Source organism: Argiope bruennichi, chromosome 10 (genome assembly GCF_947563725.1).
Source record: "Argiope bruennichi chromosome 10, qqArgBrue1.1, whole genome shotgun sequence".
Taxonomy (NCBI): Eukaryota; Metazoa; Arthropoda; class Arachnida; order Araneae; family Araneidae; genus Argiope; species Argiope bruennichi.
The window spans coordinates 38747526-39900958 of NC_079160.1; the positions used below are offsets into that span (position 1 = coordinate 38747526).

The 1153433-nt window shown below is 29.8% G+C and overlaps 13 protein-coding genes, 1 long non-coding RNA gene and 2 other non-coding genes across 27 annotated transcripts; 9 read left to right on the forward strand and 7 right to left on the reverse strand.

Moving 5' to 3' along the window:
- Window positions 1-19069: 19069 nt before the first annotated feature.
- On the forward strand, window positions 19070-717999 carry LOC129988295 (collagen alpha chain CG42342-like). Of its 7 annotated transcripts, XM_056096482.1 has the most exons (32): window positions 19070-20133; window positions 77837-77927; window positions 677451-677512; window positions 681185-681220; window positions 681380-681415; window positions 681659-681685; window positions 682026-682061; window positions 683150-683218; window positions 686106-686159; window positions 687816-687914; window positions 688028-688072; window positions 688568-688603; window positions 689195-689311; window positions 692482-692613; window positions 695773-695880; window positions 697752-697832; window positions 698386-698475; window positions 700560-700604; window positions 702291-702314; window positions 703371-703397; window positions 705037-705069; window positions 705421-705492; window positions 706684-706728; window positions 707028-707090; window positions 710181-710207; window positions 710999-711052; window positions 712104-712130; window positions 712436-712471; window positions 713447-713500; window positions 714484-714570; window positions 714845-714941; window positions 717254-717999. In XM_056096482.1, exons 1-31 carry the CDS (start codon window positions 19669-19671, stop codon window positions 714902-714904), a joined length of 2238 nt encoding a protein of 745 aa, XP_055952457.1. In that variant the 5' UTR covers window positions 19070-19668; the 3' UTR covers window positions 714905-714941; window positions 717254-717999. The 7 variants fall into 7 exon arrangements, with proteins under 7 accessions (XP_055952457.1, XP_055952459.1, XP_055952458.1 ...); XM_056096484.1 differs by lacking the exon at window positions 712104-712130; XM_056096483.1 differs by lacking the exon at window positions 702291-702314.
- Window positions 718000-756954: 38955 nt separating this feature from the next.
- Window positions 756955-771178, forward strand: LOC129988551 (uncharacterized). The gene is made up of 2 exons (XM_056096800.1): window positions 756955-757034; window positions 766595-771178. Exons 1-2 carry the CDS (start codon window positions 757026-757028, stop codon window positions 769913-769915), a joined length of 3330 nt encoding a protein of 1109 aa, XP_055952775.1. The 5' UTR covers window positions 756955-757025; the 3' UTR covers window positions 769916-771178.
- Window positions 762216-762286, reverse strand: Trnag-gcc (transfer RNA glycine (anticodon GCC)). The gene has a single exon. It is a non-coding gene; the product is annotated as a tRNA-Gly (tRNA).
- Window positions 763022-763095, forward strand: Trnai-aau (transfer RNA isoleucine (anticodon AAU)). The gene has a single exon. It is a non-coding gene; the product is annotated as a tRNA-Ile (tRNA).
- Window positions 771179-789707: 18529 nt separating the features above from the next.
- LOC129988744 (uncharacterized) lies at window positions 789708-806799 on the reverse strand. 2 transcript variants are annotated; one of them, XR_008785679.1, is made up of 3 exons: window positions 806679-806799; window positions 801735-801928; window positions 789708-789833 (listed from the first exon to the last, which is right to left on the reverse strand). It is a non-coding gene; the product is annotated as an uncharacterized LOC129988744 (long non-coding RNA). The 2 variants fall into 2 exon arrangements; XR_008785678.1 differs by lacking the exon at window positions 789708-789833 and adding an exon at window positions 800613-800688.
- On the forward strand, window positions 792490-813190 carry LOC129988743 (RING finger protein 24-like). Of its 2 annotated transcripts, none has more exons than XM_056097013.1 (2): window positions 792490-792702; window positions 812227-813190. In XM_056097013.1, exons 1-2 carry the CDS (start codon window positions 792667-792669, stop codon window positions 812590-812592), a joined length of 402 nt encoding a protein of 133 aa, XP_055952988.1. In that variant the 5' UTR covers window positions 792490-792666; the 3' UTR covers window positions 812593-813190. The 2 variants fall into 2 exon arrangements, 1 of the variants encoding a protein (XP_055952988.1); XR_008785677.1 differs by lacking the exon at window positions 792490-792702 and adding an exon at window positions 807423-807595.
- A 34963-nt stretch (window positions 813191-848153) lies between these two features.
- Window positions 848154-856578, forward strand: LOC129988695 (keratin-associated protein 6-2-like). Of its 2 annotated transcripts, XM_056096968.1 has the most exons (4): window positions 848154-848249; window positions 852507-853101; window positions 853576-853839; window positions 855068-856578. In XM_056096968.1, the coding sequence occupies exons 1-4, from the start codon at window positions 848229-848231 to the stop codon at window positions 855274-855276; spliced, it is 1089 nt and encodes a 362-aa protein (XP_055952943.1). In that variant the 5' UTR covers window positions 848154-848228; the 3' UTR covers window positions 855277-856578. The 2 variants fall into 2 exon arrangements, with proteins under 2 accessions (XP_055952943.1, XP_055952944.1); XM_056096969.1 differs by lacking the exon at window positions 853576-853839.
- A 19356-nt stretch (window positions 856579-875934) lies between these two features.
- Window positions 875935-883980, forward strand: LOC129987501 (uncharacterized). Its single transcript, XM_056095475.1, has 4 exons — window positions 875935-876027; window positions 879068-880106; window positions 880936-881205; window positions 882945-883980. Exons 1-4 carry the CDS (start codon window positions 876007-876009, stop codon window positions 883157-883159), a joined length of 1545 nt encoding a protein of 514 aa, XP_055951450.1. The 5' UTR covers window positions 875935-876006; the 3' UTR covers window positions 883160-883980.
- A 31294-nt stretch (window positions 883981-915274) lies between these two features.
- Window positions 915275-938506, forward strand: LOC129989164 (insulin-like). The gene is made up of 3 exons (XM_056097519.1): window positions 915275-915343; window positions 933973-934199; window positions 938356-938506. Coding segments are annotated over exons 1-3 (357 nt in total). The 5' UTR covers window positions 915275-915341; the 3' UTR covers window positions 938484-938506.
- Window positions 938507-961504: 22998 nt separating this feature from the next.
- LOC129988987 (U14-lycotoxin-Ls1a-like) lies at window positions 961505-968191 on the forward strand. The gene is made up of 4 exons (XM_056097284.1): window positions 961505-961564; window positions 965165-965225; window positions 966630-966674; window positions 967495-968191. Exons 2-4 carry the CDS (start codon window positions 965168-965170, stop codon window positions 967659-967661), a joined length of 270 nt encoding a protein of 89 aa, XP_055953259.1. The 5' UTR covers window positions 961505-961564; window positions 965165-965167; the 3' UTR covers window positions 967662-968191.
- Window positions 968192-975447: 7256 nt separating this feature from the next.
- On the reverse strand, window positions 975448-981034 carry LOC129988873 (WAP four-disulfide core domain protein 5-like). The gene is made up of 4 exons (XM_056097149.1): window positions 980858-981034; window positions 978665-978740; window positions 976557-976715; window positions 975448-975812 (listed from the first exon to the last, which is right to left on the reverse strand). Exons 1-4 carry the CDS (start codon window positions 980876-980878, stop codon window positions 975568-975570), a joined length of 501 nt encoding a protein of 166 aa, XP_055953124.1. The 5' UTR covers window positions 980879-981034; the 3' UTR covers window positions 975448-975567.
- A 2177-nt stretch (window positions 981035-983211) lies between these two features.
- On the reverse strand, window positions 983212-992476 carry LOC129988149 (LDL receptor repeat-containing protein egg-1-like). Of its 2 annotated transcripts, none has more exons than XM_056096299.1 (4): window positions 992349-992476; window positions 990582-990657; window positions 988804-988965; window positions 983212-983501 (listed from the first exon to the last, which is right to left on the reverse strand). In XM_056096299.1, the coding sequence occupies exons 1-4, from the start codon at window positions 992352-992354 to the stop codon at window positions 983371-983373; spliced, it is 375 nt and encodes a 124-aa protein (XP_055952274.1). In that variant the 5' UTR covers window positions 992355-992476; the 3' UTR covers window positions 983212-983370. The 2 variants fall into 2 exon arrangements, with proteins under 2 accessions (XP_055952274.1, XP_055952273.1); XM_056096298.1 differs by lacking the exon at window positions 983212-983501 and adding an exon at window positions 985772-986129 and having other exon boundaries at window positions 992349-992475.
- Window positions 992477-1020656: 28180 nt separating this feature from the next.
- Window positions 1020657-1034923, forward strand: LOC129988148 (uncharacterized). The gene is made up of 4 exons (XM_056096297.1): window positions 1020657-1020819; window positions 1026676-1026743; window positions 1030710-1030862; window positions 1034685-1034923. Exons 2-4 carry the CDS (start codon window positions 1026680-1026682, stop codon window positions 1034912-1034914), a joined length of 447 nt encoding a protein of 148 aa, XP_055952272.1. The 5' UTR covers window positions 1020657-1020819; window positions 1026676-1026679; the 3' UTR covers window positions 1034915-1034923.
- Window positions 1034924-1041130: 6207 nt separating this feature from the next.
- Window positions 1041131-1055657, reverse strand: LOC129988146 (lamin Dm0-like). The gene is made up of 11 exons (XM_056096294.1): window positions 1055165-1055657; window positions 1051990-1052122; window positions 1051760-1051909; window positions 1051181-1051351; window positions 1049498-1049623; window positions 1049125-1049345; window positions 1046907-1047117; window positions 1044859-1044963; window positions 1043814-1043930; window positions 1042539-1042603; window positions 1041131-1041740 (listed from the first exon to the last, which is right to left on the reverse strand). Coding segments are annotated over exons 1-11 (1695 nt in total). The 5' UTR covers window positions 1055560-1055657; the 3' UTR covers window positions 1041131-1041739.
- Window positions 1055658-1096173: 40516 nt separating this feature from the next.
- LOC129987503 (speckle-type POZ protein-like) lies at window positions 1096174-1096917 on the reverse strand. Its single transcript, XM_056095476.1, has one exon. The coding sequence runs from the start codon at window positions 1096915-1096917 to the stop codon at window positions 1096174-1096176; it is 744 nt and encodes a 247-aa protein (XP_055951451.1).
- A 10288-nt stretch (window positions 1096918-1107205) lies between these two features.
- LOC129988147 (metaxin-1-like) lies at window positions 1107206-1124626 on the reverse strand. Of its 2 annotated transcripts, XM_056096296.1 has the most exons (10): window positions 1124404-1124626; window positions 1122989-1123055; window positions 1120832-1120908; window positions 1118173-1118265; window positions 1116534-1116713; window positions 1114256-1114332; window positions 1113969-1114126; window positions 1111967-1112103; window positions 1110123-1110186; window positions 1107206-1107642 (listed from the first exon to the last, which is right to left on the reverse strand). In XM_056096296.1, the coding sequence occupies exons 1-9, from the start codon at window positions 1124470-1124472 to the stop codon at window positions 1110124-1110126; spliced, it is 921 nt and encodes a 306-aa protein (XP_055952271.1). In that variant the 5' UTR covers window positions 1124473-1124626; the 3' UTR covers window positions 1107206-1107642; window position 1110123. The 2 variants fall into 2 exon arrangements, with proteins under 2 accessions (XP_055952271.1, XP_055952270.1); XM_056096295.1 differs by lacking the exon at window positions 1110123-1110186 and having other exon boundaries at window positions 1124404-1124624.
- Between the last annotated feature and the right edge of the window lie 28807 nt (window positions 1124627-1153433).

Here is a 1153433-nt window from a genome sequence, read left to right on the forward strand (position 1 = left end):
CTCTACTTGCCGGCCACTTGCGAAATTTTCTTATAAATTCCAGAATGCTGTGGACAGAAAGAACACAATACAGATTGGTTGTTACTGCCGAGAATTGAATATTCGAGTAATTAGATAAAATTCATTTCATTAAAAAATAAATAAATAAATTCTTAGTGAAATTAGATCTTTTACCACACATTCGATCAATGGTCAACCAAAAGAAGCATCTGTATTTTTTTCAGGTAATCATAACAAAGGGCGAAATTCATATTTTTCTTCGTATTGGGAAAGGAACGATTTCTATTTGATTTCAAATGATGTTCTTGTTTGTATGTGTTTTCTGTCTACTTTTATTTCTTCTATTCTTTCCTTAATGAAAGAATGAAATCCAGGAAGGCAAAATAAAATTACTGTATTACATTAAAAATTAACGGAGCAATCATCACAACCAGACAGTTCGAAAGACAATTTTTAAAAGATTATTTTAGAATTATATCTATTGGTCAAATATTCCATACCATACAAAACTGGCCATTGAAGGGAAATGATCAGTGTGCAATGGCAGTTGCTAAGAAAAATAACAGAAAAAATATTTTAAAAAAATTATATTCACATATGTGAGATTTTTTATTTGTACCATCTATATGAATAAACACGCTTCAGTTGAATAAGAATGCATGTTATCGCTGTGAAGGTTAAAGTGCATCAACACGGGATACATTCAAAGAAAAATTAGCAGAAATTTTTGCATATCATACCATGAAAGGATATAAGATTACATCATAAACATCTAGTTGCATATGCTCTTGTTGCTCAGTAGCCAACTTGGAATGGCTTTTACTGCCTTATTTTAACCCCAAGGCGCGTATAACGAGTAAACAGTACGAAATTTCTGAACATTGACCCTATTCTTGTAACGTTACAGCACAACTTGGAGCCTTCGTGGAAAAGATATGTTCACAGAAACCTTGTCTTTTGGATTGAGGCCAAAGCTTGAAATATATTTCCTCTAATATTGCGGTGCGACATATTTATCCAATTAAAATTCCAACCGGCTCCCTTTTGTCAAATTCTTTTCAGCAGAATTCACTTTTATAACATCCTCCGATATTTATGCGGGCTTCATAATCGAGTGCTTTTGTAAATGTTCTGTTAATAGAATTTGGGTAAGAATTTTAATTCGGAATGTAGAGTTTACTCTGGCAGATTTGTAAGATTTTGAAATTGTGATTGTTTTAATTCGAATAATATGTGGGCGAGTGATTCTTTTGTACAAACTATTGAAAGAGGACCTTCTTCGTATAAAATGTTCATTAACCAATCAGAGATTTATATTTATGAGAATTTCATTACTTCGTTTTGAAAACTAAGATTATAAATTTGAAAAGATAAAATTTCATTTATTTATATGCATATCAAAAGCATAACCATCAAAATATAAAAGAAAACCGAAATCATTTATATATAGTGCAATACTAGTAAAAATTCAAGCCGGAATTAAACTTAAATAAAGAAAGAAAAACCCATAATTTAAAAAAAAAAAAATCGGAATCTGCTATCTCGAATTTTAAGTTACTATACGAGAAAATTGTATTTTAATTAATTGATTTTATGTTATTTTAAAATCACGTGGCATCAATCAGACAGAAAAAAGTCAGGTTCTCATATTTCGCAATCTCCACCATTTAGAAAAGCGATTGTTTTTGATCATCTCAAAATCAATCGAGTTCTAAATTATTTTTTTTCTAGCGGTCAGAATTTTCCTCATGGAAAACCAGTTTAAACCGGTTTGAAACAATCACGTGATTATCAGATACGCATGCGCCGATATTTAGAAAACGATAGTTTTTTTTTTTTTTTGATCTCATATATATATATATATATGTGTGTGTGTGTGTGTGTGTGTGTGTGTGTGTGTGTGTGTGTGTGCGTGTGTGGGAACTGTTAACAGATCTTATATCCTGTATGGCGCCATGTCGGCCATGTTGCGTCATTAATCATGTGATGCTTTCCCGCCATTATTGGCAGACGAGAGTTGGGTAGTGAGACTGTAAGACGTACAGCTCATGTACCTTTTTGTGTTCTATGTTAGTAATGTTTTGTCCTTTAATTTTAATAAATATATTTCACACATTAATGCTGATCGTTGTGTTTCCCCATATATATATATATATATATATATATATATATATATATATATATATATATATATATATATATATATATATATATATATATATATATATATATATATATATATATATATGCTTTTTGTTGGTGATAAATCGTCAAATGTGATTCCGTCTTTATCATTTTCTAAAAGCCTAAAAGCGAAAAATTGATGTCTCGAAAGCGATAAACAGCCGATTTTCTGCCTATGCATTTTGAGGCTTCAAAAACCCCAAACCAAAACAACATCATGTTCTCACATGATAAAAAAAACTGTGAAGAGAAAACGAAATCTGAAATAATAAAGTAACTAGTTTTTTTACAAGCTGTTTTCCTAAAATTTTTTAAAACTATTTTCTTTTTAATTTTTGTTGTCATTTTCATCGTATCAATTTTAGCAACATTCCGCTGGTAATACAAATGAGCGAACGTCTGGTTTGCAATTTGACATAAATTAAACATTCGCCAATGGTATGTTCCAAATAGGTATGTTCCTTGTGATTTCTTCCCTGTTCTGTTCTTTTCGAAATTGATTTTTATTTTTGAATTGATGTATATTTCCTTCTCAATATTTTATCATTGGATTCTCATTGGCTTTTAGTTCTTCAGTATGATGCGACATTAGGAACGAAAATAATAATTTTTCTCTTTAACATAAAACATTGTCTTTAAAAAACTGTTAACTTTTTGTTAGTGTTAAACTCTTCGATGAACTCTCTTACTTTTAGATGTTTTGGATAAATCTAATTTTGTTATTGGGTATTTAAAGTTTCTACAAATTTGGATATTTCATCGTTAAACTATAATTTTCAATTTTCTGACTTTTTGAGATTCTGCTTTTTACTTTCTCCTACATGTAGTACAGAGAAAGTATAGTAATTGCAAAAAAAAAAAAAAAAAAAAAAAAAAATTCGAATTCGAGATTTTGAAGAATTTTCTTGTTTTAGATCTCACTGAGTTCGAAGAATACATTTTTGAGAAATTTTTACCTGTCTGTGACAAAGATTAATCAAAAACGATTTGAGCTGGACAGATGAAATTTGGCATGCGAGCTTAAAACCAAATTTGTAGATATTTATCGAATTTTGTGCAAATCCATTCAGAGGAAGTCTGTCTGTCCGGCATTTTAAATATAAGTTACCAAGAAAACTGCAAAACAAAAAGAGTAAGACAAATAAAATTCGGTGCACAGATTTAAAATCTTTAGTATAGAAAACAAGCAAACTTAGAGTCAAATCCAACAAAGGATTGACCGTCTGTCGGTCTGTATTTTCAGAAATAAGTAAACGTGGTAATTCAAAAATAAAGCGACTGAAATATATCAAATTTGAAGTAAGAATTTACAACTACAAGTTCAATTTTGTGTCCAATTTTTGTTTCAATGGGTTGAGAAAAACCTGTCTAAAACATAAATTCAATTTTTGAATACTATTAACGCATGTAAGGGATTAATCGCCAAAAAACTCGCCAAGAATTGCACGATAGATTCCATAACAATGCTAAATTCAATCAAAGTTTATATTTGATAACTTTTGTATTATTTTGTATTATGAATTATACTTTTACATGATTTTATTAACGAGGATACGAAAAAAAAAATTTTCTTAGTTTTTCTATCTTTGCATTCTGTGTTCCCCCCCTCCCCCCAACTCTCAATGTCTGGGGATTTTCGAGGCACGAGGGATTAATTTTTGGACGATAGTCATGCCCTCATAGAAAAAAACAACTACCCTGATTTGTATCCCTGCTCGAAAGTCTTCATTCCTGATTCAAATTCATATTAATTTTCTTTTCTTTTCTTTCTTTCTTGATATTTTTTTATAATATTCAAGCTTTGTCTTCTAGAAAATGCGCTATCGACGTAAATTTTGTCAAAAAAATGTTGAAACTCTTTAAAATATTTAAACACATTTCTCCTTTCTCTTTAAAGGCGAATTACAAACAGAAAAACACGAAATTTTATTTAAAACATCCACAATTCTATTAATACATTGTTCCCATAAATCGTCTTTTTTTTCTTACGAACATCGTTTTCCCGAAGAAAAACGAGGCAACTTCTTGCGAATGCAACATTTGGTCTCCCTTTATGTGAATCATAAATCTCAATTTAGAATTCCGCGCATCTTCAGAAGTGCTTGGCGAGATAGGCGGGATCCGCGCCAATATTGTTTGTTGTGACGGCCCATCATCATTCAGATCTATATCATATGCAGACAGTTGGGAACAATTGTGTCATTCTCTCCCCGCGGCTTCCCTCTGAAGAAGATAATTTGTTTAAAGTGAGAAGGAGCGGTATTGAGGTATGTCTGTTTTAATATAAAACAGTGAGAGTGGTCTCCTAGAAACTTTCTCGCACATTTTCCAATAAAGTCGTATACCTCTTTCTCTGTATAAAATTTTGGAACTTGGGAAAAGCCGCAAGTTTCTTGCATGACATGCTAGTTAAGACAACGGTGGACTCTATAAGGCACTTTTGCAAATTATTCGCTTAGATTTCGAAAATTTTTATGTATATGTATTAAAATAAAAATATGTCAAATTTCCTTAAAAACTTCTTAAAATTAAATCTATTTTTTTTTTAAATTAAAAGATATATAATTTTTAAAAATTGTAAAATATTCCAGGCGATTTAATTTTTAATTTTTTTATTATTTTTTCTTTATTACTCAATATAATGCGTACCCTATCTTCTTTTAATATTTAACCGAAATTTGCATTATTTATTCTATTTATTTTCCTCAAAAATTAAGACACATAGAGCATTTCAAAAATATTTAAATCAACTTAGAATATTATCCTGAGAAATATCATTAAAATGTACTTTTTTTCTCTAGCCCTTCAAATATTTAATTTCTTGAAAAATAAAAGGCCGAGGTGTCCTGGTGGTAAGGTGTCGGCTTCAGAACCAGGGTGTTTCAGATTCGAGACCCAATTCTATCGAAGAAACGTAATGTAAGCGAGTCTGGTGTACGTTTAATGTCCGGATCAAACGCCCTCCCTCTGGCGTGGAGAGGGAGGTGCTAGCTCAATTGTCGTCCTCGTCTTCTGACAGCGGTTAAAAATGACGAGATCTGTCTCAAGATAGCCCTAGTGTTGCTTTAAAATGGGAAGTCAATATAACTAAACTTCTTTGAGAAATACATTTATAACACTATTTTAGTTGAAAATAAACATTTATTTTGGTAATGAAATAATAAATATAAAACTACATGTTTAAGTCCAGCTTGGGTTACTTCAAAGTAAATTTCCCTTTAAGAAATTAGGTATTTTGTCGCGAATCTATCGCATTCATTTTCTGAATCTATCGCATTCATTTTCTGAATCTATCGCAAGAATATGTATTTTCCACGCCATTTTTACTTACCGATTGATACCAAAATTTGACACAAAACTACACTTGCGCCTACAAGATTATATACCGAATTTCATTGATTTAAATCATTGCGTTTATGGATTATTACGTTTACATACATGTGAAAGTACAGACAGATAGACAACAATTCAACGAATTTAGCTCAAAATTCGATATTTTAGATGCTTAATCTGTACACCAAATTTTATTTCGCTAGCTCTTTACGTTTTGCTGTTATCGAGTTTACTTTCACTCGAAAATCTAGACGGACAGACAGATTTCTTCTGATTGGATTCCGTTAAAAATTTGACAGACATTTTCAAATTTGGTCATGATTCTATGTACCAAAATTCAGCTATCTAGTTCAAAGCGTTTCTGAGTTATTGTGTTCACAGACATACAGACTGATAGGTATACTGCCAGAATACAGGGATAGAATGCAGGAACATATGAAACATGGAGATTTGTCATAGTCTCGAGTTCACAATTTTTGACTATTGCAATACTTTCTCTATACTTCTTATACGAGAAAATAATAAAAGTCTTTGTGTCTGTATATGAATATGTGTGCTTCGCATCTCTTCCTAAACAAATGGGGTGAGTTCATTATACATTTGCTTTATTTAATACTAGAGAGTATTACCAACCTTTCAAAGTTCAAAAATCAATTAATTAGAAATTAGCTGAAATTTTACCATTTACCTGTAGCTTCGGAGTAAATCACTCCGCAAGACATTCTTATGCCATCTTTTGTAAAAAAAAAAAAAAAAAAAAAAAAGTTGATAAGCATCTTGGAAGTAAATGGCGTGTTATTAATTGAAATCTATTTTGTTTAATATATATATACAGTACACTCTCGATTATCCGCGGAATTGGGTGGCGCGGCCGCCGCGGATAACAAAAATCGCGGATAATCCGAAAAAAGCTAAAAACGGGTATAGCAAAAAAGAAAACAGTCATTCCAACTTTGAAAAATCGTTTTATGTACAATAAAACGTAAAATATACAGCGGGAAATGTTTAACTAACGCTTAATATTTTAGTATATCACTCAAAACTAACCTAATATGCATTTTGTTAATGAAAACAGAAAAGTGCTTTGTACTTACGAGAGGAGTCAAGGATACACAGAAAAATGAATGCATATGTACTGTTTTAATACTGTAATGTATTATGTAATTACAAAAGCATAACTGTAAAACTACACCTTTTTTGAAAAAATCAGTCAAAAAAAAAAAAAAAAAAAAACCACCCGCGGATAATCGGGAGTCTACTGTATATATATATAAACATGATTCAAATATTGATAAAATGGAAAATGCTTTCTGCTGTTTGCAAAACCTACTTGAGGATAGAAGCCTGACAAATCTACAAGGTATCGGAGGTTAGTTGCCTTCCTAAAGGATTTTTCAAAGAAAAGTGGACAGCTTTTGATACGTGGAGCATACATTTTCCCTTTCTCGTATACGTAGTATGAAGAAAGTACAGTAATCGTCAAAAAATTCGAACGTATTCGACGTATCTCCCCGTTTTAGACCACCCTGAGTTCGGAAAACACATTTTTGGGAAATATCGGTCTGTTTGTCTGTCTGTGACAAAGATAACTCAAAAACATTTTGAACTAGGCTGACGAAATTTGGTATACGGTCTTTACCATTTGCAGATTTTATCGAATTTTGAGTAAAATCTGTTCAGAAATGGCAGTCCGTTCGAGTAAGTTAACACGATAATTACAAAACGAAGAAAACTAAAAAGATAAAATTCGGTAAACAGATTTAACATAGACTCTGTAGTATAGACGGTGTCATCTAGTGTAGACATCTGTCAAATGTTAAGCCAAATTCATCTACATGTTTACTATCTGTCGGTCTGCATATTCAGAAACATGCAAATGCGATAGTTTAAAAACGCAATGACTTAAACATATAAAATTTGGTAGGGTAATTTGTGACTATAAGTGCAGTTTTGTGTCAAATATTTGTTTCAATCAGCTGAGAGAATCCTATCTAAAATACAAATTCAATTTTTGGATTAACAGCATGTCAAGGATTAATCGCTAAATAACTCCAAGGAGGGGAATAGATTCAGTAAAAATACTAAATTCATCCCAAAAAATATTTCGTAACTATTGCACGTCTATAAGGCATTCTCTAGCATGACAAGTTTATTAGAGAGTTTGCAAGAAAATTTTGTGGAGACCACCCAGGCTAGTTGTTATTATGCTCATATGTTGCATCAGAGCTCGACTCGTTCTGATTAAAAACATCGAAATATTGAGGTGTACAATCTTATTTTAGGAAAAATTGAAGATAAGCTATTTGAACCTTTCCATTTTAGTTCAGCCTGTATAAATAAGTACCGCTGTGTAAAATGAAGACAATGAAAATTTATTTACTAAAGGGGATAAACGTCGGGGGGCACTTCTAAATGACAATGAGATGCTTCCGGCATGGTGGATCCGACTCCTCCCCTCGATGACGGGACGTACTTCCTTTGGGGAGGGTTGTACCGTGGCCGGTGATGGCCCTTAGGACTCAACCACAGTTCCCGCTAGTGTTGCTGTTGCGGCGATCCGGGCATTCAGCCTTATGGTTTAAATCCGTGTGCCTTCGTGGCGGGTCGAAGAGTCAGTTGGTTGACTTACCACAGGGGATATCTCCATAAATATATTCGTTTTTTCATGATTTTCATTACATTAAAAAACACTGAATTTCTGGAAAAAATTGTTTTTTTAAAGATTGCTTTCTTAAATTAATCTTTGAATTCAATGTTAATGATTTAGAAAGGAAAAATATAGTTATAGTAATTATAGCAGTTAGTAAATATATAATAGTTAAATATATATAATAATTATAATAGTTAATAAATAATATGCAGTTTATTTGTTAACATTTTTCTTACAGACGGTACAAACGCACTATTTACCTGTAAATGGTTTGATACAGATGTCATTTCACATAACATCTGTATCAAACCCTCTTCGCGTTATGCATGGATTTATCGTTAATGGAGAAAAGCAAACATGGCCTCGAGAAAAAAAAATTTAGAACTCGATTGATTTTATGATGATCAAAAACCATCGCTTTTCTTAACGTTGGTGGTTGAGAAATATGTGAGAACATGATATTCTTTTATCGGATTTATACCATTTGACTTAAAAAATTATACTCTCACATGATAACTTGAAATTTGCTATAACAGATTTCAATTTATTTCTATATCTCATTTCATAAATAGCTTTTGTTTAATCTTTGAATTAGAAAAATTCTACGAAGTAATATTGCAAATTATGATTAAATTAATATTACTACTATTTATTAAGCAAAAACATGTGCTCTGCAGTTCTAGTATATTTCTTTTGTAACTCCTAACCTAACTACTATACACGACATGTTTTTATCCAAGTTTTATATTTGCAAGTGCGATATAAAACATGGAGAAATCTACATTTTCAGCTGGGCTTTTTTGCATAATAATTTCTTTTATATTCTTATTTCGTTTTTCTTTATGTACAAATCTTCCAAAATCGTTTAATATTTATTTTTACTTTTAGACGTTATATTTCTTTCAATTTTTTTTATGATTAATTTCATACAATTTCTTAAAAAAATCATCTGACTGTTCAAATAAAATGGGTCATTTTATATATTTTAGCACTATTTATTCCAATCTTTAAACTTATAACTATGAATCAAGATTTATTTTTTAATTCGCCGTTCATCGAAATAATTTTTTTTAAAAAGCTACTAAAATAATAATTCCTGTACTTACGTCTGCTATTTAAAATGAGTTTTATTTTACTATTTCGAAAAAGTTTTCTGGATAAAAATATAGAATTTTTTCTTCAGAGACAAATCTATTCGATAAAAACCTATTAACAGTACATTAGACATATCATGTATTTAAAGAAATCTTCTGTTTTTAATTTATGTTTTTTTCCTTTTTAAAAATAAAAGATAGAGATTTAAAATTTTTTTGTTTAAAGTGAATTCAAAAATATTCCTAATTTTGTTAAAAACAGACGAATATTCCAACTAAAAAATAAATCGAGAATGCTAAATATTTCACTAAAATTTATACATTTTATAAAAATTCACACTTTATTTATTTCATGGAAAAATACATTTCGCAGAATTCGAAATGTAAAAATGAATTCGTTTCGAAATGCTACATAATGGTAAATATGAACATTTTCTCTTCTTACTTAATAGCTAAATAACAGAAAATGAATTTTTTTGCCATAAATAGTTTTTTTTTTAAATATAAAAAGGGATCGCAAATTGATAAGTTTAGTAATCCTGTGCTAAACAACAAAACCAATTTTATGATATCATAAATAAGAATACCACTTTTCTGTATCACTAAAATACATTTTAAATCCGTTTTCATCTGATGTTTAAAAAAGAAAAAAAAATCTACCACGTAATTTTACTTTAAACTGAGATTTAGAGGAAATAAAGAAAAATTACTAAGCAGAAACTAAAACAAACATTCTTTGTTTCACATAATGCATTGTTTCATAATCATAATTTAACTATTATCACATAAAATTTACTTTTTTTCTTTCATTAGCAAATATCATAATGTTAAGAAATGTACTTTTCTTCTATTTTAATTTTTCCAGCTTTTTAATTATTTGTTCTGTTATTTAAATCTTTTGTAAAATAATTTCTATAGATAGAAATTATTTTACAAAAGAGTTTCCTTATTATTATTTTTAATTTCTATGTTTGCTTTAGGTACTTCTTTCTTTTTCCCATGTTTATTTTCATAGGCTTTTCAAAAGAGTCAACACGAGGCAAATTTAAACAAAAACAGAGGATTTTCTGCTTTACCATTCTTATTAATTCTTTGTTCTATTATTAAATGCTTTAATCTTTTAACTTAATTTTTATTTTTATATGCAGTTTTATTGAATCAATTTTTAAGAAAAAGAACTAAGTTGATTTAAAAAGCATACAGATATTTTTATTTTTGCTTTGAAAGATTTTTTAATTTAATTGATGAATAGAGATTCTTGTTATGAAGTAAGGTATTTCAAAACGATCTATTTACAGAACTAAAGATATCTTATTATTCTAAAGAAATTCTTGTGTTTATTTTTTCCTTCTATTCTAATGTTATAAAAAACAAATTCATTCACTTTTTTTTGAAAATTTTTGTTGATGTTTCGCTAAAAGAGATTTTAGAAGATTTTATAATTATATTGAAAAAGGTAAATCTGCTTTATTGTTAAAAATGTTGAACGAAAATGGTGTTAAAATACAGGGCTTCCACTTTAAGATCTTGATAAAATCAGCTGTTAGAGAGAGGCATGTATTTCCAATTAAAAAATATTCTATATGATGTAAAGACTTATATTTTATCTTTTTCTGAGTTACTAATATGCTGTTTCCTGAACAAATGACCACTTGAAGATTTTTATACATTGCCCTTTTCCTGCTGATTTTATTAAGTAAAACGTTCTTAACACTTAAGTATTTTTAATAAAAAAATATTCCACTCATCTCTGATCAAAACTAACCAAGTTATGAAACTTCGAATATCGCTATTTTAAATCATTTCAAATGCTGCTTCGTATAGAAAACGCCTTCAAACCAGCCGTTGATTGGTCAAAATAATTTCTTTTACATGTTGAACGAAATCAATCGCCGGCGTCCTGGCATAGGGGTAGCGCGTCTTCCCCGTGATCTGGGCGTCCCGGGTTCAGGTCCCGGTTTGGGCATGGTTGTTCTTCCTGTTCTATCTGTGAGATGAGTGAATGTGCCCTCCTGTAAAAAGGGGTTGTGCAAGCGAATGAGTGATGCGTGAGTGGCAAAGTCATACTCTTGGCCCTAGTTGGCGCTACTATAAAAAAAAAATAAGAGACGCTCCCTCTCAGGCTTAAATCGCTGTCTTCGTAACAGCGGGCTTGTCAGTGGCAAGTGCCATAAGAAACAAACAAACAAACGAAATCAATCAAGAGAAGATGTTCTATTTGCTCATGTAAAGGTGAACGCGATTAATCAATTATGCAACGAGTTAAATAAATGAAATTTAGCTTATGCGCTTTTATGTTTCATTAAAAGAATAACAAATATATGACAATAGTAATAAGGTAAAAAAGATAAACTTTATTTTTCACATACAATTATATCAATGTACTCATGAAAAACATTACATCATAAAGTCTTTTGAGCTTGATGGATGAAATTCGGCATGTGGTCTTTACACCAAATTTAGATATTTCTTTGAAATTTTAAACGAATTTTATTTCAAGGAAGTGTTTCTATCTAAGAGAAATCGAAAAGGATAACTACAAAACGCAAATACTTATATGTATAAAGTTTAGTATACAATTTTATTGTCTAAAGTTTGAATTCGTATTTACGAATTCATCAAGGGATTAATTGTTTGTCGATCTATTCATTCGCATGCAAATAAATGTGACATTTCAAACACTCAAAGATTTAAATAAACAGAATTTTGTATGTGATCTTTCTAAGGTTGTAGTTTTATATCAAATTTTGTTTTCACTTGGTCGATACAAAGGAGTTCAAAATGTATAGTCAGCTTTCTTTATTATACTAAGAAGCGAAAAAATTTCATGTCCAGTACTTTGAAAATCAAAATCTGAGTGTTCACGCGTTCATCTCGTATAAGAATTGCAATCTTTTCCATGATTTTTATGGAGGGGAAGGAGCGATAATACATTATCAAGGAATAAGCTAAAAACTTCCTGGACCACTCCCACTCGTTTATTTTCTGAAACAATAAAATAATTTATTTTTTTAATAGATACCCATCGACAGAATTTCAGTTATCTGAGATTGTAATTAGTAATAAGGGTTGCTAATTACCCAAATCGCCTTAAGAGAAGAGGAAAGTCTCAAATAAAACTTTCTTGAATAAAAAAGACGTAAGAAAAAGTGTTGATTAAAACTTTCTTGAGTAAAAACTAGCAGGAATGGCCTCACAAACTTTCTCATATATTCTCTTATAATTATATTTCCTTATATTCCCTTCTCTCGCCAAGAAAGCTCAGAATTTCATTTTCAATCTCGCATATTTTACTTGATAGTACAGTGCAGAAAATTAAATATGCCTTTTGGACATGTGGCGTATTGCGATGAGCGAGGATAGAAGCTGCGACCTTATGGTTCACAGCCCAGTAACATGGCCATGATACAAAAGCAATTGCAGGTGTAAAGTAGCTGTTAACTGGTTTATAAGCTTTCACTACAGGCACGTTTTTCATTGACCTACTGAAACAAAAATCCAACTCAGAGGTACAATTTTAGTAATAGTTGAATAAAAAAACAAATCTTCAAAATTGTATACCGAATTTTATCTATCTCGTTGTTTTTGTGTTGTAGTAACTGTGTTTACTTGTAATCGTGTAACTCGTTATATTTCAGACAGAAATTCTTAATGTGAATGGACTTTTTATTTTTCAAAATTAAATAGAAATCTAAAAATTTGTTGTAATGTTAAATATATAACAAATTTCGTTCATTTAACTCAAAGCAGTTTTGTTATTGCCTTCACACTCAGACATGATTAAAAAAAATGCATTTTTTACTTTTAGAGAAGTCTGAAATGTGGGGATATAGCAAATATGAAGTTCGAATTTTTTTGATGATTATAATATTCTCACTTATTATTATTCACTTGGGAAAAAGTAAAAATTGATTTTGGTTGACACTTTCAAGCAGTGATTTTATTACGCAGTTTTGGCACCCCCGGGGGGCACCTCGAATTGAGGATGAGATGCTTCCGGCATGGTGGTTGGATCTCGCCACCCTGGAGGGTACACTAATAGGTGGGGGATCTGACTCCTCCCATCGATGACGGGAAGTACTTCCTTCGGGGAGGGTTGTACCGTGGCCGGTGACGGCCCTTAGGACTCAACCACAGTTCCCGCCAATGTTGCTGTTGCGGCGGTCCGGTCATTCAGTTTTTATGGTTTAAATCCGTGTGTCAACGTGGCGGGTCGGAGAGTTAGATGGCTGACTTACTCAGTTTTGGCATTAAATATGGTAATAATATACCATTAATTACATTATAATATGATATGTAAACAGAGAAAATATAAACAAAATGAGTTCTGAAGTCATGAAATTAATACTCTAGGTTCTATTTTCATTATTTCTCTATAAAAAGTAATTTTTCAACATTAATTATCAATATTGGTCCTTTCCTAATTAGTCTGGATAATTGGAATTCTAATTATAGAATGAATTCAGGTTACCTTTGAGGTTTGCCAGAATGTAACTGTATAACCCCTCCCCCGTCCTTCATGCTACTCGTTATCCCCTCGACAGCTCTGATAACATCCGCGAAACCTGAGAAATTTTTTCTTCCTTGGAGGGAAATTTCTTTTCCATTCCCCTCCCTTGCCTATGACAAAGACGAGAGGTTTCTGTTTCTTCCCTTTGAAAATGCCCCCCCCCCCCAACATGCACACATTCAAATGCACCCCTTTTCATTCCATCACTTGACAGAATTCAGCAGACTTCTTCAGGAAAGATCGGAGTCACAGCACAGAGATTGTATATAGCAATAGTTGCATACAGAAGCGGCCTTCTCTATGAAGGGGCCCGGGTGCAAGAAACTATTTGAAACCCTAAATTTCCTGCAAAGTAAAAAAAAAAAAAAAAAAAAAACACGAACACGAACACATATTACTATTGTATGTTTATTTAATGCGTGATTTTGTTTTTGCTCTTAATTACTACAAGAAAATTACAATTTTTTGCACTGTCTTTTTCGATGCTTAGTATAGCAAGTGAATTTAAGCGTTATGCACACATGCTTAACCGAAGACAATTCATTACTCATTTTAATTTCTGAAAGAGCGCTCAGAATTTATTATAGTAACTGGCAATGTAAAGAAAAGTTTTAATACATTCAGAAATAAATCCTTATAATTATCAATTCGTATATATTGCAATACACGTTAAAAGTTATTTACATTCCTTTTATTCAAAATCAAATTCCGTAGCCAAACAATTATTTCGATTAGTTTTTCATCTACATCGTTATTATATAAACGTTACAAAGTTTTTGGAACATTTTTCGAATTCATGTTTTTTTAAAGTTTTTATATCGGTGATTAATTTGAAATACTTTTAAATATATCTTCTATCTGTATAACAACAATATCAGTTACATAGTTAAAAAATAACTTCTTAATTACTCAGCAGTGTTTTCTATAATTTGATATTCTGCTATTTTAAAATATAATTTTTCGCTTTTTTTAGAATTCGTTTTTCAGGAAAATGTTCTAAAAGATATAAATTACGTGCTATGGCTTTTGCTTCGTTTAAAAATAAGTTCAATTTTATTGGCTAAATTAAAAATTGAGTCGAGAATAATCGTTTTTACTTGAAATTGTTTGTTGATAGTTCTAATTTTGGACAATATTGTGAACCATATTATTAAATACGAAATAAATGTCATTTCTTGTATTGAATCCAATAGAGTTTTGACTTTGACTTTTACAGATAGACTTTTACACTCCAATAGACTATTATTATTATTATTTGTATCACTAAATTCTTGTAGGGCATTACAAATTAGTTCAGACTGTACATACACTGCTTTAACCGTATCTATTTTGGCTTCCCAACGAGTGTCGCGTAATGGTTTAAGAGTAATATTTAAATCCTTTGTAGAATTTCCCATCTTTTTGTAGATGCAGAAAATAAGCAATAAGCAATATAAACACTGCAATATCCAAAACACACACACAATATATATATATATATATATATATATATATATATATATATATATATATATATATATATATATATATATACTGCTGGAAGCAGCATCACAAATAAATAAATTAAAAGTGTATCATAGGCAAGGCACAAAAATTGTTGAGGATTTAAAGCAATCATTCTAGATTGTACGCCTTTATATTTCCCTGTCAAGTTGCTACCTTTGTCGCATGCCTGTAAACTATAATCCATTATATCTAAATCAGGCTCACTTAATATTTCTAATAGAGCTTTTGCTAGTCCTCCTCTAGTCATATCAGTTACTTCAATAAATCTTATAAATGACTCATTTATACTTAATCTTTTCTCTTCTACATATACATACCTAATAAAGAATGAAATATCAAAAGTAGAATCCATTTGGAAACTGTAATACGTGGCTACTTTTGTATTGTCTTTAATTTTGTTAAGAACTTCATTTCCTAACGCAGGAATAATTTGTTCTTGTGATGTGTGTGCTAAATCATAAACAATTCTATTTTTGGAATTTTTTATTTTGTTTATATGATCCAGAAGCTTAGAGTCGTATTTACTTAATAATTCAATTAAACTTAAAAAATTCAATTTTTAGGCGTTCCTGTTATTTTATCGTTTTCTCGAAGAAGCTGATTATTACATGCTAAAAATTAAATCACATCTAAAATTCTTTAAAATGTAATTTAAGTCATTCCGTTTCCTTATTTATATTAACTTGATTTGTTTTATTAATATTCGAACATAAATTGAATCGCTTCAGTAATTCTGTCCTAGCAATAAATGAATTAAGTTACAAACAGAACGCTCATGATCTTGAATTATAGTTGACATTTTTTTTATTATAGACACCTATAAATTTTGTAGCTTTTTCATTTCCTCTAGAAAATAATGTACATAAAAAAAAAAAAACTGAGTCTTGCGTTTTTGAATTAATGAATCAGTTTCGAAGCTTTATTTTACCATTTGGATTTTTTTAAGTAGTGAGTAGTGGAAAATGATCTACCATCAGCATTCTTAGCAAAAACTGCGTTGTTTTGTACAGGTCTGTTTTTAATACAAAATATTTTAAACTTATCAGCTGTAATGCTTGGTCATAAACCTGAATCACTTATATGCACTTAAACGCATTTGCTATTGTCATTTTCCTCGTTACTTTATGATTCAATCATATTTGCATAAAAGTTTGTATATAAATATAAAGGTTTGTATAATCATATTTGTATACAAATTTGTTCTTCAAAGATTTTCTCAGTTTCTACACTTTCATTGCAAGGTTGTGTAGTTTGTGCGTAACTTCCTGCGCCAGTTGAAGCTTGAATTGTAATTTCTGAAGTCGAAGCAATCTCATTACCAGAATTAATTCGTAGACAAAAAAACATATATACTCATGATTTTTTGAAATTTAAATTTTCCTCTTTTTTTCTTTTCTGCTAATTTTCTTTTTTGAAACCGAGTCTTGACACTCAGAAGGATACCTCCTTAACATTGACATGATTAGATATAGCAATATTAAACATTTTATAGTATGAATTATCGAAATAACTTAAAAATTTAATCTAATAGGTGAGGTAAATGACCGTATTTTAAGTTTATAACACGTTGCACACATGCACTAAACTATAATATATCTGAAAACTTCGTACATTTCAAAACACATCTATTGTTCCAATTAAATTTCTTCCTTTCTGCTTTCCATTCCGTTATGACCGTTCAGAACATTATCTTAGTTCTTGATCATGTTTGAGGGCCCCTCAATCACTGGGCCCAGGTGCATATTATCCACTGCACCCCCACCCCCCAGATGGCCGGTCCTGGTTGCATAGAAGCCACATTCATCCATAAATATATTCAAATGTCCCCGCAAATAAATAGTTCAAAAAGTGTATTTAGTGTCACCGAATCAAGTACTTCAACATTAACATTCTATAGATTTGCAATTATGCTGTGCGACATGATAACGACAAAAATAGATTATTTTGCTCTAATTACACATTTATGAGCTTCAAGCATTTTTCCACCAGTTCTGATTTCCAACCAAGTGTCAGCAGACTGATGTTGAATCGAATGTTTCAAAATTTGCTCAAAATGTTTTCAAAAATTGGCATCATTCATGCGCAAAACCATTGAAAAACGCCCATAAACAGTTAACATAATGTAGGTTACAATCCAATGACAATTCTAGATTAAGAGTTATTTCTCCATTGAGAAACAAATAATAAAATTATTTATTAACTTTTATTTATTTCATTATGACTCATGACTAAGTAGTTCACATGTTTTATACTCAACAGTATTAATCTAAATGCCAAATTTTACACAGATTCTATTGCATTATTTATAAGCATGGGTTTGCATTACTACAAACTGTAATACTTAAGAAAACAAATAGAATGTGACCAATTATACTTAACTAAGTACGAACCTTTATTTTTATAATTCATCAAATTTGCATTTAATTGCAAATTTATTTGAGAGCTAGGATAATAATAATTTTTCAGAACTCTAATTGGTCACTCCTCCATCACATCTCCCAAGTGACGTAGGTAGCTGCCTACACTGCCTAGTTTGAAATCTGCCAATGAATTTCATTATTTTAAAAGATTTTATATCATTTCAACAACTGGCATAAGAAAGATCGCTCTATCAAATCCACATTCAGAGGAAATCGCTCTTTAGTTTAAAATAATAAAATTCCAAAATTTCATAAATCAATCAATTTTGTTATAAAAAAGTAGCTTTTTAAAAATAAAAATGTAAGGGAATCAATAATATTTTTCTAGAAATAAACTTATATAATCGAGAGATTTAAAAAAAAAATTTAGAATTCGTATTTTTCCAACATTATTTTTATTAAATGAAACAATATAAATATAATTTTTTTACATAATTTAGAGCACTTTTCCAATAGAAAATATATATTTATTTCTAACCGTTTAGTTCGTAGAGAAATGTTAGAACAGAATTTTTTTAATTTAATGATAATATTAACCCTTTTCACTCGGTAAAGTAATTCGATGCATCGTTATTCACTTAATACATGGGCTTGTTTATTACTTCGAGGAATAAATACATATAGTTGTTTTGAATTCCCCTGAAAAATGAATCTACATTCTTTTACCATTCTGTAGGTATTTTTAATAATTAAAATAATTAAATAAATAAATAAAATGTCAAAATAATGCATCGTCTTGAATGGTGAGTGAGAGAAAATATTCGAGTGTAAAGGGTTAAAGCCCTTCAATAATTCAAAAAATGAGATCACAAAATCTACTAGAGTACTCGTTTTTGTGAATTTCTCGAAACTCTCAATGATTTAATATGATAGCCCTTTAAATAATTTATATATCTATATACATTAATGACGGCTTGAAAATTCTAGGAATAAGGAAAAAACTTCGATTATAAGAAATAACAAAGGTTCCATTTGTTGATATAAAAATAAAATGTCATTTTTAAAAATTAGGTAAATATCTATAAAAACTCTAAATATACCCCGACAATATTTATTTAAATTTTAAAAATTCATTGGAATGTTTTAAATTTTTATTCGCTAGCAGAGGTAATTTAATCAACTATATACTTATCGCATTTTTTTTTTTTATTTATTTAAAAGAACGCTTACTATTTACGCTATTATTAGAAAACAAATTTCGATTTCCGGTTAAAATAAATCTTTTTTTTTCCCAAATATCCAATATTACGGGGCCGAAACACGCTTTCTGAGATTTTTATTGGCGAGTTGGCGAGAAACGAGCGATTTCAGCTGCAGCAACCACGCCTGAACCAAATTCCATGCTTCGGCGATACATCAGACGGTTCTAAGCTCTCGTTTAGGAAAGAAAGAAACCGGCAGTTTTCCTCTCGCGTGGCACGGGGAAAGTCTGTTTGGAGTCGTCTGACCCCACCACGTGTTTTGATTGGTCGAAGGTCAGCAAATTTCCTTATTTATTTGTGCTTGCACGTTTGGCAGCATTGCATTCGGATACTATGGAATAATTATTTTTAAAGCATCGTTATGTGAATTTTTTTTTCTCTTCAGATTTGTTTTATGGAGATAAAAAGTTGGCCATTCAGTGAAAACGAATTGGGATATTTAAAGCACATTTTGTAAATCTGAAATTTTATGCAATCACGATACGATATTGCGACTATTACCGTTTTTCAAAACAAGTGAAAATTTTATTCAATTGTACCTGAAATCGGATAATATTTGATAAATCGAATTATAAACATACTTTCGATTATTCGTTTACCATAAAGGATATTTGTTATCCCTGTTGCATTTATTGAACGAAATTTTTGTTCTTATCTATGATGTTTTACACACCTGTTTGAGTGTGACTAAAGGTTGGCTGTTGCGTACTGAGCAAGTGTTTATTGTGGATTATAGTCATGAAAGCAGCTTTGCTAGTTGAGTGACAACATGGAAACGGGTACACCACCCCCAAAAGGCAAAAAGTGTTCCAAAGAGAAGAGTGCCAGTCCAACCAAATCCAGGAAGGCACAACAGTCGCCTTCGAAATCTCCGGAACACAGTTCTGCTAAGTCTTCTCCAGAGCACGATCTGAAACTATGGCAGGCGAAGGAACAGGTCCTCAGCATGCCGAGCCCCAGACGCGAGTATAGAGAATGCATGGTTGATGCTCGCGGCACGGCTCAGTGCAATACTACCCAGCCAACCATGTGCTGTGGTCCCGACAAGAAGGGCGAAGGTTTTTCGAGGATGGCCGTTTTGTATTTCATGTTCTTTTCGTGCGTGTTTGTGGTGGCCATCATCGGATTGCGAATGTTTACCATTGAGGATAAGCTCTTGAGGTTGGACACTGACTACCAGCAACAGCAGATGAGAATAGAAGTCCTAGAAGGAATTATAAATAAATTACAAAAGGTAAGTTCCCTTTTATTCAGTATAAAAACCCTCGTTTTTTATTGCTTGTGTTGATAATATTTAACTATGCATTTTTGTGTGTTTTTTAAGTATGCTTAGTTTGATGACATTATTCTTTATTTGTATGTATTTATTCTCTATGGGTAAATTGTGCCAAACAAAAAACAATGAATATAAATAATGAAATTTTAAAATGTCGTTTAAAATTCCACATTTGTGGGTAGAATTATGCACAGTTTAAAAATTCGTAATAGGCACATCTTCTAAAATATTGCAAACATCATTGGATTTGATTTGAAATACTGTATGCATCTCGGTTTAACATCTGAATACTTAACAATGATGTATTTGGCAAATGCGGGTCATCCTCATGTTTTATGGAAGGAGAAGTGTGTTGGAAGATAGGAGCAAAAGTTACCAAATTTTTCATCAAGTAAAAAGAATGTTATAAAAAGGCATATAATATATTATACTGAATTTATATTATTTTTAATTTTAGACAAACATTCATAGTCTGAAAAACTGTGCATCCTAATAGCTTCAAAATGTAGTTTGCATCTGTATTTGTAATAAACGATAAAAGTAGGAACACTTCATTAAAATTAATTTGTTTCTAAAGTAATTTATGTAATAAAGTAATTTTTTATACCCATTTTGGAGCTGTTCTAGTATAATTTCTGGTGATAATGATTTTAAAAAGGCTGTAATATAAGAAATTCTGAACTTACAGAAAACAACTGAACTGTGCTCAGGTATCAGATGATAAAGAATAAAGTGATTATTAGGATTATTATAAAATGTCTATGCATTATTTCTGTTGTAACTGAATTCCTAGTTTGCATCTATTTCAAATACAGAAATTTAGCTTGTTTAATAATTACCATATTGATTTGCTATTTTCCGTTATAAGTGTTTAAAAACTTTTCATAAAAAATGGAAATTTAAATTATGATTCTAGTATACATATAGTATAGTATAGGTTCCAATATACATATAGATTAGGTTCGAAGGCGAATTTTTAAAAAAATGATACATAAACATTTTTTATTGTACCAAATAGCTAAAGCAACTTCAAAGGTCACTATTAGAGGAAGAAAAATACACTCATTGCCTTTAGTTTTTGAAAAAAAAAAACCTTGCTAAATTTTCATTAAATAATGTTAGGAAAAACAGAGTAAGTTAAAAAAAAATAATGGAAATATTTAGTTTTTATTTCACCGATATACTACATAAACTACATAAAATGTAACAGACCACAAGATAAAAATTATTTTAATAAATAAAAATTTTATGAGCATTTAAAAATTGCCTTTAATAATTTTTTTTTGTCAAAATTTATCTATGTTTTTGAACTTAAAGTGTGTGTAGAACATGTCTAAATGAAGTTACCTTAAAATCCTCGGTCAATTACACCTTCAGGGTTATTAGATATATGCATACCAAATTTCATGAAATTTTATTGAATTGATTATAGATGTTTTCCGTGAATCAATCGCAGTGAAATATTCATTCCTCAGAAAATGCGTTTAGATATTGTGCTTTTAAATTTGTTTATCCAAATGCGATGGAAACAAAGGCAATTTCCACGCTTTTTAAACTGAAATTCCAAAAAATAAACTACGGTTGAATAGGTAGAGATATAATATAAACATATCAAATATTATTTTGGAGAATTTTACGGTAAACATAAAATAAATCACTCAATTTCGGTAATCTTTTAAGCCTAGTCGGATACCTTAAATGCTTTGATATAAAATCTTTAGTGTCTGCATCTAATTAGAAGTACTTTCAAATTTAAAAGTTCAACAAAGGACAGTAAGGGCATATTATAAGCCGCTGGAGCCATTCCTTTTCGCAACATTTATTGAAATAAAAATAAATGTTTGAAATTAAACTTTTTGAGTTATGAGTAGAATTTTATGAGGAAGGTTGCTTTATTTAAATGGTTCTAGTCCTTCTATGCATAGCATTAGTGTGGTTTATTCCTATAAATACATTGCATTCATTGTGTGTTGGGTCATTGCCAATCAGATATGAAATTGTTGAAGCCATTCATCTTAGTTCATGCTTAGCATTTCATAAAGTCTGCTCTAAATTGTGCTCTCGTATTAGCGCCTTGCATGAAAATTCTAAAATGAATTAAGTTGCAAATGGATAATTAGTTAACTGTTAGATTAACCGTTCGATAAATAATCGATACATTGATCGGAATTGAATTTGAGCTTCAATTTAAGGTTTCCAGGATTGTATTGCTGTTTTTTTAAAGAAAAATGATTTGGTAATGTATTAATGTTATATAAATGATATATTTTTAATATTTGTTTTAATTAATGTTTAATTAATATATTTTTAATTTAATATGTTAACATTTTAATGTTATATAAATGTGAAGTCAAATTTTTGTATTTCAAACAGCATGTTTTTAACGACTTTTGAGAGCTTTGAATAAATAAACTAATTTAAAATTTTAAAAGGGCCAAAATTTTTGACAGACTTCAGATTTATTTAATTGAATAGCATACCATAAAATGATGCGTTATAAATATATATTTTTCTCTGAGAATAATTTACAGTGCTTGAATTATTTGATAAAAAAATTAATATAATTGAATGAATTAATTAGTTTTAATTTGTTGATTTAAACATTATGTTACTTTTGCTTTGTTATAGATTGAACATTTTTATTCTAAAATTGTTAGATATTAATTTATTGAAATGTTTTTGAGTTTTCGGAAATGATCAGATTTTATCGTTAATAAAGTATGTACCGTGACCCATTTCGATTTTATAATTAATAAGTATATAAATTTGGAATCCATATTTTAAAACAATGTTCTTGCATTCTTTTATATCAGTTTGTTCTATTCAAAATTTCACTTTCAGTGACTTGAATAATATTAGGTATAATTATTCATTTACTGCTCTAATTATGTGTATGGATCTAGAAATATTTTATTTCGTTTCTAATATCTGTATATTTATGATTATTTGAATTTCTAAATTTTGTCTCTTTATATTATATTTGCAGTGCACAATATGCAATACTTTAATTTCGGTTTTGACCTAACTTTTATGGAATTTATCTGTTATGTTCTTCACTAATGTTTAATAACTTTTTATTGCCTGCTGGATATGCTATATACTTTAACTATTAAATATATAATATTAACTGATATGTATATCCTCATGGAGATTCTACTTAGAATATTACGTATGATTATATTCTAATTTTTCTATTGTTCTAAATTAAATATAGCATTAATAAGCACAGTTTTGCATAGAGGGAAATAGTCATCTGTCCAATTGAATTACAATTCAAAATATTTAAAATTAAAATAAATTATATATACTGCACTGCAAATGGCAGACATTAAATGTAACTAATAAATTCAATAAGTTAATATGATTAATTACTCAACTAAAGTTATAAAATTCTTCGCTATATCGAGTAATTTAAATTCTTCCATCCTTATAAAGTATATTAGAAAACTATTAAAGTATTAGCATTAGAAAGTAGTATTATATAATAAACTAGATGGTGTATATATGTATCAAATATGGTGCGCCTTTTTTTTTTTTTATAAATTCATTGCACATTAGAGGAAATCGCATCTGTATCTGGATCACTTACCGTTGATAGAGCTGCTCCAAAACTTGATATTTATGAACAGTTTTGACTTTAAGGTCATGTACCAAATTTCATTTAAGTATTGTCATATACAGTCATGTATAGATCGCTTTGAAAGAAAGAAGGAAAAAAAAATACCAAAATGTTTCCATGCAAAAAAGAATAAAGACGGGAAAACAACCGATTTCGACTGATATATTCAGAATTTAATGTTTTATTTCACTATATATGTAATAAAATGCAAACAATAACATTTTTGTAGTCATTAGATTACATAATAAGCATTTTTTCGAACACCAAGTTTTCGAAATTTAGATTGAACATAACCAGTGCTAGTAACAGGATTCCGCTATGTTACATTTTTATATTCTTATATGCCATTAGATTAATTGATAGTTTATCTTTCACAATTTGGATGTAAAGACTGCACGCCAACTTCCATTTGTGCCTCTCTTCCCATTTTTGGGCAATCGTATTCACAGATACTGCTTCCTAATTTATTTTATTTCTCAAAACAAACAGCAATCACACCTGCGTTTCGTGAAGATCGTCAATCTTGATTAATCAAACACAACGATAAACAGATGCTTAATTTCGAAAAACCTTCGATAGAGAACATTCGAATTCCTGATCCACTGTTCGAAACTTGTTACCAGTGTGTGTGTGTATATTTAATTAATTTCGTTTAAGATTCGTGACTATGGCAAATGCTCTGTGTCAATATAAATGACATACGCTTTTGCTTTGTTCTTCTTCAGTACGCTTGAATACGAAACACGCAATCTTCCCATTCAATTGGTTTTGATTCATGTTGTGTACTTTTCACTTCAAAAGCTTCCACCGTTGTAAGCTGTTTCTTTGATACATCGACCTTATCATTAGAATGAGTGCAACTGGTTTCCTTTCAAAGTGCGGGCTCGCTCCCTGAAATAACTGTAATTTCGCATATCAGCTTTTGTTTTGGAATTTGATAAGTATAGGAAGTACGCTTTGTTTCTTTTGAGTTTTATTTATTTCCATTTCGGATATTAGTTCTGGAAATTTTTATGCAGGGGGTAGCTCACATTTCTCAAATGCCAAATGCCGGGAGGTTAAGAACGCTGTTTTAAAAGATGATTTAGGAACTGTGCGTGCTTTATCAGACTCGAAAGACCAGCGATGAAATTATTCCATTTATTTGGAAAAGAAAGCGCTGTTTTGTTTTCTCGAAAAATTCAAATTTATCGCATGCGCTTGAACAATTATGGACCGACTTGGATAGTATGTTCAAATAGTATAGAAAAATATATTATCTCATAAAGTTTTAATAGATTATATTGACCTTTTATAAGCATTAGCTGATTTTTAATATAGAGTAAATTATGTAATTGAATAATCAATAGACAAAAAAAGAATTGGAAGTTTCTTGATCAAAACATTAGGTTAAGAGGTAGAACTTTAATTTGTTTCCAATTCCAATTTCCTTTATATTCAATGCAGGTTTAGCGGTTGAGTTTATTTGGCAAATTTGATGCGACTACGTAGAAATATTAGCAAAATCGGATTTAGACATCTTTGCGGGCAAATGCAGTGTGCATTATAAGCTGCCCCTGTTTTGTTTTTTTTAATCAATTTAGCTTCACATTTTTAACTTAACGTGTTTATTATTTTTTAGGTTATTTTTTTATTTCACTAGCTCAATAAAAAAAAAATATTTATTCTTTTTACACTTATGATTGATTTAACAACCACTTTTCTACCCAGTATTATTTAACCATGCGCTACTCTATAATATATACTGTACCAAGTATCTGGTACCTAAATAACTTGATCTATACTTGACAAAGTACTGATATTATTCTTATATTTTCGAATTCGCATTTCAAAGTTTCGTATTTGCATTTTTTCCATAAAATTATATATTTGACAGCTAAGTTGACAGTAATTTGTTTAAAATCAATCTGTTTGCAACATCCTATTAGCTGAATAGCCCTATACAGCTGCCAAGTATGCCAAACTGAAAATTTGTCGTTAAATATTAGAACAAAAATTTATTATATTATAGTATTTATCCATTTTTTAAAAGTAATAATTCGCGAATAATAATGGTACTGCAAAAATGGGCATTATTAATAGAAAACCCATGAAATATCTCGTCACTTCACAGTTTAGGCTGATTTCGGTATTTTTCTGTGTAGGGATCTCTTTCAGTAATGTCTCTTAATTGTTAAATGACAATCGTCAAGTTCCTATTCACTGATCTGATTGATATTTTGATGATTAAATCAAATGAATACTCTACAGATAAATATTCATTTATGATGATTCTTTACATTAAAATATTCTATATCTCTCAAATAAAATCGATAAACTATTGTCTTTATAGGATTTTTAAACCGCTGCGAATGATTTTATAGCAAAAATTGCATTACAAAAAAAAAAAATCCACATTTTGATCAGTTACACTTGACAAAGTTAAAATTCTTCTAATTGAAATCAAACTCATTTTCAGACGATAATATCAAATCGAATATTAAATGTTACCAGATGTTTATTTAAGTTGTTAAAATATTTCACAAACATTACCAAACGATTTCTGTTATACAGGTTTTTTAAATGAAATATTCCCATTGCTTTTTAACCGGAGTAGTATTCTATTTTTTCTTTAATACGAAGTATGGCAACTTTCGCTTCAGAATGGAGCATTCCGGAAAGACATTCAAATCCTCGGCCCTTAACCTCCTAATACCTTCACTTTGGGGTTGATCCCCATCCTGACCTTCGGGGGGAGGAGAGGACGCGGGTCAGACACCATGTGCGATAACACACGAGCTTGTTGATGGAGAGATCTTCGTTGGAGTTCTCGTAACAAATCGTCCACACCATGCATCTCCTTGACAACTTGGAACAGTTAGTGTTGGCAAGTAAGGGGAGGGTGGAGTAGGGTCAAACAAGGATGTTACCGTAATATTGGAATTTCTTCACAACCAACCAAGTGCCACGAGTTTTTCTTTCTAGTTACTCGTCATAATTCTAGATTTTTCTTTTTCAGAATTGTTCCAATATTGTTGTTTTAAATTTGTTTCTTTTAATAATGTTGAGATTCATAGGAATATAGAATGGGAATCATTGTTTGTAAATAATGGAGTTTAGTTAATATGTTAAAATATGGAATTCGAACAAACTTATTCAAAAGGAATTCGTAGCAAAACTTATTCAAAAGGAATTCGTAGCAAAACTTATTCAAAAGGAATTCGTAGCAAAACTTATTCAAAAGGAATTCGTAGCAAAACTTATTCAAAAGGAATTCGTAGCAAAACTTATTCAAAAGGAATTCGTAGCAAAACTTATTCAAAAGGAATTCGTAGCAAAACTTATTCAAAAGGAATTCGTAGCAAAACTTATTCAAAAGGAATTCGCAGCAAAACTTATTCAAAAGGAATTCGCAGCAAAACTTATTCAAAAGGAATTCGCAGCAAAACTTATTCAAAAGGAATTCGCAGCAAAACTTATTCAAAAGGAATTCGCAGCAAAACTTATTCAAAAGGAATTAGTTGCAAAACTTATTCAAAAGGAATTCGCTGCAAAACTTATTCAAAAGGAATTCGCTGCAAAACTTATTCAAAAGGAATTCGCAGCAAAACTTATTCAAAAGGAATTCGCAGCAAAACTTATTCAAAAGGAATTCGCAGCAAAACTTATTCAAAAGGAATTAGCTGCAAAACTTATTCAAAAGGAATTAGCTGCAAAACTTATTCAAAAGGAATTCGCTGCAAAACTTATTCAAAAGGAATTCGCAGCAAAACTTATTCAAAAGGAATTCGCAGCAAAACTTATTGAAATGTGAATTTGCGCAATCGTATTGACAGGTTCAATTAGCTTAAACGTATTGAAACATGGAATTCAAATCGCTGTTTAGTTTCATAGAAGAAAGTACAGTTGAGTAGAATTTTTGAAATTTGTCTCAAAAGGAGATGACAGAAAAGAACTGATAACCGCTAATGATGCTATCTATTATGTCATAAACTTTCAAATAAGGTAAAAATTGGCGAAATTGTTAAAGTAGCGGTAGCTGGAGAACTCCATCGTTTCTTTTACGCATAGAGATTGCACGCTGAAGAAGCGTTTTAAAGTTTTCTTCCTAATTCAGAGAATTTACCATTGATAACATATTAAAGTTCATGAGCTTTCATTTGAAATAAAAAGGGCAGAATTATCCTGTTATTGCGATTGGGTATTTGATTTTCCTAATTATTTTAAATATATATACTTATTCTAGAAAATAGAAAATCGAAGCGAGATTGACGATTTAATTTGCTGCAGATATTTTGTATCAATTATGTTATTATATCAACAGCTTATTAATGCTATTTTTTGTCTGTCACCCAAATTTCTCTTTTAATTGACTTAATATATCATCTGACACTTTATCCTTTAACCATTTATAATCTGAATTGTCAATTGAGTTTCTGCGGATGAATAATTAAAATATTTAAGATATCCATACCACTGCATATAAAGTAGCGTATCGAAACAAACTATCAGTGATGTGATACAAATGTTATATAATTACTAATCTTAAATGCAGCAGAAAATTTATCAATTCTAAATCTTGACAATTTAGAGATATCGCAAACAACGCGAATTTGCGGAATTTGTATATCTTCACAGATCTATTAACGAAACTACGTGATTTACAAGTCAATGGGGATCTTCATGTTTATTAATGAGAATTATTTGTGGTGAAGCAATGACCACCAGAATATAAATTAATGACATTTTAACGCACGATTTCATGATACTTATGCAATAAAGTTGTGTCCATTACTTATTGGATCTTTAAATCGATATGTCTTTGAAAATTGTTATGATTAATAGCTTATTTAATCTTATATTTCTGATTTGATTTTGTGTCAAAGATTATTGTGCAGATTTCTAATGGAGCTGTATAATGGAGAACATATGTGTGTGCCATACTTATAAATTACAGTAGTTATAAATTGCCACATCTGTGTGCCGTGCCGTCAGCTCTACTAATAACAAACAAAAATGTGTGTGTGTACGTGTTTGCGCACTACAAGGCAGTTTGTTTGACCACGGGCTACCAAATTTGGTACAAATACACTTTTTAGAGTGTGTGTACTTTGGAGCAATTTTTTTTGATATTAATTAAAAATGAAGTCAGATTTTGTTTTTTCTGAATAATTTTCGGAATTATTGTTCCATAAAATCATTTTATATTGTTTTAAAATTTAAAAAAAATCTTTTTAATGATACCCATTTAGCTCTTGTGCAATTTTTTTTCAGAAGTTGAAGCTTTTTAAAAAATATTGCAAGCTAAAAGAAAAGATTCTTTTTGTGAAGAATCTGAATCGAAATAAGAAAGTGAAATTTCCTTATCACGAAAAGTAACCCTCAGTTAGAAAAGAAATTATCTGTTCAGTTATATGATGAAATTGGGCTTCATTTTATTTGGAAGGTTCATGTATATAATGAAGAGAACATGTGTATGGTTATTAAATTAACACGGTTTCAATATCTCAATTGCATCTTTAACAACATTTTTTTGAGGAAAATACGAACATTAAATTATCTTTAAGGAGTGTTATTAATTTTAAATATAAATAACATTCTCTACCAACAACTTGTCATCAAATGCGGCTGGTCAAGTAATAAAAAAAATCTGATTTTGGAACTGCATGAACCATTTTTGCTCTAGTTCTTCTAATGTGGATTTGTATATAAAGGATATTAATCACATGGTATTGGACCTGATTTTATTTAGAAGGTTCATGTGTATACAATAAAGAGAACAGGTGTATGGTTATTAAATTAACGCGGTTCTAATGTCTATCGCAATTTCATGTTTAACAGTATTTTGTTGAGAGAATCTTGAGCCTCAGGTTATCTTTAAGAGGTGTAATTGACTTTAAATAAAAATAATATTCTTGTCGAACCAACTTCATCAAATGCGACTGGTCAAGTAATAATAATAATAAAATGTTTTTAGAACTTAATGACCCATTTCTGCTCTAGAACTTTATTTCTTCTAACATGGATTTGCATACAAGGTATCTTTTTTTTTAAAAAAAAGAAGATAACCATTTTATATTAGTGGTGCGTAGAAAACCGAAACTTCCAAGTACTTAGTCTTGGCAAACCTGCATAAATTCCTTAAATTCCAGCTTTTAATGTTTGCAGAGCATATTAAATTCCCCTGAAGCTGCTGAAAATCATATCCTGAAAAATATTTTTAAAAAAATCTGAGAACATAAATTGATCCTTAATCCTATCAGTTTTACTTTTTCCTGCGTTATCTAATATTTTCGGTTGGAATTTTTGATGTTACTTATCTTTTGCGTGTTGAATATTTAAAATAGTTTTGTCTAAGCTGTTTATAATTTGAGTTACTTAATGCTTTGTTTTCTGGAGGCTTTAAAGTTTTTGTTTGCGCGACATTTTTATCACCTAGTTTGTTAAAACATGTTACTGATAATACTTAATATATTTAACGCGACTTATATTCGTGGATAAGGAATTTACATATTTCAAAAGAATTCTTAAATTATGCAATGTAAAATATTTAAGGACAAAAAAAGTTATTTTTTCTGTTTGTCGTTTTACGTTCTATAGGGCTAATAGGCCATAAATATACAGGGTGTTCATTAATTATTGTCGGGGTTTCCGTACCTCATAACTTTCGAATAAAAAATATTACGCAAAAACCGATTACGTATTCGTAAATTACAACTGAAAGAATTTTATTAATGATATTAAAGTGTAAAGCTTGCACAATTTGCACTTTGTAGGCATTCAGTTGAAGGCGATTATGTATTCGTAAAGTACAACTCAAAGAATTATGAATACGTAAATTACAACTCAAAGAATTATGAATACGTAAATTACAACTCAAAGAATTATGAATACGTAAATTACAACTCAAAGAATTATGTATTCGTAAAGTACAACTCAAAGAATTATGTATTCGTAAAGTACAACTCAAAGAATTATGTATTCGTAAAGTACAACTCAAAGAATTATGTATTCGTAAAGTACAACTCAAAGAATTATGTATTCGTAAAGTACAACTCAAAGAATTATGTATTCGTAAAGTACAACTCAAAGAATTATGAATACGTAAAGTACAACTCAAAGAATTATGAATACGTAAAGTACAACTCAAAGAATTATGAATACGTAAAGTACAACTCAAAGAATCGCCTTCAGCTGAATACCTACAAAGTGCAAATTGTGCAAGCTTTATACTTTAATATCATTAATAAAATTCTTTGAGTTGTAATTTACGAATACGTAATCGGTTTTTGCGTAATATTTTTTATTCGAAAGTTATGAGGTACGGAAACCCCGACAGTAATTAATGAACACCCTGTGTTTTGTCAGGAAATTTCAATGTTTTTTTTCTCTTCAAATTTTATAATAGAATTTTTATATATTTAGTGACAGTTTGGCATTTGCTTGATAACTTTAGGAAAATATCATCGCAAAACTTTTTTTATATCATATTATGGAAAATCTTTTAAATCGTACAAAATTATGTATAGCTTTTTCTTAACTTTTGCAACTTTTTAAAAGTATTTTAAATATTTTTCAACAAAGTTTTTTATTCTTATTCAAATTGTATTGTTTCTGCATATATTTCACCGTGAATTTTGTTCTTTACTTTTCAAAATAAAAGAATATTGCCGTTGATTCTTTTTTTTTTTTTTTATTCTCTGAAACAATGACTTAAATTTCTTCTTTTTTATTTTATGCCTTCAAAATTTTTAGTTTTATATATGAACAAAGCTACCTCTTGTATTTATAAAGCAATAGATCCAATATATAGACATTTCTCAAACAATTTTTTTGCGAATATTTAGAATAAGCATGCAAGTTGATTTAAAATATGGAAAATTCATGAATTTGATTGTTCATAAAATATTAAATTTTTTGAAATATATTTTATGCTGTCTATCTCATTGCATTATTTGCTTTTGTTTTTAAAAGGTGTTTGAATTTGCCACCATTCATGCAGTAAAATGTTTACAAAACTATTAGAAAAACCCCATTTGACAGCTGATAGTTTAGGGTTAGTAAACATGGAGTATTACACGATAGAATAACGCGCTTTCTTTGTTGAACAGTATTTCAAAAGTAATGAGATTCTGGCTGCAAAGGTTCGAAAATTTGAGAATTGGCCTCCTAGATTGTGTGATTTAACACCATTGATATCTTCTTATCGGGTTATTTGAAGTCAAAGATTTGTGCCAACTAGACCACTAGCACGCGTGCATTGAAGGAAGAAATTCAATGGTGCATCAACGAAATTCAGCCACATTTGTGCAAAATGGGCATGGAAAATGCCGACAAAAGAGTGCTTATGTGTCAGCAAAGCCATGGCCATTTGCCCTGTGTGCTATTCCATACACAACCCTATACTGTGTACTTTACATTTCAATAAAAATATAACAATTTTAAAGAAAAAAATAATTTAAATCTTGCTTTAACACGTTGTTCTACCGCATAATGCTCCATTTTTACAAACACTAAACTATCAGCTGTCAAATATTTTTTTAACAAGGTTTCCAACACTTTACTGCATAAATGGTGACAAATTCAAATTTTGCTTTAATTTTGGAACACTTTTTATAATATATTCAGTGTGTGATAAGTTGTTTCCAATAATTCTTGGAAAAAAAACACATAGAATATTAAACTAAATAATTTATATAATTTAAAATTAACATTAATATAAAAAATAATCTCCTATTAAACTAAAATCTAATCGTCATTCTCTTTCGTCTTCATGCTTTGTTAATGATTTATAAATGGAAAATTAGATAATACGGAATCGCAAAGTAGCTAATAGCTTCCGTATTAAAGATTTCCCCCTGAAATTTAATTAGCTTTTTTAATGATTTTTTGTTGCATAATCCCCTCTTTTTCACTTTTTTTTTCTGTATGATACATTGTTTAATTCATTTGTTTGGTTACACTGTAAAAGCAATTTATTCGTAAAAAAAAAATAAAAAAAATACGGAACTCCCAAGATTAGGAACTTTTGCTTTTATTTTTGTCATTAATTTTGTATTTATTGAATTAATTCTGTCTTATTTAAAATGCATTCGTTTCACATTTAATTAACTTCAAGGGGTTCAAATAATTCGATCAGAACGAAAAATCGTATTTTATATTTTTAGTTCAATTTTCAATTGCAAATGCTGATAATTTTTAACAATTCTTTCTTTCGAAACTTGATTTTGAAAGGCTTTTACATATTATTTATTTCCCATGTATGCTTTAGACGCATATTTCCCCACCGATTTATTACAAAAATTTGAAACAAAACTGCATATATAGTCGCAAAATCTCATACCAAATTTGACATATTTAAGTCATTGCATTTTTGAGTTATCGCGTTTGCATGTTTCTGAAAGTGCAAGAGACGGTAAATCTATTTTTAGATTTGGTTCAAAATAATCGACAGCTATACACTATAGATGTTAAATCTGTATATCGAGTCTTACATAACTAGATCCCTAGGTCTAGGTGAAAAAATTGAAAACTTTGTATTATTTATCATTCGAAACCCTGTATATAAAGAATTTATATAAGTATAACTTACTGCTTTTAGTTCAGGTGCTTGATAATATATTTCTTAAGCTGTCTGTTACATTTTAAACAAATCATTTGATAAACTCTAAACGAGAAGATTTAGAAAAAAAATTAGATTAAAAAAAACTTTTTTTTTTTAATTTTTAAAAAAACTTTTGCCTTGTTAACTGGTATAGTTTAGTTCCAAAAATGTTTTCTTCAATTTCTGTATGCAAATATTTAAAAATTAGTTTTCGAAAGTTTTGCAAAAAATTCATCCCAAACTTAGCCACATATCTTAATATAATCCATTTCCCAATGGAGGATTTAGATATTTTACGGCCCTGGGCGATGTAAGATCTCTTACATCGCCGAGTGCTTACTTACGCCATCTGATTATAAGATCTCTTTTAATAAATTATTTTTTAGTTTGTTCAATTTGTAATTAAATAATGTAAATTATTTATATTATGTTTTATTTTAATGGCTATAAAATATATAATACTATTTGTTTATTATGACTCACGGGGCGTGTTATCCATATATATATCCACAGTATTATTTAATAAGACATTCGGTATTTATAAGTACTTTAATTACAATTAGATATACATAGACTAGTTATACCTGATAAAATGTTATTATTATTCTGCTGTTTCATAAGTTAGAGAATTTGTATGTTTTACTAAATAACTTATTTGGTAACAGACTAATGATATTTTTTTAATCGACCTATTTGCAGCCCATTTTTACTTTCTCGTACGCAGAGTATAAAAAAAGTATAATGATCGTCAAAAAATTTGTACTCGAGATTTTGAGGAATTTCCATGTCTTAGCCCTCTCTTAGTTCGGAAAATGTCCGTCCGTCTGTTTATGATAAAGATAACCAAAAATGCTCTGAGCTAGACGGTTGAAATTTGGTATACGATCTTTACACCAAATTTGTAGATTTCTATCAAATTTTGTTTAGAGAAAGTCCGTCTGTCCGATTCAAGTTAACACGATAATGACAAAACGAAGTGAGCTAAATAGATAAAGTTTGGTACCAGCTTTAACATCTATAGTGTAAACGCTTGTCAGATTTTGACTCAAATCCAACTAAGGTTTGACTATCTGTCAGTCTGTCCTTTCAGAAACATGTACATGCGATAGTTCAGAAACGCAATGACTTAAATATATCAAACCTGATATGGAGTTTTATGACTAGAACTGTAGTTTTGTGTCAAATTTTGGTTCAATCGGTTGAGAAACAACACAAATTCGATTTTTCGGATACAGTTAACACATGCTAAGGATTAATCGCCAAATAACTCGCCAAGGATGACATGATAGATTCTGTAAAAATGCTAAATTCATGCCAAAAGCTAATATTTCGTAACTACTGCACACCAGTGCAATGTAAGGCATCTTCTGGCATGAAGTGTTTATTGGAAAGTAAGGGGCGAGAAAGTTTAAGGGCGTCCCCTCTCGCCGGTTAACCAAGCGGTTCAAAGTAGCTGCCCAATAGGAAATCCGTCTTTGAAAATTCTTAAAAGTATGAAATTGTTGGAGACATATTTTATTCCTTTACAAGATTATCTCAATACTCAAGATTTTAATAAATATTAGACTATATAGGACGTCCATAATAGTGTTGTACAAAGATTTAATACTTATCAAAGAAAATATATCTTCAACTTTGTATTTAATGTTATTTATCGCTTCGGATTTGATATAAATGCTTCAATTTTATCAAGAGAATAAAAATAAATAAACTTTAACATTTCAGTTTTTAATGAGTTTTTTTAAAAAGTATTATTGAATAACAATACAATATTAATGTAATAACACAATATTGATAGATATTAGTATATAATATTGATATATTATATACTAACAATACAATATTGATGGATATTAGTATATAATATTGGTATATTATATAATAACAATACAATATTGATGGATATTAGTGTATAATATTGGTATATTATATACTAACAATACAATATTGATAGATATTAGTATATAATATTGGTATATTTTATACTAACAATACAATATTGATAGATATTAGTATATAATATTGGTATATTTTATACTAACAATACAATATTGATAGATATTAGTATATAATATTGGCATATTATATACTAACAATATAATATTGAAGAGAAGAATGTTATATAATATTTCGAAAACACTAATTATTGATTTTGCACAAATATGAATTTTAATATATTTCTTTGATTTCGAAGGTTGAAATAATTCTTTAATATAGTTTCTAAGTCTATATCAATAATAATTTTTTTGGAGTGTACATAATCTAACTAAACTAAACGTAAAAAAAAAAAAAAAAAAAAAAAAAAAAATCCAAAGATTGACGTATGAAATTAGGGTGTCTTTAGCGAGTTCGTAGCAAACGATTACATTTGCTGAATGGGAAATTTAAATTCCGTTTAGATGCAAAAAGTTTTTTTTTCCGAGTGAATCTCATAATTTTGAACCATGATTAGATGACGAGGAAGATGTTTGGAACAAAGAGGTGATGGAGTATGATTGGATATTTGGAAGCATGAAAAGGTGTGAAGGCCCCAGGCTTTAATCGTAAAGGGTACCATGCAGGCCAAATGCATCTATCGTTTTCAAAAATAAAACACTAGGAGAGGGAGAAAAAATACTATGTCCTGAGTGTCATTGTTTTTCCATATACCATTGATGATAATTCAGTGCGAAAAATTATATTACTTCCTGGGCGCCACTTGCCCTAGCATTGCCATTGAATGTAATAGGCATTTATTTCATTCAGTAATAATATCGATTGGTGGCTTTGGTATCTGTTCAGAGCAATAATATAAATGTAGTTTCAGCTGCTGAACTACATTTTATGTTCCGTTTTTGGCATTAAGAATTAGTCCTGACATTGATTCTTTGGCGAATAATGATTTTGCTGTGTTCTTGTCTATGAATCTCTTTATCTGCAACAAAACTCTGTGGAACCTTATGCTATAAAGCATAAACCGGATAGAATTCTCTTCACTCGTAAAAGAAGTATTTATAGGAAAAAGTATTATAATTGTAAATAAATTGAAACTCCAAATTTGGACGAATTTCAATATTCGCAGTTTTTCTAAATTCGATCAACTCGTTTTTGTAATTATATCTGCATATTAATACGATAACTCAAAAAATGCTTCGAGGGATAAAGATGAAATTTGGTTTGCGGTCTTTGAATCAAATTTGTGGATTATCTTGAAGCTAAATTTGCACATTTCTGTCCAGTTTCGAACGAAATCTATTCTGAGGAAGTTTGTCCAAATTTCGAACACAAGTGAGCTAATAACTACAAATAAGAAATAGCTTGATAAGTAAAATTTGGTTCCTGTGTTTAGCCTTTAAACTATATATCTTTACTAAATTTTGAATCAAAGCTGTTTAAAGACAATCTGTTGGTCTGTAACTCATTGGCGATAACTCAGAAACTTAATGACTTAAATAAATGAAATTTGATATATATAATCTTGTGATTACCAATGTAATTTTGGTTTCAATCAGCCAGTAAAACGGTGCCCAAGATATATATGATTTTTAGGTACTTGTGTATTGACCGCATGCCAGGGATTTATCGTCAAAATTCTCACGATAGATTCAGGAAAAATGCCATATTTGTGCCCACGATTAATATTCTATAACTGTTGTCTGCAAATACCATAGGGCCGCGGTGGCCTGGTGGTAAGGTCTCGGCTCGTGAGCCGTAGGGTTTCAGGTTCGAGACCCAATTCCACCGAAAAACCGTCGTGTAAGGGGGTCTGTTACACGTTAAATCCGTCTGGGCCAAATGTCCACCCACTGGTGTGGTGTAGAGAGGGGAGTGGCAGCTCAGGTGTCGTCCTCGTCATCTGACCACAGTTCAAAATTACTAGTTCCGTCACGAAATAGCCTTAATGTTGCTTTACAGTGGGACGTTAATATAACTAAAACTAAACTCTGAGAATACTATAAAAGGAATTGGTGGCCCAAGGTCCATAATAACTTGAACCGGTTTGTTGGTGGGGGGAAGGGGGTATCTTTATTAGAGAGTATTCGAGGCAGTTTGGGGGAGGGACTCCCATTGGTTGCATTTAGCTTCTGCATGTATTGTAAAGAATCGGAATGAATTTTCCTTTACTGTTCTATGATTTATTAGGGATAAAATTTCCCATATTTTAAATTATGGCATAAAGACTGTATATGATCTGCTTTACTGACTGACTTTAATATTTTTGACTTGCGTCTTCTTTTACTTTTTTGAGTTATATTGCGATTCACAGTGATGCACAAACAGCTGATCTATCTAGATAGCAACACTTTTAAGGGCAGTATGATGTCATAGGACTTGATGCCATTTAGAAGGTTCATGTATTTAATAAAGGGAGCAGGTATAAGGATATTAAAATATGATGACTGTAATGTCTATTACAATTTAATGCTTAAAAACTTTATCGAAAAAAGCATGAACATTAAATAATGCCTAGGTGATTTGATTGAAATTATAGAAAATGGGTATTCCCTTGCTAACCAACTATCCTATGGAAGCAACTAGTATATAATATAAGCTATTATGATTTCAATTCGGCAATTAATTTGAAATTCATTCTTGCAACAACCTAAAACAGATATCGATATTTATAAATAACATTTTATAGATAAAATGGAATAGAACTATATGTTGCCCAATAGTAATTTATTTTTGATTATAGGAAATACGTTCTGTTATCAAAACAACCTTTTATAACTTTCGCTTTCTCCAATTTTTATTTTAAATAAAGAAAGCATAAAAAAAAAATTGATTTATTAGAGACAAGGTAACGAAATTATTATTTTCTTTGCTACGCTGCCCCTTCCCTTTATTTTTCTGAGCAAGGAACGATTTAATTTGTTTGCGATTGTAATTTCAAATGTAAAAATATTTTAAGCAAACAATGCCAGATGATTTTAAGGGGTGCCGTTTTATTTTATTTTTGAAGAAGGAAGGCTCTAAATTGTATTTGAAGTTTGTGTCTAGTTGTGGAACTAGTCCATTCTCCTCTTTTGCCTTATTTTATTTTTGTTTTCTTTAAGCTCGTCCATTTAGTCTTTGTTGTTCGGTGTGTTCGATTTCCCCCTGCAGTCCTGTGGGCAATTTCATATGTGTCAGACTGCTTTTGTTCTATGAATCATAAAAAAAAAGTGCTTCAATTTTCTTTCGTTTTATTCATTCATTTTTTTTTTCTTCTTGGGATTGCTATGTGCGACGAAGGGACTAGAAGTTTAAGTAAAAGTGGATTTCTTTTGTTTCTTAGTTTTGCCTGTTTTGAAGTAGATAAGCAGTGTTTTATTTTTTTCTTATTTTGAATTTTATTCATTTCAGTGAATGTTTTTTTCTTTTAGAATATATTAAAAAACTTATAGAATACATTTGTTTCTTGAAATTATTTAAAACAATAATACATTATTTTGAATTTTATAAAATACGACATTAATGATCATTTGAACAATTGAAGGAAAAGCTGCGAAAACAAGATAGCACTATTCCACTAAGATAGCACGATATTATCTTGTGGTGGAAAAATAAATCTCTCTTCGCGAAAAAAAATTTAGTTCTAATAATTTGTTTTCGTGTTATAGTTACCAGTTTCGTAAATTTGTAGCAACATTAAAATAGCTCCAGGTGCTACCTTCATTTTGTTGCTCCTTTAACCCTTTGCACTCGGAAAAGTAATTCGATGCATAATTATTCACCTAATACAAAGATCTGTTTATTACTCCGAGAAATGAATTTCAACGACAACAGTATTAAGAGAAACATGGCAATGTTATCTTCAACAATGACAATGTTTGGTCGCATGTCAAGACCGATCAACACAAACATGAAGACACTAAAATTAGAGGTTTTACTCCATCCGACGTACTCTCCAGACGTTGCTCCTTCAGACCACCATCTGCTCCAATCGATGCTACGCTGCTTGGCTGATCAGTTTTTTTGCTCTTAAGAAGAAGTCCAAAAATAGACTGATTCGTGGGTCGCCACGAAAGATGCGTTATGTTTTCGAGATGATATCCTAGAAGTGCTAAAAATATTTGGAAAAGTAATAGCTAGCGACGGTCAGTACTTTGAATCGGGAATAGATATTTATTTTTTTATGAATCAAAAAGCCTCCAATTTTGGAAGAAGAAAAATGGTGGAAGATAAATTGTATGCTTAACAGTTGATTTTTTTTTTTTTGTATGTGAAATCTTTCATCTACAAATAGGCAGAATACATTTTATGGTAGGAAAGAGGTCATTTCACCGATCGTACATGCATGATGTCGACTATTATATCAGATATATTATACTTTTTTATATTATATTTTTATATATAAACTTTTTTTTATGTGAAAATACTTTCCTCATGCTTAAATGAAAATTTAGCAAAATTAGTAATTCCACACAATTTAGAAATTTGAATTTTCCTGAATTTTTTGCAGTTTTCTGAAAATTTAATAGTTACCTGCTTTTTCACAGCAATCCTCCAGTCATTTCCAGTTAGAGAAATGATATTCACTACAGTTTTAGTGAAAGGAATGTTCATATAAATTTCTGAAAGTTTCTAATACCTCAGAATTTTTAATACAGGATTCATAAACAACTCCATGGTGGGTTGTTTATGAATAGTTAATTCTTCTTTAAATAGTTGATTTTGCATGGTCAATAGTTTGTTTTCCGAGTGACTTCAACTTGCATCAAAATTATGCTTTAAATTATACTTGAACTATAAATTTAGAACATTCTGGTGGATTAGCTATGCTGTTAAAATGGCGAAATTGGTCTAGTTGTTGAGGTTGAAGGCAATGTCAACCTCTTATTTCACGACATATCCAGAAAATAAGAATGGAAAGGAGTAAGCGACCATTTCGGCATAACTGAACACCATAAGCTTCCAAATGAAGTAAAAATTGACTAAATCAGAACAAAAGTTGAAGGACTCAAGTCATATTTCTTTTCCCAATAGAGAATTTAGAAAGGAATAATGTTTTTGAATCTTTTTTCGAAAGTAATAGCAAGTGCGGTACCGTCCATTGATTACATGTGCAAAAGTCATAAATTTTCATATGAAATAAAAATTGGCGAAATCACTAAATTTGTTATAGCTAAAGAACTTGATCGCGTTTCCTCTTCCCCCATAGAGAATTTGCAGTAAATAATGTTTTTAAGAAATCTCTCGAAAATAGGGGATTATGGCGGGTATAAGCAACCATTGATAATATATTTAACCTTAACTATTTAAAAGTTTCGATCTCTTTGGAAAATGAGTATCTAAATTTTGCTGCAAAAATTGAACGATGATGAGTATAGTGAAACACACAGTATGTGTTATATAAAATTATGTTGTAATGAAATGACTTTTATTATTTTATTTCATTAATCACGTTTATCTATTTATTTAAAATAATATACATTTTTTTACATTTGAACGAAAAGAAAGAAAATAAATTTATTATTTTAATTTGCCGTTAGAGAGAATGGTGTTCAGAAAAGCATGGTACAACGCATAATAATTTTTATTTGTTCTTTTGATTTCGGCTTGGCCTCAAAATATTTGAAATTTACGAATATAGCTGGGGTTTTACTGAAATTGTAATTCAAACTGCAAATTGTCACTACTGACGAATAAACTTATCATACCGCAAAATGTTGTACTTTTCTCTGACAAGTATACTTACTAGTCAAAAACGGTTAACTGATTAATATGAAATAAAAACTGACGAAATCAGAATAGTAATTGTACCTGGAGAACCGATTTTCTACTTGTACATATTTACATAAAAGATTTATTTGCAGACATATATGATTATATTTTGTACATATTTACATAAAAGATTTATTTGCAGACATATATGATTATATTTTGTACACATTTACATAAAAAGATTTATTTACAGACATATATTTTGTACACATTTACATAAAAAGATTTATTTACAGACATATATTTTGTACACATTTACATAAAAAGATTTATTTACAGACATATATTTTGTACATATTTACATAAAAAGATTTATTTACAGACATATATTTTGTACACATTTACATAAAGATTTATTTACAGACATATATTTTGTACACATTTACATAAAGATTTATTTACAGACATATATTTTGTACACATTTACATAAAGATTTATTTACAGACATATATTTTGTACACATTTACATAAAGATTTATTTACAGACATATATTTTGTACACATTTACATAAAGATTTATTTACAGACATATATTTTGTACACATTTACATAAAGATTTATTTACAGACATATATTTTGTACACATTTACATAAAGATTTATTTAGACATATATTTTGTACACATTTACATAAAGATTTATTTAGACATATATTTTGTACACATTTACATAAAGATTTATTTACAGACATATATTTTGTACACATTTACATAAAAAGATTTATTTACAGACATATATTTTGTACACATTTACATAAAAAGATTTATTTACAGACATATATTTTATACACATTTACATAAAGATTTATTTACAGACATATATTTTGTACACATTTACATAAAGATTTATTTAGACATATATTTTGTACACATTTACATAAAGATTTATTTACAGACATATATTTTGTGCACATTTACATAAAGATTTATTTACAGACATATATTTTGTACACATTTACATAAAGATTTATTTACAGACATATATTTTGTACACATTTACATAAAGATTTATTTACAGACATATATTTTGTGCACATTTACATAAAGATTTATTTACAGACATATATTTTGTGCACATTTACATAAAGATTTATTTACAGACATATATTTTGTGCACATTTACATAAAAAGATTTATTTGCAGACATATATTTTGTACACATTTACATAAAAAGATTTATTTACAGACGTATATTTTGTACACATTTACATGTAAAGATTTTTTGATTACATATTCGATATATTACTCATATTATTCAAACATATTACTTATGTAATCTGAGTTAACAATATTCAAAATATTTGTTTTTAAGCGCCGCTTAAAATTTAAATTCCCGATACAACCTTAAAACTCCAAATTAAGACATTTCCCTTAGTTTCCTTCTACTGACGATGAAGATGCTAAATTCCGTGAAGTAACTTCGCCTACGACGCTACGCATCACAAATTAAATTAGAATCCGAAACAGTTGGGGTTGGGATCGAAGGAGAAAAAAAAAAGTAAGACCTAAACGAATAACAGCGCTTTAATGACTATATTTTTCTTCCCGAAACAAAATTAAAGCCAAGGTCGAACTTTGCCAGGGAGTTTTGGTCGTTAAGCCTTCTAATTATTTTGTCCCCAATCAAGCTATCGAATGGTGTACATGTAAGGAAATTTATGATATGGATCAATTAATTCCGACTCAACCGATGACATGGGGCGCGAGGTAAAAGTAATTGCTGTTTCATTAATTTTTGCTGGATTATAATTTCAAATCGCCGCGTATGATTTTATTAGGAATGTGGGAAACTATCTGCGTGAACTATGGATAACGCGCAATAGGGTAATATTTTTTAAACAGTTTTTACGGTCTTTTTTGCATGCCTTTATTGAATTTGATTTACAGGCGTATTTAGGCATTTTTTGACCCTATGCAGTGCATACCATGAGGTTCTACTTTTAAAAAAATGGTCATCTTAATTTCATATTTAAACACGTTTTTAATATAATGCGAGCGATTTATTTTAGACTAATTTTTTGTTTGTTTAGTAACTTGGTGAAAAACGCATTAATTTTTATTTATTTAACCCTTTTTAGGGCCGTGGGAAGTATGCTTCCCACCAAATTTATCAATCTTTGTATGAAATTATGTAGGTTGGCATAAGTTCTGACAATTTTTTTTAGTAAGTCAGAAACTTAGATGCTTCAGTTCTTTATCTCAGACAAAATGATGCGTCTTGATTTGTTACTTAATTATTAATTAATTAATCAAATTAAATTTATCTAATAAGCTAAGTAAATTCCTTTTCTTATTCTAATTTCAAGCCTAAAAATATTTTAACATAATATGGCTAGAAAAAAATTGCCCTTTAAAGGGTTAACTAGCTGGTACCCGGAGTGTTGGCTGCCGTAGAAGAAATAATTTTGAAAATATGTTTGAAATTTAAAATAGCTGTCTTGTTTAATTAGGAATAAGGTACGAACAAAAATTTATTTTTATATATTAGGACTGATAAATGTTCTATGCCTATAACCATCGCGCAGGTGCAAGCAGTAAGTTGACCAAGTTTCATCACAATTGGTTAAACGGTTTGGCAGTGCATAATTTACGAACAAAAATCCGTTTTTATATTTATTTAATATCATCTTTAATTGCGCAACATTTGGTTGCACATGAATGCATTCATTTTCTTATTATTTGCTCGTTATTATTTAAGAAAATACTTAATGTTTATAAATACTGTGATAACCACGTAACAGATAAAGTATGCAAAGAGAAAGTATTTTGAACCGACATCCCATGTCCCAAACTTTCATGCCACATCAATCGGACAACGTGTCAACCACGATAACAAATTTAACATGTGCCCGGCCCGTAAACTGGCGAATTCAGTAGATTCGTTCATTTGCGAATTCTCCAATCCGCCATATGACCGTAATTTAATTTTATTCTTGAAAATGGTTTTCGTTTTTGTTTCGCCAAAAAGTAAAAAAAAAAAAAAAAAAAAAAAAAGACATTAATGCATACTGGTAATGACAATAATGCAAAGTAAAACCGGTAAAAAGACACTAATGCAAAGTAAAGCCGGTAAAAAGACACTAATGCATACTGGTAATGACACTAATGCAAAGTAAAGCCGGTAAAACGACACTAATGCATACTGGTAATGACACAAATGTAAAGTAAAACCGGTAAAACGACACTAATGCATACTGGTAATGACACTAATGCAAAGTAAAGCCGGTAAAAAGACACTAATGCCTACTGGTAATGACACTAATGCAAAGTTAAGCCGGTAAAAAGACACTAATGCATACTGGTAATGACACTAATGCAAAGTTAAGCCGGTAAAAAGACACTAATGCATACTGGTAATGACACTAATGCAAAGTTAAGCCGGTAAAAAGACACTAATGCATACTGGTAATGACACTAATGTAAAGTAAAACCGGTAAAACGACACTAATGCATACTGGTAATGACACTAATGCAAAGTAAAGCCGGTAAAAAGACACTAATGCCTACTGGTAATGACACTAATGCCAAGTTAAGCCGGTAAAAAGACACTAATGCATACTGGTAATGACACTAATGCAAAGTTAAGCCGGTAAAAAGACACTAATGCATACTGGTAATGACACTAATGCAAAGTAAAGCCGGTAAAACGACACTAATGCATACTGGTAATGACACAAATGTAAAGTAAAACCGGTAAAACGACACTAATGCATACTGGTAATGACACTAATGCTAAGTAAAACCGGTAAAAAGACACTAATGCATACTGGTAAGCCTTCATAATATATTTTTCTCTGATAAATCATCAAAGGATTACCGCCTTGTTAAGAAAAAGCCCTTCAAAAAATAGTTTTGTACATCACACTTGAAAAGATTTAAAAAAAGATTTTCATATTTGTATCTTATAAATAATATTCGATAGAAAATACAAAAGAGCGGGAAGATTTGCAAGGAAATGAAGAATAAAAAATCATAAATATCCAAAACTTTATAATTCAATTTTTTTATTTAAAAATACTTTTAAAATGTTGGAAATAAATGTTTATGTGCAATTAAAGCCCTTTTCAAAATCTTCGCAGTGGTGAAAATGAAAGTTGTTCCCACTTAATTTAATTAAATTTTATATATACAGCACTAATTCTTATTCTCCGTAAATTATAATTTTTTACATGAACAATTTTTCAGAATAATTATTCTGCTGCTGTATCATGAAAATAAACAAAAATTTCTTCCTTTTATATATATATATATATACAGAACTAATTCTAATTCACCGTAAATTATAATTTTTTACATGAACAATTTTTCAGAATAATTATTCTGCTGCTGTATCATGAAAATAAACAAAAATTTCTTCCTTTTATATATATATATACAGAACTAATTCTAATTCACCTTCAATTATAATTTTATACATAAAAAATTTTGTAGAATAATTTTTCTGCAGCTGTACCATGAAAATAACAATTTCTTCCTTTTTTTTTCTATTCTCCTGTACGGAGTATAAAATGAAAAACTGTGACCGTCAAAACATTTGTTCTCGTTGTTTTGAGAAATCACCATGTTTCAAACCTCCCCAAATAAAAGAAGCAAAACTTAAAATTTTGTCTATCAATCTATCTATCGATCTGTGAACATGATAGCTCAAAGATGCGCCAAGAAAGATAAACCAAAGTTGTGTAAAAAGTAAAATTAATTAAAAGTTGTGTAAAAGCATTAACCACATCATGGAAAAACACTGATAGACATAAAATAGGTCTGGAAAGCTGTTGTGAAATACCGGCAAACTTGGTCCATTCAAGTAAATAGGGAGGGAGTACTGAGTTTTATTATTATAATAATTTTTATTTATATTTTCGACTAGCCACCTTTGGCAATTAGCTTGTCCCCTAGGGATACTGGCTGCTTGTTGCTTAAATGTTAAAATTGAAAAGTTTGTGAAATTTCACCGTGAGATTGTAATATATGCAGATAAGTATTTTAATAGAATTAGTTTACGAAAATGACTGCGCTTACAAATTAAAATTCTACATGATACGAAATAAAAGTAGAAAATTAATTCTACTTCTGAGCTAATATCCAAAGAAAGCAGTGGAGAGGGGGTTGCCAGCTCAGGTGTCGTCCTCGCCATCTGACCGCGGTTCAAAATTGCGAGGTCCGTCCCAAAATAGATCTGGTGTTATACGTTAATATAACTAAACTAAACTAAACCAAACCAAGGAAAGCAATTTTATGTCCTATTTTAACACTGCAAAAAGGACATGATTAAATGCTTTAAAGGAATAATGAAATTAGTTTGAATTTCATTAGAACATTAAATGTATTATTGCATATTTTGCATAAAATTAAAATTTAAAAATTTACTAAAATTAAATTTATACTGATTTTTTTTAAATTTTAAGGTAGTGCATAAATCGTTTTTTTATGAAATAATATTTTCGGAAGATATAGCTGAAAAACGTTATAAAGACTTACTTAATTTTTATATGCTTACTTAGTAACTTGCATAATTTTTATATTTATAACTTAATTAATTTTTGTAATGTTGAAAGGGACCTTCCTGCTATTTTGATGTGCTAAATTTCTTAGAGATAAGATAAAAACTGTATCCTTGTATAAAAAATTGTACTGTCCTTCTTTTATATAAAAAAATTATATAAACATTGCGTTTTATTCACTTTGTGATTAATAGATAGCAAATAATCTGACTTATGACATTTGAAGTTTGTTTTTCCTATATTGTTTTAAATAATTAATGAAAATTATTATTACGTCGTTGTAAGTATTCATGTTGTACCTGACGGTGAAATGGTGACAAAAAAGGAAATGTAAAGCTTTAATTAAAAGTGGGTTTATATTCAACCAGTTATAAGATTCCATTAAGTCACGCATGTGCAGAAGAAAGATTACGCATGCGCTGAAAGAACGAACAATAGCAAGTTTTTGTCTCGATGGAACAAGTACTTGCTACTGTACAGTTTCTACGCATGCGTGATCTTTATGGTTTGTAGCTAGCCGAGTGTAAACCTACCTTGACAGCAAATGAGTTTAAAACAATATTTGTTAATTTTTAGACACACACTAATAAACAACATCTTCTGGCAACATTAATGAATATTTAATTTTCTTGCTTCTTAATAAAAAGGTAAATAAAATTATTTATCTTCTCCGAGTATTGGCAATTTTTTCGTCCCTCGGCTAGCAATCGTCTGAGTTTATAAGCAATACACGTGTTAACCCTGCATTGCTTTCTTTAAATGGTAGTGGGACGTCCAGCGATATCGGATGAAGTAAAAATTCGAAAAAATATAGAGCAAAAATCTGGCAATTTGACCCCCCCCCAAAAAAAAAGCTGATCGTGAAGTTGTTACATTGGCGGCAAAGCATGAAAAAATTAGAACAATATTTAGATATTGGAGATATTAGCAAAGAATTTTTTCATTGTGCGGCTTTGAATCAGAAGTAGGCCGGTCATATAATGTATGTTCTCATATATTATATGCTTCCAGCATTGAATAACTGGCTTGTGGAACATAACCAGTTAACTGTTTCGACCTCTTTGGAAAATACGTATCAAAATTGCATTACAAAAATTTAGCGATGACGAGTGTACTCGTCAAACACAGACTATGTGTAATATGAAATTATGTTGTAATGAAATGACTTTTATTTATTTTTATTTCAATAATCACATTTATTTATTAACTTTAACTAACATATATCTTTTGCATATAAATGAAAAGAAACTTAAAAAATTAATTTAATATTTTAATTTACTGTTAGAGAATGGCATTGAGAAAATCATGGTACAACGCATAATAATCTTTTATTTGTAACTTTGAGTTCGACTTGGCATCAAAATATTTTAACGCTTTACACTCGGAAAAGTAATTCGATGCATAGATATTTTCCCCAATACCTTACCTTGTTTAGTGCAACAAAAATAAAAATATGTATTTGTTTTATGTTGTAGATTTCTTTTTCGGGGAAATTCATCTTCTTACAACTCTTTAGACATTTTTAACAATAAAAATTTGAAATAAATAAATAAATAAAACTTCAAAATGATACACCGTCTTGAATGGTAAGAGTCACCATCCGAGTGCAAAGAATTAAACATCTTGAAATTTACGAATATGTTTGAGTTTTTATTAAAATTGTAATTGAAAATGCAAACTTTCACTACTTATTTCTCTTGACGAATAAACTCGTCATAACACAAAATATTGTACATTTTCCATGACGAGTATACTCGTCAAAAATAGTAAACTGGTTAAAAACTCGCTAACTGGAACTGACTAACATCATATATGACAACACCGGGGTAGGCGAGCGAAAGTGAGCAGTGCACGAAGCCCTATAGTTAAGGAAGATTACGCATGCGCTATTCTATAGTTAAGAAATAAAAAAAAATTGATAAAATCTTTTTATTAAGAACTTTTTTTAAAATTTTACTAAATAGTGATTAGTTATCCTTTAAATTTAACTTGATATATAATTTTATCGTCTGAAGAAAATGTTTTAGGCTAAAATGGAAAGAAACGCGAAAAACGTTTTTGTATGAAACAGGTATAAATTTTCCAAAACTTAATTAGTTGCTTTTAGAACTACCCATCATAATCCCGAATGAATTTTGAAAGAAATTTCTAGATAAAATCATTTACTAGCGAGTGCTTAAACAGAATTCCATTATTTCACTTAATTTTATGTATTTTGTTGAACCAAAATTCTTTTCTCAAAGGTATTATATCTAAACCCATTAAAATTTTCTATAAATAAAAACGATCAAATCTCCATACGCTCACTTACATTCTAAATATTCTTTTCCTATCTTTGCATTTTAAGATAAGATTTGATGGCTTTTTGACCTTTTAAAGATAAATTTTCGGACTCCCGTGTTGTTCAGCTACGTCATAGCTTATCTCTCTGACTCAGTCAATTGACGGACATAAAAGTTGTGGGTAGCAGATATTATCTGATAAGTATACATTAGAGACACTAGAATGGATGAATGAATGAAGCCAAGATAATGAAGCTTAGCCTTTTTTTTTTTCCAGTTCGAACGTTTAATAAGCTGATTATTTCCTATTCAATGAAGCCGACGCTGCGCTTATGTGTATGTGTAGTTGAAAAAGGAGGCAATTATGCCGCATTTATTTGTGCCATAAAGAGCAATTAGAGTTCTAGGGAAAGTATCTTAATGGTTGCAATGCAAGAAATCAATGAAAGGCTTGTTTCGTAATGCCGAAAAGCGGGAATTATTTTACATAATTCTTGGCTCTTCTGTCTCGTGTAGTATGGAATTGCATATTGCTGATAAACATGGAGAAAAAAGGAGGAAATAAATATATAGAATTATTCAAAACTGTTATATTCGTTACGGATAGGTAAACTTGCCTGTAAAAAGAGAAAATTATTTAAAACAATTCTTGAATTGTCGAATAAATTTTTCCGAATTTTGTTTCCATGTTCATTTTTTGACAAGGTATACTGATTTTGATATCTGCATGTTTTAACATTGGAAAGCTATGCATTTTTTTCAAATTCGAAACCTTGATAAAATAATTTTACAAAAAAAAAAAAAAAAAAAAAAAAAAACTCTCATGAAATAAAAATATTTTTTTTTGTTCAAATTTGGTTTAATAAGTTCTCATTACATTTGTATTTTCTGTACCTGAAATAAGCTGTTTGTTTCTTTTAAAAATATTTTACATTTGTTTTAATGCTTCATAATGTAAAAGGTGCACTGAATATTTTATGTTATTTAAGAGAAAAATTATAATATTTTAATGTTGTAGTGAAATATAGCTCCTTTCTTTGCGCTGGAACTAGCTGATATATTTCTTACGTTATCTTCAAGATTTTGAATAAAGTATTCGATAAACTTCTAAATTTTTAGAATGTTTTTGCATTATACTTGGAATTTAAAAAACTTCTGGCTTTTAATTAATATTTTTATTTCATACGTGCTTTTTCCATCTATTTGATGTATTCAAAATCGGAATTAATTCCATCTAGTAATTGAAAAACTATAAGTAATTTATAAAACATTAAAAAAATCGCTCCAAATGTAGCCTTAAAAAATCGTGAGTTTTTAAATAAATCCGTTATTATAATTACAGCTCTTTTGTTACTATAACTACTTTTATTAACCCATGAATTGTCTTTTTATTTGAATTTTTCTACCTAATATATAGGAAAGAAGTCATTATCATTTTTTGATATATTGCTCTATTGTAAACGATATTATTATTATAAATAGAAATAAAAAAGATTGTTTAATTTTAAAATAAATCATTTTGTTTTTTTTCCTGTTTTCTTCATTTTAAAGATATTAACAAGACAAGAATAAAATTCTAATTTAAGCAATTCTGAAATTTTCATAAATACTAAAATTTTATTATTGTGGCACTTAATTTTCGATTCCTATTAAGGTGTATGTACACACTTGAAACTTCGAAAATCGTTTAAAATATCGAATATTTTTTTATTGCTTAATAATGTTCTCTGATCCTTTAGCTTTCGAACGATACCAAGATGTTGTCAATATTTGAAATATTTCTCGAGTTATAATTATTTTTCTTGAACTGCTTTCATTAAAAACTCTAGTTACGGTGTTTTTAAAACTCATTTTATGAAGAAGGATATTTTCCCACTATGTTGCTTCATTCAAACAATCATAACTCAACACGAAATGAACCAAATGCAGTTATTTATATATCAAAATAATCTGTAGGAAATAGCGGATGTTTTGTGCCTCAATCAAAGTTATATTTAAAGAAATAAATTTTTAATAACTATTTAAAAGTTAAAATTGCAGAAAAAAATCTCGCCTTTTCTATTCATCGTTGATGAAAAAATTGTTTAAAAAAAACTATATATTTTTATAACTTGATTGAGGCAGACAACATGAAGACTCATATTAGGCATCATTTCCAGCTAGAATTGTGTGTCTGTGCAAATTAGAATTTAAGATATCATGTTTCAAAAAATAGGCTAATTAGCTCATTAAATATTATTTAATTAATTAATAATGAGTGTAATATGTTTTTTTCTCACTGAAATGAGTTTAAACATATATTAATGAACTACTGTGAAAAAAAAATGGATTTTTAAAGTTAAAATTTTTTAAAAAATCTTCTAGTGTGTACGTACACCTTAAACGACTGTGATTATTAGTTGTAATCATAAGAGTTTTGTAACAATTTACATTCAAATATGTAGATTCGATAAAAATTTTGTATGTATCCGGTATCATGCAAAACGTTATACTAAAGCAATTGCTCTGTACATAGAAAAAAAAAGATTCATAAGCAAAAAATATATATAATTTTTGCAACATTTTTCGTGCTACCAAAAATGGGAAATAAATTTTTATCTTTTTTTCGAATTAAACTATTTATATGGATTTCTAAAGTAATGAATATTTACTATGTACATTTTATAAAATCTACCCTTTTATATTTTTATATATAATACTATTATAACTTTTACAAATAAAGTACTATTAAATACAAGTAAAATTTCCAGAAACATGTTATTATTCAATAGGTAAAATAATTCGTATTCTCCTGTAAAATAATTCGTATCGAATATCTGAAAAGTTTCAAAGAATTTTTATATTTGAATGAATAGCAATAAATCGGAAGTAGGTGAAACATTAGGAACTGTATTTTGTTGAAAAATGATTCAATAGTAATTAATTTTCAATTTTTGTCGCCACTTTTCAAGTTGTCAGATAAGGGAAAGCAGAATTTTTCTTTATTTCCTATAATGGAAAAAATATTACATAGGCTACAAAAGTAATTCAAATATTATATTGTATCCCTATGGTGTTTTTTGTTTAGTACTGTTTTAGCACCATTAGATGCAAGTAAAAATTGCAAAAACATGCTATTATTCAATAAATAAATGAAATACAATTGCATTCTGCTTTGAAATAATTTTTATCGAATATCTGTAAATTTCTAAAGAGCTTTTTTTTTCTTTTTTAAATATTGGAATGAATAAATATTAATCGGAACCAAACGAAACAATGTACTAAAGGGGTTTCTTTGTATTTTGTTGAAAATAATATTGACAAATAAGTAATTTTGTCCTTTAGTTATCGAACAAAGGAACCAAATTTTTTTGTCTCCGTTTTTCGATAAAATTTGCTGTTCTACAAAAATAATGAAAATTCTGTTTAATAACCTCGTTGAGTTTTTGTAGCAATACTTTAGCTACAATAAATTCGCACAATGGCAAGCAAAAATCGGCGAAGCATAGTCATAATCCTTACTTATAAAGGATAATGTGTGTTTGTGTTTATGCATTGGTGCTCTAAGGGATAGATAATTTAACCTGGAATTACCATATTTGATAAGGATCTCTGTCGTCTATGGGTAATTTGTAGTGAATAGCTTATAAGCCAGTTAATAGCTACGCTGCACGAGCAATTGCTTTTGTATCATGGTCATGTTACTGGACTGCGAACCACAAGGTTCCAGGTTCTATCCTTGCTTATCTCAATCCGCCACAAATTAGTGCTTTAGATCGATTTTCATTAAATTTTGATTGAAATTTTAGTTAAAAATCGAGCGAGATTTTGGTGTTTTCCCACGATAACTCCCGAACATATTATTGCATAAAAATTATTTATACACCATTTTAAAATGTAAAAAAACAAAAAATCTTTTTGCTTGTACCACTTCAGTTGTTTTGCTTGTTTTTGATACATTTTTGTAATTTTCCAAAATACATTGTATTCTTAATTTTCAACAATATGTTTCATGGTTTCACTGAAATTCAAATAATTTTTTTTTTTGCTTCATTAAATATTTAAACGCATTATTTATTCCCTTATTATAAATCAAAGAAAGATCCTCTTTTAAACGTTTTTAATAGTCAGTTGATTTCCAAATGTGATTAGTCGAATAAGTAATGGGGACAAAAAGATTATTCTGTTTTAGAATAATTTATATAACTACTCTCGTAATTTTTATTGCTATTTAAAACAAAGCTATTTCTATAAGAGCCAGCCATATCTAGTGTCGTAAAAAAACGCGAATTTATTTTCCGTTAAGCGAATGAGGTGTATAAATCAAATTTTAGTGGAAGGTTTAGGAATATCTCGACGAAACCCCGTTTTAATAGAAGCTTTAAATCTTAATGGCATGATTAATATCTTAATGAAAATATGAATAGACCTCCCAACATAAAATTCGGCGTGCCCCATTCATTAAAACGCCCATTTCCTATACCGAGGTCCCCCACACCCTTTCTGTGTGTAAGGCATAAATATTTCACATCTTTTATTTTCAAGGGCTCTCTCGGTTGCGGTTACAGGAGGGAGCGTTTGCTAAAATGCGTGAATAAAGAAATAATTCATTTCTAGCCAAGTGGACTTGCTAGGAAGTGAACTGAATTAATCAAGTTTGAGGTTCGCTTGGACGGAAATTAGGTTGAGTGCAGTTATAAATCAGTTATTAACTTTCGTGTAAATCTCGAGAATTGCTTATGTGTTCTAAGAAACCGTTGAATAAATACCCCGAGGAGTAAAAATAAGAAGTAATAAGAAATGCAAATAATAAAAAAATAAAATGGGATGTAAAAGAATGCAGATATTCTTTATTTAATGAAGTGACATTGGGACGAAATTGTTAAAAGTAGTTTAAGTTTAAATTTTAAGTAATGCTATGACAATAAAAAAATTCCTCTGGGCAAGCTGGAAAGCAAAGGTAGATTCCTTTATATCTAAGTTACTATCTGGCGCCATAAATTGCTGATGTTAGAAAAAATGAAAATTAGAGCTTGGAAATCACTTTTCAGCCCTTAAATTCTAAGATATTGTAGTTAACGAAAATCTTTAAATCCGAAAGTTGTCCGTCCTAATGAGACGCTGATTTAATAATTGAATTTATTATTCTATCTTCAATATTAAGAAAGTTATAGCAAAATGAAACTTTTACCTCCCCCATTTCTGCATCCTTTAAACTAGATGAGTCATTTATGAACTCGTTCGAGATTTTTACATTTCTAACAACATATTCGAAACTGATTAAAATTCAAACAAAATTATTCTTGTTATATCCTGTTCGCAACAGAACATGGCCTATGTATATGTATATATAATATAAATTTTTGAACGAAGGCTGGTTTTGGGTTCTAGGAACCAAGATCGGTGAAGAAATGCAGAAATGTTCCCAAAGTCCTGTCATGAGAACCATTATAACAGATAGTCTTCTTATATGAATCTACTTTAAATATTCTCTAATAATAATAATGCATGTATGTTCATTATTTATAGGGCATATCTTTTAAAAAAGCATTAAAGTGGCAAAAATAGATCGTTGCTTTAGATGATAAAACAACTCACTTCCAAGAGATTTTTTAAAAATTTTATTTAATTAGAAATTATACATCTTTTGACTTTTTTCGTGATAATCATCAAAAATGTTATTGCATGACGTTGATGTCTGCACTATTTTATAATTTTAAAAATAGATTGTTTTTAAAAAAATAAAACCAATTTAGTTACAGTGAAATTTTTCTAAAATTAGAGCAATTTAGGGGGGGGGGCTTTTCCTCAAGTGAAAGATCTTCACGATTTTCAGTATTTCAAAGCTGCGAAGAAGGTTAAAATTGCTTTTAATATATTGTTTGAACAATTTTGAGAAATTTATTTTATTGAAATTAATTTTGAAATTCATATCATTTTCTTGTTTCGCCAAATGTTTAATCTCAGTATGTTTGACCAAAAAAGTAAGAAGGTATTGCTTGCGTTGATTATATTCGCAATTTGCATTAGAAATAAAAAATGATACTGCAGAAAACAAAGTGAAAAACGTTAGCCAGACACTGATGCTTGTAATAGCATTATGATGCCATGGAATTTAACTTCATTAGGAAGGTTTTTGTACTTAATAAACAGAACAGGTGCGAGGTCATTAAAATAACACGACTTTATGTCGATTCCAATAACTTGGTGAGAAAAATTGCGAAGAAGTCGTGCATAAAAATCTTATTTTAATTCTGTATTCCGAATATTCCTGTTCATGGTAGCTTTTACTGATAACGAACCAAAACATTTGCATCACTTACGTTGAATCGTCGTTAAGATTTAATCAATGAAATTTATTTTAAGAATCAAAAAAAAGTTTTAAGATTTTTTCTATGGCCTGTCTTTAACCAGACATTGTTTATTTGATCCATAATAAAATATCTGTTTGATGTTACCCTTCATTTTGGATAATAAATTTGTGTAAATGAATCAGATACCTGAACCAATATCCTTCTTCCAGATTTCAACAATAAACCAATCTGATTCGTTTGTACTTTCGACGTATTTGCGTTATGCAACCTGAGTTTGTATACGATTCATCTTTCGTGTAATTGAATTTGTGAATGATTAATCTTATTTAAAAAAATCAAAAATAATTAATATTTCTGATGTTTTGTATAAATCGGGGAATGTTTCAAAAAATTCCTATTCACTCTCCCAATATTTCTTATCTCAGGTTTAAAAAAACTTTCTACTTGAATCGCTAACGATAATAAATAAGAATAAGATAAGCTAAATAAGAAACGTGCTGTATTTTACAAGTATACTTGACGAAGGAAGGGAGGCTATTCCTGTTGGTTCTAGACATACTTGTTTTTTATATTAAACTATATCTTTCAAAATAAACCTATATTTGTGTAAATCTTCTGCTACCATATACATTTAGATCATTTTCACTTCCACCGATATTAAAAATACGAAGAAAAACTGTTATGATTCGTAAAAAACAACAACAACAAAAAACGTCGAATTTTTTACGCATCTTGATGTTTTAGACATCCTAGAGTCCGAAAAATTCATCTTTGGAGTTATAACAGTCTATGAACGCGATAACTTAAAAAAGCTAGACTGAGGAAATTTGGCAAATGGCCCTAACACCAAGTTTTAAATGCCTTTCAAATTTTGTGCAAAATTCATTCGTAGGAATATAGGAATATGTATCTATGTGTCCGAGTACTAGAGAACGCGATAAATGCACAGCAACTTCAATAAAATTTGGTGTACAGTTCTAGATCTAAAGTATAAATTTATATCAGATTTTCGTTAAAATCCTACGAGAGGTTAACTGTATATCGTACACAGTACACATGCATGTACTGTAATAATTAAAAAACGAGTAATTTTTAATGGTATGTAATTTTGTTACTAAACGTACTAATTTTTTCCCCCTTCAAAATTTGGTTTGAATCAATCGATAAAGGGATCCAAAATGCATATTGAATTTTCCTCAGTAAACTGCGAAACATTAAACGCTCATGTGCGACTCCGAAAATAAAAATCTGAACACATGTGCTTTTCATGGCCTTTGCCTAGATCTACCATTTTTGTGCTGAAATGGATGGGAGGCGAAATAACATCTTTATAAAAGTACATGCGAGAAAGTTATATAGACACCACTGCTGCATATTTGATTATGCCCATTTAGCTTTCAAATTTGACTTACTAATTTAACCCCTTGATTACCGGTTACCGGCGGGCCCATATTAACCCTTTGCGCTCGGGAAAGTAATTCGATACATTATTATTCAGTTAATACAAGGACTTGCATGTATTTATTTTTTTGGTGTAATAAACAACTGTTTTAAGTTGAATTTCACTGAAAAATGAATCTACATCTACATTTTGCACGCATTATCAACAATAAAAATTAAAAAAAAATTAATAAAATGCCAAAATGATACAGCTTCTTGAATGGTGAGAGCTGTCATCTGAGTGCAAAGTCTTAAATTTCACTGACTGCTGCGCTGAATTTCTTACAATATGTTAAATTGCTACTGTTTTACGTTATGTCTGCCTCGGCCTGCTTAAATATTTTATGGATGATATTCGGCGATACATAGGGGCCGAGGTGACCTGGTGGTAAGGTCTCGGCTCCGCGCCGGAGGATTTCAGGTTTGAGACCCTATTCCACCGAAGAACCGTTGTGTAAGGGGGTCTGTTGCACATTAAATCCGTCGTGACCAAACGTCCTCCCGCTGGTGTGGTGTGGAGAGGGGGGTGCCAGCTCAGGTGTCATCCTCGTCATCTGACCACGGTTCAAAGTTACGAGGTCCGTCCCAAAATAGCCCTAGTGTTGCTTTACAACGGGACGTTAATATATAACTAAACTAAACTAAACTAAACTTGGTGATGCATAGATGGTTGTAGAAAGTTATTACTATTTTTAAATACTTAATTTATTGAGGAAATTTAAGAGTCATTCGGCATTTTTCTATCTTTTAAAAATACATTTTTCCTTCCTGTTACAACAGCCCAGATTCATTAACTCCCAATAACAGTGAACATCAATCTTTTGGTATTTGATGTTTGGCAAATGAGTCCAACGAAGTTAAATAACAGATAATGCAAAATCTTTTACCACAAAGCCACTAAAGCACTCGCTATCTCTCCAGACAGAATATCGGTATTACGCGCGTCAAGGTTCTTAATTTATTGAAGCAAGTCGAAACGGAGTAAAAAGAAGGCAGCAAAAAAGCAGCGAAGGCAATTAACGATGTCCTCTAAAGTAATTACCGAAGTTCGCCTTATTCACTTAAGCTTTCAACTGCCTGAAGAACAGGCTTCAGGCATCATAACAGTGATGACTGAGTGTGTTGGCTACCTTTCATAGCACTCTTCTATTTTGGGCTGGAGGTGAGGTTAGGAGGAAGGTGTGGCCACCGACATCTTTTATCCTTTCACCGCTAAACAAATGTCTTTGTTCCACGTGCATATTTATTTCGGGGGGCCCCGTGGCGCCACCGGGGAAAAAGAGTTCGCTCTGGCAGGCAGCGCAGATCTGCCGTGATTTATATGTGCAAGAACGCTCGACAGGGTATCTGTGATGTGTGGGGTTTTTGCGAACATCCATTTGTTGTTGTTTTGTAATGTTTCACCACTAGTAGCGAGCGAGGTAAAAAGAGTGAGCTGGTGTTCCTGCTTTGTTTTGGCTGAAAAGAGTTAAATTTGTTACAAAACTTTTGGACAGGAAGATTCTTGTATCTGAAAATGCTTTGGTGATTTATATTCTTATCCTTTTTGGCCTCTCTTGAATTTGAGAATTTATCACGCAAAACGTGCGTTTTTTTAAAAAATTAAATGGAAACTGTGAAGAAACATGCTGCATTTTATTAGTAAATTAAAATGTCAAGTTGCTTCTGTAATTTGGGGTTTTTACTTGTTTTTGTAAGATCTGTAAAAACAATAGAAATGCAGCACAAGTAAAATTTTGCTATCCGATTTCACGAATGATACAGACCGCGGTGGCATGGTGGTAAGGTCTCGGGTTCGGAACCAGAGAGCTTCAGGTTCCAGATCCGATTCCACCGAAGGACCAACGGGTCTGGTGAACGTTAAATCCATCGCAGCCAAACGTCCTCCTGCTGGTGGAAGTTTGGAGAGGGGTGCTAGCTCAGGTGTCGTCTTCGTCATCTGACCGCGTCTCAAAATTACAAGGCCCGTCCCAAAATAGTCCTAATGTTGCCTTAAAGCAGGACGTTAACCCTTTCTAGGGCCGTGGGAAGTATGCTTCCCACCAAATTTATCAATCTTTGTCTGAAATGATGCAGGTTGGCATAAGTTCTGACAAATATTTTTAGTAAGTCAGAAACTTAGATGCTTCAGTTCTTTATCTCACACAAAATGATGCGTCTTGATTTGTTACTTAATTATTAATTAACCAAATTAATTAATCAAATTTATCTAATAAGCTAAATGAATCCCTTTTCTTATTCTAATTTCAAGCCTAAAAATATTTTAACATAATATGATTAGAAAAAAATGGTCCTTTAAAGGGTTAATATAACTAAAGGGTTAATAAACTAACTGAACTCACGAATGATACGCTATGTATAAGGTCAGATGCCTTTCTGTTGATGTAATTTGGAAACTGGTGATTTGTTATGCCTTTATTGCCACGATCTTATGATTTCATGGGTTTTGACTCGATAGGATAAAGTTTTCATGTGTACATTAAAAGGAGCATGTGCAAGTTTACTAAAATATTGCGGCTATTGCTAAGTAATATGCTATCTATTGCTATGTAAAGTTGAAAATATGTTAAGATTATTATTAGCAAGTTAATTAGAAGGGATATAATTGAACTTAAACATTACCAGCGTTAACGGAATTAGATGGTTGTCAAAGGCTTCTAGTAATTAATTAAATGTATACGATTAAAGCAAAAAAGAATAATAGGAAATGAAGCAAAATGCCTATTTACATAAAACAATTAAATAAAATTATCAATCATCATAATGGACATTCTCCAAGATATTCTTAACCAGGCTCATTGTATCATTTTTAGCCTGCCTATCTTGAATCATGTTCAGTTATTCAAATTATTGAAATTCTTTAGAAATTTTGTATTTTAGTGCTTTTGTATTTTGAGACAACCAAAAATAACTGCAACTGAAACGATTATTCTTGAACTTGTATAAAATGCAGTAATTTATATTCGGGAAAAAATAAAAATGACAAAAACATCAACTAGTAGGAGTGATCTCTCGGAAACTTTCTCGTACTTTTTTCGATTAAAGTCTTAATTCTTTCCCTTCTCCAGCACAAAAAATAGTGGACCTTGAGTAAGATCGCGAAGTCGCGAATGCCTTGTATATGCGTTCCCGAACAATAAATTCGAAATATAGATTCTTGTCGTGAATTTAGAATTTTTGAAGAATCTAGCATGCAAATATGTATTTTATCACTTATTTTCCCCAATCAATTGAAGAAAAAATTTTTACTCGGAACTACAGTTGCAGTCTCAAAATCATATGACGAACTTCATTGATTTAAGTCATTGCGCTTATAAATTTTTGCGTTTAAATGTATTCGAAAGTACAACCAATAGATGGTTAGTTAAGAAATATTGATCTTTGGCATGAATATAGTATTCTTACTGAATCTATCGTGGGAATACCTGTTTTGTACGCTTTTTGACGGACGATTGGCACCAAAATTTGGCACAAAATACAGTTATAGTTGCAAGATATTGCCTTTACATGCATGTGAAAGAATGGTCCAACTGATGGTCAACCACTGGACGGATTTGGTTCAAAATTTGATGAAAATCTACCTTTTAGATGTTAAATCCGTGTGCAAAATTTTATTTGTCTAGTTCTTTACGTTTTGTACTTATCGAGTTCATTTGTATTAACAGAGGCAGACTTCTAAATGAATTTCGTTCAAAATTTCGCTCAAAATTGTATAGAAATGTACCAATTTTGCCTAAAATCCATAAATTTCGTCCTCCTAGCTCAAATCGTTTTTGAGTTGTCGGATGCATAGACATAATGTCAAAAATGTATCTTCGAATTCAAGGAGGTCTGAAGCGTAAAGATCCATCAAAATATTGAGTTAGAATTTTTTTGTTTGTTTGATGATTACAATTCTTTCTTTATGCCTCGTATAGGAGAAAGTAAAAAAAAAAAAGTAAAAATATATCTGAAATAAAAAGAGAATGGAAAAAAATAATAAAGATTTATAGAAAAGGATATTTCTGAGTTAGGTGTATTAATAAATACATCTAGAAGTAAATCTGTTTAAATTTAAGTATCTTTGGCTATAAAAGCTGCGCATCTGGAATGCTATCTATGGCATTAAGTTTTTGGTTATAAAATTGGTATTACTTGAAAAGGTTTTAGTTATTATAACACAAAATAATAATAATAATAACAACAACAATAATAATAATAAGGATTTTTAGAAAAGGGTTATATTTCTGAATTGATTTTATTAAATATATCTGCAAGTAAATGTGTTTAAATTTACGCATTTTTGGCTACAAACATTGTGCATCTGGAATGCTGTCTAGGGCAATAAATTTAGTTATAAAATTGGTATCAATTTGAAAAAGTGTTACAGTTAGTTATTGTAACACAAAATAATAATAACAAGGATTTACAGAAAAGGGTTATATTTCTGGGTTTTATTAATAAATATATCTACAAATAAATGTGTTTAAATTTACGAATTCTTGGCTACAAAAATTATACTTGAGCAATGCATTCTACGACATTAAATTTAGTTATAAAATTGGTATGAATTTGAAAAAGTGTTATAGTTATTGTAACACAAAATAATAATAATAACAAGGATTTATAGAAAAGGGTTATATTTCTGAGGTGGTTTTATTAATAAATACATCTACAAGTAAATTTGTTTAAATTTATTTCGTATTCTTGTCTTCAAAAATTGTGTTTGTGTAATGCATTCTACGACATTAAGTTAAGTTACAAACTTGTTATTTGAAAAGTTGTTACAGTTACTATTTGAAAAAGCAAAAGATAGTTATTTCTATAGAGAACTATCTTTTAATACCCGAGAGAATACCTGAATCAAAAATTTGAATGATGAAAGGCTGTAACTTGCTTTGTGTGGAAATATGCTGTGATGTTGTGTCGTTTGGCTGAGAAAAATCACATTACTTATAGAAAAATTGATTTGAAGGCTTCGTTTAGTGCCAAGATATAGTTAATCGACAAGTTGCAGGCCGCGTTAAGTCTTCTCTGCAGATCCTTTTCCGGAAATTCATCTTTGTTTTTTTTTAAACTCAACTTTTGGGGCTATCTCAAAAAGGCCCTTGTTCCTTCCAGTTGCTCTAGGATTTGGAAGTTCCAAGTTTTCCAATACTTTCGCTCCAGCTGTCTTTTATCTAGTTTCTTCGCAAAAGTTCTTGGCGGGAATTTCGTTTTGTGAAAGGAGCCTGCTGACATGTGTTATCCATCAGCAAAACACAATTAGATTTTAATCGTTCGTTGCTGCCATACATCTTCTCGGAGACTTTCAAATGATTGAAGGAAATGCTTCGTTTAAGTGAATGGCATCAAAGCATATAGCTTTCCTTACATCTGTTATTTTATTCTAAGCCGGTTGTGTGATCGCCATTTTCTCACGTTTTAGAGAATAGCGAGAATCTTATCTTATGAAATAAATGAACAATAATAATACATTTAAAATGAGTGATAGTAACTTTCACGTGTATAAAAGTAATAAAAATAAAAATGTTTATTAACTCTTTAGAAGCTTGATTTTCCAAATTTTTAAAAATATAAAAAGTGAAATTTGCTATCTCGAATTTCAAGTTATCATCACGTGATAACATTATTTTTTAAGTCATTATTTGTCTTAATTTAAGTCATTAACCAGTTTGAAACAATCACGTGACTATCAGATTACGCAGAAAACTTTTTCTCGAGGCCAAAAAAAAATATATATATATAAATAAATAAAAAGAAAATTAGGTTTAAACTAGTTTAGAATGATCACGTGACTATTGTATTGCGCTGTCTTTAAGCGATCGTTTTTTTTTTATCTCCAAATCTTTCGAATTCCAAAACCTTCTTTTTCAATTAAAAAAATTTGAAACGAAAGTTTTATGCAACTTTTATTATATATAAACCTTTCGTAACTTCTCGCTGTTTTGCGTTGATTCCCATTTTCTTCTTTGTGCCTCTTCTGGCGATAACTTCCTATAACCCATGCCCTTTATTTTCTGCCCGTGCATTTTTAGACTTCAAAAACTCCAAATCAAAACAACATCATGTCCTCCCATGATAAAAATATAAATGTGTTTATTGCAGTAACCAGATAAAGAGAGAAATAATAATTAAAAAAATCACAATTCATATTTTAGTATATTTTAACCTGAAGTATCAAAATTGATACTCACAAAAATAGTAAGTTTTTCTTCGAGCTTAAACAGGCCTTTGCTAAAAATAATTATATTATAGTAAAAATAAAATACTCACCTACCTCAAGAGTTTTTATTTTTCGGTAAAATGAAATGCGTCAAAGATTTTTTCTGCTAAACTTTTTCTAAAAATATGTCACTCTTTCAATACGATGGGAAAACAAAATGTCATATTATTTGAACAATTTTGACAGCTGACATTTTTTTAAAAAAAACTTTTGTTCAAAAGTACATTCTGCAATGGTAACATACATAAGCCAAATATTAAAAGCACATTAATTGCAAGTATACAATTCGATTTAAAAGTCCAGTATCAAATTTGAAACTTAGTGCACTTAAGGTTAATTTCTCGCACACTAAATTTGAAAGAAGAGAGAGAATTGAAACTCGTTTGAATTATTGACATTTCTGTTCATTTTAACGAATATCGATCATTTAAATACAAGCGCAAAATTATAATATAAATAAAAATAATAACTTTCACATAAAAAGTGAAAATAAGAGAAAAAAACAAGAAGCGCTTTATTAATATCTTGTTTACGAAGTAGAACCAAGAGAAAGAATTGATAGCAAGGGCTATGATTATGGTTTGAGCAATGGCTATGATTATGGTTTGAGCAAGGGCCATGCTTATGGTTTGAGCAAGGGCCATGCTTATGGTTTGAGCAAGGGCCATGCTTATGGTTTGAGCAAGGGCCATGCTTATGGTTTGAGCAAGGGCCATGATTATGATTTGAGCGAAAGTAATAACGTTTATATGTAGGAAAATAATAAGATTAAAAATAGAAAAATGCTTTTATGAATTTCCCTGGTACGACAAAGATAAAGAATTGGAAAGATTTTGAATGATAATTGTTTTATGTGTTTAATCGAATACGCAGAATTTTATCCAATTATATAAATGTGTAAAATTAATAAATTTAATAACGACTGAAATTATAACTTTCACATGTGTGAATGGCATAAGTTTTTTATTAATTTCTCATGTACACGAAACATGACAAAAGAGAAAGAATTCAAAGCCATTTGGACGATACAATTTTTGCATATTTTGCCGAATAATGATCATTTTATCCAATGAAATAAATAAGCAAAAGTCATGTTATGGATAAAATACTAAGAGTAAAAATGATATGTGTGTGTGCGTTTCTTTCAGTTTTCTGTACACAAAGAAAAAATTGAGAGCTATTTGATTGATTACGGCTTTAACACGTTTGGCCGATTTGAAATCATTTTCTCCAATTAAATAAAAAAGAAATTAATTTTTAATGAAAGTAATAATTTTTTTCCGTACTTGAAAATGATAACAGTAAAAATGAAAAAGTGTTTTTATTAATTTCTCTTATACGAAGTAGGACAAATAGACTAAAAACCATTTGAGTGATCGAATTTTGCCCATTTTACCGATTGGAGATCAATATCTGGAAGAACAAGCTTCGTTCGGCAGTTTTTGTAAAATCGTGTTTTTTAGGAGAAAATATTTCGTACGAATCGCATACTGACTACATATGAATATTTTTCAATCTTATCTACATATTTTAACATGTTATTCGAAACAATCTGCTCTATTACAGTATTCATTTTACAATTTATCGATAATTATTTATATTTTCGAACTTACAGTCAGTTTCTGGTGTAATCGGGTCCGGGATAGCGCTATATGACATTGTCAGCACGAGAGCAGGTAGAAAATGGCTTTAATAGTTATAGAAAAGAAGTTTTATTTGTGTGTGGGAGTGGGAGAGTAAGTAAAATCGCGGTTTATTTTAGGAAAGACTCCTATTTAGATAAATTTTAGATAAAAGCAAAACCTCATATAAATTTTTAGAAACCAATCAAACAATCCATTTCAAACGATTTGACCTATACCGCTTGATCCGTTTCCAAGAAACACTAAATAAATTTAAATAACATATAAGAATTGCTCATTTAAAATTATAAGATTTCATCCAATTAAATCAGTGCATAAAATTAATTAATTTAATATGAAAGATTATATTAACTTTAACATATTTAAAAGTAATTGTAGTAAAAATAATTAAATTTTTTTTTGTACACAAAGTTTGAGAGAAGGAATTGCAGTAATTGAAATATTCCATTTCTCCATCTTAATGTATAGCCAAATTATGTGTATATTTTCATTAAATTCTGTCATTTATATTCAGAATACATTAACCCTTTAACGGACCATTTTTTTTCTAGTCATGTTATGTTAAAATATTTTTAGGCTTGAAATTAGAATAAGAAAAGGGAATCATTTAGCTTATTAGGTAAATTTAATTTCATTAATTAATTTGGTTAATTAATAATTAAGTAACAAATCAAGACACATCATTTTGTGTAAGATAAAGAACTGAAGCATCTAAGTTTCTGTCTTTCTAAAAAAATTTGTCAGAACTTATGCCAACCTACATAATTTCATACAAAGATTGATAAATTTGGTGGGAAGCATACTTCCCACTGCTCTAAAAAGGGGTTAAATAGATGAAATTTGATAAATTTTTATTCAAAAATGCAAATTCGCGTCAACTTAAAAAAAAAGTTTCGATGAAGAAATAAATATTCAATTAATTTGTTCATGAAAAATGTTGCAGTTGAAGGAATAAATTCTTCAACTGTTATTCTACCAATTATGCGGGTTTATTCAATGATGCTAAAAATTTAAATTTGCAATTTCTGTCTGAACATACGCGATCAACGAACTTTCCGAATGAATACTGTTACTAGGGGGGGGGGGACTTCTAATAACTGAAATATTTACATATTTGGCGACGGGTACCGTGAATTCATTTGATTAGAGCATTCATAGTTTGGAATAAAACTTTTCATTATAATGTTGAAGCGCATGTATTAAGTTATGTATTCTAGACTTGTATGTGTTATGAATTCATCTAGTGTAGATATAATATGGGTACCTGCAATGTTCATAGAAATGTCTGCGTCGACTTTATTATCTCGTATATTATGCATATAGATAGGAAACATGAAAATAGAAAAGAATAGAAATTTTGAAAAATGTCGCATTTTAAATCTGCCATAGTCTTTATATATATATAAAAAACAGTTCCTAAAATGATATGTCTGCTTATTTATGTATGCATAAATATTCACTCAAAAGCAGACAGAGACAATTTATAATAATTTATGGTTTGTTCGAAAATTTTGGAATTTTGTATTTTCTATCTTCTTTATTATGGCATGAAAATATTGACAGATTTGAAAAAAAATTCAATGTGTATCCTAGATCTTCTTTTTTCATTCTAAGAAAATAAACAAAACAAGGAAAAACGTTTACGAAGATTGTTTTAGTCTTTTTGGTCATCTGAAAATGTACGAGAAAAAAAAGGGGGGGGGGAATCCCATTTCTTTAAATATCTTTTGCTTATTGATGGAATGCTTTAAAATATTTTTAAAAATTTATTGAAACAAGTTATTGCATTTTTTTTGTAAATTATTTCGGAATAATAATAACCTGACTCTGCAGAAAAAAATTGTATAGCAAATTTATATGCATTATTAATGTGAAAGTTTCTGAACAATTATTTTACGATAATTCTAACATTTTAACATAATTGAATGGCAACACTGATTGCAAAAATGCAAAGGTCCCTATGTTATGTTCAAATAAAAAATAAATATTCTGGATTAATACTTTTCTGTTTTAAAAACTTCCAATCTTTTAACAATATTTATTAAAAATAGAGTTGTCGAACTCAAATGATGTCGGTATTATGTGATGAATTATGCTGCTCATGTAATCAACTTAAATATAATTTTGCACTATCTTAAACTGCGATCTCATTTTTTTTCCAACAACAAGGAATATGTAGTGGTTTTCAAAATAAAATTTCCGCAAAAATTTTGACGCGCATTATACACGCATAAATTGGTTTGGTATTTCCAATATCTTTATTTATTTAATAATTCCTCAAATTACTAAATAAATCAGCTTTGATAAAGAAAAACATTAGATTTAGGATATAAATTCTCTTTTCAAAATTTTTAAAATTAATTCCATTGTGATATACATTTTTAAATCCATTTTGCTCAAAAAAATTTCTTCTTGGTTTATTTGAGTTTTATATCAAGGATTTTAGAAAACAAATTGAAGAAGCATATTCATTAACGGGTTTCTCGCTTATTATTTCCATCTTTAAGTTCATTAACAAGATGTGCTGCGGATATAAATATTTATCTAAACAATTCAGAATATGTTTCTGTTCATTAATTTTAATATAATAGCTCGACCTTTTGCTCTTATTTAATAAGAAGTTGTTATGGCTTCCGGAACTTTTGTTATAATCAAAGAAGGTAAAAATACTGCTTTTAGAGCATTAACATCATTTTATATTAGTCGAGTCATTTGCATTTTAAACGCCTGCTATCTTGTTTGCGAGCGGCACACCTCTTAATAATTTATTTGAAATATTAATATTTATAATAATATTTATTTGAAATAAGTACTCTACCGAAATTTATTCCATTTACAGAGTGCATTTATCAAAAACGCTCAAAGATTGGTTATCATTTGTCATTTAAAATCTTAATTTTTATAAACAACATTTCAAGACTTTTTTTAAATAAGTTTTTATAAAAGACTGCTTATCGCAGCCAAATCCGTAATATGCCAATTTGTGGATTGGATGTCCATTTTACGTGTTGGCCAGATGATGTCTGATCCTTTCTTTTCTTCATGGTCAGTTACCTAGTGAGCGGCATAAAAAAGAAAAAAAAAAAAAATGTCGAATCTAATAATTGAACTTTGACAATACCCTTAGGCTATATACATAGTGGTTGTCCAAATATGCAAAGAGGTGTTTTCGGGCTTTGGCAGTGAAATAGAAAAACATAAAAAGAATCTGAAAATTAAATTAAAACCTATTCTAACATTTTAATGAATTAACTGAAACCTTAATTACTTTAATTTACAATTTATAAAACCGATGGTTGTGTTTTTCGATAAATTTTCTTGCATATTATTTAATAAAGGTATTATGTCCCTTCCCTTTGCATAAAATTTTCCACCTTGGATTAGACTGTGAGTGCCACTTTTTTCAGATTTTTATTTTCAGTGTCCCGCATATGAGCACTTTGTGGTTCTTTGTATAGTGAAGAAAATCGAGTATGTATTTTTAACACTTTTTCTTCAACCGATTGAAAATACATTTTGATACAGAAGTGCAATTTTATTAACAAGATCACTGATTAAATTCCATTTATTTAAGGGGTTGTGGGTTTTGAAGTATTGCGTTTATATACATGCGGAAGTACAGACCGACTAAAGGTCGGTCCGTTGACAGATTTGGTTCCAAAATAAGATCTACGACGTTTAAGGGTTGCCTGGTGGTAAGGTCTCGGCTTCGGAACCGGAGGGTTCCAGGTTCGAGACCCGATTCCACCGAAGAACCGTCGTGTAAGGGGGTCTGTTGCACGTTAAATCTGTCCTGACCAAACGTCCTCCCGCTGGTGTGGTGTGGAGAGGGGGGTGCCAGCTCAGGTGTCGTCCTCGTCATCTGACCGCGGTTCAAAATTACGAGGTCCGTCCCAAAATAGCCCTAGTGTTGCTTCAAAAGGGACGTTAATATAACCAAACCAAACCAAACCAAACTACGACGTTTCAGCTGCTAAATCTACCTAATTTTATTCATTTAGCTTTTTACGTTTTGTAGTTCCATAATTTTGTTCAGCTGAATGATCAGGTTTTTTATAAATGGATATCGCTAAGAAATTTGATAGAAATTATGGATTTTAGTGTAAAGGTTACACACAAATTTTCATTAGTCCAACTCTCAAAGCGCTTTTGAGTTATCGTATTCAGATAAGCATACATAAGACCAAAAAAAGTGTTTATTGGATTCAGAGGTCCATAGCATGGAGATTCCTCGAACTATTGTCTTCGAATTTTTTTTTTAACGATTTCATTATTTTCTTTTCATATACGAATAAATTTTAAAAAATTACTGGAGCTTAGAATCTCCTCCATTTCTATCGGTTGTCATGGTCTCGATGATATTCTTTTCGAAAGTCAAACGTCTACCATAAATGCAAGGCAGAGGTTCTCCTCACTGGACTCTGGCTAAAATTTATGAAGTTTGTTCGAAAATAATAAATAGCCGTGTAACTTTAAAATAATTCATTAATCTTATTAAACTAAATTAATTCACACCAAGTCTTATTAGGTCATAGAATGCTCGAGTGGAAATCAATTTTAATTCATTTTTATGTAGATTCCTATAGGAAGACTACCTATTGCAATGACAAGACTTCAGGAAAATTTCTTCACTTCTTCACTGATTATGATCCCTTGAACCCAAAACCACATTCGTTCAAAAGTTCATAATATATATATTTGTGTATAACGCTTTGCTCATGTTATCTTATAAACAGGGTAATTAGAGTAATTTTGTTTGGATTTTAACTGGCTGGGAATATGTTAGAAATGTAAAAGAATCGGACCATTTAGCTCAGTGCGGGTGGAAATGGTCCGATGTGGGAGTTAAAATTTTCATTTCGTTATAACTCTCTTAATATTGATAATAGAAAAATAAATCCTATTAGACAAATCAGCGTCTCATTAAGACGAACAACTTTTATATTTAAAATTTTTCGATAATTGCACCATCTTAGAAGTTAGGGACTAAAATGTGATTTTTCGAGCCCTAATTTTGACTTTCTAACGTCAGCAATTTGTGTTGTTAGGTAATAACTTAGCAGTAAAGGAATTTATCTTTGCCTTCCATCTTGCCGAGAGGATTTTTTTTAAATATTTTATTTACAGAACTAAAGCCAATCAAGATTCTAATAGATTCAATAAAAGATCTTAGGTATTCCTCAACACTAATAGAGGTTTCGTTTTGCTTTTGTGTGTTTAGTTTAGTTATATTAACGTCCCGTTGTAAAGCAACACTAGGGCTATTTTGGGACGGACCTCGTAATTTAGAACCGCGGTCAGATGACGAGGACGACACCTGAGCTGGCAATCCCCTCTCCACGCCACACCAGCGGGAGGACATTTGGTCGGGGCGGCTTTCACGCGCACCAGACCCCCTTACACGACGGTTCTTCGGTGGAATCGGGTCTCGAACATGAAACCCTACGGCTCACAAGCCGAGACTTTACCACCAGGCCACCGCGGCCTTTTTTGCTTTTGTGTGATGTGAAGTTTTATGCAAAGGTCCCTGAATATTTTACATCAACTACACATTAGTTCCTCACAAATGTTTAAAAAAATTAGTTTAATCATAGACGAAAGTACTTTTCTTTGAATTTAAAAGGATTTAATGGTAACAATTAATTACTTCGATATCATGATAACTTAATAAATGAATGCTTAGTCAGTGGTGTTTATGCATTTGATGTACAATTATTCTTACTTTCACTTTTGATATTGTAAATATATGGTAATATTACTGAAATTTGCCAAATAAAGGAAAAATACTTGTGTTACACTGAGGAAAAATAAAGAGCTTGTGTATTATTGAATTAATTTTATTATCAGGTACGTATGCAATGATTTTATTGAACTAAATAAAATTGATTTATAAATAAACTAGATTATTTATAGGTAAATATTTAAGCAATTGCTTTTTTGTGCTCCATGAAGGCAAAATATTTAAACGTAGCACTGCTTCCCACTTTTTTTCTCATTCTTTCTTTGGTTGGGTTTGAAAATGGAATCTGATATAGATCCGATTTGAAACGAAAACCGCCTGGAATAGTAAGAAATCATCTTTCAAAAAATATTTTGGCTAAGCTCGAACGAAATCTATCTGTTTGACTGACAATTTGATCTCCCCCGGTGCGCAGAGGAAAGAATGTATTTCGGGATGGCATTTCTATCAATTTCGAATAGCATAATGGCATGTTCAATATTTGGATTTGAATAATAACTAGAATTGTTGGCATGCATAACTGCCTTGTAAGCAATTCTTATATTTCGAATTATATAACTATTCATATGCTTCTGATGCATTTCATATAAAATATTGCCGCATTTTTTGCCCCAGAGACTTTGTTGGTCGTTTTTTAGAGAAAAGTATTGTATATCAAGAGACAGATGATAGAAATAATAGAAAATATTAGAAAAAATAGAAATAGTTCCAAAATAATAGAAAAACCTCGCTGAAAACTGGGACTTCCATATGTAATAGTATAGGACTAAATTAAATATGCAACTGCCAATTTTTTTGCATAGTATCGTCGCTTATAGTTTCAAAGGTGCGTCCAAGTGTATTGCACATCATTGCCTGCTTAATTTTGTTCGGTTGAAGCTAAAAATGAGAGCAGTCAGAATTTCAAAGAGTGCAGAGAATGGGAACCCGTTTCGTTGGTTCATCAGTAATCACAGTGGCATAAGGTACAAGTACCAATAGGCATCGTATCGAAGGTCATAGCAGCATACAACGGTCATGGCAGAACATCATGTGCTAGAATAAACTGTGGAAGAAACACCAAACTTGCTGTGAGAGACAGCTGGACATTAAGGAGGATTGTGACCATGTCTTGAAACTTGTTTTCAGATAAATCAAATGTCTCCCTGTTTCAAACTACGGGACGGTTTATATTTGGCGAATCTCAGCATAAGCCTACAACCTCGACTGCCTCTTTTGTACTGTGAAGCATGAGGGGTGGATCCTTAATGGTTTGGGACCGCATCTTGTAGTTTGGAGTAGGTCCCCTTGTCACATTACATGGACAGGTCGTTACGTACCTGATATTGTTCCGTCTGGAGATTGCTCTTATCAAAATGGTAATTCTCCGATTTACCATAGTCGAATTGTTCAATCATAGTTTCGGAAAAATGAGGCCTTAGTTGTACAACTTCTGTGGCCTGTCCAGTGATGAATGAGTGAGATCCATTATTCTTCTCCTGGCTCTCTCTGGGAGTTAGAGCAGTTTCTTCATGAGGAAGAATGGTACAGCATCCCACACACACACACACACACACACACGCGCACACGCACACGGACAGACAGACAGACACAGACAGACAGACAGACAGACACAGACAGACAGAGAGAGAGAGAGACAGACACACACAGAGAGAGAGAGAGAGAGAGAGAGACACAGACAGACAGACAGAGAGAGAGACAGAGAGACAGACACACAGACACAGACAGACAGACAGAGAGAGAGACAGAGAGACAGACACACAGACACAGACAGACAGACAGAGAGAGACAGAGAGACAGACACACAGACACAGACAGAGAGAGAGACAGAGAGACAGACACACAGACACAGACAGACAGAGAGAGAGACAGAGAGACAGACACACAGACAGACAGACAGACACACAGACAGAGAGAGAGACAGAGATTTTCCCCGTTTCCACTTCGTAATATAGTATAGATAATTAAACAAACATATTCAATTTTATGTAAACTCCATATACCAAGTTTTGTTTTGCTTGGAGCATTTGTGGACTATCGCATTCATAAGGAAGCTAATATAAATATAAGTATGGTTATGGTTAAGAAAACGGAAGAAGTTCCTTATTTATTTTATCTTTTCATTATAATATGTAGAATTATAGAATTTTCAAATTAAACTTCTATGAATTGTGTTATTGACAATTGACAATAATTCATTATTTTTCACAACTCGCAAACTAGTTTCATAAAGTATAGTTAAATGTTAGTCCTTGTATTTTGGGACACCCTTTACAATATATCGATTACTGTTTTTAATCATTACGCAAAAAAAAAAAAAAAAAAAAAAAACCTCTGTCGGAATAAAAGCTCTAACTACAGAAATTACCGAATAATTTATATTTTTATGTATTAAATGCATTATTTATTCTCTATTAAGTCTTTTTCAAAGAATATTGAAGGATCCATGAATAATAACATTATTCTCACCAGCTTAGAAGAGCTTTCAAATAGGTGGGAAAATCTAGTTGTTTACATCCCTGGCATTGTTTTCGCAACATCCGACTCTCCGTTATAGACGCATGTGTTTGTTCTGTATTAGAGAACAAAGGACAACATGAATTATGTGCTGTTACTTTCAGAAATGTATGAGTTTGGGAATTTGTAAAGAGGGATAAATACACAGACATATTGATTTCCGACATGCGTGAAGAACATTGAGGGCTTAAAATGGGGTTCTCGAGACTGTTGACGAAAATTCGCGTTTCGTTTGAACGCGGAAACCAATTACTAGGTTATTTATATTCTGTTCGCAGTTTTTCTGGATTATATAGTGTGTCCCCCTTTAATCGTGGTTCAGTAACTAATAACGAAGTCTTAAGAGATTGCCGTGTATTTACTGCTGGAAAAATATATTAAAGTCTAAGTATTTTTGTTAATAAATGTATTTATGAAAGAAATTACGAAATCTAAATTAACATGTTTGTGGTGCTTTAACATTTAAAAAGGAAAATTTCCACTCTTCTGTCATGAAAATTGTCCGAGTTATGAAACTTTAAATTTATTTACTTTAGATTAATTGATGTCCACTTCGTGGAAATGGAATCAATGGATTGGATACCTTTAGTTGATCTAGAAACCTAAATGGTCTGAAATAGTGTTTTTCAAAGCTTCATAACTCGGGCAGTTTTGTTCTCTTAAGAGTAGAATTTCTTTGTGTGTCATGCATGTTTTTGTTGTATTTTGAGTTAAAGAAATGGTATTATATTTTACTAAATCGGATCGGGGGATTATATTTAGATTTCACGCCTTAGACAAGTTTAAGCATTGAGGCGCTCCAGTTCTGTAAAAGCCGTTTTCCTGCAAGTGCTTATATATTGATATGAAGCTAACTATGCTTTTCAGTTTATAGATAAGCGTGCACATTTCTGGGCTATTTCTTGTTTTTACTTAATTATTTAATTTCTTAGTGAAAGTAACAATATTATCATTAGGTGAATACATTTTATTATTTATGATTGCAATTATCTTTAGTTTAGTTGTAGAATTACATTGAACTCTGTTTCTACTTATGTCAAGTGTTTTTTAAAAATGTAATTGATATTAAGAATAATTAATTTTTAAAAACTCTAAACACCTATTTTTGATATCTCATAGAATACTTCTTCTTCAGATGATTACGAATTTGAGAAATTTAGATGTTTCAAGATATTAAAAAGTTTGTGCTATTTCCTATACTAAAACAATAATTCAGTTTATAAAGAAAGAAAGAAAAACAGCGGGAAGTTCTCAACAAAACTTTCTCACATGGTCTCTTATAATAGTACTATCCTCCTCCTCCGCATAAAATTGTAAATCTTGCGTACAGCCATGAATCGTACTAGTACTCAAATTTTTATTTTCAGAGGTCCATATGCGAGATTTATATACTTCATATTATAGTAAAGGAAATCGGTATTTCTATATTTATTGTGTGCATTAGTGAAAAATAGGGACGACGTATCATCTTTGAATCTATTGTTTTTACTGAATCTAATGAGAGACCTTTATCAATTTTTTTTTACTTACTCGTATGTGATGTATAGAGAAAGTATTCTGATTATCAAAGAATTCGAACTTGAGCTTCTATTGAATTAAACCACATTTGACCAGGTTTTAGCCCTCTGAGTTCCAAAAAGACATTTTTGGAAAATGTCCATCTGTATATTTGTGACAAAGAAAACTCAAACACTTTGAGTTAGACGAATGAAATTCGGTATACAATTTTTATACCAAATTTTTAGATTTTGTCAAATTTTGAGCAAAATTCGTTCAGAGAAAATCTGTACAACCGGCTTTTTCGAATATAAGTTAACACAATAACTATAAAACGAAAACAGCTGAATAAATAAAATTAGGTACACAGATTTAACATCTGCAGTGTAGACGCTTCAAATTTTGAGCTAAATGCAACGAGGGATGGGTCGTTTGTCGGTCTTTACATTCAGAAGCATGTAAACGCGATAATTAAAAAAAGCACGGACTTAAATATATAAAATTTGGTATTGGATTTTTTTTTTACTACAAAAGTAGTTTTAAGTCAAATTTTTGTTTCAATCGGAAGGTAAAAACCTGTCTAAAAGAAATTAGATTTTTTTTGTGCTTTTAACCGCATATCAGAGATTAATCGCCAAAAAAATTTGAGAATGATCTCATAATGGATTCAGTAAAATTGCTAAATATTTTATAATATTTCGTAACTATTGTTCACCCTTGCCATGCAAGGTATTCTCTGGAATAACATCTTTACTAGGAAGTAGGCAAGAAAGTTTTGGAGAAATGATTCCCGCTTTTGCAATTAATGCTCACATGGTTTTATTGCACAAGGGCCAGAAAATAGAATATGTATTTTGAACGCCTTTTTTCCGACTGATTGAAACTGATCGTTCATATAGTATTGCAATTCTAATCAAAAGATCATTTATCAAATTTTATTAATTCAAGTCGCAGTACTCTAGACCTGATCGACAGATGGTAAGAAATTTGGTAATATTGCAAGAGTGCTAAAAGTGTATACCAAATTTCATTTATCTTTGTGATTTTGAGTTATTGCCTTTACATGTATGTTCAAGTACAGCCTAAAAGACGACCTTTTCCTTGACATATTTAGTTCCAAATTTGATACGGATTTTGTTCTTAACATATTCACTTATTCAGAGGAAGTCAGATATCCAAGAATGATTTCGTCTAATATTTAATAGAAATCTATAACTTCGTGTTAAGTCCACGTACCGAATTTCACTCTTCTAGCTCAAAGTGATTTTATGTTTATAGGCAGAATGGAGCGACAAGTTCACATAATTTGAAAAATACGTATTTCATACTTTGTCGATTTTTTTACGGAAATTACTATGTATGTATACATGTATGTGTATATAATATGTATGTATGTGTATATAATATGTATGTATGTGTATATAATATGTGTGTAGGTGTATATAATGTATGTATGTGTGTATGTGTATATAATATGTGTGTAGGTGTATATAATGTATGTATGTGTGTAGGTGTATATAATGTATGTATGTGTGTAGGTGTATATAATGTATGTATGTGTGTAGGTGTATATAATGTATGTATGTGTGTAGGTGTATATAATGTATGTATGTGTGTAGGTGTATATAATGTATGTATGTGTGTAGGTGTATATAATGTATGTATGTGTGTAGGTGTATATAATGTATGTATGTGTGTAGGTGTATATAATGTATGTATGTGTGTAGGTGTATATAATGTATGTATGTGTGTAGGTGTGTATAATGTATGTGTGTGTGTGTATAATGTATGTGTGTGTGTATGTATGTAGGTGTGTGTGTATGTATGTAGGTGTGTATAATGTATGTGTGTGTATGTATGTAGGTGTATGTATGTAGGTGTATGTATGTATGTAGGTGTGTATAATGTATGTGTGTGTGTATGTATGTAGGTGTATGTATGTATGTGTGTGTGTATGTATGTAGGTGTATATAATGTATGTGTGTGTGTATGTATGTAGGTGTATATAATGTATGTGTGTGTGTATGTATGTAGGTGTATATAATGTATGTGTGTGTGTATGTATGTAGGTGTATATAATGTATGTGTGTGTGTATGTATGTAGGTGTATATAATGTATGTGTGTGTGTTGAAATTCTTGTACTTGCTGTTTCAGAAATTCTTATTTAAAGAAAAGGTAATTTTTAGAGAAGTTTAAATGCAGTTCTTAATTAAGACAAAATCGTTATTTTCTTGATATGAAACATGTAATACATAGTGTAGAATAAAAAAAAATGTATTACAAAAATTGGGAAACTGGGAAATTCCTTGTTCATAACAAGCTTCGAAGCTTTATGATGTGTCGAAAAAATAGAAAGAACCTATTATCATCCTTATGACTTAACTCATCGTTAGGACTTAAACTCTTGGAAGCTTGTAAATAATTTCGTAGATCATTATAATCATTATTGTATCGCAAATGTACTTATGAATTATTAAAAAATACACTCATTAACTGAAAGTCGAAACAAATAGAAATTGAGAACGAAATGTATTTAAAACTTAAATAAAAATTAAAACTCTAGTGGCTTAATCCTTTAATCCCGCATTTTACCTACTTAATATTTCCTTCATTTCTTCTAACCTTGATTAATTGTTTCTGCTAATTTTGATAATTTATTAATGTTTAACCTCAATGAGAATTTTTATAGAAAACAATTTTTATCAAGCGATTAGTATGTGCAATAAATTAATTTTAACTGCAAAATGAAGTTCAAGGTACTACTTTTAAATTATTTTTCCTGCATTTGTTTCACTCATTTTTTTAAAAAAAAAAAATTATATATCACAAATTGACTACTCAGATCCGCCATTAGGCACACTGAAAAAACTGAATGACCGGACCACCGCTACAGTAACACTGGTGGAAACTGTAGTTCAGTTCTAAGGGCCATTACCGGCTACGGTACAGCCTTTTCCGTAGGAAGTACATCCTGTCATCGATGGGAGGTTGCCAATCCCCACTTTTTTCTGTACCCACCTGGGTGACGAGAACCAACTGCCATATCGGAAGCTACAGATCCTCATTTTTGAAATGCCCCTCCTCCAGTGGGAGATGGAGGGCACTTCAAATTGTATAATTCTTGTTGTACAAAAAACAAAAACCTGTAAAATTCTTGTTGTACAAAAAGCAAAAACCTGTAAAATTCTTGTTGTACAAAAAGCAAAAACCTGTAAAATTCTTGTTGTACAAAAAGCAAAAACCTGTAAAATTCTTGTTGTACAAAAAGCAAAAACCTGTAAAATTCTTGTTGTACAAAAAGCAAAAACCTGTAAAATTCTTGTTGTACAAAAAGCAAAAACCTGTAAAATTCTTGTTGTACAAAAAGCAAAAACCTGTAAAATTCTTGTTGTAGAAGATTAGGAAATTTAAGGCACGATGAATATAAGTAGTCGAGAACGTTCAGTATTATTCATCAGAATATTCCGCAACTTTATTAACTGGTAACTCACTCTTAAACAACTAAAACATTAACTAATTTCATTTGAGTTTCACATTCCCCCTTAAAAGGGAGGATTGTTGCCACCTCATTTCTCTTGAAGTTGAGAAATGGTTTCTCATTGGACGAGAACATTCCATTAGAAGAAATTAATGGCCATTTTCCTCTTTTATTTTGCAGGAACAGAAGAGCAGTGCCGGCGGAGGCGCGGGGGATTCCTTCGGACACAAGAGGAGCAGGCGAGAGACAGCAGAATGTATCTGTCCACCAGGTCAGTTCAACCCTCGTTTGTCACGGGGGTTTAATTTCACTAATTATTCTGTCTCGACCCCCTTAATGTCTTCCACTGACATCCGGTTGGCCGGGAGATGGATGATGACCATTGTCTTGTGAAGACGCAGAAATTAGATATTTTTTTTGTTTGTTTTATTCCAAATTAATTTAGTTTCTAATAATTCATTACGCCTGTTAGAGATTTCTATTCTGTTTTTAAATATAACTCTTAGTAAAATAAATAACAAAATGATAATGAATAACAATAAAATAAAAAAAGAGGGATTGAAACTTTTAGTAGATAACATTCTGACATTATAATGTTTAAGATTTATGTGTATACCTTTATTTTCAAAAATTACTCTTAAAGTGGATTTACACTCAGTCAGTAAGACAACGCATGCGCAAAAAGAGACTGATTTATGTTTTCCCGAATTTCATAAAATAAATTTAGATATTCCATGCTTGGTTATAAATTGCCGTATTGGCATCCCTAACATTTTCTTTTTCACTGCGTATCTTATTAAAATGATGGATGTTTACAAAAAGAAACATAGTAAAATAAAAAGAACGGTCAACATACTTAAATTTGGAAAACTATAGAAAAAAGACAAATAAAATAAAACGCGCACACACGCACGCGTGCACACAAAACCTCGCATCAGAAAAACAAAGAGCGAAAAATGTCGGAATTAATCTATGATAAGGGATTAATTTTTCCACTTCAAAAAATCGCCAAATTCTACAAACGCATGCGAGTAAAGGGAAAAAAATACAATTCAGCGGCGTATTGTTGTCCAGTCGAGACTAGTACCTGCCATGGACCGAACAGCATTTTTCAATCTTTCTGCGCATTCGCTGCCTGCTGGCCAATCTTATAACTGGTCAAGTGTAAACCCACCTTTATTGCATGCAAACGAAAAACGCAATATCATTCGCAAAACGCGTGAATCTAAATCCAGTAACTAATAACAATGTTTACAATTTATAAATTTTCATTTATTTCATTAAAAAAATTTACTCTTATTACAAGTACACAAACAATGCATTTAATATCATACTCAACGCGCTTGAGTGTAAATCCAGTAACTGCAACAATGAAAAATGTTGCAGTTACTGCATTTACACTCATGTGCGCGTAAGAAATTAAAGGGAAATCTGTTACATCGTTGAGTAATTCCAACAAGAATCTGAATTATGCGGAAGTTCGTTCAAACTGAGAATATTGGTATGACTTGGTTAGTGCAATATTCAGTTAGTATTTCATTTAAAAGCTATTTCTTCATAGACTTATAATAGGCAGTAAAACTATGCAAATATTTTTAATCATGTGACGTAATTTCAATGTATATTGTTATTTCATTGTTAAATCCTTTTTTTTTTATTTTGAAAAAAAAAAGGCTGATATACTTATTTCCGCCAATCAATTTCTAATAAAAGCATAATGCACTAATAGATATTTTTTTTAAAAAAATAGCATACAACAAAATTTTAGGCAATGAATATATCGGAGTAACCTTTTTCAAACGTGGCAAATCTGAGCAAAATATTGAACTTTAAAAATAAAGAAAGTCTGAGTTTAAAATATTTCCGATAAACAATACTAAAAATTAATGAGAAATCGGAATGGAAACCTCACGTTGATTTCTGAAAATAAAATCTTAAAAACTATTTTATTTTTTAAAGTAACCATCTAGTTACATTAACTGAAGAACGGGAGGTATAAAAGCATGTTGTTTTTAAAAAAAATGCGAAAAACTTTAATTATTTTAGAGAACATATATATATTTTTATCTTTAGAAAAATTTATTTTTTTGAAGAAACCATTCCGTTACATTATCGTTTCCACAATTTTTGAATCAATACGAATTTTGAGGAAACACGCTTTGATTGATGCAAAATCTGAAGAACAATATTTTTTCCCATTTTCTTTTTTAAAAACTGATTAGTTACCCTTTTTTTTTGTGCGTTTTCTTGCAAGATAATTCTTTGATTTTAAACTCAAATACAATTGTAGACTAGAACAGTTTCTTCTGAATGACTATTTAAGATTTAAATAGTCTTGCTTCTTTAAGCAACTTTCCGAGAAAAAATATTTGCTTTTAACTGAATTTTTCCAATTAAATTATGTCTAACAAATGCAGATAAAAAATTAATTTTTCACAATAAACCTACAGAAAAATATCCAAAGATGCAAAAAAAGAAAACATTCAGTTACGATAATACCTGAACATTTGTTGAATCAATTCGAACATTAAAAATTAGAGTTAATTTTAAAGTTAGTTTCCCCCCCCCCCTTCACATTTTTTCCTTTCACAGGAAACTGATTAGTTACTTTATCCTTTGCACATTTCTTCAAGACCATTATTATATTTTCGAATTCAAAAACAATTTTTGATCGAAGCAATTCCATTCTAAATGGTGATATTATTTTGCCATTTTCAGACCTTAACTTCGGAGTAAATTATTCCACAAGAAAATTTTTTACATCATCTTAAAATCGATGATATGATACCTCCTCAATGATTTCAATTTCGTTTACCAGCAAATTTCATTTCAATATCTAATTTTTTTTCAAAATTTAATAAATTAATAAATAAAGGCAGACGATTTTGAAATAAGGAAATATATGCTGGATATTTCGTTGCTTAGCAACTGTAAGAATTTGTACTTCTTTATTTTTATTTTTTTATTATTCTATTTATTCATTTATTATTATTATTATTGAAATTCTTCTTATTTTAATAGAAGTGCTTAGGCACTAAGAATCAACCAAACATTTAACAAGGAAAATATTTCAGTTTTATTTAAAAAAAAATATTTTTGGCAATGTTTTAGATTGGTTTTAAAAGACAAATTGTATAATATTTTTAATATATTTTATTGCTGAAATACTAAAATTCAAACGAATTTGTTTATAGTTCAATAGGATTGCCAGAATACAAAGGAATTTGAATTGTCTTTCTTTATTTAAATTTTTTTATCGTCAACTTTACAAGTAACTACAATGATTCTAGCAGTATTTACCTATTTATTTTATTTGCAATAGCACGGATATAAAATTAACTTGTTTGCTATTACAACAAACTCGCAAGAAATCCCAAACACATAAAAAAAAGTCTCGCAAAATAAACATGCAACTTCTGCAAAATAACTTCTCCAGCGGTAAAAATAAGCCTCCTCCATAAACTGGGCCCGCAGTAATAATAACAAGGAACATTCCCCTCAAGGCAAACTGCCCTTAGTTTAATAGTAAAAGTCAAATGCTTATTTGAAATTCCTGCTAGCGCCTCTCCATGTGTGGAATTTCAAACGGAATTGCATTGCAGGAAACATCCAGGACACCGTGAAGACGTTTGTGTTCTAAATTCTTGGGTAAGATAAATAGGGACGGAGAAGTCGTCAGAGAAAAGTTTTCGACTCGATTGAGCGTGGGTCAATAACTGTTTCACTTCATGTTGGTTGTCCGGATTGAAGGGAAAAAAATCTGGACGGATAAGCAGTTTTCATTCTTTCTATCTGTGAAATTCGCTGTGAAATTTTCGTTGTTGCTTTAATTTATTTAGAGATTCCATTTCTTATTTTATAGCGAAATTGGGATGTTTTGTCTTCTGGAAATATCTTTCTTTGAGTGGGGTTTTATTTATGTATGAAATGTTCTTTATAAGGATGTATTTGATGAATTAATTTTGCAGTATTGGGACGTTTTGCCTTCGGTACAAAATTTCTTTTTGAGTAGGTTTTATTCATATTTAAAATGTATGAAATATTACTGATAAGGTTTAATACTAGTCAACTGCGATGTGTCGATAAAAGGTATTTATTTGATGTGTTGTATGTTAATGTTATAATAAAGATTTAACTTCACGTTGATTGTTCGGATTGAAAGACGAAAATCCGGAACGATTAGCAAGTTTCATTCTTTCTATTTGAGAAATTTTCGTTGTTGCTTTAATTTATTTAGAGATTACTTTCCTTATTTCATAGTGAAATTGGGATGTTTTGTCTTCTGGGAATATTGAATCTAGGATGTATGAAATATTCTACTATTAAATTTCGATGTGTTAACCCTTTAAAGGGCCATTTTTTTCTAGTCATATTATGTTAAAATATTTTTAGACTTGGAATTAGAATAAGAAAAGGGGTTCATTTAGCTAATTAGATAAATTAAATTTTAATTAATTTGATTAATTAATAATTAAGTAACAAATTAAGACACATCATTTTGTGTGAGATAAAGAACTGAAGCATCTAAGTTTCTGTCTTTCTAAAAAAGTTCTTCAGGAATTTATGCCAACCTACATAATTTCATACAAAGATTGATAAGTTTGGTGGGAAGCATACTTCCCACGGCCCTAGAAAGGGTTAATAAGAATGGGTTTTTTGATGAATCAGTTTATGTAAGTTGCAATAAGATTTATTATTATTCTTTTTATTTTTAAGAATTTGGATATTTTGCCTTCTGTAAAAAATTTCTCTTTGAATGAAGTTTTATCTTATAACTTTATTCTAGCAATTCTTGTATTTCGATTACGATTTGGATAAAATTTTATATTTAGATAAAGTTTAACTATTTAAGTTTGTCTATATAGGTGTCTTTCCTCTCTCTCTCTCTCTCTCTCTCACACACACACACACACACACACACACACACACACACACTCACACACTCACACACACACACACACACACTCACACACACACACACACACACACACACACACACACACACACACACACACACACACACACACACACACACACACACACACCATTTTTTATAACTATTAGAGCCCCTTTCTATTTGCTGTCATGAGGACAATGTCATAAAGAGCCATTTCGTAAATTTCTTTGATACTTGCGTTTCTGCCATAGGATGATAGCCTACTGTCGCCTCAAAATTTTGAGATATGTCGCTATATGATATTATCCTAATACTAATGCATTCGGCCCACATCCAGTAGCAACAATGCAATTATTATGTAAACCAATTCGAATAACATGTTAAACTAAGTGCCTTCATGATTTTTTTTTTTTTAAATGACCAGTTCATATGTTGGTAAGAATGAAAAATATTAATATGTAATCAGTATGTGATTGGTATCTAAATATTTTCTCCGAAAAACACAATTTTACCCCCCAAAAAAACTAATTGCTTCATCACTTTTTCTAGATATTTCATATTTAAAATGAAAAAAGAACGAATAAAGAAATTTAAAGAAAATGAATTTTTCTATGAAATATTTCTTATAAAAAGCAATGCTGTTAAACTGCAATGCGCTGATAAGTTATTTATTTGAAATATCGTATGTAAAAGTTTTAATAAATATTTAACTGCACGTTGATTGTTCGGATTGTAATTAATTGTAAAAAAAAATGGAAGCATAAAATTTTTATATTTTTTTTATTTGAGAAATTTCCGGCGAAGTTTTCATTGTGGCTTTAATTTATTTAAATATTTTTTGTTATATAATTGGGTATATTTTGTGTTTTGCGGAGTTTTATCTCTGGATGGGAATTCATTTTTATTTGAAATTTATGAAATATTTCCTTGATTTAGAATTTACACTAGCAAAAATGTGATGTGTAGATGGAAATTGATTATTTAATGGATAAGTTCATTAATTTTTTTTAAAATTTATATAAAGATTAATGTTTATTTGTAAATCTTTAATACAAATTTATACTTCTTATTCCTCTTTTTGGTAAAAATTTGACAACAGTGCTTTTCTACACGGACAGAAGTTCGCTGTGAACCCAAACTTGCTTAAACTTTTACTTAACCTAAATTCAAATAAAGTTTTGATGTATTTTAGCGACCAAAAATATTGTATCACAAAAAATAATTTTTACAATATTGTAAATTTAAAAAAAAAAAATCCTTTTTTGTAAAATACGTATTTCATTTCCACATAATTTTTCCAATTTTAATAATTTTTTTAAAAAAATCAGTTTCGTACAATATCTGTCAAAATTTTATTGGTATGATGAAATTCAAATTAATTTCATTATTCCATCAAAACATGAAATCGGTTGCTTTTGTCAGCATTAAAAATTAAGGTTTTACAAATTGACTCTGAAGTGGGGATATCGCTTTCTCTTTTATTCCTAGTATATTCAATTTTTGATCTGCATTTACTGCAATTTTTTATCTGAATTTATTTATTATCTGCATAATATTTCGTAGTAGACTAATACAATGAAATCCATACTTTTCAGTATGTTCTTGTAATAAGATGAAATTTTAAATAAATGCATTTCATATTAATAATTCAACTTCAGGAATGTCAATATTCCAGGAGAACAAGCTGGTTGCCAAAGACGATTAGTTATAAATATTTACTGAATGTGAATTAATAATTTTGGACATCATCATCAAATCCATGCAGTTTAATATGGATAGTTTTTAATATTAAAATGAACCTCTCTAACTCTAAATTATTGATTATTACTTCACTAATTTAATGATCTCATAAAATTTTGATCAGTCAACTGTTATTAATTTGATTGCATTAACGTTCTTTTTTGGAGATAAGAGGTGTTATGGGCCCGAACTTGAAACTTTAAATCAAAGTTAGTATAAAGACAATTTGGTTCATCTTGTGAATGCGATCTTGACATTGTAACTGCAGTTCTATACTAGATTTTCATTAAAATCGTTTAACGATAAGGTTTCAAAAATCGGACTGACAAAAAATAAAAATCTGAGCAATCACTGTGTTCACGGCTATGCCTAAAGTCAGCAATTTTTTATATCGCCAATATGGGTGAGATTTTGCATTTAGTAGGGAGTATGTGGGACAGTTTGGGGGAAACCACGCCCATCGATTTGAATAATCAATCTTAAAATATTCTTAGTTAAATTTATTTGAATCTATAAATGCATGTATATTTTTTGGTCCGTCGGCCAGTTTTTGGCAAAACTGCAAGAATGAGTTTGGGAAGTTTAGAAGCAACCACGATACAACCTTACATCTCATACTCTCAAATTTTTATTTTTTAGACCTATGAATAGGTTTCATATCGGTCAAAAATTTCGCTTTGACGGCGACCTCATAGGGCCCCACAGCCTTCTATGAGACCGAGATATTTAAACAGATGCAGCACTGGGACAAATACCTCAACATGAATGGCCAGTATGCGGAAAAGTAATAAGTTGGCAATACTTTCATTTTCATGTCTTATTGTATTTAATTTTTTTAATTGTGTAAAAAAAACTATTTGCATTACTTATTGATGATGTGCAATGCATATATTAACCCTTTCTAGGGCAGTGAGAAGTATGCTTCCCACCACATTTATCAATCTGTGTATGAAATTATGTAGGTTGACATAAGTTCTGACAAATTTTTTTAGTAAATCCGAAACTTAGATGCCTCAGTTCTTTATCTCAGACAAAATGATGTGCCTTGATTTCTTGCTTAATTATTAATTAACCACATTAATTGATTAATCAAATTAAATTTATCTAATAAGCTAAATGAATCCCTTTTCTTATTCTAATTTCAAGCCTCAAAATATTTTAACATAATATGACTAGAAAAAAATGGCCCTTTAAAGGGTTAATACAAAATTCTGAACTTCTTTGCAATCATCAGAATATAATACCTTCTTTACCAGTTAATTGTTTTTGACGAGTGTACTTGTCATGGAAAAAAGTACAATATTTTGCTTTATGACGAGTTTATTCGTCAGGATTAATAAGAAGTGACAATTTGGTTCGAGTTAAAATTTTAATAAAAATTCAAATATATTCGTAAATTTCAAGATGTTTAAAGTATTTTGAGGTCAAGTTGGAAATCAAATTAACAAATAAAAGATTATTATGCTTTGTGCCGTGCTTTGTTCAATATCATTCTCTAACTGCAAATTAAAATAATAAACTACATTTTTGTTTCTTTTCGTTTATATGCAAAAAATGTTAATTTAAGTAAATAAATAAATACGATTATTGAAATTAAAAAAAAAGTCATTTTATTACTACATAATTTCATGTTACACATACTCGATGTTTGACGAGTTGACTCGTCATTGTTAAATTTTTGTGGCACAATTTAGATACGCATTTTCCGAAGAGGTCGAAGAACTGCATTCCATCAGTTCTTTAGTCATTCACACAGCTTTTCAGTCATTAATTCCATTAGCTTAGACAATGAATCATTTTCACATTTCTTATCATTACATCAGTCGTCTTCACATTATTCATAAAATAGCTTAAAGCTTAGTTCAAAAATCAGATTAAAACTTCTGATGATTCCTTGGTGCATATTGAACCCCAGTTATTATGGAATTATAACAAAGTAGATCCACAGGTTCCTAGGATTTTAGTTAACATTTAATATTCCATCAGCTTTCATACTACCCCTGGGATTTCAGGGGTTGGACTCGTCATCGAAACTCGAAAGCTGATTGGAAATTCATTAATTATGCACCTTTAGATGTAGGTGTTCAGTTTTGCCCTTGTGGCTGTACCCGAGCGCATTTGATTTTCATCTAATTGAACCTAACTAAAAAGATTTCGATATTCATTTAGGTACTTTATTTTATTGTTAATTGCCCATTCTATAAATAGTGATTGGTATGAAAAATTAACGTGTTATTGTGTATATTATTGTAATTAACTTAAAGAAAATGAATTATGATCATATTAGAAGTAAAAATTGATATGCAACAAATTTAATGCTGGGTATATCAGTTATCATTTTACCCTACTGTGCATCATGTAAGCATTTGTCTACATGTGTTTAACTCCATTGATAAGCCTCACTTGAATGTTTCAAAGGACAACAATGAGTGCTTGAAAATCCTTTTTTAAAGGTTTCTTTTAATAAATTTTTTTAGAAAGAATAGATAGACGATAATAGCGGCACAAGAATTAGATTTAAGCTGGGAACTGGTAAAAATAACAAGATGACTGTTGTATAAATAGTTCTACCATTTGAAAAATACTATCGTATTATTCTTTTTGCATTGAAAAACATATATTGATAAAAAATGACTTCTAGTTTTACTGTAGAATTATTTTGACGTGGTTTGTGTTATTGAAATATTGCTTAATTCATAATGTAACAGCTTTGTCCTTAATATTTTTTAAAAATCAATGAAAAAAATAGTTTCAATTTTTTAAAAATAATTTTAATAAATTATATGCAGCTATTAAAAATACATTTTTTTTTGTAGAAAAACAAAAAGTCATGCATTCTAAGATTTAGGCTTAGAGAATGTATTCGTCTAGATGGCTATGTGTTAACATTATCTCAGTTCCAATTGTCACAGATCATCTATGAAAGTTACAATATAAAATCTTATGCATATTGGTACTGTGCTTAACAAATAAAAAAAAATCATTCACAGTGCACTTTAGATGCAAATATGTTACAATATTAGAAGTTTTGTTTTCCTTGCATTGGAATATTTTTTTTATCTATAATGTTCACGAAAACTCTAATCAAAATTAATCGCTAAAATCAGATTGACACAAATAGTAATCCACTAACAGAAAAAAAAAAATGCAATGCCAAATACATCATAAAAAAATACTGGAAGAAAATATTAATCGTAACTATCAGTTTGGTCTGTGAAGGGAGAATATAATGAATCGGCATACATAATGTTACGAATCTGTGATGCGGCTTCCCAGCATAGTGGGTTCCATATGAGGTCCCAGAGCTTGGCGACCATTTGGCGACTTGGGCGCCAAAATAGATTATACCCGAAACATCGAGAATTTTCCCTACCCGTCCAGTAGGAACGGAGATACGCCTCGAACGTTCCTGATTGGTTAAGAGGCTTCTAACCCCGCCTCCTAAGACCTATAAAAGGAGCTGCAGCTGCCATGGTGTGGCGGTGATTTGGGTCGTGAACCAGATCGAAGAGAGTTGTCGGGATCGACGGTGAATTGAGTCGTGGACTAGTGGAGTCGAAGAGTAGTCGGAAGCGACGGTGAAGAACTCGTCTTCCAGGGACTAGCATATAAGTATACTGTTGTATGCTGCACGTCTCGGCTGAAGATAATCGTGTTCTGTGCTGTATATAGTTGTCGTCTTTGTGCTGTCCTGTGTGTCTTCGTGCAAATAAACGTCGTTGTTTTATTTTCTACTGGTGATTGAGTGTTCTCCACACCATATAACTTCCACTATCCAAACGAACCCCGGAAAATTTTCGTAACAATATTATTTATGCGTGCTTAGGCTTACTTGCACTCCGATAAATCAGTCAATTTAAGCATAAAGGAACATCTTAGAGTTACTTGATGCCCATACAAAAGTTGGAATTTGCGCATCCATCAATGTCGATGATAAAAAGGGCGTGTATATTTTTAAACTCCACCCAGCGTTACAGACGATAGTGGACGATTATATTGTAGATTATAATAAAATGTAATTCTCTCGAATATCATTGATTATTTAGATGTGATATTGTCTGCATTTTTAAAGTGTGCTGTAAATTATGCACTTTTATTTAACTTGTTTCATGTTGGTAAAAATGGAATTTTGTCAAGCGATTTTTCGTATGTTGGTTTCTTCATGGGTTAGAGATTGGAAATTTTGTACTTTTGCGTATATTTGAAGATAATAAACTAATTTGATATTTTTAGAATTTAATTATTAGTTAAATAATAAATGTCATTTTTATTCAATATGGGACGCGGCTTCAGATTGAATTTGAAATAGGTTTGATATTAGGAATATACATTATTTAACCCTTCGTACTCGGAAAAGTAATCCGATGCATAGTCATTCTCCTCAATGCCTACTTTGTGTAGTGCTCTGAAAAATAAAAATATACATTTGTTTTAAGTTGAATATCTTGAAAAAGTAATGTACATCTTCTTACAACTCTGTATGCAATTTTAACAATAATAATTGAAATAAATAAATAAAACTTCAAAATGATGCACCGTCTTGAATGGTGAGTGAGAGTCACCTTACGAGTGCAGACGGTCAATTATAATTAAATTAAATTTAAGTTGTTAAGGCAATTAAAATAAAAGAAATCAACTTTTAAGAAAGCTAATAAAAAGGAATTATTATAACTATTGTGGCAAATCTATAATTTTTCTTTGCGGAATAAGTCTACTATTATAAAAAAGAAAAAGAATTGCAGATTGAATTAACGGATACTGAATAAATGCTGGGTAAATATTCCTGTCCTTTTTTTTTTTTTTTTTTGACAAACTTGGTTTTTTCGGAATATTTTAGCAAATGAATCCCCAAATATTCAAGAAATCAATATCCCACTGCGGCGTTTGTTCTAGAACATTCAATTCGTTGTCACAGGAAGCTATAAAAACAGAGGCGCACAGACAAGAATAGTTATCGAATCGAGAGAAAGAATTTTTGAGTAAATTGAGTGAATTCTTTCTCTGGAATGTTGATCTTCAGAGAGTTCTGCCTGAACATTTTGTTCTACAACAGTTGTTTACTACTACTGATGATTGTTTACTGACGATTTCCTGCTTACATGTGTGCTATCCATTTGAGTTAATCTACAGAGAAAAAAAAATGTGATTTTGGGAAAGTAAGGTTGAATGGTTCATTATCTCAACACATCACATACACACACGGGTGATCATTCAAAACAAAGCATCTTGCTCCATCGCTTCGTTAATGAGCCCTTAATGATTATTGTTGGTGTTTGTTTTTTAACAAGAATGTTTATAAAGTATGTAAATTAATCAATCACTACCATCAAGGCTAACATTTTTTTTTACTAGTATTGAAACAAATGTTACTTAATTCAGCAGGAAATAACAACGGCACTAATAAACTAATCGAAAGAAAACGGACCTCTTCTTCGAAAACTTTTGCAGAAACTGACTCTATTGAGCTGTTGCTGATTACACAGATTTCTTTCCCAATTTTAACACTAGTGTCTATATTGTTCAGTTTACTGAAAGCATGATTTTAATTATGCAAGTGCGCACAGCTAATGTTTGTTTATTTTATATAGTAAAATTTTATACAATTCCTGTTACAGGAGTCACTTTATCTGACGACCAAGTTAAAAATGACAAGGCTAAGTAGCAGCGAGTATTGTTGTATCATCTCCAATTTCATAAAACGATAAAATAGAGTCCTTAAGTCTGTGGGAATCTTTACTTCTTTTCTGAAGACTCGTGCTGCAAGAGGAATATTTTATATTTAACCATTGTATGTAATTGAAGCGTCTGCCTCGTCAATTTCAGTCACTATCATGCCTTCAAAGCAGACTGTTCAATACGTGTTAACGCAGGAAAGCAATGACTGCTCATTGCCCCACAGGTATGAAAGTATCTCCACTTTCCAAAACGTTTGTCACTGCTTTTCTCCTGCAGTCCAGATATGAAGAATATCTGTCTCATTAATGGTCAGCTGGTCATTTTCTTATTAGATATACGATATGCCTCTCCGAAACAGTTATACATCTTCCTTGATTAGAGGCCGCGTGGCCTTGTGGTAAGGTCTCGGCTTGGGAACCGGAGGACTTTCAAGTTCAAGACATTCAACTGAAGAACCATCTTCAAAGCGGGTCTGGTGCACGTTAAATCCGTTAGGGCCAAACGTCCTCCCTCTGGTGGGGTGTGGAGGTTTGGAGTGGGGATGCCAACTCAGTCGTCTTCGTCATCTGACAGCTGCTCAAAATTATGTGGCCCGTTGCAAAATATCCCTAGTGTTGCTTTAAAAACGGGATGTTATTGTAACTAACTTACTAAATTAACTAATCTTTCTTGATTTTGTTCAGAGCCAAAACACTTTTTGTTCGTGTATTCTGCACGACTGCTAACCTCTGCTCATTCCATACGATACATATATCAGTTCGAATATAACGCTGTGTGAACTTACAGCTCAACTATCTCGTCTTGCTCCATTCTATTCTGATTGTCACTCATATCAATTCATGTTTGCATGACGTAAGTCAAGTATGTTTGCTAGTTTAATAATAAATTCCGGTGCATGTCTTGATGTCGGGGAAAGGCTATGAAGATAGTAAGAGATTGTAAAGGGTGACTCAAAATTAACGCAAGATTTGAATTTGCGGTCATTCGTTCAGTAAAGTGTTGGCAACCCTATTAAAAACTTTGACAGCTGATAGTTTAGGAATGGTAAAAATGTAGCGTTACGCGATAGAACAAAATGCTTTCATTGTTTAATAATATTTCAAAAATAAAGAAAATCTAGCGGCCACAGTTCAAAAATTTGAGAATTGGCTCTATATATCGCGTGATTTAACACCATTGGTTTTCTTTTTATAGGGTAATTTGCATTCACAGTTCTATTTCAACAAGGCCACAAGCATGCATGCATTAAAGAAGAAAATTCACTGCTGCACCAACGAAATGCAGCCACATTTATGCAAGGTGATCTTGGAAATTTTCGACAAAGGAATGCGTATGTGCCAGCAAAGCCGTAGAGGTCATTTCCTCTATGTGTTATTTAATACATAACCGTATCCTGTGTATTTTATGACTCAATAAAAATATAACAATTTAAAGGAAAAAAATTATTTAATTCAAATCTTGCGTTACACGTTGTTCTATCGTGTGACGCTCTATTTTTAACAATCGTACACGAATGGTGGCAAACTCAAATCATTCGCTAATTTTTGGAAGCTCTTTATAAATAAATATCAAAAGAATGCACAATTTCTCTTGTATTTTGATAGCGTTGTCAAAAAACAAGTCGGCCATGACAGACCCCCTTCCCCCAAGTCAATAAACATATCATCTTTCAAATAGTTTGCTCTTTTCTTTAATTACTCACTTATTAATGAAAATTTTTATGTATTTACTGACGTTTACGACATCAGTGCATGTTTATTTTATTTACGGAAGATAATTTACTGTATTCGAATTTTTCTTAATTAGTAATCGTTATGTGAAATGATGGTACTAATATATTGAGAACACTACATTTTTTTTGGAAATTAAATTAATTGACCATTGTGAGTTTTAAGCGCAATATTAATGAACTTATACTGTCAAAAAAAATTAGAGAACTGAATTTTTAAGTACCAAATATTGCTTTTGGTTTTCCCCAAACTCACTTCTAATTTGACTGTACGAATTTTTCATTTTCTTAATTAGAGTAGCAATGTAATCGTTCGATCATTTGTTCCGAAATTTTTGCTTTAATTTAACTTTCCAGGAATGTGTGACGTTAATTAAGTTTAACATTTTGTAAATGGTCTTAAACCTTTTTATTAATGATTCTTCCACAAGAGAATATTTTGAACAAGAATGCTAATGATGATTTAAAGTTTGTTATTCTATAATAATTTCTGATTAACCATCACAGTTCGCTTGCTCTAGAAAATGAATGCTGATTGGTAATGTTATTTAGAATAAGTAGTCAGTTGCTAATATATTTTAAGAAATCACAATTTGTATTTAAAATTCTAATGGATGATTTCTTATCGATCAATTCGTATTCCAAATAAATAGAAATAGAAATACTTTTTGTGAACAATTTGAATCTTCAGATAAAACAATCGTGACACCAATAAAAATCTTTTACTTTCGGTGTTCCACGTACTTTCATGACACGGTGCATTTTGAGTTTAACTTCATCTTATAGTAAGAGAAGTGAATATGTATTTTTGCTAACATCAAGATTTACTAGAGACTAACAATTCTAGTGTCAAAATTTTATTCCTAATACTATTTTTTTTATTCATTGCTACTGTATCTGTTTGCAACGTTTTTTTAGCTAACTCGTTGCATTTCAGTTATTTAGCTCGTTAAATTCTATGCATCAAACTCGTTGAATTCTATGTATCAAACTCGTTGAATTCTATGCATCAAACTCGTTGAATTCTATGCATCAAACTCGTTGAATTCTATGCATCAAACTCGTTGAATTCTATGCATCAAACTCGTTGAATTCTATGCATCAAACTCGTTGAATTCTATGTATCAAACTCGTTGAATTCTATGCATCAAACTCGTTGAATTCTATGCATCAAACTCGTTGAATTCTATGCATCAAACTCGTTGAATTCTATGCATCAAACTCGTTGAATTCTATGCATCAAACTAGTTGAATTCTATGCATCAAACTCGTTGAATTCTATGCATCAAACTCGTTGAATTCTGTGCATCAAACTCGTTGAATTCTATGCATCAAACTCGTTGAATTCTATGCATCAAACTCGTTGAATTCTATGCATCAAACTCGTTGAATTCTATGCATCAAACTCGTTGAATTCTATGCATCAAACTCGTTGAATTCTATGCATCAAACTCGTTGAATTCTATGCATCAAACTCGTTGAATTCTATGCATCAATCTAACTCGAGGAATTCTGTTTATCAATCTAACTCGAGGAATTCTGTTTATCAATCTAACTCGAGGAATTCTGTTTATCAATCTAACTCGAGGAATTCTGTTTATCAATCTGACTCGAGGAATTCTGTTTATCAATCTAACTCGAGGAATTCTGTTTATCAATCTGACTCGAGGAATTCTGTTTATCAATCTGACTCGAGGAATTCTGTTTATCAATCTGACTCGAGGAATTCTGTTTATCAATCTGACTCGAGGAATTCTGCTTATAAATCTGACTCGATGAATTCTGCTTATAAATCTGACTCGATGAATTCTGCTTATAAATCTGACTCGATGAATTCTGCTTATAAATCTGACTCGATGAATTCTGCTTATAAATCTGACTCGATGAATTCTGCTTATAAATCTGACTCGATGAATTCTGCTTATAAATCTGACTCGATGAATTCTGCTTATAAATCTGACTCGATGAATTCTGCTTATAAATCTGACTCGATGAATTCTGCTTATAAATCTGACTCGATGAATTCTGCTTATAAATCTGACTCGATGAATTCTGCTTACCAATCTAACTCGATGAATTCTATTTATTTAAATCGTTCCATCTTATTTATTTAAATCGTTGTAATTTTGTTAATCTAACTCGTTGCAGTTGCATTCATTTATCGCATTGTTATTGCATTTATTTAACTTTTTGCACTCCTATTGATCTAACTCTCGGTAATTGAACACTTTCATATAATCAGGAATAAATAGATGGGCAACCAGTTCATTTTTTGGCTAAGTTAGTCCAAAATTTAATTCTCATCTAGAATGATGGCAATAAAGATATACCTCGCATTTCACATGTCTATTTCGTTGCATTTTCAAGCTGTCGTCAAGATCAAAAATAGGTATCAAATGGTTATAACTATCATTGTTATCGTTACTTAAAGCTTAAGGTAGCACACCTTAGGGAATGCAAGTTTCGTCAAATTCCCCTTCCTTTTATAACCCTCAAAAATCCTATACATATTTTAATTCTTTATATAAACAGTTTTTAAATAACTAATTAATAACAAACTGAAATGACAAAAATTTAATTGCGATGCCTTTCCAGAGAGTTGTTTCCAATATCTCGCATAAAAAATTTTAAATTCAAATTTAAAAGTAAATTTAATAAAATGGTAAAAAATAAAGCACTTTTTCAACATTGTTAAACTTTGTATTATAATATTTAAATAGATTTGTTCGTTTTCTAGACAGTTTATCAACCACAAAAAATTTGAGCCACGGTGATCTCCTAATGAATTTTAATAAGAGCATGAGAAATCTTAAGAATAATGTTAAGAAATCTGAATCATCCTTGATTTTAGTTTATTTTTGGGTGTGATCTTGTAAATGAAATGAAGGCGGGATGTATCGCAAAGAATTTCTGAAATGTCGAGGGTTCCCAAAGTTGTAGGGTCCGTAGGTTTTTGCCTGTTTAACAATTTATCTTTGGTTACTGAGTTGGATGGATCATAGCCCATGCTATCGGGGTTATCGGGGTAATGAAAAAACTGGTATTCTCGTAAAAGCCGTCATCATAGAAGATGTTTCAATTGAAGCTCCAATGCTCCTGTGCCATCTTAAAAAGCGTCCCCAGGAAATATTTGTAACAACTTGGCAGAATCTTTAGTACAGTGGAAGCACTGACCATTCTTATAAAGCACTAAAATTGTAACCACTCTCCTGAACTCGTGAAGAAATCCTGTTTGTAACAGGACGTGGACCATTTCCTTCTTTTCTTCACAGTTTTCTCTTATTAGGGAATGATTTCTGTTCTTGTGGAGAAATCCACTTTGCGACATTCTGGTGGGCCGCTGTGGCTTGTTGATAAGGTCTCGGATTCGGAACCGGAAGGTCTCAGGTTCGAGACGCCACTCCACCAAAGAACTGTCGAGTAAGCTGGTCTGGTGCGTTAAATCTGTCGGAGCTAAATGTCCTCCCGTAGGTGTGGCGTGGAATTTTGTAGAGGGGTGTCGTTTCGCTCAATTGTTGTCCTCGTCATCTGACCGCTATTCAAAATTACGAGGTCCGTACCAAAATAGTCTTTGTGTTTCTTCAAAAACGGGCTTTAATATAACTAAACTGAAACTAAATTGTTAATATAACTAAACTAAACTTTCAACTCTTTCATGGTACCTCAGAAAACCCTCATCTTCGCTAGAAAGTCTTTGGTACAAAAGAGTCTTTAATATTTTCTTTCAAAAAATAATCATAAGTATGATTAAATTCTTAACTGATTATGGCGAATTGCTCCAATTGGATTAATACTTTCAATTTTTCCCTACAATATTTTAATACTCCTCGCATTTTATTCAAAATATATTCTCAAGCCTTGTCAAGTATCTAATTTTTAAAATTATTTTTTTTTCACTAATTCTGTATGCTATCATGTTAATTTTCATCCAGTTTTATTGTAATCTAAATATTTTTATCTTATATTTTATCATTTTTTTCTTATATGTATTCGTATTTTGTCATTTATGTTTCTTTCCTATTGATTAATGTAATTTTTTTCTTTTTTTTCTAATAGTCCACCTAAATTACCAAGTCGGAAAGGGACCACTTAAGTTCTAGAAATTCTCCATAGAACGATAGTGAAAATATCGATATATGTAATGATAATATAAATTAAACTCTAATTGATTCCCAAAGTTTATCTTAATTCAGCCCATATTAACTTCATTCTAAAATGTTATTTCCTGATCCAATTCCACCTTTTAAAAAAATTTAATTGCATCAATTTGCTCTGTAAAAAGTTTTAAATCAGCGGTTCCCACGCTCCAAGTGAAGGGATAAAAATCCGCCAACCTAAGTAAATTCTTTTAAAAGATGCCTGGATTTCCCTATCGTAAATCTACACATATACAGAAATCCCTATCAGAATCTCACAGTATATAATCATGCGGATAAATACTTTGTTCACTATTTTCTCTTTTCGCTCTTGTGTTATGTAGATGTACCTTGCCGTTTCTGGCTTGTACATAAATTATGCCTCCCGGGATGGAATAAAGCGAAGCTTAAAATTACAAAAGTCTCATCTCTCTCTTCGGCCTTCACTCTGCTTCAAAAATATGTTTTACATAAATAATCATTTTACAGTTATAACCTCACTTTTTGTTTACTTTATATATGAGTAAGTTAAAATAGTGTTCGGTCATTTTTCATGCTGATATTTGTAAAAAAATATAGTACGCATTCCTCCTACGATTTTCTCTTGCCATATCTGCTTAAATTCTACCATATTTGCTTTCATTTTGCATAGATTATTCCAATTGCTTCTTTGATCGAATGAATTCTACAGTATATTCAATTTTAACAACCTCCGCTCAATATCTGACTCAAAATCGCTTCATTAGCCTGACATACTTTCCGAAAGCAAAACCTATTTAATAACTCCATCAGACAAACGCTCTTCATTTGAAGATTTCATTATTTCGCTCCCCAGTAATCATACGACTCTGAACAATGTCAACTTTCCCCCTTTATCGTCTGCAAGCTATTGACTACCACCTGCCTCTCCGACCATCCCGTCCAATCGAATACCGAACATTCTTCCTTTTGTTTTAGAACAATCTTTTCTCCGCTTGGGAGGGCTTCCAAGACCCCTATTCAAGCGTAATGACGTAATAAATATTTCAAATTTCTTTTGCTTCTTTCTTGTATGGAAACCGAATCCTTTTCATCCACCCTTACAAAATAGGGGGAAAAAAAATGGACAACCAGAAGGCGTTCCAACGAGGGAAAGCGTTCGAAGTTCGAAAACCCCTCGGCTCACGTGCATTGGCACAAATGCATCTCTTGATTCGTTTTTTGAATGAGGTGAGAAAAAGAAGGAAAAGAAATCCCCTCAACCCCTCTCCCTTCCCTCTTGTGTATAGACTTCATTTGCATGTTGGGTTCCTAATTTCTCTGCATTCTTTTATTCTCTTACCCTAGTCCTATCCCACATTTCTTTTGGGTGCAAATGATTTTTTTTTTCTTGGGGTGTACTTTGTTTAAAGAAAATATTGGATTTCTCTCCCCCCCCTTATTTTTTTTTTTTAGAATTTAGAATTCACAGGCTGAGGGGGGGGGGGTTAGACGTAGAGGTGAGGCATTTGTCGGATTCTCGTCACGGTTTTGTCTCTTGTTGAGCTTTCGTGCGGAATATCTAATTCGAGGGCTTATGAACTGAACCGAAGGCATCAGTTAAAGTACCCCCCTCCCTCCCCCGTTGAATCCGATAGATTTATCGATTTCATTTTTGCTTTTCGAATTCTGTAAGTGCTTCTTTAAGTACCGTAATGACTTCTTGGATGGTATAAACTGACTTTTCGCCTTTGTTACATCAAAATGCCATAAGTCGAAGTTGCTCATACATTTTGTTTGTAAAATATTTATATAAATTCGACTCATTTGTTCTCAAATTATTGTGTGTGGTGTGCAAATTTTGTATGCTATTTTATGTTGCTCATGGTTCAAGTTGTTGTCACATGTTAAAAATGAAATTTTGATACACTTGATGTGACCGTATCGTTTCCAGCTATACTCAGATTGCGTACAATTATTAGCTAGTTGCTTTAAATTTTTTTTGTAAAGGCAAATTTTTGTTTATATACAACTCCTTTTCGGATTCTCTATATGCAATGTGAATTCTTACCAATTTTAGGACCCTGAAGTCGTTCTTTTTACTCCCTCGTGTACATACTACATAAAAACTATAGTAATCCTCAAAAAATTCGAACTCGAGATTGTGATGAATCTCCACGTTTTAGACCTCCTTGTGTTCGAAAAACACATTTATGGAAAATATCCGTCTGCCTGTCTGTCTGTGGCAAAGATAACTCAAATACACTTGGAGCTAGATGGTTGAGATTTGGTATACGGTCTTTAAACCAAATTTACGTATTTCTATCAAATTTTAAGCAAAATACGTATAGAGAAAGTCTGTTTGTCCGTCTGTTCGAACACAAGTGAACACGATAACTACACAATGAAGAGAGCTAGATGGATAAGATTCGGTAGATAGATTTAACATCTATAGTGTAGACGCTTTTAACATTTTGAGCCAAATCTAACAAGGAGTTGGTATGTACTTTTAGAAACATGAAAACACGATAATTCAAGAACGCTATGATTTACATATGTAAAATTTGGTTGGGAATTTTGTGACCTCAAGTGTAATATTTTTCAATTGTTTGACAAAAACATGCCTAACACACAAGTTTGATTTATGATACTATTAACGCATGCTAGGGATTAATTGTTAAATAAATCGCTGAAGTCACACGGTGGTTTCGGTAAATTGCTGAATTCACGCCAAAGATTAATATTTCGTAACTATTTGTTACGAAATTTCCGGGGTTCGTTTGGATAGTGGAAGTTATATGGTGTGAAGAACGCTCAATCACCAGGCGGCAGTAGAAAATAAAACAACGACGTTTATTTACACGAAGACACACAGGACAGCACAAAGACGACAACTATATACAGCACAGAAGACGATTATCTTCAGCCGGGACGTGCAGCAACAACAGCATACACAGCAGCATATAACAATACTGAAGACAGTAGCGCACAGCTTAGTTCAACACTAGCTTCACTCCGTCGCTGCTCCGCTTATCTCTGGAAGGCCAGTTCTTTAACGTCGATTCCGCCTACTCTCCGACTCCATTGGTCCACGATGACCCGGCAGCTGCAGGCTGCTCCTTTTCTAGGTCTTAGGAGGCGGGGCTAGAAGCCTCTCAACCAATCAGGAGGTACCAATCAGGAGCTCGAGGCGTATCTCGGTTCCTACTGGACGGATCGAGAAAATTCTCAATGTTTCGGGTATAATCTATTTTGGCGCCAAACTCGCCAAATTCGTTGCCAAGTCGCCAAATGGTCGCCAAGCTCTGGGGCCTCTTATGGAACCAACTATGCTGGGAAGCTGCATCACAGATTCGTAACATATTATACGTGAATGCCATGTAAGGCGTTCTTTGGGATAGCATCTTTATTAGAGAGTAAGCAAGGAAGTTTTCCCATTGGTTTCATTTGTTTATTTAATTGATATTTTAAAGAGTAATGGTTTGGTTATATTTATTTGGGTTATATATGTATAAATTTAGTTTCTTTCTTAAATTTATGCGTATTTAAAAGCAAATTAGGAATAATTTTCAGTATTTATAAGATAAATAAGAATTTTGAACAATATTTTTTATCTCACTAAAACCAGTCTTAATCTAAATTAGGTTCAGTTATAAAAGCTATGATATCTGAGACGAATTTATGAAAAAGGAGAAACTACACTTTTGGCTTTATTTCCAAATGAGAATCATTTAATTTGATAAACAGTGGATGAATCCCGAACTTACTCCTGAATGTGGATAAAATAAAAACATAAACAGTTTAGATTATTAATATAATACAAAGAGCATATAAATCAATCGTCTGAAATGTTTTAAATATATTAAATTTTACAGGTACTCTTATGCATTAACCCTTTAAAGGGCCATTTTTTTTCTAGTCATATTATGTTTAAATATTTTTAGGCTTAAAATTAGAATAAGAAAAAAAAAGATTCATTTAGCTTATTAGATAAATTCAATTTGATTAATTAATTTGGTTAATTAATAATTAAGCAACAAACCAAGACACATCATTTTCTCTGAGATAAAGAACTGGAGCATCTAAGTTTCTGTCTTTGTAAAAAAAATTGTGAGAACTTATGCCAACCTACATAATTTCATACAAATATTGATAAATTTAGTGGGAAGCATACTTCCCACGGCCCTAGAAAGGGTTAAAGCCAAAAAATGTAGGTAGTACCTGGCTGTTCTTTTTTGAGATGGTATTAAATTTCTAATCACTCAATACTGTAATGAAATATAGTGAAATTAATAACAATTTAATGAAATACAATGTGTTACAATCTAAAACTTTTAATACTCATAAAGTTCTTTAGTATTTTTTAATTTCCGATTTTTTTTTTTTTTTTTCATTCTGGACTAGACCTTGCACAAATCTTGAGAACTTAGTATTTAGAATTTTCGTCTATGGAATTGGATTTTTATTTAAAATAAAAACTTTAATTATTTGTATTTTAAATAAAAACTTTAATTATTTTTATTTTAATTAAAAAGTATTAATTTTTATTGCTTAATATAATTAGATATGTTCATTTAAACATTCATTTATCTGCAAGTTTTAATTGAATTTTAATTTAGCATAGTTTTTCTTAATTTTTTTTTAATTTAAAATCTTTTCTGATTATTGGAAAAAGATATTTATTTTTTTAACAATTTGAGAAGATTTCTATTTTTTTCATTTAAAAATAAACATGTTTTTTAATGAAAGAATATTTTTTTGTTACTGCTTCGTCTATAATTATTCTTTTTCATTATTTTGCTGTTTTAAAATTAATTTTAATTAGTAATGTCTCCATATGGTCTGAAAGCTAAACAAATATTTGAATCGATGTGTAAAACTGATAATATCAGGAGCATTCATTAAATGCTTTCCGCTTTTATAATTCTTTACTTAGATTTTTTTATGATTTAGTCATTAATTAGTTTGTAACTTGAAATCTATACTTTTCTTTAGTGACGATATGTTTAAATGCTAATTGCCTTAATTTTGAAATCGAAAAAAGTACTGAATAATTAATATATAAATATAATTTGTTATAGTTATTCTAATAAGTTATAACTGCAATGTAAAAAATGAAAATGTAGTTAATAAAATAATGGGATAATATGTTTGCTTTCAGTAATAATTAATAAAATAATGAAACAATATATTTGTTCTCAGTATAATTTAAAAGAAACTTTTTTCTGCATGTCTGAAAAGTATTTACAAATACAGAGAGTGGTTATTTTCATATTTACTGTCTTATTATTAAATTTTAAAAAATATATTTAAAAACATTTCTTTATTTTTTTGGCGAATGATTATACATTAAATGCATGAAAAAACTTTTGAAAAGTTTTTTTAACTGTCTTCGAGTTTTATTTTTTAACTGTTTCATAAAATGATCAGAAAAAGGACGGAATAAAGAAATATTGAACAATGTAGTTTTATTTTCTATGTGTCTGAAGCTTTAACATTCAGGAACGGTTTTTCTCCCTTGGAACTAATTTGCATGCAAAACTACTTTATCGTTTTCAGTATGAACGACAATCGGTTAAAAAAAAAGTCGTCTGAAAGAAAATACTATTTTTATTGCAAAGTATCCGTGCTGTTATACATTGAGACTTCTCAAAATTCGTTCCTGTTTAAAAAGAGATTTTTACCTTTTTCTTTTTAAGAAGATTAATTGATCCCTTCAAATTCTTTGAAGTTTATTTTCTTTTTATGATTGTTTCTGATCGTTTACTTTGCTTTAAAAAAGTCTATGAATGAATACTTTCTGTTTAATAAGAATAGTTAATAAATCAGGAGATTAATTTTTAATAATATAAAAAAAAGCTTTAACCATACCATTGCATAAAATAGCTCAATTTTTTTAGATTGCCATTCATGTTATTAATTTTATTATTACGGATTCTATATTTTAATATTTTTAGTCATTAAAATTAAACATGGCTAGATTTTCAAATATGGTTACATTCGTGAATTCGCTTCGAACGTCAAAATTGGCAGTATAGTTGCTTAAATATCCTTCACTGCTCAGATGTAAATGAATGAAAAAATGTATTGAATATTTCTTTTACAAATATTTTCTTTGACGAATTTTTGCAACTTTAAATTTTAATTACTAAGCGATTGAAAAGCATGCAGGATTTACATTTTTTTATGGATAAAATTTTTCTTTCGGTGTTCCCTTGTGTACAATACGCTGCAAATAATAGCTACACAGCGAACTAAATGCAGGTTTGCGTTTTATTATCTCTTTTGCTTTGGAAAGTATGTTGTAAATGAATCGTCGCTACAATTTTACGTCTTTAAAATTTTCTAGTTTCAGAAATGCTTTGTATTAGTCTCATGGGGTTGCCACCTCGTAATTGGGGATGAGAAGCTTCCGGTATGGTGGTTGCTTATCGCTACCCTGGTGGGTACCGAAAAGGGTGGGGGTGGGGTCTAGATTCTCCCATCGATGACGGGACGTACTTCCCAAGGGAAGGGTTGTACCGCGGCCGGTGATGGTCCGTAGGATTCAACCACAGTTCCCACCAGTGTTGCTGTTGCTGCGGTCCGGTCATTCAGATCTTCCGGTGGGTCGGAGTAGTCAGTTAGTGATTTTGATATGCTTTGTGCTATCTTTTTAGTTCTGACCTAAATTCATCTTCCATTATATAATAGTAAACCAACTATGTTTTGTGACTAGTTGGTGAGAGGGGAATGTTTTATTGCGTTAAGTTCCAGTTAAACCTCCTAAGAATAACTTCATCTTCATGACTAATAGATCCATATATTTTTAAAAACTGTGACACACCTTAAAAAGTGTTATTTAATAATTTTAGACCCGTTGCTTTTATAATGTCGTATAGTTCATTACATTATGCCATCATTAAGAGATTAAATGTTTGGATAATCTTTTTTTTTTTTTTTGCGACTGTGCAATTATTTTAGCTTCTGATTCTTCTTTTAAATTGCAGAGATATTAAACAGATTCTTTCTTGGTTTTTAAGCATTAAAGAATATCAAGTGATTAAATATTTGACGAAACACTGAAAACAATTTCAATTTCATTGAAAAAATGAAAAAAACCTTGTTGCAAATTTTTAAAAAATTGTATTAACTTAAAAATTTTACACCAATTAAATTGGCATTATAAAAAAGATTTTTTTTTAATTATATCAATCGGTTTTTATGCAATGATATTTTCAGGAATTATTGTGGAAAAAAGGCCCAAACCTCTGAGATTTTAATTAAAATTTAACCCCAATTTATAAATTTTATTAAAAAAAATGTATTAAACTTTTTTTATAAAATTTCTTTCAGAAGAAGACTAATTCTTTAATGTATATTTATGTCAAATTTACCCTATAGTACATTGCATACATACATGCATATACCTTGTCACAGATATATATTCTCTTTTATAATTAGTAAAAATGCAATGTTAAAAAATAGCTAATTTATATGATAAAATAATTTTATTTCCTTTTGATTTACAATTATTTAAAGATTCTGGAAGAAAATCCTATTTTTATTGCAAGACATTCGTTTGGCTATATATTGGCACTTAAAATTCGTTGTTTCTGTAAAAAGATGTTTATTCTTGACTAATTATTCTTATGTTCTTTGAAAGTGGTGGAGTGTTTTTAGACCGGTGTTAACGTGTCGATTAGAGATTCGAAGCCCGATTCCGCCATGTTTATTTTTCTAGTGTATGGTAAACCTGATGTTGAGAGTTAATTGTTCTCACGTAAGTGTAGCGCAGCAGATTTGAGAGGGAATAACTGCTCAGGTGTCGTCCTCGTTCTTTGATTTGGTTTAAAATTACTTTGTTCATTTCATAGTATTCCAAAGCAGGTTTTCAAAAATATTTCAATAAGCAGATTAAACAATTAGCAAGCAGAAAACTTTATGTAAATTGATCATCTGTCCCCGAACTCTTACAGGAGACATCAATCAAAAGCGACAAGGGTAAGAGAAACAATTATTTAAAAGATTTCTCCCCACCGTTTATATACCCTCTTGGAAAAGAGGAAGGAAATGTGGTTTCCACTCATTTATTGGTTGATTGTGTAAATGACGGGTTGTTTGAACTGTATTAGAAGTCAGAAGGTTCAATACAGTTTTGCTAATGTAGCGAATCAATTTCGAGAGGGAATAACTGTTCAGGTATCGTCCTCGTACTTTGACCTTGATTTAAAATTACGATTACCGTCTCACAATATTCTCATGTTGTCACTTGGCTTGTCCCACCAGTATATCACTAGTTTAAGAGCAGTCTTCCAGGGGTTTCTTTACTCTTGATTGTATTAGTCAGGATCAGACTACTCTTACACGCTTTCTCAGTTCCCCCTTAGATCAATGAAATATTCTGAAGGTTCTAAGTATTTTGAAGTGTGCCCCAAGTGGTTTAGGGGAGAGGCTTCACCTGAAAACATTCTTATTGGTCATGGCCTCTCCAAGCAGGATCTTACCAACAATCCATTATTAGTAATAGATTTCTAAAAGGTGCACAATTTCATAGATTTGATATAGCTCTGCTGTTCTTGGAGATATGAAACAACAAAAACAATATTATAAAATATCTTTCATTTAATTTTGAAGTGGCGTATACTCTTGAAAATTTTGTCGACAATACTTTTTTGCATTTAACAATAATGCCAGATTGCTACTTTTTAGATAGAGGCATATGGTATAAAATTATTTTACGCAGAATCTTGTTCTATCGTAGCCGAAGCAGACGGATGCCAATGCAGTCTGCCACGGAACAGCCCCTCTTAGTATCAGAGTGTAACATTACCCCGGAAGTAATCAAAGAGGAATTGGGGACAATTAATCAGATACTGAATTTAAAAACCTACCGGATCGCCACATAATAGTGCAATTCCTCCAGGAATATCTAATATAAACTATCCATTCGCCAACAGGTCCTAAGCTCAATTGACAATATTTTAAACGTTAATTTACAATGTATATATAGAAGGTAAATATTCTTTTTTTTGGTTTGATGGAAAATTATTCTTCAAATTTAGGATTAGGATCAATTTAGGATTCATCAATATAGGAAACAAGTGCTGAAATTGCAGATCGATATAGATTTAATTTTGAAATGATTATAATTGAAAGCAGATAGTAAAAAATGAATAGAAAAGAAATGTTAATTAAACGGGATATTGAAATGTTTTCCCAAAGTTTATTGATCGGATACTGGAGAAAGGCCTATTTTTAGAAGAGCCTGGATATCTATTCCAAGGAATTCTAGAATATTTTTGAATTTTTTCCTGTTCGGTGTCTAGACATTTTCTTACTTTTTCTTTATATGATACATTTTTAATGCTTTTTCGAATTTAATGAGACGTTAAGATTCATTTTAGCTTTTTTTTTTCAGTTGTGCAAACGACAATTTTTAATTTGAATTTTTGAATACATAATACGTAAGAAATATCTTCATAACTATCGAATATGAGCTATTGTGATGCTATATTGCTTAAGAAAGTTTGTTTACTAATTATGTTAAATAAAACTTCTGTATTGATGATCAAATTATTATATATTTGGTGATATTGATTGCGCAAACAAAAAAATCAATGTAATGGAAATTTATAATTATGCGCCTGCAATAAAATGGAATCGTATTTAAGAATACATAATATATATTATAGATAATTCACCATGACATTTTTTTTTGCTACAAGTAATATTAAATAATCTATAATTTGTCTATAATGAGCTACATTAGTAGATTTATTATAGCTACATTAATGCTATATACATTATAGCTACATTAAGAGATAATTCACAATAACATTTTTCTTGCTACATGTAATGTTAAATAATCTAATTTGTCTATAATGTCTATAATGAGCGACATTGTCTATAATGAGCGACATTGTCTATAATGAGCGACATTGTCTATAATGAGCGACATTGTCTGTAAAGAGCTACATTGTCTATAATGTTTATGAGCTACATTGTCTATAATGTTTATGAGCTACATTGTCTATAATGTTTATGAGCTACATTGTCTATAATGTTTATGAGCTACATTGTCTATAATGTTTATGAGCTACATTGTCTATAATGTTTATGAGCTACATTGTCTATAATGTTTATGAGCTACATTGTCTATAATGCCTATATAGAGCTACATTGTCTATAGTACCTATAATGAGCTACATTGTCTATAATGTCGATAATGAGCTAGCTACGTTGTCTATAATGTCGATAATGAGCTACATTGTCTATAATGTCGATAATGAGCTACGTTGTCTGTAATGTCGATAATGAGCTACGTTGTCTGTAATGTCGATAATGAGCTACGTTTTCTGTAATGTCGATAATGAGCTACGTTGTCTGTAATGTCGATAATGAGCTACGTTGTCTATAATGTCGATAATGAGCTACGTTGTCTGTAATGTCGATAATGAGCTACGTTGTCTGTAATGTCGATAATGAGCTACGTTGTCTGTAATGTCGATAATGAGCTACGTTGTCTGTAATGTCGATAATGAGCTACGTTGTCTGTAATGTCGATAATGAGCTACGTTGTCTATAATGTCGATAATGAGCTACGTTATCTGTAATGTCGATAATGAGCTACGTTGTCTATAATGTCGATAATGAGCTACGTTGTCTATAATGTCGATAATGAGCTACGTTGTCTGTAATGTCGATAATGAGCTACGTTGTCTGTAATGTCGATAATGAGCTACGTTGTCTGTAATGTCGATAATGAGCTACGTTGTCTATAATGAGCTACGTTGTCTATTTCAATGTCTATAATGAGCTACATTAATGTAGCTTTTTTTTATTGACGACCATTTTGAACATTAATAACCATTCTCATATATAAAACCTTTGGAATCCACAATGAAACCCCTAGAATTTCAGTATATTCAGTTTTTCTTGCTACCTTCAATGGTTCTATGGAAGTTTTGTACTATAAAGTTTACTTTTAAGAAACACCTCATAATTACAAATACAATGATTGTATTTCGTTCCAAGTTCACCGTTTTAAAACCTATTTGTCTTCCTTACATTTCGTCAAATATCATTCATAAAATTCAGTTGCCCGGTTCGGATTTATTTATTTATTTGCTAACCTGTAACAGTGTTTTTTCTCTAAAATATCTTTAAAGTACGAAGGACACTGACCTTTGAAAATCTTACTTTACCAGCAGCTTGATAAAGAAATATTGTTTGCTACAGATGGTTCATCTCCAATTTCCTTTCTTTGCCTATGTCACTCGACGATCTTTGTCTTTTAGAAAATAAATCCTGAATATTCTGAACTGTCCCATTTACTTCAAAATCTCTAATTCACCTTACAGTGAATTTATTTTTGAAAATAAATGTGAAACCTTTTTTTTTTTTTTTTTTTTTTTTTTAACTCTTGGAATATTATTTTAAATGAAAGATCTGTGAATGTATTAAGTAGGTTCTGCAAGAATGAAAGCATGGCATCATTATTGGCTTGATGGACTTTAAATGACATCATAAGTCACTAAAACATTCATTGTGGATTTTTTAAAAGTTCATTGTGTGTTTATTTTCTGTTTTGCTCCGTTTATTCCTGGATTCTTTTTCATGCCAAAGGGATAAAACTGTACCAATGTAATTAACTTGTAGTTTCCTGCTCTGATATTCATTAACTTTGTTTCTTGCCTTTGAATTAAAAGTGCTAATGCAAGAAGGAGAAAGAAAAAAGAATTCGAATTTTGCATTATTTCATCATCCGTTCTCTCCCGGGAGATTAATAACCTATCGTTATAGAATAACTCATAACCTAGCTAAGTCATATTTTTTTCCTGTTCTTATATCAAAAATATTTTCAATTTCTATTTCAAATTTAGCTTTATTTTGATTATATTTTACACTTTTCATTCATATATACGTTACCGTTAAAGTATGAAATCCGTTAGTTCATAGAAAAACTAGGTATTTCATGAAATAACTAGACAAGCCAGTTAAAGTACATAAAATTATTGCATTCTACGATTCAACTAGGTATTCTATAGAATAACGATTACTCGATCGCTTAAGTATGAAATACGACACTCGAAAGTTTTTTCAACCAGTTCTAGCTGCTTTTAGTGAGTTTTGAATCGCTTATAGCTGCTTTGCAATGACGTGTGTGTATATACGCTACTTTCCGTTGATTTTAGACGTGTATTTATGTTAGCGTTTTACATTTTGAATTATTAACTAATATTTTTGCAGCCTGTTTTTAGGCAATAACTTGTGCAGGAATGGGAGACCAACCTGCAAATAAGAAGGATTTAATACAAGATAGATTTGAACCTTCATTAATTGATAAATTAACTTTGAAATTGTTTATTTTTCACTTTAAAGGTCTATCATTAGTCATTTAATAGAATAACTGGGTAAAGTATGAAATTTTTCAACTATTATATTGCTTGGGTAGCGTAGCTGTTAACTGTCTTATAAGCTTTCACCACAGGAACCAGCAGTAATTTTGCATCAAATCATTCCTCTAGCTTCTTGGCAATGTCTTTGCATGATCCCATTCTTTGTTCTAGTTAATGGTCAAATCTTTCACCTGGTCTGTCATTAAAGGTTTCAACGTTTTTTGAGAAATGCTTTAACCCTTTCTAGGGCCGTGGGAATTATGCTTCGCACCAAATTTATCAATCTTTGTATGAAATTTTGTAGGTTGGCATAAGTTCTGATAAATTTTTTTAGAAAGACAGAAACTTAGATTCTTTAGTTCTTTATCTCACACAAAATGACGTGTCTTGGGTACAGTTCTAGGGACGTGGTACCATTTGGCGATTTTCCGCCAAATTTTTCTCGCCAAACCCCGCGGACGCTGTAATCTTCAGAATTTTATTTCTCAATATTATGACTATTTTCAAGAGACGCTGGCGACTTTAAAGATAAAGTTTGGAGCCAAATTTGGCGGTACCCGTTCCTAGGATTTAGCCGTGTCTTGATTTGTTACTTAATTATTAATTAACCAAATTAATTAATTAATTAATTAATTAATCAAATCAAATTAAATTTATTTAATAAATGAAATGAATCCCTTTTCTTATTCTAATTTCAAGCCTTAAAATATTTTAACATAATATGACTAAAAAAAATGACCCTTTAAAGGGTCATTTCATGAAATACGTAGTTATTCTATGAAATAACGGATTTCACACTTTAACGGTACCATATGGATAAAAAAAAAACCCATCAGGAATAATCTTCCCAATACTGTCTAGCATACTTTTTAATATTATTACTCTCTTCCCACATAAAATTGTGGACATTGGCGATTGGCTTTGGCGAATGATAGTCACGAAATATAGATCTTTGGCATTAATTTATTATTTTTACCAAATTTATCATGTGCTGTTTGGCGATTAATTCTTGGTATGCGGTTAATACATAAGCACCTGAGAAATGCATATGAATTTATGTATGCCTGTATTTCAACTGAATGAAAACAAAATTTGATATAGAAATACAGTTGTAGTTACAAAATAACATATCTAATTTGATTTAATTTAATCCTTGCATTTTTGAGTTATTGCGTTTGCATATGTGAGAATGTACTGACCGACAGATGGTCAAATGTTTCGCAGATTTAGTTCAAAATTTGGTAGGTATCTATATTTAAGATACTATATTTGTGTACCAAATTTTATTTATCTAGCCCTTTAGGTTTTATAGTTATAGCAATTGTACTCAGAGAGCTAAATCTCCTGAATGGTTGTACTTTAAAATTTAATAGAATTGTACATATTTAGAGTGAAGTCCATATACCAAATTTTATCCATCTAGCTCAAAGTGTTTTTGAGTTATCGTGTCCACAGACAGATCGGCATAAAGCCATAATTCAAGAAATATGTCCTTTCACAGGAAGCTGGTGTGAAACGGGAAATTCGTCAGAATTTCGAGTTTGATTTATTTTAACGATTACCAAAACTTCTCTTTGTATATTTCATGTATGAGAAGGTAATTAACTTGTAGTTTTTTGCGTTGATATTCATCAATTTCTTTTCTTATCTTTGTAACGGTTACATAACTCTACGAACTTCTCTTTTGATACAACAGATGGCGTTACCTTATTAGCATCAAGGTACATTTCCCATGATCCTTCTTGAGGGTCATTATCTGATTGTAGTATAGTGTGTTTCATGTATTTTCGTGTTTGTTTTGTATAGTGAAATGTGGAACTTAGAAAATAATTAAATAACTGTTTCTAAAACTCGTCTATTATTTTCATGTGCCTCATAGTTAAATTATAAAGAGTCTCGTGTTTTTACATTTTTAAATTTAAAGCGCTAATAAAAAAAGACGAAGAAAAAAAATCGAAGTTTGCATCACTTATATTTCTCCAAACAACGGCACAAATTCTTTCAGTCAATAAAAGTTGAACGTCAAGACATAGTAAAAATAAGACTTTAAAACTAGTTTCTTATATATGCAACCTTGTGCCCCCCTTTTTTTTGTTTTATAGATTACCAATAATTCTTTCTCCGATAGCTTGTTTCAAAAATACACTGGAAAAGGCCGCCCCAGACGCGTTAGCCTGGATTCGAAAGTACTGAAATTACAAAAAGTTCCATATTGAAATGGAAATTTGATATCTATTCAGTACAATGCTTCTTTACTTTCTGTGCGATTGGAATTTTTTTTTCTAGTTCTCTTCATCTGTTTCATTCCTTGCTTCAATATCCTCTTTTAGATTTAGGGAAGTTTAAGTTCTTATCTAAGAATGTTTTCATTTTTTTTTATCAAAGTAGAAAAGGTTTAAAAAATAATTAGAATGGATTTCTTTTGAAAAACAGGATCTTTTTAAAGTAATAAGGCATGGTTGGATAATTTCAGCTATAATATGAATATTGCCTTTTTGGCTTGCGAAGGTACAGTTGTAAATCTGTAAAAGGTGAAACTATTTTTCTTAAGACTTGTTGGATAGTGTAATAGTCACTTTTTAGAGCCTTTAAAATTCATCTGTTTGAAGATTTTTATTCATCTTCGAGTTTGCGATTTTTGTTTGTTGTGCTTTTTTAAAAATCAAACGTCTTTGTCGACCAGCTGATTCGGCTGGATTATTGGTTTGGTTTTAATGACGTTTCTTAAGTATAATTAAAATTTATGAATTATTCTGTAAAGTAATTTTGGACATTAGACAGAAATTTTTACACCTATTTAGTTAAAATAACACTTGGTCTGTTTCTCTACTTTCTTCATGAAATAAAACCGCATGTTAAAATTGCTTTCAAAATACAAACATTGTCTAAGCCGAAACCAAAGAAACAGATAGGTTACTGCGAAGTAAACCATCCTATAGGAAAGCACCAAAGGAAATGGCTGGCCACCAAAGAACAAAACTAAATTCCAAGCACTTGAATCAAGCAATAGATAATAAAAAGTTAAAATGGAAAATCGTGCAAAGAAAATAGTTAAAAAAGGGAACAACAGTGAGGAGGGGTTAGTTTAAATATCCGCCCAATTTTACACAAGGCGTAGAGCAGTTATATATATACTAATTACAATTTTTAAAAAAATCTGTCAAATTTAAAAATTATGTAAAGATTATTTTTGACAATAATATTCTGAAAAGTCATCGGGGAAAAACATCCAAATCTCCATTAGCTTTTAATTAATTAAAATTATGATCAAAAATATATCTCTAAAGTACATTTTCCCATTCCCGAAAATATATTAAACCTATTATTTGCCAACGGATTCTAACCCCCCCCCCGTTTGCGCATGCGTTAGGGTGAGTTTAATTCTACAAAATACGGGTGAGAGGAAACATGTAAGGAGGAATTAACAATAAAACGAATTCCAGTAATGTGCACATCCTTCCGTGCCTCACCCCTTAGTGAGATAGAATCGTTGAAAAGTGGTCATCTCAAGATACTGAAACGAACAGCAGGTACTATGATGAATTTTTCCGTGGAGCGCCAATAGAGAACGCATTGCTCTTTACAAGTAGTTGAAGTTAATGATTATTTATGTTAGTTTAAGACATTTACGAATTTTTTTATTCTTATTCTTTCTCAATTCAAGCTGGACAATGGAAAAAACCCATAGTTAAAAAATTTGAAATTTTCTAGATATGGAAAAAATTATAATTAAGAAAAATGAGAAAAGTTAGAAACATTGTTCAATGATAAGTCTTCGGATTCATTTATAAACCTTTATAATCTTTTTAAATATACATTCTTAATTATAGCATGCGCATTAAGCAAATGAGCATTGAAATTCTATGATGTAGAAATGGCGTTCGAGTGGTAATAATGATCTGAAGGATCGTTAATAAGCAAAACTGTGCGTGCATCAGTTTTTAATTCGTTTTGAAAAATAAAAATTATTCTCAATGAGCATTTATTGTCGAAGAAGTATTGCTTGTTCAATTTGATTGTTGTAGGTCCAGCAGTTTGGTCTGCAAAATATTTTAAATGATTTTTCGTATCATGCAGTTTACAAGTAAAATATTTTGAATGATTTTTCATTTTTCGTATCATACAGTTTACAAGTAAAATATTTTGAATGATTTTTCGTATCATACAGTTTACAAGTAAAATATTTTGAATGATTTTTCGTATCCATACAGTTTACAAGTAAAATATTTTGAATGATTTTTCGTATCCATACAGTTTACAAGTAAAATATTTTGAATGATTTTTCGTATCATACAGTTTACAAGTAAAATATTTTGAATGATTTTTTGTATCATACAGTTTACAAGTAAAATATTTTGAATGATTTTTTGTATCATACAGTTTACAAGTAAAATATTTTGAATGATTTTCCGTATCATACAGTTTACAAGTAAAATATTTTGAATGATTTTTCGTATCATACAGTTTACAAGTAAAATATTGTGAATGATTTTTCGTATCATACAGTTTACGAGTAGTACTCCAGTTTATAAACATTATCATATTAACATTATCACAGTTATTTTATAAATATTAAAAATAAACAATTCTGGTGTTTATATTTATGTTAATAAAATGAATCAAAGTTAAAAATAATGTAATGTAATGAGGAAAATAAAAAGAGAATGTTTGTTTTATAGAAGAATGAATTTGAAAAATGAAAACATTTTACATTCGTTGCTGCATTCACGATGAAAAAATATGCGTACTGAAACTAATTATACCAATTTTTCGCAAATTTATAAATGTACCTGCGAATGAATCTTTTATCTCTCAATAAAACTGAAATTTAAACTATCTTCAAAATAAGGAGATCGGAAAAAATGTGTTTTCCATTTTTTAAAATTAAATTTGAAAAAACAGCTTTATTCTTACTAATTTTCTCCACAACTAATTTTTTTATTCAAACAATTACTATACGGATAAAAACATTATCTAAGAAGTCATCTGAAATTCATCTTATATTTGAAATTCATCTTATATTTGAAATTCAATTTTTACCATTACTCGCCTTCTGGAACATATTTTCAGCATCGTTTGTTTTTGATACTTACAGATTTCTAATTCTTTAAAATAACAAAAAAAGGTGCAACTGGTTTTCTAATTTATGGTTCCTTGTTTATATTTTAAATTCAGAAACAGCAGCTGTTGTATAAAGCAGTAAACTTGCATAAGTACCAACTACAGAGTTAATTTTATTTAATTTTTTATATCACTTTTACAGCAGCTGTTGTTCGTGTATTGATTAGATGTTTACTACGTTTAGAAAAATTGTACCATTTTGAACTGAATATTTTAGAAATAATTCTTTTTCTTTCTTTCTTTTAATATAAAACTTCAAATCTGACGAACAGCAACTAACATTTGTGTGAAAAATCTGTATTTTTCATATTCTATAAAATTCTATTTTCGTTTTTTCTTTTGTTTTCTATACTTCTGTGGTAAAAGGATGTTAAAAGTAACATAAATAAAATGTCTATATGGTTTATCTTCTTTGTAGTAGTTAGATAAGAAAATTTTAATTCAGAAATTTAAATTTTTTAATAGTTTTTCTTATAAACATAAATTAGAAAGTGAATTAAATTTAGCCAAATTATAAAAAAAATTAAATTTATAATATAGATTACTAAAATTTAATATCTAATTGTTTTTCAAGCAAATAATTTACACTTGAAGTAAATTTAAAATCATATAAAAATAATAAAATCTCTTTAGCACAGTTTCCTTTTGCAAGAAATAATTTACTACTTTATTCTCAAAAAATACAAAATAATTATAAAAGCAAATAATTTGCACTTGTAGTAAATTTAAAACTATACAAAAGTAAAAAAGCACCTTAACATAATTTCCTTTTTCTAGATGTTATTTACAATTTATGTTCCAAAGTTACGAAATAAATATAAAAAATAGTTTACACTTGAAATAAATTTAAAGCCATTTAAAAGTAATAAAAGCAACTAAGCGCAGTTTCCATTTACTGCATGTAATTTACTATTTTATGTTTAAAGATTACGATATCAACGTAAAAACAAATTGACCATCCTAGGAAGAAAAGATATTACATAAATCCTGTACATGCGTATTTTTATAAAAGGCATAATCATTTTCTAATATTGTCTTTTAAAATAACCCCGCATTTCCACATGTATTATATTAAAAGAAATCTTCCGATTTGAAAGATAAAATAATTTTATATTGAATTCAAAGAAATTTTTTAGCTATTCTCATAAAGCGAAGATTCATTTCCATAATTATTCTCTTGTGTAAATTAATTCTTTTTTTTTTCTAACTTTTTGTAACATTTTAAATGGAAGACACAAAAAGCATTGCCAATTTTTGTTTTCAACCACCTACTAATTAATCAAGAGCATAAACACCTTATCTCTTGTGTAATTCACAAAAAATAAATTTAATCATCCATACGCATCTCGAAACAACTCCAAACACCTGCTCTTTCCCAACTTCAATATTATTCCACCCCCCTGCACCGAACACTCATCGCATTTGAAGGAGGGGAGGGGGACGGCCACATTCTGCCTTCCCTGTCGACACACGAAGTTGAAGATAAACACCGATTGCGATACCATCTCGATTTAAAACACACACGTTCAGCTTAGCATAATTTTATCTCCATCCATTCGGCAAGCAACCCTCCCTCCGAACAATGGATCATTCCTAGTCACTGTATGATACGTTCCGGCTGAGAAAACAACCTAAAAGGGTTACTGCGCAAATAATTTCTTTGGTCCGACTGCATGTTTTCCAACTGAGATACATTCATTAATGAGAAGGGGAATTGTGTCACTGGGAGAGGGGAACTACAACAAGGGAACTTCACTAAGAGGTGCTGGTGCTTGAAGTGGAAAATGCTGTTGTTTACACCAGAGACTTTGCTTATTCTGCTGGAATATGTTTAGGATACTTTTTTTTGTGTTTAGCAACCTAAATTGTACTGGAAAGGGACACTTGCTGATAAAGAGTTGTAGTTTCTTAGGGCTTATCAGTGTTGGCATATTAACATATGAGAGAGTGAGAGAGAAATGAGAATGGAATTAATTTTAGGGTCTAGTAAACAGACTGCAGTCATTAAATTGTTTTTTTATAGATATTATTTGTTTTTCAAGATGTGGTGAATGCGGTTTTAATTTCGAAAGTAGTTTGTAAAACAAGTTGTTGTTAATTGATTTCATGAATATACTTTGTAGCAAAGTGATGTGTGATGTTAAACTGCTTTAAATGTTTTGTGAATTAACTGTTCCAAAAATGTTAAGTATGGAAATTTTTTTGGATTTAGTTGCTTTACTTAGACTCCACAGCTTTACAATCATATAGTTGGAATGCAGAAAACTTGACAATTTCTTTCTTAGCTTTAAGAATTTGTTGAGATGATTTTAAGTGGTTAGCAAATATTGGAAAATAGTTATTTAGTCCATGGTTGCAAAAGTTTTTCCATCATAACTTTTAAGAAATTGAAGTTTAGTAATTCACTATTTAGTCAGTTTTAATTTTATAGTTATGAAATGATATTTGGTAAAATTAACAAAAGTAGTGTTTACATCATTGCATTTATCTATCTTTTTTATGTTTAAAGAAAGATTGGAACATATTTATAATATAAATTATTGAAACAATTTATGGTTTTAATATGTCCAATCTTCCTCTAAATTTCATTTGATATTTACTGATTGATTACTGTTTTTGGGTGGTAAAAAAGTGAATTTGGACCATTTTTTGTTTCGATGCCCCATTGTCCGATTCCAATTCAATTTAAATTATTTTAAGATTTGAATCTTTATTTTCAAATATATTTTATCTTCATAAAAACGCAAAAACTATAAAAACGACAAGATTTTAAAAAAATCGTCTGCATGATTTCTGAAACCAGTCAATCAGTTCACGAACAGGTGGTTTAATTTTTCTTCAAAAATTCTTCTTTCATATATGTTTATTATATGTAAAAATAAAAAAAAACTGATGTCAATTAAAACAATTTTTTGCTCTGTACTGGGAGAAGGATAATAATTTACAAGAAAAAAAAGATTGTTTTCGAATTATTTATTTACAAATTAATAAATAATTCTATTTGTAAATTAATCATTATATTTATTAATTTATAAATTAATAGATTTTTTAATTTGTATAAATATTTATTTACAAATCGAAATTCAAATTTATTTATTTACAAAAATAATTGCAAATTTAATTTTAAATTATTTATTAATTAAAATTAATAATTACAAATTTTTAATGAAAACTTTTTTTATTGAGTCGAATGTTGGCTGCTTTGTATTATCTTTTTTTTTACAAGTTTTTTGTTTTAAATTTATTCTGTACTAGCCGCCGCCTTTAGCGACTAGCCTGTTTCCAATCTTAATTCTCGTTAAAATTTTAATAATTGAATATTTTATGGAACTCCCGTTTTAATTGATTCTTCACTAAAATATTTTAAAACTTCAAATTTTAATAGTCATATAATTCACTCATAATAATATAAAGGCCTTCAACCATAACGTAATATGATCTAATTTTCTGTTAGTTCCCGTAGAATTTATGCTTTAAATTAAAGTGGAAATGATTAAACTGCAATTAATATAATTTTTTTTTTTTACTGAAACGAAGCATTTTTTAAAAATATGAGTACTGAAAACAGAGTCGCTGAATATTTAAATCTTATGGGCACTAAAGAATATTTTTCTTAATTTATATAATATCTCAAGAAGTTTTCAACAAAATTTTCTCAGATTCATCATGAACAGATTGATTAATCAACAATGTTTGATTTTAAATGCACCAAACACTAAAAAAATAAACAGAATCGTTTGAAATAATCTGTCGAAAACGTATTGAACCTTGAAAACCAAGTTCGTATCCGTTGAAAATAGTTGTCAACAATCAGAACACAATGCGCATGCGTGAATTTTCAACGCCAATTATGGTAACGCTAATGCTTGAATTTTCTACTCCAATTGGGGTAACGCTATGCAGATTAGAAATTTTTAATTTCCTTTATTCTGTTTTATTTTAATTCAAAAGTTCTTCAGAATGAATCTGAAAGATCAATTAATTAACAATGTTTAATTTTAAATGCATCAAACATTAAGAAAATAAACAGAATCGTTTGAAATAAGAGACCGAAAATTTCTTAAGTCTATCCTCTTTAGCGTGAGAAAAAAAACTGGAGCCTTATTCATTTGGCGGCGGGGAAACGAAAAGAGTTTTTGGCGGGAAAGTTAGTTTTTAATTAATAATTAAAATTCTAATTAAAAATTCAAAAATAGAGACCCCAGGTGCACATTCCCGACCTCCAAGGTATGTATGTGCCAAATTTGGTAGCTGTAGGTCGAATGGTCTGGCCTGTGGAGCGCCAACACACACACACACACATTGAGCTTTATATAAGTACTAGCCGCCTTTGGCGACCAGCCGGTTCCCCAATCTTAATGCTCGTTAAAATTTTAATAATTAAATATTTTATGTAATTCCTACTTTAATAGCTTCTTCATCAAATATTTTAAAGCTTCAAATTTTGATAGCCATGTAATTCACTTATAATAATATAAAGTCCTTCTGCCATAACATAATATGCAACTCTCTAATTTTCTGTTAGTTCCGGTAGAATTTATGCTTAAAATTAAAATGGAAATGAATAAACTACCATTAATATAATAATATTTTTTACTGAAACAAAGCATTTTTTTAATAATATGATTACTGATAATAGAGTCACTGAGCGTTTAAACTTTATGGGCACTAAAGAATATCTTTCTTAAGTTATGTAATATCTCAAGAATTTGTCAACAAAATTTTCTCAGATTCATCATGAACAGATCGATTCATTAACAATTTTTAATTTTAAACGCATCAAACTTTAAGAAAATAACATGAATCGTTTAATATAATCGGTCGAAAACAGGTTTAAAAAACTACTTAAAAAACGATGTACTTAAAACTATAAGCATATACAAAAAAATATATAACTAACATAAATACAATTTAATTACAAAAGCATGCAACTAACCTAAAAATAAATTAAATCATTGAAAACAGGTTAAAAAAATCTACTTAAAAAACGATGTACTTAAAACTATAAGCATATACAAAAAATATATAACTAACATAAATACAATTTACTTACAAAAGCATGCAACTAACCTAAAAATAATTTAAATCCTCCTAATTTAAATTCCTAAAATTTAATCCTAATTTAAATCCTTGATAACGGTTGTCATGGCAACAATCAGAATGCGCATGCGTGAATTTTCTTCGCCAGCTCCGGTAACGCAAATGCGTGAATTTTTCTACGCCAGTTGGGGTAACGCTATGCAGATTATACATTTTTAATTTCCTTTATTCTGTGTTATTTTAATTCAAAAGTACTTCAGAATGAATCTGAAACATGGATTAACTAACAATGTTTAATTTTAAATGCATAAAACATTAAGAAAATAAACAGAATCGTTTGAAATAATCCGCCGAAAAATATTAACCCTAGCCTCATTACTGTTGGGAGAAAAAAATTGAAGCCTTACTCATTTGGCGGGAAAGTTGGCGGTGGGGTAAATGGAAGATTTTTTTGGCGGGAAAGTTAGTTTTTAATTAATAATTAAAATTCTAATTAAAATTTCAAAAAAATGGACCCCAGGTGCACATTCCCGACCTCTAAGGTATACATGTACCAAATTTGATAGCTGTATGTCAAATGACCTGGCCTGTAGAGCGCCAACACACACACACACACACACACACACACATTGAGCTTTATTATAAGTATAGATAGATAACAAAGTAAATTTTTTCCAAAAGTCGTAAATTTGGACTTTGTTGATATTTAATAAATTATATTTCAAAAAATGTTCTTAAAATAACCAGTGTTTTATTTTTAGAAAAAATGTATTTTGCCTTTAAAATTATTCATTCGTGAAGGATTTATATAAACTTTTAATACTATTTAATACGTTTTTCGCATACTTGGAACATTTCAGACAATTAAAAGTTGTTGTAATGTTTTTAATTTAAGCAAAGTGATGTTACTAAATCACTAAATGGCTTTAATTATTCAAATGGCTTAAAAAAGAAATACTTATAATCTTTTTTTTTTTTTCAGAATCCTTAATTCTCGAATTCTGTTGAATTTTTCCTCAAATTTCATCTTATATATATTTTATTATTAGAATGCTTTGTTTGTTTGATAGTTCTCTAATTCCTTTTGTTTTTCTTACTGCATAATTTTTTAATTGTTATTTAAACTCGTTTTTCAAATTAATGGAGATTTTTAGGATATTAAATTAATTACTTTGTTGCTTGAAAATATGTAATTGGATTATTTTGATTTCATTTTTTTTTAAATTAGCAGACGATTTAAGATTCATTATTTCATTAAAAAATATTATGAGTTCAGTTGTTTTATTTTACACTAATTCTTTCAATAAGTTTTAATTTTCTTAAAAAAAAAAAAAAACGTTTAATAATGGCTTTCATTATTTTTGTTTAATGGGCAAAAAACATTGTTTTCTTTGTCTTAATTGCAGAAAAATATTGTATATTAAATAAATAATTAATCCAAGGAGGAGTTTTAAAAGTTAATTTATTGAGAAGATTTTAATCTGTTATAATTGTAGCAAATAAATTAATGTTTTAATAAAAACTCAATAAAACTTGTAGGAGGGGGAGGATTATAGTTATTTAGAAAAGTACTGCTAGATTTGTGAGTATATAAATTGGAAAAAAGATTCGTTTCTTTTTATAAGTCCAATTTTTAGACTAGATGAATTTCTTTTGCAGAAAAGATTATAAATATAAAATATGAAGCGATATGGAATAAATGTTTAGTAATCAGTATTTAGTTTAAACAATTATAATATATATAAGGTTTGCTACTGTATAATACTAAAATATTATTCCAAGCTTTGTTCGTAATTCTTTTTAGGAATTTTAAAGGCTTTTTCAAAGTTTGATATATTATTTCTGGAATACGTTGATATATTATTTCAGGGAAATCCTGATTTCGATAAAAAAAATAACAAAAGGGTTGTTGTTTTATTATGATTAAATGAATGAAAATGATTTTGAATAAACTAAGTGAAATTTAAAAGGATTTTTTTAATAAATAGTGATTTTTTTAATTAAAAATGCTTCAAATTAACAAAAAATATCGTTAGCGTTATGAAGTTTTATTTATTTTTTAAAACCGTTTAAAATTATTATAAAGCTTGATTTTGCGTAATACTAAAACATTATTCCATGCTTTATTTGGAATTCTTTTTAAATTTAAAAAGCTTGTTCATAATTTGATATATTATTTCTGGAATACGTTGATATATTATTTCAGGGAAATAAATCCTAATTTCGATAAAAAAATAACAAAAGGATTATCTTATTATGATTAAATGGATAAAAATGATTTTTAATGATTTGAGGGATTCTTTTTTAATAGATTTTCGTTTTTCTTTTTGATTAAAAAAATATCGTTAGCATTATATGGTTTTAATTATTTATAAAACAAAACAAAATGATAAAATGTTAAAAAAATGAGGAAATCGTTTTCATCAAAAAATTTAATTTTAATGCTTTAAATAATCTTTAAAGTTTTCTTTTTACATGGTAACAATATCGATGTGCTTTTTTCTTCTTTGATAAACATTTTTACTAAACATCTCATTATAGTACTATCTTCTTTTACTTTTATGATACAACATTAATGTCAAAGAAAATTAGTCTCCGACTGTTCAGCTTTCTGCAGCCATATCAAGCAGACTCAGCAACCCGGAGATTAAACTGATACAACCCAGTCCTCGCCCAACATATTAAGGAATCAACCCAGTCTATTTGTACACAATCATGGCATCTGGAACCGCGGGTGCTGACAATGTCTGCGGCAGATATAAATTTGATGTGCGGACTGACAAGTCTCTTGACTGGAGGCATGCTGCGTTCTGGCTAGGAGCCAGACTAACCAGTGGATTGCAGGTTCCACAATGGGACCCAATGTATGGTTTGCGCAACTTACTCTAAGTACCTATAAATGGCGTGTTGAAACGTGAGTTATCATTATGGAGTCATCTCTGCTGGTGTGTGTGTTTATCGAGATAATTGGTGGATCAATGACTGGTATTACAAGGTGCTGTTGGCGATCGTGCCTCGTCGACGTGCTGGCGCGTGTTTGATTACTGTGCTGGCAACGGGGTTATCAGTTGCCTTGGTATTGGAATTGATGAGGTTTTTGATTCCTGATGAATCTTATAATTATTCTTGTCCTTTTTTTGAAGTACTTAGCAATGGGAGATTGAAATGATATTGGCGTATAGTTTTTAGCCTTTTTTTTTGGGAGGGGGTCAGGAATGGATATTTTTAGATGTTTAGATAAGAGAATTTTTAAAAATTGTTACAGATTTTTTTAAATAAATCATTCAATAGTAGTTGTGCAAGTAGTTATGAATGAATGTGAATTTTCAAGGATATTGAAATGATATTGGCGTATGTTTTTCTTATCCTTTTTTGGGGACCATTGAATGGCTATTTTTAGATGTTTAAATATGAGAATTTTTAAACCATTGTTACAGAATTAGGTTATGTTAGTATTTAATATTGATTATGTTAGTGATTATGATTGAATATGAATATTCAAAGCAAAGTGGTTCAAAGCTTAATTTTGATTTTTGTTGTTGTTTAAAATTGATTTTAAAAAATGAAAATTAATTCAAAACCAGAATTATTTTTTAAAATTTTGTTCTCCAAATTTATAATGGAATTATTATATAATTTTAGTAATTGTTTGATATAATAATGTATTAATATAATATGGTATAATATTGTTGCTTGTAATTAATTTATTAATTATTTTAAATTTAAAAAATGAAGCAAGAATAATATCATTGCGTGATGAAGGGGTAAAAAGTTTCGATAATGTATTGTTATAATTAACATGAGTTTAGTTTATAAAAGAGGATATAAAGTAATCAATTTAGCATTTATTTTAGTAATTAGAATTTGCTAATTTTTTTTAAATAATATCAGTAATTTAATAATTATTAAGTTAGTAATTAATTTATTAATTAGAATTGGTAATTTCGACATTTTTAAATCAATTGTTAAGGTAAAATCGTTAATGATGAATGTGCGAATTATTTCAAAATTTAAGATTAAAAGTTTTTTTATATACATTTCGATATATACCATGGCTTTAGTTACAAAAGAGGAGATAATGAACTCTTATGTTACAATTTTTACTATTGCTAATAATAAATAGAAAGGCTGCTCGTATAATAAAACTACATCATTACTGTATAAATGATTAGCCTTGGGAAAAATGTTTCTACATAGGATTTCAGAAAATGAAAATGGCCTGGAATTAGAATTGGAACCAGATGCAGTAAGGATATATTTTTGGGTTTAGTTAATTTTTAAATACCTAGACATTGCAATTATTCAACGATAGTATAATTATAACAGCATGCTGCAAATGAATATCGAATGTAAGATTTGAAAATACGAGTGATTTAGAAATTATTTGAGATATTCCGCTTCTTTTATTTAATTCTTATAATATATCAATAAAAATTTCTAAAGCTGATTTATCGACAGCAAACGAGGGTTCGATAATTAAACTTTGATGAGGAGACTTGTGCACAAGTCTCAATGCATAATTTTTCACTTATTCGTTGCGTTTTTGAGTTGGTATATAAATGACCAGACACAGAATAAAAAAAAAAAATTCCTTCAAAATTGTTTGGATGGTGTGTCTAGAAGGTCGGAATTCATCAAAGCTTCAATAATGGATTTTTTTTTGTCGGTTTCTTGGCACATGAGAAAAATGGCGGATTGTTTGTTTTTGAAGTGATTGCCTCCGGAAACACAATATGACAAAGATGCATGGTGTAATTATAGCTGACCAACATTTCCATTATTGACATCAAGGACAGGACCAGTTTCCCGGCATTGCTGAATTTAATTGATGAACGTATTTAGAAATGGTTTTGATGGACTTCTTCAATGTTGTAACTTCATAAATTTTCCAACTTTTTTACGGAGTGTTATTTTTTAAATGGCAAAGTTTAATTTTTTTCATATGACTTTGTCATATATTTTCTACTCTAATAACTAATCATTATTTTTGATTTTTAATGTTTTTTTTGTAATTTAGATATTGAAATTTTAAATTTTATAGTTGCAAGATTTGATTATATTCACCGTTGTTGCCATTTTTTAAAGGAAATTATATTAAAACTGTAAATAAACTAAAAATGATTTATTCCTTATTTATTGGAATATATATTATTCATTTAACTGGCTATTCCACTTGACAAGTCCTGTAAAATAAAAATCTTTGACGTTTTATTTTTTGAAGTTCATTGTTTTTTTATATTATATCATTTTAATTTGTAAATAAAGAAATTATATAATAATTATGGTTAATTTTTCAAGAATTTTAAAATCTTAGTTATTTGTTTTAGCAATATACCTATTAAACAAATAAAGAAATATTTTTTATCAAAGTTACCAAAATAAAAAATAAATTCAAAATTATTTATTGAATTGCCAATTATTCATTGAATTGTCTTTTCCACTCGACAAGTCCTGTAAAAAAAAAATAAAAAAAAAAAATTTGCCGTTTTATTACTTTTTTTAAAAAAAATTCATTTTTTTTATTGTCTATCATGACAATTAAATACCTAAATATGTAAATAAAGAAAATATCTAATTATGATTAAGTTTTCGAGAATTTTAAAACCTTAGTTATTTTTTTAGTAAGATACATGTGGATATTGTTCATAATATTCAATTTAATAACTGATGTAAAAAAGAATTTTTTATTTAAAAGAAGGGACGAAGTTTTTGCTAGTTAATGGAATACATATATAAATCTCGAAAGAAAATAAGTTTGATCGTGCATCGCATGATTATTCCGCTGACACGAGTATGCAGCTTTTAAACTGCGACGACATCTTGATAAAAGCAGGATCACCACATACATATTAAATGGATAAAAACGTGTATATTTTCAGAAAGTTACCAAAATAAGTAATTAAACTAAATAAATAATTAACATTTTGATTGAATTAAAATGTATTTACCCTCGAAAGTAAATTAATATGGCTTAAAGAGAAGCTTCATAATTTTTGCTGCTTGGAGTTTCAAATTACTTAAACCCCTACTGTTCGTGCTTACTTTTTTCTTCGTTTATAATTGCGAGATCCATCGCATTAAAAAAAACTACATATTTGTAATGTATTAAATAATTGATTAACATCATAAAAACATCAATAATATAACATCAATGTATCAAATAACTGGTTAACATCATAAAATCATCAATAATATAACATCAATGTATCAAATAACTGGTTAACATCATAAAATCATCAATAATATAACATCAATGTATCAAATAACTGGTTAACATCATAAAATCATCAATAATATAACATCAATGTATCAAATGATTGGTTAACATCATAAAATCCTCAATAATATAACATCAATGTATTAAATGATTGATTAACATCATAAAACCATCAATAATATAACATCAATGTATCAAATAAGTGGTGAACATCATAAAACCATCAATTATATTAAATCAATGTATCAATTAATTGATTTTTATACCTACAAAGATCATCAATTATATAACATCAATGTATTAATTAATTTTTTTAACATGATAAAGCATCAATTTAACATTAATGTATTAATTGTATAACATGATAAAAGCATCAATTTAACATTGTGTTAATTGTTTAACATGATAAAAGCATCAATTTAACATTGTGTTAATTGTTTAACATGATAAAAGCATCAATTTAACATTAATGTGTTAATTGTTTAACATGATAAAAGCATCAATTTAACATTAATGTGTTAATTGTTTAACATGATAAAAGCATCAATTTAACATTAATGTGTTAATTGTTTAACATGATAAAAGTATCAATTATATAACATCAATGTATCAATTAATTGATTTTTGTACTTACCAAGAAAGAGACAAGGATGAAGGGAATCAAATACACATGGTTGTAACGTTATATGGAATTTATAACTCCATTCTTGATATTTTCAAATTTATAATTTTTGACGAAATATCACTGTACATTCACAAGAGAGATCATTTAAGAATCTCTGCTCTGTACGAATCCTTACCCCCTGACATTCATAAGTGCTTAGTACCGGCGAAGTTTCCATGTATTGATTTGCAGCTGCATCGGGAGTTCGAGATAATTTTATAGCTTACAGCCGTTAAACAAGATACTTGAATATGCGAAAATGCATTTAGTCCCCCTTTAGATATTGCCTGCGCAGTGTGTTGTAGTGACAGGCCATACATAATTCTAGGGTGGTGCATAACATTCAACGCCCGAGGCATGGTGACCGAAGGAACATTTTGGTGATATAGTAGTTATGGATACTGTCGCTGAAGCATTGTGGTGAAAGCAGGCCGAGGAGTTAAGTTTCTGTTTAAATGACAGGTTTTTATTTTTGTGGAAGTTAGTGAGAAATAAGTGTAGAAAGTCATTTAGAAGTGGCTTTTACGTTGATATGCGTAATAAATTTTTGTGCGTTCTAATAAATGGAGATTTTATTGAATGCTATTGATTAACTAAATAGAGAGAATTTGAATTGAGTTGTGAGCTCTAAGTGTCATTACAGCGAGACATGGCTATATGTATTTCGTAATTAGATACAATGGTTGATTAGTTCTTGTACGATTTGGGCTGGAAAAGAATCGGCAATCTTTGGCGAAGTTTTTAAAAGTTTTTAAAGTGCTAAGATATTTTAAACTATTTAAATGCCAGTCTGTATTACTGCTCAAACATTTTGAGTGTTATTCCATCGGAAAATGGGATAAAATAATAAAGCAGACGAGAGTTCTTTTCTCTTGGTTCTATATTTGCTGAGACTTATGAGTTGGTTTTAAAATATTTTGTTCTTTCTGAAAAGTTGATTCATACATTCTTATTTTTCTCCCAAGATTTCACATTAATTACCTATTTCTCTGCATCCTAATAATTCATATTAATATTAATGATCGATTTCAATATTATTAAGTGTAACTTTAACCTTTTGTTAACGCTTATTGCACTTATTGTTATATTTCCTTTTTTCATGTTTATATATTGCCTACGTTCACGTGATTTCGTTCTGGTAATTCAGCAATATTTTGTAATTTTTTAAATTTTAATTGTGTTTATTAAGCATCAAAATTATTTATTACGATTCCTTTAAGTAGCAAACAACCTCCGTATCTCTATGATGTTGCTTATTTAAGTCGCATCATTATTAAATTCTAACTTGTCTTATGAGAATATGGAAACCTTACTTACAGATTTAATCTTCAACTTTCATTTATTCCAAAAATTTTTCAAAGCGGGGGTAGTATGTATCAAGTACTTTTTAATCAGGTCCATTCTCCATGCTCCTTTAATCGAATGAATTTTAATACATTGCCGTTTCACAGTCAAATGGTGAAATTTCTCATGACACCACGGCATGTTTTTGTATTTTGCATTCATTTGACTTCAAATATGTTCTGTGATACATGATTTGGTTAAATTTTTCTAGTTTGATTAATTTTTAGTTTATTTAGTTGTCACTAACATATGAACGATGGGATGCCAAAGACCTCATTATTGTTACAAAATTTTTCTTCTACAACAAATACCGCCAATAAATCGTAATGACGCAACACATTTAATCGCTAATTAATAGTTCAGCAGCTTTCTTGCTGTGTAATCCTCCAAGACCTTTTGCTTGTCGGCGACTCCGACTCTCACACACACTACTTCTGGAGATCCACACAACTTCTTCCGATACACACGACTCTTCTCTTTCAGATTCAGATTGCATGTCTTTTATAGCTCCGGGAGGCGGGGCTAGAATCTTCAGATCAGTCAGGACGTAGCTGGCTGTACCTCGTGTCTTAGTGGATGGATCGTGAAAGTTCTCGAACTTTCCAGTAGTATCCATTTAGTCACCAAACTCGCCAAATTCATCGCCAAACCGCCAAATGCTCGCCAAATTTGTCGCCAAGCTCCGAGGTTATTGACGCGGCATCCACTCAACATGCACAGGACAGATCGTACAATTGTCTTTCTTACGATGACACTATTCGGGCCGGGTAGCAAAATTACAGATTTGTAACATTATTTTATATCTGCGAAAATTGAGCTTAAAAGGTTTTCTTTACAGACCATGCAATCGAATATTAGGCAATCATATAAAATTGACTGTAGTGTCTCATAGTATAAGGCGATGGGCCTATGAAGATGAAAATGCTCGTCGTATACAAGTGTGTATGTCTCTGGGAAAAATATATGCTCCAAAATTTCGATCTGCACGTCTTGATACGCAGTGGGTTATAGCATGTACTCAATTTTTTTTTTTGTATCCTTAAATCTCAATTTTTCTCAAATATTTCTAACATTTTGTGGATCAATTGATTTATAATTGGTTAAAAAGGAGATAATGTTTATGTTTATTAAATGAAAATTTTTTTAAAAATCTGAAATATGAAAATCATTGTTAATTTTTATCCCAAAGATTCTCATAGTCTTCTCCCCTTATATTAAAATAATAATAAAATAGAATCTGATGAATAAATAAATATGTCCACACGTTGATAGAAATGAATGTCCATATTAAGATATTATTACGTCTATATGTAACGAATTGCCCTGCATTTATTACATGTAATAATATCATGAATATTGTAGGTTGAGTGAAATAGAATTTCTCATCATACTAACCAGTTTGTTTTTATAAATATGCAATGAATGTTTATTTAAAACATCATTACACAAAAATATTTTTCAAATCTCATCCTTGATGATTGCTAGTCTTCTGTTCAAAAAAAAAAAAAAAATACACACATAAATTACTGAATTTCTTCCTGCTTTAACGGATAAAATGAAAATTTTCACTTTTGCCGTTGCGTCATTTTTAATGAAAGCATTATTTTCTTAAATATGCCATTGAAATAAATAAATAACCAAAGATTTATAAGCATCTTAGAAAAAGCGAATTTTGTATTCCAATTGAAAAAAAAAAACACACTTTCCATTTTGAATAACAATACAATTTTTCCCCTCATTCTTTAAAAGCAACTTTATTTAAAAGAGTTTTTTACTGAATTATAAAGGAAAAAAAGTGAACACCGTAAATGTATTTTTTTTTGTGCATCGGTTCCTCAAGTAAAATTGAAATTCAAAAGACCATTTTTATTGTTTGTTCCAAAGGCCTCTTCCAACTGTTCTTTGTTTCATTGATTTTCTAGCACTTTTGACGGGAAAAAAAAAAAATAGACTTCTGTTCGAAAAACTTAACTACCCAACTTCAAGTGACAGATGTTGAACGAAGTCAGTCGTGAGAATAGACGAAGTGTTCTAGCATGTGGTGACTTATTTATCAAAAAAAAAGGGAATAGTCAGCAGTGTTTCTTGTCAAAAGTAGTTCGAAATATTCAGTCAGCTCCTAGTTTCTTACTCTTGAATTCTCTAAGGACTATAACTCGACATTTTTTGAACCATATGGAGTTTTTCTGGATTTTCATTATGTTTTAAAATCTTGAAAATTAATACTCTTGATAATTGTAAAAAAATCAGTTTGATCATGTGTATTTTTTTTATGTCAAAAGATACTTTTTTTTAGAAAACCGATGATCACGCATGTCGGTTTTTTTTTCTTCTCTGTTTTTGGTTTGATGTGGATACATTAGTTGCAAATAAGAAGCACAATTTAAAAAGAAATTTTTTTTTGAAACATTATGCGCATGCGCAATGAAATTTTCCTTTTTCTACTGTGTTATTTAAAAGAAATAGGGATTGGTAGGGATTGGTTTCCCTCAAACGTTCTGATGTATTCCCTAATAAATGTTATATTTTCAATATAAAAGTTGTGGATCATGGGCAAAATCATGTGCTCAGATTTTTATTTTCAGAGTCTCACAAATGTGCTTTGTAATATACAAAAGAAAATCTATTATGTATTTCAGATATCTATTTGCGGCCAAATCAAATACCAAAAAATCAAATACGCCGCTACTATCTTAATAACACGGTCGCATACCAAATTTCATTTAGAACGCTTTTATTAATATTTATTACTACTTACTTTTATTACTATTTTCATTAGACTTTTGAATTTTAGACTTTTTGTATTTACATGCATGCGAATGTAAAGATGGAGAGATGATTAACATTTTAAAATGCTGAAATTGTGTACCAAATTTTTTGCACCCACTTGGACGTACAGACAGACAAAGCTCTGCGAATAGATTTCATTCAAAATTTGATAGATCTCTTCAAATTTGGTGTACGGATCATGTGTCTCATTTCATCCATCTAGCTCGAAGCATTTTTTGAGTAAATATATTCACATACAAATTCATACGTAATTCCGAAAAGTTGTTTATCACCCTCGGGGAATTAAACGTTAAAATTCACTAAAATTCTGAGGTCGATTTTTTTTTTGACGATTATATTTTTTCTTTGTATACTTTCTAAACATGAAATAAAACTAGCTGGAGTGTCTCCTCAAAGCTTTCGCTTTCTTTGATGTCTGTTCAGTACACATTTTGGAATGGATTAAAAGTTTTCATCATCGACAGATGGCGCAAGACCAAGCTGTTGGTTCATCGGGAAGTTAGTTTAAAATCGAATGCAAAATCCTCCGCACGCAAGACTTAAAAAACAGAAAGTAATTTAGATATTTTTTTTAATAAGTTACGTTAATGATTTAACATGTCACGCAAAATGAATTTGTGACTGAAAATTCACAATCACAAATTTTCACATAAAACGCAACAAAACAATTGCAAGAGAAATTATTTTGTACTTTATAAGCCATTTTAAATGCGTGTTATATTAAAAAAATTATTTTTTTAATGAAAACAATTTCTATACTTTGTCACTGATTCTGTTTTTAGTTTCTTTTTCCCTTTCTTTGTCAACACTTGGCAAAGCCAGTTATCACAACATATATAAAGCTAACAGAGTTTCATCTTCTGAAAGAATGTTTCATTTTCAAGCTTAGCGCTGTTGGGGTTGTATTCATGTATACTAAATGCACGATAATAGTGGATTTATCAGTAATAATAAAGAGTAAATTGCTATATGACGTTATAGAATTTTATTTAAAGTTGCATTCATTCTAAAGGAAATACCTTCCAATGGACGGCGTCCATGCTTTATCGCTAATTTCGTTTCCTGGCTTTTTTTACTCTTAGTAGAGCCTATTATGGACAAAAAAGCAAAACAATATTTCACTCAATGTAAGGCGTTATCTGTATTTTATAGATATAAACTAAACGAATGAATAATAATAAAGTGATTGAATTTATGTTCCGCAAATACTTTTAAAGTAATCAAATCCATGCCATCAATAAATGTCTAGTCTGAACATTATTTTCTGATGTTACACGAAAATAAAAATGAAAAATTACCTTGACTGCACTGCATCTTCATAGCGCGACTTCATGATCACCATTTCTGGTTCTTTTTATCACCTTCCTTTCATTCATACCCTCTCTTACCCCCTCCAAGGAAAAATGAGTTGGTGACGGGTGCCTTTTTTCTCCTACCCCCCCCCCCAATTCCTAGTTCTCTTCGAAAGAAATCGTCGAAAATGTTCGATATTTATACATTTTCTTTTCACCCCTTTTTCTTTTTTTTATCGGAAAAGTGGAAAACACTCGGTTTTATTGACAAGATCAGCTCTTTTCTGTTACTTGCGATATCTTTACTTCAGTTGAAGACGTCTAGGAAAGATATCGGTTTCAGTTTTGGGAGCGGATACTTTCTCTTTGTTGAGGGATGTCCCCCCCCCTTTCCTCAGCGAGACCCTGCAACTGATTACGATGCAGTCTTTGTAGCATTTCCATAATATCCAGTCGATCTGGAGGAATGGACGACTCTTTTGACTCGTGGGACAAACGTCTGGTTATTATTTGGAGCGTATAAAAGGTAGATGTCTTAAAACATTAAAATCCGATGTTCTAATTTCTCAGAAATGTGAATGTAATTTGGTGAATACAAATTCTGATTTCTGTAAAAGAATTTCATGTAATACTTTATTTTATTTCATTGGATGGTTATTATTGGAGGAATCTCAAATATATAGTATTCATATTATATATTATAGTATCTAAATGATTACTACCATTTGTTTAACCCTTTTATTGTCGAACGGCGGTATATAGTCTTTTGCAAAACTTGCAAACAGTGCCAACGACGATATATCGTTGTATATAGGAAGGTTCGCCGGCGTCCTTACATAGGGGTAGAGCATGTTCCCCGTGATCTAGGCGTCCCGGATTCAGTCATGGTTGTTCTGCATCTGTGTTCTATCTGTGAGATGTGTGAATGTGCCTCCCTGCAAAAAGGGGTTGTGCAAGCGAATGTGCGAGTTTCATCTTCATATGAGCTAGAAGTCAGATTTCTGCCCTCGGGTGCTCAGGGGTCTTTACTCTCAGAAGCTACTGCACCACCTTTCCGTGGTAACGTGGACACATCATCATAGGAGGGCTCCTTACTTTTCAATAAATATTGAAATATTATTGATAATAATTTATTCTTCCTTTATTTCATAACTAGCCGCCTTTGGCGACCAGCCGGTTCGCCAATCTTAATGCTCGTTAAAACTTCTATAATTAAATATTTTATGTAATTCCTACTTTAATAGCTTCTTCATCAAAATATTATAAAACTTCAAATTTTGATAGTCGTATAATTCACTCATAATATTATAAATTCCTTCAATCCTAACGTAATATGTATCTCTCTCCTTTTCTGTTAGCTCCCGTAGAATTTATGCTTTAAATTAAAGTGGAAATGATTAATCTGCAATTAATATAATTTTTACAGAAACAAAGCATTTTTTATATGATTACTGAAAACAGAGTCACTGAGCATTTAAACCTTATGGGCACTAAAGAATATCTTTCTTAATTTATATAATATCTCAAGAATTTGTCAACAAAATTTTCTCAGATTCATCATGAGCAGATCGATTCATTAACAATGCTTAATTTTAAATGCATCAAACACTAAGAAAATAAACAATCGTTTAAAATAATCGGTCGAAAACAGGTTTAAAAAATTAAAAAAAAAAAACACGATGGACTTAAAACTATAAGCATATACAAAAAATAGTATATAACTAATATAAATACAAAGGCATACAACGAACCTAAAAATAATTTAAATCAAGTCCGCATCCGTTGAAAATAGTTGTCAACAATCAGAACACAATGCGCATGCGTGAATTTTTTAAAAATCATCAACTTGGTCCGGTTATTCTTTGCATAGTTATAATACTTTTGGTCGGACCTAAAAGAGTTAAGAAACAGTAGGAGTGTCTTCGTCAAAACTTTGTCGGGTGTTCTTTTATAAAGGTGTTATCCCTTTACTTCCGCATAAAATTAGATAAAGTTGTGAACATCCTGCACGGCATTGGCGAACAATTGTTAATAGATATAAATCTCTGGTTTGAATCTAACGTTTTTACTGAATTTATTGTGCGATCTCTGGAGATTAACCCCTTTCATTCAGATAATATAAAAGTACCAGAAAACAGAATATATATTTTGGACATCTTTCTCCGCGACCGATTGAAATTAAATTTAACAGAGAATTACTACTGTAGTCACAAGATCGCAAACCAAATTTCTATTATTTAAGTTGTTGCGTTTTTGAATAAATAAATACATCTTGGGGCCTTGGAATCCCCTCCCTTTCCCCCACCACACCAAAAAATAAAATGGAGGAACATTTAGGCAGTTACTTTATTACTTATATAATAATTCGATTTTGCATTTAATATTGTTACGAAAAGTTTTCTTCTACAACAAATACCGTCAATTAATCGTAATACGCAGAGCATTTAATCGCTGCATGTAGTTCAGCAGCTTGTTTGCCGTCTAATCCTCCAGTTTCTTTACTTGTCGGCGACTCCGACTACTCTCACACACAACTTCTGACGATACACACGACTTCACTGCAGCTTCAGAGTGCCCGTCTTTTATAGTTCCGGGAGGAGGGGCTATAATCTTCAGACCAATCAGGGCGTATCTGAGTGCATCTTGGTTCCTACTGGATGGATCGTGAAACTTGAACTTTACAGTATGATCCATTTAGTCGTCAAACTCGCCAAATTCGTCGCCAAATGGTCCCCAAGCTCTGAGGTCATTGACGCGGCACCAGCTCAGCATGCACAGGACAGATCTTACAATGGTTTTTCCCACGATGACACTATTTGTGCCGGGTAGCAAAATTACAGATTTGTAACAATATGTAAATAAATTATGGCCCGTGGATTATATGCAATCCTGTATAGATTTTCAAAATGTAATTTTCATAATATAAAATAGTACAATCACTACGTCCCGGTTCGAACCAAATAATGAGGAACTGAGAAATATAGCTTCACTCATTGCATTTTTATAAAGGGATGCTTTAAATTATATTCTTGAAGTCCTTTTTTTACTTTATAATATACCAAATTGGCTTACCCTAAAGAAGTTTGTATATCTCTGGTTTATTTGAATAGCGACTACTGATAAGATTTCCATTTGAATCACATGTCCTTCATAAGTATCAAATCATTTGGTATTATTTGCAGCATTTATAAAAAAGAATTTGTCACGTTTTCTTAATATATTTTACAATATTCGATAAAATATCTTGCGCTGGAACTGGCTCGTATTTGTGCAACTAAAAGCAAATTGGAAAAACTTTCGCTTAAGCAATAAGCATCCATATTAATTTCTGAAGACCTGAATTTTGTTTATAAATTTCTGTAGTAGAATCTAATTAATCAGCGATAGCAATTTCCCCGAAATGTCTCGCATATTTTCTCATGTTTTTATAATTTATTAACCATATGATATTAGCGGACAACTATTCGAAAAATTCAATTAACCCCAACTGTCTTTGATAAATTTTATGATGGTTAATCACTGGCGATGCGGTAAATACAGAAGTATCGGAACTGTATTAACGTTGAATATACGTTTTGGAAGCCGCCTTTTCCGACTGATTGAAATCAAAATTTGGCAGAAAGCTACAATTATTGTCACAAAACCACATTTCGAATTCCATATATTTAAGTTGTTGGGTTAATGAATTATCACATTTTGTAAAGTGAACTGCTTAATGGATTAGATTTTAAATTTAATATGCATCTATATTTTAGATGTTAAATCTGTGTACTAAATTTTATGCCAAAAAATGTGCCAAATCTATGTGCCATTAGTCAAATTTTATACAGCTAGCTATCTTTGTTTTGTAGTAACGGTATTAACTTATATCACGGCGACCAGACAGGCAAACTTTCTTTGAAAGGATTTTGTTCAAAATCTACAAAATCGATATACCGACTGTGTACTAAATCTCCTGCTTCTAGTTGAAAACGTGTTTGAATTATGTTCACAGACAGACAAAATTCCAAAAATGCGAACTCGTCTGTACTTATTTCGGGATGTCTAAAACATGAAAGTTCGTCAGAATCTCGAGTTTCCATTTTTTGACGATTACAATACTTTCTGTTTGTGTACTCCGTATACAAGTCAATAAAATAGCTTCAAATGCCTTTCTTTTCAACGTTTTTATCTCTTCCTATTAGAGATGTACAAACTACTTCGTTTTATTGACAAGATCAATTCTTTCCATGACTTGGTGCATATTTTCACCCTTGGAATCGATCATCTGATATATATCTTTGGGGAATTCAAAGATATTGGTTTTTTAGTTTTAAAATATTTCTTCATTCCCCCCCCCCCTTCTCACTCCCAGGAAGATGCTACAACTGATTGCAATGCTATCTTGGTCGCACTGTCTTAACACCCAATCGATTTGTGGTGAAACTTGCAGAAGAATGTCTATTTCTTTAGGATAGATTAAAGAGAAATACTGTGTGAATTTTTTTGAGGCATCTGACATTTTTAATTATTTGAGCTAATAAATGTTATTGAATAAATGCTTATTAATTTATCTATATTTTTATTGGACTTTTTGCTTGAATGGTTGTCTTAGAAAATCAATATAATTGACTTGCTATTACCAAAGTTAGCGTTTAAAATAAAAAATGAGTTGGTCATTTTTGATATCTTATTTAAGTTAATTCACCAATTTCAAATAAGACAAATTTTCTAAAGTTTGTCTTAATCATTTTTTAATCAAATTTGCTATTTGTTAAGCCATTGGAGTTATTTTTTTTATTTATTACAGAGAAACCTTGATATAAATTAGGATATTATTTCTACCCTTCTGTATTTTAACCTTTGCACCCAAGAGCTCTCGCTTTTGATGATTCTCCACATTTTATAGACCTCTCTGAGTTTAAAAAACACATGTTTGAAAAATGTCCGTTTCTCTGTGACAAAGCTAATTCAAAAGCGCTATGAACTAGACGGATGAAATTTGGTGTATGGTCTTTTCACTAAATTTGCAGAGTTTCGTCAAATTTTGAACAAAATGAGTTCAATGAAAGTCCATCTGTCCGGCCCATTTGAATATAAGTTAACACGATGACTTATATTCAAAATGAAGAGAGCTAGATTGATAAAATTGGGTGCACATAATTAGCAGCTATAGTCTAGTATAGTAATTTTGAATTTTTTTTGCAGCAAGGAGCTAATAATCTCTCGATCTGTTCTTTTAGAAACGTGTAAACACTATGACTCAGGAAACGCAATGACATAAATATATCAAATTAAGGTATGCGATTATGTGGCTGAAAGTGCAGTTTTGTGCCAAATCTTTGTTTCAATCGATTGGTGGAAACGTATTCTAAATCAGAAATTCGATTTTCTGATTCTTTTAACCTCATGCCAGGGATAAATCGCCATAAAACTCGCCAAGAATGACATGATAGATTCAGTTAAAATGCTAAATTTACGCCGAAGTTAATATTTCGTAACTATTGTGCGCCAATCCCATTCAAGGCGTTCTCTGGCATGGCAAGTTTATTAGAGAGTATGCGAGAAAGGTTTGGAGAGACAACTCCCGCTGGCTTTGTTGTCAGTTTTTCATGTATACAGATGAACTTACTATAGATGGATATCTCTCCAAAATTTAATGAAATCATGCACTTTTAATGTGAAGATTGCTTATCAAAATTTCATGCATCTCGCTTGTTTTTGAAACTTTTAATCTTTTCAGTTTGTATATCAATCTAGTCTTAAGTGAATATCATTTTAATATAAAGCTGCATACTCTTACGAGATAAAAGTAGCGATTGTGTCAAAATCCTACAATGACTTTTGCTTACGTTTTAGGACTGGGACGTGTAGTAAGTCGATATTTAATAAATCGTGTTTGACACAAAACGAGGAATAAAAAAAATCATAAAAGCGTAGTGAAAAATAACATTTTCGGATTTCCCAACATTCTTGTCTTACCTTATAAATCATTTCCCATTTTTTCCACGCTTCAAAACTCTGTTTTATTAATCATCAAAAAAAAAAAAAAAAAGGGGGGGGACGTTCTATTCTTGTCAACCCGTCCGCCATGATCATATATGAACGCCCACAAACGGCCGCTGATTTTATCAACAGAGCACAATGGTCCTCTAACGAACCCCCACGAGTTGCTGCCTGAAATACGCACTTACGTAAATAACCAGGAGGGGTGTTTACCACTTGCTCCCCCCCCCATACACACACACTGCTCCAACTTCAAATCATCCGCAGTTGGCATATATTTAATGTGTAAATTTTGACATGCTGCTTTTGGTGTCTAGATTTGGTGTGTTATTTTGTTAATGTCTTTTGTGCATTTTATAGGTGTAAATTTCGGTGTTATATAAATATGTACTATATGTCTCAAAAGTGGATAGCGCTTTGAAATTTTGGTTAATTTAGTTAGAATAGTGCCTTGTTTTAAAGCTACACCAAAGTTGAGTGAGTGCAAATTTAATAATTTTGACCCGAGATGAGACCAAAGATAACACCAGAGCATTCAAAAATATTAATCGTGGTAACTTTTGTTTTATATTTATTATGTAAAGTTGTGAAAGTGTTCGTCATATTAACATTTTTGTATTACTTTGTAATAATGTAATGCTGTGTAATGCCCGCGTATGTTTTTAAATATTCTTTGTGTATACTGTATAATGTCTATATGTGTTACCAAGTCATACTAACATTTATGTATGTTGTGTTGTAAATATTTTATCGAAAATGGCAAATATAGCGTGAACTGCTAGGTCAACTGCCCCCCTCCCCTCCAGACAAAAAAAATTAGTATTTTTATTTTGTACTTGCATATTCATATGCAATAACCAATTATAACCACAGTTGATATAAAAATTAGTTTTCCAAATTTTATAAATATCAAAATTGTGAAGTGGTAAAACAATTTCAGTAATAGTCATTAACGTGCTCTTAAAATATCAGTAATATTCATTATTATTCTTAATAATTCAGTTACAGTTATAGTTAAATACATGCTCCAATCCAATAGTGTTTGTGAAAGGTGAAAATCCGGCGATCAAATATCGATTTCGTTTGATGTGCAAGCACTTTATTGTTGTAGGGCTTTTAAACAATAGCTTGTCGTCGTCCTGGCATAGGGGTAGCGCATCTTTCCCGTGATCTATGCGTCCCGGGTTCGAGTCCCGGTTTGGGCATGGTTGTTCGCCCGTTGTTCTACCTGTGAGATGTGTGAATGTGTCCTCCTGTAAAAAGGGGTTGTGCAAGCGAATGAGTGATGCGTGAGTGGCAAAGTCGTGCTCTTAGCCTTAGTTGGCGCTACTAAAAAAAAACAAGAGAAGCTCCCCCACCGGCTTAAATCGCTGTCTTCGTAACAGCGGGCTTGTCCATAAGAAACAACAACAATAAACAATCGCTTAGTTTCCTAATAGTAAAATAGGGCTGGAGACTATCCCTCCCCATTTTCTTGGAGTTGGGTCTAGAAACACTGACAGTTCAGTTACGGAGTCGAAGTCATATCACTAAGCGACTATGGCCCATTTTCACATTCAAAAATCAATCAGTAAATAATCTACATCAGAGATTTATAGCAATTATATTAATACATTAAGTATCATAATAAATATTTTAATGAATTCGAAGGACTTATTATTGAAATCTTATCTTTATGGAATACTAGTAAGATTAGTATTCCACACGCACGCAAGCACACACACGCACACAGGATCTCATTTTCCATGGATATCTTTTTTGGATATTAGGAATATAATGTTTGTTACTCAAATTCAGACACACTCAAAGAATAGAGTGAAACCGCTAAACACCGACTGACATATTTAGCTGCACAATTCGGCATGATTAGCTGTGCATGCATATTAATGGAAGAAATACATATTAACCCGTTAATGCCCGGTGCTCTATTTAAATAAAAGGCAGTTAAATTTCGTTTCCGCTGTTGACCGAACTTCCCTTTTAGTACTATAGCACAAGATATTATATGATATATCTACGTTGTTGTCCGAGATTCTGAGTACTGGCCAAAATCGTATACATATCGTAAAATGCTGCTGTGCATTTTGTGCTAATAGGGTTTGCACCATAGATTTTTCCTTTGTCTAGCAGGTTAATACATATCCCGAAACCGGCAAAGTTTTCAATCAGCATATAGGACATATTAATATGATTTGAAATGAAAATGTCGTTAGCGTGATTTATTTCCCCTGTAATGTAATTCTTCAATTCGAAAGTAATTTTTATTTTTTGATATTTTATTATGTTAAACTTTCAACATACATGTATATAAAAATTTTAAATGAAAGATTTTCTGTTGAATTAGAAAATAGAAAAACAATAAAGGAAAATTTTTAATTCACAGTATTTTAACATTGGCGTATTTATTAATAATTAGACACCTTTGGTGACAAACTAGGAGGGAATATTGGTTGTCTTTAATCTTAATTAAATTTTGTTATGATTAATTTGATGTCCGCGATTAATTCAACAAAGTATTAATTTTAATCTTATATAATCATATTTTCAGAAATTATTTCGGTATAACACAAAATTTTTTATTATTTAAAAGTCTGATTAAAATTTAAGATTTCTATTAAGAAAAATATAACTGTGAGAAATTGGTTAATTGTGGTCAAACAATTGTTTTGTATACCGCCAACATATAGACATGCAGCCTCTTTTGTTATTAAGAGAGATAGAGCTGAATCAAAAAAAAAATCCTGAAATTTATTATTTAAATTAAATTGATTTTAACGGGTATCTAACGGATAAAAACGTTCTAAAAATTTATTTTTTAATTGCCAAATTGATGTTATGAGTTCTTTAGAATGCAAATTAATTTCTTTTCTTTTTTTTCCAAACCCTTTGTCAAAGCATCTCTAAAAATAATGTATAAAAGTTTAGAACATTTGTTCGTTAACATGAGAGAACTTGCTTAACGAAATAACTAAAATAGTATATTCACTTTAACAACAACAAAACAGGTGACTGTAGATCTTAAAATATTTTATGCAAGGATTTAATTTCAATAAAAATATAAATTTTCTTTTTCTTTATTTTAATCTAAACTGCATCGTTTTTAAATAAAATAACCCTACTAATAATAGAGTATTTTGAAACTTCATGTTTTTTTTTAAACTTACATAATGAAGTCGTATTGCTCCAAACCTTATGAATAAAATTAAGTTTTAAATTATTCCTAAGATGAGCTTCAATCGTGCGGTTGATTTCTTCGCCGAACCCAGCCATTCGTTTTTCATTTCATTTAAAAATATTCTGAGTTATCTGTAGTGTGAAACATTATGCGAAAAAAAAAATATATATTCAAGGCAATTTTCCTTCAGTTGTTATGATAATTTTAGCCATATTTCAAACTTTCTTTTACACGCTTATTCTATATCGGGACGAAATTCTCTAGAGTAGTAAGCCTAACAGAAAATGCCATTACCATAACAAAAGCGACTTATTAGAGAAGCTGCATGCCTAATTTAAACAATTCCTGTCGGCTTCAGCTGGAATTGTCCAAGTGTTTTCCCTGTTTTTACATCGCTTCTTTTTCAATCATTTTATGTTGAAACATTTTCTTTAGCGGTATATTTTTTTAAAAAATAAATTTGGCAACGTTCTGTAATGCAAACGACTTTTATTTCTTATTTTCTGGAAGTAAGTATTTCATTCTTTTGAAGTGATATTTTTTTGAGTTTGTATTTTGGAAGTAGAATATTTGATTGATTTTTATTTCAAAATACTTAAATAAAACTGTAGTGTTATTTTAAGTGATAATGAATATATATATGGGTTTTATATTTTTCACTTCTTTTAATTATTAGCAAAATATTTTCAAAATTTTATTTTCTATATCACATTGTACTGATTAATCTGCTTAGAATTAATCAGAATAGTTTGCATTATTCTACTTCTGAAACTCTTTAATCGTTAAATCGTCAATTTTTTCTTTCCATTCAGATTTATTTACATTCTTTTTTTCTTTATTTAACTTTCATTCTTTATTCACTGCATACTAAATTATTTAATTCAATTATAGCATTTATTTAATTCAATCATATTAACATCTTTATTCCTGAATCTAATTTTTATTCTTAATTTTTGCTTTTAAAATTCAAATTAAAATCACTATCGTTTTGACATTTTTCGATACAAAATAAAGTTTTGATTTGGCGATTTGCGCAATACTTACTTGTTTATTAAAAAGTTTTGCTTTATTTTTAAGCTATAGAAACACTCATTGATACTGAAGAAAATATTTTTTTATATATATATTATCTCTTGTAATAAGATTTATATATAAAAATTAGTAATTAGTTAGTAAGTAATTAGTGTGTAATTAGTGAAATTTCATATACGTATTCTAGCTCGTAAGTAAAAGAATTCAGTTAACAATTGTTTAATGTTTTGATTCTTCACAACAGAAGCGACTGATTTTCTGCATTTTGCCTATAAGCCCTATTCATTAATCTTCTTGGCAGTCTTCAATCGTTATTTGCCATAAATCAGAATGATGCTATCTATAGCTTAATAAGAATGTGGGAAATGAAATGAGACAAAAATTGTTCGCAATGTCTGTTAAATAATTTATTATGAATTAACGAATAAAACCGTTTTGATTGCTTAGTAAATATGAAAAATATAAATTAATAAATAATTGATTTCTAATAGCGCTATTAAATCCTTTGAGATAGATAAATTAATAAAATCCCAATGATAAGTATTTTCTCATGACATATGAATTAATAAAACTATCAATGAAATCGTTTGCAATGACTAAATTAATCCAATAACTATTTCTGATAAATAAATGAAATCGTTTGCAATGAATAAATTAAATAATATAAATGAAATAAGTGAAATCTTTTGCAATGCTATTAGAAATTATTAATTAAAATTTTAAGAAAATATCATTTGCAAATAGCATTATCAGTTCATTTAATAAAGATAATCAGTTTCGATGGTGTTATTAATCGTCATGTTATGAATAAGTTAACAATTAATTAAATTATTCAATTCATTTGCGAGATTAATACCTTAAAATTAATTCTATTAGTACATATTCTGAAAATTTCAAGATATCAAAGTCGTATTTGTTAATATGTTTGATTTGATTGAAGATAAAATATTATTTCAGTTTCAACGCAACTGAAATATATCCTATTTCTCTAATTAAACTACTTATTAACGGCGAGCAAATGAAGACTAATAGGGGAAAGATATACAACTTGCCGAAATATAAAACTCTCCTCTCAGTGTTCTTAATGATTAAACTGTAAACTATAACCGAAAAGAGAATATATTCTGTTGCTACGCACTGAAGCTGGATGAGTAAGACTTCATTTGCAGGTCTTGTATCAAATATTCTATTAAGGTATCTTAATTTGTGTCTCCTTCCCAAAATATACTAAGGAACGAAATGGAAATGCTCGTATCTCAACATCGTACTTGGAACTGTTCATCGAAGTCTTTTAATTGGTTCTTTCTTGTTCTAAAGAAGAGGAAATGGATCTTTGGAATACATTTTAGTTCGGAGATAATGAAAACTAAGCACGAACATAAATCACGTTCGAAATTCGAGCTCTTATTTTAAAGTGGAGTTTCTTGTTGGAATTTGTTAATTTCCAATTTTGCCTGTATGCAAATGAAGATTTATGTAGATTTACATTTAGGCGGTGTTACTATTTATTTCGGAATATATTATTATACTATAAACATAAATAATTCTTCCGCATTTTGAAAGAAAATGATAAATTGAAGTTGTGGATTTCATATTTCGCATGTTTTGTTGCAATACGAAATAAAAATCTTTACTAATAATAAAGGTGATTGATTGTATGTACGTGCTACTGAGCTGGTCGTAGAGCTACCATTATGATCGTTGACTAGTGCTGACAAATTTGACATAAATATTCTTTGGAAAGTGAAAATATTCATATCAGATGTATCTTTTTAGATGCTTAATTTTTAACTAAATTAAATATTGAATTTTAATTTTCCGCAATATCTCCCGAAAATGTAATTGCAAAAAACTGATTCTTTTACACTATTTAAATTTTTTTAATTGTCCTTTTAATGATACCATTTTCTAAATTTTAATTATTTTTCAGATTTTTTTTTTTTGCTTAAATTTTAACTATAAGTTTCATTTTTGTAATGAAATTGAAATCGTTTTCATTGTTTTAACAAGTATTTAATCGTGTGAATGTTGAAAATTATTATAGAAGGATTTTGCTTATTCTCTTGCAATTTATGTGAAAAATCGGAGGAAAACTATTTTATCGAAAAATACGAAGCACACAAGATTTTAATAACTCTGTGATAACATGCGATTAGATTCCATCAGGTGTGTTCCTGTTCGTAGTAAAAGACCAAATGTGTGATTGTTGAAATAACACGGCTTTAATATTTTTCACAATTTTATGCATAAAAACACGTCGTGGAAAATCACAGCAGGAAATTAATCATAAAAATTGTCATTCAAATTATACACAACCAATATTTACAGCAAATTAGCTAGTTGCCATGGCGGTTAACATTAAATAGAATAAAGAGCTTCTAGTGTAATAGTTAATTTGTTTAACCATAGCATACTTATAAAAATAAATACTTTGTAGCAATTATAACAACTTATATTGACTCATTTCATTATATATAATATGTAATATTGATAATCTTCATGTCTTAGATAGCTCCGAATCTGAAAAACATATTTTTGAAATTATTAGTGTGCTTGTCTGTGAACACGAAAACTTAAAAACGCTTTGAGTTGAAGGATGGAGTGTAAAATATAAAGTTCAAGCCAAAATTGATTTCTGTTGAATTTTGTACGAAATCCATTTAAAGGAAATTTGTCTGTCCAGCTGTCGAAGTGCAAGTAAACACGATAGCAACAAAAGGTAAAAGTAGTTCGATAAAATTTTGTACACAGGTTTAGAAACTAAATTGCTTAAATGATTTAAAACTTAAATTTTAGACTCTTGCTGGCTCAATTTACACTTGACTTACATTTTTAATCGAACTATTTGCCTTGGAAATTTATGTCATGCACGTCGAGTTGCTTTTGTCACAGAATTGCCAAAAATGTACAACGCAGTCAACAAGCAATTATGACAAAAGAAAAAATGGTATTCGCTCCCCGTTGACTGACATTGTTTGCAGGAACACAGTCTTGGGTCGAAAATTTATTCATTTAGATTATATAAATCTTTTTCCGATTTTTATATGATATTGGATACTTTATGTGGCGTCTGCAAGAGTTACAGTGGACTGTTTTAGCAGCGCATCTGTGAATTTCTTATCCCCCCCCCGCCCTCAAGTGGTTAATAAATTGACTTTTTTTAATGTGTACGGGAGTGGATATTCATAAAATTATTTACGATGCAGTAATTATAAATGTATATTTAAGCTATTAATTGGGATCTTATTACATTATAATTTAGTATATCATTATTAGGTTAAAAATGAAGGTTAATAATAATGTCACGTAGATACTTTAGTGTGGAAAGCAATGACACACACAAGAAGTAGATCTAAACCAATTTATTAACTCAACTCTGAACTGAGAACTGAGAAACAGTGACTGACAGATCTTCTGCTTTTATACTAGCAGGGAAAGTTCCAGAATACTTTTCTGGAGACAGTAAGAAAAGTCCAGAACACTTATCTGGTAAACTAAAGAAATGTCCAGAATCTTCTGGAACATGAAATAAAGGAAAATATAAAATCAAGGAATTAAATATTTACACATACTATGATTCGCATTCTCTCTAGCGTGATTCGAACTTACGGTCTCTTGATTATGAGACCAGTACTATGACCATTCGGCCATGGAGATTTTACTGTCTCTTTTTCAATGCGGCAATAAAACAATAAATAAAGGTGAAAATATGACAGTTAAAGTTGAAAAAAATCTTGTCTAGTGGCCTTATTAACTTACATTATAACTTAGTTTATCATAATAAGGTGAAAAATGAAGTAAGTTGTGAATAATGAAATAATAAATAAGGTAATTAAAGTTGAAAAAAATCCATTTACACACACGTTCTAAAATCCAAAGCATAAAATCATATACAAGAAAATAATTAGATGTGTTTGAAAAATTTTCAAAATATTTTGTCAGTGTTATTCATAGAAATTATCTATTTTAAAATAAATTCTAACTAATTCTAATTATTCTATCTAATTAACTATCTAATTAACTATTCTTATCTAATTAACTAACTAACATATGGCATTATTTGATCAACAATCTGTTATGAATGACAAGGTAATTATATTTTTAGAAAGTTATGGAAACTAGAATTTTTAAAATTCTACTGTCAGCAAAGTTAATGGACTTGGCTGCGAACGCCATAACGGAAAAGACATGCATTGCAGTAAACCATGATGAAGATGAATTTATCTGCAGTGTTCATTTCGAAAACATGCGAAGAGATATACGAAATATATTTGTAACAAAATTTAGTTCCTGGAAGATTTCATCGAAGTCTTTTAATTGGTTCATTCGTCTTCGAACGAAGGAGAAAATGGAACTATGGGATACGTTTTAGTTTGGAGAAAATGTAAATAAAGGAAAGAACATAAAATGCATTCCAAATTCGTATTCTTATTCTTAAACGGAATTCTGTTGAAATTCGTTCAGCTTTTGCATTAGTTTTCCTTAATATTTGAGAGTTCTGTTGATTTCTACTGTCCATTGTTTTCGAATGCAATAACTTACGAAATGAATAAGTGAAAATATTCAGAATTAGATAAACAGTCAGTTGGCTTAAATTACATTTCAAATTCGAATTTCTTGTTCTTAAATGGAATTTTCTGTTGAAGTTTGTTCAGATTTTATACATAGTTTTGATAAAGTTTTTAAAGAATTTTATTATTTTTATTTCTATTTTTTAAATCAATACTAGACAAAATTTAGACAGTATAAATAATCACTTATTTTTAATTTAAAATTGTGAAAAGAAAATTGCAAAATCTATATTTCATGAATTTAAGCCATTAAATGTCTGTGTATTTTAGTATTTTCATTTGATGCAGTATCAACTAAATATTACATGGAAGTATATTGTGTTTTTTCCTCTCAAAATTATGATTTTACATGCTTCGTATTTTATTTGAAAATTTAATGATTTTTATTGTAATGATTAAATTTTCAAAACATTCTATTACTTTCTCGAATATAAAATTATTGTAATAGTCAAAAATTCGAACTCTAGATTTTGACGAGTCTCTATATTTCAAATCTCTCTAAATCAAAAAAAAAAGTTGTCTATTCGTAAATACCATAACTCAAAAACGCTTTGAGCTAGACGAATAAAATTTGGTATGTATCTTTCACCCCAAATTCATAAATTTCTATCAAATTTTACAAGAAATATATTTTGGCTGTCTTTTTTCCTGTGCATAAACGAATTCGGTAACTACAAAATGTAAAGAATTGGATAGATAAAACATAGAATGCAGATTTAACATCTATAATGTAGTCGTTTATCAAATTTGAAACCGAAAGGTTGATCGTCGGTCGGTCGGTTGGTCTGTACTTTTTCTTGCATATACATATAAAAGTGAAAATTCAAAAATGTAAAAATTTAGATAAGTGAAATTTGGTTCAGAATTTTAACTTATAAAATGTAGAATCTTATCAAAATTTGAAAAAAATCTTCCAAAGTGTTGTTTTCTTGTCTGTCTGTACATTCTTATACATATAAACGGCATAATCCAAAAACTCATAGAATTAAATAAATGAAATTTGATTGGTTGTCTTGTTACTGAAATTTTAATTGTACTTCAAGTTTAGGTATTAAAAAAAACTGTTTTAGCAAAATAAAAGAAGTCCAAAATGTATATTTGTATTTTCAAAGGATATTATTATTTTATAACTTAATTCTGTTAAATTTTGATTTCAAACCCATGGTACCCTAGTGGTGAATTTCTGGAAAAAAATTTTTAAGTTTCCGTATTAATTCCCCCCCCCCCTTTTTGCATGATATCTGTCTCCTAAACGATTAATCATTTCAGGATTATAATGCGAGAAAGTATCAATAAATAACAAACATACTTTTGTACAGAATATTTTTTAAAAACCTGTGACTGATAATATAAAACGGAAATAAAATTTTTGCCAATTTTCTATTTTTCAACGTAATTGTTATTCATGTGACGCACTTTTCCTCCTAATGGATCAGTCTTTTTAGAATGTCGTCGACTGTGAGTAGAGATGCTGTTCCACGCCTTCAATTGAGATCCATGTCAAGTTAATCGCAGAGGAACTTTTTCGTGGATTCAAATAGATTAAAACCTGAAGGTTCAAGTTTGAAGTGTATGGTTGGTGCTGTAGGTGTAGGTCCCAACCGAATCTTGTATTTCTGAAAAAGCGGGGAGAAACGGTTCCTGAAAGTTGTCGGGGAAATAGACTGGATTTGAAACCTTCTTCATTTAAATCCATGAAAATGCTCCTCGTCGATTACTAGCGTGACTATAATATCAAATGAGGCATAAAACAGTGACTGTACTCGCAACCGGCGACGTTCCATGAGACCTGCATTTTCACCTGCAACTGATCCTGCATTGGTCCAATGGACTTAATTGTCCCTTGAATGTCAATTGTCTCAATTGTCCCTTGAATGGCAGTTGTGACTCAATTGCCCCTTGCATGTCAATTGTGACTCAATTGCCCCTTGCATGTCAATTGTGACTCAATTGCCCCTTGCATGTCAATTGCGACTCAATTGCCCCTTGCATGTCAATTGCGACTCAATTGCCCCTTGCATGTCAATTGCGACTCAATTGCCCCTTGCATGTCAATTGCGACTCTTGCATGTCAGTTGTGACTCAATTGCCCCTTGCATGTCAGTTGTGACTCAATTGCCCCTTGCATGTCAGTTGTGACTCAATTGCCCCTTGCATGTCAGTTGTGACTCAATTGCCCCTTGCATGTCAGTTGTGACTCAATTGCCCCTTGCATGTCAGTTGTGACTCAATTGCCCCTTGCATGTTAATTGTGACTAAAAATAGTAAATTAACAATACTTCCATTTCTCTTTCATATAATTAATTGTTCATTACATTTTTTTTAGTATCGTGTTCAGTATTATGAACATTATTAATTGATACCCCGTCGTAATACGGGTTTAAAATTAAAAGCTAAGTAGGAAGTAATTTCCAAAATTAAGTCTTAATTAAAAAAAATTTTTTATTGATAACTAAATAAATCAAATTCTAATTTCCGTTGAACAATAAATTTTGTTACTTAAAATATTTAAATCAATTTATATATCAATGTATATAACTCATTCTCTTTTCTAACATTTATTTTCTTTTTCTTTAGGTAAGTTTCTTGTATAAGATGAGGTGATTTCTTATGCATTTGGGTTTATATGGAAGCTCCAGTTCAGGTATTAACTTCAGATTTTGATTGAAAAATAGAATTTTATTTCTGAGAATATTTTGTGTTTTTCAACTAAGATCAATCTATATATTTAAACTAAACAAAACTTATGCATGATATCCAGGTCTTAAATGATGCCTCATTTCATACTCCTGATTATACTCCTGATGCTTCATTTCAGTAGTATAATGCCTTTTTCTTGGCTTGGAGAATCTTTGTACTTAGTGCGGAAATAAGTTGTGTTATTGCAGATAGTTTTAATATAATTGTTGTTGCGTGTCTATGCGTGCCTGTTTGGTTAAATCATGTAAATGTATGCGGACAGGGTTTATTTACAAAATGATGCCAAATTTCTTATGTCACTAAATTATTTTTCTCTATAAAATCAACATAGTCTTAGTCACTTCTATATTGCCTTAATAACGCTTTAATATTTTTTTAATGGTAATGCGAAAAGATGTAAAAGTGTCATTGAAATACGAAAGGTACTGTAATATTCAGTTTAGTTGGGGGAAAATAATAATTTTTTTAACCTTATTTATTTTTTAAAATATTAATCACAATTTAAATAAAATTAATTACATCTCCCTCCTCGTGGCATTCAAAATTGAAATTTTAAAACTTTTCCGAACCATATCAATTATTTGTCAGTCTTGTCTTTCTCTGTTTTGACACAATTTTGTAAAAATGTCAATTCATTGCATCGAATTGTAGCAAAATAATCCAATTTATGACGCTTACATTAATATTATCTGTATCAGAGCTTCTTCTATAATTTTATTTCGTTACGTTATTTTAATTGCGAAAATATTTCATAAATTCAAATATCCATATAAATGAAAAATAAAGCGTAAGTAAATATCAAATTTAACTATGCATTTATAAATGTTCAATGAAATATTTAAATACAAGAATACTCTGCTTTAATTTTACTTCAGGGTTTTTAAGACTCCGACAGAATCTTTCTTCTCGGTAGCTCTGAATTATTGAAATTCATGTATGTAACATAAACCACACTCTCTAAGGAGCCCCGATTTTTATCACTCTTCTAACGAATGGACATCCTTTGAAAATCAGTTCTAGTTAACAATTATTAAAGACTTTTATCTCTGTAATTCTTATTTATTTCAACTGCCCATTTACCAATTAAATAAGCCGGCGTCCTGGCATAGGGGTAGCGCGTCTTCCCCGTGATCTGGGCGTCCCGGGTTCGAGTCCCGGTTTGGGCATGGTTGTTCTTCCTTTGTTCTATCTGTGAGATGTCTGAATGTGCCCTCCTGTAAAAAGGGGTTGTGCAAGCGAATGAGTGATGCGCGAGTGGCAAAGTCGTACTCTTGGCCCTAGTTGGCGCTGCTATAAAAAATAAGAGACGTTCCCTTCAGGCTTAAATCGCTGTCTTCGTAACAGTGGGCTTGTCAGTGGCAAGTGCCATAAGAAACAAACAAACAAACCAATTAAGTAAAATTTTCTTCCTTTTTTTTTTGTAAATAAGAACCTTGTATTTTTTTTCTTCAGCTAATTGCATAATAATTATACTCCTAATTAGTGAATTATATTCTGAGTGCGCTCAGCAAATGCCATATATTAAATAATAATAAAATAAATAAGGTTTTGACCTATCGATTTTCTCTTAATAATTTCAAACAAAAAATAGCGAGACAATTGTATAATTTGGAAGATTTGTATGTTTGAAATATCTTATTTTATTTGGATAAAATTAAATAGAAGCGTTTGTCATTACCATTCTGTATCTCCTTAACAAGAACTATATATAATGGAAATATTGTGATTTTAGAATTTTGGTACACTCGGAATGTTTCATACATTTGAAAAGAATTAGGGATAATGATTTTTCTATTGCCTTCTTAATACCATTTATTTAGGCCATGCAGTATAGAGGAAAATGTGTTCTTCAGGTCTTCTGTATTCAAAATATCTTAAATAAAATTAAAGAGACGGGTTTATGCTTAAACTCTTTCTTAAAACTTTAATTTGACCCCTATAATAGAGTGGCAATTTGTTCTTAAAACCTTTGTATTCTTAGAACATCTCATGCATATAAATAGAATTTAAAAAAAAAAAAGGTTTTGGGATTTCCCTTCCTTACACTGTTATTAAAAGCCACGCGATAATGGGAAATTTGTTCTTAGAATCATTGTATTCTCAGAATATCTTGCGCAATTGAATAAAATTAGCGGGAATGTCTTATGCCTGCTTTTCCGTGTACGTTAGTTTGTACCACACAGTAATGGAACAGTAAGTTCTTACAATCTTTGTATATTCGGAATATTTTGAAAATTTGAATAAAATCATAGAGCAGAGCGTAAAGAATAAAAAGAGTAACGAAGCAGTTAATTTTTAGAACCTGTATATACTCACAATATTTCTTATCTATAATTATAATAAAAATGAATGTATGTGTGTTGGTATCTGAAGGTCACACCGTTTGACGCACAGCTACCAAATTTGGTACCTTTACACTTTGTAGGACTTAAATGCTCACCTCGGAGCGATTTTTTGAAGTTTGTAATGAGAATTTTAATTAAAAATGAAGTGAAGTTTTGGTGTTTTTTCGCGATAATTCCCGAAAATGTTACAGCACTAAACAGAGTTTTACATCTTATTAAAGTTTAAAAAAATCTTTTCAACGATATTAATGTTTAATATAAATTAAATTTCTATTTTTAATGATTGTTTAAAGAAATATTTCAATCATATTTTCCAAAAATTTATTTCGCATATATTAAAAATAAAATTTAACCTGCACGAGCATGTTATGAGACCGTGGGAAAATTTATCTTTTACTTAATAAATTTTGTGCATTACTCTTAGCAAACCAGCCGGTCGCTAGAGGTCGGTCGCGCCGGTCGCTTTATTTAATATTTGAATAAAATAAAGAGAAGGTTTTGTTTCTAGTTCCCTACATAATTTAATTTGAGCAGTACATTAAAAGCCAACTGTGTTTTTAGAATCTGTATATACACAGAATATTTCAGATATTTGTATATAGTTAAAGAAAGTTTGTGTTTATCGTTTCTTAAAACGTTAATTTGTGCTACATATTAATAGGCAATTGTGCCCCTGGAATCATTGTATTCTTATAATATCACCTGTATTTAAAGAAATTTTTAAAAGGTTTGTTCGTAATTTTTCTTATGCAATTAATTTGGACCGCACGTTATAAGGGCATTATTTATTACTGTTAATTAAAGCAATACACGTGCAAACCGTTAAAAAAAACTCCCCATCGTCGCCAAAATGGCGTTTTTTCCCTCTCTTGGCCCCAACACTCCACACAAAACAAAAGGTCCCATTGACGAAATTTAGACGACTTCTTCGAAATCGTCTTAGCCGAAGAAAACACAGTTGCTCCCACATTACACTCGAACCTGTCTTTCTTAAAGAGCGGTAGTTTTCATCCCTTGTCACATCACTAGAACATATTACACAGGACGAAATGAGTGCCAAAACGCCGTAGCCGCACTTGTCTAAATACCAAACGCAACACTGCCAAACCTTTTTTTTTCTTCATACTTTTTATTCTTGCGTATTCCACGGCGGTAAAAGTTATTCTTTGTTATGTTCCACGTCGAACACAAAGCCCTTATCTTTTGTAGTCAGGGTGGAGGCCCATGAGGTCGTTTGACAAAAATGTGGTTCTTCGAATAGAACTGGAAATGTGCACTGGATGTAGGGCTGCCAGATCGTCGTGGCAAAAGAATGCCAAACTTCTGTGAAAATGCTGGATAATTATTTAATGGAAACACTAATTTAAACTTTAATTAGAAATATGGTAATATTCTAAACTCCTTCACCCACGAACTAATTTAATCTCTTAATTAATTTGACCACAACGATCTATTCATCTATTGTTATTCCATTCTATGCAAGTAATAAAAACATAAGACATCTGATATACTTAAGCGGGAACCAAACGATTTTTGGCCTTCAGATTCTCTGCTGCTTTGATTTCATTACAATTTGAATAACGAAAATTGTATAATTCGATCCTCGAATCAGACGTATAACTGTAAGGCATAAATTAGTCCAAATTACGTCATAAATTAGTCCAAAATTGCATTCGACATGAAATGTAATGTACTTATAAGATACTTTAGATGAAAAAAAAAGTTTTTTTTTTAACTTCAAAATTCTTTTATCATTTGCGATTGTATTTCTTCCTATTTGGAAATTTTTTATCATGACTTCAATGTTTCAAAATAAATAGGATAAACAAACGTTATTTGGTCACAATGTAAGAAGATTCAATTAAAATCGTTAACTGTCTAAATTTAATGAATTCTTTGAGAATAAGAGAATTTTTAAAATAGTTTTTGTTTAAAAACTTTGAGGCATCCGAGACAAGAAATCTATTTGAATACTTTTTGAGAACCCAGCAATTTTTATCTGTTGTTTAAAAATTCTGATTCCATCTTGGAGTACACTAAAAATTGAAACCAAAATTTCTCATTTTATGAGATATTGTTTTGAAATTTTCATGGCAATCTTATTATATCAGTTTCATGTTGTAAAACATTTTTCATCAAAATTCATTGGTAAAAACAAATGAAAAAAAGAGAATGTATTAAATATTATAAAGTTTCAAATTGTTCCATGCGCATTTAAATAGAACATAATTTTTTTCAGATTTTTTTTTTAGATTTATATTTTAATTCTACATAATATTTTGCATGCTTAACTTCATTAAAAATATATTTGTACTTTTAAACTTGAATTATTTAACATTTCTGAAATGTTTGTTTGTAAATCATTGCAGTAAAATTGCTCTTCAATTAAAAAAAAAAAAAAACATTCTAAGATTCATAAATGATCTATTCGAGCAAAATTATTTCATTATGTGTTTAAGCGGCATAACAGAAAATATTCAGGGTTCAACTAAAATATGAGGCAGGCGTATGGAGTATTTTAGAACTATGCAGCACTTGAAGAAAAACGAAACTGTGTCATACTGCAGCTAGCTGTCTAAATGTAAACAAATGGTAGTGTTATCCTAACATTAACAAATATTTCTACTATTGAGTTAACGAATAAATATATCAAAATAATTCTTTTTGCTAACGATTACTCGCAATTTAACCATTTAGAAAAGATTTAAAAAAAATGTGATGTAGAATTTTTTTTTTTTTTTCATATTTTCATTTCCCATTTCATCCTTAAGATATTCAGATTTCATATATTCTAAAAGTAAAAATAATTCGATATTCATATCTTTTCCTTTTTTCTTGTTTAGTTCAACCATCATTAACCAGTGTTTCTTTTGATATTTTTATATTCTACTTATAAATGGTCTCGTATTTTGAGAAAAATGGATGGTTAAGGTTTTGAATAATAAAATTTAAAGAATCTCTTTGCAAAACATTGTCTAAACTAAAATTGTACTTTAGATGCAATTGCCATCATGTCTGATAGCGAATGATGGATAGACGCGATTCACTTCATAATTACATGGTACACGTCAATTGCGCCATCTTAATCTAAATGTGGAATCCATTGCGCATTTTGCAGCTTCATAAAAATGTGACATGACAAATAACGCGCACTTAATTGGTAAAGGATATCTGCAATTATATTTTTCTTCTGATTGTAGTGTCACTTGAACTGTACACCTTTATCTTAAGACCCATCCCCTCTTTTTGTAATTTACTTGAACAGATAAGATATTAACTTGTTACTAAGAAAGCAATAGATTTCATGTGAAAAAAGGATTTTTAAAAAAATGAAATTGCAGACAAGCCTGAAAGGAGTATTCCACTTTTCTTGTATATTTCCATAACATGGTGTTTTTTTTATATTTTGTTTCGATGTAATTAAAACAAGGGCGCAACAAGGCTGTGGTAAGATTGACCACAAAGGTTAAAGTAAAGGGCGTAAATATTACAAATGAAAAATTTTGGGAATTAGGGTGGTATGACCTGTTGTAAAAATAAAAAGAAAAAAAATCAAGAACAAACCTTCTATGACTGGTTAAAAATTACATATAAATCAAAAATCCTTTTAAAAATATATGTACAATTAATTAATTAGAGGTGGAATAGTAGAGTAAATGTATTTCTGCATATATTTAATTTGTTATTTACAAAAATTTTCATCAATATAATCCATAAACATACTTTCAAGAGTATATCATTGTTATTAAACCTATTCACACAGTTATATTGCAAATCTCTTTTAAAAAATTGCAGACGATAGTTTTGTATAGTCATAAATGGGAAGAAAAATTAATAAAAATGCACTACATAAGGAAGGGGGGGGGGTGCAGTTTTATCAGTTTTGCCAAGAGCGCAGAATTATTTCGCAACGATCATGTATTAAGACATTCGTTTCTACATTGTAATTTTTCTCACTTGGACTTGCTGAATCCACATTGTGATACAAATCTACAATTTGCTCTTTAAGATCGCGTATTGAAATTAGTGATCTTACTTGTTGTCGTAATTCTACTAGTTTCTCCCTTCGGCTTGTTCTGTCCACATTGTAATACAAATCTACATCTCGCACTTTTAAGATCTCATACTGAAATTCTTGATCTTACTTGTCAAATCCTAAAATTATCTGTTTCGCATAAGCATGAATGGACAAGATATCAACCCACTGACAAATTTGATTGAAGATTTGATACAAGCTTTCATTTTTGATGACAAAATAGTATGGCAACGTTATCCCTGAGTGTTTTTTTTTTCAGAGTTATAATATACATGTACATGGATAGATAAACTAATTTACCATTGATCATTTTGAACTAATGTTTAAAATTTGATGCTCTCGATAATTGGATCAACCGATAGACGTAGCAAATTCCAAAGATTAAATTTTTGAACTCAAGAACTGATATTTGGAGATTAAACAAAATCTTGAAGTGGAATTTTTTAACGAATAAAATATTTTCTGCCTCTATAATTCAGAACTAGGAAAGTAAAGAAAAAAATTATTTGAAATTCATATAAAATATCTAACCACACATTTCGAAAAATGCTCCCCAAAATTTTGGCCTTAAAAAGGCCAATTTGGCAACCCTAACCCCGGATATATTTTTGCCCTTTAGCCTGTTCCGGTGACATTGATAGTATCTGCGGAGTTGATTCATTGGACGCCAGATGGCGCATTGATTATGTTCGGAGGTGAGTTGTACGATGGCAGCATGGAATTATTTAATATAGAAAGGGGCCCTCTCGATTGCTGATCGGAGAGATATGGACCTTTTCATGTCGGTGGGTTGTAAATTGAAAGTTTGGGTGGCCTTGACTGAAAGAGATTGGTATTTTTTCCTATGGGGGCACACCACACTCCGGGATAAGGCTTGTTGACGAAACTGAAAAGACTCCGAGTGAATATTCTTTTGATAGGTTTATTCAAAGCTGTTTTGTGGATATTTTGTGAACCGTTGAATTGGGTTGTTCATTTTATTATGTGTAGCTAAGTATTTTTTTTTCTTTTCAAAATTCAGGAATTTAGAATGCCTTATTTGTATTCTAAAGATAATTTCAAAAGATATTATGAATTTTTTTTTAAGTGAAAATAGTTTTAAAAAAATATACTCGCATAACTTTTGCGGAATAATGTGCCATCAATATTTTAAATTTCATTTGTTTCATAGATTTAAAATAATTTTTTAAATATAAACTTTCTCTTTATTTTTATTGTTTAAGCCATTTTACCTTACATTTTCTTTAGTTGTGTCTGTTTCTTTTTATGAATCTCAACTCCGTATATGAAAAAACTTTCATTTAAATTATTATTTCTATATTTAAATTATTTAGTTTTTGAACAAATGATAGAAAAAATAATGTTTTTAAAATGATCTGATGAATTAGAAGTAATAGTTTTTAAGTCAAATATGAAACTGAAGAAATTTGAATCCTGCTTTCATAAAATCAGACATTGAAGCTTTATAAAAGTTAATAGAGAAGAAAAAGAAAGCTTAAAAATAAATATTGGGAATATATTTTTCCTAGATTTGACCTTTAAAAATCATGCACCTTTTTTTCAATACAAAAAAATAATAATAATTTTCGAGATATGCTTCATATATGTAAGTTATAACAATTCGATTGCATAAATTCTTTTGATGAAGTTGCCATGACGATGCAGTAAAAAGTTCAGTTACCATTATGTTACAAAAAAAGTAATATATTTATTACATTTTTTTATTTTATTTTAATAGAATTTTTTTAAATATAAACAAACATTGACAAGCGAATCTGGAAAATAGTATTTTGAACTGCATTTTCATTGAAATCTGGTAACAAGGGAGAAATATATGCTTAGTTGATAATTCTTCATTTTTATAAACTATTGACATTAAAACTGTAATAAATAAGTAGTTCAACTGATGAATTATTAAATTATATAAAATTAATCGAATAAAGACTAACAGTATGGGGATGTAAAGATTAAAATGTGTAAGACTAAGCTCTTAGAAAAAAAAATTTATCCTAGTAAATCTTACCTTATCGATGCAAGCTTAGTTCTCAAATGAAAATAACTTAGTTATAAACAAAAGAGAAAATGGATTCTCATTGTTTTTTCATTGTATTAATATTACCTATTTGATTAGTTATATTATTGTTTGTATTGGCATAATGTCTAAAAGCATTTCTTCTTCCTTTCCTTTGTTTTTGTTCTCAATTGAGATTTAAAACGAGAATGGGCTTATGACAACCTCGTTTTTCAGAACCGGAAGGCTATATAAATTTGAAACCCAATGCAAGTTATATGTGTAGTTATATGTGTAGATATATGTGCAAGTTATATGTGTAGTTATATGTGCAAGTTATATGTGTAGTTATATGTGCAAGTTATATGTGCAAGTTATATGTGCAAGTTATATGTGCAAGTTATATGTGCAAGTTATATGTGTAGTTATATGTGCAAGTTATATGTGTAGTTATATGTGCAAGTTATATGTGTAGTTATATGTGCAAGTTATATGTGCAAGTTATATGTGCAAGTTATATGTGCAAGTTATATGTGCAAGTTATATGTGCAAGTTATATGTGCAAGTTATATGTGCAAGTTATATGTGCAAGTTATATGTGCAAGTTATATGTGCAAGTTATATGTGCAAGTTATATGTGTAGTTATATCCATGTAAGTTATATGTGTAGCTCCATCGCAGTAAAAACATGCTCCTGCTAATTTGGAGTGGAAGTTTGGAGACGTAGTGTTGGCTTAGGCACAAGATATCATCCTGACCATCTTACATGTTTCGGAAAGATGACGGTCCCAAATTGATTCCCGTGTATCTTTTAACTCTATAGTGATGGATCGAGCAGTTTCAGGCGATCAGATACTTAACTTTTGATGTGTCGTTGTGTTAAGGAATAAAAGAAATCTCTAAAACCTTACTACTATGATCACACTGTGATGCAGGCCATCTATCTAATTAAATGACCTCTCTTTTGCTATTTCTTAATTGTAGTATAGAAGACCATCTAATTGGAAGTGGTGGTCTCCCTAAAACTTTCTCGCATACCCTCTAATAAACTTGTCAGAGAAAGCGTTACATGGCATTGGCGTACAATAGTTACAAAATATTAACTTTTGGCGTAAGTTTAGCATTTTTACTGAAACTATCGAGTCATCCTTGGCGAGTTATATGGCCATTAATCCCTGAAATGCGTTAATAGTAATAGTAATAATCCGAAAATCAATTTTTTTTTCAATCTATTGTAACAAATATTTGACGCACAACTAGACTTACTCACAAAATCCCGTACCGAATTCGATATATTTTAGTGATTGCGATTTGCAGTCATCTTGTTTACATGCTTCTGAAAGTACGGACTGACACACAGTGAACTCGTATTTGGATTTAGCTCAACATTTGATAAGTGTCTGCATTATAGATATTAAATCTGTGTAGCAAATTTTAGCTATCTAGCTCTCTTGATTTTGAAATTATCGTGTTAATTTATATTCGAACAGCCGAACCAATACAACTTCCTATGAACCGACTTCGCTCAAAATTTTAATAGAAATCTGCAAATTTGATGTAAAGACCATGCACCAAATATCAACTGCCTAGCTCAAAACGTTTTTGAGTTATCTTTATCTCAAACAGATAGGCAGACGGACCTTTTCCAAAAATGGGTTTGTCGGTCTTAAGAAGGTCTAAAACGTGGAGATTAGTAAAAATCTCGGGTTCAATTTTTTTAAATCCTTATTATAATTCTCTATACTATGTATACGCGATAGTGAACATTTTCCTACGGCAAGGTGGGAGGTAAAAGTAGATTTCTTTACATCTGAGTTACTATCTGGCAACATAAATTGTTGACTCTAGAAAAAGTCAAAATTAAGGCGCGAAAATCACTTTTCAGCCCTTAGTTTCTAAGATATTGCAGTTATCTAAAAACCTTCGATACAAAAGTTGTTCTTCTTAATGAGGTGCTAATTTGGCTAATTGAAATTATTTTTCTACATGCAATATTAAGTAAATTATGGAAAAATGAAAATTTAAAACTTCACCTCCACTATTTCCAACCCTTTTGAAGTAGATGGCCCATTTACAAACTAGTCCGAGATTTTTACGTATCTAACATATTCTAAGCCTGTTAAAATCCAAAACAAAATTACTCTAGTTATGCTGTTCACAAGATAACATGGGCAAAGTGTTATACGTATGTATAAAGTATATGTAATACAAACTTTTGAAACGAAGCTGGCTTTGAGCTGTAGGGGCCAGGATCAGCGAAGAAATTTTCCCGAATTCTTGTCATGAGAATTATTGCATTAGATTTTTTTTAGCCGTGTGACTAGTTTAAGCCAAATTTTTGCGCAGTAGCTTCTGAGGGTAAAGACCCCTGAGCACCCGAGGGCAGAAGTCTGACTTCTAGCTCAAGGGAAGTAGCATACACACACTCTCTTGCTCAACCCCATTTTACAGGGGGGCTCATTCACACACCTCACTGAGAGAACACAAGGAAGAGACCAACCATGCCCGAACCAGGACTCGAACCCGGGACGCCTACATCACGGGGAAGACGCGCTACCTTTAGGCCAGGACGCTGGCATTGCAATAGATAGTCTTCCTATAGGAATCTACATAAATGACATGAATTATAGGCCAATTCACGTGGCTGATAAATGTGAATTATCTGTATTATACAATTTTGTGTAATATTGCTGTTTTTTTAAAAATAATGATCTTGTTTAACCGATTCATTAACATAAATTTTCTTACTATTATACTGATTTAAAGCAGAGATTTGACATCAGACCTTTATTACAATTCTTTATTGCACAAAAACAAATTTACAACTTTGGTAAAACCGATCTCGCCAAACTGGCGGCGCCGTTTCTTTAACCACTACCCGAACTTTCCCTTCTCCGGAATTCGATCATTTAGATAACATTTTCCGTTATAATTCCCATTTGGTGATTTCACAGCAGTCAACTGCATTCCGAAGTGCCACCCAAGTCACGCGATTCCGTAATAAAGTTCTTGCCGGAAGAAGGTGGGTTTCTTTTTAAAAGACCTTCCCTCCAACTATCGTTTGGAGTGCGAAGGGAAAAGCCATCAGAGAAAACGATTGAAAACATTCCAGAATGAAGAAGAATACAAGTTTCTGCACTCCCGATGAGACATGGGCGAAGCTTTCGAGAAGAAAATGACTTTTTATCTGTCTTTTAAATCGATGCACTTGAGGGGGAATGAAGACGTTGGAAGCGATATTGACTCGTGTAGTGAGTTGTTCTGATTTGTTTGTGAAAAGTGAAATTTGAAATTTGATTTTTTTTTTTAAAAATTGGTATGAAGTATGAGCTTACTTTAAAGCAGGGGTGGGCATTAAGTCGATAGCGATCAACTGGTAGACCCCTAAAACATTTTAGAGTGATCACCTTTACTACATCTTAAGATGCCCCAACTAAAAAAAAAAAAAAATCATATTTATAGAAGAATGTATTAAAATTTATTTTTTCAAGAAAACAAAGTTTTTTTCCTTCAAAATGACATAAATTTAAAAGCAAGTTGTTCGGAACCTAAGAATAACTTTTGGAATCTAATGGACTTACCCTAATTTTAACCCTTTAAAGGGCCATTTTTTTTCTAGTCATATCATGTTAAAATATTTTTAGGCTTGAAATTAGAATAAGAAAAGGAATTCATTTAGCTTATTAGATAAATTTAATTTGATTAATTAATTAATTTGGTTAATGAATAACTAAGTAACCAATCAAGACACATTATTTGTCTCAGATAAAGAACTGAAGCATTTAAGTTTCTGTCTTTCTAAAAAAATTTGTCAGAACTTATACCAACCTACATAATTTCATACAAAGATTGATAAATTATGTGGGAAGCATACTTCCCATGGCCCTAGGAAGGGTTAAAAAAGTTACATATCATTTAACATCGTTCCTTGGTTCTGCCTATCAGTGTAAATCTGCATTTTCAACGATAGATATAATTAAGATAACGTATCGTTTCGCTCTCGCACTTAAAATGCAGTGAAAGATTAGCAGCTAATAAATATATACCGAGATATTGGCGGTATGCAGTCGAAGTCTTCTACAAACTATAACTACAAGAACTATCTTTAGATGAAAATGATTTATTTTTTAATGTATTTTTAATTTTTTGACATTAAATGCATCATTGGATGATATTATTATATATGTAGCAATTATTATTATGCTTGTAGTTATGTAGGTAATATACAGGGTGTTCATTAATTATTGTCGGAGTTTCCGTACCTCATAACTTTCGAATAAAAAATATTACGCAAAAACCGATTACGTATTCGTAAATTACAACTCAAAGAATTTTATTAATGATATTAAAGTGTAAAGCTTGCACAATTTGCACTTTGTAGGCATTCAGTTGAAGGCGATTATGTATTCGTAAAGTACAACTCAAAGAATTATGTATTCGTAAAGTACAACTCAAAGAACCGCCTTAAGCTGAATACCTACAAACTGCAAATTGTGCAAGCTTTACACTTTAATATCATTAATAAAATTCTTTGAGTTGTAATTTACGAATACGTAATCGGTTTTTGCGTAATATTTTTTATTCGAAAGTTATGAGGTACGGAAACCCCGACAATAATTAATGAACACTCTGTATATAAGTATATATATTTATAAGAGAAAGTTTATATAATTTCTAACTTCCTTCAGTGTATTCACTTTGAATTTTAACTCAATAGATGACGCCTCAATTATTCCTTATGATGACGTTGCATTATGACCAAACTGGCAGGCTTTAAAGGTGGGAAAATTAAATGTAGTTTAACGAAGTGCAATTGCACAAGTTTACTTGTTTCACACTGTCTTTTCGAATTGGTGTCGTAATTTCATTTGGTAAAAGTTTTGCTTTTATATTTTAATGGATTTTAAAAAATTGGAAATGATTTTGCTTGAGATTTTATCTCCAAAACCTCAATTTTCTGGGATTTTCGGGTCACGAGGAGTCAATTTGTTGGACGAAAGTCAGACTCCTCACAGAAAAAAATCCTGGTTTAAATCCTTGCTTGAGGGTGACCTTTGAGAAAGTCTTCTGGCCGGATTCATTATATCTTTCTTTCTGGTTCTTTAGATTTAAACTTAATAATTATTTCTAATATTTATTTTTATTAATTTGGTTAAGTATATATTCCATATTTATTATTAAGTTATAATAAATAATTGTAGATCTACACCACTTTTTGGACAGCAACACCTTGAAAAAATTAGAACTAGTCCGTATCCTGAAAAAGTCTGCCCACCCCTGCTCTAAAATCTGATTGGAAATTAAATATTTTAACACAGATACTTATTTTTATTATACCAATATTTAACAATATTTTACAATATTGCTAACATTGTTTAATATTGCAAAATGTATGTATGCAACTAGGGTCTTATTTAAAGCTTGGCGAGATTAGAAAACAGTAAAACATCGCCAAATTTTATAAATATGCATTCCAGACTGTGTAGATATGAATGATGCAGTAAAAACCAAACATCTAATATAAAAGCAGTTTCCTTTTTCTCTTAATATAAATAAGAATTCTGTTTTATATATAGCGTTCCACATCTCTTCTTAAACAACTGGACCGTATTGAACCAAACTTTTGTACTATTGTTATTTAAAACAAGAGAAAGAATACTGCCAACTTTTCATTGAATAAAAAAAGGACAGTAACATAAGTATAACATCCATAGAAACTAACATTCAATTTCGTGTATCCCTTAAAGTGTGAATACGTCAATATTTGAGTTATAAGGACATTCATTGTAGAGCAAAAGAATGAATGAAATGAATTTGTTTATCACGTGGAGGAATGATTAGTTTCTTTTTATAGATTTATATTATTTTTTTCCCATTTGTTAAAGCTTAAATATTGTTTTCAAAGCAGTAAACGACCTTTTAGAGGGAAAACTTCTGAATGGAATATACGATACCTGAGAGAAAACGACAACTATAAATCGAAACAGTCAGTTGCCATATGTGCCACAACAACCTTGGTTCATGATGTCATAGGGAACAGGGGAGATGCCTAATTCTTTTTTAAAAAGTTGTTCCAAACTAGAATATTTAGAAAATAAATATTACAATTAAGCATAAGGCAAATTGATATAATATCAGACAATTTTTCAAAACAGCAATAAGTGTTATTTCAATTTGGAATATCAAGAGAGTGATTTTTATCAGTGATTTATCTTATCTTGTATTTCTATTGGACAACAAAACAATTGTCTTAGTATTAAATCAAGTATTATCTGTTAATTCGTAAAACACAACAGCAACAAGTGTTGCCCCAAATTACGATATTCAAAGCGCAATTATAAGTGGGAATTTGTCTTACGATGGTCCTAAGAATAAGGATAACGAATATCTTGAAATTAAATCGAGCAATATCAGATAATTAGTAAAAATAATAGTAACAAGTGTTGTTCCAAATGTAAATACCTAGAGAGCAATTATCATCAGTTTGTCATACGATGTTCCTATTGCATAACAAATGATTATCTTAATGTAAATCAAGCAGTATCTTATAAATCAAGTAGTATCTTATAAATCAAGTAGTATCTTATAAATCAAGTAGTATCTTATAAATCAAGTAGTATCTTATAAATCAAGTAGTATCTTATAAATCAAGTAGTATCTTATAAATCAAGTAGTATCTTATAAATCAAGTAGTATCTTAAAAATCAAGTAGTATCTTAAAAATCAAGCAGTATCTTATAAATCAAGCAGTATCTTATAAATCAAGTAGTATCTTTCTAAAATCGACAGCATTAAAGTACTGTTCCAATTGGCGATATCTGGAGACCAATTATCATTTGAAAGTTTGTCCTACATTGTTTCAATTGCATATCATCTAAGGTAATTCATAAAAACTATAATAATATTTTTTTCCAAGTTAGGATATCTAGGGAACAATTATCATAGAAGAATAGTCCTATGCTCGTTCCTATTGTTTAACAATACGATTATTAAATCGAAAAGGGACGTTCAAAAGTCATTTTTTATCACTTCTTTTTTTAATATAACTCTTGTTATTTATCATTTAAATGATGGAAATTTGATAATAGTTATTAATTGTTTTTGTTCGGTATAATTCCTCTCGTAAATATGGCCACAATTAATCCATATATGTGTTAACAGAAACAATATGTGCAGGCATTTTGTGCCCAACAATTCAGTCACCAAAATTGTGAAGGAAAAATGCGTGTCCACTATAATATTTTTATTTTTCATAAAGAATTGGACTGTACAAATAGGATTTTTTTTTACGTATTATTAAATTCCTTCTTTTGAAAGGATATATGATCAACGGTACGTTAGATTTCGATAGACGAATATGTGCACCAACTCATTCGTCCAGAAATAACAACGAAAAAAAAATTGGAAGATACAAATGATTCTTCAGGATTTAAACTTTGACATATGGTCCTGCTCCTATTTCCATTTTGCAATATCTTTTCCAGGAACTGCCCTTGACGGGATATGTATTATATTTCTTCCATCAAAAACCATTGAGGTTATTTCGATGGTTTCTTTTATGGCTGGCCGCTGTTCAAAATTTTCAACTTTTCGATTTTAAATCTTTGCGCTGTTCAACTTTAATTCGTAGTGAAAACGATATCAGAGAGAAAGGAATAAAGCTGTTTTTTCGAGGATCTTATTACTTTTCAATCAAGAGTGAATTCTGAAATGATTTTTTTTGTTCTTTTTTTGTTGCTGCTGTTGCTGAGTATTTTTATTGCTTTTTTTAATCATCCGATTCTATTTCGAATTCTATATAATGGAATTCATTTTAAAAACTACAGGATGACAAAAAAAACAAAAAAAAAAAAAAACACTTTTTCTGTTAGAAGGAACCTGAATCTAAAACTAACAAACTGGATGAAATAAAATCGGATATGCAGACTGCAGAAAACATGCGAAAGCGAATAACTTTAAAAAACAAGAGGGAGTAGTTTCCTCAAAACTTTCTCGCATGCTTTCTCGAAGAGGAATTTATGTTTTAGACGCGTTTCTTCCCCCAACTGACTGAAATCCAAATATGATACAAAATTGAAATTGCAATCATAAAATCGCATACCAAATCGTATATATTTAAGTTTGCGTTTTTGAGTAATACATGCTTCTGAAAGTACAGACATATGCATGCTTCAGAAATTGCTTCGTTTACAGGCTTCAGAAATTGCTTCGTTTACATGCTTCTGAAAGCACAGACCGACAGCCGTTCAACCCTTAGTTAGATTTGGCCCAAATTTTGATTGGTGTCTATAATATATATGTTAAATCTCTGAACCAAATTTTATTAATCTAGCATTTTTCGTTTTGTAGTTATTGTGTGAAATTTTAGTCAAATAACCGGACAGACTTCCTTTGGAAATTTGATAGAAATCTATAAATTTGGTGTAAAGACTATATACCAAAATTCATCCGTCTAGTTCAAAGACTATATATCAAATTCCATCCGTCTGGTTCAAAGACTATATATCAAATTCCATCCGTCTGGTTCAAAGACTATATATCAAATTCCATCCGTCTGGTTCAAAGACTATATACCAAATTCCATCCGTCTAGTTCAAAGACTATATACCAAATTCCATCCATCTAGTTCAAAGACTATATACCAAATTCCATCCGTCTAGTACAAAGACTATATACACCACATTTCATCCGTCTAGTTCAAAGACTATATACACCACATTTCATCCGTCTAGTTCAAAGACTATATACACCACATTTCGTCCGTCTAGTTCAAAGACTATATACCACATTTCGTCCGTCTAGTTCAAAGACTATATACCACATTTCATCCGTCTAGTTCAAAGACTATATACCACATTTCATCCGTCTAGTTCAAAGACTATATACCAAATTCCATCCGTCTAGTACAAAGACTATATACACCACATTTCATCCGTCTAGTTCAAAGACTATATACACCACATTTCATCCGTCTAGTTCAAAGACTATATACACCACATTTCATCCGTCTAGTTCAAAGACTATATACCACATTTCATCCGTCTAGTTCAAAGACTATATACCACATTTCATCCGTCTAGTTCAAAGACTATATACCACATTTCATCCGTCTAGTTCAAAGACTATATACCACATTTCATCCGTCTAGTTCAAAGACTATATACACCACATTTCATCCGTCTAGTTCAAAGACTATATACCACATTTCATCCGTCTAGTTCAAAGACTATATACACCACATTTCATCCGTCTAGTTCAAAGACTATATACACCACATTTCATCCGTCTAGTTCAAAGACTATATACCACATTTCATCCGTCTAGTTCAAAGACTATATACCACATTTCATCCGTCTAGTTCAAAGACTATATACCACATTTCATCCGTCTAGTTCAAAGACTTTATACCAAATTTCATCCGTCTGGCTCAGAGCGTTTTTGAGGTGCAATCACAAAATTTATGTATTCAAGTCATTACGTTTTTGAATGATAGTATTTACATTTTTCTGAAAGTACAAACCAACAGACAATGAACCCGCATTTGAATTTGGCTCAAAATTTGATAAGTGTCCTCTGCACTACAGATGTTAAATTTGTGTACTGAACTATTTCTATCCAGCGTTCTCCTCTTTGTAATTATGTTGACTTGTATTCGAACAGCCAGACTGTCAGATTTCCTATGAAAAGATTTTATTCAAAATCAGATAGAAAATTGAAAATATGGTGTAAAGACTGTGTACTAAAATTCCTCCAATTGGTTCAAACGCTTTTGAGTTATCTTTGTTACAGACAGATGGACAATTTCCAAAAATATGTTTTTCGACCTCAAGGGGGGGGGTCTAAAACGTGGAGACTCGTCAAAATCTCGAGTTCGAATTTTTTTATGATTACAATACTTTATTTGCATTTCGTATACGAAAGAATGAAAAGGTGCTCATGCAATATTTTACACTCAAAGGTGAGATCAACACATTGTGAAAGGAGTGTAATCCTAAGGTTAATTAATTAATTAAATTTATTTTATGCTTTTCATATTGTATGGCATTCATTTCAGTATTATTTATTTCGTTTACTTACTATATTTATTGATTTAAAGTTCTCATTCCCGTGGAGCAATATCTCTCCAGTCGGTGACTTTTGTTACTGCTTTTTATATTGCTGCTTATTTTTTAGAATTCTTCTCCGCATTTCTTCAAGAATCTGTATATGAAATATTGTTTTACTCCGTTCGAAAGTTATTGTTACTAATACTTTCAAACAGGAAAAGTTATTTTAACATCACTCTGTAAGACATAACGTTACTGGTGCTGTGATTTCTTTTTTTAAAAAATGTAGTCGTTCTAAGAAGCAGTAAAACTTGCATATTTTTATTCTTCATATAAGAAGCAGTCTTTGCATATTTTTATTTCTTCATATAAGAAATATAGAAAAAGTACTGTAATTGTTAAAAACATTCGAGTTGGGAATTGTAACGGATCTCCATATTTGAAACATTTACAAATTCAAACAAACAGACAAAAAAAGAAAAAAAAGATGCATTTTTGGCATTATGTCTATTTGTTTGTGAACACGATAATTCAAAAATGTTTTAAGCTAGACGGATGTAATTTGGTGTATGGATTTAGGTTTCTAATAAATTTTTAATGAAATCCGTTCATTAGAAGTCTGTCTGGCTGTTCGATAAAAATGAATTTGATAATTTCACACTTTTACGAGGTAGACGTCAAATATTACAAAGTTAAGGCTTTGAAATGTTATGAGGTTATGTAAGATTGCTTAATCTGATCCTTTTTTTTTTTTTTGTCTTTTTGTCTTGATAAAGCAAACATAATCTTTTTAAAATCCTTATTTTAACCCTTTAAAGGGCCATTTTTACCTAGTCATATTATGTTAAAATATTTTAGGCTTGAAATTAGAATAAGAAAAGGGATTCATTTAGCTTATTAGATAAATTTAATTTGATTAATTCATTAATTTGGTTAATTAATAATTAAGTAACAAATCAAGACACATCATTTTGTGTAAGATAAAGAACTGAAGCATCTCAGTTTCTGTCTTTCTAAAAAAATTTGTCAGAACTGATGCCAACCTACATAATTGCATACAAAGATTGATAAATTTGGTGGGAAGCATACTTCCCACGGCCTAGAAAGGGTTAAAATTACTGAACACTTAATTGAAAAACAACTTTTTCTCAAAAAACATTGACTTTATGTATTGCAAGGAATCGTTAAACAAAATGCCTTTAGTACACAAATATTTTTTTATATCACTGATTACCATAATTTAATTTCGCAAAAAATGAATAAACGCGTGTCTTTCAACATTATTTTTGGCATTGATTCAACAAAAGGAGTAATTCGGTAACTTCACTTTTAGATGCCTTTGATGGATAAGTTTTTATCAGCAAACAAGATTTCTCCCAAAATACATAATTACTGAAAGTCACTTTATCCCTAAATTCATCAATCAACCGTCCTTTTAAGTCAGTAAAAGTGAAGATTTGCTAAAGAAAAATTGTTAGAAAGGTAAACAACATAAAGAGAAAGAAAAACACATTGTCTGTCCTGGTTGTCATACCTACTAATGGCGCATTTAACTTAATTTACAAGACATTCTTCCCTTTTGAAGTTGGTCAGCTGTTTTGTCTGTCTTCAGAAAAATTCACCTTCTTTTATTCCCGCTTCACGTAAGATTTGTGAGGCAATAATTATTCCAACAGTTTTTTTTTTCAATAGTTATTTTCGTTCGCGTGTCTGTCAATAGTTTTTATTATTTAACTAACAGGTATTCTTTAATTTGTTTAGCAACGGACATCAAAATCATCAAATTTGTGATATTTTAATATTTTCTTTAACTGGCAAATGATGAAAAGCTGTAGTAAAAAATTTGTTTGCACATTCTAAGTAAGTAGGATATGTATAATATAGTTACTCGCTCTTGTAGAGGGACGAGACTCTTATAATTGTTAATTTATATTAGTTAATTGTTGGATTAAAATAATAGACGAGTTTCTAGAACAGTTATTTAATTTTTTCTAAGTTCCATATTTCACAAGACAAAACAAACACGAACTAGAAAATACAAACACTCACTCAGAATACAAACTAATAATGACACTCAAGAAGGATCATGGGAAATGTATCCTGATGTTAATAAAGTAACGCCATCTGTTGTATCAAAAGAGAAGGTAGTAGAGTTACGTAACCGCTACGAATTTTTAAAGATTAATACTTAGAAATGTATTTTAACTGATTTATTTTAATTATTAACCATACATCTGTGTTTGAAGACATGCTCGCAATATCCATGTAAATCATTTGGATCAGCAGATCTTCGATAAGACCCAATGAAAACACGTTGCTTCTGAGCAATCTGGCCAAATAAAGGGTTAAGTTAATGTAACGATTAATTAAAAGACCAAAATTATTTGGTATGTTAAAGTATTTTAGATGTTCTTTACGTTTTTTATAAATTGAAAATTTTAGTAATTTAGCCGCCATTGGGGACCAGCTGTTCGCCTATTATTTTAATAGTATTAATTGAATCATGTTAATCAACATTGCTGCTACTATGTCTTATTGCAATAAAAATGAGATTTTAAATTATGCCTGCACAATAAATTAAGGCGAAATAACTCTATTTAAACTTATTAATTAGCTATGCTTCCAAAATAGCGAATTTAACTGACGAAATCAGTCCAGTTATTGAGGTCGAGTGTTCTATTAAAGATTTAATTTGAGATATCTCTCTAAAATGATGGTTGGTAGTGTCCGAAGCGTTCGTTGCTGGATTTCATTAATTTTTATATGAAAATGGCGATATCTGACCAATGATTGAGGCTGAGGATTGATTCTTTGATTTATACTAATTATTTTAATATATAAGTATTCCAAATAGGGTATGTAATATAATTGGGAAAAATTTCATGACGCGAAGGGTTAAAATCTTTAATTAACGTATCTAGAATATTTTTAGATTCTAAATTATTGTCACAAAATTTAATCCTGATTGAGTTTGAGTCCAAAAATAATTTTTATTACTTAAAAGCATCTAACTTCTAGCAATTTCCCACCTCTTATGATACGCAATCCATACGAGTATCGTAGTTTCTATTGTTGCGTTGTCAACTACGTTTCCAAAATTAAAAAAAAAAATTACAATTTGATAAACATTAAGTTTTTTTTTTAAAGTTAGGAACATAATAGTCGTCACAACATATTAAATGTTGGAAATATAATTGTCTATCCCGTAAAGGAGATAATGTCCAAATTAACATCGTCTTAAGGGGTCCGACTACGTTAAAAACACTGTTTTTCGACTACATTGGCGAATTCTTCTTTTATTATTATTTCTTGTAGTTCAGGCTTTCCTCTTTCCAAAATAGTATTTTCTAGAAAAGGGAAGGTCTGATCTATCATCCAGGATAATTTTAAACAATTTTTTAGCTAAAATATTTCTTTAACTTCAATTTTCTTAAACTCTTTAATTTTTATAAAAATTTTCCACCGTTAACATGATATCTCAAAAACTAATAGAGGTATTTACATAAAAATTTCAGTTTGTGTTTTAAATACTGTGGGCAATGAAATGAACCAAAAGTTTTATTGTTGGTGAAATACTTTTTTATTTATCGGTGTTTTTAGAAAAATTAAGTTGTAAATTTATGGAAAAAATATATATATACGTACATTTTTACCCATAATTTCTTTGCATCTCAGAATGTTTCTTAGATTTTGGTTCATTTCATTCATCATTATATTCTATAACTTATGTACAAAGAAAAATAGGTTAGCTGCATTACAATTTTGTGTAGAGTGTTAGCCGTTTAGGTTAAATTTCATTAAAATTTACAACAAATTTTCCTATTTCTCAAAATATATTATATTTCCAAATAATTTTTTTGTATATATAGTGTTTATAATTGACAATACATCTAAAAACCATAAATAGTTTTTAAAAAATCCAATTTTTCAAAAATATTGCTTCGAACGTAGTCGGCTAGTCTAAAAAGTGCTAAGTTTATTTTTAATTTGATATCAGTTTTGTGAAATAAAATCAATTCATTTACAACCTTTTATTGTTTCAAAATTGTATTATTTCAATTGAAGTGACTGAAATCTGTTACGGAACCTTGATATATTTGAACCGTTAGTCTTTTTACGCCTGAAATATTTATTTTAATCTCTGTCTCTCTTAATAATAAAAGTGAATGTTTGTATGTGTATATCTACAAAAAATTTGCAGGACGGGCTGAATAACTTTGAGATACCAAATATCTAATCCAGCTGTCTATCAAATTTAGCTCATCAATCACATTAGAGAATGCTACATTGTAAAGAAAATCGTATCTTTTACTCTAAATGGCATTATAATTATTAATTTAAATACAATACTGTTTATGTTGTGAATGCATATAAATCTTTCATTTTGTTAATTGAAATATTAAATACATATCTAAGCATTATTTTATGTGAAGCAGAATGCAGTTTGAAGGCATTGAAGATACATTTTCTCTTTTTAAAATTAATTTTAATCCATCGGGAAAGCATAATTATTTACAAGCAGAGACGCGGACAAGGCACGTCCGCCATAGCAAAAAAGCAGATGTGGGGAAGAAGCGAGAAATAAATTATCCCTTGTCTTATATAACCTGAGATTTTGATAAGGAAAATATTTCTTCACAGTGCCAATATATTAGTAAGATTCTGATGAGGATTTCTGACGCATGTCAATCACAAGTAAGGGAAACACAGGAATCTTTTAAAAAGAATGTGCAGACAGTTTTCTACCCCTTCACGCGGAGCGTGTGATAGTGTCGATGTTTAGCCGATGCAGCAATTTTATAAAGCTTCTTTTGAATTAATTAAGTAGAAAAAGTGGAATTGGATCAAGAAATAAGAGAATGAACTTAATTAAATTGAAATTAAAGTTTAAAATATTCATTCATTTCATTTTTCATATTCATTTTTGTATTAAATATGTGGAATAGAATATAATTTTATTTCTGAAACAATGATAAGGGTGGGGGTGGAATATGACGAGCCAATTCTGATTTTGAAAAAAGCTTGGCATCTCTAAATTAGGCTTTAATCAGAGAGCAACTGATTTTTTCCCTCTTTTTTTTATCCTAAAATTCGTTTTTAACGCCAAATTATTATTACGCCAAATTTTCGACGCCAGTTATTCTGGTCCATGTCACTCAAATTTGTTACCCCTGGTGACCTTGATTGAGATATCAATTGAAACTATACAGACTCTCCGAAACGAGGAAGCTGGTCTCCAAAAGCGGTTAGCAGGGGAAAAAACGGCAATTTTCTAAATCTCGACTTCATAACAGAGAAACAAATCTCTTATCTTCAAACCACCCCTGAATTCATTCATCAACTATCCTCTTTCTTTTTTTTAGTGGCAAAGCAAGAAGAAAAGGTGTTGCCTGGGGTATAAATATACAGTAAAAATAAATAAATAATGCATAAAGAAAGAAAAATACATTTTCTGTCTTAGCCGACATACCTGCTAATGCTGCATTTAGTTTTATCTGAAAAGAAGCCTTCACTCTTGTGAAGGGAGGGGGGGGGGGCAGGTGCCGTTTTTTGTTTTTCGAAAAGCTTCATCTCGTGGCGTAGACATAACTTCGGAACGTTTGTGTTTTGTCGAGTGAGAAGTCAGTTTGACGGAGGAGGTGTTAGCAGGAATGGGAAGTACGTAGTTCGCTTGCCAACTTTTATACCTCCTCTTACAGCGGTTTTTATTGCATCTTCTGTTGTTTCTTTGTAATTTTTGGTCTCGTTTCTCGAGCTGCTGGTACCTCTTAACTTCGTCTCCAGCTGTTGACGTTACTAGGTTGGTTCGTATAAAAGTTATAAAAAGTATCATTTTCTATCGGAATTAGGGTGGTTTAAGTATAGCCAAGATCATGTAAGAAATGATAAAAGTGATTTTTAAATCACAAGGAAGGTCTAGTTAAATTGGTAGAAGAAAATATCCCTTATTTACTTTTCGAAAAATTCGAATAGTGAGAAAATCAATACTTATTATTTGTTACTTATTTTCATAATTAAATAATTATAATTAAAGTCTGAGCCCCCCCAAAAAATCACTTTGCCTTCGGATTCCAGGTAGTTCCGACTTATCACTTGTTTCTAAACAATAATTATTAGAAGGAATTAAATCCCACTCGCTTGGTTGAAGAAATATCAATCAGCTCATTGTAAATGAAGAAGAAAACTTGTATATTAAAATAGTGATAAAAAACAAATTTAAGTTAACGCAAATTAAATGCTTTAAATTTGTACGTGCTTTGTTATTGAATCTGTTATTTCTGTTCTAATTATAACCATTTGCCCACCCCCAAATTCTTACATATTGCATAAAAACGCACCTTTTCTCTTTGAATTGAATAACCAACATAATTTGGATTTTTTTTTGGTCCTTAGATCATCGTTCAAAGATAATTTTTTAAACAATTGCTTTTCCATTGATTTGCAAGAAGTTATCGCAAATTATAAATTTGTCGTATAAAGTAAGGACCTTCTGATATAAAAACATGGGCACAAATTTTCATTACTATAAATATCGACAGTCCTTGTTTAACTTTCTATATAGTATATTTTACCGCAATCATCAATAATGTATCATCCCAATAAAATATTAATTACTTTTGAAGAAAGAAATGAAACAATGATAGTTGTTATATGAAAGTTGTCCGCGTCTTAGATCTGATGATGGCAAATGTTTTGCATACAAGAGTGGCCTTATTTTTTTACAACAGTTTACAAATTATTCAAGAGTTATAAGTTTATTTTTACAAGTACAAATGCTTTATATTTGGAAGTTCTATAAAGGGAGGATTATGTTTGAAAACTGATCAATGAAGGAATGACTGTTAATACGTTTGCTGATTGATATTTCAATAAATTACAAAATGAGTCAAGGTATTTATTTTAGCTTCAATTCATTTAAAAAGTGGATATCATTGAATGAATGCCATTTTGCTGTGCAAGCACACGAGTGCCGCAATTTTCATGCCTTCGAACATATTAAAAACAGCTATTCATTATTTTATTTAAATAGCACTAAAAAAGTGCTCTTATCTTATACAAAACAAAAGTATTTTCAAACATCATCATTCAATCCTTTTGCATCAACTAATGAGTTTATTGTTTCGAATCACAGTTACAGTTTATTTTTTCTATTACTTATTATATCTTCATAAAACAAAACAAAATTATTTTCAAACATCATCATTCAATCCTTTTGCATCAACTAATGTGTTTATTTTTTCGAAACATAGTTGCAGTTTATTTTTTCGATTACTTATTATATCTTTATAAAACAAAACAAAAGTATTTTCAAACATCATCATTCAATCCTTTTGCATCAACTAATGAGTTTATCGTTTCGAATCACAGTTACAGTTTATTTTTTCTATTACTTATTACATCTTCATAAAACAAAACAAAAGTATTTTCAAACATCATCATTCAATCCTTTTGCATCAACTAATGAGTTTATTTTTTCGAATCACAGTTACAGTTTATTTTTTCTATTACTTATTACATCTTCATAAAACAAAACAAAAGTATTTTCAAACATCATCATTCAATCCTTTTGCATCAACTAATGAGTTTATCGTTTCGAATCACAGTTACAGTTTATTTCTTCTATTACTTATTACATCTTCATAAAACAAAACAAAAGTATTTTCAAACATCATCATTAAATCCTTTTGCATCAACTAATGAGTTTATTTTTTCGAAACACAGTTACAGTTTATTTTTTTGATTACTTATTATATCTTCATACGGATAATAACTATGCTATAAATTAACAATACTAGCATAATACAAATGACTACATCAAAGTTAATTAGAAGTTTAAAGAGTGCGGTATTAGCTTAGATGTCACTTTCACCTAATCAAAGGTTAAAATTTGTAAGGTCATCTCCAAAGAAGGGAAGAAATTTGAGCTTCTAGTACGAAATATTGATGCATAATAATGTACCTTAATTCATCTATTTAGTCTTGCATAATTGCATCAGTCGTTTGTTTTCTGTGAGTAACGGTACCTACGTCACTCAATTTATACAAAGAATACCTGCCTAAACTATTATCCTATTCAAAAGAATTTTGTTTTATTATTTGCTTTTTTTCATAAAATTATTTCGCCGCCCTTTCATCATTAGAGTGTCAAATTTACTAATTTATATCAAATTTATGCAAGAGCAGGATATGTTCACAAAATTTGTAACAAACATACGTAAGAAAGTATTAAAAATTAAATATTTTTGAAATATAAATTTACTTAATTTTTTTAAATTAATGACTATACTATGAAAACCGTGTCCACAAAAAACAAACAAATGAGAATTTAAAAAGCGAATGAAAGATCTATTTTGCATCAGTCACTGTATATTATATTTTGAAAAAAAAATTACCACTAAAAAAATTTACTGAATAATAATTGTCAAGGAGAGAGCTAATTTGTTAAATTTGAAATTGGTATAAAAATATTTTTATACAATAATGCTTTTTATCGTGGGTAAAATTAGTATTTCAATTAATTGCTAACTAACAATAAATTTAATTAAAAGTTTGAACACTTTCTGATGTAGTAAACACCTAATTTTCAAGAAATAATACATTAATATTCCCAACATAGTTTTAATTTTACTTTGTTTGATTTTTGCATGTTGCGGCTTACATAAAAGTTCACCAATTTAAAATTATTTTCTATACTAATAGTCCTAGTCTAATTTTAAAACTTAAATTTATTCTAACAAATGAATAAAGGAAATTTAAAATTTTTGATCCTTTGACAGGATTCTAATCGAAAGAGTTCCACAAACATAAAGATGTATTGGAAGTTTTACTTGAAAGATTGTCACGACTTTTAAAGTTTTAAAGATTTATCAAACAAATATAATCAATAAAACACTTCACTGAAAACTGAAAACAAATAAAAAAATTTGAAATGATCACATTTAACGTATTTCAACAATTTTCATCATTAACCATTATCTGTTAGAAACTTAATTAAAAAGAATGGTATTCTTCTAAGAGTTAAAATTTCCGATGTAGTTTCTTTTAAAAAAGTTTAGGATCAGTTCGCAAAAGTTTAATTCTCCTTTGATAATTAATTACTTTACTTACTTGACTGAACAATATTTATCAATCTTTTGAAGAACACTATTAAAACATCAATTCAATCGGTTCCATAAAAATTTTTCAAGACTGACAAAATGAATCGAAAGAATCCTAAATGGGTAAAAGAATGATTAAATCTGATTGTACCACTCGACTCCAAAGGAACAATTTTTCATTTTGGCGCAAGTTCTACGAAAAGAAGAAATCTTCGCCAAATTTTCATTAATCAGCTGATGTCTGAGGCGGAAATAAATCTTTGACGGATCCATTTCTGAGCCGCCATTAAGACAATACTTCCTTGAACTTCGGGGAACCACTTGGGTCCTCAAACCACTCCAGCCTAGAATTCCCCAAGTCCTCCAAAGTCGAATTCGAATGGCTCTTTTGCAGAATTGGTGCAGAAGAATTGGACATCTTCGATGGCTCTCAGAGCGAAGTAATTTAAAACTTAGGAGGAAGACACGCGCTGGGGTTCTTAAACTGCGCAGAATGTTCCACGACAAAGGCGGGAAACTAACAATGGAAGCCCTTCGGGCCATTCTTCCACTTCTAACGAGACTCTTGAGACATTCAAACCTAAATCAATCTCCCCGGTTTGATAATTAAGGTCTAATTAGCGGCCATTTAAGGCCACAAATGCCATCCTTTGGCTTCTTGATGGCAGGCTACTTTAAATCAAAATTTATCGCGTAGTTGATTCTTTTTTTTTTTTCAATGCACATGTTGGCATCATTTGCTATAAAACCAGAAGTGAGAGTAAGCAAGCTTTGGCGTTTTTTCTGATGGGTAGATATTAAAGAACTATAAAATTTTTAGCTGCCCGCAAGGCGGAATGTTTTTAATGAGCAATGATAGGAAGCGTGGTGGGTTGTTGAATAGGCTTGAATGAGTTGATTTGCAGCGGATGGTATGGGGTAGGATGAGAGGGGGGATGTTCGAAAAATGCAGTGACTGCTCATCAAGTAGAGCAATTAAGGGTAGAAGAAAATTTTTTTAGGAATCTAAATCATCCTACATGCCTCGTTTTTAAAGGCCAATTTGCATCGGTGAATGGTTAAATTAATGAACTCATGTAAGCTTTCTAACAATTTATTGCGTAGTTTGTTGGCTGGAGTGGATGGTTAAAGAGTATAATGCAGAAGACTTAAACTCTTTAGTATCATCCGCGCCTTTTTTTTTTTTTTCGGTTTGATTATGCAGATGTAGTGTAAATAAGAATGACTTCATAATTTATAAAAATGTATCACTCCACGATTTTATAATATGTGACACGGAGACATTCTATTATGTAAAATTGTTTTCTGCCCAAGTTTATGTTAATTCTTGAAAAGAAAGGTTTTATGATTCTGTTCATTTACCAGTATGGTGTTTGTATTTAAAACGTTATGTTAAGATGTGATAGACTGATTTCACAAATATGATCCTAAAATCAGAAAAAATATGTTATGCCTTTAAAATAATTTTACTTTATAATTATTAAAGAACTTAATGACTTCTCTCTTCATTTTTTGAAAAATATAACGATTTTTGCTCTCAAAAATTGATTTTTCGACATTGGTCTCATAAAACAGGAGATATTTAATCAAATGCCGAAAAGTGTAATGTGTTTAGATTTGAACAGTTTTAAGCTCATAAATTAGCTTAAAAATTGTAGTTAGCGGGTGAGCCCGTAAGGTGGAAATATATATTTGTTTTTTGCTGTTATTCTCCAAACATATATTTTTATAAAGAATTTTGGTGGGAAAGTTTATATGTAAACTACTTCAGCTGCGTGGCCGAACAGAAGAAGCATTTTAAAATTTTATAACTTCGATTTATTTCAACCCGGGAGGCATAATTCGTACAAGAAACGACCATAAAAAATTTGTCAGTCTACATCACAGTACAAGAACAGAAGAGACCAACATTTTTTCTTTCAGTGGTTTTACTATGAGATTTTGATAGGGATTTCTTTGACGCATGTGAACTTAGGAAAGGGAAATTTAAGTACCTTTAAAAAAATGTTGTAAGCATTAGGGATTTTTATCAATTCGTTCAAAGCGTGAGAACTTGCTGAATTCATTAGTTTTTCTAGAGCGCATGTTAAAAGTAATTAAATAAAAAATGGAAATCGGATCAGGAAATAACAGAACAGTCTAGAATGAAGTTTATATGAGCTAAATTAAGATAAAAATTAGGAAATTAATTAAAATTTAAATTATTTTTAAAATATCCTTATATAAATATACTTTTCTTTTATAGCAATCGTATGAATTCTTCCTCTGCATTATTTACTAGCTTTATGCGTCTTATTAAACCTAATTAAAAATGTTAACAAAATTATTAATAACAAAAATTATGATTTTTTTTTAGGATTTTACAAGACATTTAATTATTTTTTTATTATTTTACATATGTTAAAAAGAAAAAATCACAGTAATTTGAAAGCATATACTCACTTAAATTCTGAAGTGATTTTTTTAAAAAAAATAAGTTTTGCTTACTGATTTGTAATTAAGAATTTGAAGATTATTTCGTTTCAACAAATTCCGATTTTCTATTAAATGCAAATATTTTGATGCTGCTTTATAATGAAAGCAACTCATTCCTCTTATGAATATTTACTTATTAAATAAATCCTTAAATTTTAACGAAAATTCCATCGATTTCCATTGTCATCCCTTCTTTTTTTAATGGAACATAGATATTCTAATATTATTTTTTATATAATACGTGTGTGTGTTTTATTTCTCAGTCTCCATTGAGTAAAAAGTGTGGAATTAATTTTCTGTTGTTTTCCATTTCACGAAATGATGCTGGTTTTCAAAATAAACAAATCTCAAATAATATCAACATTAATATACATTAGGTTATTGAAATCTACCGTTTGCATATAAAACAAAACAAAACAAAAACTTCAAAGAATATTTATATTACGATACGTTAGATAAACATAGGCGACAGTTTTCGCTGTTAATAATTTCATACGAGTTTCAGTTTTACAGAAATGGTTTTATTGGATATATTTTGTGGAAAAATAACAATTTTCTTATGGAAAATATTCTGAATAGATAAATTATTTATTTAAAAATATTTTTAAAAGAATATTACTAGACTAAACATAGTTTTTTTTAAAGAAATAATTTCATAACGGAATACTGTACAACAGAAAGTATAAATTATCGACTCTAGTTCAATGCAAGGAATATTAAAATAGGTTATTCTGTGGACGATGTAGGTGTTATGACTTTTCTAATACGGTATTATTTTACAGATAACTCGCTTTAAGTATAAGTAAATAAAGAAAAATTTAGTATTCAAAATGATTTTTTAAAAAAATGTTTATTTTATCTATAGAACTGTGAAAAAGCAATTTTGTGAATAATGGTTTTTATTAATTCTAAATCTAAAAGTTTGAGCAAAAATTTACAAAAAAAAAAAAAAAAAAAATGTTTTATAAAAAATATTTTTTTATGTTAAAGGTTTTCTAATTTCCAGTCTTTAAATTACAATTCTTTATTATAAATATTTTTGAATTTGAATAAGATTTTCTGCGAAGGGCTTCCATATTGCTCCCAGTTTATAGCATTAAAATGTGATTCAATTAACTAATTGGTTGATTTTTAAATTCTAGAACTATGAATATACAAAATTTTAAAATTATAACAAATCAGAAAACGAGCGAATAAGCTTTTTTCAAATTTCAATTTTAAAGACCCGAAGCGAGTAAAGTGAAAAATTATAATTGAGTTATATCTTGTAGAAAAATTTAATTAGATATTTAGAATAAAGATTTTACTTTTGAGCTTAAAAGTTTTTCACTAGTCTCCTTCTTCTTTAGAAATCTTTTTCGTATTGAGAAATTAAAAAATTAATTAGAAAATGCGATATTAAATAATAACTAAAAAAGGAATCCATTTAAAAACATACAATTTTGAAAAGTCTAAGTCAAGACTTCTTTCTTAACTATTTTTAATTATTTATGTGAGAGAGTTTGGAAGAAAAAGAATTCAGCGAATTTTTTTCTTAATCTTTTGGTAAAGTTACGAAACGCTATTTAAGACCTGTCCTAGACAACCTTTAGCTTTATAAAATTGAAATTTTGGTAGTTATTTTCCTAGTATAAAAAGTGTTATTTAATTTTGTGTAGAAATTGAGATGTTAGCTGTGTTAAATTTTTAAGAAAACAGCTAAACTTATGAGGCATTCAAAGCTTTTTTTTTTTTTTTTCCAATTTTAAAAGATGGAAAATCGTTATGTGCAAAATGTGTTTTGTTTTTCTTTTAATATTTAAAAGTGTAATTTCTATGTATTTAGAAAGTTTTATTTTTATTTTTATTATTCTTATAATTAGTAAGGAATCTATACCAGCTGAAAAATTTCATTTCGTTAATGAAAAATAATTAGTTTAAAAAGTCATAATAAATTAATTTTTTCTAAAAAATTTGCCTTCTCATCGGAAAAAAAAATTCTAATTACTTTTTTCAAAATTTTAATTATGAATCTTTTAATTTTTCCTGTTATTAAACACAATCTTGAATGAGTTTTATGTTAGAATTTTAAATCTCCAGTGCAGATGTGATAATTCCAAAAATAATTTTGCTTGAAGTGAGGAAATTGTTTTAGAATCCAATATGTTATTGAATATATATTAGATAAACCTAATGTATAAAATTAAAATAAATTCCTCACCATTTACCAAAGTATAAGCAGTGATTTTTAAAAAAATTATTTTAAGCTTTTTATTACAGAACCAATTCATCCTCACGTGACTTTTGTAATTGTGACGTCACGCTACTTAGTTTCATTCGTATTACTGTCAAGATAATTTTAAAAAGCATGATAATTTAAATTATTAATCAAATAATAAAATAAAATTTTGAAATAACTAATACATACTCATTAATATTTAACAACCCAAAAAATTATGAATCTGAACGAACAAGCTTACGCCAAAGTTGGCTAGTCTGCATAGCGTTACCCCAACTGGCGTAGAAAAATTCAAGCATTTGCGTTACCGTAACTGGCGTTGAAAATGCACGCATGCGCATTGTGGTCTGATTGTTTACATCTGTTTTCAACGGAAGCGGACTGGATTTAAATTATTTTTAGGTTAGTTGTATGCTTTTGTAATTAAATTGTATTTATGTTAGTTTAAGTTCATCGCTTTTTAACTAATTTTTTTTTACCTGTTTTCGACCGATTATTTTAAACGATTCTGTTTATTTTCTTAGTGTTTGATGCATTTAAAATCAAACATTTTTAATTAATAGACCTGTTCATGATGAATATGAAAAAATTTCGTTGACAAATTCTTGAGATATTACATAAATTAAGAAAGATATTCTTTAGTACCCATAAGGTTTAAATGCTCAGTGACTCTGTTTTCAATAATCATATTACAAAAAAAAATGCTTTGTTTCAGTAAAAAATATTATTATATTAATTGCAGATTAATCATTTCCACTTTAATTTAAATCATAAATTCTACGGGAGCTAACAGAAAATTGGAGATATACAGATTACGTTATGACTGAAGGCCTTTATAATATTCTGAGTGAATTGAAATTTGAAGTTTTGAAATATTTTAATGAAGAAGCTATTAAAGTAGGAAATACATAAAATAGTTAATTATTAAAATTTTAACGAGCATTAAGACTGGCGAACCGGCTGGTCGCCAAAGGCGGCTAGTTTTTAATAAAGGGAAATACAAAGAATCAAGTTATGGTAGTAGCATAAGCATCTTTAACAATTACTAGTTAAACGATACACAAAATTTTACTATTAACTTGTACGGGATTAATACATTGACGTTTAACTTCTCTCATAACATTATGACATCACCATAATTGACTCACTAAATGTAAGATCAACAAACTCCTTCGGATATCATTCTAAATACATCAGCCATGTGATAAGTTAATGATTGCTAATAAAAGGATGTTCAAGCAATCATTATGTCACTGTCCTATTAAAAAAAACTACATTTAAGAAGAAAAAAAATATTGTAGAATATGTCACAACAGGATTTTATCAATATTATAAAGATTGCACTCGAACTCATCTAAGGCTTCAGATGCCAACGTAATATATATAGTTATTTAAACTGCCATCCATTCCAATCACCCGTTTCTAATGAGTTTCCGATAGAACGGTGCTGTCTCATTTCCGATTATGATAAATGATAGAATATCGATTTTCTCTTCAGTGAGGGCTATTAAAATGGGAGAGGAGTTCGCTGGTCGAATATAATGACGTTAAATTTATAATGAACTGAGTATGGGAAGTTCATAAATTACCAGGCATCACTGGATGAGAATTGCTTTATCGGTCTAATTATCGAAATTTTGACTACTAGATCGAAGATCATGATATTTTAATGAAGAAGGCTTGGAGAGGAAGAAATAAGGTTTAATGAATGAATTTACTATGAAATTTCGATATCTGTTACAAATTTATGGGTTTAAATGTACATTTCTCAAGCTTTCAGTGTTTAGGAGCCAATTATCCATAGCGGTAAATTGCAAGGTTGTTGAAATTATTTTTAAGTTTTGTTATATAATATGTTTATAAAATTGGATACTTTTTTAATACAGATTCTCATTATTTATCCTTCACAGAAAGTTGGCACAAGTGATTTTCAATGTCACTGTCAATATTTCAAATAACAAACAAAATTAAATAAATTATCAATTAAAAATTAAGAAAGTTTTAGGTAATTTTCAGCTATGTTTGCCGAAAAAAATTCTTACAAAAATAACTTTTACATTATGTTAAATCTCAAAACATATTCAGCATTTTAATGATACCGATTTCGTTTCTGTACAGTTTTCCATCTCATTTTTAAAAATTTATCTGGATATATTTTTGTTTGACTTCACCTGTATCTTTTTTTTATTGAAATTTAAAATAATATCCTCAGATCTTTTAATACGATGCTTTTATCCTTGTTAAAATGAAGATAACAATTATTTTCTTTGGTATTAACACGAATTAGGATTTTCACTTCTGGTTTTATTACTTTCTTGTATACGTGGCATGGAGAAAATACAGTAATCGTCAGAAAAATTCGAACTCGAAATTTTGACGAATCTCCATGTTTCAGACCTCCGTGAGTTCGAATTTTTGGAAAACATCCGCCTGTCTGTCTGTGACAAAGATAACTCAAACGCTTTGAGCTAGATGGTTGACATTTGGTATACGGTATTTATACCAAATTTGCAATTTCTTTTAAATTTTGTGTAGAATCTGTTAAACTACTCTCACTAGTTTATATACAACTAAGCAAAACAAGCTGAAAGGTTTGTTTAGGTAGTAATGATTCCCGATTATTAGCTATATTACTTTCCTTGGTTACATTGATAACATTTGTTTCCCAGTACATTTCATGCCATTCTAGTACATTTCATACAAGAATGTTCGCGGCATGCGCGTTCCGTAAACCGCACACATTTTCTGCATGTGGCTATCTAAAGTAATATCTTTGATATTACTTCTCGTGTCTTCATTTAATTCTTTCTTAACACTTTCTTTTCAAAAACAGTGAATTGACTTAGATTTGTATAATGAATACTTGCCTTTGACCAAGAGAAGCCACATAGAATAATTATTATGTAATATTAAATCTTTAAACTTCCATCTGGATTGTGTTCATTTTTTCCCCATTGTAGTTTGCTGGAACTTAATTACAGCCATTTGAAGTCGCCAAAATTATTTGGGATATTGTCTTTTCTCGGATGGGAAGTCTTCTCTGCTTTTGCGCTTGCATCTGTAAGCATTGATTTCAGAAAAATATGAGTAAGATAAGAGAAAGAGGTTATGTTAAGATTTTATTTAGCAATAGAGTAGTCATTTTATTATTAGCAATATGAAGTGGCTTGGCAATCGAGAATAGTTCGTAAAACTGAGTTAACCATATAAAGTTCCGAATTAAAATAAAATTTCAAAAAGTCAAAACTTGATAAAGAAAGTTTAAAATGATCTCATCATCCTCATGAGGATCATCATGCATCACTGCTCGGATTGTACGTTAAAATTTCTCTGCTCGGATTGTACATTAAAATTTCTGTGCTCGGATTGTACATTAAAATTTCTGTGCTCGGATTGTACGTTAAAATTTCTCTGCTCGGATTGTACGCTAAAATTTCTCTGCTCGGATTGTACGTTGAAATTTCTCTGCTCGGATTGTACGTTGAAATTTCTCTGCTCGGATTGTACGTTGAAATTTCTCTGCTCGGATTGTACGTTAAAATTTCTCTGCTCGGATTGTACGCTAAAATTTATCTGCTCGGATTGTACGTTGAAATTTCTCTGCTCGGATTGTACGTTGAAATTTCTCTGCTCGGATTGTACGCTAAAATTTATCTGCTCGGATTGTACGCTAAAATTTTACTGCTCGGATTATACTTTTAATTTCTATCAGTTAGTTATAATTTTTTCCTTCTCTAATAAACAGTTATATTTCCAGATGAAATCGGGGAAATAGGAACATCGTTTCTACCATAAAGATATCTGAAATATCTATTCATTTAACTATAAATTCAAATTTCGCTTTCTGACCTTTTATAATAATAGCCTGGTGTTATTTAATAACCGAATGAATTATTTTTGAAAACTAGGGGGAAAAAATGAGATACCTTTCGAATATGACCTATTCGTTGCAATTAATGAGTCTTGTCAATTTCTTGTGTAACCATCTGCAATTCCGGATGTTTCGGTTTTTGGTTTTTTTTTTTTTTTACCTTTCTTTTACTCCAAAAAAAATAAAACCATGTCTTTCTTTTTTAGATTTTTTTTTATAATTTCTGCAGCTTTCTAATTACTGTATATTTTTTTTCTAATTTCGATTTCTGATAAAAAAAAATAGAAGTACTTCAAATACGTTGCTAATTAGAAACACTGAAGTTCTGCAAGATTTTTTTTTTTTTGCTTTATTCTACATTATTTATTTTTCATTTCGAGTGTTTAATTTTTTTTTCTTTCGCGATTTCACTTTCAAGCGCATCTAGTGCGTCATACAAACATAAATTCAGAACCAAATACTTCAGTATTGCTTTTTAGTTTAAAGAGGACACTTATGGAATATTTTTTAGGTAGTATTGACTAAAAAAATTTCGTACCACAAAAAATGTTTCTTTTGATTCAATACAATATATAATTAGAAAATAATTGTGCTGGTATTCTGAAAAAAAAAATGCATCCTACTTTTTTTTAACTCTCCTTTTTTAAAAATGTTTTTGGACATGATTTAGGATTTATATTAACTCAGAAGTAAATGTTTTTTTTCCCTGTGTTTATACGGTCGTACAATTTCGTCAATGCCGGAACTGAAATAATTATTTATAGTTGCTTTGAAATGTGACATCTTGTACAAAAATATAAAAAAGGCGAATATTCTTTTTATTTTCTATGCTGTAATTCGTAAGATTTATTGAAGATGAAAAAATAAGTATTTTAACGAAATATTTAAGTATACCTGTGGAAAAAGTTGTATTCCTATGATTTTTCTTGTAACTTTGTTTTTCTTTTATTTTCTGCATGAGTCATTCGGAAATAGGATGATTTAGTAAGAAATAATTGTAATAAAAACAGTGTTTGGAAAATACTTTTGTTTTCTAAAAAATAGTCTTTTTAATTTGTTTCCCTCATTTAAGTTTTTAATTTATAATCATTTATTACTATTCGCATTTGGCGACCAATTAAGGATATTGGTTATATTTCAGCACAATTAAATCGCTTTAATACAATTTCATGTCCATTTTTCCGTCAAATTGTCAGACATTAAAGCCTTATTAGTTTACCTTGTATATGCTTGTTGATTTATTACATGGATCTTTCTAATAGGAACCAATCCCATGACATCATAGTGTTATTAATAATATAAATGCCGGCTCATATGTCATCTAAATTTCGAAATATTATACTTTTTTTATACTCGTTAACTACATATATATTAAACAAAAACTTTCTTATTTAATTTTCACGATGGAAGAAAGTCATGTGATCAAACTCTAATATAATGCGATGGATTACGAAATTGTGATGTCAGACTCTCAATACATTGCAAAGTTTAATTAACTGTATAATTTTAAATTGAAATAAAAAAATAAAAAAATAAAATAAAACGCAAATCTACGATCGCAAAATTTGAAGTTATCATGTGAGTATATAATTTTTAAGTCATTATTTGTCTTAATTTAAGTCATTAACCAATTTAAAATGGTTTGAAACAATAGCGAGACGTTCTCTCTCTCTCTAATATATATAGTGATAATTTTTTCAAACTTTCATTTTCAATTTTTCTGGCTTGGAGCTCGACCGATTTTGAGATGAAATAACAGCTATGATGTCACAGTTCTACGTCAACCTTTTAAAAACGCGTCTGCTGTCAAAGAAGCATAAGTAATAATAAAGCAATACTGGTAAAAGCAGGTCGACCTTTTTAAAAACGCATCTGCTTTCAAAGAAGCATACATAATAATAATGCAATACTGGTAAAAGCAGGTAAAAAAATATACGATTAAAAGATGATGATGAAAATTGCCATTTATCCTTTATTCATTGCCTACGCGATTTCGAGCTTCAAAAACCCCCTAACCACAACAACATCATGTTCTCACATGATAATTTCTGCACCGATTGAAAAGTTATTATCAATAAAACTTGAAAAAAACACATTGACAAAAGCCCCCTAATGAAATATTTTTATAAAATAGTTTTACACTCTCGTCACATAAATATCAGTCTTCAAAATACGATTTCCGGTCGAATATGAAAGTTTGGAAGATATTAAAATGAAAGAATGGAAGTGACGATAAGCAATTTCGTTTTATACTCTCTTCAATTGGTTGCATCTGTAGCGACAACTTCTAATGTTTTGAGAAATCATTTCATTTTAAAATTGTTGAATGATTAAAACACGCATTGCGTGTCAAACCTACAAAAGTTTTACATGGAATTTGTATAGACTTTTTAGGAAAGGTACATACTAAAGAAATGACTTCAATAATAATTGTAACGAATTCCAAAAATGATGCATATAAATTCTTAAGACTAAATTACTTCTAAATAAATAATAGAACATATTTAATTTCAAATTCAGGTTTTTGTTGTTCTTGACTTCATTTATATGCTATCCTGAATAAAATATCATTTTTATATTAATCAAATATTATTAACAATAAAAACTATATCTTTTGGATGCGTCTGAATGTAAAGAATATTAGTCATTCACTAATATTCTTTCTGTCCTATATTATAGATCGAATAACATTATGCGACTAACTGCAGTTATGAAATGTTTATATGAAGTCTCTTATTTTGCTTAACGGCATATTTCCTGTCATTACAGCTAGAGCATTTATCTCTTCCTCTGCGTTATTAACTTGCGTCATTTTATTATTAACCTGTTGCTGGGTATGGAACTTATTCTGATAGCGGAAAGAAAAAGGAGAATCTACTTGTAACCATAAAATATTCCGGAATAAGAATTATAATTGCACAGTCGTTTTCGTATTTTCTTTTTATCATGTAATATGTGAATGGTTGTCCCTTAATAAAGATGTTTCGATGCATTATGATTCGGATATACATACAAAATATTGAATGTAGTCGGATGTATTTAATTTTCACTGAATCTAACTCATAATAAATAAAAGTCTAGATATTAATAATATTTTGAATTTATTTGTAATATTATTTGGATTTATAATCACTGTGTGAAACGATGTCAAGCATTGCTTCGAATTTGAAATAGAGGGTATCCCAAAATTTGCGCAAGATTTGAATTTGCCACCATTCGTACAGTAAAGTGTTGGTACACCTATTAAAAAAGACATTTTCCAGCTGATAGTTAAGGAACGTTACAGAATAGAACAATTTGTTTTCATTTTTGAACAATATTTCAAAAATAATGAAAATCTGACATCCACAGTTCGAAAATTTGAGAATTGGCTCCCTAGATCGCGTGATTTAACACCATTGGATTTCTTTTTATGGGATTATTTGAAGTCAACGGTCTATTTCAACAAGACCACTAGCACGCGTGCATTGAAGGAAGGAATTCAAAACTGCATCAACGAAATTCGGCCAAATTTATGCAAAATGGTCATGGAAAATTTAGACAAAAAAGTGCGTGTGTGCCAGCAAAGCCGTGAACGCCGCTTGTCCTATGTGTTATGCCATGCATGATCCTATCTTGTGTACTTTACAATTTACATATAACAATTTAAAGGGAGAAATAATTTTTTAATCTAATTTAAATCTTGCATTAAAATGTTGTTCTATCGTGTAACACTCCATTTTTACTACCCCTAAATTATCGGCTGTCAAATCGTTTTTTAATTGAGTTGCCAGTATTTTACTACACGAATGATGGTAAATTCAAATCTTGCGGTAATTTTGGGACACCCTTTATTATCGAAATAATTCTGATTTCATGATTGAATGCATGCTGTCAAAACTTTTTAAACATTCAGCAAGTGAATATTTTGAAAATGCAGTAATAAAACACAATTTAATTTCACAGAAATACATTAAATCAAAATCAGAAAAAATCTGAATATGTTAAAGGTAGTTTTTAACGAAGATAGCCTCGTTAATTTTGAAATAAATTGTTCGAAAAATTTATTTTTCTGTTTTAAACGTGTTGCTTTTTTTTTTCATACGCTTTTACGACAAAAAACACGATTCTTATAAATTAAGTTCTGTTATGAAATAATAGATTTGAAAATTCACGTCATGGAAAAATACCCCTTAATGTTGTTGAAATTAATATCTTGGTTTAATCGTTAATCTGGTTGCTGATTCTTTCCTTCCCCCGGAGTTTATTCGTATATTTAATATAATTATTTGAGAAAGAAAACAATAAGCTTGCTACTGCATTGCTCTCATGTTATTCTCAGTTTTAATTCTGTTTATTTAATTTTTCATTTTGATAAAATGTGGTGCTAAAATTTTTTAATTACTTTTTCTGAATACATGATGTTTACGAAATGCATGGGATGTTTTGTAATTTCTTTCCTTTGAGAATTATGGCGAGGAACAAGGTTTGTCATATAACCATAAATTTATAATATACATTTTAATTTTAAAAACTAAGACTCGTGGAACTAAAGAACGCCAAAAGGAATTATGCATGTATTTAATAAAGTATATTTTATAATGTATGTATATAATAAAGTGTAGGGAAAATAAATAATGTCCCTGTGGGGAAAAATAATAATCACGTTTTTATCAATTTTTCGCTTATTCGTCGCGAATTTTATTCTTTATATTTTAAAATAAGAAAGACGCCTTGAATAATTTGATGCCAATTATTTCGTAATGTTTTAAAGAGAACTAACTCCCTTGTTTGTTTACCTTTGAAATTTAATGTATAATTTGGAATATGTTGTTTGTTTTTAAATGGATAGAAATGAAATAATATGAATATAAATTAAATACTACCATTTAGAGTTCATATTAGATGAATTTTCATATTAATCGCTTCAAAGTATTTAAAATAATTACAAAATTTTTCACAAAACATATCCTATACTCCTAACTCAACCATTCATTTCAAATTCATTATATGTTGTTCCTTAATTCATAGGGACCGCGGTGGCCTGGTGTTAAGGTCTCGGTTTCGGAACCCATGGATTTCGGGTTCCACCAAAGAACCGTCGTGTAAGTGGGTCTGGTGCACCCCTCCGTCTGGGCCAAACGTCCTGAGGCTGGTGTGGCAAGGAAGTTTGGAGAGGGGGTGCCAGCTCAGTTGTCGGTCTCATCATCCCACCGCGGTACAAAATTACAAGGTCAGTCCCAAAATAGCCCTAGTGTCGCTTTAAAACGGGACGTTAATACACTTAAAATAAACTAAACCTTAATTCCTTTATTGATCAAAAATAATTCTCTCAATTTATTTTATTTTCTGCCAATTTGGCAAATCATTTCCATTTCACTTAGTGTTATCATTCCACTTTTTATAATGCAAATGAAATTTCATAACTCCATTTGAATGGCATTTATAATCAAAACTCTTTTGTGTGATATGTGAACAATTTACGAACACACTGATTCCTTTTGTAGCATGGGTTATGAAATGATTTAAATTTCGTTACTTTGTTCACTCTAAACTTTAGTTCGTCTATATAACCTTATGTTTAGTGTAATGAAATTTTTTAAAATTATTTGTTAGTTTATCGAAGTTTTCTTGGTAGCTTTTAAAATTACTATTGCAAATTTACTTAAATAAGAAATATACTTTTCAATATAGATTTTTGACTAATAAAAGCAATACTCTGCGATTAAAAGAAGCTTTGAATGAATGCCAATGCTCGTTACATTTCATCTGCAGACAACTTAACTAGTAAATAATGGGTCATGCTTGATACGTCTTAATAACCAATGCTCACTTACAGTGGCAGTTATTTATGGGAAAAATCTTGTTATAAAAATGAGTATTAAAATAAAGGTTAAATAAATTTGTCTTCAGAAGTATAGGATACAATTACTTTCTTCAAATGAAGTAATGGCTTCACTCGTTATATCTCATAATTTTAAACAAATATTTCTTATTTATATTTTGTGTATCTTGGAAACGGTTCTAGCGTTTGGATCAAATTTTATATTTAGATAAGGTTTTGATTTTCAAGTTTATCTGTATAGGTGTCTTTACTGTAAAAACGCTATATTATATGCACACATTCTTTTATATTTAACTATTAGAGCCTTTTTCTATCTGCTCCCATGCTAACAATGTCCTATAGCGCCATCTCAAACCCGATTTTACCTTGATAAAACTTAAGCGTGAGCTCAAAAATATAAGTAATGATGGGTAAAGTGTAAAATGAATACGGTAATATAATAGATTGTTTCGAATGGCATCATATTATAATAACATCATATTTAACTAAGTGCATTTATAATTTTTTTTTATTTAAATGACCAGTTTATATGCAGGTAAGATTGAAACATGTTCATATGTAATCGGTATGTGATTCATATCTAAATATTTTCTCTGAAAAACACGATTTTAGAAAATAAGAACACGAAAAAGGGAAAAAAATTGCCGGATGAAGCTTGTTCGATGTAATTCATGTGTAAATTGATATACCTTAATCCTATAAGAAGAGATAATTAAATTTTATTGTATTAGAGTGCATTTAATAGCCTGTGCTGATTTTTTTTTTTAATGTGCTATGCTTTAGTTGGAAAACCTGCAGGTTTTCCATCTTTTATTTTATTATAAACGATTATTTATTATTTATTTTATTATAAAGATTTTTCTTTTGTTTTAAAAATAAAAATTTGCAAGAAACTTCCATTGAAAAACTACAATGCATATTAAGAATGAATTTTTTTTAAAAATCTGCAGAGAAATTTTTTTATTATATATTGTTAAATTATTTTAAAAGGTCTGGCCTTCTTTATTATTTATTCTCGTATTAACATTAAAAACTTTTTGTCCGTAACATGCAATCTTGATCCATAATAATCCATCAAAATTTTATAACCTTCTTTGAAGTTAAATATATTTTAATTGCTAAAACGGATGAGTTTTCCATAATAAGGCAACGAACGTAGCTGCAATTTTTCTTATTAGTCGCTATTAATTATCGAACAGCTGAGAGCAGGCAGCGAGGAAAAAGAGGAAGGCTTGTTGCAATGATTAATGGCTGAATTTTCCCATCTTTTTTTAAATTCACCATTTTTGAACAATTTAACTACATTATTGCTAAAAAAATATTTGGGTTTTTTTTCCTATTTGATAAATGTTTGTAGTTGTGCTCATTCATTTACATTATAAGTGTACAAAAAGATTATGAGAAAAAATAACTCTAAGTTTTGATAAATCTCTATATTTTTAACTTTTTAGAGTCTAAAAAATAAATCACATTTGGAGCAATATTTGTCTTTCTGAGAGCTAGACGAATATATTTCGATATGACATCTAAAAAAAGTAAATCTAAATTAAATTTTGGGAGAGTTCCGTCAAAGTGGAATGTTTTCTGGTTAGTATTATAAATTATTTGCCTTTATTCCATTGCTCCTTATACTTGATATCCATTAAAAATAATCTCCCTTGTTTTTCTTCCCTCAAAATAGTCTTGTCTGGTTAGTATCATGAATTATTCGTCTTTGATGCAGAGCTCAGTATACTTTACATCCATTAAAAATAATCTCCCTTGTATTTCTTCCCTCAAAATCATCTTGTCTAGTTAGTATCATGAATTATTTGTCTTTGATCCAGAGCTCCGTATACTTGATATTCATTAAAAATAATTTCACTCGTTATTCTTTCCCCAAATATTCTTGTCTGGTTAGTATCATGAATTATTTGTCTTTGATCCAGAGCCCCGTATACTTTACATAGATTAAAAATAATTTCCCTTGTTTTTCTTCCCTCAAAATAGTCTTGTCTGGTTAGTATCATGAATTATTTGTCTTTGATGCAGAGCTCAGTATACTTTACATCCATTAAAAATAATCTCGCTTGTATTTCTACCCTCAAAATCATCTTGTCTAGTTAGTATCATGAATTATTTGTCTTTCATCCAGAGCTCCGTATACTTGATATTCATTAAAAATAATTTCTCTTGTTATTCTTCCCTCAAAATAGTCTTGTCTAGTTAGTATCATGAATTATTTGTCTTTGATCCAGAGCTCCGTATACTTGATATTCATTAAAAATAATTTCTCTTGTTATTCTTTCCCCAAATATTCTTGTCTGGTTAGTATCATGAATTATTTGTCTTTGATCCTGAGCTCCGTATACTTTACATCCATTAAAAATAATTTCCCTTGTTTTTCTTCCCTCAAAATAGTCTTGTCTAGTTAGTATCATGAATTATTTGTCTTTCATCCAGAGCTCCGTATACTTGATATTCATTAAAAATAATTTCTCTTGTTATTCTTCCCTCAAAATAGTCTTGTCTAGTTAGTATCATGAATTATTTGTCTTTGATCCTGAGCTCCGTATACTTTACATCCATTAAAAATAATTTCCCTTGTTTTTCTTCCCTCAAAATAGTCTTGTCTGCTTAGTATCATGAATTATTTGTCTTTGATCCAGAACTCCGTATACTTTATATCCATTAAAAATAGCGCCGAGCAGTGTACATAAAATTTCCAAATTCTTTAATATCAACTAATGAGTTAATTCTAGAGCTACCGATGTTAACCAATGAGCTACCAATGTGTTACCAAATCCGTCAAATTGATGGGTTCTTGATCATCAGGGCTTTCATTGTCACTTTTGGCTTAGTTCTGTAAATAAAAGAATTTAACAAACACAGCATTTAATATAATAATTCATTAATTATCAATTATTAATAAAAACTAAGAAAAACAATTTATTTGCATTTATAGGATATCCAGTAAGAGCTTTTAGTTCTATTCTAAATTGTCATAAGTTCACGAAATGAACTTGTTATGAACCATGAAAGTTCAGCTCTGCACTGAATAAAACAGATTTCTTATATATTATGATATCTGATTCGTAGTATATAAGTTCTATACTGAATAAAAGACATCACATTATAACTGCTGTCGAACACCTTGGATCAATCAATATAATTTCGTATGAAAAATGTAATTGTTTTTCCAGGAAATGTCTGAAAGCGATGTATAAATGAATGTAAATATGTATAGATGCTCATTATTGCATAGATGATCCATAAAATATTAATCACTTTGAAACTGCTGAAGACTCCATTTTGACGGTTTTTGGTACAGATAAATATAGGTCATACTGATTGTCAAAGTTAAAATGACTGAATGGAAATTGAATAGGAATATGTAATTGTTCTTATATTTCATTAAAAGTCGTCATAAAGTTTTAGAACAATGCATAAATTATATCAAAATTGTTAAGCAGGAAATTTGAAAACCGTCAAAATGAAAGTCTTATAGTTTAACACTATAATTATCTTACTTTGAAAATGAGAAGCATCGACAGCTTATTTCCATATGAAATGCCTGCGATATTTCTCCAATGCAATCTCTAAACTTATTGTGCTACGAACTTCTTTGATAAACTTCTTGTACGACTAGACTGATAATCTTTATAGTCCACAGAAGTCTTCGGCAACTTTTCTTTTCAACAGCGTGTTTCTTTTCGTACGTGACGAGGGTCCCCCACCTGCCCATCATTTTATGCCTGATCACGTGCACGGGCATGACGATCAGAAACTCAATGGCCTATCCCAATCTTCTTAAACGGATCGATCCAAACTACAGATCCCTCGGATAAGTACGAGATGATGTTACTTGTGCCGAGCAGGGGAATACACAATGCCCATGTTGCCTTGATATTGTCGTTTTATCGTTATCGAATCATCACGTAAGGCAGTTCTGAAGAAATTTCTTTTCTGGAAGGGTGGTATTCTAGGGAATTCAAATTCTGAAGTTAAATCTTCTTTTGCTGTCTTTTAGATGGAATAATTTAGTTTATGGAATTGCATTGCAAAGATTCTCGGAAAGGCTGAATCCAAAGTAGATTTGGCTTTGAATCGAATGGATTGCTGGATATTATTATTTGCTTGTATTCTATTTATTGCTCCTTATTTATTTATTTATTTGTTTGTTTGTTTAAAATTGCTGCAATAGATTTGAATTATATTGCTACAAATCTAACTAAATCGACCTATTAAAGAAGCTCCTTGATCCTAATTTCACAAGAGCATATATTTGAATTAAATTTATTATGTGAGAACATGATGTTGTTTTGGTTTGGGGTTTTTGAAGACTCAAAATGCATGAGCAGAAAATTGTCGATTTATCGCTTTTGAGACATCAATTTTTCTTTTTTAAGATTATTATTAGAAAATAATAAAGAAGGTTGTCACATTTGGGGACAAATATCCGCCATGCACCTGATTCTCCTATCTTGCCAATAAAGGGCAGGATCGTAACAAGTTATCGCTCCAAGAAGCATAGAGAAGAAAATGGGAATGAACGTGAAACAGCAAAGGAGGTATCGATCGGAAATTATACAATATATAATATTTAAATTTTCAATTTTTCTAACGGCCAAAAGACAGTTTTGGAATTCGAGCGATTTTGAGATGGGGGGAAAAATGCCATCGTTTTCCAAATATTGATGCACTTTTAATGTGATAGTCACGTGATTGTTTAAAACTTTTTTCATGAAAGAAATTCTGGCGTCGAGAAAAAAAAATAGAACTCGATTGATTTTGAAATGGTTAAAAACCATCGATTTTATAAATGTTGGTGATTGTGAAATATGAGTCATGTGAGAACAGGATGTTTTTCTGTCGGATTGATACCAAGTGACTTAACCCTTTCTAAGGCCGTGGGAAGTATGCTTCCCACCAAATTTATCAATCTTTGTTTGAAATTATGTAGGTTGGCATAAGTTCTAACAAATTCTTTTAGAAAGACAGAAACTTAGATGCTTTAGTCTTTATCTCACACAAAATGATGTGTCTTGGTTAATTATTAATTTGTAATTAACCAAATTAATTAATTAATCAAATTAAATTTATCTAATAAGCTAAATGAATCCCTCTTCTTATTCTAATTTCAAGCCTAAAAATATTTTAACATAATATGACTAGAAAAAAAAATGGTCCTTTAAAGGGTTAAAAAAACAATGCTCTCACATGATAACTTGAAATTTGGGATAGAAGATTTCAATTTTTTGTAGTTTTAAGCAGTTTACATTGTGAGTGCACTCTGTAAATGATTAGTCAATATAGCTTCACATTTCAATATATCTTTAATTAATCAATATGCTGATAATTAGTTTGTTTAATGTCTTAGCTTGTAACATTTTATGTTCTTCTTGCAAAAATCAGAAATGCGGGAAGATAAAAGAAAAATCTTCGTTGAGTATTATTTTCACTGCGGGTTTTATATAATAATTACTTGACAGCTTAAAAATATAAACAGGAAATTACCCGTAATAAGGATATTGACATAGTTTATGTAATAGCCAAAAAGCCATCGAAGCTAACTAAACATAATTTATTTATTCTGAAATGTATTTTCCTAGTAACTTCTTTATAAATATAATGAAATCGTACTGTCTATTATTTTATATCAAGTTTAATATTGCTTTTGCTTTATTTCCTTTATCTGTTTGCATTTGGGGCAGACGCTCAATATTGTAAATTTAGCGACATATTCATAAGTTTATTAGTTTACAATTTTAATTTGCTTTAGAAAATTTTTGCTACAGTTTATTCAATAATAAACAATGTATACAATTAGATATCATCGTTTTCACTTGTGACAGCTCTTGTATTGTCGGTTTCTACAAAGAATGATTAATGTCTTTGCCATCGAAACCATTTTCAGAGGTAGGATGGATATTTTCAAGCTTTTTTTTAAGTGCTTTCTTATTTTTATGGGGTTTTTTTATACTCTTTAATGTCTTTTCAAAAATGTTCTGAGTTTCAATTTAATATTAATTATTTTGCTATTTGCTTGTTGTTCCAGGAATTACAACGTTGTTGTTTTTTTCAGTATTTATATAAAATGTGGAAAAATTTATATAAAAATTATACTGTATATCTTTCGTGATATCCTTTTTTCCCCATCATATTATATCGCCATAACAAAAATAAAATTTATACCGTTTTGTCTACCAGCTTTAAAAATTCTAATTTAAACACTTGTGGGCTGAAGTTCTGTTTGTTTTTTATATTTTTTTCTTTAACTCATTATAAACTTATCGCTTTAGACGACCAGCTGTTTCCTCAGGAATATAATCAACATTTGTTACATAAATCTCTTAAATATAAATTCATGTCCATAATTTTGCAAATTGTTGAAAGTCGTGTTAATTTGTCTTTATGACAATGTAAAATTTGTGCAGTAACGTTTTCAGAAGTTTTCACGCAAAACGCCAAAATTCAGTCTTATTTTTAATTATTTCAAATTAAAAAAAATAGCTCCGGGGTACATATCTTCGACCTCGAAAATATGCATGTGCCAAATTTGGTAGCTGTAAGTTAAACGTAAGTAAGTCTTGTAGATCAACACACACGCACGTATGCATATCTTTACTATTAGTTTATAGATAGATATAGAAAAAAAAAACCCGAATTGAATTATTTTTATTAAATTATTTTTAATGGTTCTTTTAAAAATATAAAGATATTTTTGGAGAGCCCGTGCATAGTTCCCAAAAATATCTTTAATCTCCCAATAAATAATCTTTTATTACCCAAAAATATACAGCTTTATCATATCGAGATATGATAAAGATCTACATATAAATCGGGAGTTAAAGATACTTTGTCTATCGTAAACTGTGAATATTTAATTAGGAATGGCCTATTTGGATTTGAAAAGCGATATATTAGAAAATTGACATGCATAACTGAATATTATTGAGAAACCTTTCCTGTTTAGACAACTTTTAAAATTCTTTGCTAATATTTGAACACTCATCACTAACTTTACATATTCCCTTCATAGCGCTAAAATAATGGCAGCCCGCATTACAACAAGTAGATTTATCCCTCAATCTTTCAATTACATTACAATCCAGCCAGAATGCACTCTTTCACAGAATTGCGCCTGATAACGTAAGCAATATTAATTACTTGACATCTTCAGGCATAAACACATGCGCCGTGAAAGCGATTTAATTACCAAACATGCGCTTTCTAATATCTTCGTTTAATAACTGCTTATCGCTATCTGCGCATTAATTACGCTTTGTGCAATATTAGTTGAGCATTGTGTTCTGTCAATGTTTTAGCATGCTTGTGGTTACGCTGGATGAGTTTGGAAAGTCGATGAGAAATACGTTATTTACTGGTTCTGTATTTAATATAAATTTAATTAATTGAAACATTATTGAAACATATTTGTTGCATTTATATACTACATATGGTAAAAAAATGGATAGTTTAAAAATTGGAGAAAAATTATTGATAGATTGGATAAAGTTTATTGAAATATATTTGTTGTATTTATATACTAAAAATGGTCAAAAAAATTGGAGTAATTTTCCCTTTTCCTCATTATTTTTACATTATGACCCGTTTTATATTTGTCTAAAAATTTTGACAAATTGTGCCCGGTATTTAATGCAAATCCTTGATGTTTGCGTTAAGATTACTTACCAAATTTCGATTGTGTATCGCCATTTTTGCTTTTTCGTATGCGTATCATAAAGAAAGTATAAGAATTGACAAAAAATTCGAATTCGAGATTTTGACGAGTCTCCACGTTTTAGACATCCCTGAATTCGTTGTTTGTCTGTGACAAAAATAACTCAAAAAAAATTTGCGCTAGACAGTTGAAATTTGATATTACTGTCCTTACACCAAATTTGGAGTAAAGGAAGTCCGTCTGTCCAATTATTCGAATAGAATTTAATACGATAACTACAAAACGAAGACAACTTGATGAATAAAATTCGGTGCACAAATGTAACATTTGAAGTATAGATACCCATCAGTTTTTGATCCAAGACAACTTGATGAATAAAATTCGGTGCACAAATGTAACATTTGAAGTATAGATACGCATCAAATTTTGATCCAAGACAACTTGATGAATAAAATTTGGTGCACAAATATAACATTTGAAATATAGATGCCCATCAAATTTTGATCCAAGACAACTTGATGAATAAAATTCGGTGCACAAACGTAACATTTGAAGTATAGATACCCATCAAATATTGATCCGAGACAACTTGATGAATAAAATTCGGTGCACAAACGTAACATTTGAAGTATAGATACCCATCAAATTTTGATCCAAGACAACTTGATGAATAAAATTCGGTGCACAAACGTAACATTTGAAGTATAGATACCCATCAAATTTTGATCCAAGACAACTTGATGAATAAAATTTGGTGCACAAATGTAACATTTGAAGTATAGATACCCATCAAATTTTGATCCAAGACAACTTGATGAATAAAATTTGGTGCACAAATGTAACATTTGAAGTATAGATACCCATCAAATTTTGATCCAAGACAACTTGATGAATAAAATTTGGTGCACAAATGTAACATTTGAAGTATAGATACCCATCAAATTTTGATCCAAGACAACTTGATGAATAAAATTTGGTGCACAAACGTAACATTTGAAGTATAGATACCCATCAAATTTTGATCCAAGACAACTTGATGAATAAAATTTGGTGCACAAATATAACATTTGAAATATAGATGCCCATCAAATTTTGATCCAAGACAACTTGATGAATAAAATTCGGTGCACAAACGTAACATTTGAAGTATAGATACCCATCAAATTTTGATCCAAGACAACTTGATGAATAAAATTCGGTGCACAAACGTAACATTTGAAGTATAGATACCCATCAAATTTTGATCCAAGACAACTTGATGAATAAAATTTGGTGCACAAATGTAACATTTGAAGTATAGATACCCATCAAATATTGATCCAAACCCAACTAGGGGTTGACTGTCTGTCCGTATCTACTTTTAGAAACATGTAAACAAGATTATTTAAAAACGCAATGACTTGAATATATCAAATTAGGCATGGGGTTTTCTGACTGCAAGCAGAGTTTTGTGTTAAATTTTTGTTTCAATCGATTGAGAAAAATGAGGCTAAAACGCAAATTCGATTTTCGGTCACTATTAACTGCTTGCCAGTCTTAAATTCGCCAAGGATGACACGTTAGATTCAGTAAAAATGCCAAGTTACAAGCCAGAAGTTAATATTTTGTAACTATTTTGCCAGTGTCATGCAATGGCAAACTCAAGGTGCTCTCTGGAATGCCAAGTGTATTAAAGAGAATGAGAGAAAGTTTTGAGGAAAACACTCTCGCTTTTTTTTGAGAAAGATGGGGGGGGGGGAGTTATAGTGTTCTTGAATATATTATGTATACAATGAATAATGTGTCCTTTTGTAAATTACGGGCCAAATGTTGGCTGTAACTTTGGCGTAAAGACCGCATAGTAAAACGAATCCATTTAGCTCACCGTATGTTTAAATCATGGTTGTTTGATGATTCATAAAATGATTATCTATTCTCCCCCCAAAATCTTGGGGAGATATTAAACAAGATTTTACATCATGTTCTCGAAATTTTATTTTTCGACGATTTAATTCGTACTTAATAAACGGGAAAATAAAAACTCACTATTTGGCAGTATTTGTAATATTTTACTCTGTTTTACAATAAGATTTTTGAAATATTTCTAATATACTGGATTTTATTTGAATATTAGAAAAATATTTGTATTGTAAATTAAACAAAAATAAAAATGTAAAATACAAACACTTTCATTGATTGATTTTATTTGTAAAACTTAAATCTGTAAAATAAATTCCATTTAACTTATAGATTATAATTGTCATTGGATTATAATCATAAACATATATAGTTTTTTTTGTATATTGTTTTCCCATTTCTTAAAATTGATCTACAGAATATTATTAAGTATATTGTGTAATACGTGTTTTAGATAAAATGCGTTCCCTGTATTTTTTTTATTTAAAATTCAACGTTGTCAATTATCTAATTTATTTAGTTGCAAAAAATTATTACAGTATGTAATAAATCTTCGAGACATTGAAAATCATATAAAATGTTTAAAATTGGATATGTGAATTGTAAAAACGCCTTAAGAAATTAAAGGGTGCGAACGTTTAATCTTAAAAACATGAAATGGTACATTATAAAAGTATACCAGAGGAAAAAATATCAACTTCTTTAGAAAATTTTAAAAATTAATTTAAATATTTGCGTTATTTACGTACCAAATATTTATAATTAAATTTGGCGCATTCACAAGTTGTTGTTTGTAAAAGTCGAAGAACAGCCAAGTGAATATATTTTAATGTGCTACCGCCATTAATCATATTGTTTAATTCGAGAAAAACGAAAGCAAGAAAAATTTCATCTGGATTTTATGTCAAATCTGTCATGTGGATAAAAGGAAAATATACAAGATGAAATATAAAGAAATAAAAATAATTATTTTTATGAAATAAAATATCCTATTTGTTTCTGCTTGTTTTAGACTTTCAATTTGTTTTCAAAATTAAGAATCTAAAATAAAATTACAATATTCAAGATTATATCAGAGAAAATTCAAATCTAAAAACTTTTAAATCTAGCTCATTCTAATAAATAAATCATAAATAAATAAAATAAAAAATTGTGTTGTTTTATATTTCAGCAATACGCCGTTTTTTTAAATGCTTTTGAAATCTATTATTTTGCCATTAAATGTTTGGGAGAAAATTAAGTTTTATTGCAAAAATAATTTCAATCTTTGCAAATATGATGCTTATTTTTTTAAATATTACAATAAACGATATTTGTATTGATAAAAATGTTTTTTTTTTTCAAAATGTTTCGTGTAAACGAACCGATTCCTTGTGTGTTACCATTGTGTGACATACAAATTGGAAAGCACATTTGTATGTAAAAGAAAGCATATAAAATCGAATCAAAATAAGTAATAAAAAAGATTCCACATACTTCTAATTTTTGAAATTACCTTTGGGATTTAACGCAATCCAGAGTTATCGTATAAAAGAAAAAATTATATCAAAATCTTCGGTAGTAATTTATATCTCCCAAGTGAATACAGAAACTCGAAAATGTTTTTCACAGCTTTATAGATCCCAATATTTTGTAATCAAAAACAGCAATTGAACGCTAAGTAATCTTTTACATGATTCTAAAAGAATTTCTGAGAATGCAAGTGTATATATTTGAATACAGGATTTTTGAAAGATTTCAAAGAAATTTAATATACATTATTTTTAGGGGATTATTAAATTTGTTATGTGCTTACATTTTTATACATAAACTTGTATAATTGCTTAAAGAGTTTTAAGATTTTTGAAAATTTATACTTTTAAAATCCAACGATCTTTTTTTTTAATTTTACGCACATAAAATATTTTACCGATTTGAAAAGCTAAATAAATACTTTTCAAAATATAATTTACAAAGCCCATCATAATTTTTTTAACATTTTTTTTCAAAGATTTTTCTTCAAATTTTCTACGCATATATAAAATTCTTTTTACTACATTCGTATAAATTTTTATACTATAATATTTACAAGCATTATGTATCTATTAAACTCTTTTTTGTTATTAACTTTTGGGCAAAAATATATAAAGAGATTATTTATTATAACAGAAATCACATTTTTAAGATTTCTAAGTTAAATAACATTCAGTATTTATGAAAATATTTTTTTTATGTAGATTGAAATGAAAAATAAAGTTAAAATTCATGCAGAATTTTTTCAATATATATATTTCTATTTTCTAGTCAAAAATACATTACATAGACAAAAAGTATTTTAAGAAAAAGTATTGTTAGACATTTTTAATAAATACAACTTATTTCCTAAGTATTAAATACCATATTATAATTATTTAGAAAAAAAAAACTGATTTGTAAATGATTTTAACGAATTTTGTTGTCAAATAAGTCATGGTTTTCTTCGAAAATTTGTTGTGACTACCACTAAATTGATTTATAATTATTTTAAATTCGATTTTCTTTAATACTTCTATTCTATTCTTCATTATAATAAAATATCTTTTTTATTTCTAAGATTTACTCATAGGCTGTATTGTTCTATTGACATTATTTTCTGAAAACAAAATCCTTCAATATCTCGCATCTATTACGGAATATCTGCAGCATCTCAAATATAAGAACATATTCCAATAAAAATAGAATTTCTGAAAGATATATGGAAAGCAAATTCGAAACGCCAAATATCGTAGAAATATATATTCCGAAATAAAATGACTTTCTTGGATTTTTATCGCAGTATAAAAATATTACCAAAATCTTTGCTAATGAACAATGTTCCCACGAGTATACTAAAAACAACCCAAACAAGTTTGTCATTGTTTTATTGATATCAGTATTGTTAAGACAAAAGAAAAAAAAAAAAAAAAAAAAAACCACAGTATAGATTTGTCCACAATCTTAGATTGAGCCCTAGGAATTTCTTTAAAAAAAAGAACACGCAAATAAATAAATAAATTATTATTTATTTCTTTGTTCTTTACTTATTTATTGCCCCAAAACTGAATAGAAATATTTGATTGTTCTTTGGCGCTCTATACTTGTTTCAAATATTCTTCAAGCCTGGATGCAGAGGGGAAAAAAAGCCTGTAATGGGTTTCAGGCTCGTAAAAATAAGTATATGCGGGTGTCGTAAAAAAAGGCAAATATCGAATTCTACAACGTTTAGGATTACACAGATGAATATTTTATTTTGTGCGGTTGGGAAAAAAATCATGCTTGCTCATCCTGCGCTTGAGACATGTGTAATTAAGCTTTATGTCTCTGCCATCCAAAATGAGTTCATTTACAAATAATGGAGTTTGCTCTATGTACCAAAAGGCTGCCATGTATCGAATAGAAGTGAAATGAGAAATAAATATTATTTATGGTGGTATTATGCGGAAAACGGTAAAAACTCATCGCCGCAGTTAATGGTTGTAAAACCGACAATCATAAAAGGTTTTTAGATTTGTATTTCAAATATTTTTTCCGAATATTGTTTGTTCCAGCGAGTGAGCCAGCAGCAGGTAATTTGATTCTCCAGTAAAGTGGTTTTTCTTATGATTATATTTTCTTTTGTTTTGGAGGTTGCTTAGGATAAATAATCTTGGATTTATGGGGAAGAAAAAAAAAAGGATTTCGTTAACTGTTTCAATTATTTATAAAATTATTATGGTATATGATATCTTGAATGTTTCTTTGTAAAAGATGTCGTTTTCGTTAAGAAATTTGTGGAAAATTCGCAATAAAATTTCTAAAATGAAATTAGTTTTGAATTATGTAACTTTTATAATTAGTTTATCTAGTTTCATAGCTTTTATAGATCTATAGCTTCACTAATAACAAAGGAGTGCGGGTGTTGACGCTTTCTAGAACACACTGTTAGACTTTAAGCTACTAAATTTGGCACATTTATACTTTAGAGAGTAGGAGCGTTTTTTAAAAATTTAATTAAACTGGAAATAAAGCTTGAATTGGACATTTTCTGTAATAACTTCCGAAAATATTATAATACAAAAAAAAATTTTACACCCTTTTAAAATTTAAGAAACATTTTTTTTCACTAACCCATATGTAATAAAAAAAATTTCTAGGATTTAATGAATTTGTGAAGATGTTTTTAACACTTTCAACGCTACCGAAGAGATATCTCGTGTTTCAGATACTTCCAATTACAGGTTTCTGTGGGCTAAAATTTGTTTCTCATGCCAGGTAAAGATCTTAAAGGCATTCTTTAGATATATATTAAAAAGTTCAACCTATCTAAACTGGCATAAGAGACAAATTTTAGCCCAATTTAGTTTCTTGTCATATCACATTTCATCCAACTCAAATGCGCACAGCGCAGATATTTATCTCAGGATTACTGATTTTCTTAAATTGTCATGCAAGACCAAGTAATAGATGTTCCATCACAATAGAACGAATCCCAGCTGTGATATTTTGCGGATTATCTGTGAAAGCATACATAAGAAAATCTCGTTTAACCGCTATTAAAGCATACTTAAGAATTGTTAATCTTCACTTGCAAGAAAAAATGAATGCCAATAGATTTTGGGTCAGACTTCTGTTAATCGAAGTAGGTCTAATTAGAAACTCGTATTATAATAGAGATCTAAAATTACTATTATATCAGCTTGTATTCAAAGAAGGCCAATCAACAACACTACTGTAGTAGTTAACATTGAAAAGACAAATAACCAAGAACAAGAATATAAAGACGCATAAGAATTCTGAATGAAAACATCTAGAACAAAAATTAAAAATAAAGACAAGAAAATTCTGAGAGAATACAAAGTTATTGCTAAATATCACTGTTAAAATTAAAGAAATATCTATTATTTTTTGTATTTTATTCCAAAATATACTGATATGAACATAAAAATAATAAAATAAATCGTTTGACCTTAACGTTTGCAATTACTATGCCAATCAATTATCAGAGTTTTACTGTGTGGACTAAAAAGTAAGAAATAATTAAAATGTTCTTACTTTTAGTGCTAAAAATAATGTTAATGAAAATCAGTTTTTTAAAATTTCGTATTCACATTTCTGACCCATGGAATTAAAACTATTTTTGGAATAATAGACGTCAGTAAATTACCTACCTTTTGGAATCGTATTTCTTTTCTTAGTAGATAAAATTCTTTGAATCAAATTGCTAAAGCAGTATTTTGTGAAATTTCTCTATATGTATATCATTCTAGTTATAACCGCTCAAACATATTGTTTTTATTCCGATTCCACGGAATGTTCAAAATTGGAATTCCTAAGTCCAGGAAGTCAATTTCCCGCATTCTCAGATTTGTTGGAGACAATCTCTGTTTCATAAGTTTTTATTCTTGTAAACATTTACCTCGGAGAAATATTCGAATATCCTCAATTTTTACGTCTAAGAGAGATTAGCTTTTCAGGGAAGTCTTCTTCAAACTAAATAATATGTGACTTTTTTTAAGCTTTTTGATTTTTTTCATAAAGCTGTTTTTATTTTCTGACAAATATTATCGTATAAAATATGAAAATACGGTATCGATCTTCGCACAGTTGAATATATTAAGTTGCAAGAAATATTTTATAAATCTCGAATATCTTTTTTTAATATTTTCGAATATTGCCTTGAAAATCTTTTTTTTTTCTCTTCAGTATTTTTATTCTTTTAATTCTGTGAAATATTCAAACAAATAAAATTAACTTTATGCATATCACTTTCATACAAATTTGAATAAATCAACAATTCAAATTAAACCAATTCCTTTTTATAGCTTTTATAATCGTATACGTTTTTATTATAGTTATTTTGATTTTGATTTTAATTTTAAATTATCTGCAAATCTTTGAAGAAAATAATATGCCGTTAATAAGAGCATAAAATATTTATAGATATTCATATGCAACTAGTATATTTTTCGTGACAAAATGAATCAAAATATTACTAATTGACTCCAAGAAAGGATTAATTAATTCATACTCTTTTACACGGCAAACAAACGGTAAAAAAAAATAATAAAAATGATGGCAGAATCTGTGTAAATAAAATGAAACGCTGAAATTGTTCGTACATTATTAAATTCTAAGCAACTAACTGAATTTTCTTTAAACTAAAAAAATAAAAAAAAAATATTATCAAGCATAAAGGAGGTTTTAGTGATAATTTCAGGGCAATTAATTAAATATTTAAAATTTCATTAATTACAACTTTGTTTTTATGTATAAAAATGTTATTTTTTTAGTATTATCATTCCTAAACATCGTAATAAAAATTAAGAAAATTAACTTCGCTACATTTTAAATATTGTTTGGTGTAAATGCTACTGTTTTAATTTGTAAAATGTTGCAAACGATTAGATAATTTTACATTTTATAATATTTTATCTAAAAGTAATGCTGCGTTTTCACTCGGCCAGTTATAAGACAGCCAATAGGCAGCGCATGCGTAGGAAGGCTGAAAAATACTGTTCGGTCGATGGCAAGTAATTGTCTCGACGGGATAACAACATGCCGTTGTATTGTATTTTTTCTTACTGCGCACACGTTTATATAATTTGGCGGTTGTTTTGGCGCGAAAAATTAATTACTTATCATGGATTAATTCCGACATTTTTTGTTCTTTTTTTGGGGGGAGGGGGGGGGGGGGTTCCATTTCTTTTTTATAGTTTTCCAATTTTAGGCATGTTGACTTTTTATTTTTTATTTTGCCATGTTTCTTTGTGTAAATATTCACAATAAATGGAATACGATATGGGAAAGAAAAATTTAAAGCCAAGCATGGAATGCCTGTATCTATTTTGAAATCTATCTATGAAATTTATCTATGACTATTTTTTATCTATCTATGAAATTGTGGCTAGCATAAATCAGTCCCTTTCTGCGCATGCGCTGCTTATTGCCCGTCTTATAAATCGCCGAGTGTAAACCCAACATAACTTTTACAATAAAAATATTGAGTATAAAAATTTTCTTGGGAAATGCCAAGTACATTAGCTAATTATAAATTATTTTACATAAAACTTAGGCATACGATTTTCAAATAAATTCATAACCTATAATAACTCTTATTTGACTACGAGATGTAATTGTATTCTGCTCATTTAAATAATTCTAAATATCGTCCTGGTACCTTTCGAAAAGTATTTCATTTCATAAAATATTGATTGGAAAATATGTAAAGAACGATTATGAATAAAATACTATATACACAATGAAACTAATATTGAATGGAATTAATGAGAAAGTTGTTTAACTTCAAATTACTTTCTTTATATCACTATCGATATGTATTTAGTTGACTGGTTAAACGGTCATTCATAAGTTCCATCAAATAGATTTTTTTCTTTCATTCTCTCTCTATTTCTCAATAATTCTTTCTATTTCAGAATATTTTTTTTAATCCTGTAGGTACCAAAATTAAAGCTGATTATATATCGAACCGTTCCTATTCGTTATTTTCGTTTTAACTTGTAAATGAACTTATAAGTTTTTTTAAAAAATTAATTTATTTGTATAATATTAATTCATAAAAATGTAAAAAGTGGTGTATTATAGTAAATCAATTATTTCATCCTTTAAATGATTTGAGGGCCGTGGTGGCTTGATGGTAAGGTCTCGGCTTGTGAGCCGTAGGGTTTCAGGTTCGAGACTCCATTCTACCGAAGAACCAACGTGTAAGGGTATCTGTTGCACGATAAATCCGTCAGGGTCAAACGTCCTCCCGTTGGTGTGGTGTGATGTGGAGAGGGGAGTGCCAGCCCAGGTGTCGTCCTCGTCATCTGATGGAGGTTCAAAATTACGAGGTCCGTCCCAAAATAGCCCTAGTGTTGCTTTAAACGGGACGTTAATATAGATAACACACTAAATGGTTTGATCATATTCCATATATTCACTGAATTAACTTTTTTTTTTGTAAATTTAGAAATTAAAATTACTTCATAAGATTGTTATCCGAATGAAGAATATTTGAATTTTCTAATATATCAAGTGATGTACATTCATGCATTTTAGTTGATTGGGTATTCTTAAATAAATATGCCTTTTGAAAAGACCGTTGAGAAAACTGAAGAATCGAATTAATTAAACACCAACAGACTTAATCCAAATTGATAAACACCATATTGTTCAATGTAGCAATTGTTTTAAATTCTGGCACTTCTAGAACTTGTATAACACGAATCCATAGACTAAACCCTTCTGCTTGCAGAACAAAAGAATAGCACTTTAAATTCTTCTGAAAACATTCTACCATTTTCCGAAAAACAAAATTTCTCCAGGATTACCGAATCTCATGATTCGCAAATGATCAAACGACGCCCCCTGCAACAATGTCGCAAGAACATCCCAACTGTATATTCCCCCGCACACGCAACAACATTCCCTATTTATCCAAGGGATATGTTGTTTGGATCGATATGTTTAAGAAGATTGGAGTGGCCTATTGAGCAGATCGGCATGTCCGTGGACGTGACTCGGCATAAATAGACGATCAGGTAGATATACGCGTCACGTCTTGCAAGAAGCTGGCTGTTGAAGATAGAAGTCACTGAAGATTTCTTTGGACCAGAGAGATTTGCCTGTAAAGAATATTTGTCAGGGGAAGTCAAACAAAGTAGATTTATGCCAGCTTATAGCAACAAATACTGTTGAGTTGTTCTGTATTTATATGCAAGAATATCAAGGTCATGTGTGAATTATTTTATAAATGATTTGTTAATGTTTCTTATTTTGCATAGGAATATTATTTATCCAGAAATTATTTTGGGAGACTTGATAATTACTAAACGAAATCATTCCTGTTGAAAATGTATTTTGGTTGTGGAAGTTCGTATATTTATTACAAATAACTGTGGAAAATTGACCAAGAATTTAATTTTTCTTGTAAAATATATGTATGAAAAGCTTTTCGCTTACATTATTTCGAAAACATTTCTTGTTAAAATAAGATATAGGAGAAACATGAAAAAAATTGAAAATGGCGGCGTGTTGCATGATATTATAATGGTAGTTAAATTAAATAATTTTACATGTTGCGATATCATGGCAATACAAGAAATATCACAAAAATTATAAATTAACGTACGGTAAGAAGTTTTAAAAATAGATTTGAACTTGTATAGCTGAGAAACTATTTCTATTCTTGTAAAGAGTAAAATAATGGCCAAATTTTTCAGTAGACTGCGCGAAAAAAAAACTAGTTATTCCCTTAGCTTGTGGGTTGTCAAACTTAACTTGAAGAAATCCTAACTATTATTAGTTTTCAAGTGATTAGCATTTATCATGTTAGAATGAAAAAAAAAAATATTGAATATTCTTTTCTTATTACAGTGGACGTTGCTAGTAGTAATCAGATTGGCCACAAGCCAAAATATTCAATGTCTGAATAATCAGTATATCTAAAATGCTTTAAAAATAATGCGATTCTATAAATATCCAAATTCAGAAAAAAAAAAAGACAATACAATGTCATTTATTTTTGTTATAAAAAGAAAAATTGATTCAACGTAAATGAATTGATAAATTTCATGCATATTTAATTTCTTAGTTTTCTTTAAAAGTTATCGAGACTGTTGAATTAACAATATTCGTTGGATAAACCTTGTTTGAATAAGTATTATATGAATTGATTGAATTAATTGATTGATTGATATATTTGAAATAATTGATATAAATAATATCCAACAAAGGATACAGTATGGTATTAGACTGTTATTCTTAAAAGTTGGGCTAGCAGAGTTTTCTGATCTAATGGTGATTTCAATTCTGGCTACTTTTTATCATCATTGTCTTTACACTGTGTAGTATCTCCTTGATATTTACATGTATAGCAAATTGTTCTTGTCCCTTCTGTTCTTTAATTATCTCTCAGTTTATTTCTTCGTTGAACTAGACCTCGTAATCTTTTTCTGAAAGATGTGTTGACTTTTCAATGAATCACGGCCATCTTCTTGATTAATCATAATAAAACCTTCATGCCTTACCACCAGGCATCGAAACTGATCACTTCAAACGAATTGTTGATCACTCGAACCGCAGAATTTCTTTGTATTTAAATCCGGGGGATGGGTGGAGTCCGTTTCTCGACATTTTTATCAGTATAACTGATTGATCGTCACATACATGATCTTTACATGCAGCAGTGACAGTATTATGAAAAACAAATTTTTTAATTTCAGAAAAATATATTTTTTTCCTTCTTTTCTTTTATTACATTTTATTTGTTTTAAAAAAAAAAGGCCGTTAGCTTTTCAATATTATGGATAAATTGGAAAAATGATACATGCCTAAATATAATAATGGTCACATTTAATTTTTAGAAAATGTTTTTTGTATTAATGCAATCAGACACATTGATTTATTTTCCATACATGATATTTTATTAATCACCTGTTACTGACATTGTTGATAATAGTGAAATAATCAGCCAAAGCAATATTTAAAATATCAATGATTATCTTTGCAATAATCGCTGTCTTTATTTATAAAATAGAATGTTTTTATGCATGAAATATTCTTATAATATAAATTGTTGTGAAACTAAATTTATATTACAAGATGCTCTTTTTTTTTACTTTAGTAATCAGTTGAAATACGGATTGTATTTTCCACACTTGGTATTTCATTTATCAACTGATGACGATATTTCTAAATAAATAGATCAAAAAGGATTTAAGACATCAAAAACAGTTTCAATAATCGCTAATTAAATGATTATCAAATTAAAACAGTATATTTTCACAATTGGCATATGAATATTTCATTTTTTAAAGTTTTTTATTCGGAATTTCTGTAGCAAATAATTACTAATGAAATTTTAATTTTTCTTTACATATAAAATTTAACTAAAGATATATCAGTATTCCAGAATGTAGCAAATAATTATATATGAAATTTTAATTTTTCTTTTCATATAAAATTTAACTAAAGATATATCCAATATTCCAGAATGTAGCAAATAATTATATATGAAATTTTTCTTTTTCTTTACATATAAAATTTAACTAAAGATATATCCAATATTCCAGAATGTAGCAAATAATTATATATGAAATTTTAATTTTTCTTTACATATAAAATTTAACTAAAGATATATCCAATATTCCAGAATGTAGCAAATAATTATATATGAAATTTTAATTTTTCTTTACATATAAAATTTAACTAAAGATATATCCAACATTCCAGAATGTAGCAAATAATTATATATGAAATTTTAATTTTTCTTTACATATAAAATTTAACTAAAGATATATCAATATTCCAGAATGTAGCAAATAATTATATATGAAATTTTAATTTTTCTTTACATATAAAATTTAACTAAAGATATATCCATATTGCAGAATGTAAGAAATAATTATATATGAAATTTTAATTTTTCTTTACATATAAAATTTAACTAAAGATATATCAATATTCCAAAATGTAGGAAATAATTATATATGAAATTTTAATTTTTCTTTACATATAAAATTTAACTAAAGATATATCAATATTCCAGAATGTAGGAAATAATTATATATGAAATTTTAATTTTTCTTTACATATAAAATTTAACTAAAGATATATCAATATTCCATTATAGGTTAATTAAAAAACAACTACCTCATCTGTGTAACAAGCTTTTCAAATCTGTTGCCGCTGTCAGTGAACATGATGCAGACGATATCTGCATTTGCTGCAAGCTAGGTTAATAGCCAAACAGCGATAAGCGACTGTTAAAGATATTCGAATGCTTGTTTATTCTAATTGAATCTTTCTCATGACGCTCATGATTATTCCTGGAGATGTCAAATAATTAATATTATCTACATCATAATGTGCAGTGCTGTGAAAGGATCCATTCCAGTTGGATTGAGATCTAATTGAGATATTGGAGAACAGATCCTAGATTAGTTATGTATGGGAAGAGTTAATCTAGCGTGTTTAATGGATAAACGTAGTCAGTTTAGGTAATGGTCTATAATAAGGATTTGTCATGGATATACGAAATTATCCTTATCACTCTCTTTAATTTAGTGTGACGTGTTTTATAACTATAAAGGAGGAATTTTTTAGTAGATTTTTCAATTCGAAGTAAAGTTTTGAAATTTCTTAAATTCCCGTATTCTTGATGACAATACCATATTTTAACCATATAACTGTTTCAACCTCTTCTGAAAATGCGTATCTAAATTGATATATTATATAAATATAATAATTAAACAATTATTATATAAATATAATCTTTGTCATTGAATAAACTCGTTTTAACGCAAATGTTGTACTACTTTTTCCATGACGAGTATACTCGTCAAAAACAGTTAACTGGTTAATATTTCCAAAATTTAATTATCAGTTAATCGATTATTTAATCATATCCTGATTAATTTTGATCATTAAATAAAACAAATTATGTAGGTGATCGACTTAAATAAAATATCTTCGTAATATCGTTCATAATGTCCGATTATAACCAGCGAGAGGAGTCTTCCAAAACTTTCTCGGATATTCTCTCATAAAGGTGTCATCCCTGAAAACGCTTTCCATGGCATTGGCGTACAATAGTTACGAAATATTAACTTTGGCGTAAATTTAGCATTTTGACTAAATATTTCGTGTCATTCTTGGCGAGTTATTTTGGCGATTAATCCCTGGCATGCGTTAATAGTATTTGAAAATAGAATTTGTATTTCAGACCTTTTTTTCCTTAATTGATTGGCACAAAAACTTGATACAAAACTGCACTTGTAACCCCGAAATTTCATGCTAAACAATATATTTGTGGCTGCGTCTTTGAGGTATTGCGTTTACATATTTCTGAAAATACTGTCCAACAGATTCCTTGTTGGATTTGGCTCAAAATTTGATAAGTGTCTACATTATAGATATCAAATCTGTATACCTAATTTTATCCATCTAGTTTTTTTCGTTATGTAATTATTGTGTTAGCTTAAATTCTGACAATCCTTTTTCCTCTGAAAAGATTTTGCACAAAATCTGATAGAAATCCACTAAAGTTAGTCTAAAGATAGCATAGCAAATTCACTTCATACAGGAGGTATAATTCCTTTTTTTCCTTTATAATTCCTTACACATTCTGTAGACAGGAGGTATAATTCCTTTTTTTCCTTTATAATTCCTTACACATTCTGTAGACAGGAGGTATAATTTCTTTTTTTCCTTTATAATTCCTTACACATTCTGTAGACAGAAGGTATAATTCCTTTTTTTCCCCTTTATAATTCCTTACACATTCTGTAGACAGGAGGTATAATTCCTTTTTTCCCTTTATAATTCCTTACACATTCTGTAGACAGGAGGTATAATTCCTTTTTTCCCTTTATAATTCCTTTCACATTCTGTAGACAGAAGGTATAATTCCTTTTTTTCCCCTTTATAATTCCTTACACATTCTGTAGACAGGAGGTATAATTCCTTTTTTTCCTTTATAATTCCTTACACATTCTGTAGACAGAAGGTATAATTCCTTTTTTTCCCCTTTATAATTCCTTACACATTCTGTAGACAGGAGGTATAATTCCTTTTTTCCCTTTATAATTCCTTTCACATTCTGCAGACAGGAGGTATAATTCCTTTTTTTACTGAGAGAAATCTGAAGCGTGGAATCAATTAAAAATTTTTTTAGCAATTGTAATACTAAAAAATAGTATCAGACCTGTAGTCCGAAACTTTGTGATATAATAATTTTTAATGTTGACTCTATTATCTTATTTTTTAAAATTTATTATTATTTATAGCAAGTATAACATCCACAGAAAAAATATATATTTAATATTGTGGCAACGCGTATGTGTATGAAACTAATTACTAAAGTGCTGACAAAAAAGGCGATTTGTAAAAAATGCTTTCTTTTTAAATTTATTTAAATTAGAAAAAAATTATGCAAAAATAAAACTGAAGGGAAAAAAAACCGTAAAAGTTTATTTTCTGTGTAAAATTAATGTCTCTGTGCAAATTTTATTTTTAGTTTAAAGTTAGTTTTTGTATAATAATAATGATAGAAACTATTCAGGGAAAACGGCAAGATTTCAGTGAGTTTTTAATTAAGAATCCAATTAAAATTTTGGAACGCATTTTACTTATTGAGCATCAGTTTACCTAAAAGCTAATTCTCAAAAAACAAGTGCACTAAATTTTGTAATCCTTTATTCAACAATTCTGTTCCTAGAAAAGGCTTTTTATGGTTTCTAATCACGCATGTAGCGTTTGAACAATCTATGGATATTTAAGTTTTCAATAAAATATTTATATAAATATAAAAACGTGTCCCTTAACTGCAACCATATCGCTCTTTCTATAAAATATGATTCCATAAATCACATTTATATCGTTGCAATTCATGTTGTTTATATTACGGTTAAAATATGCATTAGAATCGAAATTACTGTATCAATCTAATTTAATGCCAGATCCAAATTCGGAAAAATCTCATATATATCTTCAGGAAACGAATTATTCTCAGGAAATAACATGTCCTTAAGGAAGAATACGACGGCGATCGTTTAATGCAGACGATTTCTTCCAGATTCGTGGAAGAGAGCATTTTTATTATTGTGATTGATGATGTAAATGAGGAACTACTAGACATGTCTAGAATGTAAGGATCAGTGCCAAAACAAAAGAATCAACGAAAGCTTTTGCTGTGTTTCCTCTTTATTTTTATCAGTAGAATGTTTCCAATTAGAAATCGAATTTGAAACCTATAAATTTGTCTGATCAAAAGTTTGAAACATACTATGTGAAAAGATATAAAAAGGAACGATTCTTTGTAGATTTTGCACAAAATTGCAGTATATTTTCAATATTAATGAAATATGGTACTTGTATTCTTTTTAAAAAAAATGAAAATCAGTTTTTTTTTCAAAGTTTGGCATTTAATTAAATATAAAATATTAAATTAGCAAGTTTTTGATGTTTTTCAGGTATATTTTTCCGTAAATACTATGTCACAAAAAAGACTTTTTGCACTCTTTCAACTTTTTATATGATGATATTTCGTTTCTTCACAGCTTTTTATCTTTGTAAATATACTTTTAAAATTAATATATAATCTCTAATATTGTATATTACAGATTATTATATTTTACAGATTATTTTTCCACCCAAACATTCAACAAATTGTTTTAATAATGTTAAAATGGAGATTTAATTCTTTTCATGTGTTATTAATTTAGAAGTAAAATTTCCACTTCCACTTTTTCATAACGTTAAACTGAAGATTTAATTCCACTTCCACTTTTTGATAATGTTAAAATGAAGATTTAATTCCACTTCCACTTTTTGATAATGTTAAAATGAAGATTTAATTCCACTTCCACTTTTTGATAATGTTAAAATGAAGATTTAATTTCTCTTTTGATAATGTTAAAATGAAGATTTAATTCCTTTCATTGGACATAGAAGTAAGATTTTCACTTTGGCTTTTATTTTGTAATAAATACACTTTTTAACTTGCATGCACAGTAATTTGTCCTGGTTCCATTAAATTCATATTTCTTAGTGTTATCAATAGCAAGGAAAAATTTTAAATAAATGCATTGCAGCCAGGAAAATCACTATTATTCACACGCATAAACTGATCGCCAAAGACAGCTAGTTACTTATATTTTGAACCAAAAAAAATGTGTTTTTTTTTCTTGTAAATTCTATTGCATAAACATAATAATGTTTAACATAAAAGGAAACGGAAAAACTTTCTACTTTAAAATCAGTAGATATCCTATATCTTCAATATCTATCTGCATTGACTTTTTACTTTTCTACGATTTTTCAGATGCATAAGCTCAACTGCACTCTTTTCATTTCAAGTTTCGTTATAAAAGGGGGGGGGGGCATTTTTGTTTTTCAGATCCATCTTCTACTCCCATTACATCTTTGTTTTAAAGTTCGACATTTGAAGGACAAGGCTCGTCTCTTTCTCTCGCATTTCTCATTACTTTGTTCTTATTTTTACTTTTTTTATGCTTTTACTTTCTTATCATAGTGAATATATTATAGTTTTCTGAGATTTGCCTTCAAAATTTTGAAGAATATCCATGTTTCATATCTTATTCGAAACTTTAAAAACAACAACATTTGCCTTAACATCTGTCTGTCTAATGTGTACCTGAGTCATTATCAAAATTGTTAGTCTTTGTGAAATTTTTGTTCCTATTCATTAACGAGAAAGTACATATTCAGTTTTCTGTAATATAAAATTAGTCAAAACAACGCCATTTATTTAAAAGCATTTTTGTTTATACAAGCCATTACCGTTACATTAAAGCTGCGGTTTACCTAGAGGACGATGAAACGCATGGTTTTGAAATTTCATATGGAGATTTTTAAATTTTCCAGAATGTTAACGAATTTCTGTTTGTTTCTGTGATGGATGTTCCATTGTTATTTTAAGAATGTTTAGAATTAACTAATGTACCCGGTATTGTTGAATATATTGAAATAAATATTTGCAAATTTTGTTGTATTACGAAATTAAATATTGAATTAATTGTTAAAGTATTTGCATTAAAAACTATTTAAAATATTCGTTTCTTCAATATTTATGTGCAATATTTGAAATACTTATGTAATAACTGCTCCTTGGTCATGTTATATCAAGCAGATTGACAGAGCTTTGCATTTTTAATCGATTTTTTGAAGTAGTTTGTTTTGGAATAACATATACCTAAGCATTGAATAATCTTAGAAAATTTAATTATTCATTTATTAACAAATTATGAAAACCAATAACATAATTAAAAAATTAATCATGACAACTTCGAAATAAATATCTCAAAGATTAAATATTAGACAGGTTACTTTAAATATTGCTCGCAAATTAATTGTATTTTTATTATTTAATTTTTGACATCATTTCTGGAAATATTCATTAAATCGAGGATACCGATTAGTGAATGAAGTGAATTCTGAATTTTCAGAAATCCGAAAACTGGAATCTTATTTCTTTATGTATAAACATCGATTCTTTATGGCTTGGTCTGCAAATTAGTTAGCTGAAAATGCAGCTCAGATGGCATCCATGTCATCTGATTACGGTTCAAAATCGCGAGTGCCATCATAAAATAGCTTTATTATCCCTTCGAAACGAGAAGAAATACAACTACGCAAAATGAAACTTACCTAAATAACATTTGTTATTCTATAGAATGCTTGGATATTATATACAGTTTTTAGGGAAAGTATATAAAATATTATAACAATTCTCATATTTCATATATTCTTTAGAATACCAACGTTCTTTACTTTGCCAGTAACAGATACATTTCCTTTACTTAAAGCGCTGACAAAAAATCCTATGAAGCGGTATGTTTTTTACTTTTTTGATTCCATCTTTTGTTGTGAAAATAATTTGTAGCTGTTTACCTAGACTATCCTCAAAGTTTGTGAAAGATTTTTAAGCTACCCTATATAACCTTGAAACACACACAAAATGCTTTTATTGCTACAAGATAACCAATTTTCTATGGCATGTTTCAAACTAGATCTTAAAACATAAAGAATTTCCCCCATATATGAAATAAAAAAGCTTGGCAAAATATGCTTTATACAGTTTAAGCGTAGTTTTTTAAATCTCGACATCCCCTATGAAATTCTCCAACAAGGCGCTTTTTTTTATTATTATTGAGGAATTCTTCCCTTTCGGCCCTCATATCTCTAGCAAGATTAGAATAGAATTTTATTCTGGGGGAGGGGGGTAAAAGAAATAAAAAAAAAAAAAACCCACTGGATTTTCATTTTAAAAGATCGATTATACAAGAGGAAGGCGGACTGTAGATCCACTCGTTTCCCTTTTTTTTTTATTGTACAAGAGGTTTTTGAAAAGTTGATTGTGGAAGAAAAATCAATTTTGTATTCTTTTTTTATCACCGAGAAATCGGGTTGATGTTTTTTTCTGCTCCAGTATTATACCATTCTTGAGGTATCATTGACATATTATACAGGTACTTTTATATAACAAGGCATTATCGCAATTTTATATTCCTCTATATGTATATGCTTGAAAAGATAATTGGAAAAAGTGTTGCTTTTCATCTTTTTATAATGAAATACACATATTTCGATAATTCGTAATAGTTTTCACGAATTTCGATCTTTTAAATCTCCCTAAATTCGATACATGTTTTTCAGGGTCACATCAAAGTATTTGTTTGTCTGCTGTGTCTTCATAAGATAACTCAGAAACATTATCACTATATGATGAAATGTGACATCAGTTACTGGACCAGTCTGTCTGTCTTTCTGTTTCCATTATCTTGGTATCTATTATCTTATACGCTGTTCTGCAGATATAACTAAAACGCGGGAAAATATAAAGTATTCAAAATATGTGCGCTCAACGATTCTATAATATAGATAATTGTTCCTAAAATGCTCTATAAAGGATGCCTTTACAGTTATATGTGCTGCATCCTCATTTAGTATCAATAAAAAACTAGATAAAACTTTTCTAATTCCAAAATGCTGGAACATTAGATTCTTTTAATCAATAAAACTGATATGGAACTAGGCAAATTTGCTTATGTGACAAAATAACGCGCAAAATTATAAGAAAAAAATTTTAATGAAACAAATATTTACAAAAAAAAAAAAAAAAAAAAAAGATTTTATAAAGAATTTTCTTAAATTATCGTTTGCTCTTTTACAAGAAATTGTTAAGTTGCTTTGTTGAAATTAAATCGTGTACGCGTCAATATGTAAAGGGTAAAAGAAGTTTGAAAATTTTTTTCACAAACAACTACATCAAATATTTGAATGAAGTACGATTATAGTATTCACTATATTTCCTGTTACAATATTGTATCTTTTCAAAGTAATGAACAATGTTTCGCACTGTTGACCAAGGATGATCATGGTTATTCGCACTTGTAAAGTCTTGTGCAAGTTTTTGATTCTTTAAAGCAACAATTGTTCCACGATAGACTTCATCATTGGGATCTTTCTAACTACATTTTAGGTTCCCAAGCAAAAAATAAGTGTAAAATTTAATTTATAAGTATTGATATTGAATACTTTAATTTAAATCTTTTAGCAACAAGCATCTTCTTCGGGGCCAAACTTTCTCCCGCTGGTGTAATGTGGAAGATTGGAGAAGGGGAGGGGATGGCTCCTCGTCAAAATTACGTGGTCCGTCCCAAAATAGCCCTAATGTTGCTTTAAAACGGGACGTTAATCTAATTGAACTGAAAACTGAAACTTGTTTTGCAGTTATCGTGTTACCTTATATTCAAACAACCGGACAGACCGACTTACTCTGAACAGTTTGCTGAAAATTTGGTAGAAATTTACAAATTTGGGGCTAAGACTATATACCAAATTTCATTCGTTTAGCTCAAAGCATTTTTAAGTTATCTTTTCACAGACAGACAAATGGACATTTCTCAAAGTGTGTTCGAACCGAAGGAGGTCTGAAACGTGGTGATTCGCCAAAATCTCAAGTACGAATTTTTTTACCATTACCGCACTTTCTGTATATTACATATACGAGAAAATGAAAATGATGCATCATTTTTTAAGATCTTACTGAAATAGTTTACGTTCAATGCATATGCAACCAATTTGAACCCCAAACCACCACTCAAATCAATCTCAAGCGCAAATAGAGTGTAAGGGAGCTTCTGCAGAAAAAAAATCATTTATAACCAAAAAAAATATGTCATTGCGTTTCAAAACAAATCCTTTTTACCAATCTCTGAGACGGAAACGTGCATCTCCTATGTTTTCAGCACCCCCCCCCCTCCCTCCCCTATTTTCCCCGAGGACATAACATAATACTCCATTCGTCTTGCAACATTTCGGTAAAAGAAGTGGAATGCGAACATATTTGTCCTCTGTAACTGATCACAGAAGATATTTTCGAATTTTTGCCACGTTCTCGTAATGATCTTGTCTGTTTAGGAAAACACAAGACGTTTCGTGATTCGAATGTCCAATGGCGTATGAAATATCGAGTCGGATACGATCAAAGAGCTGAATTCTTCGTGAAAGATGTATGTTTGGCCCATGAGCTAATGAATCGCTAGAGTTTTTTGAGCGAAAGATTAAAGGAAATTTTACTCAATTATTCGTATTATGTTCATTGCTGTAGAGATGCAATTTTCACTCGTTTGGGGGGGGGGCTATGTGGGAAGGGGGATTTATCAAATTTTGGCGCAGTTCTTATGAAACTCGCTTGAGAAATCTTTTGAATTAATAACTTTTCCTCTACCCTATATTTTACGTCATCTCAAGATGAATGTATACCTACCTTGAGAAATGTATACCTCTAAAATATGATAAAGCGGTCTTTCTAAATGAAGCTCAAGAGCTCGGTTTTAAACTGTTAAAGTTAGGTATACATTTCCATTTGAGAAATGTATACCTACCTTGAGAAATGTATACCTCTAGAATATGATAAAGCGGTCTTTCTAAATGAAGCTCAAGAGCTCGGTTTTAAACTGTTAAAGTTAGGTATACATTTCCATTTGAGAAATGTATACCTACCTTGAGAAATGTATACCTCTAGAATATGATAAAGCGGTCTTTCTAAATGAAGCTCAAGAGCTCGGTTTTAAACTGTTAAAGTTAGGTATACATTTCCATGTCAAAAATCTCTAAAATCTTATTTGAGTCAATAAATATATTGCTGCAAAATTATGAAATTTCAATTTTTATATTGTACTCCGATTCGAATAGTAATATTTTATAAAATATTCACACACTAACACTTTAAAAATATTTTCTCTCTTATTAATAAGTTGAATTTCTGTATTTTATATCAATTTACGATTGCGTCACAGAAATGCTTTGTATTGGAGCATAAGATTTCCTTTCTTAAGTCTACACGAGTTGAAAACATCCCTATCAAACTCTCAGAGTAAAATTACTGACGGAAAAATTTTGTCTCCTTTTTTTGCTCGTGTTGTATTATAAAATGACATCGCTTATTGCTTTTGGCCTCTAAAAATCATGACTCCCAAATGAAATAAATGGAAGTTAAATTTCAAAAGTTTTTTTACTATTCGGCCCCATAACTGCTAAAATATATTTTAAGCGCGCGCGCGCGCACACACACACACACACACACACACACACTATAATATAAAAGACTAAAGAACATGGCACAGAGATCGCTATTATTGTCGAATGACAACAATTAAATGTAAATAAATGGTTATATGAATATTTTAAATTGCCATTATGCGTTTTTACAGCTGCAATTATTCAACACGTCTTTAATAAATGGAACTGCAACATATTATAAGAAATTCTCTGGTGAGAGCTATAACAAAAGTCATGTCACTAAATGTCCATTTAGTTCCAAGTGTAAGAGAATCAAGAAATAGACGCAAACATAAACTTCCTTTCAATACAAAAATAGTCTAATTGTTTGCCAACCGAGTAACCGTTATTCTTAGTTATGAAAACAGGTGGCCATATCTTCCAAAACTATTATTTCCCAAGAATCGCTTTTACATTTTCTTAAAGCTAAAAAAAAATAATAATAATATTAGTTTTATTTCTGTCTATATATTCTTTGCTTTTAATAAAATTTTTAAATACAAATTTCATAAACCCATCTGCAACTTTGATAATTTGTTGAATTAAACTTAACTTTTACTACTTTATACTGCTTGTAAAACAAGGCTTTGACAATGGACCTTCAAAAGAAAAAGAAAGAAAAAAAACCCCAATTTTTGGCTTATATGCCTATATTTACATTATTTAAACAAAACAGCATGAGGATTATATTTGTATTTATAATTATGTTTTTAATATATAATTAAATTCAAATTCATCTATCATAACTGTCAATAACTTAATATTTTTTTGTCCAAAGGCTAAATAATAATTTTTAAAAAATTGCCTTCATTGAACATTAATTATAAAATAGGATTTTCACTTACTCTTCTTCTATTTCATGCTTTTTAATTGCACTCACACTAATTAGTGTCATACAGATATTCAATTAAATTCATTTTTTCAATCGTATAAAATAATAAAGTGAAATTTCAAAAAAATGTATTTCATATTCACGTTTAACAAAATAAAAACTCAGTAATCTGGGCGAACAAGCTGGTCGCCAAAGGCGGTTATTATTTAAAATTGCATGCAGTTTGTTAAAAAAGTAGTCAGCATTGGTGAGCAAATTTTCATCATTATTAAATATCACTTTAGTTTTAACGAAAATATTAAGAAATAATCAAACAATACTACGATATTCAAAATCAGTTTTAATAAGCTGTTCTATATCAAGAAAATATATGCGTCCCCTGAAAAAATATGGTGTAACGTCCCCTGACAGTAGACCAAATAAGTGAATTTTCTCCCAACCTCCAGTCCAGTGTAGGGGCCGCGGTGGCCTGGTGGTAAGTTCTCGGCTTTGGAACCGGAGGGTTGCAGGTTCGAGACCCGATTCCACCGAAGAACCGTCGTGTAAGGGGGTCTGTTGCACGTTAAATCCGTCATGACCAAACGTCCTCCCGCTGGTGTGGTGTGGTGTGGAGAAGGGGGTGCCAGCTCAGGTGTCGTCCTCGTCATCTGACCACGGTTCAAAATTACGAGGTCCGTCCCAAAATAGCCCTAGTGTTGCTTCAAATGGGACGTTAATATAACCAAACCAAACCAGTCCAGTGTAAGACTTTAGTGAAGGTCAAGGTTGTAGGAATGTGGAGAATTGACGAAAGGGTTGGCGCGAATGATCATAATAGATCCCTGAAATTATAAAATTATAATTTATTATAAAAATTAATTATAAAAAAACAAGAATAAAATTTCTTCCGAGCTACATAGAAAATTTTAACTTATCTACGATAATTTTCGTTCTGAAAGAAAGTTAAATTATGCATCACATTTGATAATATAACTTAACTTGATGAATTAGTTCTTACACAAATGCTTGCTTTAATGTGAGAAATTCGGATTTAATACCACTTAACTCCCAGAAAAAGAATATTTCTTGGCGAGATATTCATTGCATGAAATCAAGGCAATAATATTTTCTATGTTTGAATTTCTACTACTTTTATACATTTCCTCTTTGTACAGTGAATATTTTTCGGTACGTTAAGCTTTTAAGCATATTGACTTTGAAAAGCAACCGCCTTCATTTCAAATGCTGAAAACTTTTTTTAAAAATTTAAAGTAATGTCTCTCTTTAGAAAATTCTAACTAGAACGCAGAACTTTTCTAGTTTGGTGCTGATTTGCCATTTAAAATATTTGTTTTATGAAAGCTTAAAACTTTGTAAGACGTCTGTCTTTGAAGAAAATTTGGAAGGCACTTTGAATTTTAAATGGCAAATCACCCAGATGAACAATATCAAATTCTGAATAATTCATGGGCTTTCTTTCTTTTTTTTTTCTAAAAGCCTACAATTTTGCGAATATTTTATGCTAAATTCCATTTAGTAATTTCCATGTACAAAAGACACTATTTTAGAAATACTTTTCTCGGTATTGTAAAAGTTTAAATCATGTGAGAGTTTAAAATCTCTATCTTCTACTGCTGTTCGACGGAAAGTTATTCTTTTTCTTTCCTTACTAATAAAAAAAAAGTGCCAGACTTGCGAAATAGGCTGGATTTCCAAACACTTTATAGTTTGCCAAATATATTGCGTACAACAAACTTCTTATTATATTGTTAAAGAAAATCCAATAATAATTCATTATTAGCAAGAATGCTCTAACATTTGATATCCTTTTTTTATTTAATTAGAAGGTTCTCCGTCATAAGCTTATGTTTTTCTTTCATAGTTGTGCAAGCATTAATAGTGTGATTTGAAGGTGATCATATTTCACATTTCGTGTTTTTGTTCTTCAACAAAAGGGAGGCCCATCCCTTATTTTTGGTCCTGATTTATCGTACTTGGACAGAACTAAATCTTTTTTTTTTTCATGAAAAAGATACAGAGAACTCTGCAAAGCCTTCACACTGAATTTGATAAAAGTATAAAGATATTATGAAAATCTCGCAAAAAAAAAAAAAAAAAAAAAAAAAAATGAAATAAATTTTCCCCTAAAAAGAATGTTTGAAGGGAAAATATGAAGCCTATTTTTAAGTCCTAGATTAGAGAGCCTGGAACTCCTTTTTTAAAATTTTGTTTGTTTCATATTTTAATGTAGTTTCTATCTTTCGATTAGTGAGACATGCACGATTTGTTTCAAAGAATTTATAACTAGCGAATTTTTGCATAAAAGTATATTATTTGTTATTATACGAATCACCAAAAAGTAATAAAAATTTTTATCAAAATCATAAGTGATTTTATTTGTGTGTGTTAAAAAATCGTTTGAAACAGTGTAATTTTTTGAAAAGTTCCGTGATTTTAACTTCTTTTAGTGCAACGTGTTTTCTCATTTTATTTAAAATAAATTTGCGAATCTTTCAGAACTTTCTACAAAAGTTCAGAACTATCTTTCAAAAATAAAGTATAATAATTTTCTTTTCTAAAAATAAATTAGAAGTAAAGACATAGAGCCTATTTTTTTAAAATTCTGTTTGTTACTTATTTTAATAGTAGCTTCTATCTTTCAGATAGTGGGACATGTACGATTTGTTTCAAAGAATTTATAACTAGCGAATTTTTTTATATAAAAGTATATTATTTGCTTATAATTCGATCATCTAAAAAGAACAGAAAACAATTCTTTGTCAAAATTATAAATGATTAATTTTGTTCTGTTTTTAAAAATCGTTTGGAACATTATATTTTTTTGAAAAATTATAATGTTCCAAACCATTTTTAACTTTTTATTGGTGCATTATATTTTCTTATTTTATTTAAAATTAATTTGTGAATCTTTCACACTGAATTTGCTGTAAGTATAAAGATAGTATAACCGCTTTTTTTAAAAAAAAATCTCCTTTTTTTAAAATTTTGTTTCATATTTTAATGTAGTTTCTATACTTCAAATAGTGGAATTTGGAATTTGTTTTTTAAAAAAATTTATAACCGCGAATGTTTATTTGAAAGTATATGATTTGCTTATAATTATTATACATAAAAAGAGCAGAATGTATTTTTTTTATCAAAATTATAAGTCATTATTTTTTTAATTCAATAATCTTAAAAATCGTTTGAAACAGTGTAATTTTTCGAAAAATTATGTGAATTTAACTTTTTTTTGGTGCAACATATTTTATCATTTTATTTTAAATTAAGTTGCAGACGATATAAAGATTTGTTTGTATATGAGCGCTAACGGAAATGGTACAAAAATCGTTCTTATTACGTATTCTCAAATGGCAACAGTCAGCCAACAATTCGCAACTTATTATAAACTGGTGGGCTCCGCCTAATGCAGTTCCTCTCTCCTCTCCTCGCTTCGCTCGCTCGCAATGTACTAAACCACTTTAGTCTGGTAACAGATATATTCAGATTCAATTTATTCCAAAATATGATAAAACAATGAAAAAAAATGAAAAATGTAAAGCAAAAAGTACACTCGCAAAAATCACCTGCATCAGTTCTTTGTAAACGCAAATAACTTTTCATTTAAGTAACTATATATATCCACTAAAGAAAAAAATTTAAAAAAATATATATTTTGAATTTACTTCTTTTCCCCAGTAACGGGCTTGGCAAAAAGAACAGAGTCCCGACATAGTCCCACAACTATGCTCCTGTAGTTCGGAGACTTCGCTCCGTACTCATAAACATTAAACCTTACTAGTTCATTATGACTGGATCTTCTTATGAAAGATTCTTGAGCCTTTTCATTCGACCTGTCTTCTCTTTTTCGACGATTTCGTTTTAAAATCGATACGGCGCGACTTAAACTCGTCGTAAAGAATTTTGTCCGTTTTTTGACCCTTAATTTTCTGTTTAAAAAATTTTCAAACCGATGCAAGAATAGCATTCGCTTGAAATCTTATCAAACAACGTGTTGATGTTCCTGGGCGAGGTCGAAGTGTTGCCAAACGACGATTAACAAATTTGGCCTGATTTTGCGTCCACGTAAGCGTTTTATATGTATAGATTATTTCTTTCGCAGAAATTTAATCTTTTGTTATAAAAATAACAATGTAGTTAGGATGAAATATGAAACAATAGAAAATCTATTATTATACTTTTCTTAAACTTTATTACTACCAAGATATTTTATGACCAATGAGTACCGAAAACGCATCTTTTTTTGTTATAAAACATTATTAATCGTAAAATTTTATGATCTCCCAAGAATTCGGAGTCTTAGCGTATACACAAGCTGTGGGTAAATGTATTTTCTGATTATTATTTCATCTACCAACAAACGATCAGAAATTGGATCAATATTTTTACTACTGAATTATTTTTGCTAATATTAGTATTTTTTTTAATTAAGTGGAGTTAAATTACTTAAGTAAAAGATTTGGTTCTATCTTTATTAATTATTCGTATAGAATTGAAAGTATTTAATTATTTTTCACTGAAAATCTTAAAGGACATTGTTAAAATAAATATTCAATATTTGAGTATTTTTGTGCTTTTTGAAATTTTACATAGTCATGTCGGGTCAGTAAAAAGTTAACTAGGAATTTAAAATCAGAAAAATTTTAATCGCATAGAATTTAAGAATAAATTTCTTTGAAAGGGAAACTAAGAAAATGTAATAAATTAGTAAATGTAAAATTCATGTAATAAAGTAAGACTTCAACGATTTAAAAAAAAATCAAAGTGTTTGTTCTGTTTCTAAAAATCGAAAAGTGATTAAATAGATAAATAATTAAGTTTATGCATTTTTTACTTTTTATGTATTCCAAAGTTATTTTGCCTAATTTCTATTCATTTTTAAAAACGTATAAGATTTCTTAAAATATTTTTCGCGTGTAAAACTGTCTTCATTAAACTCGAGAGATTAGTAATTTTTCCAAAATTTCAACTCAATTATTAAAATAATAAATGGAGTTGTTTCATAAAATAATTATATTACGATTCAGAAATATTTAGAATTAAATTAATTCTCTTTTAATATAATTGCCATTTTATCGATAACTACAGTATTTTTAATATAATATTGTACTGTTATCAATTGTTTCCATTTATAAGTTGGCAGCATTAAAAGAGCAAATTCATTTTTTAGATCCAACAAATATTTTAGAGAACTTCAGAAAAAAATTCATATTTTGACTTATTCCTTTAAAAATTAAGTATACTTCATAAATTAAATAAAATTTATATTTATCTCAGATTTTTTCAAATATTAATGAAATGTTGCAACTATAAATTAACGAAATCAGATGGTTCAAAATGAATGTGTTAGAATGTTTGGAAAATTCGATGTGTGTCAGAATTGTTGACGAAACTGGAATCGTTTCTTTTATAAAATTAATGAAAAAAAAAAAAATAGGTTTTGAGCATGCAGCTATTTTTCTGATATATTTTTTTATTCTAATTAAAAAATTGAGAAAATAAGGTTTGCATTTTCTTTAATGTAAGTACGCATTGTAATAGTTCTAGTAAAATAATTTATTGAACGAAATGTTTATTTAAAGTTTCTCTATACAATATTTTATTTTTCTTTCTAGGTGAGTGTTTTGACATCTAGCTATCGTTCCATATGCATTTGTTATTTCTGTCTATGCGTAGCTAAAATGTAAGTTCTTTTATTTTATGTAATATATTCCGCATATAGTATTATGTGTATGGAGTTTCAAATATGATATAAAAATTTGAACAACTGTAAAATACATAGAACAGAAGCGACGAATTTTCATTGCTTGAGTTGCCAAACTATATAGAAATTTATTACAGAAATATGTCTTGTACATTTTCCAGTATTTCTTCTGCAGTCATATTTTATCAAAAGCTTGAATTTTGCATCAACTTGATTCATTGTTATAATTGAATTGAACCTCTCCGTGCAATCGAAATCGAATTACATTTTACTATCATAATCGAAGCATGTAGAATTAATTTTAAAACTATATTTTGTGGTTGATGCTATAGGTCCAATTTTGTCAAGGTATTTAAACAAAAAGAAAAGAAAAAAATATTTATTTAATATAAAAATTATCATCATTTTTGTGAGGGAAAATGGCATTTTTTATCAGTTTGAAACAAATTCAAAAATTAAAAAAAAAATGTAAAAAAAAAAAAAAAAAAAAAAACGAGAATGTTTTGAAAAGTTTTAACATACACTTCTTAATATTTCAAAAAGATGATGGCAATAATTTCAAGGGAAAAAAAAACTAAAAACTAAAGCTATGTGGAATCGAATGCATAATATTTTGAATCTTATGGCATTTACACAATATTGCATCATAATAAAAACGAATGCTATAGTATTCATATCCGCGAAAGTGTTAAAATATAGCAATTAAACAAAGACCATTTCCAATTTTATAATTTTTTGAATATTACAATTTCTAATAGCTCATCCATTTTTTTTGTTTGATACAACATTTATTATTAAAATTAAATGAGCAAACGATCAATATTAAAATATTTCTTTAAATTTTATCTGAAAATACCTTTGGTTGAATTTTTCACTTATTTATCATTTGCAGAATATTTATTTACTATTTTTAATTTTTTATTCTAATATTCATTTGGAAATATGGTCATAAAAACCTTTGTCCAAATTACAATTACAAATAAAAAAAGACTCTTTAATAGGTAAAAAAGAAATAATTGGTTTATATTAACCAGTATTTATTATTAATTTTTTAATAATTGGTTTAAATTAACTTTTTAGTGTTCTATTTATACCAAATGACTAGCATAAATATCTATTTTTAAATGTCGAATTAGTTATTTCAAATTTTAAAGCTGGCCATCTCAATTAGTGTATAATTTTATTGGTTTCTACTTTTGAAATTTTTGAAATGTTTTTTACATAATTTTTTGAAAACATTCATGTTTGAAATCTAATTGAAGACCGAATTTCTTTATTTCAGACAACGCCCATTTGTTTCTTTGTATTACATTATTAAGCTTTAAAAGTTATCTTTTGGAAGCATAAAACATTTGTCATTATTTATGTTATGTTAAAATTTTGTTATTTTATGTGTGTTTTTATGGAACTGCACAACACATGTTTACTTTCATTCTAAACGTTTATTTTTCTTTCTAACGCTTTTGAATGTTTTTTGGTAGAATATTTCTTACGAAAGATGCGATGACATGTTCCTGTTTTATAGTTTTTATTAGATTATATAAATTTCTTAATTCTTTTAAAAGATTTTATTTATATAAAATGAAAACTGTAATAAAAATGCAGTTACTTAAATCATTATAATGTAATTTTTAATAGTACTTGTACAAATAACCTTCACTTTTGATGTATGCATCTATTTTTAGCTACTTCTTATGCAATGCGTAAATTTTACAATTTTTGCATAGAAAAGTAAAATTATTTTTCAGTTCATTCTTTATTTTTATATGTAAATATAATGCACTTAACATCCCTTTAAATAATTATGAATTTTATTTACCACAATTTTATGGGCAATTGTCTGCAATTTTAAAGCAACTTACCCTAAATATCAAAATAAGGATTAAAAAAAAGAAGATGCAGTTTACGTTGTATGCTATCTTTATTCTGTTGTTTAACTTAGTTTGTATATGTTTTAGTTATTATATGTTTATGAATTAGAAAAATTTGTTTATGGTAAAATTTATAGTAAGTTCACTTTATAAATTTATAATGAGCTAAATTTTTTTATAGCACTGTCTTAATGTTTTCCGATTTTTCTAACGTTAGTTTGCATTTTTTATATTTGAATTTAATATAAAATTAATTGTACACTTTTTTATAGTTTTTAAGAAAAATTGATATTTTCACGAATATATGTATATAATATATAATTTCAATTAATAATAAATATTTTTGTTCCCAGCTTTTTTTTTAACTTAAATTAATTGTACTTATAGGAGTGTGAAGTATTGCGACTACTCTAATTATGCATTTTTTTTTTTTTTTTTTTTTTTTTTTACAAATCCAAATTTATCGCGAACACGATTCGAATCGTTAAATTTATTAATATTATCTTACCTCATTCGTTTTTTTTTTTTTTTTTTTTTTTTTTAAATTACCTTCGCAAAATTCCTTACATTTTCCCTGCTGCTGCTTTATATCTCTGTGTACTGAGCGACTTTATTTGGCCTATTCTTAATTTATGCAATTTGTTATTAATTTTCATTGTGAAATATTCAATAAACTAGTAGCTATAATCTTGAGCTTGTGGAAAAGCTTACAAAAGGATGAAAATATGAATGAAATTTTGGATTCTGACTTCTTAAAAATCATGGAATTCAGATTGCATATAATTTTTATTAATCGTTTTTTTTTTAATTTATTTAATTGTTTTCGCAAAATTCTTCCAAAAAATTTTCCACTGTTGCTTTATATCTATCTGTATGTATAGTGAGGGATTTTATTTGGTCTTTACTTAATTTTTAAACTTATTATTATTAATTTGTGTTGTGAAATATTCAATAAATCATTAGTTACAATCTGAACATGTTTAAAAACATACAAAAAGATGAAAATATGAATAAAGGTTTGGATAGTGGCTTCTTAAAAATCACTGAATTCATGTTACATAGAATCAGATAAAAGGATGAAAAAAAAAAAAGGTTCAGAAAGTTGAATGGCCATTCAATACAAATCTCTGAGAGCAACAACAGTTTTCTAATTGCCGGACGGGCATAGCCCTTATGTGGGAAAAAAAAAAAGAGGCGTGAAAAATTGACCCTTCTGTGGCCATGCAAAACGTCGTTCTTTATGAGAGACTCTGAAAAGAACGTAAATGTTGGGGGATGAACTGGAAGAATGGCTGAATAGAGTAGAGACACGCCTCCCCTTTTTTGTCCGTTTCATTATTAGAGGTCGGGGAGTGCCAGGTTCATTGGATTTCCTTCCTGCTCTTGTTGTGTTCGGACTTGCAAATATATATCCCCCTTCCCTCCTTTCTCTCCATATTCTTTTGCTTCTGAATCTCAACTAGAAGATTGGCATTGGGATGCATGTGTGAAGATTTATTTTCTAAATTATGTTTTATTGTTGTTTATATGTTGCACATGTTTATCAATTTCAGAATATTTCATATTTTTAATTAAATGCAGCCGGACTATATTAATCCCACTTGTATTGTTTTTGCACATCTCCAAGACCAGCAGAGCTATATCAAGTCTGTGAAATTGTGTACCCTGGCACGCTGGTGTAGTGTGAATGTTTGAAGATGGGGAGGGGGGGGGGGTTCCAGCTCAAGTGTCGTCCTCGTCATCTGGCCGTGTGGTTCGTCCCAAAATGACCTTAGTATTGCTTTATAACGGGGCGTCAATATAACTAAACTAAACTGTGCGCCCTGAAGAAGTCTTATACTAACATTGGATTATCAATAAGATCTTGCCTGGAGAGGCTGAGACAAATAAGAACGTGGTGAGGCGAAGTCTCTTCCTTAAAACACTTGGGGCAGGCGTCAAAGCGTTTAGAACCCTTAGAATATTTCATAGTTCTAAAGTGCCCACTCAGAAAGCTGTAAGAGTAGTCTCATCCTGCCTACTACAATCAAGCCCCTGAACGACTACTCTTATACCATTGTGAGCCAAATGATTTTATTTTGGCTTTCAGTTCTCGAGAAAATTTACATGTAGGTAAGAGTTTCAGTAGGCATCACTAGCTCCTGTATTAGACAGAGTGTCGCAATTCCATTACCCTTGATACCAGCATGAGAGGGTATTGATATCCCATTTATGAATGAATTGATTAAGGAATGGCATGTCTTAGGAATATGAATAGGAAATAAATTGTTATTAGTTCTGACTTCAAACTGTATTATTCACCATTAGTTAAAACAGCAAGAATGGTTTCCCCAAAAGTTTCTCGCATACTTCCAGAAAACGCCTTGCATGGCATTGGTGTACAAGAGTTACGAAATATCAATCTTTGACGTGGATTTAGCATTATTATTAAATGTATAGTGGCATCCTTGGCGAATTTTTTGGCGATTAATACTTACCTTGCGGTTAATAGTACCCGAAAACGGAATTTGTGTTTTAAATGCATTTTTCCGAACCTGTTGAAACAAGAATTTGACCCAAAACTATATTTATAGTCACAAAATCCTGTAACAAATTTGATATATTCAAATCACTGCATTTTTGATCTAACGCGTTTAGATGTTTCTGAGAGTACAGACAGACAGATGATCAATCCCTTGTTGGATTTGGTTCAAAATTTGATAGGTATATAGACAATAGATGTTTAATATGTGTATCGAATTTTATTTATATAACTCTCTACGTTTTATAGTTATCGTGTTAAATTATATTTAAATAAACTTCCTCTGAGCGGATTTTGCTCAAACTTTTACAGAAATCTACGCATTTCTTGTAAAGACTATATACCAAATTTCATTCGTTTAGCTCTAAGTGTTTTTGATTTATATTTGTCATTAACAGACAGTCTGATGTACATTTACCAAAAATGTGTTTTTCGATCTCAGGAAAGTCTAAAGCGTAGATATTCGTCAATCGAGTTTGAATTTTTTGTCGTTTACTATACTTTCTCTATATTACGTATAAGAGAAAACAAAAAGGTTTAAATTTTGTACATCTCAACAAATAATTTCTAGTAATGTTCGACCAGCTGCAACCATATTTCCAAGTTTACCTCCCTTCGAAGCAAAATGGTTAGTTTCCACTGAGGAACTGTCTGTTATTTCGCCATCAAAATTTGCATTTCAAGAACATGTTTGAAATTTCATAATGCCCTCTATTTTGGAAATTAATTCATGCATGCCAAATAAACATGTTCAAACTTGGGAAAAATTATAAAAGGCTCATATTTACATCCAGATATATTTCAATGCAAAATAATTATTAAGAAGAAAATGTTATTTTTTACCTGCCACATTGTATCTGTTTTTCAAATTCATGCCATTTCTTGTTCCCATTAAAAATCTTTAAAACCTAAGAAATCAGTGTAGTTAATTATTAGTCTGAAATAAGACTAATTATAGGAAATGTTATTGTCTTGATCTGGAAATTTGCCATATTTTATTGCATTACGAGAATTGACATTTTTTTAGCCTTCCCTCATCGCTTACCGAAAATGAAACAAAACTTGAAATATCTTTTCAAGTCCATTAAAATGTGAGACACGTAAAACTGTAATCAACTAAAGTCTTTTTATTTTATTTCTCTAAAAAACTATTCCGACAATGGGGGAGGAGGGATAAGTTGATTATTCTTTTCAGCTCCTGATAGTTAACTTTAGTAAAAAAATCCTTTTTTGAAAACTATAAGAATTCTATCTTTGAAATTACTTTTCTCCCCATAGTTCAATTTCTTTCCCCTAAAGCCCATTTTCAATCACTTTAATTAATCATTTAATCCACGAAGTATTTTTTTTTCTTTCCTTTTTTTTAGAATTGATTGATTGCATTTAATGCATTTGTTTATTATAATAGAATAATACATGCCTTAGCTTAAGCTGTACTGAATTTGGTAGCTAAAAATGCAATTTTAAAGAGTTTCTGTAAATGTTTCCGCTATTTTAAAAACAAAAATGGCAGGATTTGCTAGTTTGTAATTTCGAAGTTTCGGAACATGACGAAATATTACTAAGGAGCCGTTGGAACAAGTGTACAGCTGTGTCCTATTGGTCAGTTTCCGTTTCGGAAACTGCTTCGGAACTTGGAGAGCACATGGTTCTAAACCAGATTCTACTGAAGTATCACCTGTAAGTGGATTTTGTGCACGTTATAAGCATCGATGTTAAATGTTCAGGAGCCAGTTCATATATCACCCTCGTCATCTGCCCGCAATACAAAACCATAAGATCAGTTCCAAAATAACCCTCGTATTGCTTCAAAACTAGAATTAAATGCAATTTTAGCTAAACAAAATTTTATAATAAAATTGCATGTAGTCTTAATTTGCCAATAAAACTTATTTATGCGTAACTATCCATTAATAAATTAATATTAAGTATTGAATATGATAACGTAATTACTTAATGATTATTTAATATTAAATGCTGCTTCTTGTGTCTTGAATTTGTATTGGCATACATTGTTTACATTAATAATTTTTTTATGTTTGTTTTGTATGAAATTGAATTTTCAATATAGTTATTTCTGGAAGTACTTGTAACCTCCATGTTTTAGTGATAATTTTTGATTACACTTCCGAAATATTTCTGGTCAAAATATTAATTATTATATATATATTTATTATTTTATTATACTATATATTTTTGTAAATACGTTAACTAATTAAATCGTAGAAATACTTGGCTCCAAAATAAATGAAGACATTTTTCCTCTTGAGAAAGGTACAATACAGTCTGTACTAAAATAAAAGAGAATGTATATGTGTTTTTGCTCAACAGTGCAGATCGTTATAGCTATTAAATTTGGCTCAAAAATGCTTTGGAGTGTGAAAATGTGTACTCCGGAACAAGTTTTTTTTTTCAAATTTTAATTAAAAGTTTATCGAAATGTTGGGACTTTTTCACAATTGCTTCTGAAAACACTGTGACGCAAAAATAATTTTATACTGTTTCAAAATTCAAAAATTTTAAAACTGTATAAAAAATTTTAATGAGACCAATTTAGTCGTAGTGCATTTTTTTTCCTGAATTTTGGCAGTTATATATGATATTTCATTGTTTTCAACAATACCTTTCATTGTTGCAATAAAATTCAAGCGTCTTTCATTGTTTGTGAAAATATTTAATGGCTTTATTTTCTTCTGTTGTTGAAAGCTAAAGTAGAAAGTTTCTGTTTGTTTTCTACCCAATTTGCTTGAAGAATAAGAAAGGGAAATTACAAGTATTGCTGAAAACAGCATACAGTTAGAAAATAGATACCTTGTAGAGTTACATTATTAATGAAAAAAAGTCTGTAGGGTGTCATGTATACAATAAAAATAACAGGTGTAAGGCTATTAAAATGGTAATTGATTAATTAGGTATCAAATTGTAATAGACGGTTTGAATCTCTATTACAATTTGATGCCTAAATCAATTTTATTGGGACAACTACGAGCACAAATTAAAAACTACTAATATTTTCGACGTACGAGCTTGTAACCAAAGGCGACTAGTGTATATAATACTAAAAAAAAACCCAACATTTTCTGCAAAATGTTGGGATAAGAAAAGAAAAAATTATTAATGGTTTTTTAAAACCGAAGTTTTATATTTGGCGATCTTCCATATTTTAAAAATTTTAAACCGTTACTGTTCAAAAATTCAAACTGTTAGCACGTAACATTTCCGTTCTCCAAATACCGAAAGACCTTTAAATAATGAAGTTCAAAGAATAATCCGACAGAGGAAAATATATCTTAGAACGCTAGAAATTTATCATGAAAAATCGATAATTTTATATATGTACCGAAATTATTAATGACACCTTTTAAAATAAACAGCAACTGTTGCGTTAGATAAAGCTTTTCGTTTAAATTCAAGCAACTTCTAACAACCTTAGGCACGCTAGAATTTTGCGGCATAAAGTTTCTGCAATAATTCATGTTCCTCTATTTATTCTCTTAAAGCGATTTACTGAAGCAGTTTAACCGAAATTAAACATTAATGATGATTCTAGGAAAGGTGGATTCTCGGCTCGGAGGGGAACCTTGAGTTAAAACTAATTTCGTGAGTGTAAATTTAGAAGATTGAGAATTGGGGGATATATTTAACTAGCCGACTTTGGAGACCAGCTTCATCACTCGAAATACTGGCTTTTCTGGTTATTAAACTATCAATATGGAATGTGTTTTTATTTAAACACCTTATTTGTTGTGAATGAAAATTTTTTTAAATTTATTTAGTCTATTATAAATTACTGCGCTTGCAAATTATATAATATAAGCATATAATTCTTATTAGCAGAAGGCAGGTTTGAAGACATTGCAGAAACATTTTACATTTTTAAATTAATTTTAATATCTATTCCGGGAAAGCATAATTATTTACAAGTAGAGACGCGGACATGGCACGTCCACCATAGCGCGGCACAAAAGCAAAAGTAATGAAGGGGAGAAACAAATGATCACTAGTCTTATATAACATGGGATTTCCAGCCACGTGTCAATTGAAGACTCGTGTTGACCTTTGACAAGGGCAACGGAGGGATCATTTTCACTTGACACGTGGAACCGGTGGCGCAGTAATTTTTATACAGCTTCATACGTGGAATGGGATCAGGAAATAAGAGAAAACTTTAGAATGACCCCGATATGGGCCGAATTAGGCAAAAAAATTTAGGAAATTAATTTGGATCAAATTAGATATAAAAATATCATTACACACACATTATATTATATTGTGTGTGTGTGTGTGTGTGTAATGATATTTTTAAATCAAATTTAAATATTAATTCATTTTCAAAATTTTATCTTAATTTAGTCCATATTAACTTCATTCTAAAATGTTTCCTTATTTCCTGATCCAATTCCCCTTTAATTAATTCAACATGCGTTCTATAAAACTGCATTTTCTCTCGCTCCGAGTGAAGGGATAAAAATCCTTAATGCTTAGCATGTTCTTTGAAAGATACCTAAATTTCCTTATCTTATAAATCTATACGTGCCAAAGAAATCCCTATATAAAAATCTTATTGTAAAATCACTGAAAGGAAAAATTTCGGTCTCCCTTCTGTTATTGTGTCGCGATATAAACTGCCGTATCTCGTCGCTTCTTTCCTTTACATAAATTATGCCTCCCGGGATAAAATAAATCGAAGTTTAAAATTTTTAAAAAGCTTCTTCTATTCTGCCACGCAACTACTAATATATAATATTATGCTACAAAATGAAAGTGGAAGTGAATTCCTGCTTTGAAGTCAATTTTGAAAGAAAACATTTTTGTTTTTATTTTATTAATGTCAAACGTACAAGATTGAATAGCTATTGTGGAACAAAGAAACTAGTTTCATTTTCTCATAACAGTAAATGCTTTGTTAGAAACTGTGTGTCAAATTAAATTAAAAAATTATTAAGATTTGATTTTTAAAAAATTGTACGGAAATAAAGTTGGTATTATTAAAAGATAGTGTTATTTGAGTTTCAAAATAGTGTAAAATCTTTGTTCCTGAATAAAGATTTTTCACTATGTTTTTGTCTGAAGAAAAAACTGGAAGAGGCCTAAGACTTGCAGTGTTTTTAATTAATTTATATTTTGATTATCTTTTAGAATTTTCCTGTTACTTTTTATTTATTTTATTAATTTATTCTTACTCTTTTTACTTTTCAAAGTGGGCTTCAACTTAACCACTTTTCTTCGAGTTCACACGTGCCACATCAAATACAAGCAGAAATGGCGGATTTGTATAAAAGATTTGTAAACACATATGAATTTTTTTATACATTGATTTTTTTTTTCTATAGATCTTTTTAATGAACTATTTTATGCTTTATGAAAAGTAAAATTGAGAAATGACAGTGCTTCGGAAATTTAATTCTTATCGGTCATTTATCTATCTTTTCATTTATATTTCATTAATTTCCTGCCAAGAGTGATCAAATCTAAATAAAAAGAAGTAAATGAATTTTTATTGTTTTAAAATATCATCCCTGCTACCGAAAAATTATGCATACTGTTCGTTCTCCGATTCAAACACCCTCTGAGCATTTGCGCATGCGTCAGGATGTTTTCAATTTAGTCAACACAGTTGAGAGAGGTAATTTTTACATTTAACCAACTCAGATTATTACAGGTATAATAACCGGTCGTCTTTTTGCGTAATACCCCTTGCCGAAGTACAATCTTGGAAAAGTACTAGTCTCGCGTTTTTAAAACGAACAGTATGCATATATGTAATGTGATGTGTGCATATATATATATATATATATATGTGGGTGTGATGGGTTTTAATGCATCAGTCCACTTGGATTAGCTTAATCTTTTTATTCTTGATTAACAATTGATGATTCTGATGAGCTTTACAAATGAGAATTCAATGATGAAGGAATTTATATTACATGAAGATGGACAGTTGATGTCGTTCAAAGGATCTTTCCCACCTACGCGTGGTGCACTGGCATTTTCAGAGGAATCCTTCAACGCAAGAATTCCAGTTTCGGCCCTTTCTCAGAGTATCACGGCTTCTCGGTTTCCGGTCGCACCCTTCTCGGCGGACGTCCGTTCTCTCCCCTCGTCTAGTGAACTCTGAACTCTGCCCTCCGACTGCTGGCTATCACCGGAAGAACGCAGAGCGCCCTCTCGTGAAGTTAATTTACCACATCGCTCGGCCATCGACATGTGAGGTCCTCCGAACTCTGAAACACACAAATGAAGGAGAAAAAAAAGAGAGAGGATATTGAAGACAAAGGATAGAAATAAAAAAAAACAAAAAAGGGTGATGATGAAAAAAAGAAATGTATTGATCTCAAGTTGCAACTGCATCAGTCCAGGGCTTCATGTGATCAGCTGAAGTGGAAGTTGCCGCAGGCCCTTCATGAGATCCTACTTTTGCTACGTCGTAACGATCATGTGGCTTTATCTTGACCACTTTGTAAGGTCCAAGAAACTTAGGTCTTAGCTTCAGACCTCCTCCTAACTGCGTTCTTTTAATAGCTACCAAGTCGTTTATTTTATAGAGTGGGGCAATTCTACGATGTTTATTATATTGCCGTCGGTTCTCTTCTTGAATTTTGAAGATATTTGCCTTGGCCTCCTCACGAATTGTTTCTTTTTCTTGAATCATGGAGAGCAAGAATTCTTGATCTAGGATTTCTTTGATTCTTAGGTCCGTTTTTTTTCGCATTTTCACACCTGTCCCGCGAATGACCTCTAGTTCCATCGTTTCCGGTACAACGATGAGTTCACGTCCATCCACCTGTACGTACAAGACATTTTCTTTTATATGGTAATCATCTTTGAGTTCTTTCTCGACCAGAGTTTTCAGCAATTGCATACGTTCGTCAGCTTCTTGTGCAGTTGCGATCTTAGATGTAATTTTGCTTTGGGAACGGGTGACCATGCACACTGCATTCCTGCTCAATGCATCTACCTGTTTATTTTCGGTTCTTACCAATTCATTATTCTGAATAAGACTCAGACATTTTGGCGGGAAAATTCCCTCCATTACTAATTGATCACTTATAACTGCCTCAATCTCAACGGGTTTACATTCCTCATTAAAAGCAAATGAAAAGGTTGCAGTTTGAGCAGAAATTTCATTTCCGAAACAAGTTTTAATTTTTATATTTCCCGTTATTTTTTTGATAGGAAAAAATGATTTGTTCACAATTATAAGTTCACTTCCTGAATCTTTTAGAAACTTTACTTTTTTTCCATCCACAAAAATATCAATATATTCTAGCATATTTTTTGGCTTAGTTCCAATTCCCGATATAACAAATTTGTTTTCTGTCTCACTTTCATTTGTAGATTTTTCAAATCGTTTTGGACAGTTACGAGCGAAATGAAAGCTTTCTCCCTTTTCCCCGCATACATAACAAATCCTTTCCGGTTTAACATTTTGATTTTTGTTTCGACGGAATGATTCACTTTTCATTGCCTGTTTCTGAAACCTTGATGCTTTCGTTTCACTACTATGTACATTAGAATTACTGACTTCAGATAACGATTTACCCCGAGATGAAAAAAATAAATCACATTCGCGACCTAACTGAGTTGGCGGAAGCCACGTTTTTCCTTCGCGAATACCTATATATTCTTTAGTTCGGAAATCCAAAGTTTCGTACAACTTATCTGCAACAATTAAATCACATAATTTTTTAAAATCTCTTTTTACTTCTCTTACCCGACAATAGTAATCAAATGTTGCAGTTAATCGCGATGCGAATTGTACGTGCGATTCGCTTGGTAAACGTTGAGCATTTTTAAAATTACTAAGACATTCTCGAGGTGTCGGCTGAAATTCAGCTAAAAATAACTCTTTTAATTTTTCATAATCCGACAAATCCTGCTCAGTTGCATACGTTAAAACATTATTAGCTTTAACCCCTAGCAAATTAATTAATATCTCAGCTTGTAAGTCTTTAGGAACTTCTTTAGTAATAAATGCCTTTTCTAAGGAAGTAAAAAACAAATGCAATGCCTCGGGTTTATCAGGAACAGAAATTGTTAGTGTTTTAATACTTCTTATTAAATTTTCAACACTAAAAGGCAAGTTTGATCGCTCAATAGGCAATGATTGTTTTTTCAATTTTTCTAGCTCAATCTCCTTCTCGAGTCGGGCTAATTTCATTCTTTCCATCTCTAACTTGGATTGTTCAGTAACTGCCTTAGCCGTACGATCCTCAACAATCGATTTGATGACGCCACGGACAAATTCTTGATCCGTTTTAAAAATATCAGAATTCTCAATTAATTTCTTAAGTTCCAAAATTTTAGCATTTTCTGACACAGTTTCACCGAGTTCTTCGGCAAGTATTTTTAAATCACACTTCTTTAAATTATTTAAAATACTCATTTTCAGAGATATGGAAGACTAAATATAAAACAGAAGTAGCACAGTACCTTTTAAAATTTGCTGTTCACCGGCTTCAAGCCCCCATGGTTGTGGGTGTGATGGGTTTTAATGCATCAGTCCACTTGGATTAGCTTAATCTTTTTATTCTTGATTAACAATTGATGATTCTGATGAGCTTTACAAATGAGAATTCAATGATGAAGGAATTTATATTACATGAAGATGGACAGTTGATGTCGTTCAAAGGATCTTTCCCACCTACGCGTGGTGCACTGGCATTTTCAGAGGAATCCTTCAACGCAAGAATTCCAGTTTCGGCCCTTTCTCAGAGTATCACGGCTTCTCGGTTTCCGGTCGCACCCTTCTCGGCGGACGTCCGTTCTCTCCCCTCGTCTAGTGAACTCTGAACTCTGCCCTCCGACTGCTGGCTATCACCGGAAGAACGCAGAGCGCCCTCTCGTGAAGTTAATTTACCACATATATATATATATATATATATATATATATATATATATATATATATATATATAATATATATAATATATTTTATTATTATTAATTTTTAAATACATTTTTAATAAATAATAATGTATTTTTGTCTTTGAGATATAACTATTTATTTTGAGATACATTTTATTTTATCTAATAAGTATTTTTGATTTATGCTTTATTCAAAATGAGTTGAGATTTTTCTTTTTTAATCATTTTTTCTTGCATTTCTTACTTTTATAGATTAACCCAATTCTTGTTGAAAAAGACATATATAAATTATAGGACATGTTATATTTACATCCGCGTTAAATTAAATGTTACTATTTCTATAAAATATCTCAATACTTCCACAGTACTTTTGTTTGAAAAATACTGTCAGAGAATTTGTCACTAGAATGCTTTCAGTAATTTAAAAAAAAAAAAAAAAAATTCCATGCCATTCCAAATTACCAAAATACAAGTTAATACATGCGACATACAAAACTTTAAAAGACCTGCATCTACCATCTGTTTGTCAACTGTAATTTGCAATATTGTGACGTCATATGTTTTCTCCTTTAAAATTTTTCACTTTATTTCTTGACATTTATAAAATGAAATTGAATCTATCCCATTACTGTTCGAGATTTTTTATTTTTGCATGTTATCAAAATATATATAAAATTTCGTTTTATTGAATGACTGGTTATTTTTGGGTGTAATTGATCTCTTAAAATATGTATTTATAAACTTAAGATTTTAAAATAAGAATACACAGAGAATTTACTGAGCATTATTCTGCTTGTTTTCTTTCTTTCTTTTTTTATCTAGCTGCCTTTGTCGACAAGCTTGTTCGCTGCTTGTTTTTTTTATATCACTTACATGTCTTATGCTTTTCCACCATCATACGCCTCTAATTCTTGAAGTACGATAAAAAGAAAAGGAATGCAAATTAGCACATGGGCCTAGTTTGAAGTTGGGAGATATTGTTTTCAATCACTTTCAAATGTAAAGTTTCTCACAAATTTATGTAAAAAGTTCTTACAATTTTCTGCAACTGTATACTAAGAAATTACTTTATCTGAGTTTTATTTTACAATATCTCTTAAAAATGGAAGGCCGGGGGGGGGGGTACAGACGACTATTGATGATGTGTCGAAATGGTCATAAGCTTTATAACAAAATAAAACAAAAAAAAAATGACATAATTGATGCATTGACGGATCATGGTTTTACCAGTTATTTTAACTTATTTTTAACTTATAAATGCATCAGCAGAAAATTCTTTATTTTTTCATACCTTAAAAATGCTTCCCCCAAATTTTATGTAATTTTTATTTTCAAAAAATCTAATAGCTTTATTTTAACCGCATATTAGTGTTTAAAATTATCTACTGTTATTTATTTGAGTTGTAAAAACGTTGCTATTTCGTTCACGCTATTAATAAAAATTTGGATTTTTTTTTTTTTATATTCCGATTCCATAGAAATATTTTGAAAAATATTTCATTTTTATGGATAGGAAATAGGAGTATTTTATTTTTGAAAAATTGCTCGATTAAGCTTTTACGTCTCTTTTTTTTTGTGTGTTATTTTGTTACGCGATTTACGTATTTTATTTTGTGTTGCGTGATTGTTTGATATTGTGTGTACGCGATTTGTTACGATTGATGTGTTATTATTGAATTACCCGATTTGCGTGTTTTATTTTGTTGCGTGATTAAGCGTTTACGTCTATTTTTTATTTTGTTACGAGAACATATTTATTTTCCTCTAGTGCAATTTATATTTCTATATACAACAAATCACTGGTTAATCTTCATAGGGAAAATTGAAATTTAATTTTTAAAAAATTAAATTTACTATCTTTACTCGCTGTTTAAAAAAATAAAGTTCCTTCTTCTGTAGCAAAAGAAACGCACCAAATGTTTACCTAAGAATGCAACTATCTGGAATAGTCTCACCCTTTTCACTCCCCCTTCAGTTCAAGGACGCGAGGTAAAACTGAAAAAAACATTCGCCGTTAAAAATATATGTTATGAAAACCAGTGAACTGATTCGGCTATCTCCATGATGTTGTTTCTTCAGTTCTTTTCTGTAAAGGTACCATATTACTTTAGTATGAGGATGGGGTGCTGCGGGTCAATTGATTGCAGACAGGAATCAGACGATTTCAGGGGTGGGTCAAGGGGTCACATTCCTTTCCCCGCCCATCACATTTGCGAGAATGGATTTACTTCCTTCACGCTTACTGGGTTTACCGAGTTGCATGAAAGCTTTTTTAATACTTTTTTTTTTAAGTGGACACGTTCCAGTTGATTGCATATCATTTGTTTGTCTTCTTGGATAATGTTATGTTAGAGGTTTGCTGTGGCTTGTAAGTGCCGTGCGAGAATGCTACTCCTCAATTATTATTGATTTTAAATTTTCTTCTATGTCAATATTTTCTAGAAATAAATGAAGTGGAAAGTTGAATATATTTACAGAAATGAATGTTTGAGAAATGGAAGCGTTTTGTTTTGTAGTGCATGTATGAAGTTATGAAAATTATGAAATTATTTTATTGAATACTTAATTACTTTATTAATAAAAAAATTGGCGATTTTTTATTTTATTATTAATTAACAAGGCATCTTTTTCTTTTCTTCATTTTCTAGAAATAAATGAAGTGGAAAGTTGAATATATTTACAGAAATGAATGTTTGAAAAATGGAAGTGTTTGGTTTTGTAGTGCATATATGACGTTATGAAAATTATGGAATTATTTTACTGAATACTTAATTACTTTATTAATAAAAAAATTGGCGATTTTTTATTTTATTATTAATTAATAATGCATCTTTTTCATTTCTTCATTTTCTAGAAATAAATGAAGTGGAAATTTGAATATATTTACAGAAATGTATGTTTGAGAAATGGAAGTCTTTTCTTTTGTAGTGCATGTATGGAGTTATGAAAATTATGAAATTATTTTATTGAATACTTAATTACTTTACTAATAAAAAAATACCGATTTTTATTTTATTATTGATTAACTATCCATCTTTGATAATCAGTTTTTGTTCGCCCGGAATATTAGTAATTTGGGCTATTAATTATTGATGTGTGATATATTTATATAAAATTTATCTTTATTTGGTAAAATTGAGCAATATAAATGGAAGGGAAAGAGTTTGCTGCGAGCAAATTAAAAATTTCTTAAGAATTTATGTCCAAAATTTTTTATTATTACTTCAATACTGGCTAAAATATGAAATTGAATACCTCAATGAAATAATGAAATTCCTTTGAATTTCTTCTTAATAATAAAATTATTGCTATAGACTCTGTATCAAATTTTTAATAATTATTAATATTAGCCAAAAAATACTTGGAAATGAAGTAGGTACGATTTTGAAAGGTAATTTTTTAAATTTTAAAATAGGGTAAAAGTCATTTTTCTGAGATTTTCAGAAGATATAACTGAAAAATATCAAAAATGCTCTAATTTTTAACAAATATATTTTTTAAATTATCTTTTAGAGTAGAAATTTGTCGGTGACCTACCTCTCAATTGGAATTGTTTGTGAGCCCTATTTCACAAAGATCTGACAAAATTTACGTAATTGTATTAAAAAACATACAAATATTCATATCTCCATATATTGATGCAATATTAGACATTCTAATGTGTTTCCCCCCCTCTTGCAGTCGAACTATTTTAAAAGTCCAAATATTCTATTTCAGTAATTTGAATGAATCTTTAAATATCTTTAATGAATCTTCTATTTCGAAACTTTACGAAAAAAACCCACTTTTGGATACACATCTGTCTTATTGTCAGAAAGGTAAAACAAAAATCGAAAAATTCTTTGAAAAATGAAATTTGGTATTGTTTAATGAAATATTTGAGTCAAAAGTTGATACAAATCCAATAGAAATGTTAAGAGATTTGGATACAAATTTGAAACGATCATCCTAAACTAATCTTTTTATGAACAGGATGTAAATTTAATAGTTTATAACTAACTTAGAATCAGAAATGTACCATCGTGCGTGAAAACACTTAATCATAAAAGAAAAATGGTTACAATTTAACCGGATGTAGATCTAGTCCATCTACCAATGCTACCTGGACATAACAAATCGGATTAAACTGAACTTAGAATCAGGAATGTATGATTTTGTTTGAAATTACTGATTTAAAAAAAATATGACCATAATTTAACCAAATACTCCGATGTAGAATGTAATAAACAGGATGATGCATCCTATATCTTATACTAAACTAAAAAAATGGTCACAATTTAACCGAATGTAGATTCAGTCCATCTACCAATGCTACCTGGATACTACAGATAGGATGTAAATCCAATTAAGCTGAACATAGAATCAGGAATCTATAATTTTGTTGGAAAATACTGATTACAAAAATGACCAGATACACCGATGCAGGATTTAATAAATAGGATGATGCATCCAATATCTTATATTAAACTAAACAGATGGTCACAATTCAACCGGACGTAGATTCAGTCCATCTTCCGATGTTACCTGGATACAACAAATAGCACGTAATTTCAATTAAACTGAACTTAAAATCAGGAATATACGGTTTGAACTGAAAGTATTGGTTTAAAAAAATATTGACCATAATTTGATCATGTAGGCCGATTAATTTGACCATCCGATGTAGGATGTAATAAATAAGATGTTACATCCTATATCTCAACTAAATAAATGGTCACAATTTTACCGGACGTAGATTCAGTCCATCGACAAATGTTATCTGGATACTACAAATAAGATGTAAATCCAATTAAATTGGGTTTAGAATCAGGAATTACGATTTTGTCTGAAAGTATTGATTTAAAAAAGTATCGAATTTAAATTGACCGGATACTCCGATGTAGGATGTACTAAAATAAATCAAATAATAAGGAATGTTCCACCTTTTATGAAAACTTGAATTGAAAAAAAGTTGGCCACAATAAAAAAAATGTCTGTTAACTATACTACCATCAATTTTTTTTGAAAAACAAATACCCATTGACAGAAACCATGTTACCAGAAGAGACGTCTGACAATTGCATTGAGCCAACGATCTACATCGCATCTAGCAACACTTAAATCTTCCTTAACACTTTAAGTAACATGAAGCACTTCTGCAGTAAGAAAATAAAAGCATCTCTCGCAAGCAATTCCCAGAAAAAAAAGAGAGAAAAAAAAAGATTAAAAAAAAAAACTTTTTGCATCTCAGAAAGCTATTGCGAGAAAAGAAATTGACCATGTCATTTATAATGGCAGCTGGAAACCTGGAACCATAATCTTCGGAGCCAAACAGACATGGAAAAGCCAACTCCCAAAGAAATCTGACAAGACTTTTACATCTTAATAGCCTTGTTCGTTTTGGTCTTAAAGAGAAGAGATAGCCCTGTAAAAGAAAAATTCTTCTTCTTTCTGTCCTGTGGTTACTTTATTTTTTAGTGGAGGTCTCGCTGCTTTTTCTTTCTTGCTAACGTCTTTTAGTAATTCCATCAAGTGCAGCCGTAACTTACACAGATTTCAAGATTGCCTTCCTAAACGAAGATAAATGAAAAGATTTCCAACAATGTTGTTGAGTGTAAAACCTTATTAGGGTGTCTTTGGGAAGGCAGGGAAAAGGTATAACCGTATCCCAGTTTTTATACAGCTATGGAAGATATGTTGCCCTACGCTTAGTAAAGTAATGTATTATTCAGTCTCGGGGTCTATTTGGAAGGAAAAATAAGATGGATGAAATATTCAAACGTTCTTCTGAGGTTTCTTCGCGCACTTGTAAGCTAACAAATTTAAATATTTGCACTACTTTTCTTCTGGTATTTTTTTGATAAATGGAGGCATTTAGACGCTTAGAGAGTAAGTTTTATAATGTTTACTTTTTTTGTGTTTTGAAGGTTTACCGCTATTAAATAAATGTTTTCATCGAAAATGTTTATTCCTTGTCTCCATAGAAAGTTTTTTTTTTTCACCCCATGTAACAAATCGTCTATTGAAAGGAGTTTTTCTAGTTCTATTTTCACATCTAGTGAGAATAAAGTATTTATCAGTGTATTTTTTTTAGTTATGAAATGAATGATAGAATGTTTTTACATTTATAGTTGCTTTAACGAAATTTATAAAATAAAATTATCTGTTGACACATTACACACTTTAATTTAATATGTTTCATGTTCGCAAAAGAATATTTTTGAAATCGATTTTTTCACTAAATCCTAATATTTTTAAATTTTATACACTCTTGCATTTCTCATTTGCAGTTTAATGATTTAATATGTTTCAGCATTTCGTTGTCACTTTAATCGATTATTATGATTAAATTTTGAGTTACTGTTGATGGTGTCATCTTAAGGTGAATTATCTGACCAAAATGATTTCAATATCCCATTATATGTAAAGAGAAATTAAAATACAGGTGATAGTTAAAATTAAAAATTTCATTTTACTGAATTAATAAAAGAATATTTTGAAAAACTGCAATTTATTAAATTTATCGAATTAAGATCGATGCTTGTTGTTCGTGTACTCAATGCAGTCATTTCCTTTATAAAGTTTTATAATTTGAATATCGATGAATTATGTCTTCATCCTTTGATCATAAATTATTAAGCTTTTTATTTCGCACTTATAATGCGACATTATTTTGTTAAAGTTAAAATTGATCTTTTTGAATTTGCTAATTTAATTTGTTTTCGCTTTGTACATTATAAAAATAAAGGAAAACCTCGTTAAGGTTATTTGTCAGAACAAACAACTGCATAACGAAGGCCTATAGAACGAAGAATAGAATGTGTTTTTCCTCCCTCTTAATGGCTACTAATATAGCATGGGTATATGGCAGCTGGGTCGTAATGATACGATAATGATTCTTTGTCATTTCATCATATTTTATCCTAGAAACGCATGGTTTTTTTTTCTTATGCAAAAAAAATATATTTTTTGAATTGCTGCATACAATTTAGGAAGATTATTTTTAAAAAAATTTTAATTGATCTTTTCGTAAAATTTTAAAAAAAAAAAAATTAAAATATGCCAAATATTATAAATTAAACAATATCCCCATTGATAAAAATCACATTATAACAATTCTGTAGTAAAAATAGAAGTATCTTTTTAGAAATAAATTTTTTACAATGCAAAAAAATATTTTGATAGTACGTATTTTTAATCGTAGAACTATTCGCACAACAGCTATCTTGATATATTCTCAAATTTACAGTTTAAATCTAATTTTATTGCCCTAAATCGGTCTGTTCTACAAATTTTTATCAAAAAATATTTAAAAAAGGATTTCCAAATACTCATTGATGCCCTTTGGAACAGTCTTGTAAAGTTTATAAATGGAAATAAAAATTTGTAGCCAAATGTCTACAAGGTGCAGTGTAGGGTTAACTTAAAAAAAATGGCAAACGCATTTTTCCGTTATTAGTTGTTAATGGCATAGCAGGAGTAAATAGCGCCTGGTACATGATGGTGCCCCCACTCCCCTTTCTCATCATATTTAACTTGCCAAATACGTTTTTCTTTTATTATTTGTTAGAGATACAGTAAAAGGGAATGACACAAGGGGTATAACGACTTTTTTTGTCTCCTCGCTATATTTGGTTTGAAAAAGTGATAAGTAAATCCCATTCCAAATTAGTTACTAATTGTTTATTGAATTGTTTGAATCTATGGCAATGTTTCTGAATTGTTTGAATCTATGGCAATGCTTCTGAATTGTTTGAATCTATGGCAATGCTTCTGAATTGTTTGAATCTATGGCAATGCTTCTGAATTGTCTGAAACTATGGCAATGCTTCTGAATTGTCTGAATCTATGGCAATGTTTCTGAATTGTTTGAATCTATGGCAATGCTTCTGAATTGTTTGAATCTATGGCAATGCTTCTGAATTGTTTGAATCTATGGCAATAATTCCCACTTCCGCAACATATTTAGTTCAACTAAATGGATTAGTCTCTCCGATAACATTCTCACATACTCTGTAATAAAAATATTATCCTAAAGAAAGTTTTGCGGGCCATTGGCGTACAATTGTTCCAAAAAATGGATCTTTGGCGCGAATTTAGCATTTTTACTGAATTTATCGGGCCGCTCTTGACGAGTTACTTGTCGATTAATCCCTGACGTGCGGTGAATAGTATCCAAAAATCGCAGTTGTGTTTTAGATGAGTTTTTCCCAACTAATTGGAACCAAAATTTGACATAAAATTATACTTGCCGTCACAAAATCGCATATCAAATTTGATATATTTAAATCATTGCATCTTTGAGTTATCGTGTTTACATGTTTCTGAAAATAAAAACCGACAGACTGTCAATGCGTTAATGGATTCGCTCCAAAATTTGACAAGTACCTACACTATAAATGTCAAATCTGTGCACTGAATCTTATCTGTCTAGATTTCTTTATTCTGTAGTTATTGTGTTAACTTATATTCGAACAGCCAGATAAACGGACTTCCTCTAAACAAATTTTGCGTGAAACTTGATATAAATCAATAAATTTGGTGTAAAGAGCATATGATAAATTTCATTCATCCAGCTCAAAGCGTTTTTGAGTTATCTATATCATAGACAGACAGAAATGTTCCAAAAATGTGTTTTTTGAACTCAGGACGGACTAAAACGTGGAGATTCTTGAAAATCTCGAGCTCGAATTTTTTGCCGATTCCACTTAGTAATCGTCAATATCCCTGTATTACCTAAACGAGAAAGTAAAAAACACACGCACATCGCCTCCATTAGTTGTTAGTGTCACATCAAGGTGTATGGCGTCCAAGTTATCTTAAAAAGCGAAAAAAAAAAAATTGTTTTCCTTATTAGTTAATAAGTGAGATAGCTAAGGTACATAGTTTATGTGGTATGGTGATATTTTTTTGCTATTCCCTATCATATCTGGCTTTAAGGAGTGACGAATACTTGTTAGTATTCTGCCTCCACCCCCTCCCCATTTCCAGTATTGATGTTTGTTGCATCTATAATCCCTCTAATCTACGCTACTCGCTTTTAAGCCTCAGAAAACACGATTAATTACTGGAATCACTGTTTTATTTTGTCCCACATTTAAAACCTCTTCAGAATATCGTTTACAAGAGCAAAGGATCTAAAGGAAAAATGCCCCCCCCTATGATTTGCAGGGGAGGGAGTCCTCATCGACTTAAGGGAAGGATGAAAATTAATGTAGATCTTTCCTCTTTCTCAATCTAATCAAGCGTTCCGGTTGTTTCAGCAAAATCTCTTTTTGGTTAATTGTTTCAACTTAAGCTTGCCCTCGGGGTCTTTACCTGCGGTGGAACGGCTTTGATCCGCCTTTCTTCGAGGGGTATAGGGGATCGGCTCCCAAACTGTGATTTGTCAATGGGGGGGGGGGGGGTGCACGCCCACGGGGTTGGGAATAACAGGATTAGGGAAGAACAGTGTTGTTGTTTTCGGGGTTGCCAGAGCAGAGGGAATTTTTCCGCTTCTTTCCTGGAAGGAGGGAATTTGTAAGAAGTTTTAAGTTTCGAAGTTGTAGGTTCTAAAGTGTTGTTTTAGTCGTTGAAAAGAATACAACAGGCGTTACATTCCAGAAACAAAAGGAAGGAAAGTGGTAGTATAAATATTTTTGAATGGATTAATAGTTCTCGTGCGCGTACTTTATAAATAATTCTTAACTATTAAGAATTCCCATGTTTTTTGCATATATTGCCATCATACTTCTAAAAGCTGAAAAATAATCATTTGCTCATTATTTTTATGATAGACCGTATATTCCGTGCATATAGATGGCTTACATTTAAAAAATATCCTGTTTTTTTTTTTGTCACTAATCGTGTTAACATTTTCTAGCTTTGATGGTAACAGATAAGTTTCTATGCTGCAACTGTATCGATATTTGTAACCATCGAGGAGGAATTTTAATCCATGCAAACAAAATGACAACTTTTATTTCCTATTTTAACAACAAAATAGCAACGATAAACAACAACAACAGCAACAAAACAAGATTAACAATAAATAGCAATCAACAGCTCATCTCTCTGTTGATTGCTATTTTATTTCACTCACTTATTGCAGAACTTAGAGATACCAAACATCTGCTGAGATTATACTGCTTGAAAACAGGAATACTGTGCAGTCATAATAAATGAATAAAATCTTATAAAATCATTAATAAATAAATAATACTGTCTATTTAATAAAATAATTCTATTAATTCTTAAAGGTAAAAGAAAGAGGACAAAACAAATGCTCAAAATACCGCCTTTTGATCAAGCTTGAATGTATGATTGAATCCCTTTTTATAAAGTTACTAAAATAGAAATAATTAATCAAAAATAAATCACGGATATGCTGATTAGATTAAAAGCATGTTAAATAAATGGAGTCAAAATAAATGGATTACTTTATTAAGAGTGGTGTTTAAATGTTCTTTCCCTAGTGCCACAAAATATCCAAATCCATCATTATATCCAATATCGGTCTCTTCATTTTTTTTATCAAGTATTTGTTTTTCTATTTCTTATCTCTGTTGATTGCTATTTAACATGCTTTAATTAATTTCATTCACTTTGTAGCATTTTCTTACCAGTAAAAAGATGTCCCACGGAAAAAAAAATTAATTTGATGTACTGTATTTCTCTGCAGATTTAATACACGAATAATTAAAATATAAGCTAAATTTCATACTCATATATGTATTTTTTTTTTTTGTCATTCTTTTATTTCCCCATGTGATTTCAAATCATCATTAAGTAACTTCTAAGCTCGTGTTACAGATTAAAAGGACCATGCATATTTATTGCTTTGATTCATTCATGTATTCATAATTATAAAGCCTCCAGTGTCAAGAATAACAGGAAAAATTATTCCCATTCAGAATATACTGCAGCGAATAATACAAGTAACTATTTGCATGCAAATAACAGTTATTTGCATTCGTATAGGGTTTGGAGGGATTATTGTTTAGTCTTGATTGCAAAATGTTGGTTTTATGGCTGATCAGTCCGAAAACGCTAAAGCTTTTAGAAGAAAGTTTACAGGAATAAAAATAAATGTCTTTTTGATAAGAAAATTTGTGATGATGAAAATTATAAAATAAAGAGCTGTATTTTTTGATGCCGTTATTATTAATATAAATTCGTATAAAAAAAATTCTTTTCATGGCACTAGTACGGCATTTCAACTAAATTTGGTTTCAGACTTTATTTAAAATTAGTTGCGCCTAGCAACTGCTCGTCCATTAGGGCTGCAGCATGCCTTGGAAAATATTTTTAAAATGTGCAGTTTTGTATTTGTATGCTCTTACTCACCAAGAGCTAGATAATGAATGAAAATGTTAAAAAAAATTAAGAAAAAGGCAGAAAATGAATCAATTAGTATGAAAGAAACAATATAGAGCTATACACCAAATAATGTTGAAAAGTAATAAAACTCGTTCATATTTTAAGCTTATGACACATCGGAAGGCGAAAAGTCGAGGTTTCCTTTCCTTGTATTTATCGGTTGGTAATAAACCGCGGTGGTTTGGTGGTAAGGTCTCGGCTTCGGAATCGGAGGGTTTCAGGTTCGCGACCCGATTTCACCGAAGAACCGTCATATAAGTTGGCACACTAAATCTGTTGGGGTCTAATATCCTACCGCTGGTGTGGTGTGGGAACTTGGAGAGGGGGTACCAGCTCATGCTTCGTCCTCGTCATCTAACCGCGCCTCAAAACTATGAGGTCCGTCCCAAAACAGCCCTAGTGTTGCTTTAAAACGGGATATTACTATAACTAAACTAAACTTAACCAAAGAAAGTATACCCGTTTCTATAGATAATATTTTTAGTTTAATGTTTGGTATCACTTGTGGAGAAGAACAAAATAACCCCAAAATGTTTTTAAAATGAATTTTATTTAACTACATTTTTTTAAAAATGCGCACTTTTTAGTGTAAAAATTGTTTTATTTTCAAACTCTGCTTGCATTGTATTCTTTATAAATATTTGTTTTGTTGTGTACTGTTCATTTCTGAATTGACGAACCCGCACTTGTAGTAAATAGCGGCAAATGGTATACCTAAGGAATAGCAGTTTCTCTATGCCCATTCTTCATATTTAGTTTTAAAAAATAAACTTCACTCTCTGGCATATTGTTTCGGTGTCATCATGAAACGTTCTATAGCTCCCAGAGGTTTCTATAATCCTCTACTGTCTCAACGTCACTGGTTAAGTTTTGTTATGGCGATATTTTCATCATATTGGTGTTGCTTCGCCGATAAGCCGATTGCATTAGGTTTAAAGTATCCTGCTGGAAAAAAAATGAAAAAATATCAGTAGCCTGTCATTTCTGACGTACCAATTACTAGTGGAAGATTTAGGCAGTTTGAGGTTCAAACTAATGCAAATAGTGAGAGCCTCTTTTTTTATAATATCTTGTTAACTTATATTCGAACAGTTGGATAGACGGACTTTCTCTGAACAGAATTTACTGAAAATTTGATTGAAGCCAGCAAATTTCAATCATCTGGCTCAAAGCGTTTTTTGATTTAGCTTTGTCACAGACAGACAGACGGATATTTTTCAACTCGAGGAAGTCCAAAACGTGGAGATTCGTCAAAATCATGAGTTCGGATATTTTGGAAATTACTATACTATGTGTAATAGAATATAAAAACAAAGAACAGAGATAATTATATTTTACCCATTTTAGAGTAAATAATATAGTGCGTAACTTAATCTGAGGAAATGAAGTCTTGTACACTGTACAAAGTAAAGACGTAAAATTTTAAAATTATCTAGACAATAAAATAAAACTTATTTTAATGAAAGTTATTTCTAATTTCATTTCGAAAAATACTTTTTAAAATAAGTCACACAGCATTGAGATTAAATAAATGAAGCATTCTTGTAATTCAATTTATCCAGTATTCGGATACATGCTCGTAATTAAATTATTCTTCCAAAATCCTGTACACAGTATAGTACGAATATAGAGTTTTAAAATAAACTAGGCATTAACTTAAAACTTAATTTTTACAGAAATTATTTCTTATTTCATTACGAAAAATATTTCTTTTAAATGGATCACACAGCATAGATATTGGATAAATAAAGCACTGTTGCAATTTAATTTAATAATTATCCAGACACACATCAGTAATTAATTATTCTTTTAATTATTAATTATTAACTACAAACATTTTATTATTTCCAGCTACATAGCTTTGGTACTGTATTTATTTAGTGAATAGTATAAATTCTTAGAGTTTTAAAATTAATCAAGCATTAAAGTAAAAAAATAATATTTAAAGAAAATATTCATAATTTTATTTTATGGAAGCACTTTTTAAAATGGGTCACACGGTATACTTTTGTAATTTAATTTATTCACTACTCGAAAATGTATCAGTAATTAAGTTATCCTTTTAAATTAGTCTATCTATAACTTCAAACATTGTATTTCCAGCTGCTTTGCAGTATTTACTTAGTGAACGGCCCCCTTGTTTATAAATACGCCCGAGGTCTTTTCTTTACAGACAGCTGGATACCTATTTACAACTGATAATAATAATGATGGAATTAAGATTTTCAATCGCAGATATATCTCAAGAGGTACGCATGAGAGCAATATTTCAATATAAAAGAGAAAACCTTCTATGTCAAACACGGCTTATTAAAGAGATTGCTCGCAGGCATTGTGGGTATTCTTTTGTAAACCCAAGTATGAAATTGTGGCAGTTCGATGAATTTTCTTTCCTAAGCTTTGAATACTTTTCCTTTATAAATATTCATAAAGAACTTATTTTACATCATCATTATTTCTGATCTCTGGTAGCTGAAAATGTTAAGGCTTGCATTTGTTTTGTTATTGCTTTGCATATATTTTATACCGCCTTCTATTATCTAATACAGTTGCATTATTTGGAAATACAATGATGATGACAAAGTAAATAAAATATATACGTACCTAATTATTTTAAAATGTCATTTTTCACTAATCTAGTGAAACGAATTGAATATTTCTGCTTAGAAGTTATTGTACATGATATTTGTATAAATGGATCTTTTTAGAAAATGAAGGAAAGCATGTGTTGTGTGTTACATTGGCTGGATCGTTTGTCCACAATATCAAATTTGATACATATATTTTTTGGGGGGATAGAAATGTAGAACTCGAGTGATTTTTTAAAGTTTAATTATAACTTTAAGTGATTAAAATTTAAATGAGTTTTCCTGCTATAACTTCTTAAAACATTTGAACAAAAATTATTTTTAGCCCTTTAAAAATACATTTTTTTTATGATTTTAATTTAATTGCCTGTAACGTTCTGAATTTGGACTATTTATTTGAAACAATTCTTGCATAATTCTCAACAATAGTTTATATTATTGCAATGATGTAAAAGCTATTTTTTGAAAAAGTAATTTTAATTTTTTCTTATTAAAGCGACATAATTTCATCAAGTATTTAGTTTCATAATTTTTTTTCCATAATTGAAAGTTGTTAAGGAGGAAAAAATGCGGCTTTTTGTGCAGTTTATATAAGTAATTAAAATGTGACATTACCACAAAAACAGTTACTATTTGGAGTAAATACAGGAACATAGTTTTTAAATATTACATATGGGAATTTAAATATGAGAATTTAAAAAATGGATAAGTGTTATAAGATTAAAAATAATAAAATCCATGTTATACTGGCCAGATCGTTTGACGTAGAGCTATCAAATTTAATACATATATTTTGGGGGAGAGATAAGAATATACACACCAGACGATTTTTTTAAAATTTCAATTATAATTTTAATTGATTAAAATTTAAATGAGCTTTCCTTCGATAACCTCTTAATCCTAGGAGAAATGACCTTATATTTTTTTATAAAAGAAATATAGGTGTCTTCAATAATTGCATATAATTTAGAAAAATTATTAAAAAGAAATTTATATTTTTTTCGTGAAATTTCGAAAAAAATTAAATGTGCGAAATAGCTACTTTATAAATTAAAGAATATCCCAGTGACACAAATCATTTTATAACATTTCTGCAATAAAAATAAAAGTCCGTTTTTACCAATATATTTTTTACAATGCAAGAAAAAAATATTTTAATGGTAATTGTCAAATTTGGTAAATGGTGAAAAAATTTGTAAAAGTACCAGTTTCTATCGTAGTATACTTTGTATACAAGATAAAATTCTAAACTTTTTTGGAAAAAGAAAAAAAAGAATGGTGGGCTTCCTCCCCTCTCCCCCCAAGAACTTGCATTATCCCCTGTTAGTTGCTAATTGCTACACTTATTCATAGTGTAGAAAACACTTATTTATAGTTCAATGATTGTTAATTGAAAGCAATGAAGAATTAATTCCATTGCGTTAAATATGAAATATAACTATCTTCGCAAAACATTATGATGAAATTCTAATGCTGCATGTTCACAAAATATGTTATTTCATCATAAATTGATTTGTGTGCAATGCAATGGAATTAATTCAATTTTTAATGCTTGGATCACACGTTGAGCGGAATACAGTTGCAGTACAATTCGTGTTTGCAATAATGAATTCGGAAATAATGAGATGAACATTGTTTCCTTGCTGTATTTGTTGCACATTTGTGCATATTATTATCTTCTTCATTATTGTTAAATCAACTTCTCTTGGGAATAGAAATAAAGATAATTCTTAAAGAAATTGATAGAATGCAAGAAAGTTTGAAAGTAAGTAATTGAAAAATTATGTATACAAAGTCGTGCTTTAGTTGCATAGTTAATGTTATATTAATGCATATTAACGCTTTATTATTTTTTGAAATATTATGCTAAAAATTATATCGTTTATATTATTCAGTAATTTTATCCACACATTTATTTGTATTAATCAATTTTTCATCGTTTTAAAATTACCTGAAAAAATCTTGTATTAGATCATCTTCAAAATTAATTATATTTTTTGATGGATACTAACTAAATTGCGATTATTATGTATTATAAAAAGCAGCAATAAAAAAAACAAATTCGTTTAAACTTTTAAAAATTGAGTTTCACTTAAATGATTAAAAAGGACGATTTTATTTCTTAAGGAATAAAAAAAAAAATGGAATAATTTATATAAAATCTAAGAACTATTTTATTAACTCAAATAGTACCTTTTATGCATTGCAGAAAAATTTGATTTTCTCTAAAAGAATTCTTATTTGAGTGACAGTTTTACAAGAATACATTTAAATTGTTTCGAATAATCGTTTGCGTTCTTATAGGAAATAATACGTTCTTCTTTAGAGTTGAGATGTAAAGAATGATTCACGCTTGTGACAAAAAAAAAAAAAAAAGAAAAAGAAAAAAAGAATGGAAACATTTTTTTTTCTTTTTTTTCTTCTGCAGAATATTTCGTTTTTGTTAATTCTGATTCCAAATTGGTTTCTAATAGACACTCAACAGCACCATAAATGACATTAAACTAAACTAAATTAAATGACTTTTAACTAAAAGAAAGCAGCTTTTATGCATTGCAAAAAAACTTTCATTTTTAATTACAGAAATTCTGAACAAGAATCTGAATTGCAGTTTTACCAGAATAGATTTACATTTTCTGGAATAATCTTCTGCGTTCTGATAGGAAATAATACATTCTTCTTTAGAGTTGAGATGTAAAAGATAATTCGCACACGTGACAAAAAAAAAATCATTAAGAACATGTATTTGGGAAACACCTTTTCTTTCTAAAGAATATTTCGTTAATTCCGATTCCAAATCGGTTTCTAATAGACACTCAACAGCACCATAAATGACACGGCAGCAAAGAGAGACACTGAATCGACCTTCCTTAATGACAACAATTTAATCATCAGCAAATAAATTACATTCTTATCTGGTAAATTGTCGCAATTATTTCGATCGACTATGATTAACGGCAATTCCGATCAGCTGTCTTACCCCTCCAATATGCAATTAATTTTTCAATGCGTCTTGTCACGTGATTTTCAAAGCAAAGATTGAACATTTCCGATTAATATTTGACATTTATTTTCTTCATCTCAGATCGTAATTGTTTTGACGAATCTTGCAAAAGCCAGAGACACCGTTGGTAATTGTATTTTCTCTTATCTTTTTGGAAATGTCATACGATTGGTAATTGGTTGCAACATTTTACGACTTACCGTAAAAATTGTTACTTGTTTCTGGAAATGTGGAGCAGCTGCCTTTTCGGCAATTTTCCGAATGAAAAGACGATGATGGACAAATTGTGTCTGTTGTATGAGGTGATTACATGCTTTGATGTTTGTGATAAATTAAGATTATTGGAACTTTGGTGCGGATGAAGTAATTAAACGCCATTTTTGAAAGATTGTGATGAAAGTTTGTTGATTTTGCTTGACGTTAAAAATGATTCGTACGAGGTATTTCTTTTGAAAACTAAACCGTTAGTTTCATCCTATTTTAGTTTCGATCATCTCGACGATGAGATCTGGAACCAAATTAAATAGTTTGTAATTCGTGAGATTTTTGTTAAGAAGATTTATGAATCTTTAATAATGTTGATAACGATGGATAATTTTTTAACAATTTTATCTATATTTTTTTAAAAGATAATGTTTACTTTTTGAGGTGATGTAATGATAGCAATGACTGCTTTTATGACTTTTATATTTTTAAATTCTAATCTCAGCTGATTAAATCATTAAGAAATAAAATGTACGCAAATATTCACAATGTTTTTGTTTTTGTTTCTATTTAAAAAATAAATATTTTGTCTTGTTTTATAAACAAAATTCTAAATATATAATAAGAAAGCAACATTCATTCTACCAGAACTACACTAGTTTCCAAAATTTGAAATCTATATTAATTGTACTTCATATTTCATATATACATGTGTAATGTTATTTTTTAAATCAAATTAAATTATAATAAATTTCCTACTTTTTTTATTTTAAATTAGCCGATACTAATTGCATTCAAAAATATTCTCTGCTCTTCTTTTCTGACCCAATTCCCAATTTTTATACAATTAATTATAAAACGCGCTCTAGAAAACTGATGACTATTCATTTTCTCACGCTCCGAGCGAAAGCAAAATCCCTAATACTCACACATATCTTTCAAAAATTCCTAAAATTCCCTTTCCTAAATTGACCACGTGATAATGAAATCCCTACGAAAATCTCATAGTAAAATCACTGAAGGGAAAAATCTCTGTATCTTTGCTCTTGTAATGCGCTTCTTCTTTGTACAAAAATTATACCTCCCGGGATGAAATAAATCGAAGTTAAAATTTCAAAAGTTCCTTCTTTTCTGCCACGCATCTGCTAATATAATATAATGGTTACACTGCATGGAAAAAAAAATCTTTAATCTCTGTCATCCACTTTGTATAACTTGATGTTTAATATCTTTGATGAATATATTTCTCCCGTCGAACTTTTCAACAAGGCATTTAAAGCTTAAATAATACCCGATTGATTTTTTTTCTATGTTTTATACCTTTAGCTTGATTTAAGCAATTCTTCGAGGATCTGAAAGATCGACCCTTAGTATTTTTCTCTTATTACTGAAATTAGTCTTGATGCCATCTTTCATTACATAAAATATTTCCATTCAGGTGTATTTGTCAGCTGAAGAATGTTCATTCTGTATCTTTTCGATTCTAATTTTTTTGACATTTGTAGTTAGAGCCCACATATATATCTTCCCAATCAGGGTGAGTAGTGGGTTTTTTTAGGGGGGGGGGTAGGGGAGAATGAATAAAATTTTAAATACTTATTGAATAGCGGTAGTTTTGCATTTAGGACAACATGGATGTAACTACCTCAGGGGCCTATAACAGAGGAAGAAGTTTTTAAATAAAATAATTATATACATTAGATTCTGTCATACAGGTCGGGGATTATTTAAAAAAATCAATATTGTAAATCAAAACAATAAAAAAAATCTCGTGATGCGCTATTGGACGAATTGATGCAAGCTCAAACATGTCTCTAATTTCATTAAGGTAATTTCATAACTATTTCTAACGAACAATTTAAGTGCATAGGCTTTTTTAAACAACAAACAAACAAACAAAAATCAGAAACAACAAAAACGTAAATTTATTTTTGCTATAACGGAGGATGTCTGACAATGTGTATTTAAACTGTTCAAGATTTTTTTTCGTGTTTTATGGAACCGCGTCCATTGTATTTATTATAATTTATAACATCAAATATAACGAGTGGAATCCAAAAATGAGTTAAATATGTCACGACTTATTCTTGCTACACTGTTCATGAGGGGGACATCATCACTTATTCTGCATCACTTATCACTTATTCTTGCTACACTGTTCATAAGGAGGACAATCATCACTTATTCTTGTTGCACTGTTCATGAGGAGGACATCATCACTTATTCTTGCTGCACTGTTCATGAGGAGGACATCATCACTTATTCTTGCTACACTGTTCATGAGGAGGACATCATCACTTATTCTTATTGCACTGTTCATGAGAAGGACACCATCACTTATTCTTGTTGCACTGTTCATGAGGAGGACACCATCACTTATTCTTGTTGCACTGTTCATGAGGAGGACACCATCACTTATTCTTGTTGCACTGTTCATGAGGAGGACACCATCACTTATTCTTGTTGCACTGTTCATGAGGAGGGCATCATCACTTATTTTTGTTGCACTGTTCATGAGGAGGGCATCATCACTTATTCTTGTTGCACTGTTCATGAGGAGGACATCACCACTTATTCTTGCTGCCATTATTAAGTCAAAAAAAGCAATTTATTATTAAATGATTAATAGCTCTTTATTAAGTAATTTATTAATAATTGATTTAAAGGACAAAAAAAATCGTTTGGGGACTTTTTACTACATCGAATGCGTATGTTTCTACGTTTATATAAAGATTGAAACACTAATAAACATCTTAAACAGAATGGGTTGTCAAATTATGTGGTTAATTAAATTTATGCACTAAAAGTCACCAAAACTAATAGAAAAATGGAGGAAAGTCTCTTTTCCCCTCCTTCTGTATGCATGTCACCTTGCCCTAAAAACAGTGATTTATATTAAAGAATGTTTACTTGCATTTTTAAGGGCTATATGAAGCCCAAGTCTAAATCGGAAAACCTATAAACTTTCACCTGCAACATAACAAATATACCGAGTTAAACAAATCAAGAAATAAAAAAAGCCACAAAGCAAACTGAAAGACTCAATCTCGGCTGTGCAAAGTTAGAGGGTTTGGAGAAAAAAAAAAATAAGGCCACAAGCTGAGCTCCTGGTTTACACTGAACATACTGGTTCAGTCTCAACTAAACATAAATCTTCTTCTTACAAGAAAAACGCCTGATCCCGTATGCAGAAAAAGAAACCCTAGCCACTGCCAATTCCTGCAACAAAAGCTCACTGGGAGCCTATACCCGTGGCCAAAATCCACATCTCACTCATCACCTTGACAGCTGCATAAAACGTACCGCGGTTGCGCATCCTCCTCTCTAACATCCTACACCCTTCTGACACAAGACACCTGTCAGAGGAGGCCGTGTTCTGTCACTCACTTCACCTCAGTTCAGTTAGCATTTTAAATCGTCTGAAGTTCGCGAAGTACAGAAGCTACTCGATCTTAGTGGAGTAAATGTCCGGTGAATGACATGGGAGGCTCAATGGAAGAGAAACTTCGAACGAAAAAGGATTTCTGTTTTTAGCCTCGGGATAGGCCTGGGGTTAGAAATTCAATTTTTTTGGACGCATGCAACCGAGTCATTCTGAGGTGAAATTCTGTATTCGTTGGGATGCAGATTATTTTTTGATCTGGTGGAGAATGCAGAATTATGGCCTCCAATTATTCAACGTGGTAGAATTTAGTTGTCCCTAACATGCACATTGAAATCAATTAATTATCCTAAATGCGAAAATCACGTATGACCCATGAATGAGTATCAATTCTGTGCTTATTACATCTACGAAATATAATAGTTTGATACTTCTATTTCCAAATGTGCTAAAATACGCTGAATCAGAACGCTAAAAAGTCTAGGAGTAAATAAGTACTTCATATTGATACTATATTTTTATTTAATATTCACCCAGTTTCTTGCTGCTCTATAGATATGTTTACTTATGAGTTAAATAAATTTTTAATTAATATTAAATTAATTATATTAAAAATGTTTGAAGAATTCTTCTTACTACATGCATGTAAAAAATGATTTGAATAGCATGTTTTTTACCGATTTTTAGTCTTTAAAATGTCAAGGAAGAATTTATGTTTTTATGAATCGTCAACTTTTTTTGTTCAAGCCAAGACGAGAGCAGTTCAGCAAGTATTCTGAATTTAAAGAGTTTTTGAAAGGAATTTACAAACATAGTTTTTTTTATTTTGTGGAAAAAATTTAGTCCGGAGAAATCAGAATTTAAAATGATGGTAAAGCTGGAGTTCGAGGGAATTCGATTAAAAATTATTTTTAGAACGCAGATTAATTAAAATTTATTTCATATACATAATTTTTTTATTATATATATAATTTAGTTACAATTATATGGCCACTATTGATAAATCAATTTAAAGAAAATCTAGTAAAAGCAATAGCATAACATAACTTTTTCTATTTTTTTTACCCATTCATTGCCATTTACGAGATATCTCGCAGGAAACTACTGCCAAATTAAGCGTCTGTAAATATATAGGGATTTTTGTATTTTTTCAGCAGTTAGGTATGATATCTTCAAATATTATTTTCTGTGTATCTTTTCATTGTGCTTAACGAAGTAGATCATTATTATAATTACAAGCTTTTATTAAAAATATTCATTGAGGAAGTGGATTTGTAGATATTTTGCAAGAGATATTTTTAGAAAATTTCACCCCACAAAAAATAATCTACTCAAAGTTTTTATTTTAAAATAAATACTGACAATATGGGTATTCCATGTTTTCTTCCATAATTTGTATTTAAACTTAGCAAAAAATTTACTCGTTTACATTCTAAGTTCCTTGAAGATTTGTGAAACGAAATGCAGCCGAGATGTACATTTTATTATATTTTATATATGACTCGAAACCAGTACGTTGAAATAAAATACCATCATTGCCATGTAATAATTTAAAAGAATTTATAAGTACACTTTTTATATGTATATGATGAGTGATTGTATCTCTTTTTGTAAAAATCTGCTGTTTTTGTTCCATTTTGAAGAAACTTGACATACGTCGTTTTCAAGACTAGAGAAATGATAGTGTTAACCTTTGTTATCACTGTATTAGTATTTGTTGCCAATATTAGTATCAAGTCCAAAAGTTAATTTATAAAATATAAATTAATTAAAAATTAAATGCATTTTTGATATTTTTAAGGAATATTTTTCTGAATATATTCATCTACATCTTCTGAATAATATTCTTCAAAAATAATTCTTGCAAAACTCGAGAAATTATTCTTTTAAGGATACCAATTTTATTCTATAAAATTTTTTCTATAATTTGAATGGATTTTAAAAAATTAATTTGATTTTCAATCTGTAACAATGTCTTATGATGACGAAATCCAAACTAATTTCATTATTTCTTCAAACCAATAAGTTGCGGGCTTTTGCCAGTGTTAAAATTAAAATAAATTTTTTTCTGAGCTTCCTGACAAAAATTCTCGAATTGTTCTTACCTCCTTATTTCGTGGTATAACACTTATAAATTTACATATGCAATAATTTGAAGTAGACTGATTCATCAAATTCATATTTTTCATTTTTATCAAAAAAAGGCGAAATATTAAATTAATGTGTGGAGACTACTGTATCACTATGTAATCTGGCCTGGATTTTAATATTTCTTTCCCAACTTGAAAGAGGGCCATGGTGGCCTGGTGGTAAGATCTCGGCTTGTGAGCCGTAGGGTTTCTGGTTCGAGACCCCATTCCACTGAAGAACCGCCATGTAAGGGGTTCTGTTGCACGATAAATCCGTCAGGGCCAAACGTCTTCCCGTTGGTGTGACGTGGTGTGGATAGGTGGGTGCCAGCTCGAGGTCAAAAATAGCCCTAGTGTTGCTTTAAAAACGTTAATATAACTAAACTAAACCCAACTAGAAAGAGCTACTTCTACTTGTTCTATTAATTTTTCTTGCTTTGTTCTTTTTTGTAATAAAAAAAATTCTACTTGTTCTTGTTAAAATACCGTAACGTTTCTTGAAGTTCTGAATATTTAAATAAAGGAATCGATCCATACTCCAACAAATGCATTCATTATTAACATTGCGTACGGCGCTCTGCCCGCTCAACGCGCTCTCATGGCCGCACATTTTTGAACGCTCTAGAAGCATGTTTGGCAAGAAATAGGAAGCATATATGCACATTTTTAAGTATTATTTGGTATTATATTTACATAAAGTATTCTTAAAAGTTACTATATATTTTATACATGTATTTATTATATAAGATATTTTACATTTTAACAACTATTTATATCACAGATTTGAATAATGGTTTAGAGTGTGATATTTGGTAAAGCATATTCCCTTGTGCAATGGTATTCGGCACGATTTACAGCAGTATCTTGTTTTAAGACATTAAGAACCACTCACGAGTTTTCTCGTGTTGCGTGTCCCGTCTGTTAGTGCTTCATAAATAAAATTGTTATGAAGACCTTAGAACGTACAAGTTTGCCCAAAAACGTGCAATCCAGGGCGTATGTCTTGCAGATTTCTTTGCGGTTCTTAATGTATTAAATATTTGCTTCTGTTTGGTTATGCATCGATTTAGCAGAAAAACATGAAAACGAGATATCTCGTGACCCGACCCCAAACGTTCGACCTGCTGAAACGAGAAATCTCTTGACCCGTATGCAATGCGGTAATATTGTAATAACCAGAAAAGCTACTGTCTCCTAGGTGAACTAATTAAACGCCCAAAAACGATCGGACTTATATACAATTAAGTATTTGGCATGAAATTCTTACGAACTGCATTTATCCATTTGATCTAAACAGCGTCTTATCTTTTGTTCTTTTGAAAAATCAGCTAAGAATAGTTCTAAATTAGGTAGCTGCTGTTTCCTTTGCCCTAATTGTGCGACCATTAACATGTAATTCATCTCCATTAAACCTTAAACGGATTACAAGAACCCAGACTTACAGCGGAAGCGAAATTCCAAAGTTCACCCACTTCAAAGAAAACCTCACTTGGGGCCCAAGTTCGTCAAACTTCAAGTCTATTAGCATGATAAATTGAGTTCCGGAACGGAAGCTTTGGGAACGAAACTAAAGATTACTTTCCGAGTCCCATGGGAGAGGGCACGCTTTATAGTTCTGCTACGGAATATTAAAGAACGAACGGCTGGTGGGCTATTTTTAGCCTGTAGGTGGCGGGCAATCGTTTAAGAAAGGAATAAAATAGAAAAGAACATAGAAGAATTTTAAGGAGTGAAATACCTTGCAATTTAATAAGACCATCTCTATTAAATCGGAACGAGATAGGGAACTTCTTCTCTTTCAGATCCTGACACCTCCAATCAATTTCGCACTCTTTCCATCAGAGGGGAGGGGGGTTCCAGAAGTATTATCTGCCCCAACTCATTCGGAAATACAAATGGCCTGCCCTTTCAGAGCGTGTGGTATTACGGCAGATGAAGAAACGGCGGTAAGACAGGAGAGGAGAGGGGAAAGGGCCGTCTATACCTGCAGACTGCCATTTATTTTTATTGCAGAAGAAAAGTTGAGTTGAAATTTAAATAAAAGAAAGTATGATAGAGGTAAAAGCAGACCGGGTGGATCAGGGATTCTTAAACATTTTTTTTTTTTTACTTGCCTTTTTTTTGGGGGGGGGCTGCAAAAAAAATCGCGAATAGGAATTTCAGAATTATTGTTAAATTATTATATTAATTATCATGATAAAGGAGGATCCAACCCGCTTTCGATATTCGATTTTGTATTTGTACTTACAAGATTATGAATTGTGTTTTGAAATAATGAAATTAATAATAATGATTTCTATGTTGATGTTTTAATAGTCAAACATTGATTGCCTTGATGATGATTCAAATATTGATGTAATTTTCTCTTTTGCTTTTCATAGTTTGTTATTTAATTTTGTGTTTCCGATATGGTTTTTATCAATCTAATGTTTGGTGTCGAAAATTGCTTTTGTTCCTATATTTCTGATATAGTTTTTAGTATAATAGTTTAGTTAGTTTTCCTTTTCGCGCAGGGAAAAACAAAATAAGATAACATTTTAGCCACCAACTGGTTCACCGGAGATATTTTAATATTTAATTTTAGATAAATTGCTTGGATAAAACTTCATGTCCAGAATTCCATTAAATTGGCAGACATTAAAACCGTGTTATTTTAACAATTTGACAAATGTATTGTCTATTATACATATGAACTTTTCTAATGGAGACCAGTTCCATTATATTCCGCTATTATGTCTGGTTTCGTATCTAAATTTAACTAGTGATACTGTAATTTCACTTTTTTTTTTATTCATCCTGTGAAACTGTATAGATATTAAACAGGATCTGTCTTTCGCTTTTAACAATGAAAGAAAATATGCGATCAAATATTTGATGAAATGATGAATACAATATCGATTTCTTTCACAGCACTGAAAATATCGTTTGTGAAATATGCTTAAAAATATGTTTAAAAGTTAATTATAATAAGAATTAAAATTTTAACAGCAATCAAATCGCTATCAGTGAAAAGATAATTTTTTAAACTTTAAAACGGGATAAAAATCTTTTTTGTGCTGGAATATCTTCAGAAATTATAACGACAAGAAAAAAAACCCATCAAAATCTAGCTTTTTTTTATTTTTTATAATTAAAATTCTAAAAATATTTTTCTATGTGCAAATTTCCACTCTCCAAAGTATATATAGATACATATACATACATACATACACGCAAGCACATCTTTTAATTGTTAGTATAGATTGTAATTATTTGTTATAGCTTCTATTTATTACATTTTTATATTTTAAAACTTAAAAATTCTGTTCAAGTTTGAGCATTCTGAAACTTTGCTTTCTCAAGTATCTTTAAAAAACTGTTATAAACCTTGCAATATTTTTGTTCATTTTCTTCATTCTTTTCCTATACTACCATTTCTGTGTGCCAATAACATTTTAATCTTACCTTTAAAGATTTTCTTTATTTTCTACAGTTTTTGCTAATGTATATTGCGTAACTACTGATATTCAAAAAGAAAAAGTAGTTTTTGATACTCATTAAAAAAAATTAGTGTTTTTGTATATAGATCGCCAACAAAAATAAGATATATTACAGTTTTAATTAATTCAGAAATTATTTTTATATTTAAAGAATTCTTCATGGATTTTTGCCAGTTAACTGTTTCGAATTCTTCTGAAAATGCGTACCTAAATTGCCATAAACATATTTATATTATATAAATATAATAAATAATTAATTATAATAATTAAACAATTGTTATATAAATATAATAATTTTCATTGAATAAACTCATCATAACTCAAAATGATGTACTTTGTTTCCATGAGGAGTATACTTTTTTTAAAAAAAATTAACTGGTTAAAATAAATTACAAAAATTCGAACTCGATTCAAAAATTTTAAAATACTAGAAAATTAAAAAAAACTTAAATATTAGCTTATATTGAAATTTAGCAATTTTATGAAATAATTCTTTTTTACATAAAAGAGATACAATAAATCCAAATGTGCTGAACAAGGAAAACTTAGTTTTCCATACTCAGCAACTTTTCAAATTCTTCACAAGATGTTGCAGTAACTTATTTTAGAAAACTTGTATGTTAAATGTGATCTTATTATAGCATTCTCTAATTCCAAACGTTCTTCCTCTAACGAAATATGACTACATTAAAACTTTGAAATTGCGTGCTTAAAATAATTGGGCATCTTTTAGAATCCAGCATTATACAAACAGCATTTCTAAATGAATCCATCACAGGAGGTGCTTCACGTAGGTCAAGAATGGTAATTAGATATTAAATTTGCACTTCTAGAATTATTTCCGGGGAAATTTAAATGGCGTTTGCTTATTCGCACTGTACAGTGAAATCTGGATTCATTGTAAAAATGAATGTTGCATCCAGTTAATGCAATTAGAAAGTAATGAGTCTACAGCTGGTACAGTTTGTACCAAATTCTTTATTATATGTCCTTTTAATTTTCAATAATCTCTTTATTTAATAATGTTTCATAATTTCAATTAAAAAATTTTGTTTATAAAACAATTTATTTAATACAAATTTTTAAATGATTTAAAAAATATGAAGGTGGCACTCAGGTAACACAATAATAAATTAATAAGTCTCTTATAAGTACAGAATGTACTGGATTAATTACCATTTGTTTATTAATTATCCAGTAAAGTCTATCTAATGAAGTTTCTTAAATCCACTTAAAAATTTTGTTTTAAAGAAAATTTGTTTAATTGAAATGTTTAAATAATTGCAAAATGAAAGAAATGAAGGTGACGATTAACACAATAATAAATTTGTCTTATAAGTATAGAATGTACTGGATTAATTACCATTTGTAGTATTGGATTAATTACTATTTGTGACCATTTTTTTCTAGTCATATTATGTTAAAATATTTTTAGGCTTGAAATTAGAATAAGAAAAGGGATTCATTTAGTTTATTAGATAAATTTAATTTTAATTAATTAATTTGGTTAATTAATAATTAAGTGAAAAATCAAGACACATCATTTTGTGTGAGATAAAGAACTAAAGCATTTATGTTTCTGTCTTTCTAAAAAAATTTGTCAGAACTGATGTCAACCTACATAATTTGATACAAAGATAGATAAATTTGGTGGGAAGCATACTTCCCACGGCCTTAGAAAGGGTTAATATCCAGTAAAGTCTATCTAATGAAGTTTCATAGATCCACTTAAACGAATTTTTTAAAACAAAATTTTTAACAAATGTTTACATAATTGCAAAAAGAAAGGAAGAAGTGAAGGTGACACTCAGTTAACACAATAAAAAATTACACTAAGTATAGAATGTACTTGATAAATTACCATTTATTTATTTAATATTCAGTAGAGTCTCTATCTAATGAAGTTTCATGGATCAGCTTAAAAGCTTTGTTATAAACAAAATTTATTTAGTTATTTATTAGAAAAAATAGAAAATTTTTGCTCTAGTTAATGCAGTATGAAAGTAATGGGTTTTCAAGAGGTACGTCTTATACTTGATTCGTTACGATTTTTTATTTTAACCCTGGGCATTCAGAAAAGTAATTTGATACATAATTATTTGTCTAATATAAGCACTTAATTATTATTCCGGAAAATATATACAACTGTTTTAAGTTGAATTTCAATGAAAAATTAATCTTATTCTTACCGCTCGGTAAAATATTTTTAGCAATCAAAATTAAAAATAAATAAAAAACATATCAAAATGATGTATTATCTTGAATGATGCCTGAGAGATGACATTCGAGTGTTAAGGGTTGATAATCATTAGTCTTTAATGAATTTTAATTGATATAGTTAAAAGTTCATTATAAAAAATTCGTTAAATAGAAATTTGTAAATATTTGCAAAAAGTTCTGACATTATTATATCATTGTTCTAAAATTTAATATGACGACTTTACAATATTTGTTTATTCGAATGGTGTCCATGATTACGTCAATTTATCAGACTTTAAAGCCGTATTACTTTAATTGCCATACGTTCTGATCATTGTACGTGGACTTTTCTAATGTATACCAATCCCATATCATAATACCTCTATTTAAACCATAATGTGCGATTCAAATATCTGAATTTTGCGTTATTATAACTTTATTTATCCTTCTTGTAAACTACATACATATAAATAGAATTATTTATAATTCTTTAGCTTTTAACAATGGGGAAAAAAATCATGCATTTAAATATTAGACTAAATAATGGAAATGGTTTGAATTTCTGGATAACAATATAATTTATTGTTGGGAGTTAGCAAAAAAAAAAAAATATTAAAAAAAATTGTCGAAATTCAGAAGAAATTTAAGCGGCTATTAAATTGGTACTGTTAAAATAACTTTTAGAATTTGAAATGATGTAAAAACCATTTTTGTGCATTAATATTTTCGGAAATGATCGTGGAAAATCATCAAAAAATTCGATTCATTTTTAATTATTTAAAATCCTAATTAAAATTTCATAAAATTTCTTTGGGGTACTCATTTTTATACTACAAAATATGAGTCAAATTCAGTAGACACGGGTCAAACATTCTAGCCTGTAGAGCAGCAAGACACATAGACACGAATTCTAGACATTTCTTTGAGCTCCTCCTTATTACCTTATTATTACTAAAAATGATGGATTTGCCTCAAATTTGAGAAAAATTTGCGCGACTATTAAATTGGTGTAATGAAATAACTTTTAAATTTTTGAAATGGTATAAAAACCAGTTTTTGTGCATTAATATTTTAGGAAGTTATTATGAAAAAAAAAAATGACTCATTTTTAACTATTTGAAATTTTGATCAAAATTTCAGAAAATTTATCTGTGATACTCATTTTCATATTATAAAGTATATACGTATCAAATTTAGTAAATATGGAGCAAAGAATCTTGCATGTAGACAAGACACATGGACACACATTGCATACATTTCTTTGAGCTCTTCCTTATTATTAGCAGATATGATGCATTTGTCTCAAATAAATAGCATCGAGTATTAAAGGAATTCAAGAAATGAATTCATTTCGCATCAAATTTCCAGATATAAAAATTTATCATAACATATTTTAGAAATATATGCTTGAAGAAAACACGTTAAAAACTGTCTTGGGGCAACCTTCGCTACCATCCATTTTCTTCTAAAGAAATATGACTACATTAAAACTGTGAAATTGCGTGTTGGAAATAATTGGACATCTTTTCATAACGCAACATTACAAGATTCACCAAATAAGTCCTCTTCATTTAGGTCAGGAGCGGTAATTACATATTAAATCGCTCTTCCAGAATCATTTCCCATGGAACTCAAAACGATGTTTACTTATTCACACCCTGCATATAGAACATGATCAACCGTGAAAATAAGCGCTGCACCCAAATTAACTTAAGTAATGAGATAAAGAACCCTCAAGTGGTATAACTTGTACCCCATACACCCGAGGTGTTCGGTCTGATTCTTAAAGACACATATCATTAATATATTCCTTCATCTGAAGGAGGGAAAAAATACCAAAATTCTGAACACTTCCTTATATCACCATAAAATTCCAAGAAGCATTCTAATGTCATTAATTCTTTGCGACAGGAACATGGACGAAATTTGAAGCGGTCCATCTCGTGTAACAGGAGCTTATACATCATATTAACACTCTCCTGTCATGACGGCTATTTATTAGCGACAGCCCAGGGTTGTGCCTCATTTGAATGTCGTTTGGTATGTTTGTGTTGGCAGGAACAACAACGTGGGTGTTCTCACAGAAAGTTGAGATTGTTGGTGATTTGCATCTTTCTTGAAGCGTTTTAAGTGTCAGAAGAGTCGACGACAAGAGTTTTGTGTAAATGATGTGTTGACATTAGGAAAAGTTAAACTATATCATGATGAACACTCTTGGAATAAGAAAAGCAACATTATGTGACGTTTGATCTTTGATTTTGAAGCGAAGTGTGGAAGTTAATCTATCGTCTGACGCTTTGGGATTCTAATGGTTTTAAAATTGAATTCTGAACGGATGGAGATAAAATAGTTTTCCCATGGTTTCTTTGAAACTATGTAACAAAAACAAAGGTCATGTCTTGATTATAATCAAGTGTAAATGAGTAAGCGTAGGGTAAACAAATTCTGATATGATTCGTACTTGGCACATAACCTCGAAAGATTAAAGTATGAATTCATAAGAAATCTATAATGTCTATATAAATATATATAATTCATAATATAATCTATAAGTATCTATAATAATTCATAATATAATCTATAAGTATCTATAATAATTTATAATATATTCTATAAGTATCTATAATAATTCATAATATAATCTATAAGTATCTGTAATAATTCATAGTATAATCTATAAGTATCTGTAATAATTCATAGTATAATCTATAAGTATCTGTAACAATTCATAAGTATAATCTCTATAAGTATCTGTAATAATTCATAAGTATAATCTCTATAAGTATCTGTAATAATTCATAAGTATCTGTAACAATTCATAAGTAAATCTATACACATAACCAACGCGAGTGGTCTCCCCAATATTTTCTGGCATACTCTCTAATAAACTTATTATCCCTGAGAGCGCCTTACATGGCATTGAGTACAATAGTTAAGAAATTTTAACCTTTAGTGGGAATTTAACATCTATCATGTCATCCTTCGCGAGTTATTTGGCGATTAATCCCTGGCATGATGTTAATAATATCATAAAATAAAATTTGTATTTTAGAAAAGTTTTTCTCATCCGAGTGAGAGAAAAAAAAAAGGACTCAAAACTCAACTTGTAGTCGCATAATTCCATACCAGATTTGAAATATTTAAGTCATTGCATCTTTGAGTTATCGCGTTTATATGTTTCTGAAAGTACAGACAGACACGGTCAATCCCTTGTAGGATTTGACTTAAAATTTGGAAGGTATCTAGACAATTGATGCTAATTTTGTATATCAAATTTTATCTATCCAGCTTTCTTTCTTTTGTATCGTGTTGAATTATATTAGAACAAACGGACTTTTTTTGAGAAAGTTTTGAACAAAATTTGATTAAGACTATATACCAATTTTTATTCATCTAGATCAAAGCATTTTTGAGCTATCTTTGTCATAGACAAACAGACAGGCAAAGCAACAACAACAACAAAACAGGAGAAAAATGTGTTTTTCGAACTCTAGAATGTATAAAACGTGGCGATTCGTCGAAATCCCGAATACGAATTTTTTTTCGATGATTGCTAAAAAAAGGGGGGGGGGAGAAAGAAAAACGTCTTCAAAAGAAAAAAGTCATTGAAGGGAAAAATGTTTAAAAAAATATCTGTAGTATCAGGAGAAGGTCGAATATAGATTAAAATACATTAGAAAGTAAACTTAAACATTGTTCGAATTATATATAATATGAGTTTACTTGGAGAATGCATAAATACAATTATCTATCTACATAACAAAACAAAATGTGGAAAAACACGCAAGCTCTAGCTTTTAACCTTCATTTGAACCAAATAAAACTCTCAGCGCAAAAAAGGAAACGCCATATTCCTGGAAAAAGGTCTAGAAAAGAAAATGGCACAGCCTTGATGATGAGGTTGAAAAAGCAAGTTATTTCGCATCAAATTTGCTATGCATCACTCCAAACCAACATGGCAGAAGAAATTTTTAGGTGAATTTTTTCCCCCCAACACGGCCTCGTGGAGAGCTTCCAACAAATGAAATCAACAACCGAGCACGAAAAACATAAAATATATGCTTGGGCTTGCCATTTTTTTCTGCCTATTTCTTATTCTTATTTTATTAACCTCGACTTTAATCTTTTCAAGATGTACCTATAAAGAAGAGACACCTGTCAAGTCAAGGCACGGGATGGATTTTTGCATTTCGCTTTCCAGCGGGATGATGACAGCCGTGTTAAGTTGGCAGACATATTATCAGAAATCAGAGCTTGAACTACTTACTCTACTTCGGAAAAGGCTGGAATGTGTTTTCATGGGGAAAAGGGAGTTGGGGGCGGCCAATATTAGATTCCTCTTCCTAAAAGAATTTTAGAAAAGGAAGGAAAAAAAATAAATAAAAAAAGGAACTTGTGCAATTTTTGGGGGGTTAGGTTATTTATTCTTTTGTCATCAAAAACGTTAGCGGATCGCTTTCGATAAAAGCCGCCGTAAGTTGATCTGGGACAAAATTTTCGGAAAAAATAAATAAAAATGTGATTGGATTTTTCTCCGGGATTGACAACCACTTGTTGCCAGACGTCAGAGGCTTATGGGGTAAGTGGAAACATAAATGGTTTTTCTTTGAAGAATTTGAAAGACGTTAGTGGGATCAACAGAGGACTTAGGGCTGAAAGGCTGCGAATTTGAGTGTTTTGAATATTTTCGGTCTAGGCAGGTTAAAATAAAATATTTGCATTTCTGATATATTCATCTAGTATAAAAGCATATTACTATTTTAATAGGCTTATACAAAATAAACATAATTTAATAATTTCGGTATATCGGTTTCTTTATTCTTTAACAGTTTGAATAATATTTTGTGTTAGTGTACAGAAATATTAGCCGTTTTTGGCGACCATCTGGTCCAACAAGAAAATTGGATATATTTAATACTGTGGTGGAGTGGATTGAGCGAGGCTAGAACCTGTGACCTTATGGTTCGCAGCCCAGTAACATGCTCACGATACAAAAGCAATTGCTCGTGCAGCGTAGCTGTTAACTGGCTTATGAGCTTTCACTACATTACCCCATAAATGGTTTAAAAATATTTTTTATGTGCATAATTTCGCCAAACTGTCAGGCTTTAAAGATGTGTTATTTTAATTTTCTGATACTTGTCTTCTTCATTCAGCATTTAAATCTTTTGAATGGAGACCCGTCCTATGACATCATAGTACTATTAAAAACGCAAATGTGATATTAATTATATATTTTGTAGTGTTGTAAACTGCATAGTATTCGCTGTTATTCATTATTTTTTTATATTCATTTCCTAAATTATACTAAAATTGATATTCCTTATCAACCCATTCCTAAATTAAATTAATATTGTAAAAAAGATAATTTTTTTTAAAAAAAATTAATCAGTGCAACATTTATTTTTGTGAAATAAAATTTTAGCAATTTATCTCAAGAAATTGAAAAATTCAGCTAATTCTTTTAATTCATTAAAATTTTTATAAAACTCACTCCGAGATCCACAGTTCCATCCTCTAAGGTATACATCTGCGAAATTTGTTATCTGTAGATCAAACGGTCTGGCCTGTAGAGCACCAACACTTGCACAAGGACATTCATCTTTGTTAGTAGAGATAGGGATTATTTGCATAATATTAAATGTGTTCGAATTTGCAATTTTCTTACTCGTGTACAAAGATAAATTATTGTAAACATGAAAAAAATCAACTGCGTAATAATGATGAATTTTCACGCATCTGACTTGAGACAGGAAATCATATTTATGGAATTAAGTCTTCCATTCTGTGAACACGATATTCCTAATTCTTAGAAAAGAAATACTATATTTTATTCGTAAGATTAAACAAAAATATTTATTGATCTTTCTACAATAAAAAAATAAAGGCACATTTATATTGTACAAAGATTTTTTTTAATTTCTTCAGAAAATAAAAGCAAATTACTTTAAAAAAAATAGTGAATAATGCATTTCCCATATTATCTGTGATATAAAACAATAGAAAATACTTCAGTTTCTCTGATGCAAGAGTTCTGCCGAATTAGTGAGCAAAAGCGACTAAAAATTTACGCATGATATTTCGTTTGTAGATTAAATGAGTTATTTTTAATCAAGTAACTAAATTAATTAGCTATGAAACTACTATTATGATGAAGTAAATGGAAGTAACTCTCCATTTATTCTCAAACATGAAATAGTTGTAGTGGCTACCAGCAGAAATATGGTTTTAAATAACTTGTCTTGGGATATCTGTTTTATGTTTTTAAATCCTCGTAAAGATAACATATAAACAAAAACTGCTCATTTTTTTTCTTTCCATGTATGTTATCTAAAAATTCCATTCATAAAAAGTAGCAATTAATTACCGCCATGCTTTTTTTTCTTATCTACAAATTGTATCCCCCTTATCATCATCGAGCGGCTCGTGCTTTTACAGTTCTGTTGAAAGATACTGCAAGGGCCAGCATACCGTGTGGCGTCGGTGGGCTCACGTACACGTATCAGAGATACAAATAAATAATTGCAACTCACAGATTGGAAACTCCAAGATTAAGAAGAGAACAGAATGTGGAAAATATAATAGCAAAGTTCTGGCAAGTTGAGACGCATAAACCTGTCTCGCTGGTATCAGTTTGGCAACTAATTCGGGGCAAACAAAATTAATTTGAGTCGAGCAACGGTTTCTGAAGAGTAATTGCCATGTTTACACACTATCCAGGTTGAAAGAAGATAGCTGGAAATTTATTGCTCGTCGATAAGTTGCTGTAAATATTTAGTGGGTGGAATCGCGTGAATGAAAAAATTGCGCTAGTTTTAAACATTTCGGCTGAGGGCACGATGTGCAGCAACAAAGAAATGTTCTAATTTTCAGCATTTCGTACTGAGTAATCGATAAGAATTTTATTTGCGCTTGTTGCTTTAAATTGTAGCAGGTGCATTACTCTATCTTCTCTTGTGGATAATGATGCCTGATTAGGTACGTATCCCATAGTGCATTGAGATTGTTATTAATATGAGATGAGATGCTGTTCTGTGAGAGTGTGCGCACGTTAATGTCTTGTCTTGTCTTTCGTGTTTTGTGTGAAATGTGGTCATCAAAGAAAGGTTTCCGAAAACATACGTCCTCTTGCTTCGATTGCACGGATCATAATAATCTTCATTCCACTACGAAATCATATTTTTTTCATTTTTTTTTTTCCTTCTCCAGTGGCGGTTTTATGCCTTTGCATTATATGATCTATGCCATGCACATTATAAGGGCCCTGCATTAATAAATAATCTTAATTTCACATTTCAATACATTTTTAATTTAATCAAAAAGCTAATTATTGACTAAAGAAATTTATTTAAGGTCTTTTATATAGAAACTTCATGAAAATATACGTTTCCTTTTTTATTTTCTTAGTATAAATAAGGCGGGAAAAACTGAGAAAAATGAAAAATGTTAATATAATTATTATGTTAATAATTTCCTTACAAATAAAAGCTTTCAGTTATTTTTGTGGATTATAAGATTTACAGCAATCAAAACGATAATAATTTATGGGATTTTTTATTAATATATTTTCGTAGTATTAAGATCTTTTAAGGTGTACGTACACACTACAATATTTTTTTTTTTAATTTTAACTTTAAAAATCCAGTTTTTTCACAGTATGTCATTAGTATATGTTTAAACTCATTTCAGTGAGAAAAAACCATATTACACTCATTATTAATTAATTAAATAATATTTAATGAGCTAATTAGCATATTTTTTGAAACATGATATCTTCAATTCTAATTTGTACAGACACATAATTCAAGTTGGAAATGATGCCCAATATTAGTCTTCATGTTGTCTGCCTCAATCAAGTTAAAAAAATATATAGTTTTTTTAAAACATTTTTTCATCAACAATGAATAGAAAAAGCGAAATTTATTTTGTAATTTTAACTTTTAAATACCTATTAAAAATTTATTTCTACAAATATAACTTTGATTGAGGCACAAAACATCCGCTATTTCATACAGATTATTTTGATATATAAATAATTGTATTTGGTTCATTTCTTGTTGAGTTATGATTGTTTGAGTGAAGCAACATAGTGGAAAAATATCATTCTTCATAAAATGAGTTTAAAAAAAACCGTAACTAGAGTTTTTAATGAAAGCACCTCAAGAAAAATAATTATAACTCGAGAAATATTTCGAATATTGACAACATCTTGGTATTGTTTGAAAGGTAAAGGATCAGAGAACAATATTAAGCAATAAAAAAATATTCAATATTTTGAACGATTTTCGAAGTTTCAAGTGTGTACATACACCTTAACTATGTTCTAAAGTCTGTTTTTCCTTAAAAATTCGAATCATTTAGATTTCCCTGAATTTTAAAAATAAAAATGCGAAGATTTGTCAAAATCTCAAATTCCAATTTTTTGAAGATAACTACACTTTCTCTATACTTCATATAAGAAAACGTAAGAATGTTTTACATATTAATATTTTAATAGCTTAGAAAGCAAATATTGGCTAACAATTATTAGTATACTAATCAAAGCTCGTTAAATATGTTATAAATGCAAAACTAAGCAGAGTTGGGGTAAATTTCACAATAGAATAGGGAATTTATAAATGTACTTACTAGAAAATTAGTATCAAAAATTGTCAATTATGCAACCTCTACCGTATATTCTCCTTTCATACTTCGTACAAGTAAAAAAAAATATTATATAAGATAGAGTTAATAATTCTACCCTATCACTGATAAGAAAAATAATTTAATCTCTGATGAAACAAAACACTTAAACGACCTCAAAATAGAAAAAAAAATATAACTGAAAAAAAATTATACAAAACTGCAGACGAACAAAATAACTCTCAACACGAAAGGTTTAAAGAGCCAATCAAAATGCTCAGTTTTTTTTTCCAGCAAAAAAGTAAAAGATGAAAAATAAAGGCGTGAAAGCAAATTTGAAAAATATCCACGCTTTACTCAAAAACTCATCGAAGTGGAAAGCTGCAAGAAAGCAAAATTCACTCAAAAGCTTGTAAGTCTTCTTTGGAGAGCATAAAAAAAATAATGTATAACAGAATGGGAAAAAAATGCCGAATAAGAAAAATTTTTCATCTTGACGACTTAGACAATTTAATAACAGTTTTTAGTTTTGCCTTATTATTACCCATTTATAGTCGGAAGATGGGTGAATTAGGTTTTGAGATACAAGGATCATATTTATGGACGTCCTCTTAAATTGGAAAGTAACTTAAAATGCATGACAGGAATATCAAACATCAAGGAAAAATTCAATAAAAATAATATATTTCAAAACTAATAGTTTCGATGCAATATTTTGACAGGGAATATATTTAACGATGAGTAAACGAAATAATAACTTTGAAACTATTTATTAATTTTGCATAAATTTCGATTTTATAAAATGAAAGAATATATGAAGTTTGTACAGGGTTAATCCAAATAATTTTTTTTAAAAAAATTGACTTTTAACTTAGCTTATTTAACCTGACTTAGTTTTGTATTTAAAAGTATATGATAATTAAAATCCTAATAATTTATTTAAATTGATAGAATTATTTAATCTGACTTAGATTTGATATGTGAAGTAATTTATTTTACATTGCGCAGTGTAATGTGTTTTTGACATAAAGAATTTCTTCTAATTAATTTTTGAGTCATTTAATCATTTGGGAAAAAAATAATTAGATATTTTTATTTAATGTAGACGAAACTAACAAAGAAACTGCAAATAAGTAATTATTAAGGGTTAATTAGTTTTAATTTAAAAATAAACTTCGGAATAAAATGTTCGATTATTTTTATTGCTTTCTTTATTCTCAATTTTAAATATTTTCTCAATAAAAATTTAACAAAAAAAAAAAAAAAAAAAAAAAGAAGAAAGATGTGTAAGGTCAAAAGTAACAAACATATATAGATATTTATTTCATAATTATTTAAGAAAAGTTATTTATAATGAAATATTTTTAATTAATTTTTATTCATTCTTAAGTTTTCTTCAATTTTTTGAAAAATTGATATTCGAATTTCAAGATGTTAAGAAGAATTGCCATTATGGTAAATTCCTTTGAAAGGGAAAAAGGTACAATACATTCAACATAATTGCTCACTTTTCAAAACACTAACTGATTGTTTCCAAAACAGAAAAAAAAAAAAAAAATATTTTCATCTCTCTTTCTTTTTTTTCTTTTTTCTTTTCTTTTTTTTTTTTCGTCGAACGCAGATTCACGAAATTCGGTTTTTTAAATTGTTTACATAATCCGACAACACATTCCTAACAAACTAAGGGCTTTGGTACCTTTCTACAAAACCCGTCGAAGCTTCAAGATCCTAAACTTCTGCAAGAGCTGCTACTTTAAAAATACTTCATGAATTTTTTAGTTTTGACTTTATATGAAAGGAGCGAAAAAAGTTTTTTATCCGTCTTTCATCCTTGCCCTTTTGTAAGCCTTTTCCTTTTCTTCTTTTTCACAATACAACTGTGCAAATAAACAACAACAACAACAAAAGATAAAAATAGTAGAAGCAACATTTTTGACTCTAGTTGTTGTGGACTTAAAATCTCTTTAAAAAAAAGCCATTTTATTACTGAGCCATTTTCGCCGCCGAAAATTCTCTTCTTTACAACTTACTAACTTTAAAGTAATTTTTAAAATTATAAGAAACACCTTTCTAAGAAATCTTTCTTGAAAACGCTCTTTCTATTTGAAAATGCGAATTCTGAGCTGCTTTTAATATAGAAAAAAAGTGGCTTTAGGTTTGTAATTTTTAGGCTAAGTATAAATTTCATTTCTGGGGAACTTAAACATAATTTTGGTAAGAGATGCAAATTCCCCCACTTTTTTCCATGAAATATAATTTCCAAAATAAAGTGACTAAACTTCGTTTTCAGATGATCAAAAAAAGGAATTCTTTAGGATTTGCAATCCAAATCGTGATATTTTTCTTAATTGCTGGAACGGAACCTGAATTCTAAAATTGACAAATAAATAAATTCAAATTTTGAGGTATGCCCTTTTGTGAATGCTCTTTGAGAATAAATTTTTCTGGCTTTTATAGAATTGAATGTGTTCTATTCTACTTGAAATAATTGGTACTTTTGGATTATCACATCGACCATTTTCGCCAAACGCGATATTATTGCCAAACGCTCGCAAAAATGCACCAATTCTTTCGTTATCTTTTCGCTATTTTTGGCGATAATATCGGGTTTGGCGAAAATGATCGACGGGATAATCCCAAAGTACCAAAAAGTTTTTTTAAGTGGTTCGAGGGGGCGACGAGAGAGTTATTACAGTTATTTAAGGTTTCGAGCACAGGAAAGAATTTTATTTATTTTTAGAGAATCAAATTTTTTTCACAACTAATATATAATTTTAACAATAAAGTTCTTGACTCAGAAATTTATTTAATCCATTTTGAATTTTTATTTTTAACTAGCTGGTACCCGGTGCGTTGCTGCTGCAGAAGAAATAATTTTGGAAATATCGTTTGAAATTTGAAATAGCCATCTTGTTTAATTAGGAATGATAGAAAGAATGCTGTTATTTTCTTATCGGCAATGAATACATTCATTGAAATTTAATGATATATAAAGGAGAAGCATAAATAATATTTATTCTATTTGTTGTTATTTTTTGTAATTTTATTATTCAAGTATACTTTAGGGTAGACATTATTATTATTATTATTATTTTCCGTCCTCAGAAAAACAAATTTCGTGGCCATCCAACATACAACTAGTCATATGAAAAAAATGGATTTTCTAGATTCAAAGCAACAAGTTGGCAAAGTTTCATCGCAATCGGATGAACGGTACGGCAGCGCATAAAATACGAACAAGCAAACATTCATTTTTATATATTAGATAAATAAAATTTGAAATAAACAGGGAACTGGGTGTATTTAATAAGAACAAAAAAAAACCCCACATTAGAATCTTTTTTTAATTAAAAAAAAAACACTGATGTATTTTTACATCATCATGAACAATCACTCCTTGAGTTCTACAAATCTACTTCCTACAATAATATAATATTTCAAACATAAATAATACCTGTCATTACATTACAATAAGAAACAATTTTATTTGAAAAATTCAGGAACAATTATTTTTAGCATTTAAATATAAAGGAACATTGCATTTGCTACATGACCACGGTGTGGTACCTTACATTGTGGGATTTTACACCTCAATCTGCTTGAAAATATAGGCCAGTGGACAATGTCATCTTTCCGCACATCCATAGGTGCCAAAGGATAAGAAGACCCTCTAAATTTAGTGAACTTATGTAAAACCGATTTTCCATATTGATGTATTTTTTGCATTTGCAAAAGCTACATTTTTCTTGCATAAATTTATCAGTATATTCAAAAGTATAAATATTATTCGTTACTTTCATCCTTGTTTCTACCTAACATTTTTTTTCTTACATGTTTTCATTACTTTTTATATAAATAATCGTAATTCGTCACACCAGTCAAAATAAAATTGTACTCAGATAGTGCACCAACAACGAAAATTGTAACAGATAAATTATAATAAATAATTTAAATAAATAAATTGTCAAAGATTCTAGTTAGGTTCGGAAATAATAAAGCAGTTTTGGTAAAATTAAATTTAAATAAACAACACTATGTAACACTGTAAAAAAGACAACACTATATAACACTATAAAAAAGCAACAATATGTAACACTGTAAGGAAAAACAACACTATATAAACAGTGTAAGGAAAAACAACATTATATAACACTGTAAAAAAACCACACTATATAACACATTAAAAAAATACTATATAACACATTAAAAAAATACTATATAACACTGTAAAAGAACAACACTGTATAACACTGTAAAAAACAACACTATATAACACATTAAAAAATACTATATAACACTGTAAAAAAACAACACTATATAACACTGTAAAAAACACTATATAACACTGTAAAAAACAACACTATATAACACTGTAAGGAAAAACAACACTATATAACACTGTAAAAACAACACTATATAACACTGTAAGGAAAAACAACACTATATAAACAGTGTAAGGAAAAACAACACTATATAACACTGTAAAAAAAGACAACACTATATAACACTGTAAGGAAAAACAACACTATATAAACAGTGTAAGGAAAAACAACACTATATAACACTGTAAAAAAAGACAACACTATATAACACTGTAAGGAAAAACAACACTATATAAACAGTGTAAGGAAAAACAACACTATATAACACTGTAAAAAAAGACAACACTATATAACACTGTAAGGAAAAACAACACTATATAAACAGTGTAAGGAAAAACAACACTATATAACACTGTAAAAAAACCACACTATATAACACATTAAAAAAATACTATATAACACATTAAAAAAATACTATATAACACTGTAAAAGAACAACACTGTATAACACTGTAAAAAACAACACTATATAACACATTAAAAAATACTATATAACACTGTAAAAAAACAACACTATATAACACTGTAAAAAACACTATATAACACTGTAAAAAACAACACTATATACCACTGTAAGGAAAAACAACACTATATAACACTGTAAGGGAAAACAACACTATATAAACAGTGTAAGGAAAAACAACACTATATAACACTGTAAAAAAAGACAACACTATATAACACTGTAAGGAAAAACAACACTATATAAACAGTGTAAGGAAAAACAACACTATATAACACTGTAAAAAAAGACAACACTATATAACACTGTAAGGAAAAACAACACTATATAAACAGTGTAAGGAAAAACAACACTATATAAACAGTGTAAGGAAAAACAACACTATATAACACTGTAAAAAAAGACAACACTATATAACACTGTAAGGAAAAACAACACTATATAAACAGTGTAAGGAAAAACAACACTATATAACACTGTAAAAAAAGACAACACTATATAACACTGTAAGGAAAAACAACACTATATAAACAGTGTAAGGAAAAACAACACTATATAACACTGTAAAAAAAGACAACACTATATAACACTGTAAGGAAAAACAACACTATATAAACAGTGTAAGGAAACACAACATTATATAACACTGTAAAAAAACCACACTATATAACACATTAAAAAAATACTATATAACACATTAAAAAAATACTATATAACACTGTAAAAGAACAACACTGTATAACACTGTAAAAAACAACACTATATAACACATTAAAAAATACTATATAACACTGTAAAAAAACAACACTATATAACACTGTAAAAAACACTATATAACACTGTAAAAAACAACACTATATAACACTGTAAGGAAAAACAACACTATATAACACTGTAAAAACAACACTATATAACACTGTAAGGAAAAACAACACTATATAACACTGTAAAAAAAGACAACACTATATAACACTGTAAGGAAAAACAACACTATATAAACAGTGTAAGGAAAAACAACACTATATAACACTGTAAAAAAAGACAACACTATATAACACTGTAAGGAAAAACAACACTATATAAACAGTGTAAGGAAAAACAACACTATATAACACTGTAAAAAAAGACAACACTATATAACACTGTAAGGAAAAACAACACTATATAAACAGTGTAAGGAAAAACAACACTATATAACACTGTAAAAAAAATTATATGACACTGTAAAAAAAAACACTATATAACACTGTAAAAAAACAACACTATATAACACTATTAAAAAACAACACTACATAACAGTGCAAAGGTCTACATAATGAAATACAAGGTTTTAAACATACGATGCAGATCTACATCGCTATGCATTTAAGAGTTATTTAATTTTACGCGAAAATGCTATTTGATAAAATTCTGGTTCTAAAAGCAACTTGACACCATTTAAAAGAAATGAAATTTTGCTGTAACAGGAAACAATGTTAAAAATTACTGAAATCTCCACACCAATTATCTTCTATGAGTCATTCCTAGTGAGACAAGTTCAGCTTAACTTCTGCAGTTCCTATAACTATTCTTATTTACAGCGATCGTAAAAAGCAGGAATAACTATTAAACAACACTCTAGGGAATCATAAAATGTCGCCAAATGGGATATTTGCTCAGATTTTCTGCCACCAGATTTTCTTTTAATTGAAGAACAGTATTATAGCTGCGAAAAAACATGAAAAGAAATCTTTACCAGACCAATTAATTTCGAATGTTGCCATTCGATATCCTGCAATACATTCTTTAAATTATATAATATTGCACCAATAAAAATATTCTAAAGTATTTTTTTTTCAGGCACAATCATTTTATTAAGAAATCATTTTTGTGGCGTAAGTATTTATTTATAATAGTTCGCCAAATGGCGCCAGTAGTTGAATATCATTTTAATTCATAAAAATGAATTACTATAAATACCATTAAATTAAATATTGAGTAAAAAAAAGATGAATTCGCTCTCTTGATAATTTTTTTTCGGGAAGATATAAAAAAGACAAAACCGCGTTTTTCTTCTAAATGATACAATTAGGTTTTCATTTTCTTTAGGGATAATAACCTGTTTTTAATAAGTAACGTAAGGACAAATTAAATATTAAAAAATGACAGTGCCTTTACCAATAAATTTTCAAAAATGTTTCTTTTGATATTTATTAGTAGCGTTTCTTTAATTGAACCCTAAAACAAAACAGTAAATACGTATTTTCATTTTAAAAGTTTTTCCTGAATTTACAAATATGATTCAATTTATGATACCAAATAACTGCATTAGGCTTAAAAGATTACAATTAGAAATACATTTTATATATTACATTAATTAAAAAAAACTGATTAATTAATAAAATTTTAGCAAAATTTTCAATGTCAAGAGAAAGAACATGTTTAAAAAAAATCAAAGAAAACATCTAAGAAGTATATGAATAAAATAAAGATCAAAATTTCTAGAATTTTATAGATAACAAGGTAAACATTATATTAATAAATAAACATTTTATGGACACTTGAAACTAGCGTCAATAATTTTTTTGTCAAAATTTATTTATGTCATGCACAAAAAGTGTCTGTAAAATATAACCAAATGAAACTAACTTAAAATATGCGGTCTATTACACCTTCAAAATTTTTTAATATATGTATACCAAATTTCACTACATTTTATTGAAATTCTCTTGAGATATGACATTTCCTATGAAATAATCAGAGCAAAACATTGATACTTCATAAAATAGATTTCAAAAATGTCCGTGTACATTTCAACCAACTTTTTTAAAATAAAAAGTATTTGTACAAAATTTTTTTAACAGAATCGCATGAAATACGCAAACTGTAATTCGGCAGATAAATAAATAATACAAACACTTCAAACATTATTAATTTAATAACACCTTAAACATTATTAATATAACCAATAAATTTTTCGGACTGTTCCATTTGAAAATATCATTATTTCTGATTCAATTTTAAGTGTGATGTATAATTGAATTTATTGTATCAATAGTTTTCTCTTATGTAGATAAAAAGACTGCTTTAGAATTTAAAATGCTTAAACCAAAATTATTTAAACAAAAGTTGAATTTTGATACGCCCCTGATATTGAAAATTTTATTAGTAAAATTATTTTGTCACTGTCATTTATAAGCAAACAAAATTTCACACTTCTAGCAGCAAAATTTGCTGAAATATTAAGAGAATTTTTTTTAAACTTAAATTATTGTTTCAATGTCTCAGAGGTGTAAAAACGAGACTTTCGTCTAATATTTTAAGGATAATATGCATGTCCCAATAAATTACTATAAAGGCAGAATCAAAAATTATTATACGTCCATTAATCTCATTGACATATCTTTACGTTTCAGACCTTTACGCTTAGAAAAACACATTTCTCTCACAGTATGAAAGAAATTATTCAGAACTCTGTCCATCTGGATGTTTAATCTCGAGTGATATCTATAGCTACAAAACTCAAATATTCAGATAGATAAAATTTGATACACAAGTTTAACATCTGAAGTATAAATTCCTATGAAACTTCGAGCCATTTCTGTCAAATGATTAGCTATTTGTCTGTCTGTACTTTAGAACGCATATAAAAACCATAACTCAATGACTTAAACCAGAAATCTGATGTTTGACCTTGCAACTACAACTGTAGTTTCGTATCAATTGCTTCCAATTGGTAGGTAAAAAAAGTCCAAAAATATATTCGCATGACAGATTCAATAAAAATTCTAACACCAAGCCAAAATTTCTATATTTCGAAGCTAATGTTTGCCAATGTCATACAAGGCATTCGTAGCCTTAGCCAGTGTTCACAATTTAATACGGAGAAAGAGTATAAGATCTTTAATGGAAAGTAAAAAGCCAAATATGAAAACAAAACGCCGATATGAAATCCAAAGCAAAATAAAACCAAATATGAAGAGATCGAAAATGTGAATAAATAATACTGTGTCATTGCGCCCTTTTTACGCCACTGTGCTAATGTTTAGATTGGAAAAAAGTCGCCCCAGATCAGTTTACAATGTAAAACATGATAAATTCCATATATCTACTGGAAATGCAAATGCCTATTGAAAAATTTACCTGTACAACCAACACAACGCAAAAGTCCCCACAAAAAAAAAAAAAAAAAAAAAGCGATGCACACAATCAAATGAACTCTTAAATCGAGCAAACGTGCAACTTTTCCCAATCCTCTCCGTGGAATCTAAGTGAAGTGAAGAGAAAAACGACCGCTGAGGGGTGGACATAAAGTACACGAAGCTCAAATCTCATATCCCTATTATCTTTCTCGTAAAAGACACACGTGCTTTGAAAGATGATCGCATTTGCAGCTTTTTCTTCGCGATCCGATTGCAGAAGGTAGGTCTGTGTTGTCCCCAACAGAAAAAGAAAACTTGTTCAGCCATCTGCCTGAGGCGGCTGGGATGTAAATGCTGCCTACCTGCCATCCTCTGGATCTGGATATGCCACCCGTTGGGTTATCATAATGAATGTTTCTTGAAACATATGTAAGTGGCAGAATGAATTCAACTGGAGTAAGTTTTGTTATCTGTGTGGCATGCAGTGTGCAATAATTTTTAATTCGTTATCGGAGCCTTTTTTTTTTTTTTGTGTGTGTGTGTGTGTGTGTGTGTGTGTGTGTGTGTGTGTGTGTGAGGGTGTATTTGGGGTTGTTCGAATGTTTTAAATAAGGATGAAAATTTTTGAACAATGTCTGTTGATTTGGCTTATTGTATTTTGTGACTTTTTAATTAAATAGTTAAGAAAATTTAACACCTTTTACAGAACGTAAAAATCTATGTTTTAAAAATAAGTTGGTAAATTAACCTCTTCGTCGTCCGTCTAGCGAGTTCAAGTGAAACTTCTGCAGGGAGGCCGTAACGCACTTCAGATGTTCTTCTGCATTTTAAAACTTTTAACGTTTAAAACTCTTTATAAATGTTTATTTGTTTGAGTTTTTATTGTTGTTTGCGATTCAAAATTATGAGGTCTGTCCCAAAATAGTCCTGGTGTTGCTTTAAAACGGGACGTTAATATAACTACTAAACTAGCTACAATAACATTATAATTCTACGTTGTTTCGGACAAGATATTCCTTTGATTCCTCACAATATGAAACATTTTGCTTTTTATTTCTGAATTTAGATGTTTTCCTTCTCAGATTTAATTTTTAAATTCAAATGCAAATGGAAATCAAACAGATCAGAAACTTATCACATATGAAAAGACATTTTTCTAATAAAAATATTTTCCAATCTGAAAAAAGAAAGCTATTACTATTTCAAAATACAGCACATTACATCACAGATATAATAACTTCCATTTGATACCAACCGTGAACTTTTACATCAACCTGAACAAAAGCATTATTACATTCCATCCCCAAATCTCAGCTGAAATCGGAAACTGCAGAAGCGGATACCCACAAGTTAGGGACCTCTAAATTTTCTCCACAAAGACGTCCAATTGGTAGAGTATTGTTTATAGAAGCCATTTCGATAAAATACGAGAAAATAAGTTCCCTTTCGGTAACGCTGGTGGCCCAACAAGGCTTTCGGTTTCTTCATAAAACTCCGGAATGATCGTAAAAATGGTGCGGGTAAAATTCCGTCTTATTTCTGGGACCAGCAAAAGTTTCCATTCATAGACTGCTATGTATTTTTTTTTTCTTTTTATTCGATGAACAGAAAGAAAAGTAACAATTTTGAAAACTTTTCGCAGTGACTTTCGCCTGAGAAGTATTGAGTTTTTTTGACGTGGAATTTTTCTGGTGCAACGGTTCGGCAGAAAGGATCCGTGTCTGCTTAGGGAATCTCTGATGGGAATTGTGAGAGGGGATAAACAACTCCCACGTGGTTTTGTACTAGGATGTTTTAAATTTGGATTGTTCGTCCATATTCTCTAGTACGCCGTTGTTAGAAGGAAACTAAATATTGTCTTCTAAAAAAAAGGGTTTTCATTTATTGAAAAATATTGCAATAGCGAAAGAATCAGATCAATTTGATGGCATATGTGAAACCTTTTGCCTTATGAAATAGTTCAGAATATGGGTCTAAAGCACTGTTTGTTTCAGTATTCCGAGACAACTACTTTTCGACGATAATATCTCACTAAGGGGTGAGACGAGGAAGGATGCCGGCGTCCTTGCTTAGGGGTAGCGCATCTTTCCCGTGATCTGGGCGTCCCGGGTCGAATCCCGGATCGGGCATGGTTGTTAATCATCTGTGTTCTATCTGTGAGATGTGTGAATGTGCCCCCCAGTAAAAAGGGGTTGTGCAAGCGAATATGTGAGTTTCATCTTCATATGAGCTAGAAGTCAGACTTCTGCTCTCGGGTGCTCAGGGGTCTTTACCCTCAGAAACTACTGCACCCCCTTTCCGTGGTAACGCGGAACGACATCATCATCATCATCATCACGCGGAAAGATAAGCACGTTTCCGGAATACTTCGTCATTCTTTAACCTTTATCTCCCCCCATTAAATACTTTTTCGTTAAATTCTTTTCCCACATATATGCGTATCGTGTCGTCTCAGAAGGAATTATTTTATTTTAATTTAGTCCGTGAGTAATCCGAGATTACTTTATTGTTAAATGTAAACATCTCCTTCTTTCCTCTTTCCTCACAAACCTATTTTGACGAATTAAACCAATCCTAACGCATGCGCAAAATCGCGGAGGGTTATAGAATCCGTTGGTTATTTCTGTCTTTAATTATAATAATTATGTGTTTGTGTTGGCGCTCTAAAGTCATAGACCGTTTGACCTAAAACTACCAAAACTTGGTCATATCTACTTTGTCAGGTGGATATATGCAACTCGATTTTTTAAAGCTTTAATACAAAATTTAATTATTTAAAAGCGGAGTTTTGACGTTTCTCCACAATAACTTCCGAAAATATTATAGCACAAAATTGATTTTTACATCCTCTCAAAATTCGAAAATTATCTTTTTAATTATACCAATATTCTTAGTTTTTCGATTATTTTTTTATTTTAATTAATTTGATTAACATTGTTCTAAATATTTCTGTCTCTAATTGTAAGAAAGAAGAAGGTGTTTGTGTTAGCGCTCTGAACCCAGACCGTTTGACTTAGAACTACAAAAACGGGCATATCTACATTGAAATGTGGGTATATGCACATCGGAGCGAGTTTTTTAAATTGAAATTTAATTAATTAAAAATCAAGTGGAATGTTGAGGTATTTCCTCAATAAATTCCGAATATATTATAGCACTAAATTGATTTTTGCGTTATCTCAAAATAAAAAAATTATCCTTTCAATGATATTAGATTATTGGATTATTTTTTATTCTAATTAATTTTCTAAAACATTTTAAGTATATTTTCCAATTATATATATCTTGTTAATTGGCACATTTTACAAAATGTCTAAAATGTTTGGCAAATTTTCGTTGCCATGTTGCCAATGGTATTATTAATGCGAGTTCGCAAATTGTACAGACTAAGTCTATGGCAAAGGATACCGACGTGCTCTGATTGGTTTAAGCCTTGGCATCTTGGAATCTTTTTCGCAATGTTTTGCCAAAAAGATGCCATACCGAAATATATTTTTATAAAAATAAATAAAATTTGTGAATTTATCCCCGCCCCCATATTTTTTACGGATTACATGTAATATTAATCTGGAACACATATATAGCAGAAAAGATCAAAGCCTGAAACCTAAATTCAGGAAATATAAAAATTGCAATTTATTAAAAATATTTTTTGTGTGTGTTTCTTCTTAATATTATTTTGATATAACTAAAAAAATTAGCTACGAAATCACATATTCCGTTAAAGCTTACATATTTATTCGTTGTGGGCATTAAGTAATCATCTCCGCATATGTAGTTGATGGGAAAGTAACAAACGTTCAGCAACAAGTTTCAATGATTGCACGAATTATCTAATAAAGACACGAAAATCATAGAAAAATAAGTATTATTTAATTGCTGCATCATATGTTGAGTAATTACTTTCATTTAGTTTTTATACTTCTATGCATAAACAACATTAGTTACTTGTATTACTAGTATTATTAGTAATATTTATTATTATAATTATTAATTAGTATTAATAGTATTGCTAGTAATATTTAGAGAAAACAATTATATTAAGAAAAATTAGATCGTGTTGATATTCACTCCTATCTTCCATAAAACTAATGAAAGGTACAATGTTTGAGCCAAATAAGCGAAAACTACACTATTATGAGTGCAAAACGTTGCCAAAAAGATGCCAAGGCTTAAACCAATCAGAGCACGTCGGTATCCTTTGCCATTGCCATTTTAATATTAATTTCCCATCAATGCATTTCTGGTTAAGTGGCACATTTTGTAAAAACTCATAAACCGTTGACAAATTAGTCGTTGCCAATGATATTATTAACAATAAATTTTAATATTAATTTTCCAAAATACATTTCGGGCTAAGTGTTATAGTTTTCAAAAAATTTAAAACTTTTGACAAATTTGTCTTTGCAAATAATATTATTAATAATATAAAACAGAGGAAGTTATCACCACGAATCTTTCTGGCATACTCGAATTAAAAGTGTTATGCTCACATAAAAAAACTGACCTTTCGATAAGGTCACGAATGTTATGAGTGCAGATACTTTTATTCTTAGTTTTGCATATAAGCAGTTAATATTTTTAATGCATAGAAGGAAATCCAGTATGCTATTTTTTGTCTATGAATTGGAATAAAATTTCATATAAAGCAACCACTTTAATTATAAGATTATATTTCGAACGTTTTTGATTTAATGTAAGTCGACGTGTTTTGGGGATCAATACACGCAAATGTACAGATGCGTGTACAAATGTACAGATGTTAAATACACGCAAATGTACAGATGCGTGTACAAATGTGCATATGTTAAATACACGCAAATGTACAGATGCGTGTACAAATGTGCAGATGTTAAATACACGCAAATGTACAGATGCGTGTACAAATGTGCAGATGTTAAATACACGCAAATGTACAGATGCGTGTACAAATGTGCAGATGTTAAATACACGCAAATGTACAGATGCGTGTACAAATGTGCAGATGTTAAATACACGCAAATGTACAGATCCATAGATGGTCAACCACCTTGAGATTTGGCTCAAAATTTGATATAAATCTACATTTTATGCATTAACCTGTGTATTAAATTTCTCTAACTCTTAACGTTTAGTAGTAACTGTATTCACTTGTGCGTGAACAGCCGGAAAGGAAGACTTTCTGGCACTGGATTTCGTTCAAACTTTGACAGAAATCTAGAAATTTGGAAGAAATTTCTAGAAATCTAGAAATTTATATAAGAAATTTCATCTGTTTACTAAAAGCGTTTTTGAGTAATCGTGCTACAGATAAACAGTCAGAGCAAAAGAAAGGCATAATTAAAAAAACAAAAAAACAATGGTGTTTTTCGGACTTGCGGGGGTCTAAAACATGGAGATTTGTCAAAGCCTCGAGATTGAATTTTGAACGATTGCAAAGCTTCCTTTTTGTATAATTTAGCATTTTTACTCAATCTATCGGGTATTTTGGCTATTAACCTCTGGTATGCGAGCAAAAGTATTCAAAAATCTAAATTGTCTTTCAGACGCGTTCTTCCCAACTGATTGCAACAAAAATGCGACACAAAGCTGCACTTGTAGTCACAAAATCCCATATTAAATTTAAGTCGTTACGTTTTCGAGTCATCGCGTTTGCATGCTTCTGAATGTACAGACTGACAAATGGACAACGTCTTCTTGTATTTGCCTCCAAATTTGGTAGACATTTATACTAAAGATTTTAAAACTGTGCACCGAATTTTATCTATCTAACTCTCTTCATTTTGTAGCTATCCTGCTCACTTATATTCGAACAGCCGGACAAACAGACTTCCTCTGTGCGTATTTCCGTGGGATAGAAATCTACATATTGGATTTTAGGCTTGTATACCAAATTTCATCCGTCTATCTCAAAGCGTTTTTTGAGTTATCTTTGTCAGAGACAGACTGACATTTTATAAAAATGTATTTTTAATTTAATTTTTTATCGTCAACTTTTACAGAAATCAAAGTGGTTTCATACAATTGCTATAATATTTAATTGGGAGTATATATTTAATTTAGTGTTTAATAAATAAACGCTTGCTCCTTTTTTTAGGGGTGGGGCCCTGTATGATATACAGTGTATATACAATTTAATATTCAATTTCGTATGATATTTTTTTGCTAAAAAGATCTAACAATGCCAGGTATTCTACTTCTAAGCTTAACTTTCACTTCTGATAGTTTATTTTACAAAATGGTTATTATTACTTATAACAAAAATTGTTTATATTCAGTTGCTTCGTTTAAATATATCAACGTATTATTGCATTCTCTTAAATTAAGTACGCCAAAAACTTGACTTTTGCTGTCAACTTAATTTTAAATCTAGGATAAAGTTGAGGGATTAAAGATGCATTTTTTGCTGTTTTTCATCACAATATTTTTATACTCATTTTTAAATCAGCATTTATTTTTCATTTTAATTAAGTGCTAAAGTTTGAGATGCTTTATTTAAATTTATAATATAAAATAACAAATATAATTGCATTTCCTCTAGTTTTCTTTCCTTGTTTTTACACATTTTGCTTTTCGACCATTAAAAATTAAAATTCCACTAATAAATTTCATAAGTATGCCATTATTTGGTTTGAAGAATTAAAAAAATCTACTTTTATTGGACACATTCCTTTCTTTAATGGAATTGCATTTCTTGAGAAAAAAAAGTTATCTCAATTAAATAATTCTTTAACTTTTCGCTCTAATTAAATCTTATTTAGTGATTAAGAGTTTTCGAATATCATCAGCTTGATTCTTATTTACCAGAAAAATATTTTCGAGGTTTGCAGTTCAAGAGCAAGAAGAGATCTCCATTTTGTTTTGTTTTCATTTTCGGAGTAAAAAGAGAATTTGTTTGCCTTAGTTGACACGCAAATGCAAATAGGAACAAATTAAAAATGGCGCAAAAGAATAAAAAAAGTTTCTGTTATTTTGTTTAAATCGTCTTTGTATCCTTTATTTCGCCGATTAAATGACTTAAATTTAAAAATGGATACTTGGAAAGTCATTAGTTGATGCCAATTTTTTTTTAAGGAAACTCCACAGAAATAGTTATGGAACATTACGCATTCGTTCTCTTTTTGACAGTTCTAATTTGATAATAATGACATCCACTGTTTTTGTTAAGTGTGCATTAAATGGGAACGTCAATGCTTCGTATCGACAATTTTACTAATTTGTTGTTATTTTAAGAATTAATTTTTATTAGCTTTCAAATGGGTATATATATAATGGGTGTCTATCCGCATTGTTATTTAATTGGTAAGGAATAAGATTTGATTTGCATTATTTTGTACTGTAACTTTAATACAATTTTATCAATTGCAATCTACATGGTTTCATTTGGATACGTATCTGTCTTAATTTAGCCCATATTAACTTCATTCTAAAATGTTCTCTTATTTCTTGATCCAATTCCACTTTTATTTATTTAATTAATTCAACACGCGCTCTGTAAGACTGCTAGTTTCAGCAAGTTCTCAAGCTTCGAGCTAAGGGATTAAAATCCTTAATATTCTTTTAAAAATATCTAAATTTCTCTTTCCTAAGTCTATTCGTGTAAAAGAAACCCCTATCAAGATCTCATTGTAAAACCACCGAAGGGAAAAATTCGGTCTCTTTCATTTGTTCCATTCTCGATGTAAATGGAGGTTAGAAATACTCGAAAATCATTTTATCCAGATCTCGCATAAGTCACTCTTTTATCATTATCAGTCAATCACATTGAACCAGTTTTAATCTAAAGGCACACGAATTGATTATTAAGGTATCCGCTGATTCGATTACCGAGCTACTGACTCCCTATTCTCTTCCAGGATTCATTACTTAAACCTGGTCATACTCTCCGAGTCAAAATCCAATCAAGTATATTCTTGCTCTAGACTAGACACACACGTGTCTTTACCTTGTTCCGCTGCATCTACTTTATGAGACAGAAGCCGTAAAATCGGAATTTAAGAGGCCCTTTCCCATGTTACCTTACCATGGGAGGGAATTCAAGCTGGATGAAGGATAGCGGGTAAGTTACACGGTAGGCGTTCCAGGCAGCTGGTATTCCAAACACGACGACAGAGACACACTGCGTCGAACACGGAAAGGGTAGAAATCTCGTGGCAGACGATAGTGTCCCCTTCAGGAGGACAAGATAACTGAAAAAAAATATGTTCCAGCCATCATGTTTTATGTATGGGAGAGTTGTGTTCCGTTCCCCGCGACGTTGGTGAGATAGAGATTGGAATTCTTAATAAGGTATCACGTGCCATTGTGTAGGAGGATATTTAAGGATGAAGGTCGTCGTTTGTTTTTGGTCAGATTTGTTGTTTTTGGTAGATGTTTTTGCTCGTGTTTTTTGGAATATAAATCTTTCAAGTAAATTGAGATTATTCAAATGAGAATGAAATTTTTGATTTGGAAAATATTAACTCGAATAAAATTGCACCGATTCTTGTTTTAATTGAAATCTATCTTATATTTTTGTAATAATATATTTTTTTATTTTTCCTGGCATTTTTTAGTCTTAGCATGATTTTTACATACTAAACATTTTTAAAGATAATTCCCCTAGATTAATGGTTACTAAAAACTCCAATTAAATATTTTATGTAATTTCATCTTAATACCTTCCTTAACAAAATATTTTTAAATTTGAAAAACGTATACTGTTTTAAAAGCCTTTGCCATTTTGTTCTTTTTGCTATGCATTTCTTTTCCTGAATTTTCTATCTATATTTTTATAGATCTAATTATATCATCAACAATGCAGTAGTGTTTAAAATTTGGTGGCCTTAGGAAATTTTTCATCATTGCAGGATGTTGAAGTTAAACCATAACGGTAGGTTCGACAAAATTTCATAAAAACTTATTAAAAGCAATTGAAACCTACTCAACATCAAAAAATAAGACGAATCTTCATATCTCAATCAAGATATTGGGGGGGGGGGGTAGGGGAATCTGGGATTAAATATTAATTAATATCGACGAGTTTCATTTCTTCAATGCAATATATTTCAATAAATTAATACTCATAATATTATCATTAAATATGAAATATACACAAAGTATTGGAAAAAATTATACAACAAGAAATAAAAAAATGTCATTAAAAAGAATTTTTTTTAAAAATCTTCAAGTCATGTAAAAGTAATTTTTAGAGTGTAATATTATCGTAACTGACGGAATAACTGTCATGGTTTACTCATCGTAACTCTCTGTAAATGAGTAAACTTCAAAATATCGTTTAAAATTTCTAATAAAAATTTCAGAATAATCTTCCAAAGTGCATATCGTCACCTTCCAAAATATATGTGCACTCAATTTGTGTAGCTCTAGGCCTAACGGTCGATATTCAAAGCGCCAACACATGCATCCATTCATCTTCATTATTATTAGAGAAAGACCATCATGCACTCGTTTAATCAATATATATAAAGAATAATTTTTGAAGTAGGGTCGGGGCTGAAGACAAAGAAGAAGACTTTGAATTATTAAGTTCGTTTTATTGTTTTATTCGTTTTTTTACGAATTATGTTCTAGCAGAAGTGACGAGCGCAACACAGACTGACACAAAAGGAAATGAGGAAAAGCTGATGAAAATTTCATCCCTGTGAATATATATTGTGAGATTTTAATAGGATTTCTAACGCGTGTCAATCGCAAGTAAGGGAATCATAGGGATCTTTTAAAAGCGGGACCTTAGCGGGACCTGGCTAAAGTATTTTCAGAGCTTTTGTTGCATTAATTAAATAGAAAAAGTGGAATGGGATCAGGAAACAAGAAAATATTTTAGAATGAAGTTAATATGAGCTAATTTAAGGCAAAACTTAGGGAATTAATTTGGATTGAAATTAAGATTTTAAAATATCATCACACGCACGAACGCACACACACACACACACACGCACACACTATTTCGCCTAATGCACGTAATACTCCATTTCAGTTTTGAAATCCTTTGAGCATTTTGCAGAAAGAAAACGAAGCGCTGGCACAGTGCAGTTTGTAAGTTTTCGAAGCACCTGCATGAAACTGATATAAATACTGTCATAGTGCAATTTGATATATTGTTTTAGAATTCATATTAAAATATTCGTTTTCGTATTTGTAATTATATAAAATGTCATTTCTTATATTCCATAAAATTTTCAAATGCATTCTTCAAATAATTTATTATCGTGATTGTAAAAAAAAAAAAAAAAAAAAAATGTTTGCTGCGTATTAGGCTAAATTGGTATGAATAGTTTTTATTTCTGCATTTTGAAAGCGCTAAGAAATGTATGAAGCATGATATTTTTAGTAGTAATACAAAAACAAATCTTGCTGATAGATAAATTTTTAATAATTTTCATAAATTTAATAACAAAATAAATTCTTTTCTTCAGTTTTTTTTCATGTAACCAGTTATTTAAAAAGATGCCCTTATTCTAATTTTATTCCTTTTTACATAAAATGAGAGAATTAAGAAACTGTTTATAAGAATAATATGTATAATAAGTTTTGTTTATAACTACTTTTATTAAAATTTTATTGTTAATGGAAAATGGCGAAATTCTTTATCTTCAGGAATTTTCAATCGTAATATTTTAATCCCGTGAATATAATTTACAATTTTTATTTTTTTAACTTATAAAATTTTTGCATTTTATTTAATTATGATAGAGTTTTAGATCTCAAAAATACTCCTTCCTAGGAAGAATTGCCGCTGTATTTTAATTTTATATTCTATTAAATTCGAAAAGATCGAATCAAATAAAACAATTGGAAATGATTAAAAATATTCTTATAGTTTTTGTACTTTATTTGTAGAAGATAATTAAGAAAATACTTTGAATATCCATGTCATGGATTGCAATTTTGTCTTAGGTAAAAATGAATATTCACCAAATTAAATTAGTGTAGGAATATGAAGTCGCATTTAATGTAATTACCATATGAAAAATAGGAAGATTTAATTAAAACAATGCATATTAAAGCCTAAAGATTAATTATTCATTGCTAAGCTGCAGTAAAAACAAAGATTTTATTTGATAAAAACTTTCTTAATGCTCAAAATAATTGAAAATATTAAGCAATTTCAAATTATTCTAAGCTTAAACAGTCAGTAGCTGACGAATGTATTTAAAATATTTCTTTTGGTGAGAGACTTAGGAAGACATTAATTTGAATTTTCCTACATTAAGCATTAATAATTAAACACACATTCAGAATTGGAAAAATCTAAAAGTCATTTCTTTTCATTTTGTGGAAATTACTTTTTCTTGCAATGATATGCATTTTAAAGGAACGAATTTAAATGCGCTTTTATTTCATCATATCTATTTAATTCTAAATTTATTCGCATTTTAAATTTGTAACCAGAACTGAAAACCAATATTTTAAAAATTTTTACTTGTAGAATCAATTGACCTTTTATTTTTAAAAATATTTAATATCTAACGCACTGAAAATGTTTCGCAAAATATATAAATTCCTATTTAAATCTGAGAAGCATAATGAGTAAAAAAAAAAAAACTTTACCATTTTGAAGCAGACGATTTTTGTTGGAAGAAGAATTAAATATTCATTTATCCATTAATAACAGATATCGTCTGCTCTGCCAATTTAAGTGGGAATTATTTGGTTGCTTCGAAACAATATCTTTTATGGTGATAATGAAATGGATTCACAAAAATAAATTATGCTTTAGTTGCAACTGGTGATTATTGACTCGAAGAATTCGATTTTCTCTTTGAATTTTGAATCAGAATGGAAATTAACTAGACGTGTGGATGTTTCTTGAAAATGAGATGTGTAATTAGATTTCAGATTTTGTGATGAAAGTTTGCTTATGATGTGGCTGAATGGCTTCTAAAGAATTCGTAGCTATTTGTGTAGAAATCGGAATGTAAAGATGGTTGTTGAAATTTTTTTTAAAAAGCAATTTTCTAAAAATTGATAGATTAATCAATTGATACATAAGTAGCAGTTTTACTTTGATTAGGATTTCAATCTTTAGATTTTATCTTCTAAGATAAGCAATATTTTTTACAAAAAATTGCAACTGTAGTTTGTGTTAAATTTTTAATTTGACAGCCTATTGAAATGAATTGTAAACAAATGAAATGAAATGTATTCCCTAAAATAATTAGAAATTTTCTCGTTTTTTAAAAGCATTTTTTTTTTATTATTATTAAAAGCAAATAAAACGTATCTTGTGCAAGGAGTATTTAGTTTTAAGTTTTATTTAGATAAAAGAAATTAAAATTAAAAACTTAATATAATTCCTTTTATAAAAAGGATTTAAAAAAGGAAGAAAATTAAAATAAAACGACGCATTTACATTGTTATAAATATGCTTCAAATGTGTAGTGAAATTTTAAATAACTTGTTCTACGTATCAAACTAAAAATTACTAATTCTGTGTAATTCGTCTTTGTTTAAAACTGGATAATAATTGACAAAAATTAAAATGTGTGAAAATATTAAATTTTAAATTACTTTGACGCAAAAATATATCTGAATTCATTTATATTTACTTTCCCCGACAGGATGAGAAAAATATTAGTTTGTATTCAATTAAACAAAATTGCATCAAACATTGATAAAACTGCGTTTGTAAAATTAAAGGCTTATTTTAAATTAGCAAATCCATTTTTGTTTTCGAATTCTATTAAAATTTCTATTTTTAAAACAAATGAAGGCATGCATTTTAAAACTAAGCGAGCTATTCCATTATTAATTCAATTTATTATTATTTTCAATGATTTAATGCGCTTTTATTTCATTATCTGTATTTGGTTTTTAAAATTATTTCTATGAACATGAATGCTTTAGTTATTTTTAACTTTAATCTATGATTTGCTTTAAAAATACATTACGTTTTAAACAATTAACACCCGATTATCCATTTGATAAAATGTTAACATTAGAAATTAGATAAGAATTATTAAATATTCTTTTAAAATAAAATGATGAGAATTTTTTTTTATTGAAGTTATTTTTCTCCCGGAGCAGAAGATTTTTATTGGGAAAAGTATAAACTATTCTTTTATCCATTAATATTAGATATCGTCTGCTCTACCGGTTTAAGCAGAATTCTACTATTGTTTTGAAATATAATGAAATATGACAGAATAAAAATGCTACGCTTTTGTTATTAAATGAATTATTGACACGAAGAACAAAAATCATCCTTTGTATTTTGGAGTGAAATAGATTAGTGGATATTCATTTTCTTTTATTTCATCATATCTACTAAGAAACAATTATAAATTTGACAGCCATAAAAAGGCAACACTTTTGTTTTGTGAAAGAATTATTAGTAAACAAATTAAAGATTTAAATAGGAGAAACAAAGTATTGTTTTACTCGTCGATTGAAAGGCAGAAAATTTGAAAATAAAGCAGAACGGTAAAGCATTTCCTGCAATGCAGTAAATGAAAGTTTTTTGTTGTTTAATTATCTAAGTCTAATTTAATTATCTATTTAATAATTATTAAAGTCTTTTTTTTATATGATGCTTAGTCTCAATAGTTTTCTTTTTCTTAGTCTTGAAGATAATAATGGTTAAGTACTTCTCTCTTTTTCTTTAAAACGAAACAGCTCCTTTTTTATTTTTCTTGCATTCATAGCATGCAGAAAGTGCAGTAATGAAAATACAGTACTGTATATGACAAAGATAACTAAAAAACGCTTTGATGTAGGCAGTTGAAATTTAGTATACGTTTCTTGCACTAAATTTGCAGATTTTTGTCAGCTTTTGTGTAAAATCTGTTCAGAGGAAGTCTGCCAGTCCAGCTGTTTGAATGTAAATTAATACGATAATTTTAAAACGAAGAGAGCTAGATAGATAAAATTTGGTTCACAGATTTAACATCTATAGTGTAGACACCTGTCAGATTTTGAGCCAAATCCAAATATGGGTTGACCATCTGTCGATCTGTATTTTCAGAAACATGTAAATACAATAATTCAAAAACGAAACAACTTAAATGTATTGTTACGAAATTTCCGGGGGTTCGTTTGGATAGTGGGAGTTATATGGTGTGGAGAACGCTCAATCACCAGGCGGCAGTAGAAAATAAAACAACGACGTTTATTTACACGAAGACACACAGGACAGCACAAAGACGACATCTATATACAGCACAAAAGACGATTATCTTCAGCCGAGACGTGCAGCATACAACAGTATACACAGCAGCTCTATTCCATCGCTGCTCCGCTAGCCCCTGGAAGACGAGTTCTTCACCGTCGCTTCCGACTACTCTTCGACTGTACTGGTCCACGACCACTCTTCTCTGTCGCTTCCGACTACTCAATTCACCACTGGTTCACAACCAACCGGCAGCGGCAGGACTGCTTCCTTTTATAGGCATGAGGAGGCGGGGCTAGAAGCCTCTCAACCAATCAGGACCGTTCGAGGCGTAACTCGGTTCCTACTGGATGGATCGGGAAAATCTCGATGTTTCGGGTATAATTTATTTTGGCGTCAAAGTCGCCAAATTTGTCGCCAAGTTTGTCGCCACGCTCTGGGACCTCCCATGGAACCAACTATGCTGGAAAGCCGCATCGAGGTTCGTAACAGTATCAAATTTGGTAAGCGATTGTGTGACTACAAGTGCAGTTTTGTGTCGAATTCTTGTTTCCATCGATTGAGAAAAACGTGTAAAAGGCTTATATTTGATTTTCGCATACAAATAACTGCATGCCAGGGATTAATCGCCAAATAATTCGCCAATGATGACACAATAGATTCAGTAAAAATGCCAAATGCACTCCAAAAGTTAATATTTCACAATCATTGAACCCCAAGGTTTTCTTGGTATGACAAGTTTATTAGAGAATATGCGAAAATACTTTGAGGAGAGCACGCTCGCTGGTTTATTGACAAATTTCATCTCTTTATAATTATTTTGTGCATTTGAAAAATTAATTCAGTTATTTATAATGTACAAAATATTGCAGATATATTTTTCTTAGGCAAATTATATTAATTTTGGTCACTAAACAAAATGTTCTTACTATTTTTTCCTTTCCTCTGTTGCCATCGTTCATCGGATTTTTAGTATTTACATTAATAAAAGAAGGCAGTAAATATGGAAGATCGAAAATTTCTCATAATAAAACTTGCATAATAAACTCCACTATTTTTTTTGCTTAAAAAATGAAGTACAAGGACCATGTAACCACTTTCCAAATAAAAAAGCAAAGAACAATTTAAACAGCAAAATAATCTGTGTTTCACATTACATATATTTCTTCAAATTTTTCCAGATTTTATTTCGTCAAAGATATTTTATTATTCTTTTCAAACTCAACATAAAAGAGCTTTTAAATGAATAGTAGATACAAAAGGAAGAAAGGAGATATTGCGCGCGAACAGAGACACACGTGTTTTAGAATTTAATCTCGAGAAAACCCGTAAGTTATACGACAACAGTTACAGTTACGTGAACGCAGACAGAAATAAAATAAACTCGGCAATGCAACAGTCCGTAAAAGAAGGAAAAAAAAGGGGAAGTATTTTATTTTAGTATATTTATTTTTGTATTTTAGTTTGTGAAGAATAAAACCTTGCTGAAAATCCAAGCAAGACATTCTTTAAGATACTCGTCAAATTTAGTCAAGAGTAAAATTTATCTCGTCTTGCTTTTTTCGGTTCGACGAATAAGTTTTTTTTTTTTTTTTTAATTTCTTTTCGCACAACCATAAACATCTTCCTCTTTCGTGTAGGGAATATCTAACACAATAAGTTGATACGACAAAACTTAGAAATCGAATTGTTCGAGAACTTTTTTCGAGCTTTATGCAACAGAAATGAAATTGCCTCAAGATTTTATTAACCTTTAGACTACAAACCTTTTGTCGCGATTCTACTTTTTGGAAAGAAAAAATTTTTACTTTAAAAAATTTTAGATTTTATGAAAAGAATTTATGCTTTCTTACCTCGTCTAAAAGTAAGTATTTTGCTGAAATTTTTTTATAAATTATATGATAAAAAAATCCTGAAATCAGAAATATTAAATTTTTTAAAAAATTATTATACAAATGATTTTACGGCAGACTGGCAAACTTTGGTGACCAGCTAGCTGGACTATTTACTTTAAATTAAACCTTTTACACGAAACATAAAGTTTTTGATTTTCTCAAAAAAATTATTTTTAAATATTTAGTTGTACAGTTATCAACACCGTGCTATTCCAATAGCTTTGCCGCAGTATAGCCAAATTGGCTGTTCTGCCAATAAACTACACAAACCAATCTAATACCTTGCACATGTTTTGCTCATTATGTACATGAACCACATTAAAGAAATCATGTTTCCTTGTATCGCAGTGACATTAAAGGCGTAATTTTTGAATCATTTATCGCCTAAGTTTCATGAAATTGTAAATTCGCATTCTTAATTCCCATGTAAACTACACAGATATTAAGTTAAGTCTTTACTTTTTAGCTTTCAACCAATGGGGGAAAAAATCACGTGTTTTAATATTTGATGAAACAATGAAAATGGTTAAATTTTGTTTGAACAGTGGAATCTATTATTAAACATTTTCCAAATAACATGTTTACAAAATTGCAAAAATTCAGGAAAAAATTTTCATGACAATAAAGTTATGTCTAACATAATAACATTAAAGAACAAGAAAATTTTATAATAACGTTTAGAAGACATTTTTTTTAAATCTTGAAATGGCGAAAAAATTAGATTTGTATTATAATATTGTCCGGAATCGTCACGGTAAATAACAGAATCGCTCTTAATTTTAAATGAATAGAAATTATCTTTAAAATTTTAGAAACATATATTCCGAGGTGTATATTATTATCCTCTAAAGTACATTTGTGCCATATTCTGTAGTTCTAAGTGTGACGGTCTGTCTTGTAGAGCTCTAATACGCGCACACACACACACGTTCTTCTTTATTATTAGTGAAGCAATAGGTAGTGACTATTTTCAATTGTTTTGTACTTCTAAAGACCTAATAAAAAATGCAAAAATTCTAACTATACAATCTAGTTCTAGAAATATTTATTAGATGAAAGTTATTCTGAATACTTACTTTAAAAACAAAATAGATGACCTAAAGGTTAAAAAAGTTAAATGTTTATTAAAAAGTTTTCTTTTAATTTAATATTTAGCTTAATTTTATTGTCATTTCCTCATATTCAAACAATTAAGCAATTTTATACAATTAATGTAATTTTTAATATTCCAATTAAAGGTAAATAAAGAAATATGTTCATCTTTATTTCAGTGGCATTTTATTTTTAAATTCGTTCAGTTAATGATGTAATTAACCTTTGCTGAATGGAAGATAAATACAGAATCTCATTTCTAAAGAATCTTTTTAGACATACAAATTACAAAATTATCAAGTGATGACATTAGTGGAGAGTACATATGTAAACATATTTTTTATCGGGAATTTTAATCATTAGCAATAATAAATTTCTACCTGACAAATTAAATTGTTCACTATTTAAAACAATGCTTTTTCTGCATTTTCTTATAATAAGTTCATTCGACAAAATAGCAATATTAATTATGGTTTTAATAATTTAAATGTTTAATTTAAGTGTCCAGAATTTTATTATTTTATCTAAATAACATTAAAATCGTTTGCGCAGTTATTTAGACGTGAAATAAAAAAATAGGCTAACAAATTACTAAGTAGATAAAGCTAATTAAATATTTAACAATTAAATATTTCAATTACTTGCGAAATGTTTCCCGTGTTTTATTCATTCTTTATTAATGCCACGAAATACAAACGCTGCAATATTACAAGTGCAATCAAAAATAGCAGCGCTCGGACAGTCATATTATACTGATAATGTTCATTTTCTGTAATTGCAGACTCCGGAAGAAAAAGCGAATTTTCAATACTCGAAATTAATATTGCGAAGCCGCTAATTAATGCCATCTATAATCTTAGTAAATTTACGTGAAAGTAATAAGTGTATGCTAAATCATTTGCAATGACTTAAATCGTTTGCAACAATTTACACTATATGGAAAATATAAAAATCGTTTTCATTTCCATATTATCAGCTTTGAAATGAAGAAAAACTTGAACGAATCAATAAATAACGAAATGGATTTAGTATTTAATAGTTAAATATTTGAAATTCCTAGCAAAATTTTCATTTAATATAATCATCCATCGTGAAATACGAGTACCACACAATTCCAAGTGGGAATCCGAAACGATAGCCCTCAAAGCGGTCACATAATCAGAGATAGATAATTCTTCACCGCGATAAATGCAACACCCCCAACAAGAGAAATAGCTAGCTCTCTCTTTCGAAGATTTATTTTCAACCAAATATTATTTCCCAGATCGAATTAATTGAGTTCCTCGACTTCCAGCTTGAAACCGCTTTGGGCTATCTGCCCATTCCAATTACTTGGAGACGTTCTCTTCATTTTCTTTTGGTATATCATCAATATCTGTTTGAATCACACATCCCGCTGGCTTTGGTTTGTCTTGCGAGACAGAGATGATGATAAGAGTTCATTTGGATGGCAGTTTATTCAAGATTTGAAAAAGAATAAACCAGAAATGGTGTCTTGTAGAAATAATATATCACGGGAAAGGACTTCCTAGATGAGATTTTGAGCAAATCAAGAGAAATTTGAAAAAGGATATCATTTTTTTAAAATTAGTATCTTTATTTATGTGTAACGATTTTGTAAGAATGGTTGATTGAGACTTTAGACATTTGCGATACTTTCAAAACTCTGTATATCGAACTTAAAGGTCTTTGAGAAAAAAAAATTATCCATTAAAATGTTTGATGTACAGAAATACATATTGTAAATTTTACATAACTTTCTTATAGTTCATTTTTTAGTTTAAAGAGGGCATAAAAGATTTAATTATCAATCACATTTATTTTTAACATGAAATAGATGTAGAACTATCCGATTCAACATTCTTTACTGATGGTAAAGATAATTTTCCTATCACTTTCATGAATTTGATTGCTGTTTTTGCTTACAGATATACTGAAACGTCATGTAAAACAGCAAACTGGTATTGTTATTAATATGTTATTTTTTTTAGATTTTCAACTTTAATATATTTTTAATTGAAAAACGTCGCAAAAGTGAATTAGCAATTCACTGAAGATAGACATTTTTTTTTCGCCTGATGCTTTCTTTGCTTAAAATCAGCCATTAAACTTATACGTATATAAAACGGCTCAAAATACCTCAAAAATGTCTTAAAAAATCAAACCTAATATAAGTGCTGAAAACATTCTATTCCAATAATACTCAATTCTTTGTTCGAAACTATATCAAAAAGTTTAAAACCGCTCAAATAAAACCAATAAAAACAAAAATCTCACATGTCAAGAGCAAACTTTCCCTAAACACACATAAAAAAATAAAATAAATAAAAAAGCACTCTTGTTCTGCTTAAAATTCTTCTTCTCGGCTCGGCAACGAAATAACGCCTCTTTTGAATCGGGTCGATCTACTTTTCCACTTTTCGAATAATAATCTTCTTTGAAGGCTGTAAGTGGCAGCACTAAAGGCGGCGAAACAAATCTGGAAGATAAAACTCAGCAAGCATGTTTATGGACTCTTCGAAATATTGTCGCTTGATTTGTGCTCGCCCAAGAAAGTGGATTCCTTTAAGATGATAACTCATACTTCCCTTTTCTCCTTTCTGCGAAAGAAGCTTAATATTTTTTCCGTTCTCCGCGTCACATGGCCTGTCTTGTCTATTTTGTTTTTTTGTAAAAACGTCGGTTGGTCCTTTTTGTTGCAATGTTTTCACATAGCCATAAATCACGATGTGCTCCAATCATATTTATGACGTTGATAAACGAGCTTCAGAATCCATTGAGTTTTTCTTTTCTTTTCTTTTTTTTTTCTTTGGCAGGCTTTATACAGTCTATATATGTAAGCGATCGCTCGAGCGAGATGATATCTGACTTTTTATCCAAACGCAGGCATTGGCGTTGATGTAGTGTGAGAATGGCTGGATGAGAAGTACGGATTGCTTCATTAAACAATAATTGAGTTTGTCTTTAAGCGGATGCTTTAGTTTGTTTCAACAATGTATTCAGATTTAGAAAAAATATTACACAAGCAATTAACAATAAATATTAGATTTTTATAGCTCAAATTGATAAATACAAATACAGAATTTTTCAGCTGTTCTCTCTTTACTAATAGTAAAGGTTATCTCTGTCTCTTATTCCCTCTCTGCATGTGTGTGTTGTTGCTATATTATAGGATAGATCGTTTGACCTAAAGCTACCAAATTTGGCGGCTACTTTTTATGTTTATAGCATTTGTAACTTTTTATCTTTCTTGGGACGCCACTGCATTTAGCGTCTTGACATGGTGATTAAATATATAATGCTAAAGGTTTACATTTTAATCAAATAATTTGTGAAACTCATGTTTGCCTTCTGTAAAAAAAAGAACTTAATATTTCAGAAAATGTTCCTAAATAGGAAGAAACTTCTTGAGATGTTTTTGATAAAACGTTAATTCATTTGCCATCTACCAGTTCACCGAATTATTGTCTCGGTCAAACTTTAAATGTGTCTTTCGTCACAAATGATGGTTTAATCAATCATCATAATTAATTTATTGCATCATAATTATCATTAATCCTCTTTGATAGCAGAACATCATGTGAACTTATCAAGGCTTAACTATGGAGGATACTTTGTCAACATTCGAATTAATAGGATAATTTTTCTTTTAAAGATCTGTCACTGGTAAAATTTCTCTGAACGTACAATTAAATATTTATTAGAAACTAGAAAAATGTACTGAAGTACTATGAGACTTTCCAGTTTTTTTTATTTCCTTATTTTCTTATTATATTATAATGTTACAATAAACTATCGAGATTGGGCTCACTGAAATTTTCTCACGTTCTCTGTAATAAAGGAATTATTCCCTTTTCACCCTCTCCCACATAAAATTGTAAACATCTGGAAAGTCCTTGAACACATCGAACGCTCAGATTTTTATTTTCAAAATTAAATACACACCTTAAGTGTTTCATATATTAGTAAAGAAATGTTTACATTTTTTAAACATTTTGAAGCCTTTTTTGAGGCATTGAGTCCAAAAATTCATACTGCACCAGTTTTAATAATAAAATACAGAATTTCATTTATTTAAATAGTTGTTTTTCGAAGTTACGGCGTGTACATATGTTTGCTAGCTATACTGTTCAACTGTATTTGGATAGACAGACTTCCTGCGTTTGGATTTCGTTCAAAGTTTTATAAAAATCTACAAATCCTGTGTTAAGAACCACATGCCAAATTTCATTGGTCAAATTCAAAATCTTTTTTTTTATTTATTTATATTACTTCTAGACAGATAGACAGACATTTCAGAAATGCGTTTTTCGGGCTCAGATAGGTGATGTGGTGATGTGGAATGTGATGTGGAAATTCGTCAAGATCTTGACAAATTTCCAAATTGTCTTGAGTTCGATTTTTTTTATGACTACAATACTTTCTTTTTATATACGAGAAGATAAAAAATATCGCAGTTTTTAAAAATATTCGATCTTAGTATTTTGATAAATTCTAATGTTTACTTTCTTGGAATTAAAAAATAATAAGAATTTTCGGAGTTGCAATTTTTATGGACTAGTGAGGGAAAAAGACAATTCAAAAACATAGCAAAGATGGACAAATCTTTACATAAAAATTGCAGATTTGCGTCAAATTGCATTTTTCGATAGTTTGGGGTTCAAATGTAACAACGTACATAATTCAGGTAAATTTATGTATATAATAAAGATACAAACATTGGTTATACGATCTTTATATTTAATGTTGCCGGAATAGAGGAACAAACTTTATATACTTTATATTTAATGTTGCCGCAATAGAGGGACAAACTTTATATACTTTATATTTAATGTTGCCCCAATAGAGGAACAAACTTTATATACTTTATATTTAATGTTGCCCCAATAGAGGAACAAACTTTATATACTTTATATTTAATGTTGCCCCAATAGAGGAACAAACTTTATATTTAATGTTGCCCCAATAGAGGAACAAACTTTATATTTAATGTTGCCACAATAGAGGAACAAACTTTATATTTAATGTTGCCACAATAGAGGAACAAACTTTATATTTAATGTTGCCACAATAGAGGAACAAACTTTATATTTAATGTTGCCACAATAGAGGAACAAACTTTATATTTAATGTTGCCCCAATAGCGGAACAAACTTTATATTTAATGTTCCCACAATAGAGGAACAAACTTTATATACTTTATATTTAATGTTGTCACAATAGAGGAACAAACATTATGCACTATATTTACATATGTTAGAAATCACTTTCAAATTTTGTATGTTTATCCAAATCAAAGTATCAAACTTCGTATGTTTGTCATATTTACAAAAATGTTTTAACACTCGTGTTGCCATTCGCATATAAGAAAGATATTATAAACAATTATAATTATTCTATTCATTTACCACATACTTTCATTCGCTGCATTTATTTGCGTGTAATTATTTATATATTTAATTACATTATTATTATAGAAGAAATCATAAAAAAAAAACATTAGAAATAAAATATACGTCAATCAAGTTGTCAACATTGTATAGGTAATCTGTTGGAATATTTAGTTTAATTTTATACGTTTTTAATAATTCTTATTTTTTTGGTAGTTACATTTTTTTTAAAGTTGTAATTTAAAAAAAAAAAGAATTTTGGTGTTTGTCAGTTAGTAAAATAATTATTTTTTCGGTTATTTTCTTTAATATTTCAAACTTCATTCTTCGAATTTTTTTCATTACTTCAACTTATTTCAATTTGGACATCATTACACAAACTTACTTAAAGCCATTAGTGAACAAATCCATTTATGTTTCCAATTTCTTAATTCCTTTTTGGCCGAACTACACGTCTGCCTTAATCACACATACACACACAAAAAAAAGAATAAGTTTGTAAAGAAAATGGATTTTGAAAAGGAATTAATTACATTTCTTTTATTTTTCTTTTCTTCCCCCCAACCAAACTTTTTAATACAAAACGAAACGTATATTCAATTTATTTTAAGAAAATTATTCCTCATATATAATATTTCAAAAGGGTGGAGCTCGGTGAACTGTGACTGTGGAATCACAGGAACGAAACCGCTTCTAATTTTTCGGAATGATCAAAACACGAAAAGGGCGGAAAACGCCCGTAATATTCAATGTAAAAGATAATTTCTTCCCTTTTTCGTAATCTTATTAGAAAGACTCAATTATCGGTTACGCTCGCTATCGTCTGCTCTCTCGCGGTGCAAAAAAATAAATAAAATAAAGGCCCGGATAAAAATTAGAACACTTGGGTTTGACTTACCAATTTATTATGTTTTTTTTTTCTTTGCCTTTTTTTGGATAAAAATTAAAGAGGAAAATTTCTGCTCTGGTGCTTTATGCGGTGTACTTTTTCTTTCTTTGCTTTCATTTTTTTTTCTTCCTTTTTTGTTTCTTTCGTTTTCGAGGGTTCGTTACATTTTACGTTTGATGAATGCGACAAGAGCAAACGTAAACTGTTTATTTTGGAATATTAAAAATTTTTTAAGAACGAAATATATAGATTTTAAAGCTTGCTAGTGAATTTTCGCTGAAATGGTTTTTTTTTTTTTTCATTTCGGATCTAAAAAATAATCTGCCCCTGAATTTTTGGTATTTTTTCCCTCAATTATATCTGAGACTTCTATTTTTTATACTAAGAATTATATAATAACCAAATTTTGAACAATATTAGAATTTTCTACATAGGGTAGAATTCAATTTGTTATGTGAAACTTTTCATGATGAGAAAATATGCATTTAATTTTGAATTAATCCAGTATATAAATTTGTATTTATTAATTTAATAATTTATTACATGCTTTTTAATAATTTATTGCATGCATGAATGTAGAGTACATATAATATGTATTTCTTTAAATAAAACTATCTATATAATTAAAAATTAAACTTATAAATACTTTGTGTGGTATGAAAATCCAAACTTCTGTACAAATTTTCAAAACATTTTTAAGTAACATTAGAAAAGATTCATGATAATTCAGTAATTAAATTCCTATAAATAAAAAACAATTCTTACATTTAGAGAGAATATTATATTATTTTAGATGTTGCCACTCTTATTAAATGAAAGTATTCTAAATATTTTATTTAGTTGCCTTCAAATTGCTATTTGCCCCATTTAATTAAATTTTGTAATAATTAAATGAACAATGAATTTTCAACGTTTTAAAAAAATCTTTTGTTACAAATATAACTTTCTAAAAACAAGGAGATTTAAAAATCGTTCAGTGTAACTGATGTTCTCATTTTAATTAGATAATGTTGCAGATGATCAGAGGATTTTATGTATTATAATATTTTTATGAAAACATTACTATTTACTTTTAATTTATCAAATAAATTAAAAAAAGCGTTTATTTGTGTACAGGTTATTAATCCGTCGAATAATAACTATGAATATTAATTATTATGACTGTGAGTTTCAATTGTTTTCTATTGAATATGATTGTTCGTTTATAAAGCTGCAAATTTATAATTTTGTTATCAGTATCTTAAGATATCTTACTAAATGCATTGCATAAAGGAATAAAGCCAAAGATTGATGGAAAAATTAATATATATAATATGTTAACGTATTGTTAAGTTAAAATTAGTCGTGAAATATTATGTAATGCCAGGTATATATGTTTGTTAATAAAATACTGTTTTATCTATTTATTTTATACCGCAATCGTTTTTTTTATTTAAATATAATCTGTTTTTAATTTTCTTTTCGATTGTTATAATTTTCTGTAGAAAAATATTTCAAAATAACTAAAAAAGTGTCTATAGAAAAAAAAAACAAATCATATATCTCTCTTTTTGTTTTTAAACTTACTGGAACATTACCCCCTTTATTATTACTATTTCTTAATTATAAATATGGTTTTTGGGATAAAAATGGCGAATTAAGAAATTACAGCATTGATATATAAATGATATTCTGTTCTTAATTTTATTTTTTGTTATTGATTACATTTAACATTTGATGAATGCTCTTGCAGCAAATATTGATTATTTATATTTGAATTTATTATTATTATTATTTGTGGAAAAGATATAAAGTTCCAAAAATTTTCTTTCAACATTTTATTTGGAATATTTTTTCTTTAATTGAAAATTATCACCTGAGATCTTTAAAAATAATTATTTCTTTCTTTGTAATTCTTTTTGCCTGAATTATCCCTAGATATTTGTGTATTTTACTAGATTTCTGTGCAGTTTTTCTGAGTGCGAATTTTCCAATTGTTTTTTGATGTTGAAGTAATGATAATACTGAAATATTTTGTACAGAGATTAAAATATTTATTCCGTTAGAATTGTAAAACTTTTGACTTCAAAAATAATTTGCAGCTACTTTTTTCTTCTTTAATACAGCATATCTGATTGCTTGTATCCATAATTTGATATATCTCATCTACATACTTTTCGAATGTTTTTCGCAAAACTGAGTAAAAAAAAAATTTGCATACCATATATTTGTATTTCAGTCAAGTTAAGAAAGTCGTTAAATGCCCATATATAATAATAAAACCATATAATATTAATTTTTGCATTATTTTATTTTCAATAGACTAATTGTAATGGATAAAAAGAGGAAATAATTTAGCGTCGTTCCATTTTTTTCTCGCTTTATTTAGCATGAGTTATTTCATGTTTGTAAAATTGGAAATAACAATTTCTTTATATGCATTTCTGCAAGTGCTACAATTTTGAAATTCCCTTAACTTATGTGTGCTTTATGATAATGCACTATTTTGATATTTTCACAAATTAATTATCAGTGTATCGGTTATTTAAATTGAATTTTGTTTCCATGCGGGGAGGTTAGCTGGTTATTAATTTGATAAAAAATTATTTCAAGTACCTATATAGTTTATAATTGTGAATTAATTATAAGTGGAAAAATTAAGAGTTGGACATAATTAAGTTAGACAACTTCTGCTTTTTGGCCAATATTAAAAGTGTTTCCGCAAAAAAAAACAAAAAAAACTTTTCATTGAAGTTTATCTAAGGATAAGATTAAAGGAATGAATTCTATAGTTACTTGAATTTTTTTTATCAGTATACTTGGATTATTTTTCTTCTTAAATCTTTGCATTTCCTTTTGGGACAAAATATTCTAAAAAAGAGGTTTCTGCTCTGATGCTTTAGAATAATTTTATTTTCTTTTAGACTTTTTATCTTTTTTATGTTGCGTTTGATGAATGCCCTAAGAGCGAACATATACTGTTTGTTTTGGAATTGGATATTTTTTTGTGAAGGAAGTTTATCAGCTTTAAAAATTTTCTCTAGGATTTTCATTGAAATGATGCCCGTTTCATTTGAAATTGTTTACCTCAGACTTTAGAAAATAAAAGTAAATACGCATTTCTACCTCTAACTTATTTGCTAAATTAAACTTGAAGTGTTTCTCTGTTTGCATTTCTTTATATCAGGATGCATTCACTGAAATATTTCAAAAGAGATTTTTACAGTTAAGATATTAGAATGCAGAAAAAAAAAATCAAATATTTATATAATTTGTCAAAGCGATGTCTGACTGAACGAAAATATTTTCGAAAAATTTCTTTTGGGATTTATTTTTAAATCGTTGCAGAGATTATTTGATTTTATTCCTTATTCTATTTATATTATTATCTTTATACAATGAAATTAAAATGCTAGAATTAATTTCATGCATAAGTTCAAAAAAAATGCTAGCACTTTTTTTAATTGTAAAATGAATATATATTGTTACGAATTTGTAATAGTGTTTCCCAGCACAGTAAGTCTCCTGATAAGGAAGATCCTTTTAGAGATGACTGCCTTGGCCTAATGGTAGCGATAAATTTCTCTACCATTTGGCGATAAAATCGATGATTCCAGAGGCAACAAGAATCTCGATGGTAGCCCTAACAGGATTTGAGTCATGCCTTTTGTTCTAGAGATTTCTGTGCTCTATCGCAGAAGTTATAAAATGCCTGGAAACAAAACTGATAATCGGTTAGTATTGAGTCAGTGGGTAGTGGCAAACGACTCGAGGGAATAGTTGAGTGAAGTCTCTCACGTGCGAGTTCTCTGAGTGTTTTGTACTGGTACGATTGTTTATTTCTGACTTTGTGCTGCTGTTTATTGTGAGTACAGTTCTTGTATAATTTCCAGCTGTATTTTGATACTTTTGTGTAGAATAAAGCATTACTTCTTGTTATTGAGTCCATCGGATTCTGTTCGTCTTGCAACTGGCTGATTTTGAGTTTCGAATAATTTTCCATAACAATTCATCCGAGTGACTGTACGATCGTCTTCATGCTTTTAGTAGTCCTTCATTTTAGAAGTTAGAAAATTTATTCGGAATCTTAAGTCAGATAGTGGAAAAAAGCACTGTTCTTAAGTGTAGATCGTCGACAAATTAGCACCGAGGTGGAAAAACCCACTTTTTTACAAGGAAAAAAACAATTTCTGACAAACATAATTTATTATGAAACTCTATAAGATTTTTTTAAAAAATGAGAGTTTTAAACCTCTTAACCCATTAAGATGGTGCAGTTTTGTGCTGCATTTACACTTTCAAGATGGATTATATACACTGTATACTGTCCGTCTGAAATTTTTTTAAACGTCTTCTCCGTTTCTCACATGCGAATGGAATTCAAATGCACTATTAAATCATTCAAAGACATTATATTTCTATCCAAAAATTACATATAATCCACAAACACCAAATATTCTAATAATTACTCTTATTAAATCAATAGAACAATGCATTTCCAAAACGAAAGTTCTTATCTAATTAAATATAGTAAAGAAAATAGAACGGATAAATTGTTAATACACATTCTAAGAATGAAGCTTTGAATGATTTCTGAAAGTTATATTTTCCTATAAATACTGCATTTACATATAAATATAGTATTTCTGATGATTATAATATTTCATAAAATAATTGCAAGATCTGCGGCCATCTCGATTTCTATAATTTGCTCATCGTGAGTTTAATATAAAGTATTCCTTCAAATGAACTAATACCCCCATGAGAGACCCTAAAATTATTGCCAAAGAAAGAGTGAGGTAAAACGAAGTAGTTGAACTGTTGATTAACTTGGTACTGCAATCGTCCTGGTCTTGTTGATTTAAGCACACCTTTGTGTAAGTAGATTGATTAAATCGCTTGGTTTGTGCCAAAGTTTTTCAAAAAAAAAAAAAAAAAAACTATTCAAAAGGAAATAAACTTTTTATGTGCGCCGTTGCTGAATGAAAGCACTTATTCGACATGAAATGAATGTACTTATTTATAAAATTTGATATTTACTATTAAAAAGTGTAATTCTTAGCAATTAATTTACATTCGTTGTAAATGCTTTTAACCCATTCATTGCCGCGACTCAATCCTATATTCCGACCTCTTACCTCCTTAGATGACTCCCGTCTCTGCTATCTCTTAGCTATAATAGAGAAACGGATACCTAATTAGATAGACAATAGGCGTGGACTATAGATGACAATTAAACAATAGGCGTGGACTATAGATGAGACATGTAACAATTAGATGTTAATAAAAATAAAAATCAAACATTAATCATCATTTACGCATAGGAGGGACAAGATTTTTTTTTTCTGTAGGCATGATAGAATAGTAACCCATCTTAACTACATTTTGTTTCGATGAACATTACTGGAGATAATTTGGATTTAGAGAAGGTTTGAAACTAATCAACCACGGCCATTTTATCAATAAATACTGTTGTAGAATATTTTTATTGTCAACACTTGAAAGAAGAGAAATGTTCTCTTTAGAAGAGTAATGGAAAAATAAAATGGAAGATATTTTGACAACTATCTTTGAAATTTGACCAAATGACAATTCAATCAAAGGGATTTCATCCACATCAATCCCTTTGATGTAGATGAAAATATTTTCTTTAATTAAAAATTATCGATAAATTTATTTATATATCATTTTAAGCATTATTAGTGAACAATGGAATATGCTTGGAAATTTTTTAAGCATATAATTGCTGATTTTATAAACCAAAAAGCACTAGGAATCCTATTTTGTTGCTTTTTTACTTCCTGGTATAGACAAAATGTTGTTATCATCAAAAAAAAAAATTGAACTCTAGATTTTGATGAATTTTCACGTTTTAGTCCTCCCAGAATTCGGAAAACATTTCACATTTTTAGACACTGTTCTTCTTTCTGCGACAAAGATAACTCAAAAATGCTTTGAGCTAGACGGTTGAAATTTGGTATACTGCCTTTAAACTAAATTTTCAGATTTCTATCAAATTTTGTGCAAAATTTGTTCAAAGGAAGTCTTTCTGTCCGACTCTTTGAATGTGTGTTAACCCGGCTAAAAACCGAAGAGGGCTAGATGGATAAAAGTCGGTACACATACTTAACGTTTATTATGTAGACATCTATCAAATTTTAAGCCAAATCTAGTGGAGGGTTGACCGTCTGTTAGTCTGTATTTTCAGAAACATGGATGTTTGATAATCCAAAAACGCATTGACTTAAATGTATTATTGTATGGGAACTTGTGTCTACAAGTGTAGCTTTGTATCGAATTTTTGTATCAGTATTTTGAGAAAAACGCGTCTAAAATACAAATTCGATTTGCGAATACTGTTAACCACACGTAGGAATTAATTGTCAATAAACACGCCAAGGATGGCATGGTAGATTGAGTAAAAATTCGAAATTGACGCCAAAGATTAAAATTTCGTAACTGTTTATTGCATGCCAGTTCCATGATTGGCATTTTTTGAGATAACATATTTATTAGAGATTGAGCGAGAAAGTTTTAGGAAGACTATTTTCACTGTTTTTTTTTTCCCTTACTTCTAACATGGATTACTGATCTGCTGGTATAAAATAACAAAAGAATACTATTTTTATAGCCTATGTATTGCTACAAAGAAAAAAACTAAATTATTGGATACAAAAACGAAAATCTAAAAATGGTTTTATTTTTGTTCTTATCAGTATTGCTTTACTATTAATGCAGTGAATGAATATATATTCCCTCCTCTTATTCCAATTCAGATGAAAGAGGTGGACATACGCCTAAATCTTTACAAATTCCACATCAAAATTTGATTGTCATATTATTTAATTCATCTGCCACCTTATGACATCGCCACAAAAACTCACCGTCTGGTCACCTCTCTGAAACCACGTTTCCTTGACACCGGTGCATCACGCACCACTTGATCCAAGCAACAAAAATCACGAAATAAAAAGCAGCAACAAAAGCAGTCCGATTCAGTGAGCTGGCAGACATGCGGTCCACATGAATGGACTGCCCAAATGCCTAATCTGGCGTGACCTATTGGCAGGCGGGCGCGTTATCTTGTCTATTATCTTTTCTTCCTTTGAAAGATTTTAGACGCCCCTCATGCGGGATAATTTGATAAGAGGAATGGCGTGTAACGTGGATTATTGGCTGCCAAAAAGACCGACCGCATCGTTTTGGCGATGATGGACACGGCGATTAATCGAATTGAACATTAATTGACGTTTGGCGCGCTTTGGATATGGGTTGGAAGCCCAGTTTGCTGGAAGAATTCGATCTTTGCGATTGAGATGCTGATTGAAAAAATGCTAAACGTGATTTTTTTCTTGAGAAGCTAATAGATACTTTTCAAATTCTTGAAAATATTAAAGAACTCGTTGGTATATTTATGTCAAATGACGTTGTCTAAAAACTTCGTTATTGAAGTAATGGTTATTAAAAGATGAAAGGTTCTGTAATTCCAAATTGTTTGGAACTCTGCGTATACTAATAATTAGATTCTTTTTTGTAAAAGGAGCAGTTATAAATATCTGTAATCAGATATATCCACTTTTTCAGGAAATACAAAGCATTATTTCTTTTCTCTTTTTATAGAAAGTGTGTATTATTCAATGTGAAATCAACCATTTTATAATCATTGATCCCAAATGATTTTGCCTAAAAGTTACAAAATGAAAACTTTCGACTGCAATTTTTAAAATGCCTTTGCAAACCGTTATTCTCATTTAAATTCCTTACTTTTCCCCCTAGAATTGTTTGGAACTGTTGGTTTTCGATATTGTAATTTTAATGATCTTTAGTATAAGATTTGGTATTTACCTGCCCATCAAAGGCAGAAAGAAGTTTTTGCGCTGTCCAGAATTAACATATATATATATATATTATTTGATTATGCTGTATTGTTTAAATACTATATTATTTTCCTATTTTTACAATATTAAATAGAAATATTTTTAATTACATCATAAAGCATATGAATAAATAAATTTATAGCTAATAAGAAGTTTTAAAAGTTGCATTTGAAAGCCAGCAGTAAATATGAAACGTTAATTCCGTATGGTATGTTTAATGTCAGGCGTTTCATAATGATATTCAAAAGACCAGAAATCATATTGGGGGCATGACCATATCAAAGATAATTTGACCAAATTATTAAAAAAACTGTATTAAATACATCAAACTTCATCAAGATCCCCATGCTTAGGATCCTATTATCCAAAATGACCTCGCTCCCATTTGGAACATTCATTTAATCATTCTCCATCGGGTAAGAGAAGTGTCACTTTTAAACTGTAAATCTGAAGGATTTTATTTGATAGAAAATTTCTAAATTATTTCTGACATACCCATAATATGTTGTATTGTGTGTGCCGTAATTATTTGTGTAAAGTTCAAAGTATTATCTATTACTTGTCAACGCATTACGACGCCAAATGGAGCATTTTCTTTTTGGCATCTGGATGCGTATATACTTTTTTCCCCCACGGATTTAAAATCCTTTCTTTTTGTGAAAATCCTCATGCGAAAAACTTTCTTAGTTCCGATAAAGAGAGATTTGATTAAATATCTCTAAAAAATTAAATTTATTTTTGTTCTCTGCTTAAGTAGAATTAAAGATTGTGATTTGATTTGTCTGTTTTTGATGTTGTGGGGCAAAGATCTCGTTGTTTCATTTAGTATTGATTGATTGAAATGGGATGAGAATAGGACTTTTGGCAACAAAGAAATTTCAATCAGTAGTAAACTGTAACTTAAACATCGTTCTCAAATTAATGAATTCAATATTTTAATTCTGTTGAGTGGCAATGGTCATGTAAAGAAATTCACTAACTGATAATATATGCAATATTTTGGTAGGGAGAAAGTCATTTTTCAGGTATAAGAAAGAAGTCCTGTTTCTCGTAAAGCCCTTTAAAATCTAACCAATTATCAAGAAATACGCCAATTCATATGATTGTCAAAATTACTAAATTTGACGAAATTGACGGAAAAAAAAAGAAAAACCTTTGGTGATCGAACGCCGATTTTAAGTTGGACTAGAACCAAAGACATAACCCAAGTCCTGTTATGGCTACCATCGAGATTCTTGTCGCCTCTGGAATCATCAATTTTATCGCCAAATGGTAGAGAAATTTATCGCCAAGGCAGCCATCTCTAAAATTGAAAGGCAAGTTTCTCTTTTTCCACCTGATGGATTTATTCTTAAATTTTATACATAGATGTTAATGGAATCAATGTGATTTCAACAAGCTGCCAAGATTCACTTTGTCCTATAAATTTTTTTTAATTTCTTCATATTTTTTTGAAACTTTTAAGGCAAATTATGAAATCTCTTACAAATTAACAATGGTTTTGTGTTTGATAAATATTGTAATATTAAAGTTTGCTGATATAAAATATGTATATGATAAAAATGTGCGTACAATTTTAAATTTAAAGATTATCATTATGAATATTTAAAAAAGCGAAGGAATTTATATAAAAAAATAACTATCAACTCAAAAAAGCAGCTTTTTGTATTGCAAAAACAACTTTACTTTCTTAAAAAGAATTTTTAAGTAAATTACAATTTTACTATAAAAATTTACATATTTTAAGTAATTGCTTATGTTTTGATATGAATTTTTTTTTTAGTGTTAAAGTGTAAAAAAAAATAATAATTCGCGTATGCCTCAAATAGACTTAAACATTTTTACAGTATGAAATTATTATAATAAGTTATATTAATTTTTTAATTCTTTATTTTCAGATTTTTTTATTTCAGTAGATAAAAATTCACAGTACAAACATGGCATAAAAAAAGAATAAAAACAAACGATTTTTCTTTTGTTCCTTTAAAAATATTCGTCTAATACTACAATTCTACTTTATGGCTGTGTAAATTATTTACAAGCTGAACCTTTCATGCACTAAGCTTCGGCGAAAATTCATTAGCATTTTTTAAATTTGTAAAATATTTAGGTTGGAATTTTCATATTTTCTTATAATTAAATATTCTTTTAAGGGGCGTTGCATTTATTCCTTAATTATAAAAGGAATCTTGAAAAGATTTCACATGCAAAGATATATTTAATTATTATATTAGAATTTAATATAAGTTTAATTTAGTTTTTTTCTGTTTAAGAAATTTAATCATTACGAAATTACCGGTTGGCTTTCATCTTAAAAACAAAATCTCAACTTTAATAACAAAATGCGAGATTTCAGATAATTTATCGAAATAAAAATTAAGAAGAAGAAAGTGAAAGTAAATACAACGATACTATGTTCAAAGATTTAATTAATTTCTATTTGTGTTCTATTTCTTTCGTTCAAACTGAAGCAGTAGATTAATTTGTTTCTAAGAATGACGTTTTGTATTCATTAAGGAATAACCGCCATATTTCTGAAGATTTTTTTTAACTCTTGAATCTACATATTTTTTAGTTCTTCGTTATTAATTGTTACTTACGACAAAAGGAAATGTTCTTTCTCCTCTGGAGCTTAACCTTTTACGACTCCATAATGCCTTTTCGATATTTTTTTTTTAAATAAATAATTCTACTCCCTTTAATAGCGAATTTAAAAAAAAGAAAAATATTCCATTTATTTATTATGCAAAGCATGTTATTTCATGTTTCAGAAAAAGAAAAAAAAAATATTTGATAAGAAATTCTGTTTGTTGTATTTTGAATAATACCATTTGATTTCCTTCACCGATTAATTTCCCTGTCATTTAGAATGTTTTGATAAAAGACTAATGAAGGTTTTGTTCTGTAACGGCATCTGGATTTCTTTTATTTTGCTTTGGGAATAAAGCGTGCACGTGGTTATGATTTATCGTTTGGTCTTTAGAGATGCAGAGTTTTGCTGTTGTCTTTCTTTCCACAGTAGGGGAAAAAAATCTTTTCCACTCTGTGTTTTACTCAAATAAAAATAAACTTACGTTTACCTGCTGTTCTTAAAAATGCATTAAATTTTATTACTTTTAAATCCACTTAAATATTTTTTTCACAGAAGGGGTAGTATTGAAACTATTACTTCGACTGTTGGTTCTGAGATGAATTGTCTTATTTATTTCTTTTATTCTTTGAATTTTTTTCAAGTACTGATATATGATGTAATAAAAGAAAAAATATTCTTCTTTTTCTTTTTTTCTTTTGGGAATATTTTATGGCTTTGGGTTTAACCTGTTCCATATGGTAGCAGAACTGTAATTTATGGGTTTGTTTTTTCTACGGTAGCTGTAGTATTTTTAGATTGCCATGCTAATTTTCAAAAAAGAAACGACTAGCGTGGAAATATCTTTTCTTTTTCTCAGAATCTTCCATTTTTCATGGATATTTTTTTTTTCTTTTCTATTTCTCTTGCTCTCGATTGTGTGGGTTGGTTAAATGTAAATCAATGATAATTTCGTTTTGAAATGAAAAGGAAAAAAGTTTCACAAAAGAAAGTGAAGTTCTCAAAATCTTATGTGAAAATGGAAGCTTATATTAAGATGATATTGTAAATATTTTAATATGTTATTGAAGATAATAAGTTGCTGATTTTAATTGTATGGCTGAGTTCTAATTCTCAACATATATATAAGTTGGCGCTTTTGAAAATGTTTAATCTCTTCTGATTTGTTTGTTGTTTTAATATATTACTATATTGATCTAATTGTTGAAATTGGCAGAAGCATTGTATGGTGAGAAATGTTTAGTACTACGTTTAACTTTTCTTTTTATTTAAAATAGTTCCTTCATTTTTATGATGTATTTGTATATGTATAAGATCAAAGTTGTTGACAAAATTAATATTATTCATATAGTGGACTAACAACTGGTTGACAAAGTCGGCTAATCAGATATTATTTATGTACAAGTTTAAGTTTTTGAAATATCAAAATATAGTTGTGTGTTTTAGTGTAAAGCATTCAAATGTTATATTCTAAAATTCAAATTATATAAGTAACATCATCTTTAAAAAAAATTATCTCTGTGTATTTGTAATCTACTTTCAGTGATAATCGAAAATTTTATTCATTTTTTTAAGACACTTATTTTTATTTGTGTAAATTTTTTCTAATTTATCTTTACTTTTCTTTTTCTCATTTTAGGTGAGTGCAACTGTAATTTCTTTTGGATAAAACGGCAGTAACTTTAAGTCCTAAATCTATTAGGTGAGTAGGAAATTGTTCTTTAGCAGTTACTTTCAAAGCTTAACTAGATTCTTTGGAACTAGTTTTCTCTTCAAAAGGGGAAAAAAATCTGATTGGAGGAAAAAAGCAATGTTTTTTGGATGAAGTTCGAGTACAACCCGATCCAGTAAATGTAATGGATTCCATTTTCCTCTCATTACGTAAAGAGATTTATAGAATAAGTTTGACAATGTGGAATTGGCAACGGTGGGTTTATCGTTTGAGTCGGAGGAAAGAATTAAATTGTGTTCTTTTTTCTGCCTGTAATTGCTGTTGGACTGTTAGTGAAATTTCATTTGGATAAAAGGGGTTTATGTCTTTGTTATTTCATGCTTGACTAGGATTTTGACATTTACATTAGAATAAAATAGTAAACAAAAAGTAACAGCTTTGAAAATAACCATAAGAAACTAAGATTTATGCAGAAAATGCTGGTTAATTTCTCTTATGTATTTAAATATCTCATTTTTTTATTTTGAATATTGTGTATTGTATAATTTGTTTAGACTATTTTGAATTATTTGCAATGTTTTACTTTATTTTTTGTAGGTTGTTGTTTACTAACAGCTGAGTTTTATATGTTGTTTTGGTATTTACCGGTTGTAACGGCGACCAAAAAGCACCAAGAAAAAATTCGCCAATTTGGCGAATTTAATTAGTAGATGTGATTTTCAGGATATTTAATCTATATTTCTGCGCTTCAGTATGTTTTTATAATTTGGCGAAATTTTTTTATTGACCCTTTTTGGTCACCATTACAACCGACAATTACCGCTCTTTTTATAAAGTGGAACTGTTTAGAATCATAAACTAATGTGCTTATTTCAAAAATATAAATCTGTTATTTTTCTGTCGAGAGCGTTTAAGTTTGGCAGTATATTAAAAGCAAGGACGGGGGGGGGGTATTTATATGGGTGTGGCAATTTTGTTTTGGTGATGTTGTTGGGCTAATTGGCGACAGGATTTAACGCCAAATGTTTGCTTAGGAAATATGAGATCTTGAGGATAGGCATTTTCGAAATAAGGAAAAATTTCCAGAGTGTTCGATCCGGTCAGACTATTACGTCACCAAATTATAAAAAGCGGCCAAGTCTGGTATTTAGTTTCATAGTTAGTAGAGTTATTGAACATAATGCAAATCAGAGAGTTCTGTGGTATCAGCAATATTTCTATTATTTAGTTCGTGCTTCCTTGCAATTGAGTTTTGAACTTTATAAGCATACGTCTTCATACATTAGATTTTGTGCCTTTTTTGACTGTAAGATTTGTCTTCAATTGAATTATTTAAATCCAGGAAACCCATGTTATTATTTCATCTTCATTATTCATAATGAAAGTTAATATTCGGTGTAATGATATATTTAGAATAAGAATGTAGCGTTTGCTTCTTTTTAGTAAAAATCGCTGATAAAGCATTATTTACACCCTTTCAATTTTATTTGTCTTAAACTTTGACATGAATTCAACAAATTGTTTCCTGCTACAAACACTGTTTTTGAAAACATACCAATATGTAGATCTCTATTTAACCTGTTTATTATCGGTGTCATATTGATATGTGCTTATTTAATAAATTTCGCAACCCTTATTTCCACTTCTTTGTTTCAAGATTTTTTTTATATTATAGAAAGAAACATGCTGCATTCGCGCATAATATTTATCAAAGTTAGCTTATAAAATCCGCTGGTATTATGAAAATATTCACTTTTAATTAAATCAAAACAATGAATCAATATTTTACAAATACATATATCAAGTGTTATAAATGTTAATGTACAAGAAAATTTTAGCCTCATATTTTTTACATTCAGTTATACATTTGATTTGATTTGGTACAGTATATTACAACTACATTTAGTGTTACAAAAGATGATTTCTAATATACGAAAACTGTATTTCAATTAGTTAACATCTACTAATTAATTATCCATTCAAATCGCCAACGGTTGCCATACCAACAAGGCTTAAAAGAAACATGCATGCTAAATGATATGATATGATAGATAAAATACAACTTATGAAAGTTCGTATATAAAAGATAATATATTAAGTTAATATTTTTAAAATTATATATAAATTCTTTTATGTAAATAAAGGAACTATGCAACCAATCGGCGGAATATGATGTGGTCTATATGAAATATAGTGTTTGGAAAAGCTGCTAGATCGGTTTTAACTACTACAATGGCAGGTTATTAAGATTTAAGTGATTTTGAATGAAGAATTAAAATTGCCAAACTAAAGATTGGACAAAGCATCTTCACAGTATTCATGAAATTTGAATTTTCGTGTACCACAATTTCGCAAATGTACCATGAATATCGATAGCCAGTAAAACATCAAATCTCAGACATCGGTTCTGCCGAAAAAAGATCTTATAAGAATGGGACCATCGATTGATTTATGAAAATTCTTATATGAGATAATGTAATTATAATCTAATAGTCATTATTTTTTCCAGCTATTGTTTGTCTTAATTAAGTCATTAACCACTTTAAACCAGTTTGAAACAATCACGTGACTATTAAATTGCGCATGCATCAATATTTAAAAAAACAAAACAACGATGGGTTTTTTTTTTCTATTTGAAATCTTTCGAACTCCAAAATATTTTTGCCACTTAGAAAAATTGAAAATGAAAGTTAAAAAAAAGTATTATTATCATTATATCTTTCGACACCTTTCCTTATTGTTTCATACCATAACTTCTGCCGACCCTGCTATTTATTGGTCAGACAAGAGAATCGGGGACATGGCGGACATTCGCGCCAAGTTGTAACTTTTTTTGACGATAAGTCGCCAAATGTGACATCGTTCATTTTTTCCTAATAACTGTAAAAGCGAAAAATTGGTGTCTCAAAAGCGAGAAATCGTCAATTTTCTGCCAGTGCATTTCCCGTGCATTTGTGGCTCCAAAATCCTCAAACCAAAACAACCGTATGTTCTCACATGATGATAAAATTGTGATAAAAAAGAATAGGCCTTATTGATTATCTCGAGTTTTAATTTTTAGAACTTTTTTTTTTTCTAAATTTTTATGCATGAAGACATTTTCAGATATATTTTAACAAATGATGGTTTTTTTTTATTAATATATATATTTCTAAAGATCATTAAGCTCTGCAAAATCATATTATCTACTGTATATCACTTCATTTCATCCGAAAGAATACTTTCATCAGGCAATAGCAAATAGTAAGCATTTGTTGCTGTACCCGTAACTTTATTCTTTTAAGCATAAGAGGAAAGCATCTCACGAAAGAAAAGATTCACTCTTAAAAAGGATTTAAAATTCTAAAAGATTTATCAGTATAAAACCTTTTCTTTTTCTTACATTTTCTCGATCCGATTAGTCGAACCGAAACGGAATTTTAAATTTTACGAAGAAACGATAATCAGTTTCAAAAAAAACTTTCTTTTACACATATTACTCGGCTTTCGATTTCTTTTGATTCGCACTTTTTTTGCTCGTTCTTCTTAGGTGAAATATCCGCCCTTAACAAAGAACGAAACTTTTTTCCCGAAAAATTCTTAAATCCTGGCTAAATATTTTTGCGATGAATTATAATTTGCATACGCCAGGAGAATTATTCGAGTAGAAATTAAGCGCACTGGTGCAAGATGGAAGGGGGGGAGGGGTTGGGAAGGTTTAAACTTTTTGAGGAGTTTGAGAAGTACAAGCATAGTTTTAAAAACGCTGAGTAATATGTATTATCTGGAAAAAGGGGAGATGTTTCTTATTTGTTGATTTGTGTAATGAGGACTTAAGACTGTTAGAACTTTTTAAAAAGTGTGAAAAATAAAACGGGTGAATATTAATGAGAGAGAATAAATAATAATAATAAAAAATGATAGAACGAAATATTTATTTATGTTTTAGTTTACGGTAAAACTTATTTCTTGAAAAAATAAAGTGATATTTTAATTTGAGCTATTTATAATTTTTTCCCAACTTAAATTACCAAAAGCTGTAATTATATTGTAAACTGCCGCGTCTCACCAATAGATATCGTTGCGTTATTTTAGAAATATCTGCGATTTATTTGAACTGGAACCAACGTGAGTTATGTAAAATTGGCTTACCAGACCAGTCAAGTTTATTCTTTCTTGTAAATTATTTTGATAATAACACCATTATATTGGATTACCCTCACGTTATCGTATTCTCCGGATCTCATTTCATACTATTTCTTCTAGTAGACGCATTTGAAAGATGCGGTGAATCGAAAAAATTATACTGCATTGGCAGAACTGGTTTTGTTTAGTTGTATTAACGTCCCGTTCTAAAGCAATACTAGGGCTATTTCGGGGCTGACCTCGCAATTTTGAGCCCCGGTTGGATGACGAGGATGACATTTGAGCTGGCAGCCCAATCTTCAAAATTCCCTAACACACTGGACGTTGGCCGAATTGGAGAAATTCATCTGTCACGAGAATGCAATCATCCCTTTGTTGAATTTGTAGAATGTTGCTGTTAATGGTGAAATATGATCACGATATATCTTTGCTGGTTTTGGTGGATTCGAGTAAAGAAAACTATTTTGTAATAATAAATAGTTTTCTAATGAATGACTGCGTTTGAGACCTGAATGCCATCTATCGGCGACTTGTGATACTAGCAGAAGTAAGCATACTAATAAAAATCCCCGCCATCATTCTTTTATCTCCTGCAACAATAGTTTGTATAATTATGAAAATTTGCTTATTATTTGTATTTAAAAATCATTTTCTATTTATGAACATATTGTAAATTTGTTTCTTAGTAATAGCGTTGCATTTATATCTCTTATCTTATATGAGAGCTGTTTAAAAAGATCCGATGTTTAACCAGGAAAAATATATTACTTATTCATCGAAATTGGGACCCTAATCCCCTTGGGGTGGGCTAAATGTGTGAAGGCCCTTGCGCTTTCTCACATTTAGCCCACCGATTCTTCCACTGCCGAAAACACTCCTGGGAGGCTTCTTTTGAAATGGTGTTCATCTCCGTTGTTGCGGCCATTTTTGAATCGGTTAAACCATTTCTTCATTTGTGTTATCCCATGGCATCGGCCGCAAACAATTGCTGAATTGTTTAACTTTGAGAATCACCTAGGTTTTGACACAATTTGATGCAGAATCTTTGCTCAACTCGTTCAGTCATATTGAGAGAAATCAAAAATCGGACGAACACTTATGACAGCATCTTATTCAGCGGCCAGCAGGCAGCGACTGACACACTCACACACTCGAATACGGAGAAAAAATTCACGCATGCGCATTAAACTGTCTTTTTCCATTGTGCACAGTGGCGCCGCTCTAGCATCATTACCGTATAAGGAGAATTCTAGGTTGCATACTTCAGACAGCCCTGATAAAACACTATGATTTTTTACAAGCAAAATAATTAAATAGCAATATTAGTCATTGAATTTTTATTAAAAAATGTATTATATCTGTTTCACCAAAATTCAGCTATAGGATGATAATGTATCGTTAGTTGTTCAACATTCGATTTTGGAAAGGACTTAAGAGCATCGAATAATTTAACTGTAAGCTATTCTAAAATTAAATTCTACGCAAAGCCTACCTAAGAAGGGAAGCCAAGTTAAATCGACCCTTAATAACATGACTTAATAAAGATTAAAGAAATGAAAATAGTTAAAACTTTGTGTCAAATTTAAGTCGCTCGGCGTAATTTGAGGGTGTTCTGGTAAGCTCCTTTAAACTGATCTTGATGTAATCGGCGGATATTAAGGGGGGGGGGTATGGGTGAAATCGAATACTTCGAAAGGTTTAATCAGAGGATGCGAATAGTTAAATATTCTTAACTAAGACAGCTTTAATGTTGGTTTATCACTAATCGCTAATCACAAACTTACTCAAAAATTTTATTTCGTTTAAAGTAAGGTAGATTATGTCTTCGGTTACTTCTATAATTTATGCACAACAGTAGATACATTTACCGGTGAGTTATTCAATTAAAATTAATTTGCTCTCATCTAAACTACAATACATGAACAACTAATGGTACATTACAGTATTGTAGTGGTAGAGTTTTTGATATAAAACATTCAAATCGAATGTGCATTTTAGATATCTTTCTTTTGATCGACCGAAATCAAAATTTGGTATATAACTACAAATTTAATAAAACATCATATTTATTTTCTTTTTCAAAAATCGCTGCATTTTGTATTATTACGTTTGAATGCATATAAATATGCAGATTGATAGCACCTCTATGTATCCGGCCCCAAATTTGATAAGATTCTACATTTTAATTGCTAAAACTGTGTACCAAATTTTATCCATTTAGCTTTTTGCGTTTTGTGGCTATCGTGTTTACTTGTTCTAAGACAAACTGAATACATCCATAAATAATTTATACAGATTTATATCGTTCAAAATCTGATAAAAATCGACAAATATAATGTAAAGATTGATACCAAATTTTATCTATCTAGCTTTTTTGCATTTTATAGTTATCGTGTTTACTTGCTCCAAGACAGACCTAATATATCCATAGATAATTTTTATGGATATAGTGGATCTGATAAAAATCTGAAAATTTGGTGTAAATACCTCTTACCGAATTTTACCCATCTAGCATTTTGCATTTTATAGTTATCGTATTTATTTGCTTTAACCATTTAAAGGGCCATTTTTTTCTAGTCATATTATGTTAAAATATTTTTAGGCTTAAAATTAGAATAAGAAAAGGGATTCATTTAGTTTATTAGATAAATTTAATTTAATTTGATTAATTAATTAATATTGTTAATTAATAATTAAGTAACAAATCAAGGCACATCATTTTGTGTGAGATAAAGAATTGAAGCATCTAAGTTTCTGTCTTTCTAAAAAAATTTGTCAGAACTTACGCCAACCTACATAAATTCATACAAAGATTGATAAATTTGGTGCGAAGCATACTTCCCACGGCCTTAGAAAGGGTTAAGACAGACCGAACCCATTCATTGATACTTTCTGCGAATGTATTCGTTCAAACTCTGTTAAAAATCTACAAATTTGGTATGAAGAACGTCATATCAAATATTATCCATCTGGCTTTTTGCATTTTGTAGTTATTTGCTCTAAGACAGATAGAATCCATCCATAGATAAATTCTATGGATATATGTCGTTCAAATTCTGATAAAAGTCTACAAATTTGGTGTGAAGACATCATACCAAAGTTCAAACATTTAACTCAAAGCACTGTTGAGTTATTGTAATCATAGACAGACAGACAGAGATAATTCCAAAGGCAATTTTTTTCGGAGATTTAAAATATGGTAATTAGTCAAAACCTCAAATTAAATTTTCTTTTTAACAATTACAATATTGTAATGGTAATTTGTCAAAATCTCAAATTAAATTTTCTTTTTGACAATTACGATATTTTCTTTTTATTTACACCCTCAAACAAAAAAGTAAAAATCTTAATTAAACTCACTAAAAATCAAACATCAATATGCTCTGGTTTGGAAAAACAAATCCACTACAAACTTTTTAACACCTCTGAAATCCTGTTTTTATCCAGAGATCCTGAAGCAGTTGCAAATTATCACCTTTTCACATGCATATTAAGTAATTAATGAAACGAATATACACAAAACTTTTGTTATTTATCGTGTGCTCATTCGTATCGTTTGTGTTAACAACATTCTTCGCTCCTTTGCTCATGCAAATGACATTAACCGAGATCTTTTCTTACCTTCAGATTTAATTAGTAGCGTTTTCCTAGGACCTCTTTCGTAATTATAAGATTCCGTTGTAATTTGTTATTTCAAATGAAATTAGCTGAGACAACATTAATCTATTCATGCTGGCAGCACCAGCACTGTGAGTTGAGGAGTTATTTTTAAGAATTGTGCGTCATATATGAGAGTATCTCTCTCTGATTTAACTAGATGTAATATATTATTTCAGATGGATTTAGTGGTTATTTTCCCATTGTTCATTATATTTGTAATTTGTATTTAATTGAAATGATTCCATCGATTTTGAATTTTAGACGTGGGTTGCGGCAGTGCTTCTGTTTTAATGAGTTTGAATTTTCATATTTTATATACATTTACAGTGTTACTCTTAAATATCTCAGTCGAATTCGACATTTAAAACTCGTCGGGTTCTTTAAATGTTCTTTTTCGAAAATTCAACCCTTGTTTTTAATCTTTCACTGCCAATTTTTTTTTTTTTTTTGAAATTTTTGGTCGGATAAATTAGATATATAGGCTCAAAAAATTGTGTAACTGTATAATTATATTCAGATTGTGTTTTATTTTGATATTTGATATTTTTGAAAATGAATATCGTTATAAAGTGACCAATAAAATCATTTCAGTAAAAAAACAAAAGATTAAATAACATATCATCACTACAACCTTTAAATTGCATATTTATGTTCGATATTTCAATATAATATAAAAACCAAACCAAAAATATAATGCTTCAAATATGATAAATCTGTCCCGTTCAATTTATAGACGAATTTCTAATTTATTCGCATGTGAGGAAACGAAGCACATAATACACACACACTTTCTGCTACACACAGTATTGACTTTATATATATATATATATATATATATATATATATATATATATATATATATATATATATATAACCAAATATCGTTTTGGCCCTGAGGGATGTACATAAAATTCGGAAATCCCCAAATGTTTATCATGGCATCTAATGAGTCAATATATTTTTTCGAAAGATAATCCCTTGCTTTTAATACAATATTTTGAATTCTCGTCCGTTGTTATTAAAACACTTTTATTTGATTTGATTCTTTTAATTGTAAGACAATTCCAAGTTTGCGAAAATGATGACAGTCATGGGTTTAAAAAATTAATTAGTCTGAGAGCCTAAACATTAAATTACACATTATCAGCAATCAGAAGGGTGCATATTCAAATCCATATTCAGATCACCATTTATAGTTAATATATTTAACTTGATCATTTATAAAAGACAATAAATTTATTTACAAGAAATAAAATGCGTGGGCCAATCAAAGAGTTCCTCTTTCCTAAAAATTTCTTAAAGTAAATAAAAATATTTAGGCTTTTTTTTTATGAAACTGCAGCAACACTTCCGACATTTTTGAATGATGAAATGGCTTTCATGCGGCAATTTTAGGTTGTCCAATAACCAGTCGTAAATATGTTTCGAAAGTTGCAAATGGCAACCAAATTGGGACTTCATGCAGTGATTTGTTTGTGAGGAAAATAATTTAAAAACTGGATGTCAAGCTATAAATTTATTGATAATTGCATAAAAGTATTTGGTGAAAATGAAATGCCATTTCAAACTATTGCAAAGTGGTACAAAATATTAAATTATGGACTCACAGATATTAAAGACGCTGAGTGGCAGCGAGGGAGACCTACAACTGTGACAAATCGTAAGATCTCTGCTCGCGTGAAAAGACAAAAAGCTATGATTTTGAGTTAAAGATAAATTTAACTTTTACTCTCTCTCTTACTTATAGAAGGTATTGCCATGCCTCCAAAAACGTTTAAGTACCGAAGATAATTACATTAAGGAATAGGTTTTTCATGAAAATTTAAGATTCGTATAAAATTATTACAAAATTACGATCCTGTTTTGTTTTTTTAAGCAGCCCACCCAACTCTTTGATCAAGTCTCGTGTAATAATAAATTATTTACCAGAAAATAATCAGCACTCAGTAGCAATATAGTGGGCAGAATGGAATTATAAAATGAAAATTAAATCGAGTTGTTTCTTCCTTGACCAGATCAATGATGCCACCACATGTGAGGAATTTTAATGTGATTCAGTAATATAATGTAACACTCGTCTGTTATTCAAATGGTATCGTGACTAGCGTAAATTGAGTAATCCGTACAAACTTATTCCTCAATCACAACAGGTCCCACCTTTACTGCCCGAGATTTGTGCATTGCATATTCAGAAGGGTTTTTTTAACCTTCTTTTTTCGATTTGGGTGTGCCTTGTTTCCTGCTGTGTCTGAGCTTTCATATTCTTTTTATGAAGACATCCATTAATTGCAACCCAACTTCAGATTTGGAAGTTTGAAGATCATTAAATGAAAACCGAAGTCTCCATATGTTATTTTGACAACGGAATAAGTAGTAATTGGATAAATTTGGATATAAATGTAGATGTCTTCTATTTCAGTAAGTAGGTAACTTTAAGTTTGGTTTTGATGTTTTTTCTTCAGTGGTGCTTAAATATACATTTTTTTTTAATATGAAAATCAGTTATTTGCAATGTATAAGAATTTAATGATGCTGTATAGACGGAAAAACTAACTGCAAAATGTACTTTTTAAGAAGTGTAGCAAGTTTTATGAAACATCACAGAAGAAAATCCATATTGCTGTATTGTTCCAAAACTAATTTTTGCAATAATTTCAGTTGATAGTCAGTGTATTGCAATACACTGTATACTGATTTGGATTATATAGCCCTATTTTCCACAGTAAATTGAACTCCTGGTTTCAATTTAAAATAATGAACCGAGAATCCAACATTTAAACTGCCATTTAAAGATGGTTTAAAGTTACAAATTCCGAATATAAATAGTCTTCTTGTAGTTCCAAAACAGGGTACTGAATCAATTATATTATCATTGAAAATCACTACAATATTAACATCAATGATAGTTCTTTTTATGCACATCGTAATTGGATTTAAAACATTTCCATATTTATTTCCTGCTTAAAAAGTTAGTAATTTTCGCACGCCTTTGTCTTTCTTTACCAAGTTCATTCTCTTTATACCACATTGATTTGGAATTGGAATTTGAATAAATGATATAACATTTTACAGTAATTTCTTAAAGTGAAAATAAACGCATCATCCAATTTTTTAAAACTAGGTTATAATTTCTTCTTTTACAAAATTGTTCTTTGGACCAATGGCATTTAATTTAGAAGTATATCAAACTATGATTTACTATTTTTGTCTCACTCAACGTACAAATCATATGCATGCATATAACTCTGAGCTTAACTAGATTTCTCTTAATATACCTCAAACTATTTGAACAATCTCGAAGCTGCACCACGTGGAACTAACACTGTTAGATGCACTATTTAATTACCATTTTTATTCTAATGTTTGTATACGATTGATATTATCATAGTATAATTGTTTATTTCTGGGCCATTTTAAAGGCACAACGTAATTTGTTTGGGCCTTTCTCTGTAGAGTACTTTTAGTGTATAACATGTTACTAGAAAAATCTCAACAATGTAATAGAGTCAATATCATTTAAATCACAATCCGATGGTAGCTTTTATGGTAATAATTGTGACCTGACATTGTAATAGCACATTGATGATTGTACCTTAGTTTAGATGAATCAGTAGCATGATGTTACCTTTTTTTGTTGCTTCCGTCTTACTTAAAAACAAATTCTGATATGAAGTGGCTAACGATGCTACTACCTTATTTATCCTGATATATAACTACTTCAAAGATCTTAAAGTTGTAAAATACAGGGGGTTATAAAAAATATCCCGATATATGAAACCATAACTAGCATACCGTTCACAGGAATGCGATAAAATTTTGGTTAAAAGTATTTTGAGATGTGCGATGAAGAAACGTATGAAAAACAACAGTTAAACTCTAATAGTTACGGTTGTAGTGACAAAATTTCAAAATTGTCAAAAGGCAACACCTGCTATTTTTAGTTGGAATGCATTCTCCGTAGCAAAAAAGAATAAGCGACATCTATAGCACACCAGCGCTAGACAGTGTAAGAAGAAAAGAGAGATAGCTACAGTGGTATGTCTAATAGAGACGTGATGTTCAAAAGATTCCTTTCGATTCGGCATGTGCTTTGGTTCTAGGCACCATCTGCCGCATCCGAAGTGTTCCTCACGGTTTAAGTAAATCAAGTAGAAAATTTATGAAATGCAATAATTTTTTTCTGTTGTTTGTTTGCTGTTATTAGCTAATTTCTCTTATCTTTTTAAAATGCCTGGCTTAGGTAATTTTTATGCTACAGATACCGTTCCAACGCTGTTTGTTTTTTGCTGTGAAAAATACATTCCGATAAAAAAATATTGGTGTTGCCTTTTGAAGATTTTGAAATTTTGTCATTGAAACCATAGTTAGAGCTTAGTTATTGTTTTTCATAACATTCTTGAGCGTATACCTCAAAATACCTTGAACCAAAATTCTATTCCTTTCCTGTGAATGGTATGATAGCTACGATTTCATACATTGGGATAGTTTTTTTTTTAAATTACCCTGTATATAAAAACACAGCCCCAGTTTCTTTTGGGCGTGCCTTATATGCATATTATATGTCCCATTTTATATCTACACTATAAATAGAAAGTAATAACTAGAATTAAAACCGTAGATTATAGCATATTATAAAGTTCTAATGTATCAAATATCTAATATATTCAAATGCTCCAAATATTACCTGTCTTGCTGGAATTTGTCCATTGCTCTCCAAACAGAGATGAATTAAACAGTCCCTGAACCAGCTTTCCTGAAAAGATTCGTTCCATTAATAACAAACCTCTTGAGTACCTCATTATCATAAACCCCCCACCGAACAATCTGAACTGACCTCCGCAAACATGCAAAGGCAATTCCTCTATGAGTTATTGCATTTGCTATTATTATTGACCAACTAAACCCATCCCCAGTGAGGCTATCGCGATTTATAAATGCACCTGTACGAAGCAAATGATATCATCAACTTCAGCAGAGGGGTCAGCTAGTTCTAGGGTCTATGGCGTGCGTTTCCCGACTTGACTTCTGACCCACCGTGCATATCATTAACATTAAACGTGCCGGCTAACACGCGAGATTTAAGTTAATACCCCCCATTCCTATTCTACCGCACTGGCCAAACGACTGGACGTTTGCAAAAGCGTTTGGTGGGGGTGTACCTCGGGGTGGCGTTTAGCACGGAAACTTAACTTGAACCGTGTTCACGTATTTACGCATGTTGCGTTTTGATGGTACTGGAGAGGAGAGTCGGTAAGAAAGGTATTGTGGGAATCGAGAGGGGGCTGCTTTGTAGAAGGGTGTGTGGGGACTGGTCGGTGGTATAATGAAATCGCGTGGGTTTCTTAAGAGTCACGTTACCAACTTTCTATAAAGGCGTTGTATTTAATTAAGGGTGCTGATTATGCAATGAGGTGTACCATGTTTCTTGTGATCCTGATAGCATTTTACGAAAAGGAATGCTTTGGTAGTAAGACTTTGGAATTTATAAATGAGAGAAGTAGCCAATTCTCCTGTAAAAAAATGTTTGGTTTCCTGTAGATATTTTAAATATAATTAGAAAGGATGGCATTTTTATAAAAAGACTGAGAATATTTCATATTCTTCATATATTTCACATTTTGCTATAAATTTAATATAATCAGGAAGACTGAATGATTAATTGTCCAAACCAACCACTGGTCCGGTTTCGCCAATTTTTGCATCACATGAAATGTGATGACGTTTAGTTATGACATCAATGGTCGCATATCCTGTACCATGTCCATATTTGGCTGAATTTGAGTCTTCATTATACATTCTCTGTAGGAAATACCTTTATAAGAGTTCCAAAAACAGTGTGCATGTTTTGAATCTTTTTTGTTCCATAAAAAGCTTTTAAGCCCTAGATTCATATCATTAATGGTTACCTGCCCCTCACCCCTGCAGTCTTAAAATTTCTGCATTCAAATAAATAAATAAATAAAAATACAAAATAAATTTTGGCGGAGATTTCTGCCATACCAATTAGAACGATTTTTCCAATTTGCAGTCATTTCCAACCAATCAAAATGCTCTTCTGTCTATTGTTTAAATTAAAATAGTACTTTCTTTTGTAGTCATAACATGCAATTCATCAAGTCTGATCGCCATGATCAGATTATATAGGGTGTTCATTAATTATTGTCGGGGTTTCCGTACCTCATAACTTTCGAATAAAAAATATTACGCAAAAACCGATTACGTATTCCTAAATTACAACTCAAAGAATTTTATTAACGATATTAAAGTGTAAAGCTTGCACAAGTTGCACTTTGTAGGCATTCAGCTGAAGGCGATTATGTATTCGTAAATTCGCTGAACAAATTTTGACTTTTGATAATCGTGCGGGTTCTCCGAGCTCCATATTCTACAGTTATGTTTATTCACTTTTTCTGACACATGAAAAGTGGATTCGTCACTGAAGAACCATTTCCGAAGGTAATTTTCATCATCCTCAATTCGAGTCAAAATTTGTTCAGCGAATTTACGAATACATAATCGCCTTCAGCTGAATGCCTACAAAGTGCAACTTGTGCAAGCTTTACACTTTAATATCGTTAATAAAATTCTTTGAGTTGTAATTTACGAATACGTAATCGGTTTTTGCGTAATATTTTTTATTCGAAAGTTATGAGGTACGGAAACCCCGACAATAATTAATGAGCACCCTATATTATTAATATGGTTGGCGACCAGTTTTTCTCGAAAGTTAATGAATTTTAAAATATATAGCGTGGTATATATATGTAGCGCAATTTGGTCAAACATACGGCAGAAAAGAAGACAGCTTGGGAATTTAATTTCAATTTATCTTTCCACGGGTGGCATAATGTGGACACGGAGAGCTGCAATGGAACGCGTCTGTTGCACAAGAGCAGACTGAGAGAAGTTTCTCCCGAGATGATTATACCAAGAGATTCTAATAGGGATTTCTCTGACATGTACCAACATAGGAAAGGGAACTTTAATCGTCTTTGAAAGGGGTGAGTAGGTATTGGGGATTTTTATTCCTTCTATCTGAGCGGGAGAGACTGCAATGGTCATCAAATTTTTTAGAGCGCATGTAAGAAATAATTAAATAAAAAAGTGGGATTTGGATCAGGAAATAAGAGAACATTTTAGAATAAAGTAGCATGGGCTAATTTAAGATTTTAAAAATAGGAGATTTATTATGATTTAAATTAAATTATATATATAGAATATGTTATGATTTAAAAATATAGTTGGGCTTTTTTCAGAGTAAATTAAATTATTTTTCACGAATAAAAACTTAAAATTGTGAAATTTACCCAAAGTATCATCAATAATACTAAGAATTTCAATTTAATCAGGGGTATTAAACAAAAAAAAAATTCTTGCTACACTTTTTGTTTTTTGCCCTAATTTTTCAGACACGCATATCCAACAATCGGACTCGATACTCGTATAATATTTCATCTCAGATCAAAGTTCAGAAAACGTGGGTGCGACTCATCTTATTCGCTACCTATTTGTAGAAAGACACCCTCTAATTTTGAGTGCAAATAGCTTATCTACCATCTTGCGGTGGTCAGAAGTATCTCATTAAACGACAGGAAATCTATTGCGTAATGTTAGAAGGGTGTGTCAATTTATTATACTTCCACTGAAAAAAAAGTTATAGAAAAAAAATAAAATAAAGGAACTCGCGATCATAATCTGTCGTAATTTTATTGACGGGGGCCGAATTGAATTCCCGCTAAAAAAAAAACTATACCTTTAGGCTGATAGGTTGGTGGAGCTTTCTGGTTGTAAATTCGCGAACTTTTTTATTTGTGTTCAGTCACTATGGCAACTGGGCGTGGTTATGGTGGCTAAACGTCATCAATCACATGGTATCCGTTCTTTGACTTACTGCGAATGATTGGTCAGATGAATTTGATCGATAAGTATCATTCGTTCTTACAAAATGGTGAGTGATTGAAATATTAGGAGTATTCTAATGAATTCGTGCAATTCGAAATCATGCAATCCCAATTTGAAGCTGTATAATTGATTGTTGACAAAGATTGCTCGCTTGATAAGTACGCTCGTATTAAGCATACAAACTGCTTATACCTGGATTTTTAACAGCAAAAATTTGATGAACTAATTGCATCTAAATATTTTTTAAATATTGTCATTTGTTGTAAAGAAATAGCTTGATTTTTAACTAATCGAGCTTAGTTTCTTTAGTAATTGAATTTCTAATTAAAATTTCAAAAAAAAGACGCGTATTTTTGCACTCTGAAGAATATGTGTAACAAATGTGGCAATATTGTTATCTATAGAAAAAAAAAAGAGCTTTATTTTTAAATAATCCATCTTTGTTTTTTATTAATTAAACTTCTAATTAAAATTTCAAAAAAAAAAAAAAAAAAAAAAAAAAAGAAGCAAACTTTTGCACTTCGAAGAATATGCATACCAAATTGGTTACTCTAAATCAATTGGGCTGACTTATAGAATGTCAACAGACTTGATCTACATTAAATCAAAACTTTTTGAATAAAAAAACATTAGTATTGTCCTAGATAAAATTGATAAAAAATTTGAAAAATAAAGCTTAGAAAAACTATATTTTATTATTAAATGTAACTAAATAAACATTGTTCTGACTGTGGTTCTGTGGTTCTGAAAAATAGAAAATAACAATAACATAGGTAAATATTACTTTATTTGAAAATCTAATGCATTTTTTTATTGGCATTACATTAAGAGAGATAAATCATGTACAATTTGAAAGTAAAATTAAAACTTTTAGTTTGCAAAAGAAAAAAAAAGTAAGAAAGAAAGATTTTTAAGTCAATGGCATTGTAAGTTTTAGAATAATTTTACTACTTTATTATTGCCACAAAAAAACCTGATATTTCTACTACATACTAATATTATTTATCTATATCTATACTTATAATAAAGCTCAATGTGTGTGTGTGTGTTGGCGCTCTACAGGTCAGGTCATTTGACATACAGCTATCAAATTTGGTACATGTATACCTTAGAGGTCGAGAATGTGCACCTGGGGTCCCTTTTTTTGAAATTTTAATTATTAATTAAAAACTAACTTTCCCGACAAAAAAATCTTCCATTTTCCCCACCGCCAACTTTTCCGCCAAAAAAATCTTCCATTTTCCCTACCGCCAAATGAGTAAGGCTTTAGTTTTTTTTTTCTTTCTCCCAACAGTAATAAGGCTAGGGTTAACATTTTTCGGTGGATTATTTCAAACGATTCTGTTTATTTTCTTAATGTTTTATGCATTTAAAATTAAACATTGTTAATTAATCCATGTTTCAGATTCATTCTGAAGTACTTTTGAATTAAAATAACACAGAATAAAGAAAATTAAAAATGTCTAATCTGCATAGCGTTACCTCAACTGGCGTAGAAAAATTCCCGCATTTGCGTTACCGTAACTGACGAAGAAAATGCACGCATGCGCACTGTGTTCTGATTGTTGACATGACAACCAACGGATGATTTAAATTATTTTTAAGTTAGTTGCATGCTTTTGTAATTAAATTGTATTTATGTTAATTACATATTTTTTTGTATATGCTTATAGTATTAAGTACATCGTTTTTTAAGTAGTTTTTTTAAACCTGTTTTCGACCGATTATTTTAAACTATTCATTTTATTTTCTTAGTGTTTGATGCATTTCAAATGAAACATTGTCAATGAATCGATCCGTTCATGATGAATCAGAGAAATTTTTGTTGACAAATTCTTGAGATATTACATAAATTATGAAAAATATTCTTTAGTGCCCATAAAGTTTAAATGCTCAGTGACTCTATTATCAGTAATCATATTATTAAAAAAATGCTTTGTTTCAGTAAAAAATATTATTATATTAAACAGAAAATTAGAGAGGTACTTATCACGTTATGACTGAAGGCCTTTATAATATTATGAGTGAATTATATGACTATCAAAATTTGAAGTTTTAAAATATTTTGCTGAAGAATCTATTAAAGTTGGAATTGCATAAAATATTTAATTATTAAAATTTTAACGAACATTAAGATTGGCGAACCGGCTGGTCGCCAAAGGCGGCTAGTAATTCCTAAGTAAAGAGAAATTAAATAATATAAAGTTTATTATGATTTCAAACCAATAAAATACGTATACAGATTTTGAAATTTACTACCTGTATAAAATATGTATTTTTAATAAAATATTCATAATCTTTGATTAAAATTATTTTTTTCTGTAATTTTATTTAATAAATCGAAAAAGATTGCTTCGATTCCTTCTAAATTAATTCTGCATCAAACTCATCTAAAATATTCAAACTCCACATTTGAAACTCAGATTTCAGAATATAATTTTTATTATATAATCCATGAGATGATTAATTAAAAAAACATATCATGCATACTTCTTTTTTTATATGTTTTTCATTCTTCCTTTATATCATACTAGAGATTAATCTTCAACTCAGCACGAAATAACTGCCATGCTAACTATTATTCACAGATTTAAGTGTTTAAACTAGCCATGATGTTGTCTAACATTTTTTTTCTCCAGCTACTCTTCCCAATTTAGCTAGCGATAAAAAGATTTAATGCGTGTTAGCATAAAATCCTTTAGAAAGTACTGAATTTTTAAAAAAAATTCTGAATAGAATATTGTTAAAATATTACTATATGTTTGTACATAATTACTGAATCTTAAAATATGAATTTTAAAAAATGAATTACTGCTTTTTGATTTTGTTTAAGGTGTATGTACACACTTGAAACTTCAAAAATCGTTCAAAATATCGAATATTTTTTTTTATTGCTTGATAATGTTCTCTGATCCTTTAGCTTTCAAACGATACCAAGATGTTGTCAATATTCGAAATATTTCTCGAGTTATAATTATTTTTCTTGAGGTGCTTTCATTAAAAACTCTAGTTACGGTGTTTTTAAAACTCATTTTATGAAGAATGATATTTTCCCACTATGTTGCTTCATTCAAATAATCATCACTCAACAAGAAATGAACCAAATACAGTTATTTATACATCAAAATAATCTGTATGAAATAGCGGATGTTTTTTGCCTCAATCAAAGTTATATTTAAAGAAATAAATTTTTAATAAGTATTTAAAAGTTAAAATTGCAGAAAAAAATCTCGCTTTTTCTATTCATCGTTGATGAAAAAATTGTTTAAAAAAACTATATATTTTTATAACTTGATTGAGGCAGACAACATGAAGATTAATATTAGGCATCATTTCCATCTAGAATTGTGTGTCTTTACAAATTAGAATTTAAGATATCATGTTTCAAAAAATAGCTCATTAAATATTATTTAATTAATTAATAATTATTGTAATATGGTTTTTTCTCACTGAAATGAGTTAAAACATATATTAATGACCTACTGTGAAAAACCTGGATTTTTAAAGTTAAAATTAAAAAAAATCTTCTAGTGTGTACGTACACCTTAATTCATCTACACATGAATTATTCAAAGGATAAAATATAATCTTTTATCTTTTGTATAAGAAGTTGCTTAGAATTCATGATTAAAATTATCGCATCTAAATGATATGCAAAAAGTCATTCTCAATTTAGCCTATAAAAATCATACAAAAAAAAATCTAAAATTACCTCTTTGTTCGATGCTTGTCGCTTTTTTAAAATCAATTTTCTTTAATCAATTAATTTGTTTTTCGAAAATAAGTTAAAAAACCTGATAATGACCGTTGCTTCCTCTCGAAATTCAAGAAATAACGTTTTCAGCAATTCCAGTTTTGGCTACTGTATTAATTTTTAATTAATATATAATATTTTCGTTCTTGTATTATTTATTTCGTTATTATATAATATATTCGTTATTATATTAATTTTTAATAACATTTTCATTATTGCCGTGGCAGTTATTGGTGACTGGATTCTGGGTCTAAATTTCTAAATCATTCTTTTGCTCTTTTCATCTTTAAAGTGATGATAGCTGTAACCATAAAAAGAGCGTCTAGGAGACCGCAAAGGACCCTTTAAATATATCCAAAGACAAAGTGTTGATATATTTCAGATTTGATATATCGACTTAGAAATCTATCTAGAAATTAAAATAAAGACTAAATGTGTAAAATATTCTCTTTTTAATACTGAAAGGTAACTTGCGAATATTTACACTGAGAAATGAATACATTAGACAGGCATTTGTTTAGTCTCTATTTCCAAAACTGTAATATAACAAATATGGATGAAATGAGCAATTACTTTTAACTAATCTCATTAATATTTCTTTCTGAATTTGCTTTTTATCAATCACAATAGATAACATTCAGAATCGAAGTAATGTCACATTCTCGAACAAATGTCCGTTTCTTTTCGGTCTGTAGTATTGATTTTCGTAAAGTATCTTTTCATTCTAAACTAATGATGCTTTTCTAATTTTATTTTATTTTGTTTCTCTATCGTTCCCCAATTTTGATAAATGAACGTTGATTTCTTATTTTGCCATCAAGTTGCTCTGCATGATCTTATTGCTTTACTCACAGTTACTGAACTGTGACTGGACACCATTTTCATGACTGTAGCTGTCGCTATTTTAAAATTTAGCTTTCAAAACCTTTGTAGTCACACAGAATGTATAACCATGTTGTTATAAAATTTCAGTGGCAGTAATTTGCGATATGTATAATACGAAAAATTATCTTTGTAAATATGAAGCTTATTAATACAGTTTCACATTATTGTGAGGGGAAACCAGTTGGAGCTAAGAAAAATAATTCTCGTTGCCATATTGGATCCAAAATTTTATATAGATCTTAGATTATGGTGTAAGGATCGTATATCGAATTTAATGAACTAATTCAGTGTTTTTTTCCAATATCATGTTCATATTTACGCAACAAGACAGACATATGTATGTAAAAATCTATTTTCGGTAGTTTAATTATATTAACGTCCCGCTTCAAAGCAACACTAGAGCTATTTTGGGACGGACCTCATAATTTTGAACCACGGCCATATGAGAGGACGACATCTGAGCTGGCAATCCGCCTCTCCTAACTTCCACACCGCACCAGCGTAAGTTTTGATCCCGACGGATTTATCGTACACCGCCTTTGGTAAGCTTAAAACGTAGATAACCATCAGATTGTGGAGGGGAGGGACAAGGTAATTTTTTTAAAAAAGATTACTTGATTGAATTATTTGCAAAAGATTACTTGATTGAATTGAAAGCACTTGATTGAACTGAATTTTCTCATTTTACATATAAAATGCATTTAAATGAAACAGTTTTATCTCATTGATAATTTTTTCTTTTGTTATTTTTGAGCGCAAAATTTCTCCACTCAAAATTAAGAATAGCATTTAATAAACCGTCGTATTTCCCATTTCTGATTATTTTAAATAAGTGTATCCAAGAAACAGCAAAACGCATGCACTTTTAAGTCCTACAGTTTATAATTGAACAAAAAAAAATGGATTTGAAAAATGTTATGTTGAAATTAACTTTTAAAAATTGATTAAAATCAGACAAAATAATAAATATAATGTTTTTTCCTTTAGTATGTAAAGAAACATGTTTGCCAAAATTATTTTCTTACATGTTGCTTATTTATTTAGCTTCATTGTGTAGCAAAGAAAATGGGAAAACTTTCTATCTAATCTGTCTAGAATTTGATTTTTAATTTTAGTATAAAAATGCAGACAACATTAAACATTTTTATTTTTTTCTTCATTTTTTAATATTGATGTTGCTATAAAACAATTTTTTAAAATTTTAAGTGTTGCAAAAAATAATATTTGTACAGTGATTTATTCAGAAATTATTTTGGAAAAATCTTAAATATTTTTATTGCGATTTCATCCTACTTAAAGGGTAACAAATCTTTAATAACTCAATAAAACCTTTTAAGTGCTAAAGAATATTTAAGCTAAATTTCACTCAAATCCATTGAAGGTGTGGTAAAAAGCGTATAAGCCAGTTCACAGCTACGAAACACGGGCAGTTGCTTTTGTATTGTGGTCACATTACTGGCTGCGAACCACAAGGTCCCAGGTTCTATCCTCGCTCAATTCAATCCGCAACATTGGTGACCTCGGACGTTGAACCTTCAACCTTCGTACAGATATTGGGGCGCCATCTACCCACATCAACCTAAAGTCGTCAGACTCACTTGAGGCAACAACACAAAGTCGTCAGACTCACTTCACACAACAGCATCAGCAACCACTCACCCTTACACGCTCATAATAACGCTTGGCGCTACTCATATGCTCAAATGGGTATGGGCGCATTAGAATCAGCAGCTAATACATCACCACTCAACAACCATATCGTTCGTCTCACCTCTGACTCACTGGAGGGAGAGTACTGTGGTGAAAAGCTTATAAGCCAGATAACAGCTACGAAACAGGGGCAATTGCTTTTGTCTTGTGGTCTTGTTACTCGGCTGTGGACCACAAGGTCCCAGTTCTATCCTTGCTCATCACAATACGCTACAAGGGATGTGGAATTGTATAAATTTCAAAAAACCAAACGGAAATTCAATTATATATGATAGGTAAAAACTAAAACTCCAATATTATCAGCATGGTCATTTTAAATATCTCCTTGTCAGATCTTAAAAGATAAATTCAAGATATCCCTTGATAAATTAAAAGCTGCTGTTTTTAAATATCCTTGAATGATATCCACTTCGCGTCAAGATCTTCAAAATTAGGAAGCAGACGAGACCTAAATTAATTTCCTAATTTAATTTCTCAGATAAATTGTTTTCTTAAACTCGCTGACGTGGGAAGGTTACTCCATTGATAAAAACTGAAGGAAGAGAAAAATTCCAATTCTTAAATTAGCCATCTTAATGAATTTAGGAAAAATCGTTAATTGCGTAGGAGTGTGCCAGTGAAGTACCAAACAGTACAAGAAGAAGTTGGTAATGAAATTTATCCAACATAATGACTTTTGTTTCACTCTCGCGGCAAGAGACGTCAACAGTGATGAAAAAAAAAAGTCAATGGAATCATTAACGTCGTCCATTTCTTTAATTTAATTGGTGAATTCATTAAAGATGATTCTTCCATTTTGTCCTAATGCTTTTATCATGCCTTTATATCAAAAATTGGAAATTATTGTTTGTAATTCTAAGAGAAATTCTTATATTATTTAGTTTGATATTGTTGAAGTAGTGAATTTAATTTATACTATAACACTGAAGTTTAGAGCTATTGTTTTCTTTTCTTTGGTTGATTAAATTGTTATTCCATTTTAACCCTCTCGGTGGAGAAACGATTTTACATTGTTCATGTTAAATTTCAACCCTTCTTGTCAAGATTTTTCTTCTTTTTTTCTGTGAAATAAATCAGGGTAAACCTATAAATCAGGTAAAACCTAATATAAATATATAACAATTAAAAAAACAGTATGATGGAAATATCCATCATCATGCAAATTTACATGTTAAGCTCAGTACAAAATCTTCAATTTCATGTCAAATTTTAGCTCTTCTTTGCAAGATTTTTTTTTGTGAAATAAATCAGGGTGATATAATTTATGCTCTAGATTAAAGGGGAAATGTTAAAAATTCCTAATATAAATATATAATATAAAATAATTAAAAAAACAGTATGATGGAAATATCCATCATCATGCAAATTTACATGTTAAGCTCAGTACAAAATCTTCAATTTCTCCATTTAATATCGATGTATTAAAAAAAATACCCTTCAGATTAGTTATAAAAAATATTGAAGAAAACGCGCGTTTCTTTCAACCTCAACAAATAGCGAAATGACAAGTTCGGACTCGCTATAATGTTTACGGCATTTTTTTTTAAATTTTTTTTCTTATAGCTAAGTCATGAAAAAAGTTGCCAGCAAAAACCATTTTACAGTATATCTGTTTTTAGTATAATTTTTTTGTTCACTAATTTTTTTAAAATTTCAGCGATACATTAAAGATTTCTGAGATATAAATGCAAAAGTGTTAGATCCATCCTTTCTAAAAATTAGTATTTATAATCTGAAAGTTGTAAAATAAGTTTACATTGGAGTTATCCAAATTGTGCTTAAGCATACGGGATAATTGAATGATTATTCTCGCGATAATGAGAATATGGGAACTAATCACTGGTTACGGCTTAACACCTCCCGTAGGAGATGTGTTCTGTTTTAGAGTGGAAGTAACCCATGCCACTATGCCATCTAAGTTGCTCAAACCTATCACAGAACCAAAGCTTCTCATTTGAACTGTTCAGCTGTGGGGAAAAATGTAAGACAAAAATAATTGCCCACTTAGAGGATTAAGGTTACATTTCCTTTAAGACTTTTGATTTCGACCCGTTGTTTGATGATTGCCATTACACTATTTCAAACATAGACAACACACCAAATTCATAGCGATTGATCACCAGGGGAGCTTTAAGATGCAAAAAAGAAAGCCGCGGTGGTGTAGTGGTAGTCTTAATCTGAAAGCTGGAAGTCTCCAGATTCGGAACTCGAATCCACTAAAGGTCCATCGTATATGCAGGCCTGATGTGTGTTAAGTCTGATGTTCTTGGGTTGAACCTGCTCTTATTGGTGTAGTGTGGAAGTTTGGAAATGGAGGTACCAGCCCAATTGTTGCTCTCATCATCTGAACAGAGTTCATCATAGTTTGAGGTCCATCCCAAAATAGCCCTAGTGTTGCCTTCAAATGGGATAACTGAACTAAATTAAGCATGCAAAAAGTGAACATGCATGACAGTTGTGAGGGGAAACTGTTTCAAACTAACAATTTGTTAACTCCAAAAGTACAGGTTATCCTCAGTTATCTTAGACTTAGTGAATAATCATAAGGAATGATTTGATAATTCTCAGTTCGACTCAAAGTCTGCACGAATAATCGAACCAATAAACCCAAGTCGTCACAGAAAATCAAATGAACGATTAAACTCATGCAAAACAAACCCATTACAAGAGTTCCATGCATGGAGTTCTTGCTGGACAGTGGTCATGAGAGTTTTTATACATTGAATAGTTTTACGATAAAACTTATTAACTGTTCAGGACCATGATCATGCGATTCTCCCTTCACGACTTACGATATTATATATATATATATATATATATATATATATATATATATATATATATATATATATATATATATATATATATATATATATATATAATATATCACCGCTGACCGTAAAAGGATATGTGATCATGGTTCTGAATGGGTTAATTTTGAACAAAAAAAATATTTTTAAATATATTTTGATAATATATATATATATTTTTAAATACGCTATTTTAAAAACTAAAATTTCTTACAAGGTTATTTATTTTATAAAAAACAAATAGAAAATCAAAAATACATTTATTATTTACTTTTAAAAACGGATTTTATTATGGATGCATAGCTTTGAAATTGCATATAAAATAATCCAAATTTTACTAAAACGTTTTGTATTTTTATTTTGAAAGACGTGGAAAAAAAACTTGCTTAGCAAACTTACTTTTCATCCTATAATTTCAAATGAAAGGATGAAAAACATATTTAAGATTTTTCCTTATTGCTCTCCTTCCATTTTCGATGCATAATAAATCTCAAATTCTAATATCGAGTTTGAAATTATGACTCCCAAGATATTCATCATTATAAAAAAGTTGACAAATATTGAAGTCGAAAATATTGGCGTTGAAAAATGAAAAAAGGTATCATGTTTTGATCTAGTTTCATAATTCTTTCAGCTGTGAAAGATTTTGTATCGTTTGCTGCAAGCATTGAAAAATAAATTTTGAATTTTAACGACATTGTAGAAATAAGAAAAAAAAATCCTCATATTACGGTTTTTTAAAGATAGTGTTTACCACTGGATATGTTGTTTACCTTTTAAGTATTTCTCATTATTTTTATTTCTCGAACTAGAAAGGTAGAACTAAAACTTTTTGCTTCTATTAGATATTTTTTTCTGTATTTTAAGTATTAAAAAATAACACTAAAGAAATCTTCGCCGTGATTTTTATGTTATATTACAAAGCAGAGATATGGATACCGTTTCATTGTTGCATTTTTTTTTTTCAGGACTCAACTTAGTTTTGTTAAAAGAAGTGTAAAAATCTTTTCTCTCGTTAACAGAACTGTATGCTGATGTTTTTTAAAAACAAACAAAAAATATGTAAAATATGATTCGTGCTTTTGAGAATGTTATGAAGACTAAGGGGGAAATGGAATACATTTATTATTTTGAAACAGTATCCATAAACAAGGTTTCAGAACAGTAAAAAAAAAAAAAAAAAAAAAAAAAAAAAAAATATTGTTCAAAAGAATACTTTCTTGTTATGTGCTTTTAGTTATTAAACGGAATTTCTTTCTTTTATTTATTTTTTGCAACGCGTTTTTGCATCGTGGTTCTGATATCTTTCAATATTTGAATTAAAAAAATATAATAATTTTTTCTTCGTTTTATGTGTTTTGATGGAATCTTTTTGTGTATCTTGATATTGTTTATGAATTATTTCATTTATTATTACGTCCAGTTAAGCAATCCTTGAAATAAAAATCAGTATTAAAATTGTTAAAATTTCTAAATTATATTCCTATTTATTTATCTTTAATTTTTAATATATTAACATGAAAGGTCTTTTCTGTTTTTGGTCGAATTCAGGCATTCATCACCATTTTCTGAACATGGTACAGAACATATGCGCTTCAATCTTTTGTCAGAATTTTTTTTCTCTATTTGAGATATTATACATGTAGAGAGAAGTATTAATACGATTTTCTATCCTTGATTTTTTTAGTATAAGCTTATTTAAAAAATATGCTAAAATATTTTATTATGTTGAAAGGCAAGAAAAAATAACTTGTTTAAAAATATCAGTCTTTGAACGTATATTTCAAATTATTTTTTTATGTTTGTAAAGATGGGATTTTATAAAAGATTAATATTTTCCTTCCTTTTCCTGTTATTGTTAAGGATAGTAAATATGCGTATTCTCAAAGACATTATTTTACTTTAATTTTCCCGAATTTTATTAATCATTAAGTATTAATTAAATTAGATTTTGATTCCATACCCGTGGCGCCATCTGGTGTTCTTGAAACACAACAAATCTCGTTATTAAAAAATAAAAATAAAATATTTAAAACTAAGAAAAAAGTTATTTTTGTTTAAGATGCTTTGAAAAATATATCTTTTAGATGATTTTTTATGAAATTAATATAAAATACCTTCATCAAATAAAGATGAAAGCTAGCAAAACTAATAATTCTTTAGCGGTTTTGTTCTTTCCCTAGTGTTTGTTTCTTAATTCCCTATTCGAAAGATTTCTCAGATTTTGACATTATGTAGAATTTAGAAATGCTGTTGTGTTCATAACTGATAAATATTGATTTTTGAAATCCTGAATTAAAAACAAAAAACAAAGAATTTTATATATTTCTATACTACTTTCTCCAAGTGACCTGTTTTGAATACACTCAAATGACGTAATGGAGGAACAATCTTCATATACATTTGAAGGATAATATTTATCATTGGAATTATAATTTACCATTTAAATATTCCATTTTGTTTTTGTTTATCGAACAGAAATCTGAAGCTGAATATTTTTGCATTTTAATTTTTTTTTCATTTCTACTTTTAAACATTAACAAATAAACAAAAAAATATGTAAAAGTTTATGTGGTAATGTGTATTATTGTTGTAAGAGCTCGGACCACTATTTAATTGTTTCTTTTTTTTCTAAACTCACTTTTATTTTGTTAAAAGTAGTGTTAAGATGCTTTTTTTCAATAGTATTTTTACCCATTAGCAACGTTGCGCCGGAGTTTCGAAACAATGGTAACAACAACAACGGTAAAAAAAAGTAATTCACATTTTTAACAGTGTTAAACGATGTACAAGAAAAAAAGGTATACATTTCGCGCAGCTGTTAGTTTCTTTGGAACCCAAAGCTCTTATTAGAGCTTTTGAAGAAAGGCTGCTTTGGAAAAGGAGGGTTTTTTTTGCGTGTGTTTGTTATTTTCTAATATATTGATGCGGCTGAATGGAATATATAGTTTTTTTTTTCTTATTCCCATTACTCTAAGTTTTTATCTTGTTAATTTTTTCATGTTTCTACTTCATTGATTTCTTTTTGATTCAGCATATGAAATAACAGCTATAGGAACTATCCTCCTATTTATAGAACATTCTGGTTTGAATATTTAACTAGATCTTGTATTTGTATTCTGTTTATATAAAAACCATTTTGCTAGCTAATGTATACACCGATTGTATTGTATAAGTAATGCATATTTGTTTTACTTACACTATCACTTTTTAAAAATCTACTACCCGCATTTGGAGACCAAGTAGATAGTCATATAATAATTTTAATATCAGATCCTCAAATATAATATTATATTGCTCTAATTAATAATAATATTGTTCAAAATATATTCTATCACTGTAAAATTTATTTTAAACTATTCTTCAGACTCCATGCTAATTGATATTATCTCTAGGGAAAGATGCAGCAAACACTTAACGAAGCCACGGATTCACTAAGATATCACTGCCGAATTTCTTCCTTTTTCGATAAGTATATTGATTGAATACACGGGGCGCATACTTTGTTCGTTATAGACGCTCTTTCAAACGTTTTTTTTTGGGGGGGGGGAGAGGGCGATAAAGAAGTTTAAGAACACTTAAGTTTATTGTTTAAGAACACTTAAAGGATATTCGAGGATACATTTGTTTAATAGGTATCAACTTAGCGGGAACCTCTTTTATACAACAGGCTCTTAAGAATACGGACTGTCATTGCGGTTTTTTAAAGAGAGTGGATAATTTTTCTTATCTTTGAAATAGACATTTGGACATTCCAGCATTCTGAAGTATTTGAATTAAAATATACAGCTGAGACAAACACAGGACAGCACACAGCAGCACACTACAACAAACAGTAGCCTACAAGTAGTAATCGGTAGTAATAACAACCACAGCACAGAAAGTGTCCAGACAGAATTCAGCAGAAGAAGGGATTCACTTAGATTCTCTCTACGGCCTCTCCAAACGTCTACAATTCTCCACTGTCTCCTTGCTTTAGCTGTATCCAACTGCTACAAGATTGGCTACTCCACACACGACACGATGCTGCTTCCACAATAGACACCAGGACTCGGCACACAGCTCAGTTCAGCAATAGCTTCAGCTCCATACAACGCTTGTTCTTCGCTATCCTCTCGACGACTCATTTCATGACTACCACTGACTGCAGTTTGAGGCTGCCGGCCTTTTATTGTTCCCGGCAGGCGAAGGTTCTGGATCAGTCAGGAGTATCTCGGTCCCCAGTGGCTCAATTGATAAAATTCTGGAAGTTTCCAGTAATATCTATTTTGTCGCCAAAGACGCCAAATTTGTTGCCTTGTCGCCAAGTTCTGAGATCACTGACGCGGCACTCGATCAGCACCCAACAGAGCTGATCGTAAAATGGTCTTTCCAGTGATTGAACTAGCCGTGCTGGGAAGTAACCTCACAGGTTTGTAACATTATTAATAAAATACAATAAAATTAAGAAAATAAAATAAATACGAGTGGATTAATAAATTTCTCCTTCAGTTGTTAACAGCAGAATTTGAGCTGTTCAACTTTCATAGCTTAAAATAAGTTATTTATTAAATACCTTTGAATAATACCCACTTTGAAACGAGGCAATAAAAATTAAAAAAAGAAGAAAAAAGACTAGTTTTACATTTTTTTCCTTACTTAATTTATTTTCTTAAAATCACTAACATTCACCGTTTTATACTTTGATTTAAAAAAAAAAAAACTTTCAAAAGATAAAAATTCTAATTCTTAAATTAGCTATCTTAATGAATTTAGAAAAAAAAATCGTTAATTGTGTCAGTACGAGTTCTCCTGTAAAAGCCGCCAATAAACTACCTCAATACAAAAAAAAAAAAAAAAAAAAAAAATTGGTAAAGGAACGTATTTGACATAATGACCTTTGTTTCATTCCCTCCATTAAAAGCGTCAACATTGGTTAAAAAAGCAAATGAAATCATTAATGGCTTTCATTTCTTTAATTTAATTGGCGAATTCATTAAAGGCAATTCTTCCTTCCTCTTTAACGATACTTTTAATATCAGAAATGGGCGACATATTTGAGATGCAGTCTGCAGTGCATAGAGAAATGAAATTAGTTAGACAATTATTGGAACAATCAGTTTGATTTGAAAAATAAGGCGCTGTTTTTCTTATTTGTAATGCTTCCTGGTGGATTGAATAAATATGATTTGAAAATACTCTGAAGGACCTAACACCAGGTTGAATTTCTGTCGTGAAAGTAAGAAATAGTTTTTGATCGCCGAAACTGCTCTTTGACCACTGAATAGATTAAAAATGCTTTCAGGCTGCGTTGCTCTGCAGGTAAAGTAATATTTCTTGAAATGCGTAAAAATTTATTAAGTTTTGACAAAAAAAAAAAAAAAAACAGTATTAAGTACCCCCAAAAAATAGATTTTTTCAGCTAACAAAAAATATGATTAACCAAAATATTTTAGTAACTTTATATATTTTTACAAACTAATGGAAGTATTAAACAAGAAATAAATATTCAAAATGTGGAAGAGGATTAAAAATTCTCGAAATATGATTCAGTCGTACAAGATAGAAATGAAAAACGCCCACTATGAAACAATATAATGAAGGCACGTAATCGATTGATAATTGTCGAGCAGATTTTGATAATTTCTATATGTTGAATAACTAGGATCTTCTGAAGCAAATACAACGAAGTAAATATATAGTTGTTTGAAAACAAATATTGACGTATCTTGAAATATGGTATTAGAATATACCATGCATTTCAAATACATTCAAAATATATGAATTTATATGCTTCACTGAAATCTGATTATAAGGCAAAATCAACTTTCTTAAAACAGGCATTGGCTGCAAGTAAAAAATTTCTTTTAGGTAGATTCCTATAGGAAGACTACCTATTGTAACGGTTCTCATGACAAGATTTCTGGAAAAATTCTTCACTGATCATAGAAATCAAAAGACCATTCGTTCAAAAGTTTATATATATTATGGATACAACGCTTTGCCCATGTTATCTTGTGAACAGGTATAACTAGAGTAATTTTGTTTGGATTTTAAACGGCTTGGAATATATTGTTAGAATTGTAAAAATTTCAGATGAGTTCGTAAATGGCCCATATAGCTCAAAGGGGTTGAACTTTTCATTTCGCTATAAATTTCTTAATTTTAAAGATAGAAAAATAAATCCAATTAGCCAAATTAGCGCCTCCTTAACCCTTTCTAGGTCCGTGGGAAGTCTCGCTTCCCACCAAATTTATCAATTTTTGTATGAAATTATGTAGGTTGGCGTAAGTTCTGACAAATTTTCTTAGTTAGTCAGAAACTTAGATGCTCCAGTTCTTTATCTCAGACAAAATGATGTGTCTTGATTTGTTACTTAATTATTAATTAACTAAATTAATTAATGAATCAAATTAAATTTATCTAATAAGCTAAATGAATCCCTTTTCTTATTCTAGTTTCAAGCCTAAAAATATTTTAACATAATATGACTTGAAAAAAATGGCCCTTTAAAGGGTTAAGACGAACAACTTTTGTATTGAAAGTTCTTTGATAACTGTAATATTTTAGAAATTAAGGGTTAAAAAGTGATTTTCAAGTTCTAATTTTGAATGTTTGTATCACCAACAATTTGCCAGATTGTAATTTAGATGTAAATAATGTACCTTTTCCTTCCGGCTTGCCAAGAGGAATTTTTTTTCTCTTTTCATAAGAATTTATATTATTCTTTTTCAACTTTCTTTTACTTCCATACAAATAGGAAAGCATTTCAATTGGCTTTAACAATTTTTTACCTAAGTATTATGACTATTTATCATGTATAATTGCTACAAAATAAAAATGTGGTTCATTTCAAATCTGCAGCTAAGATTTCATGAATAGCTAATGGATGAACTTCAAAGGCAATGCAAGAAGCAAGACAAAGAAGTGACAGATTCACAAAAATACAAAAAAGCAATGAACGATTACCTAAAAAGCAATTAAAGATCATAATCGTGAGCCCTTCGTTTTGGAATTGTCGGATTTAACATTTTTATCTCCGCCTTTTAGGGGCCGCGGTGGCCTGGTGGTAGGTCTCGGCTTCGGAACCGGAGGGTTTCAGGTTCGAGACCCGATTCCACCGAAGAACCCTCGTGTGAGGGGGTCTGTTGGACGTTAAATCCGTCCTGACCAAACGTCCTCCCGCTGGTGTGGTGTGGTGTTGAGAATGGGGTGCCAGCTCAGGTGTCGTCCTCGTCATCTGACCGTGGTTCAAAATTACGAGGTCCGTCCCAAAATAGCCCTAGTGTTGCTTCAAACGGGACGTTAATATAACTAAACTAAACTAAACTAAACTCCGCCTTTTAGACACAAGATAACATAATGTAACATAAGGAATTTCTAGCTTTTGTTCCCTCGAAAAATTTCTTCCATGATCATAGTCCATTATAACTGTACATATAAGAAACTGTACATATAAGCGGTCGATGTGTATTAATTTATCTAATAAAAAGGAAATTTTATTCAATTTATTATGATTTTTGGTAGAATTTACTATTCAGCCTTTTGTATTGCATTCGACGTTATATGCATTATCGCTTGACTTTTAAAACGGAGACTTGAAAAACTATAAAAAGTAAATTCCGCTGCTAAATGATTAATGGTAATTTCTGAACTGATAAATCTCTATTCAAACTTCTGTACCTGATATATATAATAATGTTTGATAGACATTTTCATTATGACTCAGAGAAGTAAGTAAGAATTGTCCCAGCATGGCAGGATAAACGTCGCGATTTCATGTTATGCAAGGACTGGTTTTAGGAGAGCTTCATAATTTCAAATTGTGACTCAGGATGAAAACAAAATGATTGAAACTTGAGTTCCTCTTTAAAGTAAATACCTACTTCCGTTTGTTTGAAGAGTTTAAAGTGTTGGATTGCTGAGTAAATTTCGAAAATATGAGTAAATCGGAACTTCAAACGAGTGATCCTTCGATGTTAATCCGAGACTGAACACTAGACCTTTTGGGTTTGTTTGTCAAAATTAATATGGATAATAAGAAATGAATTATTATAATTGTCATTTCCTGTTAATAAAAAAGTCTTATATAAAATATTTATATAATTTGAAAAAAAATCTAATTAATATTTTATTTGTAAAACTATATGAATTAAAGTTGAAATTTAGAAATTTGCTTTGTTGCTTTGATATTATCTTTGTGATTATGTACATATCTTGAATAAGATACATGAATGTCGACAAAAAATGCATTATCCAATGTATGGTCGTAGGTAAATCAGTTTCCCTCAAAATATCCCTAATTACCAGAAAATTCAGTTTGAAAACCGATGGATTTTGCAGGACGGATCCATTCAATGGCCCCTTAGATCTCCGACTCTTTCCTTCTTTGATTCCACTCCATAAGAAGAACATGAAAATCTTCATTTACAAAATATCAAATGACTTCAAAAATCTTACTGCTGCTGCAGAGAGGCACATGACATTCATTCCGTCATCAGTTCCTTGTTGCGATTCATTTACAATTCAAATGATGTTTCTTTTATAATTACTATAAATATGAAGCAATTCTTGTAATTGAATGGCATTTAAACAACTATTCATTTAGTATATGCACCGAATTTATTTCATTTATGCCTTCTAATTTTATTTATTACCACATACTATGTTAAAATTATTGTTTATGAATTTTTAGAGTTATCAAAATTTTTCACTTTATATGCTCTTAGGGGAAAAAAAATCTTTCTTCAGATCATATACATATAATCGTTAGAATTTTCAAAGCAAATTATGGTACAGAGTATTTAGACTTTTTGGAATCAAATATTTTCTTCATTTGAGATAAATTTATCATAATAATTTAATGCTAAATACTATCGAAGAATTATCTGTTGCATATAAATAAACTGAAGGAATTAAAAGCATTGTTTTTATGAAATGTTCTTTGGAGTTCAAATGTGAATTGATAATTTCAATTTTGCTTAGAATTATATTCCAAATATCTTCTATAATATTTTATTATAATTTTACGTAATATTATAGAAAAATATTTATAAAATATAAAATTTCTTTATTTATGTATTTTATGTAAAATTCGAAAATGAATCGATGACTTTCATTTTTTATATATAAATAAGTCTCGAATATCAACTAAAATAAAATTCTATTATATTGAATAGTGTTAAAATTGTTTTTATTACTTAAATTATATTTTTTATTACTTTTATAAGAAAAGATAAGACACGAAATTCTAATTCTACCTCTTACTTTTTTTTTTCAATTTTCTGTACAAAATAGATCTCGCATTCCTTCCCCGGATTGAAATTATGAAGCCTTTTATTTCCATAATTGAAAACGCTTTCTCAAATATTGGTGTCGAAAATATCGACTTAAAAGAATGGGAAAAAAAAAAGAACGTTATGATATGTTTCATGTTTTTTTCTTCAACAAGAGTAGATTTTCCAAACGTTGCCAACTGGTTTTGAGAAATAAATTATGCATTTTAAAAATTTGGTGGAAATAAACGATCCTCATACTACGATACTTAAAAAAAAAATCTTTGTCATCGGAAGCATTGTTTACCTTTTAAGTATTTCACTTTATTTTTATTTACCGGACGCGAAAGCTAAATCTTCAGTATCCATTAATTTTTCTCTTCTCCATTTTAAACATAAAAAAACGAGCCTGCTTTAGTGTCGTGTTTTATAATGCTAAAAAGAGTTTTGGTTATTGTTTCATTGTTTCTTTCCTTCATTTTTTAGCACAATTTTGTTTTGTTAAAGGAAGTGTAAAAGAGCTTTTTCTTTTATTCCGTGGTATTTTTCGTCTCATTAACTGCACTGCATGCTGGAGATTCTCCAAAATAGGGGAAAATAATAGAAGTTGCAATAAATGAAAAAAAAAATATTTGGTGGCATTTTTAAAAGTGTTAAGCTATCTATGAGGGAAAAAAAAAAAAGGAATATTTTTAGAGCAGATGTTTGTTTTTTTGCAACCAAATGCTGCTACCGGTGTTTGGGAAGAATGCGTTTTGAAAGTTCTTCTTTGTGTATTTTTTAATGCATCAATATTCCTTAAATGAATGCCCTTTTTTTGCCATCATTATACCAAGACATTATTCTCGTAAGAATGTGTGCAAATACATTTATGCTGCTTAAGCCTTTTTTTATTATTATTATTTCAAGTACAATAGCTGAGACATTTTTTTGATATATACTTTTATTTAATTTGATTTATTTCATGCCTATGAGGTTGAGATATTTTAATAGACTTTTCATTCCTTTCCCGATATTCTAGATTTTTAAAATTTTATATATTTCTGTATTTTTGATGAACATTTAAAATTCCTTGTTCATAAGTATCGGTTACTCAATTCATTTAATTGAATTTTGGTTCTATGCGAGTGTTGCCATCTGTTAGTAAATACGAAAAGAAACTGATCGCCTCATTTCAGAATATTTATAACAATAAATTATAAATTAATGGCTATAAAACAGAATTTTTAAAGTAAAAAATCTACTGTATTATGATACTATAAAAAGTAAAATGCGGTGAAAATAATTTTTAAAAATTGGTCATTAATTGTGTTAGTATGATTTGTAAAGATAAATCATCTTAATATAAAAAGAAATTGGTAATGAAATTGACCCATTATAATTTTTATTAAATGTATGCGTATGTGTGTGAAATTAAATGAAATGCCATTAAAGGCATTATGTATTTATATATTTTTTTTGCTTTATTTATTTTTAATATAATGCAAGATATTATGTTTATTAATGTATGGATAATATTGCTTCACAGAAAAAATTGCTATTATAATAGAGCGCAGAATTTGTTGTTCACGGTTTCTGAAAGTTCTGCATATATTTCTAGGACTCGTACAAATATCTTTATGCTGTTTTAATTCCAACCATAGTATCTGTGTTTACATATCTGCATTAAAAAATGTTTTATTTCATTGCTTTCATTTTATATACTAAATGTCATTTGCAGATCATGATATAAAGAAGCATTGAAAAATATTAAGAAGTTTAAACCGTTTAAAATTTTAAAAGCCGGCGTCCTGGCATAGGGGTAGCGCGTCTTCCCTGTGATCTGGGCGTCCTGCTATTTTGGGATGGACCTCAAACTATGATGAACCCTAATCAGATGATGAGAACGGCAAGTGGGCTGGTATCTCCATTTCCAAACTTCCACACTACACCAATAACAGCAGGTATGACCCAAAAACATGAGACTTAACACACATCAGGCCTGCATATACGATGGACCTTTAGTGAATTCGAGTTTCGAATCTGGAGTCTTCCAACTTTCAGTTCAAGACTACCACTAGGCCACCGCGGCTTTCTTTTTTTGCATCTTAAAGCTCCCATGGTGAGCAATCGCTATGAATTTGGTGGGTTGTCTATGTTTGAAATAGTGTAGTAGTAATGCCGGCGTCCTGGCATAGGGGTAGCGCGTCTTCCCCGTGATCTGGGCGTCCTGGGTTCGAGTCCCGGTTCGGGCATGGTTGATTTTCCTCTGTTCTATCTGTGAGATGTGTGAATGTGCCCCCCTGTAAAAAAGGGGCTGTGCAAGCGAATGTGATGCGCGAGTAGCAAAATCGTACTGGAGTTGGAGCTACTAAAAACAAGAGTTGGAGCTACTAAAAGAGTTGGAGCTACTAAAAACAAGAGATGCTCTCTCCCGGCTTAAAATCGCTGGATTCGAAATCAACGGGCTTGTCCATGGCAAGTGCCATCAGAAACAACAACAACATCAAAATTTTAAAAAGTCTTCATTTTAAAATTCTAATAAAAATATATTGTCAAATACATTTATCTCACCATCTAGAGTATGTGATTTTAGAAAATGAGAATTAACGTGATAAAATTATGCATATACAGTGTATATTTTGCATTTTGTTTATTCTAGAGTCATATGTTTTATCTTTTCAAACGAACACACATTATTATCCTTTAAAAGGCTGATTATAATTGAGGATAAATTCAGTTGGACGTAAATATCTAAATTATCCATTATTCATTTATATTGAAAATAGTAATAATAATATACTTTGATTTTTTTATTACTCCGTATTTAAATTGTCAGTTATTGCAAAACTATTTTCCTTTCCATCACAGCTGCAGTATTACGAATTTTTTGACCTTCTACTTTTTCACCTTTTCCCCTTTTCTTTCACACTCAATGATAAGTATATTGGAACTTAATTTGATATTTTATTAAATCTCATTTGACATTTTAATAAAGTATTGAGTTTTTCCTCATGGGATTCGATTATTTTTCAAGCGTCTCTTCCATTTAAAGTTATCAAAATACGATAATATTTATTTGGCGTTAGATGAAGAAGTTTTTATTCAAACTTTATTAAATTCTTAGGGAAATTCTGTATATAATAAACATTAAAACTTATCTGTGGGGTTTCGTTCCTTTTGGAAATGAAATCTCCAGATTTTAAAGAAAAAAGAATTCTATTTATATAGAAAGAATAGAAACATGCTTTAGAAATGAATGCAATATGTCGCACACGCACATAAAAATAATATAACTTTTTCAAAATATCGGCGAAGAAACCAAGTTAAATAAACTGCCTGTTTCAGCAGTGGTCGACCCTCTTATCCCATATTTTCAAAGGTGCAATTTACAATAGCAGAAAAAGATGAAAAACGTCTCCCGTCAGAAAGCAGAATTTAATTTACTAATGAATGTTACCAGAAAACATTTATTAGTAAATTAAATTAATAAATAATTCTTCATATTCTTATAAAATATCAGATTAATATAAGAACTACTAGTATATGCGTTTATTTCTTTCTTGAAAAGCATTGCCTCGTATCCGACTGGAAAACTTATACAGTGACTGCAGAGTCCGATGTTATGCTTTTGCTTGTCCATGTCTCTCTTGCAGTGCAGGATATATTGCCTGTGGTCACTTCAAGCAGAATGTTGATGACAACCACTTTGCAAATTAAATCAAGATATTCTTGTTTGACACTTACTCTGAAGATGAGTCAAGGCTGTAAGTTTAAATGGCTCCCAGTATTACCAGCCTTAATTGTGGCATTTTTAATCTCATGCGTATCTGGCTTTCCCAACCATTTTGGTGGGATTGAAAGCTGCCATTCGAGGGACTGTTGGTCGCATCGGTTCCGACATGCTGCACTCATTTGTAATAGGATGATGATGCCCCTTATTTGTTTAATATATTTGGAAATAATGTTGAACTTCTTTTATTTCAAAACAAATCACGATCTCATATTATTGTGAGTTGTGTCATTGCCTCTTGCGTTTTTGTGAGTTACATAAAACGTCTCAGTATCTCGTTTGAATGCCCTCTTTCGGTTACATTTATAGTTTTTTTTAAGCATGGAAAAAAAAACAATGGATATCTGATCATATTCGCAAGAAACAGAAATTTTTTCCGGTCACTCCTTGTTACTTTCTCGTACACGTAGTTTAGAGAAAGTATAGTAATCGTCAAAAACTTTGAATTCGAGATTTTGACGAATCCCCACGTTTTAGGTCTCCCAGAGTTCGAAAAATATTTTTGGAAAATGTCCGTCTATTCCCTATGTCTAATAACAAAAACTCAAAAACAATTTGAGATAAATGGTTGAAATTTGGTATATGGTCTTTAAGCCAAATTTGCAGAATTTTATCACATTTTGAGTTAACTCTATTTAGGGGAAGTCCGCCTGTCCGGCTGTCCAAATACATGTTAGTATGATAACTATAAAACGAGAGAGCTAGATACATAAAATTCGGTACACAGATTTAACATTTATAGTATAGACATCTATCAAATTTTCAACGAAATTCAGCAAGGGGTTGATCGTCTGTCGGTTTGTACTTTCACAAACAGGTAAAAGCAATTCCTCAAAAAAGGAATGACTTACATATATCAAATTTGGTACATGGTTTTGTGAATTCATGTGCAGTTTTATATCAAATTTTTTTTTTCAGTCGTTCGGGAAGAATGCGTCAGAAATTGAAATTCGATTTTTGGATAATATCAATGACATGACAAGGATTAAACGCCAAAACACTCGCCAACAATCATGCAATAGATTCAGTAAAAGCGCCAAAGGTTTAGATTTCATAACTGACTGAGATAACGTCTTTATTAGAGAGTATGCGAGAACGTTTTGTGGGGACCCCTCCTGCTCGTTTCATAATGAAGCTTTCTCCAATTTACGACATACCCTATAAATGAAAAACACTTAACTATCGAACACTTCGTAGAATAGGGATTATTATAACCACTTTGAATACAAAGTGTCTAGTACATCCATTAGACAAACCTATTTAATTCAAACTCTAGGCAACCATCACGGAATAGCCGTACAGAATCGCAATGTCCATATTTCATTAGAAGTAACTTCACAGAAGCCAAACAATATTATTAAAGGGCATTTGCCCAAAATGATTAGACGAATCTATCGAAGCACTCGTGATTTTTCTATCAATAAAACCCGTGTTTATCAGATGCAGCTACTCGTTTGTCGGCAACCGAGCATATCCATCGTACGGCTTCCAGCTGATGGGCTGTTATTATGGAGGGAAATATTGATTCGGAATATTTCACTGAAATGGAGTGGGATTGCCATCGGCGCTTTCTGCTGCAGCAGTTTATGCCGAAACCCTAACTAAGTTCTGCTTAATGGGCTTATGTCCAGAATCGCGCCGATATTAGGACGTGGATTAGGCGTGAAAGTTTTGGGTAATGGGCCCTGCATGATTTGTGTACTGGAAGTTCTGAATGGGAGATTTATATTATTTAGTAGTTGGACTAGTTTTCATTGTTAGAAGTTGGCGATCTGAACTTTTAATGTATCATGGATACTGTTTCCTTTATTAAATTTTTCGCTTCTACTTTTAGTCATTTTTAAATGAACATTAAACTTTTCAATTAATTATTATCATGTGAGAACATGATGCCGTTTTGCTTTGGAGTTTTTGTAGCCTCAAAATGCATGGGCTGAAAATAAAGGGCATGGGTCGTAAGAAGTTATATATACATATGATATCTCTTAATCTAATTTGTCTTAATTAATTTCCTAATTTTTATCTTAATTTAATCCATATCAATTTCATTCTAAAATTCACAGATTTCTTAATGACACATAAAATCCCCAGCTTTAAAGTGACTTTATAAAACAATAAATGTTAACAGAGCCTTCGCCCTTGCCTAGGGGTAGTGCGTCTTCCCCGTGATCTGGGCGTTCCGTGTTTGAGTACAGGTTCGGGCAAAGTTGTTCTTCCCCCTATCTGTGAGATGCGTGAAAGAGACCCCCCCCCCATAAAAAAGGGGTTGTGCAAGCGATTGTGTGAGTGTCATCTTCAAATGAACTAAAAGTCAGACTTCTACCCACAGGTGCTTAGGGGCCTTTATCCTCAGAAGCTACTGCAAAAAACTCGGCTTACATCTCTGACTTTATCAGCGAACTTGTCGATGACATTTGCATAAGTAACAACAACAACATATATGTAACAGATTTCTTTTTCTACAGAGATGGGTTTTGAACACACGATTTTCTCATATCACAAGAATCCATTGTGCGCTAAGTTTGTTTAGGGTTATGTAGTTCTATCATCAGGTACCACTTTTCGTGTCTTATTTCTTCTTCCACAGCTCATTGATCACATTTTATAGTTTCACCTCATATTCCCTTCGATGACTGTTTGAAAATGATATAATTTTATCTATTGTTTGGCGCAGCATGGTCAACATCATGACTCTTGCGCCAGAAAACCTTTACAAACAAACAAATCGTTCTAAAATGGTGTCTCTTTTCCTGATCCAATTCCACTTTTTATTTAATTAGTTTTAACACGCTCTCTAGGAAATTGTAAATTCATCACATTTTTAAATAAATATTAGGTTGGTGCATAATTATCAGGCGTTTCTTTGACGTACTATATTTTAATGATAATTTACAATAATTTATAAATTTATGAAGGAAAATATTCTTTTAGGTTATAAAATTGCGTGTCGATAACCATACACACATTCGTCATATTATGCTGTACCACTTTGAGAAAGGATGGAAAGTAGCCCAGTCATTTCGCGATCTCAAAGAACTTTTCGGTGAGGGCACAATCAGCAAAATTCGATGCAAAGAATGTTTTGTCCGTTTCAAATCTGGCGGCAGTAGCTTGGAAAATAAGCCAGGAAGAGATCCACCATCGAATTTCGACGACCAGGCACTTTTGGCAGCCGTGGAAGGAGACGAAAGCTTGACAACTCGAATGATAGCAGACAACTTCAATGTGGATCCTTCAACCATCGTTCGGTTATTGAAGTAAATAGTGACTACACTCCGGATTAATCATTTAAAAATGTTACTGTTGAATTTGTTTCCTTTTTCATTATAAATAGTGTTCAAGAATGCCTGATAATATCGTTTAAAAATGCCTGATACTTATGCACCAACCCAATAGTTAGTCTCCGTTTTGTCCACCTGTTTAAAATTTGAGCTATGGGATACATTGCTACCATTTCATCCATTATTAGTCTGTTTGTAGAAAGTGTAGATTGTAGAAAGTTTTACGTACTTTCTCAAGTTTTTATCTTTTATTAAAATGGACATCTCTATGTAATATGAGTACCAAAAGTGGGTTTCTTAATTTTCTTTTTAATGTGTAAGTTCTCACACTCTGAGTGAAGGGATAAAAATTCTTAATACTTACAACGTTCTTTTAAAGATACGTACGATTTACATATCCTAATTCGACACTTTTCAAAAAAAATCACTACCAAACTTTCATTGTAAAAACCATTGAAGATTAAATTTTGCTCTCTTTTGCTCTTGTGTCGCGTTGTAAATTGACGTATTTCTTACCACTTATTCTTTATACTTATATTATGCTTCCCGGGATGGAATCAAAGTTTCAAAATATTCAAAAGTTTTTTTTTACATTCGGCCAAAAAACTGCTAAATTATATGGTTTACATATATATAATGTGTGTTTGGAACTCGAACAATTTTGGGATGGTAAAAACAACATCGCTTAAAAAAAAAAAAAAAAAAAAAAGTTGTCGATTGCGCAATGCAATAGTCACGTGATCATTCCAAACCAGTTTAAACCGGATTTTCGCATATAATAATAATAATATTCTCTCATGATAGCTTGAAATTTGCGATAGCAGATTTCAATTTTATATTTTTTTTATTTTATTTCTTTTTCTTTGATGCCAACAACTAACATTAATTTAAGTTTTTGATATATGCAGTGTACTCACCACTGTACTATAGCTTTCCCCTGCTGTTATCTGCTCTGTACGTCGATAAGAGAAGCAAAACACATAGATTTTCGCATTAATTTTAATATACAACCTTTTTAAGAAGTATTAAAATCCTAAAGCCGTAACTTAATCTAAAGGTTTTCGGCTAAATGCCATTTTATTCTCAATTTTGGCTCATAAAGACTGTTTTGGATTAATATAATTGGCCATTGAAGACGCATTGAGATTCTAAGTTTATACCGGTTACTTTAAGAGATTAAATTTTATTTTAAAAGAGTCACAGTGGCAAGAAAAACTAGCCAAATGGCTCTTTAGTCTCAGGTGATTGTCCCGTGATTCAATAGTTGATGTAACGATAAACGCAAATGTTTTAATATAATCTTTTACTACAAAGAGAATTCCAGCAATTATAAATTCAGATAATATGCTAAATAATTTACGGGCTAAAATACACGTGCGTGTTGAAGAACACACACACACACACTTTGATAATATTTTTTTATTGGAAAGAGTATAATACTCTATCTGTAAGTATAACTTAAAATCATTAATTATCAATTTGAAGGGAAATAATGAGTCGGAACTTTAAACTCCAAGAGATAAAATATAACTACCGTAACTATAAGCAATCTGGAAGTGGTGAGTAAATCTTAAAACTTGGCAATATTTCTGTTTTATTTTCTAAAAATTCCTCTGCTTCCGTCTAATAATTTTATGGCATCATACTGCAGTTTAATTATAGTAAATAAGCATAATAAATTTTACCAATTCTGTGCGAAACCTTAATTTATGTAGATCTTAACTAGATAATCAGTCAACTTCGCACCTTTAATCACTTTCTTGGATCTATTTATCACAATTATCGTGGCAAAGGCATCTTGGAGACAGACATCTTTCAGAAAAACCGCGATCTTATCTCAAGATTAGATCTTGGGATCCGAGATAATAATCTGTAAAATACCATCTTGATTACAGAGTGCTGGTTAATTTTCTCCCCTCTTGCTGCTTAATTCGCTAGAAGATGTATTCCATTTTTAAGGATTGTGGCATGCTGCGGTTTTGTAGCTTTCTGATCAAGGCGAGAGATGAAATACAAATTTTTATCCGCGATATTGAATGTGATAACAGGGTGCAGAATATTATTTTACGGTTCTTATTAATTAATGATGAAAGAGCCAAAACTCGCCAAATTGAAATATGCAGTGCAACCCTATGAGCGCGCTTCTAAGTTACCAGAAGAAAAAAAAACATCTGTTTAGCTGTTGATACTAAGTTTATAGTGTGAAAATCGTAGTTTTACTTTCTCATATGCGTTGTATAGAGAAAGTATAGTAATCGTCAAAAGATTCGAACCCGAGATTCCGACGAATCTCCAAGTAGTGAGGCCTGAAAATACATTTTTACCTTGAATACCTTGAAAACAGGCTGAGTTCGAAAAACACATTTTTGAAAAATATCAGTCAGTCTGTCTGGCAGAGATAACTCAAAAACGCTTTGAGTTTGACAGATGAAATTCGGTATGCTGGCTTAAAACCAAATTTGTTGATTTCTTTCAAATTTTGAGCAAAATTCGTGCAGAGAATCTCTCTGTCCGTCCGTTCGAATATTCGCTTAAAACGAAGAGAGCTTGATGATGAAAATTTGGTGCATAATGTAATATCTATATTGTCAATACTTATCAAATTTTTAGCGAAATACAACTAGTGGTTGACCATCTGTCGGTCTGTACTTTCAGAAACATGTAAACGCGATCATTCAAAAACGCAGTGGCTTAAATATGTATATAAAATTTTTTATATGATTATTTTTTTATTTTAAGTTTAGTTTTATGTCAAATTTTTGTTCCAATCGGCTGGGAAGTACGCGCTTGAAACTCAAATTAGATTTTTTTTATAGTTTTAACCACATGCCAGGTATTAATCACCAAATAATCACAATTCACAATTTTTTTAAAAAATTGCTTATCCTTCTTTATTAGTTTGATGGATATAGTTTTAAGATTTCTATTTGAAAACATCAGTTCTAAATTCAGATAAAATTCTTTGAAAATTGCACTATTCAAGGCCTGGAAAATCGTTATGTATTATCGTCCACCGCCGTCTGTAATACTGGGTGGAGTTAAGTATATCTTCTCAACGTGCTTATGTTTATTCTGCGTCATTATTAATACCATCTTCTGCTTAGGCATTTAGCAACTGACAAAGATTTTTTTTAAAATCTTTGAATGGACCTATTTTGTCATCTATTAATTGGCCTTTACTGTTTATCATTAAGCATGAAAAATAGCAAAGAACAATTAGATTATGTGTTCTATTTTTATTATTTTATGTACTTCTTTCAACAAACGAATTGAAGGTCATTGCTATATCATTTTCGTTCGGCATATATACATATATTATTTTGCATACTGCTTTAAATTTTTTTTTTCTGGTGGTGGATCACTATTCGTTTCAATCTGATTTTAAAGTTTATTATTTTTATTTTAGTTTTCGTGAGCATTATGGATAATGAAGATCTCTTTGCAAGAAAACGAACCTTCTAAAGTTAATTATATATTTATATCTAAAATGCACTGTAATAATTTTTTTAAAAAATTTCTAAGCATTTTTCTAAAGTGCACGAGACTTTCTACTATAACTTTATTTGTTAATCTGTGACACTCAGGTGTGAAATATTTTTAACAGATTAATAGCCCAGATTGGAATTTCTTCCAGTGAATGCATAACGATGCACAGACGGATAACTGTTGGGGTTCCGTTTCAAAGATTATCGATTGTCTTAGGAAGGCTATATGTTCATTCTAACTCTTTATATGAAGTTACATCAGTATATTTAAAATAAATGGGACCCCCCCCCCAAAAAAAGCAGTCCTCCATCCGATTTAAACAATTTTTATTTCATTTGGGAGTTGATCACTTTCAAATAGATCAAAATAGCTTTATCTTCCCTTCCACCACCCATTTTCTAGAAATATCGCAAAATAAAGCCTTGGCACTGCTCCCTACTTTAACAATTGGACATATCTCGCCCATTTTACCCGCCAATTAACATACAAAATTAACTAATCAGAATGACTTTATATATTTTATCCAAGTATAATTTAAAATAATACTTGTATTTGATTTGATAAGATATATTTAATCAAATTTGGTTGACATTACTAAATTAATGTTATTAATAAAGTTGGTTAGTTGCTTGTCACCGAAGACGGCTAGTTATTTTAAAGTGAGAAAAAACAAGAGGGCAACAAATGTAATCGGCAGAGCAGCCCCTTAAACAATATACAATTAGTCATTCATTAGTGAAGTACAAGGATTTTCAACAATTAAAGAAATTTGTTATTGAAGAGTTATTATTTAACAATGTATTGGGTGTCGAAATTGGTGATAATGGGACATTTTTTATCTTAGTGAAATGACAGTACCAGAAGAATGAGTCGAACGATTTTTCTATTTTTAAACCTGAAATATTAACCCTTTTCACTCGGATGGTGTCTCTCACTCATCATTCAAGACGGCGCATCATTTTGACATTTTATTCGTTTATTTTTTAATTTTTGTTGTTAAAAACACCTACAGAATGGTAAAAAGATGTAAATTAACTTTTCGGGGAAATTCAACTTGAAACAATTATATACATATTTATTTTTTGGAGCAATAAACAAGGCCTTGTATTAAGTGAATAATTATGCATCGAATTACTTTTCCGTGTGCAAAGGGTTAATATTATAATATTTTGGTCAGTTCAAAATATTATTATACAAAAATACAATTTCTGTTTGTTTTTTTTTAATTTCTGACACATCATGATATTTTGTGTTGTAATAATACTTAATTAACTTTTTTTAAAATTATGATATTTCTATAATATTATATATCTCGCGATTAATATTTAATTATTATTTATGTAATATTATTAATATTTAATATTCATATTATTATTAATAATATTTCTCGCCACTGGTCCAGAAAACTGAGAATTTTATTTTTCGTTTCCTATAAAATTTGAAAACTGAATTCTCGTTGTTTTCTTTTTAAATTCTTCTAATAGTTAAATAACTTTGTAATAAAAGTCCTTGACCTCCAAAGACATTAACAATCAATACAGTTTTACGATTAAAAGATGCTGCTCAAATTCATGACGTGGTTTCTGCCTCTAACTTACGCATTTCTAAATTCAGAGGGAGTTTTTTTTTCCCTAACTCTGATTTGTTTTAATTATAATGAATGCCATGAGCGGGAAAATTTAATGACTTTTACAATAAGCTCGTGGGCAAAAAAAGAAAAAAAAAGTGAGTTAAAAAAAAAAACGTGATTTTTTTTTCTAATTACCACAGCGTATCCTGGAATGTCTCATGACAATTTAATGAGCACAAAAAAAAAAAAAAAAAAAAAAAGGAATAGAAAAAAAATGATGCTTTGGAGCGAAGAAAGTATCAATTGGTGCTCAGAACTGCAATTTAACAAGCGTTGACGGAAGTGGTGCAACATGGTTTTAGTTTTAATTAATTACCTAATATGAAATACTCCATTGCAGCTTGAATCCTCTTGAGCTTATAATTGGGATTAAAATCATAAATTATAGCTGCGATTAAAGTGAGAACTATCTAACTCGAGACATTTATACATTTTTTTTTATTACTTGTTTCGTAGTTTTTCCCGGAATGATGTTACGAAAATGAATTTACCTTGTTAATAAAAAGTTTGCTATTATAAATTTTAATGACCTTTTTGCCGACATCTGCTTTTAATCTTTTTGAAAAATTTTAAGGCATTATCAATACATTTGTTTTAATTAAAGATGTATAAATTCATTAAAGTAACAAACGTTACTGAATTTTTATGTCATTATAATTTTATCCATTTAAAGGTTAATATTTGTTTGTGTGTTTATATACAAATCTACAGTTTTTATTCAATTTTAATGAAATGTGTCACCCATTTTTTTTAAAAAAAAGTGGGAGATCACTACTAATTTTGTATTAAAAATTTTGTATTAAATTTATTTAGTGCTTGCTTAGTTTTTGTATTAAAATTAAGCGAATTTTTTAGTGTTTTTCACCTATATCTTGCAAAAGAAAAAATGTATTTTACGCTGTTGTGAAATCCTAAAAATTGCCTTTTTAACGATACTATTTCAGTTTTCGTACAATTTTATCTCCAATTTTTAACTTTTTAAAAAACTGATTTCGTTCAAAAATCGTAACAATGCTTTTAGTGTTATGAGAAAAATAAAATTAATTTTGTTATTGCATTAAGCCATTCAATCGCAGTACCAAATTTAAAATTGATAAAAAAATTCTTTCTCGAAGCGTCCGAAGTAATATTTTCACTGTATGCAATTTTTAATCTGCACACCCATTAATTTGTAGTAGGCTAATTTCAATGAATTAACATTTCAAATCTTATTAAATAAAATGTTTAAATTTTAAATAAATAAATTTTATACTACTAGTTTACCTGCCAAAAAAGCGGATATTTGGAGCAAACAAGCTGGTCGTCTAAGACGGCTCGTTTTCAACAGATTTTAATTGTTTATTTCACTTGGGAGATACATGAAAACCTTTTGAGACGGAATTCCTTAATTGTATCTCTGATTAAAAATAAAAAATGGTCTGTTTTGTTAACCCTTTAAAGTGCCATTTTTTTTCTAGTCATATTATGTTAAAATATTTTTAGGCTTGAAATTAGAATAAGAAAAGGGATTCATTCAGCTTATTAGATACATTTAATTTGATTGATTAATTAATTTTGTTAATTAATAATTAAGTAACAAATCAAGACACATCATTTTGTGTGAGATAAAGAACTGAATCATTTAAGTTTCTGACTTACTAAAAAAATGTGTCGGAACTTATCCCAACCTACATAATTTCATACAAAGATTGATAAATTTGGTGGGAAGTATACTTATCACGGCCCTAGAAAGGGTTAAACAAACCAGCATTGATGAATTTTGATTTTTTTTTTTCAAATTATGGATTTGTGATTTTTAAAATAAATCTGTTTTCAATTTCAAAGAAAAGTATCTACGAAAGTTCTGACCAATTGCGAGTTGATGAATAGACGACGATGCCTGCATCAAAACATTACCATTGCAATTTTAAAATCTTATTAATGTAAACAGGTTTAAACTAAGCTCAGATTTAACTTACAATTGAATATATCTTTAATGGAAATGAGCCCCAAATCTACGATTCAATGTTTCCAAAACTATATTTCTGTAAATATGGTCCCTAATTTTTTTTCCCCTCATAGAAATGCATCAGTGAAAATTCGGTCTATTAAATTAAATTAAATAAACAGATTCTCTTTTAGCAATCACACACGATGAATATACTGATTCCTTGTTATTTTCTGACAAACAAGTTTCGGTGAATGTCTGAATTTTACATATACTGAAATTTTACGTATGTGTCCGTCTAGACAGACTCCTATCTTGCTAACATTATTTTAAGTCTGATTGTCGCAGATTAACTAATGAAAGTTGTAATAGAAATATCATGTACTGTGGCAGAGTGCTTAAATTTTTTTTCATTATTATTTGCAATACATTTTAGATGTATATATATATATATAATAACATTAACATTTTATGCATGTGAAAATACATATCAACAAAATGTCAAGTTTTGAAGGATTTGGTATAAAATTTAAAACGGATGTAGATTGTAGCCTCTAAATCATTGTACCAAATCTTATCTAAAAAGACTTCTATGTAATCTTATGAAGAATTTGGTATTAAATTTTAAATCTATACTATAAGTCTTTAAATCATTGTATCAAATTTCCTCCACCTAGACTTCTACGTTTTGTGATTATCGTGTTCACATGTATAAAGGATTACAGACTTCAGATTGACTCTGAAAGGATTTCGTTCAAAATTTGAACGAAAGGATTACATAGCCTTTAAATCATTATATCAAATTTTCTCCAGCTAGACTTCTACGTTTTGTGATTATCGTGTTCACATGTATAAAGGATTACAGACTTCAGATTGACTCTGAAAGGATTTCGTTCAAAATTTGAACGAAAGGATTACATAGCCTTTAAATCATTATATCAAATTTTCTCCAGCTAGACTTCTACGTTTTGTGATTATCGTGTTCACATGTATAAAGGATTACAGACTTCAGATTGACTCTGAAAGGATTTCGTTCAAAATTTGAACGAAAGGATTACATAGCCTTTAAATCATTATATCAAATTTTCTCCAGCTAGACTTCTACGTTTTGTGATTATCGTGTTCACATGTATAAAGGATTACACTCTGAATGGATTTCGTTCAAAATTTGAATGAAAGGATTACAGACTTCCGATTGACTCTGAATGAATTTCGTTCAAGATTTCTTCAAATTAGGTTCGAAGTCCATCCTTCTTCGTTCAAAATGTTTTTGAACGACCGTTTTCACAAATAGGCAGGCAGACACAATTCTAAAAATGCATATTTAGAACTCAAGGAGGCCTGAAACGTGGATATTCTTGAAAACTCGAGGTTCAATTTTTGAAGATGAAGATTTGATTTTGAAGATTTCCATATCTTTTTATGCGACATATGAGAGAAAGTGAAGAAAGAAAACAAGAATTGTCGAGTTAACAAGAATTGCAAGCTATTATCTTTTATTGAAAAATACAATCAATATCGATGTTGTGGTTCCTATAGAATTATCGGTTGTTAATCCTATTTTTGATTATTATTTACAATGAAAAGTTCTGAAATTAAATTTAGTATGTGTCTATTACAATTCATATTTTTTTCTTATCAAGTTAGAATACTTTCATGAACCATAGATACTTTTAATATTAGCAACCATTCTTTTCTAATTCTTAATGTATATACTCTAGTTCTTTCAGTCGAGTCACGGCGCTTTGTAAACTATAAAAATTCAATTTAAAATTAAATTTTAAAATATTCTTGTCTTCCCTAAATTACTCTTTTTATATTCTGGACAAACTTTACATCAAATAAACCGCTCCAAGAAAAGTTTATCCAGCATTTTGCAAAGCGAATTACATAGGCTGGTTGGTATCTGGCGATAACTTTTTTCAATTTTAACCAAGCATGTATCTACAAATATAATAAATATATATAACATAAAAGAAACTCTAAAATTACCAAAAATAAGTAAGAAAAGTTATTTAATTTGGTAAAACTATTTCTTTCATCGTTACTACGCGTGTCTGAGTGGAAGAATGAAGATGGGAAGTGAAGATAAGGTATCATGTATTAATTTAGTGAAAATGGATTAGCGTGAGCCCTTAGAAGATGCTTATCGTTATCAATGGATGGATAGTTCAAAATTTTTCTTGCTTGTTTTAAAATAAGGCGAAAAGTGGCCGAGTCGAGTGCGTGTGGGCTGATGATTTAATGAGCGGTTAGTAAAAAATTCGCCCCTCGTCTCTTCTGTTAAGTTTATGTGAGTAGGTGTTATCGTTTATAAGATCTTTTCTCCAAGACTGAAGATCAACTTAAAAGCGGTGACTAAGTTCTCTTGTTTTATTCACGGGATACTTTTTGGTGCACTTTATTATCGCGTGAAAAGAAAGAATCTTTAAACACCAAAATTTTAATATTTCTTTGAAATTTAAGATTTCTCTGAGAAAGAAATTGTTCAAAAGAATTTATGTTAATTTGTTTTTAAAAAAAATGGAGTTTTAAAATTTTTATCTAGTTGGTTACGAGATTTTTTTTTCCAAACAATCGGTGACCTTTTTATTAAGTTATGATAAAAAATTATTAATGATGGAATGCTTCATTGCGAAATCTAATCTCCATTATTTGTTTAACCCTTTCTAAGGCCGCGGGAAGTATGCTTCCCACCACATTTATCAATATTTGTATGAAATTATGTAGGTTCGCATCAGTTATGACAATTTTTTTTTAGAAAGGCAGAAACTTAGATGCTTCAGTTCTTTATCTCACACAAAATGATGTGTCTTGATTTGTTACTTAATTATTAATTAACCAAATTAATTAATTAATCAAATTAAATTTATCTCATAAGCTAAACGAATCTCTTTTCTTATTCTAATTTCAAGCCTAAAAATATTTTAACATAATATGTCTAGAAAAAAATGGCCCTTTAAAGGGTTAAAATATTTTAATGTTTAAAGCGAAATAAATAAGATTTCATTGGAACAATATATTCCTAATAAATAAATTTACTATTTTTGATAGTTAGCTGGTTCGTTTGGATTATTAGTCGAATTTAATTTTAATTATTCTGTTGATGTTCATGATTATCTCAATGTATTTTTGTCTCAAAGGAAAGCCCTGTTAATTCAATACCCTTATACCTGTTCTTTTTCTTGAGTACATGAACTTTCCTAATTTTATCTTGTTTTGATTTAATAGGTTTCTCACTTTTTCTTGTAGCTTTTGGAATTAAGAAATCGAATGTACTGCGATAGGATTTTTAACAGTGTTGAAATAATTGTAATTGTAGTATTGAAATATGTAATGATTTTTCTCAAATCATTACAGTTTTTACTTGAATTATAAGAGATTTGATAAACCTTACTATAGAGAAATAAGGTTAATAATAGTTGTAATATTTGCAAGCTATTTTCTCAATATTTAAGAACATTTTATTTAAATTTATATTACCTCGTTGTGCATTTTGGCGATGATTTTAATTTTTTCGGCTAGTTGAGTTTTTGAAAGCAGTTAAAAAAAAGGTTGATTTTTCTTGGGATGGAGAGTGTCTCAATTTGCACTCAAAATTACTTCAGATCAAAATACGTTCTCTTCATAAAGATCACGAACTCGTATGTTTTAACATATCTCTTGTTTTTCTTAATTGAGATAAAAATGAATTTGTTGCAAAAGATTATTGTGTTCTCATATTATCTCATATTATTTTTAAACCTGTAAGAGTGGTTTCATTGAAACTTTCCCGCATATGCACTAATAAAAATTGTATTCCTATCTTTCCAGCATATAAAATTGTGGGCATTAAGCAAGTTCGTAAACGCCTTACTACTCAGATTTTTATTATCAAAATCCGCACATGAGCGCTTTGTACTTTGTACCATAATGAAGAAAATAAAATATACATCTTGGATGCCTATTTTTTTGACCAAATGAAATCAAATTATAATTTTTATTACAAAATTATAATTTTTATTACAAAATTATATACCAAATTTCATTTATATAAGTTATTATGAGTATCACGTGTACATATATGCATTTGTGAGTACACACTGACAGGTGGTCAACCTTTTAAGATATGGGGGGGATTTCATACGCTGCGAACGTTGTTAAGATATACATATACGCTGTTAAATCAGTGAACAAATTTTATCCATATAGATTCTTACGTTTTGTAGTTTTCGTGTTGAGATGTACTCGGGCAGCCTTCTTCTGAATGGGTATCCGCAAAATTTGATATATATATATATATAAACTTGGTACAAAACATATGTATCAAATTTCATACATCTACTTAAAGAGTTTTTGTCTTAACGTATTCACAGACAGATAGACAGACATAATTCTAAAAATGTGTTTTTCGTACTTGGGGGCGATCAAAAACGTGAAAATTCTTCAGGTTTTTAAGATAACGAAAAGAGATCCGATCCTATTATAAATAACAATTCTTCATAATTCTTGCATTTTCTAGAACTTTTATTTTTATTGTCAGGGTTTAAATGGTGTAAATTCTTTATTACAGTTAATATTCGGAAAAAAAACACATAAAAGATATTTGTGAAAAATATGAATTTAAAGATAAAAACTGAAAGCTAATGCAATTTTTAAAAAATTACAAACGTAGATGACATTAATACCCAATATTTTTCATTTCTTCAATAATATCTCAACTTTTATAAATTTAATCTGAATTAATAATGAATTGAAGTTTCATTTGATTAGATTGAATTGAATAAAATCATGTCGTATAAAATACAACGAAAAATTTTCATTTTTATATTATATTCAGCTGAATTTATAATATTTTAAGATAGTTAACCGATAAAATTCCAAGGGCCGCTTTCATTCGGATAATAGTATCTTCATTTTGTGTCGAATATGTTAGCAGAATTAGGAAATTTCGTTAAAATTTTAATGAATGCATTTCACTCCTTCGAGGAATTGCGAGTTTCTTCTGCTTTCATCAGCATTGACAGAGAAAATGAAATTTGAAGTATACTATAATGGTAATGAAGGTATAATTAGTAGCTGCTGAAGAATTCCCCCAAGTTCCTTGCGAAGCTTTCATAATTATCACCTTAATTCATTGCACTAACCACTTTCTAGCAGTTCCCTTGCAAAAGGTTTGACATTCCAGCTCAGTAATTAAATGTGGAATTACCGAGTTCTTATAATTTAATTTTCATATTACTGCTGGGGGGGGGGGCTCTTTATCGTAGAAATGTTTTAAAGTTACGCGCGTTCAATTTTAAACGTGGACAAAAAAAACCCTTGATTAACTTTTTCTGGTTTAACTAGCGAAAAAATTTCTGGACTTGAGTAATATTTAGAAAATTAAGACCTTATTCAATAAAACCAATTTAGAAATTTTAAGTAACGATTAAAAATGATATTTAACATTTGGTAATTATGTTATTTTGGATATAATATAATGAAGCCCAATTTCTTTTAGTTTAATTATATAAATCCGTTTTAAAGCAACACTAGGGCTACTTAATTTCGTAACCTCGTAATTTTTAACTGTGGTCATATGACGAGGACGACATCTGAGTTGGCACCCCCACCCTTTCTAAATTTCAACACCATCCCAGCTGGATGGCGTTTGGCCACGACGGATTAATTGTGTACCAGATCTGCTTACACGACGGTTCTTCGATGGAATCGGGTCCCGAACCTGAAGCCCCCCGACTCTAGATCTTACCACCACGTCACCGCGGCTTTTATAAATATAAGAGGATGTTTCATCAATTGATGAATATTGGCAATAAATATTACTACCTTCTATATTTTATTTATTAATATGACAAACGTACGATACATTTTTGTTTCCCTTACAGAAATGCCTCATTTAGAATTCGGTCCATCAAATTAGAATTTATTAAATAAATAGATTCTCTTTTAGAAGTAACATACGATGAATATAGTGATTGATTTCTTATTATTTTCTGTCCAACGAGTTTTCAAGAATGTCTAAACTGTACATATACTAGAAAATGTGTCCGTCCAGATAGCCTTTAATCCTGCTATTTTTATTTCAAATCTGATTGTCACAGATTGACTAATGAATGTTGTAGTAAATAGAAAATATCATGCACATTGGCAAAGTGCTTAAAAAATTTAAAAAATATCGTTATTGCAGGACATTTTATATGCAAATATATAAGAACATTAAAAATTTATTCATGCGAAATACAAACCGACGGAATGTCTGGCTATTGAAGTATTTGATATAAAATGTAAAACGGAACTAGATTGTAGCATCCAAATCTGTGCACCAAATTTTATCCATTTAGTCTTCTACGTTTTGTAATTTCCGTGTTCTCATGTACAAAGGCTTACAAACTTTAGGACTGAGTGGGTTTCGTTCAAAGTTTGATAGATTCCTGCAAATTAAATACTAAGTACATCCTTCTTAGAAAAGCATTTCATGATGCTATGTGTGACGTAGGGATCTAAAGTGAGGAAAATAATTAATTTCGGGTCCCTAAATTTTGATATTCTTTTTAAAAATACATGCAAGATTTCTCCCCTCCTTTTACCCCTATCTTAAAACAGGCACCGGAAGTTATCGTAAAAGCGGTGTTGACGTTTGCTTAAATTAAAGCAGTCATGGAAAAGACGAGTCCATCTTATTTTTAAATTGATTTTCCTGAAGAAACGTCGGATCTCTTTTCTTGATTAATAATTCGTCGTACATCGCATCTCTTTTCCTGATTAATAATTCGCCGTAATTCTTGCATTTACCATAACATTAATTTTTATCGCCGGGTTACCAAAGTGTCGTTAAGGTCGGGATCATTGACATTTCATCCATTAAAAATAACTGCAAATCATTCTTTTCAAGACAATACAAATATTGTAGATAAAAATACTGTAAATTCATAACAATGTTTCTTTTTTTTATCTTTTACCACGGAATAATTCAAACTTAATTCTCATTAAGATATTTTAACCCTTTCTAGGACCGTGGGAAGTATGCTTCCCACCAAATTTATCAATCTTTGTATGAAATTATGTAGGTTGGAATAAATTCTGATAAATTGTTTTAGAAAGACAGAAACGTAGATGCTTCAGTTCTTTATCTCACATAAAGTGATGTGTCTTGATTTGTACTTAATTATTAATTAACCAAATTAATTATTCAATCAAATTATCCAATTTCATACAATTAATTAAATTAAATTTATCTAAATGAATCCGTTTTCTTATTCTAATTTCAGGCCTCAAAATATTTTAACATAATATGACTAGAAAAAAGATGTACCTTTAAAGGGTTAAATGAAATTATTACAATAATTTCTTTTGTTTTCCTTCTCTAATAGAAGGGAAAGTTTTCAACTAAAGGCTTTAATATTGATTCTTTTTCGGAAAAAAAAATAATTTCTATTGTAGTGTCGTTTGATTTTGGATACTAAATCACTTTGGTTTGAAATATATCATTAAAAGCTTTTTGTCTTATGGTTTTAAACAATTTAGTATCAAATGCATGCGTTGTTATAAAGATTACTTTTAATAACGAAATGAATAAAAATGCCGTGGGATGATGGAAAAACGAATTATTAACAAAAGCAACTGATTAAATAGTCTTAATTCTACTTATCTTCTTCTTGTAATGAAATTATTTTTTGTTTATCTTTATGAATTATTTTTTATCTATCCACATAAACTAATTATCTCACTTTACGACTTTTTTTTTGTATGATAAAAGAAATAAACAGCGTTTTTACGCTTCGGTTTCCTTTAATAATTGCCTTACAAAGAACTGTTATGTACCGGCGTTAATTTCTTTTGAAATTTCTATGCATCTTTCCAAGAAATCCTACAAAATAATGTATCTAAAGAATTTTTTTATACATGTTCAGGGTTACTTAAAAAAAAATAAAGAACGGAATTTATTTGAATCATATGAAAGAGTTTCAGGAAATACGGCCCTTTTATTATAAGAATTTTAGGAAAAACAAACATGTCAGAAAGGCGCAATGAAAATGCCAGATTTTTATTCATTCAGTCTTTTTTGTAACGGTTTATGGTTATCCCTTCATTCCTTTTTTCCTTTCTTGTTTTTTGGCTCATTGTAAACGTCTCACGGGTGCTTTAGTGCAAATTTGGCGAAAATTAATTAGATACGTTCGGCGAAAATATTTATTTTGTGTTTATTTTAGCCAATTAGTTTTGTGTCTAAATGTAGAAATGTATCTTGATCCGTTCGTAACAATTGGCTTTTAAGAGCAGATAAAGATGACGACACATTTATAAACATCGTCTGCTAATTGGATTAAGAAGGATGTGATAAAATATAGATATAACTTCGACCATTCAATAAAATGGCGCTGATATTTTGTGTTTACTTTAGACAATTAGTTTTGTTTCTGAATGTAGAAATGTATCTTGATCCGTTCGTAAAACTGACTTATAAAAACATGAAAAATTACGGCAAGATTAAAAATACAGTGTATAAATGGATTTTGTGTATAAATGGAGAAATGTATCGTCTATTAATTGGATCTATTAATAGACGATATTGGATTAATCCAATTAAAGTCTATTAATTGGATTAAAAAGATTTGATAAAATTTTGATATGACTTCGACCATTTAATAAAATGGCGTATCATATTTTGTATTTATTTTAGCCATTTATATTTGCGTCTAAATATATAAATGTATCTTGATCCATTTGTGACAATTGACTTATAAAGCATAAAAAATGATGGCAATTTTAAAAATATCGTCTGTTAATTGGATTAAAAAGATTTGACAAAATATGTATATAACTTCTAATATTCAATAAAATGATGATCAAATTTCGTGTTTATTTTATACAATTAGTTTGAGTCTAAATGTAGAAATGTATCTTGATCCATTCGTAACGATTGACTTATAAAGGCATAAAAATGACGATGAATTCATAAATATATTGTGTTAATCGTATTAAAAAGATTTGATAAAATGTGTAACTTTTGCCATTTTAATAAAATGGCGATCATATTTTATAATTATATTAACTCTACAATAAAAAAATCTTTTTTATTTAATATTTATTTTATTTCTATGCCTAACTTATTCTTAGGATTATTTAGGATTTTTAATTATATTAACTTAATGTTTTAAAGCGAATTAGATCAGTGTTCGAAATGTCTTACAAATATATTTGGTGAAGTTTAGTTGGTTTAAAAAATGGCAATGAATTAAAGCGCTTCGTGTATTAAGTAGATTTACGAGATATCTAGAAATATCTTGCTTCTCCGGTTCAAATAAAAGAGGGTAATATTTTACCATTATTTTGGCTTAGTGTAAATTTTAACAAGAAAATTATTATGAGACTTTTTTATACTTTTTTTTTGTTCATACTCTTGTGAAAAGTTACTATCAAGGATAATTTTAATCGGGATTTTGTCACTAGATTTATCTTTAGTTAGAAAATTATTTTTTATTATAAATTTGAAATCGTTTTCTCCCATTATTTTCGGGGAATATTTTTAAATTTCATTTCAAAAGGATTAAATGTTAGTTGCGACATTTTCTTTTATGCTTCATTGAAGTTAAATGTGTTGTATCTTTCTCGCGTCCGCATCGCACACACGCACACGCACGCACACACACGCACGCACGCACACACACACACACACAACGCAGGATATCCCCAAAAAGTGTAAACGCTATTATTGCTCTAAATATTGTACGTAGATACATAATTTCAGTTACAAAGTTTACTAGAATTAGGTGTACAGTTGTTTAAAAACACTTTGGATTCTATAGAAGACAAATAAAAAAATATGTATATAAATTAAATTTCAGTACAGCCCCCGTAACCAAAAAGTGAATAAAATGGTTTTTAACTTTAGTTATCTAAATACACGCAAAGTTCCATGTTTCTATCAGCAACGTTTTCAGAAATATGCTTAATTTTAATTTTAGAGGGAATAATCCGAAATATAAATAAAAACAGTTATTTTAAAAACGCAGATTTATTCAATATATAGGAAAACCTCATATGTAAATATTTGCCTATTAATGCGTTATCCAATCACCGTGTCTTTTAATTTTTTTAGAATTTATTAGAAATATGCTAATCATTCAAAACATTTTTCATTTGGTTGATTGGTCGGCAGTTGTAACTTGGACTTTATTAAAAACAAAAAAAGAAGCGAGAAAAACTGAACATTTAATGCATCCCAGAAAAGTACTGGAAAGTATTCTTTGAAGTATTAATCTACATCATCAAATCATTAGATATAATGCAAAGGCACCTGTAAATTCGACTTTATAATAAATGGAAGAAGAACGATATAAAATAAACATTTAATGTATGTCAAAGAAGTACTGGAAAAGAAGTACTCGAAAATGTATTAATCTACATCATCAAATCCTTAGATATAATGCAAAGGCACCTGTAAATTCGACTTTATAATAAAAGGAAGAAGAACGATATAAAATAAACATTTAATGTATGTCAAAGAAGTACTGGAAAAGAAGTACTCGGAAATGTATTAATCTACATCATCAAATCCTTAGATATAATGCAAAGGCACCTGTAAATTCGACTTTATAATAAATGGAAGAAGAACGATATAAAATAAACATTTAATGTATGTCAAAGAAGTACTGGAAAAGAAGTACTCGAAAATGTATTAATCTACATCATCAAATCCTTAGATATAATGCAAAGGCACCTGTAAATTCGACTTTATAATAAAAGGAAGAAGAACGATATAAAATAAACATTTAATGTATGTCAAAGAAGTACTGGAAAAGAAGTACTCGGAAATGTATTAATCTACATCATCAAATCCTTAGATATAATGCAAATGCATTTGAAAATTCGATTTTATAATAAAGGGAAGAGGAACGAGATAAAATAAACATTTAATATATGTCAGAGAAGTACTGAGAAAGTATTAGTCTACATCATCAAATCCTCCTTAGATATTATGCAAAAGCGTCTATAACTTCTACTTTATAATAAAGGGAAGATGAATGAGATAAACTAAACACTTAATATATCCCAGAGAAGTACTGGAAAAGAAGTATTCGGAAATGTATTAATCTACATCATCAAATCCTTAGATATAATGCAAAGGCATTTGAAAATTCGATTTTATAATAAAGGGAAGAGGAACGAGATAAAATAAACATTTAATATGTCAGAGAAGTACTGAGAAAGTATTAATCTACATCATCAAATCCCCCTTAGATATTATGCAAAGGCGTCTACAACTTCTACTTTATGAAAAAGGGAAGATGAAAGAGATAAACTAAACATTTAATATATCTCAGAGAAGTACTGGAAAAGAATCTATGGAATGAGTCCACCAGAATTTGATTATATTCTTGTACCATAATAAAACACATTTCTAATGTATTAATCTATGTATGTGTAATCTAATGTAATGTAATCTATGTAATTACACTTTAACATACCAGAAAATGAGCGTATGTGCAACTAATACTTGAAGCAATAAGTATTAATTTCTTATAGTTATAGTTGTATTCCCCACAAATCAGCTTGCTACAGTGATTAAAACTCAAAATAGGTAATTCCACTTACATCGTATTTTCTGGGTAATTGGGTGTATACTAGGGTAACTATATGCGTTGGTGTAACGAAGAATCGTTAATAAATTAATTTAAAAAAGACTATGGAATGAATTCACCAGAATATGATTATATACTTTTACCATAATAAAACACGTTTGTAATGTATTAATCTATGTAAATGTATTAATCTACGCCATCAAATCCTTAGATATAATGCAAAGGCATCTGCAACTTCGACTTCATTAAAAAGGGAAGAGGAACGAGGAAAACTGAGCATTTAATATATCCCAGAGAAGTACTCGGAAATGTATTATTAATCTACATCATCAAATCCTTAGATATAATGCAAAGGCACCAGATCAAATTCAATTAAAAAAGTCTCCACTCTAGCCCTCTCAATCATTCATTACATTCGAAATTCATTATTAAACCCTCTGCAGCCATCCATCTTGGTATTGTCTGGGGCAGGTCGGACGACAAGCTGAACAGATTACCATCACCTCTCCGTCAGCTCCAATAAATCAAAAGCAATCAGTTCGCAGCTGGTAAAAAGAGTGGTCCCGTGTTCCGTCATCTTTGACAGCATCTGGCCCGATCAGGGAGGAAAGTCCGGAATGTGACGTCTTGAAACAAAACACGCCCGGGGATTAAAGCGGGATCTGGCTGAATCAAAGCCGTCACTCCGATTCCTTATCCGACGCTAATCGCCATCTGGAATAATTCGATGACAGTTTTGGCGGCACATGTCGCCCGATGGAGTTATGATGTGCCCGATCTGGCGGAAACTGACTCCTGCTGGATCTGAAAAGGGGACTTTCGTTTTTCTTGTGTTCTTGGTCAATGTTCTGTTTGTTTCTTAGTGACTATATATATATATATATATATATATATATATATATATATATATATATATATATATATATATATATATATATATATATATATATAATATAGATAGATAGATAGATAGATATGTATGGGTAACAAACGCTTTTCATGTTCCAGTGATATTATGTTTCGTTTAAACAGTAGAAATATTTGCCCATTCTCTTTTCTTACGCTATAACATGTTATTTGCACCACAGTAAGTTAAATCAGAGAACTACAGGGGAAAATCAGGCATAAAATTATAAAATTTCATCAGGGTTGCGAATGCCACGGCTGTTCACTTTTGAATGTTTTGTGCCTCGTAGAAACTGATTCCTGTTGGATCTGAAATAGGGACTTTCGGTTTTCTTGTGTTCTCGGTCAATGTTCTATTTGTTTCTTAGTGATTTTATGTATTGATATGCCGGTGCCCTGGTATAAGGGTACGTGTCTTCCCCGTGATCTGAGGGTCCTAGGTTCGAGTCCCGGTTTGGGCATGGTTGTTCTTCCATTGTTCTATCTGTGGGATGTGTGAATGTGCTCTCCTGTAAAAAGGGGTTGTGCAAGCGAATGAGTGATGCGTGAGTAGCAAAGTCGTACTCTTGGCCCTAGTTGGCGTTACTATAAAAAACAAGAGACGCTCCCCCTCCAGCTTAAATCGCTGTCTTCGTAACAGCGGGCTTGTCCATGACAAGTGCCATAACAACAATAACATACATAGATGTATATGGTTAACGAAAGTTTTGCATGTTGCAATGATTGAATAGTTCTTTTCAACAGCAGATGTACTCTTTTTCTTAAATTTATTCATTTTAAAAGTAAATTTCTAAATCTTACTTTTTTCTTCTGGTATTTCATGATGCTCAGTCACTTTTGTTTTTGTAAAGGTTCACTTCCCAATAAAATTGGAAGTAGAATGACCAAAAATTATTCCAATTTGAAGGAATTATCTAATGGCAGTTATAAGCGACATCCCATGAGATAAAATATATTTTGATTGGGAAACAGTAAAGAAATTGTACTTTAATATACTAGGAAATGAGCGTACATTTTGAGGCAATAAGTATTAGTTTCTTATCGTTATATTTGTATTATCCACGAATCAGCTTGTCACGGTAATTAAAATCTAAAATACGTATTCCTATGTACCTTATATTTTCTGGGTAATTAGGAGCATACCGGGCAAATTATATACATTGCTTTAACGAAGAATTGTTTAAACATTAATGTTGCTTTTCTTGATTACACAATAATTTATTTGATAGTGAAGATTGTGGTCTGGGTGAAATGACTTGAAGACACATGTTGTCTTATATGTGGTTTATTGGTAACATCAACAACAAAAGGCACATGAGTACGCCATAGTGTAGTAGGCCTAGAGAACTTCACATAAAATTTTTCGGGAGAGAGAGAGAGAGACAAGATCACAAGTACCCGAGATCACTCCTGTATCCCTAGTACAGGAGTCAAGTTCGCTTCCACTAGAAAAAAAATATATACTAAACAACAACAGGGAGATCACGTGATACATGATTGGCAACTAACTCCGCCCAAGAAGATCACGTGGTTAACTGAATTCTTAACATTGATAATTAATGAATTAATTTTAAAAAGACACTATGTTATGAGTCCTCTAGAATATGATTATATACTTCTACCATAATCATGTTTTTGCATCACAGCATATTAAAATCGGGGAATCTTTTCGAATCTTTTTTTTAGGCAGATACCTATAGGAAGACTATTTATTACAATGGTCCTCATGATAAGACTTTGGATAAATTTCTTCAGTTCTTCATCAAACATGGTCCCTATAACCCAAAACCACCCTTAGTTCAAAAGTTATATATGTATTAAACTAAAATAAGTATTCAAATCATTGATTAAGTCAAAAAGAAATGTGCTGAAATGTGAAACTAAATTGAGTAGTTATTAAAAGAGAGGCCTTATAATGTGCAGTGTCTGAAACTGAATAACTATTTCCACAATTGCGTGGCAATCTTCAGTAAATCATTAAATAACATACTCATTTATCATACCTGCGACAACTTTAAACAAACTGTCTCTCTCATTAGAAAGAACCATTAAAATTATCTGTGTTAGATTCAAAGCGATAATAGATATCTTCTTTGGTATTTAATCTAATCTTTAGATAAATAACAAACACCTCCTATATTTAAGAAATTTCTAAGTATTTATACCTATTCAAAATGAAAAACGTAAATTATTGGATGATATCTCCCATAAGCAACGTCACATGTTTGTCACTGTTTATCAGAAGGGAACGTCAATTAATGGTTCAAATTCCAGGAACCTGTGTGTGGCAAACTCTCCCTCGAGTCCTCGATTAATTAATACCAACTCCACTTCGGAACTCTTATCTGCGCCGAAAGCTGCCTTTTGGAAAAGGATTTGTTTCTTTTTCCACCTCAGCTGAGGAGGGTGAATTCGGAGGATGGTCAGTTATCTGAGTGACAGGGTGAAAAATGGCTGGCCATTTATAATTTTGTCTGCAGAGGCCTTGTCGAGTTTTCGCTCTGTGTTTCGGCAATGTATCCAGGAAGTGTTTTGGGTTGAGTTTATCTGATATTTATAGAGTTCGTAGGGATTAAAATAGATTTCCGTTTTTGGATGGGCGTTTTCTTTATTAAATTTTTATGAATTATTATGAACAAGCGTTTCTTTCTTTTCTTCTTTTTTCTTTTTCTTTTTTTTCTTTTACTTTTCATTTGGTACAGCCTGCTAATGTCTGGGCTAAATTTTATAATTTGCTTAATACAAAATTGTTTAAAACTTTTTATTTAATAAACCGTTGACCCTAGTGCACCTCATTTGAACCGTTCTTCTTTTTTGAGTAAATGGTTCCCTTTTTACATGGTAACAATCCCCTTCTTAATGACTACATTAGAAAGGGGATTTTTTTTTCAGAATTTTAAATATATTTTTAATAAAATAAAAATTATTCGAATGTTGAACGTATTACTTCATGACTTCAGACTTATGATTTCATAAAAGCCATTTTTATGCTTTAAAGCTAAAAAAAATGTATTTTACATTGGTGCATATTGTCTTTATTTTTAATAGATTTTCCAAACTTAATTTTAAGCAGAAATCGTGATGGGGCTTTTTATTGTTATAATAAAATTGAAACCAATTTTTGTTTTGTTTTGCCAAATCTTCACTTTTTTTCCCATTGTTAACATTATGGAAAAAGGTTTATTTATTCAGATTATTAACTTCAATCTTCAAATTGGACTTATAAGGTTCTTATATTAGCATTCTTTCTGTAAATTGAGTTATGTAAAAAAAAATGTATGCATTGAATGCAACAGAAGCTGGAATCAAGTGTAAAAGTTATTATATAACATTGTTCCATTCTACAATTCAGAAGTTCGAATCTCCTTCAGTTTTTTTTAAATAAATTTCATTTTATTTTTAATTTAATGATAAAATTGGTATTAGATGAGAATTATTAAAGAGTTAAAAATGTTAAAAGTAGCATCTTTTTATTTGAAATATTAATCCATTATTTTTTTTGTATGCAAAATATAGAAAGTACTAAAATTGTTTAAAAAAAATTCATATTTGAGATTTCGATGAATCTTTATGATTAAAATATCTCTGAAACCGGAAAGATCATTTTTGATTATATATATATATATATATATATGCACACTATAAGTGAAAAATAAAACAGCTTAGAAAAATTAAATTCGATAAGCAATCAATAACGGATTAAGGTATTTTGCAGCTAGCTCTAAACAATGTACATTTTGAAGCCACCCTCCTTCCTTTTTATAAAATGGTCAATTTAGTCTCAAATTTCGATATATTTTTAACATGCTAACGATTTATTTTAGGTTAATTTTTTTTAAATTTTATTAGCGGGTGAATGTATATCTGTTTTTATTTCTCTATTATTAAAGAAACAGCAGGCACATCCACGTTTTATGCTTTTATTGAAAGAGATATTTGGTTTTATAAATATTCTTATGTTTAAATGTATATTATGAAAAACGCATTGAAAGTTGACTAAGTATACTTGATAAAATGTTAATATTACCCTAATATTCTATCATTCATAGAATTTGTATTTTTTATGAACTTATTTATTTCACTACTACGAAAATAAAATTTTTAATTGGTTTACGTGAAGCCTTCATTCAGCCTAACGGCCGAAGTATAACTGCCTATGAAAAAGTTCTAGGTTGAAATTCCTCCACTATATGTAAATTATACAAAAAAAATTGCATCCATGTTGTACTAATGTACTGTTGTCTGTTAATCTACTTATTAACTGTGTGCGACCATAATTGAAAAATGCATCGTTTGGAGTGAAAGATATCAGTATATGATATTTATGCGATAAAAACAATGGATCTGCGATTAATTTTGAACAAAATAGAACAAAAGGAAAGTTAACTGAATGTTTGTTGGCCTTTCTTTTTATGCTTGAACACGATAAAAAAAACACAATGTATTATTCTCATTTTTACCACAATGTTTGGATATTTTATTTTCTGTAAAAAAAATGCTATAAATATAGCTTTATATACCTCATATTCACACAAGTGGAAATACATAACCTTTTACTATTTTTGCGCTTGAAATTGTTACACACGGCTATAAAAAAAAATGACAGCAAATAAATTGCTAAAAAAATAGGAAAATACAAAATGGTGAATGATACAATGCCTTATTTAATACTGAAATTTATTTAATACTCAGTTCATGATAATTGAAACTCTGACGAACATATTTGTCAAATATCTAAAATATCATAAAAAGCACAAATTATACATTTAAAGATAACATCACTGCATACTTATTAAATAGCTTGACTTTTAATTGAATGTATTAGAAATTGGCAACATGCATTCAAAACTCACTTATATGCTAACATTCACTTATCACGTGTTCACAATATTTTTCTAAACGATAATAATGTGTCAGTATATGTTTTCAATTACAGATTGAAGAACTGAGTTGTTTATAGATTGACAAAATACAGCAAACTATTTTTTTTTTTAGTTCTACTTTATCGATTTCAGTATCTCTAAATATTGGATGCGAATGGCATGAAATTGAATTAACGAAAACTGATACCAGATGGCCGGAAGGAATCGGAAACGGTACAATTAAAGCGAAAGAAATATGAAACAGATGGAGAAGTTTAGAAGGGGAAAAAGCGACAATAGAAACAAAAGTAAACATTGGAGGAAGTTTATTTGTCGAAATGTTTGTCGCCTTTTCGAAAATATAGCCGGCAGGTGTCTTGTTCGGAAAGCAAGAGTGTACGAAAATGAAACTGATTGATTTGAAGTAAATTTCACAGAAGAAAGTGCAGCAAAGCCTTTGAAAGATAAGACCTATTGTTATATTTTTACTATTAAAGGTAACATTTTATATCAATAATTTAATAACAGCAATTATTTAAAGCTTAAATCATGTTAGTGATTTCTAAAGTAGGCGACTACTTTAAAAATTCAATTTTTGAGAAATTATGCAATGTTTTTTTTTTTTTATTTAATATAGTCAATATTTAAACAGATTTCTTGTAGAATTTTTCTTCTAAATCTATTTTTTGTGAAGTTACAATGATTTTTATATTTGAATTTACATACGTTTTAATGCTATTTTGCATCTTTAGATATTATTTTCTAAAATTCTAATCTTTGATAGAATTTTCTGTGAAAAAGCGCCATAAATTAAATTCTAATGCATGTTTTTTGTTCAAATTTGGAATTATGATTTTTCAGTATGTTCTGTAGTTTCTGAATTACAGAATATGCGAACTATTCGTTTATAGAAATATTTATAGTTGTTTTAGTGCTTCACAATGCGAAAAAAAAGGAAATATTTATTATTTATTATTTGAACCCCAATATTTAAAGAATGGATAGAAATACAGCTCAATTTTTAGTTCAGAAAATGTATAATATATTTTTTTATGCTCACTGCAACGTTTTAAGCAAATTATTTGATTAATCTATAATTTAGATGATTTTTGTTTATACTTTTTAAGACAAAAAACAGCTCTTTTTTTGAATTTTTGAAAAATATTTGACATTTTAGTGGTATATTTTCATTTCATAGATGTTTTTTCCCTCTTTTGATTGCAAATATTCAAAAATATGAAACTCGTTTCGAACGACTTTCAAAAAATTCATCCTGAACATATTCACATATCGATAGTATTGAAATAGATTAGATTTTTTTTTTTGGTAGTCTCTACAAACGCATTGGGTTTTTTCTTAAATAACTAATAAACAATTGCTCCAATCTTTAGTTTTATTGAGTTGTATAATTTAAAATAAAAGTATTTCAAAGAATGCTTTTATTAGTGTACTGAAAAATTTATTTATATTTTTAATTATTTGATGTTTTGTTGTTTTTAATTATTTATCAATTATTATAAATATAATGGAATATAGAAATTAATTTTTAAAAATTTAAAACCATGTGACCGATAAAACCATAATATAACTAAGTAAATCGAATTTATCTGTGAAAATATTAAAGTTCTATAATGGTATTGAGGATACCAGAATGTAGAAAATTTGGACAAATGTACAACAAAGGAACTGAGATTGAGAAAATAATTGGTTATAGAATTCCACTTTTACAAATATGTAATACTATGACATTTTCTTTCTACATTATACTAGTTCTGATATAACATTTGTTTTTGAAGCAAAATATGTACAATTTTGGGATAGAACTCGGAATTTTGTGTGATACTCACACTGGAGCCCTACATATCTCAAGCTTTCGAATACACAAGTAGGGGAATATTTGATCCGCAACGTCAAATGTAATTAAATTTAATGTGCCAGGCCAATATATACTACAGGTCTTTAGTGGAATCGGGTTTTGAACGTGTAGTAATTTAACCTTCGCAGCTCTCTTGCAATGTGCAAAGGGATTCCAGTTTGCCACATTTGACTTAAACTTTGACGACGTAAATTCTGTACTTAATTTTGTATTCCAAATATGGAAGTTTGTTTCAATTTTTTTGTATTTTCTCTCTTTGTATATGAAGTATGCAAAGAGAAAATACTGTAATCGTCAAAAAATTGGAATTCAAAATTTTGACAAATTTTTACATTTCAGACCTCACTGAGTCCGAAATTCACATTTTTGTAATTTGTCAGTTGACACGATAACTCAAAAGCACTTTGAGCTTGGCTAATAATGTTTGATATATAGTTTCTATTCCAAATTTGTAGATTTCTTTCAAATTTTCAATGAAATCTATTCGTTTGATCATAAGTTAACGCAATAACGACAAATTGAAACAAAACTAGATGGTCAAAATTTGGTATGGAAATTTAACATCTAAAGTGTAGATTTGTTTTCAATTTGGAATCAAATCCGTCAAGAGGTTGGCTTGTTCTATATTTTCGTATACATGTTAGTGTGTTAACTCATAAATAACTCATAACTCATAAACCACATGGATAAATAAAATTTGGCAGACAAGTGTGCCATTTGAATTGTAAATTTGCGCCAAATTTTAATTTTAATCCATCAAGGAACTGACCGCCTGTCAGACTGTCCTTTCACAAACTTGCAAATGCGATAACTCAAAAGATCAGTGACTAAAATGTGTGAAATTTGGTAGGTGATTTTATGACTACAACTGTGGTTTTGAGTCAAATTTTTGTTTTAAATCGATAGAAAAAAGTTTTTCAAAATTTATATACAGTATTCTGGTACTTATATACTAACCTCATTTCATCGATTAATGACCAAAGATCACATGCTAACAAGCTTTCTCGTATCTATTATTCAGCAATGGTATGCGTTTAATACTACACAAGTAATTATATTTGAAAGTTGCTGAGGAAGTTTCGGTCAGATCACTCGGTCAGTTTCTTTGCGATTTCTAACTTACTCTAAAATATCCGGAAGATCATTTATTAATTTTAAGTTTGAATTTGATATACATAAATAAATAATTTTTACAGCAGTAATTAATTTTTTTCGAAAAGTAGTTATTTTAAACTTTTTTTTCGAAGTTTAGTAAATTGCATTAAAAGTGCTTAACAAATTCTTTAGAACGATAATTGTTTGATCTCTTTGATGTTGCAATTATTTGAAACTACTCTAATGATTAAACAACGAAAAGTCATCCGGAATTTTCCATAAAAATAAATCTATTTTAAAATTAGAAATTCCACCATTACTATTATATGCGTACCAAATTCCATGATTATAAATGCAATACATTTCTCTAGACACCGCCGCATTTCCTCTTTAAGTTTCAGACAAGCCATACATTTCCCTTGTACAAGTTATATTACACGACAGAAACTTTAGGCTAATCATTTTATTTCAGAGTGGAAAGTTTACATCAACTATTTTAAGTGATAAGTTTGTGAAATGCATGCTAAGTGCATGGAACAAAAACAGGGAATTCCACATCCATCAAACACGAACTGACATGAAAGACTCTGAGGAAGATAAATCAGCCGGAATTAATAAGATGAAAGAATCTTGTGCGAAAGGATTGGATTTAAAGTGAAAAACAAAAGAACAGAGCTAAACTTAGTTGTAGATGACGTTCGTGTGAAATCCCAAAGAGATTTATACTTGAAACTATTTTATCTATGTCATGACATGAGTGAACTATATTAAACTTATTTTAAATAAATAAGATTAGTTATAAGGAATAAGATAAGGAAGTTAGATGATTACATCCTTTATATTTAAATATATCTACTTTTAATTTGGAGCAGAATTCATTTTACCCTAGAGCTAATTCTATATAATAAATCATATCGAATTTCCGTAAGGTATTATTATCCATAACATATCCAGTTGTATTTGCATTAAAAGTATTATATATTGAAATTGCTTTTTAGTATTTTCTTGTCAGTTCAGCATTTAATGAACGATACATTTCAAAGATTCGAATCAGAGTTATATTCGATTTCTGATTTAAGATTTATTTTATGTTTAATTTTTTAAGCTTAGTATAACTTTGCAAAATTGTATATTTTTATATCTTACAAATATAAAAAAGCAATTCTTGTATATATATATATATATGTAATGATATTTTAACTCTAATTTCAATTTAATTAATTTCCAAGATTTTATCTTAATTTAGCCCATAGTAACTTCATTCTAAAATATTCTCTTATTTCTTGATCCAATTCCAATTTCACTAATTAATTAATTCAAGAGAAGCTTTGTAAAATTACTGAATCGGCTAAAAGCCTAACTTTCCCTCACTCCGTGTGAAGGGCTGAAAAATTGTCCAGTAAGCACAATCTTTATAAAACCTGCCTGTGTTTCCCCTGCCTTGTCGGCGTGTGTAGCGAAAATCCCTATCGAAATCTCATTATATATTAGCACTGTAAAGAAATATTTTCCCTATCCATATCTCACTTTATATAAGACCAGGGATAAAATGTTCCAGAGCTTTTCCCTCATTTCTTTCTGTGTTGTGTGTGTTTCTCGTCGCTCCTGCTTGTAAATAATGCCTGCTTCTCCAAGATGAAATAAAACGACGTCACGAAATCAAAAGTCTCTTCCCTGTCTTCGAAACTGCATTCTGCTTCACATAAAATAATGCTTACTTATATATAATATATAATATTTCGCGTGTATCTTGGAAACGGCTCTAACCATTTAGATCAGATTTTGTATTTAGATAAGGTTTTGCTTTATAAGACTATCTATTAAGGTGTTTTTTTTAAAAAAACGCGATTAACATAAAAAAAAATATTTTTATAACTATTACAATAAGTACATTCAACTTCTGCTTCGAAGTGTAGGCAGTGCAATACAATGATTAAAACAACGTGAAAGATGCTTGTGTTGCCGGTCCTTGGTTCGAGTCGCACTATTTGCTTTTTAAGTTTATCCATATTGGTGTTTTTCCTGAAAAAAAACCCCGCTTTTTTACACATACAAATTTGTTCATTATTAGAGCCTTTTTCTATCTGCTGTCATGCTGACAATGTCGCATAGTGCCATCTCAGACCCGAATTCATCATGGTAAAATTGAGTGTAAGTTCAAAAATATAAGTGATGATAGTAAACTGTAAAATGAAAATTTAATGAATGTATTATTTTTATTTAATTGACCAGTTCATATGTAGGGAAGATTAAAAAAATATTCATATGTAATCAGTGTGTGATTCGTATCGAAATATTTTCCTAAAAAAAAATATACGATTTTACAAAAGAAGAAAAAAATTGCCGAACAGAGCCCGGTATTCCAGATATTAATTATTACTTACTCGTATATGAAGTATGCGAAATCAAAAGTATTGTGATCATAAGAAAATTTGAACTCAAGGTTTTGTCGTATCCCCACGTTTCAAAGTCTCCCCCCCCCCTGAGGGCCGCGGTGGCCTGGGGGTAAGCTCTCGGCTTCGGAACCGGAGGGTTTCAGGTTCGTGACCCGATTCCACCGAAGAACCGTCGTGTAAGGGGGTCTGTTGCACGTTAAATGACCAAACATCCTCCCGCTAGTGTGGTCTGGAGAGAGGGTGCCAGCTCAGGTGTCGCCTTCGTCATCTGACCGCGGTTCAAAATGACGAGGTCCGTCCCAAAATAGCCCTACTGTTGCTTTAAAACGGGACGTTAATATAACTAAACCAAATCAAAGTCCCCCCCCCCCGTCCGAGTTCAGAAAACTCATTTTTTAAATTATGTCTGTGAGTTTGAATCATCTGTGAAAACGATAATTCAAATTTTGAGATAGACGAGTAAAATATGGTATATGAACTTAAGACCAAATTTTTAGATTTCTAACAAATTTTGAGTGAAATCTATTTAGACAAGATAATCTGTTTGATTAAGTATAAGTAAATCTTATAACTTCAAAACATAAAGAGCTAGATACATAAAATTTGGCACATAGATTTAGTGTCTAAATTATCTGCGTCTATTTGTGAATGCTATGAATGAAAAACGATTTGTGTTAGCTAAATAAAATGTGGTGTTCACACGAAATTTGTTGATTTTTATCAAAGTTTGAATGAAACCTTTTTACGGGAAATCTGTCTGTCTGTCCGAGTATAAGTGAACCCGAAAACTGCAGAACGTAAAGAGCAAAATACATATAATTTTCTTGGCAAATTGACCACTTAATGTGTAGATTCTTTCGAAAAGAATTCGTTATAGTATCTGTAATTTCGAAGGCATGTAAAATCAATAACTCAAACATGCAATGACTTTATCAAATAAAATTTAGTATGTGATCTTGGGTTTACATGCGTAGTTCTGTGCCATATTTATGTTTTAATGGGTCGGATACAAGCAGTGCCTGGGCATTGACTTCACGTCAGGGATTAATCTTTAAACAAATAACCGATGATCGCATTTTATATTCACACCTAAGATACATTTTTCGTAAGACTATACAATACAATAAAAGACTATACAATTTTCGCCAGACTATACAATTAATATAAAAGTGCCGGTTTTTATTATAAACTCATTCAGGCATTAATCGCTTTTCCCTAAGTCCACCATTTTATGCTTGGGTATAGGGAATAACATTTTATTAGAGAGTAAAAGAGAAAGCTATTCAACAACCCTCGTTGATTTCGTGCACTTTCATAACATGGTCGTTGTTTCTTATGGCATTTGCCATGGACAAGCCCGCTGTTACGAAGACAGCGTTTTTAAGCCGGTGGGGGAGCGTCTCTTGTTTTTTAGTAGTGCCAACTAGGGCCAAGAGTACGACTTGACTACTCACGCATCACATTCGCTTGCACTATCCCTTTTTACAGGGGGGCACATTCACACATCTCACAGATAGAACAGATGAAGAAAACCATGCCCGAACCGGGACTCTAACCCAGGACGCCCAGATCATGGGGAAGACGCGTTACCCCTATGCCAGGATGGCGGCTCGTTTTGTGTTTACTCTCGCTTGTGATATATGTGAAAATCTCAAATTAAAAATTTGTGATGATTATAAATCTTATTTGATTGCATACGTCATGCATACCTCGATTATAATTTTTTCACACTAATAATTTAAAAATTACTTTCATGTATTTATGAATATTTCATAAATCATCCCCTTATTTATTCAGGGGTTAAAAACACTTCTCACAGTAAAATATCGTTTGCAAGCTCCGAATTTCAAAGTTATCGACCCCATCGGTGTGCACCTATAAATTCACGAGCGCGGAACAATGGAACAAAGAAGAAAATCGTCTGCACTTTGTTGGATGTTCTCGTCGAGTTCGTTTGCGGCTTAATCGTGATGGGTCGGCGTTTTCCTTTCCGAACTTTCTCGCTTATTGGATTTCCGCCATTTGTATCTATATTTTTCCGTGTCTTCATGATATTTATAGCAACTGCTAGACGTAAGCCATTTTTGATGGGAATGAAAACAAATGAGGTACATGCTCAAGTCCTGTCATGACATTTGTAACCATAAACAATCGGGTTCCAAGAGTTCATTTGGTACGAAAGTTCATGTACGAAAGAAAAATGCTGTCTCTTTTATAACAGAGTTGATATTTCATTTATAAATAATTCTACAATATTCTTAACCTTGTGGACGCGAATTTATTTAATCTGCTTATTAGATCACATAAGTTAGTCTTTAGAAAACGGACCGAAATGTTTGTAGTGTAGTTTGTATTATCTCTTTAATTATAGATTTTTTTTTAATGCGTAATCATTTCTTTGTACTTTTAGCTTCTATTTCAAGCACTTGAATTTATTTTACCGCCTCATTCGATTTTACAATTAAACCTGAATGAAACCTAACTGGAATCGTGGTAAAATAATTCATATTGCTTCCTTAATAATGGAATTGACATTTTGATATGTAATGATTCCTCTGTATTTTTAGTCTCTTGTCACCCTATTTATTTTTCCCTGACTCACGAAATTATTTGGTTATGTTAAATTTCACGATTTAACCCTTAAACCTTTGAAATTAGAAAGATAATTCGATGCATAATTATTAATATATGGACTTGTTTATTACATCAAAAAATAAATATACATGCAACTGTTTTCAGTTGAGTTTCTCTGAATAATAAATCTACATCATTTTAACATTCTGTAGTATTTTTAACAATTAAAATTAAAAAAATAAATAACTAAAATGTCAAAATGATGCACCGTCTTGAATGGTAGCTGGGAGAAGACATTTCGACTACAAAGGGTTAAATGCCTCTATTTTTTTAAAACTGAATTTAAAAGGTCTTTTGAGTTTCATATTTTTGAATAAGTTCAGGGGGAAAATGTTTTTAAAAAACAAATTTTATCATAAATGTAATTTAAAGCTAAAAAATAGTTTGTTCTTCTTCAACAGCCTTTTCTTTCCTTTAGTCAGTATGTCCACGTTGCTGAATAAAAAAATAGTTTCTTCTTCTTCGACAGCCTTTCCTTTCCTTTAGTCAGCATATCCACGTTGCTGACTAAAAAAAATAGCTTGTTCTTTGCAGCGGATAGTTCTGAGCGAGGATAGAACCTGGGACTTTGTGGTTCGCAGTCCAGTAACATGACCATGATACAAAAGTAATTGCTCCTGCAGCGTAGTTGTTAACTGGTTTATAAGCTATTCACCACAACTTCTTCGACAGCATTTCCATTCCTTTATTCATCATATCCACGTTGCTGACTAAAAAAATCATTGTGTACTATGATAAATATGAACTTAAAGTAGACTTTTCAAGTAGCAAATTTTAATTCAACATCGCAGAGCAAAATGTGGTATTTTCAACAATACAAATAAAATAATGTGGATATGCATTCAGGGCAAGTAAAATCGATTTATTCATTTTTTCATCACCATTTTTTCTATCATGAATATGTTGTTAATTTATTTAATAATATTTTCAGTATATGCTTTAATATCAAGAACAATTAATTTATTCTCATAATATTCAACTGCCATCAACTTATATGTTCCATATTTCTGTAACTGTTAGGGAACATGTTCTTAATATCGGTTTCATATCTTTGATTTTTAATAAATTTGTTAATTTTTAACTAAACATAACTATTTTCATTCGTATATTTTTAGGTTTAACATTTTAAAATATCCAAAATATCTGCATGCGCTTTTGGCAACGCTGATCATTTTGATTTTTCATGTAAATTCCAGGTAAATTTTTTATTTAAATAAACCAAACTTTTGATAAATAAATAGTGCTTTAATAAATGTTATTAATTTTTAATTAAACATAATCCTCTTCTTCCGTATGTTTTTAGATATAATATTTTAAATTGTCCAAAATATACAGAGCAAATAAGACTAAACAGAACGGCTTTAATATCACATTATCTGACGGCATCATGGACATGAAATTATATTGTTGCGCAGATGAACGTAGCGTAGATACACCGTGTATTAACTAAAGTCAAAGATACACTCGCTAATCTCCTCGAACTTTATTCAAGGAACGAAACTTTTTCCTAAACATCTGTTTTTATCCAGAAGACGAAATGAATCGAATCTTCCAGATTTAGAAAGATACAGAAATTATAAGAATATTCTAGAACAAACGAGAAATAATAGAAAGTAAATCAATAAAAAAAACAATTTTTTTAGGCAACTTGCCTGCAGTCAGATACGAAGTTGCAAACTGTCACTTTCTATTCAAAGCATTCTACCACTGAGCATTCAATCCGCGACAAGTTAGAACAAGCTTCATTACAATGTATGAAAGATTTTATTTAAATTAAATATAACCAATATTCCTGTCGAAACAGCTGGTCTCCTAAGGCGTCTAGTATAAAATTAGAATTACTGCTTTTATATTCTGTTACATTACATGCACTAAATAGTAACTTAAAACTGCTTCTTTACATCGGTACTTACCACTAGCAACTGCGCATCAAATTCTGTACAAACATAATGAATCTATTTTCAATTATTTTTACTCCAGATCAGTTATTTATTTCATCATATTGCAGAGGAATAAAGAAATCTAATATTTGGAAATTCACTCATTCAATTAATGGGCAAGTCTAGTTAGATTGCCTACGCATAGTCTTCGATAAAGAACATACTTGAAAGAGCATCGAGATATCCCATCTTCTAAATTAAGAAGTTCAGAATTCATTTTATCTTAAAATGCTACACACACACACTCAATCGAAAAGCAACATTTCTGAAACTGAAAAACAAAAAAACTCCCCAAAGATTTCACCTGCTAATGATCATTCATTATTGCCGAAGATTTTCCACCAAGAGAATGAGATAAAGGGATGACTTCCTTGAAATTTGAATTCGATTTCGCCCACTGTATTCTAATTGGCATTTTCGGAGGCTGCAGGATCGTCTTCCTTTAATGATTGAAACCTTTCGTTCATTAAGGACTCGTGTTCCTTTTACTCGGCGATATTGAAACCCTAGAAACCTTCACTCAGAATTCGTTAGACGGTTCGGCGTGCTTTTGAGGAATGGTTTGCGATGAATCGAGTTTAGGTTCGCTAATTTGTTGACGTTTTTAAAATTTATTTGGTAAGAATTTGCAATTTAAAATGAGTCTTTTACCGTAGAAGAGTAATAAGTCTAAAGAATTCCTTTCCATGAAGAAAACGTATAAATTACTGAGGTTTCTGATTTAAGAGGCTATAGGATCTTTAACAGCTAAAACAGATCTCGAAAGTTGGTCAAATGCAACTCTCCCTAACGTAAGAAAAAATTCTTAATAGATTCCACAGCTTTATAAGGCATTTAACCTAATAATTATGAATTTTTAAGTTAATGAATGTTGTTGTTATTGTGTCTATGCATACAGTGCTAGTGCAAAAGATTAGAGTCCTCCAAAAACCTTGGTGACAAGATATGCAAATTACTGAGGTTTCTGATTTAAGAGGCTATAGGACCTTTAACAGCTAAAACAGACCTCGAAAGTTGGTCAAATGCAACTCTCCCTAACGTAAGAAAAAATTCTTAATAGTTTCAACAGCTTTATAAGACATTTAACCTAATAATTATGAATTTTTAAGTTAATGAAATTATTTTTATTAATTAAAGTATATGTGCAAAAATATACCCCCCCCCCGAAAAAAAAACACCATGTTCCATATAAATTATCGAAGACAGAATTTGTTAGCGCGTTGAATTATTAGAAAACACGATCTGCGATAGCGAGGACCGAGCTCGCAAATGTCGAATAACAAGACCACAAGACAAAAGCTTATAAGCCAGATAACAGCTACGAGACACGAGTAGTTACTTTTGTTTTTGTGGTCGTGTTACTCGGCTACGAACCCAAACATTGCGAGTTCGGTCCTCGCTATCGCAAATCGCTACATTGGTGACTTGAAAAAAGAAACGCGACATAATCATAAATATTTTATTTTAAAGTAGCTAACGATTATTTCAATAATTATAAATTTTATTTTCTAAATAGATGTAAATTCAGATTGGCAGCAGTGATATTTTTTGGAACTTTTAATTTGTTGTTTAAAAACGATGCTAGAATTTTGAATGAAAATAAGTTGATGTAAATTTGATAATATTATCTATAATGTAATAAGATTTAGTTTTATAGTAAGTTCATCTGCATTTTATTTTTGTTGACGCACGAACTCAACAATTGGTGACCCGATGACGAAAAATACGCAACCTTCGCCAATAGCAACAACTCAAAATTTGATAGGCATTTAGACTATAGATGTTAATTTTGTATACAGAATTTTATATGTGTAGTTCTCGTTATTTTGAAGTTATCATATCAAATTATATTCGAACAGCCGGACAGACAAACTTCCTCTGACTGGATATTGCTAAAAATTTGTTAAGAATCTGTAAATTTCGTATATATACCATATACCAAATTTCACACGTTTAGATCAAAGCGTTTTTTTTTTTTTTTTTTTTTTTTTTTGTATTTTTGTTACAGACTTATAGCCTGGCGGACATTTTCCAAAAATGTGTTTTTCGAACACAGTACTTTATATACCTTGTCTACTAGAAATTAAAACGTAATTTATGATTAAATAATTGAAATTTCTCTATATATTTCTCACTGAGGCACGAGTTAATCTTGAATTCTACTTAGCATAATTTCAATATGATATTAGAATGTCCCAAATGAATACTAAGTTTCAGAATATTCCGACTACATATCTTGTAATACATCGAGAGAACAGCTTATTTAGTTAACTCAATATTGCAAGGCGATTCTATGCCATTTATAACACATACCTATTGACACTCAAACATCGTTCATTTCCTTATGCCGCTATGCTAACTAACTATATCCCTTTGTGGATACGGCCTTAGCATGCACCTTCCAAAATGGATGACACCACGGTCGATTCAATCATCCCTTACGTCATTCCTCTGGACATCGTGGATCAGAGATCTGATCTCTGATCTCTGATGCTGGAGATTAAGAGATAGATGTTTAATTACAGGAGAAAGCTTGTGCCGAATCCATTTGTAGAAGGATTTGTTCGAGTCCTCGGATGCGGCAGACTGTGTTGATTGAACTAATTTGCAAATTGCTAACTCCTGGTCTTGTCTCTGTTGATTTGCTGAGGGGTAATCTTGCGAGCCTGATGGACCGGAGTTAAAGAGGTGCTCATAGGGATGTTTACCCAGTTAGTTTGGTTCGGAAAGACTTAATCAAATCGAGTGATGTGCAAATCTTTTGTTGAATATTAGAAAGAGAATGGATTTGAAATATTCGGCTGTCATTTGATTAATACTTTCAAACCTAATATTATATGAGCATCAAAAAATGAATAGCATCTGTGCCATTTTCTAAGGTTAACTGTAATAACATTCGTTTGATGTCTCAATCGATTGGTCATTTTTGGAAATTGTTTGATTCGGGTTAGTTTTATTTAATTGTGCATTATTTAAGGATTCTAAAACAGCCTTATTTTCATGTGATAAATTATTATCGAAATTATAAATTTCGAAATTATTATTATGAAGATATAATTCAATTCCTTATCTAAGACAAAAGCATGCATTGATATTGAAAGCACTTTCATGGTAAACTCGTTGTATCACAATGTACTTTATTTTATAAAACATTTATAAAAATGTACTTATTTTTATGATTTAAATCTCGTACTGTATATACTTAAATAATAAACCATTTAAAAAAATTTTGTTAATATACTAAAATTGGTTCTTTTAAAATTTCATTTTCCACTCTTTAGTTTAAAATTTAGTACACATTATTATGGAAATGTTTCCGTAAATATTATAATTAGAATCATGAAGTTTATATTATTTTTTCTACATATTCAGTTCTAAGTGAATCCATATTTATAAAATGAAAATTTAATCATATTGATTGATTCAACGAAAATTCTGAACAGATCGTTGAAAGATAATTTCATCATGAACACAAATAGGTATTTAATTTAAAATCACCAACATATATGGAAGCGATTGAAAAATCGTTTGGAAAATTTTGTTTTTATAAATATGAAGTAAACCAAGTTAAATAAAAGTGTTTAAAAATACTTTGTTTTTTAAGGAAGTGGAATAGAAAATATTGTACCCTAATACTAGCTGTATTCATAAGTTAAATCTGAGTTCGCTTATTTTTAATCTATCTTCATCGGCAAATTTTAAATTAATTATAAAATTGAGAAAGCAAGAAAAATAATATCCTAGCTCGATATTTTATGTTTCAACTAATTATTTATAATATATACAGAAAATAAGAATCTATACTCAATTTCACCGAAATTTATGTCGAATGATTCGTTAAAAATGCGCAAAGAAGTCTAACGAATCTTAAATAAAGGTTTCCATGGTTTCATTGTTGAGCTGTAAAAGGAACATGAGCGAAATAAAATAGAATTTTAATGAATGGAAGATTTCATCATTAGTGGAAGACGAGCGACAACTCAACTCAAAATGCCAATTAGAATACATTGGCGAAATCACATTCAAATTCCTGGAAAGTTATCTCTCTGTGGGGAAAATACTTGGCAATAATCGATGATCGTTAGGGAAGTGAAAGCTTTGGGGACTTTTTGTGTTCTGTTGCAGTTTCGGAGATGATGCATTTAGAATTTTTGCATCAAATGAGTCAAGATGGCGTCTGTAGCTCTTAATTTAAAAGACGTGCATTTGCTTCTTGTGGAAGTTGGTTTAATGATTTTATGCCGAAAGAATTAGATCATTTTAACTAGGTTTCTCAGGTAGGCGTTGCTATTATTTGATGATGTTGATCTTGCGAATTTACAATTGTGCTTTCACTTTGATGTATTTTTGTTTTGAATAGAAGTGTTTCAAGTCAGGAATGACTTAATCGAAATTTTTCTTGTTTTATGAAATACAAACCGAATTTGTAACCAGCTTATTCGCCTGGTATATATATTGCTCTTAAACTGTTAATACGAAATTATTTATTTTAAATTTCCCTTTTTGTTTTATGAAACTGGAAAAAAAATGTGAATTTAATGGAATCGGTCCACTACAAATTAATATTTATACAAATTAAAAAGAATGTGTTTTAGTTATTGTGATTAATCAGTTAATATTTATAATAACTGATGAACAAGATTAAATAATTAATCATATTGGCCGTATGTTATGTTTTATGATATAAAAGCTAAAATTAAAATCTTCTGTAAAGTTAACGGCAAAAAAAAAAAAAAAAAATAATCAACTTTGACAAACACAGGTGATTAAATGGAGTAATAAATTTAGCTTGAAGTTCATTATCGCAGCAAAATATTAACAAATTGGGTATCAAATTAAAATTTAAAATATCATTTACCCTTTATACTCGAGAGGTGACTAATCATATTTATATACATACAGTGTTGTAAGAAAAAGACAGAGTAACGTTTAAAAAAATTGAATTACACCTTTTATTTTATATTTCTTAACAATGAATTAAACTTCTATATTCTGTTTATAATCATGCATCTAATTACTTTTCTAAGTGCAAAGGGTTAAAAATGGAGAAGAAATTGTTTAAAAATTAAATTGATGTCATTAAAAAGGTAACGTTATGAGTTTTACGCTACCGTAAAAAGTGACAAAAGAATGAGTTCTTTTTTAATATTTAATTTATTGATATTTTAACTAACTTTTGGATTATGAAAACTTGACAGTGGCTTTCCTCTTTTCTTGAAGAGCACTTGTACGAAATTTAATCTAAGTTGGACAAAACTGCTGATTTGTATAAAGGAACATTAATCATTTTAAGTACGGATTTTGGGGCCGCGGTGGCCTGGTGGTAAAGTCTCGACTTCGGAACCGGAGGGTTACAGGTTCGAGACCCGATTCCACCGAAGAACCGTCTTGTAAGCGGGTCTGGTGCACGTTAAACGCCCTGGCCAAACGTTCTCCCACTGGTGTGGAGAGGGGGTGCCAGCTCAGGCGTCGTCCTCGTCATCTGACCGTGGTTCAAATTTTCGAGGTCCGTCCCAAAATAGCCCCCGTGTTGCTTTAAAATGGGACTTTAATATAACTAAACTAAACTTTAAGTACGAATTTACTGACTTGACTTAAAATATTTGATGTATAATTATGAACAGCAGCCGCTGCACTGTTAGCTTAGAGAAATAATGTCTAAAATTTGATTTCAAATTTGTTATTTTTAACCCATTTGCTTTCGTTATCGGAATAATTCGTACACTGTGACTGCCAGTTATCAATATCGCGAAATAATACTCTCGCGTGGTTTTTCACTTTTTTATGAAATATTCTGATTTGTCATTATATTCTTTTGCTGCCGTAAAATATTTTGTAAATGTTTTGGGAGCAATACTAAAGGATTTCGAGTTTAACTAATTACATTATCAATTAATTATATTCACGAAATATTTGTAATCATGGTAATTACAGATGTGTAATTACTTCTTCCGCCTAATTATTACTAATAATTTCGAAGTAAAATCAAAATAAAACGCAATAACTATTGTGTTTATAGTAACGCTAATGGCCTCTTTACAATTGTTAGGCTTAGGTTTAATAAAATAAACATATTCCATTGTTTCAAGTCATTTCAATAAAGAATTCTCTTATAACTACACAAAAAGGGAAACAAATGAGTGTGACTTGAAAGCGAGGACTATGAATGTTATGTTGAGAATGTTATACTATGAATGTTATCATAAAAACTGAGTATTAAACGAATCATTATCATTGAGAATGAATGAGCATTGAGAACATTAAACGCATTATTTTCACTTATACAATACTTCATTTTCTGAGAGGCTTGATTATTCTTTATAATGGTTTTGATTGAAAGGATTATTATTATTTGGATTCAATAAGAAAATAATTCTATCGTTAATAAAGCTTTTATTGGACACCACACTTTAGTGATTCTTTTTTTTAAAAAAGATAACAATATTTCCTAATGAATTTAAAATTAAAATATAAAAGAAAAACAGTTTTATGGTATCTTTTCAGGATAAGCATTTGATAAAAATCATGTTCATTTCACTATATTGATAGATTACTCCGCCTCTCTTACCTGATGGGCCGCGGTGGCCTCTTGGTAAGGTGTCGGCTTCGGAACCGGAGGGTTTCATGTTCGTGACCCGATTCCACCGAAGAACCGTCGTGTAAGGGGGTCTGGTGCTTGTTAAATCCGTCATGACCAAACGTCCTCCCGTTGGAGTGGTGTGGTGTGGAGAGGGGGTGCCAGGTCAGGTGTCGTCCTCGTCATCGGACCGCGGTTCAAAATGACGAGGTTCGTCCCAAAATAGACCTAGTGTTGCTTCAAACGGGATGTTAATATAACTAAACTCTCTTACCTGATAAAATTCCTAAGTATTAGAAATCTATTTAGTAAGTTTTCAGAGATGAATGTTCGATATAAGCCACATCAAAACCAGATTGGTCAAAATTAAAATAAAATCAATATAATTTTCAGGAAAACTAGATGAAACAAAATAGTCTTTTATAATCATTATATTTGCAAGTTCCATTATAAGCGACGTATTTTCCTCTCTGATGGCTATAATTTAATTTTGTGCTGTTTATCAAAGTATTTATTTTATTGATACGCGATTTCATTTTCCAGTTCTAGAGTTTAGGGTATTAGAAGATAACGGCCTAAGTGAAGATTAGTGTACACCAGCTGTTTGTCGCCAATATTGCAACCCATCGGATCCCTCTTATAGCAACCGTACTGCTGTTTTGTTTACTACTTTTTGCAATGGTTGAGTTGTACATAAACTACAATGACATTATGAAAAATGCTAAATTAAAAATATAAAAAAATATCGATTAAAGATTTTAATTTTGTTCTTTATTATAATTAAAATTTATTAAATAAAGAAAGTTAAGCTTATAATTAAGTTATTTTCTTCTTTCTTTTATTTAATGTGAATACGAACAGAAAATATTTATTCTTTTGCAATTTTTAATTGTCAGTATGCGCTTTAAAAAAATCGTCTGCATTCTCACTTTGAAAGACAGCTGCAATGGAATTCTTCGCAGTTCTCGTAATTCTTTTGGTGTTATAACGGTTGGTTCCCTTCATAATTTGTTATGTCGGGTGTATTTCAAACCTGTAGAATGGATGAAGGGTGAGTTAAATATGCATATATACATATTTTACGAGTTGATGAAGTTGGGAAAAGGATGTTTGTTTGAAATTTTGTATTGAGAATGTTCTGATTGCTTATTTCTCCATTTTTTCTTTTATTTTGGTTATGTACTGTTTCTGTTATCCACACAGTCTTTAGGTTCAATGTGCTAGCGAAGCTACTAGGTTCCCGCTCCCGCTGCTAGCGAAGCCGTACGATGTTTTTTTTTAAGTTAAAAAATTCTGCCGGGTGCCTTCTACAGATGCCGAAGGCATCTGTAGAAAGCACCGGGCAGTATGAAAAAAAAAAAAAACAATACTTATCAGTAAAAAGTCCTAATTAGATGGCGGGAAATGGTAACCGTAACTGTTCCGCCGAAGTATTTGTTTATTTTGTCCGCCATCTTCATTGGCGACTTGGCATTGTTGGCGCAGCTGGGTGCACACTAAAATTCACTTTTACCGAAGATAACATAAAAGATATCCAATATATTTATTTCGATGTAGCACCTCAGTTTGGTGTCCCCTAAAACGGTAATTCCCTAGTCTTTTATTTCTTGCCTAATTGGATCAGGTTACCCTAATTTGACAAAGCACTCGGAACTGACTTCGGCAATCTCGATGCTAGGATTCCACATCAAAACTTTATTCCACCGAAAATCTGTAATGTGTGACACATATTAAATCCCACATTATGGTAAGACATCCTTTTATTGCTACAATATAGAAATCTTGATTGTACGTTATCGGCTAAGATGTTATTATCGAGGCATTCTCAAATGACTCATCTATACCCACTAATGTCGATATGTGTATACCCTCCAATAGCTAATTTCCGTAATTGCTATGGAAATTGGTGGGGGGGGGGGGACTACGGAATTACGGATATAGAATGAGAAACAATGGAAAATTATAAAAAAGACAAAAAGATGACGAAAGTAATCTCTTTCCGAATCTTTGCTCATAGCAATGCTGGTAGCAAACGAATTTTTAGTATGGTAGAAAAAACACGTAGAATCTTGTTCCAGCATGAATACAAAAACACTGGAGTTGCTCTTCGATACAAGGGTTTATATGGAAGTTTGTTATGATTTTATGACTTAAAAAAGTGTTTTACAATTTTTTTTTCATTAAGTAGCAATGTCTGACAAATAGTATTAATTCTTTTGATGAGTAAAATTGTATTGTGTGATTTAAAAAAAAAAATATGCCACTTGTGTACTAATAATAAATGTCTGTTAAATATTTTTAAATAATGTTTAAAACATTTGTTTAATTAATTAAAATTCTTTGGAAATATCTTTTCTTCAATGATTTGCCGATACTGTTTTAAATATAATATGTCGTTGAAAATTGCTATTGATGTTTGGGGAGCCAGTGTTGTATTGTATGGATGTGAAAATATCAAAACAATTTTAAAAAATTTACATTTGTTAGAATTTTTGCCTTAGCTTTTAATCTTTGAACTTAAGATCAACAAAATATAATATATCGTCTTAAACATCTATGATGATCTGATACCTTTTTTATGCATTTTTAATGAAGATTTTGGTATTTAAAATTTATAATAAAATAAAAAATAATTGTTGCTTCAAAAATTTCAGTGCAATCCTAACTCTAACAAGCTCTTTAAATTGAAACAGTTTTCATTATACAGGTATAAAATACTACAATTTTTCAATGCAACCAAATTTCATACATTTTTTCCTTTCAAACATGTATGGAAATGTTACTGTTTCGCGAAATGATGCAGTGATTAAGTATGTAATTTCTGAGATACAAATATGATTTAAAGAGTTAAGATATCCGACTAGGTTGAAAACATGAATTTTATTCTCATTTTTATATTTTTGCAGTTATAAAAAATTGGTACTTTTCTGTTTCCATTGATATCTTTATTTTGCCTCTATTTTTAATTAGAAGTCAAGTTATTTGTAAAAAGTCTATGCACATGTAAGTGATCTTTATTTATAAGCATTTAAAAAATTTTAATGCATTTTCTGAAGAACGATTTTTTTCATAATTCTACTGTATGAGTATCGACATATCTGAAAAAAATATTCAAGATATCTTAATGAAATTTAAAATTAATGCTCGCTATGTTATGCAAAATGTAATGAAATGTGGATTTGATGTTGAATGCTTTATAAGTAGATTTATGATTGTTTAATGTAAATATTGTTGAAAAAATCCAAAATTTCATAAATAATTTCATATATTACACAGAAAAATCTTATTTTTAAATATAATTCTTAGATAATAGTTACACTCTAAAATATATTACGCATATAATATTACAAAGAAAAATGGGACAGTCCCAGATTTTTTTAATAAATGTTAAAATTTATGTTAAAAAATATGTTTTTTCTGCAAACGCTACTTATCAATAATTTTATTTTTATTAATCATTTTATCCTTACATCAATATAATCAATATAAAAAACACCGCATAAATATTAAAATATTTTTTTAAATCCCCTCTGAATCTGGTAGAAAACCTTAATGAAACAATAAAATTGACTTGATTTTCATTAAAATAATAATTATTGTCTCAAATTATATCTAAAATTATTTTTAAAAATAGAAAAAATTTTACAACTAAATTTTGATGATAATGCTGTATGTAAAAATAATGTTTTAAATTTAAAAATGAAGCAGAGTTTATTTTTTTGTGTATTATTATATTATGAAAAAATGCTAAAATACAGTGAATTTTTGTGAATTACTATTCTAATTTCATCTTCTTGCCCTACAATTATGCATATGCAATGTTAGCTCTAAATCTAGTAGAAGGCCTGGAAAATGCAACGCTAAATATTAGATGCACACGCATGCACATAATTTCTTATTAGTAGTGGAGATTTTTTGTCAACTTTTTTATAGCTGCTTATTTATAAATAACCTTTGTATGAAAAAATTACCTAGTGGTAAATCTCTAGTTTTCTTTTTTGTAACTAAGTTGCTACGTTCCTTGCAAATCTCATCGAAGAAGTAGATACTTATATGCTTTAAATACTACTACCATTTTCGACTTAATGATTAAAAGTTATGATTGCATGATATGTTATAATTTAATTTTATTGTACTTCATCTTCTAATTGGAGTGTCATTTTCTCTACTTACAAAATTATAAAACTTGGGATAATAATGGATGTTGGTAGTCATTAAATTATTGACCTTCGGGGTAATTGGGATTAGTAATCTGTATCATTATTGATATTAGAACTTTATAAGTGGTATGATATTAGTAATTTGGAAGGTTTTGGAGATGACTTGTTTACCTTCTGGTGATGGATGCAATTTCCCTATGCCAAAAGAATTATCCCCCGTCTGTAAAGTAAATAGTGGTTGTCTAAAATGTCTTGGTACCTACTTATTAACGAAGAAGAAATGATATGTGTTAGTTTTTTTCTCTCTGTTCCAAGGATCCCCTAAAGGATGTTCTGTGAAAAGATATTTAAAGACCAATGGAAGCATGTTATTGGTTGTACAGCTGAGCTTATAGCAAAATGTTTTTAAATATGTGCGACTTTTTACCAAGTGTACAAGGTACGGATGAGATTGTTAATGTACAATACTTGATATTACTGGAGCATAGTATATCATTATAAAAGTAATGGGTAGAAAAATTTACAAAAAAATAATAAAGAGGTACAATTTTAAATCATCTCAAGTTCTGAATTTAAAATTGAAATAATACACATTCAAGTGCAGAGTGGTACATTTAAGAAATGTTTTATTTTTCTAGTGCAAAGACATCCAAAAACGGTTTTGTTTAAAGATATTTGAACCACTGAACACTCGTTGTTGATATTCAATGCAGCTAATTCAACGCCAGAATTTTTAAGACATGTTTGCTCGTTTACTTTGTAGTTTACGGAGTATACAAAAAGGTGTTGCCATTATCAAAAATTGAAATATATATATATTCTGGAGATTTTGTTGAATCTCTGTTTCATATCTTTCTGTCCGAAAAAAAATTTAGAAATGTATCTGTATGTGAATATGATAAGTAATAAATGCTTTCATGTTGACAGATATAATTTGGCATGTTTGGCAAAACATTTATGTCGACTTCTATCAAATTTTGAACGAAATCCTTTTCGAGGATATATTTATCCGGCTATATGTGTATGTTTAAAAACGTTAACTACAAAACCAAGAGAGTTAAATGGTTAAAATTTGAGACACAGATTTAATATTCAACGTATAGATGTGTAGTGTTTCAAATACTATGGAGATTCGTCAAAATCTAGATTTCAAATTTTTTGATAATTACTTTACTTCATTTATACTACGAATATAACAAAGTAAAGAAGTATATTGGCGGTATTATATCATTTACATCCATTACATTCATTTATACTACGAATACGACTAAGTAAAGAAGTATAGTGGCGGGGTTATATCATTTACATCCATTACATTCATTTATACTACGAATACGACAAAGTAAAGAAGTATATTGGCGGGATTACATCATTTACATCCATTACATTCATTTATACTACGAATACGACTAAGTAAAGAAGTATATTGGCGGGGTTATATCATTTACATCCATTACATTCATTTATCGTAGACTCCGATGAATTTATTACACCATTAAAACCTTTAGACTATTGTAATATAATAGTTGTATTTTTAATAATTAAAATAATAGCTAATAAGCATAATAATGGTAACTCCTAATATACTCCAATCAGATAGATTAAGAATTAATCCGCTTGGGGCAACATGATAAAATATTGAAGTACACATACTCTGTATAAATAGAACTTAATTAAATGTATCAAACATTGGAACTGTAACATCAGAAATCTCAAGAAATTAATTTAATTAAATTATATTATACAGAATGCGATTTATTTCAGCTTAATTCTTTGTCAAAAGATTCTTTTTAAAGACATCAATCTTCCATTCAAAGGTTTCTGATGTAATTAAAATCAAAATTAATTGAATATTCCATTAGAGTACAACAAAAGAGGTCGGAACATTCAATTATTCATGATTTATATTAAGACGAAAAAAAAAAACACTAAAAGAGAAAAAAAGAATGTTGCAACTTTTCCATTAAGACGGAGTTTTTTATACTTCTCATCAGGTAACGTTTTTAATGTAATCAAATTTGATTTTGTTTTTGATAATGTGGAAAGGCTTTTGTCATTTGCTTGAATACAAGAAAAGATGCCGCAGAGTTTTTCTTAACTTATGACAAGCTTTATAGAGTTAATTAAATATTTACGTTAATCCAAGGGAAAAAATGTTTCAAGCTAGACTGTAAAAAAGGATAAAATTAATTAAATTGTTTATCTTATTCCAGCACGAGCCTAAAAGATATCTTTCAAAGATTTTCCAGTAGGGTTGTAATTTATTTAACCTTTAAACTATTCTAGATTTAAAGGTTAAATTAATTAAAGGTTTTAAATAATATAAAGTTTAATTAAATTAAATTTCTGCTGAAACATTTAAAAAATATCAAGCTACTGTGAATTGTGCATTTCAGTATTCACTATATCCAGTAAATTCCATCTACCCCCCCCCCTTAACTTCTTAAGAACGGCGATAACAATTAACAGAAATTTGGCCACCAGCGCCACCAGTTGTAACCAACAGAATTAGTTCAGTATCTTATAAACGGTACAAGATATTTGAAAAAAGTTAATTACAAAATTGTAGTGTTTCTTCGATTTACTACCCAAAGATATGGTCTGGGAAATAATGTTTAGAACAAAATGCATAAAAGGCACATTCATTTGATCGAGATTGCCCATACCTGTGACGTAACAACTACCGAAAACACGAGAAAGAACCATCTTCTGAATAATAATGTCAATGAAACCGTTCTGCTGATAATTAATTATTCTGCTTTATAGCTTATGCTTTTATAATGTAATAGTATTGGAAATTTAAATTCTCTAAATTCTGAAAACGAAAATTTTTTAGAATAGAGTAAGTAGCAATATGGCAATAAATGTCGCCAAGACGCCGAAGATGTTGCGAAGTTTGGGACCAAAAACCTCGCTAGGAAGTTACTTATTGAACACTTACTGTCGTAACAATTAATGAAGAAACAAAACGTATAGGGCAATAGGGGCCTCCGCTAATGCACTTGATATATTTAATAATGCACTTGAATATATTTTATCATGTGAGAACATGATATTGTTTTGGTTTGATGTTTTTAAAGCCTCGTAGGCAATAAATTTTGAAGCCTCAAAATGTATAGGCAACAAATTGGCGATTTATTGCTTTTGAGGCATCAATTTTTCGCTTTTAGGGTTATTAGAAAATAATGAAGGGTGGCACATTTGGCGATTTATCGCCAACTAAAGTAACAATTTGATTTCCAAATTATTCATTTTCTAAATTCTTATGAATTGTCTTAATTTAAGTCATTAACCAGTTGAAACCGGTTTGAAACAATCAGGAGACTAAGATTACGCATGCGATAGTTTTTTTTTTTTTTTCTCCATCTCAAAATCAGTCGAGCTCCGAAATTTTTTTTGCCAGCTAGAAAAATTGAAAACGAAAGTGTAAACACACACACACACTATAAGAGAGAGAGAAAAGGATAGATAAGTCCTGTGATTGTTTTAAACTGGTTAATGTCTTAAATTAATTTAGACAAATAATGACTTAAAAAATAATAATGCTCACACATGTTAACTTGAAATTTGCGATCATAGAATTCATTTTTTTTTAATAGTTTGGCAAAAAATTTTCTTGCCGCTTTTTGGTCACCATAAAACCGAATTGTACCTACCTAGGTCTTTGGACCCTCGGGGGGGCACCTCGAAATGAGGATGAGATGCTTCCGGCATGGTGGTTGGATCTCGCCACCCTGGAGGGTACACTAATAGGTGGAGGATCTGGCTCCTCCCATCGATGACGGGACGTACTTCCTTCGGGGAGGGTTGTACCGTGGCCGGTGACGGCCCTTCGGACTCAACCATAGTTCCCGCCAATTGCTGTTGCGGCGGTCCGGTCATTCAGTTCTATGGTTTAAATCCGTGTGCCTTAGGGTGGGTCGGAGAGTTAGGTGGTTGACTACCTAGGTCTTTGTAAATTAAAATAAATTTGATATTTCAGAAACCAATATTCTTTAAGTAAACGAGTCATCTGTATAGAGGAAAAATATTTTTCCTAAGCAACCTATTGGATTATAAATAATTATTAAGACATTTTGACATCATGTGTAATCCCTTTCGCGGTAAAGAACTATTAATTTAAATTTACGAGGAACGTTGTATGAAGAATTTTTTTTGTTTTTATAGTAAAAGTGGATTGACCCCGTTTTCAAAATGACTTATTCAATAAATCAATTAAGATTTTAAGATTTTTTATATTATATTTGTGACTATAAATTATTATTACACATGTTTAATATAATGAAATGATTGAAATAAGAATATAAAAAATGATTAATATATAATAAAGTTGTAAAAGTAGATTTTTAATAGTTTAATAAAATGTAGGAATTAGTTTTTATTTAATATTTGAGAGCCAAAGCAAAACTCCTATAAACATGGGTAGCTTAAAATAATACAATTAGGAAATTTTACAACATTCAATATCAGAAAAAAAATCTTAAATATTCAAAAGAATTTATAAAAACATGATAAATAGATCATGAATTTTTATTACATTTTAGTGTGAATTTGGGAAAAATTAATTAGAAAATTTCTTATTGATTGTAATAATACATTACCTTCAATACAAACTCAAAAGAAAAAAAAAGTTTAATAAAAATAAAACTATTAGAAACATATTTTCAGCTGTTTAATAAAAAGTAGAAATCATAGTTTTAGAATAGAATAGATTAAATAATACTAGAATAGATAAATAGATTAAGAATTTTATTATTCTACTACTAATTTTGTAGCTATAAATATCAGAAGGAAAAAAAATCTTAATTTAAAAAATATATATATTTGTAAATTTTCAAGCTACTAAGAATAATTTTGGGGTTCTTTTGCTCTTATGGGTTTTTGTTTTGATATACATATCTTTCAAATGAAAAATTAATAGTTCGCATTTTCATGCATAAATAAAATGTGTTGTTAAATTTTTTTAACTCTAATTTTAGACATGAACATTAGTTATTTCTCTCTTTCTGTCAATAGTTGATCTGCCATTAAATCATTGCTTTCAAATTAGAAATGATGTAATCTTTAATTATTTTCACTATTAATTATACTTTCATGTGCTGTTTAACAGATTTCATACAGAAAAATACGATTAATATTTAATTAAAGCGAATTTCGATTAATATCATTTTAAGCATCTTAACTTGCATATTAATTATCACTGCAAGATTTCTCACTTTAGGGGCACCAACAATGTTTTAAGACAAAGAGCGAATTTCATTTGGAAGAGCATTAGGCCTAATCTTCTTCCTATACTAATTCTATCATCATAATATTGTTCTGATACCGATAGCAGTTTCATTTTCATTGAAATATTTTACAAAGCGAAAGCAAATAAACAATTTTCCTGAGATGCGAGTTGCATTTCACCTAGATCATGAAATTGAAGAACTAAATCCTCAATTAATTCATTAGAATTCGGGCGGAATCCGGAATGGAACTGAACAATTTGGAACGTGGCTCGAAGAATTCTATGTAAACGAAGAGCGTGAGAGTATCGGGATGAATTCGAGATTAATTAGAATCCCAACTGTAAACTCATCCGCTTTCGTTTTCAATAAGCTTAAATCAATGAGGAACTGTGAAAAGAGACTAGGGATTACAAAGTTGTTATGAAAGTTCTAATGAAAGTTGTAGCTTTCGGTCTTCATTGCTAATAATTGGAATTAGATGCACATGGTGGAATATTAATAAATGAACTAACAGTAGATTGGTTTTCTTGAATTTGATTGTTTGTTGTGGAATATTTTTATTTGTTTGTAAATAAAACATTATTTAAATTGCAAAATGTATTGCAACCGTCAAACTTATAATTTTGATGGATATGGATGTGTTTATATGAAATTCGAAAAAAATATTTGGTTGCCTAAATTAAAAATGTGCAAGTCGAATGAAAAGAATATCTTTATTGGAAATCAAAAGAAATCGTCATGAGCGTTGTAACAGTGGTTCCATCATTTATTTAGATTGATCAAAGCCTCTTGCCCTAAGAAAGATGGTGGTTGATTCTTGAGGAAGTCCTGCACAGCTTCCTTCACTTCGCCGTCCGAATCAAAACGTGTTGCCTTTAATGCTCTCTTAAGTGACCCAAAGATGTGGAAGTCACAAGGTGACAAATTCGGACTACAGTTGGTGTCCCAACATGGACATGCTGGTGTCCCCAGGAGACATGCAGGTGGAATTGTCAAGGAGGAGGATCGCTTGTTGTGTGAAAAGACCTGTTCGTTTGCTTTTGATTGCTCTTTGTAGTTTCATCAGAGTGCTGCAGTGTTGTGTTGAATTAATAGTGCTTCCTTGGGGCCGGAAATCAAGCAAAAGTGGTCCATGGCAATAGAAGAATCAGAAATCGTACTACTGCACGTTGTTCCGATCTGAACTTATCCCCAGGAGACATGCAGGTGGAATTGTCAAGGAGGAGGATCGCTTGTTGTGTGAAAAGACCTGTTCGTTTGCTTTTGATTGCTCTTTGTAGTTTCATCAGAGTGCTGCAGTGTTGTGTTGAATTGATAGTGCTTCCTTGGGGCCGGAAATCAAACAAAAGTGGTCCATGGCAATAGAAGAATCAGAAATCGTACTACTGCACGTTGTTCCGATCTGGACGTATCCCCAGGAGACATGCAGGTGGAATTGTCAAGGAGGAGGATCGCTTGTTGTGTGAAAAGACCTGTTCGTTTGCTTTTGATTGCTCTTTGTAGTTTCATCAGAGTGCTGCAGTGTTGTGTTGAATTAATAGTGCTTCCTTGGGGCCGGAAATCAAACAAAAGTGGTCCATGGCAATAGAAGAATCAGAAATCGTACTACTGCACGTTGTTCCGACAACTTTACTTTCGATCAATTTCCTATACTAAAAACAGCTTTCACTATTGAATACCGTGTTCAGTGTACACCTCCTACCTCCATGTTTAGTGGTGTCGATATAGTTGCAATCATTCTGACGCTATCGCGAGTGTCCACTTTTCATTTGGGCAACCCTAATGCATTTGGAAGTGCGCTTGTGTATTAACATGGCGACTCAAAATAAGCGAGCTGGAAGCGTAAAATTAAATATATCTGTAGACAGTAATTACAGAGCTGTATATGGTTCTGGTCCAAAATGGTCAAAGAAATTATATACGAGAGGGTGCACATGAAATAACTTTCCTCGTTTGGAGTGAACTGTAGTCAGAATTAATGAATGGAATGAAATCGAATTTCAGGCATTGCAAAGTTCCATCTATGAGCGAATCCAATTGTTACAGATAAAAGTTATACATATATACTTATAATAAAAGCAAATTTGTGTGCGTTACAGTTTGGTGCTCTACAGGCAGCAGTTTGGCATAGATCCACCAAATTTGGCTCTGATATGCTTTGGAGGATAGCATGGATCTGCCAAATTTGACTCTGATGTGCTTTGGAGAATGGCATTGATCTGCCAAATTTGGCTAAGATGTGCTTTGGGGAATGGCATTGATCTGCCAAATTTGGCTAAGATGTGCTTTGGGGAATGGCATGGATCTGCCAAATTTGACTCTGATGTGCTTTGGAGAATGGCATTGATCTGCCAAATTTGACTCTGATGTGCTTTGGAGAATGGCATGGATCTGCCAAATTTGACTCTGATGTGCTTTGGAGAATGGCATGGATCTGCCAAATTTGACTTTGATGTGCTTTGGAGAATGGCATGGATCTGCCAAATTTGACTTTGATGTGCTTTGGAGAATGGAATGGATCTGCCAAATTTGGCTAAGATGTGATTTGGGGAATGGCATGGATCTGCCAAATTTGGCTAAGATGTGATTTGGGGAATGGCATGGATCTGCCAAATTTGGCTCAGATGTGCTTTGGAGAATGGAATGGATCTGCCAAATTTGGCTAAGATGTGCTTTGGGGAATGGCATGGATCTTTCAAATTTGGCTCGGATGTGCTTTGGAGAATAGCATGGATCTGCCAAACTTGGCTCAGATATGTTTTGGAGATAAGAACTATACACCTAAGAGTGATTTTATTGAAATTTGAACTTTCTTAATAATTAAAATGATACACTAAAATTAATAATATTAATATAATATATATAACAAATGTTCAATGAAGGTGTATAAAGACATATATTTTTTAATATTTCAAACAAAAAAATTTTTGGTATTAGTCCACGCTCTTTTAAAGGCCCAATTCAGTGATATTAAAATTCATATTTGATCAATTAAAAAATTTTTGATCAAAAAATGTACGCTTGATAGAAAATACATAGATACTCTGATTCTAATTACACCTCTCAGATTCCAAACTTTATTGCATTTTTCATTTCGTTTTCACAAGCTCTGGAATCTCAACATCTTGATTAAATCTTGAGCACGTTGTTTGAACTCCTCTAAAATGCAATTCGCTCGTAAAGCCGGCATATTAAGCGTTCCGCGATTAATAATAAGAAAACAGAGTGACTGCTCTTCACGGCGGGCCGAGCAATCGATCAGCGGAAGTGTTTACGTTTGGGTAAATTTCCAGAACCTTCAAGAGTTAATTTCCTCCTTTCGGATGTAAAGTTTGTTGGGGGGAGGTTATCTCGATCTTCTGCGAAGGGGAAAGATCAAATAATAAATTGCTTTCGGATAACATGCAGTTAGAAGCGATGGCAATCGTCCGGGAAGTGATATTACAAGAGTACACTTTAAAATTTGTTGGAGATGAATTTGGTTATGAAGGATTTATTTGAGTCATGTTTATGAAATGTTTTCTTAGGAATTATCAGTATATATTGCTCGTGAGAATAAAAAGTTTTATAAATCCTTAAATTTTATAGCCTGGCATATTATCTGTAAATTACAGCGTGCATGATTGAAAGTCATTCATAAAACTCTACGGGGAGGGGGGGGGTCTTTGAGTCTGTAGATACAAAAGAGAGAGAGCTGTTTAAAAAGTCATGTGTACAAAATGTTTCCCTAACAAATAAGATAAATAAATTTTGCACAGGAAATTAAGAATTATGGATATTAAAATTCTTAAATTTCATTGGCTGGCATACTACCTGTAAACTGCAGCATGCATGACTGAAAATCATTCATAAATCGCCACAAGATGGATAGTTTGTTCTACGGTTATCAAAGAAAGAACTTAATTAGGAGTCAAGTATACAAAATATTTCTCAAGGAATAATAAATATTTCCTATGAGTCTCTAAATTATGAATAGTAAATTCTTAACTTTTATTGGCTGGCATACTATCTGAAAATTGCAGCATGCATAATTGAAATTCATCCATCAAGACTAATCGTTGTATCTACCAAAGAGATCAAGTCCTTGAGAATCATGAATATAAAACATTTCTTTAAAATAATAAATATTGCACATGAGACTCGGAATTAGATTTAGTAAATTCTTAAATTGCATAATATGGCATACTACCTGTAAATTACATCATGTATGATTGAAATTCATCCATCAAGACTGATCGTTGGATCTACCAAAGAGACCACTTCCTTGAGAATCATGAATGTAAAACATTTCTTTAGAATAATAAATATTGCACATGAGACTCGGAATTAGGTTTAGTAAATTCTTAAATTGCATAATATGACATACTACCTGTAAATTACATCATGTATGATTGAAATTCATCCATCAAGACTGATCGTTGGATCTACCAAAGAGACCACTTCCTTGAGAATCATGAATGTAAAACATTTCTTTAGAATAATAAATATTGCACATGAGACTCGGAATTAGGTTTAGTAAATTCTTAAATTGCATAATATGGCATACTACCTGTAAATTACATCATGTATGATTGAAATTCATCCATCAAGACTGATCGTTGGATCTACCAAAGAGACCACTTCCTTGAGAATCATGAATGTAAAACATTTCTTTAGAATAATAAATATTGCACATGAGACTCGGAATTAGGTTTAGTAAATTCTTAAATTGCATAATATGACATACTACCTGTAAATTGCAGCATGGATGATTGAAATTCCTTCATAAAGCTGCATAAAACTGGTCGTTGGGTTTATAGTTACTAAAGAGACAGCTTTCTTGAGGGTCATGTATATAAAATATTTCTTTAGGAATAATGAGTATTGCACATGAGATTTTGAATTAAGTCCAGTAAATTCTTAAATACATACTACATATAAATTACTGCATTCGCGATTCAAATTCTTTTATAAAACTCTGCACGATGGAGTTATCAAAGGGGGATGTTAATTGAGAGTCATATTTATGAAAATTTTTCTTAAGAATGACGGGTATGTATTGTTCATGAAAATAAGAATTAAGTTTTATAAATCTTTACTTTTTATAGTTTAGCATTATATCTGCAAATTGCAACATGCGTAATTGAAATTTATTCGCCAAGCCCTATAAGACTGATTGTTGGATCTAGAGTTACCAAAGAACACAGCTTCTTTGAGAGTCATGTATATAAAATATCCTTGTAGGAATAATAAATATTGCACATGAGACTCTGAATTATATCTAGCAATTTCTTTAATTGTATATCTTGGCATACTACCTGTAAATTTCAGCATGCATGATTGAAATTCCTTCTCAGAGCTCTATAAGAGGGATCGTTGAGTCTAGAGTTATCAAATGAGATAGCTTCCTTGAGAGTTGTATATAAATTATTCCTTTAAGAATAATACATTTTGCATATGGAACTAAGTCCAGTAAATTTATAAATTTCATTGTCTGGTTTACTACCTGTAAATCAATGCAGGAGTGAAATATTTGATATTGCATGATTGAAAATCATTCATAAAGAGCTACCAGATGGAACGTTGAATCTAGAGCTATCAACGAGAGGCATTATTTGGAGAATTATGTATATTAAATATTCCAGTAGAAATAATAAATATTGCACATGAAACTCAGAATTAAATTCAAATAAATTATATATAGTCCATTTTTTTCTTTGTACTTCCATTATAATTTTTTAATAAAAATTTAATCGAGGTTTTAACGTTTTTCTTCTGTGATTTCAGGATATATATTATGTGGTAAAAAGCAACACTTTCACACGACTTTGAAATTCAAAACTTTGACTTTTAATTTAAACCAATTTTTCTTTTTGCTTCTAATAAATTTTCAAAATTTTTATTGTGCAATGTGTGATACAATAGATTTTTAGCATTTATTCATGAAGGAAACGTTCTGTGTTTGTTTGGTTTTAGAGTCGAATTTCATAGTATAAATTGAATTTTAAAAAATTAGTAACATTGCACTTATAGAATATTTTATTTTTAAAAATTGCTTGCATCCTTTTGTTCAAATTTAATGGCATTACCTCGTATTTTGTATCACATTTAAATTATTTGTAATTTGATTTAGAAACGATGGTGGAATGGTGATATAAAAACAGAAACGATAATATAAATAATTACTTTTAACATGGCATTATCATGGTACAATATTTTGGATTACAGATTCAATTTTTTAGGCCTCTAGTAGAATGAGTACTTGTCTCATTATTTCAACTTGGTCGCGGTGGTGTGGTGGTAAGGTCTCGGCTTCGAAACCGGAGGGTTTCAGGTTCAAGACCCAAATCCACAGAAAAACCTTCGTGTAAGCAGGTCTAGTGCACGTTAAACCGTCCGATCCAAACGTCCTCCCGCTGGTGGGGTATGGTGTGGTGTGGAGAGTGGAGTGCCAGCTCAAGTGTCGTCCTCATCATCCAATCAAGGTTCAAAATTACGAGTTTCGTCCCAAAATAGCTCTAGTGTTATCTTAAAACAGGACGTTAATATAACTAAACTAAACATTTCAACTTTTCTTTATTAGAACTTAAGAAAAATGTAGAAAAAATTAATATAGTAAATCAACTTCTTAGTTCATTAATAAGACTGTGTTTTAAAAAATGGTTTGTATTAACTTTATTTTATTCTTTAAGAACTTTTAATAACTTAAACTTAACTTATAAAGAACTTAAACATATAAAATGAAAGTCTCTTAAACTAACAGAAGTAATTATTATAGCTAATAACGGTTTTAATCACTTTTATTGCAATAAAACCTTTATTACCTATTGACTTTCTACACGGATACTGTTAATAGTCAGTTTAGCACAATTTAACATGATGCAAAATATCACAATCACTACTTAACGGATAAAAATAAAACTATCTTCTTTTTTTTAGCATTGTCGCTTTCAGCTGCACAAATGACCTTTCGATAAAAAGAACGAAGTACTTTTAATTTAAAAACCAGAAGTTAGTTCTTTTTATTTCGCTTTGAACCATCAAGTCAGTCAGTATTAGCAGACAGAATGAACTCGTCCCTCCCACTTTCCGCGAAGACCTGCAAATGATGGTAATTCCGAGATTTAAATTTCTCCGGACCATTTAAGGTGAAATTTTCCCGAGAGATTCATCGGAATTTCAATCAGATTACATGAAAGAGGAGTGAAAAGGTTTTTGCTACCTTTTAGCTCGATCTGAACGAGAGCTGCGGCCTTGGGAAATCAATGAAGTGGTTTGTGTGGAAGTAATGAAAGGTGTAATGATACTCGTTTTAATTATTATTTTTTGTTTTGTTTTTAAGCTTCTGTTTGGTATCAAACACGTTAAATATGTATTTTGTGGTAAATTAATTTCCAATAAAAATGGCTTGTTATCCTGCGAGACCATAATGTTGTTTTGGTGAGGGATTTTTGAAGCTTCAACATGGGCAGAAAATTGGCGATTTATCGCTTTTGAGGCATTAATTTTTCGCTTTTAGAGTTATTAGAAAATGATAAAAAAAAAAGGTTGTCACATTTGATGACTTATCGCCAACAAAAAGTTACAACTTAGCGCGAATGTCCGCCATGTACCCGATTCTCCTATTTGGCCAATAATGAACAGTGTCGTAAGAAGTTATCGCCCGAAGAAGTGCAGAGAAGAAAATAGGAATGGGGAAAAAAAGAAAATGGGAAATTTTAAAAATTCTAGTCTCAAGACACAATTTTAGAACTCCATTGACTTTTGGAAGGTTAAAACCATGGATTTTTTAAATGTTGGTAATTGCGAAATATGAGTCTTGTGAGAACATTATGTTTTTCTGTCGGATGGATACCACGTGACTTAAAGAGAAAATAATGTTCTAGCATGATAACTTGAAATTTATTAAAGCAGATTTCAATCTTTTTAAATTGTATTATTTTATGTTTATTTCAGGAATTTGCTTTTTGATGTCAATAAAAATTCATATCTTAAAAATATTTTACATATCGCTAGAACACTGTTATTTATAATAAACAATTGACGTAAACAATACCACAAATAACTAACAGGAGTGGTCTCTCTAAAATCTCCCCTATTCGCTAATTGCGATTTTATTTTCTTCCCTTCGTATAAAATTCTAGATCTCGGGCAAGGCACTGAATGCTTGGCATGGCATTGGCGAACAATAGTTACCAAAGATAAAACTTTGGCGCGAATTTGCCACTTTTACTGTATTTATCGTGAAATTCCTGGCGAGTTTTTTGTTGTTCATCCCTGTTATAGGGTTAATGGTATTCGAAAATCGAATTTGTGTTTTAGTTGTATTTTTTCAACCGACTAAAACAAAAATTAGACAAAAAAAACTGTACTTGTAGTCACAAAATTCACGTACCAAATTTTATATATTTAAATTATCGCGTCTCTCAGTTATTGCGTTTACATGTTTCTAAAATAACAAAACAACAGATGATGAATCTCTTGTTGAATTTGCCTCAAAATTTGATAGGTGTAGGTAGTACTGAATCTGTCGTGCGAATGTGTATTTTGGACACTATTTTTACGATGGATTGAAACAAAATTTTCACATTTGAATTACAATTGTAATCACGAGATCACATACCGAATTTCATTGATATATATTATTGTGTTATGAGTCATTGCGTATACCTGTATGTGAAAGTACAAACTGACAGACAATTAACCCTTTGACAGATTTGATTCAAAATGTGATAAGAATCTACATTATAAATGTACCAAATTTTATCTGTCAAACTTTTTACGTTTTTTTAGTTGCACTAGAATACTTGCGCTAGAATAGCCAGCCAGATTTAGTTTCTCTGAATTGATTTAATTCTCAAAATTTGAACATCCTCCCGCTGGCGTGGCGTGGTGTGGAGAGGGGGGTGCCAGCTCAGGTGTCATCCTCGTCATCTGACCGTGGTTCAAAATTACGAGATCCGTCTCAAAATAGCCCTAGTGTTGCTTTAAACGGGACGTTAATATAACAAAACTAAAACTAAACTCAAAATTTGATAAAAACCTATAAATTTGGTCATAAGTTCATATACTAAACTTCATCCGTCTAGTTCAAATCATTTTGCTCACAAATGTGACATGCATAATGCTAAAAATGTGTTTTCTAATTCAGAAAGGTCTAAAACGTGGAGATTCTTCGTAATCTCGAGTTCGAATTTTCTAACGATTATAATATTTCTTCTACACTTCGTAAACGAGAACATAACCCTATGAATAAATTTGATTAGTCAATGTTATAACAAGATTCGAGCAGTCAATGTTATGACAACCAATGCATTTACACAAAAATTATGCATTTAATCAATTTCACTGTCGAATTCGGACTCCAGTGTGTGATGTGCCGAAAATCCAGGATTTCATTATCATGTTGAACCACTTTTAATACGATTTAACCATAAACTTGAGGGGGGGGTGCAATATTACATTTGTATCAAATGTATGGAGCAAGTAATTTTGTGGAGTATTTTAACAGCTTCTGTACAGTGATTAATTCTTCTGTATGCTAGCAGTATTAAAAGTGGTTCAACATGATAATGAAATCCTGGATTTCCGGCATTAATTATCATGTTGAACCACTTTTAATATGATTTAACCATAAACTTGAGGGGGTGCAACATTACAATCAGATGCATTTGTATCAAATGTGCAGAACAAAAAGTTTTTGGAGCATTTTAACAGCTTTTATACAGTGATTAATTCTTCTTTATGCCAGGCGTACAATATTGTGAACAGAGATTTAAAAAAATATATATATATATACAATAGATGCAACAGGTTTTTGCAGAAATTTTCTTCTGTACGTCTGCGTAGATATAAAGATTCTTCTGTACCACTTTTGTACTTTGTATCGTGAACAGAGTAGAAAGTCAATACAACTTCTGAATCCGCTCGTGTGCAGAGAATATATTCTCTGTATATTATATAGTGATTATAGCCTTTGTTTCACAGGCAGTATAGATGCAGAAATATGAAAAAATATCGTACATTTTTTAATAAAGGATAATAGATCACAAAATAAAAATGGCGAGGAATATTTGATGGGTATAAATTGAGTACATTCTTCTCATTCGGTTTTCATGATAATTTATGTTGTTGGCTTTAGCTTTTCTTTGTAATTCATATAATAAATACTTATAATTTCCTTGTTCTAATATCCTTTTTCTTCTGTTTTTAGGTAAGTTGAATGGATCCTAAAACAATCTAGAAATTGAAATTCAAACAGATTCATTTATATAATAAAACGACTTCACTAACAGGTATGGGAATTAAAGTTTCTATTTTTGGAAGAAAAATTCTTGCAGTGATATAAAGAGACACAAAGAATGTATTCAGCTATTTTTAATTTTCTTTTAATTCGTTAAAATAGCTTGAAAAATTGGAAAATAAGATTCTACAATGGTTAGAAAAAATATAATATAAAATGATGTAATGCAAAAGAAATATATATATATATATCCTTTTTGAGCTCGTCCAAATATTTGCCAACTTTAAAATAATAATGATGAATTGTTTTCATTGTTCTGTCAATTGTTTATTTTTCCATTGCAAACAAGAATACTTTTTACAAAATACATAGATAAGAAAAGGATTTTTTTCTGTTAAAAAAAAGGTGTGTACACAGTTGAATAAATTATTTTTGCAAAGTTGGAATTCAAAAGGATTAAACAGAAAATTTTATCGTTTGCTCAAATTTCTTTTAATGTTAGCTTAGCATTTTATTTTCATTGTGCTACAGACTTGTTGCCAGGTGTTCATAGTTTTTAGTTTTATTTTTTGTATTAATTTTTATTTCCGTTAATTCATTTTCCACGAATTAATAATCGTATCTTTTGTAAATTCGATCAAAACTAAAAATTCTAAGTGTATATTTATTTAATCTCATAAGAGCAACAAACTGCATTTGCCTAGGGAGTTTTTGAAATCTGATCAACAGATTTTAAAAAAAATCCTAGTATAAATTATATATCGCTATTAATTTATAAAATTAATTGTTTCTTGGAATACAATGCAATTTAACGAATCGAGGAAGTGTTTAAACATAAATAATACCTAAACATTCAATTAATTTCTGAAATTAATTTTCTGTCATTAAAAAGATAATTTTAGCAATGTAAACAAATATAAAGCGAAAAAGGGTGAAAACTTATTCAATAGGTGTATTGCGAAGGAAATCAGTTCTTTAATTTGATTATAAAGATATATTTTTTCCTTTATCTTGAAATTTAGCAGTTTATAGTTAAGAGATTTGCAGAATAACTAACTTGCTAATTTCATAGCAAAAGCCATTACAACAAGTGGAATTATTATTTACACATTTTGTAACATTTCTTTCGTTATTTCATGAAAATATGGCAGATATTTTGTAAAATAACGAAATCATATATTTTAGCTGTTGTTTATGCTGTGTAAATTACTATCAAATCTGTAATCTTGATATTTTTACAATGTGTTATTATTATTATTATTGCATTGCACCTATTTAATTCACAAAAAAAGTTTCTAAAAAATTATTTATTATATGGGATTTTAAAAAATTAGTTATTAATAACTCAGTTTAATTATTTTTATCAATTTCTATAATTTATATTTTACTAACAATTAGTGAGTTTTTTTTTCTATTTTCCCATTGTTAATAATAAATTTAACACTAATTTGAGTCATCAAGTACTTATAAAATTCTTAAAAATGTCAGATTCGTGTTGGCTTTGGCTATTTTTTTTCCTCTCATTTTAAATAACGTTTACAAGAATATTTCTCATCTGTAAAACATAGTGCATGAAAAAATATAGTATCTTAGAAATTGTAACTGTCTGATTCATCATTTTCTACATTTTGAATTAATATTAATTTTACTTTTTTATTCCTTATGTAAACTATGTAGACATTAAAGAGAATCTTCCTTCCATATCTGTCGACAATGAAAGAGCGATTAAATATTTGAAGCGATAACAAAATCTGTTTGAATTTTAGTTCAGCAATTAAAAATATAGTTAAAAATTATGTAAACAATTATTTTCAAAAATTTATCAAAATTTATCTAAGAAAAGCATAGGGAAACTAAACTTACATCATTAAAAAAAATTAACAGAGTAAAAAAACAGTTTTTGGTAGTAATATTTTTGGAAATTATGATGAAAAAACGCCAAAATCTTAGATGATTTTTAATGAATTTAAATTTTAAAAGAGTCATTCCGACACACATATAGACACTCTTCCAAAACATATATTGCCAAATTTGATACTTTTTATCATAAGATCTGTCTTAAAGAGCAACACCGACACACGCACACATATTTTCTTTTATAATTTCTGAGATTTTTCGTATGTATCGCTTTTGGTTTTATCGTTACTAATTATTTACTAACCATTAATTATTTACTAACTATTAATTATTTACTAACTATTAATTATTTACTAACTATTAATTATTTACTAACTATTTATTATTTACTAACTATTAATTACTAACTAATTATTATTTACTAACTATTACTATTAATTATTACTAACAAAATAAAATAAAAACGTAAGTGCATAAGTATACACAAATTGACATGTATCTTGTGCCCTAAATTACCTTCTAATCTTGTATAAAAAGTGCACTGCTTCCAATAATTATTAAGACTCCGATTTTCTAATCTAATGAATGAATAATTAGAATGCCATTTATATAAATTAAGCTTAATCTTTGCTGAAAATCATTGAAAAATTTCCACCGCTTTTAATTCTTAAACATTCTTATTAAGACTTAATTCCCGCATTCGAGCACTAATCTGGGATTTAGGCACCAAACTCATTATTGGGGTGATTAGGCAAGCAATAAATAATTTTTTTAGTAGAAAGTTCTGGGAAGAATCTCTCTTTTTTTTAAAAAATCTGTTAATGAGTAACCGGATGACATCGCAATAGCGTGTTAAGGCGCTCCCAATAAAAGCTACGCTTCATCGAACCACGACACCATTTCTGTTCAAGTTATTAAAATTGGCATTCCGAAAGCCGTGTTCCTGATACAGATCAGACGGGCTGACACTTTATATTAATTAATCATATTCGGCGAGGATAAATTAAGTTCTTCTAAGAAGTTTATTAAAGTGTCCGTAGAATGTCTTGGGAAATATTTCACTTCAATTTCCGAGAGGTTTACCAATTTTTCTTCCTTTATGCGCTAAGAAAGAAATGGGGTTCTGTTTTTGTCCCTACAGAAAAGAGAGAATTTCGGTTAAATACTTAAAATACTTTTGGATAAAAATTAGTTCTGGGCTTTGTTTCAAACCCATCTTTCATTATTACGTAAAGGAATTGAATTCTTAATTGATTCATAGTCTTTTTTTTCACGTCAATTTTGCATATTTGCATCGTAAAAAATATGATTGTCTGATTATTGGTTCTATTTTAATTGGTTAATATTATTAATATAGTTATATAGTTTCGTATCGAGCATGGGACATAATCTTATGGATCCATTGTTTAACTCTAAAGTTGTGCTTCCTGTGGTTTCACGAATTGCTAAATAGTCTGTTATATTGGTGGCTAATCTATTAGGGACGCAGAGCTGCATTCCTTCTTGAATTTTTCTCTTTAGTGTTTTTTTAATCTAATTTCCTTCATATCACAGTCTGAGAATTTGATAATTAACGAAAATGGAAAAAGGCGAGAAAAGCGCAAAAAGTTATAATCTGATTTATTGTATAACAGGGTCTTGCATTCTCTAAGATACAGCATGTGCTTTTGTTCCACAATTAACATTATGAACCTCGGATATTGAACATTATTGTTTTGTTCCATAATTAAGTGTAAGAACATTCGATCACGAACATCATCGTTTTATTCCATAATTAAGTGTAAGAGCCTTGGAACATGAACATCATTGTTTTGTTCCATAATTAACTTTATAAGTATTGGACCATGAATATCATTGTTTTGTTTCATAACTAGCATTATGAAACTTGGATGATGAACATCATTGCATTATTCCATAATTAATATTATGAACCTTGGATCATGAACATCATTCTTTTGTTCCATAATTAAAAATTTGGGATCTATGATCCGTTGTACTGCAAATAGTTTTGTAGCATAATATAAGGAGGGATTATGGATTTTTTGATCTAACATATGTAATTTTTACGAGTTAAATTCGGACATACAAACAACAATTAGATTTACTTACCAAATTATTTTACAGAAATGGAAATATAGAAGAATTCCTAAAATTTTTCGTTACATAATAAATTTGAAAACTTTTTAAAATAAATTTTAAATAAAAGAATATAATTTTTCGAAAAGTTGATCTTTTGGACAGAGAAAACAATATCGCTTCTGCTCTCATTTGAATGATAAACAACAACAGGCTTCCATAATGTAAATATACACAAACAAACCACTTTATTATTAGAATAGATTACTGTTACTATAGTTTCATTATTGTCTAACATCGGACCTTCATTGTTCAATTTGTAATATTAAGTATTTTTTGATATATAGATTTGCTTCTTGTTACAAGAAAAAAGCCGTTTTAATTATGTGTTTTTAGCTCTTTTTACCCTTTTAGATACATAAATATATTTTTTTCGTTCTGCAAATGATGTTAATATGTGTATTAATATAAACGAAAAAATTCGGATTAGATTCCGATCTGTCACCTTCATTACATTCTAAAAAAATTGGTCCCCTTGTAAATTATAAATACATTACAGCTTAGGGAAGAAAAAAATTCTAACGTACTTGTTTTGAAATTGAATCATCGCCTCTGAAAAGGATAGAATTTATTATTAAATGTACAACATATATTATAAATTAATTAAAAACATGTATAATCATTTCTCTATCGATGAAAAATTATGAAATAACATTTTTAATATCAAAATTGTCATTTTATGCTTTGCTATGCTCTTTATTTGTTTTATACAAATCGTCTCAATATTATTAGTTTTCTGTCTCTTTATTTGAATATTAAATATACTTATTAAAAATAATTCTAACAAAATATCATTGAAAAATGGCCATCACATTTCATTCAATAGTTTCTTAATTCACGCAATTTCTAATTAAGACTCCAAATTCATTTAAATGTGATTAGTGCCTTTTTTAATAGAAATTTGAGGGTAAAATTTTTTGATTTTATTGATCAGATGCGAGATGGCTTTGCGGAGCCATATTAAGACGCCCTCATTAAAAGCTCCCATCATCGAACCACAGCATCGGTGCTCTTTACTCGCTTAAATTATTAAATTCCCGTTCTGGAAACCATGCTCTTCTTAAAAGATCAAATTTGTTGGCATTTTTATTAATCATATCCGTTGAGGATAAATTAAAGCCTTTCAGAAAGCTCTTAAAGCGCCCGTAGATTGTCTGTTTTAGATATTTCTCTCCTGTTTTTCGACCTTTTCTAAGGCATTTACAGATCGTTCTTTATTTCTGTGAAAGGAAAAAGTCGCGTTTTGTTGTGTCTCTACCGAAGGTGATATTTGTTTAAATATCTAAAATATTTCTTGAGAAGAATTGGTTTCGATGTTGCGTATGAAAATCCATCCTTTACCAAAGCATAATCCCACGGGGGGGGCACTTCATAATTGGGGATGCGAAGCGTTCGGTATGGTGGTTGGTTCTCGCCATAGTTGTGGGTACACGAAGAGGTGGGGATCTGGCTCTTCCCGTCGATGACAGGACGTACTTCCTTAGGGAAGGGTTATACTGTGGTCGGTGATGGCCCTTAGTACTCAACCACAGTGTAGTCAGTTTGTGATTTCACCAAAATATATCTTTTTTTTTTTTGCATTTTTTTTTCGCTTTTCTTTAATTCCTTTTCTTTTTGAAGTTCATATTTGAAGAAATCCAATTTTGTAATTGGCATATCATTCTCTTAATGATGGCAAAGTTTCCTAAAAATTTCTTATAGTTGTGTGCGCACGATGGCAATAAAATATTTTATTAATTTTTGAACCAAATTATCAGTTAATTATTTGATTAATTTTAATTTAATTCGACATGAGAAGAACGATGTGGTAGTGAATTTGAAAAAAAAAATTGCTAGATATCATATTTATTGTGATAAATATTTATGAATGTGATTGATAAAAATAAGTATTTTGATATTAATACAATAATTCCTGTCTAATATTTGGGTTTATACTGTGTATGTAATACAGTGTAGTATTCTGATAGGTGCATAATAAAATTTTTACTGAGTAATGTAGCATTCTGATGGGTGTGTAGTAAAGCTTATGCTGGTGAGTGTAATACTCTGATAGGAGTATAGTAATTATGATGCTGATAAATGTATTATTCTGATAAGTATTAAACAGGTAAATGCTAATACTTATCAGACTTGTAGTATTTTCATATGTAGGTAGTAAAATTTATCAGAATACTTCATTTACTGGTGCAATAAATTATACTACATACTTACTAGAATACTACATTTCTAGTACAATAATAATATAATAAAAAATTTTATATTGATAAATGCATAAAATACTTTGATTAATGATAAATGCTGTATTCTGACAGGCATGGACTATGTTTTTATTACTATAAAAGTATTATTGTTTGATACTGTAGCGAATTGATAAGAGCGAGGATAGAACTTGGAACCTTGTGGTTCGCAGCCCAGTAACATGACCATGATACAAAAGCAATTTTGGTTAAGCAGTTTTGCTCGGGTAGCGTAGCTGGCTAATAAGCTATTCACCACAGTACTCTCCCTCCAGTGAGTCGGAGGTGAGACGAACGACATGGTTGTTGAGTGGTCATGTGTTTTTTTAGCTGTTGATTCTAATGCGCCTGTACCCATTTGAGTAGCGCAAGCGTTATGGCACTCGTGTGTGGATGAGTGATTGCTGATGTGCCAAGAGAGTCTGATAGCTTTGTGTTGCTGCGGGTAGACGGCGCCACAACAGCTGTACGAAGGTTGAAGATTCATCGTCCGAGGTCACCAATGTGGCGGATTGGTATGGGCGAGGATAGAACCTGGGACCCTGTGGTTCTCAACCCAGTAACATGCCCACCATGCAAAAGCAATTGTTCGTGCAGCGTAGTTGTTTACCTGACTTATAAGCTATTCACTACATACTATATTCTGCATAATCATCTTTTTAAAGATATCGAGGTAAACCATATTTATGTGTTGTTTAAATTTCCTTTTCATGTCATTGCATGAATTACTATTGTATAATAAACATTTTTCAGTTTATATGTTGAGAATTCTACTTTAAGTACATGATGGATCCCATTACAAATGATATATAAACTTATTTATTTGCGCGAACTTGCCTACAAACCTTACAACTTTTTTTGGCGACGTTTTTTTCTGGCACATGTCCAAATTGTTTTGCGATTTTTCGCCTGCGTCTGGATAACGGAAAAATACCATGATATTTAACCTATAACTAAGGAAGAACATATTAAATGACAATTTCTGCGAACCCCAGTAGTGCATATTATGAAGTCATTTCACAAGTGACCTAGAAATGATAAGTGCCTTCATGAATTATAATACGCATATTTCGCTCGAAAAATAAATCGTATCATTTTTTTACTCCTTTATCATGTGAATTTTAAAAAATGACATAATGAGTAGGATCTCCATGGCACATCCTGAACTTGGAACAGGGGACAGGGCTGGGCTGGTGGTAAGGTCTCGGCTTCGGAACGGAAGGAGGGGGGGGGGAATCAGGATCCAGACCCGATTTCAACGAAGATTCGCCCTGTAAGCGGAAGTAGTGCAAGTTGAATCCGCTGGGGGAAAACGTCCTCCCACTGGTGTGGTGCGGAAGTTTGGAGAACGGGAGGGCCAGCTAAGGTGTCGTCCTTGTTATCTGACCGCGGTTTAAAATTACAAGGTCCGTGCCAAAATAGCCCTAGTGTTGCTTTGAAACGAGATGTTAATATAACTGAACTGAGCTAAGCCTGGCACCAGGAACTTTTGTACCATTTAACCGGGTCTCTGCGTCACTGCTGCTTGCTTAACAAATCAGTCGATTTAGTTTCATATTTCTTCGAATCTTAATCATCATACTGATGATTTATTGTAGCTTTTTTTATTTTAGTGATTTTTTTTAAATTGTATGTATTTTATTTATTTAGTACCTGAGAGACCGAACTTCGCTCGGCTGTTTTTGTAAAATCTTAAATAAAATCCTATCCTATGCCTTGTTTTAAGTCATAAGCGAAATCTAATTCAATTGCAAAAGCGGGATCGAACACGAGAAAAATGCATGGGGGGAAGGGCAGTCCGAAGCCCTAATCATTACTCCATCTCTGCTAGGTCATGTATAGCCATATGTTAATATTTAATTATAAAAAACCATGTGTGTGCGTAAAATTGCATTTTTTCAGCAAATGCCCTTATATAGAAAAACTTAAAAAGCAAAAACTTATCTAAATATAAAATATGATACAAATTATTAGAGCTGTTTCCAAAATACGTAAAATAAATTTATATATGCAAGAATTAATCATTTGAAGCTATGAGATTATGATTCCTCAATGCACAACATCCACTTTTATACGAAATTATATTTAAGTGGACGTTCGGTGTGTTATAAACGCTGTTGTAATTAAATGACCGTAATGAAAACAAATCTGGGCAATTACCCTCAACAAAATGTTGATTTTATCCTAATATTTTATAAAATTGAAACATTTTACAAATTTAAGTATATTATAATAATTATAGTATAATAAGTATAATACAATAATTAAGTATATAGTATAACAATAAAATGTAATAAAATAATTAAGTATTTTATGTATAGCCACATGTCAATATTTAATTATAAAATATAATTTTTGTGTATGTATAAAATCGCGTTATATTTTTAAATAAAACCTTATCTAAATATAAAATTTGATCCAAATCATTAGAGCCGTTTCCGAAATATACAATATATATATATATATATATATATATAATACAAGAATTGCTCGTTTAACCCTTTCTAGGGCCGTGGGAGGTATGCTTCCCACCAAATTTATCAATCTTTGTATGAAATTATGTGGGTTGGCATAAGTTCTGACAAATTTTTTTAGTAAGTCAGAAACTTAGACGCTTCAGTTCTTTATCTCAGACAAAATGAAGTGTCTTGATTTGTTACTTAATTATTAATTAACCAAATTAATTAATCAATCAAATTAAATTTATCTAATAAGCTAAATGAATCCCTTTTCTTATTTTAATTTCAAGCCAAAAAATATTTTAACATAATATGACTAGAAAAAAATGGCCCTTTAAAGGGTTAAAGTAATAAGATTATGATTCTTGATTGCACAACATCCATTTTTATACGGAATTATATTTAAGCGGACCTTTTACTATTTGCTGTCATTTAATTACAACAATATTTATAAGGGAACAAACCTGCCCAATAACACTCTACAAAATGTCTTTTTATCCTAATATTTTACAAAATTTAAACATTTTACAAATTTATTTGGCAGCTAGGTTAATAACGATTTAAATGGATTTGCTATCTTACTTAGCCAGCAGTCCTCGATGGTTCCTTAAATCATAAGGTACGCCGTAATCTATTTCCTAAATTCAAAGCTTGATTAAAACGTTTTTTAAGAATTCTCACCTCTAATCTTATGAATAAATAATCAGAATATTAATTATGCAAATTAAACTAATCCTTAAAGATATTCCCAAAGACTTTTAATTTCAGATCCTGCATTCTTCAATACAAATCAATACTTGCATTCTATATCCTAATCTGGAAGTTAAGGCATGAAACTCATTTTAGGGTGATTAAACGCAATAAATAGTCCCTTATTTAAACGAAAACTGCAGCCTATGATTTTTTGTTTTATTGATGAATTACGAAAGACTGTCGCAAAAGCGTGTAAAGACGCTCCCAATAAAAGCGACGCTTCATCGAACCGCGACGAAATGGCTGTTCATTCGCTGAACTTATTAAAATTGGCATTCTGACAGCCATGTTCTTGTTAAAAGATCAAGTGACTTGACACCCTACATTAATTAATCATATCTCTTGAGGATAAATTAAGAATATAAGAAGTTTATTAAATTGCCCGCGTAATATCCTGGAAGACATTGCGTTCCAATTTTCTGGCGGTTTATTGGAATTTCTTTTTGTTCTGAAGAGATAGAGGGGTTTTTTAAATGCCTAGAATTCTTTAGAATAAAAGTGTGTTCCTATTTTTGGGTCATTTAAGCGTAGCATTAAATTTATACTTTAAGATATTTGTGTTACTGAAGTACTTCCTATAGATATGCATTTTTTTAATTACGGGTTTAATCTTACTAAATATTGGATTTTTTTTTTGTTGTTGTTTTCTAATATAAAATGTTCTGAGCTAAAGAATTTTAATCATCAAAGAATTTAACCTGTAGTTATTAACGATTCTCCAGGGTTTAGGTCTCCAAAGCCCGAAATTGCCCTATTTAAAATTCAGTCTCTTTTTATTTTCTCGTAAGCATAGTATAGAGAAAGTATGGTAATCAACAAAAAATTCGAACTCGAGATTTTGATCATTCCCACATTTAAGATCTCCCTGAATTCGAAAATACATTTCTGAAAAAATGTCTGTTACTAAAATAACTCAAAAGTGCTTTAAGCTGGACGGATGAAATTTGGTATACGCTCTTTATACCAAATATGCAAAATTCTATCAAATTTTGCGCAAAATCTACATAGGGGAAGTCTGTCTTTCCAGCTATTCGAATATAATTTAACAGGATGCTAGAAAAAGAAGAGTGCTGGATGGATAAAATTTGATACACAGTATTAACATCCATATTCTAGACACCTTTCAAATAGTGAGCCAAATCCAACGAGGGATTGACCATCTTCGGTCTGTACTTTCAGAAACATATAAATATAATAACTCAAAGACCTAGTGACCTAAATATATCAAATTTGGTATGGATTTTGGGAATGCAATTGTAGTGTCAATTTTTTTGTTTCAATCGATTTTGTGTACAAAGCACAAAATCGATTATCTGATATTATTAACCGCATGCCAGGGATTAATCACCAAATAGCTCGCCAAGGATGACACGATATATTCAGTAGAAATGCTGTGCTAATGCCAAAGGTTAATATTTCGTAACTACTGTGCGCCAATGCCATCCATTGCTGTGTTCATGCCAAAGGTTAATATTTCGTAACTATTGTGTGCCAATGCCATCCAATGCTGCGTTTCATGCTAAAGGTTAATATTTCGTAACTATTGTGCGCCAATGCACCCATGCTGTGTTCATGCCAAAGGTTAATATTTCGTAACTGTTATGCGCCAATGCCATCCTATGCTGTTTTTCATGCCAAAGGTTAATATTTCGTAACTATTGTGCGCCAATGCCATCCAATGCTGTTTTTCATGCCAAAGGTTAATATTTCGTAACTATTGTGCGCTAATGCCATCCAATGCTGTTTTTCATGCCAAAGGTTAATATTTCGTAACTACTGTGCGCCAATGCCATCCAATGCTGCGTTTCATGCTAAAGGTTAATATTCCGTAACTATTGCGTGCCAATGCCATCCAATGCTGTTTTTCATGCCAAAGGTTAATATTCCGTAACTATTGCGCGCCAATGCCATCCAATGCTGTTTTTCAGGTCAAAGGTTAATATTTCGTCACTATTGTGTGCCAATACCACCCAATGCTGTGTTCATGCCAAAGGTTAATATTTCGTAACTATTGTGCGCTAATGCCATCCAATGCTGTTTTTCATGCCAAAGGTTAATATTTCGTCACTATTGTGTGCCAATACCACCCAATGCTGTGTTCATGCCAAAGGTTAATATTTCGTAACTATTGTGCGCTAATGCCATCCAATGCTGTTTTTCATGCCAAAGGTTAATATTTCGTAACTACTGTGCGCCAATGCCATCCAATGCTGCGTTTCATGCTAAAGGTTAATATTCCGTAACTATTGCGTGCCAATGCCATCCAATGCTGTTTTTCATGCCAAAGGTTAATATTCCGTAACTATTGCGCGCCAATGCCATCCAATGCTGTTTTTCAGGCCAAAGGTTAATATTTCGTCACTATTGTGTGCCAATACCACCCAATGCTGTGTTCATGCCAAAGGTTAATATTTCGTAACTATTGTGCGCCTTTGCCATCCAAGTCGTTCTCAGATATAACACCTTTATTAGAGAGTGTAAGAGAAAATTTTTTGAGGACCACTCTCGCTTGTTGAGTGAAGATAATAACTAGAAATTTGTACGAGTTAGTGTTAGACAAACTATAATTTGAATCATAATCTTAAGATGATATTTATTGATCTTTGCCAAATAAACTGTTGAACAAAATTCATCAAAAAGAAAATATTTCATTTCGTCTGTATTTGGACATTATAATTCCAAACTTCATAAGGTTGGATAGAGGAAATTTAAATAGTTTATCCGTCCATCTAGTTATCTAAAATTGCATGTCTATATCAAATCAGCCGAGGAATTAATTCTTTGTCTAACTGCCTATTTATATTTGTATAAATGTGTTAGTTCAAAAAATACTGAAGTCGAGATAATTTTAGTTTGTAATCTTTATTCCAAGTTGTAGAATCGCGTTCAATTTTGAATCAAATCATCAAAAAGAATATATATGTATTGTCTTTATGTCTGTTTATGAATACTGTAATTCCAAAACCCATGGGACAAAGTAGATAAAATCTATATGTACCGGGTGATTATAAAAAACAAACAAACTATCCCGATATACGAGACCGTCTCTATCATATCGTTCGCAGGATTGGAGTAAAATTTGGTTCGAGTTATTTTGAAGTATGCGCTCAAGAATCATATGAAAAGAAAACACAGTTAAACTCTTACAGTTACAGTGACAAAATTTTAAAATTTTTCAAATAGAAACACCTACTTTTTTTTATTGGAATGGGTTTGTGGTGGTTTGGGATGAGCGAGGAAAGAACCTGGGACCTTGTGGTTCGCAGCCCAGTAACATGACCACGATACAAAAGCAATTGATCGGGTAGCGCAGCTGTTAACTGGTTTATAAGCTTTCACCACTTGTGCTTCACGGCACGAAACAATAAATAGCGTTGAAACGGTACCTGTAGCACGAAAATCACCAGCGGTAGTCAGACGTAGAAGAAAAGGAAAACAACCAATACCAGCAGAGAAGTAACAGAAAGCAAAACATTTTATTGTGCTTCACAAATTTTCTACTTGACCTACTTCACAAACGATGATATTTTGCATGCGGCAGATGATGCCTAGAGCCAAAGCACGTACCATACCGAGTGGAATCTATTAAATTTCACGTCTCTGGTAGATATACCATAGTATTTTTCTCTTTTCTTTTTAGGGTTTTGCTTTTTTTTTTATCTTACTAGTTTACATGAGGAATTGTAAAGTGAAATTACATTACCGCAAAGGACAATTGGCAATTTGAAACATATTACTAATTACTTAAGATTTATTACTATAGAAGATATGTTTATTTTACCATTAAATCTTAAGATTTTCTGCAGGTAAGAAGAGTGATCAAAGGGATCCTTTTAAGTATTTCATAGATCTTTTTAAAACCATCCATACAGATTTTATGAATCATTTATTGACTGCAACTTTTCCACTTCATAGTAATGCATTTCAAAAATCCACTGATTAATTTTTTTAAAAAATAACGATTCCCAACTTTTTATCTTATGAATAAATAATCGGAATATTTATTATAGAAATAAAGTTAATCCTAATGGAAGATCATTGAGAACTCCCCACTGAATTTAATTGGAAAAACCAACGTTGTGAAATAAAACTCAATTCCCACATATCAACTCTAATCTGGAATTAAGGCGTAAAAATTACTTCAGGATGATTAAATGAAGTAAATGCTTCGCTTTTTTAAAGCCAAGCTGCGTTAAAAATGTTCATTTTTATTGGCGAATTATAGAATATCGGCGCCAAAGCTTTTCAAAAGAGATTCCGATAGAAACTCGCTTCACTGAGCTAAAATGCCAATGATTTCGCTGTCTGGACTTATTAAAATTGGTATTCAACAAAGCCATATTCTTTTTTTAAAAAAAAGATCAAGCTTGCTGGTTCAGAATATATAATTAATCATAACCGCCGAAGTTAAATTAAACCTTTAAAAAGTATATTAAAATCATCGAAAATTTTCGCTTCAGTTTTTCAGATGTTGGTTTTCTTGGGGGTTTTTTAATGTGTGTGCGTAATGAGAATGTAAATTATTTAAAATGTGTTTATCTATGTCAAAGGGAGAGAGGTGGCTTTAGTTAAACATCTGAAATATAGTGTATGTGAAGAACTTCTCCTTTATTACTAAATGAAGCTAATAAAATGCATTCTATTCCATTGTAATTATTCATTGTTACACCAAATATATAAAGAGAAAGTATTGTAATCCTCAAAATAAATAAATAAATAATATTGAAATCCGCTATCTCAAATTTTATGTTATCACGTGAGAACATTATTTTTTCAAGTCACGCGGCATTAATCCAACAGAAAAACATTGTGTTCTCACATGACTCGTATTGACGATCACCAACTTTTGGAAAAACGATGGTTTTTGATCATCTCAAAATCAATTGAGTTCTAAAATATTTTCTTGAGACAAGAATTTTTTTTTTCGTAAAAAAACAATGTAAACTGGTTTTTAGACAATCATGTGACTATCAGATTACCTATGCGTCGATATTTAGAAAACGATGGGGGGTTTTTTCCATCTCAAAATTGTTCGAGCTTCAAAACCTTTTTTACCAGCTAGAAAAATTGACAATTTAAATATATATATATAATATAACTTTCAATACCTCCCGTAGCTGTTTCGCATTCATTTCCATTTTCTTCTCTGTGCTTCTTCGGGCCATAACTTCTTACGATACTGCCCTTTATTGGCCAGACAAGACAATTGGGTACATGGCGGACATTCGTGCCAAGTTGTAACTTTTTGTTGGCGATAAGTCGCCAAATATGACAACCTTCTTTATTATTTTCTAATAACCTGAAAGCAAAAAATTGATACCTCAAAAGCGATTAATCGACAATTTTCTGCACCTGTATTTGGTGGCTTCAAAAAACTCAAATTAAAATTACATCATGTTCTCACATGATAAAAAAAATGCGAATTCAAATTTTGTTCGCATTTCCTTATTTTAGATTTCCACAGGTCCGAAAGATATATTTTTGGAATCACATCTGTCTATCTGTAAGAACATGGGCATCTTTACTGAAAAAACGTTTTGAACCAAAGTGATAAAATTTAGAATGTAGTCATAACACTAAATTTGCAGCTTTCTATCCAATGTTAGCTGAAATCTCTGAAAATAAAGTCTGTCTGTCCATGTGAATGTGAACATAATAACTCAAACACATTAAGACCTCGATAAATGAAATTAGGCATATAATTTTTGTCATTATAAATATAAATGTAGATAACTTTTTCACCATATATGTGAACTAAATGACCATCTATTTATTCGTGGGTATAATTACGCGAAAATACAAAAGCACAGCGGTTTAATGAATAAAATTTGGTATGCCATTTTGTTGTTGTATATTTAAATCTAAACCCAACTGAAAGTAAGACGTTGAAAATTCTTACTCAGTCTTTTTTATTGCAATATGCAACACAGAATGTTATATATTAAGTCACAGTAAACGGAAAAGAAGGTGAGAGGGGGGGGGGCTCTCATTAGTACACTTGCCATGATCTTCGAGGGCGTGTTGCTTCTCTTCCTCCCCAAATTATGACCAAAGGATAGAGACGTTTATAAGGAGAACTGAAAAGAAGATCTATGTATTCGATAAAGTGAGAAGGAGAAAATTTTTAGTGCTGTTTTAGTATTACAGAACTGTACAACGATGTTATAAAACAACTTGCAGTGAACTACATAGTGACATGCGCAATTAGGTATATATTTTAATTGTAGCATCGCATAAATTAGCGCTATTAATTTTATATATTCACGAATATTTATCTTTCATTAGTAGGTATTATTGACCATATTTTCTCATTATGGCAATTTGAGGTAAAATTCAATGTCTCAGCAATACATATGCCTACTATATTTATTTTATTCAAAAAGTAACAGATCTAAAAATGAACAACAATAATTCAATTTAATGTTTTCATTAACATAGGCGTCTATAACTCGTGTATGGAGTTCCAAAATTTTCAATATTTATATTTGAAATTTAAAGGACAAACATTTCTTGGACACGCTGTAGTATCTAAAGTTACGTATCCCATTACGTTCTTTTATAAATTAAAATAGTAACACATTTTCCATATAAAATGAGTATTTAATCAAGAGGTTGATATGATATGTTGGAAATGATAAATTACCTCTCTTATTGAACGGAAAAGGTTTAGATCGACTTACAAGAATAATTGCGGATTATACGGTTAAAGTAAAGATGCGTTTTCCTTGTTAATAAATATATTTGTGGAATAACTCTTTTCTTTTTTTTTATAATTTGCAAATTTTTACTTACCCAGTTTAAAACGGTGAATTTTGAAATTGCAGTATGGTAGTCCAAAGCGAATAATTCCAAATTTTAAAATTTAATTTGAACTTAATATATTTCGAGTAATCTTTTTATATAATAAAAAGCCGATTTATAGGAAAGACTTAACAAAAAGGGCCTTTTGATTGGGTTTTAAAGCAATTATTTATTTAAAGTATCTTTACTTATCTTTAGAAAAAAAAATCTTGTTTAAAACTCAATTAAGTATTTTTTTGCTAATCAAACTTCGAATATATATGTATATATAATGTATCCTTTCCTTTATTTAAAATCTATTAAATTACTTATTTTCTTAAAGTAATTGAAAGTTTAATCTCAGACGTTGTACTAAGTTCGTAAGTTAATGACAAAAAAAAAAACATTATATCTCTCTCATTTTTACCTTTTAAATGTTTGCAAACTCTTAATGATAAATGCAGAAAGAAAACGCTAATACATTCTAACTTTTTTGTAGTTTATCTACAATAGAATGCATAAAATTCTAGGCAGAGTCTTTTATTTACTAGTTCTTCAATTATTAACTGGTGCGTCGAGGAAGAAAAAAGTTACTTCAAAGACAATTTTAATCTTACTAATGGATACTAATTGCCGTCCGAATCTTTTCTTAGTGTTGTTTCCCGATAATTCGTTTTTTAATCTTTTCCTCTTTGTAAAAGTAGAGATAACATTTTGTTCTTTTAATGTCTGTATACATTTAGGAGTGTTAATTAATTTTTCTTTAATTCTTAGATGAAATATTTTATATTTTTACTTCTTAAATACGAAGTACAGAAAAAGTATTGGAATCACAAAAAGATTCAAACATGACATTTTGACGGATCTTTGCGTATAAGGTCTCATTGAGTTGAAAAACATTTTTTTTTCTTTTTCTGGCATTACGTCTGTCTGTCCGTCTGTGTATCTGTGAATATAATTCAAAAACGCTTTGAGCTAGAAAGATGGAATTCAGCGTATGGATTTGTAGATTTTTTTTATCAAATTTTGAATGAAGTCTGCCAGAGCTAGTCTGTCTGTCTGCCTGGCTGTTCGAGTACAGTTGAACTAGATAACTACAAACTATAAAGAGCTAGATGGATAAAATTTGTTACACAGATTTATCATTAATAATATAGATTTTTATCGAATTTTGATTCAAGTCGAAAGGTTACCCGTCTGTTGGGTTGTGTTTACGTAAAAGCAATTACTTAAATTCATTATGTTACTTTGTGATTATAATTGCAGTTCTGGGCAAAATTTTGTTCCATTCAGGCGGGAAAAAAGGCGCTCAAAATATATATTTGCACCAGATTCGGTTGAAATGTTCGATTCATGCCAAAGATCTGTATTTTTATAATTATTGTCCGCCAATGCCTTGTAAGGAATTCGCAGCTTTACCCTAAGTCCATAATAAGATTTATTGGTATACAGTAAGATTTATTGGAGAATATGCGAGAAAGTTTCGGGAAGACAATTCCGATGGATTATTTTCCCGTATTCTAAGAGTGGGATTATTCTCGTTTTTTAATAGTCTAAATAATCTATACTTATAATAAAGCTCAATGTGTGTGTGTGTGTGTGTGTGTGTTGGTGCTCTACAGGCCAGGCCATTTCACATACAGCTACCAAATTTGGTACATGTATACCTTAGAGGTCGGGAATGTGCACCTGGGGTCCCGTTTTTTGAAATTTTAATTAGAATTTTAATTATTAATTAAAAACTAACTTTCCCGCCAAAAAAATCTTCCATATTCCCCACCGCCAACTTTTTCGCCAAAAAAATCTTCCATTTTCCCCATCGCCAAATGAGTAAGGCTTCAGTTTTTTTTCTCCCAACAGTAATGAGGCTAGGGTTAATATTTTTCGGCGGATTATTTCAACCGATTCTGTTTATTTTCTTAATATTTTATGCATTTAAAATGAAACATTGTTAATTAATCCATGTTTCAGATTCATTCTGAAGTACTTTTGAATTAAAATAACACAGAAAAAGGGAAATTAAAAATGTATAATCTGCATAGCGTTACCCCAACTGGCGTAGAAAAATTCATGCATTTGCCTTACCGTAAGTGGCGAAGAAAATTAACGCATGCGCATTATGTTCTGATTGTTGCCATGGCAACCATTATCAACGGATGATTTAAATTATTTTTAGGTTAGTTGCATGCTTTTGTAAGTAAATTGTATTTATGTTAGTTATATATTTTTTGTATATGCTTATAGTTTTAAGGACATCATTTTTTAAGTAGTTTTTTTTAAACCTGTTTTCAATGATTTAAATTATTTTTAGGTTAGTTGCATGCTTTTGTAATTAAATTGTATTATGTGCAGATGTTCAATTATAGTGCATAATAAAGATTGCCAGCTTTGGCGCATTATCGCAACTTGGCGAAGAAGGGGGTTAAACTCCGGTTCAACCTATTTAATTAATAAAATTTAAACGAACATTAAGATTGGCGAACCGGCTGGTCGCCAAAGGCGGCTAGTAATTAAATGAGAATAAATTCCATGAATCTAAATATAAATCTTGTGAGATATTGTTTTTTTTTTTTTTACTTGATCCAAAATGAGCTTGAGATTTTAGATATTCTGCTTTATTTTGTGCTTATTCTATTTTGTATATTTTGTCTTAATTTTATTAAAATCACATTGCCATAAAAATAGTGATTGCTATAATTTATTGACGGACTAATAGCAATATTATTTATTTACTAACTAACTTTAGTGGACGCAAGCGCAATGCATTCCCTCTGAAAGAGTTGCTGTGATTGTGAAGAAATAAGCTGTAGTTAAGGCTCAAGAGCTGTCAATTTTTGTTTTTCATCATGGAAGTTACATTTTACATTTTTATGATATTGCATATTGAATGCAAATACACTGGTGGACAAAATTAAGAGAGGGAAAGCATTTTCGCACATTTCTCTAAAATTACCGCACAAAACCTGGACAGTTGATTGCCATATATGGTCACTGTAGCGCTATTGGCCCTGAGATAAGTTTATGTATTCTTGTGGGCTTTGCTAAGCTAGCAGGAGGTATAAAAGTCCGCATCGAGCTGTTCATCTCATTTCACTCTTCAACACAGTTGCAGATTTTAGTGCCTTTTTCGAGTAATCGTGTTGTTTCTTGCTGGTTTTTAGGTGAAATGAGTGAACATCATCGTTTAGACGACGGTATGAGGTGGAGAATTGTGGGTATACTTGAGGCAGGCCAGTCCCAAGCTCAGGTTGCTAAGGAATTGGATATAACACCAAGCGTCATTTCCAATTTGTGGAGTCAATTTAAAACTAGTGGGACAGTATACAGACGACCAGGACAAGGTCGCCTGAGGGCTACAATGGCCAATGAAGACCGGTATTTGTTCGTTTCAGCTAAGTGCCAGAGGACGGCTACAGCCACTCAATTGTCTAGGGACCTCGCGGCTGCTACAGGAACTTCAATTTCGAGTAAGACAGTTTCCAGAAGACTCCACGAAAGAGGGCTATATGCCAGGAAGCCCGCTATTTGCATTCCACTCACTCCTTCCCACAAAAGAGCGAGGGCAGAATGGTGCAGACAACATCAGAATTGGACACAGCTTCAATGGGCTAATGTTCTCTTCACCGATGAGTCCAGATTCAGTTTACAACCTGATTCTGGGCGGTTATTGATATGGAGGGAACCTGGAACCCGATACCATCCCAGCAACATGATCGAAAGGGACCATTATGCTGGTGGAGGACTCATGGTTTGGGCAGGGATCATGCAAGATACCCGCACACCGCTCCATGTGTTTGGCAATGGTTCCATGAATGCCCAGAGGTACAGGCAGGAGGTCGTAGAGCCCTATGTGCGTCTTTTAAGGGGCACTGTTGGCCCTGAGTTCATTTTTATGGACGACAATGCGCGACCACATAGGGCTCTTATGGTTGATGAATATCTGGAAAGCGAGGGCATTCAACGAATGGATTGGCCAGCCAAATCCCCTGATCTGAATCCTATTGAACAGGCTTGGGATGCTCTTGGGAAAGCTATTGCGATGCGCCAACCTCCCCCCAGAACCATTCTAGAGTTAAAAATTGCTCTCGTGGAAGAATGGGAGGGTCTTCCACAACCCCTCCTTAACTCCCTTATTAACAGCATGCATACTCGTTGTGCATGCTGTATGTCTGTCAGGGGTGACCATACACCATACTAGAGGCAACACACACTGTACAAGCCTCACTTTTAATGTCATCTTTTATCCTTAAGTTCAGACTACATTGGATTTATTGGCAATAGGTCTTGCCAGTGAATGGCACTTTCATTTTTGTTTTGCATACTTTATTATCATGGTATAAGCTATATCCATACCAAATTTCATTTATTTATATTCAGTATTTTTTGAGATATTTGGGGAAATGTCTTCCATCTCTTAATTTTGTCCACCAGTGTACTTAATATATCTAAAAACATACTGAAGTCGTTCTAGCTATAAATATACAGCAACTCTTTAGCATGAATATTTCGACTGGCATTGATGCATAAGCAATCGCAGATTGAATACTCGTTATTAGAACCCTGAAAACTTACGAGAGATAAGCTAACAATATGTGTAGCAACTCTCAAGTCTCAATGTTTGGATTAGTATTGAAAGAGGGACATTGAATAAATTATTGAAAGGGACATCCGCCACAGTGAAGTTCTGGCAATCGTTAACCGCCCGACCGTTTCATTACAGCACAATTACAATGGTTTCTCTAGTAGTATTACTTTTCTTTTGGACCACAAGCGCAGGCGTAAATGTTGACCTTGTCTAAGGATATTTGATTTTTCCGTAGTTCATGAAAACCTGTTTTAAAGCTTTTAAAATAGACTGCTGTGGCTTCATGTCCGGAGGATTATTTAGTATGAACGGATTCTATAAAAAATCTTTTGCATCTAATGGACTAATCCATGAGTTTGTCAAGAATCAAATGTGCCACTGAGGACTGAACCGGGCCTGTAGCAAAGTGTTGACCACATGCTATTTCTATTCCGCATTTCACTGATAAAACTTCTCCCTCTTTATCCCTAATCGGTGACCTGTCTCTTGCTTTGTATGGAAGTTTGGAAAGAGATAGGCTAATTCAATTGTCATCTTCATGATTGGATTACAAAGGATGACACGATAGATTCCGTAAAATTGCTAAATTCACAGATAAATTAATATTTTGTAGCCATTGTAGACCAACACCATGTAAGGTGTTCTCTGCCATGGCAAATATATTATTAGATAGAGTCCGAGAAATTTTTGGGGAAACCATTCCCACTGGTTTTGAATCAATAAACCACAAGAACTAAAATCCCAACAGAAATTGCTTATCTGCCCCACACTAGAGATACAATCAAGAGAGATGACCAAAATCCCCCAACAATTTCTTCGCCTCTCCCTAAAAAGCCTCTTTACTCCACTACTTTTCCATCATATACACACAAACACCAGTCTATAAAAAAAATCCCGAGCACTTTGGCGAGTGATAAAACGCTTCCAACGTCTACCCTTTAAAAGCCAGTGAAACATTAGAAAGATTGGTGCTACTATAAAAAAAAGCACTGACAGATATATTATTAACCGGGTAAAGTGGTTGAGGGAAGGTGGAGGAGGGCACTTTAAGTGTCGTCGCCCCGTAAACACAGTCCACCCCCTGTTTACCTTAGCGGAGCAAAATGACAATGTGTCTGTCCTCTTGGGAAGATAATCCCGGAGAAGCTCTTCAGGTCTCAGAGCAATAAACGAAGTCTGTGCTTCCCATCACGTAATAAGAAAGAATAGAACTGGAATCAACGTTGTTGTGCTTAAGTAACTGAAATTAGGCACTGATATTGGGAACTAGTGGCAACCACTTCTGTTTATATTGAACTGAATAGAAGGGTTTTAATGAATAAATAGGAATAGAATAGTTGTTTGTGATTTCAATGCAATTTGAGTTAGCTGCTAGTTTATTTAATTAATTTACTTAAGAGATTTTTTTTTTAGTTTGAGGAAACAATTGAAGGTTTTTATAAATTAATTTGAAATGCAGATAACTGTCGATCAACGTAGCCACTCTAAATGAGATCTATTATCTAATTTTTAACCAATTCTAGAGCCGTGGGAAGCATGCTAAGAATTTTATTGATAAAGTTTTTCAAAATAAATTAACCCTTTCTAATGCCATGGGAAGTATGCTTCCCACCAAATTTATCAATACTTGTATGAAATTATGTAGGTTGGCATATGTTCTGACAAATCTTTTAGAAAGACAGAAACTTAGATGCTTCAGTTCTTTATCTCACACAAAATGATGTGTCTTGGTTAGTCACTTAATTAGTAATTAACCAAATTAATTAATTAATCAAATTAAATGTATCTAATAAGCTAAATGAATCCCTTTTCTTATTCTAACTTCAAGACTAAAAATATTTTAACATAATATGACTAGAAAAAAATGGCCCTTTCAAAGGTTAAACTATTTGAAATAGGCATGTAGTTCTAAATTAAAAATGGTTGAATTGACCAAAGAACCATTTTATGTTGTTTCAATCTATAAACATATTTTTGTAAAAACTATGAAACGGGAGTTTGCTACATTTTATATAGCTCCCACCCGGTCCTGCTAATACGTTAAATTAAAAAATATTCTTGGTATGCTAACATTAAAAAAACATTCCTCAATTCTGTGATCAAGACTCACCGGAATGTGAAGCTTCTTATTTCATTATTATTCAATTTTGCATTTTTTTATTATCTTTTAATTGACAGATAATTTTAAATGATTTTCGATAATTTAAACGATTGCCTCAGTGATCATTATCCATTTCGGGCGGGATTAAAAAGAGATATAAAGTACAAATTTTATAATTTCGAAATTTATTAACCCTTTACATTCGGATGGTGCCTCTCGCTCAACACGGTGCATCATTTTGATATTTTATTCATTTATTTTTCAATTTTGATTGTTAAAAACGCCTACAGAATGATAAAATATGTATTTATTTTTCAAAGAAATTCGACTTAAAATAATTATGTATATTTATTTTTCACAGCAATAAACAAGTATTTGTATTAGATGAATAATTATGCATCGAATTACTTTTCCGAAAGCAAAGGGTTAAATGTTTTGTTCAAAATCTTGCAGATGATCTGAAATTGGTGATAGTTATTGATAGTCATTGAACATTGTAAGATAATAATAAGTCTGCCCTGTTTTTAAATATTCGAGTTATTAATACCATAAATTTTTCATTTTTTCCCATTATCAAGCATAAAATGACTGCCCAATTTTTTTTTAAATAAAGAGATTACTTAATTTGGAAATTAAGAACTATAAAAATGTTGAGAAATTATATCAAATTTGAACAAAAAAATATGCATTATATTTTTAATATTTAAAGAATTTTATTAGAAGATTTTCTATATAAGCGTGAAAAAAAAGAGTATATAAAAAGTAAAATTTGTAAAATAGCGAAATATAGATTAGAGCAGTTACATTGGTTTTTATATTTACCTAAGAGTTGAAACAAAATTCGAACGATTTTAAAAAATGAAATACTCAGAAATAAATAACATCAAATTTTTTTAAAAAAATCTTATATTCACTAAAAATCGACTTTTCAATATAACAAGTCGATTCAAGTAACATTATCAACAACATTTTCAAGTAACATTAACATAGTTTTGATACAAACTGGCGTAGGTCCCAATATGAAGTGGATACAAGTATTTTAATTTCAGAGTTGTTGAAAAGACTATCATCGAATGATTCGATCAAACTTTTAGATATTATAAAGCAAGAAAAATAATAAATAAAATAATAATAAGGAATAAGTAAGAGTGATATGTGATTAATCAATAAAACTTTTCAAATAAATGTAAAATATTTCACTAAATTTCTTTTTTATTAATATTGTTAATGAATTTTGTATTTCTTATACAGCATTTATCTTGAGTTTAATTTGAAAATAACGAGTTCAAAAAATTTGTTTGTTCAAAAGGATCATTTATATTACCATTGTATTTTCATTCTCGTAATTTTAGTAAAATTAAAAATTCCATAAAAGATTAAGACTCCATATCTAAAATTTGTATTATACTGGTAGTTGGTTACTCTTACGTGCTGTATTGTGATTATTTATCGAGAAAAACATGGAGCTTCGAAGAAATTCTAAATTTTGTTCGTCGGCAATAAAATATTGCAAGATGGAACTAAACCCCTCAAATATTTCTTTATATACCTCTAAACTTAAGACATTGTATCTCTATCTAAATCGGTGCATCGCTCTAAAATCTTGCATACAGATCGTCCGACAAACCTTTTTTCTGGATTCGTATTCAACAGATGAGAATTCCGAGGAGGGAGATTTCTTAAAAATCTCATCTTCCGGCCTCTTTTGTGCGAAGCGTCTGATTTTTCCTTTTCAAAGAAAAAGGGGGATGATCCTTTCGTATTTTCATCTCCGTGCTTTTTTCCCTTTCCCAAATCCTTCAGCTCGACAGACAAGTCATGACAATGTATTGGTTTCTCGCGATATTATTCTTGATGCCACACGGAATGAAAAACTTATTTTCTGTAGATGAATCAGTCTTTCAAAAACTCAAGAATTTTGAAAAAAAAATGAAAAAAGTGTTCTCTTTTGGGAAAATGACTGAAGAATCAAAAATGGATGCATCCGAACTGGTTGTCTTAAGACTTCAAAATAAATTTTGGAATGTTTCGGTCAGAAAATATGTATTTATTTTTTTGTATACGAATAGCTTAAGAAGTGTTTACTGGAATATTATATATCACTTCATGGACAATTTCCTTTCGTACAGTTTAATAGAAGATGCAAGAACAATGTCCTGATGTTTAGAAATTTGAAGAAAACATTGTTATAAAGTGGTTCTTCTTAATTTTAGAGGGCCTCGTAATTTTATCTATTTATGTCTTTTTCATAAGGTGAATTGCCTTTGAAGTAGTTTAACCACTTCACTGTGTTTGACGAGTATACTCGTCATGGAAAAAGTACAAAATTTTGCGTTATGACGAATTGATTCGATGACAATTATTATATTTATATATTTATTATTATATTTATATAATAATTGTTTAATTACTGTAATTATAATCATTTATTATATTTATATAATAATTGCTAGTGCAGATTTAGATGGGCATTTTACGAAGAGGTCGAAATGGTTAACTGATTAATTGAAGATTTCCGTCCAATTTGGAAACGATGAAGCATTTGTCCCGATGTATAAGAATTTGCAGAAAAACTGTTATTATAATGGTTCTTCCGCATTTTGGAAGTCATCATAATTTTATGTTTCTATGTCCTTTTTTTCATAAGGTGAATTCCCTTTCATGCAATTTAATCGAAGATTTGATTTCATTTTGGAAACGATGAAGCATCTGTCCTGATGTATAGAAATTTGAAGAAAACTGCGATTATAAAGTAGTTCTTTGAAATTTTGCAGTATTTGTAACATTTTTTATATGTTTTTTCCATAAGGCGAATTGCCTTTCAAGCATTTTAGTACAAAATTTGAGTGCATTTTGGAAAAATGATGCATTTGTCCTGATGTATAAAAATTTGAAGAAAACTGTGATTATAAAATGTTCTTCGAAATTTTGGAAGGCCTCGTAACTTTATTTGTTTCTGTATCTTTTTCATAAAGGTGAAATGTCTTTCATACAGTTTAATAGATTTGAGTAGAAACGACGAAACATTTGTCCTTACGCATAAATATTTGTAGGAAACATGTGTTTGTAAAAGGGTTATTTGAAATTTTGGAGGGCCTCATAACTTTATTTGTTTCTGTATCTTTTTCATAAAGGTGAAATGTCTTTCATACAGTTTAATAGATTTGAGTAGAAACGACGAAACATTTGTCCTTATGCATAAATATTTGTAGGAAACATGTGTTTGTAAAAGGGTTATTTGAAATTTTGGAGGGCCTCATAACTTTATTTGTTTCTGTATCTTTTTCATAAAGGTGAAATGTCTTTCATATAGTTTAATAGATTTGAGTAGAAACGACGAAACATTTGTCCTTATGCATAAATATTTGTAGGAAACATGTGTTTGTAAAAGGGTTATTTGAAATTTTGGAGGGCCTCATAACTTTATTTGTTTCTGTATCTTTTTCATAAAGGTGAAATGTCTTTCATACAGTTTAATAGATTTGAGTAGAAACGACGAAACATTTGTCCTTATGCATAAATATTTGTAGGAAACATGTGTTTGTAAAAGGGTTATTTGAAATTTTGGAGGGCCTCATAACTTTATTTGTTTCTGTATCTTTTTCATAAAGGTGAAATGTCTTTCATACAGTTTAATAGATTTGAGTAGAAACGACGAAACATTTGTCCTTATGCATAAATATTTGTAGGAAACATGTGTTTGTAAAAGGGTTATTTGAAATTTTGGAGGGCCTCATAACTTTATTTGTTTCTGTATCTTTTTCATAAAGGTGAAATGTCTTTCATACAGTTTAATAGATTTGGGTAGAAACGACGAAACATTTGTCCTTATGCATAAATATTTGTAGGAAACATGTGTTTGTAAAAGGGTTATTTGAAATTTTGGAGGGCCTCATAACTTTATTTGTTTCTGTATCTTTTTCATAAAGGTGAAATGTCTTTCATATAGTTTAATAGATTTGAGTAGAAACGACGAAACATTTGTCCTTATGCATAAATATTTGTAGGAAACATGTGTTTGTAAAAGGGTTATTTGAAATTTTGGAGGGCCTCATAACTTTATTTGTTTCTGTATCTTTTTCATAAAGGTGAAATGTCTTTCATACAGTTTAATAGATTTGAGTAGAAACGACGAAACATTTGTCCTTATGCATAAATATTTGTAGGAAACATGTGTTTGTAAAAGGGTTATTTGAAATTTTGGAGGGCCTCATAACTTTATTTGTTTTGTTTTTTTTTCATAACTTTATTTTCTTTATTGTATTATTTCTGTTTATTTCTGTCTGTTTTTTTTTTTCTTATATTTTTTCATAAGGTGAATTGTTTTTCTTACAGTTTAATAAAGGATTCGAGTCTATTTTGGAAACGATGAGGCATTTATCTGGATGTATAGAAATTTGGGGGAAAATTGTGGTTATAAAGAGGTTCTTAATTTTGGAAGACCTTATAACTTTATTTCTTTTTATATCTTTTTTTGTTCATAAGATGAATGCCTTTCAAGCAGTATGATAAGGAGATCTGAATCTATTTTGGGAAAATGAAGCATTTGTCCTGGTAATTTGTAGTAAACTATGGGTATAAAGTGGTCCTTCTTAATTTTGAAGGGCCTTTCAACTTGGTTTCTGTAATTTTTTATTCATTATGTGAGTTACCTATCAATAGTGTTGTTACTTTTCAATAATCTCAGCATGGTTTTTGAAGACAGCACATTTATTGGACATAGAAAACGAAAAGAAAAGAACACAGGTATTTACAATTAAGCACACAGCATCTTGTTCGCGGGAGGAATGGTGCCCGAACGAAGCGCCAGAAGCGGAGTCACACAGATATTCCTACGCGAGAAAAATAGTCCGCTCGCTTCATCCCAACACACCCCTCCTGCGAGTGACATTTTTCGAGCATTTATAATACACATAACAATTAAATGCACACAACAATACAAAAAATTATATGTACATACAAAAATTAAGAAATTAACGAAATATTTTTCACAGAATACTTCAGTTTTTCTTCACTAACAGCTTTTGTAAGAAAATCTGCAATTAAACATTCTGTTTGAACATATTCTAATTTAATTACATTATCTTTCAACAAATCTTTCACAAAATGAAAACGTAAATTCATATGTCTTGATTTATTTGAAGACTTGGTGAACTTAATCCACTGAATTGCTGCTTGACTATCTGAATTTAAGGTTACAGCATTATTTATAAATTGTTTACAGTTTAACTCAGTTAATAAGTTTACAGTCCAAATAATGTCTTTACATATTTCAGAAATAGCAAATAACTCAGCTTCACATGTTGACAGACTGACACTTTTTTGTTTATGACATTTCCATGAAATTAATGAATTACCTAATTTAATTACACCACCAGAAAATGATTTGCCATTTTCTGCATTCCCCCAACTAGCATCAGAACTTGCATTAAGAAAACAAAACTTACTATCATAAAACAATTTTTTATCTTTTGAACCCATTAAATATCTTAGTACTCTTTTAGCGAAATTATAGTGCCTTTTTTCTGGTTTATGATTAAATTGCGACAAATATGTTGTTACAAATGATAAATCAGGCCGCGTTCTATTAGCTAAATATAAAAGTTCACCAATTAATTCTTGATACATCGTGATGTCAACCAGTTCATTTGTGGAAGGGAAACTCTTATCTTCTCCTTTTACAATTGGAGTTTTAACACTTTTACATTTTTCTAGATTATGTTTAACCAATAATGATTCAATATATTCAAATTGACACAGACCAATACCATTTTCATGTTTTACAATTTCTATACCTAAAAATTTACCGGTTTTGTTCTCTTGTAATTTAAATATGCTTTTGATGCTATTTACAATCTCTTGATACATTTCATCATTATTAGAAAAAATTGCTAAATCATCTACATACATACATAATATAAAAATATTTTTACCAACAGTTTTAATGAATACACAATTGTCAGAGGCCAGTTGCATCAATCCTAATTTTTCTAATTCACCTCTTATAGTCATATACCAGTTTCTACCAGATTGTGGTAAGCCATAGATACTCTTTTGCAACTTACAAACTTTTTCATCTCCAATTAATTTTTCATAACCAGGTGGAGGTAACATATAAACAGTTTCTTCAATATCACTATATAAATATGCAGTTTTAACATCAAAGAACTTAAAAAATAAATTTAATTTAGATGCAAGTGCCATTAACATTCTGAAAGATTCGATGTTCACAACGGGTGAATAAGACTCGGAAAAATCTTTATTTTTTATTTGATTAAAACCTGCTGCTACAAGTCTCGCTTTATATTTTGTTTCACCAGAGTTATCTTGTTTTAAAGAATATACCCATTTACTTTTTATTTTGTTTTTGCAGGCTTATTTACTATTTCCCAAACTTCATGTTTATTTAACGAATCCAATTCATTTTTCATTGCTCTTTCCCAGTTCTTCCAATCAGCACTATTTTTTGCCTCTAAGTATGTATTCGGAATGTTATAAACTACATTAGCTGACATTTTAGATTTGAGACTTTCCGAACGTCTGACTGGAATCTGATTTACGATATTATTACTACTTGATTCAACATCTGGTGTTTCGTTTTCATCCCCTATAGCGGCGTCTGTCTGACGCGAAGTTCTACTATGGTATAGAATTGATGAATCACTATTCTCATCCTCTGCCGATTCATCAGGAATTTCTAAACTAGATATTTCACTTTTTGTTTTTTGATTTATCTCGCATGCCGCTGGAGAAGTTTCAAGAAGTGAATTAATATCCCAAGTTTCTGCTTTCGTTTTCCCCAAATACGTACTACCTTTTAAAGATTCATTGAATTTAACTGATCTCTCTTCTATTATTTTTCGGCTTTTGATGTCATAAATTCGATAACCCTTTCTTTCTCTAGCGTATCCTAGCATTATACCACGTTTCCATGGAACTTCAAATTTATTTCTCATTACTTTCGGAACGTGAAAATAAGCCACACAGCCGAATTTTTTAAGATAATTTAATTTCAGTTTTCTACCTGTCCAAATTTCAAGGGGTATTTTTTCTTTCCCTTTACGTGGGGTTACATTAGACACTTGGGTGCTACAATTAATGGCTTCGGCCCAAAAGTTTAATGGAAGCTCACTTTCATATAACAAAGATCTAGCCCTTTCTAAAAGAATGCGGTTCGCCTTTCAGCTTTACCGTTACTTTCACTATTGTACGGAATAGTTTTTTCATGAAATATTCCTGAATTAGCAAGATAAGTATCAAGTTGTTCATTTACAAATTCTAAGCCATTGTCAGTTCTTAATTTTTTAATTCTTTTATCGGTTAAATTTTCATATTTGGCTTTAAATTGTGAAAATATATTAAACACTTCATTTTTATTTTTTAAGAAATAAGTAAAATACATGCCAGAAAAATCATCCACCAATATCATGAAATATTTTGCGCCACCTAATGATTCAGGTTTAATAGGACCACACAGATCAGCATGAATCAATTCAAGAATTTCAGAACTTTGATTTACATCAATATTAGGATGAGTTTTTCTGGTTATCTTACTTATGTCACAAGTTTCACATCTAAAATCATTTATATCATTAATATCAATATAATCTTTCATTTTAAGCATATATTTAGGATTTCAATGACATAATCTGTAATGCCAAATCTCATAATTACTAGTGGATTGTTTAGAAAAATAACACTCTGAATTATACAATGGTTCCAAATATAATTCTAATCTATTGTTATTTTTAAATGCTTTAGTAACTAAATTATTATCTTTATCAAAAATCAACATGCAATTATTATTCGATTTAATTTTACAACCCTTATCCATCAAACAAGTTACTGACAATAAATTATATCTTAGTTCAGGAACATTAGTAATTGTTAAATTTCTAGGATTAATACTTACAGTTTTTGTTTTAACTGTTCCGATTCCCTCACACAAAATTTTAGAGTCTTTACCAGCTAAATAAATATCCCTTGTTTCAGGGATTATTTTTTCAAACCACATACTGTCTTTGGCCACATGACAAGAAGCTCCACTGTCCAGCAACCATATTTTATCACTTAGGCTTTCTTCTTGATGAGAAGTAGTAAACACATCACTAACACTTCGTCGTTTTGTTGATTGATTGGCACGATGTTGTGCATTTCTTCTTTGATTATTTTCATTACATGGAGCACTTCTACTAGCATTTTTATTCCTGTAAAAACAGTCCTTGGCGATATGATTTGGGCGTCTGCAGATGTAACAGAGCCTTACACCAGAACTTTTGTTTTCTCTAGAATAAAACACTTCCGCACTGATTCCTTCAGCGCGAGTACTCGTCGGCGAATAACAGGTATTTTCTTCTTCACGTAAAATTTCTAATATTTCGTCCATTGACTTGTCACGTTGGGTTTTGAGAATTTCTCGCACTTTAGAGAATTTTCCTTTCAGCCCGCGCACTGTATAATAAACGAGCTCCCTAGGTGTGACATCCAGTCCTAAAGAATGACATTTTGTAGCAATTCCTCTTGCTCTGGCAACATAATCGTTTGCCGATTCATTATTTTTCATTTGAAGATTTTTCAATTCATTGCCGGCATCTATTTTGCGGTCTTCTGCTTGACCCGTAAATGTTGACTTTATTTTATCCCAAAGAATTTTTGCCTTTTCCTCTGCTGCGAACTGTAGGGCCTGTTCATCTGACAATGATAACTTAATGTAAGCAACGGCGTCAGAATTTTTCTGGTTCCATTATGCTGCATCTTTTTCACTTCGATTATCTGGTTTCACCGCGGATATAACAGAGTTCAATCTTTTCAAACTCAGCTCTGCCTGTATTTTCAATGCCCAAATGAAATAATTAGTTCCATTCAGCTCAGGGACATTTAATTTATCCATGCTTGCAATTTCGTTTTTGACAGTTTCGTTTCAGTCACACAGTTCACTTAGAAATTTTAACGAAACATTTACCACGAACCAGAACCACGGACTTCTGCTACCAATTTGTTGTTACTTTTCAATAATCTCAGCATGGTTTTTGAAGACAGCACATTTATTGGACATAGAAAACGAAAAGAAAAGAACACAGGTATTTACAATTAAGCACACAGCATCTTGTTCGCGGGAGGAATGGTGCCCGAACGAAGCGCCAGAAGCGGAGTCACACAGATATTCCTACGCGAGAAAAATAGTCCGCTCGCTTCATCCCAACAAATAGTTTAATAGAAGATTTTGGGACGATGAAGCACTTGTTCCAATGTATAGAAATTTGTAGAAAACTGTGGTTATAAAGTGATTCTTCGAAATTTTGGTATACCTCGCAACTTTATTTCTTTATTTTTTTCATAAAAGAATTAATTGCCTTTCATATATTTTAATATGAATAATAACAAGATTAGAGTCTATTTTGGAAGCAATGAGGCATTTGTCCTGATGTATGACGTCCATTTTGTGACAACATAATACACTCGTATCCAAAATTAGTCACAAACATAAAAACTGTGGAAACTGATATATATCTGTAACAGAATTTCGAATCCTATCTGCTAAATAATATGGTACAGTATTTTGGTTGAAGCAGAGTACAGGTTTGAAGGCATAGACGAGACGTTGTATTTTTAATTTCGTTTCATTCTCTCTTGAGAGGCAAACATGATTATTTACAAGAAGGCTCAGCGCGGCACAAAAGCAGCAGTAAAGAAGAGCAAAAAGGGACGAACAAATGATCACTCGTCTTATATAACATCGGATTTCTGGCCAGGCGCCAATTCAAAACACGTGGTGACCTTTGACACCTTTTCAAGGACACAGAAGATATCACTTTCATTTGATACTGATGGCGCATTATTTTTACAAAAGGATTAATTAAACCGAAAGTGGAATTGGATCAAGAAATAAGAGAATATTTTAGAATGAAGTTACGATGGGCTAAATTAAGATAAAGTTTTGGAAATTAATTTGGATTAAATTGAGAGTTTAAAATATCATTATATATATATATATATATAATACAATTCAGTAGTATATAAAATATAAATTCTATCAATTTTGCTGGTAGCAATTTAGAATTATTTTGAAAAATATCTTTGTGACCTTAATTTTGGACATGAGTGTACATACAACAATTTGAGTACGTACAACAAATGAGTGTAGCAACCATGCTCTCAAATTGTTGCAACTCAACAATTTGAGAGCATTAGCCTATACAAATGAAATATATTAATAAAACATTTTAACGAACTTGACATACTGCATTTTGATACAGCAATGACAATGTTATTCAAGCACTCGTAAAAACTTAAACAATACACTCATGTTATTTATAGAAACAGCATTTTTTTAAATTACTGAATGGATATATCACGCCACTTTCTAAACAGTTACGGCAGTCTAGATTATGATAAATCTCGTTTTCAGATACTGTAATTCATTTGTGTTCTATATTACGCATTCTTATATATTTCAGAAACTGAAATAAGAGAAAAGGGGCTTTTCTTTTTTTAAAAACTGTTTTTTCAACTTCTTTTGGGTATGAGTGTACATACAATTTTAGAGTAGATGTAGTTAGCTTATACAAACATAATGTATCAATAAAACATTTTGATACGGCAGTGACAATATTATTCAAACATGCGTGGAAACTCATACAATACACTTCTGCTATTTATCGAAACATTCCATTTTTATTACTGAATGGATATATCACGCCACTTTCTAAATAGTTGCGACACTCTAGATAACGAGAAAACTCGTTTTCAGATACTGCAACACATTTATATTACTCATTCTTAGTATTTCAACGATTGGAATAACAAAAAAGCAGCTTTTCTTTCAAAAAACTATTTTTTCTACTTCCTTTGTATCGAGACCCTAATATACCTTTTGAAAAAGACAGGAAACACACATTTTTATTCCCTTCATGCACGTTTCTTTCCATTTCACAACTCCTTCTGCACGACAGGCCATAACAATGTATTCCTTCGCGTGGTGCACGCGATGTGAGGAATGTATTCTGGGGAGATGAATCAATCTTCCATAAATGCTTCCAAGAATTTGATACAAAAGCGGGGAAATAAAATAGAATCGGTTTCGGGAGAATTCTGGAAAATTGGAAAAGTTAAGCGAGATGTATGAGAAATAATCGTCTGAGTGTTTGAAAATAGACTTTTCAAACTATTTTGGGCCCTAATCGGTTGATTCAGTGTAATAATTAATTATTTTGATATAGCATATTATTTTTAAAACAATATGAAGCATTTGTTGCATAATTCGATAAAATATTTTAATGCCTTAAAGCAATGGCGGGTTTTAGATATTCTGCGGCTCCAAACAATGTACTGTATGAGGCGCCAGTTTGAAAAAAATGGTTTATTTGTTTGTTGTTGTTTGTTTCAAAAATTGTTTTTTTACGTTTCAATGCCTTTTTACTTTTTAGTATATGTAACATAGAGAAAGTGTAGTAACAGTTAAAAAATTCGAATTCGAGATTTTGACGAATCTCCACATTTTAGATCTCACTGAAAAGTTCGAAAAACACATTCACACAGTTCGAAAAACACATTTTTGGAAATTGTTAGTCTGTTTGTGACAAAGATGACTCAAAAATGCTTTGAACTAGACGGATGAAATGTGGTATATGGTTTTTTGTACCAAATTTGTAGGTTTCCATGAAATTTTGAATAAAATCTATTCAGAGCAAGTCCGTCTGTCCGAATACAAATTAACACGTAGAAAACAAGAATAGCTAGCTAGCTAGATAGATAAAATTCTATACACAGATTTAACATATGTAGTGTTGACACCTGTCAAATTTTAAGTCAAATCCAACTAAGTGTTGACTGTCTGTCGGTCTGTATTTTTAGGAACCTGTAAACGCGATAATACAAAAACGCATTGACATAAACATATGAAATTTGGTATGGGATTTTTTGACTACAAGTACAATTATAAACTTTTATTTCAGTCGATTGAGTAAAACTTGTTTAAAACAAAATTTCGATTTTTGATTTGGTTTGGTATGAAATTGAACGACTACAAGTGCAGTTTTGTGTCAAATTTTTATTTCAGTAGGCTGTGAAAAACGCTTCTAAAACACAAATTTGATTTTCGGATACAATTAACACATGCCAGGGCTTAATCGCCAAATAACTCGCCAAGGATAATACGATCGATTCAATAAAAATACAAAATTCACGCCAAAGATTAATATTTCATAACTACTTTACGCCAATGCATGCTAGACGTTCTGTGGCATGGCAAGTTTACTAGAGATTATGCGAGAAAGTTTTGTGGGAACTACTTCCGCTGGTTTAAACAAGAATTTAAATTTTTTTTAATTAAGTGACTTTGTAAAAACGTTTATTTATTCGAGTATTATGTTTATATCTCATGATTACGCAAATCTACTTTCTTATACAATTATGTTTAAATGGGCATTTAGTAATTATAGATATTATAATATATAATTAAACAAATAGAAACTGGTCAATTTTACTTTAAAACTTATTAATATTTTTCTCATATTTTATAATTCATAAAATTTGTAATTTTTTACAAATTCATTAGTTTGATAATTAGGATATTAACTTTCTGTCTGCGGCTTTCTTCTGCCTAGAGGTCCTAGACAGCTATCTAGTCTCTTTAAATGAAAATCCGTCATATCATCGAAGACTAAAAAAATATTAGTATCGGTTTAAAGTAATAGTAAATAGAATTTCACAATAGATGTCAAGAATAATTTTCCATATCGTATTTTAAAATCATTTTAATTTTATTCTAAGTTTTCGAAGTTATTTGATTTATGAAAACTGTAATCGCAATCTCATTTGCAATCTATCGCAATCTATTCTTTTTTTTAAAGTAGATCTAATTATAATTGCATTAAATGTGACAAGATTGAATGTGGAAAGTGTGCGTCCTAGATAGAGTTTACATCTGAGTTTATCTAAATTCATGAGCTATCATTATTAAAATTTTAATTCTGAAGTTCTAAGAAATGATATATTTATGAGCTATGATCTACTTATGATATTAATTTTTTTCTACTAAATGAGTTCGATTTTCTTTTAAGAACTAATGTAAAAGATTTTTTTTAAAAAAAAGTGGAAGTGGAAGTAGTTTTTTAGATATCCTTTTAACCCTTTAAAGGGCTATTTTTTTCTAGTCATATTATGTTAAAATATTTTTAGGCTTGAAGTTAGAATAAGAAAAGGGATTCATTTAGCTTATTAGATAAATTTAATTTGATTAATTAATTAATTAGGTTAATTAATAATAAGTAACAAATCAAGACACATCATTTTGTCTGAGATAAAGAACTGAAGCATCTAAGTTTCTGTCTTTCTAAAAAAATTTGTCAGAACTTATGCCAACCTACAAAATTTCATATAAAGATTGATAAATTTGGTGGGAAGCATACTTCCCACGGCCCTAGAAAGGGTTAAAACGGAGACAGAAATAAAACATCCTCACAATGGAACATAGGGATCACAAAAGTGAAGAGCGACGGCGAGATTAGCTTTATACTTACAAATTAAATAAAAGGCTTCACCAGATAAGCTTCACAAAACAGATTTGATTGAATATAAATTCACAACAGTGGAACAACACGTTTAAACAAATCTAAAGCATTAAAAGTCGTATTTCTGATGCCTAATTCAGTGACAATTGATCCACAATTAGTCGCTATTCTTAATTTAATTCCATTGAACTTGTATTATATACTTAATGTACTTTACCCTGTTGCTGAATTCTCTGGTAAAGAGTAGATTGGTTGTTCTTTCAATTGCCATCCGCCTGCCTGTTATAAGAATGATTCTTTTCTGTATTCTATTCAAATGTAGCTTTTTCTAATTTTGCGTTCCGTTAAATTGTACGCTTGTTCCGTTAAATTGTAATTGTAATTGTCTATATGTACGCTTAACCTGTTATAATCTTTCTTTTTACTTATTTTAGTGAGCTGATTAGTTGTTCCTCCTTTTGTGATCTGTTTTCCTGTGTAAGAACGACTTACTTTTATATATCTAACCTACCCCATTTAATTATGTTGTTTTCTGAATTTATTTTCTGTTAAATTGAACGCTTTACCTAGTGTATGCTTATATTTTATTTAATTTAAGCGCAAAGGCGTCCTAGTCATTTGCAATCTCTTCATTCTATTATAAAAACGACTCTTTTCTATATGTTCATCCTATTCTTAAAATGTTTAAGCGACCTTCGGAACATCCTGTATTGCTTGACCTTTCGTTATAAATGGTTTGTACATATTAACTCAAAACTGAACATATATTCTTTGTTAATATTTCTAGAAATTCAATTATTTTAATTATTCATTCCTATAATTTATACAATATTTCATAAAAATGTGGAGGAATATATATTTTTTAATCTTCATTGTTTAAATAGTCCAATTATAATGAAATTCTTTATTTCTTTTATAAAAATATATTCATATTCCAAGAATATTTATCTTGTGTCTTTCAGTGTTTCTGGAATAAATGTGGAATTGAAATGTTAAAATTTCATGAATTTAAATATATTATTCTGATACTTTGCTCGTGTTTTGGAATAATTTTGATTTCCACCATCTTATCGAACAATATTTCGTGGTACTGATAATTTTCTAATTAGTTTTCAGCCCCTTTGAAGTTGTCTTCATGTATATTTTTGTGAATCAAAACCTTATTTAAAAATTCGTTTTCATTAAAATTTCCTTTTCATCAGTAATGTTCCTTGAAAGTATCATGCATATATGAATTTAATTGCAGATTAAATATCAAATAATAGAAAGGCCTTATCAGTAATGTGGCGTTGAATAAAGATGGAGTTCTGTACATGTTTATAAAATATTAATAATTTATACGGGAACTTTTGAATCCCTTTCTATATTCTATATTTAAGATATTCACTGATAAATTACAGTATATGAGGTTTATTTAAAAGTAAAACAATCGCCACATATGCTCTATATGCATGATATTTAATGATGAATATTTAAAAAGAATTGTCCTGTACAGTATTCAATATGTATGATATTAATGATCCTTTTCAATTTACGAAAACATTTGTTTAAAGGGAAATGAATCTTTCTGTATTTTTGATATGTATGATATTCACTAAAAATATCAGTATAAGTAGCTTATTTAAAAGTAATTACTATATATGCTCGATATGTATGATATTCAGTGATGCATTTCTGTATAGTATTCGATATGCATGATATTCAATGATGCATTTCTGTATAATTTTCGATATGCATGATATTCAATGATGCATTTCTGTATAGTATTCGATATGTATGATATTCACTGACAAATTTAAGTATATGAAGTTCATTTAAAAATAAAGGAATTATCCTATATACTTGATATATGATTTTCAATAATACATTTCAATTTACGAAAAAACATTTATTTAAAAAGCAAAGAATTCTCTTGTATAGTATTCGATACGTATGATATTCACTGATTCTTTTCAATTTACGAAAATATTAGTTTAAAGGGAAATGAATCATATTTTATATTCGGTATGTATGATATTTAGCGACAAATTTCAGTATAAGAAGAAGTTTATTTAAAAGTAAAAAAAAAAAAATCCTATATACTCGATATATATGATGTTCACTGACAAATTTCAATAAAGGATGAATTTTATTTAAATGTAAAACAATCGTCCTATATACTCGATATGTAATGTTCACTGATACATTTCAATTTACGAAAGCGAGTTTATTAAAAAGGAAAAAAAATCGCCCTGTATAGTATGCGACATGTATCATATTCACTGAAACATTTCAATTTGCAAAAGCGCTTAACGAAAAGGGAAATTGGAAGCGATTTGACATTTGCTTTTTGGAAAAAAAAAAAAAAAAAAAAAAAACTAAATATTCAAATGCAATCAGAAGATATAAATTGTAGTAGATAAGGGAATATATATTTCTTTGATTTGAAAATAATTCTATCCTGAAGTTGTGTGCGATGCTTCTCTAATGTTAGTTCGATCAGTAACTTATTCCAGCTAATTTTTAGCATTCAAACTATGTATTATTTTTTTCAACAAAATTCGTAAATTAGAATTTTAATTTCACTATTCTGTCCATTTTGTTATTTTTATTTTAATATTAATATCAATCTGGAGTATGAAACAAAAAAAAATGCCTGCTACTTTAATAGAAACTTCTAATAATAACTTTGTCAGTTTTTGCAGAGTTCTTATCTATCTTGATATACTTATTTTAATATATTTAATATCCCTTCAGATTTCATACGTCTGCTAAATTCTTATTTATATTTACGAATCAATTTCATATGAAAGTAAAACAATAATAATTGAATACTAAGAAAATTTTGTTTATTTTTTCAGTTACTGTCTTTTAAATTTAAATTTGTTGCAAATATTATCTAGAATATAGAATCTATCTATAGAATCTATCTATAGAAATGAATAAAGATCTCTATAATAATACGAGTTTCTAATTGGAACTTTTGTATTTCGATTAATAAAAATGCCGGCATGCCTTTTTTGGGGCCATTTTTTTAAAAATTGAAAATGGAAGTCATAACTCTCCACACAGAAATATTATACGCAATTATTCACAAACTATACGAAAAAAAACACGCTTTCCTCTAAATTTGATATCTTAATAATGTGTTTAAATTTAATATAGGTTCAATGTTTTCTATAGATTTTATGTTAAGAATCAGTATCCAAAACACAAACTAGCATTAATAAGGGATCAAAGAACACTATATATTTTACTTTATTATCAGAAAAGTGGTTTGAGTTTAAGAATGACTATAAAAAAGATCTTATCACTGTTATTTTATACTGTTTAAACGTTTAATTTTAATTCTAAAAAATATTTAGCCACCAATGCAATAGGACGATTAGAAACGACTCCGTGTTTCTGTTGTACTTCTAAAAGAACTCTTCTTCTAATGAATTCTCTAAACCAAAAGCACAAACTGAAAGCCAAAGATCAATTTGATCCACACAGACCTGAAAAATAAAATTCGTGGGGTGTAATGAAAGTGAAGAGGGTGGTCCAACTTCCTCCCCAGGATCCTAATTAAACAAAGCGGTCGATTAAACTTCACAGTCGATCACTCCTCGGTATGCAATTAGTTCGGCTTCGACGAAATGGCATTAGCATACTTTTCCAGAACTCATTCTCGCCAAGAAGATAATCGGGGCTTTCATTCCAAGACTGTCAGGCTTCAAAGAACTTGAAAAATTCCTCGTCTTATCCAAAAATAGATTTTTTTCCCATCTAAAGACCTAGAAATGTAGCTTCCATTGAATTTGTCAATTCAAATATGAAATACTTCTAAATTTTTAAGAAATACGAGTTTATTGGTTATTAGATTGTTTTGAGTTTGAAGATCGTTTCTGATTGGAGGTTTATTTGGCGATTTTCAGATTAAGCCAAAATCGCCAATATATATAAGATGCCAGAAGATAAGCGAAGGTTTACATTTATTGCCAATTGATCGCGGAAGTCGTAAGAATAATAAAAAAAAAAATACTCGAGTGGGAATTGGTAGTATAGAATTTGTACTATAGAACGCCGTCTCATACTCCCATATCCAAAACCATTCACTGAATGGTGTGATGGAGATGACATGAGAATTTCATGAAAACCAGAATATTTACAAAAATTGACAGAAATAATTAATTATAGAAATATTTACAAAAATTAGAAAGAGAAATAAGTAATTACAAAAATTCAAATCATATAAAAATGATGCTACAAATGTACTATTTGTTATAATTTTGTCATCTGTAATAAGATTAAAATATTTAGAGTAATAATAAATAGATTGATAGTAGGGAATTTAAAAAGTTCATTAGTCCAATGTTTATTCCACATGCCATCATAACATAGATATAAAGGCAATTAAGAAAAACTTACATTAAAATAATTTGATTAACCCTCCTGCTGCGTGTTCCGCGATTTCAGAGGGTTGGTATTTAGTTCATTTTTTTCGTTGCATCCCGCGTTCTCCGCAGTTTAGAGTGCTTATTTTTACGATTATAGACTTTTATTATATTATTATCGTGTAGCATATAGTATAAGTTCACTTTCTTTGAAAAATATTTGAACTTACTTGCAAACATCGCATCTAAATTGTGATTTTAAAGAATTACGCAGCCAGAGGGTTTAGTTTAGTTATATTAATGCCTCGTTTTAAAGCAATCCTTGGGCTATTTTGGGATGGACCTCGTCATTTTGAACCGCAGTTAGATGACGAGGGCGCCACCTGAAATGGCATCCCCCCCCCCTCCACACCACACCATAGCAGAGTGAGGACGTTTAGTCCTGACGAATTTAACGTTCAACAGACCCCCTTAAACGACCCTTCTTTGGTGGAATCGGATCTGGAACCTGAAACGCTACGTCTCAAGAGTCTAGATCTTACTACCAGGCCACCACGGCCCTCATCCAGAGGGTTAATGGTTATAATGAAAGAAAATCTCTTTTAAAAAAGATAATTATGAATTCATAGGGACATGGAGAAATTGTGGTGATTTTTGCTCTTGGACAATGAATGTTCGAGAATAGCAGAGGAGGAAAAATTTCTATTTTCACTAATAATTTTTTTTATCCTCAGGTGAGAACATGATGTTGTTTGGTTTTATTTTTTTATCATGTAAGAACATGATGTCGTTTTGGTTTGAAGTTTTTGAAACTTCAAAATGCATGGGTAGAAAATTGGCGATTTATCGCTTTTGAGGTATTAATTTTTCTCTTTTAAGGTTATTAGAAAATAATAAAGAAGGTGGCGACTTATCGCCAACAAAAAGATACAAATTCGCTCGAATTTCCGCCATGTGCCCGATTCTCCTGGTCAATAAAGGGCATTAATTGTAAAAAGTTATTGCCCGAAGAAGCACAATGAAGAAAATCGGGAATGAACGCAAAACAGCTAGGAGATGTATCAATTTTTATAGCTGGAAAAATTTTTTGGAGCTCGAAAGAGTGTGAGAGGAAAATTAACCATCACGTATTTAAAAGTTGATAATTGTGCGATACAATAGTCACGTGATCATTGAAAATCAATTTTTTAAAATCTGGTTTCGAGATAAAATTTTGGAGCTCGAACGAATTTGAGATGGTTTCTAAATATCGACGCATGCGTAATTTGATAGTCACGTGAAAGCGTTGTTTGAAACCGGTTTTTCACGGGAAAAAAAATCTGGCCTCGAGAAAAAAATGATAGAATTCGATTGATTTTGAAATAGTTTTTTACTATTTCAACCATCGCTATCCAAATGTTGCGAAATATGAGTCATGTGAGAACACGATGTTTTCTGTCGGAATTGATACACATGACTTTAAAAAAATTAATGTTCTCATTTAACTTGTAATAACTTGAAATTTGCAATAGCAAATTTCAATTTTTTAAGTTTTTATTATTATTACATTAATAATAATAAATGTAATAATATAATTTTGATTTTATTATTATTCTTTAGATATTTAAAGCAAACATTCCAACCTAGCAATATTCTTTCCTCTAAAAGCTTTCCCTTATTTACTATTTTTCCCCTTTCATATAAAACTCGTGCATCTGTGCGGACTTCACATTTTTGGAAGATGAATTCAACTTTTGAAATATGTTTTTCATTTCGCGTGCCAGCGAGGGTAGTATCACTTGAATCATGAAACGCTGGGCGAGGCAATACATTGTTATGGCCTGTCGTGCGGAAAGGATTGTGAAAAGGGGGGAAAAAGCAGAGATGAATATACGAATAGATCCGTTCTTCTGCCGTATTTTTCCTTAAAAAAAGTAAAAGGGGGAAAAAAACAAGAAAAGAAACCAAACTTTCGACACAAAAGAAGACACAGAATTTTTTCTCTTTTTTTAAAAAAAAGGAAACTTTTGTTTTTTTTCGTATTCCTATCTGTTGAATATGAATCTAGAAGATAGATTTGTTGGACGATTTGTACAAAAGATTTCTGATTCCGTACTGCGTTGAAATTTTTTAGAAAGAAACACCATGTCTTCAATTTAGATACTGAGAAAGCACAATTCATAGTGCGAATTTGTTATGTTTCTTTTTTTAATCTTACGTCATGCAGGTAAATCTTGAAACTTCAGTAATCTCAGCGTTCTTCTAAATCACATTCAAAGGTTCCTTTTTTTTTTCCCCCTTTCTTTTTTCTCACTTTGTTATCTTTTGCTGCTTCCAATAATATAGTATGCTGAATTTGCTTAAATTTGTGATGAATTTCTGAATTTGAAATAAAAATTGTTCTCAAAAATTAAGACAGATATCAATATGAATATGAAATAACACAAAAAGATATTTGATTTCATTTGAGTTGGTAGTTTCTATCAAGAAGAGAACATGATGTTGTTTTGGTTTTGGGTTTCTGAAGCCTCAAAATACGTAGGCAGGAAATAAGAGATATGGATCGTAAGGAATTATCGCCCGAAGAAGCACAAAGGAGAAAATGGGGATGAACGAAAGGGGTATCGAAAGGTGTTTATACATAATGTAATGATAATAATAATATAGTTTTTTTTAGACTTTCATCTTTAATTTTTCTAACTGGCAAAAAAAATTTTGATGCTCGAAAGATTTTTAGATGGGGGGAAAAAAAAACATCGATTGTCTAAAAATTAACTATTGCGTAATGCAATAGTCACGTGATAATTCCAAACCAGTTTAAACCAAATTTTTGAAAAAAAAAGTGGGGGAGGGACTTTGAAGAAAAAGAAAAAGTTTTGGGGCTTGACCGATGTTGAGATTGAAAAAAACCCATCGTTTTTCTAAATATAGACACATGCGTAATCTGATAATCACGTGATTGTTGCAAACCGGTTTAAACTTGTTAATGATTTAAATTAAGACAAACAATGACTTAAAAATAATAATGTTCTCGCATGTTATCTTGACATTTGCGATTGCAGATTAAACTTTTTTTTTTTTTTTTTTTTGAGTTAAGCCAGAGTATTAGAATAGCAAGACTCCTGTCAAAATTGTTTGACTATGGAAAGTCACCTTCTATATCATTAATGAAAATGAATTATTCAAAATGCTGAATGTACTAGAATACAATACATATTTATTGATTTTTGAAAATGCACATCTATGACTTTCGACCAAATATATTTCAAACATTATATTAGTTTGTTACTTTATAAAAGCGATCGTTTAATAAGATGCTACAATGAATAAAATATTTCGAATCTAAATTTCTTTTATTCGGCCTCTTGTCAATTCTATAGATGCAATTAATCAATTTAATAAAAACAGTTTTGAAGAATATACTTTTATTAATATATTTTAATAAGCAGAATTATTTTTCATTTTACGAATTCAGTATTATTAATATTACTGAACCATGAAATTTATTTTGTCTCAAAACCATTACTAATTGATGACATTGGTTAAAGTTCATTTAAATTAATCGATTCATTGAAATTTAAGTTTTTGTAGGCGTCCTAAACAGGGATACTTTAATTTGAATCACCCTGTGTTATTATTATTATTATTATTATTTTATTTCTAATGACATCAAGTGTAATATCGCTTTCTTAATGAAATGATTTAGCTGAAAGCAAGAAAATGTTATGACAGTCGTGCAGAAGGACCTGAAAAGGGATTAAGGATCGAATAAAGCCTGCTTCCCCATTCTCCGTGTTTATTTCAAAACGTAAACCACATTCGACATAAAAAAAAAAACAAAGGAAATATTTTTTTTTCTGAAAAAAAATTCTTTACTCGAATTTAATAGGATTCTAGAAAATACACTCTGTATGAAAAATGTATGATTTCGTACATCGCTATTATGATTCAGGAGAAAATACAATGTCTTGCGTTTTATGTTATAGAAAGTATATTTCAGTACGGGATGCCATATTTGCGATGGTATCTTGAACTTCCAAAAAATCTAAATTTCCTTTCTTTAACAAGTCTGTAGGTTCTTTTTACTAGCTTATTTTTCAATACGTATAACAATAAATAAATAAATGATAAAAAAAATTGAAATCTGCTATTGCAAATTTCAAGTTGTCAAGTGAGAAATTTTTTCATGTGACATCAATCCGACAGAAAAACATCAGGTTCTTACTCATATTTCGCAATCACGAACATTTAGAAAAGCGATGGTTTTTGACTATCTTAAAATCAATAGAATTCTAAAAAAAAAAAAAAAAAAATTTCGATGCCAGATTTTTTTTTTAATTTTCCACTTTCTTTTTTTCCCCTTTCCCATTTTCTTCTCTGTGTTTCTTCCGCCTGTAACTTCTTACAACCCTGCCCTTTATTGGCCAGACAGGTGAATCGGGTACCTGGACATACACGTGTAACAAAAGTACCTGATTTAGTACACAAAATTAAAATAGATTCTCCTGTCTGGCTACTAAAGGGCAGGGTAGTAAAAAGTTATTTCTCGAAGAGACACAAAGAGGAAAATGGGAATGAACGCGAAACAGCGAGGTTAAGTATCGAAAGTTTTATATAGTTTTTTTTATTATTATTAATTTTCAATTTTTCTAGCTGGCAAAAAAAAAAAAATCTTTAGAGCTCGAACGATTTTGAGATGGGGAAGAAAACCATCGCTTTTCTAGAAGTCTTTTCTAATAGTCACGTGATCATTCCAAACCAGTCTCAACCAAAATTTCCTACAAAATAAATAAATAAAATTTGGCCCCGAAATAAAATTTTGGAGCTCAAACGATTTTGAGATGGGGGAAAAAAGATTGTCCTTAATCTTTTTTTTCTGCGCATGCGTAATCTGATAGTCACGTGATTGTTTTAAACCGGTTTAAACTGGTTAATAATTTAAATTAAGACACACAATGACTTAAAAATAATAATGTTTTCACATAATAACATGAAATTTACGATAGCCGATTTCAATTTTTATTATTATTGAATAGTATTTTTTTCATTCTTTTTAAGTAGAATTCTTGATGGCTGTCATTCTTGATAGTCCCGAAGGCATCATAATTTGTTAGTATGCGAGAAATTCAAATAATAGAGCACTGTTGCTGATTAGAGTGCGCATCCAAAATTTTATCAGTTAGAAGCACATTAAGAAGTCGATAGTTCTCAAAGCTTAATAACCGCAATCATTGAATTCATAAAGGGCAAATGAAATCAAAACTGAAAATTCACGACAGTAAATTTCAATAACTTTTTTAATTAACTAATTTTATATTTATTTCTGTTTTACATTTACTAGGGAAAATGGATTAAATAACTTAGTACTCTTAATTACTTTTCTGGAAACTAATGAAAGGTGATTTTAAATTAACATATGTTATTAATTCTTTTCTTTAAATGTCAGCTACTTCGTTTATTTGAAGGAGAAAAAAGAAATTCATTGAAAATGACTTTTTCTTCACTGATATAGAAATTAACTAGGTAAATGATAAAATTTTATTTTCTTAAAAATGCTTTCAAATATTTCATTCTTAATGAGTCGATTATTTTTTTTTTTTTCAATTTTTAACGCATATTTGTTTTTAATCATCAAGTATAAAATGCATTTGAGATCTTCGACAAGCTAAATTGAAAATGAATTTTCTCTACTTTATTTCAGATTTTTTTTCCCTCTCTTTTGAATACTAAGCTCTTTTAAAAAGTTAAGAACATTTGGAATTAAAACTTTAGTTTCAAACATCGAAACTAATGCTTTAAAGAAAAGATCCGAGATCTAAAATTTGTAATCGGAAGTGGAACTGAGGCTTTAACTTCTCTTTAATTAACAAATTCCAGTTTCTTTGTAAAAGAAAGAATTTGTCTATAATAAAAAAAAAACATTCAAAAAGGCATAATGCATTTTTATTCAAAAGAATATCTTGGAAAATCTTTTTTTTTTCTTTTAAAAACCATTCGTTTTAATCAAGGATCGTAAATCTGAATGTATTATTTTTACTCAAATCTCATTTGTGGAGAGGTTTTGCATGTAAACCGGTGAAGGCAATGAAACATTTAATTTTTATGAATTGCTGCTGGAACTTGGTGATTTCTTTTTAAAGTTACATTAGATTGTCAGAGAATAATAATGTGAGTGGCATTTTTCAAAATTCGATAAGAAAAGGCAATTATTTATTCTAAAAGATGTAATGGTATTTTTTTTGTTGTTGTTGGGAGAAAATAGGAATATCTAATCTTTGCACAAAAAGTCAGGATTTCTTAAAATGAAATTACGTGATTGATAATGATATAAATTTATATTTCATCTGCACTGGCAAAATGTCAGATGAATATCTTTTGTGATCGTTACAATATTCATATTTCAGTTTGATTTTTCTCATATTTATAGAAATAAGATTTATAAAATATCTACAACTGCGGTTGCTACTACACTGATGAAATTAACACAGAACTTAATGCGATAATTTTATACTGGCAGCTGTATGAAAATATCTGTAGTAAGTTTTAAAGCAAGTAGAAATCAAAACAAGCAGATTTTTGTGGACGTTTGTAAACTTGGCGATTGAAGTGGTTGAGAGAATTATTATGTGCATTTTTAACGAGTTATAATGTTTTTGCATGGTTTAATTTTAGTTCATACGTTCAAAAAAATGTATATGGGACATGCGGGGGGGGGGGCATGATAGTTTAGGAATTAAGAAATAATTTACGACTTTATTATTTTTTTGCGCATAATATATTTGAGAAATTCTGACCTGCACGTCACAACCCGGAATTTTATAATTACATAATACAATAGAATTTGATTGTTTCAAATGTGTTTAATTTTAATCAGAATTGTGGCTCGGATTTCTGATTCCTTGAGTTTCATAGTAACAAATTTTTAAATATTATTTACTGTTTAAATTTCTTTTAATTATAGCAATGAAAAAATGAAAACTGTCACTTCTTGGATATTTTTCTTTTAATTCAGTGCATCTGTCCTTGAGTTCATGCTGTTCGTAATTTTAAATGCTTTTTATTCTTTAGATGTCCTATTTATTACATACTGTATCAATAAAATATTTTTCACTTCTTTAAAAAAAAAATCTGTGCTCGTTAATTGTGAACTGTATCGTCATTTTGATAATCAAAATGTTACATAGAGATTATTTATAAAAATTCTTACTTAATTTATGTAATTTATTTTAAAATTATGAATAATTAATTATAATTTATTGTTACTTTATTAATTAAAATAACTTTTTATAAATTATGCATTATTTATTTGAATTTTTCGATATGAAAATAAATCTCTATCATCAATTTTAATTTGAAAATTATGTCATTCAATTATTACTATACTTGGATGTGGCGGTATGGTTGTAAGATCTCTGTTTTTAATTTTTACTCAGTTTAGTTGTATCATGGGCGGTGGCAATGGGGGAAAAAGAGGGACAATTTCACCTCAGTTGTTTAGGAAGAGAAGTTTCGAGAGCTAGATATTGAAGTATCTGAGAACTCAAAACTCTCCTCAAGTTTATTAAATTGTAAGCAGCTGAAATAAGATAAAATAACTTAATTTGACCACCTCTTAACAGCAGTTAAGTCGTTAGAAGGGCAGCTGTAGATTCGTAATCCAATTTCTCCGAAGAATCGCCATATAATCCAATCTATCGAAATCAATTATCTTTTTATCGGTTTTGAGTGGAAATTTGTTGGTGGTGGGGTGTCAGCTCAGATGTCATCGTTTTCGTCTAATCATAGTTAAAAATTTCAAAGTTCATTTCTCAAAATACCCTTAGTATTGCTTCGAAACGAGACATAAATGTAATGTAATGTTATGAGGGATACGGTTACAACGAATTAGGATGAGGAATTCACCAGCTCGATATCCGATAACAATGCATTGTTCCAGAAAAAAGCACTGACATTTTGCAAAACAACAACTGAAGCTTATGCAAAAACAGTATTTTATAAAAATCATTAAGAGGCAAGAATAAGAACAAATCGTTAAGAGCATTCCACAATATTGCTGATATTACAGTTACAGAGCCTTTTATACGAGCATACTCGAAACAGAGAATTCACTTGACTCAATTCAAATTCGTGCGTACGCCTCCACTTATATATTTTCCAGACAGGGTATGGAAATTTTTGATATATATAATAGAGATATCGCAGAAATTTTACTGTATTTTTGAAAATCTCCGTTTTTGTTGCCTACATTACCAAATTGTTCACCATGGGTCGGTCGACATTGACATATTAGTTTAGCATAGACATATGTATAAAACGCTCTTCCTTATTTTGAGATGAACTATACTGGAAAACAATGTTACAAGAAAGACGAAGCAATATTGCAAAAAATGAATAAAGATGATGCAATATTACATGAAATGAATAAAAACGAAGCAGTATTTCAGGAAATGAATAAAGGCGAAGCAGTATTTCAAGAAATGAATAAAGGCGAAGCAGTATTTCAAGAAATGAATAAAGAAGAAGCAGTATTTCAGGAAATGAATAAAGACGAAGCAGTATTTCAGGAAATGAATAAAGACGAAGCAGTATTTCAGGAAATGAATAAAGACGAAGCAGTATTTCAGGAAATGAATAAAGACGAAGCAGTATTTCAGGAAATGAATAAAGACGAAGCAGTATTACAAAAAAGGAATAAAGACGAAGCAGTATTACAAAAAAGGAATAAACAGGAAGCAGTATTACAAAAAAGGAATAAAGAGGAAGCAGTATTACAAAAAAAATGAATAAAGACGAAACAGTATTACCAAAAAAAATGAATAAAAATGAAACAGTATTACGGGAAATGAATAAAGACAAAGCAATATTACGGGAAATGAATAAAGACAAAGCAATATTACGGGAAATGAATAAAGACGAAGCAGTATTACAAAAAAGGAATAAAGACGAAGCAGTATTACAAAAAAGGAATAAACAGGAAGCAGTATTACAAAAAAGGAATAAAGAGGAAGCAGTATTACAAAAAAAATGAATAAAGACGAAACAGTATTACCAAAAAAAATGAATAAAAATGAAACAGTATTACGGGAAATGAATAAAGACAAAGCAATATTACGGGAAATGAATAAAGACAAAGCAATATTACGGGAAATGAATAAAGACGAAGCAATATTACGGGAAATGAATAAAGACGAGCAATATTACGGGAAATGAATAAAAACGAAGTAATATTGCGGGAAATGAATAAAAACGAGCAATATTACAGAAATGAATTTGCTTCCGGTGAACTGCACAAGAAGCAGAATTCTAATGATAACAATGCTCTGTTCTTTTTTTTTAAAGTAGCTTTTTCATAAATAGAAATTTTTAATAAATATTTGTGTGTGTGTGTGTGGCCCCACCAACTTCGAATTAGTTATGTTCTAACTGCAATAAGAATTCTGCTCGAATTCTTTTTCACATTTTCTCCCGAAAATTTTCGAAATAACCCAATTCCATTCTTTAGTTTCTCTTTTTCGCTTCTGGGCAAAGAAAAATATATTTAGAATAGCTATAGTTCTTTTTTTCTCGTTCCGTTGCCCGTACTTTTTCACTTCTGACATATAAACCATTTATATTTTCTCGTGTATGATTAAAGATACGATCGGGATACCCTTAGAACTCTCATATGTTTTGACCCATAAAGAAACGCATTTATTTTCTCTTCTGCTTTATTTTTTTCCGAATTTCTGGAAGGGATCAAAAAGAATTCCGAGTTTATTTCCAAGTACGATCGTTAGTCAAATCTTCAGATGTTGGTACAGTTGCATCGATTTCTAAAGAGAAAATTTCTTTTCTTGTTTTTCTTCCAATTTTTTACTTCTGTTATAAAGGAATATTAATAGCAATGGAAGCTGCCTTTATGCATAATTCAAAAAGCTCTTATTGTCCCTAAAATGTTATGCGCCATTTTGCATAAGTACATCTTCTGTAGCCTGAATGGGAGGAGATGCCCTCAATAAACTGTATCGGCATTTGAAATCTTTATAGCGCTTAAAAGCCGTCACAAGAAGTCATTTAAATTTTCTGCAAAAAATCATGTTACGCCTAGTTATGGTTTTGTTGGTTAACGATATACATTTTCTGATAAAAATGCATTGTGTATTATCATTTATGGGTAATTTTTCCCCCAGGTTTGAATGTCAGGTTTGTTGATTTACTGTTATGATTTATTAGTTTAACTGTAAAAAAACGATAAGCAAATCTGTTGATAGAACTATTTGAATTTGAAAAGAGGATGGAGTTCTTGATTTTTGAAGGCTTATATTCAAATTATTTTCATACATCATTGTTATAATTTTTGGCGGGGTTTAAATTTGAATAATGGGTGACATCATTTCAGATTTCATTAACTAAATTCATTTGCATAATGTTGAAAGAAGATTTTTATTTTTTGGTAGTTTTGCTTTCTTGTATAAGAAGTGTGCAAAGAGAAAGTATCGTAATTGTCAAAAAATTCGAAATCGTTGCTCTGAATTATCATCACGTTTCAAACCTCCCAGAATCCGGGAAATAAATTTATGGAATTATGTGTTTCTGAACACGATAATTCATAAATATTTTCAGCTACGAATATGATGTTCTATAAGTGGTTTTCATACCAAACTTCATGTATAAAATGCGTTCAAATTTTGAATAAAATCTGTTTTCAGAAATTCTGAAAATAGATTTCTGTTCAAAATTCTGAAAATAGATTTCTGTTCAAAATTCTGAAAATAGATTTCTGTTCAAAATTCTGAAAATAGATTTCTGTTCAAAATTCTGAAAATAGATTTCTGTTCAAAATTCTGAAAATAGATTTCTGTTCAAAATTCTGAAAATAGATTTCTGTTCAAAATTCTGAAAATAGATTTCTTTCCAAAATTCTAAAAATAGATTTCTGTTCAAAATTCTGAAAATAGATTTCTGTCCAAAATTCTGAAAATAGATTTCTGTTCAAAATTCTGAAAATAGATTTCTGTCCAAAATTCTGAAAATAGATTTCTGTTCAAAATTCTGAAAATAGATTTCTGTCCAAAATTCTGAAAATAGATTTCTGACCAAAATTCTGAAAATAGATTTCTGTCCAAAATTCTGAAAATAGATTTCTGTTCAAAATTCTGAAAATAGATTTCTGACCAAAATTCTGAAAATAGATTTCTGTCGAAAATTCTGAAAATAGATTTCTGTCGAAAATTCTGAAAATAGATTTCTGTCCAAAATTCTGAAAATAAATTTCTGTCCAAAATTCTGAAAATAGATTTCTGTCCAAAATTCTGAAAATAGATTTCTGTCCAAAATTCTGAAAATAGATTTCTGACCAAAATTCTGAAAATAGATTTCTGTCCAAAATTCTGAAAATAGATTTCTGTTCAAAATTCTGAAAATAGATTTCTGTCCAAAATTCTGAAAATAGATTTCTGTCGAAAATTCTGAAAATAGATTTCTGTCCAAAATTCTGAAAATAGATTTCTGTCCAAAATTCTGAAAAAAGATTTCTGTTCAAAATTCTGAAAATAGATTTCTGTCCAAATTTCTGAAAATAAATTTCTGTCCAAAATTCTGAAAATAGATTTCTGTTTAAAATTCTGAAAATAGATTTCTGTCCAAAATTCTGAAAATAAATTTCTGTCCAAAATTCTGAAAATAGATTTCTGTCCAAAATTCTGAAAATAGATTTCTGTTCAAAATTCTGAATATAGATTTCTGACCAAAATTCTGAAAATAGATTTCTGTCCAAAATTCTGAAAATAGATTTCTGACCAAAATTCTGAAAATAGATTTCTGTCCAAAATTCTGAAAATAGATTTCTGTCCAAAATTCTGAAAATAGATTTCTGTTCAAAATTCTGAAAATAGATTTCTGTCCAAAATTCTGAAAATAGATTTCTGTCCAAAATTCTGAAAATAGATTTCTGACCAAAATTCTGAAAATAGATTTCTGTCCAAAATTCTTAAAATAGATTTCTGGCCAAAATTCTGAAAATAGATTTCTGGCCAAAATTCTGAAAATAGATTTCTGTCGAAAATTCTGAAAATAGATTTCTGTCGAAAATTCTGAAAATAGATTTCTGTCGAAAATTCTGAAAATAGATTTCTGTCGAAAATTCTGAAAATAGATTTCTGTCCAAAATTCTGAAAATAGATTTCTGTTCAAAATTCTGAAAATAGATTTCTGTCCAAAATTCTGAAAATAGATTTCTGTCCAAAATTTTGAAAATAGATTTCTGACCAAAATTCTGAAAATAGATTTCTGTTCAAAATTCTGAAAATAGATTTCTGTTCAAAATTCTGAAAATAGATTTCTGTCCAAAATTCTGAAAATAGATTTCTGTCCAAAATTCTGAAAATAGATTTCTGTCGAAAATTCTGAAAATAGATTTCTGTTCAAAATTCTGAAAATAGATTTCTGTCGAAAATTCTGAAAATAGATTTCTGTCCAAAATTCTGAAAATAGATTTCTGTCCAAAATTCTGAAAATAGATTTCTGTCCAAAATTCTGAAAATAGATTTCTGTCCAAAATTCTGAAAATAGATTTCTCAAAGTATCAAAGTTTCAAAGTATCAATCGTCTGGGCTTTCTAAAACCTGTCTATATTTTCTTTCATGTTTCTTACTTCCCGTTCCCTGTCTGTACTTCATTCATGTCAACACGAAAATTCAACCAGCGGGAATAGTCCCCCCGAAACTTTCTCGCATACTCTCTCTAATAACCTCTGTCATGCCAAAAAACGTCTTGGCATAACATTGGCGTACTATAGTTACGGAACATTAACCTTAGACACGAATTTAGAACTTTTACTGAATCTATCGTGTCATCCTTCGCGAGTGTTTTTGGCAATTAATCCATGATATAATGTTAATTTAATAGTATCAGAAAATCAAATTTGTGTTTTATCGCGTCTTTCACGGCTGATTGAAACAAAGATTTGACACAAAACTGCACTTGTAATCACAAAATCCGATATCAAATTTGATTTATTTAATTTATTAAGTTTTTGAGTTTTCGCTTTTACATTTTCTAAAAGTACAGACCGACAGGCGGTCTATCCTTTGGCTGATTTTGTCTCAAAATTTGACAGATATCTACACTGTAAATGTTAAATTTGTGTACCGAAATATCGTGTTAATTTATATTCAAACTGCTAGACAGGCGCACTTCCTCTAAATGGATTTTATTCAAAATTTCATAGAACTGTACAAGTTTTGTACAAAGACTATATACCAAATTTCAACTTCCTAGCTCTTGGCGTTTTTGAATTCTCTTTGTCACAGACAGATGGATTTTTTTAGTGTGTACTTCGAACTGGGGAAGGTCTGAAACGTGGAGATTTATCAAAATCCCGAATTCGAATTTTTTGACAATTATTATACTTTCTCTATACTATGTGAAGTAAAATTTCGATGACTAAAATAAATGAAATTTGTGCACTGTTTTATCATATAAAATGTCTCAAATTTTAAACTAAATCAAGGAAAAAGATGATTATCTGCCCATCTGTATTTTCAAATGCATATAAAATCATTAATTCAAAAACAGAATGCTTTAAATAAATGAAAGTTGATATGTAATATTATTTCGAAAAAATGTAGTTTCAAATGTTGGTTTCAATTTGTCAACAAGTTTGAAAAGCATATTCTGTTTTCTTTATTGTATTATGAAATACAAGTTATTTATGTATGGAATACTGAAAATAAATATATGACCACTCGTGGAGCTCATGGCTTCACTCTAGGGCTAACGTTTTTATGTTTGGTAAAATGGAATAATATTTTTATTAGGATGTGCTCGAAAGAGTTTTGAAAAGTCCACTCCAATTGGTTTTAGAAATAATGCTATGTTCAATTTTAACCTCCACAGTATTGTATTTAGCTTGATACAGTTTTAAAAACCCTCAGACTTAATTCCAAATGATAATAATTTTTAATATTTCTTGTGGATATTTCCTGGACAGTATTGTTTTCCCCTTTTTTTATCGTCATATTACAAAAAATTCAAAAATCGTAAAAAATGTATCAGAAAAATTTTTGTTTGTAAAAGAACTGGTTTCCTCACTTTCTTTTTTCTTTTTTGCTATCAAATGTAATAAAAGAAAAAGGAAATTATTTAAATCACACTAAAAGTTCTGCCAAGATGAATTTGTTGTTTCTGATGCCATCAAAAGAAAAATAATGTTAAATCAAACCGAACAATGAAAGTTTCTAGCAAACGATTTCATTAATTTGAGTCAAAATATCTTCTTTTCCTTTAAAAAGTTGATGATTTAGGAAACTTTTATCAAATTAATTCGTTTGGCATCTAAAGTAAAATTGTTTGCATATTCTATATGGTTTTCAAATTAGATACCAGTTCTAAAAAAGACAAATAGCAAATGTGCTTAGAAGAAGCACATATTTTATCATAAAGAAAAAAAATAATAATTAGAAGACATCTATTAAAATTCTCCGCCTTATCTTAACTGACTTATTATAATCAAATGATTGGATTAAAATTTGGACGTTGAATAATTTGAAATAATTTATATATTTATCGTTATCAAAGTGTTAAATGATATAAATTATTTTTGTCACAGATGCATTAAAAAATATTTATATTTTTGTAAATATAGATATCAAGGTATTGCCAAAATGGATTTTTTTCTACCCGAGCGAGACAAATTTCGATTTGGCAGTTTTCAGCTTAATTTTTTTAGAGCCTAGATTGTTTAGTAGTTTTTAAGTGCGCCATTTTATATACGTTTTGTTAGATTCCACTCTTGTTTATTCTAACCTTTAAATAATTCATTAAAAAAAACTCTTTTTCTAACGCTATATATTGTTACTAGTTTTTAAGGGCGATAATTTACTTTTATTACCTTTTAAATTTTATTTCAGTAGTTAAATTTTTGTGTATAGTATCTTTGCGTTATTCCTAGACTTCAGATATCAGTTTTATTAAGGCCATTAAAATATAATTTTAGTGTTTTAAAGATTCTTTTTTTATTATATTATTTAGGAACTGGTAGTTTGATAGCAATTTAGTTTAGTTTGATTTCTTTTAACGTAATATTGTTTATAACCTTTAGCACTACCCATAAATGACATCATACAAAAATAGATTAAAACTTTTTACTGAGCAGATGTTGAAAATAAAGCTATCCAAATTTAGTATACAGGTTCTTTGGCAATAAATGCTCATTGAAAAAAGGGAGTTTTCAAACTTTTCACTGGATTTTTAAGTAAATATATTTGAAATTTATTTCTCAATAATTTTGGAGAATATTGTTGTATACGAAGAGAGAGTGCCCCTCTAAACTTTTTCAGAATTCCTTATTCAATCTCACAAAACAGATTTCTTGGAAATGGATTTTTTAAATATCGTCATATGGCACCAGTACTATTTACTAGATAAGCTAAGCAAACAGATTTCTTGGAAATGGATTTTTTTAAATATCGTGATAATGTACCAGTACTATTTACTAGAGAAGCTGAGCAAACAGCTTTCTTCCAAATGGATTTTTTTTTTAAATATCGTGATATTGTACCAATACTATTTACTAGAGAAGCTGAGCAAACAGATTTCTTGGAAATGGATTTTTTAAATATCGCGATAATGTACCAGTACTATTTACTAGAAAGGCTGAGTGAAAAGATTTCTTGGAAATGGATTTTTTAAATATCGCGATAATGTACCAGTACTATTTACTAGAAAGGCTGAGTGAAAAGATTTCTTGGAAATGGATTTTTTTAAATATCGCGATAATGTACCAGTACTATTTACTAGAAAGGCTGAGTGAAAAGATTTCTTGGAAATGGATTTTTTAAATATCGCGATAATGTACCAGTACTATTTACTAGAAAGGCTGAGTGAAAAGATTTCTTGGAAATGGATTTTTTAAATATCGCGATAATGTACCAGTACTATTTACTAGAAAGGCTGAGTGAAAAGATTTCTTGGAAATGGATTTTTTAAATATCGCGATAATGTACCAGTACTATTTACTAGAAAGGCTGAGTGAAAAGATTTCTTGGAAATGGATTTTTTAAATATCGCGATAATGTACCAGTACTATTTACTAGAAAGGCTGAGTGAAAAGATTTCTTGGAAATGGATTTTTTAAATATCGCGATAATGTACCAGTACTATTTACTAGAAAGGCTGAGTGAAAAGATTTCTTGGAAATGGATTTTTTAAATATCGTCATAATGCACCAGTACAATTTACTAGATAAGCTAAGCAAACAGATTTCTTGGAAATGGATTTTTTTAAATATCGTGATAATGTACCAGTACTATTTACTAGAGAAGCTGAGTGAAAAGATTTCTTGGAAATGGATTTTTTAAATATCGTCATAATGCACCAGTACTATTTACTAGATAAGCTAAGCAAACAGATTTCTTGGAAATGGATTTTTTTAAATATCGTGATAATGTACCAGTACTATTTACTAGAGAAGCTGAGTAAACAGCTTTCTTCCAAATGGATTTTTTTTTTAAATATCGTGATATTGTACCAATACTATTTACTAGAGAAGCTGAGCAAACAGATTTCTTGGAAATGGATTTTTTAAATATCGCGATAATGTACCAGTACTATTTACTAGAAAGGCTGAGTGAAAAGATTTCTTGGAAATGGATTTTTTAAATATCGCGATAATGTACCAGTACTATTTACTAGAAAGGCTGAGTGAAAAGATTTCTTGGAAATGGATTTTTTAAATATCGCGATAATGTACCAGTACTATTTACTAGAAAGGCTGAGTGAAAAGATTTCTTGGAAATGGATTTTTTAAATATCGCGATAATGTACCAGTACTATTTACTAGAAAGGCTGAGTGAAAAGATTTCTTGGAAATGGATTTTTTAAATATCGTCATAATGCACCAGTACTATTTACTAGATAAGCTAAGCAAACAGATTTCTTGGAAATGGATTTTTTTAAATATCGTGATAATGTACCAGTACTATTTACTAGAGAAGCTGAGTGAAAAGATTTCTTGGAAATGGATTTTTTAAATATCGTCATAATGCACCAGTACTATTTACTAGATAAGCTAAGCAAACAGATTTCTTGGAAATGGATTTTTTTAAATATCGTGATAATGTACCAGTACTATTTACTAGAGAAGCTGAGCAAACAGCTTTCTTCCAAATGGATTTTTTTTTTAAATATCGTGATATTGTACCAATACTATTTACTAGAGAAGCTGAGCAAACAGATTTCTTGGAAATGGATTTTTTAAATATCGCGATAATGTACCAGTACTATTTACTAGAAAGGCTGAGTGAAAAGATTTCTTGGAAATGGATTTTTTAAATATCGCGATAATGTACCAGTACTATTTACTAGAAAGGCTGAGTGAAAAGATTTCTTGGAAATGGATTTTTTAAATATCGCGATAATGTACCAGTACTATTTACTAGAAAGGCTGAGTGAAAAGATTTCTTGGAAATGGATTTTTTAAATATCGCGATAATGTACCAGTACTATTTACTAGAAAGGCTGAGTGAAAAGATTTCTTGGAAATGGATTTTTTAAATATCGTCATAATGCACCAGTACTATTTACTAGATAAGCTAAGCAAACAGATTTCTTGGAAATGGATTTTTTTAAATATCGTGATAATGTACCAGTACTATTTACTAGAGAAGCTGAGCAAACAGCTTTCTTCCAAATGGATTTTTTTTTTAAATATCGTGATATTGTACCAATACTATTTACTAGAGAAGCTGAGCAAACAGATTTCTTGGAAATGGATTTTTTAAATATCGCGATAATGTACCAGTACTATTTACTAGAAAGGCTGAGTGAAAAGATTTCTTGGAAATGGATTTTTTAAATATCGCGATAATGTACCAGTACTATTTACTAGAAAGGCTGAGTGAAAAGATTTCTTGGAAATGGATTTTTTAAATATCGCGATAATGTACCAGTACTATTTACTAGAAAGGCTGAGTGAAAAGATTTCTTGGAAATGGATTTTTTAAATATCGCGATAATGTACCAGTACTATTTACTAGAAAGGCTGAGTGAAAAGATTTCTTGGAAATGGATTTTTTAAATATCGCGATAATGTACCAGTACTATTTACTAGAAAGGCTGAGTGAAAAGATTTCTTGGAAATGGATTTTTTAAATATCGCGATAATGTACCAGTACTATTTACTAGAAAGGCTGAGTGAAAAGATTTCTTGGAAATGGATTTTTTAAATATCGCGATAATGTACCAGTACTATTTACTAGAGAATCTGAGCAAACAGATTTCTTGGAAATGGATTTCGTTCAAAATTTAAATTATTGGGTTCACAGACAGATAAGCATAATTCCAAATTGAATTTTCTAATTCATGAAATTCTGAAACTAATAGAAAACTTCCGTTAACATTTCGAATTCAGTTATTTTGACGATTGCTTCTTATAAAAAAAAGTAAAAATTGTTTTTGAACCACTTTGATTTGTAAAAAATTAGAAGGCTATTTTCGTTTATACTACTTTTTTCTCAAATTTTAATAAGTTTTCAATAATATTTTAGTCGTTTTAATTTAGTATAAGTTTTCAAAATTTTTTTTTATTTTTTCAATAATATTTACTTAGTAGAGCACAAATATTGTACAATTTTGTATTGATCAATATTCGCAATATTTTTTAATATTGTAGAATATTGTTTAATGTACAACAGGCTGTGCTACCTGGGAATACAAAGATAGTTTTCATTGTTTTTGTTGTTGTTGTTGAAGTTATACGCGTGTTCATTCTTAAATACATTTGTGTGTGTGTGTGCACGTTATTTTTACTTTAACTAGGGCAGAAATAAATTCTTAAAAATAGTATAATAATAGTATAAAAAAATAGATGAAAATGAAATAAAAAATGCTGGACATAAATTGTGAGTCCTGAACAACATTGTACAGAAAGCAACAATCGATCAAATTAAACCAGATGAAGACAAGAAAACGAATCGGTCATTAAAGGTTCCCATGTTATGATTATTTCGGATTAGAAGTTCGATTCCTTCTTTAAATGAATTTTGAAATTACCCAAAGGCCATTTTGGGCCAAATCTCATAGTACTAAACCATTTAATGAGAGCAACACTGTATTTCAAATTGCTTGATGAGAAATATCACAACGCCCTTCCGTTGGTGTGCTGCGGAAGTTTGCAAAGGGGGATGCCAACTCAGGTGTCATCCTCGGCATCTGATCGTGGTTCAAAATCTGTCCCAAAGTAACCCTAGCATTGCTTTAAAACGGGGCATTAATATAACTAAACTAAACTAAATTAATTCAAAATTTCCACAACAGGCTGTAGGGCGTTTGACCTTGAGAAATAAACACCCTTCCTATTCGTCTCTGACTTGCTTGTGATCCACATCTATTGTATAATTAGAGGACATCTTTTTCTATGACAATTAATCGATATTAAAGAAGGCCATCCTGCCACCTAATAAAATAGATGACAGGAATCACTATCCTTTATTCATGTGTCATAATTGTTAATATGCTTCAGGCCTTATACACAACGAATTTTTCGTTGAAGGAGTCTCTAACTAGGGACCTTTCGATATCGAAGCTGAGAGTAACATAAAGCATGGTGGCTGAGATAGATTGGAGGAATCCTCAGAATCATTTTTCCATCGCTCTAATATCAAAACGTCGTATGTCAAAACTTTTTGTTGATAAAAAATGTTTGAATAAGTTAGCTGTATCTGCAATCAGATTGTTGTATGTTGCCACAAAAGGGAAAATGTCACGATATTTCTAAATGATATAATGAAAATTCCGTATGTTTAGGATTTTTTGAGTAGTTTTTGACTTACAACATTTTGATATAACTGAGATTTTCAAAAAGTATACACAAATGATTAAAAAATTAAAGTGCACATTTTGTGCGCATCACATAGACGTAAACTTAATTCTTTTTATTTTCAAATTTATACGAGTTTTTCTTTACTTATTCATTTTAATTTATTACTGAAATATGTGTAATTTCGCCAAATTAATATTTTTTTTTCTTCTCTATTTAGGTAAGCTGAATGTTTCGCTAGACTTAATACTAGAGGTGCTCAAATATTTGGATTTGTTTTGCAGAATAGTTGCACTGGGTAATCAGGTATGGGAATTAAAGTTTCTTTTCTATAAGCAATAGAAAATGATTTAAAAATCATAGCACAGTGGAACATTTGCATATCAAACTTCCATATATCGAAAATTCCTATATTTCATGCACCTTCGATTTTCATTAAAAATGCAATTTATATGTATAGATTAAAATTTCTATATACCGAATGAAAATTATGTATACTCATTACAATCATAAAGTTCTTGCGTATTTTGTTTGTGAAAACAGTATGGATTAAATAAAGAAAAAACTATTTCAATGATACACATTTAGGGATTGCAATACCGGTATACCAGGATACCGAATACCGGTATTTTGAGCCATTTATACAATTTTGTAATACCGGTATTCACAAGTTTAAAGACCGGTTTTTCGGTATTTACTAGAAATTTTTAAAATTGTTCAAGGATCGCCAACATAGCAAAATAGTATACGTTTTTGTTTTTATGTCTCCCTAACGGGCGAAATTAATTAGCTAATGAATGGCTTAATTAATTGCTTAAATCTAAATTAACGAAACATGGATTATCCCTGAAAGAAGATATTGTATCCATAGCGACTGATGGAGTAACAGTTATGAAAAAAGTTGGAACGTTGATTGGTGCAAATCAGCTATTGCGCTATGCTCATGGAATTCAATTAGGAATAATAGATGCATTATACCAAAAAAAGTAAAGAAAGGAAGAATCCAAATACTGTGTATGTAGAAACTTCGGATTCCAACTTTGAAGAGAGTAAGAGTGAGAGTGATATTGACAATGAAGATAATGACAACGTAAGCCTAGCAAGCAACTACCAACTAGCGTAGATGCCGAAAGAGCGTTTTCGACAGCTGGTCATTTTTACACAAAATTACTTTTCAGGCTTAATGACAGTATAATTGATACATTATGTTTTTTAAGATCACATTTCAAAAATGTGTAATAGTACCACAGACTGTATAGTGATATTTACACTTTTTTATGTTCTTTATATATTGTTTGTTCCTTTACTTTTTTGTGATTCTTTATATACTGTTATAATTTGTAATTTACAAATTATTTTTGTGATATTTACACTCTCTAATAAAACTGGCAAATAAAACAAAGAAACAGCTGTGTTTTCTTTCATTTTCTAAAATTTCTAATACCGGTATTAAAACCGGTATCCCGGTATTAAGATCTAGAAAATACCGAATACCGGTATTGAAATTTTGGTCCGGTATTGCAATCCCTATACACATTGCAAATGAAATTTATAGAATATTGCATTACAAAAATAGCAGTAAGTGTCAGCCATATCCGAATCCTAAATTGGAATGCAGTGAACGTGGCAGTTAAATCTAAATTATTTTGAAACAAAGATTCAACATTGATTTTGATTACAAACTTTGAAAACAATAAAAAATCAATATAAATTTTTGTCTTTCCGAATATAAATGAGTATTATTTTGAGAAGTCTTCTATTCAGTAAAAGATTATATTCATAAGGATTTCAAAGATGACTTTTCTCAAAGATAAATAAAAATTAGATCTTTTTTTATACGAACGTAAATTTTTAGTACATTGTAAGTAATTTTGTAATCATATATATTAAAACGTTTTTTAAATAAATTTCTTTGGTAATTTAAGTTTTTAAGTCTTCTTTAATAATAATAAATTAATTATACGTAATTTTTTATAATAAAATTACAATAATAAATTTTCAGTATATATTTCTATATTTTGAAATTTCTGTTATCCGAATTTGTTTCTGAAAACTCTAAGATTTTCTTTCAATTGCGATAAATGGAGGTTCTTGTGTCTTACCTATAGTGAAACCGATAACAACTGTGTTTTTGATTGGACTTAAATGTACTTGGCGTGCAAATTTGTAGGGAGATTGAAAATCTGGGCTGATTTCGTAAATAGGTCTCCCAGCTGAAAGTATGGAAATAATAGTTGTGGAATGACGATCATTATGATTCGTGCAGTGGAAGCAAGAGGACCCATGTTTTCTGGAACATTTCTTTAATGATCACATTTCACACAAAACACGAAGACAAGAAAAGACATACACTCGCGCGCACTCAGAATAGCATTTCATCTCGTTATTATTACAATCATCGCAATGCACCATGGGATGCATACTTAATCAGGCATCACCATCTATTATCCAAAAGTGATTATAGAGTAATGCAACTGCTACATAGTTAAATTTAAGTTATATATAGTTTGACCTTATTCATTAGTTTTTATTTTATACGGATATTTAATTGGTTAAGGTAGGAGACTAGGTTAAAAAGTCTTGCAAAATGACATTTTTTTAAAATATTCTCAATGTTTGATTAATTTTCTTTATAAAACTGTTAGAATTTTGTTCCTAAGTTTATTTCTTGGAAAATTACACTGATTTTTATGTTTGCATTTAATGCTATTGTACATCTTTCGATGCAATTTTCTCAAATTCAAAACTTTAGTAGAATTTTCTTACGAAAAATATGAATTAAACTCTAATGCATATTTTTTGTTTAAATTTGGTATAAAAATTTCTCAATATATTCTACAGTTCCTGTACTAGAGGATAAGTAATCAATTCATCTAGAAATATTTTGTGGTTATTTTAGTGCTTCACAATATGAAAAAAATTGGAATCAATCCATTAGAAAAGTTGTTATTAATCGAACCCCGATTTTTAAAGAATGGATAGAAATACAGCTTAGTTTTTAGTTCAGGAATTAGATAATATATTTTTTAAACTATCTGCCTCTTTTTACCCAAATAAAAACTCTTTTTTCGAATTTTTAAAACACTTTTGCCATTTAACTGGTAAATTTTGATTCCATAGATGTTTTTTCAACATCTTTTTATGAAAACAATTCAGAAATATAATTATTTTCGAACGCTTTTAAAATATCTCATTCTGAACTTAGTCACATATTTTATATTCATCGTATAAACGTCTATCTTCTGTAGTTGCGTTGACATTTGTGGGGTGTTTTCTAAATATAGTTTGTAATTACTAATCCCAAAGTTGGAATCTTCTGACTTCTCTGAACCCTCTCAGAGGTTGGAATCCTCTGACCCCTTTAATTTTAGCGAACTAATCTTCTTATGTATAATTTCTGTGGAACATTCTATCTTCTATTTTATGGAAAGTAACAATTTAATTCTTTAAGACATTATTTCGTACCCATCACCCTTAGAAACGAGTTGCTTTATCCAACGGTGTTGATAATGACTTATCCCAAAAATGGGAACCTTTGGCCCCCTCTATTTAATTTTAATGAACTTCTTATATATAATTCCTGTTTCACATTCTATATTCTATTTTACGAAGAGTAACAATTTAATTCTTTATTAAGACATTATCTCGTATCCATCACCCTTAGAAACGAGTTGATTTATCCAAGGGTGCTGATAATGACTAATCCCCAAAATGGGAACCTTTGGCCCCCTCTCTTTAATTTTAATGAACTAAACTTCTTATATATAATTTCTGTGGAACATTCTATCTTCCATTTTATGAAGAGTAACAATTTAATTCTTTATTAAGACATTATCTCGTATCCATCACTCTTATAAACGAGTTGCTTTATCCAAGAGTGCTGATAATGACTAATCCCAAAAATGGGAACCTTTGGCCCCCTCTCTTTACTTTTAATGAACTAAACTTCTTATATATAATTCCTGTTTCACATTCTATATTCCATTTTACGAAGAGTAACAATTTAATTCTTTATTAAGACATCATCTCGTATCCATCACTCTTATAAACGAGTTGCTTTATCCAAGAGTGCTGATAATGACTAATCCCAAAAATGGGAACCTTTGGCCCCCTCTCTTTAATTTTAATGAACTAAACTTCTTATATATAATTTCTGTGGAACATTCTATCTTCCATTTTATGAAGAGTAACAATTTAATTCTTTATTAAGACATTATTTCGTATCCATCACCCTTAGAAACGAGTCTGCTTTATCCAAGTGCGGTTTTAACCCAGTTCATGCAACTCAAATATTTCACGAACTGGTGGAAATTCTTCTTTTTGTTGTTCGAGTACTCTGTCCCTTTCCAAGCGGAGCCGGGAGAATAAATATTGAAGTTTAGCACTCGGAACACCAGCTGTGAAATCCAAAAATAAATCAAGAAGAAAGAGGAGAACGGTTTCATTTCGATGGAGTCTTCATATTTTTCTTCGGCCTCGAAAAATATATTTTCTTGAGCTTTTAGAGCTATTGGTAGCAGATGGAAAGTATTCGCGCCGCCTTTGTGGAGCGAGTATTCCGAGAGTTTTATCCCAGCTATTGTGAACCGGATATTGTAAGTTTTGTGCAGATGTTTCAGTTTACGAGAGCTCATTTGTATTTATAGAAGATCGCCATTGTAGTTTTGAAGTGTTTATCATTTTCGAATTCGGTTATAGGTGGTATTAATACATGTTTTCTCTTTTTAACGCATGTTTTAAAATTTATTATGGTATGTTTTTTTTTATTTAAATGTAGATTTTGATGTGCTATAATATTGATTTCGATTTAAACGATAAAGCAAATTTGTAACATACCTTGGTTTCTTCAAAACATTATGGTCGTATGGGCTTATAACTATCTACCAGCATCTATAAAAAATACCTTAATTTTTTTTGTTAAATATAAGTAATAATGCAACATTTCAACAGCTAGTTATTGACCATTGTCTTTAACACCATTCCAACATGAATTTATGTAATGAAAAGATTTTATGTTGTTAACAATCAATTTTATTTGTGAAATGAAACTATCGATAATTTTATAATTTTAACAATCAACTTTACTTAAAAAATTTTCACTTCATAAAGTATGCTTAAACTTATTATTCATATTATGTACTCATTTATATGTTAAGATACTTCTATTTTTGTTGTGTGATTAAATTATAATGCCACTTTCTCTGAAGAATAACAATGTTTGTAGGTAACAATCTTTGAGTCCAGGGACACCGCTAATCCTTTCGCACATTGGCATTCGGTCCTAGTGAAGCATTCTCAATCTGTTGCAGTTTCTCTATGTTCTTTTTGTCTGCCCTCCCTTCAGCATTTATTCGATTCTCATATGTTTTATTTATTTATTTGGAATATTTGATTTTCATTCTTTTTCCAGTTAACTAATTTTATTAAGTATATTTTTATACCCAGGTGTTATTAAAAATTCAATTTCTCCTTTAATGTATTGGAACAGGAAAATATTACAACAGATCAGTAACACAATGGCAATAGTTTATGTTCTTTAAATGAAAATTAAATCTTATGAACGAATAAAACTTCTAAAAATATAGACTATCATATGAGACGTCGAAAGCTAAAATATCAAAAGATTAATTAATGGATAAATTAGTAAATATATTTCGTATCGTGCGACAAAAATTTTTAAAGGAAATAAAATATCGTCTGGTACGAGATGAATAATAATAAAGACAGAAAAAAAAATGCAAATGTTTACTGAAGATATCTGCTTTGCTTTTTGTTGAAAAAACTCTTAAAAGTAATAAAAATTCAAATCCACTTGACTTCATTTCAAAACCATAACTTCAACTTTAAATCACGTTTATTAAAAAAAGAGGTTATCTAAGCTTCTGAATGATATAAATTTTTTTTCCTGAGAACATATGCGGAAATTTTGCAAATTCAAAGCATCTCACTTTATATTAAATAGATAAATAGCTTATTCTAATTTAAAAAATATTTTTATTACTCTAAATCCCATTTGTACTAATCCATCATTCAGCCAAATTTTATATCGCCATTTAAAACAGCCTACGTAGCATAGTGACATAATAATGGACATATGCAATATATATATATATATATCGATATAATATAAATATATATATAGAAAAAGAAACAAATTTTAGAAATGCAAAATAATTTAACTATCTCTAAAGGTACTTATGTAAATTATATTGTTCATGAGCTGAAAAATAATAAAATAAAATTATAAAATATTTTAATACTTTGAGAAAAATAAAGTTAATAAAATTGTTAGATATTAGATTGGATTAAATATTACATTGGGAACTAAATTGAATAATGTCGTGTTATGAAATTACTTTTGAAACTTGCAAATTGAATTGAGAAATTAAGATTTTCTCTATTTAAATTTTATCATCAAATTGCTTGGTCGTGAAGACCTAATGTATTTGGAAAGGAATGTCGTAATTGAAATATATATTTCAAAAGATGCCAGATCCAGATATTTTCTATTAAACTTATTCAGTAACTATTTGAAATCCAAACATGTCTTTTTTTTCCATGAATGATAATAGTGATTTACATAGAGTGAGAAAATGAAATTAAAAAAGAAAAATATTAAATTAATTTCTTTTTAAATTTTATTATATCTTTAAAAGCAAAGAACTAGAAAGGACTCCTTTCTGGTATGTTTGGTTTTGAGAAATAAATTAATGGCCATGGTTTAGTTTATCCTCCTTAGTTTTGTTATTTTTATTTCGTAATTTCCAGCTGGCGATTATATAGAAAGATTTTAATAAAAGTTCAGTCGACCATTTTTGCTGTTGGTTATTTTACTTTCTTAGTCTCAGAAGGTATTTCCGTAACCATGGTTACTTATTTAATATTTAGTTTTTAATAATATGTTATAATTTACTATTTTTGGGGGTTTCCGATTTGATTATCTTTCCTCTATATGATTATTTTTTTCCTTCCTTTATCTGTACTACTAATAAGTGTGTGTGTGTGTGTGTGTGTGTGTGTGTGTGTGTGTGTGTGTGTGTGTGTGTGTGTGTGTGTGTGTGTGTGTGTGTGTGTGTGTGTGTGTGTGTGTGTGTGTGTGTGTTGGCGCTCTACAGAAAAGACCATTTGACCTACAGCTACCAAATTTGGTACATGTATACCTTGGAGTTCGGGAATGTGCACCTGGGGGGTCCCTTTTTTAGAAATTTTAATTAGAATTTTAATTATTAATTAAAAACTAACTTTCCCGCCAAAAAAACCACATTTCCCCACCGCCAAATGAGTAAGGCTTCAGTTATTTTTTTCCCACGCTAATGAGGCTTAGGCTTAACATTTTTCGGCCGATTATTTCAAACGATTCTGTTTATTTTCTTAATGTTTTATGCATTTAAAATTAAACGTTGTTAATGAATCCATGTTTCAGATTCATTCTGAAGTACTTTTGAATTAAAATAAAACAGAATAAAGGAAAGTGAAAATTTTTAATCAGCATAGCGTTACCGCAACTGGCGTAGAAAAATTCACGCATTTGCGTTACCATAACTGGCGTTGAAAATGCACGCATGCGCATTGTGTTCTGATTGTTTGCATCTAATTTCAACGGAAGCGGACTTGATTTAAATTATTTTTAGGTTAGTTGTATGCTTTTGTAATTAAATTGTATTCATGTTAGTTGAAGTTTATCGTTTTTTAAGTAATTTTTTTACCTGTTTTCTACTGATTATTTTAAACGATTCTGTTTATTTTCTTAGTGCTTGATGCATTTAAAACATTGTTAATTAATAGACCTGCTCATGATGAATCTGAAAAAATTTTGTTGACAAATTCTTGAGATATTACATAAATTAAGAAAGATATTCTTTAGTGCCCATAAGATTTAAATGCTCAGTGACTCTGTTTTCAGTAATCATATTACAAAAAAAATGCTTTTTTTCTGTAAAAATTATTATTATGTTAATTGCAGATGAATCATTTCCACTTTTATTAAAAGCATAAAATCTACGGGAGCTAACAGAAAATTAGAGAGATAGAGATTACGTTATAACTGATGGCCTTTATAATATTATGAGTGAATTGAAATTTGAAGTTTTAAAATATTTTAATGAAGAAACTATTAAAGTAGGAATTACATAAAATATTTAATTATTAAAATTTTAACGAGCATTAAGATTGGCGAACCGGCTGGTCGCCAAAGGCGGCTAGTTGGACAATGAAAAATAAATTTAGGAGTTAATCGAATAATTGATAATTAAGTTTTAGAAACATTATTATTTATAATGCCATCATCTCGCAGCTGTATGAAATTTTAAAACTCTAATGCATCATAAATTGTATGATAAAATGATTACAAAATTCCATCCTTATAAGCTTTAAAAAAATCAAATCAAATCAAATTAAATAAAAACTAATAAAAAGTAGATTTTACAACTTATTCTTCATTAAATTTATAAGAAAATAGCTTGCTGAGACAAGTTTCATATAAAATTTCACCATTTGATGAAACATTTCACATTTTGATCCCTTTTTTAAAATTATTACTACGGTACTCAATTTCAGAATCGAATTTCATTTCTTGTAAAATTTGTGTTGCATATTTTTCAGCACTTTTTACATTTATATTATTTTTATTGCACTAATGAAATATAGGTAATGGAATAATCCTACATTTTTACCATTATTATTTATCCAAAAATGTTTTAAATGTGTGGTACTGATTCTATTGTAAGTAGGATACATAAAATCCATTTCTACAAATTTGAACTGCGAATACCTTTTTTTCAATTATTCATTTTTTAGTACCTTGTGAAACTTTTATAATTTAATAAAAAAAAATTGAAATAATAATGTTACTGTAATTTTCTTCTTAGACGGTTTAAAGCTACAATGGTGAAAGTCAATTTGAAAATATGCTCAGTTTAAAATTGTAACAGTATTCCTTCATTTAAATCTTTATGGTAAATTTGGATCAAAGAATCCTATCAAATAATTTTTCTTCGTTTTTTTTCCCGATAATTTTATATATTTTTCTGTACCTCAATTTCAAGATACTTTTAATACCTCAAGAACAAAGAAAAAAAAATCTGACTTACACCACTTTAACTTTAAACTGCCCATTTAATATCGATATATAATTGCAAACGATTTTGAATGCACAATTTATTTAATCTGATAAAAAACGAAAAATTTTAAAAATAAAATATAATGAAATTCTTAATAAAGTAGACTTTGTTCTGCAAAAACCTATTTAAAATGATTTATTAGGTTATTTTATTTCTTGTTTCAAATTCAACCTAAGCCCATTTCATCGATATGTTATCATAACCACATGATTTTGATTATAAATTACTTGACGTTGAAAAGCTCTGCTTTGTTTTTTTTCTAGGAAAATTCAATATATTTTAATGATTCTAAATTTTTAGTCATTAAAGTTTCTGACAGAATAATAAATTTCGAATAAAATAATTTTAAATGACTTTTCGGTCGTGGATAAAAATAAAATCCGTATAAACAGAAATAATCTAAGAATTTTCAATTTATAATTTTTTTTTTTTTTTTTGCTGTACTAATATGTAACAATTTAATTTTAGTTGTTAAAAGAAGAAAAATAGCATACTGATTTGTGATAAATTTGATCAAATAACTTTTACAAATTAATTCCAAAAACTTGTTCCAAAAAATATTAGATCCTGTACTAATTGTGTTCATTCTTCGTTCTGAAAAAATTAGATATCACACGATTTTCTTGGAATAACATGTGTAGCATAAAAATAAGAAAAAAATAAAAAATAAAAAAAAACTAGTATTCCAAATAATGATGAATTGCTGCGATTTTCTTGTTTTAATGAATTGTGTGCAGTCACTTGTGAAATTTAAGCTATCTATCTTCTTATTTTTTTCCCCCTTTCTTTTCGTTTGAAATCAGCTAAAAGAGCCGTAATTCTTTAAAGTTTTTTTTTCTGGTAATTTTAACATTAGTTTTTTTCTGAAATTTTTCTTTTAAAGTGTGAGTTAGTGACGGTCAAATCTATTCTGTGAAAGTTACCTGCTTTAATTTTCTAGAAACAAAAATTATTTATTAAGTATTTGAAATTAGTTTAAAAACTTATAAAACTTTTATTGGATGCAATTAAAAAAGAGTTTTGTTTTGATAAATGATGAAAAAAGTATTGTTAATTCGAATGTGTTAGTTTGACAAATCTGCTACTTTCAGGCATGAGTTCGAAATACACATTTTTGAAATTATGTCGATTTTATCTGTAACTCAAAAGCGCTTTGAATTAAATGGATGAAATTACGTTTGTGATTTTTTTACATAATTTTTTTATATTTACAGTAAATTTTGAATGAAATCCATTAAGGAAATCCATAAAGGAATTAGATTGTTAAACAAAGTAAAGAGTTAGACATGCCAAATTTCGTAAGCAGGTTTAACATTTAAAATGGAGATTCTTTTTAAACATATCTGTCAAAGGTTTGATTGTAAGGTCTGCATTTCTATATGCCTGAAAACTTGATAACACACATATTAATGATTTAAATTAATGAAATTCGGTCTGAGATATTGTTACTATAACTGTATTTTCGTGTCAAATTTCGTTACTATCGCACAGAAAGGAAATGTCCAAAATACACATTCGAACAAGAGTATCATTAAAAATATGTCCACAATTTTATGTCAGAGAAGACGAGTGGGGCATTTATTGTAAAATACGCGAGAAATTCGTGAGATGTTCGTTTTCTAAGCAATATATAGAAATATTACACTATTTGGAATTAAAAAAATATGAGATTCAAAACAAAATTATAATCACCATCGAAAAGTAAAGAGAAACGATTGTCTAACAAAAACATTCCGAAAAAGTAGTCTTCTTGCTACACATCACCCCTCTGCATAGTAAATTCATCTGAAATGAACTGTGAAACCATATTTATTGTTTTATGATGTTGTGTTAGACATCCAAACGTGTCATAATATCATGTCTGGGAATATAATACCAGATAAAAGAAGAAGGGGGGCGTAAAATTTGGAAAATTGTTCATCGCGCTTAAATAAAAATTTATTCCACTTAAAGAAAATGACTGAACGTTAAAGTTGCTGGCATTTTAAAACTTGTAATTTGACCCACTGAATGTTAACCCTTTAAAGAGCCATTTTTTTCTAGTCATATTATGTTAAAATATTTTTGGGCTTGAAATTAGAATAAGAAAAGGGATTCATTTAGCTTATTAGATATATTTAATTTCATTAATTAATTAATTTGGTTAATTCATAATTAAGTAACAAATCAAGACACATCATTTTGTCTGAGATAAAGAATTGAAGCATCTAAGTTTCTGACTTACTAAAAAGATTTATCAGAACTTATGCCAACCTACATAATATCATACAAAGATTGATAAATTCGGTGGGAAGCATACTTCCCACGGCCCTAGAAAGGGTTAAGGTAGCCTAGACAGGGAGAGGAGTAAATGGTAAAAAAGGCATAGGAGTCACCCGAAATTTGCTCATATTGTCTTTAATAAACGTATTTTTGTATTATTTATCACAATCCATTTGCGAGCATTAATTATGAAAGAGCTTATTAAAGTGCGATCATTGGAGTGCGGTTAATACACAAGTTACGGAAAAAATTGTATATGTATTTGGAACGCCTTTTTTCCAGTCTTTGAAACTAAACTTTTACGAATAAAGATAATCGTAATCCAAATTTTATACATTTGTCATTGTGTTTTCACTTATTGCATGCAAAATACCGCCTCTCCGTCACTCTTTTGATGAATTTGATTTTAATTTCGACTGACATGTACATTGTAGATAACCTATGTATCAAATTTTATCTATTTCATTCCTTATATTTTCTAATTATCGTGTCTATTTTTTCAGTAATGTATTTACATAAATCCAGGATTAATTAATTATTTACAGATAAATAGGTATAGGTAATATCATATTCTATTATTTTTTTTTCAGAAACCATTCTCAGATGTTAAAAGCTCGGACTTCTCAATGCAGATAAACTATTCATTTCAGCATCATTTATAGAATCAATACTACAATGATCACATTTTCAGGATTTTTAACATAATACTTTCTAGCTAATGGTGGGTAGGAAGTCGAAAACCAGGACAAATCTGCTAATCCAGGACGTCTGGTCTATTCACTAATAGCAGACACTAACTGCGCACTAATTCACACTAATGGTACGTTAATGGTACTAGGCGTCTACACTCGGAATTTAATAATATTCAGAGGAATTCAATACTATATGATTATTCCCCAAAATAGGGTAACTGTAATTTGTTCCTAGTAATAGTTTTCGACCCCATCATAAACCATTTTTTCCAAAAAGGATATAATCTGAATACTTTTATTTTATATTAACATGAATTATTCCTTTAAACTTGAGAAAGTAGATGATTTTCAAAATTGGCACAGATCCAAGTTCTTTAAATCGAGATAAAATGATTAAAACTTACTATTTTTTTTCCAGTTATTTAAGTATATCTGGTTTGATCGTAATATAAATAATAATCATTATAGTTATGTATGCATATTCCATATCTCCTATTAAATAACTGGGTGAATTATAATTAAATTTTGCAATCTTATTTTTTAAGAAAAATAGTTTTGTCAGTTTTCTTAAATGCAAAAGTTAATTAAACATTAATTTAATTAATAATTAATCGCAATTTCTCTATTTCAATTTTAATTAATAATTAATCGAAAGCTTGTAATTTCTCTGCAGTAACTTGGGAGTAAATATTCGTACTAGAAATATTTCTGTATCATCTTAAAATTCAAAATTTTCTTTCTGTGATATCCATTTTATTCCTGTACGAAGTTTTCTTGAATTTTATTAGTCTTCCAAAAATTTGATAAATAATTGAATGAATGCAGACGATTTTGAAATTAAGAAATTTATTTCTATTGCGTTGCTAGGCAACGATGAGATTTGTACTGCCGTCTCTATTTTTTACACCTGTGTTTAATTATTTTTTTAATATTTTTAACGTCGCTTTTCATTGATTGTAAAAGAATTCATACGAAAAAGAAAAAAAAAAGGTGTCAAAAGACATAAGAAAAATTCTTTAATGAGATTACAAGAAACCTTTAATAGCAAAAAATTAACGATTTATATCAGAAATCGAATTTTATTAATTGTTTATAATCTGTTAAATAATTGAATAAATGTAGACGATTTTGTTGAAATTAAGAAATTTATTTGTATTATGTTGCTAGGCATCAATGAGATTTAAACTACTCTGCCTCCATTTTTGACACTTGTGTTTTATTTTTTAATCTCATTTTATTGATTGTAAACGAATGGATGCAATAAAAAGTATTTAAACAAAATAAACATATATAAAAACAAATTATGGAAGAAATCTATGGAAAAAAATGGCTATCGTTAATTTTTAACAATCGTTGATTTATTTGATATTTTCATAATAAATTTTTAAAAAGTTGTCAGATATTAAAAAATGTTTTATTTTTTATATTAAAGGTATTAAATAAAAATCATTTTAATATCCAGGAAGACTTAGAATATCAGATAATCGATAATAAAAAATACATAACGACGAACTGCGAAATATATTTATATAAATTGCTGGTGATTATAAAATGATTTGTTACAATTCATTATAAAAAAATTAGATGTATATTAATTTTCAATGTTAGATGTACATTATTTTATTACATTGTATTTTTAATTTTCTTTTCGGTTCTAAATAATATCATTTTTATAAGCAATTATTTGTTTATAACTGAATTACATAAACATTAGAAAAGAATACACTTCATTTTAAAATCTACCTAATACAAGCAAATCCGGGATTAAACCTTATTTATAAAATATAATAAACACAAGTGTGCTACAGTCGAACGAAATTAATTCAAATCACTTCTGCATAAATGATATTAAAATTCTGCAAAATATTTTTAATTTTTTTTTTAATTTTGAAGAATAACACTTTGGTAAACAATGATATTTTTATTACTGAATCACATCTGGTTGGAAACAACTTATTTCTCATATAGATCCTTCGTTTCCCTTATTTTAAAATAATTCGCCGAAATTGGATTGGGTTTTATAACGCGATTGATAATAAAATCTAAATCCAAGCTGTTTAGCAAGATGTATTGGTGGGGGATTTAAGTCAAAAACTCTTATTATTTTCCCATCTTATTTTGTGTTATTTTTAGTGTTGAGGAGATTTTCTAAAGAATACTTTCTTTTAGACCGCGATTTTGTTGGGGAAAGAGAAACGAAGTGGCGAAAAAAAAAAGGGAGGAATTTTTTAGGGATATTTTCTTGAGGATTATAGGGCGCCATGTGTTGAGTATAAAAATTCGAACCAAGGTTTATTTTACGTTCGTGGCGTTGCAAGCTCTGTTTTATTGAACACTGGAGAACAGTAACCGGATATCCTCGGCTCACAATTTGCTGCTGTTCCGATGTGCTACGACTCTGCTAAGAATTTTAGAATGTTCCATTTGAACGTCGAGGAACGGCATTTTCGGGGTTTCTTCTCTTTCGTTTGGTTTGTGTTTTCTCTGTAATTTTATTCTTCTAAGTTTCGAAAAGAAATGGGGTTGACTGGAAAAAATCCTAGAATTTTATTTATCTCGATAAAAAAGTTCTATTTTTTGTAATTAAAATTGTTTGTGGAGGGGGGGGGCGCCTGTGTGTGCAATTGATTTAATTAAATTAAATTAATTAATTTACCCTCGCAATTAATGCGTGTCAAATTTGTTAGTTCGAGGCTTGCCTTTCTGCCAGCCTATTACTTATACCTACAGTATGATAGAGAACTTGTATTTTGTCTAAGTTTTACTTTTTAAATTAATCGAAGCAATTAGAATTGTTCTCCAAGCATCTAATTTATACTTAATTTTCTTTTTAAACGTTTGATACTAAATATGTAATACAATCTTTATTTGTTAAAACGTTGCATTTCTGCTTTTTTTTTTCTGTTTTCCCAGCATTTCTTTATTTTTTTCTGTTAACACACTGAAATGTTTATTAAATATCAGCTATTCATATATCACTTGAATTCTTTAAACTTTGCATAATTACAAACTAAGTCGTATTTCATAACTTACTCAATAATTTTTTCAGAAAAAATTTGTGACCTTAATTAAATGATTCAAATCATATTTATAAAATCAGTTTATTTAATATTTTCCTTTTTATCTCAATATTTCGGTCGACAACTAAATTTAATAATTTATTTAATTATCATTAATAAGATCATTCTTTTATTGCTTAATTTTTTAAAAAATATAATTGAAATTTATTAAATACAAATAAATATGAAAAGAAATATCAGGAAATGCTTTCTAGAAGCGAAAGATGTACTTTTAAAATAAAGAATAGATGTTAAAATTTGGTTTAAGCAACTTGCATTTTCCAGCCCATTATCACAAATAAGTCTTGTCTAACTTTTAACACTTATTACCTACTTTCAGTTAATGATTTTAGAACTTGCTTTTAAATTGCATTAAAAATTGCCTTCAAAAGTTTGTCATAGTTTCAACAACACATTTTGGGTATACGCAGAATATTTCAATTTTTTAAATTAAATTTATTATGAAAGTAATAACGATGCTAATTGTTAATGAAGTTTATGGTTCATTCCTTACGTATAACACCTTTTACTTTATTTTAAAGATCTAAGAGCTTATCAAGTAAGTTCTATGTTACTTATTGTTTTAAACTTTATAAAATATTATGTTGAATTTAGGATTAAGAAAATTACTAAATAGTGACAATGTCATTTGTTAACTTTAAGATAAATTATAACCCAATGTAAAAATTAGATGTTAAATTGTTTATTAACATTGTTTCTTAATCTTGTTTGCATGCTTTGAGGAAAAAATGCAGATATTTCAAATTATTTAAAAGGTTTGATATCTTTATAACAACCAATTACATCTTGTTATTAAAGATTCGTTAATTTAATATTTTCCTGAAGCTAAATGCGTTTTTAAAATTTTAAGAATCTTTATCGTTTAGTGTGCTTGTAGAAAAAACAGAGTTTAGTTCTAAATTGTATTTCCAAATAATTTCAATGGATTCTGTAAGGTAAAGATTGCAAATTTGAACCTTGCTTCGATTAAAAAATTGTTTATTGTATTTGAAAATGTTTTATTGTTCCTTATTTTTATCTATATTTACTAAGACTTTCCTATGTCTTTCTTTCACTGTAACCAAACCTTACTAAGTTCTCGTTGTTAGAGCTTATATCGGTTTCAATTGGATGCGCTTTATAATGTAAATATTGCATAAATAATTGATTATAGGTATCAAATTTTTGTAGTTCAAATTAATAAATAAAGGAAGTCTCAAAATTACGCAAGATTTGAATTTGCCACCATTCGAGCAGTAAATTGTTGGTAACCCTATTAAAAAATCGAAGCTGATAGTTTAAGATGAAACTTTTTAGAACGTTTTAGAACAACGTGATCGCGACATTTAAATTAAATAAAAAACAGTATTTTCTTTAATTTTTTGTATTTTTATTGAAACGTCAAATACAAAGGATAGAGTTATAAATGAAATAATACATACGGCAAATGGCCTCAACGGTTTTGCTGGCACTTACGCACTCTTTCGTCGAAATTTTCCATGACCATGTTGCATAAATGTGATTGAATTTCTTTGACATGCAGCGTTGAATTTCTTCCTTCAATGCGTGCTTGAGGGCTTGTTGGCATAAACCTTTGACTTCAAATAACCGCGTTAAATGAAATCAAATGGTGTTAAATCAAACGATCTAGGGAGCCAATTCTCAAATTTTCGAACTATGACTGCCTGAATTTAATTATTTGTGAAATATTGTTCAACAGTGAAAACACGTTGTTCTCTCCTGTAACGCGTCATTTTTTCTTTTTTTTACTAACCCTAAACTATCGGCTGTTAGGTGGTTTTTGTAATAGGGTTATTAAAACTTTGGTGGCAAATTGAAATCTTGCGTTGATTCTGGGACACCCTTTACTTACAAATTTCCAATTTTATACAGCATTGAAAAGGAGTTAACTTTTAATCCATCCATCCTCTGTTAGTATTACTTAATTCTGTATGATATATTTTCCGTTAACTTCATTTTACAAACACATCAAACGTGATTTACTTCAAGCTAGTGCGTCTCTATATCCCCAAATAAATACAGCTGGCCTGTATTTTTCCCATACGAAAATATTTTTCGTGCACAACATGGTCCCTTGCCACCAGATTGTTCCAAGAAGCCCACCTTCCGTGTCGAAACCGATGTTATTTTTGGCAGGCAGAAATCCACCAGAAATGTGCTGTGGGGCGTTAATATATAGTGTTAAGGTCAAGGGTTCCCTTTCCGCACCTTATGGCTCATGTGCGGAGCAATCAATGGATCTTGTTCATACCTTCCCAGACGTCTCATACTGAAATAGATAACTTTCTGTGAGTCATCTGCCAATTTTTTGTGTGGGAGAGGGGTGGCCTCAATATTTTTGGTACAGTTTTAAGACTGATTTTAATAAGCGGAAGAAAGAGGAAAATTTGATTTTTATGTGTTGTTCCAAATACCTGGAAAATGTTTCTTGCAAATGTACAGAACTCCCAAACTTCCGCAATTGCTTAAGAACTTGGTTTAATAATTCATTGTCTGATGATTTTTTTACGTTTTGAATTATTTATTAGTTTTTCTTTTCGCGTTTTTGGTTCTAGGATCACTGACAAGAAGTGGCTGAATTCTTGATCATATGATACACGTTAAATGTGCATTGCCAGTTTAATATTGGAATCTCTTGCAAATGTTGTAAACGAATGTGCTATTTTATTTCAACGAAAGATAATACATATTATGCTTATCACGTGACTGTAACCTCAAGTGAATTCAAATTTTATTACAAGAATACGAAAGAAACTATATTTTGTTCCATGGTTATACAATATTTTTTCATAAAATTTAATGGTAGAAATTTATGCATCATTAAGTATGTTTTACTTTCAGAATTTATTTCATGAAATTAGTTTAATGACATAAAAATGATATATTTTCAAATTTAATATAAAAATAAAAGGAATGTTATATTTTTAGAAAAAATGTCAGAAGATAAAGAATAATATAGTCTTAATAGTAATTTTAATGGTATAAAATGATGCAATATTAAACATGTTTTATTTCAAGTACTAATGACAGAAAATTCAAAAAATGTTAAATGTTTAGATTTAATAACAAATATGAAGAATGATATATTTCTAAAACTGATGTTAGAATATAAAGAATGACGTACTCTTAATATTAATGTCGGAATATTAAAAAAAATGGCTCAGTTTTAAAATTGATTCGATATATAAAGAATTGTATACTTTAAAACTAATGTCAAAATATAAAGAATGAAAAACTTTTAACGCTAATGTCAAAATATAAAAGCTAGATGCGTTTAGCTTTAATGTCAGAAATACAAAAGAATATTATAGTTTACCGTTAATGTCAAAATATAAAGAATGTTATTCAAAAGAAAAACATTCTTTATATTTCTGAAAAGTTCTAATGCAGAACTCTATTCATTTTATAACTCTCAAATGTCAAAATTAAAATTAATGTCAGCAAATAAAGAATAACATACCCTTGATATTAATGCCATAATATAAAAAATGGCACAGTTTTAAAGTTAAATCAGAATATAAAGAATTATCTACTTTAAAGCTGTCAAGATATAAAGAATATAAAACTTTTAACACTAATGTCAATATATAAATATACAATAATGTCAATATATATATGCAAAAGAATATTATAATTTAGTATTAATGTCAAAATATAAAGAATATTATTCAAAAGAATAGCATTCTTTATATTTCTAGAAAGTTCTAATGCCAAAACTCTATTCATTTTATAAATCTCTAATACCAAAATTATTAATACAAATAATACAAGAAAAAAAACACCAAATCTGCTGTAGTTAAATTTTCACTCAAATATATTATCACAGAATTTAAAAATAAAAACATTTTGTTTACAAATTTAAATTTTTACATCAAGATGACATAAATATAATCGAATTATATTTTAAGAATACGTTGATAGAAAATTCAAGAGATCCGAAAAAAAAAATCGAATTAAAAAAACATTCGAATCAGTCAAATCACAATGTGCAGATCTTTTCTATAACAATAAAATCTATCTGAACATATTTTCCCAACCAGAAACAATCTCATTAAAAACACATATTTTATTCCTTCCTCTTCAACGAACTAATCGAACATGCGTCTACAAAAATTGGCAGACTCTTACGTTTACTGTATTCTTTTTGTGGTATGTACATATAAAATAAATTTATCCCTACGAACCATTCAAAAGCAAAAGAAGAAAAAAAGCCCCTTCCTTTTAGGTCTGAGCCACCTGATCTTAAGAAATTTTTCATTTACCTGCTCCCCCTTTAGATAAGGTATTTTTCACGAGATAAAGATACGTGGAAATAAGATAAGGCTTATTTATAATCATGAATTCAATAAGCTATTGCTTTTTGGGCCCCTGTCTGTGTACCATTGGGGTGGGATGGGGGGTTTTGCGTAATAGGTTACGTGGCCGTATGCATTAACATTAGAATTTCATGAGAAAACAACGCGAGCCATCTGGTTTATCGTTTTCCGTTACGTTTCCGTTCTTGCGGTAGATAGTGGTCCAACTCACGCCTTTATTTACGACTTGGGGTGCGACCCCTGGGGGTAATTTACGTTTGTTCTAAGACTTTTAGCGTCAATTTGGGGATTTTGGACGTTTTAATGAGTATTGATGAGAATGAAAGGCATGTGTTAAGTGTTATCTATATATTATGATCATTGCGATTAATAATTAATTAATTATTGATAATTAATCGCCTTTCGTGACCAGCTGATTCACCAGAGTTATTATTTATGTTTAATTTCAGTTAGGTTACTTAGACGAAGTTTCATGTCACAGATTTATAAAATTATTAGACATTAAAGCTATGTTATTTTAATTATATTACATGTGATCTGTTTATCACACGTGGATGTTTCTAATGGAGACCAGTCCCATGACATCATAGCGCTGTTAAAACATAATCTTTTAATTCTTCTATAGCGGCATCTTTATTGCTTTTTATCCTTTGGTCATCTTGTAAATTGCGTGTATATTAAACAATATCCTTCTTTTAGCTTTCAACAAGGGTGGAAAACCGCACGATCAAATAATTGATGAAACAATGAAAACGATTTAGATTTCATTCGCAACAATTGAAATATTATTATGAAATATTCTTTAAAAATGTTTAAAGATTAATTAAATTTAGACTAAGAAATTTTACTGCAAGTAAATTAGCAATACTGAAGAGATAACTTTTGGTCTTTAAAGCGCAACAAAAAACATTTTCGTTCGGGAATATTCTCGGATGTTGTCGGGAATAAAATATCCAAATTTAATTTCATTTTTAATTAATTAAAATTCAAATTAATGTTTTAAAAAATTGGTTTTAGGGGCTTAATCCTATGTTCTAAATTATATCTGTGCCAAATTTGTTAGCCCTTGGTCAAACGGTCTGATCTCTAGAGTGCCAATACACACAGACACATTCATACTGATTTACATTTTAGATGTTGAAACTGTGGTCTGAATATTCTATATCTAGCACTTTAAATTTTTAATTATCGGACAGACACACAGACAGACAAAAAATATATGTGATAGTAGATTGCAGATACGTAAACACATGAATTTCCCGTATATATATATATATATATATATATATATATATATATATATATATATATATATATATTTCTGAATTTGATGAATTCTAAGAATTTGGTGTAAAAATCTCACACAATATTTTTTTCCCGCCTGCTGAAAGCGTTTTTGTATTATCGCTTTCACAGTTAGAACCGATATAATTCCATAAGTGTTTTTTTTTTTTATCTGGAAAAGATTTGTAACATAGAAATCCATCAAAATCTCGAATTCATATCTCTTACTATCTTAGTGCTTTGTTATCTTCTTATACCAGAAAGTAAATTATTGACATTTTTCGGTAATATGAGTTGTACATCAAGATGTGTAAATTTTAGGTGACGCTCTATGGCTTACAAGTAAGTATTTTACTTGAACCATTTAAAGGGACATTTTTTTCTAGTGATATTATGTTAAAATATTTTTAGGCTTGAAATTAGAATAAGAAAAGGGATTCATTTAGCTCATTAGATAAATTTAATTTGATTAATTAATAATTGTGGCAAACCAAGACACATCGTTTTGTTTGTCTGAGAAGAACTGAAGCATCTAAGTTTCTGTCTTTCTAAAAATATTTGTCAGAACTTATGCCAACCTACATAATTTCATGCAAGGATTGATAAATTTGGTGGGAAGCATACTTCCCATGGCCTTAGAAAGGGTTAATTTATTTTGCAAAACTTTATCAATAAAATTCTTAGCATTTAGTTTCCTTTTTTTACTATCAAGATTCCTCTCCAAATCGGAAATATTTTATCTTCCAAACCATGTACACACTTCGATCCATCCTACTCACCTGGTTGACAGTCAAGCAGCGCTTACGTACCTCCATTCAACAGTTCATTTCACTGGACAGTGACTAACATCATTAGAACCAACGACACCCCATTAATTAACCATACAACCACTATTATTACTCGAGATTAATGAGCCGGTGTCAGCAGAAAGTTTGACTATCCCAACAGCCCCCGTGCGGTATTTAGTTTCCACACCATTCATACGTCTGGAGACGCAATTAGTGATTATTGTGTGGTAGCAAATGAGGAATAATTACTCGCGTTAAAGCCCTTGTCAAACTTAACAGGATTTGGCGAGCCAACCTGGGAGGCCATTCATTGTAATTTATGCTGAGTTGCAAAATCGCCAAGCTGATGTTTATTCGGCGGAGGTATTGTCTGTCCATCCTCTTGCTTGTAGGATTGCCTTCTGGGTAATTTGAATTGATCTGGATCTGATGCGTTGAATATAAATTATGAGGCATGGCTGTCTGCATATTTGATTTGTATTAATAGGCATAGTAAGTCGCTGTGTCGGAATCCATTAGGGGCATGGTTGTTTAGATGATAAGGTGTTTCTAGGATTGGAAATTCAAATGTGTGCTTTGTCGTTAGACTTTGATTTTAGAACCACATGTTTGTTCAGGTTTACAGAAGGATTCGATTCATTTCATTGTTATTTTTACTTTTTTATACATAAAATTCATCATAAGAAAACATTGTAATCGTAAAATATTTTAAATTAAAATTGAAAATTGTTATCACAAATTTCAAGTTATCATTGTAAGAATAATATTTTTTTTAAGTCACGTGATATCAGTCCGACAGGAAAACATCGTTTTTTCGCATAACTCATATTTCGCAATCACCAACATTTAGAAAAGCGATGGTTTTTGACCATCTCGAATTCTATAATGTGTTTTTTTTCTCGAGGTCAGAAATTTTTCACGTGCAAAACTAGTTTAAACCTGTTTTCAACAATCTTGGCCCTGTCAGATTACACTTCGATATTTAGAAAACGAGGGATTCTTATCTCAAAATCGTTCGAGCTCCAAAACTTTTTTTTTGCCAGTAAAAAAATTAAAATTGAAAGTTTAAAAGAAATTATATTATAATAATAATATATACATATACATATACACCTTTCGATACATCCCTCGCTGTTTCATGTTGCATCCCGCTTTCTTTTTTTTTTACTTCTTGAGGCGATAACTACTTACGACCCATGCTCTCTATTGACCAGACAGGAGAATCGGGTGCATGGTGGAAATTTGCGCCAAGTTGTAACTTTTTGCTGGCGATAAGTCGCCAAAGGTGATGTGCCAATGTTCTTTAATATTTTCTAATGACCTTAAAAGCGAAAAATTAATTCTTCAAATGCGATAAATCTCCAATTTTCTGCCCGTGCATTTTGGGGTTTCAAAAACCTCAAATCAAAAACATCAGTCTCAGTATTTTGACGATTCTCCATGTTTTAGATCACCCTTTGGCTAAAAATCAGTTCTAGAATTATGTCTGTGGGTACGATAATTTTGTAATGTTAAAAGCGAAATGAATGAAATGTGGCATGTAGTGCTTACACCACAAATGTATATTTCTACAAATTTTAAAACAAAATCTGTGTGCATGTTCATCTATTTGTGTACTTGTAAATACTATAATAAGAAAGCGCAAAGATTTATATTGCTTAAAAATTATAATAGATAATTACGAAGTCTGTGAGCCTGTTTGCCTATCTGTGTGTTTGTGAATATAAGATACTCAAGCGCAAGAAAAACAAGAAAGCGCAAAAACTAGCATTGCTTAAAAACTATGATAGAAAACGCATAATAGTTTTATAACTAAAAGAAGTTAATCGTTATAAATTTTTGATCAAATATATCAAAAAGATAATTGTATGTTCGTAGAATGGTTTAGAATCGCAACGAAGTTAGTTAAAAGTTAAGATGGGTGAAATTTAGAATATGAACTTTTCACCAAAACGTCACATTATTTGGATGCCTGCTTATTTATTTATATCTTTATGCGTGAACTCGATAGTACAGAAACATTGCCAGCTAGATTAATGAAATTAAAGTGTGCGATTTAGTGGCAAAAATTCTGCTTGTATGTTAAACTAAGTACAATTATGATTGTATTTTACAGCTTTAGGAGTCCTTTCGAAGAACAATTAATTTTGCAACTATCTTTTCTCTTTTACAAATAGCAGTTATTTCTTTTATACTTTTTCATTCTCTGAATGGTTTTCGTGATCACTTTATTCATGTGCTTCTGACATCATTGTGTCAAAGCACCGCATAAGTACAGTTAATGAATTATTAGTGGATTATATGCTAATCATATGATCAGAATGACTGGATTCAAACTGTATAGAAGACCACCTGGTGTTATGGTCCTGTCTTCGGAACTAGAAGGTTTTAGGTTCGAGGCCCGATTCCACTGAAGAACTGTCATATAATCGAGTCTAATGCACGTTAAGGCCGCGGTGGCCTGTTGGTAAGGTCTCGGTTCGTGAGCCGTAGGGTTTCAGGTTCGAGACCCGATTCCACCGAAGAACCGTCGTATTAGGGGGTCTGTTGCACGTTAAATCCGTCAGGGTCAAACATCCTCCTGCTGGTGGGATGTAGAGAAGGGGTGCCAGCTCAGGTGCTTCCTCGTCATCTGATCATGGTTCAAAATTATGAGCTCCGTCCCAAAATAGCCTTAGTGTTGCTTTACAACGGGACGTTAATATAACTAAACTAAACTAAACTGGTACACGTAAATCCGTCGGGGCCAAATCCGTGAGGATATTTGGAGTGGGTGTGCCTGCTCAAGTGTTGCCCTCGTCATCCGACCGCTGTTCAAAATTACGAGGCCATTTCAAAATAGCCCTAGTGCTTTAGAACGGGACATTAATATAACTAACTAAACTATATAGTCTTGGTATTCGTTGTCAGCTTCAAAAAAAAATTACTTTTGGTGAATCTTGAAATTGTTTAATAACTGAATACACCATTACACTGTGAATTATTTAATAAATCATATTCATAATTTCGTAATTATATGTAATAGGTAAATTAATAATTTAGTTCATGAACTAATAATTATTTTTTTAATTTCTAACTCAGTATATCCACAATGCACATCAAAACATAATTCATGTTTGAAATATGCCGAAAATTAGTTATAAATCCCTCAGGAAACGACAGAAACTTTTGTATGATAAATAATTATAACCTCTATTTATGAATGCAATGAAAGACTTACTTGGAAATTATTTCTTAGAAGTTAAATGAAGTAAATAATTGCTGCTTGCAGAAACATCGCCCCATTGTTCGACATAGTATCCAGTTTTCTGAATCCACTTGTCGTCTCTGTTGGTCTATTATATTAAACTCGGCATGAGATAGTTCACCCTCCTGAACGCAATGATAATATTATCCTACAACAGATTATTGACTTGCACATCTATTCTGGCTATGATGTATCTAATTATATCATTGTGCTGAGTCCTCCTTATCAGTGTCGCTATGGGTCAATGCAGCTGTTGCAGTCAATTAAGCTTTTGTTATATAATAAACAAATATGTTTTGTTTACAAGCGTATTTTAATTATTACTGATTAAAGATAACTTTATTGCCTAAAATGCGTTAAGTGATATTTGTATATGAATATATTGTTACGAATCTGTTATGCTGTTTCCCAGCATAGTTGGTTCCACCATCGGAAAGAATGTTTTATAGCCATCGGTATTGGACGGAGTCCGGTGTCGCGTCGGAGGGTCCCGGAGCTTGGCGACAAACTTGGCGACCATTTGGCGAATTTGGCGACTTTGGAGCCAAAATAGATTACACCCGAAACATCGAGAATTTTCCCGATCCGTCCAGTAGGAACGGAGATACGTCTCGAACGTTTCTGATTGGTTGAGAGGCGTCTAGCGCCGCCTCCTGAGACCTATAAAAGGAAGCGGCCGCAGCTGCTAGGGCAGAGTAGTCGGAATCGACAGGAAGAACTGGCCTTCCAGAGATTAGCGGAGCAGCGACGGAGTCAAGTGAGTGCTGAATTAAGTTGTGCGCTACGGTCTACATTAGAGTCTGTTGTGTGCTGTTGTCTGCACGTCTCGGCTGAAGATAATTGTGTGCTCTATATAGTTGTCGTCTTTGTGTTGTCCTGTGTGTCTTTGTGTAAATAAACGTCGTTGTTTCATTTTCTACTGCCGCCTGCCGATTGAGTGTTCTCCACACCATATAACTCCCACTCTCACCCCGGAAATTTCGTAACAATATGCTTTGCATTTATAAGCGGATCTTTCAAATGAACGATGTGTTTCTATATCGATAACCAGTGAAAATGGTCTCCCAAAACTTACTCCTATACTCTGTAATAAAGGTGTTATCCCAGAGATCACCTTGCAAGGCATTGGCGTACAATAGCTACGAAATATTAACCTTTGGCGTGAATTTAGCATTTTTACTGAATCTATCGTGTCATACTTGGCAAGATTTTTGGCGGTTAAGTCTTAGCATTCGGTTTATATCCTAAAAAATACTTTAAAAAGCTACACCTGTAGTCATAACATCTGATACCAAATTTAATATGCCTAATTCATTAGGTTTTTGAATTATCGCGTTTATATGTTTCTAAAAGTTTAGACCGACAGATGATCAACTCCTCATTGAATTTAGCTAAATTTTGATAGGTGTCTACATTTTAGACGTTAAATGTGTGAGCAGAATAACGTTAACTTCTCACGTTGAACAGACTTTTGCTCGAAATTGGAGAGAAACCTACTGTAATGTACTGATCTAGACTGATCAAATAATGAAGCAGAATTTCCAGGCAATTCTTTGTTTTACAGCCCTATATATACAAAGAACAACTTGCTCTAATCTTGGTTAAATAAATATTAATTTACACCTGTAAAAGTAGATACCACAGTCAAAGTCGAAGGTTTTTCTTGAAAATCAGTTCTCCATCACGTCAACACGACCACTCCAGGGGTAGTTTCTCAGACTTCAAACTCGTGGGCGTAGTCCAACCGCCTCTTGCAATTCGTTTCTTCTCTCCTCCTAAAAAAAAAAATCTCCCCGCTTTATTTCGGCGACAATCTCCGCCTCTTAATTTACATTGGTCATTTCAGCTGGCCAATCGGGGTTTAGCCATATGCTCTCTCAGCGGCGCCAGTGGGTCGTGGGAAAGTCCTTTCACGAAGAGAAACATCTAGCATCCAGATGTTTGGACACCCCTTTCTCTTTGAAGGTACTATCAATACCTCTTGAACGAGGAATTCCACATGTGGTCTTTCACTGTAGTTGCTAATGAACAGATGCGAGACCACCCAGGTGAAAAGATCCACCATCTGGCTATCTCGAGGAGTTTAGTAATTAACAGCGTCGACACAGCTGGCTGTAGATGTCTTATGAGTACTGGGAAACGGGGAATGTTACACTACAAATTTGGTGTAAGCACCATATACAAAATTTCATTCATCTAGTTCAAATCGTTTTTTAGTTATCTCTGTCTCAGTCAGAGAGACGAAAATGTTTTCCCAGAAGTGTGTTTTTCGAATTCAGAGAGGTTTGAAATGTTGAAATTCGTCAAAATCTAGAGTTCGAATTTTTTGAAGATTACTATTCTTTCTCTATATTACGTATACAAAGAAAAAAAATATCTGAAAAGACTATTAATATTGGGTGTTATGCAAATAGTAAACAAAAGTTGTTCTCTTGACCTAGTTAGAGAAGCGATTTTCAATTTTTCAAACAAAAGCGAAAATGACAAAAGGTGAGCCTCTAAACCATTTTGAATATCACTTCCTTCTTGAGAGAAGGGGAATTAATTCTCGAATATTTCAACAAATATTTTCACTACCTTGTCGCAAATTTAATCAGTCAATAGATATTTTTCTTTTTCTATCCTATTTACGTCCTATTTTATTACGCTGTTATAGCTCTTCATTTATTCTATATTTTACCATTTTTAAACATGTTTTTTTTTTTGTCCTGTTTTCACCTTATTTAATCGCTCTTTCCTCTTTAACTCTATTTTTTTAGGCTATTTAATCCTAAAAATAATATTTTTTTTCTCCTGTCCTATATTTTGACCTGTTTAACAATTAAAAAAAAACAGTTTTATTCCGCCATGCTATTTTCGACCTATTTAACCATCCAATACATATTTTTATCCCCATGTTCTATTTTGTCCTGTTTCATCTCCTTGCAGAATGCTTTTCTTTGAGATAGTTTTTTTTTTCTCTTATTCTGTTTTTTGACCTATTTAATCATCTAATAGATATTTTTCTTCCTCTATCCTATTTTTTGATCTATGCAATCTTCAAATAGATATCTTTATATCCTGTCCTGTTTTATCATCTAATTTCCCTCCTTTCTAACTCTTTCCAATCACGTAATAAGTATTTTTCTTCCCATGTCCTGTTTCTATTTATTCTACTCCTCAAATAGCTCTATTCTTTTACTTTTTGACCTCTTTAATTGTCTAATATATATTTTTCTTTCTCTGTCCTATTTTTTGACCTATTTAATCCTCAAATATATATATTTCTTTCTCTTATTTTTTGACTTCTTTTATCCTCTAATATATATTTTTCTTTCTCTGTATTATTTTTTCACTTGTTTAATCCTCTAATATATATCTTCTTTCTTTGTCCTATTTTGACTTATTTAATTCTCTAATATATATTTTTCTTCCTCTGCCCTATTTTTTGACCTCTTTAATCCTCTAATATATATTTTTCTTCCTCTGTCCTATTTTTGACCTCTTTAATCCTCTAATATATATTTTTCTTCCTCTGTCCTATTTTTTGACCTCTTTAATCTATAAATAATTTACCACCCTATCTTTCTTTCTTCGTCATTAGGAATATATTAGGTAACGACTACGGATAAAAATGACTACTGGATTTTTAAAATCAATAATAAAAAAAGACGGAACGATAGAAATGTCTTGTTTGCGGCCTTACACTCGGGAAATCAAGAAATTTTATCCCACCAAAATGAAAATTTGGTAAACACTGCCATCGATAGGTGGCGCCGCAAAATAAGAAAAGTAAAAACCTGTATGAAAACGTTGCGATGTTGCACAAAAATTAAACAAGGATGTTTTCAATGTAACCGCCATTTCCAGCAACAACGTGGCGCAGTCTGAGGAAAAAATTTCCAGGTCTCAAGTACTTTGTTTTAACTACACCTGTTTCATATCACCTGCAGCGGCACCTGCTGGTGGCACTGTTAACTAAATTTGGCATTTGGTGGGATGAAATTTCCCGATTGCCGAAATGTAAGGTCGTCTATCGCATCCCCCCTCCCCTTTTTTTTTAATTACTATCCAAAATCCATCGATCAATTTTCTGACCCTCGGTACCTAGTTATACACAAACTTTTGCTCATAGATCTGAGTCACGGGTCGGTAGAAATAGTGCACATTTGAATCATACAATTTCACTCCATAAAGGAAATTTATCTGTATGTTCTCTAATTACCATATAGATAGTTTTTATTTCTGTAATCACTCTGAAGATAGGTTTACTCTACTTTCCAGTCTTACGGGGAGCTCCTTGTAATTGAGAATGAGAAACTTCCGGTATATTGGTTGGTTCTCGCCACCCTTGTGGGTACAAAAAAAGGTGGATGGCCTGGCTCCTTCCATCGATGATGGGACGTACTTCCTTTAGGGAAGGGTTGTACCGTGACCGGTGATGGCCCTTGGGACTCAAATGCAGTTCCCACCAGTGTTGCTGTTGCGGCGGTGCGGTCAAGTTTTTCTGTGTGCCTTCCGGCAGGTTGGAGTCGCCAGTTTGTGGTTAGTCTGCTTTCCTAAGAAAAAAGAGAAATATTTTGTCCATAAAATAATCTAAGGAAATGCTCAAGATAAACAGCGATTCAACCTTTTAAAATATTTTTTCATCTAAAAGCTCAAAATTCCATATATTATTTAGACATTACCTTTCTAAGACCCCCCACCCCACCCCAACAAGTTCTTTGTTTCTGTTTCAAAATATATCGTATATCTATTTTTTCCCTTGTTTTACCCTCGACCTAGTTCCCTGTGGTGACTTAATCAATCTTCTAAAAAAAGATCGAAATGTTGTAACGTTCACATTCCTGCAGACAAATCATTCTTCAACAGAAATACCTTTCTTTCTACCCTTCACTGTTATTTTCTAAATCGTAATCGTGTTTGATTTATGGTGTAGCTCTACACTTGGTTCTCATTCCTGGAATGCCAAAGTTTAGAAATAATTTTCCGATTGTTTTTACCGAACAATATTAGTAATATTTCCCGTTTATAATTAGTTTTGTATGGCTAATATTGTATCTCAATCTTTTGGTATTTTGGAAATTGCTTTCTTTTTTTTTTTTTTTCCAACGAATTTTGAAACATTTAATTTGGATTTTAATCATGAAATATTATTCATTAGTTGCTTTCTTTTAAAAAAATTTTTACTGAAAAATAATTATTAGGGTTTGTGCAGGTTAGGCCGGGATAGCCTGGTTGGTAGAGCGTCGGATTCGCGTCCCTTAAGCGGCGGTCCAACGACCTGCGACCTCACGGATTTGGTCATAAATCTGACATCCAACCCACTAGGGGACCACACTCCCCCGTCGCCCGTTGTACGCCTGTAGTTTCCCGCAAAATGTCGGTAGATGGATAAACATCAAAGAACCGGAAAATTTGTTTGGGCTATGGGGGGGAAGTGAGTCAAAGAAACTGAGGGTTTTGAGCAGTCGAAAGGGGAACGCGTGCCGTCTGAAGATTTCTCTGGTCGTGGGTCCGCTGCCACAGGCGGGGGTGGCACCACGAAGGAAGGGGGACAGTTTTATGACCACATCTGTGAAGATCATCCGGTCGTTGGACCGCGGCTTTAGGTGGCGAGTTCGAACCCCACCGGCCGAAGATTCCCCGCGTGCTTGGTGGCTGACGCGCGTTAAATCTGTCGTGGTCACAAAATCCTCCATGTCGAGAGTAATACCACTGGGGGTGCTGGATCAGGGGTGATCGTTCTCTGATTCAGGTCTAAATTACTATCTGTGGTTGCGTGAATGAAGTCCGCCCCGTAAAAAGGGTTGTGACGTGTGTGTAGCTAAGTCGCTCTCTTGGCCCTAGATGGCGCTACTATAGAAACAAGAAGCGCTCCCCCCTCAGGCTTAAATCGGCTGTCTTCGAACAGCGGGCTTGTCCATGGCAAGTGCCATAAGAAACAACAACAACAACTATTAAGATACCCCTTAAACTGTCTTCACGTACTGTTAAAATGAGGCATTAATTTAGTTAAACTACAAAAATTTGACTCTATATACATACTTATGTTGCTGAGACCCAGACTGGTTTCTATAATTGGATTCTTTTTAACTTTTTCGCGCGCTAAAAAAATTCTGCAATAAATATAATAAAATTCTGAGCTACGGAATGAATTTTCAAATTTTACTCACACATAGTATGAAGTATAAATAAAACTTTAAAGAACGCTTTGTGTTAAATAGTCAAAAGAATTTATTAATTATTGAAATAATAAAACAGTCTTAGTATGTTTAATAAAATTAATATCATTCTCTTAGAATTAATATAATTTTTGATATTAATTCTAAAAGAATTAATATTAAAAAGCTTTTAAGTTTTTAAAAAAAATAATTTGCGGAGAAAAAAAAAAAAGATTTGGGCAGTTTTTAAAAATTGTTTGCTTCAAATAATATTCTGCTTTTAATATTGAAAAAATATTTCAGACGATAAGACGATTTTTAATATTAGCATTTATATATAGCATTTTTTTTACATTAAAAACATTAAATTTGAAAGCATTTTAATTTTGTAAATACAAAGCATATCAGTTGGTTTTAGAAGATACTTAAATATTTTTATTAGTTATTAAAAACATATTTAAGAATTTTAAAAAAAAATCACCGATTTTATTTTCACCAAATTATGGGAAGACTATTAACATTTAACCTCTACTTCTCAGAAAAATAAATAATAACACCGTGAGCTATAAACCTTTCAAGCTGCTAATCGCTCACCTACCTGTAGAATGAATTTAAACATGTTTTATTTTTATTAAAATATATTTTAAAAATGTTTTAAAAAAAAGAAATCGATTTTTCCCCTATTAACATCTGCCCTCTATTTTTATAGAAGAAATAACGATAAACTTCTGAGAACACCGCGAGGTTAAAAGGGTAATAATTCGAATTCGAATACGTTTTTGTAACTTTTTCATTCACTTCAGTTGAAGGAAGGTATAAGAAAAACCGCAAAACTGTTGGGAGGATCTCTTCTCTTCGATGATTTATGCCTTTCTTTCATTTCTTATATCAAAACCTCGGCGTCGTTTTTCAAAAAAAAAAAAAAAAAAAAAAAAAAATACTTCTTTTTTCTGCTGAAGTTGCGCTTTCTTCCAAATCGAGTTTTCTGCTAGACTGGAGAAGAAAGCTTAAAAAATGATGTTTTAATGCGCCTTTATGAATACGAAAAGCGACGGATGATCTGTTGTGTGTTTTGGCCGTTTTCTCAAAGTGCAACAGTGGTCTAACTCACTAAAGTATGAGTCAATTTGATTTGGTGAAACGTGAACTATGAAAAGATGCTTTTAGTTTTAAGTACAGTCCATTTTGTTTATTATGACCAAACTTTGGTAACTAGTTACATAATCTGAAATATTGGCTTTTCTGTCCATTATACAGGGTGTTTATAAAGTCCCGGACCCATTTTGATGTTTAATAACTCATAAAATAATAAAGATATAAACAAACTTATGGCATTTATTGATGGAATAACTCATATATTTTCCTTTTCAGGTTTGAATATTTTTACTTTTGTAAATATCGTCTGCGCGTGTGGTTAATTTCAGATAATTTCATTTTCCAGTCTAAATAGCTGTACTTTTCTAAATATTGTCTGCTTATTAATTGCATTTTTCTCTCTTTTGTTTTTGGCAACTATTGCAATGTTATGTTTACTTTTGATGTGTTTGTTCTATGTAGTACTTTTGTATGTGATGTTTTATTCCAGCGGATATTAAGGAGAATGCATACACCACAAGAGAAAGCACAGATTTTATGGTGGTTCATAGAAATGAAATCGATAGTGCAAGCACAGAGAAATTTCAGAAGAATTTACCAAAAAGATCCTCCATTTAAAAACAGCACCTTGCGGTGGAAAAAGAATTTTCTAGAAATTGGAAGTATCGAAGATAAGAAACGTTCCAGACGTCCTTGCACAAGTGATTTTGATGTTGAGCGTGTCAGAGAGACATTTTTACTCAATCCTAGAATATCTGTGAGATCAGCGGCAACAGAATTGGATATGCCAATTTCGACGGTGTACAAGGTTATTAAGAAAAAATGAAGACTGCATGCATACAAAGTTCAAATTGTTCAAGTTTTGGAACCGAACGATAGACCTAGGAGGATGGCCTTTGCAACAGATATGCTAAGGAGGATAGAAGATGCTGCTGATTTTCTGAAGAGCATAATGTTCTCCGATGAAGCATCCTTTCATGTTTCTGGCATTGTTTATCGCCACAAAGTGCGCAAATGGCTCTGTGGATGCCGACATGCTTGTCGCTACCTGGCGTGAAATTGACTATCGACTTGATATTCTCCGTGCGACGAAGGGGGCACACGTGGAAGTTCGTTGACAAGGGTCATGAAACTTTTTGAGCCTATTTAACCATTTATGTTATTAATTTAAATCTATCTTTATTATTTTATGAGTTATTAAACATCAAAATGGGTCCGGGACTTTATAAACACCCTGTATTATTTATATATCATGCGCTTATTTAAAATTTTCGTTTTTTATTTGATAAAACGAAGAAGTATAAATTCCTTGAAAATAAATATATTCCATATCTATTAGGTAGATTCTTATAGGAAGTCTATCTATTGCAGTGGATCTCATGACAAGACTTCGGGAAAATTTCTTCATTTGTTCATCGATCATGGTCCCCGAGAGCCCCAAAACTACCTCCGTTCAAAAGTTTATATATATATGTGTGTGTGTGTGTGTGTGTGTGTGTGTGTGTGTGTGTGTGTGTGTGTGTGTGTGTGTGTGTGTGTGTGTGTGTGTGTGTGTGTGTGTGTGTGTGTGTGTGTAACATTTTGCCCGTGCTATCTTGTGAATAGGATAACTAGAGTAATTTTGTTTGGATTTTAACTGGCTTGGAATATATTGTTAGAAATGAAAAAATCTCGGACGAGTTCGTAAATGTCCAAGGCAGCTGAAAGGGAGTAGAATCTTTGGGGGAATCTTCATTTCTCCATAACTTTCTTAGTATTGGAGGTAGAAAAATAAATCCAATTAAGAAAATCAGCAACTCATTAAAAGAAACAAATTTTTTATTTAAAATATTTCAATAATTGCAATATCTTAGAAGTTAGGAGCTGGAAAGGGACTTTCAAGTTCTAATTTTGACTGTTTCTAATATCAACAATTTATATTTCCAGAGAATAATTTAGATGTAAAGTAATCTACCGTTAACGCAGCGTAATAAAGTAATCTACCTCCAACTTGCTGAGAAGATTTTTTACAAATTACTGTGATTATCAAATAAAAAGGTTATACACTAAGAAAAACACTAAGAAGAAAAACCTTACTTCTGAGGCAATGCCCAAAGGAATGAATATTTTGTTATTTTAAAATTAACATTGGTAAAGCATGTGGCTTAAGGGTGCAATGAAATTAGTATGAACTTCATAATAAACATAAAAATATTCTTAGAATTAGTTAAAAAATTTAATTTAAAAATGTATTAAAAGTTGAGAAAAAATTGTACAAAAATGAAAGCGTTATTTTTTCAAAACGTAATTTTTTGAGCTTAGAGATAATATAAAAGTCATTCAGAGATATTTTGCTGAAAAACGCCAAAAACGTTCTTGATTTTTAATATATTTTAGCTAATTTTTGAACTTTACTACCTTTTATTAACTGATGTAATTCTCTAATGAAGATGTAACTTACTCCTTGCATAGAATTGGCGTACAATACTTAAGAAATATTAACTTTTGGCATGAATTTAACATTTTTACAGAATCTGCCATATGATCCTTGGCGAAGGTTTTGGCTACTAATCGCTAGCTACGGTCAAGAGTATCAAAAAATTTAATTTGGGTTTCAGGCATGTTCTTCCCAAACTGCTGAAACAAAAATTTGACATATAACTATACATAAAGTCACAAAATTACATACCAAATTTGATATATTTAGGTTCTTGCGTTTTTTAATTAGCTTGTTTGGATGTTTCTGAAGGTACAGACAGATAGACGGCCAACCTCTTGTTCGATTTTGTTTAATATTTGCTGGGCGTCTGTACTAAAAATGTTAAACTTGTTATTGTTTTTTACAAACATACAGATAGACGGACGGATGGACATTTTTCAAAAATGTGTTTTTCGAACTCGAAGATATCTAAAAAATGGAGATGCTTCAAAATCTCAAGTTCGAATTCTTTAACGATTACAATACTTTCCCTATGCTTCAAATGCGACAAAGTAAAAATACGCCCTTTTAAAGAAATTCCCGTAAGACTGCTTTTTAACAAAAGTGCAAACGATCGAAAAAACAACGACTTACTTCACTTTTACCTGAAGTTTACATAATGCACGGTGCAAATAGGATCACGTCTACGAACAGCGCTGAAATTTTTATGGAGATAAAATAATATCAACGGTCATCACTTTACGCTGCGTGAGCTGAATATTTGCACTTTTAAAGTGGGACTTTTTTTGCATTTTCTAAGTAATGGCTTCTGTTTTTAGAATGGAGGTGAAAATGTTCAAAGAGGTTGAAAGCCTACAATGAAAAAAAGTTTACATCGAAAAAAAAATGGAATATTTAAAATCTTGTATCTTTCAAAAAAACCTAAAAGCCGAAAGTCTGCGATATGTTTTTAGATATACTTTTAACTTGTTTTTTCTTTAATAAAAATAAATAGGGGCCGATGAAATAACTGTATAGAAATGTATATTCTATGATATATGGAAAGTAGGTATTTATAAATGATTGAAATTTTTTATTAATATTTTAAATTTTTAAACTTTTATTGTCTATATTTATTTTATTTTAAGAAATTTACAGATTTTTTATACAAAGTTGATACAAGTAGAAAGGATATTTGCAAATTAACCCATGTTCTAATGGGAACTCTTTACAATTTTATCAAGTTGTAATTTATTTAAAATGAATTAAAATTTTGGCATTTTTATTAAAAATATTATTGCGCAAAAATTATTATAAAAATATTTTTAAATTCAAATTGTCTTCTTATAAACATTAGGTTATTTCTTGTATAAATTGTTCCTAAAATTGAATTGAGAATTTTTTTAAATATTGTTTTCAACAATAGCTTTCATTATTTTATTGATATTCACTTTTTATTGTTATATCAAAGATTTAAATACTTGAATTCCTTGCTTCTTTTTCAAGCTAAGGAAGAAAATTTCTTATTATTATTTATGCAATTTTAAATTAGAAAGTGAGACTACATTACTACAAAGGGCAACGTGCAATTTGAAATAGATTTTTTAAAACACTTAAAGTTTAACTGCACTATGGCGTCATGGGACTGACAGCATTAGGAAAGTTCAATAACACAATAAATAGAACTATTAAAATAACTCTGTATTAATATCTGGAACAATTTGTAGCAGAAAATATTGTATAAAAGAAATCACGAATATAAAGTTATATTTAAAAAATTTAATTGAAATCAAAACAATGAATATTCCCGGTGAAACAGCTAGTCGCTAAAGACGGCTTGCATAAATAAATCTTTTAAAAATATTATGGGAGTAAACAAAGACACGTTAGCGATCAAATTTCAAGCACACTAACAAACAAAATAATTAGATAAAGTAATTAGAAAGTATTTTATCTTTTCTACAACACTAAGGACAACATGCAATTTGAAATAGATTTTCAAACATTTAAATTTTAATTGCACTATGACGTCATGGGAATGACAGCATTGGGAAAGTTCAATTATGCTATAAATATACAGTATATTAAAATATCTCTGCATTAATGTTAGCACAATTAGTTCCGAAAAATACTGGGATTAAGAAATCATTAATATCAAGATATATTTGAAATAAAAACTATGAATATTCCCAGTGAGTCAGCTAGTCGCCAAAGACGACTTATATAAATAAATAAAAAATATTATGGAAATGAGTGAAGATAGATCGGCGGTCAAATTTCATATATATTAACAAACCAAACAATTAGAGGCATAAAGTATTTAATCCTTTCAACAAATCTTTTCTATCACACACGATTATAAAATGACAATTGTTTTAAACTGAATCCAAACTTTGTCGACAATCGAATTTCAAACATTTAACAAACAAAACGATTAGATTCATAAAGTATTTGATCCTTTCTACAAATCTTTTTCATTTTACACGATTATAAAATTACAGTTGTATCAAACTGAATCCAAACTTTGTCGACAATCGAATTTCATACATTTAACAAACAAAACGATTAGACTCATAAAGTATTTAATCCTTTCTACAAATCTTTTTCATTATACACGATTATAAAATTACAGTTGTATCAAACTGAATCCAAACTTTGTCTAAAATCGAATTTCATACATTTAACAAACAAAACGATTAGACTCGTAAAGTATTTAATCCTTTCTACAAATCTTTTCTCTCGTACCCGATTACAAAATGACAATTGTTTCAAACTGAATCCAAACTTTGTCGACAATCGAATTTCAAACATCTTACAAACAAAACAATTAGATTCATAAAGTATTTGATCCTTTCTACAAATCTTTTTCATTATATACGATTATAAAATTACAGTTGTATCAAACTGAATCCAAACTTTGTGCATACCTTGTGTTAATTGTAAATAAGGAGATGCCCCCTTATGAAAACAACTGAAAGCTCGCTGCTTGTCGAAGTGTGAAAGTGATTTCGTCGCGGAATACACGCACATCACACGTGCTGGAGAACTGAGAAAGTGCGGGAACATTTCGAGTGAACCATAACAAAAGATTTATTCTGGATTAATTTGTAAGATGTTTAAGCTTCTCGTTTCTTCGGAAAAAGATACAATTCTCTTCGTGTGTTCCCTTTGGATAGGGGTTTACATTTTTAGCGAAGATAATTGATGAGTTGTAACAGTTTTCATCATTTTTTGAATTTTGGATTCTAATAAATGTTTGATACCTTGCTGTTTCGATCAAAATGTTTGAACATGATCAGCTTACAGCGGATCATTTTTGTCATGCTAATCTTTGGCAAGGATTATATTATGATTGGAAATGGAGGCTTTGAGCCATTTAATACATGCATCCTTACCCCCACCTGTGTTCCTAATTCGTACCTCATTTCAATGGTTTCTGTTCATTCCATTGGTACCACTCCAAGCCATTTTCAATTTCTTAGTACATGTAATATAGAGAAAGTATAGTAATTATCAAAAATTTGAACTTAAGTTTTTGACGAAAGTCCATGTTTCAACCCCCCCCCCGAGTTCGAAAACCAGATTTTTCGAAAATCTCTGTCTATCTGTATGTTACAAAGACAACTCAAAAACGATTTGAGTTTGATAGCTGAAATTTGATATACGGTTTTTACAACAAATTTGCATATTTCTATCAAATTTTGAGTAAATTCTGTACTGAGGATGTCCTGCTGTTCGAACACAATGATTGCAAAACAAAGAGAGCTACTGTTAATAATTCTCTAAATATTTGTTATTCGTTATTAACGAAAAAAAGAGAGCTTCAAAAATCCGACTTCGAATCGCCGTTTTTATTGCTATATATATGACACAGAATTCTATATCAAAACTTATCGACAACGTTGCCATCACAGACACATAAATCTTTACAGAACATAGATAATAATCAAAAATAGAGACACTCAAAATTCAAAACATGATAAAATAAGAAAAATATATATAGCTTAAGTATAATTAATGATAACTTCGAGTTCCATTTAAGATCTGTTGAAAGTTTTTCATTTCGTTAAATCAAAGTCAAAGTAATGACGTCATAATATTTGTCAGCTTCATTGATAAAAATCAGTCGACAGATTTGCAGCTACAGTGTAGTCACTTGCCCAGTTTTGAGCCAAATACAATCGCGGATTGATTGTCGATCGATATTTTCAGAAATATGTAAACACGACAATTCAGAAACGCAGTAACTTAAATATATCAAATTTGGTATGGAATTTTGTGATTACAATTGCAAAACAAACAATTAAACAATTAAAACACAAATTCTAATTTTGGATACTATCAACGGATACCAGGGATTAATCGCCAAAAAACTCGCCAAGGATGACACGATCGATTCAGTAAAAATACTACATTCACGCCAAAAGTTAATATTTCGTAAATATTGTACTACAGTGTCCTGCAAGACGTTATCGTGTCAGACAAGTTTATTAAAGAGTCTGCGAGGAAGTTTTGGTGAGTCTGCTCCAGCTGGTTTAATAAATAATTATAGTTTCTTTTAATATATTTTATATTAGCGGTCTGTGGCAACGAGCTGGCTCATCGAGAAGTTGTTAATGCGAGTTCGCAAATTGTACAGACTAAGTCTATGGCAAAGGATACCGACGTGCTCTGATTGGTTTAAGCCTTGGCATCTTTTTGGCAATGTTTTTCCAAAAAAATGTCATACCGAAATATATTTTTATAAAAATAAATAAAATATGTGAATTTATCCCCCCCCCCTATTTTTTACGGTTTACATGTAATATTAATCTGGAACACATATACAGCAGAAAAGATCAAATCCTGAAAACTAAATTCAGGAAATATAAAAATTACAATTTATTAAAATATTTTTTTTGTGTGTGTTTTCTTAATATTGTTTTGATATAACTAAAAAAATTACCTACGAAATCACATATTTCGTTAAAGCTTACATATTTATACGTTTTGGGCATTAAATAATCATCTCCTCATATGTAGTTGATGGGAAAGTAACAAACGTTCAGCAAAGGTTTCAATGACTGCATAAATTATCTAATAAAGGCACGAAAATCTTAGTAAAATAAGAATTATTTAATTGCTGCATCATATGTTGAGTCATTACTTTCATATAGTCTTTATACTTCTGTGCATAAACAACATTAGTTACTTGTATTACTAGTATTATTAGTAATATTTATTATTATTATTAATAATTAGTATTAGTAGTATTACTAGTAATATTCAGAGAAAACAATTATATCAATAAAAATTAGATCGTGTTGATATTCACTCGTATCTTCCATAAAACTAATGAAAGGTACAAGGTTTGAGCCAAATAAGCGAAAACTAGACTATTATGAGTGCAAAACATTGCCAAAAAGATGCCAAGGCTTAAAACCAATCAGAGCACGTCGATATCCTTTGCCATAGACTTAGTCTGTACAATTTGCGAACTCGCGTTGTTAATTTCCTTATGCAAAACTTGTTAAACCATCAAAAAAAGTATTTTTAAGCATCAGACTGTGACAAACATCAGTATCATTTTATTTTAATAACATACCTGTTATCTTAATTATGTTTAGGATCATTCTTAATAAGTAATATAAGCCTCTTTTTTAAAAAAATTTCTCGGCCGTTATGAAAAATTTGAAGAAAATTAGCGGAATCCTTTCTCCACATGTTTCAAAAATGGAAGCAAATCAAGCCATGAAATGTGTGATTAAAGAAGGAAATTATTCGAATTTCATTGAAAAAATAAAATCTGTTTTTATAAATTATGTAAAAAATGTTTTTTTCAAAATTCAGGACAAATTTCTCTGCAACGCAACTTGAGTATCAATATAAAAACAAATTTTAAAATGGTATAAAAATCAATTTTGAAAAATATTTCCGGCAAAAATAGCAAACAAACGTCGAAATGTCGTATAATTTTTAATTAAATAAAATTTTCGATATCCACCGATGCATTCATTTCCATGCTGCAAAAAAATGTCTGTGTAAAACATTGTAACTCTAACTAATGACTTGTTCTGTAGAGTTCCAACGTACACAAAGTCAACTGCAACACACTTTCTTCTTTGTTATTTATAGAAATGTATTTGAATGATTTTACTTCGTTTTCTCATATTATGCTGAGTCGTAGTGATTTATTGGTAAAATGTCTGCACTGGGACCGCAGACTACTGGGTTCGACATGCCACTAGAGTTGTTAAATTGTAAACAATTTGTAACTCTGATTTTTATCGGTTTAGTATAAAAAATACACACACACGCATTTTTTCTAAAATTGTTCACACTTTTGTAAAAATTGAAACATACTTTCTGCAACATTTCCTTGGAACTTTACACCCTTTCGTATGTTTTTAATATGTTTTCTTAGGAAGTATGACCTCTTTATTATAATTTTTACCACTCCCTGTAATGACTTCAGTACATTTCGTAAGATTTTGCAATATGTAATTTAAAACAGATAGTTAGTTGATTTATAGAAATTTTTTGGCTATTAAATCTAAAACCGAAAATATGCGTGTCATCTGTCACAAGAACATCTCAGGAACGATGAGGAGAAGCTAAACGAAATTTTGACATGTCCTTCTTTAATCCATTTCGAGGTGATATTTCATTTCTAGTGTTCTGTTCTATTTTCAAATTCCAAAACTAATTATTCTTTAAGATGCTTAATCAAGTAATAAAAATGAAGCCAAACTTCGTCGTTCTGATCCTCACCGACCTGAGAAAGGGTGGGAGAAGGGACGGAATATAGTAATGTTTTGGTCAAGCACACAAGCACCAAAAAGAAGAGATGAGTAATTTGAATTATGGTGTTAAAAATTACAATATGAAGGAACTTGCGTTGTTTCTGTAGCAATTATGGGGAGGAAAAATGGAAAACTAAATGTGTAAGAAGAGAGAGATTTAACTGTTGGTCAAGAGGTCAGACGATATGGGAGAGCAAAAATCAGGGAAAGGCACTATAACAATATATTTTATTGAAACTGAAATTTTAGGATTGCTTAAATTTGAAAATACTTTATCTTGAGCAACACCGTGTACCTAAGCCGATTCTGTTTATTAACCCTTTCTAGGGCCGTGGGAAATATGCTTCCCACCAAATTTATCAATCTTTGTTTGAAATTATGTAGTTTGGCATACGTTCTGACAAATTTTTTATAAAAACAAAAACTAAGATACTTCAGTTCTTTATCTTACACAAAATGATGCGTCTTTATTTGTTACTTAATTATTAATTAAATTAATTAATCAAATTAAATTTATCTAATAAGCTAAATGAATCCCTTTTCTTATTCTAATTTCAAGCCTAAAAATATTTAAGCACAATATGACTAGAAAAAATGCCCCTTTAAAGGGTTAAGCACACAAGCTGACAAGAAGTTAACAGATTAAAATTGTATTTTCATTATTTTGATTTATTTTTATGCCTACTATTTCAGCGTGAAAAGTCTTCTTCTATATGTAATTTATTACAACACATTTTAATGTTACCTTTCCGATAAGCGAGAATTCTTACTTAAGAAATAATCGTAAACTACTCGCGTGGTGTCATCATTCTCCGTGATAATCATCTGCTTCGACTTCTGACCTTTTTAACTGACGGAAAAAAAAAAATATCCGCATGAAAATTCACAGATAACATCTCTTGACAACACTAGAGTGAAAGATAAGTAATTAAGCATAAATTTCTATCGTTTGTTGCACCTGCTGATGTTACCAAAATATAAAAACTAAATAAATAATGTCATGGTTGCGAGAAAAGTAGTAGGGTATTTTTTTCTCATGTTTGTTTTGAATCTTAATACTCGTGTTTTTTTCCTGAATTATTTGCCCTTAAAACGTGTGGTTCGAGATTTTTTAATGTTTTTACGCAGATTGAACCTGCAATTTCTTTAGTTAATGTATTCTTTTTATTAAGTAGAATAATTATAGGCATATTTATTCTTTTAAGCTTTGGTCATTTTTTAAGGAAAATTATTTCGATTTATTTATGGACAATCATCTCTTTTTCCGTCCTTAAAATAAGACTAGCCGACTTTTATAACCAGGTGTCTACTCGTCCCCCATATTAATAAAATTAACTTAATAGTGTCAATCAATTTTGATGAACTTTGTCTTATCGCATCAAATGAAAGTTCTATTTTAAACTATGCTTGTACTAAGAAAATCAACTATATTGATTGGTTAGCTATGCAAGTAAAATGGTAAAATTAATTGGCGAAATCGGTCAAGTTGTTGCTACTGAGGACTGTATCAGAGTTTTATTTCGCGATTCCTCTCGGAAAAAGAAGTTGGAGAAATGAAAAGCGAATGCTGATGACGTATCTAAATAGTGTCATCTTATATATTAAAATAAAAATTGGTGAAAACGGTACAGTGATTGGGGGCGGGAATTCTGTATTATTTGTTTTCTTTTCCCTGAAAAATGTCTAATGAAGTAGTGCTTTTCAGATTTCTCTTGGAAATTACAGTGGGGTCATAGTCGACCGTTGACGAGTTTCGTGTCGGGGTGCGCTTTCCACCCCTTCGACCAAGGCCGCGGTGGCCTGGTGGTAAGGTCTCGGCTTCGGAACCGGAGGGTTTCAGGTTCGAGGCCCAATTCCACCGAATAACCGTCGTGTAAGGGGGTTTGTTGCACGTTAAATCCGTCAGGACCAAACGTCCTCCCGCTGGAGTGGTGTGGTGTGGAGAGGGGGGTGCCAGCTCAGGTGTCGTCCTCGTCATCTGACCGCGGTTCAAAATTACGAGGTCCGTCCCAAGATAGCCCTAGTGTTGCTTCAAACGGGACGTTAATATAACTAAACTAAACTAAAACCTCCCTTCGACCTCCCCCAAATTGGCAAAACTGATATACATTAGTAGGAGTTGAGGAACACTTTCGTTTTTGTTTTTCCATAGAGAATGTACCATAAAGAAATAGTTTTCCTATTTCTTTCAAAAATTGGAGTAATACAGGAACAACCGATTACATGTTTATATCGATTTGTCGCCTGTGGCTGATTATCCATCCGCCATTATATAATGTCCATTTTGTTAGTTGCTATGCATTTTCGAGACGAATCTCAACACCACAAGTTTACTGTAGTTATTATAGGAGGGGAAAAAGAAGCTACGTGGTTCCCCAAACCTATTTTTCGTAACAATTTTACCAATATTTATTTCATTTGAAATCTAATGTCACTTATGTATTCCCGCCTTTTCCTCTGTTTTCTAGAGTTATCAGAAGATAAAACTTTGATATATCCGCCAAATTCAAAAACTGAACTACTATCAACAATTGAACAACTATTTTTCTTTAGGGTACATAGTAAAATATTTAATTTCATTTGACTAGATAATATATATAATCTTTTAAAGTTGATTGATATTACTAAATTAATATCATTGATATCTTCGGGAAACAGCTGGTCGCAGTAGGCGGCTTGTTATTGAAATTCTAATTAAGTGTAATGAATCCTAAAAACAATAATAAAGTCTCAAATGTCAACTGAATTAAAGTATATAAATACTTAACTATACAAAATGTTTAATTTTCCAGATTTCTATTTTCTGTTTATTTTATTTATTTATTTTTCCTTTGTTCAGAATAATTTTTTCCATTTTCGAAAATCCCACCTAAATTTAATGTTCTCATCTTTTCACCTACGTTGATTTAAACAGGGATATTTTTTATCCAAAATGCCTCTTATACATATAACAAAGTGTGCTTATATATTACTTTAAGTTTCAAAAATATTTGGAAGAAAGGCACGATTAAAACTTTTTATACTGAAACTTAGATTCTAAGGATTAATTGATTTAGTGCCTCTACTTAACATTGAGCATTAGAAATTAATTAACATCAAAACAAAAGTAATTAATCTCGTATCAACGTTTAAACTTTGGAGAAAAAAATGTCATATAAAGGATTAATCAAGACTTCGCCCTAGACCACCCAATGGACAGCTTAAACGCTCTCCAATGTATCCTTGCAACAATGTTTCCAAACCACCTCACTGCTTATTAAACATACTCTAATGCCACCTGCACATTTAACGGTTGGCCCTTGCAGCTTATCAGCTTTACGAGACATAGCGCATGATTATATCATCTTCGATCACTTCGTTCTGCGACAATCACCTGTTTCCTTTTTTCTACCATCAGATGTTTATCGTAGCCCTAAATGACTCCGATTAAATCGTGACTCTGACAGTAGAGGAATCGTTCCATTATTTAAACTCTCTCAATTAGAACATTAAAAAAAAAAAAAGTTGATGCACGAAACAAGAGAAAACAAGCTGCTGATAGATTCTGAAGCAAATTGATCTTCTTTCGTCTAATTTAAATTTTGAGATGCAGCGAACGAACTGGGTGGTTTTGTTAATGAGGCTAGGATGTGCAAAGTTGCTGTTGTCCATCGATCTTGGTGTTTGCGGAACGCTGTAGATGGGATGGTTTATTATCGGTTGATTGAGTTTTTTTCATGTTTGACTGCGATTTAGGTATGAGGATTATTTTTAATGAATCATGATTCGCCGATTTCTTGTCGATCGCTGGAGCAAATGGTGATAAATGATTATGTATCAAATGCAATAGAACATTCATTCTTTTATTCGAATTAAAAAGGGATCGTCAATTCGAATTTGCAGAAACATTCGAATGAATTGGAAAAAAAATCGTCGAATTGAGTATAAAAGAAATAAAGCGCAAAAATTGTAAATGTTATTATGGAAGTCCGATATCTAATTTCACGCTTTTAGCTCGTTGTATTTTTGAATTTCCTTGTTTGTAGAGGGGCAAACTTACTTCCAAAAATAGGTTTTTTTGTACTCAGAGGATATCTGAAGTATTGATATTTATCAAATTCTTAAACCGATTTTTTTATATACAATTACTATTCTTTCTCTTTCAATATTCCGAAAAAATTTGTTTCATTCCAGTGAGTTTCATTGGAAGTCTATATAATTACAGGAAGAAAACAAATTTTATGTGTTGCATAAGAAAAGACGAGAATTCACAAGCTAAAATTCTAGAATTTAGAATGCAGTGATTCTCAACTACTGGGGGGTTTCCCAAAGATGTTAAGAAAGGAGAGACAGTATTAAAAAATATCTAATTGCTGAAATTTTAACTGAGAAGAAATAAATCATTTACTCATTGTAAGAATGACATTCGTAAAAGTAGATAAATACGTATGAGCAGAGCTGATTATCTGGGGGGGGGGGGTACGGTATATGCTATGCACTGGTGCCCCGCTATTAAGGGACCAAAGACTAAAATAATGTTCTGAACAATGAATACTTGAACGATGAACATTCCATCTGAAAAATTTAAAAAATGGAATTGTGCATCATTTAGCAAATAGATCAGAAGAACAAATTTTTCCTGTGTTAGGAAATTAAATTTAGTGTTAGTTGTCAAAAATTGGATATGGAATGCAAAAAGGTCTGCCTGCTAAATGATTTTTAAATTTGCTTGGTACTTATTCTTAAGTTTCCAGGTTTTAAAATCTGATATCAAAACTTTTTTAAAAAATTCATAAATACAGAATTTCGGAAAAAAGCTTCTTTTCGGTTGAAAAGTTTTCGATGCTAGTCTTCCTTTAAAAAAAAAGTAGTTTTTTTTTTTTTTTTTTTTTTTGTATTACATATTCATAAACATAAACATGTATCAATAAGGCAAAGAATGGCTCCATTATTTGAGAAAAAAAATAAAAAATAAAAAATCACTTTTTAACCATGATAATCCTTTTATACGCGAATTTTATGCTTATGCTCTTCTTGCTAATTAACGGAAATAATTCACGGTTATTTTAATTTTCAAAACATGAAGATCCCATCACTTATTTCCTAGTAAAAAAATAACGCTTGATAAAACTCCTATCGAGCAATCCTGATAGAATAATTTTGCATAAATGACTTGGCAAAAAATAAACCAAAATAATGAGATACTTGGAGGGTGAAAGAAAGAGAAAAGTTTCGAAAGAGAAGCAAAAATAGGGCTCATTAACCCTCGCTTCAGGGTTTAAAATGACATAGACATTAATTGAACCTTTGGCCCGTCTATATCTCATTTTAGCTTAATGACGTCTCGAATTAGCCAACAATGTATCGAGTCAAGGAAGATAAATTAAATGAGTGATAAATACAGGTTCGTCAGACATTTTTGGAAAAACTAGCAGCACATATATTTTGAGAAAATGCAACTTGCTATTGTTCAAAATCTGTGCTTCATTTAAAGTACGCGTAGTCTTGAAATCGTTTGCAAATTTTTATTAAATGTTTACGATATATAAACATCTGGCAATATTTGTTATTTAATCGTTTGCAGATAAATTTGTTTTTGATAAAATAAGAATGTTCTCTTTGTCGATTTTCTAAAATAATGAATCCAATTCAGAGACGAATATACAATAAAATGGATTGCAATTTTTCTCACACAAATTTATGAAATATTGCCAGGAAGTTTTAATCTATTAACAGACTTTTTTTTTGTTGAAATTTTTCTCCGGACATGTTATATATATACACAAAATGTCGTGTCACAGTGTAATTATAATTAGTTTCTATTTTGGAAGTATTTGATATTTTTGGGAAGGGGTATCATTGTAATATGATCAATAAAATGATTTCAATATAAAAAAGAACTACTGAGTCTGTAACAGATTGTTACTGTAACTTTTGAATCACATATTTATGCGCAAAACTATAATGCTTCAAATATGACAATTCTGTTCTGTTCAACTTATAGAAGAATTTTAAATTTGTTTGTTGTAAAAAATTGAAGCACAGAATGTGCACTTTCTGTTACACACAATATTGACTGATATATGCAGATTGAAACTAATCTGTCTGCCTTACCAAATATATTTTTATCACCATGTGGTGTACGTAAAATTCCAAAATCTCCAAATGAGGATTGTGGCAGTTAATGGGTGAAAGAATATTTATCGAAAAGTGTAATATTTGATTGACATAAAATAATTTAAAAAAATAATAAATCATTTATCGATAAATCACACTTTTGTAAATTATCCACTGCTTCTAATCATCAACGTATTGATTAGATTTGAAAATTAAAACTTAGTAATAGTCTATTAAAAACTGGAAGTGTAACTGAACAAATTCCTATATCATAAATGACATGAATTGTGAGAAGAGAATTTACAGGTTTTCGCCTCATCACACAATGTGTTACTGATCGAGAATATTTTAATAATAATTTCAACACAAATCCTGAATCTAACAGATGTGGCGTTATGTGACATTTTTTTTTTTTCATATATTCATGGTTGAAATTGCTTCTTCTTGTTACATTCTATATTTTAAATTTATTGATACATTGAAAGAAAATTCGATACAAAGCCTGAAGTGGTTTTACGAAAACAAATTTCAAACCTGTTTGGGATTCAGAAAAATGTTTCTGGAAGAACACTGCACTTGAAGAAGCCTACTTACAATTAGATGTAGCAATTATTGACTATAAATTAGGGTTGGATTGCTACTCGATTTTGTTGTATCAGGTGTAAGTTGATAGTAATACTCGTTTGTACCTGCTACTTTGGAAGGTATCAGTTCTCGCACTTACACCGATACTGTTTACTGATATTGATACGAATATGATACTGAATTGGAATTTCGCTTCTACGGAAGAGGTATTTAAGATAGTATGCTGATGGTCCTGGTTTTGCCAGTGATTGTCAGTTGGGTGAAAAGAGAAAAGGAAGAACTTTAAATAATTAGTGTATGAGTAAGCGAGATTCCTTTAGTGGTATGTGCCACACACACGCACACGCACGCATGCAAACACGTCTATATAATACAGATAAAAAATTTCCACACATTATCATTGAGTCTTTGAAGCCGTAAGACGAATTTGGCAATATCGATCGGTATTGATCGAGTTTAGAAAATAATATTGAGTATCTGATACTCAGTGTGAATCAGTTTTGTGTGAATGACTCAAAGTATCTGGTTGATGTAATCCCATCTGACTATACCAAAATTGATATATTTTTATTTGTGACTGAATTCCTGATACTTTTTGATCACTGCAGTATTTTCAAATAACATTATAATGTAGTATATTAATGTTTGTCTTAATTTTTATATCATTAGTATAAGATTTCCATTGTCTTTTTCGTGTTTATACTCTCATAATGAAATCCAAAGTAATAAACACTATCATTGAAATGAACTGCTAAGGCTACAAATTTTCAAGCATTTAATATTTATGACCCAATTTTCAACATCAATTTAGATTAAACAGCGCGCTTCCTCTAATAATCTTGATGGAATTTTTCTATCAGTGGATTTTGGAATCTTTAATAGTAAGTGAATATAAATGTATTTGTGTGTCGCCTAATATAATTGTATTTTCAAATATCATCATTCGGTTTAAGAAAACTATTTGGCCCAGCGATGACGTATTCCTCGAAAAAAAAAATCTACTATAAGCAAAATTTTAGTGTTTTCGCTAATAACCTCGGAACATATTATTTGGTACAAACAATTTTTGCACGAAAAAAATTTGATTAAAAAATATTTTTTCAATCATAACTGTTTAATTATTATGGCATTAAATTAAATAATTTTTTAAAAATTTTAATAAAAATAATTTGCAATAATATTTTTCAAAATATAAATGAAATTTAAATATTTTCTCTTGTTTAATTAATCTTTGTATTATATGCATTTTAACACTTTAAGCTGTAAGAAATGGCGAGGTCCTCACCTAAATATTCAGTGTTTTTTATTCTTCAAAACTGCTACAATAATGTAACAATAAGAAAAAGGTTTAATTATAAAATTTAAGCATCATGAAGAATTGAATTAAAGCAAATCGAAATAGTTATCTAAAACTGCATTAATATTTTAATTACATCAGAAAAAATAAAATATTTCCCTCTTTGTACATAGCTGCTTAAAGAAATTCTAAAACCAGAGTGTACCAAAGAGTGTAAACCAAAGATAAGAGTAATTAATTTATTTGTCGGTCGCAAACCATAAACAGAGTCGCATATCACGATTCCTGCATATATCACTAACTGAGATAGCGAAAGGGGACTAAATATCTGCAGCTCATATCTCACGAATCTTTTCTAAAAGGGGGTTGTTCCTCGAGAAACAAAGCACCCTTCCAGAAGGACGCTGAAATATCGAATAAAGATGACAAATTGCCGCCATCACCTACTCTAGCTCCAAAAGCGACAAGTACACACTCATACTATAAATCAGGGGGTGTCTGAAAAAGCCGCAACCCCACTCCTCTGCCCTTTTTTTTTTTTTTTTTTTTTCATTGTGGTTTTGGTTGTAAATTGATCTGGTTTTTTTCTTTCGCGGTATCTATGAGACTTGCATCAGTAAAGGATTTTGTTATGCTTTGTTTCAGATTTAAGGTAAAAACTTTGCATAGTTACTTCTTTTTTTTTTTTATAGTGGTGAGCTCTGGAATATTTTTTCTTCCATTTTTGGCTGTTTTTTATTTTCTCGTATATTAAGCGTAAAAGAAAAAAGTATGGTAATCGAGAAAAAATTCAAATCGAAATTTGACGAATCTCCACATTTCGGATTTACGTGAACTAACCCTTTCTAGGGCCGTGGGAAGTATGCTTCCCACCAAATTTATCAATCTTTGTATGAAATTATGTAGGTTGGCGTAAGTTCTGACAAATTTTTTTAGTAAGTCAGAAACTTAGATGCTTCAGTTCTTTATCTCAGACAAAATAATGTGTCTTGGTTTGTTACTTAATTATGAAATAACCAAATTAATTAATTAATCAAATTAAATTTATCTAATAAGCTAAATGAATCTCTTTTCTTATTCTAATTTCAAGCCTAAAAATATTTTAACATAATATGACTAGAAAAAAAATGGCCCTTTAAATGGTTAAAGACATAAAAAAGAAAAAAAATTAAAAATTTTAAAATTGTATCTTTTTGTGAAAAACAGTGACTCCAAAATGCTTTAAATTAGATTAATGGAATTAGATGAATGGCTATTCGAATACAAAATGCGATAATTACACAATTCAAAGAGCTAGATGAATACAATTTGGTGTACAGATTTTGCATTTAAAGTGAAGATCTGTATTAAATTTTCACCTAAATTTATCAAAGGATTGGTTATTTTTCAGTCTGTACTTTCGCATTTTGTTATAACTCAAAAATTCAGGAAAACAAAATTTCGTAAACAATTTTAGCATCTAAAATACAAATCATTATTAAACTTTGAATCAAATCCGTCGAAATCCAAAGGTTGATAATCTGTATTTTTGCATGCATTGTAATGTGATAACTCGAATGGACATTGATTTATATAACTTAAATTAATTATATGATCTTGTTATTAAAGTTACAGCTTTGTGCGAAATGCTAGTCTTATTTAGAAGGCTGAAAAACTTGTTTTCTTTCATTTCTTTTATTTGTTTTCGAGTTCCGTTTTTATTTGTTATACTATTCGTTTCAGTATCTTGAGACCACCACTTTATGACGATTCCATTTCACTAAAAGGTGAGACTCGATGAATGACCGGATTTCCGGAATTCTTCGTCATTCTTTGACTTTGATTTCCGCTCTATAAAATACTTCTTCGTTCCATTTTTTTTTTCATGTGTATGTGAGTCTCCTGTTATTTTTGACCTTATTATTTTATTTTAATTCAAAATTTATTTATTTTATTTTTGAGAGTTTATCCTTATTGTTAAATATAAACATCTCCTCCTTTCATCTTTCCTCCCACCACTATTCTGACGATTTAAACCCATCTTAACGCATGCGCAAAAGCGAAGAGGGTTTTAGAATCCATGAACAAACAGTAACTAAGATAAATAAAATCGCTCCAAAATAGCACTCGTATATCTCCGAAATGGCATGTTAATAAAGCTGTATTTAATTTAATATATTGCTAAAAAAAATAATTATATATTCAAAATTATTGAAATCTGTTCTAAAATATGGTTTGTCTGATTCAAAGTCGGATCTTTATATAAAGCGAAATTAAATAAAATCGTTCCAAAATAGCGCTTTCATATTCTCGAAGCGGGACGTCAATCAGAAGGAACCTTACTACTAAAAAGAAAAATATGTATTGAAAATTAAGAAATCCGTTTGAAAACAGGTCTTAGATAATATTGTCGTGTGACTATTTTAAGCCACATTTTTGCGCAGTAGCTTCTGAGGGTAAAGACCCCTGAGTACCCGAGGATAGAAGTCTGACTTCTAGCTCAAATGAAGATAGTATACACACACTCGCTTGCACAGCCCCTTTTTACTGGGGGGGGGGGAGGCTCATTCACGCACCTCGCAGAGAGAATACAAAAAAGAGAACAACCATGCCCGAACCAGGACTCGAACCCGGAACGCCTAGATCACACGGGGAAGACGCGCTACTCCTAGGCCAGGGCGCCGACCTTAGATATATTAACGTCCCATTTAGTAGAAAATATAAGCTAAATAAAATCGACCTTAAATAGCGTTCATTTACCTTCCAAACTGTGCGTTCATCAAAGTATAACCAATCAAACTGTTCCGCTAAAAAGTGGTAAAGCATATGTTCAAAATGATGCGATAAATCCTAAAATAGGCTTTGTAGTGATTAAATATCGGACGTTTATATAAAACGAAACTAAATATAGTCATTCTAAAATACCGCTAGTATATCTTCTAAACTGTGCGTTAAACTGTACCACTGAAAAAGATAAACATATGTTCAAAATGATGCGTTCAATTATAAAACAGACATTTCAGTGACTTAGTATCAGACGTTTATATAAAACGAAATAAAAAAAAACTAGTTCTAACATATAGCTAGTTTATCTTCCAAATTGTGCGTGAATCGGAATATTATCAGTTAAATTGTACTGCTTAAAATGATAAATATGTGTTCAAAATTGTGCGTTCAATCTTAAAATAGGCTTTTATAGGGATTGAATATCGGATGCTTATAAAAAATAAAGTTGTTCTATAATAGTACTAGTATATCTTCCAAACTATGCGTTAATCGGAGTATGGTCAATTAAACTGTACCGCTATACTAATATTAATAAAACTTAACCATTATATTGAACTGCACCACTGTACAATAAACTAAACCGCTATACTAATACTAATAAAATAAACCGCTATACTGAACTGCACCACTATACAATAAACTAAACCGTTATACTAATACTAATAAATTAAACCGCTATACTAATACTAATAAAATAAACCGCTATACTGAACTGCACCACTATACAATAAACTAAACCGTTATACTAATACTAATAAATTAAACCGCTATACTAATACTAAGAAATTAAACCGCTATACTAATACTAAGAAATTAAACCGCTGTACTGAAACTAATAAATTAAACCGCTGTACTAAAACTAATAAATTAAACCGCTGTACTAATACTAATGAATTAAACCGTTGTACTAAATCTAATAAATTAAACCGCTGTACTAAATCTAATAAACTAAACTGCTGTACTAAATCTAATAAACTAAACCGCTGTACTAATATTAATAAACTAAATCGCTATACTAATACTAATAAAATAAACCGCTATACTGAACTGTATCACTATACAATAAACTAAACCGCTATACTGAACTGTATCACTATACAATAAACTAAACCGCTATACTGAACTGTATCACTATACAATAAACTAAACCGCTGCACTACTGCTAATAAACTAAACCGCTGCACTACTGCTAATAAACTAAACCGCTGTATTGAACTGTACCTCTGTGCAATAAACTAAACCGTATACTGAACTGTACTATTACACAATAAATTTAAACCGCTATATACTGAACTGTACCATTATACAATATAAACCGCTATACTAATAAACTGTACCGCTATACTGAAACTAAATAGAATACTAACTGCATTAGAAAAACAAATAACCGTATAAACCGTTTTATACCTCTAAAAACTTATTGTGCCCCTAAAAACGCTTTGTAACTCTAAAAATTAATTGCACACCTAAAACAACAATAATATATTTTTGTGGGGAAAAAAGGGAGCATTACTCCCTTTATCCCCAAAAGGTTACAGAAAACCCCATTTCCATAGTTAACGATAACCTTAAGATATGAATAATTAATTTAACTATCTTTTGGAATGCACTTACACAAAGACGCAGTCACCTATCTCCAATTCTCTCACACCCCGCTGGATGAGAGATAACAGTAAGGAATAAATATCCGCTGCTCATATTTCACGAGGCATCTCTAGGAGGAAGTGTCCCGCGGAGAAACAAAGCACCTTTCTGGGGGTGGAGGCAGAGAAATATCGAATAAAGATGACAAATTGCCGGCGTCACCTACTCTAGCTACAAAAGCGACAAGTACACACTCACTCCATAAATCAGGGGGTGACTGAAAAACCGCAACCTCTCTCCAATACTCTTCCTTTTTTTTTCTTTGTGATTTTGGCTGTAAATTGATCGGCAGTCTTTTTAGGGGAGTTATTTGTAAGACCTGAATCCCAGAAAGGGATTTGTTTTCTTTGAGTTTGTGAACTGAGGTGAAAGGTTTGGAGTGTTTTGACTTTTGTGTATACGACTTATAACAGTGATAAAATGTCGTAATTGTCAAAGAATTTGGTCTCCATTTTTTTTTTTTTTTTTCATGATGAATTTTAGTGTTTTAGACTTTTTTGACGTCGAAAAAAATCAGCGGTTGTCTCCCAAAATAATTCTGGCTTACTCTAGAATAAAGGTAACTATTCCTGTCCCCAACCCACATAAAGTTTAGTTATATTAACGTCCCGTTGTAAAGTAACACTAGGGCTATTTTGGGACGGACCTCGTAAGTTTGGACCGTGGTCAGGTGACGAGGACGACACCTGAGCTGGCATTGGTTATATAATTGATATATTTAACTAAAATTAATTGATTTTTTTTTTTTTTTTACTAAACTTGACATATTTAAGACATTGTGTTTTTGATTTATCGCGTTTATATGATTCTGAAAATACACACCGACAGACAGCCAATCCCTCATTGAATTTGGTTCAAAATTTGATAAAAGTTTGCGCTATAGATGTTACATATGTGTACCAACTTTTATGTATCTAGCTCACTTCCTTTTGTAGGTATCATGTTATTTTATATTCGAACAGCTGGAGAAACAGACTGCCTGTGACCGGAGTTTTCTCAAATTTTAATAGAAATCTAGAAAGTTCAGATATTTCAAAACTTTGTCATTTGCTTAAAAACATAAGAAATTAATAAAACGGTACTTTTTTTTTTTTTTTTACAGTGTCGAAATACCATTAAGGTACTATTTCAACTTCAGACAGAAAGTCAAAAGGATTCCATTTCTGCATTTAAAACCTATACATTCAGCAAAAACAAGCAACAACAAAAAAATTATTCTTTAGCAATTAGTAGCTTTCTGTAAATAAATTCACATCTGAATCATTCCTTTCCAAGACATCCTCACTAAAATTTTTTCTTTTTTCTTTTCAGGTAAGAGCAATTCTCAAGCAATTAACGCGAATTTTGCAATCATACGAACCCTAAAGGTGAGTTAAATTGTTTTCTGAAATGTGCTGTGATCGAATTCGATTGCAATTTCGCAATGCTAATGTTGTAATTGCTCTGTAATTTTCATGTGATATTTTACCGTCTGCGACTGATTTTTTTAAAGATACCAAACGATTTTTTTTTTCTTTGCTGCCACGCGAAATGTAGAAATAAAATTCGTTTTAGATTCGAATTCTGACTTTCATAAACCTTCGTTTTTATCTTTTTTTTTTTTTTTCTTTGGGACCACACAGAGAGTAATTATAGTATGGTTGTATCTGATGGTAAAATGAAGATTTTTGGTTGCAGGAAACTTTAATTTTAATTTTTGTTGTTTTATTGTTATCAACGTAATTTTTTGTTGTTGTTATTGTTGTTGGTGGTTTGTGGTCTGGTACCGCCTATTCACCGGATATATACTTTTTTAATCACTCCTTTAAAATGGTTTTGTAAAAATCTGTGAAAACGTTATTTGATATATGAAAAGAACTTGAAATGTTTCCGATGTAGTTTTGAATTCTAAAATGCTCTTTTAGAAAAAACTGTAGCAATAAAATAAATATTAGAAAATTAAAAATCATTAAATTTTATTCATGTTAAATTGTTTAACCTGTTATTTGTTAACAAAAAAAGGAATTATTTTATTGAAAATATCTTTCAGATGTTTACATTTTATATAGGTTCTGAATCCAAAAAATAATAGAAAGTAACATTTCATAATCTGAAACATTGTTTAGTAAGAGTTTTTAAAATATATATAGTAAAAATTGTAATTATGATGCTGAAATCTGTGCAAACAATTTTTTCCTGTTTCATTTTTGTGTTGAAAGTGAACATTCCATTTCAATTATCTTTATTTACTTTGCAAAAACATCAAATAAAATAAAAATCATAATAATAAATCAAATAAAAAATAAAATTTTAAACGAATCTTTTTGAAATAAATAATTTGGGCAGTCAGAAAGTTTTTGATTTTCTATGAGAATTCTAGATCAAATATGTGTGTGTTTAAAATCATGACAACACTTACGATTTAATGTAAGAAATGCATATATTTTTAAGTTGGTCATCTATCTGTAAATTGCTTAATACGTGTTCATTGCAATGCTCTAGAAACCGAAGTGTTGAACCCACAGCTGTAAATTTGGCTCAGACATACGTTAGAGGATTGGAATGTGCGCTTCAGAGTGAAACAATTAAAAATTAATCGAAATTCTAGCTATTTCTACAATAATTTCCGAATATATTACAATACAAAAATGTTTCTTACATTCCCTTAAAATTGAAAAAGTAGCTTTCCCTTATATTAAGGTTGGCTTTTTTGCAATATTTAAATAACATGTTTCTTTAGAAAATACTATTAAAGAAATATTTTCTTCAATTGTAATATTTTTAAAATTATTTTTGACACAATTTGTAACAGTGATTTTATTGTTATAATAGAATTCAAACCGATTTCATTATTTCACCAAGTCATTTAATCTCGAATTTTGCATTTTTTTTAGTAAACAATATTTTTGTATTATTTACTGAAATTCTTCTTTTTTTACATCATCATATTGCAATTTTGAAGAGCCACCAGGTTTTGTATATAATTTCAAGTTCTATTTTAAAGTTTAATTTCATCACTTCACAATTCATCAATATTTTTCATTTGTAAAAAAATGGAGAGTGAAATCTAGCATTATAATTAGTTATCAAAACATGCAACTGTATTAACCACCGTAATAACCCTACCCTGCCAAAGTATCCGGAGTAGTTGATTGACTATCTTCACTACAACACTGTGATGGGAACTAAGATCTTAAGGGGCATCATCAGCCATGTACAAACCCTATGAAGTATGTCCCAAATGAAGGTTCGAAGCAAGGTAGCACGACCTCGCAACGCTATTTTATCTACTTCGGGAGCGAGAACCTGCTTACTTATCCAGCATCTTCTTATCTACATAACCCCTTTAACATTTCATCAATGCAGTTACGAAAGCGTATGAATAATTACTTATGAGTAATTTTGCATTTATAGAGAATTATAACAATAATTATTGATTTCGCGAAAATAATCGTAACGTAAATAAATATCCTTATTCTGCAATAGATGAAGATTATTAGATTTTTTTGCAATAAATATCAAAGTCAGAATCATCTTCAGATTTTTATATAAACATCTGAATTTTGATCCATACTCTATATTTTAATTTACGTTCAAAAGTTTATTGCACTCAATCTCCCTTTTATGATAAAATCGTTTGCGTGTGAATTATTTATTTTTGATTGAATTAATTAAATTTATAAATTTTTTTAATAATTAATATTTATTAAAATTCCATTCCTAATTAACCATGTCAAATAATATTTAAATTAATTTAAAATCAGCTGATATAATCTTAAATATGTATGGCATTAATCCCTACCTCTTAACTGAAATTAATTGTTCAAGATGCATTAATTCTTGTACAATGCATTCTTTTTACAAATATTCTCAAGATAATTGAGTTAACTAATAATTTTCAGACAAATCCAACCTCTATGTGCTAAATATGTTATGGATTTCTTTTATTGATTAATGGATGAATATTTAAATTTAGTTTAAAGAATATTTAATGAGATACTCAAATGTACAATGAGAACTTTTTTTTATTAAGCTTGTAATAAGTAGCACAATATACTATTGAAATTCTTCTAATTCGGCAAATATAATCTTGCATTTTAGCAATTATGTAATGAATTGTTTAAAGAAAAATATCCAAATTGCGCCAAAAATGTTTTATTTTAAAGGCATAGTTATTATTTAATTTCGTTTTTAATGTATTAAACAATCAATTCGATATTTAGTATATCATGTAAAGCTTACAAAATTAAATGAATATTTATATTCTTTTTACCATATTTATTTTTTATAGCTTAAATAATTTCATTACTATGTATCAAGCTTTGAAATATTTTATTCCTAGTTTCATTTTTTTTTCTTTAATTAAAATAAGTTATAACGTAATCAATTAAAATTTATGAGTAAAAATTTTTTGTAGCTGGATAAATGGATGCATGCCTTATTTTATTAAAAAATCATATATTAAGCTAATTAACTTGGTAAAAATTTCTGACAGATTTTTTATTATCAAGATTTATTTATATGTAACTGGTAAAAATATTTTTCATGACTTTAAGTAATTAAACATTTACACATGTTCATTAATTTATCATTATATAATGAAGCATGGATTGTTTGTTAATTCTTGTATTAGTTTTAGTAAATAATTATGAATAAATTATGTAGCATTTTATTTTTTATGATAACTATTTCTATGGATATAAATATTTTTGATGACTACTTCATTAACAAATTATAATTGAATGCGATTATAACAGAACTATTTTTTACTTTTATTTCAGTTTAAATCGAATTAGTTTAGATATTTTGATACATTAAAGCAAGTATTTTTACCTGTTAAATACATATAATGTTAAGATCTCGTATTGGAATTTAAAGTTGAACTTACTGAAGCGTCAGTTATAAATATTTTAATTAATTTATAAATTATTTCAAATTTTTTGCTTTTTTTATTTATTATTTTTTAATATTTATTGCAAACGATTTTAAAAAAATTATAATTTGTTACTTATTGGAAATTTATGCATTTGCGTACATCTTGTAAATTAAATCAATGAATGTGCAAACGATTTATGAACTTGTTTATTTTCAAGTAATTTTTTGAAGCTCTGTCATTATTAAAACTTTAATACTATTGTCAATAATAATTAAATAAAGAATTTTTTAAGAAAGCAAGAAACCATATTTATTAAAATTTAGTGAAGAAATAATAAAAACTTTATTTTGTGCTATTTTAAAGCTGTTATTTTGTACTGTTATTTACGTTTTAATTCCTAATTTCCTTTTTTCTTAATAATTCTATTACAAAAATATTCCATATATTTAGTAAATTTACTGCTAAAATGAATTGCTATATTAAAATTGTTGTTTAAAAATATGAACGTGAAATATGTTTATGGTAACTAGGACAGATGTAAGAAAGCTTATTTTAGTTAGGTTTTTCTGATGAATATTGTCGCAAATTTACAAAAAAAAAAAAAAAAAAAAAATCATAGAATCTAATTTAAAAATAAAATAGATTCATTAATTCGAAAAATTTATAACAAAAAGGAATTCGCACACAACTTGTATCACATAGTATTTATATAATTAATGAATACTCTATAATAATTATTCAGAATTTCAACAGTCTAGAATTGTCCAAAGAAATAAACATAGTTTTAAATTGACGTTGCAATATTTAGATTAGATATCTGCGACCGAATACAGATAAGCAGATTAATATTTCAATAAAGAGCGATGATTCTAGTAAGGTATATTATATAACAATATTTTTATTTGGAATAGATATCTAATACGGCTGCAAGTTTCATTTCTAATTTGATATAAGAATATGAAAAGTCAAAATAATATTAAAAAGGAAATTTAAATTATGATATATGGATTAAATAAATTTTAAATAATAGAAAGCTTTTTTTAATTAGTTTCTAGAACACACTAAGGTTTAAATTATTTTCTTTCTGCAATGCATTGTTTGAAAAAGTATTACCAATTTTATTCCCATTTTGGCCAATTTTTATATCAATCATTTAAAATGAAAACTATCATGTCCGCTTTATTACTCTCTCGTATACATAGCATAGAGGAAATTTAATAATCTTCTAAAAATTCGAACTCGAGATTTTGACAAATCTTCACGATTTAGACAACCCTGAATTCGAAAATCACATTTTTCTAAAATGTCTGCCTGTTTGGAGCAAAAGAGGCCGCGGTGGCCTGGTGGTAAGGTCTCGGCTTCGGAACCGCAGGGTTTCAGGTTCGTGACCCGATTCCACCGAAGAACCGTCGTGTAAGGGGGTCTGTTGCACGTTAAATCCGTCATGGCCAAACGTCCTTCCGCTGGTGTGGTGTGGTGTGGAGAGGGGGGTGCCAGCTCAGGTGTCGTCCTCATCATCTGACCGTGGTTCAAAATTACGAAGTCCGTTCCAAAATAGCCCTATTGTTGCTTTAAACGGGACGTTAATATAACTAAACCATAACTATTGAATGCAAAGCGTTTTCAGAGATAACACCTTTATTAGAGAATATGCAAGAAAGTTTTGGGGGAAACCATTTCCGTTAGTTTATCTGTACAATTTATTATCAACTCTTCTACCATTCAAACGAAATTAGATTAAATTACTTATTGAATTAAAAACAACCTTTTAATTGAATAAAATTATATTTTAAAACTGCTTTACCATTAAATTTTACCTCAATGCGTAAATCTCTCATTAATATTTCCATTACTATTTTTAAATCACTACCATGATTTGTTTGCTTGGTCAATTAGCACATAATTTAAATGAACATTAAATATTGCTATTTTAAACAACCAGCAATTAATTTTTGATCATTTTCCAAAATGCCAGAATTGCGTTTTAAAATGCTAATTTATAGTATCTCTATGGCATACTTTGCTTTCTAATTTGCAGTTTATCGCTTCACTTTTTTTGCTTCCAACAACCGCATTCGTTCATCTCTAATGAGGCCAAAATATTTGTGCTGATTCACTCGCTTCACCAGTAACTACTTTCCTAGAACGAGCCATTTGCAAGTCTTTAAAATCCAATATTAGTTAATTACCCATTCCTTTGTGCTCTGCCAAAGAAGCCTTTATCTCTTCCTGCCAAAAAGATAAGAATTTCCTCTTTCACACAAAGAGCCTGTCTTTCGCAGTTTGCTGGTTACTTCTCACTACTGCTGAATTTACGAACAATTTTCAATTAAGCGTTTGAATGTGTTTAAAAAATATATGGGATGGATACCTCAGTTCCCTAATGCAGTTTTAATTTATGCTTTTAATTCTTTCGTATGTGCAAATTCAATTACGGTTTGTCTGTCTTTTTTAATCTTGTGCGATGCCAAATTGCTTGGATTTTGAAGATCGCTTTGATAGAGAAAAAGTTGCGTTAATACGCATGCTTGGTAATTTTTACAGCGTATTTTATCGCTGTTGGATAGATGGCAAATGAAATTTTAATTAATTACTTTCAAGGGGTTAAATCACTAAGAAATTTAAAAAGGCCCTATTTTGGATTAGCAAAGAGCAAATAAATTAAATTAAACTTCCATTGAGAAACAAATTACTGAAGATTGTAAAATTAAGTCGAAGCTATTGGAAAAGTCTAATTTTCCTCTAAAATTCTCTAATAAAAATTTTATATCCTCTCCAGTTACATAATATTGGGGATTTTAGCCAAGGTCATAAAGATAATTTTTTTCAGAGCCCTGACATAAGGAGCTTGTATTTTGTAATACAATAAAGAAAACCGAATGTATTATTGTGTATTATATTATTAAGGGTAAACGTTTTATTATATACTTCTACTTTTTAATATACTTTTACAATATATAAACAAATTTTGAAATTTTCAAGTAATTCAATTAAAAAATCTAAAAGTGCCGACCGACAGATGGTTAATCTTTCGTTGGATTGACTCCAAATTTATGAGGTATCTACGCTTTAGGTGTCAAATTTGTGTATAAAATCTTATTCATCTAGCCTTCTTTGATGATGATGATGATGTCTTGTCCACGTTACCACGGAAAGGGGATGCAGTAACTTCTGAGGGTAAAGACCCCTGAGCACACGAGGGCAAAAGTCTGACTTCTAGCTCATATGAAGATGAAACTGACACATTCGCTTGCACAACCCCTTTTTACAGGAGGCACATTCACACACCTCACAAATAGAACACAGATGAAGAACAATCATGCCCGAATCGGGATTCGAAATCGGGACGCCCAGATCACGGGGAAGACGCTCTACCCCTTGACCAGTATGCCGGCAGCCTTCTTTGTTTTGTACTTATTGCGTTAACTTGCATTCGGACAACCGTACTTCCTCTAAATGATTTTACACAAAATTTAACAGAAATCTGTAAATTTGGTGTAGAAACCGTATACCAAATTGCCTTCGTTGAGCTTAAGGCATTTTTGAGTTACCTTTGTCACGGACAGATAGACGGTCAGACATTTTCCAAAAATGCGTTTTTCGAACTCAGAGAGGTCTAAAATCAAGAGATTTGTCAAAATTTCGATTTTTTTGAGGATTACAGTATTTTATCTGTACTTCGAACAGAAGATAGTAAGAAATTTTGATGCATTAAATAAATTTTTTCCAACTGAAAAATTACCAACAAAAAAAATCGCTTTCAGTTAAAATAAGTTGATTCATTTTGTTTTAATTCAAAAATATTCACTCTTGTAAAATCTAGTTTTAAGTGCATCAATATTGATATCGTTTGTTTTAAAACCATATTTAAAGTATTTATATAATGGTGACGGCATATTAAACCTGTACATGTGACTTCTGAATTTCCTTATCCAGCACATCATTTTACGAGCATGCTCCGTGGTACAGCTTTTACTTTACTTATTTTTCATGATCAAGGAAGGCCAAAATTAGAAGTTGAAAAACAAAAGAAGTCTTTAATTTTGTTGCAGAAGTTTCAGTTGGATTGTTTTCTTAGAGATAAAAGAGTTTTATCTGCTGCAATTGCTTGCATGCGTGTATAGTTTTCTGTGTTTTAATCGAATACCCTTCATATACTTCAACAACAAATAATGTGGCTGACTCTGAAAAAAACAAAGATATCTTGCCTGCTGTAGATAAGAATTCTTTGGAAAAACTTTGACGGTTTACGTTAACCACATAATCTATTTTCACATGATGCTAATTTAATGAAAGAAAATGTTTGTTGAAATGGTACGGCAGACAGCTTATAAATAATGAGCATAAACTTTCTACTATTATAAGGAATATGAGGTGAATATTTAATCATTTTACATTTCTAGAAATCTACGCTTTGGAGAATTTTTAGGGACGTTTATGTGGTTATAGGAAACAGGATTTTTATTTATTAACTAAGTATTTTTATTTTTTAACTAAGTATTTTTATTTTTTAACTAAAGATTTAGACAAATGTAATTAAAAGTAGTATAATTTTCTCCAAAAGGGCAATGAATATCTGGAAAATCGATATTCATTGCTCGGCAGGTTCGTGCGTGTGCGTGCGAGAGAGAGAGAGAGGGAGAGGGAGGGAGGGAGAGAGAGAAGCTGATCATTTAAAAAAGCATGAATGCACTTAGTTTAACATGTTATTCGAAACAATATGCTATATTACAGTATTCATTTTACAGTTTAGCTGTCCTATTTTTGAACTTACACTCAGTTTTATCATGATGAAATCAGGTTTGAGATGGCGCTATATGACGTCAGCATGGGAGCAAATAAAAAAAGATTCTAATAGTTTGTTATTAAAAGAAATGTTATTTTTTTCATGTGTAAAATCGTGGTTTTTCAGGAAAGACAACCATATAGAGAAATGTAAAAAGCAAAACCTTATCTAAACATAAAATTTGATCACAATCGTTAGAGCTCTTTCCAAGATACACGAAATACATTTATATAAAGCTCAATGTGTGTGTGTGTTGGCGCTCTACAGGCTAGGCCCTTTGACCTACAGCTACCAAATTTGGTACATGTATACCTTAGAGGTCGGGAATGTTCACCTGAGGTCCTTTTTTTGAATTTTTAATTAGAATTTTAATTATTAATTAAAAACTAACTTTCCCACCAAAAAATCTTCCATTTTCCCCACCGCCAAATAAGTAAGGCTTCAGTTTTTTTTTCTTCCCAACAGTAATGAGGCTAAGGTTAACATTTTTCGGCCGATTATTTCAAACGATTCTGTTTATTTTCTTAATGTTTTATGCATTTAAAATTAAACATTGTTAATGAATCGATCTTTCAGATTCCTTCTGAAGTACTTTTGAATTAAAATAACACAAAGAAAATTAAAAATGTCTAATCTGCATAGCGTTACCCCGACTGGCGTAAAAAAATTCACGCGTTTGCGTTAGTAACTGGCGTTGAAAATTCACGCATGCGCATTGTGTTCTGATTGTTGACAATATTATCAACGGATGATTCTTGATTTAAATTATTTTTAGGTTAGTTGCATGCTTTTGTAATTAAATTGTATTTATGTTAGTTATATATGTTTTTGTATATGCTTATAGTTTTAAGTACATCGTTTTTTAAGTAGCTTTTTTAAACCTGTTTTAGACCGATTATTTTAAACGATTCATTTTATTTTCTTAGTGTTTGATAAATTAAAAATTAAAAATTGCTGATTAATCATCTGTTCATGATGAATCTGAGAAAATTTTGTTGACAAATTCTTGAGATATTACATAAATTAAGAAAGATATTCTTTAGTGCCCATAAAGTTTAAATGCTCAGTGACTCTGTTATCAGTAATCATATTATAAAAAAATGCTTTGTTTCAGTAAAAAATATTATTATATTAATTTCAGATTAATCATTTACTCTTTAATTTAAAGCATAAATTCTACGGCAGCTGAAAGGAAACTAGAGAGATACATATTAGCGTTATGACTGAAGGCCTTTATAATATTATGACTGAATTATATGACTATCAAAATTTGAGGTTTTAAAATATTTTGATGAAGAAACTATTAAAGTAGGAATTGCGTAAAATATTTAATTATTAAAATTTAAGCGAACATTAAGATTGGCGAACCAGCTGGTCGCCAAAGGCGGCTATTTATGATATAAACAAGAATTGTTGATTTGTTGTACAAAGTTATAAAATCTGATGGTCCTGTCGTAATTTTAAATTTAATCATTCAATCACTTTTCATTCAAGTTTAAAGGTTATCTTTCATTTCTCGTAATCTCATCGACATTCAGTTAATGTATTGAAGCGGAATCCTTATTCCTCCAATTAGAACCATTAAACAAAATCACGTGATGAAGTATCTATCAAACAATGAAAATAGTTTTGATTCCTGCAATAATAAGATATATTGCTGAAAATTAGCCAATAATATTTTTAAAAAATTTCCTGAAAATTCGGGAAATGAATTGCTTAACAATTAAATTAATATCATAAAAATGAATTCCTTAGATTTTTAATAGTGTTAAAATCAATTTGTCAATCAATAATATTATCTAGAGTCAGCGTGAAAAAAAACTAAATTCTAGATTAATTTTTATTCAATTAAAATTTAAAAATAACATCACCAAGGTGTACATTTCCGCCCTCTAAATTATATGTCTACCAAGTTTTTTAATTTTATGTCGAACAGTCCGGTCCTGTAGAACACCAAGATTTTTATTAGTAGAAGTTCATGGTTTCAATATTTGTATCAAATCAATTAAACATAAAACATTTTCTGTATGAGATAATTTAAGTAAAAAATATAAGTATATTTGAAATTTGGATCGCAATAGGAATTTCAAAATTAAAATTCCCTTCTTCCTAATGCTAAATGCACCTAGCTCTGATATATAAGCCTATAGTATTATATGAAATAAATGGAATTATAAACTATTGTAAGAGAATTATTTATTATAATATGGCATAATGGAAATAAAAAAAACCTTTTCCAAAAGGAAAAAGATGCAATGAATTTTCCCTAGTGATTAAATTATCATTTCGAAAAATGAACTCTTTGAAAAAGTTAGTCATTATAAAGTATTTTTTCTTAGGTATATGATTACTTACATGTACTATAGCATTAAAAAAAATTCGGTATTTTTCCGTATTTTTAAAAATTATTTGATGCCTCATTTAACATACAAATATAAACTCAAGAGAAATTTATAAATATAAATAAAAAGAAATTGCTATTATTTTTCTGATCTAAAAAATCAAAATGCTGTTACAGTACTGATACTCGAATGTTTTTTAGGTCTTTTATAAATGGTTTTGTTTTTTTAATAAAACCAATCAACTTGGATTTTTCTACAATAATCAAATCTTTTGTTCTATAGAAAATAATCAAGATTAAACCAAACATTAAACAGAAGATCATTTGTGCATTAGAAGATTATTATACAATTAATAACAGAAGATTATTAACAGAAAGACCAAGATTAAACAGATTATTAGCGCATGAACTCTGTATTTGAAATCATTTTTGTATAAAGTAAGTATACGAACATTGACAGGAGATTAAACAGAAGATCATTAATGCATTAGAAAATTATTACACTGTTAATAACAGCAAATTAATAACAGAAAGACCAAGATTAAACTGAAGATTACTAGCTTATGATCATAATTCATATTTGTAGAAAGCAACCAAGCAATTACTGTATTTCAAAAACTGACGGCGAAGAAAAAGTTGGCGTTCTTTTAAAAAAATAAATTTTAAAAGCTTCGTACTTGAATCTTTTTCGTACTTTATGGAACTGTAGGTAAAATTCCCAAAATGGACGGTAAAATATCGTACGTTTAACGTATTCCTCTAATGGCTTTTGCCCGTTTCTATCTTTTCCAACATGGCATTGGAATCAAAGAAAAAAAAATGGCTTTATACTGAAATCATATTTTTTCATCTGAGCATATATATCTCACATTTTTTGCCAAGTCCATGAACCAAATGATTGGATCAAAAACATGCTCTGATTCAATTTATTTAATGGTTTTTATTCGTAGATAACAGAAAGGCCGAAATAAAATATCTCGTGCCGTTTTGCAATAATTTTCGCTTCCTATTTTATATGCTTTTGATTTCTTAGCTTCAGTTCAAATATATTTTTTTCTGGTTGACTGGATTTTTATCCGTGTTCAATCTGTTCTCATATTGGAGAAAAATGTATGTGAATACTCGTATGATTAAATAGAAGAAGAGCTTATCTAAGCACCTATCTTTTCGTGTTATTTAATGAGCACATTTTATCTTTCGTCATAATGTTCATTTTCTTATCTAAGATGTTAATTATATCATAAAGGAAGTATTGCTTTTTATTGTCTTTTCTTTTCCATTAGTAAATTAAATGAAAATCCCCCAGCGACGGTTTTAACCATTTTTTTTTTTCTCCTATAGCGATTTTTGCTGATATAAAAAAGTTAACAGTGGAAAATTTATTTCATTGGTATTAAAATTACTTTTCTCTTACTTAAGAAGTTCTACGGCTGGATTTAAAGCTCCAAACAACAGCGGCAAAAACGTGATATCATGAGATGCCATTTTCTTCAGTAAACAAAAATAAAAGCATGCCATGATTAATTATAAAGCAAAATCTGCAACAACGAATAAACATAAACAGAATTACATTTGGAATCAATAATTATTATTTTGAAACATGATTCTATTAAGAAAACTGTGTTTTAGTACTACATAGCGTAAAATGACCCGTGGTATTAAGTAAAATGAAGCCTAATACAATTCATCAAGTCAAAGAGCGTTGATCACTTGTCTTTAGACGTAATGCTTTTCAAAATATTCGAAGCCAAAAATCGTATGGTGTAAGATCAGGTGATTAAGGTGTCTAGTTTTAAAAATATTAACTTCCTTGGAATGAACAATTATTATTTTGAATCATGACTCCATTAATAAACTGTGTTTAGTAATGCATGATGTAAAATAAACTGTGAGATTGAACAAAAAGAAGCCTAATACTATTCATCAAGTCAAAGATCGCCGATTACTTATATTTAGACGAATAAGATAATATCTTTCAAAATATTTGAAACCAAAAATCACACGGTGTAAGGTCAGGGAATTGTGGTGGCTAAATTTGAAAATAGTGAACTTTTTAAAAGTATTTTGGTGTCAAATTGAACTTTAAAGAAAAATGGCTTCATTTATACTAAATATCAGTGAAATTTGATTCACTTATAACCATAGAATTGGATCTAAAATCTCTTCAATAAGCGATCTTTAAATATAAAATTCTTGTACGTAAGAGATTATTTTTCTAAGTGTTATGCATTTGTTAAATTTTTCATTCCTATGTATTTCAAAACTTATTAGTATTATTTTTAAGTCTATAATCGCCTTTCTAAATGAATAGTTACTTTTCTTTTATTATTTACTAGCCGCCTTTGGTGACCAGCCGGTTCGCCAGTATTACCGCTCCTCGCTACCATTTTCAATTAAATATTTTAAGTAACTGGTCTCTTAACAGATTCTCAAACAAAACATCTTTAATCTTCAAATTTTGATAGTCATACCAAACTTATACTGTTGTTTAGATCGTTTCGTTCAATTTACTATATATATTTTGCTAATTTGTTGTCATTTCCGGTAAAACTTTAATTTAAAGTGGAAATTATGAAATTGCAATTAATATTAAGATATTTTTTTAATAAAACCAAGCATTTTATTTTATTTATCATCTTTATTGTTATTTATTTATTACTAGCCGCCTTTGGCGACCAGCCGGTTCGCCAATCTTAATGTTCGTTTAAATTTTAATAATGAAATATTTTACGCAATTCCTACTTTAATAGATTCTTCATCAAAATATTTCAAATTTTGATAGTCATATAATTCACTCATAATATTATAAAGGCCTTCAGTCATAACGTGATATGTATCTGTCTAATTTTCTGTTACCCCTCGTAGAATTTATGCTTTAAATTAAAGTGCAAAGGATTAATCTGCAATTAATATAATAATATTTTTTACTGAAACAAAGCAATTTTTTAATAATATGATTACTGATAATAGAGTCACTGAGCGTTTAAACTTTATGGACACTAAAGAATATCTTTCTTAATTTATGTAATATCTCAAGAATTTGTCAACAAAATTTTCTCAGATTCATCATGAACAGATCGATTCATTAACAATGCTTAATTTTAAATGCATCAAACACTAAGAAAATAAAACGAATCGTTTAAAATAATCGGTCTAAAACAGGTTTAAAAAAACTACTTAAAAACCGATGTACTTAAAACTATAAGCATATACAAAAAATATATATAACTAACATAAATACAATTTAATTACAAAAGCATGCAACTAACCTAAAAATAATTTAAATCATCCGTTGAAAGTGGTTGTCATGACAACAATCAGAACAATGCGCATGCGTGAATTTTCTTCGCCAGTTAGGTAACGCAAATGCGTGAATTTTTCTACGCCAGTTGGGGTAACGCTATGCAGATTATACATTTTTAATTTCCTTTATTCTGTGTTATTTTAATTCAAAAGTACTTCAGAATGAATCTGAAACATGGATTAATTAACAATGTTTAATTTTAAATGTATAAAACATTAAGAAAATAAACAGAATCGTTTAAAATAATCCGCCGAAAAATATTAACCCTAGCCTCATTACTGTTGGGAGAAAAAAGAAACTGAATTCTTACTCATTTGGCGGTGGGGAAAATGGAAGATTTTTTTTGGCGGAAAAGTTGGCGGTGGGGAAAATGGAAGATTTTTTTGGCAGGAAAGTTAGTTTTTAATTAATAATTAAAATTCTAATTAAAATTTCAAAAAAAGGGACCCCAGGTGCACATTCCCAACCTCCAAGGTATACATGTACCAAATTTGATAGCTGTATGTCAAATGACCTGGCCTGTAGAGCGCCAACACACACACACACACACACACACACATTGAGCTTTATTATAAGTATAGATATAGATTATTATTATTGAATATGAGTATTGCAAACAGAAACTCTCGGTATTTAAGTCTTATGTGAACTACAAAATATTTTTCATAATTTATGTAATATCTCAAACAATAATTCAACAAAAATTTCTCAGATTCAGCATAAAATTCAGTTTTTAGTTTTGCTTTCAAAAGGATTGAAATGAAATCCATAATAATATTTTGTTCCGGCCTATAAATATATTTCAAAAATTATGAAGTCTAAATTTAATGCAGTAAGGTATCATAGTCTGAGAAATATTCTGGACACACCAAATTTTAAATAAAGGAATGAATGTTTCTATTTTCCACGATCAACTAAGGCTTATTTATGAAGCTTTGAATGTTAAAAATTTAGAAAAACTCAACATTTTCATAATCTTAGGCCAATTAATCTTGAGAAACCTGCGCGCTGATTGGCATATTTTCTTTGAAACGATCGATGGAAAATCTAAAATTATCCTTTTTTTTATTGAATAGTGATATTCAAATTTTCATAAATCAGTCAGTTTAAGTGATTGATTTAGTTGATTGGAAATTAACTCTTTTTATTTAAAATATTAGTGTTTCAAGAACATTTTGTTATTCGTGATTTCTACAGCAGAAGCTTTATGTAAAATTAAAAATTCGTTATTTATTAGAGCATTTATTGAGTCAAGTTACATAAAATATAATCATTTTCCATTTAGACCATTTTAGCAGATCTGTGTCTCACTAAAGGTTGAAAAATTAGCTGTGTGGCCCTGATTTGAATGGATATCCTGTTCATATTAAACAAAACTTGCCTTAAAATAAAACTGATTTATTGGATTAATAATATAGAGAGTGTAAAAGATCATAAAATAATTTTTCTTGAATTTATTTTTTAGAAAAAATAATATTTCATATTTGTTTCATTTCCTACAGACACGTGCCGAAAATTATATTTTTGCAGATTTCATTTCCAAAAAGATTTAATTTATTTTTAATTAGAGCTTTAATCAATGTGATGGCAACACTTTGAAAAAAGCTAATTTTCCCCCATGATTGCGAAACGTGCTCGAGCAGCTTAAATTTTATTTTTATTTTGTACGAAAAAAATTGTTGAAAAATATAGTTAAAATATTTATTTAAAAATTAATTAAAAATAGAAATTTAATTTTAAGGTTAAAACATCGGCATCATTTAAAAAGATAAATTTTTGATCTTTAACTTGATGTAAAAATCTTTTTTGTAATATTTTCGGAAGTTATAGCAGAAACACGCCAAAATTTCGCTTAATTTTTAAATAAATAAAATTTTAATTAAAAATTCGAAAAAATAACCCCCAGGTGCACATTCCCGCCCTCCGAGGTATACACATGCCAAATTTGGTAGCTGTAGGTAGAATGGTCTGGCCTGTAGAGCGCCAACACACACACACACACACACATTGAGCTTTATTATAAGTAATAGACTAATCTGAGATGTCTTATGTAATAATCCGAGTCCCAACTTTTATTACAACAATTATATACTAAAAAAAAGTAAAGGAAATGAGTGTGAGTTTTTAGTAGAATCTATGATATTTATTTGAATATTATACAATTTCAAAAAATGTTTACAATTATTAATTTCGCTATAAATCGATTTCCTTTTTCTAATTCTGCATTTTAATTTTAATGCCGGAAAATATTTAATGTCTTATGATACTGCCATATTTAAAAGTTATATCGTTGATTAAAAATCGTCTGAAAAATAATAAAGAGCAAAAACCAATTCTACATATTTTTCACAGAATATCGTAATCAGCATGTTGAATACCAAACGATATTTTGAAAGTAGAAAATAACTCTTCCGTTTTCAGTGAATTCATTTCCATTTCTTATTACAACAGAGTAAATGCTCTTCGATTAATCGATGATCGAGTGAATTTATCTCCTGCTTCTTTCGCATCAAATTTTTGGCAGCCTATCGGTTTACGATTAATAAGCGGATATTTTTATCGAAATAAAATTATTACCTTTCGTGGAATTGCGAAAGATTTTCGATTTATAGTTTTTGTCTCAATCTCATTTACGAAAAAAAAATATGTCGATTGAAAGTTACGTTTCCTTATTTTCATCGTTTTAATTGTTTCCAAATATTTCCTCATTTCGATATTCCCTTTTTCCTTATGATTGATTGATTCATTTTGGATTTCCTTTAATAGGGAAACTATACGATCTATGCACTTTTGTTGCTTTAAAATATATTAGTTTTGAATAGTTTCATTAGAACATCTAGAAGACCAAACTTCGCTCTGCAATTTTGTTTCCTAAAATTGTGTTTTTTTCGGAGGAAATATTTAGATATGAAGCACATACTGATTACATATCAATATTTTTCAATTTTACCTACATATAAACCGGTCATTTAAATAAAAAAAAAATCATGAATGTATCTAGTTTAACATGTTATTCGGAACAATACGCTATAATACAGTATTCATTTCACAGTTTATCTATTATTACTTATATTTTTGAACTTACACTCAGTTTTTTCATGGTAAAATCGGGTCCAAGATAGCGCTATATGACATTGTCAGCATGAGAGCAGAGAGAAAAAAGCTCTAATAGTTAATTATAAAAAAAATTTGTGTGTGTGTGTGTAAAATCGCTTTTTTTCAGAAAGACAAGATAAACTTAAGCAAAATCTTATCTAATTACAAAATTTGATCCAAGTCGTGTCGGCCGTTTCTGAGATACACGAAATAAATATACTAGAATTGCTCATTTAAAGTTATAGGATTTCTTTAAGGCAAAAATGATGTCATCGTCAATGGAACTGCATTGTCTCAACTAGACTTGTTTTCAATTTTTTTTTCTTGGTAACGAAATGTTAACCGTTCAATTCATTTTTCTTTTCAAATTTCAAAATGAAAGATGTTTTTGGCATTGGAAGCTGTCATATAGCAATAGGAAAATATAGAAAAAAATGAATCGAAATTGAATTTTAAAAAAAATTCTGTCCAAAAAAAATTCTTTTCTAAAAATTATTTTTTCTATTCCAAAATTTGTTCTAAATTTCTGTTTTAAAAATTCTAAAATTAATGTTTTATTTTACAAAAAATATATTTGCTGTTAATATGAAAAATAAATTATTTATAAAATTTGAAAACTATAGAAAAAAAAGAATCAAAATTGAATTTTGGAAAAAAAAAAAATTGTTCAAAAAAATTTATGTTCTAAATTCTGTTCTCACAGTTCTTCATTTTATTCCAAAATTTGTTCTAAATTTCTACTTTTAAAACTCTAAAATTAATATTTCATTCTATAAAAAAAGTTGCATATACTGTTAACATGAAAAACAAATTATGTATCAAATTTGAAAAATATAAGAGAAAAAATCAAAATTGAATTTTGGGAAAAAAATACTCAAAAATCCGTTCTAAAAATTCTTCTTTTTTCAAAATTTATTCTAAATTTCTATTTTAAAAATTCTAAAATTAATATTTCATTCTATAAAAAAGGTTGTATTTACTATTAACATAAAAAAATTGTAGAAAATTTTATACAATATACAATGAAAAGTTAATAGTTAAATTATTTGTTTATTAGTGTATGGATAAATTTTTTTAATATTTCGTAGGGATAAATCAATAAAAATCTCATTTTAGTGTTCGTTATTAAAATAATTTTTGAGAAATTAAATGAGTAACACTTATCTACAAACTTGGCGATGTTTGACGATTTAACCAGCGAATTTTGAATAAAAAGAATTTTTCTATAAATTTTTTCTGCAATTCGTAAAAGGCTTATTTGAACGATGGGGTGGTGATGCAAAATATGCCTTCCTTTTCTTCCCTTGGGTTCCCATTCTTTTCGCCCGGCAGCACCGATTCAACCCCCCTGTAGAACACTTTCTTCTCAAGTTTTAAGCAAGCGAAGCATTTGCAAGTTTTGCAAGAACTGCTTAGAGAAGCTTAAGAAGGAAACGTATTTTGTGAGTCTCGCAACTTTTCTACCGCGTTTACTTTTTGCAAAAATCTGGACAAAAGGGAATCATAAATGTCACGTACTCCGGGACGGTTGCTTCTTGATGAAGGAAATGCGATGTGCATTTATGCGTAGTGTTTGTTTCAAACCCTAAACCCATTTATCTTGCATTTGGAATATTCGTATTTCTTCTAACAAAAAAAGTGTAAAACTAAGCAAACTTTTATTTCGGATGATAATCTAGTACTATATATGTTTTCTTTTATTTGAAAATGCCTGACATTGTTAAGACAATAAAGTTTTGAGTATTTAATTTATGTATTGTTTCCAAAAACTTCAAAGTAACAAGAAATAAAAAAAATTTTTTTGAAACAATATTTTGTTTTTGACGTTGTTGTACATAAAGCTTAGACTGAAACAAAGATACGAAGCATAAAAAGCCGAAAAATATCGTTTTTAGAATTTCGTTTTTCTATTTCTATTCTGGAAAATAATGTTGTCTAATATGTTTTAGTTTGTTTTAAAAAAGCTTAATATTTCAAAGACTGTAGCACACTGTGCATTTAATCTATATATTGTTTCTAATAGTATTAAGCAAATGAGAAAGGACCTTTTCTTTAGAAATAACAATTTAAGGAATAGGAAATACAGATAGATAAAGTATTATAATTTTGTTTTAAAAAAATCAACCTCTAGATTTTGATGTATCTTATATATCTTCAAAAATCATTTTTAAGTCTTCTTTGTTTGTCTATAACAAAAAATAAATGAACTTCTTTGATTTAATTTGTTTAATGGTTCTTATTCCTAAACAGCAAAAAAAAAAAAAAAAAGCTGTTTTTAATGGTCTGATATGAAAATGAGTTTTATAACAGTAATTTTGAAAGCAAATTAATTTTTATTAATATATTATAAAGTAGAATTTTTTATTGTAATTATTTTCTGTTTATTACTTTCAATTTTCAATTAATAAATATATAAAAATTTTAAAATTGATTTTTTTTACGTTCACTTCTAGGTTACGCCACTGTTACAGAATCAAATTTTCACTTATATTAATCGAGTGATTGCTAATTAAATTCCGAAAACATTAAATTAGCATAATACTAGCCGCCTTTGGCGACCAGCCGGTTCGCCAAACTTAATGCTAGTTAAAATTTTAATATTTAAATATTTTATGTAATTCCTACTTTAATAGCTTCTTCATCAAATATTTTAAAGCTTCAAATTTTGATAGTCATGTAATTCACTCATAATAATATAAAGTCCTTCAGCCATAACATAATATGTATCTTTCTAATTTTCTGTTAGTTCCGGTAGAATTTATGCTTAAAATTAAAATGGAAATGACTAAACTGCAATTAATATAATAATATTTTTTACTGAAACAAAGCATTTTTTTTAATAATATGATTACTGATAATAGAGTCACTGAGCGTTTAAACTTTATGGGCACTAAAAAATATCTTTCTTAATTTATGTAATATCTCAAGAATTTGTCAACAAAATTTTCTCAGATTCATCATGAACAGATCGATTCATTAACAATGTTTAATTTTAAATGCATCAAAGTTTAAGAAAATAAAATGAATCATTTAAAATAATCGGTCTGAAACAGGTTTAAAAAACTACTTAAAAAACGATGTACTTAAAACTATAAGCATATACAAAAAATATATATAACTAACATAAATACAATTTAATTGCAAAAGCATGCAACGAACCTAAAAATAATTTAAATAATTGAAAACAGGTTAAAAAAATCTACTTAAAAAACGATGTACTTAAAACTATAAGCATATACAAAAAATATATAACTAACATAAATACAATTTACTTACAAAAGCATGCAACTAACCTAAAAATAATTTAAATCATCCGTTGATAACGGTTGCCATGGCAACAATCAGAATGCGCATGCGTGAAATTTCTTCGCCAGCTCCGGTAACGCAAATGCGGGAATTTTTCTACGCCAGTTGGGGTAACGCTATTCAGATTATACATTTTTAATTTCCTTTATTCTGTGTTATTTTAATTCAAAAGTACTTCAGAATGAATCTGAAACATGGATTAATTAACAACGTTTAATTTTAAATGCATAAAACATTAAGAAAATAAACAGAATCGTTTGAAATAATCCGCCGAAAAATGTTAACCCTAGCCTCATTGCTGTTGGGAGAAAAAAAAATTTAAGCCTTACTCATTTGGCGGTAGGGAAAATGGAAGATTTTTTTGGCGGAAAAGTTGGCGGTGGGGAAAATGGAAGATTTTTTTGGCGGGAAAGTTAGTTTTTAATTAATAATTAAAATTCTAATTAAAATTTCAAAAAAAGGGACCCCAGGTGCACATTCCCGACCTCAAAGGTATACATGTACCAAATTTGATAGCTGTATGTCAAATGACCTGACCTGTAGAGCGCCAACACACACACACACACACACACATTGAGCTTTATTATAAGTACTAGCCGCCTTTGGCGACCAGCCGGTTCGCCAATCTTAATGTTCGTTTAAATTTTAATAATTAAATAGGTTGAACCGGAGTTTAACCCCCTTCTTCGCCAAGTTGCGATAACGCTCCAAAGCTGGCAAACTTTATTATGCACTATAATTGAACATCTGCTCCTTTGCTTTTGAACATTTCGCAAGTCGTTGTTGGCGATTTTTAAAAATTGCTCCAAGCAGGAGGTTAAACTCCGGTCGTACCATTAAATATTTTACGCAATTCCAACTTTAATAGATTCTTCGGCAAAATATTTTAAAACTTCAAATTTTGATAGTCATATAATTCACTCATAATATTATAAGGGCCTTCAGTCATAGCCTGATATGTATCTCTCTAATTTTCTGTTATCCCTCGTAGAAATTATGCTTTAAATTAAAGTGTAAATGATTAATCTGCAATTAATATAATAATATTTTTTACTGAAACAAAGCATTTTTTTAATACTATGATTACTGATAATAGAGTCACTGAGCCTTTAGACTTTATGGGCACTAAAGAATATCTTTCTTAATTTATGTAATATCTCAAGAATTTGTCAACAAAAATTTCTCAGATTCATCATGAACAGATCGATTCATTAACAATGTTTCATTTTAAATGCATCAAACACTAAAAAAATAAAATGAATCGTTTAAAATAATCGGTCGAAAACAGGTTTAAAAAAATACTTAAAAAAAGATGTACTTAAAACTATAAGCATATACAAAAAAGTATATAACTAACATAAATACAGTTTAATTACAAAAGCATCCAATTAACCTAAAAATAATTTAAATCATTGAAAATAGGTTAAAAAAAACTACTTAAAAAACGATGTACTTAAAACTATAAGCATATACAAAATATATATAACTAACATAAATACAATTTACTTAAAAAAGCATGCAACTAACCTAAAAATAATTTAAATCATCCGTTGGTTGCCATGTCAACAGTCAGAAAACAATGCGCATGCGTGAATTTTCTTCGCTAGTTACGTTAACGCAAGTGAGTGAATTTTTCTACGCCAGTGGGGGTAACGCTATGCAGATTATACATTTTTAATTTCCTTTATTCTGTGTTATTTTAATTCAAAAGTACTTCAGAATGAATGTGAAACATGGATTAATTAACAATGTTTCATTTTAAATGCATAAAACATTAAGAAAATAAACAGAATTGTTTGAAATAATCCGCCGAAAAATGTTAACCCTAGCCTCAATTCTGTTGGGAGAAAAAAATAACTGAAAGTTGGCGGTGGGGAAAATGGAAGATTTTTTTGGCGGAAAAGTTGGCGGTGGGGAAAATGGAAGATTTTTTTGGCGGGAAAGTTAGTTTTTAACTAATAATTAAAATTCTAATTAAAATTTCAAAAAAAGGGACCCCAGGTGCACATTCCCGACCTCTAAGGTATACATGTACCAAATTTGATAGCTGTATGTCAAATGACCTGACCTGTAGAGCGCCAACAAACACACACACACACACATTGAGCTTTATTATAAGTATATAGATAGATATAGATTATTGAGATTGCATAAGATTACAAAGTTTCAAATTCTATTACAAATAGAAGTGAGTAAAAAAAAAATTGATTAAAAATCTCAATTTTTTTTTTTTTTAATACATGAAAGATAATTGGACTAAACTAAATAAAAATATGCAGAAACTTAAGATAGAAAAAGAAAAGTCAAATTTGTTGCCAAACCGAATATTATATATTTATTTTTATCTTTGCTTTATCAAGATTGAGATAAGCATTGTAGAGCTCTTTAAAGAACGTTTTGATACTTTTTAATTATTTATTCAATTTTGCCAGACGCTCAATGTCACTATAATAAACGTGATTTATAAATAAGTGCATTCATATGTTGTTATTCATTCCTGTTTTATTAACTATTTTATTATACAAAATTGGAAGCCTTCAGAATTCTTCTAAATTCCTCATATTTAATGTGAAAATCTGTCAAATATTATTTCTTTTTTCTTTTTTCTTTTTTTCTAAATCTTTTTTCTTTTTCTTTTTCTTTTTTCTTTTTCATTTTTATTAAAAATAACAAATTTATAGAAAAACTAAAAAATTTCTAAATCAGAAAGAGCATTTTTTTTAATTAAATAACATTCAATTTTTTAAATTGCGAATGTATTTTTTTTTTGTCCTTTTTTAGTTATATCTTTTTTAAATGTTTCAAACTTTACTTATTTCTACAAAATTGTATTAAAAACCTAAATGTTTAAAAATATTTTTTATTTTATTTTTGCATCTTCTAAGCTAACAAAGATCTTTTTTTAATATTACAAATCAAAATATATAAAAAAATTTCCAAACTATTCAAACAATTATTTATTTAATTATTATTTTGCTGGGTTTAAGCAGATTGAACATTTAATCTGATATGTACTTGAGAAAACGGAAATTATTTATTTTTCTGCTTGTATTAGTTAATTTTACTAAAACTTTCGATTTTTTTATTGGTTTTTCACTCATTTATTCAGTTTTTTTTTTTTTTTTTTTTTTTTTTTTTTTTGTAAATTATAATTATTTTAAGTGAAAAGGTTGAAGTAATTTTTAAAAATATGAAGCACAGGAAAAGAAACATTCTCACAGAAAATTATTTCACATTCGCAATGAAATCGGTTCATTTGAAGGATATTAATGGATCTCATTAATACTCATTTTGAAAAATAAGATCAGTTTAAAAATTATTTTAACGGTATGAAATAATTCTTTCTTTCTTTCTTTCTTTTTTTCTTTTTTTAATTTATTTGGATAATTGAAAAATATTCATCTAAATCGTTTTTTGTTATTTTAACAGACATTTTTTTAGACTTATGTCGTTTATATTCTTTAGTTTATTTATTTTTTTCAAGCTATGGAGTACCTCGGATACGTTCCATTAATATATTTTCATCTATTATAAGAAGCTTTCCTTAAAATGTTCTTTAAACCCAATAAAGATTCTAGAAAGAATTTTTTTAAAAAATTGCCTGCTTATCGAAGTTAAGAGATACTTCAAAGCAAAGTAAGAGAAAAAAAATGGCGCCAGAATTAATTCCATTACTGATTTTTTAATATAAAATTTATGCTGATTTTTTTTAATTTAGATTTTTTTCCCGCCGGAGTAAAAACTAAAAAGCAATTTAGTGGGCTTAAAAATATCTGCGATTTTATCGTTTTCTTTGGGTGGAAAAGAAGAAAAAAGAAAAATGTCAAGAAGAGAGCGGTTTTAAATCTGATTCCAGTGGAACAGAAAGTTCCATGATTACGAAAACGAATATGTTGTAAAGATTAAGAATATATAAAAAAATCGTTTTCATTTTTAAAAACTATTTGGAACGAGCTCACATACTTTTATGATAAAAATTCATAAGAAAAATATTCTTAACTTTTAATTTTATTTATTGTTGCATTCGAGGGATTTTTTATTTCATTTTCATCTTTTTAACGATTTAAGTTGTATAATTATCAGTTAATTAATATCCAACGCATTATAGGCATAATACTTTTCATGTAAGACAAATTATTTGTGGATTAAAAAAAGTGTTTTATATTCTCTGATTTTAATTACAAGCTTCGCTAACCGCTTGGAATTTTAAAGCTCTCTTTATTCTGCATAGAAACGATTTTTTTTCCAAATAAATCTTTTTAATAACATTTTTATTATGATACAAAGATTTATTTCTGTGGCAAAATCATTAATTAAAGTAGCGTAAGACAAATGTGAGAAAATTTATATTCTTTTCAGGTTTTAATCCACTTTTCTTTTCAGTTTTAAAAACTGAAAAAAAAAAAAAAAAAGAAAGAACCAAATTTCTTTAATTTGCTTTTTTTTTTTGTGAAAATTATTTATAAATACTAACATAAATGCTATATATATAAGCTATGAATTATTGAAATTTAAAAAGGCAAAACAGACCTCTCCCTTGGTTTCATCGATGAAAATGGAGAAAAAACACCTTCATTGCCTTTTCCTGTGTGACAAAGATTTACTTATTTACAGACAAATTTTTTATAATTTGCTCCCTTTTTTTCTCAGATAAAATAATTTATTGTAAATTTGGAACGATAAAACTAAGATATCTTATTTTTGTACGAATTCTTATATCAGGAGTTTTTTTCTCAAGTAAAAAGAACTCCATTCTAGAAAATATTTCTCTATGAACTGCCATTTTAAAATTCAAAACATGTCCAACTTAGGTACGATCAGAAAAGTATATTATAATTGTTTTGTATCTGATAAAATGCTTATAAATGATTTACGAATGCACGATAAATACAAAGTATTTAATTGATTACAAAATGTTAAAACAAATTAACCGTTGAAGACATTAACACAATACTTTCATCATTTCTTAACCTTGAAAAAAAAGGGGGGGGGGGGTCCTGTCATTGAAAAGTGTTGGAAGTTCGTCATATGTTGCAAGAGCGAATAAAATTTTATTTTTAACGAAATTTAGTTGATGAATGAAAACTCATAGTGCTATTTGTGATTGAAATAAATGAAATCAGTCATTTCTATTTAAGGACAGTTTAGTCTTTGTTACGTATGTTTGAAATAACATGTCCAAACCTTCAGACCAAAACCAAATGCTGTTTGTTATTCCATGAAATTAAAGTAGTCATTTCTGTTAAAGTAGAGTTTAGACCTTGCTACGCATGTTTGAAATAACATTCCGTGACTGAAAGACAGAAGATTTGGACAGCAAAAGCCACAACGCATTCCATGAGATGAAAGTAATCATTTCTGTTCAAAGAGAGTTTAGATGTTGTTACACGTGTTTGAAATAACATTTCGTGAAAAACAGACTGAAGATTTGGACAACGAAATCCACGATTGCTATTCCATGAAATGAAAGTAGTCGTTTCTGTTCAAGGAGAGTTTTGACCTTGTTACACATGTTTGAAATAACATTCCGTGACTGAAAGACTGAAGATTTGGACAGCAAAAGCCACAATGCATTCCATGAAATGAAAGTAATCATTTCTGTTCAAGGAGAGTTTAGATGTTGTTTCGCATGTTTAAAGTAACATTTCATGAAAAACAAAGACTGAAGATTTGGACAACAAAATCCACGATTGCTATTCCATGAAATGAAAGTAGTCGTTTTTGTTCAAGGAGAGTTTAGAACTTGTTACACATGTTTGAAATAACATTTCGTGAAAAACAGACTGAAGATTTGGACAACGAAATCCACGATTGCTGCTATTCCATGAAATGAAAGTAGTCGTTTCTGTTCAAGGAGAGTTTTGACCTTGTTACGCATGTTTGAAATAACATTCCATGACTGAAAGACTGATAATTCAAAGACTGAAAATTTAGACAACAAAAGCCACAGTGCATTCCATGAAATGAAAGTAATCATTTCTGTTCAAGGAGAGTTTAGATGTTGTTTCGCATGTTTAAAGTAACATTTCATGAAAAACAAAGACTGAAGATTTGGACAACAAAATCCACGATTGCTATTCCATGAAATGAAAGTAGTCGTTTTTGTTCAAGGAGAGTTTAGAACTTGTTACACATGTTTGAAATAACATTTCGTGAAAAACAGACTGAAGATTTGGACAACGAAATCCACGATTGCTGCTATTCCATGAAATGAAAGTAGTCGTTTCTGTTCAAGGAGAGTTTTGACCTTGTTACGCATGTTTGAAATAACATTCCATGACTGAAAGACTGATAATTCAAAGACTGAAAATTTAGACAACAAAAGCCACAGTGCATTCCATGAAATGAAAGTAATCATTTCTGTTCAAGGAGAGTTTAGATGTTGTTACGCATGTTTGAAATAACATTTCGTGAAAAAAAAAACTGAAGATTTGGACAACAAAATCCACGATTGCTATTCCATGAAATGAAAGTAGTCGTTTTTGTTCAAAGAGAGTTTAGACCTTGTTACACATGTTTGAAATAACATTTCGTGAAAAACAAAGATTGAAGGTTTAGACAACAAATGCTAAGTAAAATATTATTTTGCATATAATGTGCAACTGGCAAAAACACGAACAGCATCTCAATATTTTTTTCAAGCTACAAAGAAATACCTGTTAAAATTTATTAAATTGATTGGAATAAATGAATGTAGGGAATTTATAATTCACAAAAAATAAACATATGCCTAATAATAATATTTTTTGCACAATAATTGTTTATAATCAGGGCAGCTTACACTATATATTACAGATGTATAACGTGATTTTGTAATCGATTTTTATTTTTAGAAATATAATTTTAGCTATGGATTTATTTCGGAATAAATCTAAGCTAATGGACGAAAATATTAGTAATGCTTAAAATTGATAAATCTCCTTTTTTCAGTGAATCAAACAAATTTATGCCTCTTCTCATTCCAACCCTATCAAATCACAGAACTTTCTATTTTCTTTTATTAATTTTTTTTTTTTCACAAGACTTCCGTATGACACTGAAATGGTTGAAACGCATGTGAAAAATAGAGTGCTAAGCTGTTGTGCATTCACTTTTGCAACTTCATCTATCACTTGGAAGTTTAAGTAAAGCAATTTCGTTCCGTCTTCAGCACGGGAATCTTCTGGGAACCCCGGCTTTTCTTCCTCTTCCGCTAAGCCATAGAGAATCATCAAGAACTGGCTGGAATGACAGAAAAGGAGGAAAAAACACCCGACCATAAATCCAAATCTCAACAGAATATCGTTTTCCTTTTCTCTGGCCATAACCTCTGCTACGAAATATCTCTTTTTGGTTGTCAACCCTCCTGACATATATAAACGACTCCAGCTATCAACGGCCATTTGAAGAATTCATATCGGGGCACACAACCCACTGTGTTAGTTTCTTCTTTCTGAATGGGAGGTTGTTTTGTCTTGTTTTTTTTATTTCGGGTTCTTTCTTTTTCACTCTTTTTTTTTTTTCTGTATGACTGTTTTTCCTAGTAATCCGTTTTAATGCTTAGAATGACTTCTTCCGGATTTGCTGTCTTCTTCAACCGCTTACCCGCTTCGCCTCATAAAACAAAATTCACATCCTTTTTGTAAAGCTTCCATGGATTTTTCTTTTGGGTGTTCCTCTGTCTGAACGAAGAGGTCAAAAGATCGCCATTTTTTTTAACTAGATTCAGAAACAGCTATTGTGAATTACTGGAATTCCACTATATTGAGAAATTTGGGGATCTTTTTACATGATTTACATCAGTTTGTTTCTAGCATTATAAAAATTAGCAAAATATGAGTGAAATATGAAATCGCCGTTTTAACATATTTAGTTAAAAAAAAATCACACCCTTCTTGTAAAGCTTCCCTGGATTTTACTATTGGTGGTCCTCTATTTTTTTATACTGGGTTCAGAGATGGGTTTTGTGATTACTGGTGTTCCACTATATTGAGAAATCCATTATATTGAGATCTTTTTTTTGATTCAGATGAACTTGTTTCTAATATTTTAACGAAATGATGGATATAAAATGGTGGATGGATGGATTAGTAAAATATGAGTGAAGTATGTTTTAACGTATCTCCTAAAACAAAAATCGCATCCTTTTTTTAAAGCTTTTACAGATTTTTCCTTTGCGTGTTCCTCTATCTGAGCGTTGGGGGTCAATAGATCGCCAATTACTTTAATGGGTCAAAGATGGATATCATTATCAAAGATTGCGTTTTATTATATTGAAAAATTTATTGGGGACATTCCATATCCGTGGATTATCATTATTATCAAATATGGCGTTCCACTATATTGAGAAATTTGGTAGGTCCTTGTTTAAATCATTTTTTTTTTTTTTTTTTTGCTGGTGTTTTAAAGGAAGTGTGAATATAAAAATTAGCAAAATATGAGTAAAATACGTAATTACCATTTTAACATTTCTCATAAAGCAAAATTCACATTCTTCTTGTAAAATGTCCATGCATTTTTCATTTAAGTTTTCTTCCATATTGAGGTCAATTGGTCTATTATTTTACTGGATTCAGAAATGGATATTGTTAACTACTTCCGTACATTATATCGAGAAATGTGTAGTTCTTTTTTCTGGTTTAGATCTTTTTTTTTAATTTTAAAGGAAAGATGGGTATAAAAATTAACAAAATATCATTAAAATATGTAATTGGTATTTTAACATATTATATTTACGAGTATATAACACAAAATTCACCTCCTTTTTGTAAAGCTTCCACGGATTTTTCTTTTGAGTGTTCCTTCCTCTGTCTGAATGTTGGGGTCAATAGATCTCCCTTTTTTTTTTTTTTTTTTTTTTTTTACTGGGTTTAGAAATGGATATTTTGAATTACTGGAGCTCCACCCTATTGGAGAAATTTGTCGATCTTTTCCCCGGTTTAGATCATCTTGTTACTAGTATTTTAATACAGCGGTGGGTATGAAAATTAGCAAAATATAGTTAAAATATGTAATAGGCCTTTTAACATATTTTATAAAACAAAATTCACACCCTTCTTGTAAAGCTTCCACGGATTTTTTTTTTTTTGGGGGGGGGGATGTTCCTCTGACTGAGTGATGGGGTCAATAAATCGCCCCCTACTTTTTTATTGGATACAGAGATGGTTACTATGCATTAATGGCGTTCTACTATATTGAGCAATTTGTCGATCTTTTTCCTGATTTATATCAACTTTATCCTATTATTTTAACATAACGGTAAAACAAAATGAAAATTTGCAAAATACGACTGAACTATGTAATTGCCGTTTTAACATACCTCATAAAACAAAATTGCCCGTTTAGATGTTTTCGAAAGTACTACAATTCGACAGACGGTCTACCCATTGTCAAATTTAGCTCAAAATTTGATAGGTGTCTATACAGATGTTGAATCTATGTACCGATATTGTATATATCTAACTCTTTTCGTTTTATAGTTATCACGTTTATCGTGTTAAATTACGTTCGGACAGCAGGACAGACAAACTTTCTCTGACCGTGTTTTGGACAAAAGTAGATAGAAATCTACGAATTTAGTTTTATTAAAAGCGTTGGATCTTCCATTGGTAGTCCAATCGCATATATCTATTTTAATTAACTATTTTGTGAACAGTGCTGTTTAGGAGCACATCTGAAGCTTGCAAATCGTGTTTTCCCCCTCTGATTCTTCATTTAACTGTAGCGAATTGATACGAGTGAGGATAGAACCTGGGACCTTGTGGTTCGCAGCCCAGTAACATGACCACGATACAAAAGCAATTGCTCGTGCAGCGTAGCTGTTAACTGGCTTATAAGCTTTCACCACATAACCTTCTAGGTCACTAAAAAGCATATTGAAAATTTTATGGTGTGATACTCTTTTTAAATAAATATTTCATTTAAAAAAGCATTAAATTTTCAGAACGGAAATTTAAAAAAAAAAAAAAAACTTTTAAAATATCTTTTCAATGTATTCATTCGTCAATAGCCCACTGAGTTCTTCATTTCATGTATGGTAACATCAAAGGAACATAAAAATTCAAGGTTATATGCCCACTTATAATTAATTTACAATATTGAGTTTACGCTTTTCATTTTCCTGAAAATTATATTTCAATTTTCTAAAATTCTGATTTCTGTTTCTTCATTCTTTTTTTTTTTTCCATCACTTCATTTGTGAATACAACTATTTGTGGTTTAATCACAAACATGAATATTATCTTTTCATAGAATGAGTAATTATTTTGTATATCATAAAATTAAGTCTTCAATGAATAAAACGCATAACATTTCCTTCAGCAATTTCTCTTATAATTAAAACCCACTAATGAAACCGTCTGTTATTATTCTTTATTGAATATCAATTAATACTTATAATGCACATAATACATCTTTAAATGGAAGTTAAAAGCAAAGGAAGTTAAAAGCAAAAATAATTATAAATATTATTTATAAATGGAAATCGCTCACCCTAAAGGAGGAAAATAACCTTTTGATGACCTTGCTTTATTCCAAAGTGAATTAATAAATTGGAAACTCCGTTTGAGCTATTAGAGGATCCATTAGAGTTAAATTATGAAAAGTGCTTAACGGCATTTCGAGAAATAAATAAGCTATAATAAAATGCATTTTTCACGGTGCCTAGTTATTTAACAACTTTTCAGAAGTTAGCGAAGTTTTAATGTGCAACATCAGGTTCCATAGGATGCGAGAAGTAGAAGAAAAAAGGACTTTTCAAACACCCGGATCGTTATTATTTATAAATATGTAAATTGGCTTCCCATTAAAGAGTAAGAAGCGATATCATGCGGGAAACTTAGTAGCGTGTTGCGGCTGTAAAATATTTCTTTGCTTTTGAATAAATTTATAGAGATATTTAAAGATTTTAATTGATTGAGGGCCATCTTGAAAGAAAATCGAAAAAACTAGTATATATATATATGTATATATATATATATATATAATATTGAAATGATGCATAAAATCATTGTGATTTGATTTTGACTAAATTTGGCTGAAAATCTATGTTTCACAATAGGCTTTATGTCTTTTGGAAATTGCGATGACTTGACACTATGTTTCGTCTGAGGAATTAGTGGTACTCAGGCCAGGAAACTAATTCCATCGAATATCTGACGTGTTTATGAAAGTGAATGTAAAATTTGATAAAGAGGATCAAATATTCTTACGTCGGCGTGGGTTTTTCGATCAAATATCAAATTGGATTTTCGATTCAATTTCAGTTTTATAACCCTAAGCAATGTCTATTCTTGTGTGTTTAAAATTTTGCAATCGATTTTAAACACACATCCCGATGAGCTAATGATTTGATCAGGCGCCATCTGTCGTCAATGAAAGTTTTTAATCGGTTTTGAAAAATATGTAGGGAATAGAGTGAACCAGAAATGAGTTAATATTTCACTGTAATCCAGTTCTGAAATATATTTAATGTTGCAGTCGTCTGATTCATCCGGAAGATAATTTAAATTCGATTGCAACATTTGTACCAAACAGATTCCGATTTCACCCGCACACTATTCAATCCCTAACTTCCAGTGAATACTGTAAGACTTATGTTTAATTTAAGATTCGGAAGCAATTGATTGAATTCAAATGTTAATATATAAGATGAATGTTTTATTAAAGAATCGTAATTAGACGCGTGTGCTATCGAAAATAAATTCAAAAATCTTAGATCTGTTGCAATATTAATTCACGGCGTTTAAATAATATTCAGTAGTAGAAACTGACTGCTGTATAATTTTTAAAAATCATGTCGGATACCATTTTTTCCAGTATTCTATATGATTTTTTTCTGTCCGAGCCATTTTTTTTTTCCAAACGTTTTCAAAAATATCAAATATTTTCAAACTAAAACATAATTTGAATATAATTATATTGTTACATAACTTTTTGCATATATCTATAACTTAATCGGTGAAAAATTAAAAAATAATTGGCAGTTAAGAGATTAATAGTTTATTGAAGTATTGGAATTAAGACAGCATATACATTCGAAAATTTTAAATTCTTGTAACGTTGGATCAACTGTAATTTAACTCTGTTTCATTGTAAAGAATTCAATCTTGAAGCAGACTGTTAAAAAGTTTTTCAAAAATCGTTTTGTACCTCTGTTAGTCTAACATCTTATCTACCTTATTTTCTGCCCGTTCCTTTCAGAACACTGCAATCGATCCCCAACTTCCAGTGCTAATATACAGTTAATGTTTTTCTAAAGTATCGAATTCATCTCTAAATCCCGTTCAACTAGGAAACTTCCATTGCCCCTCCCCCCCCCCAAAAAAAAACTACATTTGACAGATAGGAAAGAGTTCTGTCTCCAAATCTGTTTTACCCTTCACAAAGTCCTCTTCAGTTTCCTGAAAGAGGATTTTCGAATAGCTCTGCAACCGGAGTTTACATAATGTTTTGTATTACTCGGCCGTACCTCTGGAGGATTTACCATAGTTTCGGGGCTCTTTTTGAGATAAGCTTCTCTTCAAAAAAAGATAGACGTCTCCTCTTTCGTTCCTTCTTTTTCTCCCGCATTCGTCTCTAAAGGTCTTCTGAATTGATTCACTTTTTCCAAATCGAGGCGAAAAAAGTGTATTTATTGTTATATAGTTGAGTATTTGTGCAGTTACACATTGGCGCATTCTTTTGTCGTGAAAGGAATTGGATTTTCTGAAAATGGATGTAATTCAGCAGAGATGTTCTGGAAAGCGCGAATTTCTGCTAACATAGAAAAATGCTGAATTCTCTTGCTTATACAAATATATGACTTTTCTAGCAGCCTTTAATTACCAACCTGTTTTTCCGGTATGCTGTCTTTACTAGCTGTTAAGCTATTTTAATGCATTGATATAATAGAATCAGTCTACTAAAATTTCTTAAAATGTAAAATAAAATGTGTTGATAGTACGAAGTAGAAATGGAAGTGAAAATCTCATTTCTGAATTATTGTTCAAAGAAAACATTTTTTTTCTTTATCTTCATTTTATCATTGGCAAATTGGCAGTGACTAAGCAGTGAAATCAGTTTGAATTTCATCATTAAAGTAAAAAAACGTTGGTATGCTTAGTTCTGGAATATGTTGTTAGTTATGCTTAGTTCTGTTCTTCTTAGTTGGTATGCCTATACTGGAATATACTTAGTTCTGTTATTAGCTTAATACGGAAGTTGAACAAGAATATCTAATGAATAAACATAATTGTTGCTTGGTAATATTGATATCTGCTTAGTTCTGTTAGCTCAAAGAACATGTATGGGACGTAATCGAGAGGTTAATTCATACACAAAATCCTACACTGGTAATACTTTCGCAATTATGAACGCCTATAGAGACATTGTGGCTCATTATTTCTGCAGGGGACCTCCAACAACTTGTCGAGTCCATGCCACGTCCAGTTGCTGCACTTCGGTAGGCAAAAGGAGGTCTGACACATTATTAGGAGATATCCATGACTTTTGTCACCTCAATGTATATCAACTTGGGTACAATTTGGTTTTGACGGCGAAAACAAAATACAGCAAAGAACAAATTTCGCCAAATTATGAAAATATGCTCAAGTATTATATAATCACATGTTATGTAGTTTGACGATTGAAATCGTCAAGTTTGCTAAATTTTTTCTTGATGCTTTTTAGTCGTCTTTACAATCGACCGAAACTTGTAGTCGGATAGCCGTATAAAAAACTTCTTCTGAATGGATTTCGTTCAAAACTTGATAGAAATCCACAAAATTAATGTAATAACCAAACTTCATTCTTTTTGTTCTAAGTGTTTTTGGGTTATTGAGTTTCTAAGCAAACAAACGGATTGACATTGGTCGAATTAATTTTTCGGAGGTCTAAAGAGTGTAAATTCATCAAGATCAGAATTAAAATCTTTTGATGTTTACAATATTTTTTCTTTGTATATTTCGTGTATTAAAAAGTAAAAATTCTTTATGAACCCAGAAAGGGTATCGGAAAATTAATCACTTTAATTTAGTTATATTAACGTCTCGTTTTTAAAACAACACTAGAGCTATTTGGGGACGAACCTCGTAATTTAGAACGGCTGTCAGATGACGAGGACGGTGCCTGAGCTGGCACACCCCTCTCCAAGCTTCCACACTCCACCACAGGGAGGACATTTGACCCCGACGGATTTAACGTGCACCAGACCAGCTTACACGACGGTTCTTTGGTGGAATCGGGTCTTGAACCTGAAATCCTCTGGTTCCGAAGCCGAGACCTTATCACCAGGTCACCGCGGCTCGAAAATAACTTTAAGACATGTCTTTAAAATGAGGTAAAAACTTTGTGAGATAAATAGTGGGGGTGAAGATTATTTTGAAAGACATCTATTACATGTTGGCTAGTAAAAGGATACTTTTTTTTAACTCGTTGACTATCGTGTCACTCGTATTCGCCTGACAGCAAAAGTTCGCAGTCGATGTAGAATTTGGTGCGAGTTGAACAAGCCTATGTTTAATTTATATCTCCTTGTTTTAATATATTGCTCATCACGTGAATTGCCTGTGATTCGTGCCTATTATCTAATTAGATATTTTCTTCTCTACTATAATTAAAAAATGCAAATAAGTGACCATCTTATTAGATAGTAGCCCGAATAACAAACTTGAATCATAACAACGAATGTGTTAAAGAAGAGTATCCTTCAAAGTTTTTGATTAGAATAATGTTAGTGTCCCAAAAGTTTCTTTCTCATTTGCGCTATGAATGGCCTTAGCTGGCTCTGCTTGTGCGAACATGCAGGCTTATCTATTAGCCGGCTATGTCACTTGGTGTAAGGACAATCGGCCTTCAATTGTCGCAAAGACGGGACCACACCCCCAAAAAGTTCTTTTGTTCGTTTGGTGGGAATTGGAAAGGCATAATTTCCTATGAGCCCCTTCCTGAAGGTGAAACAATAAATTCTACGAAATACCGTCATCAACTGGATCGACTGAAAGCTGCCATAGAAGAAGAAAAAACGGTCAGAATTAAAGAACCGACGAGGTGTTATTTTTCATCATGACAACGTGAAACCATATATTGCATTAGTCATAAGAGAAAAACTCTTAGAGTTTGATTGGGATGTTTTACGACATTCTGCATGCTCTCCGGATCTCGCTCCATCTGATTATTACTTCTTTCTGTTTTTAAAAAGTTATCTTCGCGATAAGTGCTTTAAATCCATCAGCGAAATAAAAGCGCACCTCGAGGATTATTTCTTGTCCAAAACGCAACAATTTTGGAAAGAAGGCTTAATGAGGCTTCCTGAGAGATGGAAGGAGGTAATAGAGCAAAAGGTTTCTTATATAACAAAATAAATAATATCTTAAACAGTAAATATTGTGTATTCATTTCATATTAGAAATAGGAAAGAAACTTATGGGACATCCTAATACATTTACTGCAATTTTTTTTTCTTTCAGAGCAATACAGAAGAATACAATAGCTTTAATGACGGTGGCACCGTTGCTATGGAATCATGTTCACTTCTTAGCTTGATTCAATTAACGACTAACGTTTGCTTTAACAGCTCCAATTGTTTTAAACTTCTTAATCAGATACAGTAACGAAACAAGTCCCGGAATTGTTACGTAATTCGTTTAATTCCAATTAAGTGACGAAACTCGTCCATGGAGTATTATTTTATTTTTCAACTAAAACGATCTCTTGTTCTTTATATTCACCTTAATTGAATACGGTTGTTGCCAAAACAGAGCAACAAAATTTTTCGCCATTCATTTTACTAGCTGTTTTTGACAGGCAGTGAATCTGGAAATATTAATTATCGAAAACAAATGTCAAACTGTGTTGACAGAGTAGAGTGCTCTCGCGATTATTTTTCTAAAATATTTATTTCCCCTGCAGAAACAATGAAATTTTCCTCTTCGCATCCATCTTAATTACAGATTTGAGAAATAATTCCAAAATAAACAATCCTCTGTGTTATGTTATTATCGTGAGTAAATAATTGGAACAGGTCTTTAGAGTTATTTTATAGCTTAAAAGTTAATATGAAGAATGAAGTTAAATTTATGTGTTTAAATACTTGAAATTGAATTAGGATTTGAGTTCAGACTTGATTTGGATTATTTAATTCCAATAACAGCTTTTCAGAAGGAATGAAGTAATAGCTTCAAGAACTGTTAAATATTTCAAATATCAAGCAAATCCAGTCAGTATTGAAATGGAATTCTATTTAATTCTCTGTAATGTTTCCATTTCAATTAAAACTTTTAGTATAATAAGTGGCATCTCTCGTATATTGTAACAGAAAGGCGGGGAATGGTAGATTGTAAATTTTCCAACATTGCTTAATTATGTCTTTTGGCATAGCTCAAATTTTACTAATTAATTTTGAATAATTTAATTAGTAGTTAATAAAAATTAACACAAAATATTTACCAATGCAGTTTAGTTTATAGATGGAAATTATTAATTTTTAATTTATTTTAATGGTAAATAAAAATTTTAAATAAATGCTTTCGAGAATTTTTCTAGTATTCGTTATTCGTGTTTATAAATGTTTTATTCAGGTTGAACAATAGAAAAAGTCATGAAAGTGTTGTTTTAATAAATATGCTCATAAAGAATCGTACTTTTGCAATTAATTATGAAGAAATTTAATTGTTTATTATTTTTCAATTACTTTTTATTTATTAATAAGTATTCTTTATTTATATTTAAATTTCTGAGGTGAATAATTTTCTGTTTTAGTCAGAAAGATCACATAATTTAATTTGTTTTGGTTTTATTTTTATTATTTACAGCGTTTACATTCATGCGAATATAAGAACCAAAAGGCGGCAAGCTCTTTGATGTATTTTGTTAAAATTTAATTACAAATCTGCACTTTAAATATTCAAACTGTGTACTAGATTTTATATCTTCTCATTTTTGTGTGCATTTATTATATTCTCTTGCTCTCTGAAAGTAGGAATATGTGAATGAATTTCATACGAAATTTAATAGAAATATAGAAATTTGGTAAGATCAATATACTAAATTTCATTCGTCTAGCTCTAGCCATTTCTGAATCATCATATTCACAGACTGGTAGAAATCATAAAATTTGAATCATGTAAATTCGCCACAATCTCAAATCCATTTCTTTTAAAGATTATATTATTTTCTTTTTATTTTACTTTGTATACGAAAAAGTAAGTAGCTAGAAAATCAAAAATTTAATTGCGCAAATTTTGTTATATGGCAATTTTGTGTCTTTATCTTCTCTTTTCTGGCTGGATATATAATATAAACTCAAGCTAGAAACTGCATATCAGTTTTCCAAATATAATTCGATAAAATGATTGTTCTCATACTTGCATTTCCCCGGATAATCGAGTTTTCTTGCAAATAATTACTTCGGGTTAGTCAATAATCCATCAATGTCAATTTCTTCATTAACCTGGATTAAGAATATTAAAAAAAATAATAATATCATAATCATGATGGATTATCATTTTTTTAATACTCTATTAGATAGAATTTGAGATGTTTCCTTAATTATAAAAGATTTGTCAAAAATAAAATGCTATTATTGCATGTGTAAATGGTATGAAATTAAAGACCTCAGATAAAGCAGCCAGGAATAATGTCTCCATATTTATAATACTGAGATATGTCAATATTTTGTATTCCTCGCTTTTGGTGACCATCTAGTTTTCCTGGATTATCAGTTATATTTAATTTTATTTAAATCTCTTATGCAAAATTTGATGTCCATAATTGCCTCAAATAAGTATTTTTGCATCAAAGCATGGCAAATATTGGAGTCATATTATTTTAATAAACATATACGTCCTTTTTATTTCGTATATAAAATTTCATAATGAAGTCCAATCCATGACATTAAATTAAGAAAATATCTTTATCTATCAAAAGGATATAATGTGCCATTAAATATCTGGTAAATATCGCAGTAATGTAATTCCATTTCTGATTTCTCCTATAAATTGCAATACCAAAAGATAATTAGCAAAATTTTTCTTCTTGGCATGCTCTATAATAATAAAAGAAAATCACTCAATTTAATATTTGATGAAAAAGGAAAACAATTTGAATTTTATTGCAGCAATTAAATGTATTAATAAAAATAATCCAAAAAAACTTTTCAAAAAATTGTCAAAATTCAGAAATAAAAATCTCAATTGATATAATCAAAAAGACATTTTTTTTTATTTCTTAAAATGGTGCAATATATCTTCTTTGTGAAATAATATTATCTTCAGTTAACACAAACAAAAAAGCCAAATTTATACTTAAATTTTATTTAACTAAAGGTCTAAGTTGAATTCCAAAAAGAAGAAAAAAAGAAAATTCTTTGTAGGAGGTGCATATTTTCACCATGAAATATTCAACCTGTTGGTTTCCTGCATTCCTCCTCAGTTGGCCTCCGAAATATACAACTGTGCCAAATTTCATAGCTCTAGATTAAACGGTCTTACTTGTAGAGCGCCAATACACACACACACACAAACACACACACACATTCTTCTTTAAGGTGTACGTACACACTAGAAGTTTTTTCTGCAATTTTAACTTTAAAAATCCAGTTTTTTCACAGTAGGTCATTAAAATATGTTTAAACTCATTTCAGTGAGAAAAAAATCATATTACACTCATTATTAATTAATTAATTAATATTTATTGAGCTAATTAGCCTATTTTTTGAAACATGATATCTTAAATTCTAATTTGTACAGACACACAATTCTAGTTGAAAATGATGCCTAATATGAGTCTTCATGTTGTCTGCCTCAAACAAGTTATAAAAATACATAGTTTTTTTTTAAACAAATTTTTCATTAACGATGAATAGAAAAAGTGAGATTTTTTCTGTCATTTTAATTTTTAAACAGCTATTAAAAATTTATTTGTATAAATATAACTTTGATTGAGGCACAAAACGTCCGCTATTTCATAAAGATTATTTTGATATATAAATAACTGTATTTGGTTCATTTCTTGTTGAGTTAGGATTGTTTGAATGGAGCAACATAGTGGAAAAATGTCATTCTTCATAAAATGAGTTTTAAAAACACCGTAACTAGAGTTTTCAATGCAAGCACCTCAAGAAAAATAATTATAACTCAAGAAATATTTCGAATATCGACAACATCTTGGTATCGTTTGAAAGCTAAAGGATCAGAGAACATTTTGAAGCAATAAAAAAAATATTCGATATTTTGAACGATTTTCGAAGTTTCAATTGTGTACATACACCTGGTCGTATTCATAAAGATAATGCTATTACTAATTCTTTTGTTGCGTTAAATAATTGCAAGGCTTTTTGTTTTGCATTTTTTATGATATAATTTTTTTTTTCTCTTATGCTATAGCTTTTCTATTAAACTTTTGTTTTTTCATTAACTCTCGGATTTGACCCATTTTTCTACTCGATCTCGAGTATTTGATGATTCTTCGGGCTCCAAACTCTCTTTGTCTGAAAAATACATTTTTTGAAATGAAATCTGTCCGTCTGTGAACTCAGTAACTCAAAACTGCAATGTACTACCGGTTTAATTTATTATGTGACTTTTTCCCCATTCATATTCAGCTTTCTTTATTCTACTGCAAGACATAAAATGTGCCATGCTCTGTTAGTGCACTAGAAAAGTTTAAGGAACAGCAATTCCGCTGTTTTTCACAATATTCAGAACAACTTTTTAAAAGATAACATATAAAAAATCTTATCAAAGTCTTTTCTCTGTTTTTAAAACAATAATTTGCATATTTATAAGAAAAATACCACGGCTCAAAAATATTCTCTATGTAACTACTCGTTTTCTTAAAGCAACTTTTTAAATAAAAAGCATTGTTGTTTAAATAAAACATTTTTTAAATAAAAGCATCTTCAAGTAGATAGACACCTGTTGGTCTCATATGCTAAAAGTTCTTTCCCTCCTTTATAGCGTGAAAAAAAAGTGAAAATATTTTTTCGGCAGTACCTTTTATTATCAGTTTCTTCCACCACTGGCATAGTAATTGTTATCAGTTTTTTTTTCTTAACATGGTAATATATTTTTTTATCTTCTTTGACTTTTGAGAGGTATATGCTGTGTTCCTGCAGATGACGTGTATTCAATTTAGTATCTTTGAAGTAATTAATAGCGACTAAGTCATAGTCAATATCGTCATTTACAATGAAAACATGCATATTTCTAACTAAGAAAGACTTGTCAGGATTAAGTGATTCCTCTGAATTAATTCAATGAATATACTGAAATATACTGAAACTCAAGGAATATACTGAAACTCACGAAAAAAACGTTGACATTTTATGAGACGTCGCATGATAAATATGGCTTGTACCTCAAATTAAACGTCACCTTTACGTTTGTCACATGATAAACATAAACGTTTTATGCCTTCCAATATACAAGATAATCTAATCGTGACCCAATAGGTAATTTCTAAAATATTAAAGATAGGCATATATTTCTAACTAGAAAAAGTGAAATAAAATTTTTAAAAAAAGATTTTGTTGTTTGAGTAAATAAGTGTACTGTTGAAAAAAATGACGAAGTCTAAATTTTTATGTAGGCTCCCACTGTTATTAGTAATACTGAATAAAATATATTTTACATGCTAACATTCTTTACAAAAAATATTCTTAATTGCGATTCCTACATCTACGACTAAAACTTAACAAATGAAAGTTTGAATATCATTATTTTAAATGATCATTTCAGTAGCCGCTAGTAAGATGCCCCTATCAACTGACTCCTCGAGTTGATTGCTACATTTTGTGAATAGATGTATTAAAGACCTCTTTAAAAAAACACAAGCAACAACTGTCTTTGGCTTGGCGAAACCACCACACTACACTCGGTCAATCTGTTTTCATATCCTTTGCGGAATTCTTGCTGTGTTAAAACAGACTATGATTTTTCGCATATTCTAAAACAAAAAAGACTATCTGCTCCTTAGATGGCATTTTGAGATATATGAAACAAAAAATAAACTTTAATTCTTTATTATTTGATCTAAAATAAGGAAATTCAAAGTCTCATAACACGATGAATTTTTCTCGCAGAAGAATGGTACTATTTTTTTTGTTTAAAATTTTAGGATATTACGAATTATTTTACAAAACACAACTAATGCGAGTGTGGATTTGTTTAAAAATTTAAACTTCGCATTTTCTTCAACAGTAAATTTATGGATCCAAACAATCGAATCTGTGTCTAATTTTAGAACCATTCAAAGAACGAGGCCGTGCTATGAGGCATAATATTCTTCTCTGAACTAATTCTCTGTACGACAAAATATTAGTGAAATTATAAAATCAAAATTGTTTCTCCTGTTATCTTACAACCCAACGAAAAAAAGGGCCTGGTAGTAAGGTGTCGTCATCGGAACTAGAGGGTTTCAAGTTCGAGACTCGATTCCAGTGAAGAACCGTCGTATAAGCGGGTCTGGGGCTCGTTCAATTCGTCCAGTCCTCCCGCTGGTGTGATGTAGAAGTTGGAGAGGCGGTGCCAGCTGTATTGTCGTCTGCATCATCTGACGCAGCCATCCGCGGTAGTACGCTGTACAAATTTACTAGGTTCGTGTTTACTAGGCTAGTGTTGAATATCATTATTTTACTAGACTAGTGTTGCTTTGAAACGGGACGTTAATATTATTGAACTTAATTAAATATAGGGAAAAAAAAAGAATATGAAAGCTACCAACTCCAAAATATAATGCGAGACTCACACAAATTGAGAAATTCTATTAAAACAAAATGCATATTACGATTGTAAACTAATCGATTATTATTAATAATAATCGATAATTATTAATATTAAATAAACTTTTAAATCAGTTATTGTTAATTATAACCTCTGTTAGTATTAATAATAATCGATAAATTCCATTGAACCTTTGTATATATTTAAAAAAATGACATAATTTGCTTTAAAAAGTTCGAATGCAATAAGGCATATCATGTAATATATAAATAAAAATCAATTAAAAAAGAATCGTATAGTTATATTTAATTAAACTTCTCTGACACAATAATATGATATCCTTTCTTCACGCTAGGAAATAATTTCTTCTTTTTCTGTGCTTGGCTTGAGTATAGGACTGGTCGGCAAATATCGTCTGAAGTGTCTACGAAGTCTTCAGTAACAATATACTTCATCATGTCAACTTCAGATGCACTCATTTGAGCATCAGTGTCCTTATTCGAGACTGTAACCCTGTTTTTTTTTGTTTTTTTTTCTGGCAGAAAAGTAATTCTTGACCTCCGAAATATGATTAATTTTACCATAAGTTCCTCTTTTTTTGTACATAAATTCTTCCTGAAAGCGGATTATTTGAAACGAAGTGCACCATTAGACTTCCTTGTCTCTCTTTAAAGTCTGCTTTCATCAGTCTTGTTTAGAAATGATTTAATCATTGTAAATAAAGATAAAACAGCCATATTTTTGTTCGCAGTAGAAACCAAAACTATTAAATAGATTGTCTTTGAATTTTGTTCGCAAATATTATGAAAAATTAGGAGGATTTAATCTATGATTTTGTATCATTTGATTAAACTGTTAATTTTTTTATCAATTAAATACTGTTTCCATTGCAGTGGCGTCGCTCAAGATTTGTTCTTTATTTTGAAGTTAAAATAGCCGGAAAAAAAAAGAAGAAAGAAAGAAAGAAAAAAAATATCTATGATTTTGATTTTTTTTTACTTTTTGGGTGTTGAAAACCTTCCTCAAATATCGACATTTATTTTGAGATTCTCTGTTATTTAAAAATTGTTCCTAAACTTAACCACTTGCTTTTAACAGTCGATTGAGATAGAAATGCTGTGTTGAAAATGGCTGCCTTTTTATTGCCTGTTGCAAACGCTCATTTCAGTTGCTATTGTCAATGTTAATTAAATCATTCCTTAAAACTTATTTATAATAGAAGAAAAAATAGCTTTATGCGATTTTAAAAAATCGTTTGGAAATTTTTCGGGATCTTAAAATTTTTTTTCTACTAAAGATTTTCACATTTTGATTGAAAATAAAATTGCAGACGATAGAAATATTTTGTTAGGTGTAATAACATGTAAAACAATATTTTATATATTAAAAACACTTTTATGTAGCTTTCATCAATTTATTTAATATGTGATAACTTTACGCTTTGCTATAAGTATTTTTTAAATTAACGATATTTCAACTTATGATCTTAAATACCATAAAGTGTAAAAAAATTCAACAAGAAAGTTTCACTTTAGCATAAAATTTTTTCACCTATATCGTTTTTCATATATTTATTATATATCATTATTTTTCAGTATTGTGCTTTTCTACATTTTCATATTTTATTAAAGTATTAAAATAAAGTGAAATTTTGTGATAATAGATAAATATTTATTTTTTAAAAATCAAAATCTTGAAATTAATTTTACCCCGACCAATTTAGAATACATTTTTGTGTAATCTTCACATAAAACAGTTTTAAACATAACCAGTTTCGCATAAAGACATTGGAATTACGATTCTAACCAGAAATTACTTATCTGGAATAGAATGACAAATAATTGAATCAATTTCCATATCGTTCTTCTTGGGTTATATTTTTAGGGACGATATTTTTCTTTCTTTCTCATTTATGAAATTATAAATTGATCGAATCACATAGAACTCATGGATACTTATTTACACATATTAGTACCTAGCTGTATCTACACTTTTTTTTTACATTATGCTGCGTCATCACATAAATTGAATAAATTTATTGGATTCCAAATGCCAAGATTTTATCATTGTGCTATAAAAATGCAACATTAAATTGTCATGGAGGGTTTTGACTTGAATTGACTTCTGTTATATTTCAATCTAAATATTTAAAATAATCTGGAAAAAAAAACCAAGCGCCATTTCCCCAGTTCCAAATACAAATCCGATTTTGCCTATTCTGGTTTCATATAAAAACTAATGATTCTTAAATACGTCATCGGTAGCTGACTGCCTGTACCCTTTTCCATTTTTGAGAGGATTTTCAGAAACAGAATTTTATTGCTTATTCTATAAGATGAAAATATTGACACAGCCATTATCAATGTACAGATTTCAATTCTTTTTTTTTTTTTATTTCGCTTCAAAGCTCTTTATTCTTAGATACTATTCCCACCCCGTGGGGGGGGGTAACCTCATAATTGAGGATGACAAGCTTCGGGTATGGTGGTTGGTCCACCCTGGTAAGTACAGAAAAAGGTGTGGATTTGGCTCCTCTTTTCGATGATGGGACGTACTTCCTTAGGGAAGGGTTGTACCGTGGCCGGTGATGGCCCTTAGGACTTAACCATATTTCCCGCCAATGCTGCTGCTGAGACGGTCTGGTCATTCAGATTTTTCCGTGTGCGGCTGTCCGGATTAGCCATTTAAGGCATCCTTAGATACCTTTATCAGTGATCATTGACCCCGTCCGTCCGTCCAAAAATGTCGAAAGATATTGCAAAATCAAATTTTGGTAGAGTCCGCAGTCTTAAAAATTGGATCGATTTCACTTGTTTTTAAATATTTCAAACCCAATAGAATACTGCCTGCTATTTGTGGAAATACAAACTAATATTTTCTTATGTTTTGATAATATTTTGTTCAAGAAATTTGGTCGGGATGTGTAAATTCATTCTATCAATATGTGTTGGTAAATAGCTAGTCTTCAAAGGCGATAGCAAGTATCATTAATTATACAATGTTTCTTGCATATGTATACTCTATTTTCTAAGAACTTTTAGTTGAAATTCAATAATTAAAACAAAAACCAATGAGAAAAAAACCCTTTTAATGCACTTTTGAATTTCAGCAAAGCCTTATTCAACTAATTTAAAATGAATTAAGCGCGTATTGGAAAACAATTAATCATTTTAATAGCTTGTCAAATTTGAATGGAATTCTGCGAAGTTTTTCTAAATGCTGTTTTTTATTGAATTTTTTAAAATTCAAATGGAATAAATTTTTTCCACATTTAATTGATCGATGCAATACATTTCAATTAATAAATGTATTTGACCCTCGTTTTTCCAACTATAAATCAAATATTTATTTCTGTTTCTTTTCGAACTACATTAGACCCTTTTTATACATAAAGACATTATCTTCTCTAGGAGTTTTCTAATTTACTTTTTCTTCCTTTTTCTAATTATATGTGAATTGATTATTTGAATCGATTTTTTTATACTTTTCAATTAAATACTTCACTATAAAAAACAGTATTCTTTTTTGATTAATGATACTTCGATTAATTTTAATTCATCTTAGCTCCTTTACTTTTTTTGGTAAGATAAATTAAGTTTATTTGATTAAGTTTTAAAAAAATATATCGGAGTATCAATTCTTTTTATTTATCTTTCTGACTTTAAATATAATCAATAAAAAAAATTCTGAAATTCTGAACTTTTATTAATTGCAAGATACTCCAATATTTAAGATGCTTTTAAAAATCTCTATAATGATCAAAATCGTGAAAATCACGATTCCGTTTATGAAACAATGATTTTAACTCATAATCATGAATTTAAGATAAAAAATTTCAATGTTAAATATATCTGAAGCATTTTATTTAAATGAATACAATTAAAAGTCTTAGTAAAAAAAAAAGAAAAAAAAATATTTATTGTAGTGTTTTCATTGGAGCAAATTGGTTGATATAAATAATTTGTGATTGGATAAAAATATCGTTGTCTTGTAAATCTTTTGTGGAAGAAATACTATTTTATACTATGAGAAATTTTTATTTTGAGCATTTTATTTTTCAAAATATATACTAATAGCTACATAAAATAGAAGTGCATTAAAGAATTTTTGATGCTATAAGATCTTAGCAGGAAATTTTAATTTAAATCTGAAATTTCTGTTGAGTTTAGAAAGTGAAAGTATAGAACTGAATAATGACATTTTATTTAACAAATTTAATGTAGTTGAATTAACGCTTTCGCTGTCATGATTCAAACTTCTTTGTAATTAGATGCCCTGTTTACTATTATAATTAAGGTGTATGTACACACTTGAAACTTCGAAAATCGGTCAAAATATCGAATACTTTTTATTGCTTAATAATGTTCTCTGATCCTTTAGCTTTCAAACGATACCAAGATGTTGCCAATATTCGAAATACTTCTCGAGTTATAATTATTTTTCTTCAGGTGCTTTCATTAAAAACTCTAGTTATGGTGTTTTTAAAATTCATTTTATGAAGAATGATATTTTCCCACTATGTTGCTTCATTCAAACAATCATAACTCAACAAGAAATGAACCAAATACAATTATTTATATATCAAAATAATCTGTATGAAATAGCGGATGTTTTGTGCCTCAAACAAAGTTTTATTTATAGACATAAATTTTTAATAGCTATTTTAAAGTTAAAATGACAGAAAAAATCTCGCTTTTTCTATTCATCGTTGATGAAAAAATTGTTAAAAAAAAACTATATATTTTTATAACTTGATTGAGGCAGACAACATGAAGACTCATATTAGGCATCATTTCCAACTAGAATTGTATGTCTGTACAAATTAGAATTTAAGATATCATGTTTCAAAAAATGTGCTAATTAACTCATTAAAACTATTTAATTAAATAATAATTAATGTAATATGGTTTTTTTCTCACTGAAATGAGTTTAAACATATATTAATGACGTACTGTGAAAAAACTGGATTTTTAAAGATAAAATTTTTTAAATAAGTTTCTAGTGTGTACGTACACCTTAAGGAATAAGAATATAGTTTATTTGATATTATAAGTGAATCATAGACAGAATTTATATAAGGTCAGCAGTATTATTGTGTTAAGTCACATGTGATCTGTTTTGTGACAAATTTTTGAGCCATTGTTAAATAACGAAATTATCACCCGTGCGTGTACCTCATTATCAAGGGATAAGTTATATTAAGTTATAGTTAAGGAATAAGAATTCATTCGCAAATTACGCATATTAGGACACTGATTCAATCTCATAGTTTATGCATAGTATTCTTTTCGGGGCTATTTCACTGAATGTAAAGGTACTTATCTTAACTTTTCGCATATTTTGAACTTGAGTTTTATATTTGAAAATGCACATTTGAATTATATTAACGTAGGTATTATTAGTATCATTAAATCGCGTTGAATACAAATGAATTTTTTGAAAGATATATATCATTTTGAGTTAAGGTAGTTACCTTAACTCGTTTTCAGTGTTAAGTATAGTTATTAATTTATTTTATGCATCTATCTAACTCCATAATCGATTTTACACTATTCTGCTTAGATATTTGAATGTTCAGCGAAAACACAGGGAAAAGCAATATGTCTCACTACACAGAAGACAAAGACACTTTTAAAAAAAGCATTGCGATTCCGAACTGTACCAATTTTGGTTATTGCGCATGCGCAGTAACAAGGCGTTGTCTTTCCGTTCTTGTGAAGGTGGAAGCGTCCTAACTGCTGTCAAAAAACAGCGTCTTCTGCACTTTTACAATTATTGGAGGCATCACGGGTCTAAACATTCTCTTGGTGCAAAAATTTGAATATAAATGAAAAATAAAAGATATCTAATGATAAATAAAAAAAATATCGAAGTATTTTTTTCGATAACTTTTTGCTTCAGTTTTATATTTAAAAGTACCTAACTTACGAAATACTTTTTTTTTCGTAAATTAATATGAAACTTACATACCTGATTTTGTATTTATTTTAATTTTATTTTTTCATTTATTTTTATTTATTATTTTTTTTGTTCGTTGTTTGCAGTTGAGTTAATCTCTTTAAATGAGATTAAGGAGAGAAAATAAGAAAATAATCGGAAATATTTATTTCAAAGTATACATTTTATTTTATATTAATAAAAAGAAATTAGTTATTGCTTAGCTATAGCTTATTTGGTAATTCTATCTTTAATAATCAAGTCAAAATTTCAATTATAGTTTTTATTGTCTGATAATAATTTTAGCCACAAGTAATTAGAAGATAAAAATAATATATTTCTTAACTTAAACTATCGAAAAATTATAAGAAAAAACAAAATTAGATAATGCCGAAATGCATCATTGCGCAATTTGGTATAAGTTAAAATCAAAGCCTCCGCTCAAATCAGATTATGGCCATTGATTATGCCGCATTGTTTTGGTGACAAACACTATTAACATCAATTGTTGCACCTTTTCGCATAATATAAACCTTGAATTCCGCATATATCCCACCACGCGGAATATATAACAAATCTTAATACATATTTCACGAATACTGATCGCTTTAGATGACTTAGTGGTCTTGAGCTATCCTAACTGTCACGTCCATCCGATCAATTCAAGCAATGGTCTGGACGGACCTTCAGGCCGCATTCCAAGGGATCCGTGCACAATCGCTATTGAAGGTGCAAAAGCCTCCTCCATTCCCTATTGTGGCAACCACCAGACAATTGTGTCACTTCCCATCATGTATTAAAAGCTGTGGGGACGTTAATCCTCAGTCTGCAAACAGGAGAATTTGGCGGTAAAACTTGTTGTGAGAAATTAATTAAATCGCTTTGCAATTCCGACGGTAATCCGACACGGGCCTGCGGATAATTGAAAATGGATTTAGGCCTTGCGGGAAGGATCAATGGAATATCCATTAACCCTCCAACGACCCCCCACCCTCCTGAATTGAAAGATGAAAAAGCAAAAATAGAGAAGTTTGTTCAGGTAGGAGAGTGGAAAATCGGAGTCAGTCAACGAAGTTATGTAGACAGGATTTGTTAGCCTTTCTTGGGATCCAGTGGAATTAATAAAAAGCTAATAAAATACTTAATGGTTGAAGGCTTTCTATTCTTCTGGGGGCTTTCTTCTTAAGAGATAAGGTACATAATTTTCATTTAATGAAAGATTATTAATAGTTTTGTGAATTCTATTGATTTTCGCAAGAATAAAAGTATTTGATGAATTCTAGGGTTTCATTATAACCGTAAGAATTAAAATCTAATATAATTATAAGGTATTTTTCTCGATAAATGTTTTGTTATATTCAAACTACTCGAGGTATGGAATTGGGGAAAATGAAGCAATGACTTGCACTAATAAAACACCAGCTTATCTTTAATTACATTGCATTAAAGGGAGTAAAGTTAAATTTTTAGGTAAATTTCTATAGGAAGCAGTACCTATTGCAATGGTTCTCATGACAAGTCTTCTGGAAAATTTCTTCGCTTCTTCTTCATTGTCCCAAGATGCCAAAAGCACACTTCGTTCAAAAGTTTTGATATAATATAAAGTATAACGCTTTGCCCATGTTATCTTGTGAACAGAGTAACTAGAATAATTTGTTTAGATTTTAACTGGCTTAGAATATGTTGTTAGAAATGTAAAAATCTCGGACGAATTCGTAAATGGCCCTCTAGCTCAAAGAAGGTGGAAATGTTGAGGGGGTGAAATTTTCATTTCGCTATAACTTTCTTAATATTGAAGATAGAAAAATAAATCCAATTAGACAAATTAGCGCCTTATTAAGACACACAATTTTTGCATTTAAGGTGTACTTACACACTAGAAGATTTTTTTAATTTTTTTTAACTTTAAGAATCCAGTTTTTCACAGTAGGTCTTTAATATATGTTTAAACTCATTTCAGTGGGGGAAAACCATATTACACTAATTATTAATTAATTAATACTTAGTGAGCTAATTAGCATATTTTTTTAAACATGATATATTAAATTTTAATTTGTACAGACACACACAATTCTAGTTGGAAATTATGTCTAATATTAGTCTTCAAGTTGTCTGCCTCAATCAAGTTATAAAAATAAATAACAATTTTTTCATCGACGAGGAATAGAAAAAGCGAGATTTTTTCTGTCATTTTAAGTTTTAAATAGCTATTAAAAATTTATTTCTATAAATATAACTTTTAAATAGCTATTAAAAAATTATTTCTATAAATATAACTTTCATTGAGGCACAAAACATCCACTGTTTTATACAGATTATTTTGATGTATAAATAATTGTATTTGGTTCATTTCTTGTTGAGTTATGATTGTTTGAATGAAGCAACATAGCAAAAATATCGTTCTTCATAAAATGAGTTAAAAAAAAAAAAAAAAAAAAAACCCCGAAATTAGTGTTTTTAGTGTAAGTACCTCAAGAAAAATAATTATAACTCGAGAAATATTCCGAATATTGACAACATCTTAGTATCGTTTGAAAGCTAAAGGATCAGAGAACGTTTTCAAGCAATAAAAAAATATCTGATATTTTGAACGATTTTCGAAGTTTCAAGTGTGTACGTACAACTTAAAGTTCTTCGAAAAGTTCTAAAGTTCTAACTGCAATATCTTGAAAATTAGGTATTGAAAAGCGATTTGCAGGCTCTAATTTTAACTGTTTCTAATATCAACAATTTATGTTGCCAGATCGTGACTAACAGTTTTGTGAATGCTATTGATTTTCGTAAGAATAAAAGTATTTGATGAATTCTAGGGTTTTATTATAACCGTAAGAATTAAAATCTAATATAACTTGACTTACCAAGGGGATTTTCAGACATGTTGATGAACTTCAGTGGGGGAATAATTTGTAAACAATAATATATTTCTAATTATTTAGTAGCATTTGAGCTACTATAAACTCTCCAACTGTTTAACCCGCTGTTACGAAATTTCCTGGGTTCGTTTGGATAGTGGGGGTTATATGGTGTGAAGAACGCTCAATCCCCAGGCGGCAGTCGAAAATAAAACAACGACGTTTATTTACACGAAGACACACAGGGCAGCACAAAGACGACAACTATATACAGCACAGAAGACGATTACCTTCAGCCGAGACGTGCAGCTTACAACAGCATACACAGCAGCATACAACAGTATGCACAGCAGCTCTACTCCGTCGCTGCTCCGCTAGTCCCTGGAAGACGAGTTCTTCTCCGTCGCTTCCGACTACTCAATTCACCACTGGTTCACCACTTGACTCACCCCTGGTTCACACTACTCTGCTCTGCTCTGCCGCTTCCGACTTCTTCCCAATTCACCGTTCCGGTTCACGACTACCCGGCAGCTGCGGCTGCTTCCTTTTATAGGTCTCAGGAGGTGGGGCTAGACGCCTCTCAACCAATCAGGAACGTTCGAGGCGTATCTCCGTTCCTACTTGACGGATCGGGAAAATTCTCGATGTTTCGGGTATAATCTATTTTGGCGACAAAGTCGCCAAATTCGTCGCCAAGTCGCCAAATGGTCGCCAAGCTCTGGGACCTCCTATGGAACCAGCTATGCTGGAAAGCCGCATCACAGGTTCGTGGCACCGCGATTTCCGTGAATTGGCAATCAGTGTGTTGTCTGTTGCGTCTCGCAATTTTGACGGTTGAGTGTATTTATCTTTTATTATTGTAGATTTTTTTTTTGTTATATCATATTGTTATCGGATGGCATATAATAACAATTCATTTTGTTTGAAAAAATTTGAAATTATTTGAAAATGTCTAATCTAAATAGTGATTTTTAAAAAAATCCTCAGTCGAAGTTTTAAATAATAAATCGGAAGAACCTATTTTGTCCCCAAATTTTCCAAATATAGCGTGGTTTGATTTTTTTTTTTTTTTTTTTTGCTTGGTTATTATCAAAGTTATGTAATATCAATTTTGGATTAGTTCAATTAGTAAACAATAATTTGATATCAGCAGTTAATTTAATGTTAATTAGCGGAAAACCTTTGTACTTTTGCGCATCTGATGAGAAACTTCAAAGGAATGTTGAGGCCCATCTTTCATCACCGGTATGAATGTTCTTCGAAAAGGGTACAGGAAATCTGATTCACCAAAGTGACAAATGGCTGAATTTTTATGACGATTATGTCGAAAAGTGGCTGTGTTTATTTATAACTATTTGCATAAATTAAATTTTTTTCTTTAATGTTATCATTTATTTAACTCCCTCAAAGGTTGGGAAAAAATTGAGCCTCGTATATCACTTATACTTGGATTGGTCTTTTAATGACCTTCAGTTTCATATCTACATTAAATCTATAGTAATGTATAGTAATAACGTTTCGTAATAAATCCATTTGTTTTTTTTACGGTCTATCGGAGGTTTTAAAAAATCGGCTTTTCTGTCTCACTTGTTTGGATTGATTTTTTGATAATTTCGAGTTTTATATCTACATTAAATCTGTAGAAATATAAAATAAATAACTTTTCGTAATAAATTCATTCGATTTCTGCTTTTATTTGTTTTTATTTCCCATCGGAGGCTGAAAAAAATTATCCTTCTTGTCTCACAAATTGTTTTTCTAATACCTTCAAGTTTTATATCCACAGTAAATCTATAGAAATAAACAATAAATAATTTTTCGTAATAAATACATTCATTTTCTGCTCTTGTCTTTTTTATGATCCATCGGAGGCTGAAAAAAAATCGACCTTCGTGTATCACTTACGTTTGTATTGGTTTTCTGATAACTTTTTATCTAACAATATACAATAAATGACTTTTTCGTAATAAATTCATTCGTTTTCTGCTCTTGTCTTGTTTTTATGATCTGGAAGTTGCGAAAGATAAACTCTCGTGTATCACTTGTACCTGGATTGACCAATGACCTCGAATTTTATATCTTAAATAAATCTGCAAGAATTATAATAATAATATTTAAATGAATTGAGATAATAGACTAGAATTTAATTAATTATTTGGTACATTATTGAAAGGTAAATTACATTTTAAAAAAGCAAAGTTCCTTTTCTACATTCTGAATAGATTTTCCATTTCAACAAGAGTAATATACAATAATAATTTACCAAATTGTAAATAATTCCCCAGTTATTTTAAAAGGAGAAAAAATACATTAAGATAACTAAAATGTATCTTTCATGGTGGTTGAATTAAAAATTCAAATTAACTGTTTTTTATTTGAATAAAATTACTCAAAATATATATGGACTTTGTGGTAATACATTTTATGATTTATAGTTTCAAAAAATTGATGCAAAATGATTAATGTGTTTCGTAGATCCTGTTACAGTGCACTAAATTAATTTTTTTTTTCTGTCTTGTTTGAGTTTTCTGAGGTAAGATTCCCAAGTTAAAAAAAGATGCTCCGAAACTAAAATTTTAATAGAATCGAAAATATTAATTTACGTAGTTATAATAAACAAGCAGAAGTAGTTTCCCTGAAATTTTCTATCCTACTTCCTAATAAAATTTGCCATCTCTACCCATTTTGCGGCATAAAAGTCGGGGACCTATGGCAGTTCTGAAATTTTTATTTTTTATTTACCTTTATGGATTAACCCTCTGTTTGATTACTTGATGGGAAAATTTGGAGAAATTTCTGTTTGCCCACCATGACCGGAAACCTCCGAGCTTTTGCTCATGTTACAGGAGATGTGGGTTCCTCCAATATAGGGAAAGATAGAGGAGGAGATATTTACATTTCATTTAACAATGCTGTAAATCCTGATTATTTATGTAATCATTTGGCATAGCAACTGTAGAAAATTCCAAAAATTTTTCGAGCTGGATGTACGAAGAATATACAAGATTTAATATACAATTGAAATAAAATGACACAATTCAATATATGAATAAGTAAAAAAAAAAAAAAAAAATAAGAAAAATAAGAAGCCGAAACAAAAACATATCTGACAGAACGAAAGCCAAGGCATAAGAAGGAACTTCTAAAATATACTCATTTTATTGCGTATCTTCCCCTTCGTGGTGTAAAATCATCGAAAAGTTCCTGAAATAAGCAATAACAATTTATATCCAGTAGTTCTCAAAATATTGAATATACTTGACATATTTAGTATTTTTAATGCATATCTGTATACATATAAATATACTCATCTTATGCCGGCGTCCTGGCCTAGGGGTAGCTTGTCTTTCACGTGATCTGGGCGTCCCGAGTTCGAGTCCTGGTAAAGCATCTTTATTCTTTAAGGTGTATGTACACACTAGAAGATTTTTTAAAAAATGTTAACTTTAAAAATCCATTTTTTTTTCACAGTAGTTCATTAATTTATGTTTAAACTCATTTCAGTGAGAAAAAAACATATTACACTAATGATTAATTAATTAAATAATATTTAATGAGCTAATTAGCCTATTTTTTGAAACATGATATCTTAAATTCTAATTTGCACAGACACACAATTCTAGCTGGAAATGATGCCTAATATTAGTCTTCATGTTGTCTGCCTCAATCAAGTTATAAAAATTTATAGTTTTTTTTTAACAATTTTTTCATCAACGATGAATAGAAAAAGCGAGATTTTTTTCTCTGCAATTTTAACTTTTAAATAGTTATTAAAAATTTATTTCTTTAAATATAACTTTGATTGAGGCACAAAACATCCGCTATTTCATACAGATTATTTTGATATATAAATAACTGCATTTGATTCATTTCTTGTTGAGTTATGATTGTTTGAATGAAGCAACATAGTGGGAAAATATCATTCTTCATAAAATGAGTTTTAAAAACACCGTAACTAGAGTTTTTAATGAAAGCCCCTCAAGAAAAATAATTATAACTCGAGAAATATTTCAAATATTGACAACATCTTGGTATCGTTCGAAAGCTAAAGGATCAGAGAACATTATTAAGCAATAAAAAAAAAAAATATTCGATATTTTAAACGATTTTCGAAGTTTCAAGTATGTACATGCACCTTAACCTGCATTCTATCTGAGGGGTGTGAAAGAGCCCCCCCCCCCATCCAGTAAGAAGGGATTGTGCAAGAGAATGTGTGAATGTCATTCTCATATGTGATACAATCAAACTTCTGCCCTCGGATGCTCAGGGGTCTTTACCCTCAGAAGCTACTGAACCCCTCTTTCCCCGATCTCTTGGACTTGGTGTGGATTAGGGTTCAATCCAAGAGGGATAAATAACAACAACAACATACTCACCTTATTGTTTATCACCCCTTTACAGAATAAAATCATCCAAAAGTGATGACCTTGGGTTCCTGAAATAACAATAACAATTTATATCCAGCGGGTCTCAAAATATTGAGTATACTTAACAAATTTAACATTTTGTATGCTTAGCTGCACCCACATAGGTATACAAATAAAAAAAATTTAGGATTGTTTAATATTTTTATTCCATTGACTTTAATGTATTGTAAATATTTTATGTAATAACTTCATTATCCCCAGCATTTGTTGGAAATATCTCATTGATTCATCGAATCCGCGTGGTATCAAATATACTTTTCAAAAATCATTACACCACCCCCTTTACCAAACCCTAATCCCACTCTGCCTATACCTACACCAGTTAATCTCCTAATTCAGGTACGTCTTGAGCCCAAATCTTGCCGTCTTATCCCCAACAAAGAAATCTCATTAGATGCAGATTCAGGGATGGTCGATTCTGAGAGACCCTCCCTCGTTAATCCGTCCCTGAAAGTAGGGATGGCAGACGCATGAAATTCTCATTCTGCTTCTAATCTTTGATCCTCCCCTTAATTACTTCGCTTCCTCATCAGCTTCTGTGGACCACCCTTATCCAGTCCTTCGCTGTGATGGGCATTTCAGATTTCAACAGCAACCTGTTAGTGTCACCGCTGATAAAGATAGCTGAGATGATGTTCCGGAAGGAAATCTGGGTCCTCTCGTCATTTGGGATTTATTTGACCGGCGGTCTGTTTAATTTGACCAGAGATGTCTAATAGAAGTTTGGGATGATTTTGTTGATGTTGAGTTAGGTCGTTGTTTGTCTTTCGTTGGTTTTCTGGCGAAGCGTGTTTGAGTTTGCGTTATTTACAGATTAGGGTTAGCAGATATAAGACAAGAGCAGAAAAAGTCTTAACATTTGTTTGAACAAACATACATATTCTTTTAAGAAGAACTTATTTATTTGAACAGCACTGATTTGAACGAAACTTATGAGACGTAATTTTAAGCTTGTTTGAGTTGCGCCATTTACAGATTAGGGTTAGCAGAAATAAGACAAGAGCAGAAAAAGTCTTAATATTTGTTTGAACAAACATACATATTCTTTTAAGAAGAACTTATTTATTTGAACAGCATTGATTTGAATGAAACTTGTGAGACGTACTTTTAAGCTTTTTTGAGTTAGGTCGTTTACAGATTAGGGTTAGCAGAAATAAGACAAGTGCAGAAATAGTTTTGATATTTATTTGAATAAAAATATATATTCTTGTGAGATGAACTTATGTATTTGAACATCATTGTTTTGAACGAAACTTATGAGAGGTACTTTTAAGTGTTTTTGAGTTGCATCATTTACTCAAGGGTTAACCAGATTAGGGTTAGTAGAAATAGTCTTAATATTTGTTTGAAGAAATATACCTATTCTTTGAAAAAGAACTTATGTATTTGAATAGCACTGATTTGAACGAAACTTTTGATTAATATTTTTATGAAGTTTGGTGAATTCTTGTGAATAACTACTTGAATTTTTACTAAAACTGTTTGTCTTGATTATTATTTTGTGTGTGATTTCTTTTCCTAATCTTCTACTCTAATTCTGTTGCATATACTGTGACATTTTTAATATAATCTTAACAAAAAATATTATGTTTATAATTGATCACGAGGTTTTAATCCCATTTAGAGAGAGAGAGAGTGTTTGTATTTGCACAAATTTGGCTGTTGAGTTATCGCTATTTCGTGATTTTTTAAAAATATATTTTCTTAAGGCCATATGCTTGACTCCTTTACAAAAATAATATTTTTCATTTTCTTTACTTGACTTATTCATTCATTCTTATACCACGTATTTTAATTGGTTTAGGAATTCTCAACTAGATTTCAGCAAACCTTCTAACAGGAAATTTAGAGAATAACACACACACACACACACACACACACACACACACACACACACACACACACACACACACACACACACACACACACACACACACACACACACACACACACACACACACACACACACACACACACACACACACACACACACACACACACATATAGGCAGAAGGCAGTTTCGAAGACATTGAAGAGACTTTCGATTTTTTTTTTTTTTTTGACGTTGTTTTATTTCATTCCGGAGGAGCACGCATTATGTACAAGCAGGATCGACGAACAAACACCCACAACACAGAGCGCAAAGAGCAAAATAAAGGTCAACTGAACATTTTATACCTGATCTTATATAACATGATATTTTTCTGACACGTGTCGATTATGATTGGAATTTCGCACACGTGTTGACCTTGACAAGAAAAACAGAGGGGTCCCTTCACTCGGCAAGTGGAACCGATGACGCAGTCATTTTTACAAAGCTTCAATTGAATTTATTAAAAAGAAAAGGTGGAATGAGATCAGGAAATAAGAGAATATCTTAGAATGACTTCGACATGGGCTGAATTAGGCTAACAAATTAGGAAATCAATTAGGATTAAATTAAATTTTAAAATATCAGGTAGAAAGCTTACTAAAAATATAGAAGAGGGGAAAAAAGATAATAAAAGAAAAAAAAGATTTAAAAAATATGGAAGAAGGATTTTTAAATATATTCTTAGTTAAAAATAAAAGCAAACTTTTAACTAGATCTTAACTTATGTCTGTAAAAAATCAATGCATATAGCTTTCATTACCAGCTTCAAAACATGAAGAATGCGCGTAACTATTTTTCTTCTGGGATATAAAAATAAAGCGTTTTGCGAGATAAGAGTAAGTTCTTATGCTCGACTTGAATTCACTGCTACACAACATCCCTAACTGTACTTTTTTTTATCAGTTAGGAGAATCAGTTATCTGCGAAACAGCTCTTTCTTTCACAAAACAGCCATCTTACTCGTCTGAAACTGCTGGGCTTTTTTCCCCTAGCATAAGCTAAATGAGTTTTGCGAGACATAAACAAAAGAAGGGAATAGGAAAATCTGAAAAAAAAAAAGGAAAGAAAACTCTGCCTGTGGTGGATATTATGGTGCATGCAAAAAAGCGATAGTTATTACCTGCAACAGATGGCCATGATGTCTTTAGAGATAAAAATGTACTTTTCCGGACTTTGGGCTGGTACTAAATGAGTAAGAAGACGTCTAAAAGAAGCCACGAAGGTATTTGATACAGTTACTTAACATGAAGTTTTTTTTTTTTTTTTTTTTTTTTTAAGTTATGAGGATTTTTAGAGTTAAGAGAGGTTTTACAGGAGAGTTTTTAAAGTTCGAAGATTTCGAGTTTAAAAGGGTTCTCATTTTCCTCATATATTTTTTAACTTGAGTTTTTCTTTTAGTTTTTCAGGTTTCTAAAGTTTACGTTAGTGAAAAAGGAATTTTATAATTGATTTTTCTTCTATCATGATGTGCTTGTTTGTTGAAGAACATTCTCAGAGCCTGACTAAGGCAAGGGCATACGGGAGCAGTTTCCCCGGGCCCCCACATCAAAAAAAGGCCCCCAAATCGAATAGAAAGTTTATTTTACGTTTCCTTCTTTAAATTTTGGCTCTTCAGATGTGCTATATCCTTTTAATGATGGACATAGAATTGTCAGGAAATCAATAAAATGGACAGAACGATATTTAGTCTGACCGTTGGAGGGGGGGGGGTGGACGGGGTAGCTATTTTAGGCTCTAGTCAATTTTCTTGTTATATACCTATAATGAGGTGAAAATTTAAATACCTCCATAAAGTTCGGTTCTTCATTGCTAAAGTAGTGAAGTAGAGGAGGGTCCCCAAAGAAGTTTTTGCCCGGAACCCCAATTAGGCTAAGTCGGGCCCTGAACATTCTTCCTCAAAACTTCTGAATGATTACATCTATAGTCATAAAACTTGTGTCTAGGTAAAATAAAGTCTAGCTATTGTATCAGATTGCTTATAGAGCCACCTGGCGACAACTTGTGGAAATGCGTTCCTATCTTAATAATGGTGAGAGACGAAGAAAAATGCTCAATTGCAAAATTATAGAGTGTCATCGAAAACAACCAGAGTGGTATATTTGAAAAAAAAGACCACTTTCAAGTAGACCACAGTCGTTGTTTTATATTAAATCGATGACACTCTAGAATTGTGTAATTTGTGGTGAAAGCTTATAAGCCAGTTAACAGCTATGCTACACGGGCAATTGCTTTTGTATTGTGGTCATGTTACTCGGCTGCGAACCACAAGGTCCCAGGTTCTATCCTCGTCCATAACAACCTGCCACATTGGTGACCTCGGATGATGAACATTCAACCTTCGTGCAGCTGTCGTGGCGCCACAGCAAACCAAAGTCATCAGATTCACTTGAAGCAGCAACACACACAAAAAAAGGCCGCAGCAACACAAAGTCGTCAGACTCACTTTTCGCAACAGCAACCATTCACCCAGCACGCTCGCCATAACGCTTGGCGCTACTCAAATGGGTACAGGCGCATTAGAATCAGCAGCTAAATATATCACTACTCAACAGCCATATCGTTCGTCTCACCTCCGACTCACTGGAGGGAGAGTCTGTGGTGAAAGCTTATAAGCTAACAGCTACGCTACACGAGCAAATGATTTTGTAATGTGGTTTTCAGTTTAATTTTTCAGTTATAATATTTACAAACAGACAGATTAATTGTAAAAAAAAATAGGTTATTTTTGGACTCAGAAAGATACGAAATATGGAGATTGGTTTAAGTCTCGAGATCATTATGGATCTGAACATTTCTAACCGAAAACTTTTCTGTGGCAACATAGCTCTATTGAAATCATAAATGCCTTGTCATTTATCTTCTAATATTCGGGATACTGTAATCCCCCCTTTTTTTGTCTAGTAAATTACATAGATATTAAAGAGATTCCATCTTCAGCTTTCAGGAATGGATCATTGATGAAGCAATGGAAACGGTGTAAATTTCAGAACAACAATCTAATCTGTTGTTGGAAATTAGCAAAAAATGTTTTTTTATAAATGCCGAAATTCAGAAAAAATTTACAAACTGTAAAATCAGTTTCATTAAAAAGGCGAATTTTAAATTTTGAAAAGGTGAAAAATTAATTTTTGTGCAGCAATATTTTCAGAAGTTATTGTGTAAAAATGCCAAAATTCAGCTAGCTGAATTTTTAAGTAACTAAAATTATAATTAAAATTTCAAAAAAAATATCTCTCACCACACCCGCCTTCCAATGTATATATACCTCTCAAATTTGATGGGTCGCGGTGGACTTGTGGTTAGGTCTCGACTTCGGAACTGGAGAGATTTAAGTTCGAGACCCGATTCCACCGACGTTAGAGCCAAACGTCTCCCAGCTTTAGTGGTGCGGAAGTTTGGAGAGGGGTGCCGTCTCAGGTGCCGTCCTCGTCATCTGACTGCGGTTCAAAATTACGAGATCCGACCCGAAATAACTCTAGTGTTGCTTTAAAAAACGGGGTGTTAATGCAACCAAACTACACTAAACTCTCAAATTTGATAGTTAAAGATCAGTGGTCTGCCCTTTACAGCGCCACTGCGAACGCGCATATACACACATTCATCTTTATTATTAGTAAAGATTCTTACAATTTTTATTGCTGTGTCTTTATTAAAAATCGCTTCATATATATTTCTGTTACATTATTTATGACAACTTTTAAGTATTAAAAATAATTCTGGATTGCCAATTTTCCTAATTAAATTTTAATTTTTTTTCTAATTAAAAAAAAAGAAATATATTCTTTTAGACCAAGTTTTTCTTAAATTGACCTTCTGTCGGTATAACATTTCCTACCATGGATCTTATGCCAGAAAAAAAAAACTCATTACATTTCTATTACTAATTTTAATCGAATTTTTTAAATAAGTTAATTTCTTTTTTATTCTGGTTCCTTTAGTTTCCAATTAGTCTTGCTCGAATACATTATTAAGCCGATCCTCTCTAAATCCTAACCAAAACAATGAGGCCTAAACAACAACAAAAAAAAAAATTCCCTAAGATTCTTCCTCTCCTTTACTTCCCACCAGTCCATCCGTCATTTTACTTTGCCTCTGGTCGCCGGATAAATTGCACAACCCCACCAATTCCAACGGGCAGAAGAATTATGTACAACAGGAGCGACCATCTGGATTGTGGCAGGCCTAATTGCCCTTACCCTACTAACCCCAGATTACCCGAAGAAAAGAAAGAAGAGTGGTAAAAACAAAAAAGTATCGTGCCTTCTCCCCCACACCACCACCTCTTCCCCGTTCCAATACTTTCAGCAGCGTTCTGGATTGGGGTGGAGTGTGTTTGTTGTCGGTGTATGTAGAAGTTGGGAATAACTTTCTTCATTAGGCGATGGGAGGGATAGATAATTTCATTGTTTGTCTTCCGTTCTGGTAGATGCATCTTCGTTCACCCCTTTATGTCTGTGGTATGATTGATATTCTAGGGAGCGGCCTCTGAAAATAAATAAATGGATGGTAGTTCTGATATAAACATGATGTGGTTTTACTGAAATTATGTTATTAGTTTTTTTTAAAGTTTTCTTGTCTTGTTAAAAGTAAAACTATTAAAATGACTGAGTCCTATTTCGTTTGGTTGCTTTCTAAATTTTTCGTGAACGTAATAGATGCTTTACATGAAGATCATTATCTATTTCATAATAAGTGGTGAAGATATTGTACCGAAAATCTCTTCTTTTTTCCTTACGATGTTGGGTAAGAAGGATACATATTGGGTTATATATTGATTATATATACATGTTGGGTCATAGAACTACTGAACCAGTCAAAATTGTCCTTCATTTGAAAATAATGAAAGGCATTTCTATCTTTCTTTGAAGGTAATCCGTTTAAAGTGATAATGAATCTATAATTTCGCCTTGGTGAAATCCTAAAGTTGATCCTATTTGTACCATTTAAATATGTTGATTGAATTCGTGTATATTTAGGAACCTGAAAAGTTTCTAAATATACACAACTGGTTGTTGCAACCCTCGTAGCTTTTCAATCAGATGAAATGGACAACACATGGAATTATATCATTACATTTCTTATAATATAAATATCATATCTTTTAGCAGGGCCGCGGTGGCCTAGTGATAAGGTCTCGGCTTCGGAACCGGTGGGTTTCAGGTTCGTGATCTGATTCCACCAAAGACCGTCGGGTAAGAGGGTCTGGTGCTTGTTAAATCCGTCCGAACCAAAGTTCACCCGCTGGTGTGGTGTGATGTGGAAAGACTGGGTAGCCAGCTCATGTGTCGTCCTCGTCATCTGACCGTAGTTCAGAATTACGGGTTCCATCCCAAAATAGCCCTAGGGCTGCTTTAAAAAGGAATGTTAATATAACTGAACTAAACTAAACTAGATCTTTTGATAATGCCATAATAATACGTGGAAATTTCAGATTTAAAAATTTGATAATATACACTAAGGGATAAAAATTAAATTCAAAGTTATGACATGCCAGTGAAAAAAATTGCCATGTCAATGAAAACAATAATACCACAAACCCATCACGGCTGTTTGAAATAGCCGAGCCATTGTGTAAACATGGGAGTTGCCTGCCACACCTCAGGATCAGGAAATCTTTAATCCACAAATCAGGATAAATCTTTAAAGATTGGCCAATTTTACAAATCATTTTTGCAGCAGAACATGGAGACAAAAACATAAATAGGTTCTGTATCACTAAATAAAATAAAATAAAATAAAATAATATCTCAAACATAATATACAAGAGAGATTTTATAGAATATAAATTTACAATAATATACTATCCCGTTGCATTGATAAACTATTACAAATTTTATGCCTAATGATAAATAGGATAATGGCAAGTAGAACAATATCGACTGTTATAAACTTTTCTAATAATTAAAGAAGGTGTTCATGGGACTTGCCGTCTGAAATGATACGTTCTTTCCATGTTGTTACTCATGTAACGGAGTGATTCTATTGTAAATTTGTTTTATGTAATTTGGTATATTCTATCTGTTGTTACTTTTCAATAATCTCAGCATGGTTTTTGAAGACAGCACATTTATTGGACATAGAAAACGAAAAGAAAAGAACACAGATATTTACAATTAAGCACACAGCATCTTGTTCGCGGGAGGAATGGTGCCGGAACGAAGCGCCAGAAGCGGAGTCACACAGATATTCCTACGCGAGAAAAATAGTCCGCTCGCTTCATCCCAACACTATCAATCTGATAAAGCACTTCCGAGATGTTTAATATAGATGTTCTTTTCAGTTTTCCCTATCTGGAGCACCTTAACAAGCGCGGATAGGAAGCTTCCGGTAAAGGAGTTGGTTTTTAACTTCCTAGTTGGTACAATAACAGTGTATAGTTGAGAATCCTTTTGGCGATGACGGGACGAGCCTCCTACGGGAGGGATTGTACCGTGGTCGGTGATGGCCGTTAAGACTCAACCGTAGTTCAAGTTAACATTAGATTTTCGGATGGGTCGAAATGGCTCAATTATTCTTTCATCTGAGGAATTTGCTGGTTAATTTACACTTATGTCCTTCCCTTTTCCTTTTTCACCCGCATATTCTATTTCAAAAGTAACTTTATTTATGTTTGGCCTACTCTTCAAGTATTTAACAATCTTTCGAGACACCCTGCATTACCTAACCTCTGTTGTAATAGATTTATTTTTAAGATTTAAATTCAGAACTAAAAGTTATATTTTCTTAAAAATTTCTAGAAATTTAATTTTTTTTAAAAAAAATTATTTATTTTTATTATTATACCAACATTTCGTAAAAATAAGGAAACATATTTACTATCAATCTCCATTGTTTGGTAAAGAAATGATAATGAAATTTCCTGTTTTCTGTATAAATATCTATTTAATTCCGATGTGTAGTTTCCTTTTATTTTCACTTTTCTTAGACTCAATGCGTCGTTGAAATTTTAAAAATTAATAAATTTAAATATGAATGCTATTTTGATATTCAATGCTTAGTCTGAATAATTTTTCTTTTCATTTTACCAAATAGTATTTCATGGCACTGATAATTTCTAATTAATTTTCACCCTTTTGAAGACATCTTCATCTATATTTTTCTTAATTCAAAATCCTATTTAAAATTTCACTTTCATTATAATTTCCTTTCCATCTACAGTTCTCTTTGAAAGTTTCATTCATGAACTGTATTTAAGATTAATTGTGCAAATGCTGAAAGGACATATCTAAAATATGTTATTGAATAAAAATGTTGGATGTTCACAGATACTGCGTAAATGATTATTGAGTTTGTATGAATTAAGTAATTTTTAACATGATTTGATTCATAAAAATGTTATATTTTAATCAAATGGAGGTAGTTATTTAAAAATATTTATATAGAACATGTGATAAAAATGTTTAAATTGTTCAAGATATTTGAAAAGAAGTAATTAAATACCAAACGATATTTAACTGATATATGAATTTTTAATTACTGATTGAATTGGACGAATGATATTTAATTAATTCAGCGATGAGTTCAAACATTTTGTCTCTAACTATTTATCTATAATTATTTTTTTATAAAAACTTTCCTTGTGTTATATTATTCAGTTTGAGATCATTAGCATTTTGTCGATAATTAGTTTGTTGAATTTAATTGATCTTATAAACATCAATGTAGAAAATATTTAATTCATTGTATTTTTTTATATTTTGTATCGATTTTTACACATCTAACGTACATCTTTTCTTGTTTTATATAAATGAATTTGGTATCGTCAGCCTTTTGCAGAATATTAGTTTGCTCAAATTAATTCGATTTATAAACGTTAGTTTAAAAAATGATTAATCCATTGTATTTTAATAGTTTTTTGTCGGTTTTTACACATCTGACATACACCAGTTATTATTATGGATGCTGTAGGTTACATTTTATTTTCTTGCGGTTAAGTAAACAAAAAAATGCTGGTAGGAACTTTAAATGGTGGTGGTATCGATTTCACGAAGAACTGGATTTGAAGAATTGGAGTGCGCGTATTTAGCAAAATATCTTTTCACTTCTATTTCCTTAAATAGTTTTAAAAAATTCCACGAGAAAATTTATCGAACTGATAGCATGTTCAAATATTTAATTGATTTTGTAAAATAGAATGTTGTGTGTAATATGAAATCAAAATTAAATTCAGTAATAATGCTTGTCAATTTTTTTGCTTTAATTTTTAATAAATTATTATCAATAACGTATAAACAAAAATAAATGTTGCATTTTTTGTAATTTGCGTGCTTAAAGTAAGTAAAAAAATAAAGAAAAAAAGTCTCCCAGCCCCAATTACTGTTTCGATTTCGCTAATTTTTAGCTTCATGTGAAACTTCATGGTCTCTATATATGCCTACAATAGTCACCTGCTATCCACCATTTTACGAGAGAAGTTTCAAAAACTATTTTATTGTATATTTTCTATAAAAAAATAAAAAAATAAAAAAAAACACCGAAAGAAACTCTCAGACAAAACAACTAAGCTGAATGCAAAAATTTTCATATCATATGAAATCTCTAAAATCCCTTCTTCTTGTCTTAATTCATGAGGCACCGCAAAAAGAAGCATTAACACAACCCACAATGACAGCAAATGGACCGATATCACCAATTAATTCTGCATTCTGTTTGCATAGTTAATCAATCAGAATACTATATTTATTGTTTTAACATAATTTAAAATAGGATTTTTTTTTTTGTATGATAAGATATAGTTTATCGAAGTTTGTTTACATTACTAAATTAATGCTATTCGTTAGGAAGTAGCTGATCGCGAAAGGCGACTAGTTTCTTGTAGTGTTTTTAAATATGTATTCATTTATACATTATATCTAGTTTTCCACGTTTTCTGATTTTCTTTTCCTTCCATTTCAGGTAAGAAATTCATTGTGAACTAGAAATTTGGTCGCTTTGGTAAGTGTTTGTAGAAACGTTTCATTGTATTTTCCGGTATTTGTTTTACAGAATATAAAGATCCAGCATGTTTGCATCTGATCGTTTGATTAAATCTCTTAGTTTCCGTTTATGTTATTTATTAGTTTTCATATGCATGATGTATTCAATTTTAAGAAAGCTAACTATAGAGAGTTATTTTAATTTGTTAACTTTATATTATTTCACTGCTTACTCATCTTAATTTGTGTCATGGACTACAGAAATCATCACAGAAATTCATTGAAATTATTCTTTAAATTCGTTTAATTATTCAATTATTCTTTCTTTCTTCTGCTTTGGTAAATGTTTGTAGAGATGTTTCATTGTGTTTTTGGTATTTGTTTTACAAAATATAAAGACCTATCATGTTTGCATTTCATCCTTTGATTAAATCTCTTAGTTTTTGGTTATATTGAGCTATTAGTTTTCATATGCATGATGTATTCAGTTTTAAGAAAGCTAACTGAAATCTCATAAAAAATTTAATTCAAAGTATTCTTTAAAACTTCCTAATTTTCCTTTTTTAAACAATTTTGGACATATTATTATCATTTCACTCTAATTTTCTATTGATCTTCTAAAATCACAATTGACAATCTAATTTACGATAAACATTTTTGAGACAAATTTCATCATTTCATACAAACACAAATCTTTTTTATATTAAATATGCTTTTCAAAATTTTTCTTAATTTGATAAATTTTTAAAAGCTTTACATTCCAGAAGTTACCACACATACATAAAAAAAATGACAATTTATAATCTCAAAACCTAATTAAGCAAATTAAAAGCAAAAGGTGACGTCACTTTGACTTCTAACGCAACGAAAAATATTGAATTCCGTGCATTTTTCTTCCTTACGATTCCCCTCCTTTACCCTTGAGGAATAAATCCAAAAATGATGACACAATCTGCGCAAATCCCTCAACAAACATTCCACCCACCCCATCCTCCTTCTCCTCATGCACCTTATCGGAAAATTTCATCTGACACAATGCAAGAACTGTCTCTTAACCACACAGCAGAAAGAAGAACCATTTCTTCACCCAGAACTGAAGATTGCGTTTTCGGAGTTCTATGATGTGGTTCTTGAGGGGGTCGCGCCGACTCCAGCCCAGAGGGACGGGAGAAAGTTTTCCACATTCTTCGACAGCCATTAAATAGTCTTTACGCCAGGCACAAAGAAGAGTTATATTGTTTCTTCTTTCAGCTCTGTTTCTGGTTATCTTTGAAATTAGTAACCCCCCCTAATGATACTGGGACACTTAAAAGAAGGATGTTTGTCGGAAATCTGCATAGGAGAATGGCTTCTAGACAAAGAAAAGTCATTTAGTGAAGTATCGCCATCTATCGCTGGTCCGATCTGGGAATTCCACTTCTGTTCTTTTTTTTTAGTGATGGAAATCATGGGTTTCCAGTTTGAAAAGCAGAGTTAAACTTGAAAGAAAAAATCAGATCCCAACATAAGCAAGCGTGCAAGAAAAAAAATATTTTTAGACATTTTTGCTACTTAAATGCAATATACGTTATAAAATTAATAGTCTAATCGATGTTCGGAATACTTTTCATTCTCAAATTCAAAAACCTCCGCACTTTTGCGCATACGTTAAAGTACGTTTATTTAGTCAAAATAAGGGTGAGAGGAAAGATGAAAGGAGGAGTTGTTTACATTTAACAATAAAGTGAATTCGGATTTAATTTTACTTAGAAGACGCGAAAATTGCGGATAACGCGTAGTATTGTCGGAAAAAGTTACTAACTAATTCACAATAATATACTCTAGAGCAATTTTTATTCATTGTGAAGAATCTAAAAATTAAGCTTTGGTGAATAAATGGAAGGTTTCTGTTCTTAAAATTTGGTAACTTATTTTTTTTTCCCGCAATACAACACTTTTATGTTATTGAATTTTTTGTAACATTTTGAGATTGAAAAACAGTAGTTAATCTCGGTCACTTTTAATGATATTACATAGAATATACTTCGTGCTACTCCTGGAAGCTTTTTTTGCCATTTGAACTCGCCATATAAGCAACCAACAAAATTTTGAGTTAAAATAAAGTATTTTGGTCTGATACGACACGTCATGCATACATACATGGAGGGGGGGGGAAACTAAACGAAAAAGTGTTATAGGGCTGAAATCTAGGTCAAAGAATGAAGAAGGACCGTTGCGTTAAATGCTCTGAATTCCACTGAAGAACCACTATGTTGAATGCTCTAATTCCCCTGAAAGAACCACTTTGTTAAATGTCCTAATTCCACTGAAGAACTACTGTGCTAAATGTCCTAATTCCACGAAAGAATCACTGTGTTAAATGTCCTGATTCCTCTGAAGAACCACTCTGTTAAAAATGTCCTGATTCCTCTGAAGAACCATTGTGTTAAACGTACTAATTCCAAAGAAGAACCACTGTGTTAAATGTCCTCATTCCTCTGGAGAACCACTGTGCTAAATGTCCTCATTCCTCTGAAGAACCACTGTTCTAAATGTCTTAATTCCACTGAAGAATCACTGTGCTAAATGTCTTAATTCCACTGAAAAACCACTGTTCTAAATGTCTTAATTCCACTGAAGAACCATTGTGATAAACGTACTAATTCCACGGAAGAATCATTGTGTTAAATATACTAATTCCACAGAAGAACCACTGTGCTAAATGTCCTAATTCCTCTGAAGAACCACTGTTCTAAATGTCCTAATTCCACTGAAGAACCACTGTTCTAAATGTCTTAATTCCACTGAAGAATCACTGTGCTAAATGTCTTAATTCCACTGAAAAACCACTGTCCTAAATGTCTTAATTCCACTGAAGAACCATTGTGATAAACGTACTAATTCCACGGAAGAATCATTGTGTTAAATATACTAATTCCACAGAAGAACCACTGTGCTAAATGTCCTAATTCCTCTGAAGAACCACTGTTCTAAATGTCCTAATTCCACTGCAGAACCACTGTGCTAAATGTCCTAATTCCTCTGAAGAACCACTGTTCTAAATGTCCTAATTCCACTGCAGAACCACTGTGCTAAATGTCCTAATTCCACTGAAGAATAATTGTGTTAAACGTACTAATTCCACTGAAGAACCACTCTGTTAAATGTCCTAATTCCACTGAAGAACCACTCTGTTAAATGTCCTGATTCCTCTAAAGAACCACTCTGTTAAAAATGTCCTGATTCCTCTGAAGAACCACTATGTTAAATGCTCCGTGATTGAAGTCAAATGTCAATCTGCTAGTGTGACGCAGAAGCTTGGCGAAGTGACTGTCATCTCAAGTGTAGTTCTTATGATCTAACCATGGATTAAAATTGTAAAGGATACTACAAAATAACTGTCATATCTCTTCAAGAATGTACATAAATATAACTTAACTTATTATCATTTGAGATTTAAAATGGATTCGATTTACATTATGTCATAATATCATGACACACATAACTACGCATGTCATATTAACCTATTCTATAAATCATGTTCGATATCTTACTTTAAAATACGTCATGGGAGCTATGGGTAGTTTCGGGATTTGATATTAATTAAATAATTAATTAACAAATAAACATTAATTAATCAACCTATCTAAGTTGGTAAAAATTAAATGATCTCATGCAGATATGCTTTTATTAGATACTTTTATTATCATATCCTTGATAATATAAAAAAAATACATTCTATTGCTTTATTCGTAAAGCATCTGCAATATTTTGCTAAAATTAAAAAAAAAAATATTTTGCGAAACTAAGATTTCAAATTTATTTTCTTGAAAATATCACGCTTTAGCGACTCAAGGGAATAAAGAGACGACTTCTTCTATGAAAATGAAATATTTTGAAGCCAACATCCAAACTGTTTTTCTAAACAAACATAAGGACTTCATATCTCATTTTTTCGTACATAAATCAGCGACATAAAAATACAAGAGTAAACATTTTGCGTTTCAAAACAGAACTGTGATATTTATATCGTACTGTCTCGTTTCCTGCGTCAGATCGAGTTTATTTACTTACGTTCTCTGTTTTACAAAGTAGTTGAAATTTGTTAGGGTATTAGTCTATGTTAATGTCTGTTGTCGTATTACTTTTTTTCAGTGATATACAAACTTAGTAAAGTCCATAAATGTTGCATTTTCTGATATTCCCAAATTATTTGAAAAGCTAGATATTCTCATTCTGGAGGAAGGAGAGTGAAAAACATAAAAGGGATAATAGGAAATGATAGAATGTGTAAGGAGGATGAAAGGGTGGACGAGATCAAATCACTGATTTAGGGTCTCAGTAGTCATGCGATTTGATTTTTCAAATCAACATAAAAATGATGAGCAGATGAAATGCATATATAATTGAGCCGCTATTTAATAAGTTTCTCAGTTCTACTTAAAAATTTCATTATAAATAGTTTAATAAAAGTCTGTAAGAAAAGTTTTAAAAAAATGAAAAAAAAAATTAAAACTTGCCTGTCTACTTTATTGACTTTAACCCCTTACCTGCCGAGGATAACTTGCGAGATTCGATCCCCAGTGCCATATATATATATATATATATACAGTTGCGAAGCGTATATATACGCCAGGGGATGTTAACACATTGACTTAGGGAGACGTATATATACGCCCGCGGCAGGCAAGGGGTTAATATACATCTAAAGCGGCGGTCCAACGATCTGCCACCTCACGGATTTGGTCATAAATCTGACATCCAACCCACTGGGGGACCACACTCCCCCGTCGCCCGTGAAACGCCTGTAGCTTCCCGCAAAATGTCGGTAGATGGATAAACATCAAAGAGCCGGAAAATTTGGTTGGGCTATGGGGGGGAAGGGAGTCAAAGAAACTGAGGGTTTTGAGCGGTCAAAAGAGGAACGCGTGCCGTCTGAAGATTTCTCTGGTCGTGGGTCCGCTGCCACAGGCGGGGGTGGCACCACGAAGGAAGGGTGACAGTTTTATGACCACATCTGTGAAGATCATCCGGTCGTTGGACCGCTGCTTAAAATGGAAATCAGCGGGAGTGGCTTCACCGAAACTTTCTAGCATACTCTTTAATAAACTTCTCATGCCAAAGAACCAACTTGCATTGTATTGGCGTACAATAGTTACGAAATATTAACTTTTGGCTTGAATTTAGCATTTTTACTCAATCTGTCTGCCATTCTTGGTGATTGTTTTTGGCGATTTATCCTGGCATGCGTTAATAGTATTCAAAAATCGAGGGGTCGCCGCTAGAGAGATTGTAATCGTGTTATAACGGGGTAATTGGATGTTATTAAAAAAGGTGGGGCATTGTAATCTGCCTCAAATTCAGCATAGTCACTTAACTATAAGTACGTATTACTCCTTGGTTACACGAAATGCTGTTTTGTATTTAAAGGACATAGCCGATTAACCTGCTTCAGAATAACAAGGATTAAAATTAATATTTAGAGGGTCCTAATATTATATAAGTTTTGATTTTTTGATTTAAATTTTTGTGAAAAACTATCCGGCAGAAAATAATATAACGAATCCATTTCGGTACATGTATTACAGTTTGAGAACCATTGCTAACTATTATATTTTTCACAAGTTTAAATTTTAAAGTAGTAATTTGCTTGCTCAGATTTTTATTATATATATATATATAAAAAAAGAGCAAAACCAAAAATAAAAATAAGTAAGAGAAACACAGAAAGAGGAAAAATTGGAAGAAAAGACGAAAAAGAAACACCAGATGCTACTTTAAAGATTTCCTTTTCAAATGCGACGGAAAAATAAAACGCCAAAACTTAACGGAGCGGTGTCTTCTGCGATATTTGGCGTGGAATAAAATCTATGCTAAAGTGCGCATTTTCTGCTTTGCAAACACGCTCGAAAAGCGCTTAAAATACCTTCCTAACAAGCTGCCCTACTTCGGGAGTGTGTAATCCCTTAGGAAATCGGATTTTATAACCAGCATCGTTAGCGAAGAGACACGTGCTGCAGGGGCATTTAAAAGTCCTGAACCAACAATAGAAGCAATTTTTCTATTCGTTTTCGGGGAAAATTGTTTGACCTGCTGCTGTTTGAAATTTTGGAGAATATTATGCGGAGTATTACCCTGATGGTATTTTGACTCTGGCTTTTTTTTTTTCTGAATATGCAATATTTGGGGCGGGTTTTGATAGCATTTTGGAGTTTTTGACTCTTCTGATGGAGTGCAATTTGTTTTCCATTTCGCAAAAAATGAAAGATTGTGGGGGTGGAAGAATTTAGGAAAATATTTGGAATGAAGAAAAGTCATGGAATAAATAATCATTAACCTTTAAAGCTAAAATTGTATTTGATAAATTATAATGATTTGCATTATAATCTGTCTAATTTGCCTAGTTAGAAATGCAAAACTGCTATCTTTATAATAAAATGCAAAATTAGTTATTTTTTAATCTAGATTTTTTGGTGTAGGATGATATGCCACGTTTTTCGTCCCATTTAATAGAATCTATACAAAAATATGGATTGAAAGTCAATTTTTTTCAAACTTCTGTGACTTTACAATTGGTACTAGGCCGCAAAATTAAACCCCTATTGATGGATGAACTTGTAGTATAAGATGTCATTTTGAGCTGCATTTTGCTATACAGGGAAATAGAACTTCATGTATAGCAAAATAAAACGGAATCTTAAGCTTCACATTTTATTTGCATTTTTTATGTTGGAGTGTAGCAAAACTTCATGAGCTGAGGTCTGAAATTTCTGTTTGCTTCAAACCGATTTCATTAAGTAGTTATGATTTCAGTGTTTGTGAACATTATGAGTAGAGAAAATTCCACGACTAGAAAACTAAACTTCTTGTATAGCCATATAATTACATCTAAAATGTGCTATAAAAATGCTTTTTTGTTTCTTAACTACTCTGCCAATGTGTATCAGAGTTTCTACTACAGATTTCGTTAATGAAACAGTTACAGGATAACATTCTAGCCGGGTACATCTTTTAATAAATTTTATTAGAGCAAATAAGGATATATTCTATGAGTCTTGAGTATTTTCTGGCGAATACTCATGACTCATAGATAAAGTCTCGAAAAAAACTTTCGAAATCGGTACAATGATTATGGTTGGGGAACTTTGCCGTGCATTTTGCCATAAAAAATGTACGGCGAAGTAATGTTCTTAGAAGTTCTGTCAAAAATAGAGAGGTGTGGACGACAAGCGACTATGGAAAACGTATCTACGAGTGAGTTTTCACATAAAATAAAAAATTTAAAAAAAAACGAAATTCGTAAAGTGATTGTGACTGTAGGAGTGCCATTGTTTTTCACCATACAGAATGTTAGTTTTTGATATTTTTGTTGAAAATGATGTGTAGTAGAAATCAGACAACCGTTTTTGACTATCTGTCAACGAATCTACCATTTTCGACATATGCTTTCATATGAAATAAAAATGGCAAGTTGAATGTAGAAAGGGTTTTAAGCACCATTTTAAATACACAGTATTTTTTTCATTATGTGAAAAACATTGCTCAGTATTTTTGTTTTTGAGATGAGATTTCCAAATATATATATATATATTTAAAAAAGGCAAAGAAAGTACTGGTAAATTCTTATTTTTTTTCCTTGCAGACTTTTAAATTTTAATTTCGTTCTTATAAATTTGTGAAACATTTTTAATCAGCGAGTACTGGTTTTTCAGTTTCTGTAATCATAGATTTTTCGATTCTGTAAGTATATATATAAGTCAAGCAAGCAAGTAAGTAAGTTTTGTATAAGAAGGCTGAATAATAAATAATACTGGAGTATAAGAAAAAATTATTATGTACGAATGCTATTTAAAATTAAGAAGCAATAGCTCATGTTGATGTCTTTTTTTTAAGCATATTGCTGTTTTCTATTTTTCTGCAACAGCAGTTATTGAATTTTCCTTATTTGTGTAATTGTTGAAAATTAGAATGTGATTTCTTTCGACTAATATACCCTCCTTTCTTCGAACTTTACCCCCCCCCCTCTAAATTTACTATTGTTACGAAATTTCCGGGTTCGTTTGGATAGTGGGAGTTATATGGTGTGGAGAACACTCAATCAGCAGGCGGCAGTAGAAAATGAAACAACGACGTTTATTTACACGAAGATACACAGGACAACACAAAGACGACAACTATATACAGCACACAATTATCTTCAGCCGAGACGTGCAGACAACAGCACACAACAGATTCCAATGCAGACCATAGCGCACAACTTAATTCAGCACTCACTTGACTCCGTCGCTGCTCCGCTAATCTCTGGAAGGCCAGTTCTTTCTGTCGATTCCGACTTCTCTTCGACTCCACTGGTCCACGACTCAATTCACCGTCTGTTTACCACTGCCCGGCAGCTGCGGGTGCTTCCTTTTATAGGTCTGAGGAGGCGGGGCTGTAAGCCTCTCAACCAATCAGGAACGTTCGAGGCGTATCTCCGTTTCTACTGGACGGATCGGGAAAATTCTCGATGTTTCGGGTATAATCTATTTTGGCGCCAAAATCGCCAAATTCGTCGCCAAACCTCCCATGGTACCGACTATGCTGGGAAGCCGCCTCACAGATTCGTAACACTATATATTCTCTCTCTCTCTCTCTCTCTCTCTCTCTCTCTCTCTTTCTCTCTCTATCTCTCTCTCTCTCTGTGTGTGTGTGTGTGTGTTAAATATGCTACAAGAGCTGACTTCTTTTCTTCTTCTTCTTTTTTTTAATTGTCTTTTCTGTGTTTTAATATTCATATGTATTTTCCAAAATTTGCAAATTTATTATAAAGATTTTTTTCCCTTTCAATTCCCGACATTAAATAACATAATTGCCTTGAAATTCAAATCGTTTTCAATATTTCATCAAATATTTAACGTAATATAAAAAAATAAGTAAAAAAAAATTCTAAACTTTCTAAAGAATCATATTTACAAATTAGAAAAAAAATGCGTTCCTTTATCTATTCATTAGCAGTATTATACAACGAGTAAATATAACAGTATTTTTAGCGAATAATTGCAAAAGGTAACTAGTATATAATAATCATTTCCTTTATTTTCTCTAATTTGATTAACATTTCATTCTCTAAACGGAAAATAGCTCATATATTTATCAAAATTTTCTTTACTGAAAACATATTCACTTTTACCACACCTCTGTATCTTATAAGAAAACAAGTTTACATTTTCTGATTTATTATGGAAGAAAATATGTCATAATAAGTTTCGAAAGAGAATATTTTCTTCGGAATCATCGAGGCTGAGAAAAAAATACCTTATTTTTCTATTTTGGAATAATTCTTGCCGAAAATTAATTACACGCATGAATCATAATTTAGGAAAATTCTGGTTTTCGTTTTATTTTGTTCTTTTTTACTCTATTTAAAAGGTAATGCCGTGTTATTAGTCTTCATTATAGTTATTTTTTTACCTATTATGAATAGAGTTTACTGTATTACTTCAGTTTGTTGATAATGGAACTTATTTTAAAAACCTAGTGTTTATGTTTCGCAATTAAAAATTAATGAGATAATAGGTTTTTGATTTATTTATTATAAATTAGCTTATATAGCCTTTGTTGTTAAGGGTGAAAATACTTTCATGTATTATCATAGTTTTGCAGTACAGTGAAAAGCATTAACCCATATTTGTTTTAATTTGAATCATCTTAATTTTAATTATTTGGATAAAATTTTAGAGTGACAGGAGATTATCTACTATATTCATCTCAATTTCACAATGAAAATAATTTTTATTAAAAAGAAAAAAAAACAAATTTTAAGTATATTACTAAGCAATATTCATTAAATCTCTTCTTATGCTTTCATAATTGTTACCGAAATATGATATTTTTATAAATATTTATAGCGAAGCAAAGATTACAGTTATCACACAGCAAATTATCCATGACAGACCACATGGTGTTAATATTATTTAAGAGAAAATTAGAATCACTTTGAAATTAAAACATTCGACGGAATTTTTATGTTAACATAAGTAAATTTGCAGTATTGTTTGCTCCTATCTGCTTTCATCCACATCATTATTTCAAATATCAAGAATTTGTAATATTGCTTTTCTGGAAAGTAAGACCCATCAGTGTAAAAATTAATTTACAGTTAATGGATTTTAGGTCAATGAGTCTTGACCTTGTTCATTGGAGACTTGGTAACGAATTTGGCGCCAAAAAAGGATTCTAGAAAATGCAAGAATTTTGGTGCTATCTTTATCAGGAATCGATACCTGAATATCCTTTTAATAAATACTTATAGAGAAGCAAAGATTACATTTGTCGCACATCAAATCATCCTTGACGGACCACGTGGTGTGTATATTATTTAAGAGAAAGTTAGAAACTTTTAGATTAGCACTCGGTAGAATCTTTATGATAATATAAGTAAATTACTTTTAGTCTGTTTTCATCTAACTTCCATTAAATACGAACCTGTAATATTACTTTCCTGCAAAGTTAGTCTCATCAGTCAATAGAGATATTACAAATAATAGATGCTAGGTCAATGAGACTTGACCTTGTTCATTGGTGACCTAATGACAAATTTGGCACAAAAAAAAAAAAAGGTTCTAGAAAATGCAAGAATTTTGATACTATCTTTACTAAAAATCGATATCTGAAGCTGTTTTTAAAGAATTAGATATGAGGTCAAGTTCGATCTTATATGTAATGGAGTAAATCTTTCTTTGGTGTGTTACTAATTCTCTCTAGCAGTACAGTGCGAGATCTTTCACTTCTATTATTTAACGTTTTGCTTTTATTGTTAGTGTTTTCAAATGCTACCGTTTATGTATATCTCGGCTCTGTTTTTCTTATCTGTTCTCAGTGTTTTCAGAAATATTTATAGACCAGAGTGTCCTCTTCCATTATCCAGTGCATTTTACTTCATTTACAATGCACTTACAGATGACTAACATGCCATATTTAATATTATAACTAACATATTATATTATTAACTAACATATCACATTTAAAGTTTCCTGAAATTCGAATATATAGTATTCGATGACCTCAGGTATCTTCTCTTATAATTGAAAGTCCAGATCTGTCTGATTTCTTGCACGATGACAAATACACTGTAATTGATGTATAAAGATCCAAAGAAGCATGCTTTGTTCCAAAATTTGTAATGAAAAGAAATAAAGACACTTCAGTGCTTGATGAAAATGACAATAATGAGGTTATTAAGAAATCTTCATAAAAAGAAATTTTAACACCATTTGAGATAAAGAAAAAAAACTAGAATTTTAAGAAAATGCTATTTTATTTTAAACCTGTGCTTAGCAATTTTACTAACTTTTTCTTTGCTTAAGGTATATCACTACGTTCGCGATGAATTTTTTTGAAAAAAAGTTCAAAAATGGTTATATTTATGAATATTTTCATAAAAAAAGATTGAAAAAATATCTATGAAACCAAAATATATCAATTAAGTGCCAAATTTTTTAAAAAATTCGAAAGAAGGGCTTTTTTTGTTAAAAAGAGGTATAACGCAAAAATCTTCTAGTTTTGAGGTTTATCAAATGATTTGCTTAAAAGCTTGTAGATAGTTCGAGAAATATATTGTACATTTTCTGAACTAAAAAAAGCCGTATTTCTATTCATTTTTTGAATATAAGAATTCGACTAATGACACAAACTTTCATTTTTTTTTTTTTTTTTACACGTTGTGAAGCATTAAAGAATTATGAAATATTTCTAAATGAATATGTTTATTTATTCTCTGATTCAAGAACCGCAGAGCATATTGAGAAATTATTATACCAAATTTGAACAAAAAAATATACATTAGATTTTAATTTGAGGATTTTCGTGTAAGAAAGCTCTATCAAAAATTAGAATTTGAGATAACAGTATCTGGACATGTAAAATAGCATTAAAACGTATGTAAATTCACAATGTAATGTAATTTCACAAAAAAATAGATATAGAAACTAAATTCTGACAGTTATATAAAGAAACCTGTTCAAATATTATAAATATTAAATAAAAAAGATCATAATTTGACTAAAAAATTGACTTTTTAACGTAGACACATTCCTTAAATGATACGTTAAAAATCAATAAAGTAGAGAAGTTATTGTCTTTATTTCTTTCTTGTTTTTATGATTTAATTTCCATATTTCTAGAAAAAGAGGGCCTTTATAAAATAGAGACTTGATTATATTTTTTGGGTGGGTGAGGTAATAGGAAAAATTTTAATGGAACAATTCTTCAAAATATCAAGATCTAATTTTTTACTGATTATAAAAGTTTCCTTTCCTATAATTAAAAAAAAGAAATTGTCATATTTCGTTGTAAAAATACCAAAAAAACAAGAACATCCATCTTTTCATTGATTTATCTCTTTCAAAATGATTATTCGTTCGTCTAGCATAAAAAGCTTCACCTCAAAAACGGTTGACTAATGTTTTATGCAAAAGATGAAAGATAGTAGCAGCGAAAGTTTGCAAATCATCTAACACTTACGCTACATCATATTTATCATTATCGTTTGCTATAATTTAATTCCGATTCTGTCTGACTGAATTCATGAGAGCTGAAAAAAAGCAAAAGAAAAGAATTTAGCTTCATCTAAATCATTTTCCTTCGGACTTCCATTCGAGAATTGGTTTCTGAACGTGAAAAAGCAAAAAAGGCAGTGCTCAATTAAAAGACCATTTGTTTCTGAGGCTGCAATTTACCAATTGTGTACAACGACCTCTGATTGCATAAAGGCCACAACCCTTTAACAAGCCGCGATGGCGAATGATCACGTGTTATGCTGAAACGATCCTGATAAATTTCGTTTGTAATCCAGTTGAATCCCCATGAAGAATATAAAAAAATGTGGTAAAAAAGTATTTGTAGTAAATATTTAGCTTGATTACTAAGTCTGATGACCATTACATTTCCGAAAACTATTATTTAATATTTTCCGAGAATTAGTCAATACAAAAATTGACTTTTCCCACTACTTTCTTTCCCATATTTAATTTTCTGTTGCACGTTAAATCCGTCATGACCAAACGTCCTCCCGCTGGTGTGGTGTGGAGAGGGGGGTGCCAGCTCAGGTGTCGTCCTCGTCATCTGACCGTGGTTCAAAATGACGAAGTCCGTCCCAAAATATCCCTAGTGATGCTTCAAACGGGACGTTAATATAACCAAACCAACCCATATTTAATTTTAGGAATTGCAACAATACTTGTATATTGGGATTATTTTTCGCTCTGCAAATTATGTTTAATAAAAAAAGTACTTTTAAGCATTTTTCGACTATCCGAAAATCAAATATTTTATTTAAATGCTATAACGTTATTCTAATATTCGAAATTAATTATCTCCTTCTAATTTTATATTATATAAAAAAACGCAAAAAATATTACTTCCTGGTTAAAAAAAATGTTCTATTCCGTAATTAAACGGTATTTACAAATGCCTTTGTTACTATTTTGTTTCAAGTTTCAAATAAAGTTTTTATTCTTTTGTTTAAAGAATTTTTTTGTCCGTATTAAATACAGAAAAACCAACTTTTTCGAAACGGACCTATATTTAAATGTGTATTTATCAGAATTTATTACATAAAGCAGTTTTTAATGGAGAATAATAAAAATAAAAAAAATATTTGGTATAGGAAATTAGAGAGAGAAAAAGGTGATCCCCCGATAAATGCATTGCCGAAGGGTCCCTAGAGATCTTTATCCACCTCTGCGTTGATGATGTTGTAATTTCATTTTCTTATTCATCACTTCACTGTGCATAAATAATTAATATAATCTTTCTGCCGTAGTTGTAACAGTAGAATAAAACACATAATTATTTGATGAAACAATGGAAATTGTTTGAATTTTATTGCAACAATAAAAAGTATTTTCAACAATTAAAAAAAAAAAAGTAATACCAAACCGGCGGAAGTAATCTCCCCAAATTTTCTCACATCCTCTCTTGTCATGCCAGAGAACGCCTTAAATGGCATTGGCGTATACTAGCTACGAAATATTTACTTTTGGCGTGAATTTGGCATTTTTACTGAATTTAACGTGTCATCCTTGGTGACTTTTTGGCGATTAATCCTTGGCATGCAGTTAATAGTATCCGAAAATCGATTTTGTGTTTTAGATGTGACATCCTTGGCGACTGTTTGGCGATTAATACTTGGCATGCAATTAATAGTATCCGAAAATCGTATTTGTGTTTTAGATGTGACATCCTTGGCGACTGTTTGGCGATTAATCCTTGGCATGCAGTTAATAGTATCCGAAAATCGAATTTGTGTTTTAGATGTGTCATCCTTGGCGACTGTTTGGCGATTAATCCTTGGCATGTAGTTAATAGTATCCGAAAATCGAATTTGTGTTTTAGATGTGTCATCCTTGGTGACTGTTTGGCTATTAATCCTTGGCATGCAGTTAATAGTATCCGAAAATCGAATTTGTGTTTTAGATGTGACATCCTTGGCGACTGTTTGGCGATTAATCCTTGCATGCAGTTAATAGTATCCGAAAATCGAATTTGGGTTTTAGATGTGACATCCTTGGCGACTATTTGGCGATTAATCCTTGGCATGCAGTTAATAGTATCCGAAAATCGAATTTGTGTTTTAGATGTGTCATCCTTGGCGACTGTTTGGCGATTAATCCTTGGCATGCCGTTAATAGTATCCGAAAACCGAATTCGTGTTTTAGATGTGTCATCCTTGGCGACTGTTTGGCGATTAATCCTTGGCGTGCAGTTAATATTATCCGAAAATCGAATTTGTGTTTGAGATATGTTTTTCTGAACCAATTAAAACAAAGATTTTACACAAAATTGCAATTTTAGTCACAAAATCCCCAACCAAATTTGATATATTTAAGTCATTGCGTTTTTTGAATTATCGCGTTTACAGGTTTCTGAAATTTGAGACCGATAGACAGTCAACCCGTGATTGGATATGGCGCAGTATTTGAAAGTTGTGTACCGAATCTTATGTATATAGCTCTCTTCGTTTTGTAGTCATCGTTTTAAATTATATTAGAACAGTCAAACAAACGATCTTCCTCTAATCAGATTTTACTCAAAATCTGATGGAAATCTGAAAAATTGGTGTAGAGATCGGATACCAAATTTCAACCGTCTAGCTCAAAGCGTCTTTGAGTTATCCTTGTCACAAATAGATAAAAGGACAGTTTCCAAAAATGTGTTTTTCGAACTCATGGAGATCTAAAACTCGTAAATGCGCCAAAATCTTGATTTCGAATGACGATACTTTCTTTATACTACATATACGTGAAAGTAAAAATAATCAAAATTCAGAAAAATTGCACAGTGATTTGGTGTTATGTAATTTTAGGATTTTAAAATAGTGTAAAAATTATTTCTGCACCCTCATATTTTCGATATTTATAGCGAGGAAACATGAATCTCGTTTAATTTTTTAATTAATTAAAATTTTAATTGTATTAATTAAAATTCCCACCCTCCAAAATTTGCATAATGCAAAAAACACGCATATCATCCTTTGTTATTTAATAGTGAAATAAGAAATAAAGGTAAATCTTAAGACTTTTCACCTCTTTATTCCAAATCGTTAAATAATGGAAATAAAGATAAAATTAATATGCCGTCGTTAAAACACTGGACCATTTTATGCCCTCTCAAGACATAAAAACTCGCAGAAACCGAAACGATCTTTCTCCGTGAAAATTAAAACGAAACAACTCTGACATTTAAAGAGACTTTTAAAAGCCCCCCTGCGTTAAAAGATCTGAAACCTTTTCGCAAAAGAGGCAAAACAAATTTGACCTCGAGGGGATGCTCATTTTGAATAATTTTGGGTGGGAATACTTTAGAACAAGAACACTTAAAACTTTATGGCTTCAGGCGGCGAGAATTGCAAAACGTTCCTCTTGTTGAAGACCTGGGTTTGTCGAAGCAAAGTGAATCACAATGTGAATTGATTTTGTGACGGATTAAAATGTTCTGTTGGACGTGGCTTACTTCTGGGGCTTTCTGATGATGCAAATGAGGGATTACCATGGACTATTCGCCGTGGCTTCGTTGTCAATTTGATGTCTCCCTATTCAGAAACATTTCTCACAATCACAGCATGCCGGATTCACGATCTTTTGAAATTGCTTTCCTCGTTGCACGTAAAACTTAAGCTCTGTTCGTTTTAATATCCCAAGACTACCACTTTTCGCCGATTCTACTTCACTAAAAGGTAAGATGCGGGAAGATGAGAGCATTTCCGGAATTCTGCGTCATTTTTAAACCTGATTTTCGCCCTACCAGATTCTTTTTCATTTTCTAGATTTTTTTTTTCTGGTATATGTGAGAGCCATGCCGTTTTAAACCATACAATTTTATTTTACCTCAAATTTGCATATTGATATAGTAAATTTAAGTGGCAAAACAAGCTTTTAGAAGTGACACGAAGAATATAGGGTGTTCATTAATTATTGTCGGGGTTTCCGTACCTCATAACTTTCAAATAAAAAAATATTACGCAAAAACCGATTACGTATTCGTAAATTACAACTCAAAGAATTTTATTAATGATATTAAAGTGTAAAGCTTGCACAATTTGCACTTTGTAGGCATTCAGCTGAAGGCGATTATGTATTCGTAAGTTACAGCTCAAAGAATTATGAATACGTAAATTACAACTCAAAGAATTATGTATTCGTAAAGTACAACTCAAAGAATTATGTATTCGTAAATTAGAACTCAAAGAATTATGTATTCGTAAAGTACAACTCAAAGAATCGCCTTCAGCTGAATGCCTACAAAGTGCAAATTGTGCAAGCTTTACACTTTAATATCATTAATAAAATTCTTTGAGTTGTAATTTACAAATACGTAATCGGTTTTTGCGTAATATTTTTTATTCGAAAGTTATGAGGTACGGAAACTCCGACAACAATTAATGAACACCCTGTATTTTATATAATAATCATTAAATGCAATTAAAATTATCTACCATTGTTAATATTAAAATGTTATCAAAATATTCAATAACAAATAAGAAAAGTGTTATAACTTTTAAAAAAATATTATTTTGTAAAAAAGTGAATTGTCTAGAATTTAAAATAAAAAATCTTCCATTTATTCATCATAATTTGATGTCTAAGTCCTTTGCAGTAAATAAAAACCATTCTAAAATCTTTTATGCGAATCAGTATATTTTCTTGAAGACCATGATTAATCCGAGTTCCTCTTATTGTTAAATATAAGCATCTCTTTCTTTATCTTTCCTCTAACTCCTGTTTTTACTAAATAAACGCTTCCTGACGCATGCGCAAAAGCCAGGAAGGTTTCCGAATCCAAGACCACTTCCTTCACCACTGAGTAGCTCAAAGATCCCCACTGTAATTATCTGAATTATATTTTAGAAAATCACCGAAATATCTTTTTTTATGAATAACTCTTAAATAAAAAAATGGAAATGTATTAAATCAATTGAATTCTCTTAAAGTTAGTATGAAATCAAAACGAAAACCAAATATCTAACTAAGAAATGGCTGACTGTCTGTCTGATAATCAATCTAACGAACTGTCTATCTAAGAAAAAGAAGAGAAAAACATATCTAGAGAGTCAAGTGAGCCTTGCATAGGAAAAAAGGTAAAATCACACGATTGGCCTTATGCCAAGTTTAGTCTGACACCAGAGCAGCCCAATCCCCTCCCAACCCAATAAGATAAAATTTATAATTTGCGAGTTCCACTTTACGTAGTGGGTGGATTTTGATGTCTTTTGAGACTTACTCCCAACTTACTCCCGCTTTATTTGTTTTTATTACTTATATATTTATTTCATTCTTGCTGTCGATCTCTCAGTGTAAACAAATAGCCAAGCAAGTTTAAAGACGAAAAGTGGAACAATTATTATTATCTATATAAGTAATTCTTTTTTGCTATCGAATTATCAATTTAGATAAATAGCCAAACAAGTTTAATGACGAAAAGAGAAGCAATTTTTTGAAAAATAAGTGCAAAGGTGCTGCAATTCTGCAGCCCTAATGTATCAGTCCCCATTGACTGATTAGACTGATATTATTGATTAGATAGACTGATTATTAATTGATGATTAATAAGAAACTTTATCTTCTCTAGTAGAATTTTATCTTAATTCATTTACTTTATCTTAAAAGATTACAGCTGATATTACATAAAACCTTTTTCTTACAGATATTAAGGAACATAATAAAAGGCCTGAAGATCCAGTCATTTTGTGTTATTTTTCTATGTTACCGTACCGTTTCTATGTTTGGTAAAAATCCACATCTCTTAGAAGCCTTGTATAAACGGCTAATAATGATATAATTTCTTCATGTCTTAAATGACTTATAAATTTCAAATGCAAGCAGACCCTGTGGATCTACAGTTTAACAACTAATAAAAAGAACAACTTTAAAAGCTGGTTGACTTTTCAAACAAACACATTACAATTGCGAGAAATGTTTTGGAAGGTTCGAGGCATGCAAAATGCAAGGAATGGCAATTATTTCTAATTACCTATGGGATTTTCTCCTTTCCGGTGCTAGAAAATCTAAAACCAAACTTGAGTCCACAATAGCATTGTAATCTACCGCAAAATGTACTCACATTCTGCTACGCTTATCTTCAATAAATCCATTTTCACCATGTCTTAAGTAAGAGAAAAGTTTTAAAATTCTTCCTGCCCGTAGAACATGTTTTAAGAGTTCTTGTTCCACGATTAATAAAATATTCACTCACAGAATTATTCAAAATGAACATTCCCCAGAGGTTAAAATCATTTTACTCTTTTCACAAAGGAACTTAAGTTCGTTTTCCTCGCTGAAAAGAAACCTTTTAGGTTTATCTTTCAGAGAAGTTTTATTTTAATTTTTATGCAAATAAAATGGCTTGGGGATCTAAGACTTTACGTCTAGGAGAAAATATAAAACGATTTTCAAGTGCTAATGGTTGCATATTAATTTTATTCTTTTTTTTTATCATTATTTAAAGAATTGGAATAAAGATATGTCTATGTATTAGGATTAAATTTTATTGTTTAGAAGAATTCTAAGTAATTTGGGAATGTTACTTTTATATGTTTATTTTAATTCATTCTTTCAAAACGTATCAAAAAGAATTCGATTGAAATGAAATGTAGAAATAGCTGTAGTTATTTATTTAAGTTAATTCATTTATTTAATGATTTAACGTATCATGGTATCTTGTAGGAAAAAATATATCTCTCTCTTCAGGGGGAACTTAATTTATCCACTCTTTTCTTTCACTAATGTCACTCACTCAATTTTAGTCGTAATAGAATAGACCTTTTTTCTGTTTAAAATGTGAGTGTTTCAAAAATATTTTACTAAAATTAGTATTATTTACTACATTTCAACTCTTTTTCCTATTTGAAATGTATGTCTAATGTAGAATGTAGTCTAGAAATTAGATGTTTGGGATATATATATATATATATATATATATATATATATATATATATATATATATATATATATATATATATATATAATGTCAATTTTTTTTAAGAATTAGGCCTAAGATTTACGTTAATATTTGCTTTATGTTCCCAGCATTTAAGTTAGACTTTACATTGTTTTTGTTAATATTTGACCAGTTTATATCTTTTAACTTACTTTTTCTCTTATAAATTCTTGAAACGCGCAGTGCAATAAATTAACTAAGAGTACAGAGCCTTCTATTTTAGCTCGACACGTTGCCAACAACTGCTTCTATGATTCACCGGGCTGCGGTCGGGTTCATAATCTACATGGCTTGAGGTAAACGGAGGGCTTAATACTCAATAAGAAGTGAAAAAATACTTATTTTAACAGTAAGTTTTGGTTCAAAAACTTTGTCTTCTGGTATTGGCGGGCAAAGAAATGAGTTTATAGAACTCCGGCCTAACCGGCTTTTCAATTATACGGCCTGTTCTTTCGTTACATTAGGCCGGATACTTGGGAGTGTACTGTATAAACCATGTTTCCCTAAAATACTACAGAATTATTGAATTAATTATAAAGATATTTTAAAAGTTCATATAAATTTTTTAGCCCTTTTTTAGATTTAAGGGAATAAGGAAATCAAAATGAAAAGGATACTGGAAAAGAATTATGATATTTGAGTAGTACTTTTTTTTAATAAATATTAAAAAGTCTTCCTTAAAAATTGTTTTTGAGATTTTCTATTACCTAAAGAGTCATTCCAAATGTGACAACTACTATTTAACGGTCGACAGAGATTGAATTTCAGCATTCAAAATAAATGCTATGTTGCTTCATTCTATAAACGCATATTTCATTTACCCCTCACGATGTTTAATTATATTTTTTAAGCATTCTTCAAAAATCAATAATAATGCATTGAAAAAAACTTTTTTCGGTTTTTAAAAATTGTGTGAGACAAATTGCAGTTTTGTTAGAAGCTATGAGTTTTTAAAATTTCTTTGGCCCAAATTTTTGCATTTTAGATAAAAAATAAATTTACCGACAATAAAAAAAAAATTGTGTTTCAGTTCTTTCAAATATTAGTATTATATAATTTCCCTTCTCCCATAAGACGTTTGTATCATTACATCATGTAACATTCAACAGGTGAATTAATTTATGTTAAATGATAACTTTTGCTATAAATATTTGTTATTATTTTACTTTGTAAAGTTGAAATTTAAGAAATTTGAATGATGTTTTTGTAACAATTGATCATTAGCAAAAACTGTTGAGAAACTGATCATTTGCAATGCATATTAAAGAAACACATTTTATTTACGTCGAATAATGCTTTGTGCTATAAATAACTTAAAACTCCAGCAAACCTTCTTATAAATTTCGAAAAATAAATATCAAAACTGCATGTATCCATAAAACTAATATCATTTTTTTCCCTCCAAATTGAAGTATAAGCCAAAAGAGGAGAAATAATAGTGTTCATTAAAAAATGCATATACTTTTTCAACAAGAAACGCTATTAGTTCTAAAAATGAAACTTCATTCTTTCGCTATCTGCATAATATGCGCATTTGTTTTACTCGTTATCTTAATGCAAGACATCAGTACTTAAACAAGAAAAACAAGATTATCTTAACCTTAATTACTGGATTTCTTTCTTTTTTCGCATTAAAACGATCAATACCCAAAGAAACTTTACCATGCTTGATTCGTTTCCGAGTTGATTCTATCCTGCATAACGTAATCCAATTTCAGAAAAGAACTGCTATTCATTACCTACTTTTCACCGCCAAATTGCATGCAGCCGATTGAATTCTGGGAGGTTTCTTTGTGCGTCCTTTACTCCCCCCCCTCAAGTCCTATCCCTTTCTAGATCTCTTGAAACAAAATGGACCCTTGTTTCTGGAACAGAGTAATAGATTCACGAGTGATTAATCTTTCCGATGAACTATCTAGCTCTTTTTTTTTTTTTTTTTTTTTTTACTAGGGCCATTTAAATGCCAACCCCACAGGTAGGTACGTGAGTGAGATTGATAAAATTTCAGTTCCTTACCCCCCCCCCCCTCCCTTCTTGACAAAGAAGGAGTGCTTTGTTGTGTCTGAAATTAACGCACGCCTGTGTCTGTCTGTCTGCTGCATGATTTTTGAAAGACGCGTTGTGAGTATATAAGTGTAATGCATCTTAAGGTGTCTTTTTTTTATGGAAGGTATGTGCTGTTGTAGCTTATCAGAAATGCAATTGAACAAGAAGGTTGTCAGTGTTCATAATGGAAATTTTGAAATATGTGAATTCTTACTGGTTTTATTTATGGATTTTTCTTTGTATCTCGTGATCTCCAGAAAAATGCGAGTGAAAAAGTAATTTGTCTGTAGTTGTATTTTATTTGAATCTATGTTTTTGTTGAAGTAAGCTAAGCTTTGGAAAAGCTAAAAAAAATGAAAAGAAATTTGGATGTTCAGGTTCAAAGAAAGTTGAATGTTTTATTTCTTCTCCATTTTTCTAAAATTAAATCTTGTACATGATATTGCGTTTGTTTATTATAGACAGCGGATGTGGTCTTCCCAAAACTTTCTCGCATACACTCTAATAAACTTGTAATACTAGATAACGACTTACTTGGCTTTGGCCAACAATAATTATGAAATATTAACATATGGCTTGAATTTAGCATTTTTGCTGAATCTATCGCGTCATTCTTGGAGAGTTATTTGGTGATCCGAAAATCGAATTAGTAATTTATACGTTTTCCTCAATCGATTGATTGAAATAAAAATTTGACACAAAACTGCACATGTAGTCAAAAAAATATCTCGTACGAAATTTTGTGTATTTTGTTACGAAATTTCCGGGGTTAGTTTGGATAGTGGGGGTTATATGGTGTTAAGAACGCTCAATCACAAGGTGGCAGTAGAAAATAAAACAACGACGTTTATTTACACGAAGACACACAGGACAGCACAAAGACGACAACTATATACAGCACAGAAGACGATTATCTTCAGCCTAGACGTGCAGCATACAACAGATTCTACTGCAGACAGTAGCACACAGCTTAGTTCAGCACTAGCTTCACTCCGTCGCTGCTCTGCTTAACTCTGGAAGGCCAGTTCTTTACCGTCGGTTCCGACTACTCTTCGACTCCACTGGTCCACTACTCAATTCACCTTCGACTTCCCGGCAGCTGCAGCTCCTTTTATAGGTCTCAGGTGGCGGGGCTAGAAGCCTCTCAACCAGTCACGAACGTTCGAGGCATATCTCCGTTCCTACTGGACGGATCGGGAAAATTCTCGATGTTTCGGGTATAATCTATTTTGGCGCCAAAGTCGCCAAATTCGTCGCCAAATGGTCGCCAAGCTCTGGGACCTCCTATGGAATTGATTATGCTGGGAAGCCGCCTCACAGATTCGTAACATTATATTGTTGTGCATTAAGCGCTTTTCAATTATCGCGTTTACATGGTACTAAAATACAGACCAACAGACAACCAACAGTATCTCCAGACAATTATATTGGCTCAAATGACATTGGATTTAACTTAAAATTTGATTGTTGTTTACACTATAGATATTAAATTGGTATGTCCGGTCTTATATATATAACTGTCTTCATTTTGTAGCTATATTCGAATAGCTGGAGGGACAAAGTTCCTCTGAATGGGTTTTACCCAACATTTGATAGAAAGCTGCAAATTTGGTGTAAAGACCACATACCGAATATTATATAACATAGTTCAGAAAATGACAGTCTTGCATTATTTCTGTGTCATAACAATTTCCATTTCGTGTTTATTCCAAAAGGATGCTTGTTCCAAATGTTTCTAGCTCTTACTTATAATGCAGTGCCTAGGCATTTCAAGATAAGCATAATATTAATTTTGGGATACATATATAAAGTTAATAATCTAATAAATTTAAATATAAGAACTAATAAAATACCAATATGAATGGCTATTTATTTTTTGGAACAATATTGAAATACGATTTCTCAAGAATGCTGTGAATTTGGTATGTACTCCAAATTTGTAGATTCTACCGAATTTCGCATAATCTCCATGTACCAGAATATTGTTTCTCTTTTTATAAACACTGTAACTCAAAAACACGTTGATCTAAATTGATGAAATTTGGTATGTAATCTTAACTTCAATTTGTAAAATTTTTAACCAAACATGGACAATTTCCGTGTCTCCATATGCATGTAAACACGATAGCTCCTAAACGCAGTGAATTCTATGAATGAAATTCGGTATGCAGATTTATCATTAGAATGTTAGATATGTATTAAATTTTGGACCAAATCTGTCAAAAGGGGAACGACTTGTTTGTGTAATCGTTTGCATATGAACGCGATATCTCAAAAAATTCAACGATTTATAAAAGTAAAATTTGTTCCAATTAATTGAAAGGAATGCTTCCAAAATGTAAACTCAATTTTCTTTATTATATTACGAAGTACGAAACGCGCAGTATTGCGTCTGTGTAGTACTGAATGTTTAATCACAGAATTTTCACTTTTCCCACAAAGTTGAGAAAGCAAATTTTTTTAATTGTTTATTTTTTTCGTAATTTTAGTTCCTTATCTTTTATGCTTCTCACCATTACCAGAGTTTCTTTCACATAACCCGGGGAATAATATTAAAAAATTTTGAACCGCTCATCTATAGAAATGGAATATCCCTTCTTTTATGAAGGGTGTCCCAGAATTAATGGAAATTTGGATTTGCAACTATACTTGCAGTAAAATTTTGGCAACCTTATTAAAAAATCATTTGACAGCTGATAGTTTAGGGTTAGTAGAAACGTAGCGTTGTACGATAGAACAACGTGTTTTTATTTTTGAACAGTATTTCAAAAATAATAAAATTCTGCCGATCACAGTTCGAAAATCTGAGAATTGGCTCTCTAGATTGTGTGATTTCACACTATTGGATTTCTTTTTATGGGGTTATTTGAAGTCAAAGGTGTATTCCACCGAGCGCACAAGTATGTGTGCATTAAAAGAGAAAATTCAATGCTTCATCAACGAAATTAAGCCAAATTTATACAAAATGGTCATGGAATATTTCGACAAAAGAGTGCCTATATGCCACCAAAGCTGTAGAGGTCATTTGCTCTATGTGTTAATACATACATAACCCTATTCCGTGTACTTTACGATTCAATAAAAATATAACAATTTAAAGAAAAAAACTGTGTTTCTTTTATCTAATTCGAATCTTGAGTTAACACATTGTTGTATCGTGTAACGCACCATTTTTACTAACCTTAAACTATAAGCTGTCAAATGAGATTTTTAATAGGGTTGCCAACACTTCACTGCAAGAACGATGGCAAATTCAAATCTTGCGTTCATTTTGGGACACCCTGTACAAAAATCTGCCATTTAAACAAAAACATTTTCTGAAGCAAGATACATTAATACATCTTGCATCTTAACTTCTTGAAGTTATTTCTCCTATTTTGACATCAAAAGCTACTTATATTTTATTGATAAACAAACCCTGAACCAATATTTTAAAAAGATTGATACATAATATACTGAAATGTAACTCAATGTTCCATCACGCATTTCTGGTTATAGAATAAATAAAATTTTTATCACTCCCTAAATCATTTCTTTCGGAACTCAATACTTCTGAATGATCCATTTTTAGCATAATTTATTATTTACATATAACATATCTTCCGCGGCGTCTTCGATCTTACAAATAACGAACACCATGATAAAATGAATAACTCTCAATTCAGTTTTATTGAATCCGCGATCGAAAACACAATGATAATATTATTAATATTCATAAAGGCTTACGGTTAGATCATAAAACTGCGATTATTTCGACTAAGTTCCGTTGCTCGAAGCTTTGTCGATATAAAGAATTTTATGTTATAACTTGGAATAAATTCATTCCTATGCAACTCGCTTGCTATAAATCTTCTCAATCTCTTCATAAATCTTCTGCCCTGTTAGCCGAGTTCCTGGCTAATGATGAGATGTTTTGAATAAAATGACGTGGAAGACTGTTATGTAAATCTAAGCATAGATCTCTCTGCATAAATAATGGGTACTTTTCGGTTAGCCGGGCGCAAGCGAAAGGTCGCCAAATAATTTAGACCTCCGCCAAAGAAATGCGCCAAGACATGAGCCAACTTGCATACAAACCTAATGCTACAACTTTTTTGGCGTAGATTTAAATTATTTGGCGACGATTCGCTTCGGAATATATAACATTTTAATAACAACATGGGATAATGATGATGATGTCGTGTCCGCGTTACCATGGAAAGGGGGTGCAGTAGCTTCTGAGGGTAAAGACCCCTGAGCACCCGAGGGCAGAAGTCTGACTTCTAGCTCAAATGAAGATAGCACACACACACTAGCTTGCACAACCCCTATTTACAGGGGGGCACATTCACACACCTCACAGATAGAACACAGATGAAGAACAACCATGCCCGAACCGGGATTCGAACCTGGGACGCCCAGATCACGGGAAATAACAACATGTAATTATAATAATAAGCCTGGCTAGACACTCTACTTTTTTAGGGCGGTCTTATAAAATTAATCATTATTTTATATGGCGTATGCAAAGTGAAAGAATTATAATCGTCAAAAAATTTAAAACCAGAGATTTTAACAAACATCCATGTTTTAGACCTCATTGGCTCCGAAAGACATATTTATAGAACTATGCCTATGCCTGTTTATCACCCTTTGTGCGTATCTGTCTGTCCACCTGTCTATGAACAAAATAGCTTAAAAACTCTTTGAACCAGACATATAAAATTTGGTATTTCTTATTACATTACCAAATTTTATTAACGCCAAATTTATAGATTTCTATCAAATTTTAAACAACATCCGCTCACAGGAAGTCTGTGTGTCTGAATATAAGTGAACATGATACCTACATAACGTAAAGCTAGAGCTAGATAAATAAAATTTGGTATCCAGGTTTCAGCATCTGAAATACAAATTCTTATCACATTTTGAACTATTCCATCTAAGCGTTATCTGTCTGTCAATTTGGAATGTTGTATGCATATTAGCACACTAACTCAAAAACGCAGTGATTTAGATAATGAAATTTGCTATGTGATCTTGTTACTAACATTTTTGTGCAGTGTCAAATTTCGATCGCAGTCGGTTGATAAAAGTCTTATTTTCTATAAACGGACAGTCAGACGAACATAATTCCAAAAGAGTGTTTTTTTCAATTTCGGAAGATTTGAAAGTGACAAGAAAAAGACTGAAAAAATATTCGAGTTCGAATTTTTTAACGTTTACAATGCTTTCTCCTCGTATACGAGGAAGTAAAAAAATAAATAAATAAAAGTAGCCTTTAAAAGCAGATAATAAGCTCTGTTTATATAGAACATTGAATCAAAATATCTTTGAAATGAGATTTAAACAATAGTATTCATTAATAGCTGCCTTTGACGACCAGCTTGTACTCCAGGAGTATTGAATGCATTCAAATTTATTTAAATTTCTTACGCATACTTTTATGATTTTTTCAAAAAAAGTACTTTTACTGGCCGGAACGTAGAAATTCGTCCTAACGAATTTCGCGAATAACGATTGGAACATTGAAAGATATTCTTTGTACATTCAAGCGACGTTGTTGTAGAGAAATTCAGGTGTTAGACAATCGCCCGTCAACGGGTTAAAAATGAAATTCTGATCAATATTCAAAACGTGTTACTTTAATAGCCTAGCGTATGCTCTGTACATTGTGTTTATGATTCTTCCTAATACGGGATACATAATTGGCTATCATAGCATCGCAATACCATTATAAAAATAGCTAATTTATTTTCTATATGCACTTTTTTTTTTTTTTTTGCCATATTCTAACTTCATATTATTTTAATCCGTCATGTAAACTACTCGGATTATAAACAGCAAATTTACACCTCAACATCGGAAAAAAAATCAAATGATTAAATATTTGATGAAGCAGAAAAAATTCTTTGAATTGCAATAATTAAAATTTAAACAATTATACCAAAAAAAAAAAGAAATAAAAATAAATTATTTTAAAATTTAGAAGAAAAAAAAGATTAGAACTTTCTTACATTTTGGAAGTGTTTTTGGAAGTTATCGTGTAGAAATGCCGAACCTTCGCATAATTTTGTAATATTCTAGTTAAAATTTCTGTAATTCTCTTTAAATGAAACTCATTTCTTTCTGGTGAACACCATTTTATTTTCGGACACATTTTTTGTGAATTTTCAGGTGGACTGATACAGATTAGGAAACCTCTCACAATTGGATGCCACGTCTAGGTCACAAAATCGTTCTTACACACCAAACGTTAAGATACAAAAAAGAATAAGCAAAAACTTCTTACTCGACAGATACACCATCTATTGGCGTGAAGCTGTAACAATTTCAATAAAATCGCCCCAAAATGCGCGTTTCTACCCTCAAAAGTATATTTATGACAAATTTGTGAACACTAAGTAAAAAATAGATACATATATTTAGAAACTGAGTTTTATTTATTATTAGAAGAGATAGAATTATGACAAAGAAGAAATGAACTAAAAAATTTCAAGAAATAATGAGTTGATTTTCCCCAGCATATCGATTCAGAAGAAATTTCTACGAACAGCTGCAGTAATTTTCAAACTCCATATAAAAGGAAATGTATATAAAATATAATGATATTTTAAACTCTTAATTTAATCCAAATTAATTTCCAAAACTTTATCTTAATTTAGCCCATTGTAACTTCATTCCAAAAATATTCCCTTATTTCGTGATCCAATTCCACTTTCGGTTTAATTAATTCCTCTGTAAAAATAATGCGCCATCAGTACTACGTATCAAATGAAAGTGATATCTTCTGTTCCCTTTAAAAGGTGTCAAAGGTCAACACATGTATTGAATCGGCGCCTGGCCAGAAATCCTATGTTATATAAGACTAGTAATCATTTGTTCGGCCCTTTTTTGCCTTCTGCTTTTTGTACCGTGCTACGCCTTCTTGTTAAAATCTGCCACTCGGAATAGAATAAAACGAAATTAGAAATACAAAGTCTCCTCACTGCTTGTTCAACCTGCATTCTACTTAAACCAAAATATGTTATATATATATAAAACTTAATAACAACTTAAAAATAACGTTAAAATATTATCTATACTTTTAAAAAATTTTCTTGTATATGCACTTATATAGATTAATCACCATAAACCAGTTAATCGAAATCTTTTAAAAACTACATAAAACTTCCTCACTAGCCTTCCGTAGACATTTAAAAGGACAATCCCAGGACCGATATCACCAAGAAACCTTGACAGCGAGAAGAAAAAAAAGAAAAAAAAACGCCCACCTAGCTCTCCCAGTCTAATGCACTTACAGATAAGAAAGATCAACGACTCTGGCCCGAATTCAGGTGGGTGAAATTGAAAAAAGAAGAAGAAATAAGTAGAGAAGGCACACTTCTCCTTCGCTGCTGCAAAAGAATTCCCCCAAGTGCGAAATCGTAGCGTTTTTCTCTTAATGGAAATGTCCTCCGAGCGCCTCGGCATTATCTCTTCACCTGAGAAAAGAGATAAAAGGCTTCTTTTCGTATCTCGTTTCATTCTTATCCCCTTAAAACGAAACAACCGCGTTTTATATTTATAGCTGTCCGCCGAGTTCGCTTTTATCACTAAGTGCTCCGAGGTGATGGGCATTTTTTTAGTTCTTCCTGTCTTTCATTGAGAAGTCTGGAGGTGGGGTAAATCGGGTATTGGAATACCTGGAAGACTGCTGGCATGCCGTTTACGACTCGACCGTTTGTTGTCAGGACAAGGAAGGCGTATTTGGTGGAAGCGATTCCAGTGGCTGGAAGCAATTGTGGTCCTGGGTGGGGCGATACTAAAAATTGTTTCTAGTAGAAATACTTTTAAGGCATGCCATAAGCTTGAGCACTAGGAGTTTTTAGTTGCATTTGTTTTATGGCTAGTCTCAGGGTTAAATTTATCTAATTATCGTTATAATATGTTATATTAGTTGGTATCCGGCGCGTTGCTACAGCAGAAGAAATAATTTTGGAAATATAGTTTGAAATTTGAAATAGCCATCTTGTTTAATTAGGAATGATAGAAAGAATGATATTTATTTTCTTTTACTTCATTATTCAAATGCTTAAGGACATACAACATTTTTTTTTATTTTTCCGTCTTCAACAAAAATAAATTTCTTGGCTTTCCGACTCGTTAACTTCCAACATATAACTGGCCATATAAAAAACATAGATTTTCTATGTTCAGTAATCACACTTGAAGTGATTGACCTTGCGACTTATTGAAAATCATCGAGAATGCAAGTCGAATAGGGAACTGCAAGCGTTTGAAATCAAAAATCATGTCGGTGGGAATAATGGGAATGCGTGGAATGAGCACATCGTCTCCATTCGACTTTTCGTTATGAATAGTTGTCTCGATTCTTGCCGCATGTTGGTCTTCTGATTCTGATACATGTAATTGGATAGCACATAAATGTTGTTTTTCAATACTTGCCATATGTTGATCTTGAGATTCTGAAGCACGTGAATTTGCAATTTGCGTAATTTGTAGTTTGCGAATTTGCGTAAACAATCAGTTACATTTGCTCGGTTGTCGTTCCTTGTTTGTTTAATAAGCTCGAATATGCTTATTTCTACGTGATGCGCTTGTGGATCTATTTAGTGACAAACGTTTGGGAAGCATATTTTTTTTAACGAAGCAATCAACACGATATAAGCTCATATAACCGAAATATCGTTTGTCAATTCATTGAATAAATATAAAAATTACTATTTACAATAAAAAAATTTCTTATATATATAAAACTTACCTTAAGCAGCATCGATAATAATAATTCTATTTTGTATGTGTGAGATAAACTCTGAATAATATGCGCCGGAATAGTGCTAGAATATAGTACAAAATATATACCGGATGATTCTAAAGTCCGTTAACATTTGTAAGGGAATAATGTAGCCGCGTAATATAACTACTAGACAAAAGTGATCACCACTGTCTAGAGGCTGTTAACTGATTTATGAAGCTAGCGCCACAGAAGTACGTCTGTCCAGCCATTAGAATTAAAATTAGAACGATCACTCCAAAATGAAGACAGCTATATAGATAAAAATACCCCTCTCAGATTTAACATCTATAATGTAGACTCATATCAAATTTTGATCCAAATGCCACAACGAGTTGACCATCTGTCGGTTTGTACTTTCAGAAACATATAAATATTATAATTCAAAAACGCAATGACTTAAATATATCAAATTTGGTACTAGATTTTGTAATTACAAGTGCAATTTATATCAAATCTTTGTTCCAAACGGTTGAAAAAAATATGTCTAAAGCATAAATTCAATTTTCAGATACTGTTAACGTACACCAGGGATTTATCGCCAAATAAACGCCAAGGATGACATGATAGATTCATTAAAAGTGATAAATTCACGCCAAAAGTTAATATTTCGTAACCTTTGTACGCCAGTGTCATACAAGACGTTCTTTGGTATGTCAAGTTTATTGGAGTATGTGTGAGAACGTTTTGGGGTGATTGCATCTTCTTGTTGGAAACATAAGCGCTACAATGTTTATTTGGATTCTAACGCTTTTAAATGATTGTTCATTTTTTAATTTCATTAAATGGCACCTTTTTTTGTTGCACGCAAGTATCTCGTAATTGTTTGAAATTTATTTTCACGAATTTGTATAGCATCATTCATTTGATAATGCATTTATAGTATCAGCACTACTTACTTTTAAGCATTAAACTATAACACATTTATAGCATATTTCTAATAAAATATATCGTATTTTAAAGAGAAAGAATGTGAAGAGCACCATTATAAAGCACCCCCCTATCCGCTTTTAAAGTTTTAACAACTTTGCAACTTTAAAAACATTTTAAATAATTTAGCCAAATTTATTCAAATAGTTAGATATCGTCAACTCTTTACTTTCATGCTTTCTCGTAATTATAATTACATAATCATAAAACTCAAAGAACCAATTTCCTTCAACTACTTATCCAGGTTCGCTAATTTTTATTTCATATGGAAACCTATAACTTTATATGTTTACATATTCAATATCTTTGAATATGTAACCGCGGTGGCCTGGTGGTAAGGTTTCGGCTTCAGAACCGGAGGGTGTCAGGTTCGAGGCCCGATTCCACCGAAGAATCGTCGTGTAAGGGGGTCTGTTGCACGTTAAATCCGTTCTGACCAAACGTCCTCCCGCTGGTGTAGTGTGGTGTGGTGTGGAGAGGGGATGCCAGCTCAGGTGTCGTCCTCGTCATCTGACCACGATTCAAAATTACAAGGTCCGTCCCAAAATAGCCCTAGAGTTGCTTCAAACGGGACGTTAATATAACTAAAACTAAACTCAATGTCTATGAATATGTAGCTTCAAAGACGAATATTTAATTTCAATTTTTGAATATGTAGTTTCAATATTGAAACTACATATATGTTTCGCTATATATTGAATGTCTTTAAGGTCGCCCGTTTATTACAACTCTTTCTTCTTTCTTTATGGGAGAAATTTCAAAAATACGTCACTATATATTCTCTATAAAGAAAAAAAAAAAAAAAAAAACGTGGCCAAGTTCCCCGTTCGCAATCATTGTACCGATTTCAAAAATGTTTATTCCATCTAAAAGCTTATAACTCAGATACGTTACTTAACCGGTTACTCCAACCCGCCCGAAGGCAAATGGAAGAATCTGAAGGACCGGACCGGACACTGGCGGGATCTATGGCTGAGTCCTAAGGACCATCACTGGCCACGGTACAACCCTTCCTGTGAGAAGTACGCCCCATCATCGATAGACGGTAATCGACCTCCATCCATTTCTGTGCCCACCAGGGTGGCTAGAACCAACCACCATACCGGAAATTTCTCATCCTCATTTTTGAGGTGCCCCCCCCCCAGTGGGAGTAATAACATAGATATGTCAATAATGGTCACTTGCCCTTCGGCATTCTAGAATTTCGAGAGATATGACAACATAAAATTTTGGCTAACAACAAGATCTTGTTATTTGGCTATAACAAAATCAGAATATATGAACCAATTAATCTGAAATTTTTCAAGCAAAGAATTAGCTGATACAGTTTTGGGTTTTAGATATTTGCCTCGGCTTTTGCATAATCCAAAAACATCCTAATTTGAAAATCAAATTATTTGGTCAATGAATTTGAACCAATTAATCCCAAATTTTTTAAGCGAAGGTTGGAATTCGGAATAATTGATCACCTTATCTTAGTTAACCAGTATCAATTCCCCATCCTTTTTTTTTTCTTATTCTAAAAAGAATTGGGTTTTGTTAAAATAAATGATATTCTATGTCCAAAAGAAGTAAAAACGAAAACTTCCTTTCCACGCCATTACTTTACACTATCACCCAAGCAGGTGAAAAACATTTTAGAACACCCCCTAACCGCACTGGAAAAGGAACAGAAAGTGAATAGATTCTCCCGTTTTGTGTGAAAGCGGAAAAACCTTGTTTGGTGCCTCCTGAGACCCATGCTTTCAACTCTTTATGGGGGGTTGAGAAAATGAAAAAGCAACAAAAATAAAAACCTCCCACGCGTTCGAGATCAGGATCTCGTCCAGGGAAAAGGGATTGGGGTTGGGTGGATGGAGGAGAGTAGTGTTCTTATCTTCGGTTTTTAGAGCTTCAATGCCTCCCCTGTGGTTCACTGAATGGTGGGGAAAATTGGGACTTTATTGGAAATCTTTTGCAGCTACCGCCCTGTAGACGTGGAACATAAATCCAAAGGCTTTGAAGAACTAGATCTCGAAGATTGACATAGAGATGGAAGAAGGTGATAGAGGAGCTAATTTAAAAGGTGGTTGGTGATGGTGGTGGCTAGATAGAAATCTTTGGCTTCTGTGCTGAGCTCCATTTATTTATTTTCTTATCCCTATGAGTTTCTTGATTGTTTCGAAATTAAAATTTGGGGGAGGGTGGGGATTCTCTCCTCGACTTGTTTGTGTTCTCAAAGGGATGACGTGTGAATGTGTTGTCTTTTCCACTTATGGTTTGACACTGTTGGTCCCAATTTCGTTATTTTGACGGTTCCTTCCAATAATTTTTGAGTATGTACCTGTAATTCTGTTTTTACACTGTTCTAAACATGATCTGCTCATTTCTGACAGCCTTAATGCCAAACTTATTTTATGATTTCTTCCTAACCATTCGTGTTGACTCTTAGCTCACCATATTTATGTGGGGAATGACTGGCGACAATAATCGCGATATTGAATTGTAAATATTTAATTGATATAAAATATTTAACAAATTTGGAGTCAGTATATGAAATAACAATAAAAAATAAAGCTAAAAAATTAAATACAGTTCATCATCGTCTTTCAAGTTAAGTTCTTTCTAAAAGTCTTCTGTTCTTTTTCTTGCATCGAGTCTGACATTCAACTCACTAACTCTGGTCGAGTCCGTTTGTGGCGCTAGTGAACAGGAACAGATCTCAAATCAGGACATTCATCTGGCACCACATTTATGACGTTAATTAAGTCATATCAGCCCGTTTGTGGCGTTAGTGAATAGGAACAGATCTCAAATCAGGACATTCGTCTGGCACCACATTTATGACGTTAATTAAGTCATATCAGCCAGTTTGTGGCACTAGTGAACAGGAACAGATCTCAAATCAGAACATTCGTCTGGCACCACATTTATGACGTTAATTAAGTCATATCAGCCAGTTTGTGGCACTAGTGAACAGGAACAGATCTCAAATCAGAACATTTGTCTGGCACCACATTTATGACGTTAATTATGTCAGCCAGTTTTGATAAACTACATCTTATCATCCTGCATCATGCAATATCTTATCACATCAAATTAAAGTACGATTTTAAATTGTATTTGCGCGATACCCATGGAGCATTCTAATAACCCTATGGTTATTGTGCATCTAGAGGGTAAGCTATGTATGCAAAGTGTCGATATTAATTGGAAAATAAGGTTATCAGAAGTTTTACGACTTCCATTTTTGTCACTTAAAATAATCTTGGGCGTCTTGGGTTCGAGTCCCGGTTTGGGCATGGTTGTTCTTCCTCTGTTCTATCTGTGAATGTACGCTCCTGTAAAAAGGAGTTGTGCAAGCGAATGAGTGATGCGTGAGTAGCAAAGTCGTACTCTTGGCCTAGTTGGCGCTACTAAAAAAACAAGAGAAGCTCCCCCACCAGCTTAAATCGCTGTCTTCGTAACAACTTGCTTCTCCATGGCAAGTGCAATAAGAAACAACAACAACTTTCTTTTTGAAGCTTCACTACAACTGTTGAGATAAAAACTTAATAAAATTCATTTTAATGTGAGAATTATACTGAGAGTTATACTGAATACTAATATTGAAAGGACCGAAATGCCAGTTTAACTAAACTCCAGAGTCGCCCAGGTATAACTGTGTCATTTCCTCCCCTTATAGTTAAGTTAATTGAATATCCTTGGTGCATATTTTGTTCATTAGAGATATTCGCCCAAATGTGTTTCGGGAAAAAGGATATTTTTTAGAGAACTTTCAAAGAATGTCCGAGGATATATTTGCTTAATAGCACTCAGTTAAGCGGTGTTCTCTTTTGTATATCTATATCTTAACACGCTCACCGCCATTACTCACACCTGATATTCGGGCCATCAACCTAATTAGATGCCTGCTTATTTGCAATCTCTTAACTATATTAGAACGTTTCGGTACAATTAGGTAGTATGTGTGACTCACTGGTGAGTCACACGGCAATCAACTTGGTAATAATATGAGTTATAATTATGGCTTTTGAGGAGTAATGTAGATTTCGTAACTGAAAAATAATCTGAGACAATAATTAACTAACTTCATTACCAAATTTATCAGTTTTAAAAATCGTTCCATTGCGCCAGATTTAATGATATTATTCATTATCAAATAAATTACTCGAGTAATTAAATATAACCATTTTTAATTGATAATTGCACAAAACGCATCTTCTGTAGTTTAAGCTCTTCTAAAAAGTTAACTTCTAACATTGTAGCAATTTACGTCCTCCGAGTAAAAAGAAGTAAAGTTCGCAAAGCTTCCAAATTAAATTAAGTTCACTTAAACGATGGGCTGCCCACAAGAATTTCCAGAACACGATGCAACAGAAAGCCTAAACTTCCTCAACTACCTGTATCTCATTAAGTTTTAAACTGGTCTTGTCTCTCAGCGAACTTTCTTTCCACAGACTGATACAATTTCAAGATCCAGACAAAACAAAAGTTCTCTGTTTTCTCCCTGCCTCCATTCAGACTCTCGGATAAATGGTGGTCTTGTTCTTCTTCGAAATAGACTTACCTTTGGTGGCGGTGTGTTCTGTTCTGGAAATGTGCCCACGAAAACGTCTTGTTCGATTTCTTTTCTTCCTTCAGTTGTTTGGGGTAACTTTTGTCTTTCTCTGCTGAAGGCAGAAGGCTTTGCACAGAGTTATTTTTCCTCTAATCTACTCCTTCCAGTAGCTGGCCATGTTTGCAAAACTGATGCACATTGCTGAAGTACTCTATTGTACAGTAAATTCATATCAGCTACTCTACAGTAAATTGGATATTAGCTACTCTACAGTAAATTGGATATCAGCTGCTCTACGGTAAATTAGATATCGGCTACTCTACAGTAAATTGAATAGTACTATTCTACAATAAATTGAATATTAGCTATTATATAATAAATTGGATGTTAGCTACTCTACAGTAAATCGAATATTATCTATTCTACAATAAATTGGATATTAATTGCTGTACAATAAATTGGATATCAGCTATTCTACAGTAAATTGGATATTAGTTATTCTATAGTAAATTGGATATTAGCTATTCTATAGTAAATTGGATATTATTGTTCTACAGTATATTGGATATTAACTATTCTACAATAAATTGAATATTATCTATTCTACAGTAAATCGAATATTATTGTTCTACAGTAAATTGGATATTAGTTATTGTACAATAAACTGGATATCAGCTATTCTACAGTAAATTGGATATTAGTTATTGTACAATAAACTGGATATCAGCTATTCTACAGTAAATTGGATATTAGTATTCTACAGTAAATTGGATATTAGTATTCTACAATAAACTGGATATAGCTATTCTACAGCAAATTAGATATTACTGTTCTACAGTGAACTGGATATTAGCTATTCTACAGTGAATTGGATATTACTGTTCTACAATAAATTGGATATTAACTATTTATTGCAAATTGGATATTACTGTTCTACAGTAAATTAGTTAGTAGATACCAATCATTATGATATCAAATAGTAGACTGGCATTTGAAAAGTCGCGGAAAATAGAAAATTATACATTTTAAAGCTTAAGAGATGAAAAAGACATCTGTTTAATGGATCAGGCCAAAATAGTACTTGAAAAGGTACAAAAAATAGATTTGATTCATTTAGAAATTCAAGAAATGGAAAAAAACTACATGTTTAATGCATCAGTCCCAAATAATATACTTATTACTGTTTTCATTGAACAAATATATCCAAAATAAGGCTTTTGATGCAATCAAACTATCGATACGAAATACTATTGAAAAATGCAGTTTAAAATTAGTTATGTTTAATAATATTTTATGATAATTTGTCACATTAGTGATTTCAGTATGTCCAACATAGAAAATTATCTGAATACATAATTATCTGAATACTAATATCCAATTTACTGTAGAATAGCTGATATCCAGTTTATTGTACAATAACTAATATCCAATTTACTGTAGAGCAATAATATTCAATTTACTGTAGAATAGATAATATTCAATTTATTGTAGAATAGTTAATATCCAATGTACTGTAGAACAATAATATCCAATTTACTATAGACTATTACTGCTAAAACTACTCTTACAGATTTATAAATAATAATGAAATGAAATCTAGACTAATGGAGTCTATCCTAGATAACACAAATTATTATTATTCTAATTTGTATCCTTCTACAATCCTTATTCGATTAAAAAAAAATTGTTTCATGAAAGAATTTAATGAAATTTCAAGGATTAAGCGAAAATACTGGCTTAGCAATGGAAGAACTAGATAAATGCTTGGAGTCGCTGAGCTAAGAAGAGGAATACAGCCATGCCGATTAAAAATTGTTATTAGTCTGATTGCCAAATCAGACTAATAACATTTTGGACAACACTCAAGGACTTAACATCAGACTAATCATTTATGAAGCAAATAAGTTCTATGAATAGTAACATTTTCGGACTATAGTGTGTATTTACATTGAATTATTTAAATTATTATTAAATAAATAAATTATTCATTTAGTTATTTATGCTGTCACTTGACAGCTGCTGCAAAATTATATTTTTTTTTGAAATTTTATTTTTCATTTTAATGCATAATTTATAAATAAATACTTTTATTTGTAAATAAGGAAATTATTTATTAGATAAGGAAATCATTCATCAAAGGTAATAGTTAATTTATCAAAAATTTTATTATTTAATCATTTTTTATGATATACACAATAAAGGTTTAAATAATGATTAAATATGATTAATGATTAAAACATATATGGTTTTACAAATTATGAGTAAGTATTAACTCTAAAGTTTAAGATTATTTATAATTTCTGATTTACTACTGGTTAGAACTAATTTTTGCCAATGGAGATGAGGTTAGACCCTCGCAGGCTCGGTGAATTTTTTGATCTTAATGTGGTGAAAGCTTATAAGCCTGATAACAGCTACGGGACACGAGTAATTACTTTTGTCTTGTGGTCTTGTTACTCGGCTGCGAACCACAAGGTCTCAGGTTCTATTCCAGCCAATACTCACTTCCACATTAACAAAACTCAAGGAAAATTACGTTTTTATGCTACAGAAAACGTTAGTTGTATGAAAGCACAATATATAAAATTCAGAAAATTAATATTTATATAAATATCACTTTTAATATTCTCCGTCTAAAAAGATTTGAAGAATGAAAAAAAATCAATGCTTTTTAAATATTTGAAAATATAAGACACACAAATTTTAAGCTGAATTTGTTGTAAAAGAATATCAAAACAAGTTTTCATTAATAAACTCAAAATACAACTAAATTGATATTTTCTTGTAAGCAATACAGTACTGAAATACGAGTGAACAAGTCAAATTTCACAGGCCCGGATATCTGTTTTCGGACATACGAAAAAAGGAAAAATTTTCGAAGTGGTGCCAGTAGTCAGTTTCCAAATAATCTTGAATGCAACTACTGTGAAGTGGTGTTTTTCCTCTAAAAAAACGATTTTCCGGGGAAGATTTTTGAAGCCTTGGACGCGATGGGCATTATCTAGGATTAATTATTTGTCTCTTCTATTTAAAATCACATAAACCTCACATCAGTTTTAGAAAAAAAATATTTAAGTTAAAAATGATTTTTAATTTATTTATTTTATTATTTGTTTCATTATATTTATTTATCAGTAGACAAAAGAGATGCGTCCAGGAATGTAAGAAGTTTAAATGCCTCCAGGCAATTTTTTCGAACGCCATGAAGACAAATAATAATACTTTTATATCGCTTTATGAAACCAGATATTATGAAGTGTGAAGAAAAATAATAGAAAGAAAAATCCCGCCTTTGTATCCCAAATCAGTGTACCAGCAATTTTTAGTTTCATTTTTATGTCGTTGATGAAGATAATGTCAGCAAAAAAGACCAGTTGGCGTAATCTCCCCAAAATGTGCTTACGTAATCTCTAATAAATTTGTCGTGCCAGAAAACGCCATACATGACATGGGCGTACAATAGTTAAGAAATATTAACTTTTGACTAGCATTCAGCTTTTTTACTAAATCCATCGTGTCATCGTTGGTGAGATATTTGGCGACTAATCCTGGCGTGCGGTTAATAGTAACCAAAAGTCGAATTTGTGTTTTAAACATGTCTTTCTCGACTGATTGAAACAAAAATTTGACACAAATCTGCACTTACAGTCACAAAATTCCATACCGAATTTTATGTATTTAAATCATTGAGTTTTAAATTATCACATTAACCTGTTTCTGAACGAACAAACTGACAGACAGCCACCATGTTTTTGATTTTGGCTCGAAAATTGACAAGAGTCTACACTACAGATATTAGATCTGTGTATAGAATCTTATCAATGTAGCTCCATTTTGTGGTTACAGTTTTAACATTATTCGGACAGAAGGAATTCATCAGGACAGGTTTTACTCAAAATTTCATAGAAATCTGCAAAAATTGGTGACCCGGACGTGATTTGAACACGCAACCTTCTGATCACGTCCGGGTCACCAATGTGGCAATTGCATTGCCCAAGGATCAAACCTGCGACGCTAGGCTCCGTAATTGCGTAACAAGACCACAGGACAAAAGTGATCACCCCTGTCTAGAGACTTGTAACTGGCTTATGAAGCTAGAGCCACACTTCCTCTGACCACATTTTACTCAAAATTTGATAGAAACCTACAAGTTTGGTGAAAAAGCCGTATACTAAATTTCAACAGTCTAACTCGAAGCGGTTTTGAGTTTTTTTAAAATAAAATAAAGCCCGTGTACCAAATTTCAACCGTCTGTCTCGAATCGTTTTTGGGTTATCTTTGTCTCAGGCAGACAGATAGACGTTTTTCAAAAATGTGTTTTTTTCGAACTCAGTAAGGTCTAAAACGTGGTAATTTGTCAAAATCTTGAATTTGAATTTTTTGACGATTACTATAGTTTCTCCATTCTTCGTATACGAGAAAGTAGAAATAATTTTTGAAACAATTAAAATGATTTAAATTGTTTGATTAATAATTTAAAAAATTCAATTTGCACTTTCATCTTCTAAATGCTAATTTTTATTGGAAGTATTATGGTGCCTGCATTTATGTTATCAAACAAACCAATCATATTGCGAGGATTAAATGGGATTAATAAGAACTTTTAAATAATTCTAAGAAAAGAGGTTAAAATATTTATACCGTAAACTGATTACTCCGTTACACAATTTAAAACTTTCGAATGAAGTTCAGAAGACCATTGAAACAATCCACTTCTTGGATTCGCAAGGATTCACCAAAACCAGTATAATGGAAAGTCAACTACCTGTATCTCATTACACTTTGAACTGACCTTTCTTTCAGAGAAACTTTTTCCCCTCGAATTGACAAAATTTCTGGTTCCAGAGAAAAACAAAAGTTTGCCGTTTTTACCTCGTCTTCAGTCGAACTCTGATAAATAGAGGTACTTTTTCGAAATAGATTTACCTTTCGCCATTGCTTGTTCGGTTCCAGGAATTTGCTTTTTGTTCGATTTCTTTCCTTTCTTTCAGTTATCTGAGGTAACTTTTTATCCCACTGTGGTGAATAGCGGAAGCTTAGTGGCGATTTCCTAGGCTTATCCATTGACTCAGTGGTAATGGTATTTGAATAGCTTATGTTCCTTCCATTCCAAACTAAAGTTGAGTTATTTCTGTCGTTGCATGTTGGAATATAGATGTTGATAAACACGTATTTATACTATCATATTATTATTGCCTGACGTAATGTTTTTATGGTGATGACACAATACTAAGGGTATCCAGGAACTAAGTTCCTGTAAGGAATATAAATCAGTGGGGGGTGTCTGCCCAAAACTTTCTTGTATATTATCTAATAAGGGTGTTTGTTATCCAAGAGAACGCATTGCATAGCATTGGCGTACAATAGTTACGAAATGCTAACTTTTGGCGTGAATTTAGCAGTTTTACTGAATCTATCGCGCCATCCTTGGCGAGTTTTTTTTTGGCAATTAATCCCTTGCATGCGTTAATAGTATCCCAAACTCGAATTTGTGCTTTAGACACGCTTCTCCCAATTGCTTGAAACAGAAATTTGAAGCAAAACTACACTTTAGTCTCTAATTTTCATACCAAATTTGATATATGTAAGTTGTTGCATTTTTGAATGATCGCGTTTACTCTTTCTGAAAGTACTGACCGACAGACAGTTAACATTTTGTTGGATTTGACTCAAAATTTAATAAGTGTCTACACTATAGATGTTAAATCCATGTACCAAATGTTATCCATCCAGATCTTATGGCGAATTGGAATGAGCAAGGATAGAACCTGGGACCTTGTGGTTTGCAGCCCAGGAACATGACCACGATACAAAAGCAATTGCTCGTGTAGCGTATCTGTTAACTGGCTTACAGCTATTCACTACAATATCTTCACTTTTTAGTTTTAGACGGATTTCCTCTGAACAGATTTTACTACAAATTTAAGCTTCAATTTCAGTATAAAGACGGTATACCAAATTTGAACCGTCTAACTCAAAGCCTTTTGAGTTAACTTTATCACAAATATCAGATGGATAAACATTTTCTTAAAATGGGTTTTCGGACTCAAGGGAAGTCTTAAACGTTGAAATTCATCAAAATCTCAAGTTCGAATTTTTTTGCGACCACAATATTTTCTCTATACTGCGTATAGGAGGAAATAAATAAGGAAAACTATTATTAGAAATGCACTTTTATTGCATAATTAAATGCAATACGAAAGCTATTTTTCAATAAATTTGCCACCAATGAAGCATATATTTTAATAGGACACAAGATTTAGTACGTCTTTGTCTTAAAAAGATGCCACCTGCGATAATGAATAAATGAATGGGAAATATGAGGAAAATCTAGTGGCAATGTCGTAATGGTGAATCTTTGATTCTTCTTGACCTTCTGTTCAACTTCTGTAAACAATTCATCATCAATCAGAGATCCTAAGTCCCCCTTTTTCTTCATCACGAGCATTTTCGCGTGCTTCATTGAAACATCGTACCCACCCCTTTAGAATGGAATTCTTCATCGCTTTTTGTCTCCCCATTAATTAAACAAATTTGTCCGCAAATTTCATTTGGTTTTATGTTCCTAATATTAAGAAAGAGGATAACAGAACATAACTTGTCTGTGATGTGATATTCGATTTTATTAAACGTTTTAAATGCTCAACATCCAATCGGCGGATTGTTCAGGAATTTAAAAATAATTTCTACTGTTTGCCAGTGAGTCAGCCAAAGTGCTCGTGATGTGTGAAATCATGGAAGAAACTTTCCCATGGCAAAAATTAAAACTGGGACTTAGTTTCTGAATACCTCTCGTACTATAAACATATTTGTATTTTTAATATCTAAGTAATTAAGAAAACCTAAATTTCAGTAGTTCTTAGTAGAAGGCCTTTGTAGAAGCTCTTAATAGAAGTTTTGAGTAGAAATTAGAAGACACAATGAAAGGTGATAATGAAAGAAAAACTTGGACAATTAGATTCAGCAGTATTTTCATTAAATGAGAGAAAAATTGCAATTCTTTAAAACATCATGTGTAAAAAGCATTATAAAATGCATCTTTGCGATAAACCTGATAAAAATATTAATTTTTCAAGACTCACCATAGAGTAGACCGTATTATCTAGAACATCTATCAGATTTAGCAGGCAGTTCTTTTTTTTATTAGTAGATGCTCTTTAAAAAATGTCATTTGATTAATTTCATTTAGATTTTCAATAAAAAATTAATTAAGATCTTAATGTTTTTTATAAATAACTCTGGAGCGTATTATGGTACAAAAACTACTTTTGAGTCATTTCAAAATTTAAAAAAACAAGTTTTTCAGTGATATCAGTTTTAATTAAAATCATTACATTTTTTGGCTGAATTACATGATTGATGAAATAACTTCACTCTTAAAAAAGTCTGCTATCATTACATTTATCTGCTTCATCACGGGATTGATGAATTGATCGCATTCTTATAAAATTTTGTCACCATATCATTTTTTTCCATTTTTTTTTTTTTTTTTTAGCTGAATGATTTGACTGACGAATTACCTCGTTCTTATATAAGTCTGCTATCATTCAATTTTTCGGTTGAATCATATGACTGACAAATTTATAAAAGTCTGCTATTATTGCATTTATCTGTCTGCATTTATTTTATAAGCGTGATTTCACTCTTATCAAATTCTGCTACCGTTATATTTTTCGGTTGTTTTTCTATTATAACTCTTTGTTATCATTTAGAAGCCACTAACATAAGCAAGTAGACAGAAACAATGCTGAGATTATTGACCTTTCTGTATTCGACACTTTCATTTTATTAACTGAAGTGTATCACTTATCTTTGTTTGTTTTTTCTTCGTGTATTCTTATTTTTTCTGACTTCCAAGGCACTGAGTCTGTCATAAAAGCAATATCCTCTCAATCTCTGATTGATTATTTTGAAATATATATATATATATGCTATCTCTCCCTATATATATATATATATATATATATATATATATATATATATATATATATATATATATATATATATATATATATATGATACTTTTACCCTGTCGTATATTAAATCGGCCTCTTTTGAAGAGGCCCCCTATCAAAAAGAGATTTCTGAAAATGATCTTACTTGAGCACTTTGTACCTTATTGTTTCGATCACTTATGATTGGAATCGTTTCAGATCAGAATTTCATTTTCCCTTGGGGATTATTGCAATCCTTTCCCGAGGGGGAAAAAATCCACATTTCATCTTTTTGTTAGCGATGCAGCCACTTGGCTGGTGTAGGAAATTGCGGAAGGATGCGTCGTATTTAATTTTCTCCGAAGATATTTATGTTCCTTATTGAGTCCTTTTAAGAAGATTTCGCCTTCGAAATAAGGATCCTCTTTCTTTGTTTTCGAGGTGCATTGCAAGAGATCATTATGCTAAAAATAGAGAATTGCGCTAATTTATTATCAGTTCAAGCAAGAGTCGATCACCGCTTTTGTGAAATTGTAAGACTTTTTTTAAAAAAAGCATACAACAAAGAAAACTTCTAAATATAAAATGTATCAATTTTTATGTTTTGAATTGCTAAATTTATATGTAACCTGATTTCACAATTTTATATTTCTAATATTCAAAATACTTTATTTATTGCTTAACCCTTTAAAGGGCCATTTTTCTAGTCATATTATGTTAAAATATTTTTAGGCTTGAAATTAGAATAAGAAAAGGGATTCATTTAACTTATTAGATAAATTTAATTTGATTCATTAATTAATTTGGTTAATTAATAATTAAGTAACAAATCAAGACACATCATTTTGTGTGAGATAAAGAATTGAAGCATCTAAGTTTCTGTCTTTCTAAAAAAAATGTGTCAGAACTTATGCCAACCTACATAATTTCATACAAAAATTGATAAATTTGGTGGGAAGCATACTTCCCACGGCCCTAGAAAGGATTAAGTCAGTTACAAGTATCGCTATCGTATCAATTAGTAGAATTATTAATTTCTAATTAATTATCGATGAAGAAAGGGTGTGCATAATAGACTAGCTTTCCTGTTAATTTCTGAAAAATTTTTAAATAAAAAGTCTCTGAATAAAAATTTGACATAAAATTGCATTTGTAATCCTTTATCATATTTGATATATTTAATTCATTCATGTTTCTGAAAGTACAGACCAACAGACAGTCAACCCGTAGTATTATACCGATTACCTATACCTATTAAATTATACCCAATAATTAACATTTCTATTCACTTAAGAACCACAAAGAAATGAATAAAAATCTTATAATTCAGTTTTAAGTTTCAAAGTTTATTTGATATTGAATTTGTTACGTCTGTTTCATTTATTGTTTTTGAATGCTATAAGAGACCAAAAAGGCCACTAGATTAACTTTTTTATGGTATAAAATATTTTAAACGTTTGAATCCATTGCTATGAAGGAATGGAAAAGACTGATTCAATAATTAAAAATATTTTTTTCAGAAAAAAACGAACAAATCAAATATCATCCCCCCCCCCTCAAACACACACTTATAAAGAAAATATGCAAAATACAAACGCCTCTAAATTTCTAACTGAAGCGTAGAAACTTATTTGTAACTTAAGAATTACATCAATGTAAATATGAACATAGTCGCGATGAAGAATTAAAAAACGATTGATACAAAATAACAGTTTCAATTCAACTTAAATATTAAAATCATTTGCCCAAAATTTTTCATAGGTTATTTAATTTTTATGAATAACTTAAAAAGATTAATAATAAATAAAACAAATTTGAAAAATCGAGGCTTATTTTTTCGAACTCAAAATATTTCTGATAGTATAAAATTAATTGCAATAATAAAAATCGAATTTTTTTTTAGTAAAGTTTTATTTGTGGTAATTTATTCTCATGTTTGACATCTCGGAAAATCTATAGCATTTTGTTTATATTGAAGAAGCTATCTTTCAGCTAATTATAATTTTCGTCGTCTTTGATTAATAAGAATTTTATGTATCGTAAGTTTATAAACATTTATCAGTGTGAAATATGTCGGTGGCTTGGTGATAAATTCACGGTTTTGGAACCGGAGGACTCTAGGTTTGAGACCCGATTCCCCCTAAGAACCATCTTGTAAGTGGTATATCCGTCAGGCCAAACGTCCACCAATCGGTATGGTGTGGAAGTTTGAAGAGGGGGTGCTAGCTCAGATGTCATCCTCGTCATCTGACCGCGATTCAAAATTAGAAAGTCCATCCCAAAATAGCCCTAGCATTACTTTGAAATGTGACGCTAATATAACTGAACTGTACTGAACTTGCGAAATATGTTCCCATTATAAAGATTAAAAAAAATTTGTAAAAAAAAAAATTATTGAAAACTCAATCTTTAAAATACTATTTTTATTTTTGCTGTATCCTAATTTTGTGATGGAGAATATACATACTGAACAAATTGTAAAAATTCTCTTATTCAGTTGATGCAGCTAGGACTGCTGAAAATATAATAGAAAGTCAAATTATTCTTACAGAAATTCATTTATTTGAAATAAGTTAATCATTTTTTTTGTTTGTAATATACTTTAAAAACTATGTTATAATGTTAATAACTAAAAATGAAGTAGAATATTATCTAATGTAAAAACGGACAATGATTTTTGTTGTATGAAATAATTCAATAATATGTTCTTCTTCAATTCAATAACATATTCTCCTTTTATATTATTCTGAAGAATTCTTTAATAATTCTATAAATAAACAAAAACAGTATTTTCTTTTATACATTTTTATTTGAATTCTGTTTCTTTTTTTTTCTTCTTATTTATTAGAATATGATTTTTCTATGTAATTATATGCAACAGTTACTCAATATAAACGTTACAGCAATACACAGTTCTAAAAAAGAATTTACTCAATTCTTTTCAAATAATTCTGTTATGCGAGAAATATGCTATTTTGTTTTTTACTTTCATGTTGGTAAAATTCTTTTCTCGGCATTCTTATACAGAATAAGCCTTCTTTAAATGCAAACTTATAAGTTTCTTCTTTTATGAACACTTTTGAGAGTGCGAACAGATAGAAGGTTCTAAGTCTTTCTTGATAAATACAGCCAGTGGGCCATGAAGTTTCAATCACATTTATGCTAAAAGCTATTATGGAGAGTCTTTTAAATTGCAAATTTTCTGTACATAAATTTGTGCAGCGTAAAAAGAAGCCATAACCCTTCTCGGTCTATCTTCTAAATAAATTTATTAATAAGAAAGGCATTGAAGTAAGAAGATTTTCTTCTTCCACTATTCTTTAGAACATTTTTTTCCCGCGCTTCTCGTGACACTATGACAAAGAACATCAACGGTACGGTTTTCCATCTCTTCACGCCAGCCATTGGAATTTTTATTCTTAACGGAACAAAATAATAAAGCCTTTCTTTCAAACATTTTCTCCTTCTTAAATAGAAGCGGCACGTAATAATAGCTGGAGAGAAAAAAAAAAAAAGAACGTTCCATCCAGGTTTCGGTCATTAAAATGTTCTAGCCATCAAAGTTGACGTTTGACAACTTTTTTTTTACACCATTCTTTGCCTTTTATACTTTCTAAGATCTTGTCAGTGGTTGTAGCTTCCATAAAAAAGAAAGAAAGAATCGAAGACTGAAGATCTTTGTGAAACTTTTTTTAAACTTTTATGTACTCTCGTTGAAAGGAATAGATTAAAAAGAACTTTATGGTGCCCCTAAATGCGAATGGCAGCAAATGAAAGTTTTATTACAGTTTCATAGTATAAAGCTTGGATTCTCCGCCTTGTTCTTTTCATTGTTGAATAATGATAGTATTGCGTGACCGTGTGTCTGAAATTTGGTTTCTCTTTTCAAAAGAACAGCGTATTCTGTTCATAAAAAGAGAAGTTGATTACCTAAATCACAATGAGATCACCACATTTATATTTATACCAAAAAAAAAGTAATAAATTATTTGACTTTATTATTCAACATTAAAAATTTGCATGTAACTTTAAAAAAAAGTTGTGTTTGATAGTTAATTCATTACTTTTTAATAAAATTTCATAGAATTTTTAATTCGAAACTTTTAATTTCAACAAAGTTTTAATTCTGTTATAATATAATAAGTTTAATTTTGTTACAATTATTGATGAATTTAATCAGCTTGGTTAGATTTTGCCACAAATTTTAACCTTTTTTAAATATGTAATAATTGTTATTGTGTGGATAAAAATTGACTATTTTTAAAAAATTCATATTAGAAAAAAATTTGAAATAAAAAAGTTATAATAATACGTTTTAAAACACATTTTTATGAGTACACTAAAACGGAGAAATTATTTTATTTAAATTATTTTTATGCCTTTATCATTCATATTATAAATATTATGAGCTTTTGCAAATAATTTCTAGCACATTGTAAGTTAGTTAATAAAGAATTTTTGTCAACCCTTAACTTTGTCGCATTTTACTAGCTGCCTTTGGTGACAAGTATTTATTTATCAAATTTACGCTTTTATTTAAAATTTCACCTTATTATTTGATAAAATAGAAAAATATAAATTTATTGAAATCAGTTTGTTACAGATTATTGGGTGCACAAATTAAAAAATAATATGTACTCCGAACCAAGAGCAGAAGTGAATATTTTATTTAGGTATTGAAAACAAAAGACAGCAATTGTTTTATCTTTAATGGCGAAAGCAGACGATTGAAAGGTTTGACAAAACAATAAAATTAATTGAAATTCACCAAAATAATAAAAATATTGTTACAGATTTTACATCATATTAAATTTTCAAAGAATTCATTAAAATTTTAAAAAAAAACATTATACTGAAAAGAAATTGGCAATATTAAAAAGTTAATTATTTTAACGTTTAAGATAATGAAAAATGGTTTTTGTGCGACAATATTTTCTGAAAATACAGTTACAAAACACCAACAACGTGTTTAATTTTGAATTAATTAATATTTTAATTAACTTTTAGACTTTGAAAAGGTTGCACTATATTGCATCTTGTCTTTAAAATTACGTCTAACAAATATATTTTAAATTAGGTGACAACGTTCTGAAAGAATTCTTTGAAAAACGTTCGAAAATAGTTATAATCTTGAATATTTGCAGTAAAAAGATTGAATACCATCTATAAAATCAAAATAAGCAATTAAATTTAAAAAAATTTGAAAAAAAATTATACAAAATGGCCTTTTTTGGGGGGGGGTTTAAAAAAAAGATACCTAAAGCAAAACTTTCCTACTTTAGAAGTTTATCAAATGATATGCATTAAATTTAGCAGATAGCTTAAAAAATATATTATATTGTTCCTAAACTAAAAGATAAACTGTATTACTACCCATTCATTAAATATTAGGGTTCAACTAATAAATAACGCAAAATTTCCATTTTTTTTTTTTTTACATTGCATAGCAATAAACTCACTATAAAATATTTCTAAATGAATAGATCACTTATTCTATAGTTCCGGAACTGCAGAATATATTGAAAAATCATTGTACCAAATTTGAACAAAAAATAGGCATTAGATTGTAATTTATGAGGTTTTACGCAAGAAAATTATATCAAAAACATGTAAAATAGCATTGAAGCATATGTAATTGCAAATATAAATGCAGTGTAACTTCTCCAAAAATATATTCAGAAACAAAATTTTAACTGTTTTATTAAAAAAAAAAAAAAAAAAAAAAAAAAAACCTGTTCAAACATTAAGAATATAAAATTTTAAAAAAAAATAAAAGTCATAATTTCGCAAAAAAATCAATCTTTCACTATTTGGTAACCTACCTTAAGAATATACGGACTAGAGCTGTTGATTTGTGTAAATGGTATTCTGATATATTCTGATGATGCCAAAAGTGGCGTTACACCGGTAAAAGCTCATAAATAAAATTTAAAAAAAAATAGAATTTAAATAGTTATCAAAGGACTAGCTATTCAAATTTTTTTTCATAATCTTGTGTTAGCTAAAAACTTAGCTTGTGAAGCTAAAAACAGCCAAAGAAAGAAGAAAAAAAAAGAGTAGGCATAAAAAAGAAAAAGTGGAGAGGTCTAAATAGCCCAAGCAGAAGAGTCTGCATAATATTCCAACAGCATCATTGAAACATAATTTGTAAAAAATAAAATTTACCGAAGATAGGCAATTTAAATTTAGAAGGAAAATAAAAAAAATAAAAATATGTATAAATAAACAAAAAAGTGAAACATATAAATAAACAAATAAAAAAATTAGTAAATTAAAAATAAACAAACAGAAAAATAAATATATACAATGACTCAGTCTAAGGTAGAGTCCATGAATCAGGAACAAAAGGCCCGATAGAGTTCTTTTTACATTTTTCCCTTGTACTCACTAGATACTATCCACTTTTAACAGTGCTTGACAAACCAGGATAAATTATTGTTCAATTTGGAAAATTCTGTTTTCATTATGACATAGGAAATCCAATATATTTTAAGCTTCTAAAGTTAATTTATTGTTTAATAGAATGTGGGAAATATTTGGTTGAGGTTTAATAAGTTTTCTCAAATGATGAAGAATAGGGCAATGTAAAATATAGTGTGGAATGTCATCATAATCATTACCACATCTACAGCTACAGTTTCTCAAACTGAATCTTTTAAGATAATGCAGGCAAAGTCCATGGTTTGTAGTTAATTGGGCAAAATATTTATTGTCAATACATCTATTTCTTTTTACCTGAGAAAAGATACTGAAAGAAAAGTGGCCTTTTCCATTATTTTCCCATCTTAATTGCCATTCATCGATGTGAATTATACAAAGACGAGTTTTGATAGTTCTTTCAGATTCTCCAAGGTGATAGTCTATTGCAGGTTTAAGTGAAGCAGCTTTGGCAGCCAGATCGGCTAGTTCATTACCTTTGATGCCAATGTGGGCTTTAACCCAATGCAATTAAATATTACCATCTACCAGATTTTTAACATCTTCTACTGAATTATTTTTGGGGTTGAAAGTTTGAAGAGCCTTTAAAACACTAATAAACAAACATTCATCTTTTTTTATAAAGTAAAATATGGACATAGCAAATTATTTTTAGCTTTATTTATCTTTATTTCATCTAACACCAAAAGATTTTTAAATGGCCTCCTTGAAAAATCCTCCAACTCCATATCTACCTTCAACTGGAAATTATATGTGGTGAGGGGAAGGGGGGGGGGATTGTAACCCTGACTACCATGACATCCAGTTTCAAAAGCCGAGAAAGAGTAAACACTACTTTTGTTAGAATCTAAAAAGCTCTTTTCTTACCATACACCAGAACCTATCTGTATTTGCTAAGGAAAATAACACCTCCTATAGGCTGGCTTTACTCCTATTTTGCCAGAGGGGTGTTTGGACGGAATTACATGGTGATTACACCAAACACGCAAAGAACTTGATACAGATACATACTCCAGCACTTCCTGGTATTACCCAAGTTTTATACCTTTATATAGGCAGAACAAATTTTTTTATTCCATCTAGCGAACTTCCAACGGTTATGAGAAGAAATTTCGAAAAAGCAAAACCTTCACGCTGTATATCTCCCCTTGAAAGAAAATGTTTTTAAGTAACTAGATGGCCCCGAAGGTGCCTTTTGTCGAAGCATAAGTGGAAAGGGGGAAAAAATTTCGCCGCCGGTAGTGCTGTTGGCAAACAAAGGAATAAAAAGAGAGAAAAAAAGTTGTTGTTTTTTTTTCAGAAGTGAAACTAAATAAAGAGCTAAGGTTTAAGTCTTTGATAGTATCCATTTACCTACCTTAACAGCTTTTGCTTCAGAGATTGAGGGAACCGAATAGTTGGTGGCTTATTTTATTGATGATAGTGAAAAAAAAAAAGTACTACTCATTGTTTTTAAATATTCCAACACTATATGAAGGTCTGTTGTTAATGGGCTATACAATAAGCTAATTTAGTTTGCCAAGTGGATCAGTGATTTTAATGGAGTTGAGAATCAATTGGCGCCAATAGTGAAGGTGTCTTGAATATATTTTTACCCACATCCTATTATTTACTAGCTGCCTTTGGCGACCAACTAGTTAGTTGGGAATATTGGTTATATTTCATTTCTTTTAAGTCCCTTAGATGTATTCTGATGATGATTGTGTGCCAAAAGTGGCGTTACACGGGTAAAAAGCTCATAATTAAAATTTTAAAAAAATAGAATTGAAATAACTATCAAACGATTATATTTTCAAAAAAATCTTTCATATGCGTGTGTACTAGATGCAAAAGAAGCAAATGACAGTCAAAGAAAAAATAAATAAATAAATAAAGAAGCAGGCATAAAAAGAAAAAGTGGAGAAGGTCTAAATGGCTCAAGAAGGAGAGACTACATAATATTACACAGTAACAGTATCATTGAAAGATAATTAGTAAATAATAAGATTTGCCAAAAATAGGCAGTTTAAATTTTGAAAACAGAAAAATAAAAGAAAAGAAAAATAATTAAATAAAAGCAAAGTGAAAAATATAAATAAATAAATGGAAAAATAAGTAAATAAATGAAAAAAAAATAAATAAATAGGAAAAATAAATATATATATTGGCATAGTCTAAATCGCTTAGATGTAATTTCATGTTCATGCTTAATGTTATAAAATATTATAAAAATATTTTAAGCTCATCTTATTAAGCATAAGTAAATTTTGAAAAATAAATTAATAAATGAAAAATGAATTAATAACTAAAACTACTCACATTTAGAAATTATATTTCATGTATTTTCTTAACATTTTACTACAGTCTTAAAAAGTTATGTTTCTTTTTTTTATATATACGGAAATACTTTATTCTGAAGCCTGTATAGTATGTTAAAAACAGAAAAATTTTCAAATAATTTATAAGCAAAACATTTTCTGGAATGTAACTCGAAACTTTTAAATTAATCTGTAGAACAACTTTTCTATTAATTTTTACGTATGAAAAATTTTAAAAATATATAAACAGAATTGCACAAATACTGTATTCTTAAACTACTGTTTTTATTTCTACTTATTATATCTTTTTCATTATCATTTTAATATTACTTATTCATTTTTACGTTTAATTTAAGATTTTCTATGAGAAGGAAAACGTTAAATAAAATTTAAAAAATAACGAAACTTCTGTGATTACAGTTACTTATTTAAAACTTGAAATTCAAAATCTTTTTATTTTCTTTTCCTTTTATTATTATTCTGAAGTCAATTTTGTTTTTAATTTTCTTCGTTCATATAATCAAAACAAAAGTTTATGATTAAAAAGGGAAGTGTTTCGAAATTAAGAGCTTTCCATCATTTATCAATGTTAGTAGAAAAATAATTTTTAATTAAGCTTTTCCTGTAAATTTTGTTGGTTTGCAAAATAAGAAAAGAAACTTCCTTTATTTAGAATTCGCACGGAAACGTTTATCATATAAATGGTAACGAATCCTAAAAGAACAATTTTCAAATCATTAATTAAAAAAACAAAGAGTGATTGAAAGCAATGGCAATACATTTATTTCTCACTTAATTGATTTTATTCGACAAGATTGTTTTACTCAATATAAAAAGTTATTTTTGAAGAAAATCCATAAACTTAATGCATTTAAGAGAAATTAGTGTTTTCCTTTGTTAAAAGTGCTTTCTTTTAACGAAATATTTCGTTAAAATCTGGTTTTGTAATTTTTTTTATAAAAGTGCTTAATCTTGTTTTAATTTCACTGTACATTGTTACATTTGCAACTTCCATTAACATGGTTTTTCACAGATCATTAGAAAATTTTACTGGAAATATTTCACTTCGATTTTTACTTTTTCTTTCTCTCTCTTTTCATCTAGCTTTCAAGGTATTTAAGAGTTAGGTAGGAACTCCGTCATTAAAGTTCAACGGATTACAGTTACCGTTTTTGAAAATAAAAGTTACTGGTTTATGTTCTAATGAGGCAGACGATTTTTTCCCCCTGATAACTAAAACGGAACTCTTTAACGAGGCTCTTTTTACTGAAGTAATTGTGTCGTAATTTGCGTCATCGGCCAAACGATTTTCGAATGTCAAAAATGTCAATGCAGAACTGAAATTAAATTGATGCAAATTATCTATTTGTTTAGTGCTTTGTTTGATTTTTGAAAAATTTTGAGATCGACTGTGGCGTAGAGTGATTTATTTCTTTGCTCTAAAAATAAAAGATAATTTGATTTAATGCAGATGGATAAAATCATATTCAATTTATTTATTTATCTTAATTAATATACCGAATTCTTATCACGTCATCATTTATTTTAAAATACGACCTAACATTTTTAAATTTTGCAATTTAAAAACTAATTTGAATTCAGATTTAACTTTTAAGTAGTTAAATATCTTTAATTCGTTTTAATATTCGTTTCTTTTGTTCAATGGAGAATAATTCGCGGATGGTAAATATGTTACGTGGTAAATACGTTGGTTTTTCGAAAACAAATTTATATTTTGTAAAAAAATGTCCATTTTAGATAGTTACAGAATTATCTTTTCGCTTAAGCTTTCGTAATTTTTGTTTGAAAGATTATGTTGCATATTCTGAGGTGTAAATTAAATAATAATTTGATTTAATCAACATGGAAATTTAAATGCTGAAAAAAATGATCGTCTTTATATTTTATTGTTTAAGACTTTTAGATCTTTTATTATAGTAATAAAAAGTCTAAAAGTTTATAGACTTTTTATTATAGTAAATAATTAAAAAATATTTTTAGATTACATTTTTATAAATCGAGAAATCTAGTATAGAGTTTCTGTGATGCAAAATTATAACAATATATTTGTCATATTCGATGAAAATATATTATCTAAAACTTGATAGAATAAGTAAAGATTCATTAGATCGAATTTTTACACATTTAATTTTCAAGCTACCAAACTAATCCTCCCTTTTTTATGCGTTTCCTTAAAAAAGTAAAAATTTCTTTGTATTTATAAAAATTTATCATATCAAAAATGTGATATATCCGCTTTGAGAGTTTTTTTGTTCAGAATTGAAAATTCGATGTTATTGTTCTTAACATTAAAATATTTTAGTTTAAAGCTCTAAAATAAGAATAGTTCCTTACAAATAATTATTCATGTATTTATTATATACATTTATTGTGCGGTTTAGTGCTGTAAAATAAATAATATCCGTAATAATTCATATAAAAAATATTATTTTAAATAGAAAATGGAACGCAAGAATAATTTATTAATGGAATTAAAAACTTATCTTTTCTCATGATTTTTTTCGTCATTGTTTTTAACTGTATTTCAGTTATTTTCATCTTTTCTTCCTTTTACCTTTCATTTTTGTATTCCTATTTTTAATTGTTATTTATTTGATTTCTTTATTTTTTTTATTTTTGATATTATTATCTTTAATATGATAAATCAATTGATTTGTTTTCTGCTCTAATGTTATGAAATTTCATTTTCGAATTAAATCATTAAATTTTAACACTTTCATGGATTTACTCTTTTATACTCTTGGAGTTCATTTAACTGATTAATTTCTATTTTTACTTTCTTATATACGTAGTATAGAGAAAGTATAGTAATTATCAAAAAATTAGAAATCGAAATTTTGATGAATCTTCACGTTTCAGATATCCCTAAGTACGAAAAATACATTTTTTTGAAAATGTCTGTCTGTCTATGACAAAGATAACTCAAAAACATTTTGAGTTAGACGCACGAATATACCTAACTTGTAGATTGCTTTCAAATTTTAAGCAAAATCCGCTGGGAGGAATTCTGTCTGTCTAGCTGTTCGAATGTAATTTAACACGACAACTACAAAACGAAGAAAATTAGATAAATAAAATTCGATACACAAAATCAACATCTATAGTGTAGACATCTTTCAAATTTTGAGCCAAATCCAACCAGGAACTGATCGTATGTCGGTCTGTACTTTCAGAAACATGTAAACACAACTCACAGACGCAATGATTTAAATATATCAAATTTGGCAAGGAATTTTTTGACTATAATTGTAGTTATATATCACATTTTTGTTTCAATCGTCGGGGAAAACGCGTCTAAATCACAAATTAGATTTTCGGATGTTATTAATCGCATGTCAGGGACTAATCGCCAAAATACTCGTCAAGAATCAAACGATAAATTCAGTAAAAATGATTTATTTGTGTCAAAGGTTAATATTTCTTAATTGTTGTATGCAATCGCCATGCAAAGCGTGCTCTGGTAACCCCTTTATTAGAGAGTATGCCAGAAAGTTCTTGGGAGACCTCTCTCCCTGGTTTTCATTATAATTTTATTTTTTAGGATAAAACTTATTTTCCCATAAATAGCAAAGCAAACTGAGGACAGATAAATGTGCAACAATTCACCGTCCGTCAAAAAGAAAGCTTTACATTGTTCTTACACCAGAAATGTAGATCGGAATTGTCCAATACTTTCTATCTCTCTTGCAAGGAAAGAATGTTAACAACAAAGGGAAGTGTAATGATATAGACCTTTGTTACGAAATCGCAAAGATGGGATAATTTTGTGTACATCTGCCTTCCCCTTTTGTCCTTCTGCTCTACTGATCGATCTGTGATGCGAAGAAAGGAAATGTTATAATAACTCGATACCAGCAGTAAAAAGAAAAGTCTTCCATGCTTGCTTTGATGGCGGTTAAAGAACTAGATGTACGGTGGATAAATCTGCGATAAGCCAGTGTATGTTCTGATTACACTGCCTTTTCAGTTCCCTTTTATTCTCAACCGATATTCCAGATACATTCATTTTTTTTTCTTTGCAAAAAGGTTTGTTCGTTCTAGGATATTTAAATTTCTTTTGTTAAGAAAGTGTTTTTATCACCTAATATCTGTTGTTAAATGAGAAATATTTTTCAAGTTTGCTTTCACTGAAGTAAAAAAATAACTAGGAATATTAAGAATTAATCTTCGATAAGCTGTTATGCATTCCGATTACAATTCTTTTTGAATTGGAATTGGATTCTTTTTGTCAGACGATATTTCAAATTTATTTATGTTGAGCTTTTTATCCAAAGATTTTATCGTTCTTGAATTTTTTTATTATAGAATCTAATATTATTAGTTATTATTCAATGTGAGTTTTGATAATGTGAAATATAAAAGGACGATTATTTGTTTCTAATAACTTTTATTTTTATACTTTCTGTTTTTCCACTTCAGTTATCTTTTTTATATATTATCCAATTTCATTTTTTATCTTGTTCTCTTTTATTTAATTTTAAATGTTTACTTCTTCGTAAAAGTTTTCTATTACCATATTAATTCGAAAAATATATCAAGATAATGTACAAAATAATCAATAAAGAGCAATGTCCATTTATTTAAAATATATAGCTATTATTTTCATATATTATTGAATATATATAGTTTCAAATACTTTTTATCTCTCGTGCAAGGAAACAATATTAAGTCCTGATCAGTTTATTTATAAAATCAATATTGTATCTTTTATTCTTAATTTGTAGGTTACGTGTAGTTTATTTGTTTTCTCAATATTATTTTTTTTTCGCTTTCGGTTCTTAGGAACATATTGCTTCTGTTCTTATGATACTTTAATTTTTCTTTATGATAAAAAAAATTCTATTGCCATGAATAGAAACAATTTCGAGCCGAAATGAATGTGATTAGTTAAGAACAATTCGTTATTTATCTAAGGCAGATCATAATCTCATAAATCATATCTAGAAACATTAAACAGAATATTCTTACTACCGTCTGTCTCACAATTTCAGGGAAAAGATTTTTGAAAAAAAAAGAACAATTATGAAAGGACAAAAGAAGTTCTTTTAGAAGCAAATGACAATAAGTTGCGGATAAAGCTGATTTTTTTTTTCCCTCCCTTGCCAAAGTTTTACAGGAGCATTTATTTGTTGACCGTTGTAGGATATCACGTGATCTTATCAAGATAGCACAATATTCGGGAATGTGGAATGAATAACGACTTAAAATTACAAACTTTTTCGCTTTTACACATGTTTGTATCCTTAACATCAGATTGTCAATGTGTCACATGATCATCATGCATTCTTGAAATTTCTTATTGCACTCTGCGATCGTTCCAATGTAAATGCTGTTTTTATTGTTACTCATTTTTCTGGCCCGAATTTTATTTGTATAATTCCTTGTTTTTGCAACTTATGATTCAAAACAGATCGGAACATTATATAAAGTAGATTATTAAAGAACAATTCGCATTCTGTCTAAAACATGTTACCACATTTCTGATACATCATTAATGGAAATGAAGAGATAAACAATCTTTTTACTTTCTGTTTCTCTTGCATATAAAGACAAAAGAAAAAGGGAAATTTAATGATGTTAGACCTTTGAATCGAAATCACAGAAATGGGATAATTTTGTGTGTAGCTTTCCGCCCTTTCGTCCTTCTGTTTATTCAATGATCGATTGTAATGAAGAGGGAGGGGATGTCACCATAATCGATGCTAATAGCAAAAAGAAAGCTTGTTTTGATGGTAGATAAAGAACCAGGTGCATTAAAGATAAGATAACGATTACGATTAACTACCGTGTATTCCAATTCTGATTGCTGTTGATTTTTCCTTTCTTAACGTCCTCGTTAAACGTCGTTGTAAATTTATTATGTTCGACTACAAAATATCTATTCGTTCTGCTTTATTTATACTCTTTTATTGAAAAAAAAACTTTTATCGTATTGTGTATCACATTTAAAAAGAAAAATATAAGCTTTAATGTTTTTATTTTTGAAAATTGATATTTTAATCGGGAAATTCCTTTCAGAAAATCTGTCTAGTGTAGTGTTGTTAAAACTTTATGATATGTAGAAGAAATATACATTTGCATGTAATATCCAGAAAGCACAATTGTCCATAATTTTCTCATATTTTTAATCGAATTTGGGGATAAAAAGAGAATTTATGTTGCTTTTGATATTCTCTTTGCAATAAATTTATGTTTCGATAAAAATTGTTATTTTATCATGTTAACTTTATCTGCGATATCCTTTCATTTCGCCTTACTTTTTATGCAATACCATATAATAATGAATGTAAATTTCTCTGAAATATATATCTTTATTGTCCAACTCAAATGGGCATTTTTTATCTGTGTTACCAAAATCATTAAAATTAATGCCTTTTTTTCCGTACTCAGAGTCTTGGAATCTTATTTTCTACTTGTAGGTATTAAAAAAAAACTTTTACTTATCTGGCTTTTAAAAAAAACTCTTTAAATATCAAGCCTGTAATTCGAAAGTCAAAGCATAATTCTGTAACTTGATTCGACTAGTTTGATTGCATCAACTGTTGGATTCTCCATAGACGATTTTTACAACATGCAATTTAAGGCAAAAAACAACCCATGAAACCATAATCGTTTTAATAAGGCGAAAGTAAAAATTCTATTTCGAGTTAACGTCCTAAGATTTTTTTTTTTATCATAGCATTTTGTATTGGTAAAAACACATAAGTGAAAGATTTAATGAAATTATAAAATTCATTTGAGTTTATTCCAACAAAAGCACTGGTAAAAATTGTGTTAGAAATTATTTTTGAAAAATTTATTAAAACTAGAGAAAAAAATTGAAGAGTAATGAACTTGGTATCCTTGAAAAGCTTTTTTTTTTAAATTTTAAAGTGATGTAAAATTAACTTTCTTCGATAATATTCCACGAATTACTGAAGAAAAATTTGTCAAAATTTCTGTTAATATTTCATGAATTGTAATTACTTAAAACGGACTTTTAATTTTAGCTATTATATGATTATCAGAATGCACAAATTTCAAGCCCAGTGTTTGCAATTTTTTCTAACATTTTTTCGTATTAAAACTTTTTGTCCCCCCCCCCTTTTTTTGTATATTTAAACTCCAGGTACATTTGCCGTTCTATCACAGCTTTATTATCTTTTACAATTGTATGACTTCAAATCTTTATATAGCACTGCGTAGTCAACTTCATAGTTCTTGCACCATTAAAAGCCGATAAATTATTAAAAATTAATTTGAAACTTTTTTGAAATAAACGTTCTTAATGTGTATGGACAACCTATATAGTGATTGCGTGCCAAGTGTTTTTAATTCTAGATGTAGTGGTCTGAACTGAAGGACTTTGCATTTTGTTTGTATACGCACACATATTACGATATTTTAAAATCAAATTTAAATCCTAATTAATTTTGTAATTTTTATCTTAATTTAACCCATATTAACTTCATTCTAAAATGTTCTCTTATTTCCTGATGGAATTCTATTTTTTATTTAATAACTTTTAGCATGTGCTCCATAAAACTGTTCACTTCAACAGGTTCTCACGCTCCGAGTGAAGGGATAAAAATTCTTAATGTTTCAGCATTCTTTTAAATGTACCTAAATTTCCCTTACCTAAGACTACATGTATCAAAGAAATTCCTATCTAAATCCCATGGTAAAATTATCAAGGTGGGAAATTTGTCTCTTTTGCTCTTGTTTCGCGATGTAAACAGACGTCAGCTTATCATCGCTTCTTTTTTGTTCATAATATGCCTCTCCTTGTGAAATAAATCGGTTTTAAAATTTCAAAAGTTTCTTCCATTCGGCCACGCAACTGCTAAAATATGCTTACATACTCATAGGTAATATATAACGCAGTCACGCTAAGTGTGTCAGTCTGAAAACGTTACCATGTTAAAAAGCGTTATCGCTTATAAAAAATATAAATATTTTTTAGTATTGGTTAAAAAAGAACGAATAGGGAAAGAGTTTCGATGTTTACCGTCCTTTCTTACTTATACGACAAATGCTTCCAAAAGAACTTAATGCTACGTTTCTACCACGAAACGCCTCGATGCAAACGGTTCTACCGAGAATCATTATGTGCCTGCGATCTATCATTCCAGATATATATCGGGTTTAAGAATGTTTTTTATCGTCCTTTTCGCTGCCAGATAAAGATCTCTCTGCCATTAAGGTGTCGGTTACAGATGCAGTTAGCTGGTGATGAACTGATGTGTTGACAGCAAACTCCCATTTATTTAGCTGGCACCGGCGATGGTAGTTAACTGTGACTGAGAACACCAATTTGCAGAACATCTCGGTTTTATTGGACTTCCTCGGGTCCTTGTAAAATGATAGGACGGCTGTGTCCTGCGGTGCTGTCGTATTTCTTTCTCATAGGTAATATATATTTCTGATTGATTGAGACATTGCGCAGTCTGTGTAAAAAAAGGGGTTATTGTTCTTTTTGTAATAGTTTATGTAAAAAGATTACAATGATTAGAAAAAAAAAAATCAGCTTTGTATTTTTAACAATAAATAACAAAATTTATTTATGATCGTTTCTTTTTAAAGCTTTTAATAGCTTGGTAATTTAATAATGCTACAATAAAATTTTTCAACATAGTTGATTTAAAACAATTTTATGATCGTTTTTTTAAAAAAATTTTTAGGATTTTTTAAAACATTTTTAATAGCTTAGTATTTTAATAATGTTGCAGTGAAATGTTTCAAAATAGTTGATATTTATTGGTAATATGCGCTTTATGAGATTGATATTATTTACTCACAAAGTATTGATTTCAAAATGTCATCTTCGTAAAAAATCATTATTCTTTGATATAAAAATAATTACTGTGTGACAATTTAAAATCTGGCAATATTCGACTTCACTATCCATTCATTACCAAATATGATACGCAGTTACTATGGTAACTGATGCTCGTTTTATCTAAATAAGTTTTTTTTTTAAGAATTTTAATTTGATTTTTCAGGAACAAATAATTTAAATTCTAATATTTTTCTCAGTAACTTCGGAGCATATTATTGCACTAAAAAAAAAAAAAAAAAAAAAAAAACACATTTTTTTTTTCCCTCTTTAAAGTTTTAAAAAATAATAATAACGCTTCTAAGTGGTATCAGTTTTAGAAGTACAATTGACAGCGATACTTTTAATACTAGCAATAGAATTACTGAATTAGTATTTAGACATCTTGTGATGGTATTAAATATATTTTTCTGAGCACATGTTATCATTGCTGTATAATTAAAAAGAATAATAAAATTAAAACATTATCGTTCTACGATATTTCATAAAAAAGCTCCGAATTACCTAAAAATGTTAGTTTAATTATAAATGATTATATGTGATACCTCCTCGAATTAAATTTTCTCAAAATGAAAAGCTTCTTAAATTATCGTAAATCTTAAGGTGAAAATTTATTTAATTGAAAGTAATAACTATTATTTCATTGTTTTTAAGCCATGAGATTATTATGATTAATTTTACATAGCTGCTTGGATTTTCGTTCAAATAACGCGAAGTGATAATCATTTAATTTCTACATATTGTTTTATTGTACGTCATCTCTTACAATATTTTAATTAATAATTCTCTTATACCGTTTTCATTTTTAAAATGAATAAAGAGAATAAATTACTAAAAAATTTGTAAATCAGTGGACGAATGCATTTTCATTCAATCAAAACATAGTCAAAATCATTTAATTTGCTACAATTTCTGAAATTGATGTATTTATCTATTACAGTACTTTAATTAATAATAATGTATTTTCCTCTTCATTTTTAAAATAAATAAGGAGATTAAACTCGAAAAATAATTGCAAACCAGTTGAAACGACCTCATCGAAACCTTCTCGTAACTCTCTATTAAAGTGTTAACCCTCCCCCCCCCTCCTTAAATAAAGATCAAGAATACTACGAGTGCTCATATTTTTATTTTCAGAATCCTTCACATGAGCATTTTGCACTTCGTAATATAGTAAGTGTGCATTTTAGACGCCTTTCTGTTGGACCATAGAAACAATTTTAATAAATAGATTACATACTAAATTCATTTATTTATGTCATAATGTTTCAGAGTGATCACATTTACATCCATGTAAAAATACAGACCGACAGATGGTCAATCATTTGATGGATTCGATTCGAATATTTATAAGGATCTACACTTTAGATCTTAAACTTTGAACCAGAATTTTGTATATCAAGCTCTTTATATTTTATAATTATAGTATAAGCCTGTAATTATATTATATTTTCGTTTATAGTATATATATAATTGTATTATATATATAATTATATTTTCAATTATAGTAGTCACCTTTACTCTGACAGCCAGCAAGCAGATTTGCACGTAATGAAGACGTAATTAGGGTTGCGTGTATTTTGTTGTAACTCCAATTATTGAGGCGTTTTAGAAAAATAATTTTATTTACATTTTAACTAAAGAAATTAAACATTTGATTTTTACTACGAGTTTCACCGAGGCAGTGCGCGAGAGCGTTCAAAAGAGAAGGAGAGAGAATAGCTTTTTTTAGAAGCATGCCCGGATGATGAGCGGTGCGGCAATGACGTCACACACAGCCTCGACGGAGCCTGTAGTTTACAGATAACTGATATGATTTATGATAGATATATATGATTTAAGATAGGTTTATATGATATATGAAAGGCATTCATTACAAAGATCTCAAACGTACAGATTTGTAAAAATCCGAGTTCGAATTTTTTGACGGTTACAAAACTTTCTTTTTATCTATTTCGTGTACGGAAAAAAAAAGTGAAAAGGAAACAAAAATAAGTGAAATAAGCTTGTATAATTTATTTAAATTACTATTTTGAATTCATGTGTATCTATCTACATTGACATAGTTTATATTAGTATGAGCTATATATATATAGAATAAAATTTAGAAGAAATATTCAGATTATAATTTTTAAAAACTAAATGCAGTTATACTTTTTATATGAGCTTCCAGGTTCGAAAAAACAATGGGAAAAAAAGTGTGACAAATAGGCTCATATCTACCTAATATGAGACATCTAGTTATGTCACCATAATTGAAACTATAATCTAATTTAAATACTTTCAAAAATTGATACTCTATTTGTTATGAAAAGAAATATATGTTTATAAAATATGAATAGTATGCAGCTAAAAAGTTACAAAATAAAAAAAGAGGTGATATGATCGAGTTATTTTAAATTGTCATCTCTTCTGCAGAAAAAAATTTGGATAAATTATTAATTTATATGTAACACATATTATATATTAGTGATATGTTCAAATAGGATTTTTCTATGTACAGTAAAATCACATATTGTTACAAACCTGTAATTTTGCCTCCCAATACGAATAGTGTTCATCGTAAGAAAGATCATTTTAACAATCAGTCAGCCCTATGGCAGCTGATCGGGTGACGCGTCAGCGACTTCAGAGCTTGGCGACAAACTTGGCGACTTTGGCGACAAAATGGATAATGCTGGAAACTTCGAGAATCTTGACGATCCATCCAATAGGAACCCAGATACGCTCTGATCGACCCAGAAGGTTCTCGGCCCGCCTCCCGGGAACTATAAAAGGCCGGCACTCTCAAGCTGCAGGTCGTCGTCCTGAATTGTAGTCGGAGTCGCCGACAAGTAACGAGTCTCCAAGAGGATAGCGAAGCAACAGCGTTGTATGGAGCAGGTGCTGAACTGCTGTGTGCAGAGTCCTATTGTCTGCTGTGGAAGCATCGTCTTATCTTGTGTGTAGTAGCCAGTTGTGAAAAGTAGCGAGTCGGCAGCTAAAGCGAGAAGAGACATCGGGAAGTTCAGCCGTTGGAGAGACTTAGAGCAAAGCTCCGAGTATCCCCTCTCCTGTGCTGGATTCTGTCTGGCCGCTTTATATGCTGCGGTTGATTACTACTTGTGAGCTACTGTCTGTTTTAGTGTGCTGTCCTGTGTTCGTCTCGGCTGTAAGTATTTGTCGTTGTGTACTCATGTTCTTCGTGTAAATAAACGTCGTTGTTTTCTACTGGGGTCTGCTGATTGTGTTCTCACGTCATACATCCACTATCAGACGAATCCTGCGAAATTCTGTAACAATATTTTCCTGTTTCATTTTAATTTACCAGTGGATGTACGTTGTGTTAAGCAATACGTTAAAAAAATTTCAGTTTTTTTGTTTGTTTGTTTGTCTTTCTACCACAGCGAGCGACAAAAGCATGACTCCGGCTGTTCTTTCAGCTCCTTTCGACGGATTGCTTGTTAAAATTCGATTCGTTAATAGAACTACTATTTATATTTCAGCGATACGCGCGACCGATGACGTAAGTGTTTGCTGTTTTAATAATTGTTTTTAAAATAACACTGCTACAGTCAGCTGCTACTTTATTCATTCGATGTATAATAAAGAAAAACTACTTAGATAGAAATATCTATGAAAGTTTGCAAACGCTTTTATGAAAAAATATATTGAACAAATAATTCCTTACTTTTTTCTTTCTCGTATACGTAGTATAGAGAAATTATAGTAACCGTTAAAAAAATTCGAACACGAGATTTATACGAATCTCCGCTTTTTAGACCTCCCTCAATTCGAAAAACACATTTTTAGAAAATGTTCATCTGTCTGTCTGTCTGTGACAAAGTTAACTCAAAAAAGCTTTCAGCTAGTCAGATAAAATTTGGTATATAGACTTTACAAAAAAAACAAAATAATTGTAGATTTTTATTAAACTTTGAGCAAAATCCGTTGAGAGAAAATCTGTCTGTCCGATTGTTCGAAAATAAGTTAACTCTAGAACTACAACACGAAGAGAGCTAGATGGATAACATTTGTCACATCACATTTAAGATCTATAGTGTAGGCACCTGTCAAATTTTTGGCCAAATCCAATGAGAGGTTGACCGTCTGTCAGTCTATATTTTCAGAAGCATATAAACACGATAACTCAAAAACGCAATGAGTGAATTATTTTAAATTTCGTATGGGATTTTGTGTCTACAAATCCGCCAAACACTCGCCAACGATAAATTCACGCCAAAGGTAAATATTTCGTAACTATTGTACCCCAATGCCATGGAAGGCTGTTTTCTGGTAAAGCACCTTTATTAGAGAATATGCGAGAAAATTTTGAGAAGACAACTCCATTAGTTTGCAAAAAGTGAACGAAGTATCGACGGATGAAGAAATCCATTGGGTTTTCCCGGTTACACATTGATTTTAATAATTATCCTCTTAAAATTTTATATTTTTAATAGCGTTTATAGGCTTTCATATTGACATAGAGGGGGCGATGGGATGTTAAAACAACTTTTTCTTTCGAGTCGATTGCTTTTAACTGTAATTTGACGATATGAAAATATAATTCTGAATAAGTTCCGAGAATAGGAATGAACTAATGATGAGATTTGGATTCAACCCAAAAGGCACTAGCAACAAAAATGACGAATATGAAGCAAGCCATTCTTTGTCTATCAATTGCTACATCGAAAGTATTTCTGGAATAAAAAAAAAAGAAGACGAAGAAATAATTCATAGTATACAACTTACCACAAAAAGCATGTAAGGTTAAAACAATTAATAACAACACAGTTCTATTCTGTTTTACTTTTTGTCCTTTAAATTTCTAGATTATATCAACCGCTTTATTTATTTATTTATTTTATTCTTTCCAAAAACACTTCTTTAGTTGTTAAATCCAGAAGTTTTAAAACCATTACACTTAAACGCCAAGAAATGATAACGAAAAACACTTCTCAAGACCACACCAGTATTATTTACGTCACTGTCAACAAATAAATTTCTCGCGTGGAGGTTCGTGCTTGTAATACACGATGGCAGGTTTTTTTATATGGCTGATGACTTGATTTTTATCATTTGAGGCACAAGCCAGCAGCCCTTTGTGATGCTTCTAGAAGGAAAGAGCAAACATAACGCTGTATTCTTTCATTTTTATCTATTTTTTTTTCTCTCCTCTACTTTGGCGACCACCTGCCTTCCAGAGAAGAGTTGTAATTGTGAGTAATGGCGAGAGGGTTGAAAAGAAGGCTGGAGTAACTCAATGGTTCACCGGCGCGTTTTAGAATGGAAATGAGGCCCGAAAGTTATTACAACGTTTTCTAAATCTGGTGAAAGGGGTATAACAAAGAATATATTTCACTTTTCTGAATGCTTGGATTCCTTGTAGCTGGTGGGAAAGAGTAGATTATTGCGGATAGAATGTCTGTTACATAAAGAGTGGAATTTGTTATTCTTGAGTTCGCTCCCTGTCGCTTTGAAATTGATATCTGGCGAGGGCGACAGTACTTTTTGTAATTTTTTTTTAAATAGAAAATCTGTCATCTCTGGTTCATATAAGAATCAGTGGTGGGATTCCTAGACACAAAAATAGATAGATTATTAGTCAAAATGTCAAATAAATAGATATGTAAAAAATACAAATTCTATCATTTATAAAATATGGAATAAGGGTACGCATAATTGGGCTATTTGTTCTGCCACGTTCATTTGGTTATTAGAGTATTTATTTATAAAACATCTAGCTACTTTTTAAATGATGTTCTGTGCAATCTTGGATGTCGTAGAATCATTAGTCATCTCTACTAATAATAAAGGTGTGTGTGTGTGAGAGAGAGAGATAGAGAGAGAGAGAGCGTGCTTTACAGGGCATACCACTTGTCTAATTACTACTAAATTTGATTTATATACATTTTGGAGGGGGGAAATGGGCACTTCAAGCGAGTTTTTAAATTTTTAATTAAAACTTAAGCAGCTGAATTTTTATGTTTTTCGCTATAACGTTCGCAAAGATTATCGCATGAAAATAAATTTTGCACCGTTTCAAAATTTAGAAAATTATATTTCTAAAAATACCTATTTAAAAATAACACGGATTTTTTCTGAATTTTAGCAATTTTTAAAATTCTTTCTTGTCTAATTTCTAACAATATATTATATAGTTGACCTAATGTACAAGTCGTTTTCATTGTTTTCATCAATTATTTGACTGCGTGATTTTCTCCCATTGTTGAATGCTAAAGAAGGATTTTTGTTTAATGTCTCTGTAGCTTACTATCCGAATAAAATAAAAAAAAATGGATTACAGTACCGTGAAATTTAGAAGACAAATGACCCGGACATTTATATATTCAGTAGTGATATTATGCCATGGGATTAGAAAATTTCATATTCACAGTAAGCGAAGCAGCATATGTAAGACAATTAAAATAACACGGATTTTATGTAGGATAATTTTCCGGAATTACGATCATGAAGTTGTTATGCAATTTAAATAAAATTAAATTTAACTAATATTCCTGGTGTACCAGCTGGCCGCTAAAGGCGACCAGATCTCCCTCATTAGTAAAAAAGGACCCAGTAACTCAAGTGACCTTACACTAACAAGGGCATTTTAAAATATTGGAAAATTAAGCGATACATCCTACAATATGTGAACCAGCTTCTTTAAAAAAAAAAATAAGTATTTTCACTTTAAACTGGCTCATACAACATTTTTGTGCAATAATTATTTCAGAAGCTGATTGGTACCCTTTGGAAACGTTCATGTACTCAATGAACAGAGTATATGGAAGGAATTAAAGAAACCTTTTTTAAAATATCTGATAATTTGAGAAAATCATAAACATGAAGTTATATGCAATGATTTGACTGTAATTAAATATAATAGATATCCCTACGAGAACCATTTGGTCGCTATAACCGATTATATACTCTCTTCGGTAAGGAAAGGACTTAGTAATTTTACATGACCTTTCCTAATAAGGACGATTTAAAAATCAATAAGAAATAAACGATGCGTTCTATAATATTTATACCTTGATAATTATACCTTTACACCAAGTCTTTGAAAAGACAAGTATTTACATTTTAAGCAGGCATATAAAACACTTTTTGCAATAATTATTTATGAAGTTGCAAGATGGATTAAAATTAAAATCCAGCAAAATAACTAACGTTTGACATATATATTTTTATTATTTAATTAATTATTTTTAAGAAATAATTAATTAAAAATAATAAACTGCAAAAAAAATCACAGTTGTATAGAAATGGATCCCCAGTATGTCATATGCAAATTTCATGTTTAATGTTCATTTCAAAATGTTTAGTAATGTATAGGTACCTTGTTGAGGAAATCATTAGAACATAGTTTCACAAAATATTTAATTTTTAGCACCCATTAATTCTAACAAACCAGTTGGTCGCCAAAGGTGGCTGGTATTAATACTTTTTTTTTTCATTGCTCAATTTTAAAATTTTTCTCAAAAATACTAAACCTTACCATACAAAACTTTCCTATTATCAAAAGAAATAAAACATAGCGTATTAGCACAAGATTTTGTAGATGTTTTACGATGCTATTCGATATCCTGAATCCATACGGCATCGTGAACATTGTACGCCATTGTTGGTCATTTTGTAACAGAATAAGAAGCTTATAATGAAGTTTTGTGCATCTAATTAAACAGTTAATTTTTTATTATTATAAAGGTTAAAATCTATTCGCGAACAACACTATGCATATCAGCTAATATTTATATTAATTATAACGTAAATTATTAGAAATATTTAACTGAAATTATTATTATTACTACTAAATTTAAATTCTGAACTAAATTTTAACATTACATAACACGAACGAATAGTTTTCAATTCCATTCAAAACTATTCTGTTTCTAAGACTTCTGATGGCTGCAGTTTTGAAACATAAGCACGAATTCAAACTTCGAAGTGTTTCGCTCAAAGAATTTCTATTTATATAACTGTCTAGTCGGATTTCAAATATACCACTCGACATTTTCCTTTAAAAGCAAAGACGGAAAATTACTAAGCCTTTGCCTCAGAGTTGCCATGGCAACTTGGAACCCGATAATTATAGTACCTGACGAATTTGCCTCAAAACATTCCTAGTAATTGCAGCTTTGCGTTGATCCTGAAAGAATAAGGCTTTTACCTCTAATGGGCCCCGTTTTGAATAGGGCCCTCTGACGCATATTTAGATGAAAACGTGAAAATATTAAAGAATCTTTAAAGCCTCAAAAAAAAAAAAAAATCTCTGCCATTAGCTTTGTATTAGGTATGAAATTTCACCCCAAACAAGACCTTTCGAAATCTTTGTAAATCTTTAAAGCACCCTTTTATAATACCCAACTTCTAACACTTCTAATTAGCAATGCTTAGAGGGTTCCATAAGGAGAATTATTTTAATGAGGGCATGTTAAAAGCGAAAGGGTTAAGACTATATTGAGGGACGCAGATTTAATGATGTTTCGTCTTGAATAAGATATACCTCGCTTGTTGCAAGTCGAGATATGTGTTAATGGTTCTCAAATACTATAGATATGCAGTAATTATTTCTAAGTTTAATGCAGTGGTTCAGACCTCTTATGATGACGGTTTATTATGCTTGTAATAGTACTTCGATAATTTATGGAAAATCTGTATATATAAAATGCTAACGTACGTGGCACAGAAATCGCACTTATTACTTACTATAGAATGGCAACATTCAATTATCATCAAACCATCATACGAATTTCAGACTGCTTCGTTCATTGGATATTTTTACAGGACCATTAAATCTAACGCTTCGTTCAGCTAATTAAAGAAGCTGCAAAATATTATTAGAAATATTCTGGAGATGTTTCGCCATCGCACCCAAAAGTGAAATTAAGTCAGAGGAAAGAAGATATAAATGAAATGAAGAAATAGACTTCAAACTAAAAGTTTAATCCAGTAAAAAAATAGGCTTATCCATCTCGAGATTGTGGTGAGGTTCTCGAATTGTGGCGAGGTTTCAAATTAATTAACGGTTTCTTGACAAGTACATCAAAATCGTGCCAATTGGCCAAAAACTCGCCTTAAAATTGCTATTTTCTGGATGGATACCAGAAATGGTAACAAATGGCTTTTAGAGATTTTAAAAGAATTTGGCGACAAATCGTTCTCAAAATATTTCAGTTTTGGCAACAGTACATTAATTTTTAAGTCTTACCGTGTCGTTATAACTTTCACATGGAAATTGATATTCATATTTTCTAAAACAGTTATCTTACAAAAAATTATCTTTGTATTATTTTAAGATTTAAAAACAATTATCTTTTTAATGGTATCAATTTTATTTCTGCACAATTTATTCTTTAAAAGAAATAATATTTTTAATTCAAGTTGATACATTATCTGAAAAAAATGTTTATAAATGTGTGGTGGTAACATTATAAGCCAGTTAACAACTTCCGGAGAAGAGCGTACACTTTTGTCTAGTGGCTTTGTTACTCGGCTACGAACCCAAACGTTGCGAATGCTAGGATGAGATAAATTATGTAATGATGAAGGTTGCGTGTTCAAATCACGTCCGGGTAACCAATGTGCGGGTTGAGGATCGAATTCGCAACGTTCGTCGCTCGCCATAACGGCGCGATAAACTCTACCGACTCACTGGTGGGGGACTGTTGTGGTGGTAACATTATAAACCAGTTAACAACTTCCGGAGAAGAGTGTACACTTTTGTCTAGTGGCTTTGTTACTCGGCTACGAACCCAAACGTTGGGAGTTCGAACCTCAACCCGCACAAATGCTATAAAGGAATTGTACATCAAAACATTCAGTCGCGTGTTTACCAGTCATTAACTCAACAGTAGAACTTTCACTTCCACTTTTATTTCCAAATATATATACTTTTTAATCTGAAGTATACTGATTGAATTCATTTCTTAGTCGCATCAAATAACAAATTAATCATTTAATAACATAAAAATACGATAAACTGGGCGAACGAATTAGTCGCCAAATGCTGCTAATACCGATAATTTTTCTTGAACTATTGCAGTTTCTCAAAATCCATAGTCATAATTATTCATTAATTTGACTAAAATACTAATCTTGTCTTTAATATTCTTCAATATAGCTGAGGTGCATAAAGAAGTCTTATTTTCCTTAATATTATTTACTACAACTTGATAATAATGTAGAATCTTTGATGCTAAAAGCAAAATCCATTGTCACTCTTTCCTACACTAAATAATGCTTTGTCTATCAACTACTGCCACGCTTCTCTTGTGAGATTGGGAAAAAATCAGTACTCAATTATATTGCTGCTCATTGTAATATCTTGGTGATATTGATACTTAATTTAGTACAGAAATGTAAGTGACTAAAGAAATGTTCCTTTTAAATGCTTTTTTCTTTAATTAAACTATATTTTATATGAGGATTTTAATTATTTGCTATAAAGAAGTTCTTAAAATATTTTCCCACTCAACTTATCGATCTCTCTCGTCTTGGTCATTCTTTATGGCTCTTTATGTTAACTAGCCATTCTCTTACATTCCTTCAAAAGCTTACACTGGAAATGGAAAAAAAAAAAAAATCTTTTATATGATCTGTTGTCGGGGAAAGGCATACAGCAGTTCGCCATTTTCATGTTGTCAATTTCTACCCAGAATTCCTTCTACTTTTATCTGCATGAAAACCAAACTTGTAGATTTCTATCAAAATTTGAGTAAAATCTGTCCAGAGGAAGTCTGTCTGTCCGGCTGTTCGAATATAATTTAATACGATAATTACAAAACGAAAACAGCTAGATAGATAAAATTCGATGTACAAGAATTAACATCTACACTCTTTCCCCCTTTCAAATTTTGTGAAAAATCCAACGAGGGAATATGTAAGCGTGATTACACAAAAACGCAGTGACTTAAATATTTCAAATTTGATATGGGATTTTGTGATTACAATTATAGTTCTGTGTCAATAAAGTCAAGATTTAGAGGGTAATTCTCTTTCTCTGAAAATAGAGTTTATATTTTGTTATTAATGCTTTCTAATACGGTCATTGTGAATGAATTCTTATTATGTTCTTTGGTCCTAAACATTCTTTATGCTATTAATTCTTGCTTATACGATCATTATGAGTGAATTCTTAATGCGTTTGAACATTTTTTACATCTTGAATTCATTTTTTACATCTTGAATTACATTTTGAATCTTGAACATTTTTTACAGGCCCACCTGGACAAAGAGGTAAAAGAGGTCGAAAAGGTGAAGCTGGAGATGTCGGACCGCCAGTAAGTATATTTTTATAGCATTATTGATGAAAGCAGGAAAATAATAAAAGTATTTTGACAAGGTTTCTAAACTTGGCCAATGTATGTAGTAAATTGTTGAATTAATTGTGGAGCTTCTTTTCTGTCAAATGTTTGAGTATCAAGAATAGTTTACTAAATAAGACTAAAAGAATCAGAAAAATATATTATAATTTAGTCTTTATAATTTTTGCATCAGTAAATTCATTGACACAAACAACTTAAAATTTCTACATCATTTAGGTCATAAATCTTTACATCTCTTAAAGGTCTTTCCAAACTGAAAGTTATGCCTATCTCTATTGGGCCTTAGTTAGAATTTGCATCTTGTATACTCTTTTAAGGAAAGATTTTTCTGGAACAAGAAATTATTCCCTGGGAGTTGGTGTAACATAAACCCACAGCATATGAGAATTGACGCATTTTAATAATATAAAACCACAAATGCAACATTGCTTTAGGAGCATGCAATAAAATAGTCCTTTGTTTAACACTGCGATATACATTGAAATAGATTCTGAGTGCTTTCTCCCAAGGCCTCGATATACGAGGCGAGCGCCTTTAACATGTGTCCTTCACTGCATATAAGATAATTCTTGCTTAGAAAAAACTGTTTTTTTATCCTAGAATTCAACCAAAATTTAAACTAAGTTGAGTACTCAAAATAAAAAACCAATGCTTCCCAATAAATAAATACTTTCCTTTAATGAAATTTGAAAATTTCAAAGTTTTTTCTAGCTGGAGTAATAGATTGAATATTATTTTAACTATAGATAAAAAATATATTTATCTTAAATTGACAAAAGTGTTCGGCAAACTTTAAATGAAATTTTGAATATTCCAAATTCTGATGTGATGATGCTAGATTGATTTTAGAAAGCTGTGGTACTCTGTATTCAAATGTTGCTCTGTATTGGTATAGGTAAATTTGTTGTGAGACTTTCAAACCATGTGATGTGAAGGAAAAAAAAAAAAAATGTATAATTACTCATAAGCTCAATGATAAATCATTGTAAAAAATAAGCATTGCACAAAATTTCAAAAATGATACTCAAAATCGGTTTAAATTTGTATCTTTATATTATTTATTAAAATCTTTTTTGTTCTAAATGTTTACATTTTAGAAAATAATCGGCAAAAGTAGAAATTCAGATGGTTACTTTGTATATATATATATATATATATATATATATATATATATATATATATATATATATATATATATATATATATATATATATATATATATATATAAAATTTCTTAGAAGAAAAGCACAAAATAATTTTAAAAAAAAAAGATATGAAAGCTGAGCAAAAACCCCACTCCACTTCCCCACACAAACGTAGAGAAGCTTGCTGAAGAAGGCGTTTAATTACTTATTTAATACATAACATTTTCCCATCGTGACCTAATTAATTTGAATAAATGCTCTAATGTAACGTTAGGAATTATTGCTTTTTTTATTTCCTCCAAAACTCCATTAAAATAACATTCTAATTAAATGTTAAAAACTAACCAGATTTCGATTTTTGATTTCATTTTTAAATGTTTTTATTTGACTAAACTGGATTTATGTTTGAACGATGGAATTTTCAAAAGGATTTTTTTCCCGGCACTTGTTAATTTGTTAGAATTAATAAAATATTATAATTTTGTATATTCTTGATGAAAAGATTTTTCTTATTTTCAGAACTTAATTATCAATTTCTTTATTATGTTTAGGTATCTACTTCATACCTTACCTGTGAAATTATTAGTATTGAATTAGAGAAAGAATAATTTCAAGAATTCATGATGTTCTTTACGATGTATTATAAATTAAAAATTGAAATATTAGATGTATTTAATATAAATAAAATTCTGCTTTTTTGGTACACTGTAAAAAATATGTTTTAAAAATATTTTTTTTTATATATTATATTAGCAGAAGCTAAGTGACATAGTTAACATTAACGAAATCAAAATTACATTAATATAAAATGAAGTAAAAAATAAAAATGATTTTAATTGTTTATTTTTTTTCTGACCATGACAACACAGGCAATAGCATTAGACAGTCATAGACATTTAGACAATAAAACTTGGGATGAAAATGACTGATAAGTTCTAAAAAAAAAAAGAGAGAGAGAGAACGAAGCTAAAAAGTTTGTTGCAAACAATGCTAGTAGAATTAAAATATTCTATTATTGGATAACAAATAAATAAATAATACTAAACTTACAAAAATTCTTTAAGTTTGTATTTTTTTTTTTTTTTTTTAATTCTGTCTTTATTCTTCTTTAAAGAATAATTGTTACAATTTTATATTTTCATTGCACTAACAATTTATATATTAAATTGCAGATGGCAGCACGATAATTTTACTTTGCCTAATTTAAAAGTTCTAAAATGTTCGAAAGTGATTACTTCTTCATGAACTGAAAGATGTAATTTGAAAAAAAAAATATCCCTCTAATTTTTAATTTTAAACATTATCTACGTTCCTTAAGTATTATTTGTTGCATGTGACTGATATTTGCTCAACCTACTGAAAATTGTATCAATTACATACATTTAAAAATGGTATATATATATTTGAAATAATTGTTTCTATTTTGAAAGTATAAATAAATTTTAGTGAATTCGCTAAATGGAAATTTTTGCAAAGAATAGCAATCTTTAAATTTCATATTTTGTTAATAAATTCGGCTTGCACCTATTCATTTTCTTTATTTTATTGACCCTTAAATGAATAACAGATGGCGCCATGGAGTTTTTAATGTTTTTTATTTCGGCGCTTATTTTGAATTTAAGATTACGAATATTGTTGTTGTAATATATATTCATTTTCTAATCCCTTGCTTATTTGAATAAAAATGGATTATTATTTATCATATAAAGTAAATTAAGAAATATGGGAAAGATTTATTCTTCAAATGATTCATAATTACTCACCATTTTAAAATAGAGATGCATAAATCATTATGTGCTCTCCTATTTTATATATCACACTTTCTGATAATTCCATTTTTTTTTTCAAAACAAAAATTTCAAGCTTACTTTATTAATTAATTTTAACAAAATGAAAGCGTAAATTTTCACTTTTTTTAATTTTAAGAAACATGTATATTCACAATTAATTATTCTTTGGTGTGAATATGATCTTGCAAATATAGTTAGCAGTATAAAGAATCACTAATTTATTTGTATGGTATTATCATATTTTACATTATTAAAGGACGATAAAGTAAAATGATATTTTTAATTTCATTGAAGTTTCATTTTAATTCATTAATTTCATTATTCATTAATTTCATCACTGTTTAATGTGAATGTTAACAAAAGTTGTTTATAAGTAAACAATCTCACTAATTGTGTGGTTCTTATTAAATTGTTCATTTTTTACTAAGCAAATCTTTTCTTTAAAACTATTTTACCTTGAATTTTTTTATCCTGCATTGTTTGCTTTAATTTTCTATTGTCAACTTAAAACAAACCTTTTGAAAGCTTTAATTTATTTATCTTGGGAATAGTTTTCAAAATTCTACGTTTAAGACAATGTTGGGTTTAAAAATTCCATACTTTTTATCTCTTATTTTAATTATTAAAGATTATAAAATATTGTATATATTATATTTCCTATTATTTTTACTGTATATTTAAAAAAATTTCAGGGACCTGTTGGACCACCTGGAAAACCAGGATTCCCTGTGAGTATATTTTAGACAAAATTAGTGAATGTCAAGTATCCATCAATCTGAATGAAAAATGTGTTTTTTTTAAAAATACTTTTTGTCCATTTCCATTCAAATTTTTAATAAAAGGTCAAAATCATTTATCCTCTACTTATAATTTTCTGAAAATTTTAGGGTGCTATTGGTATTGATGGCCCTAAAGGAGATCCTGTAAGTATGAATTTGCAATATTTCTTTTGAGGTTTGTTCATACTTTCTTTGTGATATTTTTTTAATTGTTTTTAACTTTTCATAAGCAGTATAAAATAAAAAATATAAACTATTATTCTAATAAATTTAGTTATAAATTATTATTCTTTAAATTGAGTTAAGATTATATTTGCTAATTTCTTATACATTGATAAATTATCTATGAATATAATTAACTAATAATATTTTTTTTTTTAATTTCAGGGTGAGAAAGGAGAAAAAGGTGATAAAGTAAGTTAAAAATTTATTTTTTAATGAAGTTTTAATAATTCAAATTCATTAAATTCTGCTTATTTCATAATTCTTAAATTATCATTTATGAAATATTTGTATTTTTGCACATTTTCATGTTTGCTTATTATTGCGTTATGTTTGATCTATAAGCAATTTAAATTGTGTAAACTATTATTATTTGTTAAAATTAAATTTAAAAAAAAATCTTTGTTCTGTGCATTTTTTAAAAATTTTATTATGCTTTTAAACACAAAAATGAATCTGAAAATTACTATCCTTTTTTTCATTAAAATACTATTAAATTGAATTCTCTTAATTTCTGAACTTTATTTTACAGGGTGAAAGTGGAGGAGATCTATTTACAACTACTAAGGTAATTATTTTTATCATTTGGTTCTGAGGTGAAAAAATATTTTCCAGTTTTTTGATGAATTGCATTCTGGTAACTTTAATTTTTTATATACATTTTCAACTGTAATTTTGTTATTTTCTTTTCGCAACATATATATTTAATGAATGAACAGAACATTTCTTTAATATTTTTCAAATGATTTCATAATTTTTACTAATAATTTACATCAGATGTCTTTGTACAAATGATTTATTATTTCATGCATAATATTTTAATCGAATGTAAAACCTATAAAATGTTTTGAGTTAGTTCAAAAAGTTTTAAATGATTCTTTTTTTCTATATTTGTAACATGTAGAATAACATGTTTAAACATGTAGAATACTAAGATTTTTTGAATTGATTCATTATAATTTTTTTTTATAAACAGTAATTATTTAAGATGAAATATTTAACATAAATAGATAAATATAATTGTACAATGGAATAATTAGAAATATAATCCACATGGTAGGACTCTAAAAATACTATGTAATGGAATTATTTTTAAGTTAACACATTAATTGGATAATAACATACATTTTTCAGTGCAGCTGCATAGTTTTTTGTGTTTTTGCAGCATTTAGAATTTAAATACTGAGGAAAAGAATTGTGGCAACAACATTTTATATATAATTGTGAACAAATAATACAATATGTAAAATAATACACAATATCTAATATAATATGTCTTTATAATACAATATGTAAAAATGTAGCTATAATTTTAAATGCAGTGATCTGTTTCATAAAAAAAGTTATCATATAATGTAATAGAACACCTTTAGAATCAGTATTTTAAAAACAGCAAAGGCTGAATAATTTCTTAGAATCTGATATCTATCTTTATTACCATTCAATTATTTTTATAATATCTATTTAAGGAATGAGTTATTATAAAATCAACTAATTAGAATCAACTTTTTTTTTTGTTTTAAAAATTATTTCAATGAAGATAAGCTCCTTTGCAGTTTCCTCTTGATTTAAGGCTAATGCTTATTGTGACCTTTTTTACTGATTTCTCCTAATTTTCTCTTTTGTTACTACTAAATAACCCAAACGCCTTTCTAGGGTGTAAAGCGCTCTGTAAATAACCTGCAGGGTGGATCAGTAGGTTTTGCAGAAGCTGTCTCAATGAAGGTCAGTTCCGCACCAAAAAATATGCACCCCACATTCTTTTAAAACCTGCACTCCAATCTTGTCCAGAAGTTCTTGTTAGACCTGAATGCCTTTTGCACGCACTAACTAGTCCATATTCACACCATCTTTACTTTCCCTGCATATAAGGTGTGGGTCAGCAGATGAGTATTGGGTACATTATCACAATTTATTTGAAGCAGGTAATTTTTTTACATGATGATACTCAGCAAATTAAGATCTGAAGAAACCCCTAGCAAGATATTTCTGCAACTTCCTTTCACTTCTTAAACTCACTGATTTTATTAATATATCTATAAACAATTTTTATGTAACTATTCTTACAACAAACTGAAACAATAAAACATCTGATTACAACAAATTTGTAATACACTCTAATTACTCAAATAAAAATTTCTCCAAAGCTATCAATGTATGAATTATTTTATGCCAACTGCAAAAAATTAAAAGAAAGAAAAATACACCATGCTAATCTGCAAGTGAATTTGAAACTAAGAGAAAAATTCTAATTACTTGAAACTTAAATGACATTTGTTACATTCAAATAAAATTTTGAAACCAGAGTCTCCCAAATTTTCAAACTCTCCCCCACCACCACCAAGAAACTGCCTATTTGATTATCCAAGTTTAATGATAATATATCAGGAAACATTGCTTAAAAGCTTAAATTTTATTAGTTTATATCAAATATTTTTATCTATATCCTTACAGTTTAGTATTGAAATGAAATAAAGCATTCAAAATAATTATAAGTACAATTCGAATAATATTGCATAAAAAAATTGATAAATTATAACCAGTTTACCTTACTCAAATTGATTGTTACATCATTATCAGAATTAATAAAATAATTTGTTATGAATTTAGTTAAATCTTGTTTTTAAGGAAAAATAGTCAAAACAAAGAGAAAGCATTTCCCTCAACATTTACTAAACATCATTCCCCATGGTTTCCTTTTTATCTAGACATTTGAAATATAACATTCATCTTTCATAGCTTCCATTTTAGAACTTTTGAATTCAGCTGGATATCTGAGAGGTTCCTTGGTATAACTTAAAATTGAAATGTCCTTTATTTATTGGAAGTATGAAAAATAGGAACTCTGAACCATGCATTATACCTTAAAATTAATTTTCAGTTTCCAATTTTTAAAAATATTTTTGAAAACTTGCAATTTATTTTACTTTTTGCCTTTTTTTTTATTATTTTTATTTTCAAGAAAGTTATTTTCCTTCTCATAGAACTTACTCATTTGCTGATGCCTCTCCTTATCTAAGTTATGTGCACATTCTTCCTGCACATGCACTTGATGATGTGAAATCTCTTCATTCCTTTTAAACACTTTAACCTTTCAATAAAAAAATAGTGTTACATTATTTGTGGACTCGAATGAATGATGTATGCATATTTGTAGTGAGAGTGTAATTTATTAATGAGTTGCAACATAACTGAAAACCTCACATCATTGATTTTAATATTTTGCAGTTAAACCTACAAATGTGAATTTAATAAAATGCTAATATTGCATAAAATTGCTTTTAACAATCAAGTTCTATTTTTGTTAATATTAACATGTTTGATTAGTTTACTGCTATTACTATTTTAGTTTATTGCACTGATTTTTACAGCCATGTTTTTTCTCATTACAACTTGATGGCTTAAATTCATTGTTATGCATTACTTTTGTTTTAAAATTTCTTTGAAAGAAAATAAAATCTATAGAAATTTATGGTGCGTAAATGCTGTGTTTCTAAAAATTTGGGAAATCTCAAACTGAAACACCATATGTTAAATATATGCTTATTGAATTATTTTGAAAGTAGAAATTTCCTAAACTTTAAAAAATACTGCATTTATATATCATAAAATCTTTATATCTAAAATCATTTTGGGTAGATATCTATTTCTTCATTATTTCTCCTAATATCATGAAATTTATTAAAATGCTTATTTAATGAAAAAATTGTATAATTAAAGATGATTAAATTCTCAATTTTATAAGGCTTGTATTGAGGTTTAATTAAACTTCATCATAAAAATTTCTTAACCTTTTAGCAACAGTTAAAAATTTCTTAAAATTGAATAAAATGTTGCAGACAAATATAAAATAATAATAAAATTTAACATGTTTTTTTCATAAATTATATATAAAAGATTCATAGTGGCATGATTGCTAATGCCTACATACAAGAACCAGAGAGCTTTCGATTCAAGACTCAGTTCTATCAAGGGTCTTTTAGGAGGGTCTTTAGGTCTTCTAATCTTAGTTCAAAATTAAGAGATTTATCTAAAAACAGCTCTCACATGTCTTCAAACTAGACATTAATCTAACTAAACTATGATATTTTATAGAGAGATGTAAAAATATTTTTATGTATTGGACAAATGTATTAATTTCTAATAATTTTTAATTTGTTCTGTTTTTTGATAAAATGTAGGAATCGAGAAAAATAAGCTTATAAAAGTTTGAAAATTCTAAAAACTTAACCATTCTTTATGCAAATAGTGGAAAACAAATATTTCAAATAATTTTAATGTGTTAAAGAACTTCTTGGCTTTATTTAACAAAAAATCAAATTTTAGAATATCTTCTATTCAGATTTTGAAGGAACCTTTTACTTCAAGAAACTTATTATAATATAACAGTTAAAAAATGATAATAAATAGGGAATAACACTGCATGTCAATATAATACTTCAGAATAATCTTTTCTTTAATCTCACTAAGAAATAAACTTAACATTGCTTTATTCTTTAGTGTTTCCTACTGAAATGGCAATTTATTAATCAAACAAAATGATTGCTTTTAATTTTGAATGTTACCATTTCATATTATAAGTTTTGTGTGATTTTTGCATTTTCTTCCCTAGGGGCTTGCAAGTCTTGGTATGACTCTTGCCCCTGGTGATTTGTTATTATTAAAAGTAAGTTCCCTTCCTATTAATAAAATTTTTTAACTAATAAAATTCTACTCCTATTGTATTGTATCAGTAACTATTTTTAATATTGTTTCCATAAATATGTTTTTAACTATTTACTAACTTATTTTTATAAAGTATTGAATTAATAAAAGTAACTAGTTAAATTTTAGCTATATATTTCATTTTGAATTTTTTTCATTTGCTGATAACCTTGTAAAACAATTATATTAACTAAATATCATTGATAATTTAAAATTTTCTATGGTAATCTAATTATATTTTCTCTATGGTAACTTGTCTTTTCAGTATATTCTTTTTTTGTGTGTATAACTATTTATCAATATGATGAATCATCACTAAAATAAAGCAAGTATTAATTATATTTCATCTTTGAAAAAATCTTATGGGCTGAGAACTTAAATTTTTATAATATGTTCAAACGTTTAGGGCTTCCCTTTTTGAAATTCTATGGGAAAGTGTAATTAGTATTTAGAAATTAACCATAATTCTTTAAGAATTCAGTTATTTCCAAATGACAATATTATTTAGCATCAGTCAGGTAGACAGGCAGTACTGAGATTATATGATATTAGAAATATTGTATAATCACATTATACAGATAATATATTAGGCCTTTTGCAATATTTTATAATAAAAATTTTAATGCTATTATTATTTTTATAGGTTATATCGTATTTAAAATGTCATGTTCTAAAAGAAATATTGTCACTTATTATAAATTTCCAAATAATAATAATAATTTTAATCTTTTGTTGACTGTAAAAGAAAAATCATCATTCAAAAAGAATATAATGTTTTATATTTTGAAACTCTCCTAATATATATTTCTTTTTTCAAATTTTTGGTCAGCAGAATGATAAAATGATTTTAATTATAAAATTCTTCTATTGTTTCAAATTTATCCTATCTCTAACAAAATATGGATGTTATATTATAATGTATGAAGATTTAGTATAATTTCAAGTGTATTTTTTGCTCACTGTGTAAGAAGCCCTCTTTCATCTTATATTTTTATTTTTGATTTACATAGTGTCTGCAACTATTAAAAAAAGTATTTATTGTATATTCATAAAATTGCCATCAGCTGTCAGTATATATTCATATGCATGGCATATATCTAACTTTAAAAGTTAGAAAATATTTTATAAGATTTGTTAATTAAAAATTTATAAGTATAAAAAAATTTCAAAATATTTCCTTACAGGTTTTTAATAACTTAGAGTAACTGCAAATACTAATTTCTTAAATAGTGTAAGCTTGAAATATCTTCTTGAATTTTTATGCCTTACTGAAAATTATTTACTTTATTTTCATAATCATATTATAAATTTTTTTATGATGTTGTTCAGTATTTTCAATAATGCACAGTCAACATTATAATAATACTATATAGAAAATTTCTCTTTTAGGGTTATAATTTTTAAAGTTTGGATATTATTTTTTAAAAAAACATTGTGCTTCATAGTGATTCCTATGAACTGAAACTATTTTTAATACGTTAAATGGATGATGGAAATGGTAAATGAAAAGACACCATTACCTAACTATATAATTAATTAAATGCTATTGTAATATAGTTTTTTCTGTAATATATATCAACGGACTTATTTTTAATCAATGTGTATGAAATATTTACAGGGTGAACCTGGAGTTCCTGGGCCACCAGGTCCACCTGGACCACCAGGCCCCACAGGATTACCAGGTTTTGATGGTAGAGTTGGTTTACCTGGAGAACCCGTAAGTATATTATAATATTCCTCACTTTAAATTGATTGAAATATTTTTAGATTGAAGTTTTTAAAAGTTTTTAGTATTTAAAAAAGTTATTGAAATGTAAATTATTATTTTAGGGTCCCCCTGGGGAACTTGGTTCTTCTGGGCCACCTGGGCCTGTTGTAAGTTCATTTACAATCTGCATATATTTTGAAAATTATTTGATATTTTTTTTATTCTGCATTCTTTCTTTTTTTTTAATTTATTTTTTATAGACAAAATTATTCTTAGATATATTTCATTTTAACCCTTTAAGGTAATTTTAATATATATATTTATCTCATTGTATTGTAATGAAAGATCATTCAATTAAATTTAATTTAAATCTCCTTATTGTATGCATATTTTTTAACGTAATTCTAGGTAATGGTCTATCCAATTGAGTGCCTATACACACAAACTTTCTTGTTAGTAGAAATATATAATTTATTGATGAATTCGATCAAATGCAATATCTATTTGGTTATTTATTATTTATTAAAATATTTTAGTGCCTTATAATCCTAATTATATGTTGTAAAACTTTATTTTAATATTAGCTCAATATATTCTTAAATTTTGATTAATATTTATATATTTATCGATATTGGCTGAAATTTATTTTTGTTTATATTTAGGGGCCAATGGGCAAAGATGGCTTACCTGGACCTAAGGTATAAAGCTCCTCATTTTTTTAAAAAATAGTTTTTTCATTTACTTCCAGATTTAAAAATAATAATAAAATAAGTATAGCAAACAAATAAAAAAAATTTATATTCTATTTATTTACATTTCCACATTTTAAATGATTGCTAATAATTTAAAATACTCCCTTATAAAATCCAAAAGAAAACCACTTCTAAGGATATATTAATTCCTTTTCCAAAATTTTCATTATATGCTATTGAAAAATTTTACTGACATATATTAACTTTATTTTCTAAATATTCAATTGTAACAAAGTTTTCCAGATTATTTTATATTGTATTGATTTTAAAATTTAAAAAATCGATCTATACTAAAATAATAACCCTTTAAAGAAAAGGATATTATTATTACTTTAAAGTGATATCATTTTATTTAAAGTCTTGTTATGAGTATAACCATAAATATAAGTTTTTAATAAAGTCAGTTTCCTTGAAGAAAGTATCATTACTTAGGGTATTTTAATAAATATTATCACTTTTTTTATATAACAGCTCAATTTTTTATTAAAATGCTATATATGTATACTTGAAGACCATATTTATGTGCAAAACTTATAGGGTGAAAAAGGTTTAAAAGGTGACAGAGGTTTCATGGGTGCCCCTGGACTTCCTGGTATGCCTGGAAAACCAGGTTTGAATGGACATTTAGGACTTCCTGGTCCCAAAGGAAATCCTGTGAGATTAATGATTTGTTTTGAGCAATTTATGCACTAACATTTTAGTGGAGCTTCTTCGTTCAAATATCTGGTTCTCTTTCTCTGTTTTCTTCTGTATGAATTTCTTCTTCTTCTAGAAAAACCTTTTCTCTTTTTTCTTCTAGAAAAAGCTTTTGTCTTTACTAATATGAATTCTAACATTACTGACCATGAGCAGATCTGTTTTGGTTGGATCATTTGTAGCAGAATTTTGATTCGGATATCGGATGTTGTTTTGTAATTCATTTCAGTTTACTGTCATCTGAGGATTATCAGAGTAAACAAGATTCAACATCTTTTAATTCCTTATTAGGAACTAAAGTATGTCTTTGATTCAGTATAAAATAATACTGTTTCCCTTCCCATGTTTTCTTCCTATTAAAAACTAAGTCTTCCTATGTTATGTCCTACAAATATATTAAAAAATTAATTTTCTAATTCTAAATTATGTAATTGGAAATAAAATCTTCAAAAGTCTCACTTTGACAAATATCACTCTGGTTATTTCCTGATTAATGATATTTAAATTTTAAATTTAATTCCAAACATCTGAAATTTTTTTTCTATTAAAAAATGTGCTTATATTTGTATCTTTATTCAAATTTATTTTTCATCTGCACCACCCATTCCCTTTTTTCTCAAAGAATTAATTCAATTTCTTTTGTTACTTATTTTTAAAGCAGCACATAAATTATTTTTGTTTTAGTTTTAAATTTTGCAATAAAACTTCAAAAAGAAAACAGTAATTTTTAAAATTATAGATCAAGTATATTAATATATTACTTGATTTTTGATTGTAATAAATTTTATGTCATCTTGATCAAAATTTAAATTTTGTTGTAAAATTCATAACACTGATTTTGTTTTAATTTAATTAGTATCATTAATTATTTTTAATTTTAAAACAATCATATTTTATCAATGAATATTTTTATTTCCTAAAATTTAATCAAACTAATTTACTAATTCTTTGTAAATTATTAAATTTTTATCTTCCCTCTATAACATATAGATGTTTGTAACAAATACCATTACTAATCCACTCATTGTACGAACTAACCTTGAAACTAACCTTATATTAATTTTTATCTGTGATTTAAGATGAAGTTAAGAATTTTATTTGTAATATATATTTATAAAAATTATCTTTCTGTATATTTTTAAAAAAGTTATATTAAAATTATATTATAATATTAAGATTGCAGACATGAAGAGTAATTTATCAGAATAATATAATTTTTTATTGTTTGTATTACATAATTCAGATTCCAATCTAATATTAAGTGCAAAATTACTTGTTTTAACTATAAATATACCTCTCATCCTTTTCATAGTATTTCAATAATGTGACTTCATTTTATTATCAGGAGAATTTGGATTTTCAAATCTTGACATTTTCTTCCTTGACATCCTTCTTATTTGGTAGAGTTATTTGTTAAGGCATAGAACAGCATGCTGGTAATATTGTGTTGAAGTTCAAAGAATGAGTTGTCAATACATCTACCTTCTTTTTTATCCAATTGAAATAACAAGATTCTAAAATCTCAAGATGGTTCATTCTATGATTAATATCCAATGCTGTAGTTTGGAAATAGGATATTAATACATCTGAATGCAGTCTTTTCAATCCAATTTTCCTAGGACATCATCATTTGCATCAGTTTATATGCTTTATATCAATATATCTAAATGGTTTATTCTGTGGTTATTAAAATTAACTCAGGAAATTTCTTTATTTACACAACCTCTTAATCAATAAAATGATTTAAATTTATTTATGTCAGTATTGTATTCAGTGAAAGTGGGAATTAATCATATCTGGATTTTACAAAGTGTTGTCAAAAAATTTAATAGAAGATATGCTTTTATTTCTAGAAGAACTTAATTGTTCTGCATTTTTTTTTCATAGATTAAAAATGAATTCATGATACTATGTATTGCACAAAGTCTGTTTTCTGATGCTTTCATATCAAAATAATACATTTATATTATTTTAATATGCAAACATTTTGAATCATTACTATTATTTTTCTTTTCCTGTGAAATTGGGGAAGTATTTTTCCCCCTTGTATATAGCCTAAAAGAGTATCATTCTAAAAAAATGATGGAGAATGATTTCCTGAAAGTGAAAATATTCTAATCAATAACAATATAAACTAAAATGTGAATAGAGCAAGCAACTGAATAGAATGACTCTCAACTTATAAAATTTTCCCATGTTAATCATGGTATCATCTTTAGCATTATTTTTATATTATTAATCTTGCAATATTTTGAACTTTTTTTAAATTTTTACTCCTTTATGAGGCAGATCCATCATTTTCCATTTATCTGGTTCAATTCAGAATTAGATTACATTCTTAAAATTCATGCAGGGAAATACTCAGAGTTCAAATTAAATATAAAATATGGCTTATCAACTTACAAAATTCATTTCAAAGAGTCTAAAATAAATCACTCCAAATGAAGAAGTAATATTCTTTATACTCTTGAGATTGAATTCTAGCAGTCTGCTTTATTACTCATTAATTCATTTATCTTCTTTAAGGTAATGACACTGTTGTATACTTTTCATATATATAATTTAACTGCATATATATAAATTCAAATAATTCTTATAGATCTCAAATAGAATTCATCAAAACCAGATTGTGTATTGGTATCCATGTTCTTACTGAAAATGTGAAAATCAATTCTTGTTGTTTAGGTATTTTAAATATTTATTTAACAAATATAGAAATATAATGTATAATTTACTCATTTAGTCTAGACATATATATCCACATGAATGACATATATTCCCACAATGTGAGCCCGTCCCTTAACACAGATAATTTAAAGATTAGTAGATTATACAAATTTAACAAACATTATTTTTGATATCCTCATATGCTTACTCTCCATTCAGAATATAAGACATGTAGTAAACCTTACATATAATATAATTAACAAGTATAAGGAAATGGGGCACATACATCATTAACTTCCTACTTTGAGAACCAAAACTGTTATTTAAAAATGCGGTAATAAAATGCATGAACACTATAAAATCACAGTTGTATTTTTTCCCCTTATCTTTCTAATTAAGGCAGTTATCCTACTTTATTCACTGTCACTTAATTTAACTTTTCACTGCATATATCTCTCTAGGGTGAAAAAGGAGATAAAGGTGACCGAGGTCTTACAACAACTCTTGATGGAAATTCTTTCCCAACTGGTTTCATTGAAGGACCACCCGGTCCTCCTGGACCTCCAGGTCCAGCTGGTCCACCTGGAAGAAAAGTAAGAGACATACAAAACAGCCATAAATGGAATATACAACATAACATGCTTTATTCAAGCTTGATTCATTGATATTATGTATTCTTATAAATTCATGAAGTGTGAAACATAATGTTTCAAAACAGTTGCATACATTTTTAAAGCTTTTATTATCTGAAAACCATATTATTAATTTTTATTGTAAAAATGTGTCTTTTCTGTCTACAACCATAAAAAAGACATATTGTAAAGAATTTTGTAACACTAATCTGCTTTCACTAACTTTTACTAACTACCTTACCTGTCCCATGCATTGTTACTAATCAGGGAGATGTTGGTGTTCCTGGGCCCCCAGGTGAACATGGGGATAAAGGAGATAAAGGTGAAAGAGGACGTAGAGGAAAAAGGGTACGATTCAGCAAATATTACTTATACATGACATGATGCTTTTAGTCTGCATGCTTATTGCTTAGCATCATAGCTGAGCTTTTTCATTTCACTGGATGTTATTTTCATTATTGCTGTTGTAGAAGTTTTTTAAAATTATTTTTCTTGAACTGAGAAATCATTTATTTCTTTCAGTGGAATACTTTATACTGAAATTATTCATTTCGTCTCATTTTTTAAAATTGAATTGCATTTTATGTGCAAGTTAGTAGGCTTAGCATTAAATTAAAGTTTTAAATTGTGCATCACTTATCTATTGTTTCTTTAATGAATAATCATTATTCCATAAGCCATGCCCAATTTTTTTTTAAAAAGATTCGTGGCAGTAAATACAATTGAAATACATAATAAAGTTTTGACATTTAAGTATCATAATGCATCTCAACTAATAATATAATAAAATATATTTTCTGTTTATTGAAAGATGAACAAAGATAATGATAACAAAGAAAATAAATGTAGTGTTCAATAGATAGAGAATTCATTATGAGTAAATATTTCAAATTCCCATTTATTTTATAAATGACCTGCAAAATTTATTCATTCACCTAATAAAGAAAATATAAATTATAAAAAATAAACTTTCATATATTTTAATCTCAAACCAAATATATTTATAAACTTAATTAAAAATGTAATAGCTAATTTCGAAAGTAAATATTAATATAATGGCTTCATAAAATATATAAAATCATTTTGCTAAAAAACTCTTTTAACAACTACTTGTTTCTATGATATGTAATATGTTTCTATCTATGTAATGTGTTTTACACTTAAAAAGAAAAGTTGAAAAATATTAATCTTTTTCCCAATGTAAGTATTTTTTTAAATAAAATAAACTAGAAAAAAAACTAACATTTAAAGTTATTGATAAGGAATTTCTATTTTTATTTAATTAGAAGCTGAATAAAGTGAATTGATCGAAATCAATATATAAAAAAATTGTTTTAATATTATGTAATTGATTCACAAGATATTTTATAATCCTGTCAAGATTAATATTTAATAGGAATTAAATATTTTATGAAATCATAATGAATGGTATGATCAGCTTATGCATACATAAATATAGGTGACATTAAACATCAAAATCTATGAAAATGTGTAGAGTTTTTTTTATTATTATTATTATTAGGGTATAGGGGACTTATCTAATTCATGACAACCACTACAAATAAAACATTTTTAGATAGCAAGTATTTGGCTTTTATTATTACACTTTTCAACGTGTATCTTAAATGCAAAAATCTTCTATTTGTCATTGTAATGAAATATTCATTCATTAAATACATCAGTTTTCTAAATTTGAGTAATTCAAAAAGATTTTTAGTAGCATGTTTTTATTTTTGCTTCTGCATGCTTATATCATTTTTTATTTGCATTCATGTGAATAATTGTTGAATAATAATTAATTGTCAATTCTTGTTTAACACTGTGTATCCAAGCTCTCACCACCATATCTGAATAACTCTCTTGTTAACAACTTAACAGTATCTTTTTCTAAAATAACTAGTTTCCAGTTATAATTTTCTTTCCTATATGAGATGATTTGCTAACAAGATCTGCTAAAATGAAGATGTGGATTATTAATTTAACTGCTAACAATACTGAACAAGATTCAAGCACAGCTGGTGTAAGTACAAAAATGTGTTTTCTAACATTATCTTGCATCTTTTCTTTTTTACTGATCTTTCATTTCTAAGAAAAAAGTTAACTAATCACATTTGCACATTGCATTGATTTAAAATATATATATATATATATATAAATTTTAGTTCTCTGAAAAAAAAATTCAGGCACATTATAATTTATGAAAACAATTTACAACTTACCTTTCAAAAAATTCTGCATTAAAAATAGGTTGAAAAATTTATTATTTTTATTTTCAAAGAACATTTTTATTAATTTAATCTGATAAATAAATTATTATTAGTTTTTTTAAAACTATCTAAATGACAAAAATTAATTTATAATCATAAAGCACATTATGTGGATTTGCTTCATAAATAATTTGATATAAATGTATTTTCTTAGTGCAATTGAATAAATGTAAGAGGATGAAAAAATGCAATGTGTTTTAATTTTTTCCAAACAAATGAGTTGAAGCTGTAACCTTATCTCTTTTCAAGATTAATATTATTTATTAAATCTAAGATATGCAGTGAGGATAGGATTAAAGATTATGTTATAGAGTATTTATATCTTTAATTGATAAAAATAAAAACATTGTAACAAATTTCAGAAATTTATCACATGACTATAATTCTAACACAAAGCTAACACTCACTCTGATTTTTTTCAATATCTATCTATTTGTAAATATATATTTATTTATGTATTATTTTTTTTTCTAATTTTGAAAATCACTTTTTAAATATTAAGAAATATTTTAAATCAAAGCTGATAAACTTTTTGATCTTTCCCAAAAAATAACTTTAGAAATATATATTGGAAAAAATATCAATCCAATTCTGAAAAGTTTTTTAGTATTTTGGATTTCTATTCTATTTTTGTAGTATTATTATAATATTGCAGGTTTTAATAAATGATAGATTAGGCTGTGGTTTTTCAAATTATAAGTGTTTCAAAAATAATTTAAATTTGATTGAAATAAAAAGTTTCTGTCCATAATATAGTTTTTTTTATTATTATTTTATGTCATTTATACTACTTTAAATGCAAATGTGAGAAATATAATTTTTACCGTGTGCTTAAAATTTTGTCTACTCTAAGGGAAAAAGAGGACTTCCTGGCCAGCCAGGATTCAAAGGAGAACCTGGTAGAATTGGTTTGAAGGGTGAAAAAGGTGAAAAGGGAGATTTAGGATCTCCAGGTTTCCCGGTAAAACATTATTCCCTTCTAAAAGTCCTTTAAAAGCATTAAATCGTTCTGTCATAATAATATGGAAGAATATGTGAAATATATATATAAAATATAGAAATATAAAGAATTATGAGAGCAAGAAAATATGAAAATCAAATGAAATGCAATATAATTATAAAAATTTTAGCCATGATATTTTAAAGCTCATCTCATAACTTTTATACTTTAACTTAATTATTAATAATCTTTATTAATTTTTCTTTGAAGTGATCATAGTCCCTTTGAATTTCAAAATGTTAATGAATATTTAAAAATGATCAGTGCATTTGACAATAAGGACTTGGTAATAACATAATATATAAAGAAAACAAAAAAAATTTTGTAATTTTTTTCAAAATTTTATAATTGACATTCAAGAAGGATTTTAATAAAAATCAAACAACATTGTTTTATACAAAGGATTTTGTAAACAATGAATACATTGTAAACATGGTAATTCAAATTTGGCTTGTTTTTCAATGTGCTTTTTTGGGTGCCTTCATTTTTGCTTTGCTCAATTCAATGCATATGCTTTTGCATTCATATCTAACAACATATTTCATTTAAACCAATGTTTATTTTTTTTGGGGGGGGGCAATATATTAGAATTTTTTTAAAGAAATTGTTAGTGGCTTATTAGTTAAATTTTTTCTACATTTTCTTCATCCAAATGCTCGATAAATACTGGAAATCATTTATTGCTATATTTATTATAATGTGTTGACTGAGCAAGAAATTTAAATTAAATTTTTTTTATATATTTATATATAATTTTACAAAGAATACTTTTGTTGTTAGTTTTAGAAATCATAGTTAGCAATCAACAATTAGAATAAGTAATTCATATTAACAAAGTTGATGTATTCTTTTAAAATATGCACTCTATTAATAATTGAGTTAAAGCATGTCACAATCATACAAATGAGTATTTTTGTAGCAATTGAAAATATATAATAAAAGAGGTTTAAATTTTAAAAAAATCTTTTATGCATTTTCTTCTTTTTTTTATTGTAAGTTTTAAAAATTTCAGTGAAATAAGTTTCTTCAGCAACTGAGTCTGTCCATCAGTACTCATACATCGGAAATGCGATTCGACCAAATATCAACTATATGTATACAAATCTGAAGTCAAATACACCCTTTATTAAGTGAAAATTCAGTGATAGCATGCGGACTGAAGTGGAACAAAATGAGGAAATGCTTGATCTCATTATAACAAAGCCAAGTTAGATTTCAAACATTATCAAAAGGAGCTATAATAAAACTAAACTAAACTTTTTAATGATTTAAAATTAATTCCTTGCATATAATTGAAGGTGAGAGTGGTTGTAATTTTATAACACACTGAATTTAAGATACTTGTGTTTTGCAAACGTTTTTTACTTCCGTTTCGAAATAGTAGAAAATATAGGTATAAAATTATTTCTACCTCTGAAAATATTTGTTGATATGAACTATTTGCAACTAAAAAAGGAAGTCTTCCTCAGGATCCATAACTACTTGCTTAAATCTGAAATTTTAATATTTTTGTGTATCATAAGTAGGAACAAAATGTTTTATCCAAAATAGGAAAGATGGTAATAAATTAGAAGAATACATTATTTTTACTGTTATAGTCTATTCCCCTTCCCCTATATTCTTTTCAAAATAAATATCTTTTAGATGTGACAGCTTTCTTGCAGTTGGCAAAAATTTAGACCATATTTATATGTAGCCCGCCCCCTCATCCCAAACATTAATGTTTGATTTTGACATGTTTAAATTAATTACATGCCAAATTATTAATTTACTTCATGTATAATACTGATTATGATTCTAAATTATATTAATATTTTTATATTTACTGGAAGGGAGACAGAGGTTTGCCTGGAATTCCAGGTTTTAATGGTTCCAAAGGAGATGATGGCATTCAAGGACCTCCTGGAATACCAGTAAGTTAAGGAAAATTTTTTAAATAAAGTTTAAAAAATATTTTGAAAATAATTTTTAACTGAAAGTCAAATCTATCCATGATGATTTTTATTTCATCGTTGTTCAGTACTTAATTTTAAATTAAGATCCTATTAGTTATAAATTTTGGTCTCATGCTGACTATTTCTATTAAAATTTGAAGGTATTGGCTCTTAATAGCTAAGCTATATGGCTTAATTCCAGAAGTAAAGATACCTGGAACAAAATAATATTTATAAGAAGTACTATAAATATGTATGGTTATTGAAAAAATTACAAAAAAAACTATAATTAAATTTTTTAAAATTTCTTTTTTAATATAAATTTTGAAAATTTTGTTAGAATTATTTTAGTTATTTTTAAATAACCACGCCTTTGGATAAAACATTTTTATGTTGAAAAAAGTGTTTAAAAATTGGTCAACATTTTTTTTTTTTTTAATTCAGGTACTTTAATGTAAAGTAACATTTTTTTTATTTAATAGTTTGTATTTTTATATTATTAAAATGAAATTTTATTTCATTTACTTTTTAGGGAATGTCTGGTTCTAAGGGTGATAAAGGTGAAAGAGGTGAATTAGGTGCACCTGGATTAATGGGACCACCTGGATTACCGGGACCTCCAGTAGGTGATGGGCAATTTAAGCTATAAAAGTTTATAATAGTGGATAAATTATTACATCAAAATTTAATAACATAAATTTTAAATGAGATTTTCCTGCAAACAATGATATTGGATTTCAATTTTAAAATTGTTTTAATTATTAATTTAATCTGCATGTCTGATGAATTAAACTGTTGACAATGTTTTGCTATATGAAATAATATTTGTAAATTTTTTTTAATGAAATTATATTAAAAAAATTTAAAGAAAGTGGAAAGGGAAAAAAGTATTAATTCTAAAAATTAAGTGAATATTAAAATAATAGTAATCTAATATTTACTGATACCAGCTTCATTTATCTGAAGAAGTATTGACAATTAAAGTTTTCTTCTAGTCGCTTTCTCTGACTACTGTTCCTTCAAAACAAAAACGCCGTACTGGTGAGATTTGAACAGTTTTTATAGAAAAAATGGGAGTAATGGCTTATTTTATATTGATATTACAAGAAATTATTATAATGCAAAGTAATAAAAAGTTAAGAAAGTAATAAAAAAGTAATAATGCAAAGTAATAAAAAGTTTTAGAGACTAGTAAGAAATGTAATCAGAAAAAAATATTTAGATGAAAGGAATATGAATTTTAAACAATAGTTTTGATATTTCTTGAAAAACACATTATTAAAAAAATGGAAAAATCATAAATATGAAAATTTAAAAACTGATTTTCCCTCCTAGAAATGCTCAACATTAAAAAGAAAATGTTATCATAGTAATTCATTATCTTTCCATATAAACTTTAAATTGTGATGCAATCCAAGAGATTATAATGGAATTTCAAAAATGAATTCAAACTATCATGGATATGTACTGTGCAAAGATTTGAAGGTCTTTACATTTTTGTTACATAATTTTTTTTAAATGTTAAATACTATTTAGTGAAATATATTACCATTGTAAAAACATGTGATTACAATTTTTAAACAATATATCTGTCCATTTTTCTTTTGTTATTTTTGTCCAAAAATATTTTAAACATAGTTAGATATGAGAAATTAATAAGTTGAAATGAATATATTTTATATGCATAATATTACAAAAATAAATCATGAATCCTCTTCAATGACTCATACATATTTTGAAATATTCTACTCTTTTAGATTAAATATTCTACTCTTTTACCTTCTGTTATTCATAGAAATTTTTATTTTGAGAAATTTCCAAACTGTTCTAAGAATTATTCGTCTTGTTAATTATTTCAGTATTAGAATGTTTAGAAAAATAATGTTTTTTCCTGCTTCTAATAAACAAGAAGACAATTAAAAAATTGTAATCATAAATATTAGCTTGAAATTTTATGCTGTGAATTTATAAATATTCTAAAACAAAAGCTTATAATTTTACTAATCATGTACAGCACAATAAGGGTAAAAGGTGTGTGGTGTGTGATGTTCCTTGCCCTGTTCTTCTTTAAAAAATGTCAAAAAGTGTCATTTTATCTCCTTAGCACTTCCCTAAAAGATAGCTTCAGGGCATTTATAATATTTTACCTTGCTGCTGCTATGCTTCCTTATATCACTGTTAAAACTTTCTATTTTCTAAAAAATTAACTAAAATTTATCAATAGGAGTTTTGTTTTTTATCTTGTGATTTCCTTGCCTCTTGGCATTTAAAAGAAAAATAGTGGCGGTAGTGGGAGGGAGATGATTTTAACTTCATTTCCAGATCCCTAAGAAGTAGTTATGATGTCAGATACTTATCTCTCCAAATTTTACTTTAAATTTGCCAAACTTCTGCATCCGACTTCATTGTTATGACATTTTTATTTGCTCAACTGAGAATTTTATTAGCCTTAGAATTAACTTAAATTGGTGCTAATTAATTAAGTAGTTAATGCTGTATATGCATGTTCTTAAATTTATGTTTTTAAAATTAATTTCTGAATATACCAATAAAGAAATACTGTAATAAATTTCATTGTTTTACTTCTTTTTGTTCTCTTTTCATAAAACTGTTGACCTATTACTTGTTGAAATTATCTTCTATTTTGTAAATGATTTATAAATATTTTTGTTGGATTAAGAAGTAATATTTTATTTCCATTTAAAGGGCAGACTTGGACTGAAAGGAGACAAGGGAAACAAAGGTGAAGTGGTATGTAAATTTATTATTTTAAAATAAATTATTTCTGTGTTCAGTTTTCTGGCAATATTTGGTGTGGAAAATATTAATTGTGAATCAGCTAATTATCAAACATAATTTTAAAAAAATGCAATATATATATATATATATTATTGAAATTTTGTAGGAGTCTGGCGTAGGAGTCATTTTTTTTAAATGTAATTAGCGTTAATTGGCTTTTAATTTGAATACACTTCTCATGTGGCATTCTACTGTTGTTTTTTATAACAACAGGTACATTTTTGCATTTAGAAATTTCTATAACTATCTCAAAAAATTATATAACATAAACTCCCCCCTCTCTTTCTTTTAAAGACATAGTTCGTTACAATAAAACACTAAGATGAATGCATTATGTTTTGGATCTGCAATAATTGTGATTTTGTTTATAAATTTACAACATGATATCTAGTGCTAATGCATAAGCAATATTTACTGGTATTTTATAAATTGTGAAGCCAGCATATTCATAAATTTACAACGGCATAACCGATTTCAAATTTCTTTTCAACTATTTTACTAAAAATTGTGAGCAATAAACTTGACGTGTTACATTATATCTATTGTTTAATACCAATACCAGCACCAATTTTGCTTCGTCAATTAATAATTTCATTAATTGATGAAATTATTATATGGAGCAAACAAACCGAGCAAATTTATATGGAGAAAACAAACCAAAGCATCTCTTTCTCTTCAGCTCCTATTTAATATATATCATTTTATATTTAAACAAATATTTAAACTAATTTTTATAATCTTTTTGACCTTTTTGCTTGACTTTGGAAATCATTTCATTCAATGCCCTGTTCATTGATTTATGATAACTAACTAATACTGATTCTAACATTGCATGTTCTTTTTTTCTTAGGCTGAAAGTTAAAATGTATACAAATAACTTTAAGATTTCTGAATTTCTATATAAAGAAAGAGTTTTTTTTTTATACACAGTTTTATTTTTTAATTTTATAATGATTCTTAGTCATTTAAAGATGAAGATATGCTGAAAAAAATAAATAAGTGCCACTTAATTTTGTTTCATAAAACAAAATTATCTATATTGATGAAACCTTAAAATCAATTGATATTCCATTTGTTAAAATAAATATTATTGTCCTTGTGCAAAATCTCCAGTGACCACTTAATATTAGCATTTATTTACACAACCATACAGGTTTAAAATTTACATGATCCATCTCAAAATAGACTTTATGCATTAAAAAAATAAGATATTAATCCAACCAGATCAAACCATAATCTGTTAATTTTTTCCCATCAAGTATATGTATTTTCTGTTTGTTTCTGCTTGTTAAGATTTATATAATAAATGAAAAGGTTTGAAGGTGTATAGCAATCCACCTATGACATTCCACAGATAATTTTGCATTGTTGCAATTTCTATTAATTTTACCAAATAATGTACAATAAATCAAAAAGCATAAAAAGAATTGCATGCAAATACTGAATGTGTAATTGCAATGGTCCACAATATTTGGTTTTGTAATATTTATCATTTATACTTTTTATCTTGCATGATTATTATATAAATTTCATTTTCGTTCTTGTTGCAATTTTTATAATGGCAGTGTATATATTTTTATCACTGTTTATAAAATGTTAATTATGTTGCATAGTAATTAATTTTTCTCTTTCAATCAGATACCATACAGATACTGGAAGCAGGTAATTTTGTTTTACTTTTTTTTATGGCAAAGCTTTTATTATTTATCGCCAAGTTTTTTTTTATTTTAATTTTTTTAAATATTTTTGCAAAATTTTGCTTGCATGAAACTGTAATAAAATTTTTTGATAAAAACATTCAAATTGGTAGAAGCTAATTTTAAATTATTATCATGTACCAACAAGATAAAATTATTATGATTTGCATGATTGTTAAAATCCACTATGAAGAAAAATCTGTTATAAGTTAGTAATTTTTAGAGTTTAACCGTCTATACAAATTATGAACTGTTAACTGTATTAAGAATAATTCTTTTTTGAATTTCCTGTGTAGAGAGCGTGTCTGAATATAATAATTGAAAATATTTAATTAATGTGACTTAAAAAGAAGTAATTTCAATATAATTATCCTGTGTTAACTCTACAATACTTAAAATTAATATTTTGTTTTTAATAAACTGAGTATTAAAACATCAAATTAAACCAATAATACATAAAAACAAGTGTCCTCCTTTCTCCAATCATCTGTTTGGCAAGTATTCTGATGAACTGCTAACTTGAAGATGATAGATTTCTTTCTTTCCCTCTCTGTCTCTTTCTCTCTCACACACATATGCACCCTTATTTTTCCCCAAATCATACAAAAGTGTGTTGTTATCCTCAGATAAATAACAAATAGAACTCAGAAATAACATTTTTTTTTTTTTTTTGTGTGTGTGTGTGTGTGTGTGTGTTTCAATGTTGGTTGGCATAGTTCAAGAGTTCAAAATTTGCCTGCAGTTTCTCTGATTCAATGAACTATTTAGATCAAATGTTAAATGCTGCTTAATATTTTTGAAATTGTCCAATTTTTTTTTTGAACAATATTGACAATTTTTTTTCTTTTTCTTATATATTAAAAAGCTTTGTAGTTCATAATTTTATTTATCCCTCCAGATATTGCCAAATCATCTATTTTCCATAAATTTATTACAAATATAACTGAATTTGAATTGTATTTTGTGTCCGTATTGTGAAATTGAATTATATTTAATAATTGCCTGAATTTTTTTCCTGCAGGGAGACAGGAGACTAGATGGAAAAACAGTAAGAAAATGTTTAGTTTTTGTTTCTTTGATAGTGCAGAAAATGTTAATTATTTCCAAATTCTTCCAAATTGTTTAAATTACATCAAATTTTTATTATAAATATATTATAATAAAATAATTTTATACTAACTAATAATTAAAATTAATATAATTTTTTTATAGATTTTGACATTTTTATATTTTACCTATAATTAATTGATCTTGATAATGAATTATTCACATCTTGTTTTAAGTTGACTTTGCTAATTGTTAAATCAAATTTTACTTTCAAAAGTTCTAGAAACATCCTTATAAAAAAGTAGTTTTCCATAATTCGTGCATTTATATTAATAAAAAATGAATATTTATTAAATAAACTGGCTCCTTTTTGATTAGAGGAATTCAATAAATTTGTTATTCTGTTTGATAATCGATGATAAATGGTATGATAATATTACAGATAAAAAAAGTGTAAATGCGCTTTTCAATAATTCTGTATTACAATTTATATAAAATATTAGAATATTAAATTAAATTAATGAAATTTGATGCATTTTTAGTTTTTTAAAAATTGATTTCGTTGTTTGTAAAAAACAACAAAATAATAGAGTAATAAGATATTGTGGAAATATTTGTTATTCTGTTGCTTTGCTAAAGAAATTTTTTTAAGTATATTATGCTAAAAAAAACATTAATAGTATATTATTACATGCATTTAAATAATTTAATATTGTAATATTATCACAAAACCTTAAACCAAGGGGGAGTGGTCTGCTGAACACTTTCTTGCATACTAACTAATAACTAACTAACTAATACTTGCTTGCTAACTAATAACAGTTAATTTGTGTTTTAGATGCATGTTTTTTCAACTGATTGAAATCAAAATTTGATATAGAACCACAATTGCAGTCACCAAATCACATACCAGATTTGATATATTTCTTGACATTTTTTAGTTATCGCCTTTACATATTTCTGAAAGTAATGACCTGAAGTAATCCAAACATGCTTCTGAATCAATGACTAACAGCAATCAACCCCTTGTTGGATTTGGCACAAAACTTGATAGGTGTCTGTTGTATAAATATTAAATCTATGTATGGATTTTATCCATCTAGCTGTCTTAATTTTGTAATTATTGTATTAAATTATATTTGAAGAATGAGACAGACAGACTTCCTCTGAATGGATTTTGCACACAATTTGATAGAAAATTACAAATGTGAGGTAAATTTCACATATCAAAACTATGAGTGATTCTGAGTTACCTTTGTCACAGACAAACAGATATTTTCCAAATTGAAGAAGGTCTGATACATGTAGATTCATCAGAATCTGAAGTTCGATTTTTTGATGATCACAATAATTTCTCTTAACATATACGAGAAAGTACAAACAATAGGTAGTTAAATCTATATGGTCTTTACAGTATATTGACATCAATGTCTTAAATTTGTGAATTTAGTTTACTATTTTATTCATTCTACAATAATTTTAATCAGTGTACATTTTTTATTGAAAGTTTATTTAGTATAAAAATTAATAGTTGATCTTTAAAACATTTTGCAACATTTTTATTTGTGAACTTTTTGACAAAGTTATGTTTTACTATCATATGCTTTCTAATAATATTTCTTTTATTTTACTCTTTTTAGTTCACTGGACCTCCCGGACCACCAGGACCCCCTGTAAGTAATTTATTAAAGTAGAATATTTATTAATAGTTTTAGAGATATAATTTCAATATTTTAAGTATTTGAGTTTCTTTTTTATAAGACTATCTGGCCAACTTAATTAAGTCATGAACTTTTGTTTAGATGAAAATTAATATAGATAACTGAACTGTGAATTTTACAATACTTAGTATAGTGTCAGCTGTTTCCTTCTGAAATTTGATAAATTTATATGAAGCAACCTTCAAATAATTCACTGTAAAATTATTTTTATTCCATAATTTATTTTTCTCTACTTGCAGTACAGATATAGCAAATACAAAAAAATTCAAATGCTGAAAAAATAAAAATTCTTTAATTATATAGGGCTTACAAGGCATTCAAGGTCCTCCAGGTGTTAAAGGAGACAAAGGAGTAGATGGACAGAAAGGAGAACCTGTAAGTAATTTTTTTCCTGTTCATTTCCTAAGCTTATAACAAATACTACACTTTAAAAAATGATTAATTTTATTTTTTACTTTTTAATTTTAAAAATTGGCACCATGATATTACTTTAATAAATGCTTTTTTTTTTCAATGTACATTATGTTCATTTCTTATATTTAACATTTTATAATATTTTTATATTCATATAAAAAATTAGCTAATAAATTAAATATGAGTATTAAATATTTATTTAGTGATTGCATTTTCATATGTAAATAAATATTTTCTCATTTTTAAAGAGTCTACGCCCAAACAACAATATTATATAGTAAATTTTATTTTGCTGAGATTTAGCCTCTTATCTGAGAACCACATCTCAGAAGAATAAAATTTATTTCATGTATTTCTTAGTAAAATTCAGAAGACACAAATATCAAATATGTAAATTTTTTTATATTTTATTAAATATATTATGTAAACGTTATTGATATTATCTCATAAAAGTATCTAAAGAAACTTGTTACTTTGTTTTTCAGTTCTGCTAAAATGCTGTTTAAATCATACTCCAATATATATATATATATATAATATTGATTGTAAATTTTAATACATAAATTCAATAGCATGCTATTATATCATACATAATAAAGTCAGTAATATTCTTATCGTTTTATTATAATACTTAATAAGCAATACAACTCATAATTAATTACAATTATCAATATTAATGCATTAAAAATAAAAAAAATTACATGTTTATAAATTCTAAGTTTTAAAAGATAGACATTTGAGATTACCGAGTAAAATCTGTGTATATTCTGTCATTTAAAAAATATAGGAATATGATATTTACAAATTAGGGCTTCTTAAACCGTTGACCATTTCTTTATATATATATATATATATTATCAATCTAAAATGTTCCTCATGTTCTTTAAGACTTTTTACTATTTATAACTAAAAATAATTAAAATTATTTTACTAATTTGTTAAATAATGGTTCATATTCCTAGTCCTGATTTGTAGTAAAATTTTTCTGATGGAAAGGTCATCTTTCTTCTTACTAGAGGTCTTCAATTTCAAAGTTTATTAAACTTTGTTCTAATTTCTTCCAAAAACCTCTACTAATTTCACTATACACAAATAAAAAAAATCTGTTTTTATTATTTGATTTGTTACTAGAATCTTATTTTTGTCTTGTAGGGTGATGTAGGAACTAAAGGTGAACCAGGACCAATGGGGCTTCCAGTATGGCTATTTTGGAATACTTATTTATAATTAAACTTTTTGATATATATTATATATTTCTGTTGAAATTGTTAATGTTCTTAATAGATCCATTTTATTTGAAAAATTTACTAACACTATTAAAATTTTATTTTTCTTTAATTTTGATTTTGTATTTTAAAGTTGATTATTATGTTCTTCCATTATTTCAAATAATCTTTAACAGATTATTTGAAACAATTTTAATTTTAGCATTATTATTTTCTAAAATTAGAAAACGATTCTAATTGTAGCATTTACCACTATTTCTTGCTCTCTAGGGTCCAAGAGGGGTTCCTGGACCATCTGGAAGAGACGGAATGGATGGTAAACCAGGGCTTATAGTATGTTTGCTATATTTTCTGCATTATTTGAATTATAATTTATAAATATTGTAATACAGTACAGTACATGTTTCTTCTGTTGTAATATAAAATGTATCGATTTTATTTTTTTATAAACAAATGAGATAAAAACTATTTCCTTTTGTTGAAAAGAATATTTATTTAGATTTAGTATTCTATAATCTTTACAAAAATAATCAAATTATGAATTCATTAATATTTTAATGATTTCTACTAAAGCTTTATATTGTATATACTATACATTTTTTTTTTTTAAGAAACCTTAACTTCTAAGACATAGAAAGGAAAATAAATCATTTCTCATGTAAATTTTCTTTTTTGCAATTTCAGTTTTTAGTTTTGGAAAATCATCTAAATAATACTCTGTTAAATTATGTGCTAAATTAATAGTCATTTATTTCTGTTAGATGATTTATTTATTTATTTTTATGGGAAGATGATATTTCTTATTTCTTTATATCTTAACTAAAGTATTAAAAAAAAAAACTAAACTATCATTCATGTAACAATTCAAAAATAATGATTCAGTTATAATTTTTAAAATTAAAATTATCCAAACAATCATATTGCTTAGACCTCAGAATATAATTTTTAATGGATACATAAAATTTGATTCTCAAGTTACATAATAATGCACCATCAAGGTGTCTCAAATTTAAAACTCTCACCTTATCTATAACTAGCCGCCTTTGGCGACCAGCCGGTTCGCCAATCTTAATGTTCTTTAAAATTTTAATAATTAAATATTTTATGCAATTCCAACTTTAATAGATTCTTCAGCAAAATATTTTAAAACTTCAAATTTTGATAGTCATATAATTCACTCATAATATTATAAAGGCCTTCAGTCATAACGTGATATGTATCTCTCTAATTTTCTGTTACCCCTGAATTTATGCTTTAAATTAAAGTGTAAAGGATTAATCTGCAATTAATATAATAATATTTTTTACTGAAACAAAGCATTTTTTTTAATAATATGATTACTGATAATAGAGTCACTGGGCGTTTAAACTTTATGGGCACTAAAGAATATCTTTCTTAATTTATATAATATCTCAAGAATTCGTCAACAAAATTTTCTCAGATTCATCATGAACGGATCGATTCATTAACAATGTTTCATTTTAAATGCATCAAACACTAAGAAAATAAAATGAATCGTTTAAAATAATCGGTCGAAAACAGGTTTAAAAAAACTACTTAAAAAACAGGTTTAAAAAAAGTACTTAAAACTATAAGCATATATCAAAAAATATATAACTAACATAAATACAATTTAATTACAAAAGCATGCAATTAGCCTAAAAATAATTTAAATCATTGAAAACAGGTTAAAAAAAACTACTTAAAAAACGATGTACTTAAAACTATAAGCATATACAAAAAAATATATAACTAACATAAATACAATTTACTTACAAAAGCATACAACTAACCTAAAAGTAATTTAAATCGTCCGTTGTTAATGGTTGCCATGCCAACAATCAGAACACAGTGCGCATGCGTGAATTTTCTTCGCCTTTTACGGTAACGCAAATGCGTGAATTTTTCTACGCCAGTTGGGGTAACGCTATGCAGATTATACATTTTTAATTTCCTTTATTCTGTGTTATTTTAATTCAAAAGTACTTCAGAATGAATCTGAAACATGGATTAATTAACAATGTTTAATTTTAAATGCATAAAACATTAAGAAAATAAACAGAGTCGTTTGAAATAATCCGCCGAAAAATCTTAACCCTAGCCTCATTACTGTTGGGAGAAAAAAAGAACTAAAGCCTAAATCATTTGGCGTTGGGGAAAATGGAAGATTATTTTGGCGAAAAAGTTGGCGGTGGGGAAAATGGAAGATTTTTTTGGCGGGAAAGTTAGTTTTTAATTAATAATTAAAATTCTAATTAAAATTTCAAAAAAAGAGACCCCAGGTGCACATTCCCGGCCTCTAAGGTATACATGTACCAAATTTGGTAGCTGTATGTCAAATGACCTGGCCTGTAGAGCGCCAACACACACACACACACACATTGAGCTTTATTATAAGTATATAGATTATTATTTTCTAATAACTTCGTAAGAATCTAAGTTGTTTTTTCTAAAGAGGTTAAATTATTTCAAGTAACATTGTAAGTAAAATAAAATTGAAGCAATTGTCTCTCTTTACAATTTGAATTTATTTGTTTTCAGTTCAGTTCATTCAATTATCAGAGAATATGTTTTAAAAAACTGCACAAATTTACAATGCTAAGAAAATTCTAAATCAAAATTATTGCATTACAGTTTTTATGTTTAAAAGTATTCCATCAAATTAGAAACAAGCTAATATTTTTTCATGAGTTTTATATGATTTGTTTAGCCTGAACATCTCAGTCATATTTCTTAATAAATAAATGAAATTACATATAGGAAAATCTTTAGAATTCATTATATATCATATTTTTCTTCCAAAATTATCTTGAATTATGTAACTGTTAAACAACTTTTTAGGTATATTGTATATCTACAAATACTACTATTATGTTTTTTAAACATATATATTCAAGATGAATGAATGATTTTATGGGTTAAATATATTAATATTTTTATTCTTTTTAGGTCTTATGTTTTCTTCTATTGCTTCATTCCATGTTCAGCATATCTAATATTCTTTCTTAACTAACTGTGTTACTCAACTAATGGTGGTGGGAGCTTGATTTGTGTTGTGATATTTATGCTCTAATATTAACATATTTATGAATTCAGTAGTTTTTATATTTTTAAAGTGTTTTTAATAAAATTTATGTATACTGATTTAGTGAATGATAGATAATTCTAATAATTTTTAAATCTATCGAATTGTTTGAATTTTAAATAACTGAAATGTATTTAATTTGTTATAAACATTTTACTTGAAAAAGTTGGTTTTAAATCAATTCAGTATGTGCATGTTGCTACTTTTTGCTTTGCTGTACAGCATTTTAAAGAATTTAGTTTGCAAAGGTGTGCTGGTTTTAATTTTTCTTACTTTCGATGTAAGCAGTATGTTATCCTTTGTGGTTTTTGACTGTTAGTGTTATTGTTTAAACGCAGGGCCCACCAGGATTGGATGGAATGAAGGTGAGAATATGTTATATTTCAATATTTTTCTGATAGAAATAACTAAAATGATTAAATTAAAAGTAACACCACCTTTAAAAAACTGTTTTACAGAGCAATTATTATTGGAAGTTTTTAATTTCGTGAATGATAAATTGTCCTATGTTTGGGAAAATTTTATAAGATAATAAATTCATCACTATGTTTTAAAAAGTTTCATGAATTGAAATTTTAAAAATGGTTAAATATACATTATAAAATTTTATGGCTGAATTTTCTCCTTTTTCATTTCCAAAGTTTTATTTAATAAAAATCTGACAATATCAGTTATTTCGGCTAAAATTTAAATTAATTATTTTTAATAATTTTTTATTAAAGTTATTATTCTATTTTCCATTTATATGTGCATTAATTCACAATTTATAGAATCGGTTGTAAATACCACTCAATCTTCTTTAATCTGTAACTTAAAATTTTATAAGTTTCCAGTGTTTTTATTTGTATGAAATTCTACTCTTGAATTAATTTATAAATATATTTGCACATGCATTAACTATTAATTGTGAAAACTACTCAACATCTAGTATTAATAATAGAGTGAAAGTCATTTATTCTTATAGCAAGTGCAATATAATCCTAATATTTTAGATATCATTCATAGTATATATTCAGATATTTTGTGCAACTAAATTTTATGTTCCTTATCATTAAAATTATAATAAATTCAGGAATTGCGATATCCTTATATAAAATTAATATTAATGAATTGTGACTTAAGATTTCATTTCCTTTGGATATACACTTGTTTTTAGGGTGAAAGAGGAGATCAAGGCAGAAAAGGAGATAAAGGTGAACCAGGATTGCCAGTGAGTACTTATTCTCAGAATTTAATATTCTGAGTCATAAAAAAAAAAGAAACAATAGTAGTAATCTGTAGTGATGGTAATAATTTGCTCTCCTTTTAATAGTAGTTATTTCAATTGATATAATTAGTAGAGTAATGAAAACACTACTAAAGCTATATGAAATGAAACATTTTTTCAATGAATTTTTAAAAAGTAAAGAAAATGGTTATTTACAAATTAATTGCTGATTAGATAAAAGATTATAACAATAACAAATATTTCCAAAAAGATCATATATAGGGATACAAAAAGCACTGAAAAATTTGAATGGAATTCTGTTCAGTTTTACTGAGTAAGAAGAATGTTAATAAGATTCATGCAATTTTATATTTAATTCTGAGAAATTTTTTTCCCATTATATATTTCTGTTTTCAGATGTAGTCTGATTCAAGCTTAATTGCTACTTAGCTAATGTTATAAATATTTTTGAAAAATTTCATTTCAATATTATCTTTATACATTAGCTTATTTTTGTATTTTTTTAAAAAATTATTATTATTTTAAATACTATGAATTTTTGAATTGAATATCAAATGGTATTACCCATATATAGTAAAAATTAGATAATCAAAAATTTGGTTCAGCTAATATTAAACAGAAACCACAAATGTACATAACTTCAAAAGTCAAATGGAAAATTGATTTGTTAATGCTTGATGAAAAACGATTACAGTTTGATTTTAATTAGATGTCTGTTCTCTATGGCCTGATCAACTAGGAAGATTAATAGTAGGAAATAGTTTTTTGACTTTGGAAAACATGTTTTATTTTTAGAAGATTATTTTTATTTAAATTTTTCCTACAAAACATTGCATTTCGTATCGCTTATTTGAATGATGTATTTAATGTTTTGGAGATTTTAATAACTTTACTTGATCTTTTTGTCATTTAATGTTCTATGCATGATGTCCATAAGAAATTAGAAATAAAGGATGCTTAATCTTGACTTTTCAATATAATTCTATACTCACGTTAACTTTCCAGTAAATAATCTGAATTGTTTCCTTCTTAGGGCACAGACGGAATACCAGGTTTACCGGTAACTATCAAGGACAACAGTATGGGTGCTGGTCCTACAAGTCCGTGATTTTTGTGGCTAATACTTCTAACTACTAAAAAGAACTTAGTACAGCCACCCAGTAGTTTGGGACTCTGTCTTGCATGCTGCTTTTTTTTCTGCTATTTCTGTTAGCTATTTCTAACTGTCTGCTGCATGTCTTGCATATTTTTTTAGTGCTGCATGGATTCTTTAGCTTTGCATTAGAGCCACATTTAACAGAAATGTGTCTCTCTTCAAGTCTGTGATTAATAATCATAAAATTAATTGGTTATTTATTTTTCTAGGGGCCAAAAGGGGAGAAGGGAGAGATTGGACCTGAGGTCAGAATTTTATTTCTTTGAACTGAATTTTAAAGTATATGTAATAATAACATTGTATATTTCTTAATTGCACGGAAACTTAAATATTCCATGCAAGGATTATCAAGTTTTCCACTCATAATTTTATATATAAATTCCAATTAATGTGGTTAATTGGCTATTAATACTAATAGCAGTTATTGTTAATAAAAATGGTTTAATCTTAATATCTATATATTCAATTTTCTATGTATGTGTTAAATTAAATCTAATTAAATATTTTGATAAATTTAATTCAAATGAAGATTATCTATTTCGTTACTTCTGTTTATTAATTACGAAATATTTTTAAAAAAATGACAACATCTTTTTATTCTGATCTGGAAAGTCATTATGAATTATTGCTGTTATGAAAAAAGTGCTTTATTTGTAAACAAATTTAACTAGAAGAACATATTGTTTATTGACGTAAGAATGTTTAAAAGTTTTTGATTCTTTGAAATCTTTTATCTATATAATTTAATAACCCATATGCCAGAATTAAATGTATTATATACATGCATAACAAAAATTAATCTTTTCATGAATCACTTAATTTTTTTTCATAAAATAAGAATGTAAATGTGGATTCGAAATATGACCTAAGATTTTTTGCATGTAATCTAGGAAATTTATAATTTAATCAGCAATATTAAAACTAATTTAATTTTACCATATTTTTTTTAATTATTATTATAATCAACAATGCAGGAAGTCTCTACTGTCAAAATATACTTACCATCGTGATGATTTGGCCAGAATAAATCACTGTACCTGCTTTTTTAACAAATCTAAATCAAATGCATTTTAAATTATATATTGAAGGAATTAAATACAATTACTAGAAAATATTAAACCTCTTAAAATTGCATTGATTGAAAAAGATGCATTTTAAAATTACATTTGAAACTTCATGTGTGTCAATTCTTAAACTTCAATAAAGGAATTTCTTTTCAGGGTTTACGTGGCAAACGAGGTAAAAGAGGCGAGAAAGGAGAAAAAGGAGATCAAGTAAGAAATTTCATTTTATTCTGCTGATAATTATATACGGTTAAACATGAAAACACGAGGTCTTCGAATAATCAATTATAGTTTAGCCAACATTTTGTTTTTTAAAAAAGAACTAAAAATTTTTATTGATCTTTAAAATTAATTTAAAAGATGGAACTTTATTTTTTAATTTCTGCATATTCTATTACCACAAAATCGATTTATTACAGAATAAAAATTTTGAGCCTTTTCGAAGTGCAGTAGAGTGTTAAAATAGTATTAAATGAAGGAATGCTATTGAATTCAATAAATTTGAAAAATATCTTCAAGAATGGGGAGAAAAATCTTGTTCATCGTGTGCCAGTTATTCTTGATACTTCACAGTTTATAGATGCCATAATGTTGATATTGTTATGAATTTGTAACATTGGCTTCCGTGCGCAATAAATCTTTTGACAAGTAGGATAATTTTACAGATATAATAATGATTTCCGACTTAGTAACCCCGCTCTTCGCCACAAAAATGCAGAATAAAGAAGAGTTTAGTTAGTTTAGTTTAGTTTAGTTATATTAACGTCCCGTTTGAAGCAACGCTAGGGCTATTTTGGGACGGACCTCGTAATTTTGAACCATGGTCAGATAACGAGGACGACACCTGAAGAATAAAGAAGAATCTCAGTGATATCTCGATTAGGAGCAAATGTACAGTATCTTTCTGGAAGCTAATGTGCAGGAAAATTTAAAAATATCGAAACACAGAGTAATAGTGGGAGTCGAATTGAGTTCTGTCTAAACTTTTTGTACCGTTGCTGCTGTTTTGTGTACTTTTCGTCTGTGTTTTGACACCCGAGTTTCAAATATCGAGTTTTACGATAGTGTTTTTGTGTGAAATAAGACGTCATTACCTTCTGCTGAGCCTGCTTTATTTTCCTCAACAGTATGGAATGAAATACCATTTAATTATACTCATTAAGATTACATATAGATCTTATTCTCATTTTTAGGGAGTCCCTGGTTTAGATGCTCCTTGCCCATTAGGACCGGATGGCTTACCATTACCTGGCTGTGGTTGGAGGCCGCCTCCTGGCGGTGTAAGTTTTTATATATTTATATTAAAAAAACAGATGCTTTCTATATTATAATATGTTCTGTGGATTTAAAAATTTTTTTAATTTTTATGCACTGCAAAATAAAATTTGATTTCTATTCATAAAACCATATGTCACAATAATTAATTATTGTATTACTAATGTAATCTATTCTCTTATATGTAAAACTATATGTATTAGATTTTTTTAAAAAAGTTATAGTGTGTGGTACTTTCTCATATCAAGTCGTTTTTAATTTATTCCTTTTAATATACAGGGACCTATTCCACCTGGTGCATATCCTCCTGGCCCCTACCCCACAGGACCGGATGTGTAAAGGAAGCCTGTCTAATCATGAGCTCATCACTGCCACCGTAAGTACCTTTGAACGGGAGGGAGGAGGGGAGAGATTGAAACACAATTTATGTAAAACTTGATTATCATTGCATTAATAATAATAATAATAATAAAAAAACCCAGAAAATTTCTTTAAAAAAAGTGAAAGGATATTTTTAAAAAATGATTAAAAAAGATGCCGATTACCCTCTCCATGTTTTCGCTACTGAAATTCCTCAGCAGGATGCGATTCGTAAGCAGGATGCGATTGGGCTCTTCGGCAATTTCGGGGCCATCTTTTCCTTCTCTCAAAACCAGTTGCTTCTACACATTTTAATTTACCATCTATATAAGTAATTTTTAAATAGCAAATATTATGACAATCAAAAATGGTAAAAACACTTCAAAGTTGTACCTTCAACAATACTGGTCTCGGTATTCTCCGAATATTAAAATGTAAAAATAATTTTAAACAAAACATTTTTTTAAAAAAATGACATTTTTTACGCATTTAAATACAAAGCTTGTCAGAGCTGTTGAATTGAAAATCATTCTGCTAACTTTAAAAAATGGACAGCTATGATCTGTACATGAATTTGGGGTACACGATAAAATCCTCAGCATAATATTCTGAAATTTAAAAAAAAAAAAAAATACTGCAAAAATATTTCTAGAACTTGGCCGTATTAAGCTATTGCCTACTTTGCTTAGTTAATATTCGAAGCCTGGTCGTAAGTTCAAATGGCTTATGAATTTAGATGTTACATGCAAAGTCAAATAAATAATCAAATTTATACATAAAAAAAACTAATAGTGCTGCAGTTCTACAATAATTATATACGATGCGGCGGCCCTTATGGTCTCGGGTATTATGCAAGCCTTAAATTTTTCAAGATGACCTCGAGAAGTAAAATGAACGATAGTTCATCATTAAATTTTGCAGATCATTCGTTCAGATTCAATTTAAAACAGGAGACTCATTAGATTGTGCACTTAACGAATTTAATTAATGATTGATACTTGCATCAAAAGAGGTCTTTTATGGTGAGTTCTTTAAAAATAATACTATCTTGAAAAGAATTTCACTTTGATAAAATTGTTAAAAATCAAAATCTAGCACCATCGTTAGCCTAAATAAAGAAATATATATATATTGGTGTTAGATTTTTTAGAAAGTGAAGTGTAAGTCCAAGCAAAATTCTATATAAACGATGTCTAAAATAGTGTAAACAAAATAATTGCAGTTCTTTCTAACAATCAGTTTTGATGTTTTTGAAACGAAGGCTTGCAGGCAACTGATACGAAATTAAAAAGATTATTTATTTATATATTTAAAAAAGTAAGAAAAATCAATAAACCAGTCATCCACCCTTAATCGTTTGTCAGATTTTTGTCAATCTTTCCTTCAGATGAAAACTCATGATGCCTAGTGAAATATAATAAACAAAACTTCTCTGTACATTATAGGAAAACTCCTCTTTACAGTTCCCAGCTTTAACGAATGCAGCAATTTCATGAAATTTTGTAGCTTTGAAGCATAGCTAGCTAATCAGAATGCTCAGTTATTATCATGCAACTTTTATTTATATTATTTTAAATATTGTTTATTATGCTTTTGTTCTGATTTATATGTAACTTATCAGACAGACATGACTAAATTAATATAATTAATAATCGACTAAATTATTGACATTAATATAGTCATGTCGACGAATTTTGAGAAAATATATCTTATCACAACTAAAAAAAGGCATTTTAAATCATGACTGCATAATAATAATAATAATAATAATAGAGCATTCTGATTGGTTGACAATGCTTGTAAAGAAGCAAAATTAATTATGACAAAAATTGGCAAAATCGATCCAAATGTTGAGATTGTTACTCTGTATTTTATTTTGCTGTGGAGATGCAGGGGGTAGACAACTCTATGTATCTAGCTTTCATAGGAAATAAAATTTGGCAAAATCGGTAAATTAGATATTTTACTTATTTAATAGTTGTGACTGACGAACTCTATCTAAATGTTTTTTTTTTCTTTTCTTTTTCGTCACCAAGAATGCATTGTAAATTTATACTTTCAAAATTTCTTTTCACAAATGGATAGTGGTTGAGAAAAGGGCACAACTGATTTGATATAAAATACAAACGACCATTGATAGCTTTAATTTTATAAGAAATAAATATTGGTGAAATCGAGGTAGTATTTGTGGCTGGGAGAAAGATAATTTCGTTTGCTAATTATCTTAAATAATATATGATGGATAGGCAACTAGTCGCCGTAGGCGGCTAGTAGTTGTTTTAAAAATTTACCGATGAGCCTAACACACATACCTGTTTTTCTTTTTAGAAAACGTAAAAGGATCCAAGCAGCACCTGCAAGATAATCAGAAGATCAACCAAATACCTGAAGATGAATCTTTTTTTCTTTTGAACTTGTGAAGATTTCAGAGAGACGCTACTTATAAGCAATCGGATGGAGGAAAAAAAAAAATATGGATTTGTGGCAACAAATTGTGATGGCGTTTTCTAAATGAATTCTCATAATCCTTTTTTTCTCCTATTTGGTACAAGAGTCAATTGTTTTTTTGATGTTTTCGTTCATCTCAATGATATTTAAATTCAACATTTCATATCATCTGCATCAACAGGAACAAGGCTGCATTTAATTTATTCCTGTTGTGTTGTTTTTCTAGACGGAGGTCGTTTCGAAAAAAAACTGATGTGTTGATTACCTTTATATGAAGTAAAGAAATACCAAGAAAAACTTTTACTCGTGAACGCGATATGTTTCGCGCACTCGAATGAGTCGAAATGTGCAACGTTCACATTTCGACCTCATTTGCAAATTAATGACTCTGTCGAGTTTATATCATTACAATCATATCACTTGTCTGCACGTAAAGTGGATATCAAATAAAAGAGAATTATCAGCCCGAATAACTATTTTGTGAATGTGCAGGTGAAAGAAAGAATTTTTTTCTGTTGATTAGCATGAGTGGATTTTACTCCGACAATTTTTTCAACTGTTTGTCACACACAAACGAGTGCAAGTGTAAAGCAAGCAATCATTAAATTAATCGTTCTTTTCCCGTCTCTTTTCATTGGCTTCTTTCATTCACTTCACTTCATACACAATGGGAATTAACATAGAAATTTTTTAGTTGTTGAAACACATAAAACAAATTAGAATACGGTACACTTCCGAGTATCCGGTTTGCGATTATCCGGCTTCCGTACTATCCTGTTTAGTTTTGTTTTATCGTTATTAACCTGTTAACTGGGTACGACGAAATATTTAAATGCAAAACGAATTGAATATGAGTTAATTACCCGGTTAACAGGTTAAAGGAGGGAGGTAAGGCATTAGCAACATTGCCAAAGCAAGCATTACAATCAGTCCAGATGAAAAGTTACTATTAAATAAGCTAAATTGTTGCAAAATATAATCATTATGACCGCTACAAAGAGTGCATTAATTTTGACATTTGTATTGGTCAATTTTAATTTTAATTAACTGTCTCTGGATTTAATTTATATCATTTCATCATTTTTTGCTGTTTTCTGACTATCGGAAAAAATTCCTCAAAATGTTAATTTTTATGATGCTTTTTAATGCATTTTGAAAAAAAAAAAATGGTATCCTTCGTTTCTTCTTTCAATCCTAGTCTCTGTACTAAAGAACAGATATAAAACAACTTCATTATTATTATTTTTTTGTTTAGTGTTTATCTGTACTCAATATATGAGTAAGAAGACCTCGTGTCACCTGACACAAGAACTTAACCTCTGGCTAACTTTGTAATACAGAATAAAAAAAAGTATTACCATTATAGAGTAAAAGTATTCCGTACACTCCCGAGTACCCGGTTTGAAACTATCCGGCTTCTATATGCCTGATCTAGTTTTCTTTTATCGTAATTAAATGAGAAATGCAAATAGTTGTATTGGTATCATTGGAAGCGGGCATTTGCTACCATCTTCCTACGTGTCGTGTCCAAAATACAAGTTGCGACAAAAAAAAAGAAAAGTATTATGGTTACCTTTTCGTATGTGTAATCATTTCTCAGTGCAAAATAAAATCAGTTTGAGTCCATTTTCTTAAGAACTAGGCCTACGATTTACGTTAACGTTTTGTTTATGTTTTCTGTATTTAAATTAGGCATTGCAGAATTTTTCTTAAAATGTGAACAATTTGTATCCTTTAATTTATTTTTTCTCTAACAAATTCTTGAAACGTACAGTGCGATATATAAACTACCAGTACAAAGCCTTCTATTTTAACTTGACTGCTTTTATGATTCACCGGTTACGGATGCGTTCACATTGAGATAAATGGAGGGCTTAGTACCACTAAGAAGTGAGAAAATACATATTATAACAGTGAGGTTTGGTATAAAAACTTTGTCTTGTAACTTATAAAACCAAAGGTCGAATCACGCTCATCGATACTTCATGCAAATTCGACCCCAATCGGAGAAAAGGCAATATTTGCAATTGGATTGAGCTGGCTATTCTGGTGTTGAGTCGAATTGTACTTTTAATATTGAAATCACCAGAGTGATCTCTCCAAAACTTTATCGCGATCTCTTTAAATAAAGGTCTTATGCATCTCATCCCACATAAAACTGTGTGATTTCGATAAAGCCGCAAATATTTCACTTGATATCAGCGAACAATAACTAAGAAATATAGATTTTGGACGGGAATCCAGCATTTTCCCTGAATCTTATTTCGGTGATTAATCATTAATCTTTGACATCATAGTATTTTGAATGCCCCTTTTCCCGGCTGACTATCAAAGCAAAATTTGGCATAGAACAGCAAATTTAGTCACAGGATCCCATTCCAAACTTCCTTTATTTAAGTCATTGCGCTTATGCATGCATGAAAGTACAAAACAACAGACTATCAAGGTCTCGTCGGATTTTCTACAAACTTTGGTATGTATCTTCATTTCAAATGCTAAATCTGTGTGCCAAATTTTATTTATCTATACGTTTTGCAGTTATTGAGTTCACTTGTAGTCGAACAGCTGGACAGACAGACTTCCTCTAACAGATTTTGTCGAAAATTTGATAGAAATCTACTAATTCGATGCAACGTCCATATGGGAAATTTTATGCGTGTAAATCAAAACGTTTTGAGCTATCGTATTCGATATATAAACAGAGCGACAGACAGACACAATTCCAAAAATGTGATTTGTGCGAGTGTTTTTTCCCCCCTCATTCGGGGGAGGGTCAGCATGCGAAAATAAGAATCTGTCATCTTAGAAATTAAAGCGAAAGCTCGAGAACAAGAGATTAAAAATTAATATTTTTTAGAAAACATAAATTATTACATATTATATATATTTAATTTAAATTATTATTATTATTATTGTAATTTCGCATAAGTGCGTAAGCATCAAGAAGAATTGACTGGTAAAATTTCCGGTGAATATCTGCATTATTTTCCGTAATATTCAATTTTATCGAAAAAATAAAGGTATTGGAAAAATGCCTATAAGTACTTTTCTATTTATCCGTATTTGCGAACGAAAAATAATTTTATACCAAAAGCATTATTCTACAAAAAACGGTTTCTATATTCTGATTATTCAGAAAACTGCGTTTTCAAAACTTTTAATAATCTAAATCACAATTTATTTTATAATTATTGTCATCATACTTGCTGGGAATTGCACTTTTTTTTTTTTTTCCTTGAATGCTTTATTTTGCTTTTAACATTTTTTCCAACTGAACTTTTTTTCGTATTTTAAAATTTCAATGATATATTAATCACAAAAAAAAATTAAAAAAATCTAAAGTTGAACTGAATTTGAAGGGAAAAAAATATCTTTCCAACTTTGGAAGCATTCATAAAACAAACGGCAAGAATACTATACGAATCGCAATAAGTATGCACTGCCTTTTCGTAAATGACTTCTGATCATTTCTATGGCAGTAAGAATCGGAGAAATGTTTTTTTATTATTAAATTTATGCTTTTTCTTACCAACGAAATCAATGATCATTTTCTGACTGTAATAGATATGCTTAATTTTTTATGCGAACATTTTTAATTGATAAACATAACCTACTTTTTTAATGAAATCCTAAACCTCAATCAAAAAGTTCGATATATATATACATATAGTTTTCAACACATGAGAGTTTAACTTTATTTAAATTACATATACATATTTAAAAAAGCAAAACATACAATTTGTTTAAAATAACAAAAATGACATGCGCACATTTATTTCACTGCTCTTTGCACCCTTGTATGGATTGAAATAACATTAACCGCCTCGAACAGGATTCTTCATCAACTTATGAGGTTAAATAAATACGTAGGTCAAAGAGATAATGTAACAGCAAATCGTTAACACATTTCATTGATCTAATCTATACAAAAAAATGAAAATACAAGAAGAATTAGACATACTTAATCACCAACCATCCACCCACTCACCCCTTTTCTCGCTACTATTATACATGCCGTGAAATATATTCAAAACCATGTTTCATTTTTCTGAAACAGAACTAGGACGATTCATTATAAAGTCGCATTTTTATCTCATTTGTATTACAACTTGCACCGGGAGAAAGGACATAATACGTCAAATTTCTTAAAAAACATTTTAAAATAAAATATATTATTTTTAAAAAATTAAAAAGATATATAATTTTTAAAAATTTCAAAACATTTCAGGCGATTTAATTTTTAATTTTTTTTTATTATTATTATTTTTTCCTGCAATGCAAATTTATTTGGAGGAAAACTACGTATGAATTTATAATTCCAATTAAATGCTAATTTTTTTAAAAATATTTTTATGCTTGTTACTGAATTTTCATAGGAATTTTATATTTTCCTGAACTAAAATTGACTTTTAACTATTTAAAAAAATTTGAAACATAAAATGCATATCCTATTTTTTTCGGACATTTCGGAGAGATTTAACCCTTTAAAGGGCCATTTTTTTCTAGTCATATTATGTTAAAATATTTTTAAGCTTGAAATTATAATAAGAAAAGGGATTCATTTAGCTTATTAGATAAATTTAATTTGGTTAATTAATAATTAAGTAACAAATCAAGACACGTCATTTTGTGTGGGATAAAGAACTGAAGCATCTAAGTTTCTGTCTTTCTAAAAAAATTTGTCAGAACTTATGCCAACCTACATAATTTCATACAAAGATTGATAAATTTGGTGGGAAGCATACTTCCCATGGCCCTAGAAAGGGTTAAATCTAATTACAATATGATTTTGAGAAAAGTCATTAAGATGTACTTTTTTTCTTCTTAATCCCCCAGATATTTATTTAATGGAACAATACATTTTATAACACTATTTTAGTTGAATATAAACATATATTTTGGTGATGAAACGATAAAAATAAAATTACACGTTTTCGTCCATTTTTGCTTATTTTAAAGTCCACTATCCCCGTAACATATATCTTTACCATGTAAAATCATAATATGAAAATTCAAATCATTCGTTTTTATTTTAAATTAACTTTATAACTGAAATAAACAAGAAATAATTCATTAACTAACCTACACATCTACAATTTACGTAGGTTTCAAAGAGAATTTGTTTAGCTTTCATAATTATATTGCTGTTAGTTGCATAGCACTATTACATAGTTGCATATAAATAACAATCCGCTCCATTTAGAAAGTACTCTATTTACAAACATTCCCTAACAATGACTAGAAAGGTACATAATCGGCAAGATAAAAATTTCTTTTAATTGCTACTATATGTAATATTCAGAATGCTGGAGGTTGTAATGGAGATCTCCCTCCCCATTACAACTTTTTATTGAAGGAAAAGTACCTGTGAATAGGGAATGATAACCTAGACAATGACCAGACAAACTGTTACCTTGACCGGCTAGCCTTGTTTCAATTTGAACACATGGTCAGTTTTATTGCACGATAATTCGATTAACCGCTCTTATATCAAGCAATTTTTTTCACCTTCTTATTCGGGATCCCCCCCCCCCCACACACACACATACTTCCAAAAACTTTTCTTTTAATAAAAAAATATCTAAATCATCGTCATTTTGTTTTTTCAGATATTCGTAATCATGTATATATTAATTTATTATCTAACAAATATAAATGTGCATATTTGTTAGATAATAAATTAACAAGCATACATGTTCCCATTGATAGAGTTTAAAATTTGTAAAACAAGAATGTAAAATTCAAGAGCTTCAAAAATATACATCGAACTTCAAAATTCCTGGAGGAAAAGCGATCTATTGAAATTTCAATTAGCAATAACAATACATGCTACAAATTGTTCAACTATTTCTTACTAAAATTTATTAATATTGCTTCGTTGACCCTATTATCATGATCTTCTACAATATTTTCAGAAGTTTTAATAACCATATTATGATTTTTAAAAATTGTTAATTCCAAATCATATGCCGATATAATCAAACGAGATGCCTTGACCCGTGTTTAAGTGTTTATGTAAGGGTAGAGGGCGTAAACAGATCGATTATAAATACTACTTGTCTAATTGCCAAATAAATTGTTAAAAAAAATCAACTACAAATTATACTATATTAAATTACAATTATTTTATATTGAATTATTAAAATCATTATTAATTCTGTCAATACGGAAAAGCAACAAACACCCATGCAACGAAATCCCCCCGAGCCACCTGACAAATTTCTTTCCTTTTCTTTAAATGTGATTGGTTGAATATGGGTGGTGGAGGCTTTGTTCTTTAGAGACGATCGTCCAGATGGATTCTGGGATAGGGAAGTTTTCTAAGAACCTCAAAGGAGGTTTGAGAATATATTTGTTTAATAACAATCAGCTAAGTGGAGAAGTTGTTTGTATGACAGCCCTCGAGAACACGATCTGTCAATATGGTTTTTAAAGGGGTGGGTGGGAAATTTTTATAATAAATCGGACATTCTAGTATTTTAAGATGTCTGAACTAAAATGATCTTAGAATTAAATGAAGTACAGTTAATTACTGATTTATATTAGAATATTAATTATTCAATTAATTGTTTGAACTTGATATATCTTGCAAAATAATAATTTTTATGTTAAGTTAGTTTGAAGTTTATTTTTTTATACTGTACTATAAAAATTAATTGCTTTTATTTATAAAAAGGGCAGTAATTAATGAGTATAGTTAATTTTTAAGAATTTTTATTTCTATAGTAATTTCTTTCAGGATATGCATATTACAAAATAAATAAAATCCGCTTTACAAAGCTTTTAAAATAAAAAAAAATGTGAACTAAAATACATCATTAAAATATCGATTGTTAAAAATGTGTCGATCTATGAAATTAATTGACTCATTATTAAGAAAGGATCTAATAATGTCCACTGCCAGGAGCTGTAAATTGCTTAAAGTCGCCACTTCTTGGGATTCAGTCGATGTAAAGCACAAAAAACAGGAATTTGCAAACGATTTCTAATTCTAAAACTGGAATATTAAATAAGTAAAGTAGCCATCTGACCAGAGGAAAATTTGTCTAGATAAAAATTATAGATGTTGGACCCATTACAGGGCTTGAACGATTAGTTCCTTGAATTTCCTAATTTTAGTTAAATATATAGATGACTTAAAATAAATATAAAGCATCGAATTAAATAAAGCATTGAATTCAGCCAGCTTACCTGCAAAAATACAAAATTATTTCGCATAAAATTGTGATAATTTTTCACGTAACTGAAACGAAGAAAGCTATATTGGTAGAACATTTAAAATCATTACGGAATTTAAAACATTTCCGATGTTTATTTAAAAAACCTCTGACACACATATATAAGATCAACTTGTTTAAATGAAACATCGAAGACTGGTAAATAAGTATCAATTAATAATTTACTAATTACTACATTCATAGCAAACCAATAATCATTATAATAATTACTGACAATAATAAATATGATAAGTAGACACGAAGAAATAATTACTGAAAGAGTATTTTAAATCAAATTTATCAGAATATGAAGAACGCGTTGATATACATTCAAGTTTATTGCATCAAGAACGTCATAAACATCTTATCATATGAAGTGATCAACATCAATTTAACTAAATTAGATAAACAAAAAATGTTTATCTTTTTTATTAATTTAAAAAGGAATAAATTTTAACACTTTTTTTTTATCATCCATTTGTATATCGTGCATAGAATTTGATCTTTAAAGTGGCTTTTACATAAAAAGTGACATCATTTAAAGGCTTCAAACAGTTATCACGGTAAACGCCCTGCATAGTGATAATAAAAGAAAAAAGTGCCAACGCGGTCAAGTATCTATCAGTAACAGGACCTTGCCCAAGGTCATTGAATATGCCATGAATATAAACGAAAACAGATCATTAACCGTAACCGACAGGAGGCTATCGCATGTCAATTGGGCATGCGACTGCTTATTTATTTTTTCCCCTTCTTTTTCTTTAACCTGCAAGTTATAAAAAGAAAATCCCAAACAAGTTAATGAAAAAAAAATAATAATCGATTTTTCCGGATAATTCTTAAGTTGAAGTATTAACTAGACTAATGGTATTTTTGCGGCTAAATTGGTGTATCATGTATGAATACATAATTCATTAAGTGCACATCTTGATAAGGTTTACGCCCAAGCATTTGTCTACTAAATAGAACTTTCACAGATTTCGCTTTGTATTTTTGTCATTCGGCTGTAGGCAACCAGCAAGATCATATTTCATAGGATCATTCCTATGACTATGTAAGTAATCAGCGGAAAAGTTCCTTCTTTGATTTTCCCAAATAAGGCTATTGTATTCCAATCTCCATAATTTGGAAAATTGTTGACTTATTTGGTATCCTTGCTATAAAGACAACTATAAAATTATTCAGAATGTGGTAAAAAATTCTCTAGTTCAATGATGGATTTAAACATTTTACAGTCCTTGGCAGTTCACATTATTAACCATAAAATGCATAGCGATGTAGATCTGCATTATACGTTTAAAACCTCATAACTCTTTATAAAACAACCTTTGCATCATAAAGTTTCTTAATTTTAATTTTACCAAAACTATTTTATCGTTTCCGAACGCAACCGGAATCTGACAGTTTATTTCTTTATCTTTATTTATGACAATTTTCATTGCTGGCGAGCTGTCTTACAATTTCATTTCGGCGGATGTTACGAAGTACGATTATTTATATAAAAATTAATAAAAACATACAGGAAAAATTGTTTTCGGATTGGAACAAGGCAAGTGTAACGAATAATATTTATATTTTTGAATATACTGATAAATTTAAGCAAGAAAAAAGTAGCCTATTTTGTGATATAAAAATACATCAACATGCAAAGTTCACTCAGAGGGTCATCTCGTCCTTTGTCATCTATGGATGAACGAAAAAACGTCATTGGTCACTGGTTTATATTTTCAAACATATTGAGGAGTAAAATTCCACCATGTGAGGGCAACACACCGTGGTCATGTAGCAAATGTAATGTTCCCTTATGTTTAAATGCTAAAAATAATTATTTCATGAATTTTCATGTAATGAGAGGTATTATTTCTGCTTGAAATATTATATTATTTCTACAAATCTACTGCGCAGATTTGTAGAATTCCAAGAGTGATTGTTCATAATGATGTAAAAATACATCGATTGTGAGGATTTTTTTTTAAAATATAATTTTGTTGCTCCATTAATTACACCCATTTCCCCGGTTGATTTAAAATTTTATTTAGTAAAAATAAAAATCCATGCATTTAAGGGTTATGTTTCTCTTTTAATAATTTTGGTGAATTTAATTTTACTTTTCAACAAATTTTTAACTTAATTATGTTTATACCTACTTTAGATTAATTTTATTCTTTAGTAATTTTACAAAATTATACTTATTTATTTTTTTACAAATAAAAATGAACCCGTCTAGAACTTAATATCAATTTAACATCTCAGATTTGATGGCCACAAATTAAATAACGAAAGTTATAATGGAAAATCTTATGCATATTGGCTAAGTACTTAAGAAGTTTTAAAACTTATAGCTGAAATAGGCTTGATACAAAAAATGACCCACTAACAAAAATGCAAAGCTGATGAACACAAAATACAAACTAGCATGAGTTGTCTTCCCAAAACTTTCTCGCATACTCTCTAGTAAATTTATTGTGACAAAGAGCGCTTTATATTGCATTGGCATACAACAGTTGTGAAATATTTTTTGGCGTGAATTTTTGGCGCAGTTTAGCCAAGATAGGCTCTTGTGCCACTAAACTTCATAAACCTAACCTTTGGCGTGAATTTAGCATTTTTACTGAATCTATCATGTTATCCTTGGCGATAAATCCCTTGCGTGCGGTTAATAGTATCCCAAAATCGAATTTGTGCTTAGACGCGTTTTTCTCAACCGATTGAAACAAAAATTTGACATAAAATTGCACTTGTAGTCATAAAATTCAATACCAAATTTGATAAATTTCTGCCATTCCGTTTTTGAGTTATCGTGTTTACATGTTTCTGAAAGTACAGACCGACAGACGGTCAATTCTTTGTTGGATGAGGCTCAAAATGTGACAGGAGTCTAAACTATAGATGTTAAATCTATGTACCTAATTTTATCTATCTAGCTCTCTTCATTAACTAGTTATCTTGTAAATTACATTCGAAGTGCAGGACAGACAGACTACCTCCGAAGGGTTTTTGCCCAAAATTTGATAGAAATTTACAAATATGGTATAAAAAAGACTAAACTTCAACCGTCTAGTTCAAAGCATTTTTGAGTTATCATTGTCACAGACTGACAGACGGACATTTTCCGAAAATGTCTTTTTGGAACTATGAGAGGTCTAAAATGTGGAAAATCGTCAAAATCTCGAATTCGAATTTTTCGACGATTGCTATACTTTCACTATATTACGTATACGAGAAAGTAAAAAATGCAATTGAATTACATCGACAATTTTTCGTTTTGCACATTTTATAAACTTTTTATTATATATTCTCAAAATCCAGATGTTTCCTATGTATTTTTTAATGATTTAAAAATTAAATGTTTCCAACTGTTCAATTCATAAATGGTGTGTGTATTCATCCATCTGATGATTATTTTATTCTGTGAAGTGTAAATATTTTTAATGTTTATTTTCCGATCCCCTTTTCTTTGTGTACTTTTTCGTTTATTTGTGTGTATTTCGTGTATTATCGTATACTTGCACTTTCTTTGTTCATACAACTCTGTAACTGCATATTTTTCGTAAGCGCATTCTCATATAAATAAGATATGTTTCGAATTTAACTTAGTTACATGGCGGGAACAGCATTCACAGGTCCCTTCCCATTGACTTATTGTATACAAAATTTAAAATTTTTTTAGATAAATCCATAATTTTGCTGCCAAGAAAAAATATCAAATTTCATTTATCTAGCTCATTGTGCATTTCAGTCATTGCATTTGCATTTATAGGAACCGACAGATTCTTTAAAGGATTTGATACAACTTATGATACAGATATACAATTTTCACCATCAAATCATTTGCCAAATTTTCTCAAACCCCCGGGAAATGAAGATGCTTCCGGTATGGTGGTTGCATCTCGCCACCCTAGAGGGCACACAAAAAGGTGGGAGATTTGGCTCCTCCCATCGATAACGGGAGGCACTTCCTTCGGGAAGGGTTATACCGTGGCCGGTGATGGCCCTTAGGACTCAACCACAGTTCCCGCCAAAGTTGCTGTTGCGGCGGTCCGGTCATTCATTTTTCTTTATCCGTGTGCCTTCGGGCGGGTCGGAGAGTCAGTGATATGACTTGCCACATTTTCTCTATCTCTTTTGAATCATTTATGAGCTATCCTGTTTTTCATGCACATGGATAAATAGATAAACAGTATATGGATTCTTTTCAAAATTTAATAATATAAATAATAATTAAATATATACTTATGCATAAGCACTGACATATGCACATGCAAAATGAAAACTGAAATACATGACATTGTAAATTTTATAAAAGAAATCGAAATTATGTAAAAATTATACAGAAAGGTCTCGTAAATTCTATAGATTATAAATATAAACCAGAATGTATGGTTCTCTAACAGAATGTATCTCTTCTCATTCCCCAGATAAAAATGTGAACCATCTGCAAGAATGTGAATGCAAAGAGTGATTAGATATTTATTTTCTGAGTCCCAAACATGAGAGTTATGTGCTTCATAACGCAATAAAGAAAAAAATGGCGATGGAATATTATTATCTCTATGGCATGTAGCAATTACGAAATTGATTATTACTGTGCCATCTTTAGCGATTAATCTTTGAGATGAGGTTAATACATAAGAACCAGAAAACCGAAGGTACATTTGATGTCTTCTCCTTCTTCCCAACTAAAATCAAAATTTAGCAACAAAATAAATAAATAAAACTACAGATGCAATTACAAGATGATGAACCAAATTTCATTTATTTATGTTCTTGCATTTTTGAGTCATTGCGTGGAAAAGTACAGACCGATAAACGGGTTGAATTCCACGTTTGATATAGATTTACCGAGACTATTTAAGATGCTGAAATCTGTGTACAAAATTTCATCTATTTACCTCCATTTATTGTTTATTTGGGCAGCCTGACATATGCACTTCCTCTTAATGAAATTCGTTCAAAATTCGGATAGAATTCCACAAATGTGGTGTTAAGTCCACATATCTGTAAATTCCCTCCATCTAGATCAAGCTGTTATTTTCATGTTCACAGATAGATATAATTCCAAAAATGTGTTTTTAGAACTCGGATATGTTTGATTCGTCAAACTCTCTATTTAGAAATTTTTAACGATTGCAATCTTTCTCTCTGTGTACATCGTGTACGAGAAAGTAACGAGCTTGTACGTTGTGTACGAGAAAGTAACGAGCTTGTACGTTGTGTATGAGAAAGTAACGAGCTTGTACGTTGTGTACGAGAAAGTAACGAGCTGGTACGTTGTGTACGAGAAAGTAACGAGCTTGTACGTTGTGTATGAGAAAGTAACGAGCTTGTACGTTGTGTACGAGAAAGGAACGAGCTTGTACGTTGTGTACGAGAAAGGAACGAGCTTGTACGTTGTGTACGAGAAAGGAACGAGCTTGTACGTTGTGTACGAGAAAGGAACGAGCTTGTACGTTGTGTACGAGAAAGTAACGAGCTTGTACGTTGTGTACGAGAAAATAACGAGCTTGTACGTTGTGTACGAGAAAGTAACGAGCTTGTACGTTGTGTACGAGAAAGTAACGAGCTTGTAAAGCAGTGACGTGTGAAAAGTCTCGAATGAAGGACAAGGCAATACAAAAGTTCAAGACGATTAAATCTTAAAAAATAATAACAATAATATTGTGGTGGTAACTTCATACGCCAGATAACAACTTCCGGACACGAGTGTACACTTTTGTCTAGTGGCTTTGTTACTCGAAAATGAGCCCTAACGTAGCGAGTTCGAACCTTCAAACTTGGACAATTAATAATGGACATTTAATTTATGGACAATACATATATTTCCGATTTTAACTCACAAGCTAATGCAAAGATATTACAATCTTATTAATATGTATTTCAATGCATATATTTCCGGTTTTACCTCACAAGCTAATGCAAAGATATTACAATTTTATTAATTTGGATTCCAGTGTATATATATATATTACCGGTTTTATCTCACAAGCTAAAGAAAAGATATTACAATCGTATTAATCTGGATTCCATTATATCGATTTCTGTCATTAATTCCATCATTACTTTGAAATTCCTTTTTACATTCATCATCAAATTGGTGTTGCCAAACCCATAATAGGAAATTTGAGATATCATATCTATTAAATTAATTTTGAATTCGTATCCATCAATTCATTTAGATATCCAGATGGGCTGTGCATTTTTTCGTTAATTTAAAATTCATTAACAACCAACGTTTTGATTAATTATTCATTTACCAGAAATCAAGAATCTTTTATATATATATTGTCATACCGTTGCTCTAAGATATAATCATCTTACACATCTCCTAAGGCCAGATGATTTATTAATGATACACTGAATGTAGATGTTAGTCTGATCTGAATATAGAACTTTTGATTTTACTTTAATGGTTCAGATGAAGTAACACCTAAGTCAAATCAATAAAAATAATTAAAAAAATAAAAAGGATTCGACTTTAGTTTTCTACTGTAGCATTCGTATCGATTACAAATGCTTCATTTTTTTTCCCTCACGCAATAATCAAATAATTCGGTATACAGGTACTTAAATGATTATTAATCATAAATTGTCGTTTCTGCAATCGTTGCCTTAAGCTTTAGTGTTTGCATATCTTTTCATACATATAATCAAATCTCACAAAAAGACAGCACCATCTGATAGTGATCACTATATTTATATTTTAATATTCACTATGAATTAAGCCTAAAAAAAGAATGATTTTTTTTTTCGTTTGATACTTTTCCTGTTTATTATAACACATCTACCACGGCATTTCTATAATCGTCTGCGTCTATTAATAAAACCGCCGGCTGTGTTCTATTTCACTTATTAGGAACTTCTGATTAATTGCATTTCGACAAACTGTAACACCGCTTGCACTCTGCTATGGACGTGTTCTATTTCAAACTTTGAGCATTTTGATTAATTGAAGTAATCTTGTCTAAACGTAGTTATACGTCGACATTGGCTATAATTATCCGACGTAGTCTTGAGCAAGGGCACGTCTTATCGAATCTTCTATCGCGGTCAGAAACTGATTACCGAATATTCGACAGATGATGTTAGTCAAATATGCAAATATTAATTTCTTTATTCAAGTTAAGTAACAAATTTAAATCATTTCTTTGGAATCATTTGCATAAAGAAAAAATTAAACTAATGTAATGGAAATTAGTTTAATTAGCAATAAATATCTGTCTTTTTAGAGGTTGTTATAAAGTATTTCAAACATATCGTAAATTACATTCTTTTTTTTTTATCGCTCGAAGTACATAATAAATCTAATATTTACCAGGATGTTTTCAATCTCTTTGAACATTATACAATTGGACCGTCAAAATCTCGCTTATATTACTGGACAACATATTAAAAACCCTGCAGAAGATAAAATATCTGCTTTGCTTTAACGTTTTAGATCAAGACTTTTCTCAACAATTTTAAATTTTGCCTCACATGAATGAAAATCAAAAATATATGTGCCATCATAAAAAATATTTTCCAATAAAGAATCTATGCATACTAAATAAGGTAATTTTAATCTAAGAAGAAAACATTTTAAACTTTTGCATCAGAATAAATTATAAATATATTATATAGGGTGTTCATTAATTATTGTCGGGGTTTCCGTACCTCATAACTTTCGAATAAAAAATTTTACGCAAACACCGATTACGTATTCGTAAATTACAACTCAAAGAATTTTATTAATGATATTAAAGTGTAAAGTTTGCACAATTTGCACTTTGTAGGCATTCAGCTGAAAGCGATTATGCATTCGTAAATTCGCTGAACAAATTTTGACTCGAATTGAGGATGATGAAAATTACCTTCGGAAATGGTTCTTCAGTGGCGAATCCACTTTTCATGTGTCAGAAAAAGTAAATAAACATAACTGTAGAATATGGGGCTCGGAGAACCCGCACGATTATCAAAAGTCGAAATTTGTTCAGCGAATTTACGAATACATAATCGCCTTCAGCTGAATGCCTACAAAGTGCAAATTGTGCAAACTTTACACTTTAATATCATTAATAAAATTCTTTGAGTTGTAATTTACGAATACGTAATCGGTTTTTGCGTAATATTTTTTATTCGAAAGTTATGGGGTACGGAAACCCCGACAATAATTAATGAACACCCTATATATTGTAATAAATAGTAAGCAATAATACATAATCGTAAGTATACTAATTTAATGGTGATAGATTAATACATTGATTGATCTTTGCTCATTGAAATCAATTTCTATACGTCGGGCTTTATACACTTTCATTTCAATCCTAAGTTAAATTCAAGTTGCAAGTGAGTTACATATTTCTTTTTAAGAAATATCACGGAGGAAAAAAATAATCTCGCATAGATACAATATGTTATTGAAAGGCATTAAAGATTTAATAGCTTTGTTGAAAATATATTTAAACCCGAATTTTCTTTATAAACAAAAATTACGTATGTTATATTTTTTTAAACTCGTTCAGGAGATTTTTGTCGCATAAACTAAAAAAAAAAAAAAAAAAATTCTTCTTGAATCGAAATATTATTAGCACAGAATCCTAATACAATGGCCACCATTATAGCCACAAAAACGGAAAAATGTACCAGTTTTTGAATAATATATACTAGGGGACTCCGCCTCCCTTTTTGTTGACGCTCGCCAACCCTAGAAGATTGCATAGCAATCATCCCAGGTTTATTACGCAAATTTTGCTCGTCACAATGAAGACACTGCATTCTAACACAGTTATTATTAAAAAATATGCTGAGCTTATTTGTTTGCTATACCGTAATTGAAATCAAAACTGAATCAAGATTATTGGCCTTGAAAAAGGTTCTTTCCTTGATTTTTGTGAGCATTTAGAAAACGAGTCAAATAACAATAAAAATTTTAAAACGGCAAAGCACAAGAGATAAAAATTTTAAGTTTATTTAAAAACACACAAATTTAGATTTATCAATAAAGAACTTATTATGTGACATCTTAGCACAAATTATCAAAAAAAAAAAAAAAATACCAACTATATGAATTAAAGAAAATCTAAATTGTTTTGTTTTTCATGTCTTCGCCCTTCATCAATACGGGAGAAACTTAGTTGGCCTCAGGAGGGCCTTTTTGTGTTTAATAAAGATATAAGCAAATAAATTCAACAGACAAAAGAAATTATTTAAGAAAATTATGGAATTAGATAGCTAACTTCCAGATGAACAACATGTTTGTAATTATGTAGACAGTCAATAGATTAATGTATCTTAGAATTTTTGAAAATAAAATAGACTTTTAAATAATTAATACATTTTACATGTCAAAATAAGCTTTCATAAGACACCTCTCTAAAAATGCAATTGCATATCTCTTTGACCGGAATGACCACTGTAAAGCTTTCAAATCATCTGGTTCTAAGCAAATCAACGTCAAGTTGGCTGTGTATAAAAACTGATTTTTGCAATTCTAAACACACTGATTTTTGCGAATTCTCAATTGTCTGATTATCGTCCGACTCATGCGATTTATTTATTGCCATCAATAATAACAAGCGTATAAGGAATTGTTTTCTTTAAAATCAAATTTGGCTATATAAAAGGTGAAACTAAACGGCATATTTCATCATGAATTTAAATCACATTTTCATCATGAATTTATTTCTGCACTAGTAGAATAACAACAAAGATTTTGAAAGTGTAAAGTACAAGAATTAAAAGTTTTAAATTTATTTGAAAACGAACAAATTTAGATTTGACGATAAATAATTTATTGTGTGAATTCTTAGCACACTTATTTAATGCTAATTATATTCGCGAATTTGTTAATGCAGCGCGAATATGTAACTAGTAGTTATAGGATACGGTGAATTCTAGCATAAAAGCCTTTCATATACTTATTGAAAGCATTTGTTTCATTTTCTCAAAAATAGGTCCCACGAACTCACAAATTTCAAACTTTATTCCAAGATAGTTCTTATTAACACTAACGCTCTGGTCATCCACATATAGTATGCAAATATTTACAATCTTGAAACGATTTGATTGGTTTATTTGCTCATTCTATTGATTAATTCGCCTGCTTTGATTTTTTCGTTAATATTTAACAGCTCGAAGATTCATGTTTAAGTGATAATAGTAAACAGTAGAAATGAGGATTGCATTTGTCTGCGTTTTGAAAGAGAAATCACGCCATCATGCCAATGTTGCCAAAACCTGTAGCTAAATAACGCGGACGCAAAAGAGAAATATTTATATTAATTAAAACAAAATGTTAAAAATGCAGTATTTTAAATCTATTTCGAACGTTCATTTCATTTTTTTTTTTGATAAAAAATTGTAACATCAAAAGTAATGCCATGTACCACTAGCGGTTGAGAACCTTGTTTTACATACGTTCAGAAATTAGTGAAGAAATTCATGTATAGATTTAGCAGTTAAATGCGATTCCAAAAACCATTTGAGTTTACTTTTGTAGCAATAAATAAGTAACTCAAAATTGTTCTTCGTCTTTCATTTTTATTTTCCTTTTCAATAAAATTCTTTTTCACTTTCTCTATATCAATAGTCTTTAAAGTTTTTAATCTCAAAACATCCTTAGAACTATATAATCTTTTGAAAAAGTGTACACGGTTCCACCAAAAGTATATGTAAGTCAGATGCTCTTAATTACATCATATAGATGCAGCAGTAATGACAATAAAGAAAAGAAATGCAGTTAAATTTAAAATGTACATAGTCACTTTATTTATCAATTTAATAATAATATAATTCATGCAATTGATGTTACCAGCCCTTATATCATCGCATGTAATGACAGAGAAATGCTTGTATTTTTTTTTTTTTTTTTTTTTTTTTTACACAGGGAAAAAAATTGAAATGTAACTCATTAGATAATATCTGCAGAAGCATTTTATATTTTACATTAAGCTTGTTTCGATATTTTATTTCTATTGTCGCATATGTACAAAACAAATCTTTACATAAATACGTTGTTCAAAATGACATCAAAATAGTAATGGCTCCTCTAAGAACTCCTGTATTCATTTGCAATCAAAAACTTAGAAGCCGCATTTAATCAAATTTAAATTTTAATATTATATCTGTAATGCGTCGATATGTTGTCTCTTTTTCTTCATTATAAATCTTTTAGTGTATCATAGTATCCCAAATGGATTTTTTTAATACATTTATTCATAAACCCTAGCCAAGGAAAAATCTATACTGCAACCTTGTCCACAAAAAGTTATCTTCCCTTACTTTTGAAAAAAAAAAAAAAAAAAAAAAAAGCAAGTGTAGTCTTTCCAAAACTTTCTCGCATACCTTCTAATGACCTTCTCATGCCTGAAAACACCTTGTATGGCATTCGCTTACAATAGTTACGAAATATGAACCTTTGTCCTTAATTGAGCATTTTTACTGAATCTATCGTGTTATCCCTGACGAGTTATTTGGCGAGGAATCCCTGTTATGCATTTAATAATATCCAAAAATCAAATCTATATTTTAGATGTGTTTTTCTCAATCGACTGAACCTACAATTTGTTAAAAAGCTACACTTGTAGTCATAAAATACCATATTAAATTTAACATATTTAAGTCATTGTGTATTTGAGTGACCGCGTTTACATGTTTCTTCAAGTACAGATAGAGAGACAGTCAATCCGTAGTTGGTAATTTGACAATATCTACAATCTAAATATTAAATCTGTGTACCGAATTTTATCTAGCTAGCTCTTTTCGTTTTGTAATGATCGTGTTAACTTATATGCAAACATCCGGACTTCCTCTAACCAGAATTGACTCAAAATTTAATAGAAATCAGCAGATTTGGTATAAAAGACCGTATACTAAATTTCAACTGTCTATTTCAAAGCGTTTTTAAGTTATCTTTGCCACAGACAGACGTCCAAAAATATGTCAGTCGAACTCGAGAAAGTCTAAAACATGGGCAAATTGTCAAAATTTCGAGTTCAGATTTAGATACGAGTTTATTATAATTTTTAACTCTTTAAAGGGGCATTTTTTTTCTAGTCATATTATGTTAAATATTTTTAGGCTTGAAATTAGAATAAGAAAAGGGATTCATTTAGCTTATTAGATCAATTTAATTTGATTCATTAATTAATTTGGTTAATTAATAATTAAGTAACAAATCAAGACACATCATTTTGTGTAAGATAAAGAACTGAAGCATCTAAGTTTCTGTCTTTCTAAAAAAAATTTTCAAAACTTATGCCAACCTACATAATTTCATAAAAAGATTGATAAATTTGATGGGAAGCATACTTCCCACGGTCCTAAAAAGGGTTAAAGTAAAAACTGGGCGAATGGAAAGATCTAAATTAAATTCGGGGATAAATAAGATTTAATGGATAAACAAGGAACGAAAGTTATGAGAAAAAAAAAAAAAACAGCGGAAGAAATCGAACAGTAACTATTTCGCATATTTTCTAATAAACCCTTCTCCGCAAAACATAAGTTCTCAGACATTTACTTTCGATCCCTTATATGAGGCTTGTACGCTTCGTAGTGTAGAAAAGAAAATCAGTACTTGGGCCTTATTAACCACATGCCACTGAAAAACATTTACAAAAGAGCATATCAGATATTTGGCGATGGATCGCTGGAATGCCATTAATGCACAAGTGCTAGAAAACCGAATACGGACGCGTTTTTTTTCCTCGCCCGATTGAAACCAAAATTTAATGCCAAACTCCAACTGTAGTTTCAACGGCAGTTTTGAATTATGTCACTCTATTGCATTTTTTGATTTATGCATTTAAATGCATGTGAAATTACAGACAGACAGACAGTCAACCCTTTGACAGATGTCGTTCAAAGTTCAGTAGGGCTACGCATTTCAGATTTGATTACGCAAAAAAATTACATCTAATGCCCCAGACGCCCCATTTCAATATCAACTCGAGTTTAATTAAGTTAGATTTATGTCTCTTTCTGAAGATACATGAGCTATTTTTACACGAACCTGCTAATTTTCAGTTACGATCAGATCGAACATTTGAGCCAGTAATCCCCCCCCCTTCCTCTAGTTTTCACCCCATACTAAAAGGGTGGCATTTTATTCTAGACAACTCCAAGTGCAAGAAAATCATATATTATTTGCCTACGGATTCTAAAACCCTTCACGCTTTTGAGCATGCATTAGGATGGGTTTAATTCGACAAAATAGGGGTGAGAGGAAAGAAGAAAGGAGGAGATGTTTACATTTAACAATAAAGTAAATTATTTTTATGCTTATGTGTGTTATTTCTTTCTCTATGCACTTTTTAAATTAGTCTCTTGAACCCAGAATTGATTTGCTATCTATTTAATTTAAATATTTTATTTTAGTGAAATGAACTATAATGAATACCCTCCTTTACTATCCATATTCTGGCAATGACTGTAAACCTTTCAATAAATAATTAAATAATGTTTCAAACCCCAACGACCTTCAAAGTCACCCTTTCGGGTAGATGGGTCGTCGTGGGGCAGACTGGACCAATAAAGTAAATTCCGGAAATACGCACTTCTTTCCGCGTCTAACTTCTTAGTGAGATAAAATTGTCGAAAAGTGGTAGTCTTAGGATACTGAAACGAACACTACGTAGCAGATTATCCATGAAATCGAATGTTTAATCCTCAACCCTTCAATCCGGAAGATGGAATGACCAGCAACAGATATCAGGTCGATCAGTATTGGTGGTGTGAGAAACAACAAACAAAATTGATCTTTCAAGGACAAACTCGAATTCTATGTTCTTCTTCAAGATCTAACTCGAATTCCTTCTATTTCATGAAATTCTGAAAATGATTTTGCTCTTAACACACGATTTATGCATTGAAATGACTAAAAAGATAATTCCCCCTAGATATTTTATTACGTATCTAGATAATTCCACGCAAAATTTTCTTTTAATCACAACTTTCTCATGAAAATTTCCGTGTAGTTATTTAATATCTTAAAAACCGGTTCTTGCTGATTCAAGTGATGAAAATTGTCACCTCCAGCGTCAAAACACTTTACGCATCCGCATCATCAAGTTAATACAATTCCCCATTAATGTTTCGGTCAGATGTAGTCTCTTGCCTCGAGAAAACGTGACTCATCGATAGCCGATGTGTGAGGTACATTCAATTCTTCGATAACCAATCTCAGAATAATAGAACCAATCTTAATCACGCCACTGAAGGAGGATCTTCAGAAATGATTTGTGACGATTACCTTTTTCCAAAAGGATGTTTTTGTTACATTCAGTTTAAGTGTTTTCAGAACAGTCACACGTGCTAGCAGAGTGTTTTACATTACGTTAATTAGTTTTTGAAAATTAGTATTAGAACCGATGCTGTATTTACATACAAAAGAATTTTTATTTAATCTTTCGCTGATTTTGATTGAGATAGTCTAATAAGCAAGTGGATGTTTGTTAATGAATGATAAGTGATTGCTAAACTAGAACTTATCGTGCCCCGGTTTTAGATTTAGTCCCAAAGTTCCGCAAGTTTGATGTTTCATCTTTTTCGTTTTACAAGACAGCATAAATCCGAATAAATCATAATTTCAGTAAAAGTTTAGGATTAATTTTTTTCAAATATTTTGCTAGTCACTTACGGTGACCAGCTATTCGCCTCAAAGTTTTCCTATTCAAAATAGTTTCAAACCAAAGAGCCAAGCTCCCAACTAGAATCATTATACTGATTTTTCGAAGGCTTACTTATTATGAAAGTTAGTAACACCTAAACACTACAAACCATAAAATTGAAACAATATTTATGAAACTAACTTGTAAAGTAAATATTCTCCGAGTCAAAAACTATTAAGGAAGATACATTGCACTTAGAGCGCTCTAATGCTACTACATCTAAATTACAAATGAAGTAACCAATTAGAAATAAAAATTAAGTTTAGATTGAAAAAAAGAATGAATAAATAAGAATTGCAAAAAGGAATGAATAAATAAGAATTACAAAAACAAATGAATCAATAAGAATTGCAAAAAAGAATAAATAAATAAAAATTGCAAAAAAGAATGAATAAATAAGAATTGCAAAAAAGAATGAATAAATAAGAATTACAAAAAAGAATGAATAAATAAGAATTGCAAAAACGAATGAATAAATACGAATTGTAAAAAAGAATAAGAATTGCAAAAATGAATCAATAAATAAGAATTGCAGAAACGAATTCCTAAAAAAGAATTACAAAAGCGAATGAATAAATAAGAATTACAAAAACGAATGAATAAATAAGAATTACAAAAACGAATGAATAAATAAGAATTGCAAAAAAGAATGAATTGATAAGAATAATAAAAAAAAAATGATGAATCCGCCCTGAACACATTATCAAGGGTTACCTTCAGGCAGGAATTCAAGCTAGGGGTTTTTTTTTTTTTTTTTTTTTTTCTTTCTGTGGGATTTGATTTTCGTCCGAGCATCAACTCCTCGTGACCCGAAAATCCACAAAAATTGTTTTTTTAAACAAGAATTAATATCAATAAAGCAATGACATTAAAATTAGACAATAATAAACAAAATATTATTTCAAATGCAATTAAAACCACAATAAAATCAAATCAAACCAAATCACTATAAGACAATTATCAAACTATAAAACCAAAAAATACGCAATAAGACATAAAAACAAAAAATATACCAGTTAAATGGAAATATCCTCCAAGAGGTTTTTATGAAGAAAACTAAACTTATTATTGCAGACAATTATCTATAGTTATAATAAAGCTCAATGTGCGTGCGTGTGTGTGTGTGTGTGTGAGTGTGTGTGTGTGTGTTGGCGCTCTACAGGCCAGGTCATTTGACATACAGCTACCAAATTTGGTACATATATACCTTAGAGGTCGGGAATGTGCACCTGGGGTTCCTTTTTTTGAATTTTTAATTAGAATTTTAATTATTAATTAAAAACTAACTTTCCCGCAAAAAAAATCTTCCATTTTCCCCACCGCCAAATGAGTAAGGCTTTAGATTTTTTTTCTCCCAACAGTAATGAGGCTAGAGTTAACATTTTTCGGCCGATTATTTCAAACGATTCTGTTTATTTTCTTAATGTTTTATGCATTTAAAATTAAACATTGTTAATTAATCCATGTTTCAGATTCATTCTGAAGTACTTTTGAATTAAAATAACACAGAATATACGAAATTAAAAATGTCTAATCTGCATAGCGTTACCCCAACTGGCGTTGAAAAATTCACGCATTTGCGTTACGGTAACCGGCGAAGAAAATTCACGCATGCGCATTGTGTTCTGATTGTTGTCATGACAACCATTATCAACAGATGATTTAAATTATTTTTAGGTTAGTTGCATGTTTTTGTAAGTAAATTGTATTTATGTTAGTTATATATTTTTTGTATATGCTTATAGTTTTAAGTACATCGTTTTTTAAGTAGTTTTTTTAACCTGTTTTCAATGATTTAAATTATTTTTAGGTTAGTTGCATTCTTTTGTAATTAAATTGTATTTATGTTAGTTATATATTTTTTTGTATATGCTTATAGTTTTAAGAACATCGTTTTTTAAGTAGTTTTTTTAAACCTGTTTTCGACCGATTATTTTAAACGATTCATTTTATTTTCTTAGTGTTTGATGCATTTAAAATGAAACATTGTTAATGAATCGATCTGTTCATGATGAATCTGAGAAAATTTTGTTGGCAAATTCTTGAGATATTACATAAATTAAGAAAGATATTCTTTAGTGCCCATAAAGTTTAAACGCTCAGTGACTCTATTATCAGTAATCATATTATTAAAAAAAATGCTTTGTTTCAGTAAAAAATATTATTATATTAATGGCAGATTAATCATTTACACTTTAATTTAAAGCATAAATTCTGCGAGGGGTAACAGAAAATTGGAGAGATACATATCACGCTATGACTGAAGGCCTTTATAATATTATGAGTGAATTATATGACTCTCAAAATTTGGAAAATTTAAAGTTGGAATTGGGTAAAATATTAAATATTAAACTCCGGTTCAACCTATTTAATTATTAAAATTTAAACGAACATTAAGATTGGCGAACAGGCTGGTCGCCAAAGGCGGCTAGTATTAATATAAATCCAACTTTCCCGCGCTTAAAGCTCCTTTTTTTCTCCATTTCATTCATTCTTTTTTAAAAATACCAATTTACTGTATCTTCTCTACAGAGGAAAAAAAAAAAAAAAAAAAAAACCTTGATAGATATCACAGGTCACATCCACTAAACAGAATATTAATGCCCCTATTTCGGTAGTTTTTATTTCTTATTAGAACTCATGAATTTTTGGTATTTTATCAAGAATCGTTTCATTCACCGAATTCATTTTCAACATAAAACTTAGAACTCCCCAATTTCAACAACAGGACTGATTTCGATAGTTGTCGTCGTCAATTAATTTTGCCACTTAATAAACATAGCTGACCAGTTATAATGCTCGGTCATTATCAAACAATCATGATTTGAAATATTATTTTCTTTTATTTTAATAAAATCTATTTTACCAGCATTGATATTTTGCAGCATAATATTAATATGATCATTGAAGAAGGTAAGCCATGTCATTCAACTTCGATGAACTACAGCTTTTCACAGTAAAAATATAATTATAATAAAAGAAGTAAAAATTAAGAACAAAAATTTTATTTTAAATTATTTTACATAATAATTATAGAGCAGTCTGATTGATTAGTTACACTTCAAGATTTTAAAATTCTCAAGTTGGCGCCAAAAATTGGCGAAATTTGTTAAGATTGGAAGCTCACTAAACTTTTATTTTAGGCAGAGGCAGAGGGTAGACGATCATAGATGACATATTTAGCGGTCTTCAACTTTCATATGAAACAAAAATTGACGAAACCAGACCAGTAGGTAGGGCTCGGCGACTGGTTCATTGCTTTTTCTAATTACTCTAAATATATAGATGGATCAATATATTTAGAAAGAAAATATGAGCAAATTGATTCTAATTGTTGGCGCTATAAATATTCTAAAAATAGAAGAGGGGGTCAGTTTAGTTATATTAACATCCCGTTTCTAAATCAACACTAGAGCTATTTTGGGTCGGACTTATTAGTTCTGAACCACTGCCAGATGATGAGGACGAACCCTGCTCCTCCACCTCTCCTAACTTTCGCAAAACACAAGTGGGAGGATGTTTGGCACCAATGGATTTAACCCTCCATGCGGCGGCTTTCAGATTGCTATCCTTACCGAAAGCGGCACGCCGGAATAACAGGTTCAACCTTAAAAATGTCGCGGTTTGGTCAAAAGGATTGCTTTCCCCTTTTGCGGTCAGTTTAGCACTGCAGGTGGGAAGTGATTAGCAAATTTCATGCTGTGAGTAGCAGGTGTTGCTTATCGTAGTCTTTGGATTTCTAAGAGCATTTTTCTTTCAGTGCTTAGGAAGAGATTGACAATAACATCGACTGACAATGCGAAAATGTGACTGTTTTTTTAGAGATTTTTCGATTATTTCCTAAAACATTAAATAAAAATTTAGGAATCAATTATTATCATGTTTATTTTGATACTAGTCTAGTTTTTATAAATTGAAAGTCCTCGTCTAATATTTTTTTTCATTGCAATATGTTTCGCAAATTATTTTTTTCCGTAGTTCGCAAATTATTTTTTTCCGTAGTACTGTGAAATTATTTCTCATAATTACGTACAAGTGATTTAATTTAAAAAAAAAAAAACCCTTTCAGCTCATTGTCAATTTATTTTAATATTTTAAAATGCGTGTTTAAAACATTAATTGCGATAAGTAACACTACGTTATAACTTTGTTTCTTCAGTATTCAAAAAAATAATTGTGTAATTAGGGAATTTCATGTGATGTTTCACTTTCAAATATATCGATTTTCAGTATTTATCTGCATGATTAAAATTTTGTAATGAAATATGTTTTACAATATTTAATTAGCAAAGCTAATTGACCAGTTATTTAGTAATGCTGAAATAACTGGTCGATGCGCCTTATGACTGTAACAAATAAAAATAATTGTCAAAATATTTCTTTGTAATATTCATGATACAAATTTGGCCTGGAAAAATGACTCAAATAATGCAGATTATTTAGACTCATAATTAACCATTTGCAACTGGAATTTTTTGAATACCTTCAAATCAAGATCCTACAGAATATTAAGTACTGTTTTAAAATAAATTACAATTTTTGAAAAATCTCAGTTTTAAGTTTTTCGGGTTAAAATCAAAGCGCTTACTATTTTGCAATCGGATAACGACAAACCGTGGGGTAAACGAATCATTAAAAAGAAAAATCTGAATTTAAAAGCTTTGCAAATACAGTTGCATTGATCTTTTTTACTTATTACTTTTACATTATTTATTGCTTTTGGTGATCAACACATGTGTCACGTCGAGGTTACTAGCCAATATAAAATTTTTAATTAAATGTTTTCTTCAGCAAAACATCTTGAAATTTCTAATTTTGATAGTCATAATTCATACTATTGCAGACTCATTGTACCATTCTGTATTGCAGATTTTTTTAATTTTCTGTCAGCTCCTTGACAGTAAATCCTTAATTTAAAACGGGAGTGAATAAACTTCAATTAATGCAAAACCTGTTTTGTTGAAACCAATCAGGCTTATTAAATTTCTAAATACAGGGAATAGAATCATTCAGCAATAAAGTTTTATGTATAAACTGAATATTTCTTTTTAATTTTTGAAATGACTCAGATGATTTCTCATATCTCTTATTCAATAAAAATTTCCAAAAATTCCTTCTTATTCTGTAATAATTTTAAAAGTTATGATGGAATACACTTCAAAATCTCATTTTATTTTTAATTCATAATTTTTAAAAATTTTCAGAAGTAAAAAAAAAAAAAAAAAAAAAAAAAAAACTATTCTTTATAGTAGCCATTTTGGTTTTCTAAGATGTATATTCCACTAAGATATATATGGAAGCTCTAATAGACGCCACGCACAAACATTCATCTAAGTTAATAATAAAGATGGAAGAGTGTGTGTGTCATTATTTGTCTGTTTGTATTGGTGCTCTTCAGACCAGACAATTTGAAATAGAATTACCAAAATCTGCGCCTACATACTTTGGACAGTGGGAATCATTTCTTTAAAATTTCAATTAACCCTTTCAAGGGACAAGGGAAGTATGCTCATCACCAAATTCAACAATTTTTGAATAAAGTTATGTAAGTTCGCATAAATTCTTACGAATTTTTCAATAAGGCAGAAACTTAGAGGTTTCAATTGTTTATCTCAAATGAAATGAAGTGTCTTGATTTATTTCTTAGTTATTAATTGGTAAAATTAATTAATAAATCAGATTAAATTGATCTAATAAGTTGAATGAATTACTTTTCCTAGGCCAATCTTAATTCTAAAAACATTTTTCTCCAACATGACTAGGAAAAAAAGGCCCTTTAAAGGGGTAATAAAAATTATTAAAATTTTAAAGTTCATTCGAAAATATCACAGTAGAAAAATAATTTGTACATTAATTGTGAATTCAAATTTTTTTATCAATGATGCGAAATTTTGTGTCATGTAATTTTCCCACTTTTAATTAAATTAAAAATATTTTAGCATATTTTAAATAATATATTTTATTTTTGGATTGAAACTAAACTTTTTCATTGTTATCCTTATATTTCATTCCGGCTTTTTACAAATTGATGATGATTTAGTTAAAAGGTTAAAAAGATCTAAGTTAAAAGCAAAGGGGTAAAAATGTCTTTACTGAAATACAAATAAACCATGTGGCTGAAAAGAATGCTCCATAATTAGCATCGCAATAAATAAGACACTAAAAGTTCAAGATCTTAATTTTACCTCAAAGAATGAATTTCCTTGATGATACATTCAAATGTATAAATGACACATTGTATAAATTGTAATGGAATAATTTCGGATTTTATCGCTGATAAATGGTAAAATTTTAAGTAATTTTTAATTAACAGAAGTTCTAATTAAAATTTTGAAAATTTCATATCAAGGTGAACATTCACAGTTTTCTAATTATTTAAGGGCGAAGTGTGTTCAGTTCAAACAGTTTGATCTGGAGATCGCCAATACGAACATTCATATTCGTTATAATTAGAGATATTCGCTACTTTAATAGAAATATTCGCAAGCGACCTTCATGTCTGACACCCTTGTTCAAACTAGTTCTGTTTTTAAAAAATGAAAATGTGAGGCTAAAGGTTATTAAGAATAAAGAATTTGAAATTACTTGGAAGTGGGAGTTTCCGAATTTTTTTTTTACTCTCGTGATCAAAAATAAAATGAAACAAAGATCATGTCCCGTCTTATGTCATATGTGTTAAAATCACATCCAGTGAACTCGAACTGACCAAACAGGAGAAGAAAATAGTCTAAATGAAAGTTGTACGCATTAAAAATTTTTTAAATGCTAACATATGAGATAAAATTAGATCAAGGAGTTAAAATAACGACAACAACTTTAAAATTATTAATTCTCACATTTAACTCACACATTCACTCACTTTCAAGCGGATTAAAATTCGTGGATTAAATTAATCAGCATTAAAAGCAAAAATATCAGTATAAACCTGTTTCACATTAACAGAATCGTGTGATGTATATATAAGATTGTACAGTGAAATAAGATTAATATTTCGATACAAAAAATAGAACCTATAAAAACTGCGCTTATATTAACTTTGAAAATATTATTAAAAACCAGAGGAAAAATATAAAAACAATGAAACTTATATCTCTAAAATGCTTATATTTTTGTTCGAATTCGTCAAGGAGTGTGAAATTCTATAAGGTTTAAAGAATGAAACTAATATTCAATTTTCATATATAGTTTATTACGTTATAAAAATAAGGATTTTATGTAACGAATGCTAATCTTTCCGGAAAATCTCACCTTAATATAGTGGTTCTATATATCTCTCCGTTTTTAAATACACTTATTAATGAATACTAAAAAAAATAATTCATTAAAAGTTTAAAAGTTTCGTTCATTAAGTAAATTCTGTAAATAAGTTTAGTGTCTTATTTTCAAAAATAAGTTGCATAAGCAATGTCAATTCTAAAATCCTTAAATGAAAGCACGCTATAAAAAAGAAACTTGTCAAATTTTAATTATATATTTTTTTATTTATTTTTTAGATTAACTATTTTCTTATGCTAGAAAGCTTTAAAATCTTATGGATCAAATTATTAATAATAATACGTTTATGTGTGTATTCATTCCAGGTATATATTTTCATACGTTCAATTTTATTCTCGTTATTTAAAACTCATTTTCTATACGTAATTATTATCAAGATCTCAAAAGTAACGGCTCAGAACGTAAGCGAGATTTTAAAATGCTCAAAAAGACGCGAGCAGGAAAACATCAATTATATTGTCCACTGATAACGATTCACTTTTCCTTATCTCACATTCCCTTCTCATTATCTCACAGCTTGAGATTGGGGGTAGGGAAAAACTGGAACCCGTAAAAATACGGGCAGTGACAGTTTTAAGGGAGTTTTTGTTTCCTTCTATAGACGGGTCCGCCGTTTTCAAGGGAGAACAGATTCCGTCTTTTTCCGGGTTTGCCACTTGGAGGGTTAACGTGCATCAGACCAACTTGCATGACCGTTCTTTGGTGAAGAGGGGGGGGGGGAGAGAAATCGCATATGAAACTTTCATCGAAAATAACTGATTTTGAGCAGAATTGTGAGCAGATTTTCTTGTAACTAAAATGCTTATATAGAATATTATATTCTACAACAGAATTTTACGTGTAATAATCTATTTTAATTTTTTTTTTCATAACGCAATGAGGTTCTTTTACAGGCTTTCCGTTTTTAAAATTTAATTAATTTAATTTAGTTAATTTAAGTTCCTTTCGAAACAACATAGAGTTACTCGTAGTTTTCAGACGAGGTCAGCTCATGAGGACGATTCCTAAGCCAGCGCCTCCTCCCCCACAAACCACCAAAAAAAAAATCTTCCGTACTACAAATTCTCCCGATTTCGAGGCTTAGCTCAATTTAATTATATTTATGTTAACTTTCAATGCAAAATAAAGCTCTTTCGGAACATATCTTGTAATTCTGAGCTGTGGTCAGTTCACGAGGACGACACGTAAGTTGTCTGCATTCCCCCAAATTTCCGCCCGACATCTGTGGAAAACTGTTTTGCCCCGTGGTTTTAGAATTCTTCAGACCCGCTTACACCATTATTCTTCAATGGAATTGGATTTCAAACCTGAAATTCTCCGGCACCGGATCGAGACCTTCAAATCTTAAAAATAACCTTTCTTGTTAATTTACTAACAAATATTTCAATTTTAAATTTAAAACTAATAATTTAAAATTCGAAAGTCTCCATTCTTGTATGTAAAACTTTCTTCGTATTTATATTCCTGTGCCCTTTATTTTATTAAATCAAAAACAAACAAAAACCAAAATGCGTTCTATGTTGAATTCTATGAAATAAAATAATATTAATAAATATTTTTGAATTCATAAAAAAGCATTTTTTTAAAAGAAAATGTCACTATATGTCATTGACATGTTTTCTTTTTCTCATTCTTTTTTTTTAATTCACATAAAACTTAACGTCCAGTTTTATGTATTTATTTATTTATTTGTTCATTTCTCTCGCGTAATGTTTTCCTCATAAAACTTATTTTTATGGCTTAGAAACTTTATCACACAATTACATGTATGAAATATAACAATAACCAAAAAGTATTAAACACTTTGCGCTCATTTTACAATTAGAAACCCACATGATGAATGCGAAATTTTCTGCGCACTGAAACACGTACGCTAATGATATAATTAAAACATCACAAGTAGTCTTTTTGAAACTGAATCAGAAATGTAAATGGAATTATCATGAGGCCGCGCTTCTTTCAATCGTGACAACAGGTTCTCTTTCTTTTTGTTACGATGGTTTTTCATGACGCTTGTTGAACTTGAAATTAAACATTTCCTTCATTCATTATTAGAGATTTCCCTGCACTCGGCATATTAACTAGGAAAATAAATCTTAGGGATCGTTGTACTTCTGTTGGCATTAAAAATGGAAAATGTTCTTCAAAAAATTAATCCACACAAAGTGTTTAGATGTCCTGGATTAGATGTGATAGGCCAGAATTTTTACTGATTGAAGCTAATTTATACTAAATTTTGATTAAATGTCCTAAATTGTCCTGGATTATATTCTTCAATAAACAGCTAATATTAAAAAAAATATTAAATGGATTTAATTTTTAAAAAAGTTAGTGTCTCCTCCGACCCGTCGGAAGGCACACGGAAAAAACCGAATGACCAGACCGCCGCAATAGCAACACTGGCGGAATCTGTGGTTGAGTCTTAAGGGCCATCACCGGCTACGGTACAACCTTTCCCTAAGTAAGTACATCCCGTCATCGATGGGAAGAACCAGATCCCCACCTTTTCGTGTACCAACATGGGTGGAACCAATCACCATACCGGACGCTTCTCATCTTCAACTACGAGGTGCTCCCCTGTGGGGCAAAAAGTTAGTGTAAAAGATCATTTTAATTCCCCATCTTTTTCTTAGAATATAAAGTGACTAAACATACCGATGTACTCGGGTTTTTAACATCTTTGTCAACTATAGAAATCGACCCAAATTTGAATTAAATGTTCATGGTTACTCCAATTTTCATTTGACAAAAATAGCCGATATTTTTTTAAAAAAATTAATCATTTAATTTTTAAAAATACAACTGACGAATAATTTGTTCCCTATCTTTTGAAAAGAAAAGCATATCGGTCACCTTCATATGGCCGATATCGAAAGGTAGGGAAAACGACGTGAAAGCCAGTTGAAAAAATTGCAAACAAGTCCTGATTACTAAGTGTGGAACTGTTTAGAAAACTGCAAATATGGAGTGTAATGTGATCTTTTTAATATTTCGTTGTATTTTCAGGCAATCTAATTTTAGGCATTCGTTTAATTTACAAAGACTATACAACTGAATAAATTTTTTAAAAAATCAATTTTTTTTTATTGATATTTTCAAACGTTTCAGTGTGGCCCTTATTCTTTATCGTATAGAAATTGTTGAAAGAGAAAATACTGTACCTTCAAACAATCGATCTCAATATTTTGATGAATCCCAACTTTTCGGACATCCCTAAATCTGAAAAGCACATTTTTGGGAATATGTCTCTTTGTCTGTGAACATTGTTTTAAGCTAGATGAGTAAGATGGTGCATGGTCTTTATCGCAAATTCGTATATATTTCTATCAAATCTTAACTGTAATTTATTCAAGTTTATCTGCCTGTCTTTTTGAGTATAAGTAAACACAGTAGCTTTAAAACATAATTAACGTGATGGATAAAATCTGGTTTATAGTTTTTAGCATCTAAAAAGCCGATCCATATCCAACTGTAAATCGTAATTTTATGCGTAGGGTGGGCTTTTAATAGAGAGAATGCGAAAAGCTTTCGAAGACACTACTACTTCTAGTTTAAATAAATGAAGAATTATAAAACCCTATCCACTAATACGGTGCTTTCGAACGGTGGTAAATTTGTGATTGCCTTGGCAAATACGAGGGTTGTAAATAAAGTGATGGCAACATTTCTGGGAAACATATTTTAGTATATGTACAAGTATATTTAGTATATGTACAAGTACATTTAATATATGTACAAGTACATGTATATTTAATATATGTACAAGTATATTTAATATATGTACAAGTACATGTATATTTAATATATGTACAAGTGCATATATATTTAATATATGTACAAGTATATTTAATATATGTACAAGTACATGTATATTTAATATATGTACAAGTGCATATATATTTAATATATGTACAAGTACATTTTGTATATGTACAAGTACATGTATATTTGTATATGTACAAGTACATGTATATTGTTATATGTACAAGTACATGTATATTGTTATATGTACAAGTACATGTATATTGTTATATGTACAAGTACATGTATATTGTTATATGTACAAGTACATGTATATTGTTATATGTACAAGTACATGTATATTGTTATATGTACAAGTACATGTATATTGTTATATGTACAAGTACATGTATATTTAGTATATGTACAAGTACAAGTATATTTAGTATATGTACAAGTACAAGTATATTTAGTATATGTACACGTATATTTTGTATATGTACACGTGCATGTATATTTAGTATATGTACACGTGCATGTATATTTAGTATATGTACACGTGCATGTATATTTAGTATATGTACACGTGCATGTATATTTAGTATATGTACACGTATATTTAGTATATGTACATGTATATTTAGTATATGTACAAGTACATGTATATTTAGTATATGTACAAGTACATGTATATTTAGTATATGTACACGTATATTTAGTATATGTACAAGTACATGCATATTTAGTATATGTACAAGTATATTTAGTATATGTACATGCATATTTAGTATATGTACATGCATATTTAGTATATGTACAAGTATATTTAGTATATGTGCAAGTATATTTAGTATATGTACAAGTATATTTAGTATATGTACAAGTATATTTAGTATATGTACAAGTATATTTAGTATATGTACAAGTATATTTAGTATATGTACAAGTACATGTATATTTAGTATATGTACAAGTACACGTATTTTTTGTATATGTACACGTATATTTAGTATATGTACAAGTATATTTAGTATATGTACAAGTACATGTATATTTAGTATATGTACAAGTACAAGTATATTTAGTATATGTACATGCATATTTAGTATATGTACAAGTATATTTAGTATATGTACAAGTATATTTAGTATATGTACAAGTATATTTAGTATATGTACAAGTATATTTAGTATATGTACAAGTACATGTATATTTAGTATATGTACAAGTACACGTATATTTTGTATATGTACATGTATATTTAGTATATGTACATGTATATTTAGTATATGTACAAGTACATGTATATTTAGTATATGTACAAGTACATGTATATTTAGTATATGTACAAGTACATGTATATTTAGTATATGTACAAGTACATGTATATTTAGTATATGTACAAGTACATGTATATTTAGTATATGTACACGTATATTTAGTATATGTACAAGTACATGCATATTTAGTATATGTACAAGTATATTTAGTATATGTACATGCATATTTAGTATATGTACAAGTATATTTAGTATATGTACAAGTATATTTAGTATATGTACAAGTACATGCATATTTAGTATATGTACAAGTATATTTAGTATATGTACATGCATATTTAGTATATGTACAAGTATATTTAGTATATGTACAAGTATATTTAGTATATGTACAAGTATATTTAGTATATGTACAAGTACATGTATATTTAGTATATGTACAAGTACACGTATATTTTGTATATGTACACGTATATTTAGTATATGTACAAGTACATGTATATTTAGTATATGTACACGTATATTTTGTATATGTACAAGTACATGTATATTTAGTATATGTACAAGTATATTTAGTATATGTACAAGTACATGCATATTTAGTATATGTACATGCATATTTAGTATATGTACAAGTATATTTAGTATATGTACATGCATATTTAGTATATGTACAAGTATATTTAGTATATGTACATGCATATTTAGTATATGTACATGCATATTTAGTATATGTACATGCATATTTAGTATATGTACAAGTATATTTAGTATACGTACAAGTACATGTTGTACTAACGGTTCAAAAATATGAATAAGATCGAGTTATGATATAAACAGGACATAACCAATGGTATGGTAGGGTAAAAAGAATTAACATTTACAAAATTTTGCCTTATTAAGCAATTTTTTCATCACAACAGACCAGACAGTTGGGAGAATTCTATATTTTCAATACTGATGAAAATTTAATAAATTGAAAAAAAAACTTACTTAAAATTGTTTTAATAAATAGACAAAAACGAGCTGTTTATTGATGGGCACTGCAGCTGGTGTACTTGAACACAACGCTTCTTCCAACTAAAACAGAAAAGAAATAAAAGCTATTACATAATAATATATAGAATACCAATTACCACAATACATAGTTACATAAACAATTTTCAATGACATAGACTGGGTAGTTACATAATCCCAATGAGTTGAAAAGTGGCCGCAGGCAAATCGATTTCTCATTCTTAAGACCATTCTAGGTTTAACCCTTTCGCCGTCCTCTCTTGTCCGCGAAAATTGCTGTTTTTCCACTGTTTTTCGGCTCATTAGTACAAATAAAAAGTCAAACAAGTAAACATTTACAAAGAGCTTTTAACGTTTAAAAGTTTTAAAATGTGGAAGAACGCTTGAAGCGCGTTACGGCCGCCCCGCAGAAGTTTCACTTGAACACACTAGACGCGTTACGGACGACGAAGAGGTTATGTTCCTCAGAATACTTGAACGATCTGTATTTTTCTTTCACAAGATAAGAATTCTTTATTTCTTTAAAAATTGCAATGATAGCTTTGTTCTCAAGAGATTTATATGCGAAAGAAATACCCATTTAAGTGATGCTAAGCAAATGTATAACAGAGTTTACAGAAAACCTCTCTGATCTGGGCCAGGGTCTCTAACGAACAAAACATGCTCCACAGGTATTCATTCAGACACACTTAATGAAAGGAGGGGTGGAGGAAATTTATTACTGATATCTAGACCTCTCTATCACCTACCCTAGCGTGGTTGAACAGGCGTTTATGGTCTTTTAGTACTGATGGAGTTAAATAATGTTAGCAGTCTACTTTCAAACCAAAAGACTTTGACAAAAATACAAGTTTTATGAATATAACATATTATGTTTGCAAAATGTACTTACATTACATTTCCCTCATTATTAAATAAACTAAAGAATAATTTATTACTTATTTATAATATATTGGATTATTCATAAATTGGGGTTGTTATATTCTACTTTATTGTAAAATAATAATTTTTAATATTACAGTTGTTCGAAATTTATTACTGTTTATATTCTATCTTAATATTTTAAATAAGGAAATTAATAACTAAAAAGTGTGGATAATTTTCGAATTTTTTTGTAGAAATATATATTATATATATATTACTTTAGTCGTTTAAATATGCATTTAAATTTATATAAGGTTTACTAAATTTTGAAAATAAAAAAGATAGAAAATATATAATATTAATAAGTTTAGGAATTTAAAACTTTGTTGAAATATGGAATTACAATGATAATTTTTAATGTACTTTATTTAGGACTGCAAAATACCTAAATCTACTACTGCATAGTAATGAATAATTATTGAACAATAATTGAAATTTTAATTTTTAGTTAAATAAATTAATTAAAAATAGTTTTTAAAAGCACATTTTTAAAATAAAAAAGCAAATTTATTTTTGCTTTTTAGTGTAAGATTTACATAATTCATTATTATAAATTTTATTGAATCTCGAAATCTAATTTTTTCCTCCTCCCTCATCCTCAATCCCCTCCCTCAACAAGTTGGCACCATATGTATAAGTTAAAAATTTCATTAAATTAAGCCTTAACCAATAATTACGTTTTCTAAATATTAAAATAATATATTATCATCTGGAACTCATAAATGTATAAAATTTGTTAATTCTAGCTCATCAGGATATAAGCGAAGAATCGATTACAGATTTTTATCTTTTCAATACGAAATATGCCAAGTTAAATAAAAATGTAGAAAAAAAAATTGAAATTAAAAATATGGAATATATGAATGTTTTACGTTATCAGTGTGACAATTTGTTATGAACAGTTCATTCTGAAAACCGAATTGAAGTTAGTCTAATTTAAAGCATCCAAAATATTATTAAAAATATTTTTAATAAAATATAAATTTTGGAAGTATATTTAGTAGGATGTAATTAATTATTTGGATTTGAATCATTTTATTTTAATTTTATTTATATGCATTTCATTACATTTCCCCCCCCCTTAAAATTACTAATCAGTTGATAATATGTCTGTACACTTTTACATTTAAAAAAAATATATGAATAATTAGAGGTATGGTTTTATGTTAATAAAAAGCTGATATTTTTATGATTACAATAGGGCGCATCTATCAGACAACTCTTGATCTTTCATTATATTTCATCTTTTTATATTTTCGCTTGCAAAGTGTCTTAAGAAAAAGTATAGTAATCGCCAAAAAAATTCAATTTCAAGATTTTGGCAAATCTTCATGTTTCAGTTACCCTCTGAGTCCAAGAAACACATTTTTGATCTGTGTGTTCTGTGGATAGGATTACACAAAAAAGCTTAAACAAGACAGCTGAAATTTTGCATATAGTCTTTAAACCGAATTGGAGATTTCAATCGAATCTTGATCAAATTTCTTACAGACGAAGATTGTCCAACTACAACAGAAAAAGATAATTACAAAACGTAAAGAACTAGATAGATAAAATTTGGTATATAATTTTAGCATCTAAATTGCAGATCAATGTAAAATGTTGAACTAAATCTGCCATCGTTGACTATCTGCCGATCTGTACATTTGCACGGATGTAAACAATTCTCAAATAGGCAATGACCTCAGTAAATGAAATTTAGTGAATGAAAATAGCAAATTTATAGTTCTGTGTCAAATTTTGGTTTCTCCATGCAACAAAAATGTAATCAAAATGCATATTCTGTTTTCTTTATATATATATATATAGTGTATACAAATTGTGTATATAGTGTATACAAATCTTTATAGTGTATACAAATCTTTATAGTATATACAAATCATAATACAACGCACAAAACACTTATGAGAAGGACATTGAAAATAAAAATCTGAGCACTCACTGCGTTCATGGCCTTGACCAAAATATACAATTTTTAATATAGGGGGGGGGAGCAGATAATACCTATAACACCTTTTTTTCAGAGTTCCGAGAAAATTTCGGGCGGAGATGTTATTGCAATTGCAAACGTTATTTATTATATATATATAAATAAACGTAAGCAATATGACAAAAACATTAATTGACACTTTTTATAAGTTTACTATTTTTTTTAGTTTATATCATTTTTGCTAAACTTTCCTATTTCGAATAGAAATATAATAAGTTAATTAATCAATTGGCAAATTATTTAAAATTAATTTTACGAATGGAAAAAGAATCCGATTGAGTTATGCAGTGATTGCATAATAATCACAGAAAATAACCAAATTTTTTTAATCAGAAGTGTATCGAGATATTGAAAAAAAAATTATTTGGATATGGCGAATCTTTAGATATTAAAGAAATTAAGCTCAGGCGATAAGTTTAAAATAATCCGAGAAAGATTTCCCCGAAGATTTCTCGAATGTTTTTAATAAAGGTGTCCATAAATTTCCTTCCTTCAAAATTGTCTACATCTATTCAATTATTTATTAAATTTTGTAAAATTAAAAAAGTTACAGGAAACGTTACATGGAAATGAAATTGGTATCATTTTAAAAGTAAAATTTGCTTTCCAAGACGGTTTTAAATATTTCTTGTGAAATAATTTTCTTCGAAATTACAGCTAAAAACCTGCAAAAGTTTGATTGCTAATTAATTGAATATTTAATAAGCTTTTATATTTTGAAAAATTAACAATATTATTTATTAATAATAAGTGCAAATTTTGATTAAATGCGGCCCAGTTACTTGAGAAAAGATGTGAAACACACTTACATATAAGGCCATAATGACTTAGGATCATTAGCATTAAGATAATGCTAATTTTTTAATATAAACAATTTACTTTTAAGTAAAAATTGGGACAATTCTTTCTAGCCATTCAATTCAATTTCAGCAGAAATCACGCACATATTTTCAATTCAGGACAAAGATTCGAAAATCGAAACTCAACTCTTCCAATCCAAGGATCGCTTTAGATAAAACGATATCGTCCCATCCAAACCGATACATATGACCAACTTATTACGAACTCCATTGAGAATTCTTTTACCGGAAAAAAAAATCATCACGCAGACTTCTCCATCAATCCATTGTCCAGCTCAAAACGAATATTCGATGACATAGTAATTGGAGAGAGGTTGATCTCGGAAACCAAGCGGATCATTTTAGCGGATTCATCCATTTGTCCTCATTCAGGGTAGGATTCGTGCAAAAACGCTCTCCGACTAAATGCTCTAATTTATGTTTATATTTTTGACCATCATGAATCCAGAGCTGAAACACAAGGTCCATTGACCCACTTCGCTCCTTGTTTGTTGTCGTGAATTCTTAAGGAGCGGGTAGCCTCGAATATTTTATTTCGGCGTCTTTGGACCTCCAGGGCTCGAACTTGCAGCGGCCGGCTCTGGATCCGGTATATAAAGCTACTACTCGGTCATGGCCAAGGTTTTGTTTTGTTCTTCGAGTTGGAAAGATATCCTCCATGGAATAAGGATAGTTTAAGTGCTTGGGTATTGTTGATCGAAGAAACATGTTACAAGTAAGTTGGCTCGATATACATATATATGTATATATTTTTGTTATGAAGTATTTTGAAATATTGCCTTGAAAAAAAATTTAAATGTATACTTTCTCTGTTTAAAAAATTAATTTTAGAGAATGTTAATTTTTTTTTGAATAACTTGAATAATTTAGTAATTAAGTATGCTTGTTTATAGTAGTTATGTATGCTTGGAGGGGATTGCTAACTGTTTAACATTCGATAAAAAAATTTTTGAATACAGCACATTTTTTTATAAGTATAAAAATTTTGCATAAAATAAAATAAATTCTATTGTATTTACGAAATGAAAGATTCTGATGGAAGTTAAGGGCACTTAAGATAATTTGTGGTTTCTGCGTGACCGAAATAAAAAATAAGAAGAAAAAGAAGAGAGAGATGTTTTAACACAAACGCGAAATCGAATATAACAAGTTGTTAATAAATAATAATAATAATAATAAAACTTAAAATAATAATAATAATAAAACTTAAAAAATAAAATAAACCAATAGTCATATAGTATAGAAATCTATTGTTTATTTGACATAAAAGTATGTGTAAGCCTCTTTACTTCAAATCAAAATTAAAAGAATTTTCATGTTGATTTATTTTCTTTTTCTTATCATTCTTGGAATTCGCTTATTCTCAGTTGCCATGGCAACAAATTCCAAGAATAATCAGAACTGTAGTATTGTACTACAGTGGGGATCAAAATGAGACAAACTGAAATTTCTGTAGTTTAATTTAGTTCAATTATGCTAACATTTCGTTTTCAAACATCTCGAGTGTTATTTTGAGACGGAGGTGGAAATTTTAAATCGCGTTTAGATGACGAGGGCGATGCCTGAGCGGGCACGCTTTCTTCAAGCTTACGGATTAAAGAAGGAGAAGGATATTTATCAATGCCAGATTTCGAATCCAGATTCCAATCTTGAACCCAAACTTAATCACTAAGACATTGCAACCCCCTGATATTTCTGGAAGTTTTGTCTTATAAATGAGCACAAAATTTAGTGGAGCATTCGGACAGTTACAAGTGATTTCATTATGATTCCAAGAAGCCTTATGCAAGGTTAAATCGCCCTTCCAATGAAATTACTTTGTATATTACAAAAATGTTTATACATACCATTAGTAAACTTCCTATACTCAACTAGTACTGAAGTTATTTAAAATGTGTGTCATAAATGCAAACAAATTGTTAGAGCCTTTTATTTAAATAATAGTTCCCAAATAATTTTTGTCTTCCTCTTTATACTTGACCTGACGGATACTTTCTCAGTTCGGAAGGGGGGTGGGCAAGAGAATTGTACCTCCTTCAAAGGGAACTATTTATTACTAGGCATTGCAGATACCGAAAAGAATACCATGCTGAAAAAAAATCGATTTATCTTCATTTCCAATTTCAACTTCAGTTGAACGTTAATATTAGACATATTATATATATATATATATATATATATATATATATATATATATATATATATATATATATATATATATATATATATATATATATATATATATATATATATATATATATTATTTTGCAGTTTTATTTAATTAGATATGTTTTATGTTTGTAAAAATAGAATTTTTCATTTGATTTTTTACTCGTTTCCTGATGTGCTAGAGTTTTGAAAAATGTACACTTATTTGTTCTTGATGGCATAAACCATTTTAATATTTTCAGAACTAAATTATCAATCAGTTGAAATAATTAAATCACGATTACATGCATGTGGCGCCATCTGTTAGCGATTGAAAAAATAATAAGTTTCAATGCCTTGCAATTTCTCATATTTTATGAAAGTGAATGACACATTAGAAACTTAAAATTAAAAAAAAATAATATTAATAAAAAAAATTCATTTTTAATACATATATTTATACTAAATGTATTAACTATTGCACCCTTTCCTTTAAAATAAAACACTTCATACATTTTTTTTTCGTTATTGTGCTTATTTACATGAAACAATATTTCATTTTTTTGATAAGAAAATAATAAAAACATTTATACATAAATTGTTACTGTGGTTATGATTAAATATTTTTTAAATGTAGAAATTATCGTGAAATAAGGATATTAAGAATAAATATGTGTTAAATGAACTATTACAAACATTATTAAATACATTAAATTAATTATTTATAAAATATTAATTACTAGCCGACTTTAGCGACCAGCCCGTTCATCGGAATTAATAGCCACTAAAATTTTCAATTAAATATGCTATGTAACTTGGTCTTAATAGCTTTCTTTATCAAAATATTTTTAAGTTTTAAATTTTGACAGTCGTATAATTCATATTTTTATAGAAATCTTATGTTTTTTTTTTTTTTTTTTTTTTTTAAATTTTAATATGCTTTTCTTCAATTTTTTGCCATCTCTCCTAAAACTTGAACTTGAAACGGAAGTGACTAAACTTCAATTAATGCAAAAACGTTTTTACTGAAATCAAACATGTTTTAAATATATAAAAGTACAGAAAAGAAAATCGTTCAGCATTGAAATTTTATGATTATTCTACTATAATTTCTCTAATTTAATAAAATTCAATTTTATTTTCAAAAAGATTTCACTGATGTAAATAATAATATTTTTGTTTCAGTCAATAAATGCACTTTTGAAGAAATTATGATGTCCAAATTTTATATAATCCTTTAATCTTATGAATCATATTTAGTAAATTATTCTTGACACTCCAACTTTTAAATTAACCCTTTAAAGGGCCATTTTTTTCCAGTCATATTATGTTAAAATATTTTTAGGCTTGAAATTAGAATAACAAAAGAGATTCATTTAGCTTATTAGATAAATTTAATTTAATTAATTTATTAATTTGGTTAATTCATAATTAAGTAACAAATCAAGACACATCATTTTGTGTGAGATGAAGAACTGAAGCATCTAAGTTTCTGTCTTTGTAAAAAAAATTGTCAGAACTTACGCCAACCTACATAATTTCATACAAATATTGATCAATTTGGTGGGGAGCATATTTCCCACGGCCCTAGAAAGGGTTACACAGAGTTTCGATTTTCAGTAACGAAATTTGACTAAGTTATGAAGCTTTGAATATCGTAATTTTAGGACAATCATCAATTTCACTATTTTAGACCAATCAGCCTTGAAGAAATGTTGGGCATTGAATAAATGTATTTTTCTCGAGGTTATCAATGCAATGGTCTAAAATAACGCTTTTTTTTTTTCTTCTTTTTTTTATGAAATTGAGATATTCAGAATTTTATAATTCAAATCAGCTTTTCTTGAATAAGAGCGAATTTTTTTTTTATTAGTGTTTCAAGAATATTTTATTAAATGACAATGTCGTAATTAGGGTTGCGTATATTTGTTGCGACTCCAATTATTGGAACGTTTTAGAAAAATAATTTTATTTACATTTTAACTAAAGAAATTAAACATTTGATTTTTACTACCAGCTTTTCCGAAGCAGTGCGCGAGAGTGTTCCAAAGAGGAGAGAATGGCTTTTTTAGAAGCATACCCGGACGATGAGCGACGTAGCAATTACGTCACACATAGCCTTGACGAAGCCTGTAGTTTGCAGATATCTGATATGATTTATGATAAATATATATGATTCATGATAGGCATTCACTACAACAATCATTGTACCCAGAATCTATATAAATAAAATTCAGTAATTCATCAGAACATTTATTGACTTAAACTACATAAAACATAATTATTTACATCATTTAGACCATTTTCTTATTATTAGATGTGTATATCTACTATTAAGAGTTTAGAATCTATCTGTTTAATTTACAAACTGAACATCCTGTATAAATTATATCAATTTTTCCTTAAATAGCACAGGATTATTGAATTAATAACATAGATATTTTACAAATCACAGAGTTTTGCATTTATTTTTCTATTATATTTCGTATTTATTTTATTTCATATAGGCATGTGCTAAAAATTACACTTTTCTTTTATTGTGTAGAGAGAATTACTTAAGTATATATCAGTGTGATGGCAACATGATGATAAAAGCTAATTTTTTTATGCAAGTATAATGTACTCGTGCATGTTAATTTCATTTATTTATTCTTTATTTTACGAAACGTATTGTTGAAAAATATGTTTTTAAAATGTTTTTTTATTAATTAAAAAAAGAACAAAAATGTATGCGGCAAATAAATTAGTATTATTGAAAAGATAAGTTGATCTTTTCAATAATGATCGTTAAAATGATGTAAAAATCATTTTTGTTGTAGTATTTTCGAACGCCATCGGCCAAAAACTTCAAAATTTCACTTGATTTCTCCATTAATTAAAATTTTTAAAATCGCTTGTAAATGCATACTCCCATTCTCTATAGTAGATATATATACGAAGTTTGGTAGCTGTAACTCAAATGGACTAGCTTGTAGAGCGAACGCGCGCGCACACAATAATCATCTTTATTATAAATCAAGTAGAAATAGAGATTCTGTCTTCTAGTTATTCCATTATTATATGCCATTTGGCAGATCGAGTAAAACAATTTTTCCTTTTTATTTATTAATTATTATTATTATTTTGAAGTTTATTGCTTTTTTATAATCCATCATAAAAATGAAACGTTTTTATTTGTAAGTTTAGAAATTATTAATAATTATGTATTAGGGTCAGTTAGTTTAACTGGCCTCAGCCACTACAATACGCACTGCTGCATTATTGCTTTTGCCGATTTTTTAAAAGAATTTTGAAAAAAATTGAAAATTTCTTATGAAAATCTTTAAGGTGGAAAGTTTATAAATGTCAGTATTCCCAGGAAACCCATGGCATGTTGAGCCTATGTTCGTTGTTTTATTTTGGAGAGAGATTTAACCATGACAATACAATGATATTTATGGTTTTGTTGAAAACTGTTTAAACATATCAATACTGTAAACTAATCTGAGCTACAAATAAGTAAAGGGAAAAAAATAACCCTGCTTTATTTTTGTAAGATTTTGAACAACTAAGACCAATATGAAATATCTATTATATTTGAATTGAAACGTAAAAGAAACAAATGTAATTATAAAACATCAATTACGTTATTCTGTGAAGATTTTGCACCGCAACGATTAATAAATATCTAAAATAAACGATCCTCTCAGATTGAATACATATATTTATATTTTAATCAAAAACAAAATTGGAGAGAAAAAAAAAACTTTGCATCGGCCGGGAATCGAACCCGGGCCGCCCGCGTGGCAGGCGAGCATTCTACCACTGAACCACCGATGCTACATTACCTTGAGAAAAATAAGAGCATAGCACAATTAAATTAGGTTTTAATATTTGGAAGGTCTTCCATAGTGTGTGTTAAATAACCAATCTTCAAGTTATATTATGAAAAAGAAAGTATAATAAATAAATTACAAGCTTCTTTCAAGACACTCTAATCTATAAAATAAAGTGAATAAAACAATATAAAAAATCTTAAATGTAAGAAACAGATGCATTCAATATGAAATTTTAAGAAAATCTATTTGTAAAGTACACATCAATTTCTGCAGATGTCATTTCATGCTTTTCTTTATTATTATTATTTCACTTTCAGCAGAGTAAGAGCTATGATGAGAGAATTAGCACCATTTACTACAGACTTCTTATTTCTGAAGTTAAAATGTCGATAAACATGAATTTATATTAAACGAAAGTTTATAGAAACTTTGAATGGAAATAACTATTTTTCAGTGGATTGAATTATACACTAAGAAATACTATTCCACAATATCATGCTGTATTTTAATCTTGTAAATTTAATTCCAGGAACAGATTCACTGCTATTATGAGAATTTCGGTCATAACAATGGCAAAAAAAAATTACTCAGAGGACTCACACAGAAAAATGCGGATTTATTTAAGAAGAATTAAATCTTACTATTCAATTAAGAATTTAAACTAATTTGTCCATGCAATAAATTTTTTTTTTTTACGAATACTGGAATTGTACTTAAAATTTTCACTTCGCATTGAGGCCCATTAGCTCAGTTGGTTAGAGCGTCGTGCTAATAACGCGAAGGTCGTGGGTTCGATCCCCCCATGGGCCATTACTTATTTTATTTCATCCTTCGGTATGATCTTCATTAACAAATTATAAGTCATTTTATTTAACCTAAAACTTTTTGGGGAATTTTTTTCAATTCATCATCATGAAACAAATTAGATATTTACTCATAGAACTAGTATTAGATATTATCTGCTTTAAATATAAATCTTGCTTAATTTGGCATTTAAGTAATGACTTAAGATTAAATCATTTATAATAATGTTGAAAAAAAAAACAGTTTTATAACGAAACGAATTTTTAAGAAAAATAGAAACTGAAACTATTTTTAAAAAAATGTTCAAACAAACATGAAATAAATTTTCATGGTATAAAATCATTGCAAAAATAAATAAGTAATTATACTTAAATATGTGAATAAAGACATGAAATTTTTTTTAAGTCAACATACCTGTAACATTAATCTTGATTTTAAGATTGATACCCTTATCTTTTAAGGTAATATTTAAATCTGCGTGCCATTTAAAAAAAAATACAAAAAAAAAAAAAAAAAACTTAATTGTCACAGCTACAATCGAAACATTTAAAAAAATGTTCTCTAAATGAAATGAATACATAATATACCAAATATAAATAATGTGGAGAGATAAAAAAAAATCTTTTTACACAAAGTTATTCCAGAAATAAATTCAACAGAAAATATATATATATATATATATTGAATTGAATTGACCTTGAATTATATTCGATGCAGAGGATTTAATATGATTAATGTTGATGGCAGCCTGAGAAGTTATAATCATTTCCGATGATTCATAGCTCTCGTTTTAATTTCATGTTCGGCTTGGGGCAATTATTCACTCTTTTAATTCAATTATGAGATGATAAAAAAATTGACTAAAGTGTTGCTCAACTACTTGCAAAAGTCTCTTTTTTTTCCTCCTTTCATTTATTATTATTATTTAATTAGCGAGGCTTTTATTTATTTATTTTATTTCTTGGGAAAAAGGTTTTACACCCGTCGAATACACGCATACATTGAAAAATGAATTAAACAAATGAACAATTAATCACAATAAGAAATTATCGAAGTTGGTTAGGTATAATTACTGTGTAACAATAAATAATTTTTTATAAGTAGTAGTTTTTTTAAAAATTATTTTGGCCCTCTAACTTGAAAGAAATAATACAACAGTATTTTTTCATTCTTTTTTAATGAATTATTTACTAATCCATAAAAAATGTTTTACACACTAAGATTCTTTTCTTAAATAATAATTTTTTTTTTTCATTTTTTTTGTTCGTAAATTTTTTTTTTTTTTATTATTATTATTGCAGAAATAAAGTTTAACTTTTATCTTCAAAATAATCATATCAGAAAAAATGTTTAGTTTTTTCTTGAATATTTAAAATTAGCATATTCTTTTCTTTGTTTTATCTAATCTTAGACATCAAAAATTTTAAATGGAAAAAAAGGGGGAAAAAATCACCTCTAAAACCTTTTCTCTTTTAAACATCTAATTAAATTAGAATCTAACACTGTAAAATTTAAATTTCTTTAAAGAATTTACTTATAAAGAATAATTAGTTTTTAAATTGAATTGTTAAAAAACATCGGTCAAATTGCTGACTAAAACTGCTCTATTATTCATTTTTCTAAATTCTTCAAGAAAATGATTTTCATGAATTGGCTTCATAAATAGATATATACAATGAAATAAAATGTTAAAATGGAGTATGAAAGAAAAAAAATCATCTAAAATCATAAAGAAACGTTTAGTTTAATTGGCGAGTTTAATTTAAATCAGTCTCAAAAGAAACTCCGTGCCTCTTGAACAAATGCGGAAACTATATCATGAATTTGGTAGACTTGTGCTGCCATCTATTGTAATCATAATAAATCTTTTCAATATGTGGTGGCAGTTCGAGAAAGTTTGATTTATTTTCGAAAACTTAAAAATAGGGAGAGAGAGAGAAATATATATATATAATATTTTTATTTATATTTTATATTTTAAGTATATATTTTTATGATTAAAATATAAAAATATTGATTTAAAACAAAAATAAGGGGGAAAAATAATGCAGTGAAGGAAATTAAACATTCTATTTTCTCTTATCTTTTTTAATGCTTTCACACGATTTCGCGTATTTAAATTTTTTCATTTTCTTATTTTACTGTCAAAAATTCTTGATATCTATACATTTTCCCTGTTCTCATTATCTGAAGTGAATAAAATAAATCATCTTAATAGAGACTCTGCAATAACTAAAGGAAAGAGTCTGAGAAAAATTAAATGCTTTATATAATTCAACTAAAATCATTAAAAGAATTCCAATTTCGTTATTTTTTTCCCATTCTCGAAATCAAAGGCACAAAGTTCTAATATTCAATATTCAAGGAATATTCCAGGCCTGGAACATTGTATTTATAACTAAGCCTGTAATATAAATTACAAGATCCTTCTAGTATGCTATTACTTAATATTATATTTTATTCAATTACTTTTCCTCATACACAATAAGTTCAGTGCCAATTTTCAAAATAACATTCAAATTAATTCCAATGAGAATATAAGGCAGTAATAAACTTAGAAACATTTGTCTTAAAACATTTTAATGCATCTATTCATCTATATTTTTCTAGAATTCACTTTGTAATCATTTCACTTCAGCAAAATAATAGTGAATTATTCTGCACTTTATTTTGATTTCATATAAAATTTTATTACTTATATATATTTTTCATAAAAAAATTAATGTCAATTAAGTTTTGTGACTAACATGTCCCTTAAGTTTCAGCTTTTAAAATGATTCATGTCTGGTAAAGGGACGAATACTTTCATCTTATCGAACGAACTAAAGAAATCCTTTTAAAAGAAATTAAAGCACATTGATTCTAAATTTTCACATTATTAAAAAAGAAGTGATTATAATTATGTACAATAATTTAAAGTTCATTTTTACTTTACCATATTTTACTTATTTCTAGGAAGAAATTACAGTGGAAAATAAATCAGTCGACAGAGTTTATACATTCGTTATTCAAATTGAAAAATAATTAGCGATGGATAATTGCAATGTGAAATTTTTTGGAAAAAGTGGGACTATTTATCTCATGTCAAACCTGCTTACTATCATTTATTGGCTTATTTGGAAGACTTCATGTTTTCGAACCGTGCTCGGTCAATATTCTATTATCCACCGTATCTACTGTCAGCATTGCTTGTATAAAATGAAATTACGAAAATTACATCTTTTCTTAAAATTTCCCATTTATTACTTTTTTAATCATAACTTTAGAATATATATTCTTATCATAATCAAACGATTAAAATTTAACTATTAATTTCTTCATCATCTAAAATATGAATTTAATATTTTTCAACTGATATTAATTATTAAATGTAATGTTGATGCCATCAAAAAAAGGTGAAATTCAACGAATACAATAACTTCCCACTTTCGGCATTTGTGTGAATTCATATCTTTTATCCCTATTTTTAAAACTAACTGAAATAAAATATTAATTTTTTTTTCAGATTTTCTTTTTATTGATGATAACTGGAGCAAGTCTCCAACTAACAGATGCCGGAAAACCTGAAGAAGAACCTCGCAAATTGAAGTACAGAGGGCCAGTGGTGTATTCTAACCTACCTCCACCTGTCCTCTACTTTCCTAACTTTCCACCGAATCCAAAAATTTCAAGTCGAGGAGATGGTGAGGAAAAAACCATAGAATACGTTCCATACCCTTACGAAAACCTTCCACTACTGGTGTATCAATCAAATAACCAGCCACCAGTCCATGTTGTTGAAAAAAATCAGGATTCAACACAGGGTGCACAGCCCCAAAATAACAATGCCCAAGTTCACCAGCAGTCTGGTCCTCCTGCTCCTGCAATGCCCGATTACTTGAAAAATAACCAGCAACAATATCAAAATATGCAACCACAAACCCAGAAGGACTCTAATTCTTATAATGCAGCTCCTCAGCTGTTTCCAGATCTCGAAAATCAACAGTATTTAAGCATTGGCATTTCAACTTATCAAACAGAATTGCCGAATGTTTTATATGGTGCACCTGAACCCCCAGCTCCTTCTAGTCCTCAACAGAAACAGAATATGGCATCCTATCAAGTACAAAATAACATGAATCCTAATGCTCAACAACAACCATCCTATACAGTTGCTCAAAATAATGCACAGACGGGACATCAGCAACCATTAATGATGTATAATGACAACCCACAACCTAATCAATACGTAACAAATGTTGCCATGCAACCTCAAATGCAAAACGTAGCCTATGGCCAATCACAATCAAATATCCAAAGAATACCTGATCAAAAAGCTCCTGCACAACATCAGTATGCTCAAATACCACAACAACCTCCTGCAGTTGGATATTCCGTGCAACAAGATTATAGTCCGAAACAAATGCCGTCTAGCATTCAAGAACTGATAAAACAGCAAGCGGGTGGTGACAAATCCAGTACATACCAATACTCGGGTAATGTAATGCCCACCAATTCGCAGGGCGATTCGCATTACAATATGCAGCAGCAGGGGACTGCGCAAGATCAGCCTCAGCTTCAAAAACTCCAAGTGCAAGTTCAAGCAACTACTGAAAATGAACCAGATAATGATCCAGATCAAAGAGTTCTGAGTATTGCTCTTTATCCTTATGATATTCGAGGAAATAACTATAAAGAAGAAGCAAAGCAATTTTATAAAATTGTCATTCCACCATTAGATGGTGAAAATGCCGAAGACGACTCATATGGTCCTCAGATATCAAATCCAATGGAAATGCAAGGACAAAGTTTTCAATACCTGAAAATGGAAAGTAATGGACCAATGGCTCAGCCTGGACCAAAGCAAATGAACTATCCATCAAATCCTGCGGAAATGCAGCAGCAGCAGCAAGGAATGACAATACAAAAACCTCAGGCAATGATAATACAGCAGCCGACTCAAATGCAAAGACAATATGCAATGAAAATGCAAAGGCAACAAGCAATGGATATTCAAAAACAAAGAGAAGAGCAGAGGAAAAAACAAAGGGAAGAGCACATGAAAAAACAAAGGGAAGAACAGATGAAGAAACAAAAGGAAGAGGAGATGCAAAATCAAAAGGCAATGCATATATTACGCCAAAAAGTAATGGAAATGCATAAACAGAAAATGATGGACATGCAACAAGCGATGGAAAAACAAAAACAACAGAAATCACAAAACCAAGGTCAAAATTTAAAATTGTCCAATGCAGGTTCGCAAACAAAAGCAAATACGCAGAAGCAAAATATTAAGCAAGAGGCACCAGGAAAGTCTACAGAAGCTCAAGATGATGCAATAGAATATCAACAAATTTTAATTCACATTCCCCATGCCTTAGCGGCACAACCTCAAATTGTAGTGCAACATGATGATATCGATGAAGCTGTAAATCCATATGCAAGTACAGATCAAGTAGCAACCTTTAAGAATGATACCGATAGATTCTTGCATGCTGTCGCAACACATATTAAACAACAGCCATCTTACTCCGGTGCAAATAAACAACATATAATCACACTGCAAGAATCGGAAAGTTTCAGAGGTGCACTAAACCCACATTTCATTAAGCAAACCCAATTTATAAAACTCCCAAACGAAAATCCAGCTGTATCTGAACTTTACCGAGATCATTATAGTTATGTTAGACCTCGACCAAAACCTTCGTTTCGAAGCAGGCATCCAGGAGCATATGCAAGTTCAAACTATCATTTTACAACTACAAACCCCATGTTTTTAAATTCTCCTTCATTCCGAAAAAATAATCTTAGATCTCCTTCCTATTCCTTTACAGAACCACAAACTCTTCTCCAGAGTTCATCTCAACAATATCATAACGTATTCAACCCATACCCAGACGAGCTCATCGCTGAAGCTAGTTTTCAATCACCAAATTATATTCCGTTAGTTAAACCTGGACAGAATGCCATGTCAGTTTTAAACGCACCTCAGTTTCAAACCAGCTTTGCTGGGCCAATCAGAATCAATGCTGGGCCACCACCTCTTCCCTTTGGCGCCATGCCCCATCAAATGATTTATGGCAATAGATACATCCCTCCTCCATCTAGCGTCCATGCAGGTAGTGGTAAATACGGAGGCTTCATTAAAAAACTGACAACCTTAAGCAACATGATCTTGTCCCAGTCTTTAGGGATGAAGTCCCAGATAACTCCAAGAGAAGAGACAAAAGAACCAGAAGAATATAATGTGGATGAAGTTGATGATTTCACATTGGAAGATGACAATATCCAAGAAAATCCGAAGGACAATAGCAGAGGTTCTGATGGCATTAGTGTCTCCAAGGAGAAATTGTCGAAGAGAGTTTCTAAACCAGTAGAAGATATTTCACGACCACCTATTATAGTGTACAAGGGATCGAAGCCACCTGTGGAAATTTATGGAACTAAAGATGATATAGAAAAAGGGAAAGGTCCAATGAAGAAAGCGACTATGAAGGAGACGAGTGCTAAAATAGATAGAAACGAAGAGGTAGATTTCGTCAAGACGATGTACACCATCTTACCCAAATTAGTTAAGCGTTCCATAACCAACAGAAATGATGAAGATGTATTAGATAGTGAGTTGGAGGGAGGGAATCCAGCGAAAGAAGATGCGATAATCGACGAAATCGAAGCTTTTGTGGATTCTGAGGATGAAACTGATAAAAAGGAAGTGACATCTCAAATTGAAGGTTCAGTTCAGTCAGTAAATTCAAACAGCAAACCGACATTTGCAGTTAATGAAGATATCGAAAATGTAATGAAACTTTTGCATAAAGAAGAAAAATCTGACATATTTCCATCATAACCTGATAAATTTTATAGCAGATATGTTTCAAATTATGTGTGTTATAACAAATCAGCGCTTGACGCGACTTTTCAAACGTTTGTTGTTCCTTGTATGAACGCGAAAAAGCTAAGGCCACCGTTTTTATAATATATTAATCGATTCTTTATTTTGATAAGGTTAAAAAAATAGATGAAATTTACAGAACTTTAATGAATTAAGCAGTTGAGATTCTAGTTTCTATAAACTTGTATGAATCACCACAATGGCCATTAAACTGATAATCTTGGAAATTTAGAAGATATAATTGAACATGAAAATTAGGTAATTTTCCTTTATCTTACAAGTGGCACAGACGCTTTTTCTGTATTTTTTGTTCCAATGGTCTGGTTACCATTAAGGCATTATTCTAGCTTCTTTAAATCACCTTACAGATAGTTTTGTATATTCCCGCTCAAACTGTATCATAGCATGTGTAATGAGTGGAGTAAATGAATTGAAAATGAGAAACATTTGAAAATTGAATTTTTTAAATGGACATTTACAGACAATACTCGAAAATGAAACTTTAATATTTTGCTTATGTATAAAAGGAATTTTTGAGTTACAAAATAAGTATATATTTATGATAATAGCACACATCTAAAGAATGTAATGGAATAATAGATGTTTCATAACATAATGGAATTAAACAGAATTTAAAGTATTTTTGCAAATAATTTCTCTACAATTTTTCAATATTTTTAAATCGTTTTAAACATTCATCTTAAATGATATGCTAAAGATGCAATTAATAGGTATAGCAGATATTTAATTTATTCGAAAAAATAAGTAAAATTACAACTATTAATCTGCTAAAAAAGAAATGACATAAAACAAAAATTAGCTCATCAGAAAAAATACTAATTTAGCAGTGTAATAAGTTAGTTTGTAATCGAATAATTATATTGTAATAATTACTTCGTATTACTTGAATTAAATTCTAAACTTACATGAAATATGAATATCAGTACATCTTTGGTTTAAAAAACGATGATAAAAAGTTCATTTTTATGTGTTTTCTATGTTCTGCCTTATATTTCAAATTGAAGATCCACTGTACTAAACTTACAATTGTTTCAAGTACATATGCGCACAATTACTCTCTGGTGTTTAGGTACAAATTAGACATTATAAATTTTACAATCTGTTATATTTTGTTTGTTTGTAAAGTGATATTTGTGGTACAATGATTTTTTTTAAAATAAATTGTGCCGATTTTTGTCTTGTAAATACTTTTTGTAAGTGCAGTTTGATTAAAAATTTGTATTTTAATATACATGTGTTGAGTGTCTCATTTCTATTTTTATGGGGAAGGGGAAAAAACAATTCATTTCTCTATATATGCATTATGTAAGACTATTAGATTTATTTACAATTTTTTTTAAATGTATATACCCTTTATAAATATATTCCTTTTTTTTCCTTTTTTAAAGTATTACTTGTACTGGAATTTTAAATTCAAAAAATAATGTAATAATTGGGGTTAAAAAAAGTTAATATAAAATTATGTCTCAATATTGAATATAATCATAACCTAACAAACCAAATTTTTGATAAGTTCAGTTTTGAAGCTAAATAAACGTGTTTTTTTTCGGGGGGGGGGGCGAGGACTTTCTAAAGTTTAATTATGATTTAAAAATACTTAGATGTTTTACTACTCTCCCTTAGAATTTATGGAATAAGAAAAATAAGATTAAACTGCAAAAGTGTATAATTCGCCGATATATTTCTACTCATTATATAATTCAATTAAGAAAAGAAAGGCTCAAGAAACAATTTTTTACTAACACTTTTTATTAAATCGTTTTCTTATGTCTATTAATATATCTATTTTGCACAAATTTTGCAATCGATTTTAAATTAACTTCCCGATGTTAAACACAGCTCAGAACTGGATGACAACAATGCAATATTAACTCGCATTCTTACCTGTTCGCTACAAATTTTGTTCATCGGAAAGTTGGTTTAAAATCGATTACAAAATTACACATACAAGAATAAAAGACAGAAAATAATTAATTAATATATTTTTTTAGTATACTATGTTAATTTTTAAAGTTTGTGATTATGGACTATTAAAATACAAAACCACAAATTTTCAGAACACATTGTAAGGGGTTTTATAAATCTTTATGGGAATTATCTTTTTAATCCGTTTAAAAAGGACATTTTTAAATTTTTTAAAAAATAATTTTTATATTACTAGCGGGCTTTAGCGGTTAAATGATTGGTAGAAATATTATTTGTGTTTAATTTAAATTATATATTTTGTTCATAGTTTGACATTCACAGGGAAACAGCAAAGAACCTTTAAGCTACAAATTGTTATTGAGTCCCGTGATTTCATAGTGCCGTAAAGAACGTAATTTTATGAATTGAAACTGAAAGAAAACTTTTAATTGTGATTCACGTTCAGAAGAATGGTTGTAGAATCTTGTAAAAAAAAAAAATCAAACTGAAGCTGAAAAAGTTTTTGATAATTGAAATTATAATTCATTATAAGATTAGTAATTTTTTTAAAATTTAAAATATTTTTTAGAATAATAAAACAATATGATATACTGCTTGTAAAAAATAATTAGGGATATTGTTAGATTTAATATTCCAAACTTTAAACATTACTAGATTTTAATTTGAATAAATTCGAATACATGGCATTTGTAAGTTAAATTAAAGCACAAAATTGTGGCACAACACAAAAGAAAACATTTGAAAAGTATACACAAAAAAGATATTGATGCCTTGTTAGGTACATTTTGGCTTGAATTATTAAAGAGGCAAAATAGACAAGCGCCTAGGTGCTCCAGAACTTTAGGGGGCCTAATGTTTCAATTTTTATTTTATTTGTTTATTGCAGTAATTTCAGAACAATATAATTTTGCATTTTTAAAGCCGTCTAAAGGCAGGTACGCTAAAAGAAGGTACAATTGAACCTTCAAATTACATTCAAGTATAGTTCAAATTTTAAAACATTGTTCTTACAATATTCCTAATTGATTAACTTTTGTATGCTTTATATTTTAATATGTTTCATAATTTAAAAAAATGCCGGATACTATAATTGAATAAAATTCAGATTGCATTAAAAAGCTTTTCCATTTTTTAAAAAAATTTACATATATCACTTTTTTAACCTTAATTTGACCTTTCGTTTACACCCGATATACTAAAATCAACTCTCTGGAAATTAATCCAGAAAATTAAAAAGTTTTATATTTTAATTCATCAAAAATTTAATTGCTACTTAAAATTCCTTCTATAGAAATTAAAATTCAATAAAAAAAAGTTCACCAGCGTGAATACCCAAGCATTCATATTTTTGTGATGCAAAATGAAACGTAATTTAATCATTCTAATTTTTAAGTTACTTTTTTATGCAATGAATTATATATCGTCTTTAACTTTTAAAATTATTATCTCCTTAAAAACAAAAATTAATTGTTCATTGATTTATTTAAATTTTATTTTGTCTTTCTTCTATCTGCGAATGTTAAAAATGGATGAAAGAAAGGGAAATGAATTTGTTTTGTTTTATTTTATTGCTACAGAGCTTTTTTTTCTTCTCTTTTTTTTTTTTTTTTTTTTTTGTTTGCATTGGCGCAATATTTGACCTTGATGGGTTCCCATCATTGATTTGTGTTTCGTACAGAGTTCGCTTCATTAAAAATTCAATAACAAATACGAAAAATACTCTTTTTTTCTCTCTTTTTTTGAAACAATCGTTTGCAATAAATCTCGTTCAAGGTTTTTGCAATCGTCGTCATTTGGCAGCTAATCCGCTATTAAATTTGCATTATCGTCTGCCAACAAAAAATTGTAATGGGTAAAGAATTTTTTCTCGGGCGATTTCCAAATGCACGTGGAGATTTTCTGAGTTCAGAGCACACTTTTCACTTTTTCGTATGTTACGTAGTAGAAAGAAAGAATAGTAATCATGAAAAAATTCGAACCAGTTATTTCAACGAATCGCACGTTTTAGAGCTCTTCGAATTCAAAAAACAAATTTTTGAAAAATATTCGTCTGTATGTGATAAAGATAACCCAAAAACGCTTTGATCTGTCTGTACAGATAAAATTTGACACACGATCTTTACAACAAATTTGCAGATTTCTATCAAATTTTGAGCAAGCTTCGTTCAGAGGGAGTCTGTGTCCGGCCGTACGAATAAAATTTAACATGCTAACTACGAAACGAAGAGAGATATTAGATAAAATTTACTACACAGAATCAAAACTTACAGTCTAGACACCTATCAAATTTTGAGTAAAATCCAACAAGGGATTGGACTGCCTGTCGGTCTGTACTTTCAGAAACATGTAGTCAATCCCAATACGACCAATATGGATTAGTCAACTTATAGAATAAGAGTAAATAACATAAGCGATAACTATAAATTTAATTAATATTCCATTTCTGTCTCATTATGGTTTAAATCTTTAAAACCATTATAACTATAATTATTACTATTTTAGTTAACTATTTTAGTGGAACTAATTTTTTTTAAATTAATTTTTAGGAGTTTCCCACAGACGACAGGTTTATTAACATTGCAAAGCCTCCAATTTTTTATGTAGCAACATCTATGTATTGAATATTTAACGAAAACTCTTCGTATGATAGTTATTTGGCTCTGTTATTAACTATGATTTGTTTTCAATAGTTGAAATTTATGTTAGCAAAACGTGGGTTTTTGAGGATCCAAAGTTTCATTTAAGGATTTCAAATTTTTATAATATTATCAACTGAATGAGGAAGACGGACAACACACTTCAAAATTGACAAGAAGAAATTGAGCAAAAAATTAACGTCTGATACTGCTCTTGAAAATATTGAAAAAATGATGTGATTCACATATTATCTTACAAATATAGGAAACTTTGATTTGTAATAGCTGGATTTTTATTTAAAAGATGGTTGATTTAACAATTAATTATTATAAATATATATAATCACTAGTGCCATATGCTATTTACCTTCATAATTCTAAAATCTTGTTTTGCTATCCGTCCTTGTTTTCTGAAACCTCTGCTGCAATTTTATGAAACAATTGTAACTTCATATTCCGCCAGAAGATGGCCGTCTAAACGCTTCGCAGGACAGCGGAAAACTCAGTAAAGTGCTAATTAAAAATGATTATGATGTTTTAAATATTCACTAGATGGCGCCAGGATTTATAAGGGTAATATTGTTTCTCCCACCCCGATGCAGAATGTCTAAAAAGTTTGGATATGTCACCCCCCCTCCCTCTTTTTTAAGCATAATAATAAATAATTCTAATAAAAAAAATTATGTAGAAATTAGATTGGTGTTTGATTTCAAAAAATAACCTTAATTCTTATTCTCAACAAGGACTTAATGCAGTCTATGGTCACCAGAAGCGAATTGAGTCTGAAAATATTGGAGGGAAAAAAACAAAAGAGGCCCACTCAAAGTTCCTTTAGTTTTTTTTATAAAGAATAAATAGAATTTTCAAAAATGCACGAAGGAAAACAAAACATGTAAAGATAGCTTTTGCAACGTTAATTTATTATTTAGTATATCAGAAATTTTTCAAATGAAAATATTTTATATAAAGGGAAAAAGAAAGTTCTTTTCCTCTATATAAACACAAAAAATTTTAAAATTTTAAATTAAACAACAAATTTTAAAGATAAATAGGATAATTTTTAGTGTAAAACTGGAAAAAATTCTGAAAATTTTAGGGAAAAAAAGGGGAAGCTTTATGGAAAAATAAGGGAAATGCTGGGGAAAATGTTCAAAAACACAGAGGAAATTTTAAAGAGAAATAGGGATTAGGCTTACTAATTGGAAGAATAAGAAAAATTTAAATGAATGTTTTGTGACAATTACAATATTTCCCACTCGTCTAACATCGAATGTTTCCGCTCGTAAGTAAATGTAAAAAAAAACAAAAAAAACATAAGCATCAATAATTTGTAGCTAATATATTTTATTCCTAATCTAAAAATCTATTGTCTATATTTCTAAGTACTAATTAATTATTTTAATTACTAATTGCATTATTTATGTATTACATTTATATTATTTGAAGTATAAACATAATTTTTATGGCTGAATATGTTGCAAGTTTTTGATAATTGTAGAACAAACTAACATTTTGAGAATTTTTAAATCAAACTCTCTCAGCATATTAAAAATTTTTTAAAGAATATTTTTTAGACAAATATCAACCATCGAAAAGTACAGAAGTTGATTGCATGCAGTCTACTATCCAGAGAAATTCAAACAAAAATCACCCATGCAATGTCGTTCCATAATATAATGTATAAATCACAGAAAAAAATTATGAATTGCATAATAAATATACCTTAGCAGAGTTTGTAGAGAAGAACAGTTTTCTGAAGTTCTGCTACTGACAGTATGTTATAAATTTTATCAAATGTTTCTTAATATACAGTCAAACCTCGATCAACGAGTATTTCCTATAATGAGAGACTAAAGAGAAAAGGGGGGAAAAACTAGTGGGAATGATTTCACAAAACTTTATCGCATATTTTCAGATAAAGGGTAATTACAACCCCACCCCTACAAAAACTGCAGTTCAAGAGTAAGACAAAGAAAGCATTGCTCTGCATTGCCATACAAAAATTACGAAATATTAACCTTTGTCGTGAATCTAGCATTTTTACTGAATCTATTGTAAAGATTCAACTCCCTTGCCCTGAGACACCTGTTAACCACTGTAACATTCCCTGGTTTCCACACTTAATAATTAGCATTTCCGGCCAGTTGCGTCACAAACTGTGTAACACCCCCACATTGTTAAGTGCCTCCAGAGTGCCAGATGGGGGATCCTCTTCCTAGTAGGGACATCTGGTCATTAGTTATGTCCAGATTAAAAAAAAAAAAAAAAACTACACGTGCGTTTTTTGTTGTTCTAAGGAAATAAATCGTATCTTCAAAGGGGAAGAGTGTCAAACCCTTCGAATGAAATCTTTTTTTTTTTTTTTTTTTTTGTGAAGGGTCAGCTACGAGGATGGATCATTAACGGATATTCCCACGATCGACTGGATGCCATTGAGGATTTTTCTGAACAGCTATTGGTTGACAGGGAGCTCAAGTGCACCAATGTGAAAATGAGAGGCGGATATTTGACAAAAAATAAAATGGGAGAAGAGAGAGGCGAACCCCTCTCTACCACCCATGCCTTCATCACGAGACCAGGCTGAATTGAAGACAATTCTTCATACCTACCCAGTTCAGAGCACATCTCCTGTCAAGACTTCAAGCTGCTAGGAAGGAGATAGCCTCGCTACGTGAGGCGGGTGCTCCATAATTCGCTAAATCTCGCTAAAGAGAGAGGAGAGTAGAGAGAATCGTTTTGAGCAGAAGCTCCATGTGATTCGGGCTTCTGAGTTAAGACCCACCCGAAGAAGATCGATGGATTCCTAGAGTTACCCCTGTAGTAGCCGAATGCCCTAACAGCCTGTTAGCTTTTCTTGTGAGGTTGTTTCTACGAATTAATCGAGGAATCATTCAACTGTGCTGTAAATATTATCAATCATATTAAGCTAGACGAGAATGAGTTGTTCTGGTGTACATAAGGTTATAAATAAAGAAATTGTCTTTAAACGTTACCTTCTTATTTGATCGGTCAAGATCAAGTCATTACACTATCATGCGATCCTTGGTATGCCATTAATATCGGAAAATCGAATTTGTGTTTTAAGAGCGTTTTTCCAATCGGTTATCGGTTTTGACACAGAACAACAATTGCAATCACAAAACCACAAACCAAATTTGATATATTTAAGTGCACTTTTGAACTATTGCGTTTACATGCCTCTGAAAGTACAGATTAACAAATGGTCAACCCTGTACTGGATTTGGCTCAAAATTTGAGAAGTTTCTACACTACATATATTAAAATTGTGCATCGAATTTAATTCGTTTCGCTCACTTCATTTTGTAGTTATCGAGTTGATATTTAAAAGCCGTACAGATAAATTTCCTTTGAATGGATTTGCCTCCCAACTCAATAGAAATCTGCAGATTTAATGCAAAGACAATAAGCCAAATTTCATCTATCTAGCTCCAAGTGTTTTTGAGTTATCTTTGTCACAGAACAGACAGACGGACATTTTCTAAAAATGTGTTTTTCGAACTCCGGCAGATCTAAAACGTGGAGATTCTTTGAAATCTTGAATTTTTTTCACAATTATAATATTTTCTTCATATTTTGTGCACGAGAAAGTAAAAATGATTTTATGAACCAGTGATGTTTCGCGAAACAAATGAAGAGAAGACATGATATGTGTATGTATTCTGTATTTCAGCAAGAAGATGTTCAGATATTTTTTTCAGAAGAGGCCTAGAATATTGTCTCAGTATAGCATCAACCTCCAGTGAAATAGATGAGATAGATGCTGAAAGCATGGGAAACTGCTGCATTTAAGGTTGGAGAGAATTATTCTAATAAGGCAGTAATTAGGTGCACTGTAAATTTACTCTTAAATAAAGCTATGTCGCCAAATTTTGAAGCTTAGACAAAAATATAGTTTGTAGACAGCTTTCTTGTAAAAAAAATATGTATTATAAATAATGAATTACATTATTATAAATTTGCTTAGGTATATTATATATATAAAGATATTTTTAAATTCTAATTTAAATCATAATTAATTTCTAAATTTTTATCTTAATTTAACATATATTTTCATTCTAAATTAGTCTCTCATTTCCTGATCCAATTCCCACTTTTTATTCAATAAGTTCTACACTAGCTCTATAAAACTCATAGTGTCAGCATTTTCGCCCGCTCTGAGGGAAAGGATAAAACTCCTTAATACTTACAATATTCTTTTAAAGATACCTTAATTTCCCTTTCATAAAACTACCCATGTCAAAGAAATCTTTATCAAAATCTCATTGTAAAACCACTGAAGGGAAGAATTTCCCGTCTCTTTTGCACTTGTATCGCGATGTAAACGTCAGTTTTAGCATCACTTTTTGTAAATAACAAGCCTCCTATGATAAAATAAATCGAAGTTTTAAAATTTCAAAAGTTTCTATTATTCTGCTAAAATATGCTCTCTTTCACACACACACACATATGAAAAAAATGTTTTATTTAATAATTAAGATTTAGAAACAAATTATGCTCGTTTCTAATCCAGTTGTTATAATAATTAAAAAAATAACATTTTTGAGATTTAAGTTATTTATAATCAGTTTATTTTATTTATTTTGACATCCTTGATCGATTCAGATCTTATTAAAATCCATGGGAACAGAAAATTCTATGAAGAAGAACAAAAGCAAGTATAATTGTTGGCATAACATAGCAAAACATAAGTAGGACTATTAACTATATCAAATCTAAAAAAAATATTAAAGGGTTCATTTATCACTTATAGGTATAATTAACTGTTTATTAGTTATTAACTGGTTATTACAATAATTGGGCATATAATTAAATAAACACATGGAGAAGAATGCATTAAAAAAATTATGAAATTTCTGACAAATATGACGTTTAAAATCTTTTAGACATTACAATAAGAACACTTATATAATACTTGATCACATTCTGCAGTTATCAAAAATCAGCTCATTCCCTAAGCTTCCACGTGCACTTTTAAGCAAATGAAACATACAAGATTTGATTAAAATTTTATATATGATATCTACATCTAATATAAATTTGGATTTGATTGCAGCACTTTTTAATAATCATGTAGAAGACAAACTGTCTATGAATGTCTACATCCTAAGGGCCCCACCTGCTATTTGGTAATCTGGGCCGTCCGCCATTAATGGTCACCACATAAATGAATGCTAATGGTTCAGTGTTGTATTTCGTTTGATATTATTAAAACCTTAAATGCATGATTATTTGTTTTGAATTTTAAAAAATCGTTTATTACAGGAAAATAATTATAGGTTATGTAAAAAATAAATAAAAAAAAATTTCCTTCCAAATTTTTCTTCCTTATTTTTTATTTCATTCTTTCATTGCACATTTAAAAATATTTTTCCTATTTCGGCAATTGAAATAATATTTTTATGAAAGGGGGGATCTTTAGAAAAAGAAATTAAGAAATGGTAAGAGGAATCTAAGTTATGATAAGTTGCATTTGCTATTCCTTATTAAGTATATTTCTGGTAATGGCTGTATTTAGTGACCATTCAGTTTGACAGTAGGCAGGAAACTATGAGAGACCACATCACTGTATGCGTTTTGATGCTCTTTCAAGCTGTAGAATGAGTTCAAGAAAAGTATAAAAGTTTGGTTTAAATGCAAATTTTACAATGCAATATCGATTAATGTTAAAAATTAAATTTTGTTTCAACATTTTAATTACTTTTAAATGAATTAATTAAAGAATTAATATTAAGAACAATGATTTTTGGTTATATTATATAACAGTAAAATTGATGTCTAGTTCAAAATTTGATACAGACTTGAATATGATTTTAAGACATATCAAAGTCTAAATTTGTTGTGTTTTTGAGTTAAGATACTCATATGAACACGGACAGACATTTAACTCAAAATAGACACAGAATTACAATCATATCTTCATCTATGTTGTAACAATTCTAAAATACCTGTTTCTGAAATCAAATGAATAAGCAAATTGATATTCATTCCAACTCTTGGCGGATTTCTTACAAATTGTAATACAAACCTATAATTCTAAATTAAAGTCACAAAAATTAATATAACCATATACCAAATTTTTTCGATGAGGTTTGAATCGTCATAAACACATACTTAAGATAGAATGACATTCCATAGACTGATTTCATCCAAGTTTTGATACAAATATACAGTTTAAAAAACCCAGAAGAAATTTCACTCATCCAACTTTCTAGTGTTTGGAATCATGCTCTCAGCTATGAAGACATAAGTTAATAGTACAAAATTGGTGTTTCCGGACTCGATTAAGTCTACAGCAAGAATATTTATGAAAATCAAGAGGTTGATTTTTGGATAATTATACTTTTTTTCTCCGCTACGTTTATAAGATTATGAAGATATTAAAGTTTTTAGTTTAGTTTAGTTTAGTTTAGTTATATTAACGTCGCGTTTGAAGCAACACTTGGGCTATTTTGGGACGGGCCTCGTCATTTTGAACCGCGGTCAGATGACGAGGACGACACCTGAGATGGCACCCCCCTCTCCACACCAGCGGGAGGACATTTGGTCAGGACGGATTTAACGTGCAACTGACCCCCTTACACGACGGTTCTTCGGTGGAATCGGGTCTCGAACCTGAAACCCTCCGGTTCCGAAGCCGAGACCTTATCACCAGGCCACCGCAGCCTTTTGAAGATATTAAAGCCCGATAGTATATAATAAAATTAACTCCACGTATGCACTATCAGCAATAATTTACTAGAATTAAAAGACGAATTAGTTTCTTTTAAGCTCATTAACAATTCTAAATTCTCTAAGCAAGTATATGTGCAATGGTTAATTTCTCTAAGTGGCGGAACTGCTCTTTTCAATCTTTCATGATCAGTTCAAAAACAGATAATTCAAATTTATATGCATACTAATGACCTTTGATGACCAGAATGTTCATGCGGAATAGTGGCTTCCTTGGCTGGTAAATTTTTAATATGAAATGCCACGTTAAATATTTCAAATTATTATTTGATTAGATTAATGAATTTAGGAGGAACTATCTTTGTGAGATAAAAAGAATATGAAAATTATTGAGATTTTGATGAATTTTGTTCCAGACCTCCCTAAGTTAAAAAAACAGATTTTTTTTGGAAAATGTCCGTCTGTCTGTGACAAAGGTACCTCGAAAACGCTTTGAGCCAGATGTTTGAAATTTGGTATACGATCTTAACACAAAATTTGCAGATTTCTTTCAAATTTTGTGCAAAATCTGTTCAGAGAAAGACCATCTGTCCGGATGTTCGAATATAAACACAATAATTACAAAACGAAGAAAGCTAGACAGATAAAATTCGGTACTCAGATTCAACATCTAAAGTGTATAAGACACCTGTCAAATTTTAAGTCAAATCCAACTATGAGTTGACAGTCTGTCAGTCCCTTCTTTCAAAAATGTAAACGCGACAATTCAAAAACGCATTGATTTTATCAAATTAGATATGGGATTTTATAGTGTAGTTTTTGTGTCAAATTTTTGTTTCCATTGATTAAGAAAAATGTATCTAAAGCACAAATTCGAATATTGGATACTATTAACACATGCTAGAGATTAGTCGCCAAATAATTCGCCAAGGACCAAACGACAGATTGGGAAAAAATGCTGAATTCACGCCAAAGGTTAATATTTCGTAACTATTGTACGCTAATATCATGTAAGGCATTCTTTGACATGACAAGTTTTAGAGAGTATGAAAAAAAGTTTTTGCCAGACAATTCCCGATGGTTTATCTTCATTTTAACATTAGCAAAATCATGAGACTACATGACTTCCTCAAACAATAAAATTAATCTGAAGTTTCTAACAACAGTAAAAGAAGGATGCACGGAAAAGAAAGTGGCATCATTGAAAAGGCTATTTCTATATGTATATAGTTTTAAGATATTGTAAAAATCCTTTTTGTATAGTAATATTTTTGGAAAATGTAGCTGAAAACATCAAAATAAGCTTAGTGTGTGTGTGTGTGTGTGTGTGTGTGTGTGTGTGTGTGTGCGTGCGTGCGTGTGCGTGCGTGCGTGTGCGTGCGTGCGTGTGCGTGCGGGCGGGCGGGCGAGCGTGCGTGTGTGTGTTTTCCCTCGTCGTGAACAGACATGTACCACATTTAATCAAGTTTGGCAGAAACAAGATTTGCCAATCTTTAAAAAAGGCAAACAAACATTCATATTTATAGTTTTTTTTTTTTTTTTTTTTAAATTTCCATGGACGAAGAAATATTTTTAAGATTTCAAAGATGCGATTAAATACAAGAATGTTCAAGATCATTCATTTTAAATTTTAATTTCCCAATTCTAAACATTTCAAAGACAAATTAAATACAAAAATTTCAGTTATTCACTTTAAATGCTTATTTCTCCGTTCTGAAGCTTTCGAATACAAATTAAGTACAAGAATGTTCAGATCATTCACTTTAAATTTCTCTATTCCAAAGATTTCAGAGATAAATTATATGCAAAAATAGTTCATTCTCTTGAAAGGCCAATTTCTCTGTTCTGAGAGTTTCAAAGATAAATAAAATACAAAAATGTTCAGTTCATTCACTTTAAAAGGCTAATATCTCTAACCTGAAAACTATAAAATCAAAATAATCTGTCGCTCTAAGTTTTAAATAACTTAAATTTCACCCCTGATGAAAAACGGGCCCACTTTAGAGTGTCAAAAAACTATTTTCAAAAGCATAAATCAAAAAATTCGAACCTAAAAAAACTGATTTTTATTATAATCAGATACTTAAAATGATTTTCACGAGCAACCTGTGAAGAAAAACCTTAACTCTAACGAGCAAAGGTTAAGACACCGTAACTAAAATATATCAGTTACAGGAAAATGATGAAACGGAAGCTAAGCCTAGTTAACTCGTTGGCTACTAAGTGCACTATTTAACGATGCTGAAAAGGGTGAACGCATCTTCAAAAGTGCGAGTTCAAGTTCAAGGAAAGAGTGATAGTAAAAAGAAATCTGTGCCATTTCCTCTAAATGAGTTAATTGCTTAATCTTGGGTTTCGGATTAAAAAGGAAGGCGAGGAAGTCCACTATTTGTTCATCTCAGTCCAATACAAATGGCCACTAATTTGATATTAACCTTTCCTGGTTCCTTATATTCAATGCGATAATCATTTTGGGAAGTATAATATATTAACTTCTGAAGAAAAATTCAAAATAATTGTTGATTTTTCGTTTCAAACGATGCCTTATAATAGAAGAGAATTAGTTTTCAATAGTTAAATTAAATCGCTATTTTGACATACATTGTTGATGGTTATATTTGTTTAATGAATTTAACCTCAAGAAGAATTATGATGGACTAATTATTTTCCGCTTTTAGAAATGATTAATTAATTATGATACAAAAAAATTCCTCTCGACAAGCTGGAAGGTAAAGATATATTCCTTTACTTCTGAGTTAATATCTGGCAACATAAATTGCTGATGTTAGAAACAGTCAAAATTAGAGCTTGAAAATCCCTTTTCAGCTCCTAACTTCTGCGATATTGCAGCTATCGAAAAACTTTAAATGCAAAAGTTGTTCGTTTTAATGAGGTGCTCATTTGGGTAATTGAATTTATTTTTCTATCTTCAATATTAAGAAAGTTATAGCGAAATGAAAATGTTTGACCACTCATCATTTCTACACCCTTTGGGCTAGATTGGCCATTTTACGAACTCGTCCGAGATTTTTACAAGTCTAACAACATATTCCAAGCCAGTTAAGATCCAAACAAAATTACTCTAGCTATCCTGTTCAGAAGATAACATGGGCAAAATGTTATAAGCATATATTATATTATATAACCTTTTGAACGAAGGGTGGTTTTGGGTTCTAAAAATCATGATCGGTGAGGAAGTGAAGTTGTTATGAGAACCATTGCAATAGGTAGGTCTTCCTATAGGAATCTATCTAAAAGGCTTTTAGGTCATGCGAGGACATTTTGTCAAGCATTAATAAGTTCTATCTAATAGACAAGCCAGGCCGCGGTGGCCTGGTGGTAAGGTCTCGGCTTCGGAACCGGAGGGTTTCAGGTTCGTGACCCGATTCTACCGAAGAACCGTCGTGTAAGGGGGTCAGTTGCACGTTAAATCCGTCATGACCAAACGTCCTCCCGCTGGTGTGGTGTGGAGAGGGGGGTTCCAGCTCAGGTGTCGTCCTCGTCATCTGACCGCGGTTCAAAATGACGAGGTCCGTCCCAAAATAGCCCTAGTGTTGCTTCAAACGGGACGTTAATATAACCGAACCAAACCAAACTAATAGACAAGCCCGGATTATTACATAGGTAAAGTAAGAAAGTGCCTGAAGGTTCTGCAACTTGAAGGTCCCCAAGAAAAAAAAAGATATTTTTGGCAATATTAACAGGGCAATTTAATTTCGCTGTTTAATAGTTTTATTATAACGAATGGGTATTAATCAAAATTAAAATAATTATTTGTTGAATTCTAAAATACTCTTCTTGAAATTTGTTTCATGCTTTCAAATTACTTATCAGATAAATGTGGTTCATTTTTTTTTTTTTTTTGTCGTTGGTCGGATTAAGATGATGCAGTATACTCATTTAAATCCGTTACAACATCTCTTAATTTTTTAAAGAGAGTTGTATTTAAGATTTAAGTTGTGAAGAAATTTGAAACAAAATGCTGAAATATTTACAAAAGATTTTTTTATAAAACGCATTAGTAATACTAAAATGCGAAGCTTATCATGGCTATTGACTTGTGAATTAGTATGCAAGGAAGGGAGGGGGAATGTGCCTGACTTAAAGCAAATTTGAAAGAAAAAAAAAGATATCACAAGAAAAACTTCTTAAAATAATGCTATTTGATTTCACTTTGAATAATTTTGAATAATTGGCTCTTATTAATTAACTAAGCACTTATTATTAATTAAAAACACAAAATTATATTTCTCTGAAAATACAAAATAAAAATTTTTGAAATCTCGCAGATGCCTCAGTAACGGAGCCTATAGTCTGTTGTTGGATCTGGCTATTTAATAATTTAGTCCTGAATTGATTGAGTCACAAGTCAACAGATCCGACAAATTTTAAGTTGGAATATTCGATAACTCGCAAATACCTTTTTTTTTAATTTTTACTTTATCATAATATTTGTTATTTGAAAGCTTAAATTAAATAAGTTATTATCAAGTTTAAATAATATATAGAATATATATAGAAATAATAAAAAAAATATCCTTAGAAGGAGGGGTCGAGAAAAAGGTCCCCGAGATTAGCGTTGTCTAAGAACCTCTACAACTTTAATTTTCAGTTAAAAATATTGAATTAAACTTTTGAAGAACACTTCTTATTTAGCACTAATGCCGGGTTTATACTCGGCCAGTTATAAGACGTTAAGTAGGCAGCGCATGCGTAGAAAGAGACTTATTTATGTTTGCCTCAATTTCATAAGATAGATTCAGGCATTCCATGCTTGGCTATAAATTGCCGTTTTGGCGTTTCTGAATTTTTCTTTTTCACTGCGGATCGCATTAAAAGGACGGAGATTTACACAAAAGAAATATGGTAAAATTTTAAAAAAAAGATCAGCATACCTAAATTTGGAAGACTATAGGAAAAAAATGGCAAATAAAATGAAAAAGAAAGCACAAAGCCGCATCAGAAACACAAAGGGCAAAAAATGCCGGAATGAATGTATGATAACTGAAAAAAATTTTTCACGCCAAAAAAAACCGCCAAATTCTACAAGCGCAGTAAGAAAAAACTACAATACAGCGGCTTGTAGTTGTCGCGTCGAGACAATTACTTGCCATCGACCGAACAGCATTTTTCATCTTTTCTACGCATGCGCTGCCTACTGCCCGTCTTATAACTGGCCGAGTGTAAACCCGGCATTACTACCGAAGAAGTAATTAAGCTGCAAATTTGGTAGATGCAAGCCCAAAGCTCCACCTGTAAAACATTTTTCATCATGCAATTATCAATGCTAGTCAATAAACATAATGGCTAGCATTGGTAAAAAAAAAAAAAAAAAAAAAAAAAAAATGCTAAAAATGCAACAACTTTTAATATAAATAAAAGTTACTGTGGTTATTTATGCATGTACATATGTATATTTCATCTTTAATTGTTAAAGGCTGGGGGCGATACAAAGACACTTTGCACACGCATATTCTTTAAGATAAAAGAAAGAATGCTGCCAACGTCTCAACGCCTAAAAGTTACATATTGAATTAATTAAAAACCAAGCAAAATTTTTCAGTTTTCCTGAAATACGTTGATAGAAAATAATAATATTGGAAGAAACAATTTAAATTTCCCATATTTACATTATTTTGAATTTAAAAAAAAAGAAAAAAAAAGGAAAAGTCCATAAATTAATTCCAAGTATCATCAAACCATACCGTACAGAAAAAAAAAAAAAAAAAAAAAAAAAAAAAAAAAACTGAAGAAGCAACGTTTTGTAGCCAACGAATCCCATCTGCAAATTTAAAATGCAGTACGAAATTATTAAAAATTCCAATAACTATCGGAACAGTTGGAATAGAAATTAAGACTATTATCTTTAATTTATTGTTTAATTTATTCAAGCCTTTTGATTATTATTAATGTTGTGCCTTGCATTTATTTTCCTTTGCTACGCTTTTTTTCCCTTTATCAACTGCAACTATTATTATAGGTCAGAGATAGTAAAAGATTCATTTTGATTTTCCATTTAAAAAAAATATATATTATTTCCAAGCAGTAAAGCATGAAAATAACATTGAAATAATTTCGCATTAACTTCCTTTGAAAGTTAAAATTAACACCGGGATAATCATCTATTCAAATGCAAGATATTTTGGAAGCAATCTTTAATCTTGGTTTATGGACGTGCGAGTTAAAAATAGGTTCAACTGTAGACAGATGCAATCTCGTGTCTGAAGTTGTGACAAACTTATTGCGATATTTGTTATTAGTATATGCAGAAAACGAGTCAATTCCCCCATTATATTTGAAAATGCGTTAAATTTAAAGATTTGACATAGATAACGCTATTTTTGATGGTCTTTAACTGTTGTTCAGTAAGCTTTCAGCTTTTCACAAGTCTGACCTAATCAGTTATTTTAAGCTAGTTCATATACTGGCGTTTTTTGCGATTAAATCCTTTCATATATAGTATTTTTAATTTAAAAATTACGGTTTAGTTCGGTTTTTATTAGTAACTATACGCTTTTGGCGACCAGCTGGTTCGCCGGGGATATTAACTTCAATTAATCATTTAGACATAACTTGATATCCACGATTGCGTCAAACTGTTAGATATTAAAACTATTTTATTTATAATTGCCTTAATATGCTTTGTTTATCGTGTATGTGAGGCTTTTTAAATTGAGACCAAACCATAAAAACAAAGCGTTCTTAAAAACGTAAATGTTCGGGTCACTTATCTTCTAAATCAAATGGTATTGCAACTTCACTTTTTCCCACATCTTGTAAATTACACAGATATTATAAAATTCTTTTTCCTTAACTTTCAACAATTTGTATAACTTGTTTTTTCATTTTAATACTTTATAAACTGCCTTCGCCTAATCATTTATTTTAAGCTAATTGATACACTGGTATTGTTAGCTATGTAATTCCTTTCATATATAATATTTCAAATGTAAAAACTACTTTTACATAAAATATTACACTATACAAAATTCTTTTGTAGTTTGCTTTTAATTAAAATTAGAATATCATAGGACTCAGACGATTCTTAAAAACCTCTGATAGCTAATTTTTTAAACATAAATTATTAATATGTATTACATCAGCAGTGCAAACTTCGTTTACAAATGCTACAGTATAAGAAAGGCTGATTTCTTTCAAGTAATTGACTTAAATTTCGTTTTAAGCAAGGTTAAATCAATATTTTTATACAATAAAAAAAGCATTTTCAAAAATTTATTAAAAGTGAAATTTAAAAAAAAATTAATGATAAAGTAGTTCAAAGCTTATTTTTTTATTTTAAATGAATTGAATATTTAATTAATTTATACTTTAAAAGATTGACAGTATTCTCTCTCAACTCAGCGATTTAGACAGCTGTCTATCTAGACGGAAATGCGCCACTGTTTTTGCATCCTAAATTAATCCATGTCCTTTTTATCCATTATTAAGAACTAATAAGGAAAGATTCTGCTAATTTTCACACAGTTTACACGTGAAATGAGAAAGAGAAATCATATTGCAGCAAAAAGCAACACGCAGTTCGATATAGATATCTGCTTCTTAATTTTTTAACGGCATTACAAAGCTGCGAGTTTTTACTAGGAAGGTTCTTGCGCACAATAAATAGAACATGTGTAAGGCTATTAAAATCATACTGAACCAATGCTTGTTCCTTAATTATGAAATTTATTTATGCGGAAAAGATTTAATTGCAATTAAATATAGCCAATATTTCTGACGAACCAAATGGTCACCAAAGGCTGCTAATTAATAATATTTATTATGCAGACTAATTATTCAGTAGCATATTCATTATTAGTTCAGTAGTAGATTAATTATTCCGTTTAATATGCAAACTCTTCAGTATCACGAAGTTAAATAAATTCAAAACATATCATGCAATCCAGTCAAATTGGATTGAAGAGTATAAACATGAGGATAAATGTATATCAACAATTCTATTGGTTTAAATTTTTGAATTGGCTATTCAAAAACAGATCTGTAAATTTACACTAAGATAAAGGATGTGAGAGGGATAGTGGTGTATGTTGAAGAATCGATTTTTCGCGTTTTATCTGTCGGTTTTAATCGACATTAGAATTAAATCTCTACTAATTAAATAAATCCCATTTTTAACTAGAGTATCGTAGAAATTTTAATTATGCAAAACCTGAGTCAAAAGCTTTAAATAAAAAGCTAATAATCTTAGAGAAAAAGGTTGATTTGAAAAATGTTGGCATCTAAAAGGTTTATAAAACGAGATGTCGAAAGTTATGATAGCTTATATAGATCCGGAATTCGAAAAAAGTATAGAAAAATATTTTTTAACTTTTTAAAAAATTGAGGAACATTTTTGGATTCTACTTAAGTAAATGTTACGTAAAAGAAAATAATCGATAAAAGTTCTAAATTGGCAGGCGACGATTTTTTTTTAAGAAATTTTATTTTAATGAAAAAAAAATGTCAAATAAATGGGCTATAGTTACTTATACATAATCAGAATTTGTCAACCGAAAAATAATTCGATTCTAAAAAGTGTTGCTCATTGATTTCAGATGACATCATCACGGTCGAATTTCAAAACAGTAATTTCAAAAAATCTGAAAAAAAAAAAATTAGTTTTTATTGGTTGGTTTTCGAAAAACATTAAGTAGTAGTGCTTAGGAACGTAACGATCATGGAGAAATATGCTTAGGCTTAGTAGTTGAAATAAAAAGTTAATTTGAAATGCCTTTTTCACTTTTTTTATTCTGAAATTTGATCATTATGATACTATTAATATTCCCAAATCAATAAGCAACACGATTAAGATTAGGAGATGAATTTGAAAACAACTTTGACACCGATTTTTTTAAAATTTCATTGACTTCATTTGAAAATTTACCGAAGAAACTCTTATAATGAGCGATAATTAATTCCTTAGTTTTCTTTAAGTATTATTTATAATGACTTTTAAACAAAAAAAATAATATCCCATTTAATTCATGACTCAAAAAAATCATTACGAGATTGATAAAATACAAATACCTGGATTCAATGTCAAAGAGGAAATAATTACTATTTAAAATTGATTCCGATTCGATTGAATTGATTGCGATTTCACTCAATTATAACAAATATTAACAAGAACTTACAAAAACGGAGAAAATAAAAAAAAAAAAATCAACATATCAGACTAGTCACTCCCCCCTCCCTTTTCTCTATATTATGTTCCAAATGGGTACATTATTGTTCGAATGAAAAAATATTCAAAAGAAACAAAACGGATGAATAAACCAATTAGCAAAGAGAATAAACGTCAATAAATCATGAAGTTTGCAAACTGAACAAAATATCAATAAGTCAAAACTAATTATGTAAAGAATCTTGTATAAAATTTCGCTTTAATAAATAAGAAAAATATCGTAGCTTGTTTTTCTTTTTCTCTTGAAAATAAAAGTTTTTTTATTCTTTTTCTTCTCAGACTGTTGATTCATATGCATAAACTGAATTTAGATTAATGACCTTCGGCGACTAACTAAAACTAAACTAAAGTGATTATATCAAAAAACATTTGTATGTTGGATGAGGATTAAGGTGTTTTTTTTTAATTCAGAATATATTTTACATTATTTGTATTATTAGAGTTTTAAAAAAACAATTACGAATAGTAATTATTTCGAAGAATCTTTTACACCAGTGTTTTGAGAAACAAAATAATTTCGAAGTTTTCATTGAAATAAGTCACCCATTTAAAAGAAAATGAGAACTTTTCCACGTTTTTCCAACATTATCGCTTTAATTAGCAACCGAAAAATTCATCCTTTTTGTTACAATAATATTTTATAAAACGGCTGCGAATTCAGCCGTTTGATATTAGAGTATTGCAGTGGAAATGGTGACAAATAAAAAGTCTCCAAAGATTGGGTCCGACAAAAGGAAAGGTTTAATTTAAATACAATTTATTACGAGGAAATAAAATTGAACACATGATGAACTATTTACAGATATGACGTGGAAAACATATAAAAACATAAACGGTCATTACAGGACCCGAGACCAATACCGAACCAAAACATCTTACAAACATAACGACACGTATTTATCTCATGTCTTAATTCTAAAATTTTTATATTAGCTACAGTTGCTAGGTTACATAAATGTCAGATACGATACCGATTAAATAGTTTAATGTTTAATGTCACGTGAAGTGATTTATTCATACTGCTGCGGCATAAATCGTAAATATTTTATTTAAAAGTAGCCAACGATTATTTTAATAATTATAAATTTTATTTTGTAAATAGTTGTAAAATTCAGATTGGCAACAGTGATACTTTTGGAACTTGTTGATTAAAAATGATGCTAGAATGTTGAATGAAAATAAGTTGATGTAAATTTGATAATATTATCTATATGTAATATTTAGTTTTATAGTACGTTTGTCTGCATTTTATTTTTGTTGATGCACGAACACAACAATACTAATGACGCACAAAAGCAGGTTCAAAATGCATTGCATCATTTTTTCAATAAAGTACGGGAGACAAAATAATTTGGAATTTATAACCTTAATGCCGAAATTTCCTAACACTTTTAATTCATAAACAGTAAATAATTCCTGATGAATCATGATATCGGTATCACAACTCACATACTTCTCGGAAGTGATTTCAGTTTCTAGGAAATGAGTCTTTTTAATAACGAAAAGGATCTCGAACATTGGTTTGAAAACAAACTTCACGAACATAAATCGTCTTGTTCTACGAATGCGCAATCGAAAACAGATGTATAAGAATTATGATCAATAGTATAAAAACAAATTTTATGTTCATACATCACTCGAGTTATGAATATGCAACAGAAAACTGTCGTATATGGATCAGGAAAACTGGTTTTTGAACGAATTTGAGGAATAGAAACCAAAACAGATAACCGAAAACAGATGTATAAAAATTCGAATACTAGTTTGAGAACAAAGAGATGCGACAATGTTTCTATTGGACACCCTCCCCCATGTTGGTTTGTACTAAACGCCGGTTTCACATTTTGTGATATTTCAATAACACGATTACAAATGAAAATTACCTGTAATATTTTTAAGTGATCGTCAACAACAAATCAAATTTTTACTGTCAACATCTACCATCTGACTCTACAAGTCAGGAAATACTGTGACCTATTGATAACGGATTCACCGGTCCAAAAATATGAACCCAATATGGGCATAACCTTTCACTTAGAGATAAAAGATTCATTGTTTGAGTACCTTGTTCCAAAATGTTCGGTAGCTCACAGAAGAAACTACATTCGGTGTTTGATTTATGAGATTAACATGTTTACCAGAAATTACCAAATCATCGGCGATAAGTAGCAAACACTAAGCTCGGAATTTTCAGACCTACTGGATTTATCAAGTTGCCCTGTCTACATTCGCCTTTCAACAGTTGAAATATGAATATTTTCTGCCTTGGATACAGAAGATTTGAGGTAAAATAGTTTACTTTATTAATGAGTCTTCTAATTTATTGGATTTTATTTGATGCTGGTTATCTAGTTATAGAAACTGTTATTTTCGGAATAAAAATCCGAAAATCTAGGATTTGTTTGCATAAGTGAACAATTAATTAGCATTAATTAAAAAGTTTCTTGATTGTTTTCTATTTCTCACAATTTCAAAAATTCTCCATGCTCTTAATTTAAACAAAAGAATGTATTCGCATCTTTATTATATACCTAAATTTATATATTATATACCTAAATTTATATATATATATATATATATATATATATATATATATATATATATATATATATTAAGAAAAACAGGCAGACAAATGAAGGATATTCCTTAAACCTCTCACCAAAATTAATCATTATGATTGCTAAAGTATATGTTTTATTTATTACTTGTATTTAAAGAATATACTGGTTAGTGTACTTATTACTTGTATTTAAAGAATATACTGGTTAGTGTTAGTGATACATAGATATAATTAAATATAGCATATACATTAAAAAGAAATCCGATTTTGTCTAATACATTTTTATAAAATACTTTCAAAACGGCATTTCTCAACAGTTTATATCTTTTCTTATACCAAGTATACGTGTAACGGTTAAGTTTATAATTCAGTTATTTCATAAAACTAAGTTTTTTTATGAAATAATTTATGATTTATCAGTTATTCCACAATTATCTAGTTAATTCATAAAATAACAGTTTAAACTGTATGAAATAACGATTTCATACTTTAACGATAGCGATATATACATAAAGAAATTATTCTAATTATAAAAAAAATCGATATTAAAATATACTGCTTTTTTAAAAATGCATTATTTTTTTTAACATGCTACATTTAATTTTCTACTTTTAATTTGTATGAATGTTAAATGCTCAAATTTCATTGAATTCAGAGAAAAAAAAATTAAATTCTTCTAGACACTTATCTGCCCGTGTATATGCAAATAAGAAAGCTAAGAAAAAGGGGGGGGGGGTAACTAGTGCATTGGTAAAATTTAGCATAATGTCCTTACATTAAAATTGCAGATTCGTTTAAAATTTAAAAGATTTAATTCAGACATAACCAATAATTTCGGCTGACCGATTGGTCATCAAAAATGGTTTGTGTTTATTAAAATAAAGTTGCAGCTTGCCAATTTTTTACTACTTATGTTAAATGGAGATAAAGTAGGGAAATGTTTGTTAAAGGCAAATTAAAGTACACAATGTACATTTTTTTCATAATCTTTATAATGCTTTTTTTAAAAAATATTGTTTTGATAGCTCATATACATAAAAAAAAAGATCATTTTATTAAAAAAAATATTTTAAAAATTTAGGAAAACTACTGCACAAAGGGAACTTTTTTTTATATATATCCCTTAAAATTAAAAAAATTATTTTAATAACTGTATTCAGCATTTTTTAAATGTAAAACTTTTACAACAGCATAAATGACCTACATCAAGATTTTAAACTTACTAAATTAAAAAAAAAAAAAAAAATGAACAAAATCACCATAAAGAATATGAATATAAAAATTTACAGATTATAAAAACGTTCGTATTTGCATTTATAGCATTATATGATATTTTCTCAAACGCTCTAAATTTTTATTTTCTCAAAAAAGCAAAATAATAAACCGCTATAATTGCTTTAATATGTATCGCCCTTCACAATAGCATGCCGGTATTAAAAGTAGCCAAGCGAGAACGACGAAAGAAAATAAACCCACTTTAACACCCCGAAAACCAGACACAATAAAAGTTAACGATACCCTTTTCTACAAAAAAATGTCTAAAATAAGATCGCATAATATCGGTCCATGAGAAATAATAGACCACTTATTATTCGTGTATTGGTAAAGGGGAAGCAAGAGCTTTCTTGTTGATGGCACTTTTTTTGTTCACTGGTGAAAGTACTAAAAGAACAAGTAACAAGGAAGGATCCTCCAGGTGCAACAACCCTGGCGAAACTTTTCTTTTCCAATCGCTTTCGCTTCGCCAGGCACAGAAGATCACCAGAACTGAAAAAGCATGATCGGTCATGCCCTGATTGCTACTTCCAAAACAACTGAAAATAACCTCCGTTTTTGAAAATAAAATGGTTCCAAAGGCAGCTGTTCTTGTCTATAATGAGGTGACAATTCGCGCTGATATACATTTGTTGCAATTTGTGTAACAATGAAAAGCTCATCATTGAAAACATTGCCGCTAGGGATATAACGTAAATAATGTTGCTCACGATAGTGTTGAATTTGACAGGCAGAAATATTAAATCACTTGTCAGTTATTCCTGATATATTTTCTTATTCATTTTATTTCCGCAAGTAAGGAAAAGCTTGGTAGTAGCTTATGGTGTGAAGATTTGGTTTTCCATTGCTTTTTACTTTCTCATATTCGTAGTATAGAAAAAAGTGCAATAATCGTCAAAAATTTCAAACTCGACGATTCAAAATTTTGTCGAATCTCAAAGTTTTAGAAACACCTTGAGTTCAAAAAATACATTTTTTCAAAAATGTCCTCTTGACAAAGATAACTCAAAAATGCCCTGAGACGGACGGATGAAATGTAGTATACGGTGTTTACACCAAAGTTGTATATTTTCATCAAATTTTGTGCAAATACCATTAGAAGGAAGTCTATCTGTCCAATTGTTCAAATTTAAACTAACAACAGTCACAAAACGATGAGACCTAGATGAATAAAATACGGTACACAAATTTGGCATCTATAGTCAAGATACCTTTCAAATTTTCAGCCAAATCCGACTACAGTTTGGCCATCTATCGATATGTACATTCAGACAAATCTAAATGTGATAACTCAAAAACGCACCGACTTAAATATATCAAATTTGGTACGAGATTTTGTGATTACAGGTGTAGTTCTCTGTCACAATTTCGTTTCAATTGGCAGCGAAAAACGCATCTAAAACACAAATTCAATTTACTAAAAACAATTGCCAATCTAAAACGCAATCGCCAAAGATCCATTAAAAATGCTATATTTACACCAAAAGTTAATATTTTGTATCTATAATACGCCAATGCCATGCAAGGATTTTCTGTGATAACACCTTTAATAGAGAGTGTGGTGAAAGATTATAAGCCAGTTAACAGCTACGCTACACGAGCAATTGCTTTTGTATCATGGTCATGTTACTCAGCTGCGAACCATAAGGTCCCAGAACCTCGCTCATCCCAATCTCACACATTGGTGACCCGGGCGCGATAAGTTTTAGGACACCAGCTGGTTTTCTGGCATATGAAGTGTACACAGAGAAAAGATTGTAATATTAAAAATTCAACCTCGAGATTTTAACGATTTTTCACTTTCTGACCTTTCTGAGTCCAAAATAAATATTTTGACTGATGTCTATCTATGAATAGAATAACTCAAAAATATTTTTAACAATACGGATGAAATTTGTATTCTATTAAATTCTGAATGCAATCCATTAATAGACAGTCTATTTGTCTGACTGTCCGAATACTGATAATTGCAAAAACACAAACTTCGATAAATAAAATTTGATACATAGTTATCTTTGTTACCGACAGATATACATTTTTCAAAAATGTCTTTTTGGAACTCATGGAGGTCTAAAACGTGGAGATCCTTCAAAATCTCGAGTTCGAATTTTTTGACGTTTACAATATTTTCTCTTTACTTCCTATACGAGAAAGTAAAAATGATGACAAGATGTCTGCACTTCCGGTTCCTTTTAGTGGAAGTTGGCGAGGAAGCGAAAAGAAAGAAAATAAGGAAACAGTGATTGATTAATAGAATATCGCAGAGAGAAGCAAATTAGATGAAAACAACTTCATTAAATAATGTCAATTTTTTTAGTACATGGCATCGAGATACAATTGTTACGAAGTTGGTGTGAATTTTGCATCTTTACTGAATCTATCGCATCATCCTTGGCGAGTTATTTGGCGATTAATTCCTGTCATGCGGCCAATAATATCCTATGATCGAAGTTGTGTTTTAGACACGTTTAGAAGTTTTTCTCAATCGATTGGGGAAAAAAAATTGACACAAAACTATACTTGTAATTACAAAATCCTGTGCCAAATTTGATATATTTATGTGATTGCATTTCTGAATTATCGGTTTTACATATTTCTGAAAGTACAGACCGACAAGCAGTCAATCCGTAGTTGGATTTAATTCAAAGTTTGACAGGAGTCTACATTATAGATGTTTAATTCTGTGTATTGAATTTTATCTATCTAGCTTTGTAATTATCGTGTTAACTTATATTCGAACAGCCAGACAGACGTACTTCTGAACAGAATTTATTCAAAATTTGATAGGAATCTGCAAATTTCGTGTAAAGACCGTATACCAAATTCCAGTCGTTTAGCTTATATCATTTTTCAGTAATCTTTGCCACAGACTGATAGACGGACATTTTCTAAAAATGTGCCTTTTGAACTGAGGGTGGGCTAAAACGTGGAGATTCGTCAAAATCTCGCGTTCGATTTTTATTTATGATTACTATACATTCTCTATATAACGTATACTAGGAAGTAAAAAGTACCACATTTTCGCTACCAGAAGAAGTGAAAATTTAATAGTTTCGTTAGCTCATGGGAAAATCAGGATTTTATATGATAGTCTTGTGTGGCGTCAAACACATGCAAAAAAGAAACAAGCCAAAATGCACCAATTTGAATATATGTATTATGTTTATAACAGAAGAGTATCTAATTTTTTAAGGTTAAATATATAGTTGATGGAATATTTGATTCAAATCTATTGTCTGTTTTTAAATATGAAAATAAAATGAATGTAAATACATTATACGTCGGCCATTTTATATGAGCATTTGTTAAATATGTTTCTTCATTAAAGTGGTTTACCTCCATATAATATTCAGTAAACAATAATAGATTTTAATTCAAATAGTAATGGAAACTCTAATAGCGAATGCTTGATCCCAAAGATCTATAAATTATAATAAATACGATTCAAAGCAAATCGTTTTCCAAATAGTAAGGGTATTCGAATTATAGAACAATCAATTTAACACAAAGTTTCTTTTAGATTAGATTACCTTATGCCTTAATTACGAGTCGTCTTTTAGAATTATATAATACAAGTATGCAAATATTTTAATGCTTTATATGAGCAACAAAACTAATTTTTAGTATAATTTTTTTTTTTTTTTTTTTTTTTTACACATTTCATATTTATACTGACAAATTTTTACTAAAAATAATAAATTTGCATTTAAAGTGATTTTTAAATAGAATCAATTTTTAATAGACCTTGTTTAAAGCAAATTTCTTTGCAATAAACTGGATTTAGGACTTATTTTTGGGCTGGGTGGGTGGCAAAGATTCGTCAATCATTTCTAATTACAACAGAAGCATAAATAAAGCATATATATATATTTAAAATAACGAGCAAACTTTAAGTTCTATTTCCAATCATAATAATCCAATAAGTTCTATAATCAATAAACAATATCCAAATAAAATGTTATTAAAAAGAATCAGTAATTTTACCACACAGTAAAAAACATTTAAAATTTACTTTTCAGTACATTGTACCTAAAATCTTGAATAAGATTCTTAATTGTAAACGAAACGATTGTCAGTTTAAATATTTTTTTTTTTTTTTAACATTTCAAAGCTTAATAATGAATAGAAAAGATATAAATAACCAAAGAACTCACCTCTAAATATATAACTGTTAGCATTATGAAAATAATCTTCAGTCGAAAAAGGATAATTAATTTAATGAAATGATTTTTTTTAAAGTAAAATATCTTATAAATTAAAAATATGCTCTAATACTTAATAACGTATTAAAATCTTCATGACCGAGTTGTTCAGCACAACTACCAGAAAACACAAATCAAAACATGCCAGTTTCGATGACAGTTAAGTTGTATCAAAGCATAAATTGCTTTATACTATTCTTTCGTCACAAAATATCCCCGAACTTGAAATCTCTAGTATATCCTGTCGGTTGAAAGGATATACGTGGGAGTATTTATTAAGATAAAAGAAATACAAATAAAAAGACATAAAATATCAATATACACATAAAAAGACATAAAATATCATCAATACACATAAAAAGTAACTATATACAATATTATAATGATGAAGGAGGTGTTCGGAGGGGAGTAGGAGTAGATGAAATCTATTGAAGGTAATATATTCTGGAGAAGAGCTTGGTTGAGAAATGAAACGAAAATTTATACTGGGCTTGGGTCTGGAGAAATCAATTCCTCTTTCTCTTGTAGGAACCGCACAAGATTTCTAATTTTAACCTTGGGCATCTTGTTTCTCATAACGTTGGTCCACCAGATATCTTCTAGGTCGTGGGTGGGTTTTTCGAGATGAAAAGATGTGGCGAGAGGGCAGCTAGTGGCATAACGAAGGGGATCGCCTACTTCGCCGCAGCCACATTGATCCGATCCTTTAATATGGAGTCTCTTGAAATATGAAGGGAAAGGGCCATGGCCAGTTGCAAAGATAATGTCAAGCCTATTCCAAGAGGATGGATTAAAGGACACTTTCGAGATGATTTGATGGATGTTTCTGCCGCTTTATACCATTAAAGAATCCTAGTAACCTAGTGGTAACTGCCGGATCTATGATCTTAGGTCCGAATTCAAAGATTCATCCCATAGATCAATCTTAAGCAATACAGATAGACAAAGATTCTTATGGTGGGATATCGAAGTATGTAAAGTAAGATGCAGATTAATGTATTTTTCTTGTCAGATAGCCATAGCTCAGAATGATTGGCCCAGAATAGTCCTTGTGTTGTTTCAAAACGAAACAAAAATTTAACTAAATCATCATGTTTTTTGAACCATTTGGCATAACTACATTTTTGTTGAATTAATATTACGTTTTGACGAATCAAAAGGGCTAGTTCTCTTTATTTTGAACCATGGTCAGATGAGGAGGAAGAAATATCAACCTGTAGATCCTCGCCCTACACGACATACTAATTAGATGATATTTGCCCCTCGAATTTAGATTCACCCATACACAGAATATAGATCAGATCTTTGATGAAATCGATTTATGAATCTAAAGACCTCTAACTCCAAAGTTTAATAAGGTTTTACAACTGGAATCAAGACATAATATTCATGAAATCATTCGATCAGTCTATGGAAGAGCGCGAAATATGATCATTTATGTTTCGAAACTACTCAAGGATAATAAGGATCGGACCTGATCATTTTGAATCTCCGTCAGAGAAAAAAGATGACACCTAGTATAATTCACTATTTTGCATATTTCGATGCTGGCCCTACAGGAGGACGTTCGATTCAATATGGCAGGTTTAATTAGCACCAGATCCACAGAAAACGTAGGATCTTCATTGGAATAAGCTTTCAAACTAGTTATTTTACCATTCCGAAACAATTTACTACCTAGAATAGGAATTTTTAGGAATTATAATTCATAAAAGGCATACTTTAGTTATCTGCCAGATTCTCGGAGGTAAAATGCGAGTAAGATATCTGAAAAGAAGTTCACTTATTTGTATTTGAAATTTTTGTCAGTTCGTTGGATAGGACCTGTGAATTGGTAAACTTCAAGTTCATAGATATGAATTCGGAGAAGAAAAATTACAGCCACCTGAATATAGAGACATATACCAGCAGAAACATTGAAATTTAATTCGAACTCTCGAATACAATTCGGAAATTGAGATTCTACTACAAAGCAACTATGATTCTTAAATGTTAAATTAAGGCAAAAATATAATTTGGTCATCTGTCAGGTCATTTTCGGAGGTTAAACTTGGCTTATAAGCAGTCCATAAAATCATATTTAGTAGCATAAAAATTTCATCAGTTTGTTCAACAGGAAATGCCAGATAAAAACAAAACAAACAAAAAAAAAAAAAAAAAAAAAAAACCCATTAAGAAAACTTTTCTGCTTTAAGATAAGATACGCTTGTGGATCTGAGTTCCAAAACATAATTCTGAAAGAAAAAATAATAATTACTTGAAAATTTAATCAGAAGGTTTTAAATCTTTGCATTCTGAAAGATAATGAAATGCATTCTTAGTAAATATGTGAGTATTAGGATTATTTTTAGTGCTTAGAAATAATTGTAAGTTTATAATTCTTAATGTGAAAGTTTTTGCCACTATATAGCTTGTATAATATCTATAAGTTTAGTTATATTAACGTTTTTAAAGTAACACTAGGGCTATTTTGGGACGGACCTCGTAATTTTGAACCACGGTCAGATGACAAGGATGACACCTCAGCTGAAGTTTATATCGTAATTCTGAACCATGGTTAGATAATGAGGAAACGCCTTCTTCTACAAAATTAACCCTTTACACTCGGATGTCTCCTCTCAAGAACCATTCAAGACGGTGCATCATTCTGACGTTTTATCTATTCTTTTTTTTAAAATTTTGATTGTTAAAAATACCTACAGACTGGTAAGCAGATGCAGATTAATATTTCGGGGAAATTCAACTTTAAACATATTTATTTATTATATTTTTGAGCAATAAACAAGTCTTTGTATTAGATGAATAATTTTGCTAGGAATTACTTTTCCGAATGTAAAAAGTCAAATGACATATCACTAGAAGGTCGTTTAATCCTCAGCTTAACATGTATTAGGCCTAAAGACGGTAATCGGGTTTTGATCTTCGAACATCAAGCCCAAAAGATGAGACCTTACCACTTGACCACAGACACTTTTTTCCCCCGCCCATTCGCATACGAAATACAGTGAAAGTAGTGATAAAGAATTCGAATTCTCAATTTTGACGAATTTCACATTTTAGACTTTTCTGAGTAGGAAATTTTTGGGGAATTGTCTGTCCGTCTGTGAACACGATAACTAAAAAATGATTTGAGTAAGATGGATGAAATATGTAGATTTCTATCAAATATTGAACTAAATGCATTTTAGGAAATACATGTAATTAAACAGACTGTCTGTCTGTCTGTTCAGTTACAACTGAACTCTATAATTTCAAAACGTAAAAAGCCAGATAGATATACCTTGGCGTATTAGCTTCCCGCCAACGATCCATGTTTCGTAATTACTGTCCGCCAATGCCATGCAAGATATTTCTGGCCTTACCCGTGATCCATAATTTTATGCGGTGGAAGGATCACTACTGGTTGATTTAGGAAAAGATTTTTAGAGAAATTCTTTCTCCACCTCATGTGACATGACAATTTAATCTTGATATCTATTGGAAAAAAAAATAGATATGGAATCACTGCAGAATAAGCAGACGACATGCAAATACAATTAGATGATACGCATTGTTCCATTCTACAGCCACCTTCGATTCCATCTTCCCTAATTTACGAGTCGTACTATTATTGAGAAATATTTAAAATACATTTTTGAAACAATATCCAATTATGTGAAAAGAGAATAAGTCAAGCCGTTCCTTTCTGTTGATAATTTTACTCTATCTAGGAAATTTCAAAAGTTTAGTAGACAAGTCGTTCCTTTCTGTTGTTAATTTTACACAATCTACGAAATGTCAGAAGTTTAGCAAATTGAAAACAACAAAATTTTTGATAAATTCTACATATTAAATTTTTTTTTAAAGTTTTTGGATCTTGATCAGATCATCTCTAATCGACAATTTCCATTAAGTTGGATATAAATTTGAAAAGAAAGCAGCAATTTTATATACCTTAAATCAGCCTTTCTAATCCTAAAATCATCCAATAGAATGTTTTATATAATGTTTATTCCCTCAGTTATTTATTTATACAGTGTTTATTTCCCTACAGTACATAAAATCTGATTTTATTTACTATACAAAAGAAATGTTGCTGTAAAAAAGAATAAATATTTTTGAATTTCAGACAGTATAGTTTTAGTATAGCTCTTTTGGTAAGCCTTTTCACTTAATTTTGTTCCTTTTGATAAGATATTGTTTTTGTTAAAAAGCAGAATAAGTTAAAATAGACTATATATTAGTATGCAAGTTTAATCTATTGTTTTTAGTATTTCCTTCTGTTTCACAAGTTAATATAAATAAATGTTTAATGTAAGGGACCATTGTTAAACTTCGTATCAAAATGCCTCACATTAGTTATTTAAGCAGTTACTGATAATTCATTTTGGCTATCTTTATCATTTTTTAATGTTGTAAATATTAAAAAAATACAATAATTAAATTTTTTAAATATTAATTTTTACATTAAAAATACAATATAAACAATATTTTCAAAAGAAAAAAAAATGCATAAAAATTATTAACAACAATTTTATTTTTTATATTTATACAAGATATATTCAAAAATAAATCTATTAAACAATTTTATATAACACAATGAAATATATATTTCAAAAATATTTTAAGTGTATAGGAACAGAATTTAAATATACACAACTCCACTCAAAATCTCAACAATTTAAATCATGTTGAAGATATCAATAGATTACTATACAATATCAAGTAATTTTATTATTATTTATAGTACTGTAAAACTCATTCAAATATATTTATTTTGTATTACAAAAAAAAAAAATATTTGTAATATAATAATGCTCTGTCATAGTTTTGGTAGATTATTATGAAATTATATCATGATTGTAAAGATAGATTCATTTACTGTGTAAACCCCATTAAAGGATTCTTATTCAACATTATTTTTTAAACAAGTTTATAATCTCATTTGTTGTATATATATTATCACTGAAATGATGATTTGAATTTTATGAAGAAAAATAGTGCAAAGCATCTTGCAGGATTTAAACTTCTATAAAAATTAACAAGAAAACTGTTTAATGAAGAAAAATTTACAAAAATAAAAACATAGATAATTTCTGCAAATAGATTCATCATCAAAGTTTCATACACAAGGCTTTTTATATTACAAATTTTATTTATATTTGTTTTCTCATTCAATCAATAGTAATGTAAAAACTTTATTCTACAGTGTTTTGACACACAAAATAAAATATTAGAATCCCTTTTAGAGAGATTTTATTCCTAAATAATATAAGCCTTAAAAATTATGTGCACCATTCCTCTTTTCATTTGTTCTTATTCTGTCACAAAATAAACACGATAAATAATTTCTTTTAGATTACTTTCTTTGCTTAATACTCTTGAGTCAATAGTTATTGATTGGTACTTGAAGCATACTGTGTCAAACTGGAAATATTGAACCAAAATACATATACATTTTTACAGAAACAAGTAATATCTATGTTTTACTTCGGTTATTTAGATATTACTTGTCTGTAGAGTTTACATTACATGTCTATAAATTTTATTTCCATCAACACTTGTGATTAATTTTTGTAAACTGTATATAAAAAAGATTTCTGACATACTTTAGTCAATCTTGACGTGAAATTGTCAAACAGTGTCTGACAATTGTAAATGGTAACTTGACAATGGTAAATTTTCCATTAACAATCTAGTGCTTACAAATGATAATCAAATAATATACACTTGATTGTTATGTAAAGTCCAATTTTAAATGAAACTTATAGAATCAAAATAATAAAAACTCACAAGTAGTAAACCAACTAGTTAATTGAGTTCCTCTAACTTTACACCCAATAATTTTATTAGTGAAAGAAAAACAAGCTTGTGTATCTTACACAATGGTCAGGAAATTCAAGAAATATTACTCAGCAATTTTTGTATTAGAATACTAAAATAAATGGAATAATTTGGAAAGACATATTCTAATTAAATTTTGATCGTATTAGAATTCATATTATTAGGATTGTAACCCTTAAAGAAATTACATAATATAAAAATTTTAATCATGGAATTAACAGTCATAGAGTCAACCAAACACAGAATTAATCATTCTCAAGTTTGAATGTATAGGATATTTCTTTTCATTATCAAGCTACTAATGTCAAATTTTTTAGATACATAAAATAAGCAAATTTGATTAATTAGCTTATTAAATATTGAAGATCATGTCAAAATGTAATGATCTAATAAATAAAATACAAAAGTCATTCATGGATGATCAAATAAATGTGCATATGCTTAATTAAAAATATTACTTTCCTGAAGCAAAGTATTATAATAGCATTCCATTTTTTTAAGACAAAAATTCAGTGAAAATAAAGAAATGAAAGTTAAAATAAACAACGTTTAAAAAACAATTAAATTAGGTAGGAAAAAAAACTATTTAATAAATTATACAGTTGTTCTATCAAATATCGATGTCTGTGTCATGAAATGCATCTAAACAATTAATCAGAAAAAAAAATGACAAAGATGTTATGTTTATTGCAACCAGAGATTAATCACTAAAGATGTTTTGTTAGTCTATTGAATGTGTTTATCAATGACATTTGGTTAAGGCAAATGCTCATCAGTGGCATGCAGTTAAGTAAAAAGTCGCCAATGCACAAGTATCTATATATTAGCAGGATAAATCCAATACCAACAACAGCTCATTCATATTTGGCAAATTTTTTGAATTATTGCTTAATCTTTTAGAAAAAATCAAAGCATATCAAATCTATAGTATTCAAAGCAGAAAAATGTCTTTGAGTACTAAATAAGAATTATAGAGTATAAATTTTTTTATTTCTAAATCTGCAACACAAAATAATTTACAAGCAAAAATCAGAAACAATGTAAAAAAATACAATTAAATACACATAGTGCATTAGCGAACCAAAATTTTGATAAACATTAATCAATGTAATAAAAATGATCAAGATATAGTATTCATAAATCAATGGTATTTTTATATAAATAATTCTTGATAAAATACATTCATATTGCAAGTAACATTGTTAACAATTTCAGAAATTATACCTGATACAATTTTACTACTCACTTTGTTGAGAATTTTTTTAATACAGTTGAAATATTAAAATTAAATGTTATCATGACTCTCCTAAAAATTGAATATTTTTATAAAAGGTTTTTTCATCATTGCTGTCTAGAGAATAAAATATTTCAAATTTAATGAAAAAAATTACATACTTTGCAGAGCTCTTACTTTTAAAAAATCCATAAGAATAATTTGCACAATTTTATATATATATAAAAAAAATGTTTTTAACACTTTCCATTGAAAAAAAAATGTCAAATTTTTCTTTTCTTTTTTGCAAAATTTAATACAAAATACATTATATTTAAACCTAGCCTAGAGATAAACATGACACATTTTTGTCAGCCTTTATCTGGATTTTTAAATTACGATATGAAAATGGACTCACTAATTCTGCCAGTTAAAATTGCAAAATTAGGAAATAAATAAATGAAGTCTAAAAACACTTATAAGTGAAAATTAAAACCTATAATCATGAGGAAAATTCTAGTAATTTAGGATTCAGTTAAGCTGCTCGACACAAATGAAGTTAAAAACAAAAGTGGTGCTATAATATACAGTTTTTTTTCTTTTGCTTTGTTTTGTTTTAGAACACTAGGTTTTAAACTTTTTGTTTCCTCAATTTAATTATTTAAAAGCATATCACAAGTCATACAGCTAGGACAGATTAATAGAGATAAAGTTATTTTAGTGCAATTTATACAGTAATATATGCTATAATAGTATTTATAAAGACAGGTATGCTAATCCATTTAACTTGTGTCTTAAATCAGATTTCAAATAAAAAAAAAATAAAATTATACTTTTAATTTACGCATCACAATACTGTTGATGTAAGGTAACGTATTTTCATAAAGGAAAGATAGTTTGTGAAATGTAAAAAATATTGTATAAATTTTTAATTCGAATAACAAGTAAAAAAAAAAAGTAATTGAAAGAATTAAGAATCTAATAAGAAACAAGAAATTACTTGAAGCTATACTCAATAATAGTGTACTCACAAACAAATTCGCGCAATACAAGAATATTGTTTGTATAATAGAATAATTTTTCAATAATAGCGTAATATATTTCATTGGTATCAAGATGTTTTCAAAAATATCTTAAATAAAGTTGTATATATCTATTTACACTTTAAGATTTGCATTCAAAATTTACTTCTGTAATAGATGAAAATCCATTGATGTAAGAATGCTTATTCGGCATATGCTCCAGAATAAAAATTCATTACAAGGTAAACAAACATTTGAACAACACAGCTCACCGCGGGCAACTAGTGGGTTACGTCATTCTGATATCACATGAACTAGCTTGTTGCTGCAAGTAAAGGCAGACAGACTTTCTATCTTTCTTTCTTTTTTTTTCTTCTTCTTCTGTTTTTTTTTTTTTTCATGCAAATTATATTTACAGCCTGATTTCTCTTTCACATAATTTATAATAAGGTGTTCATATACTTAAAAGACAATCATACTCAGCAAAATCATGGATTATAAGCAATTTTCATAGTGATTTCGGATCTTTCTTTCAAGACTATGTTCGAAAAAAAATGCGATGATAATTCCAGTATAATTAAGAAAACGATAATTCAAACAGTTTACATAAGGAATGTATATAAATGAAGTAAATTTCAAAAATTAAAAATGTTTTACACAAACTAAGAAAAAGGCTAGAGTTAAATCCCATTTCTTTTTCTTTCATATAATTAATTCACTTCGCATTTAAAATATATCTAATCCATTTGTCAGATTAAAGTTTTATTCTCCAGTAAGTCATAAAAATTCATTCCCGTATTAAATGACAGTTTCAGCTTGAGTTGAATTTTAGTTACACCTCAACTCTAACACATGAAGATAAATTTCATTTTTGTAAAAACTTTAACTACTATTATTCAATAGCGGTAGATTAAAATTTAGTTTGGCATGTTTATTTGATAGTATGGTGCAAACATTTAGAAATTTAAAATAATAATCAGGATCTATTATAAACCAATTTATTTAAACAATACAAACAACAACAATAAAAAATTCAGTGAAATAAACTAAGTTTTTCCTACAATTTATAAACGAATAAAAAAGGTAAGCCTACTTAGAATATTTTTACATATTAAGAATGTGTTGATTTTTTAAAACGAACGATTTATTATCTTTAATCATTTAAGTGAAGAAATTTTTATTCTGATATTTCATTTTATTGTTATTATTATTTATTGTAACATAAATAATACTTTCTTTAATTTTATATATATATATATATATATAGAATGTCTAGCTTAAATTCTTTTATTTGCTTGATCGCTTCCTCAAAATATAGTAAAAATAAGAGAAAATATTGAAATATAGAATCATTTTATGATATTTTTAACGCTAGACGAACTATTTGACGAATTTTTTCGTATAGTTTTTAAGATAAAAGAATGGATTATTTTAATATTAAAAGATTATTTCGTTGAATTTATTGGAAATGATACTTTGAAGAACTTAATACACAATATTCTGACTAAAAGATGCAAGCAATTTTTTTTTACTTAATTTTTTTTAATATAATGGTGATGTCATTTTCATACATTTATTTTTTTATAATTTTTTGTTTAGTAATTATTTTTTTAATTCTTGATTCAGATCACAAGCAAACGAACTTTAGCACAGAAATGCTAAAATTAAGTACAAATATTCCATTTATAATATCTCAACATTAAAATTGCATTTCGAAAAACATTTGCCAGAAAAAAAAATTGGTAAATATGAAATGATTTAATTAAGAAGCCATTTTTTTAAAAACATTGTTATGTGAAACAATGATTTTTAAATTGGTCCGAATAAAAATAAAAAGCAATTTAAAAAAATTACGCTTAGTTCATCAAAAAATTTTCAAACCAAATTGAATGCAGTGCTATTATTTTGTGTAAACAAAAAATCTTGCTGTATTATAAAAAAAAAAAAATCTTATTTATGCTTTTTGCGTCTTCTTATTAAGATCTCAATGCATTTTTACAGAAGTCATAACCTATCATTAAAATATATCTTTGAAAGATGTAAAAATCATAATCCTTAATATTTGAAGCCAGCTGTCCGTGTAAAGTACGATATCGAATCCTACTGTACTATGAAATCAGATTTGCCTTACCACAAAAGCAATTTTAAAAAAGGATGAAAATAACTACCTATAAATTATCCCAGATTCTACAGATTTATGAACGATCTATGAGCGATAAATTAATAATTATTCTTCGCAGACTTAATTACAAAGACTATTTTGAATGGAATAAAAGATTGTCCGTTCTGATAATGAATAAATCGTAATGTTCCAAAAACATGACAATTATCGTGTTGTTTTCAGTAAGTGATTTCTGAAAGAAAGAGAGAAGTTCATTGGCATTTTTATTAGAAATTTTAAAAAACGAAATATTTTTTATTCGCTGATATTATTATCGTTATTTTCAATTATGACATCTCTTGTACATTGTACAAAAATAACTTGTGAGTTATTATATCAATTCTAAAAAAATTAAAAATTTGTGACAATTATTAATAAGAATTTAAAATCTTCATGCCTTCTGTGCATTAGTGTTTTGTGTATGTCATAATGTACGAGAGAAATTCGAGAATTTCCTCTAACTGTACGGCTTCTACATTGAAGAAATAAACTATAATTGTATCTTTACTGATAGTTTTATTTCTATATAACAAAAACAAAAGCTGTAGGATGTAATGCTTCGATGCGGACGAAATATTTTTTTTTAAAAATTGTATATATAGTTTAATTTATTTTGATAATTTTTAGGAGGCTGATTGAAAACAATTACATGAAAAAAGATTTTTTTTTCCCAACAGTTAAAGTGGAAAGAAAATTCTTTTGTTTCCCTTGCAGATAATTTAATTGATGAAATGACGGAAGAGATTTTTTTTTCAGACGATTTTTTCAGGCTACTAAAAAATAAAATTAAAACATATATTCAAAATTTTTTTTATCAGATACGTCTTCTAAATAATCAATATATCACCTTTAGACGTATTGTATAAATAAAATGGTTAATGGCTATAAATGAATTCGATTTTCCCAAAACCGATTCATTAGTTTTCATAAATAAAAAAAGTTAATTTCGCATGTAATTACCATTTTTTTAAAGTCGCATTTGGGAAATTATTATTTATTTTCGACAAACTTTCCTATGTACGCTGCATAAGTACAAATATTTTTAACTTTATTTATGATTGTAATCAAATAGAGATCCATCATAAAAGGACACTTAATTAAGTGCTACATATTTATGCAGCATTAACTTTTGAAAGCGAATTATTCTTATAAAAAGTAATTTCAGATTTCTTTCTTCGAAGTTTTAATGCATGATCTAAATTTCAAAACACAAAAAAAGCTTTTATATGAATAAGACATCTAATAAACAATAGTAGATATATAAATTAAAAATTCATTCACATTATAAGTAATTTGTGTAATATTAGTATTATCAGTATTTTATCATTTACTTTTGTAAAATATTGCGTTAATCAAAATTCAGTTTTTTTCTGTATATTTGTCGAATTTTATGTTTTATGTAACATTTAAATTACAGCTAGAAACGAAAGATGAAATGCCTATTGGATATAAGTGCTTTTAAAGATTCTCTCCTCCATTGTAATATCTTGATTTATTTTTAATGAAGTAATACTTGAAATAATATTGCAGATCCCATCAGACCCGAATAAGCGTAATAGTTTTTATTTAATAATTTTTCGCAACTAAGATTAGCCGGGAGGATTGTCATAATATGCTAAAACAGATTTTAACATAGTTTTGCAGTTAACGTCAACTTTTTTTTTTTCATGTATATGCTATGCCAAATGTGATAAATCTGTTAATAACAACAATCCTGATTGTTCTTAATAATAACGAATTAACCACATTGATTGTAGCGTACATATGTAATAAAATACTTGCTAAAATCAGCAGATGAGAAGTATAAATAATTATTACGCCGAATGGTAAGTTTTCTTCTTAAGTAAAAGTTTTCAATTTTCATCGAATTAAATAAATAAGGAAATGTAGGCAAATTATCTGTTGCAACTTTTTGACGTTCTTTTTGAAATCTTTGAAACGTAAATGTAGTAAAATAAATGAATGAAAAAATAAATGATCAAAACCATCGAACTGAATCACAGTAAATTAATTGTAAGTGAAGCAATGGCATTATTAAAGTGAAATAAAGATGAGCAGACCGAAAACGAAGCAAAGGATGCGCTATCGAAAGAATACATAAGCAAGATTATTTCTATTGTTGTCATTTTTCCCACGGGAGAGGAGAGTTACAAGAGATGAGGATGCAAAGCTTCCCGTATGGTGATTGGTTCTCGCCAGCCTGATGGCTGCAGAAATGGCGAGGGTCGGCTACTCCTACGATGACAGAAAATGCTTCCTACGGTAAAGGTTGCACCGTGGCCGGTGAGGGTCCTTAGAATTCAACTTCAGTTCCCTCTAACTCTGTCGTGATAAGTTCGCGGGATGAGTTAGCTGTCAGATTTAATCCGCATGTCTTAATGGCAAGTCAGAATAGCCAAATCTGTGGTTACCTTCCCTTACGAAGTATAAAGAGAGAAAGCATTGTGATAATAAAAAATTCGAGCTCGGGATTTTGACAAATCTTAGTATTTCAAAACTCTCCACGTTTGAGAATACATTTTTGGAATTCTGCCAGTCTGTGAACATGATAGCTCAAAAATACTTTTAGTTAATTAAGTGAAATTTGGTGTAGGGTCTCTATTTCAAAATGATAGATTTCTATCAAATTTTGAATGAAATTCATTCAGTGAAAGTATGCCTGTTCAAACTATCTGACGTTAGTGAACACAATTGCTACAAAATGTGAAGAGCTAGACAGATGGAATTTTGTATACAAATTTAGTATATATAATGCAGATCTGCATTAAAGTTGGAACTAAATCTGTCAAAGGAATATCTGTTCGATCGATAACTCTAAAATGCAATTAATTGTGAACTTAATATGTGATTTTAAGACTACAATTGTAGTTCTGTCAAATTTTAGTTTCAATCAGTTAGAAATAAAGGCTTCTAAAGCACAAATTCCAGTTTTTGGTATTATTAACAGCATGCCAGAGTCTGATTGCCAAAAAAAAAGTCTATGGTCACATTTTGTTAGGTTCTATTGTAATTGTTATTCGCTAATGACAGACAGTAAATAATAAGTACATTAATTAGATAATATGCGATAAAGTTTCAGCGAGATCATTGCTTCTAGTTAAAGGGTCGTAGTGGCCAAATAGTAAGATCTCGGCTTCAAGGTTGGAGAATTCTAAATTCGAGACGCGATTTAACTGAAAATCCATCGTGTATGCATGCACGGTTTATGCTATATCTGACGTCATAGCCAAATGTCCTTCCATTGGTGTGGTGCGGAAGTTTGTTGGGGATAATGTCAGCTCAGGTATCGTCCTCATCATCTGACTTTGATTCGAAATTACAAATTCATCTCATTATGTTACTTTCAAAACACAACGTAAATATAACTATTTTAAACCTTTTGGTTAAATAATAAAAATAACTTCGCTATTAATTTATATGATATAATTATTTTATTGAGGTAAGAAACTAAGAATTTTAATTTTTTATATTTATTTGTTATCATTGATATAGATATCTTTTTAATTAATATATATTTATTGACAAGCTTTTTGTAATTATTTCTCTTGTTCAGATGGGAGTAAGAAAAAGGAACAAAGCACTTCCCTCAAGACCATCCTTACCAAGGCGTTGCAAAGAGAAGCAACAAAGTGGATCAGGCATATATGAAGAAAAGGAACGCGCATTGAAGTGCAATCTCTGCGGTAAAATGAATTTACTCAGGGATCCAGAATGCGTGCCTTATCACGGCGAACTTCAATATATGCCTAAAGAAGAAACTGTGGAACTGCCTTCTAATGTTGAAATAGAATGCTCAATATGTTTGAATTCTTGTAAATATAAAAGGATGCTGAAACTAGTCTGTGATCATCGCTTTCATAAGAAGTGCATTTTGAAATGGTTTAAAGTCGACATCAGATGCCCGTTGTGTAGAGTATAAATATATAATGTTCGGGCATTTGAACATGGATATGAATTTTTATTGGTGGTAACTGTGATAGCTATGTTTGATTAAAAGCATGAGCGGTGATCACTACAGGCTAAGAAAGATACTAAAAAAGTTCGATATTATTATTAGAACATTTTTCATTTCTTGAACTTGAAGAATTAAGTTCATGTCTAAGTTGTCATGTCTAACTGTCATCTGCTACAGCAGATGACAGTTTATGAGAGAACTGAACTGTGCTTGGAAAAGCTAATAAAAAAATGTACTGTTTTGAGCGGAAAGGCCAGAAATCTATGTGAAATTTTTAATCTTTTGTTGAAAAAATTTCTAAATAATTATGAAAATTTATCTGAAAATTTCAAATTTTCATTTTGGAATTAATAAAGGTAACAACTACTAAACGGGAAGTTCTATTAATTTTATATAATTTTAACAGTAATATCAAAGCAGGAATTACTAAAGGAATGACTAAAGGAATGACTAGTATTAAGAAAATATTTCCAGTAAAATATCCTTTTTGTTACTTTGTTTGAAAGGAAATTGAATTGATTTTCTTTTTCATTGTTTGTATTTTATAGTAATTCCTTTAATATTTGCTGTGCTGTTACCAAAATGCTAACTTTCTAACTTGTATTAAAATTTTTCTTCTCTAGTTGAAATGGTCGTGTTTCGAAACTTTAAATTTATTCATATATTTTCTTTGTTGAGTAAAAAAGATTTATCATTTACTCTGTATATGATATATTGTAATTTGTAGATAGTGTTGATTTACTGACTGTACTTATAAGACTGCAAATAGTCTTATAATATAAATCTTTAGAAAATTTCATGGAAAAAATAATGTAAATATAACAAAGATTGCATACATGCTAGTTTTTTCTCTATCTCAACACATTCATTTATAATAATATTTATCAATTCTTTCATCAACTGGTTATATTTAAAAAATAAAATGATAAAAAAAATATTACTGCTCTTTTCCACCCTTATTCCTCCAGTTATTAAATGCGAACTCTGAAATAGAGATAATCTTAAAAAAAAAAAAAAAAAAAAAAAAACTGTCAAAACAAATCAGTAATAACTCGAGTCGATATTTCGAAGAAAACTACGCTATACAATATTGAAAATCAGTAAATAGTCCTGTTCATGATTCAAACATAATTCGGTTGCAATATTCGATAGTATTAAACCCTTACATCGAAATTCGTTTATTTGCTTACAAATTTATATATCACTGAAATGGGTTAGAATAAATTTTATGCCCTCTTTGGTGATTTGTTAATATTTATGAAAATTTAAAACAGTAATTTGAATCAATTTCTCAGAACCATAAAAAAATAAACACTTATTCTTAAATCTTATTTTATATTTGCTTCCGAATAACTGTTAACAATACTAAAAACCGAGACACTGTGCAAAAAAGGGTTAATATAAAACGTCTGAATTAAGAGGTGAACGCATTTTTATATCAGTTTTGAAATTATTAAATTTCGAAATAAAAAAAAAAGTTGAATGTTTGATGCAGCGTGGGTTTGGCGAGTTGTCTGCTGATACTGATGACTTGCATGAAAATATTGTGATGAATAAAATATTGGACTGAACTGCATTCCACTTCAATGTGATGATAATGATGATGTGTCCGTGTTACCACGGAAAGGGGCTGCAGTAGCTTCTGAGGGTAAGGACCCCTGAGCACCCGAGGGCAGAAGTCTGACTTCTAGCTCATATGAAGATGACTCGCATACATTCGCTTGCATAACCCTTTTTTACAGGGAGGCATATTCACACACTTCACAGACAGAACACAGATGAAGAACAACCATGCCCGAAACGGGATTCGAACCCAGCACGCCCAGATCACGAGGAAGACGCGCTACCCCTATGCCGGCTCCCACTTCAATGTTATTTTCTAAATTAATTTTAAAAATTAACAACTCATTGTCTTTTTTAAAATTGCATTTGAATGCAATTTCGTAGAAAATGCATAATGAGGCGAATTTATTACTGCTATCTGAATTATCATAAAATATTCTTTTGTTGTTAAATTTTTTTAATTTCAATATAATTATTTATTATTTTTGAGTGCAATTCATTTAAGAAGTTATATAACGAAACATTTCAATTGTTAAAATGTATTTTAAAAAATGATAATTTTACATTTAAAAAGAGTTTTTTAAGCAAATTTTAATTTTTACAATATTAATTAAATTTTTATTATCTGCGCAAGTCGTCTTAACTTGGATATAAGCATGCTTTTTCTTGATTATGAGAGTTTTACTAATCCTCTTCAAATGATATGTATATCATGTTACAGATTTGAAATAAATTTATTTTGCTCAGCAAAGTTTAGTCTGGATTTTACATGACTAAACCCAATAAATCGATATCTAATGATAAGGCAGTAATTAATCATGAAAAAATAACCATTAATTTTTTGCAAAAATAGTTGTATATCCGAATGTGTTTTAGAGATGATTCTTAATTGCATATCTCCAGCCATTTATTTTTGAAGAGGGGAAAAAAAAGTGACCAAAGACATAAAAACAAATTACCATAAAGATTCTGAATATGATCTGGATGACATATATTCATTTACTGAAGACCCGGTTCATTTTCCAGGATAATCAATATGTTGACCTTCATGACACAATCTAATCATTTGAAACAGCAACCAGAACGCAAAAAATTACTCCAGATTTCATAAGAATCCTCACTTTACCAATTACTCATTTCGGAAAACTAATACAATAAACATTGCGATCCCAACGACGGAAAACCTCAATTAACTACTACCACACGCTAGACTGAACACTCATTTTCCCCGGGTTATCACTACACGAAAACTACACATTCTTTCCGTAAATGTTCCACACGAATGGTTTACACGTGACAATTGTGTGTTAAATTATGTCACTGTGTATCCCGCAATCCTATCCTAGGGAGGTACCGAGTGGGATTTTCGTCACAGATGACTTGAGAAACCATCTCTTACAGACGTTTCGCGCATCGATGGTAAAACGAGAGGTGCATTTGGTATACTGGTTCCAAGTCTTTTTTACCTGCTGGCGGAAATGGCGTTTCCGCCAACACAGAAATTGGTTATTTTGAAAAGAAAATGAGGGAGGATATAAATTCGCTATTTCAAGATAAGTAATGCTCAAAGTCGGAAATAATTAACCAAGAGATAGATGGTATGTTTGTTCTAATTTGACTAAAATGCCTCTTTGCAATGTCTTATTTCCCTCTTTTAAATTTAATTATTTCTTTTAATGACATTTTTCTTTCGATTAAGGCAAATTTTATAGAAATTGAAATATTTCGCATTTTGTGGAAAAATGCAACATGGATGGTCCAGGTCGTATGCCGCAGAAAGGATTCATGGACTTTTTGCAGAGGAAACAGACTAGAGCCGAAAGTTTTGCAACGATTCGCATTCTTTTATATTGGAATTGGGTAAGGAATTATAAAACATGAAAATTCGTGGTTTCTAATTCCTTCAACAAAGCAAGTTAAGGCTTTTGCTAACAGTAGCATAAAAAGGTAAATATTATCCAGAATATAGCATTTTTCTCCGACTTTTTCGGCAAGCTAGGCTTGAACAAAGCGAAATAAATTCCAGTATTGTGTTATTATAATGCCTGATTATTTACATCCCCTATCCGCTTTTAGTCCCTATAATGCTCAATGCCACATTTATATAATAGAATTTAAAAAAAAATTTCTCATATACGTAGTATAGAAAAAGTATAGTAATTATCAATAAATTCGAACTCGAGATTTTGTGGAATCTTCACGCTTTAGACTTTCTTAAATACGAAAAACACATTTTTGGAAAATGTCCGTCTGTCTATGAAAAAAAAAACAACAACTCAAAAACGCTTTGAGCTATTTGTCTGTCTGTCTATGACAAAAATAGCTAAAAAATGCTTTGAGGTATTTGGAATTTGATATACGGTCTTTATACCAAATGTGCAAATTCCTATGAAATTTTGAATAAAATCTGTTCAGAGGAAGACAATCTGTCTGGATATTTGAATATAATTTAAAACGATAATTACAAAACGAAGAGAGCTAGATCGATAAAATTCGGTACATAGATTTAACATCTATTATGTTGTCATCTGTCAAATTTTGACGTCGGTCTGTGCTTTCAGAAACACGTAAACGTGATCCTTCAAAAACACGATTACTTAAATATATCAAATATGGTATGGGATTTTCTGAACAAAATTGCAGTTTTTGTATTATATTTTTGTTTCAATCAGTTGAGAAAAAAGTATCTAAAATACACATTCGATTTTTCGTTACTATTAACTTTATGCCAGGGATTAATAGCCAAAACACTCGCCAAGGTTCACATTATCGATACAGTAAAAGTGCTAAATTCACGTCAAGTTTTGTTTTTAGTTTAGTTATATTAACGTCCCGTTTTAAAGCAACACTAGGGTTATTTTGGGACGAACCTCGTAATTTTGAACCGCGGTCAGATGACGAGAACGACACCTGAGCTGGCACCCCCTCTCCACACCACACCAATGAGAGGACGTTTGGCCCTGACGGATTTATCGTGCAACAGATCCCCTTACACGGCGGTTCTTCGTTGCAATGGGGTCTCGAACCTGAAACTCTACGGCTCAGAAGCCGTGACCTTACCACCAGGCCACAACGGCCCAAATTCACGTCAAAATTTAATATTTCGTAAGTATAATCTGCTAATGCCATGTAAGGCGTTCTCTGGTATGACAAGTTAGTTAGAGAGTATCTGAGAAAGTTTTGAATAAACCACTCTCCCCTGGTGTTTACCAATTCTGTAAGCGTCAAAAATTCGACCCCAAAATTTTGATGAATCTTCGAGTTTCAAGAAGTTTATGAAACTTCATATTTCAGACATTTTTCTGTCTTAAAAGAGCAATTTTGGAGTTATATTGTCTGATTTATTAAGTTGATGCCTAATTTTGAAAGTATATATCGGAGTTTCTCTTCCTGTTGATATGTGGGACAATTTTTTTTTTCAGGGAGTGCGAGATACCGACTCAGGCGCTTTCGTCATTTGACCATAATTCAAAATCATGAGATCTGTACCAAAATAATCCTCCTGTAGCTTCAAATCAAAGCTTTATTTTGAAACTGTTCAATCACTATCAAAAACAGAACTTCAACATTTTGAAGTATGGTGAGATTATGAGAACAGTCACCGGCTGAGATTATCTATTTTCTAAATCTTTTCGAATGAGAGACAGCGTTGCGACCAGCAGAAATATGAAAAAGTTAAGTTCAAAACACTATCACATAATTTAATTTTGAATGGCGAGCAAATTTTCGATAGTATCAAGTCTTGAACCTGCAGTCTCAGAAAAGAGTATTTACTACAAAAATATCGGGATACAAATTCATCTCTGCTTCGGTTGTAGGATCATAAGACCGCTTTTTCAAGATTCAAAACGAAAAAAGATATGTCTCTTGTATGTGAGCTTCATGTATATTGAATCTGCTGTCGTTGATCCAACATTGCCAATGTAGTTTAGTTATATTAACGTCTATTTCAAAGCAACACTAGGGCTATTATGAGACAGACCTCGTCATTTTGAACCGCGGTCAGATAAGAGGACGACGCCTGAGCTAGTACCCGCCCTCTCCAAACTGCCGCACGACACCAGCGGGAGGACATTCGGCTCCGACTGATTTAACGTACACCAGACCCACTTATACGACGTTTCTTCGGTGGAATCAGATCTCGAACCTGGAACCTTCCGGCTCCGAATCTGAGACGTAACACCAGGACACAGTGGCCTTGCTAACGTAGTATTCATAGAGTTGGTAAGCTCAGAGAAGTTTGGGGAAGAGGACAGGATATTTTACCAACTTTTCAAAACTGCAATGTCCGTCACAAAACAGCCTTCATATAGCTTGAAGACGGGACATTCATTTTATAAAATAACTCATCTCAAAATTTTATGCTATTCTTGTAAGTTTGAACTTTCAAAAAGCAGTTTTTTTTTTCATAACATGAATCCCCCCCTCCTTCCTTTTCTAAAAAAATCAGTGGATGTGGTCTCCTCAAAATTTTCTCGCATACTCCTTAACAAAGGTATTATACCAGAGAGTGCCTTGAATGGCACTGTCGTACAGTAGTTATGAATTATTAAACTTAGGCATGAATTAAGCATTTCTAGTGAATCGATCGTATCAACCTTGGCGAGCAATTTGGCGATTAAGCCCTTTCATGCGCCTAATAACATTCGAAAATCAAATCTGTATGTTATATGCATCTTTCTCAATCGATAGAAATAAAATAAAATTGTTAAACAGTTACACTGTAGTCGCAAAGTCCCATTCCAAATTTAATAAATTTAAATAATTGCATTTTTGAGATGGCGTTTATATGTAAATGAAACTACAAACCGACAGACGGTTAACCCATAGTAAGATTTGGCGCAAAATTTGATAAGTGTCTGTACTAAAAATGAGAAATCAGTGAATTTTATCTATTTAACTCTCTTCGTTTCGTAGTTGCCGTGCTAAATTATATTCGAACAGGCGGACGGACAAACTGCCTCTAAATAGATTTTGCTCAAGATTTGAAAGAAATCTACAAATTTGTTGTAAATACTGTATACCAAAGTTCATCCATCCAGCTGAAATTGTTTTTGAGTAATTTTTGTCACAGACAGACGGACATTTTATAAAAATGTGCTTTTCGAACCCAGGGAATTCCAATTTTTTGACGGTTACTATACTTTCTCTACGCTACATATACAAGAAAGTAATTATTTTTTTTAAAAAAATAAACATTTTATTTAAAATTAAACTGTTTTGATATGCTTTACACTATTGCGTCTGAAAAACATCTTATGTTTTTTACTTTTATAATTTTCATCTTAAGGAAGCGGAAAATCCGCATAGAAAATGGCGATAAAAACTTTTCAGTAATCTAAGGCGTAAATTTTGCGTCCTATCTCCATTTGAAACTGTAAGGAATAAATACGATTTTTTTCCTTACAAACGTCTTAGTTTCTACATTTTAGGGAAACAGTTTGTCAGTGTTGTAAACACATTTAAAACAGTTTACAGCACACGTGGGAAATCCGCATCATTAACCTCAATACAAAATATCTAATACGGATTCGATAATAAAAAACAATATTTAAGTTTATAAATATATATAAATAAGTAATAATAAATAGATACCGAATCAGCAAGCAGTATTTGACTTGAAAGGTAATCTGTTCATTTAATTTGAGTGCCTTTAAGCAACAAAATAGTAATTTCGCAATAAATTTACGCTCTTTTATTCTATTATAAAACTGAGGCTTACGTACATGAATAACTAGCCGCTTTTGGCGACTAACTATTCGTCACCCATATTAATAGTGTTAATCTAGTCATGCCTATCAAATTTGATGAAATGCATCTTATGGCAACAAATGAAAAATATATTTTAATCTAAATCAGGTTTATTTTCGTTAATAAACATGGAGCATTTTGATTGGATAGCAATGTTTGCAAATTGGCGACATCTGTCCAGTTGTTAAGGTTGACACTAACATTTTACTTTACCATATATCTCGAAACATTAGGACTGTGGAAAGGCTAAAAGTTTTAATCTCTATTAATAATACAGATAATGTGTGTAACTGTTTTATGGCTCTCTTATAGGGGAATTCCTTTGAACTAGATATACAAAATTGGAATATTATATATATATATATGTGTGTGTGTGTGTGTGTGTGTGTGTGTGTGTGTGTGTGTAATGATATCTCTTAATAATATAATTTGGATACTTATTACCTTCTTAATTTTTATCTTAATTTAGCCTATATTAACTTCATTCAAAAATGTTATTTTATTTCCTGATCCAATTCCAGCTTCTTTTTTTTTATCTAATTATTTCTACTAGAAAACTGACGACTGGTAATTTTTCCAAGCGACACTTGCACATACCTTTCAAAGATATCTAAGATTCTCTTGCCTAAATCGACCATGTCAAAGAAATCCCTATCAGAATCTAATAGTCAAATCACTGAAGAGAAAAATTTCGGTCATTTCGTTCTTGTATCTCGATGTAAATGGACGTCAGTTTACAATCGTGTCTGTCCTAACTATGCTGCTTGTAATAAAACAAATCAAAGTTAATATTTAAAAAGTATTTTCATTTCAAGCACGCATCTGCAAAATTATGTTTTGCATATACATTGGAGAAGAGAAATGTCGGAACCATTATTTAAATTTTAATTAATTAAAATTTAAGAAGCATTTTGGCATTTTTTTGTGTGATAACTTCCGAAAGTATTATTACACAAGAATGATTTTACACCATTTTAAAATTTTTTTAAAAAATTATCTTTTCATTGATGATTGTCCATTTTTTTCTTTGAATTCTGACACTCTTTTAAAACTATATATATATATATATATATATATATATATATATATATATATATATATATATATATATATATATATATATATATATATTGCTTAATTTTTCAACAATATATTTCATTGTGCACTGAAATTCGATCCGCTTTCGCTGCCTCATCAGATGTAATTGTATAATCCCCCTTTCCCCATTGTTAAAAGCAAAGGAAGAATGTTTAATTTCTATGTGATTTTAAGAAAAGAAACGAAGAAGAAAATGAAACTGATAAGTACACTTATTTTTTAATGGTATTATGACGTCATGGGACTTGACTCCATTTGGATAGCTCATTTACACAATAAATAAAGGCTATTAAAATAACATGTCTCTAATGTACATCAAATTTGCCATATCAGCTGTTATTAGATTTCGGACACTTGTATTTTTGATTACAACTGAGGCTCAAAAATTCCTTTGAGGAACAAAAAATTTCTTTTCAGTCAAAAATAGGTCACAACTGGAAAGTATTTAGAAACCTCTTACCTAAAGGAAAAAAAAATCAATTCTTTTATAAGAAAGAAAGTTCTGGTTTTATTTATGTAATTTAGCTCCATTTGTCTTCTGTATATTACTTTATCATTTGATTTGATTTGAAGCTACGAAAATGAGATTGCTATTTATAACCTCAAACAATGGCATCGGTATCTCCTAATCCTTCGAAAAGAATCAAATCTGGTTTTATCTCTGGAATCAAGTTTCACTTATAAAAGATGATTCGGTACCACAAAGCACATGGGGTCGGTTGACAGATGAAATGACGAACAATTAATTTTCGGTCAACCAGTTTTATTCCTTTTAACGTGCCTGAACCTCTCGATTTAAAAACTGTCCAAGTGCTCTCTTAAACAGGTTAGGTCTGCTCTGTTGATAAGATCAATTAGATTACCAAGATGATTAATTTGATTCTTTGTTTCTTGTATGAGAATTAGATCTTTGATTCGTTTTTGAAGAGGGAGGTAAGAGACTGCGCAACAAAATTTATATCTATAAATATATTCTAGGTTAATCTTGTTTTGGGGTTTGTGTTTTTAAGTTCATGCCCCTGAAGAGGATTCATACGATAACCTACTAAGTCAACGAAGGCCGATGAAATAAGGTATTTAAAGATTTCTTCCATACTGGGGCTACATACAAGAGCCAATGTCGGCGTTCTGGCCTAGGGGTAGCGCGTCTTCCCCGTGATCTAGGCGTTCCGGGTTCGAGTCCTGTTCGGGCATGGTTGTTCTCAGACTTGTGTTCTCTCTTTGAGGTGTATGAATGAGCCCCTCCCACCTGTAAAAAGGGGTTGTGTAAGCGAGTGTGTGTGTACTATCTTCATTTGAGCTAGAAGTCAGACTTCTGCCCTCGGGGACTCAGGGGTCTTTACCCTCAGAAGTTACTGCGCAAAAATTTGGCTTAAATAGTCACACGACGAAAAAAAAAAAAAAAAAAATACAAGAGTCAATAATATTTTAGAGTTAAAACCACTAATGTTTCAAAATATTTTATGTGAAATAAGAATTGAGTAACTGACATGATATAATATCGAAAGAGTTTGAATTTTAATATTAAATTACACAATAATGAATATTATTGCAAAAATTTAAAATTTTCATTTTAATAATTCTTGCAAAGGTACATTTTTAAAGATGTCGCATTATACTTTTTGACTATATATCCTCTTTAATCATTCGACCGGGATACATTAGTCCAAAAATGCATTTCGTTGACTCGTATACAGGGCTATTTAAATTTTAGATTGAAACAAATTGTTTACTACTTAATATTTGTGTCCGATGCTTCATCGTATACTTTCTATCTTTTCGCCACAGATTAACTTGGAATCTCTAGGATTCCCTGTTAGCTGGATATACATGAAAAGATTTATTAAGAGAAAGTATAGTTTAGTTTAGTTATATTAACGTCTCGTTTAAAGCAACACTAGGGCTATTTTGGGGCGGACCTCGTCATTTTGAACCGCCGTCAGATGACGAGGATGACACAGCTGGCACCCCCCTTCTCCACACCACACCAGCGGGAGGACGTTTGGTCAGGACGGATTTAACTTGCAACAGACCCCTTTACACGACGGTTCTTCGGTGGAATCGGGTCTTGAACCTGAAACCCTCCGGTTCCGAAGCCGAGACCTTACCACCAAGCCACCGCGGCCCCAATTAAGAGAAGAAAAAAAAAAAGACAGGGTGTTAAATTTACATACAGTGCACAAACTAACAACGCAACAGCTATACACAATACAATGGCGAACCAGCAGGAGTAATCACCCAAAAACTTTCTCGCGTATACTCTAATAAACTTGTCATTCCAGAGAACATCTTGCATGGCATTGGCGTACAATAGTTAAGAAACATTAACCTTTGGCGTGAATTTAGCATTTTTACTGAATCTATCGCGTCATCCTTGGCGAGTTTTTTTTCTTTTTCGTTTAATCTGGCATGCGTTAATAGTACCCAAAAATCGAATTTGTGTTTTAAGTGCGTTTTTCTGCACCGATTAAAACAAACATTTGACACGAAATGGCATTTGTTGTCACAAAATCCCATATCATATTTGATATATTTAAGTCAATGTATTTTTGAATTTCCACGTTTACATGCTTCTGAAAGTGCAGACTGACAGACCGTCGACCCTTTGTTGGATTTGGCTCAAAATCTGGCATGGGTCTACACTATATATGTTAAGCTTGTTTACCGAATTTTACCAACTTAACTCTTTTCGTTTTGTTGCTTCTTATGGCACTTGCCATGGACAAGCCCGCTGTTACGAAGACAGCAATTTTAAGCCGGTGGGGAAGTGTCTCTTGTTTTTATAGTAGCGCCACCTAGGGCCAAGAGAGCGACTTAGCTACACACACGTCACAACCTTTTATTACGGGGCGGACTTCATTCACGCATCCACAGATCGTAATTTAGACCTGAATCAGAGAACGATCACCCCTGATCCAGTACCCCCAGTTGTATTACTTTCAACATGGAGGATTTTGTGACCACGACAGATTTATACCCGCGGCAGCCACTAAGTAAGTGGGGAATCTTCGGCCGGCGAGGTTCAAACTCGCAACCTAAGGGACGTGAATCCAACGCTCTACCAACCAGGCTATCCCGGCCCCCCTTTCGTTTTGTAATTATTGTATTAATTTATATTCGAACAATAGGACAGATGGACTTCTAAACTAAACTAGACGGACCATCTAAAAGGTAGATTTTCATAAGATTTTTTAGTAAGTTCAGTCCCATAGTTGACCGTCTGTCGGAAAGTACTTTAACGTGCGCATAAACTTAATAACTGTACAACGCAATGACTTAAATACACGAAATTCGGTATGTGATTTTATTATTTAGATTGCAATTCTCTTAAATTTTTGTTTCAATCGGTCGAAAAAGGAATCCAAAATGCATATTCAGTTTTCTATACTATACTACGCAGCACAAAACTCTCATGTGTTTACTCTGAAATAATGATCAGAAGATTCGTGGAGTTCACCGCTTTACCGCAAATGCAAAATTTTATGCAAGGGAAAGAGGATAACAACTTTATTAAAGAGTATGTGAGGACACTTCCATGAGATCACTCCTCCTGGTTGTTACAAGAAATTATTATAAGTATTATGGATCGTACACATTTTTTATCTCCATTTCCCTATCAGGTTTTGCCGCTTATACAAAAACAAAATTTTATTAAATAAATTCATAAGAAAATTCTGTAAGTATTAAAATATTGCATTTTCATTAAGAATAACAATAAATTCACAAAAATTCCCTTACATCTGAGTTACTATTTGAGAACATAAATTATTGATGTTAGAAACAGTCAAAATTAGAGCTTGAAAATCCCTTTTCATCCCCTAACTTCTAAGACATTGAAATTATCGAAAAACTTTAAATGAAAAAGTTGTTCGTCTTAATAAGGCGCTAATTTTGCTAATTGGATTTATTTTTCTATCTTCAATATTAAGAAAGTTATAGCGAAATGAAAGTTTCAACCCCTCCTCTACCATTTCCACACCCTTTGAGTTAGATGGGCCATTTATGAACTCGTACGAGATTTTTAGATTTCTAACAATATATTCCTAGCCAGTTATAATCCAAACAAAATTACACTAGTTATCTTATTATACTCTAGTTATTATTAAGTTATTCATAAGATAACATGGAAAAAGCGTTATATATAATATAAACTTTTGGACGAAGAATGGTTTTAGGTTCTAGGGACCATGATCAGTGAAGAAGTGAAGAAATTTCCCCAAAGTCTTGTCATGAGAAACATTGCAATAGGTAGTCTTCCTATAGGAATCTGCCTAAAATTTCGTTAACTCCAATACATCAGAAGTAAGTGAAAAAAATGAGTGTAAATGGCAATTCTATTTTTACAGAAGAAAAAACAAGTTAAGTTAAAATAAAATGTTTAAAAAAAGTATAAAAGAGCAACAAAAATTAGAGCTACCAATCTTAATTTCGAGAAAAATCCAGAAGCATGAAAATAATTTTAAAAACATGTCACAAATGTTGACAAATAATTTCCAATGATTTTCAAATTCCTGACAGCTGATCTATTGCTTTGAAAATACTAAGATGGATTGATACGGACAATTGTTTTTGCTTTCTTGGTCTTATTTGATGGAAAAGTAGAGAAAATTATCGGGTACATGTCTCCAGATATCGCCTCTAAACAAATTATTTAGGAAAATTGTTGCGAAATACAGTCTAGCTCAACTCATTTCCTGTTTACGTGGGTTTTTTTGATGAGAAATGTGATTATTTACCTTTATCACACTAATTTACAGAATTAGCTAATATAATGTTAGAGAAGTAATGTCTCGCTTCATTAAAATTATTGTATTGTCTACAGCCCATTATTTTTGTATTTGTACTTTCTCGTATCAGAATTATACAAAGATAAAATAATCATCAAATTTTATCGAATCTTCTCTTTCAGACATCCTTTCATTTGAAACAAATATCGTCTGTTTGTATATGAATGCGATAACTCAAATACGCTTTGAACTTGATGGATGAAATGTGGTATATGGTTTTAGCACGAAATTTTTGATTCATATCAAAATTTGAACAAAAGCCATTTGGGAAAAGTTTGTTTATTTGTCTCCTAGAGTGCAATAATGAAGGAATTTTAAAAGCCAGATAGAAAAAAATTTGATACACAAAACCTAAGAAGTAGATTCGTGTCGAATTTGGAATTTTGGTCTTTATATAGGGTGTTGAGGAATTCGACCGACAAATTCAGAGGGGTGATATTAGGCATCAAGAGGATAAAGAATCCCCATACAACATGGGGTCTCAAACGACGTTTAATAGATGAAAATCGCAAAAATATAGAGTCGAAAAACTGTTGGAAACTGTAAAAAAATATAACAAATGGTATTTCAACTATAAATTTTTTTAAAAGTAAAAGCACATTCTTAAAAAAATTTTTTCATGCTGGTAACATGCGGATTTGATGATCTAGGGGGTCGTAAATGACTGAAAACCAAAAAGTAGTTTAGAACCCATATTTGCAAAAATATTAAAACTTGAAGAAAAATAAAAGCTTGAAAATGTAAGTAATTTTATATTCTATAATTTGATATAAGTGTGTAGTGGGAGAACTGGGAAGTTTTAAAGATATTCAAGAAAAACTAAAATGGGAACCAAAAAACATCGCTGCAACAAAAGTACCGATGTTCGCAGAGAGCGTTGTCAAGTTCGAAGAGACAAATACAGAGCAAGGATAATAGGCAAGGATCAGCCCTTTCACACTGGAGTTTTGTTGCCAAAACATTTAAATCTTCTTTCACTAAAACATAAACTTCCTTTTCTGCTCTAGTGCGCGTCTACTAGAGCGTTTCATTTGCGTTAATTGAATAGCGATAGTAACTGAGACATAGATGTAGCAGATATATATGAAACATTAAGGATTAAAAAAGCTATTGAAACACGTGCGATTAAAATTAAATTAAATTCAAAAACTTCCTTTTAAATGTGTATAAAAAATAAGAAAGAAGGAAGGAATAATTAAATTAAAGATGAATTTTGAAGTAGAAATAAGAAATTAGATTTTTTTCCCATTGACTTTCTAGTGTGCTTTCATAATATGATGTGATATGCTTTTATTATTCTCTTGTATATGATGAATACAAAATGGAAATATAATCATTAAAAACTCGAGATTTTGACGAATGTCCGCTTCAGAACTTTCCATTTTCGAAAAACACAATTTTGGAATTATGACATCTATGAAACAGGCTGACTCAAGAACGTTTTGAGATACAAGGATAAAATCGTAATAAATATAGTATCCCGAATTTCAATCGTTTGTTGTTTCATTTTTGAGTTTTTGTAACAAGAGACTGACGGAAAAACATAATTCTAAAAATAATTTTTTTCCTCAGAAGTGTGGAATTTCCTGAAAACCTAAAGCTTGGATTTTTTTAATATGTACAATATATATATTTTTTGTCTACTTCGTTTGCGAGGGGAAAAAAAGCTTCAAGCTATGTATTATATTTTGCCATGTTTTGCATTTAGTTTTGAAATAAGATACTTTTTCATGATAATACAGGGTGTTCATTAATTATTGTCGGGGTTTCCGTACCTCATAACTTTCGAATAAAAAATATTACGCAAAAACCGATTACGTATTCGTAAATTGCAACTCAAAGAATTTTATTAATGATATTAAAGTGTAAAGCTTGCACAATTTGCACTTTGTAGGCATTCAGCTGAAGGCGATTATGTATTCGTAAATTACAACTCAAAGAATTTTATTAATGATATTAAAGTGTAAAGCTTGCACAGTTTGCACTTTGTAGGCATTCAGCTGAAGGCGATTATGTATTCGTAAATTACAACTCAAAGAATTTTATTAATGATATTAAAGTGTAAAGCTTGCACAGTTTGCACTTTGTAGGCATTCAGCTGAAGGCGATTATGTATTCGTAAATTACAACTCAAAGAATTTTATTAATGATATTAAAGTGTAAAGCTTGCACAGTTTGCACTTTGTAGGCATTCAGCTGAAGGCGATTATGTATTCGTAAATTACAACTCAAAGAATTTTATTAATGATATTAAAGTGTAAAGCTTGCACAGTTTGCACTTTGTAGGCATTCAGCTGAAGGCGATTATGTATTCGTAAATTACAACTCAAAGAATTTTATTAATGATATTAAAGTGTAAAGCTTGCACAGTTTGCACTTTGTAGGCATTCAGCTGAAGGCGATTATGTATTCGTAAATTACAACTCAAAGAATTTTATTAATGATATTAAAGTGTAAAGCTTGCACAGTTTGCACTTTGTAGGCATTCAGCTGTAGGCGATTATGTATTCGTAAATTACAACTCAAAGAATTTTATTAATGATATTAAAGTGTAAAGCTTGCACAGTTTGCACTTTGTAGGCATTCAGCTGAAGGCGATTATGTATTCGTAAATTACAACTCAAAGAATTTTATTAATGATATTAAAGTGTAAAGCTTGCACAGTTTGCACTTTGTAGGCATTCAGCTGAAGGCGATTATGTATTCGTAAATTACAACTCAAAGAATTTTATTAATGATATTAAAGTGTAAAGCTTGCACAGTTTGCACTTTGTAGGCATTCAGCTGAAGGCGATTATGTATTCGTAAATTACAACTCAAAGAATTTTATTAATGATATTAAAGTGTAAAGCTTGCACAGTTTGCACTTTGTAGGCATTCAGCTGAAGGCGATTATGTATTCGTAAATTACAACTCAAAGAATTTTATTAATGATATTAAAGTGTAAAGCTTGCACAGTTTGCACTTTGTAGGCATTCAGCTGAAGGCGATTATGTATTCGTAAATTACAACTCAAAGAATTTTATTAATGATATTAAAGTGTAAAGCTTGCACAGTTTGCACTTTGTAGGCATTCAGCTGAAGGCGATTATGTATTCGTAAATTACAACTCAAGGAATTTTACGTGAAAACAATACGAAGAGGTGGACCAATCTCAGGGCCTCCGAGATCACCAGATATAACACCGCTGGACTTCTTTCTATGGGGGTTTGTCAAGAACATTGAGTACAAGACCCCTGTGCCCTCCCTTGATGAACTGAAGCGCAGAATTGTTACTGCGATCCAAAATGTTACCCAACAAATGCTGGAGAACACTTAGAGGGAAATCGAATTTCGTCTCGATGTGTTACGAGCCACGAAGGGCAGCCATGTGCAAATTTATTAATCTTTTTAATATCATTAATAAAATTCTTTGAGTTTTAATTTACGAATACATAATCGCCTTCAGCTGAATGTCTACAAAGTGCAAATTGTGCAAGTTTTACACTTTAATATCATTAATTAAATTCTTTGAGTTGTAATTTACGAATACGTAATCGGTTTTTGCGTAATATTTTTTATTCGAAAGTTATGAGGTACGGAAACCCCGACAATAATTAATGAACACCCTATATATTCTATGCTAATCAGAGTATTCTACCCTAAGACTTTATATCTATATATATATATAGAGAGAGAGAGAAAGAAATACGACGATAATACTATAGTGTATGCGTATATATGTATATATATATATACTGTTACTTGCTCAGATTTAAAAAATAGTATTTTATATTTCATTGTATAAAAAAGAAAAACCAAGCTTGAATTTCGGACGGCTTTCTTCGACTAAATGAGAGCAAATATTAATAAAAGACACAATTTTGGTAATATAACGATTTTCTAAATTTTGTTTACCTATATTATTGCGCTTTTCAGTTAGAACTTTCACATATATATGGCAGCCGTAATGAACAGGCAGACAGATGGTCATCTTTGTGACGAATTTGGGTCGTAATTTCATATACAACTATAAACCGGATGAAAACTTATATACCAAATTTTATCTATTTAGGTTGTATGTTTTTAATTATTGTGATTGCGTGCATACGGACAGAAAAACTTCCTCACAACAGAATTTTCCAAAATTTAACAGAAATCTACAAATCCCTGTTCATTTTTTTTATTTCAAAGCCTACTTGCATTATTGTATTCACAGACAGACAGACATATAAATATATGCTACCGTATTTTATGTAAAATTTGTTAAAAATTTATACTTGAAATTCTAAAACTGTTTATTAAATTTCATTTATCTAGATCTTTAACACCTTGCACTTGGATTGACAGACTAGCAAACTTTCGATATCCTTCCAGAATTCGATTAATATTTGATAAATATAAATTTAGGGTTAAATTGTACATACCAAATTTCATTCAATTAGCTTAAAGCATTTTTGAGTTACAGTTTTCATGCGCAAACAGGCATAATTCCAAAAATGTGTTAACGAATTCAGTTCAAAATATATGGATGTCAAAATTTTGTCCCGATTGCAATATTTTCTCTTTATATACTATGTGAGAAAGTAAGAAAGTTATCTGAATAAACAATTGGGTGCTCAATCAACCAATTAGTTATTAAATCCAATGCTCCGTTAATTTCCGTTCCAGTGTAAAAGCGCTTTCTTTTAAACTGACAGAAACGTTAAACACCCATTTAACAGATAATTAACCAGATTCTCAGTTCATTAATTTTAAGTGCAAATAAAAACAGAAGATTTAAATTTTTCTTGTGTTTAGTAGGAAATGTAGCAACAGGTACTGCTCAGTTCCCTGTCACCTTTGCTTCCTGTTTGTTTATTATGATTTGTAACGACTAATTAATAATTGGTTAATAGATTAATGTTTTCCAAAGACCAGGATTGAGAACTGCATCATTATTTAAATTTGCGATGAAAGATTTTCTCGGATAATAAAGTATTATCTACGATTTGAAAAGAAGATAACGCAAATTGAAACAATGTCATTAATTAACAGCGTATATTAATGAATAAATTACCACTAATACGATAAAAACAACACAACACTTATGCGTCAGCAAGCATAGGAATGGTGTATCAATTATTGTTCAAATGCGCAACTATGTCACTACTTAAATACTAATAGATACTACCTGAAAAGTAAGTTAGTAAGTCTATACTAGCTACCTTTGGTGACCAATTTGTTCATTCAGATTATTAACTTTTTAAACGATTAAAATGGAATTGTTAAGTCAAAGCATTGTCTATCTGGTCTCGGTTAAGCCTATTTTAGTGCCTGTTAAATTCTCTGTTTGACGCTTATTTCTTTCATATCTTATTACTAGCTTAAAGAAATAAATAAAATGAATTATAACAAAAGTAATGGAAGCATATTATTATGAACATATCTTAATTCTACGTGCAGGGAATACCTTATCTTAATTGAACATACATTTTAACTACATGCAGGGAGTATTATATCTCGTCAGTAGTCAAAGGGATAATAAGATGCCAGTAAACAGGAAGTTTTACCAACTTCTGACATAGCATACCCAATTTACGTTTAAGTACATTGTCTGTTTAAAAATTTAAGATAAAAGAAAAATGTGTGGTTTGCAATGGTCGCTTTTTAAGCATTGTCCTCATCCAATGCTTCTTAACCAGTTACCTACGTTAAATGTGTATCGACATCAAGCTAAATCTTTGTTTGGACGCGGTCGATGTGTCATTTTTTATCTAATATAAATGACATCTTATTCGCTTTATTATGATTTTTTTTTGCAACGCAGCCATTTGCGTTGCATTCGACCTGTATACGCGTCATCACTTGACTTTAAAAAAGGAAAACTTGAAAGACTTTAAAAAATAATTTAAGCAATTAATTGGTTAATTGCGGGAATCGAACCTATATATTATTTCTGTTGTAAATATTTCCTTTTTACTTTCTGGTACAAAAAGCACTTACAAAGTTTTAGTTTAGTTTAGTTATATTAACGCCCCGTTGTAAAGCAACACTAGGGCTATTTTGGGACGAACCTCGTAATTTTGAACCGCGGTCAGATGACGAGGACGACACCTGAGCTGGCACCCCCCTCTCTACACCACACCAGCGGAAGGACGTTTGGCATGACGGATAGACCCCCTTACACGACGGTTCTTCGGTGGAATCGGGTCTCGAACCTGAAAGCCTACGGCTCACAAGCCGAGACATTATCACCAGGCCACCACGGCATCTACTTACAAAGAGAAAGTATTCTAATCATCAAAAAATTCGAACTACAGATTTTTGATGAATTCCTTCCTTTCAGATATCCTTGAATCCGCAAAAATAATTTTATGAATCATATAAGGTTGTAAATAAACACGATTAAATATAAGCTCATTGAACTGGAGCGATTGATACCAAATCTGCAGATTTCTATCAAAATACTTCGAAGGGACATCTGTCTGTCTATCCGTATGCATTTGAATACGATAACTAAAAAAATACAACGATCTATATAGGTGAAATTTGTATACAAGAGTTATAATCAAAATTATAGCTCTGTATTAAATTTTGGACCAAATTTGTCAAAGGGAGGGGGGAAGTTATTTATAAATATACCTACAACAACTTTGATAAGTGAATTTTGTATGTGGTTTAGTTGTCAAAATTATAGATCTTTATCAAATTTTGGATTAAATCTGAGAAAATGAAGGCTACAAGAATGCATACTTAGTTTTCTTCATTATATTATGAAGCATAAAACGCGCCATACTGCGTCACTATAGGAGGAAATTGGAGGATGAGGCACTGACGCTTGCGGATTGCCGTGATCTTCGAGGGTTTGCTGCTTTCCTCAATACACTGTTACAATCACACTATACATTTTGAAGCTACAGATGGGAATAGAAGAAAGAGGTACCTATACATCAGTGAAAAAGTTGCGAGAACTTTCCTACCAGTTTTTCAACTGATATAAAGCCTACAAAGATGAATAGGATATCCGTGGATGGAATATTTTTACCGCCTTCTGGTACAGAAAATTAAATTCACGTTAAAGCATATGGTTTTTTTTAAATTTAAGTTAAAAATAACAGATATTATAATATCATTAATGAGCAATTTCTGTATACTTATTTTTTATTTTATAAAGCTAATCTAATTTTTATATAAATTCCACTTAGCATTCAATCTGAGCTATCAAACGAAAAATTAAATCATTTTTTATCTTTGAAGATGGGGAGAGGTTGAATGTACTAACACTTCGCATGATTTCAATTGTTATTTATAATACAATCATCCAGTGACGTCTGTAATTCTGGGTGGAGTTTCAAAATATTTACAACTTTTTTTTCTGCATTATTATTGGCCCTATACCCAACTTCCCTTTAGGCGTCAAGAAACACCGAGACTATTGAAAGTAAATGATTTATAAGTATGAGAATAAAGCTAAGAATTTAGCAAGGTTGCCTATTGTTGCCAAAAGAATGCAAACAAGATATTGTTGAATCAATTTACAATATGAAAGTGGCAGCATGAGAGACCTGATGGAAAACAAATATAAATTGATATTTTTCATCTGCTTTTATATTCTTTATATTTTATTCATACGATTTTATTTTTTCATGTTTGAACTAATAGACACTACTTGAAAAATAAGGTATAAAGTCTATATTAGCCGCTTTAGGCGACCAACCTGTTAGTCCAGACTGTTGATTTTTTTAAAGACGATTATTCTGGAATAGTAAAATCAAATCGATAATCCATATGGTGGCAGTTAAGTCTATTTTAGCGCTTGTTAAATTTTCTGTTTGACGAATATTTCTTTTACATGTTATTTCCTTGTTAACCCTTTGACTTTGACACATTTATTTGAAACGACTTTTGAATTGGAAGCGCATTTAATTTTTTGAGCATGTGAAGGCAGAAGCTTTTACGTAAGAATCCATTTATTTCTTATTATTCAGAATATATACTGATGCATGATACTGAGACAACTTAAGCTAATTAGAATTACAAAAAAATGGCAACATAAATTTAAACAAATACGGAACGTTCTGATACGTCAAAGGTACCCAAAGGGTTAATAGAATACCTGTACTCTCTAAATCTTTTTAACAAGATTTTGAAACTCCATTAGCAGCGAAACATGAAATAAAACACAGCAATGCAAAACATTAAATGAAATAGCCTGATATGTTCATGTAGTGATTTGTTTATATTTCACTATTGCCAATCAGCAATAAATAATAAGAGGGATTTTTGTGCCACGTACATTAGCATTTTATGTACATAGATATTTTTATTTATTTATTCTATTTATTTATTTTGTTCCTAGTCGTTTTTTCTTTCTCAATTAATACCTAATGCTGCCAACTGGCAAGAAATTGTGTTTTAAAAACATTAAACATTAAAAAAATAAATAATTAAGGATTCAAGTAAAATGTTTACTAGCAAATCTTCAATATGCTTCATTTTTTTATTACAAAAATGTATTTTCTAACAATTAAAGAAGCAAATTCATTCATTGCTTCAGCAAGAATTTTTTTCGGATCGATTATTCTTAATTTAGAGCAAAACTAAACAGCGAGCCTTTCCGGTCCCATACCGCTTCACAAACATTTTTTATTTTACCATTTTCTATTTTGAGCATGGTCATCCAAATTTAGTTATAGTCACAGCGATCATTAAATATATGATCCATGCTGTGCATACATCAAGAAAATTTGATGAATGTGAACTGTGATTTATTATCGAAAACTCTGCTTATTGTCTATCGCTATTAATTTTTTCTAATTCCTCTTTAAATAACACCTTGATTCCAACTCTGAGTAACTGGACTGAGCTGAATAACTGGAATAAAAATGTTGATGACATTATCTTCACATGCCGTTATTTTTATTTGTCATCATCATATTAGGAGATGATTTAGAACTTTCGCTCAAAATCATATCTTCCGTCGTGGATCTTTATAATTTTCTTTTATTAGAAATAAGAATTGAAGTATTATTTGTTAAATATCAAGCACATTCTTTATAACTTCTAAATTATGTAATTTATTTAGTCTATAATGTAATTTATATTGTAATTACATTATTTCCCATTAATTAGTTAGTAATGTTAGTTGATAATGGAATATAATTTATAACGGCCCGGTGGAAGCAACGCGAAAGCTATTTTGTGTCAGACCTCGTACTTTTGAGATGACGTCAAAGCGTCAGATGACGAAGACGATACCTGAGTTGGCACCTCTTTCCAAAATTCGAGTCACACCAACTTCAGAACGTTTAGCTCTCGACGTCAGATCTAACGGGCACCAGGCCCGCATACACGACGAATCTTTAGTGGAACTGGGTCTCGAATTTCAATAGTTTAGCTTAGTTATATTAACGTCTCTTTTGAAACAACACTAGAGCTATTGTAGGACGTACCTGGTCATTTTGAACCACAGTCAGACAAAGAGGATGATACTTGAGCTGGTACCCCTCTCCAAACTTCGGTACCACACCAGCGTGGACGTTTCGCCCCTATGGATTTAGCGTGTACCACATCTACTTACACTTCATTTCTTCGGTGAAATAGGGTCTCGAACCTAAAACACTCCGTTTCCGAAGCCGTGACCTTACCTCCAGGTCACCGCGACCCGTCCAGAATTTGGAAGTCTCCGGCGCCTGAAACCGAACCATGCTATTAGGTATACCTTAAAAGTTATGATGAAGCTGAGAACCTAATACTGAAATATCTATCATTGGGTAAAACGAGTATCCTTAAAATAAGATTCTGGCTCTTTTAGTTGCTTTTTTTCCCATAACAAATCATAACGCTTTTTCACTTTCTTTCAGGAAAAAAACAATTATTCCCTAGAGCAAAAAGATCTTTGATAGATAGACCTTGTATCTTCAAGTTTCCTTCGCATTTCGGTGATTTCAAGCAAAGCGTTCCCCAGTGATCCATATATTAGTGAGATATATACGAATCCAGATTGTAAAGATACTGAAGCAAAATTTTGAAATCTTTGAAACTTTGCAATATTTAATTAAAATTAATTCGATTTGTCTTTTTATATCTAATGTTCATTAGAATACTCAGAGGCAAGATTCCGCTAAAACTCTTTTCTGAAGTAAAGCTTTTTCCCGCAGCCTTTTCTGTTAATTACTAGCTTCATAAAGAATCCTTTCATCCAATCGGCTTATATAATCGCATCATCTTGGAGAGTGGATGGCATAATTTACATAATTAATCATTGATGCATTTACAGGTAAAATTTATTTTATCTAATTAGGGATAAAATTTTATTTCAAATAAGATTAAAAAATTTTTCATTTGAAAATAAAAATATAATATCGTTAGCAAAATTATTTCAACTAAAAAAATAAATTCTAATTTATATATATATATATATATATATATATATATATATATATATATATATATATATATATATATATAATGATATATTTTAATATCTAATTTAATCCAAATGAATTAAATTAAATTAATTAAAATCCAATTTCTGAATACAGAGAAGGATAATCTTTCTTTCTGTGGATACAAAGAAAGATAATCACCCTCTCTATAGATACAGAGAATAAAAATCTCCTTCTCTGTGGATCTCCAATCCAGTCAATTTTTAGATTATACAGAGAAAGATAACCTCTCTCTCTCTATGAATACAGAAAATGATAATCTATTTCTCTGTGGATCTCCAATCCAGTCAATTTTTAGATTATACAGAGAAAGATAATCTCTCTCTCTATGAATACAGAGAATGATAATCTCCTTCTCTGTGGATCTCCAATCCAGTCAATTTTTAGATTATACAGAGAAAGATAATCTCTCTCTCTATGAATACAGAAAATGATAATCTTTTTCTCTGTGGATCTCCAATCCAGTCAATTTTTAGATTATATAGAGAAAGATAATCTCTCTCTCTATGAATACAGAGAATGATAATCTCCTTCTCTGTGGATCTCCAATCCAGTCAATTTTTAGATTATACGGAGAAAGATAATCTCTCTTTCTATGAATTCAGAGAATGGTAATCTCCTTCTCTGGGGATCTCCAATCCAGTCATTTTTTAGATTATACTGAGAAAGATAATCTCTCTCTCTCTATGAATACAGAGAATGATAATCTTCTTTTCTGTGGATCTCCAGTCTAGTCAATTTTTAGATTATACAGAGAAAGATAATCTGTCTCTCTATGAATACAGAGAATGATAATCTCCTTCTCTGTGGATCTCCAATCCAGTCAATTTTTAGATTTTATACAGAGAAAGATAATCTCTCTCTCTATGAATTCAGAGAATGATAATCTCCTTCTCTGTGGATCTCTCTTCAGACAATTTTTAGATTTGAAATTGGATTCCTAATTATTCCAATAATTCTCTTTCGACTGTTAGTAACTTCTTAATGGTTTGAACTATGGAGATATCTCTAAAAACGTTTTAATAAAAATTACAACAATTCAAAAATTAAACTATTCTATTTTTTGTAAAATTATGGAAGGAGTTATTAAGTGTACCTGATTTCAAAAACAAATTCAAGGTTAATACTTCTCTTTGCATTAATAATTCTTTTTATTACTTTTTGAAATTTAAACAAATTTTAAAATGTATGTTATTTTGAATTTTTTTTCTCCCTTTTTCTTTACAGGTGCATCAATTAATTCTTTAAACATGCTTAAATTCTTAAACACAAATTTTAAAATGTATGTTATTTTGAATTTTTTTCTCCCTTTTTCTTTACATGTGCATCAATTAATTCTTTAAACATGCAAAGATTTGCAACATTAACGAAGTAAAAAATAATATTGTTTTTACAATTTGTGAAGTGTTCCATCTCTCTAGGAATAATTGAAAACTCCTTAAAATTAAAAACATCTTTTATCTTTATAATCAACTCGCATTCCGAATAATAATATCTGACTTAAACCTGAACGAAAAGAATAGAAAATATCGTTTGACTAATTTTCCTTATCAAAAACTATGCATATTCATTTAATTTTAAATGTACTTCCAGATTAAATATAATTAAAACTCCTTGAATATTGTATTTTTGATAATCCAGCTTTATTATTTGACTGATATTCAAAATGGCCGCTATTTTGTAGAAAGAATAATAATATTTTTAATACGAATTGAAAAATTAATGAAGGTGTCATATTAAAGTTATTGATTGCTATTGAAAAATTTTCTGCCAAATATTAACGTTTCTTATAATAAATAATATTGTATTATTATCAGAACAAATTATATATTTCAGTAGAGATTAAAATTAGCATAAAAAAATACCGTATAAATTCTGCCTATTTATCTTGATGAAAATGGGAATTAAGTCGTGCACTTAATCCTTTGATTCAAATATTATCCTACTATTTATAGTGTATTTATTATTTTTGAAACTTCTTGATAGTTTAGAATATTTTAATTTTATTTCAAAATGATTTTTAAAGAAGAGGAAATCGTTGAAATCTAATGCCATTCATCGTAGAATTATATTTTTCTGAAACAAAATGACGATGGATTAATTTATCAAACGATAAAAATTTCAATTCCATTTTCCTAATTTTTGAACGAAGTAAGATGAAATTATTCAAGTATAAACCTTCACTGGAATAGACACAAAAGTCTCTGCTTATTTTTATTCGTTAAGTATTTAATCTAGCAAAATAAATCCTTAAAAACACCAAAAATAAACATCTTTTCATGTTCCTCCTTTCAAAGCCTCCAATTCCAAAATTTATTATTTCTTTTTACACCAAATGAATCAAAAGAATCAGCGATTAAAACTTAGAAATGATGGATTAAAATTCAAAATACATTATATCAAAAAGATCTGAGAAACATTTTCCTTTTAAAATTACTTCTAAAAATTTTTAATGGACAATAAGTAACGGAAATTGAATACCTTTCTAAATTTAGAAGATTTATTTTCATTGAGCACTTGTTTCCTCAACGAATTCTACATTAGTAATCCGATTAATAATACCAAAGATTCTAACATTGTTATCGAACGAAATCGATTTATTCTTAGTGAACGACATAAATGCTCAACACTCGTTAATGACCAAGAGATTTTCTTTTGCGCGGGTTGATTTAAAGGAAATAGTTATGAATTAGAAGCCGTAGGGTTTTTTCCTGCTCAGATCAATTATATATTATAAGGATAAACTTTTTTTGTTATTTTGACTTTGTACTTACCGGCTCGATGCATTTATTTCAGCTTTTCGTTTGCAATTAAATTTGTATTAGAGAATTCTGGCTTTTTAAAATTGAATTTTTTTTTCTGATTTGCCCATTGAAATAAGATTTATTGTCAAACTTCTTGGATTTTTAACTTTCTCGTGCACGAAACACATGAAGATAAATTTTCGCAATCGTAAAAAAATTCGAACTCGAGATTTTGACGAATCTCCACGTTTTAGACCTCCTTGAGCTCAAAAAACCCATTTTTGGCATTATGACTGTCTATCTGTCTGTCTGCCAATCTCTGACAAACATAGTTCTAAAACGCTTTGAGCTAGAAAGATCATATTTGGTATATGATCTCTATATTAAATTTGTAGATTTTTGTCAAATTTAATCGAAATTCATTCGGAGTAAGTCTGTTCGAAGCTGTGTATTAGCTGCATGTCCACGTGATCATACGCTAATAAACTATCCCAAGACTGTTACTCGCTAATGACGTGCAGTTAACAAACAAGTACCATTTTTATATATTACACAACGAAGCACTCGGTTTTCATTTTGGTGTACTTTGAAAATAAAAATTTCAGCACTTCTGGCTTTCAAGGACTTACCTACATGTTTATGTGGGGGAAGGTTGATAACGTCTTCATTGAGGAATGCTTGGAGAAATTATTTCCGCCGTTTCTACTCGCGATTCTTTCAGAACCGGAAAAATAATTCGTGAATATTATTTTTATTACAATTCCTAAACAATAACGTAGGGAAACATTTGCAGTCGAATTTCCAATGTGCTATTCAATAAACGTTTTCTTTAATTAGAATTTTAATGAAGTAAGAATTAAGCGATATATATATTATATATCGCTTATCTTATATATGTTATTATTTAATAATATATTATTAAATAATACATTGTGCAAAAACAATTTCTACTCTGTTTTAAAAAATGCCTTTTTTAATTATACCAATTTAAATATCTTTCAATAAATAGCTTTCCTGGATGTTGAAAATTTTTTTTTAACGTTTTGCACTGGGACGGTACTTTTCAGGCATTCATTGCTTTTTAAATTTTGATTGATAAAAGTACTTACAGGATAGTAAGACGATGTAGATTAATTTTTAGGTAAATTCAATTTTTCAGAGTAATGAACAAGCCCTTGTATTAGGTGAATATTAATGCATCGTATTATTTTCCCGAGTGTAAAGATATAAATGCCAATTCCGCACAATTTTCAACAACAGTTGTCATTGTTGCAATGAAAATCGATTCGATTTCGTTGTTTCATCCAATATTTAATCCGACGACTTTCATTTATTGCTGAAAACTAAAGAAGAAAGATTCTGTTTGTCATTTTATTGAAATAAAAAAAGAAGATTACCACTAGTGAAGTTGGAACACCATAAAAGATGCAATTAGAAAATAGACTATCAACGGGTTATGCTTTTAATGGCACTATGATATCATGGGATTCGATTGCATTAAGAAAATTTATTCGTACAATATATAAAACATGTTAAGTCTGCACGTTATAGTCGCTGCATAAACGATATCGGCTAGTTTAGAAAATATTCTCAGAATTTAATAATGGTTTTTAACATTTATCAAGAAATGTTATTTAAAAAAATATTCTTTACTCATAAGTAGATTAAATTTTTCAATTTTAAAATCAGATAGGAAATTTGTTATTGCCAAGAATTGTTATATCTATTACATTTCTTTCTTTTTTTTCTTTTTTTTCAGAATTTTTCAGCTTCTTTTTATTTATTTTTCTTTTAAAATGACGTAAATAATCTCACACAATCACCAATACGTGACCATATTCACTATAAAATAAAAGAGAAAAATATAATGTGTGTTTGTACATTATAGCCATATAGCCAACTATGTTTAAAATAAATTAGACTGTAAAAGTTTAGCGGGTACTTGGTTTGTTTGCTCGTAGGCTTCTGACAACATTTAAATCCAACACAGTACGATCTGCATTTTTTTATGTTTAATTTTTCGCTCAGTGAAAGTCTCAAAAAATTCTTTGAAAATCTACAACAATCACCTTTTTATGCATGTATAAATTAATAAAAACTGATCTCTAAATTTTTAAATCTTAATCTAAATAACAATTAGAAAACCATCAAGGTACTTTTTTTTATGAAAAATGAGCTTCAAAATAAGAAAATGAATATTCACTAAACCAAAGACTTTTCTACTGAAGCGAAACTCATAAACAGAAAGAAAACAGAAGAGAAAAAAGAAAAAGAAACAATATCGGAGAAAAAGACGAATTTTGCACAGAGAAAAAAAAATCAGTTGCCCTCTCTTGAAGCCATATTTCTTTTTGAAAACGCCGCTCAATTGCCTATAGATTTAAATACGGGAAAAGAATTAACATTGGACTTTAAATAAGTTAAGTGGATTTTCAAGAACTGATCAAAAGCTGGATCCGATTTGCGTATTGATTAATTTTCTGTTTTCTCCTCGCATTTTTATTGCATTTTCACTTTTTCGTATAAGATGTATAGAGAAATATGTATAGATAAGATGTATAGTAATCATTAAAAAATTCGAACTCGATATTTTGACGAATCTCCAAAACATTATTGGAATTGTCTGTCCAGCTGTCTGTCTATGACAAAGTTAACACAAAAACGCGTTATCTAGACTGATGAAATTCTGTATACTGGTTTAAAAACAAGTTTCTGCTAAATTTTGTGCAAAATTCGTTCAGAAGAAGTCTGTTCAGCTGTTCCAGTATAAGTTAGAACTATAGCCATATAACGATGAGAGCTAGATAGATAAAATTTGGTACATATATTTAACATCTTTAGTATGAACACCTATCAAATTTTGTGCCAAATACAACAAAGGGTTGATCGTCTGTCGTTTGTACCTTCAGAAGCATGTAATCACAATAACTCGAAAACACAATGGCTCAAATGTATAAAATTTTGTATGTGGTTTTGTGACTACAAGTGTAGATCTGTGACACCTTTTTGTCTTGGTTTTGATTTGGGAGAAAGCGTTTGAAACCCATATTCGATTTTTGGATACTTTAGATAACATGCCAGGGATAAATCGCCAAATAACTCGCCAAGGCTGACATGGTAGATTCAGTAAAAATGCTAAATTAACGCCAAGAGTAATATTTCGTAACTATTGTGCGCCAGTGTCACGCAAGACTTTCTCTGGCATAACAAGTTTATTTGATAATATGCGAGAAAGTTTTGAGAAGACCACTCCTACTTGTTCCATTTTCGTTTTGATCATCGAACTCACAAAGCAATGGATTTCTTAGATTGAAGAAGCTAATAAATTAAATAAAAAGCGAAATTATTGTTTTAAAAAGTAATTTTAGGTAGTACTGCATCTATCCATTTCTATGGAATGAACCACCATTGTATATGAATACGAACAAATTATTTAAAAAAAAAAAAATTAAGGATGAATAAATGAAACCTAAAACATTTTCATACTGAAATGTATCTGTCTAAAACTTTTCTTCTTTTACTTTTTTTTATCAATTTGTTTAATAATGTAGATCTAAATACTTTATAAGAATAGCATTGCACCGGTCTTTTTTAATCAGCACCAGAAATATTTTAAATTAGAGCAATACTGAAAAAAAGAACCTGAAAACTTGTCTACTTGTCTGGGGGTACCAAATTTGATTCGTTTTACTTTCCTTCTCACAGATTCAATTCATATATGTTTCATTAATTTAATTTATATCTTTGGTAGATAATATTGCAAGATTTATTCATCGGATAATTTTGGAGGATTTTTAACGTTTTAATTTTGAAAAACTTCTTTCAAATTGCAGCATTTCCAAAAATGTTTACATGAACCCTTTAAATTATAATAATATTAGAAACAGAATTTTCTGTTTATAATTTTAAATAAATTGTAATAGGTAAAGATTACTTTCTTTCCTCTGTTTCTATATTCAATAGTGGCAGTAGAAATAAAATTTTCAAGTGCCTTTCTTTCAACATAAAATTGTTTTTGTCGCCTCCATTATGTAATCCACTCTCTTATTGCTCATTTAACCCTTTCTAGGGCCGTGGGAAGTATGCTTCCCACCACATTTATCAATCTTTGTATTAAATTATATAGGTTGGCATCAGTTCTGACAAATATTTTTAGACAGACAGAAACTTAGATGCTTCAGTTCTTTATCTCAGACAAAATGATGTGTCTTGATTTGTTACTTAATTATTAATTAACCAAATTAATTAATTGATAAAATTAAATTTACCTAATAAGTTAAATGAATTCCTTTTCTTATTCCACTTTCACGCCTAAAAATATTTTAACATAATATGACTAGAAAAAAATGGCCCTTTAAAGGGTTAATTAATTGTTACCTAAGGAATCGGCATTTCATAACCATATAGTAGTTCTAATATAGGATCTACAAATTAAAAGAGTGATTAGTAGAAGGAAAGGAAAGATTTTAAACTGGAATGGGACATGTACCACAAACCATACTGAAAGGGTGTAAATCACGAAAAGTGCTTACAGGTTCCGAGTCCAGAAGACGATGTTAACACATTTAATGCACACATATTGCCCCATGCCAGTGTAGCCCAGAAATATCAATAGAATTTTAGTGTATATCGTGTACTTAGGAATCCTCGATGATTATCTCTTGGATCTGTACTTGCTGTCTAAACGCCTGAATGGAGAAACATACCTTCTTTTTCTATAACATGTCATTCGGGAGAGTTGCAAAGTGCGCCAGTTGCAGCGCAACAAGGTACGTGGTTCATGCATGATGAAGCTTCTATACTTTTATTGATTTCGATGTTACATAACCAAGAAAGTGAACTGGACTCGCGGAACCCATTGGTTGTCCTCCTTATTCGCCAGATTCAATCCATCTGAATTTTTTTCTGTGGGGTCAACTTAAATCACTCGTTTATGCAATGTCCATAGACATAGCGGAGGATCTCACAGTGTGAATAGTGTCGCTACAGTAGACATAAAAAATATCTGACATCTTAGAGCGGAAATCATTTTTATCTTTTTGTAAACTGTGAAATGGCATTAGTTGTTGACACTTCCAACAACTCTTGTATTAATTAATAAAGTAAAGGAACTATTATTATACTTTTCATCGTTCCAGTAATGTCGAAACCAGCGTGAGTGTTTCGTAATTTTTATCTTCTCAATTTGGTTTATGGCACTACGTTTCCCTTCAATTTTTGTTCCTCTTGATGCCCACTGACAACCCTTGCTTGTGCCAAATTAATAAAAGAACCCTTGCCAAATTAATTAACAACCATTGTCTAGTACCAAATTGATAAAACAACCCTTGCCAAATTAATTAACAACCCTGGCATAATGCCAAATTAATAAAACAACCCCTGTCAAATTAATTAATAACCCTTGCCTAGTGCCAAGTTAATAAAACAACCCTTGCCAAATTAATTAACAACCCTTGCATAATGCCAAATTAATAAAACAACCCTTGATAAATTAATTAACAACCCTTGCATAATGCCAAATTAATAAAACAACCCTTGACAAATTAATTAACAACCCTTGCCTAGTGCCAAATTAATAAAACAACCCTTGACAAATTAATTAACAACCCTTGCATAATGCCAAATTAATAAAACAACCCCTGTCAAATTAATTAATAACCCTTGCCTAGTGCCAAGTTAATAAAACAACCCTTGCCAAATTAATTAACAACCCTTGCCTAGTGCCAAGTTAATAAAACAACCCTTGACAAATTAATTAACAACCCTTGCATAATGCCAAATTAATAAAACAACCCTTGACAAATTAATAAACAACCCTTGCCTAGTGCCAAATTAATAAAACAACCCTTGACAAATTAATTAACAACCCTTGCCTAGTGCCAAATTAATAAAACAACCCTTGACAAATTAATTAACAACCCTTGCCTAGTGCCAAATTAATAAAACAACCCTTGACAAATTAATAAACAACCCTTGCATAATGCCAAATTAATAAAACAACCCCTGTCAAATTAATTAATAACCCTTGCCTAGTGCCAAGTTAATAAAACAACCCTTGCCAAATTAATTTACACCCCTTGCCTAGTGCCAAATTAATAAAACAACCCTTGCCAAATTAATTAACAATCCTTGCCTAGTGCCTATTCAATAAAGCAAGTTTTTGAATTGTTTGACTTGTGATAAGACATTATTTTTCGTTAAGAAACATTCCTTCTAGTCGATAATATAGTATACTTTTTTTTCTGATAACTTTACTGCAAGGAGTTTCTCCCACAGAAGTGCCATTTGTTGCGTGCTCTCTGACTGTCCAGCTCCAATTACGTCATTTTCCCGAAATTTCAAAAATAAATAATAACTGCAGGAGTATTTTCCCCTCTACTTTCGCGTATTCTTAAACAATATCTATGTATGTAAAACGCTAAAGTACTTGGCGCAGAAATCGCTCTTATTATATACCATCGAAGGGCAACAGTTAAATGTAAACAAATTAGTATACGGATATTTCAGACTACTTCATCGAACGTTCTTATAGCTGCATTTAATTCAATCCTTCGCTCATTAATGAAGCTGAAAATATTATTTGAAATGTTCTGGTGGCTAAGTCTCACCAAAAACTCTATACTCAGAGGAAAGAAGATGTAAAAGAAATCAAGAAATACCAAATTTACAAACAAACAAAATTTAATCGGGCACAGAAGTAAAGCTTAACACTTTTCAGATGAGTAATTGATATGATTTACCATTAGAAATCGGTGATCATATCTTGCAAAACCTTTATTTTACAAAAATGATTTTCATATCATGTCAAAAAAAAATTATCTTTTTAATAATATCTGTTTTATTACTGTGCTATAATTTTCTTTATTTTCAATAACTTTTGTAATATAATAGATAATTTATCACTTTAATGCTATGACACTCAAACTCACCAGTCATTTGCTATATTATCATTTATCTTAATTCATTCAATTAAATTTATGTTTTTCGGTCTTATTAGATAACAAGGAAAAATTTTAAAAATATATAATTCACATTCATATTTCACAAACCCCCAAAGTTAATGATCTGGGCAAACAAATTGATCACCAAAGGCGGCTAGTAATATATATTTTTCGATTCTCTTGATATAAGTTGGCTTTATCCGCTCTCTTTGCGAAGGATCAGGAGACGAAACAGGCTCGAAGATCACGGCAAAATTCGCGAGTAGGATTGCCTCTTCCACCCCCAACCCCCTTTCCGAAGCATTGGCTTAGGAGTGTATCGTCAATTATGTTTCTTGCCCACCAAAGAGTGTTTTTTATACTTTGTAGTGCAATAAAAAAAGAAAAAGAAAACGAATATCATTTGTATGTACCTCTTTTTTTAGATTATTTGATGAGCGTTTTGAATTAAAAATGATTTCGCAAGTATATCGACTAAAACATTTTAATGTATAAAAAAGTTAACATTTTTAAATGTTCTTAATTTCTTTCAAAACTTTTCTATTTATTGCTAAGTTATAAAAATCAAGTACTTATCTAAATTGTAAAAAGTTCTTTCTGAATACCGAAACTAGATTACTAAAAAATGTTAAAAAGCACATAAATATATCATACATACCTTATTTACTTAGTACATATGAACCAAAAACTTCCTACAAAAATATTTCACCGTCTGCCAATGTGAAAAGCGAAAGCAAAGCTTTTGCTTTGAAGTTCGTATATAAAATGTACATATTTTCTCATAAACAAAACCATTTGTAAAAACGTATGACTAAAAACTATGATGAAAATAATTGTTTGAATTTCCTTATAGCAACAAAAAAACTTTGTTGCCAGTTAAGTTAAAAATTTTCCAAAACAAAATATAAAATTAAAACAGAAGTAAAATTGTTTTGTAAAATTGATTGTTTGAATTTTAAAACAGCGCAATAATATTTTTATATCATGAAATGCTTCAAAAAAGCATTGAAATCGAAAAACCAGAAACAACAAACAAATTATAATTAATTATTACATAATTAAAAATCTAACTAATATTTTGAAAACTCTAACTCTCTCTCCGCACCCACTAATAGTAAAAAACTTGAGCGATATTTTCACAAAGTTGTTGGCATTCTGAATGCTATAAAATATTGAGAAAATATCGCAACAATATTTATAGATCTTATAGAAACCCCAAGTCCAATCTTTATTGTGCTTTGCAAAAACCAAATATTAACAAATCTAATTCTATTCTATAATATTGTCTCGTATTGCCATCTGTTATCTATACTACTGACATTATTACTAACAATTTTAAAACTGTCATCCCAGTATTACGGTAAATAAATATTTACATTCTTTTTTAAAAATTCTTTCATAACTTTGCAATTTTTATGATAATACTTTAGACTCGAAATTATTCTAAATATTCAAAACATGCCTCGTTTTCCCATAGTTTAGATAACTTACAATCGAGAAAGATAAAGGAAATGAAAAAAAAAAATAAATGTTTTTGAGAAAAGAAATAAAAAATTTCCAGGCCATCAAAAATGTCTCAAAAACTGGATGTTATTTAGAATATTGAAAAAAAAAAAAAAATGCAGGGATTTTTTGCCATTTATGTAGTTAACAATCCAGAATTTAGATTGGCAACGATATTAAAATATTTAGTTTACAACGATGTAAAATCCAAAATTCTAAAAACATCTATAAAAGAGCAACACACCAACAATATACTGGTCAAGAAAAAAAAAAAAAATTCCTCATATAGTAGAAAAAAATGCTATTATCGTCCATCCCCAAACAACGTGGCAGAGAAAATTGCACTAGATCATCCCAAATACTTAAAATGAAACCGAAACCTATACTTAGGGCCGGAGACATCTGTGCTACCAGAATCAAACACAGCGATCTCAAAAAATCGCCTGCAGCCATGCAAATTAGTTCGAACAGAAAATGGCGGGAGGAAATAGAACTTCCCAGGCCGACTTTGTTCCCCTGTCAAGAGTTCCTTCACACATGAACAATGAACTCTGGGTAAAAAGAAAAAAATAACTCGATTTTTGAGAGTAGAAATGATAAAAAAGAATGTTTCTACCTTCTCTTTCTCCAAGAGGAAAAAGTTTGACACTCGGATCACGTGGTTTGTTGTGTTCGAGACCTATATATACTGGTGGATTACTTGGTGAAAATCATTCCATTCATTTGTTTTCATTCGAATAGATCTCTTCAGGAGGATTTGTTTAGATCGTACTGCCAACTGAAAATTTGGAACTTTATTTTACAATGAAGACTGCTTTTATATTGGTAAGTTTTGGCAACAGCTTTGAGAGAGAGGAGTTTTCGAATTTTCCCAAAAATATTTCGTTTAGTTAAATCAACTAAAGTTATTGCTGATATTATTGAAAGAATTAAATAAATAACTATTGATGTGAAGAATAGGGTTTGTATTATTAAACTGAATTAAAATATTATCTTATTTTGTAATGATGACTGTTTTTTTATTGGTAAGTTCGGCAACAGTTTTGTGAGAGATGAGTTTTAGAATTTTCGCTTGGAATGTTTCATTTGGTTAAATCAACTAAATTATTGCTGATGTTATTGAATCAATTAAAAATAAATTTTTAGGTGAAGAATAGGATTGGTATTATTAAATTGAATTAAAAATATAATAATAAAGACTGCTTTTATAGTGGTAAGTTTTGGCAACAGTTTTGAGACAGAGAAGTTTTAGAATTTTCTCAGAAATATTTCGTTTTATTAAATCAAGTTCGTATTATTAAATCAAAGATATAACTGATATTATAGAATGAATTAAAAAATAACTGTTTAGGTGAAGAATAGAATTTGTATTATTAAATCACATTAAAAATATTATCTTATTTTAAAATGAAGATTGCTTTCATATTGATAAGTTTTGGCAACAGTTTTGAGAGAGAGGAGTTTTAGAATTTTCTCAGAAATATTTCGTTTTATTAAATCAAGTTCGTATTATTAAATCAAAGATATAACTGATATTATAGAATGAATTAAAAAATAACTGTTTAGGTGAAGAATAGAATTTGTATTATTAAATCACATTAAAAATATTATCTTATTTTAAAATGAAGATTGCTTTCATATTGATAAGTTTTGGCAACAGTTTTGAGAGAGAGGAGTTTTAGAATTTTCTCAGAAATATTTCGTTTTATTAAATCAAGTTCGTATTATTAAATCAAAGATATAACTGATATTATAGAATGAATTAAAAAATAACTGTTTAGGTGAAGAATAGAATTTGTATTATTAAATCACATTAAAAATATTATCTTATTTTAAAATGAAGATTGCTTTCATATTGATAAGTTTTGGCAACAGTTTTGAGAGAGAGGAGTTTTAGAATTTTCCCAGAAAAGTTGCCTCTGGTTAAATCAATTAAAATTATTGCTGATATTATTGAATGAATTAAAAAAATAACTGTTCAGGTGAAGAATAAAATTTTTATTATTAAATCTGCATTAAAAGTGTTATCTTATTTTATAATGAAGAATGGTTTTATATTGGTAAGTTTTAACAGCAGTTTTGGAGAAGTTTTAGAATTTTACCAAAAATATTCCGTTTTGTTAAATCAATTAAAGTTATTGCTGCTTTAACTTTGTTGCTTTAACATTCTTACTTTCATAAACTTAATTTCTTATTTGATTTAACAACTTGCTAAACTGTATTGCCATTATATACTCAGTTTAATTTCAGGAAACTAACAATTATAAGTTCTTTTTCTCAACTTTTGCATTAGAATTCTAATTTTCACAAAAATTTTATATAATAATTGTCCTTATTTTGAAGAAAGTAATCAAAAAAGTTTTGTAATACGGGAAATAAAAAACTACCTTAATATCTAACTAATAATAAAATATTCTTAAATAACTCTTCGTATTAAGAAAAAACTTTAAGTTCAATTCATATACACATTTATTATATTACTTTTACTCTATTTTTTCGGATAAGAATAAATATAAAATATTATATACTTTCAGTCTTACAAAGAATAAACTTTAGTCAGAAGTTGGGCATAAATATTTCAAAAAAGAAAAAAAATTAGAATTTGAAAAATTATTTAAACTCAAAAGCGATAGCACACATTATTGTGGAATACTATATTTTCACTCAAAAACAATACATTTAAAAAATTTCAATACGATGGTATAAAAATCGTATGTTAAACTTCCATTTTTATAACTGTTGTGATTGTGAAAAGAATTTTACACATAAAAAGTATGGAGTAAAGTTAATTATTTTGGTAAATTACATAAACTGTAATAATGTAAAAAACATTAATCGGCTCCCACAGAATTAGTTTTAATTATATTCATGTTCCTATTTTTAAATTTCATTTAATAATCTTTTATAATACGATCAATTTTAAATTAAAGTCACTCCATTATAATTTTGAGAAATAAATGAAAAAAGTAGATTTTTACAGAATAATGAAGAGTTTAAAATTTTGTGGCAAATCTGAATTTAAAAATTCGAAATGACTCTACGTTTAAATGAGAATTTTTTGATAATTTAATTATTTATGATTATGAATTTATGAGAATTTAATTATATTTATGATTTTATGATTTTTTAAAAAAAATTTTGGTGATAAATAGACGTTAAACTTATAAAACTGAAAATATTATAAGGAGCCTATAATATTTTCAATTTAATATACAAACTTGACTTTCCAAGGCGAAAATCTCCTTTCTCTAGGCTCTGACTAGTCTAAATGTAAGTCCAATTTTTTATCCCAAAATCTTATATTAATAGCTTAAAGCCTGATTGATTTTTTCTCTAATTTTTTAATCAGAAATCCAACATTAAAAGTAGCATTTTTAATTGTTAAAATTCTTTTCCAATTAAGGCCATTAAAAAACCCCTTTAAATTTAAGCAATTGAAGTAATACAGAATTTTAAGAACAACGGCGCTTTAAAATTATCATACAAACTACTGTTTTATATGATTTTCGATATATACCACGCATTTTGAAATAAAAAATGTAGCACTGAACCACACAAATGCAAATGTAAGCAATTTTGAACAAAACGGATAAAAACGGCATACATATATGATAATAGGGATTAAAAAGATTATCCTTCCAATACACCATTCAGGAAGAGTTTTAAAATAATTTTTTGTTTTCCCTAAGTAATAAATAAGTAATTTTACTTCTAAATATAAAGCAATTAGTTCTGCTTGATGGAGCGTCTTTTATATGTATGTGGTATTAAAATTTTACAATAAGTAATTGCTTAATAATCTATTTATTTTTCCGTGAAATATATCTGATTAACTAAAAATAAAGTTTTAGTAATTACTCATTTTGCATATGTAATTCATTTGCATGTCATTGAAATCTAATTATAAACAATGAAATAAACTGACATCTAATCAATGATGTTGATTTATTGTTCATATATTTTTTTCAAACATACAATATGATTGAGAAGAGTTTGAGTGGCGAAAAGTAGTGGATGGTTATGTTTTGATTTGATTTTAAATAGATATGTCTTAAGAGAAGTCTGAATGGTGCGTTTTGCTTGAGATATGTGTTTTTTTAAAAGAATTATAACACGCTTGTGTTATTACAATGTGCATAACCATGGTAGTGACCAGAGCGACTAATATTTCATGAAGATAGTAATCGCTCTGAAATACCCCAAAAAGTTTTTATTGTAATCTTGAAATAGTATTCGAATTCGATGAAAGTACGTTAGATTAAATCTTTTTGAAGAGTTCTTTATGTTGCTCATTCCAATGTCTTTTTTGAGAATAATGCTTGTGAATTTCAAGCGTATTAACAAGAAATCGTCAAATTGCTTAAAGAGTAATTCTATTCTCTTCTACGTCTATTACGTGTTCAGTGGAACAACTATAAATAACAGCAAATTATTGATCCAATATATTCAGTTTCAAACCCCAGCCTATTTGAATGTAAAAATACTATAATATATTTATGAACCTTAAACCGGCGTCCTGGCTAGGAGTAGGGCATCTTCCCCGGGTTCGAGTCCTGGTTCGGGCATGGTTATTCTTTACTCTGTGTTCTATCTGTGATGTGTTTGAAAGAGCCCTCCTCTAAAAAGGGGGTTGTGCAAGCGAGTGTGTGAATATCATCTTCATATGAGCTAGAAGTCAGACTCCTGCCCTCGGGTGCTCAGTTACATCACAAACCCCGACTTAAAATTGCTGACCTCGTCTGCATGCTTGTCTATGACAAGTGCTATACGTAACAACAATGAACCTTAAAGATTTCTTCGGGTTAAGCAATTCCTAAATGGATTTCTTTTTAATGATACAGAAATGATTACTATATAGATGATATTATTTAACTGCAAACATCAACAAATTGAAACATAAAATTTTAATATAAGTATTTCCTCACTTCCCCGAAAAAGCGAAAAATGATTTATTCAATTTTATATCTGAAATAAGAGGGTACAAAATTAAAAAGAACGCTACGAAAAATGATAATGTACAGTATTTCTTGAAATTGCTAATTTTTTTTAAATATATAATTTCCATTTTTTTTCCCTCAACAGTGTGCAGTGGCTTTGATGTCGGCCACGGTGGCGAACGCCAAAATGGCAGAGAAGGTCAGCGAAGATGACGATTTCGTCGTTTACAGGATCCCAATCAGAGACTTAGATCTCCAATCCGAGGCCAGCAGGATGTCTTACGATGAGGGATTTGATTACGGAGGTAGCCTTGGAAGATCCAGCAGTAAGAGTTCCAGCAGCAGCAAGAGTTCTAGCAAATCCACTGGAGCAGGAAGGGGCAAAGGATACGGCGAGGGATCATCTTCTGCCGGACATGGAACAGGACATGGCGGATCTAGCAGCGGCCATGGCTATGGAGGCAGCAGCGGAGGATACGGAAGTGGCCATGGCGGTAGCGGACATGGAAGTGGAGGATCCGGATATGGCAGCGGAGGATCTGGTTACGGTAGTGGAGGATCTGGATACGGTAGTGGAGGATCTGGATATGGTAGCGGAGGTAGTGGATATGGAAGCGGTGGTAGTGGATATGGCAGCGGAGGATCCGGGTACGGCAGTGGAGGCAGCGGTGGTAGTGGATACGGCCGTGGAGGTAGCGGATATGGTTATGGAAGCAGCGAAGGAGGATATGGCCAAGGAGGTAATAGTGAATTTCACACTAGTAAATTTTATATTTTTAATATTTTAAAATAATGAATTGTGACCTGTATGGCTTTAAAAACATTTTTACTCCTTTAAAAATCACAAATTTGTATCAAAAATATCTTGATTGATTTCCAAAAGAGTAGAGAGAAAAAATTGATGTAATTTAGGTTCCTTATTCAGATGAAAGTTAGATTTTAACAGGAATATGACGATAAAAAATCCATTAAAAAACTACCAATTCTACAAATAAGGATGGATATGGTTTGGAGAAAGATTAATATCAGCCACAAATGTATTAAATTCAGGAAAACAAATGATTTATTTGAGGCATTCATGAGGGTTTCCAAAATGGAATTGAGAATGAATAAAAAAAGATTTATAGTAAGATGATAATTTGTAAGAGTTTCTCATAAGATTTAGAGGGCTATGAATATTAAAAAGCTTTGACCCTTTGTTTTAAATTTATCAGGGCAAGCTAGCTACACCCCTGGTGGATATGATCGCCACCTCAGCACTAGCCACAATCACTATGACGATGAGGAGGCAGACCACCCCAAGATTGTCACCAAAACTGTCACCACCAGCAGCGCCCACGATACAGGGCTTAACTCAGCTCCCCAGTACAGACAAATCCCAGACAGCGTCGGAGATCTCAACTTCCGACTTGCTGATTATTTGAAGAACGCCCCCGGACACGAGGCTAGCACCAAGTATAACCAGAAACTTTTCGAAGGTAGGCCCTCATTATTATTCATCATCATCAGGGGCATATCATCCTTCACATCATCATTAAATGAGAGACATCGCCCAAAGAGTTCCTGATGAAAATCATCATCTCTCGCAAAAGAATTTGGCATTTATGATATAAATATCTCAGGGAACTTTTAAACCTGGGAGTTCATGCCCATATCAGCATCTTAAGCATATCATCCTTCATATTCATGATTGATTCATCATATTAGATTGATCATTTTAAAGGTTCCTAATGAAATCGTCATTTAAAAAAATAATTTTCATGCCTACAATTGAACAATATGAATTTCTTCATCTTACAACTATATGAGTTCATGTTGTGGTGAATATTTAAGCCAGAAAATCACTTATATTCATGACTGAATCATCATCTGAGTCACAAAATCACTCATATTCACGACTGAATCATCATCTGAGTCACAAAATCACTCATATTTATGATTAAATCACCATACGAAATTTATGGTAACTAATAATTCATGATTAATAAGTTATTTGATTTTTATTATCTGAAGTATTAATATATCATTTAAAACAAATATGTTCGATTTCAAAAATTGCCTTGCAGAATTACACATTTAAACTAAAGTCTTAAGAAATTTAAAAGATTATCTCAGTCTTCTTCATGATGCAGTTGTAAACCAATTCAAAGTATACTGATTTGGTAGAATTGCTTTAAATTGTCCTTTAAGATAACTCATGAAAAAAATTAATTTAGTCATCTAAAATCTATGCAATTAACAACCCACGATGAGCCCTCATATTATCAAAATTTAAAAATAACTATAAGCTTCATCTTTACAACGCTTCTAAAATTTGGTTGGCCCGCATTGCAAAAGATGCTTCATAATTATTATTTTCTTCAAATTAAGCATGAATATGACGGGAAAAAATACTGTGTGATATTTCTTAAATCTCATCTCTTTAATTTATAATACAAAATAACCATTCTGACCATAGCTAAATGTTTCTATGTACACCAAAAAATAATAATTGTTTTGCTACATAATTTAATTAAACTAAATGAAACACATATTTTTAATTTCTGTAATATAAAGTGTACAAAAAACATTATTATAAATCCTTTTCTAAAAGGAAAAAAAATCAATAAAACTATTTGAAAATGGTCTCTTCTTTCATGTAACTTTAGATATATAGTCATATCACGTGGCTTCCAAAATATTAATAAAATGTATTTCTGTTTACAGGATATGGTGCTGAATTATCTGAAGCCGCCCCTGCTTTCCGATCTGGACAGAACTTCAATGTCAACGCCTTCACCCGATCCCTCAACCAAAATATGGGAGCTTTCAAGGCACCTTCCTATAGAAGCAACGGATACGCTCCCCAGGCCTCAGTGATATATCCTACTGCCTACGCTCTCCGACATGTTGGATTCGGCCTAGGCGGATTTTAAAGAAACCAAAGAAGTCCTCTTTAACCAAATCTATGTGATCCAGAATCACTTCAGTCCAAAGAACTTGCGACCCAGACCATCGTTGCTCCGTTAATTGAATAGTTTTCTCATTTGTAAAATGGGATAGTTTGGGTTGTTTGACTTCCGAAACAATTTGGACTCACTTGATTAGTTGTCCTTATTAGGACTTGACTATAATCAATTACCCGCATCAGTCCACTTCCGCAACAACCTGATGATTCAGTCAAGATGGTGAGTTAGAAAGATCTGGGCAGTAATTATAGGAAATATTCACGCAATAGCATGGAAGCCGATGATCTATCATGCGTATCAACAAGTTTTCGTCTGTCTATTGAAAATTGCTCCGATAACTCCATAAAAAAACGGTTACATAGTTTTATAGTTAAGGAAAATTTCACACTCTAGATATCATCATTTAAAATCGATTAGCTTTTAAGACAATTATTTTTAAATTGCCAATTTCGCACGTTATTTTTATTGATTACACACTTTATTAACATCATCTTTTTTGTGCAATATTTAATAAGTGTCTGTAACTATAATATAAATATGCGATTAGCGTTAAAATTTAATTACTAAATATTTAATTACCAATTAATAAGTAATAATTAGTAATTAATATTTAATTACTAATTACTACTTAATCATAAATCATTTTAAAGTAAATTTTACAACAGGAAAAAAGGAAAGACTTAAAATATTATTAATTATTATTATCATTGGCATGTTATGAATCATTTAATAGTTTCTATATGCAAATTTTTTCGTTTTTTAACTATAAAAATAAACTCATTAGAATGAAGTACTCCTATATGAAATTTCATTGACTGAATTATTTACATAAAACAGATTTAGTATAAAAAATAGGTTTAAGACAGTTTTAAGCTGGCTGTTACGATAATAACCCAACTTCGCAACCAAACGTTACATGGAATAGATGAGAGAATTAACTTATTTTTCTGTGATAACAAACGGATTTTTGTCTGGAACAGTTGTGAAATTATTTTGATACGCCTCCCTTAAATATCTCAATTCTTCACTTCTTCAGCCTGCAGAAAAAAGCAAAATATATCTTTCATAATCTGCCCTAAGAATCTTCGCCCTTGTCTGACCTTGTTTTCCTTAATATATTTCCAAAAGGCAAAAGAGCCTTGGTTTGTAATTAACTCTTCCTCTTTTTTCATTCATCTTATTGAAATATTAAGAATATCATCTCTTTGTTATTTCATTTTCATCAGCTGTAAAGTTATGAGAAAATAAAGATTTTTGTCTTTTGAGAAATGGTGTGTTTTCTTTTGTTTTTCAATGAAATATCCATGTTTGAGTTTTATTTTTAAGCAAATGTAATCCAAGTTTGAATTGAACCAGATTAATCATTTACAAAATCCCTGAATGAGACAGTATATCCCAAATAATTAGAATAATATCAAATTTGGGAGAAAAAAAATAGATGTAACTGGTTTGATGATATTTTACAAAGTTACCATAGAGCATCAGATATTGTGAATGATTAATTGCTATTTATTTATTTAGTTATTTGATATCTTAATATGCAATAAATAAAATAAAATAATCTTTTTCTCCAATTACAGAAAGGACAGAGACTGATGGAAGATAAATATATAATATTAATATTCCTTTAATTAATCTTCCTTCAGATTATAAAAGACTAAAAAAAATTAATATTTTTCTCATCTCATGCAGTCTATAGGAGTTTTAAAATATTATTTACTGACTATAAATAACGGCATGTTACTGTTAGATCTGATAAAAAAAACTTGTAGATTTATTTAAATGCAGCATAAACATGTTCAACTTTTATTTTCGTGTAGCTTTTCATTTTTCTTATTCTTCTTAATTTTTTTTTAGTATCTTTATATTCGCCAACTTCACACGTAGAAGTTTTTAATAATAAAGTCCTATGCTAAATAATAAGGCTTATTTATCTTTTGAAACGTTGCCTTAATTTTGTAAATTGTTTCAGTCAGAACAATAAGCAAATACTTTTGAAATAATGATGTCAAAACAATTCATTTGTCCTTGATTAAAGCCAGAAGTTTAAATCAAATAAACAAATGGAACTGATAATGTATTTCTGAAACTATTGTATAGGGTCACACTATTATAAAAAAAAACAGAACTCTAACTTATTAGGAAATATGTGAAAAATAAGTTAGAAAATTTAATCTTTATAACATGTAAATTAAAACATGAAATATTAAGTGATAAATAAAAGAAGATGATAAACTACTATTACTATATTTAAAATATTCTTTTTTTATGGTTTAAAAGGTGATATGTTGCTGCGCAATCTAGGTTAAAATTTCACCAAATAGGATTTTTTTCTCTTAAGAGTAGTTCCGGCAGACATTTTTATTTCATTAAATAGTAGAAAATAAATAATGTATCTGAATTTCTTTTGTGTCACGATAAAAAAAAAACTATCGAAATTTTATTAAAATAATACAGAATTATCAATATTATTAAGCTTTTTTTGAAAATTATTGTCTAAGGGAAATATTGTTTTCTATATTTTTATATTATATATTGGAATTTAGCTATAATAAAAATTTTAAAAATATATTTACTAACTTATATTTAAAAATGTTTAAGTGTCCTATGCGATTTAAATTTTCAAATTATTATACAAATACATTTAGAAATTTGGATAATATTTTATTTTTTAATTTATGTTATTACCAGCGAAATCAGATGTGTTTTTAGAAGATGATGCCAATAAATACGCGTGCAAGATCTAAAATTTAGTATTATTATTATATTTGAAATATATATAGTGGCAACAAACATAAGAATATAACAGAATGCATAAAATAACGGAGATGAAGTTGAAGTATATTTGATTTTCGATTTGTTTATTTTCAAGTCCGATTTGCCTATTCGAAAGTTAATTTTTAAGAAATATCTTTTTGCAAATGCACTGAATTCTAAATTGAATGAATTGCCCATAAAAGTGTACGAAAAGTATTAAAGTGTACGAAACCACTTTTGCTACTTAAAACTGAAACTGACTTTTAATTGTTTGCAGAGCTTTGGCTTTTAACTACGAAATCAAAACTTAAAAGAAAATTGAGATTTATTTTAGTTTATTATTTAATTTCTTTTTACATATTATATATTATTTTCTTATAAAAACATGTGATACATTTCAAAGAAATAAGCCAGAGAAAAAGAAAAGATAAAAATTGTTTTGAGAAAATGTCGTTTGAAAAATACTTATATATCTTGAATTAATATCATCCCTTAATTAGTAATTTTATTTAATACAACATATTTAATTCTATTACCTTTCCATATTACCTAGTATATTATAAATAAAATATTAAAATGAAAATTCAAGTTTTAATTTCCCAAATTCTCGCATACGAAGGAAGAGAAAATATTGTAATCAACAAAAAAATGTGTTTCGAGATTTTGAAGTTTCTCATTAATCGAGAAAGAAACATTAATCTTTAAAACTATGGCTTTCGAAGAAAAAAAAACCCCACATTCTTCGGGCTAGAGTTTCATCATCAGTGGCAATTTTCTGCAAATGTGTGATATGAAAATTTGAAAACTCTTTTGTTGGATCTATTTTGTACAATAATATGCTGCATTGATACTAATTTACTTAGTTTTGATTGACATTAAGTCTGAACTAAAGTATAGTTAGCCTTTAAAAGTAGTTTTGACAAAAAAATGTAGAGCTCTGTAGAGCTTTGCCGAGAATTCAAAAAGCCCATCTTTATATCACAAGTGGTGAGTTTAGTTTACTTATATTTACGTACCGTTGTAAAGCAACACTAGGGTTATTTTGGGTTCGTAATTTTGAACCGCGATCAGATGACGAGGACGACACCTGAGCTGGCATCCCCCTCTCCACACCACACCAGCGGAGTCACAAGTGATGAAGTCGATCGCATATACATAAATATTATGAAAAGAATTCAGCTTTGAATTCATAACGAAAATATTCATTTAGAATAAGTTTAAAGCACTTCAATTAATGCATTATCGGACCATTTATTAAAATTTAATTAAAGTTAATAGATTGTTAGCATTTTCCAATTCTACATTTTTAATAATCTTTCATGGTAAGTGTATTATTGTGGAAAATAACATCGAAAGATTCGCTCATACTCCTTTCAGAAGTATAGAAAAATTGTCAAAGTCAATATATTTGCCTTTTAATATCTCAGCAAATTTTATAGATCGAATCATGAAACGCTGTAGCTTTATAAATGATTGTGAAAAAAAAAGTTGTTCAATTTAGGGAGCGTGCAAAAATTTAATTTTTTAACTTTTTATAATTATTTTCCACAGAATCCAAAATATTTTCATACCTTCGGGTGTCTTATGTAATAAAACTTTGTAAGTGTATATCAAATTGCAATAGTGAAGGAAATAAACGCTTGTTGCTAACTACTATTTTACTTTACTAACCTTTTTTTTTGGGGGGGGGAATTCTGTATAAACTTAATTTACAAAATTTGATATATGAAACGGGATTATTAATTAGCAAAAAGTTATTGATTCGGGCATATCATTTCAAAAAAATCCAAATGAATTTGTAATTTTGAAACAGAATGAAACAATTACTCACCGAGAAAATTTTTAAGTTGAATATGCTCTAAGTACATGCTCAATTTTATTATATCTAGAAAATAATTATGTATTTAAAAAAGGCAAAAGTTTGGTCTTTTTTTAACAATTTTTTGGTTCATGTTACAGCAAAAATTAGAGAGGGTTTCCAAGTTTGTTCGGATATCCTGAAAAGCTTATACACAGAATATAGATAATTTTAATAATTTTGCTTTTACATAATGGAAATAAAAACTTAGTAAAGTGATTTGCAACTTCAATAAGATTAGGAAAGAGGATATATTGAACGGGTATTAAAAAATGAAGAAAAAAAATTAATCATAAATTATTTTTAGTAGGGGTTACAATCCTTGCTCACTCAACTCATCAATTCCCAAGAATCACATTATGATTCTTTTGGAATCACTGAGTGATCCCTTTTCGTTTGCTGTATATTTATGTAGTAATAAGCAGAGACTTTTGCAAATAATAAGAAATTGTAAATACATTCATTACTAAAAGTAAATTTAAATTATTTCAGATTGCATGAACTACCAACAATCATTCTAAAAATCAAATAATTAATTTCTAAAATTAAAATTCTCTGGTTTAGAGAGATATATATGGAAATGTTATATATGTAAAATTAGAAAGATGTATCATTCCAAGATGTTTAAAAATCAAAATTATTTACGTTAATCTGAAATCAGTCATTTAAAGCTTCTCAGTTCATATCATTGAGTGTTAATCTATTTGGAGCGACAAAAGATATGAAATATTTTGATTTTAGTGAATCACTGGTTAATAAATCTTTTTGCATTTAAGCGGATTCTATGGATTTTGCAAAATAATTTTTTCTTGTATTAACTTTTCGCGTATGTTCAAAATTTGCAACGGATTTACACTATAAAAATTAAAACTCTGTGCCAATTTTTATTTATTTAGCTTTTTGAATTTCGTAGTTTTCGCACTCAATTACTCACGGATAGAATTTCGTAGTTTTCGCACTCAATTACTCACGGATAGAATTTCGTAGTTTTCGCACTCAATTACTCACGGATAGAATTTCGTAGTTTTCGCACTCAATTACTCACGGATAGAATTTCGTAGTTTTCGCACTCAATTACTCACTGATAGAATTTCGTAGTTTTTGCACTCAATTACTCACGGATAGAATTTCGTAGTTTTTGCACTCAATTACTCACGGATAGAATTTCGTAGTTTTCGTACTCAATTACTCACGGACACAGAGAGAGAGAGAAAAAAGTTTCCTCTAATTGGATTTCTTTCAAAATTTGAAAAAAAACAAAAACAATTGCAAATTTAATTTTAAGACCACATAGCAAATTTCATCTGTCAAGCTGAAAGCGCTCTTGAATTAATGGATTCATAGACAGACGGCTGTGATTGATTTGGTTCAAAATTTGAAATGAATCTATATTTCAGAAATTAAAACTATTGATTCATTTTTATCTCGTAATCGTGTTCACTCGTTTTTAGATAGACATATACACAACTTTCTATGTATTTATTTCGTTCAAGACTTGGCAGTAATCTACGCATTTCGTATAAAGACCACTGACCACATTTTCACGTTCGAGCACAAACTTATCGAATTCAATGACAAACAGACTGACAGACTTAATTCCAAAAAATGTGTTTTTCGGTATGTGGGAGGTCTGAAACGTAGACAGAGTCCGACTTAGCCTAATTGGGGCCCGAGGCAAAAATTACTTTGGGGACCACCCTCTGCTTCACTTCTTTAGTAATAAAGAACCGAACTTTACGGAGGTATTTAAATTTTTCACCTCATTAGAGATATACAATAAGAAAATTGACTAGAACCTAAAATAGTTAGAAAGTCCCCCTCCCACTCTCAAATGGTCAGATGAAATATCGTTCTGTCCATTTTATTGATTTTCTTACAATTCTATGTCCTATTCTAATTTTGTTTGAATTCCGCTCACGAAATCCATGGATTTACGAAATATAAATTTTTTTGTGTTCATATGATAGATTAATGAAGAAACTAACATTAAACTGACGGATTTTACACTGTACTGATATTTTGCTTAAAAAAGGTTCATTAAAGAAAGAAACGGAAAATAAACTTAATATTCGACTTGGGTTCCCTCCTCTGACGTGGGGGTCCGGGGCAACTGCCTTAGTCAGGCTCTAAACGTAGAGATTTGTCAAACTCTTGAAAACGAATTCTTTGATGATTATAGTACTTCCCATTTGTATAATTCTTATAGAAATATAAAAAAATAACTCCGGAGATAGAAGTCTAAATTAAATTTATCTTTGTCCCCATCAGGTGTAGTTATATTATTCCTATACATACAGTCATTCTCAGAATCGAATCTCGAATTACCAGCCATCCGATCTCGAAATCGAGATATCACCGCGGGTGGTCAAAAGGCCTTTGGCAAACAAAGAACAAATAAACTTAAACCCACTGTCAATTTTCAGATATGGAAATCCTCCGCACTTTGCGCCTGGAAGCGCTTCTTTCACTAAAAGTGGCGGCAGTTGAAAGTTCAGTTTAGTTTTAGTTAGTTTAGTTACAATAACGTCACGTTGTAAAGCAACACTAGGGCTATTTAGGGACGTATCTCGTAATTCTGAAGCGCGGTCAGATGACGACACCTGAGCTGGCACCCGCCTTTCCAAATCACACCAAACCATCGGGAGGACGTTTGGCCCTTACGGATTTAACGTCCACCAAGCCCCCTTACACGACGATTCTTCGGTGGAATCGGGTCTCGAACCTGAAACCCTGTGGTTCACGAACCGAGACCTTACCACCAGGCCACGCGTGAGATGAAAGAAAATGCGTGTAACGGTACAAAAGGCAATTTCAAGGTCTAACAAAGGATTACGGAAGTACGTACATCTTGCTGCGTGTTACCCTTTAGTGAATTAAATCATCAGAAGGTGCTTATCTCTAGATACTAGTATATCGCGATGTTTTTATCTATGAATAGCGTTGTCGAGTTTTAATCTCTGAAAGATGGCAGACATATTTATAAAAAAAATTGACACAAAACTTATTCTTCATGATGAAATATATATTCGTTTAAATCGAATAATCTTAAAAAGTTTTATAATTATAGAGAAAAAAAAAGCGATGTACGTAACTTATGTATATAAAAACTTTTGAATGAGAGGTTGTTTGGTATTTTATTGTTTGTTGGAAGCCTATGATGAATGAAAATATGCGGAAATTTCCAGGAAGTTGTTACAATTGATTGATTTTCCAAAAGGAAATTACTCTTTAACCAGTTATATTTTACTTTTAACGACATTCGGTACAATTTCCCACTCTTAATAAAGTGGTTTATGTACAAGTTTGCAGCCAAATAATAAAGATGAAAAAGCGTCGATATAGAAATTTATATGAGAAAGTTCCTACATTCTTTTTATATAAAGAAACATGCACATTTTACATTTATTCAAAGAATACATATTAGCTGTTATGCCATTGACCTTAAAATTAACGTAATAATATCTCTGTTTACAATCGTTACGACTCTGTTAAAGAAATAGCAAGAAGTAAACATTTTAAGAAGTTTTAGAAATAAGACAGTTGAAGAAATAAAACGAGACTAGAATTGTTATGTATTTTACTAGGGACACAGAACAAAACGCCCATACACAGAACAGAACGCCTCATACTCCCGTATCCGTAACCATTCTGGTCTGGTTTGATGGACATTTTACGGGAATTTTATTAAATTCCAAATTAATTACGGTAGATAAAATAAAAATAAATACATACAGAATTTACAGACATACAAGAAATGACAATAATATGAAACGGTTTATTACGATCTTTTACTTTGAAATATTATAGAAAAATTATCTGGAGTAATAGTATGCAGAAAGATATTATGTATAAATGACACACATGAATTCTATGATTATTGCGTTTGTTATAACATAGTAGATGAGAATTCAATTAAAAAAATCTAATATAAAATAATTTGGTTTATGGTTACAAAGAAAATCTCTATTTCGAAGATATTTATGAAGGAATATGAATGTGAAGAAACTGTGGTGTTTTTTTCCCCTTAGTCCTTGTGTGTATTGTTACAAATTTTTTCTTCTACAACAAATACCGCTAATCAATTGTAATAGCGCAGCACATTTAATCACTAGTCATTAGTTCAGCAGCTTTCTTTCTGTCTAATCCTCCCGTTTCTTTACCTGTCGGCGACTCCGACCACTCTCACACACACAACTTCCGCCGATACACACACTTCTTCGTCGCTTGATGGTTGGGTTGACGGTGCGCCTAGCCCCGGCAGGGGCTTATCCCCGGTAAGGAGAGACTTCACAGTGCTTTGCTGTCTATACTTTGCCGTGGCCGTCTTCGACGAAATTTGGAGATGACGAGTGTCAGGACTCATTGTGATTGTCTGATATTAGGGTGAGGGGGGGAGGGGGTACGCTGCCGTTGGGCTTAGTAAGTTTTTACTGCATGTGAGCTAGAATTGGCTATTGAGATACTGTTTAATTTGAGTTTGAAAAAATAAAAGGAAGAAAAACTAAAGGGCTGAGATAAATTAAAGTAGTATATTACGGGGTCTTCTAGAGTTTGTAGATGGTTTATATTTAGGGATTTTAGCTATTGCTTCATTTTCATTCTTATCCATGTTTTTAAAGAAGTTAGTGGCTAGATTTTGAATGAATTTTTTAAGAGGGGGATAGTCTAGGCATAAGTACATATTTGTATTGGGCATGTAGTACTTCATATTGCAGAAATTTCTAATTAAGTTATTTTGCTGGCGTTCAATAAGTCTAAGATCAGTCTTGGCAGCACATCCCCACACAGGGCAGGCATAAGTTAATACTGGACGCAAGTAGGCAGAGTAAATAAGCATTTTATTTTGTCTACTCATTTTGGAATTTCGAGAAATTAAGGGATAAAATTTACGAGTTAGGTCTCGAAACTTTTTAGCTGTGTAAATAAAGTGGGGTTTCCAAGTTAATTTACTATCTAGAATAACGCCTAAATATTTGCATTCCTTAGACCACGGGACAGTTTGATTTTTAATTTTAACTGGGGAGAAATTCTTTTTACAGTTATTTTTATTAAAAACTATAGCTTCAGTTTTACTAGCATTTATTTCAATTTTCCATTCGACGAACCAGTCCTCAAGAGATTTAATATGTCGGTTTAAAGCTATGGTAATGAAATTTTGATTTTTGTTTCTAGCTAGTATTGCAGTGTCATCAGCGTACATGCACAACATAGTGTTAAATTGCTTGGGGATATCATTAATAAACAAGGAAAATAAAATTGACCCTAGTTTAGATCCTTGAGGTACACCTGCAAGAATAGGTTTTACTTCCGAAAATTCATTGTTTATCTTGATTTTAAAGGATCTGTAACTGAGGTAAGAAATTATAATTTTGATAAGGTGTGGGGGTATGTTGTAATTAATTAGCTTGTATATAAGACCATCTTGCCAAACTCTGTCAAAAGCTTTCTGAATGTCAAGGAAAACCGCTGCAGTTTTTTGTTTATTTTCAAAACCTTCCTCAATGAATTCTACTGCTCTAATTAATTGGTGGGTTGTAGATAGGTTACGGCGAAATCCAAATTGTTCAGGTGTTAGTATATTATGTTCTTCTAGGTAATTATTTAATCTATTGAGAATTATCTGTTCAGCAATTTTGCTGACAGAGGAGAGTAGGGATATGGGTCTATAACTGCAGGGATCAGTTGGGTCTTTTCCTGGTTTTAATATGGGGATAACTGCAGCTGTTTTCCATGACATGGGAAAATATCCTAATTTGAGAATGCTATGAATTATATTAATTAAAAATTTTAGGTAATTGTCCGGAAGTGTTTTTAACATTTTGTTGTTAATACTGTCAAGGCCAGGGGCTTTTTTGATATTAAGTTTTTTAATATGATCCTTTAATTCATCAGTTGAGGGAGGGGGAATTTCAATAAATTTTTGTGGCAATGAGTCGAGAAAGCCTTTGACTGTATTATTTACATTATGTTCTGTGGTGAAATTGCTCAATTCATTAAGTTGAAATTGTTTCTCAAGGCTAGCCGCCAGGCAGTTTGCTTTTTCTTTATCAGTTATTGCAATACTAGCAGGGCCTTTAAGGGCCGGAATTTTTTGTTTTTTACTTTTAAAAGTTTTGACAAGTTTCCAGATTGATCCGTCTTCTGTGTTAACACTAATTAATTTGTGTATAAATTCATTGCTTTGGATTTTATTGTTAAGTTTTTCAATTTCCTTATTAATTTGGTTCATTAGTCTCTTGAAGACTGGGTCTCTGGTTTTTTGAAAATTTTTCCTGGCAAAGTTCCTGTCCCTGATTAGGTCTCTAATTTTAGGGTCAATAAAATTTTGACTATTTATAATGGGGGTGGAGGCTAGATTTTTTGCATTAATAATTTGCGATTCGAAGATGTTTACAAAATGGTCAAGTTTATCTGGGTTTGTAAATTCATCAATGTTTGGGGTTTCTGATTGACTGAGGGTTAATTTAAAATTATTCCAGTTTGTTTTGAATTTATTAATATTATTTGGCAGGGAATATTTAAAGAAAAAATTTAATAAGATGGGATTATGGTCAGAGCTAAGTTCAGGTAAGGAGTGAATTTCATATGGGTACAGGAAGTCTTTAATTAAGGTGAGGTCTATTGTATTGGCTGACTGAGGCCCAAATCTAGTGGGGGTGGACGGTGCTATAATGTCTAATCCGGCCTGAAGGGCGAATGATTTTAGGGAATTACCTTTTGGGCAGTTACGCTTACAATCCCAGCTAACGTGGTGAGCGTTAAAGTCTCCGCAAATTATTTGATTAGGTCCTGTTTGCATCAAGTTTTCGATGTCGAAAATAAAATTGGAATTATCTGCACTAGGGGGGATATAAATAGAGATTAAGGTTATTGGATCTTGATTTTTAAAATTTAATTTTACCACGCTAGCTTCTACATGTTGTAGTAAAGGTGGGGGGACCTCACTGTGAGGTAAACCTTTTTTAATTAAAATTGCAGTACCGCCGCCAGCCTGGTTAGCTCTGTAACTGTAATATGAGAAATAGTTTGCCAGGAAAATTTTTCTTTGTGGTCTAAGGTGGGTTTCTTGCAGTAGGATTACATCGGGGGTATACTTATTTACAAAATTACGAAGGTCAATTATTTTATTGTTAATGCCATTTGCGTTCCAATAGACTATGCGAAGGCTATTGCAGGAGAAAACTAGTTAGTGACAGGTAGACTTGGGTTATCGAATGCCTTCATGAGTATATCCAGTTTTTCCATAACAGTGTTTGCAGTTTTTAGTTTTTTAAGCTGTGAAAAGAGTAAAGGGTACTCGGTCGTTAGCTTTTTCAGTTCTTTCATTGCTTCTATAATGTCAGCGAAATCATTGCCTTCTAAAATGGTGTTGTTGGCTTGTTTGTGACCATAGGTTTGTGGCGCCAGCTCTGGTGGGCTTGTGTGGTAAGAGTGTAATGGAGGCGCTATCTCATGATGGCTTGTGTTTTTAAAAAGACCTGCAAAACTGACATTTGGCCTGATTAGAGCTTGGTTTTTGTGAAAATAGTTGTCCCTATTTTTTCTCGCAGACTGAATTTTTGGGAAGGCCTCGCAGCCGCGGTAAGATGCTATGTGCCCTTGTTTGCCGCAATTGATGCAAGTTGGCGTTTCAATTTTTTCTTTTATCATGCAAGCATTAGTTTCGTGGCTTTCGCCACACTTCAGACATCTGGGCTTTATGTTGCAGTTATTCGCTGCATGGTGAAAAAAGTTGCAACGATAACATTGCGAGACTAGGTTGCGACCTCTGTAGGGCTCTACTGTGATACTAAGGTAATCCAGATGTTCTATTTTAAAGATTTCCTCGGCTTTTTCAGTTTTATTAAGTTCAACCATATAAAATGGAAGAGGCCTCTTAGTTCTTAGCTGGGTAAGTTGAACAACCCTAGTCACTGGGAAACCACTATCAACTAGATTTTGGGCTATTATTTTTGTGTCGTATTCATGGGGGAGCCCTTTGATGACTGCTTTTAATGGTCTTTTGTTTTGGGGGGTTATGATATAATAATCATAACCCTGCTGCCTGCAGAAATTTTGAATGGCTTTGTGTTGATCAGCCGATTCTGGGAATATTTTTATGAACCCTTTATTCAGTTTGTTGACAGTTTTGCCGCAGGTTTTGGCAATTTGGGATAAAATTTCATTAAAGTTATCTGCATATTTCAACATTATTGGTGGTATTTTATGTTCTGCAGTGTTGGGAGTTTCATTTTCAACTGGAATATTATTGAGGACTTGAAATTTATTGCTTATGTTAATTACATTTTTAGGGGGTTCCGGTTTATTTCTGGCAAGTTTCCTCTTTGTTGGAGAGACGAAATTATCATTACTCAGGTTCAGGGAGGGTTCCTTAGAGTGTTCACATTTCGAGTCCTGACAAGAACTAACAAGGTTCATCTTACCCAGAAGGGTCTCCATCTCCTGAATCGCTTGTTTTCTTCTAGACTCCATGGCTGCAAGATGCGGGTGAGCATAATCAATCTGCTCCCTCTTGGCATGCCTTGTGGCTTGGTTGATACCTTCAATTTCAAGTCTTAGGACTTTTACCGCATCGCGGATCATCAATCTTTCCTTGCAATGGATGCAAGTGTATTTCTCTTTAGTTTGAGGCAAATCACTATGATTGCCATCAATGATCATTTCTTCATTCGTCTCCGCGCATCTGCGCTTTCCACCTTCTTCGCAAACGCTACCGTTCATGACGGAAGCTAACACGAGAATAACTCGCTTCTTCGTCGCTTCAGAGTTCCCGTCTTTTATAGTTCCGGGAGGCGGGGCTGGAATCTTCGGACCAATCAGGGCGTACCTGGCTGTATCTCGGGTCTTAGTGGATGGATCGTGAAAGTTCTCGAACTTTCCAGTAGTATCCATTTAGTCGCCAAACTCGCCAAATTCGTCGCCAAGTCGCCAAATGGTCGCCAAGCTCACAGGTCATTGACGCACAGGACAGATCTTACAAAGGGTCTTTCTTACCGTGATACTAGCCGTGATGGGAAGCAAATTACAAGTTTGTAACAGTATGGTACTTGATGTTGAAATATAGGAAGGGAAGAAAATATATCTATTTTCACTGATAAATTTAATTATCCTATGGATTTTTTAACTGGAAATGAAGTTGCTGGCGACACTTTTCAGCCATTCTTGTTCAAGATTCGGTGATGGGTTTTTTTTCATTCTACGTGGTACTAGGGACACATACTAGGATGTACTAGGGGCAGTAATGCAAACAGGTGTGTAATGCATATTTTATTGGCAAAGGAATACACTTTATTACATTTATATCTGAGGGAAAGTTTATGGCAATCAATAATGCAACCAGTAATTGGACATATGGGAATGACCAGCGCCACAACGTAAAAGAACTTAATTATTACGAAAAATCAATAAGTATTGCATATGATATCTTATAATTTTGTTCGTGTTTTTTATAACAAGGGGTATATAGAAAATAATTAAATTCCGTTCTCATTCTATCTTTTGAAGAATTGGAATAATGAGAATGAAATGGGACGGTCGAGAATATAATTGGTCAGATATATCCAATGAGATACCGCTTACCTAAATTAGAAAGCAACGCACATTTCTGTTGTTACGTATTATAAATAATCAATGCTTTTGCTTTTTGATTATTTATTACATCACGCGTCGGCGACCTGGCATTGGGGTAGCGCATCTTCCCTGTGATCTGGGCGTCTCGGGTTCGAATCCCGGTTCCGGCATGGTTGTTCTTCATCTGTGTTCTATCTGTGAGGTGTGTGAATGTGCCCCCCTGTAAAAAGTGGTTGTGCAAGCGGATGTGTGTGTGTCACCTTCATAGGAGTTAGAAGTCAGACTTCTGCCCTCGGGTGCTCAGAGGTCGTTACCCTCAGAAGCTACTGCACCCCCTTTCCGTGGTAACGCGGACACGACATTATCATCCTCATCATTACATCACGCATTTTTTACGAACACTGGACGCCGGATTCAATATATAAAAGCAAGAAATACATAAAGGTAATAATTCCAAATACATTTTAAGTTATTATTACCTATTAATCAATTCTATTCAATCCGTCAATTGCTTTAAATCCAGACTGACTAATTTCTCCACTAGAGAGGGTAGACGTGCGCTAGATTTTCCCTTTTTTAAGGATTATTTCAACCGAAGTCCTGACAGTAGCTGATAACCTTTTCATTTTTTTTTAAATCTTTAACTTCTAAGAAGATAACACTATAGAAAAAGTTTTTGAGTCAAGAGACATTCGTTATGATGAAGCAATAACCACTTAGCTAAATTCCTTTTACTTTCAATTTTAAGGAAATTTTGGCGAAATTAAAATCGTTATCTTCTCATCATATCTCACACTTATGAATCCCACACAATGACTCATGCGACCACCCTGTTGAGATTTTCTTACTAACTAAATCGTATCTTGCTTACGATTCAAATTTAAAATTATTCAAATCATTTCATTACTTGTTCACAAAGATAATATATAGAAAGATATGAGCCTATATCAAATATTTTGGGACCATAAAGAATTAAAGTATAAAGAAATTCGCCAATAGAATTCGCCAACAGTTCGTACTGAAAATTAGTACAGGAAATAAATTCCCGAAGAGGAATCTACCAAATAAATATCTTATATAGAGCATTTCATTCATATCCAAAGCAAGATAAATAAATAAATTACGAAAAAAACCTATTTCAGCTAACCAGAACGTCCGGTTATTTGCAAAACTCGTATTATGGTTACTCGATCTAACTAACTTACACTTGGTTAGGTTCATTGCTTTATCTGATAATAAAGAGATACAAATATCAATGTAAGAATTGCCGAAAAATTGTGTGTGTGTTTTTTTTCCTATTTTTTGCATTATATTTAATACAGTGTAAACACCCATCGGGGGGCGGATGAGCCCCTCAGAAAGGAGGATGAGAAGCTTTCGACATGGTGGTTGGTTCTTGACACCCTGGTGGGTAAAGAAATGGTAGGGATTGGCTACCTCCTATCGATGACGAAACCTGCTTCCCAAGGAAAGTGTTGTACCGTGGCCGATGATGGACCTTAGGGCTCTACCACAGTTCCCGCAGTGCTACTGTCACGATGTTCCGGTCATTCACATTTATCCGTGCGCCTTTTGGACGGGTCGAAGTAGCCGGTTGCTGTTATGGTTATGGTTAATACAGTGCCGAAACTTCATAATTTGAAGCATTGCTGCCTACTAACCATATTAAATTTAAATATTGTATTTCAGAAGGAAAAAAAAAACTCAGACCGAACGTTTAAAAAATGTCATTTAATTGTATTTTTTTACTCGACATATTTTTAACGTAGTTGTTTAGTATCATTATTTAGCAAATCAATCTTATGTTATTTAATTGTATTTTTACTCAGTCTGAAGTGAACTTGATAGGGCACTTGCAAGAACCCCACGAAAGATAAAAATAAAGATGTAAGATATAGTTAAAAAACGCAACTGCTCATTTCAGAAAGCTGCGCTTACCATTTGCGGCTGATTTTTTTTTCCTTGGAAGTGTAAAACGCAGTGAGTAACAGCACTTTTCTTTGTTAGATCAGCCATTAAATTAACGCATCCCACCCTTATTTTGGTGAAATGAAAGCCGATTGGTGCACGTGTAGAAATAGGTGAATTCCTGTACCTAAAACCGGTGGTATTCAAATATGCATTTAAAATTATCATTAAGTTTAATTATTTAACCAAAACTTATCTATATTCGTTGCAGAAATAAATCTTCATGACAATAAGATGACAGAATGAGTTTTTCAATGATAAAATCTGAGGGACTGATTTACTCTCATTTTTCTCGAATATTCTTTAATAAGTTTCCCTTCCCTTTCTTATACACTGGTGGACAATTGCTAAAAATAGATCAGAAACAGCTATATAGAGCATAAAAAGTAAGCGTGGTTCGATGAAAAATGAAATAAAATAATATCAGAATGTTAGGATATTACCATAATAATAATTTATTGTATTCTAAAATCCAGAAAAGTTTGAAAAGTATTTATGGGACAAAATAGTCATTTAGAGCTCAATACATAAAAGGAGAAAAAAAATGCAATTACCGTCTACGTAGGTGGATTCGGGATATGGTCACCAAGGAAAGCAACGCATGCTTTACACTGCATTATCCAGCAACTGTTGGGATAATTTGTTCTTTCTTCTGTCAATGCAAGGAGAAACGAGTCCTTGTTTATTGAAGGACATTGCAGATTAGTAAGACCCTCTCTTCACAAAACATCCCGAGCATTTTCAGTGGAATTCAAATCTGTGGAATAAATATACTTTCCATTCGAGATGTTCGATATTCTAGCTCTCTAGGCATTCCTGGACAGTGACTGTTCGATGCCATGTTGCGTTGTCGCGAATGAAAACAAATTTATCACCAATAGCACCTCAGAGCATGTTAATATGAGGCAGTAGAACATCATTAAAGCAGCATTCGCCAATCATAGTCCCAGTTGGAATCACATAAAAGGATGTATGGCCATTCAGCTCGATGCCAGTACATCCCACGACACTACATGTAGAATATCGGTATATTTGTATATGCTTGAAGATCATTAGTACCATTTTTTTTGTAAATGCTTGGTGATCAGTAGTACCACTCTCACACCAAATCAATTGAATCAATCAATCAGAACATGTTAATATGAGGCAGTAGAACATCATTAATGCAGCATTCGTCAATCATAGTCCCAGTTGGAACCACATAGAGGGATAGATGGCCACTGAGCGCGATGCCAGTACATCCCACGACACTACATGTAGGATATCGGTATATTTTTGTATATACTTGGCGATCAGTAGTACCACTTTTTTTTGCATATGCTTGGCAATCAGTAGTACCCCTTTTTTGCATATGCTTGGCAATCAGTAGTACCACTTCTTTTTGCATATGCTTGGCGATCAGTAGTACCACTTTTTTTGCATAGGCTTGGCGATCAATAGTACCACTTTTTTTGTGTATTCTTGGCGATCAGTAGTACCACTCTCACGCCAAATCAATTGTCGACAACAACAGACGAGAGACTGAACCTACTTTTATCTTTGCAGAATATATAAGTTCAGTTCTCTTCCTTCCAATCGCGTTGTTGACAACAACAGTTTAAACAGTCTGTATGATGACATCTAGATATCTACGCACAACAGGATGGCGGGAAAATTGTCCTTTTTATTATAAATATCTGACGACAGTATTTCGGCAGAAACGCTGTAAAAAAGCGCCAAGAAACTGATCTGCTGCCTGACTAGCAGTTCAGCGTTTGTTCCTATTTGTCAATAGCACTATGTACTAAACTTCTGCAGGGAGGGGGTGCACTGCAAATACCACTTTCCCCGTGAAGTTTACTACAAATTCCATCTGTTTGAAATAATTTCCAAAGCGTTGAAACAACACTGTGGCTGACGTCTAAATCCTTCGCAACATTCGTTACTTTTCGCTCTTCTTCAGTCTTGCCAATGATATGGCCCTCATAAAATCATGTCGGGAAGAATACCGGAATTGATGGGAAGACATACCGGAAATTGCAAGTTCATCAATTCATTTTCTCCCGTTGAACTTTGCATTTGAGTAATAACAATTGATAAACGTCAATTCCTTTATATCTCTTATCAGCACTATCGCATGACGAGCAAGTATGGCAATCCAAAAATTGCATACTCACAACAACTGTGTTCCACAATTTCCACATTTGCCTGTTTTCTATTTCATGGTTGTTATCATTGCAATTATCATCGGATCTTAGAAATTATATAAAATTGTGAGCCTGGTGTAAGGTAGAGAACGCAACGAGTCATCAGATGTTTATATTTCGAGCGCTACGCCTGAATGCTTTGTGCTTCATGGTGTAAATAAAAAAAAGCCGGATATTTACTTTCGGCCTTTTTTTCTTTTTTTTCAAAACAATTAAAACCAAACAATTGAAACCAAACTAAATGAATTACAACCTATGAAACTAAATCTCATAGCAAATTTAATCTATTTATGTTAATGTATGAGTTTTTTATTTGTTGCTTTTACATGTATGAGGAGGTATACACCAACAAATGATCAAAAGATTTAATTTAAAATATGATAAGGATCTAAATATTAAATGCTAAAATTGAATGCCAAATTTACCTCATGTATGTAAATTATAGCAATTTTGAATTGTGTTTTCATGCAAATGAAAGTACGGACGACAGATGATGAGCTCCTGGACGGATTTATTTCAGAATTTAATATTAATTTATAGATACGAAAATGTGTCCTGCATTTTATCAATTTATGTGGGGTTTGAAGTTATCGGTTACAGTACACTCCCGATTATCCGCGGAATTGGGTGGCGCGTCCGCCGCGGATAACGAAAATCGCGGATAATCCGAAAAAAGCTAAAAATGTGTATAGCAAAAGAGAAAACAGTCATTCCAACTTTGAAAAATCGTTTTATATACAATAAAACGTAAAATAAACAGCAGGAAATGTTTCACTAACGCTTAATATTTTAGTATATCACTCAAAACTAACCTAAAATGCATTTTGTTAATGAAAACAGAAAAGTGCTTTGTACTTACGAGAGGCGTCGAGGTTACACAGAAAAATGAATACATATGTACTATTTTAATATTGTAATGTATTATGTAAATACAAAAGCATAACTGTAAAACTGCACCTTTTTGAAGAAATCAGTCAAAAACACTTTGTGCGGTAGGCGCGGATAATCGGGAGTCTACTGTACTCGGAAACTGGACTCCCTGAGATTGGATTTTGTAAAAAATTGCATAAAGATCTATATATTTAGTATAAAGAACTTTTATGAACTTTTCAATAAACTTTTATAATCTCCCTCCCCCCCCCCCCGCATAAAGGTCGCGAATATCTTAGATAACAATGGCGAATGCGAGTTACAAAATATTGGCGAAATATTTGGCGTGAATGTTGCATTTTTACAGAATCTATTGTGGGAATATATGTTTTGAATCCCGTTTTTGCATTTCTTTTTTTAATATCTTTGCTGATTAACACCCAAATTTAACAAAGAACTACAGTTACAGTCACAATATAACGATGAATTTCATTGATTTAAGTCACTGAATTATAAATTATTGCATTTGCATTAATGTAAAAGTACAGGCCGACTGACGGTCAATCATTCGAGAAATTTTGTTTGAAATTCAACAAATGTCTGTATTTTTGGTACTTAATTTGTACACCAAATTTTAGCTTTACAAAATTTAGCCAAATTTTACATAATACTTTGCATTTTGCATTTGAGTTCACTTGTACTTGAACAGCCAAGCTTTCTCTGAATGGATTTCGTATCAAATTTGATCGAAATATACAAGTTTGGTCGTAATTCCATGCACCAAATTTCATTCTTCTAGTTGAAAATGCTTTTGAGTTAACGCTTTTGAGATGACGGACAGACATAATGGCAAAAATATGTTTTTCGGACTCGATGACGTCTGAAGAATGGAGATCAAAATCCCCAATTCAAAATTTTTTTAATGATTACTATACTTTCTTTATACTTGGTATGAGAAAGTGAAAATAAGTTTTATGGACTTGAAAATCTCTGAAATGTGGAAATCAAAATCTCTAGTTCAATTATTTTAAACGATTAGAAAACTTTCTCTATACTTGGTATAAGAGATTGTGAAGATGAATTTTGTTGACTCGGAAAACCCTGAATTGTAAAGATTCCTTGAGGTTATTTTGTAGATTATAATACTTTTTTTTCATACTTCAATTTGCAAAAAAACAAAAATCGGATAACAACAACTTTAATTTTGCTGTCATCCCCAGAAAGGAAGCGCAACAACTACTATAATTAGTGAATTTCCGCTTAAAAACTCGATATTTAAAAGATAAAAAAAGAATGCCTCTGTCATCTCCTTCTCCAAGAGGAAAATCGAACGTTCGAATCAAGTCGTTTGACGTGCTCGGGACCTATATATACTGATGCATCGCTTGGAGAAATCACTCCTGTCATCAGCTTCCATTTGAATAGCTCACTTCAAGAGGATTTGTTTATATAGTTGAACGCATTCGAAATTTGGAACCTTACTTTATCATGAAGATTGCTTTTGCTTTGGTAAGTTTTAGTAAATGGTATAAAGAAACTAAAATTTTAAAGTATTTAATAAAAAGTTTAAATATTTTAAGTTAACTACCATTATTGTTAGTATTACTAAATCATTTTCAAAATAATGGTTTAAAGATGAAAGTGTATTATTTTAAGTTTTAGTATTTTCTTAATCATTCTTTTTAAATTGAATTTAACTGCATGCTTAATCAGGAAAATAATATTTTAAGTTTTTACTATCTACATTTTTGCAAGTTTAATCTTAACTAATGTTGAATGTAAATTGCCTATTTACTTATATTAAATAATTAAAAATTACCATTGGAATGAAAAGCAAAAAAAAAAAAATTATATTAAAATAAATATTGCTAAAGAATTGAGAATAAATATCTTTTAAATCATACTTTCAAGCAACATATATAGAAAGAGAGACAAAAGTGTGATTTTTGTACATATCTACAACATATATTGTTTCACTTTTACGGATTTTATTTTTCATAACAAATACAAAAAATTATTCAATTAATGACAAAAAAATTTAGTTAGAAATTGGATATAAAAAATTCCTTAAATTGAAATCAGTGTCAGTAAACTGATTCTAGATATATAATACGGAAATGATTTTTTTTTCTTTCATACTAATACTTTATTTCAGCTATATAATAAATTATAATATATATATATATATATATATATATATATATATATATATATATATATATATATATATATATATATATATATATATATATATATATATATATATATATTGTATTATAGATTTGCTGTATAAATTTCAATTTTAATATTTGTAATAAATGCATTTAATTTTAGTTTCACCTATATTTCTGTCCTTAAAATTTTAGCAGTTTCTAATAATATATAAGTACTTCGGTTAAAGCGATTCCTCTATAATTTCAATAAATAAATGTGCAAAATAAACTTTTGTGAAATAATGTAGTTTTTAAAAATCTACAAAGGTGTATTATAAAGTTATGAAATAAAAGGTGAAGTTAATGGTAAAGTTTTATGCAAATCTAAATTTTAAAATGGGTGTCTATATTTTTATATGTCACCTCACAGTAATTTTTTCAACAAAGAAAATTTTTTAAATTAAAGTAATAAATATATAAAATAATATCAGTTTTCTAAAAAGAAACAATACATGCTATGATCTAACATATAAAAGTAAACAAAGTACATGCTCTTTTAATAGGAGAATTTCAGATTTAAATATTCAGAACAATTAATGCAAGAAATATAGGATTTTCTGATTTTCTGATTAAATTATGATCTAAAAATATTGTTTTCATCTTCTAAGCGCAAGATTATTTTTATGTAAAATCATTAAGGTTTAAAAAATTAACTTTTAAAATGCCTAAATTAATTTTTTTTCATTTCATCAAATTTTTTCTTAAGAACATTATAGTAGCCGAGAATTTGTATATATAAATGATTTATCTGCTATTGAATTAAACATGAAACTGAGAAAGATGATTCAGTCAATTAAAGACTGAAACTTTTAAAGCATTGCTTTATATTTTATCAAGTCTTTAGCATTAATAACATTATTTTTGGCTAGTAAAATACGTTTTGGATGCTATGCAATTCTTAAACTTTTTCTTACAAAAAATAAAAATAAAAGTTAATCAAAATAATTAGAATTGCGTGCACTTTTTAAGGCTTTAAATTATTATAAACTAATACTATATATAGATTTCCAGATAAAAATCGATATCTTAAGAAAAAATTAAAGACAACATCTAATTTTAAAACTAATCCAAAAATAAGAAATTTTGAACAAAACAGCAAATGATGGCGTTTGCTAATATGATAAAAAGAATTTTAAGATTATCCATACCACAAGTAATTCCGCATGAATTTTTGAAATAAGTCTATTTCTTCCCTCTCATGATTTTGCTAATAGAAGAGAATTAGTTCCGCTTGCTTGATTGTCTTCTATGACTTTGCAGTCCCAGAATATTGAATTGTAGAATGGTTAAAAGTTCTATAATCCAGTTGTTCATTTTCCTCTCTAAATATATCCGGTTGACTTAAATAGAAATAATTATAATCGTTCAGAATCAAGTCATTCTATTTATGAACGAGTAATTTAAAAAGATATTTATTATAGTTTATTTATGCTTCAGGTTCTTTCCATTCAATACACATGATAAATGACACAACATGCTTTTTATTCTATGCTTTTGTACATGCTTTTTATTCTATAACTTCATTGTGAAAAGTTAATTTAAATTAGTCGCTGGCACACATAGAAAATGTTTGATATAATATAATTGTTAGGTAAAATCTTAACTTTATAATCTTTACGGGAATTAAGGAATCTTAAAATGAAACTAAATTTATGACAAAAAGAATATTTAGTTTTGTAATGAACTCGTACTTTTATGGAACAAACATTCTACGAAATAATTTAATATTTCATACCAAAAAATGAGTACTGCTTATAAATTTTGATTTCATTATATTGTCGAGTGGATGAACTTAGTGTAGATAAACAGTTTGATAACTAGAGTCAAAGATAACATTCACTAATCTCAACTCGAGATATTATTCAAGGAATTAAACCTTACATCTCTTTTAATCCACAAGACAAATGACTAGATTTTTCGAGATTTAGAAATATACAGAAATTATAAGAACATTCTAGAGCAAACGAAAAATAACATAAAGTATATCAATAACAAAACAATTTTTAGGCAACTTGCCTACAGTCTGATACATATTTGCGAACTGTCGCTTTCAGTTCATAGCATTCTACCACTGAGCCATTCAGTCCGCGCCAAATTAGAGCAAGTTTCGTTACAATATCAATATAGAAAGAATTTAGCCATAAAATGTTAAAGAAAACTACATATTCATCATGTTTTTTGAAGACACATAAAAAATAACTTGAATAAAAATACTCTGATTGATAATGATGCAAACCAGAAATGTTAGAAATACCACCAATATTAGAAAATAGTTTCCTTGAATATGACATTGGCTGAAAAATTCATAATTATAATTCTGGTTTCATTTCTAACAGTGTGCAGTGGTCCTGCTGTCGGCTTCGATAACAAGTGCCAAGAAGCCTGAAAAAGTTAGCGAAGATGACAATTTCATCGTGTACAAAATCCCAGTAGGAAACCTGGATCTCCAATCCGAGGCCAGCAGAATGTCTTACGATGATGGCGTAGAGTATGGAGGCAGCCATGGAAGATCCAGTAGCAGAAGTTCCAGCACCAGTAAGAGTGTTAGCAAATCCACTGGATCCGGAAGAGGTAAAGGACTCGGTGAGGGAGAATCTTCTGCCGGGCATGGAACCGGCTATGGCGGATCTAGCAGTGGACATGGTTATGGAGGTAGCAGTGGAGGATACAGAAATGGACAGGGAGGCAGCGGGTACGGCAACGGAGGTCCTGGTTATGGCATTGCAAGATCCGGATATGGCGGTGGAGAAGATGCCATATTGTCTTATGAAGGTGGTTTCGATTTAGGAGGCAATTTAGGACGATCGAGCAGCAAGAGTTCCAGCACCAGCAAGAGTACTAGCAAATCCACTGGAGCCGGAAGGGGCAAAGGATACGGTGAAGGTGAATCTTCTGCCGGACATGGAACAGGTCATGGCGGATCAAGCAGTGGTCATGGTTATGGAGGTAGCAGCGGTGGATATGGAAGTGGTCAAGGAGGTAGTGGATATGGCAGTGGAGGCAGCGGATATGGCAGCGGAGGCAGTGGATATGGCAGAGGAGCTAGCGGATATGCCAAAGGAAACGGATATGCGATCGCAAGATCAGGATACGGAGTTGGAGTTAGTGGTTATGGCATTGGAGGTAGCGGATATGGTAGCGGAGGAATGGGATATGGTACCGGAGGAACCGGAGGATCCGGTTATGGAAGCGGAGGATCTGGATATGGTAGCGGTGGTATTGGATATGGCAGCGGAGGAGCCGGATACGGCAGTGGTGGTAGCGGATATGGCAGCGGAGGATCCGGATACGGTAGTGGAGGTAGCGGATATGGCAGTGGTGGAAATGGATATGGTTATGGAAATTATGGAAGCAATGAAGCTTATGGGCAAGGAGGTAATAATGAATTTCACACTATTATGGTTATAATTTTAAATAATTAACTTTTGCCTTTAAATACTAGACCATATCGGTTTCCTTTAGATCGCGATTTAAGAACATTTTCCTTTCCAAAAAGAAATAGTAAATAAAAAAAATATTAGTAAGAACTAAGACGAATTCAGCATTCTTCCATATATGATATTATAAATTATTTATTATATTCCCATAAGAAAAAAAAATTAATATATTTCTTATCAAAACGAATATCAGTAAACTGATTAAAGACTTAAAATGTTAAAAGTTGCAGGTGATAAAAGTGAAAATATTGAAAAACTGCAAACCAAAATCATTAAATCAGCCCACTGAGATAGCATACTAACTCCATATATGCTCTTTTGAACTGTTTAGGCATTTTTCTCCTTTATTACATTATAAAGCATTATTCTTTGGACGCGTTTATACATATTTGAATATTTTGATATTTTCATTGTTTATCAGTTTTCGTCTTCATTTAAGAAAATTACGTATTTGGAATTTAGAATTTCAAAATAATTCGCTTTAAAGAACAATCGTAATTTTGCTAGAGCTTCAGACACGGGAAACATAATTTGAAGGAAGATTGATAAGAACTTAAAATTGTACTGAATACAAAACGCTTTAAATTTGTTTTCCAAAAATTAAAAAAAATATTTATGGAATACTATGCGATTATTTTATGGAATTTAACTTCAAAGTTCTCATTTTATAAAAGCGAAGGAAGACTACAGTGGCTAATGGTTTTCCAAAAAAGTTTAATGTTTTGTGCAGATTACAAAATCTTGATTATTTGTTTTAAATATATCAGGGCAAGCAAGCTACACTCCTGGCGAGCATGGTGGCCACCACAGCACTAGCCACAACCACTACGATGATGAAGAAGGAAACCACCCCAAAATTGTCACAACAACCAAAACTATCACCACCAACAGCGCCCACGATACAGGCCTTAACTCTGGTTCCCAGTACAGACAAATCCCAGACAGCGTTGGAGATACCAACTTCCGACTTGCTGATTATTTGAAAAATGCCCAAGGAAACGAAGCTCTCTCCAAATATAACCAGAAACTTTTCGAAGGTAGGTCCTCATTGTTGCATTCATCATATATCTGAGGCATATCATCCTTCACATTTTCATTACATGAGTTTAGTTTAGTTTAGTTAACGTCCCGTTGTAAAGCAACACTAGGGCTATTTTGGGACGGACCTCGTAATTTTGAACCGCGGTCAGATGACGAGGACGACACTTGAGCTGGCACCCCACTCTCCACAACCACACCAGCGGGAGGACATTTGGCATGACAGATTTAACGGTGCAACAGACCCCCTTACACGACGGTTCTTCGGTGGAATCAGGTCTCGAACCTGAAACCCTACGGTTCACAAGCCGAGACCTTACCACTAGGCCACCGCGGCCTTTTCATTACATGAGACATATCGTCCAAAGAGTTCTTGATGAAAATCACCATCTCTTGCAAAAAAAATTTGCTATTAATGATATAAATACCTCAGAAAACATTTAACCCTGGAAGTTTATGCCCATGTTTCTGATCAATTCATATTCCAGATGAAATACCTTAAGAGTTTTAAATGGCATCAAGCAAAAGTTCTTTCAAATTTGTGGAAAAACCAACTGAAGGAGATTATGGTGGTGGCGTATTGCATTATTTCATTCGACCTCCAAATTTTATAGTATTTAATAATTTTATTTTTAATTTTTTATATTTAATATAAAATTACTTAAAGAAACAAAATGATCAAAGGAAAGGAAAAAGAAGAGCAAAAGAAATTTAATTGCGCTTAAAAAACCTGGTGGTCTTATTTGAGAAAAATCCTTTTTGTAGGCCGCTGCTACAATCTAAATATTTAAAAGTGAAATTCCAAAAAGTTAAATGTATTATTTTAAAGATAAATAAACTGTAAAAATCGTTCAACTATTTTTTAAGTATTTTAATTTAATTAAACGTGTTAGATTTGTAAAGATGGAACTATTAATCGATTTTTTTTTACTCGATACCTGATGAGCGAGACATTTGAAATTTTATGCACTTAAGCATTCTTGGTTTCAATACACTATTTTAATAAGTTCGGAATTTAATAATCAGTTGTTATTATAAAATTGTATTTTGATTCTACACTAGTGGCATTATCTAGCATTAAATTTGAGGAACAATGACTCTCAAGATTAAAGTATAGAAAATAATTGAAATAAAAATTTTTTTTGCTCACTCTAGAATAAACGGAAAGGTTTAAAAATGGTTTTTAGTTAAATTTATATTAAATTTACATCTTTATCACTGTCTGTTAAAAAATTTAGACTATACAAAGAAACCATCCTCTACTAAGTCTCTGAAGAATATACAAAACAGATTTACCAGATCTAAAACTCATCATATTTCAATGAAAAGTATGGATAAAATGGCAAAAACTATATATAACCTGATTTAAAAATCTAACTTTCACATTTTTTTAATTCTTGTCACGCACAAAAAATTACTTAATATAATTTCTGTCCCCCAAATCGTTCTTTTACTGTGGCAAAATAATGAGATTCTGTACGAAGATAAAATGTTCGTTCATCTTCAAAACGAGGCATTATTTAATATAAATAAATTAAACTAAATTAAACCGAATAAATTTTACTTAAAACTTTAAATTAAAATCTATAGAAACTACAAAATGGTCTTATAATTCCATTTCCATAAAAAAACATCTTTCTATCTAGAATTTTTGCTCTAAATCCTTTTCATGTAACATTAACTTTCGAGTTATTTCACATCAAATGACATTTATAATATTAATTCACTGTAACTTTAGTTCCAGGATATGGTGCTGAATTATCTGGAGTCGCCCCTGCTCTCAGAACTGGACAAAACTTCAATGTCAACGCCTTCACCCGATCCCTCAACCAAAATATGGGGGCTTTCAAGGCACCTTCCTATAGGAGCAATGGATACATTCCTCAAGCCTCCATGGTATATCCTACAGCTTACGCTCTCCGACAACTTGGATACGGATTGGGCGGATTTTAAAAAAGCCAAAGAAATCATCTTTAATTAAATCTATATGAGTCAGAATCACTTCAGTCCAATGATGTTGTGATCCAGGCCATCGTTGCTGCGTAAATTGAATAATTGCTCTCATTTGTAAAATAGCGTGGTTATGGTTGTTTGACTAGTCATCGTCATGTGCTTGATTAGTTGACCTCATTAGGACTTGCCTTAAATCAATTACTCGCATCAATACATATCCGCAATGGTATAGTCAATGTCCGTTTACGATGGTAAATTGGAAAGATCTAGGCAGTAATTATAAGAGATTTCTATGGGAAACGTGTTGTGTATCTAAAATTGATATCATCTACATGCCTCATCAACTCGATAGAAAATATTACAAAGTTTCGCTTTTCAGGAAATTTCACGCTCTAGATGTCATAGTTTAAAATCAATTAAAACTCAAACGGAAGATTTCTTAATTGTCTTTTAGCTTTTAAATTGAGATCCGCTTTTTACTAGCGAAACGCCTAATTTTGATTATGTTTTTTTGCATTATTACTAAGTTTCTTTAAATAAGGATATGCGGTAGATGTTCAGAATTTAATTATGAATTTTAATTTCTCCGTATCTTGATGGTTAAGTCATACAAGGATAATGACTTTCTTAATGACTTTTTATTATTCTTATTTAGAAGAGTATCGTCAAGACTAATTAGATTTTATATACATTAACGCGTATAATCAATAAATAATGTCACAAATTCAGAAAATAGTCTTAAATAAATTAAGGCATGTATTAAATAATTGTAAAATTTAACCTCTTAGAATGTCAAACCGTCATGGTTCGAGTTAACATTCTTTCTGTAATATAATGCATTTTTTAAAATACATTCTTTCTGTAATATAATTTATTTCGAATATAAATTACTTATAATTATAAATTAGCTGTTGAATTGAATAACTAATTAGAACTAATCATTATCGAAAACACCTATATGAGAATTAATTCATCTCTTATAATCAACAAAAAAAATCAATAGTAAGTTTGATTTAATGTCTCTTTTTTTCAAATTCCCTGATTTTCATTTTTTCAATTTTTCGAAATTATAAAAATCGGTTTTTACAATCTGTTGTAATGATTTTTCTCGTTTTCTTCGTGTGTTCCTGTCGCCAAATAGCCTTGGCTTGTAATTATTCATTCATTTGTCATCATTTGATCGAAATTTTAGTTATATCATCTCATCATTTCATTTTCATCAGTTGTAAAAAAAGTGAGAAAATAAAGAGTTTGTTATGTGAGAAATTATGTACTGTGTTTTCTTTTCTTAAATATTCCCTTTATTAACGATTCAATAATATCACAATTTCGTTTTAACTATTGAGTTACTAACAAATTTCGAATTGGAGAAATATATATTAAAAGTTAGAAGAAATACAAATAATTGAAAATAGAAGAGAAGTTTTCCTTCATTGGAATACGATGTAACTCATCAAAGGCTTTAACATGACTCAATTAAGCATTATTAAAGGTAACGGTGGGTTACCAGAGACATCTAGTATCAATAAAAGAATGTAGTACTCATGTAATTATTTTACAAGCGTTCTTTTTCTTAAAAAAAATAGTAATTGCCATTTTGATCATTTTGAAGACATGTAAGCAAATTATCCTTTATTTTTTCAAGGGGAAGACTCATTATAAATTAGGATTTTACTAAGCTAATTTTACTGCCGTAATCATTTTAACAGTTTTCTATTAACTATCTTTCTTGTCTTTCGTTTCGGTACAAATCTTGAAGTCGGTTGTAAACCAACTTCTAGAATGAGCTACAGCCTTGAAACTTCAAATATAATGAGAGTTAGATAATAGTACAATATTAACTTGATATCTCATTTGTTAAAGGCAAATTCCGCCATTAACTACAGCCAGTAATAAAATTTGTTTTAAATCGATTGCAGAATTTCACATACACAAACCTAAAAAGTAGAAAATAACAAATGAAACAAAACAAAACAAAAAAAAATTATATACCACGTTTTTAAAACTGAATGGGAAGCATAAAATAATTTCTCCTAGTTCCGTATAAATTTCTAACCTCATACATATTGCCCTGAAAATTTGTGATTGTGAATTTTAAAAATTCACAATCACAAATGTTTCAGGATTACTTGTAAGAATTTAGGAATTTCTATGGATAAATTTTCAGAAAAATCTGTTTTGGTTTATAAATCTTCATGAGGATAGAAGAAATTACTTTATTTTTTATTAGTACGTTTTAAAAACAAGGTGCATTAAATTTTTATTTATTTAAATAATTATTTTGAATCATATTATGAACAAATCTTTTCTTATATGATCATTTTATTATGATGCTTTCGAAAACTCTAAATGTAAACTTTATTTTCAGCAAAAAATTTTAATCAGCAGTTTAGTTTTAAAAATGTCAAAACATTGTAAATATAAACTTACACCTTCTTACAAACTTTAAATAAAAAATTTTCAGTTAATAAGTCATGTCACTAGCTCTCCCACCCGACCGAAGGCACACGGATAAAGAAAAATGAATAACCGGACCGCCGCACAGAAACGTTGGTGGAACTGTGATTGAGTCCTAAGGGCCATCACCGGCCACGTTACAACACTTCCCGAAGGAAGTACGTCCTGTCATCGATGGGAGGAGTCAGATCCCCCACCTATTTATGTACCCACCAGGGTGGCGAGATCCAACCACTATACCGGAAGCATCTCATTCTCTATTCGAATTGCCCCCGGGGGGATTTCCAGTTAATAAAAATAACTCAGAGATAAATAAAGAACAGAGCGATCCCCCCTCTTCACAAATCGAAAAAAGCAAGGCTAACTTCAATGAGTTATTCTCATGACAATTTAAATGACATTAACGCTTGTGAGTTAAGTACAGTAGTGCTACTTTCTAAACAAAAATTTTGATCATTTGAGTTAAATAAAGAAAAAAGTATATTCGTTTCCTGTTAGAAACAGTTGCTTTTAACAGTTTATTTAGTTTTTTTTATTTACTTAATCGAAGCTGAAACATTTCTTCCTTTTTCCTTCAATAAACTTTCACTCTTTTCCTCGATAAATTTGTGAAACTTTCTTTTCGAATTCCTTCTTTTCTTTTTGCTTGAAAAAGAACAATTTATTTATGTTCATTTGTTATATGCTTTAAGAAAAATGCAGTTAACTTCCCTAGTTGACACGACTACTCATTTCAACGAACTCTTTGACTAAAATTTTCGTTTTCTTTTTAATTTTGGTCTGAAAAATATAATTTAAAAATAATTCTTTAAAATGCCCTCTCGTATCCACCAACTGACAAGGAAAGTCTCCTTTTCACTTCCAATGAAATCCATTCAGTTCCTCATCTGTCTTTGAAACGTTTATAAAGGTAGAGAGAAGAAATGAAAGAGGCACAAAAAGCGCATACATGTGCAAAAATTGCTTTCCACCTATAGGTAAAACCGGATTATTAAATATGCAAAGTAGGCGAATGCATAGGAGCACCTCAAAAAAAGTTTGAGGTATTTTCAGATTAATTTAAATTTTATATTTTTATTGAATTTACGAAGTCTATGCACTTAAGCTTATTCAAATTAAAATCGCATATCATTTATAATTTGAAACATTTCTCTAACAATATTCTTAAGTAATTGTCTTTTGTAAATTTGATAATGCGTTTTGCTTTATAATTCTTAAAATAATATGCTGTTTTATAATTTAAAAAAAAATGTCTGATTCTGTATCTAAGAAAATTTAGATTGGGCTGCAAAATATTTTTGATTTTTTAAAAACTTTTAGTACAAAACTGATTTCAAATTTGATTTAAAAAAAAAAACTCGATATACTGAATACATCTGCAGCTTAATAAACTTTGAGAGAATTCGATGAACCACTGATCATTCCCCAACAATTATTAAAATTTAAAAATTTGAGCAAATGCAAATTATATCCTTATGTTAAGAAAAGAAAATGATAAGAAATGCCTTTTTTTAAGAATCACTATAAGCTCCATAGCTACATAGTATCAGAAGAATGAACCAGAGGCAATTTTAGTATTTATTTCTTTGTCAGTAATTGAAAACCTTTTCTAAAAGGTCATTCATATTAAGAGGTTAGTTATGGTAACTAATGGTGGCCGCTGTACAGAAGCTTCAATACAATTATTAAAGAAACTTATACTACGGAACGAGGATACTAGGGTGTGAGAGCACTCGGAGGTACTAGAGAATGAATGAGTTTGCCGATCTGTTAACCAGAGAATACTGATAACCTTGTGAATATTAAGCTATCCTTTTTAATCAGGACCCAAAGAAAATCTCAAAAAATATTTCTCAGCACAGAGAGAAACTTTCAGAGACGGGATGCCGAATTTTTCTTACTGTATGTTAATATTCCCCGATTCAAAATTTAATAAGTTCATCATGGAACATAAGCAGTTCGTAACCGCATATTCGGATTAACATCTTTCAATCTTTTCAAATTTGGAGGTTAAAATGATTCAGACCGCTACGTTTTTTTCTTGACATACAGCAAAAATAACTCAACTCTCCAAGCCTGGGGCAAGAAACTTGGCTTCGTATCAAAATATTGCTCAAATTGTCCATATAATGAAAATTATGGTGCTTCAATAAGAATGAAGACATAATATCATCATAGTCGAGAATTATTTTATATGCCCTCATTAGCCACCAAGATATTCATTTTGGATATAATGAAGATTATGTACCAAATAATGATGATTATGAAGCTTCTACAAGAACGAAGATATGATATCATTACAGTCTGAGACCAATAATCTAAGAATGTACACTAAATATCTCTATTATTAGACAATAATTTAAATATCTTTATCAGCCATCAAGATCATCATGGTAGAGATAATGAAGATTAGGTTCAAATAATAAAGATTATGAAGCTTCTACAAGAATGAAGATATGATATCATCATAGTCTCAGAGTGGCTTTAAATGTCTCAATTAGCCACCAAGACATTCATTATGGAGATAATGAAAAATATGTACCAAATAATAAATATTATGAAGCTTCTACAAGAATGAAGATATGATATCATCATAGTCTCAGAGTGGCTTTAAATGTCTCAATTAGCCACCAAGACATTCATTATGGAGATAATGAAGAATATGTACCAAATAATAAATATTATGAAGCTTCTACAAGAATGAAGATATGATATCATCATAGTCTGAGAGTGACTTTAAATGTCTTAATTAGCCACCAAGACATTCATTAAAGAGATAATGAAGAATATGTACCAATTAATGAAGATTGTGAAGCTTCTACAAGAACGAAGATGTGATATCATCATAGTCTCAGAGTGGCTTTAAATGTCTCAATTAGCCACCAAGACATTCATTATGGAGATAATGAAGAATATGTACCAAATAATAAATATTATGAAGCTTCTACAAGAATGAAGATATGATATCATCATAGTCTGAGAGTGACTTTAAATGTCTTAATTAGCCACCAAGACATTCATTAAAGAGATAATGAAGAATATGTACCAATTAATGAAGATTGTGAAGCTTCTACAAGAACGAAGATGTGATATCATCATAGTCTGAGAGTGGCTTTAAATGTCTTAATTAGCCACCAAGACATTCATTAAAGAGATAATGAAGAATATGTACCAATTAATGAAGATTGTGAAGCTTCTACAAGAACGAAGATGTGATATCATCATAGTCTGAGAGTGGCTTTAAATGTCTTCATTAGCCACCAATACATTCAGAGTAGATATATTGAAGATTAAATGCCAAATAATGAAGATTGTGAAGCTTCTACAAGAATGAAGGCATAATATCATCATAGTCTGGGAATGACTTTAAATGTCTTCCTTAGTCACCAAGACATTCATTATGGATTTTTTTTTAATACGCATCGTATGTAGCTTCCCTTCGTTTTATTTTTTACCCTATTTATATTTTAGATCCTTCTTTGACCCGAGAAGTGTTATTTAACTGTACACCGTTTTAGACTGATTCTCTCCCTTTTATTTAATAGCAATAATTGCAAGAGAAAGTGAGTCGTTTTCGCTTATCTTTCTAATAAGTATTCTTAAACCAGCATTTCAAAAGCAGTATAATTTTATTTTTTAAATGATCCCTTTGATTTTTATGAATCACGCTACAATTTTTTCCAGTAACTTTTGCTACGAATCATTTTTACACATCTTCACGCTCTACAGAAACGATGGATTTACTGCTCCATTTAGCTTTACTACTCGTTGGGAAAATTTCACTTTATGAACCACGATTACAACGGAGACTTAAACTTCCAAAATGAAAGGATAAAAGACTACAAGAAGGAAAAAGAAGAAGAAAAAAAAAGAAACTTTCCCTTTTTTTAAATAAGGTATAAAGATTTAACGGATAATTTGATAAACTTTTTTTTATTTGACGGCTATTCTCATGTAGAGCGAACAAAAGGTAATGAAAACATAATAAACATTTCCGTTTAATTCTACGGTGGGCAATAAAGCGTATATATGCGTAGAAAGTATATATGCGTTTTTAAATTAAGTGTAAGCTAGTGTTGCTGCATACAAAACACAAGAATATATGGTGAAATTTAATTCTATTAAAAAAGGAGAAGAAACGTTTATTACAGTAGAATCTCTGCAATCCAACTTTCATTATTTCGAAACTCCCACTAGTCCGATGTGCCTGTTTTTCAGATTCTCTGTCAGTACTACAAGCCATACAATCATCTCACAATTGTAATAAGGAAATATGGAAGATAAAAGAAAAGATAAAAAGTGTAAAAACTAACAAGTGGATGGAGTTGAATTGGGTTAAGGCCCATATTGGGATATATGGTAATGAAAAAGCGGATCAATATGCAAAGTTGGCGGCACAGAAAGAGGGTGTTGATATGGTTGTCCCCAAATCAAATGGTGTCTTAAAATGGGAATTAAGAGAAGAAATAAAGCTGCAATGGTTTGACAGATGGTATATGTCCAAAAACGGAAGAGTGACTTTCGATTTTATTCCTAATCCAGAAATAAAAATAAGAAGATATCATCCACTGGTAATTCAAATTATATCAGGACATGGGAGATTTCCTGCATATTTCCAAAGATTTGGAAGAACGCAGGAAAATAAAAGCATTTGTGGAGGAATCGGTACTGTTTACCACTATTTAAAGGAATGTATTGAAATCTCGGAGTTAAGAAAAAACCTGAAAATTATAAATAATGACTTAAGTATAGTTCTGATGGTACCAGGTAATCTTAAAATTCTGAAGGACATGATGTCAAAAATTGTCAGTTTTTTACCAACTTTTTGAGAGTTTGTAGATAAGGAAGAAGGACAGTCATTGACCACTTTGTGGCCAATTACCTCGAAGAGAATGTCAGTTTGACAAATCGGTCAATGCAAGGATGGACAATGCTAAAGATAGCAGTCGGCCACAACAAATCCTGTCGATGCTGCTACGTTCAGTGGTGGCGGGGTAGTCGGCTGTACGCAAGAAGAAGTCCGATGTGCCTAGGGTGGAGGACGGGCAGAAATGCTCAATTTTTTTTCTGATTTTCTATCAGTCCTACAAGCCACGCAACCATTTCATAATTGTAATAGGGAAATATGGACGATAAAAGAAAAGGTAAAAATATATATAAATTAACAATTGGGTAGAATTTAATTAGGTTAAGGCCCATATTGGAATATGGTAATGAAAAGGCGGATAAATACGCAAAGTTGGCGGCACAGAAAGTGAGTGTTAATATAATTGTCCCAAATCAAATGGTGTCTTAAAATGGGAATTTATATAAGAAATAAAGCTACAATGATTTGACAGATGGTATATGCCCAAAAAAGGAACAATAACTTATGACTTTATTTCTAACCCAGAAATAAAAATAAGAAAATACCACCAACTGGTAATCCCGCCTATTCCCAAAGATTTGGAAGAATTCGGGAAAATAAATACATATGTGGAGAAATTGGAATTGTTTATCATTATTTAAAGGAAAGCATAGAAATCTTGGAATTAAGAAAAAATCTGATTGTTGAAAATGGGGACTTAAGTACAGTACTGATGGCACACGATAATCTTAAAACACTGAAGGACATGATGTTAAAAATTGTCAGTTTTTTACCAACTATTTGAAAGTTTTAAAGTGTTTTTTGTTGTGGAACGAGAATTTGCAAAAATACTGAGAATTTGGAGGGGAATTTTCTGCTCCTTGTTTAACAGGATAATTGGTGTAAGGGAAGATGACGAAAAAAGATAAAGATTGACCATTTTGTGATTGGGGGCAAACAGCCTCGAAGAGGATGGCAGTTAGGTAAATCGAGTGGTGTTATGGACATGTTATGTTAAAGACAGCAGTTGGCCACAACAAATCCTGTCAATACTGTTTTGTTCAGTAGTGACGGAGTGGTCGGCTGTACACAAGAAGTCTGATGTGAGGGTTGAAGCCAGTTATTTGATGATGAGTTGTTCTTTTCTGTTAAAGCTTTAAAGCTTCCCCCTTTTCAATACACGATTTATCAATTCTTCGTGATCTACCCAACACCTTAAGATAGTATTTCTCCTCCTCTTCACTAGCGCGACAACCGCAGTCTATCTCAGAATTCTATTCCCTGCTTTCTTGTTTTTGGCTATGGTTTTCCAATTTGTCACGTTAATAGTTTTCAAGACTTTTAGAAGTCAGTCAATCCACCTTTGGTCTCTCTCTTTTTCGGATACCTGATGGTTGAGCCAAAAGGACCATTTTAGTGACTCAATTGTCATCCAGCATTGTTAAGCGTCCTACCCATTTAATCCCCTGTATTACTATAAATTTGATAATATCTGGACCTTTAAATAGTTTGTAAATTTTCGATTTGAATCTTCTTTTCCAATAATTATCATATTTAATTCCAATGTAGTGAAATGACGATGAGCGAGGATAGAACTGGAACCTTGGAGTTCGCAGCCCAGTAACATGACCACAATACAAAAGCAATTACTCATGTAGTGTAGCTGTTAACTGGCTTATAAGCTTTCACCACAGACTCTCCCTCCAGTGAGTCGGAGGTGAGACGAACGATATGGCTGTTGAGTGGGGATGTATTAGCTGTTGATTCTAATGCGCATGTACCCATTTGAGTATTTGAGAAGCGCCAATCGTTATGGCAAGGGTGTGTGGATGAGTGGTTGCTGATGCTGTTGCTGCGTCAAGTGAGTCTGAGGCCTTTGGGTTGCTGTATCAAGTGAATCTGACGACTTTGGTTTGCTGTGGGTAGATGCAGCTGTACGAAGGTTGAAGGATCATCATCCGAGGTCACCAATGTACGGGATTGATATGAGTGAGGATAGAACCTGGGACCTTGTGGTTCGCAGCACAGTAACATGACCACAATACAAAAGCAATTGCCCATGTAGCGTAGCTGTGAATTGGCTTATAAGCTTTCACCACACCGCCAAAAAGGCTTCTTAAAATTCCTCTTTCAAATGCAGCGATCATCTCTTATATTTTCTTAGTCATTGCCCATATTTTAGCAGTGTATGTGAAAAATAGGCCTAATAAGAGTTCTATTAATGAGTTATCTTGTTTTTCTGCCAATTAAATTAGATTATATTTTTATAAGTTAAAAAAACATCGATTAGCAGATGTAACTCGATTGTGAATCTCTAATGTTATATAGTTCAGTGTGCTTATTTCAGAGTTTAAAAATTTGAAGCTGTTGTCAGCCGTTCTTATAGATATCGTTTCCATACATGGAAAAATGCATCATTGTATAATTCAGTGATATCTGTATGATTTTTTATAGCTCTGCCACTCTATAATTCGGCAAGTATCTGGTCGCATATGCGTCGGATGAAAAAAAAAATCTATTGTGTAACATAAACTGTTAATAAAATAAGTTAAACGAACCATTTGAAGATTTCTTGCAACTAAACTGCTAGAAACAAATGGATAAGTTAATGTTTCTTAAAATCCTATCTAGAATGCTCTAAAGGTAATAAAAAAGAAATGTTGGCGCTCAACAAACCAGATCTACAGCTACCAAACTTAACACACATATATCTTGAAGGATATGAATGTGCTTGCACAAATATTAATTTTAAGCCTTTTTGAACAAAAGGGCTTAATCTATGTGTGAACCATAGCAATCAAATACAAACCAGAAAACCATAGAGGGACAGACAAAAATTAAAAAAGAAATCTGGCTCCGGAGGTTCTCCAAAACGGAAATTCATCATCTGGATCACGATTTAAATAAGATTTGTGTAACAATTAGAACACTTTCCCTTCGCTTTTTCAGTTCAGGAGGAAGCACTGATATTACTTTTAGAGAATCTTACTTTTTTCCTCTGCGTGAATCATATACTAAAAGTATGGACTACATAATATTACATTTCAGTATTCTTATTTCTATTGTTACTTATTTTTCTTCCTCAATGGTATTTCAATTAATAATACTTTAACTTAACTTAACACGTTATATTTCATCATAATAATTTAGAATTAAAAATGTTAAATATATTAAAATAAAAAAATTAGCTCTTTTTTTTAAAAGTGTTCATTGTTCTTTTATACATTAAAAGGAAATTAAAAATTCAAATTCTCAGTGAGTTCGGCACAACGAACCCTCTGAAATGCTAACAACACAATCATGTATGTGTTTCAATTAATAACAAGATCAGTTACACATATTAGCAATTGTCACAATGTCTGTCATCCCTTTAATAGTGCAGGAAAGATTGATAGTTAAATTGAGCAGTTGTGTTGTAAAGAGCATTACAAATTGCTTTACTTTTGAAAAAATATGTTAAACACAGGTTAGCTAAGGTTCATTAACCTGTGATTGAGGAAAGGATAGGAAGAAAAATTGAAATCTAGATAATTTTTTAAAAAAAGAATCTCGGAAAGTAAGAATATTCTTTTATTGTAATCTTTTATTGTTAGTTTGAGTGGCATCATAAAATGCTTTAATCATAACAATGTAACCATTTTATTTTGAGTGAAATATAATGCACAATTACTTTTTTATGATGCCATCGTAAACTTGCAAAGCGAAAATAAAATAGAAAATAGACCAACTTAGGCAAGTTGAACTTCGATTTCAGACGAGATATTAACAGAAATATTGCCAGCTAATCTATTTTATAAACCAGTTGATAAAATACCTTAAAAAATGAAAGTAATAATTTGTGACTTCTAAACTAGATTTGAAATCGCGTTAAGTTGTATTCTTACTGAATATACTTTTAAACCTCTGAGGTCTATTTTTTTTTTCTGATGTTGAAATGTTAAAACATCTCTGAAATTGGGTTAGACTTGGGAAAAGTTCATCGCATTTAAATAATGAGATAATTCTGGCTTGATTTTCGTTACAGTTTCTTATTTTCTTTGATATATGAAGTGTAATTTTTTTAGGATATTATCGTTTGCTTTGTATTTATAAACCATAAGTTGGCAACAATTTTTTATGAAGATCGGAATGTTGTTAATTTTAATTCGAACTTGTAGTTGTCAACTATATGTAGAATTCTTCTTCTGTAGAATTCTTTTAATAAATGTAGTTTACGCATTTTATATCTTTCAATTTTTTTTATTCTTATATAATAGTTATTATAATAATATCTTTCATAATTGAAATTAAAAGTTTTTTGCAATTAACTAATAATAAAAATAGTTAAATCTATTTAAGGCATTTAAATATAAACTATATTAATTAAATTTGCCTAGAAGAAATTTATATAATCTAATTATATATTGATAAATTAGTAAAAACATTACTATATATGGAATAATTAATTTGTATTTTTTAATTGACTAAATCTGCTAACTCTTTATTTTTTTAAACAAGAAAAAAAAATGGATTTGGACTACTTTCAAAATAAATTGTGCATACCATTCAAATAATTCATAAACATATTCAACTTCATTCATTAGGTTGACGATATTATTAATTTATGTTGATTTATTTTGACTACATTGTTATTTATGTAATTACTTTATGTTGATTTATTTTGACTACATTGTTATTTATGTAATTACTTTATGTTGATTTATTTTGACTACATTGTTATTTATGTAATTACTTTATGTTGATTTATTTTGACTACATTGTTATTTATGTAATTACTTTATGTTGATTTATTTTGACTACATTGTTATTTATGTAATTACTTTATGTTGATTTATTTTGACTACATTGTTATTTATGTAATTACTTTATGTTGATTTATTTTGACTACATTGTTATTTATGTAATTACTTTATGTTGATTTATTTTGACTACATTGTTATTTATGTAATTACTTTATGTTGATTTATTTTGACTACATTGTTATTTATGTAATTACTTTATGTTGATTTATTTTGACTACATTGTTATTTATGTAATTACTTTATGTTGATTTATTTTGACTACATTGTTATTTATGTAATTACTTTATGTTGATTTATTTTGACTACATTGTTATTTATGTAATTACTTTATGTTGATTTATTTTGACTACATTGTTATTTATGTAATTACTTTATGTTGATTTATTTTGACTACATTGTTATTTATGTAATTACTTTATGTTGATTTATTTTGACTACATTGTTATTTATGTAATTACTTTATGTTGATTTATTTTGACTACATTGTTATTTATGTAATTACTTTATGTTGATTTATTTTGACTACATTGTTATTTATGTAATTACTTTATGTTGATTTATTTTGACTACATTGTTATTTATGTAATTACTTTATGTTGATTTATTTTGACTACATTGTTATTTATGTAATTACTTTATGTTGATTTATTTTGACTACATTGTTATTTATGTAATTACTTTATGTTGATTTATTTTGACTATATCATTACTTACATAATTACTTTATGTTATCTAAATCAGCGATATTTGTAAGTCGAGTTTTTTCTAATTCCGTAAATAAGAATTCACTGCGTGGATTAAATACGTATTATCAACTTACAGTATTTTTGAAAAGAATAGTTTTTCGTAAACATTGGAAAACAAAATTGTTTTGAGGTACCTATTATAACTTAAAATTATTTATTGTGACCCTATTTCAATAAATACATTTCAGACAGACCACATACTATAAATATCATTGAAAATTACTCGTCCAATTTCGCATAAATTAATAAGACTCTTGATCACATTTTATATCATCTGTTATTATCTAATAGAAATCTGAGGGAGCAATTTTTAAAGCGAAAATAATTCGAAAGAACCAATCCCAGAGCAAGTCCAAAATACCACAAAAGTTCAATCTTCGGTTTTCCGAAAATGGCTTCCAAATTGAACAGATAAAAAAATTAATGGATAAAAAAAAAATTCGGAAGTGAAAGTAGTGAAGCGACTGGAAGACAATAATAGTTCTGGAAAACAAGGAAATAGTTGACTCGACTCGGGAACTTTTTCTCTTAATCTGTCAGAGAGATTAAGAACAATTTTAACTTCTTTGAAAGAGGCAAAACATAGTTTTAAAACTTTTCCAAAAATAATCTGGTGAAATTTTTGAGACTTGTCTTCTTGTGCAATTTAGTTTGAGAAATTTCTCGTGCCCCATCGCCAGTTGTTGACCTTTTACTAGGAAGATTTCAAAATTTATAGAGAAAAAAAAGGAATCCGAGTTTTGTTCATTTTTTCCCGGTAAATGCCTGATACCATTCAGTGAAATATAAATGTGAAGTTCTTTGTTTATATAGAAAGAGATTTTGAAAATTTAAAAACTTTTGTTTAAATAAACTATTAAAGTTTGTTGATCTGAATATATAAAAATTACTTCCTTATAAAGCATAGGGAAGGGCCTAAACTTTTTGGCATACTCTCTTATGAAGGTGTGATCCTCGAGAACGCCTTGCATAGTATTGGCATACAATAGTTAAAAATATTCGCCTTTAGTGTGAATTTCACACATTTACTGAATCTGTTTTGTGATCTTTTGGCGAGTTTTGGGCTATTAATCCCTGGCACGCGGTTAACAGAATCCAAAAATCAAATTTGTCTTTTTGACATGTTTTTCCTAACCGATTAAAACAGAAATCTGACAAAAAAATTACACTAGTAGTCACAAAATTTTATGCCAAGTTTGATATATTCAAATCTTTGAATTATTACGTTTAAATGTTTCTGAAAGTACAGACAGTCAGATCCGTGTTGGATTTGACACAAAATTTGATAGGTTTTTTTCTATCTAGTTCTCTTCTAGCTATCGTATTAATGTATACTCGGAATTCCGGACAGACGGACTTCCTCTGAACGGATTTTACTCAAAATTAGATAGAATTCTACACATTTGGTGTAGCGATCGTATTCCAAATTTTCTCCATCCATCTCAAATCGTTTTTGAGTTATCTTTACCACAGACAGACGGACATTTTCTAAAAATGTGTTTTTCGAATACAGGGAGATATAAAACGGGGAGATTCATCTAAATCAAATGTCCGAATTTTTGATGATTATAATACTTTCTATATACTTCGTATGAGAGAAAGTAAAAAGGTATTCCAAAAATCTTTTATATTTCTCTTCATTATTACGCAAATTATTAATGTAATTAATCAAATGTTTCAGCTTATATTGATCATCTAAAAGATACGTCTATTTAGATGGGCAGTTCTTTTATTAACAGTATATTATTATATTGTTAATAAATTTAAAATTACGATTGTTACAAATTAACAAACGAAAGCTGTAGTAAAAAATATCAAGCACATTTGCTGAATTTTTAAGAAGTAAAAATATTATTATATTTAGTATTCTTTGTGTGTGTGTTTCTTTATGTAACAAATCTACCTTATATACTGTTCTTAAGTTTAGAATTACAAGATGCTAAATTATATACAAATTCTATGCGAAAAAGAACAGAACGTCTCCACTGCAAAGTCGAATGTTTAGATGTCAGGCCAATTCATATGTAATCCTTATCATCCGGAGACATCAGAAAGTTATTAAGATTGTACCAAAATCGGTTTCATGTAATTTAAATTAAATAAGAATTCTTTCGCTATTCATATTTAGGCCTTCTCTTTCTTCTAGAAAATGTACCCTTCTAGATGGACTGTTATCTTGTTTTCAATATCTAAAATCTGATTGTCACTAATTTACTAACGAACTTAGTAAAAAATATTGCAACGAAGCTAGCCACATGTCTCCGTGGCTCGTTGATAAAACATCGGACTGCGGGCAAAGAGATTGCAGGTTCGATCCTCGGGAAAAAAATTTGTTATTTATTAATTTATTTTCCTTTCAGTTCTTCCAGAAGTTTCTGGAATATTCAAATTATAATTTCCTTAATCCTTGTACGTCATTTCCTCTTTAGTTAGTTCTAGGAATGTTCTAGAACATTCTACATGTATATATAAGAGCTTGATTTGTAGTAACCGAGGTCTTTGGTTGACTTTAAATAAAGTGCTATTGTTCAAAAGTGTTCTCTTCTTAAGCCTATAAACGTGACAATATCATGGTGCATTGCAAAGAGTGCTTAAGGAATAAAAAAATTATAATTTGTAGCGCACATTAGATGCAAATATATAATAACATTAAAAGTAAACAATAAGCGCCGAAAATTCTGTGAATTAAGAAATCTAACAAACACTCAAATCAGAATGAAAAGAATAGAATCAGAAACAAAAACAGTCTCTAAAAACGAACAGAATTTTTAAAAAATTATCTATTAACAGAAAAAAAAATGCAATGCTAGATACAAAATTTTAAAAAAATAGCAAAAGAAAATAATGAAAATAACTTTTAACTGATCAACAACGGATCCGAATAAATATGAAGTAATAAAAAAATCAGACCTCAGTTCATTGACTTTTGTTACAATCAAGCATAAAATAATGTAAATCAAACATGAAGTCCACAATTCCATAATTAATTTTTATTCAGGTTTATATTTATTCATATGTCGATAAATCAGTCACTTAAAATACGTGCACAAAAAAGAAGAAAACTTCTCTGAGATGCTTGACGACAAAGTAGACGCAGGGATTTACTCATCCGATAATGATGTAGATAAAAAGGGAGGGTGTCATTTTAATTTCCACCCAGCGTTATAGATGGCGCGACTTATTCTATTATAGATAAATGCCCAAAACTCTATGATCGTCACTAAGTTTGAATTAAAAACATTACGGTTCAGGAGTCTGTACAAAAGAAAAACTTATCGGAATAATCTCCCGTGAATCTAAGATGATGAACTGGCTTAAAAACGACTTTTTTTGATTAATAAATGATAATTCTTTTAAATTTTATTTGTGAGGTTAATTTAAACTCAAAACGAAAATTGAAGGTAATGGCTTTCTATTGCTATTATTTAAAATCTTCCATCGATTTTTTGCTGATTTTATTGAAAGAAATTGGCTGAAATTATTTTAAATGGCGTCCTTTTTATCAATATGAAAGATAGCTCTTATTTCCCATTTATTTTCGCATTTTTTCAATTTCTATTATATAATATAAAGTTTTAAGAGATTAATTGTTAAAGTTTTTAATTGAGTAAATGTTAATAAGCATAATTATCTTAAATAATTTGTATTTTAAAAGGAACGAAAACAATGCAATCATAAAACACAAAGACAATATAAAATTATCAAGGTACTAGCTAGGGAAACAAACGCTAAAATTCCTATTGAAACATTTGCATTTCTGATATAAAATTGTTGAAATAATTTGGAAATAAATAAAAATATATAATTTAAATATAAAATACAAGAAATAAGTTTCATGTTCACTTCCAAACAAACATGCTTGAGAAACTCCAAACATAAGAAATTTCTAGGAAATCTAAACCTAATGATTCTATTGTGCGTGTCATTTTGGCAGGTTTGCTTTTATCGTCTGACTTACAGCTTATAGTTTTGTGAAGGGCGGTTTTCCCTCAAAGTATTCTTTCACAACACTGCCAGCAGTCATAGATATTACTTTCTAAATATCTATGACTACCTATCTATGCCTTTATTGTTTGCTGAAGGAATAATATAGGTGTTGATTCCAAAAACATTATTTTTAACAAACAGAGAAGATATAACAAAAACTTACCTCAATAGTCGCGTGTATCTCTGAAACACAAATGGCACATTCTCAGAGCTATATCAATGCTTCGTCAAAAGGATCTGCAAGAGTAACTATAGTTATGGTTTTGTTGTAAAAAGGTACAAAGCGAAATTCTATCCACGTAAACGTGATCGCTAGAAAGTTTAATTAAAATGCTAAGTAGAAAGATTTTTTTTAATCATGTAAGAACGTGATGTTGTTTTGGTTATGGTGTTTTTCAAGATCGAAATCGCGTAGGCAATAAATAAAGCATAAATGGCAATTATCATCATCATCTGCTTCACCTGCTTTTACCAGTCATTATTATTATGCATGCTTCTTTGAAAGCAGATGCGATTTTAAAAGGTTGACCTGCTTTTACTAGTATTGCTTTATTATTACGTATTCTTCTTTGACAGCAGATGCGATTTTAAAAGGTTGACCTGCTTTTACCAGTATTGCTTTATTATTACGTATGCTTCTTTGACAGCAGATGCGATTTTAAAAGATTGACCTGCTTTTACCAGTATTGCTTTATTATTACGTATGCTTCTTTGACAGCAGATGCGTTTTTAAAAGGTTGACGTAGAACTATGACATCATAGCTGTTATTTCAGCGAGTTCGCAAATTGTACAGACTAACTCTATAGCAAAGGATACCGACGTGCTCTGATTTGTTTAAGCCTTGGCATCTTTTTGGCAATGTTTTGCACTCATAATAGTGTAGTTATCGCTTATTTGGCTCAAACCTTGCAAAACTGTGCCAAACTGTTTCCGATCTTTGTTGATATTCTTGAATCCATTCCTAAAATATGTGTTACAGAAATGCTAGAAATAAGTAATCAAAAGAAATGTATAAACTATTTAGATGTTTATAAATCTTAATATTAAGTTAATAACAAATATCAAGATTAATAATTAGATTGTAATAACTATATGAATCTAAACATCTTAACAAATATAGTACATTTGCAGATAGATATCTTATGGTAATAATTTGAATACGAAATTAATGAATAAATATCTCCTTATTTTATTTTGCATGAATATTCAATATGAATTATAATGATTTCTATTCCGTTTAATGTCATCTAAATATCTTAATAAATATAGTATATTTGCATACAAATATTTTATGGTAATGATTTTAACATGAAAATTTAATTAAAAAATTGCCCGATCCTTTCCCGTAAAATAAAAGCTTAATTTTCAAGTCTTATTTTAATAATACTTCACAGAAAAATTGCTATCTGTGCTAATTCTTTATTTACATGATCTGAAATACGAAAAATAGCTCTATTCTCATCAATCTCAATTATTTTATAATTGTATTTCTCTGGAAGATTTAATTTTTCCATTTTGAAAAATGGCAGGCAAAAAAAAAAAAAAATACGTAGAAACTAAACAATGCAACAGGGTTGCAGCAGCTACAGCATATAAAGTCTGTACGAAAGAAATCGACCAATCAGAGCACGTCGGTATCCTTTGCCATACAGTTAGTCTGTACAATTTGCGAACTCGCGTTATTTCATCTCAAAATCGGTCGAGCTCCAAAACTTTATTTGCCAGCTAGAAAAATTGAAAATGAAAGTTTAAAAAAATTATCATTATATATATATATATATATATATATATATATATATATATATGATGAATTGATACAAAAGTATTAGAATCAAGTTAATAGGAAAAACAAAAATCAAATAAAAATTAAACCAAAAAAATTATTAAAAAAATATTAAAAGAAGAATCCGGCCTGAAGACTTTTTCAAGGGTCACCCTCAGGCAGGGATTCAAATAAAGGGATTTTTTCTGTGAGGACATACAGACATAAGTCTAATAATGATTCCTCGTGACCCGAAAATCCCCTGAAATTATGCTCAAGAGATATACCATTTTAGCAGAAAGGAAATACAAAATAACAAATTTAAAAAAAATAACCACAAAGTAAAAATACAATAAAAACAATAACAATAAAAACAAAAACAGCATTAAAATTAAAATTAAAAACGAAAGGCCAACGAAAAGAAATGTTTACCCGTATAGTAATTATAACTACCAGTGCTACAGGTTACGAATCTGAATTTTAATGGATTTTTATGAAATTTAACTGTTGGGAATAAATAAGGATAGTTAAGAGAGCTCTTTCTTTAAATACTTAAAAATTATCCTGGACAAAATAAAAAATGAAGAAAACTTTATTATTTCTAGTAACAAAGAAGTATTGGATTTTCTTAAAGATAACAACATTAATAAACTTAATACTTTTGATTTCGAAAATTTATACACTAATCTACCTCATGAAAAATTAATAAAGGTCTGCACTTTTATATATGACGAATATTTAAATGAAAATATCATTCCTAAAAATAACTGGCTTGAGTTATGTAATTTTAATATTACTGAAAATTACGTGTTTAATAGTATTAATTTTTATAAACAAGTCAAGGGCATTCCAATGGGGACAGCTTTCTCAAGTGCTTTAGCTAATATTTTCCTGCATTACTATGAGAAAAAAATAATTAAATATAATTTAATAAACGGGTGGAGATATATTGATGACCTACTTTTGATTAACTTCGACAATACTAATATTATTACTAATTGCTATCCAAAAGATTTAATTCTAAAAGATACAAATAAAAATCAACTTGAGGCTACCTTTCTGAATTTAAAAATCGAAATTGCTAATGATAAAACAATAGTTGGTATATACGATAAAAGGGATGATTTCAACTTTAAAATAACAAAACTATGTAACTACCATTCCAATCTAAACTCTAAAATTTTCAAAAATCTAATTTTCTCACAAGTTAACAGGATCAAAAGGGTTTGCAATAATAAAAATTCTTATATTGAAGCATCAAATATCCTCCTTAAAAAATTAATTAAAAATGATTTTCCTAGAAATTACTGTAATGTCAATTTTTTAATTAAACAAGGTATGGTTTGGGATTAATCCTTTGGCTTAAATAAAAATAGAACTTTACTTGCATATTGGATCACTCAATAGATGGCGCTGGGTGCCTACCTCTGTTTACATAATTTACCGTTAACTTTTTTGAAAAACAGGAAATCACAGTCGATTGTTTAAAGTTTCCTTGACTGTTGGATGGTATGTCCTGGCCTTTTCGTTTTTAATTTTAATTTTAATTTTAATGCTGTTTTTGTTTTTATTGTTATTGTTTTTATTGTATTTTTACTTTGTGGTTATTTTTTTTCTAATTTGTTATTTTGTATTTCCTTTCTGTTAAAATGGTATATCTCTTGAGCATAATTTCAGGGGATTTTCGGGTCACGAGGAATCATTATTAGACTTATGTCTGTATGTCCTCACAGAAAAAATCCCTTTATTTGAATCCCTGCCTGAGGGTGACCCTTGAAAAAGTCTTCAGGCCGGATTCTTCTTTTAATATTTTTTTAATAATTTTTTTGGTTTAATTTTTGTTTGATTTTTGTTTTTCCTATTAACTTGATTCTAATACTTTTGTATATATATATATATATATATATATATATAGAGAGAGAGAGAGAGAGAGAGAGAGAGAGAGAGAGACCGATAGAGAAGTCTCGTGATTGTTTCATACCGGTTTAAACTGGTTAATGACTTAAATTAATTGAAACAAATAATGACTTAAAAAATAATAATGTTCTCACATGATAACTTGAAATTTGCAATCGCATATTTCAGTAAAATTTTTTAGATATTTTTTTGTTGTTGATAGATCACAAAAATATGATAAATAGTTGTAAGGAGATTCTAACCTCAAGTTCAAAACATCGGAAAATGATAAATTTTAGACTTCTTTTATCTGTTAGGTAGATTCCTATAGGAAGAACTACCTATTACAATGGTTCTCATGACAAGACTTCTGGAAAATTTCTTCACTTCTTCACCGATCATGATCCCTAGAACCCAAAACCACCCTTCGTTCAAAAATTTTTATAATAAGCGTATAACGCTTTGCCCATGTAATCTTATGAACATGATAATTAGAGTAATTTCATCTGGATTTTAACAAGCTTGGAATATATTGTTAGAAATGCAAAAATTTCGGACGAGTTCGTAAATGGCCTATGTATTTCAAAGGAAGTAGAGATGGTGGGGTGTTGAAATTCTCATTTCGCTGTAGCTTTCTTCATGTCAAATATATAAAAATAAACCTAAATGACCAAATGAGCGTCTCATTAAGAGGAAAAACATTTGTATTTGAAGTGTTTTAATAACTGCATTATCTTAGAAGTTAGGAGCTGAAAAGTGAGTTTCAAGCCCTCATTTTGACTGCTTCTAATATCAACAATTTATGTTGCCATAGTAACTTAAGTCTAAAGCAATCTACCTTTGCCTTCCAGCATGCCGAGGGAAAAAATTTTTTGTTTATTCGTTTTCTTTTAGTTGGAAAACGTCAGTCATTGTTTTTTTTAACGTAATTTAAAGAAAAAAAATAACATCCTAAGCTTATGGAAAGGAAATCCTCTAACTTTTACATATACCTTCTGAAAAATTTATTAATTCCCTCCCACTTTGCATAAAGATTGTGGACTTTGAGGTAGTTGGGAAACATCGTTTCAGATTTTATTTTCAGAGTTCCGCGTATGAGAGGTTTGAGCTTCATAGTATAATAAAGAAAGTATAACTTTGGAAGTTTTTACTTAACCGACTGAGGCCCGAATTTGACAAAAATCACACACGCTGCAATTAGGGATTGCAATACCGGTATACCGGGATACCGAATACCGGTATTTTGAGCCATTTGTACAATTTTGAAATACCGGTATTCACGAGTTTAAATACCGGTTTTTCGGTATTTACTAGAATTTTTTAAAATTGTTCATTTCACTTTTTAATTTAAAATTGTTCAGGGATCGCGATTATAGCAAAATGGTATATGTTTTTATTTTTATGTCACCCTAGCGGGCGAAATTAATTAGCCAATTAATGGCTTAATTAATTGCTGAAATCTGAAGTAACGAAACATGGATTATCCCTGAAAGAAGATATTGTACCCATAACGACTTGATGGAGCAACAGTTATGAAAAAAGTTGGAAAGTTGATTGATGCAAATCAGCAATTGCGCTATGCACATGGAATTCAATTAGGAGTAATAGATGTATTATACCAAAAAAAATAAAGAACAGAACAATCCAAATACTGTGGATATAGAAACTTCGGATTCCAACTTTGAAGAGAGTAAGAGTGAGAGTGATATTGAAAATGAAGATAATGACGATGCAATTGTTGAAGAAAATATTGCTAATGAGGATGAAATATTAACCTATCAAGAATTGCTTCCTATAATTTATAAAGTTCTAAAAATTGTTAAGATATTTAAACGTTCCCCTATAAAAAGGATATATTACTAAAATATATACTAACTGAAAATAAAACAGAATATATGTTAATATTAGATTTTAAAACACGTTGGAACAGTTTACTCCTAATGATGGAACGATTTTTGAAACTGAGAAATCCAATCCAAAAAGCAATAATCGACTTAAACCTGTAAATTAATTTTTCAGATAGTGAATTCGACTTAATATCCAGAACTATAACAGCTCTACTTTCAATAAAACTGATTCTAATTTATTAACAGCTAATGCAACAATAAATTTCATGTTGCAGTCACTGAAAGAACAGCATACATCACTATCTGAAGAATTATGTATTGCATTGAAAAATCGCACGGAAGAAAGGTATACCGAAATAGAAAATGTCTTATGGTATTTGCGTAATTATAATGATTTTACAAATGAAAATGAAAAAGAAGAAAATAAAATAACCAACTCAAATCTGATTAAGTTGAGAGTAAATTTTCTTAAAATTTTTTACCCACAAACCCATCCACATTCAGAAGAATTCGGTTCAATTATCGAAGATTATGATGTCACTACTGTCGATAGTGAAAAGGAATTGTCTCTTGAACAAAAATTAGAATTAGCGATAAATAAAAAAATTTCAACGAACCAGAATACAATACAGAAATCAGCTATATCCTAAATCATCCAGTGAGAAATCGATTTATTTGAAGATGAGGGATTTAGAGGTAAATATTTGGAAAAAATATATCGCGCATTGCTAACAGTACCACCAACTAGCGTAGATGCCGAAAATCGTTTTCGACAGCTGGTCATTTTTACACAAAATTACTTTTCAGGCTTAATGACAGTACAATTGATGCATTATGTTTTTTAAGATCACATTTCAAAAATTTGTAATAGTACCACAGACTGAATAGTGATATTTACACTTTTTCTGTGATTTAAATAAATAAGATGTTTCTTTACTTTTTTGTGATTATATACTGTTATAATTTATAAGTTAAAATTTTTTTTTTTGATATTTACACTCTTTAAAAAAACTGGCAAATAAAACAAAGAAACACCTGTGTTTTCTTTCTTTTTCTAAAATTTCTAATACCGGTATTAAAACCGGTATCCCGGTATTAAGATCTAAAAAATACCGAATACCGGTATTGAAATTTTGGTCCGGTATTGCAATCCCTAATCATGGCTTATTCAGCAAAATATTGTTAAACTTTAAATTTTCATAGATATAAAAGTTATAATATTTAGAAACCTTATGCTGTTCAGTTCATTTTATTATGCATTTCCCTTATTTTCAACCAGCTTCCAAAAAAATTCGCAAAAAATTAATACCTTCTGCTATTTCAATCTTTTAGTGATAACCTAAAACAATGCAAAATTTTGTATTTTTTTCGTGTTGATAATATTTGAAATATAAATTGAAATTTTATACAAATTTTTCTATGGATTAAGTAAATAAATCTCCTGATTTCTTCAAATCTGCTTTGCCAAAATTGATTTGCATTAAAGACAGAAATTTAATATCACTATTTTGCACGTTCACGTTTTCTAACAATATCAAAGATAATTCCGAATGTAAAACAAAGTCAGTAGTCAATAACTTTGGTGTTCTTCCAGAATTTTTCGGATTTTATAATAATGTTCGCAGTACATTTCATATTCGTTCAGAATTCTTACGTATTTTTGTATTCCTTTTCGAAAATCTTCTTACTATATTTTGGAATAAAAGCTTTAAAAAGTTGAAATCATTAAAAGTATAATTTTTTGAATTTTAAAATGATGTCAAAATCACTTTTTTTTACTATAATTTTTTTCCAAAATTATAACAGGAAAATACATAAAATTGTACTTAATTTTTAATTAAAATTATAATTAAACTCTCAAAACATGAGCATTTCCATCCTCTAATATGTATACGTGTCATGTATGTTAGATCTAGATCAAACTATAAAGCTATTCTATAGAGCACCAACACGCAAACATGCATTCACCTTTCTTATAAGTAAGAAAAAAAATGAGAATATACACAGAAATGAAGATAATTAAAAAGGATAAATACAACATTATTATAAGAAAACGTAACAGGAATATTATATGTTTCTATGGAATATTTAACGCCGTTATCTATCATTTTCAATTAAATTTAACTCTGTAATTTATATTTATATTCCTATTTAAATCCATAAGACTTCTGTTGAGTAAATTTTGACTTTGAGATTCCTTCATCGCTTGTAGTAGTTTTGCTTTTTACAACACTGACAGGCGAACCATTTCTTGGGAGAATATTGTTATTTTTTTATTTCATATAGAATTTCATGTCATCTGCTCAAACATAGGTGTCGGTATTCATTTTAACCAGTTGCATTAGAATATATCTTTCGCCAATATATAAGCTAGAATCAACATGCTTTGCTTTGATCTTCCAACAGTTCCTTTGATCAGTCCAAACGATTTGTTCATGATTAAAAGTAAAAATCAACGTGTGTTTTTTTCTAATACCTGTTATTTTTGTTATTGTCTTTTTTAAATATATGTTCTAAATTATTGTTATTTCAATCATGCTGACGATTTTCATAATGGAGCAAAGTTGCGAAGTCCATAACATTGGGTCTTCAATAAAAGAAAAAAGATATTAAAAGTTATTAAATTATTTTGTCCTATTTTTTAACATTATTTTAAATAAGAAGTCGATTCTATAAAAATCCCAGTTTTTGTTTAGATAAAAAGGATAATTAGCAAAAATCAATCTATATTAGTATCTATACCCTACCCTACCTTTTTTGATTGAATTCATGTTGTCTACATCAACATCAAAAAGACAACAAAAAAAATAATGAATTTAATCGATAGTTGTTATGTTACTGACGATATTCATACTTTACCAATGCTTTTGAAACAAAGGCATTTAATGTGAAATCGCTATTAAGGTCATATCCAGCTATTTAATCAAACCTTGTAGTCAGATGTAGTAACACTTAAATTCGCTACCTTTTAAAATTAAACAATATATCTTAAAACAACGGCTCAGCAAACGTTAGTCAGTCTTTGCCATAGATAATCTAAGCCATGGCATTTCGTTTGAACGATTCTCTATTTATATTTTTCTCCGTCCCACCGTAAGTACCTCTATACATGAGGATGAGAAACTTTCAGCATGATGGTTGGTCCCCGTCACCCGAATATGTGCAGAAATTGTGTGGGTTCGACTACCCTCTACCGACAATGCGGTGTGCTGACTATGGCAAGGGTTGTACCGTGATCCATAGTACTCAAATACTCTTGTACCCATAGGACTCAGTCTGAGTTCCGATGCTGTCGCGGCAATCTGGTCATTCAAATTTATCTGTATGTCTCAGGCAGGGCGGGTGGGAGTAATCAATGTGTGTGATATCTCCCCCCCCCTTCGAATAGAGAAAACATGGGAATAAGCAGCTTCCGGTTTAGTAGTTGGCTCTCGGCATCCACGTGGGTACCGAAATGGTATGGGGTCGGCTACTCAAATGAGGGGGCGTGCCTCCTACGGCGGGAGGGAGTTGTATAAAGGCAGGTGATCGCCTTTTGACTTAACCATAGTTCCCAGCTATGTTGCTACAGCGTTCCAATCATTCAAATTCGTCCATGTCCCTTCGGGCGTGTCGGAGTAACCACTTTTGGTTCTCAGTTTCTTTTTTTAAAGGCATGTGCCGAGATATTTTGACTCGCTTTCTTTCCATGATTTGAATGTAAATAATGGAGATATATATAGGATCAAAGAGATGCTATCTCTAATCCAATTTATTATGATTGTATATATGCTAGTACTGTGCTTACATTTCATTAGAAATTTAGCAAGATAGGCACTCAATGTCTGGTAATAAACTGATAACTCGGGAAAAGTGTACTAGACTATATAACAAAATTTCTTCTTTTATGGATTTTAATGAAAGACTTGACAGCAGCTTTATTTTGTAAGTGATACAATCAATGTTCATCTTTTTCTTTATAATTTTTATTCAATGCCTTTTTGCATCCAGAGTTTCGGATTCATTTACAAGATTTCCCGTCAAATTTTATTGACTGTATGAATAAATTTTTATGCTAATCAAAGACCTTCTCGCAGAATTCTCCAAGATTCTCCGAAGTTATCAAGAAATGCAAAGAGGCTACCAACAGGCAAGAAAAACACTAATTCTCATAGATGTTTCACTAGTTGAAAAGCCATCTAGTAGTAACTGCTTAACGCTGATTGTACCTTATCAGACAACAGATAACACCTGACCCAAGCCATTCCCATTTGTACAATTGTTCATTCACTTCTCAACACATCAGCAAGGATCGTGGCAAAATATTGACCATAAGGCCTTTAATTTATTTAGTCATAAATGGCTATAAATTTAATGCGAAGGATCATGTTTTGAATATGTGAATTTTTGTCACTATAATTTTTCGAATTCGAATCGTTATAAGATTCCTCCATCGGATTTATGATTGTAATTTTTTTAATATACATAAAAAAATTAATTGTAATAAAGTTTAAATTTATAATTTTTCAAATTCGAGTCGTGATAACATTCCTCCATCAGATTTATGATTGTGAATTTTTTAATATCCGTTAAATTGTGTGAATTTTTAAATAACCTAAATTCATATCTTCTAAATATTCTAAAAAAAACTGGTAAATCTCTACATATTCTGTTTGGAGAATGTGAAAAAAAAATTCTATATTTCAAAATTTCCAAATATAATTATTTAATATAAATAAATTTCTATATTTAGAAATACAAAGAACACATTTGTCATCAATTTTTACTTAACAAATATGCATACATTTTTTTAGAATTAAAGAGCATATTAAAGAATGAAAGTATCAAAGAAATTTATTTTTAAAAGTGTTGAAATATTAATGATTTTTCAAAGCAGTTGATGCCTTAATTTTTGAAATATCATGCTTTTTGCCTCGTTTTTATTTTTCTGTCGCATTTCAAGAAGATTTTTAAGAAGGGCATCTTCACAATTTAAAAATTTCATTATACTCATTGAAGAAAGAACTCTGAAATTTGAGATTAATGTGAGAGTTAAGTAAAAATTTTTCTCCAAATTAGATCATGACTCCTCTGCAAATGTTTATTACTGTTTTTACAAGAAACTTCTTGCTATCTTAAAATTTCTACTGCATTTTAAGCCCGTGTAGGTTTGCTTTTCTTTTTAATTTATTTATAAAAAGAAACATCATGTATTTGCAATAAATGTATATAGATTTTAAGAAAATTCTTTTTCAATAAATAGGAAGTGTACATATTTTGAAACGAAATCATTGATTTCAGTAAAATTTTAACGGGGACTGATTTTCTATATGTGTGAGCTCTACAACAATTGTTTTTCAAATACATATTTTAAATTCTTTTAAATTATTTGTGGTAAAAAATATATAATTCCTACGTATATTTAAAAAACATTGCAGTTATTGCTACAATAAATACGTATCCTGCATGCTCTGAATTTGATGCTTGTATTCAAATTTTGTCGCATTAAAATCCAAAATTAGATGTGTAGTTTTGTCAAACTGATTAAAATGTTCTTTATTTATTTGTTTCATACTTGAGTAGCCTCTTAGCCGGTGCAATTCCAGAGAACTGCACCGTTGCCCAGGGAACACCACGTGGAGGTGGGCTACATTCGTTCCCCGCCCACCCACCCTCCATCGCTGCATCCGAAGACAGTTCTGATCTGAAAACTGCATCGGGCAGCCGACCACAGCTTTGATGTTAAACTGCGTCCTTCTGCGACCGGTATCTCACTGGAATGTCCAAAGCTAAGCAGAACTGGTAGATCTCGAAAGATTCTACAACTGGCACTCCAATAGGAGCCATCCGTGCAGGCAAACCCAAAGCAGAACACAGCTTGTAGACCATATAGGATTCTACAACAGTGATATCTGACTTCTGGGTAGCAGATGGAGCCAGTTTCGCAGGAAGTTCTAAAGCCTGGCAAATCCTAAATACCATGTATGAGCGAACCACTGGGACGGATTCCACTCTAGTCGCAGGTGGATCAGGTGATGTATAAACATCCTGATCCAAATCGGGATCGAAAATCAGATCTCCTATTGAGGGTAAGTGAGGGAACATGTAATATTTCAACAGTTCCAAGATCGTCCAAAAGACGATCCATCCAATGATGGCCGTAGCCTCATTGAAATGTTCAAAAAACGCACTAAGCATAGCTCAGCAAAAAAAGTCACACAACGATCAGTTGCAAAAAGAGAAATGATTCTTAACAGAGCAGCAGAAGGTGGATTCATTGTTTCATCGATTATATTGTCTGTGTTTGTACATTTGTTTAACAATAAACAGTAATATTTCTGTTAACAACAATAACAAGAGTGACTGTTGAAATATTTTTGGTGCGTTAATAATTGAAATATAACCAATATTAAGGCTAAATTAAAAATGGAATAAATCTAATAATCAAGCATAGAATACTGGAGGGGTGTAAAGAGGGGATTTCATATTTAATTAAATTACGTGAATATTAATTTATAAATTTCTTCTCATTACTAACTGGAATTTTCAGGAGGGAGTTAAAATGAATATTATTGTTCAAAATTAAAATTGAATAAAATTTGTAGAAAATATATTAAGTAAAATTAGGAAACAATATTTCCTTTTCGTTTAATATGTTGCAAAATTCTGCCTTATTCTGTATTTCAGGAAAATTTTCATTTCATATTAAAACTGTAGTAATTAATCAAGCAAGGGAAGTGGAATGTAAAAGAAAAGTAAAAGAGAAAAAAACAGAAGAAGGCAAAAACATACTGAAAATAAAATGCACACGAAACTAATGCGCAAGAAGCTGAAATTCTTGTAGCACCAATTTTCAAAGTCCTGCACATGAGCGTTTAGTGCTTCGTAGTATAAGGAAAAAAATCGAGTATATATTTAAGATGCTCTTTTATCCACCGAATGAAAACTCAAAATTCCACACCAAACTATAATTTTAATAATAAAATCATGCACCCGATTTAATTTATCTGAGTCGCTGCTTCTTTTAGTTATTGCGTTTACATGCTTGTGAGCGTTCAGACCGACAGACAATCAACCCCTTGACGGATTTGGTTCCAAATTTGAAGCATATTTATACTTTAGATTTTAAATCTGTACATCAAATATTACTCATTTAGCGTTCTTTGTTTTATTGCCATTGTGTTAAATTTCATTCGGATCACCGGATTGACAGATTTTCTCTGAATGTATTTCGTACAAAATCTGATAGAAATTTAAAAATCTGAGGTAGAGACCCTATACAAAATTTCATCCATCGAGCTGAAATAAAATAATTGTGTTCACTCATAGACGTAATTTTTTTTAAAAATATGTTTCTCAGATTCTGGGACATCTAAAATGTGGTGATTCGTCAAAATATGTAGTGGATTTTTTTTAAAAAAAACTGTTATAAATGCAAACTATAAACTATTATATACAAACTATAAACTATATTTTTTAACTATTATAAGTTCGATCTATGCACCTTGTCAACCCATTCTTATTTGATTGACTGTTGATGAATTTTAAGTAAGTTGCCACGATTTGGTCATGTTTGGCAAGCAACTGGACATTAATCTAAGTCTTACCGAATCTTTATCTACTATAAAAAGTATCCAGAAATTGAATTGAAATTTCAAGTATTACAAATATAGCTCAAAACCTGGGAGGTGAAATGCAATCATCTATTTTGTTAAAATTTAATAATGTGTATTAATTAATTTAATATAATTAGTATTAAACTTATTTTTATTTAGAAACTGTTATATACATGAAAAAAATTTATATTTTTTAAAAAGATGGTATAAATAATTTATATACCTTCTTTCTACATTTTTCTTTTAAAATTTATGCAGGATTTCAGTCTTAAACCCTTATAAACCAGACGGACGTCATAAAAATTGAAATTTATTTTAAGTAAGATATTAAGAGCTATTGAAGGTGTTTGCGTAGCTGTCGTCAGGCTTTGTCACAAGACTTTTAATCACTGACTTTGTGAAATGTTTCTTGAAATTCTTCCATTATCCATGTGATATCGATAGGGTTTACAAGACGTCGTGTGTGGCTTTTTTCCCCTTGCCTAAAGACATGTGCATGCACATTTGTTGGCTTCATTTAGCCGATTTTCCATGTTATATCGATGGAGTTATAAGACTTCGTATTTGGCGATTTGTCTCCTTGTATAAAAATACATGCATGTACATTTTTTTGGCGTCAGTGTTTCTATTGGTCACATGATACACGATGGTGTAATAAGATTTTGGCCAATTTTCCCTCTCCATGCGCATGCACATTTCTTGGAGTCAGATTGTCAACTGTCCATGCGTTAATGACAGGGCTATGTGACAAATGCATGATAATTTGATTATTATTTCAGTGTGACAATATAAAGAAATAAATATTGAATACTGCACACATATAAGAAAGAGAATATAATCCAAACTCAATGATTAACTGCAATGTAACATAGTGCATTTTTTTCCCTTTATTGTTCCTAAATGTTATAATTACATTATAAATGCATATATTGGTAAAGGATTATCATTAATGTATTTGTAATGTATTTATTGTTTCATTTTAATTGCAAAGATCTAAAATAGTTTTCCCAAAGCTAGAATAAATGACAAACAGATATGGCTCATTTTTAGAAAAGTTCTTCAATTTCAACATTTAGAAAATAATAAGTACTAAACTGAACTCAGTGGCACGATAGTCCATGTGGGCCAAGGCCTACACAGCCCATATCTGACCGAAGGCCCTGGGGTGCAAGGCATATGTCCCAAGTAGTCACAAACCCCCATGTTTAATTCCCAAGCATGCTTGGTCCTCAACGGGATGAAAGGTTGAGTCGCCAGTTCGAGGATCCAATCTCGGACCTGTATGTTGGAAAGCACGAACCGCTACCACTACGACAGTTTATCTGATTAGAACTTATTTTTTTGTCACTGAAAATCATTCTATTGATATCATTTCAATTCAACGTCAAATGTTCCCATGTATTTCTATATTCGGAATTTTATGAACGAATAACAATAGACTAAGTCCTTTTCTAGATAAGCATATTGAAGATTGTAGTAATTTCCCTTTCTACATCACTAACGAAATGATATTTTGAATACTCAATATATTGATAAATTTATAAAATAATAGATTTTACTTGAAATATTAATTGAAATAAGATTTAGAACAAGCTTCAATGTCAGCTTAATAATTATTACTTTTTATTTTTAAAATTACAGAAATTTAATTTTTGGATCTTTAATCTTCCAATAGATGGCGGTAGTAAATGACACTGTGAAATTAATTTGGTCTGACGTCATAATTTTGTGTGATGTGATTGGCTGGCTGATAAGTGCTTGCAGCATTATGATCTCTTAGTTTTTGCATTCTGGCAATTATTTTTTACATGGTGTTAGCGTGTGTCTTTATTTTTACCCTGTGAATTTTTCTATGCTTTGAATGGCACGATGCCTTACACTGTGGAGTGGAACACTGCTTTTGACCATTCTGTCTCAAACTTTCGTGGTGTCTACTAGTATCTTATTTTTTACGTTGTGAATAGATCTATATTTTTAATAACGTTTTGTCTTACACAGTGGAGTGGACGAAGGCCTACCAGAGGGACTACGACTGCCTAGAACTAGTACACCAGAGAGTGGTGGATACCTGCATTAAAGAAATGGAGACAGATTCATTTCGAGGAGCCAAAAAACTCAAACACTGCCCTTTGGCTGAGTGGCGGACACGTGCTGGTAAGCACTACCGTTATTGAATCTTTACGTTATCGTACGTATTTGACGTTATTGAATCTTTAGTTATCCTGAAAAGAGTGCCCCCAAAAATGTAAGTATGACTTAGCAGTAAATTTCATGAGTTGTAAAATATTTTGAAATGAGTATCCTCTGTAAGAATGAAATGAAGTGCCTTGTGATACATTTTTACAATTATATTTTCACTGAGGGAGATTTATTATCTTGTGTTTAATGTGTGTGAACTTTTCTAAGTGAAAAATTGGTTTGAAGCAAAAATGGAGTGGAATAATTGACTTTCTAATGACAATTCAGTAGAAGCTTTTATGTAATGTCATATTTATATAATTCTCATGGGATAATATATAATTCTGCGATAATTTATTTATATAATTCTCGTCTCCTGACAGAATTCTTTAAAATAATTACCTGTATCTTTTGTAAACTCTAGCTCTTGTGGAATTGAAGTGTTGGGAGTTTTCGTTTTCTAGTCTTTTGCATTTTTTTTTTTTTTTTTTTTTTGTTACTAACATTTTTATGACCGAGTTTTTAGTATTCCAAAGACCTTGCTGACAGTTTTCGATAATCCGTTTTTAACTATTGAAAAACTTAGTTTCTAGTCCGTTTGAACCTTTGTATCATAACATCTTTATACAATTTTTTTTATAAAATCTTAAATCATTTGCTTTGACTTTTTGTGGTTTGTGGCTCATTTAGATTTCATAATTGTGTTGTGATAAAAATGTTTATTTTTTATTTAGTTTACATTTCATTTAAACTATAATACAATCTATAAGCTTCAATTCATAAGTAATAGATTAAGGATTCTATTTATTAGCGATTTAACTCTTGCGCTCGTACAACGGAAATTTGCCTTGCTTTTTACCAAGATTGGCGAATCCATGTATAACACGGTATCTGCTGTTTAGAAGTACGGAAGTTCTAAAAACTCTCGCCTTATACGGTCAATCGGAAACGGGGTCCTCCCAAAAGGGAACAAGCATTTACATCCGCAATTATTGCGATTAGACATGAATTTCCAATTAGAAAGTTTCATTTAATAAGCTAGACAAATTCATTAAGATACTTTGGTGTTTTTTGGATGTCGTAAAAAAAATCTTTCAACCCGCTATTACAGTATAAAAAATTCATTTAGCGAAATGATTTTCATACTTTCACTCAAGCACAAATTTCTATTGTCTATAAAATGTCTGAAATTCTTTATTTTAAAATTTGTAGGAATTAATCACAATTTTATATAAAGAAATAATTATATACTTGTCATCGAAACATTCAATTTTCTGCAATTGAATTCCAAAATATTTTAGTAGTTGTGAAATACGGAAAAAGAAAATTCTTTGTTTTGTTTTCTAAAAATGACGTTTTAAAACGTTCAATGGCTAAAATGTTTAAATTATGTTGCACTTGATCGTAATACTGACTTTTTTGAAGAATAGTAACATTGTTTTCCGCCTTTCTAGATCTTTCTAGAAACAGTGTAGCAATTCAAATTGCAGGATCCTTAATTTCTCTTGAAGGATAAGAACTTATAAAAGTGACATAGAAACTTTTTATTTTACTTGTTATTTTTCGTATATCTAAAATATCGGAAAACCAAAATATTAAACTGATACTTTGACTTAGTTGTTTTTCGGGTGGCCTTTATTCTATTGTACGAGCAATCACTTCAGAACTCGTCTGTCCAAAAACGACAGCATAGAGAATACTTCAACGTAACTATTGGCATCTATATGTAGCCCCCTTGGACAGAAAGATCACGATGAGCTATTATTTCTACAATTGGATTCCACTTCCAATCGATTTTTTTCTCAGAAATGCAAATTGAACAGACGAACTTCGCTTCAATCTAAATAGTCAATCAATCGTAAAAACCGTAATTTTTCAAACGAAAAAGCCCATTCATCTTGTGTATAATAATTTTCTATAAATGTGTGCGGACTGAGCCAGTTAGATATTTGGATACAGTTTTGTGCGACAGCATGCAGTACATTCTACTTTGCTCTTTACATACAATTTCGAATGACAAATTATTCCGCAAATGTATACACGAAATATTTGGACTTTGAAATACTTCTACAATGGAGTTGGTATTGGATAGTTCTCCTCCTCGCACTACGTTAATTGCCTAGATTCTGATTTTTTCCACTGCTTTAGCATGCAAGGACCTGTTGATTTTTTTTTTTTTTCCTTTTTATTAACTGCATGGACGCCTATTGACATCAAGTTGTTTACTCTTCTGTGAATAGTCTTTAGTAGATGCAGTAAATCTTTGTCCGTGGATTTAAGAAATCCATTTTAGTGTCGCACTGAATTAGATTATGTATGCACAACAATTGTTAATGGAATGCAACTTCATACAAGTATAGTGGATGATCAGTCCTTACGCAGATCATTTAATGTCTCGACTCTTTTAAAAAATTTAATGAAAGTTAAGTGCATCATAATGCAAATGCATAGATTCCGTCCTTTTTAATAACCACTTGTGATATGTGCATTTCTGAAAATGCAATGGAATATTCGTTCAAATACCAATCGGAGGTACTGAAAAATGGCTTCAAAGTTCACTCTCAATATCTGAACAAGTTTTCCAAACAGAAAAATGAAACTTTGTTCTGATAGATGAGTGAAATATATTTTTATTTCAACGCTCATTAACATTTTTCTGCTCTGAGTAACGTAAAAATTTAATTACTTTTCTTATTAACAATTTCAGAATGTTTCATACATTTGAGTACCATATTTAATAATCTTTGAAGTTATAAAGATGTACCTAATTGTAATAGTTAAGGAAATCAAGCTTTTCCAGTCTTTCGCGACATAATGGCAGCAGGAGCTATTTTTACAAGCTTTCTCATACCAAAACTTCAATAATAAATTGAAATTCAATTTCATAAAACATAAATAACTGCATTTCAAATATTTAAACTTGATATATTTTGAAAATATTAAGAATAATGAAATTTTAAAGTAATGGTTTAAATAATAAGAAAAGCTATAGATCAATGAGAAACACTTTGCCATATATGAGATTTTATTAAACCACAGCAAGCCACTTCACTGCATTCAGGACACATTCTTTTCTATGGGAAAGGTAGAAGAGAAGAGGATTCTTTAAAATTTACTTTTACGCACAGAAATTTCAATTTTATTTTAATCGTTGCCATGCATTCTAGACGGGGTTTCAAATCGGATCATGTTGAACTTGCTTCTGATTTACAGAAAATGTGGAATATGTTTTAAATTTTAATTACCGAAAGTATTTGCTCTTTGAATTATCCTAAAAGGAAAATTAAGGATATTGTTTGTTAATAATTATCAAGAGTAAATCGCTCTGGACTCTCGTTTTGATTACGTTTAATCTAACTTTCATAGATTCATATGCCGGTGTACAAGAAATTTTTTCCACTGTTATTCTAATGAACTAATCGCAAAGGTATATTTCCAGGTTTCAAGAACAGTAAAATAATGAATAATACCGGATATCAATTTTGTGTTCTTCCGATTCTCTAACTGGAACTCGTTTTTTAGATGTTGGAAATCATTCTGTAGATTTAATTTTAGTTAAGTATCGAATATCTTCCTACATTCGAAATTTTATCAATTATTTATTTTCTATGTCTATTTGAAGATGAACGTACTCAATTTTCCCTGTACGATTTAATCTGCTTCAAGTCATAATTCCAAGTGATCTGATTTGATAACTGATACGTTATTTTTATCCTAGGTTATTGCTTTCTGCCCATTTTTTGTTGTACTTATCGTAGTACCCACGTGTTTCTTTTACGCTAAACTGTGAATATGAAAATGGCATACAATATAATTTTGTCTAAAGCTGCGGATAAAGATCCAAAGACCGTTTGGATGTTGTACATCGAAGAATTGTTGATGCTAGTATTGAAGAAATGGAATCGGATCCATTTAGAGGTGCATAGTAAGCATTTAGATAAGCATTTTCCGAAGAGACTGAAACGGTTCACTGGCTTAAACAGTGAGATGTTTATCGTTTTATATTTTTTGTGTGATGAGCTATTAGAAGTGAAAAGTTGGATTCAAGCAAAAACTATTAGGAATGCTCGATTTTCTGATGGAAATTTAAGAACCTTTTTGAAATTTCTAATTTATAAAATTCTTTTGATAAAATTTCTGAAATTTCTTCAAATATCGGAATACTTATTGGGAAAAGTATTTATTAAAAACTAAGTCTCCTGACAAGTCTTCCAAGATCCGACACTTGCTAAAATCTTTTATAAGCTGTTGCTCATGTGGAATTTAAATGTTGAATTTTCATTTTGTAGCGTTTTGAACTTTTGTTATTCTTCTGTTGTTTTGAGCTTTTGTTTATTATGTGATGCCTATAGTAAAGTTCTTGCTCGATTCTCTCTAGGCTATTGCTTTTTGACCATTCTTTCTTCATTTTCCGTAGTGTCCACATGTATGTCTTTTTACCCTGTGAATTGTTCGATACTCTAAATTCCACTATGGAGTTCACCAAGGCTGCCAAGGACTATGACCGCTTGGAACTTGTGCACCAAAGAACTGAATGTGTTGAAGAAATGGAGCAAATTCCATTTCGAGGGGCAAAAAAACCATTGTCCCTTGTCTAATTGTCGAAAACTTGCTGGTAAGCATTATTTGATATACTTGAATCTTTAGTTATCCTGAAAGGAATGCCCAAAAAAAAGTAATACCTCTTTCAAGCGAATTTCATAAGATTTGAAAAATAGTTTGAACCGATTTTCCTGTGTGAGAATGAAATGCCTTGTGGTACTTTTTACTATCACATTTTTATTGAGATAGGTTTATTATTTAATCTGTAATGTTAATAAATGAAAAGTTGTCTTCAAGCAAGAAGGGTTAGAAAACGGTTGATTTTCTGATGACAATTCATCGAAAGCTTTTTAAATTTCATATTTATATAATTCTTACGGCTCAAATTCTTCTGACAAGTCTTCTAAGACTCTTGCTTAAATATTGGGAATGTTCGTTTCCTAGTCATTTCGAACTTTTCTTGGCCAAGTGCTTTGTATCCTAAAGCACTTGCAGACAGCTTTTGTAAATTGACCTCATTTAGATTAAACTGTTGGCTAAATGCTACTAAAAATTAGTTTTGAGCCTTTCGTGTAACATTTTATAATTTCTATGACAAGGACCGAAATGATTTGTTGTCACTTGTAGGTTGTTGCTCATTTCGATTCAATGTTTGTATGGTTTCCAAGATTCGGTTTTTATTTAAATTAAATTTTATTCTCGTATAAGATATCTTAGTTTTACTGGCTATCCAGATGTGCGTTAATCTCCTGTTACCTTTTGGAAGTTTACCGCTTCCTCGTAAATATATATTGCGATTATATAAAATTTAAAATGTATTGTAGAAACTTGCTCAAAATACACGAGTCAAATATTAAGAATAATTATATTTATATGTGTACTCTTTATAGATTCTGGGCACTCTTCGAGACTTCATTCAAATTAGATGAAAATTTAAGAAATGGATTAATTAATAAATTATATTTATTTTTGGGAACTTTAAAAACTCGTTGCACTAAACCGAGTCAACAAAAAAATTAAACCTTGTTTTTTGGTTATATCGAATCTTGTATTGTATCGAATGAATTTATACTAGTATTAAAATGAGAGCTAACATTTTTTTTAAAGAATGCTATTGCGAGGAGGGAGAGAAGGGGCTAATGTTACATCCTGAAAGAGGCGTCCGACATCCTGTTGAACCACCATTTTTATGTCTCGATTCAGTACAGGCTTTAGGTAACAAGGATTGGGAACCTTGGCTAACATTCTTCACCTAATTGGGTTGATCGAAAACTTATTGAGGACTTGGATAAACAACGTCGTATATGCCTGATTCTTTAAAACAAACGTATATGCCTGATTCTTTAAGATTAAAAATGAATGTAGGCATTATTTGTGAATTCTCATTTTTTATATTATAAATTTTTAAGTAAATTTCTAATCCCTACTTTGTAAAAATTGTTTTCCTTCAAATGTTTATTGACTGAAATTTAAAACTCGGTTATTGCCAGATATCTATATAAAATAATTGTTAATCTCCCGCTGTGAAGGTAAAAAATTGCTTCATTTCAAATTTCATTTTTAGCTGAAAATATCTTCAAATGGAAACTGCTGTCTTATATTTTTTAAACCTTTGTAATTAGGATTTTTATTTAATTATCTACTTTAAATTTTTCAATGCAAAATAAAAACATAAAATGATGCGGAGAAACTTCCAATTTATTTTTTTTTTTTTTTTTGTTAGTCTCAATATTGCATCTGTTGCAGTTACAAAAAGTCCAGGAGTTAAAACAAAGGAAGAAACATTTGGCTTGAACTGCCGAGCTATTACAAGTAACAATTGGGGATTGCTATACCGGGATACCGAATACCGGTATTTTGAGCCATTTGCACAATTTTGTAATACCGGTATTCATAAGTTTAAATACCGGTTTTTCGGTATTTGCTAGAATTTTTTTTAAATTGTCTCCACTATATGTTCAAGGATCGCCAACATGGCAAAATATGTTTGGTTTTTATGTCTCGCTAATGGACGAAATTAGCTAATTAATGGCTTAATTGCTTAAATCTAAATTAGCGAAACATGGATTATCCCTGAAAGAAGCTATTGTATCCATAACAACTAATGGAGCAACAGTTATGAAAAAAAAGTTGGGAAGTTGATTGGTGCAAATCAGCAATTGTGCTATGCTCATGGAATTCAATTAGGAGTAGTAGATGTATTATACTAAAAAAATAAAGAACAGAAGAATCCAAATACTGTGAATATAAAAACTTCGGATTCCGGCATTGAAGAGAGTGAGAGAGATATTGACAATGAAGATAATGACAATGTAATTGTTGAAGAAGATATTGCTAATGAGGATGAAATATTAATCCATCAAGAATTGCTTCCTATAATTTATAAAGTTCGAAAAAATGTTAAGATATTTAAACTTTCCCCTACAAAAAATGTCATATTACAAAAATATATACTAGCTGAAAATAAAACAGAATATATGTTAATAATAGATTCTAAGACACGTTGGAACAGTTTACTCCAAATGATGGAACGATTTTTGAAATTTAGAAATCCAACCCAAAAAGCAATAATCGACTTAAACCTGTAAATTAATTTTTCAGATAGTGAATTCGACTTAATATCCATAACTATATCAGCTCTACTTCCAATAAAACTGACTATAGAAGCATTATGTCGGAGACATTTTAATTTATTAACAGCTAATGCAACAATAAATTTCATGTTGCAGTCATGAAAGAACAGCACACATCACTATCTGAAGAATTATATATTATATTGAAAAATCGCATAGAAGAAAGGCATTCCGAAATAGAAAATGTCTTACGGTATTTACATAATTATAATGATTTTAAAAATAAAAATGAAAAAGAAGAAAAGAAAATAATCAATTCAAATCTGATTAAGTTTATAGTAAATTTTCTTAATTTTTTACCCACAAACCTATCCACATTCAAAATTCGGTTTAGTTATTGAAGATTATGATGACACTAATGTCGATAGGGAAAAGGAATTGTCTTTTCAACAAAAATTAGAATTAGCGATAAATAAATAAAAAAAAATTCAACGAACCAAAATACAATATAAAAATCGGCTATATCCAAAACTATCCGACAAAAAACCGATTTATTTGAAGATGAGGGATTTAGAAATAAATACTTGGAAAAAGTATATCGCGCATTGCTAACAGTATCACCAACTAGCATAGGTGCCCAAAGAGCTTTTTCGATAGCTGGTAATTTTGACACAAAATTACTTTTCAGGTTTAAAGACAGTACAATGGATGCATTATGTTTTTAAGATCACATTTCAAAAATTTGTAATAGAACCACTGACTGAATAGTGATATTTACACTTTTTTTGTGATTTAAATAAATTAGATGTTCTTTTATATTTTTGTGATTATATATGGTTATAATTTGTAAGTTACAAATTATTTTTTGTGATATTTGCACTCTCTAACAAAACTGGCAAATAAAACAAAGAAACACCTGTGTTTTCTTTTTCTAAAATTTTTAATACCGGTATTAAAACCGGTATCCCGGTATTAAGATCTAAAAAATACCGAATACCGGTATTGAAATTTTGGTCCGGTATTGCAATCCCTAGCTGCAATTATAGAAAACAAAATTGTATACCAAATTTTATTTATCTTTTAGAGGAATTTGCGATGCGCGAGGATAGAACCTGGGACCTTGTGGTTCGCAGTCCAGGAACATAACCAGGATACAAAAGCATATGCTCGTGTAGCTTAGTTGTTAACTGGATTATATGCTATCCACAACAATCTAAATCCATGTCTTTTTTGCTTTATCGCGTTTACAACCATATGAAAATACAGACATGTAGACAATCAACTCTTAGGCACATTTAATTAAAAAATTGAAAAGAATCTACTCTTCAGATGCTAAAACTTTGAATTAAATTTTATCTATCTAGGACTTTATTTTTTATAGTTATCGAGCTCATTTTTATTGATTTCTTTCAATGAATTTAATTCAAACTTTGATTAAAATCTTCAAGTTTGATTTGTAATTCCGTTACCATATTTCAGCCATCTAGCACAAAGTAATTTTGAATTATCGTAATTCTGAAAATGCGTTATTACTTTCTAGGATACGAAGATAAAGGAAGTATTATAATCATCGAAAAATTCGAACTCATGATTTTATCGAATCTCCACTTAGGAACCGAAAAACACATTTTTGATATTTTGTCTATCTGCTTGCTCTCTGTCACCTACCTGCCAACCTGTTTGTCTATCTGTGAACACGATAACTAGAAAATATTTTGAGCTAGATTGCTGAAATTTGGTATATGGGCTTAAGATCAAATGTGCAGATTATTATCAAATTTTAAATTAAATACATTCAAAAGAAGTCTATCTGTCTGGCTGTTCGAGTACAGCTGAACTATATAACTGCAAAGCGCAAGGTATTAAGTAGATAAAATTTGATAGAATTTACAATATAGATTCTAATCAATAATTAGATCAAATCTGACAAAGGGTTGTCCGTCTGTCAGTCTGGTCTTTCACATACATGCAGGCGCAATACTCATAAACGCAATGTCTTATATAAATCTAATATGGTATATGATCTTGTAAATGCAACTGCAGTTCCATTTCAAATTTTGGGGTCGATCGACTGGCAAAAAGGCATTTAACCCTTTCTAGGGCCGTGGAAGTATGCTTCCCACCAAATTTATCAATATTTGTATGGAATTATGTAGGTTGGCGTCAGTTCTGACACATTTTTTTAGAAAGACAGAAATTTAGATGCTTCAGTTCTTTATCTCACACAAAATGATGTGTCTTGATTTGTTACTTAATTATTAATTAACCAAATTAATTAATGAATCAAATTAAATTTATCTAATAAGCTAAATGAATCTCTTTTCTTATTCTAATTTCAAGCCTAAAAATATTTTAACATAATATGACTAGAAAAAAATGGCCCTTTAAAAGGTTAAAATGCATATTATTTTCCGTAGAAATTTCAGATTCATGTCAAAAATCTAGAGTTTATATCTATCGTTCACCAATGTCATACAAGGTAATCGCAGCCATATCTAAGGTCCCCAATTTTATACGGAAAAATCATGAGTTTAAATTTTTTGGCAATTAAAATATTTTATACTTCGCATATTTCGAGAAAGCAATGTTAACAAAATATTTTTTGTGCCCTTCAGATTTAAAAAAAAAACTCTATATGCTAATTTTTATTTTATTTTGAAAGTCTGAATATCTCTTTTTAACTTTATTATTTTTAAAAAGTTGGACGCTTTGAAATTACATTAGTAAAAGTCACCTTTAAAAAAAAAGTTCAGCCCTTTATTGTCCAACGTCCTATTTATAGGTCAGTTGCATTTAATTTCCGTGACAAAACCAGCCACATTTCACTTTTTTTTTTTTTTTTTTTGTCTAAAAGACCAACATATTTTTTCAAACTCCTAAACAATTTTCAAACGACATGTGTTACCCATTGGCCGTATTTTGAAGTTAAAATTTTTGTCTATCAAAGTCATATATTTCAAGTTTTTACTTTTTTAGGTTGATAGGTTTCGGAGATAATAGAAGAAATTCAAAGGTAATCTTTATTTTTTAAAAATATTTTAAAAAGCTTTTTAATACTTATCTAGTAAATTCTTAAAATTACTTTTTACTGATTTTTTGGTAACTTTCCTAAAAAATAAAACAATTTTTCGATGTTTCACTTTACTTCATAATTATCTTTATTTTAAAAGTTTTAACGAGATTTAATAGAAATACGCAGAAATCAACTTTTAAATTTAGTGAAGCGCGCTAACCAGTTAATTTAAAATTATAAGCAATGCACAAATTCAATTGAATTCACTTCAATTCAACCTCTATACTAAATTTGGATCCAAAAAATCCTTAAAATAATAGCATTGTAACATCATTATTTCTGAATAATACAATATCTTTTGAAATATGTTAATTTATCAAAAAAATGATTTATAAAACTTTAGTTTTAACCCATCCAATTAATTCTTTATTTCACAGAAGAGAATATATTTACTAAGAAATGTATCGAAAAGTGTAGAAATGTTTCTGCATATAAACGGAGTAGCTCCAGAAACAAATATTACTTAATTATGCTGTTAAAAATTTTACAAGGATTAGAAAAAATTTCATGGGAATAAAATTTGCATCATACAAATAATTATTTTTACTTTATCATATACGAATTCCACAAAGAGAAAGAATTGTGACCATAAAAAAAAATAAAAAACTTGAAATGAAAATTTTTGTTTCAAATTTCTCCAAGTCACACTTTTGAAATTACATCTGTCTGTAATGAGAACACGAAATATCAAAAGTGATTTGAGTTCGACGGATGAAATTTGATATGTGATCTTTGCACAAAGCATTGCGTTTTCTTCATATTTTGAATGAAATCCATTCAGGGGAAGTTTGTCTGTCCGGCTGTCCGAATATTAACTAGCATGATAACTATAAAGCAAAGAGAATTAGATAACATTTAGTATACAAATTTAACATCTAGATTGTAAATATATTTCAGATTTAGAACCAAATCGGACAAGGGGTTGACCACCAGCCAGCCTGTCTTTTTACATGCATCTAAACACGTTAACTCACATTAATTCACGTTCTTAAATGTATGAAATATTTAGTTTGGAATTTTGAGATTGAAATTGCGATTCTATGTCAAAATTATGCAGATTTTGACATAAATCCCTCGGTAATGGGTTCTTTCGTAACTATTGTTAAGCAATGGCATTAGATTTATAATACATATACACATAAAAAGTTCATTAGAAAGTTCCGAGCAAATCATTCCCTTCTGGTTTACTTTTAAAATGATGTACGAATTGTTTTTGTGTAATAATTTGCTTCAAATTATTTATTTACAGGAAAATGGTTTAATTTAAAAATTAATTTAAGTTTTAATAATCCTTTTCTTAGTGAACATATACTAACCTAAAAAGTAATTGCATGCTTAATTTGATTGCTCTAACACTCTGTTCTGTAGAGCGCTTTGTATAATTTTTTATCATGCATGTCGTAATTTACTGAAATATGTCAACCTATAAACAATTGCATATAAAATAATGTTATCGGATGTTGTCAAAATGTTATCAAAAAATCGGGAAAATGTATTGGCACCAAACCTAAAAAAGACATTCCAACATCAATTTAGTTTACTTACATTTACATCCTGTTTCAATGTAACAAGAAATCTATTTATAGTGGGCTTCATAATCTTACTCCATGGTCAAATAACGTGAATAATACTAGAAATAGCACACTCTTCTCCAAACTTCTAAGCAACACTAGTGGGTAGAAATTTGGTTTCTCTTGGACTCTAGGTACGCCTAGACGAAGTCAGATCACGAGGACGACACCAGAGCTAGCACTCCCTTCTCCAAGCTATTAATCAGTACTAGTGGGTAGAAAATTGGTTTCTCCTGGACTCTAGGTACGCCTAGACGAAGTCAGATCACGAGGACGACACCAGAGCTAGCATTCCCTTCTCCAAGCTCTTAATCAGTACTAGTGGGTAGAAAATTGGTTTCTACTGGACTCTAGGTACGCCTAGACGAAGTCAGATCACGAGGACGACACCAGAGCTAGCATTCCCTTCTCCAAGCTCTTAATCAGTACTAGTGGGTAGAAATTTGGTTTCTCCTGGACTCTAGGTACGCCTAGACGAAGTCAGATCACGAGGACGACACCAGAGCTAGCACTCCCTTCTCCAAGCTATTAATCAGTACTAGTGGGTAGAAATTTGGTTTCTCTTGGACTCTAGGTATATTCAGATAGCAGTTCTTCTAAGCAGCTGAATTCTGTACTGGAGCTTTAGAGTAAGGAAACTAAATCCTTAACACCATAGCAGCCTTGTATAAGCATCAAATGACAATATAAAATTGTGTTAAAACTTGCGATAAATGCTCTACTGTTAATGAAATATTTCAAATTTTTCCGTAGGATCCGTTCATATCCAATAAATAATATTTACTTTTTCATAAACGTAGTATCGAGAAAGTATCGTAATAGTCAAAAGGTTCGAACTCGAGATTTTGACGAATCTCCAAGTTTTAGACCTCCCTGAGATGGAAGAAAACATTTTTGAAAAATGTCCGCCTGTCTCTGTAACAAAGATAATTCAAAAATGGTTTTGAGCTAGATGGTTGAAATTTGGAATACGGTCTCGTAGATTTCTATCACATTTTGAGCAAATTCCGCTCAGAGGAAGCCTATCTGTTCGAATATAAGTTAGCAAACAACCTTCCGATCGGTAAAACTGATTAATCGACTTATCACACTGATAAATCGATTAATCAAATATAAAACATTATGCAAAAGAAAGTAATTTTTTTAGATCTTAATTTTAACAATAATGAAAATACGTAATAGAATTTTTTCACGTGACAAAGATAACGATAAAATAATAAGAAAGTAACGATAAAACAATATACAACAAAGAGAGTTATATAGATAGAATTCGATACATAGAATTAACATCTATAGTATAGACACCTTTCAAATTTTGAGCTAAATCTAACGAGTGATTGACAGTTTGTCGGTCTATACTTTCAAAAACATGTAAAACCGATAACTGAATGTCGCAATGATTTAAATCTATCAAATTTGATGAGAGATTCTATGACTACAAGTGCAGGTTTGAGTCAATCTTTTGTTAATTTTTTTAATCGATTGGAAAAACCAGGTATAAATCGTAAATTCGATTTTTGAATACTATTAAACGCGTACCAGAAATGAATCGCATAATAATTTGTCAAGGACGACACAATAGATCAAGGTTCAGCTATATCTTTCGAAAATAATATTAACTCAACAATTTTTTTCTCTATACGATAAAATTCAAAAATAACGTTTCTAATGGTAACAGTTTCCTATTCCGTCTAATGTTTTCTCTAATTTTAATAAATTTTCACTAATTTGATATATAATCTGCAACATGGTTTTTATTGTTAAGTCGAAAATAGAACTAATTTCTTTGTCACGCGAAAAAATTCTATCACGTGTTTTCATTATTGTTAAAATTAAGATCTAAAAAAATTACTTTCTTTTACATAGTGTTTTATATTCGATGAATCGATTTATCAGTGTGATAAGTCGATTAATCAGTTTTACTGATTATTATTTACAATACTGATTAATCAAATCAACCATAGCATATATATATATATAATTTTCAAGCGTAGTAATTTGTAATAAACTGATTCTATTATTAATTTGATTTCAGTTTTATCAAAAACCATTATTAAATCTTAAATAAACGCAACACAAAATAATAATAGCTTAACATCCAGCAAATCCAATATTCCGGGAAAACAACCTGGCCGCCAAAGGTGACCAGTTCTGTATAATAAGAAACTAGATTATATGGGACTTGCATTATCGGATAAATCTATATACGTTCAAAAATGTCTATAATTTTTAACTGTGAATATTGGTAATAAAATAATATATCTGGGCTCTGATATTAACATTAATAACAATATCACACCTGAAGTACGGAGGAGAATTAACCCTGCCAATAGATGCTTTCACGGATTAAAGAAATATTTAAAATCAAATTTAATTAAAAGAAAAACCAAGTTATTAATTTATAAATGTCTAATCAGACCTACACTCACATACTCTTCAGAAACCTGGACAATGGCACAAAAAGATGAAAATGGCCTCGGTATCTTTGAGCGGCAGATACCAAGAGCTATTTTTGGAGGAATACAAGTTGATGGCATTTGGCACAGGCGCTCAAACGTGGAACTTTACCGTGCCTAGAAGGAACCCGACGTCGTGAAATACATAAAAATCTAAAGGATTAAATGGGCTGGCCACATTATTAGAATGAATAGGGGGAGACAGAAAACGCAGAAAATATTCCTGGCCAAGCCCACTGGAACAAGAACTAGGGGCCAACCCAACCTCAGATGGATTGATTGTCTGGAAGGGGATTTAGCCACTTTAAGAGTGATTAACTCCGTGAAGACCATGGCCAAGAAAAGAGAGACATGGAAGAAAATTCTTGAGAAGGCAAGGGCCCACCCGGGGCTGTCGTGCCATTGAGGAACGATGGAATACTAATAAATTGTTATTATAACTTTTTAATTTGTAAGTTACGCTGTTTATATGCATATAAAAGGCTTTACTGTTGTTTTTTAAAAAAGAAAAATATCAAATTTATTGAATAAAACGAATGGTTATTAAAACTGATAAGAACAGTTACGTCTGAATTTTTCCGTTGCTCTTTTTTTATTTGACCAATTTTGTCAATTGAAATAATATAATGCTTTGTTAGAGATGTTTTTATTTTTATTTCTTTATTAATTAATTGGTAGGGTTATACCCCTCATGTGAATGCGGTGGCCTAGCCTCCCCAAAGAATAATAATTAATAGGGTACGCAACTAGAAATAAAGAGGGAATTCTTAATCACAATTTTAATATGTGTAGATGTTTCAGAAATTTATATCAAGGCTTCTTATTTAATCAAAGATCGTCAATATTCGATATCTAAAAGCATTGATAAATCGACCTAATAATAAAAAATGGCGATAGAATGTGTTAAATCCAACTGACAAGTAATATTTTACTACTTGTATTTAATCCCAAACTACTTCGTTCTTCGTTCAAAACCGAAATAACATGAAGCAATAAATTCATGTCTTTTCAGAATGTTGAAACGAAAATTTTTTTTATATTAAAATATTATTTTACATAATTTTATAAAACTTTATTTTTTATTAATGTTAATTTTTTATTATTTTAAATTTATATGAAATTTATAATTTTATATTTAAAATATTTTTAATATTTTATATTTTTTTCATTATAATATTAAAGTTAGGCAAAATTAATATGAAACACATATTTATAGGATTTTAAAAAACACAAATAAACCATATAATAGCATATTTCTCAAATATATATATATATATATATAAATATATAAAGAACAAGCTTATTTTTGAGAAGCAAGGTAAAAAAACCCAAAATAATCAAGTATAAGGCGTTTTTGTTGAAATTAAAAGTTAAGACAAAAATCAAAATAAAAATCTGTTTTGTTAAAATCTTTCAGTGACTTTCTGACTTTTAACTGGAGGCGAGAATTCTAAATATGCGTGCATAAAACCAAGTTTAAGAGAAAGCTTGCAGATTTTGAACGAAAGAACTTTATAAATGAAATTGAGATCATACTTTCAGCAAATTACATATCTTAACTTCGAAAACTTCTATCATTAACTTTTCAAGCATTATTCTTTTTTTCCCCTATCCAGAAATATCTTACCTCGCCTCTTCTTGCTGAGACTAATCCTTCTTTGTCGCCAGGATAAAAACGGGAGAGATTTAGCAAGAAGCCTAATCCTGACAGTCCAGGAAAAAACCGGAAAGGTCGTTTCGCCTGCCTCTTTTATTATTTATTTTTCTGAAATCTGAGTTGTGCACATGCGCGGCTTTCTGGGAGCATCTTATTTATTCGTTTGCGGCTTTCTAGAAATGGTTAAATACGATCGGAAATAGAAAAGTTCGCTCATTTAGGGTCTGGCATCTGAAGAGGTGAGTGGAAGTTGTAGTTCCTTTTCTGATCTATAGTTTTAAAATTTTTATTGAATTATTTTAACCTGAATTATTTCTGAATGATTATTTTAACCTGATGAATTCTGTTAGCAAATTTTAGTTAATATTCTGAACTTTGCTATTTATCCATTTTTTCGCTTGTATATCCAGAATACTTTTCCTGTTTTACTCATATTTGTTAAAAAAACTTTAATATTAAAATATGTTAAAATAATTTCTCATTTATTAGAGAAATAAAATCGATGTTTAAGATATAAACAAAAGCACTTTAGAAATATATTTTTCAAACCAATATTTTTGATATTGTTTTTTAATAATATAAATCACTTTACAAGTGCATAAAAGTTTTGCAAATCAAATACTATTAAATGTATAGGAAGCTTGAAAATCGATACCTAGATCATGTTTCCTACGATTTAAAATTCTATAAGCAAAATTACCAGCTGAAGATAATCTTGCTTAACCTAACTTTGAGATCCCTTGTTAATAGATCACATGATTTTTTCAAATGGAATTGATATGTCAAACAATAAACAGCAATAAGTTAAAAATGGGCGTTTAATCAAAATGCTATTAAAATAAATTCATAATAATTTTTGAAAACATATATTTAATACAAAATTTATGTTGCCTATGTAAACGCCAAATATAAAACGCTATATAAACGCCAAAATTGAGAAACATTTTGTGCTTTTGAAGTCGCATTGTCTTTCCTTATACAAAATTTTACACTATCTTTAAAAAACACTAAGATTGAAGGAACTATTATAATTATGATGTCTAATATTTTCGTTTTTAATATAAAAGTTTTAAAGAGAAAGTATTAGAATCTTTAAAAAATTTGAAATCAAAATTTTGACGAATCTCCGTTGTTTCCAATTTTTCCGAGTATTGACTTTGCCATTGTTACTTGACAGGGACCCACATGAAAAACTTTTTTTTTTTAATTTAGAATTTTATTCTTTAATTTTAACTCATTATCATAATTTTGTTATAACTTTTTGTAACTTTTCATTTTACCAATCGTTACTTTTATATTATTTTAATAGAAAATGTTTCTCTTAAGCTTAAGGAAAAAAAAACATAAATACGATTAAATTCATAAAAAAAATTAGAAATTACTTTGATTAGACTGATTATACCTACTTTCTTTGTTCACTAGTATTAATATTCTCGGCAATTTGTTCATCGTGCTTTGTAATAGTTCATTTTTAACCCTTTCTACGGCCGTGGGAAGTATGCTTCCCACCAAATTTATCAATCTTTGTATGAAATTATGTGGGTTGGCATAAGTTCTGACACATTTTTTTAGAAAGATAGAAACTTAGATGCTTCAGTTTTTTTATCTCAGACAAAATGATGTGTCTAATAAGCTAAATGAATCCCTTTTCTTATTCTAATTTCAAGCTTAAAAACATTTCATAATATGACTAGAAAAAAATGGCCCTTTAAAGGGTTAAATAAATGTTTTGACCTTGATTGTTGGATTAGACACATTAAGCAATATTTCTTTGGTTTTTACATTTTAAAAGAAATAATGCATTGTTTTTATGTTTTTATTTATCATTTTTATTCCTAAATATGGCTTCAAATATTATCCATTTTTACTTACTCGTATACGTAATATAAATCAAGTGTAGTAATCGTCAAAAATTCGAACTCGAAATTTTGATTCCACATTTTAGACCACCCTGAGTTCGAAAAAAGCATTTTTGGAAAATGCCCGTCTGTCTGTATGTGACAAGCATCACTCAGAAACGCTTTGTGCTAAACGGTTGAAATTTGGTAAGCGATCTTTACACAAAAATAACATTTTGAGTAAAATCTGTTCAGAGAAAGTCTGGCTGTTTAAATGTAAGTTAACACGATATTTACAAAAAAAAAGAAAAAAGAAAAGAAAAAGAGAGAGAATTAAATATATAAAATTCGATACACAAATATAACGTCTGTAGTGAAATAATCAACCAACGCTGTATCAACAAAATTTTAAACCAAATCCAAAAAAAGTTAACTGTCTGTCGGTCTGAACTTTCATATTTATATATATGAACAAAATAACTCACAAATATAAAAAGTTAAATATTTTAAATTTAGCATGGGATTTTGCGACTACAAGCTCAGTTTTACGTCAAATTTTTGTTCCGATCGATTGGAAAAATTTGATTTTTGCATACTATTAACGCATGCCGGGAAATGAATCGCCAAAAAAACTCGCCAAGGATGACACGACACACTTAATAAAAATGCCGAATCCATATTAAAAGTTAATAGTTCGTAACTACTGTACTCCAATGAGATGTAAGGCATGATAAGTTTGTTAAAGAATATGGTACAAAGCTTTTGGGAATGCACTATCTCTGATTCTGAAGTATATTTGTATCGAATTTGTTACCTTTAGGTCTATAGGACACTTACAAACACACGTATTAACTCACTTTTATAAATATGAATTTTTTCTCACAAAACTTACAACGATCGATAGGACCATTGCAACCATATTCCAATTTGTTTTGTGTTCGTTTATACTTTATTTTTAACCGTAACTGATTTTTTTTTTATTTCAGGTTTTGTTGTTTTCGGATTCCCGTGGATCTGGGAGAGATACATATTTTACGAGCCATGTGGATCAAGTTCGGTAGCATCATGGCACTTTTAGTGGGGGCAGTGATTTCAGACCCTATCACACGTCGAGCGAGAGGAGTGTTGTGTGGGACACAGCTGTCGGAGGCTTTGTCTTTAGCTTGTGGCAGCAATTTTTATGTTCCAAGAGAAGCGAGAGATTCTCCGCTTGGTAAGATGATATCTCATTAATGAATTATTATTGATTTCAATAATTCATAATCTTTAATTTACACATTTTTGTATTGTATTTACTACAGTTCAATTATTTGTAAATTACCAACTTAAAGATTTTTCTATTTCAAATATATTACATCTACTAGAAGGAAATCGTTAATCAAGAAGGATCATCATTAATGTAATTAAATCATAATCATTAATTTAATTAAATCATAATCATTAATTTAATTAAATCATAATCATTAATTTAATTAATCCATAATCATTAATTTAATTAAATCATAATCATTAATTTAATTAATCCATAATAATTAATTTAATTCATTCATAATCATTAATTTAATTCATTCATAATCATTAATTTAATTAATCCATAATCATTAATTTAATTAATTCATAATCATTAATTTAATTAATCCATAATCATTAATTTAATTCATTCATAATCATTCATTTAATTAATCCATAATCATTAATTTAATTCATTCATAATCATTAATTCACATATTTTTTTGTCATATATATATATTACAATTTAAGTACTTGTAAATTACCGGCAATAAAAGGCTCGTCTAGACAAAATATATAAATCTTTAAGTCGGACATCATTAAGCTTTAAATATATTATCATTAATTTAAGCATGTAATAGAAACATCACATTTTTGTGACGTTTCTATTACAGTTATTTACGAATTGATTTCATAAAATGTTCATAATTTGAAATAGATGAAATCTACAAGTGAAATAGCTAAACATTAAATAAGGTGAATTATCTTTAACATCATTAATTTACACATTTTTGTGCTGTATAAGCTACTGTTGAATTAATTGTGTATCAATAATAGAGATAACTATTTGAAATAAATGAAATCTACATGAAATTTTTTTAACCATTAATCGATTTGGATTATCATTAACCTCATGAATTCATAATCATTAATTTACATATTTCTGTGTTGTCTACTACAGTTCAATTAATTGTAAATTAATAATATAAATAATATTGTAATTGAAATATAGGAAATATGTAAAAATAATTAATTAATCAAGGTTGATAATCATTAATCTCATTGATTCATTATCATTTTTTACATACTTTTACATATTATCATTAATGTCATGAATTCATAATCATTAATTTACATATTTCTGTGTTGTCTACTACAGTTCAATTAATTGTAAATTAATAATACAAATAATATTCTATTTGAAATATATGAAATCTGTAAAAATAATTAATTAATCAAGGTTGATAATCATTAATCTCATTGATTCATCATCATTTTCTACATACTTTTATATATTATCATTAATGTCATGAATTCATAATCATTAATTTACATATTTCTATGTTGTCTACTACAGTTAAATTAATTGTAAATTAATAATATAAGTAATATTGTATTTGAAATATATGAAATCTGTAAAAATAATTAATTAATCAAAGTTGATAATCATTAATCTCATTGATTCATCATCATTTTTTACATACTTTTATATTATCTGAATAGTAGTTCAAGTATTTCTAAATTAACATGATAAAATTTCCTTTACATAAAACATATAAAATTTGTAAGGTGTAAAATATTTCGCTTTTTCTTAAATATGCATAATTATCACAAAAAATCGTATGATTTTAAGATCTATAAATTTTGAAACTATATATTAACTAATTTTGAAATAAATGTTTATTTTTAAACTTTGAAAAGATTATTTTTCTTGGTGTTTACATAATTTTGCATACTGATTGTCAAAAAAAAGCCTATGTTAAAAGTTCTTACAAAAAATTATTTATATTTTTTTAATGATTTATATTTATTCTAATAATATATATTATTTATTTATATTTCAAATAGTTTATAATTGTCTAATGCTCTTTATATCCGTCTACGTTTAGCGACATTGTCTGAATTGTCCTTTATTCTTCTTTTGTCTATGAAAACTGTAATTCGAAATGTAAAAAGAACTTTTAAATATAGCATAGGGAATACCCAATTTCTTTCGACATTCTACAAGTTTTTATAACTTTTCCTTTGTTTTATAAAATGGAATTAAATTTATCCAGTAGGTAAATAAAATTTACTTCGAAGATATATTAATATGTTGTTGTTTACAACTATAAAATAACTTCTTTTTTCATTCATCTCGCATTGATATTCATGATGATGTTCTTTTAAATGTAATTTGAAAGCAAATCATCATGAAAAACAATAATGGATCTTTCACTACATTTATGAGTGCCGCGGTGGCCTGATGGTAAGGTCTCGACTTGGAAGCCGTAGGGTTTCTGGTTCGAGAACCGATTCCACTGAAGAACCGTCGTGTAAGGGGGTCTGTTGCACGTTAAATCCGTCGTGCCAAACTTCCTCCCGCTGGTGTGGTGTGGCGTGGAGAGGGAGGGGGTGCCAGCTCAGATGTCGTTCTCGTCATCTGACCGTGGTTCAAAATTACGAGGTCCGTCCCAAAATAGCCCTAGTGTTGCTTTACAACGGGACGTTAATATAACTAAACTAAACTAAACTTCACTACATTTATGAGCATTTTTTGATGATTATTGCAAAAAAATATTATAAAAAGCTATTTTGAGATAGACAGCTAAAATGTAATGTTATTTGTACACAAATTTGTAAATGTTCATGAAATTTTGGAGAAATTGATTCCCAGTAGCTTTGTCTATCTGTCCGAGTAATCTATCTTTTCTATCTTTGTCTGTCTGTCCGAACCCAATTGCTACTAAGAGCTACAAAACAAGAAATTAGATGAATAAAATTTGATGCAACATTTTAACTGTTGGGATAATTTCATTATCATCCCATTTACTCTTCATATATGCTGTGCACTGCGCATCTCAATACGCAGACGCTCTTTGAATGTGTCCGATGATGGGCGCATTTTTATATTCTTATGATTGTGTTTTTCTCTATGTCTGTGTCCACTAAAAAAAAGATTTAAATTTACCTGCAAAGTTTTTTATCCACTCTGCATACTCTCCAAAAATAACTATTAGCCTATGTTGTGGACCTATATGAAATTCTGAACGGAATTCTTGCTTAAGACTCATGGAAATATACCAAAAAATTCGATGGTAGAATACTTTAGATATTCCCTTAAGGTCTCACCGGGTGGTGCACTTCGAAATGAGGATGAAATGCTTCCGGCATGGTGGTTGGATCTCGCCACCCTGGAGGGTACACAAATAGGTGGGGGCATCTGACTTCTCCCATCGATGACGGGACGTACTTCCTTCGGGGAGGGTTGTACCGTGGCCGGTGATGGCCCTTAGGACTCAACCACAGTTCCCGCCAGTGCTGCTGTTGCGGCGGTCCGGTCATTCAGCCTTATGGTTTAAATCCGTGTGCCTTCGTGGTGGGTCGGAGAATCAGTTGGTTGACTTCCCTTAAGATCCAACATTCATAATCATTCGTTTCCTCATCTACTGAGGTATGAGGCTCATCTGGTATAAAGGCGCCATGCTTTTCGTCGTGATAACGCTCTCGGACATCTGAGGTGGTCCAGCCCTTCCCACAGAAAGCCGAAACATGTCAAAGACCAATGAGTGAATGGATAAAAGTATACTCGTAAAGTATATGCAATATGGTAATAACGCTATTGGCAAGATTCCGACTGACAACGTGTTTCTAAATGTAACATCGAACAAATCACGGACCATGGAAATATGTATTTTGTACATCTATTCAGAAGGGATGCTAATGGCTGTAGCAAGCCTTATTACATTTCATTACAAATGGCACTCCTTCTTTATGTCCCTCAAGCGTCCTCTTCCTTACTTATGTACCAATCAATACCTATTCAGCCGGCGTCCTTGCATAAGGGTAGCGCTTCTTCCCCGTGATCTGGGTGTCCCGGGTTCGAATCCCGGTTCGGGCATAGTTGTTCTTCATCTATCTGTGAGGTGCGTGAATGTCCCCCCTGTAAAAAGGGGTTGTACAAGCAAATGTGACGCATGAAGTAGCTAAGTCGTGCGCTTGGCTCTAGTTGACACTACTGAAAAAATAAGAAACGCTCACTCGGCTTAAATCGCTGACAGATAACTATCAGCGGGCTTGTAAAGTGCCATAAGTCAAAAAATCGCAAACATCGATTTTTTTTTCTTAATATGAAAGGTAACTGTTTTTGTTTTTTACAGGTATGCTGAAAAACAATGTGGCTTTTATTTTCCTGGGTCGCCACAGACGGCAGCACCGAGGCGTTGTGGAGGAATGTTGCCACAAATCATGTTCGATGCAAGAACTACTTAGTTACTGCGGCAATTGATGGCTGATTTTCACAGTTCCTGTTTTGCGAACCTGAATAAATTATTGATTTCCCAGAATACTCACTCTTTTTTTAATTAGATTGTAATTTTGTATGAGAGTTAAATGGCTCACACGTCCATTTAAACACCTATCACGCATGAAAGGAAATCAAGTTAAAAAAAACTACAGGTAAACTAAAAATTAATTATAAAATATTGTAACGAAAATCGTCCAATGGGTGTATAGTTAAAGCAGTTCAACAAGCTGGGCAGTGGAAGACAATGTTTTATTATAAAAGTATTTTTAAAAATCGTTTTACAAATAGTAAAAACTTAGCCAAGGTAAAGAACTAGCTTGTAGAGTTTAACAACAAAGAGACAACAAATCTAAACAGTTTGCATTATAGACAAAATCCCAGAGACGGGTTAACTTCATCTCCTCAGGATTATATGCTTTCGGACAAATCTTGGCCACACATGGCATTCTCCAGAGAAATCTACAGATCTCAGCTTGTAAGAAGAATATTTATTACATTTTCTAGAATCTACCTTTTTGCCGCCAAATGATCCCCAAGTTTGTCGCCATGATCGGGGACATTGACTGGGTATCTATTAAGAATGCCCCTACAGCTGTCTTTCTTACATACGAGAACGTGGCAAGGAAGGGATAATATAGATTGGTAATAATAGATTTGATGGAAACAAAATTACTTTTAACTGGTATTGAAATGAATTGACTTAAAAGATTGCAGTTTAATAAGAGAGTGATTTGATCGTAAATCAAATAAATTAATCTTGTCTCATTATAACATTATTTTTAGCTAGCAATAATTATTCAATTACGTTTATTGGCACAAAATGCATATGTTTCGATACCCTCTTGTATGAAGCATATAATTATGAAATATTGCGATAATTAAAAATTCAATCACTACAGTGAATCTCGTTATTGAATAATAAAAAAAAAGTATTCTTAAAATTATATATATATATATGCCATTTTCCACGCTACATAAACACCACGACACAGAAATGTATGAAGTTAAATGGTTGAAATTTAGAATATGGAATAAATGTATTTATGCATACTTAAAATATGCATAAATAATCAGAATCAGATTTTGCACCAGAACTAGCAATGAAACATTCCCTTGCTTACAATGAAAATGCATGATAAATGGTTATGTACGTTACCATTAATGCTGGATGAAATCTGTGTGTGCGTGCGTGTGCGTGTGAACATATATGTGTAAAGAATTCTTTGATGAACTGAAAAAACAAGTGGAGAGTTCTTGATTTTTAATGTTCATTATTTTAAAGAAAAAGTTCAATTTTTTAAAAATCTATTACCAAATTCTTTAAAGCCATGACGAGAGCTTAGAACACAACAGAGTAGGAAAATAGAAAGCAGGAAAAAGAGAGATTTAGGAAGTATTTTGGCCTTATATATAATACCCACAGGTTTTGATCACTGTAAAAAAAATAGTCGCTAAACTTAGAAGTCAAAATGACACTGAATTTGAGTATATATATATATATATATATATATAATTCTAATTAATTTTCAAAGTGTTAACTTAATTTAGCTCATATCAATTTCATTCTAAAATACTCTCTTATTTCCTGATCCCATTCCACTTTTTCTATTTAAGTAATGCAACAGAAAGCTCTATAAAAATGTTTTTATCAGCGGTTCCCACGCTCCGAGTGAAGGGATAAAATGTTGTCTGATAAGCACATTCTTTTAAAAGATCCCTATAATTCCCTTGCAAGTGGTCAACACGTGTAGGAAATCCCTACCTTAATCTCACAGCATATAAGCACTGGGAAAAGTGTTCTCTCTCTCTTGCCCCTTTTTCGCTGTATTCTGTAGCGGACGTGTTTTATCCGTGCTGCTTGTGCCTCCCGGGAGACAAATAAAACGAAGTTAAAAATTAAAAAAGTCTCTTTGTCTTCGACCACTACTCTGCTTTCCAAAAATTATGTGCTTATATATATATATATATATATATATACAGGATGGTCCAAAAAAACTTCCCCTATATATGAAACCCTAGCGGCCTATCCGCTCAACCAATCGAACCAAAATTTCAGACATGGTTGTTTGAAGGTATGCGCTGGAGATTGTGATGATTCTAAACAACGCAGAACTCACGGTTACGGTTACAGTGAGAGAATTTTGAAATTTTCGAATGGCAACACCCACTTTTTCCTTGCGCAAATTGATCAGCGTATTGAAAAACCACAAATGGCGTTGCAACGATTAGCGTGTGACGAAAATTGCCGCCGTAAAGCATATGCAAGGAAGAGCATTATAAAGGAATAATGACAACACAGAGAGGAAAGAGAAAAAAGTTTTTATTGGAATGGAAAGTTATAATTACAGGTTTTCAGCGTGTTCATCTTCAGGCTACAACGCATTGCATTCGGGAGATTGTGGACAACAATGCCGAACGTAACATGAAAGGAGGAATCTGCATAATTCCACGTGTTATGACATCTTGCAATTCTGACACATCTCGTGGACCAGGCGTATGCACCCTAGATTTCAGATAACCCCAGAACCAGAAATCCATAGGAGTGAGTCGGGGGATCGCGGTGGCCACGAAACTTCAAAGTTGCTAGAGATGACACTATCACCAAAGTGTTGTTGCAGCATTGGTCGAACACATTGGGCGACGTGTGGAGGAGCCCCATCTTGCATCCATACAATGTCCCTAATGACATTTCGTTGCTGCAATTCAGGAATAAAGGAATTCTGCAACTGTGTTAGAATTGCAAGATGCGATAACACGTAAAGTTATGCAGATTCTTTCTTTCATGTTACGTTTGGCATTGTTGTCCACAATCTCCCGAATGCAATGCGTTGTAGCCTGAAGATGAACACGTTGAAAACCTGTAATTATAACTTTCCATTCCAATAAAAACTTTTTTCTCTTTCCTCTCTGTGTTGTCATTATTCCTTTATAATGCTCTTCCTTGCATATGCTTTACGGCGGCAATTTTCGTCACACGCTAATCGTTGCAACGCCATTTGTGGTTTTTCAATACGCTGATCAATTTGCGCAAGGAAAAAGTGGGTGTTGCCATTCGAAAATTTCAAAATTCTCTCACTGTAACCGTAACCGTGAGTTCTGCGTTGTTTAGAATCATCACAATCTACAGCGCATACCTTCAAACAACCATGTCTGAAATTTTGATTCGATTGGTTGAGCGGATAGGCCGCTAGGGTTTCATATATAGGGGAAGTTTTTTTGGACCATCCTGTATATATTTATATATATATATTAAATAACTTACCAAAATTCATAATATTAATCACAAAAAAAATGAAAGATTCATTTTTTTAAGAACTTAATTATTAGTTGAACTATTAATTAACTTAAATTTTGATTCAACATGCGTTGCACCACTTGGTAAAGAATTCGAGAAACAAAAATGTAAAATTCTATGATACTTAAAATAGTGAATTATAACTTAAGAACAGAAAAACATAAAATGATTTTTAAATCTTACTTTTTAATACACGAATAAAAGTATATTACAATGTAAAATTAAAAATTGCTTTATTATTTTAAGATTCATTTACATATTTCAAAATGTTATTCGCGGAAACGTTCTCATGGTTGAATAGATGGCAGCACAATAGCTTTTATGTACAGAAACGAAATTTTTTCCAGGAAGCGGTAAATTACATGAGATTATTTTGTAAGTTTTTCACAAATTTCAACTTTTTAAAATCCGAGTACACAAACGGAGAGAAAAGGAATTATTCTGTGCACCCTTTTTATACTATTTCATATTTAAATTACATTCTTCCGTACATTTCATAAATAGACAAATTTAATATAATTCAAGATTTGTAAAAAAAAAGGATTACATTTTTCATATATTTGCATATACTATCATTTATAAAGAGCTGTGGTGAAACCTTATAAGTCAGTTTACAACTACGCTGCACGAGCAATTGCTTTTGTATCGTGGTCATGTTACTGGGCTGCGAACCACAAGGTTCCAGGTTCTATCCACGTACATCACAATCCGCCACAAGCTAATTAAATTGATTAACATAAAGAGGTGCCTAATTAATTTTTTTTAGGTGAAAGATTTTACGGGTGAAATTTCAAAGGAAAAATATTTTTTCCATTGCATTATAAATAATATTCTATGACTACCAATTTAAGAAAAATCTTTTTTTGTAGAATCAATATTGATTGGTAACAGCAATGTAATTTTTTTTTAAATAAGAAATATTTTGTTACAATTCATATGAATTATTTTTAGATAAACATTTACAAATTTTCAAAAGTTTAATCTAGAAAATTAAATGTTTGGCAGTAATTTTTTTATTTTATTAAACAAATGAAATATCCGTTTATTTTATTAAACAACCCAAATGCCCTATATTTCTCTTGAAATCGCATATTTAAGCTTTCTTAACATTTAAGAAATCGTCTTCAGAAAATTTTCTGCATATATTAGAAATGCATAACATTCAAATACTGTTTCTGATTCATAAATTTTCAGTTCTTCTCAGAGTATACGATGGATTATAATATAAATAAGTATACCATGGATTATTTGCTCAAAACATCACGAAAATAATTTCTCAAAATCTAAGCTGTTGATCACGATGAACTCATTTGCAATTAAAACACGAAACCCAATTAATTAGCTAATAATATATCAATGATTTTATATGAATGATTTTATGTGAATTTTTAGATTTCCGCTACGTGTGAGATTTTTGTCTTTTTGATAGTTATATATATATCTGTATAAGAAAAATACATCTTTTAGCATTTCACTAGCGAATCAGTTAAACAATTTTCACACAGGTTTTTAAAAAATTTCGTGTTTCAACCAGCAAGTTTTATAGGAAATCTTAACTACTAAAAATCATGATAGATGGCAGCACGATATAAATTATGTTCATCAGAATATTTAAAATATTTTCAATTTAGGTAGAAGAAATTAAGTAAAACTGACCTTTGATATAAAAAGTCAAAGTTTTAACAGTTGGATGACAAAAAATTTCTTCATAATATAAGTTAGATTTCAAAATAAATTGAGCATTTTTTTTTTGATGTTGTTGTAATTGAATAGCTAAGAATGTGAAGGAAATTAATTTTGCTAACTCACATTGCTTCCGGTTTTGGTGAATTATCAATTACATTTTAATAAATTTATATTCGTCTCAAAAAATTTGCAATGATTTAGAAAATCTTATATAGCGATATTTATAAACGCTTATAGTTCTTAAAAGAAAAAAAAATTAAGTTTCAAAATTTTATTAGATTCTTAAAATTAATTAAATAACATCAAAATTACAATCATTGTCTTCCATATACCCTTAATAGAGTTTTTTGCTTTCTTGCATGCGTCAAATACAGAGAGAAATTTTTGTAATCATTAAAAAAATTGGACCTCGAAATCTTGTCGAATCTGCATGTTTCAGACTTCCCATAGACTGAGAAACACATTTTTGAAATTGAGATCCGCTGTCTGAAATTCGGCACAGAATATGTATAACACACTTATAGATATTTATCAAATTTTGTACAAAATGCCATTCCCAGGAAAATCTATCTTTTTGGCTGTGCGAGGAAAAATGAACATAACCATAAATAATAATAATAAATAAATAAATATATTAATAATAAATTCAGTCATGTCAACTGAATGAATAAAATTGGGAATACAAATTAATCATTTGTAGAGTAAATCCATACCGAATTTTAAACCGTCAGTCGACTTGTCGGCCCGTATACTATCACATACATATAAATGTCATCATTAAAAAATGCAATATTATAAATAAATTTAATTTAATATGTGATCTAGATCCTAAAATTATAATTATACATCAAATTTTTGTTTCAATCAGTCGGAATAAAGATGTCCAAAATGCATATTCGGTTTTCTTTACTATAAAAGCACAAGTCTGATTATAGGACTTTGAAAATAAAAATCTGAGCATTCGTGGCGTTTATGGCCTTTCCTAAGGTCCAGAATTTTATTCACGAAAATGGAGAAGGGTAGCTCATTTATTAAAGCGTTTTCGAATAAGTTTGGAGAACACCACGTCGGCTGATTTTTAATTCAGTTATTGGCCAAGCGAACTGTTAAATTGCGGAATCTAACTACTGTGAAACGTCAATTAATCGGTAGGGAAAGCTTCTTCTTGTATTATATTACTAAATACACTATCTAGAATGGAATATTCAATTTAAAACCATCTACTACTTTAGATTTAAAAAAATAAAATTTAAAAAATTCGATAATTTAGTCTAAAATATTTCGCATAATAATGTTTTAAGCTTGGTTCGCTTACGTTTACAACATTTTTTAAAACTGTTTTTTTTTTTATTCTATGGCACCAACCAATCAAGTTTAGTTTAGTTATATTAACGTCCCGTTTAAAGCAACACTAGGGCTATTTTGGGACGGACCTCGTAATTTTGAACCTTGGTCAGATGATGAGGACGATACCTGAGGTGGCACCCCCTTCTCCACACCACGCCACACCAGCGAGAGGACGTGTGGTCGTGACGAATTTAACGTGCAACACGACGGTTCTTCGGTGGAATCGGGAGACGAACCTGAAACCCTCCGGTTCCGAAGCCGAGACCTTGCCACCAGGCCACCTCGGCCCCAACAACCAATCAAAAATCTATATTTATTATCATTCATAACGTCGGTAACTAAAACAATGAAAAGAATTGTTACAAAATGTAATTAATTTTCTTTAATTCATTAAAATCAGAAAAAAAAATGGTAATGGAATAAAATAAATGCTAACTGTTAAGCGCAAAAGCTAACTGTTTAAATTTCTTAGTGGTATTAGTACAGTAATATTTCCAGTAATTATTGAGAATTAAATTCCGATTGATTCAGAATATTTCGATTCATTTTTAATTAAAAAAAAAGTGCCCGCATTTATATGTCATGAAATTTTAAATTTTGCAGCTGCAAATCCAATAATTTAAATAGTATTTTTGCAATATACCGCATCAATTGGTTTATAGACAGTATCCAGCTTATAAATCTAAGCACCTTAATTTTTAGTTGCTTATTTCATTCCTTATATTTTATTAAATTGAAAATAGGATTTCACTTATGATTTTATTCGGACTATGTAAAATCAGATGCATTAACTAATTAAAAAAATATTCTTTTAAAAATTCAATCTGTGCAAAAAACAAACCTTCAGCCTAACTTATGCTTATTTCTAACATACAGTTAAAGAGAAAAGAGAGACGAAAAATCATCCTTGGTTGAAAAGGATTCATCTTAGAAAAGGACGTTTATTTCCCAATCAAAATCCCCGTTTTCTTGCAGTTAATAAGTAATACAGACGTCATCACAAGATTCGAGACGACATACTTCATCGGCGACCTGTTGATAGTCAGACATCTGAAAACATTACGCAGATTTTATGTTTTATATGAGGACACCTGTCTGTAGAAACTGTAGAAAGGAGGGAGAAAAATCAATTCTCTTGTCCACTATATCGTCACGTTATTATCATCGTGTTAAAATGATTTATTCATTTTTTCGTTTGCATTTTATTATATTAGCAAGCAGCCGTTTTAACCCTTTCTAGGGCCGTAGGAAGTATGCTTCCCACCAAATTTACCAGTCTTTGTATGAAAATATGCAGGTTGGCATAAGTTCTGACACATTTTTTTAGAAAGACAGAAACTTAGATGCTTCAGTTCTTTATCTCAGACAAAATGACGTGTCTTGATTTGTTACTTAATTATTAATTAACCAAATTAATTAATTAATCAAATTAAATTTATCTAATAAGCTAAATGAATCCCTTTTCTTATTCTAATTTCAAGCCTAAAAATATTTTAACATAATATAACTAGAAAAAAATGGCCCTTTAAAGGGTTAAACTGATACAAAAATTGGTTTTGTGCAATAATTTTCTCAGAAATAATTTTAAAAAAACGTTAAAATTTCACTTATTTTTAATAAGCTAAAATCTATTTAAAACTTTAAAAATCTCTTTCTTTGTATCCAAGATGTATAACCACTACACAATATTATATATATATATATATATATATATATATATATATATATATATATATATATATATATATATATATATATATATATATATATATATATATATATATTGACAACGATTTGTTCAATAAGTCATTTCTACTTTCATTCACAATAAGTTTTGTCATAATTCAAGGCCTGATTTCATTAAACAAGTTACTAAAATTATCTGCTGGACAATTAGACGTGAAAAAGGATAGTTCTGATGGGGCTTGAAAAATGTTAATAATTTGGTGCTACAGCAACTGCACCAGGTCTTACATATCGAGTTAAATAAAAAAAAATATATTATACATTTTAGTTATATTCAGATGGAATTTTTATCTATTTTCTACTGCACCTCACAATCCTCTCTTCAGTATACTTGTCTTTTACTGTTGGAGCGTTGAATTATGTCATCTTATTAAAAAGTAACATATAAATAGCATTTCTCTTCTTAAATTTGTCTTTTTATTCCTGTTCATGTTCTCTATCTAAACAGCGGTTTCACAAAATCTGTAGTTCTAAAGAAAACATTATTAATTTTAGAATAAATTATTTCTCGTATGCCAAATGTAAATTGTTATCAATTTTATAAAGAGAAATTCTAGTTGGTATTAAAAAATTATTTAAAAAAATTCTGCAATATTAATAAAGGAATAGTAGTGTTCGATATGTTGAGGTATGCCAATACATTATTGTATATTTACTTTAATACAATAATGAATTGGCATTGTGTTCGGTATGTTGAAAATTTGGCACAATATGAAAATACACACAAAAAAAATATTTTTCATTAAGTTGTCTGAAAGATTTAATAAACGAGTTTCAACAAAGCAAATTCTTCAGATGCTGAAATATCTCTCATAAGTTGTTTGCCAACGTGATACGTATGTCCAATAAAACAGAATATAATCGACAATGGGACCACACTGTAAACATTCCTAAAATAAAATTAAGTACCATATATATATATATATATATATATATATATATATATATATATATATATATATATATATATATATATATATATATATATATATATATATTGACTAGTTTATTAGTGGAACCTAACAAACTCGACTAATACTACTCGAGAGAGCTAATTATCCCATTTAGTAATAACAGTGGGACATATATATAACATAATTTTGTAGATGCATGGTCAAAAAGAAGAAACTTTTGAAATTTTAACCGATTTATTTCATCAAGGGTGCCACCATTTGCACAAGATAGAAGCTATGATACATTGACGTCTGCTTACATAGCGATACAAGAGCAAAATGACAGAAATTTTTCCATTCAATGATTTTACTAAGGGAATCTGATTTCTTCTACACTTGACGACTTAGTCAAGGGAATCTTAGGTATCTTTGAAAAGTATGTGTGAATGCTAGAGATTTTTATCGTTTCGTTCCCGGTGTGGTAATCTCGGAATCAGCAGTTTTATAAAGCGCGTGTTAGAATGAATTGCATAAAAAAGTTAGAATTGGATCAAGAAATAAGAGAACATTTTAGACAGAAATTAACATGGACTAATTTATGATAAAAAAATAGAAAATTAATTAACCAATAAAAGGCCATTTTTTTCTAGTCATATTATGTTAAAATAGTTTTAGGTTTGAAATTAGAATAAGAAAAGAGATTCATTTAGCTTATTAGATAAATTTAATTTGATTAATTAGTTAATTTGGTTAATTAATAATTAAGTAACAAATGAAGGCACATCATTTTGCCTGAGATAAAGAACTGAAGCATCTAAGTTTCTGACTTACTAAAAAAATTTGTCAGAACTTATGCCAATCTACATAATTTTTATACAAAGATTTATAAATTTGGTGGGAAGCATACTTCCCACTGCCCTAGAAAGGGTTAAAATGCAAAATAGATATTAAATATCATATTATATTGTGTGTGCGCACTCGCGTGTGTGTCTATATATCACAGTATTACTAGTTATCTCTATGTTCCATGTCCCTAATTCTTCCCAATAATGATAACACGCGATTAACTGCAAAAGATCTCATTCAACATATTTTTGAGGAAATAGTTTATATTTAAAAAAAATACTTCTAAAATGATAAAATGGCGGTCTATTGATTAAATTATTTTGTAGAAATATGGCGACAGAATATTTTCTGTTAAGTTTTGTGAAAACAGTAACATCGTGAAATTTTATATTTTGGATATCATATCCATCTGTTGTTGAATCCAATTATCTCTAATTGTTCAAGAAGAATTTATGTATTTTTTTATAGTGAAATCTATTCAAATCGTTTTCAGAATCAGCAGATGGTAATTTTCCCATTCAAATATGTTTCATTGTAAGTACACCATATGTTGTTTTCAAAAACCTTGGGCACTGGTATATAAGTAAATAGAAACGATCATGCTGTAAATTTGTGACTTGATTTTCAAAGATTATATTTTTGCAAACTTCGGTAAGTTGTAATTATTTTATTTAATTTTAGATATAAAGTTTAAAAGAATTATATTTTGATTTATTCTAATTCAATTATTTATCTTTACACAATGAAGCATATATGTATTACTCTTTTTATTCTTTTAAAATAAAAATTAAATATATAATTAATAAAACAAATTGCTTACATTTTTTTCTTGAAGAACTTTTTAATGTATATTTCAATTCAACAAGCTCTATTTTTAATTAATGTTTTTTTTATCAGATTTTAAACATAACTGTTCCCGGATAATCATACAATTATGTACTGGTCTTACACAATTGTGGTTGAAAAAACATATTACTCTAAATCTTGTACAGTACAAATTTTTAAAACAATCTATATCAATAATGATTCATATGTAGATAATCAGCAAAGGCACTGATCTCAGTTTTTAAAAGTTGCAACTGAGCTTTTCATTTCAGTTTTCATTGTTACAAGCTGTCTGATAACATTAGAAAATAATTGCTTTTTTTTAAATGTTTTTGTTTATATTTTGATCTTTATTATAATTTGATTTAGAGAGAATTCTACTCAAAAAAATATTTTATTCTGCTTTTCGAAAAGTGTGTTATTTTTCTAAACTTGTAATTTTTTTTTTTTCAAAAATTCATATAAACACCATTTTCTTCAATAGTGTCTCAATACATATTAAAATTAAAGGCTAAATTTTCTAAATGTAGCATTATAATACTAATATTTCATCGTTTTCCCTTTTTTTATTTTACGTCATGCATTGACGAAGTTTGTGTTATTTTTTACTATTTCTTTTGTGTTTTGATAGTGTATTGTTATATATTTCTTGTATATCACTTATGCATTTTTTTATATTATTTTGTTTTGCTTATGCGTTCTTTTGTATGTTTCTATTTATTTTTTTTGTTTTTTTTATTGTTTTGTATCCTTTTGTATTTTGTTTATATATTATTTCATATTGTCTTCTTTCCTTTGTACAGTATTGTCTAGTTTTTTGTGTTCATAATCGAATGAGTAGTGTTTTTTTTATCTTTTGTGCATTGCTTATCTCTGAGTATTTTGCCTTCTCTTGTGTTTTCGCCGAGCATTCTATTGTATTTTACTGTGATGTTTTTTGCAATGTTTTGTTTTATTTTGTTATAACGTTTGCTTGTTAGTGATTCTTTTACATTTTCCATCATATTGCACCATGTTTTTGCTTCTATGAGTGTTATCTAAATAATTCTTTAGTTATTTACCTAACGCTCACTCATTATTATGACGTTGTTCTTTAATTATGCTTTTGTGAAAATATAGATGTAACTTAAATAAATATGGGGATGTTGCTTAAAGTTGGAGCCTTCAGTCCAAATTCGTAATCCGATTTCCTTTCTCGTGGAGGATTGATTCTATTACTTCTATTCCTTTTACTTCTTTTCTTCGAAGGATTCTATCACTTCTGAATTGAATCATCCTTCTCCGATAGAGAATGGAAAGAAAGTCCTTTTCCAGTAATTTTAATTAAGCTTTTTTCTACATAATTTTAGGATTTTTATTAAGTAATTTCCGAATATTTTTTTAGTTGCTTTTGTGAACCAATAGTTAGAATTGCCCTTTCGCCACTCAGAGCACTACGGAGGAGAAAAACAATATCATTTGAAATTTTATTGAAAGAAAACACTTTAATAATTCAAGGTTTATTAAATAAATCCATCTTCTTAAAGTCATCAAATAGCATAATGCATTAGAAAAAAATGATCTAAGAAACTGTAAATGAAAAAAAGAATAAGGAAACAAAAACGAAAAGTCGCAAAAATTTAAAAGTTTTGCACATGTATTGTTTACTTCTAATATTATTTTTTAAATTTTGCGAGATTCCTTTGAAGTTAAAAGCCTTTTCTGCCTAGAAATGTTTCATTAGGAAAGTTGTATTTCAACCACATATTGCTTACTAGCCACCTTTATCAAGCAACTGGTTCAAAGGGATATTAACTGTGTTTAATTTCTATTGTATCACTTGTGCAAAATTTGATTTCCAGAACAAAGTAATTTTATGCATCAAATTGTGTAAGCATTAAAACCGTATTATTTAAATGCTCTTATTCTTAATACTTTTATTTGTTCTGTTTATTTTGAGCATAAACACTTCAGATGGAATCAAATTTAACAACAATGTAATGCAATTACATTGTAAAACCTAACTGTTAGGGTAATTTGTCTTCAAACTGCATATTGTTTTTCACCATGTACATGATACATGGAACAAAATATATGGTCATTATTGTCATGGATACAATATACAAAAATCTTTTTTCTTAGTTTTCATCAAAGGAAGAAAATAACAATATTAAATATTTAATGAAACAATCGAAATGGTCTAAATTTTTTTACAGAGCAATGTAATATTTATGAAATTAGTTAAAAAATATTTTTTAAATTCTTAAAATTCAAGAAAAACTATCAATAAACTAAACTGATATCATCAGAAAGATAATTTTTTGAATATCTTAATATGAGGTAAAAAAAATTTTGTGTGACAATACATTCAGAGGTTATCGAGGAAAAACGTCAAAATTCCACTTAATTTGTAATCAATTATTTACAATTAAAATTTCAAAACATAGCTCCAAGTTGCATATTACTACCTTCCAATTTTGTTATATATATGTACCTAATGTTGTAGTTCTAAGTCAAACAGTCAGTCCTGTAATGTGCAAACACGCATTTCCATTATTATTGATAGTTATAGAGATAATACTGTTACGCAATTTATCGGGGTTCGTTTGGATAGTGGGAGTTATATGGTGTGAAGAACGCCCAATCACCAGGCGGCAGTAGAAAATAAAACAACGACGTTTATTTACACGAAGACACACAGGACAACACAAAGACGACAACTATATACAGCACAGAAGACGATTATCTTCAGCCGAGACGTGCAGCATACAACAGTATATACAGCAGCTCTACTCCGTCACTGCTCCGCTAGTCTCTGGAAGACGAGTTCTTCTCCGTCGCTTCCGACTACTCTTCGACTCCAATTCACCACACTGGTTCACAGCTCAGTTCACCGTCGATCCCGACCACTCTTCTCTGTCGCTTCCGATCTGGTTCACGACCACTCAATTCACCGTCGGTCTACGACTCGATTCACCACTCTCGCTGGAAGACTCGTTCTTCCCCGTTGATCCCGACGACTCTACTCTGTCGCTTTCGATTACTCTACCACTACTGGGTCACCACTCGACTCACCGTCAACTGCAGCTCCTTTTATAGGTCTCAGGAGGCGGGGCTAGAAGCCTCTCAACCAATCAGGAACGTTCAAGGCGTATCTCCATTCCTACTGAACGGATCGGGAAAATTCTCGATGTTTCGGGTATAATCTATTTTTTCGCTAAAGTTGCCAAATTCGTCGCCAAATGGCCGCCAAGCTCTGGGATCTCCTATGGAACCCACTATGCTGGGAAGCCGCATCAAGGATTCGTAACAATACGTTGTTTATTATCTGTGAGTAAACTGTCTACGTCTAACTATCTTTATTAAAAATTCAGAAAAAAATTTACTTCCTTATTACTTTATTTAACAAGTATCATTAATCAAATAATTTTTTTATATTTTTAAACGGTCATTTTTGAGCAATGATATTTTCTAAAGTTATTGGGGAAAAACTCCAAAATCATGCCAAATTCTTATCTAATTAAAATCTAAAAACAATTGCTCTAGAATATACATTGATTCTTCCCTAAGTATATTTTAGTCAAATTCAATACCTCTATTTAGGAACTTTGTATTATAGTTATTGTAAAATAGACACACATTTCCCTTTATTATTAATATCGATGAAAGAAGTTCTTTTACTGCTTATTTAAATAAACATTTCTTATCCTAGAGAATGAAGACCGTCGTTATTATTTTCTTTGCTGTGATGGTACTCACTGTTGTTGAAGCAGGTAAATTTTTCTCGACTTTATCATTGGTGAAGGAAGCGAATTATTTTATTCACTGTAGATTTTTAGGAACAGTTCAAGACTTGTAAAATGAATCGAATGTAGTCAAGGTTGTTTCAATCAATAATCATAATTTAGAACGAGGATATTAAAAATTCGAGAAACTCGAAGAATAGCAGCGAATTTCATCTTCAACTAATACTTATATATTTATATGTCGTGATTTTAATGCATAATAAATTTCTACTTTTTTCAGATTAATAGATTTATAAATGATACAATGTTATTCAAAACAATTGGGACAATTACGAATCGTTGCAATTTCCTTGTAAACAATGATGCATAGTCTTAATACTACATAGATGGAAGAATGCTTAAACTTTTGTTTCCTCTTGGCACAAATTCTCTATGTGATTTCCTTTGGTCCCATGGGCGACATTCAAGCAATAGTCAATTTCACTCCTATAGCAAGTATTTTCTACTTGCACCTTCAATCCCTTCACTTAAGCAGCCAAATGAGGCGTTAAGTTTATGATAATAAATACCAGGGAGTAATTCACAAATGATCCAATCACAGACATGAAATAAAGGAGCATTGGAAACAAGTATAGAGAAGTTTTAGATATGATCTATCCTATGATGCAAACTTTGTTTACGGCAGGAGATGCTACTTTCCAGGATGATGATGTATCTTTTCATGCAGTGGGGTTTGTCCAATTATGATTTGATAAAAATGAGGAAGAAGCGAACATTTACCTCACAGCCCCCCCCACCTCAATATGATCAAACAAACCATTTTGGTCTATTTTAGAGAGTCCAATCTATAATCAATATCCTCCATCGGTATATCTCCTGGAAATTTCACAATATATTCATGAAGAATGGTTCATTATTATTCTAAGCACTGTTCATCGCTTGTATAATTCGATTCCCAGACGATTCCAAGCCAACATGTTAAAGCTGCCCTACATATTATTAATAAAGATTCATGTATCCGTTTGTGGTATTTCCATTATTTTGATAACCACCTGTACGTTCGAATGTGAATAAGCAAAATGTGGTAATACGTAGGATCAGAACCTTCCGAAGTAAACGCTACTCGTCTAAGAAATGCATATAAAAGTCCATCTGAAATTATATGCTCTGGTATTGGGAACAATATCGTAAATCAAACCATATCGCTTGATATTTTTCTTTACGGCCTCCACAGGTATTGTATCAGAAGAATATTTATCTTGGCTTGCTAGTTTATACAACTGCTGTACTAGTAAGTATTTAGGATTTTGATTGCCAAAATGAACTAATATGTCTCTATTCATGCCCGCAATCGGTTAATTCCATTAATTCTTTTATTCAGCACACCCACCTATAATGAGTATCTAATTCACAACAAGGGAAAACAATAATAGCTTCTTCACAGGAAGTCGAGAGAAATAGGAAATCTTATCTTCTTGAAAACAATGGAAGAAGTTTTCTTTTCGTCAAAATGTCCATAATGAGTTCTATCGACATCACGTTTCAAAGCAATGCTTGGGATATTTTGGGAAGGTGCTAGAAATTTTAAACTGCTGTCACGTGACGATGATGTCATCTGAGCTGGCACCCCCTTTCTCCCTCCCCATTCCCTTTCTCTCGCAACACCAACAGAACGACATTTGGCCCCAATGGATTTAACTTCTACCAGACCCACTTAAACGGCAGCTCTTCGATGGAATCGGATTTCGAACTCAGTTTAATCCTGACAGCGAGACCTTATTGCCAGGCCATAGCGAAGGCCAAATCCTTATAGTAGGAGGTGTTTAAGTTTTCCTCCAACGAGTAAACCGAAAGTTAACATATATGTTATCATGGCTCAAGTCGGTAATTAAAATTATCTATACTGGAAGACCCCTCTTCTCTTGCTATCGCTTAAATGTAGTACAAAAGAGGCCATCTATTTAAATTGTAGGTATGAACTAATTTGGTAATAGGTGGTGACAAGGTATTTAACATGTTGATTTGCCTCAAAACCATTTGCTTATTTCCTGACTTTCCATCCTCATACTTAAGTTTCCTATTCGTAACAAATGGAGTGACACTGGGTTTTCTTGTACAGAGCTACAAGAATCATAGAATGACAAATGATTGAATGATTAGAAGTCCTCAATCAATATATTCTTTTATGAATCAAATAGGAGGTTTATCCTCAAGAGAATTCAAAGTACAGGTTTTGAGTTATTATGAAATTGTTTTCCCAGTCGATAAATATAAAAATTTTTTATTACAGATTGGTGTCCGAACCCGGAACCTAAAGTGTGTGTCCGAAGAGAGAACAAGTGCTGTCGAGACGCCGAATGCGGTGTCGGAAATTTATGTTGTAACGAAAGTTGTGGTAACATTTGTCGCCAGCCTGTCGACTACCCGACCAGCGGAAGAAAGGGGGAAATTTGTTGAGATATTCCTTTTATTTTGGTGCACACTGATTGACACACTGATTTTCTACACTGATTGACAATATTTTTGATTAACTGTATAGGTAAACAATATTGTTAATTTAATATATAGATAAATATTGCTTTTATTGTGAAAATAAATAATGATTAACGTCGGTCAACTCCAAAATGAAAAGATTGAGAAAATTGTCGACGCATTGTTTTTGTTTTAGTTTACAGATAAACATCACTTTTTATTTATTGTACATAAACAACGCTAATGATTGAATCCACAGATAAGTAATATTTTTGATTTCCTGTGCGAATAAATACTTTTCAGTTTTATTTGAATTGCTCCTTTATTTTTCCGAGTTAAAAAAAACTGCGCCCTATTAAAAAAGCTCAAGCTATGTAGCAAGTGTCACAAAGCGAAAGCCAAACAAATACGGATAAAAATCTGTACTCGTCGGTAGTAACGACGATCAAAAACGCCAAGAAAAATTACGCCAATTTGGCATGTAATTAGTACTTGATTTGATCTATATTTATACACATATTTTATATATATATATATATGCACTTGAGTATATTTTTTTATAATTTAGCGAAATTTTTTTGGCGCTTTTTGGTCGCCATTACAACCGATAAATACCTAAAAATTTGTCAGACATTAATTTTAAATATATTTTAAAAGCGTGACAGGAACTTAAAAATAGTATACTTTCAATATTAAAAACATAAAAAGCATATAAAAATTAAACCAGATAAAACATTAAAAATGTATCGTAAATTTAAAAGATGATTAATTCAATCTTAAAAATGTAAAAAAAGTACATTTTGAATATTAAAAAGGGACGTTTGATATTTAAAATTTGAAAATATATATTCTTAAAAGCATAAAAACATCTTTAAAACATCAAGTTCTTTAGGACATTTTTCAATTTTTGTATATAATTAAACATGGAAAGCACATTCTTGAATAAATTCCTGAACAAGTTTGGCTAAATCCTAGGGACGAGTACCGTCAAATTTGGCGCCAAACTTTAAAGATAAAGTCGCCAGCGTCTCTTGAAAATCGTCATAATATTGAGATATAAAATTCTGAAAATTACAGCGTCCACGAGGCTTGGCAAGAAAAATTTGGCGGAAAATCGCCAAATGGTACCCGTCTCTAGAACTGTACCACAAGTTTTATTGATACAGCAAAATGAAAACATTTATATCATAGCAATCAATCAGATTAACATTATGGATGTATTAGTTTTCTTTAATTGATTATATATCGGGAGATTATAAATCGAGTTTCCGTTTACTATTCAAAAATATTTTTCATTTGTCGTAAAGAAAAATTCTATTTTTATTATCACATTCAATGGATAAAGTATCCTTACCATGTACACCAAGTAGAGTGAATCAATGATTATCATTGTATGGTTTAAGTGCAAACATAAAATTATTTTCCGTTTATCTTGCATATAAATAATACATTTTATTTATTTTGTAGTATATAAAACTATTTATTATCGCTGTATAGATGAACAATACTTTCGATTTATTAAGTAAATATATCTTATGTTACTTAATGTAACATAGATAGCCAAGTTATAAAATTTGAATAAATATCTTGCAGAGCAATATTTCAACAACTGAAATGTGACATCACCATTTATAATAGCTGAGTCCTAAAAAACTTTTTCAGATAATAGATATCTGCAGCACAGCATATGAAGATGATTAGCAAATTCAGCTGAAATATTTTTTCAATTAATTGTATATATTTTTACCATTTAGAAGAATGGCAGATATCAAAACAGCTTGGATATTTATTATTGTCGTTTGGCAATGTAGTGCGCATTAAAGTAATACACATGCGCCATAGTAATTTATTTTTACAATATAAAAGAGGATGTGGTATTTTAATCCATCATAAAGCAGCGCACAATTCTATATTAATTAACAAACGTAGTTACATTGATGATGTGACATTGACGTTAAGTTAATTGACTTCATTGAAATGTAAATACTACTTATCGATGAAAAATAAGCGAAATTGAAAATGGTGTTGTTTAAACTTTATGAGAAATTATAAGAATTCATTAACTTTCAAATCCTCAGAATTAGTTGTGAGCCGGCGTCCTGGCATAGGGGTAGCGCGTCTTCCTCGTGATCTGGGCGTCCCGGGTTCAAGTCCTCGTTCGGGCTTGATTGTTATTTACCTTGTGATCACAAAAGGCAAGCGAATGTGATGCGTGAGTAACTAAGACGTACTCTTGGCTCTAGTTGGCGCTACTAAAACAAGAGACGCTCCCTTGGCTTAAAATCGCGACTTTGTCGGCGAGCTTGTCCATGGCAAGTGGCATTATAAACAACAACAATTAATTGTGAAGTAACCTTATACAAATGAATTCCGCAGATAATCTGTAAAATGGCTGAGAAAAACCTGAAATAAATACATTTTATCTTTTTTATTTACGCACTCATACACACAGAGGGAAGTTACACATACAATTATGGCTTCATAGCCATTGGAAGTGGTCAGCCCGAATTAATGCATAATCTCTAATAAACGTCTTGTGCGTTATAAATCGATGCCACTGGAGAACAATAGTTCACAAAGAGCCAGTTAGACAGCGATTTTCGACGATTGTTTTTCGAAAATCCATCGCTGGAATGTTGTTAATATGTACGAACCAAAAAAACCGAATGTGTACTTTAGGACGCCTTTTTCACAACCATTAAAAATCAAAATTCAATCAAACGCAATACTAAAACTGCAATTTTAGTATTGCTATTTTAAGTTATCGCTTTTATGTGCTTCTGAAAATATCAACCAGCGTAGATTAAAGTTCCTATACGAATTTGATTTCAAATTTGAATACATATCTGTCTTTTAGATGTTAAAACTGTGTACCAAATTTCATTGATCTTCATTTTATAGTCATCGTATTAACTTATATTAGGACATCCGGAGAGACATACTTCGTTTGAATGGATTTTATTCAAAATTTGATGAAAATCCAAACATTTTATGTAAAGTCTATATTCCAAGTTTCATCCTTCGAGGTCATGCCGAAAGCTAACAGGGGGAAATTAAACTAATTTATAGTATTCAGCAAAGTAATCTAATATTGAATAGCCAGCGCAACAATTGGGTGTCAAAGACCTAGTCATTCATTAGATTTTTAAGATAAAAAAAAGGGGGGGGGGGGGAGAGGCTGAAAGTCCAGCTTCTGCAACTAGTGTAAAACTGGAAACTCTGAATTTTAAAAAAAAGATTTTTTGTTATATATTTTAATAACTCTTTGGTCGCGAAGAGCAGATGTGCGTTCTCCCAACTTACAGTCTGAAAAAAGTAAACAAAAAATGTTCAAGCAGCTGCTCCAGATGTTGAAATTCATCAATAAAAAATAATGGTGACTTGATCGCCGATGGCTTAGAATGATATGAAAAATCTAATATATCGTCTTAATATTTATTGCAGTCTAAAATATCAATTGACTTTGTTACAATTAATAAAAGGATAATAAATAAAAGATTATTTATCCAACAGCAAAGTTTTGGCTCTTTGCCAAGGAAAAAAAAAAAGGTTGCTTATTTTAATCCTTTGTTGTCCAACAGAATCTTGGCGGTCTTATGCGTGTTTCCATTAGTTAAAAAAATATATTATTACTAATGCATTTATATGTTAATTTTCACAAATAAGCTGAACAAAAAATGTTATACTTTAGATAACATACAATGTATTTTTCTGCTACATTTTTCATTTCCTGAAAAAACTCGAATTTCATATAATTTTCATATACCAGTCGGTTAAAGAGAGGTTTTGGGTTAGGGCCAGATATATACCTTGTAAACAATATTTTTTTATAAACTAGAACCTTTTGTTCCAACATTACTAGAATCAAATATGCATAACTAATTCACAATAATAATCGAATTGAACCTTTACATTAACAAAAATACATAACACAAAATTTACAATTTCTAGTTATTTTGCTTATTATCCATAACCGGCATCTAAGTTTATATCTGGATATATGATTGGATAAAGGGTAGGGGATGGTGAAAGTCAAAATACTGATTTTGGCATTTAAATAAAATTTTATTAACATGAGTGCAAAAAGTTCAATGAAAAATGTAAGTAATACAAAAACTTATAGAATGAGTCGTCGAATCTTATAATAGCTTAATTAGGTTAAGAGAAAGTTTTTTTAAAGTGTTAATATGCGAAAATATTTTCAATTTTTTTAATTTTAACAATTTTTTCAGAATTCCATTTAAGCACGTGTAACATAGAAGAAACTATCAAGTAAAGTTTATATTATCTTGATTATCTTTTGAAAAGTTCGACTTTATAGAAACACACAAAATCGTCAGAAATGGTCTATCATTATTTTTCTATCAGTCAGAATTCGTGGACCATAAAGAAACCGAAGTCTAAAACTTTTATTTTACAATTTACATAAGTAACAAGACAATCGATTTCTAAAACGATGACGGAAAATTAAATTTAGAATTAACAGTTTTTCATAATTACTAGGTCTGAATTCATTTTTCGATGACCATCAATCTGATGAAAAATGTTATTAATTATTTCTTCGTCTAAAACACAGTAAAACATTTTTAGTTCTTTAAATTTAATTTTCCCTTTTTTTGGGGGGGGGGGGAGGGGAGGGAGAATTGACAATTTTGAGACTGTCTGAAATCGTAGAATAACACTTTCAGAAACAGAAGTTTTTTTTTTTTTTTTTAATTAATCCCTAGATTGTATCTCATAGAAAAGTGTAGAGAGGTATTCTTTGACGATACATTTTTTTTTTCAATTTTTTTCGAATTTCGAATGTTTCAAAGAATAATCCGGATATATATTTAAAATGTTTACGAGATATTTCTTTCTACGTGACACACTTATAGGGAAAAAATGAAAAATATCTTTCCCAATTTGCAATTTTTAAAAATATTTCACTTAATAACACACAATTAATATTTCACAAAAATATTTCCACTTAATTGCGCTATTCTAAAGTTCAGCAGTTATTTTATAAATCTTATTATTACCTACAACTTCTTTTTTTTAATTTTTCTTCTCAGATTTATAAATTTTTATAAACCTGTACCCATTAGTAATACCACTGAGACCTATTTAACCCACTAGTAATATAAGAAAGACCCAACTAGTAATACCAGTGTGACCTGATCAAAACAATTAGTAATACCAATGCGATCTAAACCCCAACTGATAATTCCAATGACATCTAGTTAACCCATTATGTCATAGAGATCTAATTAGCCCACCAGTAATATCAGAGAGACTAATCAGCCCAACTAGTAATACCAGTGTGACCTGATCAAAACAATTAGCAATACAAATGAGATCTAATCCCCAACTGGTAATTCAAATGAGATCTAACTAACCCATTATATCATAGATATCTAATTCACCCACTAGTAATATCAGAGAAACCTAATCAACCCAACTAGTAATACCAGTGTGACCTGATCAAAACAATCAGTAATTCAAATGAGATCTAATCCCCAACTGGTAATTCCAGTTAGATCTAGTTAACCCATTATATCATAGAGATCTAATTAGCCCACTGGTAATATCAGTGGATCCTAATCAGTCCAACTAGCAATACCAGTGGGACCTGATCAACCCAAATAGTAATAAAAGTAAAACCTAATCAACCAAAATAGGGTTGATTAGGTCCTACTGATGGAATACCAGTGGAATATTTATGTCCCATAGTATTACTAGTTGAGCGTATGTCCACCTCTCTAAGCTCCTCTTCTCACATAATCAAGCATATAAAACTACAAAAGAGCTCATCTAATATAAATTTGATTTTAAAAAGTCTCATTATTAAAAAGACTTTCGAAATAAGAAAAGATTATAATTTAGGGGTTAAATTATTTTGAGAAAATGTAGCACGACAAGAATATTTTCTGCAAAATTTTCTAAAAGCAATGATGTCACGATATTGTACAGTTTAGATTTCGAACCCAACTGCTTAACTGAATCTGATTATTTCTAATTGTTCAATGGAATAAACTGTGAATTTTTTCGTAGTAAAATCAATTCAAATCATTCTTTTATCGTATTAATCAGTCCAGATGGTAATTTTCTCAATCAAATATGGCAGACTGAAGACACACCATGTGTTGTTTTTAACAACCTTGAGCACTGGTATATAAAAAAATAGAGGCGATATCATCGTAAACGTATGACTTCTTTCTTTCCTAAACTGAATTCTTTGATATTTAAGTAAGTTATCAATCTTTTATTTCGTATTATTCTAGTTATGAAAAATAGTTGAATTCATTATCTCTGACACTGCAGTTTTACACATAATCATATAAACCAGTAATTCTTCATGGGAACTGCTTAATCGCTTTTATCATGTCATATATATTATTTTTATTTTTTCCTTTTTAAAACAAATTTTGAGCAACAAAATAATTAATTAATAAAACAATTTGCTTGTTGTGCTTACTTAGAAAAGCAAAAAAAAAATTAATAAGCAAATATTAATTCAACAATTATTATTTTTTACGAATGATTTTATTGTAATATTAAACAGTTTTAAAAAAATGATTTTCTTTGTATTTTTTATTTTTTTAATATATAAATATATTTCTATATAATATTTTAATAATTATTATAATATATGCAATATAATTATTATATATATTATATAATATTATTATCTGTTATATATATTAATAATTATAATATATTTAATAATTTTTAATAATTTAATATATTAACATATTTTAATTTATATTACAAGTAGAAGTCATTGTCGATATATGTATGTATATATGCATATATATATATGTTCCACATCTCCTGCTATATAACTGAGTTCGAATTCAACTAAATTTTGCACACCTGTTATTTAAGACAAAAGAAGAAAAAAACTGAAATTTTTTCAAAATTCAAAAATTAATTAAATATTGAGTTAAATAGTAATTAATCAAAGCTTTTTCTTTTTTCCATAATAAATTCTGGAAAAGTAATTCCAGAAAAAGCATGTTTAAACCATCTTAAAGTTCAAACTATTACCGTTTCGATTATATCAACTTCATTTTTGTGCAATATTTCCTTCAATTGTTTTTAATTTGATAAAAACCTTTAAACGCATTAAAATTAAGATTAACTTAGAACTAATCTATTTCCATTTTTTTTAATTCTTGCTTTATTTTAATGCATAACTTCGTACTAGGTTCTCGCTTCTTTCCAAAATACTGATTTAACATTGCCTAAAAGCAGGCATAAGTCAATCACCCAAACGGAAGTAATCAAAAGAAAATGCTTTTGCCAGCAAATAAAATAGCTATTCCAAGACAGCAGCAGCTTTCGGTTATGAAAATTTAACTAATATTTTTTTGTTTTCGAAGGAAATTATTATTAAATTAAAAAGTTTTAATTACAACATCGTACATTTTCAACTATAACAATTTCATTTTTGTGCACTTTTACTTTCAATTTTTTTAATTCATTAGGAAATCTAACACGAATAATTTTAAAATACAAATGAAATAAGTAATCTTTTGGTGTAAAGATAAAGACTTTAAAATACTCCATCACTTTTTTACAAAATTTTTCTTTTATCTCAATACCTTGAAAGAAATTTCATATGTTATAATCTTTTATATAAAAGTAACTTCTACGTAAAAAATAATAACTAATTAATTACGAAATTAATAATTAATTATAAAATTGTTAAATATTATACATGAAAAGATTTTATTCAGAGTAAACTTATTTTATCAATTAATCATTTATAAATTCTTGCATAATTATTATCAAAAAGCGTTGGAATGCATTATTTATTACTAGCCGCCTTTCGCTACCAGCTGGTTCGCCACCCTTAATGCTCGTTAAAATTTTAATAATTAAATATTTTATGCAATTCCTATTTTAATAGCTTCTTCATTAAAATATTTCAAAACTTCAAATTTTGATAGTCATATAATTCATTCATAATATTATAAAGGCCTTCAGTCATAACGTAATATGTATCTCTCTCATTTTCTGTTAACTCCCGTAGAATTTATGCTTTAAATTAAAGTGTAAATGATTAATCTGCAATTAATATAATAATATTTTTTACTGAAACAAAGCATTTTTTTTAATAATATGATTACTGAAAACAGTCACTGAGCATTTAAAAATTATGGGCACTAAAGAATATCTTTCTTAATTTATATAATATCTCAAGAATATGTCAACAAAATTTTCTCAGATCATCATGAGTAGATCGATTCATTAACAATGTTTGATTTTAAATGCATCAAACATTGGGAAAATAAACAGAATCGTTTGAAATAATCGGTCGAAAACAGGTTTAAAAAAACCACTTAAAAAAAACGACGTACTTAAAACTATAAGCATATATAAAAAATATATGACTAACATAAATACAATTCAATTACAAAAGCCTACAACTAACCTAAAAATAATTTAAATCAAGTCCGCATCCGTTGAAAATATTTGTCAACAATCAGAACACAATGCGCATACGTGAACTTTCAACGCCAGTTATGGTAACGCAAATACTTGAATTTTCTAAACCAGTTGGGGTAACGCTACGCAGATTAGAAATTTTTAATTTCCTTTATTCTGTTTTATTTTAATTCAAAAGTACTTCAGAATGAATCTGAAAGTTCGATTCATTAACAATGTTTAATTTTAAATGCATCAAACACTAAGAAAATAAACAGAATCGTTTAAAATAATCGGCCGAAAATTTGTTAAGCCTATCCATTTTAGCATGGTGAAAAAAACTGAAGCCTTACTCATTTGGCGACGGAGAAATGAAAAGATTTTTTTGGTGGGAAAGTTAGTTTTTAGTTAATAATTAAAATTCTAATTAAAAATTCAAAAAAAAGGGACCCCAGGTGCACATTCCCGATTTCCAACGTATGCATGTGCCAAATTTGGTAGCTATAGGTCGAACGATCTGACCTGTAGAGCGCTAACACACACACACACACATTGAGCTTTATATAAGTATAGATTACAGTATCAATATTTCGATTATGACTCAATCTCTTTCAATAACGGCATCCCTTGAATTTCTGATACATAATTTGATATTCATGATCTCCTAAACAGAATGTTTTTAAGATCAAATTGTGATATTCATTAATGAAGTATTATTTTAAAAGCCTTATACTTATTTTGTTTAATGTGCACATACATCTTTCTAATGGAGTCATTCCCATATCATGATAGAGTTATTAAAAATTCTATCATCCATTAATGCGAAATCCATTTCAAATAGCGTTTTGTCTTTTGCTGTACTTTCTTCTTCCCTACACAAATTGAACAGATAGAAAATAGTATCCTTCTTCTTTAGCTTTTAACAACCGAAGGAAATCCCGCAATTAAATATTGGAGGAAACAATAAAAAACAATCTTTTGAAGCAATTAAATAACCGGTTGAATGCCATTACAACAACAGAAAGCATTGCTGATAATTAAGAAAAAAAATTCATTTCAAAATCAAAGAGAAGATTATATAACACATTAACTATGATATTATATCATTAATGATATAATCTGTTTTGCATTTTTGAAAAGGTTTTTTTAAGCAATTATATTTTTTGAAGTTACAGTATAAAACGGCCAAAATCAAGCTTAATTTTTAATGAATTGAAGCTTCAAAAAATCGTTCGGGGGTGTACATTCAACCATTCCGAAGTATATTTGTACCACATTTGGTAACTCTGTATCAGAATGGCCTGATCTGCAAAGAGTCAACAGACACTCATACACACACACATGCTACCTTATTATTGGTAGAAACCGATATAATAAGCTTTTTCTGTCTATATTAATATATATTTCTTATTCTAGAGAATGAAGACTGTGGCAATTATTTTCCTTGCTGTGTTGGTGGTGTCTGTTGTTCAAGCAGGTAAATTGTTATTCACATTATAACTGTTGATATTTTAAATTTTTCTTCAAAAGTATATTTTTAAAAACAATTGAAACTTTGGAAAAGGAAAAAAAAATTGTTTAAAAGTGTCATGCCTATCGAAACTGCTAGCAAGCCACGTTCCTTAACCTTAATTAATTTCCCATACGGCGTTTATACAAAAAAAAATGAAGTTATACTTTGTTCGCAAAGTAGACCGATGTAGCAATAAACTATAGAGTATCATTCTGAGCGAATATAAATAGTCGAATACTGTGTGAAAAAATAAATGATGAAATCAACCCCAAAACCCCTAAAATAAGTTCCAAAGAGATCAAGTACCAAAAATACTTGAATAGTGGCTATAATTAATTACCCTAAAAGAACACTTCTTTCCGCAATTATTAGGAAGAACTAATAGGGAGAAAATAAAGTCTTCTCCTGTAAATAAATACCTTTCGGTTAATAAAACATGAACATATTACAAAGATCAATATACAGGGTGTCCCAAAAAAATGTATACACATTTTAGCAGTGGATAACTAAGTTATTTTTTCTTTCTTTACATACTGAATCCATTGAACCGAGTGGTGGCAGACAGACTTAAATTTGAAGAAAGGAAATTTATTCTAAAATACTACTGGAAGTATGAAAATGCAGTAAAAGTGCAAAGAAAATTTAAGAGGGAGTTTAACAAAGAACCGCCTACACGAGTTACCATCACTCGAATTAGAGATAAGTTTGAAGCTGATGGAACTGTTCAGAACGTCCATAAACCTGCAACAGTTGTTCAATTGAGGAAAAACATTGAACATGAATGTACGAATATCCCAAGGGAATTGTTCCATCATGTGTGCTATTCCATCGCTTCGCGTTGTCAGCAGTGTCTGGAGCAGAACGGACATCAGTTTGAGAACATGCGATAACAAGACAATAGAATGATATTTGTAGAATCTTTTACATGTTGAAAATTATTCGAATTATAATAAACCCCAAATTTACAATTATTTAAAGTGTGTATACATTTTTTGGGACACCCTGTATACTACAAAGACCAAAAAAACAATAGCATAAAAGGAAAGGCAGCAATGTATTAAAGTCAAACATTTCCCAAATAGTCCAACACAATAAAAGGGAAGATAAGCCAAAATATAAAATCTCAAAATAAAAATTATACCATGAGCTAACATAAATATGGTTGACCGGAAAAAGGAGGATCTTTGGCCGCTTAAGGATTGTATTAATCAACCAATTTGTCTTAATAATGAATCATATTTTGTTTGTCTAATGTAATTGATTTTCAGCTGGTCTGTCACAGATTAGAGTTATGAGATCATAAGTAACTTAAATATTTTTATATTGTATTATTGGCTATAATAAATGAAGATTTTTTGTTCTCTCAAGGTGTTGTCCATTCGGAGAATAGGCTGGGAGCAGAAAAACGAAACTGTAAGTATTCATTAATCCATTACAGAACTTTAAAATAACGAGTGAATGAATGGAATGTAACCTTATAGCTGGCTCAAAATAATTTAGGTTAAATGTGGGTTAAGCTATTTTTGTTATTTTTACATTATATTTTCTATTAACTTTTATTAATCAAACATTCGTTGATGATAACTAGTGACTTAGAGATGTTTTTTGATTAACTTTGGTAATAGTTACTGGATATTACTTGGTAATATTACCTGTGATGAAAGCCTTATCAATAATTATGTCAATATTTTTATGATTACACACACATATACTGTTCATTCACGGATTTTGAAACCCTTCAAGGTTTTACGCATGCGCAAGAAACCTTTATTTCATCAAACATGGGATGAGAGGAATGATGGAAGAAGGGAATATTTATATTTAGAAATAGGGTTAACTTGGATTATTCTTGGAATTAGGAGGCGTAACAAATACTCATTTTTCTGCGTACCACCCCTTAGCAAGTGCAAGCACCATGAAGCTCTAGTCCCAAGATCCTGAAACAAACAATAATGAGTCAGTCGTTTCCCATGGCCCAACAGGAACTGAAAATTGTTTACATTGAGGCGATTAACATGTTAAGATCTCTTTCCGGAAAGATGTTTAGGGGAACATAATGGATTTTCTTCTACAGAGTGCTATGCAAGATTTAAAAGGATTAAATGACGCGAAACTATATCTTAAAATTACTTTATAAATAAAAATATGAAATACATGCTGAAAAGGGCTCAAAATACAAGTTGTGGGTTATTATAATTTTTTCTGCCCAATAAAGGAATTTTTTTCTTTACAGATTGGTGTCCGAACCCGTTACCTATAAAGTGCATCCGAAGGCAGGACAAGTGCTGCCTGGACTCCGACTGCGGGCTGGGAAAGGTGTGTTGCAACGAAAGCTGTGGCAACACTTGTCGGGAAGCAGTTAGCTATCCGACAAGGGGAAGAGAGGCAGCAATTTGTTGAGCAAAATTTCTACTGTTTTAGATTTTTTATAAATAATAGCTTTGATTAACTGTATAGATTAACAATATGTCTGATTAACTGCATAGATAACTAATATTATATTTTTAATTTATTGCATAGATAAACAATTTATTCACTGTATAGATTATTAATATGCTTGATTAACTGCATAGATAAACAATGCTTTTTTTTTAAATTTATCGCATAGATAAAGAATACACTCGATTCATTATATTGATAACAATATATTTGATTAACTGCATAAATAAACAATGTTTTTTTAATTTATTGCATAGATAAACAATTTTTTAATATAAAAAAAAAATAATACTTTTCATGGCAGTCAAGGAATTGAAAGAAAAAAAACCATGTCATTAAATTCTTTCAGGTTTCGAGTATAGATAAACACCCCATTTAATCTGCTGCATATATGAACAAATTCTCTGAATTATACTGCTGATTCTAGAAATTATTCTACTGATGAAAAATATTGTATATTTATTATATAAATAAAAACTTTTATATTTTTATACGAAATGTTTATTGATTTAAATAAAATGCACACTATAGAAAAAATCCATTTGCAATGTGCGTAACGCAAAATAAGCATCATATAACGAATAAAGACTGTAAAAAATGAACCTCAAAGATATATTAAATAAAACGTACTAGAATTCTAAAAGTTCCATGCAATCTACAGTCAATCACAAAAATCTACATACACTGATCAAAATAAAGGTTTCTCAAAAAGCAATTAAATTTCAATTTTAAAAATCATATCACTCCTTCAGTTTTCTCTAAAAAATTTGTTTTCCATAATAAAAATATTCAGAAATAATAATTTCTAGGTAATTTTGTGATTTGTATAGTAATTATCAAGTCGCAAAAGTCTGCATACACCTGATTGGTGGACGAAAAAAAATTTGCATACGAAGTTATTTTGGAAGATTGTCTTAGTTTGAGGTTACATGTTTCGTTATCTATTCTAATCTTCATTTCCCGAGATTTTTTGACATTGTAACTTCAACAAAATGAGACAGGGAAAGGAAACATGTTTAGAACTTCGAAATATGATAGTAAGAATGAAATGTAAAAAGAAACCTTATGCAGAAATCGCAAAAATGGTAAAAAAAAAAGTCGGTCAACTGTTTAAAAAATCTACAGAAATTATGTTATGCGTGGAAATGTGCTTAACAAATATCGATGTGGTCGTCCAAGGAAGCTTAATGATCGTGATGCAAGAACCATAGTAAGAAAAGTGAAAAAAATTCGAAAATTATTGCTCCAAAATTAGCGAATCAAATTGCAACAGCTAGTGGAAAGAAAGTGCACCCAGAAACTGTTCGTAGAATTCTTCGATCAGCCGGCTACAATGGTAGAGTTTCTAGACGAAAGCCGTTCATTTCATCTACTAACAAACAAAAGAGACTTGATTTTGCTTCTGCACATATTGAACAAGATTTTAATTTTTGGAAAACAGTTGTTTTTACAGACGAGAGTAAGTTCAACGTGTTCGGGAGTGATGGCCGCGGAAAAATCTGGAGGAAAAAAAAAACACAGAAATGAATCCCGAGAATTTGACTCCAACTGTGAAACACGGTGGAGGCAGTATTATGGTTTGGGGAGCAATGGCGGCCGCTGGAGTGGACAATTTAGTGTTTATCGATGGCATAATGAATCGATTTGAAAAACTGAAGATTTTGCAAGACAATCTACTTACATCGGTTCGAAAATTGGGACTTGGGAACAACTTTGTCTTCCAGCAAGACAACGACCCAAAACATAAAGCTAAGATTGTTAAGGAATGGCTACTCTATAAAACGCCTAAACAGCTCCATTCGCCGCCACAGTCCCCAGACCTTAATCCCATCGAGCATCTTTGGGAGGAAGTTGATAGGAGAGTTCGGGAGCAATCGGTAACAAGCAAGGAAACCCTAAAGTAGGCAATAGAACTTGCATGGTCTCAAATTACACCTGAGACGACAAAAAATCTGGTTATGTCGATGCCAAACCGAATTCAGGCAGTTGTTACTTCAAAGGGAGGTCCTACAAAGTATTAATGTTACATTTTTTGGCATTTAATTCTGAAAGTAGACTTTTGTCACTATATAATTTAATATGTTGTTAATTTTTGTTATATTTTAACAAATTTGTTCATAATTTTTTTATTAGATATTATATCCAAGATGTTAACGAAAATAAAGTTGTATATTCAAAAATATGAGTAAAATACTAGATCTGCGAAAATTAGCGGGTGTATGTCGACTTTTGTGACTGACTGTATATTAAAAACATTAAAATTACATTAGGAATATTGCACCATTAAATCATAAAAAAATATACAGTAACTAATAATTGAATAACTTAATCTTAAAAACAATAAAAAAAAGAGAACAGGAATTTAAAAGTTGTAAACAATTCATCTAAAAAGTATCAAAACATATATCAAAAGCAACAGAAAATTTGTATAATTAGAATTTATCTTTATAATGAAATTTGGCAAACACATTCTAAAATAAGTTATTCTCTTTAAAGATTTTGATTGATTCAGCAAAATGAATGCATCTTAATATGCCACCGAGCTTCATCATACATTATTAATAACATAAGAATATGAAAAACAATCTTGTTTGGATTTAAAATTGCGAATATAACGAAATTATTACATAGATAAAAATATAAGATATTCTTTGAATAAAATTCATTATTTTTAGTAAAATATATAACACATTTGTGTCTTTTCTAAAATTTTGATTTTATTTTTATTATAAGAAACTGTTCAAATGTCCAACCTGAAGAGCTCCAGCAAACAGAAACACGCATGCATCTTTATTGTTAGAAGCGATGGTAAGAGAAATATTAATTTTAAAAACAAAACCAGCTGGAGTGGTCGACTCTAAACTTTTCCGCCTTTTCCCTATTAAAAATGTTATCACCCCCCCCCCCCCCTATCTAGCAAAAAATTTTAAACTACTGATTAAGTCAAAGAACACCTTACATGGCTTTAGTGTGTATTAGTTACAAAATATGAACTTTTTACATGAATGCAGCATTTATATAGAATCTATAGTATAATCCTTTAAGAATTTTTTTTGACTATTAATCTCTATAATCCAGTTAATAGTATCTGAAAATCGAATTTGTGTTTTAGATGCATTTTTCCCAGGTTATTGAAACCAATATTTGGCATAGAAATACAATTGTAGAGATAAAATCAATACCAAATTTGATAGATTTAAGTTATTGCAATTTTGAAGCTCGCACGTTTATATGCATTTGAAAGTACCAACCAATTGGCGTTCAACCTGTTGTTGGGTTTGATTCTGGATTTGATAAGTGTCTGCAATCAAGGGGTTGTCTTCAAGGTGTTTTCTCAGACGATTAACCCTTTGACGGTTTTGATTTCCAATCTGATAGGAATCAATTTTTTAGATGGTAAAATTGTGTACCGAATTTCATTCATCTATCTCCCTTTGTTTTGTAGTTATCGTGTTTGCATACATTCGGACAGTCAGACAGACTTTCTCTGAATGGATTTTGCTCAAACTTTTAATAGAAATCTACGAATTTGGTATAAAGACCATATACTAAATTTAATCTGTCTAGCACGAAACGTTTTTGAACTGTATTTCTCGGAGACATAATGGTAAAATGTGTTTTTTTGAACTCAGAAAGGTTTAATAAGTGGTGATTCGTCGCAATCTTGAGTTCAAATTTTTTGAAGATTACAATATTTTATCCATACTTTATACACGATATAGCAAAAAAAAAAGCATCGAAAGTTTGTTATTTTAACAATTAATTTATGAAATTAAAAATGGTATATAGTGGACATTAAGCCAAATTGGAAGTAAAAACATACTTATAACTGAACATTAGGGATTTAAAAAATTTTCAAACGGTCACCAGTAAATAAATATATAAGGAATTTAAAACTGATTTCTGGTATTTTCTTTAACATAAAATAAAAAAATAAAGAACTTAAAATATTTTTTTCCGATATAATTGAACGACCAGGAAAAGGCTTACATTATAAAAAATAAAATGAAAAAGCTGTTATAGTCTCTTATAATTTCTAATAACCTTTGATCTATCTATTTTGAAGAAAAACAAAATAGGAATAAATTATACCACTCAATAGGTTTAAAATTATATCGAAATATGTTTAAAAGGTAGATCTCAAGTTTACAGCATCATAAGCCATTTTCAAGTTCTAGAAATCAAAACTGAATTTAAATTAAATGCATTAAATTACACATATTGATAATTAGTTATAAAAATACCTTAAACATAGGAATTGAAACTTTCCTTTTAAGTAGAAAATCTTCCAAAGTCGAAATTCAGAAAGCGCTTTTTAAAAAAGCATTTAAGTCATCAGTGAGCAGTGATGTGCATTCATACCACTTGTTTATTGTGATATCGATTAAACCTAACATGTAATCTTTATCATAAGCGAGCAATTGATATGTGGTCCAATCATAGCGAAGCATCTAATTATCCTAGTTGACGTTTTACGATACTTTTTCAGATTATCGTGTGTTGTAGGTGGTAAGAATGGATACGTGAGGTCCACAAAGGGTTAGAACGACGGACAACTTAATACCGGACATTTTATTCAATAGGAGGACATTTTATTCAATAGGATTCATTTCTCTCGGAGAAAAAAAAACCACTCAAGTTATCAGTGAGCAGTGGTATGCATTCTTATCATTTAGGATTTTGATAACGATTAAATGATAGGTTTAATCGTTATCATAAGAAAGCTTTTCTTATGGTTCAAACATAGCCAAGCATCTAATACTTTACATTTATAAATACGTTTTCAGGTCACCTTCAACACACATAAGGGTGGATATTTGAAGTACATAAAAGTTTGGACAACAGACGACACAATACCGGACATTTTATTGAAAATAAAATCGGAGGATATTAGGATTTGTTCATTTTAAATTAAATCAGAACAACTTTTGGAAATATATATATATATATATATATATATATATATATATATATTATTTAGTTCGTCCAACTGTCACGTGAATTTTTTTTATTCCTTGGGGAACTTTTTACATTCCTGTGTGAAATAATTAATGAGAATTCTGTGATGCAGAATTGGTGCTTTTGTGCCATTCACTCAAGAGTTCATTTACCCTCAGATTGGCATTTCTTACATTCTAAAATCTCGTCAAAAATTGTTTCGACCATTTCTTATGATTATATTCACTTTATGTATGCGTAGCAGTACCTTGTCATTAAATAACTTGAGAGGAACTCCATCATGAGTTTAAATAATCTATAAAAAATTACAATCAATTCTGTAAAGAGTTCTATTCCTTGGCGAACTTTTTACATAATAGTGCGCATGAACTATTGAGAAGCTAATGATGCAGAATTGGTGCCTTTGCGCCATCCACTGAAGAGCTCACTAACTTTCGAAAACTCACAATCTGATTGGTTCATTCTTACTTATTCAGATTCTTACATTCTAGAACCTGGGAAAAATTGTTTTGACCATTTCTTATGATTATATTCAATTTTTGTATGTGTTGCTGTACTTAATCGTTAGGTATCTTGAGAAGAGCCTCACCATGAGTTTAAACAATCTGTAAAAATTACAATATATTCTGTAAAAGATTTTAATTCCTCGGATAAATTTTTACATAACTGTGTGTATGAACTATTGAGAAGAAAAGGATCCTAAATTAGTGCTTTTGTGCCATCCGTTCAAGAGTTCAATAACATTCGGAAATTCCTTTAGAAGTCTTTTACGTTCTAAAATCTCGGTAAAGATTGTTTCATTATTATCTTCACGATCACCCATATCAGTCCTGAAACCATTGGTAGGATAACGCACAGGAAAATGACAGGTATTACCGCAGCTTTCACTACAACATATCTGGTCTTCATAAGAACATTCGGCATTGTAGAAACACTCATGTTCTGCATGGAAACACTTTTTCATTGGCTCATCAGGACAATTTTCTGTGGGGGAAAACATAGGAAAATTTCCGTCATTATATTTTAATTTCAAAACTCTTGAATATTTCAGGATCTTTAATTGCTATACTTGAAAAATAAACTAAATTCATGTTAATATGATCTAAGTAAGAGTAATTGTTGGGCTGAAGTGAAAGATTCATTTTTCTAGAGAATGAAAATTCTTGATTACAGTTCCTACTTCGTTCACTCAGATGCATTCCTCTCGCCAACCCTCGATGATGCTGTTGTTTCTTATGGCACTTGCCATGGACAAGCCCGCTGTTACGAAGACAGCGACTTTAAGCCGGTGGGGGAGCGTCTCTTGTTTTTATAGTAGCGCCAACTAGGGTCAAGAGTACGACTTTGCTACTCACGCATCACTCATTCGCTTGCACAACCCCTTTTTACAGGAGGGAACATTCACATATCTCACAGATAGAACAACGGAAGAACAACCATGCCCATACCGGGACTCGAACCGAGGACGCCTAGATCACGGGGAAGACGCGCTACCCCTATGCCAGGACGCTGGCTGAATGATGTAGCGTGTGCTTATAGTGCTCAAAATGCTGTATGGTGACTAATTAACCGCCTTTATATATATTTATGTAATAAATATGCTATTTATAAGGACCAAGCCTGAGATTTTATTAATAAACCACAGCAATAATAAATTAAATGAAGGCCATCCTTTAATTTTTTTTTTTTTTTAATATTCTATCAATGAATTGTAGAACACGTTTTTAGGCTTGGAATTAGGTGGTATGAGCATACGTACATGATCCATAGGTAAGCACGATTCGTGTATACATTATCCACAAAGGTAGGACCATGATTGTCTTAGAATACAAGTCTTACAGTTGCATGAATATGATTGCAATCATACATGAGCAATAGCCATAGAGATACCAGAGAGACACGAACCATAGGGTAACATTCCTCGTTTCCCAATACTGATAAGAACATTTACAGCCAGCTGTGTCGTCGCTGTTACTTACTAACCCATGATAGCCATGTGGTGGATCTTTTCACCTGGGTGGTCTCACATCTGTTCATTTGCGACTACAATGGAAAACCACATATGGAATTCCTCGTCCCAAAGTACCTTCAAAGAGAAAGGGGTGTTCAAACATCTGGATGCTAGATTTTCTCTTTGTGAAAGGACCTTCCCACGACCCACTGGCGCCGCTGAGAGAGCATATGGCTGAACCCCGATTGGCCGAAGGAGAGCTCAAATGACCAATGTAAATTAAGAGACGGAGATTGTCGCCGAAATAAAGAGCGGAGATTTTTTTTTAGAGAAGAGAGAAGAAACGAATTGGAGAGGACGGTTGGACTACGACCACGAGTTCGGAGTCTGAGAAACTACCCCTGGAGTTGACATGATGGAGAACTGAGTTCCAAGAAAAACCTTCGAATTTGACTGTTGTATCTCCTACTACAGGTGTAAATATCTATTTATTTAACCAAGTTTAGAACAAGTTGTTCTTTTGTATATATAGGGCTGTAAAATAAAGAATTGTCCGGAAATTCTGCTTCGTTATTTGATCAATCTAGATCAGGACATTACAATAGATATACCAGTTTGGTTGCAATCATGTATCATCACTGATTACTTCCAATAGTTTGTGTGTATGTGTGTGTGTGTGTTGACGCTCTAGAAGCTACAACATTTATCCTACAAATACCTAAATTTGGCATCTATATACTTTGGAAGGCGAGAATGTGAACTTCAGAGTGATATTTTTGAAACTTTTATCAATTAACATTTAAGCTGAATTTTGGTTATAGAATTATCAATATATAATGCATTTTATAAAAGAAGTTTATTCTTTGAAGTTTGTGTTACATCATTCTCTGTTCTTGCTACAGAAAGTCCTATGAAAAAAAGAAATTCTGCTCTTTTGTTACATTACGTAAGGGGTCACTAGTTCTCAGAAATATTCTTCGGAGATTCTGTAAGTCCTACGGGTTCAAGCGAAGATGATAAATCCTTGTTTTTTGGATAACGTGGAACGACTCTTCGACCATTTGTAGGGTAATACACAGGATCACGACAGGTATTTCCGCAATTTTCATGACAACATATCTTAGGATTATCGCATTCGGCATCACTGAAACACTTGTGAAGCGCATGGCGGCATACTATCAAAGGCCGTTCAGGACAATTTGCTGAGAAAATAAAATGGAAAAACTTTCATTACTATACTTCAACTTTTAAATATTCGAATATTTAAGGAAATTCCACTACTTTTTTCCATATTTAAAATAAATTTATCTAGATATCCCTAAAAACAAATTAAATACTAATATATCTAAAATAATAAAATAAATGTTCTAATATACCTCTTTAGATATGTTAGAAAATTTAGGAGTGGAAATTAAGAAAGTCCAGTAAATTAAAGAGCGAAGTACATATATCAATTTTATATTTTTAAAAAGTCCAGGGTAGAAAATTTGTTATAAATAAATTAGGAAAAAAAGGCAGTCAGATATTTTAAATTATATTTTTCCACAATATTGAATAAAATTTTGTTGTCAAAATTATTTTCGTTTATTATACATTAGACCCATTTCCTAATTTCAAATCATATATTGTTTGCAGCCCTCATTTTCAAAATAACACTTTAAAGTTGTAACCGAAAAAATCAGTTTAAAATACGGTCTATGGTATTACGACATTTAAAAGATAAAATAGGATATTGAATGACAGGTTTTGTGCAACGAACCGAATTGGATTTCGAGGGAAAAAAAGTTGTTATTCTGGTTTATATTCATATATAAAGAAAGTAAGTACCTACCAAAATTCGATTTTCCACATAAAAATAAAACTCTCATAAAAAATTTCAGTTTCCAAAAATTGCATTTTTTTAAAAAAAGTTTAAAATTTTATACAAATTCAAAATCTGTACTCACCTACATTGCACGCCTGTTCGTCTGAGCTGTCCTCACAATCTTTCTTTCCGTCACATACTAGATATTTAGAAATGCATTTGCTGTCATTATAACACTTGAATTCAGTAAAAGGGTTACAGAATATACTTGAATTATCCGAATTTATCGACGATCTTGGCACTGAAATGAAACAGTCTGTTAACTAATATTTTTTGACATACGTGCTTCATTTCAAAAAGGAAAAATTTGTCAAATGTATCTTTAATTTATTTTACAATGGGAGACATATTATGTACAGGAAAAAAGCGATAAGAGATGCGTCAGTCTACATCGCGACACAGTTTGTCCCTTCAGTGATTTTACTATGAGATTCTGACAGAGATTTCTTTGCCACGTGCCGACTTAGACAAGGAAATCTCAGGTATCTTTTAAAGGTATGTGTAGGCGTTGGGCATTTTTATCCATTCGTTCCCAATGTATGTTGGAATCAATGAATCAGCAATATTATTAAACGCGTGTTAGAAATAATTAAATAAAAAGTGGGAATTGGATCAGGATAAAATTATGGACGCCTTTTTTTTCGACCAATTGAAATCAAAATTTTACATATAATTATAATGTTAGTAAAAATATCGCATATCAAACTTCAAAAATATCATTTACCAACAACACACAAGATTAATGTAATTCATTAATCTATGTCGATACGTTTTTCATCTTACATGCAAGCGAAAATACAAACAGACTGACGGTCAACCCTTTTATGGATTTGGTAAGAAATTTGTTACCTTTCTATATTGTTCTATTTCTGTTTCTGTATATAAGTAATACTAAATCTATAAACGGCCCGTATATTGCAATTTTAACACAGCTATGTAAATAAAGTATAAATTAGTATCAAATGGAAAGACAAAATTCGAAAATATTTGCAGTTAAAGCGTATTAATGTATCAACTTGGAAATTAAATGAATGCGATCGTATGAAACAATTTTAGCGTCTTCTGCAGACAATGTTGGCCCTTTAAGTCAAGAAATTTTGTTTTATTCTTAACACAGAAACAAGCAATGAATACTAATCCAATGATCAAAAATTAGCCATTTCTATTCTTTGCTTCATCACAAAAAAAAAAAAAAAAAAAAAAAAAAAATAGAAAAAAAGCTAAAAAAAATAGAATAGGAAAAATACCAAGGACAATGCCTAAGAAATGTATTGGGGTGACATAGCTTTGACTGAATGTTTACTTCAAGTTAAATTAAAAATTTTCATACTTTGTTGCCAAAAGAATGTTAGTAAAATTGTTAGAAAAATTTGATCAAAATACAAGTTGAAAAAAATCATTTAAAAAATTTGTAATAAATAAGTAGCTAGAAAAAAAATGGATATTAAAAATTCCTGCTGAATTGATGAACACTTCTACAAGAATATATATTATGCCAACATCACTTTAATATACAATCTTTTGGTTAATTATTTAAAAAAGTTAATATTTCTGGAATTTTACGATTATAGTGTCATTTCCGAAGTGTTTGATTTGTTTATGGATATAATTTTTGTTATTACATATTCTATCAATGTTTATAACAGTGTTTTTGGAAATATTATAGAAATTAATAAAATTCCAGCAAATATATTTATTAGCATTAAATTTAAGTTTTTTATCTTTTGTTACAGATATAAATGTTTAACTGTTTTACCAATCAATAATCAAGTCCTGAAAAATCTGGTTTAATTAAATTAAGTTCATCTGGAAATAATACTGCATATGGAAGTGAAATTTTAAGTTTAAATACAATGATGTTCAGTTATGAAGGTGTAATAAAAATTTAAAACAACAGTCTTTTGAAAGAAGTGCAAAAATAATTTATAAAATAGCTAATTTACTACCAATAAACCTTTATTAAATCAATAATCTAAATGTTCAATAATTCTTAAATGATTCGAAATTAAATAATGTAAAATTTAGTTATAGATAAATTTATCCCTTTGCAGTTTAGCATTATAATTTGCTCTACTTCCACGGTGAATTGACGTGGTATGCCACAAATTACTATTGGTTTTTTATTTAGATATGGCTATTAAACAGTAAAATAAAAAGAGTAACTGAATAAGTTGAATGAGACAGACTTACCTCCACGGATTTCCGCAACAGTTATTGCAGATAAGACAGTAATTGTAGAAAGAAGAACTGTAATAATTGCAATCCTCTAGAAAAAAAAGGTAAAAAAAGTTCTGAAGTTAAAAAAAATTCAAGCGGAAGCAAATAAGTTATAGATGTAAAAGACTAAATAAAAGATATTAAATTAAATTCAACATGATACACTTTGTATCATGTTTTCAAATCACATATGATGGTTGCCATAAAGATGGTAATGAAATACCTAAATAATAGAGACTACTTTTTCATCTTGGATTTATTTTTCTATTATACAACTAAAATATACACAAATTACGTTTTTATTTTAGATATAGGAATATTACAATATTTCCATTTAATCAGTTGTAACTTACAACATCTATAAAAAATAATATAAGGAAGGCCAATTAAAGCCAGCCGGAGTGGTCTCTCTAAAACGTTCTATCATACACTTTAATAGACTTGTGATGCCAGAGAACGCCTTGCATGGCTTTGGCGTACAATAGCTACGAAATATTAACTTTTGGGGCGAATTTAGCATTTTTAATGCATCTATTGTGTCATCCTTGGCGAGTTTTATGACGATTAATCCCTGACATGCGGTTAATAGTATCCAAGATTCGAAAGTCAAGGATTGGTGAATTGAAATAAAATTAGTATCATTGCAAACTTAATCACTTAAAAAAAATTATATGGCTTAAATATAGTATATACAGAAGGACATTAAAATTTTGATTAATTTTTAATAATTTAAAAATCGAATTAAAATTCTGAAAAACTCTTCAAAATCGATTGCAGTATTTCTTCGTTACAAACATGTAACAAGTTAAATTAAATAGAAAAATATTAAAAAATATTTCGCACTGATAGATTGATTCGAAATTTGAGGCAGAACTACAGTTTTGTTGAATGCAAAATGTCACAAATCTTATCTATTTATTAGATTATTTCATTTTTGTTGCGTAGAATTCTCATTAACACGGACGAACACATAGACATACTTCCAAAGTTGACTTCTTCAACTTGCTCAAGAAGATACAATGCAACGAAATAATCTCAAAATCTTTGTGGATTACTCAGTCTATCTTTTCTTCGTTTTTAGATAACAATTAATTTAAACTGCACTTCTATCAGAAATCTAATATATATAAAAAGATTTGGGAAGAAGACCTTTTCTTTCAATTATTTTTAGGCAATATTTATTTATTTATAGTTTGAAATAAGTATCGGTATAAAAAAATAGGACCTTTTATTTGAAATCGAGATTTTTTTATTTTCTTGCATACGAATTAGTGTAGTGATATTAAAGCCCACTTTGAAGCAATACTAGAACTATTTTGAGAAGGGATGGGCCTCTTTATTTTCAATCTCACTCAGACGACGACGATGACATCTCAGTTGACACCCTTTCCTCCAAGCTTCCGCACCACAATAGAGGATTCTTATATATAAAATACACAAAATGGAAGCATTGTTAAAGCCATTTCTCTGAATAAAAAAAAAAAGCATTTATGGAATATGGTTATCAGCCAGTCTCCGCACGCAATAATGATATGAGCAGAGCTAGATGAATGAAATATTGTATGCGGTTTATAACATTAAAATTGCAGAATTCTATCAACTTTTGCACTTAACCCTTCTCAGTTTATCTATCTGTCCGTTCGCCTTAAAATTCAAGAAGAAATTAATAAATCTGCTATATTGTAAAAATCGATAAAAGAACACGCCTTCCATTCATTGTTTGAGATTGAAAGAATGTTTAAAATTTTTATTTTGCTATAACTTTCTTAAAATTGAAGATAGGGAAATCAATCCAATTAGACAAATTAGCGCCTTATTTAGCCGAACAACTTTTGCATTTATAATTTTCTATAACTACAATACCTTAGAAATTACGGGCTGAAAAGTGATTTTCACGCTCTAATTTTGACATTTCTAACATCAATAATTTATGTTGCCAGATAAACTTAGAACCAAACTACCTTTGCCTTCCATCTTGCCACGACGTTTTTCTTTTCTTTTCTTTCTTTTTTTTCTTTTTTTTTTTTTTTTTTTTGAGACGCAATGACATCATATTTAATATAGCAGATTTTCAAAAAGAAATTTTAATAAAAATACTACATTTTTAAATAAAAAAAAGAAGAAAAAGAAACGAATGAAAAGAAAAAGATATAGCAAAATACTTACGTGCATTTTGATGAGAAACATAAAAAGTTGAAATACTAGTAAAGTTTGGCCATTCCGCGAATAAACTAAGCGTTAACGTTTCTTACTACTGTGTAACAGGATGTCTATCCCGCGCATGCGCTAAGAGTCTGATTATAAATGAAAGCTTCACGTGAAGTCTGACCTGTTTTCGTGCCGGTTTCTTGCTTCGAACTTCATGTTAATTTACATTTTAATCGTGGAAGCGACAGAATTCAAGAACATTTTCTGCGAAATGCTTTTTATTTTATTCTTTTTAGAAATGTTTGTTTCTTTAAAATATAACTACCGAAAGTATGAGAACACTTGTTATGCAGTTATTTTTATTACTTTTGAAAAAATGCTAATTTTCAATAAAACTCGAAAATTATTTATATTGATATTTAATTGTCTTTGTCAGCCAAGTATTTTTAGTTGAATATAATTGTAATTTTAACTTATCTGTAAGTAAATTTAATTTTAACCTCTTATATGAGCATTTTTCGCTGTAAAACGGATTCATCTTACGGAACTGTAGAGAGTTTTGGGGGATGTGTGTTTCGAGTTTTCTGAAAATTTCAAACAGAATGCATCGCTAAGATATTGAGGCAATATTATATTTTAAGATTTATAATTTAAAGATAATATTACTTAAGATAATATGCAGATATTATTAATACCATTAATATACAGATATTGTTTAAGATAAAAGAAATAATATTACCAACTTCTGAAAGTTTAAATGTCTATTAAATATTTATTTAATTACAAATAAATACAAATTTTGCCCTGATTCCGTAATAATTTCCGGACAAATTATTTCACAATAAATATTGCACCATTTCTTTTTAGATTTTCTCCATTTTTATGCAAAATAATTAATTAAAATTATGACGAATTTTAATTGAAATTAAGACAATTTTCCCTTGACAGACTTCATCCAAATTTTACTTCGTGTCCTGTCTCAAATAGTATCATAATGGTCGATATTTTAAAAAATAGCGGCAGAAATTAAATTTAAATAAGAAAACAGTCTTTCTTTGTGGCATTTGATTCTCGGGAAAAAAAGAGTAAAATGCAACGTTCACTTGCGTATGGAATTCATTTTATCAGAAAATAAAATCAGGCCAGATAATTGAGAAAAAAATTTATCGCCAAATATATTTTAATCATCTTAAAAAAAACATGGACTATTATGATACTATTTGAGATCGCAGAGCTACATTTTCAGGACAGAATGCTATTTTCTGTCCCTAAATTCTGACTGATAAAGAAGTACTTATAATCGTTTTTCAACAAAGTCCACTTTTTAAAAAAATATGGCAGACATAGATTTGAATTTTTTACAAGTTATCAACTTTTATATAACTTGAATAAAATTACAAACATTTCAATCAGATTCTTTTAAAAATTGATTACTATTTTCACAAATAAGTACTTTTAAAAATTTGTTCCTGATCTAATTAAATTCCTATATCATTGCAAATCTCATGTATAGGTTTGTTAAGTATTTACAACTTTTTAATGCTGATTTTTCCTCTTAGAAAAATAATATTTTTATTTAAATGCAAACAAACCGGTGTTTCAATAGCAGTTATAGGAGCATTATTAGAACCTTTTAAATAGTGGATGCAAGCATGATTTCCTTTATGCATAATGCTTAGGAGAATTTGATTGCATCTATGCATTAACCATGGAGATAAGAGCACGATGGCAACCTTGCTTGACGCATGGAAGAAAAAACATGATTGCATCTTTGCAATATCACTGAAGAGTGTTAATGAGCTGCGTTATCCAGGATAGCAATTATTGTCCTGAAAAAGGGAAATGTATTCCTAATCTAATCAATTTATTATATCATTCTACTCCTCACTGTACAGATACGTTAAATATCTATTTTTTTTTTATTTAAATTCTAACAAACCGATGCTTCAATAGCAATTACAGGAACATGCTTATATCCTTTGAAGTAGTTGATGGTAGCATGATTTCCTTTATGCATGATGCATGGGAGACCTTGATTGCATGTATGCATCAGCCATTGAGGTAAGAGAATGATTGCATCTATTAATTATAAATGGAGAGCACTAATGAACTATATTATCTACAACAGTAATTATTGCATTTAAAAAAAATTCTTTTGAAATGTTTCACAATTTTTTAGTTATATTAAGAACATAGTATTCAGGACTATTTAATAAGCTTCAACTTTAGCTCGTGTTTGCTTTTACCGTGTATTTGTCCTCGATATTAGGTAATACCCAGAGGTTAAGTTAATAATAAAACACTCCAGACAGCCGTATAAAGAAATTTATTTCGTGTAATTTGTGTTGCATTATTGTGTGCATGAGCTATTAAAATTCATTTGGTAAAGAATCGATTCTTTTACACCAATAAGGGAAAAATTATCTGGTTATTGGAAATAGTGTTCGGAAATTCTCCAAGTCCTAAAGGGATGTCAGAATTTGTTCCTTCCATTTGTGCATAATCTTTCACATGTATCAATCCGCCAACCCTCACTGCCGGCGACATTTATTGCCACAACCATCATCTCTACAACATCTCATTGTACTAAAGCAGTCCCCATGTGTGAAACAGTCGTGATCTGTCCGGAAACATGCAATGACACCGGCGCCAGGACAAGGTTCTATGGAAAGATGGAACAAAAATTACCATTATGCTTACAATTAAATTATCAGATGCAATATCCATTAAATAGATTACTGAACAGATTATATAGAATAAGTGTAAGACTGCTAATATAATTCGGGTTAAGTATCTATGACAATTCGATGTTTAAAAATATTTGGTTGAGGTAATGTGAATATTCAGCTGTACCTAAGTGATTTAATCGAAATTAAACTGAGCCAATACTCTGAGGAAATCACAAGAATTCGCACTTCCTCTAATTGTAAATATACGTCCATTTTGTAAAGCTTAACCCTTGCATGCATATATTTTCCAAAGAATCCAGTAATGAGGAATCTGTTCATTTTGTTCCATTAATGGAAGAATTCTCTTTTTCTTGGAAATATACTTTGGAGGTACTGTAAGCCCTAAAGGCTCAACCAAAGTTAATTCGTTTATATATTTTAGATTTTCTTAATGCCGATTCATATATTTCTTTAGAATCATTATCTTTGGCTTTCCTTTTATATAGTGATATGCTGGATAGAGACGAATATTACAACAATTTTCGCTACAGTTTTTTTGGTAAGAGAACTCGAAATCAATGAGCAACAACGACATACAATGAAGTACTTTTTTTTAAATTTATTTCTTACATCTCAGTGCATAGATTCGATAAATATTTAAATATTTTAATGTAAATTTTTCCTCTTAGATTAATTAAATTCTTTTATTTAAATTCTAAGAAACCAGTGTTTCAATATTTGTTATACTAACATGGTAAGAACCTTTGAAATAGTTGATTATATAATGAGTTCCTTCAAGCATGATGCATGGCAGAATTTTATTAGGTATACATCAACCAGGGGGTAAGAGCATGATTGCTTGTTTGCATGAAGCATGGAGGAAGGAGCGGGATTACAGTTATGTTTAATCAATGAAAACTCCTAACGAGCGGCATTATCCGGGATAGTAATTATTGTTTTGAAAAGGGGAAATTCATTCCATATCTAATTAATTTATTATATCACTCTCTAACTCGCTGTAGAGATTCATTAAATATTTAAAACTTTTTAATGTAAAATCATTCCTCTTAGATCAATAATATTTTTATTTAAACGCTAAATAAACCGGTGCTTCAATAGCAGTTACAGGAACATGCTTATATCCTTTCAAGTAGCTTGATTTCCCTCATGCATGATGCATGGGAGAATTTGATTATATCTATTCCTCAACCATGCAAATAAGAGTATGAATACATCTTTGCATGAAACATGGAGCACCTATGCAATATCAATGGATGGAGCGTCCTAATGAGTTATGAGCTTCCTCATGAGCATTATCCAGAATAGTAATTGACAAGAGGAAATTTATTTCTGATCTAATTAACTTATTCATTTTGAACCTCACCGCATATGGACATTTAATATTTACAACTTTTCGATGAAAATATTTCCTCTTAGATTAATATTATTTTTATTTACATGCTAAAAAATCGGTTCTTCAATAGTATTTAGAGCAACACGCTTATATCCTTTGAAGTAATATATGGTAGCGCAATTTCCTTTACGCATGATGCATACGAGAATTTTATTGCATCTATGAATCAGCCATGTATAAAAGAGCATCATTGCATCCTTACATGAAGCACGGTAGAAAGAACAAGATTGTATCAATGTATTATCAATGGTGAGCTCTAATGAACTGCCTTATACAGGATAATAATTATTGTATTGAAAAAGGGAAATTTATTTCATATCTAACTAACGTATTATATCATTCTGAAAACCTCACTGCAAAAGTTCATCAAATATTTATAACTTTATAATGCAAATTTTTTCTCTTTGATTAATAATATTTTGATTTAAACTCTAACAAACCGGTGTTTCAATAGCAATTACAGGAACATGCTTATATCCTTTGAAGTAGTTGATGGTAGCATGATTTCCTTCATGCATGATGCATGGGAGACCTTGATTGCATGTATGCATCAGCCATTGAGGTAAGAGCATGATTGCATCCTTGCATGAAGCATGGATTACTGAGTAGGATTGCATCTATGTATTATCAATAGGAAGCACTAATGAACTGCATTATCTATGATAGTAATTGTTGTATTTAAAAAGAATTATTTTTAAATGTTTCAAAAAATTTTTAAATTATATTAAGAATATAGTATTCAGGACTATTTCATAAGCTGCAATGGTAGCTCGTGTTTGCTTTTACCGTGTATTTGTCCTCGATATTAGGTAATACCCAGAGGCTAAGTTAATAATAAAACACTCCAGACAGCTGTATAAAGAAATTTATTTCGTGTAATTTGTGTTGTATTATTGTGTGCATGAGCTATTAAAATTCATTTGGTAAAGAATAGATTCTTTTACACCAATAAGGGAAAAATTATCTTGTTATTGGAAATAGTCTTCGGAAATTCTCCAAGTCCTAAAGGGTTGTCAGAATTTGTTCATTCCATGTCTTTCCGTGCATAATCTTTCACATGTATCAATCGCCAACCCTCAAACCCGACGACATCTATTGCCACAACTATCATCACTACAACATCTCATTGTCCCAGGGCATTGGGCATGTCTGAAACAGCTGTGATTTGTTCGGAAACATACCCTGCGACCCACGCCAGCACAAGGTTCTATGGAAAGATGAAACAAAAATGACAATTATGCTTACAATTAAATTATCAGATGCAATATCCATTCAATAGATGTATGTACAGATTATATAGAATAGGTGTAAGACTGCTAATACAATTCGGGTTAAATATCTATGACAATTCGATGTTTAAAAATATTTGGTTGAGGTAATGTGAATATTCTACTGTACTTTAGTGATTTAATCGAAATTAAACTGAGCCAATATTCCTAGGAAATCACATGAATTCGCAGTTCCTCTAATTGTCATTATAAGTCCATTTTGTAAAGCTGTACCACCACAACAACATTGGCGGGAACTAAGGTTGAGTCATATGAACCATCATCAACCACTATACAACCATTCCCGTGGGAAGCATGGTCTGTCATCGTAGGAGGCAGTCAACCCCATTATTTCTATATACAACCGATTGGCGAAAGCCAACCACCAGGACAGAAGCTTCTTATCCTCATATCTGAGATATCCCCCCTCGATTGGAGAGAGCATTGGTACAAACGAAACACGATCCACAATGGTTGCAGAATATTATACGGGAGCGTGAAGCCCACATTTCATTGCATGGTGGCGTCAATACGCAAAAACAGTCTTACCTGGGGGATGTCTAATCCTCGTGATTATTTTAACAATCCATCGAATTCCTCTCATGCAACTATTCGATTTGATTTTCACTATATCTTTTATTTTGTCTTTTTTGTTCTGTAACCGGCAGGAAAAATCGGAACGATATGTTACACTTTTGCCTGACTTTGTTGTGCCTGCATTGTTGAACTTATATGCGTTACCTGTAATCATATTCATGCAAGTTGGAGTCCTTCCTCATTTTGTATGCAAAGTCAAGACTTTCCTATTGAACTTTCTCACTGAAATCCCAATCATCAGGTGATAAATAGATATTGTGTGTGGCCCTCTTGATCACCAGATTGAAACCCGAGAAGAACTTTGGTCTTGAGAATACTTTCGTGAAAATTTTCCGAAAAATATTTCATTTAGTATAAAGTTTTGAAATCTGAACGAATTTATGGCCTCCTCTTTGTATTAAATATTTTATCTTGGAACACTGGAAAAATGATTGTACTCATGTGAGACGTCAAAGCATGAGTGAATTCCTGCATGATCAGTTGGGAAAATGATTACATCCGTTTATGATCTTTGAATGGTACATATTAGCCTCTATGCATGATCCATAGACAGACATCAATGCATACGGAATGTAATGCAGGGGTAAGAACATGATTGTATCCATGCATGATATATTGAAGTAAAAGCATGGTTGTATGATTATATGAATGCATGATCCATGGAGAAAAGAAGAAAAAGGGAGATATTGACAACGACAACTCAAGTAGACATTACATAAGAGCCTGGAGCGATTACAACGCCTGTGAAAAATGTTAGATTTATGTTAGAAGCATGTATTATTTTTTCATGTAAAATTGCAAAAAATAGAATTTTTGATTGCTTTAGTCTTAAATATAAGCTCTTTTTTAAGTAAGTTTCAGATGACGAGGATGACACCTGAGCTTCTCCCCCTCCCTCTCCACACCATACTGCACCACACCAGGGGGAGGACGTTTGCCCCGGACGGATTTAGAGTGCACCAGACCCACTCACATGATGATTCTTCGGTGGAATCGGGTCACGAACCTGAAATCCTCCGGTTCCGAAAAGAGAACTTACCACCAGGCCACCGCTGCTTTCTCTATAAAGAAGGAAACATTGATTTGTGTATGAACACGAAGGATCAAAAAAGAAACAATGAAATTGTAGATTTCTATCTTATTTCGGATAAAATCTGTTCTCAGGAAGTTTGCCTGCCTATCTATCCAGTACATCTGAACATGTAAATATAAAAATAAAAGAGGCTGAAATTTAGTATAAGGCTCCACCATCTATATTATAGATTTGTACCAATTTCATTAACGCAGTGACCATTATCGATCTGTAGATTCATATAGGTGTGAACACAATGTATGAATATACAATGATACAATGATTTAGATCAGAAGTTCCCAAACTTTTTTTTCTCGTGGACTACTTTCAAAGTTTTACTATTTTCGGTAGACCCCCTGCTGCTACATTTCTACTGTATTCTCAAAACTCCTAAAAAATATCACCCTAAATTGGGGGTTTTAAGAAGAAAAAAAAAGTAGCACATTTTCAGTTTCAAAAAAGTAGCACAGCGCAAGTCGTATTTCATCTCTTTGCAGGTCTAAACAAGCATCCCGGACGAGCGGGCGCACGGGCGGCACTTTGGAAGTCTCGACATGTGGTGTACACTTGTACTATTATCTATTGTTCTACTTAATTCTGTGTTTGAACTGAGTCTCGAATATTTCTGAGTACCTACCTAGTGAATGATGCTACCTACCTACGTTGATAGGTAAATCCAATCCAAAATTTTTGTTCTTTATTATGAAAACCAGAAAATTTTTCGTGGACCCCCACTTACAACTTGTGAACCCCTGTTTTCTTTTCACGTCTACGTGGACCCCCGTGTGGTCTCCTATGGACCCCTGGGGGTCCACCTGGACCACTTTGGGAACCTATGATTTAGATAAATGAAGATATCTGAAGGCAATTTACACAGAGTCTAATCGAGAGTCTAATTTACAATGATTTTTTTAATAATTTAAATAAAAGAACAGTGTATTCACCTTTATCACATTTCGCTTCGTCTGACCCGTCATCGCAGTCTTTTTTATCGTCACATACTTGAAAGTAATCAATGCACTTACTAAAATCACGGCATCTGAACTCATAATTTGGTAGACATCGTAAGGATGGACGTGTGCTATTTTTTGAACTTTCCAACTGCCCTGGAATGAAATATAAAAGATGCAGTTAATTACAAATTTTTTTTAAAAAAATTAACAGTTTTTGCAGATTTTTATTTAATTTTTATCTGGTTCATGCTTTTTAAGCCCACATTTTATCGAAGATTTTTCCTCATTTCCTGTGTGTTAGATTTGTAAAATTTTACACAGTTTTATATTCCCGATGACAATAAATAACCTTGATATACAATAATAATATAACAATAATTTTAATGATGATGATGTCGTGTCCGCGTTACCACGGAAAGTGAGTGCAGTAGCTTCTGAGGGTAAAGACCTCTGAGTACTCGAGGGCAGAAGTCTGACTTCTAGCTCATACGAAGACGAAACTCACACAATCGCTTGTACAGCCCCTTTTTACAGGGGGGGGGCACATTCACACACCTCACAGATGGAACACAGATGAAGAACAATCATGCCCGAACCGGGATTCGAACCAGGGACGGCCAGAGCTCGGGGAAGATGCGCTACCCTATGCCAGGACGCCGGCAATAATTTTAATATTTAATGCAAATTAATTATCAATAAATTTTTAATTTTGTTTAGTTTTGGTTCAATTTGAAAAATGGGAATTGGGAATAAATTTGGAAATATAATAATAATAAGAAGAAATAATTATGAAATATATTAAAACCTAAACTGTTGAAAATAATAAAAGAGATTTTCAAAAGTATGCTTTTGTTAGTATATTAAAACGCAAGGCAATAATTTTTATCCAAAAGTTTAAATCTTAAGGCAAAATTCATAAAAGCGTGAAATATTGAAACAGCTTTTAATTTTATAAACTATATATAAAGAATGTAAATATCTCTATATATTAAAAAGGATTAGGAGAAACCAAAGAACTATTCTCAGTTCCAACTACAGGTCCTGTTCACCTCATTTTTGTTTCATATAAAACTTTCGATTTCTAGATGTATCATTAACTTTCGCCCTCACAAGTCCGCATTTTCTAGAGAAATCTCAAAAACATAGCTTCACTGTATATTATCCGAGGAGGGGGGACATGAAAGAATTCCCAGCTCTAATAAATGCCGATTCTGCCCATTTTTAATTCAAATGAAAGCTCATAATCCTTAGATACATCATCAATGATTATCTTGCTTCCACCACTTTGTATTTTCGTGAGAAACTCCGAGATGAAACTTTTAGAGTCCCCAGCATTAACAACTAGGTCGATTTCACCGATTTTGTTTATCAATATATTTAAAATAGTTGTGAAAATCAAAGTACAAGTTTTACAGCCTCATACACAATTCATATTTAATCAATTTTTATTTCATCTGAAAGCTCATGACGTGTAGATAAGTAAACAAAGATCATCTGTCCTCCACCAAATTCCATTTTTGATTGAAATATCAAAAACGCCATTTCACTCTCAAAAACAAACGTAGTGAAAATTTTGAAATCAAGCTTTTCATACAACTTATCCCAAGACCCATCTACTCATGTTTTTTTTAAAGCTCTCAAGTACTTTTGCATTTGCTAACTGTAACCTTTCGGCATTCACTAGATAAATATCGCATTATTCAATCATTCAAGTCAAGAATAGAATAGAATGAAATATTAATAAAATTTTAATATCTGAAAGGACTTACGCTTCCCGGCTTCGTCAACAGGCACAGCAGACATGACAGCAATTGTTGAAAGAAAAACTATGATAGTCGAAGTCACCTAGAAATATGAAAGTTATGGGCTGAAGTTAAGAAAAAAGTATTATGGAGTATTGAAGACTTCATGGAGCTTCATTTTGTGTCATAGTAAAAATTTGCGAAGGAGATTTGATTAGGAAAGAAAAAAATGAGCATGTAATAGAGTAAACAACCTTCCAATGAAATTAAGCAGATGCAAAAAAAAGGTAAATTATAGCATCGTATTTTGAGAAGCAGCACCTTGATAAGTCAGTAACTATGCATGTTACAAATTTATTTGCATGCTTTGTTACAAATTTGTGCATGTTACAAATTATTATTATGCATGTTACAAAATTTTGAAAAGTAGCAAAAGACAAATATCTTTAGACAATTTTTTTTATAAAAAAGCATGCATTTTAAACAATAAATTACATTAACATTTTTTTAAATATTATTATATTAATTTTTAATATAATATAACATATAATTTGTTTTATAATTTTTAGTAATGAAACTCTATGTCCTATTTAACATTGATTCGTATGGAAAAAAATTCTTTAGCTTAACAAGTGTTTCGCATTAGAGTAAAATTGCTTAATTAATTATGCTTCTTAAGCGAGGTTCTACTGTATCTTAACCCTTTCTAGGGCCGTGGGAAGTATGCTTCCCACCAAATTTATCAATCTTTGTAGGAAATTATATAGGTTGGCATCAGTTTTGACAAATCTTTTTAGTAAGTCAGAAACTTAGAGGCTTCAGTTCTTTATCTCAGAGAAAATGATGTGTTTTGATTTGTTACTTAATTATTAATTAACTAAATTAATTAATGAATCAAATTAAATTTATCTAATAAGCTAAATGAATCCCTTTTCTTATTCTAATTTCAAGCCTAAAAATATTTTAATATAATATGACTAGAAAAAAAATGGCCCTTTAAAGGGTTAAATATAAAAATAAAGCAGTTCAGTAAAACTTTATTAATCGTAAAGATAAAGTTGAAAAAAACCTATCACAACATTTTATATTAAGTAATAAGGAAAATAAATGATTTTTTTTCCTTTTATCCATTCTAAAACTTTTAATAGAAATAAATACATATATAATTTTTGTTATGCAGCCTTGTTAGTCAATAAATTACTCGGTAAAAATATACTATAAATATCTGGAAAAAAAAACTTTTTCCCTTTACGCTTGCCAATACTATATTTTTTTCCTAGTCATCGGAGATACTGATTATTTAATTTCGGTTAAATCATTGTAATAAAACTTTGTGTTTATTGTTTCTTCGAATTGTGATCCATGTAAACGTGTTGTTTTAATTTCGTCTTGTACATGTTCTATGCATCGAATACATGGACCTTTCCATTGGAGGACAGTGTTCCATTGGAGTTCATCATAAATATGAATACTGATAGAATAAGTGTTATAATTAAAGAAAAATGTTAACATTATTGCAATATATTACTCTATTTTTATAATACATTATACTAGGACAATGCTAACATATTCTATTTATTAAAACAATAGAAAGGAAGGTCATTTGCATTGTATTAATTTTCAATTCTAATTCACGTTTTCTGGATTTATTCTATTTAAACAATAGAATGCTAGTTAAAAAAAAAATTGCATTAAATAGCGTAATAGGAAAAACTCTCATAAAAAGATTTCATTTTCAAAAAATTTAAATAAACAAATATTTAAAAAAATAGTGAAAATGCACAAGTTACTTACATTCATTTTAATACAAAAAAATCCTTGAAATAGTGCAAGATTATTAATGTTTAGTTATTTTACAAATTAACTAGCACAGAGTTTTTCCTAAAATGTAAAACTGGATGTCCACTTCGCGCATGTGCGTAGGACTATTTATCCATCAAGCAATCACGTGATGTCTGGCCAGTTTTCGAGGCCGGTTTCGTTACTACATTTGATAGTTAATTCTTATTTTAAAGACATATTTTGTCTTCAACTTCCTTTTCCTTAAAAATATTTATTCGTACCTATCTTCAAAATTTTTACTACTTTAAAGTATATCTTCAAAAGGAGCGTGGATATTTGTTAATTAATCTATTTTTTATTCTTTTGAATGTATTAATTTTAGATATGTCTCGAATACAAATATTCATATAAGATAATTAATTTTATCGTTGCATATTTAGAATTTTTAAATCAAATATTTATTCAATGCGTCTTTGAAACCGTAATACGATGCTATTATTTTCCTCAATATTTTCCACAGTACAGACAGTACAACCAGCAACAATTCGCTCGTTGGGTCTATGGAGCTGCTGCACTTTTTATATCTTTTTCAAAACCTTATTTTCTAATATTTATTGACTTTACTGTCTGGTAATTTATGATCAAAGAAGAATACACATTGATTTTTTCATTAATCGCATTCATTAATTGCATTTAAATTTCCCGAAAGATCGCATGCCATTGAAATTAAATCATTACAAAAAAACAAGATTAAAATTAAGCAAAAACTGTTAAACATTAAATTTTAAAATTCAGTCTTCAAGCTGCGTTATAACCATTCCACCAACCATGTATCAAATATCATAGTGCCTGGTTTAGTTTAATTCGGTTTACTTATATTAAAGTCTCGTTTTAAAGCAACACTAGGGTTATTCTGGGACGGACTTCGTAATTTTGAGCCGAGGTCAGATGATGAGGACGACACCTGAACTAGCATGCTGGTCAGGTGAAAATGCTACTTTCTCGTTAAAAGTTATAAGGGTTTCCCAAATGAAAAGTGGCCAAGTTGAATATAAATAATACCTTTATTAGAAATCAAAAGAAATTGCCACGAGCCTTGTAATACAGGTCCCATCGTTTAGATAGCATCTATGCCTCTACTGTAGAAAGATGGTGATCGATTCTTGAGGAAGTCCTGCACATCGACCTTCACTTCGCCGTCCGAGTAGAAACGTGTCCCCTGTAATGCTCCCTTAAATGAACCAAAGATGTGGAAGTCACAGGGTGATAAATCCGGACTGTACGGTGGTTTTTCCAACACTTCCCAACGGAATTCTTTTAAGGTCGTCTGGGTTTCAAGGGAGACGTGTGGGAGGGATTGCCATGGAGAAGGATCACTTGTTATGTGAGAAGGCCTGTCCGTTTGTTTTTGATTGTTTTCTGTAGTTTAGTCAGAGTGTTGCAGTATTATGTTGAATTAATAATGCTCCTTTGGGGTAGGAAACCAATCAAGAGTGATCCACGCCAGTCGAAAAATCAGAAACCATATTACCGCGCGTTGTTCCGATCCGGACGCAACCGTGTACTTTACTTTCGATCAGTTTCCTCGAATACGAACAGCTTTCATTGCTCGACGCCGTGTGGAGTGCACATCTCCTACCGCTCTTTATATCGCTGTTTGGTGGCGCTGTTATAGCTGCAGTCATTTTGATACACTCGTAAGTGTACACTTTTCATTTAGGCAATCCTTATAATATTTCGTAGTTATTGTACGGCAATGCCATGTAAGGCGCTCTCTGACACGACGAGTTTACTAGAAAGTATGCGAGAAAGTTTGGGAGAGGCCATTCGAGCTGGGTTTTTTTTTAAAAATTAAAATGAGTGTCATTATTCCTCCAAATGCATGGCACAGATTAGATAAATAATTGCTAAAAGAATCTAGATTAACAATAGAAATAACAAAATATATATATATATATATCTAGTTTTTTTTTAGTTTTATGCTTATTTTATACATATTGGTCAAATAATGTCTTGCAGCAATCAAATCTCTAATTATAATAACAGAGAATATGTGTCCGTTTCTAAAAGTGTTGGTGGACCATTGAGCAGACCGCTAATGAAATTTGGCGGAAATATGCTTTGTATTATCAAAATGTTCACTAAAAAAAAACGATTTTTTTCTTTGAAATTTTAATTAAAATTTCCATCGATTAAAAATGTATATAAAGTTACGCTTAAGAGATTCAACTGAAATGAAAATAACAAATATTGTAGGCTAATCAACGAGTCGCAAAATGCGGCTAATGATAGAAAGAGAAAAAATAATTCCTTTGGACGACTTATTGAATGTCTTCTATCTAGCATCATGAATAATATTCTGGTTTCGAATATAAGATAAAAAATAAACATGGTCAGTCAGAATTGCAGAATATTGGCAGAAGATTTCTTGAATCAATAAACCAGATGGGAGAAATCGGTTTAAACCGGTTTGATTGCCCCATTTTCACATCTTTCAACTCAAGGTTATTTCTGTTATAATCTCTCGGGCGATTTAAACAAAAGAAAGTGAGTCTTTTTAATGTGTTTTATAAACTGCCAGGCAAATAGAATACATGCAAGGTAGAAATGCAAAACACGAATGGTATTAGCTTAGAAAATAATTAATTTTGGAAAACCGTCTCATCGTGAAATAATATTTACCAAAATCTCTGTAACTCAGATTAAAAATCCTTTCAACACTTCAATCTAATTATTTAAAACTTTATTAAATAAATTGTAAAAATGCATTTGGATCTTTCGAGATCACAAAATTGTTTTTCCATCATCAAAAAGTTATATACACATTCGCGTGAAGAAAGATTGTTTTATATTATAGTGAAGACTCACTTATAGAATCGAAATAGTGCTAACGTAATCTATATCTATACTTATAATAAAGCTCAATGTGTGTGTGTGTGTGTGTGTGTGTGTTGGCGCTCTACAGGCCAGGTCATTTGACATACAGCTACCGAATTTGGTACATGTATACCTTAGAGGTCGGGGATGTGCACCTGGGGTCCCTTTTTTTGAAATTTTAATTATTAATTAAAAACTAACTTTCCCGCCAAAAAAATCTTCCATTTTCCTCACCGCTAACTTTTTCGCCAAAAAAATCTTCCATTTTCCCACCGCCAAATGAGTAAGGCTTCAGTATTTTTTTCTCCCAACAGTAATGAGGCTAGGGTTAAATGTTTTTCGGCGGATTATTTCAAACGATTCTGTTTATTTTCCTAATGTTTGATGCATTTAAAATTAAACATTGTTAATTAATCCATGTTTCAGATTCATTCTGAAGTACTTTTGAATTAAAATAACACAGAATAAAGGAAATTAAAAATGTATAATCTGCATAGCGTTACCCCAACTGGCGTAGAAAAATTCACGCATCTGCGTTACCGTAACTAGGGAAGAAAATTCACGCATGCGCATTGTGTTCTGATTGTTGTCATGACAACCATGACGGATTTAATGAATGATTTAAATTATTTTTAGGTTAGTTGCATGCTTTTGTAAGTAAATTGTATTTATTTTAGTTATATATTTTTTGTATATGCTTATAGTTTTAAATACATCGTTTTTTAAATAGTTTTTTTAACCTGTTTTCAATGATTTAAATTCTTTTTAGGTTAGTTGCATGCTTTTGTAATTAAATTGTATTTATGTTAGTTATATATTTTTTTGTATATGCTTATAGTTTTAAGTACATCGTTTTTTAAAAAGTTTTTTTAAACCTGTTTTCGACCGATTATTTTAAACGATTTATTTTATTTTCTTAGTGTTTGATGCATTTAAAATTAAATATTGTTAATTAATCGATCTGTTTATGATGAATCTGAGAAATTTTGTTGACAAATTCTTGAGATATTACATAAATTAAGAAAGATATTCTTTAGTGCCCATAAAGTTTAAACGCTCAGTGACTCTATTATCAGTAATCATATTATTAAAAAAATGTTTTGTTTCAGTAAAAAATATTATATTCATTGCAGATTAATCATTTACACTTTAATTTAAAGCATAAATTCTACGAGGGGTAACAGAAAATGAGAGAGATACATATCACGTTATGACTGAAGGCCTTTATAATATTATGAGTGAATTATATGACTATCAAAATTTGAAGTTTTAAAATATTTTGCTGAAGAATCTATTAAAGTTGGAATTGCATAAAATATTTAATTATTAAAATTTTAACGAACATTAAGATTGGCGAACCGGCTGGTCGCCAAAGGCGGCTAATAATATAAAAAAGCAAAATAAACTAGCGGAAGTGGTTTTCAATGGAACTTAGTTCCATACTTTCTAATGAATATAACTGCGTATTTTTAACTTATGCCATTAACGGACATTGCTTATAAAAAGTCTGTTCGCGTAAGTTGTTTGTTGATTAATAGGTGGGATGCGGTCATTACACAAATATCAGAAAACCTAACGCAGATGCTTTTTTACTTCCTCGCATAAAGAAAGTACAACAATCTTCAAAAAATCTAAGCTCAATATTTTGATGAATTTCCACGTTTTAGACATTACTGAGTTGGAAAAACCCATTTTAGGAAATTGCCCGTCTGTCTATTTGTATCTGACAAAAATAATTCAAAATCGCTTTGAGCTAGATGGATGAAATTTGGTATAAGGTATTTGCACCAATTTTGTAGATTTGTGTCAAATTTTGAATAAAATCTGTTGAGAGGAAGTCCGTCTATCCGGCTGCTCGAATATAAGTTAACACAATAAATGCAAAACGAAGAGAGTTAGATTGATAAAGTTCACTACACAGATTTAACATCTGTAGTGCAGACACCTGTCATTATTTTGAGTCAAATTCAACAACTGTACTATCAGAAATATGTAAATGCAATAATTTCAAAAACGCAATGACTTAAATACATCAAATTTGAAACGTGAGTTTGTGACTACACTTACAGTTTTGTTGCAATCGGTTGAGAAAAAAGTGTCTAGACCACAAATTCGAATTTTGGATTCTACTAACCAAATAACAGAGATAAATCGCCAAATAACTCGCCAAAGATGACACGACAGATTCAGTGAAAATGCTAAATACTCGCCAAAGGTTTATATTTCTTAATTATTGTCTTCCATTGCCATATAAGGCTTTCTCTGGCATGACAAGTTTATTAAATCGTATGCTAGAAAGTTTTTGGGAAGATGATTCCAGCTGGCTTTCCGACCGAATTGAAGCCAAATTGGACGCAAAAGTATAACTGAAGTCACAAGATCACATATCAAATTTTATGTGCTTATGCCATTACTTTTATGAATTATCATCATTAAATGCTTTTGAAAATGCACATCGATCAAGATTCAACCTTTTGAAAGATGTGATTCGACAATCGATAAGATCTACATTTCAGATGCTAAAACTATGAACCAAATTCCATTCACTTAATTTGGTACATTTTTAAATTATTGCGTTATATAAAAATAATAAAATCGTGTTATCGTGTTTACATGTTTCTGAAAATACAGATCGACAAACGGTCAATCCTTTGACGGATTTGTTTTTAAATTTGATGCATATTTACAGATTAGATGTTAAATCAGTGTAACAAATTTTATCTATCTATCTCTCTTTTATGTAGTTATCATTTTAACCCTTTAAAGGACCATTTTTTTCTAGTCATATTATGTTAAAATATTTTTAGGCTTGAAATTAGAATAAGAAAAGGGATTCATTTAACTTATTAGATAAATTTAATTTGATTAATTAATTAATTTGGTTAATTAATAATCAAGTAGCAAATCAAGACACATCATTTTGTGTGAGATAAAGAACTGAAGCATCTAAGTTTCTGTCTTTCTAAAAAAATGTGTCAGAACTTAAGCCAACCTACAAAATTTCATGCAAAGATTGATAAATTTGGTGAGAAGCATACTTCCCACGGCTCTAGAAAGGGTTAACTTACATATGGATAGCTGAATGGATGGATTCCCTAGAAGCTGATTTCGTTCAAATTTTGACAGAAATATACAAACAATAATATAATACTATCATATAATAATAACTATAAAGACCATATCCATCTAGGTTCAAGCAGTTTTCAGTAAACATGTTCACACACAGACTGACATAATACAAAAAAATGCGTTTTTCGGTTTCAAGGAAGTCTGAAATGTAAAGATCATCAAAATCAAGAATTCGAATTTTTGAATAATTACAAATTTATTTTTGTATACTTCGTGCACAAGAGAGTAAATACAGAAATAAGAAATTAATGAAGTCATAATAAAAAGAGACCCGTTTCGTTGGGATAAAAATAAAATGTTGTACTGAAAAATCTGCAAATTTATACAAATTGAGGTTATTTGAAGTTTCGAAAGGCATTGGAAGTGGCAAAAAAATTCACCTAAAGATATTAGAATGATGGGAGAAAAAAAAAACTACCAAAAGTTACGTCTCAAATATTAATAAGTTAAAAACAGCATGTGATTCGTGTCATTCAAGAATCACATGACAAACTTAATTGCGCATGTGGTGTTTAATATCTAAAATATCAACTGTACTGTACTCCAAACATCCAAAAAGTGAGGATATTTCTGTGACGCTGGTTTTGGATGGAATGCAAAATGATAGAAAAACGATTGTTTCACAATAATATTTCTCAGATTTTCATTTAATATATCTGAAAAATGAGCTTTATTTCTATCAAGATTTGGAAAGCTGTATTGACTTTTGTATTCATTAAATGGCGTAATGAAAAATGTATTAATCATACGTAAGCATAATTTTTTTTGAATAAAAAAGAATAATAAAACAGCTGAGTACATCTTAAATCGTCTGCTACAAATGGAAGGTTGATTTATCATATAGAAACATCTGTTTTACAGACTATATAAAAAAGGTTTAATGATAGAAAAATATTACATAAATGTTGACATTACCTATACCTACTAAAATTTGAACCCAAGCTTATTTTACTGGAATAATAATGTTAAACCTTTAAATATTAAAATGACTCGCAGTGGAAATTTAAGAATATTATATTAACAATAATTTAAATTTATTTTATATAAGTTTAAATGGTAATTCAACTTTTTTTTAAAAAAATAATTTCACAACTTTATGATAAATAGAATTGAACAAATGATGTAGGAAAATTTTTATTTTTCTATATTATAGGGAAAGATTGTAGAATCTGATTTATCAAAACATGTTTCAATTCGTAGCGATAAAAAAAATAAGTTTGATTTTTTAGAAATGTAATGCGATTTTTTTTTCACTTTGTTAATCTTAAAATCGATACAATTATTTTTTAATTACATGTTAAAGACAAAAAAAATTTAAGGGAAAAATATTCTGCCATCGGTTCAATTAAGGAAACTGGGCCGCTAATTTGTTTAATTTTAATTTCGAATTTCTATTAGCACGGCGTATGAAAGTCTGTGGATGTTTTTAATACTTATAATCAGCTTTAAAAAATTTCAGATAACAATGGAACCTCAAACGCTTACAATAAATATTTTTAAATCTGTATAATAAATATTTAACAAAAGAAAAAAAATTGTGAATTTGATTTGTAGAACTTTTTGCTGCCTCCGTAGAAAAGCTGAACAAATGAAAATGGGATTTAAAAGCCAATGCTGCCATATGCAGCATTAAAATCCTAAAATAAATAGATTCGAACGCAAATCGAAATGAAAACGCGAATCTAGAGTGAGAAAGCTGAATTTGTATACATATATGATTATCTTCAAGAGCAATTCTGAAACCTGCTTGCATAATTTTCGTCTGCGCGACTTAAGTGACTTCAATTTTCTGAATTTTCATTTCATGTTTGTCTGAACTTTTTATTTAAAAAAAATATATTTGTGGAATATGAATAACTAGCATCTTTGTAACATAGACTGTTCACTAAATTCGAAATTCACTAATTAGTTTGCTAAAGCACTCATAGCATACCTGTCCTTTCTATGAAGAAAAATAATTCTTATGAAATAAGATTTCAAAATATGCAAAAATAAAAGTTAGAATGGTTTAATTATTGAGACTCTTATGTTTAAAAAGTCACTGTACACCTAAAATAAAAATCATAAAATAAAAGCAATACGTACTTCACTAATAAACTTTATAATTTAAAATCTTATGGTTAAAATCTGTGCTTATTGTTTTATTTATTTATTTATTTCAAAATAACTCTGATTGCAGTCTCCGCCTAGAATCAAACAGTCGTGGATTCGAGACCCGATTCTATCAAACGTTTCACCGTATATAGGGGTCTAACACAAGTACTTATGAAAATCTTATCGAACGACGTATCAATCTCAGGTACTGTCTTCGCCATTTGACGAAGGCCCATAAGGAAGAGCTTCGCTTCCAACCTAGTAGCTAGTATTCAAAACATCCTTAATCAAACTAAATTAAAATTATTTTACCCATTTTCAAAACGAAATAAAGCAGAAAATATTCTTTCGCGTGATTAATCAGTTTTGAAAAAGTATCAAAATATTCGAAGCCACCATCATTGGCAATTTAATAAACGTCTTCAAATAATTTTACTTATTAATTCGCGAGAAAAACAATTAAGAAAAAAATATATTTGTTAAAACTTTTCACAAGAAAATGAAATAACACTCTACAAATGATAATTCTAACCACAAATAAAAATTTCGCCAAGGTTTGCAATTTAAACGTATTATAAAAAATATATATAATTTAGAAGTGCCTAAAAAAGAAGGAGGGCAATATAGCCAGTCCAAATAAAACACTGTTAAAAAAGTACTGTTTTGTGCTTGGCGATATTTAAAAATCGTGATCATTCATTATGAAGCCAATTGATAATTGACGACTCCTATGAAATGTATCATGTCAATAAATTTTATCGCATACCTGGCAAGAAAAAAGGAGCGTAATACAGCATAGCATAAAGAAATCGTGCGGTTAGATAATGGACTGCAAGCACTGTTGCTTATAATGTGATAATACTAGCCCCATCGCTAATTATGTTTTTGGGCACGAAAAAAAAATATTAAGAGAGTATTGCATACCACATCTGACATATAGAAATAAAAAGTTAAAAGATTGCAGTTTCAGAATTCAAACGTGAAACTTCGTCTTTAAGAAAGAAGAAGCGACTTGATTCATAGAACATGATCGATTATTCGTTAATATATGGAGAGTAGTGTTTTGCAGTTAACTCGGAATGAAATCAGCCTTGTGTTAGTGATTTTGAGAATGCGTTGTACGACCCCTTAAGAAAAGAAAAATATTGAAAGAGTTACGATGTGGTTTATTTAACTTTGGAAGTTTCAATCTTTAGAAGTCTGTTTTAAATATTGCGTTATGTTGTGTAAGCATCGTTGTTGTCCATATTTTTATTATGAATCAAAATAAATTGCATTCGTTTGTTGACTGGAATAAAATTTTCCGACGCTGACCACAAATGATTTAGAACCAGTATCATTCACCTGGAATACTCTACCTTCAAATTTCTTTTACACTAACACAAATGGACATTTTATTTATTGTTTGTTTATTTGTTTCGTTGCATGCATTTTGGATCTCTTTCTGTTGACCAATTAAATCTCAAATTTAATAAAAATCTACTATTTTAGAGTGAAGGCCACATCCAAAATTTCATTTATGCAGATTGCTGCGTTTTTGAGCTATCGTGTAAGCACGCACACAAACAGAAAAAGACAAATAATCATTCTAACCAGTTACATAGTTAGTCTAAAATTGGTGTCTAAAATTTTAGCTTATATTTAGCTTCGTAACATGAATTCACCCATCATATACTATATTCACCCAGTTTTCAAGCATGCATGATGAATTTGGTTCATGCGTAATTTAGTTCAAAATTATATAAATCGGCAGTTCTATTAATAAAACCGTACACTAGATTTCATCTACCGGCTACCTGGCAGCGCGCCTTCCTCGTGTTCTGGGCTTCCCGGGTTCGAGCCCTGGTTTGGGTATGGTTGCCCTCTACCCTGTGTTCTATCTGTGAGTTGTGTGAAAGAGCCCCCACCTCCTGTAAAAAGAAGTTGTGCAAGCGAATGTGTGTGTCACCTTCATATAAGCTAGAAGTCAGACTTCTGCCCTCGGGTGCTCAGAGGTCGTTACCCTCAGAAGCTACTGCACACTCGGCTTAAATCGCTGACAGTTCGTCAGCGGGCTTGTAAAGCGCCATAAGTAACAACATCAGAGTTCGTCTATCTGACTCGTTGTATATCCACATCACTTGCAGACATACTGTATAACACATTTCATTCAATACTTTATAGAAATATAAAAGTTTGCTGCAAAAACCGTAAAATAAATTTCACTCGTTTTGACTTTTTTTGCTTCCGAATGGCAGCATTTACAGATAGGCACATAGTTCCAAAAAGGGATTTTTTTTCAGACGCAGCGACATCTAAAACGTAGTTACACTAAAATGTGAGTTAAAATTTTTCACGGTAGTACGACTGTTTCTTTGGGTATGCTAGATAGAAGAAACGAAATACTTCTAAAAATTCCATTTTCAAGTGTTGAGAAATTAAAACAATTTATTCTCACTTCTAGTGAAGTTATTTACCAGCAGTGATCCTGAAAATAAGTAATTTTAAATTAGGCTTCTAAAAGCGAAAAAAAAAAAGTCCTAACTACAGCAAGCTGCAAGCTTTCAATTCTTTTTACTAATTATTACTATCAAATTATTTTCAAACTTGCAACCATTTTAAATTACTCGCAAATTTTATGGGCTTTTTACATTTTCTGCCATGTTCCGTTAAAATCTTCCCCAAAATTTCTGTCTAAAAATTCTTTACCTAAAAAAAATATATAAAATATCTTAAACCCAATTTCCTTAAAAAAATGTCTCACTAAATTAGGTCAAACCTATTAACCCGTTTTCATGGAAATATAATTACGCTTTCATGAATGTCACAATAAATCTACTTAAAAGAAAAATAGTTTTATTATGTTTCAATAAATTGTAAAGGTGAGGGATTTTTTTTAATTGAACAAATTTTGAAAAAAATATGATATTCATAGACCAGTTATTATTCAAACGAAACAAAAGTTTTGTAAATATGCTAACTATCAAAAATTTCATAAAAATATAACAATATTATTACATTGGTAATAAAAATGTACAAATACAATTTTATAATTTTTTTAACACAATGATTCAAAAACAGTAAGGTTTGTCCCTATAGAAACTATGAAGACATTAAATATTGTAAACAAAAATAAGAAAAACGAACTCCTTCTTTCAGTGCAAAGATAAATCCTCATCTATAGAAACAAATAAATACGTTAAATAAAAAATATTTTAAAAATAATTACAAATTTATTAAAAATAATTGAAATTGATTAATTAATAATTTAAATTTAATTTAACAATTTAAAATTCCAAGATTCAGCGGAATGCTTGGACAAAAATTGTTAGATGTGGTCTGATTTGAACTCATTTTATAAATAATTCACATAATAAATTTGTCTAATAAATAAAACGAATACTAAAAATGTCAGCAACAATAAGTATCAGTTTTTTAACATTATAATTTTTTTTATTTTTTTATTTTATTTATTTATAGGCAGAAAATGCACACTATAAAAAAACTCGGTTTATAGAGTGAATGACACGTAAAGATCTCTAACAAAAAAAGCAATAAAAAGAATAAACAAAAAAAAAGTATAAACAACAAAATTCTTTGAAATTCCTTTAAAAAAATTCTCAAATATTATTAATTCTCTAATCACTCAAATTTTTCTCTAATTTAATGAATGAATTCGCTTTTGAATGATGCCATCAATATGTAGAAAAAAATCTTTTATATCAAAAATAACATCAAAAATCAGTCATTGAATCCGAACGAAATAAAAGAAAATTATTCGTTTAATATCAAAGATTGAAATTTTAATGTTGCCATTTAAAAAGAATAATTAAATAAATATATAAGTTTTATCCAGTAATATTCACTAGCTTTGAAAACGATTCACAAAGAAATACTTTGCCAGTACATTTCCGATTTCCCCTTTCTAGTATTGGAATAACCCAACTGTTCCTACGAGGAAACGTTGAAATACTTGCCACACGCAGTGCAATAAAAAGAGCAATTCCTTTCAGGTATTTTGTAAGCCCAATGTGTACAAATCACGCACTTGCGCAGTTGTAAATTTTAAGGGTATATAAAAGAACTAAGAGTTCCATCTGAGCTTTATTACAGTTGATTCTTATTTTTATATCTACTATAGTATTCGCAAATCCCAAGTAAGTTCATTCTCTTATGTTTATTTCTCCGTTTTATAACATACAATAGAAGATATAATTCATATTCAATTTTTAAGAATTGAAGAATAATTTATAATTTTTTATTAAACACGATTTTAAAAAGGAATTTTTGACAATTTTTGAAGATAATTTTTAACTTTTTGTGTTGTTTAGTTTGTCTCCTCTTTATTTATTTATTATTTTTTATTTTGTATAGAATTTTGAGCAGTCACTCTAGTTTTTTAGTTTTTAGTAATAGGGATTTTTTAATCGAATTTTGTGTTCATTTTTAATTAATTATTAATAATTTTAGGGTGATTTTCTGATTACACTTTCATACTAAAAGAACACAATTTTTTTTCACAGAAATATGCTTTTATTCACATATTATAACTGTTATTCAAATAGACCAAATGTTAAAATAGTTTAAATTGGGTTTAAAAAATTCATCATTCAGACATAATAACCGACATGAATTTTTCCCTCTTGACTGCCTCGTGTATTTATACAATATTAGAAATTTTGTGTTTAACTTCGTAATATAGAGAAGCGCATTTTGACTTCTGAGTATAAAATTTAATGCAAGTCTAAAATTTTCACAGCAAGAGCATATGCCAGATTTCATTTATCTTCTTTGTAGTTTTTTTACAATTTTGGAATAAATGCTGCAAATATAATTTATAGGGTTTCGGGTTAATCTATAGGATTTTTGAGTTAAACAGATTGACAGAGAGACATTATTCCAAAAAAATGTGTTTTTGGTTTCATGGAAGAGCAGATTCACAAACATAATTATGGAAATGCGTTATTTCGTATTCAAGGTCATATAAAAAGCCGAAATTCAAAAAAAATCTAGAGGTCAAATTTTTATCGATGGTAATATTTTCTTTATTTAAATACAAAAAAAAAAGGTTTTTTTTTTCGTTTTGTTTTATTTATTTTCATTATTTATGTATTAATGTGCAGTTTCTTAAAATGCTTTCCAAAACATTATATAGAACTTTACTGTACTGAAGATGATGATTTAAGTTTTCATATCAGTCATATTAAAGGAGAGTTATATATGTTTCACAAAGATTGTCCGATATAATTTTTGCTATAGAATTCTAAATTTCAAAATGGAAAGTTTAAAACTTATTTTATAAAAATTATTTTCGGCACAATTTTTATTAATTTTTTACTTTTAAGAAAAAAAAATTTTAATTAAAAGAAGTCATTTTGAAATCCGAGAATTTCGGTTAAAATCTTACATTTTTGTTAACTAAAAGCTGCGAAATGATTTCTATTTCATGAATTCTAATTGAACCTTTATCAATAAGATTTAATCAGAAATTTAATTCTTTAGACGTTTATTATCGACAATAAGCATTAATTAAAATCATAATAATCCAATTGAAGGAATTTTAAAAATAAAATTATTTTTTATTTATCGCTATCATGGCATATCCGAAAACTAGCACAGCGTCTGGCATCATATTCCAATCCAGTGCAAGCTATTACGTCGGTTAGTTTTAAATTCTTTATTTGCATTTTATGCATTGCCAATCACAATAACTAAACTATACACTTATCGGGTACATAGAAATATTTTTACCTGGGTTCCTTTATTCTTTTTTTTTTTTTTTTTTTTTTTTGCTTTTGGAAGCCAAATAAACTAGATTGTTCAAAATTTAAAAAACAAACTAAAAAAAATTATTGAAAATCTAATTTTTGCATAATTTTGTTGAAAAAACTGAAAATGGAAAAAGAAATTTCTGTATTTAAATGTTGTTGCATTCTGCATTAGGCTTTAATCTCGTATAACAAATTATTGTTTCATTTCTTTTGATTGCAAAATCTATTTTTTACAGGAAATGAAAATCACGATTGTTCTCTTGTTGGCAGTGCTGGCAATAACTGTCGCTCAAGCAAGTAAGTTACATTAAAATTTATATAAATAACTAACATTTTTATACATTTGAATAATTTTCTACTTTTGTGGTGGTATGTAGATTATTATGATCCATGCAGGGAGCAACAGGACGAATATTTTTAGGAACATTTCTTTTAATAATCACATTCACACACTAAACAAGCACAAACACAAAGACAAGACATTCACGCGCGCGGCTTCACAGTTCAGCATCACATCTCATTCTAATTACAATCGCAATGCACTATGGGATGACATATGGGATGGCCTAATCAGGCATCGCCATCTAGTATCCAAAAGAGAAGATAAGAGTAATGCAACTGCTACAGTTTATCTTAATTCTTGAGTAATAATAATCAATAGAATGCATCAGATATTCTTTTGAAAACGGAACATGTGTCACGTTTAATCGATAGAAATTGTAAAAATACTTATGAAGGCTCTGGTGTACAGTACTAACTAATATATATATATATATATATATATATATATATATATATATATATATATATATATATATATATATATATATAAAGATATAAAAGTAACTGTAGCAAGATACATTTGATTAAGAGATACAATAACAGCTACAGAAAGATATATGTATTTAGTTGAGAAATATATTAGTTCTTTTTTGTTACTATGTTCCATTATATTTTTGTTCATGACGCCTGTTAATATTTCTTTGAATTCTAGCACTAAACTATCTGAGCATCTTATTTAAAGATTGTGTGTCTTAAAGTAGCACAAAACAAACAAATTTTATTATAATTTTTTCTAAATAATATGCTTTCTGTTTATCGGGGGGAACAGATACGTATTTCAAGTTTGTATTATAACGGTTATCGTAGGAGTGAGTGTAATCTGTTTCTGTCTAAATATGCTATGACTGATGTAAATGATATAAAACATTTGGTCACTAAATACGATAATGATGAGACAAAATTTTTATTTAGGAGTAAAACTTATTTCTAATTCAACTGATGAGAATTAATTTTCTTGTTTTTATTTGTTGTTAATAACTAAACAACTTTCATTATCAAAAATTCAAAAATTCCGCTAATGTCAATGCCAGTCTAAAATAAATAAATTTTTTCTGCTCGAAGAAAAGGATTTAGTTAAATTTCCTTTTTAGATGCTACTATGAGAATTAATAAATATAAAATACAAGTAAACGAACAAATTAAAATGGATATAACATCCAAAAATCTTTTCTTATGAATTATACACAACAATTCAAATCGAAGTAGATAAAATTAGCAAACAATTCTGAAAAAAGCAAAATAAATCAGATTTTATTAAAGGGTTTTCATATGTTTCTCTTTGATATTAAAAAACAAATGAAGTACACTTCCTCTCGAAATCGTAATAAAAAGTATACCATCTTTGTACATAAATTGTAAGTACACTGGTAAAAGTGACCCATCAAAAGATAACAAAGCTAATGTGTAGTAATTGCTTTAAAATGTTAGTTCTGTAACAGAAAAAAAAATCATATTGTATCACTGTTGTCAGCATATAATAAATATTGCACATATTTTGATATGCAAACTTTTTTGCTGTGCCATCTTTGTATCAGATAAAAAGTTACGTATATCAATCACTATATAGGATAAATACTGTACATATTTTTGTATGAATTATTTTTGAATCATCTTTGTAACAGGAAAAAAAACCACTTATATCACTGTATCATCAGTGTACAATAAATATTATTGCACTTTTTGCATTTTTTTCTGATTCAGAAATGAACTTTAAAAAAACAATAATTAATTAGTTTTCTTTTTTCCTCAAATTAGTTACTTTTAGCATTATACCGACAATATTAATACACAATTATTCTAAAACCTAGTAGCCTTGTAATGTAATTGAATTATTTTAATATGAAATTTTCCTGTAATTTTTTCAATTGCGACGCATTGATCCAGTTTTTAATAATTAATTAACAATTTTTTTAATTATTATCTTAAGAATTTATTTTAAGATAATCTTTTCAAGACTTTTCAAAGATTTACTTTTAGCCCTACTACGTAACTAGAAAATATTTCACCAATAGTGAAACATTTTCTTTAGTCTTTAACAGTTTTTTTTTATATATATATCACAAAAAAATAGAAAGGAAAAATCCATGAAGGAGGTTTGGAATTACAATTTTTTTTTTTTCTTCCACATCAGTAATCTTCAAAAGAAATACTTTTCACTTCCTGCGTGCATGTAAAATATAATTCTCAGCTTTCGAATGAGGGAAATGGAAGCCAATATTTGTAATTTTTGATACTATTCAAAATAGATTCAATGATTCTAAAGCAAAGCAAGAAGTTGGAAAAGTATCAAACGATCATTGGCAAACCTGAATTTTTATGTAGCATAAATCAGTAAAAACATTCTTCAAATGAAAAAAAATTATTTAACAAATATTATAAAGGAGATAACTTCAATTCTTCTTAGTTTAAATAAAACATGAAAATCTTTTTCACATTTTAAGAAATTTAAAGAAGAAAAGACATTATTAAGAAAGAACTTTTTTTAATCATGTCTTTAGGAAATAAAATCTAATGTGCGTCCAATTTTCATAGAAAATATTAACAAGTAAAAAGAAAGTCTGGAGATAAAATGTATCTTTTAATGTACTAATATTTAGAGAACAACAGACATTTTTAACGCCTATAGAAATTATAATAAAAGCATCCAATATTTGGAAAAAAATTAAAATAATGAAAGATCAATACAATAATATTGCTTAAAAACTTTATTTAATGTTAACAAAGCAACAAAATATGTACCATACTGAAAACAGTAATGGTACAAGTTAATATAGTGTTAAAATAAACTACTTTACTTAAAAATTGCTTTTTTATTAAATTAACATTTCAGATTTTTGTGTATACAATTGTATATTTGCCACTTCTTACCTTCTTTACAGCTTTTAAATTAGTATAGCTTTTTTGTTTCTGGTTCGATTCACATCATTCATTTATTTCTCTTCATTAAAACTCCACAAATTCTTTCTTAAAAAATAAAATAATTCCAAAAAATCGCGTTTTTTTTTTTTTTTTTTTTTTTTTCATATTGCCATAAATAAAAACCATTGACTATCTAAAAAAGAAAAATAGAATAAATACAGGTTTTTAAAAATATGATTTAAAAAAAATCGTTTGCGTAATGAGCAAATCTTTAATTCTATAACAAAAGACGATTTCCAAGAATTATTTTTAATACTATTTTGCTGGAGCATTTTGGCAGAATTTCCTAATGGACGAACATCTAGATATCAGAGTGGAATAACATGATCTAATTTTTATTAAAGATAAGTTTCCTCAAAAAATCTTTTTTATATATCGGTTAGTGTAACAACCATTGAAGATTTTATTTATAATCCAGAATACGTTTTTTCCCAGATTATTGTCCGCAAAAACCGGATGTTGAATGCATTGTGACACAAAATGAATGCTGTAAAGATTCTGACTGCAAAAATGGTAGAATTTGTTGCCAAGAAAATTGCGGAACTATTTGTCATCAACCGGTCAAACAACAAACAAATGGCACAAAGGTGGCTGAAAACGCAAGATGTATAACATATCGATCCCATTTTATGAGATTAACCCAAGAATAGGAATATCCCAAGTTCTTTCTCTCGAAATTTTCAGTCTATTAATTTATATACTTCATGTATTAACCCCATCGCTCCACGGCACTGAATGCTTATTTCATTGATCCATGGCTTTGACTACTTAATTTTGTATTAAATATTTAATTTGAGTACTTAATTTTGTATTAAATATTTAATTTGAGTACTTAATTTTGTATTAAATCCTTACTTAATAAAGTTTTTTATAAGAACAATTTATTGATTTCAACAAGAATAATTCTTCTTTTCTACCTGACGCTTTTTTCTTCTCTTATTTTCAACAAAATAATTCTTCTTACCTTAATTTTCTTATTTCTCATATTATGCTAAAATAAATAATAATAAAACTCAATTTATTCGTTGTAATTCAGGAATTCGAAATGGAAATTTTTTAAAAATATCAGTATTGTACTTTAAATCTTCGAATAGCTCTATTATCAGGTATTTTATAGCTCCAGTTTTTGTGTAAAAAAAAAGTATATTTCAAACGAACACATGACATATAAGCAAAATGGGTATTTATGCTTCCCTCAAGAGATGAAAAAATCAATTTCCATAAAAAATATTTTATATAGAAAATATACAGAATGAAGTGTTAAAATATGGTACTATAGTTGCCTTGTTTGGGCAGTACAAAAAATTATTTCAAATAAACATGGAACATATAAGCAAGAGCAAAGTTTATCTTGCTCTCTAAAAGAACAAAAGTTTCAATTTTCATAAAAAATGAAGTATAAAGAAAAAGCACATAGAAAGAAATATTGAACAGGAATGGCAGATGGAATCACAATACTAAAATAAACTCACGTGACGTCATAACTGCGCATGCCACCTAATAGCACGTGATCTCACTCTCTGCTGCGATATCTTGTTCTTTTTTCGGTTGCAGTCTGCACAAAGATTCCAAAATAAAAGTGGTTTATCGCATTTTAATTACATAACGTGAAGAGGAATCAATACAATGATGTTTTCTTTCCAATTCGCGAAATACCTTCAAAATTATGGTCCCTGTAAAATCAGCAAGATGGTTATTAATGGTTTTGGGTCTTCAAGAGGCATTTCTTGACAAAATTATAAGCAATTAATAACATTTATCAGTACATTCAAACACAGAAATAGCTTCACACCCGATTATTTGAAAATAGTCAAACTTGATTGGCCAGTATTAACTAAACTATAATGCTTCAATTTCATTTAAATCTGCTATAAATCAAAATTAAATAGGAGAGTTGTTACCACAGTTATTCATTAGTCTCTCAGAAATTCGAAGAAAACAATCATCTAGAGAGGAAGTGAAATTTTAACTGTTATATACAGAACTAAGATTGCATATGTAGTAGCCCTTACATAAAAAGAAAAATCCCGCTGATACAACACCAAATTTCCATTGTACCTATCATTAGGGAATTATTTATAACTGAGCTGGGTAATTAAAGTTTTATTAAACGTTAATTTATAACTTTATTTTGTTTTGTTACAAATTGTTACATTGACTGCAATATAAATAATTGACGAATTGACGAAATTTGCATTCTTATGTTTAAACAATATTTTTTTTAAATCAATAAGTAATAAAAATAACTATCGGAAGTGATCTTCACAAAACTTTCTGACATGCTCCCTAATAAATTTGTCATGACAGAGAATGCTTTACATGGCATTGTCGTACAATGGTTACGAAACATAACTTTCAGCATGAATATAGCATTTTTCCTAAATCTATCGTGTTATCCTTGGCGAGTTATTTGGCGATTAATTTCTAGCATATGGTAATAATGTTTAAAAATCGAATCTGTGTTTTAGACTTTTTCTCGACTGTTTGAAACAAAATTTGACATAAAACTGCACTGTCACAAAATCCACACCAAATTTGATTTACTTACGTCATTCCTTTTTTAAATTATCGCGTTTACATGCTTCTGAAAGTAGAGACAGAAAGACAGTAACTTGATGTAGGAGTTGGTTCAAAATTCGACAGGTGTCTAGACTATAGATATTAAATCTGTGTACCGAATTTTGTATATCTACCTTACTTCGTTTTGTAATTACCTGTTAACTTATATTCAAACAGCCATATAAATGAAGCCTCTGAACAAATTACTCGATTAGATATAGCATCTGAACAAATTACTCAAAATTTGATAGACATTTGCAAATTTGATGTAAAGACCGTATACCAAATTTCTCAAAGCCTTTTTTAGTCATCTTTGTTACAGACAGACAGATGGACATTTTCCAAAAATGTGTTTTTCTAACTCGGGGAGATCTAAAACTGGAGATTCGCCAAAGTCTCCAATTCGAGTTTTTTGACGATTACTATACTTTATCTATACTACATATAAGAGAAAAAATCTGTTGCAGGAAAATTGTATCTAAAATCATTGCATTTTAAATAAATAGATGAAAACTTTATCTAAGTATAAAAATACCTTTTGGTTATTTATAAACCATGGATTCTTTTTGATTTAAAAGTTTTTAAATTTAAAAAATTAAGCAAACGTTTTAGATAATTCCGTTTAGATAAGATAAGATTGACAGACCAAAAAATATTTTCAAAACTAGTTAAAAATACACTATTAAAAATACCGCATTTGAATTATAATGTATAATAATTCCGTACTTCTTCTATAGAATTTCGAAATAATGTAAATGGAACAACATTTAAAGTTTAGCATACAACAAGAACACTAGAAAAGAATATAAAAGATAATGTTTCCATTTTTTTATTAGCTATCAGTTTATGTAACAGGGTACTGATAATTTTATATATAATTCATAATTTCTTTTTTTCTCAGATTATTGTCCGCAGCAGCCCAATATAAATTGCATTCGTGCTCAGAACTTGTGCTGCAGAGATTCTGATTGCAAAAACGGCCAAATCTGTTGCGCAGAAGGCTGTGGAAATATTTGCCGTTCACCAGTGAAAAATCCAACAAACGGCAGGAGAGTTGTTCGAGACAACAATTGCAAAATAGACAAGTGTTAGACTTAGACTTTACTTAATTCCGAAGAAAGTTCCAAAGTTCTTTTTTTTTTTATAATCCTTGTTCAATTGCTTTGATGATTCATGTTCGTTTAATAAAGATTCTTTAGATAAAGAATATATTGTTCTCAAACATGTTCTTGAATTACCTTTTCTTTCAGATTCCTTATCGAGGGTCTTTAGTATCCCCAGCAATATAAAGTTATTTAAAAACTTTGTACAGCAAATTTTAACGTTATGTAAAACTAAATTATATTGTATTATATCATGCAATATGATATATGATTCTAGATATTTTTAAATGCGGCAGTGGCGACAAAAATGCTTGTTAATCACATAAAGGGATAAATAAATAAAGAAAATATATTTTCATTTGAATGTTTCAAAACTTTTAATATTATATTTTAAATATGTAAGTATAAAATAGGTATGCTACATTTTTATTTTAGAATAAAATATATAACAAAAATTTTATATTTATAATATTGCTATTGTACCACAATATTTCATGATAACAATTCTCATCAATGATTTCACTGGAATTTTTTCTTTAAATATCAGTTGAATATAAATCACTTGTAATACAATATGGTAATTTTATAGCCAATTGAAGAATATCGTTCTAAGAATTTTTTTTTAGTGCAAAAGCATTCAAACTTTGAAAGATACTCATGTAAAAATGTCCCGCCCTCTTTATTAAAAAAAGATTCTTCCAAAACAATATTACCATCAGTTCAAATTTAAATTAAGAGTTATTCTTAATTTTGAAGTAAAACTGGTTTGGAAGAATTCATTACAGATTATACAGCAAAGATAAAAAAAAAAAACACTGAAACAATAATGTGCCCCTATATCTATATGAAATATCTCACTCCTCTTCAACAAGAATGTATACTCCTTTGCCAAGTACCAGACGTGGTTTTAAAAAAAATGTGCAATTTTTCATTTTTATGTTTTTTTCTGATTGGTTAATATTAAATGGTAATCAACAGATACAAGAATATTTTTTAAGTTCTTAATAGTATAATACATCCGCATTAGAACAAGATACTGCACTGCATCTTCCATGGTGTTATTCAATATTCTGAATGATGGATAATATCGTTAAATTATCATAACAACATTGTTAGGTGTTTCGTTCTATTTGGACAATTAATAATTAATATATCCTCTCAAAAAACTAAATTTGTCATTTAACTAAAAATCACGAGAGAAAATTTATTTCTTCGCATCTCCTTTTACAGTATAATTTATTCAAATTAATTGATTTTATGGAATGGTTAAGTATAATTATAAAACGCAGATATTAGGCCATTTACAAATTCTTATTAAATTAAAAAGTCTCCACTCTCACCAACAACAGGTTTAATACAAAGGGTACAGATTCTGATCACTAAAATAAAAGCACTTATTAATATCTAAATTCAGTTGTCTACTGCTGAGATATAACGTCACATCGTTTTTTTTTGTTGTTGTTGTTGTTTTTTTTTGTCCTGGAAAAAAAAATAGATTCGAAAATGAAATTGAAAAGGCATAGTAAGTATTATGTTTCAATATAGCATTCTTCATCCTGTCTTTATTTATAAGTGAAAATTATAATACATCGACTATCATCCTTGTTAAATGGAATCCATTATTCCATATCAAACTTAATCAAATTTCCTTGGCAATTTCTTTTGCAAATTCTTTGGATTGTTTGCAATCATTAAATTTTGTTCTTCCTTTTAATTTGCAGAATTTTGAACAATTTCACAAGCAAGTAGAACAAAGAACAATATTGAAGTAGAACAAAGAATTGTTCTACTTCAATATGTGCGAGACAAAAAAAAATGGAATGAATATTAAAATTTAACAAATAGTAAGCAAATAGTAGGAAGAATTTTGAAATGAGAAATTCATTGTTCTGTCACTACTGACAAATTAAATCCATTTTGAATTACATGGCGATTCTGTTTTACTACATAAATTATGAAAACCACTGGATATGAATGTATATGAAAAAGCTTATTGTATCGATTTTTATCCAATAATATTTCAAATCGGCATTACGAAAAAAGCTATTAATGACAACATTAGTGCTTAATGACGTCATATCTGTTTCTAAGCGTCTCCAATCCGTGGAAAGATTTCTGAGAAATTTAACTACTTTCAATCGGAACATAGTGTTTCACAAAGCAGAAACTAATAATTAATATTTAAAATAAAATTTTATTCAAACGTATCGAGATTGCATATACGACTATTTAACTCGATGTAATGATAAGTCACACAACTATAGCCATATCATTATCACAGCCTTTTTGTACCACATTCTTTTAATGATTGTATTTTATTTTTAAAATCAAACGCTTTCACTGATCCGAACATTGTAGAAGAGACATTCCTCATAATGAAAATCACAACTTTAAATAATGAATACAAATTAATACACTATTTTACTTAATGAAACACTACTTTAATTAATGAAAATAACCACTTTAATGAATAATTTTTCTTCCACTAGAGTACTGCCCTCAAGAGCGTCCTGTCCAGTGTCTGCTCTTTCGTAACAACTGCTGTAATGATTCTGAATGCGATAGAGGGCAGCTGTGTTGCCAAACCAGCTGCGGTAATACTTGCAAATCATCTGTGGCTTACCCGACTAATGGCAGGAGAGCAAATTCCCGTCCAGACTGCAAAACACATACATATTGATTTGCAAGCCTACAAGAGTGCAGTTCTGAAGATTGGGTAGGGAAGAAAGACCTCAACAGAAACACATATATATAAATAAAATAAATAATTAAAATCATTTGCAAACTTGCCTTTTTGAAAGTATTCCTTTTCTCTATAAGAACTAATGTGTGTATGGAAGCGTTCTTATGGTCAAATATTCTTTCCACGATTTTTACCGATTCGTGCCTTTTTTCAGAAAAAAATCTAGGGCCATGGCGATTAGGAAATAAATATGTCCTGAATGCCATGAAGACAACATGTTAATATGTATTTATTCTTTTTAAAAGAAGAAATGTGGTGAAATACGAAAAATACGAATAATACCAGATACAGTTAACATTCGCAAAACTGTGATGGTGACTAGAGTAAAAAGAAAGAATCATTCCTATTGGCACAAAATATTGCACATTATCACCACGATGCTATCCAACATTCTGAATACCGGTAAATATAGTGTAGATATCCTAACAATATCGTTGGGCATACTGTGCTAAAAGGGATATTACATCTTGGGCGCCCCTCTCCTTCGCTACGATACTCCAGTAATCTTTCAATTTAAGCTAAATTCATTGAGATACTACTTCAAGCGAAAAGTGCAAAGAAGTTTTATTTCTTTTATAAATGTCGTATTGAGGGTAAATATCGTTAAAACACAAAGAACTTTTAGGATCCTTTTCTTTCTCGCTTAAAGCAATAAACGTTCTTTAGTGGAGTCGCCACTAAGGAACGCCAAAAATACCAGGGCCATTGGAATACTTGGATACTTCCCTAATCCAAGGTATATGATCCTTAAGGCTATTATCACTATTAATTTGGTTTTTTTGACACACTTTTCATACTTTGTTGTTGTTTCTTATGGTACTTGCCATGGACAAGCCCGCTGTTATGAGACAGCGGTTTAAGCCGGAGAGGGAGAGTCTCTTGTTTTTATAGTAGCGCCAACTAGGGCCAAGAGTACGACTTTGCTACTCAAGCATCATTCATTCGCTTGCGCAACTCCTTTTTACAGGAGGGCACATTCACACATCTCACAAATAGAACAACGGAAGAACAACCACGTCCAAACCGGGACAACCAGATCACGGGGAAGACGCGCTACCCTTATGCCAGGACGCCGGCACAATTTTCATACTTTTTAAATATGAAGCAAACGCAAAACATTTTGACTCCACAATGTCACCAAAGCGTAGTACATAGAGCAACAAGACCATTGGCCGCTACTTTGCTATTCCACTACCTTATACCTCCCCTCCCCTTTACAACAGTACTGTCTTTTGTACAGAAGGCACCGAATCCTTTGTTCTTCTAATTGCTAGTCTTAGATTTCTTTCTCTTCTTTTTCTAAAAAAATACTCAATGCTTTCTATACATATTAGAAAAAAAATATGATTAATAATTTTTAATTTGATAGCATTGTTTGTTTGTGTGTGTGTGTAAAATATCCATCAAATTGGGTCCCAACGCCTAATTTCCAAACATTAGGCATAGTGCATTTAATAGAAAAAAGGTCTAAATGAAGTAAAGAATACTATTTTATGCACTTTAAGTCAATCAATATTCTGTTGAAAAACGAATTTTATATTGTTATACAAACTCTCGTTCCTATGAGTCACATTTAGAAAAATATTCTTTAAAAACTAGCATTTTGAATAAAAATAAAATTCCACTGTATTAAGACTAACTCTCAGAGAGTTATGAAATTTTGTTTATAACTATCTTATAAAAAAGTTCGATTTTAGATCACTCGATTGATTGACCATCCAAAACAAAATTCGCCAATCAGCGTCTGAAGTTTTCTTGAAACAGATCAGTCTAAAATTGCAAAATTGTTCATTATCTTAAAATAGTGATATTTAAAATCCTATAACTTGGTTAAATTTGGTCGTAGAAAATTGAAACTTTTTTTTATTTAAAAGTTACATGATCAAAAATATTTATCTGAATATGATTCTGCAGAATCCAAGTGTTTAAAATTTAGACTTCATAATTTATTCAGAAGTATATTTGTTGACTGAATCAAAATAAAATATTATTATTTTCATCATTTAAATCCTTTTAAAAGTAAAACTTTAAAAAATGAATTTTATAATGAATCAGCAACATTTTTATAGAATAATTCTTTGGGATATTGCGTAGATTATAAGAAAATATTCTATAGAGCATATAAAACTTCAGTATTGAACGATTCTGTTTTCTGAGTCATATTTTTAAAAGTCATTTTTATTTCCAATACAAAATTTTTTGTATTAGTTTATCACTTACGCTTCAATTCAAAGTTCAAATTCCACGGGAGCTGACAGAATATTAGACAAATCCATTGTAGAATAAACAGCATGGTATGAAGCTTTCATAATATATCACTATCAAAGTTTGAAGCTTAGAAATATGTTGCTGAAGAAGCTGTTAAGGGACCAAGTTGCATAAGATATTTAATTAAAATTTTAGCGACCATTAATTCTGTCGAACCAGTTGGTTGCCAAAGGCGACTAGTTTTAAATAAAAAAAACAAGAGATCGCTCATATTTTTTAAAATTATATTAATTATAACAATTAAAAAGGGCTATATGCTCATTAATGTTTTATAAAAGTGTTCTGAAAATTTGAATACCTACTTTGACAAAGCATTAGTTTCAAAATGCTATTTAAGAAAGAACTTTTTATCTCGAACCAAAAATGTCTTTTATATTTTTAAGGAAAATTGATACTGTAAAAATCCATTTGTGTAACAAAATTGTGTTTAATAATGGCATCTGCTACTTTTAAACAGAAAAGAAAAAATTTGTGAATCTTACAGTGGAATGCACGCAACGATGAATTCACACTTTCGATACTGAAGCATACACACGAAACGACTTTTCCTGAGATCTCATGACTTTTTTCGTAAACAAATAATGGCATCGTTTTTACCGGGATAATCCGGAAAAAAAATATATAATTTTCTTCTATCAAGCTCTGTATTATATGTTTCTCTATCTATTGTCGTTTCTATTGAAAATAAACATTAGAAATCTGTTCCATCTTTCATATATAAAACAAATAAAAACTATTGTGCCTCGGGTATAATGGCTACTAAAAATATTCAAAGGAATTAAAACTCGCGCTTAAATTTATACATCAGACTGAAGTTTCTGGAGCTTTCTAAAACGAAGAATTCTGTTGAATGTTGCCAATAAATTTTTAATAGCTGAAAAAAGTTGATTAAATAAAAGAGCAAATAATTGCTTCTCGCGTATCTATCAATTTCCCAAAAATAAACTAAGGATATGAAATATAGGGACATGTTTTTTTAAAATTATTTTAAACACAAAACCAGTGGATTAGTCTTCCTAAAATTTTCTCGCACTCTCTAATAAATTTGTCATACCAGAAAAAGCGTCCAATAGTTACGAACTATTAACGTTTGGCGTGAATTTAGCAGTTTTACTGAATCTATCGTGTCATCCTTGGCGAGTTATTTGGCGATTAAACCCTTGCATACATTTATAATATACGAAAATCGAATTTGTGTTTCAGACATAGTTTTCTCAACGGATTGAAACAAAATTTTGACACAAAACTGCACTTGTAGTCACAAATTTTCCATACTAAATTTGATGTATTTAAGTCATAGTGTTTTAAGTCATCGCGTTTACATGTTTCTGAAAGTACAGGACGACAGATGGTCAACTCGCATTTGGATTTGGCTCAAAATTTGACAGGTGTCTATACAATAGATGTTAAATCTGTACACCGAATATTATATACCTAACTCTCTTCGTTTAATGGTTATCATTTTAACTTATATTAGAGCAACCGGACGAAACGCACTTCTTCTGAACTGGTTTTACTCAAAATTTGACAAAAATCTGCAAATTAGGTTTAGGGACCGTATACCAAATTTCAATCATCGAACTCAAAGCATTTTTGAGGTATCTTTGCCACAGACAAATGGACATTTTCGCAAACTGTGTTTTTTAACTCAAAAAGGTCTAAAATGTAGAGATTCGTCGAAATCTCGATTTCGAATTTTTTTTTTGACAATTACTATATACTACTCTATACTATGTGTACAAGAAGGTAAAAAAAATAACATTTTTGTAAAAAATCAATAAAATTCCTTATTGAAAGATTTTTATTTTTTCCTTCAGACAAGGAAATACTTTCTTTGGATATTATAATTTAATTATTCTTCAGAAATGGGGATGTTTTTCTTAAAAACTATCATTACATTATAAATTTATTAATAATATTTTAAGAACAAATTATTTTTAAAAATTTATATTCGATACTTCTGTTTCTATTCATTTATTTATTAAATAGCTAAAAAATATTTTAACTCAGATTTTTAGTCAGAAGTTCCTTTACAAATCCTGTAGTTTCGATTTTGTAAAAACTTTCATTTAATACTGAAAATTGCATTCAGTCCGAATTCTTACAAAAATAAAGAAATAGAATAGAATGCAATTTCGCAAATTCCACAGGTTTTATACATTGATATTGCATATTATTATGATAATAGGAAAAATTTCTGTTTAATTTTCTTTTAAGAAATTTAATTTTCAAAATTTTGCTCTTTACCATGAGAATATTTATTTTCAACATACAAGTATTAATTAATTATAAAAAAATTCAAAATTCTTTTATTATAAAATAACTGTAAGTACATATTTTTATTAGCATATGAAAGTCTTTTTGTTAATCAAAATAACCGTTTATAGTGAAAAGAAATACGACTATCAGAAAATGTACGATGCTTCAACTTCGAAAGAGTTTATGATTTTCAGCTTCGCTTTATAATCATAAATATAGCGATTAAACACGGTATCTCTAATTCCATTTTTATGTGCCATTTGGAAAACTAGCTTTCTTATTGGTTTACTTTTTTTATATCACAGACGAAAGATATCGATTTGCAATATCGTCTGCCATCAATACACATCATGGAATTATGCTGCTTTTAGGATAGAAAGTTGGAAACATGTATTGAAAATGTGATTTCATCGCCAGTATTTTGACTTTTAAAACAGCAAGTAAGTAACATACTTTTAAAACTTAATTAATCAATATTTTATTTCATGAAATTGTATTTTAATTCAGAAAAAAAAAAGTATTACATCATTGTGTTGGCAATGAGTCACAAGTTACGAGATTTTGTTTGTTTGTTGAGCACCTGCTAGTTTATTGCAAATAAATATTTTTTTCAGTATTATATTTAAAGGAAATCTTTATTTCAGCATAATTATTTATAAATAGATAGTTCATAATCTAACAAATAATATGTGGTTTTCAATTTATAAAAGAATATTTTGTATAGTAAAAAATACAGAAGAATGGATAAGTAATATGTGGCATTCATTTTTCTTTTCTTAAATACCAAAGCTTACAAAAATTTTATATATTATATATTAAATTGTACAACTAGCGACAGTTTCTAAAAATCATCGATATCGTAATTTATGAAATTCCACCTTGATGTTATTATATAACAGGATTTGAAAAATTTCAAAAAATTAAAATATCGTCTATAATTTGTATTTATTTTGGTTAATTCGAAGTCAAAAATAAAAATATTTTTAAAAAATATTGTATTTCTTAATTTATTCTTTAGTTGAATATACCGATACATTGTGTTTACTATGCCTTTTTTTATTTTACGTGGCAATATCTATATAAATAGAGCACCACTTTTTTTCCTCCTTTGGAATCAAAATTGCTCAACTGATTTTTTTCAAATTTTGTTTGTTTTGTGAATCAGATGAAATGTTTTTGGAGAGGGTTTCATGACAATGATTTAAATAGTAATTTCTTGTTAATTAAAAACCACTGAGCATGCTCAGAATCAAGCAAACAAACAATATGGTGGCGCCTAGGATTTGTTTAGTACATTGCATTTAAAATAGCCAAAGTATGGAGAAAAAAGATATTTAACTAAAATTTACTGTATTTTATTGATATTGAAAAAGATTTCTAGCAAACTGTTTTGAGATTTCGTATTTTTTTACAAATTTTCTCTTCTTGCTTTTAATAATTGATAGAAATCGAATCTCAGAGCTGAAAATGGAATAATAATATTAAAGAATAAGGAAATAATAATAATAAGTTTTAATATTAATTTTAAAATTATAATTATTTTTATTTATAATGATAATTTTAATAAATATGTAACAAGTGAGATTTATACAGCTATTCCGTATAATAATAATTGTTAAAAAATCTTTCAAAAATGGATTTGCTAAAAATAGCTGCCATTGCATTCCAAGTTTTAAACGTACTTGCACAATTTACATGAAAGGCATTCAAAATATAAATATATATTAAATTACAAGAATTCAACATAACATTGCGTAGGACGAAATTATTTTCTTACCTTTTATTAAGAGAAAATTAACTATTAAATTAATTCTTACAAACATTCATTTAAATCCTTGTTATATTCCAATATTTGTGTGCAAAATGTGAAGTAGTTATGACATAAAAATTATTTATGGATAATGTTAAGTTTACCATATATCAAAATAAATATATAAAGATAATATTTTTAATATCAAGCATTCTTTATATAAAATAATACAAAAAGAAAATTCTTTTTATCATCTACCAGTTTATTTTAATTAAAAAGAAAATCTGTTTTACCAAATCTATATATATTTTCTTGAGAAATTACAGATTGTGTCAAGGAATTTTAAAAAACCCACAGAAAGCTAAGTTTTCTCTATAAGTTGTTCGTCATTTTTAAATAATGTTATAAATTTTAGTTAAACTTCGGGAATGGGAATATTTAAATCTGGAATGAAAAGATAGCCATTTTTAGCATTGAATTTCCATTTTTAAACGATTTTATTAACAATTATTATTAAACCAAATAGCTGTATAAAGCTCACTTGGTGTAATTAATTATTTATTAAAATTATCATTATAAATAAAAATTATTAAAATTTAAAAATTAATATCAGAAATAATTATTATTATTTCCTTATTTTTTTGATGAATATCTATTTATCTTGAATTCCTGATTAAGACTATTAAATATTTAAGATAAATCGTTTTTTTTTTATTGTTAGTTTAAAGATTATTGTTTTTTCTTGCTATAGTCATTCTCAGACATAATTTTTCTTAACTTGAATTTTTCAGATAAATTACGTTTATTAATTTAAATATTTATGGTGATTCCTTTATATTCGTATTAGCCAAATTCTACTGCATAATCTTCAATTTACATTACATGCATCAAAGCCACATAAATTAAAATGAAATATTAACGAATAGATGGCAATCTAAAATGAATTTTGCAATATATAATATTTAAATATCATATTTTATGTGTTATTTGTATTACATTTCAGATTTATTTAAACAGATTGATGGTTCGATTTTTAAAAATTCAGAGAGATTAAACATTTTTTTTGCTGAGTCCATATAATATCAATATGTTTATATTTTACAAATAAATTGTTCAATTTTAATTATTAATATCAAATATAATAATTTCCTTTTGTCCTATACGAAATATAAACATAGAAAATAATTTAATTGTCAAAAATGCTTGATTATGAGATTTCGAAGAAAAATAAATTCAGAATTCTCATTTTTAGAACTGCGTTTGCGGATCTGTGAACAGAATGACACATTCGTCACACACGCGACTCCTATAAATTTGTCATGGGATCTGTAGATAATATTCAAAAACAGTATCAAATTTTAAATACAACTCCTGATAGATTAAAAGAATTTTTCTTAAAGGCATGTTTAACTCTCCTCTCTACACTATTAACTGCACAACAAGAATCCATATCGAAGAAAAAAAAATTGCCGCAAGTTGCAAAAATATATATATTCGCAATTTGCGGCATTTTTTTTATAAATTAAAAAAATAACAGGGTTGATGAAAGTGTATGACTTCAACTAATAGACATTTTTTCAATTTTAGAGGATACAAAAATTGCTTTCATTTATTTTTATTTAAAGTACTATTTTATTTACCTATTTAAAATAATTGGCAAAATCAAAGAACCAATCTCCACAACTGAACCACTTGTTCGATTTCAATTATTTTAGCTTCATGTGACAATATCTTGAATTATTTATATGTCACCAATGGTCGCCTGCCCGTTTTTAAGGTGAATCTAAAAATCTACACTTCATTACTCCCACCTGGATTACTCCTACCAGTCTCCAGATCCAACAATTCTACCGCTTTTTCCAATTTTTACTTTATTGATACAAAAAAAAAAGTATTGTAAGGGAACAAAGAAAAAGTATTGTAATGGTCAAAATATTCGAAAATTGATAGATCTTCAGGTTTCAAACCTCCCAGTGACAGAAAAACAGGTGTTTAGAATTTTGTTTAAATTTCTATGAAAATGATAGCTCAAGCAAGACGGATGAAATTTGGTATATAATCTTTATACTATACTTGTAGAATTTTATCAAATTTTGAAAGAAATCAGATTATCCGGATATAAATTAGCATGATAACTACAAAACTAAGAGAGTTAGATGGATAACATTTGGTATATAGATTTAACATCTAACATTAGCAATCAAATTTGTATCTGATCTGTCAAGGGATTGATCAATTATCGGTCTGTATCTGGTTTTAATCGATCACGAAAAAATCGTCCAAAATACGCATATGTGTCGTAACTTTATTTCTGTTGTTAATAGCAAAAAAAAAAAAAAACTGTTAAGGGTCGCACTCAAATAGACACTTTCGTAACTATTGTCTTCCAATGGCGCACGCTTGTTAATACACAAGTATATTTATTACAGAGCATGTAAGAAAGTTTCGAGATTGGTTATTTCTTATCAAAGTTCACAGTCCCTAAATAGTCATCAACATATTTTGAAATTACTGACACAGCAAGATCTTTCAAAGTTACTGACACAACATTATCTGTCATATTAGCAATATGTGGCAAAAATATTAACACAGCCGCCATCCTCAACAATTGGATCGATTTCGCCCAATTAATTTCGCCCCTTCGTTTGCAGAATTAACCTATCAGAATGCTATATATTTGTTCTGCAAGCATAATTTCAAATAGTACTTTCATTTAGAAAGACAATTTGTGGTTTATCAAAGTTGGTTGACATAACTGCATTAATACTATCAATATAATGAGCGAACAGCAGACATAATTGGAAGTAACCGTAATCTTAAAATTTACTAAAAATTGAATTTTTTTTTTTTTTCAATACATCATTTCGTAAAGATTTAACCTTTTTTATTTCCTCAACAGATAAAAAGGTATAATGAAAAATAACCTTATTGTGGGAATTAATTTTATCGTTGGTTGAGTTAAAAAATACAAGAGTTTGGCATTACTTTCTGAGAATTCGTGATTTTATATTTTTCTTGGGTAACTATTTGAAACATAGAATAATTTAACAAAATAGTTTGATATAGACAATGATTGTTTTCCAACTCCTTCAAATAGAACCTTAAATATGCATAATAACGGATGATAGAGATAAAGGGGACATATTATGGATTCTCGAATTTACTTACTGCTGGTAGCTGGCCTAGTGAATTAAAATTAAGCGGTTATTTTATTGTTAAGTTCTGATAATATTAAAATATAATATTGATGTCAAGAACACATAATAGAGCGGAATTTAAGAATACTATCACTTCAAGAAGTGAAAAATCGGTTACAAAATTTCATCTTCAACAACACCAGCCCCTTCGGCAACCATCAGCTTCCCAACCATATTAATAATATTAATTTAGTAATATCAACCAACTTTGATGTACTATATCTTATCACACCAAATAAAAATACCATTTTAAATTATACTGGCGGAATAAAAGTAAAGAATTCTACTTACACAAAAGCTGCGGAAGTTGTTGACAAAATTATTCCAATTTTTATGGTTACAGTGACCGAGACCGAAAAACTGTGATGGGGTATTTTTCCCCCCTTTTCGAAGAGTAAGGCGATGCAGCATTTTTGAGATCTTTTTAGGATATCAGAGGCAAAAAGTAGCAGGCGTACATTAATGCTATATTTAAACGTCAATAACTTTTGAATGCAATAGAAATTGGTAAAATCGGTGCTGTAATTATGGCTGGAGAAGTCTGTCAAATGTGCGTTGTGCGTGTGTTTGTGTATCTGTGTGTATTTCTATAGAGAATGTACAATTAAGTAAGGAAAGCACCTAACCTTTGTTCTTTTTATTACCAGTCTTTTACATTTCCTTGAGAAATTAAATTTAAAAAACTCAGCGCTTTCTATTTATATTAGAAAAAAATGTGATTAGTAATTTTTAATTTCATAGCTTAGTTTGGCAGAAAAATAATAACAAAGTAATTTTTAAGTGTGCCTGCCTGTGTGTGTGTGTGACTCTGTCCGTATATATATGTGTGTATGCCTGTCTCTCTCTCTCTCCGTCTGTGTATGCGTGTTTGTATGTGTGGAAGATGTAGGTGTGTGAGTGTTTTTCTCGATAATGGATAGTGATGGGAAGGAGGTGATCATGATGAAGTATCTAGTGATCTTAAATTTTCATATGAAATAAAAAGTAGAAAATATCGATACAGTGGTTATGGGTGGAGAACTTTTTGTGTGTGTGTGTGCTTCCCCCTGATAGAGAATGCACCTCAATGTTTTTGAAATTTCTGCCGAAAATGGACATGGGAGGTGAACAGGCGATCATTTATGACATATCTTGAAGTCATCAGCTTTCATATAAAAAAATCGAAGAAATCGATACAAACTGATATATACATTTATTATTATTATCTTATATACATTTATTTATTATTTTATTATACATATAAAAATCCTCCTACCATTGCTTTTAAGATTTTCGAAATAATATTACAATTAATTCTGCAATCTACTTAGCTAATATACAGATATTGATGCTTTTTTTAAAATTTTCAGAAATATGAAGTTTGTTTTCCTACTAGCTCTGATTCCTGCTGTCCTTATCTGCATCGAAAGTTACGTAGGTAAGATTATTTCACAAAAATTCACGTATGAGTAGAAATAGTTGCATAAATAACACCAAACACAAGTTCTATTTTGTTTTTCGAAATATATTGTAGTGTCTAAAGTGTCATTTAATAATTTCAGAATCACGATATAAGACTCATGATTCAGATTCACGCCCAAAATGTATATATGTTATTAGTCCAAAATAATGCAATTAGGAAAACATTCTCCTTCAAAGATTGAATTGGTATGAATTTGTCCAAATATTATAAGGGGAAAATCATCTACTCTCATGCGAAATGCTCATGTTAAAAGAAAAAAAAAAATGTCATAATATTTCAAAATTAAAATATTTAGTGAAATCAGTGTATCAAAAAAAAGACTTTCTATTTGGAAAAAAAATATATAAAAATATATGAATAAATAAGCTCGAGTAATGCATAAAATGACAAACATCAAGAAAGTAGAAATATTTTTTTAAAAATTAAAACAACGCAAGGTTTAAAAAAATTTGGAAATAAATGGGTTCAGTTCATTTATTACGTATTATAAAGAGAATGAATGAAATAAATAACTGCAATAATCCTGGAAAGTTAGCCAGCAAGTTATTATACATAACATTAAAATCAGAATGAAAATCTTATATATGGCTCTTTTTTTCCTCAAAAATGAGGAAGTCGAAAAATAAAAAATGAGTGTATAACATACCACTGGGAAGTTCCATCAAATGTGATGTGAACATATTGATATCCATCTCTTTCAGTCGCAAAAGAGACTATAAAAAATAGACTTTTTGAGAGGTATTTGCATTCATTTCTGAAAATACTTAGCAAAAATATAAAGATTTTTAATTAGAAGGAACCACTTAAGAAAATAAGATTTCTATGACAACTGAATGTATCCAATTGTGCTATTGCAAAAATGCCACCATAGCAATCACGCTATTATTAAAAGCGAAGAACATTACACAAGAATATTGTAAAATGCACACAACATTCGATTCGAATTATAATATCCTTAATGGGGAATATCTACGAATCGAAAAGAACAGAATGCTTGCCTTAATAGTAAAGATTCTTGAGATTGGCGATGGCGGTCTTCTAAAAAAATAATGACGCCAAATATAACATTTTAATTTTTCCCAATGCCAAATTATACTACTAGAAACAAAAAAGTTCTTCCGACGGAAAAATTATATTTAAATCAAGAAAATTATCCACTTTTAAAAGGAAAATGTTTTGTTAGAAAAATGAATACTCAGAAAATTAAATCTACAACATTTAAATCTTTTGGAGGTCACTATAGATTTATATGTCCATCCTATATATCCATTTTTCTAAATTAACGAAGAAGCATAAATGCAAAGTTTCAGAAGATCACAGAAAATCGTTGTTAATTTAGCATAGCAATGTGGTAAAAATTTACAATTTGGTATTAAATTTTCTTGATAATGCTGCGTTTTGAGTTCACTTAATTAATAATAACGGTTAGCACTCATGGGCTGAATTTTTAAATATAGAAACGGAATACAATCACAACTATTCACATTAAAAGAAAAGTTGATGAGTTTGTTGGATGTGAAAGAAAGGCATGAAAAATAACAAAGTTGAAGAGATTTTTAAATAATTGTTTTATTGAATAGTGATACGATATACAATGCGTTAGGAAATTCTAAGACCATTAACGAATAAGTGCATTTCTGAAGAAGAAAGCATGAAATACAAATTTTTAATTTTGATTGTGAAAACTTTCTGCACTAATTCTAAATTTAAAAATGAAACTTTATTAAAATCTACTCATTTTATTACAAAAATTTGATAAAAGGGTCTGTTAAAAATTATAAGACCACCTGAGAAAATTAGCATATTGTGAACCATATCAGAATAACTATTGTTATAAAAATTGTTTAGTGAAGTGTTGAAAGAGAAATTCTATGAATATCTAAAAGACATGGAACACAGATGATAAAAACCCAGTCAAATTGTGCCCAAAGAGCAACGCTTCTAAACATTAGTAGATAGTAAATCACTAGTTAAATAACAACAGATGTTAACGTAAAAGCAACTAAAGAGCTTATGCTAATTGCGATCAATAATCTAAAGAGAGAACTGACGCTCGTGTGAGCAATTCCGCTTATATAGTCTTCGTGACAGAATATGGAATTTTCTAGAAGGATTGCAAAAAACATATTGTTATAATTTTTGTATGTTCTGGAACCGTCATTTTTAGCGTCAAATTCGCCGCCAAAATGCCAAATTTGGCGCCAAGGTTGAGATCACTGACTTAGCATCAATTCAGTATTGTTTAAAAATACCTCTTTTCCTACTAGCTGTAAAAAGAAAGTAGTATTGCAGATTAGTAGCAAAATCAAACGCATTCTTTAACATTTCGTGAAATATTACTTGATGCAAAGGTTCAGATTTTGATTGTGTTTTCTCTGATTTATTTGAAGAAGGCTCTGAAATAAGGAGTTATCTGAGGATTAACCCTATTAGCACAAAATACCAAGAAACATATTCTTACAATATATCGCTGATGTTGGCCAACTTTCAGAACATCGAACATCTTAGGAATATTATATAATATCTTATACTAATTAGGAAGAGAGAACGTTTCATTTTAAAAGGATGCCGGTAAATCTGAAAAATAAATAGCTGGATTAAATAAGCTTTCTAAAACTGCACATTTGTAATGTCATAACTATAAAAGATGATTCATAAAAATTAATCAGGGGGAAAAAAGATTTTGACAGCAAAGGATTTCGACAGAAAATTCTTTTGACTCGTCACGTTTCGAAACGAGTCGCATGAAAAAAGAGTCATAAGTCTCAGTTTAGAAGATCGAATTAATTAAATCTAACTTTTATATCGAAAAGTAAAACAAAACTTATGAAAAAAGAGAAAACTCTAAATTCTTTAAAACATTATAGAGAAGAAAGACTGAAATAGTCTAAAAATGCCATGTCACAGAAGATAAGTGGAAACAAATTATATTTTCCGAGGAAGAGAAATTTAACCTTGGCCGTCTGGATGGCTGCAAACATTATTCTTTAACTGTACAAAATGTTATAATATTATTACGATAAAAAATATTATTACAATATCTTTACTATATTATATGACATTCAGAATATTGAACATTCTAGAAACATCGTATGCTACTGTTTAAATCGGCAAGTAGGAAGATGATAAATAATGATTCGGGGGATATTTCACCATGCTGAACTGTGCGATTCATAGCAAAACAGGACGAATGGCTCTGAAGAATATCAAACTATTCTATTTAATCATCTGATACCAGTTGAATTTTATTACCTAGATATTTCAATAAGACAAGAACCTCGAAGTTCAGACATGTCTTCATTTGGAAAACTTTTGGAACATGTTTTATTGCGAAGTTTAAGCGAATACTAAAAAGTTTTCATTTGCTAATGAACTGAACTAGCCATCATAAAAGAATGGCGCAATATTTCCAAAACTGGACGAAATCACCTGTTCATTTACAAACAAAGTATGTATGGTTTGCGAAACAAAATGGAAGGCAATCATACCAAATTTCCTATTTCTTTTTTGCTTGTTTTTAGATATGTGGTCTTATAATTTTTAACATTTTTCACTTTTTATTAATATTTTTATGAACTAAATCATTTATTGCATCATTCAGAATTATTGAAAAGTTAATTATAATATCCCTATTAGCACAAAATGCCTCTAATATCATATTTCAAGTGTTTAAATTATAATTAGAACTTTTATTAATTTCATAATATCCAAAATCAAAGTGGTCTTATAATTTCCTAACGGATTGTACTGGACTGCGCCCTACTGATAAAAAAAATAACCACAAGCTATATCCATTTAGTTAAAAATGTTTCCGCTTGAATGATAGTCAAATAAAAGAATTTTTTAAATAAAATGTTCCATTTAAAAAAATTAATGAATTCTTAAATATTCATTTCTTTCTTTAAACATTGGATCAACCAGGTGAACAACAAATGGTGTATTACGCGCCAATAAATCCGGATCAATGTGATTGGCCCAACAATCAAGATTGCTTGGCACCAACTGTCCAATATGCTCCTTCGAAGTACTCCGCGGAACACCCTGTTGAATCGTACTTTTGGCCCATTCGCAGAAGTGAGTACTAATCCAAGCTCCCAAATTATACAGGTTGCATTAAAATAGTACTTAATTATATTAATTATCCCAAAATACAGAATGGGCGCACTTTTGTACATGAAGTTATAAAATTATAACGCCGTCCAAATCATCTGAATGACCTAATACAGTATTTGCTTTAGCTTTGAAAATTATTACCAGTTTACTTTGCGAATTTCAGATTACGCCAAGATCGCCAAACTCCATTATACATAAGATGCCGTTTGACAAAATGGTTGGATGACGGTGGCGACTTTTAAATTACATCCGCCAAACTTCATCATATATAAGATGCCAAGGAAAAATCGCCAGATATGATGCTGTTATATCTGGTGACGGTTTCTATCTTTTAATGATTTATCGCGGGAGCAGTAAAAATACAAATATCCAATTTTATTACTTTACTCTGAAATTTTTTTATTACTATTTAGTTTTATTATTTCTAACCAACAGATGCCAATAATATATAGACCGAATAAACCAATAATATATAGTACTTATATGATGCTATAAATGTTAAGGAATATCGAATATTATGCCAAAATACTGTTACGAAATTTCCGGGGTTCGTTTGGATAGTGGATGTTATATGGTCTGAAGTACGCTCAATCACCAGGCGGCAGTAGAAAATAAAACAACAACGACGTTTATTTACACGAAGGCACACAGGACAGCACAAAGACGACAACTATATACAGCACGGAAGACGATTATCTTCAGCCGAGACGTGCAGCAACAACAGCATACACAGCAGCATATAACAAGACAGATAGACAGTAGCGCACAACTTAGTTCAGCACTAACTTCACTCCGTTGCTGCTCCACTTATCTTTGGAAGGCCAGTTCTTTACCGTCGATTCCGACTACTCTCCCCTAGCAGCTGCAGCCGCCTCCTTTTATAGGTCTTAGGATGCGGGGCTAGAAGCTTCTCAACCAATCAGGAACATTCGAGGCGTATCTCGGTTCCTACTGGACGGACGGGAAAATTCTCGTTGTTTCGGGTATAATCCATTTTGGTGCCAAAGTCGCCAAATTCGTCGCCAAGCTCCGGGAACCTCCGACGCGACACCGGACTCCGTCCAATACCGATGACTGTAAAACATTCTTTCCGATGGTGGAACCAACTATGCTGGGAAGCAGCATTACAGATTCGTAACAATACTATTTAATATGTAACAAAGTTTTCGAGATTCTAAATTCTCACAGATATTATAAAAGTAAAGTTTTAAATAAAAGCACCAATTTTAACTCAAGATATCATTTGACAGCATTTTATAATAAAAATACAAATATACCTTATGAGGCTGATTATATCAAACTATACAATATAGTAAAAATGATTTTATACATTCTGCATTCATCGATGCAGTACAATATGATGACATTGGTTTGTGATAATATTTAAAACTTGAATTTGAATTTCACGACTACAAAAATGTTATGAATATTAAAAATGTCTCGAAATATACTAAAAGAAAATTATTCTCAATTTTTTAAAGAAAAGAAGCAACGAAACTAAATGAAAAAGTCCTTTTCAAAAGTGGAGTTACTCATAATTTCGTTGCCAGAGAGATGGTAGCGTGTCCCGCAATACAATGCAATGTTATAAATTTTTCTATTATCAATTTTGCACAGTATGAATTTGATCATATCATAAAATTAGTGCGTTAAAATATTGAAAATTTTGAGGAGCATCAAGGCTCTTGGCTGAAGGCAAGAATAAGTACAGGTGGGTATCAAATCCGTTCATAATCCATCTGATGATAGAGATAGGACAGAGATTCTTGAACCTTTATTTTACCACATGCCAAAGACGGCGGTGATACATTTCATTTTAATGGACGACAACAATCAATGATTCAGATTGTATATTGTAGCGTATTTACTTGTGAGAGGATAGAACCTGGGACCTTGTGGTTCGCAGCCCAATAACATGACCACGATACAAAAGCAATTGCTCGGGCAGCGTAGCTGTTAACTGGCTTATAAGCTTTCACCACAGACTCTCCCTCCAGTGAGTCCGAGGTGAGACGAACGATATGGCTGTTGAGTGATGATGTATTAACTGTTGATTCTAATGCGCCTGTACCCCTTTGAGTAGCGCCAAGCGTTATGGCGAGCGTGTGTGGGTGAGTGGTTGCTGCGTCAAGTGAGTCTGACGACTTTGGTTGCGGGTAGATGGCGCCACAACAGTTATACGAAGGTTGAAGGATCATCGTCCGAGTTCACCAATGTAGCGGATTGGTAAGAGCGAGGATAGAACCTAGGACCTTGTGGTTCGCAGCCCAGTAACATGACCACGATACAAAAGCAATTGCTCGTGCAGCGTAGTTGTTAACTGGCTTATAAGCTTTCAGCACAATATCATCTTCGCATTAGTGGAAATTAATTTTGAAGCGGGAAATCTTAATGGCATAGCACTGTCTGAGGTGCTTGAGTAATTTTTACCCTCGGTCTTCATCCGTGGTTAGCAACAGTTAGTGGCTCCCAGGATTATTTTTCGCTCTTTTACCATATATTTCACTTTAAAATGATGCATAAACGCACTGTTTTTCTAAATTAACATCCTCTAAGACAGCGAACAGAAAACTCATACATCGTTGGACTGGTTCAACATGTTTATCCGACAATCTTCTCTTTCCAGAAGAAAATTTTAAGAAGGGAATATATATATATATATATATGTTCTTGCGAAGATTTTATTATGTATTCTAGAATATGTATAAGAGTTTGTTGGAAGACAAGTTACTGCTTTGTCAAATTCACCTCATAGAATTCCAGAACTAGGACTATTCTTAAGGAGGAAAAAAGCTTAAAAAAAAACCTTATGAGTTTGTTCTCGTGGAATCCCAAGAAAAAAAGATTAAATTTTTACATCAAAATATTAAAATTTTTGAAATCTCAGTAACTATTTCATTCTTTTATATTTTAAACTGGATAGGATTTTGTAAACCAAATTTTCTATTACCATATGTTTGTTGGACTATAGAGGAGCGTTCAATCTTTGTTTAAAAATGAGAACACACTTATTAACATGTGCATACTTACAAACATGTTCAAAACAATTAAAAATCTTCTATTTTTTGGAAGGCGCAGTGGTTTGGTTGCAAGGTTTTTGCTTCGGGACTAGACCGGATTCCACCGAGGAGCCGCAATCCACACGCGCCTGATATATGCCAAATACTATACCGCTGGCGCGAGGCCGAAGCATGGAAAGCCAGTCGCCAGCTTATGTGCCATCCGAGCGTTGTTCAAAATTACGAAATCCGTCCCAAAGCAGCCTTAATATTGCTTTAAAATAGAGCTTTTAATTAGTTAAATCTTTAAAAAAATTTGAATTTTTTTATGAGTCTGTTAGCATTGAAAGGGGCAATTTAATACTGCGATTTTTTTTAAAATCTTACAAAAAAATTATAATCCAGCAAAATGTATAGGAATATCAGTTTTTCTTTATAAGCAGAAAGCATTGTAAATATCCAAGATAACATTCGATATTCTGAATGCTGGACTATATCATGAAAATATCGCAACAACGTTGTTTGGTATTTTTTTAGTTGCTGCTAATAAATTCAGATTTTACAAATAAAACATCAATCCCTAGTACCATAAAAAATTCAACAAAAGCAGATATCTCTTCACAATATTGCCCAGAATTCAAAACATCGAACGTCATTGTGATAATATCGTTTGCCAATACTGATAATTTAATGTAGCGTTCTCTCTCTTGTAAAAAGATTACTTATAAATGCCTGCTTATTGAAAAATATATTTTCCTTTAACATCATCTATTTCCCCATATAGCTTTCTGTCCAAAGAGATACTCATGGCCTTGTTTCCGAAAAGTCAACGAATGTTGCTCGGATTACGACTGCGATCCAATACAGCTATGCTGTTTCGAAAACTGCGGTAACACCTGCCAGTTCCCAGTCTCTTTCCCAACAGACGGTATAAAAGTGAACAAACACGATCCACACTGTCGCGTGGACCCGATGTTTATAAGAGTGCCCATTCCTCCAATCATTAAAGGCTGAAGTACTTCATTTTTTCCCTTTATTTTTCTTCATGCGCAGCACATGTCATTTAGTCGAATGTAAATAGAATGCACAATGGCTCTTGTTGTACAGCTATACTTTTATATATATATATATAAAATCATTCTTTTCGAATGTCTTCAAAAGTTAACTCTGTAAAATACTAGAAGAAATTTTTTTCACACTATTGACCACGTTTTTTTAGAAAAGAAGCAGCGAGATATTTAGATATTATTATGCAATAAAGTCCAAAATAATGCAGAAATAAGATATCTCGAATATTATAATAGAAAACCTACAATGGGCATACAGGGTAAGAAGTCCAATAGGGACGGCACCGCCTTATTTCAATAAACATATATAGCATAGGTAGCAAAAACGCAGTCGATGCTTACACAAAGAACACTTGTAGATTATCTCACTAAAATAGCAATGAAAGAAAAATAATATATCAATAAATAGTAAAAGGTTCAACGGGTATATATCACCTCATTTAACACAAAACTCATATCTCAAACAGAGCTTTATTTTATTGCATGAATGCAATTGAAAGCCTTTAGTCCTTGCAGCATGCATTGCAACAATGTTTTTGCATTAGTAACTGATAAAATTTCAAGTTAATTCCCGATGGATTCTGTGGCATAGTATTCTGAAAATTATCTGCATGTATATATTTGAGGTAGGTAATTAAAGTTCATATTAGCTCACTCACAGATTCAAATCTTAAAGAAGTGAATGCCGACATATCTAAAACAAGCTAGGATTATCAAATAGGTAAAGTAAGTAACTTCTTAAGGATCCCACATTCAAGAATCCTACAATTTCGATATTTCTTTTTGCGATATTACCAGGCTATATTAAATATATATGCTTTTATTCAATTTACAAGATTTGTGCACTGGAATTGATTTAAATATCAAGAATTGTTTAAATGTTAAAGAATTTTACTAATATTCCTAATTATTTAATGTCTTATATTATGATTAAAAATTCAAAGAAAATATTTTGCTTTACAACTGAATAAATATCTGCTTCAATAATTAAATAGTACTTAGATTGTGTTAGATTTTTTTTAACTATTTTATTTAAAATTGCTTTTAAATTTTAATGATTTCTTTTAATACATAAAATAATCAATTCAATGCTCTTGTAATTAAATATTTTGTTAGTTTATCAAAATTTGCCACATAAAAAGCTTATAGAGAGAATAAATTTTAAAAAAATATGTCTGTTATACAAGATTAGACATAGGAAAAAGGAATCCCTGAGACTTCCATTACCAAAGGAGCCCCCCCCCCTCCAAGAGAATTTAATCCATGCTGATCTAGAAGAATAGGGCCTAAAATATTAGATACAGGTAAATATACTATTCAATTCAATCAACCATTCTCAAATAAAAAGCACTGGGTATATTAATAATAGTTGTTATGAAAAAGTTTTGATAAATTGTTAGCATTACAATCTTTTTAGAATATTTTTTTTAACATTCATAAATTTTTAATAACTTTTTTTTTTTGTATTTAAAAATATTACATTCAATTTCCCAAAAATCAGTTATTCTAACAAATTTTTAGCATCATTTAACTGACAAAACCATTTGATTTCATATGTTTGTTTTTAAAAATACAGATTTTATTTTCCAAAAGTCTTTGAAAAAAATGTTTTTTAAGCATTGATTTCTCCTATAAAAGAGAAAGAATAAAATTTAGAAAATTATCCCAATTATATTTTCACTTGCAATAATATTTTCAAACCAAATGATAAACATGAATCACCAATATACATACAAGAAGGAAACAAATGCTGGAAGAATTTGCAATTATCAATTTTTAACAAACTGGCCCAAGCTGCACATAATATTTTTACAGCTTTGCAAATAAATAACACAGCACAAATATTAAATAATGCTTTTATGTTACTAGAAGGCACATTTTGATTTCCTTAGAAATGGATCCATGAATTCAAAAAAAATTTTATGGTCACAAAACTGTTTTTCAATCTTTTGGTCATGAAACACTGCACATCCAACTATATATGTAAGTATATGTGATAATTCAAAATAGTTAAAGCAGTCCCCAAACAATGTTAGTTATAGACAGATAGCTATATAGTTTTCACTTCATAAAAATTATGTGCATTATAATCAAACCTCACTATACAGGAGGGAAAAAACATGTTACAATTCTGATTTTTGTCCATTTTTTTTTTCTTTTGTATTAAAAAAATATTAATTTTAATATTTCATCATCATCATACTTGGCCAGACAGCCCAGGGTGGGCAAGAGCCTTCCTCTGAATTCTGTTCCACCACATTCTATTTTTGACACTTGTGTACCAGTTTCTTTCCTGAATAGCCAGGAAATCTGCCTCCATCCATCTCATTTTAGGTCTACCCCTTTTCTTATTTGTTAGAGGTTTATGTAAAAGAATTTTTTTAATCTGGAATCATCATCCATTATAAATATATGAGCCATCAAGCTCATCCGATTTATTTTTATGAACTTTATAATAACTGGCTCTCTATAGATTTTATATAGCTCAAAGTTATATCTTCTTCTCCAAACATTGTTGATTTCTATCCCACCAAGAATGGCCCAAAGAATTTTTCTTTCGAAAATGGCTATTTTATTTTCTCCAGCTTTGGTCAGGGTCCAGGTCTCCAAGACAATTTTAATATTTAAACAAAGTATCAACTTCATAAAGTCATTCTGAATTTTTTCGTGATCACTCTATATTTTTATTTTATTTAGAAAAATTTTCAGCAGAAGAAATCTGCTAATTTGTCTTTATAAAATTCAGTCTTTATCTCGAATTACAAAATTAAATTGATAAACCACAAATGATAATCCCAGTTTAGATTACGAAATACAAATAAAACAAGCAAAAAAATCATTTTGTAGAAATATTTATTACAAATATCTTGGTTTATAACAAAGCAATGTATTAATAAAGAATATATCTTTAAGTACACAAATAAAAAGAAAATTCAATACACATTCAGTAAGATAAAAAAAAATACCACATTAGAGTCTTTTTAAAAACATGCAACATAACCATAATTAGAAAGTGAAAAGATTTAAGCCTGAGGAGAAGAAAAAATGACAAAACAACACATGTAGCAATGAAATAAAAGAATAACAGAACAAAATCTTTAATACTTTAACAATACAATATGGCTCTAAATAAAATAACAAAAAATATCACTAATATTAAAAGATGAAATTAAAAAATTAACTTTCATATATAATGTAGCATAGTTTTCTCAAGAAAATAGAATGATGTTTAAAATAAATATTTTTTTCTTAAATAGCAGGATGTAGCAGGAATAGCAAGATTACAATTCAACAGCACACAAATTATTTTTTTTAAAAAAAAAGATAGCATCTTATTTTATATCTTACAATGTTTTAAAAATCATGATCTATTATAAAAGTGAAATATTATACAATTAATTGAGAAAGATGAATTACTGGTTTTAAATTGAACATGAATTTTAAAATGTGTATTGCACAAATCTAATTTCATTTAGATATATTTCAATCATAAACCATTGGCATAGAATAACTTCAGCATAGAATATCATTTAAGAATTTCAAAATACATAAATTATTTTTCAACAGATATAAAAAGAATCAAACTCTCTTGAACAATTAATTTTATTACAAATTTATCGAATTTTATAGATTTTTTTTATAGTTTGTGGCACATAAACATTTTTATAGTTTAAGACCCATGTTTGTAGTTTATGGAACAATTGCTGTTAATAAAAAAAACTATTTTCCTGCTGATAATTAATCAAAATAAAAAAAGTTTACTTTAATCGAAGAGCAATGAAGAAATCGAGGATAACAATAGTATATCTCAGAGTATTTTGCACATATAAGAATGGCAAGTACATGACACAACACTATCTGAGTTTCTCATTGTTTATAACACTAATAATACTTTCATTTAAATGCTCTACAAATTCTCAAGAAGTACAACTGCTATTTTGATTTTTTTGCTTATCATGAAAAACTAACACCTGCTATTATTTTTTATATATCCAGATATGAAACAGAAAATGCAAATATATAATTCAAGTCTTCAATTTAGTTCAAAAATATGAAAATTTAATTCTAGTTAAACCTTAATCATTCAGGATTTTGTCTTGTGAAATTATTACAATAATAAAATTGGATTACAAGAAATCTCATTTTCTTCATGAAAAATATCTCCTTCATTAAACCCTATATATCTCACTAGAAGCTATATGCTTATGAGGGAAATGTAATGATTCTTAATACATTCATTCATGCTTTTTGCAATTTTTCAACAATCTTCAACATGTAAATGCTGTATAAGAAATTTAATATAACTAATAAAACATTTAAATCATTAAAATCTTACTGTGTAATTTTTACTATAAAAATGCAATAAATTTTTACTCTATAAATGCAATTAAACAGCACAAATTTAAGTTGAAGAATGTAATCATTTAGGAGCAAAACAAATCTTATTGTTTGAAACGCTTCTTTGCATAAAAATGTCTTCATTAACACTTATAAATATGTTTGATTAACTCACTACCCTCACAAAATATGTTCAATTTATTCTATAAAAGAAAGAAAAATTATCCAAGTAAACATATTGCACTTTTTAATCATTATACCCTGCACATATTTTAATTTCAGTACATGGACGGTTCCTATCAAGAATTTACCTACTACTGAAAATATCAGCCTTTGTAAAAAAAGTTGCATTAATTATTAAAATTCTTTATAATGCACAATTGCTGATTCCATTTTACAATGGTATATATATTATAAATTAAAAAAAAGGGGAAACAGAGCATAGATTTTTTTATAGAGTACATCTTAAAAGATAATTTATGAAAAATGTCTTGAAACTTCTTTTGAATACAAGTTAAATTAAAAACAGGTTTTTGAAACAAAGGGAATATATAAAAATAAATTTTCGCAAAAATCGTATCAGAAATATTTATAAAAATAAAAATACAAAAATTGGAAAAAAAATTACTACTTTACAGTAAATTATTAATAAAATAGATGCTTCAAACTTTAAAACTATTCACCACGGTTCCTTATTTTAGCTGCTATACTTCTGAAAAAGCACTTTTACAATGGTCCCAATCATAATTTATTATAAGAGTTTTCTGTAATTAGCTATACAGTAGTTCTATAAAACTACATGTTAATAATAATTATAATTAGCAATGAATTTAATCAAACAACCAGTATTAGAAGGGATAAAATACAAAACAGTTTTACATTTAAGGAAACACATTAGCAATACTAAAGGAAATGGGACTGGGAACCATTCATATAGCACCACTTCACAGCTCATTTAATTAATAAATTGATATTTTAGAGCAATATAAAAATGACGAAAAAAGTATACAGACTCAAATAAAATAAATTCACATTATACAACTTAATATCTTTATCTTTAGAAATTTAAATACTATATATTAAAAATGTTACTTCAATTTATTAAATTTACATGAATTAATATGCAAGGAAAAGAAATGAGAAAGAAAAAAAAACATACCATTAAGAAATTCTAGCAAATTTTATATAATCAGAAGAAAATAAAAAAAATATTATAGAAATAGTTCATGTATTTAACCATATTAATATTTGTTTTATTAGCTGTTAGAAACATTATATCATTTATTTTGAATTTATCATCATTATATTATAAACTACAAGTAAAAATATACACATGGTTTTGAAATACGCGAGACACCAGCTAAAGTTCTTTCACTTAAATATTTCAAAACTTCACTAAAACAAATATCTGGTGATACAAAACAAACTTTATAATAAAATATTAACAAAATATTCTGTTCACAATACCAAAAAACCATTTAATGGCAATGTATTTATTTTAAAAAACATGATCATAAATCTCTCCCAGTTCTTAAATGCATATCTAATATCTTTTTATAATCTCTTCAGCACTAAAATATATATATATATGTATATTATTCATATGATCCAATCCTATCTCTTAAAAAAAAAATTGTCCCACAAGATCACTACTAAGGGGAAAAAAAAAAAAAAAACACAAAAGAAACAATTGTTTTCTTTTTCAAAAAAAAAAAAAAAAATCGTCTTTGAACAAATTATGATTTCAACTTGCACATTACTATTTAACAGAAACGAAACTTAACACACCACTTAATTAGACAAAAAAAAAAAAAAAAAAAAAAAAGCACAATAGCTGCCTAAAAAAATTAGTAAATCTTCATAAGATACTAAAGCTATTAATTTTTTCCTTTGTTCATACAAAAAAAAATAAATAATCTAACATCAAAAATCTGAAAATAATGTATATTTCATATATTACTGCTCTTTCTTAAGACACTTTTCAGTTTAGGCACTCTGTATCAGGCAACAATCACAATCCTGAGTATTTAAATTGTTCTTTTTTATAAAAAGCATATTACATATTTATAATTTTGGATACTTGAAAAAAATAATTATGGCAATAAAATGTTAGGAACAATTATGATTATCATTATAAAAAAGGAAGAGCTGGTTCTTAAAGGGGGAGGGAGCCCCTCCCTCTTTTTTTAAATTTAGCATATTCATACAGGAAAAAGAAATGAAATTATGGCACATCTTTTTCCTGAGACATTAATGAACATTCTTCAAAGTGTAATCAGCATTGAAAAAGCTTTGATACATATAAAATAATTCTACAAGAATAGACAGACAAATAATAACAACTGCAAAAAGGGCAAGCTGTAATGTATAGAAGGTGTGAATTTATGCTTGTAAGTGCAAAATGAACAGTATATTGATGTCACTCAGCTTCTAATCTATAAGGAGAGATGAGGGGAAAAAATCAATCATCTAAATTCAAATATAGTATATACTCAGATTAACAAACTAATTCATTGTAAGCCATTTAAGATAATGATACATTTTTTAATGACCCCCTGAACATTCATTACTATTTTGTATCTCATCACATTGCTTAATTCTGAATAAATTCAAAGTCCCTTTGCAAATAATATTTATGACCTTAAATAAAATCAAAATCAAATTTTTAGAATTAAAGTAGGTATATTAATATAAACATAGCAATAGTTAACAGTATATGAATTAATCATTCAGGAAACTTATTTTCCAACTTTTATTTCTGGAAAATTTCTTAGTATTTTCAAACAGTAATCTCTCATGCTCTTCTCATTAAGAGAGCATCAGCAAGCACTAATTCATGGCATTATCTAATAAATCTTGAGATAACATAAAATAACAATTATTCTTGTAGAATTTTTTTGGATGTATGATTTCAAAGGCATTTTACATAACCTAAGTTTTGGTTCCTAAAACAAAATTAAATCAATTCGCATTTCCAAGTATCAATCATATATATGCAGAAAATGACACTCTCTGTAAAAATTTATTTAGAATTATGGTTTAATTTAGATAAATACTATCTTGTGGTGGCCATTTATACCTGATTCATAAATAGACAATCCTTTTAGTAATTACATTTGTGACAATTTTTTCTCCAATGCTTTATCATTCATTAAATTTATAATTGTATTAATCAAATTAGTTAATTCATCATCATCTTGAAAATGATTCACTAACATAAATGTTATACTTACTATTCCTCCATATGATGAATTTCTGAACTCTCTGAGACTTTAAGAGATTCTCTAGAGGCTGCTTCCTAAAAATACAAAAATTAATTACAAATACATTGTAGATAAATTTTTAATTTAATAGCAAACAATAATAATGATTAAAAAAATTTAACATTATGCCTATAAAATAAATAATGAATTTTAAGATATATTTTGATATTTCAAACTCTCTATTTAATTTAAAGTCAATTTTTGTTAATTTAATTTTCATACACTTACTACTAATAAAAATAATTAATAAAATGAATTTATTCTGAAATAAAGATTCAATTACATTTGAATAAGAATTGATAAAAAATAAATAACAAGTAAAACACATGTTCAACTGTCATATTAAAAAATCGGATAATAATTTTGAGATCTTATAAAATCTAATTTGAAAATAAGACCATGCTACCTACTATAGAGAAATAGTATTTAAAATACTTAAAAAATAAAAGGCAAGATACTTGAAAACTGAAATACAATTATTCAAATATTATCTGTACAACTTGTGTATCAAGAAAAAAGATGTATATTCAATTCAAAAATAAGAGGCAAGATTCTTGAAAACTGAAATACAATTATTCAAATATTATCTGTACAACTGTGTATCAAGAAAAATAATGTATATTCAATTCGAATTTTATTTTAACATGAGTAAATTTTATATTACTGCAAAAAACAGAGTACAACATTAAGAAAAAACTCTCTTTTTCACTTTTAGTCTGAAACTCTTTATTTCACTTTTTTAAAAATTTACCAAAACATTTTCATTTTTTTTATTATTTTTCATTATTAAATTCTTTAAATTTTAATTCCAAAATTACACATAATTTAAAGAATAAAAAATTTAATCTCAAAATTAATAATACTGGACGGACAAATAAAATTTCAGAATGAAATATAATATTAATTTTTTTAATATTAAAATGTTTTATAAAATATTTCAAGCAATTTCTTAAAATATTAAGTGATTTTAAGAATATACTAATATGACCATCAATACAACACCAAGAAATGTTCCGCATATTATAAAGAAATGTTCCACATATTATAAGTAACAGAAAATTTTCAATTAATGATTATAAAGTCTTATTTCAAAGTCTATTGATTACAAAGTCACTTCAGGTCCCAACCAGCAGAACTAAGAATTATGCTGCTATGATAGAATGACATAAACATAAAATTAAAAAAAAACATACAATCAATGAATAAACTGGTAAAGAAAAGGAAAACATAATTATTATGACTGACCTCTCCATTACTATTCAAAAGTGTAGTTAAAAGCGAAGATGATGAACACCAAGACTGATTCTTCATTACCAAATTCTGAGGTGGATTAGCTGAAACACCACTATTGGAACTCCAAACCTGAGAAAATAAATACATCATTTATCTATTACGATTAAGAGAGTTGATAGAAATACATATCAAAAGCATCAGATATTTGTGGTTAGAATGTGACAGAAATTCCAGGTATTTCAGTCACAAATTGAGAATTTTGAGATTTATGATATCTGGGGTCATTAACTTCCTAAAATTATTAGTTATTAATCAGAAATTAATTATATAAGTAATTTTACAGCAGAATATATAATATCTTTCAACAATGAGAATCTTGGATTCTGTAGAAGTATTTCAAATATAATCTATTGTCATTAAATAAAAATACATATCAAGTTTTCCAATCGCGAAAGTCCTCCTAAAATCTTACAGAAAAAATTTTAGGAACAGCTAGCCGAAAATTCTTTAACTTTCATGAATTATTATCTTCCTGTAAGCAGTTTTTATTTCAAATTTTATTCTAAAAGAATTAAGTGAAAAAATCCACTACCTGCATAAAAAAATATCTTACTGATCAAACTGAAAATTCAATAGTTTTTTGTTTTTTTTAAAGTCAGTGCTGTTTTTTTAAAAAGTCAAAAGAAAATCTTGTTGCTAACCCTTTCCAAAAAAAAAAACAAATTTCATATAGGAGTAATATATATTTGAAACCCAAATTGCACATACTTTTCTGAAAAAGTACTTTATAATATAAATTAATATAAATTCTTACAATTTATATCATTTGCTTCACTAATGAAACTGTCCAAAAATGTAAGTATATATCTCAACAGAATATTACATACACACATTTAGAATTTTAAATTCCAAATTATTTGAATTTATGTTTTTTTTTTTATCTTACAGTAATTTCAAGGGTTTTTTTAATGGAATTAAGCATATATACATGATTTGGTTTTAAAATTTTAGAGCTTATTTATCAAAATTTATAAAATTGAATCTTAGATATTCTTACTGTAATTGTTGCATTTGGTTTGATAACAGTAGCACGAGGAAACTTGTAAGTAACTTCAGCACTTTCACCTTTTTGTACTAGTTGCCAACTTCCTAAAGAAATTTCCTAGAATAAAAAAATACACTTCATATATAATATGTTTTTAAAATACTTCAAGAACAAATATCGCATCCAAAGAAGAATTTTCATTTTTTTTTTTTTTTTTTTTACTAAAACATACTGAATTTATTTATTTTTAATTTAATTTCCTATTGATACCTAAACAAATATAATTTGACTATCATGAATACCAGGAAGATATATATATAATATGTCATATAATTATACACTATATATATGTCACAATGATTAAAAACACATCAATGAAAAAATACTTTCATTGAATCTACAAAAGAAGACAAATATTATATACTTATTATACAATATTTACTATATAATAAGTATATAATATTTTAGCACATACGTATCCTCAATGTAAATTTTTAATGAATAATTTATCAATTGTTTTAGGAATTTTTAACACAACATAATGTAAAGAATTTTTCTTACAAATAGCAAATATTATGTACAAGTAATATCCTTTCCTCTACATATGCACTGGTACAGATGCTGCCCTTCTAAATCATATAATTTTATTTTTGCTCAACATAGTTAATTTATTTGTATTCTATTCCCTCTGCCCTTCTGTACAGCTTCAAATGTGATGGATTGATTCAGTGAGGGATTTTTGTGGCCTTGGGCAGTGTGCATTATAACGCTGCACTTTTAATATAATAGCCAATTTAATTTCATATTTTGGCACATTTTTACGATTTATCTTAGGCTAATATTTTTAATTTTATTGTTTGTACAAATACATGCCTTTATCTATTATGATTGCCCAATACATTCTATTCAGCATTCAAAATACACAATATTATTGTTTGATTTTATAAATCTTTTTATACCTAAATGAATGTAATTGAAACAGATAAGATATTGAGAAACTATGTGTGAGTGTTAAAATTATTCTAAAATTTTATTATAATAGAATTTGTGTTTTTTTTTACAAACATTTATTTGGTAACAATAAAAATAAAATGTTTCAATTGCCGTGCTTCCTCTCAGTTTAGTGGTCCTATTCAGTAGTCTAGTCAGTCTAATTAAAAATCTGCCATTAAAAAAAGTTAATAATAGTAACAAGTGTAGAAAAGAATACATAGACCTCAAAGGTAGTTCATATTTACCTCATTATTTACATTTATTCAAAATGAGGAGAACATATTCAAAATCAACATTAAATATTTTCACATTCAAAAAAGAATATCTTCCAAATGCTGGAACTCAAAATTAACAGCAATACACTCAATATTTCACAATGGAGAATATAAAAAAGACCCACAAATGTCTTCATTAATAATATTCACAATTAAATATAGATTATATTTGAATTGCATAATCATAAAATTGAAGAAAAAGAATTAAAGCTATTATCTTTCATAGAATTTTAATGATAATAGGAATATAATATTCATAATTAAAAAATTTTACAACCATTATAAATTTTTATTTTTTTCTAAACTTTTTAAGGCTAAAGACTTTGTTCCTTCTCTAAGCATTTTTCAATCAGATGATGAAGGGGAGAGGGCAGATTGTGATGTTATTTCCTTTAGAAAAATATTTCCTCAAAAGAAAAAGAAAAATAAAGCAGGAAAGGAATGTTAGTTATTGATATCCATATAAAAATATTTTTAATTCAAAATTTATTGAAATCATAAGACAATGTGAGCATTTTAAACTGCTCTTTCTTTTATAAAGCATAAAGTTGAGGTATTCGATATAAAAGGGCTTTGTAAGAGTTTTAAAGAGCTACAGTTTAGGAATCTTTGATCAACGTAGTAATCATAAATACTAATAATTTTATTATTAGTATTTTATTAGTTAATTTTATTATTATATTTTATATTCATAAATATTCTAATTTTATTTTCAAATGAACAAAAAAAAATACTTATCATCTGTAGCAATAATATTAAAAAAGTATCTCATTAATTTACAAATGTACTAACTTGTTTTCCTTTATTATGAATTTTGACAAATTTTCCCTGCATATCATGATCAGCTACATCAATTTCCCCAGAGGATTTTGCAGATGTCTGAATACCAGAGCTTGTTCTTTCAGAATCAGTTAGAATGCGTCTTCGTTTATGAGATCGCAAGGGTGTTGACCTGGATGGTTGAGGACTGCTAGCTCGTGAACTTGAGGGACTGATGTTCAATCTGAAGAATATCAATAACTTTAAATTACTATATGCATAAAAATTAATAAGCTAAAACAAATATATTTAAAAAATGTATAATCTTATGAATAATTTAGAATTCCATACATTTTCAAAATAATTACAAAGATAGAAATTGAACAGCCAACTATACAGCCATGGCAGCTGTGTAGACATTAGATATCATTTATTATAGATCTAGGCAATGAATGTCAAAGATCAGAACAGAGATTGTCTTGAATCAATTAAAATCTTTTTATATAATTTTTTAATAATTAAAATCTAACATTTAATAATTCAACATTAATTTATTAATTCAAAATTATAATATTTTAAATGAAAAAATTGAAATCAGCATTTTTTTATTTTTGAATAAAAAAATACATAGACTTCTATAAAGCTTTATTATTCTAAATTTTATAAGTTAAATTACAATGGATGTTTAAAAATATAAGAAAATAAAATGAACCAAATAAAATAAAAAGGTGTTAAATCCAATAAAAAGATTCGAAAAGAATTCGACAAAAGGCTATTTTTCTGCTCTTATATTTTCTGCTATAATAAAGGCTTATTTTCTGCTCTTATGCTGCACAAATCCTAACAATAGCAAGGAACCATTATCATATACAGATATCCTTCTCAAAATAATGGTATTATGTTATTTAAATATTGTATTAATAAACAATTTTTTAAATTAAGCTTAACAATTATTTCAATCCATATTTAATTATTAAAACAGAAATAACTAAGTATATAAATTTATAATTAATAGTAGTACTGAAAAAAATTTTAACAACAAGAATAACAATGTTAAATGAACTGATTTATTGTTATATTAAAGCTTTATGGTAAACCACAAAAAAAAAAATTATATTTAAAATCTAAATACTGTAGACTAATTCCCATCTTCAACACTTAAACACAGCCATATTTAAAATTAATAATCAATTCATTAGGATTTAACAATATAAATTATAAACATTAATCAAATTATATAAAATATCAATATTATATAAAATTTAACAAATAAATCACTTCATTTACATGTTTAAATCTTTTATAAATCATTATATTGCTACAAAAATCAAAAACTTTCAAATTTAGAAACAATATATAATTTTATATTATGATATAAAACTTTAAATTTAAATGCTACTGCAGGGTATATATTTTAAATTTATATATTTGAATATCATCTGCTTCTTATATAAGCTCAGAAATAATGATTGTCAATGCCTAAATCTTGCCCAACCTCTTTTTTTTATATGCTATTTATTTTCTATTTTTTTAATGCAATTAATGCAGTCAGGTATATTGATGTTTATTTAAATCACACTTTTTTTCTATTTGCAATAACCAATTCAGATTTATTTTTCTGTAAATTTTAGAAACATTAATCATCCTAAAAATATAAGAAACTAGAGTTGAAAAAATATATATTAATTTATTATATTATATTTAAAATCTAAATACAGACAAGCCCTCCACCTTTTTTAAAGAAATAAAACACTGCCTTATATAAAAATTATAATATATTAATTAGACTCTAAACTTTATATTTTACTTTATCAATTATTAATGCATGTGTAAAAAAATTCAGCCTTCTATGCTACTTTATGGAAACATAAATTCATAGAAAATCTGAATTAATTCCCTTTAAATTTCAAAATTCCTGCAACAAACAGCAATAGTTTCATTTTTTTTACATTTTGCATTATTATGTATTTAAAAATACTTAAGAGAAAGAAAGCAACTTTTCAATATTAAATTAAAATCCTTCAAGTAATTTTATGCTAAGGAATATCAACATAAAATTAAATGACCTATTATATTTTGCATATTGAATCTCTGCTGCAACAGAAATAATAAGTTTGGCTCAGTAATCAATTGATATAGATAAAGTAACTCACAACCCCTTATAAACCTTCATACATACATTTCGAAACAAAACCAATATACAGGAAAAATAAAAATAGTTGGAGCATAGTGACAAATATAACTTTCATACCGCAGTTCTTCCCCTTCAAGAAGTTTCCTGTATGCTGCTATTTCCATGTCCAATGCTACCTTGATGTCTAAAAGTTCACGATACTCGGTCAGCTGCTGCTCCATTTCATTTCTTAGGTTACGTAACTCTTCATCTTTTGCATTCAATGCATCAGCATGCCAGTCTCGTTCCTGTTCCAACATCTTTTCGAGATCTTTAATTCGGTTCAATAAGGAAATGTTCTACAGAAAGATTGTCAGAAAATTCACATAAAATATTAATCTTACTAAAATAAATAAATGACAAAAATTAAAGCATTAATTTGAGTTATTTTTAAATTGATACATTTCCTATTAAACATGACAACATAGATATTTAAAAAAATCACACTTACTGTAGATTCCAGGCTATTATTTTTTGAACTCAGGCTATCCACTTTAGTCTTCAGTGTTCTTAGTTCATCTCTGTAGGAGTTGGAGAAATCTGAAGTTCGATCCAACTTCTTTTGTAAATCAGCTATCTATAAAACAAAATTTCTAAATTGCAAAAAATAATCTGTTTTAATAGATCATTTACCCCTTCAAGATGAATAATGCATGTATGTATATGAAATAAATTCCCCTTAGATTTGAATGTGCATCCTTGCAACATGGAAAAATTTGATTTGCAGGACTATCAACGAATGGATACATTCGGGTTTTTTTTAAATTGAATGGTTTCTATCAAATGGTGTTACTAATCAGTATTTCTTTTAGACAATTGGATCCATTCATTAGGCTTTCTCTCTGTGAGGTGAGATTGAAATCTTACAAGTAACTGTAAATAATAAGACGATTTTTGCAAATATTAAACATGTGCTATTGAACCTAAGAGAAATATTTACTCACTTTGAGATGGCTATTCTTAGTTTCTCTTTGTATTTAAGGCAAAATGTTATGGGAGATATTCTAACGAATATTTGCATAAATAATCTAGAGTTATCAATGATCGTAAAATACATTAGATTTTTTATTTCTTTAATAATTACAAGTATTTCAATTTTCTTTTATAATTGAAAATGAAATAACTATTATCACATATTTAAAAACTGCTTCATTTTGATGAATATTCTTACAAAATTTAATGTGTGTTAGGCTTAGTGTAAGAAAATATGTACAGATAAGCAGCATTCACCAGATCCGATCCTTATAAGAGTACTTCTTCATGTATTCTTCCCAAAAGAGTTGATAATTTCATGAATTTAATAAAAGTAGATATTAATTAAACACAACAAAGCTACTTTCTAGAAATTTAAATTTTACCAAATGAAATAATAAAGTGTCCAGAATTAAAATAGTACATTATTCTTCTTAAATGTCTTCTTTTGTTACATTTTCTGTACATTTTAACATTTTAATTTAGAAAAATTATTAATCAAATGAACATGTTAGAATTTCTCACATGCAAAACAACTTTCAGTTTATATAATAGACCCAATTTCTTATATCAAATTATAAAGTTTAATACATGTATAATAAAAATAAATCATGAACTGCAGCTTTAGCAGTAAAATTATATTTTAAAGGAATTGAGATTTTAAGACACCCTATTTGAAACCAGCAGTACAGTAAAATTTTGCATTATGTGCTGTGCATGACTGGAAAACATAAAAAGCTAGTATATTCTAGTTTTATTTTTATTTATATATTTGCTATTTTTAACAAAATTCATTTTAATCTTAAGATTATTTTAATTAACTTTGCTTCCTTGACTATCATTATGTGTATTACAATTGCCTTTTTTATATTTATTAAACTTATATTTTGCTAATAAAAGTTCAGCCCTTTGATCTCATAGGTAGTTTAGCTTCAAGAGCATGGTTTTATTTTTGAGTGTAGTATCTACAATGATATATATATATACATATATATACTTTTACAAGCTAAATACAATGAATCCTCACTGCCTATACACATTTATACAAAGTAAAGCTTTGGTTTATTACTCAAAAATCACCCCACCAATAAAGGTGTATTGAAATTTTTCTTAATAGATAGTAAAAAATAAAAAAAAACATATTACATAAAAGAAATGTTACCTTAGTTTCGTATATGGTTTCAATTTCATCTTTGTTCATTCGCAGCTGAGTTTCATATTGTTCTCGTAATTCGCCTAATGTGTCAGCCAGCTTCTGCTCATAATTTTCAGCGAGTTGACTATTCAACTCTGAGATTTCTGTTTCTTTCAAATGTCTTGTCTCAGTAATTTCCTATAAGAAATACAATGAAAAATTATAATATAGTCAGATAAGAGGATAAACAAATTTTATCTCTAGTGTTGTTGTAATTCAAGAGCAAAGCTAATGATTATGATTTTTATAAATTTGTATAAGCATATTTTATTTTTAATGCTTTATTAGCAAAAAATATGGCATTTTTCCCCCTTTTAGCATGAGAAAAGTACGTATATTAAATTCATGAAATAAAGCTAATTTTATGCATCTACACATGAGCAGTTCCACCAACATAGTTATAAGAGATTAATATCTATGTCATATTTATGTATTCCTTAATGACTGCTACATTAATAGAAATGTATCATTTTGTACTAACATATATATTAGGTAATAGCTATTAACACATTTAAAGAAAGAAAAGAAACTAAAAAATTTACTTACTCTTTGATATACTGTTTCTTTAAAAGCCAATTCTTCTCTAGCACTCTGTAGCCTGTTTTCTAAGTCTACTCTAGTTAAAGTTTCATCATCCAGCTTTTTCTTTATTGCAGCCAATTGCTTGGATAAATCTTCGTTTTCAGCCAAAGCATCCTATTTAATTAAAATTTAAAATATCAACAGAATATAATCAGAATAACAAATAAAACTGTTTAAAAGAAGCTACAACATACTCTAAGCTGATTTTCTAATCTTCTGTTTTCAGCACTAAGTGAAGAAACTCTCTTCTGAAGATCTTGATTTAAAATATCAGATGTTTTAGCTTGTTTCTCAGCATTGGCTAAATCTTTTTCTTTTTTCAAGAGTCTGCAAATAATTATAAAACTTAAAATGGCATCATAATTTATATTTGAACCACTATCAGCAACACAGCTAGACTTATACAGATAAGATTGCACTCATTCATTCACCTGTTTTAAAAAAGAAGATTTTGAATTGAATAATTAAATTTTTAAACTCTACTTTGATATTGTCTATAATGTTTATTTTCATTGTACTTCACTGTAATAAAAACTGTACATCATACTACAGTTCAGTTTTCAGAATATCAAACATGAAAATATAACACAATAGGGAACAAGAAGGGTGCATTTAAAATAACAGTTTCAGAAAAAAGAATTTAAGAAATATGTCATAAATCACTAATCCAGTAATTGAAACTCTACATTTTAAAAAAAGGTATTTCTTATCTTTGATTTTATTAAAAGTGTTTCTGTCAAATATAAATAAAAATCTGGTTATTAGAATTTCAACTATTTTTAAGAAGTAATGATATTGCAGGCACATTTAAACAAAGCAATAAAACCAAATTTCATTGCATAATCTTTAGTATTGACTTCACTTGAATCCACAGTTAAGTTGCATACTCTTTCAGTTGCTCTTATTGCAAGTAAAGTTGCATACTCTTTATACTATAGTTGCATACTAGTGCAATGCAATATTCCAAGCATTTGGCTTTGCTTTCTTGATTTATTACATTAATTAAATCATGAGCTTTATATATAAATATAATTATGAACAAGAAAGCAGGAATTTTAATCTCAGAACAATGTTTTTGAAATTTTAATTAAAAATTAAGTGAGATATTTGCATTTTACCATGATAACTTCCAAAAATATAACTATACAAACTTAATTTTTATACCATTTTAAAAGTTGCCTTTTTAATCACAAAAATTTCATTGCTCTACAAACTTTTAATGAATTTTAGCAATTTTCTTCTCCATAATTTTCAAAAATTATATTTCATTATTAAACTGAAATATATTAATCATATGATTTTTTTCCATTATTGAAATTTAAGGACAAACAATTATGTTTAACATTTGTGTAGTTTACATCAGAAATAAGGAATTGATGTTACAGTACTATGAAAGTCCAAAGATCAATAACTCGACAATGTATTTTCAGTAGTATTACAATGTCACAGAACAGAATTTAAGTATTGAGTAGTGCTTATTTGAATATTTCATATACATACTGAGCAGAACTTGAGTAAAGCTATTAAAAATACCATAGATTTGATATCTGTTATAATTTGACAAAAATATTTTCTTGTGGGGAATCAAAAATTAGGTTAAAGAAAATATTCATATTCCTAGTAAACCAGCTAGTAAAAAAATGTATTTTTTGAATATAAACAACAACAACAAAAAAACATGTCATAGCAACACGTAAATATATATAATAAAAAATTTAATAGTAGAACATAAACTAATGTTAAAAATAAGAAGTATTTGTAAAAAAGTATAACTGATTTTCAATCAATTGGACTCAATTTTCATAACTGAAGAGTTAAAAATAAAAGACTTCAAAATATGATCAGTAAGATTCTAATAAAATATATTTATAGAACATTCTAATAAAAAATATACTATCTTCTGACTTAATAATATTGCCATGTAAAACTGCTACATTTGCACACACACATTCTAATATTAACTACATATCATTTATTATTAAAAATAAAATTGGCATGTTATTTTTGCAATTCTTGGCTTTATACAAATTTAGCATCAATGATTTGGTGCCAAGAAAATCAACACTTTTAAAATTCTATTGCAATGATTAAAAAATTACTTCTCTCGGCTGCTTATATGCATTATAATATAAACCATAGGTATATCTTTATGACTATAAAACCTGCAAAAACAATTGCAACTTTCTTATCTAAACAAATACTCAATCTAAAGAATCTAATCAACCATAAAAATCATATAATAAACTTAATTCTATATACATTTTTCACAGCTCATGATGTTTTGCACTTCAATTTCATAATTTTTGCTATATACAGACTGAAATAAAAAACATTGCTCCTTTTTATTTTGTTTTTTACTAATCTTTCGTTTACATTCATTAAATATATCAATATATTTTTCTTCATATTTCATTAGTGTAATGAACTATTCTAGAAAATTATATTTAATAAATCTCTAACAAGATCTAAATGAAAGATAGTAATTTATATTTGCTGTCATTAAAATAATATACAACATTCTTATAAAGATCAAAAAACTTTTTCTTATTGATTAACAGAATCTGGACAGTCAAGACTCCTAAAAGTATGCCTTGATAAGTAATTCCAGATCTTGATATTAATTTATTTTCATGTCAACATTAATCAGATTTCCTTAAAATCAATAAGGAAAGTCAATAATACTTGAAAAATATGCCCATTTTAATTATCTTGGTACTTGAATATTAATTGTATTAATTGCTGGTTGCAATTAAATTAATTAATTACTAGTTAATACATAATCATCTTTGTTAAAGGATCAAAATAGATGATATTCAAAATATAAACAATTTAAATTCAATGATAACCCTTTTATCATTGCCAAAAAATACAAATAACAATTCTAGAGTGCCAACAATAATTTTACAGACATATTAAAAATATTTTTTCTGCTTTTTTTTTCAATTCTAACAGAATTATAATAAATATAATTTTATAATTCACTTTATATTGTTTATAATAACTATCAACTAGCGGTAAAGGAATGCATGACTAACTAAATAAATGGCGACAGATTGTATTGCACAAGATAAACCCGGTCACTAACAACTTCATTAGTGACCAAATATGGAAAAGAGAAACCCGATGGTATTAAAGAATATTTCTTAAATGTATCAGAAAATGTATGAACTTCAAACATCGAAATAATTGTAATTTTAATTATTTACCTGCAAATAGTGAAAAACAAAGCTGCATTGTCTCATAATTAAATCTATATTTAACAAAATTAATTAAAAATAAATCATATCGAATAAATTTACATACTTGAACACTGACTTTTAAACAAAATATCAAAAAAGACGCGATTTCTTTAAAAATAAAATAACTTACTTCAAGCGTAATTCGTCTGCTTCATTTTTCCACTTATCAGCCTCGAGCTGTAGTTTCGCTTTCTCTTTAGCGGTGATATCCAATACTTTCCGCACCTCAGACAGTTCCTTTTCATAGCAATTTTTAACATTCGTAACCTCCTTGGTAGTTGTTTCTTGAGTTGTACGGATAAGGGTTGTTAATCGTTGGTTCTCTTGTTCCAAATTTCGGACTGTGTCTATATAAGTGGCTAGTCTATCATTTAAATTTTGTAATTCGGCCTTTTCTTGAATCCTTGTGATACGTGTTGGACTTAAATTTGATCTACGACGATCTGAACTGGTGGAAACCTGAGGGCTCGGACTCCGAACTTCGTGAGATATATTTAGTGTTCGTCGACTCATTTTGGTAGCCATCGGCCGATGCGGATATCCAGAAATCTTACAAAAGCAGAGCACTTACAATCCACTACTTACACAGCAACCCGCAGCAGACAACTACAAATATTGAGAACGGAACAGAGCGCCGAACACCGGTATGCGCACGAAACCGGAAAGCGGGCATCTCAGCCAATGGGGTCTTTTGAAATCAAAACTAAAACCGCGGGTGTTGGAATGGCTCACTCTTAACGCTGTTATTACTCAAAATAATTGAGTTCTATGATAAAAGTATTTAATTTTGGTAACTATTGTTATCTTTTAACAGAAATGTATATGGTTTTAGCTCATATTTCACATGAGAAAGCTTTTTAATCATCTTAAATTAAGCCACACCCATTCTTGTTCAACTTGGTGTTAACCACACCCATTTTAGTGGAGCAATGAGACTGTCTATTGCAGTAATGACTGAATTATTGAATGTGTTATTGGAATTATTCGAAATTTCTATTTTCTGCTAAAACATATAAAATTGTGGAAATATAATTACTGAAATTTAATTAATATAAAATATTTACCATATTTAGCACTTAAATTACAAAACTAGATAAATAAAAAAAATTCCAATTGGTTATCGGTTGTTAGTGTCAGAGAAATGTGAACATGCGCAATCTACCAATTTTTACTTCACTCTTTCTCCTGTATTAGGGGAGATTTGACATATGACGTCATTGCCAAATATAACTTCCTATCTTTCTCTCTCCAGGATATCTGTCGTATTTTTTTATTTATATTGTGTTGTGAGTGGGCGGACTCTTGGGAGAGCTGTCAACCTGTACCGACTGCATGCAATAAATTTTGGGTGAATGTTGTGTCTGTGCTTGAAAGTTTCGCTCACCATTAAACAAATTTCAAAATTTATTTAAATGAATAAAAGAAATTAAATTATTTTCATTATGGTATTTTTTTTCGAAGAAATCTTTTTTTAAGAGAACCTGAATGATATTCAATATTTAAGAAAGGGATATATACAGAGAGAAAGAAAAATAAAATTATCGCCTGCTTTTATATGAGAAGTTTTAAAATATTATTTTTCCTTTTCCACTTAATTCTGAGAAAGAAGGTATCTGAGAATATATTTTTTAGGTTTCCCTCATATGCAAATACACACAACTGCATTAAAAAAAAATTGAAATTCAAATAAATTAAAATTATAGAAACACATCAGAAAATAACTATTCTATTTAAATTTTATTATGATTAATGATGTTGCTTATAAAGAAGAGGCAAAATGTGATTGGAAAATCATGCAGTTGGAAAAATTCCACCAAATATGATATTTTTTTTATCGTCAATTATTATCTAAACATGTAGATTCTAATTCTGAATTAATCTATAAGCATAAGAATACGTAATGGCTATTAAAATGCTAGTTTAATTTAATTTAAGTGGGAAAAAAAGAGAGCAAATAAAAATAAAAAAGACAAAAATAAAAACTATTTCTTGTGAAACATAAAGTCAAACTTTTATTATCCCTTTTAATTATAAATAAAAGTATAATCGATGTTGGATTTAGTTGAAAATTTGGCACACTGTAGATGTTAAACCTGCGTACCGAATTTTATCTATCTAGTTCTCTTCGTTTTGTAGTTATCGTGTTAACTTATATTCGAACAGCCAGACAGACGGACTTCCTCTGAACATATTTTACTCAAAATTTGCAAGAAATCTACAAATTTAGTGAAAGACCATATATCAAATCTCAACTGTCCAGCTCAAAGTATTTTTGAGTCATCTTTGCCACAGACAGACGGACGAACATTTTTTTAAATATGTTTTTCAAACACAGGGAGTTCTTAAACACGGATTCTCAGAATTCTCCACATTTCGAGCTCGAATTTTTTGACTATTGCTGTATTTTCTCTATATTATGTATACGAAAAAGTTAAAAAGTATTGAAAATAAATCGGTTAGCATAGGACCAAAGAAAGATCCAAATCCACTATTGCGTGTGCCACTAACTCATTCTAATAATAATATTTTCTAAATAATATCAGTAATTCATTTTCATATTTCAAATGTTCAAATCATTCATATTTTCCAAACTAAACCATGAATGTTCGAAATTTAAACGAAAAAAAAAAAAAAAAAAAGGGTGGGTTGTTCAAAATAATATCCGTCTGAATCGAATCTTACAGTTGGCTTAATACCAAGCCTGAAAAAAAGATACAAACTTTTAGAACTGTGTAACAAATTCGAAAACTTTTATACACAGCAAAATGTTCCTAATGCACCCTTTTTCCTGGCAAAACAAACGCGTTTCGAAACCAAGCGTGTGGTACTCACGCGCTGGGGGACTATAATAAATTGCCAGCTCACACATTAGTTTTATTTTCGTTTCATCTCTTCCGCCCTTGTTTTTGCTCCTCCCCAGGTTTTTCATTTTTGCATGAATTCGGAACGGAAGGAATACGGTTGCTAGGCGTGTTTGAACGTGGCAGGTGATAAAAAAAGGATTTATTTTGAGTTTTATTTCATGCCCTTCTCTCTGTGTCTGCCTGAAGAGGTTAATGAATGCTGCCAGTGAGATAAAAGAATTTCTAATGAGTATGAAAAAAAAAAGACGAAAGAATCAAAACAAAACACATAGAAACTAGGAAAAAAAATAAGCGATTGCTTTTTCTTATTTTATTTCATTTTTTGTTATGATTGTTCAGAATCAAGAAAAAAGAATGAAAATAAAAATATGGCGCTTTTATCTACTAGTGACACGCTTATAAATAAAAGGTTTTCAACTATTGATAATTCTCTAGTATGTTGTAAGAATGTTAAATAATAAAACAGCCAGCGAATTTTTTTGCATGGGCTTAAATCTAATAAATTTTCTATTTTTATAATCTCATACAGAAAATATACTAATAAAAAATATTGTATGTCAAAAATTTCAAACTCCAGATTTTGATGTATCTTCATGCCTCAGACTTCCAAAAAACACATTTTTGGAATTGTGTCTGTCTATCAATCTCTCTGTTTGCCTATAACAAGATAACTCACATTTCTTTGAGCTCGAGGATTGAAATTTTGTATATAGTCCTAAGACCAAACCTGCTTACATCTCATATATAATCCAAATTTTTTTTTCAAATTTTGGATGAAATGCCTCCAAGAACGTTCTAATTGTCGGTCTATCCATATGTATTTGACCATGATTAATAAAAATGCAAAGCTAGATAGATGAAATTTGGTCCACCGTTTATGATCAGAAAATCACGCAATGCATTGCATTTTAGTTCAAATCCAACCACAAGATAACTGACCATCTGTTTATCTATACATTCATGTGCATATGAAGCAATAATTCAAAAATGCAGACTTAGATAATGGAAATTTTGAAAATAAATTGCATATTTGCATTAAAATTTTGTTCCTATCAATCGGAAAGAATAGTCTAAAATTCATGCTTGTTTTACTTCACTAACACGGTAATTTGTGTCACTACATGCAGAAGTCGGGAATTAATTTCCTTTTTATTTATAGCTATCCAATGCTTTGTTCTTTTATTTTAATATATACTTGTTCATCTAAAGATTTTTTAAAATAAAAATAAGATTACAAAATTTTTACTTAGAACAAAACTAGCAGTTAATAGTGAAATCTCAAGGAATTAAACTAAATATACTCGAAGATATCATTAAGCTAGATTTAATGTCTTGAAATGAGTGTTTAAAACACTAGCCTCCACAGAATATTAGTGAAAACTTGTATAAATATATTCATTTTCTTTTTAATATGATCTTAACCGCACAAATCTGCATTCCAAGAATCGTTAGGCGTCTCAGAATATTTCTTTCTTTATTCTTCATTATCTTCAAGGTCGAGTTCACAAAGGAGAATGCCAAAAAACGGGATAAAGTAAAAATCAGATTGTTTCGGCGCAAGTGGTGATGTTAGTCGCATTAGACTGATATAAATGACAGTAAGAATCTATATATGATGGAATTTATTGGTATCTAAAGTAAGAAAGATGCGCAATTGTTGTTATTTCTGGACTGTAATTTAGGACAGTAAAAGCTGGAATAGAAAATAATTCTTCAGAAGAAAATTATTTTTTATTCCTGATGTTTTTTAAATTTTATTTTAAAATGTATACTTTATTTATTAAAAAAAATGAATTATACAAGGAATATTTAATTCGAATAAGGATAAACAGTGTTTCACTGTTGTTTTTTTTTAACCATTTTTCTTTTTTAATAATTTATTTTCTGAATAGAATTTTTCTTGCCTGGATTGAAAATATTAATAAAACTCATGCTGAACTCGATTTTTTTTTTTTTTTTTGAAATTTACATTTAACTGCAGATTTTGAATATGAAATATTAGAACTATTATATTTTCAAATATAGAAAAAAATTTTGACTCTCTACATTATTTATTTATAAATTTTTTTCATTTTTAAATTTTTCTGAATTCTTCCAAAAACCGTTTTTTATTTTCTCGCATATGAAGTACAGAAAGAGATGTTTTGTAATAGTCAAAAAATTCGATCTCGAAGTTTTGACAAATCTCCACGTTTCGGACCTCCTTGAATCTAGAAAACATATTTATGTACTTATGCCTATCTGTCATCGCTCTGTCTATGAACAAGATAATTAAAAAAACGTTTGGATGATGAAATTAGATTTATGGTCTTCACAACAAATTTGTAAATTTTTTAAAATCATATTTTGTATGAAGTCTGCTATCAGGAAATGTATCTCTCTAAGTGCAAGTAAATACAATAACTGCAAACAGCAAAAAGCTAGATAGATAACATTTTGTACACCTAAGCACCTAATTTGCAGATTTTTATTATATTGTAGTTCTGTGAGAACTTTTGTTTTGAATCAGTTAAAAAGGCGTCGAAAATGCATAGTATGGCTTTTTTTTCACCATAATACGCTATTTTCATTATATACGTTTTGAACACTAGTGGCATAACGTACCTTTGTTCAAAGTTTACAATTTTTATGCAGGAGATAATACATCTATTAGAGAATATGCTGGAATGTTTCAGAGAGATCATTCCGGCTTGTTGCTATCTTATATACGATGTTCACAAAGATAAACTATTGAAATCGCCTTCCCAAATTCGAAAAAGTGATTTTTTTTTTCCTTTTATGCCAGTCTGTGAATAAGATAACAAAAAAAAAGGCCAAGAGACAGAGGAATAAATTTAACATGTGTGCTATATACAAAAATTGCAGATAATGTTGATGACAAAATTCCTCATCGCGAAATTCGTCTATCTGTAACTCAAAAATACAACTACCTAGACAAATGAAATTTGGCACACCATTTTATACTTTGTATTGCATAAGTATATTCAATTTTAGATCCAATAAATGCTTGATTACTCTACTTGACTTTATGAGAAAGTGATACCCGACAATGTAGCACGTTAGCTTAATGAATTTTAGAATGAGGCTGTGGTGAAAGCTTATACGTCGCTACACGAGCAATTGTTTTTGTATTGTGGTCATGTTACTGGGCTGCGAACGACAAGGTCCCAGGTTCTATCCTCACTCATAACAATCCACCACATTGGTGACCCGGACGTGATGGAGGGAGAGTCTGTGGTGAAAGATTATAAGCCAGTTAACAGCTACGCCACACGAGCAATTGTTTTTGTATTGTGGTCATGTTACTGGGCTGCGTACCACAAGGTCCCAGGTTCTATCCCCATTCATCACAATCCGCTACAAGGCGTTTTTGAATAATGTAATAAATTAATGACTTATTTTAAAACCAATACCAGAAATCAAAGTGCTGATTTAGTTCTCATCATTTGATGTTAAACATTACACTTTCGGTTTTCGCTATATCATAATTTCTTGTATGGAAGCAACATTAAGAATATTTTAAACCAAATATCTTGATTTTGATCCCTAGTCAAATGATGAAAGAGACACCTGAAATGGTATTTCTTTCTTCTTTACAACTTTCTGCATTAAGCCAAACAGACCCAGATAACAGTGTAAGAATCTTAGGCAATGCAAATCTTGTGACCCTTTTTTCCTCCAAATTTTTAAAACGTAATTTTTTAAAACTCTATGTCAATTTAACCTTTATGTAAGTTTCTTTAAGGAGAAAATTTTGACATACTAAAGTAGTAAAATATTTAGTTGCAGATTACTTCATAAAAAGCTGATTTCAGTTTATCGTCTACAGAGAAATACACATTTGAAATTTTAAAGAATTTCAAACAAAATAATAAAAAGAAAATGGCAAAACTTAACACGGTCTAAATAATGCTTAATATCACAATCGAACAATTTTTTAAGTTAAAAAACTCAAAGCGTTTTTTTTTAGAATAATAAAATAATCTATTATAAAGCTTGCAGATGGTAATTAACTAGAACGTTAATAGAATAATGTTCCAAAATTAATATAAATAACATTTGATTTTAATTCAAATAAATTCAATTGCTTGGCCTTTATAGTTAGATAAAAATAAAATAAAATAAATGAAATAATTCTCGCAATATCGTATAAAAAATGTTGAACACTCAAGGGCCCTTAGGCAGTCGACTAGAACGCCTCTTTAATAATCCAATCACGACGCCAAAGGGAAAACACTAAGATTTAACCATATAAACAATTATGTAATCGGGTTTCGAACTCGGAGCCCACCACATTCGGACAACCAGGACAACGCAGTCTGAAACTAACCAGCATTCTTACAAACTGAGGAGTGAAACAAATTCACTCCTCAACGAAATATATCATTAGAGATATAACACAACACAACTATTCTATTTCGTTAATTAGGTGTTATTTTCATCGGGGCATTTCCAACTAGGTAGCTACCTAGGTATGTAAGGCTGAGAAAGGGCCACAAATAGATCAGTTAAAAACATTATTTTCCTAACTGCCAAAGAAATAAATTTGCAAAAAATGCAAAAATTATGAATGATAAATTATTAGAATAATATTAAAACTTTTCCAAGCATAATTAGCCAGGTTTCTATATGTTACATTATGTTAATTTTGTTATTGGAATATTTATAAATCTTAACATTTGCTTCAATAATATTGTGCCGAAATGTGAATACCGAGCTATCTGGAATCATAGATAAATAAATAAATATAAATACTTATCAACAAAATTCATAAAATAAAAATATATATTAACTCTAAATAAATCATTAACACGTTAAAAATATACTAAAATACGAAAATATATTGACCACCATATTAAAAGGCATATCTCATAATATGCATTGTGTAAGACCATTAAGCAACTAAATAGCCACAGACTATATTAACCGTATAATAAAAATAAATATACAATATATATATAAATAAAAATAAATATTTGTTACCAAAGCTCATAAATAAAAAAAAAATATTAATTCTAAATAAATCATTTGCATGTTACGAATGTACTGAAATGCGAAAATATATTGACCATCTTATTAAAAGAGATACCTCGTAATAATGCACTGCCTAAGACCATGAAACATTTATACAGCCACAGAACTATATTCACAACATGAAATAACATCAATAATTATTTGCTCAGAGACTTAAAACGTGCAACGAGTATCGAATTAATCCAACTAAATTGGAATTCTGAAATTCTAGAACACAATCCGATTGGACGTCATAAAGAGAGAAAATAAATCTTGAACAAAACCCAAAAGAAAAAAAAAATTAAAGAAAAGAAATGGGAAACAATGAAATAGGAGCTTTTTCTAAAAAAAGCAACAAGAGTTTTGGGCAAGTAAACAGAATATAATGCTATAACTTTTTTTTCCCTTACCTCATTAATTGGTCTTGCTCATATTACAACGTTCCTATTCTCTGGATCCGAGAAATTGGAAAAGTTATTTCTTCATAAAAAAAAAAAAAAAAAAAAATCATTTCCTTTTTCTTAAAGTAAACCTAGGGGTGTTTCTTCTACTTTTTTCCCCTTCTTTTTACTCTCTCATGTATGAAATATACAATGAGAAAGTATCAGAATTGTCAGCAAATTCGAACTGGAGATTTTAAAGAATCTTCATATTTCAAAAACTCATCAGTTCAAAAAACGCATTTTTGGAATAATCTGTGTGTCCGTCTGTCACTCTGTTTATCAACATCATAACTCAAAAACGCTTTGAGCTGGATGGAAGAAATTTAATATATGGCGTATACTTCAAATATGTAGATTTCTTCCAAGTTTTAAATGAAATTCATTCATAGAAAGTACGTCTGTACATTTGCTCTAATATAAAACAAAACGAAGAGAGTTCTCTGAATAAAATTTGGTATACATATTTAACATCTAAATATGTAGCACATATGAAATGAAATCTGTCAAGGGTTGACCATCTACTGGTCTGTACTTATCTAAGTCTATAAACATTATAATTTAAAAACGCAAAGATAAATATACGAAATTTGGTATGTAATTTTTTTACTACAGTTATACTTCTTAAAGCAATTTTGGCTTTAATTGATGGGAAAAAAGTCATCCAAAATACACATTTGTTTAACTGGTACTTATTATTTTCTCTTATAGAGATAATATTGTAATCGTCAAAAAATTCGAACTCGAGGTTTTGATGAACCTTTAAGTTTTAGACCTCCTTGAATTCGAAAAACATATTTTTGGAAAATGACGTCTGTCTGTGACAAAGATAACTCAAAAATGATTTGAGCTAGAAGAATGAAATTTGGCATACGATCTTTATGCCAAATTTGTAGATTTCTATCAAATTTTGTATAATATCCGCTCAGAGGAAGTCCATCTGTCCGGCTGTTCGAATATAAATTAACGCGATAAATATAAATTGAAGATAAAACGAAGAGAGCTAAAAAAGCGATAAATACAAGCGATATAAAACGAAGAGAGCTAGATAGATACAATTTGATACACAGGCTTAACATCTATAGTGTAGATATCTGTCAAATTTTAAGCCAAATCCAACAAAGGGTTGACTGTCTGTCGGTCTGTACTTTCAGCAAAATGTAAACGTAGTAACTTAAATATGCAATGACTTAAAAATACAATATTTGGTATGGGGTTTTGTGATTACAACTGCAGTTCTGAGTCAAATTTTTGTTTAAATCGGTTGTGAAGAATAAATTTAAAACACAAATTCGATTTTTGAATACCATTGACCCCAACTCATGGATTAATGGCCAAATAACTCGCCAAGGATAACACTATAGATTCAGTAAAAATGCCAAATTCATGCCAAAGGTTAATATTTCGTAAACATTTTAAACCAAAGCCATGTAAAGCGTTCTCTGAGATATCGTCCTTATTAAAGAGTATGCGAGAAAGTTGTGGGGCGACCACTCCAAATGGTTTAAAACGTGCTTTCATTTAACACTTAAAGATGAGTGTAAGAGATCAAGGAAAGTTCATGGAAAAAAATGTTTAGAAATGGTTGGATTAAAACCCAAGAATTGTCCCTTCAACTGAGTTGCATCAGATTGACCAGAGGGATGACCAAGAACAGGATTTTAAAAATTGCGATCAGGGTTGGCCATCTGATGTCAGACTTTTTTCCGGACAGAAGAATGAGAGCGTGGGTCGCCGCTTCGAACAGGTTTGTAAAGATTCTTTTGAAAGAGGGAGGGTCAAGTATCTTGAGATCTAAAAATGCGGGGTGTCTGGATATCAGCGCGAGGTAAAAGTGCTGAGTTGGTGCAGAAAAAAAAAAAAAAAAAAAAAAGGAACCGTTTTGTTCAAATCGTTGTATAGAAAAGATTGCAATTTTGTCTGTTTTTCAAGAATGCATTTCTTTAAAATTTTTAGTGGCAAAATCGTTTTTAGCCGAGAGTTTTTCAATGAAATTGTTTAATGTTTCGAACAATTCATAGTATTCACGTTAAATCAACAAGTGTGGTCTTCCTTAAACTTTTAAACCTACTCCTCAATACAAATGTTATTCAACTCCTCTCCTAATAAAAATTATGTAGATAAAAAACATGATCACTGCTAGTGCTCAGATTTTTATTTTCAGAGTCATGCACGTGACCGCTTTGTGCTTCGTAGTATAGTACAGAAAATCGAGTATGCATTTCTTTTTCTTTTTGACTGACTGAAATCAAAAACTGACACAGTTCTACAATTAACTATATTTTAGAAATAACACACCATATTAAATTTTACTTATCTAAAACATTACGCTTTTGAGATATCGCGTTCACATGTAAGCAAATATACAGATCAATAAATAATATATTTTGTCGAAACTCTAATATACATTTACAATTCTGATTATAGATCTGTATATCAAATTTCATTTATATAAATACTTGAGCCCAGCTTCCTGTGCTTTGTTGTATAATGGAAGAAACTGAAATATGCATTTTGGGCATCTTTTTATCGACTCATTGAAAGCAAAACTGAGCACAGAACTACAATTTTAGTAATAAAATTACATAACTGTGATGAAATGAAGATCATTATGATTCGTGGAGTGGAAACAAGTCGACGTATGTTTTCCGGAATATTTCTTTAATGATCACATTTCCCACAAAACAGACACAAAGACAAGAGAAGACATTAACGCGCGTACCTCTTAACAGAACAGAATGATATGTGATTATAATTACAATCGCAATGCACTATGGGATGCGTACCTAATCAGGCATCGCCATCTATTAGCCAAAATAAAATATAGAGTAATGCAAATGCTACATAACTAATTTCATTACCTAAATCATTGCGACTTTAAATTAAAGTTTTATATGCACGCAGCTGCTCAGACAAAAAGACCCGTTGATGAATATATTCAAAAATTGAAATGGATCTAAATTCTATCCATCTAGCTCTTTATGTTTTGTGGTTATCGTATTTTCCTTTATTTAGACAACTGAATAAGATTTTCTGGGAATAGATTTCATTCAAAATGTCACTAAAATCTACAAGTTTATTGCAAAGACCACATATCCAGTTTCATTTATCTAGAACAAAGCACTGATAAATTATCAATAACATTCAGATACAAGTCCAAAAGTGTGTTTCTCGAACTCGTGATGGGCTAAAATGTAGTGATTCATCAAGATATCGATATCGAATTTTTTAACAATTACAAGAGCCTTTTTTTTTTTTTTTAAACTTCAAATACGAAAAAGTAAAAAGAAAACTAGCTAGAGCAAATTCTAGTCTATTATGAACCAGCATGGACGATTATGAAATTATATTAAATCACAATTATCATATTATTTTATCTAATTTCATTACAGCGATGAAATGTAGATGATAAGTACTTAGCTCAAACTCATCACAACAATCATTCTCAACGATGTTACCGATTATGAAATTAGTTACCTCATTGTGCAAATCAGTCGGATAATTACAATCATTAACGACCAGTCAAGTGACCACTTTCCAATAGAAATTTAAGTGTGTATCGATAAAATTTCGATATATAATCAGCATCGGCTTGCGAAGTTGTTGTTTTCAATATTAATGCTGTGTATAATACCTGATTAAACAAATTAGAAACAAAATTTATAAAAGCATTTTTCAAGAAAAAATGATATAACTACTTAGTTTTTGAACAAATTTACAGAAGGCTTTTGTTCTCGAATTTATTTAGTATATTATTAATACTGATCGCATCAGAATATCATGTAGTTCGCCGGAAGTATTGGTTATATTTGATTTCAGATAAATAGTTTTCTTTTTTTTAATTCCATGCGTCATTCCACGAAATTGTCTGACATTAGAGTCGTGTTATTTTAATTGTCTTAGTTAGATTTTGTTTACCGTGTGAATAAAATTTTCTTCCCGTAAAATTATAGCACTATTAAAAACGTAAATATGTAGTTCATTTTTCTAAGTTTCGCGATATTGCAATTTCAATTTTTATTTTTATTTTAAACTACATAGATATTAAACTTATTCACAGCTTAAACTTTACCTACTTATTCTTTAGCTTTCAAAAATGGAAGAATGATTAAATGTTTGATGAAACAATGAAAACAGTTTGAAATTCAGGGCCATAATGTGATTAATCCATTATTATAAGTGGGAAGAAAATGTTTTTAAAAAACTGTCGACATTCATCAAAAAATTTGTACTACTCTTAAATTAATATCATTTTAACAACTCTTAACTAGTATATCAGACAGTATTTAAATTTTGAAATGGTGTAAAATGGTGGTAATTTATCTTTGTGCAATAATAATTTTCAAAGTTATCATGGAAAATCCCAAAATATAGACATAATTTTTATTTAATTAAAATTTCAAAAATCATTTCTACCTTTCAAAGTACATATATGTGTCAGATTAGGTAGCTATATGTGAAAAGGTGTAGCTAGTAGAGAGCCAACGCACACACACACGCACGCACGTGCGCATTCGTCTTTATTATTAGTATAGATTAAAATATGGATGAAAAATGTCAAATTAATCAATTAGAATCAAGAATAACAAAGGATCTCTAATTTCTCTCAAGCATTCACTTAACAAGAGCTTCTATGTGGCGTTAGAAAAAAAAAAATGTTACCATAATTTATTTGCTGCCTCTGTGTTTTTGTAAATGGCATCGAAGTTTTATCCCAAATAACATATTGGTGGTACGTGCTAATACAAGATTTGTTCTTGACGCATCTCCAGTAAAATTTTATTTAAAACAAAAATTTATTTTCTAAAATTCGAGTCCTACCTCTTTTAAGAAAATTTTGAAAGAAAAATTAAGTTCAAACTAAAAATGTTGCTTCTATGACAATCGTACTATCTATCATTGTAAAAAGTGAAAAAGAAGACATAAAAAGAACTCATAAATCAAGTTCCACAAAGACAAAAAATATATATAATTTATTTTTATTACTCATCATTTTTTAAAACAACTTGAGTATGCGATTCTAAAATATGTTTAAAATAAGGAGTCAATTTAAAAACGGAGAGAAAGAGTAACGCATCATTGAAAAAATGGAAATTAAAAAGCGTCGTTTCATGAAAATTAAAATATTGTTTGCAGCATTTGATTAGTTAAAAAAGAAATTTCTATTCTTCTAATTTCAATTCTAAAATATTTATTTCTTCTTTCTTAATGAGTAAGACGAGTCACCAATATTAAATTAATATTTTATGAAAATTTTTAAAAAAATGTTTTAAACTTATATTCAGTAAAAAACTGACATTAGCAAAATACTCACACAAGTTTATGTTTAATATTTAATATGCTATTGCTATTGGTTTCAACAAATTTTCATACAAAAGTCAAAAATGAGTTCAAATTTTTTTTAAATATTTCTTTTAACCAAAAAAAAAAATCCACTATCCAGAAAGATGACAAGAGAAAAAATATTCAAAGCGACAAATCGTACACTGTAAGAATTCATTAATGAATCCAGTGTTTCTAAATTCCTTTTTAAGATAAAAATGTCAATTTTTTTTTAAATTTTCAAATTAAACTTTTTAAAACGACATACCAAAATGGCTGGCGTAATGTAAATAATATTAATTTCAGAGAATATTGTAATTTTCAGTTTTAAATTTTAAATTATGAAATAATTTTTAAATATTAATAAAATGTCTGTAAAAACGTATTGTTTTTTTTTGTTTCTTTGCATTTTTTGCACAACAAAATGAAAATAATATAAAGTTTGAAACACAAAATTCAATCCTGCATATGAAAAATTCAATAGGTGTCAAAATATGGCATTTACTAATTCCAACATTCTTCAATTATTATTATTTTGTATGTCAAAGTTACGGATATCCATTAAAATGTATGTAGTTATGGTTTATATATACTACGTGTGTTAAAAGATTTTATGATGTGTTTTTTTTTTTCGTACTTATAATTAGCAAGATATTATATATGGATGAAGAACCTTCTGAAATGTTTATAATACAGTTCATAAACATAACACAGGCACATAAATTTATGTAATTTTACTTTGCAGTTTGGAATTTTTTTAATATAATTCATGCGATTTTTTAAAATATCAGTGCTTGTAATCATTAATAATTGAGAATTTTATTAACTATATCGTATAAATAGTAAGGATTTTAAAATTCTTCATTTCTTGAAAGTAATAAAATGCAAATATATATTTGGTAAATAATAATAATTGAGAATTTCACCACTAGTATCATAAATTCAATCTAAAATCGTTTCTGCTCAATTTATTTTTCATTTTAAACTAATTGTAAAAGATTTTGACCTTTTTAAAAATAGTTATTTCAATTTAGAGAAAACCTCATTTCATTAAAACTCAATCAATCATTTTAATTTAATATAAATTTAGGTTTTTGTAACCTTGTATGTATATGTCTCCTGATCAATTGGACCGAAATCAAACTTAGAGCAATTATTTAAAACAAGAGGAAGAATCAAAGTACATAAATTAATTAAATATTCAATTAATTGGAAATAATTTCGGAGCAAATTATCCCATAAGAAATATTTTTATTCAATGTTTCTCTCAATTTTTAGAAATTTTTCCCAAATAAATAATTGAATAGCTGCAGACGATTTTGATACAAGGAAATTTATCGGTAATATTTAAAAATCGTCTGGTACAAATTGATATTTTCCTTTTCAGACGATAAAAGATTTTTGTTCATTATAATAATTTATATTAAAATAACTTTTACATTAAAATTATTAAGGATGGATGTATTTTAATTCTAATTCAAAGTCAGGTGTATTAGTTAATCTTTTTAAAAATAAAATCTGAAACTCAATGCGAGATCCAAATCTGTAACCTGACAATCAGTAATGTTAGATTAAAGGTGTTTAAATGATTTCAATCTCTGCAGTAGTGACAATAATTTTTTTACCTCTCGTTTAGATCGGATCAGGTATGTATTGAGGACAATGATTTCGCAAATAGTTTCGTATCTGCCTTATTAGTTCCATTCTGGGTGTGTAACTGTGACCTCTGTACCAGAAGAATGTGATCTTTCAGAAAATTTATGGCATTCGAGGATTTAAAGCAATCAGAAAATCTTTCACAGACAATAGTCATCAATCACAATTATTTATCAAGTAAAGTGAAACAGGTATCGTTAAGTGTCTTTAGATTTTAAAGATATCATATGTCTGAAATTTTGATTGCCTTTTTATTTCGTAAACAATTTAACAAGTCTTGTGTATACTTATCAAAGCAAATGCAGTGAGTTGATGTTAGAAAAAGTCTGAGATTTTGCTGTAAATACAATCAAAGGCGGATTTCCTCACTAAACGGTATTTTAAATAAGAAATACTTTTACATTCTTCCTTAATACAATTTCACTCGATAAAATTTCAACAGTCATATCAAAGGCATTTCATTTTTAAAAGAACAATATAACTTGCTTGAAGTTATAAAACAAGTTTTAACTCAAGGAAAATTTAACAACTCTATAGAAAATTTAACATAACCTAGGAAAGACTGAAAAAAAAATCAATTACAAATTACTTATTAAAAGAGAAATGTTATTTTGAAAAAGATTTCAAAAAGTTCAGTCTATTTCCGATGAACGTAGGAAGGGATTGTTCAAAGAAGGCACTAATTGCTAGACACCATACATTTGTGTTTTATAATTTAATTCTTGAAAAATATACTCGATCTAAAAAAATTTAAATAATATAAAAGTCCATATTTCATCAGTTTGAAATTTCCAAATCTAAGAAAGAAAGAAGAAAAAAAAAAAAAAAATTCGGGTCAACAATCTGTTTCTTTAGAAAAATGAATAAAGAGAAATTTTTGGCGACCACTGATATAAACATTCTGCTCCCTGTTTGTAAACATATATCGAGGTGAAAGAACCAAAGACCTTGGAAACCAAAATTCTGCAATGAAAAACTACCACATCATAACATCCCGAACGACTTGTTTGAAGGCAGCGAAGCGTGTTCTTGCGGTAAATTTAATTCAACGAAAACAATGGTTTCTATTGCAAATCCAGTTTTTATTGTTTTCCTTTGGTACACCAGAGAAAGGGAACTGAGAGGAGATCCGGCATAAAATGAAAAAGAAGAATACCCCTTTCAAATTCAATCCTCTTTCAAATCTAACAACGACTTTCTCATATAGTTCCAATTAAACAAGCCATTTATAACAAACGACTCTTAATATTTGCCATCAATTGATTTCTGACAAAGTAGAGACATAGAACCAAGGAAGTCCATAGACAAGTCGTTTAAAATTAACGATTTATTGAATAAATAATAAAGAAAACAAATGTTATGAATTATGAAATATTAGGAGTACGATGTTTATATTTAATTGTTAAAATCATTTTAAATAAATAAAAATATAATTAATTCTTTTTTCTACTATATTGGGATGCTAATTATTCATTTAACTGGTTATGTTTGATATCATTTGATAGATTGTGTAAAATAATAATTTATAATATTATATTTTTTGTAATTAATTTATTATTTACTTATTAGTTTTCTTAATAACTAAATTCTTTTCAACTAAGGAAATAATTAATTAATAATTAATAATTATTTTTTTAGAATTTTTATATTTGATTCCATTTTTCTGTGATATGTATATAAGTACTTAAAAGGAACAAAAAAAAAAAAAATTTATTTCAACAAAGTTACTAAAATGAAAAAAAAAAAATTAAATTCTCCTAAAAGTATCAAAAATTATCTTTTTCACAGATATCTTCTTACTCGTGTTTTTTTTATTTTATAATTTTAAATATATCCAGCGATACAATTTTTTGTAACTTAAATGCAAACGCTTTGTTTTTTATTTTGTTTTTCACACCGTGAATGTACTGAATTGAATCTGACAGAAAATTTAGGAATATTCTTAAATGAAGAAAATAAATTTCAATCTTCATGTGATCTTCCTTTAACAGTCGCCGAAAATCAGGGACGATTACAAAGAATTTGTAACTATAAGTATTGAAATAATTTTATTTACTTTTTTAAAATTTAACGAATGAAAAAAATTAGAACAAAATATATTAAATATCATGTTTATCAATAATGATTATATACAAACAGACAGTTCGAATATATGTAATTTTGTCATGATAATAAATATAATAAAATCGTATGCTTCAATTTAATGAATAATTTGTTGGAGAAAGACAAATTTCCTTGTCACTATCAAGAACTAGATTTGAAGTGAAAAAATTATTAGATACGAACTTGAAAGATTTTCTGCAATTTGTTTCTTTTCACTCCAACGGATGATGAATGTTTTGCAAATTAGATGAAAATTGAAAGCGTACAAGAAATTCACATCCAAAATAATTTAAGCAGACATGGAAAAGCAAAGCTAGCAAATTCATGATTTTGTTTAAATCCAGTAGCGTCATGAAAATACCAGCCTAAAATGAAATCCAAACATTTTGGGAACCATTAAATTCTACTAGCATCAACAGAACATTTTTTATTTATTTATATTCGTGTTAAATTACGTTTTCATTCCAAACGAACAATGAAAAGCAACAGCAAACTGGTATTTTTGGATTCTGCCGAAAAGAACACTAATAAAAAAAAATTAGCAAAAAAATATGTTTCAATTATAGAATATAAATTTAATTGCTTCAGTTTAAAAAAAAAATATTTTTGGGGGTATTATTTGATTACAAAAAGGTTGTTTTTTATAAATATAATGATTCTTTTTAAATTGATTTTCTAGCTCAGCGGTGAGAAAAATTATAGCGTTCCAGTTCATTTCATTTGCTTGCTCCTCAAAGTATTTTTATTGTTGAAAAGTAGTGAAAAAATAATAAAACATACATGTATTCTTTTAAATTAGGAAGCATTTGATAGTTAATGTGAAAATAATTACAAGCTTGAAGTTAAATAATAATTCTCAGAAATACTGATTTCTAACTTGAAAAATCAAGAATAACACTCAAGAATTCTTTTTAAAATCTAATTTACCGGACTTTAATTCTTCTTCACATAAACTTCGTAAACAAAATGCTCCGACCAACCTCACTTCCCAAGTCGAATAAACCCATTTCGGGCCTCTAATGTAATTGCAGGTGATGCAGTCGTGCAAGGGGAAGAGATTATTGTGGTGATCCTATCCCTTTGTTCCTTCCTGGACATAGAACATGTATCAAATTCCATGCACGGGACCGGCAACGAGCCATCCCTACACACATATTGATCCATTTGCCTTGACGGGAACACCTGGTGCAGACCACGGAAACGTGACAGACGGTTAGGCAAGACAGAATTTGGGAAGAGATATTACAAAGAAAATGGACAATTCTTCCGTCAGACGATAAAATGTGGTTTGTTTTCGTTTTCGATTGAGATGTCTCAACATTTATGTTGACATTTCCATAAAGAACAATTTACAAAGGTTTATTGTGAATAATATAACTTTTTTAGCGCTTTGAAATAAATCTTTTAGCCATTTTTTTTGTGAGTCCCATATTTAAAAATAAATTCTGAAATAAGTTCAAATATTTATATATAATTTTTTTAAAAATTAATGTAATATAATGTAAACATTTTACATGTTAAAATTATTAGATTAAAAATTTACTTGATTCAAAAAGTTATCATTAAAGTATCTAAGATTATGATTAATTTTTAACAAGAATATCGCAATGCGACATTTATGAACATAGTAGTACTTTAATATTTTAATGATAATTTCTTATAACACAGTAAGATTTTATTGTATAAGTAGAATTGATTCAATCAGCATTGTAAGACCTTTCTGAAATTTCAAAACAGAAATTTACTTGGTTATAGCTTACCAGTGATGCCCCATTGTTTTTATGTCTATACAAGTTTCAGCTGAATTTAATATCGGAACTTGTATGTAAATATCAACAATCTATGATTACGCTTATTTTATAAGACAAAAAATTTGTTGTTTTGCCTTGCTTACAATAATGCATCTGACTTGTGCATTCAGTTATAGAGAGTTTGGTACAAGAAGTTAATCAGGAATTAGAATGCAATTAAAAGAAACTTTTCGAATAGCAGCAGTCTATTTTTTCTAACTGATCTTGATACAATATTGATAAGAAAGTATTGGCAACCACTAAAGGAAAGAAAAATGATTGAAAAGTTTCCTTATCTTATAAAAGCTATATGTCTAAGCATTATCTTTGAAGATGTGCTCAAATATCGCCATTTTAATTTTAAATACTTAAACACTTTTACATTTTGTTAAAATAGAACAGAAAAAAATATTAAAGCATATTTCCCAATAATGTATTTTATATAAAATGGAAATAAAATTTAATCTACATGAGCACATGATAAAAATTAGCTTTTATCAACCTGCTGACATTACGTTGACGAAAACTCAGATTATAAGATTAAATTAAACATCTCAAGTAACCAAGAAAACTATAGTTTTCAGCACATGTCTCTATAAAATTAAAAAAATATAAAACATGATATTTTCTTAAAAAATAAATGTACGAAAAAGTTTTTTTGTAACTTTTTAAAATATCTATATTATTAATTCAATAATTCTATATTATTTAACATAAACATGCTTTATGTATAGAAGATACCCAATCAAATGCATAATTTTTTGATGTGCGTTTATTTTTAAAGATTGTTGCTTTTTTTCTGTAATATAATTGGATGTATAAAAACGTATTATCCTTCTTATTGCATAAATTATAAAATATATTCTGTAACGCACTTCAAACATCAGTACTGAACGATTCTACTTTCTGTATTCATAATTTTAAAAAAATGTTTGGTTCGAAAAAAAAAAGTATTAATTGAAGTATTAAATTTATTAGTTTTCCTAGTGAAATTAAAATTAAAATTTTGAAGAAGATGACTGAAAATCAAGGAAATATATAATGTAACGAACAAAAATGCATAAGGCATCCAAAATAGTAAATTATATGATTATCAAAATTTGAAATCATGTAACCTAAACTTGAACTCAAATTAACATAATTTGCTGAAGAAGCCATTAAGATATTTCAATGAAAACTTTAGAAACTTTTAATCCCAGCAGAACAGCTGGTCACCAAAGGCAGCTAATAATTAAATAGACGCAGAAGATTTTCAAATACGGAAATTAAAAAAATACTCGGTGGCGTGGCTTGCTCCGTGACCTGAAAATAAAGACCTTTAGTTTCACTTTTATTTTTCAGAATATTTTGGTTTTATTTGTAAAATTTTTTGGTAACTTTTTTATTGGCTTTAAAAGAATTTTAATTAATGAAGTTAAAAAATTAAGGTCTTAAACTCTCCTGCCATCTTAATCCACATCTTCTATGCGGTGGCGGCTTCAAGCATTTCGTAGTCCTAAACATTGCACATTATGGAAATCCTCATTTTGATGAAATTAAAATCATATTTTTAACTTATATTTAAAATTTGTTTATTAAACATTTTAACGTGTTTATTATTTATAAAGTTAATTTCTTTTGTTTTAGTAGCTTCATAAAAATGTTTATGCCCTTTTTTTTATTTTATGGCTCAGAAATTTTGTAACTGTGAAAAAGTTAAACAGTGAGAAATTTTAGAAAATTGGCCAAGGATGATTTTTAAAAATCGTCTGCTTTCCTTGAGGCTCTAAATTTAATTAAAAATACGTCTCAAACGATTTGTATATAACAATATTTTATACAAAAACGTATTTTTACAATAAAAATATTAGGTATGAAAATATTGAAAACTTGAGCAACGCCGAGTATATCAGATAGTTTAGTATAAAATGCATTGATTCTAATAAAAAAAAAAAATCCTAGAATTAGAAAACTGAATAGAATGAATGAACTTAGAATTAGAACTGCGGTTTTTTTCACTATCTTTTGTATTACCACAGACTGATTTTTAAGTAGCTGAAACTATTTATTCGTAGACAATTTCAGGATTGTTGATGCAAAAGAATAACAAAAATCTCCAATGGTAAAACTAAGTAGTTTACAAGCTGAGCGCCATAAATTTGTGGGTGTGTCCGTTCTACATCCGTTGTTTGAAATTTACGACTTAACTCTTCTACCGACCTTTTCGTGTAGAAACATTCATCTTTCTTAACATTTATCTATCATTTCATTGTGTGTTATGCTGTTAATTTATTCTCTAAAAAATAAATAATGAAATATCATAAACGAACAGTCTTGTTTTTTTAAAAAAAATGTAAGAACAAGCTAAATAAAAGGAAAAAAAAAAAAAAAAAAAAATCTAAAATTCGAAACTTAAGAACACAAAATGTCATGCGTAAGCCTTCTGTCTTTATCACAGAATTCTTTGTCACATTATAAACAAAGCAACTCGCGCAAGATAAAAGGCTTAACATTACAAACGCTTAACAAAGTTCGTAGAGTGATTCAGGCGATACCAGCTGCCCAGTCACTTCATAAAACTGCACATAACTACCACGAAAAGGGCGAGCAGTTTGTAGTTCGAAATGAAGTTTACCCGCCGGGTTCTTTCACCAAATTAATTACTCTCTTCGCCCTGCATTTCGACTTACACTCATTGGGAGAAAGGGTCAGAGTTCGGCAACGAACACAGGAAGTCGAGGGAGCATCCACTATATTCAGTATTCTTTTTTAGGTCTATTTCTTTGTTATTTGATATATATAAAGCAAATTCTTGATTATTCGTGGTTGTTGATCCCAAAATATCGTTTTAAAAAAGATTTAGTTATAAATAAATAAAACAGAAATGTTTTAATGCGAAAGAACAACTACAGATAAATAATTTTTTTGTTAAAAAATAAACCAATGATTGTAAGTTCAATAATGTATTGTTTAGTATGCCATATTGCACGTGAAGTGTCTCTGCTGTAAATAAATACTTTTTAAACACATTGTTGGCCATTTTAGCGGATTATCATCCGTAATAGTACCGTCACCAAATTCTAATACATTTTTTTATGCATTTATTTAAAAAAATATTATGTAATAGAATTAAGTGGCATTGCTATAAAGAAAGTGCAAAAGGGTATTATTAAAAACATTTTTAATTACTTATTGAGGACGTAATTTTTCCTCTTTAAAGAAAGACTTTTTTTTTTTTTTTTTTTTTTTTTTTGTCAATCCGAATAACTTATTTCCGTGTTGAGTTTACAAGTATTCAACAATATTTTTTTCCAATGAAGATTTCTACCTTTTTTATATTGATTAAGGTTTATGGTGTAACATAAATTTGCGTCAAACAGCTTTATTTCTATAAACTGCAGACAAAGCCGACTGCAGAAAATCGTTTAACTATATACATAAAACTTGATCATTCTGAATAGTTTGCTATTATACAGAACAGCAGGTGCGATAATCGAATGATCCATCTTAATTAGTTAAATTACTTACATCATAGCAGAAAACACATTTAAATTTATTGGACTTGGGTGAAAAATAACAGACCATTCTTCCAACATTTTATCAACTTCTTTGACCTATTTGTAATTCTGTTTTAGAATCGAAAACTTTGGAGAAAAATAAAATATATTTTGAGAATAAGTAACTACAGATAACAAAAAACAAACAAAAAAAGATATTTGAATGAAGATGCAATAAGTAAATCGTCCCGTCTATGTACATTAAAAAGTTCGAAACAGTAACTTTTTTTTTTAAATAATCGAATTAAAGTGTAATTAAAATAATGCAGATAATTTAAGAACAGTGTTTAAAATGTAGTTGAATTAATCTAATTATTGTTATTGAAAATCTACTTTATTATATTTTAAGTATATGAAGAGACAATATTACTATCGTCCAAAAATTGGACCACTAGATATTAATGAATTTCAATATTTTAGACTTCTCGGTCTAATAAAAGAAACAATTTTAAAAAACTGTGCCTGTCTGTCAGTCTAAACACGATCATTCGAAAATACAAGATGTATATTTTGTTTGGCCAGCTGTAGAAATTGCAATATTAATCAAACTTGGAATGAGAACTTGATATCAAAATTGTTGATCTGTATTACATTTTGGAACTAAACTTTTGAAAGCAAAAAATCCAAATGACTAATATATTAATTTTATTGTAACTTATCTCTGAACTAGTTATAAATCAAGATTATTTTTAAAACACTGTTTAAGATAAAATAAACAAAATACTGTTTAAAATAAAATTGTTTACAAATCTGGCTGATTGATTACGATTTTATATTTTTTTTCTCGAAGATTTATCCTTTTTATTGTCTTTTTTTATAAATGAAATATGAAATGAAAATGAAATACAAGAATCTGTGTTGAAAAATATGATTTTTATGATATGAAGATTCAATTTCACGAAACAGATTCAATTTGAAGTCTGTGCATTTTGTATGATCTTTTTTTTTTTTTTTTTTTCCTAAATAAACATGCTCCTCTATAATTTTGAATTATACGTTAGCAAGTATCAAGATATTTGTCTTAATGTCTATAATTATTTTTCAGACACATGCCTAATGTTAAGCCTATCCTTAAACAATTATTTGATATAAGCATTTTTATTCTCTTTGAAACGTAACCCCTTCATAATTATGATTAATGCACTAAATCACTTGTCTTAACAATTATGATTGCAAATCCGGTTGAGACCAATCAATCTGAAACGTGTCAATTCATTCGAATTTTGCAAACACCTGCAAGTATCAAGAATGTTGCCTTTGGGTTCCACTTGAAATGAATACTAATGAAAAAAGTAAGAAGAAACAGAAGAAAAATATTATTTTTTTTTAAAAAAAAGAATCGTTTGCTCAGTATTTTGGAAGGATTTTAAAAAGAATATTTATGATTCAAAAAATACTTTCAGAATAACATTTGACCACAGCTGATTGGTGAAATACTATTATTAATCGGTTTCAATTTTTTTTAACAGGGAAAGAAAGTATGTAAGTTTATGTCTTGACATGTAGGTCATACTATCCAAATATGCAGGTGTCGAATTTTTCGTTTGGCGTCAAATGTTGCATTGAAGCAGGAATTATAATTTAAACAGCCATCAGATTTGTTATGTATTTTTTGTTCTTTTATGACTCACAATAACTGTGAATTATTTTATTTTTAGATACTGGCATATTATGTTCAAGGACAATGCACATTATTAGGTACTTCTTTTAATAACTGATCAGTCTCTCATTTTTAATAAAATAAAAAGGTTAATGACTTATTTTTATATTTTAGCAACTCTATGAAAACATAAAACATCTATACAACAATTAATATATTTTTATAATGTATATAATGGGAAAATTGATTAACGTAAAAAAAAATCTTAAAAAATTAACCATAACAATAACTATAATAACTAATGATTTCCTTGCTTGCACATATAAAGTAAGTAAATCCCCAGATTATGAAAAAGCATAAAGAAATACACCAGCGGAAGTGGTCTTCCCAAAACTTTCTCGCATACTCTTCTCTAATAAAGATATTATACCAGAGAATAACTTGCATCATATTGGCATTTTATGATATTTTATTACGATAATTATTAATCTTTGGTTTGAATTTAGCTTTCTTACTAAATCTATCGCATGAGCCTTGGCGAGTGTTTTGGCGATTAATCACTGGCAAGCGTTAATATTACTCTAAAAATGAACTTGTGTTTTCCCAAACAGATTGAAACAAATACTTGACACAAAACTGCACTTAAAATCACAATATTCTATACATATTTGATAAATTTAAATCATTGCTTTTTTGACTTATTGGGTTTACATGTTTCTGAAAGCATAGATCAACAAACGGTCAATCTCTTGTTGAATTTAACTTAGAATTTGTTAAGTTTCTACTATAGATGTTAAACCTATGTACCAAATTTTATCTATTATTGTTTTGTAGTTAGCGTGTTATTTTATATTCGAAACGCCGGACGACAGACTTCCTCAAACCGGATTCTAGTCAAAATTTGATAGAAATCTACAAATATGATGTTAAAGACCGTATACCGAATTTCGTCCGGTGTCTCTAAGCGTTTTTGAATTATCTTTGTCACAAACAGACAGACGGATAGTTTGCAAAAATGTGTTTTTCGAACTCACGGAGGTCTGAAACGTGGAGATTCGTTCAAAATCTCGAGATCGAATTTTTTCACAATACATTTTCTATACTTCGTATACGAGAAAGTAAAAAAATTCTAAGAGTTATTTATAATGAATAATAAATATTAATGGATAATAAATATTCCAATATACTTGGAATAAGTAACTATTTGTATTTAAATTCATGATTTGAATTAATTCAGTGTGTGTGCATTACAGTCTTAATATCTAATAATTCAAAAAAATTGTATTTCCAACATTTTTATTTATTTAACAGTTAGAATAGCAACATTTTTAATCGGATTATCTGAGACTCATCGGTTCAGAGGCCTTAGTCAGCTGGTTAGTCTGTCTAATCGGAAATATGTTAATGACGTTAAGTAGTGTATTAAGAAAACGATAAAAAAATAAAGATAGCAGATTAACACTTCCAATTGAAAAAAAAAAAGATTTAAATGACCAAAAATTATGTTTTATGTTTTTTCAATTATTAAATGTACTGCTAAAAATTACAATCGCTAAAGTTTTATACAGTTCCTCATTCTTATTAGTCATACGTAGTAAAATATATTTAACACTCTAAGCAATTGAAAAACAGAAGTTTCTCTCTCTTGTGGTTAAAACTGACCGAGTTATGAATACTTGAATATTACCATTTTAGATGATCTTTGGCCATTTCACTGGTAGATCTCGAAAGCATCCGTCGATCCAGACGGCTTTGATTGGCTTAAAATAATGACATTCAGAGCTTCATAACTCAACCAATTTTAGTCTCAAAAGGATGAAACTTTTTTTGTTCATATAGTTAAATGTCAAATTCATAAATATGGCCAATAGAACCTGCAAAAATGCAATATTTTGTAATTTTTTTATCTATAAATTAATTCTCAGAAAAACACAATATATACTTATGTATGTAATTCGAAGCATTTTTTTCTGACTGAAACTTCATAATAACTATATGCATATCCCTAACGTTTTTCAAAATAGTTATTGGGTCACAATTAGAGTGAAAAACTAACATATAAAGATGAGATTATAAAATTATTGCTGGTAATTTAATAACGTTGATGATTTACGATCTAAAGGAGCTAGATAACTATACCAGTTACCAAATCTTTAAAACAATGTCTTCAAACTAATTGCAATGCACAATAAAAAAAATCACTGTTCATCTTGTGTTTTTAAAATCCATTTTTAATTGGGCTTATCAATTTTCTATTTTTGTTAGTGTTTTTTTATACAGAACTTCAGAAATCGTTTGCATTAATTTTATATATACGAGTATGAAGCCCATTATACATAAAGTATAAATGTATGTTTTAAATAATTTACTTTGCTTTTTATTCTATTGATATTATTATCTATTTAAGTAGTATCTGCTCATATCTACGTTCCAGAAAATACATTAAGATTGAAAGATAGATATATCTTATTATGTAGCGTATTTTTGCTAAAAACCTATTTAAAAAATCACATACAGTGGTGGCCAAAAGTGTGGACATTTTTTGAAAGTTTCATGTTTTTCAACTTTGCGTGCTTGTAGAATATATTAATTTTCTTTTACATACAAATGTGTATATATCAAATTGAAGGTAATTTAATGTAGAATTTAATAACAAAAATAGTATTACAATATCTGTATTACAAAAACAGTTACGCTCATTTTAGTAGAACAAACAAACACAAATCGTTTTGAATAATGACGTGTTTTGTAATAAAAGCGTACTAGCCGATCACAAACACTATTCTGAGGACCCATCAAATGTATGTAACTATAATTTAGGTTATTTTGATGGTAAAAGAGTTATTGTTGTGGAAATATTTTGTGGAATGATGCATACTAGTAGAATTAAATAGAATATTGCTGTTTTTGAATATTTTAAGTCCTTTTTTTTAATTAAACTAATTTTAAACCATGTCACCAACAAGAAGAACTGATTGGACATCTACAAAAAGAAGCCGAATTCTCATATTGAGAGAAAATGGCCTCTCTTATGCTGAAATTCCAAGTTGGTGCTTCAGTGACTTGTTCTGGTGTACGAAAGTTCTGTTAACGTTATGAAAAGGGAAATCAATGGAAAATAAGGCCAAATCAGGCCGAAAAAATGAACAAGTGCTACTGCCGATAGAAAAATTAAACAGCTATGCCTTCAAGATAGAAAAATTTCATCAGATGCCATTAGATGTTAAATGAATGCAGCGGGTATTGCAGTAAGTTCAAGAACAATAAGAAGAAGGTTATCAGGATTTGGATTACAAGTTAGAATTCCAAGAGAAAAACCATATTTAAATCAAAAGCAACGCGAAAAACGTGTTAAGTGGGCAAAAGAACACATTAAATGGTCAGAAAATCAATGGAAGTAAGTAATCTGGAGCGATGAGACTAAAATATCACTCTGGTAGTGATGGTAGAAAATACGTGAGACGTAGAGTAGGTGAAGCGCTTCATACTGATTGCATTGAAGCAACTATAAAAACAACAACAAATGCCATGATTTGGGCATGTATGTCTGCAGATGGTGTGGGCCGAATTCAAGTGATTGATGGCATCCTGAATGCCAAAAAGTACATCGAAACTGTCCTGGAACCAAAACTGATACCTTCCATCAGGAATTTCTTCCCCAACAAAGCACCATTTATTTTTCAGCAGGATTCAGCTCCATGCCACACAGCAAAAGTATGCAAAGCATGGTTTCAAAATAAAGGCATAAATGTATTACCATGGCCAGGAAACATCCCTTATCTCAATCCAATTGATAATTTGTGGCGACGTTTGAAAATTCTTGTATGAAAAAAACGTCCATCCAATAAAAGACAACTTATTGAATCTATAATTGATTCTGGGCACCATGTGATTACGAAAGATGAACTCCAAACACTCGTTCACTCGATGAAAAGACGCTGTGAAGCTGTCTTAAAAAATAAGGGTTATCCTACAAAGTATTGATTGTGTAAGTATCACTTTAAAAAATGCAAATCTAAAACAGATCTTACTAAAATGAGCATAACTTTTTTTTAAATACAGATATTGTAATACTGTTTTTGTTATTAAATTCTACATTAAATTACCTTTAATTTGATATATAAACATTTGTATTTAAGTGAAAATTAACATATTCTACAAGCACGCAAAGTTGAAAAAAATGAAACTTTCAAAAAATGTCCACACTTTTGGCCACCACTGTAATTATAATTTAGCAATGGGATAAAAATCGAATTTCAAGCTCTAAGGAGAAGCTTTCCAAAGTTAGCACTCATCAACTTTGCGATTCAGTTTTATTATCCGTTAGACAAGCAAAATGTAAAGATGAATGAAATTTCAAGTTTTATAAGGAAAACTACAGCACTGAATGTAGTAAAATATTACTACAGCACTAAAATATTACTCGCATAAATATTGCAGGACTCCACGTCGCTAAACGGCAACTGGAGTGGATGATTTCGTCCTATTCTTAAGACACTTGACAGCTGGTTCTTTCCAAAATTCCAGCTGCAGCCTATTTAGCCAGATTTTGACTCGCTATTCATAGATTCTTGAAAAAAACTCACGAGATAAAAAAAAATCAAATAAGAAACTTTTCATTTCAAACTTCAATCCACAGAAAGCTATGTAACAAAGAGAATTTGTGAAATTTTCTTATGTCTTTCATGATATTTGTGTTCATAAGAAGAAAAATTAGAAAAAAAATTAAATACCTCTGCAATTACATCAGGTTGATAAATTATGAAAAAATAAAGCATATGTATGTCCATACATATATATTTATGTAAGATTTAAAATAACCGTGGTATAATGCATTTCATAAAACAGAATTTATTTTTTACATCTAAAGAATAATAAATATAAAAAACCATCAAAAATCCCAAAAGAAGAGACCAAATCTTCATGTTATTCTGGCTAAATTATAATGATGTCTTTTGAAGATTAATAAGAAGTCACAAAAAAAATTCTACTTACAGGGTTTAAGTTTCACAAATTACCTTAGATAATCATGAAATTCAATTTCTTATAACAGTTAGCATCGTAACACTTAATTGATTTAATTATCCTGATAGCAATTGTAATCGCAATTTGTAATTTAATAATTATAGTATTTTGATCATTCCTCTATTAGAAAAAAAAAACATGAAATAAAATGAAATAAGGCAGAATTTTTATATAGAGAAAAAAAAAATTATATTTCGTGGAGCAGTTTACTGTTTTCGTGGAGCTAAACAGATATTTTTTTTATGTTTTTTTTTTCGTAAAAAAAAACTGTTTAGATTTTTTTTTTTAGATTATGTCTTGAACACCTGTTCAAATCTCTCATTTATTCATTTTGAGCTTACTATTTGGAAACAAAGTACTAGTTAAATACTTTACATTTCTGGCAATCGAAATTCTTTTCTGTTCGAAATGAGATACTCACGAATTACTTTAGAAAAATTTCTTTTTATGTTTTCTTTTCTTTTTTTTTTCCTATCCATTCTTAATTTATCTACAATGACTCCTACAAACTTCACTCAAAATATTGACAAATTCTCCAAAATAATCTTCTTAAAAAAATCTGTTTACCAAAAAAAAAAAAAAAAAAAAAGAGCAAATTTGCAGAACTCTCCCCACCCCCTCCTTCTAATTCAGTTTCCTGCAATTCAATATTAGGTAAATCCCACGGTATCCAAGGCAACTCACCCTCACCCACTTTCTTTCTTTTTTTTCTATTTGCTTTCTTTCCCATCTGTCAAAAGAAAAGGAAATGCACCTTTTTTTTCTCTTTCTTAAACACTAACAGTGTGCCATAAATTTTGTTCTTTTTATCAATGGCGAAATGACGTAAAGAAATAGTAGTGACATCATCTTGTTTCTACATGAAAGGAATACTAAAAGAAGCGTGGGCTTGACAATTGTGTCAATTGTATGCAGTTCACTTGAATTCATGGAATTTGATGAGCAAATTCTTATTTTTAAGCATAATAAAAGATAAAATATTAAGTGACATTCCTTGATCATTCTATTCTTCTAGAATCTCAATGAGCTTTGTCACATTGTCAGGTACAAATTTTTTTTTATTAACATGCAAATATTGCATGAAGTTTCTTGGATTAAGAAATCAACGACGAATACATTAAATGATAATTATATTTGAAGTTATTTTAAGAACAGCATTATTTATGAAAACGATTTTAATATTTCTCAATTTATTCATTTGATTATTTTAACTCACGTCAATTAATTTGCCAGAGTAAAAAATATTGAATACATTAGAGAACTGTTTATATTATTTAAAATAATTTATTTACTTGATATATAATTTAAACAAATTAATTGAACGGGGTCATTTTTAAATAACTTCAGGACTTTTGAAACATTATTTTCAATATTATTCGACAAGTACATATACACTTGATATTTCTTATTTCTTAAGATTAAAAGGGAAATGAAGTTCATTTTAAAAACTAGAAACAACTATAATTTTATTTAATCTTTTAAAATAATTAAATTTCTAAAGTCAACACAAACTTCAAAACTAAAAAAAAAATAAAGACATAGGAGCTGCTTTTGCTTTCCTGCTTTTCTAAATATTTTATTCATTTTTTTCAGTTTTCTTTAAAATTTTGCACGCATTCCACCAGCGGAAAAAAAAAAAAAAAAAAAAACTGAAATTAGTTTGTCCAATTTAAAATAAACAATTCTGCAACTGTATTTGATAAATTTAAATTAAATTGAGTTATGAGTTGTTTTATATTTATGAATCTTTCAAATATTCTGTTTGAACTTTCGATAGTTAAAAATTTATTTTTAAAGCCGATTTTAAGATAATCATCATTTTCCCCCTCAAACCTGGAAACATCGATTTCAATATAAAGCCCACTGTCTTCACCCCTTTTATTTTTTTACAGAAATTCATACTTTTCAACATATTTTAAAATATATTCAACACAAATATTTTAAATTCAAACAATCTGTGAAATCAATACTTTTAAGTAGATCAAAATTTTTTAATATTCAAATTTTGATTGAAAAATTTTAAAGAAGCCTAGTATTATGCAAACGAATTGTTCATAATGTTTGCATACACTGTCTAGAAATTAATTTTGGAAATTTTAAGCATATTTTTATTCACAGCTTCGGTTATACTGAATTTCAGTTAAATTGTTTAGTTACAACTTCATGCACATGAGTCCGTCATAATGCCAGACATTATAAAGTCGAGTTATTTTAATTGCCTTACATATGTTCTCTCCATTATTTGGAGAGAGCATAATGGAAATTAGTTACATAGCATTATTAAAAAAGTAAATGTGCAACATCAAATGTTACAATTTTGCTGCATTCTAATTTCAATTTTTTGATGTCTTGAAACAAACAATGAAAACGGTTTGAATTAAAAGGCAACAACTTAATCAATGTAATTTATCGTTGGAAATTAGGCAAGAAAATATTTTTAAACCAGCAGGAGTGATCTCCTTAAAACTTTCTCGCATACTCTCTAAACCGTTCGGGACCATGATCGTTATATTAAAAAAAATACGTGATCACTCGATCCTCCCATCACAGCCCACGGTATCGTATTTGAGATGAGCATTCCTACTCCAGGAGCCATGATAGCGTATTCGTGATTTCAATTTGGAGCGTTTCATTTAAATTTTTAAATGGCACTAGATGGCGGTTCAAGTCCGTTATAATTTCGATTTATATCTCAGTGTTGACCTTCAATATACGCTTTCGGTTCCGATATATATATATATATATTACTTGATCCAGAGTAGTTAAACATGTAAGCATTTGCATATGTTCCGCTCTTTCGAGAGAATTGGGCATTTAAAGGGCCATGATTTATTTTGCTCTGGATTTTTGTTTATATTTTGACTGAGTTGGTAAAGGATGGAATGCTTATTGGTTTATGCAGGAGGAATAGATTTGCCGCTAGCAGTTTCGGGATCGCTATATAGTATGTATTTGATCAATTCTATTTTGTCTCCCCATTACGAAAAGAGTGAAACACTTAACAGTCTAATTGTATAGCATTTGACCTTCATATGTGGGAAGGCACTGGTTTCTGTTCTGCGTTTCTAAATTTGATAGATTTATTGGTATAAACAAACGGCTCTCTAAAAGTGCACGTGTGATTTAAAAGGAATAAGACGTTCTTATTGATTGCTTTGATTTTTTTCGTTAGTAGAATATGGAAAAGTGCTTTCAGGTGACTGTTGCTGGGAGTGTGAGTGAAATATTATACAATTTTTATATTTACAACTTTGTTTTCGTGGGTATAGTTAAAAGGTGAATGTTTTGCTTATTTCATTCATTTATATTAATGTTATAGTTTTTATTTTAATACATATTAAGTAGTAGTATATAAAAAATGTTACTTATAAAATTGTATATTAAACTGAAGATTTTATATGAATTTTTTCGTAAGATTAGGCGTAATTACGAAGGCCCGTGGTGACGCTCCACTTCGGAGTTTTCGGTTCTGGGAGGGCGATTGGTTTTCCACGCGCTGGTTCTGAAGTGGGTAATAAAGGTGTTATCCCAGAAAAGGCCTTCCATGGAATTGGTGTACAATAGTTACGAAATATTAACCTTTGGCGTGAATTTAGAAATTTTAATGAACCATCCTTGGCGATTAATCCTTGACATGCGGTTAATAAAATCCGAAAATTGAATTTGTGTTTTAGATGCAACCTTTCCCAACGGATCGGAGCAAAAATTTGGCACAAAATTACATTTGTAGTCACAGATTACTATATCAAATATGATATATTTAAATTACTGGCGTTTTTGAGCTATCACATTTACATATTTTTGATTTCTCTTCTCAAAATTTGATTGATGTCTACATTATATAGATGTTCAATATGTGTACTGAATTTTTTGCATCAAGCTCTCTTCGTTTTATAACTATTTTGTTAACTTACATTCGAACAGCCGAACAGACAGACTTCCTCTGAACGGATGTTGCTCAAAACCTAATAGAAATCTACAAATTTGGTGTAAAGACCGTATACCAAATTTCATCCGTCTAGCTCAAAGCGTAATGAGTTATATTTGTCATAGACAGACAGACGGACATCCTTTATTTTTTCGTTATTGAGTTCGAATATTTTGACGATTACAGTACTTTTTTTATATTACGTATACAAGAAAGTAAAAATTGCAGAAACTCAGAAAAAAATTTTACACATAATTAAATTGGCATCTTTAAAAACACAATTTAAAAATTTTTGAAATGGCATTGAATCCGATTAATGGCCAAAGACGATTAATTTTTTATTAATTAAAATTCAAGTTAAAATCACAACAACCTTCCAAGGAATCAGTACTGAAATTAGAAGCCGTGGATCGAACATTCCTTGCTGTTGAGCTACAACACACATACAAAACATATTCATTTTCATTAATAGTAGAGCTTTATTTTTTTAGACTATTTTACTTTACATTTATAGCAACTTTTAAACTAATTTATTTTTTCTAAAGTTATTTCATATTTTCTGTTCAATGACGATGAATTCTAAATTAAAATTTCTGAAGACAGATGCTTTTCTTTTTGACAGAGGTCCATATATTTTTACATTGTGTAATATACTAAAATCTGATAAGATAATTGTTTCCTTTAATGAATGTAAAAATTCCATTTCCCTTGCCAGTTTAGTTTTCAATAATAATAGTATAGTGAAAATGTTTTTTTTTATAATAATCTTATTCTTCTGCAAATGCCAAATAAATTTTTTAAACTAAAATTAAATACACATTTTTTAAAAATAAGAAAATAATTATGACTGCAATGAAAAGATAACATCTGGAATAGAAAATAAACATCTAGAATTCACAATTCAATCCGAACCATTGTTGAATAGGACAGCTGTTACGTACCAAAGCGGATTGGAGATGCATTGATGTACTTACTACATCTGGATATTAGATCGTGATAGGGCGTTGGCCTCATGTACTTTGACACATAATCAATTTTAGAGATGTTCTTTATTCATGGGTGAATCTGAAAGCTTTACTTCCAATAAACACTAATTAGAAAAATCATAAATCTAATTTCCTTTCATTGCATTAAAGTAATTACTTTAAAAAAAAAGCTGCATGCGAATACGAATCTTGTGAAGAATTAATTGTTAGATTTTAGAACAAAGTTTTCTAAATTGCTGTAAAATGGTATATTGTCTTCTATGAATTCAATGGTATATTGTCCTTGAAATACAATTCAACTGATTTTATTTAAATTTCATATTATATATTTTTTATTATTCTTATTTTGCATTATTCTTTAAGTTTTAATCTATTCTTGCAATATTAAGGATGGATTAGCCGAAAGTATTTACAATCAGAATCAAACGTTTAAAAGTAATCTCGACATCCATAGTGAATATAATTGCAAGCCAGGCTTATACGCTAGTAAAAAATGGATACCATTTCAGATTTTCATGTAATATCGACGTCCATAGTGAATATAATTGCAAGCCAGGCTTATACGCCAGTAAAAAAATAAATGCTATCCCAGATTTACATGTCATACATTCTTTAGATTCCAAATAGAAACATTAATATAGCGAAAGTTTTCATCGTTATCACTGTTATTAAGATCTTTCCGATACTGAAAGGATGGTAGCAAATATTAGATGGCAGAATGTAACGCATTTATCTTACAACTATATATATTTATTTTTTTAACAATTTTAGAAATAAATAAAAAAAATTCAATATATTTATTTATTTTTGCAATATAAGTAACTTATTCATTATTCCATTTGAATTTGAGCAAAAACTAAAGCAAACGTTAAAAATTTAGTTACAATTTTTACGATAAAACAACAAATAAAATTTTAAAATCTCCATTTTATTACTAAAAATTCTCATTTTATTCTCTAAACCGAATGTAAATAAATAAAAGTTCTAATAAAATTAATTTTGGATGAAAGTTCTAATAAAATTAATTTTTTTCTGTAGAATAAGAGATAATTTATAACTTATCTCTTCTCTAACATAAACTATATTTAAAAATAAGAAGAAAATTTAACACCATAACGTTTAATCACAATAAATGAACATTTACATAACGCTTTTTAACTCCAAATAGTTAAAAGCTTTCGCGCAGATGTAGGAGAGTGTTACAAACGATTTAGTCATAGCGGCGAAAAAAAAAAAAGAAAACACATCAACATCACTTTGACAGGATCCGGGGATAAAAAGAAAAGATTCTGCATAGCAACCATGACTCATTGGAAATTAAGTGTTTAGTTGCTTGTTCTGTCATGCATATGCTGACTCGGCGATTCAACAAACGATCTTAACAAGGATGGAAAGAATTATAGTAGTGATTCTTTTTCTTTTCTTTTTCTGGCAACAATAATCGCGCTTTATGGTGGATCAAAAAGACGAATCTGACGAGTGTTTTGTTCTTCCGCATAAATGAAACAGCTTTTCGTTAGGGTGTAAGGTACAAAACAGAATTGCATAAAATCTAGATGCATTCTCTATCTTATCTGGCCGGGCAAATTGGGGGGAGAGGTGAAAACGAAAATTTTTTTTAATTATTAAAACTTTATTTAATTTTTGAAATACCAAGAATGATTAAAGTTATAGAAATACAGATGTGCGGACACTATATTTATCGAAATTTTACTAGAAAATTAATTATAACATGTAATTTATCTCACAAAATTTGTTTGGTTAAAGTGCTATTCATTAAAATTTTGTTGGACTTTATTTCATAAATATACCAAACAAATGCTAATAGACTTAAAAAAATTCTACACGATGTAATGTTTCATACTTGTATTGCAGCCATTTTATAACATTTGCCAATAAATTTTGATTAATTCATCAATGAATTAAAACAGTTCGTTACTTTCTACAATATTTTTAATTTGCTAAAGAAGTATTTAAGCAAAAAACATTTACTAAATGATTAATTATTAAAGTTAATTAATTTTAATTAAAAATGAAGTTGAAAATATATTTTAAAATTGTTTTTCATGAAATCCTTAATATCATATAATTAAAAAAAATATTCGGCTTTATGATATTTTTTTTCTAATTAGATATTAGTATCTTTTATTATAATTAAATAAGATAACTTTATATATAACTTTTTTGCCTGTTAAATAGTTTCAATAAATAATACTATGTGATAGTTCTTATCATTTTTTTTGGGAATTATTTTAGAGTAATATGCAAAATTATTTTTGGTGAAACAAGAGAAACCCTTCAAAACGAAAAGAATTTTTATTACAAATTTTTTATAATTGACTGATGAAATACAACTGACTGACGTACATGTTTATTAGAGTATTACATTTTTACATGCAGCTACTGGACCATTATAAAAATCTGTTCTTCAAGCAAAAAAAAAAAAAAAAAAAAAAAAAAATCAGCTTTTGTAGTTACTTAAAGGAGGATTTAAGCATTCTGCGTCCCCAAGCAGCTACTAGTATGGAATCTGACTTCCACTGCTGATAATTACATTTTGAAGAGATTAAGAACATACATTTTACTATCACATTGCTGCTTTAAAAAAAAAGCCATTCATGAACAAAAACAATCTAATTTTATGGTTAAGATATTTAAAAAAAACTTGATAGTTTGAATTAATCAGATAATATAAGAAAAATCAACATAATATGTTATGCGTTCCGAGAATTATTGTTTTTACGAAAAGTTCCTGTCTAATAATAGACATAAGAAAGAATAAAAATAGAATTCTAGTATATAATGAAAAAGAGTAAGCTCTTAAAATTTTAACTGCAATTTTCACATAATTGAAAATGATTATCTTCGTAATGATAATCATTTAAAATTATTACCAAATTTAAATAAAAATCAATTATATTGAGGTAAAAGAATACGAACTCGAGTTGGACTTCGTAATTCTCCGTCATCCTCTTGATGACGAATGACTATTTGTTGGACTTCGCAATTCTCCGTTATCCTCTTGACGATGACTATTTCAATTTAATGAAATCTAAATTGATGAAAATATTCGCTTCTTATTCTACATTAATTAAAAAACTCAAATGCATTCTAGTATTATTTAGGAAATGGCATTTATTTCTTTTAATGCAATTCAAAAATAAAGATGACGAACATCTATTCTCAAAACAATGTTTTATTGCTGTGGAATACATTTCAAATAAATGAATCGTTTGCAAGTAAATTAAAGCATTTTTTTTTAGATCAAACTTCCTTCTAGGAAAATTTCAATTTTATTCTAGGTTTTATTTTATGATCTTGAAACCGAATTTTGGATGGCAGCAGAATAATAAATTGAGCCTCTGACAGTAAGCGGAAATTCGATGCAAGATTAATTTTATTTCTCAAAGAATGTGACAGAAAACGTTCATTTAAAAAGACGCAAACTGAAACCAGGAAAGCAAGATAAAAATTGCGAAAACAGAGGAAGAACTCAAAAGAAAAATACTAAATGGTTTTAATAATTTTTTCAATGTTTTAAAAGCTTCAAAATTTTGAAATATCGTAAAATATTCTTACTTCCTTTTAGACTGATCCTAATTGAAAAATAAATTCAAGTTGATTTTTCAAATTAGAAGATTGTCTTGACACATCTACACTTGCCAATAAAATATTATGGAAGTCTGATTAAAACTTAGGAAGTTATTTGGTTTTGAAAAATGACACTATGTTAAAGGAGTTTTTATGAATTTTGGACGATAATTCTGAAAATTTTTTTTCATTCACTAAAAAAAAATTATTTTATAAATATCCGTAATAAATTAAATATTAAAAATATGTAATATTATTTTTGTATATTATAAATAATACACAAATATAATATTCCTTTATGAATTTTTAAACACACATGCAAAAAAAAAAAAAGTGAACAACAATACAACAACATTATTGCATTGGAGCAAAGTTGACATCCCAAAACGTTTTGAACCCAAAAAATTATACACATACAAATATTTTTGAAATAATGGTAAAAGCTATAAAATTTCCAGTTTATTTCTTATATTCATGTATATTATATTTATAGATCTACTTTTCATAAAATATACGAGTTTTAACAGCCATTAGAAAATTGCGGTTAAATGTTGAATTATTTTTCAAATTAGATAAATTTTAATTTAACATGAATTTTGCTTTCTTTCTAAAATTTGTTTTCCATTTAGACGATATAAAATTTGACTCCAGGAATGTATAACCAATTTTTACCCTTTACCAGCAGTTAACGCATTTCGTAATTTATAATAGAAATATTAAGAAAACCGTACCATCTTTTACCATCCAGTAAATTAACTGAGAAATGATTCCAAATTCCACCATTTTTCCTTGTGCTGCCCCAAGTCTGCTTCTTCGTTTTGAGAAAACTATTAGCCTCATCTCGAATTCGAAATCGATACAGAAGAACAGTTCAGATACCAAAACTACAAACAGAATTTTATGTTTCTAGCATGTTTCGTTTAAGAATAATCGTATTTCAATCATCCAGTTTTTCAACGTGCCCTCTGAATCATCGAAATTCACGCACTACTACAGTGATTATATTTTTCTAACTTCATTTCTTAAGCCTAACCTCCATTTTTTCATAGACTAGAAAAATGGTCTTGTAATCTTGAACACTGACTGCAAGTCTTGTTCATAAAAATTCAGCAACTTATCGAATTAAATTGTAAATAAAACTTCAAAAACAATTAAACGTTTAATAATTAATTATTTTCATAAAAAAATGGAAAGATAAAGTGACGTAACAGTATGTTTTGTATTCTTTTACTATTTTGTTTTCGGACTGGCGCATTCTTATTGAAAGAGAGAATATTCGGATAAAAATTAAAACGTTTAATAAGAATTCAGAAACAATTAAATAGTTAAAAATAAAATAAGAAAAGAAAAGTAAACAAAGAACATATTTTGCCTAGTTGTAAATATTTTTTTTTCCTTCCGGCCGATTTAACCACATTAAAAGAAATCTGCTTTATCATACTAATATGATTAACAAAGAAAATTCCACAGAATCTAATTTTTCATTTGGTTAATTATAATTAAATTTATATAAATTAACATTGACATTAAACACAATTCGGTACTGACCCTGCAAATTTTCTTTATCTAGTTAATTCTAGTTTTATTTTAAATTTCAAGCAATTCGACACTGTCCTACCTTATCCCGTACATCGAATGGTCATTTTAAACCCTGATTTTAGACATTAGCATTTTTTTGACTCGCAGTTTTTTTTGTTTTCTGGTAGAAATAAACTTATGATATAAACTGTACTTCTTATTTTTGAGAATTCGAGTTGGAAAGTAAATTTTAAAAAATTGATATACTTAATAATAACTAATTGAAAATTCAACCAATAATTATTATATCATTCAAGGTTCTTCCTAACTACTTTTGGTTGCAAATTTAGAACAATCTGAAAGATATTACCGCAAAGTGAAGTATTTCTGGTTTAATAAAAATATTAATTTGATGCTAATTTACAGAAATAAAATACTATACATGATTCATAAATATTGAAACAAAATGAATATTTCGAAAAATAAACACACCCAAACTACAAACAAATAGTTTTATTTCACAAAACACAGTTTTAGCATTATCAATAGTAATGGATATTTTATATTAATAAACATACTTTCCCTTAAGTATTTTAATTAAAAATGTGAATTGAAAACTTCAAAAAATTTGATGTGTAAGCACATCTTTATTAATAAATCAAAAGTAATATAAGTAAAAGAATTCGAATCCATAAAAATCCAACAGAATGAATTTCAATATTATTAAGTTCAATGAACAGCTATCCATATAAAAAATATTCAAATAAAATGTTTAAATTTTATTCCATAAAAATCCAACAGAATGAATTTCAATATTATTTAGTCAATCAACAGCAATCCATATAAAAAATATTCAAATAAAATGTTTAAATTTTATTTTTCACAAAGGAAAATCAGCATTTGAATAATATTTAACTAATACGCTTAACTTCAGAATAATATATACATCTATGAAAAATCAAATCTAAATTAATAACTGCTATGACATTAAATGTAAAACTACAATCTGCTTAATACATTTATTGTCTCAAATTATAAAATTATTGAAGTTTTATTATTACATAACATTTTTAAAACAGAATAAAAAGTTTAAAAAATTTCACCTAGCTCCAAAGATTTACCCCATAAGATTGTTCTGAAATTTTGTGATAATGAATTTTGAAAATTCATAATCAGGGTAGTTTGTACAAAATACAAATATATTGAAAATGAAAAATAATAAACTGGAATAAACATACTAATACACAAAAAAAGAGTCACCAAAACACTGAATATTCAGGAATTAAAGTAACGAATAAATACTATTCCAAAAGAACTAACAGCTATTCTAGAGGAAAATGACTAATAAAGGAACACTAAAGAAAGGAACTAAAATCGCATGAATCAGCATACACTAAGCTAAAAACCATCTAGCTTAATTACATTCTTATGATACCAACTCCACATCGCAAATTAATCAAACAATTGTTTATATAATAGTCTTTATCGCCTGACAGTTACATTAAAATTAATTGAATAGGAGAAAACTGTTTACTACAATTTGTAACTTAGAAAATGACAAAATAATATTCAAGAAAGAAAAATGAAATTAAAATCATTCTAAAAAAAACTAACTACAATTTTTAGTAAATAATAAGAATGATATAAAATAACGTTCAGAATTTAAATGTAGCTACATCAAAGAGTACTATTCTAAAAATAATTGCTCTGCATATAACTAACTGTAACTGTGATAAACAATTATGAATGAAAATAAAATAGAATATCTCAGATTCCAGAATCCACATTAAATGTTGCGATAGCTTCTAATGCTATCATAGTATCATTGTTCATCATTTCTAACCAACCTTTGGTCAAAAGAACAGAATTTAAGTGCTCTCTGAAAAAGCCCACAACATAGGATTTCAAAATCTCATCACTATGGACACTGGATAATTTGAATAGTTCAGCCGCATTATCTACAGTAATTTTATGCTGTAACAAGTCTCGACAACCAACGAGCAATTCAGTGATGTCGTATTTATCAGCGGCATAATACAGGGCACACAAATGCTCCACACTTTCATCAGGCACTATTCCTGTGTACAGGAATTGAATTAGGTTATTTAGTACAGGCATTTCGATATCTTGGACAGTAACAGTATTCTGTATATTTTCCAGCATTCCGTTTTCAAACATTTTTGCAAAGACAGGTGAACTTGCGCACAGTACTGATTTTAGTACAGATGTTGTCTCCATGCCGACACAGAGAATGATCTTTTGATCCAAAAAGCCGGCAGGAAGACGCTTCATTCTGGTTGCCAAAGTTTTTAAATAATTTGCAGGATTTTGAGCACATAGGGGTCGAGTAACAGGATTTTGAGGAATGCCTAAGAAATACACAAGTATTAATGTATCATCGGGTAGATTGCGAAGTTCGTCGTCTACTTTGTCCTGGTGAGTAAACACGAATACAGTGTCATAAAGCTGTGAACGAGATTTTGATTTCACAGATGAATTTCTCGCAACCATTGCTCTATGGAGTAAAATATCAAAGGATGTATTTAATAGTAAAAGGTGACAAGTGAATCTAACAGAAGAAGTAACTGTAGATCTAAATTCAGATGCGCTGGAAATATTTACATCGCAATAACACTCAAAATCAGGAAACAAACTTACTTTTGGACTTAGAATGATATTATTTCGTAGAGAAGAAACATTACGTAGAGTCCAAGTAGTCCAACAAAATTTTTCAGGGATTAAGCAGGTTTCCAATTGCGTACCAATTGTCACCATCTTAAAAACGAATATATAATTCTCACGTTGTAAAATTCTTTCTCGTTGTGTAAAACAATCTTCTAAAATTACTTATAAGACCTCATATACAACTTTCCTTTCAAATCGAAAATGGATTGCGAAACATGGAAATGAATTGCTGTTTACATTATTCTGGATTATAAAATTTGATTGGACGATTCGATGATGAATGTTTCGTCTATCCTTTTTTTGGCTTTCAGTATCAGAACACCAATTCTCGGAATACGTGTTTTTTGAATTATTGATGTTCGTTTCAGTATTTTGAGACTATCACCATTCGACGATTCTATCGCATTAAGGGGTAAGACGCGGAAGGATGGGCACATTTCCAGAATTCTTGATTTGAAGAATATCTACATATTTGATGCTAAGATTATATACCAAATTTTGTTCGTTTAACTCAAAGTACTTTTGAGTGTTTGTTTTCACAGATGACATAATTCCAAAAGTATGCTCTTTGGACTTGCTGATGCCTGAAATGTGGGCATGCGTCAAAATGTCATTGTAGAATTTTTTTTAACGATTTCAGTATTTTCTCTTAATATATTTCGTATACGAGTGTCAGAAATATTTATTATTTGTTGCAGATGATTAGGTTGTTTTTTTGTGTGTGTGTGTGTGTGTAAAATTTGAAAAACTGAGATAGGTGGTGTTGCTTGTAAAGTGGTGAAATAAAAATTTTTAAGCATTCAATGCATAGTTTCAGTATATTTAACATCTTTCGGCATAAAATATAATCACTAATTTATTTATATTTGCATATGTAATATTTAAATCAAAAAATCCTTTTCAGAATTTTCAATATTCAGATGAAATGAAGGAAAGACGATGTTTCTCTTATCGTAGAAGAATCGCATTCTTTCATTTCTGCCATGCCGTTTGTTGGGAGAAAAAAGTGATGTCGTAAATACAGTTCTTGAAATTTTAGAAGGCGCGTTTTAAACGACTTTCCACTACAAAAGAAAAAAAAAACCAGTCTAAAGTTGGATAATAATAATAAAAAAGGTGTAATTAATAATAAATAAAAATAAACTGCAAAATATTGAACTGTTAAATTTTCTCATAAATAAATACTCACGTAGCAACTTTACAGATTTATTTTATTCACGCTTTTATGCTTATTTTTTTATTGTGCAACCACAGTCAAGCACACTTTTATAAACGAAAATAAAGGATGAAAGAAAAATCTATATTAAAATTCAATTTTTAATAAAAATGATTCAAAATGTAGCAGTTGCATTACTCTATCTTTCCATTTTGATAATAGATGGCGATGCCTGATTAGGTACACATTCCATAGTGCATTGTAATTGTAAATGATGAGACGATATGCTGTTCAGTTAAGGTGCGCTCGTTAATGTCTTGGTGTTTTGTGTGAAATGTGATCATTCAAGAAATGTTCCTGAAAACAAGGGTCATTTTGCTTCCACTGCATGGATCATAGCAATCTTCATCTATCACAAAAATTATTTGTTGCTGAATTATATAAAATATATCAAATCAAAAATGAAATTATTATTTTTATTAATTATCATTTAAGTCATTCAAAATGAATTTTTTTTAAAAATTCAAAATATATATTACGCCAAAAATCAACACTGGGCACTCTGCTACAAATTCAGTTACAATGCACTAATTTATAAATATTACCTAATGTTCAAGAATATACTTGACTCAGTTCTAATTCTTAAAAAAAAATTTTTTCGTCTTTTAAAGAATAATAAATAAAATTATATTGCGAATTTAAAAAAATAACACGAAAAAAACAAGTTATTTCTAGCTAGATCATGAATTAGCATTGAAAGTTATTACTCAATATTACCGTGCTATGAATAAACGAGATAGAGGCAGATGTAATATGCCACTTAATTATTAAAACTTCTTAACATTTTGTATAAAACCCTTACATCATATTGGACTTCTAATTATCAAAAAACTGCCCCCACCTATCGTTTAGTGGGAAATATTGTCATAATTGTTTTAGTCCTAACATTGCATGTTAGATATTTAATCGCTTCAACTTCCCGTTTTAGAGAACGGCATTTTATAATTTTTTATTTTTCACACATTTTTTTTCACATAGAGTTCTGAAATTATGCAGAACTCTATTTGAAAGTTCAATTACTTCTTAACAGTTCAATTATTTATTTACAATTATTCAATAAAGAATATTTTATAATTTTAAGACGCTTTAATTTTCAGTTTATATATCAATTTAATTGGGGAATTATTTCTGACAGGTAACGCCATCTAGAAATGAATTTGAAAAATATTTATTTTTTGATTTCATAATGTTTATAATCATGAATAATAAATTATATTAAAGATTAAAAACATGAAAATAATTAAAATAAAACATTTTCAAACAAGCTTTTATTAATGTGTTAAAAAGACAGAAATATAAATTTTTATCATAATTGTAGAAATATAAAGAAATAAAGACAGAATTAAGACATTAGGAAGAAATTTTGAATATTCATTAGAAAAAATATATCATATAAATATGAATATAATTCCAGTTTTACTTAGAATCTTTGTATCAAAACACTAGTTTTATGGTTTTGTTTTGACATGTATTTTTTTAACTTAAAAGAATTAAAAATAAGTAATTAAGATTATTATAAGATTAAAATAAAATTTTTATTTTTTGTGTAAAATGATTATTAAAGATAACTAGAATATTCAATATTCTCGAAGAATATTAAGCATGTATGAATATATTAAAAATTAAAAAAGTAGAGAATAAAAAAATTTCTATCAAAAATTTAGAGGTCAAAACAAAAACTCGAAAATCCTAAGGTGCAAAAAATAATAGGAGAATATAAAGCTTCTAAGAATAAATACCATAAGAAATAAAAAAATTTTAAAAAAACTAAATATTTATTATCATTATTACATTTATTAAAATACATTACAAAAGGGGTTGCATTTTTGGATGCTTTCAACGTTTTTGATCAAATTTTTAATAAAAAATATTTTTTTAAATTCTAAATACATTGATACTCTTTTTAAAAAAATATGTTCATATCTATTATTTAAATATTAGATACAGCTTAGAGTTCGAAGTTTTTATAAAAAACACGTCATTGTGCTTAATAAAACCCTTTTTAAAAAAATTTTTTCTTATTTATGATGTAAATATTAAAATTTTTATAAAAAGCACGTCATATTAAAAAGAACACGCGAAGTTTTTATTCAATAACTGGAAAATCATATTTTCATACACAATATAAGGAAGAGAAAGTTGTACTAATAAACGTACAGTATTATCCTGCTTTTGCAGTCTAAGAATAAGATCAATCATTTCATGAAATAACTAGGATTTCTATGAAATCATTGAATTATTTATTTTAACGGTAATAGCTGATGGGTTTGAGAAGGCTAGTTATTAATCCATCAAAATCAAGCTTCGTGTGTTTTAAAATTACGAAAAGAAAAAAGAAGATAATTCTTGCTTGTAACCCTCAGCAACGAAAAGAGTGATAAGAACTATTCGGGAATTTAAGTGGCCGTTCGGTAATAAATAACTCATGTTTGAAGTAGCACTAAGAATTTAAATTCTCCTTCTCTTGATTGGGAGCAGATGTTATTTTCATTCATTCTTTCCTCTCTTCGTTACATAAGCAAACAGATTGTGAAATCATGAAACCCGATGTTATTTTAATGACTCATAACTAACTTCAAATCTGGAGCCAACGACATATTATTTTATAGATACTATGAGATTTGCAATTGCTACCAAAAAGAACGTAGAACTAATTTTTTTTTTGATGTTATTCGAATTTTGTGGGAAATTTGAATAAAGGCCTTCTAGGAATCTAACCCATTCATTTTAATATTTCAGTACAATGTGCAAACGACCATATCAAATTGTTTTTTTATATAAACTTTAGAATCCTATTTTAAACAATCGTATAATTTTAAAGAAATTTACTAATATTCTTAATTTCTAAGAATAAATATTCTAACTCAGACAAAAATTATATATTTAATATTCTACGAGAATATAAAATGTTCTTGTTCGTTTCAATAATCTTTTTATTCAAAAAATAAACATTTTATTCTAATCTTAATTACTTACTTTTAAATAAAAAATAGACATGTCAAAATAAAACCATAAAATCCTAATGTTTTGATATAAAGATTCTAAATAAAATTTGATTTTTTAAAAAAAACATTTATGATATATTTTAACTTTTAATGATTATTCAGAATTTTATCCTCTTGTTTTCGAATTTTGTGTGAAATTCGAATAACGACAATTCATTGCACTGCATACTATTTAACCCTTTCTAGGGCCGTGGGAAGTATGCTTCCTACCAAATTTATCAATCTTTGTATGAAATTATGTAGGTTGGCATAAGTTCTGACACATTTTTTTAGAAAGACAGAAATTTAGATGCTTTAGTTCTTTATCTCAATCAAAATGATGTGTCTTGATTTGTTACTTAATTATTCATTAACCAAATTAATTAATGAATCAAATTAAATTTATCTAATAAGCTAATTGAATCCCTTTTCTTATTCTAATTTCAAGCCTTAAAATATTTTAAAATAATATGACTAGAAAAAAATATGGCCCTTTAAAGGGTTAATGTAATTTTTAAGCATATGGTTATTATATGAATATAAGTATAGTGCAATGATTAATTTTCCGAGTTGAAAAACAAAGGGAACATTTCCCCTTTTACGTTCGCATTGTACGAGAGAAAATCGAGTTCGCATCGTTCAAGAATTTCTTGTTGAACAACTCGGTACAAAACCTGATATCGATTTATAATTTGATAGCCAGAACTTACATACCAAATATCATTTATCTAGTTTAAATTTTTTTTTTTTTTTTACTTATCATGACCATATAAAGAAAAAATCTATTTCCAAAATCAGATACAAGTAGTGAATTCCGATTATCTGCCGTTGTTAAAATCAAAATCTTATAACTTAAAACGAACAATTCCTTTATATATAAAAATTTATTTCGTGTATCTCAGAAACAGCTTTAACGAGTTGGATTAAATTTTATATTTAGATAAGATTTTACTTTCTAAGTTTATATATATATGTCTTTCCTGAAAAAACGCGATTCTGCGTACAAAAAATTTTATAATTAAATATCGGTTTGTGGATATACTATACATGTATCAAAAATGGAGTAGTGGTTAGAGCTTCGAATGAATAAACACATGTTCGATCCCGCGTATGCAATTTAATTAGAATTCATTTATAACTCTAAACGAGCTATACAATTGGGTTTTATTTGCAATTTTACAAAAAAAAAAAAAAAAAAAAAAAGGCGGAACGAAGTATCCTGGTTCCTGTTAAAGAATATTCATTCGCAAATAAAACCAACCAGAGTAGTACTCCCCGAAATTTTCTCAGGTTCTTTTTAAGAAAGGTGTTATTCTGCTTCCTACTCCAACATAAAATTATTGTCCTAAGTCAAGGACGGAAAACATGATTGCTCAGATTTTTATTTTTAGAGTTCCTCACTTGATAGTTGCCTATTTTTCTGTATAGTAAAGAAAACCGGTATTTGTATATAATTAACCGCATGTCATTGGCAAGCAGTTGTTATGAAATAGTTTATTAATTTGTAATCTTTGGTGATTTTTTTCGGCGGTTAATTGCTTAGATGAGGTTAGTACACAAATACCAGAACACCGAATTTGTATTTTGGACGTCTTCCTTTTATACATGTAAATCAAAATTTGACACAGAATTACAGTTGTAGTCACAAACCAAATTTTAATTAGTTAAGCCAATGTATTTTTGTGTCATCCCATTTACATGCATGTGAAATGACAGACGGACAACTTCCTGACGATTTGATTACAAATCTATCCAGGAGCTATAATTAAGAAGTTAAATCTGTGTACCAATTTTAATTCATCTAGCTTTATCCATTTGGTAGTTCTCACATTCGCTTGTATTCTTACAACCAGACGAGCCGCGGTGGCCTAGTGGTAAGGTCTCGACTTGTGAGCCGTAGGATTTCAGGTTCGTGACCCGATTCCACCGAATAACCGTCGTGTAAGGGGGTCTGTTGCACGTTAAATCCGTCAGACCAAACGTCCTCCCGCTGGTGTGGAGAGGGGGGTGCCAGCTCAGGTGTCGTCCTCGTCATCTGACTGCGGTTCAAAATTACGAGGTCCACCCCAAAATAGCCCTAGTGTTGCTTCACAACGGGACGTTAATATAACTAAACTAAATTTACAACCGGACAGATACTTCCACTGAATTAATTTCGTTTCGTTCGTTTTAATTTGACAGAAATCTGTAAATTTTGCGTAAAGATCGTATATCAAATTTCGTGCGCTTATTTTAAAACGTTTTTGTGTTAGCGTGTACACGGACAAATGGACATTGTTTCAAAATTCAGACCAAAGATACCGAATTTTTCCGGTTTCAGTGAAATCCGAAACATGGAGATTCCTCAAAATTTCAAGTTCGAAATTTCCGACGATCGCTATACTTTTCCTTTCTATGAATGTATTCCAGAAAGAAAATCGGCATAAGCGATGTCACCGAAAATTTTTCACATATTCTCTAATAAACATGTTATTTTCCCTCCATCCTGCATAAAATTGTGGAATGTGCGCAAGATCCATGAACATCACGAGTGCTCAGATTTTTATTTCCTATATATGAGAGATATGTTTTTGGCAGTGTAGTAAGAATAAAAATCAAACAAATAAACTAAAAATTTGTACCTGTGTATTAACTGCACACTACTAGAGAACAATAATTAGGAAAGATAACTTTTTTGGCTTGCATTTAATATTTTTACTAAATCCAGAGAGCGATTAATTTTTGGCATAAGGTTAACTCACGAATACCAAAAAAAAAAAAAAAAAAAAAAAAAATGTGTATTTTGGGCATCTTTTTTGTTCTAACAGATCAAAACCAAAATGTAATACAGAAGTATGAATGCAATCACAAAATCCCATACCAAATGTCATTCATTTCAGTTGTCCCATTTATGGGCATCTAAAGTACAGATCGACAGACCGTAAATTCTATTAGAAATTTGGCTTATAATTTGATAAAATCGGACGGAAGACGGTTAATATGCGAACCAAATTTTATCCATCTAGCACTTTTGGTTCTCTAATTATCATGTTAACTTATATTTATACAGCCGGACAGACAGACGATTTTTGAATGGATTTTATTTAAAATTTGAGATATTTACAAATTATATATAAAGACCATATACCAAATTTTATTCGTCTAGTTCGGAGTGTTTCTAAGTTATTGCTTTTACAGTTAGACATAATTCTAAAAATGTGATTTTCGGACTCAAGGTCTAAAACGTAGAGTTTGTAAAAATTTCAAAATCGAATTTTTTAACAATTACTTTTAATATTCTGTCTCAGTATAAGCCATTTGTGAGAAAATAATAATAATAAATATATATTTTACATCGCAACAAAACAAAACGTTCACATCACAGAACAAAGATAACTATTCTTTTTTTTTAAAAAAAACGGAAATCTACAAACTTGAAATGCAGAATTCTATAGCTAATTAAATAATAGCCTTAATATAGATCCGAACTTTGAATAAAAGGTTTACAAAAATCTTTTTCATGTTGGTTTTTTTTACGGATTATCTATGGATTTCGAATATTCGTGGTTACCACATCACCTAATTCCACAGATAATCAAGAATTTATTGTATACATAATTTTTATGTAAAGATCATATATTAACCCATTTAGCTTGATACTTTGAAATAGATAAATTGGCAGTCTGCAATTATAATTGGTTTAAAATGAGTTGCAAATAAATAATTCTAATAATAAAATTAAATGTCAAATTTCATCTGTCTAGCTTGTGGAGTTTTTAAATATCATAAGGACTGACAGGCAAGAAACTTCTTACACATGATTATCATTCAAAATATACAATTTTAATTATATCATTCCGAAATATACAATTTTAATAAAGAGACCATATACCAAATTTCATCCCACTTACTTTTCAATTTCAAGTTATATCTCTCTCATATTCATAAACAAATAAACATAATTCCAAAAATAGTTTTTTTTCCCAGAGATCTACAACATGAGATTGATAAAAATATCAAGATCAAATTGTCTTCAAGATTATGGTATTATATTTTGCATATCAAATTTAATGTGCCAAATTATGGAGAATTTTCTTTTACTTTTAATAATAATAATAATAAAAACAAACAAACAAACAGTGGACCTTTAATAAAACATTCACTATCTATCTTTCAATGCAATCTAATATTAATAGTTAATGAATAAGTGCTTTTTTTGCTCAATTGAAGCATTTATCCTATCTCAATGGTATCTTTTTCTTGCATGCATATAAATTTCTCTGAAACCAATGGGCGTATACTTCCTTTGACGTTCTTCAAATTATACAATCTAACACCTTCATTTCTGTTTTCCCTTTATCACCCAGTGTATTTGGAGTGGGGTTGCACAAGGAGGAAAATGGCAAACCCCTGAAGGTCATGGCAGACTGCAAGCAGTTGCTGTTCTTAATATAAATAAAAACTACTGTATTTATATTTGTGTATTCCTAAACCACAGGGCAAAATTCAATCACATTTTGCACATTTATGATATAAAACGATTGAAATAATATTGCCAACTTTTCAAAGTACAAAAAATAATTATTCATTTAATTAGAAACTAATCAAAATTTCATTCTTTTTCCTCTTTAAGTTACTTTTCACACTATTTCTTAAAATTTTTTTATTTTAAAATATGTCTTTTTAAAATACTTTTATTGGTTTTAGAAAAGTGATAACATGATGCTTATAACCAAGCTTAATTCAATTCCTCACATTCAAAGTAAAAAACTTTTGTGAGCAAATGAAACAATTGTTCAATGATAATAGCTACTTCAAAGACAAAGTGGAGAATCAGATCAGTGAGAACATTTAAATAAATTCTAAAACCTTTTCAATAATTTTAAATTCATTTCTGTGCCATTTTTTTTCTTCAATTTTCATTATTTGTCCAAAACTTAATAAATAATGGAAACAATGCAGTCAATTTTGAAATAAGAAAATGTATAATTATGCTATTGTTCGGTATCAGTGAAACTTAGAACTACTCTATTATAAATTCTTAATATTTCTGTTTTATTTTTAAAAATATTTTTAGAAACTCTTTATTACTTTTAAAATAATTCTAAATTTTTTATGAGATTAAAGAATTACTGCCATTAAAGTCACCTATCACTTTACCCTTTGTTTTGTAAGAAATAATAAATAAACAATTTAACTTTAGTAGTGAGAAATGTGGAATAGTGACTGAACAATGTCTAAAAGAAAATATAAATACACTGCTCCAATTCAAATGAAAGTCTGAAATAATAATATTCAAACTTTCATACCTCAATCAGTTTAAACTGTCAGAGAACAAAGCTTTCTTTCATTCTCACTTTTCTATTAAAAATTATAGCCAACATTATTCTATTAAATATGACGTGCAAAACGTGAGGATGTTTAAAAAATTAAATTTAAATTTAGTAAATTTTTTGTGATATGCATTTATTGATGGAAACAACATAATACATAATTTCTTACACAAATTAAGGCATTTTTTAAAATTGGTAATACATGCGTATTTCAAATAGTTCAGACATTAGATATTGAGCCATGGTTCACGTATGCATCTTGTATATCTTCTTTGTAAACAATATTAAATATAATAACATGGTGCTAAAGAACTAAAAAATTGTTGTAAAATAAATATTTAAAGGAAACAACCATTTAAATATCAGAACTGAGTCTATGTTCTGAAATTCATATTAAAGGTAATAGAATTAAATACAATGAAATTAAATCAGCATTAATAGGAATAAAATATCAATTATAATAATAGAATCAACTTATCAATGTGAATTGTTCTGAAACTTGTAATACACAGTAAAATAACACAAATGAATTTATGTTTTATTATTTAATTTATTATATTTGTGGTGTAATAAATCAAGATAATAAATAAATTACACAAAAATAAAACTGAATTTTTAAACTTTATTATAATATTTCAACATATGAAAGTTTTGAGAAAGTTTCGATGTGGTTTGTAAAAAAAAGAAAGACAAGTGCATTTACAACAATATTTTGCTGACAAGATGACATTGTACATTATTATTTGTTAAATAACCATACTATGACTACACATTATATTAAAAAAAACAATAATAAAATTCTGTAAAATATTGCAAGAACAGGCAAGAATATAAAAAAAATGAACAACTTAGTGGAAACACAACTTTATTTTTCATAGTCCTTTGATATACACTAACTAAAATCACGCACACTAAATGCACGAAGCAGCACATACTACCTATCTCTTCCTTTATCTTTACTCTTGTTATCAGTATATTCATGCTCAACAGGTATTGAATAATCATCATCAAATTCATCTTCTGAAGGTGCGAAACTGATCTGAAATAACATATAAAAATCATAAATTACTAATTTACTTATATTATTGACTTATTTATACTTATATTAAGTACTGAACAATTTTGTTTAATTTTGAAACACCAATCACAAAATAAAACGAAATTAAATAAGATTATTTCATATCACATAAATAATGAAGATGAATGAGCAAAATATCAGTAAACAATATATGCGATAAAAGCAATCATTTAACCTTACGAACCTATACTTGACAAAACCCTGACTCGAGCGTTTTCATATGCATAGTTGAAATTTGGAAGGTAAAAATAATTAACAATGACGGAATCATCTCTTCCAATGATTCTCATATGGAAGAGATGATTCCATTATGTTTTTGAGTTGGAAAAATTACATTGAATTTTAAGGTACTGAAATTGTCACATAAGCTGGGCTTAAAGGAATAAATGCTTATTTAATGCTCAGTTTGCTTTTTTTTTTCTTCTCTGTAATTTTGTTTAAATTTTCTATTAATCAGTAATAAAAATAAAAATCTTGATGTATTTAAATCTGCAAACAGTTATATGAAGAGGAGTGAGAACTATAGCAATTAAATACATCAACCATTTTACCAACAAGTTAGCCATCAATAACATAAATGAAATATACTTTTAACATTGCAGAATTGCAGCTACTTTATATAATGTTTCAATATATAATATTGATTTTTAAAGTCAGTTGCGTGTCAACAGTTACTTAGCCATTAACTTTTTACATTCACATCGTTATACTCTATTAGCGTGTATGCAGGACTTCAGAAATTTATTTGTATTTTTATGTTTATATATAACAATAAATAATTAATGACTATTGTTTTGAGAAAGCAATTATGTTCTTTTAGCTTTTTGGAATTTTAAATAAAATTAGCAGACTTCTAATAGCTTTACGTGATGTTTATTTGTGAAATAGTTGTCTCTTGTTGAAATATTTAATAAAATTTATAGATAATATAATTAAAAAAATTCAAATTAGTATTCAAAATAATTATTCAAAATTACTACTGTTCTAAGCAGATGCTTCAATATCTAAGTGAAAAAATGGTTTTAAATCAAATTTTTCTAATAAATAATGGGGATTCATCAATTTAGACAAAAGTTGTTTTTTTTTTTAAATGCTTTTTAAAACCAACATCTTTTACAGTTTATATAAATTTCAATGTACGCATAACTTAATCTAATTCTTTTTCAAACTGTTTACTCTAAAATATAAATTTTTTTACTTTTTATCTAAATAATTTTTTAACAAGACATTTTTTTAAAAAATTATATATTATAAAGAGAGAGGGGGAAAAAATCTGCACTAATTCATTAAAAAATAAACTAAAAGGAAAATAATTTCAGAATAAAAAGGAGCAGTATGTTATTTAGAAGAAAAGTATTGCCAATTTTTACTGTTCCTATAGTTTTCCCCAAAACACAACTTCTTTCCAAATATAATTTTTCATTTTAATCTATATGTAGAATACATTTTATTAAAATAGAAAGTATTTCAAATAGATGCAGGTAAGATTACAAGATTCAACCCAAAAGATCGCCAAATGCTGTTTCACATCCAGTTTTATTTAAGATCAATCATTCATAAATATCTTAATAACTCAGTATTTATTTCTCATAGCATAATGAATTCAATAGAAACAATGCAATATTAACAATATAAAATGTAAAAGAAAACTGCTGATAAAATTTATCTTAAATAAATGACACAATAAGCAATTTTAGAATGAAAAGTTAATTTCTGCAGGCTAGCATTATTTAAGCTAAAGATTTTAATAAAAGCAATTAGAACCTTACTCTAAGAGAAGCAAGAAACTTTATTTGCAATTTTTCATGAAAATTATTATTATTATTGCCAACCCATTAGAAGGAAATATTGCTTGCAAACAATATAGGTGTATACTATGGCAGGTATATTATGCTTTCTATTGACCCTCAAATTACTCCAGAAAATATCCATACCCAAGACTATATTCTAAAGCATGATCCCCCCCTTCCCGCTAACATTTAAATGTTCTGTATCAGCCCCTGATTGATGAATGGTCATATAATCATACATGAAGTATGATAGATAAAAGATTCATTAGATTTCCTCTTGTAATGATTTGTAATTTATTGTTGTATACAATCTTTCAAATACAAAGTATCAAGGTGTGTGAAAATAAGCACATGCAACATTTGTAAAACTCATATCAATTTTGTACTGTTTCTTTGTTATTATTTGTCTCTTACATTAATTCTTTGTTATAATAATTGACTTTTACTTTTTGTTCTATTTATTTTTGTGCACAATATCATGAATTTCATTTGTATTTATTGATCAGAATTCTGGGAGATTATGTCAAATTTATTTAATGACCATCTAATATTTCCACTTTGCATAATTAACAAATGCATGCCAACAGTATTCATTTTCAAATCACATGCACCACAATGCACTTTCACATCTAAGCCACTTTTACCACTCACCTCAAGTAACTGTTTTCATTGCATTTATTCTTTTTTTGAGAATATTTAGGTGCCTTTGATGTGTCTAAGAATAAAGCACAGTTTCATTCTTATTTGTAAATTTCCTGATTAATTACAAAATGACCTTTCTATAAATAAACTAACTGCAACTTATAATATTTTATCAAGATTAGTGGTACAAAAGATCAACTTTAAAACAGAAATTAATATAAAAAAGTCATGATGATATTTTATTTATTTGGATGTATGTTGTATTTATATGTTGTATTTGGTTTTATCAATGAATTTGAGCATTAAATTTATAACTATGCCTTTCTAATATTGCTCATGTAATGAATCTAACACTGCAATTATATTGTGCTAAATTTCAAATGTATTTTTTTTTAATAAAATAAATGGTTTATATAGAAGTTTAAAACTCACTGAAATATTCAAAACATTTCTATGAGCAGTAATTGGAAACACAATAAAATATAGAAACCCTATAAAAATCCAGATTAAATACAGTATAGGCATTGAATATTAAAGGTAATTTAATAAATGGAGAAAATAGTTTTTCTGTGCTAAATTTATTGAAACTGAAATGGAAAATAATTTTAAAAGATGATATGATTAATATTATCCCAGTCATTTTAATAAAAGCAAAACATGAATAAAATCGACAAAGATCGAAATTCTTAAAAATAATTTAATGTAAACATTTTTTTTCAATGAAATGATAATATTAAATAATTTAATAAAACCAAGAAGACTTGCAAATCCTTTAACACTAATATTTTTTTCAACAACCAATTACATTGTTGCCCTGTAACTCAAACTGTTTTCATTGTTTCAAAAAATATTTGATAATACAATTTTTTTAACTGAAAGCAAAAGAAGAAGAATTCTGTTTAATACTTGTGTAGTTTATAAGACAGATAAAAAATAAGTAAAGTTCCAATACCACAAAAGTTATAAGATAGACGAACCACACATATACATTTCGAATAGTGCTATGATTTCATGTAACTGGTTTCCATAAAGTTTCATGTACACAATAAGCAAAGCATATGTAACATAGTTATAATATCTGGTTATATATCATGGATATGAAGTTATATTTAAATGAAGCAATTGAAATTAAATATATCCCTGACGAATCAGTTGGTGACTAAAGGTGACTAGTACACAATGAATAAAAATTATGCATGTATCCATTTCATGACTATCACTAGATGATGGATATAGTGGAGCCTGAATTCTAAAATATTATGTTCCTTTCCTTTATGAGTGCACATTTCCTTCTCTTATCCATGCCCTACATGCAAAAATGCAATTTTCCCTGATAAATGATAAAATTTACTAATAGATGGGAAAAAGTTGAAGGGGGAAGCCTCTGAGACTTTGAAAATGGAACATTCAAAAACATTCCCAGAGAAATGAAAGTCAGCACAAGCAGATTGAAGATGCAAATCTGATTATGGAGGTAAAGATGAATGACAGAAAAATTATTTTGAACTTTTAATCTAAAATATTAGGCTCAACTTCCTCGCCCAGTGTTCATGTCAATGTCATTTCAAAGATGACCCTCATTTAACTTAATTGAATTAGATAGGATTTGCTAAATATTCTAGATATAGTCAAGACTAAAATTATAATTTTAGGTTTTGATTTGGTTATTTCAGTGTTGTTAAAAATTTTAAGATATTTTCTAAATCAAGGATAAACATCTATTACACATACTCTGTTGAACTCTCATTGCAAAAAACTTTTAGCTAGTATCATGCACAGTATATCACAATAAATAAATAATTTACACTTATGATTCTTAAAATTACAAGTGGAAAAGAAATATGGCAGCTCACCTTTGATGTAGCAGCAGCATAACCTAACATAACAATAGCTGCAAATAAGCCAGAAAGAATGATGTCTCTCCACTTATGAGGGAATTCTTTCTTTTCTTCTGCTTCTTGCTCTTCCTTCTTTTTCAAGGCTTCAAGTTCTACATATGTTTTAAAATACACATTTATTACATGGATATTTTATTAATGTTTTTAAATCAACTCAAGCTCAGACACAAAACATTATGAATAACTTAACTAAATTTATTCAATAATAATTTAGAATTTATTTTTTAGTTTTCTAATCTTAGTTTAGTTTTAGTTTTCATGTTTAAATTATTGGCTACCTTATGTTAATTTTTTTTTTTTTTTTTTTTTTACTAAGAAATGATTTATTTGCTTGTGAGACAGCAGAAATATTTAAACGATGTATTTTATTGATTATTAAATGCAATAGGAAATCTGCAAAAGTCTGGAAAAACTCAGAATTATGTAAAAAGGAATTCTATTATAGAAAGTTATACAAAGACATGGAATGTTATGCAAAATGGAATTGTACAGAATTACATGAAGAAAACATGGAATAAAGCAAAATGGAAACATGCAGAGTTACATAAATTGGAATTATACAGAGCTAAGAAAAGCAAATTTATGAGTTGGCTTTGGAAAATTATATAATGGAAACTTATAAAAAAATGGGACATAGATAGAACTATACAAGGAAAATATACCTGGCTGATTTTAAATAAAGAGGATTTACAGAACATTATGTCAAGTGAAAATATAAATTATATAAAGCAAAACTGAGCAAAGAAATGCATTTACTTATGAAAATTTCAGTAAAACCAACTAACTCAAAGTGGTCTTATGGACAACATGGATTTTACACAGAGATGTGTAAAGTAGACTTACAAAGAGTTACACTGACACTAATATAGTTACACTAACTATTATTATAATTAATAATTAATTAGGAAGTTTTATGGAAAGTTGACATATAGAAATATATGCAAATAAGAATTTATCATAAATTTTGCACAATTAACTCATTGTAAGTTATGCTAAATGGATCACGTAGATTTACAAACTTATGCAAATTTTACAGAAAATCACATATAGTCAATTAATAAAACTCTATATAAAATTAACTTATATGAAGTTGAGTTTTGGAAATGACATATAGTTGACTAATAAAATGTTAAGCAAACTCATTTATCAGGCAGTTATATTTAAATAATTTTTTAGTTCACAAATGTAATTTTTTGTGAAGATTTAATTATATTTATCAATATTCTCTTTAATGCTAAATTTAAATTTGATCTGGAATGATAATATTGCAAATCATCCATAAATGTGTGATCAAGACAAATCTAAATTAATCATTTAATTGATTCTCCATATACAATAATGTTCTGATAACATTTATTATTTCCTCCAATTAATTCAAATTCTCAAGTTCTTTTCAATCAAAAGAAATGCAAGATTTATCATCTATATTGCTAAATTCAAGCATATGTATTTTTATTTTAACACAGGTAGGATTTAAATAACATTGCATCTTCTTTTCGTAATTATGAATTTTAAACAATCCAAACTAGAACCTACATTCTAATAAGCAAATAAAAGTATTTTTAAAATAAAGGATTTTTAATGCTCACAGGACTCAACTTGTTAGAAAGTTACAATTTAAAAAAATGAAATTTAAAATTTGAAATTAAAATTTAATATTTATTTAAAGGAAATAAAATAAAGAATAAATGTAACAATTAACAAATAAAATGAAATAACGAATAATTAATTTCTGAATTTACCGAATAAGAATAATAAAAAAATAATAATATAATTAAAAAAGAATTAAGTACATTTTTACTGCCAAAAATACAGCATTAAAATTGACTAACAAATAAAAACAATTTCTACAAAAACAGGAAAACAGGAAATTGTATAAAAGTAACAGCATCCAAATTTGGGTAAATTTTGCATTAGTATAATAAAACAAATGAGGAAGAAAAAAAATCTTCTTTACCTTCAGGTGACAAAGGAAAATATCTCTGAAGTATCCTTTGAACAAACTGTTGAAGATTTGGACATGCTTTCAAGTGATTCTGTAAGGCTGCATTTTTGAATGGAGCTTTTAATAAAGGAGCTAAAAATCCAAAGACTATGGCATCAAGTGAGCAAGGGCTGAAAGAAATAATTCAATATTTCAATAATATAGCACCAGAAATATAAAGGTGTATGGCTATATAAAATGCACACACAAACACATCTTCAAAAAGAGAAATCACTGAAATAAATGCAATTCATACATACTTTTTTCCAAAAAAATATTCATTATCTCCTAATCGGTGTGATAGTAAATTTAAGCATTCTTGAGCATCTTTGTACAGCTAAAATAAAATAATGCATTTATAAAAGGATTCAGCAAAAAATAAATTCATTATTAAACTTTGCATATATATATATATATATATATATATATATATATATATATATATATATATATATATATATATATATATATATATATATTTAAATGAAACAATTTTAATTTGGTTTTTAAAAGATTATAAAAATATATTTACCATAAAAATTAATTTACATTTTTATACAATATTTTTACTCATAAAAGTATTCAAAAACGGAAGTCCTGAATTAAGAATTTTGAATAAGAAGTACATCAATTACAATTTTTTGGAGGGGTAAAAACATGAAAACCCCAGAAATTTTTAAGTATCACAATCAAAATAAAGACTGAAAACTTTCCATAATACCATTTTTACAAAATTTCAATATAAAAATATTATAACATGATTAGAAAGACTTGAACCATTTGATTTATAGTATAACACATGAGCATCATACTTCAGTAAAGTAAATGTAATTATCCTCATTAAAGACTAAATGGCATGTTTGTATTAATTTCATGCTGACAAAACTGAAAAACTTCCATTAATGCCTTCAGCTAGATATATGGATTGCACAAAACACAGTTATGTTAACAAGGCTTTTGTACTTGCCATATCAGTTACATTAGTGTTAAGAATTAATAAACAAAATATACTCAAGATTATTTCGGTTTACTTTTTTCTCAAAATATTTAAAATTTTATTCTTCAGATAATGTTAATGAAACAGATTAACATAACATTTTAAAATGCGAACATTTTTAAATTGGATTAAAAATTTCTTCATATGTTCCCCTTTTCCATTAACTATGATCTTGGACAATTAACTTAGCTATATAATATACCTAATATCTTTACCCAATTATTTCCTATTATACCATTTATACATAAATATTTCCATGTTGTATAATATCATAATTATTCTACTGTAACAATTTTCATACTTTAAAAGATACTTTTAACAATAGCTTTATATAAAATTTTGAAATAAGTTGAAACATGCATGAAAAAGTGTGTATATTTCTTTATTTTAAAATACTATTTCATTGATAACTTCATACAATGATAGATGAATACTTTTATATTTAAAAATCATGACAGAAACTAATAATTCTTAAGAATTTATTTCAGAAATAATAATAAGAAACAAGGGCTGTTCTCCCATTTTTTACATTTAGTGATTAATTTTTAAATTAATCTGCAAATATCAGTAGAGGAACAAGAATTTTATTTTTAACTTCTGTTACAACTTTTTTTTACCATACATACTTATATTTTAAGATCGGACAGACAATTCGACTATCATTATTTTATCAAGCTATTAAAACTATTACTATAAGATTTTAATTTTTACTATACTGCAGTGTTTAAACATTATTTCATAAATATTGCAAGAAAATATAGATTATATGGCACCATAATGAGAATCTGAATCAAAATATTTTCTTTATTTACGTTATTATTTTGAAGAGCATTCAAAATTATTTTCACATAGTTATTTTCTTTAATTTTTTTTATTTTATTTGTTCAAAGGCAGATTAAAAAACATAAACATGAATAAATTGTAAAAAAATCTTGAGAAATTTGATTGATTGTTTGGATTGACTATAACCACTAATAATACAATATTTTAACAAGTGATTGATTTTCTGGTATGAATGTCATTTTTTATTCATCTTCTTTATGTGAAATTTCAAATTTTTTTTCTACATATTTTCATCTAAAAAATACCAAAAAGGTAAATTTTTATGTAAACTAAAACTTTTCATAATTTACATGTGTTTTGTAACCTTTTATGTAAGCTTTCTTTTATATTAAATAATAATAATAATAAAAAAAAGTTGAATTCTCAGATTTTTGTGGTAAACTGATTATGGCATGAACTCCACATCCCCTCTTTTTATTTGCATAGCATAACAGGCAGTTTAATTCTAAAAAGTTACAAGATATTTTTTAATCAGATACAGCTAAAATCATTTTTAGTAAAAGTTAATTTCAATAAACTGACAATAGATCTTTATTTATTCTATCTATCCTACTGAACCCTATTTAGTATTAATATAAATTTACTTTATACTTATTAAATATTCATTTCATTTGTTTTAAAATATTTCTATATAGATTAAAGATAATTAAATCTATTTTGAAAAAAATGCAAGAATGAAAGTAAAAATAAGAACTTACTGCAGTTTCTTTTTGGCTATCTTCAATTAAATCACTACTCCATAAATTATCAATTGTTACTTGAGCAGCTCGTTGCTGATGACCAGGTAAAAAATAATTTAAAGGAAACCGTAGAACCTTTGCATACCAAGGTCGAGTTACTTCACAATAATTTCTTTCATCTATCCACCACACATATAGCTATAAAAAAAGGGATATAGATTAAGCATCATGCGAAGTTATCAACATTAGATTTGTAGAATTGATCAGATAGTTAATTTTAAAGGATTTCATTAGAATATCCTTCTTTCCCTTCTGATTTTAAAATAACATGGAAAATGCAAATCTTTATAAATAAACTGAGGGTCTTAGTAGAAATTAGAAAAGTCTTAGAATTAGAAATTAAAAATCAATAAATAAAAATGACCATATATTAAAAATCCCAAAACATTTTTAATAACTTAGAATATGAATATAATAAATGTATACATATATATTGTCATATAATTTCATGACCACAATAAAAAGCATAAATCTTTTAAATTAATTAACTTTTTACTTTCTCAGTTTTAAAAATTGCAAAATTAAGCTCTCTTTTTTTTGTGAGGGGGAGATGATTTCATTTTCAGTAATGCTAAAATTACCAAAATTCTTTGACTATTCTAGTGTTCTCAACTTTTAAGAAGAAGAAAGTCGTATTATCATAAAATATTTTCCTTTGAAAGTTTTCCATTATTTTTTAAAAATAATATAGACATATTTATACCTTAATTCAAGGGTGCAGCATAAAAACTTTTATAAATTTTCACAAGCAAGAAATCTGACTGAGTCTTATATTCTTATAGTTTTGAATTATTCTTAATTCTGAATACTGCATCATTTTGCTGAATTCTGAATAAAATATAAAACCGATAAAGTGTACACATACTATAAATCTGGATTAAAAAATGCAAAAATAAAATAAACTGAAATTCTTATATTTGAACCAGATTACTTTAATAAAATCTATTTATAACAATAAATGAAAGTTCCCAAATCTGCAGAGCTATTACTTTTTCTGTTTACCTTTTAAATTTAGCTAGGACAGAAAATGTTTATGTTTCATATTAAGATCATAACAAAATACTTTTATAAGAAATAATAATATCAATCTTTCTAAGATCAATAAAACTTTTTAAGACAATTTTCCACATTAAAGAAAATACTAAATTTTGAAGGATAAATTGAATTAGAAATAAAAGATAATATAAAATAAAAGGAAAAATTTCTATTTTAACAAGACTAAGAGATGCTCAAAAATGGTGCATTTGTTAGAAAAAAGAGCATTTAATAATATTTTTTTATTCTGATTTTTAAATTTGATGATTTCAAAATTAATAGCAGAAGATACAAAGAATATCATCAATCCATAGTATTGTGATATAAAAGATCAATTTCAATATTTTTTTTATTTTTTGACAAAATAAATATTTATTTTACTAAAGAGTTTCAATAGCAATAATCAAATATTTATTAATTTCATCAACATCAAATTATTTAGAATTAATTAATAAACTCTTCGTCATATATCAGAGGAAAATGAATTTTATTTAAAAAATAAATAGCATTATTCTTCATCATATGTGATACACTATTTATACAAGGTGAAATTCATACTTACAAGGGCAGGATAAAGCTTATCTCTAAGTAAAGCTGTGTATGCAATTATGTCAGAACATTGCTTTGAGGTCAGCTCCCCATCAGCATTGTAATTCTGCAAAGAAAATCCTTATTAAATAGAAATTTAAAAACTATAAAAATACTCAGCATATTTTTTTAATGTACTATTTGTCCAAACTAGAGATTCCTAGTTCTTATTTAATAAAAAATAAATTTTTATAAATCTATTTACAATTATATGTTTAATTTGTTTAATGTTTATAACTTTAATTTTCTAAATACGAAATATGCATTTAGTTCAAAATAAATTAACAATAAAATTAAAAATCCAAGCTAAAACAGAATATATCATTATCCCCATTTATTTTCAGCCACATTAACACATAATACAATTGAGATCTGCATGTAAAGAGAAGAACTGTTAGTTGCAGAATAGCCAGACAAACAATAATAAATATAAAATGAAAAATATGGTATTAATGCATGCTTAACTCTTATGTTCATTTTGTATAGTATACCATACATACAAATTTATAAAAATATACTGCCACCATAAAATAATTTTTAACTTAGTTTTATTAAACACATGACATTTCTAGTCGTTTATTTCTATATATATTTATTTTTTATAGCGTAAAGGAGCTACCTATATACATTTTTTTTTTTTTTTTTGCTTTTCTTCAAAAAAGCAATCTTGCCACGATAAGGGTTAAATATCCAAGAAAATTCATGCATGATAATAAATTTTATTTAATTTCAATCCACTATACTTGTAACAGAATTTTAGATTTACATATTTTTTTTTAAAGTAACTTGAATAAAAATAAACTTAAAACAATAGTTTGGATTCATAATTATGAATAGTTGATATACTTAAAACTATAAATAGATTGCAAATGTATTAGATATATATAGCAGAAATCAAAAATCATCAATGCTTATATATACAAGCAACATAGTAGATGAATCTGTAAGAATACAGGCTATGTTTCAATTAATGAGTAATCATAACACACTAAGCATGCACTCATAAGTTTTAATTTTAAAATTACGTAAATTGATTTTGATATTCCAGTATTTAAAATGAAAGAGAAAATGAGAAATAATGTGTAGTGTGATATTGAATCTGATACAGTTTATTGACCTTAAGTGATAGTAAGAGGGTATTTCCTCCAGATAAAATATAATCACAAACAATGGACATTTTGAATCTATCTGCACAGCAGTCCATAAAACTGGTCTAAGCAGAATTAAGGAAGATTGTGTCTAATGGCAATAAAAGATATGTTTACATATCAAAATCACATACCGAAAAGGCAAGACATAATAGATATGTAATGATGATGACAGCGATAGCAAACAATTGTTGTTAACAACATGTTGAATCTATCGGTAGTGCAATCCAGTTTTTAAAATATACCCCAAGAAGAATTTAGGAAGATTGTAGCTATAGACTAGAAAAAAATATGTTTAAATATTGAAATCACATGCCAATATGTCAAGACGGAATAGAAATGTTGTGATTATAGTAATAACAGATAATTATTGCAGACTTACTACAAATATTTATATATATGTCTACAATTTTTATACTTCTGTAAGTTTTTTCTTTATCTCTTTTACTATATAAACAAATTTACAGTTAATTCTTAGCTTATGAGCTTTAAGTATGCACCATATAATTTGAGTTTATAAGTTATAATCTATAAGATCACCAGATAGTTTTGCTCATAAATGCAGTTGGAAAGATAGTCATTTTGGGATAGAAATGAGGTAAAGTTGCTTTAAATTAAGAATTGTAAGAAAATGATGTGTTTTTTTATATCAATAATTCATACACAAGACAGAACAGATACAAAATTTTAATTCGAAAGTATAGAAAGCAAATCAAAAGTATAAATATATTGACTTTAAAAGTGGACATTCAATGGCAATAATGAGTACTGTCAAACGATCCAATTTTTTAGCATAAACGAATGCTTAAAAATTTCTGGTGTGATTTTAGCAAAACCAATAAAATCATTAATAAATTTACAGATTGGTCAGACTAAACCATTTCAATTTCTTTTTATGTTATGTGCTATACAATAAAATTTCTGAGTGCAATAATCACACACCATTGATTAATCACAAAAAAAAAAAAAAAAAAAAATGTCAAAGATCTCCTGTTAGTTCTATTGACTGTGGTCAGCAATAACATGCAGCTAACTCCAAATTTCACCAAAGGCATACTAATTTCTGTTAAATTAGCCAAAAACAGTAATTTATGATTTTTTGACAAATTAGCTGATTTGCATTTAATGGAAAATCTATTTCATTAAGTTGCTGCTAATCCTATTATTTAATGAGTGATTAACAAATAAATTTCATTTAAGCAAATCTGATAATTATTTTCTATTGTCTAAATTATTAGTTTGCTAAAGTTGTGGCAACAATTGCAAGAACTTAAATTACAAATTATTAATTCTTTTAATTACATTCTATACTTCAAGACAATGTAAATAAATACACAAACTGTGCATAACAAATATTCATGTGTGTGTGTGTATATATATATTCATATAAATATTTGCATTACAGTTTTCATTTTTTCTATGAACATACAAAGTTACATTTAATTTACTGTAGAAAAACTGAAATTTATTTTGAAGTATACATACTTGTTTTTGTAAATATGAAACTATATTATCAAATGTTGTTAAATTTTTCTTCCCATGTCTAAAAACAGGTAGGTGACCTAGAATATTCATTAAAAAAAATGAATCAAACAGAAAATTACTTGGAATACAAGAAAATATATACATAACAAAACTCATATGTACTATATTATTGTATAGCAACACTTGGGGGTGGGGGCATTCATCATATACCATGTCAAAAAAGTCATAAATTTTTTTAATGAATGGGAATTTGCGTTAGTAATAATAAAGGGTCAAATATTTCATTTCCAAATATTTTTCCTAATTTTTCAATAATCTATGCATAAAATTCTGAAGCATAAGAATTCATGGTATAATTCTAATGTTTCGTATCAATTTAATTTTAATCCAAGCAATTTTAAAAGAAAAATGTTACTTTCTAATGTAAATCAAGAGAACAACATTCTTTAAAAAAATAAATAAATAGAAGTCTGAACAGTTGAACTTGAAAGTAAGAAAGATTTAGAGATGTTTAAGATTAGATTTAGAGATTTAAATATTTTTTAAAATGTATTCCTGATTGGTAAGATAATGTTTTAAGAAGAAAAGAGAAAATAATTAAACAAGAGGGAAGAAAAATCAATTCTCAAGAATTTTGAAAAGTGAACTTAATAAAATCTATTATGAAAGAATTTGCAAATTACTACATTTCCTAGTATTACAAATCCTTATCTCACTTTAAAATAGAAAAAGTTTTTGAAAATAAAATTTGGAATAATTTCACTCTCATGAAAATTTTTGAAATTTCCTGCTATTAAATTTATTATTTTAGAACATCACGAGGATTATATTAAGACAGGTCTCGTAATTTTTAACTGTGGTTTAAAGATGAGTGCAATACCAGTCCTCAATCCACAATGCACCAACAAGAAAATGGTAATCATTCATCAACTCCAGATTTAACGTGTATCAGCTCCACATAAAAGGTAAAACTTTGGTGGAATTGGGTTTTGAATTTGGGATCAACCAGTGTTAAAATTGAAGCCTTAATAAGAAGTCCAATTATTTATTTAAAAATGAATTTTTTTTTATGGAATGATTCTTAATGGACATTTAATAATAGGAATGAGGAATACAAAATCAAATTCTTTAATTTTTTTTGTGAGACTGGAGCTTGCAGGAGAGAAGGGATGGGAGCAAGGCAAATCTAGATACATTTAGATACTGTAATCACATGAATCCTTAGAAAAAAGTATCCTACAGTAGGAACTTATTTAAATGGTTTTTTTTTTCCCAATTGTATTTTTAACAATCAGAATTTGATGAAAATGTTGTATCTTGAATATGGAAGGCTTGAGCTTATACACTAACACTTAATGAAAGATGTTTTCAAGCTTGAGTCTAGGTATTAAACTAAAATTTATTTATTAATTTTTGAGAATTTGATTTAATAACAATGATATGAATTCAAGTTTATTTATACACATATATAAAAAATAAGCAAAAAACAGGTTATAAATTTGATTTATATATAAAAATAAAATAAAAAATAGGTACTTTCTGTAAATTTTTTTTTACAAAAATTTTACAGATATTTTATTTATAATGAATATAAAGATTACCTATAATTATATATAATAAATCTAAAGATGAAACTTATGTGAGGAATGCAGGATTTCCCTCAACAGTCTTATACCACAATGCTATTTCATTTATCTTTTGAAACAAGCTAACACATTCTCAATTTTGATATATTAAATTATGCAATTTTTTTAGAAATTTCTTTTCAACAGTATAGTAAAAAAGAAAAAAAATATAAGAAATTGAATTATGCATTAATATGATGTTTCAAAACAAATAAATTTTTAACTTTTGACATTAATATTGTATAGTTATTTATCAGTAATATTTTTACATATGAAAGATATTTGTCTACTTTTCATTATTTTTTGTGCTTGAAACATTCATACTGAAAGAATAACAGAAAATAAGTTGTAAAGATTACTCAATTAGGATTAAATAATGGAATGATTTTTATTTAATCAAAATTATTAACACTAAAGATTTTCAACATTTTGATTAATATACTTAATTCCTTTATTACTTAATATGAAATATCATACAATTATAAGTGATACTGGAAAATAAACTGAAGTCATACATCATAAACAAATTTACCATATCTTGATAATGGCCAATTTGTTTTCTTGATCTTTATTGGTGCTCCAGAAAATTTAGCATAAGCCTACGAAACAAAAACAAATTAAAATGTAAATAAATGAGGCACATTTTATAGACTGAAAAATCATTTAAAATTTTTAATCCCCTTAAGAATTTCAATAAATTTATTATAATATTTAATCATATATTTTTGTATACATAATTATACCATCATACACTTTTAACTTTCATCAAATTAAAATAAAAAAATTATTTTTAAATGTAAAAAAAGACAAACCACATTTAGTAATTTAAACTCAAGAAAACAGACAAAAACTTGCATAATGTACTACCCACTAATTTTTTAAGTTGAGATCATCTTTCATGTTGTCAAGATGAACAAGATTAAATCTGAAACTCATACATGTACCCTTATCCATATATAAATAACACCAAACAAACAAATGAATTTTTTATTTTTAATAAAATTAAATATGCCATAAAATCTTCTATTACATGCAGCTTAATCATGCCTAAATTTTATTTATATAGTTTTCCATTTAATTTCAATTCTTAGGAAATTAATAAGGAATCACTAACTTGAGATTTTTTGTACTATCAATACATGAAATCTATCCAGAATCTTTTTAAGTGTAAAATAGTGTGACCTAGCTCTTCTTTTTTTTATTCTAATCTTTATTTAGTGTATATGTAAGTCTGATTTCCTGATAAAGAAATAATTCTTTTTTAAAAATGAAGCAACAGGATGGTCAAAATTTATTAGAATATGTAGGAATAACACTTGGAAGAATAACAATACCCATTTCAACTCATCATAATATTATCAGCATTACAATTTTTTTCCTGAATCTGCTTTGAATTAAGAAATGAAAACAAATAACTAAACAGTGGTCCCTATTATTAATATTCTATGTTGTGGATTAAGGTTAGAATTTCTTTAAATCTCTTTCACATTTCCTTGCTCTTTATTTCAATTATTTTAGGTAAAATGAACAAGTACATTAGAATAACATCATCAAATAATTCATATCATCTTCGGAACATAATTAGAAAGTCTGTCAGATATTAACAATTTTTTTAATATATTAAAACAGTGTGAAAGAAAGTCTTAGAATGTGCTAGCATATGGTGAAAAAGTACGAATTTTAAAAAAAATTTATGTAGAAATTTTTTTTGTCAGGAATTTTTAATGAGACATGTCTTACATTTCTTATTTGTAATTACAAAAATTTCGAATATATTACATAAAAGTAATTTGAAATAAGTATTTCATATACACCTTACTTACAATTACGTTTTATTGGTACAATATATGGTTGGAAAATGATCACAAATATACAGAAAATGCAATGATTTTCTTAAGTATAGATTGAGTACACTCAAGGTGAAAGTAATTATAGAAATATAGGTACCATAACTTGAAGACATGTTAAATCTATAGAAGGGAGTCCCCAATCGCCTTGCCAAATATCAAGCTCCATTTTTGTTCCACAATTTATAACAAAAATTTAAAATCAAAACAATTTACAAATAGCGGCTTTTAGTATAAAACTCTCATCCTCGTTTTTTATTTTATTTTATAAACAAACGGATAAAGTTGAAGTATTTAAATTTAACTGATTAAATCCAAAGGCTTATCTGAAGCTCTACGAAAATGGACCACGTGATAGATTAGCAGCTGATAATTTAACTGATGTCACCCTAGAGTTTCGTAAGAGTTTATTTTAATGCTAGACAATGTTTTTCTAAACACCTTTTAAGCGATTAACTACAAACGAAAATAATAAACTGCAATAATTTTAGGCTTTCTATATTAGGCATGAGAATTAACTTTAACGAATGCTTTTTTCTGCCAGTGGCCTAGAGTCGGACTTCCGAACCCAAATCATAGTTGTAGCACACACACACACACACACACACACACACACACACACACACACACACACACACACACACACACACACACACACACACACACACACACACACACACACACACACACACACACACACACACACACACACACACACACACACACACACACACACACACAATGTTAAAAAAAATGTATGTAAAACCAATTATCCTTTTAATGATCTAGCTTCAACGCAGTGATACAAGATAGAAAGATAATATGATATGTTGGTAAAATCTTTGCGTGACTAAAGGCAATGGTGGGTTCGAAATTTGATTCCAATGAATTTGTGATACATCTGTCTATGAATGTGCATAGTTAGTTTTGAACGATGCACTTCTTTTTTTATCTCTCCTCCCTTTTATAGCTGCTCTTCACAGTCAGAAAACTAATGGTTGCTAAAAAAAAATCATTAGGGAAACTTTTCTTCAAAAGAAATTTTTTCGAATTCTCTTAATTGGAAGCTTTTCTTTATTTCATCACAGACATTCCAAAATTTACTGTGTATATCTCGTACGTTGTTAAGTGTAAAGGTTTTGGCACAGGAGTTACCAATATTTTTCCAGATAGAAGTTATCATTTCTTTCGCTCAATTGTTGTACAGCCAATCACAATATTTAAAAACCGCACTGCAGAATATGCGTCTTATTTTTGAAGAATCAAAATGCATCTAAATTAAAAACATTCTGACATCTGCACCTATATATTTTTTAAGTAGTTAACAAATTTTAAGAAATGAATACATAGATAAAAATTCCAAGCCTTCAACTAGTGTCAATATGTGCATGCAAAAGAAGTTTCAATATATTTCGAATAATTAAAATATATAGTTGCATTAGTATCATTGGGACCTTTTTTTATTATAAGTTGACTTATCATATTTTTCCTATATAACGTAAGAAATTTGCTCTTTTGCGTCTATGCCCGTTTTATAATATCATATTTATTATAATTTAAAAGCCCTTTTTTGTAATTTGAAATGCGCAAATGGATACCTGGGAATGAACGCAATAGTGCCCTTTCTGTTTTTAAATATTTAAATCAATTTTTTTTTGTTTTCAAATTTAAATACATCACATCAGCTATAATACGCTTGCATGTAAAACCATTGAGATAAACGTAGTACGAAAAATATGGAAATCTTTATTAAAACAGCAAGAGTGATATCTCCGAAATTTCTAGCATACTACCTAATTGAAGGCATTGCTTCCCTCCGTTATATAAAACTTTGGAATTTGGGAAAAACCGCGAACTCCATGAATGTTCAGATTTCTATTTTCAGAATACCACCATAAGTATGTGCAAGTTTGAGGCTCGAACTTGCAACGTTAGGGTTCGTAGCCGCGTAACAAAGCCACTAGACAAAAGTGTACACTCTTCTCTGGAAGTTGTTATCTCGCTTATGATGTTACCACCACAAGTACATTGTGTTAAGTAATACAGGATGCAATTTTAATGTACGTTTTAATCAAAATTTGACAAAGAACTACAAATGTTCTAACATGATCCTACATCAAATTTCATTTATCTAGGTTGTTGTGTTTTTGAGTTATCACATTTGCATTAATGGAAACATACAGATAGGCTGAAGTAGATTCTTTGACAATTTGAAATTTGATGAAAATCTGCTCATCAGATGTTAAAGTTGTATACCAAATATTATATGTCTAAGTCTTTGCGTTTTTCAGTTCTTGTATTTATATGCATGCGAAACAGCAGTCAGTCAATCTTTGAATAGACTTAGTTCAAAGTTTGAAACAACGGTAGTGGTCTTTGTCTTCCCAAAGCTTTTTAGCATACTTTCTAATAAAAATATTATCACAGAGAATATTTTCATGTCATTGGCGTACTGTATTTACGAAATATTAACCTTTGGCGTGGATTTGGCGTAGCATTCTTTCTGAATTGTATTGTGTGGTCTTTGGAAATTAATCCCTGGAATGAGGTTAATAGTAATTGAAAATCGAATATGAGTTTTAGATGCATCTTTTCAAATCGATTGAAACCAACATCTGCTACAGGATTAAAATTGTAGTCACAAAATCTCATACCAAATTTAATGTATTGAAATCGTTGAGTTTTCGAGTTAATCATTCTTATACGCTTGGAAAATTACAGATCAACAGAAGGTGAACATTTTACAGATAGGGTTCCAAATTTGATATATATCTAAGCTTTACATATTAAATCTGTGTACAGAATTTTATCCATCAATCCCTCTTCGTTTTGTAGATATCATGTTAACTTATATTCGAACAACAAGAAAAGACAGACTCCCTCTGAACAAATTTTGCACAAAATTTGACAGAAATCTACAAATTTGGTATAAAAACCGCATACCAAATTTCAGCCTTTTAGATCAAAGTGTTTTTGAGTTATCTTTATCATAGACAGACAGACGGATGTTTTCCAAAAATGTGTTTTTGAACACAGGGAGGTATAAAACGTGGAGATTCATTTGAATTTTTTGACGATTACATTACTTTCTCTATATTTCGTATACGAGAAAGTAAAAAATATAATCTTAAAAAAAAAAGTTATCGCCTGTACTTCTACTTTTAAAAGTGCATATCAGCTGACGGTCAATATCTTTACGAATTTGGCTCCAAATACGCTAAGTTATAACCTTTTCAATATTAAATTTGTGTACCTATATTTATACATCTAGCTCTCTTTATTTGGTTTTTATCATGTTCACTTATATTCGGAGAGCCGGACAGACAGACACCCTCTGAATGGATTTCCTTTAAACGTTGAAGCCAATCTTTATATTTGGAGTATAGATAATATACTAAATTTCATCCATCTAGTTCAAAACATTTTTGATTTATCGTATTAACATTTATACCAAATCACATTTTGACTTTCATTTATTTAATTTATCCTGTTTATGTACGTGCAAAAAGACAGATCAACGGACAGTCAATCCTCTAACAAATTTGGTTTAAAATTTGATAAAGACCGGCCTCAAGACACTTAATATTCGAACCTAAATTTTATTCAACTAGCTCTTTTGGTTCTATAATTATATTAATTTATATTCATAAAGTTGAAAAGATAGACCTTTGAACGGATACGGATTTAATGTAAAGACCATATGCTAAATTTTTTGTCATGTAGCTTAGAGCGTTTCTAAAGTATCGCGTTCATAATCTGACATAAATCCATAAATGTGTTCTTTTGATTCAGAGAGGTCTGAAGCGTGGAAATTCGTCAAAATCTCGACTTCGAATTTTTGGACAATTACATTTTCTCTCTCTTTTTACTCCATATATGAGAATGGGGCCGCGGTGGCCTGGTGGTAAGGTCTCGGCTTCGGAACCGGAGGATTTCAGGTTCGAGACCCGATTCCACCGAAGAACCGTCGTGTAAGGGGGTCTGTTGCACTTTAAATCCGTCATGACCAAACGTCCTCCCGCTGGTGTGGTGCGGTGTGGAGAGGGGGGTGCCAGCTCAGGTGTCGTCCTCGTCATCTGACCGCGGTTCAAAATGACGAGGTCCGTTCCAAAATAGCCCTAGTGTTGCTTCAAACGGGACGTTAATATAACTAAACCAAACCAAACCATATATGAGAAAGTAAAAGCAGTAACATTCCTCTTCAACAGTCCTCGTGTAGTTATAAAAAAGAATATTTATCCTACAAATCAAATTAGACTTGCAGCTTTGCTTAAACTATTTGGTTCAACTAAAAAGGAGACGCATGCTGTTTTTGATTCGAGAGACTTTTATCACAAATGATACAAGTTGTACAAACATATAAAAAAAACCGAAATATAAAAATGTAGTAGGAAAACTTGTATTTTATACATGCTACGCAATGTTAGATTTGTATGTTTGATGATGAACCTATTTGAAATCATAGAGTTTTTTTTTAACGAATTTTAGTCTGATTAACAACGGAGATGACACCCCTTTCACAGGATTTCCATGCCACACTAGGACGACAAAGTTTTAACTTATGAAGTTTGATTTCATATGTAAAGGAATTTTCGTCCAAAATAGATCTCGAATCCACAATCCTTCGATTCTAAATCTGGGATTCTACTCCTTGATTATGTTAATTCTGTAAATTAATTATAAATGAAAAAATAATTAAATATATCTGCTATAAATTTTCAATTAAATGCTACATATTTAAACATTTCCATGACCCAAAGTTATGTTAATGTTATGACTGGAAGATAAAACCTGCAGTTTAAAAATTTTTTCTGAGAAACCGAAAAGTGCCGCTCGGGAGAAGTTAACGAAGAAGTGAATTAGATTGCATGTTCACTCAGCTGCTATAAAAGTGAGACTTTTAGTCCTTATCTGGTATTTTTCTTTTGATTTCCAAATTACTATTAACATACTGTGATGCCACTAACCATAGGTATAACCATGCCTGTGTTGTACAAAATCTCACTTTGACAGAAAGAGCAAACGATAATGAATGAATTGATATGCTTTAAATCCTGTCAGCAAAACTTCACGGAGAGACATGTAATTTTAATTGCACTTCAGTTGAAGCCTTTCATATAAAATGTTGGTAAGTATTTGGAGTTTTCTGTAATGTTTAGTCATTAGAATGTCTATTTTTATTGTGTTTCTATTAAGCACATGTTTAGTATCTTTTTCGAACCAGTTTTAGCTTTTATAATTATAAAATTTGAATTTTCTAATTGATTTTTTAAATCGCTGAATTATATACTAAAATTATGAAACTTTTTATAAGTGTTCTTGCCCCATGTTATATCTTTACTTTCCACCCCTTTCAATAATAGTTCGATACTTCTACGACGTTGTTCTATATTCTGAATGGTTCAGAATATCGATGATATCGTAATATCGTGGAGTATCTCGAATTATTTTGGATAATTAAAACGAAATAGATTTACGTAAAGGAAGTATATTACCGAAGTGGGAGAAGTATTTGTAAGATTCTGCAATAAATTTTTGAAGAATTTTGGAATAAAACTTATTAATGGATTTTTTTAATGGACTAAATTTTATTAATGGACTTAGGAATAGAATTTTTCTTTCAAAAATATGGCATTCAAAATATGGAGCAAAACCTTAAAACACAAAAAACAAAACAGAGTTCCTTAAGAATATATATTCACTGAAAACTAAAATACAAATGGTATTTATTACCAGTATTTATATTTTTAATGAATGCTATATATATCTCTCCAATGTTGAAGTCGAACGTTTCAAGCGCAAGTATTCAGAATTTTATTGGCCTTCAACTAGTATTTCAAGACATTTTTAAAAAGGCAGAACCGTATTTATAAATTTGAAATTTTGAATTGCCAGAAACGTGTAATTTAGTACTCGTGTACTTGTGAAATTGTGCATTTTATAAAAGGGTCTTCAAATGTCAAACTTCACATACAAAATGCTCAGCAAAATTTTCCTTTCACTACTTTCGAAGTGAAATTTTTTTATCCATTTTCGTTACTAATTATGACTATATTCCAGAATCCTAATCGAGTTGTGAGTTTATTCTTCCGCAGTAATTACTCGACATAATCAGCAATTGAACCTCCGAATTCTTTTCCGTTTAGCTCATGCGAGCTTGGTTTAAATCTTTTTTACTTTAACCTTCAGATGTCTCAACTAAGGACTTATTATACAGGATGGCAACAAAGACCAATTACTCTCAAATGATGAACAAAAAATTAACAGCTTCTGTTTGATATACTATATTACGTATTACAATATTGAACATCAACTATGATATAATTGACTGTTGGAAGACTGATGTGGTGGATTACTTGCGGCGTTATTTTTCTGCAATACGTTCCCCTTTTTAAGAAGATTTAATTCTTAATCTATACTAAATTCTTATTGTATATCAGGGCAATGAATTTCAACTTTGGCATTAAGAATTTGGCGGCAAAAATGAAACTTCTAGGAAATGCAGGAATTTTTATGTCTTTACCAGGTATCACGATCCAGACTTTTCTAGAAAACTCCAGGTCCCATCAGAAAACCTATATAAATGCAAGTTGCTAAAATCAGCCAAGCTAATTTTCTTTGGAGCATCGATCTTAGAATTGTTTTTCCTTGAACCGCTTCTTATTTAGCAATTTATTGCCATTTTGCCTTATTTACAAGTGCTGTTCTTCGTGTACGTTCCGGCTGTTCTTTTCCCACACTGTATTTCGCTTTTTCCGTAAAATAAAATCGTTAACCACTTGAACTTGCATCATACATCTCTTTGAATGAACTTCTGCAAAAAATATTCTGAAGAGCATTGATGGCATAGGGAAAACGTTCCAGAATAATTTGAATCCCCTTGCTGAAAGATGCAGTGCTATTTGTTTTCATTACAAGAATCCTTAAAGTATCGTGGTTCAGGAACGTTTTTGTAGCGCCAGCAGTGCTCTATTAAATAACGAACAGAATCCGACAGTGAGTTATTCGTTTCTATGAGTGACAATGTACAGATGGATCCTTTGGAATTTAATTGGCTATAATAAAGCTATGCTCAGGAATATATAGTGCGTGGCAAATCCGATCTCTTACTTAGACAGTTTATTTTCTTTATCCGCGCTGATAGTAATGGTATCTTGATGCATCGTCTACCAGACGGCAACATTACGACTCCATTTTGGTAGTTAGAACAGATATTTGAAGTTGAAATCTAGCTTTCTTAAAAATCAACGATAATTCAGTTTCTCTATGGAATAAAATGAATTCAGTGTGTAATCATTTCCGTGTGCAAAGGGTTAATATAATCTCTTTATATAGCTTTTGGTTCATAGCTAGTTTTACTCTATTATACTGTTTCTCTAATCGAGAATTAAAAATCGGAATTTTGGCTGGTGTCGAAATTAAATCCGTTTTAGAAAGTTTCTACGTAATTTTTCTCGTGTGCCAATATGTACACGAATGCTTAATGTTACAATTATGGAGCAAATGAGTTTCACAAATACAAGATTTTATTTCCATGTATAAGAAACTTATAATTAAAAACCATCATGTTTATTTTATAAAATACAGGTTGTCTTAAAAAATGTGATATTCATTTAGATAGAGCAGCATTTAGATTGGAGTTCAGTTTGTGAAGCGCCAGAAGATATTCTTAACATAACGCTAAACGATTCCTCCGCGAATTACATTATTTTAATAACTTGAACTATGAGGGAGAAAACGCAATGCTCACAACTTCTCAGTGAGACTTCATAAGCTTAAGTTAAAAAGCAGTCGGATATTGAAAATTATTTTAAGCTTTTAATTTCAAGTTAATTATCTAAGCAATTGGTTATTGAAAACTTTCATTTATCAAGAAATAAAACTTTATTTCCTTCTTTGAGTCAAATGAAAATGATCTACGAAATCAGCAGATTTTCATCCTACTTGGAACTTATTACTTGGAGGTGCAAATCAAGTATTTACTATGGACATAAGTTTACATATGACAAAATAGAAATTACTATAGTTTCACAAGCTGTTTCGAATGCATCTTGTAAGGTTATTTGTGCTTGTATAATCGTAATCTTCTGACCACATTACTATAAATTTTGAAACGCTGTGTACATAAATTCATTCCTTCGCTTTCTTACTATGCGAATACGGTTTCTGCTTTTACTACTTTGAGTTTAGTTGAGTTATTAAATGATTCTATAATTTTACACACGAAATTTGATATTGTAAAGACATTGGGTACTAAATGCAATAATGCCAGTTGAAATTGTATTTCAAAACGTTTATATATGAAATATTTTCGTTGAAGTAATTGTTTTTACATTAGATTAAAATTGTATATTTGTTAAAAACTTTTTTGAAGTGGAAATCGCTTATCTCGGTAAAAATATATAAAAATCTATAAATCTAGCATATGAAACTCAATGGGTAAAACTTGATATACGATTAATTGCAAAATTTAAATTTAGATCTGAATCCATTGGAAGAAAGTTCTTTATTAAAGTAGATTCTTTATAAGAACACTATTTGATATACTTTCGCATTAAAACATTTTTAGTATTTTTAATGTTAAAGCTATATAAATTTCCTTATATTAAAATGGTATGCATTTGGTCAATTAAACTGTAAATAATTCATAAAATTAAAGAAACAAATTTGGTGGAAATGAAACTGGCTCAAATTTTTACTAATGATAAAGGTTTGAATTTTTATACGTATAAATTTCATGTAGGGACAATATGCCCCTGAAGTTACTAAGAAAAAAGGTCGCTTTGTTTAATTTTAAAGTGGATATTTAATTTCTGCATTTCAAAATTTTTTCTCTCGTCTTAATGTCTTAAATTTTAATTCGGTTCAGTGTTTTAAGAGATGCATCGTTCCTTTTGTTTATCTACATCAAGATTAGTTTTAGAAATGAAAAGATGAAATCTGATACAGAAAAAATGGTGAAAAATGAAGTTTTATTTATAAAGGAAGTTTTAAACATAATGAAATATTTTCTAATTCTCTACTAGATTCCAGCTAATTCTATTGAAAAATGCAGTTAACGTTGATTACCGTGTAATACAAAGTTAGATGATAGTGTTCATTTAGTGTTGAATTTTGCAAGTAGAACTCGCCTACCTTCAGTTGACATCTCCTTGTTTTGACTTGTTTTTCACCATGCGAATCGCCTGAGATTCACAACTACCAAGTTATTCTCTTCACGACCGAGAGCAAAAGAAATCCCTTATTAGTGATCTGATTCACGGGCATGAATCATGGTAACGAACGTGTTCACAAGTGTTGGTGAAAGTTAGTATATTTATCCAATAAACTTGAAACTGAAAAAAGTTAAGAATAAAGGTATTTAGTGTAAAAACAATTTTGAATTCATTTCGGGTGTCTTGTCTTCAAAAGAACGTTGGCGACAGAAAATACAAGCTTGTTTCAGCACAAATTAAAAATTCATGGATATCGCAGTCGGAAAGATAAGAGGAATTAGTTTTAATTTAACTATTTTCAAGAACCGAGCTTTATAATTCAAATGCATCAACGAATGCTTTCATTTAGAGTTAAAATTCATTAAATGTATCATTCCACACTTTGTTACGAGATTTCATGTTCCGTTTTTATTTATCTCCTTACACTAAGAGGGTGCATCGATCTTTCCATGTTGTATACTGCATTCATATTGTATCCATGTTGTACCAATATCGTGGAGGTCAAGACGACATTTTGAGATCTATTTAATGTTGGAATTGCATGTAAACTGTATTGAAATCTCTAAGTTTTTCTGGACCATCTTGTCTTTAAATTTGAAAATACTTCCTATATTGTTTAACTAAAATCTTTGTCTTTATAGGTGGTTGCCCAATGCTTTACCATCGTTGATACTTGAAGATACTGGATTGAGGTTTTTATGGAGAATCTAAAATCATCTTCCAAAAATCAATTCTGGTGGAAACAAGTGGATGAATGTAGAAATCAGAATAAACAAGTTGATGTTCAGCACTGGCTAACTTGAATCTTCTCTACATCTTGCAATTCTTCAGAAAATATATAGCATCCATTTATTGAGGTAAGTAATGTTATAAAATGTTTCAATCGTTTTTAAAAAATAATTTTAACTGTTTAAGCTTCCCACATCGAAATTGTACGATCCATTATAAAAGGAAACATTTAGGAAGATTTCTAGTTGGATTAATTTGGATTGCATTTGATTATGGATACAGCTTAAATGTCCATAACTGGGGTCTCGTGGTTGAAATAGCATCAAACATGAGGTCACCGATTCAAGAGGAATTTCGGAAACCGCCTCAATTCTTTAGGAAATAATTACTCTAAAATACTAGATGCATATAAGTGACTTGTATTAAAGTAGAATGAATGATTTTGAAAATATACCAAATATCTAACCCTTTCGGGACTTGATGTGTATCGAGGCGGAGTGTACGCGAAAGGAATATACCCACAGGGCGGGGTTTTTGCATCGTTAAGCCTAACTTAAAAAAATCAGCTATCCTAATGTTGAAAAATTTAGATTATTAGTTCAGCTGTCATATACGTTAAAATTGGCAAATAGTAATGTTCTAATTTACAACAAAATATATTAAATAAAACTGGTCTGTTGTGAAATTATCTCAGAAGTCCTATCCAAATTATGAAGTTTTAATAGATAAAATACGTTAGTAAACCTTAAGATGAGTTAAATTCAAAAATACGATACAAAATAAGTAGAAGGTAGGTACTTGGTGAGCTCAGATTCATTATGAATTTAAGTCTTTGTTTCTATCAAGCTCACAAGAATCGAATAAAAATCTGATTGGAACTTTCGACTAGAAATTTGTATTGCATTTCATGAAGTAATCTATATTTAATACTTGAATATGCATGGTACAGTCAACAAAAATAATAGGACACTTCTAAATTTCCTACTTCCGCATCTTTACAGAACTCGTATCGATCGAAATGGCTCCACGGGACAAGGTTAGATAACTTGTTAGACTAACTACTAACAAGTTAATTGTATCTAGAAATTTTCCCATTATGCCTACCAATTTTCTTCGCGTAATCGATTGCTCATCATGCATATTGGAACAAAAAAAAAATGTTGTAATCTTCTGAAAAAAATCTCAAGTTATAAAGTTTTGATGAATGGCGCAATCAATGTTAAATGAATCATTAAAAATTTTCGGCAATATTTCACCTCGGAAACTATATTTTTCTTTTCATTTAAAGAATATAATTTTGTAACAAATAGATAAAATTGTTAAATTCTGAAAATTTGTAAATTCAAAACGGTTGTGATAAAAAAAAATGAATTGTAACATCTACATGATAGCAAAGTCGAAATACAAAAATATCAACCCTAAAAATTACTTCTATATTTGTAATAGTTTTTGAAATATTTAGAAAAAGCTGCAGAATTTCCAATGTTGATTGGAAAGGCCTTCACATACCTACTTGTTGAAGGACTGTATATTTCTAATTGTTTTAATTGATCTATTCGTCATGAGTCTAAACTGTTATTAAATCGCTGTTGGATAATTTGCAGAGCAGGTGATTTTTTTTATATAAAGCGAGATTCCGGTTCCTATCAAACAAATGTATTTAATCAGTTGACATAAGATTAAAAATTTTTTATTTAAAAGTAAAATATTCATACTGCTGGATTGCAATTTTTGATAAATCCATTTATATTTTGCCATTCTTCGTAAGATATAACAAAGATGCAAGACTATAAATGAGCAGGTAATGCGTATTTTTGAATTGAGTAGGATTTTAACGTCAGTATTATAGTTTAAGTTTTTTGGATTTCATTGGACATGATTTTAAATTAGTGCTATAAACTACGTTATTTATGAATGGTTGCGCTATTTATGAATGGTAATAAAATATGGTTACATCTGCTTTTTTATCAATTAAAACGAATGCTTAAGATATTATGTTGGTTCGAATTACTATCTTATCTGCACTTTGAACTGTTTCTGTTTGACTGTTTGTTCTTTGATCTGTATTGTTTCTGAAGTGCACGTGCTTCGGAATTAATGACATTTGTCGATTACTTTATTTTAACAACATGGTATACCGATAATGCAAGTGGTATCCATCAAAGCCACTATTGAATAATCGGTAAATTATGATCTTTTGTCCTTTATATAAAAATTAATAAATTCCTTTGCTTAAAATGCCATTATGCGAATTTTTTATCAATGAAATTTATCAAATACAATTTCACTTAAATATTTGAACCGATGCATTTCATTCGCAATAAAAAAATATGGAGTGTATTGAAATATTTAAGGCCGGATTAACTATAGAGGCGGATTCGAAAATATTTTGAAAGGTAATGAAATGCTTTAATTTCCAATAAAAAAAATCATGTTAGTTGGAATTTCAGGATGAATATTCATGCTAGAGAAATTCCAGTAATATTTGGTTAATTTTTTTGGAATATCGATGAGATAACTGAAAGAAATGTGCTTTTTGCTTTTAGCAATCTGAGATTTATTTTGATATAATCGGAATTTATGATCCTTAATGGATTGACTCTTCTCGGCTGGAATTTTGAGCACACAAAATTAACTGCTAAAGACTATTGCGAAGTTGAACTGAAATTAACACTACTGCGCCTTTTGGAACGAAATTTGATATACATATATAAAGGCACATCGGATTGAACTATTGAAAAAATTTCCGTAGCGAGAAAAACGATTAACTGTTAATTTACTCGGATAATTTTTTGTTGTAAATACACTGTGTTATTGAGTAATTTTCATCGACACGCATTTTGTTATTTACTATCAAGTCTTCACAAGTTACAGAAGTGTTCCATTATATTTTGACTAATGTACAAACACAAAGGAGTAACGGCATTAAAATAATCAATGGCTGATATAAAAAGATGGCAACAGAATCTTAATTGTAAAAATTTCTTTCGAAATTCAAACGTACGAAAATTTTCTCACGGAAGCTATTCGATATTCTGTTTACCTTGCATACAAAATTGAATTAACCCCTTCACTTTCGAATTTGACTTCCAAGATACGACACATCTTCCTGGGACATCTATTTTAATTATTACAAGGAGCATTTAATATATTGAAGGCCTTTTAAATGAATACTTCCATTTGATTGTAGATTGAAAAATTCATTAATACGATGCGCACGTTACGTGAAGGGGCTAAAAATTGATAAGCTACTTGATGCTGAGGGTGTCCAACTAGGTTCGGAAAAATATACTTAAAGTGCCAAGTAGTTAAAGCAGTTTTAAAAAGTCACAATTAGAAGAAAATGTATATTACTATCGGATCTTAGAAAAATTTAACACTGAATTTTGCAAGTATTCCATTAACAGAAACCATACAATTAAAACTAGTGAATAAATTAATTTTTATTTCAACCTGTATTGGATGAGATAAATCATAAGATAAATTTTAATAAATATTTCACGAATATTCGAAGTTTCCATAAATGACTTTCTCAGTATTGTTGCTTTGACCTGAAAGTAACGGTTAAACATAACAGAATATCTTAAACTGAGGTCTATTGCATCAACGGATTTTTGAAACATGCACACCGAATTTCACTATTTTTGCTTTTAAGATCATGTTTTTGTGAATCAATCGGTGACATTTATTCTGCAATTATTAATCTGATATTTCTTATCAGATATTTAGAAAAAGTATTTAAAATGTGCTTGCATATTTGCATATATGAGAAACAAATACCGTTTCCAATCCTTAGCAGTATTAACTGAAAATCAACTGTATAAAATATCTTCGGAGAATTGAATGGCAAAACAGGGAATCGCTCACTTCCAGTTTAATATATCACTATTTCCGGTTTGGTTTTTATTTAGTATAGTAAAATGCTAATCAGCCGATTCATCCCTTTCATGCTTAAATTTAAAACTGTTTATTTATATAAAGATGTTGGGTTTTATTTCTAGATCATCAAATAAAATCTGAAATTTTCACTAATTTTTCAGCCTGGACTAATACTTTAAGAAATATTTCTTTCATGATTTAAAATAGATTCATTTTATTTTTAATGAATCGATCCTTTTTAGGTTGTCTTGTATGGGAAAATCACGACACTCTTCAGCTATAAAACTGGATGCTTATGACGTCTGTTTTGAAGATATTTGGCTAACTACGAGTTGCCAATCTTTTGAAGTTTTGAGACCTCCAGTTCCATTCATTTTGATCGCCAATTGATTCCGATTGATCGCCAACAACTCGATTGCAATCTGAGCCTTCTGGAGCATCAGAGCTGTGCAATTAAGCCTTACAGGAACATTCCTTGTTTTGGGTGATATCTTTTGTTTAAACTAGCTTTAAGTTAAAATGTTTTCAGCATTTTGGAGCTAATTCACCAACCTCTAAATTTCGTACTACACGAATTATAAAGAGTTTATATCCAAAAACCAGGTCTTGTACAAACTTCAAAAGTACGCAAGGATTAAATAAGAGCAGATAATTTTCTGAAATCAAGTGTTTATGAATTTAAGGATGTCTGCATGGTTATGTTTATTTCCAAACGTCTGAAACTTTATTCGCATCTTGCATGTAAAACAATTACCTGCTTTTATAAATCAAAAGCTACAACAGAGTGCAAACTCTACAAACGAATATTTGTGGAGGAATTCTTAATATAACTTGATATTCAGTTTAGTAAATAAAACGAATCTGTGAAAAAGTCAGCTTCTAGCAAAAACGCAAAAGCATGTAGCAAAGATTGTAAACATGAAACCAGGAACACTGCAATCACTGCATGAAGTTATTGCGACAATAGGTGCATCTTTCCCGTTTCTGCATAGTGAGCATGCTTGCCAAAGTATATCGGTGTTCTTTAATTCCTTAGAAGTGTATGCGGAATTTTCGGTTGGGATAAAAGCACGTTAAGCTCGTGCTTTAAATATTTGAAACCTTTTATATACATAAGAGAATGTATTTTGGTACATTCATTCAAAATATTTTAATGGATATTAGATCCCCAGGTGGCTGGATTTTAACCTTATTTTCAAATTTCTCGTTAATGCTTCATTATAAACCAAACATTCCGAAATGAATTGTCATTCATTTTGTGGAGATATATTGAACATTTTATTAGACTTTGTCTTCAAGAGATATCGATTAAATTAATTTCATTCCAATAGTTTCCACTTATTTTCATTACTATGGTCTTCCTAAATTCATGTCGTAGTAGCATTGTTACCCATTTATTATTCTTGTTGAATGTACTCATTTCTAATTAGTATTTATAGTTCTAATGCATTCTTAAATTTCAAAACATCTTGGCCAGTTTGAAGATGTTGCGCCAAAAATCTTGACTTACCATAGCGAAATTATCTTCCCCACATTGGCTTTCTTACGAGTTCTATGTACTTGATGTCACATTCTGCGATATCAGCAATAACAGTGCCATTCTAAAAGTGCCTAGGCGTTATACTTAGATTAAATTTGAACATGACATTTAATTTCTCTTCTGATTAAGCGACTGAATTATCTGGCCTGTATTTTCATCTACACAAACGATAATTGTGGATTCTTTGATAGCAAATCTATTTGAAACTGTACTGAATAACTATTCTATTTCGAGCATGAATATTTGGAACGCATTTCGCGAATACAGATATTAAGGTCCCCATTCGATTAAATGTCTTTCAATGCGTGTTACCGAGCTGTATAACTAAAAATTTAGGCGAGTTAATGGAAGTAAAACATACGTCTACAAATCAGTTTCTAGTCTAGGCAGTTATAATATACTAAGCAAATTTAAGTTAAAGTAAAATTATTTGCTTTAGATTTTACATTCATATGTAACTTGTAAACTATATTTCTAGTTTTAGCTTTTATTAATATAAAATTGAGTAATTGGATTTCAGTTATCGAGGTTTAAAAACAATTTTTAGGTTTTCTAATGTTGAAAGTATAAAGCTAAGCTTCTTTATAAAAGCAAAATATAATTGCTTTTAATAGTATAGATTTAATATGCAACGAATCCTAAAACTGATGTATGAATTGATTACAAAAATTAGGAATAGCATCTGTCAAATTAGTGATTAATAAATTCAAAAACTTAAATGGAAAATTTTCTCTAACATTTTACAAAACTAACATTTAATGGATTTTTTATTAACTGATACCTTGTCTGCAAGCAAGCTTTTCCCCCCGTTCTTAGACAACTTGCGGAATCTTCGCACACATTCGAAATAGGTACAAGTGGGAAATTTGGGGTATGCGATGGGATACATGGGAGGAAACCCGAGGCGATAAGAAGGCGAAGCATCGTCTGAACATCTTTTCCCTAATTCTAGAAAAGTAGGTGGGGTGGGTGCCAGCCGGCTGGTAAGGGGTTGGGAATGGCTGCTAGATACCACCAGTTTCCCTCTTCCCCTAGATGTAAAGAAGCTTAACTTATACTTTCAGCTTCGGCAACATACGAGATGAAATCCTCAAAGGAATCTATACATCGGATAAGTTTTGGGAAATGAAAAAGTAACCTTATATTCATCGCGTAGAAAATTTACTCTAATCTTTGCTCGCAAATGAAAAGCAATGCAAAGTTAGTGCACATTTAGTTAGATGCAAAAAGAACGTTAAATCCTCGCGTAGCGTTGGATTTTCATAGAAATATCTCAAGTCGGATTTTCTAGGACACTTACGAGTACTTGACCAGTGTATCTTCTGAAATATTCATGTTAGGGATAGAATAGTTAGTTGGTATCGGTTAAATAACTTCGTTTAAATTGCAGAACTTTAAGTATTTCGTCATTTCATCAAGTGCTCCAAGCACGGTTTTCGTATGAAATAAGTTGATTTATAGCTTAAGTTCTTAGAGGTAAAAATAATTGGCCCAGTTTTGCCATGTTACTGAAGTTAAATACTTTCTTAATCTTCTGATACAAGTGTATTCTTATAATTGTACAGATATGAACATACTTTCTGTTGTCTTTCTTACCATGAGATTTATGAGAGCTTTAGCGCTTAAAACCTATGTAAACTGCATTTCAAACCAGAATGCGTTATTTCAGTTTCTTCAGTGTATCCAGATTGGCTATTGAGCCAATATATAAACATACTGCTTAGTCGGGAGACTTTACTGTAATTTTCAATTAATGCACCGCTCTAAACTTCTAATACCATACATGATTTCAAAAATGTTATTAATGTGAAATTTTCAGCTAGTGAAGTTGAATTTATCTAAATATCTTTACCTCAATTCCCTTCTCCTTCAACTTAGAAACATTCCGAATACTGACCAGACGGATAAAACTCTTGAACTTGATGCATCCAAGTCGATTTGATATTGGCGTAGGCTTGATTTGATAGAAACTGCCATGGAATTTATTCCAACTTACAGCAGTGAACTTCACTGCGGAATTCTGCATGCAATAGTTATCTTCATTTAACAACTAGAGCAATTTTAAGACGGTTTATTCGCCTTGAAGATCTTAAAAAATCTTATTCCAAGCATATCGAATTCTTTGGCACAAGTCGTTTCAGGTCTTTAACAGAATCGCTTCTGTTAAATTCATTTGGATCTCAGGCTGATCCGGATTCGCCGAAAGCAAATTACTGTGATTATATCAGGCACATACGATGATCTTGCCCTATATTTTAATATATCGAGACAGCATTGATTAATTGTTCTATTTAATTTTATGCATTTTGATGACATCAACACTCGCAGCGCTTAGAACTCCATAATAAAGGAATAGGTTATTTTGACTCCTTCTTAGTCTATTAAATCAAAGATCTTCTATAGCACAACTTCTCCTGTTTATTACTTGCAAATGGAAAAGAAACATAGAACATATTGTTCAGTTCATAAAAAATTAAGAACATTTAAAGAAAATTAGATGTATTGCCATACTCATTCGATTGTATATTTTTATTCGAAAAAAGCAAAGAAAAACATGAAATTTCTTGGTCACATTTAATGTTAAATATTTCCCCATCGTTTTCCTGTTTATCTTTTAATCCTTTTCCAAGAAGTATTTTTAAAGAAATCAGTACTTTGGACAATCTATGATGGAGGAACTATGACGAGCAATACTTAAAACTTATCAATTCGAATTAGTAATGGTATCTCGCATATTTTAAAAAGCTTAAATGCTGACTAGCCATTACTGTCGCTTATTGATCTTGGATCATTTAACAATTTTGAACAAAGATGAAGATAATTAAACCCATTTCAACGTTAAAAATCTTTTTAAATATTTCTTAGTTTTATAATTGATTCAAGAATGTAACTGAACACAATCGGCAACATAATCTTTTGTTATGCTCTAAATGTAATTTTTACCCACTTTCATTTTTGGAGTATCTTTTGATTCCTCGATTTCTTTCCAGGCAGCGTAAGATTTAATACTCAAAGGTTGGTGAATTGCTCCACTTTAACATGTTGCAAGTAAAATTCTATTTCTAAGCTTTGCAATCTAATTACTAGTTTGAAGTTCAATACGAGTATTGTATAATTATGTGTTTACTTAAATGCTGTGTAAAAGAAAGTTTAATACAAAGTCATTTAAGTAATGATATGCTTGCTCTTGGTATTCAACAGTAAATATTCTGTAGTAATTATGTAAAATTCAGCAATTCTTGAAAATAATGCTCATAGGAAGCAATTAAACTGTTGCATTAGCTGAACTGCTCAGTTACGCGTAGTTAAAACAATTATCATAACTTCTTAAACTGTTCATAAGAAGGCTGGGTGATGTACTTACGTAAATATACTCAAAAAATAAACGAATTTCATGTGTTAGCGAAAGAAAGAAATGCCAAATATTCCTTCTTATCAAACTTTTCAGATTTGTAACTCTACGCAATTGAGTCTCTCATATCATCCCAGTCGTAAATATCTGGTAATACTTCAATACGAACATTTGAACTACTTTCTACACGGTTGAGAATCGGACATACTTTTCACCTATAAGCTTCTGGGTAAAGTTTGGCCTCGGTGGCTTGGTGGTAAGGTCTCTGCTTCGGAACCGGAGGGTTTCAAGTTCGAGAACGGAATCGACTGAAGAATTGTCATGTAAACAGGGCTGGTGTACGTTAAACTGTCCGGGCCAAACGTCCTCCGTTAGTGGGGTATGGTGTGCTGTGGTGTGGAGAGGGAGTTACCAGCTTAGGTGTCGTCCTCGTCATCTGACTGCGATTTGAAATTACGAGGTCTGTCCAAAGTAGTCTTAGTGTTGCTTTAAAAACGGGGCATTAATATAATCAAAATATCTGGGTAAAGTTCACTCTTTGCCTAATTTACAATTCGTCTATGCTTATTAAAACATCTTTAAAGTTCCCTTTTAATGTAAAGTTTCTTTAGATGTTTTCCGAAGCAAATTAACCACTTTATAAAAATTACTTAAGAGCACTAATCATATTTAGCTGTGCCATTAGGTATTATATGGCACTCGCAGGATGTTTCTGTCACTTTTATTTTCACATTAATTTTATTAAAAGCAGCTGGATTTCATTCGTATTTCCCATTTCGATTTTATGGGCTCTGTGAATTTCGAGATATCGTGAAGCTGTGCAAAGCAACAAACTGGCTTTTGTGTCAAATACATCGATTGAAAAATTGTTTTCCATTGTCGCTTTCTTCAAATTTCTCTTCGTTCACTATTTTTATACTTATTAATCCTGCCTCTGCTACTTGGGGACGACAGCTTCTCCTGCTGAAAATCTCGACTTAACCATTTCAATAATACACTTGTGCATTCAAAGTTTTCTCAAATTTCCAGAAGAATATTTGATCTAAAATGATTTGTAGTAATTGTTACAGGACCTAACTAAAATATTCATATTTAACATTACTTCATAATATTAAACACTTGTTCGCTTATTCAATGTTGGGTAGAAATGAGTGGATAAATTTATCATTGGTTTCATTGAGGTGAAAAGTATACATATTTTAACCTACATAGAATATTTGAATTTACTTTGCAATATATTAATTATTCGCTGTTTTAACAGTAAGCCATTCGGCACTTAATGCTTACAGCAAGCAACGTAGTTTGTCTTTTAAATAGCCAAAATTAAAGGCGAGCATTTTGCATCGTCAAGAAGTAATTTGTTAAATATTAATGTTTCTGTGCAGTAGTCAATGATTACCATCAGTAAAACGATACGTTATGGCTGGTGTCATACGAGTCCACTTCTTACTGGGTAAGGCCTTTTAATTCTATTGCCTCCGTATTTTGTGCTGGATTATTATGTTAATGAGTTTAGTCTGATTTCTCTTGCATGGTTTGCATAATACGTTCATAGTTTCTAGACTGCCGTGATCAAGACGGTTCGGATTCTGCCGATACGTTTAATAGTTTCACTATAATTTTTATTCGGTATAATGCACTCTTCCGTTTTATCTCCAAATACGAATTTTTCTGTTAAGTTCCCTTCTGATATTATATTGAATCTAAATCTGGTTTAGATAATCATACGAGTGCCAAACTGAATCCATTTTAATTTGAGTGATGGAAAAGTTCTTGTGGAAACATGGAAATCAAGCTTAAGAGAATTCTCAATTTGCAACAACTTGAAGATGCCTCTTAGAATTGGACTTGGAAGTAAATTGCTGATTTTGAGCTTGCCTTTAAAAAGGCTTCAAGCAATATTTATCTCAATGTTGAATATCAAGATTTTTAAGGAAGATTTTCTTGTAATCGCTTGGTTTTCTCCATTGTGAGCGAAAAAAATTGACTGGATTAAGAGGATGCTGTTTAGTTGGATTTCCAAATAATTTCTGAATGTATTCAATTTCTTAAATTGATTTTTAAGTCTTTCTGTATTGCATATCACAGTGGCATTTGGGAAGATAGATTTGTATTAAAGGTTGAATTCTTTATTTTTAGCAAAAATATGCTGAAATTTATGAGCATATTAAATAAGATGGAGGGGTAATTGCTTTTGTTTAATGCTACCTTTTATATTTATAACTTTCGATCAAATTGAGCATATGCCTGTACCGACAGGACTATACTTTAAGCAGCATGTAACTGGCTTTACCTTATTTTCAGCTTACCCAGTATAAAAATCAGTGTACCTTGGTCTATATTTGTCTCAGTAAAAATAATTATCAATAATTCATAAGAATAAACATTCAAATATTTGCAGTATAAATATAAAAGGATTGAAAATAGTTTCAAACATGCGTACTTTATGATCCGATTTTTAAGAATCCTTTTCATGAACAATTAAGCTTTCGCATATTACCAGTTTATAGTGAAAAAAAAAACATCGAAGCTTTGCTGAACTGTTTCAAATTATTAAACTTCCATTGATTTGACGATTTCTGCATGTTTAATTTTCTCGTGTGTGGTAAATCAACAAAGTGCAAAATGATTAAGTAACTGTCACTTCTGAATTTTCACTAGTTTCCCGGCTTAAAATGAGATTTTGAAGCTCTCCACAAGTAGAAAAAAACGACCACCTGGTTAATTACTGGCCAATTTCGTCTTCAAAAATCTAAATCAAAGCCTGGCATAATTTCATACTTCACTTTATTTGATACTAGCCGCCTTTGGTGACCAGTCGGTTCATCAATCTTAATGTTCGTTTAAATTTTAATAATTATTTTATGCAATTCCTACTTTAATAGCTTCATCAAAATATTTTAAAGCTTCGAATTTCGATAGTCATATAATTCATTCATATTATAAAGGCCTTCAGTCATAACGTAATATGTATCTTTCTAATTTTCTGTTAACTCCCGTAGAATTTATGCTTTAAATTAAAATGGAAGGATTAATCTGCAATGAATATAATATTTTTTACGGAAACAAAGCATTTTTTAATATGATTACTGATAATAGTCACTGAGCGCTTAAACTTTATGGGCACTAAAGAATATCTTAATTTATGCAATATCTCAAGAATTTATCAATTTTTTTCAGATTCATCATGAGCATATCGATTAATTAACATTGTTTAATTTTAAATGCATCAAACACTAAGAAAATAAAAGGAATCGTTTAAAATCGGTCGAAAACGGGTTTAAACAAAGTACTTAAAATTATAAGCATATACAAAATATATAACTAACATAAATACAATTTAATTACAAAAGTATGAAACTAAAATAAAAATAATTTAAATAAAGTCCGCATCCGTTGGTAATAGTTCTCAACAATCAGAACACAATACGCATGCATGAATTTTCAACGCCAGTTACGGTAACGCAAATGCGTGAATTTTTCTACGCCAGTTGGGGTAACGCTATGAAGATAAGAAATTTTTAATTTTCTTTATTCTGTTTTATTTTAATTCAAAAGTACTTCAGCATGAATCTAAAAGATCGGTTGATTAACAATGTATAATTTTAAATGCATCAAACATTAAGAAAATAAACAGAATCGTTTGAAATAACCGAAAAATGTTAAGGCTAGCCTCATTAGCGTCGGGGAAAAAATCTGAAACCTTACTCATTTGGTGGTGGTGGTGGGGAAAGGAAGATTTTTTGGCTGGAAAGTTTTTAATTAATAATTCTAATTAAAAATTCAAAAAAAGGACACCATTCCCGAACTCTAAGGTATGCATGTACCAAATTTGGTAGCTGTAGGTCAAACGGTCTGGCATGTAGAGCGCCAACACCCCCACCCCCCACACGCACACACTGAGCTTTATTATAAGTATAGATAGAAATTGGCAGGAAATTTGAATTGGAATTAGGCGGAGCTTGCCCATTTTCATCCAAGAAACCTTTGGGACCTATTTAATTTGCTACATTTTCACAATCCAGGATTTACATTTAAACGAAATGGTGCTCTTCACCAGGATTAGGATGAAATTATCCAATGTGATAATAGGCTAGGCTCTATTTGGGGAAATATTTTAAAAAAATGGCACAATCTAACCGCAAATCATACTTAAGCCATACTGCCGTCTAGTTAATGGTCGTGTTTCAGCTGCTGAAGGCTCAACGTATCGAATCTTCAAATTCAGGGTGAATTTAAGATGCTCCTAATATCCCCCTTTCATTTCAGGAACGATGATTGTAGTGGTCAAAGATGTATTCAGCTTCAAAATGAAATGCCCTGCAATGATAGCAAATTATGTCCATGGATCCCCCGAGTTTGAACTTGGATTTGTTCTGATGTTGACATTGGATATATGCATTCGCTTACAATTGTTGCTCTGTTTATAGAACCGAAGATTTATCATAAGATCTTCTTCGACCACGGCTTAATCTTTTTGGAAACAAATCAAACTGGTAAAGTACTTTTGTTCTGTGAATAATTTTCAATTTAAAATAAACATTTCTTAGCAATGGTGGAATTGGTTGTGATACTTTTTGTGAATGTGCTTGGCAATTCTTTTTATCAGCGCTGTTGGCTCAACGTGAAATACAACGTCCCTATCCGCAGATTTAACGTAAAAATTGATTTGACCCGATAATTTACCTGTTGTATCTAATGCAATTTTTCGTGATTTCACGACGTTAGTGAGGTTCTAATGAATTTCAGATAATTCGCGAAAAATTTTTGAACTTTAAAAGGTTTCCTAAATTAAGCTGAATGATTGCGACCTTATATAATCTTGATAATCTAACTTTAAATAATCTTTACCTCCATATGCAATGATAATTTTAATTCATATTCATTTAGAAAATTTAAATTAAAAAAAAATTACAGTGCAAAAAAATTCTTTTAAAGACTAGAAATTATAGGAAAATTTAGACTGGGTAAAACTGGGATAGATTTTGGGAGTTATCAAGTCCAGAAACCAAAACGGATAAATGAAATGCAACTAGAGGTGCATCGGATTTAAAAATTTGTATTTGGTGATTTTAGTTTATGTAGGTAATTTTGTTTGCAGGGAAGAAGATCCTTAGATTGCTTTTATGAGAAACGTATTAAAACGAATTTCCGATGTTCTAAAGCGTATATACATATTAATCTTAAATGTTTAAGGTAACTGAAATCTAGATGTGTACACGAAAGGATATTGTAGCATGCAAGAAATACTAGATAAAAGCATTCAATTCCATACAAAACAGACGCTTCTCTGCTTGATGTGCTAGAGTCGAGATGTAAAATGAATTCAGGCCGTTGACGATTTATCAGGCACGATTGTTTCAAGTAGATGTCGGTTGAAAACATTGTTTAATTGTTGGTTAAGTAGAGTAAACTGCTTTCTACATTTTTGGCAGGAATGGACTAGCTAATAAACGTAATTTTTATAGTATATTAAAATGATTTTCATAAACTTTTAATTGTGCAGACTTTCACCTAAATTCTGTCGTGAATGCTTGGTTAGGTTTTAATCTTATATGCAGATAATTTTTAATTGCTAAAGCTGTAGGACAGATGCAAAAAAAATTTTTACTGAAAATTTATTTCGAAGATGTATGGTACTCAACATGAGCAGCCTACTTCCTTTATCGCGTATTCCAGAAAGTCTGAATAAATAATTTTCATCAATACTTCTGAAACAAATAAAAGCAAGGTTTTAATGGATGTATGCGTAATCTTTTGCATTCGATAGGCGACTCTTGATCACCGTTTACTTTGTTGTGGCTACTCGAACTTCCGCAATTAATCAAGCTTAATAGCGGTTTTTTAATGCAAAATGGGGAACGCTATTCATAATAAACAACTTACTCTCTCGTATCTTGAATATTCTTAGTGTCGTTAATTTAGTTCAAGCGAGAAAACTGGAGTCCTGCCCCCTCGGTGTGAGTGTGGAGTCCTGCCCCCCTCGGTGTGAGTGTGGAGTCCTGCCCCCCTCGGTGTGAGTGTGGAGTCCTGCCCCCCTCGGTGTGAGTGTGGAGTCCTGCCCCCCTCGGTGTGAGTGTGGAGTCCTGCCCCCCTCGGTGTGAGTGTGGAGTCCTGCCCCCCTCGGTGTGAGTGTGGAGTCCTGCCCCCCTCGGTGTGAGTGTGGAGTCCTGCCCCCCTCGGTGTGAGTGTGGAGTCCTGCCCCCCTCGGTGTGAGTGTGGAGTCCTGCCCCCCTCGGTGTGAGTGTGGAGTCCTGCCCCCCTCGGTGTGAGTGTGGAGTCCTGCCCCCCTCGGTGTGAGTGTGGAGTCCTGCCCCCCTCGGTGTGAGTGTGGAGTCCTGCCCCCCTCGGTGTGAGTGTGGAGTCCTGCCCCCCTCGGTGTGAGTGTGGAGTCCTGCCCCCCTCGGTGTGAGTGTGGAGTCCTGCCCCCCTCGGTGTGAGTGTGGAGTCCTGCCCCCCTCGGTGTGAGTGTGGAGTCCTGCCCCCCTCGGTGTGAGTGTGGAGTCCTGCCCCCCTCGGTGTGAGTGTGGAGTCCTGCCCCCCTCGGTGTGAGTGTGGAGTCCTGCCCCCCTCGGTGTGAGTGTGGAGTCCTGCCCCCCTCGGTGTGAGTGTGGAGTCCTGCCCCCCTCGGTGTGAGTGTGGAGTCCTGCCCCCCTCGGTGTGAGTGTGGAGTCCTGCCCCCCTCGGTGTGAGTGTGGAGTCCTGCCCCCCTCGGTGTGAGTGTGGAGTCCTGCCCCCCTCGGTGTGAGTGTGGAGTCCTGCCCCCCTCGGTGTGAGTGTGGAGTCCTGCCCCCCTCGGTGTGAGTGTGGAGTCCTGCCCCCCTCGGTGTGAGTGTGGAGTCCTGCCCCCCTCGGTGTGAGTGTGGAGTCCTGCCCCCCTCGGTGTGAGTGTGGAGTCCTGCCCCCCTCGGTGTGAGTGTGGAGTCCTGCCCCCCTCGGTGTGAGTGTGGAGTCCTGCCCCCCTCGGTGTGAGTGTGGAGTCCTGCCCCCCTCGGTGTGAGTGTGGAGTCCTGCCCCCCTCGGTGTGAGTGTGGAGTCCTGCCCCCCTCGGTGTGAGTGTGGAGTCCTGCCCCCCTCGGTGTGAGTGTGGAGTCCTGCCCCCCTCGGTGTGAGTGTGGAGTCCTGCCCCCCTCGGTGTGAGTGTGGAGTCCTGCCCCCCTAAAAATTTTCTTACAAAAACCATTTATTGATTTAAGGCGATGAGCAGCAGAATATTTGCATCTTTAGGGAATATTCTATCTCGAAAGTAACTATCGCAAGAAAACCTGTAATAGGCGTCTCTATAAATATGTGCGGATATTATGGATTTATGAAACAAAAAGCATGTAAAGTTCCAGATTAATATGACTAATTTCTAGGAGATACTGGCATTCAGAGACATTTTCGTTTAAATTGCACTTTCGTTAGGAATGATTAAATTTTGGCTGGGGCAACAAGATATTTTAACTAGTATTTTCAACAAACATCTGCAGGAAGCTGTCTTGTCTACTAAATTGCCAACGACCTCAATTCGTTTCGCTCATAAACTTCGGCAAATTAAACAAATGTTTGTTTTGTAGGAAATTGTCTTCGTGCTTTAATCCATTAATTTCTTGCATGTATCAATATTCCTTCATGTGCACGTTTAGGACTTCAGAAATTCCAAAGATTTAAGTTTGATATTTATTTTTCCTTAGAATACTGCGAAATTTAGTTTTCTGTATATGATAAAGTAGTATTCTTTTCAAAATGGAATAGCCTTTTCCAGAATTTTTAAAAATCATTTCACTAAATCCTCGCCGTTGTTGTAAAATCGTGAAAAATTGCGTTAGATACCAGAGAAATGTTGGATCAAATCAATACTTAAATCTGCGGATAGAAATTTCGTTTTTTATATTGCAGCCAATGCGCTAATAGACGAGCGATTCTAAGCATGTTCACAATAAATTATTAGCACAACCAATTCTAGCATTGCTAAGAAATGTTTATTTGAAACTGATAAACCGAAAATTATTCACAGATCAAAAGTATTTTACCATTTTGGTTTGTTTCAAAAATAAAGATAACGTCATGGATGAAGAAGCATTCAACATAAATCTTCGGCACTACAACGTAGAACAACAATGGTAAGCGAATGCATATATCTAGTGTATCAACATCGGTATAAATACAAGTTCAACTTGGGGATTCAAGGACTTAATCAGCTGTCATTGGAAGACCTTTCATTTTCAAGCCAGATAGAGCTTTGACTATTGCAATCATTGTTCCTGAAATGAAAGAGTAATATTAGGAGCAGCTTCAATTAATCCCGAATTTCAAAATTTAGTACGTTGCGTCTTCAGTAGTTGAAGCAAGACCATCACTTAGACAGTAATATGGCTTAATTATGATTTACGGCTGAATGGCGTTTATTCGACTAGAGGCCAATATATATTCCATTTTGGGGACATGTTTACTATCATGTTGGTTAACTTTATACAAATCTTGGCGAAAGTGCCGATTTTGTCCATCGGAATATGAAGATATATCAAATGAGGTAACTCGAGGAAATCTTACATTCGCAAGAAAAGGAATTAAAAATACACACTAAGCACAAAAGTAAAGCAATTCTCATCGTCTTAGTATACTTCCGTTTAGCGAATTGTCTTTCAATAGGGTTAATATTCTCGCTAGAAATAGTAAAATTCGGCGAAATAAAAAATTAAATGTGACCAACAGCAGAAAAGAAAGTTTAAGTGCAATCTGGATACAGAGCACGCGAATGTAATTTGTCAAAGACTTCCCATTAAAACGGGCAATCTCTCCGACTAGTATCTTTACAAATGCTCCCACTTGAGGTTCATAGCTCTTTAAGAGCATATTGCATTAAAAAGTTTAATCCTCCATACAAAATGTTCAAATATAAATAGATAATTTCAATCGAAATTTCCAGTTTTGTACAGCTTGATATTTGTTGGCAAAATGTCACTATTTTGGATACGAACTCGCTACATAGCAACACTTTATTTAGGAAAAAGGGAAGTATTTTTCCCTTGTGGTCTGTTTTCTACCAAGATTTAGCCTTTATAAATACGCTTTAAATATGCTTCTTTTAATTTTAGATTGCAGATTAAAACTATTAACCTACTCAATCGAAATTTGGGAATTAAATTTTAAGTTCTTGAAAGTGGTATTAGATTAAGAGAGAAAATTTCTAATTTTTTAATACCGTCTTGCTCTAAATGCTTTACGTTTTATCCACTGACCAAGAATGCTGCTTTGTTTCCTCTTTAACGAATCGCTAACAATTTTTAAGGCACACGAGATTGATTCTTCAATTTACAAATTCATTGCTGAGCAGGCCTGGCCAACAATAAATAGGTCCAAGACAAATTTAAGGCGATTTGGAAATATACTGAATTTATCTACTGGAGAGAATATTTTATTGAAATGTTTCCTTGAACACCACCTTGCAAATTGTCTTGAAATTAAAATATTCCAATCTAAGTGTTTAGTGAAAATTGCTTGCACCTAGTATTCGTTGCATCTGCAATTCTTTCTTTCTGATATTTAACACAATGTTAGCTTCTCTGAACCGTTTTTTGTGAAGGCTGATTTGTGGAAAGTTGATTGAAAATAACTGTTAATTTGGGAGAAAAACGTCAAACTTGCTTTTTTTTTAATAAGGGAAAATCTGAAATTTGTTTGAGGTTAAAATTGTTCATATAATAATGCTGAAAACGAAACAAGTTTCCATCTTAGTCTTATGTTCACTTTTTCGAATTCATGGAAATAAGGATCTTCAAAGGTCATTGTTTTCTTATCAAGTTTCATAATCCTTTGCTTTCCGGTGGTTCACAACTTCGACAAAAATTTGTCCGTGGATTTAATTGGGTTAAACAATATTAAATGTTAACAAAAATTTCGATGTTTCTTCGTATCCAGTAACTACCGATTTTCTAATATTGGAAATTCCGTTTGCGACGATCAAAAGATGCAGTGAAATAAGAATTAACTTGGATTTGTAACTGAAATTATGTAAACTCGATTACTTTTAGTTTCATGGCGATAATTCTAGAAAAATGCATGGGGAAAATTGGTTCAGAAGCGTACTGATCTCCAGATAAATGTCATGACTTTATTCAATGGATTTTTGAGAATCAATGCTACTCTGAGGCCATTTTCTGTTTAGCATAAGACAGTCGCAATTTTTGTTGAAAGATGGAAATTATCTTACGAAGTTGGCTGCTTGAACGAGTAAAAGTAGAAAAATCAGGTTCGAAATAATGGTTACAAAGGAATTGAAAGAAAGCCTCGAGAATTTGTCAATTAATGGAATGTAACAAACTTCTCTTATAAATAGTAATATCTTCCGTATTCTAGCAGTGTTAATTTCTGAAATGAATTTTTTCTATAGATTCCATATGATAATATACAGTAGAGCTCCCAATTTGAAC

Excerpts from the sequence above, each read along its gene's own strand:
- LOC129988295 (XM_056096482.1), top strand. The coding sequence starts at position 19,669 with ATGGAAACGGGTACACCACCCCCAAAAGGCAAAAAGTGTTCCAAAGAG. Across the intron at positions 689,312-692,481 it reads CTGGTCCCAAAGGAAATCCT|GGTGAAAAAGGAGATAAAGG; the intron begins GTGAGATTAATG and ends ATATCTCTCTAG. Across the intron at positions 706,729-707,027 it reads CAGGACCAATGGGGCTTCCA|GGTCCAAGAGGGGTTCCTGG; the intron begins GTATGGCTATTT and ends CTTGCTCTCTAG.
- LOC129988147 (XM_056096295.1), bottom strand. The coding sequence starts at position 1,124,472 with ATGGAGCTTGATATTTGGCAAGGCGATTGGGGACTCCCTTCTATAGAT. Across the intron at positions 1,120,909-1,122,988 it reads TTGGCCATTATCAAGATATG|GTCACCTACCTGTTTTTAGA; the intron begins GTAAATTTGTTT and ends TGAATATTCTAG. Across the intron at positions 1,112,104-1,113,968 it reads TTTTCCTTTGTCACCTGAAG|AACTTGAAGCCTTGAAAAAG; the intron begins GTAAAGAAGATT and ends AAACATATGTAG.
- LOC129988148 (XM_056096297.1), top strand. The coding sequence starts at position 1,026,680 with ATGAAGTTTGTTTTCCTACTAGCTCTGATTCCTGCTGTCCTTATCTGC. Across the intron at positions 1,026,744-1,030,709 it reads CTGCATCGAAAGTTACGTAG|GTGAACAACAAATGGTGTAT; the intron begins GTAAGATTATTT and ends TGGATCAACCAG. Across the intron at positions 1,030,863-1,034,684 it reads CTTTTGGCCCATTCGCAGAA|CTTTCTGTCCAAAGAGATAC; the intron begins GTGAGTACTAAT and ends TTCCCCATATAG.
- LOC129988987 (XM_056097284.1), top strand. The coding sequence starts at position 965,168 with ATGAAGACTGTGGCAATTATTTTCCTTGCTGTGTTGGTGGTGTCTGTT. Across the intron at positions 965,226-966,629 it reads GGTGTCTGTTGTTCAAGCAG|GTGTTGTCCATTCGGAGAAT; the intron begins GTAAATTGTTAT and ends TGTTCTCTCAAG. Across the intron at positions 966,675-967,494 it reads GGGAGCAGAAAAACGAAACT|ATTGGTGTCCGAACCCGTTA; the intron begins GTAAGTATTCAT and ends TTTTCTTTACAG.
- LOC129988873 (XM_056097149.1), bottom strand. The coding sequence starts at position 980,878 with ATGTTTCTCATCAAAATGCAC. Across the intron at positions 978,741-980,857 it reads TGTTTCTCATCAAAATGCAC|AGGATTGCAATTATTACAGT; the intron begins GTAAGTATTTTG and ends TTTTTTTTCTAG. Across the intron at positions 975,813-976,556 it reads CGAACAGGCGTGCAATGTAG|CAAATTGTCCTGAACGGCCT; the intron begins GTGAGTACAGAT and ends TTATTTTCTCAG.
- LOC129988695 (XM_056096968.1), top strand. The coding sequence starts at position 848,229 with ATGAAGACTGCTTTTATATTG. Across the intron at positions 848,250-852,506 it reads TGAAGACTGCTTTTATATTG|TGTGCAGTGGCTTTGATGTC; the intron begins GTAAGTTTTGGC and ends TTCCCTCAACAG. Across the intron at positions 853,840-855,067 it reads TAACCAGAAACTTTTCGAAG|GATATGGTGCTGAATTATCT; the intron begins GTAGGCCCTCAT and ends TTCTGTTTACAG.
- LOC129987501 (XM_056095475.1), top strand. The coding sequence starts at position 876,007 with ATGAAGATTGCTTTTGCTTTG. Across the intron at positions 880,107-880,935 it reads TGAAGCTTATGGGCAAGGAG|GGCAAGCAAGCTACACTCCT; the intron begins GTAATAATGAAT and ends TAAATATATCAG. Across the intron at positions 881,206-882,944 it reads TAACCAGAAACTTTTCGAAG|TTCCAGGATATGGTGCTGAA; the intron begins GTAGGTCCTCAT and ends CTGTAACTTTAG.
- LOC129988743 (XM_056097013.1), top strand. The coding sequence starts at position 792,667 with ATGAATATTTTCTGCCTTGGATACAGAAGATTTGAG. Across the intron at positions 792,703-812,226 it reads TTGGATACAGAAGATTTGAG|ATGGGAGTAAGAAAAAGGAA; the intron begins GTAAAATAGTTT and ends TCTCTTGTTCAG.
- LOC129987503 (XM_056095476.1), bottom strand. The coding sequence starts at position 1,096,917 with ATGGTTGCGAGAAATTCATCTGTGAAATCAAAATCTCGTTCACAGCTT.
- LOC129989164 (XM_056097519.1), top strand. Across the intron at positions 934,200-938,355 it reads AGCGAGAGATTCTCCGCTTG|GTATGCTGAAAAACAATGTG; the intron begins GTAAGATGATAT and ends TGTTTTTTACAG.
- LOC129988146 (XM_056096294.1), bottom strand. The coding sequence starts at position 1,055,559 with ATGGCTACCAAAATGAGTCGACGAACACTAAATATATCTCACGAAGTT. Across the intron at positions 1,052,123-1,055,164 it reads GCAGACGAATTACGCTTGAA|ACTCTTGAAAAAAGAAAAAG; the intron begins GTAAGTTATTTT and ends AATTATTTGCAG. Across the intron at positions 1,049,346-1,049,497 it reads ATAATAGCCTGGAATCTACA|AACATTTCCTTATTGAACCG; the intron begins GTAAGTGTGATT and ends ATCTTTCTGTAG.
- LOC129988149 (XM_056096299.1), bottom strand. Across the intron at positions 988,966-990,581 it reads TGTTGACGAAGCCGGGAAGC|GGCAGTTGGAAAGTTCAAAA; the intron begins GTAAGTCCTTTC and ends ATTTCATTCCAG. Across the intron at positions 983,502-988,803 it reads CGAAGCGAAATGTGATAAAG|AACCTTGTCCTGGCGCCGGT; the intron begins GTGAATACACTG and ends ATCTTTCCATAG.